The sequence below is a fragment of the Agelaius tricolor genome, unplaced genomic scaffold (assembly GCF_023055355.1).
Source record: "Agelaius tricolor isolate 1412-34295 unplaced genomic scaffold, bAgeTri1.0.p SCAF_14, whole genome shotgun sequence".
Lineage (NCBI taxonomy): Eukaryota > Metazoa > Chordata > Aves > Passeriformes > Icteridae > Agelaius > Agelaius tricolor.
Window position 1 is genome coordinate 16,674,729 of NW_027269274.1, and position 979,103 is coordinate 17,653,831.

Consider the following 979,103-nt stretch of genomic DNA (forward strand, 5'->3'; position numbering starts at 1 on the left):
GCTCAATTTACCTCCCACTTTTGTCCTCACCAGGGCCATAAGGTGGGTAGTGAGGGGCAAGGAAGCAGCTGCAAATCAGAAAGAGTGTATTTGGACATGTCCATGGGTCCTGTGCTGGGTCATCACACAGGGTGATGAGGGGAATTCCTGCTTCCTCTACCAGAAGCTGGAGAAAGGGAAGGATCTGAGTCTTGATTCCCCACATTCTGAACACATGTCCCTGCACTATAAAAAGAACTATTTGATGTTTCATAACCCTTTGGTAAACCTGAAAGGGAGCCCAGTGCAGTTTCCAAAGCTCTTACAACAGGTATGTTGTCACCTTAACTGCTATTTTCATCTGTAAACAGTATGTTTCCAAAAATAATTGTCCAGCCTCTTGATTGCATCGTCCTCCCCTCCCTGCTGCATTGGCCTAGCTGGCAGATCTTGTATTTGAGCAAGGAAGGTCACTGACCATAGCCCCAGCCATGCAGGTGTTAATGGTGCTTCTCAGTTTATGTATCAGGACATTTTATCCACATAGGCAGCCTCAAATTACCTCCTTCCTTCATACAGTTCCATAAGTTCCCTACTTAAATACATCCACCATCAAAAGTATCTAGTTAAGTCATGCCACAGGGATTGAGCCTTGCAGGAATGAAAATGTGCTTTTGAAACAGAAACTTCCTTGGGCTCTTAAACCTCAGAAACAACTGTAAAGCCAGAAGAGTCAATGAAAGAGAAAATTTTAAAGTTTAAACAGTTGTTGTTCAGGGACTGCTTTTCAAATGAGTGAATTCACCTGTTGTGGAGGAAAAACAAACTACAATGGTGTTTGCCTATTTCAAAACTCAGATACCACCCACTGCAGGCAAGCAGGCTGCACAGAGCACTGAATTACACCAGTGTGTTCCCACTGAGTGAAGAAGCAGAAAAACCTCCCAAACACAAGAGGTGCTGGGATGAACAGCATAATGAATTGTGCCTTTCAAGCACACCAGTTTTTGCCATTAGTATGATTCCACCCCTCTAGAACAACAGGCTCTGCATGGTGGATAGTGGGCAATGCCTGCGGGGATCCAGGTGGGAGCCAGCCTTGGGTACCAGAGGAATGCAGGGAAAGGAGCAGCTCTGGTGCCACTCTGTGCCTTAACAAACGTGTGTGACCAGGGAGTCTCACCCTCTGGTACATTGTTTCAGGATGATGATACTAAAAAGAAGTGTTACTGCTAATAAATGAAAAGTGAAATCAACACCAGCCCCTACATATGGGCTGCTTAAAGAATTTGCAGAGATTAAACTGTTATGATAAACAAACTATTAGCTCCTATATGAAGAAAAAAGGAGTAAAAAGTGTATTGAAAAGCAGAAAAAAGTTCTCTACCTTGTTTTATGGCTGCAGAATAATAATAAATCCTGGATGAATCTACAGATTGAAGAAACAAATGTAGGTCTTACCAGCATTAATATGAAAAGTGCAATAAATTCTCTTCCCAAATCTTGATAATCCAGTCATAGTCCTTATGTCTGTTGCATATCTACTCAAAACCAAAATGTCTTTTATTATTAGTCATTTAATTGCTCATATCCTTCTCATCTCCTAAAAAACCTCCTTTTTGTGCCACCCTTGTGTGAGGATAAATTTCAGGATAATCAATTCAAATGCAATTGTGAAATGAGCAAAACAAAACAAAACAAAAAATCTCACTGCCTAAAAAATTTATAGCCTTCCTCTCTGTCCCTGGTAAAGCCCCAGGATCTCCACACTCTGAGGGTGGAGGTCAGCAGGTTTAACAATGGGGAAAAGAGCAGAGGTTGAAGAGTCCCTCAGTTCTCCATCAATAGCAAATACCTTCTGCTCTTTAAAGGGACAAGAAACCAGGAGAAACAAGGGGATCCCAGGAGCTGCAGGGCAGGGGTCCCCCAGTCAGTCAGAAAAGCCAGCAGGCTGAGGAACAGCAAGCAGCATCACCAAGGATCCAGGTCACCAAAGAAGCTCATGGCAATAAGGCACAGTGAAAGTTAAGGGGGGAAAAAATAGACTGCAGCCCAGACCCAGCAAAACAAAGCAGGCATAGACCAAGACTAAGTGCCCAGAGTTGGGTTTAAATTGAGCCCCTGTGCTAAAGAGCAGGGCTGGGTGTGTGGGTGGAAGTCCCAGGTGAGGCTGGTCAGGGCATTAGGGACACTGTGGCCCTGGCATCTGCAGCCCAACAGGGACAATGTTGTCACACAGGGGAAACCCTACCTGTATGAACTGTTATCAAAGTTAATTCCTTGGGGAAAAGCTCACTGTAGCATTGAAAAGGAGGTATTGGCAGAGCACTGGCAGTAAAAACCTGCTCACATTGGTGGTGCATTGTGTCACCTTCCCTGCCCCACAACTAATGACAGAAAAGTAGATCTGGCTATAGGCAAAGAGAACAGCAGCCACCTGCAGGTCTGTGACCCAGCTCTTCTCCTGGCAGGAGGCTGCCTTGTCTCCTTGGAGTGTTGTAAAAGTTGGTTGTGCCCCTAATAAGGATCAGCCAAGAGCTGCCTGCTGTGAATTTGCTAATAGGCCAGCACAAGGTCCTTAAATGATGCATTTACATCTGCTGGAGCTGTGGGTTTACCTTTGTCCCCCTCTGTGGGAGGTGTGAGCACTGTGGGAGTCTGGGGGTTCACTGCTGGCCTCATAGACATCACTGCTGGAGTGGGTGATTATGCAGATTATGCCAGCACCCTGCTCTGGGGATTGCCAGGAGCAGCTGTGTGACCTTTTCTAATAAGGTGTTGCTTTGTATTCATTTGTAAACTTGTTACTTTTAATTCTTTAAGTACAAAACTGCCTCTTCTATGAGCAAAACACCCTATCTGGATCTTTCTTCCTCCTGATTTACCATAATATCTTTGCTATTTTCTTTACTTTCCTAAAACCATAAACAATTCCAGCTTCTTCTGGAAGAAGTGGTGCCTTGTTTCACCTTCTGCACCCAGTGTTTGAAAATGGAGTGTTGAAGGCTGAAGAGTGTTTCAAGTGAGCAGTGCTGTGCTATGCACTGACATTACAGCGTTTCAGTACTGAAATCCTCTCCAGAGCAGCTCACCAGAGGGTTAAGAAACTAAAGTTCCAGCTTTTCAAGCAGAGATGCTTTGTCGAGACACGGAATCCCTTCTGGACTGGGCTAATGCAGAGAGGCAGAGGACGTGTTCAAGTTGTTTCGTGTGGTGGGGTTTGCCGAGCTTGCCCATGACGAAGCTCCCTTGTTTCACTCCCTGCCCGGCCGTGGCTGGTTCTCAGCCCCTTCTAGCGGGGGAAGAAGGAGGCTGCAGGCTGCGTGTGGCAGTGCAGGTGAAATCCAGCCATGGTGCCGCTGATTAATGCCCGTGGGGCTGGGGCACCACAAACCCAACAGGCTGCTCTGAGCTGGGGCTCCCTCGTGACTCCTTGACCAAGTCCTTCAGCACAAAGCTCAGCGATACCTTGGGATACTAGAAACGGAGTGAACTTCTGTTTCCAATTTTCCACTTCTCTCAGGATGAAAAGAGCTTGGCAGCACCATCAGTTTTCCCATCCTGCAGCTGGGATGGGCTCCCTGTGAGGGACTGGCTGGAGTGCCCCCCTTTCTTTCACAATGGAACAGTGCAGCAGCAAGCAAAGGGACCAGTGAATAGCATCTGGAACAAGCACCAAATGGAGAAATGAGGAATATCAGAGACTTGTAAAGGCATGAGGAAAAGGGAGGCAACTCAGATGTGGTTAATGGTGAATGGTGGTGTGATGCAGAGCACAGTGTAACAGCCCTGGCCACAGAAGGTCTTCAGGGAGCACAAGTGGTGTCACCATGGCACACTGATGTCTGTGTCACTTCAGTGGCAGTTGGCATAACAGGTTAGACCCCACATTTGAAGGAAAAGGATCTTCCTCCACCAGTAGGAGGAATTATGCTGTCACTAGAGAAGAAATTGAGAAGAAACTGCTGTGATATATGGTCCCATCAAAGCAAACATACTTGTGCCAATGGTGAGGTTTGATTTATTAATTGCTTTGTATAGGGTGTCATATGCTGACTTGTATTTGCTTGGGTTGCAGAGTGAAATTCAGACCTGATCATCTCACTGAGTGTCTGGACTGCACCTTGATAAAAATGTGCTGTTTCTAAGCTTTTTGTCACAGGCTTTCAGTTCCCAGAAATCCTGGTCAAATCTTAGGATGAAAGAAACCAAAGGTGTTCTGGTGTCAGGGTGCTGAAGGCAAAGCTGAGTTATCCTCATGTAAATGGAATATGTATTTTTCTCTTGCTCCAGAGGGAGCCTTCAGAGAGTCTTGTCCTCTGGCTGAGTAGTTCAGAAGATGCTTCTCTAACTTCCATGGAAAGCTGTTGCAGGGCATTTTAGCTCCCTACATGTTTTATAGATTACATATTTCAGAGCATTTAATGAGGGATGTGGAGTCCTTTTCAAATCTTCCCTTTTACCTCTTTTATAGATCCTGTTATGGGGAAGAAGGCCCAGAGTATCCAGAACAGTACTGACCTCCCAGTCAGGACACTGAGCATCAGTGCACCAGAGCTACTTGATTGACACTTTTATCTGGGCACAAAACTCAGGACTGAAGTCTGTATGCATTGAGATCAAACCTGGTGTTCTGATCAGAACAGTCATGGAAGGTAACACTTTGAAAGTGCCTTTTCCAAGTGGAATAAAACTTCATAAATTGTGCTCTGCTGGACAAGAAGAACACAGCCAAGTGCAGAAGTGCTCATGGTTATAAGAGAATCAATTAGGGCATGGTGATGAATAATGCATGTGCAGCTTAGGAGAGATGGATGACATGGGTTTTATTTTTGTACTGTTAATTGAGAGTGATTCTAGGACAGAAAAAAGCACAAAGGGAAGATGGGGAGATTCTGGTCATAGTGTAAGAAGCTGGAGGCTCATCAACAATGCTTCCTGTCCATTAAGCTGTAAAAAACTCAGGAAGAGGAATTGTACTTATGTCCTCTACAGCTCCTAATCCATGTAACTGATACTGCCCAAGAACCCCATTCAGACTGTAAATGATATGAGCATTTAAAGAGTCAGAAGTTGAAGCTCTTGCTTTTAAATCTGATGGCCTTTCCTGTATAAAGACAATGTCTGTCTTGCTCTTTTGGGATCCAGTTGTAGGGCATCAATCAGTCAGCTTTACTTACCCTAGAGGTGTGGCTGTGCTGTCCCTTGGATATGTGCAGGGATCTCCAAAGGAGACCCAGTGCAGTGGGTGTTCTAGAAAGCCAGGGACTCAGGTGGGGAATGTTCTCTAGCTGTTCACATATTCCACCCCCACATGATGATCTGCAGGCCAAAATCAACTCCTCTTCAGATCTTATGGGTCTCCCCTTGAGTCTGTGCACAGGTTGGGTTTAAAAAGCTAAGTGTCAACTCTGAGACTGAAACAGAGCCTGGCAAAGCAGGAGGAGTGCTCCATGTCCCTTTGCTTTGGTGCCTCCCAACACCCAGCTACAGGAATTTCCCAATACTTGGATGCCTGCCCAGCTGAGAGCAAAATCTGCTGCAGGTGCCCTGTCATATTCAGCTGAGGCACAGGACATGAGGGAAGGGCAGAGGTTACATGTTGTGGTGAGCAACCAGCCACTGGCCTGAGGAGCAGTGCTGGCTGTTTGTAGAGCTCTTCTGTTGATGGCTGATGTGTAAAAGGCTGCAAAAGCACTTGGGGGGTTGTGTAGGTGGCTGCTCCACTGAAGTTATGGGGCAACCACTGATCCCACCTGGAAGATTTCTGACCATTTCTTTATTTGCTTATTCTGGGAGGAGTCATTGCTACAAACCAATCCTCCACTAGAGATGGTAAAGGACAGCTGGTACCTGCTTAAGGAGCCAGACCTGTTGTGTGGTGGGATTGAGGGTATTTCCTTGAGAAATAACACCTGACTTTGCCACCCCAGTTCTCTCTGGACGGTGCGACTCCAGCCTCAGCATTGCAAACCAGCAGTCATAACCCCACTTGCTGCTTGGACTGAGTGCTTTTGGTGGCATCAGTGGGAGTCCTGAGGCTGCAGCACAAGCTGCCTCCTGGGGAAGTGTGGCAGATGTGGAGCTGTGTGAAGGGATGAGCTCTGCAGAGGGACACAGCAGACCTGTGCTTCCTGTGCAGACCCAGCCTAAGATGTCCACCAGACAACACGGGTGTCCCACTGCAAAGATCAGTTGGCTGTGAAAGATACATGGTATCTTGTGGTTGTACATCTACAGAAACCAAGAATAACTTTCCAGGCTTTCTGTTTTCTTTTGGAAATAAGGAGGAGGGGCTTAGCTGCTGGAGTGCTCAGAGGACTGGCCTGTGAAGCAGCCACCCTTAGCTGGGCTGTGCTTGTCCGTGTTGCTGTGGGGCAAATGCCTGAAGCATAACACATTAAAAGCCCATAAAAACCCCTCCCTGCTCTGCTGGGTCATTCTGCCTGCTTTAACTTGGACTTGTTCTGTTGCTCCTGAGGTCTCTGCCACCATCCCTCTCTCTGAAGGTCTCCCCTGTGTGACAGGCTGAGGCAGGGAAGGAAAATCTGGACTTTCATATCAGGTTTAACAGCAGAAGGTCCCATAGAGGATTTGGATGTGTCTAGATGGGCAGAAGGGTAAAGGTTTACTGCGATCCCTTCATGCCTGTGCCAAGTACCCTGGGGCACATTGTTTGTGAGATGGTGGGGGCTGTGTCCTTTTTATTTTGGATCAGCTCTGGCTTCCCCAAAACCCAGGAGGCCCCTGAAGGACTCACAGTTTGGTTACACTGATGATGCTCAGGTAGCCAGTACATACCCAGGCCCAGATGCCAGTCTCCCACTTGCATTTTTCTTGCTCTGGGTATTTGAGGACAGAGGAACCAGACAGGCACTTTCTCTGCTGGACTTGTGCTTTTTGTTCCCTGTAAGAGATGAAAACACAGAACCCAGGCTGCTGTGCAGGCTGAGCATCTCAGTGTGGTGTCAGCAGAGTGTCCTGGCAGTGACAGAGGCCATGGGCACACTGGGCTCTCAGTCTGTGGCACCACAGCCAGCCCATGGAGATGAGCAAGGAGCTCACCTTTTCCTCAGCACTCGTATCTGTAATGCTGCCTCTGCTTTTGGATACCCCTGGTATGTGAGACTTTGAATTTTAAAGAACCCTGGGGAGGCTGTAGAAAGGTTGGGGTTTAACAGGCTGAGGGAAGTGGGAATGTGGAGCTGGAGAAGGGTTGGGTGGGCTCAGTGATGGTTGCCCAGTGCCTGTGGGCAGGGCATGGAGGCAGCAGAGCCAGGCTCTGGCAGGAGAACAGGGAGCAGCAGTGGTGAGTAAAAACGGGTCCTGTATCACTGGGAAGGAGAAATAATAAAGTTCTCTGCTGTGAAGAACCCGGCCTAGAGCAGGAGCTCGGAGCGTGGTGGGTTTTTATGCATGAGGAGGGCTTTAACCCTGAGGGTCCAAGGCCCGGAGCTAAGGTAAGCTCCTCATTGTCCCTGCCCGGAGGAGAGGCCCTCGAGGCTACTTAGCCTTACTGACCACGGGTCCCTGTGGCTAATTAGCAGCTTTCCGCGGGCGGTGGGGGGTTGCCCCTTGCAGTCGCTCTCCTCACAGCCCATGGCAGGGACAGCAGCAGCCGGGGCCCCACATCCCGGCCCATCCCGCCTCATCCCGCTCCAGCCCCGGGACCCCGCGGGCCGGGGGGAACCTTTCTGCGCCCTGCGGAACCTTCGCGGCGGAGGCGCCTGTTGCTGCCCGGGGGACGAGGCGGGCGCTGCGACGGGGGGCGGCCCCGAGCGGCGGCGGAGCCCGAGGAGCGGCGGAGGCGGGAGGAGGCGGCGGGGCGGCCGCAGCTCCCGGAGCTCCCGGGGCGGCCGCAGCTCCCGGGGCCGCCGGGCCGCATCCCCCGCCCGCCGCCCAGGTGAGAGTGCAGCGCTGCGGGGCCGCCGCCACAATGGGAGCGGAGCGGGCCGGGCTGGGCATGCCGGCGAAGGCCCGCCCGCCCCGCCGGGGGTGTGCGCGGGGCGCCAGCCCGACCCGCGGTGGGCGCCGGGTGGGGGCGGCGGGGGAGCGGCTGCCGCGGTCCGAGGGGCCGGGAGCGTTGCGGGGGTGGGAGGGCAGAGGGGCGGTGCTGCTGGGCCGCCCGGGGGGCGGGTCCCGGTGCGGGGCGAGGAGCCGGGGGCTGCGGGGCCGGGCCCGGGGCTGAGGCTGCAGCCGCCACCGGGAGCGGGGCGGCCGGCCCAGGGCGCGCCCGGCCGAGCTTCGGGGCTCGAGCGGGGTTGTGATTGTGGTGGAGCCGGCCGGGGGGTGCACACGCCCCCGGTGGGGTGCCGGGGCTCCCGGGGGTCTGCCCGTGCCGGCAGCGCGGTGCTCGGACGGAAGGGCCTGGCGGAGCCCGGGCACGGCCGCTGTCACGCTCTGCTGTGGCCCAGCAGCAGCGATCTGTGGGACTGGTAAACACGGTCTGTGGGACTGCTAAACGGACATGCAAAGTCATAATTTATTGTCTGCGTGAGACTTGTTTGTGAGCCGTGGAAGGGGAAGGCTCGGTGTGCCGAGCTGGTGCTGCTGATCCTGTTACTCTCTCCTCTCCGGATCCTGTCTCCAGCTTTTCAACTTGCTCCCTCCGAGGATGGGTTTTGGGTGGCTCTGTGTTTCGGTGCTCACATTTGAGAGATGCTTGCAAACTCCATTGAAATCCCATCCTGTCTCTTAGTCGATTGGTACAAAACTGGTGCTTTAAAAAGTTTACTACATGCCTCCAGTCTGTGTGCAGGTGCGGGAATTTTGATTTAAAAAACAAAAAAGAAAAACCCAAAACACTGAACAGGAAAAACCCAAACAGTAAAAGGAAGTAACAGTTCTTTTTTCCTTTTTTAAATGCTAATAAGATGGTTACATTTGCTTGTCTTTATAACTGTTAACATTGGATATCCTTTGTATGGTTATGCAAGCATCAGACTTGGTGAATAATCACTTAGCCTATAGGAGCAAGTCAGTGCAGAAACTTCTGTGTTGGTTTGAGATGTTCTGCTCCCTGGTTGAAGGTGGTAGCTCCCCTTCCTGACTTAGAGTAATGGGCCTTGTGAGTGTCTCTGTGTGCTTCAATGCAGAATCAATTAATTTAGAATAAACAGCCTTTATTTAAGTAGCTCTGCTCTAGAGGCAGCAGCACCCAGCAGAAGAATAAAAACAAAGCAGTCTGCTTAGACCACTGCAGGTGCTCCTGGTGGGAGCTGGCATGGTTTTGGTTTGCTAAGTGAGGCTTCTTTTCCCAGGTGTGGAGCTGTAGACCCTGAATATACAGAGAGAACAAAGCAGCTTCTCACCCTGTGCCTTAACAGTATCAGAATGTAGAGGTTGTTCATGGAGGGCAGGTGCTGAATGTGAAATTTTCAAGAAATATACAGGTGCTACTTTAAGGAAGAGCTGTTGTGGATGTGTGACATTTTCTGCCTCGGAGTAAACACCACCTTCTCCCAAAAAAGCTCTGAATGTTTAGGCACTGGGTTCCACTTGTTCTGCACACAGTGGTAACTTCTGCACCTCTAAAATCTCTTGGAATTCCAGATTTGATACTCCAGGCTATTGTAGATTGTGGGTGGGAACCCGTGCTCTTGTGAGGAGATGAACCAAACAGCAAGGGTTTTGTGTCCTCTCCATAGTGGTGGCTTTTTAGTGAAGATTTGAAAGGTATAACCTGGCATAGTAAATCTGTAACAGGACATTGTGGTGTTCTCTGGGATCCAAGTTGACATTGTGGAATAATTCAGACTGGAAAGGGGCTTGAGAGGTGTCTAGTCCAACCTGCTGCTCAAAGTGGGATGTACACCAAGGTCAGACCAGGACTTTGGACGGTTTAAGACCTAAATGAAAAAAGTTTGTCAGTTTCTGTGTCCTTGCTCTGGTGCTTGACTGTCCTCACCAGGAAAGGAAAGGCCTTTTCTCTAGGTCAGGTCACACCTGCACCATTGCAGTTTGTGTCTGATGTCCTGCTCTGTGCCCCTGTGCAGACCCTCTGTAGGTCCAGCAGATCTGCTGTCAGCTCCCCAGAGCCTTTTCTTCTCCAATCTGGATCTCCCACAGCCTCTCTTCACACAGCTTTGTCCCTCTGAGCAGCTTGGTGCCCCTCCACCAAACCCACTCTGGCTGATCAGTGCCTGGCACGTACTGGGGGTGCCCAGAACTGCCTGTGGTGTTTGCAGTGGCTCTGAAAAGTGCTGAGTGCCAGGGAGCCGTGGTTTCCCTGGGTCAGGGGGCTGTGCTCCTGCTGGTACACCCAGTGCTGTCACCATGTGCTGCATCTCCTGTGTGCAGGGATGTATTTGTAGCACTGATGTCTCTCACCCTGCTGCCACACAGCTCTGCAGAGCCTCATTCCTGTGCACACGCACATGTGTGGGTACGCACACGTCACATCACACCCCTGCAGCACCGAGCAGCAGTTGTTCCATCCTTCTCCACATATTCCAGTTGTCACTAGTATGACCCTTGGCTCCCTTTCTTAAGTCCTTCTGCTGTCCCAGGCATCCTGAGTTCCCAGCTGACAGGTCTGCCTGTTGCCTTGCCTTCACTTTGTTTCTCAGATTTTGTCCTTTGAAACACTTCTTTGAGATGTATCCATTCACTGAGCTAGGATGGGAGTGGCAAGCTTTTCCCATGGGGATGGAGTTGGATCCCATGTGATCAAATCCAGAATGTAACAATGGAGGAAGTGTGCTTTCAAACGTGGTGAAAATGGGTGTCAGTTGAATGAAACAGTTGGGTACAAGGTTTTTAAGAGTGCTGTTAGTTACCATGCAACAATGTTCCTGTAATTTCTCTGGACTTGTTTCCATCGGGTGCCTAGAAGTTTTTGGGAGACACTACCCTGTGGGATAATATTCTCTGCTAACAAAGTCTCTTCTTTTAAACCTAATTCTCCAGAACTTAGTTCCTGCAGAGGTTAAGTACTGTTTACTATTCCTAGATCCTTGGTACAGATATAGTTTTGAGACATGTTTTCTGCTTACACAAAATAATTTCTGCATTATATTTACCTGATTGTTGAGTTAATTACAGCTGAACTTGTGTCGGAGAATGCTCATCTCAAGACAAGAATTTGTTGTATTTAAGCAATATTTTAGCTATATAAAAATAATTTATAGAGAGCTGGAGTATAGAGAGATCTGCCACCCAAATCAGTGCTTATTGAGTACTTTTGCCAGCACAGAAGAAGAGTTGTGTAGAATCTCATAGGTAATTTGAAACAATGAATGAAAATTTTGTTTCTTGTTAACTTTTAGAAACCTCACATTTAATTTTTAGGGTTTTATGCTTATTAAGAAACAATCTTAAAGAGGAAGGGGAATGATGAAATAATAAATAACCCTTTGTTGTTTGAGAAAGGGTCAGAATTAGCTGATGAAATCAAGTGTCATTATATGCTGGGAGAAGAAAAGGTGGAATTACTGGAACTAGCTTCTTGCTGGTATGAGAAGATAAAATTTGTTGAATAGGTACCTTTAGAAGCTGGTTGAGCTTCTGAGAATGTGGTGGTATTGTTTTGTTGTTTGTTTTTTTAAGTCATCATGTTTTAAAACTAGCTGGTGGCATGCCATTCTAAATAATAGTGAGTTATTGATCAGTATTTTCTCTGTGATAACCAGCAAATGCCAACTGCACATTTGCTGACAAAATTGGTATACCTGAAGTTGAAACAAGTTTTGAGGGGGAATAAAAAGGTGAAGAAGTATATATTGCTTTCATTCATGCAGATGTAAAACTGCATAAGAACATCAATAAGATTTGTTACTTTGAAAAATATCTCAAGGTACAGAAAATAACCTTTCAGAAATTCTTAAAGGTCAGATGCGCTATTGACTCAATTTATGCCTGATGTGGAGTAGCAGAATTTCTGTGCAGTCCTGTGAGCAAGGCTGATTCAGTGCTATTGCAATCTTAGAGCAGCTGCAGTAATTGAAATCTTGCTGTTACTCAGTGGTAATGCTGGAGTTGGGGTCAGTCTGACACCTCCAAAAATCTTGTGGCATTTCAAAGGTGTCTGTGACTCACTTGAAGTGTTACATCCATCACTTGGAGCTCATGGCAGCTTTTTCATTGTGCTCTAAAACCTGCAAGTAGGAGCAGTGATTTGAAGCCCTCTGGGGCGGCCTGTCAGCTTGTCCCAAAGCTGCTGTTCTGAGAGTGTATCTGCAAGTTGAAATGCACAAAGAAAGAAAGGAAGAATGATCCAAGTTTGGTGTTAGTGACAGTCAGTTATTCAAGCATCGGGAGAGATGTAAAGGCTGGTAGGCACTTGTCTGGAGGAAATATTGATCCTGTGCTGGGGAAAAGTGCTGAATAACTTCATGACTGAAGATCTCATTCAAAGATGCAGAAATCTTTAGGGGAAGACCTTTAGCCAGTTGCTTTGAAACCAGGCTGAAGAAGTCTCTTAGATGCAATCAGTGCAGCTTGTGGTATAAACACAGAGTGCAGCATTCAGACCATACAAACTGTGCCCTCTACTACTGCCCTAAATCCTAAGAGGAATTTCTGAGCTGCGAAGTGCAGCTGCTGTTTGCTTCTTGGGCACCTCTTTGAAGCAGAGGAGAGTTGATGAGATGAACTAGCTGCTTGCTGGTATGACTTAAATTACTCTTTCCTCCTTCTCTTCACAGGCACGCACAATGGTACTGGTAGGAGTTAGCCAAGAATTGAGCATATTAACAGAATTTCTGTCTGCCACTGTAACTGTTTCTATGCTGGTGGATGGCAGATGAGCTTTTCCACCTTTGGTTTTCTACTTAACATGCCCACGTGCTTTCCTGGGTTACAAATACATTGAAACTTACACTGAACCAGGAGGACTTTGGTCGAGGCAAGTGCAAAACAACATGCTTTATATAAGACAGGCACTAAACTTATAAAAGCAATTAAAGGGGTTTTGTAGTGATTTGGCAGAAAACTTTACTCTGGTGTTCTCTGTGGCAAACTAGCTTGATCTAATTATCAAAGTGGAGCTGTGCAAGGGCAGAATTGACCACAGAAATGCAGAACCTGGCTGGTCGGGTACAAAGAGTTTGTAGGGCAACCACAGGATGGGAAGAAATTGAAACCTGGTGAAAGTAACATAATTTTGGCTTGTACTATCTTCTCTTCACAGTGAAAGTTTTTATCTAAAATTCTTGTGAAGAGAACTTTTCTAGTCCAACAGAACTAGGGAAATGACATTTTAGAGACATGGTAATTCACCAAAGATTTTCTCCAGTTTCTCCAGTCTTACCCAGAAGATCAGCGTTAGTGAAGTGTGGGTTATTATATTTGGAGTTGTTGAATCCAGAATAAATAGGTTGTTAAAATGTATTATCTTATGTGAGTTGCTCTCGCTGTTTGTTGCTGATACAACAACAACCAACCAAACCCCAAACCAAGCAAAATCCGTGGACCTGTCAAAGCCTGGGAGTGGATAGTGGAGCACAGGTGCTCTGCCTGCCTGCTGAGTCAACATGGAAAATGGAATGTTCCAAAAGGAATTGATTGAGGAGGGCTGCTGGTGGGATTTACTCAAAATTAGTGAAGCAAAAGAGACTTTGTTACGTGGCTGGGGAGTAGCAGTGCTCTGGAAGATCAAAAAATTCTAATTAAATTTCTTGTATCAAACACACTTACAAATGGGATTTATGTGGTAATTGTATTCCCATGACTGCTTCAGTCAATGAGGGTGTTGTTGAAAAGTGAATCTTGTTCAACAGATACAGTTTCATGTATGAGCTATAAGTCAACAACTGGATTAAAAACAGTGGATGTGGAAAATAGAATATGAATGGAGGATTTTTTCAGGGATTTATAGTAGGTCCAGAGCTTTGTAGTAATTTTGTCAGTGGCCTGGAAGAAAACATGAAATTAGAGCTATTCAAATTTGTGGATTATGTAAAGGTTGTGCCTGAGTGGTGAAGCATGAAGAAGGAGCAGCAGCTGTACAGTGTCCTCTGAATTGTTTGGGTAACTGGGTTTAATATGACCAAATGTTTTTATAGAGCTGAGGCATGTTATGCATGTTATGGGAAAGACTGGAGGCTGTAGGTTTAGAATACAGAATTGTGCTTCCAGAAACCAGTGACCTTGGAAAGGATGGCAGGAGAAGAGCAGATATATGGCAGTGAGTCCTCAGAGCTTAAAATAAGCTAATTAATTTTTAAATACTAACGTACATTCATAATAACAGGAAATACTGAATGAGGACAGAGAGGTGAAATCAGTTGCAGAGTATTTTGACAAGGTTTAATGTTGGTGTTTTTAAAGAGATGTTCAAAGCCAAGAAAGATGTAGTGTTCAATGTTATTTCAGGGATTAAACTGCTCATTATAAAACTTTTTCTTGAACTGCTCAATTAGTTTAGCTTATCACAAGGTATTTAAAAGTTTCTCAATTTTCTTTGGGCAGAATAGGCTGTGTACCAAAGGCTCTTTAATTTAGTGGAAAAAGATACAATAGCAGCCAGTGCCTTGGGTTTAAAAAGATTATTTCAAATTAGGAAAGAGGCACAGATTGTTAACAGTGACTGTGATCAACCACTGAAGACATTAGGAAGATGCTTCTAAGTATTAAGGAAAATTAGGATGTCTCAATCTCCAGAAGTCATCAAGTCAGGAAGGAGTTTCATTTGGAAGATATGGGTGAGGAAATGCTCCGTAAATGTACGAGTGTACCTGCCAGCACACAAATGCAGGGGCATTGGCACTTGCTAAACAGATCTCACCCAGTGTTCAGACTCTTCCTGCATGTGCTAGAGTCACTCACAGGGTCTGGTGGTGGTGGTTGTTCTCTTACAGCACTCCTTTTAATCTATTAAGTGTACATTTTCTCTTGAGGGAATAAATGTGCTTGTATGTACCATGTACTTAAATGAAATCAAATATTTGTGATCTCTTTTTTTGGGAACCACTGTTGGTTTTGGTAATGGGGAGAGGAAGGGGCTGTATGTGGAAGGACAGGGGTGGCTGTTTCATTTCCTGAAGAGGTTGGAATATCTTCCCCAGTGTTTTTCCTCAAAAAAAATTCATAATATGCTCTGAAGATGTTTACCCCAGTAGTGAGTAGTCTTTACATTCTGTAGAAATTGCTTTTTCATTGGGGGAATAAATTGCACGTGCTCTTGCTGGCAGAGGTAGCTGGGTGTGGATGCATAAGGATGCAGTGCCCTGTGTGTCTCTGGTAGTATGAAATCAGTGTGTCCCTTGTCCACCAGAGGAATGGTTTCTGCTGTGTTCTGTCTGCCAAAGCAGCGAAGGATGTAGAGAGGAAAAATCCACGGGTGCTCTCCTGCCTTGGCCATTAGGGAGATTCCTGGTTGTCTGTGGATTCTCTGTGGACAGTTGGTTTGGGATGTTTTCCTAAACCCTTCTGGAAGCACAATGGAAGCAAATCTGGCTGTGACAGCAGCTTGTGCCTGGTAGGCACCTATCCAGACATCCTGATCCTTTCCCCATCACAGGATGGGTGCATGCCCAGTCATGTGTCAGAGCAAGGGCTGTGGGAAATGCAGGAGGAAATGCAGGAGCTGGATGCTCTGTTCAGGGCAGGTTGTCCTGGGTGGCCTTTCCCAGGCACCCCATCAACTTCTGCAGGGAATGTGTGCCTACACCAGCCCTTGTTCCAGCAAGCATCAGATGTAATCTGTCTGTTCAGGACATCTGGGTTTGGGGAGGGGTCAGCACTGTAAGAAGTGACTTCCTTTATCACTGAAGGAGGCTGTCCTGCTGACCTTGGAGCATTTTCCAGCCAAGTGTTATGTTTTCCCCTCTAAGATGTATTTTATTATTTTGGCAAGGTCTTGTATTCTTCTTTTTACACTCCTGGGCTGGCCTGTGCAGGAAGACTTAGAGGTAAATCCTTCTGTTGAGGGAAGTTGTTTATCTTTCAATTTCCTTGCAGCTTGGAGGGGGTGTGTCTCCTCTGCATTTCTTGCTCTCCTTTCTGTTATCTTGTCTGACCCATTTTGCTGACAAAGAGAAGGAAGGCAGTGAAGAGAGACAGAAGTGGTTATAAGTAAACAGTTTCTTTACCTTCCCTCCCTCCCCACAATGAGCTGCTGGCTTCTCTTTACAGTTGCTTTATGCAGGGAAGATTGAAGGTGAACAGAGTTAATTGTCAGGGAGTCTGTATAAGATTTTGGGGATTGGAGGAGATTGTAGAACTCAGGAGATAAGGATTTCAGATTTTTTTAATTTCATTTGGTCTTAATGTGCTGGAACTCCTCCTGTATCCTATATCAGACAGGTATCTTTCTAATGGTTGCTGAGGAGACCTGTCACTTCTCACTTTTATCTATGCTTGGCTGTGACATTATTTAGTATAAGCTATAGAATGTAAAAAAGTTTACCTGTAGTCTGGGTCAGAAAATTGAGACTAAGAGCAGTGGTCTCTGGAGTGGCAACTGCATTTCTGTGTGAAGAAAGGATGAGAGAAGGCTTTGAGGACCTCATACCGAGGGTGTTTGTGTCTCCCTGAACAGTTTGGGTGAAGTTCAAGTGTTGAGTGAAACAAACACAAGGCAAACACAGGGGATGTGCATGAGAGGCTACATACACCTATATGTATTTATGGCCAGATCCCCACAGTGGCTCTTGATTGCATTTTGGGGAAAGGTTCTAGGACAGCCCAGGAATATCTGCTTATCCCAGACATAGTAAGATACAACAAGAAAATGAAGAAAGGCAGAGGGCTAAAGAAAGTGATTCTCTTATTCAAGTAGTAAAAATCAGCCCTTGATCTCAGGAAGGGGGAGGTCATTATGGCCAAAGTAAATTCCTCTCATGAGGTTCAAGAAATTACCCATATCTTCTCATGGTACAGATTGCATCACTTCCCTTTGTCACCCCATAGAGGTGTTCCTTTAACAAATCCCCCTGAGTGCATTTAGGAGGGGACATGCCCTGACCCAGAGAAATTTCTGTCAGTGCAGGTTACCAGTGTCTCAAGGTTGGGACAGCTTTTCTTCCTGTTCCCTCAAACAGCCTTATCCTGCCTTTTCTGGTGCCCACATGGAAGGACCAGTTTACAGAGGCTCTCACTAAGATGCTCCATGCTAAGGATTTACATGAGGAGGTGTATTTTGCTTTCAGCTTTGGGCAGTTTAAGAGTATTTGCTGTGGGGAGAGAGATGTGCACAGCAAGGGTGTCTGACTGCATGATATACTTTGTACTTCTGTGCTTTGAGTAGCAATTGCATTGCTTTTATCAATTGAAAAAGTCCAGCAAAATGAAGTTCAGAACCAATTTACACAAACCACATAGTGATGCCTTGACTACTCAAAGAGACAATTGAGAAGATTGTCTCACTTTGGCTGCATGCACCATCCTTTGGGCTGGAGTTTTGAAGGCAAGAAAGCTTTATCACAAGGACCATCTCACTTTCTCAAATAGAACTGGAGCAGTGTCTGGCTGCTTAGAGCATGGCCTTGGTGACAGTGACTCCAGCTTGATCAGCCCATACCCAGGGCTGCATGTTCTCACCCTCTCACTATTTTTTTTTCCCCCTTTGTGCCCACAAAGCTGTTCATGCAACTTTGTGGTAGATCACATTTGGGAACTGAATTTTGCTTCCAGGTAGGTTTTCAGCTGAATCAGATTGCTGCCCAGCCACACAGAGGGGTTGTGTTGGCACAGTGTGGGAGCAGTGTGTGAGTTGGGAAAAGAGCAGCTGCTGCAGAAAATGTGTCCGAGGCCTGGGAGGCTGCAGTCAGCAAGAGGGAAAATGGGTAATTTAATCAAGGCCAAATGTTTATTACCCTTCTGGTGCCTGTGAAATCTGAAAACTCTCTGTCAGTGTCAAGGCACGTCTCTGTCTCTGTAATTGGTAGGTTTAGCATCAGAGTTTGGTTGCTATCTTCTGTTTAGTGTGCTTTTCTATTCAGTCTTTGCATTTATTATTTGCATCACTCTCTGATGGAAGCAAAAGGAACAGCATTCCCAGTGTAATGTAACTGCCCAGAGGTTTGATTACTCTTGCAGCATTGCTACTTAACACTTGTGTGAAAAAGCAGTGGCTTCTCCTTTCCTGAATTAGTGCAAAAGCTGTCCATTCCTTCCTTAAAACAAGTGCCCAGGTTATGGAAAGCACCTCAGCAACCAAACACAAGCTTCTGGGCATAGGAAGTAAGGAAAATCAGCTTTTGTAGGGGTGGAGGAGATAGCAGGAACAAAGAATATTTTCTTAAATCGAGAAATTGTTGTAGGAGTGGTGACATCAGTTGGATTTTAAGTTCCTTGTCCGTAGGTGTCAAGGAATTTAGAGAACAGGACCAAGAAATAAACCTTACAAGACCAGTGCCTTTTTGTGCTTAGCTATGAAGTGTAACACAGGCTCTAAATAGGGAGCAACAGCTGCCTTGAAAACTGGGTGTCAAGGTGATTGTTGCATGAAATGGAGAAGATTTGGAATTGAAGCAGTGCATTTGAGATCAGATGTTTGGGGAAAAGCTGTTATCCCAGAAGAGAAATTTTTTTTCCTAATTTTTCCCCCAGTTTTGGTATGTAATCCTCTTATCTCTGGAGAAGAATTTCCTCAGGAAGCTGCTTTTTTGTTTGGTGGGAGGGAGTTCCTAATTCTGGACAATGCATAGTAAGATTCACCCTAGCCAGCATTTTTAAGTTTCTGTCAACCATAACTTCACATCCTGTTCTCCAATGAATGGGAATAGTTCAGGTCTGTGATCTGAATTTGTTTATTTTATAGTGACAATAGTCAACTGCTTGAGAGAAGTAAGACCCAGATAATGAGTAGAGAACACAGGAGAAGTGGGTGATCTGCTTAGTCATACAGACTCTGTAGAAAAATTTATATTTTTCCTCCCTTACAAAAAATTGTTTAGAGGTGCCTTTTCCTTCCTCCTGTACTTACCATAGCACTAACAAAAAGCAAGAGAGGAGATCTTATATTTCAATCAAATCAATACTTCTGGTCAGTGAAATGCTTATTTTAACAGAATGAGATACTCTGCCTCTTTGTGAACATCTATCCCTTTACTGTGATGAGAAAGTCTTTAACTTCTGTCATCTGCCTCCTTCATTCCTAGCAAGGGGACAACTATGAATGAAGTTGATTGAGATTTTACAGCATTGCCAGTAAATCTCCTTTGGAAGTGCAATGTAATTAGTTTTCTCTGTTAAAGAATGCTGTTAACTGTACCCAAAATCTCCCATCAAGATGAGTTGTAGTTACAAAATTTTCTTATTTCAGCCCAAATCAATAATAATCAAGAATTTCTCCAATAGATAAATGAGCAAGTTCAGTTAAATGACTGGGCAAAAAAACTGGCCAAGCCCAGAGTGGTGGAGAGAATGGTGCCACATCCAGCTGGGTACTTGTGGGGTTCCCTAGAGCTTGGGATTGGGGTCACACCTATTTATTAAATATCTTTATCAGTTACTTGGATGAGGGGATCGAGGGCACCCTCAGTGAGTTTGCAGGTGACACCTGCAGTGTGGGCAGGAGCGTTGATCTCCTGGAGGGCAGGAAGGCCACAACAACCCCCTGCAGCACTACAGGCTGGGGTAGAGGGTCTGGAAAGCTGCCTGGCAGGAAAGGACCTGGGCACTGCTCAGCAGTGGCTGAACATGAGCCCAGGTGACCAAGGAGGTCAGTGGCACCTGGCTTGTACCAGTGCTGGTGTGACCAGCAGGACCAGGGCAGTGACTGTCCCCTGTGCTGGCCACTGCTGAGGCACCTCAAATCCTGGGCTGAGCTTTGGGCTCCTCACAGCAAGAGAAACATTGAGATGCTGGAGCTTCTCCAGAGAAGGGAAGGGAGCTGAGGAGGGGTCTGGAGCACAGGTCAGATGAGGAGCAGCCGAGGGAGCAGAGGGGGCTCAGCCTGGAGAAAAGGAGGCTGAGGAGGGACCTTATTGCCCTGTGCAGCCCCCTGAGAGGAGGTTGTAGCCAGGTGGGGGTTGGTCTCTTCTCTCAAGGAATGAGCAACAGGATAAGAGAAAATGGTCTCAGGTTGTGCCAGGGAGGTTTAGATTGGATGTTAGGCAAGACTTCTTCATTGGAAGGGTTGTCAAGCATCAGAACAGGCTGTTCAGGGAAGTGGTGAGGTCACCAGCCCTGGAGGGATTTAAAAGATGCCTCAGTGTGGCACCTGGAGACATGGCTTAGTGGTGAACCTGACCGTGCCGGGTTAGTGCTTGGACTCTATGATCTTAGAGCTCTTTTCCAACTCAAACAGTTCCATGATTCAAGACTAATAATTCAATAATCTAACTAATAATTGAAAAGAAGGGGGAGGTAAATAGTGATGAGGCAAGACGTTCCATTTCTGTTGTATTTGAGGAGGAAAGAGGATCAGAGCGTAGGGATGGTGCCTTCTTATCACACATGGTTGCCTTCACTTGGGATGGTAACAAGTCAAGAGGACAGGAGAAGACCTGGCTTTCCTACTGTTCCCTCTGTTCTTACTCACTGTGCATAGCTGCCAGTCAAGCAGAATTTGCAAATGCTAAATGAGCTTTGATAGAAGAAGTGGTCATTTGGGGAAAGCACTTGACTGAGACTTGCTCTTAACTTTGAGAGAAGGAATACCCAGAAGGTTGTGGGTTTTGGCTGCATCACAGCCGAGTGTTCTTTGTCATTCTGCTTCTGAATCTTGGAAATGTAATGTTTTGGATTCTGTGTGGGGATGAATATACAGTATTGTGTGTTTGGTAAGAACAAGTACTGCAAAAGACATTTAAAAAAGTTAAGTCAATTTATACACTTGGGAGGTAGTGACATTTTTACTCTAAAAGAGCTATGTTTGGTAGCCAGCAGCTACTTCTCTGGATGGTTGTTGTGGTGCTTATTTGTCACATGGTATTTTACAGTAATTTGTTAATATGTCCCTTTTCAGTTGCTCCTTCCTGGCTTAACATTGTGTGCTTGTGCTGGTTGGTAGCTAATATCCTGTTTAGCATGAATTGGGACAAGACAGTTGGATATGTTTACCAAAAGGGTATGGTCTCCCTCAGGATAGATTATCTTCCTGCTAATATTTATGTACCTCCTTAGCCCAGCTTGCATTGTGCTGCTTTTAAAGCTCTTTTGGAAGTAAACTCCAGTATGTAGAGTCATATACTCACAATTTTATAAGCTAAACATATAATATGCATATCATGAGACTCATAGCTCTGTTTCTTTTGCGAAATAATATTTATTATCTCCATTGGGGTGATTTTTGTGTGTATCCAAACAATCCCCTCAGCAGTGTGTTGGGTTATTTGTGCTCTGTGGGGAGAGACAGTTTTCCCTTTCAGGCCTGTCCAAACCATTGGGAAGTTTTCAGCCAGCAAAGCACAACCAAAGTGGTGCTTCCATAACTTCCATAAGGACAGAACCACAGGAGGCTCTTTCATCCAGTTGCTTTCCATGTGAGCTGCCTATAGTGTCAGTGTTATTAAAGCAGATGTATTTGTGCAGGATAGATAAGGATCAGTCTAAATGTTTTATTTTGACCTGTTTAATGGGAAAGGCAAAAATCAAGAAATTTTGGTTACTTTGTTCTCAAAACTAGCAGAAAAGTGACACTTAAACATTAAGTTTTTTCATCACTTTGCAATGTTGCAGGGAGGGAATGACTCTGGAAGAAGTTTCTGACAGTTTTTAATCCTTTAATGGATTTTTAATCTATGTTGGAATTCAATAAAAATTAGTTTAATGTCTGATTGCTTGGCAGCAAATTGGGTCTAACATATGCTAATTGTCATATCACATGAATTCAAAACTGTTTATTTCCATTTCCTCCTACTTCAAGATGATTTTTTGGTTTTCCTCTTGTTTTTGCTCATGTTCAATTTTCTTTGGTAAACTTAGGTGGCATAAGTAATACTTCCTCATCCCTGGTGTAATTATCACTGCTGGAGGTGGGGTAGGGAATAAAGAGGAACAAACCTTTGTGGAATCCTTCCTTTTTCTATTACTACATAAACCAGAACCTCAGATTTTCAGTCCAGTTTTGAAGAGGGAGAAGGATGAGGCATCAAAGCCAAGCTCCCAGACCTGTGTGATTCTTTGTGCTGAAATGCAGACCTGTGACCCAAGGCAGAGTTAAGTTGTGTTGACTTTGTGTTCTGGTGATGCCAGTGTGTGATGTGACTGGTGTCTGTCTCACAGGGGATGGTGGGCTGCCCTGGGCTGCTGCTGGTGGGAAAGCTCATTTCCTGGGCAGGGACACAGCTGAAGGCAGTGAATCATTCCCCTGTAAGGAAATGTGCTTCTCTGGGAGGCAAAGAGAGGAGTGTGTGTGCATGGGGTGATACTGAGAAAATAGGATAAAATTAGACCTTTTAACATTAGGAAAAGTTGCAATTTTCCTCATCCTGAAAGATGAAGACATTGCTTATGAGCTATCCCAGTCTGTTTCTGAGGGATACCCTTCCAGGAGGTGAGCCATAGCATATCTCAATCACCAAAGCCACAGCTTGTCTTCAAAGAGTGACAGTGACTGATCTTTCCTTGAGAGGGGAATAGCTCCGTGCCTTTTCACTCCTCTCTGTTCCACTGCTTCTGTTTATGTAATTTAGTCTTGATTTATTACATAACTTCTTCTCTGGCACCTGTGTATGACAAGAGCTTAAGTTCCAGAGGGATCTTTCAGTTATCTCTGTCTTTCCTGCTTGGGAATTGGCTCATATCTTGACATAGTTTGGGTGTTCACGAAGAGAAGGCTTGGCACACCTCTCCCATGAGCTGACTTTTCAAACTTATCTTTTGGAATTTGAGAATGGTTATCATTAATGCAAGGTAGGCAAGAATTTTCCAAATTAATCTGCTGGATAAAATGCATTGAATGTAATTTGGAATCCTGACACACTGTGCCCTCTATAGAGTTTTCTCCACCATTTGAAATATTTTCTTGGGGTTTTACTCCTTACACAGGTTGTTTTTTCTATAGCTGTAGCAGCATGGGCAAAACATCTAAAAACACATTCAAAAGTGGCTTTTACATTGAAATGCTGTTTGAAGGAAACAGTGATCAGGGAAGGAGAGTTTCCTTTAGTAGGTAATGCAAGTGCCATTTATATAGAATTTGACAAAGCTAAAAACATTGATGGAGATTCTGTGAAGTAAGAGAAATTTTTTGTTAGTTTGTGATGGTTACTCCAGATGTCAGTAATTACTGTAAGCAAAACTGATCACATGCTTCTTACTTCAGGTAGCCTGAATTTTATGCAGTAACAAACAAATTGTTCTTCTATGATGGTCCACTGGTAAGGACATTTTGAGTATTTGAAAGGAGAGAGTTGACTTATAGGAAGTCAATTTCTGCTTTAATATGATTAAACAAAATTGCCCTTAGAAGCAACGCATCAGTGATCAGGCAAATAATTATATACCTATCTAGATATACATACATAAATACAAACACAAAAACACTTGCCCATTTCTGCTGGCTGTATCCAGAGGTGAAGAACCTCACAAGGTCTGTGGGGAAGGGAATGCTGGCATCTTATGGAGAGTTCAGGTTCTCTTTAAGGGTCACAAAATGTTGCCAGTGCTGGCAGTGGGGTGTTCCACATGCCTCCCGAGGTGCAGGAGAGAAGGGCCCTGTGGCTGCTCCCACAGCAGGTGTTGGATGCTCAGGTTGTGTAAGGAGCTGCAGATGCTGCCATTGACTCACGCTGGCTCTTTTTGTTCGGATCGCAGTGGGAGCCAGGCCTTATGTAATGTTCATTGTCACATTCTCAGTGCTAGCACTGTCATGTCAGCACAGGGGAAGGATTAGCTCTCCCTTTTCTTTCTTTATGGGTTGATTTTATGGGTTTTTTGGGGTTTTTTTTCTTGTGTTGTTTTGGGGTTTTTTTTCATTTCTCCCACATTTTCTTGCAGCAGCTTTTGTTGTTCGTGTACTCAGGGAACAGCCAATTTCAGGCTGGTTTTAGTTTTGTGGTGCCTTTTTGGAGGGAGATTGTTAGCCTGGAGAGAATAAAAGAGCAGGTCCTGCAACGCTCTCAAAACTGATACATGGATGTGTTTCTAAAAGCAGTCTTATTTTTTTTGCTCTCAGTTCCTGTTCTCCACAAATCACAGTGGGCTCCTTAATACTCACATGCAGTGTGATCCATTGTTCAATATTCATGTGGAATGGGGAGAAGCACACTTGCCTTCCTCAGAAGGGTGGTCCAGGACAAGCAGATGCTCCTCAATTTATGATTTCACAGGCTGCTTCTTTTTCCTTCAGTTTAATATTCCTGTGGAGAACACATCAGTTAGAGAGGATCAATGCTACTTAGTTTGTTTGTGATTTGAACAAGATAAAATGAAGGAGGAGAATTGTTTTCTTCCTTCCCAGACAGCAGCCTGTGGCCACCAGTTAGCTGTGAGTCACAGCAGAGAAACTGCATAGCTGGACTCTCTACAGTCTCAGGCTGCAAAGGGAGAAGGGATCTAAATCACAAAGTATCAATTAAGGATGGCTTTAAATGCAACTTGGGGAGAATAAGTTCCTTTTGTTTTTTCAGGAAACACTTCTTTGCTTTGTTTAAAGCATATAGAGGTCTGCTGGACTACTATAGTAAAACTGTTGGCTCCTTTTTGAAAAAAATATTTATCCTTTTAGGTGATTCCCCTGATACCATTTTTACATGATAATTTAATAGAGGTTTTAATATGTTGCATAATGTAAATTAGAGAATTTGAAGTGTTTGTTGGACTCAAACTGTTCAAAACCACTGATCTCAGGTTATTTCTAACTAGATTTTGAAGTGGAACAGAGAACTATTAATTGTTATTTTGCAATAACATTGCAAGTTACCGCTTGCAAACTGTTACAGGACTTTTTGTCATAGAGAAGCTTAAGCTCATAGTTCCTTTACTCATGCAATTGTGTGCTTTATGGTAATGTTCTGCTAGATACTGGAGGTACCAGAATGGTGCTAGTAGTGGTCTAACACACAGGTGAGATTTCCCCCAAGGAACCAGCATTACCCTCATACATGTCCAGTTTGGAGTGTTTGTGTGTGAGCTGAGTGCACTGAGAGGAATCTTATGGCCCCAATCAACCATTCTACTCTTTTGTTGCCCAACAAAAAAGAAAAACAGAAAAGGAAATTATTGTTTCCATAAAACACGACTGTGTAACAAACAGTGAAGAGCATTATGCAGTACAGACTTAGAAATATCTGTTTTTATTAAAATGTGTTTTATTTGTCTGTGCAAATCCTCTTGCAATTTGCCAGGGTGCTTGATCCTGTTTCTATGGCCTGGCACCACAGTGGCCAGTGTGAAGTCTTGGTTACAAAACAGGCTTTAAGGGACAAATCTTGATGAGTCCCAGATATTGGGCTTGGCTGGAGGTTGGAGAGGTGATGGAATCCTCTTTACTGTTCAGCACTGGAGCAGCATTAGTGTTAAACCTGCCCTTTCTGAAGGGATTTGTATGGGATGGTTGTGTACTCAGGAATGAGCATGTCCTGTCCCTAAATCGCTTGTGTTGTAGTGGGCAAAGAGCTTCTGTAAGGTTACTTTGGTTTTTGTGGGTTTCTGTAGGTACAGGGAAACCCTGTTCCTTCTCCTCAAGTGAGGAAGGACTCTATTCTGCCTTGTCCTGCATCCTTGCTTTTTACTTGATGATATCTGTAATAGTTAATTAAATAATGGTTTAGTATTTACAGTGCTAGTGGATCCTCTGATGAAAGTGATGTACAGAAATGCCCTAAGTCCCCACATCCCTTGATGACTGCAGTTTCATTTAACAGTTTGGCTCGTGGCATGCACAACTCTGCTGTGAACAACTATCGTGTAGAAGGGGAAAAGTTGCTTTCACATTTCTCTCTCAACTTTATATGTGAGAAGTAATCTTAAAGCTTTGCAGAGGGAAAGAAAAACGTTAGGACAACAGAAATGTGTCCAAATTCTCAAGGTTTCCTCACCTAGAAGTGGGCCTCCTTTCTGTGCAGGCTTGAGGAGGAGGCAGTAATCAGCACATGGCATTTACTTACTATCTGAGGTGTTCTACCTTAAAAAAGCAAAGCCCAAAAAACTTCAGAACTATTTTTATCTTTGTTGAAAGACGGGACATAATACATGAGAGAGGCTGTCTTGGATGTTAATTTGATGTGCAGTTGATTGCAGGGTTTAACTTCTGGGTAGGATAAACATGACAGCTCTTTTTTCCTCCCTGAGTAAGCAAGAGGAATTTTTCCAAGTGTTTCCCCCTAAGATCCCAGCCCGGTTTCTCAGCAGCCTCACCACTGTTGAGGCACTGTGCTGGAAGGCTGAATATCTGCTGTAAGGGTGGTGCAGAAGGTTTGATTGGGATTTCTTGGAGCTGTAACCCTCCTGAGCTCACATCCCGTGCGGGGATGTGTCAGGTAATCAGTTTATCTCTCGCAAAGTGCCCTTCCTCCAGCGATTAAACACTGAGCACAGTGCCTGCGTCTGCAAAGGCAGGAGATGGGGCAGGTTGGAATAACTCAGCCATAAAACAGTAGCGGCAGCCACAATCTGGCCCTGTTGTGTAATTCCCCTTGGTGGGAGGCTCCGAACTGGGTCAGATCGGTGTGAGAAACGAGGGCAGGCTCTGGGCTGTGCACCGCGTACCTGCTGGCACCAGGCAGGGCGGGAGCCCTCCCGGGACCCAGCCCCAGGGAGGGGAAGGGACAGAGATAGACGGCAGCACGACAGTGGGCACGGAGCAGTTAACCATCTTTGTTTCACCCAGCTCTGCAAGATTTAGTTAAGTTTTTTCAAAGGCTTCTGTTTAACTCCCCTGCATATGGCCGGGGCTGCCGAGCGGGTGTCAGGAGTTGGCTTATACAGAACGTTTAGTTACTGCTAAACAAAAATAAAGCTTAGATTCGAGCCCTTTTGTGCTCCAGTCTGAGGGAGAGCTGCTCTCCACTGGGTTTGATTTTATCTGTTAAGACACAGGGACCCATAGCCTTGCATTTAAACAATTTTCAGAGAATGTTTTGTGTTTTGATTTGGGTTTTTTATATTTTAAGGTTCTGGGACAAATGATGGGACATGAGAGGATGACACACAGGAGGATACTGATGGGAGAAACTGTATCATGTGTCATTCTTTGACCTGGAGCATTTAGTGACATTACAGCACTTCTGCTTTTGCTGTTTGTAGAGGAGAGTTCATTCCTGCTGTATTAGCAGTGTTTGTGTTTCTTTGGTTGGTTGGTTCCATGTAAAAGAAAAAATAAGCCACTGTTTTGAAATAGACCTTGTTTTGAAATAGACATAGACTTTAGCACAACATTTCTTAGGAAAATCTTCTGATAATAGATGGCTTTGTGTATGCAGCCCTCGATTGAAGTCACCAGACGCCAGAAAACAAGAGATGCTGGAGGTGACCGTGTTGCAGCAGCCTGACAGCAACTGGGCTTGTACCTGCAGACCACAGAAGCTGAATTAATATCTTTGGCTTGTGTAAACTGGCACAGTTCCACTTGAGCTAATTCAGGTTTTGGCCTTTTCTGCCATCTGCTTGACCAAGCCAACTTATTCTGTGTGACACGTGTACTAGTGGAGGGACTTCAGTTGTCTCTGCCTGGTGGTAAAGAGCTCCTGGGACTGAGTAGTGAAAGGCTTCGTGTTCCAAAGCCAATCTCTGCAATGCCTTCTCTTCCCTGTATTTACTTTTTTTCTGACACTCTTCAATGTTATTCAATGGCAGAGCAGGAGCTGATGACTTGAGCTGGAATAATTCAGCATACTCAACAGTTAGACAGTTAGATTTTCAGCCCTGCTACAGGGGTGTTGTCTTTAACCTTCAGGTTTCTGAGTTAATCTGGTAACTGCTGAAACACAGCTGAAAATGAAATTTAAGTGTTAAATTAAATGAAAGTTTAAGTGTTTACAGATATTTGAACTGCCTTATCTGCTTAGATGTTTGGGATTTAGGTTTGTTTTTAAGTGGCTGATTCGTTCTCAAACATTTTATAGTTTACAGTGGAAATGTGGTATAAGTAGGGGGCAGTGGGAAGTGAGTGATGAGGAAATGTTTCCTTCATCCTTCTTTAAAGGTTTTGGAGAATGTGTGGGTAGTAATTCTTCTGCAGCTTGATCTTTGAATACATCTTTTGCTTATGTTCCTTAAGATCAAGATGCCTTCTTTATTTTCCTTCCTTGGTTGTGTTTCTTTTCATCATCTTACATGGCTCCTCTAGGATCATTCTGTGTGTATGGAAGAGGAGTGCTCAGGAGTACCCATCATTGACTAGAAGTGACAGTGCATGATCTGAACAGATAAACTGGTGACTTGGTGATTGCCCTGGTCCTCTCTTGAGGCTTTATTTTTGTGGTCTACCACAATTTCTGCTGTAATGCACTGGAGTGATGTAACAGAGAAGTTATGCACAGCCAGCCCCAGTTCTTCTCCTTAAGAGAAACGAAATGCAAATTTTGTCTGGTCCATTCTTTCTTTGTGTTTACTTTTCTTCTTGCCCTGTTTTACAATGGGAGTTCAACTTTTACAACTGGATCTTTGTGGTTTTCTGCCCGAACTGTGAAGGTAACAGTGCTTTTGTTGTGTGGCTGGATCAGAGACTTCAGCCAGGCTATGGTGAGGAGGTGGGTGACCTTTGCAGTGGGTACAGCTGAGGCAGGAGGGGCTTTCTGTCTCTGAGCCACATCTGCTCACTGTGATGGTGTTTGCAGGGATCAGGGTAACAGGTATCCAGAGGGGATGCTGACACTGATCCTTTTTTGTATGCTTTCTTTTTGGATAGTAGTGTTTTGAAATTATTCACATAATTTATTAGTTTTTGCATCTCTGAATAATCAGGCATTGATACCAGGAATTTTTCAGCAGGAAGATTCCTCAAGGGCACCAATGAAGAGATGGAGATTATTCAATGCTGGGCCTGTATCATTATGATCCATTTCTTGCAGCATCTGTTTTCTCCACAGGATTTTGTGCTTTGTCTGATATCTAAGTCTGTTATTTAAAAGGCTGATTTGGTTTTTTCTGTGCAGTAATGCTGCTGTGACGTTGAGCCTTGGGGCTCAAAGGCTGGGATTTGCTGGGCTCACGTTCCTCTTTGGTGTCCTTGCAGGGCTGCCTCACGGTAGAACATGAGCAGGTAATGCACAAGGAGCACCACTGGGAATCATGTCAGACGAGTCAATCTCAGGGAGTGATCCGGACCTGGACCCGGACTTGGAGCAGGAGGATATGGAAGAGGAGGAGGAGGAAGATGAGGAGGAGGCGATGGAGGAGGACAATGATGGGGATGACGAGGAGGACTTACTTGATGAAAGTGGTGAGTGAATGGGGTTGGGAATATACTGATGCCTTGTGAAGGCTGGCCTAGAACAGAGGCCAGACAGAGTTAAAGAATAAAGGAGGGATTTATTGAAAGATCTCCATGGATCCACCTAGGGCAGCACAAGAGCCCAGCCAGGGCTGCACCCAAGGTGAACCAAAATGATCACAAAATGCACAACCACTCACGGGGTCTCTCACTTTGATCAGTTCTGCTCCATTTGCATATTGCAGTTAATTGTCCAATTACAGCTTTAGGTTATGAAGTCCCATCCTTCTTGTTTTTCTCTCTTCAGTCCACGTTGTTTATGCTCTTGGGCCTGAAATTTGGGTGGTAGTCCTTGGTCCCAAGCTAGGAGAGGAATTGTTTTGTCCAGCTACTCTGTGAAGAGAGCTCACCATCCCTTTATATGAAGCTCAGAACTACACACTAAAGCAGTACAGAATCTGAAAAATATAAAAGCTAAAACCTGAGGCATCAATACATTGTTATAGAAAACTGGCTGTCATCCCTTGGGAGATTGTGTAAGGTTTAGGATTTGTCCAGCTCTTGGTAGGGAGAAGTCCTTATGTGGCTGTTTAGTTTAAATAGGTGTTTAATGTAGGTTAAATATGGTCTCCTGGCCAAAAATATTTCCATCAGGAAAACAAGCCACAAGTATAAATTGTAAGGAGGATAGAATTTTTAAAATAGCTTCAAATTTTGGGAAAGCAATTATGTAAAGTAAATGAACTGATTTGTAATTACTTGTATTATTTAAAGGATGTGGTGACAAAAAATATATTTACGTCATTGGCTTGTCCCATACATAAAAAATTTGATGAATGCTATGGACAATTATTGCTCATTCACAGTAATAATTTTTAACAGCTAGAAAATGTTCTTTACTGCCAGCATACAGGTTGGGTTCTCCTTTGTTTGTTTTACAAGATCAAAGATGGAAGTGCTAAATAAGTTGTCACCTTCTATCCTCACCTAGTTCCACCTGCCCTACTCTCTCCTTCAGGAGAGGAGCAGTTCAGGTCAGGGCTAATGCAGGTGTTTATGGGCCTGTGCTGTGCAGGGGACATTTGAGTGTTACCAGATAACTGCTCTGGGTCACAGCATGGTCCTAGAAATGTCTCTTGGTCCAGAAGGGCGGATGTTCTAGGGCACAGAGACAGGAATGCAGAGCTCAGGTGGGAATTCCCCATGCTGAATTTGCCATCAACCTTTGTATCACAAAACTGTAGCCAGAGCCCAAGGGGATGCTCTATTCACTTCCTTTAAAGTTGCAATTTTTAATAACTTCAAAGGGTATGCAGGTATTTGAATATACCTAACCAACTGAGAGTAATCTTCCTTTTCTTAGCATAGAATGTGTTAAAAACAGATGCTTCTCTGTTCTTCTAGTTACTAAAGAATTTTTGGCTTCAAAATAAATTGTTGTCCTCAAGTGTTGTTTGTTTTGTTGTTATATTCTTTCAGCCATGTGCTATTTGAAGATGCTGTTTTGATTTTAAATGCTTTTATAAAAATGTTTACACAAAAACGAATGCATTCCTTTTTTTTTTTTTTATTCACATGATGGCTTTTTCTAATGAGAAAGTAGCAGAAATGGAAGTGTTAGTTCAGGTAAGAAACAAGGGAATTCCCAGTATCAACACAGAGAAGAGTTACAAGGTCACAGGTTACTCTGTCTCAGACTGGTGATGATGATGATGATGATGTCACTTTGTTCACAGGACCCTGCAGCAGTGGGGCAGGAGGAAGTGTCATTAACAGAAGGGAGTGTCTGTGTGTCATGTCCAAGTGGGTCATTCCCACTGTTCCACTAGTCTATTATCATAGACTGATGTGTTTTATCATCAACATCTGTATTATTGTGAGTGGATACTCACAGTTGTTTGTCAGGATTATTCTTTCCAAAGCAAACAAAATCAATATAGGTGTACAGAACATTGTGAACTGCTAATGACAGCTATTTATTTTCATGTTAAAACACTAGAAACATGTTTATGTCTTATATTTTTGTTGTGACTCATTAAAAAGATTTTTTTAAAAAATGTAGAAAATAATTAGGGACAGTAAAAAGAATTTACATGAGAAACTAACAAAGTATTTTTATGTTTATTCATTAGGTACAAGGGAAAACTCCCTCCCATGAGCTGAGCAAAGCTAGATTGCCTCTGAGGTTTCAGATTGTTCAGCTTTAATTCTGTCTGCCACAATATCAGAATGCTTTCTGGGTGCTTAGATGTATAATTATTATCTTCTGTGGAGGTGTCCAGTCTGCTTTTCCTGATATCTCCTTAAAGCTACACATTGCCTCCAAAATGTCATTTGGCATCTGTATCACCTTAGATCTAATATAAAAAGGTCTCCTGCTTTTTAGCCTATGAAATACAACCAACTTCAGAATTAGGAGGTTCATTTTATTGTGCCCATCTGATGTTTGTAGTCCCATGGCTTTGTAGACTAACCTCATTCATAAATATCATATTTGGAACAGACAGTTTTATTCATAAGGGATGCAGTGCTCTAGTGTTTATATTATGAAGCTTTTAAAAAGCCTAATTTTAATAATTTCTGTTAAAACTTTGTTCTCCCTATTCCCAGCTGTGCTGTTCTCCTCCCCTCCTGGTATTGTGGTTGTTCTGATCCCACTAGGGATCCTGGGGTGATCTTTCCCTTGAGGATGGGCTCATGCATATTTCTAGCACAACAAGCTTTAGCTGATTAATAAATCTTTCAAAGCTATTTCTTGGAAGGCTGACAGGCTGCTTAAACATTTTCTCCAAACGGAAACTGATTACTTGCTTTAAATAATAGTGATTATATCAATTACAAAAATAATATTTTTACTGTTTGCTTGCAAACTAGTGGCTTTGTTTAGGATTTCCATGTATTGATGGTGGCTCAAATAACTTAAGAACTTTCCAGTGTTAATGTGATGTTATCCACACTTGGTAGTGGTTGATCATATCATCTCAGACTTAGCAGTGAGTTGGGTTTTGCATGTTTAACCTGTTTATGTCTTTCTGATACGTGTTGAATGTGGAGTTAATCCTGGTGTGTAGTTTCGGTTTCATAGTCTTCTAGGAGTTCTTTTTACATTCTGGTACTTTAGTGCTATCTTCAGTGTTGGCACATTTTTCTCATTTCTGCTCAGTTTTGTTTGCATTTAGTATAGGCTGTCCTGTAGGTGGTCTAGAGTTAGTTTGTACTTGTATGGTACAGGCTTTCAGTATGGAAGAACACAGCTCTTCAACCTTTGCCCCTGCCCTCAAGGAATCAAAAGAGCCTGAAAAGCTAGTTTTTTGAATATTTCTCAGTAAGTGAAAGCTAATAACCATGTGGCTTACATCCTTTATCCATTTCTTCAGTGGTGGCCAGTTAATGAACCTGGGCATCATGTGTAGGAAATCTTCCAGCTTTAGTCTTTTTTTTTTTCTAGAATTCTCCTTCTAGAACATACCTATTCTGACACTTACAGCCCCTTCCCTGGCTGCCAGACTGCACACCCATCCCAGCAGCACTCTTCAATCCTAGCCAGAGGCTGCCACTGTTTTCCAGCCTTGTCATCCCTGCCCACTTCATCTGTTTTTTCATCACTTGTGGGTTGCAGCACCTGTTTTATCATGTTTGATTTAGTGATAGCAATGCGTGACTGCTAGAAACTTTTTTTGTTAACTCCCTGAATCGTTTTCACTAGAAATGTGATGTACTGATGACTATAGAGATGAAGGGCTGTTTCAAGTCCTGCACTTTTTCTCTGATCCTGGTTGTTGCTCAGGGCTGTGTAGGACTCCATAGGAATAAAAGCTAATTTGAGCAAAGAGGAAACAAAGCTCCAATATGGATTTTACAGATCATTTCAAATGCGTGGACTGAGGTTTATACCTCAGAGCTTTCCCAAGGAAAGCTGTTGAGTGTTTGAATGAATCCCACTGTACTGTTCTGTTTTTTTCACTTTGGGAATGTCTCTGGATTATTCTGACTGATGTCTCTGGAATTCATTATCTCTTATTCATATGTATTGCTGTAATTCTGCTATTAATAGCGATGGCAAGTTGCTTGTTTTCTTACCTCTGAGTATATGTGTTAAATACTTTCTTAAAGTGCAGTTTGGGGTAGAAGTAGTTGTTCAGTTCTCTCAAAGATGTCTTAATGAGCACAAGCATTCAGACCCTGTCCTCAAAGGCTCCTAGTTGTGTTTGCATTCCAGAGTGCATGGTACAGCAGACAGGTTGGAATCTGTGCTTTTTCGGGTATACTGGTGAACAATTTTCCAGTACTACTGTAGTGCTGCAGTTCTTACTGTACAAGGATACCAGGCAACACCAAATAATAATGCATTAGGTGATACTGTTGTGATGAGACAAACTCCATGGAATTGGCCTTGTCTCCTGCCCTGTATTCTGCACTTTTTCTCCTTTCCTGATCCCTCTTTCTTTCCCCACATTCCAGGGCTGGGAATGTGCGAGCTCTGTGGCATTTCTGTTTGACTACTGGAGAACTGGAGGAGCTCCCTCTTCCCAGCTCAGACTCATACTGTTCCTCCTACTCCCTGGCAAAGTGCTGGAGCAAACCAAGACTGGTTTGTGTGGGGTTTTGTGGACATACAGATTCTTAAAGAGGAGTGAATGAGAAGCACAGTTGGTTGGTGGTACAGAACAGCAAGTCCAGGAGAGGAGGACACATGGGTGCAGTGATGTTTTGCACTGCAGCTCCTTGGTAGGGTAAGGGCATCAGGAAATTTCAGAACATCTGAGAGATTGGCACATGAGGTGAGTGAGGGGGAAAAGAGACCCTTTTCCCAACCCTAACCTCTTAAAACTGCTCACCCTGCTTGTGACATTTGATAGCTCAAACAGAGCCACCTTTCCTTTCTGCAGCACAATCCACAATGTATTTCAGTAGCTGCTTTTGCTTGAACTTGAGCTGCCACTTGGTACTCACAGTTTTGAACTTTCCCCCTTGATACCAAGGCAGGAGCTCTTGACTTCAGATGGCACCCACTGCTGATCCAAGCTTGAAAAGATCTCTGCTTACCTTGAGCCCTCACTAGAGGAAAGTCTGTTCATTTAAAGGGGTCCTGCTTGATTAGCTTTTCCTATGATTTTCACTTGGTTGTTGAGGGAAAAAATGTTGGCATGAAATTATAGCAAGTATGGATTTTGTTTAATATGATGTTCCTCTGTGGGTCACAACTCTGTGGGTCATCAATATAGGGTGCAATTACATTGAAAGGGAAATCAATTTGTAGCTGCCTGGGCAAATTCTTTGTCTAATCTAATGGGAAAACTGAGTAGCTGATACCATACTTACAGGAAAGTTCATTAGCACCTGGAGTTATTAAACCTGAAATTATTTTGGAAATCTGTTTTTAACATCATGTGGAAGTGTGGGTTAATACTTCTTTGAATGATACATGAATGCATCCTTAAGGTACAGAGATCTGCTGCTCATTTTGGAGATGGTGTTATTCATGTGCTTCCCACCCCAAAGCATTCTATCTTTTCTTCTCCCCAACAAAGTGCTGGAACAAAACAAAACTGGGGTGTGTGGGAGTCCCCAGCTGGATGTGTGTGGTTGGGAACAGAGCAACTTTCTGTCCTTACAGGGGAAGAGAGGAAAGTCTTTGGTATAAATCTGTTCATTTTGTAGGCTCCTCCTCCTCAAATATGTGAGTTTTTGCTTTTTGACTGTGGTTATTCTTATAAATTATGTCATGTTATACTTACCTGTATGAAACTGAGAGAGAGGCAGAGGAAGAGTATGGAGACAGTTTCCTATCTTGTTGAATGATATCATTTATCATTTTATATCCAGATTTAGAAAGGCCTATCCTGCTGGAGATAAAAGGGAGGTGAAAAAAGAAACTACTGTTAGAAAGAAATTTCTCTGCACTTTTTACCTGAAATGAATGATCATGCTTGTCTTGGTAAATGCAGATTTGTTCCAACAAGCTGAAACCTTTTGCCTTCTACTTTTGACCAGACTGCACAGCATTTTCTTTAAGGAAACGCTGGTTTTAAGTTGTCCTTCCTATCTGCTAGAAAATTTAATTTATTCCTTAAGAAGAGGAGGAGCAATTAGGTACTTACTGCTTTAATCTCTCCACTCCTTTTAGAAAGCAGCCTTTCACAGCTGTGTCTCCAGGTGGCACCAAGGGCAGATGGGCATCCCAAGGTCAAGGCAGCCTCAGAGAACAGAACTGCTCTTTGAGGAACCCTGTTTCCATCTGCTGCAGTGTGTGGCACAGTGGCCCTGGGTGCTGCATGCTTCCTGCCTCAGACTGGTGACTTGTGCTTTGATCTCCTGTCCTTGTTTAGCTGGAGGCAGGTGCTGGGCCTAAGGAAAGGCACAAGCCCATCAGAGTAAGCTTGGAGTGGAGAGTGGGGTCTTTTTGTTGTTTGAAAGTGGATGAGTTGGAGCAAAAGGTATGGAAAGAAACAGAAGTCAGGACTTTGCTAAGTCTAGAAAAGCACTGAAAAGACAATCATGAGGGAGGCTTTAACTGTAAACTCCTCTGTGTTCTGTAGGTACCTATGCCAGAGAGGTAAGTCCCCATAAGTTATAATCCTGCACTTTAATCTACAAGTGGATGTTTGCAGTGCACAAGGTGAATTTCTTGGGAAAAAGGAAGAGTGGTGATTGACATAATCTCACTTGTTCCTTCTTGATGGACTTCCCTATATAGATTCTTTTGTTTTGGTAACTTGTGGCTGGATGCAGCTCTCTCTAGAGCCCAGCAGTACTATTTCCAAGGAAGCTGGAAGGGCATATGCTGGGGGAAACAAGCCTCTGCTCCAGTCTAGGTTTGTTGCCTATGCAATGGCTCTGGTCTTAGTAAAGAGTCAGATCTGAACTTTCATGTACCACTGTGCACTTTGATGATCCTTCCAAGCCAGGCAGGTTTTCATGCTTGTAGTAACTTTATGTAGATTGTCTTCCAAGCCAATAATTGCCTGCAAAGAGGATGGCTTGTGTGGTATCATAAGAGGTACAAAAGCAATCACTACCTGTAAGAGAATTTACTTGCCAACTAATATCCTGACTATTGACATGTGTTTAAACTTAATCAAATTGTCATAGGAAATTGCATTGCATTACATTAGAAAATGATCCTTATGGATCAGAGTGTTCAAATGTACTTTATTATATAGGTGCAGAGTGTGGGGCTCAGCCTCAGATGGTTGTGGGTAATTCTGTATATGTGCATCCAATTGCAGGTAGTGGATGCATTCCTCAGGTGATGTACTAGAACTAAGAAGTTGAGGGGGCTTTGTTGTTCCCTCAGTTCCTGAAAGTGAGAAGGGCTTTGTGTCTGTTCAGCATACACTCTCTGTGTTCACAAACCTTACCTTCAAGACTTGTGTCGGTTTCCTAAGACCCAAAAAAATTAGGAGCTGGCTGGCTTCTGTTTCCACAATCCAGCTGAATAAAATACAAAGATACAGTTAGTATCAAAGGTAGAAGGAGATGGGATGGCAGCAGTCACAGTTTTAGCAGACCTAGTTACTGAGTAGTACTGAAGGGTTACATTGAAATTGCAGAGGAGGTTTGCCTCTCATTTAGGCAAAAGCCCCACGGATTTCTCTGGGAATTTTCCTTCATTACAGAAGGCTGCAGATTTTACCCATTGTTTTTCTCCTGGCAGTTTCTCGGGAGCACAGTGTGTGTGTGTCAGAGCAAAATGATGTTTGTGTGTGCAGTCTGAGGGGCTTGGCCCTGCCCAGCCATCGAGGGTCCCTGTCCCCAGCACGTTGTGCAGACCCCGTGGCACCCAACTTCCTTGAACTGGATTTACTGGACTCACTAAATGGTGATGTTAAAGAAAAATCCTCTTGAGTGCTTTGCTGGGAGCAGCCAGTGCTGGATGCTTTGTTATCTCCCCTGTGCCGATTCCGAAGCTGCAGATTGCCTGGCTGGGCATTGTGCTGCGTTGGGGCAGTTTCGCTGGTGGGAGGACGGCAGAGGTGCCTTGGGCTGTGGGCTGTTTGCCAATAAATCAGGCAGGCATGGGGAGGAGCGGTGCCTGGGCTTCGGGGGCTTTACTGGCTGATTCCAGCACTCTGACTAACCCCGTGAACTCGGTTATTCTCAGCAGGGTGAGGTGTGGCCTGGGGGCTGCTGTGGGAAGGAAGGATGAGATCCTGAGGAGTGCTGTGCCCCAGCCCCCTGCGCAGGGGATTGCGGAGTGCCGATGTCGCGGCTCGGTCGCTCTGGCCGAACGCGGGGACTCTTCCCGGTCCCCTCGGCTTGTCCCGAGCAGGGGGAAGCTCCGAAGGAAAACGTCGGTGCCTCCCCTGCCCGCCTCCCAGGCTCTCTGACAGCGCCTTCCTTTTTGAGCGGGTGGCACAAAGTCTGGCATAGTCTGAGTGTTATATAACCTGGAGTAATGACTAGTTTTACTTCTTTAAAAGGAGGTGATGACGCCAGAGCTCTGCTTCCTTCGGAGCCGCCAATTGGGCGCGGGGACTGGCAGATCTCGTGAAATGATGTGGTGTTATAACCAGCTACGCTTTCCCCCCTCTTTTCTCCCTCCTTCCCTTTGATCTATTGCGTGTGATGGAATACAAAATAGAAATCTTTCCATGCAGTTGAGGAGCAGCCCACGTCCATGGCTCTGCATTTTCTATATTTATGTATATGGAGTTTCTCAAATGTTTTTTAATCTGTATTTTAGCTCTTCTCTTGAAGCTGTCACAAATGTGAGATCAGCATGAAGGTGTGGGGAGCAGGGTCAGCAGTTATTAACTGAACAAAGAATTGCCCCAAGTTGTCTTCTTGCTTTTCTGATAAGCTTTGCAGGATACAGAGGTTGTGCTTTATTGGCCAAAAACTTGCATTTTTATTGTCATAATGCCAGAGAATCTCTAACAAAGGACAGTCCCACCTTGCTCCTCTGTCCTGTTTGATGTCTTTTTCCCCCATGTACATTTCAGGTTGTCAGCTTTGTGCCACACCTCACCATTGCTAATGGGTACTGTATTCCCTCAGCTGCAACTGCTGTAACGGTGATGAAATCATATGGAAACTAATTAGCAAATTTGTAATGTGGTATTTTCCCTCTTGAACAGGTAAGGAGTGGCAAAGTCACTTTGCCAAGTTTACCTGATGAGTGTGAAGAAGCCAAAGTGAAAATTCTCTGGTTTACATTTTAGGCAGCACCCCTTTTATGTTCAAATGTACTGGGTGAAACTTCTTTGATTTTCATCTGAGTTTAAAACCATGCAAGGACTCCTTAATTTCATTTTCCCCTCATTTATATGGTATTGTGCTGGTTTTAATGATTGGTTAAATAAAACGTGTTTGTAGCTATATGGTCTACAAGTGTAATATTAAATAATAAACACGTGGAAGGAGTTGAGAAACTGTTTAAATTAAATTAGAAGTATTCTTGAGATTTTAAAACACAATATCACATCACAGTTATTTCCTTTATCTTTTTAACTTCTTGCTTAGGCTTTAGAGAAACTGCAGCATAGAACTTTTAGAAGTGTCTGGTTCATTGTTTGGATCAAAGTATTTTTTTAATAACAGTATTTTGTACTGCAGATGTTTAAAATGTCTTGTTCACATTTTCTTCAATATGCAGTTCACTGACTCAGCCTCAAAAAAATTCTAAGTAGGAGTCAGAGGACTTTATTTTCACTTGCAAATATGCAAATAGGAATGAGACAGGAGAAAGTTACAAGATAAAATCTTTTTGGGCTAGGTGAACAGAAACTTCTAGTTTAAATCTCTGTCAAAACAAAATTTGCAATTAAAACATCTGCAGATAATCCTCATCTATGTAAAATATTTAAATACTTGAACTGTTAGAAGTGATTTAAAAGTGGTACTTTTGTGTACCAGCTTGATTTATGTCAAATTTACACATAGCTGAAAATAAATAGAATGAAATTAAAGTTGTACCAAAAAACTCTTCAGTGGTGTACAAATACGTTATGTCATCTACAGCAGCAGAGAAATTTAGCAAGTTACAGAAATGAGGAATCAGTTTCTTGAATGTAACTGGGATCGTAACTGAATGGATTTAATTTTTATTAGAATGATGATAAATATCTGTGGTACAAATTCTTCAACTTTAAATCATTACATCTTGTCTAGTAACAGCTTATTTTCTTTGGTACATTTAAATAACCTTTGAAACCCTTGGAATCTCAAGCAGTGTGTTTTGCCACAGTGCCAGTGTGAAAAACATTTGCAAGAGGCACTGCATTGTGTCACTTCCTGCATTTTGTGCAATTAGATTTTTGTTACATTATGTACAACTTCCCAACCTCCCCCCACTTATGATTTAGATGAGTTTTGGAAGGAGAATACACCAAGATTTATATGAATAAAATAAAATGAGAAAAAATAGATTTATCAAATTTTATGCCTTATGGTTCAATCTGAAACTCACTAAAGTCAATGGAAAAACTCCTCTGGTTTTCCATGGTTGGTTTAGATCTTATCAAAAAGAATTTTTATTTGCAGTGCAGTGTTTGTTTAAAAAGCAAATGATTCTCAAAGCCCAGCAATACTCAGTTGCCAACACAGAGTGTTGTGGAGTCCAAGTGTGAGTCTGTCTGAACCGTTCTGGGTGGATAAACAACACCTTATACCGTGTCCAAGTCAAACCTGGGATTCTTGGGTATTTTCTATGTTGCTAAAACAACATGGAAACTAGGACAGGGAAAGTGGCCTTAATGATGTGTATGTGCTACTAGCAGGTGCTAATCAAGAGTGAAATGTGGCTGTCAAGCCTAGTTCATGTTCAGTAACTTACAAACAATTTGGGTTAGTAGGCAGCTTCCCTGCACAGTGGAGGTCAGTGGGGTGTGCAGAAGGAGCTGCTGGATGTGGAGCATGGCTGGGAGAAAGCCATGGCATGGGGAAGGGACTGTGCAGCCAGCCTGGAGCAGTTGAGGGTGGGCAAGGAAGGTCTCTTTTGCTTTATGGGGTGGTGATGAGGATGAACAGCCTGGAGAGAAGGGAACCACCCCAGCTTGCAGGGACCAAGAGCAGGGTGGCACATCAGAGATGCAGTGCTTCTTCTGCTGCTGTCCTTGCTGGGCTTGGGTCAGGTCAGGGAGCAGTCATGGAGCTGCTCAGCCTGTGGAGCAGGGACTGGGAGGTTCAAGGTGGACAGCAGGCATGGGGCTGGGGAAGGAGCTACTCCACCTTGAAGGGAATGCATGTTTTGGGACATTTTGTTGAAATTTATTTAGTTTAACTGACTTCAGTTCGATAATGTTCTTTGCTATACAGAGGAATTAATGTCCTGAAACTATTTATGGTCAAGTTTCTTGTCTGTATAGACAGGTTTAAGTATGAATTTTAATGCTTGTGAATTTGCAGTGTTCAGGGATGCTGACATTGCTGCTGGAAATACTTGTCAGCCAAATAAAAAAACATCTTCTGAAGGACCTTTATCTTAATATTCTATGAAAATACAAACTTCAGAGTGTTGTGTGGTTTGTTTGTTTTTTTTTAACAGGTAATGCCCTAAGTTGTTAGCAAGGGAATCTCTCAGGTGACAAAAGCTTTTTGAGAAGCCTCTTGTGACGTTTAGCACAGTCTGTACAATTGCAAAGAGCTTGTGATTTGAGAGGAGGGAGGTGAGGTGTGACAGCTGGGTAAGATTTCAGACCCCAAAAGGTGGGGAGAACCTTGTTCCTTACTGGTAAGACTGGCCTCATGGAAAAGCTGTTCAGTAAATGGACTTATCTGTAACAAGATTACCTTCCATGAGGAGATCATTTTATAAACTGACTGTTTCAGGCAGATCTAATTCTTGGTTGTGTGAATATTTATTTATCCTGGCTAACAGTGGTGGCCTCACCAGGAGACTATTGTGGGTAGAAGGGCTAGAAAAATTGCTTCTCCATTTTGCATGCTAAGGTGAAGAAGGAAATTCCCTTTGTATTGCTGTGTTGCAGAAGGACAGGTATAGGTTTCCTGTTTCCCCCAGTGTATTGAACTTCCATTTTTCTCATGCTTGACTGCTGTAATATGGATGTGTTGTGGTTTAACCCCAGCTGGCAGCTCAGCCCCACACAGCCACTCACTATCCCCTAGTGGGATGGAGGAGAGAACTGCAGGGGTACAAGTGACAAAGCTTGTGGGCTGAGATAAAGATAGTTAAACAGCAAAGCAGAACAAGGAATTCATCAACTCCTTCCATGGACAGGCAAGTGTTCAGCCATGCCCAAGAAAGCAGGGCTCCATCACAATAACAGTGATTTGGGAAGACAAACACCATCACTTTGGATATCCCCCTCTCCTCCTTTCCTCAGCTCTATATGCTGAGCATGACACCATATGGTCTGGGATATCCCTGAGGCCAGTTGGGGTCAGCTGTCCCAGCTGTGTCCCCTCCTCACTCCTTGTGCACCCTCAGCTTCCTCACTAGTGGGGCAGTGTCAGAAGTACAAAAGGCATTGATTCTGTGTTAGCTCTGCTCACCAGTAGCAAAAACATCTCTATTATCAACACTATTTCCAACATAAATCCAAAGTATAGCCCCATAATAGCTGCTAAGAAAAGAATTAACTCTCTCCCAGCCAAAACCAGCACTACATGCTTTACAAATACCCAGTTGTATTTACCCAGTACTTGTTTTTAAATCTTGCTTTCCAGATTCATAAATCTGTTAGGTCAGATGCTGAGGTCATGTTTGCTTATTTATTCCAACCGTACAAAGTCCTTATAAGGCCTGTTACAAGATCCTTGGCTATGCACTTCTTTAATATATTTGTCCCTCTTTTCCCCCTTGATAAGCATTGTGTGCCAGCTAGGCTGTTTGAATCTGTCACATAGGTGAAAGTCTGTCCTGTTACTGAGGGTCTTAATTGTAATACAGTTCTTCTTTTTTTTTTTTTTTTTTTTTTTGGGTGAAATTTATATAGCTCTAACTATGAAAAAGCATCTTGAGTTTGGGTTTGTTTCAAAGTTGTGAAGTACCCTGAAGCACTGGGGGTGTTTTGATGGCAGCAAGCATTCACAGTGCCCTGCTACCCTCTCAAATGAAAGGTCAAATAAAAATGGCTGGAGTCACACAAAGGGGAGCTGGGCTCTGCCCTGGCTGTGCTTGCAGACCTTTAGATCAGCATTAGATCAGCTTTTGCTGTTGTGAGTGCAGCTCATTGTCCTGGAGTCCTGCAGGTCTGTGCGAGGGCTGTTGGGACACCGCCTGCTTTGGGTTTCTTGTGTGTGTCCTGGCTTTCCCAGAGCTCCCTCACCAGTTGTTTTAATAAGCAGCTGACTTTGTTACATGGACAAATGCTCATTACCAGAGAGCTAATTTCATTATGTGTCTCTCAGCCCAGGTTTGCTGTTTATTACTGGCATTAGATATGCCTGTGAAGGGAACTGGGCGTGAATAAAGTCTCTGCAACACTGAAGAAGGTTTGGTATGATGGATAGCCTTTAGGGGTTCAACTACAGCTTTAAAGGACTTATACTGCACTTATTTATTCTCTCTTGTGCTTGTCCTGATACAGGTGAATGACTGGGACAAAAACTCACTTAAAGTAATCTCTCACTCCACAAATTCTGACAAGTTCTTTCCTGAAAACTGAGAAACTTGCAGTGGTCTACAAGCTGCTGGTTTAACCAAGCAAACAGGATGCTCCTTCACCTGTTATTGTGCAAATGGGTTACCAGCTCCATCAAATTGCTCAAGTTTCAGTCTCAGTTGTCCAGGTTTCTTGCAAATTAGATGGCATTATGCAAATAGCTCATAAAATCACAATTGTTTTCAAAGCCAGAAAGGCTGTACTCCTTTTTGCATCTCCTTCCCACCCACCAGTGAAACTCAGAGGCAGAGTTGTGGTGCTGCGTGTCCCCTGCTCTGTGTCCTGTTGTCTGTTGGGATTCCCCTTGCGCGGGGCCCCACCAGAGCCTGAGTGGTTATGTAAGGATTTTTATTTTATTCTCAGTCTTGGTCTCTGCCACTAGTTGAACTGGATCACAGGCTGAGTGAATGGGATCTGATCCGTACGGCAGCGGAGAGAGAGACCTCCCCTGTACACACCCACTCAGCCTCCCTGCTCCTCTCTTCTGAAACTCTTTTCCCAGGCATACTGAGCTTGCTCCCGCTGATCGGGAGTGCTTACCGAAGCCAAACCGTCCCGTGGAGCAGCAGCTACCTCGGGCAGAGCTGTGTTGTTTGACTCTCCAAGCAGGGAAGGAGATAGTGACAATTTTTATTTAGGCTGAACACGAGGCATATTTAACTAGTTATGTAACGGTGACCCCGGTCCGTCTCGGCTGGGTGCAGGGAGGATATATACGTACTGCTTCTCGTCACACCAGCTGGGTGGATGCAAGCACTAGGAGCTATTTACCAAAGTTATTTTCAGAAACTTTAAGTGCAGGTTTCCCTGCCTGTACCCTGGACTGTTTTATCAGGAGTCTTTTCCCGCCTGCGAACTGAACAGCCAGTGAGAGTGGATTTATCCTCACTGGGCTGTGGGCAGAGATAAGGAGTTGTCAGGAGTGACTGGAAACTTTTGTCCTGAAGACCCTGAGACAAGAATAGCAGAAGAGCTGAGAGTGTGCAGCCACGTTGAACAAGTGTGCAGGCAGAGGGCTTGCCTTGGTGCACTGAGCAGCATGCTACTCTTGGATGAGTCTCAGCAGTTTCCAGGTAGGACACAGGTGGGGGATTTTGTGGGCTGATTTTTCTTTCTTTTTCTTCCTTGTTTTCTTTTCCCTCTTGCTTTCCTGTTACAGGCCATTCACTTTCCCACCCCTGGGCTGGAGCACCCCACTCAGTGCCTAGTAAAAGTCATCAGGAACCAAGGCTCTTCTGTAGGTCTCAGGTTTTAATGTGCTCTTTACTAGGCAGGGATGGAAGAGGTTGAGATTTCAGAGCTTTGGAGGGGGCATGAGAAGGAAGCTTGCTCTTCCTTTGTGCCTATAATTCTGAAGTCTTTGGTGATGTGACATTCTGGGTCTGGCTGTTATTGTTTCTGCTGCTGTTGTGTTGTAATGCTGTGAAAGTTCTTTTTTCCAAGAGAGGAGGCAGTTGTTAATAGCAGTATCATTTTATATCCACTGTCCTCTCCCCCACCCCCTTCAACTTTGTGTGGATACTTTCCCTGCAACATCCTACTTGATAAGAGTTTCAAGAGCTTCTTTTGTCAGTGAAATATTTGGTGACTTGCTGACCGGGCAACAATCTGAGCACCAGGCAGAGCTGTTGGTGCTTGCTCCAGATCCCCTAATTAGTGCCTAAGAGACTAAAGGCTACTTGGCTGTTTTCCCCCCTATCAAATGGGAGATGCTGGTGAAATCCTAATGGGAGTTCACAGTTTGGGGATAGCTGCCACTTAATTTGTTTGCTGGTGGGAGGATGTTGGAGAAAAAACTTTGTTCAGATTTGAAGAACTTTCTGAATTTGTAATTTAACTTCTTACTTTGAGATGAGGTACTTTGTGATGCCAGGCTTCTTGCACTTTGTTCATGTGGCAAATATCTCCAAAGTCATGCTAGGAACCTAACAGACTGATCAAAAATGCTCCCCATGAGTTCCAGCTCTGGATTCCTGGTTTATTACAGAAGTGCAGTGTGGTTGTCATGAGGAGTTTTTATAGAAATAAGCCATGCAATATTTGTTACCCATTAGTGGGAAGGGGGTTCTAGAAAAAAAAATCCATCTTATTTCTCTGGTTGTGGTGTCAGGACAAAGAAGCTAATTCTGGGAGAGTGTGAACTGAGAAAAAAGGAATTACAATAGAAAATGAGTTTGGATAAATGAGGAATCTGGGTGATGATACAAGTGGCTTATGTAACTTAGTCTAGATAATAGGTATAAAAAGAGAAGACAGGGAGGGAAAGATGCTTTTGGAAATGAGACTGTAGGTCATAGATGGAGGGAGAATACAAGGTTAGAGGTCTTTCAAAAATTTTGGTTGGAAAGGTATTTGTACAAAAGTAAGAGAGCAAAAGTGCAAATTAACTCTTCTTTGTACTTGTCAAGTTGTAAAGTCTGGGGCAAGGTTTGTCACAGCCTCTACCAAAGTCTCTAGCAGTAGAAAATGATCTCTCTTTGAGGAAGCCTTTTTAACTGATATATTGAAGTTCTGTTCTGGCTGGTGGATCCAGGAGTGTCTCCATCACACTTTTGCACAACCTGCCTGTCCCAAAAGAGATGATAAACTGCACAAGGTCACTGAGTGAGTCTGTGCAGAACTTAGACATCATGTTCTTCCCTGGTTTTGTGCTTCAACCACTGAGCAATGTTTCTTTTCCTCTCTGATTTATCTGGCTTTTCCTCACTCCAGGTGCCTGAACACTGGTATTCAAAGTTGCAAGCACCTGTATATGCAGTGCTGTGATACTTTTTTATTTTAAAAATGTTGCTAGAAAGTTAGAGCAGATTTTAATTATTTTATGGTAGTATCCACCAGCTAGTAAATCAAGGTTTGTTGCAGTACACTACCTATCCCCCTGTTATCCTGCAAGAAAAATGTCTTTTATGTAAAAATCTCTGTTTCCTCATGATATACACATATATTTCTTTCTTGACCATAGAGGTAATTGTCATTTTAGCAACCTTTTGTAGAAACAAGTGCCTGTTTCTTTTCCAGGTTGTAATGTGCTTAGTTTTTAGGGTGTTGTGTATTTTGGGTGGAGGGTTGTCCTTGTGGCATTGTGACTTCAATTTGTATGAGTCTGATTGCTACAAACAATTTGCAGCCTTTTGTCAAACTCCTTTAGCAGCACCAAATTTTGGAAAGGAAAACTAGAAACAGATTGTTCTTTCAGCAATGGTGTTTCATCCTGGTCTTTCATCCTGGTCTTATTAACTTTCTCCAGTGCTCTCGGTCACTTTTCTGGCTGCAGTTGATGGGAGAAGTGCCAGTGGAATGCGGTAGCACACAGGCTCAAACTCAACAATTTGAATTTTTCTCCCAAGTGATGCCTCTCTCATTAAACAGAGTCCTTAAAAATTCCTCTGAAATTTCTTTGGAGACTGAGGCAGAAAAAGGGAACATAGCTGAAGTTCTGTGCTTTGTTACAGTTCTAAAAAAAATCCACAGCTGTGTTTTGTTTTTTTCAAGTAGGAAATTATATTTATGGAGAAGAAAGAGAATTGTTGGTTAGAGCATAGGACAGGAAGCCAATAACCTGAGTTACTCAGCACTGATGCCCACCTGATTGCTTTGATTTAGTTTCTTTCTCTGCAAGATGGACAGGAGGTGTTTCACAGGGTACTGTGAGGAGCTCATCATGCCTGTGAACCCCTTTGACACTAACTGGGGTACAAGTGACACTATTATCATTTTGAAATCACTCCTCCCTTATACCACTACCATCAGGAGCAACAACGAAGGAGGACTCAGATGCTGGAGGTTGCCTTATGCTGGGATTATTTCCCATGCTGCTCTTTTAAATTAGGAGTGAGTGTCACCTGCCTTCTCCCTGTCCTTGTTAGCAGGTCCTGAGCAAAGCTATGATGTGAGCTTGAGGCAGAGATTAAAGTTCAGCTGGTGCTTGTTGTTTGTTTGCCATTTTGGTGGCCTTGGAAGTGTGTGGCACAATAATCCCTTCTTTATTATTTCTCATTGCTCTGAGGGTATGCTGATATAAAGCTACAACTCCCAGCTACCTAGTGTAAATTAATGCTTATGTAATCATTGCATAATGCAGAATGCTTGCTCCCCTACTCGTCCTCTTTTCTTAGTCCCTGAAATTTATCCCTAGAAGAGTCATGGTAGCAGCCAGCTGGATTCACTGTGCTTGGAACGTGTCAAGCCCCCGTATGCATCTATTTTCTGAAGCTGGAAGGGGGAAATTTGTTACCTAAATCAATATTTAGCCACCTCAATAAACTAGATCATATTTCTCTTTTTTTAAAAAAGCTTTGAAGTGTTGTGAAAATAAATAAGGTTAAATCCGGTTACTTGTGGTTTAGATCCCCATGGTAATTTTCGTAATCTGGTTGACAAAACTCTATTCTGGGTTACTAGTTAACTGGGATAACCAGAAAGGGGAGGTTTCAGTTCCCTCCTGCGCATAGCTTGTTGAAAACTTCCCAGCACTCAGCCTGAAACACTTCCTGACTCCAGAGCAGTAGCTTTATGTAACTCATTGCTCTCGCACACCCTGGCTAAAGGACAAATGTGGCCGATCCCTGCCTCCCCTGCTACCTCAGTGGGTGCCTTCCTGTCTTTGTTTCCCTGTCTTCACTAATGCCCACAGTGTCTGTGCAAGAGAGGGGGCATGGCAGGAGGGAACAGTTTGGGTTTGAGGACTTTCATCGGGAAAAGTAGTTTTGATTCCATATCTAGAAGACAGATGGCAGGTAGCAGCGTTCTGTATCTCTCCAGGTGTTGCCATCTCAAGGCACTATGAAAATGTTTGATTTGAAATTTCACAACCCTCTTTTGGGCTGGAAATGGATACGGGATTGCCCAGTGCTCCAGAGGAACCATGAGCCTGTGGTGCCTGTGAAAGGGAGGACAACCTGACGGGCACCTCACCTGGGCTGCATTTAGGGGCTTGTGCAGGAATGGGAGGAGGTCCTGGAGGGGCTGGGTGCCAGAGCAGGTACCTGCCACACTCCAGTGGCAATGGGGTGCCTGTGGCTGCGAGCCTGTGCCATACAACAGTTATATAAGTGCTCTTTGGCGTTTATGTAACCCGGGTCTCAGCGTCCGCAGCATTGAGGCCCAGCCAGAACAAGATCTCTTGGGTATTTGGGGCCTGGTTCTGCTTGCATAATCCCAGGGTTAGAAGATATATCGCCTGTCACCAAAGTTGGCTGTTTGATATTCCAGTTTGCCTCTCGGCACTTCTTGGCTGCTTACTTTCCCTTTGGTTTCTGGGTGGTGTATTCCTTGCTCCTACCCTTCAAGTCTGCTGCCTTTGTTCCTGAAGGATTCCTTCAGGCCGGGAAAGGAGTTTTATTCTGCAGCATAACCTCATCAACAACTGATATGCTGAAAGATGTCTGAAGGAAAAAAGAAGGGCAGTGCTGCCTTGTAATTTATCTTTTAAAGTTTTCCATTTATTTGGGCTTACTTCTTGCCAGAGGAGACTGGAGATGGGTTTGACTTGTGTGTGCTCGTGGTCTGGCTCCCTCCTCATGCTCTGGCCCACAGAGTCAGTGCTGGTGGCTTTTCTTTAGAGCTCATCTCTTCCCTCCATCCTCTGGTCCTGTGCTGGGGACAGAGGCAGCCTGCCATCCCTCACCAGCAGATTTCACGTAGGTGTCTTGAACCCACAGCGAGTGATCGCTCTACTGATACTTAGAGAAATGAAAAACATGTTACTCAGACTTCAAGCAGCACTCTTTGTTATACCAACATGACAGACTGTGTGTCTGGTTACAGTGACAGGTATGAACGACAGACCTGGGGATGGTTAACTCCTAGATAAATCAGCAACGGGCATGAAGACGTACATGCCTTTTGACAGGTGGGGGAAGCTTCCCCTGGGAGCAGGCTCAGCCCGAAAGAGCGATCCTTTGTGCCCGGCAGTAGCGTGGCTGTGACTCAGCAGGACACCAGGCACGGCAGCAGAGCCGGGCGGGAGCAGTGCCGGCGGTCGGTCGCTGCTGTGGTCAGTGGGCTGCGTTCCGCCGGGGCCGGCCGGGGGCTGGGGCTGCCGGTCCCGCGGCTCTCGGCGTGGCTGCCCGCTTGGCCGGGGCGCAGTGCCTGCCTTCGGAGCTCCCACAGCCGTGGTCCTGTGCGGACAGGCGGACAAAAGGCTGCTCCCGGCTGTCGTGCCGGCAGCAGTGGCAGCTGCTGGAAACCAGGGAGGGCCGGGCGCGGGGTCCGCCGTGCCGGGGGCAGCGCGGGTGCCGCGGCCGGCGCGGGGGGGCAGGTGTGCCGCGTTATATAATACTTACATAATTAGGGCTTTGTTAAGCGCTGGTGGCTGGGAGGGGCGTCCTGCCGTCGAAGACTGAGCCCGATTATTTTCCGAGGAGAACAAAGTCTTGTTGCTAATTAGCTGCCCTGACAGCGGCTGCCGCGGAGAGGCCCGAGTGCCCGTAGGGGCTGCGTCCTGCTCTGTCCTGCTCCGACCCCCCCTAACGTGGCTTTCCCGGTGCTTTGGGTGGAAGCAGCCAGGTGTTGATGTGTGCCGTCTTTGTGCCTCTCCTGGGTGTTGCAACAGGTAAAACCTGGAGGAAGGGAGTCTGAGCTTTTCCCTTACTTTCACCTACACTGTATGTGAGGGGTTTCACAAGGAATTACTGCCTCTAGCCCAGCCTTGAGGTGCTCAAGTGTTTTCACACAATTCCACTTCTGTGAGAGGTGCTCTGTGCAGACACCACTTCTCCCTTCTTGCATGGCATCCATGCAACAGCTGCACCAGTTGCATACAAAGAATATTTTGAAAATATTTCATTTATATTGCACATCTGAGTACAGGATGAGCCAGAGGACTCTGGCTGTTGCCAGCCTCTGAGTTGATTGCTGTGCTGCAGTTAGCTGCTCTTCGTGAGCCAGGTACAGTTTCACTCTGGCATCACCTACTCACCTCTCCAGCTCCCAGCACACTGGGGAAACATCACATAACCCAGAGAGCATCTTCCAGGCTGTCAGAGCCTTTGTAGCTGGGCTAGCTCTGCAGAGTTGCTCCTCCAGCCTTTGGCACTCCAGTTGTAGTTCAGTGTGTCAGGGACTGAGCTGCAGCTGGGGCTGTGCAATTAGAGTTTCTTGTGCCATCCCTCAGTGCTCCTCCCATTCCTGCTTTGACAGCTCAGTACCGGCTGTAGTAGCACTAGCTAGTATTAGCTAGTCTCTGACAGGCTTTTGCCCACAAACTGCATAGAAGTTCCCAGAAGGCTTCAATAATATTTAACTGCTTTTTGTTCTTTGTGCAGGACAAAAGAAAGCTCCCAAAGTAAGAATTAACTGCTCACTTCTCTGCATGCAGCTACATTCTGTACCAGGCATGCACATCCCTGTTCTTAGGGTAGGAAATAATGCTCAAAAACTCAGCAAATTTTCCTATTTGGTATCCTGAGTTTCTGTAGTGAAATGACTTTAGAAATAAACAGATGTCTGGGTTTCAGGGCTGTGTCTTTCCTGGAGTCACTGGAATTACCCTGGCAATTAAACTGGTCTCCCAGGAGGAGGTGTACATACCTCTAGCTAGCCCTGTTAGCTGGCTACTAACTGAGCAGGCAAGGAAGTCACCTACTTACACAGTAGCTTGTCCACTGAGGGGTCTCTTGGATCTTCTTATGCAGCAACCCCAGGTAGGAGACCCTCAGATCTTCTGAATGGGAATTTCTGTATTCCTAGGAGTGCTGACTGTTGCTAGAGCCAAACTGTGGATGCACAGACTGGGACTTACTGAGGGCTGCCTTGGAGCATGGAGATTGGCTATAACACTGTTTTTCTCTTATCTTGGCGTCAAAACAGTGTTAGTTACATGAATGTCACACCTCAAAACAACCCTGCTTCATGACACTGCAGCAACCTGAGCCATTTTGCAGAGCAGGCTGTGTCGAGGGCAATTCACTGCTGAATTGAGGATCTAGAGAATATTCTCCAGGCTGGGTCCTGTGCTGTTGTAACAGAAGTTTGAAAGGTAATGAGGTGAGCTTGGCTGCAATAGGAGGTGCCTGACTGCAGGACAGATCTTTTGCTGTCTTACACATCATGAGTCACAGCTGTGTGCAGTGTTTAGGGACAGCTCTGGCAGTCACACCACAGAGGCAGCATCTGAAGCAGCGTTACACACAGCAGTCACGACTCTCTTACAGAGACTTCTAAACTGTAACACTGTGACATGCAAGTGTTGGTCGAGAAACCAAACACCTCCCCCTGTTTGTATGTACATCTGGGGGTGGTGCTTTCTGCTGCTTATTGAGCAAAGAAAACTGGCAACCTCTGGCCTGCAGCACAAACCAGAGCCATGCTGTAAGCAGGTCTGTTGGGTTTTGAAAGTGCAGGCACATTTCACACCTCTAAAGTGCATAAGAAAGGATAGTCGTGCCCCTCTTGGCATTCAGGGCACTTTGCAGGACAGAGTGCCTGGGTGTGTGCAGGTGTCCGTAACCATGGGAACTGTTTGGGGATTTCTCAGACAGAGAGCTATAACCCACCTGAAGGAGTAGCTGTATTGATGCTACTGCCATTTCTTTTGGGAGATCCTCTTTGTAGATCTGGTCAGGACAGTGCAAAACATGGAAACAGAGCTGGTGTGGACCAGGTGATTCTTGGTGCCCACAGTGTGTAACCATGGGATGGATTTACACCCTTGCCAACAACCACACCTGTCTGTCTTCTGCTGGGCAGACTTGGGCCTGCATTTTCTGCTGTGGCTCATCTTGCTGTGCAAGGCTGTGCTGGGTTGTCAGCCCCAGGCTGGTAGCAATGCTCTTCTCAAGCAGGCAATGTGAATAGGTGCCCAGGTCTTCCTAGAGTGCCTAGCAGCTCCAGCATGATCAGACAGTTGTCAACATGCAAACGTGGCTGATGAATTTTTGTGTTGTGTAAAACACTACTTGTATAACCATGGCAGAGTAGTGTGTCAAGCTCCTGTTACAAAACCATAATTGCCTTTCTGTTGTCTATATAAGTTTGGCAAAATTAGGGCAGGATTATTCCATTGATTACCTGATGGGACCTGTTCAACGAGGCTGTTCCCACACTCCCTCCAACCCAAGATCAGACCCATTCTTATACAAAATAGGTGTTAGTGTGTGTAGTTATTGTTTTTAAATGTGTTTCTGTCCCAGTGTGGGTCCCATTTACACAGCTTGAAGCTCACCAAATTGGAGAGCAGCCACATGACTGCAGCGGGGAGTTGTGCTTTTCATCTGGGTTAGGTTTAGGCTGTGCACATAATCAGGGGTTTAATACAAAGCAGCAGCAAAACAATTCCTGCTTGTAACTGCCAGCTCCTGCCACAGGTGTGGTGGGAGCTGTTGCAAGGTTAGACTTGTGATTTTATCATTGTATTAGTTAAACTTTGTGTAAAGCTTGATTCATGGTGGTGGCAAGGATAGGAGCAGCCTTTGGGAAGCTGGCTGTCCCCTGAATCCCACTGCAGCTGAATCACTGAGATGTTTGGAGCTGTCGCTAGCGTGGAAGAGCTCTCTTGATGCATATGTGTCAGGAATGTGGGCTGAGGCACAGATTGTGTTCCTCACCTCAGAACTTGTATTGGCAGGACAAACACCAGCCTGAGCAGACGTGGCTGTGGCAGATGAGGGCTTATACTCAGTGCGGGACCAAATTTATCATCAAATTTTGGGCTTCGGGCTCCTGGTCAGATGAGAATTATATTTTAAAAACTCTATCTGATCCAGCTGTGTGTAGGTTTGACCAGAGCTCCTATTACATATCATTAAGAGGAAAGAAAAGGTAAAATGCAGAAATAGAATGAGTCTACATAGGGCTTGCAGAACACATCTGTAAACATAGAGGAGACATAATAATTTGGGCTCCTGAGCCTTTAGGTTTTGCTATTATCAACCTTGTCCTGAAGACACCCTTGCCTGGCACAGTGCAGGTGGCAGGTTGGCTGCTGGAGGAGGTGACGTGGGCAGTTGCTGGAGTTTGGGGAGGGAAGAGCTTCCTTTTCCAAACAAGCATAGCTTTGTGCTCCCTGGTGCCTTGTCAAGGTCCTCGGGCCCAGGGTGAGATGGCAGCAGTGTAACCATGGCAGTGTTTGTCTCCGGTTTAATGACTCATCCGGGAGCATGTGATCACGTGTGCAGCCTCCCTGCTTCCCTTTGCCCTATTTCATCCAATCTTTTGATCTAGTTATATAACCAGGAGTCAAGAGGGGTGGGGGGAAGGAAACAGTGCTGAAGAATTGCAGGTAATTTGACTAAAATGTGTCTGCTCAAATAGCAGAGTTGATGTCTGGGAAGCCTGAGAAACTGGGTTTATTCCCAGCACAGTTCTCTCTCTAAAAGTGAGCTGATGCTTGATATCTGAGCTTGTTAGTCTAAGGAGGCATGGTGGGAGGACAGGGCTCCAAGACCTTGGCTGTGGTAGGAGAACTGCTGTGCTTGTAGCAGTGAACCCCTTTGCCTTAATCTTCGTATCAATAACTCTCCTTGCATTTATCATGGGATCTGTTCCATCCTGTAAGCTGTGGATACCTGGTTTTCCAGTATGTGTAGGGCTTGCAGAGACAGATATTAACAGAAAATGCTTGAGCTGCTCTGCCAGTACTGGTCCATGGTGGGCTGAGCTCTGAAGTCCTAAATCTGTTCTGACATAGACTTGCAGCAAATGCTGGGGTGGGTCTGGTGGGATGTCTGGAGAGGAAGTTTGCAAAGTTGGTGCTTTTGAACAAGGTGTGAATCTACTGCTTGTCATCTCAATTTTAAGATGTGATGCAGGAGATAAGGTTAATTTAATGGGCATATCAACATGACAGCTGTAGGTGCAATGTGCTGTACTGAAGCATCCTTCAAGCTCCCAGCATTTTGAGAAGAAATGCTCTCTGTCTCCAGATCCCTCAGAGTCACAGTGTGATGCTTGTTGGTTCTGTATTACTTCATCTGCCACATTCCTCTGCACTGATGTCTTCTTTCCTTCAAAGTTCTGTCTAAGTGTCATTTCAGTTCAGTCATTAGCTCAGATACACAATGTAAGCAAGAAAGCTGATTACAAGATGAAGTTCAGGGTATCTCTTTGCCTGACACAAGGGGACAAGATGCTTCAAAGAAGCTATTACAACGCTTGTCAGAAACAGTTTGCTTCAAGGGAAGTTTTTGAACAGAAACATTTCCTTTCTTTGCTCTGGAAGCATTAGCTTGGTCACTGGCAGCCTGTTGAAGAGCCAAGTGTCACATAGAACAAGGTGTCATTTCACATTGTGTTTTAAGAGTGGAATCAGGCACAAATGGAAGTCTGAAAATCAGAGAATGAAGAGAAAAAAGAATGCATGTGATTTACAATATAGGAAGAATATTGCCACTTACATTTTGTTTGACAAAAAGCTTGTTGGAAATTACCATTTAAACCATCAGAGTGAAGCTTGGTACTAAAACCACTGAGCTGCCTGCTGAGCCATGACCCAGTGTTTGAACCAGATAACCTTTTACATACTGGGTTCTGTTGACTTGGGAGATGGTTACACAGGTGTCATATAGATGGAAATTTCTGCCCTACTTGAATGATGTGAAACAAAGAAGAGATTCAAGTTCCTGTTTTTAATCAGAGCTTATCAGGCCTTCATGGAAAAACACTCTTGGGATAGCAAGTGCTCCACATGGACCTAAATAATCTGCCTTGTTTTCTTGTCAGGGCACTTTTGGGCTGTGTTGAGGGGTGTTAGTCTTGGCTTTCACTAGGCATGCACCCTTCACTGTAAAATTTTTGAGCTCCCTTTGACTGTCAGAAAGGACCCCAGCTTTGACCCTCAGAGTGACATGCTTGCAAATGAGTGAGAGTAGGGCTTGTCAGTTCCTGTTCAGCTCAAGCCCTGCTGATTGCTGATGGAAGGGCCAGGCTGGCAGAGCTGTTCCCATGCCTTGTTGTTCCCCTTGCAGACCAACCCCAGGAAGCCGTGTTCAGCGGTGACCATGCAGAGCATGCGGAGGATGGAGAGTGGCAGCGCTCGACTTCAACTACCTCATCTCAGAGCGAGCGGGCAGAGCAACTCTTGCAGAACCAGCACAAGAGCCTGGCCTCTGAGGACACCAAAAAGAAGAGGGCTCAGAAACCGTCTCACATGCGGAGGAACATAAGGTAAGCAGCAGCAGCAGCAGGACAGAAAGAGCTCGGGTCACATATGGTGGTGAAAACAGAATCTCTGCACTTTGCTTCTGAGCTACATTGTGCCACTGCTGGCAAACCAGATGGTTTTTCTTTTCCAAAACCTTAGGATTTCACCAGTGGGAGTAGAGTGATCTCAGACTGGAGTGCTGCATGTGGGTGCAGACTTGTTTGGTATTTCAGAAGAGTGAATATTTGGTTATGGAATATATAAAATTGTGTAATTGCTGCTGTATTTTGAGAGATGTAATTGAAAAACAGTACCACCATTAAGTAAATACCAGTTTCAGATATTTGCTGAGGTGAATCCTATTCCAAACAGCCTAAAATACAGTTCTTTCCTGTACTATCCTGGGTACTTGTTGACAGGAATGCTGATGCTATGACTAGCAACTAAAATGCTGTAAGTCAATTTCACCTGGATTTTATAAAGCAGTAGTTGTTTGATGGTGTAATTCACCACATATCCTGGGACAGGTTGTGAGGTGGTAAATCACTAGGAAATTTTGCTCAAGGGAATTTTATAAGCTCAGAGGAGAACTAATGGAGCAGGAACCCCTGTGGCAGCAAGTGGCTCTCATACCCTGTGCTGGTGGTCTTTGGTTCCTATTTAAGCTTTTGCAGATTGGTTTTCTTAAAGCTGAAGAAATAAGCATCGAATAGGCCCTGAAAAATGGGACTTCATTAGGATGAAGGAGATGTCCATGAAGTGTGGGGTGAGTGGTTTTAAAGGCTAGTTTGAGCGAGCTAGATTTTACCACTGCTTGTACTGCACCTCTCCTCTGGAAAAAGTACCATGTGACACTGAAGCAGGGGAAAAGCAACTTCTGGAAGTAAATAAAATTACCTGTAAAGGGAAGGTGCCTTGAGGGAATGCCTTGAAACAATTGTTAAAACCATTAGAGATCCTAGCTCCTCAAAGTGCTGTCAGCAGAGAATTGGGGTGATGATTTTTTGTGGGGGAATTGTTGCATTTTTTCCCCATATATCTTCTTTGCATGACTTAGTGCATTTTGTGTTTATAAACTGTGTATCAATAAAAAAACACCCTTGCAAGCAGAAGAACTGGTCTCTGGTAACCTAGATTAAGTATGTGCTTGCCCACTTACCTCTTTCCTCCTTTCCTTACTTTGCTTCTGTTGAACTTTTGTCTTTTCCTTGAGTGATGGTAGTTTTATCTGTAGTGTTGAAATAGCTGCAGAATTTGCCCATATCTTTTGGGGGATGATGTTCCTACTCTGTGTGGCTGACAGAATACCTGGAGCTTGTCAGTCCTCTTTGCAGCAGCTGTGTAGCTGTTCATATTTTTGGGAGGAATGGAGGGTAACCAAATCCCATTTGCCCCTGTGTTCAGAAAGCTGTTGCGTGAGGACCAACTGGAAGCCGTGACAAAGGCAGCCCAGCAGGAAGAGTTGGAGAGAAGGAAACGGCTTGAGCAGCAGCGGAAGGATTACCCAGCCTCTATACCAACTGTTCCCCTGGAGTTTCTTCCTGGTAAGCACTGGGAGATGCCAGCCAAAGCAAGAGTTTTAAGGATAGATGCTGAATGAAGAAGGTAGTGCCATGCTTGTCCATGATAGGACAAGGGGTAATGGTTTTGACTTAAAGGAAGGTAGATTCAGGCTAGATACAAGGAAGAAATGCTTTACAATGAGGGTGCTGAAACACTGGCACAGGTTATGCAGAGATGTGATAAATGCCCCATTCCTGGAAACATTCAAGGTCAGGGTGGATTGAGCTTTGAGCAACCAGATGTAGTTGAAGATATCCCTGTTCAGTGTGGAGGGGTTGGATTAGATGACCTTTGAAGGGTCCTTCCAACCCCAAACATTCTGTGATTCTATGCTGTACTTGGACTTTCGAGTGTAAACTCTTGGAACAGCAGTTCCAAACCTCTTGTAGGTTCACTGTAGGCAGTTCCACTTCTGCCCTTGTTTCCTATTAAGGATACAGTGGCTGCTTGGTGAAAGGTGCCAGGTAATGTTTGTTGAAGATATTTTGACGCACATCAAGAGTGTGTAGGGGGATGCTGAAACAGATCTCTTGTCTTTCCAGCTGGTATGGGAGCTTAAATCAACAGGCTTGGCAGAAATGCCAGATCCTGTTTGTCCTGGGAATGGTCTGGTAACACGGGTGTCTGGTACTGGGGATAGTGGAGCAATAGACTGGGTGCACATATGTTGGTGATGTAACCTTGGCCTTCTTGCATGTTTGGCAAGCAGTGAGTTGCAGACAGTATAAATGGTTAAGCATCACTCGTGTCTTTGGGTGAATATGTTACCTTGCATTGTTTCTCAATCTGGATCCTTTTGGTGATTTAATTTATAGCACAGCTTCAAAAGGTATAAAGGGCAGAGAAGTGCAGCTGGATGTTGGGCAAGGGTAAGGAATTCTTGAGTTGGCCTTGCCTCTTGAAGAAATAGATATTTTCCCATATGTGTAAGTGTTAAAAACACTTTTACACGTGGGAGAAGGAATAAGAGCTGTTTAAAACACTTTGGCTTATGCAGAGTAGGTTCAGCCCCAGAAGAATGTCGTTGCTTGCTGTGTCACTGCAGTGATGCTGTTTGGCCCCATTAGCCTCTCCTCCACATGGCAGCACTAAAAACATACAAACAAATGCTCTTGATCAGCAAAAGTTGTTTATGATATGTGGGATGTAATTATTACAGTGTCCCTACTAACAAAGAGCAGTTATTATCCCTTCAGCAGTTTTCTACTCTCTCTGCTGGATGAAACACAGCTTTTACTGAGACCAAAAAAAGAGAAACAAAGGGCTTTAGCATGTTGCATGGTCAGTGTGCCCCAGTCAGGGCATGAAACAGAGGGTGCCATCAGCAATGGGCTATTGTTTCAGCATATTGAGAATGGAGGAGATTGTGACCCAGGAAGCTGAGTCATAGCAGGATTGTAGACAGTGAGAGTCTGTTATGGAAAATTCCAGGACTAAGTTATTGGAGCTAAAGTGGAAGGAAATACTGTCTGGTTTCTGAACAGTTTTGTCTCCTTCCCCATTATTATGAATTACTTATTGTTTGTAATTTATGTTTGTAGAGGACATAGTTTTCAGAACAGCAGAGGCGACCCAGCTCCCCCCTCAGGTCCTGGCTGAGGAAGTGATCTGCCTCGACAGTACCAGCAGTGGCAGTGAAGATGATACTAAAGGAAAAAATAGCATTAAGGATGGTAAGTGACCAATTGCCTCAGCCTGCTCTTCTCACAATATGCTGTTTATTCTGCCACAAGTCTGTTTTCATCTGTTCAGATGCTCCAGTGGTGAATCACTTCAGACTTTTGTAGGCCTTTTGGTTTCCAATTATATGGGCAGTTCTGGCCTGTGAGTCCTAAAATGACATTTGTAAAATGGCCTGTTAGGCTCTCTTGTGAATTTGTGTTTATTTCTGCTTTATAAATTCACTTGATTTTGCCCAGTGCATTGCTGAAGAATGCTTACAGGACATGTGGCACCATTTGCTGTGTGTAAAAGGAGCATCTAAGTATTCAGATCTGCAGCAGGAAGTGGTTTTGTGTCCCTTGTCCCAAATGGATTCATCTGGACTCCTTGGTGATCCTTAGACATTATATCAATCAATAAAATTCATGTCTGGGCTTGGGAATTAAGAAGACATATGGAAGAGAATGTAAAACACTCCTAGAAATTCTCTCATGTTCTCTTTGAATCAGCCCAAGTTAATGTTCCCTGAAACATCTGGAAGCCAGGGAAGCTTTCATATGCTGGTCTGAGGGGCGTGGTGTATGCCTGTATGATGTCTGCTTGTTCAGCATACATCATTAGGCCAGGGTGGAATTGCAAAAGCTGGAGGTAGCCTTATTTCCTGATAGGTTTTTTCCATTCATGATAAACCCTGATGTCAAGTTAACTTTGTCCTTATTCTCTCCTGTTTTGGTTACTTTGCAGAAGTGATTGAGCTGAGCTCAGGAGAGGATGATGCCCTCCAAATTGTGGACAGCAGTGACTCTGGCAATGAGGGGGAGGAGGATGGCAGTGAAGAGAGCAGTGGCTCTCATGTGAATGATGCCTTAAATCAGTCAGATGCTCTGGGGCAAGTCATTGTCAACATCAATCATCCACCAAATGAGGAGGACATTTTCCTGGCTCCCCAGCTTGCACGTGCAGTGAAACCTCATCAGGTAGGCTTTGTTAGCCTTGAAAATGCAATGAATTCAGGCAAGCCTGCCTGGGAGTCTCAGAAGAACTTCTTTGGTGAGCCCTGTGACTAATCTGGTTGTGGTGGTGACTGTTGTGGACAGTCAAATGATAAAACTGAACTAGAGAATGGCCAAGGCTCTGTATAACTTCAGCTGCTGTTACTATTAGACCTTTGTATATTTAGATGAACTTTTAAAAATAAAATAATATTTATAAACAAACTAATCAACCCTAATTCAGATCCTCTGGCTACACATTAATTTTGATTTATTGATAAATTCTCAGGAAATTCTATGGACATCTAAAAATACTGTTTTCCCTAGATTAGAGTAGTTTAATGAACTTGAAACATGCCCTTTACATTTTCATGGTCCTCATGCACTCTGTAAATCCTTACCCATCTCAGACTTTTTGTCTGGCACCATTCTAACACTTTTTCTACTTTTCTGCCTAGATTGGTGGAATCCGATTCCTTTATGACAACTTGGTTGAGTCCTTGGAGAGATTTAAAACCAGCAGTGGGTTTGGGTGTATTTTAGCACATAGTATGGGCCTGGGCAAGACCATACAGGTGATCTCTTTCTTGGATGTACTTTTTCGGCACACGGAGGCAAAGACTGTTCTTGCCATTGTACCTGTAAGTAGCCACATGAAGGGCTGGCTGAGGGGCTTCCCTACACTGCTTCTTTCTATGCATAGAGAAGGTTGATTAGTGTCCCATCACTCATCAAGCTCTATCACATCCTTGCTGCTCTTACCCCTCTATCATACCCTGTGTTCCTGAATTTGCATGCTGTGAGCTGCTGCTTCCATCTGGGCATGCTGGATGTCATTCCCTAATCTCATTTCTGCTCTTAAAAATCTCAAGTGACTCAATTGGGTTTTTAATTCTTCCATGGCTAACTTTTCCAGGTGAATACGCTTCAAAACTGGCTAGCAGAGTTCAACATGTGGCTCCCAGCACCTGAAAACCTTCCTGCTGATTATAACTCCAAAGAGGTCCAGCCCCGCACCTTCAAAGTCCACATCCTGAATGATGAACACAAGTAGGTGACAGTAAAAGCTTTTCTGAGCTCTTGGCTCAGGGACCTCTGCTTCTTCCTGGGTCATTTTCCTTGCATGGATCAGGGCAGTGCAATGGTCCTGGGGAATTCTCGGTTCATTAGCTGTGTCTATACACCTACCTGTTGGTATCTTCACCTTCTGGGTGGGATATATTTGAATCTGCTGATGCTGCTTCAGCCATGTATTTACTGTTGGCCAGGATCTGGTGTACTGTGGTGGGCTGAGTAAAGACAGTGTCTTGATCTGAACCAATTCTGAGTAGGCTGGAAGGGAAGGAAGCCTGGGGGACAGGAGCACTTAAGGAGACAACAGAGGATAAACAACTGGAAGATTACAACCATCTGCATTGGCAACTTGTTCTGCAAATGGTTTTTGCAGAGGCAAACTCAGCAGCTCTATAAAAAGGGAACTCTTGAGTTCTATATGCTTTTGTGCATGACAAACTTCTACACCTCAGTTCCTGTAAGGATTTGTCATTCTCAGTCCTGCTCCATGGCACATAAAAGGCTCCCCCCGCCCCACCCCGTATCTGTTTGTTTCCTAAAGAAATTTCATTGTAAACCTCCATCTGGTTTGATGTGAGAAACATACTTTAAAATACCTATTGAATGGGTATTTTTTCTCAGCAGACTCCAATCCAGTGATTCAACCTGATATTGGAGTAAAGCTTAGAGTTTATTTGGTTGTTTTGCAGGACGACAGCTGCACGAGCAAAGGTGGTGAATGACTGGGTGACAGAAGGTGGTGTGCTGCTGATGGGATATGAGATGTACCGTCTCCTCTCACTGAAGAAGTCCTTTGCCACTGGCAGGAAGAAGAGAACAAAGAAACAAACTGGCCCTGTCATTATTGACTTGGATGAGGAAGACCGGCAGCAGGAGCTTCTGAAAGGTGAGAAGTCAGCCCTCAAGAGGGGAGAGTGTGGCCCTGCTGTCCAGCTGGCTGTCAGCTGTGGCAACACAGGGAAACAACCTATAACTTGCTTTTAGTATCACTGACATGATAGAACTTTGCTGGGCGGGATTATGTCTTTGGAGGCAGAAGGTTGTTGAGCTTTGTATGAGTCTTTAATTTCTTGAAAGAGCTCCAAGTAAGTGTGGAATTCAGTACACTGAACTCTGGGATTTGTCATTGTGAGATTTGCCACTCTGATTTGATGCAAGACACCCAACTTGATGCAATGCAGGTCACTGAACAGAAATCAAGGGACAGTCGTGTTTGCTCATTACCACATTTTGCTAAATCAGAACTACTGTCTAGTCAAATGTTATCTCCTGCATCAGCCTTGCTCTCTGCACCCACGGATACTGCTTTTTTGTCTTTCAGAAATACCCCTCTATTGTGTAGCTGGTGGCCTTATAAAACCAGAACTTTGTCTTATTCATCTCTAACACTTAATGTCCCTTGTCCTCAGGGATTGAGAAGGCTTTGTCTCGCCCTGGCCCAGACGTGGTTATTTGTGACGAAGGACACCGGATCAAGAACTGCCACGCCAGCACCTCGCAGGCACTGAAGAACATCCGCTCGCGCCGGCGGGTGGTGCTGACCGGGTACCCCCTGCAGAACAACCTCATCGAGTACTGGTGCATGGTGGACTTTGTCCGGCCTGACTTCCTGGGCTCGCGGCAGGAGTTCAGCAACATGTTTGAGCGGCCCATCCTGAACGGGCAGTGCATCGACAGCACCCCCCAGGACGTGCGGCTGATGCGCTACCGCAGCCACGTCCTGCACAGCCTGCTCGAGGGCTTCGTGCAGCGGTGAGTCCAAGGGCAGCTCTCAGGGGTGTAGTCCATGCAAACAGCTCCTTCATCGCAAGTTACCTGGCTTGTTTGCTGAGTTTGTGCAGTGCAACTGAATTTTGATGCCTTATAGAATCATGCAATCGTTTAGGTTGGAAAAGACCTGTAAGATCATCAAGTCCAACCGTTAACCCAGCACAGCCACCACTAAAGCTTGTCCCCAGGTGCCACACCTACGAGTCTTTTAAATCTCTCCAGGATTGGTGACTCCACCACTTCCCTGAACAGCCTGTTCCAATGTCTGGCCACCCTTTCCATGAAGAAATTTTTTCCAATATCCAGTCAAAACCTCCCTGGAACAATATGAAGCCATTTTCTCTCGTCCCATTTTCTCTTGCTATTTGTCTTCTCCTCTTGTTATGTGGGAGAAGAGACTGTTCCCTTCCTGGATATAACCAGGTACTTGTGGAGAGAGAGGTTCCCCCAAAGCCTCCTTTACTGCAGGCTGAACCCCCTCAGCTGTTCCTCATCAGACTTGTGCTCCAGACCCTTCCCCAGCACTGTTGCCTGAATCTGGACATGCTCCAGCACCTCACTGTCTTGTAGTGAGGGACCCAAAACAGAACCCAAGATTTAAGGTGGGGCCTCACCAATGCTGAGTACTGGGAGAGGTCCACTGCCCTGGCCTGCTGGCCATGCTATAAAGTTGGTTTGCTTTGTTATCAGACCACAGACTCTGATAACAGAGAACTACACCTCTAGCTGCCCTGGAGTGACCTCAGGTTTATTTTGATGGCTTAATAGCCAATTTGGATGTGTGCTTTTTGACATCCTTGTCTTAGAACCTGAAAGTGTTTTGTAAAAGTGTTAAGGAAAGTCACAGTGACTCCACCACTCTGGAAACAAATCAGCATTTTTTTCTCAGATGAGGATTCTGAGATGCTGGTCTGGAGTGTCTTAATCATTAGCAGAGCTGAAAATAGACTTTATGTCTTATTTCTGGTTTTCAGCTACCATGGAAAACAGGACTTTCATCACCCTCTTAACTCTGTGACCTGTGCTAGAAGATTGTAATGTTTGAGATCTTTGTAATTGTGTTTACAATCGGTATTTGGCTACAGGGAGAGTGTCTCAGAAGTGTCATGCATTAGAGAAACATACAATTTAGAGGTCCTTCTTCCTGCAGCTGGGTGGGCAAGAAGTCAAAATCTTTCCCTACAGGCAGCCCCAGGGAGATCCTAATGGGAAATTCCCTTCCCCTGTATTTATCTCACTCTTCTTATTTCCTCCACAGGCGAGGCCACAACGTGCTGAAGGTTCAGCTCCCATCTAAGGAAGAGCACGTCATTCTGGTACGTCTGTCCAAGATCCAGCGGGCCCTTTACACGGAGTTCATGAACCGGTTCCGGGATGCTGGCAACAGTGGCTGGCTGGGGCTGAACCCACTCAAAGCTTTCTGTGTCTGTTGTAAGGTATGTTTTGACAGAAGATGTAAAGAAAGATTCTAATCTGAAATGGGGAAAGGGGAATATAAGTCAAAAGAGGAGGTAAAAGTGTGGTTGGCCAGGGACATCATCTCTACCCAGAGTGCTCTGCAGTGGTTCAACAGTATTGTTATCTTTGTTTTCAGAACTGGGATGCAGGGATGTTAAATGTCTCTTTCAAACTGTTCAAGAAACCTGCTGGCATCAGCTGAAACAATCTGGGCTGATACCTTAAACTGCATAACTGTACCTGCTTAGTGCAATCAGGCAGCTTTCTCTGCCTTTCTGCTGTGTGGGGTGCACAGTGACCTCCTGGTTTGTTCTCAAGGAAACAATTGGACACATTTAAACATATGAGAGCCAGAAGAAGTATTAGTTCTTTTCTTTGAATAGCTCTCGGAGCTTTCAGGTAACAATCATTGGCAAGCATCAGACCGGTGCAGGTCTAACCACTTCCTTTCTTTATCCCTTCAGATCTGGAACCATCCAGATGTGTTGTATGAAGCTCTGCAAAAGGAGAATCTGGCAAATGAGCAGGATTTGGATGTGGATGACCTTAGCACAGCAAGCAGTAATTCCCGCTGCCAGCCTCAGGGAATTAAAGTTAAAACAGAAAGCAATGCTTTGGCATCACCAGTTGGAGAAGCTACTAATAGCAAGTTCCTCCAGAGTGTTGGTTTCAACCCTTTCCAGGAGAGAGCAAATCAGGTTGTAACTTATGAGTGGGTGAGTGTCACTGCTGGAAAACTCTTCATTTAGGGAGTCTGAAAGACTGGACAGTTTTCTGAAGCAGAGCAAAGAGAAGACTCTTCTGTTTGAGTTGTGGGTTTCTCCTATGTTCTCTTTACCACAGAGCATCTTGATAAGCAGAACTGCATGGTGCTAGGAAGGGTTTGTGACTCTCAGGAGGTAAAAGTGCAGGCAGCACTCTTATGTCATTGTTCTCGTCTGACCAAAAAGGCTGTGGACTTTGTTATTCTAAATAAAGGTGTTAGGGTGAAGTTTGGTCTAAATAAGAGGGTGGTAAATCTAGAAGGATGGAGGAAAGCTCTTGAGATGAAAGAGTCATGAGAGGTTGAGAGGACAGCGAGAACTTCTTCATTCGTGGAAGAAGTTTGTCATTTGGAGCTTCTGGAATGGGAGGTAGCAGCAGTAGTTGGGAGTAGCTTGGTCACCTCAAGCAACTGGATGTAAATAACCTTGTTGCCATGATTTATTTCTCTCACCTTGAGACAGGGAACTAAACAGGGAATGAGCAACTCCACCTGTAATAGTCTCCCGTTTCTTGGTAGGCCAAAGACATCCTGTGTGATTACCAGACGGGAGTCCTGGAGAACTCACCCAAGATGGTGTTACTTTTCCACCTAATTGAGGAAAGTGTGAAGCTTGGAGACAAGATCTTGGTCTTCAGGTAAGCAGAGTATCGCCAACTGATCCTACAGTCATTAAATACTGGAGTAGTTGGATCCTCCCTGGTACTAGGAGGTTTTTACAGAGGATGAATGGTGTGGCAGCTCCCCTTTTTTCTCCTTTGTTGTATTAATGTGGATTTTTATCTGTGGATAAAACTTCTGCCACTGTCACATTTACTAGTGAGGGGTGTGCTGCACAAACAGGGTTTGACAGCCATCAGCACTGTCATGGTTGGGGAAGGGTTCTGATACTCCGCTTCTGCTGCTGGGGGACTTCTTCCTGAACACAGATCTTGGTTTTGCAGCCAGAGCTTGTCCACCTTATCTGTCATTGAAGAGTTTTTGGCAAAGAGACCGATGCCAAGTCCTCCAGGCTCAGATGGAGGAGTTCACAACTGGGTCCGAAACATCAACTACTACAGTGAGTGCATCCAGTCCTCCTCTCTTTTGTTGTGACACTGTTTGATCATATGAAGGACTAATTCCTGAAAGTTGCCCACTATCTTCTTTTAGTTGTCTTTGGGTGTGAAAATGCTCTGCTGAAGCATTCTTCTGATGAACCTCTTTCAGACTTCTTACTTTAGTTGTTTTGGAAGGCAATGTCAGTTGGATAGCAGCTAAGCAGTAATTTCCAAATCCTCTTTTGACATCTTACTTAGAAGATGTTAGACATCTTTGACATCTCACTTACACACTACTGCTTTTTTTAAGTTGCAAAAGATAGTTTTTGCTTCCTGTTGGGTATTTGCTAGATCTTGCTTCCAAAGCCAGAATCACTGTGAAATGCTTTCACTTGCTCAAGGCTGTGAATTCCTCTCCCTTATTCCCCAGCTTTAAATCTTTTTCTGGTGTGGGTTGTTGCTTTGTGTGGCTACTTTGCAGGCCAGGACTGAGAAGAGTGGTGGATATGGTGTTCCTGATTTTTGCAGAGCTGCCAGAAGCAAGCTGCTGCTCAGGAACAGAGACATGACACCCCCTGCACTCCTTAACACCAGCGCTCTCTGTGCTCAGGTCTAGTTTCTAGGGGTTTGCCAAAGCCTTTACAATTTTGCTTTCTCTTGATTCCTGGAGCTTCCTGCATACATGAGGCCTTTGTTCCTACTTGCTATCCACCTTGCCTAAAGCAGAGCCTTAAAGGGCTAGATGTGTTGTAGTGCTCCTAGGTCTGGCCTTGACAAGCTTGAGTAATGTTTACTTGATCTTTCAGTTGACCAAGTCCCAACCTGGCTGGCTGCATTGCACCTGCCTTTTTGGGCATATTACAGGTACAGAGTGGTCCAGTTGAGATCCTGGAGTACAACTTGAATTGGTTTGGAACCAGTTTCAAAGCTCAGTGTTTGGAAAGTGGGTTTGTTCTGATAGAAATTCCCCAAACGTACAGAACTTTTACATGTATCTTTAATTCCTTTGTCAGGACTGGATGGCAGCACCTCTGCCTCGGAAAGGGAACGGTTGATTAACCAGTTCAATGATCCCAGCAATGCCTCTGTTTGGCTCTTCCTTTTGTCCACACGGTGAGTTGGCTGCAGCAGAAGGGCACGGGGGAGGACTCGTACCGATGTTCTGGATGCATGTGGCTTTTCAGTTCTTAACTTCTTCTGTAATGTGCTCTCCATGGTATGATAGTGCCATCTGCTTCTGAATTCCCTAGGGATGTAGGATTTCAGCCTTAGGCCTCTGCAACAGCTTAATAGTCTTGGAAACCAAACGGCTTTAAAGTTTGACTAGAGGAAACTTTCCATAGACCCTTTATGGATTGTTGGCTGTGATGGTTGTCCCTGCCTGGAAGTTTTGAAAATTGACCAGGACAGCAGTTTGAAATTTGCCTTAATTTTCCAGTGCTGGGTGTTTGGGTGTGAACCTCATTGGAGCAAACAGAGTGGTGGTGTTTGATGCCTCCTGGAACCCATGCCACGATGCCCAGGCCGTGTGCCGGGTGTACCGCTACGGGCAGAAGAAGCCGTGCCACATCTACAGACTGGTGTCTGATTACACCCTGGAGAAGAAGATCTATGACCGCCAGATCTCCAAGCAGGGCATGTCAGGTGAGTGTGGATGAACACAACGTTCCACTGTCAGCTTTCACTCCTCTTAGCTCCTGTGAGTCCTGTTTCTGTGGGTTTTGTAACTTCTTTTTTCAAGGTTGAAAAACAGACAAAGAGGTGACAGGCACCGTCCCAGGGCTGTGTTTGATGTTTGAGTTGGCAGTGACTTGGGATCCCGTAAGAAAGTCATGGTGATAGAGCCAGCATCCTGCAGCAAGGCTGTGGTCCCAGTCCACTGCTGTGCCATTTACTTCCCCTGCTCCTCTTCTGGTTACTGCAACAGACTGGAGACACAGGGGGTTGCTCATCCTATTTTCCCCTCTGCCTGGATATTGCTCATCTTAAACTGGGTGTTACTACTTAAATAGCTCTGTATCTCCATTTTCCTGCAGTAAGAGAGGGAAAATAGCTAAATTAAAGCATATATTGACACCTTTGACTGTTAATGCTTGCTTAGGTGCCAAGAATAATTAATTCATTGTGGTTCTGACCTGCCTTTGTACCATAAGTATCTTTTGTGCTGGCTTGTTCCAGTTGTCAAGCTGCTCTCATAGAATGTGCAGCTGAGGGTTGTGGTGACCCAAAGAGAGCTCTATGTCCTTCTTTGCTCAAAACTCCAGAGGCAGCAGTCCAGCATGATCAGCTCAGTTTGCTGTTGTGCACTTGAGGTAGAGTCTCCTGGCAGCTGGCCTGGCTCCCAGGAGAGTCCTGGACAGAGGTGTTTTCTCCATGTGCTCCCATTTGACCTTTGTGCAGGAGGGAATGTTCAAGGAAAATATTCAGGCTCTTGTGAGTGAGGGAATGTGGCTGCTTTTCTGAGCTTTCCACTTTAGTACATAGTTATTAATTTGAGCCTTTTTGGTGGGATTTGTGGGAGAACACATACTGATGTGGCAGCAGTTCTGTCCCAGGATGGGTATGTTTACAGCCTTGTTAACGTGAGATGGAACACTATCCATAACTAGTTTTGTGTTCCTGTTTGTCAGGAGCTTGGTGACCTGCACAGCTTTGCTGTGCAGTCTGGAACACAGGCACTTGTCAGCCTGACTTGGTCAAACAGGCTCAGCTCTGAACATGATGACTTTTCTCCTTGCCCTGACATTTACAGAATATTTCTGGGGATTGTGTAGATTGCAGGGAGGGAGCTGTATTAGGACAGAAGTGTAGGAAGGGCAACAGGCAAGCAGTGCTGATCTCTTCCCTTGTCTGTTCACTCCTTGCTCTCTTTTCCAGATCGGGTGGTGGATGATCTGAACCCAGTGCTGAACTTCACTCGACGGGAGGTGGAGAACCTGCTGCATTTTGTGGAAGAAGAATCTGACCCTGCTCAGCTCTCCCTCAATCCAAGCAAGATGAAGGAGTCTGTTCTACAATTAGCCTGTCTCAAGTATCCTCACCTCATCACCAAGGTAAGACTAACCTGTTTCTTTTCTGGCACTGCCCTGCACAGGCAGGAGTGGGCCTGGAGGAGTCTGGCAGTGTGATGGGGCCATGGTGGCAAGAAGGATGCACCTAGGTGCTGGTGGGAATAGGCAGAAAATTCTCTAGAGAGGACCCAAAGATCCCTGCCCTTCCCTGTGATATTTTCCTCTCATCTAGAAATACCTCTTTCCTGTACAGGTTTGGGGGCAGGTTGTCAGGCACCCCTTTCTTCAACTTTGTGCTGGGTGTGAAGGTGGCAGTGGAATATCACAGCTTGCTGCCAGCTCTTCTCCTAGGGTGACTTTAAACCAAAGCTGGGACAGGCAGCACTGGCCTGTGCTGTCAGGAGTGTCACTGGCAGGGTGGTGCTGCAGAGTGGGCCTGTGCCAGGTGCTGTGGGGCTCTGGGGGCTGTGTGACATCGTGGCGAGCTCTGTACTTGTGCTCTTAGCCTGGCCAGAACTCCTGGTTTTTGCTGTGTGCTCGTGTTAAGTGATGGCCTTGGTTGGGCAGGTGATGGCATTAGCTGGCTGTCACCCTTCAAGATGAGCCTTGGGCACATCCACAGCGGTGCCCCCACTCGTGCTTTGCCATGGCGAGCTCTGCCAGCCTGGGAAGGAGACAGGCTGCGGCAGGAGCAGGTGCTGCCGTTGGGGGTGTGCTGGTTCCCTCTTGTGGTGTGTGGGTGCCAGAACCGCGGTGCTGTGGGGTTGCAGGAGCCTTTTCAGCACGAGTCACTGCTGATCGACCGGAAGGAGCACAAGCTGACCAAGGCAGAGAAGAAAGCAGCCAAGAAGAGCTATGAGGAGGAAAAGCGAGCATCCGTCCCCTACACCCGGCCGTCCTACGCACAGTATTACCCAGCCAGTGACCAGAGTCTGACAAGCATCCCTGCCTTTAGCCAGAGGAACTGGTGAGCACCTGCCCCTTCCCTTCTCCCCACACTGTAGCCATGAAATGAAGGGGCAGATGATGCTTATCACTGTGGGGCGGATGCTGCACTCTCCTCCCTCCTCTCTCACTAGGCGACCAGCCCTCAAGGGTGAGGACAAACCAGTGGCAAGTGTCCGCCCAGTTCAGTCCACCCCCATTCCAATGATGCCCCGGCATGTCCCCATGGGTGGTGCAGGATCAACCTCAAGTTCCAACCCTGCTGTCAACTTTCCTATCAACTATCTACAGCGAGCTGGTGTCTTTGTGCAGAAGATTGTTACCACCACAGGTGAGTTGCTACTGCTCAAAGTGGGTTGGGTCACGGATGCCCATGGTGAACTGAGAATCAGGGTGAGTTGTAGATGCCCATGTAGGCCGTGGGCAGATGGGCATCAGAGGCAGAGATACTGTCTCTCTGCATTTGAGTGGTTCCTCTGTGCCTGGAGGACTTTCCCTGCAGGTATACAAGAGCCATGGGGCTGGTGGATTGTTGGGAGTGAACTTTCCCGGATAGCACGTGCAGTACTATTGCTGGTGGTTCTGGAGATGCTGTGCCAGGACAGCATGGCTTTAGCTTTCTTGGAGCCTCTGCTGCCTTCTTGTGCTGTTTAGAAATAAACCCAGGGCTTGCTTATAGCACAGCACACAGGAGAGACAACTGCACTGCAAAAAATGGGGTTGGTGGTGCATCTGCCCTCTCCTGGCTGTGGCTGACATGTACTTTAATGGCCACTATTCTGTTTCTTTCCCCACTGCCAGATATTGTGATTCCGGGTACAAATACATCCACTGATGTACAAGCTAGAATCAGTGCTGGCGAGAGCATCCACATCATTCGAGGGACAAAAGGTAATTCTGTCCTGCTAAGACTTGTGGATAGGGTCCTAGCCAGTGCTAATTAGCAGAGAAAATTATGTAAGGGCATGAATCAATCCCTTGAGAAAAAAAGAACCAAGAAGGGAAGGAGGTCTTGAGTTTGCAGTGACTCTGTTGCAGCCCATGCTCTGAGTGTGCTGATGCTGCCTGGCTGTTGCAGCTGTGGCTGCTTCTGTCCCTGAGAGGAACTGTTGAACTTTGTGGCTCAGTTCTTCCTTCTCACAACACTCACTGCAAGTCCTGAGGCAGCCACACACTTCCTGGTTCTCCCAGAGCAGACTCTGTTTCAAGTGTGAAGTTCCACATTTCCCACTGGCAGCACACTGGGAGGGGGTGATCTCCAGTCTAGGAAAGCTGAAAGGGTGAAAGAGGAGGGTGAGGAAGGGGCTAAAAGCCCTCATGGGCCTATGCAGCACTGCTGTCCTATTCTTGCCCAAGGAAACTTGCAGGCTCATAGATCCAGGTTCTCAACTGAGACTGGAATTGTAATGAAGTTTTGAATGAAGTTGTCCTGCCTCTGTTCCAGGGACGTATATCCGGACCAGCGACGGTCGGATTTTTGCCATACGGACCACTGGGAAGCCAAAGGGCAATGAAGACCGTCGGACAGCTGCCTCAGGTAGGGGCTTGTGGGTGCTGTGTGGGGCTTGCACATGTGCTTTCCTACTGGAGTGTCTGGGGCAGCATTCCATCAAGTCTGTGTTTAGAGCTCACCCTGCCATATCCCCAAGATATTTCCACCTTCCTTTCCACTGTTGCATCTTGGCCCGCGGGATTTTTCTCTGAGGTCGCGTTTCTCACCTGCCCCATCTCCTTGTTTGCAGGCTCCCAGAGCTCTTCCCTGGAGTCCACGAGCAATGGCAGACACAGTGCCTCATCCCCGCAGCTCCCCAGCGCGGAGGAGCTCACTCGGCCCATCTCCCCCGACAGCCCCGAGATCATCAGCGAGCTGCAGCAGTACGCAGAGGCGGCGGCCGCGCGTGAGTCCCGCCACAGCTCTCCCAGCAGCACAGCGCTGCAGGGCCACGCTGCCCGCACGGACACCGCGCCCGGCGCCGCCGCCCGAGGAGCCGAGCAGCGCCTGGGGGGTCACTGCATGGCTCCCTCCGTGTCCTCGGCCCTGCCAGCCACCAGCCAGCACGGTGATGCCCACCCGGTGTTGGACTTACGGGGCAACAAGCGCAAGTCGACGTCACCGTCGGCTCCAGAGGAGCAGTCCCGGAGGCAGCAGAAGAAGCGCCAGTTGCCATCGTCCACGCAGCCGTACGAACACGGGTACCCCGTCTCTGGTGGGTTCACCATGCCTCCTGTCTCTTTAAACCACAACCTAACCCATCCATTTGCCTCCCAGCCAGGAAACTCCTTGTACATGGGCACTGGCTCCTCTTATTACCAGCTGCCCAATTTACTCCCAGACCCTCATCTGGTGTTCCCTGTGACTACTGACCCTCTGCTGACAGCCGGCACCGCCAGCTCTTCTGCTGCTACCTCAGCCACCGCCAGCGTCCCCTCATTCATGCTAAACCCTTCTCTGGCAGGGGTGCTGCCCAATTACTCGCTTCCCTTCACGCAGTCACTCCTGCCCGAGCCCAGGATGTTCGCTCCTTTCCCAGCCCCCGTCTTGCCTAGCAGCCTTCCCAGGAGCATGGCATCTGCCTACCCTGGCTACATGTCCCCTCACTCGGGCTACCCAGCTGGGGGTCTCCTTCGGTCCCAGGTGCCTCAGTTTGAACCCCAGGAGGTCCCAGAGGTGGGATGCAGCTCTAATGACGAGGACAAAGACGACGATGTCATAGAGATCACAGGGAAATAAAAAGGCCCAGCTCCTGCTCGGTCTCAGCTCTGCCAGGAGGCAAAAGTTGCAGGACCTTTTTGGGAGTCAGGATTTTCCCTCTGGGCCACGGCAGTGGGTGGAGAAGGATGCGAAGGGTGTGGCGTGGGGGTGGTTTTGTTCTTTTCGTTTGGTTTTGTTGTTTTTTAGCTGTCAAGGATAAGAATTGTATTAGGGGCTGGGAGATGGGAGAGGGATAGAGTGGACCTTTGAGAGCTGGGGGAGCAAGAGCCGGGGAGGAGGGAAGCAGCAATGCAAACTGTAGGAGTGCCTCCCCCCACGCTCTGTCTGTCTGTCTGTCTCTGTTCTCTGTCTTGTCTGGCCGTGGAGGCTTGGTGTTGTGAGTCACTGCCCTTCTCAGGCCTGGAGGTGCAGGCTTGACTGCTGGCAGGGCCGAGCTCCCTCTCACATGAACTGCCTTATCTGTGAACTTCTCTCACTGCGAGAGGGGTGGGCCGGGGGTGACTCCACCAGACTCCACCTTTGCTGGGGACAAAGTGTTTTTAATGGGGAGGGAGTGGGGAGGCATCTACATTGTGTATGTTGGGGCAGGGAGGGAGGGGATTGATGTCAAATAAAAGAAGAAAGAAAAGAAAAAAATATAAAAAAAAAAGAAAATACCCCACAATTTGTCACCCTCTTCAAATTCACATGAGACTAGTGTGAGTGGAGGGCTCCAGGCAGGCTGCTGTGCCAGGGCTCTGGTGGGGGGCTCCCCCAAGCCCTTCTGGAGGGCCCCATCCAAGGTAGGTTGGCCCTGTGAGTCTGATGCCACCTCTATGTGCTAGGCCAGATGAGTGGAGTGCAGCAATGCCACATGTCTTGGTGGCCATCAGAGGGGAATCCTGCTGACTTCCCTGTATCCTGCCAGGCTATGTGAAGGCTACGTCTCATCCTGCTGTGGCCCACCAGATCCAGGGGTGGGTGGGCTCGCTGCTGCTTCTGAACAGCACCAGGCAGTGGAGAAGGTTGGGAGGGGATGCTGGACCAGTGCCAGTTGCTGTTGAATCTGTGACTGGAGAGACTTTCCCCTGCACAGAATCTCTACATTAATTTATTTCATGAAGGCATAATATTTATTGTCTGGGGGAATCTTTCTTTCTACTTTTAAATTAATTTCCATATTAAAAAAATAAAAAGCTGGCCTCCATCATGCAGTGGTCGCTTGTTGGGTTGTCTGTGTGGGGACAGAAGCAGATGGTTGACCAAAGCCTAGCCTAGGAGCAGGGCCTACTGTGGAGGTGGCCTGTGGCTGACCTGGGTGGCACCGGTTGGATGTGTTCCAACACATTCTGCCAGAGCATTCCAACACAGGACATTCTGCCAGAGCAGGAGCTGCTCTGGATGCTGAGCAGCTGGAGGGGGAAGATGGAATCCTCTTGTCATGGGGCAGGTGGAGGAGCACATGTGGAAGCCTCCTGTGCTCATTCCCAGTGAGAAGAAGGAGAGCTGTGAGGTGTGTGGAGCTGGGAAAACAGAGCTCTTGCTGGGGCGGTGCCTTTCCCCACGCAGGGAGTGCAGAGCCTGGTCCTAGCCCTGCCAGCCAGCATCCCAGCTGCTTCTTAGGGCCAGGGCTCCTAGGGAGAGGCTGGGATACCCAGGTGCAGCTGGACTTGGAGCATGTGTGTGTGTGACCACACTGGGACGGACACGTGAAATGCAGGAGCTTCCGTGTCACATCTGGGTATCGCCATGCAGGAGCTGTGCTCGCCTGCCTTGGATGGCCCTGGAGCTGGTGGTAGCCTGTAGGGGGCCCCTAGGCCACGGAGGCTGCAGTCACTGGTGCTTGCTGGGACCAACTAGGTGTAGGAAAGGGCAGGATGTCCTGACATCCTCCACCAAAGGGGTGCTGGAAGATGGGGACCTCCCTTCCTTAGAGAGAGGGTTGTGTGTGCACGCGTGTGTTACGGAAACACAATAAAAAATGTTATGGGGCTTTCCTAGTGTCTTTCTCTGTTTAATGGACATTGTCTGTCAAACATAACCACACCATTCATAGAAGCCTTAGATCAACAGTTTAGCTATGCAAATTATTTTAATTATTTTTTTAAAAAAACAAACATTAAAATAGTGCTTTCTTCTTTAACATATCCTAGGAGTTGAAAACCGAGGGGTTCTGAGCAAACTGCTGGACAACTTGTCTTTGGATGCACCATGGAAATAAAAATCAAACCCCCCCACAAAAGTAACAAAGCAAATTAACTGATGGTGTTCATGCAAGTTTCTCCAAAGACTTGACAGTGCTGCATCTGTGAGTCATGCCCTCCTGTGCTCTGTGTGTCCACTTCATGCACTACCCTGTGACACTGATTGTATGACCAGCTTGCCCAGATGTCCGTTGCATCCCTGTGAGGCTGTCAGTTTTCCTGTGGATTTGGGGAATGGACCTAGGCAAGGGCTTTCCTTGTCAAGAGTAGCAAGTGTTGAGACCTGCGGGCACGTGTGGGAGGTGGGAACATGAGCAGACCCCCAGAGCTCTGCAGCCACCCCAGCCCTTCCTGTGGGGGTCAGGGTCATGGGGCTCATCCGAGGGACCCTCCCACGTCATCTCTGAATGGGGCCTGTGCCGGGACAAGGTGTGAAGATGTGGCTGGGGGCAGTCAGCACCATGGTTGGATGTGGTACTGGTGGCTGCACACCTCTCTGCTCCTTGCCTCTCCAGGAGAGCACCCAGGGCTTCCAGAGCAGGCCCTGGCACATCCCTGTGCTGCCACCTGATGTTCTCCAGTGGTCCCCCAGCAGAGCCTGAGCCGTGTGGCTGTAGGAGCTGAGGATGGCTGCCATTCCGCTGCCATAGGGTGCAGGATGTGCTCCAGGCTGGCTGCTAACCCAGCACCAGGGCAAGGTGTGAGGGCTGTTCCGCTTCCTGCTCGGCCATGGCCTGCACAGCCCTGGCACCCTCCTGTGCTGTGGCTGCCCTGTGCATGACCCGCTGCTGGCAAACATGCACAGCCCAGGCAGCTGCAGTGCAGGGGCCCTGCACAGCAAGTGCCCCAGGGCAGCCCCAGCCACCAGCCCTGGGGCCCCTGAGGGAAGGGATGGGCCCTGGCAGAGCCTCGGCTGAGATGGTCACAGAGATGCCCTGACCACAGGGCTGCCATGGGAGCTGGCAGTGGCTGGGGCTGCTCCAAGGCACCTCCTCGCCCATGGTGCCATGGGAAGGATTTCCTCTGCCCCACAGAAGCCACAGGGGGGTGTGGGTTATCCCCAGTGGGAGGAGCTCTCTAAGCTCTAAAACTCCCCTCCCCTGGGGCCTGCTCTTCTCCCTCATCTGCTCTCCCCAGAGGTTTCTCCTCTCCAGCATGTGACTCTACTGCAGAGGGCTCTCTCTTGGTTTTCCTGAGCTTGGAACAGGGGCTTTCCCTGCACGGGTTAAATTCTTCTTTTGCTGCTGAATTTCTGTCTCCAAATGACCTGATGGGAAGCAGCTGCTGGTTCTCAGAGGGGCTGCGGGTGACACTGAGGACAGCAGCGCAGGACTCTCTGCAGAGGGTTTTGGACAGTAAAGAAGATATCTGAGCACAGCCCAAGGCCAGGGCAGATCTGTGGGGTCCTTGGGAATGGTCAGCTGGCCTCTACACTGGCACCCAGCCCTTGGCCCTTGCCTTTGGTGGGAGGTTTGCTCTCCTGGGGACAGTCGGGTGAAGGCTGGGTACTTCTGTGGGACAGTGCCATGGGCATGGGGTGACTGCTGCTCTGTGCCCTGGGCTTGGTGGGCTTGTTGCTCCCACTGCTGCTGTGGCTCTTGGGGCTTCCTGGGGGTCTGCAGGGTAGGTGCAACAGCCCAGCCTGGCCCGTGTTGGGCAGGATCTGCTGCACATTGTCCTGGAGTGTCTGGGAGGGTGGGGTGGTTGGGTGCAGCTACTTGGAGAAAGCAAATGTTCTGGCAAGCAAAGGGTGGGATTTCCATGGGGTCTTCACTAGAAATTATGTGTATTTTGACTTAATGATGTCAGTGAATCATAGAATGGTTTGGGCTGGATCTTAAAGATTGTCTTGTTCCAGCCTCCCTGCCATGGGCAGGGATACCTTCCACTCGACCAGGTTGCTCCAAGCCTTGTCCAGCCTGGCCTTGGACATTTCCAGGGATGGGGCAGCCACAGCCTCTCTGGCTGAAGGTGTGAGGATTGCTGCTGTTTTAGGGGTGGCATCCAGGCCAACAGGGACAAGTGCAGCAAATATCTTCACAGCTGGTATTTCTTGCCACCCTGGAACAAATTTTGTTGATCCTGTCTTGGAAGGACCATGGGTGTGGGAGGGCTGGGGTGGGGGGCAGAGGTTGAACAGGGACCATAGTCCAGCTAGATTACAGTGAGGGATGGCTCCTTGCACCTTGGAGCAAGCACTCCCTGTGAAGGGACAATGGGGCAAGTGAGGGAGAGCAATCTCTGCCACCTCCCGGACCACCACCACTGCCTCATGGTGCTGCTTCATGGTGCCCAGCTCGGAGCTGGAGTCTGGCACATCCATGGGAGCCTGAAGGAATCCATCACTGAGTCTCATTTGGGGTTTTCTGTTGGTTTGGGTTGCTTTTTCTTTTTTTTTTTTTTCCTTTTCTTTTCTTTTTTTACTGCCGCCTTAGTTTGTGGCCTGTCTTGTTGTGGTTGGAAAGAGTATTGCTACTGGGCGGGTCGGTCGGTTTGCCCCACGCATGATCATGTGCTTCCCTCTTCTCTCTGTCCAACGGGATGTGCTCGCCTGATCTCCCAGAACAGAGACTTTGAACAATTTGTTGTTTATATGATGTATTTATTTTTACTTGTGTTTCATGTCATTTTTTAAAAAAATAATAAATTGTAAGTTGGTATAACTGCCTGTTGCTTCTCCTTTTTTTTTTTTTCCCAGTAAAATAAATGTCAAAATGAAAAAAGGAAAGTGGTGTCGTTTGAAGTGGTTGGATCTGGGCTGGGCATGAGCATCTCTGCACACCTGGAGCCCAGCCTCAGCCAGCAGCTGTGTCCTGCTGCTTCCAGCAGCACCTGGGCTCCATCCACACCTCGGCAGCCCCCCAGGTGAACATCCTGCCGCCTCCAGAGCAGAGGGCGGCATGACACGGCTGGCCCTGGCCCCTCCCTCTGTGCTTATTATTGCTGCGGCTGATCGTCAGTCAAAGCCGGGGAAAGCAAGGACAATAAATATTCTGCAGGTAAATAGCTTTGAGCCTCGGGGAGGCGGCGCGGGCTGCGTGCCCTGGCCCCGGTGCCCCGTGGGGCGCGGAGAGGCGGCGGGGCTGGCGGGGGTTGAGGTAGTAACAGCGAGGCAGCTCTGCACGGCAAGGCGAGACGTGTCCCGGAGCTGGTGCCGACGTGCGAGGAGGGCCCTGGAGAGATCGGGGAGGGAGCTGTGGGCAGCCGGGGCTCCCTCTGCCCCTCACAGGCCCTGCGGGTGCCTCCGCACCCGGCCGTTCTTGCTGTCCGGGGCCTGGTGCTGCCACTTGTGCCAGGCCCGCTGCCGCTGCCGCTCCTGCAGCCGCAGGGCGTTGCAGTAGGCGTCCAGGCTGGTGCCCGGGGCCCCCAGGGCCCGCGGGAAGCCCTTGGAGCCCGGCTGCAGGTCAGTCCGGGGCCGGGGGCTCTGCTGGGTCCCTCCCGGCTCAACGCCCTTGCTCCGTTTGTACGGGGGCAGCGCCGCGGCCTCATGCCTGATGAGGCGGAGGCTGTACCGGGTGAGGAGCCGGGAGAACGAGCGCTCCACCGCCAGGCACTCGTAGGTGCCCACGTCCTCCCTCGACAGCTGGCGGATCAGCAGCCCTTGCTCCAGCACCAAGAAATGTCCGTTGTTCCTGACCTGGGGCAAAGACAGAGCTCGTGTGTCAGTCCTTGGGGATAAAAGCCACCCCTGCTCGGGGTCCCTGCCGCCCTGTCCCCGTACCTCGCTCGGGGCCGTCTCCTCGCCGCGCCGCACCAGCCAGCGCATCGTGATCTGCGGGGAGCGCGCCAGGCACTCGAGGAAGGTCGAGTTCTTCTCCACCCCAAAAACCACCTTCACCGCGGCTGTCCCTGCGCAGGGGAGGGGGTGAGCGCCCTGAGTGCGGGCTGTGTGACCGGAGGGAGGAACGGAGGGCAGCACGGACAGCCAGCCCGCGGTGGGGACACTGGTTTCCCAGCGCGGTCCCTGCGGGCATAGCGCTCCCTGGGCACAGCTGGCTGCCCCTGCCGGAGCTGGTGCTCACCCTCTGCCGTGTCCTGGCACTGGCTGAGCGGGTCAGCCTTCAGCACGTCCTGGCAGCGGGCACGCCTGTGGGAGAGCAGAGAGGGCTGTGGGATCCCTCCTTGGCAATGCCTCAAGAAGGGGCACCAGGAAGGGGTGGGTTGCAGGCCGGCAGAGTGGCAGTAGGGGTCTGGCTGATGGGTAAAGCTCCAGGGCTGCCGCTTGCCCTTCCCTGCTCCGAACAGCATCGCCTTGCAGGGGGGTGCAGGGCTGGCCCAGGCACACACCCACCTCTTCTCGGTGAGCAGGTGTGGGGCGCAGGTCTTGCTGTCCCAGGTGCAGTAGGGATCCCTGGCCAGGCAGCAGTCGGTGCAGGTTTTGCCGTAGAGCTCGCAGCGGTACAGGGAGAGCTGGTGCAGCCCGTGGGTGCTGCTCACAAACAGCTCCTGCTGCTCGGGAAGCAGGACAGGGACAGTCAGACCCACGGCTGGGGCTGGCAGGGAACAGAGCCCTGCCTGCGCTGGGGTGGAGACCGTGGGGGACAGTAGGAGTGCGAGACAGAGCCTGCCATTCCCTCAATGCCCTGGCAGGATCCTGTTCCCTAAATGTGGGCCCCCTGGGGCCAAGGGACCCGGCACAGGGGCTGGGATCAGCTGGCCTCTGTCCCTGTGCCCAGACTGCTTTAGGGAGAAACAGAAGGGACACTCACCCGCTTTGGTGATAACTTCATGTCCAGGATGGGAGATGGTACCTGGAGAGGGAACAAGAGGGTGCTGCAGCCACGTCAGTCCCTACTGGGTGCCCTAGCCTACCAAGTAGGATTGTGTCCCCAGGGGTTACAGGATGCCAGGTCCCTGGTCACCAGCTCCATGCAAGGAGCCTGGGCCCTGGGCTGGCCCCCTGGCATGTGCAGCCCAGGACAGCTCGGCCCAGCAGCCCTGCTTTCAAACCTGAGCTCAGCCCTCCCATTTCAGTGTGGGCTCCAAATTGCAACGCACATGCCCCCTCAGGGACTGGATGGGGAGCTGGAAGATGACTTGGCTCCAGTCCCACTGGCACCCCTCGGTGTTTTTCTGCTGCCCAGGGTGGGTGGGAGCCCTCGGGGGTGAGGTGAGAACCTCCCTGAGAGCGGCAGTGTCTTCCTGCAGAGCCTGCAGGGAGGTGCCGCCGCCACGGGAGGCTGTGTGGTCCCACCCTCTCACTTCAGCCGCCTGTGCCACCCTGGCTGCCTGTACCTTAGTGACGCTGATCTCCTCCAGGCTGATCACCTCGGGGCCGCGGCTCACCCCGCCGGCCAGGGCCACCTTCAGGACTTTGCCGTCATCTGTGAAGGCAGCGGGCGGAGGAGCTGTCAGGGCTGGGACCCCCTCCCCGGGCTGGCGGCACCCGAGTGCCACAGGAGCTGCCCGGGGTGGCAGCGCTCCCAGGCCGGGGTGAGCTCCCACCTGTGCCGAGGAAGAGCACGTCGTAGTCGCGGCTCTCCGTGTCCAGCCGGTGCACCAGCAGCCGCCGCAGCCGGTACGGCACATTGACCCGGACCAGCACGGGCTGCCGGCCCTGCGGGTACACGGGCTCCCACATCAGCTGGTGGCTGCGCATGAAGCTGATCAGCTCGTCGGGGAAGTCCTTGGTGGACTGCAGGAGGGGGTCGTACGTCTCACTGGGGCACTGTGTGACACAGGGGCTGCATTAGGGCTAGCCCAGTCCGTCCCACTCCCCCTCCAGCTGCTCCCCGTTCCCTCACCGTGCCGGGGCGGGGGTAGGGGACACGGCCCTTGTATTCCACCCAGCGGTAGTCGAATCCCTCCTTGTGTGCGAAGGGGCCGCTGAAGGCGGCTCTCACGGCAGCCATGGAGTAGATGCAGACGGCAGAGCCACTGAAGACGCCGCTTTGGGGAAGCACAGGGCTCTCAGTGTCCCCGAGCCCACGGAGACCAGGTGTGTGCACACCCACCCCCCCGAGCCCACGCTGTCCCTGTCAGCCCTGGGGTCATGCACAGCACCCCGGGGATGACAGGAATCGCTTTGACACAGCCCGTGCAGCCTGGGGATCACTGACTGTGCCACAAAACTGTGGTTTAGCAATATGCTGGTGAACCAGCAGCAGGGAAAGTGGGGAAATGCTGGCGGCCCTTCCTCAGCCTGCTGGGTGCTGGTGCTGCCCTTCTCCCCACAGAACTCCCTCTGAGGGGGGCAGCATGGTGGGGGCTGCACTGTCCCACACAGGGCCCTGCTCACCTGGAGACCGTGAAGAGCCCAAAGACAAGGGGGTTCTGGGGGTCCCGGGTGCGCAGGAGGAAAACATCCTCTGCAAAGAGAGGGGTGGAGGTGAGGCACAGGATGCACGTGGGCATCCCGGGGCCGTGCTGGAGGGAGCAGCCCTGGTGGAGCTGTGTTACAGGCTGGGCACTCACCCAGCTGGTCGAAGTGGGTCTCAGTGCCCTGAGGCCCGGGGATGGAGCACACCAGGCGGGCCTTCAGGAACGTGCTCCAGCGGTTGATGAGGCCACGCTTCCCTCCAACATCGTTCTGCCAGGCACCAAGAGTCAGGATCAGTCCAGCCTCTCTGAGTCTCCTCCACTGCTGTGCCCTCCTCATTCCCATAGAGGGACACCCCCAGCCCTGAGCTCTCTGCCTGTGGTAGGTGTGCAGTGACACCCTCACATTCCTCTGCTTGGGATGCTCCTTGGTCCAGAACAGGTAAAAGCCCACCTGGTGGGACAACAGGCCACAGGGTGTTGGCCTTGGCAACTGACCTTGCAGACCCTGGCCACCCTGGCGTGGATGTGCCGCTGCTCCCACTGCCCAGCATCCATAGCCATCTCACGGAAGAAGATGTAGACTTTATCATCGTGGGGGTTGTAGGTATCAGGGATGGTGTAGGCTCCAACAAATGTGGGCTCTGAGGGGGAAAGGAGCAGCACAATGTGGCCCTGTGCCCTGATCTCACCCTGTGGTACTGCCCTGAAAGCCCTTGGGAATGGTGTGAGGTGCTGAGGGGACACAGAGCACCATTCCCAGTGCTCAGGGTGCGGAACATGCGCTGGAACACAGGTCCCACCAGGGGCTTCATCAGTGCTTCCCCCCAGCAAGGAGAGAGGGCCCAGGTCAGAGCTCTGACCCCAGTGCTGGCCCCAGCCTCTCCCCAGCTGGAAGGAGAGGCCCCATTTCCCACAGGTGCCCCTGCTTCTACCGTGTAGCCAGTTGTCCTGGTTCTGCTCCGTGCGGATGTAGCTCTGCTCGGCCCCGTGGACCCAGGTCCGGAAGAAGGCAGCGCTGCTGCCCATGAAGTCACTGGAGGTGCCTGAATACAGCTCCCCACCTGCAGGGTCAGGGGTGTGGGTGGGAAGCATCACCATCCAGTACAGATTATTCCCAGCAGTGTCCTCCCAACCTCCCCTCTGCTCCTCCCTCCCTCTTACCGATGAGGAGTCCCGTGAAGGGCTCGTGGGGGCTGTAGGGGCACCGTCCTCGCCCCGATTCCAAGGAGTGGGTCACCAGCTGCATGCGGGGAGCCCGGGCACCCTGCCAGAGCCAAGGGGGAGAGGTCAGCCCAGGGGGAGTCTGGGGACAAGCTGGAACTTGGGGGAAAGAGTGGGAAGGAGATTGGTGTGTCTGTGATGAGCGGGCTCCTCAGGGGGATGCCAGAACCTGGTCCCATGCCCATTGGGACACTCTGACACCCCCAAGCCAGAGCTGCTCTCTCCGTGTGAATGCCAGGGCCTGCACCAGGCTGGCCACACTCCAAGGCTCTGGGGCACCCTGCTCCCAGGGTGAGGGGTCCCTTGGCACCTTCTGCCATAGGGATTGTCTGTCCAGGTGCCCCTCACCTTCCCCCTGGCTCCCAGCTGGATGAAGGCACAGACGGGCTGGTAGGAGCCGGTGCCACAGGCGAACACATGGCTCTGGTTGAAGGGCTGCAGGAGGCGGATGAAGTTGGCACACTCGGTCTGCACAGGGGAGATGTTTGTCAGGGCTGAGCTGTGCTGACTGCTGGGGGTGCAGAGCCCGGCCAGAGCCTGTCCTGGCAGCTGCTCAGCTGGGCTCGGCTCCGGCTGGCTCCACAGCGCCATTCCAGGCAGACCCCCAGGCTCCCCTTCGGGCTGATGGGCTTGTTTAATATCAGCGCTGAGCTGCCAAAGGCGACGGGTGGGGGCTGCCAGCCCCACTTACCTCCACGTTCTTCCCTGCCAGCTGGCAGTGCTCGACCTGCTCCCTGGGGGCTGGCCAGAAAATCTGAAACACAAAGACCTCCTGGATGCAGCTCCTGCTTCCCTCAGCCTGCCATGGCAGCAATGGGAAGGGGCTCAGCCAGCAAGCGCTGCCAGGCTCAGGTGCACGGCAAGGACATTGCTCTGGCACAGGTCTGACACCCCCTGAGTCCCCAGTGGGCAGCCTGCCAAAGCAACTCGGAGTGACCCTGGCGTGGGGACAGAGCCTGGGCGTGCCGTGGCCCACCCAGGCTGTGGGCAGGCTCTCCTGGATCCCAGCCTGTGGGAACACCAGGCTGCAGCCCCTTAATGGGATTTTCTTTTGTTGGGCTCCGGCCATACAGCCGGCCAGCAGGATGTCTTGGGATGACATTAGTGGAGTCACTGCTGGAGCTCTGGGGGCAGCACAGGGACTGGGTGTGACAGCAGGGCTCTGGGCACTGCCTGCAGTCCACCCAGGTCTCATCTCCTGGCCAAGCCACCCTGTCCCTCTGGCGCCAGCCCTTCCCAGCAGGGCGCAGCCCCACCAGGGATGGGCTGACCCCACTGATTGAGACATCCTGGTATAAATGTGTCCCTGGTGAGGTTAGAACAGCCCAGTTCAGAGCACATCCACCTCCACGCCCTGGTGCTGGGACAAGGAGTGGTTGCCAGGGAGGAAGAGGCCAGCCTGGCCAGGGCCACCATCCTCCCAGCACTGACCTTCTCAGGCTCTCTGCTGGGATGGTCCAGGTGGAGAAGGAAGATATGGTTTTTTGCTCCCACCATCAGCCAGGCCCTGTCTTCATCCACCAAGAGGGCTTGGAAATCCATCCCATCCCCTGAGGCCAGCAGCAGGCGAGAGCTGTTGGATTTCAGCAGGTCTGAGGAGCACAAACAAGGTGGGAGAAAGAGAAACCCATCCATGAATGACACAATCTGCAGCCAGAGGCTTCATGCCTCCCTCTCTGGGACAGCTCTGGTTATCTGTCCTTGCTCCAAGGGTACAAGACATTCCTGCCACTGCCTTGGCAACACCTACCACCCTTGGTGCTCCTGAGCTCATTATGGAGCCTTCTCAACATGCTTAGCTGAAGGAAACAGTCACTCCTACAGAGAGCAGAACTGCGCTGACCTTGCCCTGGCTGGGCTGTTTGCAGGCACAGGGCAGGACAGGGGTTCAGCCCCAGTATCTCGGAGTGCTCAGCTTCCAGCCTGCCTTCCAGAGGATCTCCTGGAGCCCCAAAGCCACCCTGAAACCATGGGTAGAGGATAGAGCAGAGAGGTGACTCACTTGCTGTGACTCCTGGTGTGTTTTCCCCAGGCTTCAGATCAAGGGAATTTACATTAAAAAGGTTTTTTGCTGTATGCTGGGGCAAAGCACCCCTCCAGGGAAAGGCTGGGTGGAAACAGAGCCAACACAACCTGCTCTGAGCACCTTCTGCACCCACCCCTAAGTCTGTGAAGTGGCTGCTGGGCTCTACCCCATGCACAGGGTCAGGCTGGTGGATGGATGCACTGGGACTGACCTTTGTAGGGGAAATCCCCATCTGTGCCTCCAGTGCCACCCCAACCCAGCACCCCACATTTCCCACTCTGTGTCCTGAGGTGCGGCCTAAACCCAGCATTAGACTGGCTCAGGGAAAGATCCAGGGGTGCCCTGACCCAGTGCACTCCTTTGGGAGCAGAGACAGGTTGGAGGGAAAGGCTCTGCTCTTCTGGCCGCAGCTCCTCCCGTGCAGCTCCTCCCATGCAGCAGCCGGGGCAGCTCTCCCGGCCCTTCTGGCACAGTTGTGGCCATGTGGGTGTGTGAGGAGGACAATAAGCTGTTGTGTCTTGGTTAAAACTCCGGAAACAACATCCCTGGGGCCAGTGCTGGTCCATGATGTGCAGGGCCAGGTCTGGGGGGGGTCTGTGGGGCGAGCCCCCCCAGTGCAGCCAGAGCAGCGGCACCAACACGGGACTGCAGCAGCTGCCAGCCCCCAGCCCTGCTCCCAGGGACCAAGATGGAGCAAACCAACATTGAGGCAGTCCTTGGAGCTTCCAGAAGTCATAACACATCTCTTCCCTCTCCAGAAGAGGCAGGATGTGGCTGGATACAGAGGGCTTGCTCCTCTGGTGAGGCTGCTCCTGGCCTTGGTGTAGTGCAGGGTAACGGGAGGGGGAGATGGGCTGCACTGGATGGGGGCTGAATGGAGGTGGAATGTGGCTGGAAACTCAGGGAAACCTGTAAGATCCGGGCTGAAAGTCTGCCCCAAGTCGCAGGGAGTGCAGCAGAGTGTCAGGAGCAGAGGAAGGAGGCGCTCAGGGAAGCCGGTGCTGGGTGCAGCGCGGGCGGACGTGCGGCCCCGGCTGCAGGTGGGGGGGACGTGGGCACAGGCACGGCTCCATCCAGAGGGAACCGGCTGCCCCGGGAGGTTGTCTCACTTCCTTCCACTCCTTTTCCAGGGCAGAGGGGAAGCGAGGCCAGAGCCTGCGGGCTGGAGACGCCACGGATGTCCTCTGGTCCCTGCTGGGCCAGGCAGCGCGGGTCCCTGCCCGCATCCAGGGGCCAGGCTGGCTCCCAGCCGGCGCTTCCCTCTCCCCTGCTCCGGGCAGCTCCCGTGCCGGTGGGGACACAAATCCTCCTCTGCCAGCAGCAGCTCCCAGCCACATCAGGGAGCTCCTGGTTCTCCTCCTGCTGCCACAAAAACCACACAGCCGCCTTTCCTCGAGTGCCCAAGGGCTCTCTGGGTGCCAGAGATACAGGGCAGAAGGCTTCCAAGCCATTTCCCACCAGCTGAATGGGATTAACAGCTGAATTCCTGTCCCTTCCTGCGGGCCATTGTCCCTGCTGGATCTCCAACAGGGTGGGTGCATCGTTCACCCTCCTGTGTCTGCCAACGCTCCCAGGACCTTCCTGATCCAGGAGAAATGTCAGACAGGGCTCGGGGAGGGAGATTGGGGTGGGAGGGCAAAGGCTCCTCCAGTACCTGAGTGTAATTAAGGGGAATGGGTACAAGGCTGGTCCCAGTGAATGTCACTGGCTGCTCACTGCCTGACCTGCACCAGCCCTGTGTGAGGACAAGGTCAGGGTGCTGGAAGAGCCCTCTCTGCTGCCTCTGGTAGTACGTGGGAGAACCCTGGAAGGACTCACTGCCCTGCACTTGCACCCTCTGGCAGGTTAATGACCAGGAGGGTCTGAGCCTGACCCCATGGCTCTGCTCCCTCACCAAGGGGACATCGAGTGCTGGGATCCAGAGCCAGGAAGCTGCTGCACAAACCCCAGCCTCTTCTCACCCTCGGGTCATTAGATCCAAACCTGATGCTGGAGAAGGGGAACCGGGGGGGCTCTGCAGCAGCCATGCCATGGCCAAATCTATGGGTGAGCCCAGAGAAACATCCTCTCCTTTGTGTTCACTATCTCCCAAGGCCACGGTGTTTGTCTTTATTGCCGGGACCACTGTGGATGGCCTTGTCCCATCCATCATCTCCTCCTGCCCCTCAGCCACAGCATCCCCCGTGCAGGTTGACCTGGAGCTTCCTGGGGTCAGAGCCCGGCTGTGCTGCCCTGTCCCCTTCCCCCTCACAGGCACAGCAGCCCACGGAGGAGATCCCTGGAGCCCAGGGCAAGCTTGGTGCTAAATCAGGCTCTGGCCCCTCACTGCTGTTGGCTGATAAGGGACGTTCAGGGCAGCCCTTGAAGTGATAACAGAGCCCCGTGACCTCCCCGTGCTCCGGAGCACTTGCTGAGTGGTGGCAGCCTCTGAGTCCCGCCTGGCTGCAGATCAGAGGCTGGCAGAGGAGCCTGCGCCAGCTCCTGGGATGTTCCCGCAGGAGGAGCTGGCAGGGCTGCTGTGCCCTCCCTGCTGCCCAGCCTGGCAAAGGAGAGGCTGAGCTCAGGCAGCGCTGGGGCTGACCCAGCCTGACCCGGCCGAGCCCGGGCTGCCCCGTGTGCTATTCTAAACCTCCTCGGGGCTCTGGGCAGGGCGGGAGCCGCTGCTGCTGTTGCTGGCCCCGTGCCCTGTGCCCCATCCTTCCTGTGCTCTCCCGGCCCTCGCTGCTGTCATTTCCTTCTCTCGACCCTGCTTACGTGTCCTCCCCCCGCCCCACCGAGCCTCTGTCCGCCCCCCCCATCCGTGCTGGGATCTGAGGGCAAGGCTGATCCCGTGCATGGACTCTCAAAGCCCTCCTTTTATTTATTTTTTTTTTCCTAGGGGTTTTTAAACCTAAACTTCCCAAGGCATTGTGTCCTTGAACCTGCCCCGTGCTGTCCATGAGTCACATCCCTTCAACCATTGTTCACTTCGAGCTTGAGCCCTCCTGATGCTGGGAGCTTCCTCTCCTGCCTCTGCCCAAGGCAGAGGGCTCTTGGCATGCCTGGCCCGGGACACTCTGGGGCTTTGAAGTCAGCAGTCCCCTTTCTGTCCAGCTGCCCCAGCAGCCCCGTCTGCCTCCTCTGGCTCCAAGGAAAGGCAGAGCTGAGCTGTTTCTGAGCTGGGCTACCAGCAGGGCCATCTCCTCACACAGATATCCTGCACCCCTGGGAGGTCCAGCCCTCTCCAGCCACAAAAGGGGAGCATCTTTCACTGTGCTGGTTGTCCCTGCCTGGAGAGCAGCTTCTCAGGGTGATGGAGTGGGCCAAGCATGGCCCTGGAGCCTGGAGTGCCCTGCCCATGGGAAAGCTGCTCCACCCTCAGGTGTGGAGAGGACTGGGCCAGCCTTCCCGATGGTCACATCCAGGGCAGCACTGGGGATGTGCTGAGCTGCCATCCTCCAAAGAAACTTGATGTTTTTCACACAGGAGAAGCTGAAAGCAGCTCAGTTGGCCACATCCTTGCTGCAGGTTCACGGCAGAGTGAGAAGCTGCCAAGCTGGCAGGGTTCTGCTCTAGCTGCTCAGGCCATTCCCCTCCAGGCACTCCCTTCCCACACTTCTCTGGGCTGTGTTTTGTGCTGTCAGTCTGCCCTTGCTGCATCTTCAGGTCACCAAAGCATCAGGCTTGAGAGGAGCAAACTGTGCCTGCCCTGAAGAACTCATCATGCAAACAGAGAGCCAGATGCAGGGAGGAAGGGAGAAGTGCAGCAGGGAGATGATCTGCACGGGGGATCAGTCTCTCCTGACAGAACAGGAGGGTCAAAAGCAGGAGGGCTGAGCTGGGGTAGGACTGTGGGGGTGGGAGGCAGAGGAAGAGGCTGGTGAGACTGTCCCAGGGCTCAGTGTCCCTGTGAGCTGAAGGCAGGGGACATCCCCAGGGGTACCCAGCTCAGCCTCAGCCCAGGACACAGCTCTCCCAGCCCTCCCAGCAAGGTGCAGACCCTGAGGAACCCCCTTACCTTTGTAGGTGAGGCGGAGGCGTGGGGCGTGCTGCTTCCATGCCCTGCTGCTGCCCAGCTGCTGCAGGAGGAGGCAGAGCAGGAGTGTGGCCAGGGACAGCCAGTGGCCAGGGGCCACCCTCATGCTGGCACAGGGCAGTGGGCAGGGTCTGCTCGCCCTCACAGCACCATGATCCAGCGCCGAGATGCCGCCTCCAATGCCAGCTGCAAGCAGAGAAGGGGGGAGGCTGCAGCTGTGGGCACTGGGAAGGCAGCTGTGGCTGGCACCCTCTTACCTTCCATCCCCTGGGGGCTCCAGCACATTCCATGCCCAGGGAGTTCACAGGGCAGCTGTTCCAGCCTGCCCAGGGGAGGTGTGGGGGGTGATGCCAGCGTGCCCATGTGGAACCTGGGAGAACTGGGATTTGGGCATCCTGGAGGTGACTGATGTGAGGGCAGTAGCACCCTCCAACCCTCCAATGGGCTCTCACAGCTTGGGCATCCTCTGCTCAGGCTCCAGTGCTTGGCAGAGCCTCCTGAAGGATCCCTAATACTCATCTGTTCTCAGCTTGGGGTTAAACCTCCTCCCTTTCACTGAAAGGAGAATTCATGTTTTGGAGCACCACCCATAAATGCCATTTCTGTGATCTCCCCAATATCATCTGTGGCTCTGTGTGTGCATGACACATCTCTGGCTAGGATCTCTGAAATTCCTTGTCACCACAGAGCTCTCTGAGGCCACCAGCATCCGCTGGCTCCAGGGTGCTGTGGGTTGGTAATGCATACCCCCCTTTGGAGGGGTACAGGGGTTCACATCCTTAAACACCCCCTCTTTAATACCCCCCTTTGGAGGGTACAGGGGTTCACAGCCTCCCACAGCAGCTCCCACAGCCCCTGCCAGGAGCAGGGCTGGCCTGCCAGCTCTAACCACTTAATCCAGCCTACTTAGAGGCTTTTTCTCCACTTAATAAAAACCTGGTCCCTACATGGCAGCTCTGACTACCTCCCTCTCTTGCTGCATATTAACTTCTTCCAGTCCCATGACTGAAAGATTTAAAATGAGCTTTTTGGCTCATCCCTGGCCAGAGGCTCTTGGCACAAGGAGCAGGGGGTTCCTGCCATCCCAGCAATGGGATGTAGAAGGGGTGGTGGAGCCAAGTCTTTCCAACTGCCTTGCACAAGGAGGAGTGCTCAGCTCTGCCTAGGCAGGAGGTTTTGGGCTGGTGGGGTTGGGCTTTCTCTCCCTCCCAGCAGCAAACTGTGGTTGGGCTGGATCCAGCTCCTTTCTTGCCCCTTCCCTGCCTTCACTACTGCCTGGATCTCTCTCTGGTCAGCACAACCTGCTGCTGCTCCAGGTCCTTCCCCTGTACAGGAGACCTGGCACCACGCTGGGACATGGATGTGACCTCAGGGTGGTGGCTGTGCTGTGCTCTGTCTCTCTCTTTAGTTTGGGGCAGCTCTCTCCACCCAGCCGGCCTTCCTGGGCACTTTTCCACATCAAACATTTCCTAGGGAGGGGACAAAAACCACCCCATGAGCATGATGGGTTTGGCCAGGTTCAAACTGCCCCTGGGTTGTGGAGAGGTCGGGTTCTCTGTTAGGAACCCATCAGCCACGTGGGGATTCACAGGCAGTGCTGCCCTTTCTGCCACAAACACCTCCCCAGCAGGCAGCAGTGACAAGCTGCATCTCAACCCTTCCCTTGCCCAGAACCTGCAGTGCTGCCCCAGAGCCACCCTGGGCACTCACAGCCGTGCCCTGAGCCAGCGCTGCTGCCCCAAGGGTCACCACAAGGACGGGGCTGGCATCTGACAGGGATTTTTTTTTCCTTTGCCAAAGTGTGTTGTGTTGCTGCAGGACTTGGAAAATGCTGTCCTCTAATTGAAGGGTTCTATAAATGGAGCTGGGTCTGTGCTAGGCTTGACTTTGGGCTAAGGCAGACTTGTAGGAACCTTTCATGACCCAGGGGATGCCAGGGCAGGCTGGGATTCTGCGGATGGCAGGCAGGGCACTGCTCCTGCCTCGGGACACGTTCACACACGGTGAATTTAGGGCCAGGCATGCACTCCCCTGCACAGCTCAGTTATACCAGAGCTCCATCTCCTGCCCTGGGAATGCCAGAAGCAGGGCTGATGGCAGCAGGAGCCACAGCCATGCCCAGGAGGGTCCCAGAGCTCTGGCAGAGCTGGGCACAGGCATAGGAAAGTGAGGGGTTTGCAGCAGATAAGGAAATTAAAAAACTGCCAGAGGATAACCTCCAGTAAGAAACACTTCCCACGGGTGTCATCCCTCCATGGGTATTTAGGGGCTCCCTCCCATCGTGCCCAGGCAGTGGTGAGGCACATCCAGCTCCTGACACCTGGCTAAAATCCTGGCACAGCCCCCTGTGCCCACAGCCCCTGACACAAGGACATCCCTGGCTGTGCCAGTCAGTGCAGGGACACCGGGAAACAGATCAGCTGGAGGGGAAGAGCTCACAGAGTTTACACAGAGAGGGGGAGCTCGGGTGCCTGGTGGATGGAAACAAGCTGGGAATGATGAATCCAGGGTTAAATTAAACACTCCCGACAGCTTTAAATAATCAACTGTCCAGAGCTGCAACTCTTTCCATCTCAGTTTGGAGAGGGAAGTGCTGATGAGGGTGGGCTGCCGAGAGAAGGGGGGGGCAGAGGGCTGACATTTCATACTCCAGGCACCACAGGACTCTCAGGGGAGGACTTGGGGGATGGCAGAGCCTTGTTTGGGGGGCTGGCAGTGACCAGCAGTGCCAGGCATAGGTGGCACAGGTGGTGACACCACGGTGCTGGGCTGAGTCTGCCAGCAGTTCACCAGGTGCCCTGGTCCCAGCAGCTTCCCTGTGCCCTCCCTCCCTCCCCTTCTACTGGAGATCTGCAGAAGAGACAGAATCACAGAATGCTTTGGGTTGGAAGGGACCTTAAAGGTCATCTTGTTCCAGATGATCACAGGGCAGGGATGCCACCCCACTGGGTCAGGCTGCTCTGAGCCCATCCAACCTGGCTGTGAACACTTCCAGGAATGGGGCATCCACCACTTCTCTGGGCAGCCTGTGCCAGGGCCTCACCACCTTCACTGTAAAGAGTTTTTCTTGACATCTAGTCTAAATCTCTCCTCTTTTAGTTGGAAACCATTTCCCCCTTGACCTAGCACTATCTGGCTGTGTAGAAAGTCACTCCCTCATTTTTATAAACTGCCTTTAATTAATGTAAGGCTGCATCGAGTTCTGCAGAGAACAGAAGTCCAGCAGGTCTGAGGTTCTGGGCTGTCACACAAAATTCCCTGGAAAGCCTTGCCAGAGAGTGAGCAGCCCAGAGAAAAGACAAATCCCTTCTGTTTGAGACGGGTACAGGAGGGAAATCATTTATCCGCGACAGCACCAATTTCCTCCTGACAGCCCCTTTGTGTTGCAATGCCGTGAATAGTTTAAAGCAGCCCAAATTTCGGAGGGGGAGGGCGCTGGCAGTGGGTTTATCAGGCTGTAGATTATCTCTGAGAGGGAGACATGCCGAGCTGAGCTCCCGCAGCACCAACAGCGGCTCTGCCATGTGCTCGTGGTTTCACAGCCCCGATTGTGTCCCGATAATCCCCAGCGCGCTCACAGCCTGCTGCCTTCTCCGCTTACACGGCGGGGCTGCCAGGGCCAGGGGGCGAAATGCTGCTCCCAACAGCTGGGGCACCTCGAGGGCAAGGAACGGGGGGAGGAGAGGCACTGCACCCTAGTCAGCATCCATCCACAGGGATCATCCCCAGCAGGCCACAGAAGCGCTGGGCTAGAACTCGCCCTGAGAAGGGGGAGCCCAGACCCCCTCCATGGGGCTGGTGCTTCCCAAGATTCCCAAGCACCCAAGCCCGGGCTCCCAGGCTCCTGAGGCTGTCCTGCCTCTCCCAGCACAAGCCCTGGTGTGGGTGATTCCCTCTCTGCCACTTTTGGGAGCCGGGACCAAGAAAACTGAGGGGCAAAGCCGGGGCGGGAGGTGCAGAGGACTCAGCCCGGGTGCCCATCCCGCGCACACCTGGGGTCAGCCGCGCTCCGTGCCGTGGGAATGCGGAGCCAGGTGTGAGGGGAGCGGGCACAGCCGAGCTGCTGGCCCCGAGCCTCGGTGGGCGCCCTGCCCGCAGCTGTCCCGGAGCCACCGCCTGGCCCTCCCTGCTCAGCCCAGGGCTGTGCCTGTCCCTCTCCATCCCCTGCGGGATGATGGATGCCCCGGCAGCTGCAGCGAGAGGCAGCTGTCGATTTCTCCAGTGGAAGGACAAAGACACATGGTGAGCCCTCCCTGCCTTCCCCGAGCTGCCAGGCTGGGGCAGAGCCAATCCCCGAGGGAGCCCGTGGTGCTGAGTGATTTGTGGGAGGAGGACGTGACGGTCCCGCTCCGTGACATCAAAGCTGGGACCACAAACCAAGTGCCAGAGCTTGGGTGGCACTGGGACAGCACAGTTTGCCCTGGGAAGCATCGGGGTCCCAGTGAAGCCTTCAGCAACGAGGTCACACACAGATCTGCAGAGACACAGGGAGGAGAATTTTGGAGGGGTTGGATAAGGGATTGCTGGGCAGCAGCAGAAGGCTGAGGCTGCTCCAGGCTCAGCCCCGTCACTGCCATCACACAGCCAGGGGCCAGCAGGATCGCATCCAGCCGGGACATCCCCCTCACTGCTGTCCCCTGGCTGCAGGGAGCCCCAGACCTCCCTTCCTTGCCAGACAACCCTGCTGGAGTGTGCCAACACCACGGGCAGGGAAGAAGCCTCCCAGCTGCTACTGGCACCCTGCAGACCCTCGGGATGTCACCTCTGCCAGCCGGGGGGGCTCCCCGCCCATGGGCACTGGGTGACAGTGGCAGTGGGCAGGGACAGCCCAGGGCTCTGGGTATTACCAGAGGGATAAAACCCTCTGACAATACCCAGAGCAAGAGCACAGCACAGTGCTTGTCTCCCTGAAGTTACAGCAGCTGCAGGCACGCTCCAGTTGGGACCACATCCTCTGAAAGCAAGTGGGGAATTGCCAAGCCTGAGGCTGGCCAGGGTATTAATAACTGTTTATGAAGGGATAAAGAGCTGGCTTCCCTTAACATCCTGCTAATCCCTTTCTTGAGAGGCTGCTGGCTCAGTCCCCACCTTTCCCTTGCTACTGAGAGGTGAAGGCTGACCTGGCCTGGCTCTTGGGCATCTGGCTGGGAAGGTGGCCCAGCAGTGTTGTCTCAAGGCACAGTGACAGGCACAGTGAAGGATCAGCCCCTGCTTCCAGCCCCTGCAGGAATTTTAGATGTTCCCGAATGTACTGCTTGAATGGGACATCCACTGTTCCTCCTCCTAATTTACCCCAAGGGCATCCAGCCCCAGGGAGGCAGCAAGTCCAATGTACAGAGAAGGCTGAATGGAGTCACAGCATTTATTGCACCTTGTAGGTCTGCTCTCACCTAAAATGCTGCCAGAGCACAGGCAGCTCCCAGCACAGGGCAGTGCCACAGTCCTGGTGCCCATCCCAGGGCTCCTGGAGTGGGCAAACCACACTGGGACTCTGGTGGGAAGTGGCAAATTCACAGAGGATTGGGTTCCTCCATGGACAGAGCAGAGGAGGGACAAGTGTGGGTTAACTTGGTGTATTAAACTCTGGGCTGACTCTGCATACTAAATTCCCAATTTGCCTCCTAGTGCAATTGAGAAGCTTAAATTTCTTTCACAGAATAACAGAATTATAGGGGTTGGAATGGACCTTTGGAGATCATCCAGCCCACCCCCACCCCCACCCCCCCCCCCCCCCCGTCAAGGCAGGGTCACCTAGACCAAGTTACACAGGAATGAGTCCAGGTAGGTTTGGAATGTCCCCAGAGAGGGAAACTCCACTCACACCCCTGGGGAGCTGTTCCAGTTCTCTGCTACTCTCAATGTAAAGTTATTCCTCATGTTGAGGTGAAAATTTTGTCTTTTGCTTCATGGCCATTACTCCTCATCCTGTTGCTGAGCACCACTGAGGAGAGTCTGGCACCATCCTCTTGGCACCCACCTCTAAGATATTTATATGCATTAATGAGATTCCCTCTCAGCCTTCTCTTCCCTAGACTAAACAGGGTCAACTCCTGCAGTCTCTCCTCAGAAGAGACACTTCATTGGAGGGGGCTTGCCATGCTTTAATGCTGTGTTAAGTACCCAAGAAAGGCAGAGAAGAGGCTGTGCCTGCCTGCTGAGCTGCCAGGCCAGGTTCTCAAAGCCTTGGGGGTCCCCAGAGGCAGCCCTGAATTCCTCAGAGCCATTTTTACCCCAGCGCTGAAACCCACCCTTGTCACCTGTCTGCCACATGGCCTGACACTCAGCACAGCCCTGGGGAGGCTCAGGAGCCCTGCCTCACTCAGGAGTTCTTCTCTGGGCTTCAGATTTTCCAGGATCAGCCTGGGTGAATCCCACACGTGCTCAGAGCTGGCAGGGGCTCCAAGGCCAGGGATCAGCATGGACTCCAGCAAGGGGCAGCTTTGCCCATGCTCCTTGCCATGGACTGCCTGTAAAGCCTCCGTGGGTGACCCCTGGGGTTTCAACACAGAGCTCAGCAGCCCTGGGGCACCAGCTGGAACCCAGTGCCAGGGCTGCTGCCCCTTGGTGGCCTCTGGGAAAGAGGGGTGGGTTTGGCTGGGTCCTGTGGGACCCCTGCAAAGGATTCCAGCAGAGACCCAAGGGCTGGGAGGAACAGCTCCATCCCCGGGGTGTCTCCAGGGAGACCTAGCCTTGGGGAAAGAATTCCTGTTTCCTGGGCAGGCTACAGCCTGTCCCAGCACTCCCAGGACAGCGCTGATTGCTTCCCGAAGACGCCAAGGCTTTCTGCAGCAAGCCCACACAATCTGCAACATTGATTTCCTTCATTCACCTCGGTATTATTGCTTCCCACCTCCAAACCTATCGGACAGGGATGCTCAGCACCACTCAGAGTGCTTTTAGCTTGGCCACATCTCCCCATTCCAGGCAGGAGCTGGCCATGAAACACCTGCTATGCTGCCCGGCTCATGAGCCACTTCACCACTGCCAGCCAGCGACACGGCTGCGGGTGACAGTCCCGGGGCCACCCTGTCCCAGCTGGGCCACACGTCTCCCCCAGCACTTGAAAGCCCGGCCGTGTTTTGATTTCATCAGCGGGAGCGCTGCTCCCGGCGCTGTGCTAATTGGAACAGGCTGGGCAGGCGTGGGGGGCTCTGCCGGAGAAAGTATTTTAATGAGGATGGAGGTGCCTGACCCGTTATCTGCTTCTTCTCAGAGCCTCTTGGCCGGGCTCCCCGGGAATTTCAGCCTGGATTGCCGGGTAAGGGCTCGTCCTCGCAAGCCTCGGAGCCCCGCGGAGCAGCGCGGTCGGCAGCGGGGCCGGGCTCTGGGGCTCCCGGGGCCCTGCTGCCATCCCTGCCATCCCTGCCATCCCTGCCAGCCCTGCCATCCTCTCCGGGGGCCGGGACGGGCTCTGCGGCTCCCGGGACACTGCTGCCTTCCCTGCCATCCCCCAGCACCTCGGCAGCGGCCCGGGGAGCTGCCTGCCCCAGGGCTGCAGCTCCTGTGCCGGGTATTTCCCAGGATCGGGGACCAGCCGGGACCTGGCATGGGCGCGGGGCCGCTCACCCCGGGCAGCTGCTCGGTCTCTCTCCCCAGGAGGGGCCGGGTGGGCTCCGGGCGGTGCAGCGCGGCTGCAGGGGCTGGGACAGGTCCGGCGCTGGGCTGGTGTCACAATGTCACAATGTCACAGCGCTGCTCTGGGGGAGCCGGGGCAGCCGCAGTAGGGTGCCCTAAAGCACAGGGCTCCCCTGCTTTTGTCTTTTTTTTTTTTTTTGTCATTTCCCTGCCCTGCAAACACGGAGAAGCCAGCCCAGAGCTTGGACACCAGTGGGGATCCCCCCATCCCAGCACGGCTCCTGTGCAGTGTCTCCAGAGGGTCAGAAGCAGACAGCACCCTGTGCCATGTCCTCCTGCCCAGCCCCTGCCTCTCTGCCCCCATGAACCCACCTGCACCATGATGGTTCCACCATGGAAGGCCACCATGGCTGTCATTACTCTGGTGTGGGGCTGGGGCACACATGGATTAAGTGACCTGCTCGTGGCCAAATGGGCAGCACAGCAGGGCAGGGATTGACCCCAGGTGTCTCATCTTCCCCCGAAGAGCAGCTGCTCATCCTCCCAGCGCCCAGGGCAGCTCAGCACTGAGCCTGAGTCCGTGCACGTGGCTTTGGCACACGGTGGCAGAGCTGTCACTGTCACTGCCTGCCTGCTGGGGGCACGCACCGTGGGAAGGCCAGAGCCCCCCCAGAGGACAAGCAAGGCACAGATTGAAACTGAAAGCCCTTGTTTCCCTTTTCACACTACAAAGAGCTCAGGCCAAGCCAGCTGACATCAGTGATCTCCTCCTAGAGAAGGGGGAAATAAACCTGGATCTGACGGTGGGAGAAGCAGGGGAGTTCCTGCACACAATAAATGGCAGCTCGCCAGCACAGAGAGCAGAACAATAACCCCACACAGCTGAGTGCTTGTGAACAGTGTCCTTCCAGGGAAACCAGACCCTGGGCAGGCTCCCAAGCCAACAGGGGCTGATGCTGGCAACAGTTGTGCTCATGTCATGCCATGCTGATGGTGGAGAGGGGTTGTGCTGGTCTGGAGCACACGTGTGGCATCCCTGCAAGTACAGAGGAGCCAGGGGAGATCCGGGGGTACATGGAGCATGGAGGTGGCAGAGCCCAAATATCCTACAGCAACTACACTGGGGAGTAATAAAGGCTTATCTCTGCCAGGAGTAGAGGGTGCTCCCTTCTGGGTACCACAGAACCTCTGCCATTCATGGCATCTACCTGCAAGGAGGTGCTGGGGCTTTATGGCTGGGTTTTGGGATAATCTAGTCTTTAGGGAGGGAGAATGACTGGGTGCCCTGCACTGTGAGTCCAGCCCTGTCACTTACACAGGTCCTTTCACCCTCTGTGCTTCAGTGTCCCCAGGTAAAATGCTCTGGAGAAGGTACAGCCAGCTCCTGAGAGTAGGGCAGGAGCAGGGAGGCATCAGGTGGCTTGCAAGGACCAGAGAGGACCAAGGATGGAGACCCAGTCTAGGGCAGGTACCACTGTTTTCATCCTCTCTCCCTGTTCCCACTCCCCTCTTTGCTCCCTGCTCCAAGCAGTGGGGAGCACAATCCCCTGATCTGATCACCTCCAAATGGGGGGCTCCTCAAAAAGGGATGGCGAGGCTGGGTGTGTCCCCCTATTCCCCATCCAAAGGCCATTCCTGGCTGCCCCCCAGGCCAGGAGGTGACTCAGCTGACTGATCTCTGTGGGTTTGGAACCATGTGAGGCCTGTAAGGATCTAATTGCCCTCTGCTCTCTGAGCCACCTCTCTCTGTAATCCCAGATGGAGTGGGGATAGACCAAACTTGGAGGAAGAGGCAGCTCCAAGTGTCTGGGAGCTAAAATTTACAATAAATCTTCATGCTTGCAGTAAACAGCCCCTGAGAGGGTGCCACAGGAGCATGGCAGAGAGCTGGGCAGCAGGACCCCATCTGGAACCTCTGCCAGCCCTGCTGGCTCGGGCTGGGCTTGGCAAAAGGCAAGAGCTGCCAAGGACCCCAGACTTGGCTCCCCCTCCCTGTCCTGGAGCTGGGTGCTGGAAGCTGCACAGCCTGGGCATCACCTTGTCCAGCCAGATGAGATGGCTCAGGCTGTGGCAGCTGCTCTCCAGCCTCTGTGCACAGGCATGAGGGTATTTGGGAGAACATCTCACATCCTTGGGGTTTTCCTGTTTAATTCTCAACCAAAGGAACTGCAGCAAATGATCCCTGTCTTACATGCTTGTGGAATTCAGTGAGATTAGATTAGGGGTGAATTCTTCCCATATTTCTTATAGGGCTGATATCTCTGCCCTGGCTTTCGGGTTGACTTCCCCATCCCCGGCTCATTAATCACCGGGGTGTTTGTGTCTCTGTCGTTTTCAATAGCGTTAACTCAGCAGGAGCAATCTGTCCGTTCCAGCAGCCCATCGTGCGGAGCCAGTGACCCGTCAGGGCTGCCTGACCCCTCCCTTTGAAGGCTGAGCGAGGAGTGGCCAGCAGAGAGCTGGGACACGCTCCACTTGGCCAGGAGAAGGCTCCCCACGGCTCCTGCTCGGGGCGCGTGGCCGGCATGTGTGCGCGACGGCCGCAGCTCTGGGACCACAGCTCCTGCAGCACTTCCCCCCTTCCCTTGGGCACATGGCTGCAGGACAGGAAAAATGCTGCTTTCCAGTTAGCAGCATTTCCCTGACAGTGCTCAGCAGATGGATCAGAGCAGTGGTTCCTTAAAGGCAATAAAGTCCTTAACTAAGGGCAGGCTCACTGGAGCTGATTTCCAGTGGGCATCCCATGGCCCGGCTGCCTTCTAGGGCTGCCACACACTCAAGAGCTGTGATTCATGCCAAGGGTGGTCTTATTTCAAGGACAGAAAGAAAGAAATTACCCTCTTTGTCTTAATTTAAGTTCTTCCAGTGTTTTGTTATTTATTTCTGGGCATAAACAACCATTCAGCCTTCTCCTTCCTCCCTCACCCTGAGCATCAGCCCCTCACACCAAAACTCAGCCATCACTCTCAGGACACTCAGGCGTGCAAGGCTCCTGACTCCTGGCCCTCCATCCCCAAGATCTGTGATGCTTCCAAGCAGAGGGATCATTAGTTAAGGGACTCCTTTGGAAAGCACTCGGCATTTCTCAGGCTCTGTTTCTTTTCTGCCTGCTGTATCATTGACCCGAGTTTCTGAGAGCTGAGGCATTGCAGAGGGGGTTGAAGCAACACACTTTCCCTGTTCCAACAGATTTTATAAAGCCCAAGCAGAGGACAATTCCTTCACTGATCAGGGAGGCTGGTTTTTTCTTCTCCTTACATCAAGAATGACACAACCATTTTGGAGGCAAATGATTGATTTTTATCTGGTGAGGAAGGAGAAATCTGACAAAGTTATCTCTGAGCAGTGGCAAAGCCTCCAGCATGGGCTAGTGACCATTGCCCAGTGTGGGTTTTGGGCTGTTAAACCTCAGCAACAAAGCAGAGCATTGAAGCTGAGAAACCCTAGAAAAACCAGCTCTGGAAACAGCTTCAGTGCAGTAAAAAAAGCACAAAACCTCCTGGGACCCAAGTTACAGCATTAAAGATACAACAAACATAGAAGATCAGGGGATCAGAGTAAGGTGGTCTTTAGGGTCCCTTCCAACTCAGACCATTCCATGATTCCATAAAGATTGGTAGAACTTCCCATGCCATGCTAGGGCAAACAGAGTGGCAGGGTGAGCTCTGCTCTCCCCACAGGGGCTGGGATAAGCCCAGCCACTCGCGAGTCACTCTGCACGGAGCTGTAAAACACAAACGGAGCTGACAGTGCAAGCAGAACTCAGGGCTGATGATCGCCGGCTCCTGCTCCCCCCGGGAATGCCGCCCCAGGCAGCTCTCACGGAGCCAACCAAGGCAGCCCCGAGCAGCCCGGGCTGCCCAAGCTCACGGACAATTAATTAAACCCATCGCTCATTACTCACCGGCCAGCGGGCTCCCAGCGGCGATGCCCACCCTGCTGCCGCTCCAGCGGCTCCAGCGTCTTCTCCCAGTGCAGGCAGAGCACCTGGAGGCTGCGGGAGGAGCCGGAGGTGGGAGGACAGCCGGGGGCAGCCCCTCATTCACAGCCAGCCCCGGCTGCGGGATCCTCCGTGTCCCCTCCATGCGCACAGCGCAGTTGCCATCTAGCGGTGCGGGAGCTGCCGGGCTTCCATGGAGCCGCAGGGAAAAATATTCGTGTTTTCCCGGGAAGTTCCATCCCTGCAGCTCATGGGGGGCCCAGCTCATGGAGGGGGATAGGAAAGCACCGGCTGCAGTGCTCCTGCTGTGGATTGGGAAGGCAAAGAGCAGTGGATGGGAGAGGCTCGTGGACACGGGCATCAGGGCTGGAAAGCTCTGGTCCATGGGCAACTCCAGAGAGAAATGTGATGGAAAGGCAAATCTGGGAGGATTTGGGGTCCAATGCAGAAGCACGGTGCAGCAGGAGCAGACACAGATACCCAAGGACCTGATGTATTAACTACGGATTTCCCCTTGAATCCTGTGTTCAGTTTTGGGCCCTTCACTACAAGAAGGACATTGAGGTGCTGGAGAATGTCCAGAGAAGGGGAGAAGAGCAATGGAGCTGAGGGCTTAGTCTGATGAGGAGGGGATGGGGCAACTGGGGGGTTCAGCCTGAGGCAAAGGGGCTACAAGGAGTCCTTACTGCTCTCTACAACTCCCTGGCAGCAGGGTGGAGCTGGGGCGGGGGGGTGGTGTTCAGGCTCTTCCCCCAGACAACAAATGTGTTGTGGTTTAATCAGGACAAGAGGATAGGACAAGAGGAAATGGCCTCAAGTTTTGCCAGAGAAGGTTTAGATGGGATATTAAGAAAAATTTCTTCACTGAAAGGATTGTCAAGCATTTCAACAGGCTCTTCAGGGAAGTGGTGGAGTCGCCATCCCTGGAGGGATTTAAAAATCGTGTAGAAGTGGCACTTGGGGACATGGTTTAGTGATGGGCTTGGCAGTGCTAACAGCTGGGCTCAGTGATCTTAGAGGTCTTTTCCAATCTAAATGGTTCTGTGATTTACAAGGTGTTTTTTAGCTCCAGACAGGCGCTGGGCTGATCCTGCAGCCTGAACGCCCATCAGTGGCTGGGGAGCATGAGGTGCATTCCTGGAGCATATTGGGTTTGGTTTCATCTGAAAGGAATCTGGTTGATACTGGCCCAAGCCAGGCCTCTCCTGAGCTGCTCCAGGACACAATCCAAAAGTGGGGGAAGTTGTGAGATGGATTTCAGAAGTGCACCCCAGAGCCGAATTAATGGATCAGGCACAGCCCAACAGAACTTTGGTGAAAAGGGACTTTCCTGTCTGTGCAAGAGCTGCTTGGCCCCTCTCCTACACCTCAGAAACAGAAGGACCCAAGGGAGTTACCAAGACTCTGCTGAGGCCCTGAGGACACCAAATGTCCTCAGATGAGCCCCCATGCACCCACCTGCTGCCCACTGGACTGGGAGCTCCGTTTAAGGCTAGGTCAGTGCTGTCAGCCCTCTCTCAAGCTGTGCTGCAGCTCCAGCCTTCTCTCCTGGCCAGATTCAGGCTGAGGCGGGCAGCCCCAGGTCATGGATGGATCTTGGACAGGAGGTACAGGCAGCTTTGCTGCCAGCTTGTTGTGACAAGCTGGGGTGACCCTGCTCCTGCTGCTCCCCCTTAGTCCAAACCACCCCACCACAGGTGCTCAGCTCCACAGGCTGATCCTCTCCTTCCCTGGTGATGGAGCCCAGCGTGGGGCAGTGTGGGATCCTGCTGTCGGTGGGCAGAGGGATGTGCTGGGTGGGAGATGCTCACTGGGTGTCTGCAGCAGCAGCAGTGCCTGGGGCTGGTGGCTGGGGCAGCTCCAGGCTGAGCTCCAAGCTGTTATCCAGCCCTCTGCCTTTTCTGGACCAGCCCATCCTTCCATTGTGTGGGACAGGGGACTCTGTCCCTGGGGGGCAATGCTCACAGTCCCAGCTTCCTCACAGCACTCCCAAGCACTCCACAGGGAAAGAGGTGCTTTAACAGCTGGACAGGACTGGCCTCCCTCAGGCTGCAGAAAGGGCAGAGCAGCACAGACCCACACACCCACCAGCAGTAGTTTGACCAAACCACAACCCATTCAAAATGTGCTGGCGAGAAAAATCCACATGAAGCTTGGACAATTGTGTCCATGCTTATCCCAGATATTCTGGGCACTGTGTGACTGACTGTAGTGTCATTCATCTTCCTTTGAAGCTTTGTGCTACCAGAAGGAAGTCCATTAAAGTGCAGCTTCACAAAGATTATACTTGGTGACATTTGAAAGCATTAATGTCCCCAGTAGAGGAACAAAGAACAGAATGGTCTTTGTATGGATATGGATAAATAAGGAAATGGAAAACCTACATTAAAACGAGGGCATGATTTGAGCAACAACCTCCTCTGAACATTGAACTCCTGTTTCTCAAGTCTTAAAACATGAAATGAACAAAACTGTTCATCATATTCATCTGGTATCTGAGGGGTGACCCCAGCCTTGTCCTCCTTCCAGCACGCCCCTCTCCCTGAGGCAGGTCACTGCTGCAGAGGGAAGTGCATTCCCTGGCTTCTCTCCTTCCCTTTTACAAACACTTCCCTCAGCCCAACTTACTGTTGTTTTTCTATTTACAAAGCACAGCTCCAGCTCTTTACATAAATATGTTTCACTGAAAAGGGCCTGAGTCACAGCTGTATCAGTATTAATATGAATAAATATTGGAAATCTAAGACTATCTACTTGCTTTACATTGGAAAAGAGTGGAAAAAAGAAGCTCTTGCTCCAGAACCTCTCAGATGTCTGAAGTAGCCTCCTGCATCCCAACCTGTGTGACTGATAGATCTGAGAGATCAACACTCCCTTGGGCAGGGGTCAAGGCAGAAGTGCCTCCAACCCTCTAAATTATGGATTTAACCTCTCCTTTGGTTCCACTCACAGTCCAAAGCTCCTGTTGCCTGTTCCCTTTAAATGAAATAATCCCTTTAACCCCCTTGTTCTGCCTTTTCTCCCTGGGCTTTTTGTACACACAGTTCCATTCACCCCAACCTTAGTGCTGGTCATGGGTCACCCCAGTCCTCCTCCTGTGTCTAACATCTGCACACCAAGCAACTGCCCACAGGACTTACCCTGTGAGTTGTTCCAATCCTCTTATTAGGACCTTCCAAAAATAAAAATAAATTGTAACTTGAGCCATACCCATCACCACAGGATGGCACACAAGGCAATGTGCTGAGCACAGCCACAGCAGAAGCTGTGTGGTGAGTAATCTCTGAAATAAAAGCAAAAGAGTTATAAGATGTAAAGGTAGCTGCAATTCAGCCATGGCTTTGGGTCACCATCCTTTGAAAAATATTAAAGACATCAAAACCACTGCACCAAGGATAAATAGTTGGGCTTTCTGCATCACCAACTACGCTGCTGTTTTTCCCAAGAGAACATGATGTTTTCTGGTTTGGTGCTTCTTTGTAATGCTTTTAGCTTCTCACTCTATTTGTCTGCTCCAGTTTGTGAAGAACCTCGTTCCAGTCACCTCAACCAGCCCCAGAGGAGGGCTCCATGTCCCCTAACCCTGGATATCCCCCTGCAGATGCACAGCATGGGTGGATGCCATGCCTATGGAGAGATGTGTGTACAGTCATTATACACACACATCTTCAAGGGAATACACTGGAGCTCACTCTGGATTAACCTGGGGAAGTGGAATTTCCAGGAATTAAGTCAGTATCTATCCAGGGGATACCTTGATTTTCCATGGGCTAGCACCAGAATACTTCCTACAGCTCAGGTGTTCCCAAGCCACACACAGCACATCCCCAGGAATCCCACACCTGTGGGAATAGCACTGTGTTGCTCTGACCTTTTATGACACAAACAATATTCCTGATTTCCCATAAACATTTACTATGATCATCAAAATAGTAGAAGCAAACACACCAAGTATTTCTATGATTAATGCAAATAATGGGAGGTATATCCACCACCACAGACAGAAAAAGGATTTCTCTCGATTGGAGACGGATACATTCTGCAAGTAGATATTTTTAATTACTTTTTTTCTCATTTTCACAGCAGTCTGTTCCTGCTCCTCTTCTGTTCCCGACTTAAGCCCTGGCAATGGGCCTGCAAGGAAAGTGTTGTGTTGCTTCTCCTTTCAGACATGCACATCACAGATTAGAAGCAAGCAAGCACACGACTAAGCCAAGGAACACACATTATTTAGTGTGGTCCATCTGTCCAAGGGAAGCTGCTCTTACATTTATCTGCTTTATTATCTTCTAATTAATCACGTATTATCAGTCGTTAACATGCTCTCACTAAGATGCATGTACCCACTTAGCAAATTAATAAAATCAGCTAATGAGTTCTCACATTTGGCAGCTGTGAAGGCTCCCTCTGGCTGTCTTGGTGTTGTGTGGGTGCTCATTTTTGGCACACCCAGGTGTCTGACACACCCAGGTGCAGGACGGCTTGAGCTCCAGCTACCAGTCTGCACCCAGATTCCCCTCTTCCCTCCCTGAAAATGATGCCCCATCACAGTCATATTTCTTCCCCCTTTGTGCATGGATAATTTCCAGACTTGACAGCACCACCTTGTTATGCCACCACAATTTCTCCCTGAGTGGGGGTTCATCCCCAGGAGCCCATCACCTTCCTCACCCATCCCTGACATGCCTGGGGCTCCCAGGAGGACTGAAGGCCCCCATGCACTCACCAGCACCATGCACACCTCCACCAGCCCTGGGTGCAGCACCAGGGGCCACAATACTGCAAAGGAGTCCACCACACTCCTCTGGCACTGCCTGTGCCAGAGACAAGGAACACAACTTGGACAGGTGCTCTGCTGCCTTTGGAAGTTGTCAGCTCTTGCAGGTGGTTCTTCACCTCCAAATCCTGCTGTCTTCAGCTTCCACATCTCCTGCTTTCCCTTCTTTGGAGCATCTGAAAGCAGTGTCAGGCCCTGCTCTCTGCCATATGAACAGGAAGGTGTGGTGGGCACCAGCTCCCCATGAGGCACAAGATCTGCTCCCACCAGCCAGGGCCATTGGCATCATCCTTATCCCTGCAGGCCACACTCACCCCTGTCCCTGCTCTGCTCACACACTCAGACTTTCCTGTGCTTTGGTCAAACTGCCCCTGCTACAAATTCCTGCCCAGGAGCTGCCTCCACACCTCCCCACAGCAGGCCAGCAGCACCTCCCTGGCTTTTCCTCTGTTCCCCTGACACCCTGGGCCAGCATGGCGATATCCCCACGAGGGTGCCCCCACAACACTGCCACCAGATCCAGCCCACCACACGTGGAACGCCCAGCACTAATGAGGTCACCTCCAGCCATTAAGCTCCTGCTAGTTAATGAACTCCACTGACCTCATCAGTTGCAGGATGAATCCCACAGAGATCACTCCTGCTCCTGAATTCCTCCCGGGCCTTGGGGCCATCTCCTGCTCCCAGCTCCCACCCAGACACAGGACTACATGGCACCAGGGGTATCTGTCCCTCAGATGACAGGGAACACGCTGCAGGACAGTGGCACCACTGGTAGGGTCTCCAAGCTACCAAACCTGTTCCAGTCCCACTGCCACAGCAGCAACTCCCAGTGACCTCATCAGCAGCGAGCAAAACACAATGGGAACCTTTCAAAGCACCATGCTTTTAAAACACACCACTTCAGCCACAAGACAAGCACTGACAAATTTTCAGTTTTATTAAAAAAATTCTAGCAGCAAAACCTGTAACAATTCAAAAAACAAAACCAAAAAAAAACCAAAAAAAAAAGAAGAAGACCAAACCTTCGAAAGAACATGACACAGAAAAAGATGGAGATGGAGAGAGACAGATCTGGGGTTGCTCCACCGTTCACTCAAGTTCCTTATAGCGGGCAAACATGACCCTGCGGACGGCGTCACGGTAGGTCTCGTTGGACTGCCTCTTGGGGGGCTTCCCTGGGGCCCCCAGCCCAGGGCCCTTCCTCCTGTTTTCTGCCTGCAAAAAGACACAGCTTGTGTTAGTGATTCCTACTCCCATAAATAAAAAGCTTCCCTGGGCTGCTCCAGGAGTGCTGACTGCTCCTGTGTGGATCCACGAGCGGAGGAAGAGCAAGCGCTCTGTGTTCCTCCTAAAGCTCTTTGGGAAAAACTACAGAGCCTTTGTGGGCAACAAAGGCAGCCAGCAAATGCCCAGTGGGAATCAAACCCCAGGGAACAGCCATGGAGGAGCAGACAGAGGAGTGGGCAGCCAAGGGTGGGCAGCCAAGGGTGGGCAGCCAAGAGGCAGCGCCGGCAGCCACGGGTGAGCCAGGATTGAACGCGAGCAAAGGAAAGCTCTGGGCTCCTGGGGAGCTGTTTGCAGTTTGCCTGCATTGGCACAAGCTCAGCTGTTCTCTCTAACAGAGCTCCTATGGGCACTGGTACCTTGCTTGGAATTTCAACCAGTTTTGAAGGACTGGCTTCTGCAGCCAGCAGCTGAATTATTCAGCAATACCTGCCTGGAGTTAGCCCAGGAGAGCAGGCCTGAGGCTGGAATTTTCTCTGACTTTTCAGTCCAACCTACCTGAATACCAGAGACCTCACCAGCTGGGCCAAGAGATCAGAGTTGTGTGGGGCTGGCATGGTCACATGGCTTTGCCCAGCATGACTTGGAGGTGAAAGGCAAGCACATTTCTTCTGGCCTTTCTATGACCTGTAGGAGGGCTGTGCTCTGCCATCAGCTCCCCATCCAGAGGGAGAGCCCTGACAGGAGCTCAGACCTCCCAGAGTGTGGCGCTGGAGCTGGTTCTGGGCACAGGGACCTCACCACGAGGACTGAGCAGCAGCTGGGACCAGTTCCTGTGTCTGCACTGAAGAGGGACTCTTGCCTCATGTATATGGGCTCAAGCAAACATGCGTCACAAAGCCTCAAATATTTGCTTTAATGATCTACTTGACTGCAGGCTGAACATCACCCTGTGAACCCTGCTCCAAGCTGCCTGTCCCTCAGCAGAGAGCTGTGGACACCACAGCACCTGGCCAGCCCCAAACCTGCCCCCAGAGAGAGCACAGCACTGCTTGTGTGGCCCTGGGCAAGGCAGAGCAGACCCTGCCCCAGGCTGCCTCTCTGATAAATCCTCTGGAGTAAACAAAGATCCACTGAGAGACCAGCCTGTTGCAGAAGGCAGGATCTACCTGACCCTGCCTGTCCCTGACATCCTTTGCCCATGGGCCTCTGCTCCTTGTCAGGTGCTATATCTTGGTATTATCATCTGATGTCCAGAGTCTGCAATGGCAGCAAGAGCCTCACAAGTGCTAAGCAGTGCAGACAAAGAGCATCTTGGGCCCTGTGGCTTTGGCTATGCTCACAACTCCCCAGGGGAAGTTCATCTTTTTCCTCAGCTCACATCACTGCAGAGAACCGAGCTGGTGACCTGTTCAAACCCCAGCCTGGCTTTGAGCAGGTACTAATGAGATGCTCATACCCTTCCTGCTCACTGTTACTCCATTTTCAACACCCCCAGATCCGTATAAATTCTAACCTTGTTCTACAGCCAACATACTTGCAGCCCCTCCCAGCCTGCAAAGTTCATCAGTGCACACATATTATTCCATCAAGCAGGTGCTGAGATTTGCAGCCTGACTTGAACTCCCTCCAGCTGTCCTGGGAAACATTATGGGCTGCAGGACAGTGGTGTGCTCTGAAAGGCAGGGAAGACTCACCTCCACTGGTGATGCTGTGCCCTGCTGGTTGTGGCCAAAGCCCTTCTTCCAGCCCGGAGACTGCACCATTCGGTTCCCTTTGTTGTTACTGTCAAGCCTTGGGTCATAGTCACTGCAAAAGAACCAGAAGCAATTGTCCAGTCTTGCAATGCTTCAAACACACACCAGGGATTTTTATTCTGCTAATAGAACCTTCATTGACATTTCAGTCTCTCATGAGGGATATCCAAGTTTATTGTCAGAAGCACACCGCCTAAGGAAACCACCCGGGCAGATTCTGTGTGCAGGGCTCATACACCTCTGACTGCACAATTTCTTGTCCCACCTCAGGGGGAAATACACCAGGGCACAGGAAATGAGCTCAGACTCCAAAATATTTACAGTGTAAGCAAGCCAGGAGCCTTCTGTGCTTGTATTTCCTAATTAAAATCTTAGCAATAGCATGAAAGCGAAGTCCAATCCCTGCTGCTCTGTAAGATCTTTCCTTTCTCCCAGTGCTGTGGTCATGGAGCTCAACAGATGCAGTGTTGATTCGGACACTCTTTCTCCCACCTCATTATTCATCCAAGACCATTATCCAAAAGCCACAGTTTTGAAAACCTCTCAGCATAAAAGACTCTTCCTTGAGACAATTTCTACTTTCTGGCTGCTGGTGACACTGTGCACAAACTGTTTTAGTTTATCTACAGCTATTCCAGGAAAACAGAGGGAAGAGAAGATGTGGATGTTTAAACTGCAAGACACAGAGGACAGGTCTCACTCTGAGGTGCCGTGCCAGAAGAAACAGGCACATAACCAGTTCCATCCTCAACACATGGCTGGCCGCTCCCCAGCCCACTGAACACGCGAGCTCACAGCAGGCAGGCCTGTCGGGAACTTCACACAGCACGCACTCTTTTCCTCCACCTACTCCCAACGAGATGGAAACAGCTCCCAGTGTTCCTCTGAGTCAGGGAACAGATGAAACACAGCTTTGCTCTTTCTTTCAATGGCTACATGCCAGGACAGGAGGGCAGCAAGTGCCTTAAGGACGAGGTGGATGGGAACAGGCTGCGTTCTATTCACTGTGTCCAGCCAGACACACTCAGACCCCCATCTCACCCCACCAGCACCAGGCAGCTTTTCTCTGCCCTGTCCCAAACCATTGTTTCCACCCCAGCCCCACCCTGTGTCCTGCAGCACAAGAGGCTCACACTTTGAAGAGCTCTGCCTCAGTCTGTCTGGCTGTTACTTTGCAGACCTACCCCACTGGACAATTCCCAGCCTTGGTCTGCCAGCAGCACACACCCCATCCCAGCATCAGCACCCCCAAAGAGATGCACCCAGAACAGCCATTACCTCTCTGAGTCTCGGTCATATCTGAGTCGTTTCCTCTCTGGTGAATCCATCTGCTGGAATTTCTCTCTCCGGTCATTTCCTTTGTCTTTATGCCTCCCCTTCACAACAGAAAGGGCAAAGTAAGTACAGGAGCTATGAAGGATCCAACACTGCAGGAGACTGCTCTGCACCCAGGTCTCTTCTCATGCTCAGCTGGCTGGAAGGCTGTCCTGGGGACTCACAAACACTGAATGCTCACATCCCACAGTACATTTGCTCTGTTCAGATGCCATCTGTTGGGCTGACCCAGACCTGTTGCTGCAGCCTTACAGCTACCACACCAGGAGCAGCTCTATGACCTTCCAAGCAATAGACAGCTACAGCTCTCCTGTCCCTGGCCAGGCAGCAGCAGCCCATACACCCCATCAGTTTTAGATGGAAATCTGTGTCCCACTTAGTCCAGGGCTCAGTGCTGGCTTGCAGGACAACAAAACCACACTCAGACCCTTCTGTGAGGAGAGAGATCTGCTCTTAGAAGTCACAGAACTACCTACAGGTCCCTGTGCAGAGTGAGCCCACAGTTCACTTTTGGGAGGCATCTGATGCCTGGTGCCTATGTGGATGCCTGCTGACACCTGGAACATAAGTGGAGGGTCCTCCTGGGATCACCACCCCCCAGGGCAGAAGCACAAGCAGCTGCCTGCCCACCACCACAGACGCACCTCACGCTCTCTCTTCTCCAAATACGCCAGTTCTTGCTCAGATCGTTTAATCTTCATGTGAATCTCTAGGTTTTGCTGGAAGGAGGAAGACAGAAGGCAGTGTCAAGCAGAGAACACAAGCTGTCAGGGTCATCTGCTCCACCCATAAGGAGCACAGGTAAAGCAGCATGCTCTTGTACCTGCACTATACCAGGCACAGCAGCCTCTCTTGCAGCCCACACCACCTGCTCCCCCACAAAGGCCTGGAGCCCTTCCTCCCTGCAGTAAGGAAGGCAACCAGTCCTATTTTAACCCATGAGCAGCTTGGCTCTCTAAAAGCAAGAGCTCAAAGGCAGCACAGAACATGGGGGTGCACGTGCCAAGTTCCCACTGCTCTCACTCTCATGTGTGCCAGCACCCCACTCTCCCCACTCTCCACAAGCCTTAGCTATCCCACTACAGCTTATAAAGTCACACCTTGATGTTATAGCACTCCCATGGCAGAAACAAGCAGTTCACACAATGCTTTGAACAGAGCTTTGGGGGAACTTTGCCTGCTGCTGTGTCAATTTCAGCAGAGCTCTTCCCACCCAACCACTGCATTTTCCGTGCAGCTCACAAAGCCATTGAGCCAATGGCAGCCCCCAGCTTCCCCATACCTTGTGCAGGTTGGAAAGCTGCTGGTGCTTGATGAGCACTTCCTTGTTGGGAAACTGCCTCCTGCACAGCAGGCAGGCCAGCTTGTTCCAGTCAGTCAGTTTGTCGTCGCTGGCCTTGGCCTTCCGTGCCTGCTCCTCGCGCGGTGCCGGTGGGTGCGCGGGAGGCGGCAGCCACTGAGCCTGGGACTGCTCCTCCTCTTCCTCCTCCTCTTCATTGTCACTGTCTCCTCCATACTCTCCCAGCAGTCCTATCAGAGGGTTCACCACCTTGGGCTGAGGGAAGCGGAGAAAAGTGTGACAGTTTGTAGCATCAAGCCTGCCAGGCCAGTGGGGCTTTGCTTCCCCAACCCATCTCCCCGTGACTCCTGTCTCTGTTCCAGTCCAAGAGGCAGAGAGTTGTTTCCAAGCAGCACAGGCAGGGAACAGAGAGGAGCTGGCTGGCTTCTCTCCCTTCTCACCATGGTGTGGAAGCCCTTCTGCTCTCTAGACAGGCCTTGCCTTGGTGCCAGGCTTTTCCAACTTGCCACGCACCTGAGAGCACAAGAAGCCAACCGAGGCAGCGGCTGTTTGGCAGTGAGCTGCTGTCACTCACTTCCTCTAGAAATGGAGATCAGCGAGATTTGGCCTTCCTCAGCCTGGAGGTGGCTGGAAGAGTTTTCTGCCTTAGGACTGGCTGAGTGAGGTCCTGCTCAAATGCAGGTAACAAATGTGCCCATGCTAGAAGCCCAAAACAAGGTCAGACTTAAAAAACAAGCTGCCTTCAATCCCCAGCACACCCTCCTCTGGCATGAGAAACATCTCTGGCACGAGAAACATCTCTGGCACCTCTGGCACTCACAGTTGCAGCCAGGCTGTGCTGAGCCTCCCTAGAACGGTATCCAGGCTCACACAGGTCAAAACACAATCCTGTGGAGATACTTACTGGGGCTGCACTCTCTTCCTTTTTCGCAGAAGGAGGTAAAGGCTTTTTAAAGACATCTTCTGCAGAGAACTTCTCCTCTCCAGTCTCAGTCTGAAACAGTCAAGAACAGGTCTTGAGACTGCCATAGCATGGACTCAGAGCACACAATATCTAAGCACTCAAACAGGCCCCCAAGGAAACCAGGTGGCTGGCAGAAATGAGTTGTGGTTCTGGTGGGAGACATTCCCATTCTGGGGAATCCAGAGCTCCCCTGGAGCCATACTCATGATTTCAGAGACAGCTGGAGCAGCTCACCATGCTGTCTCAGCCCACCCCACTCTCATTCTCTGCTACACTGTGATGCTGACAGTGGTCCCAGTTGTGCCTCATAGCAGTGAAGGAGGTGGGGCAGGGCCAGGTCACATTTGAGCACCTCTGTGTGTGCACAAAGGACATGAAGACCACGTACAAAGCCACCCCCACTGCCAGACAACACTGATTTTTTCTGCTGTGACTGTGGCACAACATATGGCCAGGCTCAGCCAGCATGGTGGGGCTTCCAGGATCCTCTTTATCCTGGACAGAGGGCACCAGAGACTGCAGCCAGCACTGCACAGGATGAGCCTGTGATACTCAGCTGTGTGCTCAGCAGCACAGACAGTAGGCTGGGATGAAGCTTCACTTTCACACATTTTACAGAGAACTGGGCTGGAGCCCTGGACAGGCTCCAATTTAGTGGCTCATGAGTTACTCATACTTGACCAGGGAAGACAAGTGTAACACCTTACCAGGCCTGTGCTCTCATCCTTCTTCACAGAGGGAGGCAATGGCTTTTTGAAGACATCTTCTGCAAAGAATCTCTCCTCTCCAGGCTCATTCTGAAAAATCCAAGAGTGGGCATTAGGCCAGTGATAACACAGGTGTCAGAGAGCACAGTACAGCCAGGAAGCCACTCCTGAGCACCCATGGAAAACAGGAAAGTGGGAAAAATGACAGAATGATTTCTACAGGAGATGCTTTTACCCTCCATTCAGACAGGACCATGCTTCTCCTAGGTCAGTGTCCCTGAAAGCCACCATACCTGGTGACTGCTTGGCTGGCTTGTCACCAGCCTCAGGGAGAGTTACAACCCAGCTGCCAGTACTGGTCATTCCACTCAGCACATTCAGACCAAGAGGCAAGGAAGAACACAAAGTTTCTGCATTGGTGGCTAAATCACTTCCAGCAACTCTCCTGGCATTCCTCAGGCCCTGTCATTATCACAGCCCTGAGCTGTTCTCAAACATCACTTTAGGCAGCTACTCTCAACCAGCAGCTCCCACACTGGCATTTGCTGACTGGGAACAGCAGTTAAGGACACTGTCCTGGGACTGGGGGGGCCAGGAACTACAGTTAGGGGAGAGCTGAGTATCCATCATCATCTGACTGGGTGTGTTTTAATGTGTCTGCCAGTTTTTTGTAGTCTATTACAACAGTTGGGTGCTTTCAGCAGCATGAGTGAAACATATCTCAGTTACCTGGATGTGTCTGAATCCTTCACCATAAGGAAGGGACGAGAAGCCCTGGATTCAATGTAAGGAGAGAAAAATTTCAAGAACTTACTCCCTGGCTGGACAACCACCATGCTCCTTTCCAGCTGCTGACCCCTCTGTCTTCTCTCACTGTCCCTTCCTTTTGGAATCCTCTAATTACTCTCTACTTTCTAACCTCTTCCTTCAGCTTCCTGGTGTCAGGTCATTCTGATGCCTGGAGGGACTTACCTTAGCAGAAGTACTTTTCCCTTTGTCCTTTTTGTCCCTGTTGTCCCTGCTGTGTGGCTCCTTCCTGTCACTTGTCCACTCTTGGCTCCCGTGCCGCCGCGTCCTGCTCTCCGTCGGGGGTGGGGAGGGCTCCCGGTCTATTGTGACTTCCCTCTGAAAGAGGCATTTGGAGCAGGCTTAGCCCAGCCCTGCAGGTTTTCTTACTGGGCTTCTTGTCCTTGCTGAGCTGGGGAGACCAGCACAGTAAGAAGGGACTGCAGAGGGCAAAGGCTTCAGAACTTTGCTAGGGGAGAAGACAGCTCAGCACAGCCAGGTCACCAGAGCACTGCCCTGCTCTCCCACAGCATGGACATCCCCAGGATCATGAAAACAAGATTATATTTCCAGAAAATCTCTGCTGATGGCTCTTTTTTGGCATCTTTACAGCTATTGCTGGCTAGGGTTGAGTAGCAAAGAGACCACAGATGAAAACAGAGCTCTGCTGTCCATTCTTTCTTACAGACAGTCACATATCACATGTCTACAGCAAAATTCAGCTGTGATGCTCTGCCTCTAAGTCTGCTCAAGTTAAAGCAGACAAAAACTCTCCAAAGGCAGAGCTTCAGAGGCCAGAGGCGGCTACAGCTGGTTCAACATACAGCTAATGGGTTCCTAGCCTCTCATTAATTTGATATTTTGCAACATGCATCCCTTTCACACAGGTCAGAAGACAGAGTGAAAAACACAAAGCTGCCTCTGTACTGCCCTACACTGGCTTGTCTTCAGGATGTGGCTGCAAAATCCCTCCAGAAAAGAGCAGTCTGTAAGAACATATTGCATGTAAAGCTTCCTTCCCATGCACTCACCTGAGTTCTGGGGTCATAGTATGTTCCAGCTATGGGATCATAGTAATTCCCAGTGTCAGGATCATAAATGTATGTGGACACATCTGATGGTGCTGAAGAGAGAGACAGGAGTTAGCACCACAGGCTTCCAAAAGCCGAACTTAACTTTTACAAAGACAAAAGCACGAACAAACATTACACTGGTGAAAGGATCAATAATGGGGAAGAATTCTTTTTTTCTCCTGGCAAGAGAGGTATGAGTATCTTCATATCCCTTGACCTACATAATCTTTTCTTTAAGGAGTAAGAGGGGGGATAAGTTTTCACAATTCTGGTTAGGACTCTGGGAAAACTTCCATATCAAAACAAATTTACAGGAGCTGCGCTGAGATCACAAGACCACAACACTTGGTCATGAAATTCAGTAATTTCCCTAAGAATGGGGTAATGAGTATCTACATCCACCCACTCCTGTGAACAAGGAAAAGCTGTTCTCTCTCAATCCTGTTTAAAGTGATGACACCCCCCACATCCCTTCCACCCCACTGGTGCATGAAAGCTCCTGAGAAGAAAGGGGAGTGAACTATTTCTACAGGAAAAGCCAAAGGCCTTAAGGGTAGTAGGCCCATAATGTCAGGAATGCTTCTCATTTCCAAAGTGTCCTTTGACAGACCTCAGAAATGCTATATATAAATCAGTAAAACAATCAGGAGTGCTCCTCCAGCTACTGGCATTGCTGCATCAAATGTATTTTCTTCTGTCTTCTCTAGTAACTGCCAGGCTGATTTTATCTCATCAGTTTTCCACAACAAGGAAAAATAGGCAGCAAGTTTCCTTTATCTGCATGTAGTTTCGCACAGTGAGAATAGAGAGAAACACATCATCAGATAGGAAAATGTGACTAAACAAAGTTGGCAAAGGAACTCACAAGTGGGTGTAGCAAACAAACCTACTCTTAGCCTTTAAAAATATTTTTGGGCTGATTTCTACATGTCAGTGCCCTTTTAAGGAAGAAAAGTCTCCACAGTAGGAGTGAAGCAGAGTTTAACTTACACTGTGCTCTGGTGCGTCTCTGTGATTCGCCACCCCTCCTGTCTCTCATGCCCCTTCTGCCCTGGAGTAAGTGAACAACACAAACAGATCAGAGACTCTTTAACAAACATCAGATTGCTTCTCCTCCCTCTAACAGGCCCAATGTTCAGGAGAAGAGCTCATTTAGCCATCCTAAACAGAGCACAAGCAGACATAGCTTTTCATCTCCAGAGCAGTGTCTGTAGATGTCAGCAGTGTCTGACACGGACAGTGTCACAAAGCACGAGATCTCTGCAGCTTCCATGAGAGGTGCTCATAGCAATCTGTATGGAGGCCTTCAGCCCATCCAGGGTATGGAAGAGTCCTGTAGTCCAGTAACAAACACTAAAGGGATCAGTCATCAGTGAAATCACTCTGTAAAGTGTGGCATCAAGTAACCCAGCCCAGAACTTCCTCCAGCAGCACTGACTTGCACTTCTATGCAGTGATAATCAGTATGAGGGGCAGAGCAGCAGTGCGTACATTAGAGCATTATCACCCCATCTTCAAACATGGTGAAACATGTTCTGCAGTATTTCAGCAGCCCAAAGAGAAAAAGCCTAACAGAGCCAGGCCCATCACCCCCCAGTGCTCCCTCCCTTTAAGCAACCTGCAGGGAAGCTGTGCAGACCTACCGGGCCATAGTAGGAATTGTCACCGTGCTCCCCATAGTCATTCCTGTTGAGATAAAGGTTGCAAGTTAATGGCAATTTGGTTTTACACTAACCTCAGTATATTCAAAATGATCAGCAGGACCAATAAAGGCAGAAAGACCATATTTTCTGGCCACATGTTGGACTGTGTCCATCCCAGGAGACAGACTTGGCAAACCACTGTCTCCACAAGAAATATGACTCCACTCTGCTGTGTCTGCAAAGATGAATCTCTCCACATGTTTTTAAAAAAGCTGAACCCACTAATTCCTGCAGAATGGGATTTGATGGCTGGACAACAAGATGCATTATGATCACTAATCCCATTCTGCTCAATCACCAAAGCTGCTTCAAGCTTCAATGCCTTCACTTCTCCAACACATTTTTTGGTTGTAGGAACATCTGTGCTAACTCCCATGCCAAACTTAAAGCACCTGCTCTGACAACAGAGTTCCAGCCTCACTGTACAGCACATAAAGGACAACACCACTGCCTCATCTGTCAGTACCTTCTCCTCCCTGTAGCAAGATTCACTTCCAACGTACGCCCATCAATGCAGATGGGGGGATCCAGGTTCTGCAGTATCTTTAGCAACCTCAGCGCCTCCTGTAAAAGGAAAAAGAATGTCCCTTTCCATGAGAAGGAAACAGCACATTTTACACATCAAGTCTGCCAGAAAGGAATGTTTTGTGCTCAGTAGAACAAGAAACAGAACAGTAAATATTAGTCTAAGTGTCAGTGAAGGGTATTTAGGATGTGACAAAAGGGATAAATGCAATGTGAGGTTCTCTGCTTGTCCTATGACTGCTTACAGCAGCCAGCTGGGGACGACATTCTCCTAGGGCTGCCAGACAGTGCAGCGCTGTGGCTGCTGCTGCCCCAAAGTGTTTTGGTAAACACTCTCTGGACCAACGTCAAAGAACAGCTGCGGAGCCTGGGAGCCACCCAGACACAGAAAATGTGAACCCTCCAACATGGGAGGGTCTGTTAATTGAGATTCTTGCCTTCTACAAACAAAAACAATTGGATTCAAGTTCTCTGCAAAGCAAATACCTATGCAAGAAGTGTTCAAGTTTAGAGTGTATAAAAAGAAATGTACTGAGGTGAGAAACTCAATCAGTGTCACAGCTTGTGACAACAATCAGTCTTTGACTCCTAAAGCCAGAGAACAACAGCTGTACCAGCTGAGAAGAAAAGGGAGTGAACTATTTCTACAGGAAAAGCCAAAGGCCTTAAGGGTAGTAGGCCCATAATGTCAGGAATGCTTCTCATTTCCAAAGTGTCCTTTGACAGACCTCAGTCTGTCAAATTCCTGTACCTGGTCAGACAAGCAGAAGAAAGGACTCACTCTAGCACAGCAGCCTCACAAGTACAGAGATTTCTTGCATTTCTGTGGTTTCTCTACTTCTAGAGATCTCAGATGCCAACAGAGGGAGCAGGTGAAAGCAGGAAAGTACTTACAGCATGAGATTCCAGCTCGATGAAGCCGTAGGTCTGCCCCATGCGCCCGGCCTTGTTCTTCATGATGCGCACGCTGGACGTGGAGAGCCGCACGTACGGGGCCAGGAGCCCCACGATCACCTCGGGGGGGGTGAACCGAGTGATTCGCTTCAGCATAATCGCTGAGAGACACGGCCAGGAACGTGGCCCAGGGAGAAAAAGCAGTGAAAAAAAGATAATTTAGAACCAAGTTTACTGTGACTAAACCACTCAAAGCAAGAGCACAGCTCCTTGCAGTCGAGTCTCAAAGCCATTGTTTTTTTCTCTCCACTTTGCAAGATGCTCCAGTTACCACCTCCAATTGCTAACCTTTCCTTCCCAGAAAAGAAAGGAGAAAGTGGCCCCTTCTCAGCCCAAGGTAACTGCTGGCCCAAAAGACTTTTGAAGCTGTGCTAAGTTAACTGCACCACCCTAAGCCAGCTCAGCCTGAATTAATTTTCCTAAAGGCAATTTGTCAGCACCTTTGGAGCTGGACAGCCCTCCATTACTCTCTGCCACAGATTTGCACAACATAGAAATAGCCTCCAGAGGTTTTAGTGAAATGCTGCCCTTTCTGCAGACGACCTCATGGAGTGCAAGCAAGAGGAATCCAAAACTGGTCTTTGTGTCACTCACTTCTGCTTCCTCCACCATCTGGTGGCGTGGCTTCCTCTGCTTCCCTCTGAGAGGGCGGCTCCTGGTGCCGGTCCATGTCCCTTCTCTTCTCCTGTGAGGGCCGATGCTCTCTCCCTTCATCTCTCTTCCTCGGCTCCTGTTCCTGAGGCTGACATTCCTGCTGTGGAGCAGGAACTGAGGGCTGGAGAGACTGCTTTGGAGATCCTGGTTGACCTGACAATTCTTGCTCAGGTGTTTCAAGCTTTGTCTCTGCTATTAGAGAGGAGAAATGAACTGGTTTCACATAAGATTGTTTCAGCAGGTATTTTTTTTCTCCTATTTTCTGGCCCTTGCAGTAGTGCTCCTTATAAAAGGTCAAGCTGTACTGCCTGTTGCATACCCACTGTTTTAACATTTGGCAGACACAAGGTTTGTTCAGGTACCATCATCCTTCCATTGCCTTGTTTTGTGTTGGGCTGCTTTACAGGACTTTTCTAGTCAGAGACAAGAGGCTTTTTGGCCTCCTTTTAGGATTAGCTCTTGCCTGAACAAACGAGAATCAAGGATGGATTTAGATACATTCCTTCCACATCCAGGACAACCTCGATGGCAGTGATATCCTTACTGTCCATGATGTACTCCTGATCATCCATAGCCAAACAATATCAATTAGTAACTGTCACCCTGTTTATATGCTAGAGGAAAACTGGGTTCAGACCCCCCTGAGACCACTGAGTCAAACACATCCATAATACAGTGACAGATTGTATCAGGTGCCTACTGACCACAGCTGAGGCAGGAACAATGTGGGAACACCCTGCACCCCCAGCCTAGCTATACCATTCAGAGAACACAATCCCAACAAGTTTCTGTGCTTGAAGGCCTCTGAATGGTCTGGCTTCACTGCAAAAGAGATCTCTACCTGAGCTTCCAACGCTGCTGGAAAGGGAAGCCAGATCTGTGAGGCTGCAAAGGCGGATACCACCAGCCCAGCACCTGCTGCTGAAGCCTCTTCCCACAAAGAGAAGCAAATGAGGGTGCAAGACATGGCAGAGTGAAGCTTCCCTCTTTAATGTCCCTGAGAGTCAGTCCCTGCTCTCCTTCTGTTTGGGCAGTGGGCGGCATGGCAGAACACACAACTGTTGGGAAAGCTGCACAGTGCCTTGCTTGGCTGCCAGCACAGCTCACCTTGGACAGGCTTGTACTCATTTGTCTCCAGTTTGTAGAGTGCAGAGTTTTGGCTACAGAACCTCATGCAAAATTTGCACATGAAACCAGTTTGCACCTGCAGCTGTGAAAACCGCCCGTGCCAATCACAGCCATGAGCACAACCCTAGAGATGAGGAGGGCAACTCTTACTGAATTCTTGCTCAGCCGACGTGTCCTCTCCCTCAGCACCACCTCTGGACTCTGGGCCTGCTCTGCTCCCTGTAAGAGAGGCACACTTCAGTCCACTTCACACCCATCAGTCACAAAGCATGCCAGAACTCATACAAAGCTGCAGTAACCACTGCAGATGCCTAGAGAGTGGCTTTGTTTCACCCAGTCATAGAGACGTTATCTTATTGCACCCTTTCCCAAGAAAAGCAGGCCAGTAGGAAGCATTCACCACAATCTGTCTTCACAGCAGGTTAAAGGCTCTGTTTAATTTGCTCCTGGGCAGTTTCATTACAACCCACAGCTATGCTGGGCCAGCTGTGTGAATTTTGCCGTCACAACACTGATGGAGGAGCCACAGAGCATGGAAAACACAACCACAGGGACAGGGCTTCAGTAAACAGAGATCGGTGCATCAGCAGTGGATGAACTGCCCTTCTGCCTGGGGCAGGAGTGCAGTACATGGAAGTCTGCTCAAGGATAAGAGTCAGGGCTTGCACAGTGGCTGGAATGGCAGGCAGTGCCAGAGGAGGGTGGAGGATTCACTCATGGCACTGCAGCCCCTGGTACTGCACCCAGGGATGGTGATGGTAGGCACAGCCATCATCCCAAAGAAATCAGTTCCTCATGGAAGTGTGTTTTGGCTCTTATGCCTTCCCACCCCAGAAATCAGAGGTGTTGGTGGGGTGAGGAGAAGCTCCTGGAGAACTCCTCTCATACATTTTTTACAGCCAGCAAGGTGAGTTCAGCAATTCCAGTCCTGGATTAACCTCTAATCTCCTCTCTTAAGAACAAGGGATAGGACAAATGGAAATGGTCTCAAGTTGCTCTGGGGGAGGTTTTTAGATTAGATATAAGAGAAAATTCCTTGACCAAAAGGGTGGTCAAGCATTGGAACAGGCTACCCTGGGAAGTGATAGAATTACCATCTCTGGAAGTGTTCAAAAAATGTGTAGGTGTGGTGCTTAGAGACATGGGTTAGTGGTGGGCTTGGCAATGATGGGTTAATGGGTGGACATGATTCCAGAGGTCTTTCCAACCTTAATGATTCCATGATTCTGTGATCCTAATCTGAGAGTCTCAAAAGTGAGGCAAATCTGAGTCTCTGAATGCCACTAAAACCATGCAGCTGCACGTCCCAAGGAAGGAGGGTTGAGGGGAAGCCATCTCACCTACAGAGAGCAGTGCCAGCTCACAGTGCCAAAGGACACACAACTATGACCCCCTGGATGAAAGGACAATACCAGACAGTAGGAGGGAAAGGCTGTGGGCAGTAAAACACTTCTCCACCAAGCCTCACAGCTGCAGAGAACCTGACAGCAACCCATTGCATGTAACATTTTTAGTGTGGACAGGCAAAAAGGGTCTAAATGAAGCAAAACTAACAATCCTCCCACACAGTGCTCAGCTAGTCCACCAACAGGGATGCCATGGGAAACCAGAAGAGAAACTTACTTGTCAGGTTAGATGAAACTTTTAACCGACCAAGCTCAGGGGACCAGATATACTCACCATCTCTTGGGAGCTTGCAATAGGAACAGGAAGATCTGTAGCCCACAGTAGACACCTTACACTGCAATGGAAGATGGACAGCATGAGGAAGTCGTGTTTTGAAGGCAGTGGGTACAACCTGCTCCAGAATTCCAGACTCTGCAGCGTGCTTTCAGAAAGTAACAGCCATGAAAAGTTACAGTGATGGGGAATGGCAGCAGGGGCCTTTGCTGGAATTGTAGGTACATGCTCATATGACTCACAGCTGGGTTTGCCTTGGGAACAGGGCTTTCACACAACTATGGAGCACACATTTATTCACTAGTCCTTGAGATGGAACTCTTCCCCCTCTCAAGTGATGCTGGATCAAACATTCCCTGCTAGGCACAATGTTGATTCTAAGGGTCCAAAGTTACCTTGGCATTCTCTAACCTGAATTCACCCCTCAAGCAGTGCTGAAGTCCCAATCTGAGCTGAACTGTAGGTACTGATGTAATTTGGAGAGTTAATAATGAGGTGTCTGCTAACCAAGAGGCAGAGCTGTACAGGCTTGGATGGTTATCCCACCTAGAGCCCCTGTGGGGAGAGCCAATTGTCCCAATTTCACAGCTCTCTCCAAACACAGCACCCCTGACTTCCTCCTTAAGCTCTTGGCAAATGCATTGCTTTTGTTTCATAGCAATTTCTTCCTATGACTGAAGCCTTGTGGATGCTCTAGGGCACAAGAAAGCTCGTTCAGGTCCTGGTGTAGCCACTGTATGTCCCCACAGCAACAGTGGGGACATACAGTGCAGCCACCTCAGTGCACTGAGAGCTGTTTGAAACCACTGCTTGAAACTTGTGTCTCCACCTCCAAGCACTGCAAGCAGAGATGAGGCACAGAGCAACAGCTCTGCTTGCAGCTGAGTGCATCCATCCAGCTGGATGAGGGTCTCTGTAGCCCAGGGTGATCCAGTGGACAAGATGGGACTCTAATTAGAACCAATCCTTTCAAGTCCTGCTGCAAACTCTCAGCCTGTAGTCAGTGGGAATGCAGGCAACAATCCTGTCCTTTCTCCAGCAATCACCTCCAGCCTGCTGCAGCCACAAGTTCCTGTACTAGGAGAACCTCGGGGAGGGCACAGGAACAAACTGACCCTTGGGCAATGGTGCTTTCCCAGAAATGGACCAGTTCCAGCATGAACTAAACTTGGCTCATGCTGCCTAGACTTGGATCCATTTCCCTGCTTCCTTCCCTGCTGCACTGACCACAGCCACAGCTAGACCACAGGTTCCTGTGTGAGGCAGAGGGGTGGTTACACACATGAACCAGAGCAAAGCCTGTTCCATTCTGGCTGGCAAAACCACTGTCTCATTGTGGTTTTTAAGGAGTAAGGATCCACACGCTATTTTCCCTACATTTTAAAAAGGAACCACTGAATAGGAACAAGGCTGCTCCGTGCATAAAAAATCTGGCTACCTGCACCACAGCAACATGCCTGCAGAGGGGAGACCTAAAACAAGGTAGGCAAAAACACAGTTTAGAAGGGGCAAGAGCTTCAGGGCAGGTATTAATTACTCTGAGGGACTTTGGCCACCGAGCAAATATCCAAGACTCCTCTGAGCTGCCACTGCCAGGAGTGCCAGCAGGAGAAGCAGAAGGCAGCTCTGAGCACATACTCACACGTTTGCAGCGCCAGAACTCTGGGCAGGGAGTGTATTCAAGGGTCACCTCCTTGCCACCGATGGTAAGAGTTCCCTGTTGAGACAAGGGGGTGAATGACCAACATGCCCAGCACACACAGGTTACTCAGAGGCAAAGAAAGGGGTGAAAGCTCTGGTTCCTAAAGGTTTTGCAAGTGAAACAGGGTGAAAGGGGGAGAAAGTCTCCCAGTTCAGTTAGCTGGAGCTTTGCCATGGAAGTGGGAGGGAAACAGCCTGTGCCCTGCTCTAGCATGGGGCTGCAAGGCTGTGGTAGCTAGCTCCAGAGGAGGCAGGCAGGAGAGGCCTTGCCACCTCCCAGGAAGAGCAGAGACAAGTAGCTAGAGTGGGAAACTGCTGTAAGCTGCTTTAGTCCAGCTGCTGGCAAGGGGCAGCTGGACAGATTCCCTCATGCCAGCCACCACCAGGCTGGCCTCAAGGCAGCTACTCAAGGAGGAATGTGTGGAAAAATCCTCTCAGGTGAGAGAATTTCCATACTTGGGTTAGTCTTCATGCCAGTCATGAAACCATGGCTTTTCTTCAGAGAAATACACCAGAAATGTGCTGCTGGCCCTGCAGTCAGCAGAGCCAGTGCCCTGCAGCCAGCCCTTTTCCCTGCTGAGGCTGGCCTCGAGCACCTGAGCAGCAACACCCGAGGGCCTCCACTGCCCACAGATACACTGCTTCCAGATCCTCAAGTGGTGCTTTGGAGATGTGCCAACACACCCACAAGCTCTGCTGAAATGCAGATAAAATGGGTCACAGGTACAATCCCCTGGCTCCTGCCTGGAGCAGCAATGATTGCTGGTGGCTCCCATCTGCCAGGGACAACAGGCCATGCCTGGGCACACAGGATGCAGGCAGGCCAAGTCACAGATGCACACAACCATGAGACATCTCCTGTCACTGGAGGCACTGCCAGACCAGGCAGCCTGGATCCCCCAGTACCACAGTTTGAGACTCAGTATCAATGGAGACCCAGACCCAGGTCTCCCAAGTCCCAGGAGAGCAGCTGCCTGACACACAGACAGATGTCAGGGACCTGTAAACAGTCCCAGCCTGTTTTGGGGACCTCTGCTGAGTCAGAAGCTTCCCAGGTACTCTGACCCAGTAGCCTCACCATGCAAAAACCCCCAGTGCAAACCATGAGCACAAGAAAACAAGTTCCCAGAGTTATTATTCAGAAATCATGATACACCCATGCATGAACTGCTCTGCAGAACGTGAGGGAGATGCTGGGGAATATGCAAAGTGGGAGTGAAGAGTTCATAGAAGGGAATCACTGAGTGGCAGTACAACAATCCTTTAACTCCTACGAAAGAACACGGCAGGGTTCCACCACCTCCCCTCTTCACATCCTGCCTTCTATGAACCAAAGCCCTCCTTTCCTACCAGGCCTATGTTGAACACTTTGAGGGGTTCCTTTCTGCCACCCAGCTGTTCAAGCACTTCTTTCCAACATGGATCTGCCTTTGCCTGACAGAAAGCCGAGCATTTCTGGACCTTGCCAAAGGCTGGTGTGTGCACTCAGAGCACCCTGCTGCACCTTTGGAGAATCTGCTCAGGGTCTATTCACAACAGGGAGCATTGCTCACTTCACCTCTCTACAAGAGGCTTTGCACCCTCTTTAAGGCATGTGAGGAAACACAAGTGAGAAAGGGAAGTGGAAATCAAGGCTGTCCCACTGGAACTGTTGGTCCTTGAGACAGACGTGCTCCCTTTCCCAAGCAGGGTACCCACCACATCCCAGCACACACTCAAGAGATGGCAGTGCCAGGAGCAGGCTAGAAATGCCCATGGGTGCCTCAAGACACACTGAGCAGAGGCAGGAGGAGAAGGCAGGGTGCACATCCTCATGAGCCCAGGGAAATCCTTGGGAACAGCAGCCTCTCACCAGGCAGCTGTAGCCCTGCCTAGGAGCTCAGGAAACAAAAAACTCGATTAGAGCACATCTCCTCTGGCAGGGGCAATCCATCACAGAGCTTCATCCTTCTACCAGACATTGAGGACAAACCTTGCCAGAAAGCCTGAAGATTATTTTTGGTTTTATGGAAAATGGTATTTAAGTGCATGTTGTGCTGGTGGTGCTGGTCCCTTCCGCAAATTCCATTTTCGGAGGCTGCAGAAAGTGTCACTTGCATAATTACTCCCTGATTTCCCTAACACCCTGCTGATTGCCTGCTCACTTTTTCAGCAAGCTCTCTCTTACTGATTTCTTCTTGATAAAGTAATTTTCAAGGTTGCAATCATCATTTAACTCTCCAAAATGAGTCTTTCACTTAGGACACACATTGTCAGGATTCAGTGGCTTTGAATTCCTCATTCTCCCATTCTGTTACTAGATTCCATCACAAATATTTTCAGAATCTTTTTTCTCTAGTGCCTGTCTCTGCTTACTCTTCTTCATCTAGATCTTTTACTGTGCAAAAATTTTTGGATACTACTCTAAATTTCAGTCCAATTGAGCAGATTTCAATTGAGCAAATCTTGGTGAAATGACAAAGATTTTCTGAAAATTTCAGGGAACAGTGCTGGGGAGGGGGGGAAAGGGTAAGCTCAAAGTATGCCATATATTGTGTCTGGCATCATATTTCTTCCAAATTCAGGCATTTTGTCCTGGACTTTTTCACCAACCTGCACTATGTATGTTAATTCCTCTGTATTTTTAATACCCTGTACTTTGGAGCAGCTTGGCTTTTTCTAAGTCAGAGTGAAACAGAAATGTCTCTCTGGTCTTCCCAGTCAGGAACCTCCCCCTCATAACTAGCAGTAAACACAGAGTTGACTCACCAGTGAAGGGTTTAAAAGGCAGCACAGCTTTGCAGCACCAGGACAGCAAGCTCTCAGCCATGGAAATGCCCACATTTCCAAGGGCATGAACAGATTCTACTGTTTTCTGAATTGCCAAATTCATCAAAACAGAGCATCAGGACTTTACTGCTGGGAGCAATGCTTTGTGCTACTGTTTGATACCTTTCAAACATAGTTATACATGGATTTTTTGCTTAGAGACCATTGGAGATGCAACAATGAATTCTAATCTAAGAGATACGATTCAGTCTCAGCCAGTTCAGCTACTAAAAAATCTGCCCTATGGCCAAGTATGTAAATAGTCCTGTCAGCAGACTGATCCATGGAGCAACCCTGCCATGAGATGGTCCTAGAGAGCTGTGCCAGGAAACCATAAAGCCTGTTTGCAGAGAGCACACACAGTGCAGCCATGTCTCAAAGCTCTTCACTGAGCAGGGACAAACCCCACAGGAACATGTTGCTTTTACAGAGGGAAAGAAAAAAGGAGAAAATCCCTTAGCCATGATATCCACAGGTGATGCAATCCTTCTGAAAGCACTTTGGAGACTGTGTCAGCAGGGCACAGAGCTTCAGCAACAAAGCTAGTTTCACTAAAGCAGTTTCCACGCTTTTTGTTCCCAAAAGTAGCATTAAAGAGTACCAGGAAGGTAGGCCTACCTGTGAGAAAAAAGCCAGACCACACCCTAGGACATATCACGCCCACCTTTGAAGTTTGGTTTAGCTCACCTCTAGTTTACCCTGTGTGTAACAGCACTGCTCAGCACAGAGCCCAGCCTGGCTCTGCAGGTACCTGAGCACTCTGATCCTGCTTCCTAGGGAACCTGTGGAGCTACTGCCAGGGCCAGGAGACAGCCTGCTGCAGGTCAGGCACTGCACAAGCCACTGCTTCAGCTGCTTGTCTGTCAGTTAGCATTTACTGTTAGCATGCTGGGCTTTTTCATGCTTGTTGACAGCCTTTTAATGATGATGACTGGGGGTTGAGGAGGGGGAGAACTTGCCAAAAAAGTATCTCTTTGCTCTCAAGACTGAGATGACAGAATACAAATCATCAGTGTCAAAGCTTTTGCTAACTGTTTCTCTGAAAAAAAATTAGAGCATCCAAGAGTGACCTAGAAAATTGGAAATGTGGAAGGAGAGCTCTCGGAACACAGCCACTCCCTCAAATAAAACCAAGCTTCTCCTTTAACTGAATCTATCCAAACACTGAAACCTTCAGTAAAATTTAACTTTTGAGCCTCCAAACAATGAGCTGACAGGGTTCCAGTATTCCACCCCGCAGGTCATGCCTAGGCAGCTACAAGGGGGACTGTGAAACCACACGGAGATGTGGATGCAGCAGCCAGCACCACCATGGACTGCTGTGGAGGAACGTGCTCCAGCTCTTCCAGAGGGATGGCAACAGCCATCCAGCCAGGATGCCACCATCCCTGGTCACAAGGAAGACCATAAGTTCCTGACTTAGTGGAACAGCAGTTGTCAGTCCCACCTTTACAGACAACACACCTGGGGTGGCACACATCAGTTTTGGAACAGAACCAAGGCTCAGCTACCAAGCACCCAAATCCACAAGGATTACTAAGCCAAACTTTTCTTCTTGGCTACAACCCCAAAGCAGTGTAGGAGATGCCTCCACCACAAGTGAACCATTCTTCAGACCCCCTTTAGCAGCTGGCTCACGCACAAACCAAACACCACATCAACTAATTATTTCCTAATATTGTTTGTGGTCTGATTAAATGGAAAATATCTGTACCATGAACTGAAAGGTTCAGGTATCCGTCTCGCTGAGTAATAACCAAGCTGGAAGACTGGTTATGTGGTTCAACACAATAAAAATTAACTGAAAATACCATTTGTAAACAGATAAAAAGCTGCATATGAAGATTATGACAAAAGAATGCTTACGGGCAGCACAGTAAAGCAGTCACATTAAAATACCAGCACTAACCTTGTTTACATGATGTTAATTCAGCCCTCTTCTGCATATTTACTATAATTAGGATGGTTATTCAAAAATCAGTATACATCCGTCATTTAAAAATTATTTAAAATGATTAATGACAAGTGTTTATTGCCTTGGGAATGCTCAGACACTACCCCAGGAGGCAGTCTGGGAATGCAGTGGATGCCCCTGGTCCCAGCAGCACTTCCCAGAATAAAAAGCTCTTGCCATCCTCAGGGATGCACTGGATGGCACAGCACAGGAGACAAGGGGCTGACAGCACAAGCCAGGTTATCTAATTGGAACTGCAAATCAGAATGCATTCAGGTTCTGCTCCTATTTGAGTATGGATTAGAAATGCAGATTTAACAGCCCCCAACCACCACACAATGCAAGTTATGTAATGGCATCCTATTCCACTGGCATGCACCATGCAGAGGCTGAGTGGGAGCTGGCAAGGAGAGCACAGGGTTCTCTCCCTACACAGGATTCACCTTCAAATTAGGCAGGCAGGTAGGTGAGATCAAACATCAAAGGTCTCCCTAACTACCCCCAGCTGCTTGTGGAATTGAGGAAGCAGCAGCTTCTTGGGATGAAGCAGAGGGCAAACACCTGGGAGGGTAAGAGACTAGCTGGAAATATTTCAGAAGATCATCTCAGCCACAGAAACTGGCTTCTCATCCCGTTTTCCATATGCTGAAGTTTTTATCCCTGAATTCATCAGCAGCTGCTGTACAAGGGACTCAACTGCACAGAGCAACAGGCAGTACATGTGCTTACCTCTGACAAAAAGCAGATGACAAAAGCTGTGAACCCACAAACCACAATCCATCTGTAATTAAACAGTCAGAAAATGGAACGTGACATGGAGCTGAAGAAACAAGAGCAATCCAGGCTGCTGCAGGGTACTGCAGCAATCTGGCATTTCCTACAGCAAGAGAACTACAAGCAAATTCCTCATGAAGTGGGATTTTCCCCAAGGCTCTCAGCCTCCTTCTGGAGTTCTCAAACCAGTTGCAGCTCAGGGATTGCTTTTTATTGGCCTGATCTAGCAGTGCATCCAGCACTCTACTGCTGAGTGGCTGACAGCCAAGGCAGAAGATCCAAGATATACAGGGGGAAAGGATGGTTTGAAAAGTGGTGGATCCCTGAGGAATTGTTACATCACCAAATGGATCCAAACAACTTTGCTGTGCACTATTATTACAGATTTCCATCAAGGCTAACACTGAGATGACAACTGACAACATAAACACTGTGTTAGTGGTCACCCAAAGAGCAGGATATTTGGCTCTTGGGCATCAGAGATGCTACAGAGCTGAAGAGCACGTGGCATCACCTTGCAGCATTTAGCAGTAAGGCATTAATTTCAACAGTGATCCAAGGCTAACCAGCATGGCATGCTCAGGGCTCCTGGTCTTCAGGGTCAGGGGAGGCCTGAGAATGAGAGCCCAAAGCTGTCACCATCCATCCTGAGCTGACAGAACACTGCTTCAGGCACACCACTGGTGGGCACGTTAAACAAAACTGGCACTAACACAGAACTAGGCATTAGGAAGATAACTGAGAGAGTCCTAAACATTCAGTAGCTAAATGTAACAGATTAAGATGCTATATAAGGATTATTTTAACTCAGATAGCTCCTGGTACCTCTTTTTCAAAGTCCTTTTATTGGAAACCCATTACCCACTAGCACTGGGACCATCTCCCCTGCCCCACAGGCTTCCATGTCTACTTGCTCCCTCCTCAGGCCCCTTCCTGCCTGGTTATCCAGGCCATTTGTCCTTCAGCAGAAGGTGCCAGTCTGCATCCTTTAAGTATCTTATTTCCACAGACACCCCAGCTAGCCTGCTGAGACACCTCCAGTTTTCTTCCTACGGTTTCTAAATTCCCTGGATACCAGCCATCCCCTTTTTAAGCAAGTCCCAGTATCTTTCTAGAGCTCACCTCCCCCCACCGATATCCTTCTCGCAAATACACACAGAAATTGCTTTTCAGACTATGCCAGCTCTCTACATTTTAATGCTTGAATTTTGAACTCCAATTCAGTTCCAAGTTAGGACTCTCAAAGTGCTTATCTTTTAAACACAGCATTTGCTTTGCTTGTCAGCACTCTCAGCCCTGCTCTGAGAGCACCAGCATGGTGGGCACAGGCAAGCTCCCAATTACAGCTCCGGGAAGGATCACAGCGATGTGCCACAGCTGGGGAGAACACACAATGTGCTCAGCACCTCACGTGCTCAAGGGCCAGCTCTGGGCAGCAGGTGATATGAATAGCTGCTGCATTTCACCCTCTAAGTAGATTTCAACCTGTCTGAAAGTTTTCTTTGATCCAGTGAAGCCAAGTGGACTTTCACATGCCACTCAAGGCCCTAATGCATCTCCTCCTGGCTAATGCCAACCTCCAGCTTCCCTCACTCCTCTGAAGAGGGCATCTTTGCAGATCAGCTTATAGGATCACTGGGAAAAAAGTGGAAATTTTAAAATGAAAGCCTTTCCTTTACATCATTAAGGAGTCAGAAGATGATTTCTAGAGTCCACGCAGTGAGGATCGGGGGACAACAGCTCAAAGAAGGACAAGTTCTGTGCTCTGGTGTTACTGGCTGTGCTTCCACTCCACAGCTAAGAGAAGCATGGATGGTTAAGGCCATATAACAAGGTAAGTGTAGGAGACCATGCATGTGAGTTTCTTTAACAGCTGGACTTGACCTTATAGTTCTTTTCCAACCTCAATGATTCTAAGTCAAACACTCACTTTCATGCTCAGAAAACTATCAGTCAGGTTGAATCCTCTATTTGAAAAATATACCCAAACTATCAAAACTTAAGAGTATTTAAATATTTAGCATATTGAGTATCATTATTCAGATGGCTCTAGGGAAGGATCCACATGGCTCTGCCTCATCAATATTCCTTTACTTTTCATGGGCTACTGCATGGACAATGTTTGAACAACAGCTGCTTCACAGACCCCCTTCTCTCCCAAGACAGGGACTTCCCTCCTCTCTCCAAAATGCTGCTCTATTGCCTAGACATATTTCTCACTAGTTTTTTTTTTTTACATGGCCACCTTTTTCCTCAAAGGTAATCTCATCCCATCTCACTGTTAAACAATATAAAGCTTAAGCACATTAGCACAATGCACTAATCCAGTCCAGGACCTTCCTGTGCACCTCCCTCAGGGATACTTTACAATTAGCAATGGCCAAAAGGAAGCTAGGAAACAATGAGGAAACACCCAGCACCTTAATCATAGGTTTGAAGTACAAATATCAAAACCCTAAAGAGCAATTCCAATGCAAAATCATGGTGGAAAAAAAGTTAGGCTGTAAAGCTCTGCCTTAAAGGGGCAAATTTATTGCTAGACAATTTAATTAAGCATTTGAAGACCCCACACAGAAACAACACATGTTCTTCCAGTGGAGCATGTACCTATGGGATTGCACACCAATTCCAACACCTGCACAGGGAACAGAACTCAGGGTGTTCTGTGCAGCAGCAAACATTTGCTAAGAACACAGCAACTGTGATGGGGAAGGGTGTGCTCCAGAGGCTCCTCCAGACACGCCTCCAAACTCCATTCTTAGGCACTCAGAGCCCCCCCTGGCAGTGCCTTCTCTGCAGCCCAGGCAAGCTCCCTGCAGGACAGTCCCTCCGCTGAAAGGAAAGGACCCAAAAACCCTGGGAAGAGGAAGTATCTCTGAAGAAAAGAGGGTTTTATCCTTGGAGACATAATTTCTGAGTATTCCTAGATTCCCAGTTAATGACAAAAGTGTGTGTCCGATACTGCCTCCCTCAAGATAAGAGCCCTGCCATTTGCCACCAGCAGTGCAACACTTACCTGTGTCATCTTAATGATGATTCCCAGCACACCACTGTGACCTTGATGTGGCCTGTCCAAAAGCCATATCCAGATCCTTAATGCTCACACCTGGACAGAACATCAAGGCAGCTGGCCCACCTTCAGGCTGGCACCTGTACAGATTTCTGTGTCTGAGCAGATGCTGCCTCCCGAGAGCTCTTCTTAGGAGCTGATTTGGAAAACAGCTGCTTTAACCTCTTGGCTCAGTATTTGCCAAGAAACCTGACACAGCATGAAAACAGTTATCCAAGCCCTTTGGAGGGAAATGATTATTCCCTGCCAGCATGGCTTGGGTGCAATGTAACACTAGTGGGTGTCATAGTTCCCTATGGGACCCAGCACCTCTTCCTTTTTCAGGGCACTGAGGTTTAAGAGGTTCATTCAGGCAACTGCACTGCACAAAGTCCAGAGGAAAATTCAGATAATTCCTTCCTGGTCAGTTCCACATGAACCAGGCCCAGAACAACAGCTTGTCAGGGGAAAAAAATCCAAACCATCTCAGCACTCCTCTCCAGTAATATCACAGGTTGGGAAGAATCATTCAGGCTTTCAAAACCTTAGGGCTATAAACAGTAAAACACCTTAGTCATCATATCATTAATGTACAGCTTTGCACCGTGAGAAAGCTTCTTAGTGAGACTTCTCAACCTGGTATTAAGTGTATGAAAATATATCTTGGGATTCTTAAGACTTAAAATTACTTTCTCTGTTAACTCTGCTCCTGAGATCCTTGATGGAAAAGTACATCAAATGTTTGCTTGGGCTTTAAATGCCATCCTGGCTCAAATCTGGTTCATGAAGCCCATCTGAATATTGCTAATTTCCTTGTTAGACATGGACTGTACATCACAAAAAATGAAGATTTCCCCTGTTGTCTATGAAAATGGGAGAAAATTACTTTCATTCTCTTGTTCTAAAGACAGAGTTTTAAATACTTAAATCTTATGTTTACAGCTTTATAGCTTTGACCCTCATTAAAAATGTAATTCCTTACATGATAGACTTGATTTTAGACCCCTGTCCTTCAGAAGCTGTTTGTTCATCCTGTGGAAAGCATAACTAACTGAACTTATAGGTGGCCTGAAGAGATGGAGATGCAGGAGGCATGTTGTTGGATGCAACATCTGGTGGCTGTCAACACATACACACAGTGCAAGAGCACCACAAAATAAACCTTCAGGCAGACTGCTCCTTTACATCTGATAGCTTTTGTTCTGCAGAAGCCAGGAAGAACTTTCCACCTCCGTCCTACATCTCCTTGTACAAAACAGCTCCAAGATTTTCCCACACAACCCTCTTCTGGCAGCAATTGTAGCCAGGATTCAGTAAGTTGGTCACACAGTGCTATTGAGGACCTGTCAGTGGCTGTCCCATTCACAGATTCCCTCATATGATGGAAGAATAAATTCTCCCCCTTATGTGAGAGGACTGGGGAAGTTGGTGCCTTTCCTCAGCAGTGCACAGGGATTTTGCCTGCCAGCACTCTCATTGCTCTTCCCCCTCCTGTGTTTCCTGGTCCTGCACAGATGCAGAATGACAGCAAAACTCCTGATCTCTGATCTTGTAGCACACAGTGTTTCTTGTGCTCTCTGTAGGTATTAAAGCTTTAATAAGAGTCTAGAAGGTGCCCTGTGGCTAGCAGGGGAATGGGGTGGATAATAACTCTGTGTCCTCCTGTGTTAAATACCTGTTTCCTTGTTGCCTGTGATTGATGGATAATGACACAATAGCCCATTTAGGCGTGCCACCCCCATTTTCCACTGTAATAATTTCATTTCTAGACAAGAACATTAACAACCCAGTTACAGTCGAATGGAAACAGAAATTCACAAATAAAAGTTGCTGACTGCTAGAGCTTTGATCTTCCATCTTCAAACTTGAATCTGAATTTAATATTTTACTCGCATGAGTCTCACAACCAGAGCAGAAAACAGCAAAATGCAATGTACTCCTTTGGAATGAACCCCAATTCCAGACAGCCAAACTTCCATTATTTAAACTGAAAAGGTCCTATACAAACTCAGCTGGGAAGAAAACAGAATAAAATCTACATCTGAAGGGAATTCCAGCTCTCTCTCACTATCAAAACCCTAGATACATGATTTCTACAGAAGGGCAGGCAGACCATTTCTTTGAAGAGAAGGAAACAGTGGTTCTGCCTTCTTCCTTAACCCCAGGAAGCGTGCAGTTCAACATTTTTTTCCACCTCTGGAGTCAACATTTTACCTTCCTGTTCCAGCAATCCAACACCAGCAGTGCATCAAATAATGGAAAAGCAATCGCTGCTAAGATAGCACAAAAGCATGAACGAACAGTTCTGAGGCTGAAGCTCACAACAACGACTCATCAAATGAAAACTGCAACATTTTGGTGTGCTCCCACTTATCAAAACAGTCCAGATGGAGTCCTAGCATTATAATCTGGCTCATATGCTTGTAAAACATATCTGGTGTTCCCCTCGACATTGCTGGAATTAGGCTGAGGACTCATTGGACTCAGCCCAACAATTTCTGTCACCTCGTTCTCAGTGACGGGTCCTGTGCAAACCATTATGGCAAAACCGTGATAGGAAATGGTCTCACTCTGGAAATGAAAGTTGTGGTGCATTCACTGAGATGTCTTGATTCATGACTGAACCAGTCCAGACATTTCCCTCTCACTGACTGCTCATCTCCCTTAAGACTCTTCAGTGGTATCATCAGCACCGTCCACTTCTAAGAGTACAGAGGGAATTTCTGAGAGTGCAGCTGCAGCTTGGTTAGTCACCAGCTTACTTAGAGGATGACTTCAAAAGCATCAAAGCAAATTAGTGGCATGAGTCCTACTACTTTCATATAGGAGCTTGATCAAGGGATTTTACAACCTAATCCAAAATCCCCTTCTGACCATATACACAATCAACTGCAGCACCACAGTCTGTCCTACACCTGATTTACCGTGTTCCTTTGAAGTACTCTGAGGCTACGAGGCACACACCTTCCAATTGGTTACACAGGGATATATTTAAAGTTTCTACAGATCTTCACAGAAAATCAACTAATGATGAATGCAAACTCAATTAAAAAACATACAGTCTGTGAGAAAGAGCAGCCAGCAGTAAACCACGGCTCTGTTTTAAGGTGAAACTGCACCTATAGGTAGCATACACAGCATAATCTATGACTAAGATTTCCCCACTGGCACACCATTATTCCATTAACACATTAGGAGGAGAGGACCTGACAGCTACAGAGACAGGGTGCCATCTGTATCCTGCCCATGCATCCAAAGATTACTTCAAATCTTTCCTAGCTCAAGGCAAGATCTCACCTAGAAACGAATTCAAAGGATGAGTGTTCCAGATGCCTCATCACTCAGGAAAATGCTCTGTGTACTGAAAATGACCAAACCAAAGCTATTTCTTAAGGAATGCTCTGCCAATGAGTCCTCTACAACACAACTTTAGCCCTATGGAAGGGGCAGAGGCAGACTGACCCATGGTACACGCTGCACTTTGCATGCAGAACCTTTCAAGTACCCTCATTTCTACAACACCAGTGCTGGGCATGACCAAAGGTCCCGCTGTCCCATGGTGGTTCCTCACTCTGAGCCACCAGTGCAGGGAATATCCAACCTTTTCCTGCCCAGCAGCTGTGAGTGATGCAGCACAAGTACTGATATATCAGATCACACAGCCAATCAACCAGAGAGGACTGGACACCTGTCTTGTCAATCACTCACAGATCAAGTTATTGAAACAAATTTCAGGAAATCACAATTATTCCCTCCAGCTCCTGGCATTGTAAACAGAACATCTAATCCAACAGAGAACAACTTGATTACCAAGGCATTTATAATCTATAGGGAAAGAATGGTTATTTCAGAGTTACACCATCACACAGATTTGTTAATGTCAATGGGCAAAAAATTGCAACAGACCCATCACCAGAACAGAAATGCAGGGACCAGGAGGGAGAGCAGTTTCATTTTAGAGAAGGGTAGGGAGTGATGCTTTATGTGAAACAACCTATTTATATAGCAGCCCAAGCCAACCTCAGCACACAGAATAGATAATTCTGTAATATACAGCAATATTGGAGTCCTGAGATAACCCTGCTGGGCCACACATCCCCAGCAGCAATCAGAGATACTGAGGAAGTCCCATTTAAGCATGTGCTGCATGCTCCAGCCAGCTCACCCAGAAGCTGTCTTCTGGGACAATCCCATTGCAGAGCAGCAGTTCAGCAGCAGCAAACACACACAGTCCCACCACATGGGTAAGGTGAGGCTGAAGGAAAAAGGAGGACAGGATTTTGGAATACGAGCAGGGAGGTGGAGGGACATGGCAAGCTGGGAATCACACAAGTAGAGCAAGAAGATGCAGCTTCACAACTCTTCTAGTGAAAAGTGAACTTATTTTAAAACACATTGGATAGCATGGTTTGCTTCTTGAGGCAAGGCAGGACAGAGCTGCCAAGAAGGAGGTTGTAGTTTTTTTATCTGGGAAGGGCTGGAGAAAACACATTGATGGGAAGCTACTATTGGCTGAAAGGAAGAGTGTGTGAAGTCTCTGGCAGAAGATCTCTTACAACCTTCTGTGCCAAAGGAAGAGGGACTAAGAGGATTCACACGGCTTGGAGAGCTGAGATGACAGAAGATGTTGAGAAGACAGAAGAGAAAAAGGTCCAGAGAAATATTTTTGGTACTTTTTGGCAGTTACATTTTACAACAAAAGCCACCCTTCTCTGCACATGGAAGGTCCCTGCAGCACGCAGAGATTAAGCCAGTCCTTCCAAACAGGCAGTGCATTTATCACAGCTTCATTGCAGGATACACACATGGACACCCACGCACCCAGCCCTGTCACAGGTCACTGCAGGCAGATCCAACTGCTTATTCACAGTCAAGTGCCTGCCCAGCTGCAGGAGCTCCCCACTGCAGGCATCCATACTCATCTCCAAAGCTGACAACTCCAGTTAAATGCTGGTACAATGCAGTGATTAGTGAGACACGAGAGGGAATGAAAAAATGATTGACTCAACATGTCAAGCCTCTGTGATGTAAGCCCAGGGTGAACTCATGACAAGGTCACACACTGAATCAGATACAAAAAAAACCCAAATCAGCTCTGCTGCCTGGAAATCCACTCATCCACTAGCCTGTGGAGAGAACTTTCCATAGGTCAGGTGGCTCATTAAAATTCCTCCACAATGTACATGTTTCCCAAACCATTGGGATGTTTACAGAAGAAACTGCCGAGGTATACAAGCCTTTCCCTCACTCAAAGTGGAAGACTTCAAAAGCAGATTTCTAGAAATCCACATTCAAAAGCAGGACAGGCTTCGTGGGGGTGAGGGAGAGGAGGGGAAAAGGAGGTGCTAATGACACAACCTGAGCAAAATCCACACATCTGATATGCAACAAGAAAAGCAGAATATAAGGCCACCTGTGGATACAAGGAGAACAGATCAAAAGCAAGGCCATCTCTAGCACCCTTAGCCTAACACACAAATGGATTTCAGTGTATTTGTGGACATGCCACCACCACCCTCAACTGCAGGTTAAAGCTAAAGAGACAGAGTGACATTGTCAAGTGAATAAATGATGGATACCAGACAGCCCGTGAAAATGCATTTGAGGCAGGTGTCATCTTCCATTACAGCGGGAACCTGGCAGACTCTAGAAAAAAAAATTCTACACTCCACAATTAGGCCCATTCTACCAAAAGGAAAGCAATTAGTTTTGATGCTTGGACACACATTTTCTTTTACAAATAGCAACACACTCCCTGTACCACAGGCTTCAATAAATACCCCAAGGTTACAGGTCACAGGAGAAGTTCCATGCTCAGGATAAGCACAGGCTCCTTCCTTATTTAATTGGGAAGCCACACAGAATTGTGGCTTGTTACTGCAAATGTTTTCAGGACAGAAAGTCCTAAGCTTTGCCTGCTTGTCACAGCATCTTGTGGATTTTAACACCAACAGCTACAGTGAAAAGCCTGTGAAATATGATCTGCACCAGAAACTCTGTTCACACAGAATACAGAAAGGCCCTGCAGTGAATGGATACAGGAAAACAGGCTCAGAGCAGGAGAAACACACAGTTGATATTTCTAGTTGCACAGGAGTGGGACATGCTCGAGTGAGCACCCACCAAATCCAGTAAGAATCCCTCTTACTCTCTCCAGTAAAAAACAAGCAGGGAGTGGAGACATTGGCGTGCTCAGGAAGCTGAACCAGGACAGCACTGCAGAGACACTGCTCTGACAAGTACCGGCCTCAGTGTAGAAAGGCACAAGAGCAAGTCTTGAACAACCACTCCAGCACGTGCCTGGAGACCTGCACAATAATGTACAGTGTATGCATTTTTAAAAGTTCATGCTATACCTCTCCTCTTGCCCTCTTTCTTAAGAAACAGGAGGAAAGGATTACAAAGTTGTTAGTTACTAGCAACAAGCTAGGAAATATTCATGCAGCCAGTGTTGCTAAGTTTGAGGCCTGAGCGGATTTGGAGACAATGCTACAGAGTCAGTTGAGACAAACCATTTTCTCCTGAGCTCAAAAAAAACCTCCTTGCTTCCATATGTATAACAACCAATTCCATTTCAGTGAAAACACTCAGAGAATTAAAATATGCAAGCAGCAGAGACAAGCTCCTTCCATTTCTGCTCCTCCTGCCTTTATGACACACAACAGTACAAAGCGTACTTCATTTCCCACCTGATTTTCTCACACCAAGTAACATGCTTGTTATGTCTGTTCTTTTCTACACATGAAGGAGGAATGCAAAAAGATCCCATGCCTATGGCCAAGTGCAGCCATGGGATGTTTTCCCAAAGCTGCTTCCAAGAAGCCAACCTGGTGCCCTCAGACAGGAACACTACCACACCAGGGGCGACGCCAAAGAAACGCCAAATGCCACATCCCACCCTTTCAAAAATGAGAATAAGGGAGGGAAAATTATTTATCAAAAATCATGCAACTTAGCAGACAGAAACCTCCATTTTCCATTCAAAATAACTTTCTCCCCAACAGAAAAGCAGCTCATCACAGACAGAAAAGGTCTCACACAACTCTAGTGACAGCCACTGTGAAACAAAAGGCCACCAGGAGCATCACCAACCACGAGGCTGCTATAAGGGCTGGATCAAGGCTCTGCACAACAAATCAACAGCTCATCTGCCCTGCCAGGGCAGAGCCCCCACAAAGACAGTGGGAGAGGCAGCACCTGGCACCTCACTCATCCAGCCCTGTGCCCAGCACCTCCACGCTGGGAATAACAGCAACCTTCCATGCATATTAGGTGGGACCTTGGCACTGGAATAAGTTGCCAATGCAACAAGCAACGAGTTAAAGCAATTAATAAGGCATCTGTTGTCATTACTTTAGCTGAGGCAGTTAATAACATGGAATGAAACTCTCCTGCAAAATCAGGGCAACACAGAATATGGGTGTTTCCTTATCACAATGTATGTAACAGAAAAGCCCCCTCAAATCTCAGCAGTCACGTATACATGCTAAGATTTACTGAATGGAGGGAGTTGAACCTGGTAAATCTGTAGTTTGCAAGTCTGGCAATGATCTTAAGTGGGTGCTGGTGTGTGTTGAGTAAAACAAAAGGATTTCACAGTATCAGAATGATACAATATAGAGATGTAGCAAATTGTTCTTCAGGCAGGGGCAGTTCAACGGCATCAAAAATGTTGGTTTTGCACAAGCTATTTATTCCCAGCCTCTAGATGCCTGAGAAAGAGGCAGGTTGACTAGTGAGGGACCAGCATGTCACTTGCTATTTATGCTCTCACAAGTAACTGAATTTGACAGGGACAGTTGATAACCTTCTGAAAATAACTGAACTATCAAAGAATCTGTGTCTTAGCTAACACAGATTTTTGGTTTTGCAGCTTGCAAAAATGCAGACTCTCAGTCTAAGGAGATGATCTTGGCAACTCTACCCTGGAAGTCATTGAAGTGGAATATCTATTCTCTAGGGAGAACTCATAACTCCCTTTCTGAAGATCTCTATTTGTCTCTTACTGAGAATTTTAAAGTCACCTATTTCCTTTGCAGTATCTCAGGTACAAATACTGCTAGGTTGTTGTTTTTTTTTTTAATTAGGTAATTAGAAGGGCTCTTTTTCATGTTCAATCAAAAGCAGATTAGTCAAGTTAACCTATGTGGGGCAATCCAGAAATTACAGCTCTCCTGATCAAATGCATGTAGCTTGGGTCATCCCAAACCCCACATTTCCAACTTCTCTAATTACTAACACCTGTAGGTCTACTAAAACATGATGAAGATTGGCATATGGAAGCTTGGGAGAGGATCCCTTCCAAGCACTCCATCTTTCAGCATTCATCTGCACACACACAGAGCCAGGTAGCAGGAAGAAAACTGGAAGACTGTCATACCCTGTTTTTAGCATATACCAGGTGTCTAAGGCTGGGACCTCAACTCCTGTCATTAGCAGGGAAGGGAAGCACAGGAAAGCATTCCCCAGCCTGAACGGCTGCTGCAACTGATGCTGGGAAGGTCAGTGTAAGCAGCAGTGGAACACCAGCCAGAGCTTCATCCCATGCATGTGTGTGCAGTGATTTACTGGGCACCTGCAGGCACTCAGTTCAGTTTAAGGATTGGTGCCTACAGGCTCTCTGCTGTAGCAATGGACCAAACCTGATCAAGTTAGAACACCTGCCCAATTCTATATACTCCAAATGGGAGAAAGGGCAGAGCAGGTATCAACAATCAGAAAAAGAGGGATTCCAAAATTCCCAGATACTTGGGAATTACTCTTGCATAGGAAGTTATTTCATTTGAGCAGAATGGTGGAGAGAATATGGAGAGGCATTCAGTTAAAAGCAGTGTCATCTATAATTATAGATTCCCCAGTGACAACAAAATAAATTGGGAATTGTAGAAACACTGAAGGGAAAATAAAAGTTGTCACTGATGGTAAAAGTAATAATTAATTCTGGAGCCTTCTCTCTCTCTGCTCCTCACCACCACCTCGGTGGGAATGTGCCAGGCTCTTTCCCAGCAACAGAATTATTTCTGTAAAACATTTTTGTAAGTTGCAATACCTCTGTAACTGAAAATAGAGGCAAATGCGAGCGCTTAGTGGGACCTTTGAAACCCCAGCTGTGAAGACTCATTAACTGTAAGTACATTTTTGCAGATGCACAGCTCTGAATCTGACTCATAACTCTCCTCCCATGACAGCAAGACCCAGGATTCAGGTAAAAAGGCTTAAGATAATTGATATGGATCCTTACTCAGGCAAATTAGGAGGAAGAAAGCAGCAAAGAGGAGACTTAAGGGATATGGTGAAGGAAGGGGGGTCAGAAGTTGGCTCTGTTGAGGGATCCATCATTTGCAGTTTCAAGGCACAAGGAGGGCAGTATGAGATGGGAATCTATGTTTTATCTAATAAATTTTATGCATCTCACTCTTGTATAGGAGAAAACAGCTCTAGTTTCAAATACCAGGTCAGAGTAAAGGCCCCTCTTGATAGTTACTAGGGATTTCAGTTATTTTGTCCTTTCAAGGGCTGGAAATGTTCAGGTTTACCAGGCTCAACTGCACATGAGGGTACTCCTTGTGTCTGCAGCTCTGGGTTGCTAAAGGACAGGATAGACGTGGGGGAGATGCACAATGAAGCATCTCTCCTACACATTAGGCATATGGCAAAGTGGAGCACTCGAGTCCCAGCTGACTCAGAGCTGCACACGAGGGTATGCACCTACAGTCACATGTGTGTGTGTGTGTGTGTGTGTGCACCAACAGCCGGGGGAAGCGTTTACTGCCAGCACAGCTCTTCCCAACTGCATTCCAGTGAGCACAAAAACAGCAGGGTCAAAACCTGCAGTAGGAGTCTGTCAGCCACCAGCCTCTGACTGAGCCAGCGTGCTGACACACACCAGGGAGGAGGGCAGACCACTTGGTGTCCAGCAGCTCTTTCCTGCTGGCATTTCTAAGCCTGATACAAGATTCCGGTAACAACAACATTTAAACCGCACTGTTGTGTATTATACAAGAACAGATCTTCCTTCACAAAAACCTCATTGGCTTTCCACCACCCCACCAAAAAAAAAAAATTTAAAATCTTCTAGCAGCATTGACCGAATTGTAAAGCAACCTGGTTGGCTTCCATGCATCCGATGGCCTCTTCCAAGAGTGAAAACTCCACGCAGACATAGCCATAGTCGTAACCTGGGGACAGCATTTAAATACAGACGGGAGTCATGTTAGTGCCTTGTCATACAGAAAGCCACATTAAATCATCAATTTCCCTTTCCCTCCAATGACAAGCCCTCTAACCACCACCCCTCTACCTCAGAATGAAAAAGAAAGAAACCAGGGACTAGCTGGATGATGATTAACTGTGCAGTTTACCATGAACATTAATAGTAGTGTTCCCACTTTCCCTTACACAACCCAGTGACAGTCACACCCTTTCTTAGGGCAAGAAATAATTGCTTTGCTGTTTGTTTTTTCTAAGTCATAGTGACTTTCCATTGCCAGTTTCACATGTTGTGCTACCTTGGAGGCAGCACTCTCCAAAGTAAGTGTTGATAAATCATTTCCAAGTACCTTGCTGAAGATATATTTCACAGGAATAGCCAGCATTTTAATTGGGCAATATTTCAGAAAGAACTAACACAATTCCTTTGCCTTTGCTATTTTTCTTTCAACACCTGCTTACTTTTTGAAGTCCAATCCCTTGCACTATGAAAAAGTGCAGCTGAACAGGAACGAGAACTCCAACTTCCTCATTTTGGTATAGATATCACTGCACACATAAGAGGGTGTGGGAACTTTAAGTTTAGATTCAGGAAACTATAGAGCCTTTACTCTTCTCACTCCTTGGAAAGCTGTCATCTCCATCACTGCAGAAGGGATCCACTGATTTAATTGTATACTCCAGCTACCTGCACTGAAATATTGTGTCCCAAAGTGCAGGGTGAACACTACAGAATCTAAGACCAACTCAAGATCCATCCCTGACGTTGAAACTATCTTCTAGAACTGCAAGGCTGAGGAACAACCTAAAGTCACAACCTCACCCTTCATGTGTCAAGGCCACCACACTCCAAAACAGCACTTTCCAGATGATCATGGGCAGAGATGATCCTACATGAGCATAAGCAGTGACAGGGCTTGGCTCCCTCCTCCTGCTGCTCTTTTGGCTGGTTTGGAACGAGAGGAAGGCTGGTCTGCAAGTGATTCGTGCCACTTTAGGCACCTAGCTGTCCTGGTGAGGAATTCTCTTGCCTTCTACTAAAGATGCACATCTCTACTCCAGTTATTTTCAACCCAGGTGTGTATCTGGTTCCTACTGCTTCAGCCCCTCACCTTCCATGAAAAGGTAATTCCATGCATGCTTCTCCCAGGCAAGGCATTCCAGCCTCCTGGGAAACAGTCCCCATCTCCCTCAAGCCTCTGCCTAAGAACATTTGCTGCACTCCCTAGTTTTTCCTTCTCTCTCACTTTACCATCTTTGTACTTTACCACATCAAAGACCAGACCACACAAAATTATTTCATCATCAAGCCCTACTGATTTTTTTATCTTTTTCTTTTATTCTGGGAGCTCTTTGCATGCTGTTCTAACAACACAATCCTGACTTTGTACCTTTGCCTCTAATAACAAGACTCCAATTTGAATCTAGCACCTCTCCCACCTCATAGAGGAATTTATTCCCTTTTCCCATATTATTTTAGTCAATATAATTATGCTAAATGGAAATTTATCAATCTGTGTGTTGTTCAGCTCAGTGGAAGATGCGGTCCAGCAGCACAACATCTGTGGTGGAAGGCAGCTAAAGGCACTTAACACTCGTACATCAAGTGGGCACCTGGAACTAGAGGTGTGGTTTCAGCTGGCAGAATTGACAGAACCAAATTGATTCAGCTGTTCTCACAGCATCCATTCTGCTCTGCAGTACAGCCACACCGGATCACATTTTGAAAATGAAGGAGTTCTCCTCTCTGCAGAAGGCAGCTGCTCTCCAGAAGCAGTGCTGCCCCTTGCTGGGAGACTGCTCTGCATTCCAGGCAGTCACCTCTGCTACTCCCTGCACAGTGCGCAGCCTCACGTGGTACATTTTAAAGCCTTACTCAAATTCAGAATTCTCAAGTCGCTTCTTTCCCTTCTGTTTAGAGAAGAGCTACATGAATGATATTTGTCAGCCCATAAGGCTCCTGGTTCCCCTTCAGAGAGGATTTTTGAAAGCTTGCTGTAATCAGCAAGGCAAGATCAGAGCACTATCTTACTTCTATGTGTAGGAGACCTCATGAGAAACACAAAGCAAGATTGCAGAAGTTTTCATTCTATTTGCTCTGCAATAAGAGGACATTTACATCCCAGTCCTCATGAAGGGAATGAGCAGTTTAGACATGGATGTAATCCAGCATGACACAAATGAGAGTGCAAGGCTGAATGTTATACAGAGACACAAAAGCTCAGACGCTTGGAGGGATGTACGCCAGAGGATCATTCCAAGCATTACATGGAGACAGTTAAGGAGAAGCCCAGCACATTTCTCCTTCTGCACTTTCCCCTCCTCTGCTCTCCCCCACCGAACTCACAAACATAGCAGCAATAACATGTACAAAAACAATAACCATGGGCCCCATATCCTGCCAAAATGCAGCTCCAGGCCAGACGTTCAGCTCTTGTGGTCGGCTCGCAGAGGGACGCAGCGTTCTGGAATTCACTACGAGCTGTCCTTGCACAGACAGCACCACAGTGGTGATGCAAGAAGAGAGCAGCCTGGAGCCACTTGCTGAAAACCACTGCTGAAGACGTGTGGGGGCTTGACACTTTTCCCCTCCTCCAGATCCAGAGCTTTGCATGGATCTGACAAGCACACTCAGGATGTGAGAACTACGGAGTAACATCAGCCTTGGGCGGCACGCCACCCCTGCTCTGCCCCCCTAACCCCAGCTCCTCCACAGCATCCTTCCATTTTAGGCCATGGCAGGGAGGCAACTGAAATGGAAGCCTGTGGAACAATGGCACCACATCTTCAAAAAGCAATGGCTGCTGATTTTTCCACCATCTGCAACAATCACATTACCCAGAGGACAACATTTGAAACAAAACCAAGTGGCTCAAGGCTGGTTCTTAAGCGGGAGCAACTACAGAGGCTCCTACCACCAACTGTTGCTGTGCCTCTTCCCTGCTTCCTCCATAGGGCTGGTTCAGCTCTGTGTAGCAGCTGCTGAACTTGGATATTTTTGTTTCCGAAGCCTTCACAGAGTTTGCCTGTCAGAATGCCAACAATTTAGGTGCTGTTACCAGAAGCAGGGCATGGGATTTTGACAGAGGAACAAGGCCAGGCACCCAATGGCAGGAACTGGTTGCACAGGCATCCCAAGGTAAGCAGTGCTCCTCTGTGAGTGAGAGCTCTTGGACACCCTCTGGTATTTTTCAGGCCATAGAAGTAAAACCAAAGCAATCAAACCAGCAAAGCAAAACCACTGCCAAAGAACAGTGGGATTTTTGACTCAAAGAGGCCTAACTTCACAGGCAAGGTTTCACATGAAGATATAAATCCTGGCCTCTTCACCTATTGATCAGTACAATACTACAGTTTCAGGATGCACAAGAAATTAAAATGGAGTAATGATTTGTAGAAGTATATATGAGCAACATAAACTCTGTCAAAAAGGAAAGAAATCGGGGTGGTATTTCCCCCACACAATCTCTGAGCACGCTGCAGCACAGCTACACTGTCCAAATTATTTTTCCAACAGGAACACTTGAACTTGCCCAGATTTTGGCCCTAGCACAGCCATAAAACACTCATGTCCTCATCTCCCCCTATGTTTTAGGTCAACTGTGTAAAAGGACTCTTGTACCTTATTTAGCTACTTCCTTTCAGCTGTGCAAGTCTACAGTACCACAGGCTGTGTACGACAGATGAAATCAGAATGCAAGGAGAGGGTGCACATAGATTGCAGAGGACTTCTGCTTTCCCTTAAGTGCTTCTATGTATACACAATCCTTTACGGATGCTCCCAAAGCATGCTCGGCTGTCTTCTGCACTGAAAATGGCACAAATGCTTAATACTTAGGAGTAGGGACACATTTAGAGCTCCAGGAAGCTGCTCTGCGAGCATTGGAATAAGGAACATTCTGCCTCTGAAACAGACGTGTCTTAGCAAAGTGAATTTTGACAGCAAATGGAGGGTCCCTGCTAGCATGCAATAGTTTGGCTAAAAATCCTGAAAGCCTGCCTTAAAATTACTGTTCTTTGGCTTCAGATATAGAGATCAAAGACTTGAGATTTAAAATAAGTCTTGTCTCTATACAGACACAGTTTCTACTGAACAACTGACACATAGTAATGTGTTACTTCACCATAGTTTGTTATATCAAAGATCTAAATAAAGGAAAACCATAATGTTGTTCTCATAGAGGCTGTAAGCAGTGTGAAGACAAAAAAAATATCTCCGGAGTTTTAGAAGACCAAATGAAAAGATCCTGTAGTGACAGCAGCCCTGTCTGTGCCAAAGCAAAGATAGTTTTGGAAAGAAGGCAGGATGGCAACATGACAAAGGCAGCCAATCCAAGAGGCAACCCAGCTTCTTGATCCTAGGAATGAGTGCAGTCAGTCGTGCTCCTGCATGGCCCCAGCAAGCTGAGGGCATTAGGTCACCTCACATCCATGGGGAGCCACCACCTGCCTTTGCAAAAACAACTGTGGCAAACCCCCAGCTGCTCTGGTGCAACACAAAGATGTTCCTTCTCCTCTGGGACAAGAAGAGGTCTCCCATTAAAGTAACTCCATGTAACAGCTCACCAAAGGACACTACAGTACCTTGGGCAGCTGGGCCACCTGCCAGCGTGGTGGAGGTCCCTGCATCTGCCAGGTGGGCCAAGCAGCCTCAAGGCAGATGGATGCAATGCAGTCTCCTAGGCAGAGAGCTTCCCCACCATCACTACAACACTTGACTTGTGTTTTTTCCCCTAGGATATGAGACAACTACCACAGAAGAAAAGCATTTGCAGTTCTGGAGACTTCTGGGATTCAGAGAGATGGCACATTAAAGCAGAGCCATGGCCAGCAGCTGAAGCAGGAGATTCTTGCTGCTTGCTCCCTCCAGAGACAGCTTGGCAGAGCAGGGTGCAGCTGAGGAAACACTCTGCAGAGTTTCACCCATGCTAGAGAAGAAAGTTCTATTGCTCCTAGGGCAGCTATAGCATAAAGCACAGAGTGACTATGAAGGACTTTTACATCCCTGAAGGAATCTGTGCTATCACACACTGACCTTTGGGGAGCTCAGGTAATGGAGACAGGGATTGTGCACCCTGTTCTCAGAGAATCTGCTATCTGTGATTGAAAAGAAGATCTACCTCATGAGTGGGAGATTTTGGCAATGTGCCCATGACCCCACGCACAAGATTTGCCTGTTTCCTCCAAGGAAAGATACAGATGTAGGTCTGTTATTATTCACTTATACCAGAGTGAATAATACTGGAGAACACAGGGCTTTCTCTGGATCTCTGTGCTATTACACTGGACTACTATTAGGAGACATCATACAGTCATTGCTTCCAGGAAAACAGGAGCTCCTGGACATGCTCAGGAATGGCTGTACCTGTGTTTACTCAGCAGGCACTGCCTTTGCAGTGAGGATGGGCACCAGAGTAGTGCCTTTTGTGCCAGGCAGAGGAAATAAATCTGTCCAACCAGTCTGAAAAGCTGGAGGGCACCCCCGCAGCACGGCAGGGACAGTAGCAATTTATCTATGCTACCACAGAAGCCAAAATCATGAGCTCTCTCAATACCAGCTGGTGGATTCTGAGCATCCATAAATTTGTCAGATCTCTTTACTGCACAGATAAATTGGTCTTCAGAGCTACTAAAGCTGAAGAGCTATACTAGAATAAACAGGACAATCTGCAACAAGCCATATCCCCAATCCCTTTCAAAGGCTGAGCATTTACAAGCCACACCTGCTGCTGGGAAAAGGCCTGTCACTTCCTGCTGTCCCTCTGTGTAAAGAAGTACACTCTTACACACTCATTCATGACAGAGAACAACACTGAAACCACAGGAAATGAAACAGAGCTGTATTCTGACAGATAAAGCACTACAGTCCATTCTCCTTCCTCCATCCTGGAGAACAAGACACAGAAAGGACCTGCCTGAGACAACCTCAAAGGAGGACACCAGCAGCTCCATAAACTACAGGAACTACTACAGTCAGAGCCCCAATGGCTGTCAACCCTTCTTGGCCCAAGGAGGACAGTTTATACACAGCACAAAGGAGAGGAGAGAAAAAACCCCAATGCTAAGATTGTATACACTGTAGTTTTATTAAAGACAAACTATCACATTATGTTTGTACAGAAACCTGGAATCTGAGGAATGTTGGGGCCCTCACTAGACTCCATGAGAAAGGACTGTGAGCTGCATACCTGGGAAGATGTTCCACCCAACAACTTGGTTTTAAAGTGCTGCTAATGTGAACCTGGTCTCCAGGATATACAACTTGGCATCTTAGCACAAAGCAATCAAGGTAATGTCAGTACACTGTGCAAAGCCTTGAAGTTTTGCTCGAGAGATGCAAAAGGAATGAGCACCTTTGTAAAAATGTATTCTGTATGTCAAAAAGGCTGTGGGCATGTTTGATGGATGGATGTGTTTGTTGCCTTTTTGGAATAGGCCTTATAACCCTGAACCAAGGTTGATCACCATCACAAACACTGATTTAGACCAGATTTGTACTTCCTATTTCCCAAGCCACCACATCACACATAAGGCAAGAGGAGCAAGAACCCCTTTTACTTCCAAGAGACAATGCACTAGTGCCCTGAAACCAAGCAAGGCAAGCCAAAAGCCTCCTGCCCACACAGCTGGAAAATTGGCAAGGACTGCTATTGATGACCATGGACTAATTCCAGCTAAGTGTATTTTTTGGTTCTTGGCACACTATTCTAGCTACAAGCTAGAGTCAATTGGTTCAGGCAGATCAGTGCTGAAGATAAGTCCTGGCAGGTGAGCCCTGCAGTCTGCAGAACTCTGCTGATCACTGGGGGATCTGACCACACCTCAAGAGGAAACTCCGTGTGCTACAGGATCTCGTGAGCTCAGGGATGGTCACCTCAGCTCTCAGCAAGTGCCTGAGCTCTGCATGCCTGAGTCATGGCTGATGCTGCAGACTGGGCCACACAACCACCACTGTGCAAAGCACCAAGCACAGCAATAGGAGATTATTCATCCTATGGTGCATCATGGTGCATCGATGGTGAGCCAAGCTGCCCTCTGTATGATTAGCACAACAGGCCAGATGCCCCTCTGCACCACAGCATGTGCTAGAGCCATTCCACAGCAACCCACAGCGTGTGTTTGTACCAAACCCAAGAATCCAAGTCCTTGTGGCACCTCATCTAACTCCAGAGAGTTGGTGCCAAGCCCTCTACATGGGGAAGCCACCAGCTCACCACAAACCCACCCTTCGGAAGGGTTTCCCCCTGGGAACTGCATCACTCCAGAAAGGAAACAAAAAGGTTTCTGCTCAGCACAGTTCCAGAAACACTCCCTCCCCCTGCAAAGGAGCAGCTCACCTCCCCAGTCTACCTAAAGCTGAGAGCTGCAGCACGATGGCACCTGTGGCAGGAGCAGCATCTTGCCAGCATTTCTGGCCTCCAAGAACTACCCTACCCAAACACCACCCACAGCAAGAAAGCTAAAACCCTGTTATATGTGGGCCTGACAAATGCACAGCCAGGTCTGCCTCAAGGGAAAGGTGATCTCACTGCCTTGGAATGCACTCCAGCCATGGAAAATGGAGAACTTATCCCTGCTGAGGAGAAGTGCACCAATTTAAAAAAAAAAAAAAAAAGAGATCTGCACCAATTTTTCCATTATGAGCTGGAAATTTCTGGACTCTTAGATTATGAGTTTTAGCAAAATAGAACACTGAAAAGTACAAATCTAAATTCCAGAGGCTTCCTGATATATTCCTGAAACCAATGATTCACTGTTGTGATATACAAGATACACTGCACTTGGAAGGGGAAAAAAAAAGCAGCACCTTTTAAAGATTTATCTAAGGGGCTTATTAATATTTAACAGGGCACCAATGCGGCAGAGCTTAGAGAGAACAAGCAAGATAATCCAGTTTCTTGTAGGACTTGGCCAAGGCAATTTTAAGTTTAACACAGGGAGGGATAAAGGAAGCAGTTCCAAGCACCACATAAAGGGCTGGTCAGGAGAAATGAAACAGAACATGAATGCTAGGGCAAGAAGGAGGCTGAGCAAGTAGTAAAGTAAATTTAGTGGCAATAATAGTTCCTAAAACAAAAGCTTTTCAAAATGGAGCAGGCAGCTGCCAAAAAGCAGCTCATGTTTCCAGGTGACACTACATTTCTTGGGTGCTCCTTCACCAGAGGAAGAAGCCTGTCCTTTAGCAGGAGTCACCTGTGTCCATGTGGACATTGCTCTGGCCCCAAGCATTACTGCTGTTCTACCTGCTCCAGGCATTCCTTGTTCCACAGCTGCTTTGCTCCTCAGGGGTGCTGCATTGTGCTCCCACATACACACCCAGGGTTCAAAAGTGAGTATTTGCAAGGGTCAAAACAGAGTTAAAACCCCAAATCTCCCAATTTTTGAAGTTCTGCACTAATTTAGAGAGAACATAAAGGGGCTGAGGTAGATCTCACTGCTCCTGCTGACTAGAATCCAGCTCACCTGGTCCCTCCAGGTCCACTTCAGAGCTCCCCTCCTCTCTCTAGTGAGAGAGTCCACTCTCCACCAGGCTCTCCTAGCCCAGCAAAAATTCTTCTCAGTTCCACAGATGGGCTTATGGAGTGAACTAGAAAAGTCTTGTGGGCTGCCAGCCACTTCTCAGGCTCACTTTCCCTGAACAGCTTTCACAGCTGCTGGTACCAACACTAACAGGAATCCTGGTTGGAAAACACATGTTCCAAGCTTGTCCCACTGCATGCTGCATCCAGGAGAACAATTTGAACAGAAGGCTCACTGTGGCTTGTGCTTTCACTTATTACTTTGGACACCACTGCAGTGTCCTTTAAGATAAGCAGCCTTTTAAGATAAGGCTGGCTCCATGTGCTTCCTTCTCCAGGGCACACTCTAGTGACTCAGCCAGAGCTCTGTGCATATCAGACCCTCAGATGAGATCTCAGGCTTATGTCTGACATTAGTCAGGGAAGTAGAAATAAAGCCTGATGAAAATCAGGCAGGAGTTTATAAAATATGATCAAAATCAAAACCAGGGCAAGGTGTGTTCATGTTAGACTCCTCAAAGGTCAAAGGTGTTGGCTTCAAGTTCCTGGCAGTCAGCACTGAGGCAGGAGCATGGACAGTAAAAGGAGGAGGAGAGACCCCATTCCATGAGCAGCCAGTGTTGTCACACACTGCACTAACACCTCCAAGAAGGGGACACCACGGTGTAAAGCCACATGAAAACCCAGAGCCCAGCAAGGAGAGACAAGCACCTTCAGATGGGATAGGGGAGCTCACAACCCCTTCCCAGAGAGCTGCTCACAAGTCATCACCACAGGCATCTACAGGAGCAGTGGGACATCCATGCTCTGCCTCCACACAAGGCTCCAGGACATCCTGCACACCAAAGCAGCTGATAGTCTTTGAGAAGGCTCCACAGTCACCTCAAGGTTTGTTCTTTGCAAAGATTAATTGGACAGACACGACCAAACACACTTGAGAACTCAAGCTGAAAGATTTAATATAGTTATTTCTGCCAAGGCTTATACATCACACTGGAAGAAGCCCTCCTCCCCCCAAAAATGGATTTGGCACTTTCAGTCTGAATGTACAGGCATCAACTCAAAAATCTAACTGATGGAAATTACAAGTTAATGTCTTTTAGGGTAATACTATAAAGTCTGACTTTGACATTTTATCATTGTAAATATCTGCCTCTTTGATTTAAATAGAATTACTATGCCACTTCTTAAGGTCTCTCACTGCCTTGTTTAAAATCTAGCCATCATTTCAGTTTGTGGGCTTCAGAGACAAAATAATCTAAAGAATCAACAGCTTGAATGCATAACAAAATCACACCAGGTATATTAAGAACAGAGTTCCATTCTCAGCACAGCCTTCTGTGAAAATAGACTTTCCTTCGCACATACAGGGTATGTAAAAAAAGGGGCTTTATAAAGAAATTGAGCTGCTTTTTCCAAGAAAAATCAACCATATCTTTTTCCCCAAATCAGAATGAGTCTTGTAAAGATCATACAGTGGAATCATTACACTGAAGCTGCTGAGATAAGCTTTATGATAAGCGTTATCTTTTTGAGAAACTGATCCAAACCTCACTTATTTTGAGTTAATTGCGTGTTATTTGTTACGGCTGTTATTGTTCCCCCCACAGCTGCAGGCATTCTTCTCTCAAACACACTCAACATGCATACTCATGATTAATGTTATTTTTAACATTTCTGGACAGCACTCAAAAATATACAACCCACTCAGACTGGCTTAGCACGTGCTCCTCTGAGCCAGGCTGCCATTGTCCCACCGAGCCGATACAGCAGTGCAGGTGTATCCCAGACATCAGTAATCCAAAAGGTTTGCTTTTAATTCTTATGGATATTTACATACACACCCCATCACAAAAGCATTGTTTAGCCCATGACTGGCCTCTAGTTTCAGAGGTTTAGCTTTTCAGAAGTTAATATTAAATCAATTCCACACACTTCTCTAGGAGGAGCCAATGTGAAAAGCTGGATTAATTTTACTACAGCTTCTAGTTACCCAATTTCTAAAACAAATATTCACAATGCAGGAAGCTTTTATTGCCCTAGACACATCCATCTTGTGCAAGAAGGATCAGAGAGCTGTTTAAATGCAGCCTCAGGACACAATGCAAAACAAAGACTTTGGAGCCTCCACGTAACCTGGAACAAAGCTACGCCGCTTAAATGACTGATGTTGACTGGACAGGGTTAAACAACAGCTTTACACAGCTCATAAAACACGAGCTAATTTTAACTTCATTCTTTGCCTCCCCACAATTGCCAGAAAAACTTTTTAAAAAGCCAACTTTACAGCTGAAGAGACAGCCTGGAACAGAATGCAGCTTTTGGAGAGACAGCAGAAAACTGCAGCCCTCGCATCACATGTGAGCACCCGCAGATACCGGAGCCTCTGCACATAACTTCAGACACTGTGTCTCATCCTGAGCAGCCTTTGAAACAGGGAAGGGGAAGGAAGAAACAGCAGCTCTCTAATGAGGGCAGTAAGTCCTAATAATGTACATGGGAAGAGACTTACAAAGAAATTTCCAGTTCAAATTGATTTATTACTGAAGTGACATGTTTCAGAAGGAAAAAAAACCCAAAACAACTGACAAATCTCATCAGCACAGGCAAGAAAGGAACGTGTTGCAATTATTGTGTTGCAGTCAGTGCTGTGTGGGTGACGACAGCAATACTGAAATATGCTTAGGAAAGAGGAAAGGAAGCAAGAAAGACTAACTGTGCCCCTTAAGCCCTGCTTGTTAGGCCAGATTACATGACAAAGGGATGTTCTTTAGTTCAAAGGTTCCTGAGAAGGTTGTGAAATCTCCTTTGACAGCTTCCAGAAACAAAAATACACAAATACCCCACTGCCCCAGTTTCTCAACACATTGGAAGCCTTTACATAATGTATTGACACCAAGAATTCCAGCTGCTTCATGTACAACTCACACTGAAAATATGAAAAAGCACTGATAAATGTAGAAGCCTCTGCTCTCCTAGGTTTAAAAATAAAATTAAAATAAAATACCAGTTTCCAGGTATTTCCTACTAGTATTATCCACACCAATCCCCAGGACTCACCCTTCCTACCATCGCACATCTTTGCTCCAGTACAACTCTTTCACAAAGCAGCCTTGTAAAATAATTCTTTCTTCAGAATCCTATACACACTGATCAGAAGTACAGCAGAACTTTATTCTTTGAATGAGGAAGAAGATACAAACCCAGTATTTGGATATCTGCTTATAAAACTTACTTTGTCTTTTTATTTAACCTGTCTTCATACCTAAGCAGGGCACCAGTTTCAGGTTACTGAAGGAGAAATGTTAGGATGGAACAGGTTTCCTGAGGACACTATCTGTGCAGCATTTGTTCCACAGTAAGACCACCTCAGAAACAAGATTTAGAACATTCCAAAAGGATTTAGTAATAGTTCAAAAAAAAAAATAGGGAAAAATTAACCTGCTGTCCCATGGCTTTACTCTTGATAGCTATTAGAACAGCCTCAGTGCTCTTCCTGCTGCTCCTACACCTCTCCAGAGGCAGCTGGACACATGCTTTACCTCTGAGGCAGCAGTGAGTATACCCATCAATTTTGAGGCCAAGAGGACAAACTACAAAACTCAGGGCATTTTCATTTAAAAATACCTGCAATTAGGGCATGTAAGACTTTAAGCAAATTGCCTAAGAGGATATTGGTGTAAAAAATACCCTGTTGTCACCTTGAAACTAGAAGCACTGGAAAAGCATTCTCACCTGAGCTGTAATCTTTCAGTCGCAGGTCCTTCACAGGGGTCCCGTCAGGCCCTCGGAAAGCATTGAGGATCTACAGGAAAAACAAGATCCACTTCATCTCCAAAATCAAACCTCCAAACCCAAGGTACTTGCCAATGCACATTTCTGTCTCTCCAAGAGTCCTATTCTTTCTAGGTTAAGGCTGTTACAAACTGACACGCTTTCCAGCAGTACCTGAGAATTAAGTTCCAGCCGTACCTGAGAATTGTTACTGAGTTTTCAGAGTATTTTTGGGTTTTGTTTGAAGAAGTGAGCACCGTTTACACCACAATTCAACTGTTCAAAGGTTTATTACACAGCTTTCAGCCAGACTCAGATCAGATCCTTATATAAGGTCAAAGATGTCCCACTGCCTTTAAGAAAATCAAAGTCCAAGGGCAACTGTTCTGGGTCTTATCATCCTCCGAAGGACAAAGTTCTCCTGTGAGTTCTCCTTTATGGAACCTCAGAAGATGATCACTACAGCTAAGCCTAGCAAAAACTGCTGCGTGTAGGGGTTCTCATGCCTGGAACATTCACCAAATAAACAAAAAACCCCAAAACTGAAGTCCTAATTAATAGGAAATGGAGCTACTCTCACCATGTAGCCTACATCATTTTATGTTTTTCTTACTAAAACCAGCAGGAACAGCAGATATCTTTTCCATCTTTGTAAGATCTCATTTAAGCAATTTCAAGTAACTAAGAACAAACAAGTTCACTTAGACACTACTTGTCTTCTGAGCCCAAAATAGTAGTAACAATATTTGGTATAAATAAAGCAGTGATGAAGTAAGGCATGTTGCAGAGTCTGGAGTCAAGGCTTCTAGCTATCAACACCCCACATGCAACCACAGGAAAACTCATCACTTCCAGAAGCCCCAAAAACCCAGAATAATCAGATAACAGGTAACATTGCAGTGACTTCTAAATCTGGATTTTCCCCTGGGGAAATGACAGACCATCTGATATGCATTAACCAGACTTCAAAGTGGTACTTTGGAAACCCTCAAGAGAAGTTTCTGGATGAGAAACATCCCACTTACATCATCCTTTGTGGCAGTTTCAGGCACTCCTCCGAGTCGAATGAGCTTGCTTGGCTTCACATACTTGGGGCAGGTCCGGTAATCTTGGTCCTTGAGTTCACACAATCAAGATGATTTTACAAATGAGAGATGCTGGCTCACAAGATACACAAGCAGTAGCAAAATAAAGCAGGGGAAAATTCAAAGGCAAATGCCCATAAGCAGCCTGACTCAAAGCTTTAACCCCTGCTGGAGATGCAGGGAGCTCTGGAGGAGCTCTTCACATGCTCACTGAGCTGTATAGGAAGATCTAGCTCCAGGAAAATAAAATGGGCAGATCATATCTCTCTGCTTTCCAGCAGTGGGAGATTCAAATTCAATAGTAGTTATTCAAATTCAATAGAAGTTATTAACTCAGTAGTTACCACTACCTTCAGGTTTCCAAGATAACTCTGAAGGAAAACAAAGTATATCTGAGATAGCAGTACACAGGCCCACCCAAGGCAGTAGCTTCCCTCTGATACTGCTCATAAGCAACATCCAGGGCAAAACAACAAAATACATTTATCTGTAAGCACTTCCCCCAACACCCTCTGTCTGGCCATTTTCAACCTGGGGACTTTCTGAACCAAATCTGGTTCTACATATTTAGCAACTCTCACTTGCTAAACCGCACTTCTCTTGGGAAGTGTTTCTGAGATAGAAATGGTGCCCAAATAATAAATAATCTGGAGCAGAGAATGATCTCAGAGAAGGATGGTGAATTAGAATAGAACTGAAGTGACAGGACATGGATAAGATTCCTTCCCAGCTCCTTCCATTCTTTGGCCAACACGCATTTAACAGAGACATCAATTGACAAAAACACCTACCTGAAGGTTCTTATAGGGCCTAGAATCTTTGCTGGGTTTTCCTTCTGCAAAGGACTTGCCATGTTCATAATCAAACATTTGATGTCCCGGCAGCCGGTGATCCACATCCCGATATTCCATGTTCCGGTAGTCTGTATCTTGCCTCCCAAGGAAATCCAGGTCACCTTCACCCTTTAACCCAAGATCAGAATCGGATCTTTGCTGCTCCCCCCCAGAAAGTTGCTGCTGTTGCTGCTTGTTAGCAAAGGTCTGAGGTTGCTCCTCTTGGTCCTGAAGAGTAGGAAGAGGTCCACGGCTATTCTGGAAATTGTGTGAAGTGTCATCTTCAAGACCCAGTCCCAGGGATTCCTCTTCTCTGGCTGGTGCTTCCGAGTGTTGGAATTCTCCTTTTTGGCTACCAAAGGGACTTCTATCTAGACTAAGTGCAGACTCATCTCTTTTGCTGGTGCTTAAACCAGAGCCCTCTCTTTCTGCTAAAGGTACATTAGATTGGTTGTGTCTGAAATCTACAAGGCTTTGATCCACAGGAGGCATTTCCCTATCTGAAAAGTCCATGGGAGGAGCCACATCTCTGCTCCTAAAATCCTGATCAGATCGGGATCTGTGCCTATTTCTGAAGTCTGATGATGGTGCATTCCTGTTTCTGAAGTCCAGATCAGAGGTGCCCACGCCCCTGAAGTCCAAATCAGGTACATCCCTATTTCTGAAGTCTGAATAGGAATGTTCTCTGCCCCTGTAGTCTAACTCAGACATGTCTCTTGCCCTAAAGTCTGAATGAGGCCCATCTCGACCTCTGAAGTCGAAATCATAAGACCCCCTTCCCCTGAAGTCTGATGGAGTTTCCTCCCTGCCCCTGTAATCCATATTGTGTGCTTCCCTATCCCTGTAGTTCATACGGAAAGTGTCCCTGTTCCTGTAGTCCCCTGAGGGAACATCCCCAGCCCTGAAGTCCATGGGGGGCCCTTCTCTCTCCCGGAAGTCTCCGGAGTACATATCCCTGCCCCTGTACTCAGAAGGAGGCGGCTCCCTACCTCTGAAATCCATCTGAGACTCATCTCTGCCCTGGAAGTCAGATGGTGGGAAATCCCTGCCCCTGAAATCGTGGTGCCCATCCCCACCTCTGAAGTCACTACGTGGTCCATCTCTAGCTCCATAGCTGAAAGAAGGTTCCTCTCTGTTGGCAAACTGAGGATTGAGGAGGCCTGAGAGTGCCTGGATATCAAAAGGAAGTGATTTTCTGCCAGAGAAGTTGCCAGAGTGTCTTTCTTGACCAAGACTATCAAGGGAAGGAGGATATTCCCTGTTCCACCCGGGAGCAAACCTTTCTTCTTGGCTCCCACTGTAGAAATAAAGACAGTATTATTCATAACGTGCTTAAGAGTCTGAAATCTACACAGCAGCACATTCTTCTCTAAACTTTTATAGAGCTGTGTAACAGTCTAAGATCCGCAGAAGATATTGATGTTTGGCAGTTTAAGATGAGGCAGCATACGACAGATGTGAGAAAGTAAACTGGGGTGCTCCCATTTCAGCACAATTTCCAGAAGCACTCAACAGAGAATACCTGCAACATTAATGGGTTAATGATGGTAGCAATCCACATAGTCCTGCACTGCACACAGCTCTGCAGCTGTCTGAGGTGCCAGCAGCTGGTGTGTTGGTTCATTAGCATCACCAGCACACGCCTGTGAGGAGCCCAGGAGCTTAAGCTCTCTGGGCAGTATGGAAACAGCTAAATTAACACATCATCCTGAGGCACATAACAGCAGAGGTTACCAAAAAGGCTTTACTGACATGCTACAAAGACTCATTTATGCTTCCTTGTGCTGCAGTCCAAACTGGCAAATTCTGAAAGCCATCAGTTCACTGAGGGTGCCTCACAGGACTATGCCAACAATCAACATCCAAGATATATATCCCTGTGCTCGTGCCTCAGACTGTCTTACACCAAATTCACAAGACTACAGCTATGAGCTCTCACAGTATCTCCATAAAAACACTCAGGAAGAATTTTCCTCTTAAGGCAGCTGTTCAAAATCCAATGGGGCTTTTTTTTTTTTTTTTTTTTGTGGGCTGGAGCTATCTGATTTTTCACCTAAGCAAGGCTCCAATACTTTACAAGGCTCCAATTTTTTAAAAATCAGAATGATACAGTATCAGCACATTTTAAAATAACACCAAATGCTACCCAAAGCAGTGGACATTTCCTTAGCAACTACAGCAAGTCATGTTGTACTCTGAGTTCACTACAGAATCACTCACCAAGATTAATCAAAGCATACACAGATTTCCTAAGGCACACGGTCCATTTCACCACCATGGAGAATAGCAATTAAAGCTTGGATCAAGGTTAGCATTCCCCACCCAATACATTAAAGAACGATGCCAATAAAATCCACTTAAAAATCATTAGAGCAGCACAATTGATATAATCACAAGACACAATCCCTCCCTCATCAACACTGTTACTACATGTTCTGGAGGATACTGATTTTTATCAGCGTTCTCAACACATTACAGTAGACAATTATTTAAGTATTCTTACAGCAGAAACCTAAGGCATGCCATGAGTAGTTCCTTTATCATGCTAATTTTCAAGGGACTGGGGTGCCCAAATGAGTAAAGGATGAAAGAATGATGCACAACAGAGGAAAATTCTAGATTTTGGTGGCTTCATTTTTATAGCCGGGACTCTCTTGCAAACACAGGTCCCAAGTAACCACCAGAGGAACACAAACTAATAAAAATATTGTGCTGTACAGGTCAGCTGCATATTAATCTTTAGAACAGTTGCAGCGACATTCAAAAATGTCTTATGAAGGAGTATATGGGGATACAGACGTTTTGCAAGTGCATGTAGTGGTAGGACAATGGGGAATTGGCTTAAACTGAAAGAGAGTGGGTTTAGATTGGATACCAGAAGTAACTTCTTCCCTGTCAGGATGGTGAGGTCTTGGCACAGGTTCCCCAGTGAAGGATGCCCCATCTCTGGAAGGGTTCAAGGCCATGTTGGGCAGTCTTGGAGCAGCCTGGGATAGTGGAAGGTGCCCCTGCCCACACCAGGGATTTAGAACAAGATGCTCTTTAAGGTCCCTTCCAATCAAACCATTCTGTGATTTAAACTCTCAATCTTTTAATAAAATTGTGCGTGTAATCAATGTGCCGGTATTTCTGAACTAATTTTCTTCTCTTACAGGCATTAACAGCACATAATACCAAAAGCCATATAGCACATCACATTAGCTCACAACAGCTAAACTAAGTATCACTAGAAAAGGTGGTGTGGAGAACTAGAAATATTAAAAGCAGCTGTTGCTTAAAAACTAAATTAAAAGCTTCACAGAAATGCAAAAACCATCAATTAACTTGTCTGTTCTTTGGCCATCACAACTAGCTCCATAGAGACCTCGTAACTTCTACCAAAACAGTAAACAGTGAGTTCCCAAGGCTTATTGTATTTAAGAACATTCCTGAAACAAAGCATTGAAGTGCTTACCGAAAAGACCCCATTCTGTTGCCTTGTCGATGGTCTCCCCACATTTTGATCTTGTCTGGTAGGTTTCCAGAAATGGTTAATTCACTCTAACAACACACAGACACCACAACCTGTTGAATAAAAAGCATGACAATAAGTCACAAGGTAAAGAACACACATGACATGAGAAAAACACTGCTGGTTAGAAGGGATATGTGTAACATCTGATCAGGATCCACAGATATACAAGACCACACTGAGGCATGAATGAATTGAAGTGTTGCATTTCTTCATGTCCAAATTTGTAAGTGCCAAATAACTCCTGAAATCAAACTGTCAATATGGTGGGCAAACAATTTGATATCTGCCTTGATTAACATAGAGCTTTCCAACATACTGTGCTGTCTGACACTATTCAGGGTGCAGCTAGAAATGTGAGAATGTTGCCATCCATAAACAACAAGGACCGCTGCCGAACAACAGTTTGCAATTAATGTTTAATCCAAACTATTTTTGCCAAAAGCTCTTTGCTGTTCAAGGAAATGATCACCATTCTTGGTCTACCATGGATACTCTGCCCTCAGAAGTATGTAGACAACAGAGGAGGTTTTGCCAATAAATCATGACAGGCACTGTTCTCCAACGCTGCCCTCATCAAGTAGAGTGACGCAAATAACACTTGCCTCAACAGAAATCTAAAATTTCATCCACTTCCTCCCACCAGCAGAGAAGGTGAGGATTTCCTGGCGATAACCAAAGCCAGGACTTGAAATAGGAAGTACTTCCGTCTTTCCAAAAGAAAAAAAAAGGCTGCAGCACAGCATGGAGAAAACTGAGGGAGATGGCAAGCTGCTGGCCTCAAACCTGCTTGGCCAGTCCAGCTGCAGTGGGCCAGGAGGGCTGCCATGCCACCAGACCAAGGCTGGGAGACCTGGTGCTTACACACTGTTCCAAAGCTGAATTATTTACCTCCAGTGGTTGAGGGGACAGAGGACAGCACAGACAGTCACTGCCAGGCCTGGCTGGAGCAGCTCTTGTCAAAGAAAGGCACACAAAGTCCTGTTTGTTCTCCCTTCCAAAGGTCAGCGCTGCCATAGCATAGGCAGGTCAGCAGAGCAGGTTAGAAGTAGACAGACCTTCCACTAGGGAGCAATTCCAGATGCTGCTGCTGGCAGCTGTCTGTGCCAAAGAGCTGAGGGAGCTGCTGTGCCAAGAGAGAGTCCATGCTCTTGCCAGGGTCCACCACCCACCAGGGAAGGCTCAGGTGGGAGCCAGGGACAGCAGGTTCTGGCAGAAAGCAAGCATGCAGAGGATGAGGAAGGCAGCCTGTGCAACCACCACTGATCCATCCACCCCAGTGTCACTCCCAAAGAAACAGGTTCATTCCGTTGGCCACACAGTCTGCTCACATCTTACACGGCTCTTGATAAATAACTGCCCTGGTCCCAAGGATCTCCTCCATCCTTCTAGGAGGAAAAGTTCTCTTTCTAAGAGAATCAAGACCACACCCCCTCCATGGCAAGGGCTGGCAAAGGGAGATGGTTCGTGTTGTCAGCCAGTCCTTTCATCCGAGATCTTTTGCAGCCTGCAGACCTCGCATTTCTTGCTCTTCCCTTCTGGATTTCCCTCCCCCACTCCACTTCTCCTTAAGTCAACAACCTTACCAACGCTTAAAAAAAAAAAAAATAAAATCCCTTGCCAGCTGGAAACTGTTTAGACATAAAATTCAAATTATCAGACAAGGAAAAAAATACCACTGGACAGCTACCAGCCCTGGCACAGGCCTGCTGAGCCATGCAGCAACCTCCGGGAGCGTGAGGTCATGGTTCAATAACACAGGGAGCAACACTGGCTCTGACAGCCCCCACTCAGCCTGATTTGCTCCCCGCCTGCGCCTTTGGCAAAGCACCGGGTGTAAGTTGTGCCAGCTTGTGCTTTTCTGGGTCTGCACCACGGATGACCCTCAGAAGAGAGTTATATTTAACCCAGGTCACTTCAGTGATACGCTTTACCACACAAGCCCACAAACCAAGGTGACAGCAAACTGCAGGACAGGGACAGAAGGGTCTTAGCCCGGCTTCCACTGACACCAAGATCTCCTGAAGGGACACTCTGCTACAACTGCTCCAAAAAAAGCACACCGTGATGAGACATCGTGAGGATTCACCCTTCTGCCACGGGCAGGTATCTGCCAGCTCAGCTGCCACCTCCCAGCTCCCAGGTAAATGCTGGGAGACAGGTCAGCGTGAGGGAGGCTGTTTGCCAAAGACACCCCAGGCCAACGGTGATCATGGCAAAAAGCCACCTGCGTGCTTGGAACTGTGCACCCATTAGTTTTGTCATACTCTGGTCACAACCAAGTATTTGAGGAGATGGAAACAGGCCAGTCACTGGCAGAGCCCAGACCAACAGCTCTCTAGGACAGTAATGAGCAGTTACAATTACCCTGAACATTTGGGAGGCAGATATGCATTGTCTTTCCCTACTCCTATCCCAGCTGGCTCTATCTTCTAGTTGCAAAGCCTCAGCTCCACCAAAGATACAAAGGGCACAACTAAACAAGGAGAAGCTCCTTTGTGGTTCTAGTTCCTCCAATGACTGGTGGCCACACAGCCCTGCCAGGAGAGGCTGGTGGAGCTCCAGATGCTCCCTGGCAATTACACCCAATGACTTCCTCAGGACCGTGCCCCTGCCCTCCCCAGTGCTTCCCCAGACAACCGTGGGGATGTTCCTAACTCCACTTCCCAATCTGCATGTGCCAAGCCTGACAGCAAACTCTTGGAGCTCTTATTCCAATTTATATCCTGCTATGGGAAAATAATGGCTTTGATCATGGGGATTGTGCAGCTGAGCCAGACTAAGCAACTGGTCTTCTTGAGGACTAAATAAAGACATCTGTCAAGGGGCCAGCACAGCCCTCAAGTGTCTCCTCACCAATTTACACCCAACTTCACACCTTTTTCTCAAATATGGGGGAGAGAAGGGTAATTGGTGACAGACTGGGTGCTATTTTCAGAAAAATACTCTGATATTCAGAGCTTTTCTCCAAACAGATTTTGCCAAGACTTGGTATTTATAGAGCATGAGGAAATCAAACACAGAACTACACACGAGAGCAGAGGAAGCAGTTTGCTGGGGAACAACTTTCTCTACTCAGTAAAGTTTTTGTAAGGCTGAAGAAAGGAAAAGGCCTCTGTGAAATCTAAGTACTGCAGGAAGTACAAGAGAAAACTATTCCCCAAAGAACAGAAACTGCAAGTAGCCAAGAAAGGCAGTTACATCCAATGTTAGTTAGAGATCCCTAACTCAGAAAAAATATCAAAAGCAGGTCACTGACACGTGGAAGTGAAGGGAGAGGGAACCATTTTGGCTCTCATAGGTGTCAGGCTGGAGGATTTACATTTAAAAAAAGGGGATGTGCATACTTTTCATCTGTATGATGCTTCTAAAAACATGAATTAGAGACAATTGAGTGAATTCCTAACACACATCCCACCCCATTACTATCCTGACCTTGCTTGTCTCACAAGTGCCTTCCCAACCAGTGGATGTTGGGAAAGACTCTCACACTACCAACACCCTGCCAGGATAGGAAAGTGAATTTCACCTTCAGCAGCACTGCCAAAAGTAACACCACACAGCAGCAGCACCACCAGCCTCTCGAGGTGCCAATTGTTTTTAAAAACAGAGCACGGGAGGTCACTGCCATCACTTCCAGTCGTTCCTGATCACTGCCTTACGTGGCCTCCACCAGACCACATCCTGCCTCCACCTAAGCCTTTACTCACAGCCCAAAATCTCATTTAGCCCATCACTTGGGATTAAATCCACTAATACACAGCTCCCATCAGATCCCTCTGCATCCCAGCACGAATCCAGCCCACTTTGCTGCAGCCCTTTTACAACCTCAAGCATTCCGAGATGGACGCACATGTGACCTGGTGCAAAAACGCCCCAGTCTTGATCAGGGCCTCAGACAACACCACAGAGATAGCCACAAACACCACAGCTGCTTCAGCGATACACACGTGGCAGGCCCCAACACCACCGTGTGGGATACCGTATCCTGACCCAGGGGCCGAGCATCCCAACCCCACAACTCACATCCCACCAGGGCGTGAGATTCTGATGGACACCGAGCCTCACCCCCGCAGCAGGCCGGCCCAGCCCCACTCTGTTCCTGAGCCACGGGTGACCCAAAACAGACACACACACACAACCCCCCCGCCTCATGGACTCCGCAGCCTCCCCTCCTCTACTCCGGGCAAGCCCATCCCGGGAACCCCTCGGGACACTCTTCGACCCTCCCACCCCACTGAGCGAGATCCCCTTTATCCCAGGCGATCCCCTTTATCTCTCAAGAGACCCTCATCACCTACTCCTCCTCTTCCTCCTCCTGCTCCGCCGCTCCCGCCTCGCACAGGCCCCACGGCCGCCACGGCGAGAACCCGGAACTTCCGGCTCCGTCCTCCCCCTGGGGTACCCAGAGGATGCTGGGAATTGTAGTCTCTATCTCCCCGTTCCTGCCGCCCCTTCTCAGCCGTGTCCGTTGGGCTCACGGACTACAACTCCTGTGATCCCTCTTGGAGCGCACCGCCTACAACACCCATGATGCCCCGCGGCGGGTCGCCGCGATGGCGGGGGTGTCGCCGCGGTCGGGGCCGGGACCGGCGGTAGGGCGGGAGGTGACCGCCCGCCGCCGGCTCCGGGCCCTTTTCCGACCCGCCTAGGCTGTGCCCGGGGGGCTGCAGGGCGGCCCCGGGAGGAGCCGCGGAGGTGGGTCCCTGCGCGCTGTCATTAAGGGGGGTCCTGGGCCTGGGTCGTGTTGGGGCTGAGGAGTGGTGACACTTCAGCGCCGGAGGGGGAAGGGTCGTGGTGGGTCCGTGCTGGGCCGGGGGGCTCCTGGGGTGAGTCTCGCCCCCGGGAAGGTCAGCAGGGTAAGGAGGAAAGGTGAGGACGGGGCCCTGATCCACTCCCCGGCACCCTCCGGGGCTGTCACAGGATTTTAGTGGGGTGTCTGGCTCCCCCAGGTACGGAGGGGGTCCCAGAAGGCTCCCCGGCACTCTCCAGGGCTGTCACAGGCTCTTCCAGATGAGGACAGAGCTCTTATCTGTTCCCCAGTACTCTCCAGAGCTGTCACAAGGTTTTGTGGGGTGAGGATTTAGCTCCCCAGGGGACGACGGAGCTCTGACTCCAAAGTCAAAGGACCTTTGAGCCAGTTCCTCAACACCTCCAGAGCTGTCACAGGTTTGGGGGTGGGGGCTGCATGAGCTCCCCCAGGTAAGAACAGGGCCCTGATCCACTCAGGGCTGTCACAGGACTATGTGGGGGCTGGTCTGGCTCCCCCAGGTGCAGCGTTAGTGGGATTGGATTTGGGAACAGGAGGTGTGCCGGGGCACAGAGCAGAGCCCAGGCTCCATGAACTTCCCCAGCAGCCAGGTTCAGAGGCACAGGCTCCTCACCAGCCTGCCTGCCTCCTGTTGCTTTTGCTTGTGCTCACTTTTGGGCTGGTTTTCCCCCAGGGAAGGGAGAAAGGAGCAGGCTGGAGGCATGGCCTCTGCTGGGGAGGGCACCCAGCTCCTGGACTGATGCCAAATGTGCCAACTCACAAGGAGTGTCACCAGCCTCTTCCATGGCAGCCACCTAACCCGGTCCGAGGAGGGTCATAAACCCCTCCCTTTGCAAACACGAGGCCTCTGGGATCTCAGGTGTGGGGACAGGCCCCATCCAGGGCCGTGGCCCTTCCCCCTCGCTGCACAGGGAGCCTGAGCAGCTTTCACAGGGGAAATCGGGGCCAAGCCTGGATGAAAGGTGCCGTGGCCAGGGGCCTGGAAAGAGCTGGGGCTGCGTGAGAGAGGAAATCCTGCTGGATTAGAGCAGCTTTCCTGACATCTCACCAGGGCTCGGAGCTGCCTGCTGAGCCAGCGGGATTGGGCCACGGGTGCTGGCCTGGCCCCGCTGGAGAGCAGAGCAGTTCAGGGCCTGCTTTAAAAGTGAGGGGACACAGGGGTGACACTGTGGATCACATGCAGGTCCTGCCCCGAGGAATGGCTGCAGATGTCCATAAGAAGAAAAGCTGGGAAGTCCCCAATGGGTCCCTGGCGCCAGGAGATGGGCAGCACACAGAGAGGTCCGAGAGCCCCACGCCGGGGCTGGCACAGGGCACGGAGCCAGGTATGGAGCACAGCTCACCAAGGGGGGAAGCAAGGGGGGGAAAGAGCAGTTCCTCATGCGGGCTGGGACCTCCACAGCCCTGTGGGCAGGGGGAGATGGGCCCACTCATCACCAGCAGGACCCACACCCACAGGGTGCTGCGGGATGGGGAGAGGAGGCAGGTCCCCTGTGCATCCTTCCCCCGCATGGGGGACACGTGGATGGATGCTGCACAGCCGCTGTTCCCAGGGGCGGGCCAGGAGGGAGCCATGTTCGTGCACACCCGCTCCTACGAGGACCTGACCAGTCCCGAGGACGGGGCAGCCGCGGCGCGGAGCCCGGAGGAGAGGCGGGGGGAGCCGGCCGAGCAGAGCAGCATGGAGCAGATCAGCAAGGACTTCAGCGAGCTGAGCACGCAGCTCACGGGCATGGCCCTCGACCTGGACGAGGAGATGAGGGCGGGCAAGGAGGGGAAGCTGGAGCCATCCCCACAGACCACCCGGCGCGACTCGGTGCTGTCGGGGAAGGAGGAGGAGGACGTGACCATGGACGCCTGGCGCTCGCACCGGAAGCACGTCTTCGTGCTGAGCGAGGCGGGCAAGCCCGTGTACTCCCGCTATGGCTCTGAGGAGGCCCTGTCCAGCACCATGGGCGTCATGATGGCCCTGGTGTCCTTCCTGGAGGCCGAGAAAAACGCCATCCGGTCCATCCATGCAGGTACCGCCCTGGGGGGGAAGGGGATGGGGGGGGTCACAGCCTGCCCATCTATGTGCCTGCCACCACGGGCCATGTCATCTGTCCCCAGGGACAGACGGGTTGCTGGGGGGAGAGGCTGCAGCCTGGCTGTAGCCCTGGGGAGCCAGGCTCACAGGTCTGCCCCCGGCCCCCCGGGGACTCCCTCCCAAGCAGATGGCTACAAGGTGGTCTTCGTGCGGAGGAGCCCGCTGGTGCTGGTGGCAGTGGCACGCACCCGGCAGTCGGAGCAGGAGATTGCCCACGAGCTGCTCTACATCTACTACCAGATTCTGAGCCTGCTCACCTGGACCCAGCTCAACCACATCTTCCAGCAGAAGCAGAACTATGACCTGCGCCGGCTCCTGGCTGGCTCCGAGCGCATCACCGACAACCTGCTGGACCTCATGGCCCACGACCCCAGCTTCCTGATGGGTGCCGTGCGCTGCCTGCCCCTGGCCGCCAGTGTCCGGGACGCTGTCAGCAGCAGCCTGCAGCAGGCCAAGGCCAAGAGCCTGGTCTTTTCCATTCTGCTGTCTGGGAACCAGCTGGTGTCTCTCGTGAGGAAGAAGGATCAGTTCCTTCACCCCATTGACCTCCATCTGCTCTTCAACCTCATCAGCTCTTCTTCCTCTTTCCGGGAGGGTGAAGCCTGGACTCCCATTTGCCTCCCTAAGTTCAACTCCAGCGGTTTCTTCCACGCCCACATCTCCTACCTGGAGCAGGAGATGGACCTGTGCCTGCTGCTGGTCTCCACTGACCGTGAGGACTTCTTCACCGTGTCTGACTGCAAGCGGCGCTTCCAGGAGCGCCTGCGGCGGCGTGGGGTGCAGCACGCTCTGCACGAGGCCCTGCGCACCCCCTTCTACAGCGTTGCCCAGGTGGGCATCCCTGACCTCCGGCACTTCATCTACAAGTCCAAGAGCTCCGGGCTCTTCACCAGGTGAGGCCCTGGGGAAGCGCTGGGCCAAGGCTGTGGCATGTGGCATGGGCCAAGCCCCTTCTCCAGTGGGTTAATGGGGTGCTGTGTTCCTGCAGCCCCGAGATTGAGGCTCCCTACGTGCAGGAGGAGGAGAAGGAGAGGCTCTTGGGGCTTTACCAGTACCTGCACAGTCGGGCCCACAACTCTTCACGGCCCTTGAAGAACATCTATTTCACAGGCCCCCGTGAGAACCTCCTGGCGTGGGTAAGGCTGTTGCTGGGGTTTGGTGAGCCTGTCTTTTGTGGTCCTGCAGGGTGGGGAAAGGGGGTGGTAACACTGCACAGTACCAGCTTCATGGTCCCCAGGGAGGACCCCAGCATATGTATATGGTCCTTTTGGGGGTGAGCTTGCCCCTGTGTGAGGGAGGAACAGGCAGGGGTAGCAGTGGGAGCTGGTGAATTCCAGCACCAAGGGCTGTGCCATGTCCTGTTGTGAACTCAGTGCTGTAAAGAAAAACCCACTGTGGGGCAAACCCCAGGGTTTGGTTCTCCCACTTCTGAGCAAACCAGATGCCACCCATTTAGGATATCCCACTGCCACTTTGTGTCCCTGCACTGGAGCCCCTCTGCCCACTGCTGGTAGCCCATGGGGGGAAGAAGGAGTGCCAGTCCCAAGTGGGGGCACAGTCCTGGTCCTAGCATGTGTCCTGTCCTTCTCCCAGGTAACCAATGCCTTTGAGCTCTACATATGCTACAGTCCCCTGGGGACCAAGGCCGGCGCCATCAATGCTGTCAACAAGCTCATGAAGTGGATCCGCAAGGAGGAAGACCGACTCTTCATCCTCACGCCCCAGACGTACTGAGGGCATCACCCAGGGCATGGAGGCAGCTGGGAGAGCCCCCGCCGTGCTGGGGAGCCCATTCCCAGGGATTCCTGGGCTGTGTGTCCAGAGGAAAGGGCATGGTGGGACCCCAGAGCACAGGGAAACCCCACCTGCAGGACTGTCCAGCCTGGTTGGTAGAGATGGGGTGCACAGGAAAGGGAAGGGGATGAACAGGACTTTCTCTCAGCTGCAGACAGTGCCCCAGCTGGGGGGCCTGCTCTTCCTCCACAGTCCTCAGCTCCATCCTTTGTTGTGAGGGTCCTGGAGTGGGGCTGCTGGTACCCCAGGTTACTAGAGGTGAGCAGAGCCCCAGGGTCCTGCTCGCTGTGCCTGGCACCTCCCTTCTCTGACATCCTGTGGCTGTGCCAAGGGTGGGGGTCCCCAGGGGAGATGTGGCAGCACTCAGGGGAGCCCTGTGTTGCTGTGCCCACAGATGGTGGGTGACACTGTCCAGGCGAGGAACAGGGCTGGCCTGGGGCACACACTGCTCCTCTCCCTGCCTTGGGGGATCTGGACCCCCCAAGTGCCAGGGAGCCTCTGCAGTCCCAGAGCGGGTTTGCCCCCTTGGCATCTGTATGAACCTGGACCCTTCCCACTGTGGCTGTGAAAAGGATGTCTGTCCCTGAGGATGCTGGCAAGCAGGGTGGGTCAGCAGGGTCCTGCCCACCTCACCAGAGGGACACGGGAGCTCCAGAGAGCCAAGGTGCTGAGGTGTTTGTCAGGCTGCTTGTGGGCTCGTGGTTCTGGCTGTGGGTAATGGATCCTAAAGGGGCACCTCAAGCACATCTCCTTGGAGACCCCTCCCAGTACAGGACCATGGAGCTCCCCAGCCCATGAAGAGTTTTCCCCTTGGCACGGGAGCACCTGTCCCCCAAACCCAGCCCCTGAAGCCAGCTATGCTGAGCTTCCTGCACCTCCCTGGCCACCCCAGGCACTGGTGTGGGGCTGAGCACCTGTGAATGGCCCGACTCCATGTTTTGGATCTGTCTGAATAGTGCTGGAATAGGTGTCTGAGGAGGGGCAGAGCCATCAGGGTGACACCCTGCACAGAGGGAGCTGGGAAGGATCCGGCAGGGCTAGCGCAGGGATCTGCTCCTGTATTTATGCTCCTGCCAGAGTGTAATCGCTTGTCTTTGCTCATAAACATTATCTGGACCCTAAGTTGAGTCTTGTCGCATTCCTGTATGTTCAATGGGGTGGGGGGATGACCAAGCTGGGCAGGAAGTTTGCTCCAAGTTTGGTACGGTGCAGTCCAGCCCCGGGGATCTGCTGGGAGCCAGGAAAGCTGCCTGGGAGTGGTGCAGGGCTGCCGGGGTTGTGCTGGCAGGAGGCGGCGCTGACTGGAGATTGGGAGCGGCAAAATCCCCGGGCTGAGCTGGCCACGGCCAGCTCATGTCGAAACCGAGAGGCGCAGCCGGAGGAAGAAGCTCTTGGGTAAGGCCCGGAGCCAGCAGAACTGCCGGGCCTTGCACAATACGGGGCGGGAGCCTGGGGGACCGGGGCTGGCCAGGCGGCAGGCACAGGGCACTTTCGGCAGGCCAGCCGCTCCTGGGACCAAAGTCCCCAGCACCGTGCTCACCTGGAGGAAAGGTCCACGTGCAAAGCTGGGGTTCACGGGCCTGTCTGAGGGCAGCAGGGCACTTGGAGGGCAAATCCATGCATGGATCAGGATGTAAAGAATCTCCCCACATCCCTACGAACTCTGCAGTCACTCCCAGAGGTGCTGGCACCTCCTGCCACTGCTGGCAACCAGGGAGGAAAGGGACATGAGACATAGAATGGGCACAACAGAAATAACCCTCACAGCTGCCCTGGGAAAGCTGTGGCTCCCCCAGCCCTGCTCTTTTCTCCCAGCTGGAAACTTTGGTGCTGAGCCTGCTGCACCCTCAAGGTCCCCTTTTGGCCTGGAAGCGAGCAGCGAAAGGGGTGCTGCCGCGGGAAGCGGCAATTTCCATTCCATGTGTCGGGGTGTCAGCTGTCCATGTGGCAGCGGGGCTGGGTGCTGCGGCCGAGGGCCACGGGGTACCGGCATGCAGGACCCCACTCATACCCAGGGATGCTGCTGGCAGCCACCTCCCAGCCACGGGGAACCCCCGACGGCCCCCCGGACCTGCAGCGGGCAGCGAGGCGGAGCGCCAGCCCTGCATCCGTGTTCCGATCAGCGGCCCCGACTCAGAGCCGTGCGCCTCTCGGGCACCGTGCCCAGCCGTGCCTGTCTCCCCGGCAGTGCCCAGCGGAACCCCGATCTCCTTGTCCCCCGCACACCCCCGGGCTGCGTGTGCCGGTGCCGGCCCTCGGGGAGCCCCGGGCGGCGCGGGGGCAGGACCCGCCCACCCCGTCCCGCCCCGTCCCGTCCCGCCTCGCCTGCTCCGTCCCGGCCCCGCTCCGCTCCGCCCTGTCCCGACACGGCACGGCACCGCACGGCACGGCAGCGCCCAGGTGAGCGCCCTGCCGCTCGGCACCGCTCGGATCGGACCGGACCGGACCGGACGGATGGGGCGGGGGCAGCCGGAGCCAGTGGAGATCCCGGACCTGGTGAGCTGCGGCGGGGCCGGGGGTGGAGGCCGGGGGTAGTTCGGGGTTCCAGTCCTGGGAAGTTGGCGGGGGCCTTGTCTTAGTCCCGCAGGGATCCCCAGTCCCCGTTGCTGTCCCGGGGGCAGGGAGGGTCCCTATCCCAGTCCCCGGAATGGGTCATTGCAGGGCAGAGATGCCCCGGGGTGACAGGCAGCGTCTGTAGGTGGCAGAAGGCAGGATTTGTCCCTCTGCCACAGGCAGCTTGGCATCACCTCCTACTCATGGTATTTCGGAAGAAGTTTGGTGTGACTGATCCTCCCTCGGCACTACCCATCGTCATCTGGCCCTTGGGAACCCTGGCAGCCCCAACTGACACCCGGCTGTGGCTGTGCCCGGGTCCTCACCTAAAATAAGTGTGTAAAGCCCTTCCTTTTTTATTTTGGCAGATGCAATGGTGGCCCATCCTCCATACGTTCTGAGCCTGCTGGGTGCTGGGCACCATCAATAACTCTACACCACTGGCACTGCACAGCATGGGCCTGTCGTGCTGTGTGTGCCTCTGGCTGCTGCTCGCCCTGGCCCTGCTGGGTGCTGGTGCCTGGCAGTGTCCCCGCATCCCTTACAGCTCCACCAGGAACTTCTCCATCCCCTACACACTGCCCAGCCTCGATGCTGGCAGCCCCATCCAGAATGTTGCTGTCTTCACTGACTCCGATGGCCCAGTCGCTGCCTTTGTGGCCGTCCGCAACCGCATCCTTTTGGTCAGCCCCGAGCTGCGCCTGCTCTCCATCCTTGTCACCGGCCCAGTGGGCAGTGCCAACTGTGAGATCTGTCACCTGTGCCCAGCCACCACAGATGGCCCTGAGGACACGGACAATGTCCTGTTGGTGCTGGACCCACTGGAGCCATGGCTGTACAGCTGTGGCACGGCACAGCATGGGCTGTGCTATCAGCACCAGCTGGAGGTGCGGGACGGTAAGGTGGCCATCACAGCCACACACTGCCTGTACTCGGCCACGGGCAACAGCCCTGCCTTCTGCCCTGATTGTGTGGTCAGCCCACTGGGGACCAGTGCTACTGTGGTGGCCACCTCCTACGCCTCTGTCTTCTACCTCGGCTCCACCATCGACAGCAGTGTGGCAGCACGGTACAGCCCACAGTCAGTGTCCATCCGACGCCTGAAGGGTACCTTGGATGGCTTTTCAAATGACTTCCAGTGGCTGACAGTGCTGCCACAATACCGCGACAACTACACCATCCACTACGTGCACTCCTTTGCCGACGGGGACCACGTGTATTTCCTGATGGTGCAGCCGGAGCGGCCGGGATCAGCCGCGTACCACACGCGCCTGGCGCGGCTCAGCACCCACGAGCGTCACCTCCGCCGCTACCGCGAGCTCGTCCTTGACTGCCGCTTTGAGTCCAAGCGCCGGCGCCGGCGCAGCGGCGAGGAGGATGCTGAGAGGGACATCGCCTACAACGTGCTGCAGGCAGCCCACACTGCCCGGCCCGGCGCACAGCTGGCCCGCGACCTCGGCATCAACGACACCGACACGGTGCTCTTCGGTGCCTTTGCCGAGAGCCGGCCCGAGAGCCCGGTGCCACAGGAGAACTCGGCCGTCTGTGCCTTCCCCCTGCGCCTCCTCAATCAGGCCATGGAGGAGGGCATGAAGAAGTGCTGCGGTACCGGGCACCAGCCGCTGCTGCGGGGGCTCAGTTTCTTCCAGCCGGTGGAGTACTGCCCACACAATGTGAGTGCTCCACCCTGCGCCGCATCCTGCCTGGAGACCCTGGGGGTTGGCTGGGATGTGGGAAAGTGGATTCAGGAGCTGGGAAACACTGGTGTAGCGGGGTGGATAGTGGGGTGGGGTAGGGCAGGGCAGGGCAGGGCAGGGGGAGAGCAGCATCACCCAGGTGTGAGTCAGCCCAGCATCCACCCACTACCTGCTGCGGGGGCTGCTGTGTTCTGGCAGCTGCACCGAGGAGGCCGGGTGAGGGTGGGGATCCTGTGAGCCCCCCATGGTACATATGCTATCACATGGGCACACTGCCACTTGTCATGCATTGGGCCAATTCCTCTCCTGGTATGGCCTGCCCGGCAGTCTCGACTCCGGCCCCCGTGGTGACTGTCCCTGGACCCCAGCCACCCTCTCCATCTTGTTTATGTGTGGGGGGTGGGAAAGCCACGGGGCCTCGGTGCTTGGCAGGCTGGATGTGTGAGGTGCAGGCTGCTCCTGCCTTGTCCCCCAGGCCCAGCCACCGCCTTCTCTGGGCAAATAAACCACAGGCGGAAGTGCAATTAGTCACCGGGGTTCCTCGTCTGCCACGGCCGCGGGGCAGGAACACCGTGTCCCAGGTACAAGCCCCGGCACGGCCAGGATGCAGATGGGTGGGCACCCTGGCAGGGCCCCCTCGTCCCAGCACATGACATGAGTTTTGGTGTCTTCAGCCAGGCTCAGGGCAAGGTGCAGCCAAATCCCCTCCTCTTCCTGCACAGGGCAGACAGCTCACTGCCGCTGACTCACACTGTAGCACGAGAAACTCAGAGGGGACCTGAGCCCCTCCGCATTGGGAGTGTCCAGTGGGGACCCCATGGCTCCTGTTGTCCCTCTTCCACCCCAGCCCCTTGCTGAGCTCCAGGGCTCAGGGAACACTGGGGTTGGAGTGAGCATCCTGTGGTGCCAGCACAAGTAACTATATCCAGATGGGGTGGGAAGGGAGGGCAGGATCTGACGCCAGATGAGGGACTGAGGGAAGGCCTGCCAATGTGGTTTATTCTCCAAAATTTTCCCAGCCTGGAGGGGAACTTAAGCAATCTGGTGCTGCCCCAAAATATCTCACAAATCAAGCTAGTGCCTACCTGTGAGGGTGTGGGAGTCGGGGTGCCAGGGCCAGCTTCAAGTCACTCACCCCATGTTTGGCCACAGGTGAACCTCTCAGCACCAGTGGTCAACACCAGCTGCTGGGATCAGCCCACCCTTGTCCCTGCTGCCTCCCACAAAGTGGACCTGTTCAACGGGCAGCTGACAGGTGTCCTCCTCACCTCCCTCTTCGTCACTGCCATGGGAGACGTCACTGTGGCCCACCTGGGCACAGCAGAAGGACGCGTCTTCCAGGTGGGATGGGGGGTCGGGTGGGATGGCAGGTCCTGGCAGGCTGTGGGGTATGCTCAGCACCCTGCTCTCCCCTGCTGCAGATGGTGCTCCAGCGCTCCAGCTCCTACCTTCTGACCTTGTCCAACTTCTCCCTGGGCGAGCCAGGGCCAGTGCGAGGTGCCATGGGGCTGCAAAGCCGCTCGCTGTTCTTCACTGCTGGCACCAAGGTGAGTGGGGGCTCTGAGGGGCATAGGGTGGGCATGGAGCTCCATGTGTCCCCCTCACCTCCACTCTCTGTCCCCAGGTGTGGCTCCTGAACGTCACTGGCCCTGGCTGTCGCCACTTCTCCACGTGCCAGCGCTGCCTGCGGGCCGAGCGCTTCATGGGCTGTGGCTGGTGTGGGGATGGGTGCAGGCGCCGCCACGAGTGCCCCAGCCACTGGGTCCAGGACAGCTGCCCGCCCGTCCTCACCGACGTAGGTCTGCGCTGTGTCCCCCTGCTCCTCACAGCTCCAAGCACTCGGATGGGGAGGGACGTGGCAAATGGGGTGGCGTGTGGTGGGACCCCCTCCCTGGGATGGGTGTTGTGTTCCTCAGAAAAGGTGTTTCTGGACCCACAACAGTCACTGCACTTTGGGGTGACACAGGTGCCTCTCCCACAGTTCCATCCCCGGAGCGCCCCGCTGCAGGGTCGGACACGGGTGACACTCTGTGGAATGACCTTCCGCTCCCGCTTGGACCCCGACCCCGGCCGCAGCCCCCGCGGCGCCTGCCGGGTGGCAGTGGGACGGCGAGGCTGCACCGTGCTGCCAGAGGAGAGCGAGAGCATCAGGTGTGCAGCGGTGCTGGGAGAGAACAGCTGCAGGGAGGGCTCTGGGGCTGCCCCCGGCCTAGGGCTGATCCCCATCACTGTCCCACAGACCCCTGCCCACCTCACGCCGCAAGGAGTTTGTGGATGTGCTGGTGTGTGAGCTGGAGCCGGGGGGCCCGGCAGCCCTGGGGGGCCCAGCCGACGTGGTGCTCACTGTGGAGGAGCCTGCCAGAGCCTCTGGCTTCCGAGTCTACGGCTCCGCCACCCTCGGCGGCTTCGTCTTTGTGGTACGGTTCCACACTGGCAGTGCCCCTGGCAGGGTCGGGGAGGGTTTGGCTCACTCACCCATCCCACTGACCCCATCTCTGCTCAGGAGCCCCACGTCAGTGCCCTGCACCCCCCGTTCGGCCCCCGGGGGGGTGGCACCCACCTCTCACTCCATGGCAAACACCTCTCAGCAGGGAGCAGCTGGCGGGTGATGGTCAATGGCTCCGAGTGTGCCCTGAGTGGGCAGCCCAGGTACACCCCTGCCCTGCACCTGGCACTGCGGGGTCCCCAGCACGGGACGGGCACGGGGAGCCCCTGCAGTCCCGCTGTCCCCCCAGCCACGGCTGTTGTGTCTCCAGGCAGGACAATGGGACAGTCCAATGCACGGCTCCTGCCGCCGGCGGCCTGGGCGCAGCCCGGGTCGCCCTGTGGATCGACGGGGAGGAGTTCCCGGCCCCCGTGCCCTTCCAGTACCGCCCTGACCCCGCCGTATCCGCCATCGTCCCCAGCTGCAGCTATGAGTGAGTGCGTGGGCTCCCTTACCCGGGCTGAGGGACAGCCCTGTCCTGCCACTGCCCTGGCTGGGCTGAAAGAGGTGCTGGCAATTGCAGGCACCCTGGGGACCATGTGCACCCCGGGGAACCTGACCCCTGCCCACTGTAGGGGCTCGCTGCTCACCATCATCGGCACCCACCTGGACTCCGTGTATCACGCCAAGATCCGCTTTGAAGCCGCTGGTGTGGTTACCCAAGCCACAGTAAGCACCGGAGTGTGGGGCCATCGTCCCCCGGCCCTGCCCACCCCACCTGGGCAATCCCCCGGGCACATCCCGAGCCCAGCTCAGCATCTCCCTGCCCACAGGAGTGTAAGGAACCGCTGGCACCGGACCGGCTGCTGTGCCGCAGCCCAGCCTTCCCCTTCGAGAGCAACGTGGAGGTGGTGCTGGGGAACCTGAGCGTGCTGCTGGACGGCGCCGACGGCCGCTGGCTCTTCCGCCTCCGCTACTACTCCCGGCCCAAGGTGTACCCCTTGGAGCAGGAGGGCAGGCGGCTCCGCCTCAAGCCCGGCGAGGATGAGATCGAAGTGCACGTACGTGGGGCAGTGGGGTGAGCCGGAGCAGGGGTTCCACTGCCAGGACCTCCGAGCTCACGGTGCTCTCTCTGGGCAGCATCTGGGGCTGGATGCCGTGGCCACCTGCATGAACATCACCATGACGGTGGGGGGCCTGGACTGCCACCCCAGCGTCCTGAAGAACGAGGTGACATGCCGCCTGCCCCGCGAGCTGCGCCTGCCCCCCGCAGGGGCCCCCGTGGAGGTAGGAACCCCCCGATTGGGCAATCGCCCGCCCCAGTGTCCCCCACCCCATCCCTGCTGAGCCCCTGATCCTCCAGATCTGTGTGAACGGAGCCTGTCAGGCGCTGGGCTGGGTTCTGTCCCCCCCCACATCGCTGGATCTGGCCGCCAGCCTGGCTCTGGGCACCGGCATCACCTTCCTGCTCTGCTGCATCCTGGCTGCCGTGCTGTTCCGCTGGCGCTGGAAGAAGAGGCGGGGTGAGTGCCGTGCTCGTCGGGCACCCTGATGCCCCCAGACCCTGCCACGCCACCTCGTACCCACCCCATTGCTGCCTGCAGGTACGGAGAACCTGGAGCTGCTGGCACAGCCCGGCCGCAGCGACCCCCCCGTAACCACCCAGCGCCCCGGCGTGGACTACAGAGAGGTGCTGGGTAAGTGGGTGTCGCCGGTGGGTGGCGAGGTGCTGGGTGCTGCCAGCCCTCACCCCGCCTCTGCCTGTCCCGGCAGTGCTGAACACAGCGGGCACTCCCGGGCCCCTGGGGCCCCGCACACGAGTCACCGGCGCCGGTGCCAATGGCAGTGCTGGGGCTGGTGCGGCGGGCGGGGGATCCCCCATGCCCCTGCTCAGGGCCACATCCTGCTGCCTGGAGGATCTGCGGCCGGAGCTGCTGGAGGAAGTGAAGGACATCCTCATCCCCGAGGAGCGGCTTGTCACCCACCGCCACCAGGTCATCGGCAAAGGTGACTCTTTGGCACCCCGATTTGGCTGTGGCCTCACCTGCCCAATGTGTGTGGTGCCAGCTTTGTGCCACCCATCCCTGCAGGGCACTTTGGCAGCGTCTACCATGGCACCTACACGGACCCTCTGCTGGGGGACCTGCACTGCGCTGTCAAGTCCCTGCACCGTGAGTAGCTCCCCTCCCGTGCGTGCTCCCATGGCACAGCAGCAGCACGGCCACAGCTCGGCTCTCCACAGGCATCACGGACCTGGAGGAGGTGGAGGAGTTCCTGCGCGAGGGCATCCTCATGAAGAGCTTCCACCACCCGCAGGTGCTCTCGCTGCTGGGGGTGTGCCTGCCCCGCCACGGGCTGCCCCTTGTCGTCCTGCCCTACATGCGCCATGGGGACCTGCGCCAGTTCATCCGCAGCCAGGAGCGGGTAGGGGGTACCCCAAGGTGGGTGGGAAGTGATGGGTGCCAAGGTCTCCATGCTCACCACTCCCATCTCACAGAGCCCCACAATGAAGGAGCTCATTGGCTTCGGGCTGCAGGTGGCCCTGGGCATGGAGTACCTGGCCCAGAAGAAGTTTGTGCATCGGGACCTGGCAGCCAGGAACTGCATGTAAGTGTGGCTGTGCCCCCCAGACCTCCCCCCCCAGGGTACCTGCCTGGGTCTGGGGGTGCCCAGGAGTCCCCACCTCCACCTGGTGTCCTGCAGGCTGGACGAGACGCTGACGGTAAAGGTGGCTGACTTTGGGCTGGCACGGGACGTGTTTGGCAAGGGGTACTACAGCATCCAGCAGCACCGCCACGCCAAGCTGCCTGTCAAGTGGATGGCGCTGGAGAGCCTCCAGACCCAAAAATTCACCACCAAGTCTGATGTGGTAGGCATGATCCCCCCTCCCCATCCCATCCCCCATCTCCATCCTGCCTGTGCACCCATGGCAGCTCTCTCCTCGGCAGTGGTCCTTCGGGGTGCTCATGTGGGAGCTGCTGACACGCGGGGCAGCGCCGTACGCCGGGGTGGACCCCTACGACATGACCCACTACCTGCTGCAGGGGAGACGCCTGCCACAGCCCTCTCACTGCCCCGACACCCTGTGAGTGCAGCTGGGGTGGGCAGGGTGGCAGGGGCTGTCCTGGGGGCTGCCAGCACTGACTGGGGTGTGGCTGCAGGTACAGGGTGATGCTGAGCTGCTGGGCGCCGGCGCCCGAGGAGAGGCCGTCCTTCACTGGGCTGGTGGATGAGCTGGAGCGTGTCCTGGCCACGCTGGATGGTGAGCACTATGTCAACCTGACTGTCACCTACACCAACCTGGACTGGGGTCCTGCCTTTCCCCCTGCTCCGCCGGGGCAGCTGCCTGATAGTGAGGATGACGATAAACATAATGAGGAGGAAGAAGAGAAGGAAGAAGAGGAGGACGACGACACATCTGTGTGCTGATGGGATTCCCTGCACCATGGGGTCTCCCAGACCCCCATGCACATTAGGCACACTCCCCTGAGGAGGGATGCAGTGTGCAGGCAGATGCTATGGGCACCCTCCCTATGGAATGGGTGCTGGGAGGCAGCTGGGTGCCATGGAGTGCTCTCCCATGGCTCACACCCAGACCCTGCTGGCTGCTCCCCAGGATTAGCCCCACACCATAAGATTCTGGGGCTCAGTCCTGCGCTGGCTGAGTGGTGAGAGGCTCAGCCCCACAGTGATGAGTCTGTGCTCTGGGGTCTGGGGCTCTGTCCCATAGTAATGGGTGCTGTAGGTGCTGTGGGGCCCCATACCCAGCAGGTGTTGTTGGGTGACTGGCCTTCCCAGGGCTCCCATGGAGTTTCCAGCCTCTTGGCTGTTCAAATCACTCATTAAAAACTAATTATATTTTTTCCCTGGCTGAGGCTGTGTCTTTGAGGGGCCCGTGCCCCAGGTTGGCAGCACCCTTGTGCCCCTGCATGGGTGAGGTGTCTCCCCTCTCCTGGGGCACCCACCTCATGGGAGACACTGAGGAGGGGGCACCCACTGTTGCTGTGTCCATGAAAGGAGGGCATCTGCACAATGGTGCTGCTGTGGCCACCCTGGAACCATCCCCCATTGCCTGCCACACCGGGGCCCCACTCTGCATCCTGTGTCCCACCATGGCCCTCTGACCTTGGAATGTTTAGGAGGCTTTTGCTAAAAGTCCTTCTCCCAGCCACATCCAGCCCCTGGCAGGGTGGCTGTGAGGCACAAGGCATGTGAGGGGTACCATGCTCCTGGGCATGGCATGATGATGCCCCTGCAGTCCTGGCATATGGGCCATGTTGCCCCCAGGATTCATGGCATGATGGATGCCTGGGGCATGGAATTGCAGTGCCCATGGGATCATGATGCTCCTGGGGTGATAGATGGCCAGGCATCAGATCAGGATGCTCTTGGGGTTGTGAGTACTCATGGAGCCCAGGGCATGAGATTACAGTGTCCCTGCCACTAAGGTAGCCGTGGGACCACAGGACCTGTGATCACAGTGAGGACATGATGGCATCCAGCCCATCTACTGTGCTCACCCTGCCTGCCTGCACAGGGTCCAGTGGGGCACTCTGCCCCAGGCTGGGGGCTGCTGTCTGGTGACCAAGAGTCATTACCAGCTTCACTTAATGACACCTTTATTGCTTCAGTACTGTGCAGGGGACAGTGGAGCTCGTGGCAGGGGATATTCAGGGCAAGCCCAGGAGGGGCAAGGGATGCTGAAACACGCACGGTGTGTGGCTGTGGGCAGCACTGCTCCTGCTCCATGTCCAGCCACACGGGCCCTGCCGCCAACACTGCCTTTAAATAAAGCCCCCTCAGCTGCTCATTAAGCAGTGCTGGAGCCCGGGGCCGTGTCAGCTCCCATCAGCCAAGCTGTCCATCTCCCCCACGCCTCACACCTGCAGGCTTCACCGCCACATGCCCGAGGTGGTTTTAGTGCAGCTGGGTCCCAGCACCGTGCCTCAGTTTCCCCACAGGGCGACTGCTCTGCTCCCCTGGCCTGGGTTTTGGGTGACCATGACCTCCAGTGTAGGTGCTGACCTCACACATGGAAGGCCAAGCAGCACCATTTCGGCTCGCTGCTGAGTTGCTGTGGCAACGGGAAGAGCCTGGCACTGTGTGATTATTAGGGCTGGACCAGCAATGGGAGATGCTGGGCACTGGTGCTGGGGGATGCTGCATGCCTGGGGGACAGCCAGGGTGGCTGACTGGGGCACCAGCAGCTCATGGGATGCAGGGATGCATGCATGGATGGATGGATGGATGGATGGATGGATGGATGGGTGGGTCAGTGGGTGGATGAGTGCATGGATGGATGTGTGGGTGCATGGAGGGATGGATGGATGGATGGATGGATCAGTGGATGGATGAGTGCATGGATGGATATGTGGGTGCATGGATGGATGGACAGACGGACAAGCTGGCACCCTGGCAATTGCCCCCCTCAGCATGAAGCAGAGTGGGTGCCCAGGGCTGTGTTTGGGTGGCAGATGCATGCCAGGCCTGCTGTCTGGTGACACAGGGACAGCTGTGGGAGCAGCCAGTGGGAGCAGGGTACCTGGAGGGAGCAGGGCTGTCCGTGCTGGCACTGGGGTGGCACAGTGAACTGCTTGTTAGCTCACAAGTCTGGTGTGGTTACGGTGATGTGCGTGTGGGCGGCCCCCGCTTTAGGCTGCCCCCCTCCCCCCACGAATGTGCTCGCAGAGATGACAGATTTCATGCTAATCCACATTTATCCTGCCCTAATTACGCTGCGGGAGGTGAGGAGAGAGCGCCCAGACTTCCATGCCAAGGGCTGGCATGTGCCCACCCCTGTCCGATGCTGCTAGCTGGGACTGGCACTGGCACTGTGCCCACTGCCACGGCGCCAGGGACAGGCAGGTGACCTCTCAGGGTGGCACCTTGCATGGCACTTGGCACCCCTGCCACAGCTGGGGGGTGCCTTAGAGGTGCTACCTGGGCACCCACAGGTGGGCAGGTGGGCACTGGGTGGTGGCACCCTGAGCTGCTGTGTGGCTGGGCATGGTTGGTGCAGCACTGGGCTGAGCTGTGGGCAGGTGAGGCCGTGCCGGGCCGTGCCACGCTGTGCCAGGTTGTGCCAAGCCCCTCGTGCCGTGCCCATCCGCCACGGCTGCGGCAGAGCAGCCGGTGTCCCATCCCGGCAGCGCGCCGTGCACACACAGCACTCTAAATGTTTTATTTGGGGAAAGTGCTGTCGTTAGCAGGCATTAATTATTAAAATCGGAGCCATCTATAAAACATGAGTGGCCGCACGCGGGGCTGCGGGTGCCCAGGCAGGGCAGGGCACGGTCCCGCCACCGGCACCGCCCGGGACCCGCTGCACGGCGTGCGCCGGTGATGCCGCAATGGCCCCTCGGCAGCGGCTGCGGGCTCCTGCCGGCAAAGGGCGGGCAGCGAGTGCCACGGGGTGGGGGCTGGACTGGGGACGGGCAAAACTGTGCTAAATCAGTGTTTGGGTGAGGCGGTGGTCGCCGGTGCCAGCCGTCCCGGTGAGGGGTGGCAGCAGGCAGCAGGCAGCGCCGAGCTGTTTTTAGCGGCTGCCGGTGCTGGGGAGCGGGCGTGAAGAGCAGCCGCCGCGGCACCGACGTGCCATTTTTAGAAACCGGCAAGTTTTGCTAATGATGCCTGTGAGCGGCGGGGGGGCTGCCCTGGCACCCCCAGTCCCTGCTGCCCACACCCCGCAGCCAGCCCTGGCCCTCTGCCCTCCCCGCCCAGCCCTGGAACCTGGAACTGGGGGCACCTGCACAGCCCGGGGCACCCCCGCACCCACCTGAGGCTCTGCTGGCCCCCGGAGAGCTTTGGTGTACTTGGGGAGCTTCAGGAGCCCCTGGGAAGCTTTGTAGCCCCTGAGGACCTCTCCTGGTCTCTGAGGAGGTTTGGTGGCCCTTGGGGAGCTTTGGTGGTCCCTGGGAATCTCTGCTGTCCTCTGGGGATATCTGCTGGCCCCTGGGGAGCTCTGCTGTCCTCCAGGAAGCTTTACTTTACCCCAAAGCCTTCCAGGCTATAAGGCACATATTTTTCTCCTTTCTCTGCCCCTGAGACAGCACTGGCATTTAGCTGGGGAGGCTCAGCCCATCCCAGCACCCACCCAGGATCAGTGCCAGCCATGTCCAGTCCTGGTCCTGGTCCTCTCCCTTGGGGACAGTTCTCTCCCTGAGCCCAAGCCCTGAGCAGCCTCCCTGCACCCTAGTCCCTGTGGCTGCAGGTGCTGCCAGAGACCCAGGGGACCCCCAAAGCTCTTTCAGTGGGAAGGGGAGTCAAACCCAGATGCCATGGCACCACTGTGATGCAGGAGTACGCTGTGGAAAACAAGCCCCCTTTTCCCATCAGGGCTCCAGGGACAAGAGCCAGCCCCGGATGTGACAGGAACCAAGCCACTGGAGAGGTACAAGGCTTTTTGTGCTGTCATTGGCACAGGGACAGCCCCCATCAGGAGCAGGCTGGCCAGGGACAAGCAGCCACGGCCAGTGGTGCCCAGCCAGATGTGGGGCAGCCCTGTCCTCACACACGGCGTGGTCACCAACCGGGATGGGCTGGCCGAGGTGTGGCACTGCAGGGGACACCGTGCCTGGTGACCACACTGAGTGGCTCTCTGGCTGTGTCCCTTGACACCTTGGCACAGAGGTGTCTTGGGACACCTGTGGGGAGGGCAGCCCTGCCACTGTGCACCCCCACTGCCACTCATCCCAGTGAAGGGCCAGGGGTGACCATCAGCAGCTGCACCGCCTCTTTTTCTCTCCTCCTTGCCCCCCACAGGCCCCCCGAAAGGAGGGATGGGGTTTATTTGGCCCCGTTGCCGGGCCGACGTGCGCAATTATCGCTGATTGCCTGGCGGTTGCCATGGCGATGGCAAGCACGCAGGGATGCGCTGCCGCGTGGTGCTTGAGTCACGGACACGCTGAACACCCCCCGCTGCACCCCACTGCACCCCACTGCACCCCAGCACAGACATGCTGAACATGCATCCCACTGCACCCCAGAGCAAACGTGCTGAGCACCCCCTGCTGCACCCCCCAGCACCGTCTGGGCTGGCCCTCCATCCCTGCACCCTCCTGGGGCACGGGGATACAGCCAGGTGTCCCCCAGCTGAAGCAGGGGGGTATGTGCAGGTGTCCCCCACCCCATGTCCCCCATCTGAGGCAGAGGTGTACAGCCGGGTGCCGCCCCCAGCCCTGGCAGCCCCACACTGGGCATCCCAGGCTCACTCTCTCCAGAGGTGCTGTAGGAAAAATCACCCCAAACAAGCCATGCCATCCCACACTCAGCTCTGGGGTGTAGTGGGGAGGGAGTGGGTGCATGGGGCAGTGGGCCATGGCACTGTAAGGACAAACGCCATTGGGGTCAGCAAAGCTCATCACCCCAAAACGGGGCACGGAGTGGACCAAGATCTGAACAGAGTCAGGAGCAGGAGGGAACCAGAGCACAGGGATGGGAGCCTGTGGCAGGAGACTGCTGCCAGGAGGTGACAGGCACGAGCCAGGGTCAGGGGACAATGGAGAAGTGCCACCACATCCCTCATGCTGCAAGGCAGCGCCGGGCAGCCCTGAGGCACAGGGTGCCTGCCGGGTAATGATGGCTTACGCTCGGGTCCCCGCGAGGTGCAGAGATTAATAACCCTGGAGCTCTGCTGCCAGCCACAATGATTAAACTCTTGATTAGAAGCTCAAACTACAGTGCCCTGCAAATTCCCCTTGCTCTCACACACCCTTAATCACCCAGCACGGGTGGTGATAGGCCTGGGGCTGGCAGGGCTCGGTGCCACACAGGGGACGGGTGCTGGGAGTGCCCCAACTGGCTGTCCCTTGCAGTGCTGGCTGGTCTCCAGTGAGTAGAGGGGACAGGCTGCTTTGGGACCCTGGTGTCTCCCACCCATGGGTGGGAGAGGGCTGTGGGTCCCGTGAGTGCATGGCCACACCCTGTGGTGGCTGAGGCCCTCAGGAGGTTTGGGGAGCTGGGGTTTGGTGGGCACAGGGGCGGGAGGGGAGGGAAGTGGGGGTGCAGTTCAGAAGCAGCACCATATGGGCAGCAAATGCCAGCGTGTGGCACACAGCCCTCAGGGGGGCTCTGCACACGTGGCGGCACTGCGTGAGGAGTGGGGGGCGAGGGGGCTGGGGCAGGGACTGGTGCCCTGTTGTGCCCTGGGGACTGTGCTGCCCACCCAGGGCTGGTCCCACACTGGGCTGTGGGCAGAGGTAGGAGAATCAGGGTGGCCGATTTCTTGTCCCTCCTTCCCCCAGGCTGTTGCACAAAGACAAACCCTGTCATAGGGAAGTGAGTAGAGCCTTCGGCCCTGCTGCTGGAGGAGAAGTTGCCTGGCTCCAACTGGATGATGGCACAGAGGCAGGAACATGTGTCTACCGTGTCCTCATCGTGCCTTTTAATGCCCTCAGGGGGCAGATACCTGTGATGCTGAGCCCATGCTCAGCTGTGCTAAAATCCTGCTCCCGTCCCATCCCATCCCATCCCATCCCATCCCATCCCATCCCATCCCATCCCATCCCATCCCATCCCATCCCATCCCATCCCATCCCATCCCATCCCATCCCATCCCATCCCATCCCATCCCATCGGCCATAGCACAGCCCAGGGGATCCTGGCTCACCCCAGAGGGTGCACTATGGTGTCCCATGGGGTCTCTGGTCCCATGGGGTCCCCGGGCTGTGGCGGTGTCCCAGCTCGGTGACAACTCCCCGGCCTCGCCTCCCGCGCTCCTCCGGGCGGTCCCAGAGCCACGCGTGACCCGTCCCCACGGGCGGGGCGCGAAGTTTGGCGGTGACGTCAGGGGATGGGCGTGGTGTGATAGGGGGCGTGGCCGCACGGTCCCGCCCCCCCAACTTGCCGCGCCGGGCGCGCGGGGCCGCGCCGCGACGGACCGACGGCTGGGCTGGGATCGGCTGGGATCGCTGGCACCGGCGGGGATCGGCTCGGCTCGGCCCGGCTCGGCCCCGGCCCGGCGCGGGAGGGCGGGCGGGAGGGGCGCGCTCCCCCCGAGCGGCGGCCCCGGGCCGCGGCCCCCCGTTGCGGTCGGAGAGGCGTGCAGGTGAGCGCCGCGCCGCGCCGGACCGGGGGCGAGGGGGGCCGGGCCCGGCGGGGGGGGCGTTGCTGGCATCTGTCGCCGTCCGGCCCGGGGCTGCCCCCAACTCTCCTCCCGACCCCGGGGGCCCGGGACGTCCCGACGGGGCCGCGCGTATCCCTGTCCGGTGCGTGCGCGCCCCGACGGCCGCCCGCCGCCGCACTGCCCCCGCCGGCACCCGCGTCCCGCAGAGCCCGAGCCCCGACGGGCGCCGTGGGCACGGCGAGCTGCCGGAGCCTGGCTCCCCCCGCGCCTCCCCGCTCGCCCCCCCGGGCCGCTGCTGTCCTGGTGCCGCCCCCGTCTCCGCGAGGAGCCCGGGGAACCGGGCCGGCACCGCGGGAGCGGATGCTGCCGGGGAGCCTCTCCCCGTGCCCCCGCCGCCGAGCATCCCCTCCCGGACCCCGCACCTCTCTCTCCCGCAGTCCGCTCCCTTCCCGCTGCCGCAGCGCTCCGAGCCGGCCAAACGCAGACCTCCCTGCGGAGCGCGGCCCGGGCTGTCCCTCCGCACACCCCGGGCCGGGGGCGGCGGGACTCCCCCGGCCCTGTCTCAGCCCCAGCCCGGCGGCTCCGCGGGCAGCGCTGGGCCGGCCGGCCCCTCCGCCTCCCCTCCGCCTCCCGCTGCCTGCACTAGCAATATTTCGGTCCGTCTTAGCCCGGCTGCGTTTTCTGCCTGTCCCCGGTACATCCTTCCCCCGGGACGTGTGGGCGGGATGACGGGGGGAACCCCCCACGGACATGTCCAGGGCAGCTGCAGGTGGAAGCGGGGCTGCAGATGAAATACCAGCCGGTGGCACCTCACGCCGTGGGGCAGAGCGGGGGGTCGGGGGCTGGGGGGCCTCGCTGGCGAGGGCTGCACGGCTGCGTCATCCCTCCGTGCCATCCCCACCCGGCCACCCACTTCCCCGCTATTGTCTTACACCCGCTGTTGCTTCTGCTCCCAAATTAGACTCTTGGAGGGGGGTGCTGGCTGCGTGCGGGTGCCAGCGCAGCACGGAGCCTTCCCCCCGGCACCCCGTGGAGGGAGCACTCTTCCCTTTGCCCACCTCTTGCCTGGCTGCCCCTGCTCCGGGGGGGTGCTCTCACCTGTGGGGTGCAGGTGCTGACCCCGATGTTGGGCTGGGTACCAGCCTCCCTTGTGGGGTATCCCAGGAGCGCTGAGCCCCTCGAAGCCAGCCTGGGGCAGGGAAGGATGGCAATGCTCAGCCCTGGCAGGATGGGTGGCCACTAAACCAACGGGAACTAATTTTATGAGCGCAGATTAGCTGAGTGCTCCCATAGACAGCAATAAAATCCCGATATATCATCCCATCCCGGTCCCCTTCCCAGCTAATCCTGGCACCATGCCCCCAGTGCTGGCAGCCTGCCCATCTGCCAGCCAGCCCTGCCCCTGATGATCTGTGGCACTGAGCCCACCGCCTCTCCAGCAGCTGCCAGGACAGCCCTCATTCCCCTTGGCCAGGTACAGTGGCACGGCAGAGCTGGTGTCGTGTGGCATGGGGACACAGAGGTGCCAGGCAGGGCATGTTTGCCAGGAAAGCTGCTGGGATGAGTCAGGAGTAGGCTGGAAAATCTCATCCAAACTGGGGCACAAGCAGTGGTGTCCCATGGGTGCTCTTCTTCTCTTTTGGGACTTGGTGCATGCTGGGCAGGGCTCTTACTCGGTGTGGGCTCTCCTGGCAGGACGGTGCCTGAGTGCCTTGCAAGCTGGGAGCATCCATCCTGTGGGCATCCCTCCAGCAGGCACAGAGGCAGGTCAGCCCCAGAGGGTGGAGGCAGGAAGGAGCATCCCCCCATTCCCTGGCTCACCGCACTCACGTCCCACCCAGGTTTGGGTCAATCACCCCAGGGAGCACTTCAGTGCATGCCCCGGGTGCTGCAGGCAGCACGCCTTCCTCCCAGGGCCTGCACAGCAGGGATGGATGGGGCTGTGCACCTGCAGGTGGGTCGGGTGCTGCCGGGTGCTGCCCGTCCCTGCCCCCTCCCAAGGATGTGCCGCTTTCTGCATCTTCAGCTCCCATTGCCATAGCAACAGGCTCAGCGCTTGGGTACCCGCGATGCCGGCTCCCGCATCCCGCATCCCGCAGCCATCCTGCCCGCAGCCCTCGCCACCGGGCTGCCAGCACGGCACAGCACGGCACAGCAGGGCACAGCACAGCGTGGTGTTTGGGGAGCTTTAGCCTGGGCAAGGGGTGCCTCCAGCACAGTCCCAGCTTCCCATCACAAGGTCCCGCTCAGGCCCATCTGAGAGGGCTGGGGGGCCCCAGGCAGCTCTGTCATCTTCTGAGCTGTCAAAAAATAATGTCAGCTGAAACTTCCTCCCGCTAACACGGTGGGAAAGGGGAAGAAATCACTTTATGTGATCAATTTGCTTTTCTGGGAAGCATCCAAGAAGGATCTGGTTTTGAAGAGTTCCCAACAGGGAAGCAAGGGGCAAAGCATCCTTCCTAAAGGGCTGGAGAAGCTGGCATCTGCCAAGGCTGGTGTCCTGACTGCTGCCAGTGGCACCTCTGAGCTGCAGTGCCACCTGCCTGGTGCCACAGTCAGGGCTGGTTGGGGATGGCAAGCTGAGACTGGTGTAACCCACTGCATATGTGACAACGTGTGACAATGCTCTGCCTGGGGAGGCCCCATCTGCTGAAATGTTACCGTGGGCAAGACTGGGCTGAGAAACAGGAAAGGATCCGTTCACCTCCACTTGTCTCCTCAGTGGGTGCTCCAGGCACTGTGCTAACCCTGGCTGCTAATTAATCATTAATAATCCACCAACAGGGGCCAGAGGGGGAAGCTTGTGGCTGTGCTGGCAGCCTGGGCCCAGGCAGAGGCTGGATGCCACGGGCACGGATGCCCATCGGTGGGGCTGGGCACATGGCGGCTGGCGGCAGCTGCAGAGCACGAGCAGCCGCTGTGCTCAGGTTCCACGTTAATTGGCACAGCTTGGGAGGGTCTGCTGTGGCTCCAGGGGGGCGGCAGTGCCGGGGCACTCACTGCCTCTCCCTGCCCTGCCAGCACCGGGCCCTGCGATGCCGTTTGGCTGCGTGACGCTGGGAGACAAGAAAGATTATAACCAGCCGTCTGAGGTGACCGACAGATATGACCTGGGCCAGGTCATCAAAACGTGAGTTGGTCCCTCTGCGGCCCCATGGATGCCCTGGGGAACCCCAGCCACCTGTGTGGGGCTCTTGGGGTGCTGAGGAGTGGCACAACACTGCCTCTGGGGGCTCTGGGGGTGCTGGTCCCCAGCTGGGCTGGGATTGCAGGGTGTATTTTGGGGTGGCTTTACCCTAATTAGACCCTCTTGCTCGTGGGTTGCATGGGGGATATTCACAGCTAGCTCTAAGGAAAGCAGTGAGCTTTCCCACTGCTGCTGGCTGCAGCTGGGCAGCTTCCCATATCCCTCCCTCCTCCCCTCAAGATTTGCAGGGATTGCAGCAATTCCACACGATCCTGGCTCCCTGGAGCATTTTGTGAATCAGGAGGGCTCAGCCACAGCAAAGGAAAGACAGATGTCACTTGAGGGGTAGTGGAGCACTGCTGCTTCCCCCAACTTTTATTGCCATGCTGAGGAACCTGTTAGGATGCACTCCAAAAAATGAAGCCCTCACACCCCTTGAGAGAGGGTTGACCACAAAATAGGCACTAGAATTTTTTCCATCAATTTCCAAAATTTCCTCTGCTTGGACAGAGGTCACACCTGGCAGGGTCACACTGGGTGGCAGTGGGGACCTCGGTGCTCTCAGATTTTCGCTCCATCCTCTGGGCACTTTGACCCAAAGCCCACAGGTCACTGTTCCCCTCCACCCAGGGCAGTGGCTGTGAGGATTTCAGTGCAGCTGGGGGGATTGGAAAGCCAATGGCTTTGCTGGAGCAGTGCCAAGTGCCCCCCGGGGCTCCCCTGCAGCTGCAGCCTGGCCATGGGCTCAAGCACCATGAATAATAGAACAGAAACACTGCAGCTACCGGCAAATCTCCCTTTGTTTCTCCCCGACTGCTGTGCTGATGTTAATGTTGGGTGTGCTGCTGTTCCACCTTGGCACGAGTGGCTTTGCAGTGGGTCTTACCTCTCCTGTCCTGAGGATGGGGCTTTTTAAACAGCAAATTCTCCCCCTTCCCTATCAATTTGCTTCTTCCATATCAGTTGCTTCTCATGCTGCTTTTTCTACCCCTCCAAAGTGTTTTTGAGCCACAGCTTTCTTCTACTTCTGTGGCATCCCCCCTGACTGCTGGGATCTGGGGGAATGCTGGTGGGCTCAGGGACCACCTAAGCACCCCAGTCTCAGTGGTCCCCAGGAACGGGCAGATGTCTGGGGGTACCCTTGCAGGGAGGAGTTCTGTGAAATCTTCCGGGCCAAGGAGAAGACAACAGGGAAGTTGTACACCTGCAAGAAGTTTCTGAAGCGGGATGGGCGGAAAGTGCGGAAGGCAGCCAAAAACGAGATCATCATCCTCAAAATGTGAGTGCTGGGGCTGGAGGGGATCCTGTGCTACTGGGCAAACTGGGAACTCCTGCCCATGCCCCTGTCTCTCTGCAGGGTGAAGCACCCCAACATCCTACAGTTGGTGGATGTCTACATCACCCGCAAGGAATACTTCATCTTCCTGGAGCTGTAAGTTTGGGACATTTGGAAGTGGGGAGGGGGTGGCCCCGCCAGGGCTGGGTCTCGGCAGAGCTGCTGTCTGCAGGGCCACTGGCCGGGAGGTCTTCGACTGGATCCTGGACCAGGGCTACTACTCGGAGAAGGACACCAGCAATGTCATCCGGCAGGTGCTGGAGGCTGTCGCCTACCTGCACTCACTCAAGATCGTCCACAGAAACCTCAAGGTGGGTGGCAGGGGGGTGGGAGCACCCATGGGTGCTGCCATGCCCTCCATCCTGGTACTCACAGTCCCTGTGCCGGCAGCTGGAGAACCTGGTGTACTACAATCGCCTGAAGAACTCCAAGATCGTCATCAGTGACTTCCACCTAGCCAAGCTGGAGAATGGGCTCATTAAGGAGCCCTGTGGCACCCCTGAGTACCTGGGTGGGTGAGAGCCAGCCGGGTGGGCATGCAGGGGCGGGCAGTGCTGGGTCCCAGCAGGTCCCTACTGCTCCTTACCATCCATTCCTTACTACCTGCTGCTGCACCTCCCATTCCCCATCATCCTGGGGGCTGATCCTGGGTGCTTCCAGGGGGTGCCTCCCACTCCCATCACGCCAGGGCCAAGAGGCTGGGTGCTGGGGACCCCGGGGGATGGTTGCTCTTTGTCTCTGGCAGCTCCGGAGGTGGTGGGGCGGCAGCGGTACGGGCGGCCGGTGGACTGCTGGGCCATCGGCGTCATCATGTACATCCTGTGAGTGTGGGGTGAGGGACGGGGTAGCTACAAGGGCTCGGGGCTGGGGCAGGACTGAGCCCCCCACCACGTTCCCCAGCCTCTCGGGAAACCCCCCTTTCTACGAGGAGGCAGACGAGGATGACTATGAGAACCATGACAAGAACCTCTTCCGTAAAATCCTGGCTGGGGACTATGAGTTCGACCCGCCCTACTGGGATGACATCTCGCAAGCGGGTGAGCCCCACACTGGGGGAGTACATAGGGTCCCATGTTGTCCCCTACCAGTGCTGACTTCTCCCCCTGTGCCCCCAGCTAAGGAGCTGGTGACACGCCTGATGGAGGTGGAGCAGGACCAGAGGATCACGGCAGAGGAGGCCATCTCCCATGAGTGGTGAGCAGCGGCAAGGTCAGATGGGGAGCCAGGGGGACTGGCAGGGGCTGCTCACGCCTCACTGCCTCTCCAGGATCTCTGGGAATGCTGCCTCTGACAAGAACATCAAGGATGGCGTCTGTGCCCAGATCGAGAAGAACTTCGCCCGGGCCAAGTGGAAGGTGAGTGTGGGTGTGCCATGCCTCCATGTCCCCTCTCAGCTAAGCCCGGTCGCCCACCGTGGGGCAAAGAGCCTGGTGGGGCTGCCAGTCCCTGCCCCTCCGCCAGCCCCACACCCCCCCGTGTCTCCCCCACAGAAAGCCGTGCGAGTGACCACGCTCATGAAACGCCTGCGGGCGCCCGAGCAGTCGGAGACGGCGGCAGCCCCGGCCCCGGCAGCGACTCCAGCCCCGGCAGCGGCTCCGACCCCGGCAGCAACTCCAGCTCCGGCAGCTACCACGGCCCCGGCGGCGACCCCGGTCCCGGCGGCGACCCCGACCCCGGCCCCGGCAGCGATCCCGGCCGCGGCAGCGACTCCGGCCGCCGCCCCGGCTCCCGCCGCCGCGGCCGCGGAGCCCGCGACCACAGAGCCCGCCACCGCCACCGACACGGCCCCGGCCCCCGCCACGGAGCCCGCAGCCCCCTCCGCCACCGCCCCGGAGCCCGCAGCCCCCGGCACGCCGCCCGCCGCCGCGCAGCCCCCGGCCCCCGGCACACCGGCCGCCACCACATGTACCGAGGCCGGGGCCGCCGCCGAGCCCCCCAGCGAGCAGAGCGGCTGAGCGGCCCCCGCGCCCCCTGTACATAGCCCCGGCATGGCCCCCCAGCCCCGCCTGCGCCCCCTTTTCTACGTGCCCCGCCGGAGAGCCGGCCGCGGGGCAGAGCCCTGCATGGCGCCCGTTCCCCCGTGTCCTCCCAGCTCTCTCAGTCTGTCCCCCGCCGCCGTCCCCTGCCCCGGGGATGCCCAGAGACGCGGGGCAGCCCCGCTCGGCCGCACGCCCCGCAGCGCCGGGGGGGCGTCCGGGGCCCCCCGGAACACGCGTGCATGTGCGGGACCGCAGGCGGGGCCGCCCGGGACGGAGCGGGGGCCGTCCCGGACACCCCCTCTCCGTCCCGGGACCCCCGGGGGGGGGACACGGGGACCCCCGCCCGGGGGCAGCCGCACGGCCCCCCACGCGTTGTGCCTGGAGGACCCCCGGTGCCCCCCCGTGCCCCCTCCCCGGTCCCCGCTTCCCCCCTCGCAGCTGCATGCCTGCAGGGCCGGCTCTGCCCGCGGCTGCCGCCGCCGCCCCGCGCCCCGCCGCTGTATCTCTGGCAAATAAAGACCCCGCTGAGGACAAACTGAGACAGCACCAGCGCCGCCTGCCCAGTCTCTCTGTGGGGCCGGGGGGCTGCCGCGCCTGCCGGCAGCGCGGCGCTGAGCGAGACGCGGCGGGCTGGAAGCGGCAGCGCTGCCCGGGCAGCGAGGGCAGCGGGACCCGTGAGCGCCTGCCGTCGGGAAGGATCCCGAGAAGAATCCCAGGAAGAATCCCGGGTGCCATTGCGGGGCTCCGCGGGGCACGGGCCGGGCGGGGGGGGCCCCGGGAGAGAGCCCCGCCCACTCCTACCGGCCCCGCCCACTCGGGCACGCACCATAGACCACGCCCACCCAACACAGCCCCACCCTTGGCCCCGGCCCGTGATCCCCTGAGGTCACTTCCGGGGTGGGCCGGAAGCGGCGCGCTCGCGGTCGCGTTCAAACCGCGCAGGGCCGCGCCGCCGCTCCAGCCCCGGGGCCGCGACCCTCAGGAGCCTCCCTGGTCACCGGTCCGGCCCCGCCATGCCCATCCGCGCACACTGCACCATCTGCTCCGACTTCTTCGACAACGAGCGGGACGTGGCGGCCGTGCCTTGCGGGCACACCTTCCACCAGGCCTGGTGAGCGCCGGGGCGGGCGGGGGCTCGGGCCCGGCCGTGGGCGTCAGCCGTGGGTGCCTTGTGTGGTCCCGCGAGAGGGCTCGGAGGAGCTCACGGAGCTGCCGCAGCAGCCCGGGCTGTGCTAATCACACGTGTGAACGGGCTGTCCCGGGAGGTGGTGGAGTCGCCGTCCCTGGAAGCCTTTAAGGAAGGACTGGATGTGGCACTTGGCACGGTGGTGATCGGTCATAGGCTGGTCTCGATGAGCTCAGATCTTTTCCGACCTAATTGATTCTGTGCTTCTGTCGCTGTGCTGCCTGCAGGCTCCCTTCTCCGGAAGAGCCAGTGTCACAGGGTGTTTGGAGGGACTGATGTTGGATTATGGTGAAGGTGCCCTGGTAATTCCGTGCTTTTCTAGGACTGTGTTGAAAGGAAATGGTTCTTCTCAGGAAATAAACTTTGTGTGGGGAGAGGGTGGGCATTTGCTTTCCTGGCTAACAAGCTTGGAGAGGACCACGGGTGTGATTGTCACTTCTCACTCAGCAGCTCTGCTCAGGCCTGCTCTCTGCCAGCAGCCAGCGGAGCAGGAAGAGCTTCCAAAGGGAACCTGCCAGCTCCAAATCATTACCTGCTCCCAAAATAAACCTTTCCAGTGTGATGTGATGGCTTGGTTGCAGAATGCATTAGTAGCTGTCCTGGGGAGCCCAGCAGGTTTGTGTTCATCGTGGCAGAGCAGAGCCCAGCCTGGCACCCCTGGCTCAGAGATCCGTACTCAGTGGCACCCTTGGAGCTGGCTGGGCTGGAGCTGACTGTCACAGCCTGATAGAGCAGCTCCCGTATGCATCCACTCGCTCCTGTGAAGCTGTGGCTCCTCAGTGCCTGTCTCCCAGAGAGATCCGAGCTCTGCAAAAGCTCTGCCCTGTTAAAGATAAGCTCACATGCTAAATTCAGCCAGGAATTGTCTTGGAGATGTGGGTGGAGCATGCGTGTGGAACACGGAGCTCTGGCTGGCCACAGCGCTGGACTGAAGGTTTGCAGTTCTGCTTTAGTGTGTTGTTTGATGAGGAGTCACATCCTGCTGTCTCCTGGGGAGCTGGGGCATGGCTCCTGGAAGCAGTGCTCCAGGACTGTAAGGATTTACTGTGTTTTCCTTTTCTTTCTCAGCCTCTTCCAGTGGTTTGACACTGCACCGAGCCGGACATGCCCGCAGTGCAGAAACCAGGTAAAGCCATCCCCCGTGCACGCCTGTGGCACCAAGGAGCTCTGGCCTAGGGTGATGCCAGAAAAAGGCTCGTGGTAAAAAGCAGAGGGACTTTCTGTCATTTGGGAATCCCCAGAGGAGAGGAACTCCCCTTCACAGCCCTTTGGGTTGCACTGGGCTGAGGGTGCCCTGCTGCTGTCTGTACTGCAGCTCCTTTCAAAAGGGGCTATGGGTTTTCACAGCTTTTCCTTAGGCTGGGTAAGTATTGCCATGATGACAGGAGGGGCTGCAAGGGCTTAGTGGGGCACCTGACTGGTGTTTGTGGTGTGCCCAGCCCATTGCTGTCAGGTGAACAGCCCATTCTGCTGCACGTGGGCCTTACAACCCCTCCTGGCTTAGCAGTACTCGACCCTCCCTTGAGAAAAGCAGTGGCTGGGGAGAGAAGGAAGGATGTGCTCTGCTTCTGAGATAGGAGGCTGAGACTTGGGTTTCCATTGGCTTAACTGGTACCTGAACGTCTTTGAAGTCCCTTGTGTCACCAGCCTTCATGCCACCAGCAGGTCTTGGCACGTAGTGGCTGCAGGAGATGTTTCCTCACTCTCAGATGAAAATTTTTAGCCAGCTGCTGCTTGGGCTTATTCTGTGTTCGTGCTTCTTTCCTCCTCTCAAGGTCTTGGCCCTTGTTCCTTCCCTGACTTGTTGATTCCCTCTGTTCTTCTCTGCCTCTTACATCTCTGGGTTACCATGGAGTTATCGCGAAATAACATCTTATGTGGCAGTAACCATGCAATTAGCTGGTGTCATGACTGTATATAATACTTAAAACACAAAGCTGTAACTGCATGGGGGAGGTGTGGAGAGCTATCAAATTCAATTACAGCACCTTCTGCCTGCAGAAAGCAGCACGTACTTCTGTCTTAGGATTTGGCATCATGTTAGCTCAGCATCAGCTGCTTTGGGCTGAGCTGCCAGAGAACAGACTGCGCTCGATTCAGAAATGTCTGAATCTTTCTGCTGCAGCTCAGGAGCTTGGCTGGAGTCACACTGCCAGAAACTGAGTGGGGGGTCTGCTGCTGTGCTGTTGAGCCAAAGCAGAGCATCAGCACTAATGGTGTCAAACACGTGATCTGATTTGCCTTTCATGGCCTTGTCACAAGACAGTACCTTCTCCCCCTCCATCTGTCTTCCATATCTGTTGTTTCCATATTTGTGCCCATCAAACTCTTCTGTCTCCTGTGTTTAGGTCAGCAAAAGACACATCATCAGTAAGCTGTTTTTTGATGTTACCCTGGACGAGCAAGCAGCACCGGATGCTGAGACCTTGCAGGTAACTTGATGGGGGAGTTCTTTCCTCATATGATGCTTCAGCCTCCTGGGAGGGTGGCCTGGCCTGCTGGTCCTCTGCCAGCAGGTGCTTCCCCAGCTGGAGCTTGCTGTGCTCATGTGTCTGACCTGAAGCATATCAGTCTCTTTAGCATTCCCTCTGACCAAATCCCATGTGGTGACTGAAGGAGCCTCCTCTTCTTCCTGCTCTTCTTTCTGCTTCTCACTTTACCTGGAAACCTCCTGAAACACCATCACATCAGACTGCTGTTCCTCCCTTGGGAATGAGGGTACAGAGCTGTTCCCAATGACAAGAGAAGGGAAATCCCAGATGCAGTGAATTGCTGCTGGTATCTGTGCTGTGGTTGTGTGTGAGCCCTGCTAACCCCTCTGGAAAGAAGGGGCCGTTGGAGGAACCTTCTGTGCGGGGCGGTTGTGCAGATTGAAGGATGTGTGGCTGGGTGATTCCCCAAGAGAGATGAGGAAAGGAACTGCCTGAAGCCACACCAGCAGCAGTGAACAACGTGGAGGCTGGGTCCTGGTGGAATCCTGGCTGGAGCTGGGATGCTGGTGGTGTGCTGCAAGTGCCACCTTTGGGTGCAGAGAGTTGTGTGTGAGTAGGGATAAAAGCAGAGTGGCTGTTCCACATTCTCCTTTGTGTAGTGTGGATGAAACACGGCTCCTTCTGTCTTGGAATTATCTGTTCCAAAAAAAGGGTGGCTGGTTGACCTTGGTATAACGGGATGCTTGTACCCTCTTGTGTTTAGAAGCAGCATGTGCAGCAATTACCATAATTAGCAGTTGCCATGACAATTCTATATGTACTTTGTATGTCTTTAAAATAAAGCCAGCCAGACTAGAATGTCAGTAGCAGTGTCTTTCTCCAAGATCACCAGTAACAAATCTGAAGACTGAAGTGTGCAGAGGAGTGGAGGAGCATCTCTGGGCCCTGGAGCTGCGTGCCCTCACAGCAGATACATTTCCTTTCATATGGATTGAGATCCATTCCCACAGGTGTAATGAGATGGGTGACTCGGAATGGGTTGTCTGGAGAGAATCGCCCTAGAAAATCTTCCTGTTCTCTCTCACCCCCACCCCAGGATCTAAAATGGGTTCCCCCAGCCTTCTGCTCCAAGCAGGCTGTGCAGAACTGCTCCCTTGCTCAAGGGCAGGACTGTGGAGCTGCTCCTGCACAACAAGCTTAATGGTAACTCCTCCTGCTCCTATAAATCTTGTGTGTATGTGTCAGAGCAACATCTAGCCTCAGTGTACAGCCTGCTTAATGAGGGCTCTGAGGTCACCAACAGAAAGAACCAAATACTTTTCTGGGTAAACCAGCATCATTAGCTTGTGTGGGTATTCACTGCTGTGTGCACTGTACAGGCTGCTGCTGCTGCAAGCAGTTTCATGTGGTGTGCTGCCTCGTTTCTGGAGATGTGGAGTACCTTAAGAGCACTGATGCCTTGTTCACAATGGGTGAGGGACTAATGTCCACCCAGATGTGAGATCTGCCTGTGACGGTGTGTCTGATTCTGGCCAGGCAGCAGTTCAAAGTGAACACATGGTGGGCCAAGCCTGGGCTCTTCAGAGGATGAGATAAGAACCTCTGGTATCCTCAGCCAGAAGTAACTTCACCTGAGGAAGAAAAAAATCCAAGGTTTGTGATGAACCACTGCCTGGCCCTCCAAGAGCCTGGGCATAGAGTGGTGTTCATCTGTGTATTCAACTGGAGCTGTATCTGTGCAGCCCACAGCTGTCTTGGAATGAGCATTTGGCCTCCTGCCATGAAAGGGATGTGCTAGAAAGCAAAGTATGTAGCTGTGGTCTGCTTGTCATCTTGGGGTGACAAGCTTGGGATTCTCTTCGGAGAACCAGTCTTTGGCACCCAGTGAAGTGGTTGGAAGAGCTCCCTCATGATCTGAAACCCCTTCCTGTTGTTGCAGAATTAGCCAAATTATCTTTTGTAATTGTCTTTGTTTCTGTTTCTCACTGTTGCTGTTACTCAGAAATGTTTACAGTCACAGGAGTGCTGGGGCTGTTTTGCTTTCCTCCACCCCCAGGCTAAAACTTCAATAAAAACACCAGGGGGAACCTGGATCCCTAGAGTAGCTGTGGAGCACAGGCTAAGAGTCCAGGCATTTCCTTCATTACTGAACCTGGGTTTAGCCTATATTGAATTTAAAGATGGTCCTTGTGAGCAGAACAGTCTCCATGTGGCTGTTCCCAGAGCAGGAAAAGGGTGAGTTTTGGAGTGTAACACCTCAGTGAGTCTGTCAAGAGCTGCTTATGATCTGGGGACTGCAGAATTCTTCCAAATGAGATTTCAGCTTGGTGAAGAGGAGGTGGGGGGAGGATTCCTGCCTGTAAACCTGCTGGGGAGGGTAGAAGCCTTGGAGGACAGCTGTCTGTTTGTGGTCAGGATATATTCGTTTGATCTTGGGAAAATGTGATCTTGTAACTCAGTCTGGCAGGGAGAGGAGAGCTTCTCTCGGAGGAGAGAAAATTGGGAGCGGCTTTTAGGAGCTGTGGTGGAGGATGAGGGATTTCAGATTAAGTTGATGAATGAGGTAATGTTACATAGCTGCCTGAAGTAGCCCAGGGTTTCTTTGCTATCATGAAAATTAGCACATCTTGTGAGCCCACTAATCGTTCCTGAATAGGACTCTGAGGAAGCTACTTCAGAATAGTTCCTGCAGCAGAGTTAATTCCACATTAGCCCTCCAGCAGTTGTGCCCCTTAGGGCAAGTCCCAGTCAGCTCTGCTCGGCTTTGCATTTAGTCCCTTCTGCTTTCCAAGCTTTAGATCCCACATTGCCTTTCCTGCCTTTATTGTCACTAGCAGAGCCCTAGCTCCAGTCCTGTCAGAGCTGTGGTCACTGCTGGTGCTATTCTCGGCTCAGATTTGCATGTAGCATTCTGGGTTGCACAGATTTGTGTGCCTGTGTTGGCATTTTATTGTGGTTTTATTCCACTGCAGTTCCTGCCTGACTTGTTACGTGCTTTCCTCTGCAGTTCTCTAACACAGCTTTTTAAGTCATCTTCTGTTGACTCTTTCCTGCATATATTTATCTCTCTGGTTTTTCTTTTAAATATATATATAGATATAAATAGCCTCTCTTTTTAACCTCTCCATATTTCCTTTGGCTATTCGCCAGTGTTAAATTATATCACTTCATTTTCTCTAATTTAAACTTCAGGGCATCTGCTGCCTCTTTCTGATCCTTGATGAAGGCGTTAGAAATAGTTGATGCTCCTCAGACCCTTGTGGTACCCAGGAGATTTTGTGCACTCTCAGCTGGTGTGTTATGGATTGGTTTCTCAGTGATCTGTTTCCAGCATTCGATTGAGCTGTTAGCTCATATCAGCATCCTGAACTGCAGTGACTTCAGTGTCTGTCAGCATGTTTGAGTGCATGCTTGGTTACCTTTTCAGGTGTCTGGCTGTGCTCTTCTGTCTCCCACCTCCATCTGATTAAAGTTCACTTCAGTTTAAAGAACTCTCAGTGATCCAGTTAGTCTGGCAACATTCCTCCCTTATTGCCTTGTTTAGGTAAAACATTATAAAAATTGTTCTTGCCTGACTTCCTGTGTTTCCCTGAGAGCCTTCCAAAATTATTCAGCTAAAACAGGATGACTGACAGTGTGAGAAACACAAGGTTGACAAGGCTAAGATGAAGCTGCAATCCTATCTTCTCCCCCTGAAGAAAGCCAGTTGGAGGTGCTCTTTCCGTTCCCTGTGATAATCCTGGCTTGTAACTCCGTGCTTGTTGTTTCTATATCCCCTCCTCAGTACCTGCCTGGTCCAAAAGTCCTGCTGAGAAATCTTTTTAAGATCTGGTGAAAGCATCTCTGCAGGGTATTTCCTAATGGGGTTTTCTGTGTTGTGTTTCAGAATGAACTGGACCAGGTGAAGGCCCAGCTCTCCTTGAAAGGTGAGTTCCTGCAGCCTGCAGGGGATCAGCAGCTCCTGGGCTCTACCTGTGCCAGGTGGCTTGGCCAGGTCTGAGGAGCCCCTGTGCAGAGGCCACCCCTCTCTGAAGCCAAGGGCATGGTTCAGGCTACAAGCTGTTTCACTAGAGCAACTTCTTCAGAGCTTTTTCTGAGGCGAGAACACCTCCAGTGAGGCAAAGCTTATATGGCAGAGCCTGAGACCACAGCCTGGCCCAGCTCTGCTGTAACTCAGGAGTTCACTGCAAGTTTAGACAGGTAGATGCAATTTTTTTGCCCCCTTCCTAATCACAAGCTTACAGAATTGCAGCAAAGCTCTATCTGGAGCAGGCTTGAAAGCAAAAGCCTTGGTTTGCTTGAGGGGAAACTCACAGCTGCATATGGCAAAGGTTTATTCCCTCCAACAGATGAGAGGGTGAAAGTGGTGTCCAAAAGCAGCATTGGAATTGTTTGGCTGTTGCCACATGTGTCGCGCGAAGAGCAGACGGAGTTCAGTGTGCGCGCACTTCCATCTTCCCATCTTTAATTTTAGAGGATGTTTGAGGGAGGCAGGAAAAGCAAAAGCCCTGGAGACTTGTCGATGGGTTTTAAGCATCGTCTGTAGGCAGCCTGTCATCAGAACATGAGTCATGAGCAGCAAAAGGAAAATGTCAGTCTAAGTGACAGAAATCCTAAAACATGCTAGCAGAAGGGTAAAAAAATGTTTAAAGAATGCTGGGGGCTCACCCACGCCCCAAGAGTTGTCTTTCCTCTGCGTTCCCTGCATGCACGAGACAGACACGAATAGCCAGTAGATTGAGGATTCGGTCCTTAGCCTGAGAGTAGAATTGGATGGTCTGCACGTCTCTATTCTGAGGCCTGTTCTCCTGCCAGCTTGGTTGAGTTTAGTGACTTGGTAGAGAGCCAGATCTTCTGGGGAAGGTGGCTGGGATTCTTACTAGGATATTATCCAAGAAAAACTGCTTGAAGGCCTGCTAATCTTCTCGGCTTCTGGTGAGTAGAGGTTGGATTTGACATTCCCTGTCCCATTCTCTTTTCATACTGGAAATGCGAAGCTCCTTCCCACCTCCTGCCTCCTTTGCTGTGGGTACTCTGCTCTCTGCTGGTTCCTGTGTATAAGTTCTCCATGTGAAGCTATGCTCTGCTCTGTGTGCTGCAGAGGAGCTGTGGAGCTGCCAGGCTCTGATCAGCCTGCAAATGGCTCGAGAGGTGCCGAGCTCCGAGCAGGCTCTGTGGGAGGCACTCTGAATGAGCTGAAAAATCATTCCTGCAGCACGGAGGGGTTTGATTCCTGCCATCTGCCTCTGGGCAGCTGGGAACGGAGGAGGGGGAAGCCCTAACTCTTCCAGTGGGTGTGGAGTCCCTGCAAATGGAAGGGAGCATCTCCAGGCACTGCCTCTGGTGGGAAAAGGTTATTCAGATCAGTGGAGAAGCCACCTGTGTGCTTCTGCTGGAACATGTTCCTCTCTTGTTCCTCGGTCCCACATGGCTCTTTTACTCCCTGATTGAACAGTGCAGCTTCACTGCAGGTCATGCTTCCACAGGATATGGAGGCAGAATTTGAAACTGGATGGCTTGCAAGGAGAACAAACTTTTTGGAAAGGCACTCTTTGGCTCTCTACTATTGCCAGGCTGGAGCCACAGGCAATTTTAGCAAAGACTCTGAAGATGCTGAGCTGAAGGTTTTACCCTGCCCCTTAGCAGGGTTAGGTGGAGGTTAGGTGGAGGGGTTCCTGCTTTCCCTTATTACCCAACTGCTTTGAGCTTCTCAATGATGCTGGCTGTTCCTGGTTTGGTCTAGGAGCTCCTGATAGTGATTGTTGCTTTCTGACCTGTCCTTCCTTTGTCTCCACAAAACAACTTGAAATCTGGTGGTGGTTTCCACCACCTTCTCTCTGGTGGTTAGGGGCATGTGCTTTGCTCCTGGATTGCCAGGAGGAGAGAGAGCAGGATGCAAAGGTTTTGTGACCTGCAAAAAGTGGGCACTTGAGGAATCTACTTAAGCTGTCCTGTGTCCTGTGATGTCCCCAGTGTCACTGCCTCCTGCCCTTTGATGTAGGTGCTGGGATTAGTGAGGGCACGTGCAGCAGCTTGGTGGACCCCTGCATACAGCTGCTCAGTGGCCCCCAAAGGGGTTCCTGACACGTAAGATTCCATGTGGAGAGGATGGATACAAAGCTCTCTTCTCCAGCTCTATGACAGCTTGGTGTAACTCGAGAGGAATTATTTCCTTGTGCAAGCCTGGCTTTGAGAAAACGCAAGAGTTAAGATTCATCATCTTAATGCTAGCAGGGCTGGCGCTGGAAAGCTATTAAAGGGAATTTTTTATCTTTAGTAAAGAAATCTTGAAGCCTGCTGGCACTGAGAGAAGCAATTGCTCAGTACAGACCCTGGTGCAGACGCCACTTAGAGAAATGGCTCTCTCCAGGAATGGCCGAATCCTGGCAGCCTGGAGCTGAGCCTGCCAGCAGTCTGTGTGCTGCTGCTGCTGTGCTGCAACTGGAGTCTGGGTTACCAGGCCATGACCTTTCTGTTTCTTCCTTTCCAGAGAAGGAAAAGCGGGAATGCCAGGCTGTTGTGGACGGGCTGAGGGACACTCTGGATGTGCGCAATGCCACGATAGAGTCGCTCCAGAAGATGCTGGGAGAGACAGAGATGCTGTGCTCCTCTCTCAAGGTACCCTTCCTGTCCCCAGTAGGGCTAACCATCATGCAGTCAGTGTTAGTTCTGTTGAAGATCTCTGCAGATCCTGCCAATAAAGAAATTGTGCTGGTGGGATTTTGGGTCTGGTACCTAGATTTTCATTTTGGTTTGATTAATCGAAGCAAGTGCTGTTGCTGGACTCGAGGTCCTGTTTGTGCTCTGCCTGAGGTGATTCAGAGGCATAAAAAGCCTACAGGCCTGTGGTTTGTGTACAGGTGCTCAAGGTAGAGGTATCCCTGGTGAGGGAGAAATGCCAGCCCAGCCTGAGGAATGTGGCTGAGCCTCACTAATGAAGTGGCAATGCTGGTCATAAAGGTAGTAGCAGGAATCTAGTGTGGGAACTAGCCCCAGCACCCCATTGCTGAAACAGTGGTTCCCTGAGGTAGAATGTTCTTCTGAAATGGGTTTAGGCCAAGTGGGATTCAAGGAAAATTAGTTTCTTACTTTGATTGGGGGGAGAAATCAAACTGAAAATTATGGAGGGGGAGTTGCAGGCTTCAGCTGAGTGGGATCTGATCCAGCTAACTCTCTTGTCTCTGTTCTGTTGCCAGGGCTTTGCCTCAGTTAGGTTAGTAATGTTGTGAAGTCCAGGGATCAAATATTCCTGTTGTGCTTCAGTGTGCAGTGACTCAGTTTGTAGTCATGTACTATGTGTAAACAGCAAGAGGAAGAGGGTAGGAGCAGGAGCAGCTTTGTTGGGATGTCTTGGAGCAGCTTTGCCTTGATGCTGGGCTGGGCAGTCTGTGCTGTGTGAAGGTGATGTGCCTGTCTCAAGAAGGTGGGGTGCAGGCAGGTGAGGTTGTGAGCTGCAGGCTGGAAAGTGGAATAAGTGTCTGCTGCACTTCCCATGCTGTCTGACCCAGTGTCCTAAACTGCATCCTGTTTCTTGACCTGCAAGGCCAAGTGGCCCAGAGAGAGCTTGTAGACATGTCGTGGTGCTGTCGTGCTATATGCCACCTGCAGCTGGGCTCTTTTGGGAGGAAGCATCTGGGGGATCTACCTGATACTAGGACAGAAGGAGTAAGGAATTAATGCCAGGCAGGCCTCACCCTGGGCCAGCACAACTGTTTTTGCCCAACCATGGGATTATATTGAATCTGCTTGCATGTAAAGGCAGCCTGGATCTTGGCCATGCCATAGATGCTGGTGTGATCCTGGATAGGTCAGTGACGGGATACCTCTGATGCCCCCTACTCCAGCAGAAATAACTGTGATAGTGGAAGCTGGTACTTGCTGCTCAACTCAGCATCTCAGTGCTGGGTTTTCCTGCCTTGACACCTCTGGAGGAGGCTTTGTGCTTATCTTCCCTGCTGCAAAACCCTCTCTGTATGCTTAAGTCCCTTTAATGAAAGCTGGGCAGGGCAGAAGGATTAGGGACCTGGAGGTATCTTTTCTGTGGTGTATGGGGTTTCCCAGCTGAATGCCAAGCACTGTCTTAAACTGCATCATTAAAGATTAAAGCACTAAACTTCTGCAGTGAAAATACAGGCTTAACTTGCTGTGACGCAGGTTAAGGCTGTGAGCTGGGCATGTCTTCTGCTGGCACTGCCAGTTTGCTGCAGTTTCAGACTGGCTGAAGCTGGGGCCTCTGCCCTGACCAGGCACAAAACACTGCTGTGGGGATCTGGAGTGTTGAGAGTTCTGGTTAGGGAAAAGCCAAAGACAGGTTCCAGTTAAACAAGAGTGACACATGAGCCTGCAACACTGTCCCTCCTCAACTTCCTGGTGGTTTCACAGCTGTTTGGTTTCTGTGGCAGGAAGTGGATAAAATCCTTGAACTTGAGTGGGCTGGAGCTTTACAAGGCAATGATCTTTTGCCAGGCCTTTCCCTGCAATCAGCACTGTGCTGAAACCAGAGCCTTTCAAAGTTGCTGTGCAAAGTGCCCAGGCACACAGAAACCTAGACAGCACAGATGCATCAGAATGGAGCTAATTCAGCTATCCCCATCCTCTGGCACACTGCAGATGTGTGCTTTTCCATCTCAGCTGAGGTTCTGTGTTACTGCTGGAGAGGCAATATGTGGTGGTGTTTGCAGGGGTCCCAGGACGAGGAAAGAGAATCTTGACTCCATGTTTCAGAAGGCTGATTTATTATTTTATGATATATATTATATTAAAAGAAAATTATATATTAAAACTATACTAAAAGAATAGAAGAAAGGATTTCATCAGAAGGCTTGAAAGGAACGAAATGGAATGATAATAAAATCTTGTGACTGCTCACAGCCTCGACACAGGTGGCTGTCACTGGTCATGAAGTAAAAACAATTTCACATGCTGGGTAAACAATTCTCCAGATCACATTCCAAAGCAGCAAAACATGGAGAAGCTGAAGGTTCTCAGCTTCTCAGGAGAAAAGATCCTGGCAAAAGGATTTTTCATAAAATATGCCTGTGACAGCAATAGGCTGCAATAGACTTGCAGCAGGTGAGAGAAATGCCTAGGGGGTGTCTGGTTTCACCCAGGTCTTCCAGAAGAGACCCACTCATTCCTATCTATGCTTTAAGCAGCTAATAGCAAGGAGAGTTGGGAGGCTGAAGCAATCAGCTGTGCACGGAGGGAAAGGCAATAGCAAGATTTGCTTGCTGTGGACTCCTTTGCTTTTGAAAACAAATTGTCACTGCTGCGTACAGGGCACTGTGCAGCAGAGAGGGGCTGTGACATGGGTTCAGCTCCAGCCTCACCTTGTGATCAGCACTGAGACCCTGCTGTGCTGTGGGGAGCAGAGCTGGGGGTGCAGTGGGACGGAGTCCATAATCCCAGGCTGCTGAGGTGGTGAGAGCATTCAGCCAATGTGTGCTCCCAGCTGCCTGCAGCGTGCATAAGCCAGGATGTTTCTCCAGCAATCCCTGGAGCCTCACAGCAGGCTGGGTGTGCTTGCTTCCCTGCAGAAGCAGATGAAATTCCTGGAGCAACAGCAGGAGGATAACAGAAGTTCAAAGGAGGAGGCTCGCCGGCTGCGGAACAAGCTGAGAACCATGGAGCGGTGAGATCCAGGTGCACCCTGGCCTTGCAGGCTTGGCTGCACACCTCTCCCTTTTTGGGGAGGGGAGCAGGGTCCTGCTGGGCCTGCTGCAGCACCCACCTCCATGTGCTGGATCATCTTATCTTGAACTTTGAAATGGCTGCTTTAGCTGCCCTTACATGCCTCCTGCCCCTGCTGTTTGCAGACAGCTGCTCTCCTTAAAGAGCAGCAAGGCAGGGTACTGGCCTCATCTCTAGTGCACTGAGCATGGCTATGTGCCATTTCTGTTATCAGAGGATGCTGGGGCAGAATGCCAGCCCAGGAGCACAGTGAGCCACTGGGCTATAGGGACCAAGAGCTGGGCATCAGTTCCATGTGCAGTATGTGTGTGCAGCTGCCCCTTCTCTAATCCAAGTAGTGCTGCTTTTCCCCAGTGAAAAGCCCTGCTTGAGGTGAGGCAGCTGTCTCTCTTCTCCCATGACACCCAGAGTGCCTGCAGGAGAAGCTCAGGCTGCACCAGCCCCTTGAAGGGGAAGCAGGGCTTTTGTCTCTTTCCCAGGTCTGTTTGTGATTCATGTGCTGAGGGTATGTTTTTTGTTTGTGTTTTTTTGTGCAGGATCGAGCTGTTGCTTCAGAGCCAGCGCTCGGAAGTGGAGGAGATGATCAGAGACATGGGAGTCGGGCAGGCAGCGGTGGAGCAGCTTGCAATCTACTGTGTCTCCCTTAAAAAGTAGGTGCTGCAGACTTGGCACAGCTGGCTGGTGTTGTCCTGGGAGTGCCCAGGGAGAACCCTCTGCCGAGCACCCACAGGCACATGGGCTCTGTGGGGCTTTCACCACCTCTTAGGGCTTCCACTGGGCTTTGACTGACAGATCCTGGGGACCTAGTTTGGAGCCTGTCACACTGAACTGTTCTTCTTGTCACTGTAGTGACATGTGTGTCACCATGGGAACTGTCTCCAGAGTTGTCAGTGCACCTATGAAGTGATGATGATTATTCCCTCTGCTTTCCTCTCATGCCCGGGGGAAAGCAAGCGGATGCAGAGCTCTGGGTTGTGCCCTCTGCAGCACTGCACTGTGCAGCTGTGGCCTCTGGCAAAGCAAGCCTCCACTGCTGCTCCTCCCCTACCTGGATATCCATCTGGTCCTGCTGGGGAAAAAACAGAGCTTTTTTTGTGTCTGTTCTGATGGCAGCTGAATAACTGCAGCTTTGGTACAAAGCTGTAATGAGGCAAGTGTCCCTGTGGTGTAATTGGGAATGAATGTGCATGGCCAGTAGTGGGAAGTCTCTGAAAAGTCACTTAAAGCAAAGTCCCCTGTTTGCTGCTGGCATGGAGGCTGTGCTCTGTTTTCTGTCTTTTTCACTGGCAATTAAAACACCCCTGGCTCTGGTTCCCATTTTACTGGTGGAATCAGGCATGGTACCCCATGCAGGTTTTTTCTCCCCCATGGTGTAGTGGAATGTGTGACAGTGTTAGTACACTCACTCATCTTTGTTCCTTAAAGGGCATTGTGTCTCCTGGGTTTTCTCTGGTGGCTCTGCAGGTCCAGCTTCAATTTGAGGGTCTTGGCTTGACTCTGAGAAGTTCTGGCTCAGCTGCCTTACAAACAGTGTGACTCTTTGGGTCTCTTTGTAGGGAATATGAGAATTTGAAGGAGGCTCGGAAGATCTCTGGTGAGATGACAGAGAAGCTGAAAAAGGAGCTGTTTTCTGTCAATAATAAGGTAAAGTGTGAGTTGCCAGGGTGACATCTGGTCTGTAGATCCCTGTCCATAACTGAGGCCCAAGGCCTCTGCAGTGACCCCCTCCCATGCTGATCGGTACAGGTGTGTGGAAGGGCCAGGCTGGGTTTCTGGGTCAGGATGTGATGTGGTGAGCAAACAGCTCATGGGCTGTTGTCAGGAGGGCAGTCACTGGGGACAGTGCTGGGGCAGCATGTGCAGAGCCAGCCAGAGTTTGGCAGGGAGCCTGTGCTGGAAGGCAGCAGCACACAGGTGCTCCACTGCTCCCACTGGGTTTTGGAAGTAGCAATTCCTTCATCTGGCTACTCTGCTGAGCACTCAGCTGCCAGCTCCTCCTGCTGCAGAACTGGGCCCCTAAGGAAGTGGGAAGGGGTTTGGAGCCAGAATTAGTTGAGCAGGGCTTAGTCCTGGCTTGGCACATCCAGTCACACCCAGTTGTGACTGGATGTGCCTTCAGCCAACTGAACTGGGCCAGGGCTCCCACATCATGCTGTGGTCAGGGCAGGAGAGCTTCCCAAAGCACAGTGAGGACACACAGGTGGCCCTGCACAGAGCCTGCCTGGGCTGCTCCTGAGCTGGTGCAGAGCCTGGGGATGCTGACATGCCTCTGCTGCTGTGCTCCCCCTGCTCCAGGCATGGCCGGGCTCTGTTAGCTCAGGTCAGGCAGGACTGTCTTTGTTCTGGTAGTGCATCCCTGTGAAAAGTGTGTGTGTAGCCTCACTCCCCAACGCACAGGTGTTCCCTGGGGCATCCCTGTGTCTAAGCCAACAAAGTGAGAAGCTGTGGGTGGATTTGGCCTACTTCTGTTACTCAGCCATCGCTGCTGTCCCCTCAAATGCAGAAGGAGGTTTTCAGATTGCTGTGCTGTGCTCCCTAGAGAAGTTAACCCCTCCACAAGGTTCTGCTGCTGGAATTGGGCTGCTCCTGGCTGAGTCAGCCCCAAGCTGTGGTGGCCGGTGAGGTCAGGAGGATGCGAGTCAGTGCACAAGGGGCTCCAGGCTTGGCTGCCAGAGAGCTGACTGTACCCACAGAGTGTGAGCTGGCCCAGGCTCCCGGACCCGCTCAAGTGTCTGAAGTGGTAGCAGGCCACTTCCTGACCCCTGCTGTTGGCATGCTTCCCTGTTGAATCAGGCTTGTCCATGTGCCAGCACTGCTGATGCACAGCCATCCTCCTGCCTGTGGTTTGTGATTTCTGTGCTCTGCTGTGTCCAAAGTCCTGCAGGAATTTAGAATGCAGCCACCAAGTGTTAGAGCAGTGAAAAACTCTTGCCGTGAGGCGTAAATGCTGGGCAAGCAGCCCTGGACATCCCTCTGCAGGCAGCTTGTGGAATTGGGTAGGGATTGGATTGCACTGGTACAGGAGAGGTTGGTCAGACTGACACAGGAAAATGGAGCCCTTAAACAGGGGAAGTAGCATGTGCTGCAGAGCACACTGCTCTCACAGGGCTCTGCAGTTCCCCTTAGGCAGGTAAGTATAACCCACACTCTGTTGTGTTCTGCAGCTGCAGAAAACGACTTCAGAGTTGGAGAAGACAAAGGAGGAGTTAAAAAGCACACAGAAAGATCTGAAGAATGCAGACAAGGAGATCTTGGTGAGAATATCTTTCTTCATGGCCAGCTGCCAGTTACTGCAGATTGGTCTGCAGCTGCAAAGCCAGGACTTATGCTGGCTTTTGCTCAGTGACTAAATTTCCCAGCCTACCTCTGAGCTCCACCTGATGTTGATTTATGGAAAAGGGGCAAAGTATCTATTGCTAAATTTTTCCTTATCTCACTGGCTGCTTTCCATTTTCTCTCCAGAGTTTGAAGAAAAAGATAGACATCCTGCAGGATACTCTGAAGGTCCCATCTGTAACCAGGGAAACACTCAGTCGGCTAGTCTTGGAAAGGTTAGTGAGCTGCATCCTCACACACAGTACAGGCATGTAGGGGACAGGTCCAAAGCCAGAGTTGACAGTTTAACTGAGAAAGCAGAGATGTACTAGTCTGGCAAGTGTTGCAGAGGTATGGTGGTTTTGTTCCTTGTATCCTTTTTCTTATAGCTGATGAGATGATGTTTGGTTTACGTGGAAAAGTCTCGGAGGGTTTGGGTCAGGAGAGGGTGGAGGAATGGCCTGGGTTTTGAAAAAGTCTGTCACTGTGCCCTGCCTGGGAAACATCCCTAAAGCTGCTGTTCTTGTGGCTTTAGAGTTGGCCTTGTGATGAGCATGCACTGGTGTATGGTGACCAAAGATCTCAGCTAGGCAGAGGAATCTGTCCTGAGAAATGACATTTGCTTTTATGCAGCCTTTCTTGAGGAGCCTGTGCCATTAGCCCAGTAGAGCAAGCTGGGTTGTGTCCACAGAGCAGCAGTGTGTCAGTGTGATTCCTGGGCTCTGGGTGCTGGTGTCACAGCGCTCAGCATTTGAGAGGGAGCAGTAATTTGGGACATAGAATTTAAACTCTGGGGTTCAGATTGTCCTTTCTTTGATGTGTAAGCAGAACAGGGCTCTGCTCCTGGTGCTACTGCTGTGTGAGCACTCAGTGTCGTGGGGTGCAGCTCTACCTTCCCCTGGGTGCAGGCAGTGGCTCAGTGACTGATGCTTTTCCTGGCCTTGCAGCCCTGCTCCCATGGAGCTGCAGCATCCCAAGCTCCACCGCCCGGCCCACAGCGATGAGATCAATCTGGATGCCACGTTCGACGTGGCCACCCCTGAACACCAGCCCTGCACAGCTCCCCTTGGCCCTGCAAAAAGGCAGAAGCTGGATAAAAAGCCGTGAGTTTTCCCTCCTCTTTCTGCTTCTAAAGGAGATCAAAGTCTCACTGCTTTGGAAGTTTCTGTGTGAGATCAGATATCTCTCCAGCTGCCTGATGGTGTGCTGCAAGCTTTGTCGTCATTTGCTTGGCCTTGTCTGTCCTTGCCAGCTCCATTTGAACAATAAATCTCTGCTGATTTGCTCCTTGGGCTCCTTACAGGCCTCCTGTGGTAAATCTGGCGAAGAAAGTCCTGAAGGAAGCAGTGGAGGTAAAAGGACTAATCTTGATTTTTCTGTGTCACCTCTTTGATTCTGCTGTTAATAAGCTTGGAATAAAGAATCGGTTTTCTCCCTTGTGGCCATAGACTGGCCCATCTATAGAACCAGTCTGTGCTTCAAAGTGTTTTCCTTGATGGTCTCCTAGAAACACTGTTGCTGCCTCAGGCCTCCTGGAACTGGGCAGGAGAAAGGAGGGTGGGGACCCACGAGCTTGCTGATGATTCTGCCCCACATGTGCTTCACAACCACCACTGGAGCTGACCACAAGGCCTGTGGGGTCAGCTGAGGTGGCTGTTTGCCCAGGCTTGCTGGTGGCAGTGTCCTGCCTCCTGGGCACTGTTCCACATGAACCCCAGTGGGAGGCTGGAAGCTGCTAGTTTCCAACCTGATGTGGTATGGCAGTAACCATTACCTTAAATAGCTGTCTGTGTTATTAGTGCTGCCTGTATGTGGATTCCATTCAGCAGATTGTGCTGGTTAAAGGGCTTTTCTTGTTATTTTGTGGGACAGAACGGGGCAGATGATCTGGAGGATGATGCTCTTAAAGGACTCTTGCCAGCATTCATCAGGAACTCTTTTCTCTCCAAGAAGCCATCTACGGGTGGTCTGCTGGGTTCCCACAGGAACATGGGCTCTGTAAGTATGACTGTCCAGTTGGTGAGTGTGCCCAGGGCTGGCACTGCCACCTCTGTCCTGAACTGACCCTGAAAGAGGAAGTGAATGAGGCTTTTACCTTGCCACATACAGTGTGTGGAAAATAAATCTCAGAGCACAACCTGCCTACTTCCCAGTCCTGCAGAGCTCCAGGGATGACAGATGCTCATTCCTTTCCTGGCAGCAGACTAAGTGGCTCTCAATGTCCTATTCCTCCACCTCCTTGGAGCGCAGGGGGTATCCTCCTTGTATTCCTCACTCCCAGTGACAAAATCCTAAGCTTTGGTTGGCTTATCTGAAAAAGTGCCCAATATTCCCAAACTTTGTTAATACCCATGGGTCTGTCTTTTTCCAAAAGTGAGGTCTTAGCACAAGTACTGAGTGTTTCCAAGTGCCTTTAACCCCTCTTCAGCAGCTGTGGCCTGCAAGACTCCCCCTTCCCCATACCCAGCATGAGGAGAAGTAGCCAAGGCTCTGTGTGCTGCTCCAGGCTCATTTGTTTCTCTTTCCTAGGTGAGGACAGGCTACGATGGCATGGGAGGCAGGACAAAGTTCATAGAGCCAGTATCCTTTCCTGCAGCTTGTGTGGCACTGCTGATGCTGTGGGCATCTCATTTCTGATCTTCTCTTTGGTCTCAACAAAAACTGGACTTGGGGTCCTCAAGGAATGATCTGAGTTCTCCCTGAACAAATCTGAGCTCAGCAAAGGTATCAAGGTCCTGAACTTGCTGAGAGCACTTGTGGCTGGTTCACAGGAGTGCATCAGCTAGAAATCAGTGCAATTTTCAGGGACTGCCTGTGCCCTTGAGATCTTATAGCAGCAGTGTAGCCCAACCTCTTCTGGCTGTGTGCCTGCCAGCCTGTGCAGCTGGAGCCCTCATTCTGTGGGATGCTGCTGCTCCACAGTGGTGAGGAGTGGCTGGGCTGAGCTCACCCTCCCAGGTGTGGAGCTGTTCCTGCCTTGGGATTGCTCTGCCATGGGAGGCTGCAGGCTCTGGCTGTTCTGCCTTCACCTGCACAGTGTCCTGGCTCAGGAGGTCTTGCAACTCAAATAGATATGCTGTTAAAATGCTGGTTTATGTGCAGGGAGATAGCATAGAATCATGAAATCATAAATGTTGGCAAAGAGCTCTAAGATCAGAGTCCAACCATTAACCCAGCATTAGCAAGCCCACCACTAACCCATGTTCCTAACCAACATGTCTGCATGTTTTTTTAATGCTTCCAGGGACTTCCACCACTTCCCTGGGCAGCCTGTTGCAATGCTTGACCACCTCTTTAGTAAAGAGATGTTTCCTAATATCCAGTTGAAACCGCCTGTGTTTGGAAATGTTCCCTGACAGGCGGGACAGGCGTGTGCCTGAGCTCTGCTCCCGTGAGAAGGCAGCAAAGCCCATCCTGTCCTCAGGGATGCAGGTATATGGGTGCTAGGTCTGTGTTTCAGGCTGGTCTGCAGCAGGTGTTGGATCACTTGTGTTCCCAGAGCACTGATCTGTGCTTTCCTTGACAGTTTTACCTCCAGACAAACCTGGCAGAAATCCGTCCATTACCAGTTAGGAACAAAAAGAAGGTCTCCAGGCCAGCATCTGCCACTCCTGCACTTTCCTCCAGCAGCAGCCAGGCCAGAATGGACACTTTCCTGCTGTGAGAGCCCCTGACTTCCTGGGAGAGGCTTGGAGAAGAGGCTGCAGGGCAGAGCACACTTGCCCAGAGCCTGGCAGGAGGCAATGTGCAGCCACCGCTGCCTGGGGTACTGTTCACAAAGCACTGATGCTGCCCTGTGGAGAATCCTGCCCTTGCAGCAAGCCTCTGGAGGCTAAGCCTCTGGCTAGTGCCTGGACTGAGTTACCCTCATTTTACCATTCCTTCATCCATTTTTTCATGCAGAATTAACAGGGTTTTCTTGCCTTCTGGCCTCTTCAGAGTTCTGCAGTTGCTGCTGCTTTGGGCTCTCTGGCACCAGGTGGAACTGCACTTCTTGGATGCAGCCACAAGCAGGAGGTGCAGGAAGGTGTCTGGCATGTCAGTCTGAAGAGCAGCAGGGAGAAGGGACCTGGACCAGCTCCATGCCTGGTGTAAATAGTTCCAAGAAAGTTTACTGTAGGAAGAAGTGTGTAGAGCACCCTGTGTGGCTGTTGAGTGTCTGTATATTCATCATCAAATTAAACACCTTCCCTCAGCCACAGGCCTGTTGGGGCTGGAGAGAGCCACAGGTGGACTTGGGAGCTGTGTTGCCCTGCCCCATTCTGAATCATGAAGTCCAGAGTGGTCTTGCAGGCTTGGCACTGAAACTACTGACTTGGAAGGGAAGTATTGGGGTGACCCCTGCTGCACATGGAAGCAGAGATAGGTGTGCTGGTGTGACCTTTGTGCTTGGCATGTGTGGGTGTGAAAGTTGTTTATTAATTTCTATGTTTTAATAAGAGTATTTTTATTATTTTGTAATTGTTCTAGCTTCTGATGAGAGGGTTTGGAATGGCCTGGAGAAGTGCTGAAGAATGGCTCCCTTCAGGGGAAGGGGAGGCTGGTGGGGCTGAACATGTCTGGGTTCTTCAGCTTGGAGCTGTGGAGCAGGAGGTCCACCCCTAAAGCAGGGCTGTCCAAGCTGCAAGGAACAGATGTGCTGAGGCACCTCATAAAGCCCTCTCCTGTACAAATCTGACCTTTCCTATTTCCAGCTGCTTCAGGCCAAATCTGTATTACTGGACTGGCTAAAAACATGTTTTTAGGGAATAAAATATATTACTGTGCACACTTGTTAACACAACTGTCTTCTGAGCATTTTCCAGCCTCTTGCACCTTAGGGTGGAGGTCTGAGCTTGGGTGATGGATGTGCCTCACCCTTCAGGTTCCTTTGGGGTGCCAGCCCTTGGGAGACAGGCCCCTTGTGCAGGGAAGGACAGTGGTGGGGTGAAGCTGTGCGGACTGATGCCCAGCCCCACGGAAGTGAACAAGGCCCAGCCCCGCAGAGCAGGAGCTGTGTCTCACCTGCAGCACCTGGGGCTGACTGCAGAATTCAGTGGAATGGAGGGAGAGTTTGGAGGAGCCGGGAGAGAGGGTTCAGAGGGCTGGGAACAAAAGCTTGAGGGGAACTTAATCAAGCAAAGTGAATTCTGCAGAGGAGAAGCCGGGGAGAGGGTGTGCAGAGAGCCTGCTGTCCTTGTGCCTTCGAGGTAGGTATCAAGTGTCTGTAAAATGTGAGACTTGCTCTGGATCTCTCCAGTTCAGGAAGACCCTTTTAAGAAGGCAGCAGTGAAGGTTTGGTGTGGGGCTGGTGGGGAACATGGGCTTCCATTTCCATGGGTTTGGTGCTGGAGAGCAGGTGTAGTGTCTGCCCATAATGGGAGAACAGATGCCAACCTGCAGTGGCAGGGTTGAGAAGGGTTTTGGGGCTGTTTTGATACCAGGGCAAGTTTAATCTGAGGTTTGAGTGTTTTGTCTGGGCACTGCCTGCACCAGCGCTGCTGCTGGCAGCTGCTCCAGCCTCTGCTGCATTCAAGGTGGATGTTTTGAGTCTCCTGTGTTTGGGAAACCCTTCACCTCAGGAAAGAATCCAAACAAACCAAACTTTGTGTGTGTCCTGGCCACCTGCTAAGTCCTGGCCTCTCATCCACTCCTGCACTTTAACCTTCCATAGCCTTGCTGCTGCTGGGTTGTTTCTGATATGGTGTTGTTCTGGTTTATTTCACATCTGTTGCCCTGCCCAGAACTGAAGCTATTTTATTCTCTCACTCAGTGCTTTCATATCCTCCAAAGCTCTTTTCCTCCCTTGTTACACCTTCTGCACCCCACACCTGCACCTCGGGGGCCATCAGTGACCTTCCCTGGGCTGGGGATAACGAAGGGGCGGGGAAAGCGCTGAGGTCCCTGTTCCTGGGGCTCGTTGGAGCCGGTTGCTATTTCGGTGCGCTCCGAGGTGAGGTTGGACCCAGTTTCACGTTTATTTTGGGATTTAGCGCGTGTGAGTTGACTCACAGCCCATAAAAAGCAGCCGCCAGCACTGCCCGGGCCCGGCTCCGCCCGGGCTGGCGCGCCCAGGGACAATTTTGGGTCCCCGCTGGGGTCCCCCCGAGGCGGGGCCCGGGCCGTGGCAGCCGCAGGGTGGCAGCAGGGGAGCGGCGGTGGCAGCGGGGGACCGGCGGTGGCAGCGCGTCCCTCCGCCGACGGGGACCGGCACCGTTAATTACCGCCCCTCATTAAGGGCGGGAGCGGGAGGGAGCCCTGGCGGTGCTCTCTGACGTCATGGGCAGCCTCCGACCTCACACAGAGGGAGCGTGGCCATTGGCTGAATGCTGTGTGACCTCATGGAAAGGGCGGTGCTGGGTGGCTGAGACTGGCGCTTAGGGACAGTGTGTGAGCCCATGGGCTCAGCCTGTGATGTCATAGGAGAGCAATGGTGGTCACTGGCTGGTTTCTGGGTGGCCATGGGAAGGACAGGGTTGTTATTGGCTGAGGCTTCATCACCTCATCAGCGAGCCTGTGACCTCACAGGGAGGTGTATGCTCATTGCCTGGCTGAGAGCGACTGCCATGATGTCATGAGGTAGCAGGGTGCTCATTGGACAGTAGCATGTGACATTGCAGGGCTGCCTGTGACCTAACAGGGTGCACGACGAACACTGACTGGCAGTGTGACATCACAAGGCAGTGCATGACCTCACCATGGCACAAGACACTCATTGGCTAGCAGGGTGTGATGTTCTTGGATAGCTCATGACATCATGGAGGAGTGGGGTGCTTATTGGCTGATGTGGTGTGATGTCCTGGAGCAGCCTCTGACATCATGGTGGAGGCAGATGCTCATTGGTTGTCAGGCTGTGACTTCCAGGAGCAGCACATGACTTCATGAAGGAGGGGACACCTCATTGGTCAGTGGTGTGTGACATCCTGCAGCATCCCGTGACCTCATGGGTGAGCGGGCGCTCATTGGCTGTTGCGTGTAACCTCATGCGGGACTGCGCGCCCATTGGCCGCCGGCCCGTGACGTCACGGCAGACGGGACGCTCATTGACGGCCAGCGCGGGAGCGCGAGTGGCGCCGCCTGGCGGGCGCGAGTGCCGGCGCTGCGCGGCGCCGATTGGCCGGCGGGCGGGGCGGGGCGGGGCCGGGGGGCACGTGCCGGTGGGGCCCCGCGGGGCGGGCGGCGATTGGTCGAGCGAACGCGCGCGTGCCCGCGGCGCGAGCGGGCGTGGGGGCAGCGCATGCGCGGGGCGGCGCGGGCGGGCGGCGATGGCGGCGCGGGGCTGATGGCGGCGGCGGGGGCGGCGCTGCGCTGAGGGAGCGGCCCCGGTCCCGGTCCCGCCCGGCCCGACATGGGCAACGAGGCCAGCCTGGAGGGCGGCGGCGACGACGGGCAGCTGCCGCCCGCCGCCGCCGCCGCCGCAGGGGCCCCGCCGCCGCCCGCCGCCGCCGCCGCCAAGCCGCCTTCAGCACCGGGCGGCGGCGGACAGCTCCCGCCCGCCGCCGGGCCCAGGTCAGAGCGCGGGGCGGAGACCGGCGGGGGGCGCGGGGTCGGGCGCGGGCTCCGGGCTGCGGGAGGATGCCCGGGCGCGGGGCACGGCTGGGTGGGGGTGTGGGCACAGGGGAGCAGGGGTGGCCGTGCGGGTGTGGGGGGGGACACGCGGGCAGGAGGTGCGGCCGTGTCGGGTGAGGGGTGCGCGGTGCCGGGGTGCGGCCGTGAGCTGTGATCGGGGCTGGTCTGGGGCGGGCAGGGCTGTCTGGGGGCAGGAGGTGCCGTGGGGTGCCGCTCTGTGGGGCACGTGCAGGCGAGCGCAGGCAGGGGAGACAGGAGTGTGCACGGACTGCGAGCCGAGAGCAGAGACGGGGCGGCTGTGGGGTGTGGGCAGCAGGGAGCAGGCAGGTGAGGGAGGTGCGCTGGGCTCACGGAGGTGATGGAGGCACCCGAGGCAGGTCACTGCTGGAGGGTGCAGCCCCAGGGGGGCTGGGAGCTCGGGGACACCCCTGGGTGCTGGGGAGAGCAAAGGTGCGATTTGGGGCTGGGTGTGGGACAGGGATGGAGTGCCCGGGTAGGAGTGTCGTGTTTGGGGGGCAGGAGAAGGCGGGTGCTGCCCGGTGGGCAGAGGTCCAGCAGCAAGGAGGGAAGCATAAGGAGAAGAGAGGGTGGTTCAGGGTTGGTGGGTCTGGTCGGGATGGGGGGGATGGTGCAGGGCAGCACACGGCTGAGAGCACCGGGACATGTGAGCACCCCACACGTCGCTGCCCCAAATATGACCACTCCCAAACGTGGCCACCCCAAGTGGAGCCAGCACCAAACGGGAAAGGTCGTTATGTAACAGGAGGGACATGCAGCCCTGCCAGGAGTCATCGGTGCAAAACCTCGCAGGGAACTGCACCGAGCCGTTCTCCTTCTGCCAGGCAGTGCCAGCTGCGAGGGAGATACTTTGGAAGCGAGTGTGGGATAAGAGATATTCCTTAAAAGAAAAAAGCCAATCCTAAAACATCGTCCTATCTGAAAAAATAAAGGCGAGGAGCAGAAAGTTGCACGGAGGGATGCGGAGGATGCGGTGGGTGGTTCACCCTCAGTGTGTGGCCAAGGCAGGGGCATTCTGGGCTCTTCACCTAGCCTGGGCAGTGATGAGTGCTGCTGGTCTTGCCAGTTGTGTTGCTTCAGACAGGGAAAATCCAGGTGGGAGGCTGAGCAGGAGGCTGCAGTCTTGCCTGGCAGTGGGCTCTGTCTTGCTGGGCTGCAATGGCTGCTCACAGGCACACCGTAACATCCAGTGGGCTTCAGGGATGCTACAGCTGTGGGCAGGCTTCTGTCTGTAAGATCCCTGTGAGCTTTCACACAATGAGTGTGAAAAAAATAAGTCTGAGGGAAATTGTGCTCATTTGCCTTTACATTTTTCTCAGTTCCCCTTGCTAGAGAGTCACAACCCCTCTGCTTTGGATTCTGCCCGTGAAAAGTTGTTTGCAGCTGCTCAAACAATTTAAAATTAAATACCTGTGGGGCTGTTTAGGCTGCTGTAATGAGAGAAGCCAAGGAAGCCATGCAGGTCTGCTGTCTCTGTCCAATTCTGGCACTGCTCCTCCATTACTGTCCAGTGTCTGTGTTGGCTGCTGTGCAGTGCTGGAGGTTCCAGGGGCTTTTAGGGTGCTGGAGCATGCAGAGCTGCTGGGTGGAGGAGCAGAGTCTGTAGCAGTGGCCATCCATGCTCCTCTCCTGCCAGAAAGACCAGGTTGTTTTTTCCGGCCATGCTCCAGCCCTCACACACTGAGCTGATGCTCCTGTGCCTCCTGGGAAGCTGCTGCTGGGGAGCTGCCCTCCCTTGCAATTAATTAAAGCAATTAAAGAGGTGGGCCAAGTGAGGCTGTGCTGTGGAGCAGCAGTGGGATGGGGACGATGCTGAGCTATGCCAGTGTTTAAAACCTAAGCGTGGGAGGGGTGTGGGGGGCTGAGATGACACGGAGGGATTTTAATTCAAGGTAGCAAAGTGGCAGTGAAGGGAAATGAGGCCTCGAGAAGAAAGTCGCTTTTGTGAGGGGCGGGAGTGGGCACATAAGACAGACCATATGTTGTGAAAGGTTCAGCAGAGCACAGGATGTGCTGGCCAAGCAGTGAGTGTGCAGTGCAAAAGGTGCTGCTCCAGAAATCTCAAGTGGTCAGAAAAAGTGAGTTTCTTTCAATATCAGAGCAATTATTTTTTTTCTTTGAATTAAGTAACCTAAACCCACATGTAAGCCAGTGAAAACCACAGTAGTATGACTTTTCTGTGTCATTTTCCACAGTTTGCTTTGTGATACACAGAGAAGTAGCCTGAATACCTTATAGGGGCTGCCCTGGATTTCGGGCTCTTGTGTTTAAATCCATAATAACAGCTTCTAAGAACTGTGCATCCACTATGAGGATACTTCAGAGAGTAGAAACTGCAAATAGGAGTAGCATCTTCTCACTAAGTTGCAACGTCTACCACTATTTATGAACTTTGAGTTTTTGTTTGCATGCTTTGCTGAGGCACGGGGGAGCAGAAGGTTGGAGGGAAGCTGGGAGCAATGCTCAGCTCTGGGGTGGTTTGGCTCTGCCAGCAGCTCTGGAAAAGGCCAATATGGTGCAGGGTTGCATTGGCAAGGTGTTTTCAATGCAGAGCTCACCCTTGTGCAAGGAGCTGCTGGAATCTCACCTGAGGAGGCTGCGCCTGAGTCTGGTACTCCAGCAAGGAGAGATTGAATCTGGGGAGGGAGGGTAGGGTTGCTGCTGGTCTGCTCAGACAAACAGAGCCTCTAGCCTGAAAGGAGGTGAATGGCTGGGGCATCATTAACCTGTAGGATCAAAGGAACCCAGGTTGGTTGCTGATGCATTTGGACAGAAAGCTTTGGACTGGCAAGTTCTAGTCTGTTCCTCCAGAGAGAGCCCCTAAGCAGAAGGCACAAGCTTGTTTCATGGGATGGATGGATGGATGGATGGATGGATGGATGGATGGATGGATGGATGAAAAAGGCTTGGATGGCAGAGCAGGGATGATCCCAAGTTCAGAACTGTAGCTTGGGGCACAGAGCTTTACATAGCTGGTTTTCCTGGTCACCTGCAGAAAGACTTTAGTGCTGCTTCTGATTGTATGTGCCTGATTTATGTTGGATTCATTCAGGTTTTTGGTCTCTCTGCTGCTCAGCTGTGGAGCTTGCAAAAGGCTCTTTTTGACACCTGGATGCATGAGCTCAGGCTGAAGGATGGGAGAGGGGAAGAGGGACAGTCTCCTGGGAAGCACTGAGGACCAGCCACAAATTCAGGGGCTGTCTGTGGGAGCAGCAGTGCTTTCAGCGCCGCTGTTTCTCTGGAGCTGGGTGATGCACACTGCAGGCAGCCAGGCAGGCTGGGAGGCTGGGAGGGAGCTTGCTCCCATGGCACACTGGCAGAGGTGTCAGGACCTTTGTTTTCCACACTGTAAGTCATATTCCAGTATTTCTTAAGCCTCAAGATAGGCTGTGAGCTGAAGGTCTTGAAGCTACTAAGAGGGAATATCTCCAGTACTGTGTGGTAGCACCTTTGGCATGGGCTGTGTGCTACCTCAGAGCCTTCCCTTGGCTTGGAGCAATGGCAAGGCAAGTGCTGATCCTGTTTACGCTGCTGTACATTCAGCATGGCTCTGTTTGGCAGGTGATGGATCTTGAAGTAAAAAATCTGGTGTTAGGGAAGAGCATAGGAGAAACAGAACTGAAAGAAAACCCTTTAAATCAGAGAAACTTTGGACAAACCCTTGCAGTTTGGATGCTCTCTTTTACCCTCTCAGAAGCTCACTTGAGTGTGCTTGTTTGCTTGCCATAAAGTACCATCACAATGAGAGATAAGAAGTTTATACATAAAGATAATTGTTTAAAAAAAAGTAACTTTGCCTTTTTCTTTTTAAACGGGCACTTTTCCCAAGCTTGCAGAAATAATCAGTTCATGTCCATTTTCATAATGACTTTGCTAGAAATAAAACCAGACTTTGTGATGGGAAGTCAGGCTGTGAAGAGGGCTCACGCTCACCTGGAGAGCCCAGAGAGCCAGCTCCATCCTCATTTCCATGCTCTGCTCTCCCCAAAGGCTCTGAGCCCTGCACAGGCTGGGGCAGAGGCATCACCATCAGAGGCATTGCTGGGAATTTCCTCAAATATTAAAATAGTTTTTCCCTGGCTGAGCCATGGACTGGCAGCTGGAAAAGCCTGCCATGCTTCTGCACTTATTGAGCATTAGTTTATTTGCTGCAAGACATTTGGAGGGTCAGGAGGGAACTGAGGCTGGGTTTAAGTGAGGAGGGGAAGAACAGATACGCAATGTTTTGAGATCATTAAACTTGTGTGAGCAAAACAAAAAGTAAAAGGAGTAGAAAATGGTGTACATGATGGATCAAATCAAAATATTTGTGGTGTTAAATACCCCATTGGGCATCAATTTATCTTCTCTCATGGTGGGCAGGTGGTGCTGGTTGTGACACAGTGCTTTGTGTATTGTGATTGCTCTGACAGCAGCCATTAGGCCACTGAATCCAGACGGCACAATTCTGGGTGCTTAAGTAACTCCAAAACCTCTTCTGGGAACGTGCTCATCAATATTCACAGTGTTTGGCATCAATTATTAATGCCTTTATTTCCAAAACAAATACACAGATTTGCAGTCTGCCTCACAGGTTGGGGTTTCTCACTGCGGGATCCAGCCTGGATGGTGGATCTTTACCCCTCGCTTTTGCTGGGTGAGGGGCTCCTGGGGATGTCCCTGCAGTGTCCACTTCTGCTCAGAAGGGATACAGAAGAATTTGGAAGGATTGATGTCCTTTGCTGTGTTGGCTTGTGCTGAAACGTTGGAGGAGTCCTGGGCTTCTTCTGGTACAATTGGAAGCCGTGGCAGGGCCGCTCCCTTTGCACTGGAGAGCTGAGTGCTGATGGTCAGCCTTCTAGTGGAAGGTGTTCCTGCCCATGGCAGGAGATGGCAACTAGGTGATCTTTAGGGTCTCTTACAACCCAAACCATCCTGATTCTTCTGCTGATGATGAGGAATGGAGCTGCAGCTCAAGTGGCCACATCCATTGGGGCTGTTGGGTCCCTCCACATTGTTGCTCATGTTGAGCTGGCTTCTGCCTCTCCACTTCTGCTTCTCCAGCGTGCTGCAATAAAGCTGTTTCTTTTCTCTGCTGTGTGAATCAAGCACATATTTGATGTTTCCCATCATGTCTCCAATTCAGTGCAAACAGATAGTCAGTGCTGTGGCATATTCCTGCAGTTTATATGAGTTTGGGGAATACTTGATGTGCATCTGGACTGGCAGAACACCACAGCCTGCCTGCCACACAGCCTCTCTGCACAGCCGTCTTCACCGCTTCCCCGGCTGGGGCTGACACTGGGGCTGGCCCAGGGTGTTTTTCCAGCAATCCTTTTCCAACATCAGGTTAATTTCCTGGTGTAGGAGGTGCCCCTTGGGAAGGATGGGACAGGCAGTCAGGGTGCAGAGTGCTTCCCAAGAGCAGGTAGCTCAGTAGGGTGAAACGGTTTCATGGCAAAGGCGTTATCATTTTTCACTAAATGTGACAATAACATTATCGTGTGAAGTTTGCTGTTGAGCACTGCTGCTCCAGGATGTTCCTTGGGTTTCTTTTTTGGCCAGTGAGTGACAGCAAGTGCTGATGGTCATCCTGGTCCCACACATCGTAAAATGTTATTCATCTTGAATTTGAGATCGTCGCTGTTGAGCCATCACTGTGTTTTCAAATGTCTGTTTGAATGACAGATCTGTTATTTTTGTATCAGTCTATGAGCACGACTATTCCTACGAACGAGGTTTTTTGTCTTTTTTCGTGCTTGGGGGTGCTAAGCTCCAGCATGACCCCGAGGTGCTGCTGTGCAGCCTGTCAGTCATCGATGAGCACGTTGTACCGCTTTTCATGTCACTGATGCTGGGAAGTTTTTATCAATGTGGTGAGCTGGCTCCTCTCTGAGAGCACCTAGCACCCCCAATGGGCTATTTAGGAGCCTGTAAGAGCAATCAGCATCACTGGACCCTATTAATGCTGGCCTGGGCTTGATGGCGTGGCTGGAAGGGATGTTCATGAGGTGCTCTGCTCATGTTTAATACCAAAGATGACTTAACTGCGCTGATGGTGGTGTCTCGCTCACTCTTGGTCTCTGCAGCTTTCCTAGAGTGTGTTTGATAGTGAAGAGAGACCCCAGCCCCATTTAGAGACTGGGGACAGTGGGCTGGAAGGGCAGGAGACAGCAGCTCCCTGCCCATGTTGAGCTCCCCAGAGACAAGTCAAGGAAAGCACCTGTGAATACAATTTTTATTTTGTTTTCTCTTATTATTTGTGTAAGTGCCATGGTTTGGCTGGAGATGGGGAGGGAATGCGCCCTCCAACCTGGCTGCTGGCACTGGGGGCAAAGATGGTTACGATGGCTAGCAAAGACACACCTCTGCAGTTCAGAGGCCTATGCTAGCCAAATGGTAATGAAATGGATGTTAAGAGTGGGCATAAATAAGTGTAGAAGCAGTTTGCCAGATGGAATAATGGGATATATGATCACAGAAGGTTTAAGTAAAACTGTCGCCTCTGAATATACAAAGTTGCCCTCAGTCCAAAACTATAGTTTCAGTGATAAGCAGCAGATTAGCTGTTCTTACTGGCTTCATTCCCCCCTGAAGATGTGATTAAATAGTTTGGTGCATTCTCTTTTTTTGAAAATGATTTAGTTGTGTTTCTAGGTCATTGTCAATAGAAGGAAAATGTTCATATAGTTAATGCAGTAGAGTGCGTTAGGCATCTTCTGAGAGGAGCTACAACACAAACCCCTCTCCTGCCCAGTCTGTTCCCAGACCTCTCTCCTGCCCCTGTCCTTAGCACAGGAAGGAAGTGCCTTTACACCTTCTCCCTAGAGCAAGAAGATGAACATCTCCATGTGGAGACTGTTAGTGCTCCCTGGGCTGGGCACAGCTGTCCAAGAACCAAGTGACTGCAGTGGGATGTGGAAGGTACTGCTGGGGAAAGGTGAAGCACAGGGCTGGGGGAAACCTCAGCCATTTCTTGCTGGTAGACACCATTAGACCCCCCCATCACACCCCTCTATATGAGGTAATGACTGAGATCCTAAATGAGACACTCTTCTCTTATGGAGGCAGACTGAGAGAGCTGGGGGTGTTTGGTCTGGAGAAGAAAAGGGGGGACCTTAGAGCCACCCGGACCTCTTCTCTCATCATGTGTAGGTCCTCATGAGAAGAGCATTTCCTGTCCTCTTGGAGTGTTTTGATAGCTATAACTGAACTTAGAGCAAGCAAATGCTGCATAGAAAACCCATCTATGGTGCTTGGGAAATGTTGCAGAATTTTGAGGGTTTTTGGGCATGTGTGACTAACTGCTCTTCACTCGGTTCCAGGACCTGACAGGGACCACAGGCTCTCAGACATGACAAAGCAGTTTCCCACGCTGAACAGCTTTCAGATGAGGATTTGACAGCTTCTCTGACAGACGTAGAAGAAAAATCACATGAATCAAAATGTCATTTGGTTTAGATGTGGCCAAATCCCACATTTCAGCTGGGATGTCCAAGAGTGGCAGGACCTCCTCCATCCAGCCTTACATAGCAGGGACACTTGCAGAGGCCAGATGTCAATAGCTGAGAGCAGCCCCTGAACCTTTTTTTCTCTTTGTTTCCTTGCATACCAGTGCAACATTGCTTTCTAGCCTGTCTTGAGTCTTTCCTGGCCTTGGGGGCTCATGAGCTCTTCCAGCTGCTGAGAGGCTCAGAGCCTGGTTACGGTGGACATCCCTTTGCAGGACCAGTCCTGAGGGTTGTAGCATCCTAAATATTATTTTGAAATCTGCCTTTATTTATGGACTTTTAGCTCTGTTAGGAGATGCTTGGAGTATGCAACCTCTTCTGGCGTGATCTCAGAGTGCTTCTCAGGTTGCTTCATCCTCAGAAGTTGTATGGGGGTATGAAGTCAATGTGAGATGTGTCTTCAGCTATTGAATGAATCCTGAGGGGTTTGGTGTTCTTAAAAACCCACCTGAGACCCAAATGGGTCTGCCATGGGCTTTCCAGTAGAAGAAAGAGTCTGTTGGTAGCTTGTGCCCTTCCTTCATCAGTCTAGACATGAAGAGTACGAAAAGATTTTGCCATATTTCATGTCTGCAAAAGGATGAAGTTGTGCGTGGGAATTACTTGCAAAGATTGACATGTTGTAGCTGCTAACCACCCTTTTTTTTTATTATTATTTAACCAAAAAACAGATTGCAGCCTAGGAAAAACAGCATGTTTTTTTTTTCTTTCATCTTCTAAAGAAAACATTTCACTTATAGATATGTGAATTTATGCGTTATAAAATAGGAATGGTTGAAAATTGGAAATGTATAATAAGTTCTTAAGGGACTTGGTAATTTGCCTTTGTCGTGTGAAAAAAACCCAAATCAGCTGATAGTACAAAGCTTATGAAAGGCTGGGGAAAATGTGGGGCTGAACTAGATCTTTTTCCATGTTGACTCTGAATTGTACTTTTTCTTTTGATGAAACATGAAATTACTTTTAATTTATTTTGTTTCAATCCTAGTTACATAAACTATTATTTGATTGTACAGCTGGACTGAAAAACTGTAGGAGGTCTCACATTTAGGATTTTGCTGCCTCTCTCTCATTAAGCCTACAGCCTGATTTCTTTAAATGCACCTATTAATCTTCTTAGGGAGACAAATTGTTGTTTGGTTGGGTTTTTTCTCTCCTTTTTTTTTTTTTTTTTTTAAACACTAACCTCCCAGTTAACTGGCAGAGTAAACTCTGCTGGTTTGCAGCCTTTGCAGGTAGGGCTGTGCTGCAGCTGCAGTTCCAGCAGTGCCTGTGGCCTTGCTGGGCTGGGTTTGGTCTGCTTGGCTTAAACACCCGAGGTGGTCACAGCCTGAACTGTTCTCATCGTGCTCAGCAACAACCTCCGAGTCGACAGGAAGGAGTAAATGTATTTTTTTCCATTTTAATTTTGCTCTAGGCTACTTCAGTAGTTCATCTGTGGTAACTTGCCAGAGAAGTGGCTGCCCCATCCCTGGAAGTGTTCAGGGCCAGGCTGGATGGGGCTTGGAGCAACCTGGTCTAGTGGCAGGTGTCCCTGCCCACGGCAGGGGGGTTGGAATGAAATGATCATTAAGATCCCTTCCAACCCAAATCATTCTGTGATTTTATGAACTTCTGTTGCATTTTTGATTTCCAGTCTGAGACTCATGGGGTTCCAGGTTTGAGACCCATTAATGTAGTCCTTGTAGGACCAGCAGTAGGACAAAAAGAACTCCATGCTGTCCTCCAAGTGTGCAGATTTTTCACATATTTTCACTCAGATGCATCAGCTTTGTTGTCTCCTGCCCACCCACGATAAGCCACCATAATTTGGGTTTCTTCTTCCCTGCTCATCACAAGATTTCTCAACACCCTGGGCCAGCATTGGTAGCACCCCTTTGGGATGCTGCCCTTTCAAACCTTCTCCACTCTCCTCTGCTGGGAATGGCTCTTGGGAGAGTGAGGGAGCTGCTGTCAGTCTCAAGCACATCCCTGGGCTGCAGCAGCTCTAATATGAGCTGGTGAGATGTCTGGAGCAGATAGTGCTGGAGCACATTGTGCTGGGGCCGGGCGGCAGCGGCCGCTTTCCGTGAATATTCCTGACGCCGGCGGACGTGAGGAGGTGATGGTGGGTGTTGCTCTCATCCCTGTAAAACAGACCATCCTTTGTATTCAGGGCAGATCTGTAGTCCCAAGGAGCAAAAATATCCAAGCCTTCTCCTTTTCCCACCTGTATCTAAGTTGTGGATGTTTTGCTTGGGAATCCTGTAGCTGGAGAGCACAACAGGAAAAGAGGTTGTTTTTGTTTATATAGTGTATTATATAGAACCTTTTGTGATGGTGGTGATTTTCAGAGCCCATTTACCACTATACTGGATGAGGTTTTGACTGGTTACACACTGCAGTTATAACAGAACATCAGTTCCTGTTGGAGTGGAAAAGATGATCCCTATCACTACATTATATGCCACTGATTACCTCAACCTGGCAAAAATAAGGCATCCAGAAACATCCCTCTGGGAGGAAGCTCTGAAGTGTCCTCTTAGGCATTCCTTTTCTGCTTTATTTTATCTGCCTTTCTCATCTTCCAGGCTCTCCTCCTCCTGCATTGTTAATGGATGTTAAGCACTGGTTAATGGATTAGGATAGGATTCCTCTTGGCCGGACAACTCAGTTTCATCCAACCCATGTCCATGATTACCTATTTAATTTTGATTTATTATTAAGTGAAAATATAGACCCAAACACTCTGAATTGACAAATTATCGCACCTTTCTTTTTCTTTGAAATATGCAAACAAAAACCAACCAGCTGCTCTGGTAGGAATAAAGTGTCTTCTGCTTCTCAACGTGTCTAAAATTTGCTTCACTTCCCAACTGAACTTCTCAGCCTTAAATTTTACCTGCTGCCATTTCTGCCAAGCTAAGCCTTCCGAGGGTTCTGCAAGGACAGATACATCAAATATGCAGATGCCTCCATCTCTTTGGGGACAAATGTTCTGGGCTGAGGTACGTGCAGCAGGGAAATGCAGGCAGGGACAAGGAGCCTCAAAGAGTTGCAGAAGCTGGAGAAATGTTTTCCTTTGATCCTATAAAGAATTTGGCAGGGGAATTTCTGAGTCTTCTGTTTCAAAAATACATTTAAACAAAACAGTTTGAGATATTGAAGTTGATGGTGTCTTTGACAGTATTGGTAATGTATTGTTCCTTGGGTTTCCTTTACCTTTCCTGTTGTGAATAATGAGTTTTACACATAAAAGCATATTTCTGAATTTGGTTTGCTATTCCAGTTCATATCTCTATAAACCAGAAAGTGCAAATCTAAGACGCAAAACCACTGATACTGAGCCCATCCAGTGTCAGCACCTGGGCAGTGTCCCACCAGGCACCTGCAAGCAGAGTCTTGAATAAAATACATTTCTGGACCCTGTGAGCTGGTGTGGGGAATGTCAGGTATGAAGAAACATCTGCAGCTGAGAAGTGTTTCTGAGAAACATAACCTGATGTGAAGATTTTGTTTAAAGGCACCTGGCCGTGTTGGACACAGATTTCTCCTCCTCACAGGGAAATGTGGGCTCATCAGTTTCCATGTACCCCTCCCCATGTGCTGTATTTGGAGCTCTTTGTGGGGGATCAGTTGATGGCTGTTTCCTCAGTCCCTGCCCAAGTGATTTCTTGATTGCTCTTCCACACCTCAGCTATCTGCTCTCCTGATAACCTGAGGCAACAACAAGGACCTAAATGGCCTGAGGAAGAGGTAAAGGGACTATTATGAGATAGCCAAAATGTGTAGAGGTGCAAAGACATGAACTGCAGGATGGATAAAAATGCTATGGTTTTTCACAGACACACACAAAAAATTAGGTGCTTTGTTTCATTTGCTCAGGCTCAGATAAATGAGGGTGCAAAGTCAGGATTTTTTGGTTGCTGCACAGTCACCAGGAGCTGCCTGTCTCTCTGCAGTATGGCACTCTGATTTCCTCTCCTGGAAATTGCTTTTTAACTGTGTTTTTCTTTCCTTTTTCTAAAAATACAAACCAGTTTCTTTCTGGTCTGTCATTACTGCCTCTTTTTTAAAAGCACTTCTCTTTCTGATGGATGTTCCTTTTTTTTATGCCTGGAATGAATGTTGTTCTCCATTCTGGGCTGAGTTTGGTTGACTCAAGCTGTCATGGAGATGGATAATGATACATTTTTTGCATCAGATTTTAATTTTGGAGCATGGGTGGAACTCATCCAAAAGAAGGGCCCTGCAGTCTTCCCAGTTTCTTAATGGTTGAATACCAACTTCTTGTGGAAGGTAGAAGTTTGGTGTGGTGTGGACATGACTGGAGATGTTGAGCTGTTGGAGCCAGACACCTGCATTGACCCTTTTTTGCCCACCTGTGACAAACGGTGCTCGTGTTGGGTTCGTTTTGTGCAGCCAGCCAGCACCTGCAGGAATCCATCCAGCTCCTGGACAGAGTCAAGCCTGAATGCAAAAGGGAGAATTGCAAAACCAGACCTTGGTGCCACTCTTTGTGGGGAAAAAGCCAGAAGCAAGTCAAGGGAACAGGCTGCCTTTGCTCTTCTCTTTGAATTGCTTTCCAAAATGCGTTTTTCCCAAAATAACTTAATTGTGTATTTTTTGGGGTGGATTGTTCTATATTTGTTGATGAGCATTAAATTGATGTTTTCTGAGAATGGTCCAACATGGCTTGCAGAACTCTTTGCAGAGCATCAGAGTCTGATTTAGAACCCATCACTACATGTGGCTATGGTTGTTCTCTGTGCCTCACTCTGCATTTCTTGACCTTGGGTTTCACCTGCCATGGTGTTTCGAGACATCCAGTTCAGGAGAGCCTTCTACAGCCTTTGCATTCAGCATTAGCTTTGAATATGCTGAATAAATTTCCATGGCTCAGCAAACTTGTCCTTTCTTTATCCCCCCTCCTTCCCAAGCCATTTATGAATATCCCATTTATCCCATGGCAAAATCCTGCACCTCTGCTTGTGAAAACCTGACCATCTGCCTCTATCCTTGGTGTCCTAAATCCTGATAAGTTATTAACCCATAAGAAGGATTCCCCTTATTTCTTCATCTTCTATTACTTCCTTCTTTCTTTCTCCCCTTTCTTTCTACATTTTTATCCTAACAATTCTCCCACTTGAGATGATTTTTCATTCTAAGTATTGCCTTTTACTCCTGTAGCTTGGTTGTTTAATGATATTGCTGTGTTATGGCCTTGTCTTAAACCTTTTCTTGACAGTGCATGTTTTGCTAACAGGTGCCATGGAAACTTCCCTTTGTTACCCTTCCACCTGCTGCTTTTAATTTCGTTCTAACAAACCTTCTCACTTTTTCTCTTCTTTATTTCCCAGTTGTATCTGAAAATTATAGTAATCATGTGAATTTCTGTGTCTTTTCCCAGTCTTGCAAATAGATTGAAGCCAAGTCTGTTACAGTCACTGTTACTGAAAGTTTGTGTGTCAGGTTTGGCTCCTCAGAGCAGGCACATTCCTGTCACAGGATTAAGTCCAGAGCAGGTAGCTTCATTCTGCATTGCTTTAGGGAATAGCTAAGGAACTAAACAAAAAATTGTATCGCTGCTAATTAAAATCAGAGAGGCTCTCAAGGAGGGCGGGCGTGGGTTATAATCATAGATTTACAAGATAAGCTTTCACCAGCCGTGTGCCATAAAAATTCCTTAGCTTCATGCCATGGTTTATCTTTCAGCTTTGCTGGCATTTCGTAAATACAGAGCAGTAATTCATGGTGTTGGCTTTCCTGGGACAAAGGCCTTCAGTTAAGCGTGACTGCAGCAATCAGCTCTTCTACCCTTTCATTGCCAGAGCTCAGATGTAGGATGGGGGTGGATGAAGGCTGAGGGGAGTGGCTGCTCCTTGCCTGGGGTGCTCTCCCCAGCATCCTCATCCTTTCTGCTGCCTACAGTACTTTCAAGATTGTCATGGCTCTTTTATGTAATTTTAACACACATAAATGCCTTGCTCATAGCAATCAGTTGTACAGGGAAGGATATGGAGGCAACACATCGAGTAGCTGAGTGGAAATCAGACTGAAGAGATGGCTCCAGCCCACACCTCTCCGTGGCTCCTGGGGACTTTTATCCCTGTTTTAGCTGCTGTTTCCCTACATGCTCCTTGGTATTGGTCGCAGGGCCATAACTCTGTGGCACAGCTCTTCATCATTCATTGCAGACCTTCCAAATCCTGCAGTAAAGAGGAGAGGAGCTCTGCAGGCAGCAGCTCACTTTCGTGTGCAGGCTGCAGCATGGCCACCCTCAGCATCACCTGAATTGATGCTAAATGAGGGGCACTTAATGACCCCAGGCCTGCTGAGCATCCTCCCCTTCAGCAGTGTCCTCAGGTCCAGCAGCTGGGGTGACTGATGCCTCCTGTCCCTCCAGGTCTCCCCAGAGACTCCAAGGCTTCACCTGCACTGAAGGTCCAAAGCTGACCTTCCAACTGCACCCATTCACTGGATGAGGTGATGTTCCTCCTTGTCTTTGATCTTCCAGATACCTCCTAAGTGCCCAGAGAAGGCAGAGAGGGATTAGATACCCCATAGCCTTTCTAGGATCTCTGTGTTCATCCCAGGCACGGTGAAGCCCTGGCTCTGCACCTACACTTTCCTGGTTCTCCTCACTGAGCTGTACAGCTCCTCTCACACCCTGCAGCTGATGGCATTTTGATCAAGAGGTGGCTTCTACTCTGTCGTTGGAAGATTTAAATGTAGTTTTCAGCTATCACAGAGGAAACAGATTTTCCCTGTTGCTGAAGTAGAATGAATATTGGACACTGCACTTACCCCTGGGGTATTTTAATACTTTGAAGTTCAAGATCATTAATGTTCTCAGTAACAATTATATAATTTAAAAAGGAGACCCTGTTCAAACCTTTGGACCTTTATAGTGCCTGCTCCTGTAAAACTATCTGAGAAGTGGTCTCTTTGATATATATGGGACTGACATCATTACCTGCCAGCTCTTCTGTCGGGCCCATTTACCTTTGGCTCTGAAGGGTTTGGCCAAGATCCTGACAGTGGTGGCCACACGTTTCAGGCAGCAGCAGCTGAAAGAGCAGCTCCCCAGAGCAGCATGGGGTGGTCTGCAGGTCACTCAGTCACCTTCTGGCTTATGAAAGCTCATGTGAGAGATGCAAAACTCTGCCCTGGCTCCAGTTCAGGTCTTGGGGTTTATAGAGGCTCCTCTGGACTCTATAGGGATCAGTTGCCTTGCATTTAATTGCAGATGTTCATTATGGTCTCTATAGGGTGTCTAACAGACATCTGACCTTGGGGTTCTTTGGAGAGGTCTGGGGATGTTGGTCTGGTGAGCAGGAACAGCCACTGCTCTGGTTTTATATTGCAAAGTGCTCTAAAGGAAATTAGTCTTGGCTCAACCAGGGCTAAGTAAGGTGCAAATTAAGTATTTGCTTTCCACATAGCAAAATTAGAATTGTAAACAACAGAATACAATAAAATAGGATTGAAAATAAAGTATGTTGAGTTGGAAGGGCCTTCAATGATCATTTAGTCTAACTGCAAATGATAATGATTCACAAACCTTTACAAAAAGGCAGTTGTGCAGGAATGAAAATAAGCAAGTAAATGCTTATTTAGAGCTTAAATCAGTCATAAACCCCTCTTCTGCTATGTGGGATTCAGCTAATAAGATGGCAGATGCCTCTCAACATGAGCAGCAGTGAGAGTGACATTGATGTGTTCTCCTGTTGCAGATTCATGGTGCTAAGACAGAGAATAACTGGTTTGTGGTGGCTGTGTAAACTGGAAATCTCCTGGTTCCTGTTACCTTTCCATGCGTGGCATTTCAAACAAAGGGGGAAACCAGCAGCAGCTCTAGGTGTGTTATCTCCTGCAGAGCCAAGGCCAGAGGAGGGAGCTGGCAGGGACACCGTGCATGCAGCACTGCTCACCCAGGGCAGCACCACCCCTGGGCAGGGCTGTTAGTTTGGTGTGTTGGCTGCCAGTGGCTTGTGCCACCACCTGCCTGGCAGCCCCTCCTTGAAGCCCAGCCCCAGCAGGGTGTAACAGTGAGGCAGAGGACTCAAGACTATCACATTTCTCTGTATTTATGAGAACAGGTATGAGGGTAGAGATTAAGGACCTGCATTATTAGCAGATGGGGTGGAAGTAGGAGCTCGAGTACACTGTCAGCATCAGGAGATGAGCTTTAGGGATGCCTCAGTCACCAGGAAAATGCCTGACAGAAGCTGCATCTTATTTGATGGGGATAAGGCAACCCTGGAGCACAAAGCTGCAGGAGAACAGGGTTTTTCCACTGCTCACAAAAGCAAGTCATTAAACACTGTGGCCTTTCACAAGAGTGCTTGTGTTGCCATCTAATAAAATACTCCCTGACAGTTTCTAGTCACCATTTCCTATTTTCTGTTTTGATTTCAGCTGTGTGACATTTGCTGTTTTTAAACCATCCATTTCCAGAGTGATTCTCTTTCTGCATGGACATCAGTGTAATTAATTTAGAGGCACTTGGATTTAAGTGCTTAATTCTGTAACTGCTGGGGGCTTTTTCTTTGTCAAAGCAGAGCCTGATACAGGATTCCCTGTGTTGGATGTAGGACTTTTTAGAGCTACAAGCTGCCCCCAGTAGAACACCCAAGCTTGGGTATATCTGAGCATCACTAGTGTGAGATTTTCAGTGCACAGAGCTGAAACCAAAGGCCCTCCACATCAGACACTTCTTTTTCTGTTTATTTATTAAAAGGGTTGTCCTATTTTCTAGTCAGACTTGCTGACAGGCAGTGTATACCAGCTAACATTTGCTATTATCCTGTGCTGTTCCTTTGCCAACCCATAACCATTCAGAATTATGTCTTTCCAAGTCAAACCCAGTGCCATTTTGACCTAGAGTACAACTGCCTGCTAGTTTAGCTACCTGGTTTTTTTCTAAATAGGTTATACTCAGTGATTCTTAAAATCAGTCATGTGGATGTTCACATCAGGTTTCAGTTGAACCAACTAGGTCAAATCTCTGCTCAAAGCTGAGCAGCTCTAATTCTTGTTGGTCAGCCCAGCCTCCCTCTTTTGGGTGTGAGCCTCTTCGCATGTCTCTCTTCATGCTTTATCTTGAGCTGTTTGCTGCTCATCCCCTTGGTTTTACTGCAGGTAAACAATCATTTTCCCTCTTTTTCTACCCAGTTTTCCCTCTTTTTTTTTTCCCACTAACAGAAAAGACTTGCTTGTCCTCATTTTGCTGATTTTTGATCTGGTTTTGAAGCTGGGAGCTCCCTTCCATGGACGAACTCAGCTCCTCTTTGAAAAGCCTGAGCAGGGCATGCAATTTGTAAAATAATGATGACACTGCCACTTATTTTCATGGTTTTTATCTCCTACAATGCAGTAATTAGATCAGTTGCCCAGCAAGTAAGGACCCATTTCCCTTAGCACCAGGCAGAGGAAGGGATGCAATCCGTGTTTCTCATTTGCACAGAAGGGCTGCAGCTCCTGAAGGATTTACTCAGACCACAAATGCCAAGCTCCTGTGGATGCAATCACTGCCAGAGTTTTGTGGCAGCTGAGCAGGTGGATGTGGCCAGTGTGCTCAAGGCAGGGATGTGAAATTAGACAAAAACCAATAAATCAGTAGAAAACCAATGCTGTCTCTTGAACTTTCCCACACAAGTCAACAAGACTTGATTTACCAGCTGTGCATGTAGATTTTGTGTAATATTGTTATTGCTTGATTTTATAGCAGAGACATTAACAGTGTTGGCATTTACCTTGTGATGGTTATTGCTCCCAAGTTAGCACCTCTGGTGAAAAAGGGCCTGTTGACATCTCTTGGGATGCTGGCTCCAAGCCTGGGTCTTGCCTGTAAAATTTAGTGGCACTGATGAACCTACTTGAGTTAAATTAGAGCAATTCCCTCCTACAGACCCTGACTTTACCTGGGAATTCCCAAATAAGAAAGCTGTACCAATTTGCTGGCAGAGAATTGTAAACCAGTGCTATGTCATTGCATTGCTTTTATCTCCACTGATGCTGCTGACATCTTTTCCCTGGTGCTGCTGTGGCATCAAAAGTCTGGTTTAGGACAAATCATGTTTTTCTGAAATTAAATATTAACCAGCAAGCAGTCTAACATTTGTTTTGGCTGTAAGTAGGACTTTGTTTCTAAAGCTTTCCCAATTTTTTGTAATTTTAATGCAAAAACGTTATTTTTACATTAGGGGAAAAATGAGGCATAAAAAATCTGAGGTGCTTGTGACATCTCACAGTGCTGAGCTTGATTTTGTGGTGAATGCCTTTGACCCTTGGTTTTCCTTGTGCTGTTCATGCTTCTGATCATCTTGGGCAGCTCTTCCCCCTCAGTACTTATCCATCTCCTCCCAGGATGTTGTGTCAGCCCTAAATAGAAAGGCTGGTTTCATATCCATGTCTGTTCCCGAGTGGAACTAGGGAATTTCTGGGCCTTTTAATCAGAAGTATCTGATGGAGAGGCAGAGCTGGATATGGATTAATGTCTCAGGTTGATTTTTAGCTCTGGGCTCTGTGGCAGCAACCTTGCAGCTTTACCACCTCTCTTTCATGGAGCTGAGAGTTAATTTCTGTTACTTAGCTTTGTGCTGGAAAATGGAGGGAGTCTTAGAAAGAAAGAAGTTTTCAATTTTTTAATTTAAAAACAATGAAGAAAGGAAGGAAACAGTAGCTGCCCACCCTCCCAGTGACTGTGGGCAGGTGAGTAGAGCTGCCTGCCTGCCCTTCTTGTGATAAAATGCATTCATAGGACATCATAAATGGAAACTTTAACAGTATAATTGTTAATACACTCAGTATTAACAGTATAATCGTCAAACACTTGATATTCTTTAGCTGTACAAAATTATTACTCCATTTGTAACAGAGAGTGCAGCTGAGTTTGGACCCTGCAGAGATCTTTGACTCCATATCACCCAATATTTCTAATTCAGCAATTAGAGCAGTGCAGAATCAATACATCCCCCATCAAACAGAGGAAATCCTGCCTTATTAAGGCATTCCAATTTAATTGTTAATAGACACTCTAGTGGAATTGGGAGGAATTCTTTGGAACTGGTTAGCAGACCAGTGCTACTTAACTATCAGTGATAAAGCCTGTAAAAAAACCAAAATAGGGCTGAGCTGCAGTTTGGGCTTTTGTAACAGAAAAAAAAAGATATCATAGATGGGTGCAAATCATACAAATATTGGATCATCCTTGCAGAAGATGCAGTGAGCGTGGGCCTGTGTTTGATTCCATATGACTATTCTCATGTTCTTTCCTGAGGCATCTGTCCTGCATTGAGTTACTGTATTTGACAGACCAGATGATTTCTTCTGGTCTTAAAATTTCACGGGTATGTTCAACTGGTGCAAGTGAGAGACAGCACAGCCTGTGTCACAGAGGGGTTGAGGCATCCTGGATAATTATAAAATAAATAAATGCAGTGTTGGTAGAAGTGCATGGAGTGAAGCTGCTGCTGGGAATGGGACGGAGGTGGTGCCCGGCATTACTTAGCACTTGAGAAAGTGCAGGGAGCTGGGAGGGAGCTCGAGCCCCGTCTGGGAAAGCATCTCTGGAGCAGCACTGACCTGCCAGACAGTGAGCACCAACCACCCTCTCTGTCTGATGTGCCAGCAGTAGGGCTCAGGGCAAAATAACAGCACCTGCTGTATTGTTCCTCATGGGCTTTTGCATTTCCAAGAGAGCCATGCTGTTTTGGGTGGGAAATCTGAACTTGTCTGTGGGTTATCTGACAGCTCCCTGATGGAGTCAGAATTCTTACTTGGTGGCAAGTATTTTTCATATCAAATGGGGAAAACCCCTGAATTTTGAAATTTACAGTGGAATAGAATCACAGAATGGTTTGGGATGGGAGGGAGCTTACAGACCATCTCATTCCACCCCTGCCATGGGCAGGGACACATTCCAGTATCCCAGGTTGCTCCAAGCCTCATCCAACCTGGCCTTGAACACTTCAATGGATGGGGTAGCCACAGCTTCTCTGGGCAGAAAACCATTCTGCTTTTCCAAACAACAATTATTTATTTGACCATATAATGTTATTTCAGAGTTGTTTAATACACCATTAGGATAGGGTGTGTCTAATACATAAATGCTGAGGGTTTTATAGAAATATTAAATTTAAGTGAGAAGGTGCATTTTGCTTTCTGACAGCACTTCCTTCTGGTGTCTGGGGCTGAGCTCTCCAATCTCCACCAGTTACAGATGGTTTTATGTGTTTTATGAGGCAGTAGCTCTGCAGCCCTTGACATCAGGAGTCAAACCCCAAATCTGAACTGAAGGGTGTCAGAACTAACAATGGAGGGGCAGCACATGCCAACAACATTCATGGCAGGTGCTACTGTAGGGCCAGGAGCAATTTTCTCTTCAGACTAGAACAGATCACTCTCTCCCTTAGTGCTTTGCTTTATTATTATTGTGATTCTTTCTCCAGAGAAGTGGGTTTCAACCTGCAGCTGGAAAGTATTCCCAAAGTGCTATTTTACTATTTATTTTCATCCAACTTCCTATTACTGTGGCAACATGCACTTTGAATTTCATTAGTTTTATGCATTTAAGTTCTCTTTTTAAACCTTTATAAGGTCAGACCCTGCTTGGGTAAACCAACAATGTATTAAATTTGAGGTTCTGAGTAATACTTTTCCTTAAACAACTGTAGATCACAGGTAGTGAGGGCATTAGGGCTTCTGCTTTTTCAAGAAATATTTGTGGGTGTTACTGATAAGCACATGGACCAAATTATTTGGTAATTAGATAAGTATCTTCCATCATAGATTCATTCTTGTGCACTTGTGATCCATCAGCAGCACATTACAGGGTGCCTGCCCTGAAACCGCATGGGAGGAGGGGGTACAGGCTGTCATGCTGTGCACTGCAGCACAACAGCTCAAAGCTCTTGCACCTGGAGCTGCTCCAGAGCTCCTTGGGATGGCCAGGAGCATCCCTCAGCACTGTGGGCTGCTGAGCATCTTACACAGGCTATGGGACTGCGGGACTGCTGCAGAACCAGCAGTGGGTGCCATGCCAACCTCTGGGTTGCTGCTTGTAAGTAGCTCTGGTTTCACAGGGAGGTTTCATCACCCTGTCCTGGTGACCAAAGTCATCCCAGCTGGCTTAGCTGGCTTTTTTTGCCCAGCCAAGACTCACATCACCCAGAAGAGGGTTCAGCTGAGGGCAGCTAGCCCACAAAATCCCTGTTGTGTTTGCCACTTCAGTGCTGGTTACTAAAGGGGAGCCCATGTGCTCTCACTTGATTTCCCACTGCTGTGGCCCCTGGGAAACAAGCCCTTAGCTGCTTTCACCAGTGACTTGCATGGTTTTGCCTGACAGGTGAGGAAGTAAAAGTAGTTCTCCTGCCTCCATTAGGCTTCTGGAGGGGTTTTCCTTTAATAAATAGGCTCTTTGCAGGCTTCTGGTCTCACAGCCACTCGTGAAAGTAAGCTGTGAGAAGCCAGTTTAGTGCGTGTTGGTCGTGTCCCTGCAGGCTGCAAGGCAGAGTCACAGCTGCCTCTTCCAGTGGGTTTGTGCTGGAGAAGCGCTGGGAGCCCTGGCTGGCAGGAGGCTGAGCTTCTCAAACTTCTCACGCACGTTTTTATGTGCAACTTTCTGACTAAAGTTCAACTCAGAATACACCGAGTAATTCAATTGCATCTCTGCCGCTGGGTTATATAAGAGAAAGCTGAAATCGCGCCTCGTTTCGTAAGGTAACATGTATCCTTCTGCTGATCTGAGCAATTTCATGGTTTGCTGTGGGGTTTTGCTATCCCTTCTTGGCTGAGCTGGGATTTTGAGGGGGAGAGGGTGCTGTAGCAGTTTTCTACATTAACTGACATACAAATGTTTGAAACCTGGGCTTATTTTGTGTGTTTTGATGGTGTTTCAGCACGCTGAGGAGACCGGAGCAGCTGGAGCAGGCCGGGGGCCAGCGGTCAGCATCGCCCTCCCTCGCACAGACTGCAGGCAGCTCCCAGAGCCCCCGGGAGATGCGGGGCCGGGGCCAGCCTGCAGCGGCGGCAGAAGGGCCGCGGAGGACACTGCAGGTGGACGCCAGGAGCCAGGGCTCGGGGAGGTCTCCCTCGGTGTCACCGGAGCGGGGCAGCACCCCCACCTCTCCCTACTCCGTCCCGCAGATCGCCCCCCTCCCCAGCAGCACCCTCTGCCCCATCTGCAAGACAACAGAGCTCACCTCCTCCCCCGGCCAGCCTAACTTCAATGCCTGCACTCAGTGTCACAGCAAGGTCTGCAACCAGTGTGGCTTCAACCCCAACCCGCACCTCACCCAGGTAACGCCTCCTCTTCCTCATGCAGCCTCCTGGCTGCTTCGGGTGGGTTCTTGCTTTCTCCAAGCACAGAAGTCGCACCTTTGCTTTTAGCAGCTGCAAAGCATTCACCAGGAGCAAAGGTTCTGCTGGTAATAAGGGAATAATTGTGATAATGTGAGCTTTGATGAAATGGGGCAGATAAATTAGTTGAAGGGGGTTGGTAGATTACCAGGGCTCAGTCTCTGTTGAGATGCCAAAACAGGCTGAATTCTCCATTGTCAAAATTGTCCCAGAGTCAGAGGACTCCACAGCAAGGAGGGGAGCAGGGGGCTGCACTCCAGGCTGAGGTGAGGAGTGTCTCAGCCCCTGACTCACAGCAGGTTCTGGTGGGTTCCAGCAGCCTCACGCTCGGCGCAGGGAGGGAAGCGCCAGGAGTCGTGCACAACACGCGGCAGGGCCGGGGGAGGAGCGCTCCCACCGTGGGATGTGTGAGATGGATGCTCTGGGCTCTGGGGGCGGATCCGGCTGCGGTGCCGGAGGTGGGTGCTGGGGCTGGCTGAGGTGAGGGGCTCCCTGTGCCAATCTCTCAGGTCGCAGTTCTCCACACAGGGTGGGAAGTGGCTGGATAGTTTTTTCATCTGTTAAGAGCCAAACCACAGGGGTTTCTGATCTTAAAACAGAAACTTAAAGCTGCACTTTGAAAAGCAACTGTGCCACTCTAGTGCTTGATAAGACAGGATTTAGGCACTGAAGTCCCCTGGATGCCCAGGATTTACTGCCAGTAGCCATTTTGTGCAATGCTTGCTCCTGATGCTAGACACAGCAGTGTCTAAACATACTTGTTTGAGGAACTCCTGCCTTGCAGTCCTTTATCCTGATGGAGAAATCATAGAGTTATGGAATGGTTTGGGTTGGAAGGGACCTTGAAGATCACGCAGTTCCAGCCTGCTCCCATGAGCAGGGATACCTTCCACTAGACCAGGTTACTCCAAACTCCATCCAGCCTGGCATTGAACACTTCTAGGGATGTGACATTGACAGCTTCCTTGGGCAACCTTTTCCAGTGCATCACTACACTGATAGTAAAGAATTTTTTCCTTTTATCTAGTCTAACATACTGTCTTTGAATTTGAACCCATTCCCCCCTGTCCTGTCACTACATGCGCTTGTAAATAGTCTTGCCCCATGAAGGAGATACCCCTGCTATAATGATGCATAATTAGCTGGTTCCTGATATTACTTCACAGGTATTTACCTCTGCAAAGGTCTGAATAAGGTCTCAGATCTTAATAAAGAGCCCTGAGGTGGACATTCAGGGTTCTGCAAAGAAATTCCATGGGCTGCTTTCCTGTTTTGCTTATAAGTTTCATCTTTAGTTAGATTTGCCGAACATTATTTGGTGTCCAAGCATTGCCTTGAAAGTTGTCCAGTTTCTCTGAACAGTATCAGTTAACAAGGAAATAACAAAATAAAAATGCAACGGTTTCTCAGTTTCTGGTCTTGTCTCTTCTGCTTTGCCCCAAGAGCTTACCCACAGTGGGCTCTACCCCGAGTCTCTCTTGCAGATGCCAATGTTAAAATATGTCTGTGCACAGAGACTTTGCTTAGCTGCTCTAGGCCATTTTGCTCTTGGCATCTCTAGGTCTCTGTGCCCTCAGAAATGTGTTTGACTGCAGAGCATTTTAAAACCTCAAATAAAAAGAAATTGGACCTGAAATGGAAAAAGAGGTTGTTTTTTTGGTCTGTCCTGAGTTTAATATGCATTTCAGCAGCAAGCAACCTTATGACTTGTAAGTAGGTCATTGTGGGAGCTGGGGGATGAAAACAGTTGTCCAAGAGAAGTGTTTGCAGCTCATGTTAGCAGCCCAGTGTGATGGGCTGGCTGGGGGAGCAGCAGTGGTTGCTGCCTTGTTGGAAGTGTGACTCATTTTCCTCAACATCATTCCTTGTGCTGCTACTCCAGAGTCACACAGAGAGGTGCCTGAAGCATCCTGGTGCTGTTACTGGGGGGTAGTGGAGGCAGCTGGAAGGGTGCTCTCTATCTTGGTGGTGGGAGCTGGGTTGGGAAGGATCTCTGGAGGTTACCTGTTCCAACCTCTGCTCAAAGCAGCAAGCAGGGAAGGGATCTCAGGGCTGTACCCCATTGGGTCCTGGAACCTTCCAAGGGTGGTCATGCTGGGCCCAGCTGCTCCACTGCCTTCCCTCACAGGGAAAACATCCACACAGTCTGGTCCCTCCAACCCAGCAGGTGCTGCAGGGTGGCTGCACAGCATTGCTCATGAGGTGTTGTGTTCTCTATTTGCATTTCTTTATGAATCTACTTTCGTGTGTGTAGTTGGTACTGCCACTTTGTGCTGCAGTAGATATGAATTTGTGACTTCTTTCTGCTTTCAAGGCTCTCTAGCAGGATTAAATAATCAAAAATACCACATTTTCTAAGAAAATCAAACCCAAGAAAATCAAAACTGTGTTTTGCTTGGTACATCCTCTCCTGTGCAATCTGTTGAACTGCCAGAAACCACTGGCATGGTGAGGGAGGAGCTGCAGGGCTGGTTTGTCATAATGATCTCTCAAACCTTTTTGAGAGCTGGGGTATAAATCTTGTATAAACACTTTGTTTTCATTAGTCTTTTACTTGTATATATATCCATAGCATAAAATAGCTTTTCGTAATATATATTTAAAGAAAATAATAGACTTAGTGTGTGAGCTGTAATCCATCAAGCCCTGTCTTGCCACTTTCAACTCCAAGAGCAGATTTTTCAGAGGAGGGTTGACAGCAACACCTTCACTTTGTACTTCAGTAATACCTTCTCCTCAGAAGCACATAATTCCCTTTGAAATACTATTTTTCTTTGGCTGTTATTTTATTCCTTTTTGTTTGGCTTGATGGTCATTTTATCTTAAAAGCAAGTAATGAATTTCTGTGCTGACGAAGCAATCAGCTTCTGTGGCATCTTGAGGTGATCGCTTGCTGAGAAAAACAAAATCTCTTTCTGGGTTTTTATTTCACTGTCTGTTTATTCCTTTGAACAGCAGCTCATTCTTGTTTCACAAGACTGGGCAAACAGAAGTTCCTGTCTGCTGCTGGTGTCACTCATATTTTACATGTAGATAATTATATTGTTCCCTCTGTTCATCCCGTGCCCTGAAATAGCTGCTGTCATCGTTTTCAATTTGGTCGTGTGCTGGTGGGCTGCTTTCCTTGTTCATTCACTTATTCCTGAAGGTCAGTGCTCTTGCCACAGACAGTTATTTTAAGCAAGGAAAGGGAATTATCAAGCAGGGAGCAATGGTGGCACCATTAAAGACAACAAGTTTTAAAATAACGTGCTAAAATCTAGCAGTTTGTTTCCAGTCCTGTGCAGAAAATAGGTTTTTGAATGGAGATGTGTTAAGTGCAACATTGCAGCTTTCACATTCTAGTATGATTTTTAATTTCTCATTAAAACTTTTTTTCTACTTTTCCTCTGTGTTGTCTCTGAGGGTGTTTTTGGACAGCTTGTTCTGCAGGACCATACCAGTGATGCTGTCATCTCCTCCAGGGGGAATAGCTCAGTTTCAAACCAGTACAATAGGTTTAGAAAATCCTCTTTTTATACATCTTTCACTTTGTTCTGCTGCTCCTGTGGCTTTCGCCTGACTGATCCAGCAGCATGTTCATCTGATTGGATTTGCTCTGTTTGGTATCATAAGGAGTAACCTGCAGGCATCCTTTCTGCTTCTCTGGGGTTTTGAAGTGCTACTGCACATTGCTAATTTGATAAATTAATTTCTTCTTCAGTCTTCTCTTAAAATTTGTTGTGTTTCTTTTAATTTGTTTTCTCACCATCCTAAGCGCTAAACCAAAAACACGAGGAACTTGAGTTTGATTTTAATCAAGAGCAGCAGCACAGCATTAAAACGTGTGCTTTAGTTAGAGCTGAAATGAAACTCAAAATGCCTGGCTGCCTAATAGGTCTGCTTTGAACCACTTGGGATTACAGGAAACCTTTCTTGTCTGCTTTACATTTCTATTGTGCCTTTTTCAATTTGAAGTAGTGTTTATTAGAGGCAGTTTCATAAATATTCAGATGCACCTCCCTGAATAAAAGGAACATGTTTATACATGTGTGTTCTTTACCAAATTACTTTCTTTTTGAAGGCCCTCCTTTTGTCCCCGAGCTGTTTTGATTATATTTGCTGTATTTGTGCCCGTATTTATGACTTATAATTGTTAAACTTTAGTTCTGCCCCACGTTTTTAGCTCCACTTAGGGAGATTGAAGAGGTTCTTTGTACTTTTTGTGCTATGAATATAATGAATTATGAAATATTTAAAATATTTGAGAGCAAATCTGTTCTCTGCGTGCTCTGTGCCATGTAAGCTCATCACAAACCTTTGGTCACGGACCTTCAGCAAGCTAAACGTAAAAAGTCTTAAGGAGAATTAAAAACTTGCTGGTTGGTTTCCCAACAGTGGTCAGGGTTATTTGACAGGGGAAGAAAATTCTCAGCACCTCTTGAGTTATCTGTAGCAAGAGGAGGTAGCCACAAAAATAATTTAAAGTTTTTAAGTAAATGTTTAAATTGTATTAATGGAAAATAGACCATCAGCTGAGGAGATGAGACTGAAATAATGTGAACATTGTGTGGGGCTGTGTTTATCCTGTCATAACCTCACAGCAGATGGTTTTCTGCTCAGTAGTATAAGAAAATTTGGGTAAAGTGGAAAAAAGAAGTTGGGGGAAGCTGAAGGGTGACACAATGCAGAGCATCTTTGGTGGGAGGAGTGGGGCTTGTTGGCACTGGAGGAATGTCTGTGGTCCAAAGCCTTTTCCAACCTGGCTGTACTGTCAAGAGTGGTGCCTGCCCACAGTATCACCTCAGTCATTTTGCAATGACTGAAAAACCTCAAATATTGAAATTGTGAAGCTCTTCTTACACTGCTTTCAAAGGACCCCATTTCTCATTTGGTTCATTGTCCTAGTTTCACATATTGCACCACGTTGGTCCAGTTTTCAGTAAAACCCAGCATATTTGTGAGTTAGGGGCCCAATCTATCTTACTTACCCTGCAGGAGGCTTTGGCTTGACTAGTGACCACTGGTTCAGAAACCCTGCAAGGCAAGGGCTGTGCTTAGCACGCCAGAGGGGTTATCAGTTCTACATTAAACCAATGTTTGTTATTAATGGCAGTGAATCCCCATCTCTTCCTCTCATCCCCATCTCTCCTCTCCTGCCTGTCATTCATTCAACATCCAAACATTCACAGGTCTCTGATGCTGTGCAAGTGTGGGTAGAATCCCTGTTGGCATCAGTGCTTTCACCCAGGGCTGAGCACTGAAGGACTGGATGAAAACAGGGATCTACTTTCTGATAGATAATTAAACATGAGTATTGTGAGAAATTTGATCTCCCTGCCTTTTCAAGCAACCAAAGTGTTCTTCACCTCTTTGGATCTTTATTGAAAAGCCATGGAGCCATGTTGGCATGACATTTCCTAAATTTCTGAGTTTCCTCTGGGTGCATCCACTCCATGTTGGATGTAGCTCTTTGCAATGGGAGGAATGGCAGAGGATAAAATGTGACAGTGATAATTCATTTACACAGTCTCTTCTCTAGCTGAACAAGGCAAAGCCAACAGGGTTTTCTCCTGCCCTTGGGACCTCAGCAAGTGTTTGTTTTCCTGGCCATGAAGCACCTCCAGCCTCAGCCATTGGCACATGTGTGGTCCTGCATCTCCTGCATGTCCTGCACCTGTATTATTGTGCTCATGGATAAACACAAGGCTCTGTTTAGAGGTTATAGTTCCTGCTCATTTTAAAGAATAGGTGTTGAGTCTGAAAAATAAATGTTTCTCTGGTCTAGCATCCCTTGGGGCATCTCACACTGGTGTCGTGCTTGTGGTGTCTGTGGGTAGCTGGGGAGGTGGGGCTGGTTCTGTCAGCAGTTGTCCTTCCTTGTGTTCACCTGTCAGCAAGTTCAGAGGTGTGTTTTTTCCTCCTGTGATCAGATCAAACCCCTGGACACCCTTGGGCAAGCAGTGTTTTTGTTCTGCTGTGGTGTTAGACAGCTTTTTGTGTATGTATGTGGTAGGTTGTACCCTATTTTCAGCCAGACCCCTGTGTTGCTGAGTCAAGTTGCCCATTTTAGAATGATTTGTCTTTTGAGATCATCCTCCTTCACCATATAGCTGTAAAAATAAATCTGTCGTTGGCATTACGTTGCAGATCTGGGAGAAATTTTCCATTGGATCCTGCTGTGCAATAGGAGTGAGATGTGTGTTTATTCCAGTTTTTTCTTTGTTTTTAGCAGAGCTTCAGCCAGCAGTGACCTGCATGGACAGTGGGTGATGCTGTTTGCAGGAGCTGGGGCTTGGCATGCCTGCTACCTCCTCCTAAGGATACAGCAATTTGGGCTGCAGCTGCTTGGGCAGGGATGCTTGGCCTCATCTGCTGCCACAGGGCTGCTCCATCCCAGTGTCTGAGGTCAGCATCTGCCCCATGGGCAGGTGGGACCAGTGCTTTCTGCCCTACAACTCTCCTCAAGAACACCCTGTGAGCTGGGCACTAAAATTCTGCTCTTTGTGGCTGCACAGAATATTCTGTGCATTTTTTAATGGTGAGAAAATATTGATAGGAACATGAGATTTATCACCCTGAACTAACAGGTTGTATGTGTATGCATATTTGCCATGTTTTAGTCCTTCCTCACCGTTGCCCTTCACCTCTTAATCCCTTTATCCCTACACCAGGTGTTCCATCATGTATCTGCAGCATTGCAGTGAAGGATGTGTCTGTTATCCCTTGGTGGACTTTAATTTTTTAATGAGGTGATTAACACTGAATGAAGCAACTCAAATGGAGCTGGAGAGTAGCACACTTGCTCTTGCTGAGCCTTTCTACTTAAAATTGGCTTATTTGCCTTTTTGGCCCCTGCTTCAGCCCGAGCAGGAGCCATTCACAATGACGTGCGACTCATCTCTTTGACAGATCACAATTTAAGTTAGAGCCCATGAAAAGAAAAAGCTCATGAGTAATTCTGGCTGTTTCTCCCAATGTGCTGCCTTTTGCTGTGCTCTGCGTGGATGATTCAAATAATGCAAAATTCTCTGGCAGAAAATGTCAAAGAAGATCTCTGCTAAACGCTTGCTGGTGACTGAGGGGGCTGGTGCTGCTCAGGGTGGGTCCTCTCCGCTCACGGCAGGTTCGGCTGAGCCGCGGGGACACAGCAGGGGCTGTGGTGACATGTTAAAATTGTTCGGAGGGCACGGGAGAGCGTGGCTTCCCGCAGGCTGGAGCGATGCTGCGGTGCAGAGGGGTAATTAAAACAACTGCGAGTGAAGAGGAGCCCTCCCCAGGGATGGGAAGTGGCCTCCTTTCCGCCGCTCGCTAAATGCCGAGCCCGGCGAGCCGCTCGGGCTGAGCGCCGCCGCCCCGCGCCCTCCTTCCCTCGGTACATTAAGTTACAACAAGCTGTTTGCTTGGATGAGACATGGTTTTCCTCTGGCTTCCAACTCCCAGATCACTTCATCATTAAAAAGAAAAGCCAGCTGAGAATCGGAAGCAGCTGTCAAGCTTTCCATAGTGGAGCAGGGTACCGAGTCAGCGGCTCCCTGTCTCTTTGAGAGCTCTGCTGTGGCAGCTTCTTGCTTTCCCTCCCTGCCCCTGAACATCCCCGGGCAGAGGGACAAGATCCCTTACAGCCCGTGGTGGTGGATGGGGATATTTTGCTCGCACGGGTGCTGCTCCAGGTTTTCCTACCGGTCGAGTGTGTGGATTCTCTCAGTGTTTGAGTCGCTCAGCTCCCTCTTGGTGCACTCGCTGCAGCCCCGAGAGCAGGAGCTGCGCAGGGCTGTGCAGCCCTCGCCTGTGCGCTCCGGTCTGTGATGTGTGTTTGCTGCCGGAACGCTGCGCTGCCTCGGGGAGCGCTTAGGAGGAAACTTCAAGAGCTTTCAGTGCTTTGATGGGGATTGAGTTAATCCTAGCTGAATTCATTCCTATTTACGGTCTTTCTACAAGCTGCAGAGAGCAGGGTGTTTGTAACGGAGGGTGTCAGGCACTTTAGCACCCACTCTGCACCCCCCCCTACGGCGCTGTCCCAGGTTTGCATCTTTGGTGCAGCAAGGGGTGCCCAGTGGGAGAATCCCAGCACAGGAGATGTTGTGACATGGCTTTTCCCACCTTGAATTATAGTGACATACAAGGTCTGTCTGGTCCTTAAAGACAGAGGTGGTGGCATCTTGTCAGTGTCTCTTGTAACCTGAATTTAGCTGATCACCAGTGCTATTTTTAGAGCTGTGTGGGCTCCCACCACAATGAACCACCCTGCTTCTTCCTGGTCCTGTCTCTTGGCCATGGTCACATTTAGATGCTAAAAAGGGATTTACATAGTGTGGTGGGCTGAAAAGCCTCAGAGATTTCTGAAAGCAGTCCTGTGTATGCAGTGAGGTGTTTGTGGAACAGCAGTTCATGCCTGCAGAGGTATTTCTCACCATCTTAATTCAAGCCTTGCTCCCAGACCTCAACCTCCTGCCATACCCAGCTTTTTTCAGAGATATGATATGCAGCTGTGCTCCTGGACAGCCCAGATCTGAGGGGTATGGTGCTGACAGACTATGAAAACTGACTATTTTAACTCTGATTTAAATGGTGTTTTATCTCAGCTACAAACCTTTTGATCAAGGACAGCCGAAGGGGGGATATTTCCATTCTGGAGTCAGTTTATGTTGTAAATAGACTGTGCCGGTGGCATGGCTTTCTCCTTTGAGTAAATCAAAGCCAAATTGTTAGAATGGCTCTGGAAATCCAGAGAGCAAAATGTGATCTTAATGGAATGGGAGTAGACTATGCAGCAGGCTGGTGAGATTAAAGGTTTGTCAGAAGGAGTTAAGGCATGTATGTAACGCAGTACTACACCAGCTATAATTTGTTTTTGAAGGCTGAAGAACAACAAGTGTGTCCCTCCCCTTCCTCTCTTGCTCCCTGCCCTGCCCACTTTGATGCCCATCTCCTGTATCTTAATCGAGCCCAGCTGTTTGTGCAGCAGCATTGCAAAAAACCTTCAGGATGAGAAGTTTTTACATTGACTTTTTGTTCCCTCCCCAGCTCCTTTGCCACCCCATTGCTTTGTCCAAGCTGAGGGGGCAAACTGGCCAGACCCTCAAGTTGGAGACCTCCATGGAAGAGAGACCTGAGCAGCAGGCAGGAGAGATGTGCCCACCAGTCTTACAGAGAGGAAGTTCTGGTACCCTTCTCCCTCCAGCCACCCTCTCCCCTTTCTGATGAGCACAGCCCAGTATTCCCATTAGACGGAAGCAGAAGCACAAATACTCGGGCTCATCTGTTCAGCAAAGCCCAGATTATTCTGAATCATCCAACGTCCTTATCAGAGCGCTCCAGCCGGCGCTTGCATCAGTCACAGCGCGGCTGCCGGAGTCGCAGGCACTGCTCTGCCCCTTTTAATTGCCACAAGCCAGCAGCTATTTGAAGCCCTGTCCCCAAAGAGCAAACGAGCTTGTCACTGCTCGTAGCTCAGCTCTGCAGGAATCGCAGGATCAGCAAGCGTTCCCCATTGAAAACCTGCTAAGGATGCAAACATATAGGGCTGCACTTGTAGTGCAGCAACCAGCTGGGTGGGATGGAGTGGGGCACTGCTGGGCTTGGACCTAGGAGTGGGAGCTCCCCTTGGGGTTTTAGTTTTGGGGTTTTTTCCCCTCTAATTGCAGAATACCCTAGAAGCTCTAAAGGGCATGTCCCTGTGACTCCTTGAATACGAGGTTCCTCCAAAAACAGCTTTATTGTGGCTCTGAGCTGCTCACTGGTTCTGTTCAGACCTTCCTGTTCTCTCAGGTATACCATGTTGCCCTTCCTCCCCACAAGACATCCCATGCCTGTCCTGATCTCCTGGAAGGCACTGCTTGCTGCCCTTTCCTGCTGAGAACCTCTGTTTTCAGTATGATGCCCACTAGATAAAATACCAGGTCTAGTGGAGAGGTTTGGCTAAAACCTAGTGGTCTGTGTTAAAATTACTCTGGGGACCTGAGAAAGAGTTGAATTACCTGTCTTTCTGGATTCCTCTGAAATAAGGAGCATACTTATTGGAGGCCTGTCCTTGGGTTCACCTGCCTCTGTTTTGCCTACATACTCTATGTATTGCAAAACCTTTCAAGCTTTGAGAAAAGCAAATACTCTCAGTATTTGATGGAGCACAGTATATTAGTGCAAGACCAACAGTTCTGGGATTCATCCCAAAAGGTGAAGCCCAGTTAAAGTGAGCCCTTTTACCCCGTGCATGGTGCTGTCATCTTCTCCTCAGCAACCTGCTCAAGGGACCTTTGGCAGACTGGGACATGAATCCTGACTTTTTCTTGGAGTACCAAGTCAGTATGGAGATGCTGGCCCAGGCCAGCTAATGCCCTGAAATTTATTTTTACACACACTACCTTATGTTGTGACCTGCCATATTAATTTTCCAACTGATATGATTGTGGCTTTCAAATTGGAGAGTGCTTTGAGAACTATCCCCAAACAGGCATGCTGCTGCTGCCATCTGTCTTTGAGCTGCTTCTGGGATCCCACTACTTGCTCTCAGCAGACAATTGTTACTGCTTTATTGAATTAGGAAGGATTAAAAAAAATCCAGCAACTTCCAAAATATAACTAATTTCAGGTGCTAAGTCCCTTTTGAAACCAGGGAGAAATGTTGGAATAATAATGCTTTATGCAGATCCTGGATGTAAGGTTTTTGCAATTCTGCCCAAAAAAGTCTCATGATCTGATGGTTTTGAATGACATGTCATTTGGAGAGCTCTGAAGAGCTCCACTGCACTGAGGGATCTCCAACCAAGAGCCAAAATTGGGCAATGTCACTCTTACAGTAAAAACTGAAAGCTTCTGTGCCCTTCCTAATGATTTTGGCCAGTTCAAGCTCTTACCCCAGGTCACCCTTCTTCTCCATCCAATGCCTTTTCCCATGTCTTCCAGCTGCAGGCACTTGTCCAGTGCCATCCATCCTGCATCCTGCTGGGAAGCAAAGATCTTGGCATGGCAGGAGCCTCTCCCTGCAGGAGTAGATCACTGTGCACCAAAGAGCAGCATCCCCATGGACCGCGTGCTGTGCCACATCCCAACGCCTGCTGCACCCCGTGCTTCAGACCTGCTCCTCCTTTTCTTTCTCTGCAGTGTGCCAGGAGTCAGCCCACGCCAACAGACAAGGCTGTGGGCAGATAAAAGCTTATGGGAAGGTGGTGTTTATTTGGATATCAAATGTTTTTCCCTCCTGGTGCGTGGATCCTGCTGCTTCCTGCTTGCTGGCCAATCCATGCCTTCTCTGCCCGGTTTGAGGCGGTTTGGGGTTGATTGCTTGCAGTCAGCCTGGCTCCCACTGTTCAGCTGGGTATTTTGATGCATGATACTTGAAAATCAGAGGCAAGATCTCTCCAGCTGAACCCTGGAAAGTGAGGGGAGCTGTGGTCACTGCTGCTATCTCACCTGCATAAAATGAACCCTGTGGGTCATCAGAGTCAGTCCCATGGTGATTACACCTGGCTTTACAGCCAGGGCATGACAACAAGTTTTAGTGTTTCTCTTCAGAAGGGGTTTCTGATTGGCATTGGAGCAAATCAAAGCAGGGTGAAATCAGCTTGAACCGTGCAGTTTGCTCCTCTGTAGTTTTCTTGCTGTCTGGATGGACATGGAGCACTGCAGCTGGCACTGCCTGTGTGCTGCTTGTTGGAGATCTTTCAAAGGAAAGCTAAGGAGCCCTAGAAGAGCATTTGCTTCTGCAATATTTTTGGTGTTTTACCTGAGTGATTTCTATTGTAGTGCTTTTCTCTTTTGTAGCAGTTTGTAGTCTTGCAGTTGAGTACTTGACCCTTTATTTGAGCTGAACCAAACTGGCTTTTGTTGTAAGCTTGCCCAGGGTTTTCAGTTGTGCTGAGGTGTCCTAAGCAGGTTACTCTATGGTAATCCTGTGGACCCCCATTCAGGAAGGCTGCAGAAAGCTCCTGAATGGGGTCACTTCAAATTTTGGCTTGGGTTGTGACAGAAAAGACAATCTTTCAAGTAACAGGATTCTTTTTCATTAAGAGTTTATTCACCTTTCTGGTGTGTTGGTTTAGATCTCCACGGCAATGCTGACCTCAGCTCAGCAAGCAAAATATCATAGACTAGAATCCCAGAATGGTTTGGGTTGGAAGGGGCCCTAAAGCTCATCTCATTCCAGTTCCTGCTGTGGGCAGGGATGCCTTCCACTAAACCAGGTAATTCCAAGCTCCATCCAACCTGGCTTTGAACATGTCCAAGGATGGGAAGTTCACAACTTGCCCAGTCATCCTGTTTCAGTGCCTCAGCACCCTCACAGTAATTAATTTCTTCCCAATATCCTCTCTATTCCTGCCCTCTTGTCAGTGTAAAGCTGTTCCCTGTTTTTCTGTCCTTGTAAAAGGTTCCTCTCTGGCTCTCTTGTAGCCTCTTCAGGTACTAGAAGGGGCTCTAGGGGCCCCTAGAGTCTTCTCTTTCTGGGCTGAACAACTCCAACTCTCCTCAAATCATGATTTGAATGACCAGTTTTAATCTTGCTTTGCAACTAGCTTTTATTTTTTTTGATGACAGGGTGATTGCTCTTGTAGACTGGCTGTCAGTGAAGTAGCCCCTTCTTCAAGGCTAAATAATAGCTATAAAAACCCAATTAAAAGTGATGTGGATTTACAGGTATCTATGCAAACTAATTGTTTGCAGAATCTTGTGTAAATTTTATTTAGTAGATGATGACTTCTGTGATTATGCCAGGTGTATTTGGATGTCCAGGTATATTTGGACTGGGAAAGGAGTTCCAACACAAAAAACCTAATGTAATTTATTTAAATTAGGTTGCTAGTGACTGGACAAGCTATTTCTGGGAAGGGGTGCCCAGGCTGGTGGAAATCTACCCAGTGCCTCTCCTCTGCTTCTCAGAGAGTCATAAAGAGGCTCAAGGTTTGTGGTAGGGCCCTGAGCCCCGTGGGAAAGCCCCTTGCATTTGTCTGGGGTCACTGGAGCCAGGAGCTTGTGCCTGCCCCTCTGCTGTGGGAAGGGAGCTGCCTGGGATGGCTTTGTCATGGGTTTAGGATTAACCCTCCTTCTGGACTCCTTCCAGGTTGCCTTCTCAGGTCTCTCCTATGCAAGCATGGTAAGTTCTGGCTGGATGGGACCTTTCCTCCCCCTGGCAGTGCTCCTTCTTCCCTCATCTCTTCCCTGGCACCCTGAGTGTTGTCCCTTGTGGCTGGCCCTGTGGGCCTCCATCCTCCAGCACTGCATCCTGCCCTGCCTCACTGCAGCTCTGCAGCTCATCACCATCATCTGATGCAATTCCTGGGGAAACCAGTACAACCCAGGAAGGGCTGTATGGGACACCCAGCTGTGTCCAGACCATCAACAGGAGGGGGGTGTGTGCTGTGCCTGTCTCCTCCAAGGTGCACACCCATACTTTGTCCCTATTTCATTTGTTAATAATTGCATCCTCTCAGCAACAATAACCCAGATGAAGGTCTGGGCTGTCCAAGGGGTTTTGTGGAAGATCAAACCTGCCCTGGGCAGCCTATTGCTCCTTTAATCAGCATTTAGTACCCAGAAAGGTGTCTTGGGATCGTGGCATCTGTTTGCATTTCTTTTGCTGCAGCCATAGATTTGTGTTTCACAGATTGTGTGGCTAGCTGGATTATAAATTATTCATGACAGGCAACTTATCGTGTTTATCTGGAATAATTGAGCAATTAAGTCTGTTTAGGTATGTAAAAAGATTGTGCAGTGGCTTGTCTATCTTCAGGCCCTAAATTCTGCAAGAGCATTTGTTACATATTTAATCCAGAATAACAACAACAAGAAAAAAAGAAAGGCAGAAGATACACTCTGCTTTGATGCACTGATCCACTATGATGTGTTCATTCACACAAGTTTTTCATTCCAGTGGCTTCAGTCGTAAATACACACTAGCCCAGGATAAATTAGACTTAACTTGGCTCCTTCAGTCTGGAGAAGGTGTGAGACCATAACATCAGGTCTGCAACCCTGTCTCTGAAAACACTTTGGGCTGTTTATGCCAGCACCAGAATTGTTTTTAGTGTTTAAAACCTTCCATCCTAGACACGTGGGTCAGAGGATCACGCTCCTCTCTGCCCTCATCACTGCTGTGCTATACTCAGATGTTGATGCTGCCAAGGTAGTGCAAAGTTTGGGGGTGAAAGGACCTTTAAATATTCAACAGTGTTTAGTTTAGTCCCTGAGCTACAGCCATTATCTCCCATTGCTGTAGTTGTCCAGGAGGGTTCCCAAAGGAGCTGGAAGCTCATGAGCAAGGCTACAACAGGGACCACTCAGAGCTGAATAAATGTGAGCCATGCAGTAAATGGATGATTTTATTCTGTGCTACTAATAGGAAACTGGGCTGCTTTTAAATTGGTCTGTTACAAGTCTATTTACTGGGAGAGCCTGTGCTCTTTATAGCATTATAGCTGTGAATTGCATCGCTGCTGCACATGACACCCCAAGGAGCCCCGTGGCCTCATGTATTCCTCTTCTTTGGGCAGGAGGTACCAGGGAATGGAAAGTTTTGAGCTCCTCTGCTCCCTCCCAGGCTGCTATTTTAGTTCTGCAGGAGACAATGAGTGAGCAGGACCGGAGGCTCCTGTTACTCAGGACGTCCGTCCTTCGGCTGGCGGCAGGGCACGGGAGCAGCAGCAGAAAAAGGCAAAGCAAGCCATTAGGCTTTCCTTGGCCGAGAGGGCTCCCGTGGACATCCCGCATTACGGAGCCAGAGGGACCCGGGGCTGCACTTAGAGCACCTCGGCGTGCAGAGCTCGGGAGGTTAAAGCCCGGGGTGAGCTCTCTGCCGTGCTCCCTGCCCGGCCCAGGGAGCAGCATCCTCCCAGCACGTACAGACGTCCAAATCTTTCATGCGCTCCTGCGGACGAGGAACAAAGGCTGTCTAAACAGGAGCTAGTGAGGCAGCAAATCGCACAAGAAACCTTCCCTAATGAACTGGAAGGACTTGTCCCTTTGCCTCGGGCGGCGGCACTGCCGGTTTGCTTAGCTAGGCAGCGCCTTGTTTGGCGGGGGACCCGCGCTCCGGGGGGAGCAGAGGAGCAGCGCTGGGTCTGGCAGTGGAGAGGTTTCCTCTGCCCATCTGCTCCTCTCTGCCAGCAAGGGCAAGCAGTGAAGGAGGGGATGCTCCCACTTCCTGAGGAGCTAGCCATGGGGGATGCTGCCGGGGAGCACCGTGCTGCCTGTGACGGCGGATCGAGGTTAGTTGCAAAGCTGTTGGGCATGCAGTTATTTCCTTTGATTGTGTGCTTCATCCCTGTGTCCGTGCTTGCGTGGTGCAGGGAAAGATGGACCAAGCAGCGAGGTGCAGGTGCTGGAGGTTGTCTTTGAAACTGCAGAGCCTTGTGGGGGTCAGCACCTCCTGATGCCCTTTGGAGACAGGAGATGCACTCAAGTAGCCTGGGGTTGGTTCAGGGAGTGCTAACCAGAGAAAGGAAACTGTTTGAGAAGTGACTCATAGGATGAAATGCCACTGTCTTATTTCGCAGCTCGATTCTCTGGACAAACGCAGTTTCCCATCTGTTATTTGCAGAGAAGGAGATGAGTTTGGGGGTTGGTTCCTCTCACTCGCCAGCAAGCGAGCAAGTTGATTATTTTCTGGCAAGCATTAGCAGGATGATTACTGACGGCTCCGGTGGCTTCCCCTTCTGGGCAGGAGTGCCAAGGACTAGATTTTATTTATATTGAGATGTTTGAAGATAAAGATGAGCATAAGGTGGCCTTTTTGACAAGTGACTCGGTGCCTCTGTGACCAGTTCCCCTGTCAATTAAGTGCTGAAACAGTCCTAATTGCACATTTTCTCTGGAGCCCTGGATTCTCCTCAAACTGTGCTTTAGATTTGGACCAGGAAGCTTCAGCCCACGCTGCCTGCACGTTTGCATCCGCCTCCTCTCCACCTGGATGCAGGCGTGAATTCTGGTGATGTCTTGACATGCAGCCTGGCCCTGGGCACACAACAGCTCCTGCACCCTGGGCTGCTCATGGTCCTCCCAAAGCACCTCAGGAGACTCCATCTCCTGGTGTTATCCGTGCCCCTCAGGTCAGACTCTGGCTGATACCCCACATCACAGCCTCCACGAGACGCTTTGCAGGCTCCTCTTTGCATTTGCATGTAGGCTGTGCACTGATCCAAACACCCAGGGCTGCTTTTCCTGCCCTCCACACGAGCTCCATGACAAACTGTCCCTGTGCTGCTGTAGGAGAACTCAGAAACAGGATCATGAAATGGTTTGGCTTGGAAGGGACCTTCAAGATACCTTGTTCCAACCCCCTGCCATGGGCAGGGACACCTTCTACTAGATGAGATTGCTCAGGGCCCCATCCAACCTTTGCCTCAAACACTTCCAGAGAGAATTTAATGTTGCTATAAAACAAACCTAACTTCAGAAAAAGGTATATATTTGTCATGCACTCCAGTCTGGGATGTGAAACCTGATTCACATGGTACCTTTAGTTTTTTTCATGCATCAGCAGCTGCTCCAGGATTTGCTGAGCTTTCCCTGCTCTCCTGCAGCCATTCCCACCTCCTGCCTTCCCAGCAGTATCCCAGCTCCCCACAACTTGCTGTTCCCTCTGTTCTCTAGCCAAGGGCTGCCTCTAGCACTGCCTCTTCCCTTGGATCAGGATATTGTTTAATTGCAGAGTATGTATGTGGCTTTGGCAGAGCTCAGTGTGACAAGTAAAACACGAGACATGCCCCCAGAGAGCTCCTCAGGAGTGGACCCGGCAGGCACCGATGGAAGGGACGTTTCGCTGACTGGCTGATTTTGTGAGACAACATTCTTCGTGTGCAGGCAGAGCTGCTGAGCTGAAGACACTTAAGGACACTCTAGGCAGGGCACTGGCAGCTCTTGGGAGAGGCCAGGCTATTGCAGTGTTCCTCCAGGATAAACCAGTAGCAGCCATGAATGAAACCTGTCTCCATCCAGTCAGTGATCCTGCTGTTGAGCCTCTCTATTAGTCTGATTAGCACAATACCTTCATTACCCAGTTCCAGCTGGGGTTATTTTTATACTCATACTGGTGCCTGCAAAAGGCAGAGGGAGCTGTGACCTTGGGGTGCATCTGCTGGAGGGTGGCTTCATCTAGGGAAGGGGCCCACTTGGGGCTCTTGGATTTGAAGAGCTGCTGCCGGAGGTGCCCTGTCGTGCTCTTCTCCCCAAACATAGTTAGGGGCTTTTTTTCAGGATTTCAGTTTTGTAGAATTATTAAATACACATGTTTTCAGAGAAAACCCACATTCCTTTTCTGTTCTGAATTCCCATGAACTTGGTTTCTGTTTTTTCAGCTCGTTGTACATCTCATCTCATGCCAAAGGATGATTGTGGGTTGTATCTTCTGCTGAACAAAGCTTCTTTTCTCTGTCCTGTCCAAAATGGTCACCTTTGGGTGGGATTGATCATGCTGGACTCAAGATGACTTGGGACCTGTTCTTGCCAGTCTAATGATTGTTTAAAGCAGGTCAGATGGTCTGAGCCCAGTGCCTCCTCTGACATGGGGATATGTAGCTAGCAAGGTCAGTAGCTTTGGCTGCAGTGAGGTCTAAATGGGTAGAGCTGGTGAGGAACCATTCCATCTCAAATCTCCAAAGTCATAAATATGGTAATCTAAATATGGTCTCTCCATTTTGTTTTTTTTATTCTTCTGTAGTAGGATAACATCCTGGGTGACCTCCAAATGGTCCAAAATAACCAACCCTCAGCAAAGACAGAATTACTCTTAATTATAATCCAAAATTTTGGCGTGAAAATATCTTGGATGTTCAGTTATGATGTTTTTCTGCTTACAGTGCTCATTTTAAAGCTTCTGCCCACTGCAAAGGCTGAACTCTATACTCGAGATAGTTTTAGAGCTGGATAGTCTTACCACAGGGGAACAAAACAACCTGCACATAACCAGCACTCCCTCACATCTCCTGGTAACAAATACTGGGGATGGGCTATTTTCACATAGTCTCCTAAAATAGGTGGTGTTAGAATAACTGCAGAAGCCTTACAGACTCAAGCTATGTCTGTATCATTTCAGATCCTTTTTAAACGTGTGCTTTTCTTGATGTTTTTCTAGATGATTTGGAAACCACAGTGCACAGGGATGGATCTTGGTCCCCCTTATGTACCTGCTCAGCAGAGGGTCACAATCTAGCCCACCATGCCTGTAATTTTATACGTGTATGTGTATATAAATATTCAATTTATAATTCTTATCAATGTTTAAATCTGCACTGGGCAGAGCCAGCACATGCTGTGGATATTCCTGCTGCAATTTTTTAAAAGAAAACGCTGATTGGAAAGTTTTCATTCCTAACAGGATTTGCAAATGGTTGGTGCTCACAGGACAGCACTGAGGGGGGAGGCACATCTGGCAGCTGTGACCCAGCAAGCACTGCCACTTGCTGACCTACCCATGCATTGGGGAATAATAAAATTTGGAAGGGGGTTTTGAGGAATATTCTGGGGTGTTGGAGGGCTCTGTTGTGGAAAAGGTAAGGCTGGTGGTTGTAGGTGTGTTGGGAACTGCATGGAGGCTAGGAGGTCAGGTGTCAGATACAAACATTCCAAATGTCCATACAGATGGGATGGTTCAAGCTATCAAAGCTTGTGAGACCAGAACAGGCATAAAATACCCTATAGATGAAAGGCCTGCAAGCTTTACCTCCCTGAGTCTTCTGCTGAGCCCAACAGCATGTGTATAATTTGCTTTAATGGTTAGAAACATCTGCTGTTAAAAGTGATGCTTAATATATTTGGCTTCAACTTCCAGTCATTAGTTCTTTTTATGCCTTTTTCTGCCTAATTAACAACCTTTTAGTACCTGATATTGTTTCCACTGAATGTGCTGCTATATCGTAATCAAGTCACTTCTTAATCTTCTCTTTGATAAACGAAAAAGATCAACCTCTTCAATTCTCTCATTTCAGACATTTTCTGCATCCCTGGAATCACTCTCACAGATCCGGCCCGTATCTCCCGCAGTGTTTTACTAATCTCCTTAAAATGTCGGTGTGGAAGCGTGGAGGGCTCTGGAAGGAGTCCCTTGGTGCTGGAAGAGGAGGCTCAGCCACCTCCTCACTCTTGCTTCCAGCTCCAGGCTTCCTGTATGGATTGAGCACAGGTTTGCCAGGCAGCAGAGACTCATCTTCATCGATATTTAATATAAGGGCAGCTGGAACAAGATGATCTTTAAAGTCCCTTCCAACCAAAACCATTCTGATTCTGTTGTTTTACCAAACCCGCTGTGTGTGAGTGGTGCTGCCCGTAGTGAAATGATGATACCTTGGCAGTGGTGAATCCTTGTTGCCCCCAGCTCAGCCAGGTAACCAGTCTGAAATCCATTTAGCATATTCACTATTCATATTCTATAGTGCTTTTTATTTTTGTCAACATGTCATACAATACTAGGTCAAAACACCTTTTGGACATCAAGGATATTGCTTCTGTGCATTACTAATATCAGATGTGCAGAGAATAAAATCAGGTTTGCTTTGCTGTGACCTATTTTTCCTAAACCCATGTTGATGGGCATATTTGTGTGTCCTTCAGTTCTCTGCACTTTCTGCCTTGGACAGATGTCTGTCTCCCTGTCCCCTGCAGGCCATACCTTTGCCTTCTTCAAGCACAAGACTCTTCCAGCCTACTAAAATTTCCTCTTAAAAATGAACATCAGCACACAGCAGTTTTCTTAGTTCTCTTAGAGCTCTTGGATGTAAAATTATTCAGTTCTGCCAAATTTAAATATCTTCTGGTGCTGGTAGATGTTGTTGGATGTTCTTCTCGATTGCTAATAGGATGGAAACGCTTCATCCTCATAATGAGTGTAATCCTTCTTGTTCCCAAATGTTCCAGGACAGTGATTACAGCATGTCCATCATATCTGTCTCATTAGCATCTCTTCCATCTCCACCCAGTGATGGACTCCCATCCTTTCCAGGAAGAGTCTGGGTGTAAATCTTTACTAATCCAACCCCTGAAACTTTTGATTTGGTGAAGAACTGGGCAAACAGGAGACAGAAATAGATGGAATGGGATTATTTCATTATTTGCATCACCATCCTCTAAATGCTTCAGATTCATCATGCAGGGGGAAGATGCCTAGAAAACAGTAGAGAGAAATGGGGGGAAAGAGTATGAAAAGAATGATTTTTTTGTACTATTTCTTTATCACCCAGGCTTTTCCCTTCTCCTTTCTCCTCCTTGGGGGAAGGATCTTTGGCAAGATAACTCAGCCCTTCCTCTGCTATCTTCCCTGCAGCATCCTTTAAGTTGTCTTTGATCTGTGTAACCCACACTGGTGTGTCATCAGTTGCATCAGTGGAGGCCGGCCAGGCAATTTGTGATAATCCCAACTCAATTTACATTTCAAATGCTTGCTCTGGGAGCTCATGCCCCTCTGTATTTCCTGCAGCTTTCTCCTGCTCCCCAAGACAGATGTTCCACAGCAGTTCCTCACCAAGTCACCAAGGGCAATTGGATGCTCCTATCCCATCTAAAACACCCCCTGGCTTTTTCCTATCTGGGTGGTAGGTTCACTGTGAAAAGTGAGAAGATTACAATGATCCCATTGTTCTGCAGCCCTGAGCTGAGGGAGGTCCTGGTGGGCTTGTCCATGAGCCATACACAGCTCCTGTGCCCCAGGACCCAGGCACAGTGCCTCCCACTGCCTGGCTTTTCCTGGAGGAGCCTCGGCCAAGGGCAGAGTGGGGGCTCTGTGTGGCACAGGGAGGGAGTGGAACTCCTCTTCCCCCAGTTTCCACCTCACTAAGGGTCTTGAAGTGCGGGTAAGGAGATTATGTGGAGAGGGAAGATTTGAATTTCTTGCATCCTAGGGACAAGAACCTGAATAGAAAGGATTGGTTCTCCCTTAATTTGAGCTGATGGGGATGGTGGGCAAAGCTGATGGGATTTTGGTAGACACTCTCTTGAAATAGAACTGTGGGAAAAAATTCCAGGGGGTGTGAAAGCAAAAATAACGCAAGAAATTCTGGATGTCAGAAGAGAGACAGCAAGACCCTAAGAAATTATAAAAACTGAAGTACTATTTTCAGGAACTAAATATAATGTGGCTCCTTTGGAACAGCTTGGAGAAACGACAATGTAGCACAAAATTGCTGGGGAAAATTGAGGCTGTTTTCCCTCAGCTCCAAGTGAAGGACTCAAGTGGAGGCTGGTGTAGAGAGTGGCGTGGGAGCTCAGCAAGTACAGGGAAGTCTGGGAAAAGCACAGAGCTGATGTGCAGCCAGGCTTGTAAGGTGATGGGGAGAGCTTTGCTGGAGGCAATGCCAAGCCTTGGCACCCAGCATGTGCTGGGCAGAGAGGGGAAGGAATGCGGTGGGCAGGTGGAGGTTTCATCCACCCCCGTGAATTTGAACCCATCTTGCCTAGCTGATCTGAATTTCCTCAGTTTTAAAAGTTATTATTTAAAGGCTGGCCTTTATGAGAACCCTTCTGGGGTGGGGACTTGTAACAAGGGATTTAGAGCTTATCTGCCTCACCTCTCAAGGACTTGTCATTGTGTCCCATCATGAGACTTACAATAACACCCAACTGCATCTCTGCAGGCAGCTCCTGTGAGCAGAAAAAGGTTGAAATGTGCCTGTTTGTGTGATTGGAGTGTAGGGGGAAAAACCCTGTGGCCAGGTTATGAATCACCCATGCCTCCAACTGTAGGACCAAAAGGCCAAGCAGACCTGGAGCTGCGGGACCAGGCAAGGTGATTAATGTCTCTGCAGCAGGGATTAGGCTGAGCCTTAGAGGTGATCTGTAACACTGGAATGAAGAGATGGCTTCCAGAATGAAAGGCAGGAAAATCCACACCTCGTGCAGTGGGTGCAGGCCTGTGGGATGTGCAGCCTGCAGGGAGTGCAAGGGCCAGGAGCTGTTGGGGGCTGCCCCTGCCAGGCTCTGCATCTGCTTGTCCTGGGTGCTGCTCTGGTTTTTGGGAATGTTCTGGTCCTTTTTGCCACCTTAGTTGCTTGTCTTGGAGAAGTCTTTTGCAAGCAGACCTGGCCATCCTGCTGACTGTGCTGTATATTAATACTTGTGGAGCTGCTGAGCATTCTGGTGATTCCTCATAGGGAAAGGCTCTACAGCCTCTTTAATTAACTTAATTTAGATATTAGTGTGTCACAGGGAACATCTCTCGTGGGGAAAGTCTTTCGTTTATCACCACTTAGCCAGGGAACTGTTCTATTTTTCATTTACATGCAAAAGTTCATCATGGTGAGAGTGAAAATTAACCCTTTGCTCCCCAGCCTGCGCTTCCCTTCCTGGAAGTGCAGATGCATTGTGCAAGGAGCAGCACTCTTTGCACTCCCTTAGAGCATTCCAGAGCCAAATTTTGAGATGGAGTATCATAACCATTGAACTGATTCCAGAAAATCCATCTCTGCTAGCCCCAGGGAAGCACTGAGCATGGCACAGTGGTGTTTCCTCATTTGGCCTTGACTTTTCTCTTTGGTATCTCTGGTCACCAAGCAGGAGGGAGAAAATGGGCTTTGGGGAGTTGGTGGAGCTATGAGCCCTCGGAAAGGCCCCTCTTCCCCCAGGAGAGGCAGAGCCTCATGGCAAGCAGTCACTTCACAGCAGAAGCCTTGGAAGCAGACCAAGGCTAATTAAAACTGGCGTTCATGCTGGCATGCTGTGCCGTGGGTACCTGTGACAGATGGGGGCTGCTTGCCCTGACTGCAAGGTACTGCTAGTGAAGAACATGGTACCAAAATGTCTTTCAGGGGCCGATGACTGACTCCTGTGGCTCTGTGGGGTCTGTCTGGGGAGAGGTAAGGGTGTGCTGGGGCTACCTGCAGGCAGCTGTACCTACCCATCACTCACTGCCCCTGTCCTCTCCTTGTCTCACAGGTGAAGGAATGGCTGTGCTTGAACTGCCAGATGCAGCGGGCGCTGGGGATGGACATGACCACCGCTCCTCGCTCCAAGAGCCAGCAGCAGCTGCACTCCCCTTCGCCGTCCCCCTCCCAGTCCCCAGCCAAGCACCCACAACCCCCGGCTGCAGATAAGACCCCGCCAGCCCCCCGCCCCCTGCCACAGGAGCAACCCAAACCTCAGCCCACAACGCCGCAGAGGGAACCGCACGGCCAAGGGCAGCCGAAACCTCAGGAGGCCGCCAGGTCCTCCCCACAGCATCAGGCCAGGGCCTCCCCGCAGCATCAGCAAGCCAAGCCTTCCCCCTCTGAGCAGAGAAAGACGCCAGGAGATGCGGGGGCAAAGCCTGCAGCCCCGGCCCCCGGGGCTGGAGCACCAGAGCAGCCCCAGGAGGGGCTCACAGGGAAGCTCTTTGGCTTCGGGGCATCCCTCCTGACCCAGGCCAGCACGCTCATGTCTGTCCAGCCAGAGGCCCCTGCTCCGAGCCAGCCGTCTCCTGGCAAAGTGCCTCCAAAAATTGTCTTCAGCGATGCCAGCAAAGAGGCTGGGCCCAAAGCCCCCGGGGCACAGGGCCGGGCTGGTGCCGCGGCGGCGGCGAAGCCGGGCAAGGCCGAGCAGGGTGTCAAGCCAAAGGAAGTGCCGAAAGCAAGGGTCTCGTGCCCCCTCTGCAAGGCTGAGATCAACGTGGGCTCCACTGAGCCCCCCAACTACAACACCTGCACCACCTGCCGGCAGCAGGTCTGCAACATGTGCGGCTTCAACCCCACGCCTCACCTCGTGGAGGTAAGGGCTGGTGGGGCGGGCGTCTTCTGATCCAAGGGGGTGTCCTCTCTCCTTGCTTAAAATGGAGAGAAGATGGGGTGCTTGCTTTCAAAGGTCTATAAAAAAGCCTTTAAGGAACTGCTGAAACTAATTTCCTCCTGGGGCAAGCTGCAGGGCTGGAGTCCATGGTCCTTCACCTCTTGGCAAAGACATGGGTTTCATGTGTCTACACTGATTTCATGCAAGGAACAGAACAAGGCATGGCTATTGTTAAGGGCACCCCCAGCAGTGCCCCCTGTCCCCAAAGGTGTCCAAGGGTGAGGTTATGCAAGTGCCAGTCACCACTTAGTGTCCTCCTCCTGTTGCTGTGGAAGGAGGCCTTGGGCAGACTGGAGAGGAGGCCAATGAGGGATGTTCTGCAGCTCCTGCATTCTCGAATGGTGAGGCTGCAAGGAAGATAATACAGGGGAAGAAAGTGTCAGGGCCTCAGCAAGCAGAGCCTGGGTGCAGGACAATAGAATGGGCTGTGCATGAGGTGGATGTGGGGATGCCCAGTGTTGTACAGAATGTGAATTGGACGGTGAATTCTGTAGCCTGCTGAGATGGAGTGCAAGGAGAGGAGAACAGAGGCTGAGATGGTCTGAAATTCACCCAATCTTACCTCTTACAGTTGAGAGTGTCTCTGAATTGTGATGCCCACACAGATCATCTTCCCAAGCACCAGAGAAGCACCTTAGCCAATCCTAGCCACTGGTGCCTAGAGAGGAGAGTGGTGCAACTGGTTCAGCTGGAGCATCCTCCTAGCCCTTCCACCTTGGCAGCTAGGGAGGGACATCTTCCAGGCCCTTCACCCCCTCCTGGACAAGTGATTTGAGACCCTGACCAGAGGAGGCCCAGGGCTTGCTCCTGGAATTGCTGCATCTTGCAGACAGTTAAGACACAGAATTGATAACATCAGCACATGGAGAAGTTAATGGGAACTTGAAATGACCAGAAGTAGGATTGCTAATCTTGGATGTGTTCCATGGCAGATAATTACATTTTATGTCCCTAGCTCCTCCCTGCAGTTTCAATTACACCCAGTAATTTTCTGTTCTTCCTGAAGCTGCTGCTGCCGCTGCTCCACTCATGGTCACGTTGGCAGTAGAGGAGATGCCTTCCCAGAGTGTCTGTGGAGGTGCAAACCCCCCAAATGGCCATCTCGGTGTACACAATGCTGTTTTCAATGCCAGTGCTCTGCTCCTGCTGTTGCTCCCCCACTGCCTCCACCCTGCCCCGGGGGCTTGAGTGAGGAAAGCTGTCCAAGTGTTTGTTCTTTGGGTAGGGCTGAAGCCGTGTTGGCATGCCCCTGGGCAGCAGTGTGTTCCCAGGCTTCAGAAAGCTCATGGATTGGTGAAAAGGCTTTAATACTCACTGGCACCCGGCTGCTAATTAATTAATTAGAGAATTAATTTGGGGTTGGGTTGTAGCCAGTAACGGGGTGATCTCTGCATGTAGCAGGGAAAGGTGAGCTCTCCTCAGCCCTTGTCTCCGGGGTCACTAGCTGACACCTGGGATTAAATTTCAGATTTTGAAGGCTGGACTCTGCCCAGGTTCCCAGAGCTCTTGAGCAAATGCCTTTGGACACCCTTGGGCAAACCCACCCTGGCATGTATGCTCCTCTTGGTGTTTCTTGCTGCAGCTCATCCCTGCAACATCTGTGAGCCTTCACATAAAGTGAAGACCCACAGCAAGGTCTTACCCAGACATTGTGCTGTCATGGGTTTTGTTTCCCTTTACACTGAACCTTTGTCCAGCTCTGCATGGTTGGGTTGGTTTATGGGATTTATTTTTATAAGAGTTGAGGAAGAAGTGCAACACTTGTGCTGTAGATGTTTTTAACAAAAAGTTTCTGAGGAAAGGAAAGCATTGCAAGGTCTGTTAATGTGGTTGGGCTTTAGGTTTGCTTGATCTTCTGGGAAAATTGCTCTGTGGTCTGATCTCTTTTTGCCTGCAGCTCACATGGGCTTGTCCCAAGCCCTGAGGTTCATGCAAATACCAGAACTCACTCTTTGAAGTAGTGAGGCTTGATCCATTAATTGCTTGATGAATTAGGACCTTGGCTATAAGCTGCCCTTGGAAGTTGTGTGAAAACTAATGAGGGATTTGATCCCAAGTCTGGTAAGTGCAGAGGAGCATGAACTGTGGGTGAGATTGGCAGCACGCTCTGTACACACCCCTGGAGCTTGGGCAAGGCTTCACCCTGGGCCTAAAAAGCATCAGCCACAGAGAGGGAGAGGGCATGGCCCACAGTGGCCTGGTTTTTGGAAGAAGGATGGAGTTTTGTAAGAAAATAGTGCTAAAACCATGTGTTTCCTGCAAATAAAGTTGTATTGTCACTTCCAGAAAGGGGGAAGGCTGTTGCCCCTATTTGCAACCCCCTAAAACTCCTGATTTCCCTGGGAAAATGTGTTATTATACCCATGGTATTTTCATTCCCATCCCACTCCTGATCTAAAGATGGAGTCGGAGGCTCTGTGTCCCTGCCGTCCCCTCCCACCCTCTGCAGCTGCCTGGGGAGGTATCCAAGGAGCTGCCTCCTCCCCAGCACTCTGTTCAGCCAAGTGCACTCAAACCTACCAAGGGAGAAGGAAATATGAAAAGTGCTGGTTTTCTGTGAACTCACTGGCTGAGCTGCAGGTGCTGAGCCACCCAAAGAAAAGGGTAACTTGTGCTTCTCTTATTGTCTTTGCTCTACTGTAAACAGATGCTTATGCAGATGAAGGATGCTCCAAGAGTATCCCACTCATGAGAAGCTGGGTTGTACCTCTGAGCCCAGAGTTTCCAGAAGATCTGCCAGCAAGGCTGGCTTTCCTCTGGCTTCAGGTCTTGGTGGGCATGATCAGAAGGTGTTGGTGAGAATTGGAAGCCTAGGGTATGTGAAGAGTTTAGGGATAAGGGTGGCATTTTGGCAGTACATCCCAGGAGAAGTGTGTGGTGGCCCATTCCTCTGTGGGTGACCAGCAGAGGAATCCCAAAAGCGTGCCTGACTTCCACTTCCTCTGCATGCTTGCCATAATACATATTACCCAGCTTTAAATAAATTGTTTATGTGAAATACCAGCAGTACAGGTGCCTGGAGCTTCCTCCCACCTCCTCACACCTCCTCCAGGAGCAGCATCCAGGGAGCAGTACTAGGAGTTGTTCTCAAGCCACAGGTGACACTTTGGGACTCTCCCAAATTCCCTACAGCCTCAGCCTGGTGCCATGCAGGAAGGGAAGAGATTTCTATTGCAGAAAAGACCCAAATGCTGGGTCATTTCACTGGGGACATAGGAAATCTCTCCTGTTTATGGCACAGTCTGCTGAGGGAACAAGTGATCTGGCAAGAGCTGGCTTGCAGCATGATTGGCCTTGTGCTTGCATGATGTTCTCCCAGTAACCCCAGTTGACCCCAATTGACTCCAGGGGTTTTGTATTAAGGAACAAATGAACTATGCATGTTGTGTTACTAAATAAACATGGCAGGATGCCCCTTTGCCTAATTAACCAGCCTGAAACAGGAGCAGTGACAAGTTTCATTGCAGAACACTGCTGATTCCCAGGTGCCAGGCTGTGACCTCCAATGGGCACCTGACCCTCAGGAGGGTCCTCTTACTGATTTGTGGTACTCACCATACCCCATCCAGATGCTAAAACTGCCTTTTTTTTCCTCAATTTCCCCATGCATTGTAAAAATAACCCCTTTTTTTTATAACACTTAGGTTGTCATAGGTGGTGCTGCTGCATTGCCCTGTGTGATCTCACCAGTTGATGCATTGGGCTCCTTATTACATGCATTATATGCATATATAATATAGTAGATGCCTATCATATGTTGGTGAGACACAGGAACAGGTTTCCCAGGGAAGCTGTGGACTTCCCATCCCTGGAAGTGCTCAAGGCCAGGTTGGATGGAGCTTTGAGTAACCTGGTCCAGTGGATGGTGTCCCTGCTCATGGTAGGGGGGTGAAATGAGATCAGCTTTAAGGTCCCTTCAGATCTGGGATTCTGTGATTATCCTGGATGTGGTATCACAGGATGCAGGAGCAGCAATTGCTTGAGCCCTTCATGGGACTTGTTCCCCTTCTGCTGCTCCCCTTCTACCTGCAGCCAGGTGCAAACCAGCCCGTTCAGATGGATTTCTTGCAAGGAGCTGTGATCACTGTATCAAATACTGTCTGGAAAGCCCCAGACCTCTCTTTTCATCACGATCCAAGAGCTCCTGCTGTGTAAAACTGGTCCCTGAGCAGAACAGCTCCCCAGGGTGGGCTGCTGCACTGCTCAGGTTCGAGATGCTGATGCTGAGCATGGGCCTGACCTGCCCTACTTGCAGAAGCAGCCGCGGCAGCTCCTGCGCTCGGCTGCGGGGAGGAATGCCTGGAAAACGGACTCCAGGGGGATGGAAAAAGCTCCGTGAGATCAGCCTTTGTGCAGAACAGGGTGTCGCTGCCGGCAGCCGGGGGATGGGTTAGAGAAGGAGAGCCGAGGAAAGGTTTTGTGCCAAAATTATCTTGGTGTCGGCACATACGTTTCAGAGAAGAGCTAAAAGGAGAGCAGGGAGGAGCGTCCGGCTCCTGCCTCACCTGCCCTCGCTGCCGGGAGGAGCCTGTGTTCAACTCCCGATTGTGCCCTGCCTCCCTGCCCCCTTCCCAAGGGTCCCTGCTCTCGCTGGGAATGTAATTAGCTCCTAAGCAAAGAGGATTAGCGGGGTTAAGAGAGCCTCCAGCTCAGCACTGTCCTGGGGTGGAAATTCCAGCCCCGGTCTGGCGTCTGGGGCCATTCCCCCCTCCTTGCAAGGCAGAAAGGCAGGATCTATGTGCCTGAAGAAGAACCTGCCCTCTGGAGCACAGGTGTCTGTGCTGGGGATCCAGCAGCTCTCCAGCTCAATGAGCCCTGTGTCCTTCATGGGATGATCAGAAATGCTTCCCAAAGACCTGCCTGCCTTTGTAGGGTGACAAGCTGGGACAGGGGCTTAAAGTTTTCAGGCATCATTTTCCCATAGGAATCCAGGTCCTGTTATTGTCCTGTTGTTCCTGCCAGGCTCAAGGGGCAGCAGGGACATGTTCTGCAGCTCCTGATGGAGCAAGGAGCAGCTGTTGTCAGTCATCCTTTTGAGGCTGTTTTCCCTGAGTCGAGTGTCCTGCAATGACAGCTTGGCAGTGTCCCTGGAGCTCAGATGGGCGCTAGGATGGCCCAGTCCCCTTTCCAGGGACAAGAGGAAGAGCAAAGTGCCATTCTTGAAAGGTGGGCAGCGGGTTGGACTCTAGAGTTTCTGCAGGAGAAAGAGGTAACCAGAGAAGCAGGGCACAGGGTGCAGCAATTGCTGGGTTACTCCTAGATTTTTGTGCAGAAATCATGATTTTAAACAATACCCCAGCCCCGAGGGTATGAATATTTGGGTCAGTCACATAAACTTAAGTCAAACTGAGAGCTCTGCATAGCAGCTCTGCACGAGAGAGGAAGACGGTTTCGCTGGCCTGAGCCCTCAAATCCTGTTAAAGGCTGGTAATTAACAGCTCGCTGTGACTCAGGAGTTTTCTGTGCTGCTGAACCTGCTGTAATTAAGCTGGTTCCTGCTGCTGGGCTGGGCAGCACTGGGCTCCCCAACAGCTCCTCCTGCAGACACGGGGCTGGAGTGGGGCTGGGGTCATTGGAACCTTGCAGGCAAGTCTGAATTAAGAGTGGGGTCCTACCTGATGGGTGATGAGGAGCATCTGTGGGTGGTCCCCTCATGCAGTCCATGTTTCTGTGCTGGACCTCACTGCTGGATTTTCTGCAGGACCCCATTAGAAGTTAGCCCTGTGTCTGCTGCTGGCTCTTGTCTTCTGCTGGTTGTGTTTTTGGAACTTTTGTGTTTTTGGAACTTCTGCTCCACACACTGGGGTTTGCCTTGCTGTGCCTGCTCTCAGCTTCTGGCCACTTTAAAGTTATATTAAGAACTGCTGCTCCTTTCTTTAATCAGTAAAAAAGCCCAGAGCTTCAGGTTCCTTTCTTGTTTTAGCTGCAATTATATTATTAAGGGACAAATGTCAGCTGTATGTGGACCCTGCTGATTAATACTTCTGAGGCAACTGCTGCCCACACTGCAGATTGTTTTCAATGGTTCATAAAACTGAACAATATTTTGAGAGGAGTGGCAGTGGCTGAATGAAGTAGGGGATTTCTGCCTTTTAAATGAAGATATATTTGAAGTGAACCACGTTTCCCCAATGCCAGGCTGGTTTTCCAGAGCACATTTGCTGTGCCCTAGGACTTGGAGCTGCTGCCTGTTGTATTGCTGTGCTCCTGGGCTAGCAAGCTGCTAGGGCCAGCATGCCAAGGTGTCTCCAGAGCTGTCTTGCTGGGACGTGAGTGGATATGTCAGGATCAAAGCCTGAGTGCTCACTGTGGCTCAGGCAGCCAAAAGATTTGGGCTTACAACAGGCAGCCCTTTGGCTTTGGGGAGGTCAGGATTGCTTCTGGGCCAGCCCGTGGTGCTGGAGCTGAGGTGGCAGCAGGGCAGATGTGACACCCAAGTCTCCACTGCAGATGTCCTTCTCAATAGTCTGTAAGAGCTCTTGGAGCCACTCACCCCGCTGTGGGTTCTGCTTTAATTGGTGGTGAAATTTCATCCTTGGGATATTGATTATGGTTTCCTAGAAAGTGACAAGGAAAAATTTGGGGAAATGCTTTTTGCCCATATAACATGAATAGATCTTCATGGAAGCTCTTCTCCCCAGCTAAACTTTGACAGCTTTTCCCAGCAAATGCTTATTTTGGTAGGTATTGCAGATCTGCTTCTCAGGGGTGATGGTGTTCTGTCCATGAAACGTCCACAGACTCATCCTTCAGAGAGTCACTCAAGCCATCCTCGAGCAGACAGACAGACAGGGACAGTGACCTTGCAGCAGGGACATGGACACAGACATACAGGGCTGTCACTGCCAGGGCATTGGATTGGATATTCTCACCAGCTGGGTGCCATGAATATTAAAATTCACCAACATGGGAAGGGCCTGAGTAACTTTCCATCGCCTGACTGAGGTTTCACAGTTTGGAACAGCTCTGGGAAAGGCTGAGAGAAGATCAATAACTGCCCTAATGCACCCTGTTAGGGACTTTCTTGACCTTGAGAAGCTTTGAAGAGAGTTACTGTTGTGCACATGAAAGGCTGAAGGCAGTAAAAATAGGCAAAGTGGAAGCACAGAGAGGAAGCAGGACAAGCTAAAGTTGCCATAGCGTTTTATAGATATTAGAAAGGGTTTCATAAATATATGTACTGGAGAGCAAAAAAACCCAGTTCATTCACAAAATTCAGGTCACCTGGTTCTAGCACAGGGTTTTCTGCCTTTGCTGTTCAAGTCAGAGCCAGCAGCCATTCTGGTGGGCAGCCCTGGAGCTCTGTGCCTCAAGGAGCCTTGTGCCTCTCTGCTGCTTTGGGCAGTATCACTGATGTCCCCTGCAGCACCAACCCAGAGATGTCCTCTTAGCTCCTCAGTGGACACCTCACTCACAGCTGGCATGGGGGGAAACTAAATCAGAGTCTAAAGCTGTGATGGGCAGACAGACAAACAGCTCTTTTAGTGGGAGATGGTGAGAGGATTTGGCTGTTCAGCTCCTATTTCCACCCCTGTGAGCAGCCACAGCTTATCCTGATGGGCTCACAGACCGTTATACAACCTGGATCTTTCTTCTTTCTATTTTTTTAATAACATGCCATGTTAGTGCTTTATTTGGGAACATGTTGGGACACTTAATCGAGCGTTTAATTGGCTTTGTAACAGTGGATTTCTGAGTGGGCTGAGGAGGAGACAGCTTTAGGGCTGGGTTGCAGTGGAGATGCTCAATTTTCCAGCTGAGATGGGAGCATCTCAGACTGAGTTTGCTGGTGTTGATCCACTTACCAAAGCACCATCGTTTTTCCTGTTGAGCCCAGTGGCATTTTGCAGTGGTATCCTACAGACTTTAGGATCTGTAAAGGTCCCTGGAACAAAATGAGAGTGAGGAGAGGGGCTGCCAGTGGTGAAGCATGTGGCCATGCTGGGGAAGAATCCAGTGAGAATGCTGATGATGGGATGTGATTGTTGGGCATGGGTTTTGCTAGCTCAGGCCAGGCTCTTACGTTGATTCCTTTCTTGCCACATCCAAACTGTGCTGGTAAAGTCCATGGGCAGGACAAGCCCACATGGGCAGCTGGGGCACTGGAAGGACATGGGTGCTGTGCTGCTGATAAAAGTCCAAGCCTTTATCAGAGTGTATGCTATTGAAGGCTGTGTCCTTCTGTAAGGATCAGCAGGACCTGAAAGACAGTTTGTGGTATCTACAGCTCAGGCAATGCAGGGGCTCACCCTGGTTTAACAGTGTTCCACATACCATGTAGTTCAGGATTCAGCCCTTGCTGTGTGCTGGGATACCCTGTTTCCCTGAGTACAGGTGTGCTGGGGTGAGCCAGGGGAGGTAAGGACTAAGATGCCATCTCCCAGGGAGTGCACTGGCTGTTTGAGAAAACACTGCTGGGCAAGGGAAGAAATTACATTTACTCTATGGAAAGAAATGGCATTATTGGTGTGGTTAAAAATTACTGCTCAGGAGGTGGCCAGCTGGGTGTTCCTGTTCTTCATTAAATCATAGGATCACCAAATGGTTTGGGTGGGAAGGGATCTTAAAGCCCATCTGGTTCCAGTCCCCCTATCATGGGTAGGGGTGATCAGGTTGCTGGTGGGGGACACAAGCTTGTCCCATCAGGTGGCACTGACAGGAGATATAGGGTGGAGCTGGGCCCTCATCATCATCCCTCTCCTCAAGTTTCCCTGCTTTGCAGCATAAACTCTGCTCTCCTGTGAAACAAAGCCTTCCTCTGTGGTGGAGAGGGAGGCTCTGTATAATTAATGCTGCCGGGGGAGTTGGGATTCTGCAGTGCTGCAGTGCCCAGGACTCAGCTGGGCTCCAGTGCAGCATTCCCTGCATGCAGCCATCCTCTGCTGGGCAGCACTGAGGAGCAAGCACTGTGAGCAAAGGCTCTTCAGCCTCTAATTTAAGCACAAAACCTCACAGCATGTGAAAAGGCAGAAAGCTGAATGGAGCATGGAGGTGCACTAAGGAGCCGCTCCTTCCTCCTCCCCCTGGCCTGGTTACTGGGCTTATGAGCTGGGGAAGGTGGATGGCACCAGCCTGAAGCAAAAATAAACACCAAAGTGAAATAGAAAATGAAAGCAAGCTCATTCTTTGAAGCATACTGAGACTCTGAGCCTGGGAAGGTCTCTGAATGGATATTTTGAGCAACGTTTCATTCTTACATTACCCAGTAATGTGTAGTGGTTCTCAGTCTCGGTGGTGGAGCTGTTAGTGTGGCCTGTGGCCTCCTCACAGCCATCTTTCCAATGATTTTTCTGCCACAGGGGTCAGGGACTGAGTGGAAGCACATGATTGAATGCCTTTTTGGTTGACATTTGCTATGGAAGTTGAGAGGAAAATGTTTCACAGGGACAGTTTGTCTTCTGGAGGTGTGAGACACTTGCAGAAGGTGGGTCCCCATGTGGCACCCCAGGGCAGGTGCTGGACAGCAAAGCCCCAGATGCTAGAAATAGGTTTATGTATACTAATTTTCCATTCTCCCAGAGGAAATTCTTGCATGGCTTCTGGGGACCCACATCCTGGCATGAGGAGGAATTGGGTACCAAACCTTAACAGGCACTTTGACCCCCTCCAGGGAGTTCATCTGCCTCTTACCTCCTTAAAAGCCTTGCCACAGGACCTTGTGAACCCTGGCTTCCTCCATCTGCATTTTCTCCACAGAGCAGAAGAGGGAATGACATGTCCATCCATTTTCCACTTCCTGTTCATTTCCTGGCCCTCAGTCAACTCATTCAGCACAGCTCATCATCTCTGCCCCTGTCATTTCATCTGAAACAGCTTCCTTTTCCTATGTGTCCCTGGCTTTTTGTGCCTAAGAGCAGCTGCTCCACTGGGCAGACAGAAGCCATGCTGCAGCTTCCTTGGTGGTGAGACAGGATTCCTTAAAAACCCCAATGCTTCCATAGCCTCTTTCTTCACATAAGGCTGTAAAGTAGCTCCTTTCCAACCACTGGGAGCATAGGAGGGATGAGCCAGGAGGTGCCATTATTAACAGAAGTGACTGTAATTGTAAGCCAGGGCATTAACAGAGATGCTGCTTATGCTTGATCCAGCAGTGATTACACTCCTTTCTTTCTTCGATTTTTATCCCTTCCCTGCTTCTGTGGAAAGGTGTTTCCAGAGCTTGGGCTTCCCCTTTTCCTTCCCTTGTGTGTTCACCCTGCAATATTTAGAAAGCATAGGCAATATTTAGAAGCCACCAGGGGATAAAATGCTCCATCAAATGTGTGATCATTCTGAGAAAATAGGGAGTTATTAGGAAATGTCCCTTGAGAAACTGACAAAGCTCAGGAGAGTGCCAGAGGCTGGGCCAGCAAGGTCTCCAGTGTCTCCAGGGGCTTGCCTGCTTCCTAAGGACATTGATTGCTCCAGTGCAAACTGAATTTCTCTCTGCTGTGAGGATGGTGAGGCCCTGGCACAGATTGTCCAGAGAAGCTCTGCATGCCCTGTCCCTGGAAGTGTTCAAGACAGTCTGGATAGGGCATGGAGTGACCTGGTCTAGTGGCAGGTGTCCCTGCTCATGGCTGAGGCTTGGAAGTAGATGGTCTTGAATGTCCCTTCCAACCCAAATTGTTCTAGGATTCCATGATCTCCCAGAGGGAGTGCCAGCATCTGCTTGGGACTCATCACCTCCAGCATTGGGGGCAATGATATGGGGTTCCACCTGCAAGTGGCTGCTCTGCCACCTTATTAATTTTAATGTAAAATTCCCCAAATTTTAAAGGCAGTCCTGGCCAGGCATAAGAAAATTGATAAGAAATTTACACAAAATTTAAAGCGGGAGCATAGCCACACCCTCAGGAAACTGAGTAGGAACTCATGTGTCTGCCCTCTGGCAAAAGGACATCCAAAATTATTTATTCCTTTGCACTTTGCCAAGAGTTTCTAAATATGTTGCTTCAAATGACACCTAGAGAAGTGAGATCTTCTAGGCGGTACACAAAATGAGCTGTGATAAGTAAGCAGCCCATTAACAGAAATGCTGGCACCTTCTCTTTAAAAAAAACATCCTGCTTGGATTTAGCATTGGTTGTTAAATTGTTGTTTGCAGACTGAATGGTGGTTGGTTTATAGTCCTGATGCAGTCACAGCCAAGCACAGGTGCACTGAGAGCAGCAGGGAGCTGGAATTCCCAGCAAGGACAATGCCAGGAATCCAGGAATTAAATGTGCCCCCAGCCTGAAAACAGCAGCTTGAGAAGCTCAGCCAGGGGGACCCTCCTGCACCAACAGAAGGAAATATCAAACTTTTTCTCAAAAATTGCTTCAGTTCTTTGTGTGGCAGAGTAGAATTTGCTGGGGTGGGGGTGGGCAGAGGTGTAGCCCACTGCTGGACTTGCTGCCCAGCTGAAATGCATTTCCCTTCTGAGGCTGTTCCTAGAGCTGATTTTAAAGCTCTTTAGGAGCTCCTGGAAGCAATTCCCCAACAAAGCAAATCGTTTCAGCTAATTAAGAATCTGATGAGAAAGCCCCAGGTAATACTTTGCAACTTAAACAACTTTCTGGGGTGTTTAGAAGAGAAACAATTTCAAAGGTGCAGCTGCTGTAGTTTCATTTTGTGTGTTGGATGGCACGGTGGAGGCACAGGGATCTGGGGGACACGGCTGTGGTTACTGCTGTGCTTTATGCTGCTGGTCACAGGGGATGTGACAGGGTGAAGGGGACAGCAGGAAGCTGGGATGTCACAGCTCTTGTGCCATGTGGATGGTGTCTCTGGGCGTCCTGGCAGCCGTGCTGTGGGGTTCAGCCTCTGGGGCACAGGGGGCTGTGCTGGCAGCGGCACAGGGCAGGTGTGAGTAAAGCATCTTCCCCAGCATAGCCTGCGGGCCAGGCTCGGTGCTGGGCTGCTCCCTGCGTGCTGCTGCCGTGGTCCCCAGCTCTGCAGAGGCTCAGAGAGGTGCAGAACCCAGAGTGCTCTGCAGAGCATCTCCTGTGTTTCAGGCAGGGAAGATCCAGCCCTGAGAGCTGTTCAGGCTCAGCCATGCAAAAATCCATGGTGATACAGGGGAAGGGAACAGTCCCAGCTTCCTCCTGTCCCATGGGCAGGAGCCAGTGGAGCCCAAGCACCCTCTCATCAGGGCTGGAAGCCTCTGCAAGGGCTCTGCCTCCTTTGCTGAGGATTATTTCAGTTCTGTTTCTGCCTCACTGAGGCCGTGCTGAGCCAGCGCCAGCTGTCCCTGTCTGTGCCAAGCAGTATTTGGGAACCAGGGCAGGCTTTTCCCTGTCTCTCCTCTCCATGGCTATAGGTCCCCCACCAGCGAACCCTTGAGCTGCCTCAAAGCTCATTCTGGCTACAACCATCCAAATGCACCAGACCCCCTCAGCAGAGCATGAGGTTTTATTTCCAAAGCGTTCTCTTCACTGCTGCTTTGCCTCCTCATCTTCCCACTGCCATCTGCTCTGCCTGCTAAAATAAGGCAGCGTGCTGCGGGTGAGCGGTGCCGTGCTCAGGAGCCTCTGCTCTGCCCAGGCTGCTCGGCACGGGGACCCTCTGCTGGCCGTGCCGTGGAGCTGGGAAGGGAAGGGGAGGGTTTATCTGCCCCTCTCCCCGCCCCAGGTTCGGGTTTATCTCTCCAAGTTGATGGAAAGAGTGGTACCCACTCAGGGTGATGCCTTGCAAGGGATTTGGCTTCTCATCTCCCACCTGGGGCAGATGGTGACTTGCTGAAATTGGATGCCCAAATTTTAGATAGTTTAAATGAAATAAACCCTACATCAGGAGACCTTAAGTATCTGGAGAACAGCCCAAGTCCTTCATGCTGCTCTCATCCCTTGATGCCCTCTCCCGTGATTTCCTTGTGAAGGAGTTACTGTAAGGAAATAGATATAGAACCACCTCCACCACCCTTTTCCCTGGATTGATGAAAAGCCTCAAAAGTAGATTTTCTGGGGGCCTCTTTGCACCAAAAATGTGAATTCCTGTACCCAGGACAGGGTGGGAATCACTCTGTGTCCTAACACATGGCAGAGCACAATCCACTGTCTGCTTTTGTGTTTCCCACAACACAAAACCCCGAAGAAAGGTGAGGTTGGGAGGTGGGGAGAAGGTGTTTTGCACAGTTAGCCTAGAGACCTCATTGCCATGGGATACTGGAAGAGAGTACAGCAAAACACTGGAACACAAAGGGAGGGTTTGGGGGAGCTGGAGACACCCTTGGGAGCGATAGTAGGGATTTCTTAATTTCAGAGATCTGGTTTGGGATTTTCAGATGGGATCACTGAATGCTTTGTATTGTCCCATAGCTAGCAGTCTTTGGTCATTATTTGTGTCATGACTGGGAGATAAGTAGCAGTCTCTGAGCTCTGACATGAAGGGCTGTTTTAGGGCTTTTTTGGGGGTTAGGGTATTTTAATTGTTTGGAGCTCAAAGAGCACCTGGTTCCCAAGCCTGTGGAAGCAGTAAGCATTGATTTCAGAGGGGTTTGGTTGACTCAGAGACAAAATATTCTCAAAGAAAAAGAAAAGCAATCCTACAGGTATTTGGTTTGGGAATAACCCCACAAAGTGTGGGTGTGGATATGAGGCCAGGCTGGTGGGGTGGGTTTGCCCACGGCTCTGCCCGAGCCAGGGCAGGCTCCAGGCTGTGGGGCTGGTGCTGGGATGTGCAGGGCTGAGCCCGGCCCGGGTGAGGGAGCTGCGGCAGCACATCCCACTGGCTGCTGGCAACCAACACCCGCACTGGCTCTGCGAAGGAGCTGTGAAATTCCCCTCTTTACATAATTGCCTGGTTTACTCAGAGCTGTTAAGTATGACCAACAGTCATCTGTTTGCCGAGAGCAAATAGGACATGAGGAGAAGAGGAGCAAACTAGAGCTAGGCGGAAGTATTTTTAACAAATCTGGGTTTTTCTTCAGGCTGGAAGTCAGGGGAGTGTTGCCAGCCTTTAGAGGAGCAGTTTTCTGCAGTGGCCCTGAACTACTCTTAAAGTGGAGCTTCTTAAATTACTTAAAGGGTTTAAGTGAGGTGGTTCCTCTTGTGGCTTCAGGAGCCACAAAGTCCCCCAGGCATCTGTCTGTCTGCAGAAAGGGCAGCTGGGGAAGGAAATGCCTTCATAGTTCATATCAAATTGAGTAAATATGTGATTTGTATGATTTTTAAATTTTTTTAAGCAACCATTTTATGTGAACTTCACCATTTCCTTTTGGCTTCTCAGCTTCATTCTTGCTGCATTTACTCTTGAAATGGAAAATTGCAGCTCTCCCACCCCAGCAGCTGTAGCAGTTCCTACTCCTGGCTCCAGAGAGCCTGGGTGCTGCTGGTGGGAGAATCCATCCAGGTCAGGGTATCGAGTCACCCCGTGCCAGCTGGGTGGCCATCAGCTATTCCTAACAGAGGTTTAAGTTAAAATAAGGAGGTTTTCAAAAGAATCTTAAGTTTAAAATAAGTTCCGAAGCTGATGAAAATTGAATTGGCCCCACCAAGACACATTATCCCTCTGTAGGCAGCTCATGATTCCTGACTCCATCAAAGTGCCCAAAATGTGGGCTGGAAGGAGTCAGGAAACACTCAAGATGAGGACAGATGGTGAGGATGGGGGATGGTCCTGGGGAGGATGGTTGGGAGCTGTACCTCAGGCAGGTGGGAGATGCTGGCCCTGCCACCCCAGCTCTGCCATGGGCAACAGGTGAGGGGATGGGAGAGGGTGTGCGAGGCATGAGTGTGGAAAGATGCTGCTGTGTATAATTTGGGAAGTAAAATGGCTTATCCATCTCCATTGTAACAACTCATGTTTCTAGAACGTTTCCCAGCCTTTTAGTGTAATAGTTTATTGACCTGCACAGCAGCATAAAAGATTAAGGGAGTTAATTTTTCAAGCTTATCACTTGATTTATTCCATAAAGGTAGTTCATTTAATTTAAATATTTCTGCTGCTGGAATTAGGACTCAGGGCTCTGAAGCCTGGAGTAGGGTGCATGGGCTCTTTTGAAGCAGCAGTCATTTAATGTGGTCAAGCAGCACTGCCCACAGAAACCAAAACACCCAGTTCTCTAGGCACACATGCAGTTCAGGGCAAAAATCATGGATGCTGCTATCTCCTCCAGTGGAGGAGTGCAGGTATCTGCTCCCCATGGGAAAAGGGGTTTGGTGGCTCTTAGCAGTTCAGCCCTGAGTACCCTCAGCCACCTCCACGTGGGGGTTTTGGTCTCTGCCAGCATAGGGTTGTCTCTTGGGAAAATATTAAAAAATATAGCTATATTTAAAGCCTGGAAAGCTTTATGTGCAGGTACTGCAGGATATTAGTTTGTGATTTCCTCAGCTCCCAAGCCATACCTCTGATGGCTCCCCAGCCTGCTTTGAAATGATGCCTTGTGATCATGAAAGAGGTTCAGACCCAGTTTGCTGCTGCTGGACTGCATTGGGGTGAGGGGACAGGGGAAGCAGCTCCTAGGGGGAGGAAGCTGAAGCTTCCCGAGATGCTGATTTTCTTCTGGTTTGGAAATGAGTGTCTGATAGACACTTGGGGCTCTCTGCAATTTAAAACAGAGCAATCAGACAGCTTGAATCTGCTTTTATCAGATGCAGCAAATTGCTAGTTGTATGGCTGGATATTTTAGTCAACACTAGTGCCTATGAAAAAAGAAGGTTTTGGTTAAATAAGACTCCTCTGATAAACTTAGCTTTTCTTGGATTTTCTTCCATTCAGTTGGAAAACCACATAGAGTATTGTATTTGTTTTCTGCAGAGTTGGCCAGGTTTCCCTTAGCGGGCATTATTTTTGCTGCAGACTTGAAATCTTCTGCATGCAGGTTTCAAATGGCTTCTGAGGAGTCACAGTTCCTGTGTCACACGTGTGTGAAATAGCCAGGAGGAGCACCTTGCACCTCCACCATGGGAGTGGGGCCCATGGTGACTGGATATGGGCTCTGCTGGACCTGCTTCACATCTCCTGGGCATTATTGTGGGATTGTTATCATGCAGCTGGTGTTCAGAGATGCTCTGCTGCTGCTAACCTTGGCTGAGAAATACATCCTGATAATGGGCACTGTTAAAGATAAGGCTGGTTGGCAGGCTGATAAATCTCGTTAAGGAGTACCTGATCACAGAGTAAATTACAATGCATGCCCAGATTGATTCAGACAAAAATGAACAATATATTACTTTGTTATCACTTGGGAGAGTAGACTCCTGGCTCAGTGCTCATGGCTGCTGGAGGGGGAGCTGTGCTGGATGGCCCTGGAGCTTGCTGAGAAGATGCAGCTTCTCAGTGGGTGCACCCTGGCAGTGGCAGAGCAGGAGCCCAGCAGTCCTCAGGGACGCTGTGCTGGGAGCAACTGGTCTGTTTGTGGGTGAGAAGGGACAGGGAGCTTGGACATGGTGGAGAACAAGAGCTGTGTTCCTCTCTTCTACATGGTGAGATGGTGTTCTCCCAGTCTAGTCTGCAATGACTGTGAATGATCCAGACAGCTCCATAAATGTCACGTTGGAGCAAAATGGGAAAATTAGAGCTTGCCGTCCTTGGGACAGCCATAGCTAATCTGTGAAAAGCAGACCAAACCCTCTGCTGCTTTAATACTGTTGCCTGGATTTTATTGTGAACAGAAAATCTTCTTAATACTTCATCCATTTGGATCCAGTCTCTCGGAACTGAGCTGGTAGTTAATTTAGTTCTTTCTCTGAGATGAAACAGAGAGGAATAGTAAGGCTCAGTGAAAAGGAAAATGAAAACTGCTTTCAGCATCAGATTTGCTCTCTTGTTCCTCCTGTTTTTCTTTTTCTTAAATACTCAGCACATGCTCGCGTGTCACCTCCCATCATTGCACCTCCAGCTGTCCAGCCTGGACATGACTTTTCTCCCACTTCTCTGGAAAGATGCTCCATCTTGAGTCCATCCCAGACCAGGGGCAGTTTTATCTCCACCTGCTCATTGCAGAAGGAAACATCAGGTAATGGTCAAGGTAGCAGAAGATGTGTGGTGATAACCAATGGCCAAGAAAAAACATGAGCACATCCAGACTGGAAATAACAGCAGAGATAAATGAGTGTCAAAGCTGCTATGCAGTGGTGGCAACTGTGGGAAATCAAGGGTGAAATGTGAAATTTGGACCAAAGTGCTGAGGGGTGACCAGGTGCAGATGGGAGTGGCTGATAGTAACAGAGAGAATGGCCCCTCCTCACCATCTCCAGGGAAACCCACTCAAGTTTATCTCCACCACCATTGCCCTGCTGGGAGCTGGCACCTCTGCTTCCCATTCCCAAAGGCAGCTGATTCCTTTCTGGATGTCTGTGCTAGTGCAGGAGCATGGCAGTGACCCTGCTGCTCTGCAGGCCATTCCCAGGGCAATGGATGCTCACCCACAGCCCTGGTAATCGGTCCCATGGCTTTTAGACAAGCCAAAAGCATCAAAGTGCTCTCCTCAATATCCTACTGATTTTTTTTTTTTTTTTTTTTTTAATCTAATGAACTGGAAGGAAATATGTTGAGTGGGGAGGGATGTCTATATATATTCTGCAAAAGCACCGGTTTCCAAATTTTGGACAGCTGTGTACCCTTTTTTAGCAGCCCCTTCACACAGCCCACACAGCACCCAGGCTCTCGCCTTCAGCTCGTTTGGAAATACACTTCCTTGATTGCAAAATAGTTTAAATCCTTTGACTTAGAAACATTCTTGCTGTTCAAAAAAGATTTTTTTTTTTCAAGCTCCAAAAATACAGAAGGTGCTTCCTGCCACAGCAGCTGCCCTAATTTTGGAGGGGATGGAAGATGGGCAGGGATGAGCAGGGGGGAACCTGGCTCTTGGCTATGGCCACCTGGATGCAGGTGATGAGAAGCTCCCAGGGTGGGAGCTGCTGGCTGTGGGGGCTTCAGCTGGATGCCAGAACCAGGGGTTTGTTCTGGGGTCCCAGCCAGATGTCCCAAATAGGTTGTCCAACTGGCCCCTTGGCATTTGGGTCAGTCAAAGTGAGCTGCTTTCCCAGTTCTGGGGAATAAAATTTTTGGGGTCTAACAGGGAAATAACAATATCAAAAAGTAATCTGAGCTTGACTAACACCATAGTTCCTGACATCATGGAAAAGTTGGTGGCATTTTCCTCAGCTTCTGTCAAGCCAGATTTGGGTAGGACCCTTGCTGGGAGCCCTGGGACAGCCCAGGGGACGGCAGAGCAGGATACCTGTCCACAGATCAGCACTCCAAAAAGTCCATCCATTTACTGCAGCAGGCAGCGGTGCAGGGGAGGGGTCTGGAGCACAACTGAGGAGCAGCTGAGGGAGCTGGGGGCGCTCAGCCTGGAGAAAAGGAGGCTCAGGGCGGGACTTCAACTCTCTACAACTATGTAAAAGGACATTGTAGCCAGGAGAGGGTTGGTCTCTTTTCCCAAGTAACAAGTGCTAGGATAATGGAAACAGCCTCAAGTTGTGCCAGGGAAGGTTTAGATTAGGTATTAGGAAAAATGTCTTTGCAGAAAGTTTGTCAAGCACTGAAACAGGGTTCTCAAGGAAGTGGTAGAATCACCACCCTTGGAGGGATTTAAAAGACATGCAGGTGTGGCACTTGGGATGTGGGTTAGTGGTGGCCTTGGCAGTGCTGGGGTAACAGTTCAACTCGATCTTAGAGCTCTTTTCCAACCTAAACAATCCCATAATTCTGTGATTCCGCCTGCACTTCTGCCACAGGAGGTACTGCCCAGGAGGGATGCCCTGACCCAAGCTGGTGGCCAGTGTGGTTTGCAGGGGTCAGGCTGGCCGTGGTGGTGACAGCCCCGTGTGCAGCTCCTGCGGGGGCAGAGGAGAGCGGCGCTTTCCCCTTTGCTCACAGGCCGGCCTCGGCTGCGGCAGCGCAGTAAGCTGCACTTGGCAAGAGCACAGCTGTTCCTCGAAGGCAAGCAGAGGGTAGCATTGCTATTACTCATCAGTCAGAGACTTTCAGCTGCAATAATCCTCCACTGGCTGTGTGTAGGATCGAGCTGCAGGGTGGGAGGCCCCATGGGAGCTGTTTTGCTGACCCTCAGGCTCTGCTGTGCAGGGCTGGTTCATCCCTACTGCAGGAGGAGCAGGGAGCATAATCCCTGGGATGAGACGTGCAGGGGGAAGGGACAGACAAGGAACAGGACTGCGATGGCCACTTTGGCACCTGGCTGTTGTCTGGCTGCCCATCTCTGCTTGCCTTCCCCTTTCCATGGCCCAGTAAAGGGGATGGGTTGTGGAGCTGACACTTGGCTCCAGGTCCCCTCTGGGTAGATTTGGGGAGGGAGCACTGGTGCAATACACACCATCTTCCTTGCAGCTGTCACGGCTCAGAGATGCCTCTGCCCATGTCCTTCCCTCCCAACACACTGACAGCAACTCCAGTGCTCAGCCATTGTGTGCAGCTTCTTCCATCCTCTCTTTCTGTGTCTATTTTCCACCTGAGAGAGGTCCCAGCACAGAGAAGGGATGAAGTGGAGCAGATGGGAGGCAGAAAACAAGCCCTGTGAGGCAGAGCTCATCTCGGCGAGCTCATTACCCTGTGCTGCTTTTAATCACATTATTGCAGTGTGAAGGCCATCAATATATCACACACATTTAAAATAGAGCTGGGGAAGGACCATCAGCTCCATCAGCCTGAGACAGGCCACAGGAACAGATAAGAATAGTCTGTTGCTGGAAAACACATCACTGGGTGGCTTAGTCAAATGCTATAAATAGCAAGGGATTGAAATAACTGTGGTGGCTTTCAGGGGAGCTGATCTGCAAGCCCGGGGTTGTGCTAAAACTTGCCCAGTTGATGGTAATGAAGTCAATTAGTGTGGAGCAGTTGGCAGCTGAGGAGACTCAGCTGCCTGAGGTGAGTGCAGTCCCCTCTCTGCCTTTCCCTGCAGATGGAGCTGGGAGCTGTGGCGTTAGGTGGGAGTGGTGTTACACCCTGGGAGTGAGGGGAAGGATGCCTGGGGAGCTCCACTTGCTCCCCCAGCCTGGCAGGCATCAGTGTGTGGCCACTGGGCTCCAGAGACATGCCCTGGAGCTGACTGCTTGGGAGTTCCTTTAGTGCTCCTTTTTTGTTTACAGATTATATATATATATATATATATATATATATATATATATATGCGCATCTACACACACGCTAAGCTTCAGAAGCAGCATTGCATTAGCATGTGTGCATTAGTAAACACACATGGAGACAGTTCTGCATCTAGCTTGAGTGGGTTTTTGAGGTAGTTTTAGAGCAAAAAAAAGGCACAATCAAGGAATAAAGTACCCCACACTTTCTGCCCTGTCTGTCCTGGAGGTGGCTGTCAGTGGTGGTGTGGGACACACAACCCCACGCTCTCCCCAGGGATGCCCCTTTGTGCACGCTGCCCCCAGTTTCCCTTGGTCTCAGTCCCTTCCTGGTACTGGGGCACCTGAATTCCCTCTGCTCTGTTCCCACCACAGATGCAGATCTCACAAGCACCTCCTCTGTGTGCTCCATCTCTCCTCCTGATCTCTGGTGCTTCCATCGTCACAGTGCACGCTTTGTTTCCTTGCCCTCTTTTCAAATCCCATCACTGCCTCAGCCTCCTAGGAGAGATAAAGGCTGGGGTGGAGGGAAAACCAGGCCTGTGGTTGTCTGCTGATGGCACATGATTGTTCAGAGCACCCTTTGTGAACATCCCCATGTCAGATTTTGTTGTACATCCTCCCCTCTGTAATCAAGAATCCCAGAGAAGAGCCTTTGGCACTGGTCAGCACACCCCCTTCCACCCGCTGTGTCCCAAAACTGTGGCAGCTCAGTCAAAGGTGCTTGGAGAGGTGTGGGGAGGGGATTTGGGGGGGCTCTGGAGAGTTCAGCTGGGAGAATGGGCAGAATCCAAGGGGGAGTGAGCATCAGCCAGTGTTCAGGCATTGGCATCTGAAATGAGTGAGCACCAGGGTTGCCTGGGGAGGCTGCTGGCTGAGAGAGCTGAGAGAGGGAAGGGCACAGGAGCACCTAGAATGTGGGGAACCTGCCAGGCAGAGCCTGGCATTACCTGAGGTGGGTCTGAAACAGCCCTGGCAGCCAGTGATCAAGCATGACTTAGTCCCTTTCCTTCAACACTGGGCTAAAAACCATGCACAGCACGGTCAGAGCTGCAGTGTTCTTAGCACAAGGATGCAGAGTGTTAGGGAACTGGGATCACACAGTGAGATGCCCCCATTTCTGCTGTGGGAGGGTGTGTGAAAGGTGTCTGCTTGTCAGGAGCCCTCCTAAAGGTAGCTTTCCTGCTAGTGGGGCTGAGAAGAGGTCTTGGGAAGTGATTTTATGAGGTTCTTGTTAATTTGGATCTTGATTCAGATACCAGAAGTGTTTTCCATATTTTCCAGGCATCCATCTGTCACAGTGATGAGCCCTGCACAGTACTTGTCAGCAAATAAATGAAATATTCTGGTGAGATTCACTGCATTTAATGCTGAGAGATGAGATCTGGCTTGCGAGATACTTGTACCTCATGCTGCTTATCTTACTTTGTACAGGTTTTTGTCCCAGTATTTTAGTAGATAGTGTTTTGTTTGTGTAAAATAATGCTGAAGAGCATAAGTAACTGGGCAGAGTCCCAAGGGTCAGATTGTGGGGAGCAGTTTGTGTGGGGATAAAGACCATGGCTGAGCATCTTCCAGGCACTGCAGAGGTTGAGCCAAAGGCCCTAGGGGCTGATGGGGATGGTGGGATTGGTAACCAGCAGCTAACTGGGGATGCTGGGAAGCTTCTGGCACCACTGGCTCCCACCAAGCCTCTCAGACCTCCAAGTCACTGAACAGCGGATTCATGTTTAACTGTGATGCTGAAACTCTCTGGCTTCATCATTAAAAAAACCCAGCGGCACTGGGGGAATTGAGCATTTAATTAACTTGCCAAGTGGTAACGTTGACCAGAATTATGCAGGAAGACTTCTATTTTAGTTAATTACAGTTTTGTTGTCTCCCATTAGTAAATTGAAACAATTGCAGGGTAAGACCCGGTGGAGGTTGGCCAGCAGGGCTGTGGCCACCTGCCAGCCAGCTCTGGAGCTCTGGGGAGGCCAGGCACACCCCCATCCCTGCAGCCCTCACTGCTGACCCCCCTACCCGGGGGGAGCAGGGCAGCCATGGGCACAGCACTTGCTGCCCCTTCAGCAGAGCTGGCAGGAATTGTGGCCAAACCCCTGATGCCATTCACACCGTGCACAGGTGAAACCTGGCATGGTCATTCCCACTTGGGTGCAATGTCTTAAACAAAGCTGCCTTCCCTCAGTCCCTCATGTCCTGCCCCCAGGACTCTGTCCTGCCTCTTGGGACCCCAGCAGCACTGATTGTCTCTCCAGAAACCCACTTTTCCTGTGACTCTTCTGGAAATCCCAGTTTTTTTAGAGGCAAAGAAAGCAGGGAGCCTGAGGAATCAGGGCAGTGACCCTCAAAGGCTGTAAGCTGATAACCAGCTGGGCTGGGCAGCCCCCAGTGGCCTCCCCCCCTGCCTCTGGCTGGCTGTGTTCCAGTGTGCCCTGCCGTGCCAGCGCCTCTTCATTTCAGATGGCATCTCAGGCACACTTTGGTTTCATCCCTCTTCTTAATTATTGATGCTTTCCTCTGCCTGGAGCCCACTCTGCATCCCAGCAGTGTTGCCCATCTTCCCTGCGTGCCACAGCCTTCACCAGCCCCAGCTCCCCATAACTGTGCTCCCCTTGGCTACACCCCCCATGGCCACCACCACAGTTCTAAGGCAGCAAGCCTCAGTGCCAAGCAAAGCCCAATCCCCACCCTGATCAGGGCCAAGGTTTCCAGTATCTTTAAGTGTGGAGACTCAGATGGAAGCTGCTGTGCCTTTGCCATAAGCTCCTTACCCATTTTCCACCCCAACGAGGGGCACCCTGGCTTCCTGGGCATCCACGGGTTTGGACATGTAAAGCACTAAATACAGCCTAATTATTATTATCTTCGTGGGATCTGGTTAATCTCAATGGGGATTTACAAGCTGTTAGCAAAGCAGCCGCTCCTCCAATGTTTGCATTTTTCTCAGGGGCAGCTTAATCCCCTTGGCCGTGTTCTCTGGGAAATGCTTGAGGCCAGGTTATATGGAGGAGGAAGCTGCTTCAGAGCCAGTCCCTGAGAGAGGGAGCAGAGGTGCTGTGGGATAACCAAACACCGGAGCTGATAACGCTGCGGGAGAGGGACAGAGGGACGGATCATTTGTCACCAGCACAAGGCTGGGAGGGGCCTCAGCTTCAGCATCCTCACATCCTAAATCCCCCTGGGATTTAGCCCTCAGACACATGACAGGTGTCAGTGCTGGGGTTGATGGGGCTGCAGAGGTCTCTTAAAGATGGAACCAAGAGCTCAGAATGGTTTACCAGAGGCATTCCCACTGGCTTGGGCAGCTTTGCTTGCCTCCACCTTCCCACAGCTGCCGTGGGCAGGATTTCTCTCTCCCTCATGTGCATGTGGGAGCTGGGCAGCTCACAGCTGCTGCTGCTGGAGCGTTCACTGCAGCCACTGTGAGCTGTGATGGCAAATGCTGCGCTGGCTGCTGCAGCACGGTCTGTGCTCACACACAGCTCCACGTGGCACTGGCTGTGACAGGGATGGGGCTCTCCCACAGCTCAGGAAAATTCAGCTATCCCTTCGCTGCTTTTCTGCCATAACCTCACAGTGATTTTCCACAGGGATTCAGATTGAAGCACAGAGTGCAGGACTGTCAGCAGGGTCTTTTCAGCATATAAGATCCCAGAGGTGCTGAAGGAAAAGCCAGTAAAAGAAAATGCAAACTCAGCATGTGCCAGTCTCTCAATCTGAGTGTCTCTGGGGCTTGGCAGGCACCTCTCACAGCTGGCAAAGCCCAAGGACCTTCTCTGCTTGCCTTTCCTTGGTTCCTGCCTTCCCACTGTAGCCTGGCCTTCCTGCCTGCTTTGAAAGACAAGGGGCATTTCAGAGTGGAGCTCCACAATCTTTTTGGCAGAGCTATTTTTAATAGAGATTGTTCCTTTATCCACTTCCCGGTGCGGTCCCATGAAGAGTCGAGCTGTCACATCTACGAGAGCAGGATGGCAGGGTGAGCTGCTCAAACTGGGGCAGCTGCCAAGAGGAATGGCTGCAGAGCCACAGCTGGGAGGAACCTCAGGGAGGAGCCTCAGACCAACCTGCAGAGACATCAGATCATAGAATCGTAGAACGATTTGCGTTGAAAGGGACCTTCATCTCATTCCCTAACCCCTCTGCCATGGGCAGGGTCACCTTCCACTAGACCGGGTTGCTCAAAGCCCCATCCAGCCTGATCATGAACACTTCCAGGGATGGGCATCCCCATTGAATAGATTAGTACTTGGCTTGTCTGGTTGTGGAGGAGCCCTAAGCCTCGTGCTGATGAGATCACACCAGCAGTGACACCTGCCTCTCCATGGGCTCCTTGAATGGGCCCTGATTGGCACTCAGCACCTGCAGCACTGGTGGCCAGTGTTGGCCTTCCATGGTCTTTCTGGCTTGAATTTTTCTCTGGAAGGGCAAAAGCAGTTGTGCCCATCACATATGCAGAGCTCCCCAGTCACCAAAGTCTGGCAGGCTGGGACATCATGAGGATATCCAATGCCCCATTCAGGGAGGGTGTAAAGGATCTGAGTGAGGCAGGCTGGGTAGTTCAAGGCAAGCTGATCTTCTCAAGCTCCTTCAGGACCATGCTGGGAGCTGGTGTGGTGGTGTGGCAGACAGGTATGGGCAGGAACTGAGCTGAGCTTTGCCCTGGCACATCCAACCCATCCCCTGTGCATTGTGCCCTGCCCTCACTGCCTGCATCAGGGAGGGAGCTCTGGCAAAGAAAAATGGGATTCCTGAATGAAAAATGAAAGGTCGTGTATTTCCATGAGGCATGGTTTCAATTTGTGTCACACAATCACATTTCCTTCTGCGGTCTGGAATAATTACAAAGCAGAGTGGGGCAAGCAGATCTGATTCAGAGGCACGGGAATGAGTTCTGAAATAAAAGAAGACAAATGCAATCATTAAGATACAATAGGCTGCACTTGCCCCTTAATTAGACTTTCTCTTTGATTAAGCAGTAATTAAATATTACCGTGCTGAAAGGGATTTTTTTAATGGCCCTCCAAAGCCCTAATGTATTCTTAAGATGTTTGTGTGAAGAGCAGGGGCTGCTGCAGGGTGCTGGGTGTGGGAGGATGTTTTACACCTGCCCCTTTCCTACAGGAGCAGCCCTCCTGCCCCTCTGCTCCCTGGAAAGCGTGGGGCTGGATGGCTGCTCCTGGGCAGGATTGCTGCAGAGGTGAAGGAAAATGTGTCTGTGGGAAAGCCCTGCTGCTCCTGGCCACCACCAGCTGCAAGGCATCTCCAGCATCTCCTCATAACCTGGAGACTCCTGGAGACTCCTGCAGATGACAAGGCTGTCACAGTTCTGCTGTCCCATAGGTATGGGATTTAGAGTCATAGATTAGAATCACGGAATTGTTCAGGTTGGAAGAGACTCTTGAGATCATGGAGTCCAACTGTTATCCCAGCACTGCCAAGGCCACCACTAAACTCTGTCCCTAAGCACCACATCTACACATCTTTTAAATCCCTTCAGGGATGGTGACTCCACTGCTTCCCTGGGCAGCCTGTTCCAGTGCTTGACAACCCTTTCAGTGAAGAAATTTTTCCTAATACTCAATCTAAACATCCCCTAGTGCAACCTGAGGCTATTTCCTCAATGTCATTTTGATGAACCCAATCTTCTCCAGGCAGACCATGGCCTCTGGGATCCCAGGGCACACAGCCCTGGCCCCAGGCTGGTCCAGATGAAGACCAAGAACCACCTCTCAGACAGCATGACAGCTCCTCAGGGCCAGCCACCCATTGAGGTTGACCACCCTGAGCTTTGGGAGCCAGGGAGCAGCAAAGGAGAGGTCTGGGGAAAGAACCTGGAGCATATTGTGCTGTTAGCAGCAAAACTGAAGAGATTTAAAATGCTGAAACATCTAAAGTGAAGGGAATGTCAGGCCCCTATTCCTGGACATTCCTGGGTGGGTAAAAATAGCCCTTGGGCGACCCGGGGGAGGAAAGTGCTTCTGATCTCTTAATGCAGAGCCCCTGCCTTAGCCCTGTGGGCTCTCTGCCACTCAGCCCCGCTTGCCTCTGCTTTTTCCAGGCCATAAAACAACAGCTCTTGCTGAGAATTTCACTAGACAAGATTGTCTTGTTCTTTTCCTGCACAGCATGTACTTTGGGTAATATCTTTGGGAAATTCTGGCATACTTGTGTAGCCAGTATTTTTGTTAACCTAGAAAAAAGAGCCATAAGTGATATGATTATGCTATTAAACCTTTATTGTATCAAAGAAAACAAATCAGAGCGAGAGAGGAGCTGTATGGAGCTGAGAAGTGTTAAGCTATGGTAGTAATATGCCTTTGATTGTTTAATTTCACTTAAAACTGAAATACCACAAGGCTGAAGAATGAAAGAGCTGGTGATGCTGAGGGATTGTGGGGGAGAGTGTGCAATCCCTGTGCTGCAGCCATGGTACCTCTGGCTGGACATCTCTGATTTCTGGACAAGGGTAGGGATGGGTTGAAGCTGGATGTGGATGGTTTGCAGGGTATGGCTATGATGCTGCATGCCCCTCCACAGCCGGTTATTTGATTTGGGTGGGCCGAATCCTCTGCACCATTGCCAGGTGTCCCACCAGCAGAGCTCCTCCATGAGATCCCTGCTGGGCTGAAGCTCCCAGAATTTCAACAGAACTTTTCCTTCCATTCTTTTGCAGAAGAACGAATGGCTGTGCTTGAACTGCCAAACTCAGCGGCTGCTCGAAGGGAGCCTCGGCGACCCTGCCCCAATGCCACTGCCTACCCCAAAGCCGCCATCCAGCGGCTCCCCGCGGCACCAGCCGCCCGCCGCCGGCCAGCAGAGAGCGCCCACGCCGGCACCCGTGCCCGCCGAGCCAGCGCCCCCCGAGCAGCAGCCCTCGCCCGCCAGGAGCCTCCGGGCGGCTGAGCAGAGCAGGACCCCGAGCCCTGCCCCAGCGGAGAAGAAGCCCCCACCGCCAGCAGAAAAGAAGCCCCCGGTGCCGGCAGAGGAAAAGCCCCTGCCCAAAGCTGCCCCGGAGCCTTCTAGAGCTCCTGAGAGCGTCGCTCCAAAGGGGAAGAGCATGACCCCCAAACAAGAGGTGGAGAGAAAGGAGAGCCAGGCACTCCCCGAGGCGCCGCGGGCAAAGGAGCAGGAGGTGAGCACTCAGGGATCATCCAGCTCCGAGCATCCCTGGGCACCACACCCTGGCCAGGCTGGCGTGCTACTGAGCTGTGCCTCTGTCAGTAGTTGTGCCCACAAATGGGGAAGGACCTTCACAGGCTCCAGGGCAGCATGCTGATATTTGCCTTCTTTTTATTAGGATTACATCAATTCAGGCAAAATGCGATAGTTCAGGTCATGTCTGGCCTCTGCATTTCTTTTAAATAATATAATGGTAGTTGGGATTTGTTGTCAAATGGAAAACTCATTTTCCAGCATTCCATGTTGCAGCAGTGGGTGTTTTTCATGCTCTTTATCCCACCTTTTCTAAAATTCATAACAATTTGGGGAAATATTTGGCTACCTTGGGATGGTGTTTCCCCACAAGCAACCATCCCAGCAGCAGCCAGCAGAGCCCCCCATGGGGAGGGGACATGGCAGAAGGTCCCCACCAGCTGGGAGTGAATGGCTGCCCCCCTCACTGCTGTGCAGCCCCCAGGGAAGAGGCTCCTTGGGTCCCCAAAATCAAGTGGTCTGTGGTGCCTCTGGCAGGGTGGCAGGTCCTGCCAGTAGCACCAGGGCTGGGTGTGATGGCACAGTCCCCATGGCTCAGTCCCTCACACTGCCTAATTGTCAAACCAATTAAAAGGGGCTGTTTATTTCTTCTGGCATCTAGCAAGGATCCTGGGGCCAGCACTGCTTCTGAAGGGTGCCTTGGGGGCTGGGGGCCCAGTTTTTCAAACGTATTTATTAGTCCCCCAATGTATTTATGCCCAGGGCCATTTGCTGTACCATCCCCTGCTTGCAGCACACCTTCTATTAGCACAGACAAGTTACTGATGTGCCACTGAATTGGGGGACACAGGATGGTCCCCCTCCTTTGCTCTGGGCTCGCTCCCAGTGGTGCCCAGACTTTTTGTGTGCTCCTTGGGAGATGGTTTGGGGGAAGTAGGAGCAGCAGCTCAGGAGCTGCCTGGATCTGACGCTGTGTTCTCCCTTGCCTGCAGGATGGCAGCAAGCCTTACCCCCCAGACCTGTCCCGCAGCCCCCAGAGCCTCAGCGACACCGGCTACTCCTCCGATGGCATCTCCAGCTCACAGAGCGAGATCACCGGCCTGGTGCAGCAGGAAGAGGAGAAGCTGAGCAGCACAGGGCTGGCTGGGCAGAGCCCCCCCAGCCCCTCTGAGCTCACCAAGCTGGAGAGCAGCATGCGGCCTCTCCTGGAAGGCCGGGGTGCACCCACACAGTCCCCTGAGCGCAGCAAGAGCCGCACAGAGCCGCAGGAGGACCAGCGGCAACAGCAGCGGCCGCGGTACCTCTCCATCACCCCTGAAGCCTTTGACTCAGACGAGGAGCTGGAGGACATCCTGGAGGAGGATGAGGAGTGGGAGAACCAGCGGGAGCGGCGGGAGAGTGCAGAGTCCTCAGATGAGTTTGGCAGCAAGCTGCGGCATGACTATGTGGAGGACAGCAGTGAGGGAGGCTTCTCCCCAGTGCCCCCCCGGACCAAGGGCCAGGAGGCAGAGGTGACAGATGAGGAGTTCATGCGGAGACAGATCCTGGAGATGAGTGCTGAGGAGGACAACCTCGAGGAGGAGGAGGAAGGCTATGGGCGCACCAAGTACAGCATCCCCAAAGCTGGGCAGAAGAGCGAGGCAGAGAAGGGCAAAGAGCCAGCGTCGGCCAAGCGGCGCCTGCCACATGGTGCCAGCAGCATGTACACAGGAGAGGAGAGCAAAGACGTGGAGGCAGTGGAGGGTGATGACTTGAGCACAGCCCAGGGCGGGCTGCGGCGATTCAAGACCATCGAGCTGAACAGCACAACTGGCTATGGCCGGGAGATGGAGATTGGCCAGGAGCCAGATACCAGTGTGGACCGGGAGCCCGAGCTGGAGATGGAGAGCCTGACAGGCTCCCCTGAGGAGCGCTCACGGGGCGAGTACTCCTCCACCCTGCCAGCCACAACGCCCAGCTACACCTCGGGCACCTCACCCACCTCCATCTCCTCTCTGGAGGAGGATAGCGACAGCAGCCCCAGCCGCCGGCAGCGCCTGGAGGAGGTGAAGCAGCAGAGGAAGGCTCGGCATCGCTCACATGGCCCCTTGCTGCCCACCATTGAGGATTCATCTGAGGAGGAGGAGATGCGGGAGGAAGAGGAACTCCTGCGGGAGCAGGAGAAGATGCGGGAGGTGGAGCAGCAGCGCATCCGGAGCACAGCGCGCAAGACCAAGCGTGACAAGGAGGAGCTGAGGGCCCAGCGGAGGAGGGAGCGCTCCAAAACCCCCCCCAGCAATCTCTCCCCCATCGAGGACGCCTCCCCCACAGAGGAGCTGCGACAGGCGGCAGAGATGGAGGAGCTGCACCGCTCCTCCTGCTCCGAGTACTCGCCTTCCATTGACTCAGAAGCAGAGAGCTTTGATGCTGTGACCTCCAAGCTGTACAAGTCTGGCAGCGAATACAACCTGCCCACTTTCATGTCACTGTACTCCCCGACAGAGAAGGTGGAGAGTGCTGCCAGCCAGCCCATCAGCAAACCCCTGAAAAGCGCCGAGGAAGCCTATGAGGAGATGATGCGGAAGGCAGAGATGATGCAGAAACAGCAGGTCCAGCAGGCCCAGCCTGCCTCTTCCTACAGCAGCACCTTCCAGCAGGTTGGCTACCGCAGTACTGAGGGCCAGAACGGCTTTGACTACCAATACGGCGAGGAATACCAGTACGATGGCGGCCTCACGCGCCCCTCCCAGCCCGACTATTCCAGTGCCCTGCCAAAGGCAGGAGCAGTGTACGAGGAGATCCTGCAGACCTCGAAGAGCATCTCCAGGATGCACCAATCCTCTTCCTTTGACCTGGCCCTCAAGCAGGGTGAGAAGGTGAAGGGGCAGGAGGAGACATACCAGGAGAAGCGTTTCCTCAATGCAGAGAGCGCCTACGCTGACCTGCTGAAGCAGAACGGTGGCCCACTGACCCCTGGCACAAGCCCCACACAGCTCTCTGCTCCTGTCTCCTTCGCCAGCTCCGACAGCAGCACTGGCAAGACTATTCCTGATGTCCGGGTCACTCAGCATTTTGCAAAAGAGGGACAAGACCTAGGCAAGCTCCAGAGTGCCCCGGCAGCACCCAGCCCAGTATCCAAGGTTACTACCACTCCTTATGCTTACAGCAAAGGCACCAGCACAGTGACAACAGCAGCAGGCAGCCCTGGGAGTGCGCTGCAGAGCTACAGCTCACCAAGTCCAGAGGCCCCATCCATAGCTGGGAGAAGCTACACTCCATCAAAGAGCACTGTCAGCTATGGCTCACAGACCGAGGATACCACCAGAACCAGGACGGTGGAGATTAGCGTGCAGACAGCCAGGGAGAAGATCCCAGCCGTGAGTGACAGCAAGCCCACACTGCCCAAGACATACACCTTCTTCAAGAGCTCCAGCCCTCCGCTCTCACCCACCTCACCCACACAGAGTCCCACCCGCACCACAAAGGCCACGGCAGAGTTTTCCACACAGACACAGAGCCCAGTGCTCTCCTATGATGGTCCTTCTGCTGCTGCTGCTGGCCCGGACACCTCTTCCCCCATGGTGGCGCAGGGGACGCAGACGCCGCATCGGGCAGGCTCGCCACGCCTGACTCGGCAGGCGTCCTCACAGGACTCCCCCTTCATGGTGATCACACTGGCGGCTGATGCAGCCAGCCAAACCAAGCCAGTCAGCTCTGGCGCCTTGACATCTCCCACTTCGTCCCCCACCAGGCCAAGCCGGCAGCTGCTGGCACATGGTTACACCCAGACACCGGAGCCAGAGCAGCCGACAGGTGCCTACATCAGGGCACAGCCAGTGAAGGACCACGCCCAGAAAGCACCTGCCGTGACTTCAGCTGCTGATGGCATCACAGGACTGTACAGCTGGGGAGCACTCCCTGCAGAAAACATCTCCCTCTGCCGCATCTCCTCCATCCCCGGTACGTCCCGGGTGGAGCCAGGCCCCAAGGTGCCAAGCAGCAATGCTGTGGACTTACGGACTGCATTGAAGTCTGCCCCCATCATCATAACAGACCAAGGCATGGATCTCACATCCTTGGCCACTGAGGCCAGGAAGTACTGCCTGACCCTGGACCACATCCCCAACCGGCAGTCCACAGCCATCCAGCCCTTGATCATCAACCTCAATGCCCAGGAGCAGCCCCACGCCATCATCGCAGCAGCCAGCACTGCCAGCCTGGCCATCGCCTCTCCCATGATTCTCTCGCAGTCCAAGCAACCCATGGTCTATGGAGACCCTTTCCAGAGCCGTGTGGATTTCGGGCAGGGGACCGGGAGCCCAGTGTGCTTGGCGCAGGTGAAGCAGGTGGAGCAGGGTGTCCAGACAGCCACTGTCAGAGCCAGTGGGGTGGCCAGTGGCAAGCCCGAGCCTCCTGCTGTCCCCCAGACCAAATTTGCAAGGTACGGCATGCCAGGCCAGATGGTGAAGAAGGACGTGCTCCTCACACAGACCGGTGGGGCACAGAATGCCAGTGGCCTCCCACAGGCCTTCCCACCAGAGCCAGGATCGGAGGTGTACCGGGCAGTGCCAGTAGAGCTGAAGAGCCAGAGCCCTCTCCTTGCCCTGGGTGGCAAGAAATCCCAGGTGATGATGGTGCAGATGGAGGAGGCAGCGACTGGCCCAGTGACCAAAGTGCTGAAGGAGGAGGGGCCAGCCAATGTCCTGGACCTCACGGGCGTGAAGCCAGAGAGCCAGGTGGCCTGCTGTGACATGGTCTACAAGTTCCCCTTTGGTGGCAGCTGCACGGGTGCTTTCAACCCCACCTCCAAGATGCCAGAGAAGAAAACCGGGGAGGCGGCAGTGATGCCTGGTCGGAAAGCTGGTGGACCAATGTATGGCAGCAGAGAGCCAGAGCTGCAGGAGACCTTCCCTTACCGGGAGCAGCCGGCCCCGGCACCTGCGCTCTACGAGGAGCAGAAGTTTTACCCAGCCAGCGCCTTTGGACGACTCTACTCCTCCATGTCAGACACAAACCTCTCTGAAATCGGAATGAGCTACTACCACACAAAGGGGGATCAGCCCTTCCCTGCCCCAGCAGGTGATGCCGCTGTGGACCTCAGCACCATGAAGCACTCCTACAGTGTGGGCTTTGCCGAGGGGGGTTACCTGGGCCAGGGGCCACAGTACGGCTCTTTTTCTGACCTCCGCCAACCAGGAGAGCTGCTGAGCCACCCCTTCCCCATGCGGAGGTACAGCTCAGCCTCCAACCTCTACTCTGACTACCGTTTCTCACACCGGGGGGACCTGGCCAGCTTCCAGGAGTCCAGCCTGGCCCACTACAGTGCCACCACGGCACGTGAGATCAGCCGCATGTGTGCTGCCCTCAACTCCATGGACCAGTACGGGGGCCGGCATGCCAACGGCCCTGATGTGCTGCCTTATGGCCCCAGCACCGGGCAGGGGGCCACAGGGGGGCTGGCAGCTCAGCAGCAGGGCCCTGTACCCCCCAAACCCGGTGGGATGTACAACCCCACCTTCCCTGAGGGACGGCAGGGCTTCAGCAACCTGGCCCAGTACAACGTTCCTGGTGTCCGCCTGGGCGCCATCCGGCAAATGCTTCCTTCCACTGCAACCGTGCGGGCTGCCGACGGCATGATCTACTCCACCATCAACACCCCCATCGCCTCCACCCTGCCCATCACCACCCAGCCGGCCTCGGTGCTGCGGCCCATGCTGCGTGGGCTATACAGACCCTATGGCCCAGGTGGTGTGGCTGCAGTCCCACTGGCCAGCTTAGCCAGGCTGCCAGTTGTCACCCCCCGTGTCCCGCTTGCAGCACAGGGCCTCTACCGCTTCCCGGCCCCAGGTCGGCCGGCCCCAGCAGCCTCGATGATGGAGACACCCGTCTACCTGGGGAAGCCCATCGCCAGCACAGCCCCGGCAGCGGTGGGAGCTGCTCCTGCTGCCAAAGCACCCGCTGCCCCCGCCGCACCTGCCAGTGGCTTGCAGAGAGCAGAGCCGCCACCAGCTGCCCCCCGTGCAGAGGCACCAGCAGCACCAGCAGCCCCCAAGGAGAGCGGGCCAGTGGCCACAGCGCCCAAGCCACCACTGGATGGAGCTCAGCGGGAGGAGAGGGAGCGGGAAGAGGAGCGTCAGCGCAAGCAGCAGGAGCACGTGCTGCAGCTGGAGCGGGAGCGCGTGGAGCTGGAGAAGCTGCGGCAGCTGCGGCTGCAGGAGGAGCTGGAGCGGGAGCGTGCTGAGCTGCAGCGGCACCGGGAGAAGGAGCAGCTGCTGGTGCAGCGGGAGCTGCAGGAGCTGCAGTGCATCAAGCAGCAGGTGCTGCAGCAGCAGCAGGAGGAGCGGCACGCGCAGCTGGCGCTGCAACGGGAGCAGCTCGCCCAGCAGCGCCTCCAGCTCGAGCACATCCACCAGCTCCAGCATCAGCTGCAGCAGCAGCTGGAGGAGCAGAAGCGGCAGAAGACCATCTTCCCCACTCCTGTGGAGCCCACTGCCCGCCCACCCGAGGGGCCCGCTGAGGCACCGCGGGTGCTGCCGCACAATGGGCAGGCGTGGCCCCCAGCGGGCCAGACACCCCCAGAGGGGCCTGCCGGTCCCCGCTACCCCATGCCACAGCGGCCACTCAGCAGCTCAGCCTCAGACATGTCACTTCAAGTCGAGGAGTCCTGGGAGCCCGGCCGGGGCATCAAGAAGAGGAACTCAATGCCACGGCTGAGGGATGCCTACGAGAAGGAGACCTTTGCGGCACGGAAGATGGCGGACAGCAGCGTGCAGACAGATGAGGAGGACGGCGAGGAGCGGTTCATGCTGTCGCGGCGGCGGCGGACGCGGCGCAGCGCTGACTGCAGTGTGCAGACGGATGAGGAGGACAGCGGGGAGTGGGAGCAGCCCGTGCGCCGCCGGCGCTCCAGGGCCTCACGGCACACTGAGGCCAGCACCGAGGGCAAGACAGACGGGGCAACCCGCACAGCCAGCGTGGGTATCCAGACCATCAGCGACTGCTCAGTGCAGACAGAGCCCGACCAGCTCCTCCGCGTCTCCCCCTCTATTCACATCACCACCCATGACCCCCGAGTGGAGATCGTGAAGTACATCTCAGCCCCAGAGAAGACGCAGCGGGGTGAGAGCCTGGCCTGCCAGACAGAGCCAGAGCCAGCTCCCCAACCTGGAGTTGTGGTCCCCCAGCTGACGGTGCCCACCACCATCCCACCCTACTCCACCAGCCTCCAAATAGTGAGCACAGGCCCCCTGGACCCCCACACTGTCCGGCAGCAGACCCTGGGCAAGTTTGAGAAGAAGAAGCCAGATCCCCTGGAAATTGGTTACCAATCCCATCTGCCGGCCGAATCCCTCTCCCAGCTGGTGACCCGCCAGCCACCCCGCTCTCCCCAGGTCCTCTACTCACCCGTCTCCCCGTTGTCCCCCCATCGCCTCCTGGAGTCCTCCTTTGCCACCAGTGAGCGGCTGAACAAGGCCCACGTCCCCCCACAGAAGCACTTCACCACCGACTTAGCCCAGCGCCAGCAGACGCTGCCGCGCCCCATCAAGACCATGCAGCGCTCCCTGTCCGACCCCAAGCCCATCAGCCCCACCTCTGAGGAGGCCGGCAAGGACAGGTTCTCCCTTTACCAACACCCGCTGCTCCCCAGCTCACAGGTACGTCACCACAGGGAACAAGCTTACCCTCAGGGAACAGCCCTGGGAGGCACCTCGGGACATTGTGGTTTCATTAGTCCTGTGGCAATTAATATTTCAAAAGGCCGGTCCCCGCGGCAGCTGATGGCAGACAGCAGGCACAGACGTGCATGCCAACACCAGCAGCTGGAGGGAGGCCCTGGAGGTCCATTGGCTGCATGAGCCTGTCTGCAGGCAGGAGATGCTGTGGGTTGGCAGCATCAGGGCTGTCCCCTGCTCCAGATGGGTCCCCCTTCTCTCTCGAGGAGCGACCACCATGCACGGCTCCACTTAGGGTTGTGGTGGCTCTTGCTCACACCTTTGCCTCCTCACACCAGGGTTGCCTTGGGCAGTCAAGTGCCCAGCCAAGAAGTCCCGGGGCAATTCCTGGGGCAGCAGCACCCACCAGCAATCCCCCAAGTCCCTCTGCCAAGTGCCCACGGACAGAAAGCATTTTTTGCAGCAGAGGGTATGCACGTGGCCAGCTCAGCGCTTGGCCGGCTGCCACCCCTGGTAATTACTCACAGAAAGCGCCCTGCCTGTTACTTCCATCCTATTTATTGCGCTTTTACATAAACGCTGCTTTCTCAGTGCATGGGGGAACACGTGCACAGCGGGATGCCTCACCCCAGCCCCTAGGGCACGGGAGGACCACTGCAGTGCTTGGGGTGGGACGTGGAGGGGACACCCACCTGCCCCCCTGACCGGATGTCCCTTGGCTTTGCAGGTGGGGGGGCTGCAGTCAAGCTCGCTGGCACGCAAGGTGAAGCGGACACTGCCCAGCCCACCACCTGAGGAGCCCCACGTCCCCTTGGCGAGCCCAGCTGCCTCCCAGCTCTACCTGAGCAGCCTGGCTCCCAAGGCCACCGCGCCTGTCACTAAGGCCAGCCTACTGAAGGAGCTGGACCGCGACCTGAGGCTGGTGGAGCATGAGGCCACCAAGCTGCGGAAGAAGCAGGCGGAGCTGGACGAGGAGGAGAAGGAGATCGATGCAAAGCTGAAGTACCTGGAGCTGGGCATCACCCAGCGCAAGGAGTCGCTGCTGAAGGATCGGGTTGGTGGGCGGGACCACCCCTACCTGCGCTACCCCGGGGATCGGCGCGACTACCTGTCAGACAGCGAGCTGCACAGCCTGCGCCTCGCTGCCTACGACAGCGCCGGCCTGCGCCCTGCCGGGCAGTACCCCGACTACACCGCCGCCGCCGCCGCTGCCGCCGCCGCCGCCTCCTATGGCGCCTACCCATACCCTGCCCCGCAGGGCCCCACCGCCTTCCCACCACCACGCCTCCAGCACCCCCAGTACCCCACAGCCAGCACCTCACAGGATGGCTTGCCAGCAGCTCCACTGCCCACCTTCACTTCACCTGGTGGCTTCTCGGCCCCCGGAACTGCATACCCAGAGCTGGGCACCCCAGCCCAGCCAGGCTTCCAGCCCCCAAACCCCTACCAAGCCCCAAGCGCCTTCGCTGGGGCAGCCACCATGCCGGCGGCACAGCCCACCCTCTACCAGAGCCCGGCAGACATAGCTGGTGGGCACCAGAAGCCGCGGCAGACTTCCTTGGCTGACCTAGAACAGAAGATCCCCACCAACTACGAGGTAATCGGTGCAGCCACCAGCTCCTCTGCCGTGCCTGACGTCACCTTCAGCACTGCACCAGCGAGCAGTGGCTATGAGCAGTACAAGGCACCTGAGAGCCGGCCGGCTGAGAGAACCAGCACAGCACCGGGCCCCTCAGCCAGCTACTCTTCCGAGTCCCTCTACACCAGTCTGGAGCAAAACATCCCCCGTAACTATGTGATGATCGAGGACATCAGCGAGCTCACCAAGGAGAGTCCAGCAGTGGACGGGCAGAAAGCAGAGCCAGTGGGCATGAGCACCGATAGCCGCCACAGCAGAGAGAAGAGTGATCTAGGGGACACCGAGGGCTCCAGCCGTCCCTGCTGCTACACCAAAGCTGAGGAGGAGTCTGAGGAGGACATCTATGATCACCATGGCCCCGACCATCGTGGGAAGAACAGCTACTACCGGGGCACAGAAAGCAATGGCAGGGTGTCAGGGAGCTCCACCAGCTCAAGCTACTACTATGGGGACAGTGAGTACCGGCACTCCTCACGGATGGACAAGCACAGCTCTGGCACACCACTACCGAAGCATTCATCCAAGAACCTGGCACCTGCTGTCATCTCCTCCAAGCGCAGCAAGCACAGGAAGCAGGGCATGGAGCAGAAGATCTCCAAGTTCTCCCCCATTGAAGAAGCCAAAGATGTAGAGTCAGACCTGGCCTCCTACTCAACAACCACCTCAATTGGCAGCAGCAATGTGGCCTCCAGGGCCAAGAAGCTGCAGGATGAGATCACCTACGGCCTGAAGAAGAACGTCTATGAGCAGCAAAAGTACTACGGTGTCTCCAGCCGGGATCTGGTGGATGAGGAGGAGCGGGTCTACTCTTCCAGCAGCAGAACTCGCTCCTCTGGCTATGGGGTGGAAAAGTCCTCCAGCCGGGAGATGGGTGGCCGGAGCAAGTCCTATGAGCGGGAGAGCATGGAGCGCTCCCAGAAAGTCAGCTCCAAGCCCTCATCCCTCAGCATGAGCCAGAGCCGTGGGCGGGCGCCCATGCGCTCGCAGCACTCGGAGGAGGAGAGCCCTGTCAGCCCCATGGGGAAGTCAATGGGGGGGTCACGCACTGCAGGAGGGCCGGGCCCCCAGTCAGCAGGGGACCCCTGCTCCCAGTTCTGCTCCAGCCACTCGTTGCCTGATGTGCAAAAGCACATCAAAGACGTGCCAAGGAGTCACTCGTACAAGCACGAGGAGGGCTACGGCATGGATGATGCCCATTGCGTTGTCTCGGACAGCGAAGGTAACAGCTCCCCGTGGTGACCACCCCAGAGCATGGCACTTCCCCGGGGCATGCCCGTCCGCTCGTACGCAGAGACACTCTCACCGCCTCAGTTTGCTTGACACGTGCCTTCCTCCCCCTGCCCTGGGTGTTCGGTGTTAGCCGGTCCTGCACGGTGCCCTGCTGTGCCGCGTCCCATCCCCACCGGCACGTGCTGTCCCCTGCGCGCGTGCCCGCTGCTTGTCCCTCCCACTTCATTGCATGGCTTCCGCCCGCGCAGCCTCGAGCGAGAGATTGACTGTGGTTTGTTTTTGGTTTCTGAAGCCTATCATTTGGGTCAGGAGGAAACAGACTGGTTTGATAAGCCCAGGGAGGCGCGGGCAGAGAGGGTCAGGCACTACGGTGGCCACTCTTCCTCACAGAAGAGACCCCCAGTTAAGCACACCTACCACGATTATGACGAGCCCCCCGATGAAGACCCGTGGCAGCACGACGACTACCCCCAACACCGCGAGCACCGGCACCACAGGGAGTACGATCGCCACGCTGGCTCCTCCCGCCACGCCAGCGACGAGCCCCCACGCCGCTCATCGAAGCAGCACCCACGAGAATCTGGCCGCCATGAGCCCCGTGGCCATGGGCCTTCAGCCGGCCCCAAGAAGGCGCAGCAGCCCGAGTCCCGCGCGCCTTACGGCCCCAGCTCCGCTGATTACGCCCCGTCATCCCGCCCCGCTGCTCACCACCATGGCACTGAGACCCCCAAGGCACAGAAACCTTCCCAGCCGCATGGGCCGGCCACGCCAGCGCCGAAGCAGGAGCCCCTCACGCACCCGCAGCAGCCAGCGGCCAGGCAGCAGCAGGCAGGGCAGCCGGCAGCGCGGCAGCAGCCGGCAGCACGCCAGGCTGCCCAGCCAGCAAGCTCGGCACAGCCTGAGACCAGGGGCAGGACACAGGGAGCCCCCTCATCCCGGCCACCGCAGCAGCAGCCAGGGCCGGCCCAGGCAGCAGGGAAGGCACCGGCCACGCTCCATGCACAGCCGGGCGGACACCCAGCACCGGCAGTAAGTATGGGCTTAGCTGGCCAGGCTGCATCCTGACCCCACAGCTCTGCCTGGAATCGGCACAGCTGGCTGTGGCCAGGGGCTGGCAGGGGAAGTGTTGGGAATGGGAGCCATGGAGTAAAGTGTATCCCACTCACACACCCAATACAGACACCCATAGGTGCTGTGGAAGCTGCCATCCCCTCGAGGGGACCCAGGAGGGGACATCACTATGTCCTGGATGCCTTGCTGTGTCTTCTGGGGTTGTGGAGCAGTGTTGGGGGGTTTCAGTGTCACCTCCCGGCCTGGGCCACCCCTAGCAGATGCTCTATTGGGAGGGTGAGCCCTGAGAGCTGTTTTCTCCTTTCCAGACAAAAGTGGAGCCGACAGACACGTCCAAACCTGCAGCAAAAGTGCCACAGCAGCCGGGGAGAGCACCGTCAGCACAGCCCCTGGGAGCAGCAGGTCAGTGAGCCCCAGTGGCACTGTGCCATCTGTCCCGCCTCATGCCAGCTGCCTGGCACCCCAAAGCTCGGCTGAGCTCTCCCAGCCGGGCCTGTCTCCTGCTAACAGTGGCTTCGTTTGTCCCCCAGCAGACAGCAAGGCCGGTCCAAGGGCGGCTGGGCCACGTGGTCCCGCAGGCATGGCCACAGGGCAGCCCGGCGGGGAAGGAGAGAGTGTCTTCTCCAAAATCCTGCCGGGGGGGGCAGCGGAACAAGCAGGCAAACTAACTGAAGGTGAGGGCTGCTCCCGGGATGGGGACAGGGCGATGGTGCTCTTCTGCACTCCGAGATGGAGTCAGGCACCTTGGGGATGGCTGGGTGCAGCCAGTGGGATGCAGTGCTCCCACAGTTCGGGGCCCAGGGAGGTGGGGGACCAGGGTCACTACACCATCCTGACACCTGTCCTGGCTTCCCCACAGCGGTGTCAGCTTTCGGCAAGAAGTTCACTTCGTTCTGGTGAGAGAACGGCACAAGGTGAGTGCAGCCAGCAGCGGGCACTGTGCCGTCAGCTCTCCCTGCCCCGGCCGTGCCTGATGCCCTCCTCCTCCCTTCCACTGCAGGAGTTTGGGAAGTGAGTGGAGATTTGAGTCGTTGCAGTGGAAAAACCTATGAAGAAGCCAATGAATTCAGCACGCGGCGCCAGACTCTGAGTATAACGGTGAGTGTACAGGGCACACCCGCACACCAGTCCCCTCCGCCGTTCCACCTCTGAGGTTCCAGCAGCACCACTGTCCCCCGAGCACCTGCTGAGCCCTGCTTTGCCATACTCCCAGCCTCCAGGCTGGGAAAGACACAGCATAGACCCATCCCCTTCGTGCTGGGCCACTCATCGCCATCTTCGTCCCCAGGTGCTGGCCCCAAGCCAAGGCGTGGAGGCTTGGCCTTGTTCCACTGTCTCGGCAGCGCTGGTGCAGACCCTGGGTTTCCAGGGAAGCTTTGGGTGGTCCGGGCTCTGCTCCGGGAGCCCGTCCAGCGCGGGGGCGGGCGGAGGCGGCGGCAGCTGCTCCGCCGGCAGTGCCTCTTGGCTCTCTGGGGCCTTTTCTCTCGGGCCAGGGCTGCCGCTCGGCGGGGACCCTTCCGCGGGGAGGGGCTGCTCGGACTAACGCCTCACTCTCTCGCTCTCTCTGTCTCTCTCTCTCTGTTTCTTTCTCTCTCTCTCTCCCTCTCTGTCTCTCGCAAGCTTTTGAAAACAGGGCGATCCCTGGATGCTGGACCAAACGACGGCCGAGCAGGGGCCCGGCGGACGCCCCGGGGCGGGTGCCCCCCACGCCTGGCGAGCAGCTCCGGCGCGGCACTCGGCGAGCCCCGGCAGCTGCCCCGAGGGGATGGGCCTGGTCCGGACCGTCGGGTCAGGCCCCGTAGGTCGGCTGCGGCCCTTTCTCAAGATTATACGCAGAGTTGCTCCCTCTGAACCCCAGCTCTGGCCTCTTCATAGGTTTTTCCCCCCCGCGAGCCGAGGGCTGGGCGCCGTGGGCGCCGCTCCTCCTTCCCGACCCCACCCGCCCCGCCGGGGCCGTCCCCGCGCCCCCTGCACTGCGGCCGCGCCCGGCCCCGCCGGGGAGCCCCGGGGCGCGTCAGCTAGGACCTAACACTGTTTCACTACCGAAATACGAGGCCATAGGACTCTGACAGGCGGCGCGGCCGGCTGGGCGCGTGTCCCGAAGCCATTGGAAGCATTGAAAGGGCCGCGCTCGCCCTCGCCACGCAGCCAGCGCGCCTGCCGCCGGGCACCCCTTTTCTTTCAAGAACAGCCTTAATCATCCCACTTTGATTTCTGTGTATACCTCATCCGCACCGGGGGGTGGGGGGGGGGGCACGGGGCGTCGTCAGGGGGGGTCCTTTTTTCCTCGGTTTCTTTGGGTTCATTTTCTTTTGGTTTCGGGGTTTTATTTTTCTAAAGTTTATACCAAATCCTCTTCCCTCTTTGCTTTGTGCGATGAGTTAGCACACGGGCTGTCGTCTGTAGAAGCAATAGAGTGCAGGAGGCTACAAAAGAGCACAAATCCCGTGGAACAAGATCAGGAGAGCTTTGCCTCCGGCAGTATCCTTCCTTTTACTGTGCAATCCAAGTCCTTCTCAAGCCATTTTGCGGGGACGGCCGGCGCAGCGGCCGGCGGCCAAAGCCCACTCGCCCTGCCAGGAGGGGATTCCCAGGGGGGGAGGCAGCCCGAGGAGGGGGCTCGCCCGCGCCCCGCCGCCTCCCCGCGCTGGCAGCGCCCCGCCGACACCCCCGTGGCGGGGGCAGCCGCCCGCTCACCCGCCTGATGTTCTATGCAACGAAATAACACGACTCCAGAACAAGACCTGTGAATAGCTAATCAGTTCAATGTCGCGCCTAAGGGTTCCATCGCAAAGCGTGCCGCCGAGCGACCCGAGAACTATTCAGTACCGACCACCCGTGCGTATGAATTCGTGGCATGTTCGACCCACGGAGGGCCACTTTGCCAAAGGGCAGCCCTAGCGCCCGTGACCGTCTGTCCCGTCGTAGAGCATGGCTTGCTACTTCTCTGCACGGTTCCACCCGCCTTTCAGTGCTTGCTGTTCTTTGCCTGGACTTTTCTTTTTTTCTTCTCCATCAGTCCATCGCTGTACTGAAAGCTCTTAGCAGATTTATGCACTTGTGATCGAGGACCCGGCTGCCGCGGGAAGCCCACGCTTTGTGGCAGATCCCTCGCCGGGAGCTCTGCCGGTCGGTGCCCAAGGCTGGGGGCAGGCCGGCGGCTGTGGCACGGGGGGAGGAGAGCCCCGCGCTCAGCCGCCGCCTCTCCCCGCCATGACAAGTGCAGAGCCCGGGGGTGCCTCCCGCGGGCCGCCGGCCCCGCCGCTCCTCGCGCTGTAAATACTTGTACAGTGTGTCAACCGCACGCGGGACCGAGACCCCCGCCGGGGCCAATGTCGCCGCCCGAGCACATCCGCCACCTTGCCTTCGTGCCTGCCAGGAGCGGGGGCGCGCAGCCCCCCGCCGGGCCGGGCCCCCAGCCCCAGGTGTGGCAATCTGCTGGACAGGGCGGGGGGACGGGGGGTGCAAAAACCGAGGGCCGAGCGCGGCTGGGCGCCGTTTCCAGCGGTAAGTGCGATGCCGGGTGCGCTCCCTCTGAACATTGTGACGGTGTGCGTGTCTGCTGTGCTCTGTGCCACCCGTAGTGACCCCGTACCGTGCCGTACCGTGCCGTACCGTGCCGTACCACCCCCGCCGCTGTGTCGTGACTCCCTCCCAGAAGCTGCCCCCTCACCAGGTGTTTCTGTGGGAACAGAATAAAAAGGACTTGACACAAACCACGGACTGGCCCCGATTCTTGCCTGCCTGCAGTTTGGGGGGCGGGGGATCGGGACCCCTGCCATGGCGGGGGTGGCTGGAATGGATCTGGTTGTCACCAAGCACTGTTGACCTCTGCCACTCACAGCTGGGCCGCTGGGATAGGGGGTCCCTGTGGGCATCAAGGACCCGATCTCACCTGCCTGGCCAGGCTGCTGGCTCTGGTGGGCTCCCAAGGGCCCAATCCCCGTTGGCAGGGCCACTGCGGGCACCAGTGACTAAATCCCACCCCCCTGAGCATGGGCCCCCGATGGCCCGATACCCCCCAGCCAGGCTGCTGGACTGGGGATCCCTGTGCCTCTCAAGAGTCCGATCCACCCGGTCCTGCGCATAGAGCCCCTGTTCTGCAGCCACCACCCCTGTTCTGCAAACCATGCCGGGGCGATCCAGAGGCTGCGGGGCCGCGGTCTGTCCCCCGGCTGCCGCCTCAGAGGGTCCCGCGGGCGATCCGGTGGCAGGGGACGACCACCGGGACACGTCGGGGGCGCGGGGGACCCCCCTGCCTGCGGCTGCAGCGCCGCCCGCGCCCACCGGGGGGCGCCTCAAAGCGGGAGGTGGCCCGAGCGCCGCAGCCAATGGGAGGTGCCGCAGGCCGGAGGCCCCGCCCCATCCCGGAAGTGCCGAACCTGGCCCCGACCCCCGCCGCGAGGACATGGAGCCGCCGGTGAGGGGATGGGGGGAGTGACGTCAGAGCCCCGGGACTCCCCCGCTGCCCCCCCCGTCCGTCCCCCGGGAGTCCCGTCCCGCACCGCCCCCCGCGAGCCCTGCGTCCGCCGACCCCGCTGCTCCGCTTGCTCTCCGGCTCGGCACCACGCCGGTACCCTTCCACCTCCTCCATAGACCCCAATTGCTGCAGGACCCTCCTAGGCTCCCTTGCACCCCAGGACCTGCAATCAGGATCCTGGTAGCCACGGGTACCCCGGCAACTGTCCCAGTGCCCTCCTGGTCCCGGCTGTGTACCCCAGGATCTGCTCTCCAGTGCCCTCCTGGTCCCTGGTGCCCCAGTAGTGTCCTGGCTCTGCACCCCCGGTACTGCCCCAGTCCTGCACTACTCTCCTCCCCCCATGTACCCCGGCTCTTCAAGCGCTGCCCCCAGTACCCCCCAAAATTCCCCCCGTCTATATTGGAGCCCCAGTAAGTGCCCCTGTGCCCCATTACTCCCCGGTTCGGGCCCCCCTCCCCTCCAGCCGCGGCGTGTCCCGCAGGTACAGCCACGTGCGGAGGAGCTGTCGGAGCTGTACCGAGAGCTGAGCCAGCACCCGGGGCTCAGCACCGCCTGCCTCGGCCCCGACCTCACCACCCAGTACGGGGGCAAGTACTGCAGCCTCTACACCGGTACGGGGATGGGGAGGACCAGGGGGGAAAGAGGGATCCGGGGAGTCCTTGCCTGGCTGGTGGGGATGCAGCTGGTGTCCTCACCCTGCTCCCTGCAGAGTGGTCGCAGCGGGACCTGGCGAGGGCTGAGAACATCAAGTTCTGCCGTCAGTACCTCATCTTCCACGATGGAGCCTCCATTGTCTACTCGGGGCCTGCTGGCACCTGCTCTGAGATCAAGGAAGAGTAAGTCCCATCCTGCCCCCCACACGTGGTCCTCGGGGAAGTGATAAGTGGGGGCTGATGGGCACTCACCCATAGGCTGCTGAGCCGGGAGTCCCCCAGTGGGATGCTGAAGGCAGTCCTGCGCAAGGTCCCTGGCAAGGAGAAGGAGAAAGAGAAGCAGTTCCTGGAGGTGAGGAGGGTTCTGAGGGAAAATGGATATTCACTGGGGTTCGGGGCTGGAACCACACTGTGTCTTGGGACCGCCCTGGCATCTCTGCCCCCAGGTCTGGGATCAGAACCGGAAGGTGAAAAGCATTGACCTGACAGCACTGGACAAGCATGGCAGCGTCTATGATGATGGTGAGGGGCTGGTGGATGCCAGGGAGTGTGGGTTTTCAGGGGACAGGGTGGCCAGTGCTGACCTGCCCCTGCAGACCAGTTTGGGTGCCTTGCCTGGTCTCACTCGGAGACCCACCTGCTCTATGTGGCGGAGAAGAAGCGTCCCAAGGCTGAGTCCTTCTTCCAGAGCAAAGCCCCCGAGCTGGGCACCTCTGATGAGGACATGGGGCACCCCAAGAAGGAGGATGCACCCGTCAAGGTGGGGTCTCCCCACCCTGGGTCAGCTGGGGGCTGGCTGTGTGGCTGTGGGGTTGACCAGACTGTGCCACAGGGCGAGCAGTTCGTGTACCACGAGGACTGGGGAGAGACACTGAGCACCCGCAGTGTGCCCGTCCTCTGCGTCCTGGACATCGAGGGCAACAGCATCTCGGTGCTGGAGGGCATCCCAGAGCACCTCTCTCCCGGCCAGGTCAGGATGGGGAGCTGCAGGGAACCAGAGAAAGGAGGTTTCAGGAGCCAGAAGCATTTTGTGTTGAGTATCTCCCCTCTCCCCACAGGCTTTCTGGTCACCTGAGGACACTGGCGTGGTGTTTGTGGGCTGGTGGCATGACCCCTTCCGCCTGGGGCTGCGGCACTGCACAAACCGCCGGTGAGTCCCTGCAGGGCACCCCACAGCCCTGCCCTGCTGGTAGGACCCTGCAAGGCACCAACCCCACAGCCTGGCCCCCTGACCCCACTGTGACACCCCTCTGTGCTGGCAGGTCAGCGCTCTTCTACGTGGACCTGACGGGTGGGAGATGCGGTAAGCAGTGCACGCCCTGATCCTGCTGGTGCCCTGGCTCCCCTGCCACCCCTCACCATCCCCTCACCATCCCCTCGTCCCCATGCAGAGCTGCTCTCTGAGGACACCAGGGCCGTGTGGTCACCACGACTCAGCCCCGATGGCTGCCGCATTGTCTACCTGGAAAACAATGTCCTGGGCCCCCACCAGCAGTGCAGCCAACTCCGCATGGTGAGCAGCACCAGGGGGACACTGGCAGGCACCAGGGAGGTGCCGGGTGCCCATGCTTGGTGGGGCTGGCAGGAGGGCAGCAATGTCCCTCCTTGGGCTGCAGTGGGGGCAGGCAGGCTGAGACCCTGCAAAACTTGCCCAATGCCATGTCTCCTGCAGTACGACTGGTACACCAAACACACCAGCACGGTGCTGGAGGCTGTGCCACGGCAAGCATGGGGTGAGTACAGCTCTGGGGGTGTTGGGGGAGACTCAGGGGGATGCTGAGTACCACCACTCTGATCACAGGTGCCTTCCCGGGAATCTACTGTGGCGCACTGCCAGGGATGTGCTGGGCGGCCGACAGCCGCAGGATCCTGCTGGACACGGCCCAGCGCAGCCAGCAGGTGAGAGGGTACTGGGGGACACAAGGGGGCCCTGGCTGGGTCAGGGCTCCGCTGGACTCTGCTCTCACGGCCCTAGGATGTATTCGTGGTGGACACGGCAACAGGCACCACAACTTCGCTGACAGCTGGTGAGTGACAGGCCAATGGGGCCATACTGGTGCCAGGGGTGGGGAGAGGGTCACACCTGCAGGTCTGACCCCCTCCTCCCCAGATTCTCCCCAGGGAAGCTGGTCTGTCCTCACCATCGACCGGGACCTCTTGGTGGCCAGGTTTTCCACGCCTAGCTGCCCCCCCATGTTGGTAAAGTCATGTCCCCAGTGCCCACCAGCCCCTTGGCATGGGCACTGACCCCTCTCCCCAGTGCCCACCACCCCCTTGGCATGGGCACTGACCCCTCTCCCTGCACAGAAAGTGGCAGTCCTGCCCACTGCTGGCCATGAGGCACAGACACAGTGGATCTGCCTGCAGGATGCCCCCCCTGTGCCTGGCATCAGCTGGGGCATCCGCACCCTGCAGCCCCCACCAGAGCAGGAGCATCCCCAGTACGGTGAGTGCCCAAGGTGGGGTCAGGCTGTGCTCCACCATCCTCACTGCTCCCTGACACCCCCTCCCTGCCTCCACAGGGGGCCTGGACTTTGATGCCATCCTGATGCGCCCAAGCGAGGGTCGTGCTGGCCAGAAGCCCCCCTTGGTCGTGATGCCCCATGGTAAGAGCTTGTCCCCCCCCCACTGTACCCCAGCCGGGCAGGGTCACCCCCCTTTTGCTTTTGCCATTTGCAGGTGGTCCTCACTCCGTCTTCACGGCCGGGTGGATGCTGTACCCGGCGGCGCTGTGCCGTGTGGGCTTTGCTGTGCTGCTGGGTGAGTGACACCAGGGCTCTGGTGGGGCGGGGTGGGGTCATGAAGGAGGAAGGGCTCTGACACTGCTCCCCATGCAGTGAATTACCGTGGCTCACTGGGCTTTGGCCAGGACAGCGTGGCCTCCCTGCCAGGCAACGTGGGCACACAGGACGTACACGATGTGCAGGTATGGCCTGGCACGTGGTCCTGGGGCACTGTGTGCTCCTGCAGGTGCCCTGAGAAGGGAAAGTGGGGCTGCCTTGCTCAGTGGGTGTTCCCTGTGGTGGCAGCTCTGCGTGGAGCGGGTGCTGCAGGAGGAGATGCTGGATGCTAGCCGGGTGGCACTGGTCGGCGGCTCGCATGGGGGCTTCCTGGCGTGCCACCTCATCGGGCAGTTCCCTGACACCTACCATGCCTGCGTGGTCCGCAACCCCGTGGTGAACATTGCCTCCATGGTGGCCACCACTGACATCCCGGACTGGTGAGTACTGCTACCCCAGCTTCCCAGGCTCCTTGCCATCCCGGCCACATATGTGCCCCCAACTCTCTTGCCCGCAGGTGCCTGACAGAGACAGGGCTGCCCTACAAACCTGATGCCCTGCCAGACCCAGCCCAGTGGACGGAGATGCTTCACAAGTCACCCATACGCTATGTTGACCAGGTATGTCACTGTCCCCATCCCTGTCCCTGTCCCCAGCAGCAGTGCCAGTGCTGAGGCTGTGCTGCTCCTGCAGGTCCGTGCACCCGTGCTGCTGATGCTGGGGGAGGATGACCGGCGTGTGCCCCCCAAGCAGGGTCTGGAGTATTACCGTGCCCTCAAGGCCCGGGGGGTGCCCACACGGTGAGTGGGGTGCTGAGGGCTTGAGCTGTGGGGTGCAGACACAGCACTAATCCCTGTTTCACCTCCAGGCTGCTCTGGTACCCAGGGAACAACCATGCGTTGGCTGGTGTCGAAGCCGAAGCTGATGGCTTCATGAACATGGCACTGTGGCTGCTCAAGCACCTGCAGTGCTAAGGGTGCTGACCCCTGCTGCTGACCCCCAATAAATGATGTAGTTCAGCACCCCAGTGTCCCTGGTGGTAGTGCTGGTACCGGTGTCATTTCCACTCCAGGAGCTGGTGGCCACTGGACGTTTCAGCTGCCCGGGTGTGCGGTTGTGCCATGGGGATGTGTTGGGCCGTGGGAAGGGTGAGCCCGGCCTGGCCATGCGGGGCAGCGGGGAGCGGCTGGAGGGCTGGCACCGGCCGGGCGCTGCCGCCGGGCTCCTCCCGCCTGCTTTGGCAGCCGTCCCACTGCGGGCGGCAGGCCCGGCCCGGCAGAGAACAGCCCCATGGCCACAGCGACCGAGAAGGGTGTGGAGGTGGGCAGGGGCCTCAGGGGAACTGTGTGGGTGGGCACAGCCCCGCTTCAGGCGGGGGACATGGGCAGGGGGTGAGCTTACCCACGTCCAGCATGTCCCTTCCTTCATCCAGGCGGCCCACGGCCCCGCTGCCTGCTACCGGGAGCTGAGCCGGTTCCCTGCCGTCACCCGTGCCGCCCTGAGGGCCGCGGCTGGGGGCCAGACCTTCCAGCTCTACACCGGTGAGTGGCGGGCCCGGCCACCCCCGCGCCTTTGTCCCGGTGTGAGCGGGCGCTGACGGTCCCGTCCCTCAGAGTGCAGCCGCCCCGATCTGGCCCGCCGGCGGCTCCTGCGCTTCGGCCGCCACTACAGCCTGCGGCGCACAGCCGGCCGCCAGGGCCTCGCCGTCAGCCGGACCGCGCTCAGCGCCGAGATCCACAGCCAGTAGGGCGCGGGCGGGTGCGGGATGGGGCGCTGTGTCTGTGCCGTGGCCGGTGCCCACAGCGCACGGCCCGCCGCAGCCGCCGTCCCTCCCGCCCTCAGGCTCCTCAGCCAGGACTCGCCCACGGGCCAGCGCCGCGCCGCGCTCAAACGCTGCCCGCCGCAGGGCCGCGAGCTGCTGGAGGTAACGCGGCTGTGCCGGTCGCTCACCGGGGCGGCCCGAGTGCCAGTGCAGGGCGGTGGCACCGTGTACACCGTGTGCCGCCCGTCCCCCCAGGTGTGGGACAGCGGGGGATGCAGCCACAGCGTAGATCTCACGGCGCTGGGGAAGCATGGGGACGTCTACACGGAGGGTAGGGCCCCTTCCCCATGGTTCCCGCCCACATCAGGGGGGAGGTTGGTGTGGCCAGCAGCCCTGGTGGCTACCTGGTGTCCAGCTGTGCCTGTACCAGTCTGGGCTTTGGCACTTCTTTGCCATGCCAGGGCCTTTTGCCTGCCTGGCCTGGTCACACTCGGAGACACGGCTCCTCTATGTGGCTGAGAAGAGCCGACCCAAACCGCAGCCCCCCTGTCCCTGGGATGTGCCAGGAGCAGCCTGGCCAGCAGCAGAGGATGAGGATGAGGAGGTAGGTGCCCCATGAGTGTTTTCAAGTGCACCCCCAACATGCCATGCACACTGTGAACATGGCACAAGTCCCTTTGGCACACCAGGCACTCCCTGAACATGCTGTGCACCCCATGAGTGCGCTGGACATCCCGTGAGTGTGTCATGGACAGAGCTGCATGCCTGGGGGCACTGGCCATGGGGCTGATGGGTCTGTGCCACAGGGCAAGCAGTTTGTGTACCATGAGGACTGGGGGGAGGCCCTGAGCACACGCAGTGTGCCCGTCCTCTGCGTCCTAGACCTGCAGGACCTCAGCCTGTCAGTGCTGGAGGGAGTCCCGGAGCACCTTTCCCCTGGCCAGGTCAGGACGGGGTGCAGGGAGCATCCCAGGGGATCCAGCCTGGGGCTGTGGGATGAGCCTGACTGTCACACAGGCCCTGTGGTCCCCGGATGACCGTGGTGTGGTGTTCGTGGGCTGGTGGCACAAGCCCTTCCGCCTGGGGCTGAACGCCTGCTCCAACAGGAGGTGGGTCCCAGCCAGCAACCAGCACCATGCCAGGATGTCCATGCAGTGTCAGCACAGTCGGGGTCCAACCTGACCCACTCTTTCCTCCCAGGTCAGGAATTTTCTACTTGGACCTAGCCAGCGGGTGCTGCGGTGAGTGCTGGGGCGCTGGGGGTGCCCGGGTGTCCCTGGGATGCTGACCCCTTGCTGCCCACAGAACTGCTGTCAGCAGAGGAGGGGTCTGTCTGCTCCCCCCGGCTGAGCCCTGATGGCCAGCGCCTGCTCTACCTGGAGGGGGCTGTGGGGGGGCCCCACCGGCAGTGTCTGCGCCTGTGCATGGTGAGTTGGGCCTCACGGGCACCAGGCATGGCTGTGCCACCTTGTGCTGCCAGCACAGTGCCCAGGTGTCACAGCCTCTCGTGGTGCCTGGCTGAGGTGGGGGTGTCCCCAAGCCTCTCTGCCTCAGTTTCCCCTGGCATGGGTCCATCCCTGAACACTAGCTCTCCCCAGCTCACCTGGCAGACAAGGCAGACAGTGACAGTGCTCGATGTGGTTCAGGAGCCCACGGAGGGTGAGCAAGGCATGGTGGGCAGAGCTGGGTTCTGATGGGGGACTGGTGCCACCCCCTGCCAGGTGCCTGTGACCCTGGCTCACCAGCCCAGCACTCTGCCCCACTTGCAGCCTTTGCTGGGCTCTACACAGAGGCGCTGCCCCCGTGGTGCTGGGCAGCTGACAGCCGGCGAGCCGTGCTGGGCACCCCTCAGCGGAGCCGCACGGTGAGTCCAGGGCATGGCAGGGCCAGGGATGTGACCACACAGCCCATGGTGACACTGCTGCCTGTGCTCTGCACCCCCACAGGACCTGCTGCTCGTGGATACGGAGGCGTGCACCGTCATCAACCTCACAGCAGGTACATGGTACCGGCCACCCATGGTGCTCTAGTGAGCAGCTGTGGTCACCAACACATGTTCTGTCCTCAGGGTCATCTGATGGGTGTTGGGAGCTGCTCACTCTCCAGTGGGACCTGCTGGTGGCCACCTGCTCAGCCCCCCACCACCCCCCCAGCCTGGTGAGCAGTGCCCTGGCACATGCGGCACAGTGGGATATGGCACAGCAATATGCAGCTAGGCACAGCTCAGTGTGGCACACCTGCCATGGTGTGGTGTTGCATAGGGAGGCATAGTGTGGTGTGGTACAGCCAGATCCAATATGTCACAGCCTTGGCATGGCACAGCCTTGTCACGGCACAGCCCCAGTGTCATCCATTGCCTGTGTCCAGGTGGTGGCTGTGCTGCCACCAGCAGGCCACGAGCTGCCCCTTGGTTGGGTGCCAGTGGAGGACACCCCAACCGTTCCTGGTGTCACCTGGAAGACCCTGACGATCCAGCCACCCTGCAGTGGGCAGGGTCTTGATGCACAGGGTGAGCCCCTGGGGGCCCCTGCTGCACCTCGGTGCTGCCTGGGTGCCAGGAACCCCAGGAGTGGCAGGTGGCAGGGTGCTGGGTGCCCAGAGTGGTGGCTGCTGAGTGGGACCCCTTCCCTGGCACAGATACCCAGGCTTTTGAGGCCCTGCTGCTGAGCCCCTCAGATGGCACACCACCGCACCCCCTCGTTGTGTGCCCCCATGGTGAGTGCAGGGACAGTGGGGACACCCTGGCAGTGCTGGTGGCAGCCCTGGTGATGCCCATGCTGGCCCCAGGTGGCCCCCATGCTGTCTTCGATGCCCGCTGGCGTCCGAGCATGGCTGCGCTGTGCCAGCTGGGCTTCGCCGTGCTCCTGGGTGAGTGCTGGGGAGCTCGGGGACATGTGGCCTTGTGTCCCAGTGAGACATGGCACCCATGGACCTGTCTCCTCAGTGAACTACCGTGGCTCCCTGGGCTTTGGCCAGGCCAGCATCAGCTCCCTGCTTTCCCGTGTGGGTGAGCAGGATGTGGCAGACACCCAGGTGAGGAGTGCTGGGCTGAGGGTGCTGGGGGGATGCTGCTGGGAGGATGCTGCTGTTTGGGTGCCAATGGTGGGTGCCCCATGGGTGCAGCTGGCAGTGGAGCAGGCGCTGCACAGAGAGCCCCTGGACCCACACCACCTGGCCCTGCTGGCTGGCTCCCACGGAGCCTTCATCGCCCTCCACCTCCTCACCTGTGAGCCTGAGCGTTACCAAGCCTGTGCCCTGCGCAGCCCTGTCTCCAACCTGCCCGCACTGCTGGGCACCTCTGACATCCCTGACTGGTGAGTGCCAACCCCATCCTGTGCCATGCCATGCCATGCCCCTGTGATACCTACTAGTGTGTCTGTGCTGCAGGCGCTACACCTCCCTGGGGCTGCCCTACTCTTTTGAGCGAGTGCCATGTGCTGAGGAGGTGGCCACCATGCTACTGCGCTCGCCCATCGCCCAGGCAGGCCAGGTAGGGCAGGGTGAGGATGGCTGTGGGGTGCCAGGTGTGGGGTGTCAGACACCCACTGAGGGCAGTGCTGCAGGTGCAGACACCGGTGTTGCTGTGCGTGGGTGCTCGGGACCGGCGCGTCAGCCCCATGCAGGCGCTGGAGCTGTACCGGGTGCTGCGGGCTAGGGGTGTGCCAGCACGGTGAGTGGGGTGCAGGTGGGAGCTGGGAGGGAGCTCTGGGGTGCTGGATGGGCATCTTCCTGTCCTGTCCCTCCCCACAGGCTGCTGTGGTACCCTGAGGGTGGCCACGCACTGGCTGGTGTGGAGACAGAGGCCGATGTCTTCAAGAACTGTGCCCACTGGTTCCTCCAGCACCTGGGGCAGCCTAGGTGGGATGGGACAGGCCAGCACAGCCCCTAGTGCCCACAGTGGTCCTGGGCTATGCCAGCCCCAGGGTGACTGCTGGCCCTGGGGACCACACCAGCACCAGAAGCAGATGGAGTGAATGTAGCCAGGGGCAGAGATGTCGGTTGGGGTTTGGTGTTAAATAAAAGTGAGACCCTGTGCAGTGTCAACCCCTGTGGACAAGGCTGTGCCTTTATTGTGTAGTGGCAGCTATGCCAGGCTGGGAATGCCAGCTCAGCCCATCTTCATCACCTTGTAGATCCAGTCAACATAGAGGGAAACACGGATGAAGAGGGCGGGCAGGTCAGTGCGGGCACACACACGGGAGGGGGTGATCACCCCCTCCAGCACCCAGCAGTCGGCGGTGAGACAAGCCAGTGGTCCGCCATAATCGCCCTGTGGCACGAAGAGAGTGATGTCACCCTGGTGCCAGCACCTTCCCGCACCCAGGGGTGGGTGTCCCCAGCCCAGCTCACCTCGCAGGCTCCCACGCCAGCACGCAGTGGGGCAGTGCACAGCTCGCTCTCCTTGAGGCGCCCCCGCAGTGCCCTGTTGCACTCGCTGTGGGCCAGCACTGGCAGCCGCGCCACGTTCAGCACACTGCCGTCCGCCGTGCCTGCGGGCAGAGAGCGTGGGGCAGCGGGCACAGGAGGGAGCACCAGTGTGCAGGGATACAGGGGAATGGCACAGGCAGGGGATGCTGTGCGCAGGGAATGCATGGACAGGACGATGACATGGCAGTAATGTCACTGCAGGAGGATGCGGAAGGGAGATAATGTGGAATAGGGATGCCATGGACAGGGTGATAGCAAGGGCGAGAGATGCTGTGGGCAGGGGGATGGAATGGGCAGGAAAACACCATGGAAGGGAGATGCTGTGAGCAGGGGTATGCCAGGCATCTGGGGGTTGCTGCCGGCAAGGGATACTTCGAGCAAGGGATGCTGTGAGCAGGGAGATGCCATGGACATGGGGATGCTGTGGGCAGAGGGGATGGAATGGCTTTGGCAGGGGCTGTATTGAACAGGGAATCCCCCAGCAGGGGCTGCCTGTGACAGGTACCTCTGGTTTCCCCCCAGCCGGCGATCTCGCAGACAGTGCCTGCAGGCACAACATAGCGCTCGGGGGGCAGGCAGATCAGGGCCACACGCCTGGTCAGAGCAGCTGGCCTGTGGCAAAAGGGGCAGTGGGACAGTGCCAGCCTGGCCAGCAGTGGAGCATGCTGGAGGCCAAGGCACAGCCACTCACCTTGCTAGCTTCAGCATCACCAGCTGGGACTCAGAGGGTCCGCAGACAATCCGCACGATGGGGATGGTCTGTTGGTCAGGATCCCCAGGGCCAGGGTCCTTGAAGAGTGTCCCCAGCTGCACCTCATAGCCCGTCAGGTCGGCATCGCTGTGGGACAGGGACATGAGGGCACAGGGGGGTCCCACCACCCCACGCCCCAGCCTCAGCCTTACCAGGAGAAGAAGCACTGGCGTGTGCTGATCACCCACTGCTCTTTCACCAGGGATCCCCCGCAGAAGTGCACACCAGCCCTGTGGGGACAGGGGTTGAGCTCTGGGGGACACTGAGTACATGGCAGCGCACATGGGACACCCCCTCACCGGTTGCGGATGCTGACAGTCCAGGGCGAGTTGCCAGGCTGGCCACCAACGATGCGCCCCTTCTGCTGCAGCCTCTCCTCCCGCTGGCCACACTGCTCAAATGTCACTGTGTCTGTGGGCAGGGTGGGCATCAGCTGGGGCTGTACCACCAGCACCCACCCCAGAGTGCCCACCCAGGACCCGTGGGCTGCCACCTGTATTCTCCATGATGGAGGGCACTGTGCTGCCAGCTGCAGAGAGAAAACAGAGGGTAGCAGTGGCACAGGATCCAGCCACCCCAAGGGGACCAAAACTACCCTGTGTGTGGCCAGGGTCCCCTCTAGCTCTGCAGGGATGTGGGTACAGGCTCACAACAGGGCTTGATGGCACAATAGTCGAAGGGGGTACGGGGGTCCATGGTGTAGCACCAGGGGCCATGGCTGTCATCATCGGGGTTGCGGCAGTAGTTCTCCTCCAGGCGTGCCTCAGGGTGGGTGGCAGGTGAGATCCTGCCAGGAGGCAGTCACCATCACTGTCACCATCCCCATCCTCATCTCCAACTCCACCTCAATCCCATCTCCATCCCCGTCCGTGTATCCACCACCCCCTCTCACACACTCACTGGGGCACGTGGGGTGTCTGGGCAGCCCAGGGCTGGCAGGTGATTCCCTTGCGGGTCTTGCTGACGTGGCCGTGGTAGTGCTTGCCGTGGCCGTGGTAGCACTCTGGAGACAAGCAGGGAGAGCTGGCATCCCTCACAGGGGCAAGGGGCTGGGCACCTAGGGACAGGTGCCTGGGGCGGCTCACCTTGGGCATCCTGCTCATCAGGGCACCGGCGGATGTGGAAGCAGAAGGCGATGCGGACGGTGGGGCGGGAGGTGAAGCACCACGGTGCCTCTGATCCATCGGGGTTGCGGCAGTAGTTCTCCTGCAGGTCCCTGGAGGAGGGGGCACATGGCTGTCCCCTCTCAATCCCACACTCATGGGTGCTGCCCAGCACCACCCTCCTGGGGTGCACAGCCATCTCCTTACTTGCACGGGTACTTCTCAGGCACAAAGTGGTGCTTATGGGGCACCTGGGAGTCCCAGCGCTGGCAGGGGATCCCCGACACAGTAACATTCACTTGGCCACGGTAGCCTTCACCCTTTCCCCTGAAGCAGCCGTTGGTGACGTTGACAGGCCGTGGGCGTTTTTCTGCTTGTGTGGCCAGAGAGAGGGGCAGAGTAGCAGGGTCAGGAGTGGCACCCAGGACCCTCAAGGCCCAGCAGCGCACGATGCTGGTGGGGACTTACTGCAGATGCGGATGCGGCAGTACTCGCGCTCCCGCTCGGGGTCGGTGGTGTAGCACCAGGGCCGCTCGGAGCTGTCAGGGTTGCGGCAGTAGTTGTCATCTAGCCCCTTGTCAGGGTACCTGGGCCAGAGACAGGGAGCAGCAGTTGGGGCGGCACCATCACCCCAGCACCTGGCACTCGAGGGCAATGCACTGCTGGGGACTGGGGGCCAGTACTTGTTGGGGTGGTAGGGGTGTTTGTGTGGGTGCTGCAGGTCCCAGCGCTGGCACTCCGTCCCTGATTCGGTGTGGTCCACGGTGCCACGGTAATCCTCCCCATTGCAGGTCATGCAGACAGCTGCCAACAACTGCAGAGCTCAGTGTGGGAGAAAAATAGAGCACAGGGTGATCCTGGGATGTGGCACTCACCATCCTCACACTTCTTTATGCCGCAGCTCTGGTGCCGGACATTGGGATCAACGGTGTAACACCAAGGGCCCCGCTTGTCCCGGTCAGGGTTTCGGCAGTAATTCTCCTCCAGCCCATTGCGAGGGGATGGCAGAAACCTGCTGGCAGCAGAGTGGGTAGGAGGGCTGACAGGAATCCTTTGCCCTGGAGCGGGCACAGCAAGGATGATGCACCACCCCGTCAGTGCCATTGCCCCCAAGCTGTACCCATTGCTCCTGTGCTATCCCACACTGCTCCCACCCCATTCCCCATTGCCCCATGCTGCCCAGGGTAGGTGCCATGGGACAGCCAGGGACACGGGGGCACCTGTGATCATGTGGTGTTGTGGCTCGCCAATGCTGGCAGCGCAGCCCTTTCTCCGTCATGGCCCGTGTGCCGCGGTAGCTGGAGCCATCGCCCCCGATGCAGTCCCGCAGGTAGTCTGAGCAGAGCCAGGCACCTCTTCAGAGCCCCAGGGCCGGGTCAGAGCAAATGGGCAATGAGGAGTCCTGTGCCCAGTCTGTGGTGTCCCCATGCCCACCCATGGCACCAGCCCACCTTTCTTCTGGTACAGGTCATAGTGGATGTTCTTCTGCAGCTGGATGCGGGGTGAGTGCTGGGTCCAGGGCAGCAGCTGGCACAACTGGCTCTGCTGGTCATGGTGGAAAGCCCTGGGAGGCACAGCAGGAATCTGGCATGGCACTGTGTGAAGCCAGGGCCAGCAGGACCTGGGTCACACACGTGAGCACCCAGTGTCCAAGTGCAGTGACCCGGTGTTGTGGCCCGTGCACTCCCACCTGCCCCAGGGTGGCGCCGTGTCCTGCTCACCGGCAAGCCAGGCTGGTGGCACAGCGCTGGGCACACTGCTCCGCAGTGCCCTGCTCCGGCAGTGGTGGCGGTGAGTCCACAGGCACTGCCAGCAGCTCGGTGGCTCGCAGGCGCTGGAAGTCATTGAGGGGTGAGCGGTGGCCTGCGGAGTGTGGCAGGAGCTCAGTGTGCCCATGGGGGCACAGCATGAGCACTGGGGCCCTGTGGAGTGTTGGATCCCTGCCCCACAGAGGAGGATCTCTCTGTCCCACAGAGCATGTCCTATGGAGGGGGGGAACTCTGTCCTATGGAGCAGGGGATCCCTGTCCTATGTCCTGATCCATGTGCCCTGGAGCAGGAGGGTCCCCGCCCTACATCACCCGCTGCTTCCGGCACCCTCCGTCCGCCGTGGGACGGGGCATGGCCTGCAGGCTCCCGGCCCGGCCTTGGGCCCCGCACTGCCCAGTGCCCTCCAGCCCCATGGCGACCCAGCCTGGGGCCCTACCTGAGCCCAGAGCCGCGGCCAGGGCGAGCAGGACCCCCAGCACGGGCTGCATGGCGGCGGCCCCGCGTTCCCGGGCCGCTGGAGCTCCGGAACGGCCCCGAGCAAATATTTGCGGTCAGGCTCGGGCCAGGCGGGGCCGGGGTCACCCCGCGGCGGGCACGCGTGGGGCCGGGCGGGGCCAGGTCAGGGGGCGGGACTGAAGCGGAGAGGGCGTGGCCTGGTGCGGCGGGGCGGGGCCAGGCGGGCCTGGGGTCACCCCGGGGCGGGCACGTGCGGGGCGGGGCCTGAGCGGCGGGGCGGGTTCTGGCGGGGCCGGGGTCACCCCGCGGCGGACCCGCGAGGGGCGTGGGTGGGGCCTGCGCGCAGGAGGCGGGCCCGGAGCAGCGGGGACGGGTCCTGCGCCAGTGAGGCGGGGCCTGGGGGTGGGGTGGGGCCCTGGAGGCGGGGCAGGGGGCGGGGCTGTTCGACGGGCCCCACGGGAGCGGGCGGGGCTCTGGGGCGGGGCTCTGGGGCGGGGCGTGGCCGCACGGGGCAGCTTGGCGGGGCGGGGCGGGGAGGGGCGCGGCCAGCGCTGTAGCCGGGCGCCGATTGGTCGCGGCGCGCTCGTGCCGCCGGTTGCCAGGCGCCGCGCGCGCGCGCCAGCCCCGCCCCCGGGTACGTGCCCGCGCGGGGTCGCGCTCGCGCCGCGCCGCCCGCTCGGTGCGTCGGGGCCGCGGAGCCGGCGGGAGCGGGGCCGGGCCCGGCGTGCACGGTGAGAGCGGGGACGGAGGAACCGCGACCGGCCGGAGCGGGGCTGCGGCGGCACCTGCCGGGCCGCCCTGCCCTTGGCGGCGGGGAGCGGGGCTGGCGGCGGTGGCGCGGCCTGGGCAGAGGCGCGGCGGGCCCGGGCCTGGCGGAGAGCGGGCGGCGGGGTGGCTTTCCCGGCGCGGCGCCGCCTCAGCTCGGCGCGCCCTCCGCGGCCTGCGGGACCGGCCCCGTGCCGCCTTCCTGCCGGGCCGCGCTCCCTCCGCGCCGCTTTCCCGCCGCCGCCCTCGGCCCTGGGTGGGCGCCGCGCCCGGGAGTGCTCGGTGGGGCCGGGCGGGAGGCGGAGCGGGCCCGGGGCTTCAAGCGGCTGGGGCGGCCCGGGCTCTACCGGGTGAGTCTCGGGGCTTCGCCGGGATCGGCCCAGGTGCTGTCGGTGGCGGCAGCCGGCTCCGGTTGTGACAAACCCCATGTGGGCGTCCCGGGCTCTCCCCGCTCGCCGGGACCGGCCCGGCGCCGTGGGAGCACAGGTGGGTGCCCAGGTAGTGGCGGAGCTGTGTGTTCCTCAGGGACGGGCGGCTGTCCCGGGCAGCGGGGCCTTGTGGGGCTCCGTGGGCCCCGCCGCTTCCCGGGGCTGACCTTGGCTCCGGGCACCGCGAGCGTGACTAACAGCAGCGGCTGTTCCGGGAGGGACAGACCCACAGGCTGACTTTATCTGCAGTCCCCAGGGCAGGTGACTAAAGGCAGGTTAGTGGTTCTACCGCCCAAAAAGGTCTAAATGGCAGATAGTACTTGTGGCCTCCCTGGTTTCTTGGAAGCAACAGGCTGCAAAGTGGCTCACACAAGTTTCCAGTGCCCATCAAGTCAGCAGGCCTGGGTTTACTGAGTTTTGCCACAGGTTTGAAGTTGGCGAACGTGTGTTTTTGGAGCGTAACTGGGTCCTGCTGCTCGGGGGAAGGTGTGGGCAGGGGGATGTGGGACCTGGCTGTAGGGATCACTGTCACTCCCTGAGGTATATCTCCCTTGGTCCAGGAGTTTTGGGCTCCTAGATTTGGGAAAACACCACTGGCGTTCACCTGTCCAAAATGAGATTAAAATCTTTTTTTTGTATTAAAAAAACAAAGAATTTGCCTATTTTCTCTTAGCCCTTCCAGGCGGGAGCTTCTTTCTACCATCCATTTCTCTTATGTGGTTGATTAACTAATGCCTCTTGCCTTGTGAGTACTGTTCTTAACAAAACTTGCTATTTAACTTTCCAAATGGAATGCTGTCTCATCCCACCTTTACCTTTACAGATTCCTTTCCTCACTTCTGGAGTTTCTAATTCTTAGGGTTTTTCACGCAGTCTCTGCTGCTATACCAAGCATCCTAAACCACTTATTCATTCTTCCCAATGCTTGTCACTGCACTCTTCTCTCCTAAATATAGGGTAGTATGCCAACAGAAGGAGCTTGAGAGCAGGCTGAAGTGCTGGGAACACCACTGTTTACTCAGAGGAGTAATCAGCAAAGCCTGGCTGATTCCAGGTCGCACCGACTCCTTGCTGCAGTTCATGCTCACTTCTTTGGGAGCTGGCACAAATGCTCCAATAACTGGGAGATGTTGCTGACAGCATCTGCTGGCTTAGACATACCCATTTCTTTAAGCATTGTGTAAATAGAGTTGTAAACTCTGCTTGATTGTTGGCATCACACCTGGAGAATCAGTACGAATTATGGGGCTGATAGCTGTAAGGTGTTCTGCTCACTCTATACCAGTAAGTTTTGTATGTGTGGGATTTGTTGACCCCAGGCACTTGTCTGCTGTTGGAAACACTGGTTCTTGTTGGTAACTTACCCACTCTGTTCTCCTCGTGTCCCAGTACCTGGAGTGCTCAGCTGGCTGCTCTGGGAGTGAAGGAGGGTGTGTGACAGGCAGAGTGGGGGCAAAGGAGGGTGTGTGACCCACAGAGTGGGACCCTTTGCCAGCTCCAGCCGTGCAGCTCCTGGTCAGAGCTGGCCCATTGCTCTGGCCATGGCTTGTCTTCCACGGGCGGCTGCTCTGGAGGAATTCTGGCTGCCTGTCCTGGGCAGAGCCATGCTCTGACAGCGAGGGGTGGTGTTGGAGGGAGCCCTGCTGCATCCTGGCTTGTGTGAGCGTGCCAGCAGACAGGCCTGGGAGTGCTCTGGGGCTCTGCACTGAGCACCAGTGGGCACCGAGGGGGAAGAGAACGGTGTGGTTGCAGCAGCCAGATCCTGGGGAGGTTTTCATGCAGCACAGGTGTGAGGTGCAGTGTGTTGTCAGCCTAGCTGAGAAGGTGTGATGGTTCTGCCCTGGCAGGAGTGGTGTTGCTCACCAGTAGGAATGGTCTCTCCTTGCCTTTTCCTTGTTCCTTGGAGAGATAGTGAGACAAATTGTCCTGGACAGGTATCTCCAAGGGTGCCGTGCCAGCCTGGGGAGGAACTCTAGCTGATGGAGTAAAGGTCTGCCTCGTTCTGGGAGTAGCAGCTATCTGAAAAGTTTTGTGGAGATGATTTTGGGTGGTTTGTGCCTTTACTCCTGTTAGCTGAGGAATAATACTGAGGAGTTAAGTCTAGTGATGATTAATTTGAGTGAGGAAAATGCAAACGCTGAATTCTTCTTAGGCAAACAGGGGTCATGTAAATAAATGCCTCTGGCATTCTTTGTGGTGCTTGCAGACTGTCTACCAATTACTTCTGGTCTCTTGCTGAATCAGTGGGAGGCTGTTGCTCCTTGAGCTCCGAGTACTTTGGCGGTGATTTGGGTGAAATACAAATAAACACAGTTGGATTGACCTAGTGTATCTGAGCTCTTGGTATGCTGAAAATGTTTGTTCTTAGAATGTTTGTGCAGTCTGGAGAGCTCTGTACCTTAAACCCATTTTGCAAAGGACTGTGACCATGTTTAAGCTGTGAAAAATAAAATATCAACCCGAAGAACCTGTGCTTTTAGGGTTTGTTCTGTGAGATTGAATTTGAGCAAACTACTAAGGTGCTGCTGGATGGAAAGTTAATGTATTAACCTATGTGAACACTCTGCATAGGTGCACATTCTAGTCTGGTGCCTTCTGTCTGTGTATCTCTCTCTGTGCTTATCTGTTGACTGAAACTGTCTCTGGTTCAGCTTTTCTGGGATAAAATTTTAGCTTGCCAGTAAGAAAGATGGTTGTGTGTGTTTGATGTTACCAGTATTTTTGTCAGTGGATTTTTCATGAGCATCTGAACTGCTCTGCTGATGCAGCAGTGTCTGAAGGAGATGATCCAAGTCCCCATGTCAGGTAGGCCCCATCCCTGTGCAAAGCCTGAGCTGGTCACTTGGTGACCAGCAGAAAGCTCCCTGGCTCTTGTGCCTGTTTTGTGAGCTGTTCTGAGTCAGTGAGGAGGAGGAGATGGGGCAGGGTGAGTGGCATGACTTTGACTGGAGTTGGGCGGGCAGCAGGGGCCTCCTGTTTTCCTGAATGCATGTCCTGCTCAAGGTCACCTCACTGCTGGTTTTTCAGAGCCTTGAGGCACCCTAGGAGATTCCCTGGAATCTCTGCCCATGGCAGCAGTTTCCAAATCTGGGGTCCTGTCCCTGGACAATGTGTTGGGACCCAAGAGCCAGAGGGGGCTGCAGGGCTACCAAGTGCTCCTTCATCTCCTTCCTGTGGCCCTCTGCCCTGTCTGTGGGGAACTCACAATGGCTGCCAAACCCCAGCACAAATGGTGTTCAGCTCTGTGGTCCCTGGCTGTGTCACTGTCAGGCCATGCCAGTGGCACTGTGCTGGTCCTGGGGTGAGGTAGCAGAGGGCTGTGCAGGAGGGCTGAGCTGGGTAAGCCTCACTGCTTTTGGAGCAGAGAGGTCAGACCCCAGACATGCCCTTGTGGTGCCTGCAGTCATTTTGCTCAGCTGACCTGTTTTGTCCCTGGGTTAACTTTCTGCAGTTTAGTAACCTGGATTTTCCATGGAAGGAGCTTGTGATTCCCCAACCAGGAGGAGTTTGTCAATAGCTCAGCGCTGCAGAGGGGAAAAAAAAGTGACACCCAGCCTGGAGCACCCCCAGGCATGCGGGCATGGTTCCTGTGGTGGGCATGGTTCCTGTGGTGGGTTAGATCAGAGCAAGTGGTCACCTCACAGCTCACAAAACAGGCACAAGAGCCAGGGAGCTTTTGCTGGTCACCAAGTGACCAGCTCATGGTTTGATGCTCTTAAAAGGGCCCATCTCTTTCTCTGCTTTCAGCTGTGCCCTCTTGCCTCCTCCCAGGGGCCAGCTGTGGTGCTGAGCTAATGCATTGAGCAGTTGATTCTGCTGATTCGGTGTAAAGTTGGTGGTTTTTTTCAGCTTGACCCTTTATTCCCTCTGCAAGGGAAGGATGTTGGACCATCCTTGAAGGCAGGAAGCCATTGGATCAGCAGAGCTCTCCCTTCGTAATGGTGCTCTTGGCCATAACAGATATTTACTTTTTGAGGGTTGAGTTGTCCCCCTGTTTCACTGTCCTGCAGGCATCCTCTAGGCCTGGAGAGTGATTCTTGGTGGGATTCAAAGTACTGTCTGGCTTTGACATGCAAGAGGGTGAGGCTTGGAAACTGCAATAAAATTTGTCCCAGCCCCACTGGGTTCAACTTTGTTTAGGGTTTTTCTTTAGAAAGCCACGCTCAGAGCCTCATCTGACCTGTAAAAATGTATCTGAGTGAAGGTTTCCGCTCGTGAATTCTCTTTTCTCACCTTGTGGTCTCACCACAGTGCTTTTGCCGTCACTGCAACCCCAATAAGAATATGGTGTGTCTTTCCTGCTGTACTTTCTGGGAAGGGCTCGATTCATAGAGGGTTTCCACAGGCAGATTCTAAAATATTTTGTGTGCTGGTTTCTCTGAGCATTCCAGCAAACTGGCTCAGAAGCCCCTTCCTGCAGTCCTTGGTAGATCCTGCTCGTTAGGGACCTGACGGGCCGCATTCCTGCCCTCCCTCCTCTGGGGTGGAGAGGTGGTTACAGAGAGGTTTCAGTTCAGGCTCACGTAGTTACAGGTCACAGGAGTGCTGGATGTGTCTGCTGAATTCACACGGGCTTCCCTCTTTTTTTGGACTAGACTGTGCATTTTGACTTCGGAAAGCTTAATCTTCTGTGAAGTATGTTCCTTAAGGGTGGGGATTAGCATTCAGTAATTTTGATGAGAGTTTCCAGTAGCAGATACTGATCATTTTATATCAGTCCCAAAGGCTAGGGATTGATTTTTGGATGAGCTTGAGTGATGGTTTGAACCAGCAGTTTTCCACTGAAGTGTTGAATCATGACAGGTGATATGGAAGCCTTGTGCCACTGTCACAACCTCAGACTGCAGTGTGGGGACTGTGTGCTGCTGGTCTTTGCTAGGCTGGCCCTAATTTCCTCTTCCCTCTTGCCCCCAAATGGGTTCTCCCAGGCTGTGTGGGAAGCACATCTCTTCCCAGAGCTTCCAGGATTTCCTTGGAAGTGTGCATGGCTTCTTTGGGACTTTTCAATTTCAGTGGAGAGGGACCAAGATCCCTGTGTGTAGTGCTTGGTTATTCAGCAGTCCAGGATACTGTACAGATTCCACTTTAATCAGGGTGGAAATAGTTGTGAGTTTTTCCAGTGTGAACATTTTGTAAAGCAGCTCTTCAGTATTGGTCTCTAGCTGGGAGTTTCCCATACAGCAAGAAGTTTCATCAGATCTTCTCTGAGTATTGCTGAAATGTGAGGTGTGACCTTCGTGTTGTGGCACTTGGGATTCCTGCAGGAAGGCTTTACACAGGTGTGGGCTTCTAGGTGGGGAATAAGAGGCATATTTGAGGCTGCAGTGATTCCCTGTTCGTGTCCCCTAGGCTTTCTGCTTAGGTCTTGACCTCTGTGGAGTGTGAGCTCTCTGTGCTGTAGGAGCTGACTCCTGCATGACAGACCATGCATGGTGTTTCCCCACCCCAAAGGAAATATTTCTAGTGGAATTTTTATGATAGTGCCTGGGGGCCTACATTAAGGGGATAAAAGGTGGTTATTCTAAAACCCTCTCTGAATTCAACTTCATAGGATCCTACCAGGAAGCTACACAGAATCAGTGTAGCTTTGTGTCTTTTTCTCTAAAAATCAGATTTCTGCCTCTTCAGATACAGGTAAAGGCTGGCTGGAGACAAGGGTGGGACTATGCCAATTCCAAGGGAGAATCTTCTTCCAGTGTTTTTCCTAAAATTCAAAACCTCCTTTGCCTATCTTCTGAAATTCCTTGGCATCTTTCCTTTCTCCTACCATAGCAAAAGCTTTAAGACATGTGGGAAAGTGTAATTGCAGAGGTACTGGCATCAGCTGAACTTAATGGGCACAAGCAGCTCATATAATTAATTTGTTTCATTAATTCTCAGTTTCAGTTCATTGAAAGCTTCTGCAGTGTGGTGTTTGTGCACAGAATAGCTGTTGTATGGGATGTGTAAGAGGTCCTGCAAGTTCTGCAGCACGGTCACAATGCAGATCTTCCCATCCTGAATGGGATAGAGGATCAGGAATGAGGCAGTGAGCCTTATTTTAATGAGTGTCCAGGTCATATCAGGTGTTTTTTAGGCTGGGCATTAACGTTTGTGTTGATGGCAGGAATTCTGAGTGATTGGACTGAGACTGTCACGTAATCTAGCATAAAGGTCTGTGCCATGCTGCTGTATGTGTTTCCATGGTATCAGTTCACTTCTCCAGGGTGAGCTGTGTGGCCAAAATGTGAAACTTTGTGTCCTCTACCTGGGGAATTCTGTGCTTCCAGTGGTGTTTATAAAGCCAGTGCTCCGTGTTTGTCTGTGTGCCTTGTGCTGGTTGCTCTTTCAAGAAAGAGTTACCAGATCTTAGAGTAAGATTTTGTTTGAATAGCAGGGGTCAGCCTCTAGGGAGGTAAGAAATTTGATCTGAGAATGACAATTGCTGAGATAAATAAAAATCTTCAGAAATGTCCAGAGAAAACTAAAGCAACGTATTGTAACAGTACTGCATGCAAAGCCCATGAACCCTTAGCACTAAAGTGTAAGAAAAGTGTAGGAATTGGGCTTTACAGCCTCATGAAAACTTTGTAGTCAAAGCTAACATGAAAAAGGGCTTCACTTGCTACTGGCAATGATGTAAAATTGTATATTGAGGGATTAAAGCTTTGAGCAGGCAGTGGTGCTCCCTGTGCAGTAATGGTGATAAGCCAGGATAAAAGTTGTGTGCGAATCTGTGTGCTGAATGTGGCAGAGGGAAATACTCCATGATTGCCATGGCTAATTTGGATGTGAGGTTTGCTTATTGAAGCCTCAGTCAGAGGTGGACGAGCTCCTGCACTCTGGAAGCACTGTTCCAGCCTGTGATGTGGTTCAGTCCCCACCCTCCCCTCAAACCAGCGTCCCAGCACCAGCACCATTGCACTGCACACCCATTATTCCTGAAAACTGGAATGCTGACCCTCCTCTTGGTTCTTGCTGCTCCACCAAAGCTCCTCCAATCTTTTAGTCATGGAGTCAGGTGGGAGTGGTCTGAGTGCTGCTGGCCTCCTCCTCCTCCTGCTTTCCCTGCTGGAGCCGGGTCCTGCTGGGACAGGAGCAGGTGGGGCCGTGCATCTCTCACACACCTCGGTGACTGAACGTGGCTGTGTGAGCTCAGCCTGCTCTGGCAGTGGGCTGTGCTTGCCCCTGGGTGTCCCAGCCTGCTCTGGCAGTGGGCTGTGCCTGCCCCTGGGTGTCCCTGCTCTGGCAGTGGGCTGTGCCTGCCCCTGGGTGTCCCTGCCCTGGCAGTGGGCTGTGCCTGCCCCTGGGTGTCCCTGCTCTGGCAGTGGGCTGTGCCTGGCCCTGGGTGTCCCTCCCTGCTCTGGCAGTGGGCTGTGCCTGGCCCTGGGTGTCCCTGCTCTGGCAGTGGGCTGTGCCTGGCCCTGGGTGTCCCTGCTCCTGCTCTGGCAGTGGGCTGTGCCTGGCCCTGGGTGTCCCAGGGGAGAGGGGTCGTGGTGCTGTCCTGCTGTCACAGGAAGAAGCTGTTTCCTGCAGACCTCTGCACTGCATCCTGGTGCTGTGTGCTTTGCTCCAGTGTGACCCAGCTCAGCAGCCTCCAGCCTTTTTCTCTTCCCTGAATGGCAGGCTCCTAAAGCCTCCCCTGGAGGTGCATAACTCTGTATAGGAAACTTAATCCTGCTGACTCCAGGTAAGCCTCTTCTCACTTTTTATGGATTTCTTACAGTCTGTTCACATGCTGGTTCAAAACCTTTGCCTTGATATGATGCTTCAGGAAATCCTTTGAGGCAGCTTCTCCCCTGTGCCACAAAGAAAGGCAGAGAGCAGAGGAGGCAGTGAGATTTAGGGTTTGGTTTTTTCTGAAGTTAAAATGAAGTTGAGATACTGCATACAGGGGCAGTTCTGAAGGCACACCTTGGCCACACATACCTGTGTGTTGGGATGAGTTGGTCAGTTCACATCCTGCTGGAAGAGCAATCTGCCACCAGCATGAGGGAGATCGTGGAGAGCAAGGCTGTGTGCAGAGCTCTGCCCTGGGAGTGTCTTCTGGACTGGTGTGGTGTGTGGCTTGGTCACTCCAGCTGGGAGCCCAGGAAAGATTGCTCCACATGCTGAAGTCCTCGTTTCTGGTCATATATGGGAATTAAGGCTGGCTGGGCTGACTCCCTAGGCAAGTGTTTAGGGGTGAGATTCTTCTTTAAGCAGTGACTAAGATGATTATTAGTGAATTCTGCACAGCTGACTCTGAGCCCTGTTTGGGACCAGCAGTTGTAGGCTGTGCCAACTGGAAAAGGTCAGCTGAAGCTTGGAGCTGCCTGGGCACACAGTGAGGTGTCTGCTTTGGAGCAAGGAAGAGCCACCCTCAGCTTCTGCAGAAGCAGATGGCTCAGCTCTGCAGCCTGAGCCCATCCAGGAGCAGACACCTTTCACTTCCCAGTGTCAGTGTCCACTGGCATGTACAGGAGCTTGTAAGCACACGGGTCTGCATCTCAAAAGAGCTTTTCTGCTCCAGTCTGGGAGTGGAGAAAGAATCTTGATGGGAAACTTGGTAATGTAAATCTACTCTTTAAGAGCTTGAGGATCAGCTGAAGGGGCCAGTGTCCTCCTGCTTGGGCTTTGTGGCAGCAGCCATCTGAGCTGATTTGCAAAGCACTTTCAGAGGCAAACAGTTGTCCTATTTACCTCCTCTCCTCAGTGGAGAGGAATTACCTGTGTCAGCAGAGCTGAGAAGTTATTTGTTATTTCAGGCTTGGTGGGGAGGAGTTTAAATTTGAACTCTTTTGGGTGTAGCTAAAGATCCTTCTGGAGCAGAAACACAGCAAACCATTGCAGCTCCCCATCTGTGTGGTGCTCCTGAATGGAAGCACAGCCCTTGGGGAGAATGGTGCTACCTCAGGAGCTGATACTGCCAAGCATAATGCTCCAGGTTTTTATCTTCAGCTGGTCTCTTGCACTCAACAGGTTGCCAGTGTAGAGGCTGTTGGTGCAGGAAAAGAGGTCTTGCAGCAGTGTCTCGTTCCATTTGTGGTTGCAGGCTTTAGAGAAGTCCCTCGCTTAGAAAAGTCACATGAGAAAAGCATTTCATGTATTTTTAGATGTCTTTTAAAGTGGCTTAATGGCTGAAAAGAAACCTGCATCAGGTCACTGGCCTGCCTGCTGCAGTTTGCCCAGGAGTGCTCGAGAGGACTGTTAATGTGGAATGGATCCAGTTAGAGCCTCCTGCTCTGAGGGAATTGCTGTGCCTGTACCAGGATGCAGCTGCTGTGGGAGGTGACCGTAGCTCTCAGTGTGTGCTGCTCAGATGCTGGTTAGGACAATAGTGGGAAATGAATGGGAGATGTCCAGCTGAACCCACTTTAATTTCTCTTTATCTTTGGAATTGTCTGGGTTTTCCTTGGTGTCTTTGTGCAGTGCTCTTGCCTGGCACAGTTTGTTGCAGGGTCCAGACTTGGTGTGCTCAGCTTCTCAGTTGGTTTGAGCAGGTGCTGCTGGCAGAAGAAGTCCTACCTTTCCCTTGTGAAAAGGAAAAGAGAAGGGGTCCTGCAGACCCCACATCCAGCCTGGAGGCTCACCAGATGGGAACTGGCCTCTTGTTTGTCTCTTTTTGCATTCCTTTAATGTGTGTCATTTCCCACATCCACTTCTCTGTGCACTATAACTCTTGTACCAGCACAAAGGGAAGAGAGGGCTGGGATGGGAAAGGTGGAAATGCTTCTTTGGGCAGTTACAATGATTAAAATGATGATATGGCTCCCTGTGGGTCTTCAAGCAGGCTGGACCACATCTGCCCTGTGAGGAAGAGGTAGGGAGAAAGCTCAGCCATTCCTCTCTCTGCAGATTTTCAATGTCTTTGCCAACATGGGAGGATGGATTACAGCTTGCAGGCCCCATGTTGCAGGATCCCTTGAGATCTCTGTGGGCCACTGAATAGGAGGAAGAGTTCACTGGTGTAGGAAGGAAGCATGATGCAGTGCATTGGAGAGTGGAAGTATGAGCTGACATCCTGGGGTGCACATGTGGGTGAGGTTATTGGTGTTTCAGATGTTTGGTGGCTGGGCTGTCATACCCCTGCCTACCAGATATGAAGAACATTTTTTCCAGGAGTCCTGCCCTTTAAGAATAAGCTGAAAGAATGGGAAGCAAATACAAGTGAAGAGAGCAAGGGACTTGAGAGAAGCCTCCTCTAAAAGCAGTAGTGTTTATGTAACAGCCAGCACCAAATATTCATATAAGATAAGCTGTGATTTTTACCTTGAAGCATCTGGTGGGGTGACCATTCAGTGACAGTGTGTAGGCAGGTGGTACAAGGGGCTGGAAAGCTGCAGGTTGCTCTCCTTGTTCTCTGAAACAATCTTGACCATAAATGATGAAAGTCTGTGTCTGACAAGAGGAGGAAGCAGTCAGACAATGTAAAACCTGGGAAAGGTGTGTGGTTTTCCTTGTTTACTTGCTAGAGTGCTTAATAATAGAAATAAGTAACTGAGGGGAAACTTACGTGTTTTCCATCTCTTGAAGCCTTTGGCTCAAGACAAAGTGCAAAAATCACTTTCATCAAGAGGTGGAAACTTCAGGGACCTGTGATCAGGTCTCAGTAGATGCTGGCCTTCAACATGATGTGGACATGGTTAAGAATATAATCTAAAGTACAAATGTTGAACTTTTAAATGTGACCTGCTAAACTAAATGAGTATTTAGCAAGAAAATTCATTATTCTTATCCCTCTCACTTAAAATGAGGGGGGCTGTCCTAAGAGCTCTTTGGAGATGCCTCTGCATCTCACTCAAAGCCCCAGATTGCTGCTTGATTTATGCCTCCTCAATGTGAGCCCAGGTTTCTGGGGATGAATTCTAACAGTGACCCTGGAGCAAGAGCAGGGTGGTCGGGGTGTGTGTGGCTAGTGAAGGTGCTCCCTGGGGGTTCCCCAGAAGCAGTGTCCTGCCTTGTGTTGTCTGGGCTGGCCTGGAGGCTGCTGTGTGCTGCTGGGCTGAGGCAGATGGACAGCTGCATGTGCCACTGCCAGCACTGCCTTGTAGGGACATGTGCCGGCTGTTTCTCAGAAGGCTCCTGGAGCTGGTGGCTCCTGCAAGCCTGGCCTTTTCCCTGGGTGCCTTTTAGTGCCTGTATAAATACCAGCAAGCTTCAGATGCATTGCAAATTCTGGCCCTTTTTTTAAACCCGAGTCATAAATAGGTTGGTGCTCACTTGTGGGTCCGGCAGAGCTGTCACTAGAAATGATGTAATGATTAAACTCGGCGTCGTGACGGCTTTCCTGCCGAGCTTCCCTCCCAGGTCTTGTTTTTCTGTTCTCTTCAGGAGCATCACAGGTGCCAGGTGAGATACATTTAGGGCCTGGAAAAAAGTTAATTTAGCAGAACTCGCTATGAAGTGGCGTTTCTTAGGATGAGACAGCCCAGCCACAGTCTGTCTTCTCCTTTTGATGCAGACACTGATTGTGCTCGCTCTGCTTCCCAGGGAGCCCGTCCCGGCTGCAGCACAGCTCTGCACTAGATTTTATAGTTACTGCTCTTTGGAATAAGTGTCATTTTAAAAGTATCCAGCCAAGAAAGAGCACAAGATGTAATTCCAGTGACGTTTGTGGATTTTTTTGTTTGGATTTTTTTTCTCCAGAAGGACAGTGGTTTCTATTAAAGGGAATTGGCAGTGCCTGGCCTTTAGCCCTGGGCGGGAGATGAGCTTTGAGGGCTCATCCCTTTGCTGCGGGGCCAGGGTGGTTTTCTGAACTCCTCAAACAGTGCAAAGCTCAAATCAAGCCATTCCTTGCACATCTGATGTTTTTGTAGTTAACCTGTTAAGCTTTTGTGTACGAAGCAGAGGTCCTGGGAAGGTATGAGAAACAAGCTATTTTTACTCCATCACAAATAGGGCTTGGCATGTTTATTTTAGACTCCGGAGCTGCTCAGGCCACTGTGGGGTTTTTTATAGTCTTCTACTGTTCCTGTCAGATTAAAAAATCAACTTGAACTCTGGAAATCACAGGAAAATAGGGTGCACCGGTGTACTTGGCTCCAGTGAGGCTCTGAGGAAGCTGCAGGGAGGAGTCGCCTGTGTTGTGCACTGTGCCAGTCTCAGGGTCTCCTGCATAGCAGAGAAGTCTTTTCTGAGCCACCAGCTGTCCATGGACTACGTGCCCTTCTATTGCATCAACTACCCTGCAGAGGAACAGTTCCCTTGCTGGGTGTCCTCACTGCATCTGTAAAAGTCCACAGCTGAATAACTTGAGGAGCTCTGGGGGCCAGAGCAGAGCTTGGCCATGAGGTGAGCAATGCTGCAGCAGGTCATTTGTGCCTCCTGCTCCACAGAAGGTTTCAGTTGCCAGGTCACCAGCATAGCTTTGAATAATTTTTTTTTGCTGCAGACAAGTTCACCAGGCAGCAGGAGGTGAAATTAATGAGACCAGCTCGTTTTCCTCCTGCCACTGGAGTCTGAAAAGGGAAGGATTTAGGTCAGTCTTGCTCAAAGAGTGGGAGGATGCATGGAGGGCCCTATTCCTGTCCCTGCATGGCCAGCTCTCTGCTCCTGCTGACGTGGTGTGGTTGAGGAGTGCCCCTTTAATTGCAGGTGTGCTTTGCACAGGCACTTCCAACTTCTAAGCTCTTTATCCCAGTTTATTATTAGAAGGAATTGAAAGTGTGGCCAGTGGTGTGCTCACTCCATGGTGGTGGTGTGCACGGTGTTCAGTGATGGGTCAGTGTTGTGCAAATGTGTAACACAAGCAGCCCAGATTCTCTGCCCACGCAGGCTTAACCTCTCCACTGAGGAGCCTGGGCAGCAGCCAGGGACTAGAGCTGGGGGCATCCTGTGAGCCCTGGGCTGATGCAGCCCTTTGGGGTGCGGGCAGCTGACCCCAGAGGCTGCAGTGCTGCAGAGTTTGTTATGAGATTCACTAATAAACAGCACTGGTACTAATTTCCAGTTAGAGCATTTTACACACTTAGTATTCTAAAGCTCATAATTACTGCTAAATCTGGCAAATGGCACCCCTTCTGAAGGGCAGATCTGTCACCCTTCCCTGCCATGGCACTCTGTGTTAGTTTGCAAGTGCACCCCACTTTGCCCTCCCAGCAAGCCTTTTGGCCACAGACCAGATGGGGAGTCCAGGTTGTCTGGGGCATTCCCTGGCACCCTGGGGGGTTCAGTCTATTCTGTGGGGTCATGGCTGTCTGTAGGTGCCCCTGCTCCTACAACAGGAAGGTTCGCCCTCCTTTGTTCTCTATCTTACACCTCGTTCTCCATTTTTTCCTATTTCAGAACCCATCTCTTCCTTGCCCATATCCCTCCAGATTCCCAGGTAACAGCCCTGTATTACTTTCTGCTCATCACTTTAAGCTCTGCTGCATCCATACCCAAACCTGGTGTTTGTGCTACATAGAGGTTTCATCTCTCAGCCTTGTCTGACTCGATGTCACCTCGGTGGCCTCATGAGTCTCCACACCCCAAAGCTCCCCTACAATTAGGTGGTGTGTGTTGGCTACCCTACACCAAAGACAAAAATCCCTAATGCAAATCACTGTACTTCAGCCTTGATTCCTCTCCCCATGTCCAATTAAGCAGTTTCTTAGGTGCAGTCTGCATACCAGTGCAGGAAATTAACATTTTTCACAATTTTTAGGCTTACCCAGCATCCTTACCCAGGGGCGGTTGGAACTGCTGCCATGGCTCCCTGCAGAGGTCCCAGCTAGCCATGGCCAGCAGTGCTCCATCAGGACCTCCTGCTTTATAGCTGTCCCTGAAGAATTTACAGCCTAAGCTGTAAGGATGGAAAAGGAGATAGAGGGGTCATGTAGCCCTGTTGTGCTGAGCAGTCACAGAGCTCCTCTAAGCTGATTGAGCTGATAGTGGTGAGGAACACTGGCAGGCACTTACCTGCCCCAGGTGCCTGGCCTGACAGGCATGTGTTCTTTCTCCCCAGCTCCCCACAGCACTGATGGAGATAACTGCAGTACCCCGGGGCTGTTTTCCCCCTCTCAGTTTCAAGAGCTTGATGAGCAGGAGGGATTTGTGGTGAGGATTGGGCTTTCAGCTTGGTTGTTATCTGTTGGGTTGAGTTAAGTCTGGCTTTCAGAAATAGGTAAGGCAACCAGGCTCAGAGTGTCTGGTCTGTTCTCCAGACAAAACACGAGCTTGACGACAGCGCTGTGTGTTTTGGATTAAGCAGGCCTGAATTTATTTGTCAATATTAATATTTGTGTACTGTGCAGCGCCAGTGAAAGTCTGTGCTCTGAAGGTTAAGCTGTGTTTAGTTGGTATCTGGTGCTCCAGGACCTGTATCAGTAATGGGATGGGTGCTGGGGAGCAGGATCTGCAATAGCCACCCTCTGCTGTGTGCTGTGCTTTGGACCTCCCAAAACCACAACTGCTGTGTCTGGGTTTTCCCTTCTGCAGGAGGGTTCGATATCCCTGTGGATGCAGTGTGTTTGGGTTGAAGGGCATGGATTGAGGTCTGTGTGCAGACAGGATACCCAGGTTAGGACACAGGCTGATCCATTTTCCCTGTTCATGTTTCTTTGCTGCGTCTGTAGAGGAGCAGGGCCTTGGGGGAGCTCTGGCATGTCTGCAGTGTAGTTGGCTTGTTACGTGCAGCGCTTGTGTCCTGGCAGCCCTGCTCACTGCTCAAATGGAGCTCCCAGAAATTGCTGCCAGTGGAACGCACTGTGGCTTTGTCAATGACAAAAATACCTAGTTCTTGAGAGAGTTACTTTGCATACAGAGTTACTGGTGTATTTTCTTTTGCTTATTGGACTGTTGAAACAGGGAGGAAGATAGATGTGAAAATAAACCTATTGTTGTTGGGTTGTGAATAAAGATGTTTTAATCCACGATTAAAATAGGATTTGGTGTATTGGTAGAGACCCAATGTTATTATGCAGAATAAATGTGTTTGTAGAAAAGTACCTGAAAAAAACCTAAAAGTGATACCTTAGGCAGCACAGCAGAGTTTTAAAAATCAGCAGCAATTTTGCCTGGCAGCCTGCAGATCTAAACGTGAAGCATTTCACAGCACTTGAATAATATAATAAATTTTGAAACAAAGTGGTTTAAAATATTTATTTATTGAAAATATACTCAGGGACTGGAATGCAACTACACTAACACTTAATATATTCCTGGAAGAGTAGTGTGGCTGGTCAGCATTTGTTTTCCAAACTCTATTTTCAGCTCTTCCAAACGTTTCCATAGGTGTTTTGGACAGCTTTTCCCTGGCGTGCTGCTGCCAGCAGGCTGGGAGAGCCAGTGTGACAGAAAGGCTCTGTGCTGAGCCCCCCACCATGGGAAACTTGCTGCTCTTTCCCAACAGTCCCAGAGCAGGATGCTGGGGGGGCTGTGACCTCCTTCCCCACCTGGCATGGGTCCCTTTCCCCAGGACAGGTGCAGCTGTGTGCTTAACCTTTGTTGCCAGAGGAATTCAGCCCTTCTGCCAAATGCCTCATTCTTCCTTTCCTGGGATGATCCAGCCTGTCCCCTGCTGAAACAGCCCTTCCTAGGGTCCTCTGTGACAAGGCTTCTCCTCCTGTGGCTCAGGGTGACCACCCACACTTGTCCTTCTCATGCACCCTTGAGCAAATTACTTTATTTCTTTTATTTCCCTTGTTTGCTGCACTGGCTTCACTCTGGCTTCTCCCATCCTCCTGATTTCCTCAAAACTGCGAACATGTCAGGTGCATTTCTTCAACACAATATCCCTAAGGGCAACTCTTGAATAATCCTTTCAATGAGGAGGAAGCCAGAGGGGTTGGGGTAGAGTGTCTCTAACCACGTTATCACTTGCAGCCTGAGACCTGGCAGGAGCTGACATCGACGTGCGCGTTGCTCCCGCAGAACAAACAGCCTTGCGAGTGGAGCCGCGTCTCTCCGAGGCCATGGTATACTTTGTTTTTGGGACAAAGACTACTTAGGCATCTGGATTGCATTGGGGATTTTAGGGGAAAGATAAATTATTAGTTTGCAGTGAATGGAGAATGACTCTGATTGCTCTGTGAGCGTGCTTTTGCCAGCTCACTGCTCACGGGCTGAATTCACGTTCCCGTGCTTCAGAAGGAGAAACAGCAACTGTGGAGGCTGCTGGCCGTGTCCTGGGAACAGGGGGCTGAGCAGACCTTTCCCGACCTTCTGGTGCACTGAGAAAACATGCTCATTTTATGGGCAGTTAATTTATAGAAAGTTCCTGTTTAAATTTCCTCCAAGGCCGTAAAACCGGAGGACAGCTGCACGCATTAGCTGGCTAATCAAACACTGCTCACCCCTGGCTTGCCCTCCCCTTCTCCTCACCACCACTAACTTCGGGCTCCTTCATGTGAGTGAGTGTGGCAGCTTTGGGAAATACACTCTAAAACGTTCTGCAGAGGAGTGGCTGGTGCTGCCAGGGTTTGGCGTGTCCTTTCTGAGCCACAGCTCTTGGGACTGTGCTGTTCCACAGGAGCATCCAGGGTCAGTCAGATTTTGTATCGCACTCTCCCTGATTTATAAAGACTCTGCTGTGCTCTCTGCCCTAAGGAGTGGTGCTGCCTGCCATGGAAATATCCACCCTGGGCTGAAATAAAAACTTTGTTCACATTTTGCTTCTCTTCCAGGCGTGGGGAAAGCTGTGATTGTTTCCTGCTGCCTCCTCCCTCCTTCCCCAAAGACTGCAAATGAGTAAAACCTCATAGATTTGTTTGCAGTTGTGTCCAAGTTCATCTTTCGGTGAAAGGAAATCACTTTAGATGGGTGCTGGGGCGCCCGAGCTCCAGAAATGCAACTTTGCCCTGGCTCCCTGCAGCAACCAGCCTGATAGGATTTCAGTATGGGTATGTGCTCTAATAAACTTGATCCTAATAGCTAATTTTGATCTAGTTTGAGAGAGAGGTTGGGAACTTAAACGCTGAATCTCTTGAGAGCTCCTCAGAGCTGCTTTTTCCTGTTCTGACAACAAGCAGGCTCATGTTCCACCCTCTGCTATAATTGTACTGGTTTATTTTCCATCACCTTCTCACCGTGTTAAAACTAATGATAACAAGGAGAAACTTCTAGCCCACGTGCAGGACTGAAAACCAGAACTAAACTCCTGCTCTCCCAGCAGTGTCTGCTGCTGCCTGCTCTCCCTGCTGCCTGTGCTCATCAGCTGCAGGGAAGGCAGCAGAGCCCTCTCTGTTTTGGAGAAGTTGCTGTGTTTTCACCCTTATCTCCCTTGTGCTCTAGGGAGTGTTTGACCAGTGCAGAAAATTACTTTGGCTCTGTGGTTGGAGGCTGCAGAGACCTTTTTGGAGCCCCCTGCTTTATCTGCCAGGAATTTAATAGAGGTATGATGGCAGGAAAGAGCAAAGGTGAGCACGTAACACCCATTAGAAGTTTCTGAACCTGCGAGGGCTCCTGCAATAAACCCCTTCAGCAGATTGCCCAATGTAATGCAAGAAAACTGGCCTTATATCTCTTCATTTTGTTTAAGCTGGGGCCTGTTTCCCTGCCTTTAAATCTCCTCTGCAGCAGTTGGGGGAAAAAATGCTGCAGAAAGAAATGCCAGGAATGTGAACAGCAGGTGGGGACTGGCAGATGTACTTATCAATCAGGACGGGCTGAGGAGTGGTTTATTCCTCTAAAGAGCTACTGTTTGCCTCCAGCTTGGTTTACTCCTGTCCTCTCCAACTCCCTCCAGCCTCTACCAAGGTTCAAATTAAGAGCAGGGTAGATTTCCTGGTTCTCTGGAGCATGCCATGCTTGGTGCAGGACTCCCTGCTCCAGAAACCAGAAGAAGGGGAGGGTGGGGGCAGACCCTGTAAATCACACTGGAAGGGTTGCAGCAGCAGACCTCATCAATAACATACCACATCTCAGGGATGGGATTTGGGAATTCTTACTTCCATGGTGCCCAAGCAGAAGACAGACTCGATTAGTTAATTGAATTTTCTGCACTGTTGCTTTTCAAAACATGACTTCATATCTCGGAGGAGTCCGGAGTTATTTCAGTGGACAAAACCCCATATTAAGGAGGTGGTGCTTTGAGATCACTTGCATTTTTGAGTGACAAGACTGACACTCTGGATTGCAGATCTGGACCTGTGAGAAGGGGAGCAGGATCCTCTGGTCCTGGGGCTTCAGAGGGATTGAGCCATGGTTTGGTGTGGCTGCTCCTGATTCTTTGAGCACCATTCACTTCATATGGAAATGCCTCTTTGTAGCAGGGCAACCCGATTTACATGAAATAACAGGCTAAATGGCGAAAAGCCTTTATCTGTTGATCTCCAAGCAGCTTTCCCGGGAGTGTTGGCAGTGTATGTTACAAGCAGAGCAAACCTGCCATCACAAACGACATTATGGATGCTTTTCCCTCCAAGCTTTCATTCTGGCTGCTGTGCTTGTGTCAGAATTCATGTGTTTTCCCAGTGCTTTGGATGCCCTCCGTTTCTGTGCACTGGTGCAAAGCCCGGGATAAGCCATAGGCTTGCAGGTGATGTGATCAGACCTCTCCTTCAGTGGCTTGCAGGTATTTTCCCTGGCTACTTCAGCTGGTGTGGATCTTGCTGTGGTCTGCAGTGCTCCAGGCACCCAGCTCCAGTAGTGATTTGCCTTTGTAAGGGCGTTGCTGATGTTGATAGTTATCTTTAAGAAAAATGAGGGCACATCTGCCCCAAGCCTTCTTATCAGTTTTTCTTCAGATTGTTGCTTGGTTTTGTGAAAGAGCAGTGGAAGAGAGAAATAGCTTTCCCAAGGAATAAGCACAGTGAGAATAAGGGAGCAAGCAGGGGTATAGAATAAAGCAGGCACAGAATAAAGATCTCAGAAACATCCCTTTTTCCAGCAGCAAAATGCTCTTTTCAAATTCTGCTCACAGGGCACCACCTTGGCTAACGGGGGGCTTGTGTTGGGAGGTGCTCCCTTCAGGTTTTAGAGAGCAGTTTAGCAGAGCTGAAGCAACAATTCCGGTCACAGTGCCATTCCCAGTGCTACCTGAGTGCATCCTGCCTGGAGCACCTTGCCCTGGCCTGTGGACCCTGGCAGCCAGCCTGCTCCTGACTGGAAATGGGTCAGCTGCTGAGCGATGCTCCTTGCCATGGAGCTGCCCTCCAGGGCAGGCACCGAGCAGGGTGCAGTGCAGTGACCAGGGAGCAGCACGTCCCGATGGCACCAGCCCCACAGCAATTCCCCAGGAGCTGCCTCCCCTTGCAGCCGTTTGGGCAGAGCTCCCTGGTGCAGGATTTTCCCCAGTCAGCTCCCATTTGGAGTGGATCCCGGCTCATGCTCTGGGTGTGGGGTGGCCTGCTGTAGCTGCTGGGGCAGTTTTGCCTCCGCAGGGCAGCGAGGAGCAGCGGTGTCTGGGTGACACCGGTCACGCTACCTGCCACACAGACTGTTTGGAGTGGAATTTAACTCTTGAGCTTAACTGCTCCCTGGAATTTCCCATGCCGAATTTCCATACTGTGTCCCTGCCTCAGGCTTTGTTTCAGCTTTTCAGCAGAAGCAGTTTGGCCATTTCCAAGAGTTAAAAGATTTTTTTTAAAGTTTTATTTTGTTAGTATTTAAAAACCAAACAGCCCCTTACTGCTTGCGTTGAGAGGTGCTGGGGTGGCCCAAAGGCTGCATGGAAGGTTGGCAGCCCCAGGCTCTGATTGCAATACCTGTGCCATCTCCCCTCCCAGCAGAATGCCCTGTATCTTATGGATCTTATCGGGTTACAGGCGTCTGCAAGGCTCCCAGTTCGCCAGTGCTTTGTAGACTGGTTTTCATAGATCCTGTCCATCCAGGACCTCCTCCAGCCCGGGGCCAGGGGGACTGAACCAGAGTGGGAGGGAGGTGCTGCCTCTGCCACTATCCCAGTGCTGGGAGCAGGAGCCAGACTCTCCTGGGCTGCTTGCTGACACTCATGGGTGGGTGTCTCAAAGGCAGAAGCTGGTGTAGAGGTGGAGAAAAGCAGTAAACTGTGGTACTTGCTGGGACCAGCTCATGGACAACTTAATTCTCAGGTATTGTGATTTTTTAACTCATTATTTGCAGCCTTGAGGTTTTAGATGTTGCCTTTATTACCTAGAGCAGCATCATACTCTGTTGGGAGAAGGGGGTTTAAGCTCAGTCTACAGCAGTGAGCAAAGCTCCTGGCTGACATAAGGTCTTGAGGAGTAAGTGAGAGGCAGTCTGGCTGCTGCTGCTGCCTGCAGTATCATCATTACCTTTGAGAGTGTGTTTTGATGGTGTGTGGAAGGTGTCTCAGATGTGTAACCTGGATTTGTTTGCTCTGAACAGCTGACTCTGGTGATGCTGTGGTGTGGACAGTGTGGTCCCTGATCAAAGAGATGCAAGAGATGTAAGCCAGGTTATTTTTGGCATAATGTCTCTGCTTTGTAAGGGATGGACTGAGCTGCTAAAACCACATTTTTCCCCTACAACCCATTATGAAGCTCAGAAGAGGCCAATCCAGAGCAGCTCTTCAGAGGTGGGCTGTTGTAGAGATCCTGGCTGGGGTGTAATTAGGTTTTTATTTTTGAGCTCTAAGCCTAGCCCCTCCAGGTGAGGGAATGGGGGTTGTGACCAGGCTTTGTAGCTGGCTCAGCTGAATTACTTGTAGGTTCTCTGCCTACATATGGACCATTCAGCATCCTCCAAATGCTGTACAAGGTGCCAGAAGGTCCTGCAGGAGTGACCTGATGTTATCCCTGAATCAACAGTCTGTTAAAGACAGTGAGCCAAGGAAACACTGTATAACCACTGAAGTTAACACAAGCAAAGCAGAGCTTTGGTGCATGTCGTTGGGTACCTAATTGCTGTGCCTGCCACCTGGGGATTGAAATTGCTCTCTGGAACTGAATGGGATGTACTGTGATAAGCAGTTTAATTGTCTCCCCACATCTGCAGCAGCTCTGTAAAGCAGAGGCAGGCTGAGCACACCTTCAGAGCTCCACAGCCTCCCTGCAACTCCAGGACTGCCTTTTTCCTGCGGCGCTTGTGCATCTCTCTCTGTAGAGCCCACATGCTCTTGCTGAACTGTTTGTGTTCTCCTGTGCCATTTGAGAGCAGTGAGCCCTCAGGTTTTTCTGGGAAGTGTTTGAGGCTTGCTGGGATATAGGTGCAGCCGTAGGAATGTGACTGTGAGAACAGCAAGGATAGTCCAGTGGGTGCTAAGTAACAGGATGCCCTCTTAAACTAATTACTGGGTTTGGACATTGCATTAGATGAAGGTCAGGGAGTGCTGAGCTGAAATCAAAGTGAGAGTGACTTGGGGGGTGGATTCAGAAGTGATTAAGGACAAATGCATTTGTCTGCTGTTACACAGCTTTGGGAACACTCAGGACTGCTGTGGGTGGCTGCTGGCTGGGAAGTGGGGCTGCTCTCATTTCTCTCCCGAGGTCACCAGCACAGACTGTGCCTGGGGCTGGGCTCTGCTCTGTTCTGGGTGCCCCAAGGCAGAAAGGGTGGTTCTGTGGGGCAGAGCTCCCAAGTAGTGGAAAAAGGGGCGTTAGAGGCACTGCTGTTACAAAAGGGTTACACAGAGAACCTCTAACTTGGCTAAGAGGTGAAGGGGAGAGTGGTATCTGAGTGTCCAAAGCACACACAGTGAGCAAGAAAAGGTGATGCTTGGCTTGGAGAGGATCAAACTATTACAAAACCCAGCTGAGTGCTGGTTTAATTTACCTTGCTGCCTTAGAGTGGCATCCAAGCATTGGAGCTCTGATGACTTTGCCCCCATTCTTGGGATTCTTGCAGAAGGAGTCATCCCATGCTCCACAGTGTTTCTTTGCACTGGGGAAGAAGTCAGTACAGGATCTGCCCCATCTTATTACATTTTTTTTCTCTTTATAACTTAAATTCATATTTTGATGTGCCCACTTCAGTTGCCACAGCTGCTGCCACCTTGCATGTCAGTGTGCAGCTGTGAGTCTGTGCTGCTGTCCCCTCACAGCCATCCAGATTGTCACCTAGGGAGCTGTGGGACTCTGTGTCAGTGGGCTGGGCAAGCAGCTTTGGTCTCCTGTGTAAAAATTGCATTGCAAGCCCAAATAGAGGGATGCAGCCTGTGCTCACACTATTTGAAATACACTGTAATTTAGGGTTTTTTTCCTCATAAACATTCAGACCTTGCTTTCAACATCTCTGACCTGTACAAGATGGAGGAGAAGAAAGTTACTGGATTTTTTCTGCTGTGGCTAAACCTCAGGGCCATTTTTTGAGGTCTGATTCCAGATACCATGCCAGCTAGTTTAGCTAACTGTTGCAAATGTGTTACACTACACAGGCTCTGTGGCTGCTTACAGAAGGAAAACAGAAGTTTACCTTGCCTTTGTCCTTGCAGTCTCTCTGCCTCCCCTTTTCCTGTGAATGCTCTTTACCCACTTTGTCCTTGGGTCCCAGTTTTGAATAACTTATCTGGTGTCTGAGCAGGACAGTTTGATCCTATTTTTAAGTCCTTTGGACTTTTTTGTCTGTGGAATTTGGGAACAGGGAATGGCAGGATGTTTATTTTGCAATTGCTGCAGGGGAGTTGCTCGGAGCAGCCCTTGAAACTGCTTTGTGTGAGAGAGAAGCAGGTTATTAGTTAGTTAACCTGGTATTTAGTTAACCTGGCTTTGTGCTGTTAGGGTTGTTTCTCTGGCCCTTCTTGCCCAGAGCCTGAATGCATGATCTCTGGTTTAAGGAATGAGCTTGAGCTGTGGCTGAATGTGTCCTGTTATCTGTATGGATGGGGCAGAATATCAGTGTTTTAAAAAAAGCCCAAATCTCACTGATACTGCAGTGAATAAGTCCAGTCTCACCTTGAAATAATTGAACTTGTCTCCTGATTTCTCAATTCGAGAACAGGGTGGGGAGAAAAGCTGGAGCAATCTCTGTGCCAGTGGACCTGTGATGAGCAGCTCCAGTCTTCCCTACTCCTGGCTGAAGCCATTGAGGCCATGGTCAAAACCAGATGAGGGTTATTTTATAATTACACAGTTAAACAACATAATTTAGTTCAAATATAATTTAGTGACATTAATGCAGCAGGAATGCAATGCAGGCTCTGTTAGTGTCTGGTCTTTTAAGGTGCTTTGTAATTTAAATCAGTCTTTCTGCACCAGAGCATCTGGGAAGGAGATGGACCTGTGAAGCCATGCACTGTCCTTCTGCCTTGGCCAGCTTGGGCTCTTGGAGATCTCCTGCTTTTGGACTCGCCCTTTGAAGGGAAGGGTGGCCAGCTTGGGCCAGAGGTGACTGTGGGCAGCAGAGTGGGACTGAAGCAGTCCAGCCCTTCAGTCCTGGTCTCCAGGAAAAGGCACCTGCAGGAAGAGGTTGTTCATTTGATGGCTCTTGGTGACTCCTGAATTTCTGCAGGTTTAAGGGCAGTGTGTTGCCCAGCTGGAAGCTGCAGATCTTTAGGGAGTTAATTCTTCCTCCAGAAGCTTTCTCTGCCTCTGTGACATGGGAGCAATGCCGCTTCATTTCACAGCTCTCCCATTTTATGGTTGATGGTTAAAGTTGGAACATTTCTATCTCCTTCTGCCAAGAAACGTTTAGAACAGTTTTCATGAGAAACATTAAAAGTTGGAGGTCCACAGCTGATGCCCTGGCTGCTCTGCATTAGTCACTGGGGCGTAAATATATTTAAATGAAGAGCTGTGGCAGTCTTGCTAGCTGAGTGATAAATCAGGGCTGAGAAACTCCATGAAGCTGAATCTTAATGCCTTGGCTTGGAGTTGCAGGGTGGGGTAGTAAAGCTGATGGAATGGTGGGATGTTTCTAAACAGAATGTGCCTGCCCTTAGTTACGCTGCCACAAAGAACATAAATACTGCTGCATACACAACTGAAGTGCTGGAAATGGCTTTTTGTTGGTGTTGCTTTCCTTGGTTCCTGTCTCCACTCAATGTCAGCTCTCGGTGCTTTGCCTCCCCATGGCAGCAGCAGCAGGTAGTGGAGAGATCCAAAGTTTGCCTCTATTCCTCTGCTTAGTGCCTAAATCCTGGCACTGTGACACCAACCTGTAGGAAGTTATAGTGCTTGAGCACTTTCAAGGACCTGCTAGAAATATTTCATTATCTGAGGAATTTTGTGGAATACCCAGAAGGTGATTATAAACCCTTGGAATGTGGCCGTGTCTCCACAAAGCACTCCAGCCAAACAGCATTTGGAGGTGACTCTCGAACCTCCACTGACCCTTTCTTCTTTTCAGATTTGGGTTTGGTGCCTGCAGCCCTCAGGCTGTGTGTTCCTGTCCCTGCCCAAGCCACCCACGCTTGGGTGCTCCTGCTCAGTACCATTAACAGAGCCAGTGCTTGCCTGGTGGCCGCAGTGCCAGCCTGTCCTGGGGGGCCCAAAAGCTGCTCTAGGCATGAAAAGAACGTGTCAAAGCACAGGCAAGGGTTCTGCCATGAGCCTTCTGACTCAAGTGTAAGGCCAGAGGTGCAGCCTCAGAAGGGTTTCCTTCAGAACAGGATTTGAAAGTTTGATCAAGTTTCCTTGTCAGTGTGTCTTTCATGTCTTTCACCCCTCTGGTAGCTTCTGCTTGCTAATTTGGCAGAAGGGGTTTTGTACCTTATTTATATAAATTAAATAAATAAAAAATAGGCAACTGGTAGGTGGAAGAGTTTTGGCTAAAAAGACACTGAAGCTCACCTCCCTCCTCTCTGTGACCCATTCAATGTGTAATGTACTCCAAAACTCCAGATTTCGTGCCTTGCTCAGCCTAGGAGTTTATCCCTCAGGGTCTTTCTCTTTTTGTAAGGACTCTTTAGTAGTTGTTAAGACAGAATGTCCAGTGAAAGCTTCCTCTCCAATTAGGATATTCGTTGTTTCTTTTCCATGTGGATTCTCTGAAGCCTCACAAGGGGTTTTGTTCAGCCTTTAATTCAATTAAGAAATCAAGCAAGAGATGTAAATCTTTTTAGCCTCATTGGTTTCGGTGCTCATGACTACAGCTGTAAAGAACATCTCCTGCACGGTGCAGCTGAGCAGCTTAAGGGAGGGAGTGTTTTTGCAGGCTGATATTTCAAGTGCTGCTAGAGCTTTGTGGATGATTTTGTCCCTTTGGAGCAAGGGGCAGAGGAAGGCTGCAGTCACCTGTCACTGATGGTGGCTTGGTTTAAACCTGTTTCTGAAGCAGCAGAAACCTCCTCTTTGATAGAAACCCACTTTCCAGCTCGGTGACTTCTATCAAAGGTCATTAAGGGGTGTGAATTAGACTCAGAACAGCTGGTGGATGGTGAGTGATACCAGGGGACAGGACACACAGTGGTGACTGTCACACCAGCTGCTCCTGCACATGTCCTTTGGCACTTGCTGGGGAACAACCTGCCTGCTCAGGAACACAAGGTCAGGCTCTGATACCTCGTAGTCCTCACATTTAAAAAGCGACATCTTGTGTTTTACTTCTTGTGTCCGTGTGCTTTCTTGCCTTGTCTCCAGGTGCCCCAGCTGCCAGCCCAGTGTCCTCTGTCCCAGCTCTCCTGCAGGATGGGATGGCTTCTGCTAAAATGCTTTTCTCTCTTGCCCTCTTGCCAATGTCTTCATTGCAGAATGAGTGACAAGTTCAGCATGATACAAAACTTTCCTTATTAAAGAGAAAGTTGGAGTCAGAACTCCCTGTTTTATCTTGGTGCCTTGAGTTCTGGTTTTTATTAAACCTTGGGAACTTACAACATTTGTGCGTGTGTGTGTGCATGTATATATAGATATATGTACACACATCTGTTGTGTTTATCTTCAAAATATGCATTTTTATGGCATTTGTATGGAAGGAGATCTTAGTCCCATCTTTTTTTTTTTCCATAAACTTTTCTAGTTTAATTTCCTGTGGATTTTAGTACTACCTTTAGCTTACATTCCCTTAAACACAGAATTAAATATTAGGGTTTTTGCACACTGTCGCTCTGTTTTCAGACAGAACCAGGAGTTATAAGCGGAGTTTTTAGGGACTTGCTCTGGCTGGCTGTGCACTGGAAACACAAGTGGAGCCAAAGCCACAGTACAGCACATGCCCTGAGGCAAACAGACCCTTGCTCTGCCCTGCTGCAGCTGTATATTTAGCCTATATGCCCTTTCCAATAACAGCCAGGAGAGGATGCCTGGAGAGGAATGCGAGTCATCATTTCCCTGAATGCCATCCCGGGATCAAGTGATGCTTGAGCCAGGAACACTGCCTTGGTAACTCTGCCTTCTATAAAATTGTCTGCCCCACCCTTTTTTATTTTTTTTTAAACCCATGTGAAGTTTAAGCACTCCTGTTCATGACCCTACTGGATCCTTAAGAAAACCCATTTTGTTTGAGTTAGTTTGGCTTCTGGTCCTTTTATTAGAGGAGAGCGTGGGCTCTTGTTTCCCATCTCCCTAGTGCCCCAGTGCATCCCACTTTGTTCTCTTTGAGCTTCCTCCAGGAAGGATCCATTTTATACCTTTGGTTCTCATTGCTTTTCTCTGCCAGCTTTCTCTTGGGATGGGCCTGGCTCACAGGATGCAAGAGGTGTGGAGTGGCATTGTTGAAGCTGTCCCTCTGCTTTGGCTTGTTGGTGGATGTTTATATCCTAATTTTTCCTGGCTGCTGGCAGCAAGCAAATGGCAGTTCTACTTGGCTGCAATGTTTGTAATTACAGGGGAAAAAAAGATTTCTGAGGCCTTCTAAATACTTGGGAAGATAATATCTGAGTTTCCTTTCAACTGAATGCACTTGAAGATACGATCTGAGTTGGCTGTCTGGGAATAACAAAAGTGGAGGAAGGGATTGATTGTGGTTGCTGAAACTTTCATCAAAGAGTCAGGAGTGTTGCCTAGCCAAAATCTGCAGCTGCTGGTCAGGCACAGCGGACACTCAGACACGGCTTGAGCACAGGGCAGGGAGCACACAGAGCCTGCAAGGGGCCAGTCCAGCAGGGTGGATGAGCAGGGGCACATCCAGATGGTTTTCCAGCAAGTCTGTCAGGTCAGAGTGGAAGTGCATAGTCGAGAGGCACCTGTGGGTACCATACTCATCCCTCCTGCTGGAGGCTGGGGAAGGTGGTGCCTCCAGAGCAAGACTTGCCACAGCATCTTGCAGAGGAAATGTGCTCTGCAGGGAAGAAAAAACATGCTCCAGCTGCCAAAGGGGATCTGGTGTCCTTTGTGCTTCTGCTGCTGCTCTGCAGTGCCCCTTGCATGTACCTCAGCAGGAGTGCCCTGGCTGGGGGTTTTGGGACTGCCAGGCTGCTTCCTCCCCTGCACAGCACTTGCTGAAGTGCTTACTGGAGCATGTCCTCAGTGCTTACCTCTTCCAGGAAAAGAAGTTTTTCTGGGATTGGAGTCCCCACGTGGGGAGGACAGTGTGGTAGCCCAACTTCTGGACAAACAGATGGGGCAAAAAGGAAAACTAGGCTCTTTGCATCTCTTGTCACTCTCACAGAGTGGTAATGAAGGTAGCAGAAAGCTTCCTGTCAGCTACAGGAAAGTTAAATACCTCGGTGCTTGCTCTAGCAGAATAAAAACTGCTGCAAGGTGTCAGTGGCAGTGACCACTTCCTGCACAAGTGTCATGAAACTGCCTGTGGCTTCTGGAACTTGAAAGCAACAAGTTAGTGACAGCTTGCAGGCGAGTTCCCCATCAGCAGGAGGGTGCTGCTTATTTCCCTGCCCAGCCCACATTTTTAGCACGGCTGTTTTGGGTTTGAGTTTGGCTTTTTTTTCCCCTTGATTATTTTTCAGCGTCAGGGTTTCCTGTTACTGACACCAGATGTGCTGGAGATGAACAGTGCAGAAATACAAGAAAGGAGGAGGATGAAAAAAAGCACCTCTTTTTGTGCCTGTGTCCCTTGGGCTCAGTGTCACGTCTGGGCACCTTCACCAGGTGACAATGCATTTGATGTGGTGACAATACACAGTGGGCATGCCATGTTGGAATGAAGTTTTAGGGTGAAGAATTGACTACAGCTTGGTTGGTGCCTCCTGAGCTGATGGTGTCTGGGGTGACCAGCTATTGATGGCTGTGGGGGTAGAGGGCTCCAGGGGCCTCAGGAGCACTGATGTGGGGCTTCCCACTTGGGCAGATCTCTCAGGGTCTGATCTCTGATCATCATGCTGCTGTTTTGGTTTTGGTGCACACGTGGCTTTGAGCAGGCAGCTGTGAGTGCAGCATTAAGCCAGAAATTGCAAGAGCTTGTCCTCCAGTCTCCAAGTAAGGCCACCACCCCCAGATGTGCCTGGTTAGTGTTGTGCAGGACAGGATGCTGTCACTGAGCAGTGGGGAGTGGGGAGAGCTATGTCTGGTGGTGAATCTTCTGTCCTCTTCCTGGCCTGTTCCCTCGTGGCAGATGCCTGCCCTGAGCCTGTGTGTGACCAGTGTGTCTCTGCATGTGTGATCTGCTGTACATCCCTGTCTGTAACTCATCCTGTGAGCAGCAGCATCTGGAGCTTGGCTCTTTGTGAATGTACATGGCAGAAGCCATTGAGGTTGGAAATAACCCCCAGAGGTGTTTGCTGCACTTCCCATAGCCTTTAACACAGTCTGTTGGAAGGGCTGCTGCCTTTGTTTCAGGGTATGTCCGGAGCAGGGCAGGCACAGAAACTCTGACTGTTTCCTAAATTGCATGCTCCAGGGTGTTCTTTGCACATACTACATGTCAGGCTTGCAGGCTGCTCTTGGGCTTGAGGAGACTGTCAGTTCATGGCTTGGTGATGGGTGCTGTGCCCTTGCACACTGCCTGCAGGCTGCCTGTCCCTCCTGCCCCCCTTCCTTCCCGAGCTCCTTGAGCACAGCGCAGCCGTGCAGGGCGCCCCAGCCGCCTGTGCCCGGGCCGTGCCGCCAGGCTGGCACCAGGGGTGCCTGCTGTGGTGTTTGGGAGCGGGCAGCAGGGCCGGCAGAGTGCCATCTTTGTGTGCCTGGCCAGGGACACTGCATTTCATCATTTCATCATTCCTGCTGCTCGCTGCCCTGACTCGCCGGCGCGTGAGAGCTGACGGGACTTGCCCGGAGATCTCCTGTGGAAACACGCACGGAGATCTCTGCACAGACAATAGCTCTGCTCTGCAAAGGTGCACCAAGTCTTTTTAGCTGAGTTTGCTTCCTTGGAGAAGGGCCACTTGTTTAATGCTTTCTTTAATGAGGATATTGGTAAATAAGCAATCAGGTAAGTGGGATTCCTCCTAACTCCTAAATGCCTTCTTAACCAGCATCAAGAATTGCATGGCAGTTACTTGAGCTTTCTGCACGCTGGGCTCAGTGGCATTAATATGCTGGTGGTGATTAATTACCGCAGCCCAGTGATGTGATTGTGTGCTTGGAGCAATTGGATTAGATGCAGCTGGACAGAGACTTCACTTTCACTGGTTCTTGCTGAAGTGGTGTCGTAATCGGCCACAGAGGAAGAGTCATTTCTAGGACAGCCACCCTCCTCTGGCTGGGATGCTTCCCCTGGCTCCACACCTGGGTCCTGATGGGCAGAAGGAAAGGTCTCTGGGAAAATGTGTGGCTGGGAAAAGCTACTTTGTCCTGGTCTCAGTCTTTCCTTTCAGTCCCATCTTCTGCCTGCGCTGTTCAGCGTTCCTGGATAACAAAGGTACAGCATGTCCTTACCGTGTCAGTGGGACTCATAGCTGCATGGAGAGGGAGCAAATTCCAGCATTGCCTTGACAAGTCAGCATCATATCAAATGCAGCATCATAACTTCACCAAGCAGGCCCAGTTCTGTGGCTCTGTGAGTGGATTTGGCACTAGAGATCAGGAATCAACTTTGGCACATGCAGCAAGCACTAGGACTGAAGCAGATGTTGATACTGACTTTGATGTTTCATCCAACACTCAGAAGGCTTGAACTTGAGACCAAAAGAGCTCTCACAGAAGCACGAGAATAAAGAGAAAGTCAGTTCTTTCAGAAGATCAGACAGAACGAAACATCCTGAAATTCAGGACTAACCTGAACCTTTGTGTTTGTTCTGCGAGACTGGGCAGTGCAGATCCTGCTGGAAGGAGGAGCACAGTGCCATGTAGAGAAGCTGGGGTGGTCTGGCCTTCCCTCAGGACTGGGAAGTGCTGCCTAAGTCAGTCAGCTCTATGGCCTGATGCTTCCCAGAGGCCAGCAGAGGTCCGCCTGCAGAATTCCATCTGTTTGGGTTTTGGCCCTGTTTTGAATTTGTGGGAAACTGTGTGAAGAAGCACTGAGGATTTTGCTCCTGGAGGGCTCCAGTGCTGTGCCACTCACTGATCATGGACAGTGACCTAGAGCATGGACTTTTCTAAACACAGCTGGGATGGTTTCTCAGCTGAGTCAGGATGGTGTCCATGGTAGTGCCATGTGAGGTGGTGTGGGCTCTCAAACCAGAGGCACCAGGCAGGTCCCAGCACTTGTTCCAGCCTTGCTGCAGGTAGCATTCACTCTTCTGCAGCTGCATCCAGACCCACAGTGCTGGTGGGCAGTGGACTTGCAGAGCAGCACTACTGGCTTTAGGCAGGGGATCTCCTATCCCGAAAGTTATTCCACCTTGCACTGATAGTCCATGTGGACTGCAGCACTGCAGGGCAATGCCTTGTACAGCTCTGCTGATAGCTGGAACCCTGCTTTTCCTCCTTCACACACTGGGAGAGGCTGGCAGTGTTTCAGCTTCTGTCCATTGTGTGCTGAGGTGGAGCTGTGTTAAGAGGGTTTTTTTTTTTTTTGGTGGCGCAAGTTTGTTCTCAGCTCTTCTGTTTGTTCTTTGTTATCAGCTACTGAATTCCTCCTATACCTCCTGTGTGCTCCAGTCCTGTATGCTGAGCCTGTTCTTCCATGTTTTCCCTAAAATGAAACTCTGAATTTGCAACCTGCAACTGTCACTGGAGCACATAATGGCCATTTTCTGGGCTGGGGGGCACATATGGGGCAGTGTTTGTTGATTGCTTTGATAAGTATTTCTGAAATAGATGATGACTTCATCTTCCTCTCTTGCTCACCACAGATACCAAGAACCAGCTCCTTTCTGCCCAAATGCTCCTCTCCATCCAACAAAAACGCCCCAGGCTGGATCACATCATTTGGCTGAGCAGCACAGAGCTGTACCACGCTCATGCACAAGCTGCACTGCACTGTGACAGGGCAGGGGCTGGCCTGAAACACTCCCCAGGTGTTTTACAGCCTTGTGCAGTTGCACACTGTGTGTCTGGCTGTCTGGGGTGTCTGTCCTCTGCTCAGGTGTGGATGCTCAGTGCAGCAGTGAGAGGCAGCCACATTCCTCCCCTAGCCACAGGTTTCTGATCCTGCCTGTGCTTGCCATCAGGACTTTCCAACGAGCAGGTTTCAGGAGAAGTAGCTCATGGACAAGGTGCCATCACTGCAGTCACCATGCTCCAGGCTCTGTGGAGTGTGAAGGTAGTTCTTTCAGCTCTCTGAGGCACAGTGCAGGGACACAGCCCCCTGATTTCCCACTCTGATGAGCAGTGACTTCCTCAGGACCTCCTGCAGGTGTCTGCATCATCTCTGTAGCTCATTCATGTGGCCTGTTGGATATTCTCCACCAGACATGTACTGTGGTACTCATTTACCTGCTGAGATAACTCTGTGCTCATCTGAAATCAATTGCAGTGTGTCAGATCCTCCTCTGGCCACACAGGGAGCTGGTAGGAGAGATGTGCCCTACAGGGATTGTGACTTGTCCTTACCCAGCAGCCACTTCCTGAGGATAAACTCTGGCTCAGGCACCTTTCTCTGGGTGAAGACCATCCTATGCTGGTGGTTTTTCACCCAGAGGGTGGTGGGGCACTGAGTGGGCACCCCAAGGAATGGTCACAGCCCCAAGGCTGACAGAGCTCAAGAGGCATTTGGGCAAGGCTCTCAGGCACATGATGGGATTCTTGAGTGTGTTGTGCAGTGCCAGGAGTTAGACTTGATCATCCTGATGGGCCCCTTCCAGCTCAGCAGAGTATGGGTCTGTGTTCTTTTGCCTTTGGGAAGAGCCTGGCTTTGCCTTCCTTGTTGTTTCATCTGGTACATTCCCCTCCCAGTCAGCTCAGACAGCTGGAAGCACAAGAGCAGCAGGGAGTGGCTTTTCTGTAGCACTGACCTTCTTACCAGCCATCCTCCCATCTGTCTTGTGGTTCCCAGCAATGTTATCCTGCCTCTGCTGTCTCCTCTGCCTTTCACTTGAGACAGGTTCTCCACAGAGCAGTGGTCAGATCAGGTATCTGCCTGGTGGATCCTGTAGCTAGAGGTTATTGCATTCAGCTCCTCATTCCTACTACCCACAGCCCTCTGTGCTGTGCCCTGGGCCTGCTACCTTGGGCTGGGAGGTGTCAGCCCTTCTCTGTGTGGGGATTATTGTGAAAGGCCCATGGGGGGGTGCAGATGTGCAGGTCCTTGCACGCTGCTTCTCAGCTTCCCTGGAGGTCAGGCTTTAGGGTGAGCCACCAAACCTTATCTTTCCTGTTATTCCTAGAGCCTGCTGTGGTAGCCTTGGGCTTGGGTACCTGCATGGGCACACACCTCTGCCTGCTTCTGCAGGCCTCTGGTGGGCAGTACACCCTGCCTGGCCACAGCACAGCAGCAGCTGAGCCCTGTCATGCTGCTCCAGGAGCTCTGCAAGGGCAAGAAGCAGTGGGATTTCCCTTCCCACACAGACTGGCTCCAGGGTCTCTTGGGACAGCCTGATGTGCATCATATGGTGCAGACAGAACAGGCTGAAATAAATCCAACTGGGAGCCAGTGGTTTGTTCTGGGAATTTGGAGCCACTTCTCTCTCAGCCTGGGAAAAAGGAGTTGGTTCAAGGCATTAGGGAACCCAGTCTTGTGTGCTCCTGGCATTGAACAATGTCTGCTTGGTCTGTTTGTCTGCCCTGCCATTCTTTGTAACCCACCATTCCACTCATTGGTGCAGATCAGTTACCAGGGGCTGTGCTGGCTGCAAACTGCCATACCAGAGTGGGGAGCACAACTTCCCTGTGGTCCCAAATGGCTCTGTCCTATTCCAGGAATCCAATGGTCTCCTGCAAGCAGTCTGTGAAGAGGAACATGATGGCACAGATCTGTGTCTGCCATGGCTGAAGGCAGTCTGGAGGGAGAAGTAGCTGGGGAAGCAAAGGAAACGATGGCCAGAGGAACAGAGAGAAAGGAGATCCAGGGAAGCAGGGAGGTGGTAATGATGGGAATGAAGTGAAAGAACAAAACAACAAAGTGAGGGAGAGCTGGAGATGTGTCTTGGCAGAGTGTGGGCACAGGTGAGCTGTGCAAGCAGGAGAGAGCTGGTTGGCAGCATAAACCACTGTGTGTGCATTGCTCACTCCAGTCTGATTTGGGGCTGCATGTTGCAGGCCCCCAGATCAACTCTGAGCACACTAATACAAAAAGCTGGACCTGAGAGGAGACCTGGCTTGAAAACCAGGCTCATGGGTCAGAGGAGCAGAAGCATCTCTCATGTGTCAAGCCATTAGGATGGCAGCTTTGGACTTCCAAATGTTTCTTGGTATCTTTCCTACTGGGTAACTGGCATTTAAATCCACTCTCTGAGGCACAGAGAGTAACATGGCCAGTAGCCTCTGCCTTGTTGCATGGTCACTGTGAGTTGACTGGCTGTCTTGGGTATCTGAATTGATGTGCTGATTGGATTTCCTATGTCCAGCCAGGTTCCCAGGACTCCTAGGATGAGGCTGCTGTGAAGGACTGGTGGATCCCCTGCCCGTGCTGTGGTGCCTGCGATTGCCCGTGATCCCCTTTCCAGCTGGAGCACCGTTACCAAGGCTGCTGGGAAGAATGACTGTTGGATGCCTACTGCAAGCCCCTGTCCTGGGGAGGACTTGGCTCCCTGTGCTGCTGCTGGCAGCCTCTGCTCACTGCCACTGGCCCAGCGAGCCGGCAGAGGTGGTTCGGGACTGGGAGAACCAGCTGGAGGCCTCCATGCACTCGGTGCTGTCGGAGCTGCGGGAGGCGGTGCCGGCTGTGGTGGGCATTCCCGACAGCTCTGCCGTGGTGGGACGCTACTTCAGAGTCTCCATCCCCACGGATTTAATTGCTTCCAATGGAGAGGTTGTCCAGGTGAGAAACACCATTCCCCAAGGATTGGGTTTGGTTATATTCATGCAGGATCGAGCAGGTTTGTGACCGTGTTCACAGGGGCCTTAGAATGAAGAAAGAGACGAGGATCTGACTCCATGTTTCAGAAGGCTGATTTATTATATTATGATATATATTATATTAAAACTATACTAAAAGAATAGAAGAAAGGATTTCATCAGAAGGCTAGCTAAGAATAGAAAAAGAAGGAATGATAACAAATGCTTGTGGCTCGGACTCTGTCCAAGCCAGCTCACTGTGATTGGCCATTAATTAGAAACAATCAACATGGGCCAATCACAGGTGCACCTGTTGCATTCCACAGCAGCAGATAACCATTGGTTACATTATGTTCCTGAGGCCTCTCAGCTTCTCAGGAGGAAAAATCCTAAGGAAAGGATTTTTCATAAAAGATGATAAAAGATGTCTGTGACACGGGTCACCCACTAACAGGCTGGGTCACGAGCCTGGCTGGGAAGCAGCCTTACAGTTTTGTAGGACTACAGGAGAAGGATTTTTATAAAAAATTAGTCTCATCTCATTGCAAAGTTTCTCTCTTCTGTAAGAGAGAAGACTTCTCAGGGATGACTAATTGAGTTTGTTGGCTGTATTTAAACCATGAGATGCACTGCCCCTGGAATGATGGGCACATTCATGAGGAGATCCTGCTGTGGGATCTGGGGAGCCACAGATTCCCTGGGACTGCTGCTCAGGCTCAGGGAGTTTGCTTCACTGTGGTAACAAAACATTACCAGACAAACAGACCCTGTCCTGCCAGCAGGGCTTTGGGCTGCCTGTGGCACTGTCTCTCCTGACCTTGCCCCTAAGTCCCCTTGGGAAAGATGGTAGCCTTTCCCCTTATCTGACTTAAACTCATACAAGGCACTGCAAGGACCTGAAAACTGAGTTTTGGAATCAGTCCTGAGTGTAGAATAGCCCAGAGGGAGGTAGGGACATGGCCAAACACAGGTATGCTCATTCTTAGTCCTTTCCTGGAAGGGTTTGCTTGGATCACATGGAATTCACAAAATTCTCTTCTTAAAAAACAGAACTGCCTTCCAGTCTCAGGATTTCTTTTCAAAGAGCATTGTAAAGCATTATAAAAATACAAGCTTCTGGTGTGTCTTAGAAGATCAGAGGGAGAAGGAGAGCAAGTCAGGAGCAAATCTGACATCTCAGTTTCTCCTGGAAGGCAGGTTTGGTTTAGCTCTGTGTACAGTCCCACAGTTATCCCAATCCTGATACGTGATCCTGCTGGCTCCAGCAAGGGTGCCAGACCACAATGTGCCAGGGTGGGCAGAAAATCTGAAGAATGCAGCTGTTATGGACAGAGGGTCAGACAGGGGGAGGAGGGCAGTGGGTGAGCCCCTGGCCAGAGGAGTCAGGGAAGGGGCCAGGCTGGTCTCAGTGCCTCTGTGCTGACCCCTGGAAAGGTCCCTGCCCAGCCTCACCCACAGCCTGTGCTCAGAGCACAGGGCACCTGAACAGCACCAGAGCCTGTGGTGAGCCCCAGATCTCATGTTACAGAAATGATAACTTTGGGTTGGGATTTTGCATCCAAGTGGCTTGTTCTGGTGTTGTCTAATAGCTGCTTTGATGGCAAGAATAAGTGTCAGTATTTATATAACACCACAGCTTCCTCTGTCATCTTTTCCTGGCACAAAAGTCATCTGTGATAGCTCAAGTAGCTGCAGGAAAATATTGATGGATTATTTCCACCCCACCTGATGGCTTCAAATTCTGCCTCTGCCATGTAGGTGTGAGGTGTGTTGACCAACACGCCTGAAGAGCCTGGAGGGGCCTGGGCTCAGCAGGACCCAGCAGCTGCTGGTTGTGTGGAGTTCAGCAAACTCTGGGAGTGATTTTCATGCTTATCCCAGGGTTTACCCGAGTGCATGTAGCATCTGTTCACCTTGAAATTGATTTTAAAAGTCAGGAGGCTCTCACTTAGCTGCTGTCTCTGGAAGGGCTCTCCTTGCAGAGAATGCATGTTGGCTGCTGAGCACAGCTGACCTTTGCTATGGGGATTTGATTCCTGGCTGGTGAGAACTGCGTAGGCAATTTTGGGTGCTAGGATGCATTTTTGTTTTACTGGTAAGTTTCAGGGCAGATTGCTCTGGTCTTTTTCTCAGGCTGCCTGGCATTTCTCAGCTGGAGCAGTAAAAGCATAATACTTGTGAATCTTAGTCTCTGGTGTACTTAAACCCTGCTAAGAAATAATAAGGACTTGTGTGTCTTCTGAGATGGAGCAGGGTTTACAGTGAGATGTGGTTACCTGTATTTTTTCCTTTTAAATTTCAAAGAAATTGTCTACAGTATTTTATTATAAAAAAATTGCTGACAGTTCCTGTCCCCAGACTCCCACTGGAGCCTGGAGAAAGTGTGATTGCTGAATTTCTAGATGATTCCCACTGATTATTCCTAGGATTGTGGTGGGGATCGCCTTGAAGCTCCTTCTCAGATCCTCTCCCTGCTTGTTAGCAGATTCCAGCCAGCTGTAGACAAAATACTTTTATCTGCAAGCTGGGTTGTGGGATGGAAACAACGCCAGGCATGTGCAGCGTGGCGGAGGAGTGCCCCGCAGGCACGCACTCCTGCACAGTCAGGTATGTGCTCCTGGGAGCAGCCCCCAGCCTTGCCCTGCCACCCCCAAAGCTGCTGAACAACAGGTGAGGGTTTTATGGCTAAGGACAAAAGCAAGTTTATTTGAATGTGCTCAAGCTGCAGAGAAAAGAAGTAAAAAACTACCACGTGTCTTAATTTCAGAGTGTGTTTTCATGTTGCTCAGGGCCGGCTGCCTGCAAGGCACTGGGGCCATGGTAACACCCTTCCCCTGTGCCTTGTGTTCCCAAGCAAGTGCCTTGGTCAGGCAGTATCATGTCCTCTGAAAAGCAGCTGGAGCTTGCAGGTATTCCAGCTGTTGGATTTGGCAGCAGGTCAGTCCAGATGCTGTCCTCTCACTTCCTCACTACAGCAGGGCTTCTGGCTGTAAGACTGCTCTCCTGCTGTCTGGACGTGGCTGGGAATTCAAATTCCTTGCTGTGGCTTCCTAGAGGACATCTTGCAGCCCTTTCTGTCACATCTGACACCAAAACATTGGTATTTTTACAAGGTTTGGGTTAAAACAGCCAATTTCCCCATATCATACAGCCCCCTTGCCATACAATGTGTGGGTGGGTTGCCACTGGCTCCCACTGGCTCCTGGCAGATGCTGGCTAGGACAGAGTAAACATGGGCATTAGTGCTGGTACCTTCACCAGTCATCATCTCCCTAACCCCATTTCCATGAGGGCTGTGTGGAGTCTGACCTGTTACCTCTCAGCTGTGTCCTGTCAGAGAACAGATCAGGCTCCGGTCAAAGACCAGTTGGATTTCCTGTTCCTGCCACTTCCATTTGAAGCTGCTCCAGAATTTGGCTGCTCTGATTAAAAATGCAGCTTCTAGCCTAAATTTAGAGATGGCTAGAAATATTTATATGTGCTGCCCTTTAGCCTAAATCAATTCTACCTTCATAATATTTACTTCCCTTATGTATTTATAGGTGACAGGCATATTCCCCATCTTGATTTTATTAGGTTAAACAAGCCAACCTCTTTAGTCTTTCTCATAAAATAAGCTTTCTTTCCTTCCCCTAAGCTTTGCAGCTGTCTTCTGCACCTCCTCCAGCTTGAGTTTATTTTTCTTATGTTTGCATGACCACAGTGTTACAAAACATTCCAGATTAAATTTTACCAGAACCTTTTATAAAAGCATCAAACTTCCTTTTCTCTTCTATAAATATCTTTGTTTGATATATCCTACAATCGTTTGCTTTTCCATGTCTGCTTTGCTTTGGTTTGGACATCTTCCTATCAGCTGAAATATCCAGGTCTGTAGTTTTTGCTGCTTCCAGTTGTTGAGTCCCAGAAGAGGACAAAAGGTGAGGTGCATGATTTGGTGTGGTGGCTGTTGCCACTACAAACATGGCTCTGCACTCATCCCACCAGCCAGGGTATGCTGTCCCCACAAGGACACAATACCCACCAGGAATTGAGCCCTTGCACAACCTGATTTCCTAAGTGCATGTACCCACAATACATAGAGACACTTAAATAACTTTTATTTAAAGATGGCTCTATAAAGCATGCTGGAAGGAGAGAAACTCCTGGTGTGTACTGCTTCCCAAGGCACATCCCTGCCAGAGCAGGAGATTTGCTGTGTCTTCCTTGAAGGTCATGTAAAGCTGCTGACCTGGCTTCAGTCCTGAGAGTGTTCACTGGGGGATGGATCTGCGTGGGTTTGTAGCCAATGCTACCCCACAGAGCAGATCTGCACGGGTTTGTAGCCAGTGCTGAGGAGCTCAGGTGAGCACAGATGAGCATTCCCAGCTGTGTCTTAGCCCCTCATTCTTTTTTGGTTTGAAGTGCATGGTTTCCACAGGGCTTTGTGGGGAAGACAGGTAAAACACACAGCAGAGGCCCTGAGAAGCTGTCTCTGTAAGCAAACACAGCTGGTGGGAAAGTGATTAGAACAGAATTCACTCAGATTAATTGCACAGTGCAGCTATGGAGTGGGTTTGGAGGTTATCAGAGGCTGCATATCCATCTGGGAAAAAGGGAGTCTTGCTTTCACAGAATCACAGAGTTGTTTAGGTTGGAAAATACCTTTTAGATTATCCAGCCCAACCATTAACCCAGCACTGCCAAGTCCACCACTAAACTTTCCAAGCAGGAGGCTGAGTTTCCAATGGTTGTTCTATTTGCCATCTGCTGAAGCAGCTTTTATTGAACAGCTTTGCTCTCATCAGATGTCAGGGACCTTGATTTATAAACAGGATCCACAGAGATTGGGTTGCAGGAGTCCTGACATGGGTATCGACTGTCAGGGCTGTGCTGCTCACCTCAGTCCTGCTCCAACCCCAAAGCCAAGGGCTGCATGTTGACAGCCAACCTGCAGTGCCAGGACACACTTGCTTTCAGGGAAGAAAACCACAAAATACTGAGTTTTGGGGTTTTTTTCCCTCTTGCACTGATCTTTATTTCAAAGCATTTTAACTGAATGTGAAATTTATTAAAGTGGCATTTCTCAAAGGAAGAAGAGAAGCAAAGAGCACTCCCGAGGGGCTGTGTCATCAAGCTGGGTATCTTAAAAGGCTCTCTCTGTCAAGGCATTTGAGCTTCACCTCCTCCCTGGGGTCCCTGGTTTTCTTGGACTAACTGGGAGGTGCAGCCACAGCCGCTATTTACAGGCGAGCACATGGGGATAAATGGCAGTGCCTGGAACAGGTCCAGGCAAAGGAAGACTTGGGCAGGGTTTTGCTTGGTTGCCACGCTGCAATCTGAGTGATAAGATGAGCTGATAAGATTCCTGCGGGGAGGCTGAGGGGGCTTATCTTTTTCCTGCAGGGAGAGACGGAGTCAGAGAATTTGGCATTTTCAGTGCACGCTTAGTAACAAACTCTGAATTTGGAGGAGTGGAAAATGTGACTCAATCTAATTATAAACTGGCTTTTCAGACGGGCTGGGAAGTTCCTTGTTTTGTCCTGCTCTTACAGGTTGTTGCTTTGAGCATCCAAGGAGACAGAGGAATGTGACAATAATGAGAATCCTGCGAAGGAGCAGACCTGAGGCTGCAAGATCTGGTCTGCCTTTCCTTGCCATGCTCTTGAAAGCCAGCTTTCCAGCAATCTGCTGATGGGAGGAATAAATTGCCAGGGCTGGTTAGCTGTGCGGTGGCAGCACTAAACCCCCAGCACTTGGCATCCCTGCTCTGTGGTATTTTTGCTTCCCTTTGGCCTTTCGCTTATAAAGAGTGGAGCTGAAAGAAGAGCCCGACCAAACTTTTTTTTTGAAGCTGTTTGAGGCTTTTCCTGCCCCGTGCTCGCCCCCTGGCCAAGGGACAGAGCGGGGTGTGGGCAGCCTGTGCTGACCCCAGCCCTGGCGCGGGCGGGCTGCGCCTTCCCGCTCCAACAATAAGGCTAAACAAATCCTTCCAAGCTGCTTGCATGGGCCGATGAAAGGAGGATTTCTTGGGACACTCAATGTTTTGTAGTGACCTCCCAGTGAAACAGCTGTTGTGTTCCCTTGCCCAGGCAGAGTGGGACGCTGAATGGTGTCCTTATAGCCAGCACAGAGGCACAGCTGGAAAAGAAGCCGTCATGGCAGGAGTATGCAAGGGTGGCATGAGCTGGGCGTAGCTGCTCAGCCTGCACCTTTGCAGAGCATTTACTGATGGTAAAGGAGCTGCTCAGACAAAGCCCAGCTCGTGTGGAAGGCAGGCTGAGCCCACATCCACAGAGGAGGGGGGCTGTTTTCTGTGCGTGAGGCTTCACTCGCTCCTTGAATGGCTGGAAAATGCAGATTAGCAGGAGACACGTAAACTTCCCATTCAGCTTGTCATGAGCACATAAAAGCAGAGCAGCTACTTCAAGTAGCTTTGCTGCATGGTGCTTCCGAGGCTGAAGTTTGAATTTGAAGATGAGGGCCAGGACCAGTGATGTGGCCTCTGCAAGCCTTATTCCCCCTTAGCTCAGCTTTCTGGGCTGGGTTTGATTTGTTTTTCTAAAGCAACTGCTTCAGTGCATGGAGACATACAGGAAGGGCTTTGCAGGGCTTTGGCTGGGACCAGAATGTGGGGTTAGCTCAACCATCCTGACCTACCTGTGCACAAAGGAAGCACCAATTACTGGCTGTTCTTGTATAGCTTTTGGTCTCTGAACAGAGGTGGTGAGCTCCTGCTGGCAATGAAGGCTCAGGTCACCGAGGCTGACGTACTTCTGAAAGCCAGTCGAGTCTCTGGGCTGTTTTTAGACTTGCAGGGGCAGAGGCATCTGCATGAGATGTCCTGGAGCAGCTTGTTTTGTCCATGAGTTCCTGGGCTTTTTGTGCAAGGTACACAGCAGCCCAGAGGAGCAGTGTCTGCTGAGGATACCCAAAAACCTTGGCAGGTAGGGCAGTCCCTTCCACAGGGAAGCATCTGTGTCCCAAGTCCTTCCTGCTCGCTGTGCCAAGCACAACTTTGCTGTCTCCAGCCTGAGCTTTCCGATAGCACAGCACTGCAGCAGCAGTGCCCAGTGAGCAGAAGGCTCTGAGAGGTGCCCATCCTCCCTGCACCACTGTTTTCTGGACCTTATGTTTCTAGGCATGGCCTGTCTGGTGTCCTAGTTTGCAGTTCTGTTGTGTTTGAGAAAGGGAGGTGGTAAGTAAGGTTGGAAGCTCCTTCACACGGCCTCTCCTGGATGCACACAGCCAACCTCCCTGGCAGGGCTGTTCCTTGGAGCCAAAGCTCCACAGATTCATAGAATCACAGGATATTCACAGTTGGAAGGGACCCACAAGGACCATCAAGTCCAAGCCCTGGCCCACCACAGAACAACAAGAAGAATTGCCCTGTGTCTGAAAGCTTTGTCCAAACACTTGAACTCTGGCAGGCTCTGGCAGCTGTGGGCTGAGGGCTGTCCAGCCCCTGCCTTGCACCATCACATTCCATTCCAGCCTCTGGGACCTGCCTGTGGTTCCTGGACAGCTTGGTGTGCAGGCACAGTGCAGCCTTTGTGCCAGGTGAGGAGTACACCTGATGGATCCACAGGCAGAGCCTGCCTCCCAAAACAAGGACTCTGTCCTCTGAGCTGGAGCCTGCAGGCCCCATGCCCATCACTTCTCCTGACTCCTGTGCTCATTGCAGTGCCACAGTTCCAGCAGCACTGGGGTGGATCTGAAGCCAGTGTCCCTCCCCCAGCTTGTGTGGGACAAGGCAATGAGAATCTGCCCGCCCATGGATCTCATTGGGGCTGAGGCTGCCTGTTGCTTCTGCTGCCAACACTGCCCATGCTGCAGCATTAGCAGGGGGTTTAAAATGAAGCCTGGGCTTAGGCAAACAGCTTAGGCTTGACTCTTTCTCTGCAGTTATATTTGCATTTGAATTGCATTTGAATTTCCATTTTCTTCCCCTGCCTGCTGGTTAATTGCTTGCAGGAGCCTGAGCCTGCAGACTTGGTGTGACACTGGCTGGGTCAGTCAGTTGGGCACAGCTCAGCTCAGCTCACCTTCTGGAGGGCCCAGCTGGGATATTCCTCATTGCTGGCCATGTGTGTTGGGGTGATGCTGAGGGAGTCTGGCTACAGTAAATTGCCATCAGTAATTACACCCCAGATAAAACTCTGGCACAGGGTCTGTCTCTCAGCAGCTGCTGGACACAGGGAGGGGAAGGGGACAGTGGGAGATCTGGCAGAGCTGCAGGACTGTCCATGCTGACTCTGCCCAAAAGCAGTCCTCAGGGGGTTTTTAGGACTCATTTGAAAGGAGCTGAGTCCCAGCTGCTGCTGCTGCCTGTGTGAAGGTCTGTCAGCACAGACAGGGGAGATCCCACTGGGTACTTCCAGGACTGGGAAGATTTCATAGTGGTGTGCCATAGTGGAGACCTGTGGCAGGATCCTATGGTTCCTGTCTCCTGGCAAAGGGCTCGTTGTCTCATTTTCAGGGGATTCATCAGGAGAACGACTAAATACCTGGAGGATTAAAGGGCACTCTTGTAAGTAAGAATGCAGTTTTTGACTGAATTCCCTCGAGGCAACAGTTTTGCTCACTGCTCCTTTGCTTATCTTTGTCTTGTTGGCTACAGGGCTTTAGGATCCAAGTTTAAAAAAACAAGTCAAACTGAGCTATCTTCTTTCATGAGCTGACTGCTCTTGGCTGGCCTAAAAATAACAGGCCATGTCTATCTGAAAGGATTTTGTGAACAAGGTCTTCAAAACCAGCCAGACCACTCACTGTATGTATTTTAAATCACAATCATGGCTTATTTTTTAATGGTCTTTGATACACTGCTAGGCTTGTGTAATCTTTAGCCAATAAGCATTCATTTACAATTGTCTCAAATAATGGGATAACAAAGACAGCCTTTTTTTTTAAACTTGGGCAATGGAAGAGTTATTTTGAAACCAGACCCCTCGAGGGAAATGGCAGGGCTTAAGGCTGATACTTATTGCATACATAGAAAAGTGGAAAACTTTTAACATGAAAACTAGAGATCCCAAATCATTAACTATGTGTAGCCTTAACAAATACCCTTTGAAGCAATATTTGAAGGAAACATTGCTGGAACAGAGTTCAGGTCTCCCTCCTCACAGTTTGCACCACTGCAAATGCAGCAGTGACATGGACAGGACAGACCCACGCCAAGGCTGGTCAGCATTTGTTTAGGAGCAAGTATTTTTATCCATCATGCTAACAACTTTATTTATCTACTCTAATCTTTCTGGGCTCTTCCTCTGTCACATGAACATGGATGATTTCTGCTATCAGGTCAGTAGCTGTGTTTAAAGCAGTGCAGAGACATCGAATGCTTGTGACTTGTTGCCTTCTCGAAGATTTCCCAGGGGAGGCACAGGCTTCATAGGAGTAATCCACATAAATTTGATTTTCTTAATCATCTCTTGCAGAGCCTTTAGAAACAGTCCACATCTCCTCACAGGCTGAATACAGCTGAACTAGCTCAGCTCTTTTTAAATCAAGTTTAAGTGGGTTTATAAATGTTTTGCAACTGTCGCATCCCTGCTAGAACAAGTCATCCCAGTCAGTGATTGCTTGGCCTGTTTTGGTTTTTCAGGAGAGCCTAGTTTTTGGTGTGAATCTGTCTGGCTGCAGTTTCCTTTTCTAGCATGGGCCCTACATGTGAACTGTAGGTTAAAAATGGTTTTCCAAGCAGGAAATACTCAGATTGGCCTGTGCCTCCCTCACCATCATATCTGCGTGTGGGGTCAGGCACCTCTCTGAAGTGAGTTTGGCTCAGAAGTAGGAGCAGAGATGTCCAAAGGAAGAATCACCTTGTGGCATGAGACTGGGTAAAATACTGCTGCTTGTAGGTCTTCTGCTCAAGTCATGGCAGTGCCCAGGGAGGAGGCAGCAGCAGAAAACTCCCACTCTCAGGAAAGCTCTGTGGAGTGTGTGATCCTGTAATTAAGGGCTTTTGCAGAGTGCACAGAAGGGGAAGATTTGTTCCAAATGTAGCCTAAAATTACACACTCAGAGTGAATTTAACCACTCACTATTAAAGTTTTTATTCTTCTTGATTGTGTAAGCCTCAATAATGCTGTGGCTTTGTCCTGGCTCCCTATGTTTCTGTTCCTTATGTGTGCCCAGCCCAGCCCTCCTCCACAGTGGGCAGGTTAGTGGCTAATTTTGGCACAAGAGGATAAAGAATGGAACCATCCAGCTCCTGCTACTGTAAATGCTTTATTGCACTGAGCATTGTCCTGGCATCTCAGTTTTTAGAGGGTGTGATGAAATGACACTTTGTTAAAGGAAGATGGGGGCAGGTCAGTGCTTCTGGCTGGGCAGGAGCAGACCCTGCCTTTGTTCTCTTTTGGAAGAAGAAATGCCAAGGAAGGACAATTTGTTCCTTTGTTCCTGCAGGAGCGAGGCTTGGCTCCCTGTGCCCAGCTCAGGTGAAGGGCTGCCTTTCCTTTGGGATGTCTGGGCTAAAAGCAGCTCCTGTTCTTGCAGTGGAGGAGGAGTGAATGCAGCCACAGCCCTGCCAAAACGCCCTGTCCTCTGCCAGACACGTGGGTACCCAGCAAAGCCAGGGGAAGGATGCTCACATGTTGGTGCATGGTGGCCTATATTGAGGTACAGGGCCCTTGGGACAGCTTCCTCCAGCTGGTGTAAGCAGGAATCTGAATTCTGTGCTCTGGGATATTGCTGGTGAGGAGTTAACTAAAGCTGTGCTGAGAGCTTTAAACTCTGCTCTATAAGCTGTGCCCAGCATGTGGCTCATGATGTGCTCTCCAGCTTGTCCAGGCTGGCTGAAACCCTCTGCAGCTCTTGCACAAAAGCTTTGTTGTGTTGCTCTTGCCAAAAGACTTTTGGGTCCTGCGTTATTCTGGCAGAGCTGTGCATCCAGACCCTTCAGTGTGCTGAAACCCACAGCGTGGGGGTGAGCCCCACGTGCTGCCTGGATCCTGCCTGCACCCAGGACTCACAGCGTGCCCAGCCCTGCAGCATCAGGCATCCTTCCTTGTCCATCCAGGGGCTTTCCCCAGCAGGACCTGCAGTGTGGCAGTCCAGCCCTGGCTCTGCACCTGCTGCTGGATGCAGGAATGCTCCTGCCAGGCAGGTTTCCTTGCAAAGCTCCTCTCCCAGCTTTGCATTTGGGTAAATTATGAAATATGTATAAGCCTCACAGAACTGCAGAGAACCAAAGCACCCTTTCAGGAAGAGAGCTAGAGCCTGGCTCTCTGTTGGACTGCAGTGAGCCCAGACCCTGGACCAGGCTGCTAAATGTGTCTCCATGAGCCCCAAAGCATCCTGTTTGCTCTGAGTGGCAAGCGGAGATGCCTCGTGGAGTTCTGGAAAGCCCAGCTGGTGCACTTGCCAAACGCCTCCGGGCCTGGGAGGTGATGAAGCTCAGGTTACTCACTCTGGAGTACCTACAGCCCCGGGAAATGTCACAGCCCACCGAGCTGGCAGCCTCACCCCTTCCAGCACACACCGAGCGGCTCTGGCTCCGCTGTGTAGAGCAGACAGTGTCGGCTGGGAGCTGGGGGAGCTTGGGAGTTTGCACTCACCTCAGCTACAATCCAGGGCAGGAGACAGAGTCCCGCGGGCTGGAGGAGGTAGTAAAGGGTGTGCTGGAGTCCTGAGGTGCCTGTGTTCTGAGACAGAGCCTTCCCTTGCAGCAGCAAATTATTACTGAAAGTGAAATCCTTCATTTTTAGCTGGCCTGGGGGTGAAGCCAGGCTGGCATGCTGTCCTGTGTGATGTCCAGCAAGTCCTCAGCCCATGTGCCACATCCCTGCCTGCCCACACGGGCCATTACACTGGGTCTGCTCCCTTCCTTTATCCTCAGCTGCTGTTCTTCTTCTGGCAGAGCAGGACAACATCAGGTAGCTCTCAGGATTTCCTGCTGCTTGTTTAGAGCTGGTGTGCTCCAGCCAGGCCAGGGACTCAGAACCATAGTTAGCCAGCTCTGGCCCCTCTGGGTCATCCTGGCTCTGGGGACAGTGGGACAAGCTGAAAATAAGTGGAAAAAAATACATGTTCTGCTGAACTTGATGTGTGTAGGGTGGGCAGGGTGTGATGGGGTGAGGAAAGAAGCAAGATGGCCAAGCTGGGAGAGGAAGGAGTGGGAAGAGGGCAGTTGTTAGATCAGCTCTGCTGAACAGCATAACTTCACCCTCAGCTTTGTCACTGTCCCCATGACGTAAACTCCCCGTCTGCCCTCAGAGAAAATGAACCACTTGTGCTTGGCAGTTGCACAGCAAGTGTTGGAGCACTTGCAGGCCAGGGGGCCTTGTGGGACTTTATGACCTCTTGTGGCTCCTTAAGCCCTTTGGGTCTGGTGCACCCTGCAGAGTTCATCCTTGCCAACATGTGGAGGAGGAGGCAACGGCTGCCGTGCTCTGGCCAGGATGTTCCTTCCCCAGTTGTTACACTTCAGATTTTTTCCTTTAATCCTTGAAATGAAGCGTTACTGCTGATAGAACCTGTCCTCGTGCTGTGCTTCTAAAAGCCTTTTTGTTTGTTTGTTTGTTTGGTAGATCTCCGAAGCTGGGAAGGACTCCTTGCCTTCTTGGTTGCACTGGAATGCGGAGAGCAGCTCCCTGGAAGGGCTGCCCCTTGACACAGACAAGGGTGTCCACTACATCTCGGTGACCACTCTGCAGCCCTTCCCCAATGGGAGCTATGTCCCACAGACCACGAACGTCTTCTCCGTGGAGGTCCACCAGGAGGACCACAACGAGCCTCAGTCGGTGCGAGCGGCCGTCCAGGACACGAGTGACACAGCGCCCTTCGTGTGTGGCTCAGAAGAGCCAGTCACCATCCTGACTGTCATTTTGGATGCCGACTTAACAAAAATGACACCAAAGCAGAGGATTGAACTCTTAAACAGAATGAGGAGCTTTTCAGAGGTGGAACTTCACAACATGAAGTTGGTTCCTGTTGTAAATAACAGACTCTTTGACATGTCGGCCTTCATGGCTGGACCAGGAAATGCAAAGAAGGTGGTGGAAAACGGGGCCTTACTCTCGTGGAAACTGGGATGTTCCCTGAGCCAAAACAGCGTCCCCAACATCAGCAAGGTGGAGGCTCCAGCGAAGGAAGGAACCATGTCTGCCCGCCTTGGCTACCCGGTTGTTGGCTGGCACATTGCTAACAAGAAACCTCACCTGCCAAAGAGGATGCGGCGGCAGATCAACGCCACCCCCACGCCTTTGACTGCCATCGGGCCGCCCACCACTGCCGCACAAGAGCCACCCACCAGGATTGTCCCCACCCCAACGTCGCCCGCCATCGCCCCTCCCACAGAGACAACGGCACCCCCTGTCCGGGAGCCCATTCCCCTGCCGAGGAAGCCAACGGTCACCATCAGAACCAGAGGCCCCATTGTGCAGACGCCCACGCTGGGGCCAATCCAGCCAACCAGGGTAGCAGAAGGCACGGGCACTGCCACCGTGCCGATTCGCCCCACCATGCCTGGGTACGTAGAGCCCACAGCAGTGATCACACCGCCCTCAACTACCACCAAGAAGCCGAGAGTCTCCACCCTGAAGCCAGCCACACCGTCCACGACAGATTCCTCCACGGCAATAACACGAAGGCCCACTCGCAGGCCCAAAACGCCCCGTCCAACAAAGCCCCCCAGCACAACCAGATCGCCCATCTCCAAGCTGACAACGGCCTCTCCGCCGTCCCGCGTGCGCACCACCGCCAGCGGGCTGCCCCGGCCCTGGGAGCCCAACGAGCCACCCAAGCTGACAAACCACATCGACAGGGTGGATGCGTGGGAGGGCACCTACTTCGAGGTTAAGATACCGTCAGATACCTTCTACGACAAGGAGGACACCACCACTGACAAGCTGCAGCTGACCTTGAAACTGAAGGAGCAGCAGATGATCGAGGAGAATTCATGGGTGCAGTTCAACAGCACCAGCCAGCTCATGTATGGCATGCCAGACCACAACCACATTGGGAAGCACGAGTACTTCATGTATGCCACCGACAAGGGCGGGCTTTTTGCCGTGGATGCCTTTGAAATCCATGTCCACAAACGCCCTCATGGGGACAAGTCTCCGGTGAAGTTCAAGGCCAGGCTGGAAGGGGACCATAATGCAGTGGTGAATGACATCCATAAGAAGATCATGCTGGTGAAGAAGCTGGCTCTGGCATTTGGCGACAGGAACAGCAGCACAATCACGGTGCAGGACATCGCCAAAGGCTCCATCGTAGTGGAGTGGACCAACAACACACTGCCCCTGGAGCCTTGCCCTCGGGAGCAGATCCGGACTTTGAGCAAAAAAATTGCAGATGACTCCGGCAGGCCGAGCCCAGCTTTCTCCAATGTCCTGCAGCCTGAGTTCAAGCCTCTGAATGTGTCTGTGGTTGGTTCCGGCAGCTGCAGGCACATCCAGTTTATCCCCGTGACCAAGGACGGCAGGGTGATCTCAGAGGCCACGCCAACGGTGGCAGCAGGCAAAGACCCCGAGAAGAGCAGCGAGGACGATGTGTACCTGCACACCGTCATCCCTGCCGTGGTGGTGGCCGCCATCCTCCTCGTGGCCGGCATCATTGCCATGATCTGCTACCGCAAGAAGAGGAAAGGCAAGCTGACCATCGAAGACCAGGCCACCTTCATAAAGAAAGGCGTGCCCATCATCTTCGCCGACGAGCTGGACGACTCCAAGCCCCCACCGTCCTCCAGCATGCCCCTCATCCTCCAGGAGGAGAAAGCCCCACTGCCCCCTCCAGAGTACCCCAACCAGAGCATGCCGGAGACCACGCCGCTGAACCAGGACACCATCGGGGAGTACACTCCGCTGCGGGACGAGGACCCCAACGCGCCGCCCTACCAGCCTCCCCCCCCCTTCACTGCACCCATGGAGGGGAAAGGCTCCCGCCCGAAGAACATGACCCCGTACAGGTCCCCACCGCCCTACGTGCCCCCTTAACAAACAGGAGGCTCTCGGGGGAGAAGGGGCCTCCAGCTCCACACCGGTGCTGTCTGTGGGCCGGCAGCCCCCTCGCCAGCCGGGAACACGAAAGCCCAGCCCGCTCCCCAGCAGGCTCTCCCCGGCTGCGCCCGCCGCACCGCAGCGCTCGCGGGACTCGGGGGGACACTTGTTTTATTTTTGCCTAACAAGCTTTGGTTTTATTTTATTCATAGAAAAAAATTCTCGGCTCAAAGACGCCTTCCCGGCGGCTGGGCTTCGGCCGGGGCCGGGCGGTGGGCAGGGAGGGGGGTCGGGACGGGTCGGGCCGGGTCGGGAGGAGCAGGCAGCACTGGGGTAGCACTCTGAGTCTCCGCTGTTTGCCTTTAACACTAACTGTACTGTTTTTTCTATTCACGTGTGTCTAGCTACAGGACGTAACATGAAAGGTAGCCTAAAAATAATTAAATTCAAGGGACTTTCTGAAGTCGATGGTTTAAGTTTTTACATTTAATCTGCTGTTTACCTAAACTGGGATGTGTAGTTTTTGGGGAGGGGAAGGGCAGTGCTGTGCTGCAGGCGAGCTCCATGGGCTGGTCAGGGGGGCCAGCCAGCCCCTCCTCCTCCTCTTGGGGTGGATCAGCTTCTTGGTTTGGGGTTTGATTCTTTTATAATTTTTATTTTATTTTTAATCAAAGAAATCCTATCTTTCTCACGCATCATAAAATAATCATGAGTTGGGTCAGCCTGGCCTGGGGTGCCCATGGCTGAGCAGGGGGTGCATCGCTGTGCTGGGGAATGCTCACGGAAGGATGAGCTGAGCCCTGTGCCACAACCAACTTCTCTGCTTCCCAGCGAGCGCCAGGGTTGGGGAGGGCGATCTGAAGCAAAACCCCCTCCCCATGGGGTGTTTTGATGAGAGTAGGGTGTGTTCTCTGTCCCGGCTGCTCCTTGGGACTGTGCAGGAATGGCCTCGCTGGCCTCACGCTGGCCCTCCAGCCTGGACACTGTTGGAAAAGCTAAAAAAGTTTAAAAAAATAATAAAAAGAAAAAGAAAAGAAAAAAAGAGCGCCAGGAATAGTTAATAGTTAAAAAAAAAAATCGGTGAACTCTCAAATCTAATTTTTTACTAAATTTTTGATACAGACTCCGATTGTTTTATTAAAAAAAAAAGACTTAAAAACCGGTGTGCGGCTGCCAGCAGTTTGTACGGGCTCAGCCCCCTCGGGCCGGCCCCGGGGGACCCGCCACGGTACCGGTACCGTCCCCATCCCCTCTGCTCCGAGCCCCGGCATCTCCAGCCGGGCTTTGCCTGTGTGCGCCCCGGGTGGAGGGCTGACCCCGCACACCGGGGCCGGACCCGCCGCTTCACTCCGGGACGGCGCCGCCCGGGTACCGGGGTGGCCCCGGGAGGGCAGCGGGGGGGGATGCTCAACCCCCAGCTCCGGTCTCGGCGCCGCGGGGCCGAGAGAAAAATAAACCCGCCCGGGGATGCCGGTGCCGGTCTGGGGAGGCGCTGGGGTGGCCCCGGTGCAGGGGATGCCCGGAGCCAGCGCGGCCCCGCCCCCGTTCCCGCCCCCGTTCCCGCCCCCGTTCCCGCTCTCCCGTTCCCTTCGCGGCGGGGCCGCCCCGGGCCGGCGGCGGGGCGGGGGCGCCCCCTGTCGGCGGCCGCGGGCGGTGACGCCATCGCCCGGCCGGCCCCGCCCCGGAGCGGCGGCCGCGCGGCGCCGCCATGTCGGGAGCGGCGGGGCCGGGTCCGCCCGCCGGGCCGGGCCGCTCCCCGCTGCCCTGCGCCCCCCGCCCCGCCGCCCCCCTCCAGCTGGCCGGGGGGGCCGAGCCCGCACGGCCCGGCGTCGCCGTCATCGACCTCCGCTTCCCCCGCGGCGCTGCCGCCGATGTGAGTGCGGCCGCGCCCTCCGCGGTACCGGCGGGGGGGTACCGGGGTGGTCCCGTGGAGTCACGGGGGGATGCCGGGGGCGGTACCGACGGGGGTTGTGCTGGGGTGGTCCCGGAGGTAGTCAGGGGCCGTGCCGGGGACGGCGCGGGGCCGGGTGCGGTGTCGGTCCCGGGGCAGGACGGGGGATGCCGGGGGCAGCGGCGGGGCGGGGTGAGTGGGGATGCCGGTGTCGGCATGGGGAGAAGCCGGGGGTGGTTCCAGGGCAGAAGGGATGTCGTGGGCGGTATGGGGAAGACGTGAGGCGCGGTCCCGGCGCGGAGGGGATGCCGGTAACGGGTGGATGCCGGTGCTGGAGTACCTCCCTTAGCGATGCTGGGCGGGATGCTGGGGATGCAGTGCCCGTCCTAGCAGAGTGGGGGATGCCCGTGCCGGTCCCGATACGGGGCTGTGCTGGTGCGGGTACGGGGGCATGCCGATCCCGCTGTGCGAGGGGGATTGCCGGTGCCCGTCCCAGTACTGGGGGGAGGATGCTGGGGGTCGGTATGGGGAGGATGCTGGGATCGGGATCGGGGCGGGGATGCCGGTGCAGGTATGGAGGGATGCCGTTGTGGGGCTGAGGTCGCCCGTCCCACAGGTGCAGGAGATCGTGTTCAGGAACTTCTACACGGCGTTCCTGAGCGTGCGGGTGCAGCGGCTCGGCCCCGGCGGCTCCCGGCGCTGGATGACCTGCCTGCGGGACCTGTGCCTGATGCCTTGCCCGCACACCGAGGAGGGCTCCCAGGACTACTTCTGCCTCCACCGGCACCAGGTCAGCATGGCCGGATGGGCCCATGGCATCACCCCCAGCTCTGGGGCTCACCCCTCTTTGCCCACACCCCAGGATGGCTCCTGCTCCAGGGGTCTGGTGCCCTTGTCCCACTGAGCCCCATGGCTGCCAGAGTCCCTGTGCCCTGCTCAGCCCAGCCAGCCCTCGCAGGATGATGCTTCCCTTGGGCTTCTTCCATCTGGGGTGGGTTGGGGGTTTTGGGAGGATACCCCAAAAGCTGCCCCCAGTCAGTGCCAGCCCCTGTGGTTACACTCGCTGGCCCTTGCCCTGCAGATGCTGTGTGACGTGGACCAGGTGACAGCAATGCGGTTCATCCTGCGACAGCCCTCCCCAGTCTGGCTCCACTTTACCATCGAGGACCTGCAGATTTTCCCCCCTGGACAGAAGGTGAGCACGTGCCAGAGCTGCTCCACTGCCAGGCATGGGCAGGGGGCCTGGACAAGCCACTGTCCTGCTCTGTACCTGCATTTCCCCCTACAGCTCTGGGGAGCACACACAGGGATGTGGCTCCAAGTCTTTGTCCTTTGCTGGGGCACTTGGGATCCACTTGTGCTCAAGTGGTGCTGGGAAGGGACTGCTCCGACAGCCACTCAAAACACAGAATTCCCTACAAAATTCTCTTCAAGGATAGAAAAGTGACACTTCAAAGCAGTATCAGTAGGAGTAGGCTCTAAGCCTCAGCACGCTGCCTGGTGTAAAGGATGGAGATAGGGTTGGGAACACCCTGTGTGACCCTCTGGATCTGTTTCAGAGTCCTCAGAAGGATTTTCCCTCCTGGCTCTCCCAGCTGACCCCTCCGGAGCAGCCAGCCAGCCTGCACGGGGTGAGTAATCACTGCTGAGGTACTGGGGGAAGGAGGGACTTCTGTGGGGTGACAGCCATGAGCATCCATCAGGAGGCTGCCAGGCCCAAGCCTGCCTTGTTGGCTCCAGGCTTTCACCAGGAATAGCTGTGGAGCCCTGAAATAACCCGCCTTGTGCTGGAAGTAGTTTGCAGTACTAAGAAGAAAAATATCTCCGTGGGGATGTGCTATTTGAGGTGACACTTGAGTCTATTTGCCCTCTAGTCTGGGGATAGGAACATCACCAAGGGAGAGGTGGGTGCACAGTGCCCCTCAGCCGATGGGTGGGATGCAATGGGATGGGACAGGAACAAGAACATCCCCGTGGGAGCAGTGGGTGCACAGCATGGTGCAGTGGCAGGTGGGATGTGTGGGAACAGGGACAAGGACATCACTGTGGGAGTAGTGGGTGCACAGCATCGCTCAGGATGGGTGGGATGTGTGGGGACAGGGCTGGTTCCCAGTACTGTGCAGAGGGTGTGCTCTGGGGAACACATTGCCCAGCCAGGATAGCACGTGGGCAGAGGGGCATCACAGCCACGGCACGTGTTTACAGATTGCCAGCCACATCTGCCTGGCAGATGGTGGACTTTGGTGGCAAAGTCCGGGCAGAGCAGGGCCAGGATGGGAGCTGGCTCGCCCATGGGAACCTGCTGAATCAACTGGAGGTGCTGCCTGCAGGAGGGTGGCACACAGCCCACACCTGCTGGGGCAGTTCTGCTACTGGGCTTCCATGCTACGGTGCTCACACTGCACCAGCAGTGAGCCTGCTGTTCCCAATCCTTGCCCAGCTGTGTGACAGTTTGGGGGGGCACCCCAGTTCCCTTGCTGATTGCTTGGATCACGTTCCCCTTGGCAAGGAGTATCCGGGGCAGATGCCAGAGGTTGCCCTGAGGTTGGCTCTTCCCAACATCACCACGAGGCACCCCTCAGCCCAGTGTGACAGAGCTGTGCCCCCATGGGAGTTGTGCCTCAGCCAGGAGAGCTGCTGCTGAGCCCACACATCCCACCTGGCTAAAGGTCCCTGGGGTGAGCCAGCCTGTGTGCCCAGGATTCTGCACCAAGCCCAGGGAGCGTTGCATAGTGAGGCTGTTGGGAAACTCTGGACTGCGTGATTAGGTTTTTAATGATTAGCCAGCAATCAGCTTTCTGTCCTCATCCTGGCCACCTTCCAGCAGAGGTGGGCTGTGTTGGCACCACAGTGCCCAGAGATCAGGGTCACTCACCCATGTCCCCAGTGGTTTGTTTTCCTAGAGAGGGGCCCTGCTCACCTCATGTTGGGAAACCACCAGCAGGTCAGGAATGTGGGCACCATCACGTGCCTGGCTCCCTGGGAGGCAAAGCCATCCAGCCACACCACTGCCCAAACCTGGGATCATCCAGCCCATCCGGGCCATCCCTGCTCCACAGCATTGTGCCCACTTCTTTCCAGGAGCTCCCTGATCCGGAGAAGGTGTCGTCAGAGGTCCAGCAAATGTGGGTGCTGACAGAGGTGATCCGGGCTCGCCAGGCAGCTGCCCGCATCGGGCGCTTCGACGTGAGTCCCCACCACCCTGCTGACAGGGACCCTGGCCTTGCCACATGGCTCAGGAGCCCTCCCAGAGGGGCTGGAGCATCCCAGCAGTGCTGTGCAGACTCTGACAGTCGCTCTCTTTCCCAGGTGGATGGCTGCTACGATGTCAACCTGCTTTCCTACACCTGAGCCTGCTGGTGCTGGTGCCAGCTGGGGAGAAGTGCCCCTTCCATGCTCCCGGGGCCTGAGTGGACTCCTGCATTCCCGCCTCGGCCATTGACCCCGCGGGGCTCCCAAGCCCTCCCTGCGCCCCTTCCCTGACTCCCTCTGCTCTGCCCAGCAGCGAGGGGCAGCGCTGCCACTCCAGAGACCCCTGGGAGCCTCTCCTGTCCCGTGGGCAGAGCCCGGACACTGCAAGGGGGTGCGGGGGGACCGAGGGGTGCGGGGGTGCTGGAGGGGTCACCACTAAAAGCTGCTACGTTGGCCCTGCCTGTGCCCGCCTGTCTCTGGGGGATGGGGGTGGCCGTGCCGGCAGCCCCGGGGAGGCGGTGCCGAGGGCGGGCCGGGCCGGGGGCGGGGGCCGGGGCCAGGGCCGGGCGGACTCCATGTCCCAGGCGCCCCGGGGCCGGTCCGAGCCGTGCCGGGAGGGAGGAGGAAGAGGAAGATGCTGCGGGCGGGCTGCCGCGCCGCGCTGTCCCGCCGCCCCCCGGGCTCGGCGCCGCGGAGAGGGGCCGGGGGCACCGGGGCTGGGGGCACCGGGGCCGGGGAGGAGCGGCTGAAGCAGACGCCGCTGGATGCCCTGCACCGGGCCCGCGGCGGGCGGATGGTGCCGTTCGCCGGCTGGAGCCTTCCGCTGCACTACGGGCAGGGCCACCTCCAGTCACACCTGCACACCCGCCGCCACTGCTCCCTCTTCGACGTCTCCCATATGCTGCAGGTAGCGGGGTCGGGATGAGGGGGCTGGAGCAGGGGGGCGGTCGCGCCACCTCACAACCCCCCCGGCCCCTTACAGACCCTGGTGTACGGCCGTGATCGCATCAGGTTCATGGAGAGCCTGGTGGTGGGGGACATCGCCGAGCTGAAGCCAGGACAGGTAGGGGGCACTGGGCAGGCACCCGGCATCCGGTGGGGTCGGAGGTGCCCGGGATGCCCTGGGAGGGTCCAGGCAGCCTGCCAATGCTGCCGTGACCCGCAGGGCACGCTGACGCTGCTCACCAACGAGAAGGGCGGCATCACGGACGACCTCATCGTCACAAACACGTCAGAAGATCACCTCTACGTGGTGTCCAACGCCGCCTGTGCTGACAAGGACTTGGCCATCTTGAGGGTATGGGGCTGCCTGAGCCCCGCGGGAGGTGGGGACAGGCAGCGGGAATGAGTCCTTCTGCCTTTTGGTGACACCGGTGTTGCACGGGGTGAGGTGGCCATGGCCACGCGTGGGGCTGGCACTGGCCTGGCCCCCGTGCTAGCAGCCACTGTCACCCTGGCAGGACAGAGCGGCGCAGCTGCAGGCCACGGGCAGTGACGTGCACCTGGAGGTGTCAGACAATGCGCTGCTGGCTCTGCAAGGTAGTGGGGGCCCCAGACGGGCCTGCCCTCCTCCGGGTCCTCTCCCGGTGGATGTCACCGCCCTCCCCACCTCCCTCCCTTCCCTGGGCACTTCCAGCCACCTGCCTCCCCAGGTCCCTCCATGGCACGGGTTCTTCAGGCAGGGCTGTTGGATGACCTGGCCAAGCTCTCCTTTATGAATAGCATCTCCACGACCGTCTTCGGCGTGCCGGGCTGCCGGGTCACGCGCTGTGGTTACACCGGCGAGGATGGCGTGGAGGTACCCAGGGAACTGTGCCAGCATCCCCACTGCGGTACCAAGGCAGGGGAAGGCCGTGCCCCACTGACCCTGCCCGTGTCCTGCCATAGATCTCGGTGCCCGCGGCGCGGGCGGTGGAGCTGGCCGAGCAGCTCCTGGGTGTCCCCGATGTGTGGCTAGCAGGGCTGGCAGCCAGGGACAGCCTGCGCCTGGAGGCCGGGCTCTGCCTCTACGGCAACGACATCGATGAGACTGTCACCCCTGCCGAGGCTGGGCTGATGTGGACTCTGGGTAGGTCCACCTCCACCTCCTCCTTGGGGCAGGCAGAGCAGCAAGGTGTTCCCAGTGGGTACAAGGGGACCAGTCAGGCATCACCAAACCTCACCCATCTCTACCCTGCAGGGAAGCGCCGGCGTGTGGCCATGGACTTCCCTGGTGCTGCTGTCATCATGGCACAAGTGAAAGAGAAGCCAAGGCGCAGGCGTGTGGGGCTGACATCGGTGGGACCCGCCATCCGGCCCCACATGGCCATCCTGGGCCCCGAAGGCAGGCCTGTGGGTAGGTGGGGGCAGGAGGGCTGGAACGGGCATGACCCTGAGCTGGAGCCATGGCATTGACAGGGGCTGGCCGGGCCCCATTCACCTCCCTGTATCCTCACATCCCAGGCACAGTGACCAGTGGATGTCCCTCGCCCTGCCTGGGCAAGAACATCGCCATGGGCTACGTGGAGGCAGCGCACAGCCGGGCTGGCACCGAGCTCACTGTCGAGGTGCGGAAGAAGCAGCACCCTGCAGTCATCACCAAGATGCCCTTTGTGCCCACCCAGTACTACATGGCCAAGTGAGGCCAGCCCATGCTGTGGGCACAGTGCCTCCAATAAACACCCTGTCCCGTTTCCCCGGCCTCCTGTCTGGTTACAGTGGCAATGCCAAAACAAGGAGCAGCAGGTGGGCACAGCACTTTAATGGTGTTGGCAGTACCCAGCTGGCGGTCCTGGTGCTGCTCACTCCCGGTGTGTCTTCATGGGCTCTGTCGCGGGGCCATCCCTGCAAGAGAGAGGCAGCATGAGCACGGCTGGGGCAGCACCGGCACAGCACCCGGGCACTGGGGCAGGCACCGTGCGGGTGGGCAGGCCTGGGGGCCTTTATTGGGCCATACTGCTCTGGGGTGCAGCTGGGCGGGGTGGGGGCCTCAAAGGTCGGGGGCACAGCTTGGGGGACACTTGTCAGAAGCCACAGCTGGAGGGGCTGACTAGGGCCGGTGTCGCAGAGGCCCCATCTGGAGCATACCGGGCAGGCAAGCAGTCACTGGCTGTACTGGTGCAGGGTGCAGCTGCGGGGACGCTCACCGGGCTGCGCCCCGAGAGCGCTAGCCGGACGCGGGGGAGGGAAGCCGGGCAGGCCCGGGGGGATCAGCGGGGAATCAGCGGTTTTGGGCCCGGTAGCGGTCGGGACTCACCGGGGCGGGCAGTGCCGCTCGGCGGCGCCGTTGCGTCCCGCCGGGCCGGCGGGGGACAGGGAGTGCGCGCGGGGCCGGGAGGGCGAGGCGCCGGGAGCGGTGCCGGGGGAGCGGCGGCCGGAGGGGCCGGTGCGGTAGCAGAGCGCGGCCACCGCCCCGCCGTAGGCGCGCCAGGCCAGGCGGACGCCCAGCAGGCTGATGCCCAGCCAGAGCAGCAGCAGCTGGCACAGCGCGGCCCGCACGTCCTGTGCCGCCCACTCGGCCGCCAGCTCCCGGCCTAGCGCGGCCAGCGCCCGCCACGGCGGCTGCCAGCCCGCCACCGCCGCCATGGCCGCGGGGTACCGGGCGAGGCTGCCGAGGGGGCGGAGCCTCTGCCCGCCCTCGCCGCCGCCACGGCGCGGACCCCGGGGGCGGGGCCTCCCGGTACCGCCTGTGCTGTGGGGCGTGGCCTCGGAGGCCCGGTTTGGGGGCGTGGCCTGCCCCGTACGCGCCGCCATCCTGCGCTGTCGGGGAGGGTCATTGCGGGTAGGCTCCGCCCCGGGGCGGGCCCGGTCGGTGGGTGGGGCCGTCATGGCGGGAAGCGAAGAGGAAGCGCGGTACTCGCGGCAGCTGTGAGTGCGGGCACCGGCACCGGGCACCGGAGCGCCACAGGGTCGGAGCAGGGCGCGGTGCAGCGGTGCCGGCCGCCACTGACGGCCCCCGCCGGTACCCGCAGGTATGTGCTGGGCGGCGGCGCCCGGCGGCTGCCCGGGTCGGCGGTGCTGGTGTCGGGGCTGCGCGGGACCGGAGCGCAGGTGGCGACGGCGCTGGTGCTGGCGGGGACCGGGCGCGTCGTCCTGCACGACTGCGGTGCTGCCTGCATCGCCGACCGCACCCAGCAGGTACCGGCGGGGCCGGGCGGGGCTCCTGGGGACAGGTACGGGTGAGGTTCACTGTAACAGGTACAGATGAGGATCTCATAACAGGAACTAGTGAGAATGCCGGCAGTGGGTGCAGATATGGGTGGGGATCGCGATAATAGATACATACAGTCAGGGGTCCCAGTAACAGTCAGAGGTACAGTCAGGTGTCCCAGTAACGAGTATGGGTATGGGCACAGGTCCCAGAGTACACGTATGGATGAGGGGCCCCATAATGTGTATAGGTACTGATAAGGGTCCTGGTAATACGCACAGACTCATGTAGGGGTCCCAAGTACCAGATAGGAGTATGGAGGGGAACCCCAATAATGGGTACTGACAGCAATCCCAGTAATAGGCACAGGAATGGATGGGAAGGACCCATAACATATACAGGTACATACAAGGACCTTGGTACAGGTGCACACTCAGGTGGGAGTCCCAGTAACAGGTATGGATGTGCCTGTATGTCACAGTGATTGGTGCAGGTGCAGTTGGGAGAATCCCTGTTTGCAGGTATGTGTTTGGGGTGAGGGGCTTCCAATAACTGGCACAAGCTGGGGAGGCTGGTAAGGCACAGGGTGCCCTTCATTGTCACAGGTAAGGTCTTTAGCAGAGGCCGCCTCCCCAGTGCAGACAGGGCCTGTGGAGCATCCCACAGTGGTGAGCTGCACCCCAGAGCCATAGGGTGCCCCACCATGTGTCTACTCTGCAGTTCCTCCTGGAAGAGAGTGATCTGGGCCAGAACCGTGCCAAGGCATCCCAGCGGGCCCTGGCTGAGCTGAACCCCCGTGTGGTGGTCGAGGCTCACACTGGGGAGCTGTCAGAGGCCTTCCTGGCCTCCTTCCAGGTGAGCCTGCATCCCAGCACCGGGGGGACCCCTGGCATGGCAGCGCTCACTGACAGACCTGGCACAGGTGGTGGTGCTGACTGAGTCCCCGCTGGAGGAGCAGCTCCGCATCGGGGACTTCTGCCATGCCCGGGGCATCTGCTTCATTGTGGCTGACACCAAGGGGCTGGCAGGGTAAGGGGTCTCATGGGGTCCTGCACTGGCTGTGGGTCACCTTGTCCCCAGAGCCCCAGCCCTGCGCTGCAGCCCATGTCCCCAGTAGCCCCCTGGCAGGGCTGCTCAGCCTGGGCAGGACATGGCAGTGCTGGGGCAGCTTGGTGGGGCACTTCCTCTGGCCAAACCCCGCCTGTCCTCTCCAGGCAGCTGTTCTGTGACTTCGGGGAGCACTTTGTCGTTGATGACCCAGCAGAAGGGGATCCAGTGTCTGCTGCTGTGGAGCACATCTCCCAGGTAGGAGGGAGGGCAGCCCCTGCAGGTCTCCCAAAATTGCTGCCTCCTCCACTGGCTGTATGCCACCCTAGTCCAGTGCCCCACACTCATGTAGCCTTCCCCTCCTCAGGGCAACCCAGGAGTGGTGACACACATGGGGACAGAGAACAGCCATGGCCAGCTCTTCCACGACGGTGACCTGGTGACATTTTCTGGCGTGCAGGGGATGACAGAGCTCAACGGCCAGGAGCCTGTCCCTGTGCATGTGCTCGGTGAGACCTCCAGGGGGATCCTGGCTGCCCTAGCTCAGGGTTGAGGAACTCACGGGTCCTTGGCAGTGACCTTGACGTGACATCTGTGCTCCTCTTGTCCCCAGATGCCTTCAGGCTGGAGATCGGTGACACCAGCTCCTTCTCGCCCTACCGCTGTGGGGGTCTGGTTTCACAGGTGCAACAGCCCCAGCAGTGTTCCCATGTGAGTCCTTCTTGGCCCCACAGTGCTGCCACCCAGACTGGGGTACTGCTGTGCCATGCTGGGCCCCAGGAAAGCACTCACCCAGTCCCTGGTGCTGTGCTGGCAGAAGCCCCTGTGCCAGGCAGTGGAGGAGCCCAAAATCCAGGTGGCCAGTCCCGAGGATCTGCCCCGCAGCCTCAGCCTGCACGCCGCCTTCCAGGCCCTCCACGCTTTCCGCAGGGAGCGGGGCCGCCTGCCCCGGCCCAGGGCACCCGTGAGTCCCTGTCCTGCTCCTGCCGGCCCTGCCGAACCGCCCCGCCCTGCCGGGCACTGCCTCTCCCCTCTGCCCGCAGGCGGATGCCGAGCGGGTGCTGGAGCTGGCGCGGAGCCTGGGGGCACAGCAGGGTCCCCTGGACGAGGACATCGTGCGCGCCTTCGCCACCGTCAGCGCGGGGGACCTGTGCCCCGTGGCCGCCGTGGTCGGGGCGCTGGCGGCCCAGGAGGTGCTGAAGGTGAGCGGGGCCGGGTCCCGCCGGGCACGGCTGTCCGGTGGCGCTTGGTGGCCACGAGAGGGCACCTCCTGCCCGCCTGGGGACGCCGGGTCCGGCGGCAGGGCTGGGGCGGGGTGAGGGGAGCCCCCGCTGGCGCCCTGCCCTGCCCACGGGCTGTTCGCCCCAGGCCGTCACGGGGAAGTTCGTGCCCCTGGACCAGTGGTTGTACTTCGATGCCCTGGAGTGCCTGGCGCTGGCGGGAGCTGCTCAGCTGACAGAGGCGGACTGTGCCCCGGTGAGACCCCGTGTCCAGCCCCTCCCGGCTGTCCGGGGTGCCGTGCCTGCTGTGCTCACACAGCTCCTTGTCCCGGCAGAGAGGCTCTCGCTACGATGGCCAGATTGCCGTCTTCGGGGCCAATTTCCAGGAGAACCTGGGTCACCAGAAGTACCTGGTGGTGAGTGGGGAGGGGCTGTGGCACTGGGAGGCTGCAGAGCATCCAGCTGGCACGCAGGGAGCTGCAGCATCTCTGCCCTGACAGGTGGGAGCTGGTGCCATCGGCTGCGAGCTGCTGAAAAATTTTGCCATGATGGGGCTGGCGGCGGGGCCGGATGGGGAGCTCATCGTCACTGACATGGACACTGTTGCCCTCTCCAACCTCCATCGGCAGTTTCTCTATCGTTCAGCAGATATATCAGTGAGGCAGCATGAGCCAGGGGCTGAGCTTCCCCCAAAGGGCATCCTGGCTGTCCTAGAGGCTCTCTAGGGCTGCCCACCCCTTCTCTGCCCTGGCAGGAGCCCAAGTCGGTGGTGGCCGCAGCAGCCGTGCAGCGCATGAACCCTGATGTCAGAGTGACCCCTCACCAGAACCAGGTGGGACCTGCTACCGAGATGCTCTACAAGGACAACTTCTTCCGGCACCTGGATGGCGTTGCCAGCGCCCTGGACACCATAGAGGCCCGTGAGTGCCAGGAAGGGCAAGGGGGCCAAGCCCCTGCACCTGCTCCCTGGGTCCCCAGCACTCCTGGCTCCCTGCAGGCACCTATTTGGAGAGACGCTGTCTCCGCTGTCGCACACCACTGCTGGACTCGGGCACGGAGGGGACACGGGGGAACGTGCTGGCCATGGTACCATCCCTGACCGAGCCTCTGGGGCCAGCCAGCGCCCCCAGGGATGGCGCCTTCCCCATGTGTACCCTGTGGCACTTCCCCCGCACCATCCAGCACACACTGCAGGTAGGCTGAGCTGCCCCAGCCACAGCACCCAGCGAGGAGGCACCGGCACTTTTGTCTTCCTTCCCCTTGTCCCCTCCAGTGGTGAGCCATGGGCAGGATATGGCCCCAGCTGCTTCCTGCTGGCAGCCTGAGTACTGCTGCTGGCCCTGCCAGAGCCTCCCCCTCCCCCTGGGCTTGGGGGCATAAGGGGGGAGGTTCCAGTGCTCGACACCAGTTTCTCCTCCACAGTGGGCCCGTGATGAGTTTGAGGGGCTTTTCCAGCTACCTGCAGAACAAGTCAACCAGTTCATGGAGTGAGTGGGCTTTAGGGGTAATGACACTGGGAGAGGAGTTTCCAGCTCTGCCAGGGCACTGCTGGGAATGGGGAGAGGGTGCCAGACTGCCACATCCCACCCAGATGTCTCACAGGATTGCTCTTGGGCCAGCACCAGCAGCTGCCTGATTTTGCAGGGACCCAGCTTTCCTGGAGCAGCAGCTGCCCGGGAAGGTTCTGGAGCAGGTGTGGGAGAGCCTGCGGGAGCGGCCGCAGGACTGGCGGGACTGCGTGCGCTGGGCACGGCGGCGCTGGCAGCGCTGCTACCACGATGCCATCGCCCAGCTGCTGCACATCTACCCCCCGGAGCATGTGAGCCCAGCAGCACGGGGCTGGCACCCCCTGCACGCCCGTCCCTCCAGCAGCCACCTCACTGCAGCCAGGGGCACACACTGCTGGGCCTGACTCTTCTCTCCCTGTGCCAGGAAACCAGCCCGGGTGTCCCCTTCTGGGCAGGGGACAGGAGCTGTCCCCATCCGCTGACATTCAACCCTGACAATGTGAGTGCAGGGAGGGAGAGCTGTGGGGTCTCACGTGGGTATGGTATGGGCAGAGGGGGAGCCAAGCCTGTGCTGGGCATACTGGGAATACTGAACTGTAGTTGTGCTATGTCTGCCACAGCCTGTGCAGGGCTACCAGGTCCTGGGCTGGGTCTGTCCCTGTCCCCTCAGTGAGGGCACTGCAGGGGACAGCTTGCACGTGCTCTGTGGCCAGAGGAGGAGGAGAGGCTCCTCCACCTCCACTCTGGGGCAAAGCTAGGCAGTTCTACCAGCTCAGGGCAGTGCTGGCAGCCCTTGGCTATGTGGGACCACTCCAGCAAGGCACCCCATGGCCACCCACCCCTGTTCTACTTTGCAGGACACCCACCTGGATTATGTCCTGGCTGCTGCCCACCTCTTTGCCCAAGTGCACAGGGTGCCACCATGCAGTGACCGGGTGGCCATCCGGGCCATCCTCCGTGATGTGGTCCTGCCACCCTTTGCACCCCAGGAGGGGCTCCAGATCCCCCTCACAGAGGAACCCACAGAGGAGGCACAAGTTCCCACAGGTGAGGTTCCCAGGTATGTTCCTGGGCCCAGCCTTGTGGTGGTGGGGCTGTGGCTTCTTGTCCCTGCTCCAGCACCCAAGATGACCCAGGCCAAGGTGGGGGCACCCCAGCAGTGCCACAGAGCAGGAGTATCGTGCCAGGTGTCCCTGTGCCCCCAGATCACAGACAGCTGACAAAGCTTACCCAGGACCTGGTGCAGTGGAGACAGGAACTGCTGGGAGATGAGGACACACAAGCACCCTTGATGGAGCCTGTCCACTTTGAGAAGGTAGCAGAGCCAGGCAGGTGGCCCTGCTCAGCCTGGAGGGGTTGATGTCTCCATGGGATGCAGATGTCCCCCCACTCTTCCCCACAGGACAGTGAGGTCCACATAGACTTTATCACAGCAGCATCCAACCTGCGTGCAGAGAACTATGGCATCTCCCCTGCCAACTGGCTGACGGTGAGAGGGGCAGTCTGTGGGGTCAGGAGTCCCTGTCCTGTGTGGGGCAGTCGGTGACACCCTCCTGTCCTCAGAGCAAGCGGATTGCTGGGCGGATCGTGCCCGCCATCATCACCACCACGGCAGCCGTGGCTGGGCTGGCATGCCTGGAGCTCTACAAGCTGGTGTGGGGGTGCCAGGAGCTCAGCTGCTACCGCAACAGCAACATCAGCCTGTCTGCCTGCCTGCTGCTCCGTGTGCAGCCCCTGCCAGCCTCCACCTACCAGGTAGGACCCTCTTCCCTGGGAAAGTGCAGGTGGGGGACACCCAGGGGCCAGTGGCATCTGCTGTGGGATAATATCAGGGGGAGCCAGGGGAAAGGAGGTGGCCACGCAGCAAGGGCAGCCCTGTCCATAGCACTCCAGAAATGGATCTGGGTGCTGCAGTGGGTTGGGAATGCTGCCAGGCAGTGAGGAACCAGCTCCTTCCCCTGGCTGCCCCCCCAGCACTGAGACATTGCCACTGTCCCATTGGGGTGCTGTGATGCTCTGGGGTGCCCATGGGGCTGAGGCAGCCCCACTGCCCCATGGCAGGCCCCACGCTGAGCCCCACAGCCAGGGTGGGAGCCGCTGCAGCCGCACTCATCTGGCTTATGGAAACCAGCTGTGGCAGGCAGAGAGCAGCTGGCACCGGGCCGGGAAGGGCCGCCCGGGGGAGCGGGGCCGGGGGTCCCGGCGGTGGGGAACCAGGGAGGGAGGGCGGGGGTGGGGGCAGGCCCAGATTGGGACCGTCTGGGCTATAGAGGCCCCTTTGTCTGGGGGTTTATGGCGTGCGAGGCAAGGCAGCCCTTCCGGCACGGCAGGAAGCGCCGATTGGAACCAGATTGGCCCGGGGGGCCCAGGGCCGGGGGCAGGAAGAGGGGGAGGGAGGGAGGGAGGCGACTCCACTGCCTTGTGCCGGCTCCAGCACCACTTCGGGCTGATGGCTGCCCCACGGCTCCCTCAAACCCCATGCCCAGCCCTGTGCCATCCTGGCTGCAGTGTCCCTGGGTTGGCATCATCCCTGGATGGAGGATGCTGCTGGGTCTGGCCATGCCCTCAGGTCCCTGCAGCAGCACCCAACACCTCCATGTGCCAGGGCGAGGACAGCTGGTGTGACATTTCACACCCGGCTGCTTGGCTGTGGTGGGAACACATGTCCCCAAGGCCTGCTTGGTGTGACCTATGTCCCCATGGGGACCTGGGGAGCCCATGCTGGGAGCCAGCCTTGTCCAGAGGAATATGTTTCCCAGGGTCAGAGCGATGCACTTTGGTGGTGGAGGGCTAGGCCATGGCTTTCCCTTTGTGCCGAGCAGTTGCTGCCCCGGTGAGGATGGGGTTAAGCCCTTCTCTGCACCAGTGGGATAAGTGCAGGCAGCAGAAGGCGGAGGTGAGAAGGCAACAGAAAGCAGGAGGGAGAGTGACCAGGTGTGAGCACCCCTCCCGAGTGGGGCTGGGGCCAGGCGGGCAGTGCTGGCGCTGCCTGCAGAGAGGGCAGATGGCCGAGCAGCCCTGCCAGACGGCCCCGGGCTTGGCACCACACCGGCCTCCTTGGGCCGGAGCAGGGGTCGTGGGGCCACAGGCATGAGAAGAGATGATTGTGTGGGCCTGGCCAATGCCTCAATGGCCTTTTGTGCGCTGTCCTGGCCCGGGGCTAGGGGCAGTGCCGGCCCCACACTGACACTGACCCTTAAGTGGACCCCAGCAGTGCTGGGGGGATAGTTGTGTCCCCCCCCTGCCCCTGCACTGCCATGGTGCCCCCATCACCCTGCCCATTTGCCTGCCCTGGTGTCCCCCAGCCCTTGTGCTGCACCAGTCCCTGCCCCATGGGGCTGGTCAGGCAGGATCTGGGGTGCCAGTGCTGGCTGCCACCCCCTGGCAGTATGGCGGGCGGGAGTGGAGCTGCTGGGACCGGCTGGAGCTGCGGGCAGTCAGCGCAGATGGGCAGGCCATGACGGTGCAGGAGGTGCTGGACTGGCTGCAGGTGAGCCCAGCGCTGCCAGCGCTCAGTCAGGTCACCCTGGGAGATGCAGGGCCAGATCCTGACACCCGAATCTTGCAGAGGACACATGGCTGGACCGTGACCATGCTCCTGTGTGGTGACACCATGCTCTATGACAGCAAGGCAGATGCAGAGACCCGGGCCCGGCAGCAGGCACAGAGGTAGGTCCAGGGCTCCAGGGCCCAATCTTGACCCGGGGGGGGCTTCCAGCCCCCACTGCCTCAATCCTGAGCCACTCCAGCTGCAGTGCAGCTCCCAGCTGGCTGCTGGATAAACATCCTGCCGGCAGCACTTCCCGTGGCGGGACCCCTGCCCGGCCCCTTGCTGCCGGCCCCTGCATCCCACCAGCCTGGCCAGACACCCCTGAGGGGCCCAAGGCACCCCTGGAGCACTCAGCCAGCCTTGGGGGACAAGCCAGTGTCCCCAAAACCCCCTTTTTCTGCTACAGGTTATCCGAGAGCTTGGAGGATGCCAGGATGCCGCAGCAGCAGGACCTGGAGCTGCTGTATATGTGCGAGGGAGAGGATGCTGAGGCTGAAGATAGCCGTCCCCCTCTCCTGTGCTCCCTACCTTGAGCAAGGGGCCAGCTTCTCCTGCCCCATGCAATAAAAGCTGCAGGCTGCAATAGCCCTCCTTGCAAAACCCCCCTGCTTGCCCCGGCCAGGAGTCGGGGCACAGGCACTCCCTTTGATAAACGCTGCGGCACCCAGACCGTATAAAACGGGGGTTTATTTACAGGGTGGGGGTGCGGGCCGCCGCAGCAGCCGGGCTAAATGTAGCCGATAACGTCGTTGCAGATGATGGGCTGGCGGCTGCGGCTGTTCATCAAGGCGGTGAAGCGGTGGAAGTCCGTGGCCAGCTGGGCGATGTTGCTGTGGGACTGGTGGAAGCAGGCGCCCTTGGGCTGTCCCCCCAGCCCCAGCGGGCAGGAGAAACGCTTGGTGGCATCGCGGCCCCCCGGCCGGGCACCGTCGGTCCCCCGGGGCCGGGCCATGTTGGCCAGCTTGCGGCGCACGTTGCCCGAGAGGCTGAGCAGGAAGGCGGGGGGCTTGGCCAGCCGGCGGGAGGGCTCGGCGGGGGCCCGGCGACGCGGTTCGGCGCCCACCTCGGGCAGGTCCATCCAGTTCTCCACCAGGTCAGCGAAGCAGTTGTCGCCCAGCACCAGAGGCTGCCGGTTCCGGCTCTGCGACAGCAGCGCTACAGTCCAGTCCTGCGTGTCGGCGGGCTCCAGGGCCCGCCACTGCTCCAGGCAGGCATCCGAGGTGGATTTGGGGCGGACACGGCGGGCGGGGACGGGCGGCGGGGCGGCGGGGCCGGCGGAGAGCCGGTGTGCCCGTTGGCAGGGCAGCAGATGCCGGCGCCGCACGGGCGCCTCCTCTTCCCTCCACGTGCCCCCCGACGCCTCCGAGTAGCCCGAGTCGAACTCCAGGCTGCGCTCGCTGGCCGGGGGGGAGCGAGCGGCCGGGCCGCCCCCCTCCTCCTCCTCGCCACCGGGATCCAGGCTGCAGGCCGAGTCCGCCGCCGAGCCGGGGCGCGGGGCACGGGGGGCCGGCCCCGTGGCCCTCCCGGGGTGCTGCGGTGTCTGCCGCGTGCCGCGCATGTGCGCCCGCGGCGTCGGGCCCGCGTCCCGCCGGCACCACTGCAGGGAAAGGGAGATCAGCTCATGGCCAGCACCGCCATCTCCATCCCATCCCACCCTCCTCGGCACCCCGCCATCCCCATCCCACCCTGCTCGGCACCCCGCGCCCCCCCGCCCCGGCTGGTGGGGGCTTCGCTGGCGCAATGGGCGTGCGGCAGGGTGCGGAGAGCGGGCCGCAGGTCCCGGCTTGCCTCCAGCCCCGGGCCCCGCTTTCCTGCGGCTCCTGCGCGGAGCCGGCCGGCGTGCAGCGGCTTGTCGGGTGAGCAAGCAGGCACCCAGCCCCGGCCGTGCCTGCGGGAAATGACAGAGGGCCACGGCACGTAGGAGCGGGCGCTGCACTGCCCCCCCGACAGCCCCTCGAGTGCCCCCTTCTCGGCGGGGAGGCAGCCGGGGCACCCCTCCGGCAGAGCCCCACTCGTGGCACGGGGCCAGCGGCAGCCCCGGGGCACCCGCGGGTGCTGGGGTGGGGCTCTGCCCCCGCGCCTTGGCAGGGCCACCCACCCACCCCGTGCCCTCCAGCTGGGGACACCCCAGGTGACGTCAGGGTGCAGCCAGGCCTGCGCCCAAGGCCGGGACCCCCCAAAGGCCGGGAATTACAGGAGACCAAGGCAGCCAGGGCTGAACGGAGCACGGCCGGGCGGGCGCTGGAAGGGACTGCTGGCTCCCGCAGCCGGGCCGCTCCTCGCTCTTGAATTCCTATTGTCTGAACCCAAAAGCAGGGTGTTACGTCCGCTTTCCTTTCCGCGCTGGAGTCGCGGGAAGCTGAGTGTGCAGGAGGGATTGCTTCCAGGACCGATAATTCTGTCCTCTCTGGCTGGCCCTGACACAGCTGCTGGCAGGACTATCCTTGTCCCTCTCCGCGTCCCCGTGCAAATCCCTGTCCCCCTTCCCGCTGGCTGGGACCCTCTCATCCAGCCGTAGTGGCAATGTGCCACCACTTCGAGCCGCCCAGTCCTGCCGCTGGCCGGGAACACTGGGGCAGCCGGTTGTGAGGTGCTGGGTAAGCATGTGGCAGGCCCAGGAGAGCCGAAGGGCCACCCTGTCACCGCCGTCCCTCGGGGCAGCCCAGGTGGGTGGCAGGGTGGCAGCTCCGGGGGGACGGTGCCGCTGGCACCTTGACAGCTGGACGCCGTGCCCGCTGGCCACCAGTGTCCCCGCACCACCAGGGTCCCACCGGGCACACACGTCCCCCGCGCCGCCTTTGGCCTCGCCTGTAATGTCACGGCCTTGATGTCACCGGCAGCGCCCGGACGTCACGGAATCCCGCAGTCCCGGGGCGGCGGGGCGCGGGCGCGGTGGTCCCGTCCCGTTCCCTCCCGGTGCCCGCGGCGGCACTCACCCGGTCGGCGCCGAGCTCGTCTGGGCGGGCGTTGTGCATGCCCGGTCCTGCTCCCCCGGCGCCGCTCCCGGCCCCGCTCCCAGAGCCGCCGGTACCGGTGGCGGAGCAGCAGCAGCTGCAGCAGCGACAGCGGACGGAGCGCCCGGCCGTGCCCGCCGCCTCCCGGCGCTGCCCGGCGGCCCCGCCCCGCCCCGCCCCGGCCAATGGGGCCGCCGTAACGTGAGCCCGGCCCGCACCGGCACCGCCGCCCCGGGGCCCCGCCCCGCCCACGGACCCCTCCCCGCCGCCCCGGGGCCCCGCGCCGGGCACCACCCGGGCACCGCCGGGCCAGGCGGGATCCGTGTCCCGGCCGGCGGCACCGCGGGCACCGGGCGTCCCGCAGCTCGGTATGCCCCGCAGGGAAGGAGGGCAGCCCCGGTACAGAGCCCCGGCGGAGGCATCCCCCGTCGGCACCCCACGCCACCGGGCTGCCAGAGCCGGGCCGGGCACTGGAGGCGGGAAGGGAAGAGTGACCCGGGCCGCGGTGCCCGTTAATTGGGAACTAATAACGCTTAATGGGGATCCCGGGAGAAGCGGCACTGGTTTGCAAATGAACGAGAACACGGCCAAAAATTACCTCCCAGCTAATTTTCCCGGTTCCCGAGCGTGCCGCGTGGTGAAGCAGCGTGGGGTGGCAGCCAAACCCCACGGAGCTGCGAGTGGCGAGGGGCTGGGAGCGGCGGCGTGCAGAGCCGGGGGCACTGGAGCCGTGCCCTGTCCCTCCCCTGGCCGGGCCGGCCACCACGGGTGGGGATGGACGGCATGACGCCGGGCTGGGGTGGTGCCCAGCAGCCCTGGCAACCGGCTGCAGCTTGTCCCAAACACCCAGCGAGCCATGGGCATGCACGGACACCTCACCTTCCTCCTCCTCAGCCTCTGTGCCCCGGGTAGGTGCTTCAAGATCACAGTGTTCGGGGCACCCTTTGCCAGATCGTGGGTGGATGACTGAGAGGAAGGCAACAGGGAAGAGGCTCTCCTCGGTTGCTCCCACATTCCTGGGGCTGACCCCAGGATGGGCAGAGGGGTTGGCAGCTGCCTGGCTGGGTTGAGGCGGGGAGGGGGCATCACACGAGCATGTGCTCAGGGCATTCCCGGGTGTCCTCAGGGGTCCTCAGCATTTCCAGGATGTTACTGGGATTTCTTTTGGGCATCACTGTGGCATATCCAGACACCAGTGGGGTTTCATCAGAGCATCTCACAGAGGGAATTCTGGGGCCTCCCCAGGGTATTGCCAGGGCACACCTGGCAGGCTGTGGTGACACTCTCCTCTTTGCAGGGACTTTTGTCAGAGCAACAGGTAAGAGCAGGGTGCTTTGGACCCAGCTGTGTCTGCCAGGGAACGCTGTGCCTGCATTGGTGCTTGGGTGCAGGAGCAGAGCTCCGTAAGTACAGCTGGATGAGCCATCAGTGGTCCCTGGGGTCTTCCACCAGTCCTGCCTGACCTGCCACGTGTGGTGACCCTGAGTGAGGACACAGTGCCAGGCACCCGTGTCACTGAGGTGACCGTGTCCTGCAGCAACTCAAGCAGCAGTCCCAATGTCACCCTGGACAGCATCGAGCACGAGCACCCCTTCAACTCCATCGCCATCAGCTCTGACCCCACAGATGCCACCATGTTCTGGGCAGAGGTGTGGCTGGGGAATGGGGAGTGGGGCAGGAGCTGGCAGGCGCCCTGCTGAGTGCCTGTGTCCCCATGGCAGGTGACACTGCGTGCTGGCGCAGAGCTCGATGCCCGCCGGGTGAACCAGTACACATTGATCCTGCGGGCTGCTTGTCCTGGTGAGGATGAGGTGGAGGAGCGGCTCTTTGTCCGGGTGACAGCAGGCCACATGCTGCGCTGTGAGACCCTCTTTGCCAGCACAGGTGGGAACAGGGGGGCACAGGGCAGTGGGGGCTGTGGGTGCCAGCCAGCACCAAGCTCTCACAGCTGTGCTCTGCTCCAGAGGGTGATGTGGTGCAGGTGCTGGCAAATGTGGCGCCCCGGACGCCCCTGTACGTGGTGCTGCCACAGCCACTGGGTGGGCTGACGGTGAGTGGCAGCTCCCTGGGGGCCACACCCCCACAGAAGGGAGAAGCCTTGGGGACAGCTGAACCCCGGATATAGAGGAGTGGGACAGGGGTTCCCATCACCCTCCTTTCTGCAGTTCAGGCTCCGAAACCGCAACACACCACTCACGCTCACCCGCCAGGGCCTGGTGCTGGCACCTGACAATGGTTTTGATCCCAGCAAGGACACCCAGGTGGGCACCAGCAGCCCCAGGCTGGTCACAGCCACCTCTCAGTCCACTGGGACTTAACCCCTCCCTGGCCACAGCTCTCCCTCCACATCTTGCTCTGCCCATTAGGCCCCTGTCTCCCCCTGGACCCACAAGTGCTCCAGCCCTGTCCCCATCCCCTTCCGCATCTCAAGTCCTGTCCATATCCTCATCCCTGTCTGTATTCCTGCCCATTCTAGTCTCCAGCTCATACTTATCTCCATCTCCACACCTCTTCCCGCCTCTGTTCCTACTCCAAGCCCCATTCTCATCTCTTGCCCTCTCTCCTTTATCTCTGTTCCTGTTTCTGTTCCCATCCCATTGCTATTCCTGTCCCCCTCCCCATCCCAATCCCCATCCCCATCCCCATTGTTGGTGCCACCCAGGGCTGTCCCACAGCTGCCCCGGTGCTGGCCCACAGACGTTCCTGTTGGACATTGAGGTGATGGATCGTCACGGGCACAACTGCAGCAGGGCTCTAAGGGTGGAGGTGCTGCCATCACGCCGTCCCTGCGTCACCTTCCCGTGAGTGGGGCTGGGCCAGGAGGGGGGTGCTGGTGGCACCGGGCCGTGCCACAATGCCCACCTTGCCTGCAGTGAGCCACACCGGGCTGTGACAGTGACAGAAGGCATTGGCCCTGGGGAGGTGGTCACACAGGTCCATGCCAGAGGTGACAATGTCCGCTATGCCATCCTCGCTCCTGTGGCTCCTGTGCTCTTCGCCATTGACGAGGGTGAGCACGGCAGCAGGGATCACCCTGTCCCTGTCCCTGTGCCCAGTGTGAGGCCATGGCTCTTCCTGCAGTGACAGGGGAGATCCGCAGCATCCGGCGGCTACAGGCGATCCGTGCCCACCTCCTCATCCAGGCTTACAACGCGCTGCACCCACACGACCACGCCACCGCCACGGTCAATGTCACCGTGCAGGGGACAGACCGCCTGGCACCGAGATGTGTCCCAGCCATCTTCGTGTATGGTTCAGGGGGGAGCGGGTGCATGGAGTCTCTGCCAAACCCAGGACATGGGACAGAGGCTGAGCTGCTGACTGCCCCGCCACAGGTCCCAGGTGCCTGAAACCATGTCCCCTGGCAGCACGTTGGTGACACTGAGGTGCACCAGCTCCACCAGCACTGATGGGTGTCTGCACTATGTTCTCGAGGGGCCTCCCTCCTCCCTCTCCCACTTCTGCATGGAGGGGCCACAGCTGAAGGTGAGTGGGGCCATGGGCAGTGCCCAGGTGGACAGCAGGCCCAGACCCCAAAGTGACAATGGGACCCTGTGACATGTGCTGTCATGCCAGGTTCTGGGTCAGGGCTCCCTGCTCCCCAAGGCCTGCTTGTTCTCCTCACTTGCTCCCTCCTTCTCCCCTGGCATCGCAGCTTTGTGGGACACCCTGGCTTTGTGGGACACTCTGGCTTTGCAGAGCATCTGAGCTTTGCAGAGTGCCTCAGCTCAGCCTGAGTCTCCCCTCCTGGCTTGGCAGGTCAACACCACCCTGGACTATGACTCGGAGGCCATGGCTGCTCTGGGCTTCCAGTTCACAGCCACCATTGTGGTGACAGTGGGAGGGCAGCCCCGACAGAGCAGTGAGTGCCCATGTCCCTAGGGTGGGAAAACACCTTTCCCAATCCCCAAACCAGCAGATCACGGAGGAAACATCCCTTCCCTGCTGCCCCAGAGATGCCCACCCCAGAGGTGGTGCCTCTGTCCCCATGTCACCCAGCCCAGCACAGGCTGTGCGGGGGTGCCAGCCTGGCTGAGCAGCTGTGTGCCACACAGCCCGTGTGCCTGTGCTTGTGACGGTGACACCTGTCAACGAATTCAGACCAGTGTGCCCCAGCAGTGCCACCTTCACTGTGCCAGAGACAGCAGCTTTTGGCAGCCTCGTGGGGCGTGTGGCTGGCACTGACCGTGACTACCCCCAGGAGAGCCTGGAGTACAGCCTGGAGGGGGGGCCTGGCCCCGCACAGCCCTTCTCTATCGACAGGCACACAGGTGAGCCCCCAGCCCCTTTCCCAGTCCCCGCCACACCCATGGCCCCACCGGCTCCCAGCAGCTCCCAGCTCCCACAGGCGAGATCCGCGTGGTGGGACCCCTGGACTCGCAGCAGCACAAGAGCTACAGGCTGGTGGTGCGGCTGACGGACACCCACAATGACCTGGACCCGAGGAAGAGGCAGAGCCGTCTGTGCGATGTGTCTGTGCGCCTGCAGGTGTGAGGGCAGCCCGCTGGGTGGGCTGTGGTGGGGGTGAGGACTGGGGGTGCCTACCCCACCGCTTCCCCCTGCTCCCGACAGGCTGTGCCGGACCAGCTGCCGGAGTGCATCCCCGAGGTGCAGGAGCTGCGGATCACGGCCGGGTCCCCGGGCAGCCGCCAGCCTGTCACCCGCCTGCTGTGCCACGGCAGCCCCGACAGCGCCCTGCTGACCTACACCATTGTTGGAGGTGAGGAGCAGCCAAGGCACGGCACAAACCAGCCCTCGCCGTGGTGTGACACTGAGCAGACCCTCTTGTCCAGGCAATGAGGATGGGTGCTTTCGGCTGGAGGGGAACACCCTTGTCTACCTGCCCGGTGACCGAGCTGAGCCCCAGCCCTTTGTCCTGCTGGTGGAGGTGTGGGGTGGCTCTGGTGGCCGCCGCCGCAGCAGCCTGGTGGCACTGGTGGTGCACGTCACCCCCCGGAGCACCCCGGTGCCAGCCAGCACCACCACTCAGCGCACGGTGAGCAGAGCCGTGGCCGGGAGGAGCTCTGGGGTCCCTTGGAGCACCCTCCCATGGCCCCTCACCCCCGCCTCCACAGACTCTGCAGAAGGAGCCGCTGGTTGTCCTGCAGACGGAGGCGGTGTGGCACCCGCCAGCCTGGTTTGTGGCTGTGCTGACCCTCTCTGGTGTCCTGCTGCTGGCCACCCTGGGCTGCACGGCCCGGAAGCTGCTGTGCAGGTGAGCCCCAGCCCTCCTCACGGCACGGCTCAGTGAGCAAGGCTGAGGGTTCACAGCTGCCTTCTGCTCCTCCCACAGCAACCGGGCCCCTGGCAAGCTGTTCCTGGCCAAGAGGTGAGTGCTGGATGGCCAGGGTGGTCACATTGGTGGTTGTATTGTCCTTGCAGGTAGCCAGGGAGACGCAGCACACAGGGTATGTTTAATATTCCCTGCATTTGGCCATGGCTTGCTGTTCCAGGGACCCATCTCTCCCAGGGCAAGGGTGCAGCCCTGATGGGGGCTATGGAAGCAGAGAGAACAATTTGGCCAGTAGACCATGTTGATGGCCAGGTTAGGGCACAAACTCTGCAGTGGACAGGGTGGGATGGCACAGTGCTGGTGCCAATGACTACTGCAAGGCTGGGTCCTGGCACCAGAGCTGAGGTCACTGCAGCTCACCAGGGGAGCCCCTGTTTCGCAGGGGTGAGCCCCATTTTTCAGGGAAAGCTCCCAGGGAAGAGCTGGGCAGGCTGCATAACCCCTGGAGGATCAGTGATGGTGACAGGTGACAGAGGACAGAGCCTGGGCAGATGCTAGAGCAGCCTGTGCCAAGTGTCTGCACAGCAAGGAGGGGACGTGCAAGCCCATGGCAGGATAACAGTCACCTCCAGTGGCATAACTGCCCCGAGGTGATGCATAGCTGGATCCAGGTGCATTGGCAAGGTTGGGGACACAGTGCTTGGTGACACTGGGAGTGTAGTGACCATGCAATGGAGAAGACCCAGGGTTAGCCCCCTGGCAGCTGCCCCAGCACAGCATCCTCCAAGCACAAGAGTGGTGCATGCCAGCACGTGGGGAAACAAGAGGATGTGGTGACAGACCTGCTTGGTGCTCAGGCACTCGTGAAAGGTGGTGGTGCTTGGGGGAGCACAGCCCTGTCACAGTCCATCCCCTCCTGTGCCAGGGGACAATCAGGTAGGCGGATGATGGGCTTAACAGGGTGCAGCTGGCAGGGCAAAACCTGGCTGGCAAGTGTCTCCCAGCAGCCTCTCTTGGGGCTGAGGCCACAGCCCATCACTGGCAGCATTCCCTCCCTTCCCCTCTTCCTTCTGCAGCTCCTGGGATGCGATGGAGCATGGCAGGAACAAGGAGGAACGGGGACACCCACACGCCAGCAGCCCAGTAAGTGTGTGGCAGCGAGGGTGGGTGCCCTGCCAGGGAGGCAGAAGAACCCTGTGGCCCTCAGCAGCCTCTCCTGTCTCCTCCCCACAGGGGCAGTTCGATGGCCATGCTCAGGACCCACGTGAGTGCCCTGTCCCACAGCCCCAACAGCCTGAGGTTGTGTCCCCCAGGGCAGAGGAGTCTGGGGACAGCAGGGATGGGGACCGGGCCCACAGGGCAGTGACTGAGTGCTGCCTCCATCCCAGGCACCGGCAGGGATTATCTCTTCAACAGCGTGACCGGGGCTCGGCGCTGGATCTGAAGGGGGCTCCTTGTGCCCCACAGCTCCACGGGGGCAGTGCTGGGCAGAGCACCGGGCACTGGCACACAGCTGGTACAGCCCCGCGGAGGAGACCCATCCTTTGTGGCCAAACCTGCTGCACACGGGCTGCAGCCACACCCTGAGCCACCTCAGCCGGTGCAGAGCTAATAAATGTGTCAGAGATTGCACAGGCGGCTGTGATTGCCTCAGGGGGTCCCGGTGCAGGGCAGTGCTGCTGTGGCTGTCCTGCTGCGCTGGTCATTAGCACTGTCTCGTCAGCCATGTGGGTGCCGTGACCCAGGACAAGGATTGGCAGCTGGCTTGGCACTGCGGAAAAGGTTATGAGAGCTTCGGCCAAGCCTGCTTCGGTCACAGAAGCATCTCTGTAGCCTCTGGATGTGACCCAGCCGGGGCAGTCCCCAGGGAGGTTATCGGGGGCGAGAAAACTTAGCCACGGGTAATTTTGAGCCACTTTTGCCCTGAGTCCCGTGTCCCCCTCAAGCTCTGCTTTGTTACAGCACTCGCAGGCGCAAACGGGTGGGATGAGCAGCTGGTGGGCAGAGGGGATGGGTTGATAATTGGGAGGAAAAGTGAATTAGCGTGGGTGCAGGTGAGAGGGACGCCGCAGGAGGAGCTGGGAGCGGCGGGAGGCTTTGAAGGCGTCAGTCAGCGGGAGGTGGGAAAGCGGTCATTTGAATTTCAAAGGAGCGCGCCGCGGGACGCCTCCCTGGCAGCTCCCGGGGAAATGAAGCACTGGCGGGATAAGAGGGAAGAGACTAATTTGGGGAGTAGGTGACTAAGGGGAACAGGGGCCAGCCGTGAAATTTCACAGTGAGAGGGGTCACCTGTGTGACTTTGCCTGAGGGTCCCGTTTTGCCCTGAACCCACTGGAACCGTGACCGTCCGGGAATTTAACCCTTTGCGGTACAGGAGTGGCGCGTGAGCGTGTCCCATTGGCGAGACCCCGCTCGGAGCGGCCCCGGGGGCTCGGGGCGGGGAGCTCTGAGTGTGGGAGCGCGGGACGGCCGGGTGTGAGTTTGTACCGCGGAACACGGGGTGCAGAGCGGCCGGGCAGGGGTTCTGACCGGGGAGCGCGGTCCGGGGCGCGGAGCCGCGGGCCGCGCCCATTGGCCAAGCGCCCCCCCTTCTCCGCGAGCAGCCAATCAGACGGCGCTGCCAGCGAGGGGGCGGGGCTCTGGCGGGCGTCACGTGTGCCTAACGTGCGCTGCCGTCCGCGCTCGGGAGAGGGCGGGGCGGCTTTGCACTTGAGTGACAACAAGTTTGACCTATCAGCGTCCGAGAGGGCCCCCGTGGGGCGGGACGCAGGTGCGGACTGGCGCGCAGGGCGAAGGGGCGGGCTTTGGACGGCGCGGTTGCTATGACGGCCAGCGCCGGGCCCCGCCCTCCCGGGCGCCGCCATCTTGTTGTTGATTCGGGCGGCGGGGAGCGGCGGCGCTGGGGCTCCGCGTTCCGGTGTCCCGGCCGGGCAGGCAGCGCCGGCCCCGGTGAGCCGCGGCGGGCGGGGACTGGCCAGGCTGCCGGGCGGGGGGCTGAGCCGAGCGCGCTGCCGTGAGGGGAGCCCCGGGTGCGGCCCCGTGAAGGGAGAGGGGGCACACAGGCACGGCCCCGTGAGCAGCCGGGTTGAGGGGGCAGCGAGCACCGGGATGGGCCTGGAGTGGAGGGGTCCGTGCGCGGCCCTGTGCGGAGGGGCTGGGGAGAGCCCGCTTCGTCCCCGTGTGTGCGTGGGTGAGAGCCGGGTGCTTTCCCCTGCGGGGCCCGCCTGGGGTATGGCCGGGGCGGGGTTCCCCGGGCTGGGCAGCGCGGTGCCGGGGCAGGGCCCTGCCTAGCGGGCAGAGCGAGCGTCCCCTCCCTTTGTGCCCTTCCTTCCCTTCCACAGGAGCTGCGCGCAGGAAGGAGCTCGGAAACCGCGGCGGTAACATGAAACCAACATGGTGAGCAGGCCGGTGGGGCTGGGGGCCCGTCCGTGCTGCCCCCGGCACGGGAGGGGTGTGGGTGGCCCGGGAGCGCTGGCTGCCCCGGTGGGGACACCCGGAGTGCCTGGCAGTCCCCCTGAGTGACTGGGTCTGCAGCCCTGGACCGGGACCAGCCTTCCCCGGGGTTTCCCAGGTGGGGGTTGAATTAGGGTAGGTGGTACTGGGTCCATATTCCTTCATTTTTAAGCTCAGCATCAGCTCTTTTTTTTTTGTTGTTGTTGTTGTTTTTTTCCTCCCGAGCAATATGCTTTAGTATGTGCTGCTTTTGTCATTTCAACCTGTCTTGCTCTTTTTTTGCTCCATCTGCTTTTCCTCCCTTCAGGTTCACCTGGCTTAACTTGGTGTTCAGAGCTTCCAGAGCTGGATTCCAATAATTGGCCTTTGCAAACAAAACACTGAATGGTGCAGGAATGGTGGGGGCTTGGGTCTCTGTTCATTTTTAGTGTAATGTTTCTGTGATCGTTAGGGCCATGTAAACATGGTTAGTAGCTCGTCTCACAAAATAATATGCACTAGTATGTTTGGAAAGTCTCATTGTAGTGAACTGTCACCTGCAGCTGATATACTAACACTTGTGTGTTTGGTCAGGCTTTTGATGGAGAAAAATAATGGTATTCTTGTTGTTTATCACTGAATTAAGATTCTGCTTTCCTTTTTATAGAAATTCTGTTGGGAGATTTAAAGTGTTTTAGAATTAGGTGTATCATTATTGCATGTTGTCATTGTAATCCTAAATAGGTCTCTCTTAGTCCCATGTAACAATTTCTTATTATTTTGATCGTGAAGTATTTTTCTAGGTTAGTTTAGCTCTGAACTAAGGTAAGTGCTTTGTTTTGGAGCTGGAAGGAAAGTGGTAGGTTATGAAAAGATTTAGTTGTGAGCTTTATAAAGCAAGATAACGTTGGGTTGCATTTTCAACTGCATCAAATCCTTGTTTGGTCAATGTATTGAATTGTCCTAATGCTATTTTTTCTTTTCCTTTCTTGGAGGGTGTTTCACACCCTCTCAGCTTTTTCAGCACAACCATTTCCAGGTGCATGGATGAACAGCCTATGCTATCCTGGTTAGAGCCTGTTAGGGTGATGTGAAATGTCCTTTTTCATGGCCTTGCCTTTGCTTCCTGTCTAGTAAGGACTTTTGGGAGAGCAGGGGAAGTGATCCTTAGCTCCTGGAGGGGAAGTTGATGTATACAAGGTTGTTGGTGTAGGAATCTTTGAAGGAAAGAGAGGATATGCTGGTGGGACACTCTCCTGGGCCCTCTGGTTTTTCATTAGGCACTTTGTGGCAGTTCTGCGTGTTTCTTGCATAGAAGAAGAGGAAGTGAGCATGATTATCTGTTGAGATAAGAAAGGGGACAGTTTTTAAGATCTGCTTCTGGTCACCACTTTCACGTTCCATATGTGGTTTCACAAGTGCTTCAGCTCGTGTAAGTATAGACTGCAACCCATGGGAGGTTCTTGCCTTGTTGCTTATGCCCGTGCAGGTGAGAATGAGAGTTCCCTGACTTACAGACTGATCAAGCTAAAGACAAACTGTCTGTTTTTCTACCCAGCTCTGTGAGTACATAAATGATTTTGCAGGTGCAAGGGAGATGGGGCTGGTGCTGGAATGGGGTCTTATGTGAGTTCAGGGTAATCTGCAGTGTGACTGTGTAAAGAGTCCAACAATGTACTTTTACATTATCTATTTTCTTGCATATAAATATAATTTTAAACCACATTTTTACATATATTCAAAAATTAAATGGAACAGTAGTGCCCATGCTTCTCTTCTGCTTCTGTGAATCATTGTGTGCCTGATCATCAGGTGGACAGCGCTGGACATGTCCTTCTTATAAAAATATTTTAGAAGGAAAAGTTAGATGTGCTTTGAGATCCCCTCTCTTGGCAGATTGTGCAAGTCAGCTGACTTGGAAGTTATTCTGCCTTGCATTGCACGTAGTGAAAAGTCAAGGTTAGAGTAGCAAGCACTCAGAGGTCACAAAAGTGCCCAGGCTGGAGTAGTACCTGTGCCCTTAATCAGCTAATTGGTCTTTTAAACAACTGTTGTGATTTCTTCTTAATCAGGCAGTTTTATGCTCTGCTCATCCCATCTGAGCTGCCTGGTTTGTTTCTTTCCTTTTCTCCCACAAATAGAGCTTATTCCTTTTGGGTGAAATGATCAAACTCTTGAAATGTGACCTTGTTGAGCTTGACTGGTGCCAGATGAGGAGCCCTGTACAAGCTGGGGGCTGTTTGTTGACCATCTGCTTACAGAGCACAGTCTCTTTGGTCCAGTGGATCACCAAATGTTTGTAAAAAGGTTTGATCACTTTTCAGATGTCGGTGTTTAGTTAGTTTCTCTGTGCCTAAAGGTTTTTGTGGATCTGGTGGATTCTGACTGGCATGCTGGGTATGGGATGGCACTCACTGTGCCTTCCACTAAGATAACAAATGTAGGTGCTAAGTTTGAATTGGATATCCAGAACCCATGCTCTAGAGAAGGTGTGTTTCTTCCGTCTGTGGTTGAAATGCAGATATTGAAGCCATGGAACATCTGACAGAGGCCTTGATTATTGCAGTGTAACGCAGGCACTTCACTCGCTGTCAGTAGATTCCCCCAATCTGTCCATCAGGGATTAGCTCATAACGTGTTGGAGATGTGAGCATCTCAGTGGAGTGCTAATGCTGGGATTTGTAGTCTCAGAAGTTAGTATTGACAAAAAGCTGCAGCCTGATTTGTTTGCTCTTACATTTGACAGTGTCACATTGGTGCTGGGCAGGGTTTAGCATTGAACTTGACTTGCAGAGTTTGTGTGTGGCTCTCTGCTTGCTTGTTTATATAGTGTGGCATGTCTAGGAACAACTGCTTTTATTTCTGACCTCTCAGTCTTTGAGAGGGAATGTATCAAAAACAAGTCTAGTAAGTACAGAGGGTCCCTAGCGAGCTTGAGAAAAGGAGCAAAAGAAAAGAAAATGCAACAGAACCCTCTGCAAGAGTCATGTGGAGTGTTTGTGTTACGTGCTGCAAACTGAAGGAGCCCTTCAGCTCTATGGAGGAGCAGCTAGCAGTCTCCCTCATTTCTATTCCTGATGTGACAGGAATGCAGAGCAGGATGCTGGCCAGTGTTTAATATCAGGTTTGTTGCTGCTGCCGTAGGGGTGGTGGAGGAGGCAGAGGAAGTGTGTGTGCGTGGCTGCTTGGTTTCTGTTTTGCAGCACCGCCTGTGCGCGGTGTTGTGCCGTTCTGATGTGGCAGCAGCTGTTATTCTTGGTGCTCCCAGTGTGCTCTTCGGGTAGATGTGCTTCCTAAGAGATGCAATTCTCCTAATCAGTGTGTTGGGCTGCCTGTGCTTCCTGTGTAGTCCATGCTGTTGTGAACCACTCTGCAGATGGTACTGAGGTGCAAGTCCTTTGCCTTCATTCATTTCCACAGGCTCCTCTGTATGCATTTTGAGTGGTATGAACTGTGTGTAAAAGACAACCTTCTTAAGCTTGCATTTATTTTGCATCACCCCATCAGTATGTGGTGTCATTAATGTTTGAACCCCTTCTTTGGGAGTAAAGGAATAAGCTTTGCTAATCCAGGGTGTCTCTCTAGCTGTATAATATGCCCACAGTAGTTAAAATGAGTGCAGTTCTTTTGTTAAAAAATCACATGGACATAGCTGCCATAATTATATTAGTAGGAGATCCTCAACCAAATCTGATAAAAGCAGTGAAAGAGGTTATGATATGGATGTGTCTGTCCTGGCAGGACGTCACTGCACGTGCTTGGGAGCTGCAGTAGCTAAGCTGTCTCTGATTTAGCTTTTGTAGTTAGAAAGGTTATCTCCTTCACCAGCTGTCCTGCTGCTTTGCCAAATGCTGCCTCCCCTGTGTTGGGGCCTACAACCAGGCCTGTTCAGCTGCTGGGGTTTAATATCCTCTGCTCCAGCCTTTCTTGCCTAGTGCCCATCCCTGCCTGGTGAGGAGCAGTCATGGATCTTGCTCTGTTCCACCCTGGTTGGGAATTTTCAGCTAAGGGTGGCTGAGGCTACTGGGGACAGAGTGTCCCCTCAGCCCAACTGGTGGGTTTGGTAAAGAGCATCTGCCAGAGCCCACAGGAATGAGTGAGAGCATTTGCTTCCTTAAAGGAACTTGTGAGTTCCAGTCCCAGTCGCTAGGGAAGGCATGCTCTCAAACATTCTGAATTGACAAGCAAGTAAAGTTCTAAATAAAATCTAATTTAGGACTTGCTAACTTGTTTCCATACATCGTTTCACAGGCTGACTTGCTTCTGGGGTCCTGCTCCCTCTTGATTGTGAGAAGTTGGCTCCATATTCCAGTGACTGCTCAGCCAAAGGAGCTTGGGTGACATCTCCAAGGTAACTTCTTTCTGTTTTGTTCAGAATACACATGCAGCCATCTTAGAGATGCAAAGTGAAATAAACTGCTTGCTTTTTACCTCTCCCTTTGGAATTTTACCCTTCAAGTAAGGATATGTAGACACAGTTTGTGGGAGTTTTGCTCTTGTTTTTGAAGGATACTACAGGAACACCCAGGTAAGTGCAGTAGCACTGAGTGAAAAATTCAGTCCTGTTCATTGACCAAATTGGCGTCAGTTCTTTGTAATAAGAACTAAACTTCCAAGAATCGGAGGCTCACTCATGCTCTAGTAATTCTGGCCATTCAGGTGGCTGATTTGCAGCTGAATCACCTTATGATGATTTCAGAATTCTTATCATTGTGTGCTTTTTTCTTTCTTTTCAGAGGTTAGTTTGCTGAAAGTTGATAAGGCTGATCTGATAGTCTTCCAGTTTCACAGAGGTTACTTCGTGCTGTCCTGAATTTGGAAGAAAGTCAATCATATTTGTTTTCCCCCAGCTCTTTATCAACAAAGATATGACTCAGTATACCTGTGGTATAAACAGACTCAAATGACCTTGTTTTCTTTAGACATGGTGTGTTTAAGTAGTGGTTGTCACACAGTTCAGTTTCCTGGTGGGGAAGCCCCTGACCTGGTGGGTAATGGTCTTAGTTTGAAATGCAGAAGGTAATGAGCAGGGAAGCTGAGCTCCACAAGTACCTCTCTGGGGTAGGGAGAGGAGGCACATGGTGCCTTCTCTCCAGGGCATGCTCCTGTGTCTGTCACTGCTGACTTGAGTGCTGATCTAAAGCTAAATTACTATATAGCTTATATATTCTGTTCTGGCATTTCTCTTTTTCTCACCTCCACCATGGTTCTATGCTGAGCTTCATTTTCCCCAATTTTTTAAACTTCCAGAGTACATTAATGCAAAATATCATGTGATCTTTAATTCCAATTAATGTTATTCCATTGTTGGTATCAAAATATTGCCAAGCATTTCCAAAAGCGAGTTCAGAAATCTTAAAAAGGGCACAAGAAGGTAGGACTGGCTGTTTGTTCAGTGTCCTTTGACAGTACTGTCTGAGCAGCTTAAGCACGTGTGGGGAGCAGTCATGATCTCATTACAGCTAACTATAGGTGATAAGCAGCTTTGAGCACCAAAATCAGTGCACCACCGAGTGCAGATGTCAGGGAGTTATTTAAAGCAGGAAGGATTTGGGAGAAAAGCCTGGGGGCTGCATAGTCCCATGTCTTACTCAGTGTCTGAATCAAACCACCGAGTAACTGCCATGAAATTGCTGCAGCTCTTGCAGAAGATGAGATATGCTGGTCTTGCACTGGTTTGTTGGTTAAAAACATGGTAAAGTCTTGGAGCTTTGGAAGACCCTCACAGCACTGCTGCTTGCTGAAAGGTTTATTGCACTTTTCCAAGCTGTGGTCTTTGTGTAAAGCTGAGTGACACATCTGAGGAATAGACCTGTTGAATTCACTGGGGCTGACTCTCATACCACAAATAGGGAAATAAAAATAACTTTTAACTTGAGTGTTTTGAGTCTGTCCCAGAAGAATTGTTGAAGCAGTCTGAAGCTCAGTTTATGTTGAAACAATACATATGCAGGTTTTTTTTTAGATAGTTTCTTAAACACTCCCACGCTTCCTGTAATAAAATCCACATCATGTTTGTCTCAAAGATGTGGATTTTACTTAATCTAAGTGTTACACTGTATAAAATGTTTATGGATCCCTTTACTTTTGCAAATAATGGAGTGGTTTACTTTATTTTCCATTAGAAGCAGATATTGTGTTTTCTTGTGCTGTGCAAGTGGCATTTCCTTTACTTGGGCATAAATCTTCTTTATGTAATTGAGGTCTTAGTATTTTACAGTTCTTACCACAAGTGTTGACCTGAATACACTTATTAAAATTTGACAGTAAGCTAAATGTGAACCAATAAGCATTATCAAGCATGCTTTATGCATCTTTTATTTTTATAGAACTGAGGAAAAACCTCTAACTATTTTAGTCAGACTGAATAGGTATCACTGTTGTGCATCATGCAGAGTTGAATAGTTTTCACTTTTCTTCAGGTGCTCTGCACACTGTTTTTTGGGTTTTTTTTGTGTAATAACAGCACTTGGGGGTTTCTGTTTTTCTCCTTAATTATTCTTAGCTTTAGTTAAGTACAATCACAGAAATTTCCATTCCTGTGGTCTGTGTTTAGTTTTGTGCATGCTTAGCACTGACACTTGCAATGAATTTCAGCAGCTTAGAAAACTGAACCTATTGACAATTTGGTTCACCTAATGACAAAAATCAGTTGTCTTAAAAATTAGTTCTGATTTGTGACTGCAGCTTGAGTCAAATATTCTTAGTTAAAATAGTTAATGGTATTGTATCATTCACCAGCCAAAAGTGAACCAAGGTTTTTATTCACTGTAGTTAAAATACCTTCCTAAAACCTGGCAATTAAAGATCACAGCTTAGATGGTTAAGTGTTTGAGACTTTGTTTTTTTGAGTTCATCCCATTGTGACATGACAACCAGAAGAAAATTCAAAACCTTTTAAGAAATCTGCCAAAGATTGGTGTCCCATGGTAGTGAGCTTGCCAGGCTGAATCTTGTATGAGTGCAAAGCACTTTGTTTCAGGTTTCCTGTCATTTGCAGTTTTTTTATGATTCTCAAGGAAGAGAACTCTGTGTTATTTTCCACCTATTATGCTTGTTATTTTGTGTTTTTCAGCCTGATATGATATGCTTTTGGCACATGTTATCACACTGTATTGATCTGGAAGAGAAAATGAAAGGGAAATTGGCTTTCCCTAGCTATATACAGCCTGTGATGTATTGTGGCTGTGAGAATACATCTGATTTAGCAGACTGTTATTTTGTAGGAAAAAACTCAACCCAAACCAACCTGCAGCATGGTCTTGCAGTGTCTTTAGAAGAACTTAGTGTGAAAAGCTAAGGTAGCTGTAGTACACTTGAGACAGGTTTTGCTGTTAAAAACAAACTTGCCCTAATCCGTGTGACTTTTAGATGAGTGTGCTGTGCTTTTTCAGTGTATGGGGCAGAAGATTTTTTTATGGATATGCAGGTGCTGCATCTAATCATCTACAAACCAATTTGACATATGAGGTTTAACATACTTTCTTTTTGCTTTGGCTTTGCATCTCTTACATAACCAGTGGCCTCAGTTGTTGTAAGTGGCACACTAGAAAGCTTGTTGGAAGGAGCTTTGAGATCCACTTCAGCAGCTTAACATTTAGATAAGATGTTGGGAATTTGTGACCTGTAGAGTGTTTACAGGGACTTGTTTACGACTGCTTCAGTGAACAGGAAGTTAAATATAGGCTTTGTTTGTCTGATTCTTCACTTCAAATGAAGAGGAGAAGTTCCTTGTTTCAAACCCTCAAACAGAGCTGGTTGGTGTGGGAAAGCATTTTAAGGGGCCTGCTGCCCAGGTTACTGTATAGGAGAGTAATAATGAAGATTTGGAATATTAAATGTCCCTTTGGAAGATGCTTGAGAAATACAGTGGAGTGAACTGTGTTCTGAGCTCCCTTCTTGGATATTTCCTTTTGCGAAGCCAAGTTGCATTGGATACCTTGGCAGTGTGAGGTTTGCTAGAAGAAAGTACCAAAGGATGGTTGTACTGGCTCCTGATTGGGTAAAATAATCTTGAAGACATTTTTAAGTGCCAGGTTTTGTCCTTCGTAAAATGTAGCACCTTGCCAAGCTTGAAGTTGTGATTTTCTGATGCATGTGTCTCCTGAGAAGACAGCCTCAGGTTCAGATTGCCTTTCATTTCCACTCAGTTCGCTGGGCCTCCTGTTAATTCTTTGTCCTTTACCTTCCAGAACATGCTGCAAGCCACAAAACAACTCTAAGGTGTTTTAACAGCTTTAAGATTTTCAGTATGAGTGATTGAAAGCCTTGCAGATTATGCTGATCCTCAGGAGAGTTACAGGATAACATCAGGCCCAGATCAAAATCCTTTCCATGACCCTGGGTTGTGTGTCATGTGTGTTCTGCCATATTGAAGGGATGAGAGTATCCTTGTATGAAATTGTGTTTAGGGTTTTATCTGGTTTCAAATGAAATGACTACCTTAGCTTTCAGTCCCATCAGATACTATGTCATATATTCTACTTAAATTAAGTACCAGATTTAGTGCACTGTCTTTGTCTAAAGTATATTTGCCATGACAGACCTCATTATTTCCCATCCCAAACTTCAAAAATGAAATGTTGCCCTTTATCCTTGAATTTTCCATGGCATTATTAACTTTCTTGTAGCACTTGTATTGAGATTTTTTTTCCCTCCTAATGCAGAGCTTGGTTTTTTTTCTCTTTCTTTTTCAGTGTTTTTAGTTTGTTTTTTTTTTTTTTTTAATTAGGTTGACAGTACAAGAGAATATACTGTATATGAGAATGTACCTTCCTTTGGTACTTCCTTGTGGAGAAAAAATCACAGTGAAGTGTTCAGTTGAGAAGTTACAGCTCATGTTTTCTTGTCTGTGACCCTCAAGGGTCACCTGCTTAGGGAAATTAAACTGGTATCAAGTAGGGGGCATGGATTTGCAACGTGATTATGTGGCTGGAACTCCCTATGGACGTGCTTATAACGTTGTTTCTGCCACAACTGCTGGGACAGCTGCATTAATCAGCATGTTCATCCTTACCTAGAGAGGTTCTGCCTGTGGAATCCCTTCATGTAGAGGCACTGATAGTGATAAAATGACACTTCTAAGGGTAAAGCTTGTTTTGCTGGAGGTGTTGAGAGGGTAAAGGGTGAGGAATGCTTTCCTTGTCGTTGTGAGTAGTGCTTTATTCAAGAAAAAAAAAAATGGATAAAGTGGGGCCCAAAATATGCCTTTTCCAGCTGAATTAATTTTTTCATTGGCAATGTGAAGTTAGATTGGTTTGCAGTGAGAGAGGAGGGCATCTCTCAGTTGGGCATAGAAAATTTTACCTATCCATACAAACCTTGGTATATTTATTGTAGCATGGGTATCTACTTGAAATTACAGGGCAATCTGCAGTTCCATTTTCTCATACAGTAAATTAAGTGGTGTCTGAGCATTGGTATAATCTGGAGTACTGTATAACTGACTGCCTTGCATTTCTCTGAGCCTTTTCAGATATTCAAGAAAGCCCCACATTTTGTTTATAGCAATGTCTCAGAATTACAGTAGCAGAACAAACCACTAGATAACAACTGCTCCTTGTGCTTTTGGCACAAGAATTTGTTTACCAGGGTGAAGTGAGCTTGTTTGGATAATCTTGCTTTTATTCCCCTTAGTCTTTCTGTTGGACTGATGTGCTCCTAGATTGTCTTTCTGTTTCTGCCATATAAACAGAAAAGTTGCTCAAGGATTTGAATTTTTGGCCAAGCAGCACCACATTCATTCAAAAGAGATGCCCTAATTTGAGTCCACCTTAACAGAACCAATTCAGTTGTTCATGTACTGGGACACAAATTCTTTAGATTTTGAGGATTTTAATTAACAGGCAAGACTAAGTTGAAATGAAGTGCAGGGGGATCAGGAAAAGTGAAATGATTACCAGACTTCTGGCTTTAAAGAATGGTTTAAAAGTAGCAAGATAGTCAAGTAAATTGTTCTTTCTGAGAAGCTGTTTTTCTGCTGGCTGAAGTACACCACAACTGAATGGTTTTACCAAGATCATGGAAACATTCAGTGGAAATATCAACCAGTAGCCTATTCCTGGTTCTTTCCTTTCCATTTGGGTAAGCTCAGGTAGATTATGGTTATCTAAAAGATATCTAAAGAATCTGTTAACCAAATCAACTAAGCGCTTTGCTGACTTGTCAGGTTTCAGCAGAGAGATGTAAGAATTGCTGCATTTCTCATGGCTTTGAGTATTTTACCAGTGTTCAGACAGAAGTTGTGCTGTCTGATAAAACTGCAGGATGCCATTAAGGACCTGCCAAATGTAAGTGTTTTCTGCTTCCCTGTGTAGAAAAAGACAAGTGTAGCTGAGGCAAAATGTTTGTTTAGCTTTATCTTCACAGTCAGAGAAAGAGAAAATTCTGATGTGTGTGCCCCTCCAGTCATCTCAAATGCTGTTGTAACTGCCAAAATGCCCTGGTGTATCTCTGTCTGCATATGTGAGATTAAAGTCCTCTTGGGTACTGAAATTCCAGCTCACATGAGGCTGTGAAGCTGTTAGTGCCTTGCATTCCATGGAGGGATAGGTGGAGCAGACAACACATTAAAAGTCACACTGCTAATCTTTTTGTTCAGAGCTACTGTTTGTGCATCCCCTACAACTTTGGCAGGACATTCTCAGTCAGGATGCTGCTCTGATGTGATCTGGTGGTGACAAGAGGCAGAGGGGTAGAGCCCAGGCTATGGCTGAGCAGATGTTTGTTTCTGACCACAGAAGTGAGAAGATGAGTGTTTGCTTGTTCAGGTCTTAAACTCATTCTCTAACAACACTCAATGGATATTGCCACAGATTTTCTGAAGGCAGAGATCCTGCAGTCCCCAGCTCCTTTAAGAGAGCCAGTTGCTTGGATGCCCTTATCTAACACTGTTCATTTCCATATAATTAATTCTCAGGCAGCTCAGAAAAAGGGCAATGTATAGATCTGAGGAGGAGATGGATCAGAGTGGTGTCACAGCCCACAGTGTATGATAGGAATTGTAAAGCTGCTTTACAGGGAGCTTGAAGTGAACCAAATCAAACACTGGTTTACAGAGGCCCTAAGGGTGAGATTAGCTGGCTTGTGATGGTTCTTTGTGGCAAGTCTGTGTTTGGTTTTGATGCATAACTCTTAGACTTGATGTGTTTAAATCTATATGTTGTCCTAATTCCTAAGGAAACAAAACATTTGTGCTGCTTCCTGAGTACTGGAGCCAGCTTCTGCTCCTCACCAGCTGAGTTTGCTCTCCCCTCCCTTTGCACAGGATGTGTTGCTGTTCACAATGTGCTCTTTGGATGGAGTGTCTGGATCGTGACTGTGGGGTCAGTCTCTTCAAGGATCCTAAATTCCCTTCACAGATCCTAAATGCCTGCTTACCAGTAGCCATGCTTTGAAATTCCCTTCTTCTTGTTTCAGGTGGGAATGGGATGTGGGGTCTTGGCTTAGCTTTGCTCTGTAGTCTACATGCAAGGTAAAGACAAAGGAGAAGTGTTTGAATATCTGTGTAAGTTTTCTGAGCAGCAGAGTATTGCAGGACTGTACTCTGAAGGTAAAGAGGAAAGAGCAACTTTTCTTTAAGCATTGTGAAATGGAAAACTGCACATATAAACAGCAGAGTGATGTTTTTCTTGTTAGCAGTGGTAGGAAGAGGCAGGTGGGAGAACATTTTGCCTCTGGCCCTAATGAAGTTAGTTTGTCTTTAGCATTTAAAGTCTCAACATAAATCAGTCACTGCAAACGGATTTTTGCTTAAGTCAGGTCACAGCTTAATTGAATGTGGTTTCTATAACTTGTGGAGAAGGTTTTTGAGCAGTTAATGTGTATCATGCAAGTTTTGCTGCAGTTGCTATTTTTTCTATGCTTTCTTCTTCTATTATTTTTTTATTTTGGGCAATAAGGTGCTGAGTTATTGGGGTAGAGGACAGGGAGCCTGCATTGCGCATCTGCATCGTGACCTGGGGAGTGAATCAGCTCAGTCATAAGAGTTGAGCTGTAGTGAGTTGTCTGGCCATTTTCTGGCAGGCAAGAGTTCCTGACAGTGGCTTCAGTGTATGGGTGAGGAAAATCCAGTTTGAATCTGCCTCTGCTGCTGCAGGAGATGCATTTAATAACATCCACGTCTTTGCTGAAGGGACTCGTGCTTGAGGCAAAAGCTCTCTCTGTTTTTTTTTTTTGTTGTTTGCCCAAGTAAACAGTTTTATCATTGGAAGAAGATACTGAAGTTTTCAAATCCATGTTGTTCCCAGAAGGGGGCAGGGGAGACTTGTGAGTTGTGGAGTTTGATAAAAAGTACTTTTGTTTGGTTTGGTGACACTTCCGTGCTGGCTTTCAGGCCCAGCAGGCGCTCCTGCCCCCTGGCAGCGGGAGCGTGGCACCATGAGACGCCTGCTCCGTGCCAGGAGCCTGCAGCAGGACCTGGGCTGCAAGCCTTCCCTGCCTTGCCTCTCCTTTCTCTCCAATGGGGAGCATTGCAACAGCTGAGAGTTCTCTCCTGCACTTCCCTCTCATCTGATACACTGAAATGATATGGGTGTTAAAGCCATGAGAGGATGGAGTCATCATAAAACATCCTCATTTTTATACCAAGAGCAATCTGGACAGTTGGCATCTAAGTGTGTGAAAATCTTAGTTCCTTCTTCCCTTATTCTGTCATCTAGATTTTTATTCTTAATTAAAGCTGGAAAGAAGCTTCTCTATGCAGCTTTCTTTAGGATTTTCAGGGGAGTCTGGGTTTGTTCTTTACAGACCTAACTTCCATTTGCTAAATACAGCCTGGCCAAGAGTGAGAAGGAGGCTGTTTTGCCAAATGTTTTAGAAATGGGGTCATGCAACTCCAGCAAGTTTGTTTTATGTCTGCAAAGTGACCTGGGATTTCTTTGACAGCCTGGAATACAGACAGAACAAACTTGGCCATGTTAGTCTGCATTTCTGTCTTTGAATGGGGAAACAGCTCCTTTCTCACAGGAAGTGCTTTTTGCAACATTCCTGATCGTTTTGACGTAACTTCTACCTCTACACTGGCAGTGAAAGGGTAAACAAAGACTCTGCTGAATAGGGGGGCTGGATGAGTGATGCACAGACTTCCTTGAGATGTTTGGTGGTTTTTATGCCTGAGTGGGTCTTCAGTTGCAAGGTCTCCTGGCTCTCGTGTCTAGAGACAAGGCTGAAAGAGGAACCAGCAGTCAGAAACAAATGGAGACAGAGTGGGGGATTACTTGAGAGAGCTGGAGCCATGGGAGCCCACAGGACCTGATGGTGCTGTAGTGCCAGCCTTGGTCATCTTGGAAAAGTCACAGAGGTGCTGGCACATCTCTGATCAATTACTTTCAAACTAGACCCAAAGGATGATCCAGGGTGGCCAATCTCACTTGACTCCTGGGGACTGTCATGGCTCAGGTCCTTTTGGCACACCTTTCCTGTGTGAAACATGTGCAGGAATGTGGCTGGGAACAGTTAGTATGGATTTACTGACTCTAAGTTGTGTCTGACGCATCTCATTGTCTTCTGTGATAAAATAATCGGATTTGTGGATGAGGAAGAGCACTAGGGCCATTTAGCTTAAGTTTACTGGGTGTTTTACAGTGTTCTTGTGTGCAAGTTGGGACATTACAGACTGGATGGGTGGAGTATGAATTCAAGCACAGCAGGGAATTCTGAAGAGTAAATGGAGTCAGAGGCAGATGAAGGAGTGATTCATAGAGCTCTTTCCACAGGACATTAGCTTCTGAAAGTAGGCTCTTAATCACTCTTTTTTTTCCTCCTGAATGTCATCCTTTGCCACAATGTGATAAGAGTGGATGGAAGACAGTATTTAAGAGGCTGTCTGGTTGAAATTCATCAGTCTGGCTCATTATCAGTGTAGAAGATTAATCTGTCTTTTCTTGGGAAGAAATGGGGAGGTTCACATGAATGTTCTTCAAGATTACCTTGTTTTGTTTTTCATTGAGTCATGAGTATTTGTGATTGCCACTGAACTATAGTTAAAGAAAATACATGGTAGTTTTGGGGATTTCAGTCATACTTAGGGAGGATGTGTTTGGAAAGCTGTGAGGTTAGTTTGAGAAGAAGAAAAATAATCAGTCAAAACAAAGTAATTTTATTTTCAGTGGGTTACAGCTTATTTGGGTTTGACAAACTTGCTGTTATGAAAGGTGATCTGGAGGTTTTCTTTACCTAATGTGTACTTTAAATTCTCTTCAGTGTTCCTAAGATACTGTGGAGCATCTGATAATCTTTTCAGGATTGCTGGTCTGAAAAAAATACTGTGTCATTAGATCTGGTCAGGCTAAGGTATATATATATTTATGCCCAAGGAACTGTAATTGCAAAATTCAGTGTGTGGTGTTTGCTTTGGGTTTTTTTTCCCCCCTTTCCAATACTGCTATTACTGCCTTGCTGCAGCCAGTGGTATGCATTGGAATTAAGAATTCAGTTTAAGCTTTCTAGTGTGGTAGTGTGCTAAATTAAGGTGCCAGTTATGAGCAAAGAGGTTAATGGTCTTACATAATGCTGGTCTTGAGGTTTTTTGCCACTGCAGAATCAAAAATAGCAATTAGGAGTTCATTTTTTTGTCCTAGTTGTGTATTTTTCTGTGAGGATCAATTATCTGCAGCAACTGACTTTCTAATCAAGGCTGTTTTTTCTGTTTTAAAAGCATCATAATTTAAAACTTGAGAACAGTATTAAAAATACCAGTTCACCACAAGCTGCTTACATTTGTCTTTCAGTTAGTGGTCTCTTGGAAAGCTATAGATCATCCTTATTTTATCAGAACTGCCTAAGGAATGTAATTTTAGCTCCTCTGTGTTTATGGCTTTTGTAGTTATTTTTCATGGGTTCAGCTCCTTGTGGCTTTTGTGTGTCTGTGGTTAACCCTGTAGCTTCTCTGTACAGTTACTGATTAAAACTCTTTAACTCTTGACTGTACTTTGCTATTGCATTGTGTAGTCTGAAACAGCCAAAACCATGGAGTGTTCTTACAGATGAATCTGAGATCTGTTGTGTTAGGCAGTGCTTTTTTTTCCTTCTGAGAACACTTTGCCATTTGTCCCAAATGGGAACTGTGTCCATTAGATTTGGCTTGTATGTGTGTCTAATCTCATCCTAAATCTCCATTCACAGAGATGCTGGAAGTGTGTTCCTTCCTGTTGAGGTTTCCCTTCATGTCTAGCCCCACTCTTTTTTTTTCTCTCATTGTGGAATTCATAATGCATTGTAACTTTAATTACCTTATGAATAAAAAAAATGTATATGGTCACCTCTATAGCAGCATGGATTGCTTTACCTCTGTGCACTGTTAAGTGGCAAGAGGAAGAATTCCTGGTTACATTGTCTAGGCAAGACTCGGGATTTGCTTTGTAGACTCCATTCAGAAGTGTCCAAATGGTGTCTTGTTGGAAGGTGAAAAAAGCCCCAAAAGAACAGGGAGAAAGTTGTCCTCAAATTCTTGGTGTCTGATGTCTGTGAAAAAGAAGGATTTATGTAACTGAATGTGCTGCATTCTGCTCCTTGGCTCTCCCTCTGAGTGCCAGCATGTTCTTGCAGGGCACTGCTGCTCTCACTTCCTGACAGCCCACCTGGGCTTGGTGCCTGCTGAGGCTCTGCTTCGGTACCCGGGTGGAGGAGCTGTGAGCTGCACTCACCACACTTGCCCTCATTTTTTAGCATATGGTGATCTCTGCTTTTCAGTCTTTCCGTGATGAAATGTCTGCTTCCAGGGTACTCAGCAGCCTGCATGTGCAGATAAGCTGAATTGGGGTTTGAGCAGGGAAGCACTAAGCAGATCTGCAGCTGGGTGTGTGACAGCACAAAGAAGAGTCTCCTCCAAACATCACTGGCTGTGGCTTTCCCTACTTGCATTAGAGATTCCATTAGAAGTCTGCTCTTTGAGCAGTCATCTTATAAGTTTTTCTAATATCTCTCTGCTGATAGAAATGAGGACACAAGACATAGTGTTAATGTGTAATAGCAGTGGGCTGGTAGCTGAGCAGAAGTCTCCCAAGGGTAGGATTCATAATCCTCTTAAGGCAGAGGAGAATCAGAGGCTTTGGAAGGTCACCTTTTGCGGGGTGAGAAACATTCCCTGTGCAAAGCTCTGTTGCCTCTGTGATCAATTCCTCTCCCATTTTCATATTTCATCTCACAGCAGCAGAAAATATACTGAGATGAATCCTGCAAGAGTCTTGACCCCTGTAAAACTCCCACTACCTCAGGTTTGACTACCTGCCAAAAGACAGCTGTGTGTATATGGGTTGATAATCTTGTGTGACAGGGTTATGAAGTCTCACTGTATGGAGATAGTGGTCTGTTCCCCAGGAGACACTTTGATCTAAAGGGGACAGCCATGTGCTTCTACTTAGTGCTTTGCAGCTTCACCACAGTTTTACCTTTGCCCTATTTTGTTGCACCTGTATTTTGCTTGTGTTGGAGAGTTGTGAGAAATTCAGATGTCTAAATGCAGTCTTAAGTGACAACTTCAGTAAATTTCCTTAATGTTTAAAAAGTCTGTAATACGTGTATTTGATATTTAAAGTATAGTACTTTCAGTGTTAGTGCCTGTCAGAAGCCAGAAATTTATTAACTTCTTCCTTGTGATTTATGATATTTTAGTGATGTGTTGGGACAGAGTTACAGCATTTGCTCATGAACTTAGTATTTTCTTTTAAAGACCTACTTTTTCTGCAAGATTGTCCAAATACAATGGAAAACTTGCTGCTTTTTCAAGCAGCAGCCACAACTTAATCTCTGAACTTTGGAGGAATGAATTCTGCATGGCAGTGGCCCAGACTGTTCTGTGTGCTTTCCTCCACATGGCAGCAAGATGGCAACTAAAAACTGAATTTTCTGCATCTCTGAAGCAAAGCTGGGCCTTCCAGGAATCCCTGATTTGATGGATGCAGTGTCCAGAGTTAGGTGTTCCAAGCCAGTGGTGAGAGCTTGCTACAGCAGATGTTGAACATGAGGAAATGGGTGTGAGGCTCAAGTCATGGAACATACCTTAGTGGAATTCTCCTGAGGACACCCTAGGATGTCCCTGTCACTGAGGAATTGCTGTGCACAGCCAAGGGTGATGTGTCTGCTCCCCAGCAGTTGAGGGCTATATGTACACAGACACAGCTTTTTGGACCTGTGTTGGCACAAGAGCCCTTTCATGGTGGGGCAGGGGACGAATGACTTGTTCCAGCTTCGTGTCACCTTCAGCGTTGTTGCAACTCCATTGCTTCACAGGAGCTGCTGCAGTGGTTTCCTCACAGAGGCCTTTAGATGGATCAACTCTTCCTAAAAAGCTTCGTTGTGCAGAAGTGGTCAGCTTTCTGAAGTGACTTTCTTAATAGTTTAACCAAGGTAAAGAGAACCTTGGATGTAACCCAGGCAGCAGTTTCTAAGAATTCTTTGTTGTTTGTATAATGTTGTTGTCACTGTTCCCCCTGGCTTTGCTCCCCAGTACTGCTTGTGCATGCTGCTGCTGTTTGTCATGCCCTATTTAATCACAACAGGCTTTCCTCACTCTCCTCTATATATTTTAGCAGCTCTTTTGCTCTGAAAATAATGCTGGTATCAAATAAATTAAAGATTTATTTTTGAGGAAATAGGACGTTTTAAATATTAATGGTGTGTTGTGGAAGATGAAAACATAAAGAATTAGATTGCAGATTTTTTAATGTACTGTTTAAATCTTTTGAACCAAAGTGGTTTTGTATAACTATTAGGTAGTTATGTTGTGATATTTTATCTATGTTGAGTAAGAGAGCAGCTTCACAGTTGCTTGGAGATGGAGTTTTGCTATGCCTTGGTTCCCACTTTCTCCCATGTTTTGATGCTGGGGGATTGTTGGCCAGATGTATTAGGGACCTGATCCAACTGAAAACTGAAGGCTTTTTGTTTTGTTTTATATATTGCTGCTTTGTTTTCCTACCAGATTGGGTACGTATTGTGGCTGTTTGCAGGGGTGCTGATGCTGGTGTAAAGAAGATGTCAGGAGAGGTGAAAAAGTCAAATGATGTTTCTGCTGCAAGGGACAACTCACGTCTCTTTAAAGTCAGGGGGTGAGACTGTTCTCTGAGCGTGTGTTTGCAGGGCAGCTGGGGCTGAATGGAATTGGCCCTGCTCCTCTTGTGCCTGCCCTTGCCCTGCTCAATGATTGTCCCCTTTTACTTTCGTTGGGCACTGGCAGTAAACCAGTTCAGGAAGCCACATTGGCAAAAACAACTTTTCTTTTTTTCCGGGTTAACTTGTTTGCCAGGCTGGTTTCTGAGCAGGATCAGTGAGTGCCAGTGCTGACTCAGGAGAGAGGATGGGTTTGAAGAATGCTGACTTAGATTTACTTAAGATGTCATGAAACTATAGCCTGAGATGCATGCTAAGTAACAAAGGGTAAGGTTTGCCAGTTAGCAATTTTTTCAGTTCTGTGTCTTCATGGATTGATGTGGTGACATCTACAAAAAAGGCTGCTGAAGAGCTTAGAGACTAATTTTTTTGTCTTCTAGAGCAGACACAACAGAAACTGTAGAAAGCTGATTTCCTGAAGCTATTTCATTAATGTGCTTCCTGTCCTATGCTAGAAGTATGGTTATTCAGTTTTCTGTGCCTCATTTTCAATGAGAAGGCCTCTCACAATGGTGTGTCTCTGATGCAGGTACCTGTCACCAGCTGAAAGCAGAGATCCCAGTAGGTTCCCAGGTAACCATCAAAAAAGGAGGTATTTTCAGTTGCTTTTGTCTCACAGTATTTGAGCCGGTAATTTGGGAAAACTTCAGTCTGTTTCTCTCATAATTGTTTCCAAAGTGTGCTAGCATGGCATCATTGCTTGGTGCTTATTCTGATTGTCAGTATTTCTGTTTGTATTTCCATGTTCAAATAAAAATTCAGCTGCAATTTGAAGAGTTGCCAAAACTGAATATAGGCTCCCCTGTTCACTCTTTGAATGTCACAGTCTTCAAATTAGTGGGAATCTGCACATCACGTAGGCTTGTGTTTCTTGAATGGAAGATCACCAAGATAGTTAGTGGTTATGCAATTTCTGGGAGAGTTTTGTTTCAGAACTTGCCCCAAAGCTGTTCATTCTCATTAATGACTTGGTTAGTCATGTTTTTATGTTTATTTCAGCGTGCAGGCTGCAAAAATGACATATAATTTTGGACAAGCAACAGCTTGAGGGAGCTCAGTAGCCATGCCTTAGCTGTAGGGTAGACATCAGTGTGACCTCATTTTGTCTCACTGGAGAGACCCTCCGTGGTTGCAAGCAGTGGCAGTCAAGTCCCCTATGTGTTGTTTGGTCTGAGATCCTGTTCTACAGCAGCCATGCAATGAGGTGAGCTGGGAATGCAAACGTTGGCTTGAGGCACGAGGATAACCATCAGCAATTCAGGCACCTTGTGCTGATACAACTGTTTGTACAGCTGCACAATAGATTGGGGATCTGACCTGGTTGAAAAGTAATCCTTAAAAAAAACAAAACAGAGTGCTGGTTTATTTTTAACTGTGATCACTTCCCTAGTTTGGCTCATGGTGAGGCTGCAAACAGTTGTACCATTGCAGCAGAGTTGAGTGGGAGGGTGCTGTTAATGCTGTTCCAGATGTCAAAGGATTGCCTGTGCAACCATGGTCTGAAGAAATAACTGAAGGAGGAGTTAGAAACTGACTTCAATCAGTGCCAGAAGGAATCTCAACATGATATTGGGTGGTTTTTTAAAGCCAGGCATTTGGATGGTATTGGTTCCATTGTGGAGGATCACTTTATAGAGCAACCAACACAAGCAAGCTTTTTTCAACCCAAAAGCTTCCCTGTTTTACCAGCCTACAGAGAACATGGTGGATGAATGAAGTATCAGCGTGCATTTTTTTCTTGTGCAGACCAAACTTTTGATGTATGTGTTTTCACTGTCATTTCCCTGTCAGAGCTGGAGGCCTAAGTGTTCACCTGGGTTTTCTTCCTTAATTCACTGGTTTTGCACATTCTGAAAGCAGGAAAAAAAGAGATTAATTTTTTTTCTTGACTTTCATCTTCAAATAGCAAAAAAAAACCAAACTATAAAATGTCTTCTGTGTTTTCCTTTATCTTCCCTTATTTTTTTATAAGATTGTGCTGGGCAAAGAGCCAGAGAACACACCTTTTTTCTCTTTTTTTGTTGCTCATGTAAGGTCTGAAACAGTGTGTGCTCTTGCTGTTGAGTTGAGGGAGTTGACTCTTTTTCCTGTTGCAGAATCCTCACTTTGGCACCTGTGCTTTGCTTGCTCTGGGTGACAAGTGTAAGGTGCAGCACATTGATTGTTCCTTTCAGTTCCTGTCAGCCACCCTCTGAAGCCTGAAAAAACTGCTCTTATTGCTGCTCAGGTACTTCCTTTTCCTGGGATTTTGGTGCTTTTGCTGTAAGTTTCCTCATTTCCTCTCTACAGAAGCTGGAAGGATCTTGTCCCATCTTTCCACCTGCTTTCCAGGTGTCTGTACTAGCTAGGAGTCTGAAGGACACAAGGCTGAGGTGCACAACCATTTCTCCTTGTCCTGTCCATGTGCAGGTGGGAGTGGGAGCTCAGGCTCCAGAGGTGTTTGCACATGTGGGTGACGACTGCACCTTTCAGCTCAGAGGCCAGCAGTTACTCTGTAGGAGATCAGGCCAAATGGTTTTCCTTGGCTCTGGCCTGATGCCTTCAAGGTCTTCTGGGGCATTTAAGAGAGGAGAAGATGAGGTGAGAACTTAGGAGGTGCCAGTTGTTCTCTTCACTGCTTTTGTAATACAAACCTGAGACCTGCTTGCCTCACTGCAGTGGATTCTCCTCGGTGTGGTGGGGCAGCTCCCCAGTGCTGAGCAGCCCTTCCCTGTGCCGCCCATCTGGCTGAGCTGTGTCCATGCTCCCACAAAATCTCACACCTCCCTTTCCCTGCCAGCAGTGCTCACTGTGCAATGCACTTGTCCTCTGGTTCAGCACAGCCATCCCAGCTCTGACTCATTCTCTTGCTGTCAGCAGCTGTGCTGCATTCACCTGCTCCTCCCTCCTGCATTCTGATGCTGTTGAGATTGTAGAATTTGGTACCCACAGCTGACATGAAAGTGCAGTTTCTGAATGGACTCCTCCTCATGCTGCACTCACCGTAGTCATTCCATCATCTACCTGCTGGGGAGGCATGTGGGTGGTTACTTGGATGACTGTGCAGGACTTTCTTAGGGTTGTGGCTGCCTTATTTAAGCCTCACTGTCAGGGAAGAGGCCAAGGTCTGTGGCTGAAGAGTAGGTATACTTTATTTTAGATGAAAATTTTAAACATAAGATTTTTTGAGACAGGAGGTAAAATTGTTCCCTCTGCTTATTCAGTCTGTAAGTTGAATTACAAATTTTGAGTTAGTCTTTGAGCCAGGCTTCTTCAGTGGGAATGGCATGAGTCCATGAGTCTTTTTCCTTTCTCCCTGTCATGCTGACAATGCAGGGACAATTTTCTGCCTGTTGATGAGTTTCTGAGTCCCTGCACTAATGCAAATTTAAAAAGTGTCTTTTCTTGGTGGGTTAGGTTGATTCATTGTGGCTTTTAACTGTTGAAAATATGTTCCTTTCTAACTGTCTCTGACTATTGGATTGGAAAGCTGTGCTGAACAGCCAGCTTTTGCAATGGAATAATTTAAAGGTAACCTGTGGAGACTTCTTCCTCTTTGTAAATGATGTGAAGCCAGAAATTAGCTCACAGAAAGCTGAGCAATGAGGCCTCACAAGCATTGATCTTCCCTAAGCCCTTCTCTAGAAAGCATGTGTCATAATCTCATTTCTCCTATAAAATGCAAAGCCGATATTGGATGACCCTGCTCTCTTAGGCACAGGCTTGGAAAAAAGTCTGGGCTGGTACTGATAAAGCAACCTTTTGTTGTACATATTCTGTCAGGTCTTGCTGCTGTGGAAACTCTCAGGCTTGGACTGCAGCCAGTGCTTTGGAACAGAGAGGGAAGGTGCCCTTTTCTACCAAGGCAGGGTGTATTTGTGGCAAGGTGCAGCAGGAGGATTCAGCAGCTCAGCTCCCTCTTGCTCATCCCCCCCACTTCCTGCTGGAGAGGAAAGAGTGATGATGACCAGACCAGGGCTGGCCCTTCTTGCAGCCTTTGCAGTGACACTGATAGCAGTGACAAGGACTGGCAGGTCCCTGTGCCCTCCTGCCAGTGTGGTGCATTTCTCCAATGAGGAAGGGGAAGCCTGGAGAAAAGAGCAGCAAGGGAATTAAATCATTATCCCTGTTATCCTCCACTGCTCCCCAGCATGATCTTATCACAGTAGTGCCAGCTTGTCCAGCATCAGGCCAGACAGGAATACAAGCTGGAAGAGGCCATTTGAGCCCCAGCTTGGGTTACCCCTGTTCACAGACAGCTGCATGGCAGGTGTTCACAAAATGTTGCAGAGTACCTGCTCCATATGTTGCTGAATGTGACAGACCTTCCCTGTTAATGGCTGTGTGCTAAGAGTTGGCTTAAAAAAAAAAGATAAAAACAGAGAGAGAGGCTACCACTGTAGCGTGCCAGTGTGAGAAAAGGGGTATTGTCTGTGTCCTGGGTCTGAATTCCTGACAAGGACTCCCAGTACCTCATCCCTCCCGGAAAGCTTGCCATGCTTTATGTGTAGGTGACAGCAGAAGGGCCTTTGCAATTCTTGCTAATGTGGCCTCTAAGAAGAAAAAGCCTTGTTTAAGCCCAGATCTGAGCACTGGTTTTAGTGAGTGGTTTCAGCCCAGCCAGAGTTAAAAGTACACGGCTCAGCCTCTCTTTGCTCAGAAAGAGCTGAAAAGGCTTGGCTTCCGCTCCTTTCTTAGGAAAAGAAGGGCAGAAAATTCTTGGTCTCACAGGCTGCTGGCAGAAGTGCTGAAGCTTTGTGATCAGTGTGATAGAAGTATGGCACAAGTAGTCTGTCGTGGTTTAACCTCAGCTGGCAGCTCAGCCCCACACAGCCACTCACTCACTTCCTTTTTGGAGGGATGAGGGAGAGAATTGGAAGGGTAAAAGTGACAAAACTCGTGGGTTGGGAAAAAGGCAGTTTAACAGGTAAAGCAAAAACTGCAGGCACGAGGGAGGTAAAACAAGGAACTCATTCCCCACATCCCATGGGCAGGCAAGTGTTCAGGAAAGCAGGGATCCATCACAGTAGCAGTGACTTGGAAATGAAGACCATCACTCCAGACATCCCCGCTTCCTTTTTCTTTCCCCAGCTGTGTATGCTACACTTGACACCATATGGTCTGGGATGTCCCTGGGGCCAGTTGGGGTGTTGCCTCCCAGCTTCTTGTGCACCCCAGGCTTCCTCACTGGTGGAGCAGTGTCAGAAGCAGAACAAGCCTTGATTCAGTTAGCCCTGCTCACTAATAACAAAAACATCTCTTATTGTCAACATTGTTTTCAGCACAAATCCAAACCACAGCCCCATACAAGTTATCAGGAAGAAAATTAACTCTCCCAGCTAAAACCTGCAGAGTCTTCCTTCAGATCTTTAGGAGCCAGAAACAAAGGCTATGTCTAAGAACTTGTACTATAAGCTTAATTTTATTTCCCTTTCCCTAGGTTCAGACAAGTTCTATCTTAAGTAGATCAGGCTCTTTCCTTGTGAATAATTAGCAGTTGGTGCATATGTGCCCTGTTGATGAGGAAGAAAGAGGATTGGTGAAGGAAGCTCAGCTCGTGGCACAGGGTGGAGCATGCATGGTAGTGGCTTTTGTCCTCTCCAAGCCCTTGTTCACTGCACTTCCTCCCTGTTGCCATTCTCCTCCTCAGCTGGCATTCTTGAGCAGCTTTTCCTAAGACTTCTGTTCCACTTTGGATGCATGTATGTAGATTGTGTTCCACTTCCTGGCCTCAATCTGACGAGCCACACTTGTCATGGTGAGAGCAGCCTGTCCACAAAGGAGTATTTGGTACTAGTTCAAGTGTTGGACAATATGCATGAGAAGGCTCAGGATTCAAAGCTCTGTGCTTAAGTAAGCTAGGAAAATTTGTAGCTTCCTGGATGTCACCAAGGCCAAATGTTTCTGGTTACCTCCTAAGTGTTGCTGCAGGTTCCTGGAGAGTTGTGTTCTCTGCCCAGGTCCCAGGGCTCATCTCCATTTACTGCTGACTAGACAGACATGCTTCAAACCTGCCTTTGTGCTGGGAAGTTGATCTCATAGCACTGTGGGGAACACTTTTTTTTTTACTTTCTTAGACTGGATTTTCTTCTCATACCTCATCCAATCCAGCATGAGTAGAAACAAATCTGCTTTTCAGCACAGATGCTTCTGCTTTTCTTTGCTACTGAGTCTAGCTCACCAGGAACCAATTGACCAAATGCTGTACTCCTCTTGTTTGCTAGACTGGTATTTTCTATTCTTGTGCTTCGCTCCTGAGTGCTCTGGGGCTGTTCAGGGAAAGTCCAGCTTGTGTCATGGTGACGTTGAGGTCTGTATTTATCCCTTGCCCGTGGCCTCTCTCCAGAGTCATCAGTGGCCATCTGCCTCAGCCCTGGTTACGGCAGGGCCTGGGGCTGGAGTCGGAGCGGCGGTGTGGGAACGCGGGTGTGCAAGCTGCTGAGGGCAGTCAGTGTTCTTGCTGTGTGATTCATCACAATTTAAAGCATTTGTTCTCCTTTTTATTCAGGGAAGTAGCTTCACCGGTGAGTCGTGAAGCGTTGCCAGTGTTCCTGTACAAGATGGCTCACAGAGAGCAGGGACATCAGCGTCGTGGGGTGCTCAGCAGTAATTCTCACACCCATGGCACTGCAGCTCCCTGCCCTCAGCTCTCGTCATGTGGTGACCTCCAAGGCTCATTTTTCTGTCTCCTTTAAGTGACACCCTCAGAGGAGACATTGCTGTTCTGTTCTCTGGTGCTGTGAACTGGCAGGAGCATCTCCTTGGGTCTGATGCTGGTCTGGTAAGACACCTGTGGTCTTCAGCCAGGGTTCAGTAATGTTTTAGAGATCTCTGGCTGGGTCTTCAAGAACACAGCACTGTTTCTACAAAGGGGTATATTCCCTGCTGGAGGGTGATGTTTGGTTGTGAGGACGGGGTTTACCCCACTTAATGGGTTAGGAAGAGCAGAGTTATCTTGGATGTCTTACTGAATTTTGTTTGGAAATGTGTTACTACAAGAAAACAGATCTTATTGCCAGGATGTGTTTAAACAGTGAGGTATGCAGATCAGACTTGGAGCAGATACACTGACAAAGATGTCTAGACATAAATATTGTAGAGCAAATTCTGTTCCAGTGCATGAGTCTGTTACTGGGGAGGATAATGAAATATGGGGGGCTGTATGTCTGTGTAGTCACTAATAACTCTGCTCCTAAACCCAACCCCCCACCTTTCCTGAGTCCAGCTCAGTGGAGACTTTGTCTTTTTAAGGAGAGATCATTCTGTTGGAAGGGGGTGCTAAACTGGCCTGGGTGTTTCACTGCTGCTTGAGCTGCAGTGGTGGTGGTGGAATATACCAAAGGATCTGCCTAAATGAACTGGTCTCCCTCAAGCTGTTTCTGAGACTGTGCACTGTGTTTTGCAGTTTAATTGGAAGGACTTTGAATTTTATAAGCCAGCTAAAATAGTTGAACTCATGCCTTTGTTTAACAGACAAAGGATGAGTAATATTTAGGACTTCAAATAGTTTTCTGCTTTATATTCGTTTGAAACTGCTGGGATTCTTCTCTCTTTGTTTGTGGATAGTGTCTATGTTTAGTAGTAACCCTTTACTTTGAGTTAGTTTGATGAAAAACACTAAGCTGTATCTGAGCTATAAAGTGTCTCTTTCTCAAGCCCTATGGAAATCTTCCTCTTTACGAATGCCTCCAAAATGCTGCTTGCCACAAAACATTTTTTTCTCACATTCACTTGAACATGGGAAAATACTGCCTGTATGACTGTTTCTCTTAGAGTCTGTAGATGCACGTGTAGAGCAGTTGTATCTGGCTTTGGACTCTTTCCCCACCTGATGCCCAGCTCCTTCTCTTGTGTCACAGCCTCAGAATGTTTTGGTTTTATGGCTTTCACTTCCTCCCAGGCAGCCTGCACACCCACATTTTGTCATGTTGGGGTTTCTTGGGGGTGCTGGGGTACTTGGCTGTGAGCCCAGGACACTTGGTGGCCACAGCCATTTCCCAGCAGCCCTTGGATGACTGCAGTCCTGAGCATCATGTGCATGTCTCCTGAGTACAACAACTGTCACACAGATAAATCTTGTGTTTCTCTTTCCTGTGAAGTTTAAACTACAGGAAGGTGTGAAGTTTAGTTTGTCTTCTGTATTGTTTGGAACAGCTGAAAGCTCTGCTTTAGTCATTGGCAAAATAAAAGAAATTGAATCCAAGACAGAGCATCAGGAAGGGAGACTTTAGTTTGTGAAAGATTTGTCTGGAATCTGTGAAATACTGACCTCTTGCAGATGGTGGTACCTTGCTTGTTCTTGGATATTAACTATGTTAAACCCAGCTAAAACATGTGAGTGTCTGCTGCTGAAATTTCTTCATGTTGATAAAGCAAATAAGAGGGAGGAGAGAAATCCCCAGCATGTTTTTGTTTGTGATTCAGCTTAGACTCTGAGTTTGGGAGACAGAGTTTGAGGGATGCCTTGAACAGACTTTGACATGAATTACTACAGAGAGGGACTATCTGTGTTGTGGGGTTTTCCCTTCTTATTTCCTAGCCCCTGCCTTAAAAGCCAGCTAAATATTCACATTATTCCCCTTGCACTGAATGTGCTGGTGTGGTCATGTAACCACAAAAGGAAATGTTTTCTACGGGATCAGCGAGATGATTCAACTCAAATGTACGTACACTCATGCTATCCCAAAAACCCAGTGTGAGGGAGCAAGCAGGAATGAGCAGACAAGGAGAGAGAAGCATTGTCCTGCTGTGGGGAATTTGGGTTAAACGTGTTATAAAGTATCATCACCCCTCCTTTTGACTCTCTCGAGCTTCATCTCTGACATGGCCGAATTGGAGCGGGGGAGATAAGCTCGAGTTCATCAGAATTCCCCCGGCCTGGCAGTGCTGTGTAGCTGCAGAGACATCCCGTGGCCAGCTGAGGAACAGCCTGAGCCGTGTCCCTTGCTCAGGCCTCCAGGATCCCTCAGTTCTTAAATTACTGCCCTTGGCTGTCACTGTGTGAAGAAACTGGAAATTCGGTGCATTCGGAAACTGCAGTCACCACTTGGTTCTTGTACCAACATTTGGATAACTCATCGTTGTGAGGAAATCCTGTGACATTTTCCCCAGGAACCCCAGGGGCAGCTGTGATCTAAGCTGGAAAAAGGGCAAGTCATCTGAGAGAGTCTGGGCAGCTTTACTTTTCCGTCATCCTGTGGCTGTACTGGGCGCTCTGCAAATACTAAAAGACCATCTGCTTCTCTAAAGCATTTGTAATCTCATTTGGATTTAGTGGTATATCTTGCTTACCTCTAGAGATCAGGGCCTTGTTGTGCATGTAGGTGCTGTGAAAGCATTAGAAAATTGTCCTGAAAGGCTGAGAGTAATAAAGGAGAGAATCTGAGCAGAATCCATTCAGTTCCAGCACACAGAGTGACAGAATGACTGTCTTACTCTGCAGCTTTAATGTCAGTGCCTGAAGAGAAGTGAGCACTAAGGGAGGAAACAGTGTGACAGTAGCAGGTGAAGAGGAATTATTTAGATGTTAAAAATGCAGAGGCATGAGGAGGGGATTTCAGATTCTGGAAGTGTTTGTACTGCCTGTGTCAGTCACCAATACTGATAGGCAGGTGTGGGCTATAGCTCACAGTCTGCTCCATTGCCTTACTAATAAAATGAACAGGGAAGGAGTATTTTATGAAGTTGGGAGGCTGAAAATAGCTGTATTTCCTCCTTTCCCTGTCTGCTGTCAATCCTATTGGAGGGAGGAGCCTCTGGATGGGACTGCCTCTGAATTACTGTGTGTTTACCTGTAGGATTAAAGAGGTGGTGAGGAGCGTGCTGGAACAAGCAGGATGTAAACAGAGAACAGAAGAAGATATGGATATAAATAAGTACCATAAACTTCTCCAAGCGAACAAGGAGTGAGTGTAAATGGTCCTTTACTAACAGGAATCTCTTGCTTTTTCAGATCACTGCAAGGAAGCAAATTGCCAGTGCTGAGCTACCCCTCCCAGCCCATGTGGCTCTCCCCATGCTCCAGGAGTGCAACGGGTGCCCAACGCAATGTGTGTTTGTCAAACCATGGAAGTGGGCAAGTATGGCAAGAATGCCACTCGCTCTGGAGACCGGGGGGTCCTGCTGGAGCCTTTCATCCACCAGGTGGGCGGGCACAGCAGCATGATGCGCTACGACGACCACACTGTCTGCAAGCCCCTCATCACCCGGGAGCAGCGCTTCTACGAGTCCCTGCCCCCAGAAATGAAGGAGTTCACACCTGAGTACAAAGGTGAGGCCTCTTGCCATTCCAGAATGCAGTTACAGCCTTGAAGAACCTGCCCTTCCATTTTCCTGTGGCTGCCGTTGTCTTGCTGTCTTTTGGGGTCGTATTGCTTTTTTTAAACTCCCTTTTGCGGGCTGGCAATTTGATAGCAGCACTTGGAAAGGAGGAAGTCTTGGTGTTTTTTTGGGAGGCACACTGAGTTGAATGTGCTTCTCTTTCTAGGCAGAGAATATGCAGTGTGAGAGTTGTAGTCCAAAGTTTAAGGTTATGGATGTGGAACTGAAGCAGTTTTATTACCAAGTTATTGTCAATTACAGCCTTGACCTTGAGCTAATGAAGCCAGATCATAGAATGAGCATTTGCACATTCCAGTTCCGTAATTTATTGCTTCCTCATCCCATCTCTTTTATGGACCCATTGCAGCAAGCTGCTGAAGCAGGAAGTATGGCTTTCCCAGTGCTGAGGTGCAACCTTGTCCCCAGCTGCTTTGAAGGAGTGGAATTTTCCAGTGCCTGTGTCATTGTAGGAGGTTTGGCAGCTCAGCTGTGTCTTTGAGAAGCTCGATAGGCTTCCAGCCTTGTGTGTTTGTGTTCAGGGTGGTGATGTGGTCAGGTAGGCTTCTGGGGGGCTCAGTGCTCCTGTTCCCTCTGCTGCTTTGTCTCCACATGGCACTGGGAAGGTGGGGCTTTGCAGACAGCTGGGACCACCATCTGTTCAGGGTCTTGTCTTTGCATCTGGCTGCAGCCTGACTGTCTCAGAGCAGTGTCAGCTTCCCTCCCTTCCCAGTGTCTGCATACAGGTTGTCATGAGTGAGGGAGCAGTCTGCAACAGATGGGTCCTCTCTTAACCCTCCAGCCATTCTGGGGGCACACAGTGCTCTAGTGTCCCATCAGAAATCCCACTGAAGCCTGTGGAGTTCCTAGAGTCCATATGATGTGAGTTTTTCTTGGGGAGGTATGTTTAAAACTGATGAAGCTGATAGTCCAGATGGACTCTGGTCTTCTTGAGGTCAGGTACTTCCTGGTACCCTAATGGCATGGGATGTGCACAACCCTCCCAATGTGGGATTTCATCCTGTGCAGTTTCCTCTTAGTCCTGGAAATCTTTCCTGCTGATCTGGGGGAGAGGAGCACTGGGTATGATATTTTCTGTCTGAGCACTTGGATGTTACTGTAAGACTTCACAGAGGTATCTTGAGCACATCCAGGCAGCACTTGGAGTAGCATTTATGTAGTGACATTCTGGAGTCGTGTTTCAGTCACCTGAACCTTGTTAACATTGTCCTGTGCAGATAAGGAGAAGAGAAGAATGGGAACAGGATGGCCTGCATCAGCTGGGCAGGGCAAGGTTTCCTCATGTTTGTGAGAAATTTGATTCAGTGCATCTGTCATTTGAAATTCCTGGCAGCTAGTCAATACTAGTGACAAGATAATGAAACATTTTGTCATTGCACATCAGGAGATGGGCTGATGGCCTCATTTTCAGGGCTGGGGCAGTAGGCCCAGAAATGAAGATGTCAGCCCTAACTGGAAGTGTCAGCAGTCCTGTGCTGCGGCTGGCCAGATACATTTTGAGTCTGTGCTGGGGAAGATCTGTAACTTCCCTTGGACTGTGGTGCTTTCCAGGAGCCTTCAGAAGGTGAAACTGGGCAGGACACATGGTCCTGCTTGCCTGCACTTGGCAGTAGTAGTTATGCTTCCAGGGCCCCCTGTTTTTATTGCTAGGAAGGCTGGGCCCTTACTGTTCCCTTTTTTGTGAGACTGGCTGGCTTGTGATAAGAGTGGCAGTTGTCACCTCAGCTTTAGGGCTCTGTACTTCATTGCTCTGATGCTGGAAAGCTCCTTTAGCAGAGAAAGCACAGTCCTGCTTGGCCAGTGATGTCCCTGTCAACAGCAGGAACGCTTCTGCAGGACGTAGGTACTTATCCAAACAAACCAGATTTTATTTTACATGCTTTGCTCCCCTCAGCATCTTGGCAGACTGTACTTGACTCTCTCCAGTTTGACATTTGCTGCAAGACTGAAGGAAGGAAATAAATCACACCCTCAGCCTACCCAGCTGCACTTTTGTCCTTATTTCCTGCGGTGGCAGAGCTTCCCCCTCTTTCATTGCTCTGGGCTTGCTTTGCTCCTCCGTGAGCTACGTTTTCCTCTCTCCTGCAGAACATCTGGTTGATAATGGTTGTGCATTCCCTCCTCCTGGAGAACTGACATGTTGCTTCTCCCTGGCAGGTGTGGTGTCAGTGTGTTTTGAGGGAGACAGTGATGGCTACATTAACCTGGTGGCCTATCCCTACGTGGAGAACGAGGCTCTGGAGCAGGATGATCTGCCAGAGAGGGACCAGCCACGGCGCAAGCACTCGCGCCGGAGCCTTCACAGGTCAAGCAGTGGCACCGAGCACAAGGAGGAGAAGCCTGGCCTGGCCAGTGACAGCACTGAAAGGTAAAACTTGGAGGGCCCAGTGACAACATGAATATTGGGAGATCTCTCTTCCTCAGTCCTTTGGTTAAGGATGTTCTGCAATTCCTTAAGGTGGCCAGGCTGTTGTGCACTTGCTAGCCCAGCAGATTTTGGCACTGCAGACTGTGTCAGGAGTTTTGCTGGGTTCAGGACCAATTCATCCATATGAAATGCTTCTGATACAGGGTAAGTGTTGGCAGTGTATCAGATGTGGAACCAAAGCATACAGAGCAGATTTGAACGCTCTTCAGTCCACCTGCTTATTAACCCAGGGGTTTCTTCCCAGGGTACTTTGAATATGGGTCCTCTACCTCACCCCAGCCAGAGCTTCCAGAGGAGCAAGTGTTCCTGTTTGCTCTATTAGCAGAGATATTAAATAGACCAGATCCTGGAGCATGGATCCACAGCCCAGGGTATTGGTGAGGATTTGCTGTGAGAAGATTTGCATTGTGTGCAGCAGGAGAAGGAACAGGAGATGGCCGTGTGCCAGAGGAGGTTGTGACAGTTGTGTGTGAAGAACTGATGGATTCTAACAGGCAGGTTTGTTCTGTCTTTACACCAGCAGCATCCAGGAAACGAAGAGTCCCAGGGTGGACTTGCACATCCACTCAGATGTTCCGTTTCAGATGTTGGATGGGAACAGCGGCCTGAGCTCCGAGAAGATCAGCTATAACCCCTGGAGCCTGCGCTGCCACAAGCAGCAGCTGAGCCGCATGCGGTCCGAGTCCAAGGACCGGAAGCTCTACAGTATCCTTTGGGAAGCACAGCTGGGTGTGTCAGGCTGCTGCTGCCCTGCCCTTGGGCCCGTTTGTGCCTGAGGCAGCCAGGCCTGCATTTCCCTTGGCATTTCTGTGCTCAGCCACACAGTTGAGTTACATGTTCCTTTTAGCTGTTCCTTCCTGCTTCCCATACTGTGACACTGATGAATCATAAATGGTTTGGATTGGAAGGGGCCCTAAAGATCTCAGTCCATCTTCAGGCAGTCTGACTGACTTCTTCATATGGTTGAAGATGGGTTTGTTTTCTGTGCCTTCACAAATGGCTTCTCCTGCTTTTGCTGAACTTGCCAGCTTGCAGGGTTATTTTGTTTCACCTGGATTCTGTTTTCCTCACATAGAAACAAGCTTACTTTTAATAGCTGTATTCATAATTTTAACTGCCTGGGCTTCCTTCTCCAGTTCTCAAGTGTGGGCTTGGAGACTCCAGATTTTGTTTTTAAATAGCTTGCATCACTTGCAGAGAAGTCATTCTCTTTGGCTGCCCTCTCCATTTTAAGCACACTTCTTATTTTTAGGAAGTTCCTCTTCCTAAACCAAGCACAGTTCTGCTCTTGCACATTTAATCCAGCTGTGCTCTGGTTGCCATTTCAGATTTTACATGTTGATCTGTGCCCTGTGGGACTCCTTAGGGCAAATTTTGGGGTGTTTTTTCCCCCTTTTGGAACAAGTTGCTGTACAGAATGGCTGGGGTGTGTTCTCAGTGCTGTGCACCAGTGCAGGGGCTTGCCCATTGTGTGCTGGTGACAGAGGGCTCCTGTTACTGTTCTGTTTCCTGGCTTTGTCACCTCCCCAGTTCCCTCCTGTGTGTTGGGCAGTGCTGCTGTTCTGGACAGGCCAGCCATGCCATTACTTGACCCTTGAATTTTCAGTCCATGGGCTTTGTATTGTTTATCCATATGGTCAAATGGCTAATTTGATTAGACTTTAAGCTCTCTCTTAATGGATCAGCAATTCCTACTGGCATACCATGTCCTTCCTGATACCAGTGTTTTGCTTTTCAGTTTCCCCTCTGAATTTCCAGTAGAACTGCATGTGACCTTCCTGCTGTTGGCTGTTCCACTTTCTAGGCTGTTTCCTTCACCCAGCTGTGAAAGTCTGGGTTCACTGTTTGGGTTTTGTCCTTTTCTTCAGCTCACCAAGCTGCTTCTCTTGTCTGTTCTTTGGTTCCTATTTGTTTGTTGTCCATCCCTATCTCCTGCTGGCCCAGGTCCCTGTCTCTGGTGAGTGAGCTCTCCTTGACACATATCCCAGAGTTCCTGCTGCTGGAGAATGTGGTGCATCACTTCAAGCTTCCCTGTGTGCTTGATCTGAAGATGGGGACCAGACAGCACGGAGATGATGCCTCTGAGGAGAAGGCTGCTCGGCAGATGAAGAAGTGTGAACAGAGCACTTCTGCCACCTTGGGTGTGCGTGTGTGTGGGATGCAGGTAGGGATCCCCCAGGCTGCAGATGCTGTAACTTCCTTTTCACAGCTGCATTAAGCCTCCCAGTTAGTGTTTCCTGCTGAGCACTGAATTTGAACCTCCCTCTGCAGGTAGGTACAGCAGCATTCATGCTATTTTTGTCTTCATTTCTAAGCCTAAAACAAATGAACCTGCTCTCCCTGAGATGGCCTTTGTCCAGAGCTCCTTTGTTCACAGACAGTTAAGGGATTTTCTAATAAAATTATTTTTGTGGCTTAGTGTTCAGCCAGAGTCACAATGCCTAAGGATGAAATTGTCTGACATCTGCTTCTGTACTGCCCTGATTGTTAAAAAGTTGCTCTGCTGTGCCTGGGCCTGTGCACAAGGGTTTGCTGTTGTGCAATAATTGCTCCTTTCCCCACCTGCCAAAGGAACCAGATCTTGTAAACCCCAATCTCTGCCCACAGACTCTGAAGCAATGAGGGCTCCTGATTAATCACTTGCCATGTAATGGCAATAGGTGTCAGCAGCTCCTGCTGCCAGAGGATTGTCTGAGTTGCTGTAAGACTTGGCTTTTTAACTCTTGGGGGTCAGTTGTGTCATGCCTTTTTGGGGCACTGGGACTCGTGAGCCCCTTTTGGGTGTCCTGGAAGAGGACTAGTGCTCAGGCATCCTGAGTCTGCTCCTGGGCAGCACCCATGAGCTGCTCTGGGGTGCAGGGATTGGGCAGAGCTGTGTCCTGCTCCCACTCAATCATAATGGGGATAGGATGAGTTCCCTCTGCCCTGTCAGTGCAGGACAGCTCAGGGCTCTCTGCAGGGCCTTAGCCCGTTGCTCCCACGTGATGTGCATTTCCTTTGGTGTTCCAGGTCTATCAGCTGGACACGGGGCATTACTTATGCAGGAATAAATACTACGGGCGCGGCCTTTCTATCGAAGGCTTCCGCAACGCCCTCTACCAGTATCTGCACAACGGCATCGAGCTGCGCAAGGACCTCTTTGAGCCTGTCCTGGCCAAACTGCGCAGCCTGAAGGCGGTTCTGGAGAGACAGGCCTCCTACCGCTTCTACTCCAGCTCCCTCCTCATCATCTACGACGGCAAGGACAGCCGCGCGGGGACCCCGCTGGAGCGCCGGCCCGAGGCGCGCCTGAAGCGCGGGGAGGGCTCGGTCCCGGAGAGCCTCCAGGACGGCGGCAGCTCAGAGCCCGGCTCCTCGGCCCAGCCCAAGGTGGATGTGCGCATGATTGACTTTGCTCACAGCACCTTCAAGGGCTTCCGCGACGACCCCACTGTGCACGACGGACCCGACATGGGCTACGTGTTCGGGCTGGAGAGCCTCATCAACATCATGGAACAGATGCGGGAGGAAAACCAGTAGCTCTGGGCTGTGGCCTCTTATTCTTGTCCTGGTGGCAGGAGCGGACAAGACCACCCACTACCACAGGAAAAACACAGACAAATTTGGTTTTAAACAACTGTATCGCTCTGTTGTTTTTTAAATGTACTTGGATAGAAGAGCTGAGGTGAGGCAGGATGGAAGAACTCCTCGTGCTGACCGGATGGTTCTGACCGCACTTGCTCTGCCTTCTGGAGGAGGCTCTGTAGATGCCTGCTGGGTGTCAGGTGTCCCGGTTCTTCGCTCGTCATATGTGCGTTCTGGAGGGAGGACCTGGACATAGGGAAGAGAAAGCAGGAGAGCCCAGGGCTCTTGATGAGGCTGGAGCTCTGGTGTGAGGAGCCTTCTGTTTGCAGGAGCTTCCCCTTTGAATTTCTCCTGAGTTGTTGGAAAGGGCGCTTGCCTGACGGTTCGCAGCGTCTGTGAGGCCCCCAGTGAGCAGTCAGGTGCCGGTCCCTGTGTTTGGTGTCGCAGGCTCTGCCCTGGGTTTTGCCAATGGGGCTTTGCTTTTGATGCTGCCTTTTTCTGCTGTTTGGGCACTGTGAGTATCTACCCCAAACACGGAAATGAAATGACCAAATGCAGTCCCTGGCAGAGCTGTGGCCCGGAGGGAATGCCACATACGTAGAGCTGTGCTTGAGCCTGGGGTCTGCTCGCTCCCTGATGGCATGGCATGGAATGGCATGGCATGGGCAGGCACAGGGCTCTGCAGGAGTGACTCTGCCCTGGACCACTGACTTGAAAGCGCTCAGCTCGTGGGCTAGCAATAGTATCTGTAGCAGTTAACATGACCCCAGCTGTGCAGTGGGGCATTTTGGACCATTTCAACCCTTCCCCTCCTGTACAGTACAGAGTATGTCCCTCCAGCACAAAGCTGCCCTCTTCCCCCGGGGACCCTCTGCCCCCAGGCCCTGCTCTCCAACAGGTCTGGAGGTGGTGGAAGGGGAGGCTGAGGCTTAGGGCTGATCCCCATCCCCTCCCTGAGGGTCTCTAGAGGCCAGGTGAGGGGGTGACCTAGCTGAACAGTGAGAGCCACTGTCTTGACTGTTCAGTACCACTGCCTGACTGTTCAGCTTTGCTTCACGGAGTCAGTGTCTCCCAAAATAAATGTTGCCAGCCTCCTTTGATGAGGAATTAACATTTGATACTGTGGCCTGGTGGTACCGGACCGAACCCTGCTCCACCTCAGCTCCTGTTTCTGTGCTGGGGCCGTGGCTGCTCCCTTGCACTCTCACTGACTTGCTCCATGGCATTACCATGACCCTGTGTACCCACAAGGCCAGGGTTGGGGTTTTTTTTAATTACTTCAGGGATGCTTGTTTGGGGAATACTCGCATGTCGCATGTGTGCCGACTCCATGTGCGCAGAGGCCGCTCGGAAAGCACGGCTGCCACATCTCAGGCACAGGTCTGTGGCACTGGTGTGGAAGGGGGCAGGAGAGCTGCCCCATTTCTCTGCCTGTCTCTCAGCTCCTCAAAGCCTGCCCAAGCCTCTGCTCCCCTTCCATCCTCTGGAGAAGGACCTTTATCCATGGCACGCTGCCCTGCACTGGGTTACTTCATTGCTCCTGCGGGTCCCTACCTTGCCAGGACTCGCAGGATTTTCAGGGAGCAGGTTTGCAGGAGGCAGCGAGGCTGGGTGAGTGCAGGGGTGTAGGTACCCACAACAGCCGCATTATTCCCTGGCCCTGCCCTTGCGTGGCCCATCGCCGCCCACCTCTGCATGTCCTTGTCCCCGCGGGCTGTGCTCGGGTGAGCCGGGCCGCCCCGCCGGGAGAGCCCCTTGCTGTCCCCCGCGCTCATTCCTGCCTTTCCCCACCTCACTGGGCCGTGACGGACGGGCCACGCTGCCGGTGCTCAGTGGGAGCCGCCTCCCTCCCTTCGGACCACCGCGGTGGGACTCCACAGCTTGTACATAGCCTTGGCCCCGTTTGTTTTTACATGAATAACCACCCTGTTTGTGCTTCACAGAGAACCAAAAACCATTAAAGGATCTGTTTTTGTCCGCGGCGTGCCGTGCCTGCCTCTCCCGCCGTCTGAAGCGTGGGGTTTAGGGGGGTTTGGATGAACGTCCCCGCCCGCTGCGCCTGTGGCCGCTGCTGTCCTCTCATCGAGGGCGCCCCGGGCAGGGTGCGGTGGCTGCAGCAACGACCCGGCCATACGGCCATGGGCCCCGGGCGGGCCTTCAGAGCCGGCTGGGCGGGGGAGTGTGCGGGGCGGGCGGTGTGTCAGGGGCAGGGCGGTGTGCCGAGGGCGGGCGGTAGGACCCGGCGGAGGCAGGGCCCGTCGGGCGGGGCGCTGTGCCGGGGCCGGGCGGTAGGACCCGGCGGAGGCAGGGCCCGTCGGACGGGGCGGCGCTGCGCGGCGGTGACGCGCCCGGCGCGCCCGGCGCTGACGTGTCGGTGCGGGCGCTGGCGTGAGACGCGGGACGTGGGGGATGCGGGCGCTAATCCTGGTTGGCGGCTTCGGGACGCGGCTGCGGCCGCTGACCCTGAGCCGGCCGAAGCCGCTGGTGGAGTTCTGCAACAAGGCGGTGCTGCTCCACCAGCTCGAAGCTCTCCGGCAGGTGGGGGCGCGGGGCGCGGGGGGCGCGGGGGCCGCCCCGCCGCCGGCTGACCCGCGCTCCCGCAGGCGGGCGTCAGCCATGTGGTGCTGGCGGTGAGCTACATGTCGGACGCGCTGGAGGCCGCTATGCGGGAGCAGGAACAACGGGTAAGAGCCCTTCCGTGTCCTCCCTCCTCCCCCCGTTACCCGGCCTGTCCCGCCGCTCACCCTGTGCCCGCAGCTCGGCATCCGCATCTCCATGTCCCACGAGAAGGAGCCGCTGGGCACAGGTAGGATTCGGGCGGGAGCTTGGGGCTGGAGGGCGGGCGCAGGCGGGATGGAGGAGGTCCAGGGACAGCAGGGTGGGTGCTAGCGGGGGTACACCGGGATGGATACGGCACGGCTAGAGCCGCTGGGAGGGGGGCACCGTGGGCATGAGGGTGGGTATGGATGGGTAGGGCTGGGGGACACCGGCAGTGGGACACCATGGGCAGCAGCATGACTGTGGATGGGTAGGGCCGGCAAGAGCATGGGAATCGGGAGGGGTATGCCAGGATCGACATGGGCAGGACCAGGGACAGCGGGCCGGGTGAGGATGCAGAAGGATTGGGGACTCGGGAGGGATGCTGGGACGGGCAGAGGTGGGGCCAGCAGGACCTGGGCTCACCACGTCCCTGCGGCCTCACTCACGGCCGCGCAGCGGGGCCGCTGGCGCTGGCGCGGGACCTGCTGGCCGAGGACGGGGAGCCCTTCTTTGTCCTCAACAGCGACGTGATCTGCGAGTTCCCCTTCGCGGCGCTGGCCCGTTTCCACCGGCAGCACGGCGGCGAGGGCTCCCTGGTGGTGACCCGCGTGGAGGAGCCGGCCAAGTACGGTGTGGTGGTGTGCGAGGCCGACACCGGCCGCATCTGCCGCTTCGTGGAGAAGCCGCGCGTCTTTGTGTCCAACAAGATCAACGCTGGCCTCTACATATTTAACCCTGGCATCTTGCAACGCATCCAGGTACGAGCCAGGGTGCCAGGCTGGGCCGGGCTGAGGGGCTGTGCCCCCTGCTCAGCCCTGTGCCCTGTCTTCGCAGCTGCGCCCCACCTCCATCGAGAAGGAGATCTTCCCAGCCATGGCACAGGATGGGCAGCTCTACGCCATGGAGCTACAGGGTAAGGCCCTGTGCACAGGGCAGGCAGCATTGGGGGTCTTGCCTGCACTGCCACCCTCACGCTGGGAGCTGTCACCATGGCTTTGTCCCCACAGGCTTCTGGATGGACATTGGGCAGCCAAAGGATTTCCTTACGGGCATGTGCATGTACCTGCAAGCGCTGCGGGCTCAGCATCCCGAGAAGCTGCACTCAGGGCCCGGTGTCGTAGGGAATGTGCTGGTGGTAAGTGCCAGCCCCCAGCACACCAGCCCTGGGCACGTCATGAGCTCTCTGCATTGTTCCACCACTGCCCTCGCTGCCATCCTCAAGCTGTGCCCTCCTCTCCCCTGGCTGGCCAAGTGGCATGGGCTATGCCAAGAGCTGTCTGCCCTTCCGACCCTGGCATGGGCCCTCTTCCTTCCAGGATCCCAGTGCCAAGATTGGGGCAAACTGTGTCATCGGCCCCAACGTGACGATCGGGGCCGGCGTGGTGGTGGAGGACGGGGTGCGCATCAAGCGCTGCACTGTGCTGGAAGGGGCCCGCATCCGCTCCCATTCCTGGCTGGAGTCCTGCATCGTGGGCTGGAGCTGCTCCGTGGGGCAGTGGGTGAGGACACGGGTGCCCTGCAGGGGATCGGGACTCAGCTCTTGCCCTCCCACCTCCTTGGGCTGTGGTCCCTGCAGGCAGGAGCAGGAGCCCGAGCCCAGGGGTGTGACAGGGCCTCTCTGGGGCAGGTGCGCATGGAGAACGTGACTGTGCTGGGCGAGGATGTCATCGTCAACGACGAGCTCTACCTCAACGGGGCCAATGTGCTGCCACACAAATCCATCGCCGAGTCTGTGCCAGAGCCACGCATCATCATGTAGCAGCCCCCAGCAGGCCCTGTGCTCCCAGCTCTCCTTGGATTAAATATTTATATTTCCATTTACTGTTAAGCATCACCTGAGTGCAGCCCCAACACCGGGGGCCTTCCCTTTCCCATCTTTCAGGGCACCACATAAGGAAGAATAATTTAATGCTGCTTTTCATGAAGTCAGCTCCCAGCCAGGGGCAAGTTAACAGCCCAAATGCCCAGCCCAGCCCCCTGCCCTGGCCCCGGGGCTGCCGTGTGTTCCCAGTGCTGCCGCAGAGCCGAGGCCTTGGGCTCCCCTCCCTGAGAACGGCCCCTGGGGCAGAGAGGCTGCTGGGCACCTGCCTTTCCCACCCTGCAGCCCTCCTGCCTCACGCTGCTGCCCCATGCTGGGTCCTGACCCTCAGGGTGAGGGTGCCCCAGCCCTGAGCAGGGCAGGGTTTGGGGAGAAGGCAGTGTGAGGCAGGGGGGCTGCCCCGCTCCGCTGGGGGAGCCCGTGGTGTGGGGCTGGGCTCTACGAGCTGGCTGGCTTGGTGAAGTCGTCCACCCCTGTGATGGTGGCCTTACAGAAGAAGCAGTCCTTGTTGTTCATCAGGTGCTGGTTGATGCAGGCTCTGGGACAGAGGAGGAAAGAGCATCAGCCCCCACCCACACAGCACAGGGCAGGGCCAGGGGCTGGCAGTCATCCTGGTGGAGGTCAGACACGGGAGCTACTCACTTGCATGACTTGTGGGAGCAGGGCCTGAAGATGGCCGAGATGGGGTGTGCGTAGCAGATGGGGCACAGGTCTTCCTCGCTGGTGGGCTGTGGGGGTTACCAGGAGTTAGCAGTGCCATCCAAAGTCCCGTGTCCCAGGCCTGCTGTCAAGGACTGGGACAGGGCCGGGGCAGGGGGAGGGGGAGGACTCACCAGTGTGGTTGCAGCTGCCTGCTTGGACTCCTCACTCAGATGGTTCAGCATCTTTTCCACCTTTGTCAGCTCCTCAGTACTGATGTACTCTGTGTCTGGGGAGCAAATTGGGTGTGTGTGGGGTGAATGGGACCCTCAGGCTGTCCTGAGGCTGCTGAGTGATGCACAGGGGCTGCAGCTGCCCTTGGGGACCAGCAGGACAGGGAGCACCGGACACTGAGAAGGGCAGAACTACTGGCTGGCACTGGATACATCCCCATCCAAAGTGCTGCTCCTGGGGTGGTAGAGGAGGGCATAGACACCTGTCCCCACAGACTAAAAGGGCTGGGATGCTGCAGGGGACACAGACACCAGCAGCCCCATTCCTCCCTCCCCAGCTGTGGGTGGGAGGTGAGCAGAGCCCAGCTCCCAGTGCAGGGCCAACACTTACAGGTGTGCAGGGAGAAGTGGCGCTTGTCCGTGGCCGGGGCGGCTGCTGCCAGGGCCGAGGGCTCGGCGTGGCCCAGCAGGTACTGGATGGAGCGCAGCTGGAAGCAGGGGTCTGCCAGCAGCACCGCGGTGGCGCGCTCGGTCCTGCCAGGGAACACAGAGCTCAGACAACCCACCCTGAGCTCCCACACCAGCATCCCCAGCTGCTGTCCCCCCAGTCCAGGGGAACGTGCTCAAATGCAGCCAAAGAGCAGCAGCCATCATCCTCCTCCTCTGGCACCCCGACTCAGAGGCTCGGGGATTGATGTGGTGCTTCAGCACTTGCTGAGGCTGCAGCCCTCGGGCCAGTGCCTGAGCCTGGGGTTGCTGCAGGGCGGCTGAAGCATCCAGCGCTGCCCTTGGTCACAACACCTCAGGGGAGATGCTCTGCAGAGCCTCACACAGGGGCTGGGGACCTCCTGCACCAACAGGACAGCTCCGGGTGTGCTCAGGGAAAACGGGTCCCCCCAAAAGGCAGGAGGGAGGAGTCGTGGTCCTCCCTGATTTCAGCGGGCACAGCCAGGACGGATGAAGGTCGCCTTAATGAGTGTCTCCCTCGGGCACCAGTGCCTGGTAACAGTCCCTGGCAAGGAGCAGAGCTGGCTCTGTGGCCGGCCCAGGGGCAAGCAGAGCCGGCCCAGCGGCAGGAGGGGCAATGGAGCAGCCAGTCAGCACAGGCTGAGCCAGGGCACAGGGGGTTAACAGCCCCTTGACTCGCAGCAGCCGCAGCCGCCAAATTAGCTTTTTGCTGCCCTAATGGAAAACAATTCCCCAGCTCTCCTCTTCCCACTAAACCGCCTGAGCTCTGGATAATGACATTCCTGCGTGTCCTTCACCCTTCCCCGGCCACTCCTTCCCTGTCAGCAGCCCGCGGCACCCCCTCTGTCGTGGGGACCCCACCGGGCTGAGCCCCCCCTGCTCACCTCAGGGCCGGGGGTGCTGGGGAGTCCCCAGCTCGTGGGATGATGAGGATTAGGGAGCAAGAAAGATCACGGCTGGGAGAGAAGCAGCACTGGGGGTGACCGCCATCCCCACTCCCAGCGTGGGTGCAGGATGTGACACGAGGGGCTCCCAGAGGTGACGCGTTTATTCCAGCATTCTGCCAGAGGCTGGGCAGCGGCGGAGCAGCCGCTCCATGGATTACAGCCGGTCGCGGCTCCCCGGCGGCTGCACACCGGTACGGACAGTGGTCCTCAGCTCCCCTGGGGACGAGCGACCACGCAGGGTCGGTGCTGGCTGCGCATCGCTCTGCCCACCCGCAGGGAGGGCCACGGCCAGGGAAGGGGACAGGGACCGGGCCAGGGCCACCACTCCCCGCGCCGGGGCCAATGAGATCCCGCCCGGCCCCCTCGCCGCGCACCGCCCGCCCGTAAATAGGGGCAGGAGCGGGACCGCGCTCCCGGAGCTCCCGGAGATGCTGCCCGGGACGGAGCCGGACCAGGCTCCCCGGAGGTCGCAGCGTGCGGATGTGCCCCGGCGGCGCTGAGCCCTGAGAAACTTCGCGCTCCAGGGATGAGCAGCTCCAGGAGGCAGCGAGGCGCCCGCCCAGCCCGACACAGAGAGCGCCCGAGCGCCTCAGCCCCCCGATGCTGATCGGCGGCGCCCACCCGAGCCCCGGCAGCCCCCGGCCCCCGGCAGAGCAGGTACGAGGCAGCCTCGGGTGAGCCGCGCCAGAGCCGGGCAGGGCGATGCCGCCCTTTAGGTCTTTTCAAGCCCCACGGCTGGAATTGGGATCCTCTTTCGCGGGGGGCAAAAGGGCTCCTGTGGATGCTTGGTAGAGCCAAGCCAGCGCTGGGGGAGAGACGAGAGACGGCGGCAGATTTTTTCTCGCGTCTCATCGAGCCTGGCTGTGCCGCGGGGCTGTACAGAGGCTCCTGCCCGCCACAATGTCCTCGCCGGCGACCGCGGACTCGGTCTGGCCGCGGGTGGCAAAGCTGCTCCTGCTGCTGCTCCAGCTGTGCGCCCCCCGAGCCTCCCCGCAGCCCCGCCGCTGCCCCGACGCCTGCATCTGCACCTCCGACCTGCTGAGCTGCAGCCGGCAGATGCTGCGGCGGGTGCCTCAGGCACTGCCGCCCACCACCACCACGCTGGACCTCAGCCACAATGCCCTCATCCAGCTCCACGACCACTGGCTGGCTGCCCTCCCGCACCTCGAGGCCCTTCACATCAGCCACAACCAGATTCGGGACCTTTCTCCGCGGGCTTTCCACAACGCCTCCTTCCTGCGGCACCTGGACATGTCCTCCAACCACCTGCAAGCTGTGGAGAGGCACTACTTCGAGGCGCTGGTGAGCCTGGAGGAGCTGCTGCTCTACGACAACCACATCAAGCGGGTGGATGAAAACGCCTTTGCCAAGCTGAGTGACCTGCGGAAGGTCTACCTGAGCTGGAACAACCTGACCACCTTCCCCTTCCATGCTGTGCAGGGGCTGGGAATCCACAAGCTCCGCACGCTGGACCTCTCCTCCAACAGCCTGAGCAACATCCCCGTGGAGGTGCTGGCAGCTCTGCCCGAAAACGTTGGCAATGGCTTGTACCTGCACAACAACCCCATCAGGTGCAGCTGCCAGCTCTACCTGATGCTTCAGCGCTGGAATCAGAGAGGTTTCAGCTCTGTGAAAGATTTCTCTGAGGAACACACCTGCAAGGTGTCTGACAATGTGCCCCGGTCCCTGATCAAGTTCCTCAAGCACAGAGACATGTTTGAGAACTGCTCGGCGAGCACTGAAGACGCGCACCTCTCGCACCTGGAGGTGGTGGTGGGCCAGCCTGTCCTGCTCACCTGTAACACCAGTAACAGCAGCCTGCCCCACGCTGCCACCACCTCCATGTGGATCACCCCTCACCACGAGCCCATCAAACACCCAGGGAACAGCAATCGCTCCCTGGAGGTCTATCGCAATGGGAGCCTGAGGATCGCCGCAGCCAAGCCCTGGCTCTCGGGGGTCTACGTAGGCTTGGCCATGAACAGCCCCTACAACTTCAGCAGGATGTGCGAGTTCAACGTGACCGTCCTCTACCCCAAGGCAGCTGGGGAGACCTTCAGCACTGGCCTCACGACCCTGCTGGGCTGCATCGTGAGCTTGGTGCTGGTGATCATCTACTTGTACCTGACGCCGTGCCGCTGCCTGGGCTGCTGCAGGAAGCCGGCCCCGCCGAGCCCCCCGCAGGAGTGCAGTGCCCAGTCCTCCATCCTCAGCACCACTCCCCCTGCCACCGACGGGCCGCACCGCAAGGCCAGCGCCAACAAACACGTCGTCTTCCTCGAGCCCATCAGGGAGACACAGAACGGCAAGATCCGCCTGGCCCTCGGCGAGGACTTCCCCGACCCCAAGCACCCCAAGGTCCTGCAGCTCAAGTCGGACTCAGAGTCCATCAGCTCTGTCTTTTCTGATACCCCCATTGTGTCTTAGTGGGACAGAGCTGGAGCAGAGCCGAGGCCTCCCGAGAGCTGGTCTGCTCCATCGCTGCTAGATCAGGATTATTGGGCATCCCGAGTTCCTGGCTTGACCACGACCCATGGGAGCGACTGACATCACCCACAACTGCTTCAGCCACAGGCTCCTGGTGGGTTTTGGGCCACGGGCACATTGGTGCCCAGCAAGAGCACCTTGCATAATCTGCTGGCAATGGCCTTGTTAGCATGTGGGTAACGCTGATGAACCCAGCATGTGGAGAAATATCCCTTCATTTGGGCACCCTCCCTAATGTGACACCAGGCCTGGGGGGTCTCTCATGTCCCCAGGCATGAGATGCCCAACCTGACACCACTGCCACAGACCCCATAGGCCAAGGAATAGCTGTGACAAGTGGGACACTGTCCTGGCTCATGCCAGGGTCCTCAGGATTGGTGATGCCACCGTCCTCTCCCAGCACACGCCATCAGCATGTCATGGCTGGGAGCAGGGGAATGTGACCCTGTCACAAATGGGGGGTACACACCCCCACAGCCCTCCCCAAACGTGGCCATGCAGGAGGGAAGGAGCTCAGCGCCCGACCAGCCACGCAGCCAAGCAAACCTTCCAAGCTTTTGCTTCCTGAGAAGCTGTAAATCGTCCAGGCAGGACGAGGTGACGAGCCACAGCGCCCCAGCCCGCACTGCTCAGAGCTCGCCGTGCCACCAAGGACACCGAGGTCCCCGATGCGCCACGCGCTCCCCCGCTGCTTCTCCTTGAGGCGGACATGCTGCTCGAGCACAGCTATTTAGGCAGTAACCCAATCAGCCTATCGATAAATGTGAGTAATCCTCCCCTCTCCTGGGTCGTAATTCTCTAGTTCCATTGGAATAAAAATGCCTATTTTTTTAAGCTCACGCTGGGCTGAGTGTCTCCTTGCCCTTGAAGCAGTGTGCAGCTCACGGGCACAGCGGTGGGAGGCTGAGGGAGCCCTGAATTCCTGCAGGCCTGGCACACGGAGCCAGGCAATCTGCACTGGACTGGCAGCCTCTGTTCCCATCAAATGGCCTTCAGGTGGCCTTGGCAAGGGGGTTAAATGGGTGGTGTGCTGCTGGTGAGAGAGAAGCACCCAGTGGCTTGTCCTTGGGAGGGCAGGTCCCCTAAATGATGCCTGGGAGCTGGGGAAGGAGCAGCACTGACTGACACGAGGGCACATCCAGACCCCAAAAGGAACAAGCAGGCTTTAGATGCAGGGGAAAGAAACCACTAGGGATGGGCATTGCCTTTGGCAAAGCCCTGGTGTTTCCTGCAGATGGAGCCCCCCACTCATTTCCCCTGCGCTGCCTTCCCTGGCACCAACCCTTCCCTCTTCCTGAAACAGGGGGTGGTTCTGGCCCCCCCAAAATGCCTGTCTGATCCCACAGAGGGATAAGAGTATCCTACCCATCTGCCAGTCACCAGTGTCCCATGCACAGCTGGAGCAGGAGCATGTGGCCATCACATGCAGCACAGGGGAGGCCGGGGCTACCAGCTGTGGGCAGGAGCACAGCTCAGACACCATGGGGACCAGGACCCTTCAGACACCTGCAGCCCCCCCTGTGGCTGAGCTCTGGTCCCAGGAGCTGCTGGCAGCCCTGTGACTGGCAGCAGGGGAAGAACCCTGTGGCATTGGGACCACATTAGCACACATCCTTTCAACTTCTCTGGCTAGGAAACAAGCAGCTTTTTCCCCAGCAAAACCTCAACTTTGTGCCCAAATAAACTGCCAATACTGCCCCCCCATGCAGGGAGGGGTGAGTGCCTGGCAGAGCAGCTCTCCTGAGGCAGCCTGGCCTCCCAGGCCGCTCCTGCCGTGACTTTGTGCAGCTCCGTGCCCCGCGGCAGCCGGAGGTGACGGATGCACAGCGACAGCCCCCGCTGGCCGTGCCCTCGATGGCCCTGTCACCTCATGTTAGTACAGTGTCCTGACGGGCCAGGACGCCGTGCCAGCCACACGGGGGCTGCCGGGGCTGCCGAGGTGTGGCAGTGTCAGACACAGAGGTGAGCGGCACCTTGAGGGTGGAGCTGAGCTGCTGCCATCACCCCTGGCTTTGCAGCCAGGCAGGGATCCCATGGGAAGGAAGGTCTGAATTTAACCTGGGAATGTCTGGGAAAGAGAAGAGACCCAGCTGACTGCAGCCAGGGCCCAGCCAGAGCATGTGCCACATCTCAGCACATCTTCCTCCAGAAGGAAAGATGAAATGCTGCTCTGGGCCCCAGCACCCAGAGTGGGTGTTACCCACCCATTATCACCATTCTTGTCTGTCTCCCCAAAAATCTTCCCCACTGCCAACACCAGCTTCCCAGGCATTAGTGCTCCTGCAAACCTGCATCCTCGGTTGAGGATAATGACTGAAGATTGGGGAAAGCTCAGGGAACGTAAGAAAAGCTCCCAGGGGCCTTTCCAGGACACATCAGCCTGAAAAAGCTCAGGAGAGCTCTCCTAGGCTGGCTGCAATTCTCCTGTCCCTGCAGGAAAGCTGAGGCTTGCTCTCCAGGGCCTTGCTCTGAGATTTGTATCTGCACTGCCCTCAAGGGATCCCTCTGCCTCTACCCAGGAAAGTCCTGCTGCTGCTTTTCACACGTTCCTGATGCTTGGGAAGGATCCCACACCACCACACTGCTGATCCAATGAGCTCTGGGAGGTGGTTTGAACTGTTCATTAAGCAGCCTGAAAGGCAGAACATCTCAGCAAGGAAAAACAGCCAGGAGCAAAGCCTCTCTGACAGGCAGGAGCTGGGAAACCTAATGGATCTTCCCCAAGGAATACACTGTCCTCTCCTGGCAGCCATCTCCACCATTACACCCCTGGCTCCCTGCCAAACCTCCCTCCAGCTCCTTGACTCTGCAGGGCAAAGTAATGGGTCAGCAAAACCTCCCTGGCCCTGGCACACAGGGACCTGTGCCAGTGAGTGTGGGGACAAGGACTGGCTTTGGGATAAGGATGGCTTTGGGATAAGGATGGCTCTGGGATAAGGACTGGATCTGGGATAAGGACTGGATCTGGAATAAGGACTGGCTCTGGGATAAGGACTGGCTCTGGGATAAGGACTGGCTTTGGGGACCAGTGTCCAACACTGACTCCTGTCTCCTCTGGCACCTCACACCTCAGCCAGGACAATGGGGGAGCACTGACTGCCAGTCCCATCCTGTCCTCCTGTCACCAAGGAGGGACACAGCAGGGCCTGGATCCTTTCCTTATGGTGCTCACAGTTTTCCAGAGAGCTCAAATCAGCAAAGCCTGGTGCTGGCCAGCACAAGACCTGCTCCTGCCTCCCAGCATGTGCCTGACAGCCCCAAGGGGCTGGGAGAGCCCTGGCAGTCCCATCACACAGGATGCAGCACTTGGAGCTGGCAGCTTGTAAAAACACTGACCACACTCCTTTTTTAACCATGAGACCTAGGCCACAGCTAATAATTCTTCTGTGCTCTGGATACCAGGTACCAGGACTTCTTCAGACTGTATGGTCCATGAAATGTCTACTCCTGCCCCTCCTTCCACCACAACTTGCTCACCAACACTGTCGAGGGAGCATTAGAGTTTAGGGGATCCCAAATTAATTACAAAGTCTTATAGGAACTGCCATGTCCACAGGTCCAGCTAAGCCCCCAGGGTCTCAGCAGCACTTGAGCACACAGATGGGTGGCCAGGCTGATTAGGAATCTGCAGGCCGGGATCTTCTGAGCTTTCCAGTGGAGGTGATCCCAAAACAATTTAGGAACTGAGCAGTCTTTTTAGCCTTCCTCTCCCACCCAGTCTTGTGCCTCCTTACCTTTCTGCTCACCAAGTGTGTTGCTTCTGCCCCTGGAACCCCTTTGTCTCCTCCCAGCCCATCTCTCTGCACTCATCCATAGTTTGCAAAGGAGAGGAATGCAGAGACCCAGACAGAAATATCCCAACACCACACCAGCCCAGTGCTGCTTCTGGCAGCTTCCACTGGCTCAGCACGGTTGTTTCTGGTCCAGGATCCCTGTCCTGTGCTCTGATAGCCAGTACCACCATCATCCTGGTGAGCACAGGGCTTTTCCTCCTGTCTTCTCCATCCTTCATGCAGAAGTCCCTGGGAGATACAGCTTGAAGGCTCTTTAGGACTTGTCCCAACCCTCTCCTCACCCTGACAGCATCACCTCCCTGCCTCTGAGGGCATGGAGGGAGCATGGGGGAAGCCCAAGGAGCAGAGCAGTGGCCCTGCCCTGACACAACCCAGCTCATTTCCACTCTGGGAAGGCCACTCAGTTCCCACAGAGCCAGTCCTAGTTACAGCATGCCCTCTCACACAGGGGAGCACAGCCTCACCTCTGGGCTCAGCCCTTCCCCTGCCACTCGCTCTCACCAGGATCCTGACACCAGCTCTGGCCAGCACTGCTCCATTAGCTCACTCTGAAAGAGGCTTAATAGAAAATCTGCTCAATTATTTAGCAAGCAGACAAAGAGAGGGATGATATTGCCTGAAGACAGCCAGGGCCTGTGGTGTGGATCCAGCCCAGCTCCTGGCTCAGCCTGGCAGATTTCCTCTCCTCCCTGCTCAGTCATTAAGGCTGCAGAAGGGAGCAAAGGGGCAAAGGGACATCCCTGCCCTCGGCCCTGCCAGCCCCTGGCACTCCCAGTGCTGCCCAACAGCTCTCAGAGCTGAGGGCTGGGAGGAGGCACCAGGAGCAGCACCAGCCCATCCTGCCAGAGCCAGAGAGGAAAGGCACCTCTGCTCCCTCAAAAGCACAGCCTGCTCCATCCAGGGACCACGGGGATGATGGATCAGCGGTGTCCTCACAGCCCAGCCTGGGCAATGCTCCCTTTCCTTGTGCTTAATGGCTCTGCTTGATGCCAGGAGTCCACAGCAAAAGGACTCAATGCCTGGATGAGTGTCCTGTGCTGGAAAAGGAGCAGCTGAGGCATCTGATTGCAGCCTGAGAACACGACTGGATGAGCTGGCAGGGCCCTGGCTCTTACTTACTGAACTTGCCCACTGCAATGTTCTCATCCCATAAATGGGACTTTGCTCCTTCATCACCAGATGAGCCCATTCCCTATGTCCCAGATGTTTGCAGCACCTTCCAACCAAGTGCCTGGCAATGTCTGCTCACTGGGTTAGAGACAACCAGAAAACACACAGCCAAGGCAAGCAGGTGTCCCAAGGTCCTGTCCCTGTCCTCATTCTCTGGGGCACAGCCTCCTCACAGGGAACCAGTCAGGGTCACCCTGTCTCTGGTAATTCCCACAGGGACGTTCCCACATCCAAATGTGGGTTGGAAAATCTCTTTGTTAATGATTTCTCTCAATCTGGGAGTTACCAAATGGGACCTGGAAGAGATTTCTACCAGCTTGCAACACTGCCCAGGCAGAGTGCTTCTGGGGGAGGACAAAAGCCTGTCCTATTATCCTGTTTGCTGCACTGAGAGAGAGAAAGGAGAAAGGAAAGCTGCCTACAGAAGAGTTCATGTAAATGGGTCTGCTCTGGAGAGCCTGGTTACATACAGGACCCTTTAAGTCACTTCAGCCATGGCAATCATGTCCCATGAGAGTGTGAAGAGGAAGGTTTGAATTCTCCTGTTCCATTCCTCTTACTCATGCACCTGGATACAGATGCTTCCATTGCTGTGCTCTGGGCCAGCCATCATGGACAGGCACCATCTCCCTGGGTTTTGGGTGATTCCTACCCCAGCTGCACCTCTCAGGTTTCAGCAGCCTGTGGTGATGTTGCCTTGGACAGAGGATGAAACCAGGGCTGAGCTCTCAAGGAATACAAAGGCAGCAGAAAAGCCTCAGTATTTTGGTTTTCTCCATCCCATCTCTGTTTGCCATTTCCCAGTGTGGCTGCACAGAGCAGAACAGCTCTGTAAGTGGGGTGCAACACCCAGGCCTCAGTTCAGAGTGCTGCCAAGAGTGTGGGGGCTCAGTGCTCCCTTTCCCTGACACTGCCTGTGCCTCTGCCTGGCTCTGCCATCCCCTCTGCTCAGGCAGCACTAGAGGGTCTCCACACTGCCTGCCTTGGTTCTTTTGTCTTGATTGACCTCAGTGCCTCCCCTGCAACATTTGCTTGTCTTTTATAGATCACTGACGTATCAAACCTCAGGTTTAGTGCATGGCTTTGCAAAATCACACAGAAAAATTTTGATTTATGGATATTTTTCCCTGGGCTTTCTCCTGTTCCACCTTCTGCTTCTCTGCTCAGTCAGGTCCACCTTAAGGACATGATGCTATTCACACATCATTCCACTATTTTGCATTTATTTCTCCTTTCCAGTGCTCAGGGAAGTGACTACAAAGCCCTTGAACATCAGAGACTTGCCAGTTCCCCTGAGCACAGTGTCTCTGGTTTGTGATGGTGCAGCCTGAGGCATGAAGGATGCTGTTGGCACACAGGGGACACTGCCACTTGGTGATGACACTGCCTGCCTGGAATTCACAAACCCAAAGCACAACAGGCTTTTCAGGGAAAGAATAGAGTCTGGAAGCTTTCTGTCTCTTCAGGATTCCCTGCAGGCTAGGAAGGATGTGACTGATATCCCACTACCATCTTCCCAGGGCTCTATGGAGTTTGATAAACTGAGGGACAACCCTTCCCCTTCCCCTTCCCCATTTTGACCTGACAAGTGACCTGACCTGGGACACACGTTCAATGGAGAGACAGGCAGGGAAGGACTTCTCATCCTGGCATGCAGGGAAGGGTTTTATCACCTCCCCCTTCCCTTCAGGAAGAAGTGTCTAGTTGTGGCAGCAAATTCATGATGTTTGCCCTTTCCACAGAGCAAGGTTCTGAGGGCAAGCAAAGTCCACCTCTGTTCACAGCCCAGAAAGGCCACTGATCAATGCCCTCATGCCCAGGTTTTGACACTGTCACACTTGGGGCTGTAAGAGTGGTGCAGCAGCCACGGGAGGCAGGTTATAATTAGATATATTTGTGTACATCTTTGAGTCCTTGAGAGAAGAAGCTGAAAGACTGGCTGCAGGGCTGAGCTGCTCGGCCAGATGGGACTCTGCTCTCTGCAAAGCCAGACACTATTGTGTGCTCCAAACATGAAAACAAGCAGGGTGTGCAGCACAGACAGAGGAGCCCCATCTCCTACAGCAGCCTACAGCAAACAGTGACCAGGCAAGACACCTGCAAATGACACTGGGAGACAGCAAAGGCAGGGCTGCAGAGTGTCTGAATAAGTCTATTTGCAGGACTCAATACAAGCAGACACAGACACATAAATGATCAGGTCAGCTGTGGCTTTGTCCAGCCACAACACTCCCCTAGTGCTGCCTCACTGAATAATTGGCTACTGTGAAGACAAGATTTGTTTAATGTTAAAATCAGCATCACCCAAGGGCCTGGAGAAGACTCATCTCACCTTTGTGTGAGGTGACCATCTCACACGTCTGGGCAGCCAGAGAGCTCTGCACACATTCTGCTGCCTTCCTTGGAAGGGCCCAGGGTGAAGGAGCTCCCATGAGCTCCCTTCCAGCCATCACTGTGTGCTGCAGCACTTTGATGTGTCACCACATCAGCCCAGCTCTGTCACACGCAGCACCCACAACTTCCACCAGCAGCTGTCCTGTCACACAGTGCCAGCCCCATCCCAAGGAGGAAGGTGCACATGTGCTGTCAGTACAGCATCTCACAGCCACCTCTTACAAGGGTTTTCCATCACAGCCACCTCTCACAAGGGTTTTCCACCACCACAGGAAGGGGCTTTGCACACAGCAGTAGCAACACTGGGAATGTGGCTCTTTGGTTTCTGCCTGATCCACATTCATCAGCTTCACCTCACTTTAGTCTCCACACCCCATGGTGCTCCTGCAACACCTCCCATGCCCCACTGCAGCACCCAGAGCAGTGCCACACACAGAGACCCCGTGCTTTGGAAGGAAAAAGCCACTCACCCCTGAACATCAGTGTCCACCAGCAGCCGGACCAGGATCCCTGTCACAGCCACAAGGATTGGGTAATGGTCCACACTCTCCAGCCCTGTGGAAGCAAAAGGGAAAGGTAAGAGCTTCTGCCACCGTGTGACAGGCAGAGCAGGGCAGGTGTGAGGTCTGATCCCATCCAGCTCTGCACTGACCTTCAGCCCAAGGCACCCCTCCCTCCCCAAGGGCACACTCCCACGGAGAGGGACAGAGGGCACTCACCCGGCAGACGGAGGTTGACCACTCTGTCAAACAAGTTCCTTTCAGCTGTCACACGGTTCAGCACCTGGTTCAAGAGCTGTGGAGGGAAAAGCAGAGAGGGTTTGTATTTTCTGGATGGGCCTTCCTGTGAGCAGCATCCAAAGAGCTTTGGGGCAGCATGTCCTTATAGCCTGGACTCGGTGCCTGAGGGCTGGTGGATGCACAGAGGGAGACTCACAGCACACACATAGCTTGGCCCTGGCATGGAAGGAGTGGTACCACGTCACAGTGGCTGTACAAAACCAAAACCTCCCAGGGAAGAGTCAGTTTGAGGTCAAGACACCCGAATGTCAACACGTCCCACCTAAATCTGAATTCCCACCTGCAGAAGCCAAGCGACTTCTGCAGAGAAAAGCCCCTGGCAAGCAGAAGCTGCAGTCCCCAGGACAGCCAGAGCCTGTGAAGAGTGAGCTGGCAGCTGTGGGCAGAAGCAGTGTCAGCAGGGTGAAGCACAGTCCAGGTCCTGCCCTGCCTGGAGCTGGCAGCAGGATGGACCTTCCAGCTCTGAAGCACAGGGTGAGTGCAGGGAGCACTCTGCAGAGATGGAATCAGCTGTGACCACACTTCATTAGCCACCATTAGCTCTCACCCAAACCCCCAGTGGGACAAGCAGGGACTGCTCCAGGCTCGACGCAACTGCTGCAAGCTGAGCTCCATCTCTCAAATGCAAAATCCCTCTTCCTGCTGCCCCAATGCACAACAGCAGAACACTGTGAGCCTGGTCAGTGCTGGGGCATGGCTTCATAACAGCAACAGGTAGCAAGGAGGAAGCTGCAGCAGCCCACTCTCTGCTGCACATTCCCCAGCTTGCCAAAACCACCTGCTAAGGGCTCCTCACTTTCCTCCTCACTCAGCTGAGCACTTCCCTCATGATTATGGTGCCAGACCCTGCTACCTCTCACTCTGTGTCATCTGCTCAGAGCCCTGAGCACAGAGATGAACCTTTGTGATACTGCCAAGGTACATCCAGCTGCTCTGCACCAACCCAGCATGTACAAGGGCAGGCTGCCCTCAGGGCTTCCCAGGACTGCTCATGCTTTAGAAAATAAATGAATTTACTGGAGCCTAAGGGGTGTTGTGAGTTGGAATGGGGCTGTCCCAGTCGTTGTGGCAGGAAAGTGGAGACATTTAATACCAAATTCTAGGACTGAGGGATAAAGGACCAAGATGCCCGTCCAAACACTGGAGTGTGTGCCCTGTGAAACCAGCTACACTCTCCACAGCTCCTTACCCAGAAATATCACACCTTCTCTCCAGATTTCATGGCATTGCTTGTCACAGGAGAATTCAGCATTTACTGACCCCTCATAAGGAAGATTTAAGCAGATGTCACCCTCACTCCCAGCAGAGGCAGAAATCAGCTGTGACCAGAGCAGTTGCAAAGGAGGGGAGCAGTTGATATGCAGAGATTTTAGGGAGCACCACCTGTTCTGCAGCACCTCTAAGTTACTACAGCACTTGCAACAAGAGCCCCTGGTTCGCCACACATCCACAGAGAGGGCAGAGGGGTCCCCATGCCCCTCCAGATGCTGCTTCTTCACACAAGAGGGTACCTGGGCGAGCCTCCGGAGCAGCAGCTCTGAGGAGGGGCGGTTCCAGTCCAGGAAGATCTCTGGGGCCAGTGTGACAGTCATTTCCAGCACCCTGAGCAGGCTCACTGACAGGTCAAAGCAGGTGGCACACACCTTCAGCTGCCGGCTGTCCACAAAGTTCCTCTCCAGGCGCTCTGCTGCCTGCTGGATCTGCCAAGCAATGGAGAAGGCTTCAAAAGGAGACCCTTCCCAAGGGAGGGCTGCCACCCCCAGCCCAGTGAGTTGTGCCTTGAGCCCCTGTGTGTGCAGGACACAGCACCCATGGGGTGCTGCACCCCACAGCCCTGGTGCACACCCACCTCCTGGATCATGCCAATGAACTCGGAGAAGGCCCAGTTCAGCTGGTTCAGGACGCTGTTGAGGAAGCTGGGGGCCAGGTCACGGTCACTGCGGAGCAGGTCTGCCATGTGCCGCTGCAGCAGGGTGGAGGGACACGGCTCTGAAAGCACACAGAGACAGCTTCAGGGGCCTGGTCACAGGGCAGCCACGAGTTAGGGGCAAGGGCAGGCTGAGAGACCAGTCCTGGGCTTGGGAAGTGTTGGCTTGTGTCTTACTAATCCCCACTCGCTGCTGGGGCCAGATAGCTCAGTCCTTCACAGGGACAGAGTGCCTGAGTACCCAGGCTGCTCTCAGCCCCTGGCTACCTTAGCAAGCCCAATGGATATCAGCTCTTTAGTGATTATCAGCTCCCTGAGGATTCCAGCTCTTTGCTTGCTAAGGTGCCCAGGCTAGTGGGGAAGCAGATGCGAGAGAGGAGAAGAAAAACGTCCTGGGGTTCCACAGCCATGGTTTTATTCAGGGGTCTGTGAAGGGTTCCAGCAATGGCTTTCTAACCAGAATGGGCTAAATCAGCCCTTTATTAAGGGTTTTATTTGTTTATAAGGGGATCCAAACTTGTCCAATAGTAGGGGTTAAGGGAAAGTGACCTATGGGGTTACAGAGATAAGCTGGGGTCCGAAAGGCAGAAGACAGGGGCTTCTTTTGCTATTTCATCATGACTTAGCAATTCCTATCATTAAGCCTTGGCCCTCCATGGGACCCTAGCCAGCTCAGAGCCTGCTACACCTTACAGTAAGCAGAGATGGCAGGACACTGGGAGCTGGCACAAGGACTATTCTGAGCAGTGATCGTGCCTGTTGTGCCTGTTGGGCCTCCCAGCACTTCTTTCCAATTCCAGCCTGCATTAGCCAGGGAAGAGCCCTCTGTGCTTGCTGCTGCCCACATGCACAGGAGCACTGCCCTGCAGCTCAGCATCCCTCTTGCTCAGCTCTGCAGAGGCCCATGGTCAGCTCAGCATTAATTGCTCCTGATGCCAGTGTGGCAGCAGCTGCCTGGAGCCAGCACAGCCACCCTGGCCTCACATGGCTGTGCCTGTCTGCCTGTGTGTGGGGAGGAAGGTATCCAGTAAATCCCACTCCTGAGAGGCTTCTGTATGGAGCTGAGAGTGGTTCTCCCCTTAGCAGGGTCAGGCAGAGCTGCCCACACTCCCCAGCCAGGTTCAGCCCAAGCACAGACACATCCCCTTGGTTTTGTGGCATCTCATTTCTGGACTTCCTCACTATCAAGACCACAGAGGAGGTCAGGCCCAGCAGCTGGGAAGCACAGTCAGGGCTGTGTGGGACACCAGCCCCCATGGATGGGCAGGGAAAAGAAAGGGGCACAAATGGGACAGATGCTGCTCACCAGCAGAAGAACCCACTGTCAGCAAGAGGCTCACAGAATATTCAATACTACAAAGGAAAGGTAGTGGAGTTCAGCCCAAAACTCAGGGCTTGGAAAGAGAAACAAGCAGATTTACCAACTATAGGGAAAAACCCCAATCTAACTACATGTTCCTTTACTAGAAGCTATTAGAAACAGCAGGTGGAAACCCTGGCAGCACCAGGACTGCCATGCCCAGAGGAACAAGCTGTGCTGTGACTGCAGAAGCTCTCTGGGGTTGCAGCCCTCTTGAAGGGCCAGCGTGGCAAAGCAAACACAGAACAACTTCCATCACATCCATAGGGATCAAGAAGCAAGGCATAACTACAGGCAGATTGCTAGCTGGGATTAGCAAAGCCAGGGAGGGATGACAGGAGGCTGTCATCTGAAATGGAAACAGGACAAATTATTCTGTGAATACCCACTAGCAAGTGCAATGAACTTCTGTTATTATGGAGGACACTCACTAAATCTCACAGTGCATAATAACCCCAAGCAGGCCAGTGGCCCAGCTTTGATCCTGCCTAAAAGCTCATTTTTGGGAGGGATTTCATCACAACAAATGTCTTTGATGTCCTGCTCCCACCCACATGTACTTTCCCAGCCTTTGGCTACACGTGGCTCAGGGACACACCAAGCCAGACATCCTTTTTACATATTTATTGGTCCTCTGGGGATTTCTTGCCCAGAGTCCTCTCAAACTGTGTAAGCCTTTAGCATTAAACATGTCCCAGAGCAACATTCCACAGTTCAGCTGTGTGTAGCAGGAGGAATTCAGATTGGAGCTTGGCTCCTACTCGCTTTATTTGTTAATATTTATTCTCTGTAACTCCTTCCTTCTGGTGGTAGATGCTTCTCTCCAGTCACTTCCTCCAGCTAGCTGTGGTTCCACACCTTCATGACAGTCTTTAAACAGGATCAGCCCCAGCCAGTGCAGTTTCTCCCACTGAAACTGTCCCATCTTTGTCCCTTTTGCCACACCTCCCTGAAGCCCAACACCTCTCCCAGGTTTTCCTTGGAGAGGTGGACTCAGAAGCACACACAGCATCCAAACCACAAGCACGTGGCAGATTTGCACAAAGGCATAATGTGGTTTTAGTTTTGTTCTGGTTTGCTTTCCTCATAATTCCTGTTGTGTAATTTGTCCTTGGACTGAACATCAAGCTGCTCTTCTCTAAAAGATTACAATAGGTTGTCAGTTCAAGGATAACCCTCAGGAACTGTCCTGAGGCACAAGAGGAGAAGCCCAGGATGGGCTTCTCTTCAATGCTGGGGCAAACCTCGACCTGTCTGTCAGTGATGGGTGAAGGGGCACAGCACACTCTTACTCCACCACTCTACACCTGGTGATGCTGAATTCTATCCATGTTTTCTCTCCCAGTCATTCAGAATTGAAAAGTCTTCTTCCAGGGTTAAGTTTTTACTGCCTTCTTTTCCTCAGCCTCCCTTCAGCATGAAAAAACTGCTTTTGGTTAAAATTGCTGACATGTTAGTCCCTTTCCAGCCTTCAAGTACCAAAGCAGTTCTAGGCAGAGATCACCACTCCTCATGGAAGAACTCTGCATGTTGTCCTGCTGGTCTGCTGCCAAAGCCTCTTTTATTAACATTGCAAGTCAGGACAGATCCCAGGATGAGCTGCCCAGCCAAAGCCTACCTCATTTGAAGGCAGCTTTGGTTTTTTGAAGGATGGTCCCATGCTTGTAATAACTTGCTTTATCCTGATTTTTAGTCAATGACTATTTCCTTACAGTCTTTTTTCAATGAGTGGTGTGATTCTGCAATTCTGGGTTCTTAAATACTTTTCCTGGTGCTGGCAGACTGTGCCAGACTATAAGAGCATTGAAAACTGGCTCAGCCTTTTGTCAAACCTCTCCACAGGTAAATAGGTTTATTGAAGGTTTTAAACCTAACACCAGGAAACAATTATTTCCTTGGCTTTTGTTGATCTCAAGAGGATTCTGAATCTAGAGATGCTAAGATCACTGCTACTCTTTGAAAGCAATGTAAGGAACAAGCCCTGGAATACAGCACAAGCAGCTTCACTCCTTGCACAAGTTCCCAGAAGAGGTAATTATTACTGGTATGCAAAACCCAGTCCTGGTGCTGTGCCCATCTTTATTTGCAATATGTTCATCTTTGCTGGGACATTCCCACCCACCTGAGTTACCCCTGCCCTCCTGGGCAATGCCAGATCCCTTATGTGCCACTGCAGGCAGGGATGTCACTTCACAGGGAGCCTGTGCATACTCAGTGATGGGGAAACTATCTTGATCCTGGCACTAGGAAGTCATCAATGCTTCAAAATTTGTACCTCCCTAACACAAAAGCCACTCAATCATGGCTTAGCCTTTGTTATGGCAGATAAACATCACTTATTGGAACAGAAATTGGCAGTTTTTCAAGGCCAGAAATTTTGATCTCATTACATTTAATGTGGGCAACAGAGCATGGAACCAAGGGGTTGGAGATATATCTGGTGTTCCAAAACAGAAACTTCCCTGCAAAAATATAAACAGAATAGAGGAAAAGAAAATCTAGGTAGGGGAAACAGTGAATTAAAACACAGAGCTCTTTAAGAAGATTGTGAGGGAGCCAGAAACCTCAGTGCTCAGCAAGCACCTGGGTTAAAAGGGTCACTGAGAGCACGATGAAGTAAAGACATAAGTTAAAACATAGGAGGTAAAGTGAACATAACCAAACATAGGAAATGGTAGGCAAAAGCAAGGAGAAAAGGAGTAATAGATGGAGAAGACATAAAAAACATCCTTGACTGACCATGGTAATGCAAAGTTTTTTCAAGTATAGGGAAAAAATATAGCAGGATTATTTAATAGCAGGATTATTTAATAGAAGTAGTAATGGCAGAAAATATAACAGTAGCAGAAGCCCATTATTAAAGAGAGTTAAAAATTAATAAAGCAGGCAAAGTGGAAGCCTTCAATAAGTGCTCCTACTAGATAATGGTAAAGAAGAAGTCACATACTTTCATTACAGGAAGGTAATTATGTACTTTTATAGTTTGCTAATGACCCAGCAAGATTTCTAACAGGGCTAATTGTGAGACCTCTTGGTCAGCAGCCCGAGGGGGTCTCTGGACACAGCAGCATTTACAGTAGAGCTTGAGCACAGAAGAGGAAAGCCCCAAATGGACCAGATTCAGAAGCAAAGCAGCTCCACCCAAGAGTAATGTGAGATTTTGAAAAGCTCCAGATGTATCTGTGAGTGTCAGTGCCTGTTCAGAGATGCATTTAGAGGGGAGCAAGGGGAAGCAGGCAGCACCTGGGGGATGAGACATCCATGAGGCTGGGTGTGAGGCATCAGGATGGCCCAGGGCTCCTGGGATCCTATGTGCCTCCAAAGCAAAGCCCTGGCAAACCAGCTAATGTGAGTTTTGGCTCCATGACCAGCACATCCATGACATGCATGGCACCAAAACCTGCTGCTAAAAATATGGCAAGGGTAAACACCTCACAGGGCTCACAGAAAAGCTAAACCTCTTCCTGAATAAGAAAGAGAGGCCATGCATTTTTCCCAACTGAAAAGGACCAAGAAATGAGTTTACCCTGGTACACAAGTGCTTCTGAAGAATAAAATGTTGGAAAGCAGAGAAAGGCAGGGCAGCAGCAGTGGAAGGCAGAAGGTGAGGTTAGGTAGGGAAAATGGCTTCAAACTGAGAGAGAGCAGGTTTAGATTAGAAGTCAGGAAAAAAATTCTTTACTGTGAGGGTGGTGAGGGCCTGGCACAGGTTGCTCCAAGAAGTTATGGACACCCTGGAAGTGTTTAGAGCCAGGATGGGCTGGGCTTGGAGGAACCTGGTCGAGTGGAAAGTGTCCCTGCTCATGGCAGGGGACTGGAACAAGAATGAGCTTTAAGGTTCCTTCCAATCCAAACCATGCTATGACTCCCATCAGGAATCATAAGCTATGGATTTATTTCTGAGGGTGAACAATCACCATCAGAAGGGCTTGGACAGTTCAACTACTACCAGCTAATGCTTTTGGTGTTGTCAGATCAAGGTGGGATCTCCTCCTGAAAGTCCTCTTCAGCTTAGGCAATTTGCTGGACTTGGGAAGGGGACATGAGTGAACACTTTGGCTTGTGTTGCACAACATCTCAGCTCGATGATCTCATGGTCCCACCTACCCTCCCTCCACCTGAGGGCTGTGTGGGCAGAAGGTCTGGGGCAGAGCAGCCCTGTGATACAATCTGAAGCCACCCTGCAGCTCTTGCTTTCCCAAGCCAGGCTGGGCCCAGCACGGAGCCACCGCTGCTGCTCCCTCTGTGTGTGCCAGGACAGCACCTGGCCCTGCCAACATGGCATGGTGAAACCAAAACAAGTCCCTGCAGCACCTGTGTGTGCCAGGACAGCACCTGGCCCTGCCAACATGGCATGGTGAAAGCAAAACAAGTCCCTGCAGCACCTGTGTGTGCCAGGACAGCACCTGGCCCTGCCAACATGGCATGGTGAAAGCAAAACAAGTCCCTGCAGCACCAGCGAGCACAACTACCCCTGTCTGCTCTCAGGAGCCAAAGTGAGGGAGAGCTCTGCTTGCATGAGAGCTGTTGAGTGCCAGTGGAGCTGAGGAATAATTCTAGGAAGAAGCAGGGACACAGAGAGCCTTTCTGAGCCTCTGCCCCCCCTGGGTAAGCCAGGCAGCATCCACTGCTCGCCCTCAGTGAGCGTGGGCAAGAGGCAGCAGAGGAGACCAGGTACTCTGTGCTCTGGGTGTTTCATGGATGTTGTGAGGCAGCCTGGCAAACCTCCCCCACCTGTGCAGCATTCCAAGGAAGCATCCCAAAAGCAGGACAAAGCTGGAGCACCAGAGAAGAGGCATTTGCCCACACTCCCTTCAGCCTGGCCTGCAGCAGCAGACCCAGACAAACAGGGATTTCCTCAGCTCAGCAGTTTGTCCCATTGACTCTGCCAGTGCTCAATTTGCAACAAGGTGAAGACTGATGGGTGTGAAGGAGAGGGAGGGGGGGTCACCTCCGCCTCCTTCCCTGGGCAGCATCTCAAGGACACCTCGGAGTCCCCTGTCCCTCCTCAATTAAATCAGCATTCATTATTGATTTGGTTGAGCCTTAAAATAGCCCTCCCAAGAGTAAGTCCCCAGTAGGCAGCAGGGCCACTCTGGGCTCAGGCTCAGACTCTGTGGAGCCACACGCTGTGTGGAGCAAGGCCTCGAGAGCTGAGCAGCTCTGCTGCTGCCCCAGAGCTCCCCAGGATGGGCTGAGCTCAGTTACCACCCCACAGGACTGCTGACAGCCACTCAGTGCCTGGGTTGTGCAGCAGGAGAGTGAGGGACAGCCATGAGATCCCTCCTGCATGTGTGTCAGAGCTTCCCCATCTCATCTAAGGATGAGAGGAACCCCTCCAGCAGGGCTCTGGCCCCAGAGGTAACCCTGCTAAAACAGCTGCAAGAGCAGGTCCATGATGCAGCCTCAGAGACTGACACATGGGCACAGCCCCCCCGGCTTCTCCCAGGGATGGGACTGAGGAAAACAACCCCTTGTGAAGCTCTCTGCCTACAAAGGGTCTCTCTAGGCAGAAGAGGGGAAGCAGGGAGCTCTCTAAAGCTACTCCACCAGACAAGAGAAGGTCACACAACAAACTTACTCTGGAAACTAGCAACAGAGAGATCCCCTGGGCACCATGGGCAGGAGAGAGAAAAGAGAACAAGAGTTCTGTTAGAACAGACAGGCAACTCCCTGGACAGGGGTCAGCATTCACCTCCATGTGCCACCTGTCCTTCTGTCCCCCACTCCTGAGCAGCTCTCCAGGAACAAAGGCTTTTCCACAGCAGAGGGGCATCAGGAATGTATCCACACAAGCCCAGAACTGGTGAGGGTAAAGCTGGGGACATGTTCTTCAGCTCAAGAAAGGCAACTTCTCCCCACATCTTTCTCAGCCACAACAGAGCTGAGAAACCCCTCAGCTCAGTGACAGGCTGAGAAGCAAACTGCAGTACCCAAGGCAGGACAGGCCCTGCCAGGCTCTGAGAGATGCCAGGATAAAACACTCCCAGGATAAAACACTCCAAACTCACACAGTGCCCTGTCTCCTTGGGCACCCCCTCCCTTTCACAGGGCACCTGTTGCTTGGCAAACACAAGAACTCTTCCCCACAGCAGCTCTTCACTGTGCACATGGCAGAGCTTGCTCTCAGGCTAAAACTCTGGTAAGGATGCAGTCCTGGGCCTCTCTCCTCTCCTTTGGAGGGCAGAACCCCTACTTATGATGGATGTAACTCATCATTTGGCATGCCCAAATCAGCAGTAGAGAGGGTGGGGATGGCCAGGTGTAAAAACCAGGCCTGGATATTTGGCCAGGAACACCCTACTTTGACAGCTATCCCAACAGCTGGCCTGACCCACAGGGAAAGCTGCTAAGGAGGAGGCTGGAACTCCCTCAGCACCCGTGACAGCCCTGAGTGCCAATCCCTGCCCCACTCACTCTGCAGGCTGGGGAGGCTGGCATCCTCAGGCTTGGTTTTCAGCAGGTGTGGGAGCCGTGTGTATCTGTACCCAAAGCCACAGCCCTGGCAAAAGAGGTAAGGAAAGATCTTAGAGGCTGAAAAACAGTTTTGCTACTACTGGAAAGTGAAATGTTCAGTGTCCCAGCAGCCCCAGGTGCTGAGAGGGGCAGGGATGCAGGATGCTCACCCGCCACAGCCTGACGAGGATCCAGTTGGTCTGTGCCCAGGGCCGCTGCTCATAGGGAGCCAGGAGGTTCTTCATCATGGAGATCCTCCTGCCAGACAGGGACACAGGTCAGCCCACAGGGTTGGGAACAGGAGACTGAGCAGCACACACAGTAGGACCCGTGAAGCTGGGGCAGAGCAAAGCCACTGATAAAAGGGTGACAGAAGGCTCCCAAATCAACTCCAGCCCCCTGCTGGCAACTCGTGGGCCCTCAGCGGTGCCTGGCAGCCCTCCTGCTCACCCACCCAGCCCTGCCACCACCCCAGCCCTGCCCCAGCTCCCCAGGAACAGGCAGGGCAGCACTTACTGCTCTTCTGGGATCCTCTCCACAGCACGCAGCGAGTGGGGGTAGCAGACGTAGCTGGCCAACGCCTGCATCAGGGAGTCCCGGATGTCTGGGGAGGAATGACAAGGGACTAGGCCAGGCACCCAGGGACACACAGCACACCTGAATGCCACTGGCTGGGGGGCACTGGCCCTCCTGTAGAGGCACATTGTCCCTGCTGACATGGAGAGCATGCTCAGGCTCAAGCAGCTAAGAAGGAAGCCCAGACTGGATATGCAGGCAGCTGGGACATGAGTCCTACTCTCAAAAGGGTGTCCTAGGTCATGTGTCTACCCTGCCATAAGCAGGGTAAGGACAGTACCCAGCCTCATTTTGAATGTGGAGGCATAAGCACTGAACAGATTCAGCAGACAGATCCCAGCAGAAGCCTGGTGAGCCACTGGCACTGGCACTGGCACTGGCACTGGCACTGGCACTGGCCAGACCTGTGATATTATCACCCCAAAACCACAGGAATGCAGCCTCACCTGTGCCCACAATCCTCGAGTCAGCAAAATGCTTGGCCAGGATGGCAGCAAGGCGCATGAGGGTCTCTTCATAGCCTGCAAGAGAAGGAGGAAGCAGGGTCATGGCAACAGCCTGAGGTCCCACTGCTCCTGTGGACATGGCACAGGCCATGGAATGAATTTCTGCTACAGCTACCTGCAGCTTAGCTGTGTGTCCAGTTGTCAAAACAGAGAGCTGGGAAGACACATTAATTTCCAGAAGAGCAGAGACTGAAACAATTATTCACGGAAAGATAAAACCATGCAACAGAGTTGGATGGCAAGGGAGAAGTGTCTGGTGCTGAAGAGGCTGAGCAACACAATAAGCACCCTAGGTCTATGCAGAAAAGCCATGTCCAGCCTGCATGCACTGTAGAAATTTCTGCTGCTCGAGTCTGCTCTTGCCCAAACAAGAGCACTTCAGCTATGTCCTGCTGGTGGGAACAGAGGCTTCTCTTACCTTCACAGGCTCTGGAAAGGACAGAACTATTTGCTAAGAGTTCAGAGAGGTCATTTAGCCAGAAAAGTACAGAATGTGCACAGACAGAATCCACCTAAACACAGACTCTTGGCATCAAGTGGATGATCATCTCCATAGGAACATCTTCAAATCCCAGGGGAATTCAAAAGCAGTCCCAATTTCTGCATTCATGGAACATCCTCTCCCATCCAGAAACCAGAAGGCTGTGGTAGAAATTACTGAGGCAATCACATCTTACAGCACCCCAGCCCATTCCTGATACCTCCTGGGAAACACAGTCCATAGCTGCCAGTGATTTTCACTACAGCCAGCCCTGTGACAGCTTCAGACAAGGCATGGGCTCCCTACCTGAGCACAGTGACCACAGCTCACCACATGCCCCACAGCTCAGACAATGCCCTGGGGCAGCACATCACAACCAGGAACAGACACAGAAAGGAAGATGCCAACTACCACTTCACCATAAGGACAAGGCTTGCTTTAGATTTTATCAGGCCAGAATCAAGAAGCTGTCCCCATCCCCTCACCTGGAAGTTCCTCCATGCTGTTGACAGGGCTGAAGTAGTTCTTGAGTGCACTGTAGCTGTTCATAGCCACGCTGAGGTAGAATTCTGGCATGAAAGCGAAAAGCGAGCCCGTCCTGTCGCCGTGCTCGATGGTGCGGATGCACACGCGCAGCAGCCAGTAGATATCCTGCATCTTCTCCTGCCCAGGAAGAACACAACTCCCAGTCAGCTGACAGCTTCTCTTGGGACAAACAACTACCAGCATCACACTCAGACCTCAGAAACATCCCCTTAATGGAGATATTGCTCAGATCTTGTTCAGTAACCAGAGCTGTGCTGTTTGATCTTTCCATAAAGCCACAGAAGTGGCAGCTGGAAGAGACAAGCAGAGATCTCTACACCAACCTCCAGCACAGAGCATGGCTCTCACCAATGTGATGGCTTTGTCTCACCAAGCCTTGAGACCCTCCAAGCACTACTCCTTAGCAGGGCATGTGCAACCACACAGGCCTGGCAAACAAGCATGTGACTTTTGATTCCAAGGACACTGCTGAAGGAAAGCAGGCACTAGCACTTTCCAGAAATCTGCTGGAAATAAAGCTGGTCCATTGTGGGGATTAAATGGGAACAGGCAGAAAAGCTCACACCAGCTCGGATCTTTGCAATAGGCAGCCACAGCCCTTCAGGTTCTGTGCCAGCCATTCAACCAGATTTACTGTCCTGAGGAACATCAGCCTCTTGTCTCTCTAAACAAAAATCAGAGGGTCCTAAATTAAAAACAGGAAATTTAAGGTCATCCACATAACTTTAAGCCATAAAAATGGGCGCCATCAAAGCCATAAAAAGAGGAAATATTATTTCATATCCTGCAATGCCAAGAAATAGCATAAGCAATAGCTACTTGCATAAAAATAGATGGAGAAGGGTTACACTTCTAATTTAAGAAAAAATTAAAATCAGAGGTGCAGATAAGGCATTTCATTTGCTTAATGTCTTTTCTGAAGTATGTTGTTACCATATTTGGGAGATTTTCATAGGTTTATTCTGTAAATAAGGCTGAACTAGTACAAATCAACTAAACTGACTAAAACATATCTTTTTCTCAACACTGACCCACATCTCAGCCAAAGTGTTACTGTCAAGATAAAAAGCAACTGTGCAGAACAATACTAAGGTTGAAAAAGCTGCATTTGGCTTTAAGACTTGACAACCTCAAACATAATTTCAGGTATTACCAAGCTAGAAGAAAGCCTACACCAAGAGGATACAAAAATGTGATTAGCCAGTGAGATAGATAAATACAGAGTTGTAATAAAATAAGCTGTAATTCCCACTGGGATGTTTTGAAGGCAGAATTATGGGCTTTAAAACTATGACTGTTTTTAAGCAGTAGCACTCCCTTTGTCCAACTTTGAATCCCCCAGAATAAACCAGTGGCTGATTCCCTCGAGGAAGGAGCAGTCTCTGCCATGCTCTGACACCTCAGCACAGAGCAGGACTGCACCCCTAGACAGAACCAGGCTCCTTCTCTCCAACAGCAGCAGCTGTGATCATGCAGATGAGATCCTCCAGTGCACACACAATTCCCAGAGATGCAGGAGCTGCTGGGTGGATGCTCCCATTGGGAAAGAGCAGGGACTTGAGCTGACTGTGAGATGGAGCCCTGAAGGCACAGGTTTCTCAGTGCAGCCACATTCTGCAAGCTCACCTGGGGCACATTCCTGCTCTCCCTGTGGGCCATGCAGGCCAGGACAGCAGCACAAACCACAGACAGGGAAGGCTGCAGCCTTCAGTCCCAGATGCTGCTGATTCATCAGGAAAGGTGACACTGCAGTCCTGGTTTAGTATGACAAAGGATCATCTAGAGACATGAATAGTGTTTCTGCATGGGCCAGCACAGTGATACCTGCACCCTGGTGATGCCCCTCAGCCTTTCCAGAGCAGTCTGGGAAGAAAGGATTATTTTCTGGCAGCCATAGGCTATGCTAATGCAGTTGGAGAGCTTTTGCCTTGCAATCCGACTTGGAAGGGAAGGAGGGTATGTGCAAAGAGCTCATGGGTCAGGATCAGCCATTGCACTTCTGCCAGATGTGCTCCTAAGAACTCTTCTTCCCCTCCCTGTTTATGTCCTGGGACACACAAAAGCCACAAAGAGAGATAGGGCAAGGCAATGGAAGTCAGAAAATAATCAGCAGAACTACTTGTGGGAAAACAGACCAGAGCTTTTATGCAAAATGGTGAACTTGGGGGAAAAGGGATAACCTCTGCAAAAAGCCACTGCATTAGTAAATGTGGAATGCACACTCTGCATGGGAACCAAGTGAAGAAGGGGAGAACACCTGAACAAGAACCCCCTTGACTTGGATCCCACAGATTGCAGGAGCAGCTGCAGTAGTGAGATCCCCTGTGACACAGCACAGCTCAGGGAAATGATTCACAGTAGCCTCTATCCTCTGACATGTCTTGAGGGCTGAATCTCCCTTTGATCTGCACCCTTTTGTCTGCAGTGCCCTAAGAGAAAGCCTACAGCACCATGCACAGCTCAGATCAGACTGGGCTGATCACTATGGGACACTGGGGGACAGGAGAGGGAGAAAGAAAAGGAGTCTCTGATACCCAACAAGGGAAAAAGCAGCCCCAGAGATCACTGACATTGCTTCAACACCAGGAAAATGACACCTGTGACATGTGAGCCAAGCAGCAGAGATGCAGAGGCTCCCTGGTCTCCTTTCAGCTGCTCATGTTATGCTCCTGCCCACCTTTGAATAAATGGTGACATTTATCCAAGCGAGGCGCCGGCTCAGGTGGTTGAGCTTCTCAGAGAAGACCTTTTGGCTCTTCAGCAGTTCCTCATGGATGTCTCTCCTCTGAAAACAGGGGAGAAATGTGAGGGCAGATGTCACTGCCATTTATAGCGTTCTTTTTCAGTGCTGAACAAACAATGCAAAAGCGTATACCACCTTGGGGCTGGCTGGGGAGCAGTGGCAGGGGGGAAAGGGGTCAGCAGCCTTTCTGTGGAGGGAGTGGGAATCAGGGCTATAAAAAGCACTTATCAGTCTCAGCTGAAGCCCACAAGGCCTGATGCTGATATAGTTGGGTAGCAGGACTTCACCCTGCCAGACACTGAGGCTCTGCCAGAGAAGGAAGCTGGAATCTGGTAAGAGCTGAGAATCCAGAGACACTTACCCTCTTTGGGCAGCGGCTGATTTTTTCCTCTGTGTCTTTCAGTGCCATGGCATATTCATTCACATCATCTGACACACCAACCATCTGAAAAGCAGCAGATTTCAGCAGTAAATACGGGGTTTTTTTCCCCTAAACATACAAGCATGCAACCAGAAGCCCAGTGGAGGTTGGCAGAAGGACAGGGCACACACAGTCACTAAATAAGCAGAAAACAGAGTCTGTGTAGAAGCACGGACATTGGGGCAATGGATTCCTGCCCAGCATGTACCACGTACCTTCCCAAGCTGCTGGTGGACACTGAGGTTGTACATCATCACTATCCCATCCAGGACTTCCAGGAGGGAGTTCTCAGTGATGGGCTGGTCTGGCTCTTCTGGGGGTCTGCCCAGTAAGAGACCATCGTTTCCATGGGTGCCTTCAACTGCAATGCATTCCCAAGACAGGAAAGGAGTTCTTAGCAAGGCATTTTGGCACCTCAGCTCCTGCCTGCTCCTCTCTGAAGCCAAAGCCCTGCTGTGCCTCTGTAACATGGAGATTCTTCCCTGCCCATGGGATTCACTAGATACTGCACTACCACAGCATTCTCATCTTGCTGCCTCCATTAGGCTGACCTGTCAGATCTGTTCAGACTGACCCAAGTCATGCAAATTCCACTTCCTCAAGCCCTGTACATGCTTCAGAGGCCTGCCTGGTCCACCCAAACAGCAACAGTGCTGCTGCTGCACACATCATCCTCTGGCTGGCCTGTCTTCAGAGTGTGGCTACCAAGTGTGGCTACAGCTGCCTCTGAACTGCCTTCCTGCAAAGTCTCACTGCATTTGGAGGAAGCAAGGCAGCATCTCCTTACACACAGAGGGTGAAAACATCACCGGTGTCATGCTCAGGATGGCAAAGGGTGTCAGCACGCCCTGGGAATGGGCAGGAGCAATGCTGGCAGTAAGGAGATTGGTTCCTCTGGGGAGCTGGAAGATGCCATTCTGGCAGGGCAGGGCCCAGCTGTGGCAGCAGTACTCACTGTCCTCCCGTGTGCGCTGCTCTGCACGCAGTGTCAGCACTTTGATCTTCTCCAGGGCTCCCAGGGGGCGCCGCGGGTTCATCAGGCTCACGGCTGCCGTGCTCAGGAACCGGTTGGCCCGGCCCAGGGTGGGGGAGCTGAGCCAGGCAGGCCTGGCAAGAGCTCCACCGATGGCCAGGGCGGCAGAGGGGCGCTGGGACTGGAAGGAAATGAAGGGAGAAACAGCTGTGTCTGTGTCTGGCTGCCTGCTGCTCCTCCCTCGACCCTGCAAGGACCTTGGTGGAGATGCACAGTGGCCACTGGAAGATGAGCAGGCAGGGTAGCAAATGGGTAAATCCCTCCTCCAAGGGCACATGCCAGGCACAAACAGCAGACCTGCATGGCAAGAAGCTGCTCTGTCCACAGTTGTCTTGCACCTTTCCAAATGCAAGCACCAAGAGCTGCCATGGAGGGGAGGCAGCACATTCAGATCAGTGGTAGTGAGAGAGCAGGGCACAGAAAATTTTGCTGCTCAAATTTGGTGCAGCCTCACTGACCTCCAGTGACTCTCATCCAAGTGCAGGTGTTTATCTGGTTGCCCATGGACTGGTTACAGGCCCAACCCTGCCTTGCTGTAAAGCAAAGCCTTTCTAGCCAGAGGCCCACTGTGCTACCCCCCAGGTGACTAACCCCCAGGGCCCCCGCAGGTGGCTGACCCAACTGACCTGTGCTGCTGATGTTGCTGATTCCTCATCTTCATCAAGATCATCCATAGTCACTGCCTGCAGCTCTGCAGGGTCGATCAGGATGTTGGCTTTTGCAGCCAGGTCATCTGCACAGAGCACACCAAAGCAGTGATGAATGCAGGAGTCACTCTTCACTTACCATAAGGAAGACTCATCCTCTTTCCTGCTTCTCAGCAGTAGAGAAACAGCCAGAAGAGTTGGATGCTCTATCAGAACAAGCTCACCTGTCCCAAGCTTCCTTACAAGGAACAGATCTGCCCTTACAAAAAGAACAGAGACCAAGCAGCAGCAGGTGCTGCCCTCCCAGGACCCATTTCTGCTCCTGGTCCTAGCAGCTACAAATAGGATAACTGAGGAACCAGGAGACAACCACCAGGGCCAAACTGACTAGTGCAGGATTGGCAACTCTCTGCCTGAGATCATATTTAAGCCTCCAGCTCTTCAATGCTGTCCCGTTATGTGTCCCTAAGTCACCAGGGCTGAGACTCACACCCAGAGGAAGCCTCTGCTGATGGCTATGCTGTACAAAGCCTGAAGAATGTGTTCTTTAGTCCATGGCTCTGTCTTTGCAGCTGGCCAGGATACCTTGGTGAGAAACCAGAGGAGATAATGTGGCTCTCAGACTAAGTAATCTAATCTTGAACAGCCAGGGATCAACATGAGACAGAGAAAATGGTCCTCATCTTGCAAACACACTGGGGAAGGAGAAGAGACATCTGAGCCAAAGGCAAGCACCTTTGGCTCAGAGGTGAGACAAACCAAGTCCAAGGGAATGCCAAAGGGTTTCTGACCCTTGCACAAGGCAGGCTTTGGGAGCCTAGAGCCAGAGGAGTGTGCTGCACACAAACACACAGCTGCAGTATACACACAGGGCTGCTCCTCCCTGCCCAGAGTAATGATCCAAGTAAATCCTGGGCATCCTTCACACCCAGCAGAGCCCAGCTGATGGTCAGGGCTTTGACAGCTCCCAGCCCTTGGCTGTGGTGCAGCAAGAGCACCACACCAGAGGATATTCCCAGACTATTCCCTTCCTCCAATTGCCCTATGCCCAATTCAGGGATACAAGCAGTAAACTAAACTGCTAACTTAAAGGACACTCCACCTAAGAGGAGTGTCATTTGAATCTCATTAAAATTCAAGTTTCCTCTCCCTGAATTTAATCAAAATTCATTACCCCCAGCTCCCTCCCTGGAATGTCTTGCATGAATTCCATCCAAGATCTGGATTCAGGTATTGGCAATGAGAGCACTTACCTTTCAGAGTCTTCTTAAGATGAGACAAAAGACCTCCAAGTCGCTGAAGGTCAAAATAATCCACCTTCCCATTATAGAAGAGTTGAGGAGGGACATAGGCCTCTAAAACAGAGGAGAAGATTTGTTTTCTTTCCACAAGTCCCATGCACAGGATGCACAAAGTCATGTAAAGGCTCCTAAAGCAGACCCCAGGACCCACAGTAGGACTAACATTTAGGGACAACTTTTATTGTAATAAAAGCACAGGCCATTAAGGCAGAGGTGATTTCCACAATGAAGCAAGCATTAGATCCATGCAGAAAGAGGAGCAACCAATGGCCATCAACAAGAGTGCCAGCACTTCCTCCCTCCAGCCACAGTCACAGGGCAAACTGGATCATCAGATACCTTGGCAGCTCTCCACCTGGCTACTCCAGCTCTGCCACTTAGTCCCACAGGGACAGTGAAGCACTTACTGAGTCTAGAGAAAAGGTCAGCCTAAAGTAAGGAGAGCAAATACCAGTGGGGTCTAAGAGTGGGAAAGCAACTGGCACTGATTTAGTTTACCCTTATTTCCACAGTTTGGGAACTCCAAAATCAGAAAAATATCTTCCCCAAAACTCTGACTAATGGATCACTGAGCTGCCCTTCCACAGACCCACAGTCAATAGTGGACTCTGCTCCAGAGCAGATGGGGAATAACAAACAGTCCAGGTGTCCTTTTGCAAGTCTCACATTTGGATGTTGACTGCAACAGATCTGCACACAGGAACTCCCCAAGGTGACAGAAGGCTCAGGCACTCATTAGAGACATAACATTTGCAACTTCCTGGAAAGCACTGCCAAGAGGCAAACCTTGTCCTAACCACAGAAAAGCCTGCAAAGCCTCTCCCCCAGGCCTCACCTTCACTGCTTAGGGCAGCTGGGGTCTTTGCTTTGTGGCCATCCCAGAAGTAGCGCAGGGCAGCGATGAGCCGGTGCAGGAAGCACACCATGTACTCTGGTGGGCACAACACAGCCAAGTTCTAGGGCAAGAATGAGAGTCCAGCATCAGGGCAGGTGTGAAAGTGCATCTCAGGCCAAAGGGCTACATGGAGCAGGCAGAAACTTTTGTGTTCTCAGCCTTGCTAGCATCTCTAGCTTACAGCTCTGGCAGAGAGGTCAGAGCTGATGGTGGGCAGCAGTTTCCACCTCCAGGAAGTCCTGGGACACCTCTGTCATTGGTCTGAATGAGGGATAACACACACTCCATCATGAGAAATGGGGGTGAACACAGGGATGCAGGTGAAGAAAGGGTTTCCTACATAGCAGATGCCTGCCTCCCAAAGCCTCAGGCCAACAGCCTAACCAGGGCTAGAGGCACAATCCTCACCCAGGAGTGAGGAGGATGCCAAAGCCAGCAGCCCCACTGTGGCAGAGTACTCCACGGCCACACTCCCTGAGGGGCTATAGGAGGACATTCAGCTCCCACCTAAGACTTCCCAAGGACCACTTTCCTACAAATCACTGCACAGGATTTACCTAACTTGCCTGATTTCTAGCCTCAGATCTCCCCCTCCTCATTCCCTGTCATATCTAGACCTCAGTGGATCAACTACTGCAGCCTGGCCAGAAGGGCAGAGCTCCCAGCCTGGAGGTGCAGAAAGCCCCCAGGGTCAGACTTGCAGGAAGGCTGGCCCTCTGACTTACCCCTCTGTTGCTGGCGTTTTCCTGAAGAAACTTGCGGAATTTGTTTAGGAAGATGTATCTGGAGGCTTCCCCCTGGCAGAAGAAAAAACAGGTGGTAAATCTAGGATTTACAAAGCACATCACATGAAGATATTGTCACAAATGACCCATAGAGTGCTTACCCCTCCTCTGTCCTTGTTGTTCAGCAGCAACTTCAGAATCTGAACCTGGAGACCTTCCACCACTAAAAGGGGGACACACATCTGCCATCACAAAACCAGCACTGGAGAGCAACTACCCCTCTTAACCCCAACTGCAGTACCCTGTCCCCAGGAGAAAGCTCCCTCCCCAGCACAGGGGGCCCAGGAAGAACCAGTGACAGCAGAAAGCTAATCCCACCACTGAGAACTGAGAACTTTCTCCTCCACTACCTAGCAAGAAATTCATCCATAGCTAAAAACCAATGCAGAGGTTTGCTCCTGCCCCATCCTGGGGGGCTGCAGGTCTGTGCAGTGGGGTCCCATCAGAACAGAGCATGGCTGGCCCCCACCCCTGCACCACGGCCTGTTCTGGCAGGAACACAGCTGTACTTCACATAGTGAATAGGATTTAGAAACAGCTGCTGGCTGCACAAGAGGTGTGGGATCTTGGCAACTTCCCTCCTTCCCCACAAACCTTCAATGCGTTTCTTGAGCCGCTGGCAGCCTCTTTCATATGCCCGACGCCTCAGTCTCTCCTCAGCACTCTCCTCCTTCACCTCCTTACTCTCCTTGCCCTGGATGGGGCACAGACACTGATTAGTAGGAGAGCACTGCATAGGGAAAATGTCTTGCCAGAAATTCCCTCAAACAATGCAAAATGGAGAGCAGAAACTCCCTGAAACAACATGCCAGTGTGTGACTGCAGCTGGCAGGATACCTAAACAGGTCTCCTCCAGCCTTGTAATGAGTAATGGCAGGAGATCTTTTGAGGACACCCCAGTCAATTCCTTAAATACTGTGAGGTTCCCTTCCAAATCTGTTGCCACAGAAAACTGTGCCCCCTCCCCTGTCTGAGCATCACACCTCAAACATACTCTCTAAGGGTATGTTAAAAAAGATGACAGGGGAATGGAAAAGCTCCAGCTCTCAAACAGTAGGATCCACCAGTGCTAACACAGCTGGAAATAGAGGCCACCCAACTTCCTCAGCCAGAAGAAGATGCAAATGGCAGGCAAGAACATTTCCTCAGCCTCCTGGGTGGAAGTGCCTGTACTCACCTCCTTGGTGAAGCGGTTGGGCCACCACGTGGTGGGAATGAGCTCCTGCAAACCTGCCTCCTCCACACGCAGAGGACTCTTGATATAGAAGAACACAACGGAACGGAGCACGTCGAAGCTGTGCTGGAGTTAAAGCAAGCACACAAGGGAGAAGGCACAGGGCATGTGTCCAGAGCTGTAGTGACAGACTCCTTTCCAAACTAGCTCTGCAAGATCCAGAGGCCTCTAGAGAAGCCCCACACAGCTATCACAGCAGCTGCCCAAATGCTACCACAGGGCTGGACTGCTCTGAGAGTGGTTTTGCTCTAGGGATATTAGAGGTCAGTGAGGTAGAAATGAGCTCCTGTGTGTTACCAGGATGTGAACTATACAACACTGCTGCCTCCCCTCAAAGCATTTGCAGGAAATGGTGTCAGGCAGAGGAGACCTGAGAAATGAGCTCTCAAGACAAGGTGGCTTCTGCCTCCCTGGACCTACAGGTCCTTGAAGTATCCTCAGCTGCATTATTGAGGGAAGGGAAAACTGAGACAGGAGGAGACACAAAGGATACAGAACATTGCTGAGTAGGTATTTCCTAGATTTCTCATGCTTCAGGACTGCAATGGTGAGCCGGAGGTAGTGGATCTAGGAAAACAGGAGAAGCAAAAGTGACTCCATCTGCAGAACATACAATTCTCCAATGGCCACAGTGTGACAAAACTGCCATCTTTGGATCAAACAACTACAGGATCCAAAACATCATGGACCTTTGGACATGGGGACATAACAGAAGCTGGCTAGTCACAGATTCCTGGGAATTCAGAAGTGCAAACTCACTTGTAATCCCAGGTCTGGGATGATGGGGGAGAACCTGTAAGCCCGCAGCAGGGACATCAGTAGCTGCTTGAGGCACTCATGCACTTCATACTCCTGAGAAAATAAGAAACACATTTAAGAACAACAGCAAGGAGTCAGGAACAGCTATAGCTCCCAGATTGAGATCTTGGAAGGAAGCATTCATTTCTGAACTGAAAAAGCAGGTGCTCTGAACCCAGTGTCCCTCTGACTCCACAGGAGAGAGTCCAAGCAGAAGTTGGTGCCAGTGCTTTGCTACAGGGAAACAAGCTTCTGCAGGAAGTCCAACTCACAAGTCACCTACAAAAAGCCAAAGTCCCAGGCCCTATTTGTTGGGAAATCATCAGTCCTCTTATTCACTGACTCTACCCAAGACACAGTGTTAGTAGAACTAACCAGAAGAGGAAGAAATAAGTCTTGGGTAAATGTGATGAGAGAAGAGTCGTCTGTTTGAATTCAACTCATAGCCAACCAGCAGGATGAGAGCCAACTCTTCCACAAACACAGCAGTCCTACCAGAGGGTCCAGTTTCACTGCTAAGATGGTGAGCCTGAAGGAGTCTATTTTTCTATTAAAACTTCTCATGGCAGCTGGCTGGGCCAGTGCCCACATCTGTAAACTGTTATCCCAAAGGGCAGACGTGCTGTCTCCAAGCAGATCCCTGGCACTGACTGGCTCTCTGTAACCACCCAAGCACTCCAGCAGCAGCAGCAGCAGCTCCCCAGCTGCCTCAAACATGTGTCCCAGGAAGGAGTAAGCTCATCCAGCATGGACAGGAAGGGAAGTTGGAGAGGCTTTTCCCCAGCAGTGCTGGAGATGGTGAGAGTGCACTGCACACTTCTACCCTAGTCCCACACACTCTGATCCATCTCTTCAGCACATGGCAGCACTTAGGACCTCCACAGCCCAATGGACATTAGTAACAATCAGAAGACTATTCTTATTGATAAACGTGATGTTTCCAGAAACAGGAAGTTATTCACCATCATCAGTTCCTTTAGCAGTAGGAGAAGCTTAGAAATGCCTGGTTAACTCATTGCCAGTGTCTGCATTCAACCCTCAGTGCCTGGGTGTGCAGCAGCAGCCAGATGAGCTAATTGAGAGGGTGGTCTACCACAAAGAAAAAAAGAAGAGAAAGACACTGAACACTACCAGCATTTTGTAGGGAAGGCTCCTGTCCTCAGCACCTCCCAGGGTCTCCCTGGGATCCCTAGGGAGGAACCAGCACCCTAGCAACTCACCTCCATCAGAAGCCACATGAGATCCAGCAGCTGCTGAATAAGGGGGTGGGCCTCCACTGCCCCTCCTCGCTCCAGGATGCTCAACAGGAAGGTCATGAGCACATCTTCCACCAGGTACACCTTGCACTGCAGACAGAGAGGCAGGTCAACGTTCCTCCAGGGCACAGTCACTTCCCAGCAAAAGCTGGGGATTACTTTGCTTTGCAAGAGCAGTAAGAAGCACAACAGAACCTGGCAATGGGCAGGCAAAACTCACCATAAGAGGGGAGAAATAATTGAAGATGTGAGCTAATGTAATCAATACTGTGGGTTCTCCCTGCAGCTGCCACATGGATGTGTCTTTCTCCACCAGCTTCCCCTCCTGCAATGACAAACCCAGAAAGACAACATAGCTTGGATCCAGCCCAATCCACCTGTACACCAACAACTGAATGAATCACATGCCTGGAGCAGCCACTGCTGCTGTCCCATGCCTGACAGCACCAAAAACCTTGAATATGGGAATTCAGAATGCCAAAGAAGCCAGGCCTATTCCTCTGGAAGGCTGTAGTGCAGTCCAAATGTCACTATCAACCACATGCAGGCACTTTGACAATCTTCTATTAAAAAAAGGCTCTAGTTTACATGATAATTTGTAAATGGGAACACCTACAGAGGAGGAGAAATAGCAAAGCAGGCCTTCATTTGAGCCAAGACCATAGCATATGGCATTCCCTATGCTTTGGGCATCAACAGATCATCCCTCATCCTAGTGGAAAACACTGTTTCCAGCAAATAGTGCCACAGCCAAAACAATCCTCAAGGCAGACCTGCCAGAATTTCATCACATTACTGAACAGGACATCAGTAAAAAGCTTAGGATATGAACAAACTGATTTCAAGAGTGCAAAATCAAATGCAGCAGTTGTGACCCTGACAAACATCACTTCTTGAATATTGGCAATGAAACTTCATAGGATTGAGAACAACAAAGCCCAGTATGACTTAAATTAAGTCCTGGAACTACCAGGAAGGCCATTTTGCAAGCCAGAGAGCTCTAGGGACACACATGTCCCATGCAAGGATTTAGACTCTTGGGTGTATGGAAACATCAGAGCTGGCAGCACGTGCCAGGGAGAGCAGGACTCCATTTCCCAGCATGGTGCCCTCAGGTCCACCCCGTGATGCCAGCCTACCGTCACATCTATTCCAATATGGATCACATTCTTCAGGTAGCCCAACAGCTTCCGAGCCTTCACCAGGTCTGCCACAGGAGGATCCTGCAAGGGCTGGTAACCTTCCACTGGATAAGTAGGGAAGTGTTAAGGGAAAATGCAATCTTCTGGAACTTCTTTTGTCTGTGCAAGGAAAAGACTCTGTCTGCTTTACTTTGTACCCCGTCCCAGTTCAAACCATAGTGCCTTCTACATGGATGATAAGCCACAAGCTCTTATCTCCACTTCCTCCATACTGCAAGCAGAAAGTCTTTCACTTCTGCTTGGTGTGAAATACTTTTTTCATCAGAAAGACCAGCTGGAGCTCCCACTACAGCCATCAACAGGCATAGCCAGGACTGCTCTGACAGGAGCTCCAGGCTTCAGCATTCACACAGCAACAGGCAACACTAATACCATATCAGAAGTCCCATATGGCTGGGAGGTAAAAGAGATGAGTGACCAAAAGGCTCAGCAGCACATCAGCATTAGGGTTTCCAAAACTGCTGAGTGAGAATTTTGCAGGATCTGAGTGTCTGGGATCAGGCAGCCCCCATTTGTAGACAATCTGTTGTCTCAGAGCTGAAAGCAACTCTTATTTCAGAAACTTGTGTTTGTGTCCTGGAGTTCTGCTTCAGCTAAGGAGGTATTTGGCTCTTCTCTCCCTGACTCAGCTCTGCACACAAGTGCTGACAGCAGAAAGTGAACTGCAGCCAGGTGTGTATATTCTACAGCCTCCAAAGATGGTCTCAGGACAGGCTCTTCCCCCTTCAGAGCTCCTCTCCCCACACCTAAAGGATATCGGAGTGGACGGCTTCCGAAGTTAAAAGCCACAGACTCTTTGAAGGAGAGGCTGATGGCAGGGAAATAAGCCATTCCAGCACCCCTTGTGATGTTATCAAAGGCAGTTCCCAGAGATATGCCATTCCTGAAAGAAGGAAAACCCACAAGGTTTTAGTCACAGCAGGAGGGGTCTGAGGCCAGCTGGGCAGTACAGATATCAGCTTGCCAACACGGACACGCCCGTCAGTCATGCCTCCTGTCATTCTCAACCTGGCACACATGCAAATGTCACAGCTCTGCTGAGTGACAGCCACAGGAAGCACAGGGTCACTCCCATTTTCATATCAGCATGGGAAGGCACTGGGGTCTACACAGCATGCAGAGCCCACTCAGCTTCAAGAGCAACCCAAATCTGTGAGATAACTAAAGCAGTAGGACATTTTAAAGCATGTGATTTTTTGGCCTCATCTATTTGATGTTGGTGGCAATCAAGGATAATGCTTTCAATCTACTCCTCCATAAAAGATGACACCGACCATCTAAAAGTTTTTAATTGCAACTGACTTGCTGCAAGCCAGGGCTAGAGAACAATTCTCATTGTGCATGGGAGCTGGAAACTGGAGATTTATCAACCTTTTCACAGCTCCTTGTGAATTTAGGACAGGCAAGGTCTACACTGACTACAAAAGTAATCAATTAAAGCCAAGTGTGGTATTAAACATCACAAGAGATGCCCTTCCCTCTAAAATCCTGGCAAACTCTGCAAAGATTTTGTAGCTTGAACATCTTCCTGCCAAATGTTTTCAACTGAACTGAACTGAGACCAAACAACTTATTCAGATGGTTTCTGAACAAAAGACAGAAAAACAAAGGCCAGAACTACCAAGGAACATAAAGGGGAGAGAGCAGAAATAGGGCTCAGCAACCTGCTGAGCAGTGAGGTAACCTTTCTGTTACACATAGACATACACAAAGCAGGGAATGGGGCAAAGATGCTTACAAGCAGAAAGCAATGGTGCCCTCATCAAGGTCTATCAGACAGCTGACGATGTCTCCTGCTGCCCAGGACTGCAGGAAAGGGAGACAAGAGGTTAAACATATCTTTACAGGGTTTTCCCACATCACAAGAAAGACTGCAACCCAACCAATCCCTTGTGATTCAGGGTTAAAGAAGAGAGAGCTCCTTCTCCCAGCAGTTCACATCATTTTCAGGCACTTCTAAAGCCCACTTGGGATCTTTTCCCCCTCTGGCACTAGGAATGTACATCTAGCCCAACAATGCAGCAGCTCTGATTACTACAGGGAACCAGAGCCTTGCAGGGACCAACAGCAGCACTGTGCTGGGAATCAATCTGCTGGGGCTGCTAAACAAAGCCAGCACGTCCAGTACCCCTAAAGTGCAGACAAGTGCTGGCACACAGACTGAAACAGGGAGAAAGGCTTGAGGGCACTTCACAAGGCCCAGCAGAATCCAGAGAGCAGAAGGAGTCAGCTGCTTTCTGCTCCATTCCTGGGGCACAGCTACTCACTTTGCCATAGTTTGTGGTCGTCACGTTCCACTTGCGCACCCTGTTCCCATCATAGGCATAGGAATCTGGCGTGTCCCCAACGCCTTCCTGCACCAAAGCATCAAAGAGGAGATTCAGACCAGGCACAGAGGATTCCTCTCATTGCAAGAGAATCTTTAAGGGGGAGACCAGCAGATAGGGAGAGCAGCTGACATGCTCTGCCTGGGAAAAACCCTCACTCTAGGAATGAATCCGGTGGCCTGGGATCTTTGGTTCAGAGAAATGCACCACTCCCTACTTATTTTTGGGTCAGAAGAAGAGTACTGGCATCTGACACTTCTCATTTCTATCAAAGCAGCCCCCTGGGATGCCATCACTTCCCTTCTCACATACTGCAGAATGACAAGTTAGTGAAATTCTGCAGCTGACACCCCTTTCCAGCACCAAACATCCCACCCAGATGAAACAACATCTCACTGCCCCCTGGGCAAAAAGAGCCCTGTAGCAGCAGCTGCTGAGGCCCATCCCAAGGGATAGACTGCCAGCACTGCAGACACACACACTTTCTGGGGAAGATACCAGCTGAAAGTCAATATGTAGCAATTCTATGTGCAGCAAAAGCACATCAACACACCCAGCACAGGCTTTCCCACTGAGCACCATTCTGTGGACACAGACCAGACAGTCTCGTAAAGACTCTTAAAATAGCAGGCCTGGCATTTTGTGTGTGTGTGTATGGCACTTTTGGTGTGAATACCAGCAGGGCACAGCACCAATGCAATGTTCTACACTGACCAAAAAAGCAGTGGAGGAGCATTCCCCAGAGTAGCTATACTACCTCCTGATTAAATCTGCAGTTGAGAGTACACCAGCCAATCTGCATGAGTCCCTGGGAGGAGATGAGCACCTCATAAATCCATTTCCCTGAAAGAAAAAGAGAAAGAGATGCCAGATAGTGAATTCTTGTCCCCTGGCTTGTTGTTCAAGAAGCTGAACCTGACACTGCTCCCACAGAAATATATGTGGCACACAAAGGAGGTTCAGGACATCCCCAGGATTCCCCTCCCACCACTTTATTCTGGCATCACAAAATCCTTCTCATTCCTTGGAGAAGTTCAGTGAATGAACTGGAGCAGAGGGTGCTCAAGATCTGGAACATATTCCAGATTTCCTGAGCTCTCCAGCTGTCTAACACCCATACACTCCTCCCAGGGTCTTCTCTCAAGCAGCACTGGTTTATCTCCTTACCTTTATACACACATGTTGTGGCCCTGATGGACCCAAAGTTACTGTGGCCAATCACCTGGACCAACAAACAAAAGATATTTTAATATCAGGCAAAAAGAGAGGCTTGTTCAATCCTTCCCATTCCCTCTGTCCTAGAGCTCAAAACCAAAGCAAGATGGGAGAGCTATTCACAAGGACAGCATAGGGACAAAAAGGGACATCCTCCCCACCCCAGCAGCTGTACTTGGAGCCAACTGGCCCCAGGGAATCATTCAGGTCCTTCCCACAGCTCATCTGTACTTGATAAACCCCAGTGAAGCACCCAGCATGGCAGCAGTGCAAGGACAACATGTTGACAGACAGGCTCCCAGTGAATTGGCACAAAAGTGATTATGATATGGGAAAGATATATGAATGCTGGACAAGTTAGAACAACACTGTAGATTCAAGGTGTCCAGACCAAAGGCCAGGATTGGCAGGTAACATACTGCCTAGGAACTGAACCGTGTTAAATCCTGACTCTTGCTGTCTTGAGACAGACCATGAAGAGGAAATGAAAGCAGGAACAAGGAATTCACAGGCAAGTCAGACCAATCCATTCTGTGGGTCAATTCTAGGTACAGCCAAAGTAATCCACAGCAGGTGGTTAAAGGGAAAGGGGAGACCAGGGCAGCCTGATTTGTTAGAGGCTAAAAAGCAGGCATAGATTAAGCTCAAGAGCAGGGGATGTGCTTGCTCATGAAGGGGTGAAAGGAGTGCAGAAATTACTGAAGTAGGAAAGAGTTAAATTCCAGTGGATTCTTTCAGCTGACTTTTTGCATGGGGAACATCAGTTAAGGAGCAAGCAGGTAATTAGTGGAAACAAAGGAGAAAGGAAAACCTCAGCTTCAGCCTCTTTCTAGCCTTTTAAGACCAGAAGGAAGGAAGAGGCAGCCTGCTGGAGGGAGAGACAGGAAGGCTGGCTGCTTAGCCAAGTGAGCCCCCAGGCCAGGGTAGTCCTTTCACTTCCTCACAGCCCCACTCAAACCTTGCTGACATTTAGTGGCACTGCCAGACTTTCTCCCAGGAGAGCTCATTTCCTCCAGGATGCTGCAGCTTTCAGGGCAAACTCCATTTACACACGCTACAGAGTCACTGACAGGGATCTACTACAAAGAACAAACCAAGAAACCCCCAAGTGCTTTAGTCCCACAAAACCATCTTCTGCTGTGTCCAGCAACACACTCACCCCAAGTAAGTCATCATCGACCAGCAGGAGCCCCTCAAAGCCGCTCGTGTGGTCCAAAACCACAGTGGAGGGACCGAGCCGGCCCTCTGCCACCTGATCTGAAACAAGAGTTGCAGAAAACCTGTTGGGGAGAGTTGTGCAGGATTTAACAGCTCACCCACTGGGTACCTCCAGCCAGACTGCAACAGCACCTGGATTCTGCTCCAGGGGAGGAAGACTGTGATAGTGTTGCCTATGTTGGACCCTGAGAAACTCAGAAAAGGAGAGAGATTTAAAAGAAAGTCTTCACAGCGACTCGGCTATGAAGCATTCAGGCCACATTAAGTTTTCCACATCCCTGAAAATTTGACTTTGACAAAATTCAAAGGCTAAACTGTGTGCCAAATGTTTGGCTAACATGTCACACTTTGATTGCAGCCAGCAAGAAAAATTTGGCTTTCTAGGAGGGGAGCAAGGTTGTATCTTGCCACATCCTGATTCACTCAGAGAAAGGATGGCAGTAAGAACACAGGGTACAGCCTGAGGCCCAAAGTGAATACCTGCAGTGGAGACCAGCATGTAGTAATTGTAAATAAGCTTCTGCATCTCTCACTGATGACAGCACTGCACACTCCTGGTCAAAGCAATGGCTCTGCACATCATTATCAGTAAAATACCCCCAAAACTGCTTTTCCAGACATTTTAGCCTGGAAATCTGCCTCCATCTGCAAACAAACCTGCTGCAAGGCTGGCTGATGAGCCCCTCACAGGCAGGATTTAAAAGCACAATAAATTAGAGCACAACAGCGCTCACTCAGGGAAATGCCTATCATGATACAACTTGTCCTTCCCAATGAAGCAGCACAAGCAAGAAGCACAAATTGGACAGGCAGTATCTCCTACCTCTGCTGTCCTCAGAGCCATTCTCCTCTGCCAGCAATCGCTCAAGGTGCTCCTGCAGGTTCTGGAACGTCAGGTGCTTCCTAGGGAATAAACACACAGCAGCTCTTACAAAAAACTTTGTCTTCAATATTTCAAAAGTTGCAGCCCAGACCAGTGTCCTATGCTGAGACATGAGCCAGGAAGTTCTGTCATTGATCTGTTTCATGTCATGAATCTAAGGAATTTGTTGCCCATTGTGTTGGGACAATGAATGAAGGACCAAACACAGCACAAACAAGCCAAGTAGTTAACAAAGAATCTTACAGTCTTCAGTCTGCTCAGGAGTGCTTTGTGGCAGTAAGAGAACTGTGGTACAAGGCAGCAAGAAACCAGCTGTGCTACCAATAACTATGGACACGACTTTGCTGCAGTCAGCATCATACAAACATGGCCTAAGTCAGGATTCGTTTTTTCCCCAAATTATTTTGCAATACAAAAGAAGAGAGGGGACCACAGCAGCAGCAGTAACAGTTCAGACAAAGGTCAGGCTAGTCCAGCATCCTCTCTCTGTGAAAACACCTAAAACCATTTTGTTTTCATACTGAAAATTCTCTCACGCATCCCCTTTGGGCCACTGTTCTAGAGAACTTACTGCCCTTCCTTGGTTCTCTCCTTTCAGGGATAGTTCACTTAGCTGATCCTTGCACAAGAGCCTCCTTTTACTGTGAGAACCACTAGTTGTTCCTACCCCTACTTCCCACTTCCAAAGCCATCTGGGAAACAACTTTTCATTTCTCCAGGACTAGGGATTTCCCTCTCACCCTAATGGTGAGAGACATTGTGAAAGCCTGATGGATGTGAAGATGCACAGAAGTGAAATCAAAGAATCACCTTTGGTTGGCATGAGAAGGGTGGCTTCAGCAAAGCTGCTTCATCAGCACTGGCATGAAGGAGGACTTGTGGAAGGAGAGTAGAAGAGCATGAGACAGGCAGAGAGATGTGTGCAGTGAGCTCCTCTATAAAGAATTCAGGCCTCTGAAGGCAAGATGTCATACCATAAAAGTTGCTCTCTTATGGCAAATGTTATTTCCAAGACCTCTTTGATTGCTACTGGGCTTTCTACCAAGTAGGCACGTCCAGGGAAAAAGGTTGGAAGGCAGGAAAAAAGAGAGACCAGTCCAACAAACTATCAGTTCTGTGCATTCAAGTCATTAATCACCAGACAAAGAAATCAGAAATATTGAAAACCAAAATGCTCAGACAGATGGAGTGTTCCAAGGCTTTCTGGCAGGAGAGCTTGTGGTAAAGTAACATGACCCACTTTGCCTCCCCCGCACCATCACCCCAGCTCACCAAGAGCCAGAGGGCCAAGAACTATTTATAGCAGCTCTGAGCTCACGTTGGAGCTGGCAGTCCTAAGTATAGCCTTGGAATGTGACCCCAGCCATGCTGCAGCAGCAGCCACAGGCCTGCCTCACTCTGCCACACTCCTACCTGCCCTGAACCTGCCTGACTTGCCTCTGGCAAAAGAGATGCAAGAGGAATTCTTTTCATCCAACACTACAAGTTTCTGGGATTAAAAGGTGAAGGAGAACTGAAAATAAATAGGAAAAAAGCAACTAAACAGGAATTTTGTGTTTCTCTTCCTTTGGTGACTCCTAATAAAAGTACCAGCAGTCCCACAGCCTGGAAAATGTATGGAATTGCATGGGTCAGTAACAGTCTTGCCTTTAGGTTACAGGGCACTATTTTTAATTCCTGCACCTGACACGTGTACATTTTGCACTTCCTTACAAGCAAAGGGGGAACAGGAACAATCAGGTGAATGCCTATTTATTTCAAAAATATTGCCTAGTGTGCTGGTATATGGGATTTTTCATGCAAAAAAGAATCCTTCCTTACAAGCCCTGCAGTTTGAAAAAGCCATTAAAAGAGCAGACTTCAGAGTTGTTTCTGTAACACGGAGCTGCTGTGTTTTTAACAAAGATCACTGTGTGGCACTGAAAGATCTTTCCTTTCACACAGTGCTGTTTATCTGGAGGTGGCATCACTTGCCACCTGGGCACTGAGAAGTCTGATACCTGTAAGCAGCTGCAGGCTGGTTCCCATCAGCACTGGTAAAGACTCGATGCAGGTAATCATTCAGCAGCCTGCTGTTCACAATCCCTTGGGAGAAACAGAAAGGAAATAAGCTTAGAGACTCTGGGGTAAACTCAAACATGAACTTCATGTACAAGCAAGAAATTGGCAACTATGGGTAAATTATGTTCATGTTTGCTGATCAACACAATGGAAAATGCAGCTTCAAGCATTCATCACCTTACTGTCCTCACTAGCAAAACCAGAGTCCAGCATTATTGGGTGCATCTACCCAAAAAAAGACTCTTTCCAGTTTGAGCTGCTCTGCCATAGCAACTGGGAGCCTATAAATTGCTCCACACAGGTGGAAGTGCATCCTCAGGAATCCTGCTGTGCTACTTCCTGCTGTGCTAAAGTAACTCCAAAAGCTGAAAGCAGGAATCCAATTTCATTAAAAAAAAAAAATTAACACTACTGCAATTCCTGATGTCCTATTCATATCCAGGATGTCTCTTAACCACATAAAAGATGCTGAGATGGAAAGGCTGCAGGAGCAGCTCACCTCATGTAACCCAGAACCCTCTTTAATGATGTGTGGCTCACCTTCACTAAACAACCCTTAGTGTCACACTGATGCAGCATTCCTTGTTTCTGAGTGCAACAGTGCCCTCAAATGCCAGATTTGTGGTCTCATAAGCACACTTGTGCTGGATTGGTGAAGCCAAGAAAAAAATCAGACTGCCTGGCAGGTAGCAGAATTTCCCAGAAAAGGATTCATTTGAGAATTTGACAAGCTGTTCACCCTGGAAGGGGAACTCCCTAAATCAGCTGGCAGGCAGGCAACAAAACATTCTCCAGCCTTATGAGGCAGGGCTGTGTGCTGAAGAAAAGGCTCTGTGATCTGAGTTTCTGGAGTCATTAGTACTGCAGGAATGTCCCATCCAAAATCTCATCTCACTTTGAGGATTTACTCAGTTTCAGCCCCCCTACACCTCACACTACCAAGGTAACTGCAACTGGAAGGTAGCTGATCTCAAGCAAGGCAAGGGATGCTCCCTGGATCCACAGAGCTCCTGTTCCCACAGGGCATGTACAGGACCCTACCTGTGACCTTGGACTTCTCTGGCTCAGTGCTCAGCCTGTAATTCTTCCTTGAGAAAGCAGTCCCAGCACCTCTCGACGTCATTCTTCACAGGCACCGCTTCCAGAGCAGACATAAGATGGGCAGACGCCTGGAACAAAACCTTCTGGGGAGGATGCTGCCTTTAGACTTCTCCCTTTCCTGGAGGTTGGTTTACCTGAATTAAACAACAGGGATAAGCCAAAAAATAGCCACAGTCCTTGCATGTCCTAATGACATTACACAAGAGCCCCAAACCAACTAACTGCCGACCCTGCTCTCAGCTCCACTGCTGTTCAACAGCTCAAAACCTTCCCAAAGCAGATGAACCATGAAGCCACACTCCAGACAGCCACACAAGCCCCACTCCAAACAAAGGCACAGGCACAACCAAGGCAGAAAAACAGGCAACCTTCACACCAAGCCTGGGCCAGAAGCACTGGGCCAGCACAGGGCAAAGCCACCAGCCTGCCAAACACCGCTGAGACTGGGAGCCGCACCGCCCTGCTGCTCGTGTCCTGACAAACACTTCTGCCTTCCTCTCCTGCTCTGTACTCTTTAGGACAGCAACATGAGCCTGGTTAATCTTCTGTTTAGCAGGTGTTTAGATTATTCCACTACTCAAAACAAAGAGAGAGGAAAAAGGAATGGGACAAATGCAGATGGACTGGACTACAATAGAATATCACTGACTACAAAGTGAAAGACCCAGTGACACGGGGACAAAAGCAGACAGAGGTAATATATACAATAGTGTTTACAAGTGAAAATCTACCATGAAACCACAGATTCAGGAACCTTCTAGAATCACTAGAATGCTATCAGAGCTGACATGTGCCAGGACAAAAAGAGTACATTCAAGTGGCTAGTTCCATCCAGCTTCCAAATGTTAGGCTATACCCCTCTCCTGCTTACAACTGCCCCAATAGCCAACCCTCACTGGAAGACTCTCCCTGGACATCCATCTGTCAAAGCACTTTATGACACACAGAGCAACAGGAAGATGCAACAGGAGCAAAGGCTGCAGGAATGAAATGCTTGGTGGCAATCTCATGCAGAGCAGAAACTAAGGGGAACTCAAGAAAAGTTAATGACTCTAGAAAAGGAGTGCCAAGTGACACAAGTGCCACAGCAACACAAAATCACATGAACTTCAGCTAGACTTGGGAAAGGGCTTCCTAAAACCCCTTTCCTCAGGACCACCCCAGCACCCAGCAGTGGAGCAACACTGCCTGGCCTCCCTCCTGCAGCACTGCTGAGCAAAATAGCGGGAGCAAAGCAAAAACCAGCCTGGATCAAAGGGCCTGAATGATGCGATGCGTCAGGAACTCAAAACAAGAGATAAAACAATAATGAGAAACTCATCTTTTACTACCAAAGCAGAGCAGACAGCTCAATGTGTACTATCCTAAAAGTACTCGACACATGACATGACTTCACCTCTGTCAGAACAAGTTAAAAACACCCGAGGGCAGTCAGGAGTGCCCATGGCTCTCCTAAAGGCAGCCACTCTGGTAAGCAGCGCTGCTGAAACAGCCTGAACGCCCAAGGCAGAGCACGCAGCCCCTCCACACTGGCACCACATGAGATGCAGTGCTGGCACTGCTGCTGTGCCAGGGTGTTTGCTCAGCTGGAGCAGATGTTGCTTTCAACAGGTCTGGGAAAGGGCAGAGCAGAGGGATACACACACATCTGCCCCATGTGCGATTCACAGAAGCAAAGACTCTGAGCCTGGCCCTGGGCTGAACTCCCTTCTCTCGGCAAGAGCAAGCGGCTTCCAGCAGCAGGGCAGAATACACAGCACAGGAGCAGCCAGAGCTGAGGTGGAGGCGACTGGAGGCAGGTGAGGAGGCCGAGAAGCCAGGCCGGTCAACACAACTTTGTCTGGCAGCTGCCGGCCGAGCCCTGAGACTCGCAGCAGGCAAAGGGAAACAGCAGAGCCCGGCACGGACCACAGAACTGCCCTGCCCTCATCCCAGCCGTGGGTCCCCGTGGCACCCCAACCCGCCGGCACCCCAGCCCACAACCACCGGGCAGCACTGCCATGCTCATACCCAGCAACCTGCCCCAAAGCCGGACTCACCCCGCAGCCCAGCGGCGCCCCGTAACCCAGAGCCAGCCCCTAAAGCGGGCGGCACTGCCGGCAGCCACAGACACCCCCAAACCCGGAAGGACTCTCCAAGCCCACAAACACCCCAAAGCCGAGAACCCCCTACACCTGCCTACAACCCGTGAGGCGCGGCGGCCACCCCCCGATCGAGCGCCTCCCGCACAGCCGGACGACACTCCCTGAGCTGGCCGTGGCCCGAGCCCCCCGCGGCCGGGGGGAGCCCCCGCGCTGCCGGCACCGGGCCCCGCGGCCGCCGCACTCACCGCCGGCCCGGCCGCGCCGCCGCCGCTACGGCGACCCGCGAGGGCCATGGCGGGCGGGCGGGACGCGTTGCCGGGAGACGGGCGGGACTCTGTCCGCGCTCGGGCAGGGCCGGGCCGCGGCGCCCTGCCCCGGGGAAGGACCGGCGGCAGAGGCCCCCCGGTGCTTGCGTGAACTTCTCTGGAGGAAACCGAGCAGGGTCGGGGCCGCCGAGACGCGAGACTCTCGGCATGGAGGTGGGCAAGCGGACAAGGCCAGCGCGCACGAGGGAGGCCAGGGCAGGCGCTGCCCACACCCAGGGAGACAACGACCCTCTAGGCCAGACCCGCACCTGCCCTCGGAGAGTGAGCAGGAGGAAGGAGCCGACACATGAGCGTGGGGCCTCTCAGTGCGCTTTATTGTGCCTGTGGAGTGGGATCAGTGTACTGGGGGCACAGCAGGTCCTGTGGCAGTGTCCAGGCTGGCTGTGGGGATTCTGGGTCCAGCATTGCAAATGGGAGCAGTCTCGGATCCACAAGGGCCCAGGGAGCATGGACTGGAGCATCTGACACTTTCAAGATAAAAAGATAGAGTCACAGAATGGTTTGGGATGTAAAGAACCTGAAAAATAATCTAATTCTACCTCCTTGCCATGGGCAAGGACACCTCCCACGAGACCAGGTTGCTCCAAACCCCATCCAGTCTGGCCTTGAACACTTCCAGGGATGGAGAAGTCACAGCTTCTCTGGGCAAATTGTGCCAGGGCCTCACCACCCTCGCAGCTCGCTAGCACCCAACTCCAGCAGCCCCAGCACCACCAGCCAGCTACCATCAGGGTCCTCTTGTGTCTCCCCAGATCCAGAAAATACCAGAAAATGCCAGACACTCCAATACCTCTGGGCCCATGTGGATCCAAGACTGCTCCAGCCTGCAGCATTGGCCCAGAATCCCCACAGGCAGCCCAGATGCTGCTGCAGGACCTGCCGTGCACTATGCCCCAGTTCTGGCCCCGACCCCACTTCACCAGCACAATAAAGTGCACTGGGAGGCTCTCTCAGGCCTGACAAAAGTATCTGGCCAAAGGACCACTGGGAACAAAATGCTCTGTGTCCTGAAGTTTGACCTTGTGCGGCTTCTCCTTGCTATTAAACCCAGGCCTCTCACAGGAGACTCATTTAAATGTAAAGGTTTCTGCCTGAGAAACAATAACTTTGCAGTCTTTCACTCTCCTAAAGTATGGGGAAATCACAACACTACACAATTCAGTCACTCTTTCTGTCTTAACACCAGACCCTGGGGCACAGTGGAGATGTAGACTTGCTGAACTTCTGGAAAGCAACAGAATTTCTCCACTTCTGTCAATGTTTACTTGTGTGCAAATATGACAAGAATCTACTTGATGCAGTTCTTGAGCTCACATACAACCTTCAGGTCAACAATCCACAATTCACACATGTATTTGGTTATAGGATTGGTGGAGCTCAAGAAATAGCCTTTTCCAAGAAACCACCTTGGGAAAGCTGTTGAACTTGGCAGATCTTCCTCCTAGTCATGAGGCTGGACCTACCCAATACTTTGGCGTACACTGCACTGTTATCTAAGACATGGTCAAGAAACTGTCCTGGCTCTTCAACTGGATCCAGACAGACTGAAGAATTTACCTGAAATAAACAAAGGATTCTGTGTGGAAAGGCCTCTGCCAGCCTCTGGATTGCTGACCATTTACCTCTGCCAGTGCTCCCAAGACATCTCCTAATACACCTGAGCTTCCTCTCCTGTGAGTGAGAGATTCTGCAGTATGCTAGGAAGCAGGTAGGGTAGGGGAGACTGAAACCTCTCTTTGAGACACCTTCTGAAAGGCCTGTGAAGATGTCTTGTGAAGGAAAAAAGGCAACCAGAGGCAAGTATAGAGCAGAGGCCATTTACCCTCAGAAACTTACTGAGAAGGGGGCTGCTTCATCAATCCTGGTGTTCTTTAGTAACAGTGCTTTAGCACAGGTTTTGATCCAGAGGCAGGAGCAGTCCCTAGGGGAAGGCAGACCAGGCTATGGGCTCAGGTGGAGTGCCCAGGCAGCCAGAAGGTTTCCTCAGCCAGCATCAGAGTCCACTAGGAACCTGCCTGGACAACAACCAGACAATGGCTCAGGTACAACCAGAATAGGGAAAAGGGATGTGAAATCCAGCCTTGAAGAATACAGATCTGAAATGCAATTCAGGATCAGGATAGAAACCTGAACTTCCCAGAAGTCCTACAATACCAGGTGTGTGATACTGCTGGGAGTGACTGCTTCCTTCAGCTCCTGCCTTTACAGTGTTCCCAGAGAATCTTTTACCAGCCACCTTCCAAGCCAAACTCTGGTGCTTGGGATTTTCTCACCAGTCTTTCTGTATTTTGCTTGGCCTTCCAAGGCTGGGGCATGACATAACTCCATTAGCTAGATGCTGACAGAAGTGATTAATTCAGGGAACAAGCACCTTGGCAAGCTTGGATGTGGCACTTGGTGTCATGGTCTTGTTATAAAGGGAACACACTCCCGGAGCTAAAGTGATTTCAGCTTTTGTTATAAGGCCTAAAGCTTGGAGGGTCGACCAGGAGCATTCCTGATGAGTGAGGATGCTGCAGAGCCAGTGCTGGATCTTCCTTTCTTGAGCAGAGATGTTCCTTATGCTCCAGGTGGAGGAGCACGCAATCCCACTGGTTCGGATGCCCCCTTTTTATCCTGTTTTTTGTTCCTTTGGACTGGTTTCTGTTGGGATCCTTCATTTGCATGAAGGTTTAAGGTGCTTGATTGGGCCCATTCCAGTTTTGTCCCGGCTGGCTCGTTTTGCTTGGGGGGTGATGCACTTTACTTAGGTGTAATACGGTACGGTCAGTACCGTATTTCTTATAACTACCCTTTAACTGCTTTTACAATATAATAACCAAACTTTTTAACAGTACAAGCTTAGCAATTATGAACTATTTTACAACAGTTTCTAACCTATTTTTGACAGTCTGGTTGACATGGTGGTGATCAGTCACAGGCTGGACTCGATGATCTTCAGAGGTCTTTTCCACCCTAAATGATTCTGTGATACTGCGGTGAGGTGTCCCCTCAGGGAGAAAGAACCCTTCAGTTGGTACTGCAGCAACCGCGCTGGGGAACGGGAGCCGCAGCCGGGGATCGGGGTGTGGGGAACTGAGATCGGGGGTCGAGGACCGCCTCAGAGCTCTCCCGGGCCGAGGCCGGGCCGGGGCCGGGCCGGGCCAGGGCCGCCCCGCCCCGTCCCGCCCCGTCTCGCCCGCTGCCTCCGCCGCTTCCCGCGGGCTGTCCGCTCCCTGCACCTCCCGGGGCGCAGCCGCCCTCCCGCCGCGGTGTCGGGGCGTGCTCGCCCTCTGCTTCCTCCTCCTCCTCCTCCTCCTCCTCCTGCTGCTGCCGGCGGCCGGTGAGCGCGGTAACGTGCGGGAGCGGCGAGCCCCGGTGCTCGGGGGGGTTTGGGGGCTCCGGTGTCGCTTTCGGAAGCGGTGATCACAGCCCCCGGCGTGGGGAGCCCCAGGCTGCGAGCTCAGCCCCCTCAGCTCTGCCGCCCGTGCCGGGGCGGGGACTGAGGAACGCGTGGTTCTGGGAGCTGAGGAACCGTGTTTTTGGGGGCAGTGGAACCGTGTTTTTGGGGGCAGTGGAACCGTGTTTTGGGAGCTGTGGAACCGTGTTTTTGGGGGCAGTGGAACCCTGGTTTTGGGAGCTGTGGAACCGTGTTTTGGGGGGCTGACGAACGCGTGGTGTTGGGGGCACGTGGTCCCGGCGGCGGCGGGAGGTGCCCACACGCGCTCAGCTGTGTTGGCGCGCATTTGGGTTCGCCGAGGGAAAAGTTCTGCTGAGGGAAAAGTTCTGCTGAAGTTCGGTGGGTTTGTGTTGAGCCGTGGTGTCGGCTAGCAGCGGCCTGATGATAGGGCCTGCTGGTAACTACGGTGAGGTGATGATGTACTAAAGTGGCTGCGGTTAATTCTTAAAGCATCCAATCAAAAACCTTCACCTTTTCACCCCAGACACGGTAAATTCTACCCTTTTACTGGAAGATAATAGAAACACTGAAGTGCTCAGTGGTGATATCATGTAGAAAGCGTACTTACGTAAGCTTGTTTGATGATTGTGTTGATACATCAAATGCTATTATTGATAATCGGGTTTTTTTTCAGCAGCCCCATCTGTTGCTAATTTGTTATTGTGCTTAGAGGATGGACCGTGCGGTCTTCCCCAACTTTGTCGTCAGAGCGGATGTGATCACAGAACTTAGTTGTGAGGTCTCAGAGAAGGAGAAGCACTCTTTGTATTTTATATATCAGTGGTATCACTTGATCAGAGAGATCAAATTCTGCACAAACCCGTGCAGAAAAGTTGCTTGTGATATGCAAGAAGACATTTGGCTAGATCAGAGTAATCCAGGATCACAGTTTGTTCGGGGGCTGAGCTGAAATCATTGTGGCTGACATGCTCAGAGTTTTATCTGTAAGTACTTCAAGGTAGGAGCACCAGAAAAAGGATTCTTTAAGCTGACTCACCACGAAGGTCTATAGCTGTAACTGTATGCTAGCTGCTCTTGAATAAATAGGGGTGGAAGTTAGTACTTATTGCAGTGATTGAGGAGTGGGAGGGAAGAGTCTGGCAGCTGTGCTCTTGGGATGGAACTTGGTCAGTCTTTAAAGGTTTTGTGCGGTACTCATGGTGTGAAATCATCACGCTGATGTCCTGCGGGATAGGAGGAACCCCTCAGTAACCGGGTTCGGACTGTACCCATTCTCAGATGATTCAAATAATCAAACCATCAGAAGACCGACTGGGGGGAAAAGTGCCATCAGTTGATGAGCTGGAGAATTCAGTCAGTTAAGGAAGAATCTCTTGGATGCCACAGCTGATGGAAGAAGAGAGGAACAAAGCGGAGGCACCAAATTCTTCTTTGGTGTGCTGGGCCCTTGTTGGCTCAGCTCAGCCACCTGAGAACTGGCCTAGGCCTTTGGTTTTCCTTGCTATTTTATTGTGCAGCAGTACTACAATTGTGAGATGAAGGGAGGAATTTTGTTGGCTGCCTTGTGTAATTTCACAAAGTATTTTGGAATTGATTTGGCTGCCTTGTGTACTTTCACAAAGTATTTTGGAATTGATTTAGCTACCTGTCATTTTCTTGTTAGGGGTAGAGGAAGGAGGGAGGAGTCAGGTGGCATTAGATGTCTGCAGAAGAAAAATTTGATCGACCAAGTGTAAGCATGTATATAAAAAGTTGTAAAAAGTACTGTGCTATGGGTACAGAAGTTCCTCTTTGTTTCTATTTAATGACCCTCCATATTTAAACCCTTAGAAGATTTTTGTTTTCCTTTTTATTGTTGGCTGTGATGCCTAAATATTTTTAACTTTTATATATATTTATATGTATTTGTAACGTTGTAGGCTGTTCATACAAAGTTCTAACTTGTAGTACTTTTCCTGTACTCCTTCATAGTATACCAAACCCTTACTAATACATTCTTGAAATTCTGTTTAGTCTTGCCTTTAGTCTAGCAAGGACACTTTGTTTTGCAGCTTGTATTGTAGACACAGTAAAGTGTCGGGCAAAAAAAAACTGGGGGGAGGCTCTAATGGGGCAGAACCCAGGTAATAGGAAATTACCTAACCAGTTGCTCTTCTTACTGGACAATATTTGTAGGTATACTAATCGACCTTAGGAAAACTGTAGAAAAATTGTAGAAATACTGTATTGTATGTGTACATCACCATATTGTGCACCATTAAGGCTGTCAATTAAAGACTTGCATTTGTATTATTTTAACACTGTTTGGAAAAGTTTTGTGTTTTATTCCAGGCAACAGTATTTAGGTATTTCTTGATGCTAGAGGGTGAAGACTGAATTTTCAGATGTTAAAGTCAGTTTAAATATTGTCTTTGCCTCTTTTTGTTTGCTTTCTCTTAACAACTATACCTGAAGGATTTCGAGTTTTTTGGATGGAGTGTGGTTTAGGAGCAAGATATCAGGCTATGTCTTGATAGGAAGGAAAATGATGAATAGAAACCAGCTGACTTCAGCATTTGTCACTGAAAAACGAAGTGATGCCCTTCTTGGGAAATGACTTTGCTTAAGCTTTGGGAAGTATTTTTTTGTGGCAGTCAAAAGCTTTTAATAAGCCATTCTTATGGAGCAGTTACTCAGGCTTGGGAGGGCAAGGACAGAGAAAACAGCCAGTCTCTTAAGGAATGTGTCATCCTGAATGCAGTTCTGAAAAGTGTGGGATGTTCCCTAAGGGAACCATCCTGGTACACGAATATCCCCATTGATTACCACTGGAGCTGCACCAGGTGATGCTTGCAGTGGGAATGCTGCTGGACTGATTTTAGCTCTAAGAATCTGTTGTATGATATCTCTGTTTGCTGCAGTGGATTACCAGGATTAGGATTTTCTGTGAACAAAGCAACAGGTACAAACAACCAAGTCACAGGGAAATCCAAACCTACAGTGAGTGCAGTGGTGTTGCATCTTTTCCATCGAGTCAAATCTCTAGGAAAATTGAACATTTTATTCTAACTGATTTTCAGGCCTTTTGATATTTTTAACCTTTTTGGCAACTCATGTTGCTCTTTAAGTCTTTACAATAATTTGGTAGCTACTATCAGATACAGTGAAGAAAGTAACACCAGCATCTCATATTTTCATGCAGTTTGGTGCTTATGTCTGAACATTTGGATAGAGGTGCTTAATGAAGATGAGCTGCTCTGTGTGTCTGAAGTAAGTATTTGCCTCTGCTATACACAAAATGAAATACTTGGTTTGTAAGACTTGACCCAAGTACTTTCAGCATATTTAAGTGTTAACTTAGGTGATCTGGTCGGGATGAGGAAAAGACATTATATGATTATTCCTTTACTTACTAACTATTGGTTTGTAACTCTTCTCAGTTCTGGGTGAGGATTGTCAAGCATATAGTGGTTATTTTGGTGAGGTATAACTTGCACAATCCTGTTCTGATTTCTGCTGTGGATCTTGTCTGGATTGATACTGCTGCTCTAATGCATTCCTAAAATTCGATGAACAAAAATTCCAGTGAAATCAGCTTAATGAAAGTTATTGAGGCAAATTGAATGTAAACAACACATTGCAATTCTGTCATCAAATGACAAAAAACCCACACTGTTTAATGGTTAAATCTCCTAAAGGACCTTTCTCTTCTAGATCTCTATCAGGATCTATCGGGGATCAACATTAATGCTTGTTTCTTACCTGTAGAAAGGGAACAATGAGCTGGATAAATTAATGCATGAACTGATGTGTGTTTTCTTGATAATTTTCAAATGCTTACACTCTGTTTAATTTTTCTGAAGGTCTCCTGATGCAGAAGACCCTCTGGAAACTGTAAAGAAGCTCGCCGAGGAAATTAGGAAAAGTGCATCCGACAACTGGTTGGGATGAAGCTTTAACATGATTTTGTTTTACCTTTGTGGGAGGGCTTCAAGGCCTGATACAATATGCATTGATACTTGTTAAAATGATTGTTGTGTCAGTTTTACTATATCATGTGGAAAATCCTTGTTATTGAAAGCTTAACTTCACACTTTAGGATGCTCAAGGACACCAGAAAGGTACCACTGGTACCTGCTCCAGATGGAGAATGTTACCAGGTGAAAAGCATCCCAAAGGAGCAGAGAGGACACACTCTAAAACCACCTATTGTGGAGTTATTACTGTAGTCACAGAGTGGATAATGTGGAAAATTCCAGGCTTGCTGTGGAGACTGAATGAGGCTGGTTGAGCTCACACTTGAGCTGAGCCACTTGCTTATCTTGCAGCTGGCTCAGGCAGGGCTTAACCACTGCAGGATGTCTGGGGTGAAACGCTGGCCTGAGCTCAATGTTGTCTCTGTGAAGCACAGAAGAGCAGCCACATCCCTGCAGGGAAAGGGAGCATCACTCCCCTTTACCCAGGCAAAGAGGACTTGTTCAAAGTACAGAGCTGCTCCTTGCAGGCCACGATATGAGAGTTGTAGTGTGGGAGCAAAGACTGTCAGAGATCCTTTAGCCAGGTGGAGGACACTGTGACACTGAAATGTCACACTTCTGTTCTCCCTTTGGTTCAGTTTGACTGAAGGTAACAGAAACCCTCATAAAATTGGTGTTTGGTTTTCTCCATGTAGAGGATGAGAATATGGCCCCACTTGGTGGACAAATTGCTGTGCTTGCTCCTTTCTCCTCCCCAAAGCGGGGATGCCTGTCAGAGCATACCTGGGTGAAACTAAGCTTAGTTAATGGAGAAGGTGAGCTTACTAAAAAGCTGTATTTGTTGATTTTTGTTGTTAATCACTGACTACTTTAGCTACTTGGGGCTAATGCAGTAAACGCATTTATCTACAGCTGCTCCAAATCTATGTATGGTCTATTTGGTTTTGGATTTTGCAAAACCGCCTTGGAACAGTGCTGTCAGGCTATTGTCAAATCCATACTTTTAGCACCACAGGCAACAAAAAGAATCTCCTTTTAGTGTACATTTCCTTGTTCCATAAGCACTTGAAACTTGGCTAGGTAACTTTAATAAGTAATAAATTCCATTTTTTTGAGATGAACTCTCTTGTTACAGGATCTCTGACTCGGACATGTTTCAGGATCCTGATTTAGACTTTGGCCCCAGGTAAGCCATGCAAGCTTTTAAAATGGGATTTGTGTAGAGGTTCTTCATTGTGTAATCAGGACATGTGGACCTGGCAGTGCTGGGTTAACAGTTGGACCCAGTGATCTTAATGACCTTTTCCAGCCTAAACAATTCCATGATTCTGTGCGGCTAGAATACAAAAATAGAAATACTAATTTGTGTCTTAAATGTGTGGAGCACTCAAAATCTGTGTGTGTGTTGGAAGAAGAAGAGACATGAGGACAAAGCTGGATGTTGCTATTTAGACCATAACAGTCTCTTTATATAATAACCTGCTTCCTCCCTGCTGAACAGGAGGTTGAAGCATTAGCACAGAGTCACAGAACAGCTGGGCTTGGAAGGGACCTCTGGAGATCCAGTGCAACCCTCCTGCCAAGGCAGGGTCACCTGGAGCAGGTGACACAGGAATGTGTCCAGGTGTGACTTGAATGTCTCCAGAGGGGAGACCCCACTCACTCCCTGGGAAGCCTCTTCCAGTACTCTGCCATTCTTAACATAAAAAAAGTTTTTCACAATTAGGTGGAACATCCTCTGGTTTAGTTTATTTCTCTGTGCTTTGTACTCTTAGAAAATCCACAGTGGCTCTGGAAGAAAATCTGCTTTTGTTTGAGGTATCTCCTTGGTGTTGTAGCATCTTTTGCAGTTAGTTTCTATCAATATTTCTCCATCTCTTTCAATCTCGGGAAGAAGTAAATTCCTTTAAACCTATATTGGTGATGACAGGAGTCCTGCTGTAAAAATGTATCAGTTTTTCACAGTGCAGAAGATGATGAAGAGAGGGCAGGGATTAATCACAGAATGGATGTTAAGGATGATCTGTTCCCAGCCTCCCCCTTACACATGTCCCACTTATTGAAGGCCTATCCAGCCTGGCCTTGAACACTGCCAGGATTGGGGCATCCACAGCTTCCATTAGCAACCTGTTCTAGTGCATCACTACCCTCATAGTAAAAACTTTCTTCCTAATAGCCAGCCTAAATTTCCCCTCTTTCAATCTGTACCCATTCCTCCCTGTCCTGTCACTCCAGTTCCTGACAAAGAGCCCCTCTCCGGTTCCCTGTAGCTCCTTCAGACCCTGGAAAGTGCTGGGGGTGTCCACACAACCTTCTCTTCTCCAGGCTGAACAGCCCCAGCTCTCCCAGCCTGTCTCCTTAGGGGAGGTGCTGCAGCCCTCTTATCAACACTTCTGGATTCCCTCCAACACTTCCTGTGCTTGCTGTGCCGGGGAGCCCGGACAGTATCGCGGAGCTCTGGCTGCTGGATGGCTCCGCGCGGCTTTGGGCGGTCGGGATCGCGGCGGCGGCGGCGCCGGGGCTCCCCTTTAAGGGGCGGTGCGGGCGCCGTGACGTGCGCGGGGCCGGGCGGCGGGCGCGGGGCGAGCGGCGGCGGCGAGCATGGGGTAAGCGGCGGGGCTCGGGGGGCTCGGGACGGGACCCGACAGCTGCACGGGGAGCCCGCCCGGCCTTCCCGGCACCTCCGGGCTCGGTACCGGCTGCCAGCGGGGCCGTGCGGGCGGCGGGCGGGGGTCGGGGCCGCGCTGTATTAGTCCGGGCACATCTTCACCGGGGGAGGAAGGAGCCGCGCTAAAGGCGATATGGGCACGGGCATGGTGGTGTGAATGGGCTACAGGGATGTCTTGGAGCCTTGGTCTCTTCGACGAGGAGGTGGATTTAATGTAACAAATATTTTGGAGGAGGGATGCCCCTTCTCAGCCAGGCTGATCTTCTGTCTTCAGATGTGTGGTTCCAGTACAGCCTTATCTTGAAGTCAGCTTGCTCTTTGTAAATGACAGAAAAAAACATTTAGGAAGGAGCAGTTAAATTGTTTTAGTTATCTTTGTTTTCAGCTGTGGAATGTTTTAAAAGAGACCTGTGGATGTCTCAGACCTTAAGAAGAGACATTTCTTCTTCCTTCTCTTTTCCTTTTCAATTACATTTCAGCTTTGAAAAATTAGTGTTGAGCAAAGGCCTAGACCTGACATCAAACTTAGCTTCTTGCTACGTAATTTTATTAGAAAGATGGTAATTACTCACAGGAATACTGTCCTTGAAAAGCCACCTGGATATGACTGGAGGAAAACCACACCTCAAAACTTTCCAAAATGACTTATGACTGAGCTGTCCCATTTAGGGTGTTTCAACACTGGGAATTGCAGTGAGTGGTACTGTCTGTGACTACAGCCAGTGGGACACCAAGTAGGTTTTTGTTTGGTTACAGACAGTGCCAGGGATTTGGTGTTGTGTATGTTGAGGTTTCTGTGCTTTTTTAACCAAGTAGTAAGCTGAATTCCTTCTGGAAGAGTTGTCTTGCTTCCTTGCCTGCAAGGTATACTCCACCCTCTCTCTCTGTGCCAATTTCTTTTAAAAGGCAGGTTTTGCCTTGTTTCTTGATGACTACATTAGTTTAATTCTTCACTGTGTAGAGAGAAGGGCTGATGTCAGAATATTTCTTTGTATCTCCAACAAGACAAGCGTTCTCTTTGAACAGTTTGTAACATGACAGGAAGCAATAAGGGCAACTTCCTTTAGTGCCCTGTTCTTTCTTAGGAGTTACAAATACTACCTTTGACACTGCCCTTGAGAAGGAGGTGATGATTTCCTGGCATTATGGGTCACAGAGTGTGTAGTTCCCCATTCTTGCATCAGGCTGATTTCTAGATTGAGTTGCCACCCTGGCACACTGCTCACAAATCCTGTCTTGTCAAGAGAACTTCCCCTTTCTGAGAGTGAGTTACAGACTACCTGTGGACTTGCCACTGGAGACTCTGTGGTCTGGGTGTTTCTCCTCTCTGCTTGGAAACCCTGCCACAATTACACCCTAATTCTAAGGACAGGGTTAGGGAAGGGCTACTGGTGGAGTGTTTGTTTGTTCTTTGTCGTCTGGCCCAGCTGAGCAATTTCTAGTTTGTTTGTACTTTTGCTTTTTTGCTGCATTTATTCTGAGGTTTTCTGCAGAAGTGCAAGCAAAGCACCAGTTTTCAATAGGTTTCTTTTCAGTATCATCCTTTGATATTAATGTCTTTCCATATTCATACTGAGTATCAGGTGCTGTTGAGGCAGGTGTGCATTTTGGGCAATCCTTTGAAGTGTATTTCACATTGCAAGTGGTCCATATGCTATAATCTTTGGACATTTTAAAGACAATGAATTACAGTCCATTGGAGTGTGTTAATAATGCACTTCTAAGTACTTGAAAGCATTTTGCTTCCCAGAATGCTGCATTTGGAAGCAAATGTAAGCATTCTAGGAAAAGTATAAAAGTCAGGATTAACTCAGATTCAGGCCTTTTATTTTGTTGATCAGTCCTTGAACGTCGTGTGGAGCTTTTAGATCAGGGTGTAGGCATAGGTTTCATAGTGCTGAACTTGATACATTTGTCACCATTTTTTATTGACCGTAAGTGATTTCTCCAATTTCTGCTGCTAGTGAATGTGTTGTGACAAAGGTTTACTACTGGAAGATGTTTCAGGATTTTTTTTCCCATTTTAATTGTATTACTGAGTTTTCCCCTCCTTTACTCTGGTTTCAAAGATGGATTGTGAGTAGTAAGGTTAATTTAGTTGGTTTCCCCTTTTCATTCTGCTGTACATAGTTTTCTTATTTTAAGAAACTGCAAAAAGCAGAGCACTGATTCACCAGGTCTTGTTATTATTTTCATTGGTAGTGTGATTACTTAGCCTTGGTATGCCAATTTTCCAATAGTGACCCTTACTGGAAAAGGAAATTAGATGACTCATATCCACAATTCAACTAATTGTGAAGTATTTGAGTGTTTAAGGAGGTCGAGCAATTCAGAACATCTGTATCAGTTACAGAAGAAAATAATGTCGTTGGGGCAGCTGATAGTGGGCTTTCTAATTGGAAACAAAACTTGTCATTGTCTGTGCACACGGTTAATTTGTTTCTCTTTCTGAGTGAATTTCTGCCTGTAATTTAGAGCAGATTGTGTAACAGGTACAGTAATGCCTGAGGCAAGGCTGTTCCTCCTTATGAGAAGGGGAAGGCAGAATGTCCCATTTTCCTGGGAAGCTTTGGCCAGCAGAGACAGACCAGCCTTGTTGGATGGGGATGTGCTCATTTGGGGTTTGATCCATGCTGTCTTGTGGCTTCCTTGTCCTTTTGTGATACAGAGAAAATCCATGCCGGGTTGCAATGTGGCATCTACAAGAGGCTGCTACAGGCTAACCTGGCAAAACCAGCATATTTGTAACAGTGAAAGATATGATTATCCTGGTTTTCTTTGTCTGGTTTAGATGTTTTCAAGCCCATATTTTCTCCACAGACAAGGTCAAAAATGATATTGAACTATGCCGTGTTTCTTCTCCCCTGCTATCACTATCAGGGACTCCACTTTACACTTTCTGGTATATTTGGATACTCCAGGATCTGTAATAAGTTGCCAGTGGTAAGAAAGGTAAATAATGAAGATAATTACAGAACCACAGAATTGTTAGGGTTGGAAGGAAAAAATCCTTTGGAGATCATCTAGTCCAACCCCCCCCAAGGCAGGGTCACTTGGAGCAGGATACACAGAAATGTGTCCAGGTGGGTGTGGAATGTTTCCAGAGGGAAGACTCCATGAAAATTGGAAAAAAGCTTGTAGAAATATAAGCAGTCTCTGTTTAATAAGCAGAGTATTTCTTTTCCAGTGCTGATCCTTGATATTTTCGGTAATAAATGAGTTAAACTGCATCCAGCCTGTTCTGTGAGGCTCGTGTTCAAGCACAGGCTAATCTCACCAAGGACTGTAAGCTTCTTGCCTGGAAACAACTGAGACTTGGATTTTAAACTACTTAAAGAAATGTTTTATGCTTTTTACTAGCCTGAAGAGTAAACATCAGCTTGCACAATTAGCAGTGGTAACTTGCATTGCAGAGCATTTGGTTTTGTGTTCACTGGGTTCTTGGTGAAGAAGCAGCTTGAGGGTGGCAGAGGGTTCTGAGCTGTGGTCTCTGCTGCTGTAGGCACTTTAGGTTTCGTTTCCTCAGAAACCAGGCAGGAAGGAGAGGCTGAAAAATGCTGCCCTGGTGGAAGAGGCAGATGTGCATGGCTGGGTTAGTGTGCCCTGCTAACCACAGAGGGCTGTGTGACAGCAGCAGCCTGAGCACACAACAACACAGCAAGATTGATCACTTGGATGCTGCTCAGGAGTTCATTTTCCTGGGGCTTTGTGCTTCATTGGCTGTAGCTACCTAGCAGGCTAGAGTGTTCCCTCTGCCTCTGGGCTTTCCTGTGCCTCTGTGTAACTCTGAAAACAGTAAATTTTTAACATGCAAGCTGGCTCTGGAGAGAGCTTGTGGAAGAGGTTGCAGGTAGGGTAGCCCTTAGAGAAGGATCCTATAGCCCAAGAAACAGAATCCTTTAAAAACATGTTTAAAAGACCATGATGGCCATTTATTAGGATCTGTAAAATTTTGAGCATTTCGAGCACCAGCTCTGCTTTTTCATATACTGCCATAAAAAAGCCATGGCCTGAGGTGTAGCTGGATATATTTGCCACAGATTGTGTTTGTAGATGTATTATGGGAGGAGAATACCCTCCAATTGCCCAGCCTTTTAAAACTGCAGCTGTAGGGTCTTCTGTGAAATAAACAAATTGGTTTAATTTCAGGAAATTTCCAAGTGTGTAGAGATTGGCCTTTTGACAAAATCTTTGTATTCAAAACATTTTATGTCGTTTATTTTTTATGTGATAACCTCTGTTTTTATTAGCATGATCTCTGGCTCTCAATTCCACTGAGAGGTAAACTTAAAAACCTCTTCTTTTTTTTTTTAGGGTGTGAAAGGCACTAGTCATCAGAGTCACTTTTGTGACTCTTTTTGATGAAGATCTCATTAATAATCAATGCCATTTAAAAGAAGTAGTGGTTGGTTGGTTCTTGTTTTCTACAGTGTTGGATTTTCCTTGATGATCCTTGTTGTGCTGGGTGACTAATATTCCAGAAGAGAAGGGGAATGTGGGCCAAGATGTCACTTAACAGTAGTACAGGATAATTAATTGATGTAATTCAAACTTTGCTCCTGCCTGAACACAGGATTTGGAAATTTTATATATGTGATGATACATGAGTAATGTGGGTAAAGAAAAAGGTGTGTTTTCTATAAAAGCTGGGTTATGAGGCAGGCAAAGCAGGTGGGTGTAACCCAGTCCAAACTTCCTTTTACTGCAGTTCCAGTGTGTTTGGCAAGTCATACTCCAGATTTCAATTTGCCAGGGAAAAAAATACTTTAACTCTTTGGCCAAGTTACTTTCTAATTAGTTGTTTAAATCTGCTTCTAGAATTAGTGTGATACTAGCAATAACAAATTCATAATATTGCAGTTTTTGTGGGGAAATTTTTTGTAGCACTTAATTGTTTTTTGTTTGGTTTGGTTTTTTTTTTCAGTTAAACTTGCTCTGCTAATTCAGTTAACTATCTAAGAAAAATCCTTCCTATTGCCAAATTTGAATTTGGGTGTGGGGGTAACATCCTGTGTCCTTGAAGTGGGTGGTAGGAAGGGAACTGACTCATGTTGTTTGCCTTAAATGTCTGTAATCATTCTACATTCTCTTTTTGCCACTAAAGGAACATTAGAAATTTATTTCCCACCTGCAGAAGCAAATGCCTTTAATTCCGTTTAAGGACAATTTGTATGCTGAGTCCAGTGGACTGAAAATTATCTGGGGGCCTGCCTGAAGCTGCAGTGTTAATTCTTGCACTGCTGATGAAAGACTTCAGTCCCTCTGAATGCAGCCTTGACTTTTCCCCTTGTTATGTGCATATTTCAATGCATCAGTTACTTACAGCAATTACTCTCTGTTTTCTACAAAGTGTACAATAATAGATTTCCTGGCAAACTTCACCAGAAAATTGTATTTTTAGTATGTATTACAAAGGGATTTATATACATAGACATATTTAGTACAAGTGCACTCTTTAAGGACCAAGAAAAGATGCTTGTATACATATTCCATAATAACCTGTTGGATCAGGGTGTCATATGTCTGAGTAAGACCACAAACTGCAGGAAGTTTCCTCCCTGCCACTTTCTCATAAAGGCTGCTTAAGAACACGTTGTGCTAAACATGTTATTTTAAAAAAATGGAGAATTAAAAAAAAATAATGTAAATATAATATTAAAAATAGTAGTTAGCTTAATTCCAATAGGTCTTTGTGTATAAAATTGAAGTTTATTATTTTGGACTTAAAGTAGTCCACATCACATTCCTATTTGCACAAACAGCTGAAGGCTCCATTCAGCACATATTTAGCAAACTTCTTCCTGTAAGATTCTTGCCTTCTTTTTTCCTGTAGCACTCTGGCAGTTGCTGAGTTTCTTGCTTCCCATGGCATTATTGTTGTTTTAGCTCGTTTCTCACGGCAGAGCTGGGTCCCTGGGCTGTGCTCAGCTGTGGGCTCTGGGGATGCAGCTCAGGGCTGTTTATACTGCAGGTAAACAAAGGGGTTGTTTTGCTGGAGCTCCCCTTGCAAACTCCTTTTGGGACTACCCAGAAAGAATTATGGAAAGTAGTGCTGAGTTTTAAGGGTTTTCATTTAATCTGTGTCCCTGCTAGAGCAGTTTGCAGTCAATGATGGCTTGAGCTCTGGTGCTGCTCTGAGGGGTTAGGCAAATTAAAGTGAAACCCTTCTGACATTAAGGGACTGAACCCCAGGAAAGACACTCTGAAGAGCTAATTGAATTAACATTTGTCTGAAACACCAGACTTCACAATTCCAATCCACACTTCACTGCATTGCAGAGCTCCTTAGATGACTTTGCAGTTTCTCAAAGCTGCCAGTCTGATGAAACAACCAAGGTTTTGCAGAATTGAAACCATGCTGCTCAGGCTGAGTCTTAGGCTGCCTGTTGCCTGCCACAAGAATCACTTGGAACCTTCCTGATCATGTAGAGAGCCTGTTCTGGGGAGGTGGCCAAGGCTGCCCCAGCAATTACTGTGATTGCTCCTGGACTAGGAGGCTTCACTCTGGTGTGGATTCTGATTGTCTGCTTGTGCTGAAGCCCCTGCTCTGCTAAATTAGGCTGGTCCCTCTTGCCAGTGTTCAAATCAGGCTAATGTTTCCCTGTGAGTTTGCTTTCTGAGTAATAGTAAATTATTTTCGTTTAATCTTTAGGAAAGTGGTTCTTGTGTTTTGAATTTTTATGCTAAAGCATTAAACTGAGAAAGTGTGTTGCCAGTAAAGTTGTAAAAACGAATCCCTCTGAAAGTCTCAGAAAAAAGCATTATTTTCCTGCTGAACTTCAGAGGCAGTATGTGGCACTGTATGGCTGTGACTAAAATGTTAGTTAGGCATCTCTGTCTGGGCACTTGTTTGGGCATGCCCTACACCTTAGTCAGCAAACGTGGATATTTACCATTTCTGGGAACTGGATCCATTTCTCAAGCAGTAAGGAATGACATGCATATACTCAATTTTTTTATTTTACTTTTAGGAATGGCCTAAATTATCTTTTGAAGTCTTTCCAGACCACCCCGTGTTACAGCCATAACTCACTATTTGTAAATGTTTGTTTTGAAAAGCAGCAGTGCTTTTGAAAAGAGCCTTGCCAATGTGTTTCTCGAAGCATGGAACAAATCTTGGAATAGATTAAAACTTGCACAATAAAAAGGCTGCTTAAACTAATTTTTCATTACTAGGTGGTCTCATTGTTAATTTGGATATTTTTTTCTGTTTTAAGACAAAATTTTTAGCGTGTCCTGCTCACATGAAGCATAGATATGTGAAAACTTCCTTTGTATCAGCTTACAAAATGTCACTGACTTAAGTGATTTGAACTGTTAAGAAGAGTTAAAAATACATTGCTGGAATCAAAACTTTGATATTTGAAAATGCTTTAAATAAACTCTCCATTTTTTTCCATTTGACTGTTCAAGATCTGCAACATGAACAGCTGCCTTGAGAATTAACTTCTACAAATAGTATTATTTAGATCCTGGTCTTGGTTCTCACATTTTAATATGTCCATTGCATCTCATTCAGTCCTGAAAGGGGTAAAATGGGCAAGTAACTCCCTTTATGTGAGCTGATAGATATATTGAATAATTAGACAGCTTTAAAGTGAGTCTGAGAGACATTCTCATTACATTTACACTTCAGTGGTGAGAGGATGGAGTAGAAGTGGAGGTGTAGGGCAAGGCAAGAGAGAGGTGGTGATAGGAAAGGGCAGGATGTTATCTCTCCATTTTTACTAAATTGAATAAATCTCTCCATATTTACTTTTGTATGCATTTTATGAGAAGTTACAGTTTGTCATTGCTGCAGTAAAACTGCAGGTTTGATTTTGTTTTTTATGAAATCATTGGCAAAAGTTCACTTTCCTGTGAAGAGAAAGAAGCAGGAAATGTCAGTGAATGAGCTCAAGCTGTTTAGAGCTGTGCTTTATTTAGACTATGGTGTATATAATGTGGGAGCATGGAAACCTGAAAGTGACTGACGGCAGCAGAGCACCCGGAGCTGCTGTGTGGCCACCCTGATTTCTGCACTCTGACGTTTGTTTGCAGAATGCAGGGGTCAGGTGTGCTTTTGGTTTCGTTGGCTTCTGTTTCCTCATGGTTAACCATTCAGGGGAAGAATCTGTAAGCAGCAATCCCTCACCTTTGTTCTTTTTCTTTTATGTACGATGCTAACAGTAATTAAATTATCATTTAATGTGAACATGGTTTTTCCCAAATATTTTAGGGCCCTTTAGGCAGAGTCATCAGGTGAAAGCAATCAAATGAAGCAGTTTTTGTCTAAGAAGAGACTTAGCTCACTGTGAAGGAGTCTTTATACAGTGCCTGGAATATCTTGTCTCCTGAAGGTTAGAAGGTTCACTGAGTAATGTATGTAGAGACCATTCTGACTTCACTTGACCATCATCTGTTAGTGGCAGCCTTCCTGCACCTTTTTCAGTTGAGGGGTATCACTTAAATGCTCAAGAAGTGCTGAGACCAGTACTCCTTGGGCAGTAAAAAAAAAACAACATTATTACAGGAAGGTAGTGACTGACCATGCAGAAATTCCAAAAGAGTATAGCTAGTTTTGGTTGGCAATAAAAAAAAATATTCTTTAAGAACTCCAGTGTTGATGACATGAATTACCAGTTCACAGCACTTACTGTTTTTTCTGTAAATGTCTCCCTATTTTATGCTGCTCTAAGACATTAGCCTGCATGAGCCCAAGCACTGGCAGGAAAATTATCTGCTGTGAAGTAGGTGATAAAAATGCCTGCCAGTAATCAGTTGTTGCACTCCTTAAAGAACTGAGAAGAGCTAACTCCTCTCTGTCATTTGACTTGCTGGGCTGTCTGAAAGCTTATCATTTTGGGCTGCAGCAATCAGACAGTGTTTCAGTGGGTAGGAGTGGATCACAGTGTTTGCACACACAAACAGGGAACTCCAGCGTGTACACCTGACACACCTGCACCTCAAACATGTGTCTCCATTTAACTCTTCCAAAGATGGGTGCAGAATGTCCTTGTGTCCTGGTTGGGTCATTTTGCCAAGGACACAAGTGATCCAAATGCACACGGTGTCTCTAACAACGTGGTGAAGATGAGGACATGGTGTGTTGGTTTTTTAGCTTTGCTTTTGTTGTGTTCCTTATTAGAGGTAGCAAATAGGAGATATCTGCTTCATTGAGCAGAAAACTTTATTAAAAACAAACACATGGAGCCCATGGTCAGTGTTTTTATCTATTGATGGCCCTCAGCTTGGCTGCAGGTGGGCTTGTGCTGTTTTCTCTCCTCATATCAGAAATTATTTCAGTTGTGAAAGATAAGAGGGCTGTTCCAGTTTCCTGCTGTGCTCGGTAATTTACGATGAGTAAATATTTCTCCACTTTATTTCAATTTTTCTGATATCTTTGATTCTGCCCAGCCTTTGCTGAAGTTCTAAGAAGTGCAATGTCTGTACAAGTGAAGAATTTTAGTTGTCTTTGTCAGCCTTAATCTCTCTCCTTGACACAAGAATTTCTTTCCTTAGCATAGTTCACTACAAAAAAGGTGTTTTTCCTTTACTGAAGAAGGAAAAACAAGGAAGAACATAGAAAACTTCTTTACTTTGTGCTGCTGTTGCTGGAGAATAGCTGTGTATAAAGGAAGTCATGTCAGCTTCCCTAGTGAGAGAGCTCTTTCAGGATTGGTCCAGAAATGGAAACAAGAGAAAAGAAAAAGCTCTTGGCTGCTCCACAAGTATCAGAATTTTCAGTTGACATTTCTTGTCCTGCAGTTTTTGAAGGTGTCTGTAGTTTGTCACAGGTGTTCTTGCCATCTCTTGAGAACATTGGGATCAGGATTGTAATTCAGTGTATGAATCCATTGAGTGCAGTGCTCTCTCTTCTCTTCTCTTGAAATCACATTTGTATTTTGCTTTTTACACCAGGCTTGAAAGAAATGGGATTTTTTGGATGGCGATGAGCTGGCTGTGAGCTTGGTGTGCTGAAGTGAAGATAATGCTCATGAGGATGAGAGGGCACTTAAAAGCTGGGTGTTTAGGAGTGTGTGTTTAGGTCAGCATCTCAAAAATGCTCTGTGCAAATAAATGGGGCAAAACATGCATGTGTTCCTCAACACATTATTTTCACCTTTACATCCTGTGGTTGTGTTGCAGGAATCCATTTTCCTGGCAGTGTCTCTGACACAGTTCCTGTGACTTCAGGAGGCTGCAACAGTTCCTGCTTCCTGTATCCCATTCAGTACTTCATGGTTGTATCCATAGTGCTCTATTTAGTGCTTCACAAAATCAGTGCTCAGTCAGATACAGTTGCAGTTTCACAAAGTCATGGTTTTGAAAGAGATTTGACTCAAGCTTTTTCTTCTAGCTTTTGCAGAAACAGAATAAAATTGATGCAACCTCTCTTAAGGTGAAAGAATGCAATTTAAATTGAGCCTTTTTTATTTGTCAGTGCCCAGCTTACTAAGGGTTAAGTTGCTCTAGAAGACACTGAGGTGAGATCTTTTAAATTTGGGCTAGGGTAAAGCATTTTGCAATTCTTTTAGTCAGTTATTTAACCTTCCAGTGTCACTGATATTCAAATGCAATTGTCACATTTGGTTGGTGTTTGGTAGCCAAGTGAAAATTGCTGGATGCAATGGAGATGTTTTTTTGTTTAAAGCTGTTGACAGGAAACTGAGCAGGGGAAAAAAAAACCAAAGATAACTGTAGCCAAAATCTCTACCAGCAAACAAAAACAGGATGGATGTGAAAACAGCCTCTCTAGTCTTTATTTTATAGCTGATTGTTCTTTAAAACTGACTTCCTGCAATTGTTCCCAAAACTGATGCATGGTGTGTTTTCTAAGAAATAAAGAGTGCTGGAGACTTTGGCTTCCATGGAAGATGGGCTTTGTTGGTTTCAGACAGTAGGAAACAGATCATTTCATTTAGCACTGTAAGGGAATTGTCACTGGCTTTGCTGTGATATCTTTTCTCCTCTGTGTGGTAAATAGAATTTGTAAAGCTTCGAGAGGTAACTGGTTTTGTCTGCCTCCATCATTTGGTGCTCATCACAGAAGTCAAAGCTGTTGTAATCTCTGGTTTCCCATAATAAATTTGTGACTTTTAGGCAGTGTTTCTGTATCGTGTAGCCTGGCATGCTTGCTATTGAAGAAAAGTCAGGATTTCAGTTCTTCCTGACTGTATGAAACATGGATTCTAAAATACCTGTTTGCAGAGGCCAAGGAGCCTGCCAAGAATCTGTTCAGGGCTGAGATTGTCTTGAGTTTGGGACTGGGAGGTTTTAGGGAATGTGGGTAGAACTTGTGGGCTTGCTCTGAACCTGTGTGTTCACACTAAAACAACAGCAGTCACAGACTAAAATGAGAGGGACCAAAGCCCCTTGTCAGGGGTGGTTCAGCTTCCCTGGCTTAGCAGACCTGACCTCCTGCAGCCCTGCCTTGCACAGTTGTTTCTTAGTCCAGTAAGGACTGAGAGATTGGAGGTGGGGCACTGTGTTTGCTGCAGGTTTGGTTAAGGAGTGACTCTTAGCAATTCTGGTGGTCTCTGTCTTGCAGTTTTGGAACCCTTATTGCCATTGGAGTTACTGTTTTTGCAGTGATTGTCGTCACTATTATTCTGTGCCTCACCTGCTCCTGTTGCTGTCTGTACAAAGCATGTCGACGACCACGCCGTAAGTAGCTCTGGATTTATTTTCTTTTTCACATCTTTGAAGAGGAAATTTTTTTTAATCCCTCCTGGAAAATTGTGTTCCTATAAGAGGTGAAAATACCCTGCTCAGAAGTTGCAATACCTAAATATTAAAAATAAACATTTAAGCAGCTCCAGAATGCGAAGTTGCAGAGGGATGTTTTAGAATATTTTCTGAGCATTTAGAAGTTCTCTTCCATCCCACCATGTTGGGGGGGGTCTGGGAATTATTGGGGGTTTTCCTTTAGGGACCACCAGCACTAACCATGTTTCCTTTTCCTTGCTGTAGCTGTGGTGACCACTGCCACCACGACCGTGGTTCACTCTGCCTATCCCCAGCAGCCAGCAGTGCCACCCAGCTACGCAGCAGCTCCGTACCAAGGCTACCAGCCCGTGGCTGTGCAGCCCCAGCCAGGCATGCCCGTGGCTCCCTACCCTGCCCAGTACCCTCCCCCTTACCCCACCCAGCCTGCAGGACCCCCAGCTTACCATGAAACTGTGGCAGGTAAGGCAGCACCAAGTGCTTCTTGAGCTCCTGAACAGCTCAGAGACAGCTGCTCTGGAGCAAATCTTATGTTATTTACATTTATTACTGTCTGTGGCTGTGTTAATACAGATGTAAACAAATTTTGTAAAATTGAAGTTGTGGTGGATGCTGTTATTCACCCTGGTGGAAATTTCCCTCTCACTGTCTCTGTGTTAAGTATTGCCAGAGGAGGTGTGAGCTGGAGCTGAACTGGCAAAGTTTGGCAATGTGTGGGACTGTCAGCAGATCCAGTAGAATGTTTTACTAATTCAGCTGACATTTAATATTAAAATCAAAGTCAATTAACATACATACATACATATATACATATACATGAGTTGGATGTTTCCACATTCCCTTTCTAATCTTGTATCTGTGAGGTCTGTTCTATAAGAGCATGTAGTGACAGGACAAGGGGCAATGGATGCAAACTAAAGGACAGCAAGTTTAGATCATTTATTATTTTATATATATATATATAACTAGTTATTACTTATTAGATTAGTTATTAGGAAAAAATTGTTTACTGTGAGGTTTGTGAGGCCCTGGCACAAGTTGGCCAGAGAAGCTATGGACACATCTCTAGAAGTGTCCAAGGCCAGTTTGGATGGAATCCTGAACAACCTGGTCTCATGGAAGTTGTCCCTGCCCAGGACAAAGGGATTGAAAGGAGAAGTCTGTTGACAACTTGCAGTTAAAATTATCAGAATCTTTTTTCTTCAGCTTTCCGTCTTTCACAGCATTGTTTTCATGCAGCCTTATTGTTGCAATGACTAATTCCCACTTCTGCTGGTAATAGCTATTCTCTGAGCAATTGGCTCCAGACTGCTCAGAGGGGCCAAAACTGGGCTTTTACCTGTAGGATCTTCAAGTTCTCTTACAAACCTCACTGGTCATCCTTTTAAGTAACAAAGTATAGTCCTGACTAGTAGATAATGCCCTTAGGAAGTAACTTCCAAGACAACTTGGATATAAAATGGCTTTTCATGGTGTGAAAGATTTGCAAACAGTTAGAAATTGTATATTAATAATGTGCAAACCAGCCCCACATGTGAAAACACTGACTTGGCAGGACTGTTGACTCTGTTTTTCTGTTACAAATGCCAAAGAAGCTGTGGGTTTTACAGGATTATGCCAAAGTGCTTTGGCTTCATGTTTTTCATATGAGGGAGCCAATAAATTAGTCATTTCACTTCTCCTGCTCTCTGGTTTTTCAGGCTGTTGCTGGTTTTTAGTTTTAAAACAGTTGTTTTGTTTAGGGTTTTGTGGTTGTTTTTCTTTTTTTTTCCTGGGAACATACCAAAGCACTTTCCATGCTGGCAGCTGAAAATGCCTCACAGTGAGAGTTGTTCCCTTCATTTCTCCTGCCTGTTAGCCAAGGAGCAGGCTGTTAATTATGTCATGTGCCAGGGGAGCATACCTGCTCTGCCACACAGGAGCCAGCCCCACTCACTTTACAAGATCAGCAGAAGATAACCACACCTGCACTTTGCAGGGATCTGATCAGGTGCTACTTGAACAAACTTGTGCTCTTTGACAGAGCTGAAAATGGAGATGCCACTTGAGAGCAGCTTTTCTCAGAACAGTAGAAAGTAAGGATCTCTTCCAAGGGATGTACATCTGGTACATAAGTCAAACTCTTTCATGTGCTCAGTAGTGGTGGGATATTTTTTCTCTCTTATTTTACTTCCTTAATTAATTTTTTGACACTTAGCAGGAAAGCATTTTCCCTGAAGGAATCCTAATATGATTTCTCTAGTCCTTTTACCAGTGGTTTTTTTTTTTTTTTTCTTCAGGACACTGTCAGCTATATCCTCTTGTATGTTTGTATGTGCACTCCTTACTTCCACTTACTTCCACTGGCTCTTTTTTTAGTTCCTTTTTGGTTTTTTTTAGACTAGGTTTTTTAGACTCAGCATCAAAAAAGCCCCAAAGCCAACAAGAACAAAAGTTTTTGTGCTCTTACTTCTGAAATGCAGATGTTTTATGACAAGCTGTTTTCAAGTCCAATTAAGATACTGGCTAAGTTGAACCTCTTAACTGTGCACTCAAAACAGAAATTGCCATTTTATATGTAGAATTCAGAATGTGCATTTTACAAATCTGTTTTTTTCTTGTGTTTTGCTTTTGCAGCTGGTGCTGGAGCTCCTTACCCCACCCAGCCCCCTTACAACCCTGCTTACATGGATCCTCAGAAGCCCACCTATTGAAAAGCTTCTACTGTGCTTCTGCATATAAAACTTTTCAAAATATCATTTGTTCTGTTTACACCATGCTCCTGTACTATATTTTTCTGGAAGACAACAATTTTATGTTAAAAGCAGAGTGAAAATCAGTTCAGTATCTTCTTTTTTTTCATGCTCCAAGGAAGGAGTATTTTTCTTGCAGAAGTTGATTTATACCTCAAGCAAATACAAAAAGAGATTTTGCTCTAGATACAATGAGAGAAGCGAGAAGAAAGAGTATTTCATAAATACACATAAAACCACAATACCATTTGCTGTGCAATAATTTTGAGAGGAATGGTCTAATATGAGCATTGTCAAATACCCAAAGCTGTAGCAATCTTTTGCACAGTATTAAAATGTAAAATCTTAACCTCTAAGAAACTACCTGATACATGTTATGTAAGTTCTGCCTGTTTTGAAGCTACTATTATTAGGTAAGCTACCATTTAATACATTTCATTTATCATTCAAAAGGGAATTTTCCTTTTTTGCATCACATTTACCTTTGATAAGGGATAGTACACCATGTTTAATTGCCTTTGAGCTAGTTCTAAATAGCATGAGTTGGTTATTTCCTTGTTTTCTGTCCCAATTTTAAGGTTTATAAACTGTGCCTCCACTGGGTATTATAGCTAGAAATCAACAGACTCTCTGCCACTTAAAGGACCAAATAGATCAAAAGCTGAAGCCCTAAAAATTCTCCATAAAAGTAATTGGATGAGTATTTCTTGTTCAGCTAGTATTGGACAAACTTACTTGAGCAATCTCTTGTTGATGAGTTTGGAATTAAAATCAGCCCCTTAATGACAGGTTAACAGAGGTACCTTGGCAGCCTCATCACAGAGAAGGAATCCTTTTACAGGAGGGATGGGATATCAGCAGAAGATTGGGATTTTCAAATGCTCAGGGTTTTTCCACTGTCTCTAGTGGGAACTGTAGATGGCAGGAACCTAAGAATTATAGAGCTTTATAAATCCAGTTTGCATTGGAGTAACAGTGTGCTGGGTGAGGGGCCACAGTGAGCATTAAACCTCCCCTTTGTCTTTAGCATTCCCATGAAGCTGAGCAGATAATGAGAAGTCAGGGAAAGGAAGGATTTGTCACAGGCAGGTAATGTATTTTTAAGAAGGTAATGCTTTCAGTCATGAAACATCTTGAGACATCCTCATGGCTGTTAACACTGCTGGGGCTTTAGGCTTCATGAATCTTTCATTGCTCAAACAAATATGGTGGGGGGTTTTTTCACTGTCCTCAACAATTCTTCTCTTTTCCAACATTGAAATGCAATTTGTTGTTAATCCTCATAGAACTATGTAGTTATTTGCATGTATCACTGTGACATAATCACTGAAATAATTTTAACATATTTTTTACACTGATTTTATTTTTTAGAGAGGCCTATATTTGGGGTATATTATTGTTTTACCTCACAGAGTGGGTGGAAGTTGCTGTTGTCAAAGGCAGCCTTGTTCCCCTTCCTGATTTCTTTAGTCTATTTCTGGATTATTCAGATTCTTTTTTTAAGAAAGTTTTCAGGGCATTTCAGAAGAAACTTGTTGAAAGTTTTTTCACTGGGGTTCATGACAACCTGTGCCCCTCTGTTACACCTCTCTGAGTGTTGAAGTTAATAGCATTAAATGGTGCCAAGAGGCACTTACAGAGCATTTATCTGTGTGTCCTGTGTCTGTGTTCCTCCTCTTTCCTGCCACGTCAGCTGAGAAATTGGGCAAAACTTCATGACACTGTCAGATGTTACATGGGACCAACCAAAAAAGGATGGTGTCTTCTGTATGGAGGAGGAAGTATTGCCTTAGAAATCTGGAATGTTTCTGTGGGAGAGCACTGAGTAACTGCAGAAATAAATCCCATGCTCCAGATCCTACATCTGGTGCTTATTCATGGAGAAGGAGGGCAGAGATTGCTCCAGCAGCTTTGTTAGCCTGTGTGGAGCCAGGCCAGGGAGAGCACAGGTACAGCACCCAGTGTGGGGTTCCTGAGGTTGTCACTGTGCCCTGCTCTTCCTGTGCCCACCCTGGTGTGACAAAGGGAGCAGTCACAGTGTCATGTTTGGGTTGTGAGAGGGAAATCTGCAGTTTCATGGCAGGATGGCTCAGTCCTCATCCCTGAGGAGATGGGAGGAAAGGAAGGAGGCAGCAGTAAGGGGCATTCCCAAATCTGAGGTTTTGGGGTGGAGGTTTACAGACCAAACAGATGGTCCTGAATTGCCACTGCTCTGTGTGGGGTGGTGGGAGATGAGGGTTAAGGAGCCTGAAAATTGACACCTTTCCATCAGTGGACATGTGCAAATGATGGCTATGTACAAGTGAAGAGATCAGTCATTAATGTACAAGGAACTGCCTTAGCAGTACTATTACTAATTCAGTTACAGAACTTACTGAAAGAAGAGAAAATGGTCCAGTTCAAAATTAATCAGATTGTGATTAATTTCTTATTGTTAGTGCATTAATCATCATTAACAATGGGGTGTGGGACCAGATTTTATTTGGTTCTTGCCCTGCAGCCTTGTTGAAGCTTGTTTTAAATACTGACGAGAATGGGATGGTTACAGAAAAGATGGAGATGATCCATAAGTTTTCAGTTGAAGCACTGCTGATGTGTCAGTCCCAGTAGCTGTTGCCTTCACATCACAACTTAAAATGTTGTTTTGGTTTTTTTTTTATCTCTGTAAGTGCCTTTGTTTCAGAAATGTTACGTGAAATTAAAGACAGTAGAATATTGAATTTACCAGATAATCATTGTTGCTTTGTTACATACTGTAACCTTGCTTTGTATGTTGTTTGTAGGTTAAACTTAAGTATTCAAACCAAATGGCATAAACTCTATGCACCTTTGTAATAAATTCAGTGTTTGAAGTACATTCTGTCAACTTGGTTTTCTTAGCCTCATTTTGAGTATTATTAAGGGGTGTGTCTGCAAAGCTACATTTTCCTTCATGTGTTTGACAGCTCATGTTACTGAGTGTCCTTCAGGTCACCTTGTATCATGAACATTGCTTTTGGTGGTGGAGACTGAAGCCTAACCAAAGTTACAGATCACAGAATAAAGCAAGGGCAGTGTAAGCTGCTGAATGATCCTCTGACAGGCTGCTGCCAAGCAAGTCCAAAAGGATTGATTCCAAGGAAGTCTGTAATTTCATTAAAAATATCTTCTCAACCTGTTTAGCCTTGTGTGTTGAGTATTGTGCCTCATTCATCAATTTGACCAATTCAGCATGAGGTAAGTGGTGCTTTCTACTGTCTGAAAATGTTTTTGCTGAAGTGTTTGTGTATTTTATAGTTCTGATAAAAATGCTTTAGAAAGGTTGTATTCACACTCCAAACTCATTAGTCTTTCACTTGAAATATTTTCTTTGAACAGTTCAAGAGTATTCTTTATATGACACCACCCAGCAGTGAATTGTTTAGTGTATCAGCATTATTACCTTGAATTGCCAGCTACATTCTACTGCAGCATTTAAAAGAAAAACAAAGGGAGAAACACAGAAATTGTAAGAAACCTACTAACACCCAATCAGAACCCCATAATAATTGAGTGGTTTTGTAGTGTTACTCCTTGAATTTGTTGGAGTCTCAGCTACAGCTGACAATGTGTTGGAGGTGCAATATAAATAATTTCACTTGTAGTTTTATTTCACATTTTCTCTTGGTTGACTGGAGGCAGCAGACTAATGCATGCTCCTAAAAAGCTAAATCTAGAAAACATATAATTAATGTTTTGGCTAGAAATGACACCAGGAAATTGCAGTTATTTATGATGATTTTGTTGGCACTGCTTTTTAGTTCATCTGTTCCTCTTTTCCCATGACTTTTAGCAGGTGCACCTGTCCAGTATGGCTGAGTTTGAGAAGTGAGAGGCAGAGAAAGGCTCATAGGAAAGCTGTGTGCCTTCCCCTCTCCCTGCACACAGGGCTGAGGAGCAGAACCTGGGCTTTGATTACAACCTGCAGCTTCCCTTAAGGAGCACATAGGGTTTCAAAGGTACCTTCACCTTTCTTATTGCAGTTAATGGTTGTATAGGAGAGCAAATGGCTGAACTGAAAATTGGGAGCCCAGGGTTAGGTGAGGAATATTGCTGGTTATGTTTTCATAATGTTTAATCAGCAGTTGTCTATGGTAGTGTGATTTTTTCCAGAACTAAACTTGGCATGCATTTAAAACTCATGGCAGGGTTGTGTGGGAAGAGCTGGACACACAGGAGGGAAAAACTTCAATTATTGCCAAACAAGCAATACTTGCCTGTTTTATTTTTTCCAAGTATGGAAACTCAGTATCATATCTCAGTACTTGGAATAACTCACCAGATTTGCTTTATCCAATGGTTTGGGGCCTGTTTTTTTCTCTCTGATTATTATTTGACTTTATTTAGTTGTTTTTAGGTGCCAGGCCTGTACCACAGGAACCTAGTCAGATTTACACCTTTTCAGTGAGCCACATAGGAGGGGGAAAAGTGCATGAGTTAAACCTGAAAGGTGAGAGAAAGCTGAAGAAAATGTTACTTTATCATTTCAAGAGCTCAGGCTTCTGCACTGATGGAATTGTGTTCTCTGCAAAGGCAGCCCCCCTCAGAGCCAGTTAGCCATTATAAAATAACCTCTGATATCCCATTTTTCCCTTACTGCACTCAAAATAACTTTTAAACCAGCTACTTCAGCCTTTTCATTCTAACACTTCTTGTTCCTGCAATGGGATTTGTGGTTCACTCTGATGGTACCTTGCCCCTGGAATCAGGTAGGATGTCATTCTCAGACTCTGGACAGGAGTTGCAGCTCAGCTGTAAAGAGAAGGTTCTTTAGCAAAACAAATTGCTCATTCTCAACACACCAACCTACAACATGATTAATGCATAGATTAAAACATTACTCTTGGTGTTACCTCTGTTAGGACACTCTACAGGCACTGGTTATTACATTCTGACCATATATGAAAATAAAGTGGCAATTTCCTCTGGGTATTTTCAAAAGCAGGTTAGCCTTTGAGCATCTATTGCACTGACAAGCTTTAGGGCTAAGTTTCCAAATTAGTCCAGGCTCAGCAGTGCTGGCAGTCACACTTCAGGTGTGAAGGTGTTGGCCCTTGCTCTTGGAAGCACTTTGCTAAAGTTCAGCCACAGTGGGTTTGTAGATCTTTGTACATATCACAGATCACCTTTTCTTATCAGTCTGCTAAATTACAATCAACAATTTACATTTTTTAGCAATTTACACTGGAATTGAAAGTTTGCATTTGCTGTTACATTCACAGAGATAACACAGTCTGTGCAGGCAGAACTGCTGCATTTGACCCTAATTGTGACCATTTGGCCATTTTAGCCATAAATAATACTGCAGACTATAACAAAAGCATTCAGTGCTTAGGATGACTTTGTTCTAATTGTTCAGCACAGGCTTTTAAGCAGTAGCTCACTAGTGGGATTAATGTGAATAAACCCAGCTCAGGTCAGGGATGTTGTGTGCTACAGAACAAGGCATTTTGTATTTGCCATCTTCACCCATGTCAGCTTGGTTTAAAAAGATGGGTGAAGATGTGACATGACACAAAGCAGTTTTTTGGCTTCTCTGTGGGAGTCTGGGGGCTGGATGAGCTGCAGAGGCCCCTTCCAACCTCACCCATGACCTGCAAGGTGTAGAATTGAGCAAGGTTTCATTGAGCAGCAAAAAGCAGCTCTGGTGAGCTCAGCTTTCAGCCAAGGGGAAAGCCTGGTTGCCATCCCCAGGGGCAAGGAAGCAGATGGGTGCTGCTGCTGAGGAATGTGATAATCATGTGTAGAAGATGCCTGGTGGATTTCCTTTGCTCAGCACTTCACTGTTCAGTCTTGTGCCTGTGCTTGATGCCAGAGTAAATTGCTTTTCTCAGTTAATATGGAGGCACAGCTTATCTGTAAGGTGGTGGGGAAATGAAAAGTTGCTATGGTGGGAATTCTTCAGGGAGTGAAGAACTGATGATCAGGGATGATGAGCTGTTGCATACATGATTGGATCTTTTTAATCCTGAGAAAAATTCCAGGAGAAAGAAAAAAAGGGAAGAATTGCTGAACGTCAACATAATATTAAAATAATCCTGTCAAGGATGATCATTGTAAATGTCTTAAATAATTATGGTGGTTCTGTAAATACATTTTTTTTTGCCTTTGCTCTTTAGGAGTACAGCCTCATTTTTCCTTAGGAATGTGAACAGACAATGCCTTCAATTTTAAAAGCTGTGGTTTAATTTCACAATAGCATGATGTTACTGTGATTCCTGCCTGTCCAAGTGCAGGGGATTGGATCTATTTGGTGTATGGAGCCTGGGTTGTACTATTTTAAAGTCCAGAGTTGGGAGAAAATGAGAATGTAAATGTACATGTTTGGGTGTTGTGTGTTAGAGGGGGTGGATGGGAAGGGATGCAGAGCCAGGAGGGAATAGTTAAGAGTTTTCCTACCAGTTTTTTCCAGAGATAACTCTTCTGTTTATATAAAGTTTAGCAATAATCCACTTCTCCCTTTTTCCAAGTTGCCATACACACACCCTTTAGATGAAGCCAGGAATTTCTTTAAACAACTTTTTAGAACTGGATTGCTCCAGCAGTTTGGGATTCTTTAGGGAACTGGTTTTTGTCCAAGTTCTTAACAGTTCATTTGCTCTGTTCACCCAGATGGGTTAAATGTCTCTTATCTCTATAAACTCAAATTGTTTAGAGAAATTAAGTAGTGAGAACTGTTGAAAACTGCTGATCACTGCATTTTGGGGTATCTGAGGTACTGTGACTGTCATATCTTTGTTAGGACAGCTCTAAGCTTGCCCCTCACAGCAGGCTCATGGCCAGATCCTGCTTCACCACAACTTCTGCTCATTGGGCTGTTCTTAAGGAATTATCTTAATGTTTATTTTGGTTATGAGGAAGGAAAGGGCTTTTACATGCACTTTCCAGGTCTTCTCTCTAACCCTGAAGACCAGGAAATGTTGTTTGGTGGTTGTTTTTCCTTTTTTTTTTTTTTTTTAATTGCTTTGTTTATTTGCTTATTCATTTATTTTGCATGGACAAGTGAAATGTTTTTTGTCACAACAGTAAATGCAGCTTGTCTTGTCCAGGGCCTGGTGACATTTCCAGGGTTGTGACCATGCAAGCACACACAGGCTTGGAAGGCTTTGCTGCTCTGTGCCTGTGCATCCTTCCTTGGTGCATTTCAGCAGGAACATGGCAGCTTTCCAGATGCTACCAGGGACTTGAAACCTGTTACTGAGAGGAGCAGTTGGCAGCTTGTGTTTCACAGGAATGACCTGGCCCTGCCTGCTGCAGCTGCTGCTCAGAGAGGAGGAGGAGGCTGAGCCCAGGCTGGGGGGAGGAAGGAGCTTTGGCCCTCTGGAGGTGCTGGGTTATTATCCCAGTTCTTCAATTCTCTTCCCAAGCAAGAGCCAAGCCAGGAGCTTGCTGAGCACCCTGGAGTGAGCTCTTTGCTGCAGGGCAGGCCACAGCCTCTTTGGGCATGACCAGAGCACAGAATGTCTCCCAGTTTTCCAAAGGCTTCCTTCCCACTCATACAGTCTCTGGTCCTCCTGGTTCCTGGATCCAGGCTGGTTCTTAACCACATTCCTGTTAAAAATGGAAAAGAGCTCTCCTATCTAACCACTCACCTGTGAGCTCATTTCAATAACTCACTTCCCTTTTTAGGGTCTAAGGCCCAGCTGATGACCTGCAGCCCAGTGGGACAGTGAGTGAGGGTCATGCACACTTCAAAGGTGGGGCAGCAGCTCTTCCTCCAACCTTTGGTGTTGAATCCTAGCAATGAGAGGCTCCTTCATCTTCATCATGACCAAAAATCCCGGTCAATGTGCACACATGTAAATATCCTTCTGTTGCCTAGGATGCAACCCTCAACAGTACCTGAATTACTCATTTAAGGTGAATTGGAAAATGTAAGTTCTAGTATTGTTTGTTTTGGCATCTCAATAATTACTCTTTCAGGAGATTGGTCATCTGACCTCAATTTCATCAATCCTCAGCAAGAAACTCAAAGCCCTGTAGTGAAGTGCCAATTCTTAAGTTATTTCTAGAAGGATTTTTAAAATCACCATAAATTGTTTACTAATATCAACAATATGAAAATTCTGGAAGTCACACAAGGAAGTGGTACAGCTACAAAAGACACAAGGGTGTTCAAAAGGCTTTCATATGAATGCAGTGATGCCAAACACCTCAGCACCATAAATTCAGCTGTAGTCACAGGAAAATGGAGAATAGAAATTTCCATTCCATTCACAGTGGTTTCATACAGGATGGAATTCATTACCAGAACCAGTCATAAGCCATTGAGTGAGTTTGCACAGCAGTATCACTCTCATCAAAATTCCTTTGCTTTCAGCTACATTTAGATAGCACTGAAATAATTACAACAGAGAAATGTGTCTTAGTTGTGCTGTGTTTGAGTGCAACCCAAGGTTAGCACTCAAAAGGATGATTCAAAGTTCACATTTACATTGGCAGTGATGATTCAGATGAGGAAGGACAGAGATCTTTGCTGTTGGCTAGCTGGAGTCTGTTCCGTGCTCTTCTGGCTCAGGAGGATACAATTCATCCAAAATCAGCTCTGCAACAAAAAATAATAATGTTTCAGAAAATGATTTTTTCTCCTGCTTCATACAGTATAATTATAGCTGCTATCTGCATTTTAGAACATACTGATGGTAGAAGACTACAGCAAATAAAACTTCTGAAGCTTCCATGCAAACAGGTCTTTAGATTTGTGTTTTGTCACACAAACTTCTCCCCTTCTTTTCTTTAATGCCTTTTTCAGGGACACATTCCACTGTCCCAGGTTCCTCCAAGCTCCATCCAACCTGGCCTTGGACACTTCCAGGAATGGGGCAGCCACAGCTTCTCTGGGCAACCTGTGCCAGGGCCTCCCCACCGTCACAGGGAAGAATTTCTTCCTAATATCCAATCTAAACTGCCTCCAGAGGCCTGAGCAACAACCAGCTGTGGTACTTGTTCAAAGAGAAAAGTTAAATTTTTATTTCTGCAACATGGAAAAAAGCCAACATTTGACTGATTTTTACCTTCAGAGGCACTCAGTTTTTGAGTTTTTTTGAGAATGGCTCTTATGCCTGGCATGGCTTGGTCATATTGATGGAGAACTTCCAAACAGTGTTCATGGAACAGTTTATCTTTCTGAGACAGGCTGTGCAGGAGTAAAACAGCATCCCGTAAAAACTGAATAACTCGTTCCCTGTGTGCACACAAGCTGGTCTCAGATCTGATCTTCATCCACTGTCTGTGCAGCATCACAATCAGTGCCTTCACCCCCTGCAAGAGAAAAACAGTGCCTCAACACACTGTTAGCAAAAATACAGCAGCAGAAAAAAACTCATTTCAATATGAACTTTACTGCTTAATCTCTTCAAACATTCAAATTTCAGGATATTCTCTAGCAAGCCAAAGCAAGCTTCCTAGAAGGTGGCATCCTCTAAAGTACACAACACTTCTGTTTCTCTACAGCAAAAAAATAAAAGGGGCAAAAAGCAATTTCAGCATTGAGTACTGGGAAGTTGTCAGCAGGGTAAACTGGGGGAGTGTGGTGAACATACCTCGAGGTAGCACTGACAGTCAGTGCCAGGAAATAAAACTGCTGCTCTGGAGCACCACATGCAGCGTGTCAGGAGCCTCAGTGTCTGTTACAAACACAGGCTGGGTTAGAGTGAGAGCCAACTTCTAATTCATTGCTAGGTTCAAATAGTCTTGGTGTATTTTTTTCTCCTAACAGCTGATGTCTTTTACCTTCAAAGGTGTACAAGTTTTTTTCCCTGTAACATTTCATAGACAGAGTTTGCCTTGCACAGAAACCTTCTTAACTTTCTGATGAGTGAGGCTGACAAAGTCAGGGGCCTCCAATTCACTGCATACAAATAATGTTTACACTTAACAGTGGGGGTAATGGAAAGGGTTCAAAATTCTTTAAAATGAGAGAAGTAGAGCAAATAAAACCTCAAACAAGACTGTTGTCACTTCTGTCTGTACAAACAACACAAATTAGGTTTAAAAGCTATTCTTTCTGTATATAACCATGACTGTTAAACAGCAAGGTAGCATTTCCATTCATTGCAAGGAATATAAATCCTAAATCACTACAGAATGCCTTTAAATGTTATAAATACAATCAAAATGAAATGCAAATCTTGCTTCTTTTTACTCTTCTATTGCTCTAAAAGCAAAATAAAGCTTAGTGCTGAACATCTGCAGCCATCCTAGGATTTCCCTTGGTTTTTTCAGTGACTTGAAAGCCTTTTATGACCAATGGTCTCTTCAAGGATAGTTACTGATTCAGTTTCAAGCAGGTCCTTTCAAAAATCAATGTAATCCCTTACTGTAAGCCCATAATTGCAGTTTTGTATTTCAGCTAGAGAAAGAACTTGTTTTCAGACAATTTGTGCACAATCCTGTTCCTCCCACTCCCCCAACTGGAAGGAGAAGGAAGGAGCACATGGACACTCAGCTGTGGTTACCTCTTGCTCCAGCTGAAGCCAAAGCATTTCAGATGCTGATTTGTCTGGTCTTGATGTTATGTACATGTAGAGTGCAAGGAGAAGGCAGGTATCTGAAACAGAGAACTTTGTTCTTTTTCCAACCAGCCACTTGTTCATGACAAAAATTCATTCTATCAGCCAAGAAAACATTTTGAGTTCTGTCCTAGGGCTCATGGTACAGGCTCAGCTTCTTGTTTTACTTCCCACATCTTCAGCAGTGCTGAGGAAATTGGTATCCCTAAACCTTATATTTGCCTTTGTGGTAATCCTCTCCTGGTGCATTCACAAGGAACTGAACAGAGATCATTTGTCATCCAGAGTACTGGAATCTCTGAGCAGTGCCATGAGCACAGATAAATTTAACTTCAGAACTCCTCAAAAGCCCCTTTTTCCTCATCAACCTTAAATACACAATCTAGAAAGTGCTTTTAAAATGGCTATCAAAAGCACTGCTTGTGGACAGACACCACAAGACAAATACTCTCCAAGTCATAAGCAGAAAACAAGTTTTCAGGTAACAGAGCAGGCTTTTTGCCTTCTGGGGTTTCAGCACCTTGGAGCAAGGCCTGTTAGCATTACTGTCAGTCATGGTAACAGTTCTCTGTCTGCTGCAGTGCTTTACCTGAATGAGAACAGAGCTGAGCCGCCAGCAGGTGGTGCTGAGCAAGGGCTCCCAGGAGCCTCACGGTCAGAAGCACGGCAGGCAGAGGGGTCTCGGGCCGCAGGCAGCGCTGCAGCGCCTGAGTACTCACTAAGTGCTGGAAACTTCAAAACAAAACTGAGTTAGAAAAGGGAAGTGCAGTCCCAAGTTGGAAATACACTACTTTTTGTACACAGTATCATCATTTGTGCCTGTTAAGCTATTCAGAACATACCCAATCTCAAATTATCTGTCATAAATGCAAAGTATGCTGGAAAACATTGTTACTTTGGCAGTCACTCTGCAGTTCACTCTGGCAGTTTTAGCTGCCAGAATGAGATCCTGTGCTTTCCTTCCTTATGCGCCTCCCAGCAATCACAAAAACCCCAAGATGAATCTTACAAAGGTTCTTCACTTTCAATGGGACAACAGCATCTGCTTCATATGAATAAATAATATATGAATAAACCTCGTTACTGATCAGGGATGATTATTACACTCATTAACAGCAAAGGAAGTAGAAAGATCCTCAGCTGCTTCTCAAATATGATCTGAAACATGATTTCTCTCATACATAGCACAACTTCTAGTGGAAGCTGCCCAGATGAGTTTTAACAGAGAATGAAAACTGCTTAACAACAGACCCTGAAATAATTTTAAAGCTATTACTGACTTACTTTATTAATAAGTCCATAGTTGAATTTTCAGCTAATTTTACCAAAACCTTTAGGCTTTGGCCCAGGATATTGTCAGTCTGGGAACCCCTTGCAGCAGAAAAAGATAAAATCTGAAGCAGCTTTTTAAACAAAGAATGTTGAGCTCCATCAGTATTGGGAGGATCCTGTGGAGCAGCCAGCCCTCCTTGTGTCCTGCTCTCTTCTTTATTGTCACACTGATTGTCACAGAACACATTTTTGTCCGTCTTGGAAACCTGTTCATCTCCAGCAGCAGAACTGTTTTCCATTTCAGCAGACAGCAACGTGTGGACAACATCCCAGCTGTAGAACACCAGATAATAAAGGATCCCCAGTGATACAAGAGTTGTTTCTTCAAGGTTCAGCCTGAAGTCCTCCTTGCATGAGCCCGTGTTTGTGCTGGCTCTGGAAGAAGCAGTTGGGTGGGTCCCACAGGCTCCGTTCCCTGGGGCCTCCCCGAGCTGCTCTGCTCGGCAGAAGGCACCAAGGTGGTGCTCCAGCAAGGGCAGGAGATGCACAGCACCTGGGATCCTGCTCTGTGTGAGGGGCAGGAGCCCTCCCTGGCCTTCTGCTGGCCTTCCCTCACACAATCCTTCATCCAGAGCAATCAAGTTCAGTCCTGTTACTGCCAGTTTTTGAGCTTCTTGCAGGGATACAAGAGGAGCGATTCCTTCTTGAGTTGTCCTGCTGCTGGGGAGTTGGGTGGGTTTCCTGTCCAAACAAAAGTAAGAGGGAAATGCTCCACAAGAAAAGGCAGAGAACAGACTTGAAATCTGAGTTATCCATATTATGAATTGAATAATAGAAAGGCCAGAGTACTAAGAGATGTCTGTTTTCAATATAGGAAATAAAGGGGGAAAAACATCATCCTACTCCTTGATGCCTGCATGGAAGAGTCATTTCAAAGCATTCTAGGTTTCATCACTAATAAAATAACCTATCTGAAAAGCAAAGGTATTTCAGCTATTAATTCTGTAAAGTGAAAAACTATTATAATTCACATCCATCCAATCTTCATATTTAAAATGCTTTACCAGGAAATATAAATATATCTTGGAAGGTTGCACACCAATTGTACATTTGAACATGGCTGCACACCAATTTGAACATAGTTTATATTTTGAAGATATAAAACCAACTTTTTAATCAAATCTTGAGCATTTTCTTCCCTCTTAACTCATGATCATGTTTCTGTGCTTCCCTCATTGCAATGCAAGCTGCTCACAGCTTTACTTTAGTTCTGTGCCTTCCCCAAACTGATAATTAACCTAATTTATTTTTTAAGGATGCTCCAGTGTTTAGTATCTGTGATAATCAAAGATACAGAATGATGTTCCAAATTTTGCATGAAATGGCCTAAGCAGAGCATGATTTACCACAGGAATGAGCTGTCCTGCATGACCAAGTGTTTCTCAGTACAGAGAATGCCACTGTGCTGAACATGGCAGTACAGTTTACCAAAGAAAATAAAACTTACCTATCCAAAGAGTTGGGTGGCAACACAGCTCCAGACAGAGGCTCAGAGTTGTTGCTGAGAAGGTGGCAGAAACCTAGAAGTGACCCAGGGACTATGGGCTGCTTCATCAGTGCATTCAGCAAGATAGAACCTGGAAGGATACAGATTTTCTTTGGAGAAGATTTGCTATCATCAACAACAAAAAAATCAGTATTTCAGAAGATCAGCCTTATTGTGAGAGTGCTCACTACCTCAAATTTGGTTTGTTTTTTTCATGATAAATCTTCTTTTTTAACAGGAGGATGATTTTCAGAAAAATTAATTTTAGATATTTAAGTACAAACCAAGTTATATTTAGAGGTCTTTTAATTATGATCCCATATTAGCAAAATAGCTTGAGCAAAGTGAGCACATATCCCAGCTGTTCTGGTGACTTGCCCTCCATTTTCTACTCCAGACACTGAAATTATGTGATGCAATTCCACTAAGACAGTACCCTAAAGAATTCTTTGAGGTGATTGCTGAAAATGCTTTTCAGTGTTCTGGATTCTTTTAAAGGTACAATTTCCCTGGTTTTATTTCTGCATTGCCAGAATGATCTTACCTTGTGTTTTTCGTTTGGGGACAGAGTTGTAAGAACCATTTTTTCCTGTTGCTTTGTGCTTCTTCAGGGATGAAACTTCAGGATGGGTTATCTTCCTGTCTGAAACAAACAGGGATTGGGAGAACACAGATCTGCACCCATCCTGTACACACAGCCACAGTGTTAGATGATATTTTAATTGTCTCTATATGTCACAATTACCAAGCAAACCAAGGCCAAAAGCCTTGCAGAGTTCAGAAAAAAAGTAAACAAATGTATTTTTTCAAACAAATAGGCATATTGAGTGTTGTTACCATAACAAACAATAGCAATACTAATGCTTTCAGGCTACTGCATTTTTCTTTTTGCTGGAGTTCCTACTGCCCATATTTTTAGAATGAACAGTGTAACTGACAGCAACATCTCAGATTTTTCATGTCTCTTCCAGTAAGGATTAGTTGATGATATCCACATTTCTTTTATTATTTCCCATTACTATTAAAAAACCACTACTTTTGTTTCATATTATAGCTATCTTCAAATATATGCAGATATTAATTTCCTAAGGTTTACTCAATGAATTTCAAGATAGAAATTTGTGAGAATTTCTGCCCTACATATAAAAGAGGAAATGAGTACATTGTTTCAGTTGCTTCTTTAAATACAGCTAAATATGTACCCTTTAAAATCCAGTCCCCAAAAAGCTAGAACAAGAATACAAAACATTCATTAGCTGACTAACAGACCAAGAAATAGGCAAATTATTTCCTGTTCTTTATGCAATGAGAAAAGACAGATCAACAATTTGGATGTTTTAGTTCATCACATAATAAAGTTTTTTATTGCAGCCACTGGCCACTTCATCATTGCCACCTTGGCATCTGTTACTAAGGTATGAATTAAAATGATCTTCATGCAAATTTCAGTCATGGCTATTTAACTCCAGTTGGTATAAAGTGGAAAAAAAAAACCTAACCAAAACCAAAATTAACTGTGAACTGACTGCAACTGTTCAGTCACAAAATACTTCTGTAATGTAGAATGTTTACATGTAACTAAAAATGTTGCAAGCTGTACATGGGTTTACCTTCTTTGTTTGAAGTCGTCAGGGCCGTCAAATTTCCTGAAGAACTCGATGGCCTAGTGGATATTTCAGCATTGAAGGATTCCTTTGTAGGAAAAGATTTTCTTTCTGGCTGTGGAGAACATCCTCCTGATTTCACTTGTACCACAAGATTCTTTTTAGGGCTAAGACAAAAAAACAAAACAGTATTTCTTTTGTAATTATTTTATTAAACAACAATCTATTTTCTCTGCACTGTTTGATGTTTTAGAGATACTTCACTATAAACTCTTTGAATTTCTGTCAGATACAAGGAAGGCTCTTTTTTGAGCAAATTTCACAGATGTCATCAGACTTTTTTGTTGTATTTTTTAAAAGACCACAGAGCTAAGAGTCACATGATGAAAGAAAACCTTTTCAATAGTTTAAACACATGTATTACAAAAATGAACACAAATTCCTTTTCCAACCCCCCTACCTCGTTGTTGGAACTGCCTGAGGGAGGTGCTTGTTTCTTTCACAGTTCTGAAGTCGAGTTCTTAATTCATTCATTTCTGCATCCTTGAACTGCAGCTCGGAGTGCAGCGACTGTACCTGAAAGGGAGTTCAGGGCACTTTCACCAGATCAGGAGTGGTGCAAGCAGAGCAACTGAGCTACCAGGGAGCTCCAGATCACCATTGCTTAATGGGAACTCCCAGATCTCCATTTTTAGGAATGTTAGCCCAGTTAACACTGTATGAGAGCCAGGTGCCAGGAGTTCAGGCAGGAAGCCTTGGTGAGTGGCTAAGACAGAGCAAGTGCCATGCAGAGCATGGCTCCAGTGAGGCTGCAGAGCAGCCTCTGTCCTCCTCAGGGCTGCTCAGAGATGACTGCAACAAGAACAGCAATCTCATCAGAGCTGCCACAAAGCATGTTCTGTCACTTCTTCCACTCTAAAATACATTCCAATTGCAAGGTTCTCAGGATGGCTTCAAAAAAGCATAAGTACATGAAAATTCCTACCACCTGAATTTACTCCTTTATTTTGACAGGGGAAAACCCTCAACAAGTTCTTACAGATGTTTTCTTCTAGGGAAGAAAATAAAAGCAAGCATTGTGCAAGTTTCACACCAATTTCACACAAATGTTCTTCCTTTGACTAAATGGTTTGGGACATGATTGACTCATAAATCAGCATCTGCATATGACCTGCAGGTAACTGACATATTTACAAACCTTTTTGGAGAACTCTTTTTCTTTTTCACTCAAAATCTGAGATTTTTGCTGCTCCAGTAGCAGGTATGATTTCTTCTGTTCTTCCATAGCATGCTCCATCTGCTGCATTGAGTCACGCAGAATTTTGATTTCTCCATTTTTAGTGAGAATTTCATCCTGCATTTCTTTCAGCTGCAAACAGAGGAATTACATTAAAGGACGGATATAGCCAAAAGTATGCATTTGCATCAGTATGTGGTTGAAAGTTAGGTGTATTTGTAATTTCTAGGGAGAAAAATGCTCCTAGTAACCCAGCTTAGAAATTCTACACATGTTGCCTCTAATATTTTTTTAATTAAATCAGGCTCAGCTACTGTGTTCTTTAAAATAAATTTAAAAAATTACAAGATCATCCTTCCCCTTCCCCTTTTCTGCAATTATGTTTGGGGCTTTTTTTAAAAAAAACTGTTCTAGTCACACATATCAGTAATTTATTCATTGTTTGGATTATAACAGGGATCATTTAATTATACTACTACATCCATCAGGACAGCCAGCAAGCACTCTGAGACAAGGTACCACCCCCAGACAGAATCTTCATGACATTGAGTCTCTAACACCTCCTGAGCAGCCACTACCACTCAGAGACAAGACTTTGGGGATAATATAGAACTTACTCAGAAAAGCAACAAGAAAAGATCAGGAAGACACTTCTCTGCAACTGTAAAATTATGATTTAATGTGGTGTTCAGGTAGGAGACTCCCTGATAAAGGTGGATATAATAGAGCTGGGAAAGATACAGAGAATGGAGGAAGGGAAACAGAGTATCTTTGCATAAATGACCACCAGAAGGTAAAGTAACATAAATCACTTGAAAGCCATGTCACTTTCTCAAACCTTTTCAGTTGAACAAAACAACTCTGGCTGACAGGGCAGAGAAATTATTTGTTAGGGAACAAATCTAATCTGTTTGCTAATCTGAAATGACCAAGAAATAAAATATTGCTCTCACTCTAGTATTACTAGAGCTGTTTCTAGGACAATGATTTTAACACACCCCTGGATTACAAAGATTAGATCACCTTGATTAGAATTAAATGCTTGGGACTGGATTTATCCCACCTTTCAGTTATTCCTATCAAAAATGTGATATTTGGAGGAGAAGGGAGGATATTGCCAACCTTGTGTTTGACTTCTTCATGCTGTGTCTGCAGCACTTCAAACTGGAATGAATCTCTCATCAGACCATCTTCTGCTCTGCTTCCTGCTGCAGGGAAAAGCCAAAATTTGAAGCACAGGTGATGAATGTGCATCACTGGTGACTCAACACCAAGGTTTTGATATTTGCCATTGCATACATCTAAATATCAGTTACAATTACAAACAGGTAAACTGCCTCATCCAGCCACCACAGGGACATTGCTAGTGCTTGTGCATCAATTCTTACAGCAGAAGAACCCCTGCCCCTTCAAATTTCTAATTACAGAATGGTTTGGGGTGAAAGGGACCTTAAAGATCAGCTCATATCTTAAACCAGCAAGATGACCCACAGCAAAAGCAAGCATTTCTTTTGAGATAACTTCAGTTAATGCACAAACAAGTGTTCACTGAAAACTTATTCACCAGGAGAGATGACAGATGTCAAGGTTGCTACAACATACTTAGATTATTCAAGCTCTCTAAGGTTCATTGTGAAGAAACCCCTGCTTTTGTTTCTTTCAAAGTAAAACTGAAAGTCAGCTGTTAATACAAAGCATACTATGCTTTTATTAGTGGAAATTAACAGGGGGAAAAACATCTGAAAGCCAACATGCTACCAGAATATGATACCTAAATCATGCTGAAAGTTTAGGAAAGTCGGGTTTTTTATCTGGCAGGTTTAACATGCAGCACCCTCATCCCAGGCTGGCATTACCGACACACACCCCAGGCACGGGCTCCTGGAGCCGTGAGATCAATGCAGTGTTCCTGCTGGGATTATTATTCTCGTTATTCCTCGATCCCAGCCATCCCTGTGACACCGGGGGTACCACCGTGGGGTGCTGCTGCCCAGGGGAACAGGCAGCAGCAATTCCCTTAAGGGAACTTAGAAGAAAGATGGAGCAAGTCTATTTACAAGAGCCTGTAGCGACAGAACAAGAGGGAGGGGCTTCATGGTGATGGAGATTTAGGTTGGATATTAGGAAGGAATTCTTCCCTCTGAGGGAGGTGAGGCCCTGGCACAGGTGCCCAGAGAAGCTGGGGCTGCCCCTGGATCCCCGGCAGTGCCCAAGGCCAGGCTGGACACTGGGGCTGGGAGCAGCCTGGGACAGTGGAAGGGGTCCCTGCCATGGCAAGGGTGGCACTGGGTGCGCTTTGAGGTCCCTGCCAACCCAGGCCATGCCAAAGGGACACCAAACCCTTCCGCAGCCGCGGGCAGCGAGGGGCAGCCGCCGGGACACACCGACCTTGCCGCCCGGCCCGGGGCAGCTCCGGGGCTCCCCACGCGTGTCCCGCGGGCGGATCCTGCGACAGCGCCTGCGAGGCCAGGATGTCGATCTGCTCCAGGTCGTCCGCCGTGAAGTCATCGCTGTCCCCGAAGGGGTCCACGACCCCGGTCACGGCGCTCTTGGGGCGCTTGTGCGGGGGAAGGACGTTGCGGAGCGCCGGCGGGGCGGCCGCGGCCCCGCTGTCCCCGCAGAGCGCGGGACCGCTCCGCTTGCGCGGCCCAGGCAGCGCCGCCATGGCGGGACCGGGACCCGCGGGGCCCACACGCCGCGGGGCCGCCACAGCCACGCCCCCCACCACGCGCCGCGCCGCCCGCCAATCACCGCCGGGCAGCTCTTCCCGCACAGCCAATGGAGTGGCGGCGGCCTCGGAGCCGGCTGTAAGCGGCCTCGTGATTGGCTGCAGGCAGCCGACACGCAAGCGCCTCGCTGATTGGGAGGGAGGGAGGCGGGAAGGATCGTGCCCTCAGCGGTGTGAGGGGGAGCCGCTGACGTCAGGCTTTCGAGCGATGACGTGAGACTGAGCGGTGACGTCACGGTGAGGGTTGTCCCTCTGATGTCACACCTGGCTTCATCCCGGGCACGGTGGCGTCACACCGCAGCTGGAGTGCGGCTGTGACTCGTCCTGTGCAGCCGCAGGCACGAATGCCCTCGATAAACTGAGGTCTCTGAAAGTGTCAGGGAAGTGCGATATTTGCAAAAGTCCCAGCTAAACCCGCTCTGTTAAATTCCTGCCGTTAACCTCTCGTGTAATCATATTTGGCCCGTTTGTAAATTGAGCGACAAATGGAGTTTCCTGCTCTGTATAACTCAGGTGGGTGTGAGGCCACAGCTATGTTGATAAACCTGTTAAGGGGAGATGAGACCATGGTCTTGCAGCACATTTTAAAAACAGAGTTACAAATTATTTTCATTTCTACAAATCAATTTACAAATCCCTTGATGGTCTTTTAAGTGAAAACCACTGTGTCGGTGTGACATATTTCCAATTCTGTTCGAGAATTCTGATTTCTTTTGTTCATTTCCCCATTGCCCATTACCTGCAGGGAAATTAGATTATCAGCAGAGAGTAATTTCCTTTATCCCTGCGCTGCATGAGCAGCCTGTGAGGAGCCAGAAAGTCCCAAAGAAAGCCCTGAGGGTCTTTGCTCCCAGCTGTGCTGAAATGGCAGCAGGTGATCCCAATAGAACCATCAGTTGGGATTGCTCAGCTCAGGTGCACATAAAAGGGGTGGTTTCAGATGGAAACTGCGCTTGCAGCACTTTAAGTTTTGCGGTATTGCCTGAAGGTTTTATTTTTGTTTCTCCAAGAAGTTGTTTTATCAATTATGTGCGAAACTGGGGAAATTATGGACGGATTTGATGCTCTGAACACTAAAGGTGCCATTATTTATGCTTGGAATTTTTGCTTTTCTCCCTCTAGTGGGAATGGTAACATAATGTTTGTCTTTGTAGTCTTGCCATAAAGAAAAGTTTCTTCTTGCTTTTAAGAATGGTTTTATCTCTTTATGTTCAAAGAGAGATGCTTTGAGGAGATGGAGTAAAACCAAATTTGTTGTTTAGTTTAAAACCTCTCCTGGTAATTTCTAGTGCTCTGTTTTTACTGCTTATGTTTGTAGAGACATGTATTGAGACCTTAATTTAAGTAATCTAAAAGGAACTGGCTTTAGACATTGCTTGTTCCTAATTCTGGATAGATTTTGTTTGGGTGGGGTTTTTTGCTGTTTGTTTGTTTGGGGTTTTTTGTTGTTGCTTAAGAAATTAATAAGATTGTGCTAGTATTACTATTTTTTATTATTGCTGCTTTTAAATAATAGTATATTGTTTGAGTGGTATACCTTCAGTTTTACTTTCTCCTCTTCCTCTAGCTGAAGTTGAGGAAAAATAGAATGGTAGAACACTTGCACAGATTTTATTTTTAACAAGATAAACCAAGGTACTGACTTTTGTTTCCTCTGTTCCAGGTGTTCCTGCTAAAGAGAAAATGAGTTGCAGGGGATTGGAATAACAACAAAGTAAGTCTGAGATGTAGAATTTGCTTTAAGTACAGCTGCTCATGGAACCATTTTTGGGCAGGGGGATAAAGTGACACAGCTGCATATCTGCTGATTTCTCACTTTTCTGTGTCTTGCTTACATTGAGTCTTAAACCTGAAACTCCCTGAGGAGAACACAAGAAACCAAAGCGTGACTTTGGCACTACCTGACAAATGTGGCATCTTTTGATTTTTATAGCCAGAATTTCTTGTTTTATTTGAATATTCCACTTAGGACTAATGGATCCAGGTGTCAGCCCTCAATCCATGTGGGCAGTTTTAGCATTACCATTTGACTCTTGCAATACTTTTAGCTCCCTTTCATTTGCTTGATTCATTTGCTTTCTACTCTTACCATTACTTTAATTTCTCACTTGCAAGTTTAATCCAGGGCCCTTAGTGTCCTGTTTTACTGACTTTTTACTTAAGAGTAAAATCACTGTGATTACAGGGAATTTGTGCATTTATTCATTTGGGTGCACACATTGTGCAAGGGGGGCTCTTTAGCATCATTTAGCATTGAGGTTAACAACTTGTGTGTGGATTTGGACAGTTCTCAGTGCTGCTAACAGTATTTTATTCTAAATGCTAGCAAGAGTTCTGTAACTCCAATGCAAGTGTTGTTTCTTTGTCCCTTGTTTCAGTAAAGGTGGATGTGAATGTGTTTTGTGTTCTGATTCTCCAAACACTGAGTAAATCAAAACTGAAGTGGGTGACTGAATCAGTCCAGGTACCAGCAGAGATTAATTTTTTTAGTTTAAGTCTTAAAGTATGAGGTACTGAAATTCAAATGGGACTTCGGTGAAAACTTGTTCTAACAAAACAGCATCTTGATCCAGACCTGAGAGTTGGTTAGGAGAGGAGTAGTCCAGATTTTGGGCAAATGTCGAGAGTTTCGTTATTTGCTGGTAGAGGGAAAGGCAATCCCGCGCCTCAGGGCTGATCCCGGAGCTGTGTGCTTGAAACGGAGGGGGATTTTAGTCTATGCTTGTATTGCGTCCTGAGACAAGAGAGGGAAAGGGAACGAGGCAGCGCTGTCTGCCCGTGGTACCGCGGGCGGCGGAGCTGAGGGAGGGACGGGCGGAGCCGCCGCTGGCCCGGGCTGGCGATGAGGGCAGCGCCGAGCGGAGCCGGGAGCGCGGCCGCGCGTCGCACCCGTTAATTCCGTTGGGCTGAATGAGCGCCGGGCCGGGCGGAGCGCCGGGGCCGCGTCCGGCCGGTGCCCCCGAGCGCTGCCCGGCAGGGCGGGCTGTCCGTGTGTCGGGCTGTCCGTGCGTCCGCGCCGGTCCCGCCCCCCCGCGGCCGGCACAACAAACCCGCCCCGTCCCGCCCGCGCCGTGCGGCTGTTGCGCGGAGCCGCCCCCGGCCGCGGGGGCCGGGCCGGGCGGCGCTGGCAGCGGGGCCGGGGCGGACATGAGGACCGAGATCTCCACGGCGGCCGCGTTCGTCACCCGCCTCCTGCGGGCCGCCGGCGGGGTCGGCGAGGAGCAGCTGCGGTGCTTCCGCGAGTGCCTGCAGGAGGCGATGCGCGGTGAGTGCCGGGGGGGCGTCCCCGCTTTCCGTGCCCTCTTTCCGTGCCCTCTTTCCATCCCTCCCCTGCGTCCCGCGGGGTCCGGCGGAGCGCAGCCCCGAGCAGAAGCTCCTCTTTGTTCCCTCCCGCAGAGCACTACAGGCACCACTGGTTCCCCCTGGTGCCCTCCAAGGGCTCCGGCTACCGCTGCATCAGGATCAACCATAAGATGGACCCCTTGATAGGAAAGGCGGCGGGGATGATCGGACTGAGCCACGAGAGGCTCTTCCAGCTCTTACCCAGTGAATTAACGCTGTGGGTCGACCCCTTCGAAGTGTCCTATCGCATAGGTGAGGACGGGTCTATCTGTGTGCTGTACGAAAGCCCCCAGCCTGGGGGGAAGGCGGCCAAACAGCTGGAGAGCAGGACCAGCTGCAAGGAGGAGTGGAGGATTGGCAGATCCAGCCCTTCCAAGAGTTACAACATGATGACGGTTTCTAGTTAAAAACAACTCTTCCCTGTACGATGTTGTATGTATCCCAACCTCATGGTAAAGTTAGATGTAACTGAGCTTTTTTTGGTTTTAATTTTTTTTTCACCCTACAGTCATTAAAGTCGTGGTAGTACTGCCAAGTTCTTTGTGGCCAAGGGCTAAATGTATAAAGCAGTTCTTTACACTGCATGTTCCTTTCTGGGCTGTGTCCTGTAAATGCACTGTACAGTTGGTGGATTGTTTTACACATTTATATTTTCGAAAAAGTTCTGCATATTTGTAATAAAAAGCAATATTGTAGCACTCTTTATGATGGGTTTTAGTCAAAATTAGTACTTGCTAAAAAACAATCTCTAATTTGCAGAGCAGTAACGCAAAGGGGGGTGGGAAACAGATCTAACAAATTGCATGTAAATCTTTCCAGTGATTTGTCTGCACAGACTTCTCTCAGGGTCATTCAAGTTTGACTGTGAGGCACAAATCACAGATATAACTCTTTATTTTTCCCTTTTCAAAGCATGCTTTTATTTGACGGCTGGGTTCCATCACACCCCAATATTTTAGCAAAAAGAAATGGGGAATGAATTAGTTGTCTGGTTATTTCTAGTTATGGGAGTAGAAAAATAAAGACTTGCTTAAAATGCTTCTGACTTGTTTTGGTGGTGTGCTTTTGTTTGGGGTTTTGTTTGTTTTGTTTTGTTTTTTCCCAGGCTCTTAACATTGCTCTTAAAGTTTATTCTGTCTATTTCTAATAATTGCAGAAAGCTTTGTAGTTAAAGAGGTGTAGCAGTGAACATCCAGCTTTATTTCAGATCACAACAAAACACTCAGTTTTAGGAAAGCCTGCTGGCTGCCTGTCTTCAGCTGAATAATCTGGGGAGAGCTGGGTGGGGTTTTTGGTACTGAATGGAAGCAAAAGTACTCTTCTAATATTTGATATATTGCAGGAAAAAAAAAGCTTGAGTTTATAAGGAAATGGAGTTTGGGTTTAAAACTGCAACTTGCACCATGTAGAAAGCTGGAGTGAAAATTATCATCAATGCTGTAACTGCCTTGGCTTTTCTGGAAGGTAAATCCTGCTGTTTCTGGCTTTGAGTTCCTTATTTTTGTCAGGGTCTCTCATATCAGTTGGGCACAAGTTTTAGTGAAGATATCAAACACAGTAGGTTTGATGTAATAACAAAACTTTGTGTTGCTGGTTTATGTGACTACTCTTAGTGTTGATATCCCAGTAAAGGATCTGATTTACAGATATTGTGATTCCTATTCTAAGAAGCAGTGGTTTCTAATTCAGCCATAGAAGGCTGCCTGGCATTGCTGATTTCTGGAGCCTGGTGTTGGAGCACAGTTAACACTTGATGAAAGGGAGCTTTGTCTGGTGTGAGTATGTCAGCAAAAAACCCTCCTTGGGCTATGTCAATACCATGGTAGGACACAGAGTGAGAGAAGGGGCAAGTCTGGGCAAACTGGAAAGGGCAGAACTCCAGTTCACAAAGAGGTTTTTTCTTTGTTTGCCTTAGAAAAAGCTGTGGCTTGCTTCTTGCTGTTTCCTTATTATCTTGGAGGCAGGCTTGTCTAGTGGTATTTGTTTAATCTGGGGGAAATGTAGAGTGCCATTTTCTTAGTAATTAAAACTCTGTAAAAATTGACTGTGTGTTTCTAGTCTATCACTCCAATAAATAAGTTTCTGGGTTACTTTAACAAATGGGTGTTAGAGGTCTGGTGGCAAATTGCCTTTTTATGAGATAAGATTGGAAATCGGTTTTCATGACGTTGTTTTATTCTCTTGAGGCAGTAACACTTTCCTTTTCCTCTCTGATGAATATTCAGTGTGGGTAATCCTATTTCATTGGGACCTCTAAGGGATGTATTTGACACATTTGTCAGTAATTGAACAGAATAACTTCAAATCTGCTAAGGGTGAGGTGCCTTCTTTGATTAAATTTCATTTGAAGGGTAATTGGCCTTGCTGCACATTATGTTAACAGCCCACTGGAAAAGATAGGTGTGAAGTCTTTATCTTAACAGGAGGTTTTCCATAGCAGGAGACACTTGAAGTGGAATTGGAGATGACTTGGGAGTCAGGATATGATTTCCAGCTGCTTTGAGGTGAAGGAGGGTACAGCAGGTTCTTCAGTGTCTGTCCATGTGTGAGCAGAGAAGAGCCTGGGCTAACCCAGCCATGATGGATTCTGCTGCTTTTATTGATCCCTCCCTAAGCCCTGGGATGTTTCAGATGTGATATAATTCCACATCTCCAGTATCCAATGCTCTCTGTAGGTTTGATGTCTATCAATGAATGGGCACTTTAATGCAAGTTAGGTTTCATGTATTTCAGCTACTGGCATAGAGTTGAAGTGACTCTGCAGACAAACAGGTGGGGGACTGCAGACAAACAGGAGGAGCTGAACAAAACCCACTGAAGCAAAGCAAACACTTGAGCTGCAAGTGAACACCCTGTGATATCTGTGCCATCTAGAGCTGCATTCCATTGCTTTAAAAAACGTCACAGATGTACTGACAGCACAAAAGCTGTTCTGAGGGGAATAGACTGCTTGGTAGTAAACCAGGGAGGCAGTTATTTGGAGGAGGAAAGAAAACCAACTTTGTGTTTTCCCTGAAAGGTGCTAAGTTTTGTGTTCTGCTGTTGCAACAAAAAAGGCAAAATCTTAACATCTTTAAAATGACATACTTGTCACACAAGGCTGACCACAAATCATTGGTCATGGCTTGGGACAGACTGGTTTGGATTCTGCAGGTGGGATTAGTGCATACTTGAAGCAGTAAAAATACACGGAGAAGAAGCAGTACATGCTTCTTTGGGTGAGGAGGGGTTAACCAAAGCTGAAATGGGGGGGGGGGGGGAATAGTGCATTTGCCTGTTTCTCCAAAATACTCCAAATTAATTAACATAACATTTGTCTGAGAGGTAAAAGAGGTAAAATCCACCTGAGACAGAAGGTCCTGCTAGTTTATACAGCCTGACCACTCTGTACTGCAGTTATGGTGGATCACCCCCTGACTGGGCCTAAGAGCACAGGGGTGAATGGTTTTGCTGTGAGAACTTCAGGAGATAAGGGGATTGTCTGTACTTGTTTCAGGTTCTGTTACCTTTAGAGCTAGGTGAATTAAAATATGAAATTTTGGATATTTAGGTTTATTTTCTAACCACTGGTCCTCATTTCCTTATTCTCATGATGAAAGGCTTTTTCAGTGTGTAGCACTTTATATTGCCATCAAATTAAGCCTGTTTTTCATATTTAAAGGATTTAAAAGATCAAGCTTTTAAAGTTTGAGCACAAATGATTTTCTTTTAACTGGGATTTACATACATGCTTTTTGCCAACACTTGTTCCATTTTTAATGTGTGCCTGAGAATGTGTTCCCAGGGAATGAGTGCAGTGAACCAACTGATCCAGATCACTCCATTCCCACCACAATTTGCTGCTCACCAGCACTGACAGTGCTGAGCTTCACTTCACTGAGAACAGTGCACAAGTCCTGACAGAATTGCTAAAATCATGCTCAGATTAACTCATTTTTAATTCCTGTAATGTGTTCCTCACTGTTATTTTGTCTAGAATGCCACATGTTTTAGGTGAAGTAAAAAACCTAAATAATGAGTTTGTGATTTCTCACTCAAAGAACAAATCCCAGGTTTGTTTAATAGTTTATTGTCTAGCTGGGTTGATTTGCATTAATGAAATTGTTCTCCTTTGAATTATACACTTATGATGAAGTGAATTAATACCTGATAAATTAACCTCCTTTTTACATTTAATCTTGTCTCTTGCAATTATTAGTTGTTAATTTTTTTACATTGGGACACTTAGTCTAGAGCAATTTTCTATCTGTTCCCACATACACTGGAAATAGACATTGGGGTCCCACTGATATCCTAAGGCAGTTCTCTTGGGCATTTTCTAGACTTTGTAGTTATGTTTTTCTTTATGAAACCCTAGCATTTATTATTTTATCTGGTCTAGTCATAAGTACATTTCCATTATTTCATTATCCTCGAGCAGTACAAAGTTATCCACATTACCAAATACAGGTAGGCAGTGTTTGCTGATCACTTTGGTAATTTTACCACCTTCCTCTTTTCAGAACTAGAATTCATTTAAGTGCTGATGTGTCTTAAAAGGTCTTTACCTTTGTGTAACTGGTTTTCTTAGCTATTTGAACCGTGGATATTCCTCTCCTCTTTTTAGCTTCCTTCAGATTTTTTTTCAACTTCACAATAATTTGTGTATGTTGGTTTTTTCTGTTTCACCTTGGTTTTCTTTAATTCTGACTGAGCATTTGGATTTAATTTAACTTGTGCCTCCCATTGTCTCAGTGTAGCAGCCCTCAGGTTTCACTTTGGCTGTGTGTGATTCTCCAGGCTGATCCACGTTGCCATGGCAGAGTGGGAACTTTTGTATTCTTGGGTAATAGAGGTGTGCTGATTTCTGACTTATAAAGTTGATACTTATAAATTATTTTTCTCATGGTTCCAGAGTCACTCTTAGTAATATCTAACCTATAGGAGTAATAGACTTACTTATTTTCATGGTTTTCTTGCTGGGGAGTGAATTTATTCCAGTAATAAAAAGTGATATTTTGCCTTCTGTTAGAAGGCTATGTAAAATTTTCATTGAGAAGTAAACTGCTGATTTTAGTTTGTAATTTGGGTAACTTTGGTGGGCAATGTATTTTGAAATGAAATTGCATGGAAGGATCTTTCATCTGTTTGGGAGATTCAGTTGCCCCTGGTTTGCAATCAGCAGGACAATCAACATCTAGAAAGTGTGGGGAGGCAATGAGAGGGCAAATTAAATTGTGAATTTGTGACCACCTTGGTATGATCACTGCTTTAAACTACTGGGCTCTGGATTATTGATGGTAATATTTCCATAGCCTCGTTAGCTGTTATGTGGGATGAGTTATTGTTCACAGTGGTTCTTAAAAATCCAAAGAAATAAAAGCTGGAAAAGACAATAAATGTCTGTTCAGCTAAACTAAACAGCAAATCAGTCTTAAGTCACTGAAAGACAATGCTGCAAATATCTGTCTTGATAAAATAATTTCAAAACAGAGAAAGAAGAAGAAATATTCAATCATCAAAATGTTTGATAATGTTTCATGCAAACCTCTAGTGCTAAATAAATACCTATCTTAGAGAAATAAGTCTGTAATCCTGGAGATATGCCAGGTATGAAAGTTCATCTCAGAAACAAAACACATTTTTAAAAGAAAAATGCATATAGAAAAGTAAATTCAGTCTTTGTAGATGCTATGATGCAGTTTGTTTCAAGATGAACTTTTTAGAGGGTGAATTCTTATCAACTTTATTTGCAGTTGAGTAGTAGTGAGTACAGTGAATTTGATAAAGCAGTTTTTACTGTGGAGCTGTTGTGCCTGCAGGATGATGTTTGGGGTGAGGCAAACTGGGCCTGAATTGATTGTTTCAATGATCAGTAAGTGACTTTGGCCTCGGGTGACTGATGTTACTTGTGTGGAACTCCCAGGATTTTCTGCTACATGAATGGAGAAATGAACAAACACAAGAAACTGAGGAAAAAGAAAACACTTCATGATCTGTCTGGGCCCTGGCTGCTGCAGCATTCTGGGCAGTCAGGAGAGAATCCTGCACAGAAGCAAGGTTGTTGTATCCTCAAACTACTAAACTTCATTTTACACTGAGTGCCACCAGGGAACTTGCTTTCCTCCACTGGCACTCTGAGGAGGGAAAGGAACTTGCCTGTTATTTATAAACATTTAGAATATTTGCAAATATTTACAATTTTATTTAGAATATTACAAATATTTACAAATACTTACAAATTGCATCACTTACAAGACCTAAACTTTATTTTGCATGCTGGTGATTAAAACACTAATGAGAATTCCTAGTGTTGTGCATTTTTAGATGCAATTCTGCTTTAGTAACTGTACCTATCTATGATAGAAATAGGCAAACACTTTGCACTACTCCCCTACACATTATTTATACAGCATCATTAGCATCAAAACAACCTTCTGTGAATGTTTCTGTTGCAAATGTGCAGCCTGAGGGTTAAATTTGCATAAAGACACATGTAGGAGTGATGGAAAAGAACATAAACTACTACAGTGCTTTGGCTTTTATATATTCTTGGAATGGATTACTACAAAAGCTGACCCCTTAGACTTGTCTTATCTCACTCTGTGAATCTGGATTATCAAGAATAAATGGGAGCAGAATTCTCATAATGCGTATGATGAGATAATGTTTTATTTAGGGCTCAAAATAATGTATTACTCATACAACTCCTCTCTTCTGGGAAGTGTGCTGGGCTTTTTCTGGATATACCAGAGGTCACATCTCTCCTGACTGCATGTTAGGGGATGATGCCAGAGTTTTGGAAATTAATTTTTCCTGTGGATAGGAAAAAGATGCACAAATGTTCTGGGAGAGGGTTGTTGTGTTCTTTTTGCCTCACAGTGTGATAGGCTGACACTGAAACCATTGGATATTTTGATGTGGCTTGTGAGCTAATTTTTGAATTGATGTGTGCATGCTAAGTCACCAGTTAAGAGTAATTAAATATGTACTTGAATTTAGTAGAAGTGCTGAACATTTGATGTGGAATTAGGTATTTTGATGGATGGAGGTTTTGCTGAACAAAATTAATTCAGAGTCATGAACTGTGATATTTATGCAAGACTTGATTTTGTCACTAGTCTTTTCACTGATGTTTAGCTCATGTCTCTGACAGGTCTTTTTCAATGACTCAGTGCTATGTGTTTTAAGTTGTTGTTCTGTAGGAGTCAGTGGAATTCCTCCTGTGTTCAGCATTAAAAGCCTTTTGGCTCAGGGCTGGATGAACACTTGAGGCATTTGCACTGTTTAATGGAGCCCTGTGTTAGATTCATAGAGCTGCTTCCAATTGCTGAAGGATCAAATGAAAATTTAATTGTAGCTGAAACCTGAGCTGTTCTGTGAGTCACCTCAGCAGAAAGGAGAATAATTTATCAGTGTTGTGTCACAACTGTATGTGTGCACCATATGGCTTGATGGTGTATTCAGGGAAGCTGTGTGTGTGACTTCTAAATATTTCTTTTTCTTTAATATTGATTATTTTTCTAAATGATTCTTATTCTAAATTTCTAATTTCTAAAACACTGGACATTGAACATCCCCGAAGGGCTTTATTTTAGCTGTGATCCAGAGGGGGCTGTCTCAGTTTGTGACTAGAAATCAGCAGAAAAGCCCATACCAAGGCTTGTTGTCCTTTCCCCTTCCCTGCTTCTCTTTCAGAATCTGTCTTTCACATAATCTTTTCTCATTAAATTGTTAAACGTTTGTATCAACATAAAATGGAGAGAAATTGATGTTTGTTTATTGGCAGACAGCACAGCTTGACAATGCATTGGGCAGTAACCAGCCCTGGATAAAAAGGGAAGGAGAATGCAGTGCTTCCATGAGAGATTTCTTTCCAGCCTTATCACAGCTCCTGTTCTTGTACCAGACTGGTCAGTGTAACTCTATCTTGCAGTGAGCCTTTGTGCTCTAACTGGCACCAGGATTTTCAATGGCCTGGGAGCTCCTTTTGCAAAGAGAATTCTCTGTCCCACTATCACTTCACAGGAACTGTGGTTGGGAATGCTGAAATGTGCTATCAGCTGTGTTAACTATGTGGGGGCAAACAATTATGCTTCTGAAAAAGCTTACCTGTAACATATTCAGCATATCAGACAGCAGCTTAACTACTACTTACATCCTTTTTTTTCCATATACTTTCTGCTAATCACTTTTAGAACACTTGGGATTTTACAGCAGCTTTTTCCTTTGGTGGTTACTTCAATATTTCTGAAGATTGGATTTTTTGGGGAGTGACAGTGCTGGCTTGTTGTTCTTTTTGTAACTTGTCTCCCAGTGTGGATCACTGCTTGTAAACTAAATATTTCATGTGTGGCTGTGGTGAATTATTTCCACTGCTTCAGGCACGTAATAAGACAAATTAAAGCTGGAGTTCCATTTTCAGCATCTCAGCTTTTTTACCTATTTACAGCTAGTTTTATTCTTGTTTAAAACTGCCAATGAAATAGGAGCCCTAAAATATATTGTTAAACTGTGACACCAGTAAGTATTCTTCATTTATACTGTTGGCTCCTGTTTCATGCCTAATTTGCAATTGCTAACCCTTTTCCCCCCGAGTGCATGCTGATGTCTTTAATTGGCATTTGTTTATTTTTGTTTGAAAATCACTGAGTGTTTTTCCTTCCTTCTGTTCTCCCTGAATTTGTAAGCACTGTTTTCACTATGGGATTCATGTGGATGCAGCCAAACTGTTCTCTAGTTTTTTCCAAATTCTTCTTTCCTGTGTGTGCCCCATCAGTGATGGCTCTCACCTCATTCCACCAACATTTTCCAGTAGCTGCTGAGTGTTTTCCCTGTTTCAGAGGAATGGGACCCTGTCACCCAAGAGACACTGTGAAAGGCAGGTTACCATCTACAGCTGTGCTCCTGTGTTCTGACAGACCTTCCACTGTGCTGCAGAAAAACAGAGGAACAGAAAAGCTTGTATGCCAAACCTGAAGGTACTTGCCCCCTTTAGAAAAGGACAAGGCTGACCTTTTTAATGATTAAGAGTCTTAGATTTTTTTTCCCTACCCTTGTGGTTTATTTATGGACCTGTTATTTGCATCTTTCTTTATACTTTTTGGAAAAGAGACTATTTTTCATTTTTCTATGTCCACTTGGTGCCTTTGTGGCCATCTCCATATAAAACCAAATGAAGCAGTAAGTCAGTGTTCTTTCTATCATGTGTTATATAAACTCCCCTACTCCTAAAAGTAAAAGGGTTCCTGTGCATTTGTTTTAATTGAAATGACTAATCAGTAACACTTCCTTTACTTCAGACATCTTATTTGAAAATTGATTTAGGAAATCACTGGCTGAGTAGTGGTTACTTTTGCTAAAGGTAAATATTTGTTAGAACCAAATATTCTAGTTTGTTTCTGCAAGAGTTAAAAACTAAAATATACATGAAACTAAATGGGTATTTCAAGTTGGCAGTAATGTGAAGGAGTGGGCCTCAAACTTTGATAGCAAGAAATAACAATTCCCTTTATATCCTGCACCATGGTTCAAAAGGACAATATTGTGAAAGTTGGCTACCATTTCACTTTATTCCTAACATGTACATGGGTGTGCCTATTCTGAAGCTCTTGTGAGTATCATCAAGATCTTGTAAAGCTCATCTATGTACAGGGATAACCAAAAACCTCTAAGCTACAACTGTCCTGGTAGAACATAGTACAGCAAGAATGCTCCAGCAGGAAGGAAATTATAGCTCTTATTTATAGAAATAAAATGCAGCATCTCTGGTTATGAAAGAAAGCCTCACTTCCCAAATCTACTGCTGTTAAAGGGAAATTCCTGATAGATCAGTCTTTATGTGTTTTTGTTTGTTTGTTTTTTCCAGTGAGGTCTTTGCTCTGTCCCAGCGTTCCAATGGTCTCTTGTCTCAGTGAAGAGATAATGCATGAGCAGGATTATTTGGCATTCCACCAAAACATGCTGCAAAATACCCCCTGTGGGAGGAACCCGGAGTGGTGAAATGATGCCTGTAGGCACATGAGGGGAGTGAGGGCACAAGATGGGAAATGAAGGGGAAATTCAGGCTTCTCTCAAAATTCAGGAGAGCCCTTGGTAAATGTTCACAGAGTGGAAGAAAATGCATTTGGGGGAAGGCTAAAAGCTTAGAGGAGAAAATCTGTGTCTTTGTCCTTTGCTCTGAATGATCACAGAGTGATCCTTGTACAAGGATCTTCTTATAAATATTTTTTCCACCTCTCAGGGAGGCTGAGTTGTCCAGGAAGGTTAATATATGTACAACTGTACAGAGAACAGCTAAGTTCTGGTTAGGCTCCTTTTTTGAGTAATTGCTGTGAGCAATTCCTAGTGAGCCAGATTTTGGCAGATAACATGGTTATTCTGAAGTGGCATTTTGTCCCTTTGAGTCTATGTGAATCTCATCTCCTCTATAGCCTCTTTATGCAATTTTGGTTTAGTGCTGTGTCCTTGATAAAGAATAGTTGTGGTATGATTTTCATATAGTGGTAAGTTATGTTCTAGGACTAAACTCTGAAATGCAATTTGCTTTAAAAAAAAAACCAAAAACAACAGTTCAGGCTTAGGACCTTTGATATTCTGCACCTTTCTCATATTATTTGCTTTTGTCTTCCTTTCTTCTACTTTTTGACTGCAGCTTTACACTGTAATCCTCACCTCCTATTTTAAGTTTTTCCTTTTATTATTTTCCATTGACTTTGAACCTCTTCTGGTGCATTGAGACTAAAAAGACAGCAAAAAAATACATCCTTAAGCTCAGGGTGACCTGCTATTCCACACTAATTTCTTCATTATTGTTTCAATGTTAAAGCTTTTTATTAAAAAGTTCAATAAGATAAATTGGCATATTTTTCAATAATTTCATTTAAGAAGGCTTTTTAAAATTTTTAAACAAACAACAAAATGTCCATCAAACACTTCTGTTTGAAACAAATAGTGCCATGGAATAGCTGATTTAGGAACACTGTGCAGCTTCAGTAAAATGACAAGAAACTTAAATAATGGGAAGATTTTGAGCAATCTCTTTAGATGTGTCTGTCTCTATTAACAACCAGGAGCCAGAAAGGAGATTCAGAGCTGCTCCTTTCACTGAATTACCTGTGAATTCCACTCATATGAGGAGTGTGTGCAAATGGCTTTGCTACTGAAAAACAAACAAACAACCCCAAGTTTCAATCCTGTAGATTTTATTCTGTGAGATTTGGGAGATGTACATGGAGAGGAAAAATTAAGTAATGCACCTGACAGTGTCTCCTTAAACCAGCAGATGAGGCTGTTTCCTATTTTATCTATTTTGCAACACTGTAAACTCCTGGAAACCTGTAACTGCAATTAAATGCCTGTCTCCAGGGTTGATTTGGTAAATGGAAATGCCTCCCCCTGCCTTTCTTTTTTTCAGTATAACACAGTATGAACACAGTTCAGAGGCAGCTATCCAGTGGATCATCAAGGTATATCTTTTTAATCTATAAATTCCTCCCAGATGGACTGGTACCTTTCAATGTGCCAAGCTTTGGGTGAGATGTAGAATTTGATCCAGAATTTATGCTCACTCAATCATCTTAAATTTAATTCCTTGCTAAAAAGCTGGACCTGAGAGATCTGTGTGTGTGCATATATAAATATTCCCACTGACATGAAACAAAAGGATAAATATGAGTAATGGTTACACAAGTGAGATGCCATCATAAAGTTTTTAATTGCAAAGGTTATTGCTCTTGTTATTGGCAGACATCAGTCAGAGAGCTCTCATAATCACCTGTTAAGTATGCACTTCATTCCACCTTAATCAAGAGAGTTGTGGATTGTCACCTTTGAAATAGCTGTTTTAAATCAATAAAGTTTAGTGGAATGTGTTATCGCTGATCCTCTGATGGCGCAGTTCCCTTCAATTCTCTTTTATAACCTGGGTAGATGGAGCAGTGAGGCCATGGGAGAACTCAAATTCATGTGTTCTTCTGGGGGAGAAAGATAAAAAACAATGCAAACCCCCCTGTCAGTAACAGCTCCTGTGCTGCTGAATGAGCCATAATTCTCTCTCCCAAAATATTTCCTCCCTGTTGTGTTCTCTGCTGCTTTCTCAGAGCACACCCAGCGCTATCTGTTCCTTCTGTGCTCTCTCCTTTCCTCGGAAGGGCCCCGTGTTTGCCCTGCCCGGAGGCTCAGCAGCTGCTCAAAGTGCAGTTTCACAATCACTCTGTGCTCGGAGCGGCAGCTGCCGGCAGAACGGCAAAGCCTGCGCTCCTCTTCCTCCTCCAGGGAGGGCTGGGGCACTCGTGTGGCTGTGCCCTGTCACGCTGCTGTGCTGAGTCAAATAAACAACTTTCTGGGAAAAATCCCACCAGGGAAACTCAGCCATTCATTCGATGAATAATCAAATGAGGTGACTCATGAGGGTGACTCTGAGGTGACTCATGGGTGTCCGTGTGACTGAGGGTGATGTGAGAGAGGCATGGGAATACATGGCCGGATGGGAATGGAGAAGAAGATCACCCTTTTGAGAGTCCTTAATGGTTATTTGGTGTCTCTGCTTGGGAACTGCATTACATCTGGGTTCATGTCATGGGCATGACAGATAATGTCAGGCTTAGAATTTGAGGTGACTCTTGGTGTTTATCACTTCTGCTTATTGGGATCAATCATGGCAAATCCAGTGAATTGGTTCTTCAAGGGAGCTGGTCGGGGGAACATTGAATTTTATGATGCCATTTGCATAATGAGATCACTCCAAAGTTATTAACACTACAGTGCTAATAAAAATAATAAAAACAATCTACAGTGCATATGGATTGAAGGATCTCTATCTTTGAAAGTATTCGATAGCTGTGCCAAAGAACATAAATCTGAATTTCTCAGTAAGTACAAAAGAAACTGATGCCCAGTGTGTCTGTACCATTCTGTATCTTGCTGTTTGGTGTTTTCCATCTATGGTAGATTGGTGTTTCTGGGTATAAACTGAAATGTTAACATGTGACCAGTTTACACATAAATTAGTAATTTATCTTCAGGAGACCTTGTACTCAGTGAACTGAAAGTTCTGATGGGGAAGGTTTCAAGGTTTCCTACAGAACTGTTGCCAAATGATGGCGATTTAGCTGAAAACCAGGTTAATCCACACATTCTCTTCCCTGTTCAAAGAGAAGGTCTTTTGACACAGGTAAAAAAAAAAGTTGAATGCTGTCCTTAAACCATTAACAGGTCCAAGGGCTGGGCACAAGGCTGGGGAATATTTGTGATAGGACACAATAAATGTTTTCACAGGAGCAGTTGGGAGAGATGTTTGATGGTGAGCAAACAGTGCAACATTAACAGCAAGTACCTGCACCGAGGAGTGTTGGCCTGGCCTGAAAGCACCACAAGTCCTGTGGCTACCTGAGTTCTGCCCAGGCTACAGAACTGATCTGCATTCACCTCTTTATGGAAAGAGTATTTTGATGTTTAGTTGCTGGTATGTCCTTAAATATGTCCTTTTAGGCAAGACCTAAAAGCTCTTTATCCCTTCATCTTTCCTTCCTTGCCTGCAGATTAGAGGCTGTAAAAACAAACTTTAAGGAGGTGCTTAGATGGGGTTGGTCTTGTCCCTTTCTGCCTTAATACCCTGTCAAAGCTACTAGAATTTCACCATAGTTTTTTTGCTTTAATGACCTCCTACAGTTTATAATGTTTTCTCTTGCCAATCAAAAAAAAAATCAGAACACCTTTTTTCATTTGTTTGTGTTTTGGGTCATGTCCCACTGGTAAGTAGTTGATTTTCTTTTCAATAAATGTACAGGCCTCCTGTGTACAGGAAATGTTTTTTAATTGTCTTGTCTACGTGTAAAAAATATTGTCTGTCCTGGAAATCCTTTGAAGTTATACAGTACAGAGTTCTTCTTTATGCTGTGTCTATAACTTTATAATTCTCTCAGACTGTATGCAGCAATAAAGCTCTTGATAGTTATAATGTCTGTTTATCCATATCTGTGGTAAGTTTGTGCAAGCTCTTATCTGCTAACAACATAGATGTGGGTTTATCTTTATTCAGATAAAGTCACCTTTCCTGTTACTTACAGCCTTATTCCTGAAGCCATGACTTCCTTTATTTCTCCAATATTTTACTGTGGTTCAAAGCACTACATATGCTTTCTAAAAAAAGCCACCAAATGACACACTGCAGTCCCATTGTAATCTGTTTTTCTTTGTAGGGTCAGTGATTCTTAGTCAGTGTGAGATGGTGAAATAACAGTTGGAGCATGAAATTTCCTGCACTTCTAGTATGTGTGTGAAATTATGTAGAAAAACCAGGGATTCGAGAAATAACAGTGGCATGGTGCAGCCTGATATGAGAAAAATGGCAAAGCTTGAACATTTGAATGATGTGAGTTACATAAGTATATTTTATTTCTGCTGGTCTGAGTAAAATATAAGTAGGAAACTCAATCCTATTTCAGCAGAATTCTATCTTTTGAAACTGAAAATGGTGCAGTAATTTAAAACAAATAGTAATGGTACTTTGTAGTGCAATTTCACTATTGCATTATCAAGTCCATTTAATATTTTTGGACTCATTGCCTTGAATTTGTGATTTTTAAACCTGATTTCTCCAGGCAGATGTTTCTAGGTCACAGGACAGGATATATTGTGTCATGATTATTCTTTTCATAAAGAACAAAATATCCTTTCTTTTATACAGAAGTCTCTTTCATTTTAGGAACCAGGAGAATTAAGATGCACCTATTATAGCAAAAATCCTTCTCATGAGCTTACAAGACCTTTGTATTATTGACATCCAATTTTATCATGAGTCTCAGGTAATGCTATTTTTTTCCCCTCAGATGTGGATTTAATGAACTTTTTATAGCAAAGAATGTTAACATTAAATACTTGCCTGATACTTTTTTTGCTCCTCAAAGTGAACATGTGAACTGTTGACTGTTCAGTTTCATTCTCATTCCCTGGTGAATTTACAAATGGCAAAAGATGGCAAATGAGAGTCCAGTGTTGATGGCTTCCCAATACCAAAGTATCCCAAGAAACAGGGATTGTGCCATAAAGCACAATGCAGTTACAGCTCTCTGAGGAAAAGAGATTTCAGGCTCTTCTGACTCCTTCAAACAGCAAAAAAGAGCTGCTGAGGGGATGAAGTGGGGGCTGGAGAACTGAAGGTACTCTTACATTATGCATTCCTGCTGCAGTTTTAAACTCCTTTATTTACATACTGAAATACCACAGGGTACCTGGCCATCTGCTGAGATCCCTGGGTGGGTGTTGCAGGTCACTGAGCTCTGTGCAGACCTCAAGGTACATAATTAAAACCCATCCAGGTGTGTCTACACCAGCTGTAGTTGCACCACCTGACAGGGGAATTCCAGTTAAGTAATACCTGAATGGCATTAATGGCACCAAAGCTTCTGATAGTTCAGTCCAAGCACGTTGTAGATAATACCTGGAATGAGTAATAAGACCTGATAATGCAGGGAGAAATAACATGTGTTAAATAGGCTTTTTTCCCTCCAGGTTTAATTTCACCTGTGTGTTTTCAGAGCACTGCCTCAAATTGCCCAAGTGCCAGTTCTGCACCCTGGAACGCTGGAGGAAGAGGAGGGGAGGGAAGTGCCTTGCTGGAGAGAGGGAGTGTGTTCAAACTTGGTGTCCTCAGTGTTGTTTACCTGTGCACTCAAACCTGCACTTAGTTTTTAACTCTGTAGGTGTGCACTTTTCAGAACTATGAAAGAATGTGCTGTGCTAGAGTTCCTTTTAAAATTGAGACAAATTAGTTTTGCCATTGCAAGACAACACATTGGTATTATTTCCCTATGCATTTCTTGGTGTAAGACTAATAAGTGTTCAAATACTATTTCCCTGAAGTACAGTTATTTTTTAATGATAGTATGATAAATACCACAGTCTTACAGTCCTGAGTGAAACTTCTTAATAACACTCTTAAAAGACAGAATAGTATGGTTAATTCTGTATTTTAGATATGTATTTCTAGTAACACAGCATAGAGAAACTTTGCAAACACAGATGACAGAAGCCTACTTTAAAGAAATCACTGTCATTATTTTCATCTTTATCAAATGGTCAAAGGAGCAAGATTCATTTTTCATGTAGGCATGTATAGTATACTAAAAAAGGAAAAATGATTGTTAGTATTTTAGCACATATTTTGTTTAACTCCTGTTTTTTAAGTTTAGTGAAATTATTGGATGATATGTTTAATTACACCACACACATTTAAAAAAAAGATCAGTGACTCATTGCAGATTTATGCAAGTTTTATTTTCAGCGTTCTAAGTGCATCTTCTCTCTGCATAAAAAAGGTACTGTTTACTTCACTTTGACTTTGTTTTGAAAAGCTACAATAGAGAGTCAAGTTTGGGTACTATCCAAATTATACAAATGTTCATTATACAGAGGAAAGCTTCTGAGTGTTAATTACCTCTTTTTGTGCCAGCCTGGCCCCTGTCATGAAGAGCCTTGTGAGGACACAGGAAAGAAAAGGGGGAATTTCAGAGAGCCCTTAGAGATTGTTTTAAAATGGTCATTGAAGGGTAAGTTTCACTGCTTGTGGTCGAAACTCATAGTCATAAAAATTACTGGATTAAGGGTTCTAGAGTTTAATCCTGTGTTTGTGATAGGAGGTTTGGATCTTTAGATTGTTTTCTATTTATTGTAAATCATGTATGTGTATATTCATACTTGGGAAAACAGCTTAGTGTTTAATTTTAAAAGAATGTTACACAGATGTTCATCTTTCTGCTTCTAACATTGGTATTGGCATGACTTGGTATATTGGAGCACAAGGCTAATTACACAGACACTTGTCTGCAAGAGAAAACATCTGTAGAACTCAAACCAGCGTAACTGGAAACTGGAACTGAACAGACATTGCAAGGACTGCCCGGGGGGATGATGGAGTCACTGGAGGTGTTTAAGGAAAGACTGCATGTGGCACTTAGTGCCGGGTTTAAAGGTGGTGACTGGTTCTAAGTTGGACTTGATGGTCTTGGAGATGTTTTCCAGCCTAATTGATTCTGTGGAACGCAATCCCAAAGGGGTCAAATCCTGCCCTATGGTGGGTGCTGGACCATGCACAGAGCCTCTGCCCGAGCTCATGCTCCACACAGTGAGCACGTTGTGTGTGCACCCCACACCGCAGAACACTCAGAGCTGGAGGGACCCATCGGGATCAGAGTCCAGCTCCTGGACAGCCCCAGATCCCACCCTGTCCCTGAGAGCAGTGTCCAAACCCTGCCTGAGCTCTGTCAGCTCGGGGCTGTCACTGAGGGGAGCCTGTTCAGTGCCCGACCCCGCTCTGGGTGGGTTCCTGACAAAGATGAGGTCTCTCCCCAGTCTCCTTCTCTCCGGGCTGAACAAACCAAGTGCCCTCTGCTGTTCCTCACAAGCCTTTCCCTCCCGGTCTTTCTGCATCCCTCAGATGCTCTCCAACAGCTTAGTCCCTTTTTTTACGGTGTGGTGCCCAAAACTACACACAGGACTGAAGGTGAGAGCACTGCAGAGCAGTGCGGGGCCATCCCCTCCTTTGACCGGCCGTTCCCGGAGGTAGAAGATCCTTTTCCGCCGCCGGCTCTGCCCGGGCGGCGCCTGAGGGCTCCCGCTGCCCCGGCCGCGCTGCCCGGCCCCGCCATGGCGGCTCCGGCGGCGCTGCCCGGCTCCAAGATGGCGGCCGCGGCGGGCGGGACTTCCCGCGGCCGAGGGCGGGTGGCGCAGCCGCGATGGTGGCGGCGTGAGGCGGCGGGGCCGGCGGCTGCTCCTGCCCTCCGCGCGGCCCGGGCCGGGCATGGAAGTGGAGAAGATGGATGAGAATGAATGGAAGTACCACGGGGAAGGCAACCAGAGCCTCGTCGTCTCACACTGCCAGGTACGGGGGAGCCCCAAGGCGGGCCCGCGTGAGGGGGGCGGCCCGGCGGGAGCGGCCGCTCGGCCCCGGCGCCCGCCCTCGCTGCTTTCTTTCCCGGAGGAGTTTTCTGTCCCGGGGAGATCGGGCCTGTCCCGTGGGGAGGATGAGCCGGCGTTTCCCTGGGTCCTCCGTCACGGCCAGCAAGGATGGGAGGGAGAGCGGCTGATGGCCGGGGAGCTGCCGCCTGGAGATGGGAGCTGGGGGGAAAAGTGCTAAAAATTCGCCTTTTCCATCATCATTCCCGGGTGTGGGAGATGTGACAGGAGAAAGCGAGCTGCTGAAGGCGTGTTTTTCCCTTTGTCACCGACTCTGGCTCGGTGAGGAGTTTGAGCTCTCGCTGCAGTGCTGGGCCGGGCTCCTGATTCTAATTGAGGTTTTTGGCTTTGCCACGGAGCTGCTGTGGTGTCACCCCGCCGGTCACTTCATCCCCATTCTCCGTGTACCTGTTGGGCTGGTTTTCTGTTATGTTGATTTTTTCCCCCTTTTTGTTTGTCTGGGGGTTTTTTGGGTGGGAGGGGGGGCACAGGGGATGGAGGTGTATTTTATTAAAAAATACCAGTAAAACACATTCACCACTTGAAGGAGTAATGATTAAACAAAGCTGAAACCAATCAAGTAGTCAGTTTATGCTGACAGTGTATTCATGCCCCCCATTAAATCTGCATTATTTACTTAATAGAATGGAATACATGCCCCTTAAAGGAGTTTATTCCTTTTCTAAAAAGTGCCTGTGGCTGTGTTTGTGCTTTAAAGATGTATTTGTATTTTAGTTTAAAAGCTGGTATGGATTTGCCACAGAATGTTCTTGATGATTCATGGATCAAAACTCAGCAAAACCAGAATGTTGAAATGTAGGCTTTTTGTAGAAAAAGATCTATAATAAATCTTGAATCTTGAGAATAATTTTTAAAAATTATGTCTAAATGAAAAGACTGGATTATTTTAATGTCTGTTTTCTGTGTTATCAGTATGAATTAGATGTAAAATATTAACAATTACCTGAGAAAGTGCTAGAAATCTTGTGGTGCTCTCCAAACTTTAGGAGGGGCAGTTCTGTGCTCTGGCTTTTTTCCCCTCTTTTTCTTTATATCAAATATTATTTAAAAGCAATTTTTGGTGGAAGAAGAACATGTATGGTTTTGTTTCCTGTCACATTGAGCTTTGAAAAAGGCAGTGTAGAAACTTCTCAGTCACTGGATGACGGGAATCAGGATAAATAATGGATTATTAGTGATGTAATTGTGATTATCTTTAAAGATGTGGAAAGTGGGGAAGTCAGCCAGTGATTCATAATAGCTGCTGAGCGTGCCAGTTCTCTTTTTAACAAGATGCTAAAACTTTTTAAAGTTAGAGTGAAAGTGAAATAGATACAATTTTTCCTTTATAGGCAACTTTGAAACAGCAAAGGTTATATTTTGGATCTTTGTGTCTACTGATGACAAAGTGTGGTAAACCTGAAGCCTATAAATACTATTTAGATGTTAATTGTAACTTTGTGTCTCTTAGGAACAGGATATGCTTGCACCATTAATCATCGTTCTTGTGATCTGGTGTTAAGTTATTCTCAGGTTTGTGTGGACGGATCAGCAGCACAGCTAAGACATTTTGACTGTTCTCACTTCATTCTGTAGCTTCCCAGTTCGTGTTTTTTGTGTGTCAGTGCAGGAGGAAGGGATACGGATTTGGTGGTGGTGGGAGAGACATGAATGGATGCTCAGATACAAGTGAGAGGCCAGATTGGAACCGTGCATGTGCTTGTGGTTTCCATGTTCTGATGTGCAGTGGTGTTTGAAATGTGGAGAGAAAGCTGCTCCCTACCTCTCAATGTCTAAGCCTCTCTTCCTTGCTTTTGGAAAATTTGAGAAGTTTTGTTTTTTAAACTTCAACAAAAAAGGGGATCCTGTCCTTTTGGAGGAGAGGGCATGAGCTGCTTTGCCTGTCCCGAAACGAGGTGTGGGGTGTTGTGTTTGAGCTCCTGCTCCCTGCCCCACACCTTGGAGCTGATAACAGCCCTGTGCAAGGTGCTGGCTGCAGTGCAGGGTGTGTGGGCTGGGGGGACAGCCTGGCTGGACACTCCTGCTCCAGCCTGTGAGGCTGTGCTGGCCTGGGATGGACAGACAGGGCTGTGAGGCCCATGTCACCACAGGCTGCTCTCCTGTGTTTAAGGCTCTGCTTAATTCCTGGGGTTGCTCCATTCCCTGTAAGTTGCCCTTTAAGACATGAATGTAATGCATTGTTAATCCAGTAGAGTACCAAATTAAAAAGTTGGTCATGGAAAAGTCACATGCCCAGCAAACAGCTCTGCTGGCAGGGAGCTGATAAGGCCTGGACGCAGGCGACACGCAGCCGCTTTTCCAGCTTTGTCTGGCACTGGCCTGTGCTGGCATCCTATGGAACGTGCTCTGTTGTTTCCATGAAAGCGCTGTCACTGCTCCCTGTGCTTTTTCCTCTTGCTGGTTATTAATCCTGCAGGGTGTAACAGTGACAGGAGGCTCACTCTGCTGAAATCACTGCAAGTGCCTCTCTGTTCCTTATCCCTCCAGTGCAGGATAAGGATCCTGAGACACGGCATGGGCTGTTCAACACATCTCTTCTTCCAGGGGTAGTTTTGTAGAGTTACTTTAATTAGTTTGGTGCATTTAGTCAGTGATCCGGTGAGTAAAGATGGAATGCCTGCCGAGCATTTCCAGTTCCCATTGTTATCACTGGAGCTCTGGGCTTGCTTGCTTGATGAGCACTCCAACTTCTGCTTTCATGAGTTTTTAAAGTTTCAGTTCTGGAGAAACTAAAGTTCCAGAAGGTGTACAGAACTATGGGACAAATTTCTCTGGTAGTCAAGTTTTTCCTTTTGGTTTTTATTGAAGCTATGAATGAATTAATTCAAATTGAAACTGAGTTGTGGTCAAAAGGCCTTTGTGTATTCTTGCAGTCTGCTGAAGTGCTAGAATGATCAGACAAGTTTCCCACCTTATGATTCTAGTGTGAAATACAGCTGGTAACTGTGAGGTGTTGATGAGACATCTGTGCTGCAGGACAGATACAGATATGGCTCCACAAACCCTCAACCAAGCACCATCACAGCCATCCAGGTGGTTTAGAAAGGAGCTTTCTTTTTCACAGAGTTTTTTAGTGGAGAGTCGCTCCTTCTGCTTCAAATTTGGCTTCAGATTTTATTAAAAAGAGAGCTAAGCAGTGCTTTCCCTCCTCCTCCCTACTCATGAGCAGTAGAGAGGGTTCAGAGGAACTGCTGCAGGGCTGTTATCTCCTGGTTAGCTGTTGTGTCTTTCTGCAGCACAGATCAGAGCTGGAAATCCTCCTTTGGAGTTCTGCACTTTAGTCACTTGTTTGCTCTTATGGGACACTTAACACTTCATTTCAAAAGGCTTCAGTAGATGTTTGTAGAAAGTAGTGTAAGCAGCTCTAGGAATAATAACTTGGATTTCCTTCTGCTGTTTGTTGAAACATGTGCTGCTAGTCTGCAGTAGCTGCTTTATGACATGAACTATGTACATTCCTCCTGGCCTCTGCTTTACTTCTTGTGTGTTGGGATACTGTGGTAACCAAAAGCTTAATCTCGAAATACATTTGAACATTAAACTTGTATTTCAGGGTGAGAATGGGGAAGTGGAAAATAGGAGGCTTTTCCCCCAGCTTGGTGAGATGGTCTAGAACAACCTTGTCGTGTTGTTGCTAAAGGTTGTGGTTTATGGCTTCAGATGCCTGGATTGTTAGTGTTCATCTACTTCTTGGAATGTTTGCAGATATCTTTGGGTTTTGGTACAGGACTTAATTAGGAAATGCATGAGCCATCTCCAGAGCATCTGTGAGCTTACAAGTAGGAAGGGGAAAGGAGGGGAGATGGAGAAGGTGAGGGAAGCAGCTAAGGAGTCTGGATGAGGGAGTCAAGGCAGGTGATGAAGCTCACAGAACATTCTCAAAATTGGTGCCTGTATTAGACAAATAATATGTCTCTTCTCTGTGATATTTATTTTCCCTCCAAGAGCTGTGGTGAAGATGGAGGATGTCCAGTGGTGCTTTAGAAGGATCCTTCCCAATCCTTGTGCTGGCTGCACAGGGGCCTGCAGTGAGCAAAGGAGCAGGGAAGGAAGGGGATCTGGTGTTCTAGCAGCAGACTCTGCTTTCACTGTGTCTGTAGCTGCTGCTGGCACCTGCACTATGATGGCTGCAAAGCAGTGCAGGAGAGGTCACTGTCTGCAGAGAGGGGAGAAGGATTTGGTTTGGACTTTGCAGTAACTCTGTGAGAAGGGGATTTGTGTCAAATCAGGGTAGATAATTGTTCCTCATAGTGCCTTTGCAGTATGAAAGAGTTTTCCTGTGGCTGTTGGTTGTTTTGTTTATAAGAATAATGACAAGTTCAGTTCTGTTGCAATAAACTTACTTGAAGAGAGGACAGGATTGTATGTTTAGACAGAAGGGTGTTGCTGAAAGAGTTGAAAGCTTCTGGTTGGAATGACTTAATTATCTGCAGCTTTCCTCTGGTCTTGTTTGGCAGAAAGGGATGATGCTGATCATTACTTGATGCTGTCTCGTTGAGAGAATCTTCTTAAGGTGCTTTTTCTGATGATGTAATTTTGTACAAGTCCCAGCACTTGTGTGGCCTGTTTCTTCTGTTGTTTTTCTGTGTGGAGTTCCCTGAATCTGTTTTGTGCTATTGAAGTTTGTGTAAGTACTGATGCCCCCCAAACTTCCTAGTTGTTCCTGAAAAAATCCAGATCCCTGACTATAAAGGAAATTTTTTTTAAGTTGTGTTCTGTTTTCTGTTCAGTTGTGTTCTGATTGTTTTTTCTTTTCATTAATATCTATGAATGTCTTGATTTAATGAAAATATAGAACAGGCTGATTATTTCTGTATTAAAGAATCTTCAATTATGGAAATTTTGCTGTTCCTGTGGATATAAATACAATAGTTTATTAATAATGGCCTTCTCTGAATATTGCTCTTATTAAATATGGCCACACTCTGCTCTTTTGGTTCTTTTACAGAAAGATATTACCAGAAAAAGCAAAATGCAGCTTGTATTTATTGAATTTTAATTTGACCAATTGGGAAAGGCACAGTTATAGTAAGACTTGAACTTAAACATTTTTGTCTCCTTGATGAGATTCTGGTATTTACATTTCAAACCTGTGCTGATTCCTGCTTCTCATGGATTTGGCAATCATGTAATGCAGGGAGGAGTTCTGCATCTGATCCTGTAGAACTTTCTGTCTCTTCTGTTTGATGTTTGGTTTTTGGTTTTTATTTTTTTAATTTCATAGGGCATTTCTTTGACCTGGACTCTCCAGCATTGTTTTTTTTTTTTGGGTGTGTGCACATCTCAGCAGTGTCTAACAAAACAGTGTTTAACAAAACCCCCACACCTGCACACCTTTTGCCTACTTAGACAAAAGGACAGGAAGACAGCTTGATGACTAAAGGTAATATATCTTTTTTCTTAGCTGTCATTGCTTTTGATTTTTTAGCATTTTATTTACTTATTGCAAACAAGTAGAAGAGTTTCTCCCCAAATTGACTGAAGCAGCTTTGAAAACTAGTTGAAAAAGCCAAGTGTGTAATCAGGGTGTGTCATCAGTGAAAGGAAAGGAAGAGATGCCTGTCTTGCTGGGAAGAACAATGAAGTTTTTATGAACAGAGGGCAATCACCAGTTTGAGTTGGAGTTTGGGAACCTTTGTGACACCTGTATTAAATAGGATTCCTTGCATTGACCTCGGCTAATTGGTGTTTCCATGCACATCTATGGTCAGTGGATGAAAAAAAGGCAGTTTGGTATTTGTGTGTGTTTAATTCTTTGGCTAAACAGGTACAGTGTGACTGTTGATGCCATAACTAATTGACCTAACTCTACTTGAGTACAATCTACAAAGGTTTAACTACAAACAAAGAATTAAAATGTGAAAGTACTTCCAGTTCTGTGAATTAGCTGTGAAGCTTTTTATTGACACACACTTCCCCCAAGTTATTAGATTGAGTCAACATCAAGGAATTTTAATTCTGTATCAGGATTTCAATTCAATATTGTCCCAGTGGTTAAATTTAAAGTTTTCTTGTGTTTCCCAGGTTTCTGCACTGAAAGGATGTTCTGAATGCAGAGTGGTTCAGTGCCTTCCATGGAGTGAAAGGGAAGGTGGCACTTGGAGCAGGGCTGCATGTGGAGAGGAGAGAGAGCAGAAAGGCAGCAATTAAAACTTTCCTTGTATGAGTGCCTTCAGTAGTGCAGATGGGGAAGCACAGAGTGAGTGTGGATGGAGATGGGAGACAGAAGCTCTGTGCCCTAACACTGATCCCATATGACAACCATCATTTAACTGCAGCAGCAGCAGCAGCTCTCTCCTCCCTGCAGAATACTTATTTATTTCAGAGGTGCTCTCTTTTGCTAATAATGAGTGTTGGAGCAGACTTGTCTCTTGGTGACCTTCTTTGGAAATTCAAACTCTACTTTGGGTCTGTTTTTTTCTTTTTTTTGTGTGACTTTTGAGAATGCTGAAGGCTATATCCAGTGAAAATGTAAAACCAATCCAAGTTTTGCAGTTAAGCTCAGGAAGTCATTAGCTTTCATTAAAAATGATCCTGTTTTTTTCTGTTCAGGTTCAGTGCTGGCTCAAACTTGAATGAGTTCCTTTTGCAGTTGAGATCAAGTTGTTATCTCAACAACTTGATTATTTTGTGTCTGTTACAAGTGCCTGTAATGCAGTGCTGGTGTTTCTGTGCCTTTCCTGTATCTGCTCTCACTGACAGTGGCCGTGGGTTGCTTGCTTTGGGTAAAGCTGGCCCAAAGCTGTGTAGGAGTCCTCAGTCTAAGAGTCTGCTTTATTCACTCTTGTGGTTCTTCCTCCCTCCCAGCTTTTCAGTGGCTCTTCCTTTTGCCTCAGTGGATTTGTCTGTGACATGGAATAAAGTGTCAGGAGGTGTTCTGACCTCCTTGAAGTGTCCCCTGACCTGCTTTTACTCAGGAAAGAGTGGGGTCACTGGATTCTGCATGAGCACAGGGCTGCCTTAGGTGCCTTCTGGCTGACTTGTTCTGCATGCTGAGGATTATTCACTTGTTCTAACTGTCCATTTAATTATTTAACTTCATTCTAATCCCTTTTACTGTTTGGACTCTGTATTTCCTCCCCCCATTAATAATTTCCTGGAATGCCTGCTTTCCCCTGCATACCATCAGATGACTTGGCAGCTCAATGCTGGGGAGAGTGTGCTGCTGATAGAGGGGGCTTTAGAGCAGCTTAAAGGGAGGGAGCTTAGGACGTGCTTTTATGTTCTGACTCAACTCACCTGTCTGACAGATGGATGAGGTTTTTGATATGCTTTTAAATGTTAAGGAGCATTTTCCCTTGTTTCACAGCAGGGATGTCATGTGCTGTGCTACCCAGGCAGTGCCAGTGCACGCTGGGGGTCAGGCATCAATGGGTTTATTCATCCTGTTCTCTCTCTGGTATGTGTTTCCACCTCAGACCAGTGGGTGTATCACTTGATAGCATTTCAGGTGCTCTGATTAGCTGCTTTGGCTGAAGGGCAGACATTTCCTTCTCCCTCTTGCAGAGTGTAATCATTAAATTCTCTCGGAATTGGTACCATCTGTGCATTGCAAGGTTATAGAAGCTTAGCTGTAAAGTGAAACCTGAGGTAGTGCTTGACTCTCATGGGAATCAAGATCATAACCAAGCAGAAAAAAAAATAAAATTGTAATGAGCACCTGAAGTCTGATGCAAGCTGTGAGCTGTGTGCTAAAGAAAACAAGTGTCATGGGGGGTTTGCTTTCAAATAAGGGTTTGCCATATTGAATGGTGTAAAGCCAGATGCCATGCCAGAAATCCTTTATTCATGTTAAGAAATAAAACCATTGTTCTTCAAGGACTCCTGTGCTAAATAAAAGAGTATTGTTCCTATTTCTGAATGCTTCTTTGCACTGTGTGTGAGCAATTGCTAAACTTCCTCCATACTGGCAGGAAATGTAGCTTTCCTCACTTTGTTTTGTGTGATCTTATCCACCTTATGTAGAAAAAAACTGAGTTGGAAAACAATTGTGTATGATACCACCAGTGTATTTCATTCAAAAGCTGCAAAATTTTCTAGTACTTAGTTTGTTTCCATCTCTCATAACCCTTCACACTGCACAGCACACTGACCTGGATGAGGAGACCTTTGAAAATGTCTTGTGTTGAGTGCCATGAAGGTAAGCTTTGGCTGAAGTGCCTGGGCAGTGTGGTGGCCATGTTCTCACTGAGTTCCACCATTTCTGAGAAGCACAAACTCCCCCTGTCACTGTCTTTTCTGAGATGTGAAGATAACACTTCTTTATCCATTTTCCTCCTTCCCGGAAGTTGCATTTTCTGAATAGAAAACCATTGTTTTCTGTTCAAACCCCTAAAACTAGAATTGGAATTGAAGGGGTTGTGGGATGTAGGGGAATTGGAATTGAAGGGGTTGTGGAATTAAAAAAGTCAGAATCATTTTTTTACTAGGGAAATAGTGCATGCAGCTACAGTGTGCTACTGCATGCAGCTGCAGTGTGCTCCTGCAGGAATAGCTTAATATCAGCTAAACAATTCCATAGTTCATGTTGAGTAGCCTTGGAACTGTCGATAATCAATATTTGCATATCTCTGTGTTCAGTTTGTTCCCTCCCTTGGACTGAAAATCAGAATGTACTCTCTGTTGGTGCCATTGCTGTAGGTTGTTGTAAAGCCACAATGATTAGGTAGCACTGAATAACCACAGTGGTAGGTCTGGCATCCTTGGAGCTGTGTTTGATAAGTTCTTGGTAGCTCTTCAGGGTCAGCAAAACAGTGAATTAAATAACCAGGTATAAAGAAATTCAGAGCCTTTACAGAGACACTATTTTCTCCAAAAGTGTTTGACTTTTTATCTTCATCTCCTTTGGTGGTGTGAAATTAGTTGCAAAAAATAGCAGAGTAAGAATGGTAGAGAAGATTTGTTACCAGTCTTTGAGAGTGTTTCACCCCGTGTTTATAATTGGTAACTTGTGACTTTAATATACACAGCTTCTTTTTTAAAAGAAAGATGGGTTTAGTTACTCTGTTTCTGTATTTTGTGCCTTTTAAAGCAGCTGGTAGGTAACTTTGTCATGTAAAATTGCAAATAGTGCCTGCAAAAATACTGGTGAGTTTTTAGATGCCAGAATTTATGAGGTGTTGTGAAGTGAGGGAGATGATGGGTGTGGGAAGGGGGGTGGAGTTCCTTTTGGGAATTAAAAAGTCACTTCTCAGAGTCTTGTGGATATTGCATATGTGAGCCCGAGTTGGGAATCAAGGAGATGGGAATCTTTTCCAGTTTGGAAGGACATGGCAGAGTAGTGCTTTGCCTCCAGACAAAAGCAGTTAATGTGTGCTGCTTAGAATAATAACAGAGTAATAACAAATGACGTGAACCTGCTTATTTGGAGAAGGAGAAGCTGATGTTTCCCAGACTTTGTGTTTGGACAGGCGAATTCTTTGTGGTTTTGTACAGAAACTTATTCTAAACCTGCATGAGCAGAGGGAAAATGCACATCTTTCTGTATATCTAAGCAACTTTACCAGCATTTGAGCTACTTTTAATTTTTCCTATTTCTTTCAATGCCACCAACTCTTATCTGGATTTTTGTTACTAATGTAGCAAGAGACCTGAAAAAGTAATGACGTAAATGAGGTTGTTCCCTGAAGGGGAATATCAAGATTATAGATTTGCCCCAGTTGTGTTTAACTTTTAAAAACTCTCCAGTTCAGGAGGCCTGCATTTTATGACAGTGAGGTCATAGAATAAGGTCATTTTCAAACACCAAGCTGTAAAGAAACAAATGTAAGCTTTTATCCTGGTTTCATAATTCTGCTGCCTAATCCAAAGTACCTGGATTGATTCCAGTCATATTTTGGCCGAGCTACCAAGGATTACTTTAATTTTTGGATTTTATTGAGTAAGATTAATATAATAACTGTAGTAACTGCTCTAGAGAATAAAAATGTTTACAGGTAAGCCTTTGGGGCCCAAGCCCAGGACACTGTTTTTTCCCAGGACACACGGGGACAAGAGCTGTGTGTGTACACATCCCCTGGTCTGTGGTGCCACCGATTTTGAGTATTTTCACAGCTCCTTCTCTCCTTGTTGGCAGTCCTTGACTTTGTTCTGCTCTAACCCAAACAATTGTTTGCTGATGGGGTGCTAAGGGGGTGTTTGCCTTTCTTGGTGGGGCTGTAACTGCGGGCTGCAGAATCCAAACGCTGTGGTTTGGGATGGAGCTGCCCCAGCACCTCTGCTTACATCATCTCCAGCCCGGCGCTCGTGCAAGTGTTTTAGAGACACAAGTTTTGGTATCCTTGTTGCTAGTGTTTGTTTACAGTTTTCCATAACAATTGGGAAGGGTTGTTGTTGTTGTAGGCCTAGGATGGGCCTGGAGCCACTGAGAACATTGTTATCTGCCATCAAGCTGCTCTGCTCTCATGTGAGAGTTGCCCTTAAATTCCTTATTTGAGAGTGAGAGCTGTAGTGTGTGATGTTCTGATGGGTGGGTTATTTTTAGTCTTTTGTCACTAAATGGAGACTGAACATATGCAGGGATTAAAACAAATTGTAGAGAATTCTTCCTTTGAATTCATTATTTTTCTAACTTATCTTACATCAAGAGATCTAAAGCCTTTTAATGTTGTATGTGTTACATTTGCCTACATCCATGCACTGTTTCTTTTTTTCCCCTTCTGCTTGCAGCCTGATTTTTCATCTTTTTATCTCTCTGGGACTGTCATCCAGCTCACTAAATCCTCTGCTGGTGCCAGTGCCCTGCTGGAAGTGGTGCCAGGTGCCTCTGTGATCCCTTCCACTGGCTGTGGAGAGGGAAATGGAGGGAGCATTAGGATCTAGTTGAGCTGATTCTCCAAGTGCTGAGGAGCAGTGGCAGCCTCTTCAGAGCTCCATTCCCTTTGGAATTTGGGTCATTCTTGTGTGTGCAGATAAGTATGGCACATATTTGATGTTCAATCTGTAAATATAAAAAAATTGAAGGCATTTTAAGATAACTGACAAAAAACCTCATGGCAACAACCACCCACAATATTTCCAAGTAAAGAATCAGCCAAGTGAATCAGAAATGCAATAGTATAAAAAATGTGGGCCAATATTTTTGGTGGTGATACTTCTGAAGCAGTTGGCACCTGTGACATCTGATGGATTAACCTTGGTGCTGTGGAACTGCTATGGAAATGCACAAAGGGATGTATCTAGCTGGAAACTTGCCTCAAAATAGGAAAGAGGTGTTTGGAGGGTTTTTTGATGTTTGGTTTTGGGGTGGGTTTTTGTTTGTTTGGTGATGGTTTTGTTTTTTTATTTCTTCTAATCATCTAATAGTCTTACTGAAATGTAGTTTGGGCTGGCTGGTTGAAGTGCATCTGTGAAGTTTTGTTTGAACAGTGCTGTGTTTCCTTTCGCCATCTTTAGGCCAGCAACATGTTCTTCTTTTGCCATATTTAATTTGAGTCATTTTGCCAAATCAGAAATGACTTGCTGATGAACAAATACTGTCCTGAGTCAGGTTTTCCAGAGCACTGGTTGGAATCTTGGCTGGGAACTGATTAAAAGATAAATATCTACACTAGCCTTGAAAGATTACAGAATCATGTTTCTCAATGGATTAGAAGTGATAATCAGATCACTCCATCACTGATCCACTTACTAATGAATAATTAAAGCAGGAGAGCCAAATGGTTGGAACACGGTAGGGGTAACACACTGCACACAGAGCCACAGGCTCACCAGGCCTGGGCTCACAATGGCAGGGAGAGGAAGTGTCACCAGGCACCTTGTCCAATCCAGGCGACTGTAATTCCACTCTGGTGGGATCTCCTTTGCTGTTGGGGCACTCATCCTGCAGGACAAATCAAATTAACAGCAAAGTGCCCTTTTATGTGAGAGTGTACTCCAGATGTGGGTGAACGTTGAGATTTGTGGTGGTGTGAGGCTTTGTAGATCTGGAAGGGGCCTTGTCTGGCTTTCAGTGGCAATGTCTGAACCTGGACCCAGTTTTGTTGTTGTTTTGGGTGACACATTGTCATTAGTTTTCCTTGTTTCCACTTTCTCTCCATGTTAGTAATTAAAGATATCTGCAGCTCTCTCCCTCAGCATGTGCAGAAACAGCTTTCAGCTCTGAAATATGGAATAGATCTGCTGCTGTGGGGAGTTTTTTAATGGCAAATCATTTGGAAGGGAAAAAGGTTGGATTCCATAAACCTGAAGGGCAACTGGGCCATTTTGTCTGCATTGTCTTTATCAGCAAATCTGCATGTACTTCTGTGCTAGTGCTTTAAACTGATTAACCCTTTTTGGTGTGTCTTGGGAAGGCCCAAATGGAGACAGACTGGCTAAGAGAGAACTCTGGAAAACAGAGTTTGTCTCTACCTTCTGTGGTGCCCAGTTGTTGGTATTGTACCCATTGCACCTGAATAGGCTGAACTACACCCATATTTACAGTGGAAGAAAATATCTCTAATATCAGCTATTTAGGCAGACCAGAGGCAGGGCTGTGTGTTGCCTTTTAAGGCTGCAGGTGCCTTAACACTGTGTCAGACTTTGATTTTTATTTGTAAAGTGTCAAGCTTTTTGAATTGTTACAAAACTGATAACAATTGTAAAAATTACAAAAGTTAGTGAAAATGGTTTTAGGGTAAAATATTTGAAAACCTGCTATATTTGTTCCTGTGTTGTGTATTTACTCCCCAGAAGTTTATAAGCAGCAGGGTTTAGTTTAGGGTTAAGTTCAGCGGTGTAGATGCTGCTGGTAACTGGTGTGTCCTTAATAATTTGTAATGCTCTGCTGATCCTGTGAATGAAATGAGCCTTGTGTCCCTTTTGGGGAGCTTTGGTGCACAAATGGCAGGGTGGGGGTGTTTGTGGTTCCCTGTGAGCTTTCCCAGATTGTCAGAGCAGTGCTGCAAGCTGAGGGAGCATTTCCCTGCTGTACTTGGTGACTGCAAATGCAGAGTGGCTGCCTCGTTCAACTGATGGCAGAGCTGGCAGCACACATTGCCGTGTTTGATTTCAGCTGGTGTATTTGAGTTCAACTTGAGTGAAATAACCATCTAAAATGTGCTTTTCTGTTTGTTTTTTTCCCCTTAATTTCTCAGAGAGGTGCACTGGGGAGTGAGGCAATTGTGGTGTTTATCAATGCTAATGAACCCCTGCTTTTCCTGTTTTCCTCCAGCGCTGTGTGGTGCTACGGTTCCTGAAGTCCCCCCCCAACCAGAATAAGGTAAGATTTAAACCTGTCCTGAATGCCCTTGGGTAAACTAATAGCCAGTGTGAGGAGAAACAAGAAACCTGTGAAAGAGCTGGGGCTGGCAGGAGTAAGAACAAATGGATGTTTTGAAATGTGCCTGTGGTTCAGGGGGTTTGGCAACAGGGGGAAATCTGAGGTTGCCTTATGTAACTGGGCTGATGTGAGTGCTGATACCTGAGGCTCTGTGTGGGGCAGAGGGCAGAGCTTTCGGTGTAAATGTCCCATATCCACCTGTGGGAGCACAGGGATGCTGAGCAGGAAAGGAGCTTCCCTGGCTGTGGGCAGGTGGGACAGAACAGGAGCTGCACACAGCTGGTTCATGGTCAGGTCTGCTGTTGACCACCTGCTGAGGAGCTAAAAAGCCATGGAGTGTGAACAAACACATGAAATGTTCACAGAAACCTTTGCCAGTGAGTCCTTGGGTGTCCTAGCTGTTAGAACCTCCCAGTTTCTTCATGTACAATAAGGTTTTCCTGCTCAAGAAGGAGCTGAAGCGAGTTACTTTAGATTTCTTTTAACAGGGATAAAAAATGATCAAAACCCAAAGATGGAGCATAAACACAGTGTTCCAAGGAACAAAAATGAGAAAAGAGAGCAGAAGGTTCAAATTCTTTCATTTCCTCAACTTGAGAGGAGTCTTTAGGGTGTGTTACCTGAGAGATACAGGGATGGCCTGAGTCTCAGCAGCCCTGAGCCATGGCTGTGTGAGGCACAGGGACACATTGTTCTGGTGGGGAACATACAGAAAGCATTGGGCTCTGCTGAGAACTGGTGTGTGTGCCTCATTCTAGGAAAAAAGAAACAGGGATGAATGTCAAGTAAACATCTAGAAAAGGGCATTTTATTGCTTTGAATCAGGAAGATAAATGTGAAAAGCATTCAGTTTTACAAAGGACAAGTTGCTAAAGCAGAGGAAGGCAAAATTAGTGGACATAGCATATGTATGAGTTACTTGATGGTCTTTCTGCTGCTACTTAACTGGAAAAAAGGTCTGGTAAAACCAAAGTACCATTCAAGTAGATTTTTGAGCTGCTTATACTGGCAGGAGTTCAAAAATGTATCTTGTGTTTTGGTAGTAGCCCAAGATAATAATGTTTAGTGTTAACAAGAGCAGTGATGAGTCCAGAGCACCACAAGAAAGGAAACAGTGCTTATCTCAATTTTTAGTATAGCAGCAGAGGACTAGACCACAACTTCATGTAAAAAGTCAGTCTGTTGCAGTTTATTTAAGAAAACAGAACACTGGATGCCTGCCCCTTTTCCTTTCTAGTTTTTCAATTTTAACTTCAAAGAGATTGTTGTACAGTAATTGTTTTGAACAAATTGACAGAGTATGAGAGTGTCACAGAGGAAGGCAGGAGGTGACTTCTCAGTTTCCACATCACTGAGGCTGGGCATGCACATTCCAGGGCTGTATTTTGAGGAGAGCTGGCTCCAGCTCTGCACTTGCCTTGCATTGGGAGTGTGTGGACTGGTGATACACAGTTCCCTCTAAACAGAAGGTTTTGTAATTTGAATATATTTACTTATTCTGGTGATTGATTTTTTTAACGGACCATTTTTTCTTGGAGCAGAACAGAATAAATATTTTATCATCAGATCAGTAAACAAAGGCTGGAGAATCAGTTTTGGGATAAACTTGCACATAGCAAGAATGGCAGGGAAAATGTTTTATTTTTTTAGGAATAATCTGTATTCCTGACTTAACAAAATGAGTTAGCTTCAGAAATGTTCTGTTCTGTCTGTGCATGACATCACAGATCATCCAAGGTAAACAATGCTGAAGGAAGCAGTTCAAGCAAAATATTTTCTAGTAATACACACACTGAAATTCAGATGTGAACAAATAGGTCTCAGTCTCTTCTGCTTAACTCCTTTGGGAAAGGTAAAGAAGTCTGGATGCTGCTTTGTACATTTAATTATCTGTTTAATTATGAATTTGGGATTAGATAATCCAGTAGTTGAACAAGTTGGTATTATTGTGCATTGTAACTTTATTATGATTGAAAAACACTCAATGTAACTGCAGAGATTGCATTGCTTGAATAGAAAGTCAAGTGTCAGCCTCAGGGAGTGCTTTTAATTGCATCTTGCTATGTTAGTATATGATCTTCATGAAAGAATTAAAAAAAATATTGTATAAAGCCTATTGGAGTTTTGGTGAGTGAGCTGGCAGTAATGATGGGTCCTTCAAAAGCTTTTAATCTTAGTGGTTTTTGATATTAAAAGATGATGCTCAAGTAGCCTGTTAGTTGTTCTTTGTTTCACTTAGATATATCAAATAGACTTACTCTTAAAAGACATTTAAAGCTTGATTTATAATTTTATGGTTGTATTGATCTTTTTAACTGGTGACTCTTTCCATCTAGTAAAAGTGGCAGCAGTAAATTTTAATGAAATGTTTATTTCTCAGTCTGAGAGTCTGTGTGTCTATGTTAATCCCAACCAAACAGAACCCTGGGGGTGCTGTGTACATCAGCAAACCAGGTGAGAACCATCTGTAAATGGGAATTAGCTGAGATTTCTGTTCCTGGTGAGATGGTGTAATGTTCCTTCTCAGCACCCAGGATTTGTGTCAGTGAAGGAAGGGGCTGTGTTGTCATTTGTGATTAGTGCTGGACGTGGTCTTTCCTCCTTTCTCTAGGCAATGTCAGTATCTGGGTGTTGTCTCTAGTATCCTATTTCCTCTTGCTCTGCTCTGTTTATATTTTTTTCTCCTGCCCTCGTTTTTCCTCTTTGATTTGCTAACATGTACCCAAGTGTTGCACTTTCTTTTCCTCCACTTAATCTTATTGCGAAGTTTGAAGAGGGTTTGTGTGTTACAAAAGGACAGAGTAGCTCTGAGGTTCTCTGTTGTAACAATAAATACCTTGCAGAGGAGCAGAGTGTGCTGGAGTGCTGGCAATGGGCTCATGTTGCTGTACAGCTCCTTTGCTGGGAGTCTGTCCAGGTCTCACTGTGCCCTTGTCCCTGTCCTGCTTCCAGTACTCATCAGCTTCCTTTCTGGCTTTTGGCATCTTGTCTCATGGAAACCTTTCCTTATGAAATTACAGAATATCACAGTAGAGTAAGCTTTCTCACTGTGTGGGGCAGGATTTGGGACAGATGGCAAGTTCTGTAGCTGTTCATGCCAAGGGTTGGGATATGGCTCAGTCTTTGCAGCCATTCTCTTCCCAATCTCCATGATGTATTTTGTAACACTCCGAGCCTCTTCTGCTCTGCAGCTGTTGGGCACCTCTTTGGAGTCTCTGAGCTCTTTTAAGAATAATGGTAAGAGTAGGTCTTGAGCAGTCTCCTCTTGTTCCACCTTTGTCACTTTCTCTCTCCTTTGTCTCCTGAAACCAAGGAGGAATCATCTTTTGTGACCATTTTTCTGTGTGTCCCAGCCCTGAGGCAGCAGTAGGGAAACAAATTCAGCACCTTTGATGTGTCTGTTTGACTTCAGTGTGCACTGGCCTGCCAAGCCCAGCAGTGAAGTTATTTGTTAAATCACTGACCAGGATGTGTGTGTGTTCTGGAGTGTTGTTGTTGTTATTTTGGAGTTCAGTCACTACATTTCTGTTTTCCAGACTCCAGAGGAAATACTACACCATCTGCAAAACATTGTGGACTTCGGAAAACATGTGATGAAGCAGTTCTTTGGGGAGAACTATGTTCACCATGGGGTAAAAGATTTGTTTTTAAAAGAAATGCTTAGGCATTGTAAACACTGAAGTGTTTTGGGGAACACCGAGTGCCAGTGAAAGGAACTAACAGGGTTTGCACACAGGAAGCATTTGGATGCAAACAGGGACCTGCTCTGTGCTGATGAGGTGATTGGATTGTACTCAGGGCTTTGGCTGTTTCAAGCTACTGAGTGTGGTCATTTCTCTGCTCTGCCTAAGGCAAGAGGGGTGTGTGTGTGTGAGAGAGATTTTTAGACTAACTGCAAAACAAGGGGAGAAACCTGGTTCATATAAATTGTTGAGGTTTCTAGAGGTCACCTCTTCCCTTGCTCTGTTCTTCAGGGCAGCCAGATCTTGTTCACTGAAGATCAGATCAGTGAGAAAGTTACAGCTTCACCTGGAGCTGAGTTACACAGTTCTGCCTTGGAAGGGCTGGGATGTGACACATGGGACTTTTTCACTTGTGGAAAGGACAAAGTGATGCAGGTTCCTTCACACACATTAAACTTGCACTGAAAATGCTCTTTGCCATGCATTTATTTAAATTAGTGCTTGGTTTTTATAGAGGAGCAGGTGTTACATGTGATTGCAGGTACTGGTGTTCACAGACAGTGAATCAGAGGGAGAAGCTGCTGACTGCATATTTCAGTGTGCTTTGTGGAACCCACTGAACTTTGCTGCTCCATTTCAACACTCCCAAATTGGGTATTAATTTTTGCATTAAAATGTTTTATTTTTTGTTCCCCAATAGGAAATTATTCAACTGCCTTTAGACTTTGTAAGACAGCTCTGTTTGAAAATCCAGCCAGAGAGGCCAGGTAAGTGCCAGGGGTGGGATTAGAAAGGAGCTTCCTCAAGCTGTAAAGCATTTTCCTTTGTTCTAAAGTAAAAAAAAGCATCACACTACAGAATATAAGGAATTTTATTTTTATATTTAGACAATGATAAGTTGAAAGTTTGTTGTGGAAAAAATGGATTCTGTTCTGGAATTAAAAGTAGTCTGTGATAGCTCTAAAATAGGCAAAGAGATTGGCCCTTGTGGTGTCTTATGTTCCCAAAAGTTCCTGAGAAGGGCCAAAAACTCCTGCTTTAGCAAAACTCCTTGAAGATAAATACAGTGTTAAAGTACTGTAGTCAAGTGCTTTGACACTTTTCATCCAGGGAAAAAAAGGAATTAATTTACATATAGTGAGCACAGGTCCACAGTGCCAGGAACCAGTGAGGAAAGTTAATAGTGTGTAATAAAAGCTAAAAAACCAATGATACTCTGGTGGGAGGGAATGATAGAATTTAGTTTTATTTTTCCAAGGTGCTTCACAACAGTGAATCTCACTGTCCATTTTTAGCAGGATTTTTTTTTAATGTTACTCCTCACATAAGCCTGTGTAACATACAAAAGAGCTTCTCTAATACTTGAGATTTCTGTGCCTTTCTGATTTGGCAAGTGGCTTTCAGCTGTGAAGGTGTGAAGGATGTACTTTTGCTTAAATTTAGAAAAAGAAAACAAACCTCAACATTTTGCTGGAGACAGAAGGCTTCTTGCTCATCCTGGTGAAGCAGTATGGCATGACAGGCTGGTGCCTGAGGCTTTGGTTTCTCAGATTTATTTTTTCTATTGCAGTATATTTTTCATTTTTCTTAGCAGTGGAAACTGTAACAGGAACGTGTGTTCTGCGTGTCTGTTTAGTAACAGGTATTTGAAAATCTGTGTGCTCTTGTTAACTTTGAACCACAGTCTCACAGACCTTTCTGTGTCCCAAAGGATGCACGTGGAGAGAGGCTTTTCAAAGGATTTTTATGCAGAATGCCTCTTGAGTTAATGATATTGCTGCCACTTTTCAGATCCTTTTGACTCAGCTGAGGGATGGTAGGTCATGCATAGTAAGCAAAGGGGAGATCAAATCTTTGAATAAATACAGGAATGAGTCACTTGACCCGTTGTTGGCCAATCCATTTCCTCGCTGTTTCAGGTCTCACCTTTCTTGGGAAGAGCTGGGAGCTGGCCATTAACAGCAGCTCTTGGGACAGTTTTGAGGGAACCGAAACCAGGCAGTGATAATGGGGAGGGCAACTGTACGAATGCATAATTGGCTGCAGCTGCCAAACCTGTGTCCCGTCCTTCCCCGCTCGTTCCCACGCCCCACCTGGTGACCGAGCTTGCTCCAGAGCGAGCGAACGCCCCAGCGCTAATCCCCCTGTTGGTGTTGTTTGTCCCCTGCTGTCGCAGAGTGTCGCTGTGACAAGGACATGGACACGCTGAGCGGTTACGCCATGTGCCTTCCCAACCTGACGCGGCTGCAGCCCTTCCGCTTCGCCGAGCACCGGCCCATCCTCTGCATCGAGATCAAGGTGGGCAGCGACAGCCTCGGGCCGGGGCCGGGTTTGTGTTCCTGTGCAGCACTGGGGGAAGGCAGAGCTGTTTCACTGGCACCCATAGGAGGAAACGCCCCCTTCTCTCTTCCAATTCCCCATCTTTTGAAACTTGGGAAATTCCCAGGTGTTACAGGCTTTTCACAGCAGTCTGGCGTGTTGTTATTTTTTAAAATAATAGGGAATAATTCAGCTTTTAAGTGCTTGAATTTTTTATAATTTAAAAAAAATTAACTGGAAAGATTTGCATATTGTATGCCTTTATATTTCTATAGAGAGAGACATTTGGATTTACGATCTTGTTTTGTTTGTTTGTTTTAGCCAAAGTGTGGCTTCATTCCCTTTTCCAGCCATGTTTCACAGGAGATAAAGCACAAGGTGTGTCGTTACTGTATGCATCAGCATCTAAAGGTAATTATTAAGTCACCCTGCTTCCCTTTGGCTGTATTGTGCTCTATTTGCTGTTCCAGACTTGCTTTCCTGTTGAAACTTGCTCGAATCTCTGATATGACTAAAGCTGGTAGGAGGATACACAGCTGAGTTGCTGGGTGTGAATTTATTTAGTGAGAGATGGAACAAGTTCTGTGGGAAGCTGGAAGCAAACAAATACAATATCAGCCTTTGGGGACTATGAACGCTGGGATTGGGTCAACTCTGATGTGGAACTTCCTCCCCAGATCAGCTCCCCAAGTGCATTCTGTGACTGAGAACAAACAGCACGTGACAGGCACGGAGTTCATGCACTTGTGCCTGCTGAGACTCTGGAATGGAGTGACTGTGACTCCCTGGGATTTAATGTGACCCTTTCTCCCTTGTTGTTGGGAAGGATGAAAGTTTGACAAGAAAGTCTCACAGATATGTGTGCTTGGCAGAAAGATTTTTAAATGTCGAGTCTGATGAAGGAATAGAGATGGAAGCAAGTTTTGATACAGAAGAAAAGAATTGCTGAGCCAGTCTCACTGGATAACTAAGAAGGCAAAGGGTGTGTTAGTTAGAAGGGGTTTTTATGGCTTAGAGCAGAGGATAAACCCACCCCAAACAAGAAGATGTTTTTGCTAAGCACAAAGATAGCACAGGCAAACAAGGCAGCAAAGTTGCAAGTAGAAAAAAGGTCTCAGAATTTTCCGCTTCAAGAAAACTGAATAACAACTTCTAGCTTAAACTGTGATGTACTGACTGTTAGTGACTGGAGAACAGTGACATGAATATGCTAATTACAGTAGTTATGATGGGCTATAGATAACAGTTAAGGTATAGATTGGTTCTACTGTATGAAGATGCTCAGCAAAGAAAAGTCTATAATGCATTGTAACCAAAACCAAAGGGTCTCCAGGCCTGCCTGCAGCTGGGGCTGACAGCTGTGGGCACAGCTCTGTCACCCACCACCCTGGACTGCTGGAACCTCTTGGATACAATAAACTGTGTTTTGGAGAGCCCCTGGAGTCCCACATCTCTCATTTAGGCTCTTACACCTTGTGAATACAGTTTGAGTGACTTGAGTTAAAAATGACTGGGAAACACCCACAGTGTTTGATGAATTTTGTGCTCAAGGTGGTGTAAATGTGCTGACCTCTGAAGGCAGGATGTCAGTGCCACAGACCTGGCTGTTAAACTGGGGGAGCAGCTGTTCCAGGCAGAGAGGGTAACAGCAGTGCTCTGGGTTTCCCACAGGTAGCCAATGGAAAATGGAAGCGACCAAGTAAATATTGCCCACTGGATCTCTTCTCAGGGTAAGGATTCTGTGGTTTTGTCGTCCGTCCCCCCCCCCCCCCAAAAATCTGCATTACAGATTTCTTGCTTGGATTACTTTGCCTTTTATTGAGGTGTTATGGATGATCAATGCTGGCTTGTCTGGACCTTTACAGTGATTATTTAATCTGCTATTTCCCCTTTACACCTATCTCAGCAATCAGAGCTGCCTTTTGCAGCATAACATTTCACCCAAGAGCTGTTTAGTGTACTCTGATCTGAAGTTCACTTTGCCTTTGCCATGACCTCAGTGTGAGTAATGTGCTCAGTGCATGTGCTCATGCCAGGTGTGAACATCCAAAGGCTGTGATGAAACATTCTTGGCTTTGTTTTCCCTAGAAATAAACAAAGAATGCACTTTGCTTTGAAGAGCTTATTACAGGAGGCACAGAACAACTTGAAAATATTTAAGGTAAAGTTAAATTTCTGCTTGCTTTTTTTGCCTTGGATTTTAAACAATTTGACTTGAGCATCTCAACAGTCAAGATCTTCTTTCAAGCCTACCTAGTCAGACCATCACTGTTGGACCCCATCAAGAGAAGGAAATGGGGAAGTTCTTAGATTTCAGATGAGGACAGAAAAATAATAATTACTCAGAATTCAGACTCAGAATATCCTGAGTTAGAAGGACCCATGGGGATTGTCCAAGTCCAACTCCTGGCCCTGCACAGACACTCCAGCAATCCTGCCTTGTGGCTGAGAGCATTTTCCAAATGCTCCTGAAGCTCTGGCAGCCTTGGGGCTGTGACCATTCCCTGGGGAATGAATTAGTGGGAAGGAATCACTGAGGAGCAATTAACAGAAAAGGACTCTTAAGGTGACCAAAGTTTTAAAACTTTATGTACTGCTTCAGGAAGAAGGAAATGAGAACTTGGCATGTTGCTGCAAATACTTTGTTTTAGATTCCTGTTAGAGCACTGATGCAGGCCTCACTGAGGAAGGAAAAAGTGGCATTGCATGACACTCATGTAGGAAAAATATGAAGCAGTAACTGATGATTTCTGGAGATTTTCATATTAATTCTGGGAAACAAGATTACTTCAATTTATTTCCAATATTAAATCAACTATTTGAATTACTTAAGCTTCTATGAGCTGCCCTCTTTTTGTGCTAGTAAGCAGCTATCACACCTTTTCTGTCCCCTTTCACAGCCTTCCCTTTGCTGCTCTGGGCTGGTAAAAAAGGGTGTTTCACACGGTGCTTTTTCACTGCTGACCTTATTCAGAAAGAAGTGATAGGAAAATGTGCCAAGGATCATTCACGTGTATTGTTCTGATTCCTCACAGGCCATTAAGTTGGGAAAGTAGCACTTGATTTAAACAGTGGTTTTGGTTTTCATTCAGAGGCTGTTACTGCAGGTTCTGATTGCACTTTAGAGGAGATTAAGGTTCCAAATCTTTAGGAGATTGGGAATGTTGGGTGTCTCTATGCAGATTGTTAAGGTAATAACACTTTTCTATGCTTAAAGTACTAGACCTGATGCTCTGAATAGCTCAGTATGAATAACTTGACTTCCTGATGTGCCTAAAAGCTTCTTTTTCTCCTTGTTGCAGAATGGAGAACTAATTTATGGCTGCAAGGATGACCAGGACTGTGTCTGTGACTGGAATGAACTTGCTCGTCACCTGAAACCTTTCTTTTTCCCTTGCAACGGGCTGGCCAGCGGCCCCCAGTGCACAAGGACGCTTGTCAAGGAGCTGATCCACGTCATCACCATGGCGCTGCTGAGCAGCACCGACTCCTGCCGGGCAGGGCACATGAAGACAGTTCCCATTTCACAGGGGAGAAGCTACTGTGAAGCAAGTGCTTTTAATAAGGAGCTAGTAAGAAATGGTAAGGGATAATGTTGTACAAACTGTCCATCATTTGCTGTTTGTGGAATGCCAGGGTGGTGAGGGCTGGAAGGGAGCATCACAGCCACCCAGTCCAGCCCCCTGCCATGGGCAGGAGCACTTCCCTCCAGAGCAGCTTTCTCAGAGCCTTGCCTGATCTAACAGTTCAGATCTTTGTCTCTTGGTTATAAATACTGATATGAGAATGGAAACAGGGGAATTCTGGTGGCATTTAACAAAAGAGTTCTGAGCTGCATAGCTGCCAGATAATTGTTGTTAATATAATGTGACGTTGTAGCGAGCACTTACAGCACTGTATGTAATAAATAAAAATAAATTCAGGAGGTGGTACAGGAAAAAGGGAAGAAAATAGCAGTTTGAGCTGATAACAATCATAGGTATTCCAAATGAGTGGGGAATTTCCATGTTGTATGTGATGACGCTGGGCTGCTTTGACTGGTTTATTACAACTCCTGTACTTTGCCTTTCTCTGCTCCTCCTGTCAACCCTCACCAGGGCACAGCTCATGTTCTTTTCTTCAGCTGCTCTTCTCCTGGTGAAGAGAGGTCTGAATGCCAGAGAGAAGAGGAATGGGAAGTGAGAGCAGGAAAATTGTAAATTATGTTAATTCCTCAGTGCATAAATTCTGTAAAACACTAATTATTCAAGATGCTGCCAGTTATCCTAATTACACAAACAGCATATTTCTTTCTCTGCTTTTGAGGAAGACCTTTTTCACTGCCCATGGTTTGTTGTAGTGCTGGAGGAGGAGTTGTCCTAGAGAAATTACAGCAAATACAATTCTTTACACTGTATAAAAAAGACCCCAGAAGTGAAATGCTAAATTACTGTCAGCAGTTGATACTGTTCAAAGTGCATTTGTGGTGGCTTCAAACTCAGATGAGAAAATTTCTCTTGTGGACTCCAAATGAGTAGATTGCAGTGGGTGTGGGTGTGTTTGGGTGTTTGTTTTTTTAGGTAGTTTGTAGAGTTCAGTACCAGGTGTTTTCAGTCCCAGATGAGCTGTTTAAATGTGCAGGTTCAGCACCTGCACCTTGCACTTTTGTTTGGAAACCTGAAGTGTTTTGAGGTTTCCCCCTACCTGTGACTGGACAAAAAAGTATTTGGACTTCTAAACAAGCACATGTAATGGCAAATTGAAGTTAAGACTTGTGTCTGCCTTATTTTAAAATGCATTTTCTTCTAGGTAAACATAAGTTGGAAAGCTCTGGTTTACCGAGGGGTTGTCTCCTTTATAAAACCCTTCAGGCTCAGATGCTTGACATGCTGGATATTGAAGGACTCTATCCTTTGTACAGTAGAGTTGAACAGTACTTGGAGGAATTTCCTGAGGAGAGGTAAGACTTGATGGCTTTTCTTTGCAGTCCTGAGTAACCAGGGCTGCAGGCAGGATTGGCTCTGTGCACACCCTGTTCTGTTGTACAACCTTCCTTCATGGCACTGCACGTTCTGCATTTCTGCCTGAACTTCCAGCTGATGTTGGGCACTTTGGCCTGAATTTTAAAGTAATTATTATAGAAAGTTCACAACAGGCTAAGAGAAGAGAACACTCTCTCAGTACTGAGGGTTGTGTATTTGCAGAAAGGTGCAGTGGAAGGGGTGGTTTCTCCTGTCCTCAGTACCTGCAGAGCTGGGAGTGTCTGCAGGGATAATGATGTTGTGCAATGATGAATGCAAGCTGCTGTGGGTTTTCCTCAAATAAAGCTTATTATTGTAATTATAATTGCTCCAAGCAGCCTCCACTGGGGTGCTGTTCCTCTCCTGTGCTCACACGAGGGCACTCTGGCTTCACTCAGGAGCTGCTGCTGCTTGTGCAGAGCACTGGAAAATGTGTTCTTGGATCTGTGGGGGGTTTGTGTGGGACAGACTCCCCTGGGAGGGCTCAGCTGTTCAAAAGGGGAAAGAAGGAGCCCAGGGCACCCCCATTAGCACATGATGTTGGAGCAGGGCCCTGTCAGATATGCCTTTGCCCCCAGTTTATACTTCTTATGTACAAAACAATATACATATAAAAATAGATATCAAGATATTATTATATATTTCTTATATATGTATTTTCAGCAAGGCTTCTGGAGCTCCTGCAGACTGCTACAAATTTTGAAACTTACCCATTTTTCTGCAAAAACCCCATAATTTTGCAGTGATACAGAGCTGGCAGTGGATTAAGAATGATTAATGTTTATAAAACCCCACACAACCCAGATCCTAAGCAGCAGCAAATCTCGAGTGATTTGAGAATAGCAGGGAGTGTTGTGATGTTGGCTGGCAGTGGGTTAACACTGGATATGTTTATCAGTGTTATTGTTGGGCTGTTCTAATCTGAGTGTCTGGGCTGCTGAGGAAAGATCACACTGAAAACCAGCACATCATTTTGGCTGTCTGTAAATCTTCTTTTAATATTTATTTAGAAGTACATTACAGATAGATGGACCTTACAATGAAGCGTTCTATGAGAAGCTGCTGGACCTTTCCCTGGAAGATGATGGGACAGTGGCATTTGCATTAACAAAGGTACTTCTCAATTTCTGAGGGGTTTGGTCTGTCAGTGTTAATTAACCTGTTCCATTGAAAGGGCTGGATAATGGATGGAGGCAGCACTGCTGGTTTGTGGGGTCTGTGCAGTTAAAGTGCTTCCTTGTGTCAGGGTTCATCTTTATAGCAGAAGCAGTTAAAAACAAGTTTGTAGCACCAGTTCCTGAGAGAAAAAGAAAACTGTTTATTTACTTTTTAAACTGAGGAAGCATTTGCAGGAACTGGTGCTGTTTGGCCTTTAGGAACATGATCTGCAGGAAATAAACCTGACTCTTGTACAGGATGCTGCAAAAGCACCTGCTCCTGCCAACCTTCTGTTCCAGAGAGAATTTCCTGCTCTTAAAGTGCCAACATACCAAGACAGGGAGTGCAGTGCTGCTTTTTGTAAGGAACAGGATGCTTTACTCAGGAAAACAACAATCTAAGAGAAAATGTGTGTTATTTTCTGTTGTACAGGTGCAGCAGTACAGAATAGCAATGACTGCTAAAGACTGCTCCATCATGATTGCCCTTTCCCCCTGCCTGCAAGATGAATGGTAAGAGCTGCCTGTACCTGCTTTGGAATGGCTCCAGTTGTTTAGAAATTGGGATGCTTTTACTGTTCAGGCACCTCAATCACTTTAAAAAAGTGTGGGATGTGTGTGGGGGGGTGTGTCCAAATATTTGGCTGTGAGCATTTTAGCATCGTTCTGATTTAAGACATTTATGTCTCTTTCTAAAGAGTTTTGATCAAAAAGATCAAAAGTTTTATATTTATTCCCTCCTTAAACTTTGGTTTGACTGTTCATAGTAGCTCTGGATGGTTTTAACTAGGTGCAGTTTTTCTGCCTTGGTGTTCTCATAGGAGAGCTTTTTCAAGCTGAGTTGCCTTTAATGGCCTAGTTAGAACAAAGCCAAGGCAATAATCAAGAGGTGAGAGCTTTGGCTGTCAGGCAGGGGGCTTTGCCTCAATGTTATCCCTTTTGGTTTGTGTCAGCAGTGCTAATCTGTTCTTCTGCAGGGGGCTTTGCTTCACCAGAGCCCTTTTATTTTTAGAGAATGCTGTTTTCTGCATTTGTCCTGCAGTTCTCCAGTGCAGTGTTAGTGATGGACATGACTTGTGCAATGGCTGACTTCAGAACTCCTCCATCCCTTAGCATGCTTGGACAGCACACCAAATGTTTTATTACCTTGAGCTCAGTAGGAGTTGCAGTCCCTTTTCTGCTTTTTTGTTAATAAGGCTGTTGCTTTGTATGCAGCACCTAGAAACAGCTTAGATTTGCTAAATACTGAAAGGAAAATGAAGAGGTGCCAGCAAGGTCCCATCAGGACTGGTAAAGCTGGAGTTTCCTAAGTGCTACATTAGCTGCAGTTTATTTTCTTGGGCTCCCACAAAAGTTCTAAGATAAACATTAGAGTCACTTCTGTAAAGGGACACATAAATTACAAATCCTGGTTTCAGTGACTCAGATGTGCAATGTGGTTTTATTTTCCAGCTCTGAGCAAAGACCTGTGGTACTGACATCCAAATCCAGATTCACTTTCTCTGTTTCTGTGCTGGACCTGGACCTGAAGCCCTATGAAAGCATCCCCCACCAGTACAAACTCGATGGTGAAATAGTCAATTATTACCTGAAAAATGTACAGGCCAAAGAGGACCCAGTTATGTCCAACCTCTTCAAGGAGAATGAAGACTGCACATTAGTTCTCCATAAAGTGTAACCGTTCCCTTAAGGTTATTTTTATTCAAACACAGGAGAAAGTGAAAGATTATTGGAATACAGTTATGGTGATTTTTTTTCCCTTTTCTGTTGTGTTCAGTGCATTTTTCAGCTGTGAATGTTTTTGCTTTATGAAATGATTTCTAATGGGTGATGCCTTCTCAGAGAGCTGGGATAGCACTAAGCCACATGTTTGCTAGATAACCTTAATGAATGTATTTAATGTGACAGAACAGGTAATGTGCCATACCTTGGACCTAGAGGACAGATCAAATTAATGTGAAAAGTCTACTTCCTTAGAATTGAAAGAGCACAGAATTAAAGGTTTCCTGAAGTATTGCACTAACATAGAAAGCCTAATTACTAACAAGAGAATTACCTTGGACCCTGTGCTTTGAGTCTCCCTCCTCCCTACTAAAGGAGGGAATGCTCTGGCACAAGCTGTACAACACTTCAGCATTAATCCACTGGAAATGCAACCATGCAGGGCTGCTCTGTGGAACTGCCCTGGCACTGCAGAAAATTTCAGTACTAATGCATGGACTGGGAACACCAGGCTGCCTCCAGAAGCTGTGTGATCACCTTGTATCTACCTAAAGCTTCTGAAACAAAGTGCAAAGGGTTAAGGTAAGCAACCTTGAGTTTTACATGATAGTTGGGCTTAACTCACCTGCCATGCTGGTTTTTATTGACTCTATACATTATATGCTGCTATTGGACGTGAAACCACAGCTTGCTCTTGCCTAATTTAAATTGAGCTATAAGAAGAATATGTTCTGAGTTTTACAATTCATTTCAGGTCTTTCAGCTGTGTCAAATGTTGGCACTATTACACTGATGCCCCACACACTGCCTAGCATGAGCAGCTGCTTTCAGGCTCTTTTGCTGTAATGACACAGGAAAAAGGTGACAGAACCCATTTTTCTTCCTGCAGTGGGCCAGTCTTGTGCCAGGGTGAGCTTGTGTCAGTGCTGCAGATGAGCAGTGCTTTGTGCAGCTGAAGGCTGGGGAGCTGCTGCAGCAAAGCCATCCTTGGGGAAGATCCTGAGCTGTGTCCAAACCTGAGGGGCAATGATAAAATCTGCAGCTCTGTTTCCCTCAAGGATCACAGCCCCTGAATGGTGCAGAGATAATCCTCCAGCCCCAGTGAACAGCTCTTACCTGGATACAGCCTGTGCCTACCAGTAATGGTGTTCAGGGTCCTAAAAACTGATTTGAATTTTAACCTTTGAATTGTTCCACTTTACCTGAAATTCAAAAATAGGACCCCTGTACCTTGGCACAACTCAAGGAAGAAAAGTGAAACACAGAGCCACCACTGTCCCTGTGCCAGAGAGCTGAGCTGGCAGTGCTGGCACCCAGTGCCAGGAGCCCTTCTGGGGCAGGGCCTGAGATGTGAGACTACAGCAGTGCAATGAGCAGGAATAACCCCTTCTTCCCAAAGAAAACCTGAAGGAGGAGAGCTCCTTACAAATCCAGAAACACTCCAGGAGGAAGGAAGGACCCTGCACAGCTGGGAAGTTTCCAGGTTTTTATGCTGTAACTTTACACACAATTCATATGCAAACAGTTTCATTTTCAGGGGAGGAGGAGGGAGCTAAAGATGAACTGAAGGTTACACAAAACTGGCTCAACCAGTTCCATGTCAGTGGAGAAGTAGGAAGGAATTTTGCCTGAGTACTGGATTCCAAACTTGAAATGAGCCTGCCTTATCTGACAAGATAGAGCTGCCATTCATCAAAACCCCATCTCTGGTGTTGATGGAGCCTGGCAGAAAGCAGGCTCTGCTCTCTCAGTTTCTCCTACCCTACCAGAACAGTGGGAGACCGTTGCAGTGATCAAGTAGTGGATGATTTCAGTTATGGGATTAGAAACACGCTGTTGCTTTAGTTCAGACTTCACCTCTTTCCCCATGGCTGCATGGGGTGCAGTGCTAGTGCAGAGCAGGAACTCCTGCAAACTCTGAGAGTTCCCAGATGTGCTCATGCACATCTGATGGAAGTGAAGGGAGAGGCAAGACATTTGTCTGATCTGTTGTATTTCTTCAGGGGTGAATGTGTGAAAAGTGATGCTTTGGTAATGTGTTGTCAGGATTTCCTCCTGAAGCCAGAAATGCAAAGGAAGGGCTGCAGGGGGCAGGAGGTGACTGGCTCACCTGTCCCCAGGGGTGTCACGGGCTCCTCTGGGTTAGATGAACGCTGTCTCAACACACATTGTAGAACAAAGTTACTTCATACAGTTACCTTCAGGTTTTTTAGCATTGTATGTCTTTGAAATCTTCAACTTGTCTTCTTCCACCCTAATTTAATGAGAAAGCTGTTTAACTCTTTGTTCTAGGAGTCTCTTACTGTTCTTTTGTCATTTTAAAATCACTGTACTTTTACAGAGCTGTGAAATGAATTGGATTTTTATGGACTTGATTTTGACAGTGCATGACCTTTTAACAATTTCCAGGTATCTAGAAAATGTTAAGAAGATAAACCACTCTGGTACATTAATGATTCAGAAAGATAAATTTATAATGAAATCACTCTGTACATGTAACTATTTTATTTGGCATTTTTGTATTTAAATGGCTGTATTTATTTTCATGTCATGACAATTTATATATAACGTGCCATAATTGTACAGATAGCATGTTTTATGAGTATGGTTTCTAAATGGAAAATAACTTAATGTTTATATTCAATAAAATTACAGACCGTGTAACACAATATCTTAATTAAAACTACTTTTGAAATTGCTACCTGGTGTAAGCAATGCTGGCATTCACTGTCCTGAGCCCAGCACGTGGATCAGGTTCTCGAGGGTCGCCTCGATGCCGAAGAGCCGGAGCGCGCTGCGGAAGCTGCCGGGGATGCTCTCCACCCTCCTCATCCTCTGCTCCAGCACTGCAGGACAAACACAGCAGGGCAGGTTATTGCCAGCAGCTGCAGCAGGAGCCTGCAGGCACACAGGGTTTGTGAGCCCCTGGAGATTGCACAGGAGGTGAAGTGTAGCTGCTGCTGAACTGGGAGCTGCAGTTCCATGGCCAAAACCAGGGCCTGGCAGTTCAGGAACAGTCCCTGAAGTGACTGAGATTACCTTGCTCTGGTACTTTGGGCAGCAGGTCCAGGACAGGTGTAGTGGTCCCCTCTTCATCAAGATGGATCTTCCAGACAATCATCAATTCAAACCTGTTCCAGGTGCAGAGCAAAGGCAGTTGAGGTTACCCAGGTGCTGCCTTTGAGGTTCCTTCAAAGCCAAAAGTGCAGAAGTCACAAGGCTCAACCTCGTGCTCTGCAACAAAATTCACCTCACGCGATGCAAGGAACCATCTCTGGCTTTGGGAAGCAGGAACACATCAATCCAATGACAAGGAAAGGCTCTGGCTACATCCAGACTTGCACAGGGCAGTAAAAGTGAGAGGAAAGCAAAGGAGAGAGAGCACTGAGTGTCCCCTGGTTCTACCACTCACGTAATATCTACACTCAGATCAGGTGCTGAGAACAGGAAACTTGTGTCAGAAGTGTTGGCATAACTGGTGATGTGCTGGGTTTGGAATAAGGGCTACCCTGCTGTTCATGGCCTTTTTAGACTAATGGCAGGTAGACATCTGTCCAAGGCCTACATTCCTGCACTTTGCTTTTAATGAAAAAAGAAATAAAGCTGAACAACATTGTTACTTTTTCAGGAGTAGTGTTGGTTGTGCAAGGCCAGTCATGATTCCCAGCTTGCACAGTGGGATGGGATCACTGCACCATCCCAAGGGAAAGGTGAGGCAGGAGCTAAGTGCAGAACAAGATCCACAGCAGAGCTGCTGCTTTACAGCTCCCTTTGTTCCCTCCAACCCTCACCTCCCTTACTGGAGGAAAGGCTTTCCTAATGCAAAGCTGTCTGCACAGTGGGTCACTGTGAGGAGCAAGGTCCCTTTCTCAGTGGTGTTCAACCCATCATGACTCTAAGAGTTTCCTTCCAATGTGATTTGTCAGCCTTTTGCCACTCCATTTTTACAAATCCTTTGGGAATTTGTGCACAGCTTGTTCTGGGATTTTGCAAACAAATTTCTATGCCAGTCTGTTTTCTACCAAGGCACTGAAATGACTTTTATATTCCTGTGTTTCATGACTGTGGGTGAGAGGGAATAAGGGTAATGGGATTGGCACCTGCCACCCGAGGAGAAACTGTAAAATGAAGCAAGTTCTACCCTATGTGGGATAGTTTAAGAACAATTCATTCCTGCACCCCCAAGTTAAAGCATTTAGTTTTAAAGGGCAAGTTTGGCTGAATGAAGCAGCATCATCTATTAGGGTTTGTTTGCTAGTTCTACACACAAACATAATGAAGGGAGCTGTGCCTTATTCCCATGTAAATGAAAGCATGTTAAAGCAAGGTGTAACAGGAGAAGGGAATGGTCTCATCCTGTCACAAAACAGTTGCTTTTCTTGGCCCTTACAGAATTCCTGACACTGATGGTTACACCACCTTACATTTAACTGTAAGGATTTTTTTCCCCCTACTGAAAATCCCAAATGTACTGGAACATCTCTCATGGAGAGGCCAAACAAATCCCATGTGCCTGGTAGGTAATAATTCCTTATCTGATTTCCTTCTAAACCAATGGAAAAGTAGAGCCACAGCTGCTTTGCTTCCATTGCACAGTAAATGCCCTTTTCCTTCTGTTCTTCAATGGCAGGACACCGAGCCAAAGGTGAGGAACTGAGCTTTGCTGGGATGGGATCCCTGCACCTCCTGCCACAGGAGGAGCCCAGCTACAGCACAAGGCTGCTGCCCTGCCTGTGCAATCCCTCACCTGTGTAAACAGAAATGCATTTACTGGCTTACCCAGGAACTTTGGGGTTCCTTAGAATGATAAAATCTCCCAGCAGTCCTTCTGGAAGGGTCACGATGTCCGGATACTTGGCCTGTGAACAAAAAAGTTCAATTGATTAATAAAAATCACAGCAGATAAGGTGGTTCCTATCCAGCCACAGTGGATTGCACTAAGTTAGGAGTAACAGTATTCATTCTCTGAAATTCTGACCTGATCTTTTTTTTAAAGATCCTTACATAAAACCCAGGAAATCTTGAAAGAAAATGTTTATTTTAACTACATTTGTTAATTGGATTTAATAATACCTTATAATACATCACCATGTCACCCCCTGCCTCTGTGAGGGATGACAAGTCACTGGTACATTCTGGTTTGAGATGGACACCAAGCTCCACACAAGGCTTTGAAAGAGTAATTAAGCCAATGAAGTACCAAAATAACCAATGTTAGTAAAATATGGGACAACAGCAACACGATCAAAATAAAAGTACTGGCTTCTATTAAAATTCCATGTTTCTGAGAATAATTTTCAGTTACTACAATGTGCAAAGGTTGATGGTTGCTCCATTACTTTGTTAGTCCATCTCATGTGTTCCACACGTCTTGTGAAAGCCTCAGAAGTTTAGAGCTCTTTTAAAAGCACTCCCAGCTCTGTATGGATGCTGCAGGTTGAATGGGGTACCCAGAGAATGGGGCATGCACAGACCCCCAGCACCAAGGAACAGCATCCTGCAGGGACTGCTGCTGGAAAAGGAAACAGAATGGAGCCACAGGCTGCAGGGCTGTGCTGCTTGTCCTGCCTCGTGTGCTGGACACAAAGCTGTGCTCCAAACCTTGCAGTTTATAAAGTGTGAAAAGTCTCCCAGGCTGATTTATTCCACAGAGCTCCCAGTACAAGCAGCAGGTCTTATGGAAAAGGAGCAGGAGAGCTCAGCTTCGAGAGCACTGGAGAAAATGAGGTTGGTTTTATGGGATTACGCCTCATCTGGCAGAGCAAAATTGCTACCAGATGTGACCTTGCTCTGGTTTAGGAATTTCTGACAAACTGAAGGGGGGCTGTGCAGGATGCCAAATGACATACAGCACATGGAATTTGCTCATTTTAATTTCTACCCAGTGTCCAGTACTGTATTTACTGTGAGGATAACAACCATGATCTATGCTGGGAACACAGACACCGAAGGGAGGACACTGAGCAGGGCAGTTCCAGGTCAGAAGTGTGGCAGATCAAAGGTCACTCATCCAGCAGAGCAGGGATTCTCTTCCAGCTTTACTCCCTGTTATCAAATTATGCCCATTTGATAACAAAACAAGTTTTCCAGGCTTTCCTCCTCAATAACCCTTGCCTGATTTCCATCATGAGCCTCTCCTTGCCTGGTGTCAGGGGCCTGGGAGGATCCAGGGATCCTTTAGCTCCAAGCTGTAGATGCTGGAAATGCAGGATTAGCTTCTACCTGGAACTCAGCTCGTGCATCCCTCATTGACAAGGGATCCCGAGTATCCCATAGCTGAACACTGAGTCACACTTCACCCACCCACACCCAGACATTGGCAATCACCAGAGAAAACAGATCACAGGAACCAGATAAGAGTTACAATGGCCAAACAAAATGAAATCCTTCCAGGGCTGCCTCAGGAGTTCCTGTGCAGCTGAGACATTCCCCCAAAGCTTGGGGGGGGGGTATTTATGTTCTGTGGAAGCCAGAGGCAACTCAAGGAAAGCCCAGTGCATGATTTTCTGTGGCAGAGCTTCCCTGTACCTGGGAGAGGGAGCTCCAGTGAGTTCTGCACACAGCCAGGGCCCTTCTGTGCCTTCCCTCAGTGCTGGGGCTCTGGCAACCAACCTGAATGCTGTGAGAAGCCAATCCTGTGTGAAATTCACAGGATTTGGGATAAAATCCAGCTTCTCAGTGGGAAAGGTCATATTTTAGCTCTCCACAAAACACGCCAAAAGCCAAACCACAAATACCTACATCCCTGTTTGCTGTAACCCAGCCCCGGCAGTGGCTGAGGCAGCCCCGGATCCGTGCGAGGATCCCGGCTGCCGTTCCCACCTTCCACCAACACCCACGGGGGCAGGAGCAAAGCACCACACCCAGCATCAAGCGGCAACCTTAAACACTGACAGGTCCAGGAATGAACTCTGGGAAATGCAGTCACGCAATCTGCCTCAATTCCACACAGAAAATACTGAAACAGGCTCTGAATCCCACAATGACAAACGTGGGGATCTGAGCAGCCGGGCTCAGGGTGAGCATGGGCAGATCCCCAGTTCCAAACACTCCCTGGGTACCACATTACCACCTCCTCTGCTCTGCTGAGCAGCTTTCCAATTTTCCTTGAGGAAAAGAAAAGCTGAGCAATAAAACCAGAGTAAAGAATGAGCTGAGCCACTGAAAGGTCTCTTGGGAAAGTCAGGAACTCCTGAGGGATCTCGTAAAGCAGAGCCGAGGCCAGGGAAAGAGATCCCATCGAGGACTGAGAGCAGATGGGAAGGATCAGCCTCAACTGCATCAAGCAAAACCTGACTTTCATCAAGAAATATCTTTCCTCAGATGACTCTTAAATGTCAGCTTATGATCAAAACCAAAAGTCCAAGCTATTATTACTCCTAGACGGAAATTGCTTTTCCAGCTCCTTCAGGAGTCCAAGCAGGGAATCTTATGGGAACTTTTGTCTCAAGCAGGAACAGCCTCAAACCACAAAGGGACCGTGGTGATGGAATGCACAGCTTTGCCCTGCTCCCAGGACAGAGTTTACACACACACCAAGCCATCCCAGGGAATACACTTGGAGCAGCTATTTCTCAACAAAATAGATTATTCTGCAGCTGAACTGCAATTTTCTGCTAAGGAAAATGTTATAAATGTGTTCAGCTTAAAAGCTGTAGCTACAAATACAAAGCAAAATTGGCAAGAGAGATACCAGATAAAAGCAGATAAATTTGCTTCTGTCCCACTTAGCAAGAAAACACACGACTGCTCCCAGCTGGGACAACAGCTCCCTTTTACTGCTAATTCTGGACTTGCTGTTCTGGCAGAAGGATGTACATAAAGAGTTATGGTACTGTGAGCTCCTCTACAGGCAGAAGCAATTTCTAAACCTGCCCAGGAGGCTCTGACTGGGCTCTGATTTGGGTGATTTCTCTGTATGGTTTACTCAGCCAAGGCCACGTTATCACCCACTGAAATCACACAAGGCTGGGAGCACCAAGGCTTCAAATCCCAACACAGCCATAACACCAGTAATTTTTAAAATGAATTTCACTAAAGCAACAAAGGCACATTGAAAAAGTGGAAGTTTCTCACTTTGTGCAACTACAAGAGCGGAAACCAAGAACCCTTCAACTAAATTACACCCCACAGAAACACTGTATTTTGGATTTATGAAGCTTCAGCACTCGTAATTAAGTCTCAGAATAAATACAGCTCCCACCTTCCCATCTTGAGGGAAGTTCCTCAAGCAAAGCAGTCCTGCTGGTGATCCCTGTGATGCCAACCACCCAAACCTCCGGCGCCGGCGGAACCAAGGACGAGAATGGCACGAGGTCAAAGTGGTTTTGTCTAAAATGATAAAGCGGTTTTGTCCAAATTGATGAAGTGGTTTTGTCTAAAATGATAAAGTGATTTTGTACCCGTGGCAGTCCCAGCCCACCCCCCCATGCTCAGCCAGGCTCAGTCCTCTGCTTTTAAAACTAAAATCACAAGTGACACAACCAGCATTCAAGCCTCACTTTTCAGAAGAGGAAAGGAGAATTTTGGGAGCAGATTTGAGGGCCTATAAGAAGGTCTGACAATGGCAAATAGTGACAGGAGAGCAGGGAAGTGCTTCCCACTGCCAGAGGGCAGGGCTAGATGGGGCACTGGGAAGGAATCATTCCCTGGGAGGGTGGGGAGCCCCTGGCACAGGGTCCCAGAGCAGCTGTGGATTCCTGGAAGTGCCCAAGGCCAGGCTGGATGGGGTTTGGAGCAGCCTGGGACAGTGGGATGAGAGGATTTTTAAAGGTCCCTTCCAACCCCAGCCATCCTGGGACTCTGTAAGTAACAGTTTGAATGTCACCCTGGCCAGGGCAAATCTTTGCAAACATTGACCAGAACCCCTCCCAAGCTCAGGACACGCCTGGTTCCCTCCTGCAGCACAGGCACAGCCGGTTGGTTACTGGATAAAAACTGCTCTGCACCCCCTGCTTCAGTCACTGCTCCCCTTGCAGCTGCCTCCATAGATCAGCCCTGCACATGAACCTGCAAGCACTGACCACCAGCCCCCAGGCTAGGCCTGCTGAAACACAAACAAATCCACGTCCCACAGGGACTGGAGGATTTCCTCAAAATCTCAGAGGTGAAGAATGGGTCCTGATGTGCAAATAAAACATTGATCAGTTCTGTTTCAGTCTCTGTGCAATATTGCATAGGGAAATGGAAGATAACAGCAGTTAGGAATCAATCAGATGATCCACATAACCAATAACACATCTGAAACCATACAATTACCAAGCACTACAACACTGAACTCTCATTTCAGAGTCTGCAACAGCTGATAAACCTTAAAACAACAGAAAATGGGAGAATTCATGTCGCACTAGGGCCTGTGCTCATTGCCAGTGAAATCCTCTGCTTTGTTCTTTCTTTCCTTTTCTCTTCCCTTGATTACAGCTTCTCTTTTCTGGCCCCTGCTCTATTTCCATTGCCATTTATTTTCCTCCTTCCATATTTCCATAACATTATTATTTTTCGTGCTTTACTCCCATGAGTTTACATGATTCAGTTTGTCACTATGCTCACAATGTGACCAATAATTTTCCATAATTTTTGTATTTTTCCTAATTGGATCTAGGCTGTAGGTCTACAGAAGAGCCAACCCAGCATAACCAAGGCCTGAGTACACAAAATTCTGTGTCTCATTTCCTTTCAATATCACTTTGTCATATGGCAACCATGTGTTTATCTGCAACTTAATTACAGCAGACTGGGAATAAATTAAAATACATACTGGAGGTTTATTTTTGTGAGGAAAAATAGAATTAAATGAACATGAAACCTCAGGAAGAACAGGAAGGGGTAGATAATAAACAGGGAATGCAGAGGCTGCAGATGCTTTTTTTTCCACTTTTTTCTTGCTGGGCAAGAGACAAATCTTCTCTCCAGTATTTCTCTTTAAAATTGTTGAGGTAAAAGATCTCCACTAGTTTATGAACACTTTAAGCTCTACATTTTTCCAGCTTAAAATTCTTGGACGTTTTTGGCATTTTATTTAAATTTTGAAATACACTGTCTCAACACTGAGCTGGCAGTGGAGGCAAGCTCCAAGGCCAGGAACTCATTGGGATGAGCACTGACACTGCCCCAGGCCATTTATTTTGGGGGAAATACCCAGAAAAGCAGCAGAGCTCAGCAGTTCTGTTCTTCCTCCACGACTTTACTGACATATTGGTTTCCATTCTGTTGTATTCTGAGTGCCCTGCCCTCCCTCTGCAGCTAGGTCTAATGAAATATTTCTTGATGATAAACTTCACCAACAGCACAGTGTGGAAGTCAGCAGAGATGTTGAATTTAGCAAGAGATGATGAGCAGCCAAGGACAATAGAGAGATGAAAAACGATGGAAGGAAAAAGGATGTCATATTGCAGAGCAGCATGAAGCACCAACAATTTGTGAAGAAAGAATTGTGAGCCAAATTTTCAATAATCTGAAGGAAGTAGACTGCAGGAAAGGCATTTTTAGGAGACAAATTAAGCCAAGTTTGTGTTTTCTTCCATTACAACAGAAGCAAGATACCTCACAGATCTTTATTTTTTCTGTATAAAAGTTGCTGCAAGATTCCCTGTAAGCCTTTTTGATGTTTCAATAAAAGGATCCAGAATTGCACAAAGCAACTTGGATTTGAAATACCACACAAAAGTTGATTATCAAATGTGGCCCAACTTGCCTTTGTAGTTTACATTATCAAGCTCACTCAGACAGCACAATTTAAACATCACCTAAATAAAAGCATCTGAATTTAGTTAATGTCTTGGCTCTAACACTGTGTTAGTTTTTTCCCAAGTAGGCAGATTAATTTAAAAAATAAACCATAGGACACAATGAAGAACATCTAGTTCATCTAAATTAGCTCAAGGTTAGATATTTACTTTTAAAAAAGTGTGATTAAAGAAAGGTTTTAAACAAAGTACTCAGCTTATGTTCATCATTTACTGTTGTGGTTTTTTAATCTTTCTTGAAGGTCTGAAGAGTTATTTGCTTCTGTGTGGGCAAATTCATCTTACCTGGTAAAGAGAGATATGTCCATAGACCCACCTGGAACATCCAAAATACCATTTTCATTTCTCACCAGGAGCTCTAAACTGATGGAGAGGTAAATCTGTCACTTAGAGCAAAGTGTGCCACAGCAGAGAGGGTTTTGCCAGACTCTGCCTGTGCTGTCCTGTGGGTGTCTAAGAGCAGCTGTGCCCTGCCCTTCCCTGCACGCAGGAGGAACCTGGGCTGGCACAGCACAGCCCCAACACCCCTGTGGGACTGGCACCCCAATAAAGCTGTGCCCCAGTGTTAGCTCCACTGGATTTGCTCTCAGAGAGGAACAGCAGAGTCTACAGCACAGCTCCTCCTGAACACGTACAATAATCACCCACCAGCCTCCAGAAAATCAGATTTTTCCTCTAACATGCACGGCTATGTCCATGTGTATCCTCCTTTCACAAACACCTCTGCACTATTTCTATTATTCTTCCTGAGCTTTACAAAAAGATTTAACGCTTGCATTAGGTCAAAAGTGAAGCTATAGACCTATATTTCCTATAAAACATACTGCAGATACACTGAAATCTTTCCCACAAGACATCCATCCTCTTTTAATGGTTCTACAAAACATTACATTTTGGACAGACTCCACAGAAATTTGCCACCCAGTAGCTTTCATTTGTCTGGTTATTTACAATTCTCAGCTGCTTATGTGAAAATAAATATTAGCATGCAGTGCTGAAGTGCCTGTTGCTATCAACAGGAGCAGGAATGAGTCCAGCTGAAAAGATCTTGGAAGCTTTGAACCCACTGAATTCTTTTCATGTCATACCCAAACACAGCCCTTCAGATCTGGCTGTCAACAACACATTTCACATTTCCAAACACATCCTTAGCACAAACAAGAGGGACACAGGAAATATTCTTGAGAAGACACAAATCTGCCAGAAGAGATTCACCAATTTAGAATTATTGTAGATGTGAGAGTGTAAAGTTGTCAATCCACTGCTAAATAACAGCCTTGCAAAATTGGTCACCTATCCTCAAACTTTGATCTACTCAATGACTTCCATAAGAAAGCTGAAAAACCTCCCCAAAAAACCAAAAAGAAGCAAAAATAAGGAACACTGAAAACCTTAGCACTGTATGTGTGCAAACTTTGTGATACTTTTGACCAAATCTCTCACAACAAATAGGATTTTGACTCAAATATCAGTGTACTGGTGAGTAGAAAAGAATTTAGGGCAGCAAGGAGAATTCTTTAGTGTATGCAGAAGGAGAAATCACAGGCAGCTGCCAGGCAAAAACGTCTCCTTATGCTCCACCTTATTTGGTTCCTAAAGGCCAAAGCTGCACTGCCAGGAATGTTGTGTGATGCATGTGGATAAATATTTGTTTCATTGCTTAGGTACTGCAACAACACAAAGAGCACTCACTGACAATACCAGCGCAGCTGCCAGTGCATTTCATTCACTCTCAATGCAAACTTCAGGCATTTCATAATTTGAATTTCAATTGCTGGCCTTGCAGAAACATTTCAAAACTGTTGCTAACAATATGTTTTGTTCTGGTAGAAACCCAGTTGAAAGGAAAGTAGTTAATATTAAAACTTTCTCCTTTTTCAGTTTCCTAAGACATCAGTTCATTTCTCTTGTGTTTTTAAAGCTTGAAGAAAATAAAGTGACCCAAACATTCCTGTGTGCAAACGTGGTGAATGTTTCAAGTTCTCCTTGTGTACAAAGCAGGAGATTGGTCCTAGAAGCTGAGGAATAATGCCTGCTGCAGCCTGGATCCTGGAGCACCAACTTTTCCCAGCCTTTCACACAGACACATCTGAGGAGGGAGCCCTCAACCCTCTTGAGTAAAAATAGTTCAAGAAAAAGGAAATTTAAGCAACAGACAAAAGGAAGGTTTCCCTTCCCAGGATTTAAACATGCAGTTACCCCCAGCTCATATAAAAACCAAGGCTGTAACACTCAGTCTCCATTCCCAAAGCCAGGCCCAGCACCACAGCAGGAACTGTAAGGGATATCCAGACAATCCCATGGAAAACTCGAGAAGAAAGGCAAGCATCATAACGTTTAAAATGCAGTTCTGGATTACTTCAATATTCATTTTTCCACTGTAGAAAGACCTCTGGATGACTCCTCCCAAACACACTGGGCTCTATTATCTGAGGCCTCCAGCATATTCTTCACCTTTGGCTTTTCCTATTTCCCCCTCCCTGTTTTGGACTTGGCTCCTGCATTAACATTTCTTGCAGCTGCCCCTGCCAGTGCAGAAGCAGCACTGTCTAGACTATGCACATATTTGTGCCTCCTAAAACCTCTTAAAAGAATTCCAATTGTAGCTGTACAGCTCCTAGACCTCCAAAATCACATTTCTGATCTCAAGCATTTCCCTATGAATTCAGAATTATTGTCTAACTGTTCAATCCTTATTCACTCACAGGATCTTTCCTGCTAATTCCCATGAGACAAAAATACCATAACACACAGTTCCCCAAGAACTTGCTGTGAATGGACCTTATAAAACATCCCAACTCACTGAAACAAAATCAGGTTATTCCACCTTGGACAATTCATGTTGTGTAATAGAAGCAAAGGCCATGAGACACAGAAAAAGCAGCAAATAAAGAATAGAAAAGTACAATATCCAGGGCTGGACCCACAGGGATCATTGACATCAAAGCCTGTGCAAGCATTTCCACAGGGAGTGTCCAAGAGGGAAGCTGGGATTGTCTGGCACATGGGATATGTTGGTACAACAGCAATTACAAGGGAGCCCATCTCTGCCCCCAGCCCCAAACTTCTCCTCGTCCTGTATCATGAAAACAAACTCAGTGTTTCAGAAATAACTCTGCTTGTTCTCCAGCCATTTGATGATTCCTCCAGTTCCCAAAGGAAAGGGAACACGCAGCATTTAATGTGAAGAACAGAGAGAAATCATCATAAAAATGATTGGCAAAGTCTGTCTGATCCTGGGAAAAAACCAAACCACACCAATGTTCTCCTTCAACAAGACATGGTTATAAACCATACCCAGAGCCATCCAGAAAAACATAACCTGCTCAGAGGTCCTTTTTGTTTGTTTTTAACATTTCCTTCCTGGAAGATGACACAGGGGGAACTGTGCTGGAGTGTCAGGAGATGCACACAACTCCTGTTTGTTTGGAGTGGCCAAAATTTGGCCATAAATGCCATCAGGCCATAAAGCAAGCATAATTAATCACTTCATGGGTGTTTTTGACTTGCAGTCAATTCTGAATTTGTGCACTCTGGAATTATAAATCTCCAGAAAGCTGATAATCAGAAATACCAATATTATTAATAGTTAAATTATATTAATAGTATTAATATAATTAAAGGGGGCTTTTAATTAATTAAAAAATTAAAAGTATTAATAGTTAAATTCAAAAATTAGATATCTGTACAAACACATACACAAATGTATTCTGCCATTCTGTCCCTTCAGACTCTCACTGCAGAACTGCTGTACAAATAATTTTTGTCATAGTCCACTAATTCAGCCAAACAAACCATTTGATGCTACTGTTTGTAATGGGAAAAACATGAATCAACAGGCAAAGACAACTAATTTTTAAATCTAAAAGGAAACCACAAGCAAACTTTGTTATTGTCCTCAAAGTGTCTTCTTGTCCCAGCTGCCAACAAATCCTTCGTTTTGACTAAAATGCTTCAAAATATTTGTGTCCTCAGTTTACTTCTCCTTCCTGAGACAGTCTCTCAGTGGACAGGCATCCTGTTACTAATTCCTGCTTAAATTTAAAACCAAGGGGAAAACATCTGAGGCCCCAAACAACAGGGATATCAGCAGCAAGTCACAGGAACCCAACCCTGTCTCCCCACTGACATTTCAAACCACCAGTTTTATCTGTAAGATCAAGTTCATTTTCACATGTCAGTTCTGATACAGTCTGAGATGGAAACAGTGCACAAGAGAAGCTTAAAAAAAGATGGATTCACTTTTTAGAGAAGTACATAGTGTTTTATATGGAAATGGAAAGTGCAACCAAGCACGAGGAAGAAAATGGAAACCAGATGAGAAGGGCAAACAAATAGAGAAAGACCACTAAAATAATTACATACCCTTATTTTCTATAATTAATATATTTAAAATGCAGACTTTTCTCTATTTAATTTTTTTCAGTATTTCCTATATATAAATGACATATTTCTAGATATAGTTATTTAAAACAGAATTTTCTATCTGTTCACTCTAGCCCAATCTTTATTTAAGAGAAACACTGTCCCTTTGCTCTGGTGGGATGTAGTTGCCTTTTGAAGAAATGGAACTGGGTATGAGAAGTAACAACATCAATGAAAACCTCCAGGAGGCTTATGGCTCATGCTGGAAACTGAACAACTGCTGCAAAACACAATTATTTCAGAAAAAAAGTTGGAAACCTCCAAGTTCTATTGATGAGTAACGATGCTCATTACTGGCACAGGAGGGAACCACGCCCCAGGCTGAGCCCTTTGTGCTGTTTCAGACACACAGAGGATGTGCTGAGTTCAGTATTTTGGAAAAACATGAGTCAGCACATAGCTGAGACAGAACTACCCAATACACAGGGAAGTGCCACCATTTGAACCCCAAAAAAGAAGTGAAAGATTTGACAGAAAGGCAGGAGGACAGGGCAAAGCTGCCATGTTTGTTACCATGGGGTTTAAAGCTGTGCTTATTCAAGGTAGGTGGGCACCTTGCTTTGGACCACCACAGGGAACAGCTCCAGGTAATGATAAAATAAAGATTCCTCTACATTCCTTCACTAATGCACATAGAGGCAATATGGAAAAGCTTTAATTTCAGGTACCTCTGAAGAAAGGTTTTACAAATTACTCCATCTGTCTGGTCACTGGCATTTCAGACATAATGTGAAAAAAACATGCCACAAATTAAAACTGATGCTGTGGGATTGAACAGAAACCTAACCAAGAGACAACGAGTTGTGGCAATAATTAGTGTCCTCAGAAAGTTGTTCTAATGAATATTAATATTCTGCAATTAGGATTCAGTTACAGTTGAAAATTAAGCTTTTTAAAATGTAAATACCTCCCAGCTACACACATCTCCCATTGCAATTTTAGGTTTATTCCCACCTAACAAGGTACCCTATGCTTTTTGCAATGGATTGTTAATATTTGTAAATATGTGAAGGAAATCTGTGTTTAATATCTCAAGGTTTACCAGCAGTATTTCATCTTTTCCTATATTTTTTTCCATAAGGATATTTGTGACCACTGATTCCAGAAGGAATGCAGTAACTGGTACAGGTTTCAGAAGTGCACTGTGCTGCCAATCCCAAATTCCCCATCTCATGTTTTGTGCTGACTTTAACAGTTAGAAAATTTTTTCCCCATTGCTACTTTTTTCCAACTATAAACTTGTGTGTTTGAAGTTAAAAAGAGTAAACCACATAAGTAATTGCAAAGTTTAGGATTCTGTCTTTGTCTCTGATCAAAACCAGGCAGCAACTGCACGGATTCATCATGACAACTAAGAGTAAAGCAATTTAAAAATATCATTCCTTTCTTATATTTCATTGGAAGGTTAAAAAACCACTGCAGTAATTTTCAGTTGTCTCTTTTTATCCCAATTCTTGAACAAAGCAGAAATAACCTCACATTCCTGAATGTGGATATGTTTTTTGACTTATGGAAATGATATTTTTATCAATGTTTTAATTAAATAACAGATCCAACTTCAACACAGCCCTTCTGTAAGTAACACAGCAAGCCAGAAGGCATAAGTAAAATATCTATTAATAATAAAATGTGAGAGAAAGCTGTAAAAAATAAGGATGACTGTGGAACATTTAAATCTATAGAATGTACTTTTGGTGTCAGGTGAGACATGGTAACAGGTACCAAGGTCTGGGCTTCCCCCAAGGAAATGGATATTTTGAGAGCATATAAAATTATCAGAGGTGTGCATATCACTACTGCTCACCTGTGGCACCACAAGGGAGATAACAGAAAGGGTTTCAGGACAGAGATGAGAAAAGGAAAATCTGTATATGCAGATGGCCACTGCCCTGTAGTGCCCCATAGCAGGCTGTAACATGTACAGACAGAATACTGCAGAGTTAAAAAGGAAGGATGGGGACTACCAGTTATCCTTTGATGCTCAAGAACAAAAGGATAGGACAACCAGATTGTAATTATTAAATAAAGGTCTAAGTCTGCAAAATGGAGTCAGAAGGGAAGCTGTAAACTTTGGCTGAGTATTTTGAAATGGCTGAGAAAAGAACTTGTGAGGGTGATAGGGGAGGAAAGGGGATAAAGGAACAGAAGGTAAAGCAAATCTTGAGATCTTGGGCAGCCAAGAGGGGTTGCCTCTGTCCTTGTTTGTGGGACCCCAGGACATCCCTCTGGCTGTCCAGGACCCCTGCCAGGTGGCTCAGAGACCCTGGCACAGAGCCCAAAACACCTGTGGGTTTGATTCTGACCCATGGAGCAAATTACCAACCTTAGATGAAGATCAGCAAGCCACAACAGTTTAGGTAGAATAATAGTGAAGTTATCATGGGGTGAAGAAGTAGGTTTTAGAGTTTTTAGGATGGGGATTCAGGAGGCAGGATGGAGGGATCTGGGTGTGTCCAGCCTTTCTCCTTCTTGGCCTCCATCTTCTGCTGTGATGTTGGCATTTACAGATTGGTTTAGAGTAGAAGCTCACTGTCTAACAGAGGTGACAGGTATTGGGAAGTTATTGTAAACATTGTACAGGTAGTTTTAGTATAAAGACACAACAGCACCCTGGGGGCAGGCAGAGTGCCTCTGTCTGTCCTGCTGGATGGACCTCAGCAGGGCAGGAGAAAATTTTTTATAGATAAGAAACAATAAACAACCTTGAGACTGAGAACTGAAGAGCTCTGACTCATTCTGCAAGTGCTTGGGCTGGGAAAAGAGACTTTTAACATCTCTTGGGGTCACAGCGACCACCAAAAGATCCCAAGACTTGTTGCCTTTCCAACCAGCAGGACCAAGCCCTGCTCTGGCCCCTTGCCCTGCTCCCAGCACCAGGCTGGACTCGCTGCCTGCCTGAGCTCCTGAGTGCAGCCAGGGGAAAGGGGGGAGGAGATTCCAGCCCCACAGAATGCTCAGGGCTGGCTGAAGTGAACCCTTGATTTCCTCTGCTCTGCTCAGCCAGGCTATTCCTGCTCCCATCCCGCTCGCTCTGGCCATTCTGCAGATAAAAGATTCCATTTCTACAGGGTATGATACAGAACTGAGTTTCATGCTCTCTGTATGCTGTGACCATAAACAGTCATTTCAACTCTTCTCTCTCTGTATTTTTCATACATACAGAGTACTCTGGACTCTTCTATACTTTCTACACTTAAATTGGCCTAATGATTTTTATTTTCAAGATATCCCCCTCCTATTCCTTCAGCCTGCTGGCTTTGATGACAAAGATATTACACTGCAGGCACCTCGAAGGCTTTTGAGAAACCAAAGTTTTTCCTCCTGTTTCACCATTCTCCATGTATTTAAGTGGTCTTTCAAACAGAAGATGAAAATCTATAAGCTTTTCTCAGCATCACAGATTCTGTTAACTTATACATTAATTTGACCTTCTCTGAGGGTCAGATGGGCACAGTAGTGAATGTTTTCCCTCCCTCCATTGCCTCCTAAAGAAAGGAACAAAACTGATGAAAAAGGAAAACAACAGCAGTATTATTGTACACTGACTAACAGTTCTTGTGAGAGGAAAAGAGAAGAATCCATGCCAGAGGCTCCAGCCTTCCACAGCCATTTCTCACTTCCTATGGCTCCTGCTCAAGACACAAACCAACAGTGGCAGTTTGCCCTAAGATATAAAATCATAAAAGTTATTCTAATTATTTTTCACTGCTGTTTAGTCTGCCTCTTCTCTCCTCAAAGGACACAATTCCACACTGAGGCATCTTAACAGACCAAAGCACTCCCATTGCACAACTCATTCCAACAACTGGCCACGGGATGGACAGGCATAACACAAACTGCAGATGAAGCAGAGATTGGCAGCTTGCTCTGCACTTTTGGATGAACCATTCCATAAAACCAGTCAATATCAGATCCCTGAGGACACAGCAGTGTTTGCACTCACACAGAAAACTATCTGAACTGTGTATGTCTGAAAAAATTTGCCATCCTAGTCTGAACTTTTAGCAGAATATACAGCATTTTTTCTTTAGTTATTATGACTAGGCAAGTTTATGTGGAAAATTTTAATGTAAACAACAATATTAAAACCAATCTAATTATTAATCGTACACAGATTTAAATCTTATTGAAAGGCAGTAGATGATGTCCATTCTCATACACGTTTTTTTTCCAGTTAAAAATCCTAAACCTTCTTGATCCCAGGCAGCCATGGGTCACTGTTTAACAGCTCATACAGCTATCAAGTGTCACTGCTCATGGCAGGAAGGTGCAAGGCCACTTTCATGAAGAGGCACCTGTGTCTTGGCAGATCCCTCAGGCTGTCTTTACTTCCTGAACAGAAGTTGAGAAGATAAGCAAAGGCCTCACAGACACACAGTGAAAATCCTAAATCCCCTAAGCTGCCTGAAGGATCTCTTACAGTGTGTCTGCACCTACACTTCACTAATGAAGACTTGGGACTGTTCAGCCTGGAGAAGAGAAGGCTTTGGGGATACCTCAGAGCCCTTTCCAGTGCCTAAAGGGGCTCCCATATTGCTGGAGAGGGGCTTAGGACAAGAACCTGGAGTGGCAGGACATGGGGGAAAGGCCTTAAGGTAAAGGAGGGCAGGGTTAGATGAGATTGGGAAGGAATTCTTCCCTGTGAGGGCCTGGCACAGGTTCCCAGAGCAGCTGGGGCTGCCCCTGGACCCCTGGAAGTGTCCAAGGCCAGGCTGGACACTGGGGCTGGAGCAACCTGGGATGGTAGAAGGTGTCCCTGATAATGGGATAAACTTTAAGGTCCTTCCATCCAGATTTTCACTCCATTTTTTATGTGACTGTCTCCTTTTCTTTCAAACAGCTCCAGATAAATTACCAAAGTTTAATATTTCTTCTTTTGCCTTTCAAAGCAGAGCACAGTAGGAACTGGATGCCTATTTTAAGAGACAATGTGTTCTCCCAGTATCTTTCCACCACACACCAGTTAACAATTATGGTTAACTCAATGGTTACACCATTCCATGACTATCTGTCTAAATATTCCTCAGACTGGGAGTTCAAGGAAACTACGGATTTTTAATGTCAGCAGAACTCAGAAAACTCGGTGTCCCAGGTGAATTTGTCATTTTGAAGCTCAGCAGACCCATCCCAGACCCCCTGGACCCTCGGAGCGACCTGGGGATGCAGGAAAAGGCTCTGCTGGCACACACAGGACCTGTGGTAATGTACCCTTAACTCCCTCCCTTCTCCTCTCTGGATCACCAACTTCCCTGCAGCTTCTGCAGAGCTGAGCTTCAGGATCATGTTTCAGGATGTAATTAGCTTTACAAAGAGAAAAAAATGAAGGGAAAGTGCTTCAGTCGTTTTATTTTCCATGCATAAGCTACAACTTGCAGTGAAATCATCGCTGTAAATGGACAAAAGAAAAACTTTCCATGCTAAAACTTCAACAAAAAGGCTTGCTGCTTATAGATGACAGGCTTTAAGTGCAGGAGGGGATTAGGAAAACATGAATTGAAAAAAAAAAACGTTCTAACTTTATGAAATGTTTTTATGTTAAGGCTACATCTGCCAAAGTGTATTAGATCTTATTATTTTATATAAATCTACATTAAAGTCACGCCACCTGGAAACTAAACTTCTAAATACATAACCCATCACTGAATAAAACACACATTTTTTGTTGCTTTTGCAAACACTCCATTTCCTTGTTCCTTGTGTGCCTGTAGCAGTGGAAAAGGATTTCCAGCTGTGCCTTGTCAGCCTCGGGACCAGAGGCATTGTGCTGCTCCTCATTTGCCCGAGCGAGGTTCCAGTGCTCCCAGCACCAGCACAGGCTCTGCACACACAGCTCAGCCCTGGCTCCCCAGGGGAAGAAGCTATTCCAGACTTAACTAAGGAATCAGCTCACATGGTTCAACAATCCCTACAGTTTCTCTGTTTGTTTTAAAGAAATCACTGAGATTTTGTTTCATTTGCAACGGGAGACTAAATGACAGCAAGCAGAATCTGCTGTTAGGTTAGATTACAAGGTAAAATGTTTTACATTTTAAATTACTGCTTAAAGCATGGTGTTGAATGGCTTAAACTTCATGTTAACTTTGCAAATATGTAATATATGGAATGAAATGATGTGGGCTATATTTAGCAATACTGAAGAGAAATGCCTTTCTAGATAAAGTGTGCAATACCCGTTGAGCTGCTTTTTGTTCTGTCTGAATGTTTGCCACGCACATCCAACTGAAACTAACAGAAAGTGCAACTGGTCTGGCTGCTGTGGGTAAATGTCATTAATTTCTGTGCAATGCATTTGAAAAAGAGTGAGTGAAAAATCTTAGTAAAGCTCTTTAACCCCTGTGTGTCAGGAGAAATCATGCTGACATCTTAGAAATGTGTTTGCATTTTGACTGAATGGATGAAGATAGATTATTTAATAAATTCTGATACTCTGGCATTTCTAAAGGGTCTCTCCTTTAAAAATTAACTATTTCTGTTAACATAATAGGAAACTGACAGGTACTGAAGATAAAGGTACAAATTACTGAACACATTACAAAGTAAAAGTAAATGCTTTCACATACTGTTCCTGATCTAAATATTTGTGGGTAAAATGAAAAAAGGTAAAGCAATGCAGCCATGTTGACTATCTGGCAACACAAACAGTTAATGATTTCATTACACTGGCTATCTCTAATCGTATTTTACTATGCAATGATTTATTATGAAAGTCATAAATTGAATAGTCTGAATTTTCCCCAAACTAAAAGCTGGCTGGCCCTTTACAAAATACAGCCTCCTCCTGAGAGATAATCTGAGCATCCCAGACATGGGCAGGAAAGGCCCAAAGCACCCAAGGCCTTTCACATTTTGGGCCTTAAACTGTAAGGCAGCACTTCTCAACTAAGCCAAGGAAAGGAACTCACTAGCCCAGTGTTTTGCATGCAAAGAACATAATTTGGTTGAAAATAGTAATATTAAGCTTTTAGTGTGGAAGAGTTAAATTGGTGTAAAAAATCAGCATATAAACTCACATATATGAACAGGATTAGTTTATAAAGACATTTTTTGGGGGGGTGTGGTGTGTTTTCTGTTGTTTTGTTTCTGATTTTTAAAAATTTGTATTTATAAAGTACTTTATGAAACCAAGTTTCATTTTATAATAATTTGCTTTACTTCAGAATTTTACTCTTTAAGTTCCTAGCAAAACATCTTTTAATGTACATTAACATCTGTACAGTTCATGTACTATAATTCACTCTATATTATTCCTGACTTTTAAAAAGAAATGAAGAATGGAAAAGTATTTCTGTCATGCCATTATATGCCTCTGGTCACAGGAAGAAATGGTTAAACGTTAAAAAAATGTTAAAAAAGCCCAAGTGCAATGTAGCAGCACTGTAAGTGCACAGCTCTGGTGTTATTATAGAGTATCCCAGAAAAATGGAACCATAATTAAGATGTCAGAAACTTGACAGAATGAACACACATGGCCAAGCCTTTCCTTTGTACATCCAGTTTTCCCTGAGGGCTCTCAGTGTGTCTCAGCCCAGGCTGTGGAACAGAAGTTTCCTGTGTAATTTTACAGCCACTCATTACCACGCAAGGTAGACACCAAAGGCTTTGGCTCATTTCTCCTGAGGCACTCAGAAATGAGCACTTTCTCAACAAGATCAGGCGTTTTCAGTGCAGAGGGCAAGCTTCTGCATCTCTCTGAGATGTTAACTTACAGTAATTGCTGTAAATAAAAGGCCATGGAGTCTATACAGCATTTTGGAATAAGTGATTTCTGAGGGGCAGAAAGCAGCAAACTAAAGTTTGGATTCATTTCAAAACCCACCATTCCAGGAGATGCTGTGAATATTTGTGTGAGACGCTTGCATCTCAAATTCCCTTCATATAGAAATAAAAATATTAACTTCAAATCCTGCAAATTAATACCTAAACTTACAAAAACGTTTTAATTTTAAAATAGTTGATCACAGAAACGACAATATTAAAAAGAAGTAAAATGCATACTCTTAAGCTGATTTACTGCCAGCTTCTCATTTTAAAACACAAAAATAAAAAAAATATATGAGAATTATGATGTGGAAAGCATGGAAAACATGCAATCAATCACATGCCTTATATTAAAGAACAGTTAGACACTCATACCAAAAATGTGACCTGTTCTGTAAATCAGAAAATACCACGATGAACAAGCTTTTAAACAAAATCTAATTAGGCAAAGCTGCAGTTCAAGTTCCTGAAATAATACTGTCCAGTATTTACACAATATTATTATAATAAGATTAACTCCAAAGTGAAAGATGACATGCAAAGCCAGACTGATGAACATTAAGTAAAAGCATTTTTTAATCCACTCAGAACTTCTTCAGAGAAAAACTATGGCCATGCTCTAAGCCTTTTCTTGGCCACAAAGCCCAAGAGCTCCAAGTCCTTCACTAATTCCCACTCTCTCAAGAACACAAATGTCTCCTATCTGTGCTGTCTCAGCTAAAACAGGCCACAGGACAGCAGCATTTCCTTTTTGAAAGAATTATGCAACACAGCTCTGACAGATCATTAATGTCTCTGATGTACAGGCTCTCATTTCCACACTGGTACAGCAATCCACTGCTGGATTTCCTTCCTTGTTGTGCTCCTGAATCCTGACTGCTCTGTTTTGGAATGCCACCTATTGGCGACAGTAAATGTCATTTTTCTGTCACAATCATAAGAAGGCTCAATTATTTTGAATTTTTTAATAAGTAAATGCAGAACACAACTCAGTCTAGATTGACCATACTAGAGCCTACACTTCATAAAAACTTCCCCTGGAAAAGCAGTTGTGGAATGTCACAAATAGCACAAACTTCCTGAAGGTCTCCTCTGCAGAACCAAGCAGGTCCTGTTAGAGAAGAGGATAGCCAGAGATGAATGGAAAAGCAGCTTCTCTTAATTTACAGTGAAGAAACACCTTGCACAGAAATGCCAACCCAAAAGCTTTTGGGGCAGCACATCGCAAATGAATTGGGCATTTTTCTGTTACTTTTCCATTCCCACACTCAGAAGTTACAACACTCTGGAAGAAATAAAAAAAGGAAGACACACTTTACAGAACTCTCAAGAAGCCACTTGCTGGGAGCAGCAACAATTACTGAACAGCCAATGCTCTGGCACTGCAAATCTAAACCACCTCTTCAAGTGCAACCCCAAACACCAACCAGCACCTGTTTGATGGGGACTCTTGAGAATCACTACAATCAAACTGGTCACTGGAGCTCTCAGAGGGCAACTTCTTTCCAAGAGGAACCTTGGTTTTATCGACCTACCATTTCTTAAGTTCACCTGCCTTGAAAAGCGGTGTGTGACTGACATGGTCCTAAAAGCTCTGCAGGTCCCTGATTTCCCTCTTTCTCCCCATTCCAGGGCACTCTGTGGGACCCATAGACGATGCAGGCACCATCCCTGCTCTGTTATGTCCTGCTCCTCTGGCTGTGCAGGGATCTGTGCCCAGCTGAAGGCGGCCCTGGCAGGAGGCAGAGGAGGAGGATGCCCCCCAGGGCAGCCGGGCTGCAGCCCCCGGGGCCCAGGATCCCGCTCCTCACCATCGACGACAGCGTCGTGGGCGTCTTTGACTCCTTGGTGGGACTGGGCCAGCACGAGAGCACCTACAGTGTCCTACCAGGTGAGAACACAGCCCCTCTGCTCCCTGGGGCTCACTCCTCATTTCACACAGACCAACTCATTAAAGCTTTAGTTTAGCTCTAATGTGGTGGGGCTCACAGGGGTCCCAGGATGAGGGAAGAGGTGAGAATCTTGACTCCATGTTTCAGAAGGCTGGTTATTATTTTATGAGATATATTATATTAAAAGAAAATGATATATTAGAACTATACTAAAAGAATAGAAGAATGGATTTCATCAGAAGGCTAGCAAGGAAAGAAAAAGAATGATGATAAAAGCTCGTGACTCTCTCAGAGTCTGAGACAGCCAGACTGTGATTGGCCATTAATTAAAAACAACCACATGAGAGCAGTCAAAGATGAACCTGTTGCATTCCACAGCAGCAGACAATTATTGTTTACACTTTGTTCCTGAGGCCTCTCAGCTTCTCAGGATTTTTCAGAAACTATCATGGTGACACTCTACTTCCACACATTCCTGCTGCCTTATGCAGTGATTTTGTGGTTGGCATTATGAGGCTTTTTATCAAACCCTGCTTTGCCAGGTAACAGCAATATTTCCTGCAAGTTTTCTGCATTATTTTTTGATCTTAATGAACAAGAAATTTGTTGGGGTATTTTCATCGTTTCCAATGTGTTCCAAACTTGTGTTCCAAGTTTGAAGGCCATTTTGAAGAATTTATTGCTCAATATATCTCCTAAGTCAATTAACATTTCACTGAGGCCTCAACAGCAGTAACAACAGCATTAATTAAAATAGATTCAAGTTTTTATTTTTACTTTATGGGTTGCAATTTGAAAAGTAAATTGCACATGCAAACCTTCAGGAATATTTCTTGATTTTGTAAATAACTTAATAACACTTGGTAGCAGCTGCAATATGGAAGTTGCACTATAAGTGAGACCTTTATGATGGAAAACTGAGTTAAAAGAGAAAAAAAATCCTACTCATTCAACACAAGACCACCCTTATGCTCCATGTATATAGACAACCCAGATTTATTTAACAGAAACTCAGTAGTATGATTTATATAAAACTTGCCTTTTTGGTGATCCAGAGATTTTCACCTCTGTATTTGTGTATCCATAAATAATATAATATCTGTATTTATGGATACAGATATTTCCATTCCTCCATCAAGAGATTACACACTAAGTAAAATATTTATATGCAGTTTAATGAATTTTATGGAAAAAAATCAAAACAGAATGCCCTGATTCCCATATTTTATGTATAATAATAATCTATTTTTATAAGCAAGAATTTAAGCCTTTCAGTGTCACACAACAGACATGACCACTGGGTTAAGAGGTCTCAAATGACCAAACATAAATCAGCCACATTTTCTCCACAATTACTGTTTGTTGTGAGTCCTTACTTCAGGAAGGCTGAACCATTTAAAATAAAATATTTGAAAGTAAGGGATTTGAATAGGAAAACTAGCAAAACTCTGGACACTATGACATTTTCATGTGTGTATTACAACATTATACATATTACTAATGCCAAACATCTAATTTGAAAATATTTTTAAAATTAAACAGAGGAAAATACCATGTAAGTAGCATACACTTCATGTAAGATATTCCAGGGTTTCTGTCAGGACCATCAGTCATGCTGAAATAATGCACAGCTCTTCCCCTTCCCCGCCCCGCTTGTTTCTTTCTATCTGGACTTGCATCCAAAAGCTGAGCTAAAACCACTGAACTCATTTTATTTGGAACTCCATGCTGAATTTACACCATATTTCCAAAGGTTAAAAGTCCTATGCTCATCTGCCAAAGACTGGAACCACAAGGTATTTTTTAGTCTAGCTTTTAAAGTTCAAAATTTTTTCAAGTTAATGTCAGATTTGGAAAAAACAGAGCCTATTAAATAATAGAACACTATTATTAATCATGCTTCAGAATAGAAGAAAATGCAATCCAAACATTAATTTCCATTCTCTTAGCTACTTGTTTTGCTCTTAGTAGACTAAAAAAAACCAAACCCACCCAAATTTACAGATACATGCAGGATGAAAATTAGCAGCTAAATGGAGGTTTAACAGTAACCAGACATGTAATTCCTCCAGATTAGAGCCATGTGAACATTCAAATTAAATCAAACAGTTGGCCACAGCCTGAGGCAATTTGCAGTTGTCCCTTAGGCAGAGCAGAGTAGGATGTTCACTGCTGCCCCATCTCTGATCCCTCTCACCCCCCACTTCTCCCCTCTCACCCCCCAAGCCCAAGGGACTCAGTGGTCAGGAAACGTGAGGAGCATCTCAGCACAGCCTTTCTGTGTCTCACAGGGGTTCTGGGAATCCCAACAGTGCCAGACAGCAGCTCTGCAATGCACCCAAAGGGGAAAACCTTTGAGCACACACTGCTCCTGCCTTTTATGCAGCTCTAATGTACACAGGAAAACAAAGGATCATTTGTTAAAGAAGCCTGCAGAGGCCAAGCCTGATAACTCAGATCTTTATGCTTATTCAGACAAGATTTGCTCTGACTTCTGATACACTCTGGTAGCTAAAACAAAAGAAAGAATTTTAGGAAGCACAGAAGAATTTCCTTCTCAGGCCAGATTATGCTCTTCTGGAACAGTTATTGTTTTATTGTTTAACATGAGAAAGTGCAGGATTCTTTTTGTGTTTCTTTTGGAGGTTATTTAAAAGAGGTATTGTGGTGTACTGGCAAGCACATAAACCCCAAAGTCAGGATCCAGCAAACAGCTGGATTGCAGATACCTGGGTGGAATGACAAGGGACTTAAAGCCAACTAACACTTGGCCTGGGCTAATTCCTCTCCTCCTCCAGTTGACATGGTTGGAGTTGCTTAGAGCACAACTTTATGCAGCTGAAATGAGGCAGAGATGTCCCAGATCTTTGAAAAAACAAGATGCAACTACTCAAAGCTCTAATTTCTTGCTCTTTCCATTGTAAGAGCAATTTAAATCAAAGCATTTTTTAAAATATATGGAATATAGAGGATCCAATGGACTGGAAGATTCTGATAATTAATTTTTATTGTAGAAAACAGATTGATATCCAGTGGTCTTTGAGCAGAAGGAAAAAGGAAGAACCTTTGTTAGGAAGTAGGACTACCTTGAAAGACTTTGCAAAATGCCTCATTTTGAGACAAATGTTAATACCAGAGAGATTTCAAACCAAATATTTACAATAGTCTTACAAGGTTATTTAGAGGCTATCCTGAATTCTCTTATTAAAACGAAACACCCAGGGATGGAGCAGGGCAGAGTGTGGGAAAACAAACCCTGCAAAGACAATTTGTGCACCACAAGTAAAAGTCTCTTGGCATGCAGATTCAGGTGAGAAAAGATTTTTCCACTGTATTAATTTTTCATCTTGAAGGAAGAAGTCAAACCCTGTGGGTTCCCTTTAAGCTGTTTAACTTCCATGTGCCATTGTGTGTTCCCAGGGAAGAAGGGGCAGTGCACAGCTAACGGGATGATCATGTTCGACAGAGCCGTGTGGTCTCCCCAGCCCTGCGTCACCTGCCTGTGCTCCCAGGGCCAGGTGATCTGTGACACAGCCATGTGCCACCCTCTGAACTGCTCCCACAGCATCATTCCTGCAGGAGAGTGCTGCCCAGTGTGTTCTGAGACTGGTATGGGACACCACAGATTGTTAACTCCTTACATAAACACTGCATTTAATGATCCCAAGAGTTACAAGGTACACATTATCCTGAATTCTATGGTAAAAGCAGCTCTTCAGAGTTTCTGCTCAAGCTGACCTCAGTTTCTCTGAGTACTCTGTTAGATGATTTTGATGCAACATTTAATGAAAAGATGATGCTAAGTATGCAATAGTAAAGATAATTGCATTTCTTTTTTTACTTCCCCCCTACCTTTACAGAACTTTGTAAATGTATGAAGAAATAACAACTATTTATATTTTCTATCCCACTTCTATTTACAAAGGATCAATCAATAACTACTGGCCATTATTGATGTATTAGACATACAGAGTGGTAAATCTTTGTTAGGAGTGCAAAAACAGGCAGCAATTTGGTGTAAATCAAGAGAAGAAAGTCAATTCACAAGAGAAGCCCCAGAACTACAATCTTGGTATTTCACAGTAATTTAAATAAAACTGGTACTTTTTAAAGGAAAAGGAATGGATGAGATAAACATGAGATGTCATTTCCTTCCTTTCCTTCCCACACTCCCATTATTTTACATCTGCAAAGTACTCTACTCAATCTCCTACTGTAAGAAATATTTATCCTTGTGTGTATTTGCATGTGACACTCTGAGATGAGACATCATAGGAATTCTCTGTAGAACTGGAAAAGTCATGTTGACTGAGACATTTGAACTCCTTTTATTAGAATTGTCCTATTATGGAAGTAAAAACTGCATTTTGGTAATGGAGTTAATGCATTTCCCTGGTGAGATCCCCACCTGCAGCCAACTCCTCCCCTGACAATCCCTTTTGGAGTACAAGTCTTGACCTTTGTGAATTTTTTCCAAATTAGCTCCCTCTCCCAGACACATTATTTTTCCTCTTAGACACCTCCATCAACACAAACCCCATAATTAATAGTAAGTCAAAGAGGAAGATAATGAAAGTTATATTAATTTTTCCACCCTTTTGTCTGGAGTTCTCAGGAACTGAAGCTGTGTACAAACCCATCTCTATGGTTGCTTCCATAATTTCTCAGTCAAGTGTCTCTTTTCTCAAGCAGCAATTTAAGACCACATTTTTAGTCTTTGAATCGTATTCTAAGAGGAATAATCTATAGGCATAATTTTCTAAAGTATGTGGGAAACAGTGCTTACTAATATTTTAGTTTCAGTTTAGACTCTCCTGCATTGTTGTGCTGTTTTTCCCTCACCAGCCTCCTCGCTGGACTCCAGTATAATTTCACTGGATGACATCACTGAGATGTCTGGTGACTCCCCAGAGCCCAAGGACCTCGACACCACCAATGCTCTGCCATCAGCACCAACTCACATGGAGAAGGATGAGCTGCTTCCAACAGCAGTGACAGAGGTCAGGGACAAGGAGGGTCCCAAAAAAGGGGAGAAGAAAAGAAAAAGGAAAGGCAAAAAGAATCGCCGGAGGCACAAAGGGCGGCGCAGAGGGAGGCTGCCTGTCCCCAGAATGGGAGCTGCAGGGGATGAGCAGGATGACAGCGATGAAGATGATGGTGCTTTCAGAATTCCATCTCATTTCCCAATTCCTGTTCCACCCATAGAAGCTCCTCCTTTGCCATCTGGATGTTCCACAACAGACACCACAGTAAGCTGCATTAATGCCAAACTTACACAAATACCTCCCATCTCAGATCCAGACCTAACGAGTTTAGACCTTACAGGTAATTAATGGATCTAATTTGCATGACTTCTCTAACATCATCCACCCTCAAGTGCAGGCAACAGCACTGTTAATGCTTTGTCATTCCTTAATATAGAAAAGTTTTAGAGCTAATTTTACAGCTATGCCTTTAAAACAAGAAATGAAAAACATTAGATTTGCATGCCAGTGTTTAAATACTAAGATGAATACATCTACACAAAATTGCTGTCCATAATGCTGTTTTTGTGATATATTTTCTAGATGCAATATTACCTCAGGTGCAGACTGTATTTCATTACTGAAACTGCTTTCTTGCCTTCTGTCCCAGGAAATAGCATCACTACTATCTCAGATGAAGCATTCAATGGGATACCTAATTTGGAATGGATTGATCTGAGTAAAAATAACATTACCTCTCCTGGCATAGGTCCCAAAGCATTCAAAGTAAGAAAGCCTAACTCCTCTGCTACCCTCTCCATAATTGCTGCTTAAAATAATGTTTTTGCTTTTCAGTTTATGGATCTAAACCACTTTGCACCTTGTATAAGTAAGCATTGTATAATTCAATAGCTACTTTGAGAAATCTCTCAGCACAATCAAGAATTAAAATTAAGATATGATGATTTTTCATACCAATCTTTTAAGCTGCCTTAAGCATAATAACCCTCAGTTACTGAAAGCTGCTGTCCTTCTGCCTGAGGAAATTTGCTGACCTACAGAAAATGATCAGTTTGCTCACAGATCAAGAGGATAAGCATGTAATTTCTAAATGCATGTACTTTGAAGTCCTAAATCCTGCCCAGTGTAGTGAGGCAATACTTCCACAATTCACAGAGAGCAGCAGGAATGCAAACAATGATCCTGGGGAGCTGCAGCAGGGCTGTGGGGAAGCTCTTTGAGTTACACGTGACATTACCTGGCACTTTTGCTAATATTTAGCAGAAAGTAACCTATTAATTAGACTGACAGGAAAAAAAATAATAGTTTTTCATTCAAAACACTGGATACTACAGCACTGCTGCTGAAAAACCTTAGAGAGTGTGTGTTTAAGAAAATCTCAACTTGATATTTAACTGCATATATTGCACCTTGATAATATAAATGCTCTTTATCCCTGTGATAAGATCCTGAAAAAGCTGAAACGTTTGTATTTGGATGGAAATATGCTGGTACTTATTCCCTCTGAACTGCCATCAACTTTGGAAGAAATAAAAATAAATGACAACCAACTTCATACCATTGATGAAGATGGCTTAAAAGGTATTTTAAAAAATTACTATCAATCATATGAACAGTCAAAAATAAATTTGAAAAGCTGAATGTTGAACCTGGTTTGACATAGAAAAATAATTACTAGCTTTAAGTGCCATGTCTTTAACAGGCAGCAAAAGCTGAAAGATTTGCATGACAAAGTATTTTAAAATTATATTTTCCCCTATGCAACTGCTCCTCTCCTAAAGTAGTTTATATTTAAGGTCACTGAGTGGAGGTGAATTTGAAGCATGTTGAAGACACCACCTACCTATCCCCACCTTTAACCTGATGGCTTTATATGTGGTGAAACCATTTTAGTTATTTTTAAATTGCATGGAAGTGAACAGAATTTGATGTCCATACAAAATAAAGGAGAATATAATTGGAATCAACCATGATCATTTGAAGCCAGTTCAAACACAGGCTGAGAGGAAAAAAAGAAAGAAGAAGGAAAGGGCACCATCCACGTCAGAATTTGATGGACTTGTTTGCTTCTTTTCCTCTCCTGCCAAAAGGGTCCCATCTAAACTGGATCAGCTGCTGCCCTTTCCAATTGGACTGGGAGAGGAAAATGTAAATAAAGTGTGGTCAGTCTCTAAAGCTCTACAAACCTATGAACAAGTCCAAGATTATGAGACAATAAAATCAGTTCATTTTTATTTTTCATTGCTGTGAACTGATCTGGGTAATGTTTAAGACTGTTAAATTATGAATGTGTATTTTAACAAGATATAAGATGGCATTAATTAACTGAAATGAAACTTTTTCTCCTTAGGTTTAAAGAACTTGGTCACTCTGGAATTAGAAGGAAATAAACTTAGTGAAGCAAATGTCAGTCCTTTGGCCTTTTATCCTTTGAAAAGTCTTTCCTATTTGCGACTGGGAAGAAATAAATTTAGAATTATACCACAAGGTCTTCCTGCCACTCTTGAGGTAAAAAAACCCAAAACAACCAAAATAAATACTAACAACAACAACCCAGCCAACAAACACCCAAAGAGATGAAATTCCTTCTCTTTGCCCTTTCAAAGCAATATGTAGTCTCACAAATGAGAAAACAAAATAAAAGCTTTGAAAAATTGTGTTTCTGAAGGTGCCACTCCAGCTACAAACTGTCTCTGGTTGAGATTCAGAATTAACATAGACCAGGGAATACAGGGGACAGGCAATTGCTGCACTTGGAATTTGCAATGGGAAAACTCAGCCCATTCTGATCTCACAAATTTTCTTCCCAAATGCACTTACAGGAGTTATATCTTGAACATAATCAAATTGAAGAAGTATCAGAAATTTGCTTTAACCACACCAGAAATATCAACATCATTGGGCTAAAGCATAACAAATTAGAAGAGCACAGGATAGCACCTTTGGCTTGGATAAACCAAGAGTAAGTACCAGACATTTAAAATACATTTATTTCCTTTTTCTCTGTTTTTAGTGAGTCAAATAATCAACTAAATATTTGCACCTCAATACTTTTAACTTAGAGTTGTAATTATGCTTTGATTTGTTTTCCTTTGCCAATTTTTCTAAATTTCCTTTGCCTCATTGTATAATCTAGAAGATACTCAGTCAGCTGTCAAATAGAAAGATCTTCTACCTCAAATCTGTACCATATTAACATAAAAGTCAATATTTTTTCTGACCACCTATTCAAAGATGAACATTAATTATAAATAATAGTATATACAATTATATGGTAATTTAGTATTGATACATAATTATCTCAAAGGTAATTTAAAAATAATTTAATACTATCCTAGCCTTATTTCCCATTGGATTAAAAATTATAAAAGTCAATAAGATGAAGGGAAGATTGTGCAGCTGCACTGTCTAAGAGCAGAATATAAGCAGAGAGAGCAATGAGAATGTAAGCAGTAAAAGATGATAGTGTTTTTGATTTTCCTGCTAAATAATTTGCCAAGCTGAGCAGGGTACCTGGCCATCACTGGCAGCTGCAGCCCTATCCCTTGATTCCTGAATTTGTGACTTTCTTAAGCTGAAAACAACCACCCTGTTACTCCTGACAGCACCTCTCATGCCTGGAAGTGAAGCACAGGGGACTGATTCATTCCCACAATTCCATTTCTAATGGGCTTCAGAACAAAGCTTAAAACTCCCTGTCAATGGGATAATGACTGGAATCCCAAGGTTATTCCAGTTTTTCAGTGGAACTCATTGCAGCAATCCCAAATGACTCCCATGGGATTCCCCTGTTCTGCTCCCCACCAGCCCCCCATCCTCATTACTGGAGATCTCTTCCCATCAACAAAATCCTTGTGCTTGATTGGTAATTCCTGACTTCATTATTTCTATTCCCAGAGTAATTATGCATGACCATGTTCCATAAAACACATTCTGCCCCATTATCAGAATCCAATTTCCTTTGGCAATGTCATTCCCTGGCAATGTCCTGAAGCAGAGCCTTGCACAGAGCACAGCACTGCCAGGCCAGGAGCTCAGGGGGGTTTCAGCCTTTTTTTCTTTTCTCCTTTAATGCAGGAACTTGGAGTCAATTGACCTCTCTTACAATAAATTGTACCATGTTCCCTCCTACCTGCCAAAATCTTTACTCCATCTGGTACTTATAGGAAATCAGATTGAAAGAATTCCAGGCTATGTGTTTGGCCACATGAGGCCTGGGCTGGAGTACCTCTACCTGTCCTTTAACAAACTCACTGATGATGGCATTGACCCAGTGTCATTTTTTGGAGCTTACCACTCCCTGAGGGAGCTCTTTTTGGATCACAATGAATTGAAGGCTGTGCCCTTTGGGATTGATGAAATGAGAAAACTACGTTTTCTAAGACTCAACAATAATAAAATAAGGTAATTTCCAAGCTCTTTTTTACATTAATGACATTAAAATAAATAAGATATGCTTTGCTTTAGGAATTTGTTATTTTTAAGTAAATATTTGTTACAAAAATGTGAAGGAGGAGCTGAATGCTGAGTTTTCTTCTGCAATATTTCTTAATATGACAGAAGAAAGATTTCCCCCTTCCTCACAGTTACTGAAAATGCTCATCATCAGCAATCACCAGCTTTTCTGCTCCTGGAGCAGAGCCCAAAGTGATAACAAAATAATGGGAGGGGTCAGCAGCTGGAGTCACCTGGTGAGCAGGTTCCACCAGCCCCAGCTCTGGAGCCACATGCTCAATCCAGGCTCTCTGTGCTGCTTTGGAAAGGAATGACAAGGAGAGAATTCCCATGTGTCAGACAAAGTTTCCATTCAGCAACACCTGGCAATGTTTTCCTCAGGAAAACTCAGTATACCATATAAATGAGAAAACAATGCAGAGAGAATATTCAAAAGAATGAAAGTCCTCAGTAAATATGTAATTGAGAAAATTTAATGTACTGATGAAGTTAACATTTTCAGATATCTAAATAGCAACTCTAAAATAAATGATGAAGTTGAGAGTTCTCTGCAATGATTAGAACATGACTAGAACATGACTAGAACATGAACAGAACATGACTAGAACATGGTTCCTCCCCTGTGTCACAGGAGGGTGCCCCCAGAACGCATCTGCAGGACTCAGAGCCACCACGAGGACGAGCATGACCACAGTGAGGAGGAGCATGAAGATTCCCACCTGGAACATGTTCACCTTGAAAACAACTACATCAACACAAGGCAGCTCTCCCCACATTCATTTCCATGCATAAGATCCTATTGCAGTGTTGTTCTTAAACCACAGAAGACCAAATAAACGCCCCAATTCTGCATTGCAACCCCCATCTCTAGAAATGCAGTTTTATTTATTCTCTCTACTCACTGGTCTGCTTATTTCTGATTTAAACCCTTCCTACTACCATAAATATGATACTGAAGTAAGGCATTGAAGTAAGGTAGCAGTGTGTTTCTTCATATTGTTTCATTATAAAACCATTAAATGTAAAAATTGAAGCTTAAGAGTATAACATCTATTTTTATTTCTATTAACACTATTCTGCTTAAACACAACAGGTCAAACTGTGCCCCCAGGCACACTCTCTGTAAGATCAGATTTTAGGATTTAAGAATATAACTAAACCCTCAGCTTGGTCCTATCTTATTTAACTGAATTTAAAACATTTTAAGTGGTACCATCAACTGTAAAAGTTGTACATAAGAGATAAAAATCCTTGAGCTATGAACATTCTAGCAATGCAGGAATCAAATTTCTTAAAACACACACAGGACTGGATTTTCTACCAAACATTTTGCAGTATTAGACTCTCTTTCAAGTGAAATTTTAAGCAAAAAAGTTAAATTATTTGTTTTTTAAATAACCCTAAAAACTTCTGTATTCAAACACAGATTCTGATGACCTAGAGGAATGAGCAATTCATTTCTATCTGGATGCTTTTTTTTAAGCAAAGCACATTTTAATTTTTTATAATGATTTTTAAAGTCACAGTAATAGGTTCCATTCACTTGTACCATAGTTACTTTATTAGATTTTAATACTCTACAGGATATGTAGTCTTATAATAAATTTAAGCAAAACACCACATATTGCTGCAAGTATTTTCATTCAAGTAGAATTCTTCTCTTATCAAACATTCAGACTCCTAAGACCCAAAAGAAATTCTCCACTGGATTTGCATGGGATAACACCACTAAAATACAGATTAATCGAGATTTATTTATATTTTTTCTCCAAGGTGTGCTTTTTCACTATTAAGATACCATAAAAGTGAATTTTTTGCAAGTGATTTGACTAAGATTATCCCTGTGGGGGTTTAGTACAATGAGTACCAAGCTTGCCTGACATCACTCTGTGGAAGTTGTTCCTATGAGAAGCCCTCAGCAGTGGGATGTGACCTAAAGTGAAGTTACAGCACCAAAGTCAAGCCCCAGTAGTGAGACAGAGAATGAAGGAAAAATGTTCTTGAAATGGAGCACAACAGTAGCAGAGGCAGGAGACCAAGCAGAAGAAAGAAGCCAAGGGATGAAGGACACAACAAATGGGTGGGTGCTCACTTCAGAAATACACAGCAACTAAACTTGCACAACATTTCTGAATGTCAGCTGGAAGCAGCTCAAATCCACTCTTCAAAATTACCAATTATATTGGAAGTGGAATGGGCTTTACTATAAAACTCTCATCACTTCTAAACAGTGAGCTTGGAAGAATTTTCTAAACCAAGTAAATGGGACTGTCACCATTTTACAGCTTGTGACTCTAGGACACAGTGACCTGAGAATTCTTGGTCAAGAAAAACATGGGAACAAGTTTGAAATCTTTGGCCATCAGCATGATAAAAATATACAAGGACAGCTCAACATAAAACCACTCCAGTTAGTTTATGATCTAAAATACATTTGAGCAAATAATTAATTTTTGCAGGCTTACATTGGAAATTAATATACTTTGAGAAGGTCATTGGATTTTGGAGTGGAATAATAGTTATGCTAAATGTTATCAGACTCAGAAGTCTTATGAAATAGTGTGTGTGTATATGTATATATATATATATATATATAAAAAAATAAATACTGGGAAAACCTTCATGGCAAGTCCCTGATGAGAACTGCCCTGAGGGAGATCCTGCTAAGGCAATCCAGTAACATTTCTGCTAGGCAATGGGATCTGGGGGATGCACAGCAGCATTCTCATTTCTCCTGTTCTCCACACACAGATGACTTCTATTCACAGATAAATTCAAGAGTGAACCAGCTGCAATTTTCTAAGACTGCAGAGATGTCCCATCAGAATTTAAATAACATTTCAGAGAGGAAACTGCTTATAGTACAGCAAAACCCTGAATATGACATTTTCAGTAACCCAGCCAGAGACAAATGCAAGGTAAACAGATCTGAATACAAGGTGTGAAGGTTGAAACTACAAGAGGGAAAGATATTTTACAATCAGTAAGAGACCAGAACAGGAGAGGTTAGGATTCAATAGTCATAGCAATTCCAGAACCACAATGCTTTGTGGCATAAGAAGATTTTTGGGGGTTTAAAATCTCTGTAAGATTTCTAAGTTCTGACATGCATTGTTAGCTCAAGTATCCCATATCAGAATTTTGACAAGACTTGCTAAATCTCATTATAAATTGAAATGGAGCAGAAGACATCCTGTGCTTATCACCAAATTAATACAAAAGGTATAGAAGATTTTGTTTTGACTGAGTAAATGATGATGGAACTTGGAGGATCTGCCTCACCAGGGACAGGCACTTCTGGTATGATAAAAACTGTGAAGGTTTCCATGGAAGCTTGGGTAGATTTCTGAATTTGAAGGACCAATTAGAAGCAATGTTTTCTCTAAGCAAGGTAAAAGAGCTTTCTTAGGAAAAAAACTCTACAAAAACCACACAAAAGCCTCAGAAAAAGAAAGGCGTCAAATACCTCCCAAAATGAGATTTTCATTATTAATGCCCATGTGTTGAGGCTATTAGAATCTCTGAGACCCCAAAAATGTTGAGTTAATGCTATCTACCCTTCTCCACTTTGCATTTCAATTTAATAGAGATCCCTCCATGACAAAGCTACAAATCAATCACCTTTGCCCCAGAAAGGAGTTGCTGTGTGACTACTTGCTTTCTATTTGCCTGTGACAAAGTGAATTTCACTCAGTTAATTCATTCTTACAGTAACACTACAGAGAGTGGTTGATGTAATTTCTGAATTTTGATTCTGAAATACCCATCATGCTTGCACTTACTGCAAAACCCCTTAGAATGCTAAAAGAAAATAACTACCAGAACTAGGAAACAGAAGGTTAACATTTTTCTACCAAAAATTTGTGCTTTTTCTAAAAGAAATCGATGAACTTTAAAGCTCTTTCAAGTCACAGCTTTATAAACAGTTACATCACAGCAAGAAAATAAACAGTTTATCATCTGTGTCATGTGGTAATACCAGCCTTCACTGGTGGAAACTCTCCTGAGAAAACATTTTCTCATTTAAGTACTATGTTTATATTCCTATGTATACAATTTTCAGACAAGTCTACAGACAGAAATATAGTAAAATTATGAGTAAACACTACCAAAACAATTTTACACAATACCCCTGATAACTTTCTGCATGAAGCAGTTTGCAGAGAACAAGTCTGCTGACTGTGGGTTTGCAGACCAATGCAATTTCTTGTGCTCTGGAAGGTTCCTCAAGAGGCTTCAAAATCTCTCCTCAGTTGGAAGTGTAACCCCAGGGACTTCAACGAACCAACCAATGTCAAAACAGCAAAGACCTTGAGGTACCAACATCTGGTACAACTTCCACACCACCTCTCTCCTCACTGAAGTCATGGATCAGGTTCTGGAAGGCCAAACCTCAGGTCAGGTCAGTGCTCTAAGGGGTCAGAACCGCACCATGGCCACCTTGCAGAACATCCCAACCACAGAGGTGAAGCCAACCCGTTGGAAATAGTGAATGTTTTTAAAGAGATTTCCTTTGAGGCTGGTTTTGGCTGCAGGAAGCATTTAAAGGCTTAGTGAACCGTGTAACCAACCCTCATCTGGAAGAAGCCCTGCAGAACAGGCACACTGTCTTCTTGTAAAATGAACAAGGTACAAACATCCATGCAAAAAGATTTATAATAACACGTTGGACTTGCTCAGCAGACACACATTTCTGTTTCCTAATGAACAAAAGAGATCCCTGCTTTTATTGCATCTTTAGTAACATGACCCCTCTCTTAGAGTTAGCTACCATTGAATCCCAAACTCTATTTCAAGGCTTTAATTTTACTTCTCTTGGCACACTGAAGACCATTTTAAATGGGGAAAAAACAGCAGACGTGAAATAAGAGCTCTGATTTAAAGATGTCAACAACTGCTGTTCAGTCTCAAGGTCCCAAAGTATTGTGGAAAAATGTTGGAACACTTTTTCCATCTAAAAGTAGCGAAGACGTCACTTAAAAACCTCTAAAATGTATTAAACAGATCTCCTTTTCCACATTAAGAAACAATCATATGATCAAAATGAATCTAGCTTTTTATTTTCCCAATAAATTAACATCCTACTCCTAAGTTTTATACCAATTCAGGTACCAAGAAGCGATGTTCAAATGCCTGCAAGTTTAATTTGAACAATTTTGTTACAACTGCTGTAATGAAATTCAATGGAAATATAGTGTTTAATGTTCCCAATAACCAGGTTATGAAGTCTCATTACAGATGCAATGTTCCTTGCAAACACACACCCTGTTCTACATTAAAATTCCGTCAGGAGAGACCCATAAAGACACAGCACTGTTCTTTTATTTTCAATTTAAGAAGTGAAGAGAGAATATCAAGCAGAACTCTTCATAAAAATCTTCCATTCTACATGATGCAAGAGTTACTGGGTCACTAAATTACCTTTAAGAACACATTCTGTGCCATTGTGTGTCTCTGAAAGAACTTACAGGGTTGAGTACAGCACAGAACATTTTGACCATACCAGAAACCAATTAACAATAAATTATCATCCCTTTAATGATACTGAAATACTCCAGTTAGTAAAGCAAAAGTAAACCAATAGATTCATTACCTCTATGGTGTAAACTTTTTCACACAGCTTCTCACAACTGGATAATGTTTGATCAGTCTTAAAAGGATCCCAGAATATTTTGAGTTGGAAGGGATCCATGGGGACCATTGATCCGACCCCTGGTCCTGCACAGACACCCCAACAATGCCACCCTGTGCCTGGGAGTGTGTCCAAACATTCCTGGAGCTCGGGCAGCCTTGGGGCAGTGCCCTTTCCCTGGGGAGCCTGGGCAGTGCCCAGCACCCACCTTACTGATCCCAACCTGAACCTCCCCTGACACAGCTCCAGCCTCCCCTTGGGAAGGGCAGAAAAAAGCCAAACTACCTCAGGGTGAATCTCTAAATGAACCATCTGTCCCAAATCCACAGCTTTACTTTGCCTCAAGGAAAATGGAAGCAAAGGAAGCCCAGAAACAGCAATGCCCTTTCTCAGTAGGAATGCCACTGTCCAAGCTGGGAAATGGCCTAGCTGAGCTCTGACCTGGGCCAGGACAGTTCTGCCCATGCATTTCCCATAGAGCCCTGCCTCATCCTGCCTAACTGCTGCTGGACAGAATCCTCCACATTTCCATAAGTACTCCCTGACTTTATCAGCCTGTGAACAGTTCATAAAGTTTCCCAACACACCATCTGGTCATTGCTCTGGAGTTCCTTGGAGCAGCACACGAGACGGCTCTGCAGTCACGTCTGGTAACAGTTCCCACAGTGGGGTGTCGCAGGGTAATACAGGATAATAAAGGAATAACAACAACAACAACAACAATAATAATACAGGATACAAAGGGGAATTTCATTTGAGCAGAGGGATAGATGGGACGAAGGCTGAGGGCAACTGCACCTCTTGCCATGGCCCAGTAGCTGAACACTGTTGAATGAGCCCACAGAGCTCACACAAACCATCCCATTTCAGTCCCTCACTAAAATCAGAAGCAGAGTTTGAGCTGTATTTCCTACAGATCTGTCCATTCTTGATGCCTCTATGTGGGAATCCAGAGGGCTATCCCCAAAATCAACTGTCCTACTGACTAAAATCAGCAATTTTCACTTATTTTTATTTGGGAGTTCTATGGGTAATAAGGTTTATCTGGGGCATTGGCTTGAAAGCTCTATATTGAGAAACAGCAATTTTTTCAGCTGGGGAAATGTGCATTACAATTAATTTGAAGACCATGTTAATATCAAGAAAAAGGAACAATGTCTCTTCCCCAGACTGCAGCTTCCTTCATAAACATTTCTTTCTTTTCTACAAAAGCATAAATTATGCAGAGCTATTCTGGCTATTAGGAGCAAGGCAGTTGGGGGAAAGGCCTGATTATTTATGATAAGGCCCAACAACCTTAGGCTGGACTCAAAACATCACCTGGTGTTTGGGAGGTACAGAGGCTGTGCTCTTCACTCTCCCATAAAGGCAGTGATGTCCCTGCCCAGGGCTCCACGTCCATTCCTGTGGCTTTGCAGCCACACTGGACACAAACATTCCCTGCAGTCTCCACAAGTGAACAAAATACTCAAGAGTTGAGAGAATCCCCCCAACAATATCCTTCCAGTCTGCTTGAGCCATCCTGGCTCCATTCAATAAATAGTCTTTTTTCCCCCAAGGATTTAAGGATTAAAGTAAATGAAAGCATTCAGAGTTGGATTATTTAAAAGGTTCATCTTAAAAACCATTTACCTTGTCATTTCTTCTCTAATAGTCTGTTATGTAAGGAACTTCCTACAGCCACTGAGTAAACAATTACTGTAGTTTGGTAGAATTTCCATTTGTTTGGTGTTTAATTCTTTGTGCAGGATGCACATTTCCACACAGTTATTGAATGCAAACTTCTGATTCATTACTTCTGGTTTTGGCTGTTATTTATATTAAAGTAACTTTGATAAAGTGAGTTATTCAGACCAGCTCATAACACACTGTTTCCTACAATGGACTTTGAAGCAGTTCTGTTAATTCAGTGAAAATAACTTTCATTCCAAATGTGCAGTATTATGAATATATACACAGAAATCTGTAGGTTTTTCATGCAATATTACTGAAACAAATCTATGTTTTTCTGTGAGAATTTTTCATATGATAGTAATGCATAAAAGCTGACTTATTTTTTCCACAAGACAGATATTTTTCTCAAAGGAGTAATACTGAACACAGCTGTGGAAATATTAGATCTTCAACAACACTATCAACAAAGACAAGAATCTTCTAAGTGAGTTATGTAATGGTATTTTTAAAGGATTAAAATTAGGAAAAAGGATTAAAACATACTTATTTTTTTCACAACAGTTTCTCCAAAGCCCTGAACGTTGGCTCTGCGCACCTCTCATCCTCTGGCCTCACAAATTCTGTTCCTTAAAAACTGACAGGGAACAGCCCTTGGGAACATTTTGTGGTTCTCAACCCCTTTTCACTGACAGTTCTATATAAACATCTATGGCTTCCCTCTAATGCAGGATGGCTCTGCACTTAGGTTATTCCCTACAAGTCTTCCAGGGAAAACTCTCCCTTTTCCAGCTCCCTTTGGCTCTCATTACAAAGAACTCAGGAAGCAAGACTTTTCCTCTTTCAATTAGACCAATTATTTTTTGGGTCTATATGAAACATTAAAATCCACTTCACTTTCTTGCACATTTCAGCTGAACTATAAATGTTTCATGAAATATTTCCTTCTGTTTTGAACCTGCCACCCACTGATTCCTTTAGTGTTGGTCTAGTTTTAGCATTGGAAACATCAAATAATTACTGTCTTTTTTGACAACATATGGGTTCAAATTAATCTGCATTGCCTGTATTCTGTATTTATTTTGAAGGCTATTTTGAGAGTCTCTGGTAAAACCTTGAATGACAGAAACAGTGATTGATTCCCATTTTATCTGAATTTAATTTCTTTCCAACCTGAGCAAAGAACATCCTCTGGTTTTATGTGAGGAGATGTACACCTTATGCATGAATTGGAAAAATTAGAAATTCTAACAACCATGAAGCAAAAGTATAGTCACAGTATGAATTAAATGCTGAGAAATGCCCATGCCATGGCAGGGGGCTGGAACTAGATGATCTTTAAGATGCTTTCAAGCCCAAACCATTCTATGAAATTGCCTGTTAAACAAAATAAAAGTTACTTTCTAAAGTCCCGGCTCCTTTGTTCTGCTGTGGTAAAACCAAATGGAAATCATCCTTTGTAGAACACAAGTGTTCAAGAAGAAAATAATACTGTCTACTTTACAAATTGCTCTACAAAAAGATCTCTTTTTCCATACCACAAGCTAATATGCAATTATGACATATGTTTTCTTTCAATTTACATAAATGTTTCCACTGAGTGGTAAAAGAAGCTTCTGTCATGCAGTGGATTTCTGTCTCTGATAAAAAGCAGTGCAAACCCACCCAGGGAACCAAGCTTCTTAACTAACACACTCCTGTATGTGCAAACAAATACCTTTGGAAATAGTGTATTGGGATATCTGTCTGACAAGACTTCTCTGCTAGTTTCTAAATGGTCTTTTGTCTTAATTAAGGAGTCTTATCTTCCTATTTTTTCATTTTTATTAAAAAAATATAGTGATAGGACTTATTTGTGATTTTCCCCTACAGCTGGAAGAGGAAAAAATGAATGCTAAAAATCAACAAAACACTTTATGGTATAGAAATGATTAAAGCAAATTGAATTGCCTTTTAAAAAACGCCCACTGGAACATAATATAGATTACATATTACCTACAATTTAAAAGCAGCATAATTATGAGAAAGTAATACTAAAACTGTAGCAGCAGCAGCAGTCGTTAGCTAAAAGTAAATCAGACTTTTTCAGAAGGCTCCCAATTTCTTGAGAGTATTTAGAACAAGACCCAACCCTGCATGACAGATTTACTGCTTTTGTGTTGATGAGAAACAAATGAAGCCCTCCCAGAAAATTCCCACGGATGAGAACACACAGGCTGAGTTAATTAATGTGACAGGGAAATCACTTCTTGAATCACAGTATACCTTCCTTGTTATTAGTAATGATACTAATGATCAGTAATGAAAGAAATGCTTTCATTTCTGCTATTCCAAAGTGAAAAACTGTGTGCTTCAAAACTTGCAAACAAATTGAGTTTGGAGACCTTCCTAGAGACCTTGTTACTCTTTCCATCTACAAAACAGATGCGCTCAAAGTACATGCAAACATTTACAGAGCCGAGTTCTTCATTAGACAAACAAGTGCAAATTGTAGTTAATTACTGTCTCAGGAATGTGATATTCACTGCTTCCACTTCTAGCAGTCAAACAAAAACTGAGTCAAAGTCATCTTCTTTTGGGCCTTTGGATTTTTAATTAACATAAATTACTTCTGTTGATAAGTAAAGTTCGGAAAAACTAATTCCAAATAAACTATATTATCTTTTCACTCTAACATGCTTTAATTTTCTTTTTTTTTTTTCTGGACTAGATGGCCACATTTCTCTTTTCTTAAAGCTAACAACTCACTGGAACTTGATGACAGTCCCCATTTTAAGCATTGCTTTTATGTTCTAACAATAGGAATCTACCCAAAGGCTGTCTAAAAATATGAAATCATTTACATTCCATATCATCCATCCTCTTTGGTAAAACCTAAGGGAAAATGGGGGCAATTCAGCATTTGCAGGTGATCAAGATCTGGGTTTTTTTTAAGGCATTGTTGAACTTTGGCAGAGTAAATGCTCGATACCCTCTGAGGAAATGTTGTTCTCAGTCCAGCTTGTATTCCAGAACAGAAAATTTTCCTTTAGAACTAATTGTTGGAGCGATTCAGTAGTTTGGCACTGGCTGCAGAGTTTTTGATTTTAACTACTGTTTGATTTTCCGTGAAAGAACGTCTGCTGTTTTCAATGTCTCTAAGGTGGATAAATACCCATATTCCATAAAAATGCCATGGCACATAATCCCAACCTGTGAGCAGCATGCAAGCACGACTGACAATTGACATGTACTGACACCCAAACTAATTGCAAGACCTTCAGTGATCAGGCAAAGCAGTTTCCTGATCCAGTTTCATGCATAAACCTTTCCACAGGACCAAGAAGAAGAGCATCAAGGTGGAAATAAGCCAGGTGAGAGCTTCTGAAATTGGCATTCCCACACTGAGGAATTGGTATTAATCTGTAGCCTGAGACAGAACAAAGTTAAGTGATGCTCCAGAGGCAACAGAAAGTGTCTGCAAGGGTGAAAAACCCTTCAGGTGATGTTTTGCCTCTCCAGTCATTCCAGGTCAGCACATTGTTGCATCCATAAAAGCCATGATGAGCCTGACAACCCCATGGATGTACAGACATGTACACGTGACTTTATGGCTCTTTTTGGACACAAGCTCTCAATAGTGCAAGTTATGACCCGCCCTGCAATATTGCTGTGTTGCTAACAAACAAACATCAGGGACTGAGGAATTTTACTGCAAAGGAAACTGTATTTTGATGTAGTTTTTAAGTCAGCTGCCAAAAACGTGCTAAAAACTATTAACAAGCAAAAGTTGTTTTATCATCATGTGTGATGATAAAAAAACGATTTTTAATATCTTTATATATAGATACTGAAAAATCAAACTGAACTACAAGAAGCTGAAGGGCAGATTTTGTATACTCAGCTGGGTAAATGGTGTAGTCCAGCCTGAGAGGAGCCAGAATTTAGCTAAAACCAAAATATGTGACCACAGCGCACATGGAGCGGTCGTGAGCACGAAATGAATATGTCATGTTATTAAAATGTGATGGGCAGGCTCCAAGGCAGCTTTGTGCAGTTGATGTTAGATTCATCACATTATGTAAACCACATTTATAAACAGTGCTAGAAAATGAAAAAGTACTTAGTTTGCTTTAGAATAACAAATGTATACAGGACTGGCTTAAAACAGAGATTGCAATGGAAGCATTAACCACATATGGCAGCGTATGTTTGCTCTCTCAGACATATAAAGTAATACAAAATACAGTAATTTCCAAAAAGAAATCAAAGGTAGCAGTTTGTATCACTGATGAGATCATTTCAAATAGAAAACACCATCCAAATTCTTTTTCATCTGCATATTTCACCATAGTGAGACACTATTCTGAACCACATATGTGTTGGATATACTTCTATTCTTTGCTCAAAAATCAATCCCCATTACTCATAAATGTTACATAAGTATTTTAAGGCAAGACAGAATTCTAATTTTCAACCAATTGTTTCATTGGTGGAAACAGAAATCACTGAAAAGTTCTGAGCAAACAGTCTGACCTTATATAATTTATTTGTTATTTAAACACATAATCTTTCTTTGGAAAACATACCAATATTTACCTGCAAAGAAAAAACCCTCAGACCACTATTTTAAGTATCTCTCTTCATTAAGCCCCCGACAACATGCATTAAAAAACTGAGACATTGAAAACGTGCTGCAAATGTTTAAATGAACAGGCTCATAAAATGGATTGAGAACCACTGGTTAAGTTTTAAGTACTGCTGTCAAGAGTAACATCTGAAGTTGAGAATTGAGTAGTCAAGAGACCTGAGAAGATGATTTCTGGGCATTTTATCCTAGATTGCAATCCTATTCACACCAAAATACTGGATCCATGTCTTGAGATATTAAACAGTTGCATTACAAGAACAGCATGTGAGCTATATTTATTTCTGCCCTACTAATACTATATACTGGACAAAATTGATGGATAACCCACTTTAAGGTAAGACTGTTATATTTTTTTCCAGATACTACCACTTTGTGTGTCACCTTCATCATATAATTGGCTATGACAAACTTCATACACAGAGGAATGTGTTCCTACCACCAGAAGCAACTAAAAAGAGAAAATAATAATAAAACCTCTGAGTATTCATCCAAAATTGAGATGTTACTAAACCTCAAAAATAGTTTGCTGCAAAACCAGGGTGAGCTGAAACTGCTGATTCAACACTCTGCTACTGAATGAAGTGAAAAAAGAAACCAGTACATTTATATCACAACCCTCAGGCCCTGCTCTCGTCTATTGAACAGCCAAGAAAATGTTGGAGGGTTTTTTAAAACAGCAATTTAAGACTAATTTCCTCAAGTAAACCCATCCAAACCAAGCTATTCAAAACACAGGGGAGTGTTTGCTTAGGAAGCTTTGGTTTCTACAAGCAGGCAAGAGAATGCAGATATATGCAATTTGAGATTTGAAAAAAGCTTAAGATCATCCTTCAGGTTTTTCTGTGGGAACGTGATTGCTTTTGAAATTGTAATTTTATTCCTTGGGAAAAGTGATAGGGAGACACTTTATCATGATCCATCTATGCTACTGAAACTGGAACACATCAAAAGCAGTGCTGCAGGTAACACAAGTCTTGTCTTGGTCGATATCAGCACTAAAGTTTTAAGTTTTGGCACAGAATCTTTTCTTTCCTTAAGAAAGTAACAGCAGACAAAATAGCTATTATGCAACATACAGGCATTTTGCAAACAGCACATTACATGTATAACAAAAAAAAAAATCCCAACTAAAATTTCCAGGCTTTTTTTTTTTTCCAAAGCAAGACCAGACTTTTAACATAGAAAGCAGCTAATTAAAGAAACAGATGAAGTCAGATGTGCACAGAACTGGGTATAATGTACTGGAAATTTAAAGACACAAAGTGCTTCCCTGACTATGAAACTTGCTTTAGGTAAACTCCATTAATTAAACATTTTTGAAGTTTACATAAACAGAGGCCTATGAAAGGTAAACAAAGAATAACCCAGTTTCTAAATATTGTGATGTGCTCGTCAGTACAAACTTTGTTACAGGTCACATTCTCAAAGACTTGGTTTTAAACCCTCAACTTCAATAACAGAATACTGCAAATATTGTCTCTATTTTCATTACTAGATATGCTTTATTTCCCACACACAGGACACAGAAATTAGCTATATTGATAAAAATCTGATCTATAGTTTACATTCCTGAACCCTTGTTCCCAGCCAGATTGCTGCTTCCTGAAAGCAGAGCTAAAATTTATACATAGCTACACAATAAAGTCCTAATTTTCTAACTTTAGAAAGGTTTGGCAGCCCTCAGGTCACTGCAGGCTACTGGTTTACACTGCCACTGGCTGAAGTTTTATAGCTTTATTCAAGTCACACTTTTAAAAGAATAATGGCTAGTGAAATCAGAAATAAATGGGATTCCACAGCAGGAATGACCTGAAATGGACCTCACTGTACTTCCAATGGCCTGATGTCAACTATTATTAAACTACAGGTTTTACAAAGTCTTCCACTAGACGTCTAGAGTTAAGCCAGAAGTTTTGGCTCTAATACAGGCAGTGATGAAAAACATATGAGTGGTAACAAGTCGCCTCAATATCATTCTTCAGTACTAAGATGGGCTAATCTGAAGCAGCACTTTACTCTGGTATCACCCACGGTGCCAGAAGGATCAAGAAGCTTGGAAGTGGACTTTTTCTTTCTATATGCTTTGCATTTCACAGAACTCACTCTAGCTTCCTTTTTCCCTGTTTTTTGGTAATATGAAATAACTGGACATAAGGACCTTAGGTGGATTATCCCAGTGCTTCTGGAAGAACTTCCAAACCTGCAAGGTATGTCCAGTTTGAATACCTATTCTATGTAAACAGCAGCAAAGAGTTAAGGTTGTCAGTCACTATGTGCAGATTAGTAATATCAGATAATTTAGAATTTGAAATACCACTTTGTAAATGGAACATTTGAAAATTTAATTGCAGCTGAAATACTTCTGTATTTACTACATGTGAGCTGAAAAAACAAATAGAGCTATAGTGAATTATTTAACTATCAAAGACTTGTCAGAAACATGTTACAGTTGACCATAACACTTTTTCTCAGTTATAGCCATCTGTGAAAATCTACTCTACAATAACAGCAGCTCTTCCAGTAACCACTCAGTGTTAACTTTCTGTAATTTGGTATTCAGGGTGGTGGGGGTTCTTAAGTACATATTAGCAAAGTAATTAAAAACAACCCAGGAGAGAATGAACTGTAGATGAACTACAACCTACAAATCCTCATAGATCATTCAGTAACAAGAGTCAAACAGCTCTCCATAAAAAGTAAACACAACTTATTTTGTAAACATCCTCTTAATTATTACTGCTCAACTTCAATATTGGACTATTTCTGTCAACAGACATTTCTACAGTAATCTTACTAACAAATAACCTTCCTCCTGTTTTTCTTCAGCAATTTAAGTAAATCAATGGAGTAGATAAAGAGTTAAACATAAACTCCTTTTATTTCTGGATTGGGACAATGACTAATAGAACCAGAACTATTTTTAAATATAGATTTCAAAACAGTTATGGTCTTGCCTTTCTTTGGACAAAATCTGTGCACAGAGCAATGATTTGTGTTATTAATGAACACAGGGACTTTTCTTTGCCTCTGCAAAGACCACCACTGGGTCATTTAAACATTTCCTTTTCAGAAATAATGCCATGGGAAATTTGTCCCTGTACCTCGATAACAGGAGTGATTTCTAAATATAATTTAGAGTCTTTTTAAGATTTAGAAACTTCATGTATTAACTCCTTCAGCATCATAACTGATAAGACAGCAAAGTCCACGTTGCTGGACTGGTTTGCAGCTGCCAAGCAATTCAGAGTTATTTGTTGTTGGGTCTCTTTATGCCCTCTTCCCACGCTAACAACACATCTTCTGTTCTCACTGAAAGGGATTTTCTTCCCATAACCCATGTTTAGAATTTTCACATCACAGAAATATGGGAATTTTCCACATAAAATCTCAAGGCCTTTAATCATCTTAAATTATACTGTGACATCACCTGTGTTTAATGATTTACAAATTATAACTAATAGCATAAAAAGTGCCTGTGTTCCATGTGTAGTTTGGCAATATGAGTTTGGGTATAGATGACCACATTAGTGAGGATAAGTGTGTCCCAAACAACCAGTGCAGTGATTTTTGGACAGTTGCACACCTCAGGAAAGCGCCTTAGAGCACCTCTCCATGTGAGGTGCACTCTCCACATTCAGTCACCTCACCTTGGGGTGGCTCATGTTTCCAGGGAGAAGGTGCTCAAAAGCTTTTTGTGCTCAAGGATAAGAAGGATTGACACAGAGGAGCTTGAATTCACCACAGTCTTTGTCAAACTCATTCTCAATGTTCTGTCTGTTAAAACAAGAATGGACAAAGCCAGGCTTTGTCCAAGTGACAGCCAGCTGCTCAGGGATTATTTAACAGAGCCCTTAGTCTGCCTAACAGCTTGAATATGTCAGGAATGGCTCCCCCATTGCTCCTCCTTCCTTCTCTTTCCATTTAATGTTCCAGCCCTGACAACCAGGCTGTTCCACCCATTCTTTTGTGCTGGTTCTGGTACTCCAAACTGACTCAGTTTCTTCATTTGAAAAGAATATGATGGAGTTTTTTGTAGTTCACATTAGTTTTGTGCTGGGGTAGTGAGTCCAACCAGCTCAGTGAACAGTCTGAAGGAAGAGCTGGTACCAGAGAGCTGGCAGGGAGCCCCTGGGAGCACAGTCAGGCTCCAGTGGCAGCAGAGGACCATTAACACAGCTGTACCTATACCTTCTGAAACTGTGGTTCATGAAACCTTCATGACTATTTTCAGAGAGATCACTAGCATCTCAGATTTTAGGCTTTCTTTTAATTTTCTTATTCTTGAAGTTTAAGCACACAGAATGTTCGTATAGGTTCTCTGAGAAGCACTGCAGAGTCAGAGCATTTTTACAGAGTCATAGCAGCATCTATTTACTGGGAAACTCAAACCTCAGGCAGGGAAGAACCATTTTAGGATCCATTCCTTGGCATTTCTGTGGCCTATGCAAACCTGGAGTCAAGCTTGATGGTCATTCCTAATTACAAAGCCAATAATGATTTCTTAAGGGCAAGATGAGAAGATGAAGCAAGGACTTTTTTCTTTAAAATGAAAAAAATCCCAACTCAGGGACTTGTTTTCAATAGATTTAACTACAGAACCAATATATTTCACCAATGACACATTTCAACACTACTTTTCTAGAGCTTTGTGAGCAACACATGTTTTTCAAGAGTTCAAATTGGCCACTATTCCAATCGCTGCCTCAATCTTTTAATGCTTTGAAAGCCTAATTTTTGGCTACATGGAAGGAAATATGCAATCCATTTGCTACAGATGCAAGTGTGGGAGCAGATTTTTAGGTTGTTTCATAAGAGAACTTCCTAGCACCAGATCCAAAAGAACATTTTAGGAACATACATACAAGTTTATCTTTTAGATCCACTAAAACCACACAGCCAGTGCCTCTCAGAAATTGAAGTCAGCAGGGACTTGGAAAGTCCATGTCCCAAGACATCATCACACTTGATATCCTGCATATGGAAATGGAGTCTCATCACTGATAGACCACAGGGCATTTTGGCACTTGGGACCTCAACTGCCAGGGAGGAACAGAGAGCCTGAGAGCTCATGTGTGGCAGCCCAGCCATTAAACCACTTGTCCAAGAACAAGGAGAACTTGGAATCTGAAAGGCTTCCAACTCCTCATCTCCTAACTGATGGTATGACTAAAGTAGTGAAGATTTTGGCATTTTTCTGAAGCTGAAATAGAAGACTGAAAAGGCCAAATATTCCAAAGGTGCACAGCCAGAGATGATAACAATTCTCTCCAAAAAAACAAACAGAGGTTCCACACCTTCCTGCCAGCACTGTTTGTATTCAGAGTCTTTCAAGGACAGACATTGTAAGGGATTGCAAGAACATCCACAAAATTCTTTCTAGGAGCATTGCAAGAGAACATTATTATGAACACAAAGGAAAATATATGGGAAAAATACATGTGAAGGTAATCTTGTTACATCAGTAAAAGTACATGCACTACCTGAATGGGCATGAAACTGAAATATTATGGGAAATATTAAATTTAGCTAGATGTTGTTGACCTACAAGATACAAAGTACTTTGTGATTCTGATTTCAGGCATATACTTGGGGGAAAGAAGTCACTGCATTATTTTTATGTTATCTGAACACTGTTAGCTTTCCTCTTTTTAAACTCCCTTTAAACTCTTTTTAAACAGACACAGATACAGGAGCAGTAAGGTATGCAGGATATTTGCATTTAATGCTGTTATGAGCCCCCCTCAATAAACATCAAAATGACTCTGCACAGAAAAAAGTGGTATAAACAAAACCTCACTTTGAATAAGCCAAGCCAAACCCTGGTACAAAGCAGAGCACTCCTTTTGCTGCAGTGGAGGACCAATAGGAAAATGCCTACATAAAGGCATTTTTCATCTCCAAACAGATCAGCAAGCATTTCATTAGGTGATCAAACAAGAATTGACACCCTTTTAGTATTTCCTTAAAGAGGCCTATAATAGTCTAAATAGAAACATTTTTATAAACAGGACATGCACAATAAAATTTCCTGCAGCCCCTCTTGGTTGTGGAGCACATTTACACTACCAAATGATTCTGGAATTGGGATTTGAAGGGAAAGAACATGAAACTGAGGGCTGAATCTACAACATTTTCTCAAAGTTTGTTGCATCTGCAGCAATTCTTACTTTCTCTATTTTCCTCTCTACCTTGTTCTGTAGGAGCAAGTTAAAAAAAAAAAACCTGAACAAACAGAAAAGCCCCAACCTATGTTGAAAAATTCACACACAAATCTACCAGATTTCAGCTTTTCTTCTGGATGTAAATGAAGTCACTGATTTCCACTGACATGGATTTCTAATAGGCAATCCTTCTCAGAGAAAAGAGCCCTCCTCAAACAGAAGTCAAGAGTGAATTTGGTTTGTTCAGTCTAGAAAAGAGGAGTTTTGGGGTGACTGGACTGTGGCCTTCCAGTGCCTGAAGGAGCCCACAAGAAAGACAGAGAGGAACTTTTTACAAGAGCCTGGAGTGACAGGACAAGGGGAATGGCTTCACACTGGCAGGGAATAGGTTTAGACTGGATATTGGGAAGAAATCCTTCCCAGTGAGGGCGGGCAGGCCCTGGCACAGGTGCCCAGAGCAGCTGGGGCTGCCCCTGGATCCCTGGCAGTGCCCAGGGCCAGGCTGGACAGGGCTGGGAGCAGCCTGGGACAGTGGGAGGTGTCCCTGCCATGGCAGGGGTGCAATGAGATGATCTTTAAGGTCCCTTCCAAACTAAAGTGTTCTGGGATTCTACAACTCTGTGAGATCTGTTTGCATGCAGAGGTGAACTTCCATCAATGGCAGTAACAAACAAATGACTGGAACATGGGAAAAGCTCAGGACTGAAAACTTCAGATTAGACTAAGAAGAGTTTAATAAAGTGTTTAGGAAGTGGAATACTGAGTGTTTAGGAAGTATCCCACTGAGTGCATTTTATGCACTGCTAATCAAGTACTTCCAAATTTTATAAGCAATGCACATATGCCAATGTATCCCACTAAAAATATTTTTTTCATTGAGAATGAATAAAATAAATCATAGTCCAAGTTCTGGTAAAGTTTACTACAAAAATTCTACTTCAAAGCTTGAAGCAAATGATAATATTATTTGTAAACTAAACTAAAATGCTTTGATATTACATTAATGCCTAATGAATTTAAGTTAATATTATGTGTAATTTTATAGTATTAACTTATATTTAAAAGATTATTTTAAAATCTTTCTTATACTAATTAAACCTCAATACTCACAACAGGCTCTTTTTCAGGACTAGATGATGTGGCAGTGAGTGAAGTAAACAGTTCAATAGCTTCATCTGCTGCTCCCTATTCACTGATTCTGCTGTTTGTTTTTTTGTTCGTTTGTTCACTTTCCAAGATTGGTTATCCTGATTAAGAAGACATGAAAGAATACACACTCCTTCTCTTCTTGGCTTTGTGCTCTGCCAAATCTCTCACTGGTCCTTCATATTTTACACTGAAGAATATGATGCTCCAAGATATGGAAGACGACGACGATGATGACGATGATGACAATTCTCTATTTCCAACCACTGAACCCATTCTACCACTGATTCCTTTTGATCTGTTCCCAACATGCCCCTTCGGATGCCAGTGCTATGTGAGAGTTGTCCACTGCTCTGACCTAGGTAAGAATGAATTTGTGTGTCTGTTCTCCACTGGATTCTCCTTTGTACGATTTGTCTTTTAAAGGATGGGATGCAAAGTATTCCCTCAGCTGAACTTCCACCCAAGTGAGCATCCCTGGTAACTGTTTAGCCAAAGGCAAATGTGCTCCTGTCAGTGCTGCAGGTACATCCCAGTCCCTAAAAGTGAATTCATTATTAATTGTGCCAATTTCAATTAGTGCTCACTGAAGTTTTCCTATCATTCAAGGCAGCCAAAGGACTGTGGTCCCACCACTAGCACAGTGACAATGACATTTGTTCTCATCACAGTCTTGCCACCTTCCTGAACTTCATCCTGGACTCTCATGTCTTAGAAACAGTCTCCATACATAAATTGCAGGGTTTTTTTAAATGTGTTATTATTAAGGAATCAGAAACTTTTGCTGACAGCAGCAAATTGTGGTTAATGTATCTGGTCTACAGATTTCAAACCATTTTACATGAATTCACACATAGAAAAATCCCACATTAATAGACTTCAGCTTTAGATAACTGCAATCTATTAATTATAGAATAATTGTTAATAAATTGGACAGCATTTAGCATTTCATGCATCAGCATTTCCACTCAAAAGAAAGTTTCTGTCCCTTTCCCTGTTGAATCTTTTCTGCTGATTCATGATCTCAGATGGCCTGAACTGCAATGGGTTTGTAACTGAACAGCAAACTGGAATGAGGGAATAATGCTAATGGTACTGATTTATGTTAATGATCTATGGTACTTGTAATGAGTTGTGTTAATGACTTCTGGTACTGATTGGTGTTAATGGTTTCTGGTCCTGATTGGTATTAATGGTTTCTGGTACTGGTATAAAGTGCTGGCAGTGGAGACCCTCCTCTGCCCACACCAAGAACAGGTTTCTCAGCCCTGCCATGACCTGAATGAACCCTCAGCAGCTGTTCCAGTGCCATGGACAGGGCAGAGCAGAGGTCCAAAGGAGCACTAAGCAGAGACCCTGAATCCACAGGGACCCCTGCTCCTCAACAGGGAACCACCGCCCTGGATTCCTGAGGGATCCTTTCTCCAGGGACTAAACAGTTGCCCTGTAGGACAACTCATGCTCTGAGGATTATTTCATGGGTGCAAAGAGTCCACAGTGAGCAGTCTCCATTAAGTTTTCATGGTCAGGGGCAGAAGCAATTCCTCCCAAAACTATGCTCACATTTGTAATACATTCTTACATCATTAGGTTTTCCCACTATCAAAAATTCCCTTCTACCCTTTGCTTTATGGCTGTTCATATTTTCTTCCCCACCATATTAATTAAAAATCTTATTGTGTTTTGATGTTTAGCAGTAAATTTCTTTGGACTTAAGTACAGCACATAATATTTCTGTTTATGTCACTTACTTATGTAGGTTTGACATCAATTCCTCGCAACATCCCACCAGATACTCGGATGATTGATCTTCAAAACAACAAAATCAAAGAGGTCAAGGAGAATGATCTCCAAGGACTCACATCACTTTATGTAAGCTTGCTATTTCCCAAGTTTCCCAGTTAGTTAGCAATGTGAAATATTTAGATACTTTATAAATATAAACGTTATCTCCTTCTCCAATAATATAGATAAAAAGTCTAATGCCTGCATATTTGAGAGCTTCCACATAGTAAGAAGCAAATACCTTTGAGTTGTAAGAACTACTTTCTACAATACCCAGAAAATAGATCTAACCAAAAAGATTCTCAAGATTTTTCAGTTCTTAGCATGCACAGAATCAATCTCTACATTTTAAAGGCGGCAAGGCCTCCTTTTTATCTGCTTAGATGGAAAATAGCAGAAAGAATTTAACCACATTTTCTGAGGGTATTTTCAAAAGAACAGAACATACAGCTAACACACAGCACTGAAACCAATGCTACAAATCCAGCTGACCTGAACAGAAAACAGAGAAACACTGAATTACTGGAAAAGTCAAGGGCTTTACTCCTAATTTGTTACCATGCTCAATTATACATGTGGTGACAGGCTTTGAAACAAATATCCCTGGCAACTGATAAATCTAGATGTTTACAGTATGCAATAATCCCTTTTTATGATGAAAGGAAATGAGAGTCCCAGAGGGCTGGGAAGTAGATTAATTCTGCTTTAGAATATTTGTTTCTATTGGATGTCAGCACAGATCCAGTATCCAGATCTAGTTCCACTAACAAATACTGACCATTTAAAAATTTTCTCTCTAAACCACAAATCTGTTCCATAACTGATAGCAAATTAAGTACATTCTATTCTCCATTAGAAAGACATGAGACACACAAGCTAACATAAGGACCATTCCTAACACATTAGGAAGAAATTCTCCCCTGTGAGGGTGGTGAGGCTGCCCCTGCATCCCTGGAAGTGTCCAAGGCCAGGCTGGATGGGGCTTGGAGCACCCTGGGATAGTGAGAGGTGTCCCCACCCATGGCACTGGATGGATTTAAGGTCCCTGCCAACCTAAAATCATTCTGTGATTCTATAAAACAAATCCTTTCAGTCATATTTGGCTTCTGAGCAAGATCTGAAAATTTACGAGATCTAAGTGTTTATGAATGAGCTTGTCAATTTTTATGGCCTAGGACAGGACAGAAAAAACAGGAACTCTATAAATTCTGAGTTGGCAACAAAGCATTTCCTATTCTCTTGTCTCATGTCTGGGTGCAGAATGGTCTTAGCAGCAAGCAAAAGGTAACACAAACTGTGCTTTATATTCTGTGTAAAAGATCTAACAGTCTCTTATCTCCAATGGCTGAGAAAGCCACTGGAATCCATCAGCAATCACATTAAAGACCAGAGTCACCAGTTAATGATGTGATAGCTGAGCACACCAAGCTGCTTTGCTTTTTCTCCTCGGTTCATTTGTGGCAAGGCCAAATAGCAAACTGAGAGCAAAGTTTACTTTGTACAACTTGGCTCAGTCCTGGAGTCTGCTTAGCACAGGCACAGATGGCAACTTGGATTAGGAAGGAGCATTTCCTGTTTATTTCCTTGAGCTAAGCTCATTTTTTTCTGGGAAAAAAGAGATCTTGTTTGCTCTACTTTTTTCCCCCGCACAATTCCTAAGAAGAGATGACTCGAAGAAATAAAAAAGGAACAGAAATAAATAGCTTAAGTATGGAAATGCAGAGATGGGATTTGACATACAAAAGCATTCCAGATAGTGTGTATTTTGCTGTCTGTAGTAATTTATTACAAGCTCTCTGATAACACATAGCAATTAGGAAGAAGCTGCCCCCAAAAGATTCATGTACTGTACAGAAGAGAGAGACTGAAGTTCACAGGAACTGGAAACGCCAAATAAAACATAAATTTATGTGTCATCTACACATACTAATGTCTAAGAAACTCAGATTAAAAACTACCCTTTTATTTTGCAGCATTATGTTAAAATAAAAGATGAGATTCTGAGTTTTGAGAATTTCTCTGCATTAAGGAACAATAGCAATGAGGTATATAACACCATATAATCCCACAAAATATCTGAAGACAAACATATTGTTTTGTCAGTTCTCATGATCCACTGGCACCTTGTCAGCTCTACCCTCAGGTTAATGCTCCAGCTTGCAGGTTCTTCTTTGTTTTTCATAATCAACTGAAATTCCCAAAGCATCTACAAAGTGCTGAAGTTTGGTAGGATGGAAAAATAAAATATTTTAAATACTTAATTGCTGAATTACATTTCAAATCCATGACTTCAACCTCATAGTCATAATAGTCCTGGATAAAGAAAGCTTTCTAATTGCTCTTTCCATCTCTCATAGGCACTGGCTTTGAACAACAATAAAATTTACAAGATCCATCCCAAAGCCTTTCAACCAACAAAGAGGCTACGACGACTGTATCTGTCCCACAACCAACTGACAGAGATTCCAACAAATCTACCCAGAACTCTGGCAGAGCTCAGAATTCATGCTAATAAGGTTAAGAAAATCCCCAAGGATGTATTTAAAGGAATGAAGTCTCTACATGTTTTAGGTAAGCCTGATTAAATAGAACAGAAAATGTCTTTCCCAAAGATGGAATGTATTATACATCATTTCCATTCAAACATTTCCCCAAGGCACAGTTTCCTCTTAAAGAGATATCCATGCTGTGGGAATACCCTCCACAATTTAGTTTCTATTTGAAGTTGCTGCAAAGGTCAAGTTTTGGATAATCCTGCAAGCCAAGTAACACAGCCTAAATTCCCTGAGAGCTGTGACACCCCTCAGAACACACAATCAAAGCTAAACATTAATGAGTGCTTGGAATATCAGAAATCAATTTAAATCAGCTCTTCATAACTTAGTCTAACCTGCACAAAATTCCTATGCCATAAACACTTTTCTTTTTCCCCCTTTGTCAGAAATGAGTGCAAATCCTCTTAACAACGATGGAATAGAGCCAGGGGCTTTTGAAGGGGTGAATATCTACCACATACGAATTGCAGAGGCCAAGTTAACTTCAATTCCTAAAGGTAGGTCTGCTTTCCCTTTTCTAATTTACTTATACCAGCACACTCCTTAATAAAATGCTTTAACACCTGAAGGATTATTAAATTCATAAATTGTTTTCTATTCTCATTACTAGCAGACCACCTCTTACCTTTGCTTTTTGAACTTTATACACAATTCCCCATCCCAGAAGAGTTCATGCACAAACAGCACAAACACAGCGCACACCCTGTCCCACCCTCTCCCTGTCAGCACATCCCCTCCTCTCACAGAGTGTCCAGACACTTGTCTCAGGAGGAACAATACAAAGAAATTCCTAATTTGATGTCACTTCACATCTTTCACATGTCAGCCTCTCAAAGATCCTCACAGAGAAAGGATAAACTCCCTGATCAGGGATATAAGGGATGCAAAATTCCTTTCCGGATTTAAAATGTAACCCCAAAATGTCTAAATTTAATTTTTAATATTTCATGTCACATTGAACCTCAAATACAATATTCAATGTAGTTTTGCTAAGTAAAACTTAATTTTAATTTTTAATAAAATTCACCATAACATAATACAAAATCAAATCACTTTTTCATACAAAAAAAACCCCAACCTTGTAATTTGGAGGTAAAAATAAATTAGAACACTAATTTGATGAATCACTAACCTCCACACATACAAATGTAGCATAAAAGAGTTCAGTGCAACATTCCACCTGCTTTTTCTGCAGGTCAGCATGGTGAACCAAACTCATGATTTTCAACCACTCAAAACTACCAGCTAAGAGAACCAGGAAGGAAACAAAGGAAAACACTGTATTCTATGCTCTAACTCCCAGGGAAACAATGTTGGCCCCTGTATTTCTGATCACTCAGATAAAGAACTTGTTTCTTATTAATCTCTTCCTGTATATATACATATATATACACATATACATATACATGTGTACATATAGATACACAGGAGATAAGAAGAGAACACTAAAAAAACCCTCAACAATAATCAAAATCAACTCACCCCAACTGTTCAGGTAACTTTAAAATCAGAAAGCCTCTGTCTGCCTAACAAAAAAAAATAAAACCCAACACAATCTAGTATCAGCTCCTGTCACTTAGCACAAAAAAAATCCCAACATAAAATGATTCCAATTTTGCCTTTGTTATAGAGCAATCTCCTATAAAGACATACAGCATGAGATCCAAATTGTGGTGTCAGATACATAAACAAACCAAACCAAACATGATTTCATGGTGAACTCCTTCACCACAAATGCAAGCTGAGTTTGCAGATGCTTCTCTCTGCAAATGCTACAATGGCACAAAGGTTTAAAAACCCGTAGCTTATAAAAGGTACTAAAAATGTGCAGTGGACAGGTGGGTGGCAGTATCCCTCTGGATCCTGTCACTCAGGCACCCGGAACTGCAGGCTGGAACGCCAACTGGAGCAGAGCCCAAACAAACAAACTTTTATTGCAAGGGGAATAAAGGCAGGCTGGGAGCAGCCCCAGCCTTGCAGAGTCGGGAGCGGCGCTCCTGCATTGCAAATGGAATAAAGGAATAAAGGAATAAAGGATAAAGGCAGGCCGGGAGCAGCCCCAGCCTTGCAGAGTCGGGAGCGGCGCTCCTGCATTGCGAATGGAATAAAGGAATAAAGGCAGGGAACAGCCCCAGCCTTGCAGAGCCGGGAGCGGCGCTCCTGTATTGCAAATGGAATAAAGGAATAAAGGCAGGGAACAGCCCCAGCCTTGCAGAGCCGGGAGCGGCGCTCGTGTATTGGAAATGGCATAAAGGATAAAGGCGGGGAGCAGCCCCATCCCTGCAGAGCCGGGAGCGGCGCTCGTGTATTGCAAATGGAATAAAGAATAAAGGATAAAGGCAGGCTGGGAGCAGCTCCATCCCTGCAGAGCCGGGAGCGGCGCTCCTGCATTGCAAATGGAATAAAGGATAAAGGATAAAGGCAGGCCGGGAGCAGCCCCATCCCTGCAGAGGCAGGAGCAGCCCCAGCCTTGCAGAGCCGGGAGCGGCGCTCGTGTATTGCAAATGGAATAAAGAATAAAGGATAAAGGCAGGCTGGGAGCAGCCCCATCCCTGCAGAGCCGGGCGCGGCGCTCCGGCAGCCCCCGAGGCCAGCGGGAGCCGCTCGGTGTCGGGGCCATCCCCAGCGAGGCTCGGGGAACAGCCCAGCACCAGCAGCAGCGAACAAACCCAGGCTGCCATGAGCTGCCCTTGCCCTCGCTAAGATGTTGTGGAGAGATTCGCCACCTCCTGGTCCGTTCACCAGTCTGGATTTGGAATTTTTGGAAATGCAAGAGAAAATATTCTGGCTTGGGAAAGAGTTATCAAATAGCACAATTCTGCTTAGAGTATTCCAAAACCTTTCCTTCCAGTCACATCCTAGCAGCTGTGACAGCACAACTGCTACATCATGTAAAAAAAAATTACAGAGCTTCAAAAAACTGTCCCCGGTTCCACAGCCTTTGACTACAGACTCTGAGATAAATGCACAAACCACAGAATCTTTGACAATGTAACCATGAGAGTTGTTATAAAGGAAGCCAGAAAAATTACCAAATTTTGGAACTCTTATATGTCTTAATTAGCATATGTTTTTCCACAGCTTAATTTTTTTTAAAAGTTATTATTTAAACCAAATTATAATGGTGATTTTCTTCATTAACATACTTATATGTAATTACATGTAATATAATTACATTATATATAATTTTATATATAGGTATGTTATATATATTATATATGTAATACATATTATAGATATTACATATATACATATATTACACATATACATTTTATATATTTATTTTTATAAATATATGAAATGTATATGTGTAATATATGCACACACATATATGTATAGATATGCAATATATATACATATTATACATATATATACATATACATACATACGTGTGTGTGTGTATATATATATATGTGATATAATTACATATACTCTGTTATATGTAATCCCAATTTCTTTGATGCAGACAACCTCCCCAAGATTCTTCTATTGGATTCTTCTAACCCAATTTTAAACACAAAGGAAAGATGCTTTTTGGAACATAATAAATGTTCCAACAAAAAATAAGTTGACTTGGTTTTTTCACACTGTGTATTTTTTTCATTAGGTTTGCCCTCCAGTCTTCTGGAGCTTCACTTAGATGACAATAAGATCACAGGAATTGAAGTTGAGGATTTTAACCGGTACAAAGACCTACAAAGGTAAAATTCCCAGGCTGAATCCCTTTATTTGTTAAAATGTCATGCCCAGCAAGATCTCATATTTGGTACTGCTCTTGTTAATGGGAGAAAAAAGAATAAAAATGATAGGTGTTTTGATAGGAATTGCTCTAGGTAAGACCCAACTTTAAGACTCAAACACATCCCCAAACCCCCACATTATTCTTATTACACGTTTTGCCAACTGTCCGCAACAGAAAAGTAGAATAAGAACAAAATCTAACTATCCTAAGTTCTTCTAATTCTTAAAAATTTATTTTTGTAAACACAGCAGCTGGTGAAGGAAACAACAGCTTTCAAATGCAATGAGGTTTAAAGAAAAATCTGTGTTTCTGAGGAATGTATCACTGAAATAGGAGAGAAGGAAGTTCTCTCTGTAAAGCTCAGTTAAGAACTCTAAAAATATGGCTGAGCAGGACTGGATTTGGTAACAGAAATTACTGAACTGCCTTTAGATACCCCATTCAGCTTCTGAAGCAATCAGGAAAGAATGGAGAAAAAAGGGGCTGGCAGGATGGGCAGAAGGAGCAATTCTGAATGACCTGAGGCTCCAGCTTCTGAATCACCTCCTGAGCAAAGCAGGCTGAAGCCTTAGAGCAAAAAATAGAAGGAAAATCTGGAAATAGGAAAGAAGGTAGTCCTGCTTAGCAAAAAATATTTGTATTTAAAAAAAAAGCTATACATTAAAAACACCTTTCTAGACAAGACTTGCTATTTCACTATTTATTAGAACTTATTACAGTGACTACACTTTGCAGCTGTACTACTTGGTAAAATGATATGATTAATCTCACAAGCAGCTTGATGTTTATAGTTGAAATACTTGCCACTATAATTACAAAAACTGCACACAAAACTGAACATTTGCTTACATCAGATAACTGATAACTGCTGTAAGCCAATCTTTAAGTGGAATTTAAATGATAGGTCAATGGTGATTTTTTCCTATCAAAGCTAAGATTTCATCATCTTCTTCCAGTTCTTTTCTCCCCCTGTGTTTACTCCCTGTGCATTTCAATCTTAAAAAAAAAAAAGCTCTTCAATGCTGTTGTGAATCTCAATTAGTCTTTAATTAAATGTTCCTTGCACTATTTCTAGGCTAGGCCTTGGCAATAATAAAATCAAAGACGTGGAAAACGGAAGTTTTGCCAACATCCCAAGTATACGTGAAATCCACCTGGAAAAAAACAAGCTGAAGAAGGTTCCTCCTGGATTACCTGAACTGAAATATCTGCAGGTCATACACCAAACTTGTCAAACATCTCTGGGAGTTCTGAGTTGTTTGACTTTCCCATTGTCACACTGATTAAGTCACAACCAAAAATCATAATTAACTGACACATATATTTTTGCCATGACTCTCCTACTGGAGAGCCTGAAATCATAAAAGCTTATTAAAGAAATAAACAAAATCAAATTGCAGCTACACTTCCTAGGGAAAAAAAAAGGACAAGAAACTGCTACACTCAAAAAATGTTTCCAGAAATGAGAATATAATACTATTATATTCTTCATTAGAATGAACAATTATAGTTTTTACTACATCATTATAATTTTTACTACAAGAGAATATAAAATTGCATTTTAGAACCAAATTCTGTAAGAATAGAGTCCAATTATTCTAAAAACACACAAAATGCCACATGACTTTTCTTTCTGGAGAGACTGAGGCAGAAGGAAGACTTTTTTTTAAAGATTTAATTACAAGTATTAAGGTCTTGTTACTCTCGAGGTCTGCATGGAACTGATGTTTTAGCCAACCTCAGTCACCTACATGCTAAGGAATACTTTCCCCATTTTCATTCAACTCCTGTATTTTTCTGTTCCTGTTGCTGCAGGTGGTTTTCCTGCATTCCAACCACATTGCCAAGCTGGGAGTGAACGATTTCTGTCCAACAGGACGGAGGAAGAAGAAAGCCCTGTACAGCGGCATCAGCCTCTTCAACAACCCCGTCAAGTACTGGGAGGTGCAGCCTTCCACCTTCCGCTGCATTTTGGCCAGGAACAGCGTCCAACTGGGCAACTTCCTCAAGTGAGAGCCAGCCTGGTCCTTTCAAAAAGCAACTTGTCCAAATCAGTTTTACAATACTTGAAATTTGCAGAAAAATGCTGATTTTACGCTATTTAACCGTTTACAAAGTATTTGCTATTTCAGAGGTAATTAATTAGAAACAATATGTTAAGTAGGATCCGTTGTAGTATTTGACAATGTTCAACCTACATTTGAATAATTTAAACAAAAGCCTTTATAGCTTACAGAAGGACTCTTAGAAGTGGAACTGGAAACTATATTTGATGTTTCCTATTATAGATGTTAAATGCCTTCCTTAAATGACATCGTTTGGACGTATTCTTTCTTTCAAATAAATCCTAAAAATCATGTGAAAGTGACTTTTTCCACAGTTAGGAAACAGACCTAGGTTCTCTCCCAGAAAGCGTTGTAAGAAAAGTTGCAAAACCAAAAATTACCAGACTTCAAGGGCAATTCCTTGTGCCATTTTTGATAATGAGCAAAGATGCAATAAAAAGCTACAATATTGTCAGGTAGTTGTCTCTAAGCTAGAATATATTCTTACAGTCTTTAAAGTGAGATAAAGACAAGTTTCATATCAAGAACAGATGAAAAGTCTTCAAAAGCTGTTGGCAATTTTTCCTTTCAGCTTTAGGAAGAAAATGTCCTTCAGTGTTTTGCTATTGATAGAATTGGATGCAGTCTGAACATTAAAAGTAGGATTCAAGATTTATGATATGCTTCAAGCTTAATAGGAATGACTATTAAACTCCCTTTAGGCCAGCACAAACATTTTTCTTTTATCTATAACAACTGTAATCATGTTTTTCATTTCATTTTATTATTTTCCTCTTTATACTTTGACATCACACGGGTTAAGGATCCCTCCTTAATGGAAGTCCCTTACAATTGCCAAAACCAAGCAGCTGGAACTTGCCTGCCCTGCCTTCCTGTGCAGGGCAGCACACAGAACTCTCAATACTGACAGTACTGTATAAAATGGATATTTGAGATATCTATTTAGTGTATATTTGCTATTGGGATTCAAAATAAATTAAATAAACTTACAGAGTACCTACATGTGTTTCTCTTATTACATGGTTGCTCATGTCAAAACGTTCTGAGACTCTAACCAAGCACCTTTGTGACACTTCTCTAGATGCTTCCTCTAGTGCTCCTTTTTCCAAATCTACAGAGCTTACAGGTCATTTATCACTGCTGCTTTGCACAAAGTTCAAAATCCAAGACTTTGGGAAATGGCACAGACTTGTAGAAGAAAATACTACGAAGAACTCAATTAATTCCCAATCTCTCAGCCTTCCTACCACCCTCCTAAGGACACTACACAATCAGCATCAAATCTAATATCTGAATTCTTTTCATCTGCTTGGTCTCCTGGTAGTTAATATTTTGTTAGCATCACTCTGCTCATGAGACACAAACTATGTGAAGAGAGGAGGCAGAGCAGACCAGGGGAGGCTTTTACTGAAGAACAATATTTGTAAATAGAAATTCTGTAACACACTTCAAAGCAGAATAAAAACAAAAGACTAAACAGAACACAAAACCTGAAATCTGCTGATGACCAAGCATCTTTCTATTCCTGGCTTCTGGAGATGTTTCTAAGGAGTGCATTTCCTAGCAAATACCAACATTCCCTTAAGGACAGACTCCCCTGCCTTAGAGTACCATAAACAACTCATAACCCCATGCAATGTTAGCAAATACAACAGATAACAGAAAAAATCATTACATTTTTATGAATCACTGGTTTATATCCTGCTGCACTACTTACATCATTTCAGCAATGTCAACACCAGCAGAAAAGCCAGCAGATTCCAATTCTGAAGCTTAACTGAAAGAACAAACTCACAATGTTGTGTAGTACATTTTTCTACACTAATTCACTGGTAAGGTTTAAAAGGAAACACAGAAAATGCAAACAATTCCTTATCTAATCAGGGTTAATGCAATGGACAAGAGGAGCTGCATCCTCATGCTCTTTCTCTAGGCCCATGAATTCTTTACAGGTATTTGTGTAAGAGTTTCACCAAATTTTTAAGTCTGCTATTGAAGTCCCACTGTAATGGGAAAGCTTTGTAAAAATATAGTCAAGTCCTAAGTCCATATAGTCTTGATCTTATCCTTCCAGAGCCTTAAAAACTCTCTTGCCTTCTCACTCTTTCCTCTGGCTGTGCATCCAGACTGAGAAATTCTTTCTCCAGTCAGCACCCATGGATGCATAGAACATTCACAGAAGAAACTGCAGCACAACTTTGAAGAAACTGCCTCTACTCTCACTCTTAATAAATAATCTCCAAACAATTTTATCAACAGCTTAGGCTTGCACCATCCTCCAGGCAATTCAGCCAGCTTAGAAGTTTAAGAAAACTTCATCTGTGACTTAAACTTGTCACATCTGTGACTTAAACTATACTGACAATTTTGCATTAGAGCAGAAATTATCAAATGGTTCATTTTAACCATTTCCTTTAGATTTTATTTTTAGAGAAAAGCAGTCATTTCCTAGATCACCTCAAATTCATAGGATGCTCAACAACACTCCACTATGTTCAGATATTATTCTTCAGCTGGCATTTGTGGTAATAATAATTAATAATTTCCACACCTTGCATCTTTGGCATGCTTTAACACAGACAGGTGGATGTGTCAGTGGCACACAAACATTGTGATATAAAATGTACCTTATGCAGTTACAGCAATGGTTTCTGAGCATGGACAAAAATGTAATTAACAGAATAGTAATTAACTGATGATCCCACACTGGTGTTCAGTGATCTTCCCACAGAACAAGGCATTTCAGTATTGGCAGATGGGAAGAAAATCTGCCAAGAAATCAACTCCACCTTTACATTCTCTACAAATGTTAATAGGAAAAGGAAAGAGGAAGAAAGAGAAACTTGATATAAATCCTTCTCATTTCTTATTTCTTGTACAAGTATCTACATTTGTCTAATAAAATAATTAATATTTATTCCATCTAATATTTTCAAACTTTAAAGGGCTTCTCTGTTCTGAAAATCTGCCAGGTCCCTACACAACAGTTAACAAATTTCACCAGAGGGTGGCAGCCTGCTGCTACAAATAGAAGGAAACGTCATTCTAAGAATAAATGACAAAGACTGTCAGAGCACTGAAAGAGCCCAGGAAACGTCACAAACACTGATTAAGCAGAAGGACCTGTTTGAGTACTAAAGTACTATTTGAGAGCTGCTAAACCCCACTCTACACCATTAAATTACCAAGGGATGATTACATTGTCTCATTTTTCCAAGTCTTATCCCCAATATCTCCTCTTTCCCCAATATCAACCTACTTAATGCAGCACTTCAAACACAGCAATACAAAGAATATTCAGCATTAGCAGACAAAGAGAAGGAAACTTAATAAGATACAAGAAGTTTAAAGAATACAAGATGCTACTAAATCATTATTTCAACTTTCACCATCAGCTGTGGCAAATACACACAATGTAAATCAAAACATACCTTCAATAAAACACATTTTCTTTCATAGGATCTAGGTGCTTTCTCCTGCTGCTAGACTGAGTTAAAGAAGGTGAAGAAGTGTTTATTTTACCTCCTTTTCCCAGTATTAATAGTATTAATCTTCCTACTCTGCCTGGGATGAAACCTGCAGGAATTCAGTGCATTAGACAAGCTGGCTAGAGGTGTCAGGAAGGAGAAGAGGACAGATGGACAGAGAAGGAGCACAGCTTTTGGATCTCACTGCCTGATGTTAAGAACAAAGAGCTGCAAATTCCTAAAAGCCCAGTGAGGTTTGGGCTGGATGAGCAGGCAGCGAGGTGGCTGACACGAGCACAGAGAGGCACCGGTGAATTCCAGCCTGAGGCCAGGCAGTGCCAGCACCCCCAGGGCTCAGTGCTGGCTCCAGCTCTGCTCCCAGCCCCATATCCACCTGCTGACAGGGCAGATCACCTCACAAGGTCACTGATACGTGACTCTCTGGGCTTAGCCTGCTGGCCAGCAGGAGCTCGTGCAGTTCAGCCTAGGGAAGCCCAAAACCTTGTCCCTGGTGAGGGACAACCCCATGTGCTGGTGGCTGATGGCTGACCTGGAGGGCAGATTTGCAGGAAAGGATCTGTGGGTCCTGGTGGACAAACTGAACATGAGCCAGCAATGTGTCCTTGTGGAAGGATAGATCCCTGGGAGAAGTGCATATTACATGGCTCTATGCAGATATCTACCATATGTATTTTGATGTATTGATTAGTAGGGCAGTAATAATATTTTAATAATATGATAAATGTAGTCTTGTAGTTAAAAGCTAACTTTTGTAGTTAAAATAAGAACTATGTTAGTGGGATCTTTTCAAGAAAGGAATGAGGCACTCACACCAGATAGCAGCCCCAGGACACCCAAATCTTTCAGAGAAAAATAATTTATTGCTCCATTATCAGAAGAAATGAACTTCTTCCTGCCTTGAGGGCACTGTTAGGATTGAAAGGAAGAAGTTGACACAAACCATATAGAATCCTGTGTTTGAATGGAATTTATGCAGCATGTATGAAGTGTACGAATATGCAACAGGCTGTTGTTTTTAAGGGTTAATCCTCTGTTAATGTGGGTCCTTTTTCGGGCTCCTGATGCCCAGAAAAAGGTACCCGGACTGTCTGTACCTCTTTGTCTCTATTGTCTCATATTGTCCTAATTCAATTTGTCCAAAATATTATTGCTCTAATTGTATTATTATTTTTATAACCATTTTATTACTATTAAACTTTTAAACTTTTAAAAACAAGTGATTGGCGTTTTTCACGCTCCCGGTATCCTGGGCTGCTCCAAAGGGATAAAGACAACTCTTCATTCCCAGTGTTGCTGTCACTAAGTTACCATTTGTCTGGATTCCTGTGGATTTGAGTGCTGCAAGGCTCAGGTCCCTGCCTCACACCACAGCACCTCTGTGCTGCCAGAGGCAGCCCTGTGCCAAGGGGTCACTCACACTCTGTCCTCTCCTGCCTTCCATCTGCTCCCAAGCAGGATTTGGAACTGTCCCTTCCCAGCTGAAGGACCTCTCTGGAGCACTTTCCTCTGCCCAGCTGCTATTTTCCACAAATTAATAACCAGCACATAAATATTTCTTGCTATCCTGTGTCAAAATTGGTTGTAACTGGTAATAAGGATTAAAAGATACTGAGTGAAATAAGTGACAAAGATAAAAGGTTCTTTTCTTTAAAAAAAAAATCAATAAGGGAAAGTTTGGCTATTTTAAACATAATGGAAATTTCCAGAATGTTTCATGAGTATCCCATTAGGAATTCCTGCACCTGCATTTCCCAAAAAGTGAGTGAAATGACAGACCAGAGCAGTTGAAAAATATAAACTAAGAAGTGCAATTTTTAACCCTTCATATCTGTTTGCTAAAGCAGCAAAATATCTCAGGTACCTAAACCAGGTTTAGCATAGAAAAGCAGATATGACTTCACTGTTAAGCAACTTTAGAATAATTTAATGGAATCCCAAAAAATATTTACCCATGTCCTAAAAAGAAACTGCTGTTTTCTCTTGAAGATACTCACTCCATATTCATTCCATTGCCAGTTAAAATATTGCACTATTTATCCAGAAAAACTATGGTACGCCACAACAGACAAAATAAACATTAATATTTTCATTTCATTTTGATCAGAATTTAACAGCAGCATGATAATAAAAGCAGTACTAAACTAAAAATAATGAAATTGTGTTCTGAAGGCTCTTTTTTTTTCCTCATTCTCTATGTTTAGAATTTAACATTGCTTCTTGGGCTTGTATTGGGATTTTTTCCCTCCTTTCTGGGGAAACTAGAGATTTGAGAACAAAGCTGCTAATAGGAAACATATGGAAAAGTTCTGGAGTAAATGAAAATCTGACTTGAATTCCAAATGCCACGTATCACATACCACAGTCTAAATTATCTGCTAAGATAAATGCAAGATTTACCCTCCATACTCAGTGAATCATGTGAGATGGAAGACAAGTTCTGTATGAAATAAACAAAACCAGACTTGCATGATATTGAAGAGATTTCCAAAACTAATCAATATTCTGGAGTGCGTTGGGATGTTTCTCAAAGCCCACGTGAGGCAGTAAAAGATTGGCTTGATGGAACATGCTGCCTTGCTGCAGACAGCCTTGCTGCAGTTTTTCACATAAAATATGAGCATTCCTACCCAAGTGAACAGTCAGGCTCTGCATTTAACCACTGTGCTGCTGTGGATGCACTGGGAACCCCACACAGCCAGGTGCTCCTATGCATGAACATTTTCCTGTCCCAAATCCCAGTCCAGGGGAATGTGACAATGATGAGATTTCTGGCACAGCAGCACTGGGGACTCAGTTTTGATGAGAATCTCACACATTTCCACAGGCAGCCAAGCCTTGCCCCATAGTCCCTGTGCAGCAGCAGGGAATTGAACAAGCCTGGATGCACCAGAGTAACCAGATAAACAAAGAGCCCCTGGAGAAGTGATTCACACACCTGGTTCATCCCATCACCTGCACAAAGGTTTCTATCAGAATCAGGCAGAAAGACTGAAATCAACAATTTCTCCTCACAATTACATTTGCAAGAACTATTGCAGTGTTACAGTCTCTGCTAAGAATGGAAAAAATCTTGAGCTGTCAGGCTGCCAGAGGATGGAAAATTTCCAGAGGGACAGAGAGGGAGCAAGTCACAGACACAAGCATGGACTTGCCTCTTAATTCTTCAGCTGGTCTTATTTCCAAAAGCTGTTTAAACATAAAGACCAATGAAAATATTTTTCTTCCAGAAACACTCTTCACTGAACACTTTAACTCATTTGTGGAAAAAAACCCCAAAAACCTGGCCTACCATTCTTAAAGATAGTATTTTACCAAAATTTATATCTTATTTAGGCCACCAAGAACATCCAGTCACCATTTTTATCCTTCTGTCAGTTCTATCTTATCCTCTTTCTATTCTCCAGGGCAAAAAAAGGAACAAACTGAATGAAGGAGTCACAAGTTGGTAAAAAGGGCCTAATTTCCAGCATGAAGAAACCACTTTTGTATTAATCTCATAAGAAGATGTCCAGATTCAGGAAGTGACAGATTCATCTAGTATTCTGCAAGAATAATAAAAGCAATTGTCTATACTCATTTCTCCAGCAGCAATACTGTGATGCAGCTTAATTATTACTTGCTTAAGAAAAAATTCAGTGATTAAAATAATGATAGAAATTAATAACTTCAGGAAAGCTTACTTGGTTTTTTGGAATGCATATTTTTCACTTATAGTTTAAGCTAATACATTCAGTTTCTGTTTAGTTGCCACCCTCCTGTAAATTAATATTACTGGTGTCTTATATTTCCTCAGATACTAGATTTTACAAGGAAAAAGCCTTTTGACTTAACTCCATTAAAAAAATTACTAACATAGAAAAAGAAAGCCAGATAACTTTCAGAAAAACAGCAAAACTAAATGTCAGTAGAAAAGTAGAATATTTTACCCCCATAGTCCCTGGCTGCATAATGCTGTCCTTTAATAGGAACCAGCAGGAGCATCATGTAATAGGATGAATTTTGAGATGACAGAATCAGGGTACTTTTAGGAGCTATTTACCTACCTAACCTGGGCAGTTCATGATCTCTCTGACAAACTATGCTTCTGTACAGTGGCCTGTAAATTTGAGATGTCTGATATGAAGATAAAATCTGTTGTGATGCCATACGGAAGAAAACACTTCAAACCTCACCCCACCATTATCACACCAGACCCCAAAACCACTTTCTTAACCAGGATGCCAAGAGAATCCCTTGTTTCCCCTGTCAGGACCACAGTTAACAATTAGCATTTATAAACCCACAATCTTATATTTCAGAAAAGTAGAAACTAAGCCTGATCTAAACCCAATCTTCAATATCCTTCTTATTGCTTCCCTCTAATAGATGGAAAAAAAAAGTAGTCACCCTTTATAAAAGCCCCTTATCATTATTTATGCTCAAGTCACAAACAAAGTGAGGATTTTAAAAATATAAAATGTTTCTTACCATAAACTAACTACAACTCTTGGTGCTGTTTTCCTTGAGAGCGTTCCATTGGAGCACACATGTGTAAGGCAATATTTCATTACTCCTGTTTCAGGAATGCTTTGCCTTAGCAACCCTGTGTTTTATGGATTCATACTGCTTCTAGTGCCTTGTGCTTGGGACAGAAAGGGTAATGTATGCTTCCCACTTGAATAGTTCCCTCCCAAAATCAGAATGCACAGGAACCTGAGAAGAGGAGAAAATGTGAGCATGGAAAACACATCTGTCAGATGTGCAGCTGCTTTGTAAAGGCACTGCTGTGTCTTTCTAAAAGGCACCTCTCCCCTCAAACACCTCACCATGGCTAAACCCAGTATCTAGCTCAGTCAGCAGCAGTTCAAAACAACTACCCCAGTCCCCATTCTGGGGCTGCTTTCACAACACACAGACTCATTTAGAAGTTTCAGCATGAAGCCAAGTGTTTGGCAAAGATGTGAAGGGAGATCTGGACAGCTGACTTGCATTAAAAGTGACATTTTTAAAGGGAGCTACTACTATCAGCTCAGTTCTGGTAAAGTTTAATCACTCAAAGCACTGATTTCATGCCATTCCCTTACCATGACCCAGTTAATATTTTTTAATAATTGATTTTTTTAGAACAAAAACATTATGGATGCTTATATTTTGGCTACAAACAGCTTTAGGCATTTACTCCACTGTTCAAAAAGCAATAGGACAAGGCAAGAGAAGGTGCTGGAAGCAAGACAGAACAAGGACACGCTTGCCAAATTACTATGGAAAGTCTGTAATGTCCAGATCAACTTTTCCTCCTTAATGAAATGGAAAGAGCAGCTGTGGCTGCCCCATCCCTGGCAGTAGCCAAGGCCAGGCTGGACAAGGCTTGAAGCAGCCTGGGACAGTGGATGGACCCTGCCCATGGCAGGGGCTGGAACTGGATGAGCTTTCATCATTCTGTGATTCTCTGAGTGCTGGTTTAAGTGTGAGCCTTGCTCAGGCCTTCACAATAAGGATCCCACAACAGGTAATAGAAGAAACAACTTCCAGCCAGAGTGACTGGATCAAAATAAGACCCCCCAAGAGCTCTGCCAAGGAGGAGCTGTGACTCACAAATTATTCCAACCACAGAGAAACCCTTTTGATTTGATTAACTCCCATACATCAAAAGACATATTTACTTTATGTGTGAAGCACAAGCATTGCTTCCAAAGGACCATTAATATTAAAGAAAGCCCAAACAAAATGGAGATCAAAATGGAGAGTAACCAAAGGAAATCAAGGGTAGAGAGATTTTATCTTTCCTTATAGGACAATATGCCAGGGTACAGAATGATGTGTAATAACACCTGGTGTTTCAGTGAAAGCTTCCAAGTCACAGATTCTGGCTGCATAAGGACTGCACTGCAGGCCATAAAGGCAATGTGGTGCCAGCACCATAAGCTTTGTGCTAAAAGGAGAGGATTTATTCTCTTTAAGAAAGAAGGGATAATAAAAATTAAGAACCATTTTAAGGCAGATGTTCAGTTTCCAGACTATAGGACAGAGCTGAGCAGCTGCCTGGCAGAATCCTCTGCACCACCAGGCTGGACAGTTGTGTTTGTTTGAATATTTCTGGAGCAATAGGTATTTAAGAAAAGAATCACATTCTGTAGTCATTGAAAAATCAAAGACCATCTCTCTTCAACACACTCCAAAGAGTAAATAGGAAGCACTTTCCATCACGTACAAGGGGAAAATTTCTGCTAATGCAAAACATTTTCCTACTCATGATCATTCAGGAATGCTTTGGCAAATAACTTAGACAACTACCCTTTATCCTTGCCTGGAAGTGCCTAAAAAAACCTTATAAACATGATTTTCAGATTGGATACAAACCTGAGAACAATCTGAAGTTGCAAGCATATTTTCTAACTCTTTAACCAAAATTGCAGGAAGTCCTTAGCCATAAATGAATGAAACAAGTTAATGAATAAGGTATTAATATAAATTATTATGGTAGAATTCACATGATCTCTTGTAGACATCTACCAGTTTAGGGCACTAAGTCACCAGTTCTGCTCAAAATAAATAAAAAGTGCCTGCTTTGGAATAGACACTCAGCTCCATTACCTTCCTCACTTTCTTCCCTTGCAGAACATGCTGTTCTTTTATTTACAATATTTATTAGTGAGTGCAAGACACCTGTCATATACTGTGATCATTGGTATCATTTTATATAAGACACAAATCAGGCAAACTAAAGACTCTGTTAAAGTTTGAGGTCCAACTGCTAATACTGCCTCAAGAAAATGAATATACCTGCACCAGTAAACAGTGGTTGCAAAACCAGACAACTATTCCCAGAACTCCACATGGGAGGAAAACACAGCCCAAAGTCATCTTGGAACAACCAAAGCAGGCTGTATAAAAATACAGAGGATAACAGAAAGCATATTTATTAAACAAGCTACTCAATTTCTAAAAACAAGTGTCAGCTGACAACAGTGACTCTCCTCAGCAGAGATTTATAATTTCATAAAGTTCAGGGTATTTTAGAGTAAGCAGACACTATTTGCTACAGATAATATTGCTTACATCAATTTTCAACATGTTTTATTATTCCAGTGTAAATTGTTTATGACTGCTTGTTACTGTGTCAGTAGAAACATGATGAGTACACTACAACCCTATTTAGATGCCTCTTCTGTAGAAAGTAAAATCCATCTATTTCCAAAAACCATAAACTCTCCCAATGCACTATTAAATCCTTCTAACATTTCTAACACAGCAATATATTCAGAAAAATGCTACATTTCTCCTCTTCTGTCAGTCCTTCAAAGTCATCTATCCACTACCATAAATTGATATTGTCATACAAAAAGCCTCACATATCATAAATTTGAACAGGCCAGGAAATTTGACACTTTGCTTCTGCAGTACCAATTGTTCCTTGCACATGTTCATGCACAGGTGTAACCAATCTCTAATGAGATCAGAGCTTCCTAATGTATTGCTTCTAGTGAATTCAGCCCTAAAATTCAGTGTATCACTGTTCGTTAGTAGAAGTTACTCAATAATTTCCTATGAGATTATAATTAATTCCCATGCTACAAGGTCAATAAGCTCGACTGTTTTAAGTTGCTCAACATGTTCTTCCCAGGAGCTCTTAGGAAAACAAAGCAAAGCATTGAAAACAGGCTGCACAAGATGTGGATTGCCAGAGTTTGGATCTCATAATACCACCTACTAAATGGGAAATAAGTAGGGACCACACAACAAGGTTCGGGTCAGAGGCAACAGAAAGCACCACACAGGGCACAGCTCTGTCCTCCTTTGCTTTTTTAAACAGATTAGGCCTTGTCTCAGCTCTGTTGATATGATTTGATGGCCCCTTTTCCATAACCTTTAAAAACACACGTTCCCACAGGGACACTCTCCTGGAATTTCCATTCCATCAAGAGCAGAACAGCACCAAACCTGGGAGGGCTCGGGCTGGGCTGGAGGCTCTGCAAGAACAGCACCTTCAGCATCTCCATTTGCTGAGCTCTACACTGCAGTCAGTGACTTTTCTGAGGAGTTCTGGCACAGGGTAAACAAATCCAGCAGCCACTACAGCCCCAGAGTTCAGTCAGCTCTGCCAAAGGCAAGCACAGGTAAGAAACACCTCTGGGATTGCCAGAGGCTGCAGGTGGCTGCTGCCAGCAGTGCTGGGCTGCCAGTCAAGGCCTGACAATTGGGATGCCAAGAGCTTCTGTGTCCACAGTGGGGCTCTGAAATGCAGCCCAGTCTCAGTGACATTGGCTCCAGCTGTTTGCTACCCACAGGCTTTGCAAGACACCAAATTAGAGCCTTCCCAGTTCCTTCTTATATCTGACTGTGCACTCCCTTCTTTACTGTGCCCTCACTCACAGGAACAAACATCACCAATTCTTATCTAAACCACAGAATCCCTTCCAAGTTGTCAACTGAGGATTGTTAAATTTTGAGCTTGAGGCCTTTTCAGACATCTGATAGCAGGGCCAGACTTTTGCAATTCTATTAAGATCATGTTTCCAACACAGTCCTCAGGTCTAACTTCCCTAGCTTGGCTTCTTTTGAGTTCCCTAAACCCTCTATAAACAAAATGCACTTTTTTTTTTTCTTTTGTACTTTATAAGGACCATTATAAATTTTGGAGGGAAAGGAAAAAAGAACTTACCAAGGAAAACCCACCAAACACAAAGAAACCTAAGAATTTTTTTACAGTCAGACAGTCAATATAAGAAAAAGGCCCAATAATTGAAAGTAATTTATACCTTCTTATTATCAGGGCCATGCATCTCAAGACCACTGGTGATCTTTTCTACTTTATCCCAAGAACATTTCGACTAGAATTTGGAAATTTTAAATGTGTTCAGTAGACCATATTCAACTACCTAAAACCCCTTAAATTAATAAAATAATAGAATAGCCTTTCTTGTAGCTTCAGCTCAGAAATAAAACTGGAAAAGCTGACAAGTTAATAAGTTGAATGCAGTTAATGGAGATGGTGAAATTGCAAAGATTTTAATTGATGAAAAGGATCCATCCAAGTTTAGCTAAAGAAAATAAATCAGCTTGAAGCCGACTCAGACTTCTAGCTTGCCATACATCCCACTTTGCACCACAACTGCATAAATAAAATGATGAAAAAAAATTACAAATCAACATTGAAAAGAATTCCTTCCAATTCTTAAAACTAAAAAACAAAACATGCTGAAAATTCAATAAATTTTTACAGCCATTGAAACAAGAACTCTTACATGAAGGATGCTAAATTTAATGCCCTCATTATCTGCCTTGTAAGGAAATTCCTGCCACACCACAAATGAAAATGAAGATCAAACCACACCATTTGACCAAGATCACAAAGTATAGACTTGTTTGTCTCCAAAACAGCTCTTGCCACAAAACAGGAACAGAATCTTAATATATTCCATGGCTAGAGCTGCATCAGCCTCTGAAGCTCAATGTGCTTCAAATCAAGAGCTTTACCACAATTTTTCAAAGGACAGACTCTTCTGTCCTGCCACCATGGATTTTTAAATTCACCACAGATTTTAGATCTCCTAAGAGCTTAAGAGACTTTGGGACACAATCAGTAGTAGAAAACAATACAAAAATATCAGGTATGAAATTAGAACTCTAATTTTTATCTTTGGATCAAATAGTTTTATGTATGTTTTGCTTATAACTGTTACTAGAGCAAAGCTTCCAAAAATATGTGCCCTGTTCTTTGTCTTGTGCTTGAAAAACCCCAAACTTTTTAGAAGCCTGTTACATTTTACTAACTGGTCATAAAAAACTTGGTGGGGCTTTTTTCATCTCTCACTGTGTATGTATTCTATTAATTATTAAAATAAAAAAATTACTGGTACAATGGAGCTATTCAACCATTTGTGGCACCATTACTCAAGGACTATGGAGTTTTAATTTCTCTCTTTCAACCTCTCCCTTGCATTTTGCATTCCCTACCATGACTGCTTTAGCTTATTTCCAGTTTTGCCAACTCCTACAATATCATTTTGGTCATGACATCTGGTGCCTTTCTGCATGTTAGAATTACATATGAATTATCTTCTTATATGTATTCTTGTCCTCAATGTTAGAGAAGAAACTTGAAAAGGCTGAGCAAATCATCAGCTCCATGAAGCTCAAAGACAAAAAATGTAAACTTACCGCTGCATTTTTAAAAAAGTTATGATACTTCTAAGGCACTTCTAAGAAGAATTTTTAAGAACCAGATTCTTCCTTGTGAACAGCTTTTGAAATAAAGTAATTCTTTTACTAAGCCAAAAGCATAATTAAATGCTTTGGATAAATCATACACTTAAACCATTTCACACACACAAAAAATTTCCATTTCCTCCATTTTTTTTCATATATCTCAGGTATTTAAGTATCATACAGCAGCAAAGGCAGATAACTGTACCTTCTTTCTTTAATTCCTCCTAAAACCTAAGATAAATATTTGTCTTGAGTAAAATGGTTTATGTTTCATGTCCTAATTACCCTTTGCACAAGATTTATGCTCTCTCTATGCAACTTAGCAAAAAAGATGTTGGAAAGTTACTGTGAATGTCCAACTTGAACACCACCACACCACCAGCACTGTATAGAACAAATGCTTTGCAGGAAGCAGACAGGATATAGACATTGTAGGGGCAAAATAAGGAAGATTTCTAAGAGCTTATTTACAGCACATGCTTCCCCTTGATTTTGGTAAGGTTAATTTTTTTACTGTTTCTTAACTTCATCCTCAGAGGACAAACCCTTCACAGAACTGAATCACTGCAGCTGAACCCGCACAATGAACTAATAACCTCTGTAACCATTTTTGAAGCCTTATTCTCTTTTTTTTTTTTTTAACGGGAGTTAGTAACTAAAAGAATCCTGCCAATTATATTGAAGGGATTTGAACAAAAGGAGAAATTGCTTCACAGCCTTATGACACAGCATCTACAGCAAGTGATGATGTGGCACAAAGCAGTTTTTTTAATTTTACTGGCAAATCAGAAGAGGGGCCACAAGGCTGTTATTTTGTGTTGCCTTCCCACAAGGCTCCTTCCCACAAAATATGGCTTAGACAGACCTTTTGTTCTTCCAGCTGGGGTAGGCTATGTCTTAGATGATTTCACCAGCACTAGAACTTGCTGCCCTCTACAACTTGAACTTCTCAGACATCCAAAGAGTAAGTTTTCTTGGTAAGCAGGAATAAAATGAACTGATTGTGTTATTTTTCAGTGAAGAGTGATTCATGCATGCTTTATAATATTTAGCTTTCTGCTTGAAAATACAATTACTGAGCTCTGACTTGATTACAGATGGTAAAGAATCAAGTTTCTAAGATTTTCTATTGTTTTTCAACTTTGTAATTATGTTTTATCATATTGTGTGCATCTGACCTGCATTTCCTGTTATCAAGTTTCACCTGAGTGTTTTAAAGCTAGGTAAATTCTTAGAAATATTTCATGAAGAGGTGTCAGTGTCTCATGCTCTGAGACACCACCTGCAAGCCTGGCAGGACAGTTACTGTTCTGCCAGTAAGATACTCAGGTACAGCCAAAGTATCAAAATGTCTCCCTAAAGCAGCTCCACCCTCTCCATTTAACCTGTGGGAGACCTTGGTACATATTACTTCTTATTTGTCATTTCATCTGACACAATGGGAGCTCTTTTCACATTGTCCACATGGCAAGTAGATCAATCCCACAATGGCCTTATTCCTCAAAGTGAGAAGACTTACCTGAGTTTTCCCTCCTGGTTTCCAAGGACAACTGTGGCACCAAGAATAAAAATTATTAATTGGAAGTTTTGTGACATGAGAGAATAGAACCAGAAGGTGAAGCTCAAGTTCTAGACTGCAACTGAAGAGGGAGGACTCAAAAGGAAGAAAAGAAGATGAAATAGGCAAGGGGGACAGACTGGGATCTGTTCCACAAAACCAGAAGGCAGCTGTGGGAGTTAGAAACAGATTTTAGATAGACACCAACTGGACTGATTAGAAGATGTTTTGATCTACACTGCCTGAAATGTGACACCCAGCAAATTCCTCCTGAAGCACAGAACTCCTTCTCATCCCAAGGCAGTGCATTTATGCAGCACTGTGGTGCAAGGCTGCTCTGTGTCTCTGCTAATTGCTTAATTAGCTGGGACATCCCACACTGCTGCAGGGATATGGAGTCCCTGACTTTGCAAAGGACGTACCTGGAGAGCAGTTCCTGACTCCAGTCAAACCTGGTTTGAGGTTTTGATCAGTTATGAAACTGGACTGCACTGAAATGCAAAGTTAGATGTGCAGGTTGGGCAATGCCCCATGGTGGCACCCAGCCACTGGTACACAGCACAATTGCAAGGATGCAGCAAATTCCAATTGTTTGTTACTACTGCTCTTCTTAGGCTTCTCTCTGTGCTATTCAGTTGATAGAATACATCACCCATTAGGTAACCACCAGAAATGACTACTTGTCTCCTCTCCTTTGTTACTGAGAGTGTTCAGTAAACAAATATTGACAGAGTCCCTTGGGTACAAAACATATATGGAAAACAAAAAGGAGAATAACTGCTTTTCTCTCTCTGCTTCAGGGTATACTGAGCAAAGTCTCTTAAATTTTTCCATGACTTCTGTGGTTTGACTTGCAATGTAACATTTTGACTCACTGCTGCTTAAATTGAGCAGCTTGACATGATTCACAGCTCTCATTCTGCCAAATAACATGGCTCCTTTGACTGCACAAAGCACTCTAAAAGGTTAGATTGGCTTTGAGCATCAGAAATTTGACCTGCAAAATTATTTGCCTTTCACAACATCAGGATTTCACCTCAGAAGGGCATTTTGGGAAGTAAATTAGTTCACATCTATAAAGAACATATGATTACAGAAGCAGAAGAAGACTACAAAGAAAACTTAACACTAAAGTTTTATACCACTAAAGATTTATAGCATGTGCAGTGCACAATGGTTGAATTGCACTGGCTTTAAATAAATGATGGAACAGAAAAATTACACACAGTACTAAGTCAGTCATGTTTTGTGGAAAATAGAAAAACAACACAAAATGCCACAGAACATACAATTTGCAAAGCCACAGCTTTCTACTTTACGTAACATACAATATTTCCAAGTAATCTGCTTCAATGTTCTTTTTATAGAAACAATCCTGTTATGGTACCCTTCAGTACCAAGCACAGCACAGGTGGACACCTGACTTCAGACTTGCCTGAAGTCAGACCAGAAAACCTCTGTTTACTTCAAGGACATGAAATTTTTTATGTGGAAGGTACAGATCAGAACTTGGGTTTCCTAGTAATGTCACAGACAGTGTTGCCAAAAAAAGACATTATTCTACTTACTTCATTAGATGCTGCAGCTACTTAAAACTGCTGTGCTATTTGCTTTATAACTATCTAAAATTTCATGTTTCTTCTCATCAACAGGTCACAACATATCAATTTAAATATGGGGATTCTGAGCCACCTACTGATCCTCCACTTGCTCTGGGCTGCTTTGGTCTTTTGTCAGTATGAAGACTATGATTTTGAGGATGAATATGGTGGGGAGCCAGATCATCAAGTTCCATATTATTTTAACCCAGATGCTCAAGTTGAAGCTCGTTTTCCTTTCCCAGTTGAGTGTGCCAAGGAATGCTTCTGTCCACCAGCTTTTCCCTTATCAATGTACTGTGATCACAGGAAACTCAAAACAATACCAAACATCCCCAGTCATGTCCAACAACTTTATCTGCAAAACAACAACATTGAAGCTGTGCCTGCAGGACCATTCACTAATGTTACCTTCATAAGGGAAATTAACCTCAGCTACAACAATATCAAATTCCATATGATTGACCACGGTGTTTTTGCCAAACTTTCACACCTAGTGCAACTTCATTTACAACATAATGAATTAGAAGAATTTCCATTCCCTCTGCCCAGCTCTCTAGAGAGACTCCTCCTTGGTTTCAATAACATTTCCCGGTTACCTGCAAATGCATTGGAAGGATTGCTCAACATGACCACGCTTGACCTTTGCAATAACTTACTTGATGACTCAGTATTCAAAGAAAAACCCTTCTCAAACATGAAAAATTTAATGCAGCTCAACTTATGCAACAACAAATTACAGACAATGCCTCCTGACCTGCCACCATCACTTCGGCATCTTTCTCTTGAAAATAACTCCATTTCTCATATTCCAGAAAACTATTTCCACAGACTTCCCCACATCATTGCTCTAAGAATGTCCCACAATAACCTGCAGGATATTCCACCCAACACCTTTAATCTACCCAACCTTCTAGAACTTAATCTTGGACATAACAAATTGAAACAAGTGTTCTATATTCCAAGAAGTTTGCAGCATTTGTACATTGAAGACAATGAAATTGAAAGTAGGTTGATGGTTAAACTTGGTAAAAAGCAATAAACTTAGTGGATTTGGGCATTGGTCATGGGAGGAGGGTGGGGAGAATATCATCCTATATTCTTTGGGATGCAATATAAACACATCCTCAGTCATTTGAGACCAATTTGAAATTAGAGAGGATTTAATTTTTGAAGCTTTCCTCTAATTAACAGTTCTTTGTAAAAGTTAATACCAGTTTTTCATGTAACAACTATTTTTTTTTTTGAAAATTGCTTCTGCTTCAGCAACTGATAAAAACATACAGAAAAAAGGAATTATGAAAATATTTCATTCTCATAAAGCAGTAATTACAAATCCCTTACCTCACAACCTTATATTTTGCAAGCCCCCAAACTGGTACCATTGTCAGTTACAAAACTGATTTAAACCATAGAGAAGGGTTATATTACTGTGCCCCACAAAAACATTTTCCATTTTAAATTTCAAAACATAAGATTCACTTTTGCAATAGGTCTAAAACATGACCACTTTCTGCATTTGAATTCATATTTTTCACTCTCTTACAGACATCAACGTTACTGTGATGTGCCCCACTCTGGACCCACTGAACATCAAGCAGTTAACCTACATACGGGTGGACCAGAACAAGCTCACAAGCCCCATCAGCACCTACGCCTTCTTCTGCTTCCCCCTCATCAGAACCATTTATTATGGAGAGCAAAATGTCACTGTCAGCAGGCCAAGCCAGCTCAGAACACCGGTGTTCCGGCGGTTTCTGACACCAGAGGAATTCCAGGAAGCAGAAGACAATCATGAAACGCTCAATCAAGGAACTGAAGAAGATCATGAAGCAGAGGACAGCTATTTTCATCCTTACTATCACTGAAGCAATCACTGTTAATAAGTATATATAGAAACTTCTCATTAGTCTGGGTTATTCAGATCTATCCTAGGACAAGTGGGCAGTTTGGGATATTCAAGATGAATCGATAAAGCAGAGATAGGAGTTTAAAGTAGGTAAATGCCCTATTATTGGTGTAGTAAAAAACAATACTAGGAACAAAGAGCACTCACCTGTGCATTAGATAAAGGTCTGACACATAACCTGGGTTGATGATGGGCTCACCTTTGGGTGAGCAGCCAAAGTGAAAGAAATTTGACTTGAAATTCTGTTCTAAAGTGATCCAATTGCAAAATGACTAAAATATAAATCAGTGTCATAATTCAATAGGAACAAGTGATTAAGGCCAAAAATCCATCCAGCTCTACATCCTACTGCTGACAGCAGTAGCAAAGAGATGCACTAGAGAGAAGGACAAGAGATTACAAAATACTTCCACAAGGTTCCTCCACATCTCCCAGAAATACAGATATTTCTTCTTTCAATTTCCAACTGGATGAGGACATCACAAATATGGAGCTTCAAACCTTCCCCATATTATGTTCCAAGTGTCTTGCCAAGCTGTATTCCAACACTCACTTCTTTGGATGTCCTTTAACTACCACAGTCTTTCAAAGGAGATTTCAGCTTATTACTAACACAGGCAATAAATAATCTTTCACCAAGCTGCTGGGATCTAGGGAAAAGCATGTGCTTTAACACAACTGAACCATTAGCATTTAGATTTTCCCTATGCTTCAGCCCATGTTATTTTAGAAGACACATAGAAATATAATGTAATCTTTGCATTTAGAATTATTCATCAAGTAGGACAGTTACAAAGAAAAGCATTGCAGGTTTTTTTAACTATTAATTTCACTATTAATCTATCCCTCTGCACAGCTAATACCAATTAGCTGCATTCTGCTTCAAATTACAATCAACATTGCTTTAAGTAATCTGAAGAAAACTTTGAGCTATGCAAATTTTTGTTATATCTTATGCATAGAAACAGATCCAGATAACTACAGGGAAAGATAACACTATAGAGCATTTTATTGCCTTTTTTTATCACTTTATTTTTCAGCATTTTTTCCCTGATAGAGCTTTGCTAGCTGTGAGGAAAAAAAAATCCCTATTTTCAAAATGAAATTTTTGCAAGTGATAGATCCATACATTGTACTACCAACTTTGATAATTTTATTTAGTTGTCCTACACTCAATGCACAATGTAATCAGATTTCTATTAGAATTTGAGAAGCTAGGCAGTTTTCATTTTTTCTCTTAGAATTTCAGGGTTTTTTTTAGGCCCATATTCATATTTATGGTTTCTGATGTATCAACTGAAATATTAAAAAAATGAAAATACTTAATTACTTCTTTTTAAGAGAAAGACTTATTGTAAAGCTATGAATATAAGCTTTAAGAATATATATAGACTTTAAGGACAGCTGGTTGTAAGAATTTGTGGGTACAAAATTTATTCTATTGTTATTAATTTGTGGCTCTTCAGCCAACTAACTTGAGAAATCTGCTCCTCTCTCCTTCCCCTTTTTCTTATCTGCATTCTGAGCAGATCCAGTATTCATAGCAAACTATTTTATGGTCACCTCACAAATTCACAGCACTACAGAATGTCTGCTTTTTTTTAAAAAAATAATTATTAATGTTTATCACCCTCAAACACCTCTGGGTTTCTGAAAAAGGAACATATACATGTATTCATTCCTTAAGTACTCAATATCATTTATGTACACTATATACAAGAATTTAGATATATCTCTAACTTTATTGCTTCATTAATACATACATACAAAAAATGTAGTATATTAACCTTTCAACTATTTCAGATTTTAAGTGAATGGTGCACAAAACGTAAATCTAAAATAAGAGGCTTTTTTGAAAGGCTTGCTCAGCTTTAAAAATGAAAGAACACTATCCTGCTATAGTGAATATTACATCTTCTATCACAAACTTTTTGCTTTTTAAAGACATTTATGAAACAAGGCTTGGCTTTAGTCTTAAAGTAGAAGTCAAAATATTGACATTATATACATTTCTCAAAGTCAGACTGGAAATTATTAAAACTTCAGAGCTGTCTTATTACACTTGACTCATTCAGGTAGAACATGAAATTTGTATTACAAGCAGAACTATTATAACTCACTTTTCTTTCAATTAATACTATTATATAATCTGTTACACATAGGACACTTATTCCAGAAAGGCTTTTACAGTGGACAGAGAACTACAGACTTGGTGGCCTTAGAGAAATGAGAATTATAATAAAGTACTGGATTAATGGATATCTAGCTGAGTGAAATTTGCTCTGGGAACACAGGGGATGCTGTCTGTAAAAGTCATGATGTTTTTGCCTTCCAAATATCTTGGAGTTCTCTGAGGGAATCATGAAGGATTTGGAAAAGGGGGATCCTGGTCCAAACAGCCTACAAAAATTCCTAAAGGTTTTTAAGGAAATTAAATTGCTGCAGATTAAAAGGCAACATCACGAACAAAGATCAGATAAAGTATAAGAAACAGCCTAAGAATAAATGGTCAGTTCTTGCTGTGGAGGGAATCCCACTGGTGGGAACTTTGCAGAGGGCCTGTGCTGGAATTTATTCCATTTAAAATGCTAGCAAGAGATAGACAAACCAGGCTGAGAAGTGAGATGCCAACAATGAGCGCTAAGTGTTGCTGGAGAACGGCTGCAAAAGTCGTCAGGATGCTAAAAGAGCCAGGGGAGCTCATCACAGTTAAATGAGAAGTGATGTGCATGGAAATGATGATCTTAGTTCCACATTAAAACTAATGAAGGGTGACCTCACCAACACCACTCAGGGAGCAGGACTCAGAAGTGCTCCAGTAGCAATAGGTGTGCAGTGAAAACTGGCTCAGCATCCAGGAGTCACAAAAAGGAAACTCACATGTAGAGAGTAACCAGAGACAAATGGAAAACAGGAAACACCAAGACACTGCCATAAATCTGTGGCTCACCCAGACACTAAATGCACTATTGATTTCCCAAGCCTCAGGTAGCTGGTGTAATTACACAGGGCATGATTGGAAAAGGATTAGAGCAAGGTCACCCAAGGTAAGGATTGGCTTCTATATCAACAACATGGAATGCACTAGGGCTCAGCAAAGAGATGGCTGAGGGGGTACAGAAGATAGCCACAAAATTATGGGTTGGACTGACAGCAAGGGTCTGGGATCTGCTCCAGTGCAAGGGAAGGAGCCACCAAATGAAGCTCACGTGTCCCATGTACCCGAGGGCACAGTGGGTGCAGCAGTTTCAGACGTGGTGTTGAGAAAAGACACAGACAGTAATTGGGTTCCTTGGAGGAGATCCATTAAAGGAAACACAGTAGGGACAAAAGTGCTGAGCTGAAAATAGCTGGAGAATGAAAGAACATTTGAAGACAGGGCAGAGACAAGGATCATGCATCATTGTTCTATTCTCCTCTTCCCAAAGCCTCTGTTCATGGGCACTGCTGCACACAGGATATTGTACACTAACCTTTATTACCAATTCCACACCAGTTCTGTGTTGTCACTACCCTGAACCATGGTAATGTGCTGGTTCTGCTCCTCACTACCACTGCCTTCAGACAGTGTAAAACAGACTTGCTTCATGTTTGCTCTGCTACTTACTGACAAACTATACAGTGTTTTTAAAGCAGGAAATAGGTTCATAAACTAAGAGCTAAACATGCTATTTATTTCATCAGTAACAGCAAAACCTAACAATGAAATAGCTTAATGAGTTTGTTTACAGCACAGTCAGAAAATACAGAAACAAAGCTTGATCTGAGTTTTAACTCTGCATTGCCATGAACAATTCAGGTAAAGTGCCAACCACCACAAGTTATTATAAAAATCACAAGAAAGAGAAATAAAAGTAGTTTAATCTAACTATTTATATTCCTTTCTTTAGCCCAAAAAAGTGGGAATATATTTTGCTTTTTCCTGATAAATATTTTTTACACTTTGCTTCAGTACTCTGGTCACAAAAGTTATGTGGCTGAGGACAGAAGCTCCTTTAGAGAAAACAGATGTTTTACAGTTCACGTTTTCTGCCTTAGTTTAACATATTCACATTCCACTTTTACAATACAAATCCATTTCCTTCTTTGTTGCCCAACCTTATCATTGTGAGCTATAAGCATAGGCATTTCCTACCTGAAAATTAACAAAAAAACCAAATACACATTGAAGAGATTTCACTATCATTTTCCAGTACTGCTGCAAGAGTATGAACTATTCAGCTATAAGCCAATTTGTGTATACACTATTGCAACTTATGGAATTCCACAAATACAAACATTTTAAATGTTTTAACTGTTTTGCCCAAAATTGATATTTCTAACAATCTAATTATTTTAAAAGGAAAATAAATAGAAACACAACCTTGTAATTAATTGCATTAATTCATCATCTACAGAGGAAAAAATGCCCATATTCTACAAGTACAACACAAGGACAAGAGATAAATGTGAGGATGAGCCATGAACACAGTAAAGCAGATGCTATGAACAACACAAGGAACAGATGCCTGGAACACTGAAGGAAAATATGGATAAGGCCAATGATTCTTGGAGCCCTGACTCAAATGTCCCTGTGGACATAGTAACAGCTCTCAACAAATGATGGTATTGTCATAAGGAAGTAATGCCAATTCTGGAAGGAATTCTAAGAAATTGTAATAAATTGCAGTAGGTTGGCTTTTGTTTCAGGATGTAACTGATGTCACATAGCAAAGCTCAGGAGAACATGTGTTCAACAGAGAGGTCTGGGTAAATAGACAGCACTGTTACTCTGCTTATCATTTCTATTTGTTAACCGCAGTTTGATTTCTGTTTAATGTTATACATGATTTTTGCAATGTGCTTTATTCATTTATAACACAGTAACTGATAAAAGTTTTTTCTTTTCCAGAAATGCAAGAAATAAAGGTAATGTCTTCAGCCTTAAAAAATTCTGATTATAAATCAGAAACATATGCAAGGATGTTCATACAATCACTAGGTCATTTTTCAGCTGTCTTCATTTTGCAGCTGGTGGCCCTAACAGTGACCTAAACTGATTTAATTCACTGGAAATAGTTGTAACTTTTCATAAAAATCTGGAGGTGTTTATGCATAACTATTTCATTTCAGGTACTTCTTTAGTGATTCTGAATCTTGAAGAATGTTCTGTTTTCTGTCTAGGACATGATGACATTTATTTCACATTTAACACTACCTCTGAACCCTCCTCCATCCCTCAAGGGTGCTGAGTTGGAATTGCCTTTGCTTTACACAACTCTTCTATAGCACCACCTTCAGTTCTCAAACCAGCAAAGAAACCAGGAGATTGCTCCCTCCTCCCTCTGGAATACTTTTAGTTCCCCAAATAAGTACAACTCCATCACCATTATTGGCATTAAACTAGCTTAAAAACTATTTTTACACTCTCTATCAGGACCTTAACAAAAAGCAGAAGGGAATGAAGGAGTCTGAGAAGTTTCATATCATACATTTATGCAGCAGCAAAGAGATAAAAGTAGTTTTAGAAACTAGAATTAATCCCACATAAATATCAAAAGAAAAGGCTTGTGTTTTAGAAAATAAAACTGTGTAGAGAACCAGTCTAAAAAGTTATTTCATTTAGGTTACAAAAGGAGAAAATAAAAATAGAAGCATCGAGTTCAGTTCTTACATCACTTAATGCTTTTACCCCTTTTAACAGCCAATCTCTCACTGTTTGCAGATTATGTACATGTTATCAGGCTGCTGCAATAACTGCCTTTTCCTCCATAAAACCTTTTCTATTATAATTACTCCAATCCAGAACAGCTGGTCAACACTGTGAGGTGTTTAAATCACACTCCACACAAGTTATGCCAAGGAGCCTCCAACATGTTACCTTCCACAAGAAGCAGGAATATCACACACAGAAGAAAATCCAGCCTTGTGCCCAAGTCTATAAATACCCAAAAATCTTTAAAAGCTTTCCTAATTTGCCCTCATCTCATTCTGTCCTACACAGATATCTGGCCAAGAGAAGACACTGACTTTGAGCATTCTCAAAGGGATTCCCAGCACCCACACAAGCACAGGGCAGTTGAGCAATAATCCATAGTACTTTTTTTTTTTCAAGAACACTTATAAACAGTAAAACTCAGAAATGGCAGAAGTAGCCAATATCATCCTTTAGAAATGGTGACACAAAATGAAAGCCAAGGTCTTTAGGCAGCTGCAAAGTGCACTTCCTCTGTCTAAACATAGAGCAAACACAAGTTATTAAAAAGAATATCAGCTTTGGTTTATTTCATAAGGAATATCTTGATAGGAACTTCATGGGAGTCTCCCTAGAGCTGCCTCAGCACCCCAGAGGTAAGGCCCTGTGGTTTTTCCTCCCCATTTTTCTTTTTCCAGTGTTCTGCCTCCCATTGCACAACCACAAATCCTTACATAGGCAGTGCCAGCCCCTGCTCCTGTGTAATTCCTCCAGGCACCTTGGAGAAGTCATTTCCAACCTGTCTTGCACAAAGCAAAGTCTACCCACTCTGTACTGACATATAAACTAAATACTAGATTATTTCCCAGATGCTGAAGATTTAGTCAGCAACATGGACAGTTTGGATAGTTACCCTCATTTCTGTATTGCTCTTCTATGCTTTTCCTACCTCTGCCATCCACACCCATCCAGCTTCTCACTTTTTCTTCTCCTATTCTTTGTTGTCTAACATGACAGAAGAAAACCTTGGGGAACAAATTTTACACCTATTCTGTATGCAAGCCTTTTCACCTAAAGCTAAGTTTTCCTGACAACAGAATCCAGAGACCAGAATGCAATCCCATTAATCTGGCTTGGGTTCTATCCACTACAAGAAGTCTTGTGGTTCATTTACACCTTCAGCTACGCTTTATAACCTTACAAAATGACAGGGAAATGACTACTGTTCAAATTTAAGTCATGATTCCATGTCAACAAAATTAGGAAAAATAACCTTTTAAAATTACTAACAGTCAGTACAGCTGAAAGTATTTTGTGGGGAAATCAGTCAGTGTAAATGAGACATCATAGGGAAATCAAAAAACACATCATGGACACATTTATCAAAAACTGGAGCTCAATGAGTTAACAACACAGCAGGCTTAGGTTTCCAGAAAAAAAACCTCCTTCCAAGTACATGGATCCCTGTAACCAGAGTCCAAGCAAGAGACACTTATACATCCAATTTCCAAGCACTAACAGTGCCTAGAAAGCACTCCCTGCTTGCCAGGGTGTTTCCTGTGAGCTCCCCTACTGCCAGTGCATATGAACCACATATTTCATCTCACATGATTTGGATATTTTGGTTATTTCTATTCATTCTGAGCAGGAAAAAAGCAGTTGAAGGTTTGCAGTCACCCATACCACCCCCATCCTTGTGCTGATCTGAGCATCTGCTACATGTTCAGATAAAAACTGACATTATTTGCTGATGTATTTTCTTTCATGGCAATGCTGACAAACTATGGGACAAAGTTACAACTTTATTTGGCACTGTGAGCTACTCCTTGATGACATCACACCAAATGAACTACTTAACATCTCCCTCTTGGAATGTATTTGTAAGGAAGTATTGATGAGCTTCTGAGAGGTGCCTCTATTGCAGAGTACACACATGACAACCTTTTTGTGATAAGCACACACCTGAAATCTTGTGATCTTGATGAACACAGACTTTTCATGTTTTGTGCAGAAGCTGGTCCTGAAGTTGTCTAAAAATTCAGAGCCTCTTCTCCTCTTGCAGTTGAAAACAAACTTGTTTCCTTGAATGAAGACTTGCTACATTTTCAAGGCCACATTTATCTAGCAGTTTTCCCTCATTTTTTCAAGTTGTCATATGCAAGGAAAAGATAAAGCTGTTCCTAAAACATTCTATGTAGCTGTGAAATCTAGGATTTCAGTACTTCGAAAATAAATTATCATTAAACTATGACAAGTATATTTAATATTTTATGTTTTGCTTTCAGCTTCAATACTTAGTAGTTTTTTTCCCTTAGAATAGTTATCCTTTGATTACATTAAAGCACTGGAAACATTTGGATGCCCCAGAGCCAGAGGAAATCCTAACGTGGATGTTTGGCAGATGGGTGGCAGCAGGAAAGGGTGAGTACAAAGCAGAGCTGTGTCATTATTTCCCAGACAGGCAGGAGGGATGCTAAGCTGGTACTGACACTGCAATTCCACCACTTCCAAACTGCTGCTGTCATTGTTCCAGCAGAGCAGCATCCAGTGGGATTCAGGGCCCAATTTCCATTATTACTGAGCCTCTTCCCTTCACATCTCATTTTATCATCACAGCATTATCCCAGAGGAAGCTTCAAGTCCAAACTATCCCATTGTTAAATCTGCATATGAACTAAGCCACAGACATTTTTATAAAATCCAAATGAGTTCAGAAACCGGTGGTATTGTAAACCCAAAAAGATTTTAGACAGCAACTGGCTGCAGTCACTCTGCAGATTTCCTACAGATATTTGGCTGCTAAACAAGGCAGCATTTAAAGGAAAACTTAACCAAAAGGTCCACAGTTTATCACCAGTATTACTCTAGGGAAAAAAAAAAGAAAAAGGTATGACAATAAAAGAGAAATGTAAATTTGGATATATTCCCACTAGATTTTATTGCTACATACTTTTTAAAGACTTGAGAAAGCTACTCTATAAATGTTCAAAGTTGGTCATCTGTCTCCCATTTGTGCTGACTGCCAAAAATTCATGAGGAAAAGGATGGGGGAGGAAGAAATGCATTACAAATCCAGAAAACTGCTGCTCATAGTTCAGATGGAAATTCTACACCTGGACAGTGTTCACTGAGTTATCTGTAAAACTGAAACAGAACTTTATTCAAAGCAAGTATTTTTTGTGAAACCCATTTTTCAATGAACTATCTAATAAGTCAATTAATGAAGGATTTAGACACCGATTGTCTAAAAATCTCAACACAAACACAAGAAATTCCAAAGAATGTTTTTCCAGAACTCTTGAGACTGAAAAGTTTCCATTTCAGAGATACGTGAAACTTCTCTAAACATATACAACTTATAATAAAACATTTTACTATTCACAAAATGTGACTAATACAACAGACGTGTGTTTTGGCTCTACCTCTGTCTCAGAAAGCAGCTGCTTTGTCTCTAGGCTGAAGCATTTCACAAAATGGATAACACATGCCTTGTTAGAGACCTCCAGTTTGCCCAATTAATATTTCATTTACAGGAAAAGCCTTAGCACATATAAAGAGCAAAGTAGAGAGCTGCCATTTCAACAAGGATTACCAAAAGTAGGATGAGCTCCACGGGCTTAGTATTTGCTAATGTTATGCAAAGTACAACCCCCTGCTCCAGGATATTACCTCTCACCCTGGGACAGAATGCTGGCAAAGCGTTTTTACCCCATGGAAAGCACTTTTCAGACTCAAACTTTGAGAGAGTACTCAGTTCAACAATCTGGATGTAATGCATAACTTGAACCTAAAGTACACTGACAAAAGAGTAACTATAGATAAGGATATCTGGTTTTTCAGTGAAGAGCTTGGAATCTGCTAAAAAGGTAGGTGGACTTTTTTCCTAAAAGTAGATTAATTTAGAGCTTAAATAAAACTACAGTAAAGAGAAGAGAAATGCTGTGCAAAGATTTATTTTTTAAAATATTGCATGCATATTTGTAATGTCTCAAAGATCATGTTTGCAGCCTCTTCCCCTTTCCTGCCTGCAAAGTGCCCAACCTGTATAATATTCTGAGGGTATTAAGTTATCTTCTCTTGTTTAGTCTCACATGTAAAGTAAAAGACAATGAGAGGCTTTTGTTATAGAGCATTTAGGTTTGAACACTCTTATTTTGACAATAAAGAAAAATGCATTTGAACCTCACATACTTTAATAAGTTAATTTATATATATGCCAAATACTTAATATGAACAAAATCTTCTTGCTTTTAACAAAAATAAACCGGGAAATAAAAAAATGCAATTAAGAAAATATTTCCCTTATTTGTTATAAAATGTTTATTATTTCCCAATTTCTTCTCATGTTAAGACCAGGTTTTATAAAGTTAGAGTCTAATTAAAGGATACCAAGAGTTAAAAGTTGTTCCATGTTCCTTATGTGTTAGAAACCACTGCCAACAAGTACTCCAGGCTTTAAATATTGTTTTGAGGGATTGCATTTTCATTTCCAGTCCCAAAGAAAGTGTTCTCCAGAGTCCAGGCACGAGCAGATCTTCAGCAGCTCACTGAAAACCACATACATCGTTCTGGGCAAGAATGGAGACTTTGCAGGCTACTTTTTTTTTATTTGTGTTTGTACCTTTGGTAAATGCAGCACCACCTCTACAGCAAGAATCACTCCAGTTCTATGAGTATGATACAGATGTTTCCATGGGAAGCCTGACCCAACAAGATTATGAAATGCAACCCAAGGATATAAGAAAGGTATTTTATTTATATTTTCCTTTTAATATTTTTAACTAAAGTAAGCATTATATGAAAAAGGTGTTACGTGCATGCATGTGAGTTTTATGGAAAAGTCCTAAAATAACAGGGAAACATACAATGAGTTCAGACATAGGGAAAGCCACTCAAACTAAAACCACAAAAAAAAAAAAAAAAAAATTACCCTTGCTACAGTCTGAGTAAGCCACAGAAGGCAGGCTTGCACAAATAAGGCTAAAGCATCATTTTAACTCTGCTGTTCTTATGTGCCTGCAGTCGTAAGAGTTTCAAGAACAGGATACATTAATTACCAGCTCAACAGTTTTAACTATGTTGTATTAACTCAGTGAGATTGCTTAAGAACAAGGAAGGTGATTTTTTTTTTTTTTACTACCAAAGTAATAATTGGACCCCCCCTTTTATGGAACATAATCTGCCAGTATAAACCACAGTTCCTCTTTTGACCTGCCAAACTGTCAAGTTTCTTGCCTCAGTGGGTGGGTGGTTTGGGTTTTATACAGCTCAACAGTACAGCAGCCCCAAAACATTCTATAGAATGTCCAGTGCTGGAGGAGTCACTTAATATATTAACACTTTGAGGGTCTTAGTAAAGAGAATATCCCCTACATGTCAGGGCACTCACCAGCATCTCCCAACAGAATGTTTTTGTTGGGTGCCCCACATTGCTGCCTCTGAATTTCAGTACAACAGCAGAAGACACAAAGCCAGGGCAGAATTAAGTGAAGTGCCACAATCTCAGTTACAAATGTCACACCCCCATTCAGTCCTAACCAGTACACACCAATAGAGGAGATACAACACTGACCAGGGAGAAAAAACAGCAGCAACTGTCCCAAGAGTGGCTGCCAAGGAAAATACCACAGATCCAAACCAAGGGGTAACAGCCCAGTATGAAAAGCTCAAAGAGGTTTTCATTAACATTAACTGTACTTGTTACAATAACTTAGCCTGATAAGCAAGAAAAATAAAACAGCAAAAAACAAAAAGTAAAAAATTGCAGTCCAAATACAGAAAAATCCCTTTTGTATACCTTTTTAATATTTCCCAAATCTACTTAAATTACAGCTCTCTACTGTTGATTAAAACAATCAGCTACATATTTATGGCAAATAAATGTCTAAGGTATTTTTAAATCTGACATCTGCCACAGTGATGAAGTAACATGTTTTCATAAACCCACGAAAAAGGGACTATAGAAATGACTCTTAACTAATTGCTGACTACCCACTCAGAACTAAGTCTAAAAAAGACTAAACCTGTTAACTTTAACCAGCTAGGCAGATGACACTGATCCATAAGTTTCTTGCAGATTGCTGCTGCTTCAGTAAAGGAACAAGGAGGATACCTACATGGAAATGGTGCCAACAGATGTGCCACAGACAAAACAAAGTTCTCCTGGCATTGCTATAAGCTGCAGGTCTTCTGAAGGCCAACAGTTCTGCTTAGGATAATTCTAGGAATGTAGTCAGTCATTATTTCCATCAGGTCAGGTCTCTATTGACACGTTTTCATTGCAAAATAATAAATTAGCTCCTTATGTGCAACAGCTACATTGACACAAGTGCCAGTGTTCCCAGTTTACATCATGGGGTGCACAAACAGATCTTCTATTCATTTATTGCACTGATTTTACTCCCCGAATATTCCAAGTGTTAACTGGAACTGAAATGCATGCCAAATGTTTCCTCAAGCATGCCCAGTCAGAAATCTGTCTTGCATACAAATTTAACTCCTTACTGTATGCTTGAACACACTGTTAGAAAAAAGACTTTTACTAAAAACATCACAAGAAATTTATTAGTATGATTATTTAAAACCACAGTCACACCAGTCTTGAATAAAATTTGAGCAATTTAAAGCAAAAAATCTTAATTTCCACAAGAGAACAGAACCACTCAATTAGATGCTGTCTCACATCTGGACTCATTTCATTGAGCACCAACTACCAGATCTTTGTGTTATAAGATGAATAAATTATTTTGCAGAAATTTGAAGATGGTTGGAGTATTTAGATGTCAAGTGTTAATGTGTTTGTGCAGTAAAGTGGAAGAGGCAGGTGGAATTTAAGTATGTGAGTAGGCCAATATTCCTTCAGTGCATTCCTTACATAGGCAAGTAATGAACTTGTGGTTATAATCCAAACAATCTTCTGCACTGATTCTCTATAGTGAGGAATTTTTATGGCTGATCAGCAAATACTTTTTAATTTTAGGAATTTAATGGTATTCTGCAAATTACCAGTTTTAATTTCAATGACATTTCCCACTGGCAGAGATTAGCAATAAATTGCATTATGCTAAGAAGTCCCACCAAAGACTACTTTGATGGCTCAAGTAGGAGACTGCTAGAAATCTTCACCTGGGACAGATAAGCTGTGCCAGCAAATGTTATTAAATGTCCCTCAGGAGCCAAACAAGTCCACTTGTTCCATAAGCAGTCCATGCACTCAGAATTCTCTGCTGGCACAGATACCTCAAGGTCCACGTCTTCATGTGTCTAATCAACCTATCTTTGTGAGCTAACTCCTGCAGAAAGCTTCTGGGAGATTTGCTGTTGGCTGGAGTGTAGCTGGTAAGCTGACACCCCCAGCTTCCCTCCACCCAGCATTCTGGCCAAACTGCTGCCAGAATCCTACTGAGAACCTAAAACTTCACTAGGACAAATCAAGCTAGCCCAAACCAGAGCCAGAGCCTGGAGAGGCAGACGCAGGGAAGAGCCAAGGGACAGATGATTCACAGGCTAAAAAGGGGTCAAAATGACAGAGGCTGGCCAAGAGATTTGTTTCTCAGGCTTTATGTCAAGCCTGAGGGGTTTGTTTTACAGAATAAAAAAATTCCCACAGTAAAGTACACACAAGCAACTAAATACCAAATAAAACACAGTATCAGAAGGAGCTTGAATGCTCTTACCTGCACACTGAGCTTGCAGATGAACCACCTGTGTCCCTGAAGGAGGGGAGACTGGAGGGATTAAGAAAACTAAAAGGGGTTCATTTGTCAACACTCCCAGTGTGCAAGCAGCTCTTCACAGAGCTCTCCTGCCAGGGCCTGATCCTTAAGCATCTTTAAAGCAAAACATCTTCCACATCTCACAATGCTCTTTCCTGCATGTGTTTCCAATAGCCATGCACACCAAAAAACATAATGGTTTGTTCTGTCCTACAAATATTCCCCTTTAAAAAAACCCAAACCAACAAATAAATGATGCAAGCCAAAAACAACTACCACAGTCAAACCAAAATCCCCTTAACATTACTGCATGCAAATCACAGTCTAAGGCACTGTATCTATACTGTAAATACAGTAATAATAGGTATTTCTCTAAAATTGCTCCAGTACCCAGTGAAAACCTGACTGCTGTTCCCTGCATCACAAGAGACCACAACAACCACGGCAATGCTCTGGGCTGGGGACAGAGTGGCTGGACAGTGCCCAGGCACAAAGGGACCTGCAGGGACTGATGGACAGCAGGCTGGACATGAGCCAGCAGAGTGCCCTGGTGGCCAAAAAGGCCAAGGGCTCCTGGCCTGGCTCAGGAATGGTGTGGCCAGCAGGAGCAGGGAGCTCACTCTGCCCCTGCACTGGGCACTGGTGAGGCCTCACCTGGAGTGCTGTGCCCAGCTCTGGCCCCTCAGTTTGGGAAGGACCTTGGGACACTGAGCACATCCAGAGGAGGCAACGAGGCTGGAGAGGGGCTGGGAACACAAACCCTGTGAGGAACCACTGAGGGAGCTGGGGGTGCTCAGCCTGGAGAAAAGGAGACTCAGAGGTGACCTTATCACTTTCTACAGCTCCCTGAAAGGTGCCTGTGCTCAGGTAGGGTTGGGCTCATTCTCCAGGCAGCACTGACACAACCAGAGCACACAGCCTCAAGCTGCACCAAGGGAAATTCAGGTTGGACTTTAGGAAAGTTTTTTATGGAATGGATGATACAGTTCTGGAATGGCTGCCCAGGGAGGTGGTGGAGTCACCATCCCTGGATGTGTTTAACAGATTGGATGTGGCACTGGGTGCCACGGTCTAGTTGAAGCGTTAGGGCTGGACTCCATCTTGAAGGTGAAATAATCTTCCAACCTAGTGATTCTGTGTGAAGAGGCCCTTTCTGTGAGCAGCCCACAACTTAAAACAGACTAACATGCAGATTGAGTAATTTGTTTCCATTATTTCAGCCAATACCTGCAAGGAATGTGTTTATAAACTAATTTGTTCTGCAATTGAAAAGATGCAATGGACTATCTCCAGGAGGAATTCTGAAATAACTTTAAATGCAAGGACATCTCAGTCATCTTACTGAGATTATTTGGGTAAAACAACTACAAAAAACCACAACTTACACTCACAAGAATCCTATTGAGTTTTGCATTATATGCAAAACCTTGATCTTCAAAACTCTGTTAGTACTCACCACTTAGATATTCCTTCCCACCATACAGACTATATTTTCTATTTCTATTTTGTGTCTACTGTCCTTTCCTGAAGAACTTGAGTTTTCTAAAGAGCACTGGCAGCACCTTCCTTTCTTGCCTTTTAAAGTGAGTAGTTCATGTGTAAAAGTAACAATACATCACCTTAGTCATCCAACCTATAAAAGCATTTTAAAAAGCAAGTGCCATAAGTAGGTATATTGTAGGAAGCTCACTTTAAAAAATGTTATTTCAATCCTTGTAATGCTCTGTGGTTTTTGTCTGTGGTTTGTGTTTTAAAACATCAATTGTTTTCTCACAAAGGATGCAACAAATGTTTCTCTTGACACCTCCCTAATGCTGCAAAGTGATGACAGCCAACTTGATGTCCCACCAACAAAGGACACAAGTAAGTTAACTGATACGAATATTGTGATGCCTAAGATATGCAAAAGAATATGTTAATTTTAACATACAGATCTAAAGTGCAAAGGATAACAAAGGCTACAGAATGAATCTTTTTGTTTATGAGTATCTTTCATATCTCCTGTGGAAAACCTTGTAGCTTCTGAAAAATTTAAAGGATCCTCAGGTAAACTCTGAATACACAAAGCACAGTTTGTAAGCATCTCCACAGACTTGCCCAGTCATATTTGCCATTGAGATGCACCCAAGTTAAATAAGTTAGACAAGACAACAAAGAAAAACAAAATACATCCCCCAGTAAGTTCCACAGTTTAACCCAAGTGATGATGAAATACTATGTGCTTAAATTATTTCAACAGATGTATTTGAACAATTGGCTATTCTCAAAGTTTACATCTGATGATCAGGGAGGTCAATGTTTGCAATACATCAGGAACATTCTTCGCTTGCCAAAGCTTCCTACAGGCTCTGGGTACATTGTCCAGATTTCTCCTAACAAGCCCCAGAACTTTCTGCACACAAAAAGGACAAAGTTTCTCTGCCAAATAGAGCAGTGAGAAAAAGAGACACTTATTTTGTGTGTATGTGATATAAACTTCCAAAAATAACTGATGATTCAACAAGACCAGTGGACTGTCAATGTCTACCAAAGTGCTAATTCAAGATTAATTATTGCCAAACAGCACCTGTCAGCAAGCCCCCATCAAATGCTGAGCAAGTCTCCAAGAACATCAGAGCTTCTAGACAGACAAGCATAAAAACTATTGCCTTTTAAACAGTGACAAGGTTGTTTGACATTTTCCAGTTCCTACACAAACATGAAAACAAGCCACTAAATAAAAAAAAACCCAAACCACCAAAGAAGGCAGAACTCTGCAGCCTAAAAATGATGATATTCACAAAGCTAAACCTCAAAATCTTCATTCTGTTCTCTGCAGTGCTGCTGTAAAAAAAGAATTTCTGTTATGTGCTGGCTTCCCAGTATTGACCTGCTGCTTTTGTAACTCCTCACTGCTTGCAGAAGGTCCTGTTTTGCTGTGTGGTGACAACTACCCCATGGAATGACCCTGCTGTCTGCACTGCATTCACTCCAGGGTGAACGCCAACCAAAACTCTCAAAATATAGAAAACACAGCCCAAGACACAGCAGTGGTGATGAAACAGGATTCAAAGCCACATTCATTATATGTATTTGAATATTGCTGGCAGAAAAGATTAGAGCAAAGCAGAAGTTACTGATACTTTACTAGTGTCCCTGAGGAGTAGTAGTAGTAAAGGTCTCAAACTACATTACAAAAAGTTTCTCTCTCTACTTAAAACAACAGCTGTAAAAACCTCAGTATAAAACTGATAGATTGTGCACAGGGCTCTGAGCAACCTGGTCTAGTGGAAGGTGTCCCTGACTGTGGCAGGGAGTTGGAATGCAATGATCTTTAATGTCCCTTCCAACCTAAACCATATATGATATATAAACATAATTGCTGGAGTTTTTATCAAAAAGTTTAGACAGAATAGTAGCAAGGAATAACACAGGATATTGTGTGACCTGCCAGAAATGCTCCAATACACTTAGAGTACAAATGCATGTGCTGCCAGGTGTTTCTCCTTGTGGATTTGCTTCCAAATGCGATATTTAACACGGTCACAAACTTGCAGTTCTCACATTCACCATACTCTTAGCCATCTAAAGATGTCAATTGAATTCAGGCTGATTAATAGCATTTTACATGCTCAGGTAAGAATAGAGATTATACACAGAGAAATCATGCACAATGAAAACAACAAAAAACGCAAAACAGTTGAGAACATAAATCTTCTCAGAACTTGATGTAAATAGAATTTTTTGAAAGCCTAACAACAGGAAATGTTAAAAGCCTAGAGAATACTGTATTTGAGTAACCAAGCTGAAGTGAGGTGAGTAAGTGTGCTGTGCCTTGCTGGCAGACCTGCCCACGTGCTTGCTGTGCGTGTGCCTGAGCGGCTCCGTGTACTGCGAGGAGATCGACATCGAGGCCGTGCCGCCGCTGCCCAAGGAAACCGCTTATCTCTACGCTCGCTTCAACAAGATCAAACGGATCGCAGCCTCTGACTTCGCTGACATCAGTGAGTGACACCCCAATCCTGTCCCTGCTTTAGAATACAAAGCTGAAAGGCACAATGGACACGCATTTTGGACCCTGTAAACATCTTAATATTCCCAAACATCAGGCAAAGAGTAGATTGCTAAAAGTAAAATTCAGCTCTGCATCCCAGACAGTCTTAAATAAGCAGGCATTATTTTTCCTTCAAATGCTCCAGGGATAGCTCTGCCAGCTATCTCACTCCACAGCATGAGAAATTCTATGAATATCTGAAATCATGTTATCTCTAAGACAAAAAGAAGGACCCAGAGTATTTCCCTTTTTAATTTTTTCAATTTAAGACCAGGAAAAAATCCAGATATCAATTTTAATAGTATTTGCATTTGTAGATGACAATTTAGATGCTGCAGCCAATAGTATAACATTTAGCATATACAGCCATACCACATTTCATATGCCATGTAATTATAAAGTCAATACTTAGATTTTAATTTCTTTTGTGTAAAGCTACCTTGAGAAGAATTGATTTTAGTGGAAATAGGATAGAAGAAATAGAAGATGGAGCCTTTTCAAAGCTTCTGCTGTTGGAAGAACTTTCTCTTGCTGAAAATCGACTTGTAAAACTTCCTGTTCTACCTCCCAAACTAACATCATTTAATGCAAACCAAAACAGAATCAAGAGCAGAGGAATCAAAGCAAATGCTTTCAAGGTAAGGAAAAACTCCAGGTAATCAAAGTAACCAAAATTAGTAAGCAGACTATTCAGTCTGCCACCAAATTATTTTTCTATATTTTTTGTAACCTAAGAAACAAACTACAATGAAGCAGCTTTCCAGTTTTTGCTTTGCTTTTAAGGCACTCTGGAATATCAGTCATCTGTGCACTTACTCTCTCATGTCCTCCATGTAGAAAAGAATTTTCTATTAAATATCTCACCTGCTTGCTTTCTCTCTAACATGTTAAAAATAAAAAAAAAAATCAAAAATTGATGGCTCAATTAGAGTTCTGAAGACTACAGATATACTAATAAATAATACACATATAGCACTTTATAGTGGTCTCAACTTTTATAACCAACATGCTGACACTGAAATTTCCCAAACATAGGTCTGTTTTATGAATTTCTTGATATAATAGGACTCAACATCCACAGCAGAAGTACAGCATTACTGGTTTCTTGTAACAGGCATGAGTAACTTAATCTCAGGTAGTTCCAGCATCAGTAACCTCTCTTTCTGTTGAACAGAAGCTCACAAATTTGGCCTACCTCTACTTAGGACACAACGCACTGGAATCCGTGCCCCTGAACTTACCGGAGAGTCTGCGCATTCTTCACCTTCAGGTATTCCCAAAGCATTTCCCTAACATTCTCTTAGCAAACACCTCAGGAGTCACACACTTCAATCCAACTTATTCTATTTTAAAACAATTCCCACCACAGTTTTCCACCGCACCTCTGCATAAAACAATTTACCATACCAATGTGTGTGGCCACAATCATCCAGAAACTCAGAAGCTGCCAATTCCCATGCCAGGATTTATTATTGCTTTCTGTACATCAGGGCTAGGAAATGGCAAAAGCTCTAATCTTTTATCAACACTGCATGTATGCATTTATTTATGAAAACGCTTTGGTTTGCAGTACAACAACATCACCAGCATCACGGACGACACGTTCTGCAAGTCCAACAACACGCGCTACATCCGCACGCGCATGGACGAGATCAGGATGGAGGGCAACCCCATCGTGCTGGCCAAGCACGTCAACGCCTTCTCCTGCCTCAGGATGCTGCCCGTGGGCACCTACTACTAACCCTGCTCGTGCCAGCCACGGGCCACAGCCAGGCATCCAACAAGGATCACTTCTTCCTCTGTTTACAAGCTCATATCCTCTCCCTTACTAATGCTCTTTTCCCTGCTCACCCAGGGCCTTCTGCTATGTTGCCCCATTCTCCTCTGAAATAACCATTTCAAACCAGTTACTTTAGTCATTATGGTGTCCCCTCATGCTTTCAGAATCTTTTCTGTTAATGAAAGTGTAAAAATATATGTACATGCACACACATTATCTCAACTTTTATTTCACCACATACTCTTTAGATAAAATCACACAAAACTGCTTGTTCTCATTCTTTACCAGAATGAGCACTCAGAACAACCACCACGCTTTACTTTCAGATAAATGCAAGATTTTCTTTGAGCAAACCAAAGAGGATAAATACTTCTGAATTCTAATCCCACTCTTTTAATCTGGAGTGAAATCTTTTCAGTTGACCTTCAAAAGTGTATTGGATGAAGATGCAGATGAGAGAAAGCTATGTTTAGAAACAGAACTTCTCAAAGCTTAAATTCATTAACATTTCTTTAAAAACTTGATTTGTGGTAAATGAGAATAACTCCTATTCAGGTTTAGTACACCGAGCAACATAGCAACTGGAACTTTTTGCAAAGATGTTTTAGATTTCCTTCTAGTATTCTGCTTTGAAAATAACATGTGTTTGATTTTTACACAATGTCTTTTTAAGTGAAATATAGATGTTTTGCTGAGCTGTTTTTGCAACACCAGCTTCCTATTTTAAAAGAACAGTCTACGGACAGCATAACAGACTCAAATACCTTTGTTATTAACTAATGATGTAGACCAAACTTGGTTCCACAGCTTCTCCTGACTGGAAATGTGACAATATAGTTAAAAGCAAAGCTGAATTCATGTGTTTACCTGTAAATAAGTATGATTTCATCTAGATGTCAGAGCAAAGAAAGAGAATTACCCTTCTGCAACAATACTTCTGATCATTAGGGAAAAATCAAATCAGACTTGGAAGTTACAAAGAAAAGTTAATTCCATCATTAATCTGAAATCAGAGGTAACTTCAACCATTTCACTCAATGACTTGAACCTATGCAGTTTATTAAAAACACAAATTGACAGGTGCAGGCCTTGACACTCATCTAAGACTGGCCACCACTGATAAAGGGCACAATGTTTTTAATTCCAGAACTGTACATTTCTGACATCCAGTTTCTCCCTTCCAATACCTACCACAGGTGTAAAGCCTCCAGACAAATGAATGCCAAAGGTGTGCTAGTAATTATTACCACATCCACTTTGTACTAATTTTGAAACTAGTATATATTCCTAATTAGTAGAAATAGTTAAGCATCAAATGCATGATGATGTATCACTACATCTAAAATATTGATTTTACAAAATATTTTGTATTAGTTTTATTTATCTTATTTAGCTAAGCCTTGATTTGTTAGTGCTTGTGCTATGGGGAATTGATGGCACTTAATTCTGAACACATATTTTTGCCCTGAACCCATTACCCAAGAAAAACAGCCACCCCCAGTATTTTCCATTTTAAGTTATTTAGTGTAACAAGAAGGAAATTCCATTGTCTTAATTGAGAACAAAACCAAGTCCGGCAGCAATGCTTGGTTTTCATTTTTCCACATAAATCATAAAACTTTGATGTTCCCGGGTCTTTATCAAAACATAAAAAACAACTTCAAAGCATGTAAAAATACATTCCAATGTCAAGCCAAATTTCTATTTGGAAAAAATTAAACCCATCAATTCTCTCCCATCTCTTGTGATAAATGCCTAAGATGGAAAAAACACAGCTGGAAGTGTAATAATGTTACATAAGCAGCAGCCTCTGATCTTATTCTCATCACAAATCATTGCTACTAAAGCTCTTTTCAGTAAGTCACCAAAATAAATAAATAAGTACCAGTAAATATCACCAAAAAAGTGTATACACAAATAAATGCATAATTTTGTAATATATACACACATAAACATTCTAAGGCCTACCTACTATCACACAATTAATTTTACATTAAAATGTTGTATATATTTTTGAAATGTACTAATTATCATCAGTAACACTAATTAATGCTCTTAACACTTTGTGAGCAAACCAAAGTAGACAAGTGGTACCTTCTGAATTTCTCATGCAGGCACCAAGTTCTCTGATGTGTTTTACTTTATTTTCCTCATTCACAGCAAGTTAATCAAAACATGAAGTAGGAAAGGCTTCAGTAGGGAGGATTTCCACCTCCTATTTCTGTGACCAGTACTAATATCAAGCTGAATGTAAACCATTTCATTTTTTTTCCTATCACTCATTTCTGTTCTGAATTTCCAATAAAACTTGAATTTTTGTTCTTGCTTATCAGTATCAGCTTCCACAACCTGCTCTTCTAGCCTTGCCAACACGTCTCAGTTGTTCAGCCTCACAGCAGACTAAGGTTAGAAGGTTATTTGCAGATGTAAATCCATTCTACAGACATATTTCTTGTGACAATAGCAAGACCTGCCATACAGAATATGTGCTGAACACTCCACTTGCTCCTTCAAAACCCAGTTTGAATTGACCTTGAATTGCCATGAATCTCAAAACATCCAATATTACTTGAAGTACTCATCCACTTCTACATTACCCCTTTCTTCTCAGGTACCAAAACAGGAAAGAAAAAATAAACTACCTTTGGTGTTTTCACACTACACTCTGAGGAAAGTATCAGAAACTATTTTATTCCTACTTTGAAGTCTTGGCAATTTTCTTTTTAAAAACCCCCATGTTAACAGAAGAGCTAAAAACCCAAGACTCCCCTCCAACAGCTTTCTCTCCAAAACAGGGGAGTCTGGAGAGCAGGTAGGGGGAAAAATAAATACAAAGATTACAGACTCATTTTTAATTTTGTGTAAGTGTGAATATTAACAGGATAGACTCTTGAGTTGGTTTTATGCATATATTAACAACATATGTCTAATTGCTTTCCCACAAATTACTAAAACATTAAACTACAAATATACATTCTCCTTGGCAATCTAATTTTTGAATGGTCACATTTGAACCTTGTATTAATTCTCTTACCTGAGAAAGTCTTCTGTTTCAAAATTAAATTATTAGCAATGCTAACAAAAATAAGGAGGTCTAAAATATTCTTCATAAGCACACAGTCAGGCATATTTGGTAACTCTCCCAAATTGGTTTGTATTTCAACTTTACCTTTGCCTTTGAGCATGGAAATAAAACTACCTTTAGAAAGAACATCTGTAATACTGACAAACTTGTAATGTCTTCAATGAATTATCTTCACACATCTTCTAGCAATTAGTAGATTATTTCATTGTTTATACTCAACATCTGAACAAACACTTTTAAAAACTGCTTATATAACAACAATTTTAAAATTGTCTCCAAAACTCTTTCCTATCTCTTTCCTTTTTATTATATTTTAAAATGAGAAATATTTACAACAGTTCACTGTCCCAGAAACCACAGTGACTGCTGATCTAAGGATCAGAAAGCATCAAGGGAAGCTGGAAAAAACAATTGCAGAGCCCTAAAGCTCTTGGTGCTCTACCTTTGCTATGGAGGGTTTAGAGAAAAGCCCTTAGACAAAAGCCAGCAGGGTTAGGCAATGCCAGTTCATTGCTCAGCTGAGGACTGGATTCCTTTTTTTTAGTGCTGTCAGAAAATAGAACTCTTTTTTCTATTCTGGTTGATTGGATAATAGAAATTGATTAATTTGGTACAGAACTCAAAGGCCTAAAAGACTGAAAAAAATCGGAAAAAGTGCAGTTCCCACTTGATACTACAGCTGAAAAGTAAAGATGGTGTCGAGTTTAATGACAGTAAATTCTTGAGGTCTCTAAAACTCAGCCAAGAAACCACAAACAATTAAGCAGCTAAACATCCTTCCCTAACATAAAGCCTCATGTAAGATGCTTTGTGTCTGTAAGACTGTAGTATTTTTACTCCAAGGATTAGTTGTTTATCTTAAAACCAGCACAAAGCCAAAACAAACAACCCAAATACTGGTAATTTAAAACTAAGCTGAAATACTATGTTCCAGTTAGGAGGGAGGAACAGTTTATTTCCCACACAAGTAAAACACTCCAGAACTGAAAGTGCTGTCATCCAAACACATGCTGACACATCTTCAAGAGAAACAGATCTAATCCTTCAAAACCAACATTTAGATGCCAAAGACTACAAGTGTTATTTTCTTTTAATTTCTTCTTTTTTTTTTTTTTAATCAAAATAAAATATAATACCAAAGCAAACTGTCTTACTCCTTCTCAGAAAGGCAGAGTCTTATTTTCCTCCACCCAGGAGGAACACAGCAATTGCCCCTTGAACACAGCACAGATTTTTAGCTCATATTCTCTTCACCACCACATACAAAATTAAAATCCTACATGTTGTTCTTCTATTATTTCTCTAAAGTCTTATATTGTTGTTATCAGATTTCAAAAGTCCATACCTCTTTGGTGTATTCTCATGGCTGCAGATCTTCACTGACTCCTTCTTCTGCATGCTGTTCTCTCTCAGGTCAGGGCTCCTCCAAAGCTCTCCCTGACTGGCCAACCCACCCCCTTTTATCCCAGTCATGTTCATTGGTTACAGCTGCAGCCCAATTAAGGACATTGCAGCTGCAGCCCATCAAGGGCAACCGGGACCTCTGGGGCAAAGCCTCTATACAGATATTCCAATACATTTCCTCTACTATATTTCCCCCTTTTCTTTCACATAAGTTAACAGTTGTACAGATGTTTGAATACAATACATACATTTCTCCATGACTCACAGGCCATGTACAACCCACATAGCTCCTTGCTCAAAGGCCATACTCTTTCACAGCTCCCTGACCCAAAGGCTATGTTCTGTCGCAGCTCTTGGCCGCCACAGCTCTCGGCTGTCTTATCTCCTGTTAGCTATCACGTTGGGGTCACCAATTGTTGTTGTTCTATTAACTAGAGTCCCATATTGTTGTTGTTATCAGACTTCTAAAGTCCATACCTCTTTGGTGTATTCTCATGGCTGCAGATCTTCACTGACTCCTTCTTCTGCACACTGTTCTCTCTTAGCTCAGGGCTCCTCCAAAGCTCTCCCTGACTGGCTATCCCGCCCCCTTTTATCCCAGTCATGTTCATTGGTTACAGCTGCAGCCCATCAAGGGCAACCGGGACCTCTGGGGCAAAGCCTCTATACAGATATTCAAATACATTTCCTCTACTATACCTACATTCTGCTAAAGACAGCCAGTTTCACTTCCAGTGCTCTGTCTTACCAAACTTCTTAAAACAATAAATATTGTACTAATAAATAAAGGTTTGATAGACACTACCTTGAAATGCAGGAAGGTGTGTCTACGATGCTCATGCCACTCAGCATAGGTTGAAAGGCTCCTGAAAAACGTTATAATATCTCCACATTCTTCAGTGCTACAAAACAAAAATATATTGGTTAACCCACTCATAATCAGATGTATATGATAATCTGATTATTGTATCATTTTACACTGATATGATAATCAGATTATCATATCAGTGTAAAATTCACACTTAAAAAAATTCATTAGTATTGTTTGAATACGAAGTAGAAATCATCCAAAATAAGAACCACAAAGCTGAAAAAAAGCTGTAATGATTGAAAAAGAGGTGGAAGAACACATTCCTAAACCAATGTTTCTGGTGTTTGTCTTACATGTAAAATGTGGGAACAAAGTAGTCACCTGCAATATCTTAGTTTGATTTTATTCTTGTTCAACTAGTTTTCTAAATAAATTCTAAGATGCTGCATAGTAAAACCCAAACCTGCAAAATGGTAAGATGTGCCAAATTGCATCACTAACCTTCAAATATTCCCAAAAATCTTTGTCCTAGCCAACTAACTCTACATGACATGTTACCTGTCTCTGCTTTTCAAGATTAACCAAGATGAATTCAGCTTTCCAAGATTACCCTTGCAGCTTCACCAGGATGGGAGGCCTGGTGACACAGGGCATCTAAACCAAAACTTTGGTCAGACACTTAAAGCTTGATGTGATCTTGTCTCTAGAGCAGAGGGACTCCAGCCCTCTGAACACCTTCCTCACTCTCCTCTGGATCTGCTCTAACAGGTCCATGTTCCTTCTTATGCTGGGGAGGGGGGGAGTGGAAGGGAAAGATAGATATAAATGTTTATTTTTCAAATTTCTAGTATGAATCATGACAGAGAAAGGAAAAGAGACAATAGAAGGTGACAAACTGTCACGCAGCAAACCACACATGCAGGGTTGTTGGGGAAAAGAGGAAAAAAAGCTCATAAAGGGTGTGCAGTTTTTACTAAAAAAATGCAGCCAGAATGCAAAGGGTGCAGAACTCCACAAAAACCACATGTCAGGATAGCTGAAGTAACATGATTATTTAAACATAAGGGTGAAAGGCTTCAGGTCATTGTTGTTATGAGCCACAGACTATTAGCCATCATCAAAACACACCTGGCAAGCACTGTTTTGGAAATACAAATATTTCTTTTGGTTACTAATATTGGATTTTACAAGTTTATAAAACCTGACTTGAGGAAGATACCTGCCTGATGTTTGAGAATATTTCAGGAAGTTAGAGTATTTAAATTCTAATGTAAATTTGACCTCTGACATCTGCTCTGAGATTAGCTATTGTTTTTGGATTTTCAGAACAGCTGAGAGCAGAGACCTGAGGCACTCACAGAATGGCTGCAACAGTGGATTTCCAAGGCAGTTCAGCCTTCCCAGGGAGAACTGTGCTTTCAGTCCTGCTCTAGTTAATATACAGGAACAGCAAACCTTAACCAGTTACACAAAGCAACTGGGAAAAATACATTAGGGTCATTCAGATATTGAAAATGTGAAAGAAAAGCCAACAAGTTTTATCCCAGCCTGGAAAGAACAGCATCATTAAAGGAAGTTACCACAGTAGTCACAGCTGCCAACAAAATCAGGCCAAGATGAAAAAATTGCTGGCAGCAGTTGGGAAAAGTGAGTCCCTGGAAGGACACAGACACTGATTTACAATAGCTCTTCAGCCCTGGTCTGGGAGCTGGTTTAACCACAACTCTGAATTGTACATGTCCAAGTCTGCTCATTCTATAGGAACTGAGGAGCCTGGTAACAACTGCTCACATGCATGCCTGGAGAACAGATTGCACACAAACTGCTCTGGGCTTTTTTCATCTCCACTTATAGAAAAGGGAACACAAAGCTTTGTTACCAAATGACACACTTGAAATTCTCTTTGAAGAACTTGGCAGTGTCTATAAAATCCACCTTTAGGCTATTTAAAGTACTACCACAAACACTGTGACCATGGCTGTTAGTTTATTGCCTTTTTGCCTCACACCAGTTTTTAGGTGATGCAGCAGATAATTTTCAAGGGTGGAACATCAACAGAAAGAAAAAGCTTTGGGTAGAAGTTCAAAGAACCAGGTTCCAATGTAGAAGTTAGTCAACCAATATACCTGAGGAGGTCCTTTTCTCACATAGCACTGGTTACATTCAAGATAGAAAGCTAAAGTCAGTGTTTAGAAAGGGGGAATCTGTTGGCAAGAACAGCTGTATGTAAATCCATATTGGCAAAGGAGTAAGAGACAGCATAAGAGCACCAGTTCAGTGAACTCTCAGAGCATCCAATCTGCCCATAAACACTAATTCCTAATTAGCCCAATTCCTCCTGCTGAAAGTCAACTACACCAAATGCTAAAATACCAAGGAAACGTGGTATAAAATAACAAGGTAGTAAGAGAGTGGATGGTAAAATTCAAGTCTTGTTTTATTTTGAAAGAATTTAGCATTACAACAATCCACTAGGAGCAGAAAACACTTGTGTGCAATGCCAACATCCATGTTACAGAGAAGTCATCCAAAACCACTGAAAAGGATATTCAGGCAGAGAGTAACTCTGTCAGCTTAAAATCATGGGCTCTTCATCCAAACACACTTTCACAAAATATCAACAAAACACAGAAGTATATAGGAAATTTACCTGTTGTAAGAGTATCTAACCCTCCTTGAATCTGTTCCATTGTGTATTTTAAGGGAGAAAATCGATTTTAACTCACTGCAGAATGCAAGACTTCCTACATTAGCACAGAAAACCAAAGCATGACTCAAAGCTGGGGGGAGAATTCCTGCATCTCTTCATTTGCAAGGGACTTTGCCCATGCAGCATTTAATATAATGCACATTTTCTAAATCCTGCACTCTGACTTACAGATTCTAACTAGTTAGTAAAAAGTAAGAGCAATTTTCATACTGCTTAAAACCCCTATTTGCCTAAGTAACCCATGCAATGGTAAACTCCCCCAACAATTAAAGGGGTGTCAAGTCTAAAAAAGGAAAAAGGACTGACAAGAGTTTCTTTAGGTGTTGTGGTTCTCAACACTAATAAAGGATAACATAAGTGATAAGTGGTCCAAAGGGGACACACGTGAAATCCAAAAAAAGACAACTAAATATTGTGATTTCATTTGCATACATCTGTTATTGTCACAAAATAATTAAGAAATTATATAAAAAGATACCCACTTTTAAAAAATGTACAATTCTTACATAGAGATGTACCATTTATACATTAGAGCAGTACCTGCAGACTGCTGAATTTTCTTCATTTACAAAGATATTGTTCAAGTGCTCTAGCATTCCCCTATTTTCTTCCAAAGCAGGAACTGAGTGCCAGATTTTTAACTCTGCTGTTCTTAAAGACCAATTTCTGACACGTATTATGAAGAAAAACATAGCCAAAAAAAAATTAGAAAACTGGGGAGGAAAAAAATCCCAGCCAGGAGACAAAACAGAACAGAACTAGACAATGGATTAGGCAAGACTGGGCCAAGGAAGCAAGAGAAGAAAACAAACTGGTAGGGAGGCTGAAAATGAACAAAACTGCAGAGGACCAGATTCAGCTGGTCAGGAATGGAGGGAAAAGAAGGGAAGAGGGAGGAATTTCAGGAGCAGACTAAAACACAAAGGGCTACTTGGGAAAAGTCTGAAACTGGACATGAGGGGACTACAGCTTGGAAAAAGAAATGAGGAGTAGCCCAGCAAGGGGATGGAGAAAACAGGCCCTGAAGGGAGATCACAGACCCAGGGGAACAGGGGGTGCTCTCAAACAGGCCCTGCCAGCATCAGCCAGGGACTCACTGCCTCACACTGCCAGCACTCACTGTGGCCTGGACAGGGCACACAGGAAAAGTGAAATCTGTAGGTGTTATGGGGGAACAAGTTTGGGTTGTTCCCTGCCCCCCAAAAACCTACTGAGCCCATTGATCCTATTGGCTGCAAGGGTGTCCACAGGCACAAGGCCACGTGCAAAGGGAGCCTCAGGAGAAGGCACTGCCTGCTTTGTTGGCATCTCCATCATTCATGAAAACTTGTGCTTATTTCTGAGCACTGGCACAAGGTGAAAAAGGAGAAGAGACAGGGACAAGAGAGCAGTGCTCCAGCCAGGATGAAATAAAGTCTGCCACTACTTCAACACATTCCTTTCCAGTGTGACTATTAAGTTCCAATACACTCCTGCTGTCATAAAATAGTCATGAATAAAACAGGGCAATTTCCTCTTCTAAATCCCACTTTTTGAGAGCAGTCAACTGCTCTTCCCAGTTTCACCACAGCTTTAGTAGATTTATATGGAAATCTCAAAGCCTTTAAGTACAATAGTTTTCAGGAGAGAGTACTGAAGCCTGAGGTAACTCAATAGACCTCTCTCTTCATCCATCTGTTGGTCCTTCTTCTCCCTCCCCCAAGACCAAAAATAAAAGAAAACAAAAGAAACAACTTAAAAAAAAAGAAGTAAATCAATGATAATGGATTTGTTCTCAGAACAGCTTGCTAACACAATTCAGTGGAACACTGCAGAAAATAATTTGATCATTTACTCATCATGTTACCACAAGAAGTTGGCATATCCAGAAAATAATAAGAAACAGCATTCATTCATACATTTAAGTTTTAGTATGTTAATTTTCTTAAGCTATTGCACAAATACACTAGTCCATGCTTTTAAATTACATTTTTTTGAAGATAGCAGTGAAATAAATCCTGTTGCCAATAAGAGAAATGGAATTGAGAGCTGAGAATCAGAAAGAGGCAAATACTGGAGAGGGGTTCTGTGTGCATTTTAGGCATTACTCCCAGTGCAGCTGACACAGACAGCTGAGGAGCAATTATATAACATGAGTTTGTAAAGGTCCTTCCAGATCTTAAAAATCACATGCCTCTCATCTTCTCTCCAGGATACAGAAAGGGATGGAAGGGTTTAGGTTGGGCTAAGGACACATCACATAAAGACACTGGCTGCCAGCAATTCACATGAGAACTCAGTGCTGCATTTAGTATCCCATATCCCACACAAAAACTTGCCCTGAGCAAAAAATTCCATCTTACCGTGACACAAACTTGCTCACATTTGAATCTTCTCTGGAGTCCATTGTAATGCTGAGATCACTAACCACAGCAGACACTTTCTCATCCTTCTAGATTGGAGAAGGAACAACAAAATATTTTAGAAATTGCTCTAGTGAGGAGAAAAATGTGTCTATTTGCATATAAAAATATAAAGATATAATAAAAATATATATACATATAAAAATATAAAGATATTAATGCTGCTAACTACTATAATCCTTAAAATAGCATTTTTAAAATTACAGTTTGTATGTGTGAACAGTTTCTTTCATTTCAAGAGTAGCACTATTATCCACACAAGGCTTTTGGAATAACACCTGAGTTTGTCAGCATAGAAAAAAAAAAAATATATATAAAGGAAGGTTCATTACTTCTTTTCACATCAATCCCACTTCTTTAAGATTCTTCTCATACTCCAACACAACCTTGAGCTGCCACATACACCAGAAAATTAACATAAGGTTTTATCTGTTAGTTTTGGGCTGTCTCTCTAATTTTAGACCCTATAGTTTTGTCTCAAAATATTGTTCTTTTTTACAATCACTGTTACTCAGAAATATGTGTGGGATAATAAAATTATTCTAAATTAATTAATAAGCTGTAAAAGAACGAGAAAAGGTGGTCAGAGTAGAAATTAAGCCACAAAAGAAGGTAATTCTCTTTTCTATGCCTTCTTGAGCACACCAAAGCAATGGATTTAATAACAGTGAATAAAAAAGCTTAAAATCATGGTTTGAAGACCATAGGAAATGCCTCACTTTAAACCTCTTATACCAAGGCACTACAAGCAAATGGGAATGGCAAGAGAGGGCTGCACACCCCCCTCAGCAGTCCCTGTGCTGCTTGGACAGAGCCCTGCTGACACTGCCACCACTAAGGATGGGAAAAGCACAGCAAGGCACTACAGAGATCACTGGATGCACTAAGGAACATCAGGAAAAATCATTTTAGGTTCAGAGCACGAGGTTCAACAGGGGGATGGGGTTGTGGAGAAGCTGCCAGCAGGCACAAGCTAACATGGCACCTTCTGAAGGGACTGGATTGCCAATGGAGGGGCTACTAACATGCCAAAATGCCTTTGTGGGGCCAAATAAAAACATTTAAAAGGAAATCTCTGGGCAAGAAAGAAACTCTTTAAATGATTGCTTTCCCAAAAGGCTCAGACTTGTTTTGGCTGATTTTCAAGCTCATCCTCTCCTAATACTTAATATCATGAAGCTGAGTTAACTCTATTGTGACTTCACTACTAGAATAAATAGCTACAGTTAACAGTGTGAAAAAATTATTCCTGACCTTCTGGTGCATACCACCAGACCTGTTACCTACTGGGCACTTCCCAGAAACAGCTTTTGTTCCTCAGGCCAGGTGAAACTGCTTATAACTGCACTACCTTGTCCATGCTAATCTCAGACAGATTAATTTGAGTATGATGTACTTCCAGCAAACAAACAAAAAATTCATGCAAAAATCAGCTCAAAATTATACTTTTACAGCTGAAGTGAGGGTTTTTAAGTATACATACACCTGCTATTCCCAGGTGTATGTATACTTAGATCTATCAGCATTCAAAGTAGCCCAAATTTTAGACATTAGGCAGCCAAGTGCTGCCACTCAGTGGTGGAATGCACCAATAGCGTCGGCAGTAAATTTAACACCCAGTAACCCCTCTGAGCCCCACTGACACCAAAGGTGCCATCATACTGCAGGAGATGCAGCTGAGAAACATTCTAAGTGCAGTTTTATACATGCAAATGTCAAATGTCAATCATGAAGACCACAAGTTTTAAGTCACAAATGGACTTCAGAGGTTGTTCATTCAGCTGAACTCTTGCAGTTTCAAAGGATAAAATCCACATGTGGGTACCTAAATATTCAGTTCCCAAATTCATAATATGGCTTTTCTAAAGAATAGGAAGGACATCTTTACTGTTTACTCTCAGTCCCATCTCATTAAATTAAAACAAACAAACAACTTTAAAGCTGAGCTGAAAAATCAAGTTTTCATGTTGTTAGAAATACCATTACAAAGTACAAGTGTTAGAAAAATGCTATTGCAAATTGGGGTAGAAACTGTTTTCCTTTGCTTAGCATCTTGAATTCTGTGCTAAGAATAGAGTCTTATAAAAGAGCTCCCTCCCAGAAAATCTGCAATCATTGGCAGTGCTGCAATGACTACTCACCAAAGCACACACAAATATAACCAAAGGAAAAGAAACAAATCCAAACCAACAAAAAGAGCTGCTGAAGTTTGTAGTGTTTTAGCTTTTCCTGTTTCTTCCAGAGAGGTAACATTTGGCATCTTCCAATTCCAGAATAAGGTATGTGACAATAGAATGTGCTGTGTGGGATGAAAGCTGGGCTGGGTCAGGCCCCAGTGGGGACCTGGCAGAGCTGAAGGACACCAAGTGCTCCCAGGGCTTTACCTCAGTGCCAGGCTGCAAGAGCATCCTGCAGGGAGCACCTTTTGGGAAGGAAAGGTGATAAAGACCTGGCAGTACTGGGTTAACAGCTGGACTTGATCTTGAAGGTTTTCTCCAACCTAAATAATTATATGGTAACCACTTTGAGGCTCAACACTAAACCTGACCTTCTATCAACTATCTTGCTTGGATGCACACAGAATTCCTAAGTTGGGTGCAGATGTTAAAGAGCCAAAAGAACACACTGAAACTTAGATTAAAGAGTTGAAGGTTTCAGCTGGAAAAGGCAGCAGTGACATTTGTCCATTTAAAGTTCTGTTTGGTAGCTTTTTTTTTTAAAGCATACATTGACCCTTACCTGCATTTCAAGAAGCTGGAATTCCAGTTGAAAAGGTAGGGAGTGACACCTCCCTGCTAATCTGTGCTTCCGCACCGTCTTGTTTGGAGCTGTTAGAAAATCAAGTTAACAGAACACTCAATTCCACTTCAATAACTGCTGCATTTCTTCCCTTAGTCAAAGTACTGTTACCATTCCTCATGTAAATAAGTTTAACACACTAAAAAACACCACCAACAAACTCCACTTTCCCTCTAAGCAAAGCACAATAGTAGTCTGTGCCTTTCCCATCAAGAAAAGGACAATATTGACCCAGAAACTATTCTGTCAATGAACCAAATCTTACTGTATTTCAAAGGCATTGTCTTTCTGCTAACAGTGAATTAGAAGAGAGGTTTGCAGATGAACTGCAACCAGTATGCTCAGTAAAGGGCACAAAACTGCTTACTCTTTTCCACTGTTTTCTTGGACTGACTTGTGAAATGAATCCCAGTAAATTCCATTAAAAATGAGAGATCTCTTTCTAGACTTTCAAGCTGAGCTTTCAGGTCTGATAGAGATTCATGTTCCTTGGTTTCTCCCTCAGTTTCTCCTTGGAGTGATTTCCTAGAATGGAAGAAAAAAAAAAGTCAAAATACCCAGACTTGACATGTTAGTAAAGCAATATCATTAAATAAAAGGCATTAGTAATGGGATCTGATGGTTTTCAGACCCACATGAAGTTTCCAAGGAGTCAAGTTTCAGTTGGATCACATTGCTGGAAATAATAAACCTATTCTAACTTACATAAACTCTTTCCAGCCACTGCCAGGTAGACACAGCTTTTATTCTAAGTCTGGAGGTGCAAGTGTCCATTTTGAGATATGTGCAAAAACATCCAAGAAAAATTACTTATTTTATCCATGGAGTTTGCATTTACAAAGTCCTAACATAGAGACAAAAGCTTAGCCCAAACAATTTTGATAAAGAAATTCTGTTAATCTAACAAATGAAAAAAAAAGCATACATTGCCTTCAGTATCTCCTCATCAGAAAAGAAGGTGGATTCTTGTCTCATATCTTCATACTGCTCTGTCAGCAGCCTAATTTCCTCTTCCAGTGCCTGGATTTCCTTTTCATAAGCTTGAAAAATGCCCTCATCCATTTCTCAGATCTCAGAATCACTGCATAAAACAAAACAAGGATTTTTCTCAGGAACAATCAATTTTCTAAAATCACAAATATAACATTAGGCAACGGTTTCAAGATACAGAGCACTGGACAGCCTCCAGAGACAGAAGCTAAATCAGGGATCTAATGGAGTCAAAGGCTTTAAGAATCTTTTTAATTAGTCATGATTTGATCCAGGAGTGCACTCAGCTGTTTTCCATTTGCTGTAATAGAACAACAAGCTGCTGCACAGGTAAGAACCAACTGCAATCAGAGACAAGAACAGAACCCAGCTTTGGCCAATTGACCTAACGACTCACCTGGGCAGACGAGGCACAGCTGCTCCCAACACAATCTGCCACAGAGTGAGCAGCAGTGCAGAGACACTCACTGCAAACACTTTTCACCAATAATTTAAAAAATAAACCTCAGTTTTCAGGAAAAAAACTAATCTGATATTCAGCCTAGCTACAACACATTCAAAAGCATGTGGAAGATACATGCAGCTCAGAATTAATGTGCTAATACTTTTGACCAGGAAAAACCCAACATTTAGTTTTGTGTGTTTTTAAACTACTCGTTGTGGAGTGTTTAAAATGTTTTAAACCACCCCTACTCTATGTGGTATGCAAGTTCCACACTAACACCGTCCAGTCAAAGGGGATGAGGGGGAAATTGAATTTTGTTTATTTCCTAGGAAGCAGCGCCTTTATAATACACATAAGAAAACAACTTAGAAAGCACACTTTGCATTAAAAACTTGCTTAGTGAGTAAAGCATATGCAATTAAATAAGCATCCCATGGTCGCCAGATTTTTTTGGACTGGATACGGTGAAGAAAGTCACAGACACAATAAAGAGTATGGTGGGAAAAAGAAAAACATTACCAACCACAGCCAGAATGTTACCCCATGTCAGCTGATGCCTCTTTTAACAGCAGTAACAGGAGACATAAACTACTTACAGCTACTTAAACTCAAGGATTTCACTAAACAGCAGAAGACTCAAAACATTAATTACGACTTCAAATATTTTATATCTAGAAAAAAAATCCCTACTCTTGAATCAAGTAAAACAGAACTTTTACAAACAGTTCTCCTCTTATATATCGTACATGCACATATTTATAAATATTTGCGCATTAACATCACATCTTTCACATTTTTACGTACCTGCCCGTTTACAGCTCCGAGTATTTGACCTTATGCTGCCCCAGGAGGAGCTGGGAAGCGCTTTGGAGCGTTTGTGAGAACCGAACCGGTGCGTTCCGTGCCTGCTGCTTCCCTGCAGAGACCCTTCAGACCCTGGCAGGGCGATGCTGAAATCGCGACTCGTCCAAGGAGCCGGGGCTGACCCGCGCCGAGGTTCGGGGGTGACAGAGGTGCCCCGGGGCCGAAGCGGGTGCCCGAGCAGCGCAGTCCGGAGCCCTGGGAGCCGGCCCTGAGAGAGGAGCGGCGGGAGCGGACGCTGAGGGCGCTGAGGGGAGGGAAGCGCTCAGACCCGGCGCTGAGGGCTCTGAGGGGAAGGCAATGAGCGATGGAGCCGGTGCTGAGGGCTCTGAGGGGAAGGCAATGAGCGATGGAGCCGGTGCTGAGGGTGCTGAGGGCAGGGCAGCGCTCAGACCCGGCGCGCGCGCCCCGCACTTTTCGAACCGCCCGCCAACTCCCGAGCCCGGGCGCTACCACAGCTGCTGCCCCAGCGGGTGCCGCCGGCCGCGCCTTCCTTCTCCTCCGTGTCGAACAGCAGAGCCGCTGGGGGATAATTCCCGAGCTCTTTATCATAAATGAAAGTAAAAAAGCCTTGCTTTGTCGGCTGTTCCTTTGTTCGCGTCAATTTTTGCTTGCGTGTTATGGAAAACACCCCCGCTTTTCTTCCTGGTTTATCACTTTCAAAGCGTCCGCTGCCACAGGAGCCAGCCCCCGTGTTCCCAGCACACCTGTCCGGCCGGAAACAGGAACCTAGCAGAGGCGAGCAGAATCCAGCGGCACCAGGAGGCGGAACCGTTTTTTTCGAGTGAGGGCTGGGAAAAGTTGCCGGGAGGAAGCTAAAGCGGTGGCGCTGTGGGGTTCGCACATGGCGGCGGTGAGGCCGGGCCGGGGGCGGCGGGACCGGGGGTCCCTCGATATCTCCCGGGAGGGGAGGGTTGGGCTGTGGGTTGTGTTTCGTGTTCCCGCTCTAGGGAACCCTTGGGTTATATTGTAAAGAGCGGTTTGCCCTTATTCTCTGTGCTGTATGTGCATCTGCTCTTGTGCTGTATGTGCATCTGCTCTTGTGCTGTATGTGCATACATTTATATGGCTCAGTTACAGGGTTCACTTATGTGGTTCAGTGTTTGAATAAGCCCCTGAACTCCAGTTTCCTGCAGCAGCACGGGGTTTGCTGTCGCTGCTTTGGAACAGAGCGTGGTACCCACTGCAACTCTGCTCATAAGGTTCTTCGTGGCTTTTAATGCACTGATTTGTCCCTGATTCGCTGTTCTAATCACGTTAATTTGAGTGTCGCTGAACTGTTTTGTTTCCCTGCAGAGGAACAGAGGGTGTGTCCTGGTGTGATACCTTGGCTTGGCAGCATGGAGAAGGAACAGGTTTCCAAACGTCTCTATGTTGGAGGGCTTGGCCACACGGTTTCCAAGGCTGAGCTGGAAGAAAGATTTGGCAATTTTGGGCGTGTTTTGGAGGCAGAGATTATTACCAGGAAAGATGATCAGGGTAACAGTTTTCTTTCAATTTTTAAAAGTTATTTGCTTTTCTGTTTAGAGCATGAAATGGAATTTTTGCTTTAGAGACAGTTCTTTTTGAAAAGAATGATGAAACTACATAAAATTAACTTAACGTTTGTCATTGATCAGGGAACCCTACGAAAACTTTTGCTTACATCAGTGTGAACATTTCTGATGCAGATCTGAAAAAGTGTAAGTACTTCTTTGTTTTTGTTTTTTTTTCCCCTTAGTTATGTTTTTGAGCCAAGTTACATTGCTGATAGCTCATCCCATGTTGTCACATCCAGCTGTGGTCATGGTAGAGCCTCTTTCATTTTCTTGTCAGGTTGATTTTAGTTTCTTTAAGCTGCAGCTTTGTGGAAGCTGCTTTGCTGAAGTTTTCAGAAATTGCTGTGAGCAGATTGAAAAGATCCCTTGTGACTGAAGGAGGTGATTTGTGAGTTTCAGAGCCTCAGGGAATGGTCTGCCTTGGAAGGGACCTTAATGATCATCTCATGATGGATGAGTCCATGGCAGGGACTCTTTCCACTGTCCCAGGCTGCTCCAAGCCCTGTCCAGCCTGGCCTGGGACACTTCCAGGGCTGGGGCAGCCACAGCTGCTGTGGGCACCCTGTTTGTTTGTTTGTTCTAAGCCTTTTATGGCTCATGTGCGTTCATCAGATCTATAAAACACTGAAATTGATTTCTGTAAGAGGACAGCCAGAAGAAGAGCTGATGTAAAGCTCCTTCTGCAATGTGCCCCTGGCTCTGGGGAATGCTGCATTAGGTAATTTTGAAGGGAGAACTTCAGTTTTGGCTGTAAACCTGCTGGTTTAAGATTTGGATATTAGCCCTCTCAGCTGCAGCCCTGACCCAAGTGGGCAATGAGGTACAAGGTGATGCTGAGGGAGCCTCAGGCTGTCATACAAGGAGGCCTAGTGAACTCTGTGAGTGCTTTTTTTTTTTGATGTAGAAAATACTCATCTCCCATCTTTGTTTTGCAGGCATGTCAGTTTTAAATAAAACAAAATGGAAAGGGGGAACACTCCAAATTGAGTTGGCCAAAGAAAGCTTTTTGCACAGGTAAAAACCAATCTTTCAAATGTATGTTGTCGCTAAAATTGCCCTTTTTCTGCTTATCTGATAATGTTGTGGCTGTACTTTGATTTTGTACACTCTTATTGTTTCAGTTTTGATAGATTCTCTGGGCTGTTGCTTTACCTTTGATGCTGTAACAGGTTTTGCATCACTGTTCCCTCAGAGGTGATGGGGTTCATCCCCTGAGTGGGGGAAGTCCCAGTGGCTGCTGTTCTGTGGGAGGGGATCACTGCCAGCTCCAATTCTGCACCTTTTTCCATGGGTGATGTGCTTTCTGGTACAGGCTGGCCACGGAGAGGGAGGAAGCAAAGCTGCAGAAAGAAAAACCACAGAGAAATGACCAAATGTGTCTGTTGGAATCACTGAAAAAAAAGGGAGTTGTGGACTTCCACATGAGAGCAGTACCAGGTACAGAGGTGCCAGACCATAAGGTATGGTGGGGTAGATGTATAAGAGAAATAAAACAACAAAAAGCAAGCTCATTGCGTCTAAATTCATGCCAGATTTATTATTTATGTAAAGAAACTTCATTATTAAGAGTGACAGTCCAAGCTGTGGAAAGTACTCTGAGGAAATACCTCATGTGTAGACAGGAGAGGGCTCCTGTCATTCTTTGCAATGGATGGAAATGATCATGGACATACTGTCCACTCTGCCCTGTTCCTCACTGATACTGGGAATGTGCTTGTGTCACCCTTAAAAGCTTGTAAAGGGAATTATTTCCATGCACCACACAACTTTTGGTGGCTGGGTTGGGCTTCAGCACAGGATCAGGGTCTGCCCATGCAAATTTAGGCAACAAAATTTATATTTACTACAAAGTTTTCAAAACTGTTTGCTTAGCTCTTTGTGCTAAGCACAGAGTGGTTTTTAAAATATTTTTTGTGAAAAGGGGGAAAAGAGCAAAATAATAGTGATCCTGTCTTTGTAGGCACCAGTGTTGATTCATAAACCAGAAACTCCGTGCTAAAAACAGCACTTGTAAAGAAATTTCTTTCTTTATTATCACTCTTTATTTGTAGGTTTTAGAAATTTTTATTTGGTTGGCTTTGGTTTGTTTTGTTTTTGAGAAGGAGGCTGGCCAAGTTGTGTGGTAGGGTTCACTAGAGAGAATAAAGAAAAAAGAATTAATCACATGTGGTTCTTTATTAGTGTTCTTGTTATTAAAGAATAAACATTTGTTTTATTCCAGAGTTACTTCTACTCTCTTTTTTTTAACACCTGAGTATTTTTCTTTTCTTTCAGAAATGGGTTGTTGGAAAATTTGGCAGAGTCTTGCCTATCCTGCACCTCAGGAATCAACAAAAAAATAAAATATCCTTTTCTGATTGTTTGCCCTTGAACACAATTCCCTTCTTTCTTTTGTCATATGGGAAAACAGTTGCTTGACAGTCCTAAATTTTACTCCTCTGTCAGGCTTAATTTACTGAATCCCCCAAGTAAACCCTGCAGTAAGTTTGTGTGACTTGAGCAGTTATTTTACACTGCACTCAGCTGCTTAAAGGCTTGTGGTCATAGCATGAGAAAAGATTCTTTGCTGTCCTTCCCTGCAGAGTTCAGCCTCTTCATAAAGCCCTGAGTCTGCTGAAAGAACTGGGGCCTTCCAAGTCCTTAACTCGTTCTAACGTGGTGAAGTACGACCCCTCCAAGTACTGCCACAACCTGAGGAAGCTGGAGGCAGAGCTGGCACCTGCAGCCCCTGTGGCCCAGCTCACCTGGAGCCTGCCAGGGGAGGATGGCAGCAGGAAGAGGAGAGGGGAATCCCCCGGCACTGGGAAAGCTCCGCGGAAACGGAGGCAGCCCCTGGATGGAGCAGCTCTGCCCTCTGGGCGCCCTTCACGTCCCAAACACACAGACTCACCCCAGCTCGGCCAAAGATCAAAACCCAAACCTGCTGAGGAGTTGGAATTGCCTCCAGCAAGGAGATTGGATGGGAAAATTTCTAAAAATGCTAATGGAGTTACAGCCAAAAATAATAGCAGTGTTTCTGATAGTGATGTTGATTCTGAAGAGGAGATCAGAGCAATGGTCAAGAAAGAGGCAGAAAGACAGAAAGCTGAAAATGTTGAGACTGAAAGTGAGCACCTGGAAATTGTTGGGGATAATTTTGAATTAAAATACAGTAGCCACTGGTCCTTAAGCAATTCAGATGCCATGAAGAAAGTTATCAAAGGAAGTAACAAAGAGAAAGAGGCTATGGAATGTGATAATGGTTATGATTCAGCAGATACAGATGAAATCATTGCTGAAAGTAAAACTCCAGAAGACTCGAAACAGGAGAGGATGAAAAATAAAGAAATATTAGCTAAAAAAAAAAGCGGTTTGGTAAATAGCTCCTCACTGAAACCTCACAGTTTAAAAGAAGAACACATTGAAAGAAAAGGGAAAAGCAAAAAATCCAAAATTGCTGCCCTGCAGAGTACAGCAGCCAGCAGTACAGCAGAGACATGTGATAGTGACAGCTCTTGTTCAGAGTCTGAAACCAGCTCTGATTATGAGTCCATGATGCAGAACTGTTACCGCCTAGACTTGACCTTGGATGACTTAAAAGCACTGGCCACAGAAAACACTGGGACACCTGCAGAGGGGTCAGGCAGTGAACAGAGCCCTTGTCAGTCCAGTGCTGAAGATAATCCCAAGGGTAATACTGTAAATAAACAAAAACTTTCTAAATTTCACCCTGCAGTTAAAAAAAACCCCATCTGTCCTGAAGATGTGCTGGCTGATATTTTAGCAGGGGAGGAGGATGCTGTTGAGGAAGGCTCCAAGGGACAGAATAATTCACGTTTGAAATATCAGCCCTTCAGAGGAATAGGGTCCCTTTGTGTAAAAGAGTCAAGTAAGGACAGCACTTGCTTAAAGAAGAAGTCTGTAGAAAGTTTGGGAGTTGAAGCTTGTACATCTCATTTTGGGGAGAAGTCATCTAAAAAGCAGCCAAAGGACCATCCCTTGTGTTCACTTGAAGCCAGCAGCAAAAAGAGACACAAAGTGCCTTTTGAACAGCATGAGGAACTGTCAGTTGCTGCCTCCTCAGCAGGTCAGAGACTTCAGCCTGGTTCCAGGCCTCATTTGCAAGGGAAGAACAAAGGTGTGAGTTCTCTACAAGACCAAAGTTCAGAGCACAGAGCTGCTGCTGCCAGTATTGATCATGGTGATGGGAGCAGTGACATGGACAGTGATGCTGCAGGGACCCAGGAGCACCTTAAACAGCAGCTGAAGAGGCCAAAACTGCTTTCCAAAACATTAAAGAGGAATACAAGCAAAAAAACCCCAGAATGTGAAGGTAATAAAGGTGGGAATGAGAACACCAGCCCTCGGGAAAATAAGGAGATTTGTGTTCGAGCTGCTGCCTCAAAGGAGCCCAGTACAATAGAGAAACAGCTCCAGGACAACCAGAGGAGGCTGGCAGCTCTGGAGGAGAGACACAGAGAGAGGGAATTACAGAAGAAACTCATTCAAGGAGCTCTTTCAAATCTGGTAATTACAACTTCTACCTGAATAGTACACAATACAAGGAAGAGGGTAATTAATACATTTGGGATAAGATGTTTTAAAATCATAATCTGGAATTTCTAATGACATTGCCAGTTTTCTTTTCAGAGTATACAAAATGCTGCATACCCCCTCCCTGCAATACCTGTAGAGTTGCAAGAGGAATACTGGGTTCCTGTTTTTGTGTCATGAAAGCATCTTTAAGATAATTGTGTCTGAGCACAGCAGGTATTTGATGTGTTTGACTTGACAGTTCACTCCTTCCTAGGACAGGCAGCCAGCAGGACAGCACAAACACATCATATTTGATTCTGATGTGGAAGATGAAGCTGAAGTGGATCAGATGTTGAAAAAGGATGGAAGTTTGGGAAATGGGCATGGAGAAGTAAGTGTTACTGGGAAAAAATCAGTATGATGTAATCAGAAAGTTGAATTTTTATATCTCATATTGTAACACCTGAGTTTTCCTTTGCATGGGTATTTTGGCTATGGTAAAACTGAATAGTCATACCTGTAAAGCAGAATTGCACAAGATGTGTGGACAGGTAAGATTTGAAGCACATGGATCAGGAAGGGAGCTGGTTGTGCAAGAAATCTGCTTTTTCAGCTAAACTGGAGAGCACATGAACAAAGTTGGTACTGATTTACATTGTGTCATTTATGTGAACAGCTGCTTTTCTCTTCTTTTCTGTTTGTGTAACAAAGGATAAGTCAGCTCCCAAACCTTCGGGCAGACTGTTTGAGAGCAGTGAGGATGAGGAAGAGGATACGGATGATGAGCGATTCAAAATTAAGCCCCAGTTTGAAGGCAAAGCTGGTGAAAAAGTGAGTGAAGCCGTTACTGTAATTTAGTTTTCCTCTAAGTCTCCATAGCACCACTTCAAAAGAACATAATTTGTGTCTTTTCATTCTTGCTGAATATGATTTTTATGAACTTGAAACAGAATTCCCGTAAAGGAACGACATAATGTGTGGTGGGGAGTGGGAGGAGTTTCTCTGACACTGCCATCTTCATATACAAAGAAATTACTGAAAAAGGCATCAAAAGCTAAACATAAAGAGTATGTTGCCATTGTTCTAGTAAAAAAGAAAAAAAGTTACCGAATTATGATTTTCTTCTCCAGTGCTTAATAGCATCTGTTTCATTTGTTCAGCTCCTGCAGCTGCAGTCTCGCTTTGGCACCGATGAAAGGTTCCGCATGGATGCTCGATTCCTTGAGAGTGACAGTGAGGAAGAAGGTAAGGCTGATCACATTTCCTGGTTACTGCTGGCCACAGAGCCTTCCAGCAGCCTTTCTTGCTTTACTGCATCTGGTGTAGAGCATCTGTCAGTGGCAGGGTTGCACAGTTGTGCGATGCAATCAGGGAACGGGTTAAATAAATGTTCTGACTTTGCCATGAAATAGATGCTTGTGACATTTCTAATGAAAGGTTTTCTACAGTGCAAGGCAGAAAACCTTCAAGTAGCTTCAAGATAAAAGGAAGTGATGTGTTCATAGATGTGAGTTCTACTAGAGCTATAGTAAATGTTATACATCCCACATTACAGGCTTAGCAGAGTAAATAGAATGTATTTCTTTTTCTCTTAGCAGAGACAAACAGCGTAAAGGCAGATGAAGAAGAGGAGCTTGCTGCAGAGAAAAAGAAAAATCTGCAAATACTGGGAAGCCTCCTGAATATCAACCTGGAGCAGCCCAAGCCGAATAAAACAGCCACAAGTGTGAAGAAATTCAAGTATGAATTATCTGCTATCAGTAAAGAAGGAGGTTTAGGAAGGCTTAGGAAGGAGGCTGAAAGACCCTGAAATCTTTGAATTTTGGAAGATGGGCATAAAGGGTTCTTGTGTGTTGGTTTGGGTTTTTTACTCCACTAGACTACTTGCATTTATGCAGTGCTTGGTACTAGAAGAAATATATCCACATCTATATGGATTAGCTGTGTTTATGTAGCTCCTCAAGAGATGATCAAGTGCAGGTCCTCACTGCATAACATACAAGTGAGGGCTGTGTTTTATCAGAAACATCACAATTTGATTAAATCCACTTCTCCTTATATGTTTCCTGACCGTGACAGTGACTAGAGGGTGCTTTCTAACTGCCAGTTACATTTTGGATCGATTTAGACCTTGTTTGGTAAAGGAACTAATCTGAATCTTGCTCTGACTAAAATTTTGAGGTAGCTTTCATTTTGGCATTTAGATTGTACACTGGTGTTCCTTTTTCTTTCTATTTTTATAGAGATATTAATGCCCTCCGTTATGATCCAACAAGAGAGGACCATGCAGTTTTTGAAAGGAAACCAAGTGCTACAGAAAAGGAGAGGTAGTATTACAGCTCGGTAACTAAGTTGTGTTTCTTCCCATGGAAAGATGGTTATAGCAACAGACTGAGTTTGAAACCATCCAGATTGATCTGATTCTAATTTAGTTCTCTCTCCGGTGGCTAAAATCAAGATATAATACGAACTCTGACTACTAAAACAAACATGTAGTGTCATCTTTCCTTTCTAGTCCATCTGTTTTCTGGATCCCATTTTCTGTCCTCACTGAAGGTCAGAAAGGTCAATTCAGGGACTTGAAGATTTGCAGGTCTGTGGGAAAAGCTTAAGAAATTTGTACTAAAGATTGATCAGATTAAGAAATCTGTGCTACCTTGATTTCTGTGTAAGCGTGTATTCAGTGAAAAGTCCCTTAAGGATGTGGCTAATTACAAAGGACTCTTGTTCCTGCCTTTAGACTCCAACCTCTGATGTTTCCCCACTGCTTACCCTTGATAATGAACCACTCCTTAACGGGCTTGGATATGCTTAGGGAGACATTCAGAGCAAGGTGGCTCTTAGGGAAGCTGTCTCTGAAAAGGACGTGTGCTGTGTTGCTATCTTTGAACAATCTCATTTCAGTAAAGCCAAAAGGAAGAAGAAAGAAGAGAGTGAGACACTGCCTCAAGTGTCGGAAGAAATCTATTATGATATTGCTGCTGATTTGAAAGACTTGTTTGGATCTTCAAAGAAAACACCAGAAAAGACGGAGGAAATACCCTGGGACAAAGAAGATGCACAGGACTCTGCCCCAGATGACCATTTGGGACCTTTGCCTGAGAACGACACAGCTCAGGAGTCAAGTTCTTTCAAGTTTTCCTTCTTTGGAGACACAGAGGAGTTGGGCATCAAAGAAGGTAACAGCAGAATGTGTAAGAGATCCCTAGAACAAAGTGGAAAATACTGGAGGAAAGATACAGCTAGGAAAATCTGGGAGGAGAACATTCTGTCCTTCCTAAATCTGTCTTCTCCACTCTAAGTATTTCACTTGAAAAGAGAAATTTTTCCTGACCAGTAGAGGAATAATCTGGTTTTGGCTTTTTTTCTCTATGGGTGCTGTCATTGCAGAGCCTTATGCCCTTGGAACAATAAAGCCGGTAAAAGCCACATGGCAAGAGGATCCACGTTTCCAAGACAGCAGTTCTGAGGGTGATGATGAGCCTGAGATGTCAGAGATTGAACAGGACCAAGAAATGCAAGTTCCATTTCTCTTTGTTGTCTACTTGGCTGTAGTAGTTGGATGCTGTGGGAATATTAACTCAGGAAATGGGAAACGGACATTGCACACCTCTGAGCAACCAAAGTCATCTCGGAAAATCGTTTGTGCTGCACAGAGTCAAAACTCCCAGCAGCACATTTGATGTGAAGATGAATATGGGAAGAGAGAGTTGAGCACAAGAAATTAACTGGGTCATTTTGGTTGGACCAACTCCAAAGTGAGTTTGGCTAAAAGCCAAAGACACAGTCAGTTTTCTCTTTAAAAGTGGGTTTTGTAAAATAAAAAGCTCTATTTGGGGTTCCTAGGGAATAAAGCTTTTCAATGTATACCATTTCTCTGAAGCACTAGAGTTTGAAGTCATGTTCATGGAATTTGATAGTACAATTTAGGATGCTCAAATCCCTTTGTCCTTGTCTAGGTTTCTTTCTTTACCACGCACAGGAAGTGCTAGAGTTTTTTTCTTCTCCAAAGATGATGAACGCCTAAGAGGTATGACAAAATTTCTTTACCCCTTTTTGTATTTTCTTTTAATGCAATTCAGTGAGGAGGAAAAAATGCTGCCTAGTTATGAAAGTCTTCTAGTCAAAATTTGCCACCCTTATTTGTGGTCCAAGTTGTGGTAGAATCCTGTGAGAAAGTCCTGGTAAAAGAGAGGTCAAGCAGATTTCTGGCTTTCTTTTCTTTCAGACAATTACCGAATAGGAATCTGGACTTTTAGAGTTTACCAAAAAATCATTCACATGACAGGTTACCTAGACATTTTGGAACCTTGCCAGCGTATTTTAGTGAACTGCAGTCTTCCAGCCTGATTTACAGGGTGTGTTGAAATGGAGAGCTCAGGCCTCAGCAGGCCTCAGTTCTGGGGGAAGATGTGGGGTGCTGGTGCTGAGCTTCAAATGAAAGAGCTGCAATTTCACTGCAATTCAGATTGCAGCATGTTGAGGAAAACTGCTGCTGCCTTTCTTTCCATGTTCTTAGCACAGCAGGCCGCAGTAGGGAACATTTCTGCTGAAGCCAAGGTGTGGTGGGGGGCAGGAGAACAGGAAGGATGGTGAAGAATTGATTTCTGATTTCAGTGCTGTGTTGGTCATGATTGTGCTGCTGCTTCTAACAATCACAAGCGTTTAAGCCTATTAATTGGTTGTTTCTGTTTTGCAGAAGGCCCAAAGTTATTCTGTCGATCAGAAGAGCTCAGTGAAGAAAAAGAGGGTTGGGAAGACAGACGTAGATTATTGCTTGAGGTGAGTATGTAACATCTGTTCCCTGGTAAGTCTGGGGGAAAGCTGAGCCTGGGGAGGGATTGCAGGTATGAATGTGCATGCAAAATGAATTCAGGACCTCGAGAAGAGCTTTAAATTTGTAATGAAGAGGGAAGAGAAGTTTTTTAGTGTAGCGGTGTGTAGAACATCTCGTTGTGTGGTCCAGTCAGGTAAACCGCTACATCTCTGTATGCTACAGGTGCAGCTACTTAACTGTATGTTAGGAATGTATTTAAGAGAAAAAGTGGATTCAGAAATTTATAATACTCTGTTGTATATTCACATTTTCAGGAATGCAGGAAGAAGCACAAGGATGCCAAAAGAAAAGTGAGAGTAAAACAATAAATTTTCTTTCACAGATCAAAAGCTTTTCCTCTTTTTCTTCTTTGAAGGAGTTGCCAAACAACATTACTTTCAAAATCCTTTCAAAGGTCTAACAGGGATCAATAGCAGCAAACCCTGTTAGGCTGTGTTTGGGAGCTGGGGCTGAGGCTCTTGTGTCCTGGGGAGCCACGGGAAGGCTCCAGTCCTGACTGTGCGGCCAGGCCGGGGCCATGGAGCTCCAGCCCATCCCTGGTGGATGCAAGGGCCAGCAGGAATGTCAAGGGACCCCAGGGCCGGGCCAGGCCAGGCCAGAGCAGCGCCCCCAGCCCTCCAGGAGCGGATGGGCTCTGCCAAGCCCAGCCTGGGCACTGCCCCCAGCCCAGAGCCCTGAGGTGTGGGGCCTGTCTGGTCCCTGGGCAGGCACGTCCCTGCCCTACCTTCTCCTCCCGCTGTCAGCTCGTACTGACACTCGGCCTGAGCCCAGCATTCCCTTTTGGGGCCAAGGGAAATCTCTGCTCCTGCCTCTGGCACAGGGCGCTCTGCCAGCAGGTCAGGGAAGGAGACAGCCCCAGAGAGAGGCGTGAGCAGTGGAGGAAAGCCAACATCACTGCAGTCGTGCAAAAGGGCACCAAGAAGGAGCCAGGAAAGTGCAGGCCCATCAGCCTCAGCTCCATCCCCAGAAAGGTGACAGAACAGCTCCTCTTGGATGCCATCTCTGAGCCTGTGCAGTAACAGGAATGGAAACCATGCTTGACCAATCCCACAGCCCCCTCTGCTGCAGTGACTGGCTGGGTTTGTGAGGGGAGAGCAGTGGTTGTTGTCAGCTGGGACTTCAGCAAGGCTTTGTCCCTGCCTCCCCTAACAGGCTCCTGAGGCAGCTCAGGGCCAGTGGGGCAGAGAAGTGGCCAGGGCAGCTCCAAACTCAGATAGTTGTGAGCTCAGGGGGCCGTGCTGGGGCCAGCCTTGTTTGCCTTATTCCCCAGTGACCTGGCAGAAGGGACAGAGCGCTGCCTCAGCGTTTGCTGATGGGACAGAACCGGGAGCAGGGGCTGAGGCACCACAAGGCTCTGCTGCCCTTCACTGAGACCTGACAGGCTTAGAGAGTTGAGCAGAGAGGGACCAATTGAAATTGCACTGGGGAAAGCCTCTAGAAGAGCTTCAGGCTCTGTAATTACCAGGCAACAGAAGTGTTTTAGTACACTGGAGTCTATAATGGTGTCTTGTAATGTCGAGTCATGGAAACCCCTGCTTCTGTGGGTGTTCCAGGACCAGTTCCTTGTATGTATGTCAAGAATGTCTTGGAGAGAAACATGAATGAATTCAGAAACTTCCCCAGATATTATTTTGGATTTTCACAATTTTCTGGAATGCCAGGTGAAGTGTAAGGATGCCAAAAGGAAAGTGAAAGCAAACCAATAAATCTTTAAAACATCAGAAGCCTCTCCAGTTTGTTCCTTGAAGAAGTTGCCAAACAATGTCACTTTTGAAATCCTTTGAAAGATCTAATAGGAAAAAAGCATTGGCCAAAAGTGCTGCCCTGTGTTTCTGAACAGCAACATGCATTTTGTGTTGATGCAAGGTTTGTACCAGGGTTTGGGATTTTTGTGTGTGTGCTTTGAATGTGAGTCTTTGCAGGACTGTTAATAATTAGACCATGTACTGAAGAGAACATGTTACTGTGTTGTGCTGTCCAGTGCTGAAGAGGGTTGAGACAGAGCAGGTAGCTGTGTGTCTGTGTGTAACTTGCATGAGCAGCACCGGAGCAGTGCCCAGGGCCTGGAGAAGCAAACGGGTTCCCGGTGCTGAGGACAAAGCGTCCAGAGCTCGGGATTGTCCGGCCAAGCTCTTCTGGCTCCTTGTGCTTTGAGCCCTGGCCAGGAGCCCTGCAGAGCCCCGGGTGCAGCTTCCCAACTTCCCCCTCTTCCTCTGCCTCCTCCCTTCCTCCAGGGTAAAGGCACTCCCTGGCATTGCACTGGCTGTGCCTCCATCCTAGACCAGTGAAGGGATCGTTTCCCAGCCAAGGTGGCTCTCCCATGGAGACAGGAAAATGGACAAACTCCTGCTGCCCCAGCATCAGGCAGGTGCAGGGTGTCCCTGCCTGTCAGCCCCTGCCCTGCTTCCCAGAGATCCCACTGCTTGTTCTAGAAGTCATGGATCTGGATTTCCAGGAGCATGTTTACAAAGACATCAATGACAAAAATTGACAAGAATTGTTTGTGCGTCTCTTCCTGATTTGTTTCCAAGGTATTTTCTAGTAGGAAAGCATGGACCAAACTGGCAAAGTTCCTATAATGCAGGAAAAGCATCCTCCTGCCTTTGACTTGGGTTGAGAACTGTTGCAAGCACTCCTGTCAAACGTACACAGAACGTTCTCAGTGAATTTTCTGTGTTTCCACAGAGTCAGTAGAAAAGATGATGTTTCTAAGGAGCTTAATACAAATTTTTCCATTTATATGAAATGTCAAAGTTATTAGTTCAGAGGATGACAGGATAACAGAGGTCTGGAGGCAGCTGTGATGGTCTCCAGGTTTATCTCCTGTAGCCAGTGGTGATCAGCAGCAGCATCAAATCAGGTTCATCTTAGTTTTCTCCAGACAGGTCTTGAGGAAAAGGTCAGTTCACCTAGAGCAGGGATTGAATCTCTGCCGTGCAGGAGACTCCGCACGGGCTCTCTGGGCCACCGGCTGCCAGGGGCAGGAGCAGAGATTTCCCTTGGCCGGGGCCGGAGCCCTGGCGTGGCAGTGCCTGAACAGCACCTTCCTGCCTGCAGTACCACCCTCGATGGCTGCCCCAGGGCCTGGCATTTGACCCTGCACTTGCTGCAGGAGTCCTGGCCCTGGTTCCACCCTGAGCAAACGCTCGGACCCATCTCAGAGCCTCGGTGCCCGAGGAGGCCGCCACAAGTGGATGCCAGGGACCTGAGGCCATGGCTGCCCCAATTTTGGGTACACGGTGCTGATGTCAGAGTGGCCATTGTGACCTGTGCGACCAAGGCCACAAAAGGGAACGCTGGGCTCAGGCCGAGTGTCAGTGCGACCTGACGACGGGAGGAGAAGGTAGGGCAGGGACGTGGCTGCTCAGGGACCAGAGGGGCCCCACACCTCGGGGCTCTGGGCCTGTGCTGCAGGCTCACCTGCCTCTCCCTTCCCAGAATCAGCGGAGGAACAGCCAGAGGACACTGTGGTGTTCCTTAACGCAGCGACGGGAGGAGAAGGCGGACAGGAGCAGGGCTCACACAGGGCTGAGCAGGGAGTAGAGCCTCGTGGCTCTGGGCCTGTTCTGCAAACTCCCCCCCCCACTCTTCTTCCTCCCATAGAGAGAGAGGACCAACACCTCGAGCGACTATGTCATTGGAGGATAGAGACTCCGCGCCGACACCGGCCATGGCTGGCAGCAAGCAGGAGGGCCCTGGTGCCAGGGAGGCAGGTGAGGGCAAAGCAGCCCTCTGACAGCCTGGCCCAGGGGCTCTTGTTGCAGCAGGCAGTGTGGGGATCAGAGCAGAGGCAGGGGGAGCTGCTCGGCCATGCCGGGGCCGGGAGCCTCCCTCCTGCCCAAGTCGGGCCCAGCTGGGCCAGGGGGCAGCTCCTGGGACAGCCGTGCCCGCAATGGCCCCTGCTGTGCAAGGCCTCCAGCCCTGCCCATCAGCCAGGCAGGGACAGAGCAGCCTTGGGGCCGATGCTGCTGCAGGCTCAGAGCCCCGCAGAGCTGCTCATGTCCGCTGCCACTGGCTCTGTCCCCTGCAGCCTGCATGCTGTGTCGCCGAGCCGAGGCTGACCCGGACATGTGCGGTGACAAACTGGAGAAGGGTGGGCTCTGTGCCCACGTCTTCTGCATGGTGAGTGACTCCGGGCGCTCCCTCCACCGTTGCAATGAGCAGCTCCTGCCGCCCTCTCCTCATCAGCTCCTCCCCTTGCCTGCAGCTCTTCGCCACTCTTCTATCTCGCCAAGAGAATCACCACGTTGGACTCATGGGCTTTCTCCCTCGGGATCTCCAAATTGCAGTCCGGCGGGCGGCACAGAAGGTGAGAGCGTGACAAGAGCAGGGAGATTTGTGCCTGGCGAGGTTTGCCAGAGCTTAGCGCAGAGAGCAGGAAAGAAAGGCCGGCCCAAGAGCCGCGACCAAGTCTGGCTCCCAGCAGCTGTGGCACAGAGGCCCTGGCACAGGAGCCTCCCTCCTCCACCAGGCGGCTCTGTGGGCTGGGACCCGGCAGCGGCCACATCCTGCGCCCTGCCCGGAGCCGTGGGGCTGCCAGGGGAGCCCTCGAGGCTGCTGCTGCTGCTGATGGGGCTGCTTGGCTCTTTCCAGTACTGCTGCGTCTGCGGCCAGAGCGGGGCAACCATCATGTGCTCTGTGCCGGAGTGTGACAGATGGTTCCACCTGCCCTGTGCCAAGGAGGGTGGCTGTGTCAATGTATACGTTACTCCGTTCAGGTACCTCATCTCTCTTTGTGGCCCCCCCTGGGGAATGACCCAGCATTTCTCACTGTCCCCATCCATTTTCCTCCAGGTCCTTCTGCCCTGAGCACCGTCCAGAGCAGGAGGTGGAGGCGACTCCAGAGCCGGACACCATTTGCCCCATCTGCTTGGAGCCTGTGGAGGACAGAAAGACCTTCACAACCCTGGTGTGCCCAACGTGCAAAAGGGCCTGGTTCCACAGGGACTGCATCCAGGTTGGAGCCCTCCCCTCAGCCCTGGGGCACAGCAGGTGCTCAGCAGCAGCAGCAGCAGCAGCAGCAGCAGCAGCAGCAGCAGCAGCAGCAGCAGCAGGGCCTCGCTCACCCTGCCTGTGTTTGCCCTGCAGGGACTGGCCATGAGCGCTGGTGCTTTATATTTCCAGTGCCCCCTGTGCAGAGACAGTGGGGAATTCCCTGTTGAAATGTTCATCATAGGGATCCGAATCCCCTTCAGGTTGGTGTCCTTCTGCCTGGCCCACCAGCCAGGAGGGTACAAGTGCTGTGCTGTGCCAGGCCCTGCCCCAGGAGCCCTGGCCCTGCCCTGTCCCGTGAGTCTGGGCTTCAGCTTCGTGCCCAACTTGGAAAAGCGCTGGAGAAAGAGCAGGGACACCCTGGATCTCCATGAGGGGAGGGCAGCAGAAATTCATCATCTCTTCCTTTCTCCATCAGACAGCCGACATGGGAGGACAACGATGCCTTTGCGGAGCTAGGAGAGAGGCATGGCCAGTGCAATGCCAGGGATTGCCTTTACCCTGGAGGCAGAGAGGAGGCAGAGGAAGAGGGGTAAGTTGGGATGCTGCACCTGGGGCTCTGCAGGGAACCTGTGTCTCCACAAGGGCTCAAAGCGGGAAGAACCAGAAGCATTTGGCCAGACAACCACCTTCTGGCACACTTTGTTCTCAGTGCTATGAGCCTGTTTGCCTCCCCAGGCCCTGGCAATTGCTCCTGTGCTCCTCCTGTGCTGCCGAGGGCACCCATAGGCGCTGCTCTGGCCTGAGAAACAGCATAGACAGATGGGAGTGTGACACCTGTGCTGGGCTCGGAACATGTATGAGTCAAAGCCCCCCTGTGTCCCTGGGCTGGGGGCAGTGCCCAGGCCGGGCTTGGCAGAGTGCGTCCACTGCTGGAGGGCTGGGGGCACTGCTCTGGCCTGGCCTGGCCTGGCCTGGGCCTGGGGGGCCTTTGACATTCCCGCTTGCCCTTACAGCCTCCAGGGTTGAGTCAGAGCTCAATGGCCCCAGGCTGGCCAGACAGTCAGGACTGGAATCTGCTCATGGCTCCTTAGAATCTGAGGCCATCATGCCCAGCTCCCACAGCCCTGTGCCATTGGTGCTGGTTTCCCCATCGCCATCTCCAGAGACGAGCAGCCACAGCAGGCCTCAACACGCAGCGTGGCAGCAGGCGCTGCCATCTTCCTCACTGGACACCAGGAGAATCAGCAGATCAAGGTCAACATGCAGCAGGTCCTCTGACCCTGAGAACTGGGTCCATTCCAGACGTTCTGGGCCCGGCCGCAGGCAAAGCCGCTCTCGCCAGCAAGGTCGGGCCCAGAGTCCATGTGTCCGCTCCAGGAGTCCCTGTGACAGGAACAGTGGGACAGGGCCACGGACTGAGAGGCCCAGGCAAAGGGAGACACCTGCACGGACGTCCCCCAGACGCAGCCGCTCCCACCAGCAAGGTCGGGCCCAGAGTCCCCCTGTCCGCTCCAGGAGTCCCTGTGACAGGAGCAGGGGGACAGGGCCATGGGCTGAGAGGCCCAGGCAAACGGAGCCACCATCACAGGCATCCCCCAGACACAGCCGCTCCCACCAGCAAGGTCGGGCCCAGAGTGCACCTGTCCGCTCCAGGAGTCGACGTGACAGGAGCAGGGGGACAGGGCCAAGGGCTGAGAGGCCCAGGCAAACGGAGCCACCATCACAGACATCCCCCAGACGCAGCCGCTCCCGCCAGCAAGGCTGGGCCCAGAGTCCACCTGTCCGGTCCAGGAGTCGCCGTGGCAAGAGCAGCAGGAAAAGGCGAAGGACTGAGAGGCCCAGGCGAAGGGACACGTCATCGGGGACGCCCCCCAGACGCAGCCGCTCCCGCCAGCAGCGCCGGGCCTCGACTCAAACTGTGCGGTCCAGGAGTCGCCAGGACAGGAGCAGGAGGACAGCAGCGAGTGCTGAGAGGCCCAGGCGTAGGGGGACATGGTCGGGGACATCCCGCAGGAGCAGCCGCTCGCACCAGCGACGTCGGACCTCAGCTGGGACCTCCAACAGCAGCACGTAGCGTCATCTTTTCTTTCTAGTCCATGTGTTGCTTGCCGGAAGTGAAGGTGAGAACGCTCAGTGCAGGGACCTTGAGATGTGCAGGTCTGTGAGAAAACCATATCAGCTCTTGATGTTTCTATTGGCAGGAAAGAAGTCTGTGCTAAATACCTTGATTTCTGTGTACCCGTGTATTCAGTGAAAAGTCACTTAAGGATGTGGCTAATTACAAAGGACTCTTGTTCCTGCCTTTAGACTCCAACCTCTGATGTTTCCCCACTGCTTACCCTTGATAATGAACCACTCCTTAACGGGCTTGGATATGCTTAGGGAGACATTCAGAGCAAGGTGGCTCTTAGGGAAGCTGTCTCTGAAAAGGACGTGTGCTGTGTTGCTATCTTTGAACAATCTCATTTCAGTAAAGCCAAAAAAAGAAGAAAGAAGAGAGTGAGGCACTGCCTCAAGTGGCTGAAGACAACTTTGACAGTATTGCTGCGGATTTGAAAGACTTGATTGGACCTTCAAAGAACAAACCAGAATAGACGGAGGAAATACCCTGGGGCAAAGAGGATGCACAGGACTCTGCCCCAGGGTATTTCCCTTCCATTTGGGACCTTTGCCTGAGAACGACACAGCTCAGAAGCTGAGTACTTTCACGTTTTCCTTCTTTGGAGGCACAGAGGAGTTGGGCATCAAAGAAGGCAACAGCAGAACCCTTCTAACATGCCATTGCTAAGGAAGAGCTTCTGGCAGGCACTGTAGGGCAATACGGTGTAATGAAGGTCAGGGTCCAGGGGATTTTCAGCAGCAGAAGTCAGTTATTAGGCAGAAGCATTTTCATCTTCATTTCTGCTTGCCAGGGCTGTGGTAGATTAATGAGAGGTAACTCTTGCTTGCATCTCAGGAATTCTAAAGGCATGCTTTGAGAAGGCATTGGGGTTTCTGCTGAGTGGTGAAAAAGCTGGTTCTCATGCCCTGAATTCCTCAAACGGGGAAAAAGGTGACAAACCAGTCATATCAAGTTTCATAGAACCCAACAAGATTTTAAAGGAAATGTGCGTTAATGTAGAGGGAGGAGCAAAGTCCGGGAGCTGACCCCAAGATCCATGCGCATTCTGTTTGTTACTGAATTCTACTCTTGGACCTTTAGAAAAAAGAAACGGAATGACACATGATCTTTGGGGTGTCCTAACATTAGATAAAATGAGGCCGTCTGAAATGAAGATGAAACAACATTAAATCGAGTCCCAGTCATGTAGGAGAGAAAAGAAACCGCGAGAAGTTATCCACAATATTAAAAAACCCAACGCAACAGCACAAAGCAACGAGTCCCCCACACTTGTGCTGAACTGAGAAGGTATTCATGGTCTTCTGAATGCAATGACAAATGTTTAAGAATACATAAGGGATCCCTAGAACAAAGTGGAGCAGAGATGTAGCTTAGAAAATCTGGCAGGGGCAGATTCTGTCCTTCCCAAATCTGTCTTCTCCACTCTAAGTATTTCACTTGAAAGGAGGAATTTTTCCTGACCAGTAGGGGAAGAATCTGGTTTTGGCTTTTTTTCTCTATGGGTGCTGTCATTGCAGAGCCTTATGCCCTTGGAACAATAAAGCCGGTAAAAGCCACATGGCAAGAGGATCCACGTTTCCAAGACAGCAGTTCTGAGGGTGATGATGAGCCTGAGATGTCAGAGATTGAACAGGACCAAGAAACGCAAGTTCCATTTCTCTTTGTTGTCTACTTGGCTGTAGTAGTTGGATGCTGTGGGAATATTAACTCAGGAAATGGGAAACGGACGTTGCACACCTCTGAGCAACCAAAGTCATCTCGGAAAATCGTTTGTGCTGCACAGAGTCAAAACTCCCAGCAGCACATTTGATGTGAAGATGAATATGGGAAGAGAGAGTTGAGCACAAGAAATTAACTGGGTCATTTTGGTTGGACCAACTCCAAAGTGAGTTTGGCTAAAAGCCAAAGACACAGTCAGTTTTCTCTCTAAAAGTGGGTTTTGTAAAATAAAAAGCTCTATTTGGGGTTCCTAGGGAATAAAGCTTTTCAATGTATACCATTTCTCTGAAGCACTAGAGTTTGAAGTCATGTTCATGGAATTTGATAGTACAATTTAGGATGCTCAAATCCCTTTGTCCTTGTCTAGGTTTCTTTCTTTACCACGCACAGGAAGTGCTAGAGTTTTTTTCTTCTCCAAAGATGATGAACGCCTAAGAGGTATGACAGAATTTCTTCAACCCCTTTTGTATTTTTTTTCCCTTTTAAACCCTTCCTGGAATTCAGTGAGGAGGAAAAAATGCTGCCTAGTTATGAAAGTCTTCTAGTCAAAATTTGCCACCCTTATTTGTGGTCCAAGTTGTGGTAGAATCCTGTGAGAAAGTCCTGGTAAAAGAGAGGTCAAGCAGATTTCTGGCTTTCTTGTCTTTCAGACAATTACCGAATAGGAATCTGGACTTTTAGAGTTTACCAGAAGCTTAGTCACTTGTCAGGTTACCTAGACATTTTGGATCCTTTCAGGTATTTAAATCATCTTTAACTTTTTCCTCTCTTTCTGGTGTTACCGTTAGAAACGTTTGAGTGTTCTTCTTGTGAGCCACGTATGTCCCTGTGGTTCTTTGTGCTAATGCATCTGGGGCTTTCTCTTCTGAATCCAGTCAATTTTGTATTTAGAAAGAAAGACAACAACAACCAAAGGAAACATACACACAGTGCCCAAAACCTGCACAGGCCACCAAAACAATTGCTGGTTCTATTTTGTAGACTAGAGTCTTAAGACAAGCTTAAAGGATGTGCCTTCCATGAGACTGATGAGATAACTGTGATGAAAGGCACTGCTGTGTTCACACAGTTAGCGGCCTGCAATCTTCCAGCCAGCCTGGGTGTGTTGAAATGGAGAGCTCAGGCCTCAGCAGGCCTCAGTTCTGGGGGAAGGTGTGGGGTGCTGGTGCTGAGCTTCAAATGAAAGAGCTGCAATTTCACTGCAATTCAGATTGCAGCATGTTGAGGAAAACTGCTGCTGCCTTTCTTTCCATGTTCTTAGCACAGCAGGCCGCAGTAGGGAACATTTCTGCTGAAGCCAAGGTGTGGTGGGGGGCAGGAGAACAGGAAGGATGGTGAAGAATTGATTTCTGATTTTAGTGCTGTGTTGGTCATGATTGTTAGGAGCAGCAGCACAATCACAAGCGTTTAAGCCTATTAATTGGTTGTTTCTTTTGTGCAGAGGGTCCACAGTTATTTTGTAGATTGGTAGAACTCAGTGAAGAAAAAGAGGGTTAGGAAGACAGACGTAGATTATTGCTTGAGGTGAGTATGTAACATCTGTTCCCTGGTAAGTCTGGGGGAAAGCTGAGCCTGGGGAGGGATTGCAGGTATGAATGTGCATGCAAAATGAATTCAGGACCTCGAGAAGAGCTTTAAATTTGTAATGAAGAGGGAAGAGAAGTTTTTTAGTGTAGCAGTGTGTAGAACATCTCGTTGTGTGGTCCGGTCAGGTAAACCGCTACATCTCTGTATGTTACAGGTGCAGCTACTTAACTGTATGTAAGGATAGTGAATGTAGAGACTTCTCCTAATAGTGGATTCAGAAACTTCTTGGAAGAATTTGTTAGATTTTCATTATTTTCTGGAACGCCGAAGGAAGCATAAGGATAGCCTATAGGAAGTGCAAGCAAACCAATAAACCTTTTACTGATTAGAAGCGAGTCACGTTTGTTTCTTGAAGGAGTTGCCAAACAACGTTACTTTCAAAATCCTTTCAAAGGTCTAACAGGGATCAATAGCAGCAACCCCTGTTAGGCCGTGTTTGGGAGCTGGGGCTGAGGCTCTTGTGTCCTGGGGAGCCACGGGAAGGCTCCAGTCCTGACTGTGCGGCCAGGCCGGGGCCATGGAGCTCCAGCCCATCCCTGGTGGATGCAAGGGCCAGCAGGAATGTCAAGGGACCCCAGGGCCGGGCCAGGCCAGGCCAGAGCAGCGCCCCCAGCCCTCCAGGAGCGGATGGGCTCTGCCAAGCCCAGCCTGGGCACTGCCCCCAGCCCAGGGACAGGCGGGTGCTTTGCCCAAGAGCCGTGCCCAGAGCAGCAGAGCTGTCACAGCCCCAGCTGGTTCTGCTCTGCGTCAGGCCCGAGCAGGGCCCGTGGGTGCCCTGGGCAGTGCAGGAGCAGCACAGGAGCAGCTGCCAGGGCCTGGCGAGGCACAGGGGTCAGCCTCGGCTCGGTGACACAGCATGCAGGCTGCAGGGGACAGAGCCAGTGGCAGCGGACATGAGCAGCTCTGCGGGGCTCTGAGCCTGCAGCAGCATCGGCCCCAAGGCTGCTCTGTCCCTGCCTGGCTGATGGGCAGGGCTGGAGGCTTGCAGAGCAGGGGCCATTGCGGGCACGGCTGTCCCAGGAGCTGCCCCCTGGCCCAGCTGGGCCCCACTTGGGCAGGAGGGAGGCTCCCAGCACCCGCATGGCCGAGCAGTTCCTGCCTCCCCCTGCGTCTGCTCTGATCCCCACACTGCCTGCTGCAACAAGAGCCCCTGGGCCAGGCTGTCAGAGGGCTGCTTTGCCCTCACCTGCCTCCCTGGCACCAGGGCCCTCCTGCTCTCTGCCAGCCATGGCCGGTGTCTGCACTGAGTCCCCTCTCCTCCAGTGACATGGTCACTTCGAGGTTTTTATTTCTGTCTCACTATGCGGGAAAGAAGAGTGGAGGGGAGTTTGCAGAGCAGGCCCAGAGCCACGAGGCTCTACTCCCTGCTCAGCCCTGCGTGAGCCCTGCTCCTGTCCACCTTCTGCTCCCGTTGTTGCGTTGAGGAACACTGCAGTGTCCTCTGGCTGTTCCTTCGCTGATTCTGGGGACAGGCAGGTGAGCCTGCAGCACAGGCCCAGAGCCCCGAGGTTTGTTTCATGTTTTAACCTGCATGAATCATCTTTTAGGATAGGTGGAGAAAAAGGAGCAGGCTGCTGAAGTTGCTTCAGTTTCTACCACAAAAAGCAATGTGTTTTTACTAGCAGAAAACACCTGTTTTCCAACAGCCTATTATTAAAAATTTGCCTTTCCATGGAACCAGCAGGAACGCATCAGGGATCAGCATCCATTGGCAGAACAATGACTTTTACTAACGACTTACTACAGAACTACTAAAAAGCGGAACACTACTTTTACTAACTGATGGCTTCCATGGAATCTAAGCACTCAACTCCCTTTATGTGGCGTATGTGAAGGACAACTGCAAGAAATCCTGCTATTAAATTCATAGCACTGGACAAAGAAATACCTGACTGCTTTTTCAGAGTTTAATGCACTAACAAAATGACACAGGCAGACCTTTTTCTTGTCGAAACTTTTTGAAGGTTTTTTCACACCCTCATGTTCCTCCTGATATAGTTGAGATTATCTAAGTAATTAGATTTGGTATCTTTTCAGGCTTCCCATTCATGCCCTGAATATTTTGCCAGACCTTCCTTTTTTTTTTCAATTCTGTGGTTTCCCTCTGGTGTTTTAAATCAGATGTTTCAGTATTTTACTATCTGTGGTGCTACTCTCTCGGATCTAGTGAAGAGGGCCAAGCAGTGCCGGTCTGCCGGCAGGTCCCAGGCGTCGCTCCTGCTGGCGGCCCCGGGGCAGGAGCGACGCCGGCGCTGCCATGGCCGGGCTTCCCTCAGGTGTCGGTACTGCCAGCCCGGCTCTGCCCAGCGGCCCCGGCGCTGCCATGGCAGGGCTTCCCTCAGGTGTCGGCACTGCCAGCCCGGCTCTGCCCAGCGGCCCCGGCGCTGCCATGGCAGGGCTTCCCTCAGGTGTCGGCACTGCCAGCCCGGCTCTGCCCAGCGGCCCCGGCGCTGCCATGGCAGGGCTTCCCTCAGGTGTCGGCACTGCCAGCCCGGCTCTGCCCAGCGGCCCCGGCGCTGCCATGGCCGGGCTTCCCTCAGGTGTCGGCACTGCCAGCTCGGCTCTGTCGGGGTCTCTGGCACCGCCACGGCGCACGGCAGCTCTGGCACTGCAGCCTCGGCCAGCAGCCCGATCTGCGGACTGGGACCCCGCAGCGGCCGCACGCTTCTCCCTGAGCCCGAGCAGCGACTGCACCCTCCCAACAGCGCGCCGGGAATGCGCCCACGACCAGCGCGGGCTCGGCTCTGGGCAGGAACCGCCCCGCCCCTCACACCCGCCCGCCCCTTCCCGCCCTCCGGCCCCGCCGCGCGGCGCCCGCGCTGTCATGGCGGCTCTCGCCCACAAGGCAGCGCCCTGAGCCCTGCAATGGCGCCGGGAACGTTCTGGCACTCTGGAAGGCGCGGGCGGGCACCTCTTGCAAACTGGGCCATACGTCCCATTTCCTGAAGAAAACACGTCCTGTCATGCCTGGCCTCTACACACTTCCGAGCCTGATCAACAAGAACAGACGTTTAACCTGTGACACACATAGCAGCCTACAAGCTCGAAGTGATGGCCAGGTGTTAGAAAAGCAAAGTACTTGTTGCTAGAATTGTCTTTTAAGACTCAGGGCTGGGCAAGTTTCACTGATCTCAGACCCAGAAGGAGGTTGACAAAGCTTGGGAAGAAGGATGCCCACTGATAGTGGACACAAAGCATGCAGAATTTAGGCGCTATAAGGACATCTGCTAGAACTGCCAAGATAAAGAAAACATTCATGAAGCCAACTCAGGAAATATGCTGAGATGAGCACCAGCTGGGTAAAATAGAGTGTGATGTTTGCAGGCAACAGGACTTTGGCACCCAGATTATCCTGGGGCTGGCCATGGGATGGTTCTGATCACCAGAACACATGAAAAGACGGTGCAGTGCAAGCGCTGGGCATTGTGCTTCATAGAAGCCAGATGAAAAACCTGGGGAGACTGTGCTGGATTCTTGTGTGGTATCTGCCCCTTCTGTGAAAAATGCCAATCACTTGTTTTAAAATTTTAAAAGTAATAAATTAGTTACAAAAATAGTAATAAAAATTAGAGAAATAAGAATTTGGACAATTAAGAGTTAGGACAATAAAGGACAATAAAAAAAGCCAAGAATTACAGATGTCTGGGTGCTCTGCTCTGCCTCAGAACACACTTTGCTAACAAAAGATTAACCCTTACAAGTAATAGCCTGTTGCTTATTCATATATCTCATACACGATGCCAAAATTCTTTTCAAACAATGGGTGTTTTCTTGTGAGTGTCAACCCCTCCCTCATCTTGTAAATCAATTGTCTTGGTCCCTCAAAGTCTGGTTCTTCCCGATAAGGAGGCAATATTTCTTCTCTTAGAGTTTTGGCGTCTTGTTACTGCTATCTCCGCTTGAGCTATTTAGAAAAAGTATCTTTCACAGTTTCTGTAGCCTAAAACTATATTCACCACACTACTTTAAAAGATTAGTATAGGACTACAAAAAAGGATTAATACAACATAACTTTCCAACATAACACATATAGTATTAATTTTAATATTTGCGAAAAGCCAATCATATAATACCCATTTTTCACACCTTCTCTGCTCCTTCTTCTTCTCAAAATATATTGTAAACCTGACCAAAAATACCTACTTAGAGCCATGCTCAGTACCTTATTCTGAAAACTTACAGCTGACGTACAGGTTTAGCACCTTACAGAGCAGGTTTGAGGCCCTGGAACTGGAGGGACAGACAAGTGATGAAGTGGGCACAAGTCCTTCTGGAATAGAGGGGGCACCTAGGGCAAGTCAGCCAACACCATGCATCGTGATCACCTCTGTTCCAGGGGAAGGCAGGGTCCTTGCAGGCCTTCCCAAAAGCATCTCAAGGGAAGGTTTCCATCTCCCCCTGCCCCGTTTCCTTGACTTTAGCTGAATCTTTCTCTGACAGAAAGACAGGAAGCTCAGGTGTGTTAGGAGATTAGTGTGAGCATTGGCAGAGGTGAATGGTGAGGAATCCAGAGGCTTGTGCAACTCTCTTCCATGAAGAGTCCCTTGTTGTATATTTCCAATAAACCAGAGCTGAAATGGCAAGGCAGCGATTGGGGAAATACAGCACTGAGACAATAAAGCTGTAACATGCCTTGTTTTGAGAGGGACAAGTAAGACAAGAAACATTCAAACAGCAAATACTGAGAAGATGAAGAAAAAAGCCAAATTTTTCTAAGGTTTTCTAATGTTTGTTTTCTTCTCTGCACCTTCTGAAGATTGCCTATATCCTATTTCCATTGTTTTCTTTTTTCCTGTCTTGAGAATGAATTTTGCATTCTGGATATTTTAAGTCAGACATAAGACAAGTTCCATATTGCTTGGCAATCACGAACAGGTAAGTTTAGAGGTAACATCCATTATCTTTGATGATTGGATCAGACTCAATTTTAAATAGCCTTGTATGTCATGCTCATATGCAAAGATGCTAGATTGATCCTTTGAAGGGCATTAAACCAAGAAACAAGTACTTCAAAAGCTCTGGAGGTGGCTGCCATGGTGAGTTTCCCTGAGGTGTCACAGCCCCAGCCCCGCTCCATGGCCGGTTTCCCTGAGGTGTCACACACGTCCCCATCCCGCTCCATGGCCATTTTCCCTGAGGTGTCACATCCCCATCCCGCTCCATGGCCGGTTTCCCTGAGGTGTCACAGCCCCAGGCCTGCTCCATGGCCGGTTTCCCTGAGGGCTGGCAGTCCCAGTCCTGCTCCATGGCCAGGTTTCCTGGTCACTTTGAGGTGCTGTTCCTCTCTCTCTATGGGAGAAAGAAGAGGCCGGGGAGCTTGCAGAGCAGGCCTAGAGCCACGAGGGCTCTACTCCCTGCTCAGCCCTGCGTGAGCACTGCCCCTTCCCTCCTTCTCCTCCCGCTGTCAGCTCGTACTGACACTCGGCCTGAGCCCAGCGTTCCCTTTTGGGGCCAAGGGAAATCTCTGCTCCTGCCTCTGGCACAGGGCGCTCTGCCAGCAGGTCAGGGAAGGAGACAGCCCCAGAGAGAGGCGTGAGCAGTGGAGGAAAGCCAACATCACTGCAGTCTTGCAAAAGGGCACCAAGAAGGAGCCAGGAAAGTGCAGGCCCATCAGCCTCAGCTCCATCCCCAGAAAGGTGACAGAACAGCTCCTCTTGGATGCCATCTCTGAGCCTGTGCAGTAACAGGAATGGAAACCATGCTTGACCAATCCCACAGCCCCCTCTGCTGCAGTGACTGGCTGGGTTTGTGAGGGGAGAGCAGTGGTTGTTGTCAGCAGGGACTTCAGCAAGGCTTTGTCCCTGCCTCCCCTAACAGGCTCCTGAGGCAGCTCAGGGCCAGTGGGGCAGAGAAGTGGCCAGGGCAGCTCCAAACTCAGATAGCTGTGAGCTCAGGGGGCCGTGCTGGGGCCAGCCTTGTTTGCCTTATTCCCCAGTGACCTGGCAGAAGGGACAGAGCGCTGCCTCAGCGTTTGCTGATGGGACAGAACCGGGAGCAGGGGCTGAGGCACCACAAGGCTCTGCTGCCCTTCACTGAGACCTGGACAGGCCTAGAGAGTTGAGCAGAGAGGGACCAATTGAAATTGCACTGGGGAAAGCCTCTAGAAGAGCTTCAGGCTCTGTAATTACAAGGCAACAGAAGTGTTTTAGTACACTGGAGTCTATAATGGTGTCTTGTAATGTCGAGTCAGGGAAACCCCTGCTTCTGTGGGTGTTCCAGGACCAGTTCCTTGTATGTATGTCAAGAATGTCTTGGAGAGAAACATGAATGAATTCAGAAACTTCCCCAGATATTATTTTGGATTTTCACAATTTTCTGGAATGCCAGGTGAAGTGTAAGGATGCCAAAAGGAAAGTGAAAGCAAACCAATAAATCTTTAAAACATCAGAAGCCTCTCCAGTTTGTTCCTTGAAGAAGTTGCCAAACAATGTCACTTTTGAAATCCTTTGAAAGATCTAATAGGAAAAAAGCATTGGCCAAAAGTGCTGCCCTGTGTTTCTGAACAGCAACATGCATTTTGTGTTGACGCAAGGTTTGTACCAGGGTTTGGGATTTTTGTGTGTGTGTGTGCTTTGAATGTGAGTCTTTGCAGGACTATTAATAATTAGACCATGTACTGAAGAGAACATGTTACTGTGTTGTGCTGTCCAGTGCTGAAGAGGGTTGAGACAGAGCAGGTAGCTGTGTGTCTGTGTGTAACTTGCATGAGCAGCACCGGAGCAGTGCCCAGGGCCTGGAGAAGCAAACGGGTTCCCGGTGCTGAGGACAAAGCGTCCAGAGCTCGGGATTGTCCGGCCAAGCTCTTCTGGCTCCTTGTGCTTTGAGCCCTGGCCAGGAGCCCTGCAGAGCCCCGGGTGCAGCTTCCCAACTTCCCCCTCTTCCTCTGCCTCCTCCCTTCCTCCAGGGTAAAGGCACTCCCTGGCATTGCACTGGCTGTGCCTCCGTCCTAGACCAGTGAAGGGATCGTTTCCCAGCCAAGGTGGCTCTCCCATGGAGACAGGAAAATGGACAAACTCCTGCTGCCCCAGCATCAGGCAGGTGCAGGGTGTCCCTGCCTGTCAGCCCCTGCCCTGCTTCCCAGAGATCCCACTGCTTGTTCTAGAAGTCATGGATCTGGATTTCCAGGAGCATGTTTACATAGACATCAATGACAAAAATTGACAAGAATTGTTTGTGCGTCTCTTCCTGATTTGTTTCCAAGGTATTTTCTAGTAGGAAAGCATGGACCAAACTGGCAAAGTTCCTATAATGCAGGAAAAGCATCCTCCTGCCTTTGACTTGGGTTGAGAACTGTTGCAAGCACTCCTGTCAAACGTACACAGAACATTCTCAGTGAATTTTCTGAGTTTCCACAGAGTCAGTAGAAAAGATGACGTTTCTAAGGAGCTTAATACAAATTTTTCCATTTATATGAAATGTCAAAGTTATTAGTTCAGAGGATGACAGGATAACAGAGGTCTGGAGGCAGCTGTGATGGTCTCCAGGTTTATCTCCTGTAGCCAGTGGTGATCAGCAGCAGCATCAAATCAGGTTCATCTTAGTTTTCTCCAGACAGGTCTTGAGGAAAAGGTCAGTTCACCTAGAGCAGGGTTTGAATCTCTGCCGTGCAGGAGACTCCGCACGGGCTCTCTGGGCCACCGGCTGCCAGGGGCAGGAGCAGAGATTTCCCTTGGCCGGGGCCGGAGCCCTGGCGTGGCAGTGCCTGAACAGCACCTTCCTGCCTGCAGTACCACCCTCGATGGCTGCCCCAGGGCCTGGCATTTGACCCTGCACTTGCTGCAGGAGTCCTGGCCCTGGTTCCACCCTGAGCAAATGCTCGGACCCATCTCAGAGCCTCGGTGCCCGAGGAGGCCGCCACAAGTGGATGCCAGGGACCTGAGGCCATGGCTGCCCCAATTTTGGGTACACGGTGCTGATGTCAGAGTGGCCATTGTGACCTGTGCGACCAAGGCCACAAAAGGGAACGCTGGGCTCAGGCCGAGTGTCAGTGCGACCTGACGACGGGAGGAGAAGGTAGGGCAGGGACGTGGCTGCTCAGGGACCAGAGGGGCCCCACACCTCGGGGCTCTGGGCCTGTGCTGCAGGCTCACCTGCCTCTCCCTTCCCAGAATCAGCGGAGGAACAGCCAGAGGACACTGTGGTGTTCCTTAACGCAGCGACGGGAGGAGAAGGCGGACAGGAGCAGGGCTCACGCAGGGCTGAGCAGGGAGTAGAACCTCGTGGCTCTGGGCCTGTTCTGCAAACTCCCCCCCCCACTCTTCTTCCTCCCATAGAGAGAGAGGACCAACACCTCGAGCGACAATGTCACTGGAGGAGAGGGACTCAGCACAGACACCGGCCATGGCTGGCAGCAAGCAGGAGGGCCCTGGTGCCAGGGAGGCAGGTGAGGGCAAAGCAGCCCTCTGACAGCCTGGCCCAGGGGCTCTTGTTGCAGCAGGCAGTGTGGGGATCAGAGCAGAGGCAGGGGGAGCTGCTCGGCCATGCCGGGGCCGGGAGCCTCCCTCCTGCCCATGTCGGGCCCAGCTGGGCCAGGGGGCAGCTCCTGGGACAGCCGTGCCCGCAATGGCCCCTGCTGTGCAAGGCCTCCAGCCCTGCCCATCAGCCAGGCAGGGACAGAGCAGCCTTGGGGCCGATGCTGCTGCAGGCTCAGAGCCCCGCAGAGCTGCTCATGCCCGCTGCCACTGGCTCTGTCCCCTGCAGCCTGCATGCTGTGTCGCCGAGCCGAGGCTGACCCGGACATGTGCGGTGACAAACTGGAGAAGGGTGGGCTCTGTGCCCACGTCTTCTGCATGGTGAGTGACTCCGGGCGCTCCCTCCACCGTTGCAATGAGCAGCTCCTGCCGCCCTCTCCTCATCAGCTCCTCCCCTTGCCTGCAGCTCTTCGCCACTCTTCTATCTCGCCAAGAGAATCACCACGTTGGACTCATGGGCTTTCTCCCTCGGGATCTCCAAATTGCAGTCCGGCGGGCGGCACAGAAGGTGAGAGCGTGACAAGAGCAGGGAGATTTGTGCCTGGCGAGGTTTGCCAGAGCTTAGCGCAGAGAGCAGGAAAGAAAGGCCGGCCCGACAGCCGCGACAAAGTCTGGCTCCCAGCAGCTGCGGCACAGAGGCCCTGGCACAGGAGCCTCCCTCCTCCACCAGGCGGCTCTGTGGGCTGGGACCCGGCAGCGGCCACATCCTGCGCCCTGCCCGGAGCCGTGGGGCTGCCAGGGGAGCCCTCGAGGCTGCTGCTGCTGCTGCTGATGGGGCTGCTTGGCTCTTTCCAGTACTGCTGCGTCTGCGGCCAGAGCGGGGCAACCATCATGTGCTGCAAGGAGTACTGTGACAGATGGTTCCACCTGCCCTGTGCCAAGGAGGGTGGCTGTGTCAATGTATACGTTACTCCGTTCAGGTACCTCATCTCTCTTTGTGGCCCCCCCTGGGGAATGACCCAGCATTTCTCACTGTCCCCATCCATTTTCCTCCAGGTCCTTCTGCCCTGAGCACCGTCCAGAGCAGGAGGTGGAGGCGACTCCAGAGCCGGACACCATTTGCCCCATCTGCATGGAGCCTGTGGAGGACAGAAAGACCTTCACAACCCTGGTGTGCCCAACGTGCAAAAGGGCCTGGTTCCACAGGGACTGCATCCAGGTTGGAGCCCTCCCCTCAGCCCTGGGGCAAAGCAGGTGCTCAGCAGCAGCAGCAGCAGCAGCAGCAGCAGCAGCAGCAGCAGCAGCAGCAGCAGCAGCAGCAGGGCCTCGCTCACCCTGCCTGTGTTTGCCCTGCAGGGACTGGCCATGAGCGCTGGTGCTTTATATTTCCAGTGCCCCCTGTGCAGAGACAGTGGGGAATTCCCTGTTGAAATGTTCATCATAGGGATCCGAATCCCCTTCAGGTTGGTGTCCTTCTGCCTGGCCCACCAGCCAGGAGGGTACAAGTGCTGTGCTGTGCCAGGCCCTGCCCCAGGAGCCCTGGCCCTGCCCTGTCCCGTGAGTCTGGGCTTCAGCTTCGTGCCCAACTTGGAAAAGCGCTGGAGAAAGAGCAGGGACACCCTGGATCTCCATGAGGGGAGGGCAGCAGAAATTCATCATCTCTTCCTTTCTCCATCAGACAGCCGACATGGGAGGACAACGATGCCTTTGCGGAGCTAGGAGAGAGGCATGGCCAGTGCAATGCCAGGGATTGCCTTTACCCTGGAGGCAGAGAGGAGGCAGAGGAAGAGGGGTAAGTTGGGATGCTGCACCTGGGGCTCTGCAGGGAACCTGTGTCTCCACAAGGGCTCAAAGCGGGAAGAACCAGAAGCGTTTGGCCAGACAACCACCTTCTGGCACACTTTGTTCTCAGTGCTATGAGCCTGTTTGCCTCCCCAGGCCCTGGCAATTGCTCCTGTGCTCCTCCTGTGCTGCCGAGGGCACCCATAGGCGCTGCTCTGGCCTGAGAAACAGCATAGACAGATGGGAGTGTGACACCTGTGCTGGGCTCGGAACATGTATGAGTCAAAGCCCCCCTGTGTCCCTGGGCTGGGGGCAGTGCCCAGGCCAGGCTTGGCAGAGTGCGTCCACTGCTGGAGGGCTGGGGGCACTGCTCTGGCCTGGCCTGGCCTGGCCTGGGCCTGGGGGGCCTTTGACATTCCCGCTTGCCCTTACAGCCTCCAGGGTTGAGTCAGAGCTCAATGGCCCCAGGGTGGCTAGACAGTCAGGACTGGAATCTGCTCATGGCTCCTTAGAATCTGAGGCCATCATGCCCAGCTCCCACAGCCCTGTGCCATTGGTGCTGGTTTCCCCATCGCCATCTCCAGAGACGAGCAGCCACAGCAGGCCTCAACACGCAGCGTGGCAGCAGGCGCTGCCATCTTCCTCACTGGACACCAGGAGAATCAGCAGATCAAGGTCAACATGCAGCAGGTCCTCTGACCCTGAGAACAGGGTCCATTCCAGACGTTCTGGGCCCGGCCGCAGGCAAAGCCGCTCCCACCAGCAAGGTCGGGCCCAGAGTCCCCCTGTCCGCTCCAGGAGTCCCTGTGACAGGAGCAGGGGGACAGGGCCATGGGCTGAGAGGCCCAGGCAAACGGAGCCACCATCACAGGCATCCCCCAGACACAGCCGCTCCCACCAGCAAGGTCGGGCCCAGAGTGCACCTGTCCGCTCCAGGAGTCGACGTGACAGGAGCAGGGGGACAGGGCCAAGGGCTGAGAGGCCCAGGCAAACGGAGCCACCATCACAGACATCCCCCAGACGCAGTCGCTCCCGCCAGCAAGGCTGGGCCCAGAGTCCACCTGTCCGGTCCAGGAGTCGCCGTGGCAAGAGCAGCAGGAAAAGGCGAAGGACTGAGAGGCCCAGGCGAAGGGACACGTCATCGGGGACGCCCCCCAGACGCAGCCGCTCCCGCCAGCAGCGCCGGGCCTCGACTCAAACTGTGCGGTCCAGGAGTCGCCAGGACAGGAGCAGGAGGACAGCAGCGAGTGCTGAGAGGCCCAGGCGTAGGGGGACATGGTCGGGGACATCCCGCAGGAGCAGCCGCTCGCACCAGCGACGTCGGACCTCAGCTGGGACCTCCAACAGCAGCACGTAGCGTCATCTTTTCTTTCTAGTCCATGTGTTGCTTGCCGGAAGTGAAGGTGAGAACGCTCAGTGCAGGGACCTTGAGATGTGCAGGTCTGTGAGAAAACCATATCAGCTCTTGATGTTTCTATTGGCAGGAAAGAAGTCTGTGCTAAATACCTTGATTTCTGTGTACCCGTGTATTCAGTGAAAAGTCACTTAAGGATGTGGCTAATTACAAAGGACTCTTGTTCCTGCCTTTAGACTCCAACCTCTGATGTTTCCCCACTGCTTACCCTTGATAATGAACCACTCCTTAACGGGCTTGGATATGCTTAGGGAGACATTCAGAGCAAGGTGGCTCTTAGGGAAGCTGTCTCTGAAAAGGACGTGTGCTGTGTTGCTATCTTTGAACAATCTCATTTCAGTAAAGCCAAAAAAAGAAGAAAGAAGAGAGTGAGGCACTGCCTCAAGTGGCTGAAGACAACTTTGACAGTATTGCTGCGGATTTGAAAGACTTGATTGGACCTTCAAAGAACAAACCAGAATAGACGGAGGAAATACCCTGGGGCAAAGAGGATGCACAGGACTCTGCCCCAGATGACCATTTGGGACCTTTGCCTGAGAACGACACAGCTCAGAAGCTGAGTACTTTCACGTTTTCCTTCTTTGGAGGCACAGAGGAGTTGGGCATCAAAGAGGGCAACAGCAGAACCCTTCTAACATGCCATTGCTAAGGAAGAGCTTCTGGCAGGCACTGTAGGGCAATACAGTGTAAAGAAGGTCAGGGTCCAGGGGATTTTCAGCAGCAGAAGTCAGTTATTAGGCAGAAGCATTTTGATCTTCATTTCTGCTTGCCAGGGCTGTGGTAGATTAATGAGAGGTAACTCTTGCTTGCATCTCAGGAATTCTGAAAGGCATGCTTTGAGAAGGCATTGGGGTTTCTGCTGAGTGGTGAAAAAGCTGGTTCTCATGCCCTGAATTCCTCAAACGGGGAAAAAGGTGACAAACCAGTCATATCAAGTTTCATAGAACCCAACAAGATTTTAAAGGAAATGTGCGTTAATGTAGAGGGAGGAGCAAAGTCCGGGAGCTGACCCCAAGATCCATGCGCATTCTGTTTGTTACTGAATTCTACTCTTGGACCTTTAGAAAAAAGAAACGGAATGACACATGATCTTTGGGGTGTCCTAACCTTAGATAAAATGAGGCCGTCTGAAATGAAGATGAAACAACATTAAATCGAGTCCCAGTCATGTAGGAGAGAAAAGAAACCGCGAGAAGTTATCCACAATATTAAAAAACCCAACACAACAGCACAAAGCAACGAGTCCCCCACACTTGTGCTGAACTGAGAAGGTATTCATGGTCTTCTGAATGCAATGACAAATGTTTAAGAATACATAAGGGATCCCTAGAACAAAGTGGAGCAGAGATGTAGCTTAGAAAATCTGGCAGGGGCAGATTCTGTCCTTCCCAAATCTGTCTTCTCCACTCTAAGTATTTCACTTGAAAGGAGGAATTTTTCCTGACCAGTAGGGGAAGAATCTGGTTTTGGCTTTTTTTCTCTATGGGTGCTGTCATTGCAGAGCCTTATGCCCTTGGAACAATAAAGCCGGTAAAAGCCACATGGCAAGAGGATCCACGTTTCCAAGACAGCAGTTCTGAGGGTGATGATGAGCCTGAGATGTCAGAGATTGAACAGGACCAAGAAACGCAAGTTCCATTTCTCTTTGTTGTCTACTTGGCTGTAGTAGTTGGATGCTGTGGGAATATTAACTCAGGAAATGGGAAACGGACATTGCACACCTCTGAGCAACCAAAGTCATCTCGGAAGATCGTTTGTGCTGCACAGAGTCAAAACTCCCAGCAGCACATTTGATGTGAAGATGAATATGGGAAGAGAGAGTTGAGCACAAGAAATTAACTGGGTCATTTTGGTTGGACCAACTCCAAAGTGAGTTTGGCTAAAAGCCAAAGACACAGTCAGTTTTCTCTCTAAAAGTGGGTTTTGTAAAATAAAAAGCTCTATTTGGGGTTCCTAGGGAATAAAGCTTTTCAATGTATACCATTCCTCTGAAGCACTAGAGTTTGAAGTCATGTTCATGGAATTTGATAGTACAATTTAGGATGCTCAAATCCCTTTGTCCTTGTCTAGGTTTCTTTCTTTACCACGCACAGGAAGTGCTAGAGTTTTTTTCTTCTCCAAAGATGATGAACGCCTAAGAGGTATGACAGAATTTTTTCAACCCCTTTTGTATTTTTTTTCCTTTTAAACCCTTCCTGGAATTCAGTGAGGAGGAAAAAATGCTGCCTAGTTATGAAAGTCTTCTAGTCAAAATTTGCCACCCTTATTTGTGGTCCAAGTTGTGGTAGAATCCTGTGAGAAAGTCCTGGTAAAAGAGAGGTCAAGCAGATTTCTGGCTTTCTTGTCTTTCAGACAATTACCGAATAGGAATCTGGACTTTTAGAGTTTACCAGAAGCTTAGTCACTTGTCAGGTTACCTAGACATTTTGGATCCTTTCAGGTATTTAAATCATCTTTAACTTTTTCCTCTCTTTCTGGTGTTACCGTTAGAAACGTTTGAGTGTTCTTCTTGTGAGCCACGTATGTCCCTGTGGTTCTTTGTGCTAATGCATCTGGGGCTTTCTCTTCTGAATCCAGTCAATTTTGTATTTAGAAAGAAAGACAACAACAACCAAAGGAAACATACACACAGTGCCCAAAACCTGCACAGGCCACCAAAACAATTGCTGGTTCTATTTTGTAGACTAGAGTCTTAAGACAAGCTTAAAGGATGTGCCTTCCATGAGACTGATGAGATAACTGTGATGAAAGGCACTGCTGTGTTCACACAGTTAGCGGCCTGCAATCTTCCAGCCAGCCTGGGTGTGTTGAAATGGAGAGCTCAGGCCTCAGCAGGCCTCAGTTCTGGGGGAAGGTGTGGGGTGCTGGTGCTGAGCTTCAAATGAAAGAGCTGCAATTTCACTGCAATTCAGATTGCAGCATGTTGAGGAAAACTGCTGCTGCCTTTCTTTCCATGTTCTTAGCACAGCAGGCCGCAGTAGGGAACATTTCTGCTGAAGCCAAGGTGTGGTGGGGGGCAGGAGAACAGGAAGGATGGTGAAGAATTGATTTCTGATTTTAGTGCTGTGTTGGTCATGATTGTTAGGAGCAGCAGCACAATCACAAGCGTTTAAGCCTATTAATTGGTTGTTTCTTTTGTGCAGAGGGTCCACAGTTATTTTGTAGATTGGTAGAACTCAGTGAAGAAAAAGAGGGTTAGGAAGACAGACGTAGATTATTGCTTGAGGTGAGTATGTAACATCTGTTCCCTGGTAAGTCTGGGGGAAAGCTGAGCCTGGGGAGGGATTGCAGGTATGAATGTGCATGCAAAATGAATTCAGGACCTCGAGAAGAGCTTTAAATTTGTAATGAAGAGGGAAGAGAAGTTTTTTAGTGTAGCAGTGTGTAGAACATCTCGTTGTGTGGTCCAGTCAGGTAAACCGCTACATCTCTGTATGTTACAGGTGCAGCTACTTAACTGTATGTAAGGATAGTGAATGTAGAGACTTCTCCTAATAGTGGATTCAGAAACTTCTTGGAAGAATTTGTTAGATTTTCATTATTTTCTGGAACGCCGAAGGAAGCATAAGGATAGCCTATAGGAAGTGCAAGCAAACCAATAAACCTTTTACTGATTAGAAGCGAGTCACGTTTGTTTCTTGAAGGAGTTGCCAAACAACGTTACTTTCAAAATCCTTTCAAAGGTCTAACAGGGATCAATAGCAGCAACCCCTGTTAGGCCGTGTTTGGGAGCTGGGGCTGAGGCTCTTGTGTCCTGGGGAGCCACGGGAAGGCTCCAGTCCTGACTGTGCGGCCAGGCCGGGGCCATGGAGCTCCAGCCCATCCCTGGTGGATGCAAGGGCCAGCAGGAATGTCAAGGGACCCCAGGGCCGGGCCAGGCCAGGCCAGAGCAGCGCCCCCAGCCCTCCAGGAGCGGATGGGCTCTGCCAAGCCCAGCCTGGGCACTGCCCCCAGCCCAGGGACAGGCGGGTGCTTTGCCCAAGAGCCGTGCCCAGAGCAGCAGAGCTGTCACAGCCCCAGCTGGTTCTGCTCTGCCTCAGGCCCGAGAAGGGCCCGTGGGTGCCCTGGGCAGTGCAGGAGCAGCACAGGAGCAGCTGCCAGGGCCTGGCGAGGCACAGGGGTCAGCCTCGGCTCGGTGACACAGCATGCAGGCTGCAGGGGACAGAGCCAGTGGCAGCGGACATGAGCAGCTCTGCGGGGCTCTGAGCCTGCAGCAGCATCGGCCCCAAGGCTGCTCTGTCCCTGCCTGGCTGATGGGCAGGGCTGGAGGCTTGCAGAGCAGGGGCCATTGCGGGCACGGCTGTCCCAGGAGCTGCCCCCTGGCCCAGCTGGGCCCCACTTGGGCAGGAGGGAGGCTCCCAGCACCCGCATGGCCGAGCAGCTCCTGCCTCCCCCTGCCTCTGCTCTGATCCCCACACTGCCTGCTGCAACAAGAGCCCCTGGGCCAGGCTGTCAGAGGGCTGCTTTGCCCTCACCTGCCTCCCTGGCACCAGGGCCCTCCTGCTCTCTGTCAGACATGGCCGGTGTCTGCGCTGAGTCCCTCTCCTCCGGTGACATGGTCACTTTGAGGTTTTTATTTCTGTCTCACTATGCGAGGAAGAAGAGTGGAGGGGAGTTTGCAGAGCAGGCCCAGAGCCACGAGGCTCTACTCCCTGCTCAGCCCTGTGTGAGCCCTGCTCCTGTCCACCTTCTGCTCCCGTTGTTGCGTTGAGGAACACTGCAGTGTCCTCTGGCTGTTCCTTCCCTGATTCTGGGGAGAGGCAGGTGAGCCTGCAGCACAGGCCCAGAGCCCCGAGGATTTGTTTCATGTTTTAACCTGCATGGATCTCCTTTTAGGATAGGTGGAGAAAAAGGAGCAGGCTGCTGAAGTTGCTTCAGTTTCTACCACAAAAAGCAATGTGTTTTTACTAGCAGAAAACACCTGTTTTCCAACAGCCTATTATTAAAAATTTGCCTTTCCATGGAACCAGCAGGAACGCATCAGGGATCAGCATCCATTGGCAGAACAATGACTTTTACTAACGACTTACTACAGAACTACTAAAAAGCGGAACACTACTTTTACTAACTGATGGCTTCCATGGAATCTAAGCACTCAACTCCCTTTATGTGGCGTATGTGAAGGACAACTGCAAGAAATCCTGCTATTAAATTCATAGCACTGGACAAAGAAATACCTGACTGCTTTTTCAGAGTTTAATGCACTAACAAAATGACACAGGCAGACCTTTTTCTTGTCGAAACTTTTTGAAGGTTTTTTCACACCCTCATGTTCCTCCTGATATAGTTGAGATTATCTAAGTAATTAGATTTGGTATCTTTTCAGGCTTCCCATTCATGCCCTGAATATTTTGCCAGACCTTCCTTTTTTTTTTCAATTCTGTGGTTTCCCTCTGGTGTTTTAAATCAGATGTTTCAGTATTTTACTATCTGTGGTGCTACTCTCTCGGATCTAGTGAAGAGGGCCAAGCAGTGCCGGTCTGCCGGCAGGTCCCATGCGTCGCTCCTGCTGGCGGCCCCGGGGCAGGAGCGACGCCGGCGCTGCCATGGCCGGGCTTCCCTCAGGTGTCGGCACTGCCAGCCCGGCTCTGCCCAGCGGCCCCGGCGCTGCCATGGCCGGGCTTCCCTCAGGTGTCGGTACTGACAGCCCGGCTCTGCCCAGCGGCCCCGGCGCTGCCATGGCCGGGCTTCCCTCAGGTGTCGGCACTGCCAGCCCGGCTCTGCCCAGCGGCCCCGGCGCTGCCATGGCAGAGCTTCCCTCAGGTGTCGGCACTGCCAGCTCGGCTCTGTCGGGGGCTCTGGCACCGCCACGGCGCACGGCAGCTCTGGCACTGCAGCCTCGGCCAGCAGCCCGATCTGCGGACTGGGACCCCGCAGCGGCCGCACGCTTCTCCCTGAGCCCGAGCAGCGACTGCACCCTCCCAACAGCGCGCCGGGAATGCGCCCACGACCAGCGCGGGCTCGGCTCTGGGCAGGAACCGCCCCGCCCCTCACACCCGCCCGCCCCTTCCCGCCCTCCGGCCCCGCCGCGCGGCGCCCGCGCTGTCATGGCGGCTCTCGCCCACAAGGCAGCGCCCTGAGCCCTGCAATGGCGCCGGCAACGTTCTGGCACTCTGGAAGGCGCGGGCGGGCACCTCTTGCAAACTGGGCCATACGTCCCATTTCCTGAAGAAAACACGTCCTGTCGTGCCTGGCCTTTACACACTTCCAAGCCTGCTCAACAAGAACAGACGTTTAACCTGTGACACACATTGCAGTCTACAAGCTCGAAGTGATGGCCAGGTGTTAGAAAAGCAAAGTACTTGTTGCTAGAATTGTCTTTTAAGACTCAGGGCTGGGCAAGTTTCACTGATCTCAGACCCAGAAGGAGGTTGACAAAGCTTGGGAAGAAGGATGCCCACTGATAGTGGACACAAAGCATGCAGAATTTAGGGGCCCTAAGAACATCTGCTAGAACTGCCAAGATAAAGAAAACATTCATGAAGCCAACTCAGGAAATATGCTGAGATGAGCACCAGCTGGGTAAAATAGAGTGTGATGTTTGCAGGCAACAGGACTTTGGCACCCAGATTATCCTGGGGCTGGCCATGGGATGGTTCTGATCACCAGAACACATGAAAAGACGGTGCAGTGCAAGCGCTGGGCATTGTGCTTCATAGAAGCCAGATGAAAAAGCTGGGGAGACTGTGCTGGATTCTTGTGTGGTATCTGCCCCTTCTGTGAAAAATGCCAATCACTTGTTTTAAAATTTTAAAAGTAATAAATTAGTTACAAAAATAGTAATAAAAATTAGAGAAATAAGAATTTGGACAATTAAGAGTTAGGACAATAAAGGACAATAAAAAAAGCCAAGAATTACAGATGTCTGGGTGCTCTGCTCTGCCTCAGAACACACTTTGCTAACAAAAGATTAACCCTTACAAGTAATAGCCTGTTGCTTATTCATATATCTCATACACGATGCCAAAATTCTTTTCAAACAATGGGTGTTTTCTTGTGAGTGTCAACCCCTCCCTCATCTTGTAAATCAATTGTCTTGGTCCCTCAAAGTCTGGTTCTTCCCGATAAGGAGGCAATATTTCTTCTCTTAGAGTTTTGGCGTCTTGTTACTGCTATCTCCGCTTGAGCTATTTAGAAAAAGTATCTTTCACAGTTTCTGTAGCCTAAAACTATATTCACCACACTACTTTAAAAGATTAGTATAGGACTACAAAAAAGGATTAATACAACATAACTTTCCAACATAACACATATAGTATTAATTTTAATATTTGCGAAAAGCCAATCATATAATACCCATTTTTCACACCTTCTCTGCTCCTTCTTCTTCTCAAAATATATTGTAAACCTGACCAAAAATACCTACTTAGAGCCATGCTCAGTACCTTATTCTGAAAACTTACAGCTGACGTACAGGTTTAGCACCTTACAGAGCAGGTTTGAGGCCCTGGAACTGGAGGGACAGACAAGTGATGAAGTGGGCACAAGTCCTTCTGGAATAGAGGGGGCACCTAGGGCAAGTCAGCCAACACCATGCATCGTGACCACCTCTTTTCCAGGGGAAGGCAGGGTCCTTGCAGGCCTTCCCAAAAGCATCTCAAGGGAAGGTTTCCATCTCCCCCTGCCCTGTTTCCTTGACTTTAGCTGAATCTTTCTCTGACAGAAAGACAGGAAGCTCAGGTGTGTTAGGAGATTAGTGTGAGCATTGGCAGAGGTGAATGGTGAGGAATCCAGAGGCTTGTGCAACTCTCTTCCATGAAGAGTCCCTTGTTGTATATTTCCAATAAACCAGAGCTGAAATGGCAAGGCAGCGATTGGGGAAATACAGCACTGAGACAATAAAGCTGTAACATGCCTTGTTTTGAGAGGGACAAGTAAGACAAGAAACATTCAAACAGCAAATACTGAGAAGATGAAGAAAAAAGCCAAATTTTTCTAAGGTTTTCTAATGTTTGTTTTCTTCTCTGCACCTTCTGAAGATTGCCTATATCCTATTTCCATTGTTTTCTTTTTTCCTGTCTTGAGAATGAATTTTGCATTCTGGATATTTTAAGTCAGACATAAGACAAGTTCCATATTGCTTGGCAATCACGAAAAGGTAAGTTTAGAGGTAACATCCATTATCTTTGATGATTGGATCAGACTCAATTTTAAATAGCCTTGTATGTCATGCTCATATGCAAAGATGCTAGATTGATCCTTTGAAGGGCATTAAACCAAGAAACAAGTACTTCAAAAGCTCTGGAGGTGGCTGCCATGGTGAGTTTCCCTGAGGTGTCACAGCCCCAGGCCTGCTCCATGGCAGATTTCCTGAGGGCCGGCAGTCCCAGCCCCGCTCCATGGCCGGTTTCCCTGAGGTGTCACAGCCCCAGCCCCGCTCCATGGCCGGTTTTCCTGAGGTGTCACAGCCCCAGCCCCGCTCCATGGCCGGTTTCCCTGAGGTGTCACAGCCCCAGCCCCGCTCCATGGCCGGTTTCCCTGAGGTGTCACATCCCCATCCCGCTCCATGGCCGGTTTCCCTGAGGTGTCACAGCCCCAGCCCCGCTCCATGGCCGGTTTTCCTGAGGTGTCACAGCCCCAGGCCTGCTCCATGGCCGGTTTCCCTGAGGTGTCACAGCCCCATCCCGCTCCATGGCCGGTTTCCCTGAGGTGTCACAGCCCCATCCCGCTCCATGGCTGGTTTCCCTGAGGTGTCACAGCCCCAGGCCTGCTCCATGGCCGGTTTCCCTGAGGTGTCACAGCCCCATCCCGCTCCATGGCCGGTTTCCCTGAGGTGTCACAGCCCCAGGCCTGCTCCATGGCCGGTTTCCCTGAGGGCTGGCAGTCCCAGTCCTACTCCATGGCCAGGTTTCCTGGTCACTTTGAGGTGCTGTTCCTCTCTCTCTATGGGAGAAAGAAGAGGCCGGGGAGCTTGCAGAGCAGGCCTAGAGCCACGAGGGCTCTACTCCCTGCTCAGCCCTGCGTGAGCACTGCCCCTTCCCTCCTTCTCCTCCCGCTGTCAGCTCGTACTGACACTCGGCCTGAGCCCAGCATTCCCTTTTGGGGCCAAGGGAAATCTCTGCTCCTGCCTCTGGCACAGGGCGCTCTGCCAGCAGGTCAGGGAAGGAGACAGCCCCAGAGAGAGGCGTGAGCAGTGGAGGAAAGCCAACATCACTGCAGTCTTGCAAAAGGGCACCAAGAAGGAGCCAGGAAAGTGCAGGCCCATCAGCCTCAGCTCCATCCCCAGAAAGGTGACAGAACAGCTCCTCTTGGATGCCATCTCTGAGCCTGTGCAGTAACAGGAATGGAAACCATGCTTGACCAATCCCACAGCCCCCTCTGCTGCAGTGACTGGCTGGGTTTGTGAGGGGAGAGCAGTGGTTGTTGTCAGCAGGGACTTCAGCAAGGCTTTGTCCCTGCCTCCCCTAACAGGCTCCTGAGGCAGCTCAGGGCCAGTGGGGCAGAGAAGTGGCCAGGGCAGCTCCAAACTCAGATAGCTGTGAGCTCAGGGGGCCGTGCTGGGGCCAGCCTTGTTTGCCTTATTCCCCAGTGACCTGGCAGAAGGGACAGAGCGCTGCCTCAGCGTTTGCTGATGGGACAGAACCGGGAGCAGGGGCTGAGGCACCACAAGGCTCTGCTGCCCTTCAGTGAGACCTGGACAGGCTTAGAGAGTTGAGCAGAGAGGGACCAATTGAAATTGCACTGGGGAAAGCCTCTAGAAGAGCTTCAGGCTCTGTAATTACCAGGCAACAGAAGTGTTTTAGTACACTGGAGTCTATAAGGGTGTCTTGTAATGTCGAGTCAGGGAAACCCCTGCTTCTGTGGGTGTTCCAGGACCAGTTCCTTGTATGTATGTCAAGAAAGTCTTGGAGAGAAACATGAATGAATTCAGAAACTTCCCCAGATATTATTTTGGATTTTCACAATTTTCTGGAATGCCAGGTGAAGTGTAAGGATGCCAAAAGGAAAGTGAAAGCAAACCAATAAATCTTTAAAACATCAGAAGCATCTCCAGTTTGTTCCTTGAAGAAGTTGCCAAACAATGTCACTTTTGAAATCCTTTGAAAGATCTAATAGGAAAAAAGCATTGGCCAAAAGTGCTGCCCTGTGTTTCTGAACAGCAACATGCATTTTGTGTTGATGCAAGGTTTGTACCAGGGTTTGGGATTTTTGTGTGTGTGTGTGCTTTGAATGTGAGTCTTTGCAGGACTATTAATAATTAGACCATGTACTGAAGAGAACATGTTACTGTGTTGTGCTGTCCAGTGCTGAAGAGGGTTGAGACAGAGCAGGTAGCTGTGTGTCTGTGTGTAACTTGCATGAGCAGCACCGGAGCAGTGCCCAGGGCCTGGAGAAGCAAACGGGTTCCCGGTGCTGAGGACAAAGCGTCCAGAGCTCGGGATTGTCCGGCCAAGCTCTTCTGGCTCCTTGTGCTTTGAGCCCTGGCCAGGAGCCCTGCAGAGCCCCGGGTGCAGCTTCCCAACTTCCCCCTCTTCCTCTGCCTCCTCCCTTCCTCCAGGGTAAAGGCACTCCCTGGCATTGCACTGGCTGTGCCTCCATCCTAGACCAGTGAAGGGATCGTTTCCCAGCCAAGGTGGCTCTCCCATGGAGACAGGAAAATGGACAAACTCCTGCTGCCCCAGCATCAGGCAGGTGCAGGGTGTCCCTGCCTGTCAGCCCCTGCCCTGCTTCCCAGAGATCCCACTGCTTGTTCTAGAAGTCATGGATCTGGATTTCCAGGAGCATGTTTACATAGACATCAATGACAAAAATTGACAAGAATTGTTTGTGCGTCTCTTCCTGATTTGTTTCCAAGGTATTTTCTAGTAGGAAAGCATGGACCAAACTGGCAAAGTTCCTATAATGCAGGAAAAGCATCCTCCTGCCTTTGACTTGGGTTGAGAACTGTTGCAAGCACTCCTGTCAAACGTACACAGAACATTCTCAGTGAATTTTCTGAGTTTCCACAGAGTCAGTAGAAAAGATGACGTTTCTAAGGAGCTTAATACAAATTTTTCCATTTATATGAAATGTCAAAGTTATTAGTTCAGAGGATGACAGGATAACAGAGGTCTGGAGGCAGCTGTGATGGTCTCCAGGTTTATCTCCTGTAGCCAGTGGTGATCAGCAGCAGCATCAAATCAGGTTCATCTTAGTTTTCTCCAGACAGGTCTTGAGGAAAAGGTCAGTTCACCTAGAGCAGGGTTTGAATCTCTGCCGTGCAGGAGACTCCGCACGGGCTCTCTGGGCCACCGGCTGCCAGGGGCAGGAGCAGAGATTTCCCTTGGCCGGGGCCGGAGCCCTGGCGTGGCAGTGCCTGAACAGCACCTTCCTGCCTGCAGTACCACCCTCGATGGCTGCCCCAGGGCCTGGCATTTGACCCTGCACTTGCTGCAGGAGTCCTGGCCCTGGTTCCACCCTGAGCAAACGCTCGGACCCATCTCAGAGCCTCGGTGCCCGAGGAGGCCGCCACAAGTGGATGCCAGGGACCTGAGGCCATGGCTGCCCCAATTTTGGGTACACGGTGCTGATGTCAGAGTGGCCATTGTGACCTGTGCGACCAAGGCCACAAAAGGGAACGCTGGGCTCAGGCCGAGTGTCAGTGCGATCTGACGACGGGAGGAGAAGGTAGGGCAGGGACGTGGCTGCTCAGGGACCAGAGGGGCCCCACACCTCGGGGCTCTGGGCCTGTGCTGCAGGCTCACCTGCCTCTCCCTTCCCAGAATCAGCGGAGGAACAGCCAGAGGACACTGTGGTGTTCCTTAACGCAGCGACGGGAGGAGAAGGCGGACAGGAGCAGGGCTCACGCAGGGCTGAGCAGGGAGTAGAACCTCGTGGCTCTGGGCCTGTTCTGCAAACTCCCCCCCCCACTCTTCTTCCTCCCATAGAGAGAGAGGACCAACACCTCGAGCGACAATGTCACTGGAGGACAGGGACTCAGCACAGACACCGGCCATGGCTGGCAGCAAGCAGGAGGGCCCTGGTGCCAGGGAGGCAGGTGAGGGCAAAGCAGCCCTCTGACAGCCTGGCCCAGGGGCTCTTGTTGCAGCAGGCAGTGTGGGGATCAGAGCAGAGGCAGGGGGAGCTGCTCGGCCATGCCGGGGCCGGGAGCCTCCTTCCTGCCCATGTCGGGCCCAGCTGGGCCAGGGGGCAGCTCCTGGGACAGCCGTGCCTGCAATGGCCCCTGCTGTGCAAGGCCTCCATCAGCCAGGCAGGGACAGAGCAGCCTTGGGGCCGATGCTGCTGCAGGCTCAGAGCCCCGCAGAGCTGCTCATGTCCGCTGCCACTGGCTCTGTCCCCTGCAGCCTGCATGCTGTGTCGCCGAGCCGAGGCTGACCCGGACATGTGCGGTGACAAACTGGAGAAGGGTGGGCTCTGTGCCCACGTGTTCTGCATGGTGAGTGACTCCGGGCGCTCCCTCCACCGTTGCAATGAGCAGCTCCTGCCGCCCTCTCCTCATCAGCTCCTCCCCTTGCCTGCAGCTCTTCGCCACTCTACTATTTCGGCAAGAAAACCACCGCGTTGGACTCATGGGCTTTCTCCCTCGGGATCTCCTAATTGCAGTCCGGCGGGCGGCACAGAAGGTGAGAGCGTGACAAGAGCAGGGAGATTTGTGCCTGGCGAGGTTTGCCAGAGCTTAGCGCAGAGAGCAGGAAAGAAAGGCCGGCCCGACAGCCGCGACAAAGTCTGGCTCCCAGCAGCTGTGGCACAGAGGCCCTGGCACAGGAGCCTCCCTCCTCCACCAGGCGGCTCTGTGGGCTGGGACCCGGCAGCGGCCACATCCTGCGCCCTGCCCGGAGCCGTGGGGCTGCCAGGGGAGCCCTCGAGGCTGCTGCTGCTGCTGCTGATGGGGCTGCTTGGCTCTTTCCAGTACTGCTGCGTCTGCGGCCAGAGCGGGGCAACCATCATGTGCTCTGTGCCGGAGTGTGACAGATGGTTCCACCTGCCCTGTGCCAAGGAGGGCGGCTGTGTCAATGTATACGTTACTCCGTTCAGGTACCTCCTCTCCCTTTCTGGCCATCACTGGGGAAGGATCCAGCATTTCTCACTTTCCCCTTTGCTTTGCCCCCAGCTCCTTCTGCCCTGAGCACCGTCCAGAGCAGGAGGTGGAGGTGACTCCAGAGCCGGACACCATTTGCTCCATCTGCTTGGAGCCTGTGGAGGACAGAAAGACCTTCACAACCCTGGTGTGCCCAACGTGCAAAAGGGCCTGGTTCCACAGGGACTGCATCCAGGTTGGAGCCCTCCCCTCAGCCCTGGGGCACAGCAGGTGCTCAGCAGCAGCAGCAGCAGCAGCAGCAGCAGCAGCAGCAGCAGCAGCAGCAGCAGCAGGGCCTCGCTCACCCTGCCTGTGTTTGCCCTGCAGGGACAGGCCATGGGCGCTGGTCTTTTATGCCTCAAGTGCCCCCTGTGCAGAGACAGTGGGGAATTCCCTGTTGAAATGTTCATCTTAGGGATCCGAATCCCCTTCAGGTTGGTGTCCTTCTGCCTGGCCCACCAGCCAGGAGGGTACAAGTGCTGTGCTGTGCCAGGCCCTGCCCCAGGAGCCCTGGCCCTGCCCTGTCCCGTGAGTCTGGGCTTCAGCTTCGTGCCCAACTTGGAAAAGCGCTGGAGAAAGAGCAGGGACACCCTGGATCTCCATGAGGGGAGGGCAGCAGAAATTCATCATCTCTTCCTTTCTCCATCAGACAGCCGACATGGGAGGACAACGATGCTTTCGCGGAGCTAGGAGAGAGGCATGGCCAGTGCAATGCCAGGGATTGCCTTTACCCTGGAGGCAGAGAGGAGGCAGAGGAAGAGGGGTAAGTTGGGATGCTGCACCTGGGGCTCTGCAGGGAACCTGTGTCTCCACAAGGGCTCAAAGCGGGAAGAACCAGAAGCGTTTGGCCAGACAACCACCTTCTGGCACACTTTGTTCTCAGTGCTATGAGCCTGTTTGCCTCCCCAGGCCCTGGCAATTGCTCCTGTGCTCCTCCTGTGCTGCTGAGGGCACCCATAGGCGCTGCTCTGGCCTGAGAAACAGCACACACAGATGGGAGTGTGACACCTGTGCTGGGCTCGGAACATGTATGAGTCAAAGCCCCCCTGTGTCCCTGGGCTGGGGGCAGTGCCCAGGCCGGGCTTGGCAGAGTGCGTCCACTGCTGGAGGGCTGGGGGCACTGCTCTGGCCTGGCCTGGCCTGGCCTGGGCCTGGGGGGCCTTTGACATTCCCGCTTGCCCTTACAGCCTCCAGGGTTGAGTCAGAGCTCAATGGCCCCAGGCTGGCCAGACAGTCAGGACTGGAATCTGCTCATGGCTCCTTAGAATCTGAGGCCATCATGCCCAGCTCCCACAGCCCTGTGCCATTGGTGCTGGTTTCCCCATCGCCATCTCCAGAGACGAGCAGCCACAGCAGGCCTCAACACGCAGCGTGGCAGCAGGCGCTGCCATCTTCCTCACTGGACACCAGGAGAATCAGCAGATCAAGGTCAACATGCAGCAGGTCCTCTGACCCTGAGAACTGGGTCCATTCCAGACGTTCTGGGCCCGGCCGCAGGCAAAGCCGCTCTCGCCAGCAAGGTCGGGCCCAGAGTCCATGTGTCCGCTCCAGGAGTCCCTGTGACAGGAACAGTGGGACAGGGCCAAGGTCTGAGAGGCCCAGGCAAAGGGAGACACCTGCATGGACGTCCCCCAGACGCAGCCGCTCCCACCAGCAAGGTCGGGCCCAGAGTCCCCCTGTCCGCTCCAGGAGTCCCTGTGACAGGAGCAGGGGGACAGGGCCATGGGCTGAGAGGCCCAGGCAAACGGAGCCACCATCACAGGCATCCCCCAGACACAGCCGCTCCCACCAGCAAGGTCGGGCCCAGAGTGCACCTGTCCGCTCCAGGAGTCGACGTGACAGGAGCAGGGGGACAGGGCCAAGGGCTGAGAGGCCCAGGCAAACGGAGCCACCATCACAGACATCCCCCAGACGCAGCCGCTCCCGCCAGCAAGGTCGGGCCCAGAGTCCACCTGTCCGGTCCAGGAGTCGCCATGGCAAGAGCAGCAGGAAAAGGCGAAGGACTGAGAGGCCCAGGCGAAGGGACACGTCATCGGGGACGCCCCCCAGACGCAGCCGCTCCCGCCAGCAGCGCCGGGCCTCGACTCAAACTGTGCGGTCCAGGAGTCGCCAGGACAGGAGCAGGAGGACAGCAGCGAGTGCTGAGAGGCCCAGGCGTAGGGGGACATGGTCGGGGACATCCCGCAGGAGCAGCCGCTCGCACCAGCGACGTCGGACCTCAGCTGGGACCTCCAACAGCAGCACGTAGCGTCATCTTTTCTTTCTAGTCCATGTGTTGCTTGCCGGAAGTGAAGGTGAGAACGCTCAGTGCAGGGACCTTGAGATGTGCAGGTCTGTGAGAAAACCATATCAGCTCTTGATGTTTCTATTGGCAGGAAAGAAGTCTGTGCTAAATACCTTGATTTCTGTGTAAGCGTGTATTCAGTGAAAAGTCACTTAAGGATGTGGCTAATTACAAAGGACTCTTGTTCCTGCCTTTAGACTCCAACCTCTGATGTTTCCCCACTGCTTACCCTTGATAATGAACGACTCCTTAACGGGCTTGGATATGCTTAGGGAGACATTCAGAGCAAGGTGGCTCTTAGGGAAGCTGTCTCTGAAAAGGACGTGTGCTGTGTTGCTATCTTTGAACAATCTCATTTCAGTAAAGCCAAAAAAAGAAGAAAGAAGAGAGTGAGGCACTGCCTCAAGTGGCTGAAGACAACTTTGACAGTATTGCTGCGGATTTGAAAGACTTGATTGGACCTTCAAAGAACAAACCAGAATAGACGGAGGAAATACCCTGGGGCAAAGAGGATGCACAGGACTCTGCCCCAGGGTATTTCCCTTCCATTTGGGACCTTTGCCTGAGAACGACACAGCTCAGAAGCTGAGTACTTTCACGTTTTCCTACTTTGGAGGCACAGAGGAGTTGGGCATCAAAGAAGGCAACAGCAGAACCCTTCTAACATGCCATTGCTAAGGAAGAGCTTCTGGCAGGCACTGTAGGGCAATACAGTGTAAAGAAGGTCAGGGTCCAGGGGATTTTCAGCAGCAGAAGTCAGTTATTAGGCAGAAGCATTTTCATCTTCATTTCTGCTTGCCAGGGCTCTGGTAGATTAATGAGAGGTAACTCTTGCTTGCATCTCAGGAATTCTGAAAGGCATGCTTTGAGAAGGCATTGGGGTTTCTGCTGAGTGGTGAAAAAGCTGGTTCTCATGCCCTGAATTCCTCAAACGGGTTAAAAGGTGACACACCAGTCATATCAAGTTTCATAGAACCCAACAAGATTTTAAAGGAAATGTGCGTTAATGTAGAGGGAGGAGCAAAGTCCGGGAGCTGACCCCAAGATCCATGCGCATTCTGTTTGTTACTGAATTCTACTCTTGGACCTTTAGAAAAAGGAAACGGAATGACACATGATCTTTGGGGTGTCCTAACCTTAGATAAAATGAGGCCGTCTGAAATGAAGATGAAACAACATTTAATCGAGTCCCAGTCATGTAGGAGAGAAAAGAAACCGCGAGAAGTTATCCACAATATTAAAAAACCCAACGCAACAGCACAAAGCAACGAGTCCCCCACACTTGTGCTGAACTGAGAAGGTATTCATGGTCTTCTGAATGCAATGACAAATGTTTAAGAATACATAAGGGATCCCTAGAACAAAGTGGAGCAGAGATGTAGCTTAGAAAATCTGGCAGGGGCAGATTCTGTCCTTCCTAAATCTGTCTTCTCCACTCTAAGTATTTCACTTGAAAGGAGGAATTTTTCCTGACCAGTAGGGGAAGAATCTGGTTTTGGCTTTTTTTCTCTATGGGTGCTGTCATTGCAGAGCCTTATGCCCTTGGAACAATAAAGCCGGTAAAAGCCACATGGCAAGAGGATCCACGTTTCCAAGACAGCAGTTCTGAGGGTGATGATGAGCCTGAGATGTCAGAGATTGAACAGGACCAAGAAACGCAAGTTCCATTTCTCTTTGTTGTCTACTTGGCTGTAGTAGTTGGATGCTGTGGGAATATTAACTCAGGAAATGGGAAACGGACATTGCACACCTCTGAGCAACCAAAGTCATCTCGGAAAATCGTTTGTGCTGCACAGAGTCAAAACTCCCAGCAGCACATTTGATGTGAAGATGAATATGGGAAGAGAGAGTTGAGCACAAGAAATTAACTGGGTCATTTTGATTGGACCAACTCCAAAGTGAGTTTGGCTAAAAGCCAAAGACACAGTCAGTTTTCTCTCTAAAAGTGGGTTTTGTAAAATAAAAAGCTCTATTTGGGGTTCCTAGGGAATAAAGCTTTTCAATGTATACCATTTCTCTGAAGCACTAGAGTTTGAAGTCATGTTCATGGAATTTGATAGTACAATTTAGGATGCTCAAATCCCTTTGTCCTTGTCTAGGTTTCTTTCTTTACCACGCACAGGAAGTGCTAGAGTTTTTTTCTTCTCCAAAGATGATGAACGCCTAAGAGGTATGACAGAATTTCTTCAACCCCTTTTGTATTTTTTTTCCCTTTTAAACCCTTCCTGGAATTCAGTGAGGAGGAAAAAATGCTGCCTAGTTATGAAAGTCTTCTAGTCAAAATTTGCCACCCTTATTTGTGGTCCAAGTTGTGGTAGAATCCTGTGAGAAAGTCCTGGTAAAAGAGAGGTCAAGCAGATTTCTGGCTTTCTTGTCTTTCAGACAATTACCGAATAGGAATCTGGACTTTTAGAGTTTACCAGAAGCTTAGTCACTTGTCAGGTTACCTAGACATTTTGGATCCTTTCAGGTATTTAAATCATCTTTAACTTTTTCCTCTCTTTCTGGTGTTACCGTTAGAAACGTTTGAGTGTTCTTCTTGTGAGCCACGTATGTCCCTGTGGTTCTTTGTGCTAATGCATCTGGGGCTTTCTCTTCTGAATCCAGTCAATTTTGTATTTAGAAAGAAAGACAACAACAACCAAAGGAAACATACACACAGTGCCCAAAACCTGCACAGGCCACCAAAACAATTGCTGGTTCTATTTTGTAGACTAGAGTCTTAAGACAAGCTTAAAGGATGTGCCTTCCATGAGACTGATGAGATAACTGTGATGAAAGGCACTGCTGTGTTCACACAGTTAGCGGCCTGCAATCTTCCAGCCAGCCTGGGTGTGTTGAAATGGAGAGCTCAGGCCTCAGCAGGCCTCAGTTCTGGGGGAAGGTGTGGGGTGCTGGTGCTGAGCTTCAAATGAAAGAGCTGCAATTTCACTGCAATTCAGATTGCAGCATGTTGAGGAAAACTGCTGCTGCCTTTCTTTCCATGTTCTTAGCACAGCAGGCCGCAGTAGGGAACATTTCTGCTGAAGCCAAGGTGTGGTGGGGGGCAGGAGAACAGGAAGGATGGTGAAGAATTGATTTCTGATTTTAGTGCTGTGTTGGTCATGATTGTTAGGAGCAGCAGCACAATCACAAGCGTTTAAGCCTATTAATTGGTTGTTTCTTTTGTGCAGAGGGTCCACAGTTATTTTGTAGATTGGTAGAACTCAGTGAAGAAAAAGAGGGTTAGGAAGACAAACGTAGATTATTGCTTGAGGTGAGTATGTAACATCTGTTCCCTGGTAAGTCTGGGGGAAAGCTGAGCCTGGGGAGGGATTGCAGGTATGAATGTGCATGCAAAATGAATTCAGGACCTCAAGTAAAGCTTTAAATTTGTAATGAAGAGGGAAGAGAAGTTTTTTAGTGTAGCGGTGTGTAGAACATCTCGTTGTGTGGTCCAGTCAGGTAAACCGTTACATCTCTGTACGTTACAGGTGCAGCTACTTAACTGTATGTAAGGATAGTGAATGTAGAGACTTCTCCTAATAGTGGATTCAGAAACTTCTTGGAAGAATTTGTTAGATTTTCATTATTTTCTGGAATGCCGAAGGAAGCATAAGGATAGCCTATAGGAAGTGCAAGCAAACCAATAAACCTTTTACTGATTAGAAGCGAGTCACGTTTGTTTCTTGAAGGAGTTGCCAAACAACGTTACTTTCAAAATCCTTTCAAAGGTCTAACAGGGATCAATAGCAGCAACCCCTGTTAGGCCGTGTTTGGGAGCTGGGGCTGAGGCTCTTGTGTCCTGGGGAGCCACGGGAAGGCTCCAGTCCTGACTGTGCGGCCAGGCCGGGGCCATGGAGCTCCAGCCCATCCCTGGTGGATGCAAGGGCCAGCAGGAATGTCAAGGGACCCCAGGGCCGGGCCAGGCCAGGCCAGAGCAGTGCCCCCAGCCCTCCAGGAGCGGATGGGCTCTGCCAAGCCCAGCCTGGGCACTGCCCCCAGCCCAGGGACAGGCGGGTGCTTTGCCCAAGAGCCGTGCCCAGAGCAGCAGAGCTGTCACAGCCCCAGCTGGTTCTGCTCTGCGTCAGGCCCGAGCAGGGCCCGTGGGTGGCCTGGGCAGTGCAGGAGCAGCACAGGAGCAGCTGCCAGGGCCTGGCGAGGCACAGGGGTCAGCCTCGGCTCGGTGACACAGCATGCAGGCTGCAGGGGACAGAGCCAGTGGCAGCGGACATGAGCAGCTCTGCGGGGCTCTGAGCATGCAGCAGCATCGGCCCCAAGGCTGCTCTGTCCCTGCCTGGCTGATGGGCAGGGCTGGAGGCTTGCAGAGCAGGGGCCATTGCGGGCACGGCTGTCCCAGGAGCTGCCCCCTGGCCCAGCTGGGCCCCACTTGGGCAGGAGGGAGGCTCCCGGCACCCGCATGGCCGAGCAGCTCCTGCCTCCCCCTGCCTCTGCTCTGATCCCCACACTGCCTGCTGCCACAAGAGCCCCTGGGCCAGGCTGTCAGAGGGCTGCTTTGCCCTCACCTGCCTCCCTGGCACCAGGGCCCTCCTGCTTGCTGCCAGCCATGGCCGGTGTCTGCGCTGAGTCCCCTCTCCTCCAGTGACATGGTCACTTCGAGGTTTTTATTTCTGTCTCACTATGCGGGAAAGAAGAGTGGAGGGGAGTTTGCAGAGCAGGCCCAGAGCCACGAGGCTCTACTCCCTGCTCAGCCCTGCGTGAGCCGTGCTCCTGTCCACCTTCTGCTCCCGTTGTTGCGTTGAGGAACACTGCAGTGTCCTCTGGCTGTTCCTTCGCTGATTCTGGGGACAGGCAGGTGAGCCTGCAGCACAGGCCCAGAGCCCCGAGGTTTGTTTCATGTTTTAACCTGCATGAATCATCTTTTAGGATAGGTGGAGAAAAAGGAGCAGGCTGCTGAAGTTGCTTCAGTTTCTACCACAAAAAGCAATGTGTTTGTACCACCTACTAGCAGAAAACACCTGTTTTCCAACAGCCTATTATTAAAAATTTGCCTTTCCATGGAACCAGCAGGAACGCATCAGGGATCAGCATCCATTGGCAGAACAATGACTTTTACTAACGACTTACTACAGAACTACTAAAAAGCGGAACACTACTTTTACTAACTGATGGCTTCCATGAAATCTAAGCACTCAACTCCCTTTATGTGGCGTATGTGAAGGACAACTGCAAGAAATCCTGCTATTAAATTCATAGCACTGGACAAAGAAATACCTGACTGCTTTTTCAGAGTTTAATGCACTAACAAAATGACACAGACACAGTTTCTTGTCGAAACTTTTTGAAGGTTTTTTCACACCCTCATGTTCCTCCTGATATAGTTGAGATTATCTAAGTAATTAGATTTGGTATCTTTTCAGGCTTCCCATTCATGCCCTGAATATTTTGCCAGACCTTCCTTTTTTTTTTCAATTCTGTGGTTTCCCTCTGGTGTTTTAAATCAGATGTTTCAGTATTTTACTATCTGTGGTGCTACTCTCTCGGATCTAGTGAAGAGGGCCAAGCAGTGCCGGTCTGCCGGCAGGTCCCAGGCGTCGCTCCTGCTGGCGGCCCCGGGGCAGGAGCGACGCCGGCGCTGCCATGGCCGGGCTTCCCTCAGGTGTCGGCACTGCCAGCCCGGCTCTGCCCAGCGGCCCCGGCGCTGCCATGGCCGGGCTTCCCTCAGGTGTCGGCACTGCCAGCCCGGCTCTGCCCAGCGGCCCCGGCGCTGCCATGACTGGGCTTCCCTCAGGTGTCGGCACTGCCAGCCCGGCTCTGCCCAGCGGCCCCGGCGCTGCCATGACTGGGCTTCCCTCAGGTGTCGGCACTGCCAGCTCGGCTCTGTCGGGGGCTCTGGCACCGCCACGGCGCACGGCAGCTCTGGCACTGCAGCCTCGGCCAGCAGCCCGATCTGCGGACTGGGACCCCGCAGCGGCCGCACGCTTCTCCCTGAGCCCGAGCAGCGACTGCACCCTCCCAACAGCGCGCCGGGAATGCGCCCACGACCAGCGCGGGCTCGGCTCTGGGCAGGAACCGCCCCGCCCCTCACACCCGCCCGCCCCTTCCCGCCCTCCGGCCCCGCCGCGCGGCGCCCGCGCTGTCATGGCGGCTCTCGCCCACAAGGCAGCGCCCTGAGCCCTGCAATGGCGCCGGCAACGTTCTGGCACTCTGGAAGGCGCGGGCGGGCACCTCTTGCAAACTGGGCCATACGTCCCATTTCCTGAAGAAAACACGTCCTGTCGTGCCTGGCCTTTACACACTTCCAAGCCTGCTCAACAAGAACAGACGTTTAACCTGTGACACACATTGCAGTCTACAAGCTCGAAGTGATGGCCAGGTGTTAGAAAAGCAAAGTACTTGTTGCTAGAATTGTCTTTTAAGACTCAGGGCTGGGCAAGTTTCACTGATCTCAGACCCAGAAGGAGGTTGACAAAGCTTGGGAAGAAGGATGCCCACTGATAGTGGACACAAAGCATGCAGAATTTAGGGGCCCTAAGAACATCTGCTAGAACTGCCAAGATAAAGAAAACATTCATGAAGCCAACTCAGGAAATATGCTGAGATGAGCACCAGCTGGGTAAAATAGAGTGTGATGTTTGCAGGCAACAGGACTTTGGCACCCAGATTATCCTGGGGCTGGCCATGGGATGGTTCTGATCACCAGAACACATGAAAAGACGGTGCAGTGCAAGCGCTGGGCATTGTGCTTCATAGAAGCCAGATGAAAAAGCTGGGGAGACTGTGCTGGATTCTTGTGTGGTATCTGCCCCTTCTGTGAAAAATGCCAATCACTTGTTTTAAAATTTTAAAAGTAATAAATTAGTTACAAAAATAGTAATAAAAATTAGAGAAATAAGAATTTGGACAATTAAGAGTTAGGACAATAAAGGACAATAAAAAAAGCCAAGAATTACAGATGTCTGGGTGCTCTGCTCTGCCTCAGAACACACTTTGCTAACAAAAGATTAACCCTTACAAGTAATAGCCTGTTGCTTATTCATATATCTCATACACGATGCCAAAATTCTTTTCAAACAATGGGTGTTTTCTTGTGAGTGTCAACCCCTCCCTCATCTTGTAAATCAATTGTCTTGGTCCCTCAAAGTCTGGTTCTTCCCGATAAGGAGGCAATATTTCTTCTCTTAGAGTTTTGGCGTCTTGTTACTGCTATCTCCGCTTGAGCTATTTAGAAAAAGTATCTTTCACAGTTTCTGTAGCCTAAAACTATATTCACCACACTACTTTAAAAGATTAGTATAGGACTACAAAAAAGGATTAATACAACATAACTTTCCAACATAACACATATAGTATTAATTTTAATATTTGCGAAAAGCCAATCATATAATACCCATTTTTCACACCTTCTCTGCTCCTTCTTCTTCTCAAAATATATTGTAAACCTGACCAAAAATACCTACTTAGAGCCATGCTCAGTACCTTATTCTGAAAACTTACAGCTGACGTACAGGTTTAGCACCTTACAGAGCAGGTTTGAGGCCCTGGAACTGGAGGGACAGACAAGTGATGAAGTGGGCACAAGTCCTTCTGGAATAGAGGGGGCACCTAGGGCAAGTCAGCCAACACCATGCATCGTGACCACCTCTTTTCCAGGGGAAGGCAGGGTCCTTGCAGGCCTTCCCAAAAGCATCTCAAGGGAAGGTTTCCATCTCCCCCTGCCCTGTTTCCTTGACTTTAGCTGAATCTTTCTCTGACAGAAAGACAGGAAGCTCAGGTGTGTTAGGAGATTAGTGTGAGCATTGGCAGAGGTGAATGGTGAGGAATCCAGAGGCTTGTGCAACTCTCTTCCATGAAGAGTCCCTTGTTGTATATTTCCAATAAACCAGAGCTGAAATGGCAAGGCAGCGATTGGGGAAATACAGCACTGAGACAATAAAGCTGTAACATGCCTTGTTTTGAGAGGGACAAGTAAGACAAGAAACATTCAAACAGCAAATACTGAGAAGATGAAGAAAAAAGCCAAATTTTTCTAAGGTTTTCTAATGTTTGTTTTCTTCTCTGCACCTTCGGAAGATTGCCTATATCCTATTTCCATTGTTTTCTTTTTTCCTGTCTTGAGAATGAATTTTGCATTCTGGATATTTTAAGTCAGACATAAGACAAGTTCCATATTGCTTGGCAATCACGAAAAGGTAAGTTTAGAGGTAACATCCATTATCTTTGATGATTGGATCAGACTCAATTTTAAATAGCCTTGTATGTCATACTCATATGCAAAGATGCTAGATTGATCCTTTGAAGGGCATTAAACCAAGAAACAAGTACTTCAAAAGCTCTGGAGGTGGCTGCCATGGTGAGTTTCCCTGAGGTGTCACAGCCCCAGCCCCGCTCCATGGCCGGTTTCCCTGAGGTGTCACAGCCCCATCCCGCTCCATGGCCGGTTTCCCTGAGGTGTCACAGCCCCATCCCGCTCCATGGCCGGTTTCCCTGAGGTGTCACAGCCCCATCCCGCTCCATGGCCGGTTTCCCTGAGGTGTCACAGCCCCAGGCCTGCTCCATGGCCGGTTTCCCTGAGGGCTGGCAGTCCCAGTCCTACTCCATGGCCAGGTTTCCTGGTCACTTTGAGGTGCTGTTCCTCTCTCTCTATGGGAGAAAGAAGAGGCCGCGGAGCTTGCAGAGCAGGCCTAGAGCCACGAGGGCTCTACTCCCTGCTCAGCCCTGCGTGAGCACTGCCCCTTCCCTCCTTCTCCTCCCGCTGTCAGCTCGTACTGACACTCGGCCTGAGCCCAGCGTTCCCTTTTGGGGCCAAGGGAAATCTCTGCTCCTGCCTCTGGCACAGGGCGCTCTGCCAGCAGGTCAGGGAAGGAGACAGCCCCAGAGAGAGGCGTGAGCAGTGGAGGAAAGCCAACATCACTGCAGTCTTGCAAAAGGGCACCAAGAAGGAGCCAGGAAAGTGCAGGCCCATCAGCCTCAGCTCCATCCCCAGAAAGGTGACAGAACAGCTCCTCTTGGATGCCATCTCTGAGCCTGTGCAGTAACAGGAATGGAAACCATGCTTGACCAATCCCACAGCCCCCTCTGCTGCAGTGACTGGCTGGGTTTGTGAGGGGAGAGCAGTGGTTGTTGTCAGCAGGGACTTCAGCAAGGCTTTGTCCCTGCCTCCCCTAACAGGCTCCTGAGGCAGCTCAGGGCCAGTGGGGCAGAGAAGTGGCCAGGGCAGCTCCAAACTCAGATAGCTGTGAGCTCAGGGGGCCGTGCTGGGGCCAGCCTTGTTTGCCTTATTCCCCAGTGACCTGGCAGAAGGGACAGAGCGCTGCCTCAGCGTTTGCTGATGGGACAGAACCGGGAGCAGGGGCTGAGGCACCACAAGGCTCTGCTGCCCTTCAGTGAGACCTGGACAGGCTTAGAGAGTTGAGCAGAGAGGGACCAATTGAAATTGCACTGGGGAAAGCCTCTAGAAGAGCTTCAGGCTCTGTAATTACCAGGCAACAGAAGTGTTTTAGTACACTGGAGTCTATAAGGGTGTCTTGTAATGTCGAGTCAGGGAAACCCCTGCTTCTGTGGGTGTTCCAGGACCAGTTCCTTGTATGTATGTCAAGAAAGTCTTGGAGAGAAACATGAATGAATTCAGAAACTTCCCCAGATATTATTTTGGATTTTCACAATTTTCTGGAATGCCAGGTGAAGTGTAAGGATGCCAAAAGGAAAGTGAAAGCAAACCAATAAATCTTTAAAACATCAGAAGCATCTCCAGTTTGTTCCTTGAAGAAGTTGCCAAACAATGTCACTTTTGAAATCCTTTGAAAGATCTAATAGGAAAAAAGCATTGGCCAAAAGTGCTGCCCTGTGTTTCTGAACAGCAACATGCATTTTGTGTTGATGCAAGGTTTGTACCAGGGTTTGGGATTTTTGTGTGTGTGTGTGCTTTGAATGTGAGTCTTTGCAGGACTATTAATAATTAGACCATGTACTGAAGAGAACATGTTACTGTGTTGTGCTGTCCAGTGCTGAAGAGGGTTGAGACAGAGCAGGTAGCTGTGTGTCTGTGTGTAACTTGCATGAGCAGCACCGGAGCAGTGCCCAGGGCCTGGAGAAGCAAACGGGTTCCCGGTGCTGAGGACAAAGCGTCCAGAGCTCGGGATTGTCCGGCCAAGCTCTTCTGGCTCCTTGTGCTTTGAGCCCTGGCCAGGAGCCCTGCAGAGCCCCGGGTGCAGCTTCCCAACTTCCCCCTCTTCCTCTGCCTCCTCCCTTCCTCCAGGGTAAAGGCACTCCCTGGCATTGCACTGGCTGTGCCTCCATCCTAGACCAGTGAAGGGATCGTTTCCCAGCCAAGGTGGCTCTCCCATGGAGACAGGAAAATGGACAAACTCCTGCTGCCCCAGCATCAGGCAGGTGCAGGGTGTCCCTGCCTGTCAGCCCCTGCCCTGCTTCCCAGAGATCCCACTGCTTGTTCTAGAAGTCATGGATCTGGATTTCCAGGAGCATGTTTACATAGACATCAATGACAAAAATTGACAAGAATTGTTTGTGCGTCTCTTCCTGATTTGTTTCCAAGGTATTTTCTAGTAGGAAAGCATGGACCAAACTGGCAAAGTTCCTATAATGCAGGAAAAGCATCCTCCTGCCTTTGACTTGGGTTGAGAACTGTTGCAAGCACTCCTGTCAAACGTACACAGAACATTCTCAGTGAATTTTCTGAGTTTCCACAGAGTCAGTAGAAAAGATGACGTTTCTAAGGAGCTTAATACAAATTTTTCCATTTATATGAAATGTCAAAGTTATTAGTTCAGAGGATGACAGGATAACAGAGGTCTGGAGGCAGCTGTGATGGTCTCCAGGTTTATCTCCTGTAGCCAGTGGTGATCAGCAGCAGCATCAAATCAGGTTCATCTTAGTTTTCTCCAGACAGGTCTTGAGGAAAAGGTCAGTTCACCTAGAGCAGGGTTTGAATCTCTGCCGTGCAGGAGACTCCGCACGGGCTCTCTGGGCCACCGGCTGCCAGGGGCAGGAGCAGAGATTTCCCTTGGCCGGGGCCGGAGCCCTGGCGTGGCAGTGCCTGAACAGCACCTTCCTGCCTGCAGTACCACCCTCGATGGCTGCCCCAGGGCCTGGCATTTGACCCTGCACTTGCTGCAGGAGTCCTGGCCCTGGTTCCACCCTGAGCAAATGCTCGGACCCATCTCAGAGCCTCGGTGCCCGAGGGGGCCGCCACAAGTGGATGCCAGGGACCTGAGGCCATGGCTGCCCCAATTTTGGGTACACGGTGCTGATGTCAGAGTGGCCATTGTGACCTGTGCGACCAAGGCCACAAAAGGGAACGCTGGGCTCAGGCCGAGTGTCAGTGCGATCTGACGACGGGAGGAGAAGGTAGGGCAGGGACGTGGCTGCTCAGGGACCAGAGGGGCCCCACACCTCGGGGCTCTGGGCCTGTGCTGCAGGCTCACCTGCCTCTCCCTTCCCAGAATCAGCGGAGGAACAGCCAGAGGACACTGTGGTGTTCCTTAACGCAGCGACGGGAGGAGAAGGCGGACAGGAGCAGGGCTCACGCAGGGCTGAGCAGGGAGTAGAACCTCGTGGCTCTGGGCCTGTTCTGCAAACTCCCCCCCCCACTCTTCTTCCTCCCATAGAGAGAGAGGAGCAACACCTCGAGCGACAATGTCACTGGAGGACAGGGACTCAGCACAGACACCGGCCATGGCTGGCAGCAAGCAGGAGGGCCCTGGTGCCAGGGAGGCAGGTGAGGGCAAAGCAGCCCTCTGACAGCCTGGCCCAGGGGCTCTTGTTGCAGCAGGCAGTGTGGGGATCAGAGCAGAGGCAGGGGGAGCTGCTCGGCCATGCCGGGGCCGGGAGCCTCCTTCCTGCCCATGTCGGGCCCAGCTGGGCCAGGGGGCAGCTCCTGGGACAGCCGTGCCTGCAATGGCCCCTGCTGTGCAAGGCCTCCATCAGCCAGGCAGGGACAGAGCAGCCTTGGGGCCGATGCTGCTGCAGGCTCAGAGCCCCGCAGAGCTGCTCATGTCCGCTGCCACTGGCTCTGTCCCCTGCAGCCTGCATGCTGTGTCGCCGAGCCGAGGCTGACCCGGACGTGTGCGGTGACAAACTGGAGAAGGGTGGGCTCTGTGCCCACGTGTTCTGCATGGTGAGTGACTCCGGGCGCTCCCTCCACCGTTGCAATGAGCAGCTCCTGCCGCCCTCTCCTCATCAGCTCCTCCCCTTGCCTGCAGCTCTTCGCCACTCTACTATTTCGGCAAGAAAACCACCGCGTTGGACTCATGGGCTTTCTCCCTCGGGATCTCCTAATTGCAGTCCGGCGGGCGGCACAGAAGGTGAGAGCGTGACAAGAGCAGGGAGATTTGTGCCTGGCGAGGTTTGCCAGAGCTTAGCGCAGAGAGCAGGAAAGAAAGGCCGGCCCGACAGCCGCGACAAAGTCTGGCTCCCAGCAGCTGTGGCACAGAGGCCCTGGCACAGGAGCCTCCCTCCTCCACCAGGCGGCTCTGTGGGCTGGGACCCGGCAGCGGCCACATCCTGCGCCCTGCCCGGAGCCGTGGGGCTGCCAGGGGAGCCCTCGAGGCTGCTGCTGCTGCTGCTGATGGGGCTGCTTGGCTCTTTCCAGTACTGCTGCGTCTGCGGCCAGAGCGGGGCAACCATCATGTGCTCTGTGCCGGAGTGTGACAGATGGTTCCACCTGCCCTGTGCCAAGGAGGGCGGCTGTGTCAATGTATACGTTACTCCGTTCAGGTACCTCCTCTCCCTTTCTGGCCATCACTGGGGAAGGATCCAGCATTTCTCACTTTCCCCTTTGCTTTGCCCCCAGCTCCTTCTGCCCTGAGCACCGTCCAGAGCAGGAGGTGGAGGTGACTCCAGAGCCGGACACCATTTGCTCCATCTGCTTGGAGCCTGTGGAGGACAGAAAGACCTTCACAACCCTGGTGTGCCCAACGTGCAAAAGGGCCTGGTTCCACAGGGACTGCATCCAGGTTGGAGCCCTCCCCTCAGCCCTGGGGCACAGCAGGTGCTCAGCAGCAGCAGCAGCAGCAGCAGCAGCAGCAGCAGCAGCAGCAGCAGCAGCAGCAGCAGCAGCAGCAGCAGGGCCTCGCTCACCCTGCCTGTGTTTGCCCTGCAGGGACAGGCCATGCGCGCTGGTCTTTTATGCCTCAAGTGCCCCCTGTGCAGAGACAGTGGGGAATTCCCTGTTGAAATGTTCATCTTAGGGATCCGAATCCCCTTCAGGTTGGTGTCCTTCTGCCTGGCCCACCAGCCAGGAGGGTACAAGTGCTGTGCTGTGCCAGGCCCTGCCCCAGGAGCCCTGGCCCTGCCCTGTCCCGTGAGTCTGGGCTTCAGCTTCGTGCCCAACTTGGAAAAGCGCTGGAGAAAGAGCAGGGACACCCTGGATCTCCATGAGGGGAGGGCAGCAGAAATTCATCATCTCTTCCTTTCTCCATCAGACAGCCGACATGGGAGGACAACGATGCTTTCGCGGAGCTAGGAGAGAGGCATGGCCAGTGCAATGCCAGGGATTGCCTTTACCCTGGAGGCAGAGAGGAGGCAGAGGAAGAGGGGTAAGTTGGGATGCTGCACCTGGGGCTCTGCAGGGAACCTGTGTCTCCACAAGGGCTCAAAGCGGGAAGAACCAGAAGCGTTTGGCCAGACAACCACCTTCTGGCACACTTTGTTCTCAGTGCTATGAGCCTGTTTGCCTCCCCAGGCCCTGGCAATTGCTCCTGTGCTCCTCCTGTGCTGCTGAGGGCACCCATAGGCGCTGCTCTGGCCTGAGAAACAGCACACACAGATGGGAGTGTGACACCTGTGCTGGGCTCGGAACATGTATGAGTCAAAGCCCCCCTGTGTCCCTGGGCTGGGGGCAGTGCCCAGGCCGGGCTTGGCAGAGTGCGTCCACTGCTGGAGGGCTGGGGGCACTGCTCTGGCCTGGCCTGGCCTGGCCTGGGCCTGGGGGGCCTTTGACATTCCCGCTTGCCCTTACAGCCTCCAGGGTTGAGTCAGAGCTCAATGGCCCCAGGCTGGCCAGACAGTCAGGACTGGAATCTGCTCATGGCTCCTTAGAATCTGAGGCCATCATGCCCAGCTCCCACAGCCCTGTGCCATTGGTGCTGGTTTCCCCATCGCCATCTCCAGAGACGAGCAGCCACAGCAGGCCTCAACACGCAGCGTGGCAGCAGGCGCTGCCATCTTCCTCACTGGACACCAGGAGAATCAGCAGATCAAGGTCAACATGCAGCAGGTCCTCTGACCCTGAGAACTGGGTCCATTCCAGACGTTCTGGGCCCGGCCGCAGGCAAAGCCGCTCTCGCCAGCAAGGTCGGGCCCAGAGTCCATGTGTCCGCTCCAGGAGTCCCTGTGACAGGAACAGTGGGACAGGGCCAAGGTCTGAGAGGCCCAGGCAAAGGGAGACACCTGCATGGACGTCCCCCAGACGCAGCCGCTCCCACCAGCAAGGTCGGGCCCAGAGTCCCCCTGTCCGCTCCAGGAGTCCCTGTGACAGGAGCAGGGGGACAGGGCCATGGGCTGAGAGGCCCAGGCAAACGGAGCCACCATCACAGGCATCCCCCAGACACAGCCGCTCCCACCAGCAAGGTCGGGCCCAGAGTGCACCTGTCCGCTCCAGGAGTCGACGTGACAGGAGCAGGGGGACAGGGCCAAGGGCTGAGAGGCCCAGGCAAACGGAGCCACCATCACAGACATCCCCCAGACGCAGCCGCTCCCGCCAGCAAGGTCGGGCCCAGAGTCCACCTGTCCGGTCCAGGAGTCGCCATGGCAAGAGCAGCAGGAAAAGGCGAAGGACTGAGAGGCCCAGGCGAAGGGACACGTCATCGGGGACGCCCCCCAGACGCAGCCGCTCCCGCCAGCAGCGCCGGGCCTCGACTCAAACTGTGCGGTCCAGGAGTCGCCAGGACAGGAGCAGGAGGACAGCAGCGAGTGCTGAGAGGCCCAGGCGTAGGGGGACATGGTCGGGGACATCCCGCAGGAGCAGCCGCTCGCACCAGCGACGTCGGACCTCAGCTGGGACCTCCAACAGCAGCACGTAGCGTCATCTTTTCTTTCTAGTCCATGTGTTGCTTGCCGGAAGTGAAGGTGAGAACGCTCAGTGCAGGGACCTTGAGATGTGCAGGTCTGTGAGAAAACCATATCAGCTCTTGATGTTTCTATTGGCAGGAAAGAAGTCTGTGCTAAATACCTTGATTTCTGTGTAAGCGTGTATTCAGTGAAAAGTCACTTAAGGATGTGGCTAATTACAAAGGACTCTTGTTCCTGCCTTTAGACTCCAACCTCTGATGTTTCCCCACTGCTTACCCTTGATAATGAACGACTCCTTAACGGGCTTGGATATGCTTAGGGAGACATTCAGAGCAAGGTGGCTCTTAGGGAAGCTGTCTCTGAAAAGGACGTGTGCTGTGTTGCTATCTTTGAACAATCTCATTTCAGTAAAGCCAAAAAAAGAAGAAAGAAGAGAGTGAGGCACTGCCTCAAGTGGCTGAAGACAACTTTGACAGTATTGCTGCGGATTTGAAAGACTTGATTGGACCTTCAAAGAACAAACCAGAATAGACGGAGGAAATACCCTGGGGCAAAGAGGATGCACAGGACTCTGCCCCAGGGTATTTCCCTTCCATTTGGGACCTTTGCCTGAGAACGACACAGCTCAGAAGCTGAGTACTTTCACGTTTTCCTACTTTGGAGGCACAGAGGAGTTGGGCATCAAAGAAGGCAACAGCAGAACCCTTCTAACATGCCATTGCTAAGGAAGAGCTTCTGGCAGGCACTGTAGGGCAATACAGTGTAAAGAAGGTCAGGGTCCAGGGGATTTTCAGCAGCAGAAGTCAGTTATTAGGCAGAAGCATTTTCATCTTCATTTCTGCTTGCCAGGGCTCTGGTAGATTAATGAGAGGTAACTCTTGCTTGCATCTCAGGAATTCTGAAAGGCATGCTTTGAGAAGGCATTGGGGTTTCTGCTGAGTGGTGAAAAAGCTGGTTCTCATGCCCTGAATTCCTCAAACGGGTTAAAAGGTGACACACCAGTCATATCAAGTTTCATAGAACCCAACAAGATTTTAAAGGAAATGTGCGTTAATGTAGAGGGAGGAGCAAAGTCCGGGAGCTGACCCCAAGATCCATGCGCATTCTGTTTGTTACTGAATTCTACTCTTGGACCTTTAGAAAAAGGAAACGGAATGACACATGATCTTTGGGGTGTCCTAACCTTAGATAAAATGAGGCCGTCTGAAATGAAGATGAAACAACATTTAATCGAGTCCCAGTCATGTAGGAGAGAAAAGAAACCGCGAGAAGTTATCCACAATATTAAAAAACCCAACGCAACAGCACAAAGCAACGAGTCCCCCACACTTGTGCTGAACTGAGAAGGTATTCATGGTCTTCTGAATGCAATGACAAATGTTTAAGAATACATAAGGGATCCCTAGAACAAAGTGGAGCAGAGATGTAGCTTAGAAAATCTGGCAGGGGCAGATTCTGTCCTTCCTAAATCTGTCTTCTCCACTCTAAGTATTTCACTTGAAAGGAGGAATTTTTCCTGACCAGTAGGGGAAGAATCTGGTTTTGGCTTTTTTTCTCTATGGGTGCTGTCATTGCAGAGCCTTATGCCCTTGGAACAATAAAGCCGGTAAAAGCCACATGGCAAGAGGATCCACGTTTCCAAGACAGCAGTTCTGAGGGTGATGATGAGCCTGAGATGTCAGAGATTGAACAGGACCAAGAAATGCAAGTTCCATTTCTCTTTGTTGTCTACTTGGCTGTAGTAGTTGGATGCTGTGGGAATATTAACTCAGGAAATGGGAAACGGACATTGCACACCTCTGAGCAACCAAAGTCATCTCGGAAAATCGTTTGTGCTGCACAGAGTCAAAACTCCCAGCAGCACATTTGATGTGAAGATGAATATGGGAAGAGAGAGTTGAGCACAAGAAATTAACTGGGTCATTTTGATTGGACCAACTCCAAAGTGAGTTTGGCTAAAAGCCAAAGACACAGTCAGTTTTCTCTCTAAAAGTGGGTTTTGTAAAATAAAAAGCTCTATTTGGGGTTCCTAGGGAATAAAGCTTTTCAATGTATACCATTTCTCTGAAGCACTAGAGTTTGAAGTCATGTTCATGGAATTTGATAGTACAATTTAGGATGCTCAAATCCCTTTGTCCTTGTCTAGGTTTCTTTCTTTACCACGCACAGGAAGTGCTAGAGTTTTTTTCTTCTCCAAAGATGATGAACGCCTAAGAGGTATGACAGAATTTCTTCAACCCCTTTTGTATTTTTTTTCCTTTTAAACCCTTCCTGGAATTCAGTGAGGAGGAAAAAATGCTGCCTAGTTATGAAAGTCTTCTAGTCAAAATTTGCCACCCTTATTTGTGGTCCAAGTTGTGGTAGAATCCTGTGAGAAAGTCCTGGTAAAAGAGAGGTCAAGCAGATTTCTGGCTTTCTTGTCTTTCAGACAATTACCGAATAGGAATCTGGACTTTTAGAGTTTACCAGAAGCTTAGTCACTTGTCAGGTTACCTAGACATTTTGGATCCTTTCAGGTATTTAAATCATCTTTAACTTTTTCCTCTCTTTCTGGTGTTACCGTTAGAAACGTTTGAGTGTTCTTCTTGTGAGCCACGTATGTCCCTGTGGTTCTTTGTGCTAATGCATCTGGGGCTTTCTCTTCTGAATCCAGTCAATTTTGTATTTAGAAAGAAAGACAACAACAACCAAAGGAAACATACACACAGTGCCCAAAACCTGCACAGGCCACCAAAACAATTGCTGGTTCTATTTTGTAGACTAGAGTCTTAAGACAAGCTTAAAGGATGTGCCTTCCATGAGACTGATGAGATAACTGTGATGAAAGGCACTGCTGTGTTCACACAGTTAGCGGCCTGCAATCTTCCAGCCAGCCTGGGTGTGTTGAAATGGAGAGCTCAGGCCTCAGCAGGCCTCAGTTCTGGGGGAAGGTGTGGGGTGCTGGTGCTGAGCTTCAAATGAAAGAGCTGCAATTTCACTGCAATTCAGATTGCAGCATGTTGAGGAAAACTGCTGCTGCCTTTCTTTCCATGTTCTTAGCACAGCAGGCCGCAGTAGGGAACATTTCTGCTGAAGCCAAGGTGTGGTGGGGGGCAGGAGAACAGGAAGGATGGTGAAGAATTGATTTCTGATTTTAGTGCTGTGTTGGTCATGATTGTTAGGAGCAGCAGCACAATCACAAGCGTTTAAGCCTATTAATTGGTTGTTTCTTTTGTGCAGAGGGTCCACAGTTATTTTGTAGATTGGTAGAACTCAGTGAAGAAAAAGAGGGTTAGGAAGACAAACGTAGATTATTGCTTGAGGTGAGTATGTAACATCTGTTCCCTGGTAAGTCTGGGGGAAAGCTGAGCCTGGGGAGGGATTGCAGGTATGAATGTGCATGCAAAATGAATTCAGGACCTCAAGTAAAGCTTTAAATTTGTAATGAAGAGGGAAGAGAAGTTTTTTAGTGTAGCGGTGTGTAGAACATCTCGTTGTGTGGTCCAGTCAGGTAAACCGTTACATCTCTGTACGTTACAGGTGCAGCTACTTAACTGTATGTAAGGATAGTGAATGTAGAGACTTCTCCTAATAGTGGATTCAGAAACTTCTTGGAAGAATTTGTTAGATTTTCATTATTTTCTGGAACGCCGAAGGAAGCATAAGGATAGCCTATAGGAAGTGCAAGCAAACCAATAAACCTTTTACTGATTAGAAGCGAGTCACGTTTGTTTCTTGAAGGAGTTGCCAAACAACGTTACTTTCAAAATCCTTTCAAAGGTCTAACAGGGATCAATAGCAGCAACCCCTGTTAGGCCGTGTTTGGGAGCTGGGGCTGAGGCTCTTGTGTCCTGGGGAGCCACGGGAAGGCTCCAGTCCTGACTGTGCGGCCAGGCCGGGGCCATGGAGCTCCAGCCCATCCCTGGTGGATGCAAGGGCCAGCAGGAATGTCAAGGGACCCCAGGGCCGGGCCAGGCCAGGCCAGAGCAGTGCCCCCAGCCCTCCAGGAGCGGATGGGCTCTGCCAAGCCCAGCCTGGGCACTGCCCCCAGCCCAGGGACAGGCGGGTGCTTTGCCCAAGAGCCGTGCCCAGAGCAGCAGAGCTGTCACAGCCCCAGCTGGTTCTGCTCTGCCTCAGGCCCGAGCAGGGCCCGTGGGTGCCCTGGGCAGTGCAGGAGCAGCACAGGAGCAGCTGCCAGGGCCTGGCGAGGCACAGGGGTCAGCCTCGGCTCGGTGACACAGCATGCAGGCTGCAGGGGACAGAGCCAGTGGCAGCGGACATGAGCAGCTCTGCGGGGCTCTGAGCCTGCAGCAGCATCGGCCCCAAGGCTGCTCTGTCCCTGCCTGGCTGATGGGCAGGGCTGGAGGCTTGCAGAGCAGGGGCCATTGCGGGCACGGCTGTCCCAGGAGCTGCCCCCTGGCCCAGCTGGGCCCCACTTGGGCAGGAGGGAGGCTCCCGGCACCCGCATGGCCGAGCAGCTCCTGCCTCCCCCTGCCTCTGCTCTGATCCCCACACTGCCTGCTGCCACAAGAGCCCCTGGGCCAGGCTGTCAGAGGGCTGCTTTGCCCTCACCTGCCTCCCTGGCACCAGGGCCCTCCTGCTTGCTGCCAGCCATGGCCGGTGTCTGCGCTGAGTCCCCTCTCCTCCAGTGACATGGTCACTTCGAGGTTTTTATTTCTGTCTCACTATGCGGGAAAGAAGAGTGGAGGGGAGTTTGCAGAGCAGGCCCAGAGCCACGAGGCTCTACTCCCTGCTCAGCCCTGCGTGAGCCGTGCTCCTGTCCACCTTCTGCTCCCGTTGTTGCGTTGAGGAACACTGCAGTGTCCTCTGGCTGTTCCTTCGCTGATTCTGGGGACAGGCAGGTGAGCCTGCAGCACAGGCCCAGAGCCCCGAGGTTTGTTTCATGTTTTAACCTGCATGAATCATCTTTTAGGATAGGTGGAGAAAAAGGAGCAGGCTGCTGAAGTTGCTTCAGTTTCTACCACAAAAAGCAATGTGTTTGTACCACCTACTAGCAGAAAACACCTGTTTTCCAACAGCCTATTATTAAAAATTTGCCTTTCCATGGAACCAGCAGGAACGCATCAGGGATCAGCATCCATTGGCAGAACAATGACTTTTACTAACGACTTACTACAGAACTACTAAAAAGCGGAACACTACTTTTACTAACTGATGGCTTCCATGAAATCTAAGCACTCAACTCCCTTTATGTGGCGTATGTGAAGGACAACTGCAAGAAATCCTGCTATTAAATTCATAGCACTGGACAAAGAAATACCTGACTGCTTTTTCAGAGTTTAATGCACTAACAAAATGACACAGACACAGTTTCTTGTCGAAACTTTTTGAAGGTTTTTTCACACCCTCATGTTCCTCCTGATATAGTTGAGATTATCTAAGTAATTAGATTTGGTATCTTTTCAGGCTTCCCATTCATGCCCTGAATATTTTGCCAGACCTTCCTTTTTTTTTTCAATTCTGTGGTTTCCCTCTGGTGTTTTAAATCAGATGTTTCAGTATTTTACTATCTGTGGTGCTACTCTCTCGGATCTAGTGAAGAGGGCCAAGCAGTGCCGGTCTGCCGGCAGGTCCCAGGCGTCGCTCCTGCTGGCGGCCCCGGGGCAGGAGCGACGCCGGCGCTGCCATGGCCGGGCTTCCCTCAGGTGTCGGCACTGCCAGCCCGGCTCTGCCCAGCGGCCCCGGCGCTGCCATGGCCGGGCTTCCCTCAGGTGTCGGCACTGCCAGCCCGGCTCTGCCCAGCGGCCCCGGCGCTGCCATGACTGGGCTTCCCTCAGGTGTCGGCACTGCCAGCCCGGCTCTGCCCAGCGGCCCCGGCGCTGCCATGACTGGGCTTCCCTCAGGTGTCGGCACTGCCAGCTCGGCTCTGTCGGGGGCTCTGGCACCGCCACGGCGCACGGCAGCTCTGGCACTGCAGCCTCGGCCAGCAGCCCGATCTGCGGACTGGGACCCCGCAGCGGCCGCACGCTTCTCCCTGAGCCCGAACAGCGACTGCACCCTCCCAACAGCGCGCCGGGAATGCGCCCACGACCAGCGCGGGCTCGGCTCTGGGCAGGAACCGCCCCGCCCCTCACACCCGCCCGCCCCTTCCCGCCCTCCGGCCCCGCCGCGCGGCGCCCGCGCTGTCATGGCGGCTCTCGCCCACAAGGCAGCGCCCTGAGCCCTGCAATGGCGCCGGCAACGTTCTGGCACTCTGGAAGGCGCGGGCGGGCACCTCTTGCAAACTGGGCCATACGTCCCATTTCCCGAAGAAAACACGTCCTGTCGTGCCTGGCCTCTACACACTTCCGAGCCTGATCAACAAGAACAGACGTTTAACCTGTGACACACATAGCAGCCTACAAGCTCGAAGTGATGGCCAGGTGTTAGAAAAGCAAAGTACTTGTTGCTAGAATTGTCTTTTAAGACTCAGGGCTGGGCAAGTTTCACTGATCTCAGACCCAGAAGGAGGTTGACAAAGCTTGGGAAGAAGAATGCCCACTGATAGTGGACACAAAGCATGCAGAATTTAGGGGCCCTAAGAACATCTGCTAGAACTGCCAAGATAAAGAAAACATTCATGAAGCCAACTCAGGAAATATGCTGAGATGAGCACCAGCTGGGTAAAATAGAGTGTGATGTTTGCAGGCAACAGGACTTTGGCACCCAGATTATCCTGGGGCTGGCCATGGGATGGTTCTGATCACCAGAACACATGAAAAGACGGTGCAGTGCAAGCGCTGGGCATTGTGCTTCATAGAAGCCAGATGAAAAAGCTGGGGAGACTGTGCTGGATTCTTGTGTGGTATCTGCCCCTTCTGTGTAAAATGCCAATCACTTGTTTTAAAATTTTAAAAGTAATAAATTAGTTACAAAAATAGTAATAAAAATTAGAGAAATAAGAATTTGGACAATGAAGAGTTAGGACAATAAAGGACAATAAAAAAAGCCAAGAATTACAGATGTCTGGGTGCTCTGCTCTGCCTCAGAACACACTTTGCTAACAAAAGATTAACCCTTACAAGTAATAGCCTGTTGCTTATTCATATATCTCATACACGATGCCAAAATTCTTTTCAAACAATGGGTGTTTTCTTGTGAGTGTCAACCCCTCCCTCATCTTGTAAATCAATTGTCTTGGTCCCTCAAAGTCTGGTTCTTCCCGATAAGGAGGCAATATTTCTTCTCTTAGAGTTTTGGCGTCTTGTTACTGCTATCTCCGCTTGAGCTATTTAGAAAAAGTATCTTTCACAGTTTCTGTAGCCTAAAACTATATTCACCACACTACTTTAAAAGATGAGTATAGGACTACAAAAAAGGATTAATACAACATAACTTTCCAACATAACACATATAGTATTAATTTTAATATTTGCGAAAAGCCAATCATATAATACCCATTTTTCACACCTTCTCTGCTCCTTCTTCTTCTCAAAATATATTGTAAACCTGACCAAAAATACCTACTTAGAGCCATGCTCAGTACCTTATTCTGAAAACTTACAGCTGACTTACAGGTTTAGCACCTTACAGAGCAGGTTTGAGGCCCTGGAACTGGAGGGACAGACAAGTGATGAAGTGGGCACAAGTCCTTCTGGAATAGAGGGGGCACCTAGGGCAAGTCAGCCAACACCATGCATCGTGATCACCTCTGTTCCAGGGGAAGGCAGGGTCCTTGCAGGCCTTCCCAAAAGCATCTCAAGGGAAGGTTTCCATCTCCCCCTGCCCTGTTTCCTTGACTTTAGCTGAATCTTTCTCTGACAGAAAGACAGGAAGCTCAGGTGTGTTAGGAGATTAGTGTGAGCATTGGCAGAGGTGAATGGTGAGGAATCCAGAGGCTTGTGCAACTCTCTTCCATGAAGAGTCCCTTGTTGTATATTTCCAATAAACCAGAGCTGAAATGGCAAGGCAGCGATTGGGGAAATACAGCACTGAGACAATAAAGCTGTAACATGCCTTGTTTTGAGAGGGACAAGTAAGACAAGAAACATTCAAACAGCAAATACTGAGAAGATGAAGAAAAAAGCCAAATTTTTCTAAGGTTTTCTAATGTTTGTTTTCTTCTCTGCACCTTCTGAAGATTGCCTATATCCTATTTCCATTGTTTTCTTTTTTCCTGTCTTGAGAATGAATTTTGCATTCTGGATATTTTAAGTCAGACATAAGACAAGTTCCATATTGCTTGGCAATCACGAAAAGGTAAGTTTAGAGGTAACATCCATTATCTTTGATGATTGGATCAGACTCAATTTTAAATAGCCTTGTATGTCATGCTCATATGCAAAGATGCTACATTGATCCTTTGAAGGGCATTAAACCAAGAAACAAGTACTTCAAAAGCTCTGGAGGTGGCTGCCATGGTGAGTTTCCCTGAGGTGTCACAGCCCCAGGCCTGCTCCATGGCAGATTTCCTGAGGGCCGGCAGTCCCAGCCCCGCTCCATGGCCGGTTTCCCTGAGGTGTCACAGCCCCAGCCCCGCTCCATGGCCGGTTTTCCTGAGGTGTCACAGCCCCAGCCCCGCTCCATGGCCGGTTTCCCTGAGGTGTCACAGCCCCAGCCCCGCTCCATGGCCGGTTTCCCTGAGGTGTCACATCCCCATCCCGCTCCATGGCCGGTTTCCCTGAGGTGTCACAGCCCCAGCCCCGCTCCATGGCCGGTTTTCCTGAGGTGTCACAGCCCCAGGCCTGCTCCATGGCCGGTTTCCCTGAGGTGTCACAGCCCCATCCCGCTCCATGGCCGGTTTCCCTGAGGTGTCACAGCCCCAGCCCCACTCCATGGCCGGTTTCCCTGAGGGCTGGCAGTCCCAGTCCTGCTCCATGGCCAGGTTTCCTGGTCACTTTGAGGTGCTGTTCCTCTCTCTCTATGGGAGAAAGAAGAGGCCGGGGAGCTTGCAGAGCAGGCCTAGAGCCACGAGGGCTCTACTCCCTGCTCAGCCCTGCGTGAGCACTGCCCCTTCCCTCCTTCTCCTCCCGCTGTCAGCTCGTACTGACACTCGGCCTGAGCCCAGCATTCCCTTTTGGGGCCAAGGGAAATCTCTGCTCCTGCCTCTGGCACAGGGCGCTCTGCCAGCAGGTCAGGGAAGGAGACAGCCCCAGAGAGAGGCGTGAGCAGTGGAGGAAAGCCAACATCACTGCAGTCTTGCAAAAGGGCACCAAGAAGGAGCCAGGAAAGTGCAGGCCCATCAGCCTCAGCTCCATCCCCAGAAAGGTGACAGAACAGCTCCTCTTGGATGCCATCTCTGAGCCTGTGCAGTAACAGGAATGGAAACCATGCTTGACCAATCCCACAGCCCCCTCTGCTGCAGTGACTGGCTGGGTTTGTGAGGGGAGAGCAGTGGTTGTTGTCAGCAGGGACTTCAGCAAGGCTTTGTCCCTGCCTCCCCTAACAGGCTCCTGAGGCAGCTCAGGGCCAGTGGGGCAGAGAAGTGGCCAGGGCAGCTCCAAACTCAGATAGCTGTGAGCTCAGGGGGCCGTGCTGGGGCCAGCCTTGTTTGCCTTATTCCCCAGTGACCTGGCAGAAGGGACAGAGCGCTGCCTCAGCGTTTGCTGATGGGACAGAACCGGGAGCAGGGGCTGAGGCACCACAAGGCTCTGCTGCCCTTCAGTGAGACCTGGACAGGCTTAGAGAGTTGAGCAGAGAGGGACCAATTGAAATTGCACTGGGGAAAGCCTCTAGAAGAGCTTCAGGCTCTGTAATTACCAGGCAACAGAAGTGTTTTAGTACACTGGAGTCTATAAGGGTGTCTTGTAATGTCGAGTCAGGGAAACCCCTGCTTCTGTGGGTGTTCCAGGACCAGTTCCTTGTATGTATGTCAAGAAAGTCTTGGAGAGAAACATGAATGAATTCAGAAACTTCCCCAGATATTATTTTGGATTTTCACAATTTTCTGGAATGCCAGGTGAAGTGTAAGGATGCCAAAAGGAAAGTGAAAGCAAACCAATAAATCTTTAAAACATCAGAAGCCTCTCCAGTTTGTTCCTTGAAGAAGTTGCCAAACAATGTCACTTTTGAAATCCTTTGAAAGATCTAATAGGAAAAAAGCATTGGCCAAAAGTGCTGCCCTGTGTTTCTGAACAGCAACATGCATTTTGTGTTGACGCAAGGTTTGTACCAGGGTTTGGGATTTTTGTGTGTGTGTGTGCTTTGAATGTGAGTCTTTGCAGGACTATTAATAATTAGACCATGTACTGAAGAGAACATGTTACTGTGTTGTGCTGTCCAGTGCTGAAGAGGGTTGAGACAGAGCAGGTAGCTGTGTGTCTGTGTGTAACTTGCATGAGCAGCACCGGAGCAGTGCCCAGGGCCTGGAGAAGCAAACGGGTTCTTCCCGGTGCTGAGGACAAAGCGTCCAGAGCTCGGGATTGTCCGGCCAAGCTCTTCTGGCTCCTTGTGCTTTGAGCCCTGGCCAGGAGCCCTGCAGAGCCCCGGGTGCAGCTTCCCAACTTCCCCCTCTTCCTCTGCCTCCTCCCTTCCTCCAGGGTAAAGGCACTCCCTGGCATTGCACTGGCTGTGCCTCCGTCCTAGACCAGTGAAGGGATCGTTTCCCAGCCAAGGTGGCTCTCCCATGGAGACAGGAAAATGGACAAACTCCTGCTGCCCCAGCATCAGGCAGGTGCAGGGTGTCCCTGCCTGTCAGCCCCTGCCCTGCTTCCCAGAGATCCCACTGCTTGTTCTAGAAGTCATGGATCTGGATTTCCAGGAGCATGTTTACATAGACATCAATGACAAAAATTGACAAGAATTGTTTGTGCGTCTCTTCCTGATTTGTTTCCAAGGTATTTTCTAGTAGGAAAGCATGGACCAAACTGGCAAAGTTCCTATAATGCAGGAAAAGCATCCTCCTGCCTTTGACTTGGGTTGAGAACTGTTGCAAGCACTCCTGTCAAATGTACACAGAACATTCTCAGTGAATTTTCTGAGTTTCCACAGAGTCAGTAGAAAAGATGACGTTTCTAAGGAGCTTAATACAAATTTTTCCATTTATATGAAATGTCAAAGTTATTAGTTCAGAGGATGACAGGATAACAGAGGTCTGGAGGCAGCTGTGATGGTCTCCAGGTTTATCTCCTGTAGCCAGTGGTGATCAGCAGCAGCATCAAATCAGGTTCATCTTAGTTTTCTCCAGACAGGTCTTGAGGAAAAGGTCAGTTCACCTAGAGCAGGGTTTGAATCTCTGCCGTGCAGGAGACTCCGCACGGGCTCTCTGGGCCACCGGCTGCCAGGGGCAGGAGCAGAGATTTCCCTTGGCCGGGGCCGGAGCCCTGGCGTGGCAGTGCCTGAACAGCACCTTCCTGCCTGCAGTACCACCCTCGATGGCTGCCCCAGGGCCTGGCATTTGACCCTGCACTTGCTGCAGGAGTCCTGGCCCTGGTTCCACCCTGAGCAAACGCTCGGACCCATCTCAGAGCCTCGGTGCCCGAGGGGGCCGCCACAAGTGGATGCCAGGGACCTGAGGCCATGGCTGCCCCAATTTTGGGTACACGGTGCTGATGTCAGAGTGGCCATTGTGACCTGTGCGACCAAGGCCACAAAAGGGAACGCTGGGCTCAGGCCGAGTGTCAGTGCGACCTGACGACGGGAGGAGAAGGTAGGGCAGGGACGTGGCTGCTCAGGGACCAGAGGGGCCCCACACCTCGGGGCTCTGGGCCTGTGCTGCAGGCTCACCTGCCTCTCCCTTCCCAGAATCAGCGGAGGAACAGCCAGAGGACACTGTGGTGTTCCTTAACGCAGCGACGGGAGGAGAAGGCGGACAGGAGCAGGGCTCACGCAGGGCTGAGCAGGGAGTAGAGCCTCGTGGCTCTGGGCCTGTCCTGCAAACTCCCCCCCACTCTTCTTCCTCCCATAGAGAGAGAGGACCAACACGTCGGGCGACTATGTCACTCCAGGAGAGGGACTCAGAGCAGACAGCTGCCATGGCTGACAGCAAGCAGGAGGGCCCTGGTGCCAGGGAGGCAGGTGAGGGCAAAGCAGCCCTGTGACAGCCTGGCCCAGGGGCTCTTGTTGCAGCAGGCAGTGTGGGGATCAGAGCAGAGGCAGGGGGAGGCAGGAGCTGCTCGGCCATGCCGGGGCCGGGAGCCTCCCTCCGGCCCATGTCGGGCCCAGCTGGGCCAGGGGGCAGCTCCTGGGACAGCCGTGCCCGCAATGGCCCCTGCTGTGCAAGGCCTCCAGCCCTGCCCATCAGCCAGGCAGGGACAGAGCAGCCTTGGGGCCGATGCTGCTGCAGGCTCAGAGCCCCGCAGAGCTGCTCATGTCCGCTGCCACTGGCTCTGTCCCCTGCAGCCTGCATGCTGTGTCGCCGAGCCGAGGCTGACCCGGACATGTGCGGTGACAAACTGGAGAAGGGTGGGCTCTGTGCCCACGTGTTCTGCATGGTGAGTGACTCCGGGCGCTCCCTCCACCGTTGCAATGAGCAGCTCCTGCCGCCCTCTCCTCATCAGCTCCTCCCCTTGCCTGCAGTTCTTCGCCACTCTACTATTTCGGCAAGAGATGGACTGCGTTGGACTCATGGGCTTTCTCCTTCGGGATCTCCTAATTGCAGTCCGGCGGGCGGCACAGAAGGTGAGAGCGTGACAAGAGCAGGGAGATTTGTGCCTGGCGAGGTTTGCCAGAGCTTAGCGCAGAGAGCAGGAAAGAAAGGCCGGCCCGACAGCCGCGACCAAGTCTGGCTCCCAGCAGCTGTGGCACAGAGGCCCTGGCACAGGAGCCTCCCTCCTCCACCAGGCGGCTCTGTGGGCTGGGACCCGGCAGCGGCCACATCCTGCGCCCTGCCCGGAGCCGTGGGGCTGCCAGGGGAGCCCTCGAGGCTGCTGCTGCTGCTGCTGATGGGGCTGCTTGGCTCTTTCCAGTACTGCTGCGTCTGCGGCCAGAGCGGGGCAACCATCATGTGCTGCAAGGAGTACTGTGACAGATGGTTCCACCTGCCCTGTGCCAAGGAGGGCGGCTGTGTCAATCAATACATTACCCCGTTCAGGTACCTCCTCTCCCTTTCTGGCCATCACTCGTGAAGGATCCAGCATTTCTCACTTTCCCCTTTGCTTTGCCCCCAGCTCCTTCTGCCCTGAGCACCGTCCAGAGCAGGAGGTGGAGGTGACTCCAGAGCCGGACACCATTTGCTCCATCTGCTTGGAGCCTGTGGAGGACAGAAAGACCTTCACAACCCTGGTGTGCCCAATGTGCAAAAGGGCCTGGTTCCACAGGGACTGCATCCAGGTTGGAGCCCTCCCCTCAGCCCTGGGGCACAGCAGGTGCTCAGCAGCAGCAGCAGCAGCAGCAGCAGCAGCAGGGCCTCGCTCACCCTGCCTGTGTTTGCCCTGCAGGGACAGGCCATGCGCGCTGGTCTTTTATGCCTCAAGTGCCCCCTGTGCAGAGACAGTGAGACATTCCTTGTCGACCTGTTTCTCTTGGGGATCCGAATCCCCTTCAGGTTGGTGTCCTTCTGCCTGGCCCACCAGCCAGGAGGGTACAAGTGCTGTGCTGTGCCAGGCCCTGCCCCAGGAGCCCTGGCTCTGCCCTGTCCCGTGAGTCTGGGCTTCAGCTTCGTGCCCAACTTGGAAAAGCGCTGGAGAAAGAGCAGGGACACCCTGGATCTCCATGAGGGGAGGGCAGCAGAAATTCATCATCTCTTCCTTTCTCCATCAGACAGCCGACATGGGAGGACAACGATGCCTTTGCGGAGCTAGGAGAGAGGCATGGCCAGTGCAATGCCAGGGATTGCCTTTACCCTGGAGGCAGAGAGGAGGCAGAGGAAGAGGGGTAAGTTGGGATGCTGCACCTGGGGCTCTGCAGGGAACCTGTGTCTCCACAAGGGCTCAAAGCGGGAAGAACCAGAAGCGTTTGGCCAGACAACCACCTTCTGGCACACTTTGTTCTCAGTGCTATGAGCCTGTTTCCCTCCCCAGGCCCTGGCAATTGCTCCTGTGCTCCTCCTGTGCTGCTGAGGGCACCCATAGGCGCTGCTCTGGCCTGAGAAACAGCACACACAGATGGGAGTGTGACACCTGTGCTGGGCTTGGAACGGGTATGGGTCAAACCCCGGTGTCCCTGGGCTGGGGGCAGTGCCCAGGCCAGGCTTGGCAGAGTGCGTCCACTGCTGGAGGGCTGGGGGCACTGCTCTGGCCTGGCCTGGCCTGGGCCTGGGCAATCTTTGACATTCCCGCTTGCCCTTACAGCCTCCAGGGTTGAGTCAGAGCTCAATGGCCCCAGGCTGGCCAGACAGTCAGGACTGGGGCCTTCTCATGGCTCCCCAGATTTGGAGGCCTTCAGCAGCAGCTCTCATAGCCGCAGGCCATTGGGTCTGGCGCACCAAATTCTGTCTGCAGAGACGAGCAGCCACAGCAGGCCCCAACACGCAGCATGGCAGCAGGTACTGCCATCCTCCTCGCTGGACAGCAGCAGCCCCAGCACATCAAGGTCACTGTACAGCAGCTCCCCTGACTCTGAGGACAGGGTCCATTCCAGACGTGCTGGGCCCGGCCGCGGGCGAAGCCGCTCTCGCCAGCAAGGTCGGGCCCCAAATCGACTTGTGCCCTTGAGGAGTCGGCGTTACAGGAGCAGCTGTAGAAGACCAAGGGCTGAGAGACCCCGACGAAGGGAGACACCTGCATGGGCGTCCCCCCAACACAACCACTCCCGTCAGCAAGGTTGGGCCCAGAGTCCAGCTGTCCGCTCCAGGAGTCGCCATGAAAGGAGCAGCGAAACAGGGCCAAGAGCTGAGAGGCCCAGGCAAAGGGAGACATCGTCAGGGGCATCCCCCAGACGCAGTCGCTCCCGCCAGCAAGGTCAGGCCCCAAATCAACCCATCCAATCAAGGAGTCGCCGTGACAGAAGCAACAGAACAAGGCCAAGGACTGAGAGGCCCAGGCAAAGGGAGACATCTGCACGGACGTCCCCCAGACGCAGCCGCTCCCGCCAGCAAGGCTGGGCCCAGAGTCCACCTGTCCGCTCCAGGAGTCCCTGTGACAGGAACAGGGGGACAGGGCCATGGGCTGAGAGGCCCAGGCAAACGGAGCCACCATCACAGACATCCCACAGACACAGCCGTTCCCGCCAGCAAGGATGGGCCCAGAGTGCACCTGTCCGCTCCAGGAGTCGACGTGACAGGAGCAGTGGGACAGGGCCAAGGGCTGAGAGGCCCAGGCAAACGGAGCCACCATCACAGACATCCCCCAGACGCAGCCGCTCCCGCCAGCAAGGCTGGGCCCAGAGTCCACCTGTCCGGTCCAGGAGTCGCCGTGACAGGAGCAGCAGGACAAGGCCAAGGACTGAGAGGCCCAGGCGAAGGGACACGTCTTCGGGGATGCCCCCCAGATGCAGCCGCTCCCGCCAGCAGCGCCGGGCCTCGACTCAAACTGTGCGGTCCAGGAGTCGCCAGGACAGGAGCAGGAGGACAGCAGCGAGTGCTGAGAGGCCCAGGCGTAGGGGGACATGGTCGGGGACATCCCGCAGGAGCAGCCGCTCGCACCAGCGACGTCGGACCTCAGCTGGGACCTCCAACAGCAGCACGTAGCGTCATCTTTTCTTTCTAGTCCATGTGTTGCTTGCCGGAAGTGAAGGTGAGAACGGTCAGTGCAGGGACCTTGAGATGTGCAGGTCTGTGAGAAAACCATATCAGCTCTTGATGTTTCTATTGGCAGGAAAGAAGTCTGTGCTAAATACCTTGATTTCTGTGTACCCGTGTATTCAGTGAAAAGTCACTTAAGGATGTGGCTAATTACAAAGGACTCTTGTTCCTGCCTTTAGACTCCAACCTCTGATGTTTCCCCACTGCTTACCCTTGATAATGAACCACTCCTTAATGGGCTTGGATATGCTTAGGGAGACATTCAGAGCAAGGTGGCTCTTAGGGAAGCTGTCTCTGAAAAGGATGTGTGCTGTGTTGCTATCTTTGAACAATCTCATTTCAGTAAAGCCAAAAAAAGAAGAAAGAAGAGAGTGAGGCACTGCCTCAAGTGGCTGAAGACAACTTTGACAGTATTGCTGCGGATTTGAAAGACTTGATTGGACCTTCAAAGAACAAACCAGAATAGACAGAGGAAATACCCTGGGGCAAAGAGGATGCACAGGACTCTGCCCCAGGGTATTTCCCTTCCATTTGGGACCTTTGCCTGAGAACGACACAGCTCAGAAGCTGAGTACTTTCACGTTTTCCTACTTTGGAGGCACAGAGGAGTTGGGCATCAAAGAGGGCAACAGCAGAACCCTTCTAACATGCCATTGCTAAGGAAGAGCTTCTGGCAGGCACTGTAGGGCAATACGGTGTAAAGAAGGTCAGGGTCCAGGGGATTTTCAGCAGCAGAAGTCAGTAATTAGGAAGAAGCATTTTCATCTTCATTTCTGCTTGCCAGGGCTGTGGTAGATTAATGAGAGGTAACTCTTGCTTGCATCTCAGGAATTCTAAAGGCATGCTTTGAGAAGGCATTGGGGTTTCTGCTGAGTGGTGAAAAAGCTGGTTCTCATGCCCTGAATTCCTCAAACGGGGAAAAAGGTGACAAACCAGTCATATCAAGTTTCATAGAACCCAACAAGATTTTAAAGGAAATGTGTGTTAATGTAGAGGGAGGAGCAAAGTCCGGGAGCTGACCCCAAGATCCATGCGCATTCTGTTTGTTACTGAATTCTACTCTTGGACCTTTAGAAAAAAGAAACGGAATGACACATGATCTTTGGGGTGTCCTAACCTTAGATAAAATGAGGCCGTCTGAAATGAAGATGAAACAACATTAAATCGAGTCCCAGTCATGTAGGAGAGAAAAGAAACCACGAGAAGTTATCCACAATATTAAAAAACCCAACGCAACAGCACAAAGCAACGAGTCCCCCACACTTGTGCTGAACTGAGAAGGTATTCATGGTCTTCTGAATGCAATGACAAATGTTTAAGAATACATAAGGGATCCCTAGAACAAAGTGGAGCAGAGATGTAGCTTAGAAAATCTGGCAGGGGCAGATTCTGTCCTTCCCAAATCTGTCTTCTCCACTCTAAGTATTTCACTTGAAAGGAGGAATTTTTCCTGACCAGTAGGGGAAGAATCTGGTTTTGGCTTTTTTTCTCTATGGGTGCTGTCATTGCAGAGCCTTATGCCCTTGGAACAATAAAGCCGGTAAAAGCCACATGGCAAGAGGATCCACGTTTCCAAGACAGCAGTTCTGAGGGTGATGATGAGCCTGAGATGTCAGAGATTGAACAGGACCAAGAAATGCAAGTTCCATTTCTCTTTGTTGTCTACTTGGCTGTAGTAGTTGGATGCTGTGGGAATATTAACTCAGGAAATGGGAAACGGACATTGCACACCTCTGAGCAACCAAAGTCATCTCGGAAAATCGTTTGTGCTGCACAGAGTCAAAACTCCCAGCAGCACATTTGATGTGAAGATGAATATGGGAAGAGAGAGTTGAGCACAAGAAATTAACTGGGTCATTTTGATTGGACCAACTCCAAAGTGAGTTTGGCTAAAAGCCAAAGACACAGTCAGTTTTCTCTCTAAAAGTGGGTTTTGTAAAATAAAAAGCTCTATTTGGGGTTCCTAGGGAATAAAGCTTTTCAATGTATACCATTCCTCTGAAGCACTAGAGTTTGAAATCATGTTCATGGAATTTGATAGTACAATTTAGGATGCTCAAATCCCTTTGTCCTTGTCTAGGTTTCTTTCTTTACCACGCACAGGAAGTGCTAGAGTTTTTTTCTTCTCCAAAGATGATGAACGCCTAAGAGGTATGACAGAATTTCTTCAACCCCTTTTGTATTTTTTTTCCCTTTTAAACCCTTCCTGGAATTCAGTGAGGAGGAAAAAATGCTGCCTAGTTATGAAAGTCTTCTAGTCAAAATTTGCCACCCTTATTTGTGGTCCAAGTTGTGGTAGAATCCTGTGAGAAAGTCCTGGTAAAAGAGAGGTCAAGCAGATTTCTGGCTTTCTTGTCTTTCAGACAATTACCGAATAGGAATCTGGACTTTTAGAGTTTACCAGAAGCTTAGTCACTTGTCAGGTTACCTAGACATTTTGGATCCTTTCAGGTATTTAAATCATCTTTAACTTTTTCCTCTCTTTCTGGTGTTACCGTTAGAAACGTTTGAGTGTTCTTCTTGTGAGCCACGTATGTCCCTGTGGTTCTTTGTGCTAATGCATCTGGGGCTTTCTCTTCTGAATCCAGTCAATTTTGTATTTAGAAAGAAAGACAACAACAACCAAAGGAAACATACACACAGTGCCCAAAACCTGCACAGGCCACCAAAACAATTGCTGGTTCTATTTTGTAGACTAGAGTCTTAAGACAAGCTTAAAGGATGTGCCTTCCATGAGACTGATGAGATAACTGTGATGAAAGGCACTGCTGTGTTCACACAGTTAGCGGCCTGCAATCTTCCAGCCAGCCTGGGTGTGTTGAAATGGAGAGCTCAGGCCTCAGCAGGCCTCAGTTCTGGGGGAAGGTGTGGGGTGCTGGTGCTGAGCTTCAAATGAAAGAGCTGCAATTTCACTGCAATTCAGATTGCAGCATGTTGAGGAAAACTGCTGCTGCCTTTCTTTCCATGTTCTTAGCACAGCAGGCCGCAGTAGGGAACATTTCTGCTGAAGCCAAGGTGTGGTGGGGGGCAGGAGAACAGGAAGGATGGTGAAGAATTGATTTCTGATTTTAGTGCTGTGTTGGTCATGATTGTTAGGAGCAGCAGCACAATCACAAGCGTTTAAGCCTATTAATTGGTTGTTTCTTTTGTGCAGAGGGTCCACAGTTATTTTGTAGATTGGTAGAACTCAGTGAAGAAAAAGAGGGTTAGGAAGACAGACGTAGATTATTGCTTGAGGTGAGTATGTAACATCTGTTCCCTGGTAAGTCTGGGGGAAAGCTGAGCCTGGGGAGGGATTGCAGGTATGAATGTGCATGCAAAATGAATTCAGGACCTCAAGTAAAGCTTTAAATTTGTAATGAAGAGGGAAGAGAAGTTTTTTAGTGTAGCGGTGTGTAGAACATCTCGTTGTGTGGTCCAGTCAGGTAAACCGTTACATCTCTGTACGTTACAGGTGCAGCTACTTAACTGTATGTAAGGATAGTGAATGTAGAGACTTCTCCTAATAGTGGATTCAGAAACTTCTTGGAAGAATTTGTTAGATTTTCATTATTTTCTGGAACGCCGAAGGAAGCATAAGGATAGCCTATAGGAAGTGCAAGCAAACCAATAAACCTTTTACTGATTAGAAGCGAGTCACGTTTGTTTCTTGAAGGAGTTGCCAAACAACGTTACTTTCAAAATCCTTTCAAAGGTCTAACAGGGATCAATAGCAGCAACCCCTGTTAGGCCGTGTTTGGGAGCTGGGGCTGAGGCTCTTGTGTCCTGGGGAGCCACGGGAAGGCTCCAGTCCTGACTGTGCGGCCAGGCCGGGGCCATGGAGCTCCAGCCCATCCCTGGTGGATGCAAGGGCCAGCAGGAATGTCAAGGGACCCCAGGGCCGGGCCAGGCCAGGCCAGAGCAGTGCCCCCAGCCCTCCAGGAGCGGATGGGCTCTGCCAAGCCCAGCCTGGGCACTGCCCCCAGCCCAGGGACAGGCGGGTGCTTTGCCCAAGAGCCGTGCCCAGAGCAGCAGAGCTGTCACAGCCCCAGCTGGTTCTGCTCTGCCTCAGGCCCGAGCAGGGCCCGTGGGTGCCCTGGGCAGTGCAGGAGCAGCACAGGAGCAGCTGCCAGGGCCTGGCGAGGCACAGGGGTCAGCCTCGGCTCGGTGACACAGCATGCAGGCTGCAGGGGACAGAGCCAGTGGCAGCGGACATGAGCAGCTCTGCGGGGCTCTGAGCATGCAGCAGCATCGGCCCCAAGGCTGCTCTGTCCCTGCCTGGCTGATGGGCAGGGCTGGAGGCTTGCAGAGCAGGGGCCATTGCGGGCACGGCTGTCCCAGGAGCTGCCCCCTGGCCCAGCTGGGCCCCACTTGGGCAGGAGGGAGGCTCCCGGCACCCGCATGGCCGAGCAGCTCCTGCCTCCCCCTGCCTCTGCTCTGATCCCCACACTGCCTGCTGCCACAAGAGCCCCTGGGCCAGGCTGTCAGAGGGCTGCTTTGCCCTCACCTGCCTCCCTGGCACCAGGGCCCTCCTGCTTGCTGCCAGCCATGGCCGGTGTCTGCGCTGAGTCCCCTCTCCTCCAGTGACATGGTCACTTCGAGGTTTTTATTTCTGTCTCACTATGCGGGAAAGAAGAGTGGAGGGGAGTTTGCAGAGCAGGCCCAGAGCCACGAGGCTCTACTCCCTGCTCAGCCCTGCGTGAGCCGTGCTCCTGTCCACCTTCTGCTCCCGTTGTTGCGTTGAGGAACACTGCAGTGTCCTCTGGCTGTTCCTTCGCTGATTCTGGGGACAGGCAGGTGAGCCTGCAGCACAGGCCCAGAGCCCCGAGGTTTGTTTCATGTTTTAACCTGCATGAATCATCTTTTAGGATAGGTGGAGAAAAAGGAGCAGGCTGCTGAAGTTGCTTCAGTTTCTACCACAAAAAGCAATGTGTTTGTACCACCTACTAGCAGAAAACACCTGTTTTCCAACAGCCTATTATTAAAAATTTGCCTTTCCATGGAACCAGCAGGAACGCATCAGGGATCAGCATCCATTGGCAGAACAATGACTTTTACTAACGACTTACTACAGAACTACTAAAAAGCGGAACACTACTTTTACTAACTGATGGCTTCCATGAAATCTAAGCACTCAACTCCCTTTATGTGGCGTATGTGAAGGACAACTGCAAGAAATCCTGCTATTAAATTCATAGCACTGGACAAAGAAATACCTGACTGCTTTTTCAGAGTTTAATGCACTAACAAAATGACACAGACACAGTTTCTTGTCGAAACTTTTTGAAGGTTTTTTCACACCCTCATGTTCCTCCTGATATAGTTGAGATTATCTAAGTAATTAGATTTGGTATCTTTTCAGGCTTCCCATTCATGCCCTGAATATTTTGCCAGACCTTCCTTTTTTTTTTCAATTCTGTGGTTTCCCTCTGGTGTTTTAAATCAGATGTTTCAGTATTTTACTATCTGTGGTGCTACTCTCTCGGATCTAGTGAAGAGGGCCAAGCAGTGCCGGTCTGCCGGCAGGTCCCAGGCGTCGCTCCTGCTGGCGGCCCCGGGGCAGGAGCGACGCCGGCGCTGCCATGGCCGGGCTTCCCTCAGGTGTCGGCACTGCCAGCCCGGCTCTGCCCAGCGGCCCCGGCGCTGCCATGGCCGGGCTTCCCTCAGGTGTCGGCACTGCCAGCCCGGCTCTGCCCAGCGGCCCCGGCGCTGCCATGGCCGGGCTTCCCTCAGGTGTCGGCACTGCCAGCCCGGCTCTGCCCAGCGGCCCCGGCGCTGCCATGACTGGGCTTCCCTCAGGTGTCGGCACTGCCAGCTCGGCTCTGTCGGGGGCTCTGGCACCGCCACGGCGCACGGCAGCTCTGGCACTGCAGCCTCGGCCAGCAGCCCGATCTGCGGACTGGGACCCCGCAGCGGCCGCACGCTTCTCCCTGAGCCCGAACAGCGACTGCACCCTCCCAACAGCGCGCCGGGAATGCGCCCACGACCAGCGCGGGCTCGGCTCTGGGCAGGAACCGCCCCGCCCCTCACACCCGCCCGCCCCTTCCCGCCCTCCGGCCCCGCCGCGCGGCGCCCGCGCTGTCATGGCGGCTCTCGCCCACAAGGCAGCGCCCTGAGCCCTGCAATGGCGCCGGCAACGTTCTGGCACTCTGGAAGGCGCGGGCGGGCACCTCTTGCAAACTGGGCCATACGTCCCATTTCCCGAAGAAAACACGTCCTGTCGTGCCTGGCCTCTACACACTTCCGAGCCTGATCAACAAGAACAGACGTTTAACCTGTGACACACATAGCAGCCTACAAGCTCGAAGTGATGGCCAGGTGTTAGAAAAGCAAAGTACTTGTTGCTAGAATTGTCTTTTAAGACTCAGGGCTGGGCAAGTTTCACTGATCTCAGACCCAGAAGGAGGTTGACAAAGCTTGGGAAGAAGGATGCCCACTGATAGTGGACACAAAGCATGCAGAATTTAGGGGCCCTAAGAACATCTGCTAGAACTGCCAAGATAAAGAAAACATTCATGAAGCCAACTCAGGAAATATGCTGAGATGAGCACCAGCTGGGTAAAATAGAGTGTGATGTTTGCAGGCAACAGGACTTTGGCACCCAGATTATCCTGGGGCTGGCCATGGGATGGTTCTGATCACCAGAACACATGAAAAGACGGTGCAGTGCAAGCGCTGGGCATTGTGCTTCATAGAAGCCAGATGAAAAAGCTGGGGAGACTGTGCTGGATTCTTGTGTGGTATCTGCCCCTTCTGTGTAAAATGCCAATCACTTGTTTTAAAATTTTAAAAGTAATAAATTAGTTACAAAAATAGTAATAAAAATTAGAGAAATAAGAATTTGGACAATGAAGAGTTAGGACAATAAAGGACAATAAAAAAAGCCAAGAATTACAGATGTCTGGGTGCTCTGCTCTGCCTCAGAACACACTTTGCTAACAAAAGATTAACCCTTACAAGTAATAGCCTGTTGCTTATTCATATATCTCATACACGATGCCAAAATTCTTTTCAAACAATGGGTGTTTTCTTGTGAGTGTCAACCCCTCCCTCATCTTGTAAATCAATTGTCTTGGTCCCTCAAAGTCTGGTTCTTCCCGATAAGGAGGCAATATTTCTTCTCTTAGAGTTTTGGCGTCTTGTTACTGCTATCTCCGCTTGAGCTATTTAGAAAAAGTATCTTTCACAGTTTCTGTAGCCTAAAACTATATTCACCACACTACTTTAAAAGATGAGTATAGGACTACAAAAAAGGATTAATACAACATAACTTTCCAACATAACACATATAGTATTAATTTTAATATTTGCGAAAAGCCAATCATATAATACCCATTTTTCACACCTTCTCTGCTCCTTCTTCTTCTCAAAATATATTGTAAACCTGACCAAAAATACCTACTTAGAGCCATGCTCAGTACCTTATTCTGAAAACTTACAGCTGACTTACAGGTTTAGCACCTTACAGAGCAGGTTTGAGGCCCTGGAACTGGAGGGACAGACAAGTGATGAAGTGGGCACAAGTCCTTCTGGAATAGAGGGGGCACCTAGGGCAAGTCAGCCAACACCATGCATCGTGATCACCTCTGTTCCAGGGGAAGGCAGGGTCCTTGCAGGCCTTCCCAAAAGCATCTCAAGGGAAGGTTTCCATCTCCCCCTGCCCTGTTTCCTTGACTTTAGCTGAATCTTTCTCTGACAGAAAGACAGGAAGCTCAGGTGTGTTAGGAGATTAGTGTGAGCATTGGCAGAGGTGAATGGTGAGGAATCCAGAGGCTTGTGCAACTCTCTTCCATGAAGAGTCCCTTGTTGTATATTTCCAATAAACCAGAGCTGAAATGGCAAGGCAGCGATTGGGGAAATACAGCACTGAGACAATAAAGCTGTAACATGCCTTGTTTTGAGAGGGACAAGTAAGACAAGAAACATTCAAACAGCAAATACTGAGAAGATGAAGAAAAAAGCCAAATTTTTCTAAGGTTTTCTAATGTTTGTTTTCTTCTCTGCACCTTCTGAAGATTGCCTATATCCTATTTCCATTGTTTTCTTTTTTCCTGTCTTGAGAATGAATTTTGCATTCTGGATATTTTAAGTCAGACATAAGACAAGTTCCATATTGCTTGGCAATCACGAAAAGGTAAGTTTAGAGGTAACATCCATTATCTTTGATGATTGGATCAGACTCAATTTTAAATAGCCTTGTATGTCATGCTCATATGCAAAGATGCTACATTGATCCTTTGAAGGGCATTAAACCAAGAAACAAGTACTTCAAAAGCTCTGGAGGTGGCTGCCATGGTGAGTTTCCCTGAGGTGTCACAGCCCCAGGCCTGCTCCATGGCAGATTTCCTGAGGGCCGGCAGTCCCAGCCCCGCTCCATGGCCGGTTTCCCTGAGGTGTCACAGCCCCAGCCCCGCTCCATGGCCGGTTTTCCTGAGGTGTCACAGCCCCAGCCCCGCTCCATGGCCGGTTTCCCTGAGGTGTCACAGCCCCAGCCCCGCTCCATGGCCGGTTTCCCTGAGGTGTCACATCCCCATCCCGCTCCATGGCCGGTTTCCCTGAGGTGTCACAGCCCCAGCCCCGCTCCATGGCCGGTTTTCCTGAGGTGTCACAGCCCCAGGCCTGCTCCATGGCCGGTTTCCCTGAGGTGTCACAGCCCCATCCCGCTCCATGGCCGGTTTCCCTGAGGTGTCACAGCCCCAGCCCCACTCCATGGCCGGTTTCCCTGAGGGCTGGCAGTCCCAGTCCTGCTCCATGGCCAGGTTTCCTGGTCACTTTGAGGTGCTGTTCCTCTCTCTCTATGGGAGAAAGAAGAGGCCGGGGAGCTTGCAGAGCAGGCCTAGAGCCACGAGGGCTCTACTCCCTGCTCAGCCCTGCGTGAGCACTGCCCCTTCCCTCCTTCTCCTCCCGCTGTCAGCTCGTACTGACACTCGGCCTGAGCCCAGCATTCCCTTTTGGGGCCAAGGGAAATCTCTGCTCCTGCCTCTGGCACAGGGCGCTCTGCCAGCAGGTCAGGGAAGGAGACAGCCCCAGAGAGAGGCGTGAGCAGTGGAGGAAAGCCAACATCACTGCAGTCTTGCAAAAGGGCACCAAGAAGGAGCCAGGAAAGTGCAGGCCCATCAGCCTCAGCTCCATCCCCAGAAAGGTGACAGAACAGCTCCTCTTGGATGCCATCTCTGAGCCTGTGCAGTAACAGGAATGGAAACCATGCTTGACCAATCCCACAGCCCCCTCTGCTGCAGTGACTGGCTGGGTTTGTGAGGGGAGAGCAGTGGTTGTTGTCAGCAGGGACTTCAGCAAGGCTTTGTCCCTGCCTCCCCTAACAGGCTCCTGAGGCAGCTCAGGGCCAGTGGGGCAGAGAAGTGGCCAGGGCAGCTCCAAACTCAGATAGCTGTGAGCTCAGGGGGCCGTGCTGGGGCCAGCCTTGTTTGCCTTATTCCCCAGTGACCTGGCAGAAGGGACAGAGCGCTGCCTCAGCGTTTGCTGATGGGACAGAACCGGGAGCAGGGGCTGAGGCACCACAAGGCTCTGCTGCATTCAGTGAGACCTGGACAGGCTTAGAGAGTTGAGCAGAGAGGGACCAATTGAAATTGCACTGGGGAAAGCCTCTAGAAGAGCTTCAGGCTCTGTAATTACCAGGCAACAGAAGTGTTTTAGTACACTGGAGTCTATAAGGGTGTCTTGTAATGTCGAGTCAGGGAAACCCCTGCTTCTGTGGGTGTTCCAGGACCAGTTCCTTGTATGTATGTCAAGAAAGTCTTGGAGAGAAACATGAATGAATTCAGAAACTTCCCCAGATATTATTTTGGATTTTCACAATTTTCTGGAATGCCAGGTGAAGTGTAAGGATGCCAAAAGGAAAGTGAAAGCAAACCAATAAATCTTTAAAACATCAGAAGCATCTCCAGTTTGTTCCTTGAAGAAGTTGCCAAACAATGTCACTTTTGAAATCCTTTGAAAGATCTAATAGGAAAAAGCATTGGCCAAAAGTGCTGCCCTGTGTTTCTGAACAGCAACATGCATTTTGTGTTGATGCAAGGTTTGTACCAGGGTTTGGGGTTTTTGTGTGTGTGTGTGCTTTGAATGTGAGTCTTTGCAGGACTATTAATAATTAGACCATGTACTGAAGAGAACATGTTACTGTGTTGTGCTGTCCAGTGCTGAAGAGGGTTGAGACAGAGCAGGTAGCTGTGTGTCTGTGTGTAACTTGCATGAGCAGCACCGGAGCAGTGCCCAGGGCCTGGAGAAGCAAACGGGTTCTTCCCGGTGCTGAGGACAAAGCGTCCAGAGCTCGGGATTGTCCGGCCAAGCTCTTCTGGCTCCTTGTGCTTTGAGCCCTGGCCAGGAGCCCTGCAGAGCCCCGGGTGCAGCTTCCCAACTTCCCCCTCTTCCTCTGCCTCCTCCCTTCCTCCAGGGTAAAGGCACTCCCTGGCATTGCACTGGCTGTGCCTCCGTCCTAGACCAGTGAAGGGATCGTTTCCCAGCCAAGGTGGCTCTCCCATGGAGACAGGAAAATGGACAAACTCCTGCTGCCCCAGCATCAGGCAGGTGCAGGGTGTCCCTGCCTGTCAGCCCCTGCCCTGCTTCCCAGAGATCCCACTGCTTGTTCTAGAAGTCATGGATCTGGATTTCCAGGAGCATGTTTACATAGACATCAATGACAAAAATTGACAAGAATTGTTTGTGCGTCTCTTCCTGATTTGTTTCCAAGGTATTTTCTAGTAGGAAAGCATGGACCAAACTGGCAAAGTTCCTATAATGCAGGAAAAGCATCCTCCTGCCTTTGACTTGGGTTGAGAACTGTTGCAAGCACTCCTGTCAAATGTACACAGAACATTCTCAGTGAATTTTCTGAGTTTCCACAGAGTCAGTAGAAAAGATGACGTTTCTAAGGAGCTTAATACAAATTTTTCCATTTATATGAAATGTCAAAGTTATTAGTTCAGAGGATGACAGGATAACAGAGGTCTGGAGGCAGCTGTGATGGTCTCCAGGTTTATCTCCTGTAGCCAGTGGTGATCAGCAGCAGCATCAAATCAGGTTCATCTTAGTTTTCTCCAGACAGGTCTTGAGGAAAAGGTCAGTTCACCTAGAGCAGGGTTTGAATCTCTGCCGTGCAGGAGACTCCGCACGGGCTCTCTGGGCCACCGGCTGCCAGGGGCAGGAGCAGAGATTTCCCTTGGCCGGGGCCGGAGCCCTGGCGTGGCAGTGCCTGAACAGCACCTTCCTGCCTGCAGTACCACCCTCAATGGCTGCCCCAGGGCCTGGCATTTGACCCTGCACTTGCTGCAGGAGTCCTGGCCCTGGTTCCACCCTGAGCAAACGCTCGGACCCATCTCAGAGCCTCGGTGCCCGAGGGGGCCGCCACAAGTGGATGCCAGGGACCTGAGGCCATGGCTGCCCCAATTTTGGGTACACGGTGCTGATGTCAGAGTGGCCATTGTGACCTGTGCGACCAAGGCCACAAAAGGGAACGCTGGGCTCAGGCCGAGTGTCAGTGCGACCTGACGACGGGAGGAGAAGGTAGGGCAGGGACGTGGCTGCTCAGGGACCAGAGGGGCCCCACACCTCGGGGCTCTGGGCCTGTGCTGCAGGCTCACCTGCCTCTCCCTTCCCAGAATCAGCGGAGGAACAGCCAGAGGACACTGTGGTGTTCCTTAACGCAGCGACGGGAGGAGAAGGCGGACAGGAGCAGGGCTCACGCAGGGCTGAGCAGGGAGTAGAGCCTCGTGGCTCTGGGCCTGTCCTGCAAACTCCCCCCCACTCTTCTTCCTCCCATAGAGAGAGAGGACCAACACGTCGGGCGACTATGTCACTCCAGGAGAGGGACTCAGAGCAGACAGCTGCCATGGCTGACAGCAAGCAGGAGGGCCCTGGTGCCAGGGAGGCAGGTGAGGGCAAAGCAGCCCTGTGACAGCCTGGCCCAGGGGCTCTTGTTGCAGCAGGCAGTGTGGGGATCAGAGCAGAGGCAGGGGGAGGCAGGAGCTGCTCGGCCATGCCGGGGCCGGGAGCCTCCCTCCGGCCCATGTCGGGCCCAGCTGGGCCAGGGGGCAGCTCCTGGGACAGCCGTGCCCGCAATGGCCCCTGCTGTGCAAGGCCTCCAGCCCTGCCCATCAGCCAGGCAGGGACAGAGCAGCCTTGGGGCCGATGCTGCTGCAGGCTCAGAGCCCCGCAGAGCTGCTCATGTCCGCTGCCACTGGCTCTGTCCCCTGCAGCCTGCATGCTGTGTCGCCGAGCCGAGGCTGACCCGGACATGTGCGGTGACAAACTGGAGAAGGGTGGGCTCTGTGCCCACGTGTTCTGCATGGTGAGTGACTCCGGGCGCTCCCTCCACCGTTGCAATGAGCAGCTCCTGCCGCCCTCTCCTCATCAGCTCCTCCCCTTGCCTGCAGTTCTTCGCCACTCTACTATTTCGGCAAGAGATGGACTGCGTTGGACTCATGGGCTTTCTCCTTCGGGATCTCCTAATTGCAGTCCGGCGGGCGGCACAGAAGGTGAGAGCGTGACAAGAGCAGGGAGATTTGTGCCTGGCGAGGTTTGCCAGAGCTTAGCGCAGAGAGCAGGAAAGAAAGGCCGGCCCGACAGCCGCGACCAAGTCTGGCTCCCAGCAGCTGTGGCACAGAGGCCCTGGCACAGGAGCCTCCCTCCTCCACCAGGCGGCTCTGTGGGCTGGGACCCGGCAGCGGCCACATCCTGCGCCCTGCCCGGAGCCGTGGGGCTGCCAGGGGAGCCCTCGAGGCTGCTGCTGCTGCTGCTGATGGGGCTGCTTGGCTCTTTCCAGTACTGCTGCGTCTGCGGCCAGAGCGGGGCAACCATCATGTGCTGCAAGGAGTACTGTGACAGATGGTTCCACCTGCCCTGTGCCAAGGAGGGCGGCTGTGTCAATCAATACATTACCCCGTTCAGGTACCTCCTCTCCCTTTCTGGCCATCACTCGTGAAGGATCCAGCATTTCTCACTTTCCCCTTTGCTTTGCCCCCAGCTCCTTCTGCCCTGAGCACCGTCCAGAGCAGGAGGTGGAGGTGACTCCAGAGCCGGACACCATTTGCTCCATCTGCTTGGAGCCTGTGGAGGACAGAAAGACCTTCACAACCCTGGTGTGCCCAATGTGCAAAAGGGCCTGGTTCCACAGGGACTGCATCCAGGTTGGAGCCCTCCCCTCAGCCCTGGGGCACAGCAGGTGCTCAGCAGCAGCAGCAGCAGCAGCAGCAGCAGCAGGGCCTCGCTCACCCTGCCTGTGTTTGCCCTGCAGGGACAGGCCATGCGCGCTGGTCTTTTATGCCTCAAGTGCCCCCTGTGCAGAGACAGTGAGACATTCCTTGTCGACCTGTTTCTCTTGGGGATCCGAATCCCCTTCAGGTTGGTGTCCTTCTGCCTGGCCCACCAGCCAGGAGGGTACAAGTGCTGTGCTGTGCCAGGCCCTGCCCCAGGAGCCCTGGCTCTGCCCTGTCCCGTGAGTCTGGGCTTCAGCTTCGTGCCCAACTTGGAAAAGCGCTGGAGAAAGAGCAGGGACACCCTGGATCTCCATGAGGGGAGGGCAGCAGAAATTCATCATCTCTTCCTTTCTCCATCAGACAGCCGACATGGGAGGACAACGATGCCTTTGCGGAGCTAGGAGAGAGGCATGGCCAGTGCAATGCCAGGGATTGCCTTTACCCTGGAGGCAGAGAGGAGGCAGAGGAAGAGGGGTAAGTTGGGATGCTGCACCTGGGGCTCTGCAGGGAACCTGTGTCTCCACAAGGGCTCAAAGCGGGAAGAACCAGAAGCGTTTGGCCAGACAACCACCTTCTGGCACACTTTGTTCTCAGTGCTATGAGCCTGTTTCCCTCCCCAGGCCCTGGCAATTGCTCCTGTGCTCCTCCTGTGCTGCTGAGGGCACCCATAGGCGCTGCTCTGGCCTGAGAAACAGCATAGACAGATGGGAGTGTGACACCTGTGCTGGGCTTGGAACGGGTATGGGTCAAACCCCGGTGTCCCTGGGCTGGGGGCAGTGCCCAGGCCAGGCTTGGCAGAGTGCGTCCACTGCTGGAGGGCTGGGGGCACTGCTCTGGCCTGGCCTGGCCTGGGCCTGGGCAATCTTTGACATTCCCGCTTGCCCTTACAGCCTCCAGGGTTGAGTCAGAGCTCAATGGCCCCAGGCTGGCCAGACAGTCAGGACTGGGGCCTTCTCATGGCTCCCCAGATTTGGAGGCCTTCAGCAGCAGCTCTCATAGCCGCAGGCCATTGGGTCTGGCGCACCAAATTCTGTCTGCAGAGACGAGCAGCCACAGCAGGCCCCAACACGCAGCATGGCAGCAGGTACTGCCATCCTCCTCGCTGGACAGCAGCAGCCCCAGCACATCAAGGTCACTGTACAGCAGCTCCCCTGACTCTGAGGACAGGGTCCATTCCAGACGTGCTGGGCCCGGCCGCGGGCGAAGCCGCTCTCGCCAGCAAGGTCGGGCCCCAAATCGACTTGTGCCCTTGAGGAGTCGGCGTTACAGGAGCAGCTGTAGAAGACCAAGGGCTGAGAGACCCCGACGAAGGGAGACACCTGCATGGGCGTCCCCCCAACACAACCACTCCCGTCAGCAAGGTTGGGCCCAGAGTCCAGCTGTCCGCTCCAGGAGTCGCCATGAAAGGAGCAGCGAAACAGGGCCAAGAGCTGAGAGGCCCAGGCAAAGGGAGACATCGTCAGGGGCATCCCCCAGACGCAGTCGCTCCCGCCAGCAAGGTCAGGCCCCAAATCAACCCATCCAATCAAGGAGTCGCCGTGACAGAAGCAACAGAACAAGGCCAAGGACTGAGAGGCCCAGGCAAAGGGAGACATCTGCACGGACGTCCCCCAGACGCAGCCGCTCCCGCCAGCAAGGCTGGGCCCAGAGTCCACCTGTCCGCTCCAGGAGTCCCTGTGACAGGAACAGGGGGACAGGGCCATGGGCTGAGAGGCCCAGGCAAACGGAGCCACCATCACAGACATCCCACAGACACAGCCGTTCCCGCCAGCAAGGATGGGCCCAGAGTGCACCTGTCCGCTCCAGGAGTCGACGTGACAGGAGCAGTGGGACAGGGCCAAGGGCTGAGAGGCCCAGGCAAACGGAGCCACCATCACAGACATCCCCCAGACGCAGCCGCTCCCGCCAGCAAGGCTGGGCCCAGAGTCCACCTGTCCGGTCCAGGAGTCGCCGTGACAGGAGCAGCAGGACAAGGCCAAGGACTGAGAGGCCCAGGCGAAGGGACACGTCTTCGGGGATGCCCCCCAGATGCAGCCGCTCCCGCCAGCAGCGCCGGGCCTCGACTCAAACTGTGCGGTCCAGGAGTCGCCAGGACAGGAGCAGGAGGACAGCAGCGAGTGCTGAGAGGCCCAGGCGTAGGGGGACATGGTCGGGGACATCCCGCAGGAGCAGCCGCTCGCACCAGCGACGTCGGACCTCAGCTGGGACCTCCAACAGCAGCACGTAGCGTCATCTTTTCTTTCTAGTCCATGTGTTGCTTGCCGGAAGTGAAGGTGAGAACGGTCAGTGCAGGGACCTTGAGATGTGCAGGTCTGTGAGAAAACCATATCAGCTCTTGATGTTTCTATTGGCAGGAAAGAAGTCTGTGCTAAATACCTTGATTTCTGTGTACCCGTGTATTCAGTGAAAAGTCACTTAAGGATGTGGCTAATTACAAAGGACTCTTGTTCCTGCCTTTAGACTCCAACCTCTGATGTTTCCCCACTGCTTACCCTTGATAATGAACCACTCCTTAATGGGCTTGGATATGCTTAGGGAGACATTCAGAGCAAGGTGGCTCTTAGGGAAGCTGTCTCTGAAAAGGATGTGTGCTGTGTTGCTATCTTTGAACAATCTCATTTCAGTAAAGCCAAAAAAAGAAGAAAGAAGAGAGTGAGGCACTGCCTCAAGTGGCTGAAGACAACTTTGACAGTATTGCTGCGGATTTGAAAGACTTGATTGGACCTTCAAAGAACAAACCAGAATAGACAGAGGAAATACCCTGGGGCAAAGAGGATGCACAGGACTCTGCCCCAGGGTATTTCCCTTCCATTTGGGACCTTTGCCTGAGAACGACACAGCTCAGAAGCTGAGTACTTTCACGTTTTCCTACTTTGGAGGCACAGAGGAGTTGGGCATCAAAGAGGGCAACAGCAGAACCCTTCTAACATGCCATTGCTAAGGAAGAGCTTCTGGCAGGCACTGTAGGGCAATACGGTGTAAAGAAGGTCAGGGTCCAGGGGATTTTCAGCAGCAGAAGTCAGTAATTAGGAAGAAGCATTTTCATCTTCATTTCTGCTTGCCAGGGCTGTGGTAGATTAATGAGAGGTAACTCTTGCTTGCATCTCAGGAATTCTAAAGGCATGCTTTGAGAAGGCATTGGGGTTTCTGCTGAGTGGTGAAAAAGCTGGTTCTCATGCCCTGAATTCCTCAAACGGGGAAAAAGGTGACAAACCAGTCATATCAAGTTTCATAGAACCCAACAAGATTTTAAAGGAAATGTGTGTTAATGTAGAGGGAGGAGCAAAGTCCGGGAGCTGACCCCAAGATCCATGCGCATTCTGTTTGTTACTGAATTCTACTCTTGGACCTTTAGAAAAAAGAAACGGAATGACACATGATCTTTGGGGTGTCCTAACCTTAGATAAAATGAGGCCGTCTGAAATGAAGATGAAACAACATTAAATCGAGTCCCAGTCATGTAGGAGAGAAAAGAAACCACGAGAAGTTATCCACAATATTAAAAAACCCAACGCAACAGCACAAAGCAACGAGTCCCCCACACTTGTGCTGAACTGAGAAGGTATTCATGGTCTTCTGAATGCAATGACAAATGTTTAAGAATACATAAGGGATCCCTAGAACAAAGTGGAGCAGAGATGTAGCTTAGAAAATCTGGCAGGGGCAGATTCTGTCCTTCCCAAATCTGTCTTCTCCACTCTAAGTATTTCACTTGAAAGGAGGAATTTTTCCTGACCAGTAGGGGAAGAATCTGGTTTTGGCTTTTTTTCTCTATGGGTGCTGTCATTGCAGAGCCTTATGCCCTTGGAACAATAAAGCCGGTAAAAGCCACATGGCAAGAGGATCCACGTTTCCAAGACAGCAGTTCTGAGGGTGATGATGAGCCTGAGATGTCAGAGATTGAACAGGACCAAGAAATGCAAGTTCCATTTCTCTTTGTTGTCTACTTGGCTGTAGTAGTTGGATGCTGTGGGAATATTAACTCAGGAAATGGGAAACGGACATTGCACACCTCTGAGCAACCAAAGTCATCTCGGAAAATCGTTTGTGCTGCACAGAGTCAAAACTCCCAGCAGCACATTTGATGTGAAGATGAATATGGGAAGAGAGAGTTGAGCACAAGAAATTAACTGGGTCATTTTGATTGGACCAACTCCAAAGTGAGTTTGGCTAAAAGCCAAAGACACAGTCAGTTTTCTCTCTAAAAGTGGGTTTTGTAAAATAAAAAGCTCTATTTGGGGTTCCTAGGGAATAAAGCTTTTCAATGTATACCATTCCTCTGAAGCACTAGAGTTTGAAATCATGTTCATGGAATTTGATAGTACAATTTAGGATGCTCAAATCCCTTTGTCCTTGTCTAGGTTTCTTTCTTTACCACGCACAGGAAGTGCTAGAGTTTTTTTCTTCTCCAAAGATGATGAACGCCTAAGAGGTATGACAGAATTTCTTCAACCCCTTTTGTATTTTTTTTCCCTTTTAAACCCTTCCTGGAATTCAGTGAGGAGGAAAAAATGCTGCCTAGTTATGAAAGTCTTCTAGTCAAAATTTGCCACCCTTATTTGTGGTCCAAGTTGTGGTAGAATCCTGTGAGAAAGTCCTGGTAAAAGAGAGGTCAAGCAGATTTCTGGCTTTCTTGTCTTTCAGACAATTACCGAATAGGAATCTGGACTTTTAGAGTTTACCAGAAGCTTAGTCACTTGTCAGGTTACCTAGACATTTTGGATCCTTTCAGGTATTTAAATCATCTTTAACTTTTTCCTCTCTTTCTGGTGTTACCGTTAGAAACGTTTGAGTGTTCTTCTTGTGAGCCACGTATGTCCCTGTGGTTCTTTGTGCTAATGCATCTGGGGCTTTCTCTTCTGAATCCAGTCAATTTTGTATTTAGAAAGAAAGACAACAACAACCAAAGGAAACATACACACAGTGCCCAAAACCTGCACAGGCCACCAAAACAATTGCTGGTTCTATTTTGTAGACTAGAGTCTTAAGACAAGCTTAAAGGATGTGCCTTCCATGAGACTGATGAGATAACTGTGATGAAAGGCACTGCTGTGTTCACACAGTTAGCGGCCTGCAATCTTCCAGCCAGCCTGGGTGTGTTGAAATGGAGAGCTCAGGCCTCAGCAGGCCTCAGTTCTGGGGGAAGATGTGGGGTGCTGGTGCTGAGCTTCAAATGAAAGAGCTGCAATTTCACTGCAATTCAGATTGCAGCATGTTGAGGAAAACTGCTGCTGCCTTTCTTTCCATGTTCTTAGCACAGCAGGCCGCAGTAGGGAACATTTCTGCTGAAGCCAAGGTGTGGTGGGGGGCAGGAGAACAGGAAGGATGGTGAAGAATTGATTTCTGATTTTAGTGCTGTGTTGGTCATGATTGTTAGGAGCAGCAGCACAATCACAAGCGTTTAAGCCTATTAATTGGTTGTTTCTTTTGTGCAGAGGGTCCACAGTTATTTTGTAGATTGGTAGAACTCAGTGAAGAAAAAGAGGGTTAGGAAGACAGACGTAGATTATTGCTTGAGGTGAGTATGTAACATCTGTTCCCTGGTAAGTCTGGGGGAAAGCTGAGCCTGGGGAGGGATTGCAGGTATGAATGTGCATGCAAAATGAATTCAGGACCTCAAGTAAAGCTTTAAATTTGTAATGAAGAGGGAAGAGAAGTTTTTTAGTGTAGCGGTGTGTAGAACATCTCGTTGTGTGGTCCAGTCAGGTAAACCGTTACATCTCTGTACGTTACAGGTGCAGCTACTTAACTGTATGTAAGGATAGTGAATGTAGAGACTTCTCCTAATAGTGGATTCAGAAACTTCTTGGAAGAATTTGTTAGATTTTCATTATTTTCTGGAACGCCGAAGGAAGCATAAGGATAGCCTATAGGAAGTGCAAGCAAACCAATAAACCTTTTACTGATTAGAAGCGAGTCACGTTTGTTTCTTGAAGGAGTTGCCAAACAACGTTACTTTCAAAATCCTTTCAAAGGTCTAACAGGGATCAATAGCAGCAACCCCTGTTAGGCCGTGTTTGGGAGCTGGGGCTGAGGCTCTTGTGTCCTGGGGAGCCACGGGAAGGCTCCAGTCCTGACTGTGCGGCCAGGCCGGGGCCATGGAGCTCCAGCCCATCCCTGGTGGATGCAAGGGCCAGCAGGAATGTCAAGGGACCCCAGGGCCGGGCCAGGCCAGGCCAGAGCAGTGCCCCCAGCCCTCCAGGAGCGGATGGGCTCTGCCAAGCCCAGCCTGGGCACTGCCCCCAGCCCAGGGACAGGCGGGTGCTTTGCCCAAGAGCCGTGCCCAGAGCAGCAGAGCTGTCACAGCCCCAGCTGGTTCTGCTCTGCGTCAGGCCCGAGCAGGGCCCGTGGGTGCCCTGGGCAGTGCAGGAGCAGCACAGGAGCAGCTGCCAGGGCCTGGCGAGGCACAGGGGTCAGCCTCGGCTCGGTGACACAGCATGCAGGCTGCAGGGGACAGAGCCAGTGGCAGCGGACATGAGCAGCTCTGCGGGGCTCTGAGCATGCAGCAGCATCGGCCCCAAGGCTGCTCTGTCCCTGCCTGGCTGATGGGCAGGGCTGGAGGCTTGCAGAGCAGGGGCCATTGCGGGCACGGCTGTCCCAGGAGCTGCCCCCTGGCCCAGCTGGGCCCCACTTGGGCAGGAGGGAGGCTCCCAGCACCCGCATGGCCGAGCAGCTCCTGCCTCCCCCTGCCTCTGCTCTGATCCCCACACTGCCTGCTGCAACAAGAGCCCCTGGGCCAGGCTGTCAGAGGGCTGCTTTGCCCTCACCTGCCTCCCTGGCACCAGGGCCCTCCTGCTCTCTGTCAGACATGGCTGGTGTCTGCGCTGAGTCCCTCTCCTCCAGTGACATGGTCACTTCGAGGTTTTTATTTCTTTCTCACTATGCGGGAAAGAAGAGTGGAGGGGAGTTTGCAGAGCAGGCCCAGAGCCACGAGGCTCTACTCCCTGCTCAGCCCTGCGTGAGCCCTGCTCCTGTCCACCTTCTGCTCCCGTTGTTGCGTTGAGGAACACTGCAGTGTCCTCTGGCTGTTCCTTCGCTGATTCTGGGGAGAGGCAGGTGAGCCTGCAGCACAGGCCCAGAGCCCCGAGGATTTGTTTCATGTTTTAACCTGCATGGATCTCCTTTTAGGATAGGTGGAGAAAAAGGAGCAGGCTGCTGAAGTTGCTTCAGTTTCTACCACAAAAAGCAATGTGTTTTTACTAGCAGAAAACACCTGTTTTCCAACAGCCTATTATTAAAAATTTGCCTTTCCATGGAACCAGCAGGAACGCATCAGGGATCAGCATCCATTGGCAGAACAATGACTTTTACTAACGACTTACTACAGAACTACTAAAAAGCGGAACACTACTTTTACTAACTGATGGCTTCCATGAAATCTAAGCACTCAACTCCCTTTATGTGGCGTATGTGAAGGACAACTGCAAGAAATCCTGCTATTAAATTCATAGCACTGGACAAAGAAATACCTGACTGCTTTTTCAGAGTTTAATGCACTAACAAAATGACACAGACACAGTTTCTTGTCGAAACTTTTTGAAGGTTTTTTCACACCCTCATGTTCCTCCTGATATAGTTGAGATTATCTAAGTAATTAGATTTGGTATCTTTTCAGGCTTCCCATTCATGCCCTGAATATTTTGCCAGACCTTCCTTTTTTTTTTCAATTCTGTGGTTTCCCTCTGGTGTTTTAAATCAGATGTTTCAGTATTTTACTATCTGTGGTGCTACTCTCTCGGATCTAGTGAAGAGGGCCAAGCAGTGCCGGTCTGCCGGCAGGTCCCAGGCGTCGCTCCTGCTGGCGGCCCCGGGGCAGGAGCGACGCCGGCGCTGCCATGGCCGGGCTTCCCTCAGGTGTCGGCACTGCCAGCCCGGCTCTGCCCAGCGGCCCCGGCGCTGCCATGGCAGGGCTTCCCTCAGGTGTCGGCACTGCCAGCCCGGCTCTGCCCAGCGGCCCCGGCGCTGCCATGACTGGGCTTCCCTCAGGTGTCGGCACTGCCAGCCCGGCTCTGCCCAGCGGCCCCGGCGCTGCCATGACTGGGCTTCCCTCAGGTGTCGGCACTGCCAGCTCGGCTCTGTCGGGGGCTCTGGCACCGCCACGGCGCACGGCAGCTCTGGCACTGCAGCCTCGGCCAGCAGCCCGATCTGCGGACTGGGACCCCGCAGCGGCCGCACGCTTCTCCCTGAGCCCGAGCAGCGACTGCACCCTCCCAACAGCGCGCCGGGAATGCGCCCACGACCAGCGCGGGCTCGGCTCTGGGCAGGAACCGCCCCGCCCCTCACACCCGCCCGCCCCTTCCCGCCCTCCGGCCCCGCCGCGCGGCGCCCGCGCTGTCATGGCGGCTCTCGCCCACAAGGCAGCGCCCTGAGCCCTGCAATGGCGCCGGCAACGTTCTGGCACTCTGGAAGGCGCGGGCGGGCACCTCTTGCAAACTGGGCCATACGTCCCATTTCCTGAAGAAAACACGTCCTGTCATGCCTGGCCTCTACACACTTCCGAGCCTGATCAACAAGAACAGACGTTTAACCTGTGACACACATAGCAGCCTACAAGCTCGAAGTGATGGCCAGGTGTTAGAAAAGCAAAGTACTTGTTGCTAGAATTGTCTTTTAAGACTCAGGGCTGGGCAAGTTTCACTGATCTCAGACCCAGAAGGAGGTTGACAAAGCTTGGGAAGAAGAATGCCCACTGATAGTGGACACAAAGCATGCAGAATTTAGGGGCCCTAAGAACATCTGCTAGAACTGCCAAGATAAAGAAAACATTCATGAAGCCAACTCAGGAAATATGCTGAGATGAGCACCAGCTGGGTAAAATAGAGTGTGATGTTTGCAGGCAACAGGACTTTGGCACCCAGATTATCCTGGGGCTGGCCATGGGATGGTTCTGATCACCAGAACACATGAAAAGACGGTGCAGTGCAAGCGCTGGGCATTGTGCTTCATAGAAGCCAGATGAAAAAGCTGGGGAGACTGTGCTGGATTCTTGTGTGGTATCTGCCCCTTCTGTGTAAAATGCCAATCACTTGTTTTAAAATTTTAAAAGTAATAAATTAGTTACAAAAATAGTAATAAAAATTAGAGAAATAAGAATTTGGACAATTAAGAGTTAGGACAATAAAGGACAATAAAAAAAGCCAAGAATTACAGATGTCTGGGTGCTCTGCTCTGCCTCAGAACACACTTTACTAACAAAAGATTAACCCTTACAAGTAATAGCCTGTTGCTTATTCATATATCTCATACACGATGCCAAAATTCTTTTCAAACAATGGGTGTTTTCTTGTGAGTGTCAACCCCTCCCTCATCTTGTAAATCAATTGTCTTGGTCCCTCAAAGTCTGGTTCTTCCCGATAAGGAGGCAATATTTCTTCTCTTAGAGTTTTGGCGTCTTGTTACTGCTATCTCCGCTTGAGCTATTTAGAAAAAGTATCTTTCACAGTTTCTGTAGCCTAAAACTATATTCACCACACTACTTTAAAAGATGAGTATAGGACTACAAAAAAGGATTAATACAACATAACTTTCCAACATAACACATATAGTATTAATTTTAATATTTGCGAAAAGCCAATCATATAATACCCATTTTTCACACCTTCTCTGCTCCTTCTTCTTCTCAAAATATATTGTAAACCTGACCAAAAATACCTACTTAGAGCCATGCTCAGTACCTTATTCTGAAAACTTACAGCTGACTTACAGGTTTAGCACCTTACAGAGCAGGTTTGAGGCCCTGGAACTGGAGGGACAGACAAGTGATGAAGTGGGCACAAGTCCTTCTGGAATAGAGGGGGCACCTAGGGCAAGTCAGCCAACACCATGCATCGTGACCACCTCTGTTCCAGGGGAAGGCAGGGTCCTTGCAGGCCTTCCCAAAAGCATCTCAAGGGAAGGTTTCCATCTCCCCCTGCCCTGTTTCCTTGACTTTAGCTGAATCTTTCTCTGACAGAAAGACAGGAAGCTCAGGTGTGTTAGGAGATTAGTGTGAGCATTGGCAGAGGTGAATGGTGAGGAATCCAGAGGCTTGTGCAACTCTCTTCCATGAAGAGTCCCTTGTTGTATATTTCCAATAAACCAGAGCTGAAATGGCAAGGCAGCGATTGGGGAAATACAGCACTGAGACAATAAAGCTGTAACATGCCTTGTTTTGAGAGGGACAAGTAAGACAAGAAACATTCAAACAGCAAATACTGAGAAGATGAAGAAAAAAGCCAAATTTTTCTAAGGTTTTCTAATGTTTGTTTTCTTCTCTGCACCTTTTGAAGATTGCCTATATCCTATTTCCATTGTTTTCTTTTTTCCTGTCTTGAGAATGAATTTTGCATTCTGGATATTTTAAGTCAGACATAAGACAAGTTCCATATTGCTTGGCAATCACGAAAAGGTAAGTTTAGAGGTAACATCCATTATCTTTGATGATTGGATCAGACTCAATTTTAAATAGCCTTGTATGTCATGCTCATATGCAAAGATGCTACATTGATCCTTTGAAGGGCATTAAACCAAGAAACAAGTACTTCAAAAGCTCTGGAGGTGGCTGCCATGGTGAGTTTCCCTGAGGTGTCACAGCCCCAGGCCTGCTCCATGGCAGATTTCCTGAGGGCCGGCAGTCCCAGCCCCGTCCCATGGCCGGTTTCCCTGAGGTGTCACAGCCCCAGCCCCGCTCCATGGCCGGTTTCCCTGAGGTGTCACAGCCCCAGCCCCGCTCCATGGCCGGTTTTCCTGAGGTGTCACAGCCCCAGCCCCGCTCCATGGCCGGTTTCCCTGAGGTGTCACAGCCCCAGCCCCGCTCCATGGCCGGTTTCCCTGAGGTGTCACATCCCCATCCCGCTCCATGGCCGGTTTCCCTGAGGTGTCACAGCCCCAGCCCCGCGCCATGGCCGGTTTCCCTGAGGTGTCACAGCCCCAGCCCCGCTCCATGGCCGGTTTTCCTGAGGTGTCACAGCCCCAGGCCTGCTCCATGGCCGGTTTCCCTGAGGTGTCACAGCCCCATCCCGCTCCATGGCCGGTTTCCCTGAGGTGTCACAGCCCCAGCCCCGCTCCATGGCCGGTTTCCCTGAGGGCTGGCAGTCCCAGTCCTGCTCCATGGCCAGGTTTCCTGGTCACTTTGAGGTGCTGTTCCTCTCTCTCTATGGGAGAAAGAAGAGGCCGGGGAGCTTGCAGAGCAGGCCTAGAGCCACGAGGGCTCTACTCCCTGCTCAGCCCTGCGTGAGCACTGCCCCTTCCCTCCTTCTCCTCCCGCTGTCAGCTCGTACTGACACTCGGCCTGAGCCCAGCATTCCCTTTTGGGGCCAAGGGAAATCTCTGCTCCTGCCTCTGGCACAGGGCGCTCTGCCAGCAGGTCAGGGAAGGAGACAGCCCCAGAGAGAGGCGTGAGCAGTGGAGGAAAGCCAACATCACTGCAGTCTTGCAAAAGGGCACCAAGAAGGAGCCAGGAAAGTGCAGGCCCATCAGCCTCAGCTCCATCCCCAGAAAGGTGACAGAACAGCTCCTCTTGGATGCCATCTCTGAGCCTGTGCAGTAACAGGAATGGAAACCATGCTTGACCAATCCCACAGCCCCCTCTGCTGCAGTGACTGGCTGGGTTTGTGAGGGGAGAGCAGTGGTTGTTGTCAGCAGGGACTTCAGCAAGGCTTTGTCCCTGCCTCCCCTAACAGGCTCCTGAGGCAGCTCAGGGCCAGTGGGGCAGAGAAGTGGCCAGGGCAGCTCCAAACTCAGATAGCTGTGAGCTCAGGGGGCCGTGCTGGGGCCAGCCTTGTTTGCCTTATTCCCCAGTGACCTGGCAGAAGGGACAGAGCGCTGCCTCAGCGTTTGCTGATGGGACAGAACCGGGAGCAGGGGCTGAGGCACCACAAGGCTCTGCTGCATTCAGTGAGACCTGGACAGGCTTAGAGAGTTGAGCAGAGAGGGACCAATTGAAATTGCACTGGGGAAAGCCTCTAGAAGAGCTTCAGGCTCTGTAATTACCAGGCAACAGAAGTGTTTTAGTACACTGGAGTCTATAAGGGTGTCTTGTAATGTCGAGTCAGGGAAACCCCTGCTTCTGTGGGTGTTCCAGGACCAGTTCCTTGTATGTATGTCAAGAAAGTCTTGGAGAGAAACATGAATGAATTCAGAAACTTCCCCAGATATTATTTTGGATTTTCACAATTTTCTGGAATGCCAGGTGAAGTGTAAGGATGCCAAAAGGAAAGTGAAAGCAAACCAATAAATCTTTAAAACATCAGAAGCATCTCCAGTTTGTTCCTTGAAGAAGTTGCCAAACAATGTCACTTTTGAAATCCTTTGAAAGATCTAATAGGAAAAAGCATTGGCCAAAAGTGCTGCCCTGTGTTTCTGAACAGCAACATGCATTTTGTGTTGATGCAAGGTTTGTACCAGGGTTTGGGGTTTTTGTGTGTGTGTGTGCTTTGAATGTGAGTGTTTGCAGGACTATTAATAATTAGACCATGTACTGAAGAGAACATGTTACTGTGTTGTGCTGTCCAGTGCTGAAGAGGGTTGAGACAGAGCAGGTAGCTGTGTGTCTGTGTGTAACTTGCATGAGCAGCACCGGAGCAGTGCCCAGGGCCTGGAGAAGCAAACGGGTTCTTCCCGGTGCTGAGGACAAAGCGTCCAGAGCTCGGGATTGTCCGGCCAAGCTCTTCTGGCTCCTTGTGCTTTGAGCCCTGGCCAGGAGCCCTGCAGAGCCCCGGGTGCAGCTTCCCAACTTCCCCCTCTTCCTCTGCCTCCTCCCTTCCTCCAGGGTAAAGGCACTCCCTGGCATTGCACTGGCTGTGCCTCCATCCTAGACCAGTGAAGGGATCGTTTCCCAGCCAAGGTGGCTCTCCCATGGAGACAGGAAAATGGACAAACTCCTGCTGCCCCAGCATCAGGCAGGTGCAGGGTGTCCCTGCCTGTCAGCCCCTGCCCTGCTTCCCAGAGATCCCACTGCTTGTTCTAGAAGTCATGGATCTGGATTTCCAGGAGCATGTTTACATAGACATCAATGACAAAAATTGACAAGAATTGTTTGTGCGTCTCTTCCTGATTTGTTTCCAAGGTATTTTCTAGTAGGAAAGCATGGACCAAACTGGCAAAGTTCCTATAATGCAGGAAAAGCATCCTCCTGCCTTTGACTTGGGTTGAGAACTGTTGCAAGCACTCCTGTCGAACGTACACAGAACATTCTCAGTGAATTTTCTGAGTTTCCACAGAGTCAGTAGAAAAGATGACGTTTCTAAGGAGCTTAATACAAATTTTTCCATTTATATGAAATGTCAAAGTTGTTAGTTCAGAGGATGACAGGATAACAGAGGTCTGGAGGCAGCTGTGATGGTCTCCAGGTTTATCTCCTGTAGCCAGTGGTGATCAGCAGCAGCATCAAATCAGGTTCATCTTAGTTTTCTCCAGACAGGTCTTGAGGAAAAGGTCAGTTCACCTAGAGCAGGGTTTGAATCTCTGCCGTGCAGGAGACTCCGCACGGGCTCTCTGGGCCACCGGCTGCCAGGGGCAGGAGCAGAGATTTCCCTTGGCCGGGGCCGGAGCCCTGGCGTGGCAGTGCCTGAACAGCACCTTCCTGCCTGCAGTACCACCCTCAATGGCTGCCCCAGGGCCTGGCATTTGACCCTGCACTTGCTGCAGGAGTCCTGGCCCTGGTTCCACCCTGAGCAAACGCTCGGACCCATCTCAGAGCCTCGGTGCCCGAGGGGGCCGCCACAAGTGGATGCCAGGGACCTGAGGCCATGGCTGCCCCAATTTTGGGTACACGGTGCTGATGTCAGAGTGGCCATTGTGACCTGTGCGACCAAGGCCACAAAAGGGAACGCTGGGCTCAGGCCGAGTGTCAGTGCGACCTGACGACGGGAGGAGAAGGTAGGGCAGGGACGTGGCTGCTCAGGGACCAGAGGGGCCCCACACCTCGGGGCTCTGGGCCTGTGCTGCAGGCTCACCTGCCTCTCCCTTCCCAGAATCAGCGGAGGAACAGCCAGAGGACACTGTGGTGTTCCTTAACGCAGCGACGGGAGGAGAAGGCGGACAGGAGCAGGGCTCACGCAGGGCTGAGCAGGGAGTAGAACCTCGTGGCTCTGGGCCTGTCCTGCAAACTCCCCCCCACTCTTCTTCCTCCCATAGAGAGAGAGGACCAACACGTCGGGCGACTATGTCACTCCAGGAGAGGGACTCAGAGCAGACAGCTGCCATGGCTGACAGCAAGCAGGAGGGCCCTGGTGCCAGGGAGGCAGGTGAGGGCAAAGCAGCCCTGTGACAGCCTGGCCCAGGGGCTCTTGTTGCAGCAGGCAGTGTGGGGATCAGAGCAGAGGCAGGGGGAGGCAGGAGCTGCTCGGCCATGCCGGGGCCGGGAGCCTCCCTCCCGCCCAAGTCGGGCCCAGCTGGGCCAGGGGGCAGCTCCTGGGACAGCCGTGCCCGCAATGGCCCCTGCTGTGCAAGGCCTCCAGCCCTGCCCATCAGCCAGGCAGGGACAGAGCAGCCTTGGGGCCGATGCTGCTGCAGGCTCAGAGCCCCGCAGAGCTGCTCATGTCCGCTGCCACTGGCTCTGTCCCCTGCAGCCTGCATGCTGTGTCGCCGAGCCGAGGCTGACCCGGACATGTGCGGTGACAAACTGGAGAAGGGTGGGCTCTGTGCCCACGTGTTCTGCATGGTGAGTGACTCCGGGCGCTCCCTCCACCGTTGCAATGAGCAGCTCCTGCCGCCCTCTCCTCATCAGCTCCTCCCCTTGCCTGCAGTTCTTCGCCACTCTACTATTTCGGCAAGAGATGGACTGCGTTGGACTCATGGGCTTTCTCCTTCGGGATCTCCTAATTGCAGTCCGGCGGGCGGCACAGAAGGTGAGAGCGTGACAAGAGCAGGGAGATTTGTGCCTGGCGAGGTTTGCCAGAGCTTAGCGCAGAGAGCAGGAAAGAAAGGCCGGCCCGACAGCCGCGACCAAGTCTGGCTCCCAGCAGCTGTGGCACAGAGGCCCTGGCACAGGAGCCTCCCTCCTCCACCAGGCGGCTCTGTGGGCTGGGACCCGGCAGCGGCCACATCCTGCGCCCTGCCCGGAGCCGTGGGGCTGCCAGGGGAGCCCTCGAGGCTGCTGCTGCTGCTGCTGATGGGGCTGCTTGGCTCTTTCCAGTACTGCTGCGTCTGCGGCCAGAGCGGGGCAACCATCATGTGCTGCAAGGAGTACTGTGACAGATGGTTCCACCTGCCCTGTGCCAAGGAGGGCGGCTGTGTCAATCAATACATTACCCCGTTCAGGTACCTCCTCTCCCTTTCTGGCCATCACTCGTGAAGGATCCAGCATTTCTCACTTTCCCCTTTGCTTTGCCCCCAGCTCCTTCTGCCCTGAGCACCGTCCAGAGCAGGAGGTGGAGGTGACTCCAGAGCCGGACACCATTTGCTCCATCTGCTTGGAGCCTGTGGAGGACAGAAAGACCTTCACAACCCTGGTGTGCCCAATGTGCAAAAGGGCCTGGTTCCACAGGGACTGCATCCAGGTTGGAGCCCTCCCCTCAGCCCTGGGGCACAGCAGGTGCTCAGCAGCAGCAGCAGCAGCAGCAGCAGCAGCAGGGCCTCGCTCACCCTGCCTGTGTTTGCCCTGCAGGGACAGGCCATGCGCGCTGGTCTTTTATGCCTCAAGTGCCCCCTGTGCAGAGACAGTGAGACATTCCTTGTCGACCTGTTTCTCTTGGGGATCCGAATCCCCTTCAGGTTGGTGTCCTTCTGCCTGGCCCACCAGCCAGGAGGGTACAAGTGCTGTGCTGTGCCAGGCCCTGCCCCAGGAGCCCTGGCTCTGCCCTGTCCCGTGAGTCTGGGCTTCAGCTTCGTGCCCAACTTGGAAAAGCGCTGGAGAAAGAGCAGGGACACCCTGGATCTCCATGAGGGGAGGGCAGCAGAAATTCATCATCTCTTCCTTTCTCCATCAGACAGCCGACATGGGAGGACAACGATGCCTTTGCGGAGCTAGGAGAGAGGCATGGCCAGTGCAATGCCAGGGATTGCCTTTACCCTGGTGGCAGAGAGGAGGCAGAGGAAGAGGGGTAAGTTGGGATGCTGCACCTGGGGCTCTGCAGGGAACCTGTGTCTCCACAAGGGCGCAAAGCGGGAAGAACCAGAAGCGTTTGGCCAGACAACCACCTTCTGGCACACTTTGTTCTCAGTGCTATGAGCCTGTTTCCCTCCCCAGGCCCTGGCAATTGCTCCTGTGCTCCTCCTGTGCTGCCGAGGGCACCCATAGGCGCTGCTCTGGCCTGAGAAACAGCATAGACAGATGGGAGTGTGACACCTGTGCTGGGCTTGGAACGGGTATGGGTCAAACCCCGGTGTCCCTGGGCTGGGGGCAGTGCCCAGGCCAGGCTTGGCAGAGTGCGTCCACTGCTGGAGGGCTGGGGGCACTGCTCTGGCCTGGCCTGGCCTGGGCCTGGGCAATCTTTGACATTCCCGCTTGCCCTTACAGCCTCCAGGGTTGAGTCAGAGCTCAATGGCCCCAGGCTGGCCAGACAGTCAGGACTGGGGCCTTCTCATGGCTCCCCAGATTTGGAGGCCTTCAGCAGCAGCTCTCATAGCCGCAGGCCATTGGGTCTGGCGCACCAAATTCTGTCTGCAGAGACGAGCAGCCACAGCAGGCCCCAACACGCAGCATGGCAGCAGGTACTGCCATCCTCCTCGCTGGACAGCAGCAGCCCCAGCACATCAAGGTCACTGTACAGCAGCTCCCCTGACTCTGAGGACAGGGTCCATTCCAGACGTGCTGGGCCCGGCCGCGGGCGAAGCCGCTCTCGCCAGCAAGGTCGGGCCCCAAATCGACTTGTGCCCTTGAGGAGTCGGCGTTACAGGAGCAGCTGTAGAAGACCAAGGGCTGAGAGACCCCGACGAAGGGAGACACCTGCATGGGCGTCCCCCCAACACAACCACTCCCGTCAGCAAGGTTGGGCCCAGAGTCCAGCTGTCCGCTCCAGGAGTCGCCATGAAAGGAGCAGCGAAACAGGGCCAAGAGCTGAGAGGCCCAGGCAAAGGGAGACATCGTCAGGGGCATCCCCCAGACGCAGTCGCTCCCGCCAGCAAGGTCAGGCCCCAAATCAACCCATCCAATCAAGGAGTCGCCGTGACAGAAGCAACAGAACAAGGCCAAGGACTGAGAGGCCCAGGCAAAGGGAGACATCTGCACGGACGTCCCCCAGACGCAGCCGCTCCCGCCAGCAAGGCTGGGCCCAGAGTCCACCTGTCCGGTCCAGGAGTCCCTGTGACAGGAACAGGGGGACAGGGCCAAGGTCTGAGAGGCCCAGGCAAAGGGAGCCACCATCACAGACATCCCACAGACACAGCCGTTCCCGCCAGCAAGGATGGGCCCAGAGTGCACCTGTCCGCTCCAGGAGTCGACGTGACAGGAGCAGTGGGACAGGGCCAAGGGCTGAGAGGCCCAGGCAAACGGAGCCACCATCACAGACATCCCCCAGACGCAGCCGCTCCCGCCAGCAAGGCTGGGCCCAGAGTCCACCTGTCCGGTCCAGGAGTCGCCGTGACAGGAGCAGCAGGACAAGGCCAAGGACTGAGAGGCCCAGGCGAAGGGACACGTCTTCGGGGATGCCCCCCAGATGCAGCCGCTCCCGCCAGCAGCGCCGGGCCTCGACTCAAACTGTGCGGTCCAGGAGTCGCCAGGACAGGAGCAGGAGGACAGCAGCGAGTGCTGAGAGGCCCAGGCGTAGGGGGACATGGTCGGGGACATCCCGCAGGAGCAGCCGCTCGCACCAGCGACGTCGGACCTCAGCTGGGACCTCCAACAGCAGCACGTAGCGTCATCTTTTCTTTCTAGTCCATGTGTTGCTTGCCGGAAGTGAAGGTGAGAACGGTCAGTGCAGGGACCTTGAGATGTGCAGGTCTGTGAGAAAACCATATCAGCTCTTGATGTTTCTATTGGCAGGAAAGAAGTCTGTGCTAAATACCTTGATTTCTGTGTACCCGTGTATTCAGTGAAAAGTCACTTAAGGATGTGGCTAATTACAAAGGACTCTTGTTCCTGCCTTTAGACTCCAACCTCTGATGTTTCCCCACTGCTTACCCTTGATAATGAACCACTCCTTAATGGGCTTGGATATGCTTAGGGAGACATTCAGAGCAAGGTGGCTCTTAGGGAAGCTGTCTCTGAAAAGGATGTGTGCTGTGTTGCTATCTTTGAACAATCTCATTTCAGTAAAGCCAAAAAAAGAAGAAAGAAGAGAGTGAGGCACTGCCTCAAGTGGCTGAAGACAACTTTGACAGTATTGCTGCGGATTTGAAAGACTTGATTGGACCTTCAAAGAACAAACCAGAATAGACAGAGGAAATACCCTGGGGCAAAGAGGATGCACAGGACTCTGCCCCAGGGTATTTCCCTTCCATTTGGGACCTTTGCCTGAGAACGACACAGCTCAGAAGCTGAGTACTTTCACGTTTTCCTACTTTGGAGGCACAGAGGAGTTGGGCATCAAAGAGGGCAACAGCAGAACCCTTCTAACATGCCATTGCTAAGGAAGAGCTTCTGGCAGGCACTGTAGGGCAATACAGTGTAAAGAAGGTCAGGGTCCAGGGGATTTTCAGCAGCAGAAGTCAGTAATTAGGAAGAAGCATTTTCATCTTCATTTCTGCTTGCCAGGGCTGTGGTAGATTAATGAGAGGTAACTCTTGCTTGCATCTCAGGAATTCTAAAGGCATGCTTTGAGAAGGCATTGGGGTTTCTGCTGAGTGGTGAAAAAGCTGGTTCTCATGCCCTGAATTCCTCAAACGGGGAAAAAGGTGACAAACCAGTCATATCAAGTTTCATAGAACCCAACAAGATTTTAAAGGAAATGTGTGTTAATGTAGAGGGAGGAGCAAAGTCCGGGAGCTGACCCCAAGATCCATGCGCATTCTGTTTGTTACTGAATTCTACTCTTGGACCTTTAGAAAAAAGAAACGGAATGACACATGATCTTTGGGGTGTCCTAACCTTAGATAAAATGAGGCCGTCTGAAATGAAGATGAAACAACATTAAATCGAGTCCCAGTCATGTAGGAGAGAAAAGAAACCGCGAGAAGTTATCCACAATATTAAAAAACCCAACGCAACAGCACAAAGCAACGAGTCCCCCACACTTGTGCTGAACTGAGAAGGTATTCATGGTCTTCTGAATGCAATGACAAATGTTTAAGAATACATAAGGGATCCCTAGAACAAAGTGGAGCAGAGATGTAGCTTAGAAAATCTGGCAGGGGCAGATTCTGTCCTTCCCAAATCTGTCTTCTCCACTCTAAGTATTTCACTTGAAAGGAGGAATTTTTCCTGACCAGTAGGGGAAGAATCTGGTTTTGGCTTTTTTTCTCTATGGGTGCTGTCATTGCAGAGCCTTATGCCCTTGGAACAATAAAGCCGGTAAAAGCCACATGGCAAGAGGATCCACGTTTCCAAGACAGCAGTTCTGAGGGTGATGATGAGCCTGAGATGTCAGAGATTGAACAGGACCAAGAAATGCAAGTTCCATTTCTCTTTGTTGTCTACTTGGCTGTAGTAGTTGGATGCTGTGGGAATATTAACTCAGGAAATGGGAAACGGACATTGCACACCTCTGAGCAACCAAAGTCATCTCGGAAAATCGTTTGTGCTGCACAGAGTCAAAACTCCCAGCAGCACATTTGATGTGAAGATGAATATGGGAAGAGAGAGTTGAGCACAAGAAATTAACTGGGTCATTTTGGTTGGACCAACTCCAAAGTGAGTTTGGCTAAAAGCCAAAGACACAGTCAGTTTTCTCTCTAAAAGTGGGTTTTGTAAAATAGAAAGCTCTATTTGGGGTTCCTAGGGAATAAAGCTTTTCAATGTATACCATTTCTCTGAAGCACTAGAGTTTGAAGTCATGTTCATGGAATTTGATAGTACAATTTAGGATGCTCAAATCCCTTTGTCCTTGTCTAGGTTTCTTTCTTTACCACGCACAGGAAGTGCTAGAGTTTTTTTCTTCTCCAAAGATGATGAACGCCTAAGAGGTATGACAGAATTTCTTCAACCCCTTTTGTATTTTTTTTCCTTTTAAACCCTTCCTGGAATTCAGTGAGGAGGAAAAAATGCTGCCTAGTTATGAAAGTCTTCTAGTCAAAATTTGCCACCCTTATTTGTGATCCAAGTTGTGGTAGAATCCTGTGAGAAAGTCCTGGTAAAATAGGGGTCAAGCAGATTTCTGGCTTTCTTGTCTTTCAGACAATTACCGAATAGGAATCTGGACTTTTAGAGTTTACCAGAAGCTTAGTCACTTGTCAGGTTACCTAGACATTTTGGATCCTTTCAGGTATTTAAATCATCTTTAACTTTTTCCTCTCTTTCTGGTGTTACCGTTAGAAACGTTTGAGTGTTCTTCTTGTGAGCCACGTATGTCCCTGTGGTTCTTTGTGCTAATGCATCTGGGGCTTTCTCTTCTGAATCCAGTCAATTTTGTATTTAGAAAGAAAGACAACAACAACCAAAGGAAACATACACACAGTGCCCAAAACCTGCACAGGCCACCAAAACAATTGCTGGTTCTATTTTGTAGACTAGAGTCTTAAGACAAGCTTAAAGGATGTGCCTTCCATGAGACTGATGAGATAACTGTGATGAAAGGCACTGCTGTGTTCACACAGTTAGCGGCCTGCAATCTTCCAGCCAGCCTGGGTGTGTTGAAATGGAGAGCTCAGGCCTCAGCAGGCCTCAGTTCTGGGGGAAGATGTGGGGTGCTGGTGCTGAGCTTCAAATGAAAGAGCTGCAATTTCACTGCAATTCAGATTGCAGCATGTTGAGGAAAACTGCTGCTGCCTTTCTTTCCATGTTCTTAGCACAGCAGGCCGCAGTAGGGAACATTTCTGCTGAAGCCAAGGTGTGGTGGGGGGCAGGAGAACAGGAAGGATGGTGAAGAATTGATTTCTGATTTTAGTGCTGTGTTGGTCATGATTGTTAGGAGCAGCAGCACAATCACAAGCGTTTAAGCCTATTAATTGGTTGTTTCTTTTGTGCAGAGGGTCCACAGTTATTTTGTAGATTGGTAGAACTCAGTGAAGAAAAAGAGGGTTAGGAAGACAAACGTAGATTATTGCTTGAGGTGAGTATGTAACATCTGTTCCCTGGTAAGTCTGGGGGAAAGCTGAGCCTGGGGAGGGATTGCAGGTATGAATGTGCATGCAAAATGAATTCAGGACCTCAAGTAAAGCTTTAAATTTGTAATGAAGAGGGAAGAGAAGTTTTTTAGTGTAGCGGTGTGTAGAACATCTCGTTGTGTGGTCCAGTCAGGTAAACCGTTACATCTCTGTACGTTACAGGTGCAGCTACTTAACTGTATGTAAGGATAGTGAATGTAGAGACTTCTCCTAATAGTGGATTCAGAAACTTCTTGGAAGAATTTGTTAGATTTTCATTATTTTCTGGAACGCCGAAGGAAGCATAAGGATAGCCTATAGGAAGTGCAAGCAAACCAATAAACCTTTTACTGATTAGAAGCGAGTCACGTTTGTTTCTTGAAGGAGTTGCCAAACAACGTTACTTTCAAAATCCTTTCAAAGGTCTAACAGGGATCAATAGCAGCAACCCCTGTTAGGCCGTGTTTGGGAGCTGGGGCTGAGGCTCTTGTGTCCTGGGGAGCCACGGGAAGGCTCCAGTCCTGACTGTGCGGCCAGGCCGGGGCCATGGAGCTCCAGCCCATCCCTGGTGGATGCAAGGGCCAGCAGGAATGTCAAGGGACCCCAGGGCCGGGCCAGGCCAGGCCAGAGCAGTGCCCCCAGCCCTCCAGGAGCGGATGGGCTCTGCCAAGCCCAGCCTGGGCACTGCCCCCAGCCCAGGGACAGGCGGGTGCTTTGCCCAAGAGCCGTGCCCAGAGCAGCAGAGCTGTCACAGCCCCAGCTGGTTCTGCTCTGCGTCAGGCCCGAGCAGGGCCCGTGGGTGCCCTGGGCAGTGCAGGAGCAGCACAGGAGCAGCTGCCAGGGCCTGGCGAGGCACAGGGGTCAGCCTCGGCTCGGTGACACAGCATGCAGGCTGCAGGGGACAGAGCCAGTGGCAGCGGACATGAGCAGCTCTGCGGGGCTCTGAGCATGCAGCAGCATCGGCCCCAAGGCTGCTCTGTCCCTGCCTGGCTGATGGGCAGGGCTGGAGGCTTGCAGAGCAGGGGCCATTGCGGGCACGGCTGTCCCAGGAGCTGCCCCCTGGCCCAGCTGGGCCCCACTTGGGCAGGAGGGAGGCTCCCGGCACCCGCATGGCCGAGCAGCTCCTGCCTCCCCCTGCCTCTGCTCTGATCCCCACACTGCCTGCTGCCACAAGAGCCCCTGGGCCAGGCTGTCAGAGGGCTGCTTTGCCCTCACCTGCCTCCCTGGCACCAGGGCCCTCCTGCTTGCTGCCAGCCATGGCCGGTGTCTGCGCTGAGTCCCCTCTCCTCCAGTGACATGGTCACTTCGAGGTTTTTATTTCTGTCTCACTATGCGGGAAAGAAGAGTGGAGGGGAGTTTGCAGAGCAGGCCCAGAGCCACGAGGCTCTACTCCCTGCTCAGCCCTGCGTGAGCCCTGCTCCTGTCCACCTTCTGCTCCCGTTGTTGCGTTGAGGAACACTGCAGTGTCCTCTGGCTGTTCCTTCGCTGATTCTGGGGACAGGCAGGTGAGCCTGCAGCACAGGCCCAGAGCCCCGAGGTTTGTTTCATGTTTTAACCTGCATGGATCTCCTTTTAGGATAGGTGGAGAAAAAGGAGCAGGCTGCTGAAGTTGCTTCAGTTTCTACCACAAAAAGCAATGTGTTTGTACCACCTACTAGCAGAAAACACCTGTTTTCCAACAGCCTATTATTAAAAATTTGCCTTTCCATGGAACCAGCAGGAACGCATCAGGGATCAGCATCCATTGGCAGAACAATGACTTTTACTAACGACTTACTACAGAACTACTAAAAAGCGGAACACTACTTTTACTAACTGATGGCTTCCATGAAATCTAAGCACTCAACTCCCTTTATGTGGCGTATGTGAAGGACAACTGCAAGAAATCCTGTTATTAAATTCATAGCACTGGACAAAGAAATACCTGACTGCTTTTTCAGAGTTTAATGCACTAACAAAATGACACAGACACAGTTTCTTGTCGAAACTTTTTGAAGGTTTTTTCACACCCTCATGTTCCTCCTGATATAGTTGAGATTATCTAAGTAATTAGATTTGGTATCTTTTCAGGCTTCCCATTCATGCCCTGAATATTTTGCCAGACCTTCCTTTTTTTTTTCAATTCTGTGGTTTCCCTCTGGTGTTTTAAATCAGATGTTTCAGTATTTTACTATCTGTGGTGCTACTCTCTCGGATCTAGTGAAGAGGGCCAAGCAGTGCCGGTCTGCCGGCAGGTCCCAGGCGTCGCTCCTGCTGGCGGCCCCGGGGCAGGAGCGACGCCGGCGCTGCCATGGCCGGGCTTCCCTCAGGTGTCGGCACTGCCAGCCCGGCTCTGCCCAGCGGCCCCGGCGCTGCCATGGCCGGGCTTCCCTCAGGTGTCGGCATTGCCAGCCCGGCTCTGCCCAGCGGCCCCGGCGCTGCCATGACTGGGCTTCCCTCAGGTGTCGGCACTGCCAGCCCGGCTCTGCCCAGCGGCCCCGGCGCTGCCATGACTGGGCTTCCCTCAGGTGTCGGCACTGCCAGCTCGGCTCTGTCGGGGGCTCTGGCACCGCCACGGCGCACGGCAGCTCTGGCACTGCAGCCTCGGCCAGCAGCCCGATCTGCGGACTGGGACCCCGCAGCGGCCGCACGCTTCTCCCTGAGCCCGAGCAGCGACTGCACCCTCCCAACAGCGCGCCGGGAATGCGCCCACGACCAGCGCGGGCTCGGCTCTGGGCAGGAACCGCCCCGCCCCTCACACCCGCCCGCCCCTTCCCGCCCTCCGGCCCCGCCGCGCGGCGCCCGCGCTGTCATGGCGGCTCTCGCCCACAAGGCAGCGCCCTGAGCCCTGCAATGGCGCCGGCAACGTTCTGGCACTCTGGAAGGCGCGGGCGGGCACCTCTTGCAAACTGGGCCATACGTCCCATTTCCCGAAGAAAACACGTCCTGTCGTGCCTGGCCTCTACACACTTCCGAGCCTGATCAACAAGAACAGACGTTTAACCTGTGACACACATAGCAGCCTACAAGCTCGAAGTGATGGCCAGGTGTTAGAAAAGCAAAGTACTTGTTGCTAGAATTGTCTTTTAAGACTCAGGGCTGGGCAAGTTTCACTGATCTCAGACCCAGAAGGAGGTTGACAAAGCTTGGGAAGAAGGATGCCCACTGATAGTGGACACAAAGCATGCAGAATTTAGGGGCCCTAAGAACATCTGCTAGAACTGCCAAGATAAAGAAAACATTCATGAAGCCAACTCAGGAAATATGCTGAGATGAGCACCAGCTGGGTAAAATAGAGTGTGATGTTTGCAGGCAACAGGACTTTGGCACCCAGATTATCCTGGGGCTGGCCATGGGATGGTTCTGATCACCAGAACACATGAAAAGACGGTGCAGTGCAAGCGCTGGGCATTGTGCTTCATAGAAGCCAGATGAAAAAGCTGGGGAGACTGTGCTGGATTCTTGTGTGGTATCTGCCCCTTCTGTGTAAAATGCCAATCACTTGTTTTAAAATTTTAAAAGTAATAAATTAGTTACAAAAATAGTAATAAAAATTAGAGAAATAAGAATTTGGACAATTAAGAGTTAGGACAATAAAGGACAATAAAAAAAGCCAAGAATTACAGATGTCTGGGTGCTCTGCTCTGCCTCAGAACACACTTTGCTAACAAAAGATTAACCCTTACAAGTAATAGCCTGTTGCTTATTCATATATCTCATACACGATGCCAAAATTCTTTTCAAACAATGGGTGTTTTCTTGTGAGTGTCAACCCCTCCCTCATCTTGTAAATCAATTGTCTTGGTCCCTCAAAGTCTGGTTCTTCCCAATAAGGAGGAAATATTTCTTCTCTTAGAGTTTTGGCGTCTTGTTACTGCTATCTCCGCTTGAGCTATTTAGAAAAAGTATCTTTCACAGTTTCTGTAGCCTAAAACTATATTCACCACACTACTTTAAAAGATGAGTATAGGACTACAAAAAAGGATTAATACAACATAACTTTCCAACATAACACATATAGTATTAATTTTAATATTTGCGAAAAGCCAATCATATAATACCCATTTTTCACACCTTCTCTGCTCCTTCTTCTTCTCAAAATATATTGTAAACCTGACCAAAAATACCTACTTAGAGCCATGCTCAGTACCTTATTCTGAAAACTTACAGCTGACTTACAGGTTTAGCACCTTACAGAGCAGGTTTGAGGCCCTGGAACTGGAGGGACAGACAAGTGATGAAGTGGGCACAAGTCCTTCTGGAATAGAGGGGGCACCTAGGGCAAGTCAGCCAACACCATGCATCGTGACCACCTCTGTTCCAGGGGAAGGCAGGGTCCTTGCAGGCCTTCCCAAAAGCATCTCAAGGGAAGGTTTCCATCTCCCCCTGCCCTGTTTCCTTGACTTTAGCTGAATCTTTCTCTGACAGAAAGACAGGAAGCTCAGGTGTGTTAGGAGATTAGTGTGAGCATTGGCAGAGGTGAATGGTGAGGAATCCAGAGGCTTGTGCAACTCTCTTCCATGAAGAGTCCCTTGTTGTATATTTCCAATAAACCAGAGCTGAAATGGCAAGGCAGCGATTGGGGAAATACAGCACTGAGACAATAAAGCTGTAACATGCCTTGTTTTGAGAGGGACAAGTAAGACAAGAAACATTCAAACAGCAAATACTGAGAAGATGAAGAAAAAAGCCAAATTTTTCTAAGGTTTTCTAATGTTTGTTTTCTTCTCTGCACCTTTTGAAGATTGCCTATATCCTATTTCCATTGTTTTCTTTTTTCCTGTCTTGAGAATGAATTTTGCATTCTGGATATTTTAAGTCAGACATAAGACAAGTTCCATATTGCTTGGCAATCACGAAAAGGTAAGTTTAGAGGTAACATCCATTATCTTTGATGATTGGATCAGACTCAATTTTAAATAGCCTTGTATGTCATGCTCATATGCAAAGATGCTACATTGATCCTTTGAAGGGCATTAAACCAAGAAACAAGTACTTCAAAAGCTCTGGAGGTGGCTGCCATGGTGAGTTTCCCTGAGGTGTCACAGCCCCAGGCCTGCTCCATGGCAGATTTCCTGAGGGCCGGCAGTCCCAGCCCCGTCCCATGGCCGGTTTCCCTGAGGTGTCACAGCCCCAGCCCCGCTCCATGGCCGGTTTCCCTGAGGTGTCACAGCCCCAGCCCCGCTCCATGGCCGGTTTCCCTGAGGTGTCACATCCCCATCCCGCTCCATGGCCGGTTTCCCTGAGGTGTCACAGCCCCAGCCCCGCGCCATGGCCGGTTTCCCTGAGGTGTCACAGCCCCAGCCCCGCTCCATGGCCGGTTTTCCTGAGGTGTCACAGCCCCAGGCCTGCTCCATGGCCGGTTTCCCTGAGGTGTCACAGCCCCATCCCGCTCCATGGCCGGTTTCCCTGAGGTGTCACAGCCCCAGCCCCGCTCCATGGCCGGTTTCCCTGAGGGCTGGCAGTCCCAGTCCTGCTCCATGGCCAGGTTTCCTGGTCACTTTGAGGTGCTGTTTCTCTCTCTATGGGAGAAAGAAGAGGCCGGGGAGCTTGCAGAGCAGGCCTAGAGCCACGAGGGCTCTACTCCCTGCTCAGCCCTGCGTGAGCACTGCCCCTTCCCTCCTTCTCCTCCCGCTGTCAGCTCGTACTGACACTCGGCCTGAGCCCAGCGTTCCCTTTTGGGGCCAAGGGAAATCTCTGCTCCTGCCTCTGGCACAGGGCGCTCTGCCAGCAGGTCAGGGAAGGAGACAGCCCCAGAGAGAGGCGTGAGCAGTGGAGGAAAGCCAACATCACTGCAGTCTTGCAAAAGGGCACCAAGAAGGAGCCAGGAAAGTGCAGGCCCATCAGCCTCAGCTCCATCCCCAGAAAGGTGACAGAACAGCTCCTCTTGGATGCCATCTCTGAGCCTGTGCAGTAACAGGAATGGAAACCATGCTTGACCAATCCCACAGCCCCCTCTGCTGCAGTGACTGGCTGGGTTTGTGAGGGGAGAGCAGTGGTTGTTGTCAGCAGGGACTTCAGCAAGGCTTTGTCCCTGCCTCCCCTAACAGGCTCCTGAGGCAGCTCAGGGCCAGTGGGGCAGAGAAGTGGCCAGGGCAGCTCCAAACTCAGATAGCTGTGAGCTCAGGGGGCCGTGCTGGGGCCAGCCTTGTTTGCCTTATTCCCCAGTGACCTGGCAGAAGGGACAGAGCGCTGCCTCAGCGTTTGCTGATGGGACAGAACCGGGAGCAGGGGCTGAGGCACCACAAGGCTCTGCTGCCCTTCAGTGAGACCTGGACAGGCTTAGAGAGTTGAGCAGAGAGGGACCAATTGAAATTGCACTGGGGAAAGCCTCTAGAAGAGCTTCAGGCTCTGTAATTACCAGGCAACAGAAGTGTTTTAGTACACTGGAGTCTATAAGGGTGTCTTGTAATGTCGAGTCAGGGAAACCCCTGCTTCTGTGGGTGTTCCAGGACCAGTTCCTTGTATGTATGTCAAGAAAGTCTTGGAGAGAAACATGAATGAATTCAGAAACTTCCCCAGATATTATTTTGGATTTTCACAATTTTCTGGAATGCCAGGTGAAGTGTAAGGATGCCAAAAGGAAAGTGAAAGCAAACCAATAAATCTTTAAAACATCAGAAGCATCTCCAGTTTGTTCCTTGAAGAAGTTGCCAAACAATGTCACTTTTGAAATCCTTTGAAAGATCTAACAGGAAAAAGCATTGGCCAAAAGTGCTGCCCTGTGTTTCTGAACAGCAACATGCATTTTGTGTTGATGCAAGGTTTGTACCAGGGTTTGGGGTTTTTGTGTGTGTGTGTGCTTTGAATGTGAGTGTTTGCAGGACTATTAATAATTAGACCATGTACTGAAGAGAACATGTTACTGTGTTGTGCTGTCCAGTGCTGAAGAGGGTTGAGACAGAGCAGGTAGCTGTGTGTCTGTGTGTAACTTGCATGAGCAGCACCGGAGCAGTGCCCAGGGCCTGGAGAAGCAAACGGGTTCCCGGTGCTGAGGACAAAGCGTCCAGAGCTCGGGATTGTCCGGCCAAGCTCTTCTGGCTCCTTGTGCTTTGAGCCCTGGCCAGGAGCCCTGCAGAGCCCCGGGTGCAGCTTCCCAACTTCCCCCTCTTCCTCTGCCTCCTCCCTTCCTCCAGGGTAAAGGCACTCCCTGGCATTGCACTGGCTGTGCCTCCATCCTAGACCAGTGAAGGGATCGTTTCCCAGCCAAGGTGGCTCTCCCATGGAGACAGGAAAATGGACAAACTCCTGCTGCCCCAGCATCAGGCAGGTGCAGGGTGTCCCTGCCTGTCAGCCCCTGCCCTGCTTCCCAGAGATCCCACTGCTTGTTCTAGAAGTCATGGATCTGGATTTCCAGGAGCATGTTTACAAAGACATCAATGACAAAAATTGACAAGAATTGTTTGTGCGTCTCTTCCTGATTTGTTTCCAAGGTATTTTCTAGTAGGAAAGCATGGACCAAACTGGCAAAGTTCCTATAATGCAGGAAACGAATGCTGCTGCCTTTGACTTGGGTTGAGAACTGTTGCAAGCACTCCTGTCGAACGTACACAGAACATTCTCAGTGAATTTTCTGAGTTTCCACAGAGTCAGTAGAAAAGATGACGTTTCTAAGGAGCTTAATACAAATTTTTCCATTTATATGAAATGTCAAAGTTATTAGTTCATAGGATGACAGGATAACAGAGGTCTGGAGGCAGCTGTGATGGTCTCCAGGTTTATCTCCTGTAGCCAGTGGTGATCAGCAGCAGCATCAAATCAGGTTCATCTTAGTTTTCTCCAGACAGGTCTTGAGGAAAAGGTCAGTTCACCTAGAGCAGGGTTTGAATCTCTGCCGTGCAGGAGACTCCGCACGGGCTCTCTGGGCCACCGGCTGCCAGGGGCAGGAGCAGAGATTTCCCTTGGCCGGGGCCGGAGCCCTGGCGTGGCAGTGCCTGAACAGCACCTTCCTGCCTGCAGTACCACCCTCGATGGCTGCCCCAGGGCCTGGCATTTGACCCTGCACTTGCTGCAGGAGTCCTGGCCCTGGTTCCACCCTGAGCAAATGCTCGGACCCATCTCAGAGCCTCGGTGCCCGAGGAGGCCGCCACAAGTGGATGCCAGGGACCTGAGGCCATGGCTGCCCCAATTTTGGGTACACGGTGCTGATGTCAGAGTGGCCATTGTGACCTGTGCGACCAAGGCCACAAAAGGGAACGCTGGGCTCAGGCCGAGTGTCAGTGCGACCTGACGACGGGAGGAGAAGGTAGGGCAGGGACGTGGCTGCTCAGGGACCAGAGGGGCCCCACACCTCGGGGCTCTGGGCCTGTGCTGCAGGCTCACCTGCCTCTCCCTTCCCAGAATCAGCGGAGGAACAGCCAGAGGACACTGTGGTGTTCCTTAACGCAGCGACGGGAGGAGAAGGCGGACAGGAGCAGGGCTCACGCAGGGCTGAGCAGGGAGTAGAACCTCGTGGCTCTGGGCCTGTCCTGCAAACTCCCCCCCACTCTTCTTCCTCCCATAGAGAGAGAGGACCAACACGTCGGGCGACTATGTCACTCCAGGAGAGGGACTCAGAGCAGACAGCTGCCATGGCTGACAGCAAGCAGGAGGGCCCTGGTGCCAGGGAGGCAGGTGAGGGCAAAGCAGCCCTGTGACAGCCTGGCCCAGGGGCTCTTGTTGCAGCAGGCAGTGTGGGGATCAGAGCAGAGGCAGGGGGAGGCAGGAGCTGCTCGGCCATGCCGGGGCCGGGAGCCTCCCTCCCGCCCAAGTCGGGCCCAGCTGGGCCAGGGGGCAGCTCCTGGGACAGCCGTGCCCGCAATGGCCCCTGCTGTGCAAGGCCTCCAGCCCTGCCCATCAGCCAGGCAGGGACAGAGCAGCCTTGGGGCCGATGCTGCTGCAGGCTCAGAGCCCCGCAGAGCTGCTCATGTCCGCTGCCACTGGCTCTGTCCCCTGCAGCCTGCATGCTGTGTCGCCGAGCCGAGGCTGACCCGGACGTGTGCGGTGACAAACTGGAGAAGGGTGGGCTCTGTGCCCACGTGTTCTGCATGGTGAGTGACTCCGGGCGCTCCCTCCACCGTTGCAATGAGCAGCTCCTGCCGCCCTCTCCTCATCAGCTCCTCCCCTTGCCTGCAGTTCTTCGCCACTCTACTATTTCGGCAAGAGATGGACTGCGTTGGACTCATGGGCTTTCTCCTTCGGGATCTCCTAATTGCAGTCCGGCGGGCGGCACAGAAGGTGAGAGCGTGACAAGAGCAGGGAGATTTGTGCCTGGCGAGGTTTGCCAGAGCTTAGCGCAGAGAGCAGGAAAGAAAGGCCGGCCCGACAGCCGCGACAAAGCCTGGCTCCCAGCAGCTGTGGCACAGAGGCCCTGGCACAGGAGCCTCCCTCCTCCACCAGGCGGCTCTGTGGGCTGGGACCCGGCAGCGGCCACATCCTGCGCCCTGCCCGGAGCCGTGGGGCTGCCAGGGGAGCCCTCGAGGCTGCTGCTGCTGCTGCTGATGGGGCTGCTTGGCTCTTTCCAGTACTGCTGCGTCTGCGGCCAGAGCGGGGCAACCATCATGTGCTGCAAGGAGTACTGTGACAGATGGTTCCACCTGCCCTGTGCCAAGGAGGGAGGCTGTGTCAATCAATACATTACCCCGTTCAGGTACCTCCTCTCCCTTTCTGGCCATCACTCGTGAAGGATCCAGCATTTCTCACTTTCCCCTTTGCTTTGCCCCCAGCTCCTTCTGCCCTGAGCACCGTCCAGAGCAGGAGGTGGAGGTGACTCCAGAGCCGGACACTGTTTGCCCCATCTGCATGGAGCCTGTGGAGGACAGAAAGACCTTCACAACCCTGGTGTGCCCAATGTGCAAAAGGGCCTGGTTCCACAGGGACTGCATCCAGGTTGGAGCCCTCCCCTCAGCCCTGGGGCACAGCAGGTGCTCAGCAGCAGCAGCAGCAGCAGGGCCTCGCTCACCCTGCCTGTGTTTGCCCTGCAGGGACAGGCCATGCGCGCTGGTCTTTTATGCCTCAAGTGCCCCCTGTGCAGAGACAGTGAGACATTCCTTGTCGACCTGTTTCTCTTGGGGATCCGAATCCCCTTCAGGTTGGTGTCCTTCTGCCTGGCCCACCAGCCAGGAGGGTACAAGTGCTGTGCTGTGCCAGGCCCTGCCCCAGGAGCCCTGGCCCTGCCCTGTCCCGTGAGTCTGGGCTTCAGCTTCGTGCCCAACTTGGAAAAGCGCTGGAGAAAGAGCAGGGACACCCTGGATCTCCATGAGGGGAGGGCAGCAGAAATTCATCATCTCTTCCTTTCTCCATCAGACAGCCGACATGGGAGGACAACGATGCCTTTGCGGAGCTAGGAGAGAGGCATGGCCAGTGCAATGCCAGGGATTGCCTTTACCCTGGAGGCAGAGAGGAGGCAGAGGAAGAGGGGTAAGTTGGGATGCTGCACCTGGGGCTCTGCAGGGAACCTGTGTCTCCACAAGGGCTCAAAGCGGGAAGAACCAGAAGCGTTTGGCCAGACAACCACCTTCTGGCACACTTTGTTCTCAGTGCTATGAGCCTGTTTCCCTCCCCAGGCCCTGGCAATTGCTCCTGTGCTCCTCCTGTGCTGCTGAGGGCACCCATAGGCGCTGCTCTGGCCTGAGAAACAGCACACACAGATGGGAGTGTGACACCTGTGCTGGGCTTGGAACGGGTATGGGTCAAACCCCGGTGTCCCTGGGCTGGGGGCAGTGCCCAGGCCAGGCTTGGCAGAGTGCGTCCACTGCTGGAGGGCTGGGGGCACTGCTCTGGCCTGGCCTGGCCTGGGCCTGGGCAATCTTTGACATTCCCGCTTGCCCTTACAGCCTCCAGGGTTGAGTCAGAGCTCAATGGCCCCAGGCTGGCCAGACAGTCAGGACTGGGGCCTTCTCATGGCTCCCCAGATTTGGAGGCCTTCAGCAGCAGCTCTCATAGCCGCAGGCCATTGGGTCTGGCGCACCAAATTCTGTCTGCAGAGACGAGCAGCCACAGCAGGCCCCAACACGCAGCATGGCAGCACATACTGCCATCCTCCTCGCTGGACAGCAGCAGCCCCAGCACATCAAGGTCACTGTACAGCAGCTCCCCTGACTCTGAGGACAGGGTCCATTCCAGACGTGCTGGGCCCGGCCGCGGGCGAAGCCGCTCTCGCCAGCAAGGTCGGGCCCCAAATCGACTTGTGCCCTTGAGGAGTCGGCGTTACAGGAGCAGCTGTAGAAGACCAAGGGCTGAGAGACCCCGACGAAGGGAGACACCTGCATGGGCGTCCCCCCAACACAACCGCTCCCGTCAGCAAGGTTGGGCCCAGAGTCCAGCTGTCCGCTCCAGGAGTCGCCATGAAAGGAGCAGCGAAACAGGGCCAAGAGCTGAGAGGCCCAGGCAAAGGGAGACATCGTCAGGGGCATCCCCCAGACGCAGTCGCTCCCGCCAGCAAGGTCAGGCCCCAAATCAACCCATCCAATCAAGGAGTCGCCGTGACAGAAGCAACAGAACAAGGCCAAGGACTGAGAGGCCCAGGCAAAGGGAGACACCTGCACGGACGTCCCCCAGACGCAGCTGCTCCCGCCAGCAAGGCTGGGCCCAGAGTCCACCTGTCCGGTCCAGGAGTCCCTGTGACAGGAACAGGGGGACAGGGCCAAGGTCTGAGAGGCCCAGGCAAAGGGAGCCACCATCACAGACATCCCACAGACACAGCCGTTCCCGCCAGCAAGGATGGGCCCAGAGTGCACCTGTCCGCTCCAGGAGTCGACGTGACAGGAGCAGTGGGACAGGGCCAAGGGCTGAGAGGCCCAGGCAAACGGAGCCACCATCACAGACATCCCCCAGACGCAGCCGCTCCCGCCAGCAAGGCTGGGCCCAGAGTCCACCTGTCCGGTCCAGGAGTCGCCGTGACAGGAGCAGCAGGACAAGGCCAAGGACTGAGAGGCCCAGGCGAAGGGACACGTCATCGGGGACGCCCCCCAGACGCAGCCGCTCCCGCCAGCAGCGCCGGGCCTCGACTCAAACTGTGCGGTCCAGGAGTCGCCAGGACAGGAGCAGGAGGACAGCAGCGAGTGCTGAGAGGCCCAGGCGTAGGGGGACATGGTCGGGGACATCCCGCAGGAGCAGCCGCTCGCACCAGCGACGTCGGACCTCAGCTGGGACCTCCAACAGCAGCACGTAGCGTCATCTTTTCTTTCTAGTCCATGTGTTGCTTGCCGGAAGTGAAGGTGAGAACGGTCAGTGCAGGGACCTTGAGATGTGCAGGTCTGTGAGAAAACCATATCAGCTCTTGATGTTTCTATTGGCAGGAAAGAAGTCTGTGCTAAATACCTTGATTTCTGTGTACCCGTGTATTCAGTGAAAAGTCACTTAAGGATGTGGCTAATTACAAAGGACTCTTGTTCCTGCCTTTAGACTCCAACCTCTGATGTTTCCCCACTGCTTACCCTTGATAATGAACCACTCCTTAATGGGCTTGGATATGCTTAGGGAGACATTCAGAGCAAGGTGGCTCTTAGGGAAGCTGTCTCTGAAAAGGACGTGTGCTGTGTTGCTATCTTTGAACAATCTCATTTCAGTAAAGCCAAAAAAAGAAGAAAGAAGAGAGTGAGGCACTGCCTCAAGTGGCTGAAGACAACTTTGACAGTATTGCTGCGGATTTGAAAGACTTGATTGGACCTTCAAAGAACAAACCAGAATAGACAGAGGAAATACCCTGGGGCAAAGAGGATGCACAGGACTCTGCCCCAGGGTATTTCCCTTCCATTTGGGACCTTTGCCTGAGAACGACACAGCTCAGAAGCTGAGTACTTTCACGTTTTCCTACTTTGGAGGCACAGAGGAGTTGGGCATCAAAGAGGGCAACAGCAGAACCCTTCTAACATGCCATTGCTAAGGAAGAGCTTCTGGCAGGCACTGTAGGGCAATACGGTGTAATGAAGGTCAGGGTCCAGGGGATTTTCAGCAGCAGAAGTCAGTAATTAGGAAGAAGCATTTTCATCTTCATTTCTGCTTGCCAGGGCTGTGGTAGATTAATGAGAGGTAACTCTTGCTTGCATCTCAGGAATTCTAAAGGCATGCTTTGAGAAGGCATTGGGGTTTCTGCTGAGTGGTGAAAAAGCTGGTTCTCATGCCCTGAATTCCTCAAACGGGGAAAAAGGTGACAAACCAGTCATATCAAGTTTCATAGAACCCAACAAGATTTTAAAGGAAATGTGTGTTAATGTAGAGGGAGGAGCAAAGTCCGGGAGCTGACCCCAAGATCCATGCGCATTCTGTTTGTTACTGAATTCTACTCTTGGACCTTTAGAAAAAAGAAACGGAATGACACATGATCTTTGGGGTGTCCTAACCTTAGATAAAATGAGGCCGTCTGAAATGAAGATGAAACAACATTAAATCGAGTCCCAGTCATGTAGGAGAGAAAAGAAACCGCGAGAAGTTATCCACAATATTAAAAAACCCAACGCAACAGCACAAAGCAACGAGTCCCCCACACTTGTGCTGAACTGAGAAGGTATTCATGGTCTTCTGAATGCAATGACAAATGTTTAAGAATACATAAGGGATCCCTAGAACAAAGTGGAGCAGAGATGTAGCTTAGAAAATCTGGCAGGGGCAGATTCTGTCCTTCCCAAATCTGTCTTCTCCACTCTAAGTATTTCACTTGAAAGGAGGAATTTTTCCTGACCAGTAGGGGAAGAATCTGGTTTTGGCTTTTTTTCTCTATGGGTGCTGTCATTGCAGAGCCTTATGCCCTTGGAACAATAAAGCCGGTAAAAGCCACATGGCAAGAGGATCCACGTTTCCAAGACAGCAGTTCTGAGGGTGATGATGAGCCTGAGATGTCAGAGATTGAACAGGACCAAGAAATGCAAGTTCCATTTCTCTTTGTTGTCTACTTGGCTGTAGTAGTTGGATGCTGTGGGAATATTAACTCAGGAAATGGGAAACGGACATTGCACACCTCTGAGCAACCAAAGTCATCTCGGAAAATCGTTTGTGCTGCACAGAGTCAAAACTCCCAGCAGCACATTTGATGTGAAGATGAATATGGGAAGAGAGAGTTGAGCACAAGAAATTAACTGGGTCATTTTGGTTGGACCAACTCCAAAGTGAGTTTGGCTAAAAGCCAAAGACACAGTCAGTTTTCTCTCTAAAAGTGGGTTTTGTAAAATAGAAAGCTCTATTTGGGGTTCCTAGGGAATAAAGCTTTTCAATGTATACCATTTCTCTGAAGCACTAGAGTTTGAAGTCATGTTCATGGAATTTGATAGTACAATTTAGGATGCTCAAATCCCTTTGTCCTTGTCTAGGTTTCTTTCTTTACCACGCACAGGAAGTGCTAGAGTTTTTTTCTTCTCCAAAGATGATGAACGCCTAAGAGGTATGACAGAATTTCTTCAACCCCTTTTGTATTTTTTTTCCTTTTAAACCCTTCCTGGAATTCAGTGAGGAGGAAAAAATGCTGCCTAGTTATGAAAGTCTTCTAGTCAAAATTTGCCACCCTTATTTGTGGTCCAAGTTGTGGTAGAATCCTGTGAGAAAGTCCTGGTAAAATAGGGGTCAAGCAGATTTCTGGCTTTCTTGTCTTTCAGACAATTACCGAATAGGAATCTGGACTTTTAGAGTTTACCAGAAGCTTAGTCACTTGTCAGGTTACCTAGACATTTTGGATCCTTTCAGGTATTTAAATCATCTTTAACTTTTTCCTCTCTTTCTGGTGTTACCGTTAGAAACGTTTGAGTGTTCTTCTTGTGAGCCACGTATGTCCCTGTGGTTCTTTGTGCTAATGCATCTGGGGCTTTCTCTTCTGAATCCAGTCAATTTTGTATTTAGAAAGAAAGACAACAACAACCAAAGGAAACATACACACAGTGCCCAAAACCTGCACAGGCCACCAAAACAATTGCTGGTTCTATTTTGTAGACTAGAGTCTTAAGACAAGCTTAAAGGATGTGCCTTCCATGAGACTGATGAGATAACTGTGATGAAAGGCACTGCTGTGTTCACACAGTTAGCGGCCTGCAATCTTCCAGCCAGCCTGATTTACAGGGTGTGTTGAAATGGAGAGCTCAGGCCTCAGCAGGCCTCAGTTCTGGGGGAAGGTGTGGGGTGCTGGTGCTGAGCTTCAAATGAAAGAGCTGCAATTTCACTGCAATTCAGATTGCAGCATGTTGAGGAAAACTGCTGCTGCCTTTCTTTCCATGTTCTTAGCACAGCAGGCCGCAGTAGGGAACATTTCTGCTGAAGCCAAGGTGTGGTGGGGGGCAGGAGAACAGGAAGGATGGTGAAGAATTGATTTCTGATTTTAGTGCTGTGTTGGTCATGATTGTTAGAAGCAGCAGCACAATCACAAGCGTTTAAGCCTATTAATTGGTTGTTTCTTTTGTGCAGAGGGTCCACAGTTATTTTGTAGATTGGTAGAACTCAGTGAAGAAAAAGAGGGTTAGGAAGACAGACGTAGATTATTGCTTGAGGTGAGTATGTAACATCTGTTCCCTGGTAAGTCTGGGGGAAAGCTGAGCCTGGGGAGGAATTGCAGGTATGAATGCGCATGCAAAATGAATTCAGGACCTCGAGAAGAGCTTTAAATTTGTAATGAAGAGGGAAGAGAAGTTTTTTAGTGTAGCGGTGTGTAGAACATCTCGTTGTGTGGTCCAGTCAGGTAAACCGTTACATCTCTGTACGTTACAGGTGCAGCTACTTAACTGTATGTAAGGATAGTGAATGTAGAGACTTCTCCTAATAGTGGATTCAGAAACTTCTTGGAAGAATTTGTTAGATTTTCATTATTTTCTGGAACGCCGAAGGAAGCATAAGGATAGCCTATAGGAAGTGCAAGCAAACCAATAAACCTTTTACTGATTAGAAGCGAGTCACGTTTGTTTCTTGAAGGAGTTGCCAAACAACGTTACTTTCAAAATCCTTTCAAAGGTCTAACAGGGATCAATAGCAGCAAACCCTGTTAGGCCGTGTTTGGGAGCTGGGGCTGAGGCTCTTGTGTCCTGGGGAGCCACGGGAAGGCTCCAGTCCTGACTGTGCGGCCAGGCCGGGGCCATGGAGCTCCAGCCCATCCCTGGTGGATGCAAGGGCCAGCAGGAATGTCAAGGGACCCCAGGGCCGGGCCAGGCCAGGCCAGAGCAGTGCCCCCAGCCCTCCAGGAGCGGATGGGCTCTGCCAAGCCCAGCCTGGGCACTGCCCCCAGCCCAGGGACAGGCGGGTGCTTTGCCCAAGAGCCGTGCCCAGAGCAGCAGAGCTATCACAGCCCCAGCTGGTTCTGCTCTGCGTCAGGCCCGAGCAGGGCCCGTGGGTGCCCTGGGCAGTGCAGGAGCAGCACAGGAGCAGCTGCCAGGGCCTGGCGAGGCACAGGGGTCAGCCTCGGCTCGGTGACACAGCATGCAGGCTGCAGGGGACAGAGCCAGTGGCAGCGGACATGAGCAGCTCTGCGGGGCTCTGAGCCTGCAGCAGCATCGGCCCCAAGGCTGCTCTGTCCCTGCCTGGCTGATGGGCAGGGCTGGAGGCTTGCAGAGCAGGGGCCATTGCGGGCACGGCTGTCCCAGGAGCTGCTCCCTGGCCCAGCTGGGCCCCACTTGGGCAGGAGGGAGGCTCCCAGCACCCGCATGGCCGAGCAGCTCCTGCCTCCCCCTGCGTCTGCTCTGATCCCCACACTGCCTGCTGCCACAAGCAGCCAGCGGGAGCGGCTGCGTCTGGGGGGCGTCCCCGATGATGGCTCCCTTTGCCTGGGCCTCTCAGCCCTTCGCCCTGTCCCGCTGCTTCTTTCACGGCAACCCCTGGAGCGGACAGGTGGACTCTGGGCCACCTCTTGCTTGAGGGAGCGGTTGTGTTGGGGGGACGCCCATGCAGCTGTCTCCCTTCGTCGGGGTCTCTCAGCCCTTGGTCTTCTACAGCTGCTCCTGTAACGCCGACTCCTCAAGGGCACAAGTCGATTTGGGGCCCGACCTTGCTGGCGAGAGCGGCTTCGCCCGCGGCCGGGCCCAGCACGTCTGGAATGGACCCTGTCCTCAGAGTCAGGGGAGCTGCTGTACGGTGACCTTGATGTGCTGGGGCTGCTGCTGTCCAGCGAGGAGGATGGCAGTACCTGCTGCCATGCTGCGTGTTGGGGCCTGCTGTGGCTGCTCGTCTCTGCAGATAGAATTTGGTGCGCCAGACCCAATGGCCTGCGGCTATGAGAGCTGCTGCTGAAGGCCTCCAAATCTGGGGAGCCATGAGAAGGCCCCAGTCCTGACTGTCTGGCCAGCCTGGGGCCATTGAGCTCTGACTCAGCCCTGGACACTGTAAGGGCAAGCAAGAATGTCAAAGATTGCCCAGGCCGAGGTCAGACCATGCTGTATTGCACTAAATATTTTATTTAGTTGTTTTTTTGCACTGGGTGATGGGAAATTTGTACTGAGTATGGTATGTCGAGTATTCCCCCTCTCCCATCACATGGTCTATCCCCCACACACCCCCCTTTCTATACACCCTGGTGGTCTGTTCCCCCTCCCCTCGCCGCTCCCCAGTGGTATTCCATTGGCTGTGGTCCTCTTTTCCTGCCCCCATCCCTCGGGTATAAAACTCCACATCAGGTATGTCATGCCGTCTTTTCCACCTGGGTGGTTGCCGGACCAGAGGTGTCCCATCCCAAGCCAATAAACAGGACACTCATCCCCACGTGCAGAAGAGCGCGTCTCGTCTTTTGTTTTTGTCCATGTAAGACCGTGTGGGCTAGGGTTTGAGCTGGCCGGATTGTACCCATACAACAGCCCAGAGACACACAGAATCTTGCAAGGCCAGGCCAGAGCAGTGCCCCCAGCCCTCCAGCAGTGGACGCGCTCTGCCAAGCCCGGCCTGGGCACTGCCCCCAGCCCAGGGACACAGGGGGGCTTTGACTCATACCCGTTCCAAGCCCAGCACAGGTGTCACACTCCCATCTGTGTGTGCTGTTTCTCAGGCCAGAGCAGCGCCTATGGGTGCCCTCAGCAGCACAGGAGGAGCACAGGAGCAATTGCCAGGGCCTGGGGAAGCAAAGAAGTTTATGGCACTGAGGACAAAGCGTACCCACACAAGGTTGTCTGGCCAAGCTCTTCAAGTTCTTTGCGCTTTGAGCCCTTGCCAAGATGTGGTTTCCCTGCAGAGCCCTGGGAGCAGCTTCCCAACTTATTCCTCTTCCTCTGTCTCCTCTCTGCCTCCAGGGTAAAGGCAATCCCTGGCATCACACTGGCCGTGCCTCACTCCTAGCTCCACGAAGGCATCATTGTCCTCCCATGTTGGCTGATAAAGAAAGGAAAAACTGTCCCTTATGGAGATCCAGGGTGTCCCTGCTCTTTCTCCAGTGCTTTTCCAAGTTGGGCACGAAGCTGAAGCCCAGACTCACAGGACAGGGCAGGGCCAGGGCTCCTGGGGCAGGGCCTGGCACAGCACAGCACCTGCACCCTCCTGGCTGGTGAGCCAGGCAGAAGGACACCAACCTGAAGGGGATTCGGATCCCCAAGGAATTCTTGAATGTCTCTGCACAGGGAGCAGTGGAGGCATAAAAGACAGGCAGAGCCTGTCCACTTCTGAAGGGCTGGGGGCACTTCTCAGGACCCAGCCTGCCTTGGTCTTTGACATTCCTGCTAGCCCTTACAGCATCCAGGGCTGAGCTGGTGCTCAATGGCTCCTGTCCAACTAGACAGGACAGGAGCCCTCTCACAGCTATGCAGAATCCTAGGCCATCAGTCCCAGCTCCAGTAGCTCACTGTCATTAGGAGATGTGGAGAAGAAGCAGCAGTGTCATAAGGTTGCTTTTGTTTTTACCGCAAAAAGGAGCGTGTTTGTTCCAGTTACCAGCAGAAAACACCTGTTTTCCCACAGCCTATTACTAAAAAAATCGCCTTTCCAAGAAATCTGCATGGATGGATCAGAGATCAGCATCAATCGCCAGAACAATGACTTATTTTAATAACTAATTATTACAGAACTACTAAAAAACAGAAAACTATGTCTACTAACTGATGGCATCTCTTTAATCTAAGCACTCAATTCCCTTTATGTGGGGTATTTGAGGGACAACTGTAAGAAATCCCGCTATTAAATTCATAGCACTGGACAAAGAAATACTTGACTGCTTTTGAAGAGTTTAATGTACTAACAAAATGACACAGGCAGACCTTTTTATTGTTGAAACTTTTTGAACGTTTTTTCACCCTCATATTCCTCCTGATATAGTTGAGATTATCTAAGTAATTAGATTTGGTATCTTTTCAGGCTTCCCATTCATGCCCTGAATATTTTGCCAGACCTTCCTTTTTTTTTTCAATTCTGTGGTTTCCCTCTGGTGTTTTAAATCAGATGTTTCAGTATTTTACTATCTGTGGTGCTACTCTCTCGGATCTAGTGAAGAGGGCCAAGCAGTGCCGGTCTGCCGGCAGGTCCCAGGCGTCGCTCCTGCTGGCGGCCCCGGGGCAGGAGCGACGCCGGCGCTGCCATGGCCGGGCTTCCCTCAGGTGTCGGCACTGCCAGCCCGGCTCTGCCCAGCGGCCCCGGCGCTGCCATGGCCGGGCTTCCCTCAGGTGTCGGCACTGCCAGCCCGGCTCTGCCCAGCGGCCCCGGCGCTGCCATGGCCGGGCTTCCCTCAGGTGTCGACACTGCCCGCCTGGCTCTGCCCAGCGGCCCCGGCGCTGCCATGGCCGGGCTTCCCTCAGGTGTCGGCACTGCCAGCTCGGCTCTGTCGGGGGCTCTGGCACCGCCACGGCGCACGGCAGCTCTGGCACTGCAGCCTCGGCCAGCAGCCCGATCTGCGGACTGGGACCCCGCAGCGGCCGCACGCTTCTCCCTGAGCCCGAGCAGCGACTGCACCCTCCCAACAGCGCGCCGGGAATGCGCCCACGACCAGCGCGGGCTCGGCTCTGGGCAGGAACCGCCCCGCCCCTCACACCCGCCCGCCCCTTCCCGCCCTCCGGCCCCGCCGCGCGGCGCCCGCGCTGTCATGGCGGCTCTCGCCCACAAGGCAGCGCCCTGAGCCCTGCAATGGCGCCGGCAACGTTCTGGCACTCTGGAAGGCGCGGGCGGGCACCTCTTGCAAACTGGGCCATACGTCCCATTTCCTGAAGAAAACACGTCCTGTCATGCCTGGCCTTTACACACTTCCAAGCCTGCTCAACAAGAACAGACGTTTAACCTGTGACACACATAGCAGCCTACAAGCTCGAAGTGATGGCCAGGTGTTAGAAAAGCAAAGTACTTGTTGCTAGAATTGTCTTTTAAGACTCAGGGCTGGGCAAGTTTCACTGATCTCAGACCCAGAAGGAGGTTGACAAAGCTTGGGAAGAAGGATGCCCACTGATAGTGGACACAAAGCATGCAGAATTTAGGGGCCCTAAGAACATCTGCTAGAACTGCCAAGATAAAACACTCATAAAGCCAACTCAGGAAATATGCTGAGATGAGCACCAGCTGGGTAAAATAGAGTGTGATGTTTGCAGGCAACAGGACTTTGGCACCCAGATTATCCTGGGGCTGGCCATGGGATGGTTCTGATCACCAGAACACATGAAAAGACGGTGCAGTGCAAGCGCTGGGCATTGTGCTTCATAGAACCCAGATGAAAAAGCTGGGGAGACTGTGCTGGATTCTTGTGTGGTATTTGCCCCTTCTGTCCTTCTTCTTCTCAAAATATATTGTAAACCTGACTAAAAAAACCTACTTAGAGCCATGCTCAGTACCTTATTCTGAAAACTTACAGCTGACTTACAGGTTTAGCACCTTACAGAGCAGGTTTGAGGCCCTGGAACTGGAGGGACAGACAAGTGATGAAGTGGGCACAAGTCCTTCTGGAATAGAGGGGGCACCTAGGGCAAGTCAGCCAACACCATGCATCGTGACCACCTCTGTTCCAGGGGAAGGCAGGGTCCTTGCAGGCCTTCCCAAAAGCATCTCAAGGGAAGGTTTCCATCTCCCCCTGCCCCGTTTCCTTGACTTTAGCTGAATCTTTCTCTGACAGAAAGACAGGAAGCTCAGGTGTGTTAGGAGATTAGTGTGAGCATTGGTAAAGGTGAATGGTGAGGAATCCAGAGGCTTGTGCAACTCTCTTCCATGAAGAGTCTCTTGTTGTATATTTCCAATAAACCAGAGCTTAAATGCCAAGTCAGCTATTGGGGAAATACAGCACTGAGACCATAAAGCTATAACATGCCTTGTTTTGAGAGGGACAAGTAAGACAACAAACATTCAAACAACAAATACTAACAAGATGAAGAAGAAAAACTTTGTTTTCTATGGTCCTCTAATATTTATTTTCTTCTCTGTGCCTTTTGAAGATGGCCTACATCCTATTTTCAATGTTTTCTTTTTTCCTGTCTTGAGAATGAATTTTGCATTCTGGATATTTTAGGTCAGACATAAGAAACGGTCCATATTTTTTTCACATATTGTTTGGCAATCATGAAAAAGTAAGTTTAGAGGCAACAGCAGTTATGATAACAGCCATTATGATAAGAGCTGTAGAGGTAACAGCTGTCTTTGATAATCCTTGCATGTCATGCTCATATGCAAAGATGCTAGATTGATCCCTTGAAGGGCATTAAACCAAGAAACAAGTACATCAAAGCTTCTGGAGGTGGCTAACATGGCGGGTTTCTCTGAGGGCTGACAGCCTCAGCCCCACTCCATGGCTGCTTTCCTTGAGGGCTGATAGTCCCAGTCCTGCTCCATGGCGGTTTCCCTGAGGTGTCACAGCCCCATCCCGCTCCACGGCCGGTTTCCCTGAGGTGTCACAGCCCCATCCCGCTCCATGGTGAGTTTCCCTGAGGTGTCACATCCCCATCCCGCTCCATGGCCGGTTTCCCTGAGGGCTGGCAGCCCCATCCCGCTCCATGGCGGGTTTCCTGAGGTGTCACAGCCCCAGCCCCGCTCCATGGCCAGTTTTCCTCAGGGCGGTGCCACCTCCCTCCCGCCTGAGGCGGTTTGTGTCGCATAGCCCGAGCTGGATGGAGGGAGCGGGGGCAGTCATATTGAACACGGCGTTTAATATCGCCTCACTCGTTCTGTGCTTTCCTGGCATTTTTCGACAGAGCTGTGCTTATCGAGCTTTGACTTTCTGTGCCCAACCTCTGCATTCCAGGCAGCCCGTGCTACACGTCTGCACCGTGCCCACACCATTTTAGGGGTAAAGCAGTGCCCCTGCCTTTCAGCCAACTGTGCGGGTCCAAGGTCTGCATGCACACTGGATAAAGAACTGACTTGTTTGCACAGACAGCTGTGGTTTTCTGCACCTCAGCTGGCCTGTGTCAGCTGCACGCACAGACCCCCGCCCCGCTCTGTGTCCCAGCTCTGTCACCCTGGCAGTGTTTTGTGCGTGACACTAGTGCTGCACGGAGTGTCGCACTGGGGGTGTGTGCCACACCGCCACTGTGTTGAGTGTTGCACTGTGCTGTGTGTCATGCTGGCACCGTGTGCTTCCAGACCTCGGAGTCTAAGCGGGAGGGTGTGAAAGGTGGTGACAATAGAAAGATGCCAAACGAGAGACCAGTTGCTTCCATACTCAAAAGCCAGCTCTCTGTTATGTAATAGTGTTTTCTTCTCCTTCTTCACCTGATGTCACTCTGCCATGTGCACATCCCAGAGAGCTTGATGCATGAAGAACCTTTGGAAAACTGACTAGGGCAGCACAGCATTTTAGGAACTGTGGGAGCCATCACAAGCCATCTCTTTGCTGAAGACAGGTGCTGTTTTTAACCAGTGTTTGATTACAGCAGGTCTGTTGACATCCATTTTGTGTAATCTAAAAATAGCTTGTTCAGCTGGGCAGTGAGGGCATGCTCCCTACAGGTCCAGGGAGCCTGAGGCTATGGCTTTGCTATGTTCAGAAGGCATTTCTCTGCTTAGCTTTAATCCAGCTGGACTGAGTACAACAGTACCCAAATAGAAACACAGAGTTTGGAGTGGGTTTACAAACTGAGCAAGTGTCCCAGCTTCCCAAGAGGCTTCTAAAATTTGAAGCAGTGAAATCTAGCCCTAGCTTGGCTGCTATAGCCATTTCACTGTGCCTTTGCATAGGAATAAAACTTTGTGATGTGACTGAGGAGTGAGAATACTCTTCAAACCAGAACTACAGAATTCAGTTTTATTGGTAACCTGTTTGTACATGCTCTTATTTATTAGATACCTCTTGTGTATTGTTGCGATTCCCAAAAAAAGCACATCCTGTAATTTCCATGTGTGACTCCTGTGATGAAGGACTTGTGACATCTTGGCCAGTTACTTTTTGTAATCGCAGAAGAAATTTCCTATTCAGCACAAATAAATCGCATTTTAGTGCTGGCTATTTAAGTCTGACTTTCTGCTGAACACTTCCACATGCTGGTTGTGAAGATGATACCTAAAGCTGTTAGAGTTGTTTTATTGATGGACCTGAATTAATGCAACATCCTTATTAATTCAGTCTTTTTAATTATATGTTGGGAATTTTCTCAGTAGCTTGCCCTGCTATTTGGGATCATTCATTTTACTATCCCTTTTTATGATCAAAGTGTATTACTGAATCCCATGGGCCCTTCAGGGCTTGCTCCAGCATATCAGTTGTCAGGACATTAAAGCTGTTAATTTTATTAAGTTTCTGGGGTTTGTTCCAAATTCAACATTGCTGTGCATTAGAGTAGGAGCTGAAGAGGTAGGATGTTAGCTTTTCCATTTCATATCCTAAATCAGCAGGTATTTTTGCAGCACTTTTCCCCAGGTATGGCACACCTTTGGTTTCCAATCCAAAGAGTTACTCCTGGGACAGGTGAGACTTTTAGACACTCAGGTACAGTTTTGTCTGTGTTGATTTTAATACACAGGTCCCACAAAAGGGAAAAGTTTTTCTTATTTAAAAATCGAACATAATCCCCTGTAAAGGTATTTTAGTTGTAAACCCAAGGTTTGTTTTCTTTGAGGAGGGGGTTTAATTTACTTTCTGCCTTCAGTTTAGTAGCTTTTGAAATTGCCTCACCGTTGTTTCCCTGCTTTCCTTCTTACAGTGATGACGCACTTGAAAGGGATTTTTATCGGACAATACCCCAGCAGGGATTTGAACCATGTTCTGTTGCTTTGGAAACCAGAAGTTACAGAAGACAAGTTTGCTGGGCTTAGCATGAAACGTTTGTGGACTACAATTTTCCGCCCACGCACAGCTCAATTTGAGGGATTTTTAGGATGCTGGGCAAACTTGTTACTGTTGTTAGCTTGAGCAGGGATGGCCATCAGGGATAGCAGCTGGGCACTGCTTGCCATGCTGTGCTTCAGCCTGCTGTAACAGGGAGCAGGGCTTACTCTGTGGGCAGGAGCAGGCAGGGTTTGTGCAGGAGAAGCTCTCCCGGCCAATCGCAGAGATGCTCGGCACACTGGAAGCATTTGTGGCACATCCTCTGCTTTTATTTTTAATATGCTCTTCCCTCCCCCCCACATAAGGTGATGTCCTGAAGCTTTCACTCTGGTTTGTGCAGTAGAACTTGGTTAAACCAAACATTTTCTGTTCAATCATTTAGTTGTGACCTGTATATGCCAGGAGAAGGTTCTGTGTTTTGTTTTCCTTTGCCTTTCTGGAAAGCAATGCTGCAGCGTCAGCTCTGCAGTGCAGCTCAGTGAAACATCTGAATTTCCATGTACACAGTTTTCAAGAGGACTTAGGAGACACTGAAGAAATTTCATTGGCATTTACTGCAGTTTGCCAACATCCCTTTTGATTAATGAGGCTGGAGTAGAGGGGGACAGGAGAGCTGGAGAGCTGCATCAAATGGTGCCGAGCTGTGGCTGCACAATCAGAAGTGGCTAATGCTGGTGTCAGTGAGGATGCTGGGCTTGGAGTGAGGATCCTGCCAGGCAGCCTGGCACCCTGAGGAATTGGAAAGAGCTTGAGCAGTGAATGTAATTCACAAAAACTGAGGACCTGAACTCTGGCCCCACCTTCCAGGTATCTAAAACAGCTGGATAATACCACAATGGAAGAAAGGATCTCTGAATCTCCTCTCTATTACTTTGTGTTTTGGAACAGAGGAAAAGGCAAAAAAAAATGTTTAAATTCAATTCTCATTTCCTAAGCCAATGGTTAATTGTTCACCTCTCCTTCCATCTCCAGCTCAACTCTCAAGTTCATTTGACAATGTGGTGGCCAGCAGGGTCTGCTTTGATGACAGAGTCTGATGACCAGTACCAGCAGCTGAGTTCCAGGTAGACACACATGGTGTCTCTTTCAAGCCAGGTTCTTAAACTCAGAACCCTTTGTGCTGCTCAGTAACTTGACCTGCTGTGTCTGACAAGTTCCTGAATTTAGCTTTATGGTATTTCATATCCTACAGTCTTGGTTGCATCTGTATTTCAAACATTGCCTTACCCAAAGCCAGAAGCTCTGTTGCTCAGCAGCCAGGCTGGGAGGCAGGTGAGGACACTGACCTGAGGGCACACAACAGGCCATGGCACCCTTGAGGAATGAGGAGTCTCCTTTCCAAAGAATAAGCTCACTGAGAGATTATGTGTGGTGTTTCCAGTGCTTATATGAAGAAAGGTGGAACCTTTACTTTAATGGTCAGTGTTACATTTGTCCTTTGGTAGCTTTTTTCTTTTAAAGAATGGGTAGTATCAGTTGAAAGTTAGTCCTTTGCCCCTTTGATTTTTTAAAAACAAGTGTGCAAATGTTGAACTTATAATTCATTTCTATGAATAGAATATTTGTGGGGTTTTTTTCACCTGAATGTGAAAAAAACCACATTGTTTTTGTAAGGCTACGATATTTGTGTTGTCACATCTTGAATCACCAATAATTCCAGATAAAAATAATAAATTTTTCATTGTGCTCAGTGGTAAGACAATTAGTGTGGTCTAATAATGTAAAGTGCTTGCCACTGGAATTTCTCTGCAAATCTTTAAAAAGCCACCGCCAAAGAACAAAACAGACCCCAAGAAACACTAACCCCCAAAGCCATAATGGGCCTAATTTTGGTTTATTTCTGAGTGCACCCTATGAACACCCCCCACTGCAAGCCACTGAACACTGAGTTCTTTAGCAAGCCAGAGCATGCACTCCCTTAGATGAATCCCTCATCCATGCTGAGGTATTCCAAAGTACATGTGTGTGGCACCTGTGCCCTTGGGTCAGATGCCAACAAACTGCACAGTACCTGAAAACCTAATTCAAGTGTCTGCAACCTTCTCCCTGCTGGAATCTTCCCCGGGAAGGAACTTTTGCCACTCGTGATGCAGTACCTGTTCTATAGTAATTTTCACAAATATGTTCACTCCTACCTGACATCCAGTGTGTAAGATCTTATTTTAGTTCCCCTGTGTGTAGTAGAGGGCTGTTAGCTTGGGTTTGCATGTGGCACTTGAAGTAATGCCATAGAAAACATCACAGCTTTTTAAATTCCTTCTCTTACCTTGGCTCTCCTCTGTGCTGTTAATAGAGGTAAATGAAGTGCAGTCACGGTGGGGGGAAAGGGCATAGCATGAAGGGAAGCCATTGATTTCAACATCTTCTTCACAGGCTTCTCACATGAAGTTGTTTCCTCTAGGAATTTCTAGTCAAAGATGTACATGTGCAGTCTCAGTTTTTTTTCTAGCCCAGTTTTAGAAAAAGCTTAAATTTGAAGAAAAAACCCCCAACATCTACAGCCTTTCCAAGAGAGATGATCTAAGCTAAAGCAAAGCTGAATTTGACATGCTGTCGTTTCCCAAAGGCAGCTGTGAGGTTTGATTTTTTTTTTTTGTTTTCTGCCTTAGATCCACATAGATTTTTATCTCCTAGACACCTTCTGCACACACTCCTCTTCAATACCTACTTTGCATAAGCAAGGTGACTGATAAATGATGATCCATTTATGTCTCAGTGCAGGTAATTGTGGATGCTTGGATGCTGCCATGTTCTTTGATTTAACTGGGAACATACCAGGTTCTAAGTATGCATTGTATGTGTTTAGTACTGACAAGAAGATGAGGGAGAGAAAAGCAAAAACACAAGGGTGCAGTCACTGTTTTAAATTCTAAATGAATAAAAAGTTTTGGGGTTAACTTAGCAGGTAACTTTTTGTTACAGCTGTTGGAGTTAGTGGGGGAAAATGTGTTGTCATATGGAATAGCCTCATTTATTTTGACAAAAAGCAGTCTTCATGGTGTGAAGGGAATGGTGGGTAGTGAAAAGAGTTGGATTACTCAACCTGTTGGCACCTACCAAATGTATCAGCATTTTACACCAAAAAAACCTCCAAAAAATTAGACAATAACCGAGACAAAAGGCTTCTTAGATTCTGTATGGTAACAAATGCATGTCTGTTTACATAACCTTATTTGAATTCTGGAGGATAAAGTACTTTTTGAAAAAAGTTTCTTTTATATTGCAGTAGTGCTTTAAACTTAATTTTAAAGACAATAGTTTTTATATAGTAAAGGAGATAAAAATAAAGGAGTAAAATAATAAAATTAACTTGTATTGAAACAATATCTAAAGCTCCTAAATTTGTTAGAAGTGTAATTTAACAACAGATTTCCAACCTCCCAGTCTGGAAAAGACAAACTGTGTGACCACAGAGAGTGGAAAGAGCAGCTCCTCTTCCTGGAAGGGAAGGGTGGAATTGCCTGTTCTGTATTTGTGCTCCTAGGCTCCCTTCAATGGTGGCATCTGCTTAAGTCCCATAGAGTAGAGAAAATTACTCATTCTTGAAAACTCCACTCTTGGTTTGATAGTCTGTTTTAAAGGGCTGTTTTACTTTTTTCTTCTGGTAGATAATGGAAACCGTAGCAGAGAGCTTTGAAGGAATTGTTTCCTGTATCTGATTTCTGAAAGGATGATCTCTGTATTTGCTCAGGCCCTGCTAAACTTCTCTGCTGTGATCAATCTGCATAGCACTCTTTCAAGCAAGCCATGCTGGTTTGGAAGCCACTGCACCCTGGCAGAACCTGCCAACTGATGCTGGAGGTAGCATTTTATCTATCTTGCAGTTGAATTTACTTAGTTTTGTTTGGTGTTTTTTAAATTTTTTTATTTTTGATTTTGCAGCTTTATCATTTTAGAGAACAATGACATTTAATTTTCTAGATACAAAACCAATCGTAGTAAAGTCACAATTGAAAATCTTTTGTCTTGGGAGAGAAGCAAAGTGGCAAAGTATACTGGTTTTAAAAGCTTTTCTTCTATTCTTGAAAAGCAATTTGACTTCTTTCCATTTCCCCTGAACTTCCTGTTCTTCATAAATAACCTCCCAACAAATAATGGTTGTCCTTATATCCTTTCAAAATCTCTCTCTGTCTAACATGGGCAGGAGGCTGGAATTCTTTTGTTCTGACCTAAGATAAAAGTCTTGGGACATGACAGTGGGAAATAAATTAAGCAATTGTTAGAGAGCTGTTTTGGGGTTTAATAACTACACTGGCGAGTGTTATTTTAAGCTTCTGAGTTATAACAAACCAAACAACATTCAAGGGAAGAACAGTCAAATGTGGACACAAAAGTATCCTGAGGATGAGTGTGAGGGTGGTTAATGTCTGTCTCCTCTGGGCACTTCAGCTGCCCATTGAAATGTGCTTTGTGTTTATTCAGCTGTTGCCATTGGTGATTTTCTTCCTTCACTGAGGACTCGGGCATGGGAATGCCCCTGGAACAAAGCAGTGCCTTCACCTCCAGGCCTGGCAGGGCTGCAGTTGTCCTGGGCTCTGGCTTCTCCTGCTGTAAACAGGGCACATCAACTCTGTATCCTTGGCAGCAGGAGTAGATTTTAAGAATACAAATAAAACTGAGGTGTCAGGCTCCTGCAGGCTGTCAGTGGACTTTTGTGCCCAGCTGCCCTTCTTGGTTTCCCTTTTTACTTTTTTTTTTTTTTTAAGTTCTTCCTAATCTCTGCTGTTACAGGGAAAAAAAAGAGACCTGTGTGAAATACCAAGCTGTGTTTCGTGTCAGGTACATGCAGGCAATGTGTGTAATTGTGACTGTAATGTGTGTGGAAACCGACCGTGGGACAGTTATAAAGATGAATTCTAATAATAAATGAGGAAAGTAAAGCATGGAAGAAGGCCCTTGAACCTATCTTTTGTTCATCATTAACCTTTATAAATCTTAAGTTGATTTAGGAGCATTTGAATTAAAGCTTTAAGGATGTTGCTTTTTGACAGGAACTTTCTGCTTGTAGCTAAGCCTTGAAGAGTTTTGCAACAATAACCTTTTGAAGTATAATTTTAGGATATTGTTTGTAGTAAGAATCTTTGAAACTATAGCTTTAGAATATATAAAAAGGAAACATATTTATCTCACACCTAACAACACAGTGAAAAGCAGCTTCAGAAAGGAAGATGAACATCAACTCAAGGGTTAATAGTTTTGCCCAAGGGAAGCTGGACATAACTGTCATGAGATTTATAGTCCTCACAATCAAAAGGTGGACCCACATCTGGAGAGCTGGACCTCACCAGCTGGGAGACTTCTTCCTTCTTTTGGAAACTGGACCACCACCACCTGGGGATATCCTTTCTGGGATACATCCTGAGAAAAACTAAATCACAATAGTGTATAGAACTGTGGCGTAAAAATTGGGACTAGAAACTGCTGATGAGTAAAAATTGGGAATAGAAACTGCTGAGAAAGCTGATGAGTGCCCCTATAAATACCTGTAAGCCTCAACTGTCGGTGTGCAGTGGGAGGGAAAACTTCCCCCACTGTACCCAGCACTGTATTGCTCAGTATTTTTAAACTCTGTGGAGCACATTCATTCCTGATGGATAATTACAACAAACCTTGAGAAATGAGGGAGAAGATATGCTTGCAAACTTGATCAGGTTAATTCATTGTTACTTTTGAATGATTCTTACAGGTTTTAGTTAAAATTCAACTTTTTCAAATTTTTGAGTGCAGAGGTATTTGAACAGATCACGTCCACAGAAGTGAACGAATGTAGAGCCCCAAAGAAATGCACAAATACAAACACTTTAATCTACTGTAGTTCTTAATTTATGGCCCAGCAGTTTCCAGCAACAGACTATTTCCCTTTTGTAACAGCCTCAAATTAACATTTTATGCTTCTTTTCTTTAATAAATACAAATCCAACCCTGAAAATTGGGCTGATGGAGTCAGTGGTTGCTATGGAAATGTTCATTTGATACATAAAGCTGGAATTGGATGCTTGTTTCCCCCTGACTTGCAGCTTCTCCTGATCCTGTCCCCGTTGGTACCAGCTGCCTTTTGCAAGGCATCCAGAGGGATGATGTGAGTGTCCTGCTGTGGGCACAGTGAGCCAGAGCAGCTTTGTGACTTAAACTGGTGATCTGAGCTAACTTGGGTGAGGCTTTGAGTGATGAGACAGGGCTCTTCTGTTGCCTCTGAGGTGGAGGTGGCAGGGCCTCAGAGGCAGGTGGCAAGTTCACGTGGTTAATGTTGTTTTCTAATTCAGCTTCACTCTGTACAAGATTTGGATCTACTTGTTCCAGTGTTTTTAGGACAAGGGCTATTCTTACATCTTGTATTACAGCAGATTTATCACCAGACCATGCTAAAGCTTGTTTTATAGCAGTGCTACTACAATTCTTACCCATGCTTGTTTTGACCACTGCCTGTCCTCTGTTCTTTAGAGGAGATGGGGTAGGACAGGACATATTTTGGGTTGGAGAAGAACTGCACTTTTGGGAACATGCATGTTTTCATTTTGATGACTGGGACAGCAGGAGCTCCAATTCAGGATATATCTGAATGTTTCCTACTAGTTTTATCCCAGCACAAATTGCTGGTCTCTTTCCTGGTCATCAGATGAATGATTTTTCTTCTTTTCCCTTTAAGGAAGAAGAACTGTACCTGAATTGCAGTTTTCAGGTTGAGGTTTTACAGCACAAGGGAAGATCCTTGCCTCTTCTGCCTCAGTAGTGAATGAAGCAAGCCCAGGTACTTATTTATTCACTGACTACATGTCCAGTGCATGTAGTGGGGAGACAACATTTTCTAAAAATAGAGATATGTCTTTAGAAAAAGAAAATCAACTGATATAATTAGAAAAACACACCAATGTCTTCTTATATCCACCCCCTCAGCCCTTCCATTCTTAAACAAAATCAGTGTACTTTAGCCTGGAGGAGAGAAGCTTCAGGGTGACTGAAATGTGGCCTTCCATGACCTGAAGCCCACAAGAAAGATGGAGAGAGACTTTTTACAAGAGCCTGGAGTTACAGGACAGGAGGAAATGGCTTCAAACTGAGAGAGAAGAGTTTTAGATTAGATATTAGAAAAAAATTCTTCCCTGTGAGGGTGGTGAGGCCCTGGCACAGGGTGCCCAGAGAAGCTGGGAGTGGGAGCACTCCATCCCTGGGAGTGTTCAAGGCCAGGTTGGACAGGGCTTGGAGCAGCCTGGGATAGTGGAAGGTGTCCCTGCCCATGGCAGGGGGTGGCACTGGATGGTATTTAAGGTCCTTCCCAACCCAGCCTCTTCTATGGTTCTGTGTTACTGAAAAGTTAAGTAATAGTTGAGATCAAATCCAAATTGAGCTCATTTTATTTAGATGCACACCAGTCAGGCTGGTGTACAGTATTTATTTAGATGCACACCAGTCAGGCTATCTCAGGCAGATAGATGAGGCTGCCAAGAAAGGTGCATTTTCAATACAATTTACAGGGTGTTTGCCATAAGCCTTTTAATTTAAAATTTCCAGCTGAGTTTGAGTCTTGTCATTCCTGCTGAAATGTGTTTGGAGGATTATGTGCTGATGTGGGTGAAGGGAAGAGGTTGGAGAGGGGGTTTGTGTTCTGGGGGAAGGCTGAAGTTGGCATGTAGGGCACCAGGCCTGTGCTCTGCACTGCACTGGAAACCTGCTGTGTTCCAAACATGAGGAACTGGAAGGAAAAATGTGGTTGCAGAAGTTAAGAGGTGTGGAAGGAGCTCTACAGAGAAGTTCTCTTGGTGTCCTGAATACCAGGGATTAGGTTAGGTGTGGGGGAAAGAAGTATCTACACCTGGATTTAGGAACCAAGGTTGCATCTTTGTGGTGAGGACAGACCAAAGGACATTCTGAACCATCTGAACCAACACCATATTTTCACTGCCATCTGATTGTAAGGATTCTGATCCTTCTCCTACCACAGTTTTCTCCTGCTTCATAACTATTGAGATAAAAATCCAAGGCTTTCTTTTGGTGATTGTGAGTACAATCTGCTGCATCCCTATTCAAAATTTAACATATATTATTTACTAATGTCAAATCCATGCCAAACCTACTGTGGAGTAGTTCTCTTTGTACAACTCCAAATAAGCAGGAATGCCATGTCACAGGAGGCACTTCATTGCTGAACAATTAAACAGGAGTGTTGTATTAACTGGGATGTGTCTTTTGGAAAGAAGTCAGTGTCATCTTTATTTTGTGAAGCTCTTTGGTTAATTGGCATGATTTTTTATTAATTGATGTCTTAACTGACACAGCTGGAAGTCCTTGCATTGAATAGAATTGATAACATTGATAATGTTTGAATAACCTAAAGCTAATCCACACTGAAATAATTTTATAGTCCCAGAGAATGAAAAGTCTAATTCTGTTTTGTAATACTCAATAATCCTGTTTATAGTCTGAAAAAGTAATGTGTGTCATGTAGCCTTGAAGGCTGGTACTTACCAGCTCTTGCTCCTTCTGAGTATTAAAACTGGGTTCCAAGTTAGCAGCTCATTAAAATACCCCTAAACCAACTCTCTCCAAGCTGATGGCTTCCAACTGGAAACTTAAATAAGTCTGTGATAAGGGAGAGCCAATGCAGACATTGTGAGCAGCCTGTCATGTGCCCTGAGGTGTTTGTTTTAGAAGTGCATAATCATGAGAACTGTCAAAATCCACTGGAGTTAAAACACTTGTTCCACTTTTACCTTGCTGAAATGGCAGACTTTTCTGATAAGAACATTTAGATACCAAATCCGTGGTATAACTGAATTGCAGCCACCAGCTGGCCTCCTGAGACACTCTGTGTAACTCTGGCTGTCCTAAACACATCCCTAAATTTGAGATTGTCATTTCCTAAAAGCTAATTCTGCCTGTAGTGCTAAGTGTTGTCCTGCTGGCATGTCCTTCATGCCCTGAAAAGCAATTTTCAATGTAAATCACTGGTCATAAACCAAAGTAAACAGGCTGCTGTGCCCACACTGGAAAGCACAGAAACCACTGACGTGGAATTACTGAGGATGCTCTTCTGCATTATTTGTGATTGTTTGAAAAGGTGCCAGTCTGAAGCACCTTGAAGTTGGAGGTGGGAAGGGTTGTCTGGGTAGGAAAACTTGGTGTGGGAGGTGGCCTGTCAGCACAGGAGCTGGGACAGTCAGGGAACACTGACACAGGCCACGTGGGCACTTGCAGAGAGTTTGTCCTTTTGCACAATTAAATTATTTTTCCTGCTGGGAAAATTTCCTTTTTTTTTTTCCGTGGATTTTGGCCCCATTTGCTGAGACAGGACTGACACTGGCTCCTCCAAAGAATTGGGTGAATGAGTTCTCTCTGTGCCCACTGGAATGGAAGCCAGGAAGACAAAATACACCAGACCTTTTGTTGCCATCCCCAGCTCTGTGTGTGGGTGATGGATAATGTAGCAGAGTGCTGAACTCTTATTCCTTAACCTTTAAAGATTTATGTGCTATCATTTGTGTAGTAAAGCTCTTTGCCATGTAGCTCTCCAAAGAAATGCAATTTTTTACTCACTGGTAGTCTAATATCTTCTACCAGCTCTGAAGAATGGAAAAAAATATTTGGAATATACTTTTGAAAATTATGAGAAACTACAGGGGAAAAAATAAAGAAGTCTAAGGAGCTTTGAGAGGCTTTTCCTTTAGAGAACCCCAGGATTTCCTGTATTGGGTGGAGGTTATGCAGCTGTTTTATCCTAATGTTAACATATTAGGTTACAGGAATCTTTCCACTTAATTGAACAAACACAGGAGAGTATTTACGTAACTGAAGATCTGCAACTGCCAGCAGAATTAATTAGGAGAGGAATAATTAGGCAAATAGTAGTGTCCAAATGGTCCCAATAGAAAAATGTATTGCAATCCCAATAGAAATCTCATTAATGTTGTTGTTTCTGATGAGCTGTGCCTTTTGCAGCATCATAAAGGGAGGCAAATGTGGAAGGATCTCAGTGGGGTGTCAGCTTGGGTATGAGGCAGAAACAATGTCAAGGTTTTAAACTGTCTGGTCTCATTATTGTCACTCATGGCTGCAGCTCCACTATCTGCTTAGAAGCCCCCTGTGATTGAATGAGCCTCTGTAGGGTGAAACAGGTACAGAAGAGAACATTTCAGGTTAGTGTTTGCTATGGAATTGTTGCTTCATGCATGAGAAGCAAGCTGTCTCTTATGCTGAGCAGATAATCCAGGAAAAAATGAGACAAGTAGAGCTTGTTTCAAGTACTTCTGCTTGAATGTTTCAGTTTACTGCTTCAAAGAATGGAAAAGTTAATGAGCACATTATCTTAGACTTTCCACTGTAATGTCACTCATGCAGAGGAATTAAAAAAAGGTTCATTCATGTGATGTCATATTTACAGTGGCTGTTCTAGGAAGCAGGTTCCTGCTCTGCAGTAACAAGGTCTGTGCCATGATCAGTGAGGGAAAATATCTTAGAAATAGTTCTCCAGCAGGGAACTTGTGTTTTCCTTATTTCCCCCTTCTTTTGTCAGCTGAGAATCTTTTTTAGCTCTGTTACAAATTACTGCATTGTAATTCTGAATTGCATTTTTCAAACTTGTTTCATAGGTGCATTGGAATGGACTAAAAAGTATTGTACTGTGAGAATAGCTTGAGTCCAAACCTATTTAAGAAAAAAAAAGCCTATCACAAATAATCATTCAGAGATCCCAGCTTGGAACAAGTGCTACTTCCTCAGAAATGTCCTCCTCCATTCCTTCCAAGTGGGGCCTGGGGAGGTTAAGGGACATGTTTAAGGGTCACAAATACCATGTGAGGCAGCACTGGTAATATAAATTGTCTCACAAAACTTCAGTTTCCAACCAAGCTGGAATTCTGGCTTTTGTTACTCTACCAGGGAGCTACAGGGCCCTCCTGAATTGATCTATTAACAGGGTTTTGTTAACATTTTGATCAAACTACTAACAGCTGAGTAAATTAATTTGATTTTTAGTGATGGGTAAATTATCCACATCAAAATGTTCTAGGCTGCCAATGTGGGCTGGAAAAGTAGTGCTTCTCTTTGTCACAGTGAAAGTTTGCAGTAACAGTTGTGTACATTTTGTATTTATCTGTTCCCTTCCCCTGTTAGCTATAGTTGCTGATGGTTTTCATCCACTTGGTTTCCTATTATGGCAGCAGCTCTGAATAAATATCAGTTAGGCCAGCCTCTTATTTATGTGCATGTCCTTAAAATGTGACTATAACATATTCATTAATTCTAGATTCCTGGGGCTATGTTCAGTCATGTACATCTCCTCAGTGAAGAGAGAGACACACTCAGGGGAGATTTTTATGACTTTTACTGTAGACCCAATGTTTGAACACAGGGTGCAGAAGTGGAAACAACTCTCTGAATACTCCATACTTTGCTGTCCAGAACACCTGGAAATATGGGATTCTGATTTCTTACAATACACTGAATTTGATGCCACTTGTTACCTAATCACTTGTAGCATTAATAACAAAATCTTTCTTCTGCTGCTTTCTGAACACAACAACCCTTTTGTCCTGCAGCCCTGAATTTCCAATATTTTTTAACTCTGTGGAGCACATTCATTCCTGATGGATAATTACAACAAACCTTGAGAAATGAGGGAGAAGATATGCTTGCAAACTGATCAGGTTAATTCATTGTTACTTTTGAATGATTCTTACAGGTTTTAGTTAAAATTCAACTTTTTCAAATTTTTGAGTGCAGAGGTATTTGAACAGATGACATCCACAGAAGTGCATTTCCAGGAGGGTGAGCAGAGGAGCTGTGTGGGGCAGGAGCAGCAGGCTGGTGCCTCTGGGAGGAGCTGGTTATGCTGCCCATCCTGCAGCAGGAGTGCCACACGTGCAGCCATCCCTGCAGGAACACCCAGCACCTGCCTCAGGGACAGATGTGCAGCAGCTCTGTAAAAATGCCATGAAAATACCAGCTGCTGTGCAAACACTGCAGCCACAGAAGGGCTGCTTCTCTCTCTAAGTGTTCTTGGACAAAACCCTGCTGGGGGGGAAGTGGCTGAGGCCAGGACTTCCAGAGCTGGAGAGATTCCCTGCCATGAAGGATCTCTTCACAGCCAGCACAGAACTGGAAAATCCTAAAATGGCCTGGGTTGGAAGGGACCTTAAAGCCCATCTCATTCCCACCCTCCTGCCATGGCAGGGACATCTTCCACTGTCCCAGGTGCTCCCAGCCCTGTCCAGCCTGGCCTTGGGCACTGCCGGGGATCCAGGGGCACCCACAGCTGCTGTGGGCACCTGTGCCAGGCCTGCCCACCCTCACCCTGACCTTCTGTCAGTCTGAAACCATTCCCCCTTGTTCTGTCTCTCCAAGCCCCTGTAAAAAGTTTCTTTCCATCGTTCTTGTGGGCTCCTTGCAGGTACTGGAAGGTCAAAATGGACTTTCTGTGCACCTAAGACAGACCTGGACTACTGAACCCTCTAGGGCTATTAGAATCCTGGAAAACTGGGAGAAGTATAAAATAAACCTTAAGCCAGAGAAACAAGCAGAAAACTCTTCTTTTTTTGTGCTATTTTTTTCTTTCACTAGAAAGGAAATGCTTCCTGAAGCTTTTAAACATTTGCTCTGTCTAAATTTTAACCCTTTTTACAATGGTATTTTTTTCTGATATGCAAAAGTATTTTTTCAAAGTAGTATCCAGGCTAATGCAGGGAGAGGAACTGTAGATTCTTGAATAATGGGCAGTCAAAATAATGGTCCCAATGTGAGAAATAAACAGGCAATAGAAAGTTAGTGCTGGGGAGCACTTCTCGGTACCTCAGGAAGGTTAAACAGCTCAGGTCTCAGTAAATGTAACTTTCCTCTGTTGTGTCTCAGCTGATGAGCATCCTCCTTGTGGCCCTACTGAGTCTGTGTCCTGCCTTGCCTTTTTCACCACTAAATCAGAGGCAAAAATTCAGGTTCAGGTTGTTAAACCATTTGTAGTGTAAACCTCTCATGCATTGGCTTTCATGTCCTCACAAAATCACAGTAGGAAAAAAAAAGAAAAAGAAACCAAAACCAAAAGAACAACACAGTGCAGAGGCTAATGACTGAAAAATCAAAAAGGGAAAGGGGAATGAAGATGTGAGAGTGAAAAACACAGAGTTACTGAGGGAGGAGAGGGTGAAGGCAGGTGTTCAAAGGGTAACACTGCTCAGCAGGAACAGCAGTTATTTCTAGAAAAAACACCCTGCAAACATTAACAGATCTGGTCACACCGGTGTGAGGGCAGAGGCAGCGAGTCAGGAGGTGAAATGCTGTATGGCACTGAGCTCTGCTGCATTCTGTGTGTGAGACAGGGGCTCCTGGCTCACAGGAACCCCTATGGCAGGATTCCAGTTCCCCTGGAGCAGCCAGAGCAGCCTCTGCTAGCCCCTGGTGCTGCCCTGCCCAGTGTCGAGGCTCCTGACCCCACATCTGCAGCTCAGCTTCACTGGGGCCACGTCTGCAGGGGTTAAATGGCTGCACTTGACCTCAGAGGTACTTTCCAGCCTCAGTGGTTCTGCAAATCTGCAATGCAGAGGCCCTTTGGCACCTGTTGGACTCTTCCCAAACGTGTGTTCTTTCTGTGTCCCACAAAATGCCATCCTGGGAGCTCTGGCAAAGTCAGGGACTCTGTGCAGGCTCCCCAGCCCGCTCTTACAGCACAGACAATCCCTTCACAATTTACACAAGTCAAATAAATTAGTGATTAAAGCCTTAATGGCTTGAAATTGTTCCTCTGCCTGGAGCAGTGAGGATTGTTGGGGGGCCTTGCTGTGTCCCCCTGGCCATGGAAATAAAGGGTGCCGGCTGCTAGAGAGGGGTGCTGGACACTAAAGAAGGATGCTGGACACTAAAGAAGGATGCTGGATATTAAAGAGAGGTGCTGGCTGCTAAAGAGGGGTGCTGGACACTAAAGAAGGATGCTGGATACTAAAGAGGGGTGCTGGCTGCTAAAGAGGGGTGCTGGGAGCCACCCTGGGGCTGCTGAGGGCACCCCTGAGGCAGCCAGGCTTGGGCAGGAAGCTTCACCATAGCCTGGATTTACTTCTCATTCAAAATCACTGAAAGCCAAGCTCCTCCTTCTGATCAGAAGCCAATTTTTTTTATTTTTTTTTTTCTGTGTGAGCTTAACTCTTTCTTGCTCGTGCTTAACTGGATTTTAAAGCTGTATTTTAAGGTAAGTCAAAGCACTGTGGATATTTCCCCTTTTCCCAGCAGAGGCTGGAGGATGTGCTCAGCATGGAGGGCACAGAGCAGAGCTCCCCTTCCCATCCCCAGCTGGGCCGGGTCCCAGTGCCTCCCTGCTGTCGGGGCCATCTCACTTCAGTGTCTGCAAATTCTCCAAAGCAAACTCTCCAAAGCAACATCCAGGGCTCAGGGAACATCCAGGGCTCAGGGAACACCGGCCCAGCACACAAAAAGCAGGTCAGCTCTCAGGAGCACGGGCAGGTCCCATGTGAGCCACCTTCTGAAATTAGAGGTTGTGTTTGTGAAAAACGCCAATCACTTGTTTTTAAAATGTTAAAAGTTTAATAGTAATAAAATGGTTATAAAATAGTAATACAATTAGAGTAGTAATAATTTGGATAATTTGGATTAGGACAATATGAGACAATAGAACCAAAGAGTTATGGACAGTCCAGGTACCTTTTTCTGGGCAAAATAAGCCCGAAAAAGGACCCACGTTAACAGAGGATTAACCCTTAAAAACAATAACCTGTTGCATATTCATACACCTCATACATGATCCATAAATTCCATTTAAATACAGGATTTTTTCTGGTCATCATCAACTTCTTCCTCCAAGTCCTAACAGTGCCTTCGAGGCAGGAAGAAGTTAGTTTCTTCTGATAATGGTGCAATACATTCTCTTTCTCTGAAAGATTTCGATGTCCTGTGGCTGCTATCTCCCTGCAAGTCCTTTCTTTAAAAAAAATATCCTACATAGCATTGTTTCTATTTTAACATTTCTTATAACCTAAAACTATATTTAACACACTACTTAAGAGAATTAATACAGCATTACTTTCTAACATAACACATATAATATTCATTTTAATATTTGTGAAAAGCCAGTCATAAAATATGCATTTTTCACATGTTGTTCTTTTGTTTGTGTTACAGACAGGTGGTTTCCAGAAGGAGGAGAGGATTCTGACCTGAAGCTGAGCTGTGGCACACGTGGTGCCTGCTGAGAGGGGACGGGGTTTGCTGTGTGTGCGGATGGATGGACGGACAGACGGACAAATCCTGCCCACGGCCTCTCCCTGCCCGCAGCACCGGGCACAGCCTGGATGGGGAAGGGCTGGGGCAGCCCCTGCTCACTCTGCCCCTGTGTGTCCCGGGGCATGCAAACCGCTCTGCAGCCAGGGACACTCTGCAGAGCTTCTGCTCCCATGGCTGAACCATTCCCCTCGGCTTGAGCTTGGCTGCTTTATTCATGAAGGAAAAGCAGAGCAGTAGTTTAGAGAGAAACAGAATTCAAGATTGCTCCAGAAATTGATTTGCCCAGATCTCTTCTGTAATTCTAATATTACTGGATAGGCCACCATCAACTGTCTAGAAAACACTCATCTATTATCAAGGAAGAAACTCCTTTGTGCAAGGATTTTGGTTTAAAGAAGTTTTTCAAAAAAGCTGAAAGTGCTTAAATGTAGACCTCTAACTTTTTTCCTTTCCTGCTATACTACTGCACAATTCAGCTCTTTTGTTAGTTCTTGTATTTCCTGAATGTGAGAGCAATACAAAATATGTTGAAATTGAACCTGAGGGGTTGGGAATGAATTTTAAGTATGGGTTTATTTCTAAAAAGAGAAAAAGAAAGTCTAGCAGAAGTTTTTTCTAACTTTTTTCCTTTCTTGCTACACTATTGTACAATTAAGCTCTTTTGTTAGTTTTTGTATTTCTTGAATGTAGGACAATACAAAATATGTTGAAGTAGAACATGAGGAGTTGTGAATGTAATGTAAGTATGGATTTATTTCTAAAAAGAGGAAAAAAAGGTCTAGCAGAAGTTAGTTGTATATTCTTGGACAAAGTAGAGCTCTGCAGTGGTGTTTGTTTCACAGGCTGTGGCTGACAGACACAGGGACAAGGCCTCACCTCCTGTCAAAAACCATCCCAAACCCCAGGGAATTTCAGAGGGCTCTGCAGAGGCTGGAGAGCAGCAGGAACACAGGGCCAGGCTCTGTCCTGACAAGTGCAGACACAACTCCTGCTGCCCCTGCCTGGCTCTGGCAGAGCTGAACCAGGTCCAAAGTGCTGCTGTGAGGCTGCCCTGGCACCAGTGCAGACCTGCCTTGCACAAGGTTCTGCTGCAAGACTGCTGAAGCTTTCCTGGCCTAAGGAACTCGGGGAAAATGGGTGATACTTAAGCAGCTTTAGAATAGTTCCATGTTTTTGGTAGTTGTTAAATGTTTCTAGTGTTTCCTCTATGAAATATCAGGTGTGTTAAATCACAAAACAGCAGAACACAGTGGGGGCTTAAATTTAGACTAGTTCAGAGAAAGTAGTGTACACACAGAGGCCAGGCAGAGAGGTGGGGACAGATTGCACCAGGGATGAGCCCCATTTGTGATGACAGCTCCATTAACGAATGGGAACATTTAGCATAACAATGTGCATGCTGGGGGGATATGAGGGCACAAATGGCAGGAAGCAGATGTGTGGAGACACCGGCTGGAAGGAGCCCTGCTCTCACCAGTAATGTGCTTCTAGCTTAAACTTGGCTGGCTTGTGATTAGCTTTGGTCCTCACATCCAAGCAGTGGGAAGGAAGGGGAAGCTGTTTCTTGTTCTGATGATCGCCCTTCTCTTACACTGAGAGAAGGGTTTAGTGTGTAGGAACTGTAAGGAGGACAAGACAGGGAGAGATGTGGAGGAGAGGGGAGAAACAGGGTCTTTAGGAACAGATGGGAAAGGAGAAGGCTGGAGCAGGAGGATGCTAAAGCAAATGGAGTAATGTGAACACAAGAAATGATTTCCAGATAACAGAGATGTGAGGAATCCCTTCTGATCACTATGAGAAGGCTTGCTTCAGCTTTTTAAGGCTGGATTTGCACCCCTACAATGGCACACATTTAGACAATTATCCCCCAAGAGAGCCCTGGAAGGGGGGGAATTTACTTCTAAGCTTCCTCTTCAAGTGTACCCCAAAATAATCAATAATCAATGAATAAAATCAGTACTAAAAGGAAATCTTCTTATTTTATTAGTGTCAGCTCAGTTTTTTTTTTTGTAATTAATAGAATTTTGATTGATATGCTGAATCCTGGCCTATAAAGGGATCAGAACACAGCAACACTTGCATTGTGTGAATGGCAAAGGTAGAGTAAATATCTGGCTTTACTTTCCCAAACTCTTTAGCACCAACTTTCCTCATGTAAGTGTTAGCAAAGAAGTAATCCATGCATGCTTATGGATTCTTTCATGCTTGCATGATTTTAATGATAATTAAATAGTACATGTCTCAGATCCAAAGGCAAACCAGAGTCAAGTGTGCCTGACTCATTTCTCCTCTCTGAACAAAAATGGGAAACATCAAACCTCTGTGTGAGGCTGTCTGATATTCTGGTAGCTTTACCCTGCTCTCTCATGTAGATATTCTTAGGTAGATATCTGATACTTGCTGGATTTTGTAGTAATTGGTTACAGGAGGGGGAAAAATGTGTTCTCTTATGCACAGAGAGAATTTCTTGATGGTCTGAAATGTGCAACTGGGCTTTTCTTATCTCCAAAATGGATTGAAACAGGTTTGGAAATATGATTTGTCTTTTTTCATAACATGTGTCAATGAAATAGGGATGCAGGAAAACTGATGTAAGCAGGATAAAAGAATCTCTTTTAATCCAACATTTCCTTGGTATTTGTGAGACCCACTCTGAATGTTTCTTTACTCCTGTGTGTGGTGTCCCTGTGCACATGCAGCTGCTCTGGTACTGAGTGCTGGTGTAGATGGATCAGGACTAAATAATGGAATAATCTATGGAAAATGCAGGTTTCAGTAGGGATGGCACCTTCTTGTGTGTGCTCCAAAGCTGAACACTGGAAGTGCTTTAACACAAGCTACAGGATAGTAACACTTGTGCAGATGCTTTGAAATATGTGTTATTGATTATTTTTCTTTCCTAGCTTTGTCTCTTAGGGATCATGCTGCTCCATGTGTCTTTTCATCTGTCCCTTATAATAATTTATGGAGCCAAGTGTAGAGATCTCAAAGGTAGGACACATCAGTCATTTTTCTGTACAGGGAAATACCCAGCCTGGTGCTGCATTAAAGAATGCAGGATGAGCTCAACCTGTGCATCAAAGAACCCACAAAAGAAAGCCCCAGATTTAGCTCTGAGTTAAAGCTTCTCCTCTCTGTCAGTTTTCAGACAGTCATCAGAGAGGGATGAACTGGTGATGCAGAAACATTTGTGATAAAAACATTGAAAATAAGTCAGCCAACAACCAGGCACGAGCCTGCTGGAAAGCTGCCTTCAGTGGTTGCTGTTTCCAGGGGTGGGTTGTAGCTGGAACTCTGCTCAGCACTGCATTTCTTCCAGCAGCTGAGGCTGGGCTGATGTGACTCTAGGGCTGTAGTGTGACAGGGAAGTGCTGCCCTCCCCTCCCCATTCCCCCTCTGGCTTCTCAAATCATTATAAATGGGTTTTCTCTCTGTGCTGGGTATTGATAAGGAGTACCTGAGAGTTGTACTCTTATTTTCCTTGCTGGATTTTTATCCCATTCAGAAGCAAGTCCTTTTTGCTTGCTTACAAACTGCTGGATCCACTTTTATGCTGTTACATAGAAGATGGTAAATCCAACTGAGCACCTACATTCAGTTAACCACAAGAAGTTTTCACTGGCAAACATGCAACATTTGAAATATTCCTTCCTTCCCAATACTGAACCAAAATTCTCTCTATTTAGAATTACATTTAGTTGCATTTTATTGGAAACAGTTAAAAAAAAGGCGGGGGGGGGAACATTTATTTATTGCAATTGATCCATAGATCAATTAAAACTAGGTAGGTAAAACTAATTTTCCAACCAAGTAATTTTTGCTTGTAATGAAGTGATCTCAGTTATAAAAGATGATCTTCCTAGGAACAAGACATTGTCAGGTACAAGTCACCTGTACTTTTACAAGCCAAAACACAAAGATTGCATTTGTAGATAATGAATGCTTAGACAGCATCACTGACTCAGAGAGAAACTGATTAGAGAGTCTGCAAGAGGAGATGCAACAATTCTGTGAGGATCCCAGGGCTGATCATTGTGAGAAAAAGATGATTATTGCAGAAACCTTCAGCTCAGAGAAGAGACAACTTGGAATGCAGGAGAGGATATAAAACCCTCGGAGAGATGAGATAAAGACTGGCTGTTCAGCAGATCTCATACAAGAACTCTGGAGGCATTGCACAAGCCTGATGGAGTCAGTGTGTGGGGAAATCCAGGGTGAGCTTGGTGTGAAAAACGCCAATTGCTTGGGTTTTTTTATAAATTTTAAAAGTTTAATAGTAATAAAATGGTTATAAAATAGCAATACAATTACAGTAATAATAATTTGGACAATTTGAATTAGGACAATATGAGACAATAGAGACAAAGAGTTATGGACATTCGGGTACCTTTTTCTGGGCAGCACGAGCCCGATAAAGGACCCACATTAACAGAGGATTAACCCTTAAAAACAACAGCCTGTTGCATATTCATACATCTCATCCATGATGCATAAATTCCATTTAAACACAGGATTCTATCTGGTCGTTGTCAGCTTCTTCCTCTGAATCTTAACAGCACCTTTGAGGCAGGAAGAAGTTCCTTTCTTCTGATAAGAGGGCAATAAATTCTTTTTCTCTGAAAGATTTCGGTGTCCTGTGGCTGCTATCTCGCTGCAAGTCTTTTCTTTAAAACAAGTATCCTACATAGCATAGTTTTTATTTTAACTTTTTTTTATAACCTAAAACTATATTTAACACACAACTTAAGAGAATTAATACAGCATAACTTTCTAACACAACACATACAATATTCACTTTAATATTTGCGAAAAGCCAATCAGAAAATATGCATTTTTCACACTGGGGAGCTCATTCCCAAAGGACCTCAAAGTCTCCTTGCTTTGAGGGAGTGAGGTGTTACAGGAAATAGAAATGTGCTGAGGACAGAGCTGGTTTGGAGTGTGGTTTGGTTGGTTTTGCTGTGCAGAAAGACTGCTGGGCATTTGAGCTGCAGTAAACACAGTGAGACTTCAAGTAGGTGCCACATAGCTGGGGAGTGCTCATCCATCTCCCTGCTGCACTGACAGATTCCATGGGCAAGGGTGGGCGCTGGGGTGACAGGGATGGGTTCACTGTGCCTGGCAGGGGAACAGCAGAACCTTGCACTGGCCTGGTCAATGAGCTCAGCTGACAGCCCTGCTCCATCCAGAGCCATGCTGAGGATCCCGTGGCAGCGAGCTGTGCAAACACAGGAGGCAGAGGATGCTCTCTGTGACTCCCAGGCTGGGCACACCTGGCTGGAGATGCCCGAGGGGCTCACAGGGAGCTGGCCTGGGGCTGGAGCAGCACCTGTGCCTGCAGGATTCCTGCTCTGGGGCTGGTAAGGACAGCAACTGCATGACAGAGTCCATTGTGGAAGGAAAAGGGGTGAAGCACCCTAACTGGGAAATGCTGGCCTGGACAAGTGTCTGTGTTGGCAGCCAGGAGGAAACTCTGCTGTGCCCTGCTCCTGGCAGCAGCACTGCTGCCCTGACTCACTGGTGAGTGTCTCAGACTTGCTCTGTGAAAAATCCTTTCCTTAGGATTTTTGCTCCTGAGAAGCTGAGAGGCCTCAGGAACAAAATGTAACCAATGGTTATCTGCTGCTGTGGAATGCAACAGGTGCATCTGGGATTGGGCTCATGTGGTTGTTTCTAATTAATGGCCAATCACAGTCCAGCTGTCCAGACTGTCTCAGTCAGTCACAAGATTTTGTTACCATTCTTTTTCTATTCTTAGCCAGCCTTCTGATGAAATCGTTTCTTCTATTCTTTTAGTATAGTTTTAATATAATATATTTCATAAGATAATAAGCCAGCCTTCTGAACCATGGAGTCAACATACTCATCTCTTCCCTCATCCTGGGACCCCTGTGCACACCATCACAGGTGAGGGTCTGGCACATTTCTTACCCCTGACTTAACCCTTGCAAGAACCCTGGGAACAGCAAAATGAGCACATTTCCTTGATGTTCTGGGCCTTGGACACTGAGTGAAGCAAAGATCAGTGACTCAGTGTCCAGCTGGGCTGGGCTCTCGGGGATGTTGGTGGGACAGAGCTGCTGTAGCACTTCCCTCCTTGAGTCTCCTCACCCTGAAGAAGTGCTCAGGCTCTTTTTCCTCTTGGCATAAGATTATATTGAAAGGAACTATAAGATTATATTGAAAGGAACTTGCTGATTATATTGAAAGGAACTATTCTGGAGCTTGGAATTTTAATTATTTGGAATCAACTTTTGATTAAATTGTTGTTGTTAAATAAAGGATTAATCATCTAGAAAAGACCTTTAGCTGGCTGGGAATAACAGCTAGACAGTGTGTTTATTTCACTTTCAATCTGCTGCTGTTACACTTTGGGCTTCTTTTCCTGAAGAAACACGGGGAGGAGGGGCACATAAATCAAAACTTTATCCTGAACTCATTTCCTTATTCTGAATTGCATAAAACATTTGATCTTCTTTCACTACAAAATTTCAGGATAGAAGGATCATTAACATTAAAGGTAATATGAAATGCAAAAGTGTTTGTTGAAGAGGAGATAGAAGCTTCTCTTCATGTGATACTTTATTTTCCTTGTTTCCCAGCTAAAAGTGGCCTGTTGTGGCTGGCTATGATGTAGCAGCACTACAGCCAGGAGCACTGGTGAGATGCACCCAGTTTGATTGAAGGTTTTTTTTCTGCATGGTGAAAAATGATATCCTCACCCAGCTAAAATAAATTACACCTACTGTGAATTTTATTAGCCATCAGTTTTTGCCTTGAAAAGAATACAAGAGCTCAGAAAAAATAACCAGAGACATTTGAATGTAATTGGAACATATGACAGCAAAGTGGTCACTGCTTTTACAGCAGAGAGTTAAAAAAATTTTTATCACCCCATGTTGAATTGAACATCCTCAGATCCATGACAAATGCACAGCTGGAAATGAGGGGGGACAGGCTGACCATTTCCTTCCACTCATGGTTACTTTTCTTCCAGGAATGTGGCTGAAGACCTTTCAGGAGCTGTGCAGGATCACTGTTCCTCAGCAAAAATCAGCATTTCTGCCATGCTGGAGGCTTCAAACAGCCCCACAAACTGCTAATGCACCTGCTCAGCAGTGTGCTGAAATGGCAATAATGAATAATAAATGCTGCTGCCTCCTTCAGAACATTACCAAACCCTTCTTTTCTCCCTCCAGGAAGGTTTACAAAATCCTAAGTGATCCTGTGCCCAGACTGGCCATAAAAATCCCTTACACAGGTTACAACAGAACCCTTTGTGTTGTAAAAAGGCCTTAAATTTTCTTCCTCTTTGCCTTGGACTTCCCAGTCGTTTGTATTTATTTATGAGTGACTTCCAGCTGGACCCTTAACAAAAATTCACTAATGTGAAGACTTGATATATAAGGTTCTGGTCATCACATTTGCTTAAATGTGTAAAGCTCACCTGTATGAGAAGTGTGTCTAAAAAGGAAAAATCCTAGGAACATATAAAACTTGTTTTTGTAAAGTTTGAGTTGAGGAAGTTTGTTGGCCACTGGGTTGATGGGTGATCTTCTGGAGCAACAGCTTTTGGTTTCTTTTCCCAGCCTTGATGTTGAGGAACTTGGTTATATTTTGAAGTTCAGCTTTGTTAAGTACTTTCAAATCTAGTAGGAAGGTGTTATTTGTGTCTGCAGCTATTGCAAGGCAGACACTTTCCAAACACTCAGGAAATTCCTAATTCAAGTGAGAAGGGAAGGAAACAGGAAAAAAAAAAAAAGACAATTAAGCCAGATCTGAGTAACACAAGTAACGCACCAGGGAAAGGTCTGTCAGAGAATTCCCTCTGGGAGGGGAGCAAGGCTGGTGCCTGGAGCAACTTCCAGGGCTTCAACAGGAATGGATCATGGATGGCAAGTCTCTGTCTGGTGCAGAGAACACAGGGCTCCCTTCCCCAGTGGAAAATCTCTGTAATTCTGTCAGGCTCTGTGTGACGTGTAATTATGGCCCTGTGCTCTTTTATTAATTTACACTCCTGCTTTACTTTGCTTGTGTCCAAGCACATCCATATTATGATGCAAATTCAGCAGCAGCATGAAGGCCGAGTTCCAAGTAAGTGTTCCTAAGGGAGTTTTTGTCATACTTGTTCAAATCACGAGTCAGGGAAAAAAAGAAAACATGCATTCAAACCATTAATTTAACATGTTAGTGCAGATCTGGATTCATTAATAAAATACAAACTTGCTGATGACCGAACTGGTGCAAACTTAGGTTTCATTTACCCATGTGAGAGGTTTATTTCTCCCTGTGCCTCTCCTGGAAGTTCCCATGGAGTGAAATTCCCAGAATAAGCATGGCTGTAATGCAACCCTGCATCAAACAAACTGCAGTTTGTATGTATAGACCACTTGGCTAACTCCAAAGTAAATAAACACGATGTTGGTCTTAACGTGTTCAGCAGCTTTGCTTCTTAAGAAGGGTGAAGAAAATTGTGTCTTTGGACATTTCCTTCCATAAGATTACAACTGAGGTACTACAAATGTTGAATATTTTGTCTTAAAATAGTTTATTTTGTAAGGATAACAGTTAACTCCTGTCTCTGTGTCTGTAATTGCAAGAAACATCCCACAGAACCCCAGAATGGTTTGGGTTGGAAGGGTCCCTAAAGATCATCCAGTTCCGACCCCCTGCCATGGGCAGGGACACCTTTATCTGCAAATTCATCTTGCATTTGTCCTTCTGGCACACTGTGATTTCACCGTGTCTGCAGTGGGGGAAAGCACAAGGCCCTGACAGGGAGCCGAGGGAGGCACCATGAGAAATGATGGCCCCGCATCTCCTGTTTCAGACCTGTTAAAACAATGTCCCTCCCTTCTCCCCTGGCAACAAGTTCCAGGAATGTTCCAGCTACCTGCTGTAATTTTTAACCGTTTGTAGTGGAATTGATGCCTCCTCGTTCCCTTCTCCGGGAGCTGGTGAGTTTAATGTCGGTCAGATCTGCTCCCTGCACGGTACTTAAACTAAATCCTAACTGCCTCTGGCCAAGTTGTTTCAGCTGGTGGCCCTTTAAACCTCTTTCTAGACATTCCTGCCTCTGCTGCAGTTGGTAAAACAGAAATAAACCTGCTCTCCGGAGCACGGGCAGCCATGGAAGCTCCGGCCAAAGCGCCCCCAGCGTTCCCCAGCGAGGGAGGCTCAATAAAGACCTGCAGGGCCGATCCGTGGCTCTGGTGTTTCCCTTCCCGCTGTGCCCGCACCGAGCCGAGCCGAGCCGGGGGGGCCGGGCAGGGCTCCCGCTCGGAGCTGCGGAGTTTGGAGCTGCTGTCGCTCTGTCCTGCCGCTCCCCCGTGTCCGTGTGTCAAAGGCCGCTTCCTCGGCCGCCCTCCGCGATAATTAAACGACTTTGCCGTCGTAAACCAGAATCGGGGCGAGTGCCAGAGAGGCGTTAAACTTTTCCGCCGTGACTTTGGCCGTCACCGCCCCCGTGCCCGGTCCCTGCCCGTCCCGTCCCTCCCTGCCGGTCTCTGCACTGCCCCCGACGGCGGCTCTGGCTGTCCCTGCGGTCCCCCCGCAAAACCCATAAACCGCGATCCGCTTTGATGTCGCCTTCAGAAAAGTTCACTTTATTTACAAGGGGGGCTCCCCCCTGTTTACACACGCCCATTTGTAAAATTAGCCAACCCCCCTGACAAAAACGCAAAGGAATGGCTGAGAAATAAATAAACCTCTCCCCCCACTCCGAGGCGGAAAGGCTCCAAGCCAGCGGGGTTCTGCTCCCCCCCGGCCCGGGGCTCAGGCGATCCTGCTGCAGAACTCGTCGAAGTCCCTCTCCATGAAGAGCTCGCTCTCGATCACATCGTCCTCCGAGGGGAAGTACTGCTGGCTCTCCTCCTGCGGGGAACCCGCGGCCGCACCGGCCCCGGTCCCGGCCCGGGCGGGCGGGGAGCGGGCGGCGGCTCCGGGCTCCCCCGCGCACTCCATCAGCGCCCCGCGGGCGTTCTCCAGCACCCCCAGGTACGAGTCCATGTCCAGCGGGTCCATCTCGCAGTCCGACCCGCCGCTCTCGGTGCCCACCGAGTCGGAGCGCAGGTGCATGAGCTGGTACTTCTCCCGCATCAGGAACTGGTTGGTGTTGCGGGGCGCCCGCATGCCCGGCGCCCGCCGGCCCAGCACATTGACGGGCCGCAGGGAGAACAGCACCCGCGGCCGCGCCGGGCGGTGGCAGCGGCGGAAGGCGCGGCAGTGCTGCTGCTGCAGCTGCTGGTGCTGGTAGTGCTGGAAGTGGCTGTGCGTGCGGCTGCCCAGCAGCTTCCGCGCCCCGCCGGGGACCCTCCCGCGCCGCCCGGGCGGACAACGGGAGCGGCTGCCGCCCCGCCAGGGCTCGCCGCCCTTCAGCGGCGTCGGGGAGGCGCCCCCCGGCACCCCCTCGCCGCGGGCGGGCTCCCAGGGCGGGCACACGATGAACTCCGCGCGTCGCAGCATCGCGGCCCCCCGGCCTCTCACATGCTCCGAGCCGCCGGGACGCCCCCGCCGCGCTGCTCCTGCGCCGTCGCCTCTCCGGCGCGTCCTCCGCTTCTCTCCGGGCTGAGCGGCCGCTTCCCAAGAGCCCTGCGGGGGCCTCTGCGGGCGCCTCTACCTTTTCACGATCCGCTCTGTTTTTTTCTTGAGCGGAGCCCGTTGGCAGCGCATAGCCTGGCTGAACGGCTGCGGGCTGCGGGGCAGCTTGACGGGTTCCAAGCCGCCTCTTCGGAGATGGTCTCGCCTACTCCCCGGCCGGGCGCTGCCGGGCTGTCAGCGCTGCGCCGGGCACGGCGGGCCGGGGCAGGGCCCGGGAGCGAAGCGAGCGAGGGGAGGGGAGGGGAAGGCGCCGAGGCTCAGGGACCGCACAGGGAGCGCGCGCACCGCCCGCCGCCCCGCGCCCACTGCCGACGCGCTCCCGCGCAGCCCTTATTTATCACCTCCGGCGCAGTCCAACTGCCGCCGCGCCGCGGGGGGAGCCGGGGCGGCACAGCCGCTCCTAAGCCGGCCCGTTCCCGCCAAACTTAGCCCTCCGCGCCCGGGGATCGCGGGGGCTCCGCGTCACCGCAGCCCGCACGCTCGTATCTCCCGTGTTATCCCGGGTTATCCCGGGATCTCTTCCCCCTTGGGCGCGTTTGGCTTGGCTCAGAGCTGCGGGCGCATTTTGTTCACACCCTATTCACGAAGGCCGTTTACGCTCAGCTCCCCGCGCAAGCACCGTGGCCCGCCCGCTCCTTGCAGCAGCGCTACGCAAACCGCGTACGGCACCGTTCCCTTGCAGCGGCGCTACGCCAACCGCTACGCAAACCGCGTACGGTGCCCGTGAGGGGCGCTGGCGTGGGGTGGGAGGGTGGCGGTGAAATGGCCGCGGGGGTAGCGGGGAGGGAGAAGGGGCGGCCTGAGGCCGGCGCTGGAGAAGCCGCGGCGCTCAGTGCCGGTGCCCGCGGCCGCCCTTTCTCTGCAGCTCCAGGCTGCGGCCGGCGCCACCGGCGGGCAGCGGTGACCTTCCCGCGGGTCCCACAAAATGGTGCCCGCGCCTTCCCCCTCAGCCGCTTCACGCCAGGGCAGTCCCCTCCTGAGGCTTCACGGTTTTTTTTTCTCTTCCCTTTAACCTCTCTGGCTGAATCGGTGCTTTTTCATCAGTCTAGAGTGAAAAACGAGAGCAGAGACATTCATTCGTGTTATTTGGGGAATGTCCCAGTTACTTGTGCTGGGCCTTGGTCCCTCTACCACAAATTTCCCCTGATTTTCCAATCTGTTTTGGGTGGCATTTTTCTGCCCTGTATGTAACTAATCGGACAGTGTTCACCCTCTCCCCTCTCCCTCCCAATCTGTTCATGGAAAACAAGCTCAGTGTTGCCCAAAGGCTCCCAAATAAAGGCTGTGCATGAACTCTGCGGGCAGCAACTCCCATGCAGGTAACATTTTATTACAATTTAACAGTGAAGGGCAAAGAAGTACAAAATATACTGAGGGAGACAAGGTAAAAATCTGGATTTGGGCTAAGTACGGAGTCAACGTTGCCAAAACCAAATTGCCCACGTTTGGCTGTTTCACTGCTTTAGAGTTTGTATTTCTAAGCAGTGTTTGTTTCAAATTCCATTCAGGAATTATATGGTGTTCCCTTTCAACTCAGCTGGTGTTATCACCTGTGTGTTTTACAAACTAAAGGCCAAAATGGAAGGGGTTGGCACTGGAGCAAGCAGCAGCTGTCTAAAATGTGCAGCCTCTGAGATCTGTGGGCATGTCAGAGCAGGGGGAAGCTGCGGTGCTTTCAGAGTTCATGGGTGTTTATAAAGGAATGCCACATCATGGGGTAGAATCCACATCCCGAGTTGTCTCAGGCTTTTTCACAGATGTATTAGGCAGCAGTGTGGCTTGAATAAACTTCTGCCACTCCAAACTCCCCTCCTGGATACAGAACATGCCAGAACTCTGTGTTTGTACAGGGGACTCTGCCCTGGCAACCACATGCACCCAGTCTCTCCTGTCTGGCTGGTCAGCCCAGCTCAGTCTGGCCTCAGTTCCCATTTTCTCTTCTGTTTCTCTGAGTTTGGTGCAGATTGAGTCTGCATTTCTTTTAGCTGTTCTAGAAGGATATAGGAAATTGTGTGTAGAAAGGAGCCTTGTGCTACTCTGTGCAGGAGAGAATTCAGTTAATGTGCCTCTCTTCACATCTGGATTATCTCTAATCCACACACTGACACTGCCCTACACAGACCAGTGAATTCATCCTGTACCCAGTCCTGCAAATCAAAACCTAAAGCTTTTATTGAAACCTTTATTAGTGCCTACATCTTTATGAGTAAATAAGTTTTTAGAGCAATTTGAAATCATTACTTGGAGGCAGCTGCACTGTTTGTGCCATTATTGACCCGGCCTTCATTCTCCAGGCTCTGTTCTGGGCAGGGTTCAGGTGTGCAGGCTGGGAATTCTCCTTCCCTCACCTTCCTGCCTCACTTCTATTTTTCCCAGTTGGAATCCTTTTCAAAGCTGTTTCCAGCACAAAAAGTGGAGGAAATGTTTTTTTGATGTATCATGAAATGTTTTGTAATTTCTCAGTGGATGCCAGCCAGCAATAATATTTTTTCAAACCGTTTTCTTTGACATGGGAGAACCCATCTACAAGTTTGGTTTTAAATTTTTTTTAATTTTTTTTTTTTTTTTAGCAGCAAAGGAGGGACTTCTGTTGTAGCTACTGTTATAAAATTGACTCAAAACGAGTAATTTCCAATCAAAGAATTTATTAATTATTGAAGCAGATATACTACGTAAGCAAAGGCTCAGCGCTGGGCGATGGGAGTTTCCACTCCACCAACTGCCGCGCCAACTAGTTTCTGATTCAGTCCTTTTATCCTCTCCATCCTTCAGGAGTCCATGTTATCTCGGAGTTCTCTGCGCCTGTGCTGGTTGTTGCTGGGGGGGGGGTCATCCTTCTGCCTCCTGGTGGTCGGTGATGAAGGCTGTGGAGTCTTCCTCAGCTGCGTCTTCTTCACCCTATGTCCTTATTTGGTGACTTCTCCGTGGAAAATTACCAAGATCTTATGATTAACGCAATATGTGCCCTATTAAGCTTAAGCAAGCAAATATCCTGCCTTGCAAACTGTTTATCTGCCCCTGCCCCTTCCCCAGCTTTTCCCTGGTCATTATTTCTGTGAGTTATTTGCTTGTACCATTTGCTGGGTGGGACCATGTGTGGGCTCCTGCAACCCCTTCCCTGGTATCCTTGTGGCTCATATCTCATGAAGTAGTACAGAAATAGTCAGCAGACAACTCCTGTAACACACTGGTCTCTTTCTCGTGACGAACAAAATGTAGTCCCTCATCTCAATCCCCCCTTTGTTTTGATACTCAATTTTGTTCGTCAAAACGCTCTAATTCCCTTTTGCTGAGCTCCAGAGATTCTTCTGGATCATCCATCTTCAAGGTTTTGTATTTTGCTCGTATGAGCATAAGGTGAGCAGCTTCTAATCTGCCTTTTACAATGCTAATCAATTTATTAAAAATACAAGGGCCAAACGTGAGTCTCAATAGTAAGAGAAGTAGTGGACCCGCTATCGTTGATAATAAAGTTGTAAGCCAAGGAGAATAGTTAAACCAAGATTCATACCAGCTTTGGTGTTCTTCCCTTTCTCTTTGTCTTCTTTCTAGCCCCTCCCTTAGTTTTACCATTGAGTCCCGTATAATTCCGCTCTTGTTTACATATGTGCAGCATTCTTCTCTTAAAGCAGCAAATAGTCCTCCTTGTTGCAGGAATAATAGATTTAACCCCCTTTGATTTTGTAAGGCTACCTCTGCTAGGGAATCTAATGATTCTGTGAGGTCTTTGATGGAGGCTTCGATCTTCTTGAGGTCTTCATCTACAGAGGCTCTTAGTTCTTGGAATCCTTGGTGTTGCTGTATGAGTGAGGCTATTCCTGTTCCTGTCCCGGCTGCACCTATTCCTAGTAACATTGCTACAGTGAAGGTTGTGAATATTTCCCGTTTCACTATGTGGGGTCCTATATTTTGATATTGTTCATAAACGTACTCTACGGGGTGGTAAAGGACTCTGGGTACTATCAATACTTGAATACAAAAGTCACTGGATTCATTAAATCGGTCTATATTTATACGTGGGGTGACTCCGAGAGTGTTACAGACCCATTTAGTATTTGCTGCTGGCAGTATCCAGCTGGCAGGTTTCTTAGGGTCACTCAAATTCCCCATAACCTGACATAGATGTCGTTTTTCCACTGGTACTCGTTCTATACATCTTCCTCTCCCCGTTACCCTTGCCAAGGTTATTCTTCTTGATTCTTCTCTTTCTTTTTTCTATAGGCACTTAGCTGGGTTGGTCCCATTTACTCGTCTGCTTTTTGCTGTTACCCCTATGGCTTCATAGAACGGGGGGTTTACGGTGTAACACAGCCAACATTCCTCAGTTAGATTTGGATGAGTCTCATTCAGGACTAGGAAAGTGGCCTGTAATATTTTCTACAAGTCTCCTTCTCCTGGGTTTTCAGGTCTTCGGGTCAAATTAGTAAAGTTTTGCTTATACATTTCTGGAAAACTAGTGGTTGGGGCTATTTCTGATTCATTTCCATTATTTTCTTCTAGCATTAGTTCTCCAGCTATCACCTGGTTTGGTCCAATTGGGTCGGGGTCGTGTGGCACGGTTGTCTTTTGGATCATAAAGTGCCCCCCTCTGTCTATCCCTGGTTCCCATAATCGGGCTCCCCACATTTTCCCTAATAACCAGACTTGGTCATGTGGATTTGTCACATTAATGTAAATCATATTGCATGTTCCATCTAACCCTCCTTGTTTCTGGGTATATGTGGAAGTGGGCTGTGTACACCCGTATGGACCCCATCCAGTTCTGATAAACTCGTCCTCGTTCCCCCCAAAGGAGCTTACTGATACACAGTCCCAATAAGCACAGTAAAAGTGTCCTGGATAGTTACAATACCCTTTTCCCGGGTTTGAGCTTGGACAAAAATAATATCCAAACTGATTTAAACATGGATTTACAGGTATTAAATCACACAAAGTACATAAAAAGCTGGGTGCGCCAGACGTGATTTTGGTCTGGATAACATACTGGTCTTCCCATCTAATCAGTGACCATTTGAAGGGTTGATGTGAATACCCTTCTGCCCCTGAACTTGTTACAATGCAAAAGAACAGAATTAACGCTTGTAATTTGCGGCTGTCATTGTCGGAGCTCAGGTTAAATTTTACCTTTGGTTTCCCCAGTGGTGGGTTACCAATCCTGGGGCAGGACGGCCAACATTTCCTGGACATCCCATATGGGGGTCGGGGCTTCCGACAGACTCCACTGGTTATTACGTCTCTGCCTCGCCCGACGACTCGGTTGCTGCGAGCCTCGGGGTTTGCCATCTTCTCGGCAGCAGGGGTATTCTTCAGGAGCCGGATAAACCTCCCGTTTCCACTTTTTAGCACTGGCGGCCCAGTTATCAGCTTTTATTAATGAGAGGTCACACCGCAAACTGGGGGCTTTCTTCCGACACACCACTTCCAGGATGTCCAGGAGAAAGGGGATCGGTTCGTTAGGGTGGTAGCAGAACCGATCAGGATTTACCCCTTTGGAAAAGGTTTCCCACCACTTGTCAGATCCAAGCTTTACCTCCCCTGTAGCAACTCTGCTACTAAGAATGATAGAGGTTAGTCTCCTCTCTTTCTCATAGCACGGCGTGCAAATTCCCCTAGGTGTTCTACCACTCCGACAATGAGACCACCAAGGTTCGTGACACAATTTACAGGAAAAGCATACAAGGGGGTGACAGTCACAATCTAACCAGTTACACTTCAACCTAATATCTTTGTTCTGTGCTTTTTCCCCCTCCCACGCGTGCCCTTTACGTTCTAATCTCGGAGACTTAAAGTAGGGCTTTCTTAACTCGTCCTCTAAGAGTTTGCAATATCCAAGAGCCTCCCGATTCCCTATTAGGTGGGTTTGGAGATAATGGTTATCTCCAACCCAGATTGTTATCTAAATCATTTATTAGTTCGTTTCAGCTTTAATTTGGTTTCTCCCGGGAGACTGCAAACCTCCCAGCTGTGAGGGGGTTTTACCGGTCCTTTTATGCGACTAGCATGAGTCCATCCTTTTTCAGCGGTTCGTATGGCGGCTTCTGTGGTGAGGAGTACTTGGAACGGTCCTTCCCACCTTGGAGTCAAGGGGTTTTCTTTCCAGCTCTTCACGATCACCCAATCTCCTGGCTGTACCTGGTGTAAGATAAAATCTAAAGGAGGCTGTTGTGCTAACATACCTTTTTCCCATAATGCCTTTCTGTACTTTGTCAATTCCACCAAATATTTTTGCGTACATGTGTCATTAATGACAGGATGTTCGTTAGGATTTTCTAGGTTATACGGCATCCCATACATCATTTCAAAGGGTGATACCCCTAAATCAGCTCTAGGTCTTGTTCTTATATTTAGCAACGCTAGAGGAATACATTTAACCCAGGTCAAATTGGTTTCTGCTACCAGTTTGGTCAATTGCTTTTTTATTTCTCCATTCATTCGTTCAACTCGTCCAGAGCTCCGGGGATGCCAGGGGGCATGTTGTTCCCACCGTATGCCCAGAGCTGTTGCTAAGTTTTGGGTAACTTGGGAAATAAAATGCAGCCCTCTATCTGAGTCAATGACTTCTGGGACCCCGTATCTCGGGATTATCTCTTCCATCAATATTTTCGTAACTACTTTGGCTGTTTCTCTTACGGTTGGGAAGGCTTCCACAAAATGTGTTAGGTGGTCCACCAAGACCAATAAATATTTGGTTCTCCCTACTTTGGGGAGCTCGGTGAAATCTATCTGAATGTGGGAGAAAGGCCTTTTTGCTAGCGGTCGGCCTCCCTCCAGTAATTTAGGCATCCTCTGGTTACTTGTTTGGCAATGTCTCAGATTCCCACACTCACATACTTTGCAGCAAAATAATCTACCAGTCCCTGTGATCCCCAATGTGTTTTTTGATGTATCTTAGTCAGTAATCTATGTGCCAGTGCTCTAGGTATTATTTCTCTGCCATCTGATAATTTCCATGCTCCTTGTGCATCCCTTTTTGCTCCTAGTTTTTGTATTTTATTCTCTTCCTCTTTATTAAACTTGATGTCGGGGTCAGGTTCTGGCATTTGGGAGTGTTCTATGTTTTCCTGCAAAGTGAGGAGTCTCAGGGCAGCCCGTTTAGCCTCCTGGTCAGCTGCATTATTTCCCCTACTTCTCAAATCCAGTCCTTTTTGGTGACCTTTCAGGTGAACTATAGCTATTTTTCGGGGTTTTCGTAGGGCACTGAGCACATCTAATATTAATTTATGGTGAACTAAATCTATCCCTTGTGAATTTATTAGTCCTCTTTCCTCCCATATCTTGCCAAATGTATGGACTACCCCATAGCTATATTTCGAGTCTGTAAAAATAGTCCCATCTTTTCCTGTTAACCATTTCAGGGCTCGTAGTACAGAATATAGTTCACATGCTTGGGCAGACCAGGATCCACTAAGGGGTCTCGATTCTATCACTTCCAGGTTGGGTCCCCTTATTATAGCATATCTTGATTTTCTCCTTCCCTCAACTACTCTGGACAATCCATCCACAAACAGTCTTTCTCCTTTTTCCAATTCTTCTTCTTCCAAATCTGGTCTGATTTTTGTTTGTTCTTCTATAGTCACTATACAATCATGTGTTAGTGCTTCTTCTGGTCCTCCATATAAGAAGGAAGCTGGATTTTGGATATTAGTAGTTTCTAGAGTTAAATTTGGAGCCTCAATTAATATTCCTTCATATTTTAAAAGCTTTGCATCTGAGATCCATTTTTCAGCCTTTTGCTGTAAGACTCCCCGTATGTTATGGGGGGACAGCACTTTCAGGCTGCTATTAAATGTAATTTTCCGGGCTTCTTCTACCAAAAGAGCACATCCTACAATTGCTTGTAAGCACGTAGGCCATCCTCTGCTTACTGGGTCCAAGATCTTTGATAGATAAGCCACCAGTTTCCTTTTCTCTGCCCATTCTTGAGTAAGGACCTCATGCAACCCCCTTGTCTACGTTTATGAACAAAAAGAAGGGTCTATTAGTATTAGGTAAACTTAATACCGGGGCATGGATTAGGCTCTCTTTAAGCTCTTGCAGCCTTTCGGTGTCCTCCTGATTCTATTTTAGGAGTCCCTCTTGAGTAAGTTTCTGATACAAGAAAGTCGCCTTACTACTGTAGTTTTCAATCCATTGTCGACAATAACCAGTTAGTCCAAGTATTTGCTTGATTTGTCTCTTATTTCTTGGAATTGGCAATGCTAAAATCGCCTGTATTCGTTCGGGGTCTATTCTCTTCTCTCCTTTCTTTAGATAATGGCCTAGGTATTTTACTTCTTCTTCGACAAATTGTAGTTTTGCCTTGGCGACTTTCAATCCCTTTAATCCTAAAAAGTTCAATAACTTAATACTTTCTTTCCGTACATTCTCTTCCTGCTGCCCCGCCAGGAGTAGATCATCTACGTATTGGATTAATGTAACCCCTGGCCCCACTTGGTAATCCTGTAAAATTTGCTCTAAAGCCTGCCCGAAGAGATTAGGGGACTCAGTGAATCCTTGAGGGAGTACCGTCCATCTTAATTGTTGTCTCTTCCCCGTATTGGGGTCTTCCCATTCAAATGCAAAATAATCCCGGCTTTCTTTAGCCAAAGGGCATGCCCAAAAGGCATCTTTGAGATCTATAACACTGTACCATAAACTCTCAGGCCCCAGTTTAGTCAAGAGGGTATAAGGATTTGCCACCACCAGGAACCGGGCTACAGTTCGCTTGTTTATTTCCCTTAAATCATGCACCAATCGATAGGTGCCGTTTGGCTTTTTAACTGGTAGGATGGGAATATTGAAGGGAGACATACAGGGTTCTAACAATCTATTATTCAACAACCTTTCTATTTCTGGTTTTAATCCTCGTCTCCCTTCTGGGGATAATGGGTATTGCTTAATTCGGACAGGGACATCTGGATTTTTGATAGTTACCGAAAATGGAGTGATTTTTAGCTGTCCCACACTCTCAGGCGTGTACCAGACTTCGGGGTTAATTTGCTTTTCATCTTCTACCCTTAAAGGGCATAATTTAATTTTTAATTCCTTATTATCTACACCTATACTAATCCCTAATTCTATAATCATGTCTCGCCTGAGCAGATTATAATCTGACTCGGGTACCAATAATAAATTTCCCATCCCTATTTTGGATCCTGATTCTATAGTCACATTTTTTATGATTTGTACTTCAAAAGGTTCCCCTTTTGCCCCTATGACAGTGGCAGTTTCTTTAGAGATGGTACATCCTTTTGGTAGGTTCTGTACCGTGGATCTTTCTGCCCCCGTATCTACCAAGAATTCCATTTCTTGGTTGTGGGGACCCACTTTAAGTTTTATCAAGGGCTCTTTATGATTTTTCCGGGTCCCCACCAAATAGAGCCCCTGACCCCCCAGTCCATTTGGAACTGCTTCTCGTCTCTGATTCGGACTCTACATTCTCGCTTAAAATGCCCTTTTTTCTCACAATAAAAACACACCTTCACCCCTTCTGACTCCCCTATACCTTTCTATTTTTGTTCACTCGAACCTCCCTTTCGGCCTTCTCTTTGATACCTCCCCCCACCCGTTGCTGCGACCATCAACCTTACTTGTCTGCGGTCTCTTTCGTCGTCCCTACGGACATATACTTTCTGTGCCTCCCTAAGCAGTTCATCCAGCCCCCTGTTCTGCCAGTCCTCTAACTTCTGAATTTTCTTCTTTATGTCGTCCCACGATTTTAAAACAAAATGGACTTTCAGCATTGACTGTAAAGTTTGGCTATTGGGGTCCATTCCGGAGTACAATCATAAGTTCCTCCGTAATCTCTTGAGCCATTCCGTAGGCGACTCGTCCTTCTTTTGCCTATCGTTGAATGCCCGATCTATATTTTGCCCCCTCGGGACTGAGTCCCTAATCCCCTGAATAATTATGGTCCTTAAATCCTGCATATGTGTTCTATGTGCTGCATTTTGATGGTCCCAGTGGGGGTTCTGTAGGGGCCATTTAGTGTCCGCAGCCGGGCCTTGGACATGCTGCGTGTCCCAAATACGCATTCCTTCCCTTCTTATCATATTCCGTTCTTCAGTAGAGAACAGAATGCCCAAAATGGACTGCATTTCTTCCCAGGTATAGATGTTTGGTCCTAAGAACTGGTCGACCCTCTCGGCTACTCCAAAAGGGTCCTCTAATAGATGTCCCATGTCCTTCTTAAAGTCTCGTACATCTGCCGAACTCAAGGGGACAGTAATAAATCCTATACCCGCCTGTGGTCCACCCATGGGCATCTCCCGTAGAGGGAATAGCCCCGTCTAAACCCTACTGCGGCTCCTTGTAATCGGGCCTTGGTAACCGGTTTGGTTAACCTCCCCTTGGTTACCCTCTTCATCATTGTTCGGTGCAGGTGGTTGTGGAGGTGGTGGGGCATTGGGTGCTGGCGGTGGGACATATGGGGGCGGTGCTATAATTAAGCCGCCCAAATGATTGTCCCTCTTCCCCTTTTTGTCCGGATCCCCTTTTCCTTCTCTTAATTGGAAAACATACACTTCGGGTCTTACTACCCATATTTTGGCATAATCACTCTCCTCTTGCGAAAAGGGCTCTTTAGAATTTACCCATAGGTTCAAGTCCTGTCGAACCCAGCCTTCACGGGCCAGAAAACATTTTTGGAAATCTCTTTCCCACCCCATACTTCCACGCAATAATGTATCGTTCTGGCCTTATCCTTAGTCTCGGTCCCCGGGTAATGTTTCCAATTACTAAGCATAAATCCTAGGCGACTGTCCCTTGGAATGGGGGGGAGTTTGACTTGGGTTGGGGTCTTGCTTTTCCCCTGCCCCATTCGTCCGGAGTGCCTTCTTTCACTCTCAAATTCCTTTCACTTCCCCTTTTTCGTGGCCCGAGCCCTTCGCGGGTCTAGGGGAACCGCACTGCTCAAGGGTCCGCACTCACTTGGAGAGTCCGGCTGCCGGCCCTCCTCTCATTCACACTTGTCCACCGCCACACTCCGGGATCCCAACCCCGCCCGAACGGATTCCCTTTTATACTCACGCGTCCTGCGTCTTCGTCCGGACTCCGTGCACAGATTATTAAGGGGTTCACCGGTATAATTTGTCCCGTTTGCTTACTAGTATATATTTTAGGGTCGTCGGTGAGAGTGGCGGAGGTTCTCCCAGAGGGGCTACCCAGGAAGCACTGGATGAGGCGGCCCCCACTCTGGGTAGATCTTACCGATCCAAACTCTCATCCGAGTCGCGGCACCAAATTGTTGTAAAATTGACTCAAAAGGAGTAATTTCCAATCAAAGAATTTATTAATTATTGAAGCAGTTATACTACGTAAGCAAAAGGCTCAGCTCTGGGCGACACGGGAGTTTCCGCCCCACCAACTGCCGCGCCAACTAGTTTCTGATTCAGTCCTTTTATCTTCTCTCTCCTTCAGGAGTCCATGTTATCTCGGAGTTCTCTGCGCCTGCGCTGGTTGTTGCTGGGGGGGGGGGGGTCATCCTTCTGCCTCCTGGAGGTCGGTGATGAAGGCTGCGGAGTCTTCCTCAGCTGCGTCTTCTTCACCCTATGTCCTTATTTGGTGACTTCTCCGTGGAGAGTTACCAAGATCTTATGATTAACGCAGTATGTGCCCTATTAAGCTTAAGCAAGCAAATATCCTGCCTTGCAAACTGTTTATCTGCCCCTGCCCTTTCCCCAGCCTTTCTCTGGTCGTTATTTCTGTGAGTTATCTGCTTGTACCATTTATCAGCAGGAAAGGTTTCTCTGCTGGGTGTTTATCTGCCCCTGCCCTTTCCCCAGCCTTTCCCTGGTCGTTATTTCTGTGAGTTATTTGCTTGTACCATTTGCTGGGTGGGACCATGTGTGGGCTCCTACAACCCCTTCCCTGGTATCCTTGTGGCTCATATCTCATGAAGTAGTACAGAAATAGTCAGCAGACAACTCCTGTAACACACTGGTCTCTTTCTCGTGACGAACAAAATGTAGTCTCTCATCTCAGCTACAGCCTTAAGAATTGGTATTTTGAGATATTTAAGAGTATCCCTTTAACGGAGGTACGGTCGAGCTCCCTAGAGGAGTTCGGTAGAGGCCCTTAGTATCCAGTTACTGGGAGAAGCCCAGCGTCCTGCTCTCGGTGACTCAGAGCCGGGTGGGGTTTTCAGGACACCCCGCACAGCTCCTGCCGGGGCTTAGGCTCAGGTGCCCAGCGCACGGACCGAGCCCCTTTCACCGCCGCGCCGTGAGGGGAACTGCCAACCACGCCCCGGCTGTTCGTCAGTCCCCGGCCACGCCCCGCCCAATCAGGATTTTCCCGAGCTGCCTCGCACAGCCGTGACGGGCCGCCCCGGGTCAGCTTTCACCCAATGAGCGGCCGCCTTACAAAGCTCCGCTGTGCGGCCGCAGAGAGCCGCGCGCTGATTGGCCATGGCGCTGGCGGCGCTTCCGGCCATGCTGCGCCGGGCGGTATTGCATCATGGCGGGACGGAGGTGAGCGGGGGGCCCGGCTGCAGCCTCGGCCCCTCACGGTCCCGCCGGCCGGGCTGAGCTCCGTGCGGGCGGCTCCGAGACACCAGGGTGGGGCTGCTCCAGCGCCGTGCCGGGGAGCGGCACCTTTAGGGTGTCCCGGGAGAGCGGCGGCTCCCGAGCCAGCAGTGCCGGTGCTGTCACCGCGGGAGCGGCTCCGGCCGGGCTGGCGGCTCCCTGCGGCCTTGGGCGTTGTTAGCTCGAGTTTTGCGTGTACAGCGTCCCGTTCATGTGCGTGTTTTACTGCCTGGGTGCTGTGCGGATTCTTTGCTTTTTCGGCAATTTAGGGATTATTTATAGGAGGTGCTTATTAAAGGTTAGCCTGGTGCCTTATTGCAGGGCTTAATGCTTAGCAAGTCTTGGTTTCATTAGTTATTTGTATTGCAGGGCTTAATACTTAGCAAGTCTTGGTTTCATTAGTTATTTGTACAAAGAATTTAAGGTCCCTTACAACGTGTAATGTGTCTTAAGCATTCCCTTCAGCATCCTGTTAACAGAGGGGTTGATGAATGCACCCTTATTATTGCTACAGCTGTGGTGATTTTGATATCTCCAGCAAACCTTGGCTTCCACACCCCGGGAGCCTTTCAGAGACTTTAATTCGGTTTGGTGGTGACACGATTAGAAAGCAGCTGTCAGGTAATCGGGTCCAACCGAATTCAGCTGTCACATAAAAGCAGCGTTCAGTAACTCAGCTGACGCTGGTTTCTGAGTGTTTATTAAAAAGACGTAGTTCAAAGTTATTTCAAGATAACCTAGATTTCTTTTGTTCACACGATGTTACATTTTTAATCAAGGCTGCATGATGATGACAAACATTTCCTAAGCCATCACAAGATACAGTGTAAAACTGGGCTCTTGCATAGCATGCAGTTTTTGTATCTAAGGACAGCATTAATTGATGAGTGTGATTATTGCTTTAGCAATGTTTTAATTGGCCTTTCAGTGTTAAAGGCAATCCTTGAAGGGGGATAGCTGGGCTGGTGTTGCAGTTTTATTCCCTGTACAAGACACAAGATTTTCAGAAGCAATGTTTGTTCTGTAGTTCAGCATTCTGCTCCCATCCTTCTTTCCTTTTGTTTTAAACTTGGTTGTTTCCACCCCTTCTAGAAATTGAGAATTTTCATGATCAGGTTTAGACTGCTGTTACCCGAGAACAGGACCTGAGAAGGCAGAAATGGGGGGCCAGGTGTGGAAAATGTGGAAAATAGAGCATTGTTTAACTTTAGAGAAAGCAGCTGTAGGTGGAGAAAGAAAGCTCCTTGTCTTTGGAGGGAGCTTTGGTCTCTTTTACAGAAAAGTTTGTGGGAGAAGGTGACTGGAACAAGAGTAAGAGACTGATGATAAACCCCTGGAAATGAGAAACCTTTTGTACACCTTTAGTTCATCCTGTGTTTTTATACTTACCATTTCTCAGTCAACAAAATGATTATTATCATGAAATCCACTTTGTTTTAATCATATATCTGATGTATGGAAAGTACAAAAATATTTCTCAAATGTGGGTTCACTTTATTCATAGTGGTGTTTTAATTGAATTTTTATTGTTTTTTTAAAAATTAATATTTTTAAAAAGTACATGGGAACTTGCTTTTATGGTGTTAATGCATGTTTTTTTTTCTTGTAGATAAGAAGCCCAGCTTAAGTCTCTGCCTGCTGTAGCACAGTCTCCAAACTGACACCTTTGCTAGTGAATGTTGTTATCCTCTAGAAAAGTGAGTGTACTTAATAAAAACTTGCTTAATGGTGCATTGTCTTTTACACTTCTTATCAGCAGCAAATGCACAGAGAACCCTCCATGTGTTTACTGATCTCTGTTAATGTGAGGTGTTGTCTGAAAGTGAGGTTTTATTAGATGTGTTTATATAATTTCTGTAATGTGATTTGTGATGTTTTTGCTCAGTCTGTGTTCAAAGTAATGAAGTTGTCCTTCATTATTTTGGGTTTGAAAATACCTAGATTGCTTATAATAAGCTTCTTTCTGTTCTGTAGAGATATTCACACTCTGTCTATAGAATGATTGTTAGATCTTGGCTTTTTTTCTCAGCTGAAGTTGAGCCATGGCAAGATTTTCAATGTGCTTTTTGTCTTTTAAGTCAGTCTGTTTTAAAATTCTGTTGAAAATTCTAAATTTCTATAAAATTCTGGTTTATAACTTGGAAGATATAACCGGTAATGATGGTTGCACATGAATTCCCAGCAGTATTTACTCCCCCCTGCTCCTGATGCAATAAAGTGGTGCTGTTGCTGAGGGTGTGGATGGTTTGTGCCCTGTGGTTGCTGGACACTGCTGTGCCTGTGCAGTGCTTCAGTTGGAGGATGGGCCCACAGTGACCCTGGGGCAACGCAGGGAGGCTGTGAGCCCTGAGCAGCCTCCTCAGCCCTGCCTCAGGCACAGCCCACAGCAGCCTGCCTCTGCTTCCTGACAGCTGGCCAGGCTCCAAGCACTTGGGAGTTGCACAGAGGGTTTGGGAGTTGCACAGAGGGTTTGGGAGTTGCACAGAGGGTTTGGGAGTTGCACAGAGGGTTTGGGAGTTGCACTGAGGGTTTGGGAGTTGCACTGAGGGTTTGGGAGTTGCACTGAGGGTTTGGGAGTTGCACTGAGGGTTTGGGAGTTGCGCTGACGGTTTGGGAGTTGCGCTGACGGTTTGGGAGTTGCGCTGACGGTTTGGGAGTTGCGCTGACGGTTTGGGAGTTGCGCTGACGGTTTGGGAGTTGCACTGACGGTTTGGGAGTTGCACTGATTTACACTGAGCTGGGGCTGAGCAGAACATGCAGATCCTGGAGCTGTTGTATTTGAGTTCCCCTCAGACAAAGGAAGGAATGATGCATCTGACTCCATGTTCTCAGAAGGCTAATTTATTATTTTATGATTCTATATTATATTAAAGAATACTAAACTATACTAAAGAATACAGACAGGATACTTACAGAATGCTAAAAGATAATAATGAAAACTCCTGACTCTCTCCAGAGTCCCAACACAGCTTGGCATTGATTGGTCATTAAGTCAAAATAATTCACACCAGAAACCAATGAAACAATCTCCAAACATTCCAGATGAGCAAAATACAGGAGAATCAAATGAGATAAGAATTGTTTCCCTTTTCTTTGAGGCTTCTCAGCTTCCCAGGAGAAAAATCCCGGGCAAAGGGATTTTTCAGAGGATGTCAATGTGACATGGAGCTGAGTAGAACATGCAGATTCTTAAACCTCAGGTCAGCTGGCTTGTGGGAGATAAAAGCTTCAAGCTGAATTCTTTTATCATTTCCATTGTCTCAGTGATCAAGTCACTGAGAAAGGACACAGCCTAATCAGTGCTTTGAGGCAGAATGGTGAAACCTCTCCTACAGGTTGTGTAGAGCAACTCACTGGCTCAGGCTGGTTATTACCTTTTAAAATACATCCAGGCCATGTCCACATGTTCCTTGTCAGCCCCTGATTTCCCCTCCAAATGCTGTGTTGCCTGTGCACCAGGTTGTGGGATTCTCAATTATAATAATGTGATAAAGGATAATTTGGGTTTGTTAGTGGAGAGAATGATTTGTCATGAATACAGAAGTGCTGGAGTTGGTCTGTAGCACATTTTTTCATAGGGGTTCAAGCCTTGAGCTGGCAGGTTTTGTGGTGTTCTGGGTTCTGTTTAAGGAAATGTTTTAGAGCTTCAGCTGTAACTGGAAGAATTGTCTTCATGCATTTGCCTTTGTTGCTGCTTTATGGTTAGTATTTACAAACCTGAGTAAATCCCAGGACTCAGGCCTTGTGCTGTTACTTGTCATTCTCTAATGCTGAGTGAAGCTCAAAGCTGTAGTAGCTACTTCTGGTGTAAGTGTGCTCAGGAGCAGCAGCACTGAAGTGAGAGGTGGAAGAACCCTTTTATCTTCTAACATCATCTGTTACAACCTTCATAACCAATTTTCTCCTGTTAGGGAGCTGCTGTCTTAAAACACCTCAGAGCTTTGTTTTGTTCTTGCTGTGGCATTTTATTGAAATCTGACCCCTTTCTATCTCATTGCAGCTCTGGAACCAGGCACCTGCTGTGTGTTCCTAATTATGTTGAGAATTGCTCTTCCCTGTGTTGTTTGTACAGCATGGAAGTGGCCTGTACAAGTTTTAATGTACTTATAAAACTCATGTTCATCTTTGCAGTTTTTCAACTGTGCTCTCTGCAGCCTGGCTGCTTTTAGGGGCATCTGAGATTGCTGGCACAGCCTGATGGAAAGTGTTCTTTTAAGCATCTCAACAGTTAGTGAATAGATGTACAGGGCAAAGTTGCTCCTTCTTCAGTAGTTTCAAGTGAAACTCTCTGATACAAACTGGTGCTGAAGGGTCAGTTTGAACTCAGAAGCTTTTCCTGAAGAAAAAAAAAACCTGTAACCAAAACATAATTTACCCTTTGACTGTTTTCTCTGGGAAACAGAAATAAAAACATGATAAAAAAGGGAACAATCATAGTTGAATGAATGGAAAATCCTTTTCCTGTTCCAAAACTTCGGTGTGAGTCAGTCAAAATTAGGCTTTTTTTTTTAGAATGGAGTGCTTGCTTCCATGCCTGCAATGAATCAAGCTCTTTGGATTGGTGATACGGATTTGAAAGATAAAAGTTCTATTTGTGGAGTTACTTTTTCTCACTTCTGTTCAATATGTATTTTTCTCTTATTGATCCTTGTTGGGAAAGAATGGTTCAACAAGTTCCAGAAAACATAAATTTTCCAAATGAGGAAGAGAAGATATTGACGCTCTGGAAAAATCTAAATTGTTTCAAGGAATGCCTGAAGCAATCAAAGAACAGACCTAGGTAAGAATCTGTTAAAAGCTGTAGCAATTGTGTGTGGCAGTGCAGGGTTGCCTTGGCTGTAATTACTCTTTGTTTTTCCTTGGTTCTGTCAACAGCAGCTGCTCCCTTTGCCAGCAGCAGGCCTGGCCCATGCTGCTCTCCCTTTATATTTCACTTGGTGAAGAATCAGCAGTGCTCAAACAGTTGTAATAAACTTGTAATTTCCTGCCTGGTGGGTTTGTAAGAGAAATGGGGAGGTAAGCAAAGAGCTCTTCCCCCTGTGCTGGGTGTGCCATGGGAGTGCTGCTAGAACTGGCAGTGGTGGGAGCAGAACAGGCTGGAATGTTCCCTGCAGTGCCACTGCCAGCCCTGTGCTGACTGATGGTGGAAGAGGAAGGAATGGACATTGTCCAAGTGAAACACAAGCAGTAGAAGCATGGAGTCACCCTGCCCCTGAGCCTGCTGCTCAGTCTTTGCTTTACTGAGGAATGTTTTGTGTTGTAGGTTCAACTTCTACGACGGCCCCCCGTTTGCCACAGGGCTCCCCCACTATGGCCACATTCTTGCAGGAACCATCAAAGACATTGTGACCAGATTTGCTCATCAGAGTGGTTTCCATGTTGAGAGAAGGTTTGGTTGGGATTGCCACGGCTTGCCTGTGGTATGTGTCATGAATTTACCTGCAGATACTTCTGGTGGTTCCTCTTTCCCTGTAGTTCCCTGCTTATCACTCGTATTTCTGCTGCTTTTATACCTGATATTGTTGCTAAAAGAGAAATGGAAGTTCCTTGTCCAGTGTGTTTCTCTGGCTTTTGTGTGTGATGAGTTCAGGAGCTTCCTTCTGGTCAGTGCTATGGACCTGTATTTGTTTGGTTCTTATTTCAGAAACTGGTGTTTATTTTTCTAAAGAAACTAAAGAAACAGTCACACCAGGGTGAGCCTTTGAAATCCCTGCCTAGTTCAGGTGCAGCTCCCATGAAATCCCAGGAGGTTAAAGGAGGCCCCTGAGCCTCATTAGAATGTACAGGACACATAAGGTATCCAGGGGACTCCTGAAAGCTTTTACTAAGAGGATGTTTTGTTTGATTGTTTTCCATGCTCCCAGGAATATGAGATTGACAAGACTTTGGGCATTAAAGGGCCAGAGGACGTGGCAAAGATGGGCATTGAAGCTTACAACAAGGAGTGCAGAGGGATTGTCATGAGATATGCCAAGGAGTGGGAGGTGAGTGGAGGCCCAGTCCATGCTCTGCTGAGCATTTCTAAATGTCTTTGTGCAGAAGTGTTTCAGGTGGGGGAACTTCATCCTTTTCTCTGATTGTATGCATTAATCTCATGTCTTGAAGCTCCTGTGTTTCTCCCCTGTGGTCCTGAAAGGGAACAAAAAGAGCCCCTTTGTGCCTTGGAACAGACACTGCTGTGCTGTCAAGAGAAGGTTACTTGCAGATTACCTGGAGCTCAAAGTGTCTGATGGGCTACACTGAACAAATAACAGATCTGTTGAGCATTGTCTCTTTCTTTGTGTCTTCTCTTTTATAGGAAATGGAAAGATCTGTTTGGTTTTCTAATGGAGCCATTAAAGAGAATAAGGATTAACCTCACTGCTTTTCTGCTCCTCCTTCCCCACTGTCTTTTCATTGCCATTTCATTGTCTTCTCTTTTATAGGAAATGGAAAGATCTGTTTGGTTTTCTAATGGAGCCATTAAAGAGAATAAGGATTAACCTCACTGCTTTTCTGCTCCTCCTTCCCCACTGTCTTTTCATTGCCAGAGTGCAGGGCAGCAGCTTGTATTTTTGGAAGAACAGAAATTCTCACATCTGGTTTTGTCACAAGAGGTGTGGGCAAACCCTCAGTCTTCCCAGAGAATATTGGTGTCAGCTTTTCATCCCAGGAATACAGGGAGAGTGTTGGTGTCTGCAAGTTTGAAGAATGGTAGTTCTCTGAAAAGATTTCCAATAAAGCTTTATCTTAACCATATTTTTTTTTCCTAGGCAGAACAGTCCTAATTATTTTAATTTTTTCCTCCTGCAAACGCTCTTTTACTTCATCACACTCCTCTGCATGTTTCTAGTCCTGCTGTATTTCTTTTAATGGAAATAGGAGTTTCTTACCTGAGTATCACTTGCCTCTTGCCCTTGGGACCATTTGGGAGCATGAAGACACCAGAGGTGCCTTGGGTAGAGTAACTGGGACCTAAACCTCAGTGAGTGGCTGGATGAAAAGCAGACAGTTTGTTTTTTTATCAAATGACACTGAAATGCTGTATTTCAAACCCATCATTGATAATTCTTTGTTGCTTTTAGAAATAAAAATAGCAAGATTCATTCTGGTTTGTTGTGGTGGTTTAACCCCAGCTGGCAGCCGAGTACCAATGAGTGGAGATAAGAACAGTTTAATTGAAACAAAATAAAATATTATAATGCTGTTAATGATAATAATAACAGTAAAAGAGGACAGAGGGAGGAATAAAAGCCAGGAAAACCAAGTGATGCCCAGTCTGGCTGCTGAGTGATGCCCAGACCAGGGATTCACAGCTCCTGGCCAAGTCCCCCCAGTTCTCTGCTGGGCACGATGTGCTGTGCTATGGAATGTCCCTTTGGCCAGTTGGGGTCAGCTGTCCTGGCTTTTCTTTGTCCTGGCTCTTCTCCCACCCAGCTCCTTGTGCAGCTCCTGGCTGGCACAGCCTGGGAAACTGAGAACTCCTTGCTTAGGGCAAGCCCAACTCAGCAGCACCTAAGCCAGCAGTGGGTTAACAACATGATTCCCATTCTAGATCCAGAACACAGCACTGGAGCAGCTATGAAGAGGAAAGTTAACTCTATCCCAGCCACACCTGGAACATTTGTGGTTCCTTTTCCATACCTTTTAACTTGCTGTGCTTCAGCAGCTGGTGTTTTTGCAGTGCTGGTTAGTGCAAGCACTTGATCTCTTGGGTGGTGAATGCATTTTGTATTTTGTTTTGTTCATAAACTTGTGCATGTATGTGTGTATTTTAGATGATAAATAAGAATAATTAAATTTGTTTAAATTCAAGTATTTTGGAATAGTGCTGGGAGAGGAATTACCAACATTCCTGTTGGATAGTGTTTGCCTGGAGTGGTTAGCAAATATTTGAGCCTTATGAAAAAATAGTAAAGTGTGAGATCTTACAATGCTGAGACCAGACATAATGCTCCAGCTTTGTGAATCCTTGTGCTAATCAGTCCTAGGCTATGGATCTTATCAGGGGAGTGTCAGAGTGGCTTAAAGGTCAGGATGGGAACTGATCCGTGTCAGGAGCTCAGGTGTGGTATGAAAATGTAGAGGTGAGGGAATGAACGTTTTGTGTTCCCTTGGCTGGTTTGACATTCAGTGTGGGCTGTGTTAACAGTGTCAGGACAGGTGTCCCTGCCTTGGCTGGCTGCAGAGCTGGGGGCTTTGGGTGCCTGTGAAATCCCACTTGTCCCAGTGAATCCCACAGCTGGCTCATTCCTCACTGGTGTCTGAATGTGAGCATGACCTGTCCTCAGACAGGGGCTGGCACCTGTCCCTGCTGGGGCTCTGGGCAGGCACAGGAGGCAGCTGGCCCTGGGAGGGTTTGATAACTTGGCATGTATCAATTTCTCTCAGCATTGCTTTGTCTTCAAGTTACATCATGTTTGCATGGAGCTGAAAGCTGATAGACTTCTGGGTTTTCACTGTCTCTGCAACAAGTAGTCTTAAAAATAGAAGTGTGACCACTGTCATGAAAAGCAATTTTCAGGCATTTGAACCTTGGCTGAACCTTGAGTGATCCACCATTTCTATCTGATGAATGATCCAAGTGATCTACTGTTTTTGCTGTGTTGAACACATTTGCCTGTTGTGTGACCTTGGTTCTAAATAACCATGCTCGTGGTTTCATTCTTTCCTTATTTCTGCCTGTAGGAATACACTGTTTGGAACTATTATCAGGCTAAAATACTTTATAGATGGATTTCATTGAGTTGGGACAAACACTGCACTTAAAACCTAGCTGATTTTTATTCTACAGAATAAACATTGGCAATGTATTGTGATGATGCATTATTAAGATGCCTTTCAATCTGTGTTTTTGTGTCTTAACAGTTCAGTGTGACCAGATTAGGACGCTGGATTGACTTTGAAAATGACTATAAAACCCTTTACCCCGAGTTCATGGAGTCTGTGTGGTAAGTGAACACACCTTGCTTTGGGGATTTGAAATGTGAGAAAGGCTTCACTCATTGCAAACATGTCTTGGTCCATGTATCACTAGAACTGCTCAGAAAATGCCAAATGCAGATAAAACATCAGGCAGAGGAATTCAAGTGATGTGGAACCTCTTGATGTCCAAGTGGTGCAATGAATTGTCCCATTTTCTCCTTCTCCAGGATAGCAGGGCTTTGCAAAATAAAGTGCACCAACACTGCCTTTAGAGAGCCCTGAAATCTGCTCCATGCCAGCTTCAAAGCAGTTCTGAAGATCTATTAATATGGTCCTTGGTTGGTTTAGGAAATTACATTCCAGCTCTGCATTCTGATGTTCTTCACACTGTCAGCTGTAAATGGCAAACTGTCCAAGCTCAGTTTAGCTCCAAACCTCTTCTTCAAGCCTGATTTTAGAGGCTGTGAATCTGCTGGTATCTTTTTCTTGGCAGCACACTTTGACAACTGTCTTGGACTCCTGGTGCAGAGCTTAATAAAATTTGGGTGTTTTGGCAATGTAATCAGGGTGCCTGTTGGGATTTTAAAAGACAAGACAAGCTTCCAGGTTAAGGATGAGCAGGTTGGTTTAGCACAGGGAAGAAATGGCAGCTGTGAGTCCTTTGGGTGATAGAATGACAAGGGGAATTTGACATTCATTGAAAAGCAAATTATGTGCATAATGAAGTATTGAATATTTGGTAATATTAGCATTACTAATCAGCTTTAATTGTGTAGTTTCATAAAGTTCTGCCACTGGATTGACAGACCTTTGAGATGTCCCTGAAGCCACTGCAGAGGGCTGAAGTGCCAGTGAGATTTCAGTGGAGAGATGGTGGGAAGGCAGCAGATGTTTAACTCACTCAGCTGAAGAAACCCTGCATAATTATAAAGCCAAAACTGACAAGAAACCTTCATTTTGTAAATTACAAAAATACTTAGTGGCACCTCGAATCCTGTTGAACTGGCAGCTTAAAAACCAAACCTGCCTTGAGGAAGTTGCAGGGCCTCTCAGCAGCCCAAGCCTTGTTTTGGTGCTTTGTTTCTCCCACCACCTCTTCACAAGGCAGTTTCTGCTCTTTGACCTGTGCTACAAAGATCACCTCCTCTAATGCCTGCTTTGATAGAAACTCTAGATTACATTGGATCTGAAAACTCAGTGAGATTTCAGGAAGCATGTAGGCAGACAGCCTTTTAATTTTGTACTTTTTTTGCTTCCTGATACTGTTAAGTTTCTGTTAAATCCTGTAATGAAACATTTTCTGTTTTTAAAAATTGGGTTTTTTTTGGAGAGTCTTCTTCATGGGACTGTCTCAGGGCTGAAGGAGATGATGCTTAAAGAGAGCTCTGTCACTGCACTTAGAGTGGTGCTTTTGGCAGGGTAATGCCCAATTTCCTAAAAATTAAATAAATTGGATGGTTAGCCAAGCAATCATCAGACCCATAAGGTGTTACTGAAGTTACTTTGCATGTCCCTCAGGAGTGTTAATTTGACCTATAGGTTCTAGCATGCTTCTCTTACAATTTATTCCATTTTTTTCTGAGCTCCTTTTGAAATCCTTTAAAAAAGTTTTAAAATTTAGTGTCCAGCTATGTACAAAGGAGAAACTGCAGCTTAATTTCTGCATTGGCTGCCCTGGAGACCATATTGGCCTGTCCAGTGGTTTGACCTTGTTTTTGTTCTGTCTGTGGGAGTAAAATGCTGATTTTAGGTCCAGAAAAAATAACCTGGTTATAAAAATGGGAGTGGGCATGGCAGCTGTAGGTTTTGTGGTTAAAATATGGTGAGGAGTTTCTCTTTAGTCATATAATCAGCTAAACCAGTCTGTTTAGGTTGGTTTTTTTTCTGGTCTGTAGCTTTTCCTGCAGCTCTGGAGTAGCCTCAGCTGGAATTTCTTTGTGACATGTGGTGTTTTCTTCCTTGTTTCTGTTGAGTTCAGTGAGATAATCTAATACTTGTAATAAATGTTGTTTTTAGTGGTGGCTGATTTGATCCAAATCATTTCAGTTTGGAGTATTTAGGACTCAGACACCAAATACATCTGTTGTACAGTATCTCTACCAAACAATATTAATAAGCTCAGAATGCTAGAGAGCTTTTCTCTTTTATCTTTATAATTAGTCTGGTGGAAATGACTCCTTTGTTGGCATTTTGATGCTGTCACATGATGACTGACTAAACTGAATTGTTAGCCTGCTAAATTTTGACTTACAACAAAACATTCACTGGTAGAATTGTGGTATCCTGGCAGGATTTTTCAGGGGAGGATTGGAAGGTGGTGTCAGTGAGAGGTGATACTGCACTGCTTTTGCATGTTAAGATCCAGCCAGCTGTGCACATATTGAATAACTTAAATAGAATTAGAACTTAAAAGTTCTGTACAATTTGTCCTGCAGCCAGCTTGGATCTCAATTAAGAAGTGCCCTTCACTGGGGCAGTGCAGTGGGTGATGTGCTTGAGCTGCCATGGCACAAACATGGAATATTGCCTTTTTTTGTACAGCCACAAGGCCCATCCAGTGAAACAGAGAGGAGTTTGATGGGAGCTTCAACTTCTTCCTGAGGTGGTCTGAAAGAAACCTTTGGGAGCTGGAATAGCCATAAATGATTGTTCTCAGTGCTGAGCTGTTGCACAGGTGTGGGCTGACTGTGGGTTCATCCTGGGGAGCAGCCCCGGTGGGATCAGGGGATGTTCTGCATTCCCAGGTGATGCCAGGGCTCTTCCTCTCCTCCTGCTCCTCGGAAGGGGTGGCTGGAGCAGATTCCTGTCACCATCTAGTGCCCAAAGGAGCAACTGCGGGCTGAGCCTGGCAGAGACAGCCCTTGGTGACAGAGCTCTGGGAGGAGCTGCCAGGGGGAGCTGGGCTCCCACCCAGCCTGCCCTGAGACAGGCCCAGCGCTCAGCACTAAACCAGAATGATCTCAGAGCAGCAGGTCTCTGAATAGAAATGCTCCCAATAGATTTCTAGAAATAGAAATCCCTGTTGCTTTCTGTGTGTTCCATGACTAATCATTCTCTAGAGAGATACTGGTGATAAGAAGTGTGCTTTGTCCATTTTTCAATGAACTACTTGTATTTTTTTCCCCTCATTCTTGCATTGCTTTTGTGCATTAAGTTCTCTAGTCCCCTTGTTGTTACCTTCTCACCATTCCAGTCTTGTTGTATCTCCTTACCTGTATTTTGGAGGAGGAAAACTGCAGTCCTATGGCTGACCTTTGGGAAAAATCTAGCATCAGTTGTAGATATTCAAATGTACTGCTATTCAGGTATTTTGCATTTCTGGCTGGATCCAGAAGCTCTCAACAAACATGCAGTTCTGAAGGTTACAGCTTGGAGGGTAGACCTGGAACAGGATAATCTCTGTATGCCAGGATTTTAAAGCTTTCAGTGGTAGAATAACACAGAATTTGACAACTTCTGTACTCAACAATTCCTAGACCCTGGAACAAAGAAATACGTTTCCTGCCTTTCCTCAGGAGCTGTCTTTCCAAGCTGCTATTCTAAAGATAGGTTGTGTTTGTTATTGGAATTCATGTTCCACTTAGGCTTATGCTTTTTCTGATTCACATCCAGTGTTTTTTGAGTACTTTTTTTTTTTGTCTCTAAGCATCTGTTTTTGCATGTTGCTTTCATTTTAATTTCCTCTTGTTTTTCCAAGTGTTGTCCATGAGTTGTAGGAAAAGCTTTTCTTCAGGAGCTCTGCTTCCCATGGTGCTGTGAGGATGCAGTGTTTGCTGAACTTTAAAGTGACAGGGCTTCTTACATAGTGTGTTGTTTGTGCCTGGATTTGTCTGGTAGGTCTACAGAGGTTATAAAATTGTCCTTTTATCTTGATGTGAACTGATGTGAGGTCACACAGCCAGAATTTTGTCCATTTACCTAAATTACCATGGATATGTTGAAATCATAGACCTCTGGATCCTGCAGTCCTAATGGCCACAGAACTGTTTATAGCTCCTGATGTTTTTTCTTTAAAGAGTAAAAAGGGGGAAAACCACTTTATATGTGTTGGAAAATATATCTCAATGTTAGTTATGAGGTAGTTCTCTGGAAAGATTGGAGTTCTCAAACCCTTAGAAAACCCTCAGATACTGATCATTGCAAACAGAGCCCCTTGATCCCTCAAAGGAATGGATTAAGGGCTTGGGAAGCTCCAAGATCAAACCTTGTCTTTGATGTGAGCTGGATGTAGGTGTCTGAGAAGTGCAGCTTGCTCTGGGTACTGAGAGATGCTGATGTGGGGTGCCAGGGGGTTTGCAGTGCTGCATTGACTGATCCAGTATCTTTTGGAAGCAAAAGCTCCCATTGCAGGAGTTTGGTTATATCCATGTGCTGTTTGTGTGCTGTGTGTGTGACTTGGATGAACAAATTCTGCAGGAAGGTTCTGGATTTTGGGGAATTCTGGGGAGAGCAAGGCTTTGTTATTTACTGGGCTCGAACCTCATGACCCTTCAGGAACAACAAACTCTTACCACTTTGGAAGTTAAACATTCCTTGCACCTTTAGGGACCAGATTGTCTCTTAACAAGGAGCTGAAATATGCATCTTGAATTTCACCTTTTCCCAAACTGCATTTTTCTTCAGTAAAGGTCTGAGTGCTGCTCCCACAGCCAAGAAGATGCAACTAAATTTATTTATGTGTGAGGAGAAATGGAGCAGAATTAGAGGAACAGGATTTGATTTCTCATTTCTGTGAGTAAATGGTTTGTTTGTCACTAGAAAGGAGCTCTGTGGTTTCCTTAGATTATTTTTTTTCAGAAGGTACTGCATTTTCAATTTTGGCTTACAAACCTGAGTCCCTTTCTTTCAAAGTGTCAAAATTTTTCAAACATAAGGGTTAAACCATGTTTTGTGATGTTATTGTCTAAAATATTGTGATGACTTTTTAATCAAGACATGATCTCCACCTGTCAGTGACTCTTACTGTTAGAACCATCTCCTCTTTGGCAGGTGGGCTCTGCAGTGAGCTCTTTGGGAATCATCTCTGCAGCTCTGCTGGTCATACACCAGCAGCTTTTTGTTAAGGAAACCATTTTAGGTGCTTTTTTTAAGATAACAAAAGAGCTTGTGTAGTGGTAATGAGGGCTATGGCATCAAACAGCAGTTTTGACTCAACTATAATTCTGTTTATTCTGCTGGAATGGCTGTGTGAGGGGACAGGTTGGGACAAACTCCAAAGAGGGCAGGAGGGCAGGGCTGGTGGAGCTCAGGGCAGGGCAGGGATGGAGCTCAGGGCAGGGCAGGGATGGAGCTCAGGGCAGGGCAGGGATGGAGCTCAGGGCAGGGCTGGTGGAGCTCAGGGCAGGGCTGTGCTCAGGGCAGGGCTGGCGGAGCTCAGGGCAGGGCTGGCGGAGCTCAGGGCAGGGCTGTGCTCAGGGCAGGGCTGGCGGAGCTCAGGGCAGGGCTGGCGGAGCTCAGGGCAAGGCTGTGCTCAGGGCAGGGTTGGTGGAGCTCAGGGCAGGGATGATGGAGCTCAGGGCAGGGATGGTGGAGCTCAGGGCAAGGCTGGCGGAGCTCAGGGCAAGGCTGGCGGAGCTCAGGGCAGGGCTGTGCTCAGGGCAGGGCTGTGCTCAGGGCAGGGATGATGGAGCTCAGGGCAAGGCAGGGCTGTGCTCAGGGCAGGGATGGAGGAGCTCAGGGCAGGGCTGTGCTCAGGGCGGGGATGGAGGAGCTCAGGGCAGAGATGGAGCTCAGGGCAAGGCTGTGCTCAGGGCAGGGATGATGGAGCTCAGGGCAGGGCTGTGCTCAGGGCAAGGCTGTGCTCAGGGCAGGGATTTCCTCTGAAGGCCACCCCTGCTCTGAGTGCACAGCTGGAGCCCGGGCTGTGCAGTGGGATGGGATTGCCACAGGAGGGAGATGCTGGCCTGCATTGGGAGCTTGGCAGCTCCACTAGTGCTCACCTTTCCTGAGCAGCTCCCTGAGTTTACAGTTATATTTACAGCTGAATTAAATATTCAGTGTTTCTCTGAGTAGTTTTTGTGTGCTGTTAGTAGGCAGTGTTCTATAGAAAGTCAAGTGGAGCCTTTTTCTATAGGTGTTTCAGTTACTGTTTTTGAAAGGCAAATAGAACACCTTCAGTAGGAATGCTGTCACTTGTCACAGGCTGCATTAATTATGCTCTGAGGGGGTAAGCATACATTTAAAGTTACTTTAACTCCCACAAAAACTTGTGCAGTTAGCCAGCTCAAATTTATATGCTGAAAGCTGGTGAAACTATATTCAGGGATCATTTTTATAAAAGACTGATCTGGATTTATACAAGTCTAAGTTGATAAACTTAAAATGTCCACTGTTAAATAGTCACTCACTGCTATGTTTCAGGTTTGGGTTGAGGGTCAGGCAGCCACATCTTGCCTGTTGGTGACAATTCTTGGTTGAACAAGGTTTCTTTGGTGTTGTGTGTAAGGTAAGCACCTTTTCAGGAGTTCACAGCTCTGAGAGACTCCTGGGTTTGGCTCCTCTGTGGCAGAATTGATGCTGCTGAAGGTCTCAGAGGCTTTTTCCATCTCAGACTTTGGATTATATAATTTTTCTGATGTTAATGACCACTCATAGGAGAGTTTTGGACTTCTGCTGGAGGCCCATGGATGAATCTGATTGGACTGCACATCTTTTCTGTGTGACATTCTGTATTTGCTCCAGCTGCCTAATCTACAGTGTAATAATTATTCTGATTAAGGCATCACAGGACTTCCATGTCAGCAAGCCAGAGCATGTCTTTTGATATTCTTATTTTGGGCCACAGATAAAATCAGTACAATAGTCTACTTGTGTTTTTTGTTGAAGATGATAATTTCAAGCATAGAGGACAAGACACTGACTGAAATACAGGTCCAGATTCTCAAGCTCAAAATGACAGCCTGCAGAAAGAAGTGCTGCTTGCCAGGACTGGGTTGGTTGCTTAGCAATGAGCTATTTTTCTGCAAAGGGACCCAGAAAAGGGATCAGGATGGTTTGAAAACATAGTTTGAATAAAGGAGCTTTTAAAGTCAGCAGAGTTTAACAGTTTTGCTGTGAAATTCAAAACGAGGAGGCTCTGCAGCAGCTCTGATTTGTGAGTTGAAGCTGGCAGGATTATTTAAGGCTTGGCCTCTCCTGCCTTACAGCCTGCAGGCTGTGCCACTGAGTGTGCAAGTCAGCAAGATGGGAGAAGCTGATAAATGTTGATGATCCTTGAGGAAACCCTGGAGCATTCAGGCTTTCTCCATCACATGGACACCTTGAGTTGTCGTGTGAGGAGTTTCTCTTCCAACTTCCATTCACCTTGGGCATTGACTCAATTTGTCACTTGCAGTGTTAAGTGCTGTCTTGATTATTTCAAGAAAACATAAGGCTCCAGCTATGCTCCAGGCTGAACTGATGATTTCCTAAGCAGAGTTAGACCTTGGTGTGAGACTGAGGTCTTGGTGAGGATCTGAGTTCAAAGTAGAAAGTTAAATTGCAGCACTGAGTTCATGGTTAACCTTGGCCTCCTGTGAAAATGCTCTCAGATGATCAGGATTTACTTGGGCTGGGTTGCAGGTGACTCTGATTTATATCTGAGTCTCTGCTGTAGCTCTGGATGCTGCAGCAGAAAATGAAGATCATGTGAGAGGTGAGCAGCCATGTCACCACAGCTCTTCTCTAAGTTATGACTGATTTCAGCCTTGTTCAAATTTCAGGTGATCTTTGTATTCAGGAAATGTGAGAAGGGATTTAGATGGAACACAAATCCATATTGTGGTAAATCTCTGTGCTGTGCAGCCAGTGCATGGAATAGCAAGCTGCTAGTACCAGCCAAAGCTAAAATCTGCCAGAAATGCAGTTGCCATCAGTTATCTCTCTGCCTTTTGACTTGCAAATACTGTCTGAAGTTTATGGTGGATTTTTTTAAAAAAGGAGTTACTCAGAAAGAAACTCCAGCTGGAGCAGAAATGCCATTTTACAGTTTATTGACTAAATGGGAAACACTAAGTCATTCCTTGTTCCTTGTGTACTTCCAGGTGGGTTTTCAAGCAGCTCTATGACAAAGGCCTGGTGTATAGAGGGGTTAAGGTCATGCCTTTTTCTACTGCATGCAACACCCCCCTGTCCAACTTTGAGTCCCATCAGAACTACAAGGTAAGCTGCAATCAGATTTCTCTATTTTCTTAGGTTTGAACTTGAAAAGCTTTAGTACTTTTCACTTGGTGGTACCTAAACATGTCATGACACTCCAAATTGATGGTAAAATCTAGGTAAATAGGTTAATTTTGATCATATTTGTTTGGATTACTTGACCTTAGACTTCCTCCTTGGTTACTACTTACCAATATTTAAAGTACACTTTTTTTTTTTTTTTGTGGTAAACTCCTCCCTCTCTGTGCTCTCAAGGCTTTATTGCAGTGGTGAATTTTCAGAGGAGAGCTGCAGGTGTCCCTGTCTGTGCACACCTGAAAAGAAGAGGGCCTTTGGCAGGGTTTGGATCTTCTGTGAGGAGCTTTGTAAGGAATGTCAGAGACTCTGTAGCTGTAGGATAATAGTTCTTCTAAGAATCATTAATTTACATTGGGAAACACCAGAAAATGTTTGACCCAATATAATGCAGGATTTACTGTGGTTTATAAAATGTTTCTTTAAAAATATGTGGCAAGATGAAGCAAGTGCAGCTTCTCACAACAAACTCATGTTCGTGTATGTGAGGGCAGAACTTGTGTCCCAATTTGCCAAATTCCACATTAGATTTTAGATAGAGGTTTTGTATCCCCTCCAATCCTGACCCAGGCCTCCACATCCTTACATTGTAAATCTTCCACTTGCATTGTGAGAGCAGAGAGCTAGCACAGATTGTACATCTGCTCTCTATATCTTGCCTAAAAGAGGCCAGTTTTCTGGCCAAAAATAGTGGTTTTAAAACAAATGTTGAAATAGACTTGGAGTACAATGCAGCCCACAGATACCAGAGAGATACCAGAGCTTTCAGTGTTGCTGAAGGGTATTTATACTGAAGAAAAAATGGTTTGTGATTTATGAAAGAGAGATTTGCAAAGAGATCTTTCTGACTGTCTGACAACTGAAATAATTATTTTTTCTTGCTCTTATTGGCTGCCATTTCACACAGGCTCAGATAAATGAGATTTCTTTAGAAAAAAGACTATTTTGGAGGGTTTGTATGTATGTGTATCTATGTTCTCTTTTTCCATAAAGCTCTTTTCTCTTCTGGAGTCTTAATGAAATATTTAGATGCTGTTTCCGACTCTAGAACCAGAGGTGTGTGTGGGTGGGATGCTGCTCTGCCACGCCATGCAGAAATTACCTTTCTCATCTGCCACAAATGGTGTTTGGGAGTTGTGGGTCTGTGAGCTGACAGGATTTGTTGTTGGTGAGCACAGTCATTTCTGGGTGTGAGGCAGCTGTTGCCTTTCTCACAGCTGTTTGTGGATCCTCTGAGAGCTGGGACACACATCAGGAGCACAAGAAGCACCTTCAGAACCAGAGCTGGGTGTCCCAGGCACACCTGGGTTATCAATGCCAGCAGCTGGTACTGCATTAAACTGAGGAAATGGTGTCTGCAGGTGAAATTTTAACAGCTAAACCACTACACAACACATGACCTGCCAGCCTGGATGGTATTTTTAGGCTTTGCCAGTTGTTTTTATCTCCTTGGTGAGCTCAGTGAGGAGCCTGCGGTGCTGCCTCGCACTCGGTACCGCCCGAACCGAGGGCTCCATCTCTGCCTGGTACTGAGCCTGGGCCATGGCTTATGTAATGTTTATGTTTTACTGTTGACTGCACCAGATGTTCACAGAAAATTCCCTCTGGAGCAGCCCTCAGCTCAGACATAAATAGCTGCCTGTCCCATGATGCCATTCAGTGTTCCATGATGCTGGCTGGAAAGCAGAGCCGTGGCCACAGGACCTATCTTAGGGCTGAGGGTTGCTGTGCATGGCACCCTCTGAGCTGGCATGTGGAATTTCAGAGGGAAGATTTCACATTTGCAGGCCTAGACTCGTTTTTACAAGCAGCTTTTCATCATATGTGAAATGTGAAGTGACTGAATAGGGTTGTAGTTGGCTGAAAGAAAAACTTCTTTTCAGAGGATTTTTAGGACTCATTCGAAGGTGAAGTTTTACAGGGTAGCTGACAAAAGTCTTCTTCCCTCAAGAGGGTCTTCTTCCCTGTATAAAGGTTTTTTACAATTAAATATTGACATACTCTTGTTTTTAAGTACCCCAAATGTTTTTTCCCCCTTGTTAACAACAACTTCTTAATTAGAGATGAATCATTTTATGTGATGGCTGTCCCTGGCTGCAGAAGAAAATGTGGAAAAGGCTTTATTTAGCAGTATCTGAGTATTTCTCAGTATCTGATAAACTGCTCATTCTCCTGACCCTTGAGATTGATTCTAAACTTTGAAAATGGGCTTATAAGAGGTGCCTATAGGAACTGCACTTGTCTTTCTTTGGTGTTTTGGCAGCAAATCCCCCAGATCTCCCTGCTCATGGGGGTTTTAACCCTGTGGCCTGGTTGGACTGGCAGACTGCACTGGGGTAATGAGGAGCTCAGTGACTGGTGCTCTCTCCTGACTTCAATGCTGCCCCTGCACCTTTTCCATTGCAGATGAACATGGCATGTTAAATTGTTTTTCAGGATGTTCAGGATCCCTCAGTGACCGTGAGCTTCCCTCTGGAGGAAGATCCAAGTGTTTCTCTTGTTGCCTGGACCACGACTCCCTGGACCTTGCCCAGCAACCTGGCCCTCTGTGTTAACCCAGAACTGCAGTATGTAAAACTCAGAGGCAAGTGTGGAACACCTCTTCCTTCAGTGCCTGTGGATATGTATTTGTGTGTTGTATTTTAGTCTGGTTTATGTGAAATTCACAGAACTTTTCTGGGGTTGAAGCAGTGATAGTGTGGAGGATGAGATTCACTTTGGATGTGGCTGATGATTTCCAGCTGCTCTGCTCTTGTTATTTAACATGAATTGAGAGGACTATTCCTTTTGAGAGGACTATTCTTTATTTCACTGATAGGTGAAATAAAGAATAATAAAAATAGGTGTGTGTGTTTGTAGTCTTTAATTATACCTTCATGTACAAACACCTCTCCCCTTTTTTTAATAAAGTAAAATAGTGAGTAGGAATTCCCAGTTTCAACAGAACCTCATGAATCTGTTGTGTGTTAAACACGAAGTTGTGCAGGCCTTTGCAGTGAACTCCACCTGTTTGGGTTTTCTTTCTTTGAAGAGAACTAAGTATGTTTCAGTTTTGAAAAGTTTGAACATAAATTTGATCATCTTACAAAGAAATACTGGGTATTTTCAGAAATAATAACCTGAGGCCCTGAGTTGGGTTTGGATGTCTCTGGCTCACTGCTGTGGGACAGGGTAGCAACCTGAATAAAATTTCTCATTGCAGTTAGGAAATCAGGATGGTTTGGGATAGAAAATGAGTTTTCTTCATAACATTTCACTCATTTTTGATGTTAACTTCCTTTGTTGGTATATACTTCTTTTATAAAGAAATCCAAGCATGAAATTGAAATAGCAAATCTCAGGAAGGCTGCATGAAGTGCAATCATTACCTTACAACTTAATAATATTGATTTTATGTAGTCATTGTTCATCTTCCAATCATTTCCCTCTGTTTCAGTTACAATTTACTGAAACTTCTCAATTGCTTTTTTACTTGACTCAGCAATAATAGACAAGGTATTTCTGCCTCTGCAACAACAAAACACACTGAAAATCAGTGGCCTGGGCTTTATCCTGTGGTTTCTATTTAAACTTAGCCTTTGGAAAGTGTTCCTTAACTGGTTGTATGGGGAAAAAGTAGCTGGAAAGTAGTAAAGGATTATTCTGGGCAGTTTTATTGTTAAAATATCTTGCATATATTGAAAGGTTTCATAATGGTGCAAATGAGGGGATTAAACTGAGATTTGTGAAACTCCTGTTTTATTTTATATTCTAGATAAAGCCACAGGGAAGATTTACATTTTGATGGAGTCCAGGCTGGTGGCACTGTACAAATCTGACAGTGAATATCAGATACTTGACAGGCAAGTATATAAATTATTATATTGCTAGCTTTCAGTGTTTTTCTAGATCAGAAGTTAAATGTTTTTGAGAAGATGGATTTCCCTGCATCTGTGTTTATATAGCAAAAATCTATAAAAGGAATTGAAATTTGCTGGAACAAATTGGTCTTGTATGTGAAGCTACAAATAGAAAAAAAGTTTCATTGGGTCCCTGTATTGTAGTGGGGAGTAAAGGTTCCATAGTCCACCCTTCTCCTTTGTGTTTACATAAAGGTAAAAGTTTGAGAAGATGCTGGAGGTGTGGTCCAGATGCCTCCTTCTACACATGAGGTAAAGATTGAAAGGGAAATGGGCAAAGCAATCCCATTGTTTTTAGCACATCAATATTAACTTCTCTAATTAGTGGCAGTCATTGCTTTCTGCAGGGTGCTCACTCATCTTGATTAGGTGGAAAAAGAGGAATTCTTTAAGAAGTCAGACTGGGCAGGGGGTGCAGGTATTCAATTCTGTAGCTCTTTTAGACAAAATGTCTGTCTTGGCTTCTCTTAAACGTTTTGTATAAACCAGCAGCCTGTTAAAGAGGTCAAATACAACAAACACTGGTTTGTTCACCTTATTCAAACAAACCAGAAAACCCTATAAAGCCCCACATGACCACAATAAAAAAAATAGAGACTGGGAATGGTTTTGAGAATAACACCCCTTCTTCACTGACATCAGTTATTTCTGTTTTAGTCTTTTTATCAAGCATCTGAAAGCTGTAAATTGAAAAAATAGATGATATTTCAGCTAAGCAGTTGCATGTGATCATTAAATTAGGGAAATACAGAGCTGGAATGTTTCAGATGTTTCCTGTTCTGATGGCTCATACTGTGACAGTTGAATTATTTTAGATTCCTGCATTGATTTCTGCCCTTCCCCCCTCTATGAGAATGCTCCTAATCTGTCACTTGGTCTGTACCAATTTAAGCTGGTGTTCAGTTTCTAAACATGATGTTCAGTGCTCTCATTCTTCAGGCTTGGCTGAACTTCTGATCTCTGGAGTTTTTCCTCCCCTCTGAGTCATCAGTGGAGCCACTGAGCAGTGTCAGTGCCAGGATGGCCCTGCCAGGCCAGCACTGGGAATTTTCTCTTGCTCTGATACTGAATTAACAACAGCTTTCTCTTGCAGTGCTGGTGTATCCTCCAGTTCCAGTATTTGTGGGTGTTGGAATGATAAAGTGTCAGAACTCTCACTAATATTAAGACCTAAATTTGATCTGCTTGCTTGCTATCTAAGCTGGCAATTCTGCCCCAAAAAGTTTGGCTTTGTGTGGCTTGTTGACAAATTCACATTGTATGCTCTTTAGCACTTCTCTTACTAAAGACTGTCCAGCACTTGAAGTTCAATCAGGTTGTTAGACCTGTCTCAGTGGTTTTTAGGTCCATCAGTGCTTCAGTTCTCTTGGGAAATACAGATATTCTGTTCCTTTTTGATCTTGAAATACAGATATTCTGTTCCTTTCTGATCTTGAAGTCTGTTCAGAGTGTCTAAAAACTTCTATCAAAACCATTTTATGTTCTTAAGTATTTTTAAATACAGCTGCTTTAGGCTTAAAAACAAAGCAAGTTAGCTCATCTACTAAATTTGTTGATCTGTTGTCTTTTATTTCCAAATTCTTCTTTTAATGCAATACTACAAATTTAACTTCAATGTGACTGCAGTCATTCTATATCAGGAGTGCACAGAACATTTTGGCCTTCTTTTGATGTGGTGTCTTCATCAGAAATTTGGAGAGCCTGCTCTTTAAGGCAGCCATGCACATTTCAGGTGTTGAATTTATGTCCCTGACTAATGGTATTTCTAACATCACCACTCACTCCCTCCAATCTCTGATTATTTTTTAAATTTCCCTTTTTTTGACCTCTGCCCATCTATAAGGCTGCTAGCAAATCTCTTTGCAGAGCAGTATATTTTCATTCTTTTTGTATTAGTGCTGTGGTCTCTTCTCAAGCTGATATCTTTTCTGGTTTTGGTCATACTCCAGTTTTTCTGATATGTAAAAATTAATTTTCCCCAAATGTGAGACAATTAAAAGGTAGCTGGTAGTTGAATGGATCTGTGAAAGATGTAGATCTACAAGTATCTAAATTCATGGAAATGAACTTCACCACTTCTGCTCTTAACTTTTTTCTTCCTTTATCTCACTTTTACATTCTCAAGCAGTCAGGCCCTTGAGGGGGACGTTGATGGAACAAAATCTACAGCAGGATCAGGCTGAGGTCAGGGAAGGGTCAGTGTCTGAAGTCCCCTGAACCTCATGAGTGTGTCTGGGTGTATGACCCCACTTTTGGCATTGGGTAATACCAAAATACCCTGTTTTATTTAGCAGGGGTAGGATGTGGTTTTTGAGCATTTCCCTCCCCTGTGTTAGATTCCAGTCCTTTGGCATAGTAAGCATTTAATTTCTTCACACTGTTTTTCCTGCTTGTCTCTTTTTGGATTCTAAAGAATCCAAAGCAGAGATTTCTGATCTCCTGAGAGTGAAGGATTGCTGAAGTGATTTTAAACAAATCTTACTGCTATAACTTAGGTCACAAGAAGGCACCATTGTATAAATTTTCAACCTGAAGTTCAGGACTGTGACAAACAAAGCATTTCAGATCCCAAAATGAAAATCAGGAATGTGATCCACAACCTTTACCTTTCTCTGACTTGTGTTAAAAAAGAATATAACTACTTTTTTTTTTTTTTTCTTTTTTTAAGCCAATTCTGGTGCTTCACATTCTGTGTCTGAGCATTCCCACATCTGTGTGGCTGAGCACTGGGATGCTTCTCTCTCATCTGATCCTGATTAAGCACCTCAAACATTCCTAAGGCTGTTTGTAATATAGAAACATATAAACCATCTGCAAAGCTGAGGCTTAAAATAGAAATCTGCCCTATTCCTAGAGGATATTGTGTGTGCTGAGCTGAGTATGGAGAGGCTTGACAGCTGGCCTGCAAGCAAAGCTGAGTTAATAGAAGAAATTAATAGAAGAAATAACAATTGATGATTTTTGAGTGTATCTATAGCAAGGAAGAAGACAAAGCATGGAAACCAATTAGAAAAGATACATGAATATTTTTGTAAGCTAAACTACTTTCCTTTCCTGTGTGGGCTTGTTTTCTTGAACTTGGCTGTAAATGCTGCTGCAGGTCCTTCCTGTGCAGGGAAAAACAGCTTGGGCAAGTCCCCCACTTGGAAGGAGTCCAGTGTTTATGGTTTGACCATTGTTTGAAGGTTGTAGATCAAGGCCAGAGCAGGGAGAGACCACAGCTGGGACACAGTCAGAGAGCCAGCCCATCCTTTAGATTAAGTTATGTTTTAACTGGATTTTCCCCCTGAAGTTGGACAATTTAAGCACTTTCAGGGGAGTTGTGAGCTGCAAATCCCAACCTGAGCCCTGCCTTTGTCAGCTGCTGTCAGAGGCTCCATCCCTGCCCCTGTGCCTTGTGTGGTTCAGCTGCTCCCCAGGCAGCCCTGTGTGGGTGGGATCATCCCCTGGGATGCCTGGGGAGAGGCTGGATGGAATAAGAATGAGATATCTGAGCTTCACAGCCTGCAATACCTGTGTCACTGTCTTCTGTATGGAAAACTTCAGGTGGTTTGGGTCATTATTTAGTGCTCTTGGACATGCCTTTAGGCCTTTGTTATGATTCTTGTGTTTTATCCACAAGATTCTTGCCTGGCTTTACCATAAGGAGCTTGTCATTAATGCTTAATTCCTTTATTAATTGATATTGATGGTTTGATTGAAGCCCATCAGGTACAAGTTGTTGACTGGTAGCAGAGATGCATAAAAGACATTGGTTTTTCTCCAAGTTACCACACAGGTGGGAAGTAAACTTAAAGAAATTATTTTTGTCTTCTGAAATCAAATTCTGTGAGGGAGGTGAAGAAGCAAATAGGAAAAAAAAAAACCAGTTTTCAAGTTGTTCATTTATATTCTTGTAAATCTTTCTCTTCAGGTTTCCTGGTATTGTTCTTAAAGGCAAGAAATACAAACCACTCTTTGAATATTTTATTCAGGTAAGATGAACCGGTTTGGTGTTTGATACAGAATATAAAGACAAAAATAAAACTCATTCTGAGTATTCCTTGTTTATATTATAAAAAGATCTTGGGTTCTAATAAGAAACTCCAGATTGTATTAAATAGTGAAAGTTTGAAAAACAGAGTTAACTTTTTCTCTAATTTTTTCCTTTAAGTTTTAAATATACTCAGAGTAAACAGTGGTTGATAAATAGAAATTTGATTTCAGATTGCAGAGACACTTCAATACATATCAACAAGTGCATATTAACCAATATTCTCTCATTTTCTCATCTGGTGATTGTTGTCTACCTCCTAAGTCCAGCTTTGTCTTCACAAGGGAATGACTTGGATAACAATCACAGTCATGTCATGTTTCCCACTGAAGAGTTAAAATCCTTTGCTAAAACCCTACTGATGTATCAGATTTAGCTGGATGCAGCTTTTCAGCTGCATTAGCTCTGGCATCATACATGATAAAAGAACATGTAGCAACAGGAGAGTGCCTAGAGAATTTTTCTAATTTTAAAAAAAAAATCTGATTAAAAACTGATGAGATTTTTCAAAGAGGAGAGGTGCAGCACTGCTGGCCAGACAGCTGGGACCTCCTTTGAGGGATTTGGCCATTTGAGACACTTCCTGTTCCTAAAGATGTGCAGGAGTCAGCACAGGTGGGAAAACCTCAGCAGGGAGCAATCTCTGATATTTCTAGAGGAAAGTCAAACACAGCTGAATCTGGAATATTGCACTGTGCATCTGAGGGTTGGAATGGATGCATTTTGTGAGTCCTGCTGTACTTGTAAGGAGCAGATGGGGGCATCTACAATTCTTTATTTACAATGGAGATCTTATCTCAAAATAGCTCCCTTCAGAACAAGCCAAACTTAATATTTTCTAACATATTTGGTTCAGCTGTGACTGCAGTAATTTTTTTTTTACTATTTTTGTTTTAAGGAATAGTAAATAACCCTTTATTTTTCATTATCTGTATACTGAACACACTGAAAATTGTCATATCTTTTCTTAGCAAATTTTTTCTGGATTTTCTCTTCTCTTCTCTCTGTTTTTAGTTGGTATTTACCATGTTCTTATTCTCTGGAGAAAATAAGGCAAATGTGTGACTATAAAATCCAACTTTTTATTTAATTCAGAAGTATAGGGGACATAAAAAAATGCAGGGAAGCTTTTGTACCTTTCTTGGCTGTGTCCCCACGTTCAGGAGTGTATTGATTTGCAGTCTGTTAAGCACAGAACTGTGTGAAGATCTGTGGCTTGAGGAGAAATTGGCTTGGAGGCCTTCTGGAGAGGTGTGAGATTTAATCACACTTGACACTCTTTAAATGGAGTACACAGGTGCCTGGGCTATGGGAAGTCATTAAGTCATGTCAGGGATGTCACATTTTACCATGTCACTGATTTTTGATGCAGTTCTTTTCTCTTTTGTGTGGCTTGTGGCTCTGCCAGGTTCTGAACAGCTCTGTTTTGCTGTATGTGTGTAAATAAATATCTCTAAAATATAAATATCTGTATAAATACATATATATATATATATAAACAATATTCTTGTGTTACAGTGCAAAGAAAATGGTGCTTTTACTGTGGTGGTGGATGGTTATGTGAAGGAGGAGGAAGGCACAGGGGTTGTCCATCAGGCTCCCTATTTTGGTGCTGTAAGTATCAACTACACTGTAGTGTATCTGTAAGGTGAATTTTGGCCAGCACACACTGCTTGGCTTTCCAGCTCCTGGGGAATCTCTCAGGGTGATTGATGCTCAACAATATTCCCATTTGCTGCTTAAAAGTGTAAGAATATAATGTAGCTTTGTATTCTCATGAGCTCTTCCATTAGTGCCTATGCTGGGCTGGAGATTTTGGTGTCCCCCTCTGGAGTTTGTGTTGTGTTGTGTGAGCTGAGCTCCCCACTGGATCTTTTGGGTGTCACTGAGCTCAGCTTTTCCCAGAGGCTGAAGCTGGAGCTTTGGGAAGGGCTGATCTGTGGCACTGCTAGTGAAAACTGGCTTTGCTAAGTGATGATTTTGGTTGGGAACAGCAATTCTGCTCAGTGTTTCAATTTCATTACTCACTGGGCTTTTAGAGAATGAGAAAATGCTTTCACTGCTTTTGTCCTGAGACTTTATCCTTTGGTGTGAAAGGATTTTGTGGCACTCCATTCTTTTTTTTTCTGTCTTTATTGTCTCTCAGTCTGTTTTTTTTTAAAGCTAAGAGGAATAATTTGTCATGGATTTAATCATTTCAGTTTTTAGACACTTGAATTAAATGCACTGGTTTAGGCTCATTGTCCTTTTTGTAGAGTGTCCTGTCTTCAGCCATTATCCAAAGATGCCCTCAAAAAACTTGCAGTGCCTAGCAATTAGCAATCCCTGGACCACGAGCTCTGTCATAATTTCCAGAGAAACTTGGCATTAGCAACAGGCCTCTTTGTATTCATGTGAAATAGCCCATCCTCTTCCATCCTTTTTCCCCTGCATTTTGCTGAAGGGAACATCCATTGTGGTGGTGTTTCCCTTGTCAGGATGATGGTTGATATGAAAAGATGTTCCAGCTTAATATAGCTCTGAATAAAGAAAATTAGAGTGGGTTGTGTTAGCAGTTAATGAAGAAAATGGTGGTGGCTGGTCAAGTGTCCTCAGGAGGGTAAATCCTGTCCCACTTCTGCTCCTCAGACTCTCCCTGGAGCTGAATCCTGGATGTTCCAGAGGGGTGGGAGTTGATTTAGAGTCAGGAGCTCTTGCTGTGGGAGTTGGAGGGAAGGAGCTCTGGAAGAAGCTTTCCCTGGGCAGGAAAGAATCACACAATCCCTAAGAGTGGATTGTGTATTTGCACAGTCCAGTTAAATTTATTGGAAACAGCTTGTTGGAAAGCTTGACTGGCCTCTTAGAGCAAGGATTATCTGCCCTCTTTTATTTGATTTTTTTTAATAAGCCCACTGAGTTTTGTAAACACAGAGGAAAAAATATTTTTCTCTCTCTCTCCCCTGGGAAATCAGCAATTACTTGTAAAACATTTTTTTTTAGGGAAAAACCTGAGAGTAACAGTTAAATGCTTCACAAAGAAGAAAATATATGAAACACTGTGTGAGGAAGAAGTGCACAGACATCACAAAGAGAACCTTGCAGTCATCAGCTAAGGAGAGGTTTGATAACTTTTGGTGCAGGGGCCTGAGTCAAGGCTGTGCTGCCTTCACAAGGAAAGTGCACAGTGTGTGTTGCACTTAAAGCTGCTGCCTTCTTTTTGGGGTGCATGTAATTCAGTTTTGAAGCCCCTGGATTATTTCTGTTCAGAAAAGCTCCCAGAAGTGCTGGTGTAAGCTCAGGATTTCATTATTACACAGCAGGTTCTGTGTAGAATCCTGCTGGTATTGCTTGTTGGGCTTTAGACAGGCTTAGCTGAAGGAAGGGAGATGGTTCATGGTAGCAGACAGGGTTGTGTTCCTGCTTAATTGGCTCCTCTGCACCTTCCTGTTGAGGTGGAGGTGAATAGAAAAGGAATAACAGCACCAGGATCATCAGAGGTGAAGAAATAAAGCACAGTCCTTCACAGCAAGCCTTGAGATTTGTCTCTGATCTTTCCCATCAATATAAATGAGTCCATGTGATAAATAAAGTTGGAAAGTCAGGGTTTTATTTACTTAGTTATTTATAATCCTACTTACTGATACATGTTCTGTATTGCTGATAGCTCAGCAATGGATCCTTCTCCAAAAATATGGAAAGTAAAAATTCACTTCCATTTAGTTCCAGATGTAGTTTCATTGTCTTGTGTGATGCCTTTGCCAAATGCAAGCTGCCACACCATATCAGAGCACTCTATATTTCAGTTCAAAAGACATCAAAATTAAAGCTCACAGAACAAGACAAACCTGTATTAAAAATGCTGTAAACTCATTGTACCTCCAGATTAACATGACACCAAAATTCAGCTGCTCAGGCATTTCATCATATGTAGATGTACCTGCAGTCAACTTAAAAGCTTTAGTAACCCTTGAATTTGCATACAAATTTTTAATTTGCAATACTGCTAGTGCCTGCTCAGGCTGTGACACACAACTTTCATAGATCTGTTACTGATGCACTTTTTTTTCAGTACCTGACACTTTTGGCAAAAGTGATGTTTGTTTTTGAGAAGAGGTGCTGAAGGTGAACATTTGACTTCATGTTTCTGTTCTTTTGTTAAAAGTTCACATAAAAAAGCTTTTGCTTTCTCACAAATGAGCTGTACTTATTAATTTTGTATATTACAACTTCTGTGTGTAATCTTTTGAGGGATTTTGAGGTACAGGAGTGACCACTGTAACTCCTATCTTGGAAAAACCTGATGTTGATCTTGGCTTTTATGTGAGCAATAGTGTTGTGTGACAGAAGCTGTTCTCACTGTTGGAGAGGCTCTTCTGGGTCATAAGGGCAGGGGCAATAATTATGGGATGCTTTCTGCAGCTGCTGGACAGGTTCCTGGTTTAGGGCAAATTTGGGAGAGAATCTCCAAAGGGGGCCCCTCCAGAAAGCAAACCCAACGGGTTTGGGAAGGATTCCTCAGAGAGAAGTGGAAAGAACCTGTTTATTTAACAGGCACAGCACCCCCAGCACACAGAATGAACAATACTGGGTGACACCACTCTGTCACTGCTCTGACAAAGATGACAAATTCAGAAACTCTTGCTCTGTTATCAGTCCATCCTGTGCTGGGGCAGCTCCTGCAGCCACAAGGTGCAAACTCTTGGTGTTCCCAGGTCCCAGTCCAGAGCAGGTTTGAGTGTGTCCAAAAAAGGAAAGGAGAAACAGTCTAGGAAGAAATTTGGAGTGTTTGGAGAAGCAAGAGCAAGCAGAAGCAAAGCAGAAGCAAGAGCAAAGCGAAAAGCAAAAGCAGCACCATGTACTGCCCTGTCTGTGTGTCCCACCAGCCATGGGGGAGTGCCTGATGAGAAACCCAAACAAAACTTGCACTCCTCAGAGCCAGTCTTGAAGGCACAGAACATGATATCCAGCATGAACAGCACACAGGAATGGGGATACAAGCATCACAACATCACCCTAGGACAGCAGGGCTGTGCTCTGCTGTGAGCGCTGGGGCTGCAGGGATTTGTTGATTTGTTATTTCTGTGTGTAAGGCTTTGGTCCACAAAGCAGCCAACTTCCCCATCTGTGGATGGATTTCATCCTTGTAAAACACAGCAGGTCTGGCTTGGGGGAGTGGGAGCATCAGGGATGGTGGGGAGAGCTGGAGGGGCTGGATGAGGCCACAAAGGACATGGGAGCCCTGCCTGGCTCAGCTGGGTTGGTCAGGGCCAGGGAGGAGAGCTCAGGGAGCAGTGGAGCACTGCCCTGTGAAATGTGCATTCACACCCTGTCCTTGGGCAGCCTCAGAGGGTGCTTCAGCTGCAGCTCCTGTGAGACAGCTGCAATGTATCCTGTCAGCCATTGCTGTGACTGGGTAAGGGACAGATTTACTGTCCCTTCAGCCTGGAAGGTAAAATCTCAACTTTTCTATCCCCCTACTGATTTTCTTCTCATCTTTTCTCCGATGCCATTATTGTTCAGTCATGTTCAGGAAAGTCTGAAGCAACTCTTTTTTTTAATTTTTTTTTTTCCCTTACTGCTACAGGAAATTAAAAATTTAAATGGAGACTGGCCAGGAAAAAAAACTATGATGTTGTCCATGTGTGGTTCTTGGTCAGTAGCATTGCCTATGGGCCAGAAATGATTGAGAAATACAGGTTTAAAGACTTTGGATTGTTAAGACATTCAGAAAATGGGATTGCTTATGTGAAATGCCAGAATTGGATTGATTAAAACAACCTGCTTTGTGAAACAAGCCCTGTTGGCTGGAGAGCTGGGCAGAGCCAGGCTCAGGATGGAGTGGTTGGATTCCTTTGCCATGCAGTGGTTGCCTGAAGCTGTTCACTCCATGGGTGTGTGTGTGCTCAGACACATAAAATACACATGTGTGTGTATATGCACTGATGTGCAGAGAAACACATCCACATATCCCCTGTACTAGGGGACAGTCTGAAGAAATCTTAATTTTCTGCATGACTAAAACTACAATCCTGTAAAAAAGGACTTTCTCAGAAGTATTTGGGATTAGTGAAGCCTGAGTATTTTGCTATTCTTGTCCAGCCATCACATTTTCTGTTCAATACTTCATTTCTGTTTCGAGGGATGGGTATCTTAGCCAGTATTTTGTATTCTTACAGCTTGCTGCTTGTCTCTTTTGCAGGATGATTACAGAGTCTGCATGGATTTTAATATCATTCAGAAGGACTCTGTGCCTGTGTGTCCTGTTGATGCATCAGGCTGCTTCACAGCAGAAGTGACTGACTTTGCTGGGCAGTATGTGAAGGTCAGTGGGCCTGAAATACTTTATTCAAGATACATTTTATATATAGTAGAAACTTTCTTTTCTTTCCCTGTGTGGGCTTGTTTTCAGTGTGTGAGTGGTATCTGGATAAATTAAAATTTGTTTTAACATTTGTTTAATTTGTTTATTAAGCAGCTGAGAAAAAAGTTGAAATGCAAGTAATGTTGTGGTGAGAGGGCAGAGGAGTGTCCTGTTGGGAGCTGCTCCAGAGAGACTCTCACTCACTCTGAGCTTTTTCCTGACAGAAATGTCATGTCCAGAGTCTCCAGGCACATGTGCAGGGCCTCCCTCACCTCTGGATGACTCTGAATTTCCAGGTGCCATCATTAAGTTTCTCCCAGCCAGTTAATGTAACGTGACTCCCTAGAAAAGAGAAATTCAGTCATTTCCCCACTTGTGGCCTGTGCTGCAGTGGGAATTTTCTTGCCAGCAGGTGCAGGAGAATCCCTGGAAAAGGAACCCCCAGGAACTCCACATTGCTGCAGATACAAATCCCTAGCAGGGAGTGCCTCTTCAAGTCCATGTCCTGAGAAAACAAATTGCTTTTAGCCCTGCTGCTCCAGTTACATGGCAAAGCAAGTTCCTGTAAACAAAGGATTTTACAGTTTTTTCCAATTAAGTTGAGGATTCAATCAGCTATCTTTCCCTCCTGCTTTATGCATTAAGGCAAATAAGAGGACACTGGAGGCTCCATGTTTAGCTTTTTGCTGGTAAAAATCTGAATTTAAGGCTCTTGGAAAATTTTCTTATGATACTGAATTTTTCACTCATGGATATTTGTATATTTTTTTTCCTTAATGTCGTACTGACATTTGTATGTTCACTAGATTGTCTTAAATTATCAATATACAGCTTTCACTTCCAGCTTAGCATGAAATCCCAGTTAGTTAGGGAGGTACTGTGAAATGTGCTTCAAATTCTGAAATTCAGTCACTTTAGAGGAATGTGGCACCAGGAAGTTTTAATACTAGGTAAAAAGCACTATGTGATTTCCTGTCACAAAATTAGAGGACTCAGTCATTAGGATATTAAATAATGTGGTTTCTGGCTTGTATTGGTGCTTCAGAAAATTGGAATTATACACACAGTTGTGTGTATATGGAAAGAGAGTTAAGGGTATAAAAGGACTGGTGCTTTAATATACAAATTCTAATTTATCCATATAGCAGAGACACGTTGAAGACACTGTAGATAAACAGGGTTTGGAGAGCAAATAACTTTGCAAATTTAGTGTTTTACAGTGCCCCTGCAGGAAATGTGATAAACGTGGTAGCAATTTTGTGTGTGTGTGTGTGTGTGTGTGTAAATACTGGGTTATGCATAGATTTTTTTTTAAAATTAATTTGAGTCTCTGAGACAAATGCTGTAGTAGCTTAGAGACATGTGCATTCCAAGGCCACTGTGTGTTTTCAGGATGCAGATAAGCACATCATCAAATGGCTGAAGGAGAAGGGCCGGCTGATCCACAGCACCACCTTCCAGCACAGCTACCCCTTCTGCTGGAGGTAAGCTCACACCTGCCCCTGCCCTCAGCTCAGCTTCTAACCCAGAGATTCTTCAGCTGCCTCCTCCCTCCTTTACTTAATTTTCCTGACAAAACTAAAAGTAACACAAACCGAGATTATTAATTCAGGAGAGCTCCAGTTTTGGTTTAGTCATCAAGAAATTTTTTTGCCATAAAACTGATGAATTTAGGTGTAGCGCTGAAATTTAGTTTCTATTTATGATTTTAAATGTGTGTTTTTGTAGTTTGTCTTGCTCAATTCTCAGTGTAAAACTCCTAACTAACCACCTCTTGTAAAAAAAGTTAATTTTTAAGCAGCTGAGTGATGGGAAAGGATTTTTTTGATACTCTTTGAATTGTATCCAAATAAGCATATCACAGAAGGTCTTTAGATGTTTGTGTTCAAGCTTTGTATGTTTTGAATAAAATGGCTAAAATATAGCTCTTTTGAACCTTGTAAGAGGACTTATTTCTTTGAAAGAAGCCCAGATGTTTAAAATGTGGAGACATCTCCCTAGGTGGATGTCTCTGGGGGAAGTCTCCATGTGGAATTCTCCATGGGCCTTCAATATCAGTGAACAAACAAGTTTTGGTTCTGAGGAATACAGGCTAGACAGATTTCATCTAGAAATGAAGCTTGTTTTTATTAGTGTCCTCCCTGGTTTGAAATTTCCACAGTTGCTGTTGTAAAAAAATCACCAAACAATATCCAATTAAAAGAAAAAGAATCTTCAGTAACCTTTTAGTAGAGTATTAAATTCTTATTATGAGCAAAGACAGACTTACATTAAAATATCTAATTTAATTATCTGAAGATTTTAAGTCTTATCTGATGTATACAGCACCTGTACTGAAATAGCTGTGATAAAAGCTCATCTCTCTGTCTGGCTCTGACTCTGCCAGGTGAAGTGTTCTAGCAGGGTACATCTATCTTTAATTTATAGGAAAAATAACCTTTGCTTGCTCTTGAGCAGCCGGATTGGTTTGTTTCTAGCAGCTGCCTGGAGGAAGAAGGGAAATTGCTCTTCAAGTGTTACGTCCTTGATGATTTGGGACAGTTTTTGAAAAATGGCAGGCCCAAAATCAGGCAAGGCTTGTGTTTTTCTTGTGCAGCAACTCCAATATCCAGTCATGGCCTTCTGAGATAAAAGCAGGGATGCAGAAGTGCTGATTCTGTGGAAGATCCTTAATGCTGCCACTCTGTTGACATTTTTGTTGATGGATGATAAGTTGCAGGCAGCACCTAGCAGCAAATTATCCGGTGGGAAGAACCGAACAATGGATTTTACTTGAAAAGCTCATTTCACTGCCATCACAAATCAAACCATAATTGGAATATGCTAAAAGTAGAAGAGTAGTTCTTAACTTTGAACATAGTTATAAGTTATATTGATTAATGGAAGAAAACTTTGCAATCAGACTCTTCTTAATGTACTCCTGCTTTTCCCTGAAACCAAGCAGTTGTTGAATCCTTGGGATGTTGAGAAATTTGCCTTCTTTTTTTACATATCATGAAATCAGGATCCTTCTCTGTTTAGTAACTTTCTGTCAACTAAACTTTCAAAAAACCCATGAAAACCACAACAGCTTGGTAAGGACACAGTAGATAGTTTTCAGTTAGAATTTGTCTTTATTGGAACTGCTGAAAATGGAGGACATTGGTCAGAACTGGGGATCTTGGGAGTCTTTGTCTGGGTCTGGGCAGCAGTTCATGTGCTCACTGCACATGGGAGATAACAGGAGTTTCTCAGGTGAATTTTTGTGTATTGCCAAGTTCTGAACCAAAGTGATTTAAACAAAAGTAATATTTTTCAGAAGCTTTTTGTGGGTTGGATTGATGCTAAAGGAGAATGAGCTTCTTGTCCCAGTGTTGTTTGCCCCTCTGTACCCACAGATCCTATGCCCCAGGGCTCTTCTCCCTCCTCAAAATGGAATGATGGGATGGATGTGAAGGGTTAGAAATGTCTGAGCTCCTGCCAGTGACCTGTGCCCACTGTTGGGTCCCAGGATCCTCCAGAAGGATGTGCTGCCTGAACAGTTACTGTGGAACTGATAAATCAGAGACTGGGCTGGGACACTCTAGTCAGATGCTTGGAGATACTGATTTTCCCAAGTAATTTAGGGAATTGCTCAATCTGTGCTCTGGCCAATTGTGTTTCCATTTCTAAGCAATCCCAAGTTGTGAAACTGCTCTCCTCCCATAAGAATTTTCTTTTATTGCTTATTGAAGTAAGGAATATGTTAAGATATATTTAAAACTTCTTTTATATGCTTATCTGGATTTCTTGCTTTCCCTCTCCTCCTGGAATAGAACTTTCTTCTGGTTAACCCTAGGTGCTGTTACTTCTTTATGATTTGTGATTATTATTTTAAATGCAAGTAGTAAAAGCACAGCATCATGTTCCTGGCTTTTCAGGCTCATGTACACATAAAAAGTGATGCAGAATGAGCTCATGTGGAAGACTGAAACATGACTCATTTTAATAGTTACTGAAGTTCATCATGTTGTACTATGTAGGAGCACAAATTTCAAATTCAAGTATCGTTTGAACATTCTCATGATTGCTCTTGCTATACAAATTCCCTGAATTACTGGGTTTGAAGGCTGTAAAATATTTTTTCAGGACTGGATTTCAAAATAGTAGCTCACATAAGTGTAACAGTTTATGTAATTTAACAAACCAAACAAACCCCAACCTTTAACTGTGATAATATTTCAGCAGCAGTGAACTCAGTCTGTGAAAAGGAGACTGTCATGTGCAAAAATAAATATTAAAGAGCACTTTATAACTAATGTAGCATTTAAAGATGTGTTTGTTTGTTTTATTCCCTTCCCTGCACAGGTCAGATACCCCACTGATCTACAAAGCTGTGCCCAGCTGGTTTGTCAGGGTGGAGCACATGGTGGAGAAGCTGCTGGAGAACAATGCCCAGTGCTACTGGTAATGTGTCCTGCAGAAATCTCATTTATTGCTCTCCCTGGGCTTGGGGTGTAGGGGGTGTGGGCTGGAGCTCTCCAAAACTGTTCCTATGCTCACTCTGCTTCATATTTCCACTCCTTTTCAGCCAGTGCTGCTGGGACCAGTTCTAAACAGTATTTTAGCTCAGTTCTATCAAGGTTAAATATTTCCTAGTAATTTATAGGGAAATACACTACAGGGTTGTTAAAAGTGCCCTCCAATCATGGTATGCAAACCTAAATAATTCAACATGAGAGAAACTGCAGAGAAGCAGAGGTGTGCTTCCCAAAAGGCTCCACCTGAGACAGTAATAGAGGCAGCTTAGGGCTGTGTATATATTGTTTCAAATTAAACCAGTTTTAAACAAGTTGTGGGTTTTTTCATCTAGTTATTACAGATAAGGTTGATTACTTCATCATAGGTGCATTTGAAGAAAAAATCCAAATCCCCCCAAACAGCCAGAAAAAGCTCAATCCAGCTGCCTTAATTGTTGTAGGTAAACACAGGTTTAAAGGAAAAATTCTACTAATGGCAAAAATGAAATCTTGACATGTATATAGGGAGTGTGAAAAATACTTGTGTGAGATTTGTGTAGAAAACAGCAGATGAGCTTCAGATAACAAATGCATTATTAATTACAGTAAAAAGGGACTCTTGGTGCTGGTGGCCTTTTAGGGAGTCAGTCCTGGGTTTGTGGTGTGTCAGTAACAAAAGGACCTTATCTTCTGCACTTTCATAAGCTGCATTTTTATTTCCCTTCCTGTCATCCATCACTTGTGCTTGGGAGGCTGAGACCTCCCAGTGAGTGAGGAAAACTTGGAGATTACAACCTCATTCAGTCTTTCCTTCTGAGGGCTGCAGGGAGAGCTGGGATTCCACCCCTCTCCCACCTCATTTGCCTCTTGGAAAGAAGGTGACTCAACCTTCAGTGAGCAATTACAGCTTGTGCTGCCTTTTTTTCATGGACAGTGGCTGGCAATTAAATTCTCCATGAGCAGCTTTTGCATAAGTGCTGACGTGGTGCAGGCAGTGTAAATCCTGAGATCTGAGGGAAAAGTCAGTGATCCAGAATGGAGCTGCCCAAAAATGCTGCAGCACAAGCCCAGTCTGCCTGTGTCAGGAGAGTTTAGAGATTAGTGAGTGCTGTTTTCTGTTTTCCACAGCAGAACATACTGTGATCCTCCTTTGGGGCAAAAATAAGCTGGAGAGGGGGTGAAAGTGTTTGTTCTTAGCTTTAATTAGCTTCCTCAAGATGCTTTCACTGTTGGGATGACAGTAGACCTGCATACTTAATTTCCACATGAACAGAAGAAAAAATGTAATGATCCTGTTAAGAAGTGCTTGAATGGATGGGTTTTGCTTTTCCAGAAGTAGAGCTTCAGGAAGGAGCTGCTAAGTGACCCTCATTCATCCAGGTGACATTAATTAGTGAGAATTACTGCTCAGGTGGAGCCCTGCCTCATGCACATATTTGGGGTTTCAGTGGTGCTTTTGGAAGTGCTGATAGGGGGATACCAGTGGAAGCAAATCTTGGAGCTGCTCCTGCAGAGGTTGGCTGAGAAGAGCAGGCAATGCCATCATTTGGCCATTTCCAAAATGCTTGGAATTGCAGGAACCATTTGTCCTTTAGGCAATTCCTGAGTCTGAACACAATTCCATAATTGAACATAAAACTGGTTCCTCAGGACTCCTCTTAAAACAATGTGGTCTTAAGGATTTTAGGAAGTTTTTTATTGGGAATGTAGCTACAAGTAGAGATGTTTGATCATAGAATCATTAAGAAATAATATGTATTTCCAGTATGTGATTTCATAGTAATTTGAATACTGGGTAATCTGGAAGTTGGCTTTTAAAATCCAGCTTTTGTGAAGAATAAGGGAGTCTTTTTGAGGTTTTCTTCATCTGTTCTCCATTGATGCCAGTTTTGTTTGGGCTTGTAGCTTCTGAAGTTGGCATTGAGACTGCTGGCCTTCTGCAGTATTCATTTATTTAAATTTTGGGAACTCCTTCCTTCCCAAAACCTACTTTTTCTGCTTTTTGAAGAGACTTGATCTCTGAAAGTGTCACAGGAATAATATGTAGCTTTTTAAAAATTTATTTTTGGACTCTCTGGGGCTTCAGCATGTCCTGAAAATGAGAAAATTTGGGATAAATGCTTTTCAGACTATATTAACCTTTACAAAATGGGTTTGACTGCATTGCTTTTTTTATTCCTACAAATGACTGATAGGTATATTGTCCCTTAAGAATAGCTGCCCTCTTGATAGATATCCTTTCTGATGAAATAGATTAAACATACTTGGACAAACTTTGCAACCTGATTGCATTTCTAATTAGTTTTTTAGTGAATTACCCAACTTAGAAGGCCACAGTCATTCAAAATTTATTAAAACCAGTAACTCTATTTTCATTTTTCAAAATGAATTTAACTATCACTTCCAATAATGGTTGCATGAGTAATGTGCCAGCATTTTTGTAAAGCCAGGAGCCAAGAAACCCTCTCTGCTCTGTTGCATCCTTATTTCAGTCAAACTGGGAATTAACTTGTGTTGGATACTGATGAAAATGCACAATTGGAACAGTATTTAGGGGGCTGTGCTTCAGCCTGTAATTGAAGTTCCCTTACTGAATGTTCTTTACTGTATAACTGAGATCTTATTTAAAGAAAATTGAAATTAAACAGATTCTCTTCTGTTTGGCATCCAGGCACCCACTGCTGCTGTATTTGAGATGAAGAGGGGCAGATTTGGCTGCTGTAAAATGCAGACTTTGTCAGATCTTGGCTTTCTATTCTCTTGATAAGGAGAGTTGGATGCAGCACCAAGGTGCTGTCTGGATTTCAGCCTTAATTGTTGTCACCATCATTTTCTCAAATGGTTTGTTGAAAGAGCATTTTTTAATGTACCCACGGACTAAACCAGGCCATGTTAGATTATAATTACAATGTAGGACTAATTCCTGTCATCAGTGTTCAAAGGTGGTGTAAGTTGAAAATTTATAAGTTACTGAAAAGAATAAATCTGTACAACTTCTAATGAGAATTCCAAACTGTAGTAGCTCATCCTTCTGGCAGTGGATGTTTTATTTCCATTCTTGCAGACTGATAGAAAAGACTCTGTTTAAATATTAGCTTTGAACTCTTTTTTCTTTCTTTTAAACCTCCCTCACTTCAAGTTCTCCTTCAGTAACTCCTGAAACATTGACCTGTAGCTGTTGCCAAGTTTCTAATGTTAAAGACATTGTGCAGTTCTGACATTGTTTGCATAAGATGTGCAGCACTTGCAGGAGGAGAAAAATGAGCATCAGTGGAAGGAAAGCAGTGATGGGAGACAGTCAGGGACTTCAAAGAAGCCAAAGCTTTTGTTCTGGCATCTTCTCACCACTGAAGAACTCAGGTGCTGTAATAAAGAGCTTGATGTATGGTTGAAGGTATTGTTTTCCTGACTTCCATCACTTAAGCTGTTAGTTCTAGCTGGAAATGCCACCCACAGCACATTTCTGTGAGTGAAATTAAAATGAGAGTTTTGCACTCAATCCCTGCAGCTCCTGAGTGAGCCCAGGTATCTTCTTATGTGTCCATCAAGCTTTGCAGAAGCTTTCACCCTGGTCATTTTAATCTTTGACCATAAAACTGTCTCCCACCTGTGGAAAGGTGAGATGTGATCAGGAATGATGCCTGCTTGTGTCAGAGGCTGTGCAGGGGATGGGCTGTGGAGCCCAGCCACAATAGAAAGCAAATGTTTATATTACTGAACTTGTCAGTTTTGTTCACATGAGGATTCTGAGTCTGTAACAGGGCAACAGAATTTTAAATCATAACATTGTAGAGCAATGGAAGAAAATCAGTGAGTCCTTTTTCCTTCTTTTGCTGCTTGCTGCTTTTTTTTGTTTTATAGAAAGTCTCAGGACATTTTCTTTCTTAGTTTGTTAATATTAATACATTCCATCTGAACAGTTTTAAATATATGCTGGATGTAGATTTTTTTCTTTTTTTTTTTTTTTTTTTTTTTTTTTTGTTTTCTTTAGTATCACCATGCAGTTGTAACTCTTCTTTTTGAGTCATCAGTCACACTTTTCTTACTGGGGAATCGTGACTACAAATGAGATCCTCCCTCATGTAGCAGTTGTGATGTGTACAGCAACGTGGAGTCACTAGATGGCAACATTTCCTGAGGAAAAATCCAAATTACTGCCATAGCCTACAGCAGGAGGTGGAAAAAATTGCTGCAGGGTTAGCCTTGTGTTTGTCTAATTTAGTGAAGGTTTTATTACTGTCTGTTATCAGACATGGCTGAGGATTAGAAGTGAACTTGGAGGCTTGTTCACTGGATTTTGATGGCCACTGTTCTGCTGTGCCTTAATTTTGCTGTTTGCTCTCTGAGCCTCTTGTGCAGATGTTGCTGCTGATGCCATGAATGCAGAGGTACCTCTCCAGCCCCACTGAAGGCTCACCTAAAGCTTGTTTCTTCCTTCAAGGAAAACCTGATGAAATAAACCCCCCAAATGCCAGTTCACTCAGCAACTCCAGCACGGTTTTCTTGGGCAGCTGATAAATCTGGGACACGAGCAGTGTGTTGAATGCCTGCCCCTGTCACAGGAATGGAAATGTATTGATATATGTGCATTGAGATGGATCCTGAGTGCTGCTGCCCTCCAAAATCCTTTGTGGCAGCAAATGTAGAATATTCCCAGGGAAGCTCCCTGGCTTGTGGCTGCAGGGTTGTTGATGAGATAAGGAGCTGGGCACGGTGAGCAGGTGCCTGGCTGGGGCAGGGAGGTGCAGCCGGGTGTCCCTGGGGCGTGTGCCAGCCTTGGAGGTCACGGCGCGGCCCGAGCGGTGCCGCTGACGGGGCTGCAGCAGCATTGCAGTCACACCAAACGTGGGGGTTGCCATGGGAACCAGGAGGAAAGAGCCAAGAGAAACATGGGGAGATGAAAATGATTGAAAGCACAGCTCAGCTTGCCCCTGTGAGCTGCACCAGAAGCAGCAAAGGCAGCGGTGCGGGGTTTGTGGGGTTGCACCATTGCAGCTCTCCCAGGCTGAGGAGCAGAGCTGCTGCAGTGGAAATTCTGCCTGGCACACACTGACCTTTCCTCCCTCCCCCCTCCCCCCATGTTTAATTAGGTCCATGATATAGATTGGTGCTAATTAAAGTGTCAAAAGGCCATGAATAGTTGCTTATTTTATCTCTTTGAATTAAAAACCATTAAAAATCAATTTGAGGGCATGTTGAAGGAGGCTTGTTATTAGAGTAAATTAACATAATGGAATTTAAGCCTTTGTCTTCTAAGGGTTGGTTAATGTTTAAAAAGAAAGCCAAATTCTACACCTAAAATAAACCCCTCAGTTGGTATGTTAGGAATTTAAATAAATCTGTACATATTTAGTTAGATGACATAGAATAACTGCTTCATCACCTTTAGGGTTGCTGATACAACTCAGCTATCTTCTGCAAGAGTAACTTTCTCTTTTCCAGACTTAAAACTGATTCCTGATTTCAGGTGGCACTTAAAAAGTTACCAGCTTGCCAAAGGAAGGACAGATCTGGGACCATCCTCTCAGAAGCAAAGCTGTATTAGAGTTCTTAATCTGGTATTAGGTCCCCTAATTCCCACTGCTTAAGGTAGTATTTTGTTTATCAACTTTACAGTCTTAACTCCTTTAATTAGCAATTATCAAGCAAATCTTAGCCAATACATAAAGGTGTGTTGGTTTTGCAGAGAATATCATGACAATGAAGAGTGAGAAAGGATTAGCCTATCTTTATGTAATGTCTGAAACAGCTTTTCATGTTGAACTGATGATAAAACACGAGGCTTGTGCAGGGGCAGTGCTTTATTTTGGCAGTGCTGTTTTGTGTTTGTTTGTGTTTACAGCAAGGAGGGATGGTGCTGCTTTGAGGCAGTTCCTACATCCCATGACTGGGGCATGGTGAGGCAGCTCAGAGCTCACCTGAGCTCTCAGATGGAATAAGGAGCTCAGTTCAGTACTTGCACTTGTGTTATGAGCACAAGAAATAGCTTCAAAATATATCTAGAGAAAAGGAGCAGATGTCTTCATCCTTTTAATAAGTTTCCTTCTGGATTATGAGATAATTTAAAATATTTTTTTATTTGCATCCTGTACATTTTTCCTCTGGAGGCAAGAGTCAGAAAGCAAATGTCTTTATTTAATTGATGCTGTTCCTTGAGTATTTATTGGTGCTGAGAACCCACTGGCTCAGCCTGTGCTAGCTCACTGTCAGCAGACTCACTTCTGCTCTGGGATTGAAGGTGGTCCATGTTTGCTGTTTTCAAACCCATGCCCACATTGCTTGTGTGACTTGGGTGCTGAGTGCTGCATGGACTGAGAAGGCAAAGAAGATGGTTCCTGTTGTAATAAGTTCATAAACGTTGTTAAAAGGCTGGGTTTTGCTTTGCTCTTCATGGGTTTTTTGGCTTGTTAAATGGAATTTTTATTTTAGACACGAAGAAAATGAGTAGCTACCAAGAAAGGATGTGGGAGTTGACTGTGCAGGGGACTTAGCAATGCATGAATTAAGCAAAACCCCACATCTGCTTCAAAAATAGGAACAAACAGTCAAAAATGGACACGGAAATTTGCAGTAAATGAATAATTTTCATTATCTCTAACTTATATGATAGAGTTTTGATGTTGGGAAAGTAAGATAGACATGAGCATTCAAACAGGTTGGAACTGATGTACTTTGATTCAGAATCTTATTAATTTATGATTTGGCAGAGCAATATTTATTCCTTTGTGCTGTGGAGTTCAGTTCCCTGAACTTTCCAACTGCTGCAGTGTCTGCATGCTGGAGTTTATTTAGTGCCCAGTCCTGGGTGCCAAGAGGAGAAATTGCAATTGTCCCACACTGTTCCACACCCATGAATCAAGAGCTCCCTGACCTGCTGAGGCAGCAGTCTCCTTAACCTTGCTAAATGTCAGAGAAAGAAGTATGAAATCCTATCTGTGTCATTTTGCAGAGAAATTTGAAGGTCAAACAAATTGTAGGCCAGTTGGGAAATAAAAAAATCCCATTTCTCAGAGCTCAGTTTGAGGAGCTGCAGCACCATGGCTTTGGCAGAGATGGGGCTGCTCTGATTGTTCACTTGCAGCCTCATGGAGCTGTTGGGTGCTGGGGTTTGATCCCCTGTGAGGTGTGAAGGTGTCCAGTGCCAGTGCAGGGTCTGAACAGGCACAGCTGGGCACAGCCAGCTGCAAACTCAGGGGGCACCAGCAGGAACCTTTGTGCTGTCAGCCTGAAGGGGGGTTGTGATGCACGTGGGGTTAAACATGAAAAACGTGTGCATGGCCATAAGGGAGAGGGCTTTTCATTTATCCTGCAGCTGCTTTGTGTAGATGGAAGAGTAAAAAATGCTCCCTCAACTAATACATGCCTGTGGCAGGATGGTGTCTTTATGAAAATGTAACAGGAGAAATATACCAAGAAAATATCTAAGTGTAGGATGAAAAGAAACTGAAAAACTCCATAAGAACACTAACCTGGAATTGGTTTAAATCAAGATCAGGTGTTGATAACAACATCATTGAGAATACTCTTTTTTTTTTTCCCAGCCTCATCAAATATTTAAGTAGAAGGTGCCTCTGATTTTATTTTTTTCCCTGTGATATGTAGGTATGTGTTAATCTGAGCTATCTGGAGCTAAATCTAGTGAGAATCAGTAAAAGAAATGGGCTCCAGACTGGCAGGGCTGTGCCTGGCATGGCTGTTCCTGCTGCAGATCCCTTTTCCAGCCTGATCCCAGCTGGAGGCTGTGCCTGCCCTTGGCAGCACCCATGGGCAGCATCTCTGCAGAGGCAAAACCCAGCTGCTTTCAGTAACACTTCCTTTGAGGGATGGGCTCAGAATGGGTTAGACACAGGCTCTTTTTGTTTGATTTGATGGCTGTGCCACTGTTATCCTGCCTTGTACCTCTGAAGAGCCAGAGATCATTGTTGCAAATGTGGTTGGTAGGAGATGAAGTGGTTTGTGTTTCATGTTCCACTGAAAACTGGCAGCAGGGTCAGACAATTTTACCAGAAGAGGTAAATTATATGCTTTCATAGCTCAGAGAGAGAGATCACACCACATTCATTTTTTGTGGTTAATGTCCACTTTGGGGATAAAATTAATTTTTCAGGCATGTTTTGAGGAGGCAGAGTTGAAACTCTTAGCATTTTAATGTCATTGGGGGATTGTCTCAGCCTCTAGCTATGTTAAATGGGACTAATAATTTCAGCTAATCAGTGTCTAACAACTTCTGAAAAATGGAAACTAGTTTAGGAGTGATGTAAAGAGAAGTTTTCCACATTAGTGGAACGTTGGGCAAATGCTAATGAACTTTGTACAGTTTCCACTGGTGTTTGGAGAGAGGGTCTCCTAAGGTCAGCACAGAGAGTAAATAGTAATGAGTCCCACGCTGAACCAAATTGGGAAAGCCTGTATACATTCTACATTTCAAAGCAGGGCTGCACATGTCATGTGAAACATGAGTCACTGAGTTTGTTTAAAATTTTTTTACATTAGATTTTTGTTCAAGAAGTGTTACAGGAGACAACTCTGCAGCTGAAAGTAACTCCAGAAATAGCAGGGAAGCTGTGGAACCTCAGACTGATATTTAGTGAGGCTTTTAAGGGTACTTTTTATCCACTTGAGACAACACTGGCATCAAGAAGCCTTTAGATCTCCGCATGGCTTCATCATGGGTAAAACTTTTAAAAGCCAGTGGCTTTTATTTTCATCAGTAGTTTGGTTTTTACTTTTTTGTTCGCATTTATTTCATAAATCTCCTGCTACTGGGCCAAATCCTACCTCAATGTGTCTTATGAATCCATTCTTTTAATTTGTCCTCTAAAGGAGCCTTTCATCTTTGTTACTCTTGGGACTGATCTGTGATTAAAAATCTTCTTTAAAAAGAAATACTTGACCAAGAGGACCAAGAGCTTCAGAAAGAGAAGGTGGAAGAGACCCTGTGTGCTTTGTAGCTTGGCTGCTCCCCCTTTGGAAACTGTGGCTCTCCTAATCCAGCTCAGACTTTGGGAAGGGCCTTTCTAGTTAGACTGGAAAAACAAACCCAGCAAAACCTGCCATGGGTTGCTAAAAGCTCAGTTCCAGAGCTGCTTTATTGTTGTGAGCTGCTCATTGACAGCTTCTGTGTGTCTGACACTGTCTTGAGGTTGCTCTTTCTGTGAGTTTTATTTGAATTTGGTCTTTTGAATTGCACCTTTAGGCATGAGGGGAGCATATTTGACTGTGAAATCCATTGCTTTCCTTCATCTGCATATAATCATCGGGTAACTAGTTAATTGTTTATTTACACTGTGGGAGAAAATTGTTCAAATGGTTCTAATCAAAGCACCAGGCCACTTAGCACAACCAGGAACCTCGCAGGGCATCGGGTTCTGGCCTTAACCTTTGAGCTCCAAGACCCTTGCATACAATGAAAATTTGTCTTTACCATCCCTCAGTGCCCATTAGTGCTCAAAAATGAGGTTTTAGCAAGCGTTGATAGGGTTCTGTGGTTGGGGGGCGTGTTTTGTTTCTTAATTGGGTAATTCAAAGTGAGATGATAAATAGCTTGGAAAGGATTTCTTGTATGATCTATCAACCTGATTAATGTGCATGTACCTGGATGCCCACACATAATCCAAGGTGCCTTTTGATGCTATTGCTCCAGGCTTTTTAATCATGGGAATTTCATTCAACCTCAAAATCTTTTTCTATATGTAATTTAAGCAGCAGTGTTGTGATCACCCTTGGCCATAACCCTCCAGTGTTGGACTGTCCTGAGGACTTTGGCTGTTTTTTCATCCCTAATGAATCTATTTTATGTTGCACATGTTTTCCTGAGTTCCCTTATGGTAAAATGAACCTGGTGTTTGTCACTTCTGCAGCTCACCTGAGATCAGAAGAAGGCAGTGTTGTGTTTCTTGGCAGCACCTTCACAGGCCTTGCAGCAACCAGAGCTGTAACATGAACGTGCTCCAAGTCAATCAATGCTGAAACGAACTTCTTGGTGGATAAAACCAATCCTTACCAGCTTTCTTTGAAGTGGCACCTAGTGGTACATGAATGCTGTTGGTTTTTTGGCCCAGGGTTCCAGATTTTGTGCGGGAGAAGCGCTTTGGGAACTGGCTGAAGGACGCTCGCGACTGGGCCATCTCCCGGAACCGCTACTGGGGCACCCCCATCCCCCTGTGGGTCAGCGAGGATTTGGAAGAGGTGAGTGAGGAACATGAAAGCTTCCAGCTGGCAAAAACCCTGCCTGTACTTGTTTGCTTCTTTTGGTGCCTCTTTGGCTGCTGCAGCCTGAAGTCCCATTTACATGTTTGAACAGCATATCTGTATAACCCATCTGTGTGTGTGTAATAGGTGATAGATCTGTGCATATTTATGGGTGCATTTGTGTGCCTCTGCAGGTATTCTTTGCTTTTGCTTGAGAACTGCAAGCAATTTTTCTTGGTTTCTACATTAAAATTAATCTTGTCTTTCCCAGAAGAATTTGCAGTGATGGCAAATCTAAAGGAAATAATAAATGCAGTGAGAAAATGGCAAGGAGGACATTTTTGATTTTTTTTTTTGTAACTCCTTTAAGTCTGCTTTTGATATTCTGGTGCTGGTGGTTGGTTAGTTCAAGCCAAATGAGTTGCTAAAGGCATGAAAGCAAGTCCACCACAGCAGAACAGCAAAGATACATATTTGTAGTGCCACAAATGTGAATGTAGCAGACTGTAAAAATATGAATCTAGTGGAATGATGAAAATGTATAATGGTAGTGCTAGAAATGAGCTTTGGCAAGCTGTAAGGTACCCTGCATTGGTGGCAGAATGCAGAGGGCACAATTTTGATGGTTTTAGAACTCTTTCTGAAGGTAGAGTGGGTTTGGGTTTTTTTGTGTGGTTTATGGGGTTTTTTTTGCATTGGATTAGTTCCATTAGACACACAGGAAGAGCCTCCCTCATGTTAGAAGTAGAAAATGGTAATCAGTGTCAGGGTGTGCAGGGAAGGTAAATACTGATGGCAGCAACCCAAGCCTTTATTTTTCTCTCTCTTGATTTGAAAAAGTTTTACTCTTCATTTTAGACCTGAAAGACCTCGAGTAGGAAAACATCTGCTAGAGAAGTATTTTATGATCTTCAACTTGCCATTGCTTAGATGTGCACCATAAAGCATTTTTTATTTCCTCTTCACTGGGAATCTTGGTAGGCAGGGAGATACTCCTGCAATTAGGATTTAAGTATCCAAGAAAGCCTTGGCATTTGGATTCTGCTTGTGCTGTGAGTGTGTTTGTAAATGACTGACAAACCCAGTGCTTCTGTCTCTCATATAACAGTTCAAGTTTAGTTTGAGGACTGACAATTTATACACACTTTTTTTCACATTCATCCAGCATTGCTCAGTCCCTTGTTTGATATAACAATTTCTTTTAGGTAATAAAAAGGCTTTCAGTGTTGTGGCTGAGTGTTTCATTCTACAGCTGAAAAAGATTGTGTAAAGGTTTCATTACTTCCACTCCTTGCTTCTAATAATATTTCATTTTCTGTACAGTCTCCCCATATCTGTATTCCTGTGTGTACTGAATTTTTTGCTCTTCTAGGTTTGATTTGTTAGTTTTTAATAACAAAATGATGTCTAACTTGGAAGATTGACCTTTCCTTTGAAACGAGCTGCAAATATTCCTCAGGGCTCAGTGTTCTGAATAATGATGGAAATACCAACAGGTCTATTATTTCTATCCATAGATGTTACACATTTCTGTTTGCTCCAGAGTCTGAATATTGTGCTTTAATAGCTGAGTACAGCTTCTGAACTGAGCTAAATTTCAAGTTAAGGTATTTTTTTTAATATTCTCTTTTTGTGTGTGTGAGATATGGCTTGAAAAACAACTAGGGCTGGAACTGATGTGGAACTTAAAGCCTAGGTGACATCTGCTCTCTCAGTAGTGCTATTCCCTCAGAATTCCCTGACTCCAGTGTTACTGCAGCCTGGTGTGGGATTGCACAGCAGCCTGTTCATGTCTTGCTCTCAGAAGAACGCTTTGTTGCATGCAATTATGCTTTGCATATTAAATCCTGGAGAAGTAATAACAATTCCTTATTTAATATACAGTAAGGTGAATTAATTGGTATTAAAGTGAATTTTATTACAGATCAATAACTGGTTTTGCACAGTTTTATTTTAGTTTTCTTTTAGTATAATTATCAGGTAGAGACACATAATGGAAGTTAAATTCTGAAGCTTGTGTTTATTGCCACATTTTTGAAGACAGTTTATCATTTTAAGCTTTCAAATTCCAATGATTTCCTCAGTGGAAGAGCACATCTCATTTGGATTAGATAATAAAATTTTTTAATATAACACCCAAGTTGGTAAAGCAGATATGGGCTCATTTTATGGGACTTGCATACAAATTATAGTGTTCAGTATTCAGTGATGTTGTGGAGGCTCCCTGATTATTTCCTGGCTTGTCACCCATGGTAACCCTGCTCCAGGCTGGGTGCCCTCAGTCTGGTCCAGCACAAGGAGAGGGCTCTGCCTCTGCTCTCCTGAGGCTGAGGGAGCCTCTCCAGGTGCATTTCTGGGCCACTGCTGGCTCACTGTAGCAGTCGTTTCTTCTCCTGTTGAATATTCATGAGATGCTTTCTGGAGATCCCAGACATCTCTCTGACACACTGGGTGTCCCTCTTCATTCTGTGGGCACTGCTTCCTCCTCAGCTGTGGTCCTGGGCAGAGCTGAAGTGGCAAATCCACAAAACCAAGCATTTTTATCTAGCAGGGACTGCAGGGCTGTGCCACAGGAAGGTTGAGATCCATGCCTGCTGCTGGTGGTTTTGTGCTCCTGTGGACATGGATAACCCTGGATCTGATCATTTTGTTGGCAGGGGTTAACCTTGACCTGTGGGTTCACGTTAGGTCCCCTCTGCTGCAGCCTGAGCTGCTGTTGGATGGTGGTGGGGCTGCTTTTGTAGCTGATGTGAACCATAGAATGGAGGAGGAGCAAATGCCTGGTGGGCAGAGCAGAGGGCCCAGGCTGTTGGGGCAGCCATGGCTCCTGAAGGATCCAGAGCAGGATCCATCTAATTGAGGAATTTAATTGGGGAGCATCAGCCTGTGTGTGCTCCTTGCAGAAACGAGGGGGTGGGCCTAATGAGGGCTGGAGCTTGATTAGCATCTGTTTGCTGCTTTTTCCTCTTGCCTTGCAGTGTCTAATGAGCTCCCCTTGGGACACAGGAGCTCCTTCCTTCTGCCTTGGACAGAGGCAGTCTTACTCAGGGGGGAGATCTGTGTTACTCTGGGGGTTGATGGATTTTCATTTCTTCCATGAGTGATTTCTGGGTGCAGTTCTGCATCAATATTCAGAATTTTGCTTTAGCATTGAAGTACTTGTTCAGAAAGCACCAAATAATGAGCAGCTTTTCTCCCAGAGCTTAGTGTGAAAGCATTTTCAAATGCAAAGGTTAGTGAAGGTGAGGGTGTATCCAAGGGCATTTTTTTACCCATTTCTCTATTAATACCTTTTCTTCCTCCAGCAGTGCTGAGCTAAGCACCTGCTGCTGCTCACTTGAGCCTCTGTGTTTACTTATGGGGCCACATGAATGAAGAACAGATCTCAGTTAAAAATAGTTTGTTGTTGAAGATGTATTTTAACCTGGAATCAATCCCCTGGTGGAGTTTGTGTGCATTCTGCAGCCTCTTGTACCTGGCTGGTGGAATCATTGTCCTGCCTCATTTCCTACAGAAAAAAAAAAAAAAAAGACAGATAAGCAATGAAAACATCACATTTCCAAAGTACTTTAACATTAGCAAATGGTGATTAGTAATGCAGATCAGCACTTGAATCAGACTGGGAAAATCATGTCATAAAACCCAAATCAGACTGAGTTTCTGTCTTTTCTGTAATTCATGACAATTTTTTTGGAGTGAAATACACCAAAACCTTTCAGTTAGTCACAGTTTCCATGTGTATACATATGCATATGTTTAAGACTAGCTAAAGGAATTGAGCAGTGCTCTGATTTTTTGTATCTTAAGAGCAACTTCCAAAATTATTTCATGTGAAAAGTGTCTGGCCTATTTACAGCTTCTTTATGGTGCTACATTTAACTCCTTCCCTGTCAGATCTGTCAGACCTGTCAGAAAAACCTGGGGTTTTTCTGTTGCAATTCTAAATGGGAAGGATGGCATGTGGGACAGCATCTCCAGAATCCAGGCCTGTACTGCAGCTTGTGGCTCATGAGTCCTGCCAGATAAGAGAGGCCACAGGGTCTGGGAGGGCTCCATTTCAGTAAAACCTGAAGTAAAACCTTTGCTTTTCTGCTTTCTCACACAGTTTTTCAGAATCATTGTTTGATGATGTCAGTTCAAGTCTGGTGTGGAAATCAGCATTCTCCTGAATAGCATGTTGGTGCACAGGAAAAGTCTTTCTTAGCAACTCCTTTGGTAGCTGTGATGCTTTCTTCACTTTAAATAAAAAGCGTTCAACATTTACAGTTTTGTCTACCTGTGGATAATGAGCTGCTTAATTTAGTGGAGGAACTTGGGATCTGAAACTCCTGTTTGTGTAAAAGTCAGTCATTGAATTTTCAGAGGGTTTTGGTTGTCTCTGGTTTGGAGAAGCCCCCCCCCCCCCCCCCATCTCACATTTTTTGATAACCTGCCAAGATGCTGCTGCTTCCAAGTCTCCAGTTCCTGCAACATGAATTGTATTAAATCAGGCCAGTGGTCTTTAACATCATTTGAGGAAGGAGACCCTTGTACAACATTTTATGGTTTTTTTTCAGCTCTATTAACTACTACAAGAGATACTGCAAGTCTCCTGTCTGATATTAAAAAAAAAAAAAAGTTGCTGTGTACAAATAACTGGCTAAATTTCTGTAATTTCTCCTACAGGTGGTTTGTGTTGGTTCAATGGCAGAACTGGAGGAGCTGTCTGGAGTGAAAGTGACGGATCTGCATCGAGAAAGGTGGGTCACAGACCCTCTTCACTGGGTGTGAGAAATAGATAAGCAGACATAAAAAAAACTTGGGTTTTTTTTTGCCCAAACCCTGGGAAAGAGACTTAGGGAATAGAAAAGTTGTAACAGGATTTGTGATTAACACATATAAATGTCAGGTTCTCTTTTTCTGTTGGAAAACACTTGTTGAACACTGTTAATACAAAAAATTACAGAGACTGTCAAAGGAAACACTTTGTCTGATGGTAACAATACAGGGGGGAAAGGGAACTATGGGGAGAACAGAGGACATCTAAACTACAACAACATAACTATACATCATTAAAGCTTTTCTTAATATTCACACAATAGTTGTCTTTTAATTGTGAGAGCCAATCATCTCCTTTTCCATCTATAACACTAAATATGCATGGAATTAAACTCTGGTGAAATGAGACACCAAATGCACTTTGCTGGGTTCGGGGAAATCAAGTCAGGTTGGGACATCATTGTGCATTTTATTCTTCAGAGGATTTGTTCATGTGACCAAGAGCTATTTTCCTTTACTGATTCACTTTAAATTAAATGTTAGATCACTTCTGTTCAATAGACATAGGAAAGAATATGTCTGAGGAAGAATATTATTTAATTCAGATCTTCTTTCTTACTTCAAGACTTCTGGTAGTGTTGAATTTGCAGGCAACCCCGACATGGGAAGAGATGAGAATCTTGACTCCATGTTTCAGAAGGCTGATTTATTATTTTATGATATATTAAAAGAAAATGATATATTAAAACTATACTAAAGAATAGAAGAAAGGATTTCATCAGAAGGCTAGCAAGGAATGGAAAGGGATGATAATGACCTTGTGACTGACCAGAGAGTCCGAGCCAGCTGGGCTGTGATTGGCCATTAATTAAAAACAGCCACATGAGACCAATCAAAGATTCACCTGTTGCATTCCACAGTAGCAGATAATCATTGTTTATATTTCATTTCTGAGGCCTCTCAGCTTCTCAGGAGAAAAAATCTTAACAAAAGGATTTTTCATAAAATACATCCGTGACATGGCAGCAATAGCAACCCAGAGATACACAGCACACCTGAAACAAAGACGCTCGAGTCCCTCTGTTGTGTGTCTGTGAAGGTCGAATCAGCCTTTTGGATTTGCAGGCGGGTGTTTCAAGGCGGGTTTGTTCTGCTTGCAGCATTGACGGGCTGCTCATCCCGTCGCGCCGCGGGAAGGGCGCGCTGCGCCGCGTGCCCGAGGTGTTCGACTGCTGGTTCGAGAGCGGCAGCATGCCCTACGCGCAGGTGCACTACCCCTTCGAGAGCCGGAGGGAGCTCGAGGACGCCTTCCCCGCCGACTTCATCGCCGAGGGCATCGACCAGACCCGCGGATGGTAACTCCTGCCCTTTATTAGTCTGGGTGTCTCGGCACTCTCACTGCTCACAGTGACTCTGAGATGTGTTAGGAAAGTCTCTTTTCCAGCCTGGCGGTCGAAGTCAGAGAGCTCTTCATTTCTCGGTCTCAAACCCTTATGGATAATGAGCTGCTTACTTTAGGGGAGGAACTTGGGATCTGAAACTCCTGTTTGTGTAAAAGTCAGTCATTGAATTTTCAGAGGGTTTTGGTTGTCTCTGGTTCGGAGAAGCCCCCGGCCCCCCACCAATCCCACATTTTCTGATAACCTGCCAAGATGCTGCTGCTTCCAAGTCTCCATTGTTTCTTACCTATAAAATTCTTTCTCCTGCCCTCCCAAGGTCCATTGAGCAGGACAGACAGAGGCACTCTCCCTGCCCCTGGGGCAGTGTTATCTTTTTATACTAAAAACTACGTGTACAATATTGACAATTACTTCCCAATACCTGTCACCTATGTTAGACAGTGAGCTTCTGCTCTAAACCAGTCCTAAAGTGCCACCATCACAGCAGAAGATGGAGGCCAAGAAGGAGAAAGGCTGGACATGCCCAGATTCCTCCATCTCGCCCCCTGAACCCCCATTCTAAAAACCCCAAACCAACCCTATTCAATGATAGTGAATTTTTCACCCCATGATAAATTCACTATCATTATACTTAAACTGTCATGGCTTCAGTACTTCCACATCTTTGGGTAATGCTGTACAAATAACTTGACTGTTTCTGTACAGGTAAGTGTATAATTAATTTTTTAAACTAAAACACAAGGTGGTCTAAAGCTTGGTGATGAAAAAGTTGTTGTAGAAATAGAATACTAGCAAGAAAATTTCCCAGCTTTTGTGGAAGACATCAATAGGTAATAGGGCACATCTTTGGCCTGGTAAAGAAAAATCTCAGCAGCTGAATGATCACAGAACTTGAGTTATCTGCTAGAGACAGAGCTGCAATTGAATCAGTTGAAATGGAAGTCAATATCTTGAGGATTTCAAGCCAATGTATGGCCTGATAACTTTTACCCTAAGATTAAGTTTGAATTTTGGGTTTATATGAGTGCAGAAAAAAATTAAATCAAACCTTATGTTGTTAAGATTATATAGTTTACAAAAAAGTCAAAGTTTTTAGCTGTAAACTACATCTGCTTCTTTCAGTCTGGATAAATCCTTTTCAATCATCCATGAAGAATTTTGTCTGATTTTCTGTGGTTAATGTTCTCATACATACTTGTATGCCTACATAGAGCTTTAGTTCTAGCATTGCAAAGTGTTTAGCCCATGTCTGAAGTTTGAGGTTGACTGTGAAAATTGACAGATGAAGATGAATTTTTGTGTTTTCTGGATTAGTGAGTTTGACTCTGTCCAAGCAGAACTTTTCCATCCAGTAACTTGAGGTATTAGAGCTAAATAAATTCCTCTGCAATACAGTTGGCACTTCCCTTTCCCCACTCCTTTACCCCCCAACAAACCAAGCAACCAAAGCAGGCAGGATGGCAAATATAACTAAATTTCATGATTCTAGTGAAATGTCTTCATTTTTCAACCCCTTAATTGTGATGCAAAAATTTATCTAATACCTCAATATACAATCAAATACTCTTGGGTAGCAAAAGGAGAATAAAAAACTTCATTTCCCCTCTTTATTCTTTTATCTGGAAAAAAATAGAAAACAGTGCTTTTTTTCTTTTTTAATAGAGGAACTCAGGATGAAGACATTTGGTGTGAGCCCTCAGACTTGTGTGCCATAGTCAGGGTGCAAGAGGAGGCTTTCCCTTTTCAATCTGGGGCAGATTGCTTTTTGTCCTTAACATCAGTGTAAGAGTTCCTGGGACTCTTACCCAGAGCCAGGTGTGTTTCACCTGTTGGTGGTGGGAAATCAAAACACCCTCCTTAATTCCTGCTGCTCCCACCTCTCCCAGGTTTTTAGTGAGCTGGGGCTTTGCTACCAGCAAGTGTTGGGTGATTTGTAGTAGAGCACTTGTGATTTGTGAGAGACAGGAGGAATTGAGATGTGAGGTCAAAGAGAACAAGGAGCAGGGGTGAGTTCTGAAGTGCTGGGAGCACAGGTTGTGATTTGTATTTGGCACATCCTGTTAGAAGTGTGAAGATGGAGAATGGAGATTGGTTTTGTGTCAGGTCAGAGACTGCAGCTGCTGTGAAGTGAGGACTGGGAGGTGGGGAAAGGCTCAAGAGGAGCAGGTCTGGTGCCTTCTGGTTCACTCCACAGAAGAGGAGAAAAAATCAAGGGAGACAAGGGGAAAATTAATGTGAAGAAGGTGATTGTCCAGGAAAGTGATATTTTTGATGACTTTCTGCCTGGATAGAGAACCAGCTGAATTATATTTGTTAAAGCCACAGGACAAAATCTTAGAGTAGTTGGGTTGCAAGACTGGCAGTCCAGGCAAAGTGGTAGGAAAGGCTCTGCCTCTGAACAGGGAAATGTAGCAAGATTTATGGTTGTGGTCAGAATGTGGTGGCCCACAGGGAATTCAAAGCTGCACGGTTTGGCATGAAGCACAGGATCATGAATTTACCCACAGATGTTCAAGAAAAAAAAGAGAAAAGATTCCCCTCCCTGTTTTCTCCTCAGTAGAAAGTAGAGCAAAGCAGTGAATTTCTGTCTCTGTTATGGCTTTTTTACTGTTGGTTGACTGACAGGTATTTATCTGCAAGGACATACCTAGGAACAGTCTGAGATTTGGTGAATGGAAGGTGAAACAGCAGAGAAATTGAGGAAGTTTTCAAGAAACAAGTGTGTCTGTGTACAACAGATTTCAAAAATAAGGTGCTGAAAGACACTGCTTTAAAATATTCAGAGTGAATGAGGTGAATTTTAAAAGCACAACCTGAGGAAGAATCAGAAGAGTTCCATCAGAGTATTGTGGATCACAGGTTTTCAGAGACAGTCTTGTAGCTGTCATCAGCTAAGGCATCTCATGCTGAGGCTCTTTGGGTTTGACAATTTGAACTAAAAATTTGTGATGTATCCTTGGATGCATTTTTTCAGTGCCCACAGTCTGCCTGTACAACTTTCATAATACAGGGAATTAGGAATTCCTAAAGAACATTGAAATATCTCCTAGTTGGTTCTGCTTTGTGCTTTTTACCTGCAATTTCAAGTGCTCTAATAGGAGAATTTGTGACCAGTTTACAGAAAGTGCTGGGAGTTTGTCAATGAGGAACTTTTTAGTAAGTGCAGAGGGAAAAACTGCTGTGTTTGTAATGAACTTTCAGCTCTGTAGGCTTGAGGTGTCAGTCACCTGAGTAAGTAGTCAGATATTTGTGTTTTGGGGGTTTTCTTAAGAAAGTTAAAAAAATCAATACAGGGATTTTGAATGCCCATGTTTGTGTGCAGGTGGAGGAGTATTGGTTAAAATTCATGAAATTAAACTGCAGTTTACTAAAGAGAATTTGTATCCTACAGTGTGAGTTGAGGTGATTTTGAGAGTTAGGGGCCTGGATGAGATAAACATCAGAGTTGTCATGGAAGTCACTTAATAAATGCACACAGCAACCTCTGCAGAGGACCCTCAAGTGTCAGAATAATGCTTTTGCAATTATAGGCTGCTTTTGATAAAAACAACTTTGGAACATACAGATGGATTTTTTTCCCCCCTATGAAGTGTTTCTTCCCTAAATCTTCATGCAAATACATAGTTCTGAGACATAACCTCCTGTGCCTTATTATAGCTTTTTTATAATCACCTTCTCTTTGAAGGTTGCTAAGCAGTTGTCAGTGTGATGCCTGTTTTGAACCAGGAAAGCTGTGGCCCACCCTCCAGTTACTTTCTTTAAAGTAATTACCAACAGTGCAGTTCCAGCAGCTCACACAGCCCTCCTTTGGTGAAGGCTCTGGCTCCTGAGTGTGAAATTATCACATCATCCTGCACTTCCACTTAATTTCCCAGATATAATCATATATCAGCCTGTGAACAATAGGTGCCTGTGCTTGCTCCAGCACTGATTTCCAGAGTGTCCAAGTTTATAGAGTGGTTGTAAACACATCAAATAGAATGGGGAGGAGCCACTGCTGCCCTTTGTTGGGGGAACATTCTCTTATTTCCTAGTGATGGCTGATTAAAGCAGGCACCCACAACCTCCTTCCAGTCAAACCTTTGGCAGCATTGGAAGGAGGCTTCTCCCATTTTCAGTGACTTGTTTTTGTACTTTTATACTATGTTCCATTGTCTGTCAGGCTGAAGAACACACCATTAACACACAAACAAAAGTGTGCTGGTCCTGAGTACTCTGTTTGATCCTGACTGATCACAGATTTGCAGTGAGCAAATAGGAAACATGTTCAGGGGCAGAATTCCCTTTTTTCTGCTAAAGAGGGAAAATGCTGCAGTTTTCTTCCTCATGATCTTCCTAATGCTTCCTATTAGAATTTTTCTGCCTTCCTGGACTAGTAGATCCCAGCTGAGCAAACAGCATGATATGCTTCAAATAGGAAGATCTACCTTCCATAAGCTCCTTTTCTGACTCTTTGCCACATAAATGTTCCCCAGACTTCAAATTTACCTTTGCCAGAGGAAAGCAGCATAATGAAGCATTTATTTTGTAATGAAGACATGCAGGCTTTAGCTTGGTGTATTTATAAAGTCACATTTGTGTTGTCTCTTGTTTCAGGTTCTACACTTTGCTGGTGCTGTCCACTGCTCTTTTTGGGAGGCCTCCTTTCAAGAATGTCATTGTCAACGGCCTTGTCCTTGCCAGGTTGGTGTCAATCAGCTCCTTCCTGAGCAGGTTTTTAGTCAAAGAATGTTTCAGATAAGACCTGCAAATTGTAAATGGAATGTGAAATGGACTTTGGAGCTGTTTAGACTTGCCAGGGTGATAGCTGTGCTGCAGGAGATAAGAGGCATCTGAGAGTGAGAGGCTCACACATCCCAGCATCTGCTGCACTGGGCTCTTTCCAGCAGGGCCAGTCCTGCCTGGAGAGAGAAAATGAATAACAAGAATATGAAAAAAATTGTACCTGTTATGCAGAGTAAAGGGAATGATAAATGTAGTTTTAGATGTAATTTCAAGTTAATTATATTTGTTTCCCTTTATTTTCCAATGAAAATTAAAAAAAAAATCAGTGGGCTGGAGGGATTGATTCAAAACAAGTGCATCTTTCCTCAGCTTGGGTAGGAAGGGCAGATTTCCTGCTTAGATTTGTAACTTGGGAGCCTCTTGGGTTGGGTTTTGGTTTTTTCAGTTGTTTTTGTAGGTTCAACAGTCCTACAGAAAGGTGTGCTAATACATAGGTGTGTGTATATATATATATATATATATATATAATTATGTCTGTGGCACCAGGAACATACTAGGCCAGAAAACTGAGCTGGATTTGAAGGGCCTTTTTTATTTATCCATTAAAATAAGTGTTAAAAGTGTTGCAAGAGTTCTGAGAATTGATGCCTACATTGTGATATTTTCTAGTGATGGCCAGAAAATGAGCAAAAGGAAGAAGAACTACCCTGATCCAATGCACATTGTGAACAGTTATGGAGCTGATGCACTCAGGTGGGGTTTCTCTGCTGGATGTTCTGTGGGATGTGTTAGCTCCCTGCTCATGGCAGATCCATACCAAGAGGCTGCTTGGGGGCTTTGACAATTAGCAGAAGGAACAAAGTTAATTTTAGTTAAGTTTAATTTAATTTCTAAGCTTCTAGACCACTGTGACAGAAGTAGCTGCAAGAGTGGATGACTCCAGAGAAGTGGCAATGGATGCAGTGCATGTTTCCCTCCCTAAAGCCCAAAGGATCTGCTTCTTCCAGCACTGATAATCTGAGCTGAGCCACTGAAAATGGGAATAAAATATTTGATAACAGCACTACAAGGTCACTGTTAAATCACTGGCTTAGAGGAGGGTCTGTGTATAATGCACAAAACATTTGTTTCCTGTTTGCACTATACATTTTCTAAAAAGTGCTTTGTGTTTGTGGATGTAAGTACATCATTTGCACCTAATAGCAGTGGCACCACAAGAGCAGAAGTGGAGCAGCCTAATGTGTGTAGATAAATTGTCCTGGTCAAACAGAGTTTAAACACAGTTCAAGTGGTTCATTAAAATTACAGGAGCACATGAAGTAATTACACACTCACTGGGTGCACTGACTGCATGCATCAGGTGGTACCTTGAGGTAAAGGGACATAAAAGACATTTTAATAACTGCAGGAATGCACTGCTTGGGCATTTCTCTGGAGCCCTGTAATTCTTGTGTATATAAGAAACCCTTCAGCTCTCACACCTTGTGTTTTACAGCTACACACAGAACTGATGGGCTCAATGGAAGCTGAGTGTTTGTTTGGGAAAGATGGTTGTTGCTTCTAGATAATTTAACAGAATCAATGTGAAGCTCTAATTGTTTCGAGCTTTAGCATGTTTACAATGGAGAGTTGGGTGGAATTCTTAAATTTAGTCAAGGCTGCTCTTTACAAACCAACAAGGTGTGGTAGCAGGGTAGCACTGAGCTGGTAGCTTCAATAATAAGAGTGAAAAGGGTTGGAGTTACTCATACTGGAGATTTTTAAATCACAGGTGATGTTTCTGTTGAAAAAAAAAAAAAAAACCTTGCCTTTTTTATAAACAAACCAAAAAAATCTCAAACACCAGAAGTTACACTTCCATTATTCATGGGTTTTTTTTTGAAATTTCTAAGAAGCTAATTCATTTTTTTGCCAGTGTACTCATTCTTTAATGTCACATTTATTTATACCTACACCCACACAGAGAGTAAAAAAGCATTGCAGCCTGGGCTCATTTCTGGAAGGAGCTCTGCAATTCAGTTCTCTGCCTTTTCTGAGGTGCTTGATGTTCTCTGTTTATAGCAAAAGCTACAACTGAGGTTTTTTCCTTGGCACTGTTTCCCTGCAGAGTTACTTTAGCTTTTGCAGTACACAAATATATATGTATATTCTAACTCCAGCTTTGAAGTATTCTCAGCAGTAGCTTGATAAATAGATCAGTGGAAAATATAGATATAAGTTGGTGAAATGAATATGGAATTGAGCAGAAAGGGCAAACAGCAGAAATAACAGCACAGTAAATTTAACAACCTGACTTGAGGCTTCATGAAATTTGAATCCTGAGTGAAATTTGTTAGAAGGGCCAAACCAGTTACATTTCAATATTGCTGAGACCTGGGCTGGTGACCTGTCCAAGCTGAGCTATGTCAGAAGGAATTTGCTGGTCCTGGTATTTCCAGCCTTTGCTTTCCTCTGTGCTGGGGTGAGGATTGCACTTAGAAAGGAGCAGTTGTATCCTCCTCTCAACCTGGTGTTGAAATGCAGGAGAAATAATGCAACAAGCTTCTGGTTTGGGGGTTCAAGAGGAGATAATTCACTTTTCTCTCATGCATTGTCAGCAAACTCAGTAACACTGGCTTGATCTGAGGAAGGTTTTATTTTCTGCCCATGGGTAACTGAATGGATGTAACTAAAACTGATGGAACTCTCTGCTTTTCTTGTGGGCCTTATTTCTCTGTCCATACAATAAATGCATCTTTGAATTGGAGTAATTGAGGAAATTGCTCTTTTTTTAACATTTACATATTGTAAGGCAGGGTAGGGCTGCCTTATTAAAACAACAAACCCCCCCCCCAAAAAAAAAACCAAAACTACAACACCACCAAACTGTGGCACATAAATAATAGTGGTAGAAGGAAGGTGTGGTTTAAGGATAGACCTAAATTCTAGTTTCATATAAGGACTTAGTAGCTCATTGCCATTAATTGTTCTGTACTTCTGTAAGTTTATAATTTGAATTCAGGTATGAATTCACTTGGGTGATCTTTGGGGTCCATTCCCACCCAAGCCATTCTATGAATCTGTGTTAAATTTTTTTTTTTTTTTAAGCCAGTACTGAAAAAGCCCATTTCTGTGCTGCATTACTGTCTGTTTATTCTGGTAGCTCTATTTTTATCTATTAGTTTTAATGCAAGAATCCCTCTCTCCTGAAGAATTTATGGTCTGGTATTCTTGAATGTGCTGTGTCAAACCCCATTAAGATTTTAAAGCCTCTTAAAGGAAGTGCCTGTAAAGTTACATTAGTTTAGAATCATGATTTTAAAAGTTTAAAAATGTGAGAAAATGGGTTAATAAATTTGGATTGAAAAATGCCATAATCTTTCAAATGAAAAAATGTTTGGTTTGGTTTTCATATTTGGAAAATTAAATGAAGCGAATCTAAATCAAGTTTGTATTCAAGTTTTTCTGACACCTGAGTAAGGCCTGGTTTCTCTTTGAGTTAACTTGATAGATTCCACTTTATTTCTGGAGACAGAATGTTTATTTGGGGAAGAAGATGGGATTTTTTTTAACTCAGAGACAGCAAAGAAGCTGAGGGATATTTTTGTCCCTCATATAAGTAGTTGGTGTCACCTGGATCCTTTGCTTTGGTCCCTCAGAGCTGCCTCTGGATACAATACAATTTGCAGGAGGCACATCTTTTTTCCCTTCTGAGGATGTCTTTCTTGAAAATGTTGATTTCTACTCTTTTCCTTGGATTTGCCTGGTTTGTTTTGCTCCTTAGTTCTGCCAAAGCTTTTCATAATTGATGAGATAACCGAGATTGAATAGAAAGATACTGGGTAATGGTTAAGGAATTTAAAATATTACCAAAACAACAGGTACCATCCTACAGATGAACCATACAACCTCTGCTTGTTTTACACTGTAATGGCACCTGAGTGTGAAAAAGAAAATTTCAGTTCAAATTCTGTGTGCAGCATCTTAGAAAGGAGCAGTTACTAGTAAATGGTTTTATGTTCAGTTTGTTACATGCCTACAGTACAGCCACCTTTGGGGTTTTTCCTGTGAAACCTATCAGTAAGTGCAGTTTGAATTGTTGTGCTCTTATTTTGCAGGTTGTACCTGATCAATTCTCCTGTGGTAAGAGCAGAGAACCTGAGGTTTAAGGAGGAGGGGGTGAGGGATATCCTGAAGGATGTGTTCCTGCCCTGGTACAACGCCTATCGCTTCCTGGTGCAGAACGTGCAGGTCCTGCAGCACAAGGTACAGCTCAGGGCACTCTGCTCCTTCAGGGCTCTGGGAATCACCATGGCAGGGAAATTCACACTGGGAGGGAGGTCTGGGCTCTGCTCCTTCAGGGCTCAGGGGATCACCATGGCAGGGAAATTCACACTGGGAGGGAGGTCTGGGCTCTGCTCCTTCAGGGTTCTGGGAATCACCATGGCAGGGAAATTCACACTGGGAGGGAGGTCTGGGCTCTGCTCCTTCAGGGCTCAGGGAGTCACCATGGCAGGGAAATTCACTTTGGGAGGGAGGTCTGGGCTCTGCTCCTTCAGGGCTCTGGGAATCACCATGGCAGGGAAATTCACACTGGGAGGGAGGTCTGGGCTCTGGAGGTCATCTGATCTTTACTCCTTGGTCTGAGTTAGATCAGGCTGTGTATTATACTTGCTCTTAGTCTATTATTTGCTGTTTGTACCATGCTTTATAAAGTTGTAACCACCTGCATCTTTCTCTTCTTGACCAAGCTTATTAAATAGAAAGGGGGAGAGGAAGATGAGGGACTGCCAAGACATGACAGCTCTCATTTCTCAGATTGGAGTGCTGTTGAGTCCCTTTTATTTCACATCTGTGGGATGCTGCTGCTGCATTCAGACTTGTGAAATTGGAGCTCCAGACCTGGTGTTTGTGGGGCCAGGGCACACTGAGCACTTACCTGCTGCTCCTCACCCCTGGGAACACCAGTTAAAGCCACGTGTGCTTCAGGGGATCCTCCTGAGATGTCCCTGCTGAACCTGGGTGGGTTTTCCTGGTGGTGTTTCCAGAGCAGCTGGAGGCACAGTTCCCACTGATCCTGCCTTTGTGCTGCTGTTTTTTCCTTGCTGTTCCCTGTGTGGTGGGGCCAGCACAGCCCCTGTCCAGTAGGATCTGTCACTTGGGCTGCAAGTTCCTCTGCACTGAGAGCAGTGCTCAGCACCACACACACTGAGCAGAACTGCAAATCAGTCAGCAAAGTCATTTGCAGTAGTGGCTGCTGTGACAGTTTCTTGAGCTAACTCATTTACAGGAACTTTAATTATGAATCTGCATTAAAATGCTTAACTTGGGAATACTCAGTCCTGAATACATTAGCCACAGCAAGGAGATTGTCTTCTGTAACATGACAGTAATTTTTTTTTAAAGTTATATTTAAATGCAACTTAGAAAAAAGATTCAGAAATGGAATGGAAAGAAAGGCAAATCACAAAAGCAATAATGCTTTAGACTTGTAGATTACATTTGAAGTCTGCTAAAAATGCTGAATGAGTGACAGGAGTTTCTACACTTTGAGTGTTAAAGCAAGATTAAAATTTCTTTCTTATAGTAATTTTTCATTAAAATTGAAGATTTGATGTGTATTTTGTACAGTTTCTATTGAAAGCAATTTTAATCTTTTAGCTGAAATTAATGACAGCAGGTTTAGTGCAGACTTGTATGGGAGGGTGGGAGCTAAATGAAAAGTCCAAACCTTGCATTTGCAGTGGCAGCCTGGTCACTGTGGAGCTGCCATTTGAATCAATAAAGGCAGCTGAATTCAGAAATCAGTACAGTAAACAGCTGACTTCAACAATTGGATTTATCTGTTTTAGCAAACTCTTTGGGGAAGAAAGTTTGCTAACTCCAGATCCTAATATTCAACAAGTCTTACTTTTAGGATCCCAAGACAGCATTCATCAGACAAACTTAAATGTTACCCCCAAAATACACTTGTTTATCCTGTGTGACCTTTGAATTGTCTAAAGTGAACTTGATAGCTTTTTGCTGTGATCCCATTAAATCTTGCAGTGTCAGCTCAATTGGGGATGGAAAACCCCAGTGGAAAATCCAGGTGCTTGAGGAGATAGGTTTGGTAATTCAGGAGATGGATTTTCTCTTTTTAAATACTGAAATCCTTCCTATGCACCATATTAGGCAAAAGAATGTGCTATTGGAGGTGATAATGCTTAAATTAGATTTCATTAGGTTTAAGCAACTTCGTTGTGTTCTGCTTCCTGCAAGAGTGCAAGTAAAATCCCAGTGTCCTGGATCAGGTCTAATAATGATTTAATGCTTACTGTAATACCCCCTTTAATTGTAGTTGGTTAATGACTGCTGACCTCACACTGGGATTGTTCCTCTTCTGCATTTCTTTCCTATGAATCTTCTTCTTTGTACTGTGAAAGTGAATCTCTAGTGTCTGGGTTTAATAATCCCAACAGATTTTTTCATCTGGACTCTTAGGGAAGGGAAAGTCAAAAGACTTTTAAAACCACCTGATAAATGCTGTTTGCAAATTAAAAAAAAAAAAAACAAACTAAAACCTGTTTCCAGCCTGTTGTAAGAATGTGGGAAGGAGTCAGGCATGGTCTTGCTTGCAAGGCCCTGCAGAACCAGCAAAGTGATGCCATTTCACAGTGGCTGCAAACACCAGTGTTCTGGAAAGCAGCAGAATTCCACTGTGTGCATGTTGGATGCTAAAAATTCCACCTGCTTTTTTCAGGTTGCTTCATTCATCTGTGTTTCAATGTATTGAGATTGTCCCATGTTCTTAAAAAAGCAATGGTTTTGTTTCTAGGCCTGCTTTCCAAACAGAATCCATCTGCACAGTGAATTCCTTAGAAATGCCTCAGAGCCTCCTGGATGAAGGAGCTGTGTCAATTCCAGGATCCTGGCCTGTGTCTGGAGCCTGGGAAAGGATGGGTGCTGCTTTTTATCTGCTTTTCCAGGCCCAAATCACCAGCCTCCTTTGCAGTTGAAGGTGGTGGAGAGGCAGCAGTGAGAGACAGGTTTTGCACAGCTCCTTCTCTTACATACCTGTGTCTGGAATTTAATGTTTGCTGCTGGGAAACTCAGTGTAAGCCAGGGAAGATGCCAAAATTGTGCTAGCTGACAGGTAATTGGATACAGAGGTTTGATTATATACCCTGATGACTTGGAAATCTGCTTTGTGTTTTGATGATAGGATGAGGGAAGAGAATTCCTTTACAATGAGAACACAGTTAAGGAGAGCAATAACATCATGGATAAATGGATTCTTTCTTTCACCCAGTCCCTCATCCAATTCTTCAAAGCTGAAATGGCAGGTATGCATTTTTGCTCAGGGGGTCTGGGGGTGTTTCATGTTGGATTGCAGAACTTGTCTTTCCATACAGAGATTCCCAAATTCTGTGAGAGACTTTGATAAAAGGAAGGAAATCTTTACCCAGCTACCATAATCCATGGAATGCTTCTTTCATGGTTGTTAAGTCAGATTTTGCTATGCTTGTTCATGAGATTTCAAAAAGTGATGAGGCTTTTTTTGTCACAGCTAATCCTGTGAGCTCAGGGATGGAGCTTGTTGCTGTAACAACGTCTGCAGTGCTTGGAGCAATTAATAATTTTATAATAGTCACTGAAATACAGCAGTGAAAAGGAAGCCAAATAGAATTTGGAGAAGCTGTAAAAAAAGGGATAAAATGGGCAGTGCTCAAGTCAGTGAATAAAATAATTTTGATGGGTACATGAGCACTGGCAGTAAATTTTTCCCTGGTATAGTTCCACAGAGAGGGTTTCTTTGGAATCATGCTGTGGGAGTGTGTGCAGCAGAGTGGATGCCATTAGGATAGCTCTAAAGGATACTCTCCAGGTTTTTTTCCTGCATGATGTCTTGTTCATCATCCCATACCTCTTGATGCTCACATTCCATTGAGAAACTTAATTGCAAAGAGGAGATGCTGCAAGAACCCCTTGAAGTAGTTGATAAATTTGTAGATGGGATTTGAAGAGGTTTTGGTGCATTTGAGGCCACTGGAAGCCCAGATACTGGAAAGAAGATGGCTTTGGCCATTGTCACTCCTGCTCATGAATAAACAAATGACCCCCTCAATGCATGTGATCTTAAGTTGCCCTTAGAAGAGTTTTAGCAGCCTAGGGCTTGGGAAGGAAGGTGTTAAGTGGGATAACAGGTAATAAGGAAATGTGTGCATGGCAGATGTGAGTTCAGCAGCACACAGGACAGTCCTGCACTGCCCTCATCTCTTGTTTCCCCCTGACTGGTGTGATGGTCACTGTCACCAGGAGCTGTGCAGTTTGTCCATCTGTGACAGGGGACCCAGCTCATTTGGTACCAGCAGAATTCACTGAGCTCATCTGAGAACCTTTCATTAAAGGAAGAAGGAATCCTCAAGCTACCCAACCTAGCAATATGATAAAAGCTGGCTCTCCTGGGTGAAAATGTGGCTTCTTCCTGCGAGTTGTTGTCCTTGGAATTTGGTGGTGGTTTGTGTTGAGCTTCAAGTGTTGCCAAGCAGAAATAAACAGAGCCTATGCAAGTTTATGTGCTGCTTGTGAAGAGGAAAATAACTCTGAGGGACAGCAGAAAATTCATTTGTGAGTTTGGGAACCTGGGATCTTGGACTAGTCCATGGTTTAAACAGAATATTTGTTAGGAAGGTGAATAGGGGAGTAGAAACTTGAATTATCTGCTCTGGATTTCTGAGAGGAAGATGAAGCTGACAAAAAGGGATGTGTCAGTGACCATCTTTATAAAATAAGATCCTTCTAAGAGGAGAAAAGAGTTTCTGTTGGAAAATGACAATGCAAAGGCTTCCAAGGCAGTAGTGTTGGTAGGAAATACTGTTGTCTTGTGTTAGATGAAGATAACATCATGTGCTCAGCAAATGAGTGGCAGTCTCATGTGGAAAGGATTAATAAACAGAATTTTTCAATTTATTTTTCTGCATAAACTCTGGATTCAGTCAGGCAGATCTTAATGAGATGAAGTGAATTTGTGTGCTGTGACATGATACTCTAATCTCTTTTGCAAACCTATTTTGGGATTTTTTTTTTTTTTAAAGATTTTCTACTTTGTATCACTTCAAGTAGGAAAAATGTTAGGGAGAGACAAGGGAAGATTATAATGGTGACTGATACTATCAAATGCTTAATAAATGATATAAATAAAAATATAAATTCCTGTAGCTGGAGGTCATGGGGTGTAAGAACACACAGGTTTGAACTTGGCAGTGCTGAGGAGAACCCAGTGACCAGGGAAATGCTGCAGCTGGGCTCTGCCTCTTCCATTTCACCCAGTGTCTTTAGAGTGGAGCTGAATTTTACACCCAGCTCCTGCCTCTGGAAAAGTGCTTCCATTAACTTCTGGGAATTCTATCCCAGTTTCTGCTGGCACTTGGACAGGTGGCAGTGTGGGGTCAGTGTGGGACTGACCTCCCCTGCAGGGGCTGAGGGGCAGGGAAGGGGCTCAGCCTGTGCCCCCCCAGCTCTGGGGTGCTTGAGAGAGCCTGGAAAGACTCCAGAGAGGGGGAAGAGCTCTGCTGGTGCTGCTTGGGAGGGCTTTGCCTCCCAGGAGGGTGTGCAGCTGCAGAAGAGGAGGCCCAGCCCTATTCCCAATATTCCTGGAAAATGGCACCAGTTATATTGTGTTGAAACCTGTTGTGTTTCAGGGATGTTAAAATTCTGTATTAAAAATCAATAAGCCTTATTAGGCTTTTATTTTCTACTAAAGTGCCCAATACAAGCACTTATTTCAGTAAAGCATCTTTTCTCCTGATGACTGAAATGAAAAGAAGTGTGTAGTGTCTCCATGTACATCCATGGCTTTTTCCTGAGTCACAAAAAAGCAGATTTCATAATTTGGTCACAGCTGTTGAGAACAGAAATGCATTTTTCCAGGCTAATACTGTATTTGTTGTTAAAGATACACAGTCCCTGAAGGGCTTTTTGATTATTTAAAATTTTGTTTATAACAGGCCTCCTAACTAAATAATGCATAGCTAGGGGAAAGGTTAGGATTTTTTAGAAATACAAATTCCCCCATAAATAATGTCTTCCCCACCATGGTGTGAATCTTCTGGGCATTTCCTTTTTAGGTTTAAATCCCCATTCTTTGCCTTTAAAAACACTTCTGCTCTACAAAACACAGTGAAAAGTGTGGTGGAGCTTTTAAAGCCAAGATCCATTTTATTCAGTAGCTGCTTGATTAATGAAACTGCTTCAGAATGGAGCTCAAGAAGCTCTTGGCTTTTAGGGAAGTTAAATGCAAGGTTTTGCTTAGAAAATTGAGTCCTGTGTAAGGTCCGTCCCCCTTATTCCCCCAGTTTTCTCAGGAACAGCTGAAATTTGTTTCCCTGTGGCATAGTGATGTTGGGGATGACATTGGTGCTGGCAGATTTCCATGATTTCAGTTACACAGAACTTGAAAATGCAGCTCTGTTTATCTCTTACCTCATCAGCCTTGCTGCTACTTCACATTTTAGCTTACCCTGTTACTTAAATAATAGTGAAAAGCTGTAATTACTTCAGGGAGACTTGGTTGAAGTAGGTGTCTCATTTTAAATCTGCTGAGCAAAAGGAGGAAGCGTTGGCAGTAATTAAGAAAATTTTATTTTCTGGTTGTGCAGTAATTTCTGTTCAACTTGCAGTGCCTTGGCTGTGTTTGCAGCATGTGCAAAGGGAGGATTTGCCCAATCCCCTGCCATTAATAGTCTCTTATCCACTATCCTCTTTACCAGTCAGATAAAAGCATAAGGCTCCCATAATGTCTGTTTGTGTGGGATTAGGGAGGCAGTTTGGGAGGGGGGAAAGTGTTTGTCTCGAGCATGAGAGCGATGCCGTGCATATTCAAAACACAGCTGTAAAATGATCAATATTTAGTCACTTTTTGGAGCTTTCTGCTGTGTTTAACACCAGGACTGTAGAGGATGATGTGGTTTCTAAGTGAGGAGCTTGCAGAGGGCAGATTTGACCTGCAGGACCCATTTTCCCTTGCAGCTTACAGGCTGTACACGGTGGTGCCCCGGCTGGTGAAGTTTGTGGATGTTCTGACCAACTGGTACGTCAGAATGAACCGCAGGAGGCTCAAGGTAGGGATCAGTGCTGCCCTCCTGCCCTGCCAACAGAGTCCTGGCAGCCCCTGGCAATGGCATTCCTGGCAGCTCCACACAAGAGCTTGGCTTGAAATGCTGTCCCTTTGTGCCTGAGAATGGCACCAAAATGAACTGTTCTCTTTCCTCTCTGCTTTGTGGCAAAAACCAACCAAAATGCCCAATAATTCTGTTGAACTTGTGTGGTGGTGTTCACAGGGGTCCTAGGACCCCTGTGTATGTAATCAAGGGAAGAGATGTAATATGTGATATATAATCAAGGGAAGAGATGAGAATCTTGACTCCATGTTTCAGAAGGCTGATTTATTAGTTTATGATATATATTATATTAAAAGAAAATGATATATTAAAACTATACTAAAAGAATAGATGAAAGGATTTCATCAGAAGGCTTGAAAAGAATAGAAAGGAATGGAATTATAATAAAATCTTGTGACTGACCAGAGAGCCCGAGCCAGCTGGACTGTGATTGACCATTAATTAAAAACAACTACATGAAACCAATCAAAGATTCACCTGTTGCATTCCACAGCAGCAGGTAATCATTGGTTTCATTATGTTCCTGAGGCCTCTCAGCTTCTCAGGAGAAAAAATCCTGGCAAAGGGATTTTTCATAAAATATATCTGTGACACACTTGCTCAGTGGAATCGACCAAAGTTAATACAGTTTGGAAAACAAGTGTATTGTAGTAAGATAGGAAACTTTGGAAGCCTATTGAAGAGCATTTCCTGATCCTAAAATCACTGTTTTTCTTGGTGAATTCTTCATTTAGGGCGAGAATGGAACTGAGGACTGCATTATGGCTTTGGAAACTTTGTTCAGTGTCTTATTCTCCATGTGCAGACTCATGGTAAGGGAATCACACCCCACCCTCAATAACACTTTCAAGCAGTTCATATAAAAGCATCTTTGTAGCCCAGTTCATTTTCCATCCTACCATTTTCTTTGCTTATCTGCCCCATGGCAGTAAAAAGAAGGCCTATATCACCTTATTGATAAGGACACATTATAATTTCTTCCCTGATGCCCAAAAATAACATTTAAATATCAGGCTGGAGGTAAATAAGTAGTCTGAATTCCATTATTTATTTCAGTCTGCATTTTGAATAACATCCCAGTTGCAGACACTGTGTAAGCATTGTTTTTGCTGAACTGCCCTTATGTAATTCATGCTATTACTGATTCATAATGTCCAAGCAATAAAGGAAAGCTGGTGATTGAATGCAACATTACAGGCACCATATACTCCATTTATCACTGAGCTGATGTACCAGAATCTGAAAACCCTCATTGATCCAGCCTCGGTCCAGGAGAAGAACACTGAGAGCATTCACTACCTCATGCTCCCCCAAGTCAGGTAAGAGGCAGCTCTTAGGTGGCAAAATTAGGGTTTGGTTGTTTGTTGGGGGATTTTTGTTCATTTTTGGGATTTGTGGGGTTTTTTTGGGTTTTTGGTTTTTTTTTTTTTAATTTCACAGAACAATGCTCCCTTACTTGTATTTAAAACTGCATAACAAGGAACCAAACTGCTTTAATAATGTAAATATTCCTTTTTCTCTGAAAAAATTTAGGATGCTAGTGAATATGTTATTTTCTATGAGCACAGAATGTTTATATTTTGATTAAGATCTGATCAATTTTAGACTCTTTGCTGTAGGAGAACATTTTCCTTGCAGTACGCTTCACACTCCACCCTCAATTTTAGCTGAGAATTTTCCCTCCACATTTAGGCAGTAGATTTGTGTTAGCTTAAAGGACTGGAGATAGGAAGGAAAGCAATTAGGAGGAATGCATGTTCCCAATTGATAATATTTTCTTATGGTGGGCAGGAATATCCTTTTTAACTCCTCAAACTGTGTGTTGGCTCAAAGCTGTAGTGCCTCACTGTGAAAGGCCCTGGAGGATCAGAGAGATCACTGCTATTGCAGTGGATTTAGTTCCTGCAGCACTGTCTGCTCTGGGTATCTGAAAATAGGAGAAAAAACCTTCCCTTCAGCATTGCAGCTCAGTGTGAAAACCCTCAAGGACAGGGGACCTGACCTTGATACTTGACAGTTTAAACATTTAAGCCTTCTCTAATGGTGTATCTTGTTATGGCTGCTGCATGCTTTGAGCAGGGTGTATGGTCTTTGTGAGAGCTTTAATGGTGAGAGTTGCTGCAACAGGGAGCTGGAGATTGACACCATGGTGGTGCTGATTTTCTGCTCCCTGGGCAAGTGCTGTGGAGAATATGTAATCAAGGAGTGCCACCCTCATCAGGGAGCTGCCAGGATTGGTTTGGGCTCCTGTGGAAGGGAGTCAGGGAAGGATGGGGAGCTGTTTGCAGGCACTCAGTTCAGGCATGGATGTAGCACGAGCATTGAAAAGTGGCTTAGTCACTCTTCACTGCAGTTAGTGCTGACTTGCTGCTGCATCATGCAAATGTGAGATGTGTTTGAGGCTTGCACCACTTCTCTCTGTATTGCATTTTGTTTGGGTTTTTGTCTGTTACTAGTTTGTGGAATTTATTGGATCCCCTGTGTATCAGTTTGCAAAAGCCTTTTCAAATCCAGAGTATTGTTGAGTTTCACCTGGAGTTGCAATGCACATTACTGCATTTACTTTGAAAGTTTTCTGATACAGCATAAGGACAATATTGTCAATTAATAGGAAGAGAGATTTTTGGATGCAGTTACAGAAAATACCACTTTACCAGTGTGGGGAGTGCAGATAAAGCTGAAGGACTTGGCCACTTTCACAGCTGAGCTTGACTCAACTCCTGTGTTAAACCCCACTGAGGTTGTGCTTGGTTGCTCAGTGTCTGAACAGATGGATTGCACTAAATTTTGTGGATTTGCATTCAGTCTTTGAAAAATACTCTCATGTTGTGGCTCTGCAGTCTTGTTCAGTGACATTGAAATAGTGTCACATAATCCTGTATGAAGCTTTCTGGGAACAAAATATTCCATCTTGCAATTTCCATGTTTCCAAGTTGTTGGAGGATCATCCTCAGGGACTGGCTTTTGGAAGAACTAAAGCTTCAAAAGAGGTAGAAGCAACTCAAAGCCTTAATGCTGCAATGGGCATATTTCAGCTCTGTTTTTCTGGCCAGTCCTTACTGGAGTTGTGGTTTTCATCCCAGTACTTCTGCTCCTTAGATTACAGCAAGTATCTGTGTTCATTTAATTTTATTCATATCTGTCTTTTTAACCAATACCTCTACTCTTGCTTTGATACCTGAGTGGTTTTAAAGGAGCTGCCCAATTAGTGCATCTACTCAACAAATCAGGAGAAACACATTTTCAGAACATTTCACTGCTTGTACATTGGAAACAAGATGTAAATGTCAATTGCCTCAAAAAAAACCCAAACCCCAACCCTGCCTAGCCTCAAAATGAAAGGGTGTTAAAATTATTGAGCCCAGAAAGGTGTTAAAACTCTAAAACATCAAGCTCAAATATCTGCAGTTTCTGGAAAAGAGGATAAATTGAGATCCAGTGAATTGTTGTTACAGAGAATTCATTGTGGCTATAAGTACCCTATGTATAATATCTTTCTGCATCTTCTTATGATATTATTAATGTAAATTGTATTTTTTATTGGCTATTACTAGAACAGGTTGTATGACTCAATCCTCTGCACCTTGTGAGAGGTGCTAACAAAAGATGTAAAAATAGCTCTGCTATTTGTTTTCAGCAAGTTATTTCCTCCTCATCTTCTCCACAAAGAGAGAGGAAAAGCCTGTTTGTTCCTTTTTCAAATTGCCCCAACCAGGGCATAATTGAGTCTGTCACAGGAGATGTCAGAGAAGGGGGTAAAATGTTTTCCATCTGCTCAAAGAGATGTGATGAAAATGCAGCAATTATAATGTTTCCTTTCTAATCTAGGGAGGATCTCATCGACAAAAAAATTGAAAGTGCCGTTTCTTGTTTGCAGTCTGTGATTGAGCTGGGACGAGTGATCAGAGACAGAAAAACCATCCCAGTCAAGGTTAGAGCTCCTCACATCTCCTGTCATACCTTGGGAATGTGTAACAGCTCTGTAACTTTGGGATGAACCTGAGGAAACTGAACAGTTCAATTTTTGTTTTGTTTTGGTTTTTTTCCCCCAGTACCCTTTGAAAGAAGTAGTAGTTATCCACCAGGATCCAGAGGCTCTGGAAAACATCAGGTCTCTAGAGAAGTATGTCCTCGAGGTAAGAACATCATGGTTAAGGAGATGGTGTCTGTTGGTTCCCTGAACAACTTCCCCTGTTGACCATATTAACAACTCACAGGTGAAATGAATTTCCAGGAGAGCTCTAATGAAAGGGGTGGCAGTGGGTCGTGTGCCAAAGGCACTTTAGTGTTGAGAAATACTTAATCCTCCAAACTGACCACACTGCACTGAGGCTGCTGCAATCTGACCTGTTTGCAATCTTTAAAGCCATGAAATCCATCTTCAAGCATCTGTGACACAAAATTCTTGTTCTGTTCCCACTGAGCACTGGCAGTACAGGATCTGAGGGGGTTTTCTCTTGTGCAAATGGTGTGGCCATTTCTGTGCCTGTTCATTATCCTGTGCCTGTTCTTGGCAGCTTTAGGATCCTTTCTTCCCTTCACTGTGACAGCACATCTGCTCATGTGTTTAAAATAGACCATCCTGTTGTGGTTGAAGTTGCCATTGTCAGGGTCAGCTGCTTTACCTTGACAAAGAGAACAAAAATGTGCATCTTCCCAAAGAGGATCAGCTCACCTCACTTGTCTTGCTGAGGGCAACCATGTCAGTCAGGGAATTCAGGAGATGAGGGACTCTGAAACTTGTGTTCCATATAATTCCAGCAACATGAGCTTTCCCCAAGCCTAAATACACATCTATGGAAATCTCTAAACATTCTGCTGGGGGAATGAGCACTGGCTTAGGAAGTCACAGCTCAGTGCACAGGACCTCTACATCAGTGCTGTGTGCTGCTTGCTTTTAGTTACTGTGGGAGTTAAATGCCTAAGAATTATTCACTAGAGGAATTTTAAATTAAAAAATAGTAATTGATTTGCAAGGGGGACTGTAAAGCTTTTCTGTCATGTTAACTTATTTGATTATTGCTCTTAGACTTGGCAGTTATGATCCCTTGCTTCAGAATTGCTGTTATTATTAATTATAATAATTTCAATATCTGAGTCTCTTCAACAGCAGAATTCTGTGAAATTTAGGCTAATGTCTGTCCCATTTTTTGGATCTGAAAAATGGATTTTAAATTCTAGAGAATCGAGTTTTAAGGGAGATGAGGTTTGCTTCCTCAAATTGCTTCCAAAAGAGTGGTTGCTAAAATTTGTTGTCAGCTTCTACAGCTAATGAAAGGTAACAAAAGAAGCTAATGATTTTTAAATTATTACATAATTGGATTTTACATTAGTATGTTTTGATTTGCATTCCTTTGCTACTGCAGACAAAAGTGTCTCTTCTGGAGAGATGAGTTAAAACAAACTCAGATGCCTTTGTGGAAGCACAAACACAGAGTACTGTCTATTGTCCTGGTTTTATTATGTGTCTTAAAATTCAACAAGCTGCTGCTGGAGCTTAGTGTGTGTTTTATTGTACTGCATGGCAATCAATCCTGTTGTTTACTGGATGGTGCAGAGCTAAAGAGGTCAGTGATTACAGGCAGGCTGGGCAGCATTGCTTGGGCTGCATTTGCAGCTTTGTTCATCAACCTCCTGCCTATTCAGAGCTTTAGAACCTTCAATGATTGCCAGGAGTAAATTTGCAGATGCCAGAGGTAATGGGTAAGGAGAATTACACCATTTAATTTCGTGTAGTTGCTGACAAAAGAGTGGGAAAAATATACTTGTCAATTCTTCAGAAATTTCATTCATTGCTTTTGCAGAAAGAGCTGTAGTCTTTGATCTGCAGTGCTCCTCTCTCATCTTCAGAACACAGCAAGTCATTTCAATAAATGGATTTTAATATTAGAACTTGCCAGATTATAGAGTTGTCATGCAAAAATAGCCAAGCTGATGAAATGAAATAAACCCAGAAGGCTTTTAGCAACTGGACACAGTTGCATTTTATTCATTTCTATTTGAGGCCTTTTACAAGCCTGGGTCAGGACTTTTCTTCCCAGCTGCTTCCAGGGGAAGGTTTTCTCTGTGTAAATTTGACTCTGTGCACAGTCAGAATCTTGCTTCCATCCAACCTTTGTATTCCTTCCAACCCCCAGCCTTGTGCAGAGCTGCTGTAAAACAGAAAATTGACTTCTCCATCAAACCCAGGGACTGAGCCTGTGACAGGGCTGAATTATCTGACAGGAGCTGTGGCTGGGGGGCCCAGCAGTTTTTCATTTCTTACACTATTACATAATGAGGAGTTATTTTCCTTTTTAGGCTGCCTGCTTAGAGAACCCAGCTGAAGCACAGCATTTCTGACATTTCTGTCTCTGTTCTGAGGACTGGGCATAGCTGGGGTACATGGCACCAGCTGAAGGCTCTTGTATGTTCAGGTCTTCAGCTGGTCATGGGAAGGGCTGGCTGCCTCACTATATCCCCATGAGACTTGAAAGATGTGTTAAGGAGCTAATTTTGAGTAATTAGGAAGTTAAAATTAAGAATTATTTTAAGTCAAAGCTCTGAGACTGATGTAAACAGACCTAAAATACAGATTTGCCTGTTTTTCTAAGACTCATTCTGGGTTTTTAAATGGATAATGTGTACGAAAGAATAATTTCCTAATCTAATTAGTACAGAAAACTTGTCCTGATGGAGTTGGCTTCTCTGATTTATCTAATCAGGCCCAAAGTAATTTTTCAATTTGTGCTATTTTTTGGATTATTATTTCTTTTCCCCCACGAGGTTGTCATTTACAACTCGTGGGCTCATTTCCAGCAGCACCCCATTGAAACTGAATTTCTGAAGTGCATAATTTTCATTAGATTTCCTAAAAGATGTATTAAATAAAATTAGATTCAGTTGTATTCTTGGCTCCTCATGTCAGTAGGACTTCCTGGGGAATTAGGCTGCAGCTCAGAGGTTGTATTTAAACATTATTTCTCAATCCAAATGTTTGGCTACTTGCTAGTCCTGTCATGCTGATGCTGCCATTTACTTCTACTTGTAAATGCCTTGCTTGTTTGCCAAGTGCACCTGATGATGCTGTAAGATGGTGATGGGAGCTCTCACCACCATCCAGTGGGCATTAAACACCAAATGCTCCAAGTACTGGGCAGCCTGGCAGACAGAACCTGCTGGATTGCAGTGAAATGTACGTGCAGGTCTGTGCCTCATGTTTTCCAATCAATCCCAGCCATATTCTCTCCAAAGAGTTCCAGCCTTGGTTTTTCCTCATGTGAAAACCACGTTGTCCTCTCAATCAGTTATGTAAAACTTCCCACAGCACCACTATGTTCCCTTCAGATATGGGAACAAAATCTGCATGTGCAGCTCAGAATAATGGGCACACACCTTCCTGCAGTGTCTGGGCCCCCTCCTAAAGTCCATGCAGGTTTTATAAAGCTGCTTTGGCTGCAGGAAGCTTTTCTGAGCAGACTGGTTTTGTGTGCAGTGAGGAGCTGGAATGAACAGGTAAGGAGGAGACAAAATGAGGCCATTTTGTACAACCTCAACCGTAAAATGGTTGCTAATGATTTCCTGGCTCTGTGTGTTCTGAAAGGACTGTTCCAGCAGAATTTCCTCTCCTGAGCTCTGCCAGGCCACTGCACACAGAGGGAATGGGGTCAGCTCTTGGGCAGTTCTGAGGGGGAGATCAAAAGGGCTGCTGAGCAGGGGCTGATTTGAGGTGGGAGCTGCCTGTTAATACCAAAACACCCTGGAGGCTGAGAGTGGCGACGGGCTGTGCTGCTGAAGGGGGGCTCGGGGCTGGGTTTGTTTGCTCTCCCAATGACTCTGTCCATAGACACAGCCCCGTACAAACCTCTCACCTTGCCAGCTGACCTGTGTGTGCTGTGTGTCCCTGCAGGAGCTGAACGTGCGGGCGCTGACGCTGTCTGCGGACAAGGCCCGGTACGGCGTGCGGCTGAGGGCCGAGCCCGAGCACACCGTGCTGGGCCGCCGCCTCAAGGGCGCCTTCAAGCCCCTCATGGCTGCCATCAAGGAGCTCAGCAGCGAGCAGCTGGAGAGGTTCCAGGAGACAGGTCTGTCGTGGGGCAGAGCCCTCAAGGGTGGCAGGGTGTCCTTCTGTGGGCTTACAGAATCACAGAATCATGAGGTTGGATGAGACCTCTAAATCATCGAGTCCAGCCTATACCCTCACACTTCAACTGTACTGTAGCACCAAGTGCTGTGTCCAGTCTTTCTTTAAACACATCTAGAGATGGTGATTCTACCACCTCCCTGGGAAGAGCATTCCAGTACTTCATTATTATTTTGGTGAAAAAATTTTTCCCAATATCCAACCTATCCCTTCCCTGATGTAGCTTGAGACTGTGTCCTCTGGTTCTGTCAGAGACCAACCCCACCTGACCACAACCTCCCTTCAGGAAGGTGTAGAGAGCAATAAGGTCACCTCTAAGCCTCCTCTTCTCCAGGCTAAACAACCCCAGCTCCTTCAAACATCCCTCACAGGGTTTGTGTTCCCATCCCCTCTCCAGCCTTTGCCTCCTCTGGACACACTCAAGCATCTCAATGTCCTTCCCAAACTGAGGGGCCAGAGCTGGGCACAGCACTCCAGGTGAGGCCTCACCAGTGCCAAGTACAGGGGCAGAGTGACCTCCCTGCTCCTGCTGGCCACACCATTCCTGATCCAGGATGCCATTGGCTTAAGGGAGCTTAAGGCCTGCTTCCCTCTTGTTATCCCTCTTCAGCTGTTACAAGGAGGAAATTTGAGTTTATTATTTCCTTTTTTTTTTTTTTTTTGGGCAAGAAGAGTTTAGAAATGGTCATGGGCACTGATTTTAAACGATTCTCCTGTTAAACTGTTTAAACTGTTCCTTCCTGTCAGAGGAGGTTTAGGGTTGATTATAGGAAAAAGTTCTTCCTCAGAGGGTGCTGGGCACTGCACAGGTTCTTCAGGGAATGGTCACAGCCCTGAGGCTGCCAGAGCTCCAGGAGAGTTTGGACAGCACTGCCAGGGATGCACAGGGTGGGATTGTTGAGTTGTCTGTGCAGGATTTAGACACAGTGATCCCTCTGGGTCCCTTCCAGCTCAGGATGTTCTCTGATTTTAAGTGCTACTGTAAAGCCAAGATGAAGCAGAGAATAAGCTTTCTGTGAGACTGAATCAGATTGGAACTGAGTATTTGTGCAGTAGCTTTTATTCTAAAAGCATTCCTTTGATTCCAGAGTTACAAGTGGGTGTGAATTTTGCAGCTATATCTGTTTAGCAAACTGCTTAAATGGAAATTTGGAGTTGGTGGAGTATACAGGATATTTTTAAGTTTTATTCCATTCAGATGGTTCCACACAAACAGTTGCTGAAGTGCCTGTGTTTTAGTGAGCTCTGCTGCCTGGAGAAGTGCTTATGTGAAAAATGGAAATGTGGGATAATTCACTGCTGCTTACTAGTGCTTAACTGCTGTTTGACTGCATTGCAAATATATACATTGCACATGTTTGAAGGCTGATGCTTGGTTAAAGCTTTCTGAATTTGAAACTGGGGGTTTTGCTTGGATGGTAAGAGCTGCTCTCCATCTGCCAACCCTGCAGGCAGCATTGTTGTGGAAGGACATGAACTCCATGGGGAGGATCTGCGTCTCATGTATCAGATGACAGAGGGATCTGCCCAGTTCGAGGCACACTCCGATGCTCAGGTATTTTATTGGTTATTTCCTCTCTCTCTTTTTTGATTAAGGGAAGAATTCCTCAGGAAGCAGTAGGAAAATGGTGAGGTAGAAGCTGGCTTGGATTTGTTAGTTCAGGTAGTTCAGCACATTCCAGGAGTGTGTGAATCCTGGAGCTGTTCAGCGCTCTCTCCCCCGTCGTATTTTGTTCATGAGGAGCTCTCTAAAGGCATCCTGAGCTCCTGACAGTGTTACTCCCACCTTGTTTCCAGTTTGTCACCTGCTCATCAATGTTTTGTGCCTTTGCTCAGGTTTTGGTGCTGCTGGATGTGACCCCAGACCAGTCCATGGTGGATGAAGGCGTGGCCCGGGAAGTGATCAATCGCATCCAGAAGCTTCGCAAGAAGGTGAGCAGGCAGTGGGGTGGGACAAGGCATTTCCATTCCCTTTCCAGCACTCTGGGCTATATGCACAGACTGCATTTTCAATTAAACATGGAATCCTGTAAAATTTACTCCTCATGTATGGCTTTCTGATTGGATTCCCTTGCAAGAGCTCTAAAGGATGTGTAGAGAAAATTTTCATGGGACATGCTATTTTGGAAAAGTTCAGTGCAGTTAAGGCTGTATAAATCATAGACTCATAGAAAAGTCTGGGTTGGAAAGGACCTTTCTTCAGCATAAGACTGAAAAATTACAAATTTTACCAAAATAGATATTCTTTACATTATGTATATTTAAAAAAAAATCTGTGTAGATTTTGCATATATATATGTATATATACACATATATATACACACATATACACACCTATGTAGTATTTTTAAATATATATATCTCTACACCTATGTAGATTTATATATTTTAATGGTTTTTTACTTATAGAAAACTTGAGGATTTATTTCTGTATAAAACTTAACCAGGAAGGATTGTGGCCATGAAAACTCTCTCATGTATTACTGGATTTAAATTCAGTTCTGTAATGACATAAAACCATAATTTATTTTCACTATAATGAATATTAGTATACTTAATCTTGCCTAAACTCCCATGTTTTAAGATTCTTGGTGTTTTTTTAGAAGGATTGTTTTCTTCTAAGTCTTTTGTGGAAGCTTTTAACAACTGCTTGATAAATATATTTTTTTTTAACTTGACAAGTATTGCTCTCTTGGTGTGTGGCTTTGCTGTCAGTAATGGTGTCTGTGTGTCCTGCAGAGGAACCTGGTGCCCACAGATGAGATCACAGTGTACTACAGGGCCCTGCCAGAGGGGGAATACCTGGACACTGTCATCCAGCAGCACGCTGAGTTCATTTTTGCCACAATAAAGGCAGACCTGAAGCCTTATCCGGTGCCTACCTCAAGGGAAGTTCTCATCCAGGAAACAACCCAAGTAAGGAGGAGAAGCACTGCTTGCATAGTTCATCTTATTTGCTTTTAACCTAACAAGCTGCTCCAGTAAAAGAATAATGCTGTCAATATTTGTTTGTGGGATAGAGCAGATATTGTTTTCTATTTATAACTTTCTGTATTAGTCTTCCTTGGTTTATAAAAGAAAGGAGTTTGGTTCTGGATGCGTGGTGATTTTGAAAATCAAGCTGCTTGGATACCAAAGTAAACAACTGAGGCAGTTGTTTGTCTGAAGTTAATACACAGTTATTTGTACTTGGATTAGTGTGTTGTTTGAACAGCCAAAATGTTGTTGCTCTGATTTTCTTAGATTAATATACTTTTGTACTAGAACTACTCCTTCGAGGCTAAATTTGGCTTAAGACCAACTTGTTTAATATTTAAGAACGTTTTTTCCTCTGCCCTGTGTTGCTGAAGTTGTCTGTTGTAAAAGTGTAGTTTCATATTTCAAATCAGCAGCAATTTCTGTTGTTTTCTTTGATTGCTGCTTCTGACATATTTGATGATAGTTTTGCCATGGTTTTACTGAAGCTCACTCTATTCAAAAGACATTCCTAGCAGAACTGTGAATGAGTTATTCTTCAATACAAATGTCCTGCTGGACCACAAAGATTAATTCACACAAGAGTGTAGGATCCATCAGACTTGAAATTTGATTTACAGAATGGCTGGGAAGGCAGGGAATAGCTGCAAGGAAAGGGCACATTTCATCCATCTTAATAGTGTGTGTAAAGGAAATGTTTTATAGTTATTAATGGCACTTCTGAAGTTGTACAGATTTGAAACAAAGCCTTGTTTGGCCTTTTTCAAAACTATCGGTTTCATCTAGTGACAGACAGGGGGAAAACACTAAGTAAATACTGTAGCTGAGAAATCACTGAAAATCTTGAATTTCTTCTAAGTACTTATTTGATACTTCTGATGGATAAGATCAAATCTGAATTGGAATGTAAAAGCAGCTGGAAATACCGTGCTGGGAATCACCTGTGTGATTTCCTGCCTCAAATCCCCTGAACCTGAGCTTTAGTGCTGGTCACTATTGCTTTCCATGAAAACTTTAATGTCTGTGCAAGTATGCTTACCCCCATGTTTATTTTACTCTTACCTAAATCTAATTTAGTATATTTTAGTGAAGAAAGCCATTGTGGAAAGATGAGTGTGTTGGTTTAGTTCTAAACACTGCTCTGTGTGTAGAGATGAAATCCTCCCCTGCCAGCAGGCACCTGGCCTGGTTTTTATGGTTAGAACTGATGGCTTCATCTGGATGTCAGCAAAAACCAGGCAGTCCTTTCTGTTGTGGAGATGATGAGCTAGTGTGTGACTCTGGGAGAGTTTTGTAGGCCATGCATTTGCACAAAAGTTGAATTTCTTACAGAAATCTTCACTGAATGGCACTGTTCTGCCAGCCAGTTCTGTGGGGTGTTGATAGCTCAGCTTAGAGAAATGCAGTTGTCTCATTGTGGGCACCCAGCTGAGAGAGCCTCCTGCCACCTTGAAACCTTGGCAGGGAGAGGGTTTCAGACAAAGCCATGAGCAAGGAATTGGGTTTGATGTTCTCTCTGGAGGAGAGAAGGCTCCAGGGAGAGCTCAGAGCCCTTCCAGTGCCCAAAGGGGCTCCAGGAGAGTTGGAGATGGACTTGAGCCAAGGGATGGAGGGACAGGACACAGGGAATGGCTCCCACTGCCAGAGGGCAGGGATGGATGGGATATTGGGATGGGATTGTTCCCTGGGAGGGTGGGCAGGCCCTGGCACAGGTGCCCAGAGCAGCTGTGGCTGCTCCTGGATCCCTGGCAGTGCCCAAGGCCAGGCTGGACACTGGGGCTGGGAGCAGCCTGGGACAGTGGGAGGTGTCCCTGCCATGGCAGGAAGAGTGGGATGAGATGGTCACCAAGGTAAAGCACCTTCCAACCAAGGCACCCCAGGATCCTACACAATGCTGCCAGTCCTGAGTGCTGAGGGGGTGCAGTCTGTGTGGGAAATGGAGGCACAGAAGAACAGAAGTAATGCACTTGTTCATTATTATTTATTTTAGTCTCAGTTATAGGATCACAGAATGGGTTGGGTTTGGGAGGGACCTTGAGGATCATGTACTTCCAGCCCTACCATGGACAGGGACAGTCACCCCAGAGAACTCCTTGTGGAGGAGCTCTGTGCCTGCTGCAGCCTTTTCTGTGCTTGTGGATGGGCTGGCTGTGCCTCTGAACTGTTTGTCACACACTCAGACTTCAGAATAGATGTTGCAGAGGGAAACAGATGACTGAAATTGCAGTGCAAGTGTCAAGTGCTCCTTGGGAGTTTGTGTTCTGGGCCTGCAGAGATGGATTGCTTAGGGCAGGTGCTTGACTCTGTTGTGCTGCAGCTCCTTTGGCACATCCAGAGCAGTGACATGAGAAAGCCCTTCCTGAGAAATCCTTCATGGGAGTGTGTAAATTAAGTCAGGATCACTGCACCAAATTTCTGGAAGTTACTCAGAGGAGTAACAGGAGTCTGCTTGCTGTTGAATATATGTGAGGACTGGAACAAAAACGAAATGCACTCTGTTCTTTTTACATTTATTGTGATTACATTCAAGTCATTACTTCTGGGAAATTATCCTGGATCAATTTTTGATACAAGGCTTTAATTCTGAGCTCCTTTCCCAAAGACTTGCTCCAAGCCACAGCAACAACAACAACAAAAAAAGCAGTGTCTCAGAAGCTATTGGGGCAGAAAAGTAGGTACTTGAAAAATGAATTTTGAGTTGTAAGTAGAATGGATAAACACAGAATGGCATTTGTTGCTGCATAAGTGTTTTTCCCTACTTTGTAATAGGACTTCAGTAAAGAATGACACTTCCAAATTTGTCTGTCACCCTTTGGATGTGTCTCTTGCCAAAGAGCATCTCTAAATTTACAAAATAAAATAGCTTAAATGGTCTGTTGGTACCAGTTGTTCATATGGGTGATTTCTGGATCTCTTTTGGAAGATCCATGTTGGATTTCCTGGAGTGCCTCCAGGTCTGACAGGCTCACTGGTGCCTCCTGGGGAGATACTCAAAGGCTGGTGGTACCAAGGCAGTGTGACCACCCAGGGGGTTCTCAGTGATCCCCCAGGGATAGTGGAGGCTTCTCCAGGCACTGACTGAGAGCAGAGCCCTGGTCAGCAATCTGAATTTCTCTGGAGGAGTGTTCCTCTCAGGCAGATTTGCTTTGGGATTGTATTTTGGGAGGGTGTCATCACTGTTCATCACTTGTGAAAATCAGGCTGTTTGTTCCCTGCTTTTCTGACATCTGGTACAGGCAGATTGATGTCTGAAGCACTGTCACTGAAGGCAGATGTAGCAACAATCCCTATTTTATGGTAAATCACATTTAGTACAAAGGCAAGATCTTAGTGTTGCTTGTTGAAGGGAAACATTTTGCTGTGTTTGTTTAATAAGCAGTATTGAAATAATGCTCATCTCTGTCTTTCCCCAGCTGAAGGGATCAGAGCTGGAAATCACACTGGTCAGAGGGGGAGTGTGCCAGTCTGCTGGCCCAGCCTGTGCCTATGTCAACCTCAAAGTTTGTGTCAATGGGACAGAGCAAGGTAGGAATGAACATCCCCAGCTTGCTTTGTCTGGGCTGATGCAAGGGAGAGTTTGGAAATGGAGTGGTGAATGCTGGAGCCTGAATTCATTTGAAAGGTGGTGCAGCCTCCTCTCCAGTAGGAGCTTGAACTAATTCTTGAAAATAAATTTATTCAAAGCAAAACCACACCTGTCCATGATTTCTGCTGAGGGAAGCTCTTCTGTGTGGGCAGGAGTTGTCACTCCTGCTGCAGGGAGGGTTTGTGTGGCAGTATCTTTGTGGGGACTGCACTCTCTGGATTTGGGGTGTGCTTGAGGATTTGTAATCCCTGCTGTAGCACTGTGCAGGAGGTGAGGCCTGGATGTGGGGGACATGGTTTGAAAAGCTCAGATATGAAGTACAGAGATGAAAATCATACTTAAAACTAGATAATGGCCTGACTGTGTCTTGGGCAGTGGACATGGCTGCAGTGATGTTGCTACAAGGGTGAGTTAATATATAAGAAGGGAGAAAACTAAATGCACTTGGGGAGGTTTTTTCTTGCATGTGCTGCCAGTTTATATATGGAAATAGTTGTTCCTTGTTGGACATGGTCACAGAGCTGCTCCCTGAGTGAGAAGGAATCCAGCTGGGAAAGCTGGTGACCCTCTCAGAGTCACAGTCTCAGCTTTTAACCACTATAATACCTATAATATTAAATTATAGGCTGGGTTGTACCTTAGTAACACACAAATGGGACTGTCTTGTTAATAAAAGCAAATAGAACTTCTGCACCATAAATCTGAAGTACACATTGTTTGTTTCTCTGTTTTCTTTCCCCTTTCCCACTAAAAAATTTGGGAAGATGCAGTGTTGTCAGTTTTAAATTGGTTTAGAAACTCACTGGAAGTAATTAGCATCATTAGAAAATCATTAGAACTTGGATATTGCTTCCAAACTGCATTTTAATTTCTTAATTTTGGTTTTAGATGGTGTGTTGCTGCTGGAAAATCCAAAAGGAGATAATACCTTGAACTTCACTGGACTTGTAGATGCTGTCTCCTGCATTTTTGGTCTTAAAAATTCCAAACTGACAGTTTTTAATGGAAACACAGGTAAATGGAGTATGACAAGGAAAATTGAAAGTCTTTCTAGCACCAGCTAGGAGTCATTTACTGTATAATTATTTACTGTGTAATTTATATCTTATCTAGCTAGCTATATCAAATTGACAAGAAAATGGGTAAGGAAATATTCCATTTTATAGTACTTAGCTTATGAGACTGTGTTTATAGTCACATCAACATGTTTCCAAAAGCTGCTGCTAAATGGTGCTCATCTGTTATCTTGCTTCCATTGCAGTTCTCATCAGGACAAAATGTGATTTATTTCAGTGTTTCCACTGGGCTATGCTGGATCTTGATGGCGAGCTGCCATCAGCCTTTCCATGCTTTCCCTAATGGCTCAGTAGGCAGGGTGAGAACTTCAGCTGAATGTAAACTGTGATCTGTAGAAGAAAAATGTTGCCTTTCCACCCTGGAGAACCTTGAGGAGCACTGCATTTCTTCTTTTTTTATAAAAACCTATTGAATATTTTTGCAGATTGAACTTTGTTAAGGCAAAAGAATGTATAAAAACCCACCCCAAAACAGTATAAAAATGCTAATTGAATGGCTACAAAACCTTTTATTAGTGGTTTTTTCATGGAAATATTACTGAAATATTACTGAGGGGGAGGTCCTTGAATTGGCTGATTTGGGGTGCCCTCAGGGCTGCTGAGGATCACCAGTTGATGTCCAACAGTGACATCTATAAAGAAATAGTCTGTGTGTCACTGTTGCCATCTCAGTCCTTAGTTTCTTGTTGTCCTGTCCTGAGAACATTTCTAGGAGGATTTTTGGGGTTTCCCATCTGGTGTCATCCATTAGCTCCCTGTGATAAATCTTTCAGGTCGTGCTCAGCTCAGCTGAACAGTCCTGTCATACAAAAGGATTAATCTTTGCTTTCAGTCAGAGGGGATTTAGGGGAGATCCTTCAGTATCTTCCTCAAGTTCCAGTTGTGTTTTGAGGAAGGAAATGGTTTTCCTGGAAATCCTTTTCCAAGTAGGAGGGATAACAGTGTGCTCTGTGCCTGCAGAGGGGGGTCTGCACCTGTATTGTTCATTGTCACCACAGATAGTAAGAGATGACCTTCAAAAGGCCCAGAAGAGTTGGGAAACTCCCATCTCACAAAGTTTAGAAGTAATTTCACTCCATATTTGGGGTTTTTCTGCCCTTTATAGGATAAAAAGATGCAGCACAAATCCATTAATGCTGAAGTCCTAAAGGGAAGTGGTGGAGAAAATGGAAACCTTCCCTCTTCCTCTGCTGTAGTAACAAAGGCCCTCTCCCTTTGCCTTTTCCTTCTTTCCTTTGCCTTTTCCTTCTTTCCTTTGCCTTTTCCTTCTTTCCTTTGCCTTTTCCTTCTTTCCTTTGCCTTTTCCTTCTTTCCTTTGCCTTTTCCTTCTTTCCTTTGCCTTTTCCTTCTTTCCTTTGCCTTTTCCTTCTTTCCTTTGCCTTTTCCTTCTTTCCTTTGCCTTTTCCTTCTTTCCTTTGCCTTTTCCTTCTTTCCTTTGCCTTTTCCTTCTTTCCTTTGCCTTTTCCTTCTTTCCTTTGCCTTTTCCTTCTTTCCTTTGCCTTTTCCTTCTTTCCTTTGCCTTTTCCTTCTTTCCTTTGCCTTTTCCTTCTTTCCTTTGCCTTTTCCTTCTTCCCTTTGCCTTTTCCTTCTTTCCTTTGCCTTTTCCTTCTTCCCTTTGCCTTCTTCCCTTTCCCTTTTCCTTCTTCCCTTTCCCTTTTCCTTCTTCCCTTTCCCTTTTCCTTCTTCCCTTTTCCTTCTTCCCTTTCCTTCTTCCCTTTCCCCCTCCCTTTCCCCCTCCCTTTCCCCCTCCCTTTCCCCCTCCCTTTCCCCCTCCCTTTCCCCCTCCCTTTCCCCCTCCCTTTCCCCCTCCCTTTCCCCCTCCCTTTCCCCCTCCCTTTCCCCCTCCCTTTCCCCCTCCCTTTCCCCCTCCCTTTCCCCCTCCCTTTCCCCCTCCCTTTCCCTCTCCCTTTCCCCCTCCCTTTCCCCCTCCCTTTCCCCCTCCCTTTCCCCCTCCCTTTCCCCCTCCCTTTCCCCCTCCCTTTCCCCCTCCCTTTCCCCCTCCCTTTCCCCCTCCCTTTCCCCCTCCCTTTCCCCCTCCCTTTCCCCCTTCCTTCCTTCCTTCCTTCCTTCCTTCCTTCCTTCCTTCCTTCCTTCCTTCCTTCCTTCCTTCCTTCCTTCCTTCCTTCCTTCCTTCCTTCCTTCCTTCCTTCCTTCCTTCCTTCCTTCCTTCCTTCCTTCCTTCCTTCCTTCCTTCCTTCCTTCCTTCCTTCCTTCCTTCCTTCCTTCCTTCCTTCCTTCCTTCCTCCCTTCCTTCCTTCCTTCCTTCCTCCCTTCCTCCCTTCCTCCCTTCCTCCCTTCCTCCCTTCCTCCCTTCCTCCCTCCCTCCCTCCCTCCCTCCCTCCCTTCCTCCCTTCCCTCCTTCCCTCCTTCCCTCCTTCCCTCCTTCCTTCCCTCCTTGTCACTTTTGCTCCTTAGGAATCATTTTGGGACTTCCATCTAGGCATGCTGCTTTTCACCTTTCAGTGTCAGTGATCAGGGCAGAGCAGGGTATTTTCCCTGCCCACTTATTCAGCAGATGGAAATTCTCTTGGAAAGATCAGATCATCGAATTGGCATTGGTGGCAGTGTGTCACATCTCAAACAAGTATTGGTCAGCAGATGTGGCTCCCTGGGGAGTCCCAGCTCAAGGCATGTGCCAGGAAAACAGTCCTGAAAGGTGTCAGAGAACAGAGCAGAATTCCAGTGTTTGCTTTGGACACAATCCATCTGCTCTGGGGTGAGTAACCTCAGGTGAGGTCTCATGGGGACTCCAGGGCTTGCAATCAGCTGCTGTGTCCCAGAGAAATTGCAGAGAAAGGTTGTGCACTCCAGACAAATAATTTCTGAATAGTTCCCACATGTGTTAATAAAATGGGACCCAGTAAAACCATATTTCTGGCTCCTCATTCCCTTCCTGTGGTTTCTAGGGCTGTCCACTGTACTTGCAGTAATTTATTGTCTTGTTCTTTAGTTGTAATGAAGGTTTCCTTAGGGTTGTGCTGTGGCACAGGATCAGGCAGTTCTTCTCAGATGGGTCCTGTCTTTGCTTTTCAGTGCAGCATTGGAAGAATGGGATCAACATTTCCTCCCCAATAGTGTGTCAAGGTATTTTGAGGAACTGCACTCCCCAAACAAAGCTCTGGGACTTGTTCAGACCTTCAGAAACTGAAAATAGAATCTGTCTCTTTCTACATTAAAAAAAAAATAAATTCAAAGGGAAGAAGCTGGGCTCAAGTCAGATGGTAAAAGAAGTTGCCTGTGACTTTTTTTTCCCTCTAGACTGCTAAAAACTCTCTTAAGCTTCTTGTTTGGGAACCTTGTAGACTTGCACTCAGCTTTCATGGAAGTAGCCCATAATGAAAAATATTTATTTAAACCACTTTCAATATGTTTATGGGAAGAAATGCATCTGTAGATCATGTAGGGCTTTAAAAAAAAGGGAGGGGCAAGGAAGGTGGGGCAAAAATCCCACTAAAAACTTTTTGATCCATGCCTTATTTCATCTTTTTGATTTTCAGATGGCTGATTTTTTTAATCTTCAATTTTTCAAAGGCTGTGAGGCTGTAAGGTACTTTAGGGGAGAGCATTAACACTTAAACCCCACTGCAGGGAGAACTGACTTTTAAAGTGATTTTGATGAGCACTTGTAATACCTGCTTACCTTCAAGTCTATTGATATCCAGGAAGAAATGATCCATTTTTTCTTGCTCTTGTGAGAGGGCTCTGTGAACAGACTCCTCTGACAGCCTGAGCTCTTCCCTGGGAAATGTCAGTGCTCCTGGAATGCCAAATGCTCATTGGTTAATTGGGCAAAGCCCCATCACTGCAGCTCTGCCTCCTTGCCCTGCATGGATCCACAGGGATGCTGCCAGCTGGGCAATGGCAAACTGGGAGTTACTGGGGCCAAGTGTTCCCACTCTGTCACTCCCTGTGCTCTCTCTTCTGTGGCCTGAAATTGTGCTGGTTCAGGAAAAACCTGCCCCTGGCTCCCTTCCATTGGAGGGAATCTTGGTAATTCCTCTCCACTTGTTAATTCAGTTGTTTTCTTGCTTTCCTGAAAATAAAACCAAAAGCAAATCCCCTTCCTGTGCTTGAGAGAGACCTGAACAGTGCTTGGCTTTTGGTTTCTTTTTTCTTTAAACTGCTACAAATTAATATACAAATATATAAAAGTTGGTATTTAAAATCCACATTTTAGAATCTTAGGTGCAGCCTGAGGTCTTTTTGCTTCCTTGAGCAATCTTGTAAACACTCCCAGTGCATCTCACTCTGTTCTGGCACTTGACAGAATTTTGAACTTGTAGCTTGTGATTGCTGTTCATCTTTTTGTGGGATTAGGTTTTTTTGAGGGTTTGGAGCTTTTTTTGGGAGCTGGGTGGTCGGTTTAGGGTTTTTTTTATTTATAAGTTTATAAACCTACAAAAAGTATACATTTATAAATTATTCCCCTTGAGATTTTCAGGTGAACTATAGAAAATGAGATTTGTACAGCTTAGGCTCCCTCACATGTGGATAAGGCTGCTGTGGAATGAAAACTTGTTGGCTGGATCTGACAGGTGTGCCTGTTCCATGTGTGCAGGAACACACAGTTCTGACAAGGAATTAAATGCATCAGCTCTCCCTGGCTTTGATTTCTGGAGCTCTTTGCAGCACAGAGTTATTCCTGTGTATTTTAATACCACTCCCATCAGTGGCTCTGTTTGACCTCAAGGCTCAGGCAGTGTTGCAGGATTCATTTTTGTCACAGAAACTTCATCAGCTTCTTCTCCCAGCCCTTCCAGGGATTGCTTCTGATGGCCTTGGAGATGGGGCTCCTGGTTTGGGTCTGGCCTTGCCCCATTCTCTCCATGTGCCTGGCTGGAGTCATGTGCTGGATCCTGAGCTGGCATTGCACACTGATACTCCTGTAGGGGCTTTATTCATGAGCCATTAATTGAAATTTTTTGGTTTGTTTTTTCTGGAGTTTAATATCTTTAATACCAATATTTATTATTTATATTAATATATTATTATTAATATATTAATTTATTATTACTATATTAATGAATTTATTATTAATATTATAATGAATATATTTAATCTTTATGATTAATAAATATCCGGATTTTGCATAGTAACACGTGCCCAGTGCTGCTTTGGCCAGGGAAGTCTGGGTGCAAGCAAAGATCACAGCTTTTCATAAAATGAGGTAGGAATAGAAAATAAAATTTGTCTTTTTCTACATTAAAAAAAATAAGTTTCAAAGGGAAGAAGCTGGTAAAAAAAGTTATCTGTGACTTTTTTTCCTCTAGACTGCTGAAAACTCTCTTAAGCTTCATGTTTGGGAAGCTTGTGGACTTGCACTCAGCTTTCATAGAAGTAGCCCATAATAGCTGCTGAATGGTTGGCTTGGGTGAATAATTTCTTGCTTGTTTGAAGTTACCTAACTTATTTTTATTGCATAAGCCACTATGTGCATAAGAAATATTATATAGGAGCTAATTTCCACAGCAAACCAAGCACCCTCTTTGTGTTATTATGAAAACCAAACCTTTCTGCACAAATGCCATTTTCCAGCAGAGAAGCTCTTTGTGGAGGACAGGATGGTGAAAGAGGAGACGGGGGGCAGGAGTGAGGAGCTCCTGGCTGGCCTGACGGGTGTCCCTTTGTGTTGCAGAGCTGCTGAAGCACACAGACCTGCTGGGGCTCAGTGGGAGCACTCTGCATGTGACAGCAGGGCCAGCCCCTGGCCTGCCCAGCTGCCCCAGTGCCCTGCTCTGCCAGTACATCAACCTGCAGCTGATCAATGCAAAGCCACAAGGTATGGGGGCTGCTGGGCTGCTCTTCACAGCAGCTTCTGCTGCACAGCTGCAGCTTTTCACTGGGACATGGGGATTTTGGTTATTTTTTTTCCTAGTGTGTGCTTTCTGATAAAAACAATCTTCCCTCTTCTCCTGAGAGCACAAGGAGAGCCAGTTTGAGATAAGAGGCAGCAGTTAAACATGAGCCCCTGGGCATTGTTACCCTGTTTCTGACCATCAGCTCACCTGTGCAGTTCATTGTAAAAGGCTGAGTCTAAAACTGATCAAGTTTGAATGAAGAGCCACTTTTTCACCAGGACATTGGAAACAGCCTGTGAAACATTTCTTAGTGCTATTTAAAAGCCAAGTGAATTGTATTATTCATCTGGTCTGGAGTATAAATATATATATGTGTGTAATTCTGTTTTCCCCCCTGCTATTCTGGCACTCTGAGAGCTCATGTGGTAACAGCTGAATTGTTTCAGTAACTTGCTCTTACCCTGTGCTCTGGTATGAGCCCTTTCTGACACTACTGAGAGCCAAAAATGTGGTTTTCTACAGGGGATTGGATCATAAGTAGGTGCTTGGTGAGCTTCTGCACGTAGTGGTTTCTATGTCCTGTTGAAATATTTCATGTTTCCCAGACTCTGTGTAATCCTGTTGACCCATGAAAAGAAGTTTTCTTCTGTTGGTCAAGCTGTCAGTCATCACTTACATTTCTGGCTCTATAATGAATGAACTTAGAGAATATCTGTAGGTTGGTATTTCTAATTTATCTCTCAGTACCATGAAGAAATAGAGGTGAAATGGAAGAAGAAATCCTAAATTTCAATTTACCCAGTTAAATGAAGTAATTTCATTTCTCACCAATAGTGACTCAGCTGTTTTATCTTGTCCAGAATGCCAGAAAGGAACAGTGGGAACTCTCCTAATGGAAAACCCTGTTGGTCAGAATGGATTAACCTACAAAGCTCTTCTGCATGAGACAGCAAAAGTTTTTGGGCTCAGAAGCAGGAGGCTAAAGCTGTTCCTGGATGAAGCACTAACTCATGGTAAGCACAAACTTGTGGTTTGCTCATCTGAGGATCCTTGGAATTTGTTGTTGAGGAGCAGCTCATGTAACCTGAGATCCAGTTTAATTACTAAATCCACACTATTCACACACTGGTTTGTAATTTTGCCCAGTAATTCAATATTAGCATAACAAAATCCTTTAAGCAAACATCCAGATGTAGAAGCTCTAAGCTGTAATGCATTCCCTTCATGGAATGGCCAGGACAAGTTTTTGTGAAAGCTTTTTCCTCCTGCAGTAAAGGTCAGTCAGCAGTTCCAGGGAACTCCTCCTGGAACTGAGTCTACAGTAGGAATATTTTAAGAATCTGTTCAAACTTTTAGCATTCATATTGCTGCATTGTCTTGGAGGATTGGAGTGGGTGGAAAAGAGTGTTGGATCTCTGTTAGAGCAGTGAGGTAGGGCACAGCCAGGGATAGCTGGGAAGCAGAAAGCTTCAGCACATGCTCACAGGTCTGAAATGCTAAAGAACCCCCCAAACCCACTGACAGATGGGAAACAAAAATCTCTGATTCATGAGGAAGGTGTGACTGAAGCTTGAGCCATCTGTGGTGCTGAAAAATTGGACCAGAGTGATTTAGGACTTCATTTGACAGAGAGAATGGATTGCAGACTACATGGTAAAAACCCAAACAGCTCCAAACAGGGATTCCTGGAGAATTCCAGGAGAATTCAGCTCTCTGAGTGGAATGATGCTAAAGGTTCTGTCTGCAGGGTGTCACAGTGATGTGGCTTACAGCTGTTTGGGAGGGATCCATGAGGTTTAATGGCTTATCACATGTTACCTCTCCAGAAGTTGGACATCCTGCTCAAAGTGCCTATCTCAGGGTGGCTGAGCTTCCTCAGGAGGTGCTGTCAGTGGGGAGGGCAGGAGGGGCAGCTCTGGTGCAGCTGCTGAGAGCTGGGGTCACTCAGCTGCCCATGAGGATTCAGGTGGGATACAGTGAAATCTCAGCAAGGAGTGGTGGGGGGGTTTTGTTGTGAATTTTTGGCTTCTTGGTTTTCTTGGTTTTTTAAAATTTTTACTTTGTATGACCTTAAGTATTTATTCAAAAGCCATTTTTGTAATTCAAATGGATCTCAGATGTTGATGAAACTTTCTAGTGATAGTTAAAGCAAATGCCAAAAATAATGTGCTGAGTGGTGTTAACAGAGAACTGGAGCATTTCAGCACAAGGGGCGAAAACCAAGAACATGAACCACACTTGGTTTGCATAAACTGAAAGGTATTTTTGTGTGCAGCCTTGCCCACCTGGGGATTCAGGGATTCAGGCACTCAGGAACAAGGGATGTTAGGCACAGTTCCTCTTTGGTTCAGCACCAGATGATTCTGTTCTGACACTGAAATAACCACTGTAGGAAACTGCAGAGCTTTGAAAGAGGCAAGGAGCTGACAGGACAGGAAAATGAACAGACTGGCAAAACAGCTTTTAAAGCTCAGTTGAAGTGAGGATTTTTAAAATGCCTTCACCTGAAAGGGAAGTGGGTTAAATCACTGTAACATTTGTAGCATGGATTCTCTATAACTGTTTAAACTTTAATTTAAGTGTATGAAGTGACAATTCGCAGTGATGTGAAAGATCAGATTTGATAACTCCTCCAAGGCCAAAACAACAGATTTGGTCTCTTAAACTCAGAACACAGAGAGCTTGGTCCCAGAGGTTTATTTGTGCAGCTAATGCCTTGTAGCCACACTTCTGCTATCTCAGATTTAATTCTCAGCATTCACCTCCTTGAATAACACTTTTAAAGTTTAAACACTGGCATAGCTGTGTTTTATCTTCTCATCTCTTTGTATGACAAATGAATGCTGCACATAAAACACTTTGATGCCTCTAGAAAACATTAGGTCAATTAGTGTTTATCTATATTGTTGCAGCTTTGTAATCTCCCATTCATCTTCTGATCAATCTGTTCAAGGTCTTACCTTCAGAACAACAAAGTTCAGTCTCTTGAGTAGGTTTTCTGTGCTTTATTCTAAAAATAAAAATGTATTTGCTGTTAACAGTTTGAAGCGTTTGATGAAAATAGCCCAGGAATTGGAAGGTTGGTGCCTGTTCAATAAGAAGGAAAAACAATCACTTGGTGGAAAATGAGTTATTGGTTTTGAAGAGTTATTTTTATAAATGTTGTCGGTCCAGGCAGTTGGGCATCTGCTGTCTATTGCACAGAAACTCACCAGCTTTTCAGAAACAAACGTGCTTTTCACTCCCCTTTGTAATGTTGGAAAACATCCCAAAAAGAAATGTTCAGGTGGTGAGTGTTGCTTATTCCTGAGCTGGAGAGACAGAGGTTCCAGGTACCTGATTGTTCCACACTGGGGATGGTGGGGACACTGCAGGTGCTCCCTGCAAAGCCCTTCCCTGGAGCCATTGGCACAGAAGGGAAGGTGTCCCTACAGTCTATTAATAAGTCAAATTTCCAGTTCTTTAAACTAATTGTTGTGATAAATACTGTTGGAAATAGGTTCATGTAAGTTCCTCATTTTTCAGGATCTTATAAATAAATACGTAATAAGAGACTTGGATACCCAAGTTCATAATTGGTTTGGCTGCTTCTGCAGACCAGAGTCCTTTACATCCTGGTGGAACATGTTCCTGGGAAGGAAGGTTAGTGAGGGAATAAAGCCCTAATTGCTGTGCTGGATTATAGCTCTGTGGATGGATACTCAGGTGCTTAAAGGAGAGTATTACAATGGAAGAACTCCTGAAAAACACTGTGATCCATGAGGACTTCTCAGTTCTCTAATTAACAGGTGGCTTTTAAATCAGTGCAGCTTCTGTGTGTTTAGTCTAAAAATGAAACATTTTTCAAAGCAGGATGGGGCAGGACACTGCAGAAGGGCTCCTCCTGAAAAGCCCCAGCCAGTCTGGGTGTTATTAATGTGTCCTTTGTGCTAACACTGGTGCCAGACCTTTATAATATCTTGTGTTTGCTGGGGCTGTCTGCAGGGTTCCGGGCTGAGAGTGACACCGTGACCCCAGTCCTTGTTAATCTGGGTTTCACCAGTGTTCTCTGCTTACACCTGCCAAGTTTCTTATCTCTCTGAGCTTTCTTAGTGCAGAGGCCTCAGGCCTGTTTGATACTGGGGTGCCTTTTGTTCCAAGGCTGGAGCTCCCAGTATTCCAAACACTCTGCTCTCAGTGGGGCAGCTGATGGCTGCTGGAAGCAGTCAGCAAGCACCAGGCTTCTTGGGAAAAAAATTCACATTTCACAAGGTAATAGTGAAAGATTTCCAGCTCCTGCAAGCTTTGCAGGTGACTTTTCCTAGACACAAGTGGGATCACTCTGTGTTTGTGTTTCTTGAGTAATTACAAGCCCTGAGTCAGCCTGTTGGAAGCGTGCTCTGTCCTTCAGAGGTTTGTTGAGACTTGATCCTGTTCCTGTTCCAAACTCTGGGCATGCAGCTGGGAGAAGACTTAGGGAATTATCCTGTATGATCAGAAAATCTTCAGGCATACTCAACAAGATTCCAGCAGTAGTTCTTCAGCAGGTACTGGTACAATCCTTGCTTTACATATAAACTGCTCATGAGGGACTGCTCATATTGACTTCATATTACAGTGTTGGAGTTTTCTGAACTAGCTGCTGCTCTGTCAGGATGTGAAGGTGAGAGCTGTGGGCTGATGTAGACTTTCAAGAAGTTCTGCTTTGAAACATAAAACAGGCTCTCCTGCTCTTGCAGGGACACTGGTGACATGTGGTGACCCTTCCTTTCATGCCCTGGGCTTTAACAGGAGAGAATTTTGAGCTGGGCAGTTTCTGTCCCAGCCCACTGTGGTGAAACCAGCAAAAATGTCTGAATAAAGCAAATTTAAACAACAAAAAAATAAAAGTCCATAGTTCTCCTGGTAAGCAAGAGCACTAACTCTGTTGTTTCTCTCTTCTTTCCTTCATTCAGAGATCACAAAGGATGTTTCTATGAGGAACCTGAACATGAAGACCCTCTATGTTCATGTCATACCCACCACAGCTGAATGTTGAGAATTCCAGATTTATGACCATGTAGACTTTTTTCCACAAAAAATGAAGTCAGAGGAAGTTATTATGCTTTTAGATGAACATCCAAGTTGTGTAGGGTACTTTTAACATCTCTAGTGGCACACAGGATGTTTTCTACCAGTGCATGTCTAATATGCTGCTCTTTGGTTTCAAATACAATGTATTTTCATTATGTTATCTTAATATGCTGTAAAAGCTGTTCAGAAACCTTAGATATCTATGCAGTAATTTGCCTGAGAGAAATGGGACTTGTACCTCAGTGATGCTGTTCTCTGCTGTCCTTTGTGCAGAGGGCATCTTTTCTAAACCATGGCTTACCTACAAGGCTCTCTGATATATTCCCACCCTCCCACAACGGCTTTGTAACTTATTTAAGGGTTATCTGGATTTGTTCATTCATACTTGCTGGGTTTTCATCAAGTGTGTGGCTGTTGATTTCAAATACTCCCTAATTTCAACACTTGGAACAATAAATTTGCTTCATCTCCTGCCTCTTGCTTCCCTGACTTCAGAGTACTTTGCTTCCTCAGGATTTCTGAAGAAGAGACCTCTTGGAGCTCCATATGGATCAGGAGCAGCCAAAGACACCTGAGCTATGCAGTGCTGAGCACCAGTGGCTGTTTGCATTGTGGTGCTGACAGGTTTGGGGGCTTGGTTTGTTCAGGGGCTTGGGGGAGCGTTGTTCTGATGCAGAAGCAGTTTCAGACTGAAAACAGTTGGGGTTTTAGTTTTTGTAATACCCAGTAAAGCTTGTCAGTGTTTCAGTGTTCACTTGTGAACACTGGCAGGGGAAGGCAGAGCCCCCCTTGGCACTGCTGGGTATTTCTGCCTGGTTCAGCTGGAGCTTTGAGCACACCTGGGGGTTCTGCACCTTCCTGGGGGCAGGCACAGTGAGCCCTGGCTGTCCTGGCAGTGCTGGGAGCAGCAGGACACACTCTGCAAACAGTGGAGCAGCAGCCTGGCAGAGCAGAGGCTTCTGAGCACGATTTTCCATTGCTCTGTGAGTTTCACCTTTACACTAGGAGCAAAACCCAAAGCTGCTTCATGATAACTGTGTGTTAGTTGGAATAACTATAAATAGCTGTTCTGTGTAACTCTGTGCACTGGTGGACTGTACCAAAATTGTAAAGACTCTTTGAAGTGAACCAACTTCCTGGCACTCAGCTTACAGAAAATTCTTTTATCAGTATTGAAAATGGCTATGCCTCCTGAATCACTGGCCTGTTCAGGTTAATGGATACTGGGCCTTGCCCTCTACTTTTACCTGGAAGTCAGCTGGTTTTTAGTGACACAGTGACATGGAAATTCAATTTGTATTGGTTTGTGAGGTTTGTCACATCAAAAATGTCCAGGTTTCATCTTCTGTGAAAGCAAGATTGCTGTTCCTAAAGTAACTTTGCTTTATTCTTGATGGAGAATAAAGGGAGATGGTAAATGATGGCAACCTAACCTCATTCTTGATGACCCAGTCTAAGGTCACAGCACTGCTTGCATTTTTAAAGACTTATTTGGGATTTAGCATTTTGTCCTGTTTCATCTCACTCTCCTTTCTTCACTGCACACACTGCACCATGTCACTCTTTCTCCTTTCCCTTTTTTTTTGGTGTATGTGTGGTTGGTTTTGTTTGTTTTGTTTTGTTTGTTTGTTTGTTTTAACTTGCTCTGCTTTCTCCCCACATCAGCACAGTCCTCATGGGTTGTGATGGCAGAAACCCAGGTGTGCTCCAACCTGCTCACATCACAAGGATAGAAATAAAAGGATGGAAATGCCCACAGATGCTCTTTCTGTCTGGTAGGATCAGTAGAAACTAGCAGAAGGGAAAATTCAATATACTTAGGACATGTAATGGAGGAACAAGACCAGAGCTGATCAGAGGACACTGCTGGAAATGCTTCTGGGTCTATTACTTTTACATCAACATTTACATCAACATAAGTAGCATGTCATTAAAAAAAATAATTTGGAGGCAGAATTACGGTTTAATTTTCCTTTCAGGTGCCACTGTTAGATGGCTGTGATCTCTTAGCTGCACAGCCATGAATGTTGGGAACAGGCTGTGACCCATTTGGGTGATCTTGTGCTGTCTCTACCTTCCTTCTCCACATCCATTTTTAGTATTCCTTTTTTTATTATTCTGGATAATATCTAATCATTGCATGAGAGAATTTATCTCTTGGGATCTTGAAGGGGGGGAATGTTTCCTAGTAATTTTTTTATTGAGGTTTCTTAATGCACTTCTATAACATTATCTAGGTTGGACTAATAATAGTCTCTTGGCTTGATGTGATATTCTTCAGGATTTATGTGCCTCAATTAGCTTCCCTCTTAAATAGCTTGTTACACAAATGAGGTCCCAGACCACTGCTGCATAGAGGAGCCACGACCAGGGCACTCCAGAGCTGTGTCACAGCATCTGCTGTCCCTGGAGGAGTTTGGATCCTTGAATCCTGATGTTGCTGCCTCTCACCTGGTGGCATTCCAGCTCTCCTCCTGCCTGGAAGGTGTGCAGCCTCCAGGAGCTGGGCTGCTGGGGAGCAGGAGGCACTGACACAACCCAGATCCATTGTTCTGTCCAAAAATCACAGTGCTGGAGCTCAGCAAAATGGGGACATCCCCCACCACACGGGCACAGAGTTGTGTCCCTCCCCACTCTATCTCTGGGAGCTGCTTTGAGCTCCAAGGGCTTTGTTCTGCCCCAATTCCACCAGACTGGGATTCTGTTGGCACCCTTGGCAAGGGCAGGGCCTGGCACTGAGCAGGGCTGAGGGCAGAGGAAATCCTCAGGCCTGGCTGAGCTGCACCAGCAAATTCTGTGACAGGAGAGCAGCAGCACTGCTCCTGTCAGTGCAGTCCCTGTCCCTCCTCAGGAGCCATCACTGAGGGTGGGCCAGGCTGCTCCAGCCCAGAGTCACCTCCCTGCCTCCCCAGGGTGGGCACAGCACTCAGAGCTGCATTTCTGCCCTGCTCAGGGTGGGTACAGCACTCAGAGCTGCATTTCTGCCCTCCCCAGGGTGGCTGCAGCACTCAGAGCTGCATTTCTGCCCTCCCCAGGGTGGGCACAGCACTCAGAGCTGCATTTCTGCCCTCCCCAGGGTGGCTGCAGCACTCAGAGCTGCATTTCTGCCCTGCTCAGGGTGGCTGCAGCACTCAGAGCTGCATTTCTGCCCTCCCCAGGGTGGCTGCAGCACTCAGAGCTGCATTTCTGCCCTCCCCAGGGTGGCTGCAGCACTCAGAGCTGCATTTCTGCCCTCCCCAGGGTGGCTGCAGCACTCAGAGCTGCATTTCTGCCCTCCCCAGGGTGGCTGCAGCACTCAGAGCTGCATTTCTGCCCTCCCCAGGGTGGCTGCAGCACTCAGAGCTGCATTTCTGCCCTCCCCAGGGTGGGCACAGCACTCAGAGCTGCATTTCTGCCCTCCCCAGGGTGGGCACAGCACTCAGAGCTGCATTTCTGCCCTGCTCAGGGTGGCTGCAGCACTCAGAGCTGCATTTCTGCCCTGCTCAGGGTGGGTACAGCACTCAGAGCTGCATTTCTGCCCTGCTCAGGGTGGGTACAGCACTCAGAGCTGCATTTCTGCCCTGCTCAGGGTGGGTACAGCACTCAGAGCTGCATTTCTGCCCTGCTCAGGGTGGGTACAGCACTCAGAGCTGCATTTCTGCCCTGCTCAGGGTGGCTGCAGCACTCAGAGCTGCATTTCTGCCCTGCTCAGGTGGCTGCAGGTGTCCTTTTGCAGTGACTGTAGGTGTCCTTCTGCAGGTAACTTCCAGAGAGAAGAATGGTTTTAAAGAGAGAAAAAAATGAACAGGTTTCCCCTCATCCTGCAATGAGTTGAGTGGCAGCTGATGAACTTTTCAGCCCTTTTGCAGCTCAGAATCTTTCTGATTTCTGTCAGCAGCAGTGGAGTTCAGTGTCCTCCTCATTACTGGTTAAGTACAAAGCAATTATTCAGTCTGTTAAATAATTTCTTGCTCTTTATGTGATTTCTTACAAGCTGGACTTTTAACACTGATTAAACAGATTGAAAATACACTGTCTGCAGCTGCATTCCAAAAGGTGGCCTGCAAAATAGCCTCAGATAATTTTCTTGCACATTTTTCTTCCTCAGCACCATCCACACACAGGAGCAGCTTTGCAGGGGGAACACAACTTTGCTGAGTTAATTTTACTCTTGCTGTGCTGTGAGTGGTGGGCAGCTGGGGTTGGAGGGAAGGACTGTCATCAATTATCTAATGTTTTCCCCAGTGAAAATGTTTATGTAACAAATATAATTATAGCTTTTATGTAATTGAGGGGGGAAAAAGGTTCCTATTTCAGTATGTCTGGATATTTCAGTTAATTTCCAGTCTGTGTCTGTACAAAGTTCTAATTAGGGGGTCACAAAGCTCCTCAGAAGCTTTGTAGTTCCTCGTAGATGGAATTAAAACTGTTCCTAAAGATATTTAATTTTTAAGACTTTCTTGGGAATTCTGTAAACACTGTCCTAATTCTGCAATTTGTTCTAGTTGTCTTCAGTGTTCAAAACAGGGAAAACAGCTGAAACCTCACAGGCAAGCAAAATGTACCCTGGCACTTAATATTTGCTGTGTGTGATCAGGTGTGACAGCTGTGCAGGGGGTGCTGCCATGGGACAAACATCCTGTTTTCAAGGCAGCAGGTTTGCAGAGGTGAACACTATCAAAATATAGACCTAGGACGTGTGTTCTGTGATAAATGTGCTGGCAACCCCCAAAACCATGGGATCTTTGGGACTCATTGCTTCTGGCTGCGTGTGCCAGGCAGGGAAGGGGGAGGAGATGAGGCAACGTGGAAAAATTGAGATCTTACACTGCAAATCTTGCTGGTGATACAATCTAAACAAGGATGAAGGATCCTGAATATTCCTGAAGGCAGTGTTTGGAAGATGAAAAAGAGAAGTTGCTCACTGTGTCAGCTGAATCAGCCAAAAGCCAAGCTCAGGCTCTTGGAAAGCAAAGGGAGCTGCCATGGATTAGTAATTAAACAAGGACCAGTAATTCCATCTTCTTGCCAAAGAACACAAGTACCAAAAAAAGCAAGTGCTGTGCTGCATAAACAGGATTGTCTGGGAGATGGTGAAGTAATCTTTCCACTCAGTTCCTGATAAAGCTCCTCCTGCAGCCCTGTGTCCAATTTTGGGAGCCCTGCCATGAGGAGGATGTTGACAATTTAGAGGGAGGCCCGTGAGGAGAATCAGGAATAAGGTCTGGCAAAGATGTCTTGGGAAGGATTGCAAGAGTTGGCATGTTTATTCTGCAGCAGGGAAGTCTGAGGGTGAGATGGGAGGAGGCTTCCAGTCAATAAATACTAATTGCAAAGAGAATAGGAATGAACAAGGTTTCAAGAGGCTTGCAGTGAAATGGGGTGGGAATTTAGGCCACACAAGAGGGGAAGCTGCCTAAGAATTAATCTGTCCCTAGGATGGGTGGCCTGAGAAAGTGACAGGGTTTTTCTGACTCACTTTTAAAATTTATTTTGTCACTTAAGGAAACGATGGATTTGCAAAAAAAAAATTCCTGATGGATTTCAGCCTGTTATTAACTCACCCATAAAAATTTGTGAGTACAAGGAAAGAAATTGGTTGTTAGTTCTAACATGCGGTTTTCTTTGGATATCTACAATAACGTGTTGATCACGTTGATATCTGAACTCCTCTGTGGCACCCTGTGCATCCTCATCATCCCACTGGATATACAAGCAAGATGCAAAAATGGATTTTGCTGGCAATATTTGGGTACCTTCAAGATTCTGTCATTCACTTGGTGTTAAACACCATGTAACTTAGACCAGCTCTGTAAGAGGAATCAAAGTAACAGAAATAAAGCACAGAAAGGAGATTAAAACCCCAGAACAACACAGGTTATATTTATTTCTGTGGGTGATGACTGCTTGCCCCAAAGGGCAGTGGAGGGGACAAACTCAAACTGGAACATTTACCTTATGCTGCAAATCCCTGGATGATCCTGTTAGTTTGTGGACTTGGCAGGAGCTTACTCCTGATCTTAATTCTGCAAATTAATTAGAAAAGTGTCCCAGGTTCCTCTTTTTTAATGGTCTTTGTAAAAAATGCCTTTCTCTGCTGCTTTGGCCTTGTCTCAGGGACATAAACTCACAGTTCAATACTAACAGAGGAGATGAGCTGGTAAACAGCCACAGGTGTTTCTATTTCCACCACCTAAAATTAAATTAAGGAGTAATTGAGTATCTCTTGGAGGCAGAAAGTCCCAAAGCAGCTGTGCTGTGTGTGTGCCCCAGCCATGGCTGTAAGCACTGGTGCCACGGTACCAGCACATCCCTATTGACTTGCTCCAGCTCTATTGATGGGCTGCACTTGGATTCTCTGCTCACCTCTCTTTGCTGCTCCACTGCCTGAATTTTACAATGCAGAGTCCTGAATCTCAGTTCCACAGAATGCCTTGAACCTCTTCCCCTCCATGGCTCAGCCACTGCCCTGCAAACCTGTGCTTTTGCTTTGATGCCTTTTTGGGACTACCTAAAACCAGAGGCCAGGCAGAATTAAGGGAATAAAAAGCAGTTCTGTTTATTGAAGGGCCTGCAGGTACATTTTGGGCAGAAAAAAACCCCCAGGGTCTACACCCAAAATGGACAATGGCTCACAGCTTTCCACACTTTTCTAAGTTTGGTCCATTTGCACATTGGGGGTTCATCTGCCAATCCCAGCTGCAGGTAATGAAGTCATTGAGCCCAAATTTGCTCCCCCCAAGTCCCTTTTGTTCCCATCTCTGGGCCCTGGGGCAGTGAGGTGTCCTTGATTGCCAGGCCTGGAGAGGAATTGTTGTGTGTGCCCAAAATGGGGAAGCTGCAGCTGACACTGGGTGTGCAGTTTGGAGGGACACACTAAAGAACTGCAGGAGTACCAATAAATGGAAAATACAAAAGCTAAAATGCTAAGGCATCAGCTTTTAGCACTTGTGTATATTAGCCAAAAAACACTGGCTATTTCAGGCTGTACATATTCCAAAGAGATGCCTTCCTTCCCCTGAGGAAAACAGCAAAGAACCAGTAACATCCATCATTTTAAAAATGGAAAAACCTACAAAGAGATACTGCAAATAGAGACTTAATGGTCTGTTTCCAAATCCCATTTTGCTGTTGGTACCATCACACACAAGACACAAACTGGGAAGAACAAGAGCAGTCTCAGAAAACAGAGCTGCACAAAATTCTTAAATATTTAGTTTGACTTGGATTATTGTGTGAAACTCTGCTTTCAGCTGCTCTCTTGGTGGGTGCACAGGCCTGTCTTGGGTAGATGTGATAGATGTGCTAAGCTGGGGTTGCACAGCACAGCTCTGAGGATCCCAAAGTGTTGTTTCCCTGCTCCCTGTTTCTCTGGCTGCACCTGGGAATGTTCTTTGAGCTGCTTCTGGCACACTGGATTTTCATCCCTGCCTTTCCATTCCAATTTCTTGTGTGTGGACCCCAGGGATTCTCACTCAAAGCTTGTCTGTGCTGACACAGAGAGGCACAAATGTTGTCACTGCTGCCAGAGGGTCCAGCCTTAGCACCTTGGTTTTTTTTCTCCCCACCATCAGTGACACACCTGGAGCTTCTTGAGGCTGGTACTTACTTTACTTTGCTGTTTGCCAGAAAGGCCTGCTGCAGCTGAGAGTTCAATAATGTGTATTTATATTTTTGAACATTAAAGTGTCTCCTTGAAGACCAGGCTCTTGGTCTGCCCCAAGGCAATTCCCACTTTCAGATTTCTTTTGTGATGTGCTGAGAAAAAGTTGATAAACTCATTAATTACATCATGCATAAACAGTGAAATCATTGAGGAGGGAAAAAAATCCAAACCCAGGATTTCTTTTTAAATACACTGATTATTTTGTAGGTTTGCATTTTTAGAAGTAAACACAAGAACTTGAAGCCTGTGAGACTTGTCCTGTTTTTCCTTAGCTCAGTAGCAGAGTGCAGGCTCTGGCTGCTGGATCCTCCCAGAGCTGCCATTCAGAGCCTGTATCCAAATTAATCTTTGTTAGATGATGTAAAAACAGCAGCAGAGAAACTGACCCAGGAGTCAGTGGCAGCAGGTTAATTCTTGAATCATTTCCATCACAATAGGAGAGGGAAGGGAAAAGGAGTGAAGTGGTGGCAAAGTGAGAGATTTTCATGCAAGTGTATATAATAAAGAGAAAGGGAAGATAAGGGCACCAGACACAGAGTGCATGGAGTCTCTTTATTTTGCAAGGTTGTCTCCTTAAGCTCCTTTTTTAAGGTATTAAGAGTTGCAAGAGGCCAAAGTAATTTATATGGGGCAATAATATCAAACAGGTTTTTTACACCTTTGTAATAACATGCCTGAAGTATTGCCAGTTTAAAGCCTTTTCTTGCATGGAATAATCACTTTGAAAAAATGTATTATTCCCCAGCAGTAAAAGCATGGAAAAGCTGCAATGTGTTATATTAATTCAGACCTGACAAAAATAGAGAGCATGATACAAAGAGGTGCATTTGGAGGAATAATTTTTTATAACTCCTGGTCAGACCTACATAAGTTAACCAGGAGTTTATCCTTTGGAAATCAGGAGCTCTGTAATAATGCAACACAGCTCAGCAATGTGTACAAACAAAGAGACTGGACAGGTGAGGAGACATCAAGTCAAGGAAAATGAATAGTTCCACAAATTAAAAATATTTTAAAATTAAGGTTTGAAGGTGAAGGACTTGAGAGCTGTGGTTACTGGTACATGTGCACTTGTCTGAGTGTCATATCTGGTTTTCTGTTGCATAGTCTGTTTTCCCCAGTATAAGAATGATATTAAAAATCACTTCCCACAGTTTACCTGTATTTACCATTTTGGGAGAAAACCATCTAACATCCTTCATCCTCTCATTGTATGCACCAATTTGTAAGGAAAACTTAAACCTGATCTGTTTCTGTCAGCTGAGGGTGAAACATTGTCCAGGAGTCCTTAGGAGAGCTCAATGACTGAAGTAACTTTTAAATATTTTATTAAATATTCTATATTAAATATTTTATATTGCATTTTAAATTTTATTAAATTTTATATGAAAATATTTATATTACTTATTCTACAATAAATATTAAATATTTAAATAATATTTTATTAATTTTATTTTATTGTTTTAGACTTTTTAATATTTTATTTAAATTTTTTCAGGTATTGCTACAGGAGAATGTGATTTTTTTAAATTCCTTAAACCATTGCCTCTTCCACAAATGGATAGACAGAAGCAATTCTTACCCTGGTGTTCCTTGTGGGCATGGAGGGTTGGTTCATGGTGTGTCAGATCTTGCACTGTCACGTTCTCCAGTGCTACACAAGAACAGGGAATGAAGAATGGAATAAAACTTTCTCTTTGTGGTGCTGGGATGGGCATTTATTCTGTCCTTGGTATCTCTATTCACTTCCTTTTTGCTTTGCCCTGTTAAAATGAGATGTAACCAATGGTGGAAAGGCAAAGTGAGCAGGAGAACCCTCAGGTTTGTGTGCAAACCCTCAGCCTGAAAAGGGTCAGAGGGTTGGGGTTTCCCTTCCCCTTTTTCACCTCCTTCTGTCCCCTCCCTCCCATTTGCTCAGCTATGAAATGCTGCAATATTTCACAGTCATAATGATAAAAATTGGTATCTGGGAACCTTTGTTTGTCAGGATTTATTGTTGGCTGAGCCTGGTGAGGAGCATCTGAACACAGGAGCCCCACTTTGCCATGAGCAAGGAGGGTTTGCTTGTCTTTGCACACTTCAAACTTGAGTCATGTCCTATAAATACACTGCCCATAACGAGGATTTAGGCATGAAACAGTCTGTACTAGTGTTTTAAGAAGCAATTTTGTGTTTTTCATACACTTGAAATCCATGCCAGGCTAATCTTAGAGTGCCTGTTCCAGCTTAGCAAGGTCACATCAGTGCTTTGTGCAATCACACATGTGAGTTGTATGTAACTTTTTATTAACTCCTCAGTGTGCTAAAACCATGAATAATTCATTTCCTTGCTGTTTTTCTCTAACCATATGATAAATGAACAGGAGAGGGGGGAAAAGATGAGAGACTGGTGAAGCTTTGTCATGAATGCCAGGCACTGAGAAACCACCAGCCCTGCAGCTCACAGATCCCAGTAAGTTACATAATGAAAGGAATATTAATCTGTACTAAGTACATCCACCTCAACACCCCCTTAGAACTGCAATAATTACTGCTTTAGCAGAGACTCTGATTAATATATGTCAGTGCAGCCCATTAAAAGTAAGTAACTGTGTATGTAGTCTGAGAGAATTTCTAAGGAGTAGATGAAGATTTCCTGGGGTTTCTTTGTGTTGGTTTGGTTTTTTTTCCTTTTTTTTTATTTTTAATTTTTCCTTTTTCTTTGTTTTGTTTTTGTTGTTTGTTTCTTTTTTCCTTTCTTTTTGGTTTTTGGGGTATTTTTTGCTGGGCAATGGAAGGTGATTGTTTTCTGATGTAGGTTTACTCCTGTAAAATAAAGCAACCTTTTAAAAAATATTGTATCTTCATACCTAGGTTTGCTTTCTTTGATCTGAAATAACTGAATATACCCTTAAACCTGTCCTCTGTGCGTATAGGCAGGTTACAGGATGGATGTAACCTCTGGGCAGGTGCTCTGTGAGCTGATTTGCTGCCTCATCTAAACCTTGAACATTTGCCTCAGTGCAGAAATTCCTGGATTTTCCCTGCTGAAACTCCCCTAACGCTGATTCAAACGTGTATTTTCAATTTTGCCAATTGTTGGAGACTAAATGCAGACACAACTAATGAGCATTGGTTTAACCAAGAAATAAACCAGAGACAGGAGAGAACTGGAAGAGGAAACAGAGATAATTTAATTTCCAGGACCAAGGCCTGGCTGCCTCCTTCCTCTGGGAGCAGCACAGTCCATCTTTGGGACCTCCCTCTGTGCAAAGAACCCAATCCCTTCTTCCTCCCAGAGAAAGGAAAAAGGCTGGAGGAACCAGAGCTGCTGGGGAGGAAGTGATGGTGCTGATCCCAGCCTCAAACAAAAGATGGAGCTGCAAAGGGGAGGATTTCTGAAAGGATTTCTGAAAGACTCAGGGAGTTTTCAGTCACCCCAGAGCCGTTCTGGTGAGTGCTCATGGAGCACTGGCAGCCACCCACCCACCAGGAGCTTTTCAAAGCTTCTTCAGCTTTTGTTTTCCAGCACATCCCAGTTCAGCCCTCTGCTGAGCTCCAGGATTCCTGAGCATCACTGGGACCCTGCCTGTGAGCAGGAACATTTGTGCTGCCCACAGTCAGGAGAGATGGGACATCAGGTTTATTTATTTCTTTTTAAATTCTCCTACTCAATCAAAAATTGTTTATTTTGGTGAGAGTTTTAAATGGTAATATGATACATAAAAGTGATATTTGCCTCATTAGGAAGTGTTTGTGAGTGAGGACAGAGTGTGCATCAGCCTGGGAGTGAGAGCAGCCCAATAGAACAAGACCATTTGCACTGAAGCCTGAACCATTCCTATATATATTAAAAAAAAAATTAAAAATTAGATAATATATATTATACATTACATATGATGTATTACTATATTATATAATATATGTAATATATGCTATATGATATTAATATGTTATATATTATATGATATAATAAATATATATTATATATAAGAAATCTATAAAATATATAAATATAGAAATATATATTTATAAAAATATAAACATACACTAAAATATGAATATACACATATACATATATATATACATATACATATATGTGTATATATACATATATATACATATACATATATATATTTATAAATAATCCCATTGTAAGAGAATAACACTTCTCCCAAGAACTTGTTTGTCCTGGGATTTCACTTACATATAACAAAAAGTTTAAACCACCTCTAAGAGGTAATTAAATGTTAAAACTTCAGGGGCTTGGGGAATATTTTTGTACAATGCACTGGCATTCTGTGCCAAACACTATTCCCAAGGTAATTTTGATCCAACCAGTACTGAGAAACACTAAAGATAAGGGAAGATTTTCAAGATCAAGAAGTCTGCAGAAACTCAGACCACTCCAGAAAAGTATTTTAAAATAAAATTCATCCCAATGTTTATCCATGGTTAATTAAAAGTTGTGTAGAAAGTTACACTGAGAGAAAAACTGTGGTTGGGATGCACTTTGTCAGTATTTGTTGTTGACAAAGTTCAGGTTTAAAGCTTTAAATGACAATTTTACTATTTATAGGAATAAGAAAGAATCAGAATTTATTGGCTGAGAAAAAAAAAGCAAGTAGTTTATAACTGGGAGTAGTTTTTTGTCTAAAAGTTCTAGATCAATATAAATCAATATGTTGCTGAAATGCTATAATACAGAAGGTTGAATGAAAAATAAGAGGTTTGTAATTCCTCCATCTGTAATGTAATCCACATGCACACTTTTGCCTTTCTGCTGTTTGCACTCATCACTATAATTTATGCCCAGGATCATTAGACAGATATATGGATTTAATTATAAAACAGTATCAGAGGTTAATTCTTAATTAATCCTTAAGTGCATAATTTAAGTGTGTAGGCACCTTAAATTCTCTCTCCAGATAATGGAGAGGTGGAAGGGGGGATACTGAGGGAGATCTGGAATTGCCAGCTGGGTGTGCTTATTTCTGTTTTCATTGTTTTAGGTCTGTGAGTATACATAAATAAAATATTATAAATATAAATATAAATATAAATATAAATATAAATATAAATATAAATATAAATATAAATATAAATATATCCCAGTCTTTTCAGAGCTGAAGGCTGCAGGTGAGGCCACACAAATGCAGATCTGCCCCTGCTGAGCCATGCAGGGCCTCTCTGCTGTTGTTTAACTTGAGTTAAACCTCAGCAACCCCTGGGACAGCTCAGACCATCAGGACTTGGGTAATTCTGGGATTAATTGGGGAGTGCTGGGTGATTGTGGGGTTAATTTGGGGATGTTTTGTACCTGACTCTGACGTGTTCATCTCACCTCAGGGCTGGCTTGCAGTGGCTGGGAGAAGATCCAAGGTGATTTTTTATAAAATGCAGTGAGAAATAAGCCCTGGGTACATTAGCAGGAGTTTTGGCCAGAAGCTGGAGAAGTGAAAAAGCAGATTTCACTGCTGATAAATTGCAGAGCAGCTTAACAGCATTGTTAACTTCCTTCTGCAGTGCCATGGCTCTCCTGAGTGCATCCAAGGGCTTCCTGATGGTTTTTCTTGGCATCTCTGGCTTGAAGCAATCACTAAAAATGCATGCTGACAGATCTGCTTTGCCCTGGTGCTGGTGTTAATTAAGACTTGAAGTATGAAAGGTAAGGGGGCTTCCTAAAAAAACAGCAGGATTGTAATTTACAGCCTTCAGTCCAAAGGAGATATTGTAAAATGTTATTATTCTCCAAGCCAGTGAATTATTCTTACCCAAACAGCAGCGAGTGAAATCTGGCATTTATGAAATGAATCTGGGACCACATCTAGGTTGGTTTGCCTTGCTAAATTCACTTTATTTGCATTAATTTTATGTTATTGATAAATATTTTAGGTATTTTTGTGGAGTATTTTTTCTCGGAACTTCTGCTGCAACCATTGGTGAGGACAAGTATTTAAATCAATTATTCTGCTTCCCCTTGGGAAGCTGCTGTGGAAAGCAAGGACTGACTTTTAAATTTATAGGAATGTTGAGACAAATTTGCCAATACTCAGCTGGTTTTCCAGCACTGACCTTTAGCTGCTGCTTTGTTTTCACTGCTTTTTTTTTACATTTGATTTTACTCTTGTTTCTGTAATGCCCTACATCCCATGTCCCAGGATTTAATGCTCTGCCACTTTGAGGATCTTTGGTACTTGCAAGAATTTTGCAAACTGGTGCCTATTTCAGTCTATCAGGATTGTTCTTGGAAAACAAAGTAAAAAAAAAATAGTTGAAAAATCAAAAAGAGAGGATCATGTTTGAGATTATTTGTGATTATTATACAACTTGAAGTTGTCTTTTCTGTTCTTAACTGTAAAATAACAGTGCTGTGACTTAACATTTGGTAATTCACCACCTTTTGCCTCTCAGAGTGTTTTCAGAGTTTTTAATCCAACACTTGAGCATTTTCCCTCGTGTACTTCAATGCTAATAAATAAATAAAACAAAATATCTAAGTTGTTCTCAAAGCAATGTCATCCTTACTAAAGCTTTTACTTTTGCCAGCTGATTTCTCATAATAATCTGTGGGATGGGTGGTATATAAAATTTGGGATTTTTACAGCAGTCTTGCTGCATCACTTAAGAGGATTGTCCAGGTGTGTGGCAAAAAGGTTTGGATATTGCAAAAAGCTCTTTTGCACAATTTACCCTGTGTATATAAAAGAACTGTGTGACTGCTAAGGAGTGCAGGGGTCAAAAAAGTTATCCTGCCCCCTTTTATATACACATAATTAGCAGATTATGACAAAACAAGTCAGATTATGCATCTGGCAAAAATAACTTGTGGCCCTCTCAGAAAATATATAATTATAATATCATGTTGTCACTATTCACCATATTCTTCTGATTCTTTTGTTGTGGTGGCTTCAGGTTGACTGGTCAGGGTTTTTAATTTAATTTTTAATTTTTTTTTTTTAGAATAAAGGAGCTGTGAACACCTCCATCCATTGAGTTCTAAATGTGGGAGGTTTTAAATTTAATTTTAAAGGTTTTTTTTAGAATAAAGGTGTTGTGGACACCTCCATCCATTGAGTTCTAATTGTGGGAGAAAATGGCCTTTTTTGCTGTTCCTGCTTTTGGTTTAATGTCATGTTTAACAAATTACAGCTTGAGAACTGCTTCTGCCAGGGAAGAACCAGATTTGTTTTGATATTTGTTAGCATTGATAGAGAAATCCATTGGTGACTTTTAGCCAGTTTTATTTCTGGCCAGGGTCAGCAGTAGCAGCAGCCTGGGAACTCTGTGCCTGACCTGAGGAATTGCTGAGCATCAGGTGCAAGTGGAATTGCCTCTGCTTTTTGTGGGGCTGGAGCTGGGCCACAGCAAGGTCATTTCATGTCAGTGCAAACAAAATGTGCCCTTTGCACTTGACCCTTTTTGCTTTGATACTGAATTAGAGCAGCAAAAGGATGGATCCAGAATATCCCAATATACCTAATAATCCCTCTGGTCAACCTGTATTTTTTCCAAACAAAGCAGAGAGCAGGTTTTTGTTCTCTTCTCCTGTTGAAACATTAAATGTAAAAATCAGTTTCCTCATGCTGGTTGCTACAAGACATCATGGCAGTATCACAGAGTGTTTTCCTGCCACAGCCTTTGGCTGGCATTACTTTTGCTCTTCAGGCCAGCAGATATTCAGGGCTGCTTGGCTTTTCACTGGCAGGCTGGTGTGAGGGTGTGAAATTACTGCAGGAGATCTCACTGGAGATTCACAGGGATACATTTTCTACTCTATCAGATGCTGGACTCGTGCCACACTTTGGTGGCATTTGATACCATGGGAGTTTTTCCTCAATAGAAGCCATGGCTGGGTTTGAACATTCTGCCAATGAAATGTCCCAGTTTGTTGGAAAAGCCCCAGTGAAATGTCCCAATGTCTCAATGTGTTGGAAAAGGCCCAGTTTGGTAGCTGGGAGTGCAGTGTGGGCACCCCAAATGTCCTCCCTGCTGCTCGTGTTTCACTCGGGGCTGGGTCACCCCTCCTGGAGGCTGCACCTCTGTGCCTGAAGGATGAGCACAGCTTTTAGGGCTGCCCTTTGCTCTCTTGATGCACAAACTGCTGGTTTGGGCAGATTCAGTGTTCTTCCCTTTCATTCTCAGTGCTGCCTCTTGGCACCAGCAGCAGTTCAAAGATAAACTGTGAGTGCAGGAGGGCTCATGGGATGGAAGATGTTCTGTTTATATGTGGTGTCCAGACATCACAGTTGTGTCCTTTCACACACACATCTAGTTGTAGAAATTTCCCAAAGGAGGCTGAAATACCAATAATTTCTCCAATCTAACATAATACAGCCAAAATCCAAGCTGCTGAACTGGCATCCATTGTCACTTCCTTTCTGAAATTTCCTTGAAAAATCCTCTCCTGTTTTGTTGGTGTGGAAATTAAGCTCCAGGTTGTGAAAATGATGTGAAGCTAAAGCCTGAGAAGAACTGTCTGAGAAGGAAAAGTCACTGTTAGGTTATTCAAACTTGAGGCAAGCATAGTGCCAGGGTTTAGTGATTGCATGATCTCTGCTCCTTTGCATTCTTTGGTGAAGGAGGTGACCCCCACTATGCACACATTCCCCACTTAACCAGGAAAACGAGAAGAATTTTAAGGAATCTCTAAGCATCACCTTAGGTGAGAGGAGGTGCAAGGAATTTAGGGAAAAACACAACACAAACAGTCCTAATCTCTAAAATATAATAAGAAGTGTTACATTTAGTCATTAGTTGATGTTGTTACTGTTAACATCACACTTTAAGTGTTTTTAAAAGCTGTATGCAAGAGGTTGAGTTCCTAGAAAAGCTGTAGTAACAGAAAAGATGTGCTGAGACCCCTGTCAGGTACTCTACAAACACATGGGGACAGCTTCTAAAGCTGGCAGAAATGTACAAAATTCTCTTCACTGTCTGCATGGGGAGAGATTTTCATAGGCAGGAGATCTGAAAATGAAGAAATCTGTCATTCATTGCTTATCAGAAGTGATAAACAGCCAGACACTTCTGCTATTTCACCATGATTGACAAAATCAGTTGTAAGGGCTAAAAACATCTCAAGATGGAGAGGAAGCAAGGAAAGCAATCATTTGTTTGTGCTGCTGTGGTGTTATTAATTCCAGCTGCAGTAGCTGACCTGCTGAGGATGTTCTGATGTGAGAATCACACGATGGAGACTGTCCTTCTGTGGGAGATTTCAACCCTGAGCTCTGCCCTGGGAGCCTGGGGATGTAACAGGTGGAGCTGGGTGTGGAATCCTGTATTTCTGTGAAAACAGTCTGGGGGATGTCGTGTTTTTGTGCAGCACAGAATTACCAGTGAAATGCATTTGCAGGCAGCTAGTAAGGATGCACATCTAATGCTTTTCAAATGGCACTCCAATCATCTGCTTTAAATGATTAATAAGCATAGGCTGAAAATAGCACTGCATTTACCTAATGTTTGCGTGATTATTTTTGTAAACTTTTCATTCAGGCTTTCTCTGCCATCTTTCTAAGCATTGTCAAAACAAGAAACTGCTGCTATTCTTGATTAGTTTTTCTCAGTTGGTTTGATCTTCCTCATGACCCAGGGAAAAGCACCCTCCCTTGTTCACTCTCACTTGACAGTAGGCATGTGGTTTAAGATCAGATGAGAAAACCAATCTAGATATTTGCAGAATACTTACAGGTTTCTGATTTTCTTCCAAAGCTGGTAACTGAACTTGGTGAGACCTACAAGTCTGGATTTTGTTAACAAGCTTGTCTGAAAGCTCTACAAATATACTGTAACATCTTCTCCTGGCTTTCAATAAGTTAGAAAGAGTTTTAAAAGATGTGGAGGGATTTGTACTTTCATGTTGCCTGTCCTACTTTTTCCTTTAGTCCTTGCTGAGATAAGGTTAAAACTGGAATTTAAATAGTGTTAAGGAAGAAGCCAAGATAGTAATCAGAATATAATTAACAGTGTATCATCTGTCAAACAACCAGGGCTGGGCAGCGCTGCTATTCACCAATAGAAAGTAGTGGAATACTTCCAGTTTTCCAAGTAAAATGCTGGTGTTGTTCACGGTAGCAGCCTGCAGGTGTTATGGGATGTGTGTGCATCCCTCACACCACACAACCCCCACCCCACCTACCAAATACACTTTTCTGCTCATCAAAATCCCCTCTTTGGGGACGTTTGGTAACTGGTTTTAACTCTCAAGGTGAAAAGATTACGTGGCACAAGAGAACTGTTATGAAATCTAACTTAAGCCCATGTGCAAAAACAGAACGTGTTGGTTAAATACCCGGCATTAACTACTCTGGCAGCATTTCAAAGATGCCATCCTCTTTGCAAACAGAAGTACTATCTTCAAATCTAAGTCTTCAAATATCTTCAAATCTAACCCCACGGGGTGGGGTTTTATTACTAATTTTCTAAATCTGGAGTGCTGATGCTCAGTCTGTGTTATGCACATCACCCGTACATCATAATTCCATTTTTTGTACTTCCTCGGGTGCTGTGTCCCAGGGCAGCACTCTCCAGCTCTCAGAATCCTCGCCAGGCTTTCCCCTTGAGACTTTTGCAGAATTCTGTCAGAAAAGCGCCGCGCGTTGAGGAAAAATAAAAGCCAAAG

At 48.3% G+C, this 979,103-nt stretch overlaps 35 protein-coding genes, 6 long non-coding RNA genes, 1 other non-coding gene and 3 pseudogenes across 70 annotated transcripts; 37 read left to right on the top strand and 8 right to left on the bottom strand.

The window, feature by feature from the left end:
* The first annotated feature begins 7,727 nt into the window (after positions 1-7,727).
* On the top strand, positions 7,728-76,669 carry RAD54L2 (RAD54 like 2). Of its 3 annotated transcripts, XM_071439953.1 has the most exons (23): positions 7,728-7,882; positions 28,988-29,194; positions 54,657-54,855; positions 56,237-56,376; positions 57,937-58,068; positions 58,802-59,034; positions 59,508-59,690; positions 59,966-60,099; positions 60,813-61,009; positions 61,533-61,875; positions 63,152-63,329; positions 63,816-64,067; positions 64,634-64,752; positions 65,059-65,174; positions 66,168-66,267; positions 66,593-66,798; positions 68,032-68,207; positions 68,936-69,132; positions 69,245-69,441; positions 69,912-70,001; positions 70,555-70,647; positions 70,853-71,317; positions 73,956-76,669. In XM_071439953.1, the coding sequence occupies exons 2-23, from the start codon at positions 29,044-29,046 to the stop codon at positions 74,021-74,023; spliced, it is 3,969 nt and encodes a 1,322-aa protein (XP_071296054.1). In that variant the 5' UTR covers positions 7,728-7,882; positions 28,988-29,043; the 3' UTR covers positions 74,024-76,669. The 3 variants fall into 3 exon arrangements, with proteins under 3 accessions (XP_071296054.1, XP_071296051.1, XP_071296052.1); XM_071439950.1 differs by having other exon boundaries at positions 70,853-76,669; XM_071439951.1 differs by lacking the exons at positions 7,728-7,882; positions 28,988-29,194 and adding an exon at positions 43,139-43,826 and having other exon boundaries at positions 70,853-76,669.
* Positions 76,670-76,787: 118 nt separating this feature from the next.
* On the bottom strand, positions 76,788-99,435 carry LOC139596012 (semaphorin-3D-like). The gene is made up of 18 exons (XM_071439954.1): positions 99,009-99,435; positions 87,512-87,715; positions 82,920-83,080; positions 82,180-82,242; positions 81,837-81,956; positions 81,429-81,531; positions 81,200-81,328; positions 80,763-80,908; positions 80,421-80,535; positions 80,245-80,314; positions 79,751-79,895; positions 79,452-79,674; positions 79,242-79,330; positions 78,716-78,757; positions 78,298-78,455; positions 78,029-78,093; positions 77,728-77,855; positions 76,788-77,643 (listed from the first exon to the last, which is right to left on the bottom strand). The coding sequence occupies exons 1-18, from the start codon at positions 99,427-99,429 to the stop codon at positions 77,230-77,232; spliced, it is 2,796 nt and encodes a 931-aa protein (XP_071296055.1). The 5' UTR covers positions 99,430-99,435; the 3' UTR covers positions 76,788-77,229.
* Positions 99,436-104,740: 5,305 nt separating this feature from the next.
* RBM6 (RNA binding motif protein 6) lies at positions 104,741-162,261 on the bottom strand. 2 transcript variants are annotated; one of them, XM_071439956.1, is made up of 23 exons: positions 162,133-162,261; positions 157,775-157,884; positions 154,279-155,617; positions 153,428-153,517; positions 152,364-152,433; positions 140,005-140,078; positions 121,257-121,331; positions 119,615-119,675; positions 118,085-118,153; positions 116,747-116,998; positions 116,093-116,253; positions 115,140-115,237; positions 114,614-114,656; positions 113,961-114,021; positions 112,929-113,020; positions 112,084-112,236; positions 111,112-111,201; positions 110,345-110,434; positions 109,423-109,695; positions 108,785-108,859; positions 108,084-108,181; positions 106,746-106,857; positions 104,741-105,039 (listed from the first exon to the last, which is right to left on the bottom strand). In XM_071439956.1, exons 2-23 carry the CDS (start codon positions 157,816-157,818, stop codon positions 104,914-104,916), a joined length of 3,546 nt encoding a protein of 1,181 aa, XP_071296057.1. In that variant the 5' UTR covers positions 157,819-157,884; positions 162,133-162,261; the 3' UTR covers positions 104,741-104,913. The 2 variants fall into 2 exon arrangements, with proteins under 2 accessions (XP_071296057.1, XP_071296056.1); XM_071439955.1 differs by having other exon boundaries at positions 162,129-162,257.
* Positions 162,262-162,335: 74 nt separating this feature from the next.
* On the top strand, positions 162,336-167,604 carry MON1A (MON1 homolog A, secretory trafficking associated). Its single transcript, XM_071439957.1, has 6 exons — positions 162,336-162,529; positions 163,786-163,927; positions 164,156-164,623; positions 164,816-165,581; positions 165,677-165,824; positions 166,282-167,604. Exons 2-6 carry the CDS (start codon positions 163,801-163,803, stop codon positions 166,420-166,422), a joined length of 1,650 nt encoding a protein of 549 aa, XP_071296058.1. The 5' UTR covers positions 162,336-162,529; positions 163,786-163,800; the 3' UTR covers positions 166,423-167,604.
* A 1,877-nt stretch (positions 167,605-169,481) lies between these two features.
* On the top strand, positions 169,482-177,043 carry MST1R (macrophage stimulating 1 receptor). The gene is made up of 20 exons (XM_071439222.1): positions 169,482-170,708; positions 171,885-172,073; positions 172,154-172,279; positions 172,357-172,527; positions 172,714-172,883; positions 172,972-173,149; positions 173,236-173,381; positions 173,489-173,650; positions 173,793-173,886; positions 173,991-174,218; positions 174,298-174,444; positions 174,521-174,680; positions 174,762-174,854; positions 174,931-175,164; positions 175,248-175,328; positions 175,400-175,581; positions 175,655-175,764; positions 175,861-176,026; positions 176,106-176,242; positions 176,319-177,043. The coding sequence occupies exons 1-20, from the start codon at positions 169,491-169,493 to the stop codon at positions 176,584-176,586; spliced, it is 4,260 nt and encodes a 1,419-aa protein (XP_071295323.1). The 5' UTR covers positions 169,482-169,490; the 3' UTR covers positions 176,587-177,043.
* A 5,913-nt stretch (positions 177,044-182,956) lies between these two features.
* CAMKV (CaM kinase like vesicle associated) lies at positions 182,957-190,261 on the top strand. Its single transcript, XM_071439962.1, has 11 exons — positions 182,957-183,202; positions 186,242-186,350; positions 187,555-187,686; positions 187,765-187,839; positions 187,916-188,054; positions 188,134-188,254; positions 188,489-188,564; positions 188,644-188,780; positions 188,859-188,937; positions 189,011-189,098; positions 189,234-190,261. The coding sequence occupies exons 2-11, from the start codon at positions 186,256-186,258 to the stop codon at positions 189,696-189,698; spliced, it is 1,407 nt and encodes a 468-aa protein (XP_071296063.1). The 5' UTR covers positions 182,957-183,202; positions 186,242-186,255; the 3' UTR covers positions 189,699-190,261.
* A 154-nt stretch (positions 190,262-190,415) lies between these two features.
* TRAIP (TRAF interacting protein) lies at positions 190,416-211,128 on the top strand. Of its 3 annotated transcripts, XM_071439958.1 has the most exons (15): positions 190,416-190,833; positions 191,977-192,034; positions 193,257-193,340; positions 197,227-197,266; positions 199,831-199,958; positions 202,877-202,971; positions 203,567-203,680; positions 204,587-204,674; positions 206,195-206,284; positions 206,493-206,581; positions 207,293-207,448; positions 207,649-207,697; positions 208,218-208,343; positions 208,875-208,925; positions 209,884-211,128. In XM_071439958.1, exons 1-15 carry the CDS (start codon positions 190,736-190,738, stop codon positions 210,007-210,009), a joined length of 1,392 nt encoding a protein of 463 aa, XP_071296059.1. In that variant the 5' UTR covers positions 190,416-190,735; the 3' UTR covers positions 210,010-211,128. The 3 variants fall into 3 exon arrangements, with proteins under 3 accessions (XP_071296059.1, XP_071296061.1, XP_071296060.1); XM_071439960.1 differs by lacking the exons at positions 190,416-190,833; positions 191,977-192,034; positions 193,257-193,340; positions 197,227-197,266 and adding an exon at positions 198,637-198,811; XM_071439959.1 differs by lacking the exons at positions 190,416-190,833; positions 191,977-192,034; positions 193,257-193,340; positions 197,227-197,266 and adding an exon at positions 198,823-198,998.
* A 2,444-nt stretch (positions 211,129-213,572) lies between these two features.
* Positions 213,573-301,940, top strand: BSN (bassoon presynaptic cytomatrix protein). Of its 2 annotated transcripts, none has more exons than XM_071439963.1 (12): positions 213,573-213,833; positions 235,285-235,684; positions 258,575-259,381; positions 286,151-286,609; positions 287,622-294,263; positions 295,009-297,139; positions 297,443-298,179; positions 298,530-298,623; positions 298,752-298,895; positions 299,081-299,135; positions 299,222-299,319; positions 299,842-301,940. In XM_071439963.1, exons 1-10 carry the CDS (start codon positions 213,673-213,675, stop codon positions 299,119-299,121), a joined length of 11,616 nt encoding a protein of 3,871 aa, XP_071296064.1. In that variant the 5' UTR covers positions 213,573-213,672; the 3' UTR covers positions 299,122-299,135; positions 299,222-299,319; positions 299,842-301,940. The 2 variants fall into 2 exon arrangements, with proteins under 2 accessions (XP_071296064.1, XP_071296065.1); XM_071439964.1 differs by having other exon boundaries at positions 213,574-213,833; positions 298,755-298,895.
* Positions 301,941-302,064: 124 nt separating this feature from the next.
* LOC139596018 (acylamino-acid-releasing enzyme-like) lies at positions 302,065-307,156 on the top strand. Its single transcript, XM_071439965.1, has 22 exons — positions 302,065-302,641; positions 303,183-303,312; positions 303,411-303,537; positions 303,613-303,706; positions 303,801-303,876; positions 303,951-304,114; positions 304,187-304,324; positions 304,413-304,504; positions 304,617-304,657; positions 304,746-304,867; positions 305,027-305,087; positions 305,156-305,253; positions 305,330-305,381; positions 305,465-305,553; positions 305,662-305,800; positions 305,877-305,960; positions 306,034-306,114; positions 306,192-306,280; positions 306,384-306,574; positions 306,652-306,754; positions 306,828-306,934; positions 307,003-307,156. Exons 1-22 carry the CDS (start codon positions 302,351-302,353, stop codon positions 307,106-307,108), a joined length of 2,475 nt encoding a protein of 824 aa, XP_071296066.1. The 5' UTR covers positions 302,065-302,350; the 3' UTR covers positions 307,109-307,156.
* Positions 307,155-311,940, top strand: LOC139596019 (acylamino-acid-releasing enzyme-like). The gene is given in 23 exon segments (XM_071439966.1): positions 307,155-307,395; positions 307,398-307,454; positions 307,567-307,675; positions 307,748-307,877; positions 307,977-308,058; positions 308,152-308,227; positions 308,358-308,500; positions 308,703-308,840; positions 308,914-309,005; positions 309,097-309,137; positions 309,202-309,323; positions 309,495-309,555; positions 309,666-309,760; positions 309,843-309,894; positions 309,965-310,053; positions 310,264-310,405; positions 310,534-310,611; positions 310,684-310,764; positions 310,841-310,929; positions 311,020-311,210; positions 311,284-311,386; positions 311,460-311,566; positions 311,647-311,940. Coding segments are annotated over 23 exon segments (2,313 nt in total). The 5' UTR covers positions 307,155-307,299; the 3' UTR covers positions 311,786-311,940.
* MST1 (macrophage stimulating 1) lies at positions 311,930-316,570 on the bottom strand. Of its 4 annotated transcripts, none has more exons than XM_071439968.1 (18): positions 316,384-316,570; positions 315,900-316,041; positions 315,630-315,742; positions 315,399-315,513; positions 315,054-315,190; positions 314,862-314,982; positions 314,647-314,765; positions 314,386-314,548; positions 314,161-314,291; positions 313,976-314,078; positions 313,726-313,862; positions 313,569-313,604; positions 313,375-313,486; positions 313,228-313,305; positions 313,016-313,162; positions 312,830-312,936; positions 312,247-312,386; positions 311,930-312,166 (listed from the first exon to the last, which is right to left on the bottom strand). In XM_071439968.1, the coding sequence occupies exons 1-18, from the start codon at positions 316,433-316,435 to the stop codon at positions 312,005-312,007; spliced, it is 2,115 nt and encodes a 704-aa protein (XP_071296069.1). In that variant the 5' UTR covers positions 316,436-316,570; the 3' UTR covers positions 311,930-312,004. The 4 variants fall into 4 exon arrangements, with proteins under 4 accessions (XP_071296069.1, XP_071296068.1, XP_071296072.1 ...); XM_071439967.1 differs by having other exon boundaries at positions 314,386-314,551; XM_071439971.1 differs by lacking the exon at positions 316,384-316,570 and having other exon boundaries at positions 314,386-314,551; positions 315,399-315,533; positions 315,900-315,917.
* Positions 316,571-316,982: 412 nt separating this feature from the next.
* On the top strand, positions 316,983-366,897 carry DAG1 (dystroglycan 1). Of its 2 annotated transcripts, none has more exons than XM_071439973.1 (3): positions 316,983-317,134; positions 351,082-351,490; positions 364,023-366,897. In XM_071439973.1, exons 2-3 carry the CDS (start codon positions 351,209-351,211, stop codon positions 366,429-366,431), a joined length of 2,691 nt encoding a protein of 896 aa, XP_071296074.1. In that variant the 5' UTR covers positions 316,983-317,134; positions 351,082-351,208; the 3' UTR covers positions 366,432-366,897. The 2 variants fall into 2 exon arrangements, with proteins under 2 accessions (XP_071296074.1, XP_071296073.1); XM_071439972.1 differs by having other exon boundaries at positions 316,991-317,134; positions 351,078-351,490.
* A 1,200-nt stretch (positions 366,898-368,097) lies between these two features.
* Positions 368,098-371,972, top strand: NICN1 (nicolin 1, tubulin polyglutamylase complex subunit). The gene is made up of 6 exons (XM_071439985.1): positions 368,098-368,307; positions 368,942-369,115; positions 369,407-369,520; positions 369,885-369,956; positions 371,407-371,511; positions 371,635-371,972. The coding sequence occupies exons 1-6, from the start codon at positions 368,143-368,145 to the stop codon at positions 371,674-371,676; spliced, it is 672 nt and encodes a 223-aa protein (XP_071296086.1). The 5' UTR covers positions 368,098-368,142; the 3' UTR covers positions 371,677-371,972.
* Positions 371,973-372,022: 50 nt separating this feature from the next.
* Positions 372,023-374,189, top strand: AMT (aminomethyltransferase). Its single transcript, XM_071439983.1, has 8 exons — positions 372,023-372,424; positions 372,500-372,580; positions 372,683-372,814; positions 372,978-373,056; positions 373,170-373,315; positions 373,405-373,585; positions 373,697-373,852; positions 373,960-374,189. Exons 1-8 carry the CDS (start codon positions 372,152-372,154, stop codon positions 374,136-374,138), a joined length of 1,227 nt encoding a protein of 408 aa, XP_071296084.1. The 5' UTR covers positions 372,023-372,151; the 3' UTR covers positions 374,139-374,189.
* Positions 374,190-374,744: 555 nt separating this feature from the next.
* UBA7 (ubiquitin like modifier activating enzyme 7) lies at positions 374,745-383,650 on the top strand. Of its 3 annotated transcripts, XM_071439974.1 has the most exons (24): positions 374,745-375,363; positions 375,468-375,633; positions 376,367-376,501; positions 376,569-376,675; positions 376,861-376,951; positions 377,061-377,202; positions 377,307-377,404; positions 377,511-377,657; positions 377,737-377,895; positions 378,062-378,169; positions 378,249-378,329; positions 378,414-378,569; positions 378,668-378,833; positions 378,911-379,107; positions 379,336-379,400; positions 379,558-379,732; positions 379,846-379,920; positions 380,279-380,468; positions 380,627-380,736; positions 380,824-380,910; positions 380,985-381,176; positions 382,810-382,911; positions 382,990-383,090; positions 383,378-383,650. In XM_071439974.1, the coding sequence occupies exons 1-24, from the start codon at positions 374,951-374,953 to the stop codon at positions 383,502-383,504; spliced, it is 3,390 nt and encodes a 1,129-aa protein (XP_071296075.1). In that variant the 5' UTR covers positions 374,745-374,950; the 3' UTR covers positions 383,505-383,650. The 3 variants fall into 3 exon arrangements, with proteins under 3 accessions (XP_071296075.1, XP_071296077.1, XP_071296078.1); XM_071439976.1 differs by lacking the exon at positions 382,810-382,911; XM_071439977.1 differs by lacking the exons at positions 380,985-381,176; positions 382,810-382,911; positions 382,990-383,090; positions 383,378-383,650 and having other exon boundaries at positions 380,279-380,481.
* On the bottom strand, positions 383,626-386,094 carry INKA1 (inka box actin regulator 1). The gene is made up of 2 exons (XM_071439984.1): positions 385,908-386,094; positions 383,626-384,568 (listed from the first exon to the last, which is right to left on the bottom strand). Exons 1-2 carry the CDS (start codon positions 385,944-385,946, stop codon positions 383,699-383,701), a joined length of 909 nt encoding a protein of 302 aa, XP_071296085.1. The 5' UTR covers positions 385,947-386,094; the 3' UTR covers positions 383,626-383,698.
* Positions 386,095-386,736: 642 nt separating this feature from the next.
* On the top strand, positions 386,737-392,790 carry CDHR4 (cadherin related family member 4). 4 transcript variants are annotated; one of them, XM_071439979.1, is made up of 20 exons: positions 386,737-386,833; positions 387,223-387,243; positions 387,378-387,574; positions 387,647-387,809; positions 387,890-387,975; positions 388,091-388,186; positions 388,623-388,726; positions 388,799-388,935; positions 389,007-389,172; positions 389,261-389,411; positions 389,685-389,787; positions 389,981-390,196; positions 390,265-390,413; positions 390,498-390,645; positions 390,719-390,921; positions 391,001-391,140; positions 391,219-391,254; positions 392,235-392,301; positions 392,392-392,422; positions 392,547-392,790. In XM_071439979.1, the coding sequence occupies exons 1-20, from the start codon at positions 386,782-386,784 to the stop codon at positions 392,600-392,602; spliced, it is 2,322 nt and encodes a 773-aa protein (XP_071296080.1). In that variant the 5' UTR covers positions 386,737-386,781; the 3' UTR covers positions 392,603-392,790. The 4 variants fall into 4 exon arrangements, with proteins under 4 accessions (XP_071296080.1, XP_071296082.1, XP_071296083.1 ...); XM_071439981.1 differs by having other exon boundaries at positions 390,274-390,413; XM_071439978.1 differs by lacking the exon at positions 386,737-386,833 and having other exon boundaries at positions 387,006-387,243; positions 390,274-390,413.
* A 1,191-nt stretch (positions 392,791-393,981) lies between these two features.
* IP6K1 (inositol hexakisphosphate kinase 1) lies at positions 393,982-430,989 on the top strand. Of its 4 annotated transcripts, XM_071439995.1 has the most exons (9): positions 393,982-394,107; positions 394,500-394,554; positions 398,842-398,941; positions 419,186-419,458; positions 422,630-422,947; positions 425,173-425,383; positions 425,964-426,148; positions 427,432-427,607; positions 428,453-430,989. In XM_071439995.1, exons 5-9 carry the CDS (start codon positions 422,725-422,727, stop codon positions 428,960-428,962), a joined length of 1,305 nt encoding a protein of 434 aa, XP_071296096.1. In that variant the 5' UTR covers positions 393,982-394,107; positions 394,500-394,554; positions 398,842-398,941; positions 419,186-419,458; positions 422,630-422,724; the 3' UTR covers positions 428,963-430,989. The 4 variants fall into 4 exon arrangements, with proteins under 4 accessions (XP_071296096.1, XP_071296095.1, XP_071296098.1 ...); XM_071439994.1 differs by lacking the exon at positions 419,186-419,458; XM_071439997.1 differs by lacking the exon at positions 419,186-419,458 and having other exon boundaries at positions 425,967-426,148.
* Positions 430,990-431,251: 262 nt separating this feature from the next.
* On the top strand, positions 431,252-433,589 carry GMPPB (GDP-mannose pyrophosphorylase B). The gene is made up of 8 exons (XM_071439999.1): positions 431,252-431,545; positions 431,611-431,691; positions 431,765-431,813; positions 432,224-432,525; positions 432,602-432,680; positions 432,775-432,902; positions 433,084-433,266; positions 433,395-433,589. The coding sequence occupies exons 1-8, from the start codon at positions 431,417-431,419 to the stop codon at positions 433,524-433,526; spliced, it is 1,083 nt and encodes a 360-aa protein (XP_071296100.1). The 5' UTR covers positions 431,252-431,416; the 3' UTR covers positions 433,527-433,589.
* A 69-nt stretch (positions 433,590-433,658) lies between these two features.
* On the bottom strand, positions 433,659-481,971 carry RNF123 (ring finger protein 123). Of its 3 annotated transcripts, none has more exons than XM_071439986.1 (39): positions 481,820-481,971; positions 479,431-479,624; positions 478,329-478,413; positions 476,269-476,348; positions 475,387-475,484; positions 474,180-474,234; positions 473,770-473,855; positions 472,953-473,039; positions 472,424-472,491; positions 471,443-471,568; positions 470,623-470,737; positions 469,704-469,808; positions 469,448-469,573; positions 468,189-468,281; positions 467,923-467,996; positions 467,373-467,490; positions 466,790-466,889; positions 466,297-466,358; positions 466,136-466,207; positions 465,351-465,471; positions 464,468-464,569; positions 463,194-463,300; positions 462,490-462,688; positions 461,750-461,895; positions 461,475-461,558; positions 461,048-461,155; positions 458,310-458,487; positions 457,284-457,358; positions 456,778-456,865; positions 456,432-456,519; positions 456,223-456,307; positions 448,368-448,507; positions 448,030-448,218; positions 446,438-446,513; positions 446,189-446,273; positions 434,850-434,992; positions 434,420-434,514; positions 434,229-434,314; positions 433,659-434,124 (listed from the first exon to the last, which is right to left on the bottom strand). In XM_071439986.1, exons 2-39 carry the CDS (start codon positions 479,510-479,512, stop codon positions 434,025-434,027), a joined length of 3,927 nt encoding a protein of 1,308 aa, XP_071296087.1. In that variant the 5' UTR covers positions 479,513-479,624; positions 481,820-481,971; the 3' UTR covers positions 433,659-434,024. The 3 variants fall into 3 exon arrangements, with proteins under 3 accessions (XP_071296087.1, XP_071296088.1, XP_071296089.1); XM_071439987.1 differs by lacking the exon at positions 481,820-481,971 and adding an exon at positions 481,669-481,810; XM_071439988.1 differs by lacking the exon at positions 481,820-481,971 and adding an exon at positions 481,530-481,630.
* On the top strand, positions 434,990-439,199 carry AMIGO3 (adhesion molecule with Ig like domain 3). Its single transcript, XM_071439993.1, has one exon. It carries the CDS (start codon positions 436,774-436,776, stop codon positions 438,298-438,300), a length of 1,527 nt encoding a protein of 508 aa, XP_071296094.1. The 5' UTR covers positions 434,990-436,773; the 3' UTR covers positions 438,301-439,199.
* A 3,100-nt stretch (positions 481,972-485,071) lies between the features above and the next one.
* SHISA5 (shisa family member 5) lies at positions 485,072-509,217 on the top strand. 2 transcript variants are annotated; one of them, XM_071440001.1, is made up of 7 exons: positions 485,072-485,222; positions 488,482-488,549; positions 489,143-489,220; positions 490,392-490,442; positions 503,455-503,570; positions 503,877-504,092; positions 506,247-509,217. In XM_071440001.1, the coding sequence occupies exons 2-7, from the start codon at positions 488,521-488,523 to the stop codon at positions 506,321-506,323; spliced, it is 567 nt and encodes a 188-aa protein (XP_071296102.1). In that variant the 5' UTR covers positions 485,072-485,222; positions 488,482-488,520; the 3' UTR covers positions 506,324-509,217. The 2 variants fall into 2 exon arrangements, with proteins under 2 accessions (XP_071296102.1, XP_071296101.1); XM_071440000.1 differs by having other exon boundaries at positions 485,088-485,231.
* A 5,352-nt stretch (positions 509,218-514,569) lies between these two features.
* ATRIP (ATR interacting protein) lies at positions 514,570-525,278 on the bottom strand. Of its 3 annotated transcripts, none has more exons than XM_071439991.1 (13): positions 524,939-525,278; positions 523,673-523,755; positions 522,512-522,682; positions 521,774-521,889; positions 521,320-521,480; positions 520,254-520,352; positions 519,671-519,800; positions 518,176-518,904; positions 517,481-517,623; positions 516,838-516,929; positions 515,923-516,006; positions 515,395-515,641; positions 514,570-514,925 (listed from the first exon to the last, which is right to left on the bottom strand). In XM_071439991.1, exons 1-13 carry the CDS (start codon positions 525,213-525,215, stop codon positions 514,864-514,866), a joined length of 2,394 nt encoding a protein of 797 aa, XP_071296092.1. In that variant the 5' UTR covers positions 525,216-525,278; the 3' UTR covers positions 514,570-514,863. The 3 variants fall into 3 exon arrangements, with proteins under 3 accessions (XP_071296092.1, XP_071296091.1, XP_071296093.1); XM_071439990.1 differs by having other exon boundaries at positions 523,673-523,758; XM_071439992.1 differs by lacking the exon at positions 515,923-516,006 and having other exon boundaries at positions 523,673-523,758.
* Positions 525,279-528,078: 2,800 nt separating this feature from the next.
* Positions 528,079-529,665, top strand: LOC139596033 (protein BTG1-like). The gene is made up of 2 exons (XM_071440002.1): positions 528,079-528,543; positions 528,675-529,665. Exons 1-2 carry the CDS (start codon positions 528,189-528,191, stop codon positions 529,025-529,027), a joined length of 708 nt encoding a protein of 235 aa, XP_071296103.1. The 5' UTR covers positions 528,079-528,188; the 3' UTR covers positions 529,028-529,665.
* Positions 529,666-546,304: 16,639 nt separating this feature from the next.
* Positions 546,305-576,416, top strand: IPPK (inositol-pentakisphosphate 2-kinase). Its single transcript, XM_071440007.1, has 13 exons — positions 546,305-546,480; positions 559,729-559,776; positions 563,373-563,468; positions 564,220-564,286; positions 565,696-565,817; positions 566,160-566,249; positions 567,510-567,568; positions 567,927-567,999; positions 569,141-569,420; positions 570,627-570,777; positions 571,849-571,951; positions 572,429-572,508; positions 573,448-576,416. Exons 1-13 carry the CDS (start codon positions 546,400-546,402, stop codon positions 573,671-573,673), a joined length of 1,476 nt encoding a protein of 491 aa, XP_071296108.1. The 5' UTR covers positions 546,305-546,399; the 3' UTR covers positions 573,674-576,416.
* Positions 576,417-576,429: 13 nt separating this feature from the next.
* Positions 576,430-691,483, bottom strand: CENPP (centromere protein P). Its single transcript, XM_071440009.1, has 9 exons — positions 690,759-691,483; positions 689,445-689,600; positions 688,887-689,044; positions 688,460-688,548; positions 685,661-685,749; positions 680,603-680,699; positions 578,497-578,576; positions 576,757-576,848; positions 576,430-576,563 (listed from the first exon to the last, which is right to left on the bottom strand). The coding sequence occupies exons 2-9, from the start codon at positions 689,579-689,581 to the stop codon at positions 576,442-576,444; spliced, it is 864 nt and encodes a 287-aa protein (XP_071296110.1). The 5' UTR covers positions 689,582-689,600; positions 690,759-691,483; the 3' UTR covers positions 576,430-576,441.
* ECM2 (extracellular matrix protein 2) lies at positions 594,678-609,597 on the top strand. The gene is made up of 10 exons (XM_071439223.1): positions 594,678-594,898; positions 598,278-598,536; positions 601,958-602,146; positions 603,383-603,862; positions 604,172-604,287; positions 604,968-605,103; positions 605,873-606,030; positions 606,345-606,484; positions 607,600-607,926; positions 608,609-609,597. Exons 2-10 carry the CDS (start codon positions 598,302-598,304, stop codon positions 608,811-608,813), a joined length of 1,986 nt encoding a protein of 661 aa, XP_071295324.1. The 5' UTR covers positions 594,678-594,898; positions 598,278-598,301; the 3' UTR covers positions 608,814-609,597.
* Positions 621,739-638,361, top strand: ASPN (asporin). Its single transcript, XM_071440008.1, has 8 exons — positions 621,739-622,117; positions 627,309-627,579; positions 628,977-629,089; positions 631,360-631,573; positions 631,944-632,054; positions 635,165-635,258; positions 636,375-636,513; positions 637,115-638,361. The coding sequence occupies exons 2-8, from the start codon at positions 627,333-627,335 to the stop codon at positions 637,310-637,312; spliced, it is 1,116 nt and encodes a 371-aa protein (XP_071296109.1). The 5' UTR covers positions 621,739-622,117; positions 627,309-627,332; the 3' UTR covers positions 637,313-638,361.
* On the top strand, positions 651,680-656,065 carry OMD (osteomodulin). The gene is made up of 3 exons (XM_071439224.1): positions 651,680-652,018; positions 654,252-655,204; positions 655,746-656,065. The coding sequence occupies exons 1-3, from the start codon at positions 651,762-651,764 to the stop codon at positions 656,063-656,065; spliced, it is 1,530 nt and encodes a 509-aa protein (XP_071295325.1). The 5' UTR covers positions 651,680-651,761.
* Positions 665,456-677,626, top strand: OGN (osteoglycin). Of its 2 annotated transcripts, none has more exons than XM_071440004.1 (7): positions 665,456-665,646; positions 666,417-666,526; positions 671,274-671,358; positions 673,320-673,478; positions 673,964-674,166; positions 674,703-674,798; positions 675,099-677,626. In XM_071440004.1, the coding sequence occupies exons 2-7, from the start codon at positions 666,473-666,475 to the stop codon at positions 675,267-675,269; spliced, it is 768 nt and encodes a 255-aa protein (XP_071296105.1). In that variant the 5' UTR covers positions 665,456-665,646; positions 666,417-666,472; the 3' UTR covers positions 675,270-677,626. The 2 variants fall into 2 exon arrangements, with proteins under 2 accessions (XP_071296105.1, XP_071296104.1); XM_071440003.1 differs by having other exon boundaries at positions 665,457-665,646; positions 666,274-666,526.
* Positions 691,484-691,604: 121 nt separating the features above from the next.
* On the top strand, positions 691,605-702,034 carry NOL8 (nucleolar protein 8). 2 transcript variants are annotated; one of them, XM_071440005.1, is made up of 17 exons: positions 691,605-691,668; positions 692,112-692,294; positions 692,435-692,497; positions 693,289-693,367; positions 693,666-693,813; positions 694,628-694,696; positions 695,009-696,859; positions 697,143-697,259; positions 697,580-697,699; positions 698,029-698,113; positions 698,464-698,608; positions 699,112-699,195; positions 699,773-700,047; positions 700,259-700,385; positions 700,828-700,898; positions 701,568-701,650; positions 701,960-702,034. In XM_071440005.1, exons 2-17 carry the CDS (start codon positions 692,156-692,158, stop codon positions 702,011-702,013), a joined length of 3,510 nt encoding a protein of 1,169 aa, XP_071296106.1. In that variant the 5' UTR covers positions 691,605-691,668; positions 692,112-692,155; the 3' UTR covers positions 702,014-702,034. The 2 variants fall into 2 exon arrangements, with proteins under 2 accessions (XP_071296106.1, XP_071296107.1); XM_071440006.1 differs by having other exon boundaries at positions 698,467-698,608.
* A 6,816-nt stretch (positions 702,035-708,850) lies between these two features.
* LOC139596037 (uncharacterized) lies at positions 708,851-712,216 on the top strand. The gene is made up of 3 exons (XR_011681202.1): positions 708,851-709,393; positions 710,280-710,919; positions 711,923-712,216. It is a non-coding gene; the product is annotated as an uncharacterized lncRNA (long non-coding RNA).
* Positions 712,217-735,570: 23,354 nt separating this feature from the next.
* Positions 735,571-738,145, top strand: LOC139596105 (PHD finger protein 7-like). Its single transcript, XM_071440145.1, has 10 exons — positions 735,571-735,652; positions 735,960-736,051; positions 736,137-736,238; positions 736,526-736,650; positions 736,727-736,924; positions 736,960-737,127; positions 737,343-737,456; positions 737,603-737,721; positions 737,881-737,926; positions 738,031-738,145. Exons 1-10 carry the CDS (start codon positions 735,571-735,573, stop codon positions 738,143-738,145), a joined length of 1,161 nt encoding a protein of 386 aa, XP_071296246.1.
* A 12,427-nt stretch (positions 738,146-750,572) lies between these two features.
* On the top strand, positions 750,573-753,162 carry LOC139596106 (PHD finger protein 7-like). Its single transcript, XM_071440146.1, has 10 exons — positions 750,573-750,654; positions 750,962-751,053; positions 751,139-751,240; positions 751,528-751,652; positions 751,729-751,926; positions 751,977-752,144; positions 752,360-752,473; positions 752,620-752,738; positions 752,898-752,943; positions 753,048-753,162. Exons 1-10 carry the CDS (start codon positions 750,573-750,575, stop codon positions 753,160-753,162), a joined length of 1,161 nt encoding a protein of 386 aa, XP_071296247.1.
* Positions 753,163-765,799: 12,637 nt separating this feature from the next.
* On the top strand, positions 765,800-768,485 carry LOC139596107 (PHD finger protein 7-like; annotated as a pseudogene).
* A 2,219-nt stretch (positions 768,486-770,704) lies between these two features.
* Positions 770,705-773,105, top strand: LOC139596042 (uncharacterized). Its single transcript, XR_011681204.1, has 4 exons — positions 770,705-771,123; positions 771,566-771,936; positions 772,640-772,722; positions 772,940-773,105. It is a non-coding gene; the product is annotated as an uncharacterized lncRNA (long non-coding RNA).
* An 8,165-nt stretch (positions 773,106-781,270) lies between these two features.
* LOC139596108 (PHD finger protein 7-like) lies at positions 781,271-783,956 on the top strand. Its single transcript, XM_071440147.1, has 10 exons — positions 781,271-781,352; positions 781,677-781,768; positions 781,854-781,955; positions 782,243-782,367; positions 782,444-782,641; positions 782,677-782,820; positions 783,036-783,149; positions 783,296-783,414; positions 783,566-783,759; positions 783,855-783,956. The coding sequence occupies exons 1-10, from the start codon at positions 781,271-781,273 to the stop codon at positions 783,954-783,956; spliced, it is 1,272 nt and encodes a 423-aa protein (XP_071296248.1).
* A 2,219-nt stretch (positions 783,957-786,175) lies between these two features.
* LOC139596041 (uncharacterized) lies at positions 786,176-788,576 on the top strand. Its single transcript, XR_011681203.1, has 4 exons — positions 786,176-786,594; positions 787,037-787,407; positions 788,111-788,193; positions 788,411-788,576. It is a non-coding gene; the product is annotated as an uncharacterized lncRNA (long non-coding RNA).
* Positions 788,577-796,818: 8,242 nt separating this feature from the next.
* On the top strand, positions 796,819-799,504 carry LOC139596109 (PHD finger protein 7-like; annotated as a pseudogene).
* Positions 799,505-812,284: 12,780 nt separating this feature from the next.
* LOC139596110 (PHD finger protein 7-like) lies at positions 812,285-814,930 on the top strand (annotated as a pseudogene).
* Positions 814,931-817,024: 2,094 nt separating this feature from the next.
* Positions 817,025-819,824, top strand: LOC139595698 (uncharacterized). The gene is made up of 3 exons (XR_011681095.1): positions 817,025-817,596; positions 818,039-819,202; positions 819,420-819,824. It is a non-coding gene; the product is annotated as an uncharacterized lncRNA (long non-coding RNA).
* An 8,087-nt stretch (positions 819,825-827,911) lies between these two features.
* LOC139596043 (uncharacterized) lies at positions 827,912-847,652 on the top strand. Its single transcript, XR_011681205.1, has 4 exons — positions 827,912-828,654; positions 828,820-828,911; positions 834,494-834,595; positions 842,962-847,652. It is a non-coding gene; the product is annotated as an uncharacterized lncRNA (long non-coding RNA).
* An 8,635-nt stretch (positions 847,653-856,287) lies between these two features.
* On the bottom strand, positions 856,288-865,872 carry LOC139596044 (uncharacterized). Of its 2 annotated transcripts, XR_011681207.1 has the most exons (3): positions 865,414-865,872; positions 864,670-865,313; positions 856,288-859,794 (listed from the first exon to the last, which is right to left on the bottom strand). It is a non-coding gene; the product is annotated as an uncharacterized lncRNA (long non-coding RNA). The 2 variants fall into 2 exon arrangements; XR_011681206.1 differs by having other exon boundaries at positions 864,670-865,872.
* A 121-nt stretch (positions 865,873-865,993) lies between these two features.
* On the top strand, positions 865,994-961,330 carry IARS1 (isoleucyl-tRNA synthetase 1). Of its 3 annotated transcripts, XM_071440013.1 has the most exons (35): positions 865,997-866,111; positions 867,775-867,862; positions 870,826-870,945; positions 871,429-871,585; positions 872,030-872,149; positions 875,013-875,095; positions 883,091-883,208; positions 885,717-885,864; positions 887,035-887,122; positions 891,093-891,153; positions 892,731-892,826; positions 897,391-897,513; positions 898,945-899,036; positions 901,879-901,977; positions 912,092-912,218; positions 916,887-916,960; positions 918,140-918,334; positions 922,976-923,062; positions 923,774-923,857; positions 927,202-927,349; positions 930,288-930,408; positions 934,094-934,185; positions 934,980-935,057; positions 935,443-935,564; positions 938,074-938,176; positions 938,298-938,381; positions 942,134-942,308; positions 943,819-943,922; positions 944,204-944,299; positions 945,107-945,283; positions 948,757-948,868; positions 949,818-949,943; positions 955,641-955,784; positions 956,664-956,816; positions 960,738-961,330. In XM_071440013.1, the coding sequence occupies exons 3-35, from the start codon at positions 870,827-870,829 to the stop codon at positions 960,818-960,820; spliced, it is 3,789 nt and encodes a 1,262-aa protein (XP_071296114.1). In that variant the 5' UTR covers positions 865,997-866,111; positions 867,775-867,862; position 870,826; the 3' UTR covers positions 960,821-961,330. The 3 variants fall into 3 exon arrangements, with proteins under 3 accessions (XP_071296112.1, XP_071296114.1, XP_071296113.1); XM_071440011.1 differs by lacking the exon at positions 960,738-961,330 and having other exon boundaries at positions 865,994-866,111; positions 956,664-957,789; XM_071440012.1 differs by lacking the exons at positions 865,997-866,111; positions 960,738-961,330 and adding an exon at positions 866,190-866,378 and having other exon boundaries at positions 956,664-957,789.
* LOC139596118 (small nucleolar RNA SNORA84) lies at positions 868,416-868,547 on the top strand. The gene has a single exon (XR_011681250.1). It is a non-coding gene; the product is annotated as a small nucleolar RNA SNORA84 (small nucleolar RNA).
* Positions 961,331-979,103: the final 17,773 nt, after the last annotated feature.

What these genes read in the sequence shown, in the direction of transcription:
- MST1R (XM_071439222.1), top strand. Translation starts at nt 169,491, where the DNA reads ATGGGCCTGTCGTGCTGTGTGTGCCTCTGGCTGCTGCTCGCCCTGGCC. An exon ending in GAGGAGAGCGAGAGCATCAG is followed by an intron (nt 172,884 to 172,971) that starts GTGTGCAGCGGT and finishes ACTGTCCCACAG; the next exon opens with ACCCCTGCCCACCTCACGCC. An exon ending in TCACCACCAAGTCTGATGTG is followed by an intron (nt 176,027 to 176,105) that starts GTAGGCATGATC and finishes TCTCCTCGGCAG; the next exon opens with TGGTCCTTCGGGGTGCTCAT.
- LOC139596012 (XM_071439954.1), bottom strand. Translation starts at nt 99,429, where the DNA reads ATGGACCAGAGCTTTCCAGCCCTGATGCCCGTGTCCACGAGCCTCTCC. An exon ending in TGGCAGGGAAGAACGTGGAG is followed by an intron (nt 81,957 to 82,179) that starts GTAAGTGGGGCT and finishes TCCCCTGTGCAG; the next exon opens with ACCGAGTGTGCCAACTTCAT. An exon ending in AGGAGACGGCCCCGAGCGAG is followed by an intron (nt 77,644 to 77,727) that starts GTACGGGGACAG and finishes TCTTTGCCCCAG; the next exon opens with GTCAGGAACAACGGACATTT.
- IARS1 (XM_071440011.1), top strand. Translation starts at nt 870,827, where the DNA reads ATGGTTCAACAAGTTCCAGAAAACATAAATTTTCCAAATGAGGAAGAG. An exon ending in ACGGATCTGCATCGAGAAAG is followed by an intron (nt 916,961 to 918,139) that starts GTGGGTCACAGA and finishes TTCTGCTTGCAG; the next exon opens with CATTGACGGGCTGCTCATCC. An exon ending in GGAGAGGTTCCAGGAGACAG is followed by an intron (nt 942,309 to 943,818) that starts GTCTGTCGTGGG and finishes CCAACCCTGCAG; the next exon opens with GCAGCATTGTTGTGGAAGGA.
- OMD (XM_071439224.1), top strand. Translation starts at nt 651,762, where the DNA reads ATGACACAGCATCTACAGCAAGTGATGATGTGGCACAAAGCAGTTTTT. An exon ending in CCAAAGAGTAAGTTTTCTTG is followed by an intron (nt 652,019 to 654,251) that starts GTAAGCAGGAAT and finishes TCTCATCAACAG; the next exon opens with GTCACAACATATCAATTTAA. An exon ending in TGAAGACAATGAAATTGAAA is followed by an intron (nt 655,205 to 655,745) that starts GTAGGTTGATGG and finishes ACTCTCTTACAG; the next exon opens with ACATCAACGTTACTGTGATG.
- ECM2 (XM_071439223.1), top strand. Translation starts at nt 598,302, where the DNA reads ATGCAGGCACCATCCCTGCTCTGTTATGTCCTGCTCCTCTGGCTGTGC. An exon ending in CACCTACAGTGTCCTACCAG is followed by an intron (nt 598,537 to 601,957) that starts GTGAGAACACAG and finishes GTGTGTTCCCAG; the next exon opens with GGAAGAAGGGGCAGTGCACA. An exon ending in CCCAGTGTGTTCTGAGACTG is followed by an intron (nt 602,147 to 603,382) that starts GTATGGGACACC and finishes TTCCCTCACCAG; the next exon opens with CCTCCTCGCTGGACTCCAGT.
- MST1 (XM_071439967.1), bottom strand. Translation starts at nt 316,435, where the DNA reads ATGCAGCCCGTGCTGGGGGTCCTGCTCGCCCTGGCCGCGGCTCTGGGC. An exon ending in CACCCCTACCACCCCAACAA is followed by an intron (nt 314,766 to 314,861) that starts GTACTGGCCCCC and finishes TCTCTGGCCCAG; the next exon opens with GTACCCTGACAAGGGGCTAG. An exon ending in CTCCATCATGGAGAATACAG is followed by an intron (nt 313,487 to 313,568) that starts GTGGCAGCCCAC and finishes CCCTGCCCACAG; the next exon opens with ACACAGTGACATTTGAGCAG.
- CAMKV (XM_071439962.1), top strand. Translation starts at nt 186,256, where the DNA reads ATGCCGTTTGGCTGCGTGACGCTGGGAGACAAGAAAGATTATAACCAG. An exon ending in GGCGTCATCATGTACATCCT is followed by an intron (nt 188,565 to 188,643) that starts GTGAGTGTGGGG and finishes CACGTTCCCCAG; the next exon opens with CCTCTCGGGAAACCCCCCTT. An exon ending in GGATGACATCTCGCAAGCGG is followed by an intron (nt 188,781 to 188,858) that starts GTGAGCCCCACA and finishes CTGTGCCCCCAG; the next exon opens with CTAAGGAGCTGGTGACACGC.
- DAG1 (XM_071439973.1), top strand. Translation starts at nt 351,209, where the DNA reads ATGACTGTTGGATGCCTACTGCAAGCCCCTGTCCTGGGGAGGACTTGG. An exon ending in CCAATGGAGAGGTTGTCCAG is followed by an intron (nt 351,491 to 364,022) that starts GTGAGAAACACC and finishes TTTGTTTGGTAG; the next exon opens with ATCTCCGAAGCTGGGAAGGA.
- OGN (XM_071440003.1), top strand. Translation starts at nt 666,359, where the DNA reads ATGGAGACTTTGCAGGCTACTTTTTTTTTATTTGTGTTTGTACCTTTG. An exon ending in TCAAAGCAAATGCTTTCAAG is followed by an intron (nt 674,167 to 674,702) that starts GTAAGGAAAAAC and finishes TCTGTTGAACAG; the next exon opens with AAGCTCACAAATTTGGCCTA. An exon ending in TGCGCATTCTTCACCTTCAG is followed by an intron (nt 674,799 to 675,098) that starts GTATTCCCAAAG and finishes TTTGGTTTGCAG; the next exon opens with TACAACAACATCACCAGCAT.
- BSN (XM_071439963.1), top strand. Translation starts at nt 213,673, where the DNA reads ATGGGCAACGAGGCCAGCCTGGAGGGCGGCGGCGACGACGGGCAGCTG. An exon ending in CGCGGGCAAAGGAGCAGGAG is followed by an intron (nt 286,610 to 287,621) that starts GTGAGCACTCAG and finishes CCTTGCCTGCAG; the next exon opens with GATGGCAGCAAGCCTTACCC. An exon ending in CGTTGTCTCGGACAGCGAAG is followed by an intron (nt 297,140 to 297,442) that starts GTAACAGCTCCC and finishes TGGTTTCTGAAG; the next exon opens with CCTATCATTTGGGTCAGGAG.
- LOC139596018 (XM_071439965.1), top strand. Translation starts at nt 302,351, where the DNA reads ATGCCGGGGCGATCCAGAGGCTGCGGGGCCGCGGTCTGTCCCCCGGCT. An exon ending in CGGCACTGCACAAACCGCCG is followed by an intron (nt 304,505 to 304,616) that starts GTGAGTCCCTGC and finishes CTGTGCTGGCAG; the next exon opens with GTCAGCGCTCTTCTACGTGG. An exon ending in CTTGGTCGTGATGCCCCATG is followed by an intron (nt 305,961 to 306,033) that starts GTAAGAGCTTGT and finishes TGCCATTTGCAG; the next exon opens with GTGGTCCTCACTCCGTCTTC.
- UBA7 (XM_071439974.1), top strand. Translation starts at nt 374,951, where the DNA reads ATGCCCAGCCAGAGCAGCAGCAGCTGGCACAGCGCGGCCCGCACGTCC. An exon ending in CCATCCAGCACACACTGCAG is followed by an intron (nt 379,108 to 379,335) that starts GTAGGCTGAGCT and finishes TCTCCTCCACAG; the next exon opens with TGGGCCCGTGATGAGTTTGA. An exon ending in GCCCGGCAGCAGGCACAGAG is followed by an intron (nt 383,091 to 383,377) that starts GTAGGTCCAGGG and finishes TTTCTGCTACAG; the next exon opens with GTTATCCGAGAGCTTGGAGG.
- MON1A (XM_071439957.1), top strand. Translation starts at nt 163,801, where the DNA reads ATGGCTGCAGATGTCCATAAGAAGAAAAGCTGGGAAGTCCCCAATGGG. An exon ending in CATCCGGTCCATCCATGCAG is followed by an intron (nt 164,624 to 164,815) that starts GTACCGCCCTGG and finishes CCTCCCAAGCAG; the next exon opens with ATGGCTACAAGGTGGTCTTC. An exon ending in GTGAGAACCTCCTGGCGTGG is followed by an intron (nt 165,825 to 166,281) that starts GTAAGGCTGTTG and finishes TCCTTCTCCCAG; the next exon opens with GTAACCAATGCCTTTGAGCT.
- AMT (XM_071439983.1), top strand. Translation starts at nt 372,152, where the DNA reads ATGCTGCGGGCGGGCTGCCGCGCCGCGCTGTCCCGCCGCCCCCCGGGC. An exon ending in TGGGCTGATGTGGACTCTGG is followed by an intron (nt 373,586 to 373,696) that starts GTAGGTCCACCT and finishes TCTACCCTGCAG; the next exon opens with GGAAGCGCCGGCGTGTGGCC. An exon ending in CCCCGAAGGCAGGCCTGTGG is followed by an intron (nt 373,853 to 373,959) that starts GTAGGTGGGGGC and finishes CTCACATCCCAG; the next exon opens with GCACAGTGACCAGTGGATGT.
- ATRIP (XM_071439990.1), bottom strand. Translation starts at nt 525,215, where the DNA reads ATGGCGGCGCTGCCTGGGCCGCGCAAGCGGAGCGGTCCCGCGCTCTGC. An exon ending in ATGAAGAAGTCAAACACAAG is followed by an intron (nt 522,683 to 523,672) that starts GTTGGCAATATC and finishes CTCTGTTTGCAG; the next exon opens with CTGAAAGAAATGCAGGATGA. An exon ending in GACGACTTCAAACAAAGAAG is followed by an intron (nt 520,353 to 521,319) that starts GTAAACCCATGT and finishes TGTTTGTTTCAG; the next exon opens with ACAGGAAGATAACCCATCCT.
- INKA1 (XM_071439984.1), bottom strand. Translation starts at nt 385,946, where the DNA reads ATGCACAACGCCCGCCCAGACGAGCTCGGCGCCGACCGG. An exon ending in ACGAGCTCGGCGCCGACCGG is followed by an intron (nt 384,569 to 385,907) that starts GTGAGTGCCGCC and finishes CTTTCCCTGCAG; the next exon opens with TGGTGCCGGCGGGACGCGGG.
- IPPK (XM_071440007.1), top strand. Translation starts at nt 546,400, where the DNA reads ATGGAAGTGGAGAAGATGGATGAGAATGAATGGAAGTACCACGGGGAA. An exon ending in GTATGCATCAGCATCTAAAG is followed by an intron (nt 566,250 to 567,509) that starts GTAATTATTAAG and finishes GGTTTCCCACAG; the next exon opens with GTAGCCAATGGAAAATGGAA. An exon ending in ACAACTTGAAAATATTTAAG is followed by an intron (nt 568,000 to 569,140) that starts GTAAAGTTAAAT and finishes TCCTTGTTGCAG; the next exon opens with AATGGAGAACTAATTTATGG.
- RBM6 (XM_071439956.1), bottom strand. Translation starts at nt 157,818, where the DNA reads ATGTGGGGAGACCATCGACAAGGCAACAGAATGGGGTCTTTTCG. An exon ending in GTCGGCTGAGCAAGAATTCA is followed by an intron (nt 116,999 to 118,084) that starts GTAAGAGTTGCC and finishes CCTCTCTAATAG; the next exon opens with CAGAGACAAAGCTTGAAACA. An exon ending in AGCTTTCCAACCTGCACAAG is followed by an intron (nt 108,860 to 109,422) that starts GTATGGGGAAGC and finishes TCCTCCTTCCAG; the next exon opens with CAAAACCTAGAGATTCACAT.
- CDHR4 (XM_071439978.1), top strand. Translation starts at nt 387,021, where the DNA reads ATGTGCTCAGGGCATTCCCGGGTGTCCTCAGGGGTCCTCAGCATTTCC. An exon ending in GCACCACCACTCAGCGCACG is followed by an intron (nt 390,922 to 391,000) that starts GTGAGCAGAGCC and finishes CCGCCTCCACAG; the next exon opens with ACTCTGCAGAAGGAGCCGCT. An exon ending in TGGCCATGCTCAGGACCCAC is followed by an intron (nt 392,423 to 392,546) that starts GTGAGTGCCCTG and finishes CCTCCATCCCAG; the next exon opens with GCACCGGCAGGGATTATCTC.
- LOC139596108 (XM_071440147.1), top strand. Translation starts at nt 781,271, where the DNA reads ATGTCACTCCAGGAGAGGGACTCAGAGCAGACAGCTGCCATGGCTGAC. An exon ending in CAATACATTACCCCGTTCAG is followed by an intron (nt 782,368 to 782,443) that starts GTACCTCCTCTC and finishes CTTTGCCCCCAG; the next exon opens with CTCCTTCTGCCCTGAGCACC. An exon ending in AACACGCAGCATGGCAGCAG is followed by an intron (nt 783,760 to 783,854) that starts GTACTGCCATCC and finishes GGTCCATTCCAG; the next exon opens with ACGTGCTGGGCCCGGCCGCG.
- NOL8 (XM_071440005.1), top strand. Translation starts at nt 692,156, where the DNA reads ATGGAGAAGGAACAGGTTTCCAAACGTCTCTATGTTGGAGGGCTTGGC. An exon ending in GGAGTTGGGCATCAAAGAAG is followed by an intron (nt 700,048 to 700,258) that starts GTAACAGCAGAA and finishes CTGTCATTGCAG; the next exon opens with AGCCTTATGCCCTTGGAACA. An exon ending in AGATGATGAACGCCTAAGAG is followed by an intron (nt 700,899 to 701,567) that starts GTATGACAAAAT and finishes TCTGTTTTGCAG; the next exon opens with AAGGCCCAAAGTTATTCTGT.
- NICN1 (XM_071439985.1), top strand. Translation starts at nt 368,143, where the DNA reads ATGTCGGGAGCGGCGGGGCCGGGTCCGCCCGCCGGGCCGGGCCGCTCC. An exon ending in CCCGCGGCGCTGCCGCCGAT is followed by an intron (nt 368,308 to 368,941) that starts GTGAGTGCGGCC and finishes CCCGTCCCACAG; the next exon opens with GTGCAGGAGATCGTGTTCAG. An exon ending in CCCGCATCGGGCGCTTCGAC is followed by an intron (nt 371,512 to 371,634) that starts GTGAGTCCCCAC and finishes TCTCTTTCCCAG; the next exon opens with GTGGATGGCTGCTACGATGT.
- RAD54L2 (XM_071439950.1), top strand. Translation starts at nt 29,044, where the DNA reads ATGTCAGACGAGTCAATCTCAGGGAGTGATCCGGACCTGGACCCGGAC. An exon ending in CTCGAGGGCTTCGTGCAGCG is followed by an intron (nt 61,876 to 63,151) that starts GTGAGTCCAAGG and finishes TTTCCTCCACAG; the next exon opens with GCGAGGCCACAACGTGCTGA. An exon ending in CTCCAAGCAGGGCATGTCAG is followed by an intron (nt 66,799 to 68,031) that starts GTGAGTGTGGAT and finishes TCTCTTTTCCAG; the next exon opens with ATCGGGTGGTGGATGATCTG.
- SHISA5 (XM_071440001.1), top strand. Translation starts at nt 488,521, where the DNA reads ATGAAGATGAGCTGCTCTGTGTGTCTGAA. An exon ending in AAAAGTGCATCCGACAACTG is followed by an intron (nt 489,221 to 490,391) that starts GTTGGGATGAAG and finishes CTCTTGTTACAG; the next exon opens with GATCTCTGACTCGGACATGT. An exon ending in TTACCATGAAACTGTGGCAG is followed by an intron (nt 504,093 to 506,246) that starts GTAAGGCAGCAC and finishes TTGCTTTTGCAG; the next exon opens with CTGGTGCTGGAGCTCCTTAC.
- IP6K1 (XM_071439995.1), top strand. Translation starts at nt 422,725, where the DNA reads ATGTGTGTTTGTCAAACCATGGAAGTGGGCAAGTATGGCAAGAATGCC. An exon ending in GCCAGTGACAGCACTGAAAG is followed by an intron (nt 425,384 to 425,963) that starts GTAAAACTTGGA and finishes TCTTTACACCAG; the next exon opens with CAGCATCCAGGAAACGAAGA. An exon ending in TGCGTGTGTGTGGGATGCAG is followed by an intron (nt 427,608 to 428,452) that starts GTAGGGATCCCC and finishes TTGGTGTTCCAG; the next exon opens with GTCTATCAGCTGGACACGGG.
- LOC139596105 (XM_071440145.1), top strand. Translation starts at nt 735,571, where the DNA reads ATGTCACTGGAGGACAGGGACTCAGCACAGACACCGGCCATGGCTGGC. An exon ending in GTATACGTTACTCCGTTCAG is followed by an intron (nt 736,651 to 736,726) that starts GTACCTCCTCTC and finishes CTTTGCCCCCAG; the next exon opens with CTCCTTCTGCCCTGAGCACC. An exon ending in GAGGAGGCAGAGGAAGAGGG is followed by an intron (nt 737,457 to 737,602) that starts GTAAGTTGGGAT and finishes TTGCCTCCCCAG; the next exon opens with GCCCTGGCAATTGCTCCTGT.
- AMIGO3 (XM_071439993.1), top strand. Translation starts at nt 436,774, where the DNA reads ATGTCCTCGCCGGCGACCGCGGACTCGGTCTGGCCGCGGGTGGCAAAG.
- LOC139596106 (XM_071440146.1), top strand. Translation starts at nt 750,573, where the DNA reads ATGTCACTGGAGGACAGGGACTCAGCACAGACACCGGCCATGGCTGGC. An exon ending in TCCGGCGGGCGGCACAGAAG is followed by an intron (nt 751,241 to 751,527) that starts GTGAGAGCGTGA and finishes GGCTCTTTCCAG; the next exon opens with TACTGCTGCGTCTGCGGCCA. An exon ending in GAGGAGGCAGAGGAAGAGGG is followed by an intron (nt 752,474 to 752,619) that starts GTAAGTTGGGAT and finishes TTGCCTCCCCAG; the next exon opens with GCCCTGGCAATTGCTCCTGT.
- RNF123 (XM_071439986.1), bottom strand. Translation starts at nt 479,512, where the DNA reads ATGACGTCGAGAGGTGCTGGGACTGCTTTCTCAAGGAAGAATTACAGG. An exon ending in CAGCCTCCCCAGCCTGCAGA is followed by an intron (nt 448,508 to 456,222) that starts GTGAGTGGGGCA and finishes GTGTGCTTTCAG; the next exon opens with AGCCGTGTCCCTCCACCCTG. An exon ending in TGCTCCGGAGGCTCGCCCAG is followed by an intron (nt 446,514 to 448,029) that starts GTACCCTCTTGT and finishes TTCCCTCCACAG; the next exon opens with CTCTTGAACCAGGTGCTGAA.
- GMPPB (XM_071439999.1), top strand. Translation starts at nt 431,417, where the DNA reads ATGCGGGCGCTAATCCTGGTTGGCGGCTTCGGGACGCGGCTGCGGCCG. An exon ending in GAAGGAGCCGCTGGGCACAG is followed by an intron (nt 431,814 to 432,223) that starts GTAGGATTCGGG and finishes ACGGCCGCGCAG; the next exon opens with CGGGGCCGCTGGCGCTGGCG. An exon ending in CTACGCCATGGAGCTACAGG is followed by an intron (nt 432,681 to 432,774) that starts GTAAGGCCCTGT and finishes TTGTCCCCACAG; the next exon opens with GCTTCTGGATGGACATTGGG.
- TRAIP (XM_071439958.1), top strand. Translation starts at nt 190,736, where the DNA reads ATGCCCATCCGCGCACACTGCACCATCTGCTCCGACTTCTTCGACAAC. An exon ending in GGCCCAGCTCTCCTTGAAAG is followed by an intron (nt 197,267 to 199,830) that starts GTGAGTTCCTGC and finishes CTTCCTTTCCAG; the next exon opens with AGAAGGAAAAGCGGGAATGC. An exon ending in ATGCAGACAAGGAGATCTTG is followed by an intron (nt 206,285 to 206,492) that starts GTGAGAATATCT and finishes TTTTCTCTCCAG; the next exon opens with AGTTTGAAGAAAAAGATAGA.
- LOC139596033 (XM_071440002.1), top strand. Translation starts at nt 528,189, where the DNA reads ATGAGCGCCGGGCCGGGCGGAGCGCCGGGGCCGCGTCCGGCCGGTGCC. An exon ending in CCTGCAGGAGGCGATGCGCG is followed by an intron (nt 528,544 to 528,674) that starts GTGAGTGCCGGG and finishes TCCCTCCCGCAG; the next exon opens with AGCACTACAGGCACCACTGG.
- ASPN (XM_071440008.1), top strand. Translation starts at nt 627,333, where the DNA reads ATGAAAGAATACACACTCCTTCTCTTCTTGGCTTTGTGCTCTGCCAAA. An exon ending in GAAGTCTCTACATGTTTTAG is followed by an intron (nt 631,574 to 631,943) that starts GTAAGCCTGATT and finishes CCCCTTTGTCAG; the next exon opens with AAATGAGTGCAAATCCTCTT. An exon ending in GTTAACTTCAATTCCTAAAG is followed by an intron (nt 632,055 to 635,164) that starts GTAGGTCTGCTT and finishes TTTTTTCATTAG; the next exon opens with GTTTGCCCTCCAGTCTTCTG.
- CENPP (XM_071440009.1), bottom strand. Translation starts at nt 689,581, where the DNA reads ATGGATGAGGGCATTTTTCAAGCTTATGAAAAGGAAATCCAGGCACTG. An exon ending in CAAGAAAACAGTGGAAAAGA is followed by an intron (nt 688,549 to 688,886) that starts GTAAGCAGTTTT and finishes ATTTTCTAACAG; the next exon opens with CTCCAAACAAGACGGTGCGG. An exon ending in ACACCTTCCTGCATTTCAAG is followed by an intron (nt 578,577 to 680,602) that starts GTAGTGTCTATC and finishes TTTTGTTCACAG; the next exon opens with GCCAAGTATCCGGACATCGT.